The following is a 1,153,433-nucleotide window of genomic DNA, read 5'->3' as shown; positions in this document are numbered from 1 at the left end:
TTGTGATAAATAGGCTTATTCATGGATTATATTTTCCTTGCTATAGTTTTTCAACCAGATAAACAAGTATGACTACCTAATTTGTTGACAGTTTGGACATACAGTTGCTCTTTTCTTACTGAGTTAAGAAATCATTTATAAATGAGGCTATGTTGCCTTTTGCATTCCTGATGTTAAGGAGTTTTCTTCTTGATCAGTTTAGTTATATTCAAATTGATTTTGTTTTCTTTTTTTGTTGTTGTTGTTTTGTTTTACATTGTCTCTTCCTTTTAAGAAAGGAACTGGCAGTGGTAGCTCATGCTTTGTGTCCCCAGTGAACAATATTAATCATATATGTATCATTCACATCAACTCAGACAAACACAGAGAAGCTGGTGGTGGCTCCTGCCTGTAATTCCAGTACAAGAGAGGGTGAGGAAGGAAGATTGTATTTGTTAGAAGCTTGGACTACAGTGTGAGACGATGTCTCAGTCCTCTTCCTCCCAAAACAAGAGCAAACACACTCTAAGAATTATTTCATAACCCATTGAAAAATGAGGAAATGGAGGGGAGATGTAATGAAAACTAGAACCCTATTTTCATAATCAGAAGTCAATAATATTCCAAAATGTATTGATCAAAAATTCTAACGTATTTTTAGAGTGTGGGAGCAAATACTGGAAGAGCTAAAGCAATTAGAAATAGGTGAAAACCTAGGGAATTGAGAACACAAAGCTCTTTTTCATTATAATTGCTTTACTATTGATGATTTGCTTTTAAGATATATGTGTGTGTTGTTTCTAAAATAAAAGTTTAATATAGGAATAGGAAAAGCATGCTTGGACATCAAAGTAAAGAAGCTATAGCCTTCAGTGCTGGTGTGCTGAGCAAAGGAAAACGTAGGAAATTAACCTGGGAAGAAGCTGAGGATCCTGGGAGATGCTGAGCTTGGCTTCAGGGATATGCTGCAACTTTATTTTATTTATTTATTTATTTATTTATTTATTTATTATTTTTGTTTCTTTGGAGACAGCTTTTCTCTGTGTAGCCTTGGCTGTCATGGAATTCACTCTGTAGACCAGGCTGGCCTCAAACTCAGGGATCTGCCTGGCTCTGCCTCCCTGGAATTAAAGATGTGTAATATACCACTATGTCCAGCTTATGCCCTACCTTTTACATAAGACTAAAATTCAGAATTGGAAGGCCCACCTGTGATCAAGAGATCTCCTTGCCTTAGACTCCTGGGATTCATAGCCACTATGCCTCAAGATCTCCATGCCAAGATCAAGGTCAGAAACTTGTATTTCCCAGCCTCAATATCTGGATCACAGGTGAGCCTTCCAATTCTGGAATATAGTTCATTCCAGATATAGTCAAGGTGACAACTAGGAATAGTCATTACAACAGTATTATCTCTTTGTGCCTCAGTTAAAAGATGTACTCAAGGTCACATTGGTAGTAAATGGCAGAGAAACTTGGACTCCATTTTAATTACCTAATAACCCCATAACACATAGGATCAAATCTTAAAACAAGTTTAAATCTGTTGGCATGTGTTAGCTGCATATTTTCATAAAGACCACCTGGTTACTTAAACAGCAGGTAGCAAATCGAACTTGTTTTGTGTTTGGTTTGGACAGATTTGAGTACAGCCTGCCTCTGCTACTAGCTCTGTGATTTTTAAAGCACAGCTCAATCATCTCCGCCATGTTTCTTTTTGTAAATGAGATGACACAGCATTGTCCCTGAGGATTAATATACATAAAGTGCTTTTGACAGCAGCTCAGTTTTATTTTCCAGTCACTCTTAAAGGGACCTTTAAGATGCTGATGCAACAGTGGTACAAAGCTTGAGGGAGAAACTAACCAGTCTCTGGACACAAGGCCCTACTCCATGAACTGGAACCTGTGGATATTTAAATGAAAATGGTCCCCCAAAAACTCATAGGCAGGGACACTATTTGGAGGTATGGCCTGTTAGAGTAGGTGTGTCCTCGTTGGAGGAAATGTGTCACTGAGAGTGAGATTTGGGGTCTTAGAAGCTCAAGCCAGGCTCAGTGTCTCACTCTGTCCTCCTCCTGCCTGTGGATCCAGATGTAGAACTCTTGGTTCCTTCTCCAATGCCAAGTCTGCCTGCACCCTGCCATGTTTCCTTCCATGACGATAATAGACTAAACATCTGAACCTGGAAGCAAGCCCCAATTAAATGCTTTTTTAAATAAGAGTTGCCATGTTCATGGTGTCTCTTCATAGCATAGAACTTTGACTAAAACAGAATCCACGGCTGACATGGCTCAGATGGATAAGAATCTAAGACTAGAGAGAATAGGGACCTAGAAGAAACCCAAATACTACTCTTCTGCTAAAGGAATACAGCAATAAAATGACTCCTGATGGCATTCTGCTATATGCACAGATCACTGTCTTGCTCACCCATCATCAGAGAAGCTTCCTCCTGCAGGAGAAGAGAACAAAAGCAGGGACCCACAATGGGACAAGGTGGAGAGAGAGAGATACCTTGGAACGTTCTGCCCTAAATGGGAGATCTCCACTAATCCCTGCCCCCAGCACTCAGGGAACCCGGCAGAAGACAAGGTGGAAAGATTGTAAGAGCCAGTGGACATGGAGGACACCAACAAAACAAGGTCTTCCAAACACAAGGACTGATGTACACATGAACTCTCAGAGACTGGCAGCAGGCACATAGCCTGTATGGTGGTCTGAATATGCTTGACCCAGGGAGTGGCACTATTAGGAGGTGTGGTCTTGTTGGAAGAAGTATATCACTGTGAGGTGGGCTTTGGGGCCCTTCTAACTGCTTGGAAACCAGTCTTCTGTTTGCCTTCAGAACAAGATATAGAACTCTCAGCTCCTTTAGCGCCATGCCTGCCTGGATGCTGCCATGCCTTCTGCCTGATGATAATGGACTGAGCCTCTGAACCTGTAAGCCAGCCTCTATTAAACGTTTACTTATAAGAGTTGCCTTGGTCGGGGTACACATGCTTCCAGCCAAAAATGTGGCAGAGGAATGCCTTGTCAGGCATCAGTAGGAGGAGTGGTCCTTGGTCAGGTGAAGGCTCAATAGATGCCCCAACAAAGGGAAATCGAGGGGGTGGAGGTGAAAGTGGAACAGGTAGAGGGGCATATACTTAGAGGCAGGGGATGGGAGGAGGGGTTGGGGTCTTGGGGGAGAGGGAAGCGGGAAATTTGAAATGTAAATGGAGATTATATTCAATTTTAAAAAAAAAAGAGTTGCCTTGGTCATGGTGTCTCTTCACCGCAATGAAAACCCAAACTAGACCAGCCCGTGTCAGTTGAAAAACCAAATGGGGTCCTAGTGCAGAGAGGGGAAGTGGTCAAGCCCTCATCACTAACCCAGAATTTATTTCCAATTGACAACTGCTCCTAGAGGAAACATTCGATTTTTCCAGCAGGGTTTCACTGATATATAAACCATGGCCAACAAGAAACAAATCTAGTGACATTTTTAGAGGTTCCTTGGTCTCCTAGTTCTTTGTCTGGAATTATTTTTACTTCTCCTCCCTTCAGGTCTTTTGTGTATGTTTATAGTTTGCAATGTTGTCTTTATGAGATTTCTATGTGTGTGAACTTGTGCGGGTCTGTATATCTACATGTGTTTCCTGTGCCTTTTCTTCATCTCCTTTTCTTCTGTTGGCTTGTTTGCTTTCTTATTTTATTATTACTTTTAGATGTCTGTTTGCTAACAAAAGAGAGAAAGAAAGGGTGTAGATTTGGGTGGGGGAAGAGTTGAGCATGAGTTGGGGCAGGGGAAACCATGATCAGAATATATTGTATAGGGGGAAATCTATTTTCAATTTAAAAATAAAAGAGCTGTAGGACACTCAAGCTGAATCTTCCCCCCAATCTCTTTAGTATGGATTTAATAAAGGCTTAACATTATAATTATTTCTGTTTGTGGCACAAAAATTGTGAGCATATTTAATAACTCACATTGGCTACTGTTTATGCAACTGCAATACTGACCCACTAGAGCCCTCTTCCTGAACTTCTCAGTCAAAATGGGAACGTTTAATGGGCAGATACAGAGGAATTGGAGGCTAGCCTGATCTACATATTGAGATTCTGCCTCAAAAAAAGCAGCATGAGGGTGGGGATTGCACATAAAAAAAAAACTAAACTAAATTTTTAAAATGTAATTACCTTTAAGGATCTTTCCAGTAAGGTGAGTCACTAAGAATGTATGTGTAGACATCTTGCTTTTGTCAAATGCTATGCAAGTGTTAAGAATGTAGACAAACAGTTGTAGTTAACCGTGTTCATCTCTAAAGACTGGGTCATTGCAGGAGGAACCACGGACCTATTTTTCGTTTTAGATAAGGTTTTGATTTGAAAAGAAAAACTGTGATTTAAAATTAATTATACAAAAAAATAAGCCTTCAGAAAATCAGAAATGTTTGACATGGGTTTCCCTCCTTTGGTTCCTAGTGACAACATCTTGTTCACACTAGTGGAGAGAGTATCTTGAGGGATAGGGCTTTATTCCCAGAGTTTCCCTAAGCACTGGTGGGCCATGGATATCATGGGATTTGCATCTGGTTTCCATGTAGGAGGTGTGTCGGGGAGCTCTCTAGCCTGGTAGTCAAAACAAGTCAGGAATAGAGAAAATGTGTTCATATTCCAGAAGAAATCGCCTGCTTTCCTCCCTGCCTTCATCACATAAGACTTTCCTTGGTCATTATTACTGTCAAAACCACCTTAATGAAATACACTTCTAAGTTGGAATTAGGGAGCTACTGTGGCTGTTATGTCACACCCCAAGAAAGCAGTTGAGTTTTGCTTTTCAGTCACTGTTAAAGATATTTGTGAAAGCAAAGCGCATGGCTCTCCCTCTTTCAGGCCCACCCAGAGCTCCCTTCCGAAAGTCCACCTCTCCATGTTTTTCCTCTGTCCCTTCCTTCCTGGAGCTGCTGGTTATTCCCGGAGCTGGGAGGGGGTGGGGGAGGCTGGCTTGAGCTTCAACAGCTGTGTGGAGCTAAGTAGACAGTGGCAGCTACCTAAGCAGCCTGTGCTCCTGCATCCTGCCCGGCAGCCTCATCTCTGTCAGGCTCTGAGTCTCTGCCCAACAGTCATGAGTCTCTGCCTAGCAATTTCAAACACTTCTAGAGCTCACATTATTAATGTCTAATATGTGGAGAATGGCTTTGTCATTCACCACAACAAGGACCCTGCTCTACCAAGATGATGCCCCACCAGCATTGATTGGTATTTGTCAGCATAAATGGGACCCATGTTTCACCCTACAATGTGTATTTACATGAACAGAAGCCGCCCAAGGACTGCTGTTTGACTTTTATCTCACGGTGTGAGGCAGGGTTTCTATTGCTACAACAAAACACAGTGACCAAAAAGCAAATTGGGGAGGAAAAGGTTTATTTGGCTTACACTTCCACATTGCTGTTCATCGCCAAAGGAATTCTCCTCTCATGTCTTTAGTTTGTGCCAAGTGGATGTAATACCTACCTGCCACTACATTCATCAACTCTAAGAAGCTCTCACTCTGATCATCTCCATGGAACCTTATTAATGCCATGCCTAGACCCTGGTTTACATCTTCCCTTTCAACTTCAACACTCTGAATACAAAACACTAAGTGAAATGACTCTGGGAAGACTCCCTTTGGAAAAGAGTCAGAAAGTCGTGAGCAGGATGTCACAGACCTGAGGATTATCACATGACAGCAGGTCTGAGCAGGTAGCTCTGTGCCTTCCTTTGCTCGTTGCTATGGTAAAATGAATGGGCTGTTTGGCTCACGCTTTGAGAAGGGATACAGCCCATCAAAGCTGGGAAGTCAGAATGGCAAGCGAATAAGCTGGCTGCCCACATTGCTTCCACAGTCCAGAAGAGAGAAGCAGGGAGGGAGGGAGATGAAGGTGGGTGTTTCATTGAACCTGAAGTTTACCCTTTCAGCTAGCCTGGCTGGCTATCAGGCTCCCGGGATCCACTTATCTCCAACCCGACCCCACCCCAACACTGGGTTACAGACATGTGCTACCAGGCCTAAGTGAGTGATGGGAATATGAACTGAAGTCTTCCTATTTGCACAATCAGTACTTTGTCACTGAGCCATCCCCTCCAGCCTTATGTCGAGGGTACATTCCATCAAGGTAGGGACAATATAGTGGTTAGAATGGCTCACACAGATACCTAAACACAATGGCATATACACACATATATACTACATACATACACATCAAGAATGGCTACAATTAATACATACAAATGTATGTACATATAAATAAAGTATTTCATACTGGGGAGAGAGTTCCCCTCCCCAATATATGGACAGACAGTTCCAAATTTTCAGGCACTGGAGAATGCTGTTGGACTTTGCAGCAAACAAGATCATGAATCAAATTAACCTCATTTCCTTATACATTGCCCCACAGCAGGTACCTTGTTAAAGATCACACACACACAAAAATTCTTAACACATTGTCTAGAAAAAAAAAACAAGTGTAGATGCATTTTTAGATAAAGCAAACTATAGTAGTAGAAGTCAGAAGGGGTTACTAGGAAATGAAAAGCTGTCTCTGTTCCAAAGGGACACAAGAAAATCAATTGACTGTGTTCTGTATCCTAATTATGGTATCCTAGTTATATGATTATATACTTTCAAAATCAGAGATTCTCAACCTAGCACTATTGACCAAGACAACTTATAAAGGACAGCCTTTAATTGGGGACTTGATTACAGTTTCACAGGGTTAGTCCAAGATCATCATGTCAGGGAGCAGGGCAGCAGGCAGATAGGCATGGCACTGGATCAGTGTAGAGAACTTACACCTACGAGCAGCAGGCAGGGGGAACTGGGAGGAGGGGAGAAGGACTGGGGGTGGGGAGAAAAGGACTAGATGGAGAGAGATCTCCCAGGTTAACAGCTCTTCCAACAAAGCCGCATCTTCTAGTTCTTCCCAAAGCTGTTCCACCAACCAGGGGCCAAGCATTCAAATAAATGAATGTGTGGGTACATTCTCATTCAAGCTACCATATTATCTAATTGTCCACATTGCTGCTGAGAAACCTGATGGGACCTCAATCCTCAGCCTCTGGAACATTTTCCCACATTTTTAAGATGGAATGAAGTTATTATGTCCTATTCAAACTGGAATATTACATTCCATACTTGTAGGAAAGCTCCGTGTGTGATTTGTTTTAAAACTGTCTTTCTGGACAGCCTTTGATGTTCACTCCATCCCATAATTCCTCCATCTTACTTCTAGAAGATAGTTTTCCTCTTCGGGGCTCATGTTCCTTACAAAGAACTCTTCCCAGTTCTCAGTGTGTTCCTTTCCCCAAGGATGTTATTGTAACTCATTCTATTTTCTTTTTCTTTTGATGTGTGCCTCCTGGAGATAATGTCACCTCAACTTCCCATGGTGAAAGCCCTCTCCCAAAGTGTGGTGATCCTTACTTAGTGGTCTGTCCACAACCTCTTAGAGAGTCTTAGAACTGGCTGGCTGGCGCTGGCGCCTGAGCAGACCTCACTGAGCTGTTCAGCTTCCACACGTGTTCATACTCAAGCAGGAAGCTGGCTTTTCCTCCAGGAGTTGTCAGTTTCTGTAGGCGTTTCCTCTGGGGACTTAGCATTTCCCCAAGATGAATTTTATATCAACAGCTCCTTGTAACTCCTATTTAAATCCTTGCCGTCAGTGTGTCTTTTGCTCTCAAGTCTGAAGTCCCTCAAATCCAGATTTTGAAGAAATGTCTGCTTTCTCTAAAGGAGGCTTATAAAATGGCCGTCACTGGGGCAGTCTAATAAAGATGGGTAAGGAAGAAGAAAGATGCATAAACTCCACCATTAATCATCACTGTACCCTCCCCCCCCCCACACACACACACCAAACTTTACTTGGTGAATAAATCTGAGCTGAGGTAGAAGGCACTGGATCAAAAGGTAGTAGGAATTTAAAAAGTCGTGCATCAAATGGATTGTGGTTTTGGGGCATAAAGAAAACAAAACAAAGCAAACCCTATGGGTTAAAAAAACAGTAGTGGAGTCAACAGACCCACCAACTAGGGACCAAGGCAAAGATGGACAGAGCTTCTTAGAAAACTGGACTTTTCAAATAATAATAATAGTAAATAAAAAATTAAAATAAAATAAAAAAGAGAACCGGACTTCTCTAATAACAAAGGAGAGGGCAGAGGCTGGAGAAATGATGGGGGTTAGGCAGGAACTTTTCCTCCAGAGTACTGGGGTTTGGTTCCCAGTATATGCAAGGTGGCTAACAGCCAACTGCAACTCCAGTTCCCAAGGATCCCACTCCCTCTTCTGTCCAACCACTCAAATGATACACAGACATGCATGCAGGCAAAAAGTTTGTACAAATAAAATAAAAATAATTTTAAAGCCTAGTTTTATATATATATATATGTATGTATGGAGATGGTAAGGACGGATGGGGGAGTTGAGTTGTGGATTTGGGAGATTTATTTCAGGAGTCTAAAACTCCAGCTCTGACTCCTCAAAGGTAACCCAAGAACTAAGAAGATGTACACTAAGATACTAAGGAAACTCCAGAATAAACAGGATGCCTCTGTGGGAATTGGTGTCTGGGAGGGTCAAGGCTTTGACTTACACAGGTATCCAAGTAAAACCATAAGGAATCCTCAGGTTCTGCTCCTGAGGCCACGCCCTCTGCTCAGAGCTCCCTGTGGCCACACCCTCCACCTTGAGTCCCTTGGAACCCAGAGGACAAGTCAACTTTCTCCAGGAAAACAAGCTCAAGGGTTAAATAAAGGGAAGGCTAGAAGGGACCTCTAAAGTTCTTTTCAAAAGCAAGAAAAGCAAAAGAGACAGAAAACTTGGGATGATGAAAGTCAGAGTAAGTCCAAATATATTGGTAATTAAAATGTGTGTACTTAGATAAAACTCATCATTCAAATCATTAAATGAGAGGGGTTATTTTTTATTTTTTATATTTTTAGCCATGTGCTGTTTACAACAGAAAACTCATTAAACATAAGGACACAGAAAGGTTGAAAGCAAAATAATGGAATGTGTCAGGTTAGCAAAAAAAAGCCACAAGAAAGCCATCTAGCATGTTAGTATCCTTAAAATAGGCTCAAGGACACCAAGCACTATCAGGGCTCCAGTGAGTCACTACATATAATGGTGACTTTTGTGAATGGAGGATTTGTTTGTTTGTTTTGTTTTTGTGGTACTGGGAACAAAACCAGAGCCTTGCACATGCTGGGAATACATGCTTTAATTCACAAAGAAGAGAAACATTAAACATCAGTGCACACAATTACACAGCTATAAATGGTGCTGCAGGTGTAATGCAGTGAAAGAGATTTGTTTCCAGGACATTTAAGGCCTGGGGTTCCATCTCAGACTTGAATGAAAGTACTGGCTGGTTTTGTGTGTTGACACAAGCTGGAGTTATCACAGAGAAAACAGCCTCCCTTGAGGAAATGCCTACATGAGATCCATCTGTAAGGCATTTTCTCAATCAAGGGAGATCAAGGGTGGGAGGAACCATGGTGGATGGTGTCATCCGTGGGCTGGTAGTCCTGAGTTCTATAAGAAAGCAAGTTGAGTAAGCCAGGGGAAGCAAACCAGTAAGCAGCACCCCTCCGTGGCCTCTGCATCAGCTCCTGCCTCCAAGTTCCTGCCCTGTGTGAGTTACTGTCCTGACTTCCTTTGGCAATGAACAGCAATGTGGAAGTATAAGCTGAATAAACCCTTTCCTCCCCAACTTGCTTCTTGCATGATGTTTTGTGCAGGAATACAAACCATGACTAAGACAACAAAGAAGGAAGAAGAGGAGGAGGAGGAAGAGGAGATGAGGTTGATGGAGGGAAAGAAGATGAAGCCTCAAATGTCCTAGATAAAATTCTGTAGAAATTCAAACAACAGAATAACTAAATAATTAACTCATCTAACAAAATGGGTAAGTGACCTGGGTACATAGTTCTCAAAAAAGAATGTACAGATGACTGGCCAGCTGTAATCATCAAAGAAACTAAAATCAAAAGCACAACAAGAGACCATCTCATTCCAGTCAGAATGCCTGTTATCAAAAACAAACAAAGAGCACTGGCAAAAATGTAAAGAAAGAGAAGTCCCACATTTGACTAATTGGCTGAAAATCAGGGCAGCCATCTTGGAGAGCTGAAAGGTCCTTGAAAACTAAAATCAGCCCTGCCATGCACTCCAGAAAGCCTGCTACAGAAGGCTGTGAGATCAAAAAGATAACTGTCCACTTGAGTATTTGGCAGCATCTTCAAGATGCCAAGGATGTGGTATAGCTCAAGATGCCTCCTAGCAGATGAATGGACTTTTTTTTAAAAATGTAGTGGGTACACAGTAATATCAGAGTGTCCGGCAATAAAAAAAAATTTTTTTGACATTTACAGCAATACAGATGTAACTGGATAACATTACATTAAATATGTCTGCATAGAAAGACAAATGTCACATGTTCTCACTTTCATATGCAAAACAAAAAACTGACATCAAAACAGTAGAAAACACAACAGTGGTCACCCAGCCACAGAAAGGGAGCACAAGAGAACACTGGCTACTGAACACTAAGGTACAACTGGATGAAAATAATTTCTAACATTCATAGCACAGTAGGCTAGGTATGGTTGATAACAATTTTACATTTCAAAATAGCTGGTAGAGGTGGTGTTAAGTGTTCCCAACACAAAGAAATGCATTACACTTGACTTGGAAAACCCGGAGCCTTCCTTCTGAAGTGAGGAATAAGAACAGGATGTTGCAGTCTCTGCTAGAGCACTAAGACAAGAGAAAGAAATAAGAAAGAATTACACAGGAAAGGAAGAAATCCAACTACCTCCATTTGCAGATCTCACCATCCTAAACACTATACCAGAAAACTCTTAGGACTTTCAGCAAAGCAGCAGGATACTAACTCAGCACACAAAACCTCAGTAGCTTGTCTATATACTAATAATAAATCTGTTAAGGAAGAATTCAGAGTTGGGGACATCCCATTCACAGTGTGTATGTGTGTGTGTGTGTGTGTGTGTGAGAGAGAGAGAGAGAGAGAGAGAGAGAGAGAGAGAGAGAGAGTGTGTGTGTGTATGTGTGTATGTATGTGTGTATATGTATATATACTTATACATAGCTAGGAACAAACCTAACCAAGGAGATAAAAGATCTCCACAATAAAAAAAATAAAAAAAAAAAACTTTAAAACACTGAAAAGAGAAATTGAGAAATACACTTGATGACAAAAAGTCTTCCCAATGTCCAGTTTGGCAGAAATAATGTCACAAAAATAACTAGTTAATTAAAAGCATTCTGCGGCTTCAGTACATCTCTCATCAAAATTTCAATGGCATTCCTTATAGAACTAAAAATAAACAAAAAACAACAGATCCTAAAATTCATATGGAAGCACAAAAGAGTCCCAAGCAGCCAACGCATTTCTAAGCAGAATGAGCATTGTGGAAAGCATTGAAATACCTGGTCTCAAATTACACTATAGAGCCATAGTAACAACAACAATGTAACAAATTCTACTATAGGACCCAAAAGCAGACCAGAGGTCTGGAAACGAGGACCTATAACTATCCCACACAGGTATAGCTGCCTAATCCTTGACGAAAGTGTCAAAAATATCCATTGTGAAAAAAGATAGTCTCTTTGAGAAATAGTGGTAGAGAGATAGAAACCACACTTAGAAGAATAAAACAGCACTATATCTGTCACTCTGAAGAAAATAATTCAAATTGTGTAGAGAAGACCCAAAACTGGTAACAGAAAACATGGGCCAAACTCTTAGACAAAGCCAAGAGGGTCCTGCAAAGGAATCCACCAGCACAGGAAATAATCCCAAGTATTAAGAAATGGGATTGCATGGTGTTTAATATCTTCTTTTCAGGAAAGAAAACAATTAACAAAGCAAAGAGACGGCCTGCAAAATGAGAGAAAATTTGCCAACTATATATCCGACAGAAAAATCAATATCTAAAATCTATAAAGAACTTCACGGTTTAAATACTAAAAGGATCACCTAAGTAATAAACAGAAAAATGAATTAGTAAAAATATAATTCTGAAAATAGCAGCTAAAAAGTCCAATAAATACTCAAAAAAATATTCAACATATTTAGCCATCAGGGAAATACAAATAAGAGCTGCTTTGAGATTGCATTTCAACCCAGTCAGAATGGTTGTCATCAAGAACGCAAAGGACTGCAATTGCTGAGGAGGATATGGAGAGACAGGAACCCTTATTCACCAGTGGGATGTGACCTGGTGCAGCCACTATGGGAATCAGTCTGGAGGTTCCTCAAAGACTAACAATAGGACCATCCCATGACCTAACTATTTTATTCCTGGCCATGTATTAGAATCTAAGTCAGCATACCACAGATAAACTTGTACAACATCACCTTTATTGTTGAACTGTTCACAGTAGCTAAGATATGGAAGCATCTCAGTCAACCATTCACAAAAGGACAAAGAGAATGTGGTTTATATACACAAGAGAGTTTTATTCACGCATAAAGAAGAATGAAATCATTGGGCTAGGGGGATGACTCAGTAGATAAAGGTACTTGCTACAAAGCTAACAACCTGAATTCAATGCCTTGGACCCACACAGTGGAAAGAGAGAACCAACTACTTCAAGCTGTTTCATGACCTCCACTGTGTGTGTGTGTGCATGCACACATACCCCCACACATACACCAACACAAATAATAAAAATCATGGGTGGGGCTAAAGAGATGGGTCAGTGATTAAAAGCACTCTGATCTGACCACTCCACATTGTCCATATGTGTCTACAATACTAAAATATCATGCTCTAGCCCATAAATATGAAGAATTTGTGCATGCCAATTAAAAACAAAAACATTTTAAATTCTTTTTTTTATAGAACTAAGGTAAACTGTTTGTTTTGTTTTGAAAATTCATGGGGTTTTTTTATTGGTAGCCATGTGGGTTTTCCTTGGTGATGGGATGAAGTGCAGGATGACGTGGATGCTAGGCAAGCACTCAACCACTGAACTCTACCTCCAGCCTACAGTGAATCTTACATGATGTTCTCAGTTATTGAATAGATCAAGAGATAATAAAGGTTGGCAAGAATACTTAATATGTGAATCACTCAATTTAGATTAGAAGTTAGAGCCCACACAATTACCACCTAATGTACGTGTATACAATTTTTCCACATATGATAGGACATATTTTCCCAAAAATTATAAACTAGATGCAAACATTTTATCATGCTCTAGTTACAAATCCTCTACAAATACCAAACTTAGATATGAAGCAGATTGGGATCTGGTGGCAATGCTTTTCTGTGGCTGTCAGAAAACACTCTGACCCAAAACAACCTAGAGGATGAAGGGGTTTATTTGACTTACACTTACAGGTTGCAGACTATCACTGGGGAAAGTTGAGGCAGGAACTGAAGCAGAGACCACGGAGAAATGCTGCTAACTGGCTCATTCTCAAGCTGGTGCTCAGCTAGCTCTCTTATATATTCTAGGATCTTGCCCAGGGAATGGTGTCACCAAAACAGGCTGAGCTTGCCCATGTCAATCATCAGTCATTCTAGCCACTCACAGACAAGGCGACAAGCCAACCTTTCCTGGGCCATCCCTCAGTTGCAGCTCCCTCAGATGACTCTAGATTGTGTCAGTTGAGAGCTGAAATTACTACATTAATTGGAGTGATGGCTCAATGGATAAAGATGCTTGCTGCCAAGCCTAAAAGGCCAGAATTAAATCCCTGAGAGTCATGGACAAGTTGTCCCCTAACTTCTACATATATGTTATGGCACATATGTGAGCGCGCGCGCGCGCGCGCGTGCACACACACACACACACACACATATTAAATAAATAAACATTTTTAAAATTTTTTAATTACCACATATTTAGCAGAACTACAAACTAATACATAGGCTAAAGAAAAATATTAAAATGGGGAAGTTTAAATATTTTCAGTAGAATAACAATATAACATCATATATGAAAACTTGATCTAACCCATGCATACTTGGAAGGAGGTTTAGAACCTGGTGATTGCATTAGAAAGAAAAATCTCTAAATTACTAAGTTTTGTGCTAGTCATAAGACGTGAGGAAAAGTATAACATACCTAAGAAAAAATTTTAAAATTCAGAAAATAAACAATGCAAGCAGAAAAGAGAAAAAAGAAAAAAAGAGTCCAGAGAAAGACCAAGGGGCCTCAAGTATGCTTCCTCCTGAAACTAATGCTATAAACTAGTCAAGATGCAGCAAGAAGCTAGACATCACAGTAGGCAATATTGCAGACAAGGGGGTAGGAAAACAAGACATGAGGATGTTTAATGAATAAGATGAGAATATGATAAAATGATAGGCCAGCATCTTTGCAAACTTGGGTCATTGTCCACAAAAATATAACTTCCTAAAGCTGACTTGGGCCAGCAAAAATAAATAATGTGTGGTGGAACAAACTATTACGGTGATTCACATCAATTCTACATAAACACAGGAAATCATGAGACCCAGGTGGAGTTATCTGGATAGTGTCAACAGATCAACCAAGTTGGCACAAATTCTTGCAAACAGAAGAAGTATCGTTCTCCAACTCACTATGAAAGGGAGACACAGAACGATGTGCTGTGAACCAAATGAAAAACCCTCCCCCCTTCAAGGATTTACATGCTAAGGTATGTGTGGTAAGCATGCATGCCAAATGTGTACAAAATTGAGAGAATCAGACAATGGTGGTGGCTGTGAAACAAGATAAAACTGGATAGGGTAGGGTTTCTGTAGCTTTAATTTTGTCAAAACTTATTTTTAATGATTGTTCTTAAATGCTTTAACCTTCCTTATAGCCCACCACCCATTACAGGTAGTAGAAAAGAAAGGATATGGAGAAAGTGGACCTGTTCAGAGATAGTTCTTTGGAGCAAATTCCATCTATGTTGTCAGGAAATTGGCAGTTCAGTTCTCAGGTCAGCATTGGTGCTCAATTCACTTGCAAACACTTCATGGGTATGCAAACAGTCCAGTTTGGTGGAGTTGGAATAGCAAACAGAAATCAGCAGCAGTGACACAACCAGGTTTCAGCCAAATAGATATGAGTTAGCAGAAGTGATTCGGACCAGCAGGAACACCAGGGGATATCCTTGGCTGTGACTGTAGGAATGACGCAAAGATCAGCAAAGACACAAGACCAACAAGCATTGCACAGCTAGGACTACCGGCAAGCCCCCTTTCAGGCCATTGAATCCTATTTAAATGCCCTCCAGAGATCACGTGTCCTCCACAGGTCTTGCCTCACCATGTGTCCTGCCTCAGCACATGAGTTTGTCACAGCTCACATTATTCTGCCAATCTGCCCAAGTTTGCAGAAGTGGCAAAAAGCCTCAGCACACCACCAGAAGATTTTTGGTGTTTCTTTCTATGGAGTCCCAAAAGGAACTGAACTACGCAACATAAAAGAGACCAATACATGTGTGTCATTAGCAAAGAATCCTTCATCACATGTCCTTTCATGTGCTTGCTTTAGCAGGACATCAGTTCACCTGTGTCGACTTCAGCAAAATGTCCCTTCATATGTCTGCTTTAGCAAAAGATCCTTTCACTTGTTTTTGCTTCAGGAAAACACTCCTTCATGTATTTGCCCCAGCAAAGCACCATCCGACACAATTGACTTTCCAAAAGAACCTTTAAGTTTCCAATTCAGGCCTCCATTTCACATTGGATAGTCAGCACAGACCTCAGAGTTTAGGATGGTCAGAACAGAGAGGGACAGAGGGTCAAGGCTGACTGGGATAAAAAGAATTGTAATCCCGGAAGTGAAGAAGCACGGGGATCCTGAGGTAAAACAAGACTGGTGTGCTCAAGGAGAAAGATAAAAGATAGTGTGGCTGGGGTAGGACAGGCAAGGACAAGGAAGGCAGAAAATGAGCACCTTGACTTTGAGTCAGAGGGCAGTACAGCAGTGAGGCTCTGCTGAGGAAAACCGGCAGCTACTGGAGCTAGAGTTAACACGGTCCAGTCTTCAGCTTTACCAGCTGTTTCCACAGAAATGAGGCAACTCAGAGTGAAGTAGTGCGATGGAAATGGGGGCATGGAAGACAAGTCTGCAGGGTTTGCCAGTGAGTTGGATCCAGATGACAGTGCAGTGTGGGTAAGTCAAGATCTTTGAGCTTGAAATACTGAAAGCTTAAAGTTTTCACTGAACATGAGCCTCCAAATGTGGGAGAAGAGAGATCAAGTCCCAGAAACTATGGCTGGCCCTTCTTGGGAAGCAGGCCTCTCCACAGAACCCCCAGAATCAGCCTGAGGCCAGCCCACAATAGCAGTTTGCAGAGACAGATGGTCACCTCGCAGAAGACACAAGAGGCCAATTCACAGAAAGTAGAGCAGAGCCTTGCGCAAGTCAGAGGGGGCGAAAGTAGGAGGTTTTGATTTTGATGTTATCCTTATGTCAACCAAGTTTACCTTGATAACCGGCAACACCTGGGCACTGGCAATTCCACCAACCTACGGCTAGAGGAATGGAGGCTCCAAGACATTAAGTGACAGGCTCAAAGCTACCCACAGCAACAGTAGCAAAGGCTAAACTAGGCCAAGAGGAGTCCAAGGCCCCACAGTCTACTGTGATTCCCGGTTACTTTGGTGTGTTTTGTTTTGTTTTGTTTTGTTTTGTTTTGTTTTGTTTTGTTTTGTTTTGTTTTTGCTTTGCTTTGCTTTGCTTTGCTTTGCTTTGTTTTGTTTTGTTTTTGTTTTGTTTTATAACCACAAACATGTCTTATTCTCCATCTCTTCCTGACTCTCTGGCTTGTTTTGTCCTGCAGGTTTTCATGAACCATTTATTTTAGGGTGTCTTTTGTGAGCAGCCCGAAGTAACCTCAACAGCTATGACTTCGTTGACAATAAAACAGCTTTGCTCGGTACTTCTCTTTCAACTCTCTCAAATGCTGTCTTTGATAAAGGAAGAAAAAGGGATTCCCACTCCACCAGCCCCCACCATCTAACATAACCCCAACCGAGTGATATTAATCAAGGTTCCTTAGTGTCCTTTGATGAGACATGTGACTCTCACTGCTACGGACCTCAGGCTGTGATCCCTCCCAAGAGCTCTGGGTCATGTCATGCTGGGGGGAGGAAGAGAACCCTAAAAAGCTGAACAAATTAGAAGGATTCCCTAATAGTCCTTCAGAGGAGAGTGACCCTTGATGTTCCCACCAGCTGCCTTCTAGCTGCTATTTTTTGTACACACAGTGGCTCCCCTGGACCAATCCCATGCCACACTACACTGCCACAACACTACCACAACTGTGGGTTAGTTTTTGCTCTTGGGCAAGCCATCCCACCTGCTGAGCAGACCCTTCTTTTACTTTTGGTGTGAACTGTTCAGTAGGAACCCAACTAAACCATTCTGGAGGCCAAAGAAAGGAAACCCAGGCCAGAAAGTTTGCTTGCAGCCTCATGCAACAGGGCAAGTAGCCTCAGACCCCTCAAAAGGGCCTGTCTTCCTCTAAGCAGCTAGATCTCAGGATCCTCATCTTCCTGAGGCAGGGTTTTCTCACCCTTCCCACCCCGCACCCAATCCATGCTCCTAAACAAGAAGGGCCATGATTTCTATCAGGAAAAGCAATCCCTGCTTGCTTAGTTTACATTTTTATATTCCTGTGCATGAAACCACTGAGCTCTCTAGCTACCATATGTACAGGAAGAGCCCCGCGACCAAGACTATGCTCATAGGAACTCTTGAAGTCTGCCTACATCAACCGCTGCAAATGTTAAATCTTCCAACTTTGTTAGGCCTCTACGGAGCATCTCATGGGAGCCAGCTCTCCTGCTTCCCAGGCAGCCCAGTTTGCCTACCAACCTCTCTCCCTTCCAAGGAGTTCTTTATATGAAACTGAGCCTGCCTCTTCTGGTCTTGGCTGTGTGCCCCACCAGGGACCTTTTATCAGGGCTATTCATTTGGGACTCAGAAACTCTCCCACACCCACTGTACTGGCTGGTTTTGTGTGTCAACTTGACACAGGCTGGAGTTAGCACAGAGAAAGGAGCTTCAGTTGGGGAAGTGCCTCCATGAGATCCAGCTGTGGGGCATTTCATCAATTAGTGATCAAATGGGGAGGGTCCCTTGTGGGTGGTACCACCTCTGGGCTGCTATTCTTGGGTTCTATAAGAGCAAGCCCAGGCTGAGCAAGCCAGGGGAAGCAAGCCAGTAAGAAACATCCCTCCATGGCCTCTGCATCAGCTCCTACTTCCTGACCTGTTTGAGTTCCAGTCCTGAGCTCTTTGGTGATAAAAAGCAATTTGGAACTGTAAGTTGAATAAACCCTTTCCTCACTAACTTGCTTCTTGGTCATGATGTTTGTGCAGGAATAGAAACCCTGACTAAGACACCCACCAAATTGACCCAAAATACCAGAAAAGGATCAGCAGCATCCCAGGATCCCCCAGACCAAGCCATATAGTGTCCAACAACCATTCTGAGGTTCATCTGTGTGCTGAGCTACAAGCTACTGAACATCTGTGGACACCAGGCTCTGCGATTCACTCTTCTAGCATCTCCCTGCTTGGTTCCCCACCAAGCCCACTGAGTAGGGCTTCTGTCTTCCCATTTGACAACTGAACTCAGGGAGCTCCCACCGCTGTGCTAGGTCTGACTGGAGAGCTATATAAACTTAACATATGCCAAGCAAGCCCAAAGGATAAGCTCAGTCCATTCAGAATGGTGAGCCCTTGGAAGCTCAATCTTGCAATGGCTGGAAGATGCTGAGAACAGACAAATCAGCAGAGGAGCAGGGTGGAAAGAAATGCCCAAATGGCTTCTGCAGACCGAAAACCCCAAACCAGTACTAAAAGCTCACAATTAGTCACCACCATACAAAGAAGGAAAAAGGAGAAGAAACGTTAAAGGGTGCTTTGGTTTCCAACCAGCTCAGACAGGTTGTGGGGAGCAAAAAAGACACAAAAAGCATATCTTGGGAACATCTGCCAATAGGGCAGAGTTGTGAGGAGAGGATAAACCAAGAGATTGGCCTTGTACAAAGGTCTTTAGTAAGTACCCATTGCACCATCACTGGGCTGGTTCCCTGAGGGCATGACCAAGAAAGACCCAGCAGCAGACCACAGCCTGTCTTCACACTGATCTACCTACACTCTCAGCACATTTCTTCTGTGGAGGAACCCTCAGTCTTTGAGCCTAGAGAGGAATTCTTATGCTCCACCAGACAGTCAGCCCAACCTCAAACCTAACATACCAACGCAGTCCCCTGGGAACCCAGCTCAGACCAGCCCACCCACTACCATAGACATTGCACTCAGCCCCAGCTCGTCTTATTTTTTCTCCTCGCTTCAACCCACCAAGGGCCAGTAAATCTCAGCCACAAAGGAAACAGACAAGAACAAACATTTTTATTATTGAAGTAGTTCAGTTCTTGTGTCAATGCCTCAAAACGGAGGATCAAATTTAAGCAATAAATAGGCCTGAAGCCTGTTGCCCCTGGTTGACTTGAAGACAAAATAATTTATAGGTGGGCCCCAGGCCCTCAGCCACAGAGTTGTGAACAGGCTTCCAGTTGCTGAACAAACCAAAACAGACATCAAAAAAAAAAATCTGTTCATCTGAAAACTATCTGAAGCACTCCAACTTAAATGGCCACTTACTGGCCCAAGGTGCCAAGTGTAAAATGTTGGGCTTCTGCTTGAATGGATGTTTCTCTGTTTTTAATAATGTGTCTAGACTATCAAATCTCAGAATGTTAGGAATTGAGCTGGGAAAGCCAGTGCCCAAGGAAATGTCTGCAACCAGCTCAGTCATGATTTGAAAACTCCCTCTAGAATAGAAGAGATGGCTCAGCAGTTAAGAACATGTACTGGACCCAAGGTCAGTTCCTAGTAATCACGTCAGATAGCTCATAACTGCCTGTGACTCCAGGTCCAAGACATCCGATGCCCTCTTCTGACCACCATAGGTGGCTGCACTCCTATGTAGAGATACACACACACACACACACACACACACCTTTTTAAAGTCCCCATAAATTACTTTCCCTTACTTCATATGTATTATAAGTCATACAATTCCATTCCAGTGCAACAATAATGATCAACTTTCTATATTTCCCCAATATCTCGTTCTTGAAGATGGCTGACATACAACATTTTATCCATTTAATTCTAGTGTCCATACACTAACACTTTGTAGACCACATATCCTGGTTTTGGAGGGTAGAACCTATAGTTAGCATAATTACAGACTGAGCAAAGATAACTATTGCTTAAACTGCCCTGAATGAGTCTGTAGTCTATATCTCCAGAAGGATGTATGAATCCAAATAGCCACTATGGTGATCATCGAAGGAAGAAGGTGTGGTAGGCTCTGGTATACCCAAATCACAAAAGAAAGGAACGCGCTGCAGCCCAGAGAAAGACTGTGCAAGATATGGCAAGTCTCAGGTTAGCTTATAGTATGAATGGTGCTTGAGAAAACAGCATGCCTGTGGAGACAGAATGACCCCCCAACTGAAGGGAAAACAGGAACATATTTGGTGCATAAGACAAAAACCAGTGGTGTTCTCCCACTCCTTGGAAGAGGGTCAAACTGCAGAATGAGGGCCTGGGAAAAAAGTGAACAGGGCCCAGTGCTGCCGGGGCTTAACTGTTGTGGCTACTATAGGTTTTCCCTCACTCCTTCAGCTCAGCTACCCTGCATTCCTCAGCTTCTCCTGTTGTCAGACCATGCACTTCCATTCTAACCAATAGTCTGCAGTAAAAGTGACATAATGCATACCACTTCCAGGCCTGGCTGGAGTCCCACCTCCTCAGGCCACATCTGGGCGTCCATCCAGGGACTTCTGCCTGGGTGTGCCTCTCTCTCTCTCTCTCTCTCTCTCTCTCTCTCTCTCTCTCTCTCTCTCTCTCTCTCTCTCTCTCTCTCTCTCTCTCTCTCTCTCTCTCTCTCTCTCTCTCCTGGCGTGGATGTCAACACCAATGGTATGCTTGTAGCCATGCAGCGCCAGAACCTCTCATCCTCATTGACCATGTGAGTCAGAGGACAGCACTGCCTCCCACTCACCTCTGAGGCACCTCCGATGTCACAGATGTGCTTGATTTTAAGCCACTGTGGTTTCAGAGTCTGTGAGCATGCATTCTTAAGTTAGTATTTCTCCAGCTCAGATACCAGGCAGGGACTGTACGTCCTTCCTTAGGCCTGTGCACACTGTCAGAAATCAAGCTCCGTGCATGTGGAAACCTGAGTGGGACTAGAAAAAAACAGTGTTAGGATCTGTGTGGAGAGGCTGTTGAAGGGCTGAGAAAAGGGGCCAGGGGTTAGCTTAGTTGCAAGCATGAAGACTTGAGTTCAATCCCCAGAATCAATGGTAGACAGAACGAGGAAGGTGAAAACAGATGAATCTCTGGAGCTTTCTGGCCAGGCAATCTAACCCGCATGGAGAGATTTGGGAGATACTGACTCGAAAAGGAATCAATATATAGTGTTTGACCCTCAAAATAGGCCTCTGGCTTCCACAGGCGCATGCGCATGTGCACTCTCACAGAAAGAGAGGCGATGAAATGGGGAAGGGGAAAGGTGATTGTAAGAAAGAGAAAAAGATAGTTCTCACCATCCACCTCCGCTCTTTACCTGACATTTACTGTGCTGTAGATTGAAAAAGATCTTCTAAAGATGCTCAGTCACAGCCGAGGGTGGCCTTCCTTCATTCTTTAGCTTTATCACTCTAGAGCCCAGGGCCCTGCTAGCTGCTGCACTGTCTCTCTTTTGGAATCATTCCAACCATGAATGTTCTCTCTGTTCTCCTTTGTGGTGTGAAGTTATCATGATGCAGAGTCTAGAGTTGAGCCTACCCTTCTCTCTTTTATATTTAGGGAATTATTGGGGTCTCATTCACCAACTGGCTACCCCTTTTCTGTTCACACTCCCCTCTGCCCAGAGCTTTCCCCAACCCCGAATTCCCTTCTGATCTCTAGATTCTATTTTGTCCTTTGCCATCTGAACAGCTCCACCCAGATGCCCTGAAGGCATGTCAGTCACATCCTACCCAACACAAGGCTCTCTCTCCTTGCCTTTCACTAATCACTAATCCACCAGCCAGCACTACACCTTCTCTCATCAGGCTAAGACCAGAAATTCCACACTACAAGCAGGCCACAAGGGAGTGTGCCTCCCTAAAACAGAGGTGTAGTATTTCCTCTAGGAGGTCTAAGGATTATCTCTGGTCTCCAGATGCTCTGTGAAAACTGTTCCAGTCCTCACCCTCATTTTACACTATGCCAACCACTGCCACAGTTCCTACAATTTCACCTCTCCTAATCCCATAAATGGTAGCCGCTCCATTCACACCACCCACAGGGCATAAAAATGAGCCTATTAAGATGGCAGTGGCCCTTTCCTACTGCCTTTTCACTTGCCCTTGGTTTCAATGACCTTTTGACCAAGTTTGTGTCTACATTTCTAATCTGAACAAGATCCATGCTCAGAAAATGAAGCCAGTGATGATTTGGGCTGTTTTCTTCCTCCTTGCATCAGATGGCAGGGTATCATTTCTTCCGGTCATGGGTTGACCCCCTTCTCACTCTCCCTGCTCAGAGTAAAACTTCCCAGGCTTTTCAATTCCATTTCTATTTTTCACATGTTTTAAAACAATGCAGCTTCTCTCTGAATTTATTGAGATTCTTAGAGTCCCAAACGGTAGGAGTCCCTGCTAAGTCAAGACTAAACCACAAAGCAAGGTAAACAGGGATGCAGAGTCCACTCTCTCTTTTCTGGTCTTGGCTTTTGTCTGTGTGCAAATGACACCAAGCCGACTGAGTTTGTGCCACAGTTTCCACCCAACTGAAGCATCCCCACTTGGTGGGGAAGAAAGAAGCTCATAAAATTCAAGAAGCTCACAAAACTTCCAAAGCTCTTGAGGCCTTTCTCTTGGGGGTTATATAAACAGTAAAAATTGATGCTGGGGGAGAGGAGACTCATTAGAGCCTTTGTCTGCATGTTGCACAGGGATGCAACTTTCACGAGTCTTCAGTGACGCTGGGATGGGCTCTCTGATGATGCAGCCACCTTTGAGTCGCCCATGCTCCTGTAAGTAACCCCTTACCCACGCTCCAATAAACAGCTCTAATAAACACACTGGTGACCATGCTGGACTTGGGTAGAATCACTTCTTTGCTCTCTTGTTTATGTCCTATCTAGAATGAACAGACATATCTGTTCATATCTCCCCAAGAAAAGTCACACAAGAATTTAGGACATGACCGTTCTTTAGCCTCAACAGCTCTTTAGCCAGAGAGGATGTGCTATCGTCTTGGCTCAATATTTAAGAAGCCCAAGGGACATTCTGCTTAGCTCAGCTTGGTTCAGCCCAGGCATGCTCCTGAATCAGTCACCTGAGTCACGATTACATAATCACTTCTTGTGTCCAGAGAGTGAGAGCTGTGTGTAGAAAATGGGAAGCATGGTGACAAGCGGATGGAAAAGCATGGGCATCTGCCATGCTAGCCACTCCATACTATCATGTCCCTTGAGACATGAACCCTCCTGCTCTCTCTTTGTTCAGTATGGTGGGCCACTCCTTCTTGGTGCCTTGTAGAACATGGAGCTCTGAGCACTGAGTCTACTCCATGGCCTGTGGCAGGTTGGGTGTTATCAACTTGCAGGAATTCAACAGAGGATTGACATGATGGTCACTCTGCTTGAGATAGTCCACAGTCCTATGGGCCCAATCATAGGTAATTCTTCCTTTGGTACACACTAGCTTTTCGTCCATACTAGTCCACACTACTCTTTCTCTGGCCATTAGCTTCTTAGCTACCATAAATTCTAGAGTGCCACTGGCTCCCTACAACTGCATTCCAATTGGCTTCCCTTCCTCACTGGCTGTTTTAGTTTTCTCTCTGACATAACACCATTTGCCCAAGATCCAGACACAAACTTCTGCCTGTCTGACATACACCCACACCACTGTCAACACAGCAATAATGGCGCCTTGCACTTCTGCTTACAGGAGAGACAACCATGTGTGATAAGGCAACAAGACTTTGGAAGCTGCAGGTCTGAGTCTGCTCAGGCTCTGTCACTCTCTCCAGCTGCCTGACCTTGGGCAGATCTGATCACATCATGAAGTCTCCAATATCAGATCAAAGGCACAATAACCACTCTCACTGACATAATAGTCGACTGCTTGAGCATAGGCTGGGAGTAAGTCAGCCTATAGTCTAGCCCTCCCATCCCCCTCCGCTGCCCCTGCTTTGTCTTTTATCAGCTGTATAACTTTCCTCAGTTTCTTAACATCTTTGGGGCTCAGGATTGTTGGAATTTGCCCTGTAGTTTGGTCTAGAACAGTTCCTGGCATAAAAATTAGAAATGTTTGGTGCTTGTGCAAGAGGGATACTTGTTTAATTTAGACTTATTGTTTGCTCACCAGTATTCTATGCTGTACTGTATCTCTTAAGGATACTCATGAAAGAAACCTAATGCTAATGTCTATGAGTGGTTTTCCTTTTAAAGGACATTTGAGTATTGTGCTATTAGCAAGTCAAGACATAGCAATGGCCTCAGGCTAGGATAAAAAAGCTAGGATGGGCTGTGTGATCATGGGTTTGGAAATACCATTGGAGTCTTAAAGCCTCAGTGAGTATACAACACTGGACAATGGCCACATCTCCAAAATTCATCTGTAGCCAGGGAGGGGTTTTGAAAGGGAATTGAAGGGGGGAGGGCAGGTTAATAGAAGTGAGAGGGAGATTATGAAGGTAGGATACAATAATCAAAATGCACTTCAAATGTATGAAATCATCAAAGGACAAATTCAATAAAGTTAATTTAAAATTAATTTAATTAAGTTTTATTTAATTAATTTAATTTAATTTAATTTTTAAAAAATCAGGATGGAACATTGGTAAGGAGTTACTGAGAGACAAAAGTGACTTGCTCACCATGGATCTCTGCTCAACTCCATCTCAGTGACAGTCACCAAACTTTTTTGGTCCCTGTCTACATTTGCATCCAATTGGCTCCATTTCAGGGCAAAACCATGCAGCCAAGCAAATGATAGTTACAGGTGACACATTGGTCAAAAACAGAGAGCACATGCATCTAGCCTTCACATGAGTTTAATTAGAACTTTCTTTCTCTGTGTAACCCAATCAAGAAGGTTATCTGAGTTCTTTCCATTACACATACAAATGCACACGTGCATGCATACGCATACATGCACACAAGTATGCACACACTCCTGCCAGAGCATATGCATGTGGGCACATACACACACACACAGAGAGAGAGAGAGAGAGAGAGAGAGAGAGAGAGAGAGAGAGAGAGAGAGAGAGACGCATACACACTGGCAGGCAGACACCCTCCCACAGTGTAAGAAAAGCCTAACATTTAAAACCCCAATGACCTTGAGATTGGATGAGGCACCTAGAAAAACAGGAAGATGGGGAGACAGTCATGGGGCCCCAGTACTGGCTACTGAAAGATGAGATTTGTCTAACAGAAGGAAGAAAAGATATGCAGCACCAAGGGAAGTCCTCCAGGCTTCTTACAGAGCCCATTTATTTCTAGCACCCCTGGGACGTTAATTTCAATTTCTGGGAAAATTCCATACTCCCTCCCCTAACCTCTCCACCCTTGCATCGCAACAGCCTCATGTGTGGTGTGGCTATGAGTTATTAAGCCAGCTGCCTTGACTTTGGAGTGCACACCTCATTTGTTGGGAAATTAATTCTTACAGGTATATAACAAATTTAAGTCTCTCTCCAAGCAGAGGCATTGGAAGCCCTTCCGCTGATTTTGCCTATGAGATAGTAAATATACTCTGAGTGAAGGTCCCAGGACTTGAAACCACGGCTGTGGGTGTCCAGGCCTGACTTAAGAAATGGAACAAAAGACCAAGTGACATAGGGAAGGTGCTTTTGTTCCAGTTCTTTCTCCTCCACTCACTGCCTGGTGGATGACCTCAGGCAAGGCTTTTGGCTGCCTGAGGCCCTGTGTCTCTATTTATGGACAGGGATAATCAGGTCCACATGCATGGCTGTTACAAGGGTTGGCAAGAATATTTATGAGGTGTCTTCAGTGAGATCAACACAATAACAACAGTCCAAAGTGAGTTCAAGGCTGGGTTTCTGGGTTATCTCCTGTGGGTACTTGTGCAGGTGATTCTCACTCCAGCTTGGCCCACTCCACTGCATGAAGCATTCCCTTAAAGATGGCAATCACAGACCCAATGGGATGCTCAGAGGGCACTTGCCACAAAAACCTGATGGCCTGACTCCTATCCCAAACCCACAAAGGGGAGAACTAACTCCTGAAAGTTGTCCTCTGACCTCCACACATGCAACATCCACACCTACACATGCACACACAAATACACATAGATAGATAGATAGATAGATAGATAGATAGATAGATAGATAGATAAAATTAATTTTAAATGATATTAACAGCTCCAGTGGCAGGTTGACATGTACACATTAATCTGCTGTTACACTTCACTATCTCGACCTCACGAATGTAGAAACTGAGATCAATGTAGGAAAAATAATTATAGTCTGCTGATATCATTCTCATTGTTCAGAAGTGGAAACTAAGGCCCAGACAAGCTAACTTATTTAATGTCAGTGTGCTGGTTAGGTATTGGTCAATTTGACACACGCTGGGGTCATCTGAGATGAGGGAATCTTAACTGAGAAAATGTCTCCATATAATTAGCTTGTGGGCCGGTTTGCAGGGCGTTTTCTTGAGTAATGATGGATGTGAGAGAGTCCAGCCCACTGTGGGTAGTGCCATTCCTAGGCAGGTCCTGGGTAGTATAGGAAAACAGGCTAAGGAAGCCATGGGGAATGCATAGAGCAACATTCCTCTATAATCTCTGCTTTAGTTTCTGCCTCCAGGTTCCTGTTCTTGAGTTCCTGCCCTGACTTCCTCTCATGATGAAGTACAACTATAAGCTAAAAGAAATCCTTTCTTCTCTAAGTTCCCATTGGATTAGGATTATTGCAGCCATAGAAGTCTAACTAAGACAGTCACACAGGATGTGGCAAGCTGGCATCAGAATCCAGGCAAGTGGTCCCAAACTTCACATTTCAAAAAGGTGCTACCCAGCATCCCTAAGAACCACCTGGGTTCTCTGCCCAGAATGTGATGAGTTTTCTCTGATTAAATGATTCTACACTCAGCCCCAAGAGCACTCTGCTTGGGCGCTACTTTCCTGAGGGCCCTGTGCAGAGAACCAGGCCAAGGCCACCTTGTGGCCTGAGCTCCTCAGCAAACGTTTCTCTTGGAAGGAAACACAAACGCTCGCTGGCTCTGACCTCACCATTGCTCTAAATCAATGGAACACACTTTGTGAGGGATGACACCACAGATGTCCCACCATCTGGGCATGACTGCCCCTGTGTCTTCTCCCAAAACTTATCAGCAACTAATGGGAAGGCATAAGGACCAGGGACCGTGTTAACAGTAGTCTAGTTACTAAAATAAATCACTGTGGAGGAGGCAAAGGCCTCTGAGGGCAGAACAAAAAGGAGAAGAGAAGAATAAAGAATCCTCTGAAGGATGGAAAAAGCCACTGATGGGAGATGGGGGATGGGAAGGATTCAGTGCCAGCAGAAGCATCTCCAAATTCCCTGGAGTTTCATCTGTTTTGCTTTTACCTTCTCTCCTGTTCCAAAAGATAGCATTCTTTTTCACAAATCATCTCCTTCCCACACCCACCTCCTCTTGCAAGAAGTTTTGCAACTTCAGTGTATGCCATGAGTTATAAAATGCTTTCTTCACCTATACTACTTCGTTTTGTCCATGCTTCTAGCTTGCAGTTGATATATCAAAGTGAAAGATACTTTCTCGACCTAGGAGCTCTGGGCTGTAGACACTCATGCTTGGTATCTTAGTTATTCTTCTATTGCTATGAAGAGACACCATGACCAAGATACCTTATAAGGGAAAGTATTTAATTGGAGGTTTGCTTACAATATCAGAGAGTTAGTCCATGATCATCACAGCCAGGGGTGTGGCAGCAGGTAGGTAGGCCTGGCTCTGGAGCAGTATCTGGGAGCTCATATGATCTGCAAATTGTAGGCAGATAGAGAGTCTAGGCCTGGTGTGGGCTTTTAAAACCTCAAAGGTCACCCCCAGTAACACACCTCTTCCAACCTATTCCAACAAGGCCACTCATCATCCTAATTCCTTCCAAACAGTTCTGCTAACTGGGGACCAAGCATCCAATCAGATGAGCCTTCAGGGGTCATTCTCATTCAAACCATCACACTTGGAATCAGAGTCACATGATAAGGTAAAGTTTCAGGGACACAAAGCCTGCCTGTGTCAGTAGTGAGTTTGGAACTCAGCACCCAGAATGATTTTAATAGTCTCAAATTAACAAAGGAAGACTCATCTTCCCTATGTGACCCCTAACTCTACCCATCACTCCATCTGTGGTCAATTACTAACATAATTCTCCCAGACCTGAAGATGTCACAAAACTATCAAGTCTATATCTGTACAAGATACAAGATTTGTATCTTGTATCTTGCTTTTTCTTCATGGTTTTATCCTGATAGCAAGAACCCAGTGCTAGCCCTCTACAGGGTAGAAATGTCCCCTGGATCTCAATGTGTCATCCTTTGACCACAAGCCCATTCCTACCTTCTGGAGTAGGAACATGTGAGAGTTGGGGTTTTTTCCCCCGTGTATTCCCTCGAGGTTTACACAGCAGAAAAATGTGCAGCAAAGTAAGCAGAGGTAAGGAAGATGGAACAGAAAGAAAGGCGATATAAGGAAAGGAAAGTGGATGTAGAAAAGTACTGTCTATGACTCAGCCAAACAGCATTTCACCCTCCTTAGAGCAGTCCAAACACCTCCTCACAGCAGCAGTAGCAGCCATAGCAGAAAAGAGCAAGTACAGGCTGGAGAGATGACTCAGTAGTTTAAGAGCACTGACTGCTCTTCCACAGGTCCTGAGTTCAATTCCCAGCAACCACATGGTGGCTCACAACCATCTGTAATGGGACCCAATCCGATGGTGCTGCCTTCTTCTGGTGTGTCTGAAAAGAGCAGCAGTGTACTCATATATATATGAGAGAGAGAGAGAGAGAGAGAGAGAGAGAGAGAGAGAGAGAGAGAGAGAGAGAGAGAGAGAGAGAGAGAGAGAGAGAGAAAGAAGAAGAAGAAGAAGAAGAAGAAGAAGAAGAAGAAGAAGAAGAAGAAGAGGAGGAGGAGGAGGAGGAGGAGGAGGAGGAGGAGGAGGAGGAGGAGGAGGAGGAGGAGGAGGAGGAGGAGGAGGAGGAGAGAAGAAGAAGAAGAAGAAGAAGAAGAAGAAGAAGAAGAAGAAGAAGAAGAAGAAGAAGAAGAAGAAGAAGAAGAAGAAGAAGAAGAAGAAGAAGAAGAAAACAAACGAGCAAGTAGATCTGGGCTGATGTTGACAGGTCTGACCCCTGATTCAGTGACCAGCCCCATTATACTGCAGACAAGGACAGACATGAAAGGTGTCTGGCTCTTTACAACAGCTCTGCAGTGGACAAGTGCCCTTGGTTTGTCAAAACCCCCGGGGCTCTGTTCAACTTTCTCTAAGCATCTTAGAAACCAGAAATAGTCCTGCACCAGACATAAAGGTCTGTTTCACCGAGGCTGGTGGGAAGTCTGTGGTTGTCCACACTTCCCTTCCACTCACCTGAAAGTCCTTGTCTGAGTGCCCCCAACCCCGACACATACCATCACGAGCTTCAGCTGAGTAGACCTTTCCAAGTCCTTAGCAGTTTTTCAGGATTTGATTTCAAAGTCTGTCAGCCAGACAGATCTTCCAGAAAGCAGTAGCAGGATGGAATTAAATCCACCTGAATTTTATTTTTTTTAATGCATGAATAAAGGAAATAAAAAGGAAACAGTGAAGGCCATGGACCACTGAGACACGTTTAACTGTGAGGGAAAGAAGGTGTAGATGCCTCCATGTGCACCATACAGGGAAGTATCTGAAAGGCCATCGGGTAGTTCTTGAATGCAGACCATTTTACATTGTCATTGACAGTGAGGTGCTAATTTCAGAGACTCAGTGTTGGCACTAACTCAGCAAAGGACTGAGTGCCACAACTGGGGACCTTGTCAGTTACTTTCTTACAGCACAAGGCCTGAGAGGCTCACACAAACATCTACCACCGTGAATGGAGATATTTCTGGTATAGTTGTTTTCTTAGCATTTGCCCATCAGCTCTAAAAGGCAGCTGATAGGTGGGCTTCTGTGAAAAGTAGTATGAGACCCCAGCACAGAATGCAGGGAAGATGCCAAGATAGGATTAAGCTTGTGTGAGGCTAAATAAATGTTCACTGGCTTTCTGAAACCAGGGATCCAGCTCCACAAAATATGCCTTAATTGCAAGAAGATGCATGCTGTATTTACCTATGACATACATGCAAGTTAACAACGGCAGGGCACATAAATTTCCCCAAGAGACATCCAGCAAGGTTTCCCATACTCAAGGGGCAAAATTTCAAACTTTGGCTAATTTTGGCCTCTGTGTTAGTTTGAATGAGAATGGCCCTGATAAGTTTGTACATTTGCATGCCTGGTCCCTAGTTGGTGCAACTGTTTGAGAAAGTAATCCTTCTCAAACAGTTGGAAAGAAGTGCAGTCTTGTTGGAGGACATGTGTCACTGGGAATAATGGATCTTAAGGTTTCAAAAGCCCATGTGATCCTAGTAAGTTCTCTCTCTCTCTCTCTCTCTCTCTCTCTCTCTCTCTCTCTCTCTCTCTCGATCAGATACAAGCTTTCAGTTACCGCTCAAGCGCCACCCCTGCCTGCCTGTGCCATGCACCGTGCCATGATGGTCATGAACTCTACCCTCTGGAACCATGAACCCGCAAATTAAATGTTTTCTTTTATAAGTTGTCTTAGTCATGGTGTCTCTTCACAGTCACCAACTGTAGAATTTGATGAACATTGACAAAAAAAGTCTGAGATGTGGCCTTTAGCCTATGCAACAATTGTGAAGACCCCATGGAAAGATCTGGATCCAGTCTTTTTGCATAGGATATGTAAAAAGTGAACATTAGACTTCAATACCTACCACCATATGCATTCTCTGCTTTCCAGAGAAGGACTATGCAAAATAAATACACAAAAGAGTCATCTACCTTATCCTTTATCCGAGGTTTGATTTCTATAGTCTTTTACCTGAAGTCATCTAAAAATAATAATGGAAAGTTCCATAAATAAGCCATTCAGAAGTTTTAATTTATGAACCATTCTGAGTAGTACGATAAAAGCCCATGTTGTCCCACTCTGTCCACATGAAATGTAAATCACCTCTCTGCCCAGTGTATCCACACTGTATATGCTACCCTTGGGGTCATCATGTAGTTGCCATCTTGATTATCAGAGTGACCTCTAGTGCCATGACGCATGTATTCACTTAACCATTATTTTACTTACTAATTAAGCATCTCTGCAGTTGAGCATACTTTCTGGCATTTACTGAGCATCTTGGAATTACTCCTCCATCAATAAGCAGGGGCTGCTCTCACACCAATGTTTGTCTAGTTCTACACATGGGCCTATGGCTCTAGCAGGCATTGAGATAGAGTGAAGCAAGCATCCAAAGGGATGCTGAATGCAAAGAACAAGGATGCATTGTTCAGTGTGTGGTAATGAGTGTATGTCAGTATCTGAAAACAGAGGCTTCCTTTTGTAAGCAAAGAATTCCCCATAGCCATCCCACGGAATCAGTATCTACCTGCCCTTCACAACCTGCATCAGCCCCATGGATCCTTCCCTGAGGATGCAGCAGCTCCCACACCAACTCCTTCAAGACCTATGGCCTTGTGCTTACGGCAGCTACATGACTTTCTCCAGTACTTCCCTTTCTCTGTCCGTTTAAGGAGGCCTTATCTCTCCCAGCAGGCTGCCAACACCTCACAGATTAGCCCTCTCCAGACTCTGTAGCCCTTTTGCATCTGCTACACTAGCTGTGGGCTGATGGAAGGGACTTGGTGTGCTGTTTCTTTCTTTACATCTCTGGCAAGTCACTACCACGGTTCCCATGGGTTCAGAGAGTGAATTCCCCACTGTCCCAATGTTTTGAATTACTGGAGGGTTATGCTCCCGACATATCATGATTAAAGAAGGCTGCAAAACAGAGGTAAAGCATCAGTGTTCTCTATGCTATCTGGACCAAAGGAATCACAGCTGGCACTGTTGTCCTTGTGCATGCCCCTCAGGGATTGAAACAATAGTCTGTGACCATCAGAGGCCTTTCAATTATTTGTCATCTGGATTCACAGCTGTAGCAACTGATCTGCCTAAATTCCCAAGGATAAAATAGCGTTAGGGTTTGTTTGCCTGTATCTTGAAGGCCCTGTAAAGTCAGGTATGTGGTGCCAGTGGTGTTGGCATCAAGAAAACAAATTCCTGTGCTCTGAAAGCTTATCCAGTGAAATCCATGAGGGTGACTTCACATCAGACACCAACACTCCAGCAAATGTGTTTCTGTTCCAAGAATAGGGCCTGAATTGGCCCCTGCATTGGCATATAAGGAGTTGAACACAGCCTTGGGCTTCTGTAGTTACCTTTCTACACCCCACAGCGAAATCGGGGAGGATCCTCAGGACAAATTCCCTCCGGAATCCCTAGGGATTGTGCATTTGTACTTAAGTATTTTTGTCTCTGCAGGAAGAGAGAACCAGTGATATCAGGGGGAAAAGAAAGACGGACAGACAGACAGACAGACAGACAAAAGGATAGAGAAGAGAGAAGACCAGACAGAAGCTATGTCACTTTGGAAGACCTTACTTTCTTTCAAAAGTTATACAATGTTTCCTCTTGTTCAAAATGGATCACTAGAGCTGGCCCACATGCAAGGGGTAGAAGTAGAGTCTACCTTTTGATAAAGACATGGCTAGGAACTTGGGGAGATACTTTCAAATCGATGCCTCCCAGTACCCTCACTGTAGCTAATTCCTCTGACTTTGTTTCCTAGACTCACACAGTCATGGCAATCCAAATTTCTAACACTACTCTACCTTGTCAGCAATACTTAATTAAGCTTTCACAGCCTGGCCCTGCAACCCAGAGGCCAGGGAACCCTTGGGCAATCGTGTGCCTCATCATTAGAAAAATGCCCACAGGGACACTATTTGCCTGTGGAATCACATCAACCAAACAGGGAGAATGGCCTAAGTGACCTGCATATGGTCTTCCATGCACACTGGACTATGTAGTCTAAAGATGTGATGATGACCACCTGCAGTGACCTGAAGTACAGACCATTCCAGGAGCTGGGGCAGACAGGCCTTATTACCAGGCTCCAGAGACTCCCAGCTAGGACCTAAAGAAACAGCTTGTTTGAAATCTTCAGTTTCATCATGAAAAAAAAAAAAAAGTCAATCTATTAGCTGCCAGGCACAGTCAACCAGAACCATCAATGCACATTTACATCCCAGTGACAACATTTATCTCAGAAAGACCAAACTCCAGTCATGGAAGCCAACAGTTATATCTAACTCTTTCTGTATTTTTAAGATAACTCTCATCTCTACTCTATCTCCCAGGACCCACACAAATTGACAGCAACATGTTTGATTGGTGGAATAGGGCTTTGTAATCGAGCTGTCTTGCTATCCTATTCCAGACTCCAATAATGGCTTCCTGTCCGCCCCCATAGTCCCTGACTCAAGGCTTCCCATCACAAGAACTAATATCACAAGTCTAGGCTTCCCTCCAAGAACTCTTGGTTCCAATGTCAAGAGTTCCCAAGCACTGAAACACATTGTGAAATTGGCCCAGGAGCGTTCAACCTGGTTCACCTGTCCCAATACACCATCTGCTCCTCCTCTTGACAAATGGGGTCAAAGTTGTATTACTGTGGAGTGACAGAAGAAACTCCATAGTTGCACAACAGCAGGGAGTGTTTGGGGCTCCCTAGGTGGATCCCAACAGCTTAGAGCTGACTGGAGTAACATAAAACTTGCCTGGGTAGAATATGCACTGGGGAAGTCTCAAATAAGACTGGGGTCTCTGCCTCCATAGCTTGGAGCCTGAGACTGAATTCTTATGAGGGGAACCTTGGATTTTTTGTAAAAGAGGGCCCTGCCTTCCATGAAGCCTAGAGGGACTTTCTTGCTAACATGGTAGTCTCACCAAGGAGCATTTTTTTCTCCCTGAAAAATATTTAACAGTCCCTACTGACAGATTTTGCTCTGGATATTTTTGGCTGTCATGCCAGGCAAAGGCTGCTCCTGGAATCTAATGGTAGAGGCAAGGGTTGAGCTAAACATCTCCTTGTGTATAAGCCAGCTTCACAGCCCAGAATGGCCAACCTAAAATGTTAAAGTCAAGGATAAGGAGCAACATTAACAAATAACTGTCCCTTCCAAGTGCATTGCAAGCCTTGAGGGGCCCAGAAATCCAGTTCCCTTTTCAGACCTGCAGACCTCAATCCAAAGACAACGCTGTTTTTCAAGCAGTCATAGATTCCTCTGAGATAATGTGATCTACTCACCTTATACATATAAGGGAAATGCTGTACATACAAAGACAGTCTGTGCTTTTCTGCTTCTATCCTGAATCAGGCACTAACTGCGCCATGGTAGAGGTAAAAGCACTCCGAAAAGTCACCCTTGATCAGTGTGATATAGTCAGTCTTCATTGTCGGCTTGACTGGATTTGGAATCACCTAGGAGATGCACCACTAAGCATGTCTATGAGGTATTTCCAAAGAGGTTTAAATGAGGACAGAAGCCCCACTCTGAGTGTTGGTGGCCTCAGTCCATGATCTGGAGCCAAGAAGAAGAGCATGGACACCCATTTCTGCTTCATGACCACAGAGGAGTGTAACCAGCACACACACATTCCCAACGACAGGCCTTCCTACCATGATGAACCATACCACCTCTAAAACCACCAGGCCAAACAAATTCTTCTTCCCTTCATGGACCTTTGTAAGGTATTTTGCCACAACAGGGAGAAAACTGATACTGACAGACAACTTAGAGGGAAGCTACCACAGGACATGCTGGCCAGGGTCAGCTACTGGCTATGCATGACTCTGGTGCCTCTTAGATTTCTTCCTACCTGAGCCTCGATACCCTGTGTCCACAGGACCCTAAGCCCTGGCAGTTCCACAGATCATCCAACCAAGTTTCAATTAGGATGTGTGGGATCCATTCCTTTATGGGAAAAAATAAAACACTACTTAGAAAGGGTTGTAACAGAGTTGAAATTTTACTTAATTAGGCAGTTCAACCAGCCTTTCTAAGTCTATGAAAAATCTGTGAGCATTAAATCTTATAAGTACTTAATTATGAGCTCTGTGCGGGGAAGTGCACTGTTTCAGAGTCTTTGACATTCCCTCAGTGTCAGCCCCTTGCTGACCCACTGAAGCACTAGGTTTTCTTAATTAATATCCTATTATTTTTTAATTAGCTTACAAAATAATATAGCATTTGTCTATGCATACTTCATCTTGTCTGATTCCCTTACCCCCACTTTCCTGCCCTCCGTGTCCCCCACACAGCACCAAATTTTAAAATGTGACATATTTTAAGAATAACTTTTAAAAACATTTTATTGAGGAAATTTTAAGCTTATGCATTAGTAGAAAAGCTCATGTGAAGAACATTTCTACACCACCTTGTTTCAACAATATTGACCTGTTTTGGTTTGGGTTGGCTTCTTTGCTTTTTTTTTAATAATGGGTCTCCTTATAGAGACCAAGCTGGGCTCAAATTTATGATCCTCCTGCCTCAGCCTTCTACATGCTGCTATTAACATGCTTGAGTCACCACACTTACTTGTTCATATTAATATATCCATAGATTCCTATTTTTATGCACAGATTTCTTTAGGTGCTTCAAACACATCTAAGTCATCATAGTGTTTCATCTGCAAATATTTCAGTATGCATCTCTTACCAACAGACCTTTTTAATTACAACCATGACACAACGTCCTACTCAACAAAACTAACATCACCTAATATAGAGTCCATGCTGGATTTTCCCCAAATGTCTCCAAAAATAGCCTTGCCCAGTTGGTGACTGATGCCCAGAGGAGTCTGACCTTCTGGAAAATCACAGCACAGACATAAAAGGGCTTCATCCTTAGTCGTTTCTATTAGCAAGTCTTTCCGACCTCAAAGGGGCATGTTATTCTTCATGCAGAACCAGGATTTGTGCAGACAAGTTCAACAATAAGGCAGGTGTCTTAGGCCATGAAAGTAGAATTCAGGAGGGTCATGACCCTGGCACCAGCTTGCATTGTCTAGAAGAATGCTTCTCATCAGAAAATCTACCACATTCCAAATGGAGCTGAGAGTCTGTCAAGTACAAGCCAACAACCAAGCCACCAACAGCCTCTCAGTGATGTGTATTATGGGATATAAGGTTAAGGGTCTTACAACTTACTTAGGATAGACCCCCAAAGGGAAAGAGGCACACCTAGTTATTTATGTTAACAAATGAGTAATTTCTTTTCTCTGAAGTCTAGCTGACTCTGTACTTACAAAATCATTCACTCATATGTCATTTATATACATGTTAAGGGGAGAGAACCAAAAGGCAAGGACTTCTCAGAGTCACACTCCCCACTAGATCAAGCTTCTAATCAAAGTGGAACTGAATAAGGTGTAGTAGTAACACACACCTGTAGCCCAGCTACTCAAGTAGCTGAGAAAGAAGGATCACTGAAGGCCAGAAGTTGGAGAGCAACCTAGGCAACACTGTGAGACTAGTCTCGTTAAAACAATGAAGACAATGATAACAATGGTGATGACAGTGACAATGATGATGACATTCTTTGCTTAAACCCCTCAAACCCTGCTAATGGAAGTAATTTTCAATTCCTTTGATACAATAATTTCCAGCATGTTTGCTTCCCAAGTTTAAAATAGAAATCAACTGATTTGTTTTTAGATAGTTAAGGAATTCTTCCTCAATTTTACAAAATACTTTCTCAGTTCCAGCGGGGATAGATTCAGTAAGTGGTTCTATTGGGAACCAAAACCAAATATTCCAGAATCAGAACTCAACTCTTTGAATACATATTTGACCTGGGACAAACTAATTGAGATTTTTGGTTATACTTTTTCTTCTTAGAAGTGGAGGACAAAAATGTTGCTGATAGGCCACAATGAAGGGTAGAATCAAGTTGCGTTTGTGAGCTCCAGACACTAAGTGTCAGAATGACTGCCATATGCAACTCAGACAAGGCTCTAGCTCTCTTGGAACTTCCATTCTGGCTGGAAAAAAAACAAATAAACAAACAGACATGTACCAAGAGAATTAGAAACAGAAGAATATCAAGCAGGAATAAATTCCGTGCTGAGAACTTTCACGAACACTGTATAATAGAATCTAAGTGACTCCAGGGTGTGCTTTTCAAAGGGGTAGTGATGCAGCAGAGCCTGAGGAATTAAGAGACAGCCAAGCATTCAGATAGCAGTAAGAGCAATCAGATGGCTAAGGGTGACACTTGGGAGACAGAAGATGAAGAGGGGATGGGTGCAAGCTGGGATGGCAGGGAGGGAGGGAGGGTTTGAGTGTGCATATCCTGGAACTTTTGAAGTTTGAGATCATCTGAAGCCACCAGGATTGGATTGCCATTTCAAAATGATCACCAACCGACAGGAAAATTATTTCAGAGTAGTAAGGAGCAAACAATAGGCCCAGTCCAAAGGCTGACAAAGGAGCCCTGATGAGAGGAGACAGTGGCTTAGAACAAGATTTGAGCATCACAGGTAGGGAGAAATGGTTATTATCAAAATAACTCTATTAGGGTTTAGTGGATATATGGAAGGAAGAAAAGAAGAAAACAAAGTACCAGCAATGATCCCTCATGCCTGTAATTCTGGCACTCAGTGGGTAGAGGCAGCAGGGTTTTCTAACTTCAATTCAGGGTCTTTCTCAACTACATATTGCATTTAAGGCTAACCTGGGCTACATGAGACCTGGCTTCAAACACAAAACAAAAAATAAAGACCAAAATCAAGTTTAAGAAGTAATGTCCCATCATTTGTCTAATATCTGTCTATGTAGGTCTGAGTCTCAAGTTCTCTCAACTCTGAGGTCTAAATTGTGGGAGCCACATAATTTTAATACTAAAAAGAAGACGTTCTTTAAAAACTCTGCTGGGAAAACATATATAGCATTTTTTCTGTCACTTCATTAGTCACAGAAAGTCCTGTAAGCAAGCCTGATGCCAACAGGGGAGACACAAACATTCTAGACAAGTACAAAATCCATCATATCCTCTGCCTTTCTGATCACATTTTACTATTCAGTCCTTTCTGTACAATAAGGTTCTTCTTTATCTGTAAGAGACAACCACATTCTTTCTTATCCATAGGATTGGGCTCAAAGTTTAGGTATCAGATCTGGCTGTTCATATTACCCAAATAACTGAAATTATAAGTTTTATTTGCTCACTTTACACACAATATCAGATTTCATGTACCCTGTTTTATGGTGAGGTCTTCAATCCACTTGGACTTGAGTTTTATGCAGGGTGATAAATATGGACTTTTTTGCATTCTTCTGCATGTAGACATTCAGCTGCACCAGCACCATTTGTTGAAGATGCTTTCTTTTTTCCAATGTATGGTTGTGGCTTCCTTATCAAAAATCAAATGTCCACAGGAGTGTGGGTTTATTTCTGGGTTTTCAGGTAATTCAATTGATCAACTTGTCTGTTTCCATATTAATACCATGAAGTTTTTATTACTATTGCTCTCTAGCACAGTTTGAAATTAGGGATGGTGATACCTCCAGAAGTTCTTTTTATGAACAGGATTGTTTGAGCTATCCTGATTTTCCATATGAAGTTGAGAATTGTTCTTTCAAAGTCTATAAAGAATTGTGTTGGAATTTTGATGGGAATTACATTGAAGCTGAGGATCACTTTTGGTAAGATGGTCATTCTTACTATGTTAATCATACCTACCCATGAGTATGGGAGATCTTTCCATCTTCTGAGGTTGTCTTCAATTTCTTTCTTCAAATAATTGAAGTTCTTGTCATACGGGTCTTTCTCTTCTTAGTTAGAGTTACTTCAAGATAGTTTATATTATTTGTGGCTATTAGGAAAGGTGTCATTTCCCTGATTTCTTTCTCAGCCCATTTATCATTTGTATAAAGAGGGGCTGCTTTTTTAGTTAATTTTATATCCAGACAGTTTGCTGAAGGTGTTTATCAACTGTAGGCATTCTCTAGTATAATTTTAGGGTCACTTATGTACACTATCATATCATCTGCAAATGACTTCTCATCCAATTTGTATCCCCTTGATCTCCTTTAGTTGCCTTATTGCTCTAGCTAAAACTTCAAGTACTATATTGAATAGATATGGAGATAACAACATTGTCTTGTCCCTTATTTTGATGGAATTGCTTTAAGTTTCTCTCCATTTAATTTTATGTTGGCTATCGGCTTGATATATATTGCCTTTATTGATTTTAGGTATGTACCTTGCATCCCTGATCTCTGTTAAGATTTTTATCAAAAAGGAGTGTTGCATTTTATCAAAGACTTTTTCAATATCTAACAAGATGATTATGTGTTTTCTTTTTTTTCCCGGTTTGTTTATATGGTGGGTTGCATTGATGCCTTTTTATATATTGAACTATACCTACATCCCTGAGATGAAGCCTACTTGATCATGGTGGATAATGTTTTTGATGTGTTCTTGGATTTGGTTTATGAGTATTTTATTGAATATTTTTGCATCAAGAAATTGGTCTGAAATTCTCTTTCTTTGTTGAGTACTTGTGTGGTTCAGGTATCAGGGTGACTATGACCTCATAGAATGAGTTTGACAATGGTTTTTTTTTTTTTTTTAGTTTCTATTTTGTGAGATAGTTTGAGGAGTATTGGTATTAGCTCTTCTTCCAAAGTCTGATAGAATTCTGTGCTCAAACTATCTGAGGCTTGTTTTTTGTTTTTGTTTTGCTTTTGTTTTCAAGTTGAGAGACTTTTAATGACTGATTCTATTTCCTTGGGGGTTATAGGACTATTTAGATTGTTTGCCTGGTCTGGATTTAACTTTGGTAAGTGGAATCTATCCAGAAAATCATCCATTTCATTTAGATTCTGATTTTGTTCATTTGGATACTGTCTCTCTCTGCCTTTTAGTTAGTTTGGCTAAGGGTTTGTCTTTCTTGTTGATTTTCTCAAAGAACCAGGTCTTGGTTTAGTTGCTTCTTTGTATTGTTCTCCTTGTTTCTACCTGATTGGTTTCAGTCCTGAGTTTGATTATTTCCCATACTCCCCATGGGTGTGTTTGCTTCTTTGTGTTCTAGAGATGTAATTGGCTCTTAATTTGGCAAGATCTAGAATCACTCAGAAAGACCCACATTAACTGAAGGTGCCTCCATGTCCAGGGCTGGAGTCATGACTGAATGACAAGGACAAAGCAAACAGGGCAGCAGCACTCATTCAGCTTCCTGACTGTTACCTGCTAACTCAGCTCTCCCCCCCGCCCCCCCGGGGCTCCACCACCATGGTGGACAGCACTCTCCAACTCTGAGCCAAAACAAACCCCTCCTCCTTTAGAAGAAGAAAAGAAAAGAAGGTTTTCATCATTGACATCCCAGAAACTGGGGAGATGGTAGGCAGCTACTAAAAGAGAAGAGATTGAAAACACAGCCTTGATGAGGGGAAGAAAGAAGACTGTTGTCTGGCCGAGTAGGGATGCCTGATGCACATCCACACATAAGTGTTCAGGGGATGTTTATGAGTCTGGTGAGCCAGGAAAAATCAGGCTTTTGAGAGTCTGAAGCACAGAGACTGTACAGAATCATGCAGTGAGGAAATGGGAAGGAGAAAGGGAATCCAGAGCTCAGGCCAAGCACATTGCTACATTTGGAGGGAGACATGGGTGTCAGAAAGAGAAAGAGAATCTAGTGAAGTGACAGGAAGACCAGAGGGCATGGGTGAACCTGGGGTGCAGTGAGATGGAGCAAATGGAGCAGGTGGATGGGGTGGAATGGGTGGGATATAAAGGAGCTGAATGGAATGCAATAGAAGCTCAAGAAGCATCTCTGAAGGGAAGAACCACTATACTGTACTGAATGTTGGAAGAGGGGGATGCGCAGGCTGTGGAACACACAGTAGGGGGAGTCTTTGGTGACCTTGGTATGGCCAGGTTTGTGGATACCAATGCCTGACTGAAAGGGACTCAGGTGAGAAAGAAGGGTCGAAAAACAGAGTAGACAACAAGGTGTCCTCTTTCTGGGAGGAAAGGGAAGATTGGGGCTGTAGCTACACAGGCAAGATCAAGGAAGAATCCATGTGTCTCCAGGGAAAGTTCAGCAGGAAAGCAAATTGTTGATGTTCAGGGGAAAGGTGGTCAGTGCAGTTGTTGTCATTTTGTCATAATTTCTGTCTGCCTGCACTTATATATACTTTCTTTACTTGGAGATTCTGGCTTGCAGACTCTTCATTTCTGTGGTATTAGCATAAAGTTACACTTTCTAATAAAAAGAGTCGCTAATCTTCCAATTGTGAGGAAATGCCCAAAGGGTCAGCTTAATTGGGTATCTGAGATTCTTAAGCGTGCAAATCCCCGAAGCCTTGAAATTACTCATTCTAATTCTCTCTGCTTACAACAGATAACAAATGGTCACTCCCATTTATGACCCTAGCTTCTCAGGAGCTGAATTGCTCTTGATTCCCCAAGGACACATTGTTGCAGAACTCTGCACCTTGAACCCTCACAATAAATCCTGTCTGCTTTGATTTTCCACTGTCTACCCAAAGAACACCCTCCCATTGCATTCTCTTAGAACTCTCCCGAGTCTGAACTAGTCTCTGTAGATTTCTTGTTTTCTTTTTGTAAAGATAATGTGGAATCCCTGAGAATGTTATGATCCAAAGTTACAATTAAGCCTACTCTATGAAGCTAAGATCTGTTTGAAGAATAAAAAGGCTTAAAAACATTGTACAAGAGGCTGGGGAGACCACTCTCACTCAACAGGGAAAGTCTTTGCCATACAATACTGGTATCTAGAATTTGGTCTTCAGAAGCAACATCAATACCAGTAAGTGTAGTGGTCCATTCTGTAATTATATCTCTCAGAAGATGAAAAAAGAAAACCGCTCACCCAAGAGCAAGATTGCTGGCTAGACTAGCCATATCATTGAGTTCTAGTATCACTGAAGTCTAGTTGCAAGACCCTATGTCATCAATGAGTAAAATTGACATTAGCCTTGGCATCCACACACATAGAAACATATACACACGTTTACTACACACAGAGACACATTCAAAAGCCAAAATAAAGCAACATATATGCTTGTAGAAAATACTGAAGGGAATTAAAATTAGAGATCAAAATTTAACTAAGATCACATCTTTAGAAAAAATATTGTTAATATTTAGTGGCGTGACTTCCATGTGCTCTGTGATTCCATAGAGACGAGTCCTAGGACAATGGAATTACTGCTTCTTGTGATTAGTCTTAATTGTCATGTTGGAAGGATTGAGACATAGCCAGGAGATTAGTAAAATAGCCGGTGGGGGAGATGCTGATTCCAGAGATGATTCAATCAAGAAGGCTCTGAACTAATCATCAGGTCCATCCCTTGGTAGATTCTTAATGTGATAGCATTACCGGGAAGTTCAGGAAGTCTTGTGGAAGAGTTTGTGGAAGAATTGAGAAACCTGGAGGGGATAGGAACTCCCAAAGAAGACCAACATCCCTTGGCAGATTCTTAATATGATAGCATTTCTGGGTGAAAGCAGAGGAAGTGGGTCATGGTATGGGTGTATCCTTGGGGCCTATGTATTACCCAGTTCCTTCCTGTATTTCCTCTTTGATTTCTCTCTACTAATATAGAGACTGCTTTTTCACTGTTTTCCACTACTGTGATGGGCTTAGTTCTCAAAGCTATGAATAAAATTAATCTCTCCTCTCTTAGGTTGTTTTGGTCAAGTTCTTGGTCATAGTGACAAGAAAAGTGACTAATGCATTCCTAGACAGTTTTCTCTCAGTCTACACCACCAACACAGGCACTTAAGAGAACTCGTATGGGTCTGTAAAGTTAATGATTAAAGGATGGTGCCACGCTCTGCCTTGGTAAGAACAATATAGTTCCAGGATGTCACCTACAGATAAAGAAAGGGAGAAAGGAAGATTGGCTCACCTATCCTCCAAGAAGCACATAAGTGGCAACCTAGATCAATGTAGAAAACATCAGTTTAAAAAGATTGCTGAGGTGACTGGCAAACAAAGGAGATTCCAAAGTTAGAGTCGAATTCTGTGAAGTATGAGACCACATGAGGTCCATAGAGGTCTTGGGATAAAACCAGAATAACAAAAGTACAGATATAATAGGAAGGACCCAATTGATTGACAGCACAAAATGAAAAAGACTCCCACAAAATGAAAGGCAAATGGGAAAATATTTTCGAAGCATTTAATCAATAGCTTTAATATATAGAGGTCTCAGGGATCAATAAGATAAAGGCACTAATTGAAACGAGGCAGGGGAAATGAAAATGGCAATTCATAAAAGAAAAAATACAAATCACAATACATATTGGATTTTACAGGAGAGTATGTATTACAGGACTCAGAGTGATTGGAATTTAAGAAAGACAGATTATAAAAAGATTGCCTTTTCTCGTCTTCAAGACTAGAAAAAGTATTGAAAAGAATATGAACCATGTGAATGACCATGGTTTTAAAAGATGGTTGGTTCTTGCTGATGGTAGAATTGTCTATGGAAATGGCTTTTTTATAAGTCCACTTGGCAATAGATGTCAAGGCCCTTATAATGTGCATGAGAGTTTCTTCTCTCACATTTCCACAGGATGATCCCAAGGGATCACTGAAGGCTTAGCAAACTCTAGTCATTTCTCATGATGAATTATTATTTTTCCCTTTGTACATCTCATTTTCTTCCCAAGTGGTATGAACTTCGACCTTTCCATTTATGATTAAAAAGTAAATGAGGTCTTACAGGTATAGCTGGCAGATTGAACACCGAATATTAGTATTTTACTGCCATTTCTCCAAACCCACACTTTCAACCAAATCCTGTTTTCAATCCTATCTTTTACCATTTTTAAGAGACTATGGCACAAGCAGCTCCTGAGCCAGATGGGACCAGGTTGTGGTGGTCTTCTCTGTCATTCATACTCATTTGCAAAGTGAGTGACTCCTTGCTTTCTGGTCATCAAGTGTTCATTTCCCATTCTCTTGAGAAGGTGTGCCTAAAAATAGACCTAAAAATTAATTTACGGTTACTTTTCTTTGATTTGGGGAAAATGGCAGGAAAATGTTAATATTCAATCTGCCAGCTTTACCTGGATGTCCTCATTTACATTTTAATTTTAAATGGAAAAGTTTCTCAGTTAGGGTTTGCATTGCTGTGAAGAGACACCATGACCAAAGCAACTCTTATAAGGGACTACATTTACTTGGGACTGGCTTACAGGTTCAAAGGTTTAGTCCAATATTAGCAAGGCGAGAGCATAGTATCAATAATCCAGATAGGCATGGTACAGGAGAAGCTAAGAGCTCAATATTATTATCTGAAAGCCACTAGGAGAAGACTGGCTCCCACACAGTTAGGAGGAGGGTCTCATTACCCATCCCCACAGTAACACACTTCCTCCAACAGGCAATACATACTCCAACAATGCCACACCTGCTCTAACAAGGCCACACCTCCTAATAGTACCATTTCCTGGGCCAAGCATATTCAAACCACCACAAAAGGTCAAAGGACTGACAGTCCACTCTAGTAGACTAACTTCAGATTTTCACCTGTCCCTCTTCTCCTCCAAATTCAGTTCTCATCTTTAACTCTGTAGCAGACCACTTGCTCTAGCCTGACCTCCCTTCTTGCTCATATCTCCAGTAGATCACACAGATCTTCCCTTCCAAACTTCCTCCCCACTCATCCTGTTATCCCAGCCCCCAGCTCCAGCAGGCACTCTCCAGGATCCCACCAACCAGGCCTTTTAGCAAAACAGGTAAGCCAATGAAACAGGTAGGGAACTTCAGATCTTCACTCTCCCTCCTCTCCCCCATATCCATTCTCCCCAATCTCATCCCCAGCTCTGTAGCAAACAACCTCTTGTGGTCTCTTTATACTCTGTCCCTATTCTCAGGGGACTGATCAGATCTGATTACCTGATCAGATTCTGAACACTCTGATGTCCTTCCTCTTGTGGACCTCGCAGCCCCTCAACTCCATCTCCTCCTTATTCCTAAGGGTCAGATCCCAAGGAACCCTAGGAACACAATTTGCCCTGAAACCCCAGTTGTCATATCTATCAGGATTCTGGAAGAATTAACAGACACACACACCAACCTTTCCTAAGAACCAGAGAAGGCCACAAAAACCTAGTCACAAAACACCCACCTATCAAAGACCAGATATGAGCATCTAGAATTATAATATTTCAAATCCCAGCATAAATCTCAGTGTAAAAACACAGTGAAAGGCAGGCAAATATGTTCCACTGGTGCCCAACAATCTTACCACAATAGACCCTTAGTATTACAATGTAGCACAAGAAAAAGATCTTAAAATTGCCTTTATAACTAGGGTAGAGGTCAGCCAGGCATTGGGGGAGCACACTTTTAATCCTAGCACTCAGGAGGCCGGGGCAAGTGGATCTCTGTGAGTTCAGGACCAGCTCTGGTCTATACAGTGGGTACAGTAAAAAGTAAAACACTACACAGAGAAACCCTGGCTCAAAATAAAAGAAAGAAAGAAAGAAAGAAAGAAAGAAAGAAAGAAAGAAAGAAAGAAAGAAAGAAAGAAAGAAAGAAAGAAAGAAAGAAACAAGCAAACAAAAAAAGATAGATGTCCTTGAAAAGAAAATGACTAAATCACTTAAAAAAATATCTATGGAAACAAACAGTAGAAAATGGAAATAGAATTAATAATGGAAACCAAAACTAAAAGAAATATGGAAATGAAAGTTTTAGAAACTCAAAAAGAACTTCTGAGACAAGCTTCACCAACAGAATATGAGATGAAAGAGAAAGTCTCAGGAATTGAAGACAAGATAGAAGAAATGAATAAAACATCAATCAAAAAATGTTAAATAAAAAAAAACAAAAAGAAAAAACAAAAACAAAACCCCTGAATAAAACATCCAGGAAATTTGGGACACTATAAAAATACTAAATACAAGGATAATAAAAATAGAAGAAGGAAAGAAAACCCAGGTAAAAGGCATAAAAACAATTTTTCAAAAAATTTCCCTAAAAATGGAGGTATTTATCAAGGTACAAGAAGTATACAGAACACTAAAAGGACTACACAAGAAAGAAAGTCTCCTCAACATATAATAATCAAAACACTAAATATATAGAACAAAAAATGTTAAAAGCTGCAAGGAAAAAAGAACAAGTAGCATATAAAGGCAGACCTATTAGAACAATGCCTAACTTCACAATGGACACTCTAGAACCCATAAGGACATGACCAGATGAGCTGCAGACTCTAAGAGACTACAGATACCAGACCAAACCACCATAGTCAGCAAAATGTTCTATAACAAGAGATGAAAAATACATCATTCCATGATAAAACCAATTTTAAGTAATATCTATGTACAAATCCAGTCCTACCAAAAATACTAGCTGGTTAAAGAGCTTAACCACACTCAGAAAAACACAAGAAATAAATAATCCCAGACCAGCAAAACAAAGGAGCAACATGCACACATATACAGACACTTGCAGACATCCCACAACAATAAAATAATATGAATCAAAAAAACATTGCTCTTTGATACCTCTTAACATCAATGTATCAATATTGTCAATTATCCAATAATAAATAAATAAATAAATAAATAAATAAATAAAAACACATACTCACAGAATGGATGTCAAAACAGGATCCATTCCTATTCTGCACCCAAGAAACACACCTTAACATAAAGGATTGAAATCACATCACTTTGAAGATGTCTTTAGGTGCTTCTTGGCCTTTTGATATTCCTCAGTTGAAAATTCTATGCTTATCTTTGTGCCCCATTTTTAATAGGCTATTTGGTTCTCTGGAATCTAACTTCTTGAGTTTTATATATATATATATATATGCCCTCTATCAGATGTAGGGTTGGTAAAGATCTTTCCCAAATATGTTGGATGAGTTTTGTCCTATAGACAGTGTCCTTTGCCTTATAGAAGCTTTGCAATTTTATGAGGTCCAATTCTTAATCTTAGAGCATAGACCATTGGTATTCTGTTAAGGAAATTTTTCCCTGTGCCCATGTGTTCGAGGCTCTTCCCGACTTTCTCCTCTGAGTTTCAGTGTATTTGGTTTTATGTGGACGTCTTTGATCCACTTGGACTTGAGCTTTGTACAGGAGATAAGAATGGATCAATTTGCATTCTTCTACTTGCTGACCTCCAGTTGAACCAGCACCATTGGTTAAAAATGCTTTTTCCCCCCACTGGATAGTTTTAGCTCCTTTGTCAAAGATCAAGTGACCATAGGTGTGTGGGTTCATTTCTGGGACTTCAATTCTCTTCCATTGATCTACCTGACTCTCTGTACCAATACCATACAGTTTTTTATCAGTACTTCTCTATAATACATCTTGCGGTCAGGGATGGTGATTCCCCCAGAAGTACTTTTATTATTGAGAATAGTTCTTACTATCCTGGGATTTTTGTTATTCCGGATATATTTGCAAATTGTTCTTTTTAACTTTATAAAGAATTGAGCTGGAATTTTGATGGGGATTGCATTGAATCTGTAGAATTGCTTTCAGCAAGATGGCCATTTCTACTCTATTAATCCTGACAATTCATGAGCATGAGAGATCTTTCCCTCTTCTGAAATCTTTTTCTATTTCTTTTTTCAGAGACTTGAAGTTCTTGTCATACAGATCTTTCACTTGCTTGGTTAGAGCCACACCAAGGTATGTAATATTATTTGTGATTATTGTGAAAGGTGTTCTTTCCCTAATTTCTTTCTCAGCATGTTTATCCTTTGAGTAGAGGATGGCTACTAATTTGTTTGGGTTAATTTTATATCCAGCCACTTGGCGGAAGTTGTTTATCGAGTTTAGGAGTTCTCTGGTGAAATTTTTGGGGGTCACTTAAGTGTACAATCAAATCATCTACAAACAGTGATTTTTTTGATGTTTTCCTTTCCAACTGTATTCCTTTGACCTCCTTTTGTTGTCTATTTTCTCTAGCTAGAACTTCAAGTACTATATTAACAGATCCTTAGTTATCAGGAAAACGGAAATCAAAACAACCCTGAGAATTCACCTCACACCAGTCAGAATGGCTAAAACAAAAACTCAGGTGAGAGCAGGTGCTGGCCAGAATGTGGAGAAAGAGGAACACTCCTCCACTGCTGATGGGATTGCAACCTTGCAGACAAATCCTACAACAATAAAATAATACGAATTAAAAAACAATGCTGGAACCACTCTGGAAATCAGTTTGGCAGTTCCTCAGAAATTTAGGCATAGTACTACCTGAGGACCCAGCTATACCACTCCTGGGCATATACCCAGAAGATGCTCCAACATGTAATAAGGACACATGTTCCACTATGTTCATAGCAGCCTTAGTTATAATAGCCAGAAGCTGGAAAGAACCCAGATAACCCTCAACAGAGGAATTGGTACAGAAAAAGTGGTACATTTACACAATGGAGTACTTCTCAGCTATGAAAAACAATGAATTCATGAAATTCTTAGGCAAATGGATGGAACTAGAAAATATCATCCTCCTAAGTGAGGTAATCCAATCACAAAAGAACACACATGGTATATACTTACTGATAATTGGATATTAGCCCAAAAGCTTTGAATAGCCAAGATACAATTCACAGACCATATGAAGCTCAAGAAGAAGGAAGACCAAAGTGTGGGTGCTTCCATTCTTCTAAGAAGGGGAACAAAATACTCACAGGAATAAATATGGAGATAAAGTGTAGAGCAGAGACTGAAGGAAAGGTCATCCAGAGATTGTCCCACCTGGAGATTCATACCATATATAGTCACCAAACCCCAAGAAATACTTCTGAAAGAAGCCGGATATGGCTGTCTCCTGAGAGGCCCTGCCAGAGCCTTACAAATACAGAGGTGGATTCTCAAAGCCAACCATTGGACTGAGTGCAGGGCCCCCAATGGAAAAGTTAGAGAAAGGACTGAAGGAGCTGAAGGGGTTTGCAACATCATAGGAAAAGCAACAATATCAACCAAACAGACCTCCCCCAGAGCTTCCAGGGACTAAGCAATCGACCAAGGAGTACACATGGGTCCAGTTGCATATGTAGCAGAGGATTACCTTGTCAGGCATCAGTTGAAGGAGAGGTCATTGTTCCTATGAAGGCCTGATAGATGCTCCAGAGTAGGGGAATTTGGATTTGGGTAGCTGGAGCAACACCATGATAGATGTAGGGGAAGAGAGGACAGGATAAGGGGTTTCCAGAAGGGGGAAACTGGAAAAGGGGATAACATTTTAAATGTAAATAAAGAAAATATCCAATAAAAAATCACCTCATAGTAAAAAGATGAACAAAGATGGTCCATGCAAATGGAACTAAGAAGCAAGTTTATATAGCCATTTTAATATGACAACATAGACTTCAAACCAAGATTAGTCAGAAGCAATACAGAAAACACGACATACTAATCAAAGTAAAACTCTGCCAAGAGAACAATGCAATTATTAACATCTGTGCCTCAAAGAAAAGAACTACTGCTACAGCTTAAATCACACATCATCCCTCACACACTGATAATGGGAGATTTCAATAGCCTACTCTTGCCAATAGATAGGTTATCCAGACAAAAACTTGGCAGTAAATGATTTTATAAACCAAATGGACTGAACAGATATTTACAGAACATTCCAACCAAATACAAAAGAATATACTTTCTTCTTAGCACCTCATGAAACCTTCTCCAAACTTGTTCATATACTCAGACACAAAGTAACAATCAAAAGATACAAGAAAATTGAAATAACACCCTGTATTCTGACTAACATGAATTAAAACTGGATGTCAACAACAGAAACAGATGAAAGCTTACAAACTCATGGAAACTGAACAATTCTCTAATAAATGAAAAGTGGATCAAGACTGTCCAGAGCTGAATGAAAATGAAGACACAACATACCTAAACTTATGGGACACAATGAAGGCTATTTAAGAAGCAAGTTCATATCAATGAGTGTCTCCATAAAAAGCCAGAGAAATCTCATGCTAGTAACTTAATGGCATACGAGAAGCTCTGGAACAAAAAGAAGAAATCATACTGAAAATGAGGTGGCAAGAAATAATCAAACTCAGGGCTGAAATCAATAAAATAAAAACAAAACTGAAAACAAAACAAACAGAAAAAAACATGTTTTTATACACTGAAAAAAAAATCATCCAGTCTCCATCTCCACCTGAGTGTTATGGCTGTTCCACAGGCCTCTGCATACAAAGCAGAAAGCTAGTCTCACAAGAGTTCTCTCACTCCTAAGCCCAGAGGTGAGATCACCACTTTCACTCCCATACTGTCCAAAGCAGGACTAACCAGGAGCCAGGAGAGCACAAAATCCCTTAAAGAATTACAGGAAAACAAAACCAAACAGGGGAAGGAATTGAAGAAAACCTTCCAGGATCTAAAAATGGAAATAGAAACAATAAAGAAATCACAAAGGAAGACAACTCAGAAGATAGAAAACCTAGGAAAGAGATCAGGAGCCATAGATGCAAACATCATCAACAGAATACAAGACATAGAAGAGAGAGTCTCAGGTGCAGAAGATATCATAGAAAACATGATTCAACAGTCAAAGAAAATGCAAAAAGCTCCTAACCCAGAACATCCAGGAAATCCAAGACACAATGAGAAGACCAAATATAAGGATAATAGATATAGAAGAGAGTGAAGATTCCCAACTTAAAGGACCAGTAAATATCTTCAACAAAATTATAGAAGAAAAATGCCCCTAACTGAAAGAGATTCCCATGAATACACAAGAAGCCAACAGAACACCAAATAGATTGGACCAGAAAAGAAATTCTTCCTGTCATATAATAATCAAAACACCAAATGCACAAAGCAAAGAAAGAATATTTAAAGCAGTAAGGGAAAAAGGTCAAGTAACATATAAAGGCAGACCTATCAAAATTACACCAGACTTCCCACCAGAGAAGCCACTATAAAAGCCAAAAGATCTTGGGCAGACCTCATACAGACCCTAAGAGAATAAAAATGCCAGTCCAGCTTACTATACCCATCAAAACTCTCAATTACCATAGATGGAGAAACCAAGATATCCCATGACAAAACTAAATTTACACAACATCTTTCCACAAATCCAGCCCTGCAAAAGATAATAGATGGAAAACTCAAATACAAAGAAGGAAACTACAACCTAGGAAAAAGTAAGAAAATAATTTCTTTTAACAAACCAAAAGGAAGCTAGTGACATAAACATAATTCCACTTCTAACAACAAAAATAACAGTAAAAATTAATCACTTTTCCTTAATATCTCTTAATATCAATGGACTCAGTGCCCCCCAAAAAGACATAGACTAACAAACAGCATACATAAACAGGACCCAACATGTTGCTGCATACAGGAAACACACCTCGGTGACAAAGACAGACACTACCTCAGAGTAAAGGACTGGAAAACAATTTTTTAAGTAAATGATCCCAAGAAACAAGCAATTTGATATTAGCAATTCTAATATCAAATAAAATCAACTTTCAACCAAAGGTTATCAAAAAAAATAAGGAAGGACACTTCATACTCATCAAAGGAAATCTCTACCAAAATGAACTCTCAGTTCTGAACAACTATGTTCCAAATGCATGGGCACCCACATTCATAAAAGAAACTTTACTAAAGCTCAAATCATACATTGCACCTCACACAATAATTGTGGAAGACTTCAACACACTACTGTCAGCAATAGACAGATAACGGAAACTCAAACTAAACAGAAACACATTGAAACTATCAGAAGTTATGGACCAAATGGATTTAACAGATATCTAGAAGCATATCATCTTAAAACAAAAGAAAATACCTTCTTCTCAGTACCTCATGGTACCTTCTCCAAAACTGACTATATAATAGGTCACAAAACAGCTCTCAACAGATAAAAGAAGATTGAAATAACCCCATGTATCCTATCAGATCACCATGGATTAAAGCTGGTCTTCAATAACAACAAAACCAATAGAAAGCCCACATACATGGGGAAGTTAAACAATACTCTACTCGATGATAACTTGGTCAAGGAAGAAATAAAGAGAAGAATTAAAGACTTTGAGAATTCAGTGAAAATGGAGGCACAACATACCCAAACTTATGGGACAAAATGAAAGCAGTGCTAAGAGGAAAACTAATCACTCTGAGTGGCTCCAAAAAGAAACTGGAGAGAGCATACACTAGCAGTTTGACAGCACATCTGAAAGTTCTAAAACATACAGAAGCAAATATATCCAAGAGGAATAGACAGCAGGAAATAATCAAACTCAGGGCTGAAATCAAGTAGAAATAAAAGGAGATATACAAAGAATCAACGAAACCAGGAGCTGGTTCTTTGAGAAAATCAGCAAGATAGAAAAATCCTTATCCAGACTAACCAGAGGGCACAGAGACAGTATCCAAATTAATAAAATCAGAAATGAAAAGGGAGATATAACAACAGAAACCAAGGAAATCCAAAAAAATCATCAGATCCTACTCAAAAAGCCTTTATTCAACAAAATGGAAAATCTGGATAAGATGGACAATTTTCTAGGCAGATAGAAAATCCCAAAGTTAAATAAGGATCAGATAAACCATCTAAACAGTCCCATAACCCCTAAAGAAACAGAAGTTGTCATTAATAGTCTCCCAACCAAAAAAAAAACCAAGGACCATATAATTTTAGTGCAGAATTCTATCAGATCTTCAAAGGAGACCTAATACCAATACTGTTTAAACTATTCCACAAAATAGAAACAGAAGGAACATTTTCCAATTCAATTTATGAAGTCACAATTATGCTTATAGCTAAACCACACAAAAATCCAACAAAGGAGAACTTCAGACCAATTTCTTTTATGAATATCAATGCAAAAAAAACTCAATAAAATTCTCACAAACCAAATTCAAGAACACATCAAAACCATCATTCATCATGATCAAGTAAGCTTCATCCCAGGATGCAGGGATGGTTCAGTATATGGAAATCTATCAACATAATTCACTAAATAAACAAACTCAAAGAAAAAAATGACATGATCTTTTCATTAGATGCTGAGAAAGCATTTGATAAAATCTAACACCACTTCATGATAAAAGTTGAACTATCAGGAGTTCAAGGCCCATACCTAAACATAGTAAAAGCAATATACAGCAAACCAGTAGCCAACATCAAACTAAATGGACAGAAACTTGAAGCAATTCTGCTAAAATCAGGGACTAGACAAGACTACTCACTCTCTCCCTACCTATTCAGTATAGTACTCAAAGTCCTAACCAGAGCAGTTAGACAAGAAAAGGAGGTCAAAGGGATACAAATTGTAAAGGAAGAAGTCAAAATATCACTGTAAATGATATAATAGTATATACTTAAGTGATTCCAAAAATGGCACCAACTCCTAAACCTGATAAACAACTTCAGCAAAGTGGCTGGATATAAAATTAACTCCAATAAATCAGTAGCTTTCCTGTACTCAAAGGATAAACAGGCTGAGAAAGAAATTAGAGAAATGACACCCTTCACAATAGTCACAAATAATATAAAATCAATCTAATCAAGCAAGTGAAAGATCTGTAGGACAAGAACTTCAACTCTCTGAAGAAAGAAACAGAAGACTTCAGAAGATGGAAAAATCTCACATGCTCATGGATTGACAGGATTAATATAGTAAAAAGGGCCATCTTGCTGAAAGCTATATACAAATTCAATGCAATCCCCATCAAAATTCCAACCCTATTCTTCATAGAGTTTTAAAAAAAGCAATCTGAAAATTCATCTAGAATAACAAAAAATCTAGGATAGCTAAAAATTATTTTCAACAATAAAAGAACTTCTGGGAGAATTACCATCCCTGACCTCAAGCTGTATTACAGAGCAATAATGAATAATAACTGTATGGTAATGGTGCATAGACAAGCAGGTAGATCGATGGAACAGAATTGAAGACCCAGAAATAAACCCTCACACCTATGGTAACTTGATTTTGACAAAAGAGCTGAAAACATGCAGTGGAAAAAAGACAGCATTTTCAACAAATGGTGCTGGTTCAACTGGCAGTTAGCATGTAGAAGAATGCAAATCGGTCCATTCTTATCTCCTTGTAGAAAGCTCAAGTCCAAGTGGATCAAGGACCTCCACATAAAACCAGATACACTGAAACTAATAGAAAAGAAAGTGGGGAAAAGCCCTGAGCACATGGGCACAGGGGGAAATTTTCTTTAACAGAACACCAATAGCTTATGCTCTAAGATCAAGAATCAACAAATGGGACCTCATAAAATTGCAAAGCTTCTGTAAGGCAAAGGGCACTGTCAATAGGACAAAACGGCAACCAACAGATTGGGAAAAGATCTTTACCAGCCCTACATCTGATAGAGAGCTAATATACAATATATACAAAGAACTCAAGAAGGTAGACTCCAGAGAACCAAATAACCCTATTAAAAATGGGGTACAAAGCTAAACAAAGAATTTTCATCTGAAGAAACCTGAAGGGCTGAGGAGCACCAAAAGAAATGTTCAACATCATTAGTCATCAGGGAAATGCAAATCAAAACAACCCTGAGATTCCACCTCACACAAGTCAAAATGGCTAAGATCAAAAACTCAGGTGACAGCAGATGCTGGCAAGAATGTAAAGAAAGAGGAACACATCTCCATTGCTAGTGGGATTGCAAGCTGGTACAATCACTCTGGAAATCAGTTTGGCAGTTCTTCAGAAATTTGGACATAATATTACTTGAGGACCCAGCTATATCACTCCTGGGCATATACCCAAAAGATGCCCCAACATGTAATAAGGACACATGCGTCGACTATGTTTGTAGCAGCCTCTTTTATAAAAGCCAGAAGCCTCTTTTATAAAAGCCAGAAGCTGGTTGGAAAGAACCCAGATGTCCTTCAACAGAGTAATGGATAGAGAAAAATGTGGTGAATTTACACAACAGAGTACTACTCAGCTATTAAAAACAACAAATTCATGAAATTCATAGGCAAATGGATAGATCTAGAAAATAGCATCCTGAGTGAGGTAATCCAATCACAAAAAAAAAAAAACACACATTGATATGCACTCACTGATAAGTGGATATTAGCCCAGAAGCTCTTAATACCCAAAATACTATTCACAGACCACATGAAGCTCAATAAGGAAGAGCAAAGTGTGGATACTTCAGACCTTCTTAGAATGGGGAACAAGATACTCCTGGGAGGAGATACAGAGACAAAGTATGGAGCAGAGACTGAAGGAAAGGTCATACAGAGACTACCCCACCTGGGGATCCATCCCATATACAGTTAGCCAGCCCAGACACTATTTTAGATGCCAACAAGTGCTTGCTGACAGGATCCTGTTATAACTGTCTTCTGAGAGGCTCTGCCAGAGCCTGACAAATACAGACGTCGATGCTGGCAGCCAACCATTGGACTGAGCACGGGGTTCTTATTGGAGAAGTTAGAGAAAGGATTGAAGGAGCTGAAGGGGTTTGCAGCCCCATGGGAAGAACAACAATATCAACCAACCAGACCCCCCCAGAGCTCCCAGGAACTAAACCCCCAACCAAAGAATACACGTGGAGCTACCCAAGGTTCCAGCTGCATATGCAGCAGAGGATGGCCTTGTCAGGCAACAATGGGAGGAGAGGCCCTTGGCCCTGTGAAGATTTGATGCCCCAGTATAGGGGAATGCCAGGTCAGGGAAGTGGGAGTGGGTGGGTGGAGGAACCCTCTCATAGAAGCAGGGGGAGGGGATAGGGGGCTTTCAGAGGGGAAACCAGGAAAGGGGATAACATTTGAAATGTAAATAAAGATGTCTAATAAAATTTTTCAAAAAAAAATCAGTGAAACGAAAAGTTAGACCTTTGAAAGAAATCAATAAGATTGGAAAACATTTATTCAAATTAATTAAACAGTGGAGAAAGAGCATACAAATTAACAAAATAAGAAATGAAAAGTCTGACATAACTACAGATACCAGGGACATACTTTACAAATCTATAAATTTCACCAATGTGGAGAAATCTTAAAGAAGTAGATAATTTCCTGATACATAACCACTTACCAAGTTTAAATCAAGATCAAGTAAGCAATTTAAACAGGCATATAACCCCTAGTGACAGAAATAAAAGCAGCTAATAAGGTCTCTCAACCAAAAAGAGCCCAGGGACAGATGGTTTTAACACAGAATTTTAACAGACTTTTAAAGAAGAGTTAATGCCAATACTCCTCAAATTATTCCACAAGATAGAAACTGAAAAATGATTGCCCAATTTATTTTACAAGGCCACAGTTAACCTGATACACAAACTACATAAAGACCTAACAAAGAAAGAGAATTACAGATCAACTTCCCTATTTACACACATGCAAAATTTCTCAATAAAATATTTGTAAACTCAATCTAAGAATACATCAAAAAGATCATCAACCATGATTAAGCAAGCTTCATCCCAGAGATGCAGGGATGGTTCAATATACAAAAATTAATAAATGTAAGCCACCATATAAAAAAACTGAAAAAAACAAACAAATAAATAGAAACCACATGATCATCTTATTGGATGTAGAAAAGGCCTTTGACAAAATCCAACAGGCCCCATGATAAAAGTTCTGGAGAAATTATGGATACAAGGGACATACCTAAACATAATAAGGGCAGTTTATAGCAAGCTTATTAACCAGCATCAACTTAAGTGGAAAGAAACTCAAAGCAATTCCACTAAAATCAGGAACAAGACAAGATTACCCACTCTCTCCACATCTATTCAATATAGTACTTGAAGTCTTAACTAGAGCAATAAGATAACTGAAGGAGTTCAAGTGGATACAAATTGAAAAGGAGCCAAAGTATCTTTTTATGCAGATGATATGATAGTATACTTATATAGTATGATATAAGTGGCCCTAAAAATTCTACCGGGGAAACTCCTACAACATATAAACACTTTCAGCAAAATAGCTGGATACAAAAATTAACTCACAAAAGTAAGTAGCCCTTCTATATACAATTGACAAATGGACGGAGGAAAAGATCAGAGAAACATCTTTTACAATAGCATCAAATAATATGAAATGTCTTAGGGTATTTCTAACTAAGCAAGTAATAGATTCACATGATAAAAACTTTAAGACATTGAAGAAAACATCAGAAAACAGAAAGATCTCCCATGCTCAAGGATCGGAAGGACTGATATAATAAAAAATGGCCATCCTACCAAAGTAATCTTCAGATTCATGCAATTCCCATTAAATTCCAAAGCAATTCTTTTTTTTTTTTTTTTTTTTGGTTTTGGTTTTTTGGATGTAGACCAGGCTGGCCTCGAACTCAGAAATTCTCCTGCCTCTGCCTCCCAGAGTGCTGGGATTACAGGCATGTGCTACCACCATCCGGCTTTAGCAATTCTTTACAGATATTTAGAGGACAATTTTCAGCTTCATATGAAAATACAAAAAATCAGGATAGCTAAAACATCCCGAATTTAAAAACTGCTGGAGATAGACCTCAAATTGTACTACAGAGCTATAGTAATAAAAACCACATGATACTGGTACCAAAACAGAAAAATCAATCAGTGGCATCTAATTGACCCAGACATAAATTTATACACTTATGGATATCTCATTTTTTATAAAGAAGCCAGAAACACTAGGAAAAAAAGACAGCATCTTCAAACTGAATGTCTGAATGTAAAAGAATCCGAAACATACCTAAGCATAATAAGGGCAGTTTATAGCAAGCTTAAATAGATATACTCTTATCACCCTGTAGAAAACTCAGCTCCAAGTAGATCAAAGACCTCAACATAAAACCAGGTACACTGAGCCTGATAGAACAGAATATAAGGAATAGTCTTAAACACATTGGCACAGGAAAAAAAAACTTTCTTAGCAGACCATTGTTAGCACAGTCACTAAGATTAACAATAATAAGGCCTCGTGAAACTGAAAAGCTTCTGCATGGCAAAGGATACCATCATTTGGACAAAGAATCAGCCTATACAATGGGGAAAGATTTTCACAAATTACTCATCCAAAAGAGAGCCAATATCCAAAATATATATAAAGAACTCAAGGGGGCTGGAGAGATGGCTCAGCAGTTAAGAGCGCTGAGTTCAATTCCTAGCAATCACATGGTGGCTGACAACCATCTGTAATAGGATCTGATACCCTCTTCTGGTGTATCTGAAGACAGCCACACTGTACTCATATAAATAAAATAAATCTTTAAAAAAAAAAAACTCAAATTGTCCTTGGGCTTAAGATAGATAGATAAATAGACAGACAGACAGACAGACAGACAGACAGACAGACAGACAGACAGATAGATAGATAGATAGATAGATAGATAGATAGATAAAAGTAATGTCTTTTTAAGAAAAAGAACTCAAGAAAACAAAGAACCCATTTAAAAATGGGTTACAGATCTAAACAAAATTCTCAAAAGAGGAAAGTCAAATGACTAAAAACTGAATGTTCAGCCTCCTTAGTCATCAAGGAAATGCAAGACAACACTACTTTAGAGATATCATCTTGCACTCATCAAAATGGTTAGGACCAATAAAACAAGTGATCGCTCATGCTGGCAAGGATGTGGAACAAGGGGAGTACGCCTCCATTGCTGGTGGGAATGCAAAGTTGTACAACCACTATGGAAATCAATATAGCTGTTCCCCCAGAAAACTGGGAATCATTCTACCATAAGACCCAGCTAAACTACTCTTGGGCAAACTCCCAAAGGATGTTGCATCCTACCACAGAGACACTCGCTCAACAATGTTCATTGCTGCTGAATTCATAATAGCCAGGATTGGAAAAGAACCTAGATGACCCTCAATAGAAGAATGATAAATAAAATATGGTACATTTACACAATGGACTATTGCTCTGCTGTTAAAAAAAATGAAATCGTAAAATTTGCAGATAAATGTATGGACTAGAAAAAATCATCCAAGTCCAAGGAAAACAAATATGATATATAATATATGAATATTTACTGTCTAGTCAATGATAACCAAACTAACATCCATAGGACTATAATGGTTAAGTATAGAGTAAGAGAGTAGGTTGTGGATAGATCACCCTAGGAAAGGGAAATAGAATACATAGTTATAGATCGGGGAGGGGCTGGAATAGAAGGATCAAGCTGGGAGGGAGAGGAAAGAAGAGAACGAGACGGGATACAGAGAGAGGGAGCTAAACATAAGGGCCATTTGATGGGAAGGATTGAAACCTAATACAGTAGAAGTGTCCTGAAATACATACATAAATGAAGGTGATATAAATAAAATTTCCAAATAATGGGGTGACAGAGCCCCCAAATGGTCCTCTCTTGCCACAAAATGGAGCTTCTAATATCAGGAATAGATTACATCTAATTGAGTTATCGGTCAAAGGGATATCATAGGAACCACCCACCAAAAAAAAAAAAATTTCAGGCTATTGCCAACTAACTATAAGTTGATCTCCAGAAACTAACAACAAGGTCCTATTGCTAAAGATGACACCTACACAACTCACTGGATGTGGAGAAATCTAGCTAGTGCCTACATAAAGCCTTCATCCCCACAGGCTAACATCTTTGGTACAGGAAGGTACTCTGCATGCTACCAAAGGAGAAATATAAAAACCATTCACAAACCCTTTGCTCTACAATGGTGTCCTACCTACCAGAAATGGCACAAAGCTTGAGAGAGTAACTTACCATTATTTGGTTTAATTTGAGACTCACTTCATGAGATGGAACTCATAACTGATGTTGCTTGGGTTTCCAAAAATCTGAGACTAGATAACCCAGGGACCTAGGATAAAACCAAATACCACCATTCTAAGAAAAAAATCAGTGCTGACATTCAGCTGTCCTCATAGCTCAATGCCTTACTCAGCCATCATCTGCGAAGCTTCTTCCTGCAACAGGTAGGAACAAATACAGAGACCCACAGCCGACAGTAGGCAGAGAGTGAGAGGGTTCGCAACATTCAACCATGATTAGGATGTCTCCATCAAATCCCTCCTCTCCTGGCTTGGGGAATCCCATGGAAGATGGAGAAGGAAGAGTGTGAGAGCAAGAGGGAATGGAGGGACACCATGGAACCAGACCCTCTAAATCAACATGATCACCACCCATGAACTCACAGAACAGAAGCAGCATACACAGGAGCCTGCACGGGTCTGTACCAGTTGGGGCCCTAGGACTGAAAGGAGAAGTGACGCATGCTATACCCTAACCCAGAAGCTATTTCCAGTAGATAACCATTTGCAAATGAAAATTCAGTTTTTTCCATAAGAGTCTTATTAGGAATATAAGCTACTACTAAGAGTAGGCAGAATGCCCAGCAGTTGATGGGCAAGAGATCAACATCTTTGGGGGTTCCTTGTCAGGGCTTTTCCTTTCCTTCTTCCTCTTCCTCTACTTCCTCCTTCTCTGGCTCTTCCTCTTCCTCCTCCTCTTCTTCCTCCTCCTCCTTTTTATCCTACAGGTCCTGTGAACATATATTATAGCCACCAGGTTGGTATTTTTATGGAATTCTCGGGAGTGTGAATAAATAGGTCTCTAGTTCTCATGCCTTCTCTTGGGCTCTTTTCCTTCTGTTTGTTCGTTTTTGTCTTACTCGGGTATGTTAGTTTTTGTTTTATCTTACTATATTTTATTGTGATGTATTTCATTATTTTCCCACAGAAGCTTGTTTATTTTCTAATGAGAGACAAAAGGGGGAGGATCCAGATGGGAGGGGAAGTGGGGAAGAAGCTGGGAAGAATAAGGGGAGAAAATACCATCACCATATATTATGTGAGAAAAAAATGTATTTTCGATTTTAAAACATCCAGGAAGTCTAAGAAAAGCAATCATGAGAGTGTTACTTCTAAGTATTAATATGATGGTCCACCTTAACTTTAATTATGACTAATGTGGCAAGAATCTACAGGTCAATGAAGAAAACATTTACCATATTTCATTGGTTTGAAGATACATCTCTGTATCTGTACTACACACCTCTACAATGGACATGGTCCTTACACCTCAACAGCATTGCAGAATCAGCAGTAGCAACAAGGAGACAACCATGGCATAAATCTCCTGAATGCCTACACTTATTCTTTGTAAGAGCAAGAAAGCACTTACAACAATGGATCTTAGGCAGCAAAACAAGAAAAATACTCCAGGACCAAAAGACATAACTTTAGATTAAAAGCATCTCAGTGCTAGAGAGATGGTTCAAAGAGTACAGTGCTTGTCACGTGCTTTTAAACAGAGGATTGTATACCCAGCCAAATACCAGTTAAGTAACAGGACAGAATGAAGACCTTTGCAGACCCACATGAGGATCTAAATTCAGTCTACAGAAGCATGTAAAAAGCTGGGCGGGTGTTCAGTTATTCATTGGTGGTGCTGAAGGAGAGATCAGCAGATCCCCTTGGCTTACTGGCCAACCAGCATAGCTTCCTCTACAAGACCCAGCAAATGAGAGACTTTCAAAAAATAAGATAGATGGCTTTCAAATAACATCATGCAACGCTGACCTCTGGTCTCTATATGTATACACACATACACACACACACACACACACACAGGCACTCACGCATGTGTGTGTGTGTGTGTGTGTTATACCTACATGAACACATACCCACACGTGCATGAATACTAAGCCCTGCCCCCAAATTAAATCTCACCGAGTCCCAGAAGAGAAATCAAGCTAGGCCGATATGGAGACACTTTACTGTGCTGTCTCAACACAAGACTGAGAGAAGAATGATACAAACTTCAAAAAAGAAAGAGACAAAATAACTACAGGTTTCTCATATCAGGCCAGAATGTGATGAACTAAAACCTCTAAGTTTCTGAGGTACATCTTTTTAACCTAGAATTGTATACTCAACCTACCTACCAATTATGTCAGACAACAGAATGAAGACGTTTCAGACCCACAAAGAGAGAGGAAAGCTGGTGGGTGAAGAAAGAAACCAAGGCTGATTTTCATTAATACAAAAAGGGTAGCCACTGATATTTATAGCAGAGCCAAAAGAGATTGTTTTTAAAAGTAAAGCAAAATAGGACATATGGGCCTTGGTAGTATTTGCTACCAAGTGCCAGTGGTAGTGTTTGCTGAGCATATGCAAGGCCCTAGGTTCAATACCCTGGACTGAATCAATGAATTGACAGATAGGCAAAACTGGAGGAGTTGGTACTGAAGAATGCAGAGTCATGATAACACTGAGTAAGGAGTCAAGAAAAGTTAACATTTATCTGTATTAGGGGAATGCAGAAGTTGACTACATTCTAAAGGTCAGGTGTGTAAAGGAAAAAAATCTTGATTGCAGGAAATACTATTCAGTTTCTTTTTCAACCAAGATGTCTATTAAACTTGTCATACTGTATACACATGGATATGCTTACAATACAGCTGTGACACAGAATCTAGAGAGCGGGAGGACGCCTGTGTGACTGGAGACAGGACATGAAACCCTATAGTAGGCAACTCTTCTGAGATGGCAGCAGCCTAGATTCTATAATCAGCCATGTGGAATCATGTTAATATTCTACATTACATACCTGAAACTTTAATAAAACTTAAAGCCAATTTTTTAGAAAAGGGGAAAAGAGTCAGCCTGAGCCTAGGTTTGACTGACAGGTATGACCCCACACACACACTAGAAGTGGGGCTGTGCCCAGTCCCTCTCCATCCTCCACGGCCATGATAAATGATCCCTCAAGGAGGACCCCTTAACAGTTGAATCTGACTGGCCCTTCCCTCCACAGAGTTTGAGACTGATGTCATTCTTCTGTGACCTTGAAATAAGTTTGGTTTTATTATGTTTATACTACCAAGGGAATTTTGCACACTCCTGATTTAATTTCTTGTTTTCCAAAGCGGACACATTGATAAAATATCATAGTTTCAACATTTATATTCATTTCTGTATAATTCCCCAGCTCCTGCTCTAATCCCTCCAGAAAACCCACCAGCAATCTGAACAAAGCCTCAGCCCACACATATAATCGCACTAACAAAACAGAATTCAAATCCACTTTTGGTTGTAGGTAACTGGACATAACAGAAATAAAAAGTGATTCTGAAAACCACTCATTTCTCATTGGGGTGATTTATGCAATAATCATAATGGGGAGAAATGTACAGAGAAAATAAGGCTATCGACACAAAGTGTTTAGAGACAGCTGCAAATATTCAAGGGAGCTGTCAGTAGATCCTGTTTAATGAACTCACGGGAACTTCTTATGCAGTTGGAATATCGGGGCTTATTGCATGCTCTACACCCAAGTTCTGTCATCTGTCTCCTGAGATGGTGAAGCCACCAGTGACCTTTACCTGCCAATATGAAACCTGCTCATCCCCTGATTATTTGTACCTTTCAGCAACAGCTCACTAAACATCTATTCTTTCCTAGAACATGCTTTCTAAAGCCTTGGTAACAACATGCAGTCCTGTTGACTGCAGCTTGATGTCCACCCACTACAACCAATTGCCTACACTTTTCACTTAGACAATTGCAAGATCTCATAGCATCCTGTTGTTGTTCCTGCCATTCTCTGGGCTTTCTCCACTCAGCGGCTTAAGATGCTTAAGAAGGTAAAACAGACCATGGCACCCCTGTCAAAATGCTCCTGTGGCTACAATTATGCTAAAGCCAAACTTCTCACCCAGGGCCTACCTAGGAGCACATGATCTAACACTCTATAATTACTGTCCTGCTGTTGTTAACTCAGTGGCCACACTGCCTTGCAGATGTCAGGTTTCACGTACCATTCTGACTGCTGCCTTCATAGCCACCACCACCATAATGAACATTCACCTGTCACATCACCCTGTCCATGTCCTTTATGGCACTACACACCCAAGATTCTATTTACTTGTTGATTTACACAAATGCGACTTCTTCCCTTTGTAGGTCCAAGAGGTTAGAAGCCATGTCTTGCTCAGTGTTAGCTCAGGTAAAAACTAATAAGTATTCATTTTAATAAATCAAGAGAATATTTAATTGGGAAGGTATAATCAAGGAGAGAGAAAAATAAAAAATCCAAGAGCAGTGGTTCTCAACCTTCCTAATAGTACAACTGTTTAACACAGTTCCTCATGTTATGGTGACCCCCAACCATAAAATTTTATTGCTACTTCATAACTGTAATTTTGCTACTGTTATGAATTGCAATGTAAATATCTCATATGCAGGATATCTGATATGCAGGATATCTGATATGCTATCCCCAAAAGGGTCATGACTCATAGGTTGAGAACCCCTGCCCTAGAAGAAACAGATAATATAGGCAATAACAGAAACCATCAATATTTTCTGATTATTTTCTCAGGCAAATGTTAGAATTCATTTCTGTGGTTTGGATGGACTTGTTCCCAAAAACCTGTCACAGACTAGTAGTAGAAACAGGTAGAATCCAATGAATGGTACTTAGGTTATTAAGGGCCTAAGTTTTAGAAGGGATTAATGCTGGACTCACTGAATGAGTTTTTCTTGAGGTAGTATATGTAGGTGTGTGTGTGTGTGTGTGTGTGTGTGTGTGTGTATAATACAGACAGTTATACAAATAGACATAGACAGACAAAGACAGAGACAGAGACAGACAGATATTAGCTGGGTATGACCTATAATCCCAGATCTCAGCACTTAGAAGCTGAGGCCACACGGTTACAAGTTCCAGGCCAGTCTGAGCTATGCAATGAGATTCTATATCACAAAACAAAAAGAAGAGACTGGCCCCTCCCCAGCCTTCTATCCCTCCATGTCATCTCTCCATCTTAGACATGCTTCTACCATAATGTCCCCTGATCTTGAGTCCTCACCAGAGTCCATATCTGTGGAGCTGTTTATGTTCCAAAACTGTGATCAATAAGATTCTTTTCTCTATTTTAATATATGAATCCACTACGTGGTGATTTTAATGAAAATAGTATTCATAAGGCCTAGCAAGTGGCACTATTACAGGGTATGCTTCCTTGTTGGAGTAGATGTGACCTTGCTGGAGTAGATGTGGGCTTGTTGGAGTAGATGTGACCTTGTTGGAGTAGGTGTGGGTTTGTTGGAGTAGGTGTGACCTTGTTGGAGAGGGTGTGGCCTTATTGGAAGACATATGTCACTGAAGGGTGGGTTTGAAGTTTCAGAAGCTTAAGCCAGGCCCAATAGCTCACACTCTCTCTCATCCTGCTGTCTACTGATCCATATGTAGCATTCCTGGCTACATCTCCAGCACCATGTCTGCCTATGTGCTGCCTTGCATCCTGACACTATGATAATGGATTAAACCTTTGAAACTGTAAGCCAGCTCCAATGAAGTGTTTTCCCTTATATGAGTCACTGTGTCTCTTCACAGCAATAGAAACCCTAACTAAGACACATTTTAAAAGAAAAATAATGCCACAAGAATTCTACCACAAGATTAAAAAAGAAAAAGAAAAAAAAGTCTTGAAAAATGTATCTAAAAATCTGACTGACAAAAGAGCTAAAAACAAAACATCCATTTCTCAGTTACAACCTTAAAAGCAAACATTTAGGGAGAAAATGTTTAAAGAGATAAGAGAATCAGATCATTCATAAAGCATACTGTACAAATAGTGCCTGTTTAAGAAAGAGAAAACACGACTCGGCCTCCCACCAGTCAGGAGAGGTGCATCCATCTTGGTTTCGGACTCCAGGGATCGGACAGACTGAGGTACACAAACATAATCCGAGGCCAACACCGCGGTGGTCTGAACCCGACGGGTGTTGGCCTGCACCCAGGCCCTGGGCTGGTCGGGGGGCCATCGGGGTGCCAACCCAGCCAGGAGGTTTTTTGCCCAGGCTTGCGCTCGCGCCGCCATTTTGCCTGCAGGACGACAGAGAGCTCTGGCGGGCAGACCTGTAACAGGTATAGCCTGAGGCTAACAAAGCTGGGGTCTAGGCCCCAAAAGGCACAGGACTGACCCCAAGAACTGGGCGGCTTGGTGGGCCATCTGTGAGTCAACCCGCCCAGGGGATTGTTAGCACAGCAGACTCTCCCAGCGCTTTCAGGGAGCGCGGGCACGCACGCCCACCACCCTAGTCACCTGGCGGACCCAATTAACAGTCATAGCCCTAGGGGAACTTTGCTCGGACCTTGGCCTCCCAGGCTTTTGCCTGGACTCAGGGACTGGGCGGCCAGGCTAACCTTGTGTGCGACAGCCCGGTTGGCGGATCGGCTGCCCAGCGGAGTGAGCGGAACACAGGGGAGGTCACAGCAGCATACACTCCCTGGGGGTGCACATGGGCTCCATCTGGTCCACAGACACAATCTGGGGAAAGGCCTCAGGCGGAAGCCCTCAGCTCTACTCTCTCCGCTTCCCGATCCAGATCAGCCTGGGCGGCAGCACCACAGCTCCAAGTCCTGCAAGAGGCTAGCTGGGCTTCCGGGCTGCCAGCTGGGAGAAGTCAGTGTGCTCCAGTGAATCCAGCGGGCCCCAGCAGGAGCCTTCGGGTGCCTGCTTTGGGATCTGAACAGCCGGGGCAGCAGCACCCTGTCTACAAGCAGTGCAGGAGGTAAGCTGTGCACCAGAGGCCAACTCAGAAGGGGCAGCTTACACTGGTGAGTCCAGCACTGACAAGACAAACTAACACCAGTGAGAACTAGATGGCAAAAGGCAAATGCAGGAACGTCACTAACAGAAATCAAGGCAATATGGCAACATCTGAACCCAATTCTCCTCTACCAACATGTCCTGGATACCCCATCACACCAGTAAAACAAAATTTGGATTTAAAATCACTGGTCATGATGCTGGTACAGGAACACACGAAGGACATACTTAAAGAAATTCAGGAGAAAATGGATCAAAAGTTAGAAGCCCTTGCAAGGGAAACACAAAAATCATTGAAAGAAATCCAGGAGAATACAAAAGCCAACAAGGAGGAAATGCAAAAAGCACTTAAAGAAATACAGGAGAACTTTGGTCAACAGGCTGAGGTCATGAAAGACGAAACACAAAAATCTCTTAAAGAAATACAGGAGAACTTTGGTCAACAGGCTGAGGTCATGAAAGAGGAAACACAAAAATCTCTTAAAGAATTACAGGAAAGCACAAACAAGCAAGTGAAGGAGCTAAGCAAAACCATCCAGGATCTAAAATTAGAAGTAGAAACAACTAAGAAAACTCAAAGGGAGACAACTTTGGAGATAGAAAGCCTTGGGAAGAAATCAGGGGATAGAGATGCAAATATCAACAACAGAATACAAGAGATAGAAAAAAGAATCTCAGATGCTGAAGATTCCATAGAAACCATGGACTCAACAGTTAAAGAAAATGCAAAATGCAAAAAGCTTGTAACCCAAAACATCCAGGAAATCCAGGACACAATGAGAAGACCAAACCTAAGGATTATAGGCATAGATGAGAGTGAAGATTTACAACTTAAAGGGCCAGCAAATATCTTCAATAAAATTATGGAAGAAAACTTCCCTAACCTAAAGAGAGAGATGCCCATGAATATACAAGAAGCCTACAGAACTCCAAACAGACTGGACCAGAACAGAAATACTTCCCGTCACATAATAATCAAAACACCAAATGTTCTAAACAAAGAAAGAATACTAAAGGCAGTAAGAGAAAAAGGCCAAGTAACATATAAAGGAAGACCTATCAGAATCACAGCAGACATTTCACCTGAGACTATGAAGGCTAGAAGGTCCTGGGCAGATCTCATGCAGACACTAAGAGAACACAAATGCCAACCAAAACTACTATATCCAGCAAAACTCTCAATCACCATAGATGGAGAAACTAAGATATTTCATGACAAAACCAAGTTTACCCAATATCTATCCACAAACCCAGCCCTAAAAAGGATAATAGGAGGACAACACCAATACAAGGAGGGAAACTTCACCCTGGAAAAAGCAAGATAGTAACCTTTCATCAAACCCAAAGGAAGTTAAGCATTCAAATTTAAAAAATAACGTCAAAAATGATAGGAAGTAACAATCACTATTCCTTAATATCTCTTAACATCAATGGACTTAATGCCCCAATAAAAAGACACAGACTAACTGAATGTATACGTAAACAGGACCCTACATTTTGCTGCTTACACACCTCAGGGTCAAAGACAAACACTACCTTAGAGTAAAAGGCTGGAAGACAATTTTACAAGCAAATGGTCTCAGGAAACAAGCTGGAGTAGCCATTTTAATATCAGATAAAATTGACTTTCAACCCAAAGTCATCAAAAGAGACTCTGAGGGACACTTCTTGCTGGTCAAAGGAAAATTACAAAAAGAAGAACTGTCAATCCTGAACATCTATGCCCCAAATGCAAGGGCACCCTCTTTTGTAAAAGAAACTTTATTAAAACTAAAAGCACACATTGCACCTAACACAATAATTGTGGGTGACTTCAACACTGCACTTTCCTCAATGGACCGATCAGGAAAACAGAAACTAAACAGGGACACAATGAAACTAATTGAAGCTTTGGACCAATTAGATTTAACAGATAGATATAGAACATTCTATCCTAAAACAAAAGAATATACCTTTTTCTCAGCACCTCATGGTACCTTCTCCAAAATCGACCATATAATTGGTCACAAGACAGACCTCAACAAATATAAGAAGATAGAACTAATCCCATGCCTCCTATCTGATCACTATGGAGTAAAAGTGGTCTTCAATAGCAACAGAAACAACAGAAAACCCACATACACGTGGAAACTGAACAATACTCTACTCAACGATACCTTGGTCAAGGAAGAAATAAAGAAAGAAATTAAAGACTTTTTAGAACACAATGAAAATGAAAACACAACACACCCAAATCTATGGGACACAATGAAAGCAGTGCTAAGAGGAAAACTCATAGCCCTGAGTGCCTCCAAAAAGAAAATGGAGAGAGCATACATTACCAGCTTAATGACACACCTGAAAGCCCTAGAACAAAAAGAAGCTATTTCGCCCAGGAGGAGTAGAAGGCAGGAAATCATCAAACTCAGGGCCGAAATCAATCAAGTAGAAACAAAGAGAACCATACAAAAAATCAACAATACCAGGAGCTGGTTCTTTGAGAAAATCAACAAGATAGATAAACCCTTAGCCAGACTGACCAAAGGGCACAGAGAAAGTATCCAAATTAACAAACTTAGAAATGAAAAGGGAGACATAACAACGGAAACTGAGGAAATCCAAAAAATCATCAGATCATACTACAAGAGCCTGTACTCAACACAACTGGAGAATCTGGAGGAAATGGACAATTTCCTTGACAGATACCAAATACCAAAATTAAATCAGGACCAACTAGACCATCTAAACAGTCCCATAAAGCCTAAAGAAATAGAAGGAGTCATAGAAAGTCTTCCAACCAAAAAAAGCACAGGACCAGATGGTTTCAGTGCAGAATTCTACCAGACCTTCAAAGAAGAGTTAACACCAATACTCTTCAAACTATTCCACAAAATAGAAACAGAAGGAACACTACCCAATTCCTTCTACGAAGCCACAATTACGCTGATACCAAAGCCACACAAAGATCCAACAAAGAAAGAGAACTTCAGACCAATTTCCCTTATGAACATCGATGCAAAAATACTCAATAAAATTCTTGCCAACCGAATCCAAGAACACATCAAAACGATCATCCACCATGATCAAGTAGGCTTTATCCCGGGAATGCAGGGTTGGTTCAATATACGGAAATCCATCAATACAATCCACTACATAAACAAACTCAAAGAACAAAACCACATGGTCATTTCATTGGATGCTGAAAAAGCATTTGACAAAATTCAGCATCCTTTCATGCTTAAAGTCTTGGAGAGAACAGGAATTCAAGGCCCATACCTAAACATAGTAAAAGCAATATACAGCAAACCGGTAGCCAGCATCAAACTAAACGGAGAGAAACTTGAAGCAATCCCACTGAAATCAGGGACCAGACAAGGCTGCCCCCTTTCTCCTTATCTTTTCAATATTGTACTTGAGGTACTAGCTCGGGCAATTCGACAACATAAGGAGGTCAAAGGGATACAAATTGGAAAGGAGGAAGTCAAACAATCATTATTTGCAGACGACATGATAGTCTACCTAAGTGACCCAAAGAACTCCACTAGAGAGCTCCTACAGCTGATAAACAACTTCAGCAAAGTGGCAGGTTATAAAATCAACTCAAGCAAATCAGTGGCCTTCCTATACTCAAAGGATAAGCAGGCTGAGAAAGAAATTAGGGAAATGACCCCCTTCACAATAGCCACAAACAGTATAAAGTATCTTGGGGTGACTCTTCCCAAACATGTGAAAGATCTGTATGACAAGAACTTCAAGACTCTGAAGAAGGAAATGGAAGAAGACCTCAAAAAATGGGAAAACCTCCCATGCTCATGGATCGGTAGAATCAAAATAGTTAAAATGGCCATTTTGCCTAAAGCACTATACAGATTCAATGCAATACCCATCAAAATCCCAACTCAATTCTTCACAGAGTTAGAAAGAGCAATTATCAAATTCATCTGGAACAACAAAAAACCCAGGATAGCTAAAACTATTCTCAGCAACAAAAGAAAATCTGGGGGAATCAGTATCCCTGACCTCAAGCAATACTACAGAGCAATAGTGTTAAAAACTGCATGGTATTGGTACAGTGACAGGCAGGAGGATCAATGGAACAGGATTGAAGATCCAGAAATGAACCCACACACCTATGGCCACTTGATCCTCGACAAAGAGGCTGAAAACATCCAATGGAAAAAAGATAGCCTTTTCAACAAATGGTGCTGGTTCAACTGGAGGTCAGCATGCAGAAGAATGCGAATTGATCCATCCTTGTCTCCTTGTACTAAGCTCAAATCCAAATGGATCAAGGACCTCCACATAAAGCCAGACACTCTGAAGCTACTAGAAAAGAAACTGGGGAAGACCCTTGAGGACATCGGTACAGGGAGAAAGTTTCTGAACAGAACACCAATAGCGTATGCTCTAAGAGCAAGAATTGACAAATGGGACCTCATAAGGTTACAGAGTTTCTGTAAGGCAAAGGACACCATCAAGAGGACAGATCGGCAACCAACAAATTGGGAAAAGATCTTCACCAATCCTACATCAGATAGAGGGCTAATATCCAATATATATCAAGAACTCAAGAAGTTAGACTCCAGAAACCCGAACAACCCTATTAAAAAATGGGGTACAGAGTTAAACAAAGAATTCTCACCTGAAGAACTTCGGATGGCGGAGAAGCATCTTAAAAAATGCTCAACTTCATTAGTCATTAGGGAAATGCAAATCAAAACAACCCTAAGATTTCATCTTACACCAGTCAGAATGGCTAAGATTAAAAATTCAGGAGACAGCAGGTGTTGGAGAGGGTGCGGAGAAAGAGGAACACTCCTCCACTGCTGGTGGGGTTGCAAATTGGTACAACCACTCTGGAAAGCAGTCTGGCGGTTCCTCCGAAAACTGGGCACCTCACTTCCAGAAGATCCTGCTATACCACTCCTGGGCATATACCCAGAGGATTCCCCACCATTTAATAAGGATACATGCTCTACTATGTTCATAGCAGCCCTATTTATAATTGCCAGATGCTGGAAAGAACCCAGGTATCCCTCAACAGAAGAGTGGATACAAAAAATGTGGTATATCTACACAATGGAGTACTATTCAGCCATTAGAAACAATGAATTCATGAAATTCCTAGGCAAATGGATGGAGCTAGAGAACATCATACTAAGTGAGGTAACCCAGACTCAAAAGGTGAATCATGGTATGCACTCACTAATAAGTGGTTATTAACCTAGAAAGCTGGAATACCCAAAACATAATCCACACATCAAATGAGATACAAGAAGAAAGCAGGAGTGGTCCCTGGTTCTGGAAAGACTCAGTGAAACAGTATTTGGCAAAACCAGAACGGGGAACTGGGAAGGGGTGGGAGGGAGGACAGGGGAAGAGAAGGGGGCTTACAGGACTTTCGGGGAGTGGGGGGGGGGACTAGAAAAGGGGAAATCATTTGAAATGTAAATAAATTATATCGAATAAAAAAAAAAGAAAAAAAAAAAAGAAATGAAAAGGGAGAGATAACAACGGAAACTGAGGAAATCCAAAAAATCATCAGATCCTACTACAAGAGCCTGTACTCAACACAACTGGAGAATCTGGAGGAAATGGACAATTTCCTTGACAGATACCAAATACCAAAATTAAATCAGGACCAACTAGACCATCTAAACAGTCCCATAATGCCTAAAGAAATAGAAGGAGTCATAGAAAGTCTTCCAACCAAAAAAAGCACAGGACCAGATGGCTTCAGTGCAGAATTCTACCAGACCTTCAAAGAAGAGTTAACACCAATACTCTTCAAACTATTCCACAAAATAGAAACAGAAGGAACACTACCCAATTCCTTCTACGAAGCCACAATTACGCTGATACCAAAGCCACACAAAGATCCAACAAAGAAAGAGAACTTCAGACCAATTTCCCTTATGAACATCGATGCAAAAATACTCAATAAAATTCTTGTCAACCGAATCCAAGAACACATCAAAACGATCATCCACCATGATCAAGTAGGCTTTATCCCGGGAATGCAGGGTTGGTTCAATATACGGAAATCCATCAATACAATCCACTACATAAACAAACTCAAAGAACAAAACCACATGGTCATTTCATTGGATGCTGAAAAAGCATTTGACAAAATTCAGCATCCCTTCATGCTTAAAGTCTTGGAGAGAACAGGAATTCAAGGCCCATACCTAAACATAGTAAAATCAATATACAGCAAACCGGTAGCCAGCATCAAACTAAATGGAGAGAAACTTGAAGCAATCCCACTGAAATCAGGGACCAGACAAGGCTGCCCCCTTTCTCCTTATCTTTTCAATATTGTACTTGAGGTACTAGCTCGGGCAATTCGACAACATAAGGAGGTCAAAGGAATACAAATTGGAAAGGAAGAAGTCAAACTATCATTATTTGCAGACGACATGATCGTCCACCTAAGTGACCCAAAGAACTCCACTAGAGAGCTCCTACAGCTGATAAACAACTTCAGCAAAGTGGCAGGTTATAAAATCAACTCAAGCAAATCAGTGGCCTTCCTATACTCAAAGGATAAGCAGGCTGAGAAAGAAATTAGGGAAATGACCCCCTTCACAATAGCCACAAACAGTATAAAGTATCTTGGGGTGACTCTTCCCAAACATGTGAAAGATCTGTATGACAAGAACTTCAAGACTCTGAAGAAGGAAATGGAAGAAGACCTCAAAAAATGGGAAAACCTCCCATGCTCATGGATCGGTAGAATCAATATAGTTAAAATGGCCATTTTGCCTAAAGCACTATACAGATTCAATGCAATACCCATCAAAATCCCAACTCAATTCTTCACAGAGTTAGAAAGAGCAATTATCAAATTCATCTGGAACAACAAAAAACCCAGGATAGCTAAAACTATTCTCAGCAACAAAAGAAAATCTGGGGGAATCAGTATCCCTGACCTCAAGCAATACTACAGAGCAATAGTGTTAAAAACTGCATGGTATTGGTACAGTGACAGGCAGGAGGATCAATGGAACAGGATTGAAGATCCAGAAATGAACCCACACACCTATGGCCACTTGATCCTCGACAAAGAGGCTGAAAACATCCAATGGAAAAAAGATAGCCTTTTCAACAAATGGTGCTGGTTCAACTGGAGGTCAGCATGCAGAAGAATGCGAATTGATCCATCCTTGTCTCCTTGTACTAAGCTCAAATCCAAATGGATCAAGGACCTCCACATAAAGCCAGACACTCTGAAGCTAATAGAAAAGAAACTGGGGAAGACCCTTGAGGACATCGGTACAGGGAGAAAGTTTCTGAACAGAACACCAATAGCGTATGCTCTAAGAGCAAGAATTGACAAATGGGACCTCATAAAATTACAAAGTTTCTGTAAGGCAAAGGACACCATCAAGAGGACAAATCGGCAACCAACAAATTGGGAAAAGATCTTCACCAATCCTACATCAGATAGAGGGCTAATATCCAATATATATAAAGAACTCAAGAAGTTAGACTCCAGAAAACCAAACAACCCTATTAAAAATGGGGTACAGAGTTAAACAAAGAATTCTCACCTGAAGAACTTCGGATGGCGGAGAAGCATCTTAAAAAATGCTCAACTTCATTAGTCATTAGGGAAATGCAAATCAAAACAACCCTAAGATTTCATCTTACACCAGTCAGAATGGCTAAGATTAAAAATTCAGGAGACAGCAGGTGTTGGAGAGGGTGCGGAGAAAGAGGAACACTCCTCCACTGCTGGTAGGGTTGCAAATTGGTACAACCACTCTGGAAAGCAGTCTGGTGGTTCCTCCGAAAACTGGGCACCTCACTTCCAGAAGATCCTGGTATACCATTCCTGGGCATATACCCAGAAGACTCCCCACCATGTAATAAGGATACATATTCTACTATGTTCATAGCAGCCCTATTTATAATTGCCAGATGCTGGAAAGAACCCAGGTATCCCTCAACAGAAGAGTGGATGCAAAAAATGTGGTATATCTACACAATGGAGTACTATTCAGCCATTAGAAACAATGAATTCATGAAATTCTTAGGCAAATGGATGGAGCTAGAGAATATCATACTAAGTGAGGTAACCCAGACTCAAAAGGTGAATCATGGTATGCACTCACTAATAAGTGGATATTAACCTAGAAAACTGGAATACCCAAAACATAATCCACACATCAAATGAGGTACAAGAAGAAAGGAGGAGTGGCCCCTGGTTCTGGAAAGACTCAGTGAAACAGTATTCGGCAAAACCAGAACGGGAAAGTGGGAAGGGGTGGGTGGGAGGACAGGGGAAGAGAAGGGGGCTTACGGGACTTTCGGGGAGTGGGGGGGCTAGAAAAGGGAAATCATTTGAAATGTAAATAAATTATATCGAATAAAAAAAGAAAGAGAAAACACATGACAAATAATTATTAAAAAGGTCTATGGAACAAAAGAAAAGCATATCTCTCTCGACATTATCAACCTAGATGAAAAAGAGGGAGGGTTAAAATGCCTATGCACACATTAGCACAAAAGCTTAGAATGTCAAAGATCACATAAAAAGTCAATGGCCTACCATCTTTGTTACTTTTCTATGTCAGTGACAAAGCATCACAATGAAGGAATCTTACAAAAGAAAATGTTTAATCAGGCTTTCGGCTTCAGAGACTTGGGTACATGATGGTAGAACAAAGGTATGGTGGTGGAACAGATGAAATCTCACATCTTGATCCACATGAACAAAACGGATAGATCACACTGGGAATGGTGATTCTTTTGAAACCTCCGAGATCTTTCCTCATTCCGCACATCACACACCAGTCTAACAAGGCCATACCTCTTAATCCTTCCCAAACAGTTCTACAAACTGGGGCCAAGTGTTCAAATGTAAGAGTATATATGGGCCATTTTCATTAAAACCACTTCATTCCACTCCCAGTCCCCTGTATACTTGCGGTTATACTATAATGCAAAATGCATTTAATCCATCTTAAAAAGTTTCTATAGTCTTTCAGTCTCAACACGATTTAAAAGTCAAGAGTTCAAAGTCTCTTCTGAGACTCAAAGTAATCTCTTAATTGTAACCCCTGTAAAGTCAAAAATCAAATTACATATTTCCAATTCACAATGGCAGAGAATATACATCACCATTCCAAAAGGGAGAAAATCAGGCATGGTGAGGAAATACTGAACAAAGGAGGATCAACACCAAGCAATGTAAACTCTAAATCCTGTAGCTCTATCTGATAACAAAGGGCTTAGATGACATTGTTTTTCCAGCTTTGTTGCCTACAGTGTGTTTGAGTGTGTGTGTCTGTGTGTGTGTGTGTCTGTGTGTGTGTGTGTGTGTGTGTGTGTGTCTAGTTACTCTCCCTGAGTGTATTTCTCTTGGCAGATATCCTATAGCTCTAGTGCCTCTGACATCCTGTAGTCTCCAGTCCATTCCAGACTCACCTTCTCGGGCCTCATGTGGGTCAGACGCTCCTGCACACACTGGGTTCATCAGCAATCCTTAGCTGCAGAGGAAGGTCCCACAACCCTGTACTCAGGTATTCTTCATGACTCTAAGGCCAGAAGGCCTCTTGTACTACATGCCAAGTCTGACTACCAACGTAGGGTGGGGACTGGTAGCCTAGACTACCATTTTCAGCAGTTTTATTTTCTCGTTGCTTTTAGCTTTATTTCCACAAGGTGGACACTCAGCTGGGTAAGGTCTTGCCTTGATGTCACCACTCCTTTCATCTCCGTGCAGATCCTGCTTCATCTGGATCTCATTATCTCTTTCCACAAAGCCTTAGCTCTAATATTAAATTTCCTGGTATACTTCTTCTCTTCAAACTGTACATTTTGTACATCTTTGTACCCTGATTCTTCTTTTTCATTATAGAGCTGCATAAGAGTGACTACTAACAACCAAAGGACAGAGTTAATACTGTGCTGGGCTGTCTTGAAATCTCCTACACCAAAAAATAAACCACCCAAAACAAACAAACAAACAAACAAAACAGCTTATTACTTTTGAATTTAGCCTCAGGATCTTTTTTTTGTAATGGAACAAGTTGGAGTTGCTTTTATATTTTTATTAGATATTTTCTTTATTCTTAAGATCCCAACAATGGTCTCAAACCCAGTTGCTAATGTTCTCCTCTAAAACCTCTTATTCGGGCCTCCACAATCCACATTGCTCTCAGCACTACTATCTTTCAAGTTTCTACTAGGGTGGACTATTAAGCCCCTCTTACAGTATTTAACCACTTTTTTAGTCCAAAGCCCCAAAATTTTCCACATTCTTCCATAAAGCATCATGTTCAGGCCTGTCCCAGGAACCAACCTGTCTTAATTAATTTTTTCTATTGCTGTGAAAAACCACCATAACCAAAGAAACTAATAAAAGAACATTTATAATTCGCCTTACAGTTTCAGAGAGTAAGAGTCCACAAAGGCATGGTATCATGAACAGCTAAGAGCTCACATCTTAATCAGAAAGTAGGAGGCAGAGACAAAGAGAGCACACTGGGATGGCATGAATCTTTTGAAACCTCAAAGCTTTCCAAGACAGTGACACAGCTCTGCAACAAGTCTGCACCTCCTAATCCTTCCCAAACAGTTCTACCAACTGAAAACCAAATATTCAAACATTTAAGTCTATGAGGACAATTTTCATTCATAACACCTATAAAGAAACAAAAATTATTTCGGGTTTGTTTGGTTAGTTTGGATTGGTTTTTGTTGCTGAAGTTTACTTGTATCTTTGTTTGTTTCGGTTCTTGGGAATGTAGCCAGAATAGTTCTACCATGGAGCTACATATCTAACTCCAACATTAAATTTTCCTACTTTGACTGGAAATTGAACCCAGGACCTGGTAAATGCTAAACAAGCTCTCTCCCACTGGATTTTATCCACAGCCTAACAATGAGGTTCTTAGCACCAACAGTCAAAGCCATAAGACAATGGGATATTGGCCTTAAGTTACTAGGAAAATTTATACTAAGCATCAAATTAGATGTTTTCCAAAGTTATCAAGAGAAGGAATAAAATCTAGACAGTAATGTCTAAATTGGGACTGATCTTATCACATACTGATCTTCTTTCCAAGCATTGCTCAAGTACCTATCTCAGCTAAGTAAGAAAGGAGTAGGTAGTGGTAGAACGTCATTGTCACCTTGACTCTATCTGGAGTCAAGTATCTAGAAAACACACTGAGCATGTCTGTGAGGGTATTAACTGAAGGTGGAAGACTCTCCCTGACCATAGGCAGAACTCCACTGGACTGAATAGAAAGGAAAAGGGCAAAAGCTGACTGAGATCCACTTGTCATGTCTCTGCATCCTAACTACAGATATCATGGGACCAGCACCTCACAGTTCTGCCATGGTGACTTCTCCATTCTAAGAGACCACATCCCCTTTAACCACAAAGGAAAATTGACTTCCTTCTTAAAATTCTTTTGTCAAATATTTTATTGCATCAATGAGAAAAGTGACTAAAAATGTTACAGAGGGGAACTGGAAAGATGATTCAGGGGGTCAGAGCATTTGCAAGCACAAAAACCTAAGATCCCCCAACTCCCCATAAAAAATAGTCAATTGTTGCTACACAAACCTGCTACCCCTGCACTGGAGTAGAGAAGGAATGGATACAAGAGGATTTCTGGGATTTATTTGCCAACCCAACTAGCATGATTGTGGGGAATGGCAAGCTCCAGATTCAGTGAAGAGACCCTGTCTCCAGGAATAAGGCAGAGAGTGAAAAGGCAGGACATTGAACATCCTACTTAGCCTCTACACATGACTACATACATCACACACATGCAGGTATACCAGGTAAGTGTCCGCTGCACATGCACACAAAGTTGCAGACCCAGGAATCTTAATCCATGAGAGAATGAAAAGATCCCCACCTTACCTGAGGTGACAGCAATGTGACAGGTTCAAGAAACAGTCCAAATCGGAACCTCAAAAACTTAGAAAAAATTCCACTAGTTCTAAAGATTAGTACATTCATAAAGAAAATGGATCCCCACATTCTTGCAGTGGTGATCCATTTATATATAGCTAGATAATTTAATATAAAATGAATACAAACCACAATGACAAAAGCAATTATATCTGCCCTACACAGCCAAGGGTCCAACATCCCTGGCTACAACCAGCCATGAATAAAACAGGAAAGAACTACATCTGTACAGAGCATGTGTGGACAATTTTTTCTTGTCATTATTTCCTAGACACAATGCAGTATTCAACTTTATGTAACATTCATCTCATGCTAGATATTAAGCCTAGTCTAGACATTTAGTTTTGAATTTCTGGAACACATCTCCTTAGATACTCAAGGATGGTTTAGTTACAATATACCACCCTTCTTCTCTTTTCATAGAAATAGCTCTCCCTGCTGATATTTGAGACATATTTCTCCATAAGCTTCTCAGATCTAGTAATTTAGGATTCCATTCTTTCTCTGTGTATTCAATTACATCACACAATTGTCCACTGAACTTATGTTTTACAATCCTAATATTCTACTTGATATATTGACTCTCAATGTTCAGAATCCATCCACAAACAAAGCATAAAGAGACTGTATGGTTATAGAAGAGAACTCTGTTAGAAAACCGAACATTGAGGGCTTAGAGGGTAGCTTCATTGCCTCCTATTCAGAAGGCTCCAGATTAATAGACTTTGAGACATTCTGATATAGAAGCCAGGGGCTAGGAGGTGACTGGAGCCAGAACAAGGCATGCAAATCTGGAAGAACTGATATTCTTACTGTGCACAATGAGAAGCCAGAGAAACTCCAGTGCTAAATCAAAACATAAAAGTCCTAGGACACTCCTTTGCTGGGTATTAAGGTACACACTGTTCATCCTAGCCTCATTCTGGAGGCAGAGTAAGGTATATCTCTGTGAGTTCAAGGCCAACTGGTTCACCTCAGTCAGGGCTACATAGTGAGATCAGAGGGGGGGAGGAGGGAGGGAGGGAGGGAGAGAGAGAGGGAGAATTGTTTAAAGGTATTGTAGTAAGATGGGAACTAAAAATAAAACAATACAAACAAAAAGAAAAGAGATTCTCTGTTGTCATGACAGGGAGACAATACCTTCTTCCTTGAAACTTAAAAATTAAGAAACACATTATTTAGAATTATGGCAGGAACTACCAGGAGGACTCAAAATACAGGTTTTGAATGTTCTACGCCTATGAAGAAAATCTGGAGAAGAGAAACGTCTCTCATTTCATTCAAGATGTCTTTTGTATGATTACTGTGAGAAGGTATTCATGATTATAAATTAAAATTTACATGCAAAAAATTTGCATGCAATTTAAAATTGAGATAATTAAGCTCTAAATAACTAAGTGCCTTCTTGGCTGAAGTTATCATTGATGGGATAATCCCGTGAGATCTTTCCAGAGCTGAAAAATCTATGATTCAGTGACTTGGAGTTTGACTTTACAAGTACATTGATAGTAATTCTGGCTTCAGCCTTATAAACAGAGATAGTCTCCACATTTCTGTTCTCTTTACCTAATTCACAGCACCAAGGGGAGAATATGCTTGGAACCCCCAGGACAGTATCTTCCCTGAAGCCAGTTTTTGAGATCAGTTTTCTTGAAGGATTTATACTGAAAGCCTAGACAAAACAGACTGCTAACATCTCAGACTAGTGCGACATGTCTCCAAGGCATAGAAAGTACACTCCATTACATCCGTCTGACTTGGGTGGACCCTGGGTCTTAGACCTGGAACTTCCCCTCAAAAGCTCGAAGCAACTAAATGATAAAGATCAGAGACTGGTCTCTCCACTGAACAGACAGCTGCCAAGCTTCAAAAACCCAGGAATACAAAGACAGGAATCTGAAAAAATAATTTTCAAGAAAATTAAAACCAAAGCCATAATGACATCACCTCAGACTACTTCGCTATTGTCAAAAAATGGAAAAAAATAACAAAAGATAACAAGCAGGAATGTGGGGGGAGAGGAACCTTTGCATACTGTTAACAAGAATGTAAATTGGTGCAGTCATTATGGAAGTTTGGAAAGAGCCCCAAAAATATTAAAAATAGAATTACCATATGATCCAGCAATCTGACTTCTGAATATATTTCCAAAGGAAATGAAAGCAAGATCTCGAAGAAATATTTGCATTCCTATCTGCATTATTCTGCTATGCATATCACAGTAGCCATGGGACTGAATCGGCCCAAGTGTCCATCAACACAAGAAAATTGATAAAGAAAATGTGGTGCATATATACAATGGAATGTCATCTGTGTTTTAAAGAGAAGGATGGCTTTCCTTTTGTGACCACATAGACAAAACTAGAGGGCATTATGCTAAGTAGAAAAAGACAGTCGCAGACAGACAATTGCTGCATTAGCTTCCTCACATGAGAAAACTGAACTAGGTAAACTCACCAAGCAGAAAGGAGACTTCTGCTTGCCAGGAGCTGACGGCTGGGATGGCAACAGTGGGTGTAGGGCTTGCATTATGTCGGATGCTCGCATCTGATGGTCTCCTGTGCATCAGGGCAACAACACTACTTTGTGGGCTTGCAATGTGTGAAACAAGTAGATCTTAAGTGTCTTCACAAAACAGCAAAAATTTAAAAGAGAATACTGCCCAGACTCGTGTTACATATGATTTCTAAGCCTTAAGCAAGCACAGCTTTTGAAAGGAAAATTGAAGGTCAATCTCATTCATGGACATAGATACAAAAATCCCAAAGTCTTGGCAAACTGAATCTGGCATTTCAGCAAAGTAGAACACCACCATGACCAAGCTGAGTCTCTTCCAAGAACAAGAACAAAAGCTTAGGTCAATAGTAGAATACATGGCAATGTATTCTGTCTTATTAGTGGAAGAGAAACATATTGTTATCTGAATATGATATGGTAGAACAGATAAAATTCAAACCAGCATTCATGAAGCAAAAGTTGCAGATGGGTAAGAGGAACAAATACATGTGACACATCAAGGAGTGCTTCCCAACTCACAGGGCAAGACCAAAACAAATACAACCCAGCTCTTTACCACCAAGTACAAACACGCAGTGCAGTTGTTCATACCTGCAATCCTAACACTCAAAATGGCTAAGGCAAGAGCATTGCTTGAGCCTGGGAATTTGAGGTCAGTATAGGCAACATGGTATCTCTCTCAAAAAAAGCAAGTTATTTACAATTAGTAACAGAATAAGTTGCACAAAGGATGTGCAAGGCCTTTGGGGAAAAAATTAAAGCACATGCAACATCCCTGAAAATATTAAATAAAACCCTAAGGTGAGGATATCTCAGTGTTATAGTGCTTGCTTGCCTAGTGTGCATAAAGCCCTAGGTTCAGTCCCTAGTAACACAAAAAAGGGTCTAAATACACAGAATAGCATCATTCCACTGTACATAGAAGGCAGGCTATGTTAAAGATATCAAATTCTATGCAAATTATTCTCCAAATTCAATATAATTCTAATAAAAATCTTAATAAGGCTTTTTTTTAAGACTTAAAGTAATCCTAGAATGTATATGAAGGGCTTAAGCAAATAAAAGTATTCTGGCAGATGTGCTAGAAGCAATTAGGATTGTGTGTTTAAAACCACAGTGGGTGAGACGCAGACCCATGGAGCACAAAGCAGATTGTGAAAATAAGACACGCTCAAATGGACCTGGTACTGTACAGTGGGAGATATTTGTGCATAAAATGAACATGGATTTCTGTCCTACTCACTCATAAAAACCAAGTCTAGCTGGTGTAGTCCCAACTACTGTGGCGACAGTGGCAGAAGGATCACTGAGTCCAGGAGTTCAAAGCCAGTCTGAGCAACATGACGAGATTCCATCTAATATATAAATGAATTTATCTCTGATGGGTCAGGACTAATAATAAAATCAGGCTTTAAAAAAAATATCCTAATGGTGTGTAGGTCAGACAAGATTTATATTTAAAACCAAGCAAGAAAAATGTAAACTACAAAAAAAAAAAAAAAACAAGCCTGAGTTATATTCAGGCTTTTGCATGGTTAGGAAAAAAAATAAAAGGGTAAGCCTGAGCCTGTGAAGATAAGTGAAATATACCTAACAGAGATTATCAGGAAGGCTGGAGGATCCCAGAGAGAAAGAAAGAGAAAGAAAAATACAGGGAAAAGGGTCTCCTACAAAGGAAGTACTGAGAGCTATAGTATATAATATCAACTCATCATTACCCACAGAACACAAGTTAATATCATACTAAAATAGCTTTTCCAAAGCAAAAACTCAACAAAGCCATGCACTGGCAAGGACAGTGATCCACAGACATTCTCATACATTGCTGCCAGGAGTGCAAATTGGCCCAAGCACTGGAGAAAGAAATTGGCATTGCTTCCTACGGCAAATATTGGAAACTGGTTCCCTCAACTTTCGTTCCAACCTCCTTCTAGTAGGCCTCCCTAGATTTCAAAGGCAGAAAACTCAGAAAGTTTTTCCAAGACAGCAGTAGCACGCCATTGTAATTAAGGTTTCGCCCATCTAACGTCCCCAGTGAGACATGAGCTGAGTTAAGTAGAAAGCCAAGAAGGGCCGAGGGTGTTAATTTCGTGAGCAAGGATTATAATGGTGGCTTCCCAGTTTAAGAAGGTGGTTTCAGAGCACAGGCTTGGTTCTGGAGCCAGCGGGTCTAACCATGGCTTCCTGATTTAGCTAGAGTGGCTCCCTAATTTCACCTAAAGGCCTGTGGCTTTGGATCCAGAATTGAATTGACAGCATTCTGGTTCATAGAACAGCTTCCTCTCGAAAGAGAAAGTGGTGTCTTCCATGGTGGCCTTGTCCTTTGATGTGGCTTTGAGAATTATTCCTACAAGTTCTGTCTGGAGTCTATTTCTTCAACCCTACTAACCATTCTGTAAATGATCAACAGCATATAAAACAAAATCCCTTTCTGCCTTAATGAACATATCCTTTGTAACTTCATCTTTAATCAATACACCTAGCAAAGTTGAGCTTCAACATCCTCTACAGCCCAGCAATCACAATCCTTGGTATATATTCTAAAGAAACTCCTCATATATAAGCCAAACACTACACACAAGGTTAGTTGTTGAAACATTGTTCTTAATTAAAAATAAAAAATCAACCTGGCAATGGTGGTGCATGCCTTTAATACCAGCACTTGGGAGGCAGAGGCAGGTAGATTTCTGAGTTCGATGCTAGCCTGGTCTACAAAGTGAGTTCCAGGACAGCCAGGGCTACATAGAGAAACCCTATCTCGAAAAAAACCAAAACCAAATAAATAAATAAATAAATAAATAAATAAATAAATAATAAAATAAAAAATCTTGGGATACTGAGATGGCTCATCAGTTAAGGGGACATGCTGCCAAACCTGACAGCCAGAGTTCAATCCCAAGGATCCACTTGATGAGAGAAGCAAACTCAGCCCTACATGAGCTCTGGTCACACATGATCTGTGTCATGTGAGCACATGTCCTGTGTCACATGAGCACATGCACATACACACCCACATTAAATAAACAAATCTAATTTTTAGGAGTTTTAAAACTAGAAATAGCCCAATGTCTATAGAGAATAGAATGGATAAATAACTTAGGTTATAATCAAGAGAACGCTACACAAATAGGAAACAAGTGAGCTGTATCTTCATCTCTCTTTGAGTAGATTACAAAATGGATGTTCAATGGAAAACTCACAACAGAACATGTATGAATTTGACTAGTATGGGAAAGACCCTCATTTGCTCCCCACTATCATGGAAGAGAAGGCAGAATGATGGTAAGAGCCAGAAAAACCAGGACATCATTAAAACAAAGTGTCTTCTAGACATGACAAGGGCACTGCACCCATGAAAATCCAAGAATATGGTTGCCTAAACTGTCAGCCCTAAATACATGCACATAAGAGAAACACCAAATAGACTCAGTAGGTCATACACAGACCCAGACCCAGACACAGACACACACACACACACACACACACACACACACACAGAGTGAGAGAAGGGGAGGGGGAGAAAGAGGAAGTGAAGAAAAGGGATGGAGGGAGGGAGAGAGAGAGGGATGGAGGGAGGGATGGAGGGAGGGAGAAATAAGGGAGGGAGAGAGAGAGGGAGGGAGGGATGGAAGGAGGGAGGGAAAGAGGGAGGGAGGGATGGAGGGATGGAGGGAAGGAGGGAGGGAGAGAGGGATGGAGGGAAGGAGGGAGGGAGGAAGAGAGGGAGGGAGGAAGGGAGGGAGGGAGGGAGGGAAAATTTTCAGGGTACTGGCAGTGTCAGTCCGAAGTAGAGGTATGGGGCACTATTCACTGTTACAGACTTCTATCTACTGTACATAATTCGCTTCATTATTGAAATATTAGAGAAAGTAAAAAATAAGAAGGCAAGAAAAAGGCAGGCGTTAGCACATCCAACAATATAAATCTGTTCCTAAAGGCATACCAGCATAAAACAAAATGACAGCAGTGTAATGTTATTGTTTGGTATTATTTAAAATGACAAAAACTTAGAAATAATACCAACAGCTGTAAGTTGGAAACAAAGACGCATTCAGCATATTGATGCAGGAATCTACTGAGAAATGTATGGAAGAATTCTATCTATGGCTATGATGGCTCTAATGTATGTTCTGTAAATGTAAACATATCTTTATAATTTATATTATCCATTATATTATCTATCATATATTATATGTTATCTATTGTCATATATCATACATCATATATATCATACATTTATGTATTATATTGTGGATCTGGGAGGATCATACCTCAGTAGTAGAGTATATGTTGAACATGCATGAAACCCTGAGCTTGATCCCTAACATGGGAGAAACAGAGGGGGGGAGGCAAACAAAGCTATGAGAAAAGTCTTTTGTATTAAAGAAACTAGGAATGTTATTGGCATTGTACAATATAGTACTTATTATATACATATATGAATGGCACTTATTGGAAGCATTAAAGGAATATACAAGGACTGGAAGATGGTTCAACAAGTAAAGAGCTTGCTGTGCAAGTATGGAGACAAGTTAGAGCCCCACTACCCACATGAATACCATGTGGGCAAGACAGCCTGCCCACACTGCCAGCACCCTACAGGCAGACAAAGAGGAGCCTGAAGCTCTCAGTTGAGTTCGGAGACCCTGCCCCAGTGAATAGTGTTGAAAACAAATGAAAAGGACTTCCAAATATGGCCCCAGGCCTCCACACACACAGGCACACACATGCATCCATAAACATGTAAAGATGTATACACACCCCACAGACGTATGACAAAAAAGGAGATTAAATAAACTAATAAAAGGGTCAGAGAGATGGCTCACAAGTTAGGAGAACTTACTATTGTCCAGAGGACCCAAGTTCAGTTCCCAGCACCTATATTAGGTAGTATCTAACTCCAGCTCCAGGTGATCCGAAGCCGCCTTCTAGCCTCCATGGGTAACTACCTACGTGTGACACACTCACAAAGACACATGCACATACATATAAATAAGAGTAAATCTATAATAAAAAAGAAGTGAAGACAATTATGTATAAAAGAAAGACAAACTATAAAGATAGGACTGAACGTGAATTTCTCTAATTATATAGTTTTAACTCTTGAATTGTACAATTATTTTTACATCTCCAAATCATAGTCTAATCCTAAAGTAAAATAAGGCAAGCCCTAGAATTGGAAACAAGCTAAAGCAAACTAGCAATTTTGGAAACAGCCCCACAGAAGAAAAAATAAGTCTTCACCAGATTTTGTGGCCAACACTTTGGCAGACCGTCTTTGGGGGCACCCTCCCGCAGAGAAGGCTTAGGTTTCATTCAACCATTCTTCTGCTAAAGAAAATACTGGGATGTTGTTTTGAAACTATGAATATCATAGGATGATATAATTAAATACATCACAACTATTATAAACTCAAATAACCATATAAAAAGACATGTAAGAGCAGAATCAAAGAGACTGAATTTTTTTAAAAAATCAATATTAAAATGGAAGATTGGAAAAACCAATGTAATAGTCTATTGGTAAATTTGGAAACATCAGGAGAAGTGTCTAATCTTGGGGGGGGGGGGGCAGAGAAAAGCCACTGATCTTGTGCTGTAGGATCCTGAACACCTCTCCTTAGCATCTCACACAGCTAGCACTACAGTCTCCTGCCACTGACCTGAGTTAGATTCCAAAAGCAATGGTTTAAAAAAAAGCTCAGTGTGATGGTGTGCATTTGTAATCCTAGTTCTGGGGAGGCAGAGACAGGTGGATCTCTGGGACTCTCTAGCGAGCCAGCCTCGTCCATTAGATGAGTTCCAGGCCAATAAGAGAAACAACCCCAGAAAGAAATGTGGAAAAATGTAGCTAGTGTTTGAGGCATGAGATACAAGGCTGTCCTCTGGCCTCCATAAGAAAACACACACACATACACACACACACATACAGACACACACACACACACCGTCATGCACACCAACGAATGGATGGGGAATGAATGCATGAACGAATGAATGGAAAATATGTTTTCTCACTTTCACCAATGATGAAATACCATGTGGCAGAAACTAAGATACTGGGGAGGGAAGTGGTAAGGCTATGTCAGAAGGCCCAATGACGAGCTCAAGATGTACCCACTAAATACCTTCAAGACAGGTTTACTTCAAAAAGTATAAAAAGAACTGGTGAGGAGAATCAGTGAGTAAAGATACTGTGAGACTGAAGACCTGAATTCAGTCCCCAGGTGCTACATGGTTAGTCACCCACAAGCTGTCCCACACCTGGCATGCACAAACTTGAATGTATATAACACATACACAAAAGTGATTAATGTAATGACTGTGATTGAGCATATTTTTTACCCAGAAGGCCATAATGACTCACTAAAAGAAAACTGACTTCCTCAACTTCTGAATCTAAATATTGCCATTAAGAGAAAGGGAATGGATGGGGCCAGAGAGATCACTCAGTGAGTGATGGTTAATCTTGATTAGGCATGTCTCTAGCGCATTTTCTTGATTGCTAATTGATGAGAGAGGTCCCAGCCCACTGTGGGTGGTGCCATCCCTACTAGTCTTAGGCTATATAAGAAAGCTAGTTAGACAGAAGCCATAGAGGGAGCAAGCCAATGTGCAGCATTCACTCCTCTGTGGTTTCTGCTCCAAATCCCTGCCCTGCACTCCTGCCCTAACTTCCTTCAGTGATGGAGTATGACCTAAGAGTTGTAAGATAAAATAAACCCTTTGCTTCCCAAGTTGGTTCTAGTCAGCATTTTATCAAGCAACAATAAAGCAAACTACTTGCAGGTGCTTACCTAGCATGCATAAAACCCTGAGTTAAACCTCAAGAACTGAGAGGGGGGAAGGGAATAAACATTTACCCAGTGTTTGCAAGGAAGTGCTACCCTGTAATATAGAAACAAATGGTAAAATTGCAGAAAAATATCACCACTTTTTGTTTTCTCCTGGAATATTGATCCAAGCAAGAATAATCAGTGGATGCTAAAAGCATTAGATCAGATAGCTGATAGGGCATAACTGGGACAGGGAGGGGTCCTCAGTCTCAGGCACAACGTGGAGATGAGAAGAAGCTTTAGTGTTCTGTCACAAGGCAGTGGATGTATTCACTAATATTGTGACATACACTTCAAATTAATCAAGAGATGATTTTTCTGTCCTTACCACAGAAATATAAGTTGGAAGAAAGGAATGTGTTTGCTTTGGTCTGCCCACCATGTGCACAAGTATGGAAAGACCACGCTATGTCCCCTGAGTATAATAGAAACATTGTCGATTAAAAACAAATGTTTAGAAAATATCATTTAAAACAAAATGTTGGTGGTAAACCAGATATTCACACCCAGGTGACTACAGATCAATCTACAGATGACTCTCTAGTCCCAAAGGGGAAATGTAACCTCCCCATGCTGAGGCCTGGCTATTGTCACCTTAAGCATGTAAGCCAGGCAGTATGTGCCGCTCTTATAGCAGGATATAAAATGGCACTGTCACCCATTGATGCCTTCCTCAGACAAGGTGACATTCTATCTAGGCATGTCCCAGATACAAGAAACACCAAAGAGCAAGCCAGCCAAGAAAACCAGATAAATACAGAATGAGAGGCATTTTTTTTAATTTTCTATATTCTTTGTTTACTTTCAAATGTTTTCCCCTTTCCCAGTCCCCCCCCCTCCCCATATGTCCCATAAGCCCTCTTCTCTCCACCCATTCCCCAATCATCCCCCTCCCATTTCTCTGTCCTGGCAATCCCCTACAATGCTAGATCAAGCCTTTCCAGGACCAGGGCCCTCTCCTTCCTTCTTCTTGGGTATCATTTGATATGCTAATTGTGTCTTGAGTATTCAGAGCTTCTGGGCTTATTAATATACACTTATCAGTGATTGCATCCCATGTGTATTCTTTTGTGATTGGGTTACCTCACTTAGGATGATAATTTCCAATTCAAACCATTTGCCTAAAAATTTCATGAAATCATTGTTTTTAATTGCTGAGTAGTATTCCATTGTGTAAATATACCACATTTTCTTTATCCATTCCTCCATTGAGGAACATCTGGGTTCTTTCCAGCTTCTGGTTATTATAAATAAGGCTGCTATGAACATAATGGAGCATGTGTCCTTATTGCATGCTGGGGAATCCTCTGGGTATATGCCCAGTAGTAGTATAGCAGGGTCCTACAGAAGTGTCATGCCCAGTTTTCTGAGGAACCGCCAGACTGATTTCCAGAGTGGTTGTACCATCTTACAATCCCACCAGCAGTGGAGGAGTGTTTGTCTTTATGAGAGGCATTCTTAAGAAACAAGCCAACAGTCTACTCAGGAAGAAGGTACATGGGGAATGATCATCTAGTCGAAGAGGATGGTCTTGACCAGATCTGGTTTCAGGCAAGAGACATAAGATGTTTGTAAAAGACATAGGAGACTTATACAATACAATTATAGTCGAGGCAGGTATGACGCTGAGACTGTGTCACTTGATGGTATGTTAAAGCACTTAGAGATGAAACTATTTTCTGGCTTGTGATTTTTGTTTTGTTTTAAAGACAAGATCTCACTGTATGGCCCAGGCTTGCTCCAGACTCACAATTATGCTACCCAAACTTCTCAAGGGTTGTCGTATGTATCAACCGTGCCTAGCTCTAGAAAGGTTTCTAGAAAATGATATGAAACTTTAATTTTTTTCAAATCAGACATCTCTGTGTGTATATATTTTTAGCCTTCGGTTTCCTCAGATTTAATTCTGTAGATTCAAGTGGTGAGGAATCAAAAGAAGAAAAAACAGTTTTTGAGGAACTTATACTGAATATTCACTCACCGTCGCTTGCTATTATTCTCTGAATAATACAGTCTAAAGGTGATTCACACAGCGTTTGCAGTGTGTTTGACATCATTGGTACTCCAGAGAATATTTAAAATACACAGGAGGCTGTGTCTAGATTGTGTGTGAATACTATACAATATTAGTCAAGAAACTTGAGCAGCAATAGATTGTCATCTCAGAGACCCCTGAAGCCAAACTCTCAGATTCTGGGAAACAATTGAATACATATATTTACATGAGAAGTCAACATGGCAAATTATTATAAGTATTAAATTTATATGGGTCCTCTGTACTCTCCTTTCTACCTCTCTGTATTAAGTATTTCATAATACAAAGGCAATTTTAAAATGAAGTATAAAATGCAAAACGGTGGGGCTGGAAAGATATCTCAGTAGGTAATATTGATTGCTTTGCAAGCGTAAGGGTCTGAGTTTGAATTCCTAGCACCTATGTAAACAGCTGAGCATGACCATGTTTGCCTGTAATCCCCACCCCATTGAGGGTGGAGACAGGAGGATTACTGTGAATTCATTGCTGCCAGATCAGCTCCAAGTTCAGTGAGAGACCTTCTCCCAAAGGAATAAGGTAGATGGTGATAAAACCAGACACTTGATACATTCTGCTGGACTGCACAAGTGCACACACACACACACACACACACACACACACACAAATATGCAAGCACAAATATACCGCAGATACATGAACACACACACACCCACCAAAAAGAACAAACTAAATAATGCAATCAAGTTGTTTAATCCCAAAAATATTTGTTCATATATAAATATACACAATGTATAATAAGCCAGAAAGATGGTTCAATGGATAAGCTGCTTGCCCTACAAGCTTGAGGACCTAGGTTCAGATACCCAGAACCCACAGAAAGCCAGATGTGGTAACACACATGTATAATCCCAGAACTTCATCAGTAAGGTGGGGAAAGATACAGGAGAATCCCTGGAAGTTCTTGGGTGGGCTAGCCTCGTGTGTTCAGTGGCATCACAACAACAAAGACACTGCAAGAAGATGGAGAGAAAGGACTAACTCTAGAGGGTAGCCCCTGACTGCCACACTGCCCATATTCACACATACAAACACAAGCACAGGCACAAAGAAAAGAAAAGGTAAAACAGAATGTATCCTAGAAAAAATAAGCTTTCCCAGAACATATTATATGCTCTGAGTAGAGAGAGGGGTAAGGACAGGTTCCCAGTATCAAAGAATGTCACCAACTACTACTAATAGGCTGATTTCACAACATCACTGTCCTGCTTCAGGACCATCTCCCTTGGAATTCCATTCTATGGCCAAACTAGGTTGTTTGCAAGTGCTCGCCAGTATCAGGTCTCCCAGGCGATGGCCCTTCTCTCACCAGCAAGCATAGGTCCAAAGAGATAGCAGTTTTGAGGATACGTGTTTGCAGATTCTGAACTAAGTCCACCTCAATGGATTTTTGCAATAGTGGCTCCAAACATGTAAGGGTTTCAAAATGGGAGAACAAAACCTTCAAGGCAAATACCCACCAAAATAATAATAATAATATTAATAATAATAACAATAATAATAGCAATGAAAGCTTATCTTTGAGGGACAACTTTCAGAATCAAGGTAACCAATGATTCTGGGTTTAGCCTGTCTTTGTTGAATAATCAAATTCCTTAAAAATGAAATTTTTTTTCTTTATAAAGCAAGAATAAGAAAACTGGCCAAAGGTTTTGAGGGGTCAAAGGTGAGAGGTCAGATCATCCTCAGCACGCTGGCCTCTGGGAACCAGTTCTCCACCCAACCCAAGCACACACACCCCTGTGAAATTGCAAAATAATCCTAAATTCCAGAGTCGCTGCCTCCTCCTTCTTATCCAGGAACTGGTGTTTGGTACATTCACCCGGCAGACACTCCATCCTTCCTGAAGCTCTTCCCTCCCTGGACAGACAGGCTTTCCTCTGCTCGTCTGTGGTGCATCTCTTGCCTTCTTTACCATCTTCCCGTGCACATTTCCCAAGCCTCCCTCTCCTCTCCCCCTGAAATAGGTCAATCCCTGCCACAGCTTTGATTGTCTCGTTTCTACAGATAACTCCAACTTACATCCGCTTCTCTTTAGCTTCATTCTTGAATTCCACCCCTGAATGGCCAGCTACCTGCTGCAAATAGGCACCTCACTGGCCCACAGGTGGTTTAAATCTCATCTGCTCAAAATTAAAAGCAAGACAATTCCCTAGACGTGCCTTCTGTACCTCCAGGTCTGTCTCTTCCTGTGTGGCATCCTCAGAGAATGCTATGCATCTTACCATGAGTGATAGGGTTAGGATCTCTCACAACGCCTTTTATTTTACTCATCCTGAATTCTGAGATACTATCTGTAAACACAGGTCCCCATGCCAGATTTGGAAATCACTGCTGTTTGCCTATCTGGTATGTGTGGTGTGCGTGTGCGTGTGTGTACATGCATGTGCGTGTGAGTGTGCATGGTACATGTGGAGGTCAGAGGACGACCCTGTTTCTGTTCTTTCCTTCCATCTTTGCAAGTTCCAGAGATCCAACTAGAGTCCTCAGGATTGTGTGCGAGTGCTTCACCCTTGAACAACCTCAGTGGCTGGATCACTACTTTTTATGTGACATTTTCCAGATGAAATCAGCCCACGGCCATGCTCGTCCCCCATAAAACTTGGCTATGATTTGTTGGGATGCCCTTGGCTTCTGGAAGGATCTTACAAGAAGCCGTATGACTCAGAACTGCTGTTTTTACTTGCTACTCAAGTGTGGCTGTGTTAACATTACATCACAAAGGGGACCTTTTATGAGGCAGTCTGCCTGTGAGAAGAAAGCCAGGGCAGAGGCAGCTTCCAGGCATGAATGGAGGGTATCTTGCTTTGAGGTGGTTTAGCGTCCCACTTGTTCCTTGAGGACATCCATTCCTACCTAAGAGCACTCACCTGAAGGAGATGCTCAAAGGTCCAGAAGGGACACGTCTCCGGTGACAAAGCAGGTAAGACTGGTGAGAGGAAATAAAGGCAAGAGTTACCCATTCAGAGCCCCAACCATGCTTCAATCCAAAGCCCTGCTCCCACATGCTGGATTTAAGGAGTGGCCATGTTTTGGAACAAGGGCTTCTGTAAAGTGGGTGGATCTAGGCAGAGGATCTAGGCATATGGGTATACTCACCCACAAGAGTGTGTGTATATGGAGATTAGAGGGTTAGAGGTTAGTGTGGGAATGTCTTCTCTCTCTCTCACCGCCTCTCTCTCTCTCTCTCTCTCTCTCTCTCTCTCTGAAGTTATATCTCTAGTTGAGCCTGAAACTTGCAGTTTCAAATGGATGGACTGGCCAGCCAGCATGGCCCAGGTACTGGGTGCTGGGAGTTATAGACAGCATCAGGCTTGTGCATGGGTGCTAGGAATGTGAAGTTGGGTGCTCACGCTTCAACAGCAAACACTCGACCCGCTGAGACATCGTCTCACCCCAAAAGAGTTACTGAAGCATGAGGGCTGAAAATAACTCAATGGTCTAGCACTTGGTTTGCATGCAGGAGACCCTGGGTTCGATACCCAGCATTGGGATTGGGGGGAGGAAGAACACAGTGATAAAATTGGTTGTAGATAGACAGTAGAAGGCATTGAACTCCAAACCAAAGCCAGTAGATATTCATCGAAGGCCAAATGGTAGCTGCCAAAAGGTTTATGAAAGGAATAGACTGGCTAAAGCAATCCTTAAGCGATTAAAATTTTGATTATCAGGGCTGGAGAAATGGCTCAGCGGTTAAGAGCACTGACTGCCCTTTCGAAGGTCCTGAGTTCAAATCCTAGCAACTACATAGTGGCTCACAACCATCCGTGATGAGATCTGATGCCCTCTTCTGGTGTGTCTGAAAACAGCTATTGTGTACTTACATAAAATAAATAAATAAATAAATAAATAAATAAATAAATAAATAAATAAATTTTATCATGTCCTGGATTGAGACCAGAATTAGGAGACAAAACTTTGACACCAATATCTAGGTATTTAATAAAGGCTTGAATTAGGTTAAAAGGGTGGAGGTAGCCTCTTGGAATGGGGAAGGGTGGTGAAGAAGGAGAGGGACAGGGACTAAGAACAAAGAGTCATGACAAAAAGAAGAAAATGCTCTATTGAAACCTATCACTTGCCGGGCGGTGTGGCACATGCCTGTAATCCCAGCACTCTGGGAGGCAGAGGCAGGCGGATTTCGGAGTTCGAGGCCAGCCTGGTCTACAGAGTGAGTTCCAGGACAGCCAGGGCTATACAGAGAAACCCTGTCTCAAAAAAAAACCAAATCCAAACCCCCCCCCAAAAAAAAAAGAAAAGAAAAGAAAAAAAGAAAGAAGCCTATCACTCACTCTGCATGCTGCTTTAATTACAAAACGCCAGGTGTGCTGGCACATGCCTTTAGCTTAGTTCCAGGAATTGAGAGGAAGAGGCAGTCAGAACTCCGTGAATTCAAATCTAACCTGATCTCTATAGTCAGTTTCAGACTAGCCAAGGATTCTTAGCGAGATCCTGTCTGCAAACAAGGATGGAGGAGGCGGGCTCTAGAGTGGCTGCAGAGAGGCAGTTCAGCAGCTAAGAGCACTTGTTGCACTGCAAAGTACTCAAGTTTGTTTCCCAGCACTCACGTGGTGGTTCACAACCATCTATAACTCCAGTTCCAGATATTTGATACCCTCTTCTATCCTGCACAGGTACCAGGCACACACATGGTACATATACGTACAGGTAAAACTCAGATACACAGAAAATTTTGAAAGGATAAAAGATTTAAAAAGAAGGCACAAAAGTTACTTCAACCTTTTGTCTTTGTATCTCCTTCTGTGGGTATTTTTGCCCCTTTCTACAAAAGACCCAAGGATCCATACTTTGTTCTTCCTGCTTCATGGGTATCATTTGATATGTGAATTGTGTCTTGGGTATTCCAAGTTTCTAGGCTAATATCCACTTATCACTGAGTGCCTACCATGAGTGTTCTTTTGTGATTGAGTTACCTCACTCAGGATGATATTCTCCAGTTCCATCCATTCGTCTAAGAATTTCATGAATTCATTGTTTTTAATGGCTGAATAGTATTCCATTGTGTATATATACCACATTTTCTGTATCCATTCCTCCGTTGAGGGACATCTAGGTTCTTTCCAGCTTCTGGCTATTATAAATAGGACTGCTATGAACATAGTGGAGCATGTGTCCTTATTACATGCTGCAGAATCCTCTGGGTGGTATATGCCCAGAAGTGGTATAGCAGGGTCCTCCGGTAGTATTATGCCCAGTTAAGGGAAAGACCATCCAGAGACTAACCCACCCAGGGATGTGTCCTATATACAGTTACAAAACCCAGACACTATTGCGGATGCCCACAAGTGCTGGCTCACCAGAGCTGGATACAGCTATCACCTGGAAGGCTCTCCTAGTGCATGAAAAATACAGAGGAGGACACTCTCAGCCAGCCATTGAAGTGAGCACAGGATTCTCAATGGGGGAGCTAGAGAAAGGACCCAAGGAGCTAAAGGGGTTTGCAGTGCCACAGGAGGAACAACATTATGAGTCACCCAGTACTCCCAGAGCTCCCAGGGACAAAAACCATCAACCAAAGAGTACACATGGAATTACTCATGGCTCCAGACACATCAGCAGCAGAGGATGGTCTTGTTAGACACCAAAGGGAGGAGAGGCCCTTGGTCCTGGAAAGACTTGATGCCATAGTGTAGAGGAATACCAGGACAGGGAAGCGGGGGAGGGTTGACTGGGAAAGGGGAAATGGTTTATGGGATTTTCAGGGGAGGGGGGAACCAGGAAAGGGAACAGCATTTGAAATGTAAATATACCTAATAATAAAAAAAAGAAAAAATTCCAAATTTTTTTTAAAAAGTTACTTCAAAGGAGAAAAATGAATTTAGTGATTAATGAAGCTTAGGGAACAAAGTAAAGGGAAAAGTCCCAAACATGATGCCCAGATTTTAGAATGAATGACAATAATGAATATGCCATTAGAAATTATGAGCTAGAGCGTGTGTGGAGGAATGATGAGGCATTCCATTTGGGGACAATAGAGTTGAAGTAGCAGCGGGACACAATACAACTATTAATACACCTACCACATATAGGTAGATGGTAACATGAAACTACATGCATAGTTTGCTCAATCATCCAATCATTGGCAAATTTATCCAATCAGCTATTTCGTATCTCCAGGAACATGCCTCAAAGGCACTTCAGATGCTAGATATCCAAAATTTAGCTCATCATCTTCCCTTCCAAGCTGGTCCCCTTCTGGCTTCTCTGATGCAGTAGGTGGCACCCACATCTAAGACCCTAAGAGCCAACTTGAATAATGTCTATTGAGACTGGAATTTCTAGTAGTATTTTTATTGAGAATTTCATATATACCTCCTACCTCACTCCTCTCCCAACTCCTCCCAGATCCACCAGCATCTCACCCTCTCTTTTTTCTCTTATTATTACATGTAAACATATAAATAGAGCCTGCTGAGTCCATTCAATGTTGCTAGCATGCATATCTTTTTAGATTAACTACTTGGTACCAGATAATCAATTAGAGAGCTCCTCCACAGAGAAGATTGATTTCTCCCTCTCTCAACAGTCATGACTACCTGTCATCAAAAACTCATCTGTTTCCCAAATCGCTCTGCCTCTGGTTCATGTCCATGTCATGCTAGCATCATGTCATCTGAACTGTCCCCAAACTGACTACTCTCTAATCTTGTTAGTACAAAGCAGCCCCATGAGGATTTTGCAAAGCAAACCTTATCTACTTCCCTGATACATAAAAAGGTTTAAGAACAATTATATTGATATTAAGATAAAGATGGAGTCATACTGCTTGCATGCCCTTAGTCCTTTCTGTGTAGCTCTCTGACTCTACCTTCCACTGTGAAGCTCTGGAGTTTTCCAGGCCTTTGTTTTTATGCCTGAAGAATCTCCATGCACCCTGACACCTGAGACCTCTGAGACTGGCATCTGCACTCTAGTTTCCCTCCCACTATGACATCAGTAATCCCTTCCATGGGGAGCCTCTCTTCCTTCCTGAGCTTGTCTCTCCATCATGGCTGTCATTTTATACACTGCTTTATTTGATCTTTTCCATAACTCCCCCATCACCATTAGCAAAGAGGAAATGAGGTCCTGAGACTCAAATAATTTACCTAGGATAGACTAGTAAGGAGGTGATGAAGCCATTAATTTGTGTCAAAGATTGTTAAATGTTTTATTATACCATCATGTAACCCCTGACCAGCCAAATCCATTACCTGGGCATTGAGGACCTCCATCAAATGGGATTCAGGCAAAGACATAGCTCGGCAAGTAAAGTGCTTGACCAAGCTTGATGACCGAAGGTTGATCCTTGGTCTCACATGGTGGAAGAAGAGAACGTGCACCCATGATATAAACACCCATTCACTAACTAAAGGAGATTAAAATTTTCAAATCAAACTTTGGCTGAGGAGATGGCTCAGAGTGTAAAGAGCTTGCCACACAAGGCTGAGGAGCTGAGTTTGGATCCCCAGATCCCATGTAACGCCAGGTGTGGTAACATCTGTTATTCCAGTACTCATATGGCCAGATGTGTGATGGAGCTGAAGAATTCCTCAGAGTTTGTGGGTCAGCCAACATGACGTACACAACAGCAAAACAAGGGATTCTCTCTCAGACGAGGTCCTCAGATGCTGAGGACTGACACCCAAGGTTGTCCGCTGACCTCACAGCTCCTACAGTCAGTCATGGGAATGCATGCAAATAATGCATATACACTGTACCCAACACATACACATACATGTATATATATATATATATATATATATATATGAGAGAGGAAGACAGACAGACAGAGTAAAAATAAACAGAAGACATAGCACACACACCCCTAATTCCAGAACTTACATGACTGAAACAGGTTTATTTCTATGAGTTTGAGGCCAGCCTGAGCTACATAGCAACTTTTAGACCAGTCAGGGCAACAAAGTGAGATCCAGTCTCAAATATGAAATATATATATATATATATATATATATATATATATATATATATATATATATATATATATATATATATATATATATAAAATCATAATATACATATACACATATATATAATCAGACTTTAAAATGGGTACATTTTATTATATGAAAATAATACCTAATTTAAAGGCTAAGCTGAGCCCTGTAACAATTGTAAGTAACCCTAATGGCAACGAGGCATGATCTCACTGTGGGAGCTCATTCATTTTTAACTTTTCTTTTCATAAAGATGATGCTTACGTGTGTGAGTTTTCTTACCTGCATGTACATTTGTGATCATGTGCATGCAGTACCCTCAGAGGCCCAAAGATGGCGTTAAATGCCCTGGAACTGGAGCTTCAGATGGTTTTGAGCCACCAGGAAGATGCTGCAAACCTCACCTGCATCCTCTACCAGAGCAGCCAGTTCTTAACCACTGAGCCCTCTCTTCAACCCCAAATCTTAACATTTCTTATTCATTAGTAGCTATGTTTTGCCTTTAAATACTGTTTTAGGTATGTTATACAGATTCTAATGTATAATATTTTTAGTTCTGAGTGTGTTTGAGACCGGACATTATTTAATAATGTTCTATCCAGCTTCTAGATGACTAGGATGCTTTTAGACATCTTTTCAAAGGCGTTAATTGCATGATATCTTTATAGTTGAAAAACACTGTCATCTTGGATTGCATCTTTGGACTTTATTGAAGTTTCCTTTATGGCCTAGTGTAAATGTTGGACAAGAATTCCATTTTATGTTTATTTCAGTTATGCATGTATTTTGTTGTCTGTTCTTCTAATATCCATGTTATTTGTATTTCTAGAGGATCTATAATTCTTAGAGATGCTCACTAAGCTGCTTCCAATTATAATAGTCAATTTATATATATTCTTATATATAAACATAGTATTATATACTGACATAGCATAGCATAATATTGTTTGGTTCATAAATATTGTTTGGTTCAGAGGCCTCTGCCTGCCTCTATCTATAATGATTATATTATTTCAGTTTTCTATCTTTTTTTACACTGTCTTAGTTAGGTTTATGTGAACAGACACCATGACCAATGCAAATCTTATAAAGAACAACATTTAATTGGGGCTGGATCACAGATTCAGAGGTTTATTCCATTATCAAGGTGGAGGCATGGCAGCACCCAGGCAGGCATGGTGCAGGAGAAGCTGAGAGTTCTACATCTTTATCTGAAGGCTGCTAGAGGAAGACTGACTTCCAGGCAACTAGGGTGAGGGTCTTAAGCCCAAAGCCTCAGTGACCCACCTACTTCAACAAGGCCACACCTCCTAATAGGGCCACTCCCTGGGCCAAGCATATACAAAACATAACATACACATTTCTTGTTTGTTTGTTTGCTTTTGTTTTGCTTTGCTTTAAGACAAAGTCTCTCTATATAGTCGAGGCTGTCCTGGAACTCTCTCCTGAACTCCCAGAGCTTTGCCTGCTTCTGCTTCTGCCTCTGCCTCTGCCTCTGCCTCTGCCTCTGCCTCTGCCTCTGCCTCTGCCTCTGCCTCTGCCTCTGCCTCTGCCTCTGCCTCTGCCTCTGCCTCTGCCTGCCTCTGCCTCTGCCCCTGCCCCTGCCCCTGCCCCTGCCCCTGCCCCTGACCCTGACCCTGACCCTGACCCTGACCCTGACGCTGCCTCTGCCTCTCTGCCTCTGCCTCTGCCTCTGCCTCTGCCTCTGCCTCTGCCCCTGACCCTGACCCTGACCCTGACCCTGACGCTGCCTCTGCCTCTCTGCCTCTGCCTCTCTGCCTCTGCCTCTGCCTCTGCCTCTGCCTCTGCCTCTGCCTCTGCCTCTGCCTCTGCCTCTGCCTCTGCCTCTGCCTCTGCCTCTACCTGCCTCTGCCTCTGCCTGCCTCCAACTGCAGAGAGCTTGTTAAAGCATATGCCGTCCTACCAGCTATTCCTTAAACATTTTAATCTATGAAATATACAATTTTATCTCATGCCCTCATCACACGCAAAGAGTTACAGAAGGAGACAAAGGGATGAAAAGAAAGAAGAAAGGAATAGAAGGAGGAAATAGAATGAGTTGTTGCCTAGACCTCTTCACCAAACCACTCCCAGGATTTAGTTCCTCCAACCATACCCGCTTTCCACACTTCCACTACCTCCTGACAGCATACTCAGGCCAGAGTCTTCACAATCTAAGCATCTCTTGAAACACATGTGCTTTGTTAATCTCCTCAACACCTCTGAACCCAGGTCAAAGTGACTTTTAAAATTAACCATTACAACCCATGAACCAAAACTTCCAACTGTACTGATAGTATAGCTCAGTTGGTAAAGTCCTTGCCTGGCATACACAAAGCCCTCATCAACCACCAGCACCATATAGACTAGGCATGGTGGTGCATGCCTATAATCTCAGCAATTGGATGGTAGAAGCAAGAGGATCAGAAATTCAAAGTTAGCCTGGACCACATAATTTGGAGGCCAGTATGGAATACATGAGAATATGCCTTTAAATAAACAAACAAACAAACAAACAAACACTATCAGGGACCGAAGAGATGGGTGAGTAGTTAAAAATATTTGACATTCTTCCAGAGGCAATGAATTGTGCTCCCAGCAAACGTGATTAGTTGTCCACAAACTGCCTGTAACTTGAGCTCCAAAGAATATGTCTTCTTGCCTCCTCTAGCACTAACATGTACACACTCAAACACACACACACACACACACACACCACAATACAACACACACACCACAACAAAATAAAAATATGGCTAAAAAGCTTTCTAGTTACACAACTTAAATATATGCTACCTGAGAAAATATAAGTAATTGTTATAAAAGAGAAGAACAAAAAGTCATTTTCATTGACACAAGAACCCCAATGATTGTGACCAATATCGGTCCATCTGCTTCTTTCCCCAAGATCACAGAAGCTTTACATATTGAAGAATCTCTTCCCTTCCTCCCCGACTGCTATCTTAGCCTCTATCTGAAGGAAGTGGGTGCTAACTGAATAGATCCTTAGAAGAGGACCTTTGACCCCACCCTGTCCTGTAGCAGATGAGGAAATGACATAAAGAGGAAGCCTGTGACTTACTAGAGGTCACATGCCTAGTGACTGTCAGAAGGTAGAAGAGACTCAGCTCCCAGAGCACAAAGGTCAGTGGATGAAGGTTCTTCCCACTAAGCATGATGACGTAGGTTTGGTACCAGGGACCCATAGGGTGGAAAGAGAAGACAGACTCCTTGACCTCTCCTCAGACTCTCCTTCAAGGGAAACAAAAGATCTTGTCTCTCACACTGTACTCTGTAAGCTGTGTCCTTCCCAGGTGGACCACTCATCTGAAGCATGTGGTGAGGGACCTGGTAAGTGGAGAACCACGGCAGGCAGGGAAGCTCAGACGCAGATGCTGTTTTCTGAAAATCATTCCACAAAGAGCATCCTTTGTGTGTATTTATCAGAAACATCTTTGGACTTGAAATTGAATTATATGTCTAAAGCTGAGCTTGCCTATAGTTTGTATAGAAGACATGTCAGTGTTAAACTGGCCAAGGAGGGAAGTGGAGGCCCAAGAAGGCAGGAGAGTGAAAATGAAAACATCACATTAAGTAGAAGCAAACCCTGGGGCCACCAATTTGTTGAGAAAAAAAAAGCTCTAGGGTCACCCTAAAGATAAAAAGACAGTTTGGGGGCCTTGGTCTCTTGTAGCAGATCAGTTCTGAGCAAAGGCCCTGGGAATCCTGGCACAGAATGTTTGGATTAGAATCCTAAACTCCTACAATAATGGCTCAGAGGCCCCATTTCCTTTAGTGGCATTAGAGCATTCTCTATACTCACATTAGGTGCTCGCAAAGTCCCCAGACAAGGTAAGGGAGGTGAGAAAGACAGAAAGACGTGAGTCACACAGGTAACAGCCATCCCTGCTGAGGCAGGTGGTAACCCAGGGCAGCCATATGATCCACTCTTCCCTCCAGGCTTAGCTGGAGGACGCTGTTGACGAAGACAGTGGAGGATTGCAGGTTTTCATGGCCTCTGTCCTGATACTCTGTCCTGATACACTGGGGCCCTCCTCATTTATACATCCTGTCACCTGGAACCACTTACTCTTTATGTCCCCAAAAGAACAAGTTCTAGGGTTACAGCCAAAGAATTTTAGACTTAAAAATGGTTCCATTTCATAAGAAATGAGATCAGAGCAATGCAAAAACCATTGCACCTCCTTGACTACAGCAAGTCAAGTCATGAGACCTGGGTAGTGAAGGCATGCCTAGCTCTGCCATGCACTGAATGTGTGATCCTAGGCTCGGTGGCTAAGATTCATTCCAAATCCATCAAATAAGGTCAGGGGCAGTTCAAGCAGAATGGTCTCTTGAACATCACAAGTCTCACTTACAATCAGGAAGTAAGAATAAAGTCACTGAGCCCAGAGGGAGAAGAGGTCTGGAAACTCCCTCCAGAAATCTGGTGCTTCTCTCTGCAAGTACCTAAGTCCTTACATTCATGACTCCCAGCCATGCTTTTTCTAGGAGAACCCAGAGGCAGGTTCTTAACCTTAGGAAGACCAAAGACCTAAGTCCAGAGGGAAGATTGCAATCCCAAGATGAAGAATTACATTGGTAATTTCCAAACACCAAGCGACGATCTCTCTGTCCCTCCATCAGCCTTATCCGGCATCTGACAGCGAGTTAACTTTTACTGTGGAGTGATTAAAAGGCCACCTGGCTTTTAAGGTATCATTTGGATTTCAAGTAATTGAGTAGGTATTAATTAAAAAAGAAATGGGAAAAAATGAGTGCATATGATGTTTTGTTTTGCTTAAATTATCCTTGGTGAAACAAATATCCCACCTACCAGTGTAATGTTCTAGTGTAACCCTCTCTAGCTAATAATGGTGGCTTGCATTTGCTAGTTGTAAATGTGTCATTGTGTGTCAGGGGTCTGTGCCCTTTCGTGCATACTTATGAGGTTGTGACTAGCACATTGCAAATGCAGACACTGATGCTAGATCAAGCTGATGATGAGGGCCAACTGTCATTCAAATGGAGCTCACTATAGGGTGATGGACAAACATGGGTGACGCTATGTCTTCAAGGTCACACCCACACTCCACCAGCAAATCTCAGTCAAGGCCTGCAAGAAAATTGCACACATCACCTGATTTAGAAAGACCTCGTTTTCCCAGTTGCTTATGTTGGCAACAGCAATCTTGAGGGACTGTCTCAGGTTGGTCAGTATCCAACAGTAAGGTCAGTTATCTAGATACAGAGGGATATATAGAGTCAGGACTCAGACCCATGTTGGAATAACTTCAGAGTCTATATCCTTGACACCTATACCTGCTTCATAATATTGAAACCGGACATCGCTACAATTCTGACGCCATTTCTCCAATCAGTTGTTAACAGGGTACAGAGAATGACAATATCAGGGTACCTGGGGTCAAGTCCTAGCTCTATCACTACTATGTGAGGAAAGTTAGCCTCTATAAACTACCTGCCTCATCTATAAAGTAAGAGGTATTAAAGAATACTGTTCACAGGATTCTTGGAACATTTGAGAATCCATAGGCAGTGCACAGTGCACTGCCTGTCACAAACTACACTCTCATAGATCTAAGATATTAAAATTGGGGTTCAGGGTTAACACAATAGCTCAGGGGATTAGTCAAACAACTTGGGTTTGGTCCTGGGAGTACTAACTCTTGAAGCAGAGACTCAAATCCTGAAGGACTGACGTATAGTAAATTCCCATCCAGTGTAGCAAATCTTTCCTTTCAGATTGTCAGTGAAGGTAGTGGGCAAAGAATAGAGACCCCAGAAGGACATTATGACATCTGGACAGAGCATCTGGCCTGGGCGGGGGCAGGGAGAGGAGAAAGAATACAGCCTAGAAATACGAGTTATTTCCAGGGAATCCGGAACACGCAGGAGCTGTTTGCAGAGCAGTGGGTGGTTTGGCAGAAGAGATGGAGTCACAGTCTATGCCTTTTGAGATTTATTTTTGGAAAATAAAACTGAGGCCGTTTCCCTTGCTTAATAAGACATGAAGGTGAAAAAGTTTCTCATTTCTGAAGTGGTTTTAACTGGTGTCATACACAGTGAGGCATAGTCTCAACAGAGCCAGTAGATCAAGATCAGGAACTGGGGAAACTGAGGTCTTTCTAAATTAGTTAGTGAGTGGGATTCTCTTGTGGGACTCACCCAAAGTTTTCTGGAGAATTGTTATGTGACTCTGAAGACCTGGCATCATCCCCTTGTTTACCCATAACCCCAAAAGTTATCCCTGGAGAGAACTGACTCCATTTGTGCCTGTGCACACACTAATTAATTAAGAAATTATGATTTAGGACCCCCAATACCTCTGGAGTCCCCAGATGGTGGGTCATCTCCTCCACTTTCAGAACTCTTGATCATTGCCTTAAATTTCAGGGAAAAAATGTAATTGATGTTAAAGCAAACTCAAGTAGAAGGCCATTCACATGAAGTTCACTGTAGGTTCACTGTTCACTTCTGTGTCTTACAAAGCAGGAGAAGTGGCCTCAGTTCTATTTTTCCAAAATAAGTCCCAAGGGACATAGACTGCAACACCCCCTCTGATGTCAAACCACCCACTGCTCTGTAAACAGACCCTGCTTCTGCATCCTGGACCCCTAGCAAACCATCACTCTCTGTCTGAGCATCTCATTCCTTTTTGCACTGTCTATCCTTTTGAATAAGATATTCATTACATGTCTGTCTCCCTGCTAAGCTAATAGACCACTTGAAGACAGGAGCATCTCCTTGTCCATCTGTATCTCCCAATCTCTCTCAGAAGGTGAAGGAAGGAACGGAGTACCAAGGGGACCTCAAATTGGAGGGTGATTTCTGGGAGTGGCAGGAGGAGCTGGGATGATTCTTCTCATATGATGAAAATGGCTATGAGTGATAGCCTTCTAACCACTGTGTCTCACTCTTACATAAATTCTAAGAAATATAATAAACATATTGTAACATTGTGATAAACTGTAAGGAACCAAGAAATTGGCTTCTACTGTAGTGAAAGAGAGCAAGTTTGACAACTTTAACCATTGTTTTTTACGCTATCATCTTTAACGTGCAGTTGCTTTGACTTGGTGCTAAATGATATTTACTGCTTCCTCAGCAAAGCACAGAATGCTGGCTGCCTCTCAGATTCACTATGGAAAGCACCTAAAGGCAGTGAACCTTGGTTCTCCATCTACCCTAGTAAACTCAGCCTGTTGCAATTGTCATTGCAGGTGGCGATCAGAGAACAGAGACCCCAAAAGAATTTTATGGCATTCAAAGCAGAGCACAGCCAGCCCGGAGGGAAAGCAAGAGTACAGCCTGGAAATACATAGCCCTACCCGAAACTTATCTCTGAAGAAAAACAATGGTAAGACCAAACTGGCTCCTGGAGACTAGGGCAGAATTATCAGATCGCCCCATATAAAGATCGTATTGGTGGTGCGTATTCAGGCTCTCTGTGTGACACAAGTGTGGAGGCATGCCACAGCCACACCACAGTAGCATATTCTATTTACAGAATCTGCTCCCCTGAAAGTGTGCCTGTCCTTTTTCTGGCTCCTCCCACACAGCTTCCCTAAATTAATTTTCTAAGCCGGAACTTCCATTTCCACACAGTGGTTGCTTTCGTCTCCGCTACTGCTTTCTTTAATAACTTTTGATGACCCAAGAAATACTTGGCTGGGTTCCATTTTCCACTTCCTCCAGGTGAAAGATAGCACATGCCACCCCCTGTGTTTATAAGAGCCAGAAAAGGCTACACTAATTCTTTTAGTTCAGTTTCACTTAAAGGGACATCTGGATTCCTGACAGAGCAAGACAGAACGAGAAAGGGGTTTTCTTCAGTGCTGAGGATGGTGCGGGAGCCTCCTGATGCTTCTCAATTCTTTTACATTAGTTGTGTATTGAAAAGTTGGAACTTCAGGTTCAAGTGGCTAGATGATGAGGAAGTCAGAGACAGGGAGCAAAGTCAAATGGTTTAAAGTCTGTCTACATCTGATTGCCCCTCAAAATGCCTGAGGTAACCATCACCTAGTCAGCATCTTTGTAGATTTTAAAGTCATGATCCATTATGAAGACACAAATAACTTATAGAGCCACAGGAATAATGACACAATGAAGAAGGCAAAAGAGAACATGGGTGTGGTATTTAAAGTACTTCAAATCAAACCACTGTTGCCGTGAGGAGAAAGCATTGTGAGTTAAGAAAAATCTGTCTGTCTGCATGGAAAGTGTGGATCATTCATAAGCCATCTTTTATTCAAATGGTCACCAGGACTTTTATGTCCAACATCTTTTACCACTTGTTCCAGAATACCTTTCTTGCCATTATGGAGAAAGAAAACTGCCTGTGCTGTCAAAGCAAGCTCACATATGGACCAAATTCTCCCCCATGGTGACTGACATTCTTTTCTGTGGTCCTTTTCTACAGTTAAGGATGCTGAGGCTGTGTCCCCATGGTTACCTTACTCCATTCATGTTAGCCCCCAATGCACTACCAGCTTCTTCAGTACCATCACAATCTAAGCTGCCACAGTATTCATGAGGACAAGTCACAGAAGTCACAGAGAGACTCCTGAGGGACTCGAGCATCATATTCCATGTTCTCCAGGCTCCAACTGCTCTAGTTTCCTCTATGCTCCTGTGATTTTTAAAACATGACCAAAAGCCAGTTAGGTGAGAAAAGAAGTCATTTGGCTGACATGCCCAAGTCACAGTCCACTATGGAGGTAAGTTAGGAACTCAAGCAGGAGTTGGAAGCAAAAGCTAGGGGGAACTCTGCTGGCCAGCTAACAGACTCAAACTTAGCTTTGTTATGTAGCCCAATACCTTCTGCCCAAGGAATGGTGCTGTCTCCATTAGTTATCGATCCAGATAACTTCCAACAGGCCAGTCTGATCTGGGCAGTCCCTCAATTGAGACTCCTGTCTCAGGTGACTGTGCTGTATCCAGTTGACACTGAAAGATAACTGGGACACTGAATAAAAACATTATGACATTCAAACTTAAAATACAGCCTCAATTTTGCTCTCTATATATCTGAGAGTATATACAATACAGTTAAAGATCTGTGTATTCATGTGTGTGTGTGTGTGTGTGTGTGTGTACAAGTGTGTAGGTGTGTATACCTGGGTGATTGCAGAGATCAGAAGATGATATTGAAACTGGAGCTTGTTTTTCAAGGAGACTGGAAGCCAATAACCTTCCTGTCTCCACCTCTCCCAGACCCGGGGTTACAGATGTCCACAGGGCACCTGACTTGTTTATAAGGACGTTGGGATCAACTTCCCTCCTATGATTGTGCAGAGAGTAAGCACTTTAACCATTGAACCATCTCTCCAGCCTCTCTACTTCAAAGTTTTAAACATAACCTGGATGATTGTCTGCTTACTTTTTGTGGTTCTGAGGAGTGAATTTCGTCCTTTCTGCTTGTTAGGCAAGCACCCTGTCAGTGAACTATATCCCCAGCACCACATTACTCTCCTGTTGACACAGAGTCACTCTAGGTGTCCCAGGGTGACCTTGCATTCTCTGTATAATCCAGACAGGATTTGAAATCTCAGTTCTTCTGTCTTAGTCTTATAAGCTGAGTTACAGGTCTGTGCCACCAGCCAGGCTTTTGAGTAATTGGTTGTTTGCTTGCTTGTTTTCTTTGTTTGCTTGGTTGGTTTTTGAGACAGGGTCTTGCTATTTCATGTAGGATGTTTTTTTGTTTTGTTTTGTTTTTGTTGTTATTGTTGTTTCGGTGGGGATTGTAGTTCAAGGTGGGATTTCTCAGTGTATCCCAAGTTATCCTGGAACTCCGTAAACCTGACTGGCCTTGAACTCAAAGGGATCTGCCTGCCTCTGCTAGGATCAAAGGTGTGCACTACCACTGCATGTTTTAAAATGGGGCCTCCTCTGTAGAATAAGCCGGTCTAGTACTTACAACATATCCCAGACTGATCTCAAATTCACAGCAATCTTTATCTCAGTGCATGCTGTTCTTTTTTTTTTTTTCCAAAAGTCTGATGTGCAAATAAATGCTTTCTCACTGTGGATTCCTGTTATACATAGTAGACATTCAGTGGGTGCTTGTCAGAATGAACTACATCCGTTTGTCGGCCATGTCTTTCATTTGTTTGTTGGTTGTAGAGACAAAATCTAATATAGCCTGGCATCTTAGTCTTTTCTGATGTTGCTACTATAAAATTCTCTGAATCAACAGTTTATGGAAAAAAGGGCTTGTTTTAGCTTCCAATTCAAGGGACACTCTATCCCGGTGGGAAATCTAGGCAACAGGAGCTTGACACATCAAATTTGCAGTCAAAAGATATCAATGAATACAGGCTTGCTACTCAATTCTCTCTGAGAATGATTCCACCTATAGAAGGTGGGGCTTCAAATCTCAATTAACATAATCTAGATAATCTTCCACAGGCTTTACGCAGAGGCTCAGCCTCCCCCCACCCCTAACCCCGTTACTCTAACCATCATGCCTAGGCTGGCCTTGAATTTCTGATCCTCCTGCCTCTACCTGCCAGGGTGCTAGATTATAGGCACTGCACCTAAGTCACACATCCTCATAGTATCTTATAGTTGGAAAATAATACTAGAAATCACCATTTTTATGAATAGTATTTTATTGTCTGAAGAATGAAATAGTGCCAAGAGCTTCCCTAAGAAGGCTTGGAGTTATCAAATCTTAAACCCTGGTATAGTGCTAAACTTTGATCTCAGCACTCCTGAGGCACACAGAGGTAGGCGGATGGAGTTCCAGGCCAGTCAGGACTAAACTACACTGTCTTTAACCACAGTAAACATTACTACCTTGTTTTTAATAGTTTGTCCAAATCTTTAGGAGGTTGCATGGATTTGAAGATGAGAAGTTGATCAGGAAAAACTGATGCTAAATGGTAGAGAAAAGGAGACATACTACCCCTGTCTTCCTGGAGTACATATTCAAAAGCTCTGCTGCTGGAAAATACCAGGAAAAAAATCTGAATTGGATAGCATTCAGATCATCGTGAATTTTCACCCTAATTAGGTTTCCTTCTCTCAGGCAGCCTATTTACTAATGCAACATGATAAGTGTTAATATTGTCATTTAACAAACATTTATAACGATAGAAAATAAAATATGCTATATTCCAACTGTTACCACAGTATAAATAAGGATCGCTTCTCAAAATATTAGCTTTGTTGAGGACTGTTCCCTTTTCCTTTTAATTGATCTACCACCAAGGGATTAAAAATGTATCAACACATGGAGAGAGCAACACAAAGCAATAGAGTATGCTCTTCAGAGCATGCAAGAATCTTCTTCTGTTCTTGGGATAATAGGAAAGGCCTTCTGTAGGAAGGGCAGAGGAAATGAGAAACTATATCTAAAGGTGGCTTTTGTTTTTTACACTAGAAATCATATTTCAGCAGTAGTTTGTCATGCCAAAGCACTTGCCACTCTCTCCAAAACCTCCTAATAAGCATCTATCCCTCTCCTTTGGCTACAGCGTGTGCTCCTTGGGTGACTTCGCAGAGAGACCACAGACTCAGATTGAGCACAGCACAACAATATATGCACTGTTCACGTCACACCAATTTACTTCAGGACATTCAGACACTGATTTCATTATAGATCAGAAGACTGTTATTGCATAAGACGACTTTAGCTTAAATACGAACATAGACATCTATTTTAAGCATAGACAATGGTCCTAAAAATCCAATGAAATTTTTGCAAGAGAGTCTGAGCTGCAGTAGAAAGACCTATGTCTGGGGAACCCACCACAGACACCAACACTGAGGTCATCGGTCACCATTCAACAGTCAAAATGAAATACAGTGGCAAAGCACCACATTTGACCACCCTCCAGGAGCCTTTATTGTATGTTGTACTGTGTAGAGCAGACTGTGCTGAACAGGAGTCAGTCATGGTCTAGAAAGAAGACAGTCAGCCTGGTGAAACTGGATGTCTGTAGGAAAGTTCCACAAAGAGGCCATTTATAAAGGCATAGGCACCATTAGGGGAATCAGAAACGGAAAGACATATGATAGGCTGACACAAATCAGGAACCATGTATACCTAAAGAACCAGGCAATGCTGTCTAGCCTGAACTCACCATAAGTCAACAGGGAGAGCCCAGATGTGCACTAATGCCTCCCATTGACAAAATCCTCCCTGAAGGCAGAAGGAAGGAAGCTGGTTCAGGCTCTACATCTTCCAGCATCCTGAAGCACAGACCAGGTGCTCAGAGATGACTATTTAAAATCAGTGCTAAATGTGTGCCTCTGTACAAGCTAGGGCATGGGTAGCACTGCTATCTTATTCATTCATTGTGTGTTTTCAATGTTTGGCTAGAATGAGGCTTACTCTGATCACTTGTTAGGACTTTTCAACTGTGCACACACTCTTCCATTGTGGTGGGTATCCTGTCTTGGCGGGATTACCTCTGCTTGGAAATTTGCACATCCTGACCACTATTTCATTTGGTCTGAAATCACTGAAACTTCAAGTCAAAATAAACTGCTTCATATGCTGTTTACCTGGGGTAACTTGGGTATTTGCTACAGCAACAGAAAGGTGATTAGTAAAAAGGCAGAACCCTAAGCACTTCTTACAGTTCCCACCCCTTGGTATCTCATAGTGGCAATGAATTTCACTGTCTTTTGTAAGGGACAAACCTTATCTAATCTTCCCCATGATATAGAACCAGGAGAGTATTCAGTCATCCTATTTGCCTCTATATTTGCATGGTTGACCCTTAGGGGAGTCCTGTATTCACTCCTGTCCTTTATGGTTCCAACCACATGTCCTTTCTGCACTAAGGAGCTGTCATTGTTAGATTTATCTGTGGGGTTCTGCTCAGTTGCTGCTCTAAAGCCCTTCTTAAAGATGAGCATCTCCACAAGTGTCCCAGCATCGCAGCAGCCAGCAGCTCATGAAAACACAGTCTTTTCATGTAAAGAGTGATTTTTGAGCAAGTTGCTCTGAAACTCCATTTCTTTCCTTGTAAAATGAAGAAAATAACAGTGACTCAGAGACTTTTACCAGGATTAATATAATTTCCAAATGCTACCCCACACTAAATAGCTTCTAAATCCCATCTCCTACCACTTCCATTTTACCTCTTCCTAGTGCTGTGGTCCTCAACCTTCCTAACACTGCTACCCTTAATTAAAGTTTCTCATGCTGTGGTAACCCCCAATCATAACATGATTTTCACCATTAGTTCATAAGTGTAACTTTACTACTGTTATGGACTGTCTTAGTCAGGGTTTCTATTCCTGCACAAACACCATGACCAAGAAGCAAGTTGGGGAGGAAAGGGTTTATTGAGCTTATACTTCCACATTGCTGTATATCACCAAAGGAGGTCAGGACTGGAACTCAAGCAGGTCAGGAAGCAGGAGCTGATGCAGAGGCCATGGAGGGATGTTTCTTACTGGCTTGCTTCCCCTGGCTTGCTCAGCCTGCTCTCTTATAGAACCCAAGAATACCAGCCCAGAGGTGGTACCACCCACAAGGGGCCCTCCCCACTTGATCACTAATTGAGAAAATACCCCACAGCTGGTTCTCATGGAGGCACTTCCCCAACTGAAGCTCCTTTCTCTGTGTCAAGATAACTCCAGCCTGTGTCAAGTTGACACACAAAACCAGCCACACAAAAACAGATATGTGAGATATCTGACCCTGTGAAAGGGTCATTCAATACCCCTCCCAAGCAGGTTGTGGCCCACAGGTTGAGAACCAGTGCTCTCGTGTCTGTTTCTTGTTTCCGAAACTCATTCAGTAAGTTTAATGTAATAACTTCAACACATTTCCAAAGGGTGCAGTGACACACATTCACTCAGGAGGAAGAAGCTTGTGGGACCACCATTTCCTTGTGGACTCCATGAGTCAAACCCCTTGTCTATGCAGCACAGATTGAGCCGCCTATTGTAGAGAGTATGAATGACCCAGACACCAGGAGAGCAAGCAAACCACCCCTCCTGACAATGCTCTAACCAAATACAACTTGCTTCTCCCCACATCATCTGTTTCCCCACAACCACCCATTTTCCATTCACCCCTCCCTTCAGCTCAAATGAAATGAAAAATTTCAAATAACTCCATTTGAAACTGTGTTTAACATAAACTCAGAGTAGACTTGAATCCTTTTTTTTTTTTTTTTTTGATTTTCACTGACAAACTACTTCCAGCTGCCCTCCGGGGCAGGTCACCACCACAATAAAATACAGTGTTTGCCGAGGATTTCAGCTGCCACCTGGGGGTTCAATGGACTCAATGAATGCTATTTAGCAGAGCCAGCATGAACCAGTGACAAATGGCATGTTGACATTTTTCTGTGTCTGTGGTTTCAGGATGGGTTGCTTTCAGTTCTGCTGGCTTGGTCTTCTGTGTTACCAGCCTTTTCCACATTTACAGCCCTGGTCCTCCCTCTCTCCCCAGTTTCTGAGAGCCAGCTTTGTGTGACAGAAGGCATTTTTTTGCTTAGATAAGCCATACTTGAGAAGTCCAATAAATATGGATTTTAGACTTACTTCATGCTTTAGAATTCATATATATTTTACATAGATATTTGTATTAAAACATTTAAATATTTATATAAAATATTTAATATATTGTCTAAGAGTTTTATTTCTATGAAGAGACACCATGACCAAGGCAACTCTTATAAAGGAAAACATTTCATTGGGGCTAGCCAACAGTCTCTGAGGTTCAGCCCATTATCGTCATGGTAGGAAGCATGGCAGCATGCAGGCAGACATGGTGCTGGAGAAGGAGCTGAGAGTTCTACATCTTCATCCAAAGGCATCCAGGAGGAGACTGATTTCTGCAGGCATCCAAAAGAAGAATCTCTTCCATAATGCGTGGCTTTAGCATAGGACCTCAAAGTCCACCCCCACAGTGATGAACTTCCTCCAACAAGGCCACACCTACTCTAACAAGGCCACACCTACTCTAACAAGGCCACACCTACTCTAACAAGGCCACACCTTCTGTAACAAGGCCACACTTCTGAATAATGCCATTTACCATCGGCCAGGCATATTCAAACAAAATAAATTATATATTATATAATAAATATGTATATAATTTGTATATAAAGAAAGTATTTCTTTAATATATGTATTTCATACATATATTTCTTTTTCAACAGCTTCTCTTAGAATGTTATCACTTCATACAGATGAACTAACCAAGAATGGTGTGCTACTTTTCTCATCTCTGGCCACACCCAGTAGAACGAGGCTTGTTTGTATGTGATTAGACATAGTCTGAGCCACTGCCCTGCTGAACAGGCCCCCTAGCTTCTCTGCTTAGGGACTTCACTTCCGGCTCAGGCCCTGGGTCTGCCACCTTGTCCCAGGTCCTAGACTCTCAGAGTCTGCCCTTTTCCTCCTTTCTCATACCTAGCCCTTCTTCGCCTTCCTTTCTGGTTCGAGAACACTTGCAGTTATTTCTTATTGCATGCCTTTCCCTGAGGAGATCTGAGCAAACATCTGTTTACCTTAGAGAGGGCACCAACAACAGGCCAAAGAAATGATTGAACCCAAGTCTACCACAGGGCAAACCAGTGAGTTTGTTGGGGTTCCTTACAAGGGTGTGGGTGACTCAAAGGCGGCTGCATCACTGGAAAGCCCAGCCCAGCTTAGGTGAAGAATCCCTGAAACTTGCAGGCAGTTCAGCCCACTGGACAGTCTCCTCCCCCCCCTCCTCCCCCCAGCGCCTGCCTATATGATACATGGCCTTGGCCTCTGAGCTTTCTGAGTCTTGTACATTACCTGAACTTCTCCTTCCAGATGGGAACATTTGAATAGGGAGCAAATGACTATACAAACATCTTGTACTTCAAGGTTCTGTGTTCAGACTAGTGGCTGAACAGACACATGGACAGATGATAAAAGACAGTCACTGGGAAACAAGGAACAAAACAGTTTCAACAACCCCCAAAATGGAGTTTCTTTTTTACTCCTGACCAGCATTCTCAGACTCCTGATCATTAAAAAGGAAAATCCTTTTCCCTGAAGACTCGTCAAAGAATTCCAGAAAGCCTGTGGCTGCCGGGGAAGCTCTCTGCTTCTGATTGTAAAGAGGTCTGGGAACATTCTTTCTTCAGAGATATGGATCAGGGTTCCTTCTGTGCATGTCAGGGATCAGAGTGAAGGAGCCATTTGAAATATAAAGATGAGTTTCTTACAATCCAAAGCAATCTTGAGGTGGTCTACAAGCTAGACGTACTGGTTACGCAGTCGCATGCAATCATTTAGTGTAGCACAAACACATGCATACGTTTGTCAGTTGGAGTTCCTAACATCCATTCCCAAGCTGCTGTTTTTCTCCTTCTATCTCCTCTAAAAAGCAATCCAATCTAAGAAACATTCTTTTGCGTGACTCTTGCCTGCTTCCTCACTCCCGTAACACAAGTCACTCATGAATAACACCACAGACTGAGCAGGACAACAGGCGTGTCTTCAAATCCCCAGAAGAATCACAAATGTCACTTCCATAACACCTTGTTTGCTGAACCTGGAATTTCCCAGAACAGGCATCCCTTGACGCTGAGACACAGTCGAGGTTAAAGGTCCTAGAGAAGGGCCTTACAGCTTGTTCTCATTCCACGCTTCTTTAAGGCTCTGTCACCACAACGGCAGCAAAGTCAACATGTGGCACTGGGAATGTCACCTGGATCTTAAGCTAGCCTCACCTCAGCTCTGCTCCTGGGTCATCATGGTCTCTGTGGAAAGCCAAGATCCACAACACAATGTCCAAGATAGAGTTTATTGGAGAGTGGAAAAAGCACACACTCACAGGGTGAGAGTGGCCAATGTCCAGAGAAACCATTGTGTTGACTGACATTTTTAAGTATGCTTTATTGAATCTCTTGAACAGGATTTTCCCTGAGAGTTACCTTCATGTCCAGGTGATTGACAGAACCATTTGGATTCTCTCTTAAGGGAGTGGACAATGGTCTTTGTCCTTTACCAGAGAGCCTACAGCTAGACAGCTAATCTCCTGATCTTCCAGACAGTTCAGAACATCAAGTCTCCACCCAAGGCCAGAGACACAATTCAGATCCTCGGACCAGTGATCAGAGTCCAGTGCTTCTGGTTTCTAGTTTTACCAGCTGCTGGTAAAGAGGTCTACCCTCCATGACTTTCAAGCCTGTTGATATCTAAACTATCTACCCCATGGAAGTACAAAACTCATCTGTATTTCCAGAGCCTGCCAGCTCTCCAGACCTTCAGATGTGTCTGAGCACATCTAAAGCTCAGACAGCCTGGGATCACCCCCTAGATTCTTCATTGTTTCAGAGAAGGAAATGAATGTTTGTCATGCTTAGACATGGAGTTTTAACAAGTCCTCTCACATATCCAAACACTAAAGGTCTATCCCTCAAGAAATCAGAAATCTATCCTGGAAAAAAAATTTAAAAAAAAGAGTAAACCCATTGCCTTTTGGTTTTGTTATTCAAGGACCCACTCATGCACATGGTAATGAAATGCTCTACCACAGAGCTACATCTACTGCCCTGATTACCTTTGGACTGTCAGATTTAAAGAATGGACACCGTAATGCAGACAACCCGAAACATAAAAAAAAGCCTCAAAAGCTTTCTATTTTGAAGGTATGGGTTATTTTATCCTAGCATGTAGGGTTGTGGCAGGGAGCACAGAGAGGCCTTCTATGGGACTGCGAGTCTGTAGGCAAAGGCCTTCCTCATGGCTCTCCATGGTGGATCTTAGTGTAAAGAGACAGTCCATGGTTCCAAACAGTTTATTGTCATGGCAGAAAATAGATAGGTAAAACCACACCCCACTTCTCAGGGTGGGCCTGAGATTAAATACTTTTTGCGGGGAGGAATGTCTGGGAAGGGAAACTTATTGGCTACACCCTGTAGGCCTCTAGTTACCTCATTAGCATGGAGAACTCTATCTTGAGCCTACACCACCACAGATGTCCCATCTCCTTTATGGGAGAAGCATGACACATGTTCCAAGTCAGAAGTCTGGTAGGGAACTGGGAGTCACCTAAGCCTCAGGTGTGTACCCACAGAGCCTCTGGGTCTAGACCTGCTCTACTTTACCACATCTCCTGGCATGGTTTTATATCCTACACTAGCAAATACAATTCAATTTTTTTAAATGTATGTATGTGCTTTGCCTGCATATTTGTCTATGAACCATGAGCATGCCTGGTGTCCTTGGAGGCTAGAAGGTGTCAGATCCTTTGGAATTGGAGTCACAGACAGTTATAAACCACCACGGAGATGCTGGGGATCAAAACCAGGTCCCCTGTAACAACAGCCACTTCTCCTAACTGCTAATCAATGTTACTCGGGCAAGGCATACACAATCTATTACAAATCTGACTTCATGAAGTCATATTTGGGATGGCACAGGGAAGCTAGCTTGAGATTAAAAGCATTGTTGGAGGTAAACTAGAGACTCAGCCAAGGAGATGTGGACTCCACGCTTCCCTAAGATTCTAAAACTAGACAATATGATTTATAAACCTCCAAAGCATGGAAGGAAAAAAATCTTTGGAAGTCAAAGCTTAATGTTTTCACTGCTGGCACAAAATGTCTTCTTGCTTAGCGAATCTACCTTAAAGCATTGCTCCTAAACTCAGCTATTGCTGGGCCAAAGCAAAGAGTCAAGGAAACACATAGATTGTACATTTCCTATTTGCTCTTCCCTGTAATTGGTAGTCAACTTGCTAACACAGTTTATAATAGTTTGTCTGTGCTGGGATGGAGGACAGTGTCTCCAAAACCAAAAACAAATAGGAAAAATGACAAAGCTGTTGATTTAAGGAACATAAGGTCCAGGCAGATCTATAACCCAATGCAGAATGCTATGACAGTGCAGAGTGACCTTGCTGAGCCACCCCCAAGAAGGGGTAAAGAATTAATAAGAAAATCAATAGCTACTGAAGGCAAGGACAGTTTGCTAGTCTTAGGTACTGTAAGAGGAAAGAGATCTGAAGTGCACCCTATGCAGAGAGGAAGAAGAGGAGGCCTTATGATCAGGCCTTCTGTAATCATGATATGCCATTGACCATATCACTGGAGATGAGACTAGAAATGAAATATTAGGTGCTAGAGATGTGGCTCATGTTGGTAGAGTGCTTGTTTAGCTAGCACCACTTCAAACCTAGTATGCTTTTACATGTCTATAACTCCAGGACTCCAGAGATGGAAACCAGAGGATCAGAAGTCCCAGATCATCCACAGCTGCACACCAAATTCAATGCCAGCCCAAGATACCCCATAAAAAATCTCAGAAGAGAAATGGAATGAAGTAATGCACAGCAGATAGTGCAATAGTAAATGTCCTGTCTTACTAACTTTAAAATGCATCCTGGAGACAGAGGAGCTTCTGTCTCTTCTGAGGACAATGACATGGTTTAAAAGAATATCTCCACTGTCCATCAGAAGGGTTCTGATGGTGATGAGCTGCAAGTAAGAACAATGGGGGAAATGGCTCTACGATGATGAACTGAATTTAAGAATGCCCCTCCTCGTCAGCATTCCTTCTCTGCTATGACTAATAGTGTTCCTGGAGTACTCAGAATAGACAGGCTCCCCTGAATCCTGACTGCCTTCTCCACAGTGCAGTCTAACGCCTCCTCTTGACACCCATCCCGACCAGATTCCTCTGTTTATTTGGTCAGTGTGCCTATTGATTTTTCTCTCATTTTTGTCAATCATACTAGGAGGTCATCTCCCCTCCTCAACAAAAAAATGTTAAACAAGGCACATTGAAGTAATGAGATTATGCATGTTGACATTTTCCTCCACTGTGTGTCCACATGTAGGCATGGGACTCAGATTTTTCTGGTTGTTCCATGGTGATGGGCGTTAAGTATGCTCTTTGGCTGTTAGTGGGAATGCTGCCTTGCTGATGTTGCCTGTGTTTGGAATGTTCCACTTCTGGTAATTCATTCAATGTCTATATTTGTCTTTTCAAAGCCACTTAACACTTTCAGCTTATATAAATCTTGTAGTTAACTACAGCCTCCAGGTCTTTTTCCCATGAAGTATTCACATAAATCATTGGGCTTCTGCCCTATTTTCATCTTTATGAGTAGTCAAGATATAAATCCTTCTCGCAGTGTTAAAGGATGCTAGTGTATTAGACAGCCTAAGTGACTAGCATGCCTTTGAAGAGGACCATCAGGATCAAATTTGCATGGCGAGAACTCCAGGAGCTGGGCCAGAGGGTCCCATCTGTCTTCTCTTTCTACTGTGGACCAACAAAATAGTCCTTGGAATTCTACCCCCAGAAGAAATCAATACATAATAATATTCAAGGTAGTGCTAACCAAGTAGGCAGTGAGGAGATGGCTGTTTTAATTTTGGAGGATTCCAATCAACTCTAAAGAGTCCTTTCATAGCCCTTTGAATGTGTAAGCTACTAAATGGCAATTCTAAGCATCAAATTTTTATAGTAATATCTAGGGGGGATTCAACGTGGGAAAAATTCTCAGCATCTCTTGAATTTTTATTTTATTTTATTTTTTGTTTTGTTTTGTTTTTTTCTTGAGTCAGGGTTTCTCTGTGTAGCCCTAACTGTACTGGAACTCACTCCTTAGACCAGGCTGGCCTTGAACTCAAAATTTCACCTGCCTCTGCCTCCCAAGGCCTGCACCACCACGCCCGGCTCTTGGATTTTTAATAAAGAAAAAAGTTACAGAAGAAAACTGAGGAAGGGGGAAACATTGGGAAGAGGTAAGAAAGGAAAAGGCATCTAAAGTGGAGATGTAGAAAAATAATAAAGAAGCAGACCTGGAAGACGGGCAGAAAGAGTAGTGTTGGAGGATGTTTGTCATACAGGAATAATGGTAGTGGTAGATTAAGACATAGTGCTACAGTGAGTTCCCCTAGCTCTGCAGAGTGATGGGGAAATGGGTAAGGGCAACAGAAAGCTGCCTCAGAGCCTCCAAGAACCTTCAACAAATTCACCCTCCCCCTAGGCCATAGGCATCCACTACTCAAGGATGGACATCAGCCTTCACTGTTGACTAGACTGTCAACCAGAACCAACAAGTGATAACACTGAACTTCCACTGCCCTGTTCAGCTTGGTCTTTCCTCCCTGCTACACATACTGATTCTCCATCCACATAGCATATCCCAGGGACTCAGTTTTACTTTCTTTCCTCCCCCTCCCGCAGGGCATAGGCAGTAGCCAGCCTAGTACAAAGGAAGCCGAACCCTGCACGCTTCAAGAGAAAGAGGAACAACCTACTAATGACACCAGCCAGGTAAGTGTGCTTTCCTGGCTATGTGGGTGAGTCTGACTTCAAGGGTAGAAGATGTCTGCCTGGCACAAGTTTTCTGAAAGATGCAACTATAAAAATATATATGATTTGGGTGAAAAAATTAATTGTATTTAAAAACTAAGTCGTAAAGAACAGACAACCAGAGCAATGAACAAATCCAACAGTCCAACTGTTGCGTGACCATCTCAAGTGGAGTTTTATGGTTTCTTTAGGCCCGGCATCCAGATCTCCATGGTTTTGGCCACTTCTTATCTCCTTGTGCTGAACGGTTACCTCTTTAGGAACTCAGTTTGAAAATCACCTGCACTCAGGGCATTGAGAATCCATTTCAGGTGTTTAAATATTCAACAGGCTAAGTTAGAGATTAATTTTATATTTGTTCTGAGTCTTCCCTTGCCCCCAAGATTGTTTCTATGTTCTTTTGTTTTTTTGTTTTTTAAGGGGATTCTTTGTTAGCCTTTTCTTTTTTTCTTTTTTGTTTTTTCATTATGCTTCTTTCTCTCTGTGTACCCTCTTGGTCTCTCTTGGATTCAGTTGGGAGAAAGGAGGGTGAATTAGAAGAATCCTTAAGGAATACGGCTCTAACCCTAACAGCTGGGCCTGCTTCCTAGGAGGATTCTCCTAGGGGCATTAGGTGGGGAATACTATTGTCCGGATCTTGCCTGTAGCATCCTGCTCCCAGGTTCAGACCACCCAGGTGAGTCTCAGCCTGAGGGCATCTATATCAGCATGGGCACCTTTGTAGTAGTCACACAAGCAGCATATTCTTCTTCTGGATCCTGGAGATGGGGACAATAACAATGGTAGCTGTTTCCTCTTCACCTGCTGGGGTGGCCTACTCTAGCAAAGCTTTGGCATTCTGGGTTCTCCAGATGAAAACTAGAGGCCATCTTATAGGTTCCCAGGGACCCCTTAACTATGGTAGGAACAGACCTGCCTCTCTAGGAACACACCACTGCTCTAACAGTGGTCCTGACCAAATACACTTCCAGGTCCTTGCATCTTAATGAGCAAGACAAAAAGATCACAGTCTCCCTGTCTGTGGAGGGCTAGGTTTAGCCCATAGGTATTGCTTGACTGGATATGGTTTATGGTTCCCCCACTGCCACCCCACATCCTCATAAACATGAAAGTGTTGGGAGTAGTCAAGGCTGGTAATTCGCCTAACCTACCATATGACACATGCCAGCGCTTCGGTTACTTTTCCTTATAACTGTAGCACTAACAGGCAGCCACAGCCCAGAGCTGTCCCAGGGCCTCAGCCTGCATCATACCAGCCCAGGAGAGGACCCCAAATCCCACTTCCAAGACTCTCGCACCATCCATCCTGAAAAAACAACCAAAACCCCACACAAACTGAGCCATTCTAAACGGAAGGTCGTCTGTAAGGGATGCAGACATTTCACAGACTCCTCCGGAATCTTCTGTGCTTGGCAATCAGGTGGCATTTATGAACCCTTCTCAGAAAACCTTTCTAAAGTTTACAAAACAAAGTGTACCTGACTTAGCTTACCTAGGACACAATTATTACTGAGATACAGTTATCAAAATCACTTTTAAAGTGTACTTAAATAATAATGCATTTTATTGCGCTGTTTTAATGAGGTTCCATCGACATGTAAAAATCTATACGCCTTTTAATATATAGTATACATATTATATATTATATAATGTCTTAGACTTTGAGAAGGAGTGTCTAACCATGAAACTCCCTTAGAATCTATCTGTCACATATGTGTGTGTGTGTGTGTGTATACCTTCAAAGGCACCCTCCAACCTTATCTACTTCTTCATCCCTTCATTCATTCCTCTCTATACTATGAGAACACTTACTGCAAGTACTAACCTCTTAGCAATTTCCTAAATGTGCAATGGAGTGTCGTTAACATGTTCTGCAGCAGATTCACCTTACGTAACTGAACCTTTGAACCACTGGTCAGTACCACCTGGTTCTCCCTCCCAGCAGCTCCCATCTTCCCACTCTCTGCATCCCGTGTTTGTCTATTTAGGTTCAGTCCTGTTTGTTCTTCCCGGGTAGGTTACTCTACTCCTGTGAAGCTGCTTCTTCCTTATCGCACAATATAACAAGTTCTAGTAGCAATTCTAAGAATGAATTTACGTGATATTTTAAGATACGCACAACTGTGTGTGATGGGGGAAACACCTGTGGTTTCTATTGGTGACAAAGTTGCAGCAGCTGCTGCTAATGCTACTACAACTTGTTAGTTGAATTCACAATTGGAAGATAATGCTAAATTTCATCCAGAAGATATTGGGAACATCCCTTCCTATAGACCCCTTGGATTCTACCCACAAGCCCTTGAGAACAGAAGAAACATTATCTTAACTGCCTACTTGGTTCTCCCTCCCACATCTTTTCTTGTTTCTACTTATATATAGGTCAGTGTGGGTGGAGGGGAGCTGGCTGCAGGGCTGGTTTGGTGGCCTGCTGGTGAGATCTGCAGGGTCACCTAGCAACTTCTTTGGGAAAGAAGTCAAGGCCAGTATTCCTAATCTTTGGAACATGCAACTTAGATTACATTTGTCTACAAAGTGACCAATCACTGTGAATTCTGTTGTGTGCCCCATGCCCACAACAATATTCCAGAATGGCTATCCAGAAAACTGTCAGCAGTGAGTACCTCCTGGGAGGATAAATTGGCAGTGGGAATCAAAAGAACAGTTTTCTGTGGTCAACTCTGTACACTTGTGCAAGTGGGCCTGCTCTTATACACTGGAATGAAAGTGAACAAACTCTTGTTCTCCATTTTAGCATGAGCCTAGAGGTACATGGAAGCCCTAACAAAAGGAGGGGGAGAGAGAGGGAGGGAAGGATGGAGGAAGAGGGAGAGGGGAAGGGAGAGGGAGAGAGAAGAAAGGGAGAGGGAGAGGGAGAGGGAGGGAGGGAGAGAGAGAGAGAGAGAGAGAGAGAGGTATTGGCCTGGAACTCTGTTCTCTAAGCTCAGGCTATTTAATCTGTGATGAATAACATCTACCCCCACAGGGTTGTAGTGAGGCTGAGAGACAGATGATCCTTACCTTACACTTGCACACAGGAAAAGATTCCAGATGAGACCAAGAATGGCGGCTGCTCACTCTTGTAATCTGAGGACTAGGGAGGTAGGAGAATTGTGATTTCCAGGTCAACCTGAAAGAAAGAACAATACCTCGTTAAGAAAAACAAAAGAAGAGACTTTTTTGTGGGATTCCAATGAAACCTTATTTCAATAAAACACTAAAACCTTTAGACATGTAGGATACTGGCCTTGGAGACAGCTTCTTTAAGAATGCCCCCAAAGGACAAAGGATTAAATATACATACACATAAAATGGACTGGACCAATGTTAAACATTTCCATACAAGAAAAGACATGTAAGAATAGACTTTCTCTGTCACATGCTCTCCTAGTGAAACAGTGGTCTACCATGAGCTAAAAGCAACAAGGCCAGGTGACCATGGCCTCAAACCATGAAGCAAAGTGTAGCTTTTCTCCCTCTAAGTTTTGAAGTAACAATAAGCAATTGACAAATAAAACATGGAATGTGGTCGGTATACATATCAAATATCAAGTGGAAGGAAGCTGGAAAGGGAACAGGAGAAGTGTTACTAATTTTTTTCACTTTTTGAAAACTATTTCAATCAGGTAGAGAGATGGCTCAGAGGACCCTGGCTTGACTCTGAACCTCTATAGGCCAGTTCACAACCAGAATGAGCTCCAAATGATAGTAAATGTGGTACACAAACATACATGCAGGTAAAACACCCATGCACATAAAAATAAATGAATAAGCATTTTAAATATTCTTTGCATAAATGCAGTACTATGAACCCAATAAGGAGACTGTGTTCAGTATAGCAATTTTCTAAATCATCTACCAAGCACAGATAAGAAAAATGCACTTTGGTCCTGGCTCCCAACTCCATCAAGCTGGTAGCTTTTCCCAAGCCAGCGTGCCAGCTAACAAGCAGTTCCGTGTGCCTAGGAGCAATCTGTAATCAATATGGAGGCACATGTCACATAATCGTTTTCAACTGGGGGCAATTGTCACCCACAAGAAACACTTGACAACACCTGGAGACAGTTTTCACAGAGGGTACTTCTACTGGGATATAGAAGGTCGAATCCAGAGATCAGCCAAACAGCCTGTAAGGGCTGCCGTCTCAGAAAATTGGGTAGTACAAAAATGTAAGGACTGAAGAGGTTACGGCTCAGTTGTAGAGCACTTGTCAAATTACACTAGTGAGAGTCATCTAAACAAAATGTCCCCATGAGCAGCCTGTAGGGATGACTATGGACATGATTGGGGTCAGAGGACCCAGCCTACTCTGGACAGTGCCACCCCTTGGCAGGTGGTCCTGGGATGTATAAGAAAGAAGTCTATCCCAGGCTGTACTAGTGTATGCCTTTAATGCCAGCACTTGGGAGGCAGAGGCCGGCAGATCTCTGTGAATTCAAGACCAGGTTGGTCTATCGAGAGAGTTCCAGGGCTACACAGAGAACCATGGGCTTTTCCTCATTCCTTAAATGTATCAGGCTTCCATCCTAATTTGGTTTAATTCCGGCTCCTTTAAAGCTAAAGAAAACTAGGTGTGGGCTATTTCTTGTCATCCTCCCGGAATAGAATTCAGCAGCTCCATATATCAAACTTTAAATCCACACCATTATTCTGTTTTCTCTGTATTGTTTTTTTTTTTAAAAAAATATTTTACCATATTAAAAAACATTATTTAGACCAGGTCTTAACAATGTAATTCTGGCTACTCTAGAACTCAATTTGCAGACAAACTCACAGAAGTCCACATACCTCTGCCTCCCGAAAGATGTGTGCCACCATGACCCACTATTTTTATTCATTCTGTGTACTTGTTGGGAACATGCACGTGACAGGGCACACATGTAGAGATCAGAGGACAACTAATAGAAGTCTGATTTCCCCTCCCTTCATGTGAATCCTGAGGATCGAACTTAGGTTGTCAGGCACAGAAGCAGGCACCCTTAGTAGCTGAACACCTTGGCAGCCAAGGTTCGTAGTCTTAAAGTCCACTTGGCCATCGAAGACGTGTCAATAATTAGAGACAGTTTTATATTAGAAACCCTCCAAATATACTGGCCTAAATAGAATTAAAGTTTATTATGCTGTCAATTTAAATAGTAACTCTATGACATCATCATGATTCTTTGCCACCTCTATGACCCTCATTCTCATAGTCCAAGATGGTGACCAACTGAAGTTCTCACAGAACCCCCATGTCAGACTGGCTGACTGAAGAGTAGAGGACATGTTGCTCTTCCCTCAAGAAGTCTTCCAGGAAGCTTCTTAGAATGCACTCGTTTTCCTCTTAGTCAGCCTTCAGATACCATACAAGCTTGAATCTAGAACTCCTTGGATAGCCCTGATTATAGCATAGCACAGGGACTCAGGAGATAGCTCAATTGCTAAAGGGCTTGCGGCTCAAGTATGAGGACCCGAGGTCAATCCCCAGCGCCCATGAAAGCTGGGCATGGGACACAAGCAAATCTATGGGACTTGCTGGCTAGCCTAGTTGATTTGACAAGTCTCGGGTACCAGTGAGAGAGCATGCTTCAAAAACACAAGGTGTGGAAAGCTTCAAGGAACAACAGAGATTGATCTCTGACTCCTTTATAAACATATGCACATACATACACGTGAACATATGCACATACTATACATACACACAAATAAAGCATTTGTAACACACATCTTCCTATATGCATCCAATCTCTAGATTGCTTATAATGCCTAACATTTTGTGAATACCACATAAAGAAATTTTTAGTGTAAGATTACTTAGAGAAAAATGACATAGACTCTGTACATGTTTGGTTTAGATGCAGGTTTTCCAATATTTTTTATCCACTTTGGTGAAACTGGCAGACATGCAAATACAGAGGGCCAAATAACAGTGGTTTAAACATACACAAGGTGCTAAAACACCGATGTGTCCTGTCAAACATGCAACATCATTGTAGCAGTATTATCAGAAATATACTTTGTTAGCCTTGACTATACAAATACATCAGACAATCAACTGCAGTAAACACGTAGAGTTTGCTCATTTGAGACTTGTAATTTGGACTAAATGCCCCAGGCTGGGTGCACTAATGAGATTCTCATACTGTCACTTAAGGAGTGATGCATAGATTTCATGGCAGTGTCCACTAACTCATCAAGAACTTCAGCAGAGTTGGGCTGGTGACCGAGGGATGGGAGCCTTAATCACTGGTGGTTAGAGCAAGGGTCAGATGCAAAGGCCAGGAAGAAGGCTGTGGAGGAAAACCCACCACCTGAGGCCCACCAACCCAGAATCTATTAGACTGCTGATTAATGAGAAACATAGAGCTGGCTCTTCAAATCAAAGAGAAACCCAGACTTCCCTTGTACTGTAGCCACAGCATTCTTCTGTTTGTTTATTTTTGGTGTTTTGTTTTGTTTTGTTTTGTTTGAGACAGAGTTTCTCTGTGTAACCTTGGCTGTACTGGAACTCTGTAGACCAGGTTGGCCTCAAACTCAAAGATGTGCCTGTCCCTGCCTCCGAAGTGCCCAGATTAAAGGTGTGCACCACACCACCCAACAACAGCTAACATTTTAAACACCATATGCCCAGCAATGTGCTTGGTTTTTCATAGACTCTAACAAACCTCCAACATCCTTATGAGCCATGGTCTACTGTCCTCACAATTTTACAAAGAAAACAAGCCTTGGAGCTGGGAAATGTTTGCCTTGCAAACAGTAAGAACCTGACCCGAGTTCGATCCCCAGGAACCCACATAAGAATTCCTGTTGCAGGCTGAGCACAGTGACACATGCCTTTAATCCCACCCAGCACTGGGGCTGGGAGAGACAGGCAGATACCTGAATTCAAGATCAAGCCTGGCTTACAGTCTAGCCAGAGTTCCATATTAAGACACTGTCTTTTCAAAAAAGAAAAAAAGTTATGGAAAGATGGCTTAGTGGTTAAGTGTGCTGGCTACCCTTCCAGAGGAGCCAGGTTCAATTCCCAACATCTACATAGTGGCTTACAATCACCTGTAACTTCAGCTCCAGGGAATTAAAACAGAACCTAAAGTTTAAAGACTTTGACCCAAGGTCAAAGCAAGTAGTAGAATCAGGACTGGAACTCAGGTCCCAGAAAGTCAAGCTAATCCCAGGCTCTTGCAGTTTTTGTTTTTATTTCAGAGGAAGGAATGTCTCTCGGACTAATTATTCAACGCTACACAATCACCAATCATGTGCATAATCAGTCTCATTTCTTCAGGAGGAAAGTCACTGTAGCTGTACATTCATAATTGGTATTTCCAAGTGTGCATTATCTTTAAACATAGAAAGGAGGGAAGAGGAAGAAGTTATCATTTAGGGAAATGAAAAAAATTAAATCAAGTTTGATGTGTAGCCCTTTTATCCTTCTCCTGAAAAACCCCCTTCGTTACCATCCTCCTTTCTTTAGCCAAATACAGACTGTCCTCTCATGCTCAGCATGCCTGACTGTAAACATCACAAAGCCCAGCTATGCATTCGAATAACAGTGGCTGGTATTGGTACCAGAGAGCTCAGGTATCCTGTATGTGCACTCTGCTGCAATCCAGTCTGTAAGGAAATGCAGCTAGAAAGGGCTTCCATAAACAATGCCCAAGGCCAGATCTAAAGGGATAAGTAGAAGCTAGCCAAGCTCAGTAGGGGTTGAAGGGAAGACAGGAGAGCAGTCCCAGAGGTGTGGTGGGAAATATGTGTAAGATTCCAAAGCAGGAGAAAGCATATGTTCAAGAACTGTGATATATAACTGGACCTTCACCACCATTGGTAAACTATGGCAAGAGTCTGCATGAAGGCCAAATCGTGAAGTTCTTTCTCTATATACCAAGAGAATCAAAATAGACTTGATCCCAAGGAGACTGGAACACTAAATACAAGGGGACACTTGGTGTTCATTCCAGCAGTGGGGCAGAATGATTGAAAAACATTCTAAGACATGACATGGACACAGACACAGACACAGAGAGAGTGTGTGATGCTATCTAGATTGAGAATATGACTCAATCTAGATATGGCTCAGTCTAATATGGTAGAATGCTCCCATGGCATACATGAAGACCCAGGTTCAAATCTTAGCACTGATAACAAGCACCTATGCTTGGGAAGTGGATGCGAGAGGATCAGAAGTTCAAGGAAGTTTAAAGTCAGCCTAGGATGCACAAGATATTGTCTCAGAGACAAAAGTAAAATAAATATAAATACTTGCAACCTAATTGAGGCTGGTCTTGAGCTCCAATCCCCATGCCTCTTCTTTCCTTAGGATTGCAGTTAGCCAATTTTTTTATGTGGGACTGGGGGCTGAACCACGAGCTTTGTACATGCTGAGCAAGCTTTCTATTAACCAAATTATAATAGTGGGTAATCAATAGGATTTTAATTCATAATAAGTTTACCTTTTTCCCTTTTGTTGATTTGTTAGGTTGTTTGTTTTTGTTTTGTTTTGTCTTCACATAGGATCTCACTCTGTAGTCCTGACTGGCCTCAAATTCACAGGAGTCCACCTGCCTCAGTCCACCAAGCGCTGGATTATAGGCATGAGTGAGTCACCACATCCAGCACGCATTTTGCTTTCTTTTCCCTGTTTATGTTTCAATAGGTAGTTGTTTTGGTGAATTGCCCTCCAGCACTCCCCTGCACCCCTCCTTGCCATTATAAGCTTTTTCTCTTCAACCACATGCCTTCTCCAAAAACCAAGTGTTGATAGTTTTACCTTGAAAGCAAACTGGACTTTCCACGTCCTGATCTCATTGTCTCAGAACCTGGCAATCACTGGGTTTGGTCCTCTGTAGAAATGGGAAGTTCAGATTGGGACCACACTAGGGCCAGCCATAGACAACACAGAATGGGAACGTGTGTCTGCTTCCCACCAAGGGAAGAAGATCTCTGAGTCAGAGCTGCCTGGCAGTGGATAGCAGAGAAGAAAGAACCAGGCTTTGGAAGTCAAATGGCAGCACCCCAGGGAAGCTTCCCTCAGGAATTACTGTGGCTCCTCCACCTTGTTCCCATGGCAGTAAGGTGTTTGGAATCTTTTGTTTATAGTTCTGTCTTGACTTCAAAGCCACAAGTTCCAAGAAGGGAAATACTGTATCTTACCCATTCTTTTATATGATATCTCTGCATTTAACATAATGCTGTATGCAGTAGGAATATAAAAGTGCTTACTAGGCAGAAAAATGAATGGATCTGCAGGGTTCGATGTCAGCCACAGCCCAGGTGTATATTTACTGTTTAGCAATTGTCTGTTCTATGAATCAACTGCTGGATGAATGAATGCATGACTCTAGATAATGCCATTCAGAGAGTGCATTAGATTTTATTGAGTCACACAAGGTTTGTTTTTTTTTTTGTTGTTGTTTGTTTGGTTGGTTGGTTTGGTTTTTTTAATGTGTATAGGTATTTTTGCCTGTGTGTATACATGTGCACCACGTGTGTTCAGTTCCCACAGAGGCCAGCGAATGGTGTTGGATCCCTTGGAACTGGAGTTATAAACTGGGCTGGGAATCAAACCTGGATCCCCTGGGAGAGCAGCCAGTGCTCTTCACCACTGAGCTATTTCTACAGCTCTGACACAGGGTTTGAAAGAGACGTGACATTCTTGCTGATCCATCGTCTGCCTGAGAAAGATGTGGCCGTTGTGCAATTGGCTTCTGGAGGGAGAAGGTGAACAAAGCAAAGATGGGAAGGAATAGTGAGAACAGGAGGCCAGTGAGATCCGTGGGTTCAGGGAGGTCACAGAAGCTAGGAGCGTGAATGGGTGTGGTGAATGGGGCTCAGACAGGGAGGCACGCGTGCTTACCAAGGAAGATACACATGTTAATAAAAAGTAAAGGGGCAGCTAGACAGATGTCTCAGGAGTACTGACTGCTCTAGAACCCATATAGGATGGCTCACAGCCACCTGTAACTCCAACCCCAGCATGATCCTGTCCCTTTGAACACACTTGTTGGGACAGGAGCAGGCAGATAGTCGTGAGTTCAAGGCCAGCTAGGTCTACATAGTGAGTTCCAAGCCATCCAGGGTTATGTGGTGCAACCCTACGAAAGAGAGGAAGGAAGGAAGGAAGGAAGGAAGGAAGGAAGGAAGGAAGGAAGGAAGGAAGGAAGGAAGGAAGGAAGGAAGGGAGGGAGGGAGGGAAAGAAGGAAGGAAAGAAGAGAAAAAGAGAAAGGAAGGGAGAGGAAGGGAGAAAGAAAGAAAAGAAAGAAGAGAAAAGAAAGAAGAAAGAAAAGAAGGGAGTAATGGAGGAAGGAAGGAATGGAAAGAGAGGAAGAAAGAAAGAAGAGAAAGAGAAAGGAAAGAAGAAAATGTACAAAAAGAAGATTCTTTTGTAATTAAGCACTTTAAATGCTTTTGTAATTTCATCCCCTTTGTAAGTTGAAGCTTTCCTAAAATCCTTCTCTACTAGAAGCTTTTAGAAAACAAAGGAAGGAAAGCACCCCAACTCACCCTCCCTCCTCTTCCTCCTCTTCTAATATTTAGCACTAGGAAGGAAGTCTGGGGTCTCCACATGTTAGACAAGTGCTGTATCACTGCAAGCGCCATATCACTTACCCACCTACCCAGACCAGGCGAAAGCATTTCAGTATCTACAATAGACATATGACACCACAAACAAGCATAGCTACCACCACGTGCCTGAGCTTAACACATGCAGAGACTGAGGGCCAGAGGGTGGAAGCCACTTCCCAGAGCTAAAATCTATCTCTTTTTCCTGTTCCCATTTCTCCAACAGATTACTACAACTACCATCGAAATAAAAGATTGGTGGTAGACAGACAGACAGACAGATACACAGACAGACAAACAGATACACACAGAGAGAGAAAGAGAGAGGGAAGGGGAGTTAGACAGACAGACAGAGAGACAGAGATACCGACAGATAAACACACATATAGAGAAAAAGAGGGGGGAAGGGGAGTTAGACAGACTGACTGACAGATATACACACAGAGAGAAAGAGGGAGGAAGGAGAGTTAGACAGACAGACAGACATTTCTATATGAAGAAATAAAATTAGCCAGTGGCTAGTTTTGACAGTTGTGCTAGGATCCAGCTGGTTTGGCATGAAGAGGTCTTCAATAGAGTTTTATTTGATGGGTGGATGGATGGATGGATGGATGGATGGATGGATGAATAGACAGATGGATGGATAAACAGATGAGCTGTATTAGGGCTGCAAGCATTACCCAGTTGTATGTTTTCTGACATTGAGTTATTCTCACCCAACTTGTATCTGCATGTAGGCGATGATCCCAGATTGTTTTAAGGAATACTCAGTAAATATCGATCTAATGAATAAATGAGGCTGCTGGGTGATGTTCTCAAATAAGTTGTAATCTCATCAGAAAGGTAAGACATGGACATAAGCAGGAAAGATTAATGATACAGGAAAACTGCTAAATGCTAACAACACAAACTCTGCATGAGCTATGACTAGGGCAATTATAGTTTATTTTCCAGCCTGAGTGCCCTTTGATAGGAAAATGGACCTTATTAATAATTACACCAAAAACATAAGACTCAATTGGATCTTGTGGTCAAGTAAGGTATAAGAGCTGAAATAGAAAGACAAATGTTTATGTGCTCCACTGGCCTCTGGATTATTGCATATGCTGCTTCCATAACCTGAACACTTTTATTCTTAATTACTATTTAGTCTCCTTAAAAACTAATGAATAAGATATGTTAAAATTGGGGTAAACGTATGTATGAGAATAAAGGCAAGTAAAATAATTAATGGGAGTTTCTGTAGATGTTATAGTTTGTATACATGAGTTTGTCTCATGAAAACGACCTATAACTCCAGTTCCAGAGGATCAGATACCTTCTTCTGGCGTGTGTGTGTGTGTGTGTGTGTGTGTGTGTGTGTGTGTATAACCAGGTATTGTGATGCTTGCCTTTAATCACAGCACTAGGAAGGTAGATCTCTGAGTTTAAGTCCAGCCTGGTCTACAAAGCAAGTTCCAGGACAGTCAAGGCTATACAAAAAACCGTCTCAAAAGCAAACACACAAAATCAAGAATTTTTTAAATGACTAATCAAGATGATTACAGAATTCTTTTGGTGAAAGAAATATTGCTAAGCGATATATGTTTCTATTCACGTAGTCCATGAATGAGCAGTGTCAGCACTGCCTGAACCCTGCCAAGTATGCAAATTCTTAGCCCCCTTTACCTTACCATCCTTTTAATGAGAGCGAAGCTTTGTAGGCACATTGAATTTGAGAAGCAATGGCTTATACCTATTAATTCTTCCCCAAAAGTACATTTTACTTTAACATTTAAATATGTTCTCCTGGCTTTTGTCCCAATTTCCTTTATAAAACAGATCCAAAGTATAATTCCTTTTGCTTCTGCGAGTTAGCCCAGGATCTTAATGATGATAATGAAGATGACTTTTATCTACAAAGAAGAGTCAAAATGGTGGGAACACTGTGTGTTCTCCAAATGGTCTCTATATTCGGGAATAAAGAGAGAAAATAATCAAATTCAGGTGACAACTACTCCATTCTGGCCTAGGCCAGTTATTAACTTAATCTGAGATCATCCTGTTTTTAAACCTTTAAAGGGACAGGGGGTAGAAATGAAACCACTTAGAAAGGCAAGCATTGCCTTTTTTTTTTTTTTTTTTTTGTATTTTTATATTTTTGTGCATTGTAAATACTTAACAGCTTTACTGAGCAGGAATTGAGTTGAAGGGACATTGGCATGCCCTATAGAGCTCTGCTCCCCTTTTCTGTGCCTGTTCAGCTGTCCCCGAGCCTTCCATGAACTTGGTAACACCAGGCAGGCGATGCTACTGCCACAGGGCAGCCTGACTGGCCTCTTGTGTTTCAGCCATTAAATAGCTTCTTTGGTCTCCAACATGTGATGCTGCTCATGTGACCCGATGAATCAATCCCCTGAAGAAAGCAGCAACAATAATGACTTTGGGCAGTTAGCACAGGGGCATTTGGAGCTTCCCAGCAGGCTTTTGCCGGTGTTAATATGCACAGCAGATCCTGGGTGGGCGTTCCTGAGTCTTCCACTGTTGACCATCATTGGGAAGAATCAGGGTGGGCTGCAGCTTCCAGCAACACTCAAGGAGATGAGTGCTGTGGACGGCAAATGGGGAGCTGTTAATGCCTCCAAATAAAGGCTGGATCCAGCTACTTAAAGCTGGAAGCCATCCAACGGCATGAAAGCTTTTTAAACTTACATTTCTGACCTTAACACTTTTACTACTTCAGGGAAGATTTTTCCTGCATAACTTGAGCCAAAATCCAGCGGCCTCCCCTAGGACTCTCTAACATAACTGATTTGGTGCCTCCTAGGAGTTTATATCCCACAAAGGCTTGATAGATGCACGCTTAAACAATCTCAGCTATCTCACCCTGAAATGGCCAGAGGGGCAAGGTATTTATTTCAAGGCAAAAGTTGTGGAATGTTAGTCCCAGATATGGGGGTAGAGCCCACTCCTCCTGTCTTGGGCCCTGTCTATAAAACAAGCACTTTCCTTGCCCTGCCTGGTCACAGCCAAATCAGACAAACAGGGAGCCTGTATGGAGCTGGGGAAGGGGGCATAGATCAGTGTATATTTATTTACCCAGAATGCCTACTGCCCTTAAGTTCTACAAACAGAAATCAAAATGCCCTTTTCACACCAGCAAACCAAAATAATGCATGAATTAATGATTTTTATTATCATCTTAAACTGAGAAACAAATGGTTCAAACAAGTCTGGTGGGGATGAAACCGGTTTGTTGGGAAGTGTTCATCTACCTATGTGAGAAACTGGAAAATAGCTGCAGTCTTTCTTGGCTGTGACAAGATACCTCACAATGCCAACTTGAAAAGAGTTGGTTTAAGCTTAGGATTTTGGAGGTCTCAGTCCATGTTTAATTCTCCACATTGCCTTTGGAGCTGTGATGATAAGATGGCACTCACAGTAGGATTACTTAATTCAGAAAGCAGCTCACTTCCCAGTATCCAGAAAGTAAATAAAGGGAGGAAGGGGTCAAGGGTCCCTCATCCCCTTCCAGGGGACCCAATGAAATCTTCTCACCAGGCTCCTCTTATAGGCTCTGCCAACTCCCAGTAGCATTACAGGCTAGCAACTAAGTCTTCGACACATGGGTCTTCAGGGACACTTACCCAAACCACAAAAATAATTTTGAGAACACTTTTTCCTAATCCCTCAAGTCATCAGTGGTCAAGGCATATACTGTTAATTCACAACACCTGCACCCCAGTTCCTGCCAGACAATCTAATCCTGAACTCCTCGCTCTCTAATATCCCTCAGCAAAACACATTTGTTTTTCCTTGAGAAATAATATTAATGGGAGGGTTTGCAAATTCTCTATTCTTCTGGTTATCCTAAAATTTACCTCTGGATCACACTGGATCAGCAGAGTCCTGTGTATTTAGATTGTAGGTATTTGCTTCACATAGAACTGAATCCGTGGAGTTGTACTTATGAGAAGGGGGTTTAATCATATTCCACTCAAAGGAATGCTGTCTTATTCTAAACATGGAGATTTTCCTGGCTAGCCTGATCTGCTAGTACACCAGCTTCTTCCCCAAGAGGATGCACTGGGGCCATGCCCCTGGGGTTGCAGCTTCAGGAGAACCTCAGCTTCTCGACATAGCTGTTTATCTAAAGAGCAGCATTAATCTGACCGGGGTGTTACCCCTCCATTGCTGCCACCAAATACTCAAGGTAATCAATTGAGAGAGGTAATTAATTGGGCCCCTGGTTGCATGGACACTTGGCTCCTTTGCTTTTGAGTGCCAGTCGAGGCAGTATCCCATGGCAAAGAGCATGTGCCACGGAAGCTGCTCAGCTCCGCACAGCTGGGAAATGGAAGAGAAATGAAAGCAACTGCAGACCCACCTCAGGGTTCCTCCTCTTAAAGTTTCCACCGCTTTGCAAAAAGCTGGAGAACCAGCCTGTAGTATTGTCACCCTTTAGGGACATTGGGAGCTCTTTCTTTTCTGCTGTCACCACTAAGAAACATAGAGGCACATTTATCTGGATTCTATTAGTCTGTAAGAATCTTAGCCTTAGCCTTAGTTTATGTATTGGTGGTTGCTCTTCTTGCTGTGATAAAATACACGACAGACGTAACGTGCAGAAGGAAGGGTTCACGTGAGGGTGCAGTCTATCGTGGTAGGGTAAGTATGGCAGCTGGAGAGTGAGGCGCTCGGTCCCATGGCATCCACAGTCAGGAGGCAGAAAGACAAGAGTTCGGGTGTTGAAAGAGTGTTCTCCTTTTTATTGCTGCCAGTATCCCAGCTGATAACATTAAGGTGGGTGTGTCATCTTAGTGTGATCTAGACAATCCAGCGACTTGTCTCCACAGTGACTCTAGTTTCTGTCAAATTGACAATATTAATCACCCCAATGGCACACACTAATAATCTCAGAACTTGGTTGGACGATTTAAAATAAGAGATCACAAAAAGATCAGCCTGAAGTACATAATGAAACTTTGTCTCAAATGTATATGTGTGTACACACATACACACACACATATACATATGTATATATATAGCCATTGATATCTATGTAATTCAAATATATGTGTGTATACACACATATGCATATGTATATATAGCCATTGATATCTATGTAATTCAAATATATGTGTGTATACACACATATATACATATATACATGTATACACCTATATACCTATACACATATACATACATATATACACATATACATATATATTTGCATTACATAGATATCAGTAGCAACATTTCATGAATTTCATTTGAGTTAAGTTCCCGATACTATTTTTCAGTTAGTCCTTTACCCAAAATCCTTTTAGTCAGTCAGACCTGATAGCACTAGGACTTGATCCCAGTCAGACCTGATAGCACTAGGATGTGATCCCAGTCAGACCTGAGAGCACTAGGACGTGATCCCAGTCAGACCTGATAGCACTAGGATGTGATCCCAGTCAGACCTGAGAGCACTAGGACGTGATCCCAGTCAGACCTGATAGCACTAGGATGTGATCCCAGTCAGACCTGAGAGCACTAGGACGTGATCCCAGTCAGACCTGATAGCACTAGGACGTGATCCCAGTCAGACCTGAGAGCACTAGGATGTGATCCTAGTCAGACCTGAGAGCACTAGGATGTGATCCCAGTCAGACCTGATAGCACTAGGATGTGATCCCAGTCAGACCTGATAGCACTAGGACGTGATCCCAGTCAGACCTGAGAGCACTAGGACATGATCCCAGTCAGACCTGAGAGCACTAGGACATGATCCCAGTCAGACCTGAGAGCACTAGGACGTGATCCCAGTCAGACCTGATAGCACTAGGACGTGATCCCAGTCAGACCTGATAGCACTAGGACGTGATCCCAGCTACTCAGGAAACTGAGATAGGAGGATGGCGAGTCTAAGCGCCATTGAACTACAAAGTGAGTTCAAGGTTAGCCCGGATGACAGTGAGACTCAAGACTTTAAAAGGGCTGACAATGCAATCCTGTGATGGATGCTGGCCCAGAAAGTGAAAGGCCCTAGGTTAGATGCCCAGCACTATAACAAGAAAAATAAAAATCTTCAAACTGAGTGCTTCTGGTGCCAGCCTTGTATGACATTCAGCTGTGCTTAGAGGGCATGCTTAGGTCATGAATTTAAATCAATCATATGTCTGGTCCATAACAGAAATTTGTCATTCCAGAAGACCTGCCTAGTTTCCTAAATCTCTCTCTCTCTCTCTCTCTCTGTCTCTGTCTCTCTCTCTCTCTCTCTCTCTCTCTGTCTGTCTCTGTCTCTCTCTTCCTCTCCCTCTCCCCTCCCCCTTTCCCTCTCTCCTCCCCATCTCCCTCTCCCTCTCTCCTCCTTCCCCCTCCCCTCCCCCCCTCTCTGAGTGGGTATGTCTTACATATTCCAATATCAGAAGCATTTTTCCTGATGTATTCTACTATCATCATAGACTGGTTGAATTGATAACCTTATTATTAGTTTTATTAAATGTAGAGCCTTTGAAATCAAATGTTATATGTGTGTGTATAATCGTAATATATATGCAATTATAACATATATATGCAATTCTAGACACAGTGTGAATTATTACTTTTGGTCTTGAAGCAAATACATGGGTAGATTTAGTTTCTATTTTCTTTTCTAACAAATATCATCTGACTTGAGGTTTCTTGTTTATCATATCTAAATATCACACAGAAATGGGTACATAGTACAATTTAAAAAAAGAAATGAAGAATTTCCTAATTGTCTCAAACTCACATCTAGACATTAGTAATTGACCTTTCACCTTTTAGATCTCGGAATCACTACCATGCAGCACCATACATGACACCTCTATCATTTAGATTTTTATGACATTTTGGACAAAAAGTGGTTGAAGCTCACTCTTACTCTATGAGCATAGTAGACAACTTCGATTGTAAGAAAAAAGCCTTTGAACACTGAAGCACTGTTTTACTGTCTGTGCATTGTCTTGCTTTTCTTTTGCTATGATAAAGACCATAACCAAAAGCAACTCAGGAAAGAAAGGGTTTATTTCATTGCACAGCTGACAGTCCATCACGAAGGGAGCTCAGGGTGGAGTTCACAGCAAGGAACCCAGAGGCATGAACTTAAGCAGAGGTCTAGGAAGAGCACTGTTTACTGCCTTGCTCCTAATGCTTGCTCGACCTGCTTTCTTATACAACCCAGAACCACCTGCCCAGGGGACGCACTAAGTACAGTAAGCTGGGTCCTCCCACATCCATTATTAATCAAGAAAATACCGGATGGACTTTCCCACAGGTCAATATGAGGGAGGCATTCCCTAACTAAGGTTCTCACTTACCAGGTAGCTCTAGCTTGATAAAAAAACAAAACAAAAACCAGGTAGCACAAATTATTGTATTATCTTCAATATCTGACTTGGTTGTGGTCTTTGTGAGTCAGGCTTACTTCATTTAGCATAATCTTCAGTTCCACCCATTTTCCTAAGAAAGCATGATTTTATTTTTCTTCTTATTTTTAAAGATTTACATATTTGTTTCGTGTGTTTAGGCACACACTGGTAGGGGCAGGGCACATTGCCACTGCATGTATGTGGAGGTCAGAAAGTGATTTTCTGAAGTCCTTTCTCTCCTTCCTACTTGTTTCTGAAGCATGGTCTCTCCTGTGTCTGCCAGTGCACTGATTACAAGAGTGTCTGGTGATTCTTCTGTCTCTGCCTCCCTTCTCACCGTAGGAGAGCTAAGATAAAAGATATAAGCTATCACAACTGGCTTTTTACATGGATTCCAGGAATCAAATTCAGGTCACCAGGCCAACTTCACTTTTCCTTAAGGCTGAATGAAATTTCTTTTTGTGTTTGTAGCCTGCTTTCTTTATCCACTTCATCTACTGATGCACATCTAGGCTGGTTCCATTTTTTTTAGCTACAATAAATAAACACGGAGTGTGGTATCTCTGTGGTGTGTGGACTTAGATTCCTGCAGTTAAATGCCCAAAAGTGAGTTACCTGAGTTATGTGGTTGTTCTATTCTTAGTTAATTTGAAGAGTCTCCACATTGACTTTCACAATGACTGTATTGATTTAATCCCCACCAGCAGTGCATAAACGACTCTCTTACCCCCAGAATTTGATATCATTTGCTTTCTTTCTGTTTTATTCTGAGACAGGGTCTCACTATGTAACAGGAGTTGGCCTGGAACTAACTATGTAAGTAAGGCTGTCCTAAAACTCGCAGAGCTCTGCCTGCCTCTGCTCACCAAGTGCTTCAGGGTGGACATCCTGTCCTGAGATGGTACCTTACAGCTACTCAATTTGCATTTCTCTGATGGCTAAATATGTTGAGCAATTTATTAAATTAATTTATTTTAAGTTATTGTCTTAGTCAGGGTTTCTATTCCTACATAAAACATCATGACCAAGAGGCAAGTTGGAGAGAAAAGGGTTTATTCAGCTTACACTTCCACATTGCTGTTCATCACCAAAGGAAGTCAGGACTGGAACTCAAGCAGGTCAGGAAGCAGGAGCTGATGCACAGGCCATGGAGGGATGTTACTCACTGGCTTGCTTCCCCTGGTTTGCTCAACCTGCTTTCTTATAGAACCCAAGTCTACCAGACCAGGGAAGGCACTACCCACAATGGGCCCTGCCCACCCATGATCACTAATTAAGAAAATGCCTTACAGCTGGATCTCATGGAGGCATTTCCTCAAGGGAGGCTCCTTTCTACGTGATAACTGCAACTTGTGCAAGTCGGCACACAAAACCAGCCAATACAGTTATGTTTCTGTGTGTGTCTGTGTGAGGATGAATGTCTCTGACTGAACACTGGAACACCTAGAGCTACAGTTATAAGTGGTTAACAAGCTGCCGGATGAGAGTGCTGAGAACCGAACCCTCAGGTCCTCCGCAAGAACAGTACACACTCCCTAACTGCTGAGCCATCTCCCCAGCCCCACATTGTCAAGTAGTTATTGGCCATTTGTATTTCTTCTTTTCAGAACTGTCTGTTCAGTTCATAAGTCCAGTTGATTTGGTTAGGGTTTTTAATGCTTAGTTTTTATAGTTAAAAAAATTAATATCATATTTGGTATGTAATTGAAAGAAAAATTTTCCTGCCAGTGATTTCTTCACCCTGCTGATGCATTCACTTGCTGTACAGGAGATCTTTAGTTTTATATAATCTCATTTGTCAATTCTTGGAATTATTTTTTTCTGTAATATTGGTGTCTTTTTCAAAAAGCCCTCACCAGTGTTTACGTCTTGAAGTGTTGTAGCGATGCTTCCCCCTAAGGTTTCAAAGTTCAGGTCTTTGGTCCATTTTGTATTGACTTTTCAGTAAGCTGAGACGTGTAGATTATATTTCATTCTTCCACATATGTTATCAAGTTTCCCCAGGACCTTTTGTTGGAAGGCTATTTTGCTTTTCTTTTCCTTTTTTCCAAGTCAGGGTTTCTCTTTGTGTAGTCTTAGCTGTCCTGGAACTCGCTTTGTAGAACAGGCTGGCCTCGAACTTACAGAGAACCATTTTCTGGGATTTAAGGGCAAGAATTAAGTGGCTGTAGGAGTGGGAATCTATTTCTGGATCCCCTGTTCTACTCCGTCAGCCCTCATGTCTGTCGTGGTCCCGTGTCCTGATGCTGTGTTGGTTACTATGGCTGCCTGGTGTACTTTGAGATCACGACTGGCAGGCTTGTTTATCTTTTGTGTTTATCCTACTTGGCTTCTCAGGATCTTCTGTGCTTTCATAGGAATTTTAGAATTGTCTATTGCTTTGAAGAATTCAGTTATAACTTTGATGACAAGAATGTTGAATCTGCAGATGATTTTTCAAAATATAGCCATTTTACAACACCAATTCTGCAAATCTTTCACCTGGGTGGTCTTTCAATCTTCTGGTGTCTTCTTCAACTTATTTATTCAGTATGGAAGTTGTCATTGCAGAGGTATTTCACCTCCTTGGTTAAGCTTACTTGTTTTTTTCAGATACAAATGAATGAGATTTCTTTTTCCTGATTTCTTTCTTAGAAAGCATGTTATCAGTGTCAAGAAAAGTTAACTGATTTCTGTGTGTTGACTTTGTATCCTGATGCTTTTCCAAAAGTCATTTTCAGATCCAAGTTTTCTGGTTGAATGGTTAAGGTATTTTTTTTAATTTTTTTTATATATATGAGTGTTTTGCCTGCATGTATACATGTACATCACATGTGTTCATAGTGCCCTGGGAAACCAAAAAAGGGTGTCAGAATCCCTGAAATTGGAGTTGCATATAGTTGTGAGATGCCACACGGATGCTGGAGATAGAAGCCAGGTCCTCTGCAGGAGCAGCCAGTGCTCTTAACCACAGAGCCATCTCTCCAGCCCCATTAAAGTCTTGTAAGCACAGGATCACATCAACTATAAAAAGGAACATTGTACCTTCCTGCTGCCCTGTTTCGTTCTTTTTCTCTTATTTTCTTATCTTATCACTTTGGCTAAGACTTCAAGCAATGAACCTTGGTACCTTTGCCTCATTATTGTTTTTTTTAAGGAAATTATTTCAGTTTTTTCTTATGTGGTATGAAATCCATTGTGTACAGCCTTTGACATATTGAGTTCCTTTGTTCCTGGTTTCTTTATGACCTTTATTTTGGAGGGAAGCTGGACTTGTTCTGCCTTCATTGTGATTACGTGAGTTCTTCCCATAAATCTGTCTACATGTTGTATTACATTTGTTGATTTTCAAATGTCAACCCAACTCTACATTCCTGGGATAAAACTCACTTGCAACCTGTTCGTGGTTTCTTAATATATTCTTGTAAATGACTTTCAAGGGTTTTTTTATTATTATTACTTTAAAGATTTTTTTTTGAGAATTTTGCATTTATATTCATCATGAAAATTAACCTGTAAGATTTCTCTTTTGTTATATGTTTATCCAGTTTGGGTACCAGAACAATAGTTACTTGAGTGGCACCTCCTTTACATTTTGTGAAGTGGTTTCAGAGATATTTTATGAGGCTGTGTTTTATTACTTCCTGGGTCTCATTGCTTGTGGATCTGCTTGTTTATGTCTTCCAGACTTTATTCTGGTAGCTACCGTTAGTTGCTTTTCTATTGCTGTGATTAAAACACCATGACCAAGACAACTTATAAAAGAAAGAGCTTATTTCAGGCTTAGGGGTCCAGAGGGACAGAATTCCAAAGCTATCACTGGGGGGACAAGGGAGCGGGGAGGGGTGGAGCCAAGTAGCAGTCATAGCAGCTGGAACAGCTGAGAACTCACATCTCAATCCACAAGCAGGGAACAGAGAATAAATTGAGCACAGGAATAGGCCTTTGAAACCTCGAAGCCTGATGTCAGTGACAAATTTCCTCAAACAAGGCCACAGACGCTAAGCCTCCCCAAATTAGTATCAATGACTGGGGGAACCGGGTATTCTGCCTGAGAATATGAGGGACATCTCATTCAAACCAATGTGTCTAGAAATTTATCCATTTCTTCCAGATTTTCCATCTTGGGGGTAATATACATTTTCAAAGCATTTCCTAAACATCCTCTGGATTCCACTGGAGTCTGCCATAATCTCACTCTTTGTATCTTTAATTTTACTAATTTAGATCTTCTCTTCTTTTGATATCTTTGACTAGAGTTTGTCAGTCTTATTTATATTCTCAAAGAATCACCTTGTTTGAAAGATTCTATGTACCATTCTTTCAGCCTCCACACATTAATTTCTACATTTGTCTTTAATTCTTGCCTCCCAATGCTTTTATGTTTGGCTTGTTTTTTTTTTTTCTAAGAGTGTATCAGTCATCAATTTTCCATATTGTTTCACTTTTATCTGATAAGATGCAAAAAAGTATTTAAATTCTAATGTATTTCTTAGGACTTTGTGTCATAGAGTGGGGTCTATTGTAAAGATTCCATGTATTCCATTTTTGTTGGATGGAATAGTCTATAGATACTTACTAAACCCATTTGATCTGTGATGCAGTTTACCTCTGAAGTGTCTTTTGTGAGTTTTAGTTTGGATAACCTGTCTAAATATGAGAGTAGGATATTGAAGTCAACACTAATATTGTACCAGGAGTTATCTGACCTATTGTTCCTATTACTGTTTTGTTTTGTTTTGTTTTGGCATTGTTCTTTTGTTTTATGAACCTGGATGCCCCAACACCCAAATGCATATATTTACAATTGTTAAATTTTTCTTGATGGATTGCTTCCTTTATTAGTGTGTAGTACCCTTCTTTGTCTCTTTAGACTAATTTGGTTTGAGGCCCATTTTTTAACCTCACATTTGATTAAGGAAGTCAGACTTTGATGGTGACAAATATGTACACCTGGAAAATATCCTATAAATTAAATCATTTACTCGTATGTCTTGAAAGTCATTCTGAATTCTTTAAATTTAAAACAATTCCTGACATGTCTTTTTTACAGCATTTCAAAATATTATCTTCTTATTTGATTATCATCTCTCTGAATTCTGTACTGTTGTGTGTTCTTTTTCTTTCCTTTTCTTTTTTTATGTTTTTTTTGTTGTTGTTGTTGTTTATTTGTTTATTTGTTTCTTAGTTTTTCTTTTTTGCCACTCCCAAGCACACAAAATAAGTAAATGTTAGGAGCATTAAGCTGACTCAGTAGGTAAACACACTGGCTACCAAGTCTAAGCACTTAGTCATGTTAAATATTTTCGACTCTTCTCCCTGTTCCTAACTTGTGGATATGACCAAGTTCAGCCCCAGGCCTGGCCACTTCTCCCCTCAGGATTGCCAGATTGTTTCCTTGCATGAGTAAGAACCCTCAAGCACCACTCGGCTGTTCCAAATATTCATTTGAATTCTGACCTCCAGTATCAGATTACCTACCAGATAATTCCAACTGACACCTCAAGGACATCCTGATAGTTATTAACATAAGAAAGATAACTTTTGTGATGGTTTTGGGTCGTGTGTGTGTGTGTGTGTGTGTGTGTGTGTGTGTGTGTGTGTGTATGTTACATCAAGTGCTATTATGGTACCACATGCCTTTGATCATAGAACATGGGAGATAGAGGCAAGTAGATCTCTATGAATTCAAAATCAGGCTGGTCTATGTAAAGTTCCAGGTGTCTAAAAACAAACAAACCATATTATATATAGATCTCTAGCAGGTGAGGTGGTCAGCAGGTGACAGTGCTTGCCACCAAGACTACTCACCTGACTTGCATTCCCAGACTCCACATAATGGAAGGGGAAATCTGATTCCTGAAAGTTGTCCTCAAACCTCAATATGTGTTCATCATGCACTACCCAACATACACAATGAGTTAAGGGTGCATATTCATGCACCACCCAACACACACAAAATAAATGTTCAGACTCACTGAGCTGACTCAGCCGGAAAGGTACTTGTGACCCAGCCCAAGCACTTGGGTTCAAATCTCTGGAACTCTCAAGGGAGAAGAAGAATGGACTCTCATAAGTAGTCCTATGACAGCCACAATGCACCATAACACATGCCCATGCAAACACACCACACACACATGCAGTTTTTAAAAAGTAACAACAATATTTTAAATGTTTTTAAAAAAGTATTCAAAACAAATCTCAAAACAGTCATTGTGGCATATTTGTAATCTCATCATTTGGGAGGCTGAGGCAAGGGGATTGTTAGTCAACAATAGACTAGAGCTAGACACTGTCCTAAGAAAACAAAACCCTCATTTAATATAGATGGAATAAACACTTTGATTTTTCCTACTAGGAAATTGAGAATAAGAGCATAGGAAAGCCCCGGGGTGGGAGTGGGGGGTGGGGCGGGGTGGGGGGGGTGGGAGTTGGGGTGGGGGGTGATGCACACCTTTTATCCCTACAGGGAGGTAGAGGCAGGCATCTCTCTGATTTCAAGGCCAGCCTGGTCTACAGAATAAGTTCCAAGACAACCAGGGCCTCACAGAGAAACCCTGTCTCAAACAAAGAAAGAAATAAGGGTAGTGGAAATTGTTTTGATTCCCAATGAAATTTGGGGTCATTATAATCAGAAAAAAATGTTCAACATCCTTAGTCATCAGGGAAATGCAAATCAAAACAACCTTTCAATTCCACATCACACCAGTCAGAACAGCTAAGATCAAAAACTCAGGTGATGCCGGGCGGTGGTGGCGCACACCTTTAATCCCAGCACTCAGGAGGCAGAGGCAGGCAGATTTCTTGAGTTCGAGGCCAGCCTGGTCTACAGAGTGAGTTCCAGGACAGCCAGGGCTACACAGAGAAACCCTGTCTCCAAAAAAGAAAAAAACAAAAACAAAAGAAAACAAAAACAAAAACAAACAAACAAACAAAAAACTCAGGTGACAGGAGACGCTGGTGAGGATGTGGAGAAAGAGTAAGGAAATACAGAGACAAAGTATGAAGCAGAGACTTAAGGAAAGACCACTCAGAAACTGCCCACCTGGGATTCTATCCTATTTAGAGTCACCAAACCCAGACACTATTGTGGATGTCAAGAAGTGCATGCTGACAGGAGCCTGATATAGCTGTCTCCTGAGAGGTTCTGCCAGAGCCTGACAAATACAGAGGCCGATGCTCACAGCCAACCATTGGACTAAGGATGGGGTCCCCAATGGAGGAGCTAGAGAAAGGACTGAAGGAGCTGAAGGGGTTTGCAACCCCATAGGAAAAACAACAATATCAACCAAGCAGAGCTCCCAGGGACTAAACCACCAATCAAAGAGTACACAAGGAGTTATCCATGGCTCCAGCCACATATGTAGCAGAGGATGGATGGCCTTGTCAGGCATCAATGGGAAGAGAGGCCCTTGGTCCTGTGAAGGCTCGATGCCCCAGTGTAGGGGAAATGCCAGGAAAGGGAAGTGGGAGTGGGTAGGTGGGTGGGGGAACACTCTCATAGAAGCAGTGGAAGGGGGGATGGGAAAGGGAGATGGGGAGACCTGGAAAGGGGGTAACATTTGAAATGTAAATAAAACATCTAATAACAAAAAGAAAAAAATGCAAGTGTTATAGCTGTCCAACTAGAAATATAGTTGGAAGTTGAAAGAGGAAAAAAAATATATAAAGGCATGGCCTGTGTTTTGTGATCATGATTCTCCTACTACTTTGCCCGGGTTGGAATCCCCTTGTTTGTGAAGCAATAGAAAGGATGACAGGTAGCAGACAGTGGCCGTGATGTTTGTTGTAACTAAAATGACTTTCGTTAATAAAGCACAACATTTGCTATGGTGTTGTTTCACAGTTGCTTTTAAGTCCACGTCACTACAGACGCTTGGAAACTTAGCTCAAGCTCTCTGCTCTGGAGTTGAGAATGATTTAACAAGCAGACATTCAACGACCTTACCAAGATCACATAATTCATTACCAGTAGGCTCTGTTAGCTCTCTGTGCCTCATACTTTAAATGAGAAACTGTTCTTACTACAAATGGGTAGAAGATTCTGTTCTCCATATGACATCTAAGAAAGGTTGTTGTATAAATTTTATTTGCTAACAGTGTATTAAAATCCCCCTGAAGAAAGGTTTTATCACCAAAGGAGAGAAACTGTAATACAAGCTCTGATGGCCAGTGTTATGAATTTGACAAAGTCTAGTTGGTCTGAAAGGACTTTGGGCATGCCTCTGGGGGATTACCTACATCACATTTGTTGACATGGGGAGGCTGTCTCACTGTGGGTGGCGCCATTTCCCTGGGCTGGGATCCTGAACTGCCTAGACAGACAAAGCTTACTGGGCAGCAGACAGACAAGCATTCATTGCTCTCTCCCAGGTTATCTGAAATAATGTAACCAGCTGCTTCAAGCTCCTCACATTTTTACTTCCCCGTTCCTGAAGTGTATGCTAGAATAGCCACTCCCTTGTTGCTTTTAAGGTATTTTATCACAGCAACCAGCAAAGAAACTAAGACGCTAACAATGTGTCTTTAAATGTTTCTAAAAATATCATTTCTCAATTCTTCACCGGTTTTACTGTCCACTTGTCTTTAAATCAAGTTTACTTTATTAAAAATAATTTTTGGGACTGGGGGTGTGTGTGACTCAATTGGTAGAGTGCTTGTCCCGCATTCACAGACCCACAGACCCACAGACCCACAGACCCTCAGTACCATGTAAACTGGTAGTGTTAATGCAAGAGGCTCAGAAGTTCAAGGTCACCCTCAACTACTCAGGGAGTTTGAGGCCTATCTGAGCTAAAGATCTTAGACCCAGTTTTTTTTAAAAAAAAGGGGTGAGGAGAAGCTTTAAATATGTAAAATCTGCTTTAAATATGTAAAATGCAGAAATTCAAAAAAGGAATAAAAATCTAATATCTCCAGAGAAAATAGCTACTAATATTTTTAAGTTTGTTTTTGCCAGGTGTATTTTTGCATAGTTGATATTAGACTGATGTGCCTTTGTATTTCCTCATTATTCCTATGCACCCAAGTATTAACTAGGTTAAATTTAAATATTTTGAAACTCAGAAAGGACAGACAGGTATAGCAGGAACAGCTCCATCTGACCTTCCACCTCAGCCATTACCTTTCATCCAAATTGAAAGTGATTGTTTCCAATTTAAAATCGTCATGTCCTTCTATAGATATTTTATATATTGTGGTCAGGCTTTATAGAGTATTATGCAAACCACATGCATTTCCATATCTTTAAAAAAAGTCTTAAAACCACTGCTCTAAAGACTTCCCAATATTTTATTATATAGCTATACCATTGTTCGGTCATACACCTATCAGATCTTTAAACTGTATGTATGTGTGTGTATATACACACACACACACACACACACATTATTTTTAGTAATGTCACATATTCTAGTGCTTTGACTGAAAGGGCACTTTCATCTTTTTATTTGGGAAAAGCTTAGGACATTCTCAATAGCTGTCTTTGAACAGGTTACCACTGCTTCATATTGTGCCTGCACCTAGAGCCAGTCCATTGTTCTGCTGGAGCTAGACAGTCATCCTAGAGTAGAAACAATCTCTCCTCCCCATGAACTGACCTCAATTGGATATAGGCACTTCCTCTTATCCCCTAGAAAGAGCATCCCTGTTCCGTGTTCCATACGCATTTTTTGGTAGGAATGTGAGGAAGAGTGGACGACATCTGTTCTCCCAATTGTCGAGGACTCCTATGTCCCGGGAGCTGGTAGGTTCAAAGCATTATGGTATAAGACTCACTGGGAACCTACTCTCTGAAGCATTCAAACATGTACAAGGACAAAGAAATTATTGACGACCAAGGTAGAAAACATGCTCCCCAGAATAAATAAAGGTATCTGCTGCTGTCAGAGTTAGCTAGTTGATTGCTGAGTGTGGAAGGCTTTGACTCTCTGTAGATTGGTTGGGGGAAAAGTTTGCCTCACTTACAAGAGGGGCACTTATGGGGTTGGCACTAAACAGAGGAGCAAAAACTTCAGCAAAGTACGAGAAAGCCTATTTCTGACTCAGAGGAAGGTAGATGTGAAACTGAGCTATTCCAAGTGGGAAATCTGGGCCGAGGCTATGAAGAAGCTAGCATAAAGGGGCAAAAACAGAATGCCAACAAGAACAGAAGTTACTTGGTTGAAAGATCTGTAGCAAAAGAGTGTGGAGCATTTGCCTGGGACTCTGTGAGAAGAGGAGAGCCTTAAGTTTGAGAAGGTGGATGAGTGGACACTACCTAACCCAGTCCCCAGCCCCATCCTGCCTCTTAGAATCTCTGCTGGCTTAGCCTCATTCCTGGCTATGAAGATTTGAGATCCACTGTTAGTGTTACAGTGTAACCCAGCTCAGCCTCTCACTGTCTCTCCAGCCACACTGTCATATTAAGCGAAGACTCAGAAATGTTCGAAGTAACTGTGAGAAAATTAGTGTTTGCTCCCAACTGTTTCACGTATGTCCTTAAACGTCTACAACCTCATAGCTAATTTGAGATGTACTCTTCAGGGAAGATGACAACCCAGATGAAGCACTCCTCAGTAGCACTTGTTAGATCTTTTCAAGGTTGCATTTCAAGAAATAATTCAGTAAGACTGAAAGTTCCCTGGGTGGCTCTGTTGTAGACCTAGATCTGATGCAAATGCACCTCCTTTGTGGTATTAAAGGGAACTGCATCTGAGGGCCTCAGACCACCTACACTGAAAGCATAGTAAGCAGTATTTCTATTGTATCTATGGCTAGCCCCATTCTACAGTCATCTCTAACTCATTTCCTCTTTGTAATACAGGAATAATAATTCCTGTTTTACAGAGTGGTGCTAAAGGTTAGATATGACTTCTGGAAATGGCAGACAAAATGAGACAGTCTAATTTTCCTACTGAGGATAAACTGAAAAGCTTGAGGGGCAACATTTGTAAGAATCTTGTTGTCTTAGTTAGGGTTTTAGTACCATGAACAGACACCATGACCAAGGCAACTCTTTTTTTTTTTTTTAAAGATTTATTTATTTATTATATGTAAGTACACTGTAGCTGTCTTCAGACACACCAGAAGAGGGCATCAGATCTCATTACAGATGGTTGTAAGCCACCATGTGGTTGCTGGGATTTGAACTCAGGACCTTTGGAAGAGCAGTCAGTGTTCTTAACCTCTGAGCCATCTCTCCAGCCCCAAGGCAACTCTTATAAGGACATTTAATTGAGGTGGCTGACAGGTTTAGAGATTCAGTTCATTATCTGTCGTCAAGGCAAGATCATGGCAGTGTCCAGGCAGGCATGGTGCAGGAGGAGCTGTGAGTTCTATGTAGTCATCTGAAGGTTGCTAGTAGAAGACTGACTGCCAGGTAGCTAGGATGAGTGTCTTAAAGGCCACGCCTACATGACACACCTACTTCAACAAGGCCACGCCCACTCCAACAGGGCCACCCCTTCTAACAGTGCCACCTCCTAGACTGAGCATATACAAACCATCACACTGGTTCACAGGAAAACCAATCAAATAATGGAAAGCTGAATTCAAAGAAGAAAGTGTGGGAGCCCAAGAAAGTGAGCCTGGGATTTTTGATATGCTTTTCCTTCAAGAGAAACTCAAAGAGCCAGAGATCTAATGGCCAAGCATGGTTCTGAAAACCATAAAGGGCTAAAGGACATAATGACATCAGAGATTGGTGACCAAGGCCCATCCTAGGGTGGCAGCCCTGGGGTATAAATATCTCTCGCACAGATTAAAAGCAGAAGGAATTTAAGGGTAACCAAGAAGTAATTATTTCTAGAGAGTGTTACTGAGCTTTGAATTATTTCAACCCATAATCTTGGTGATGGACCAAAGATGGCCTTTGAATATGTGGGTGCCTAGCTAGCTGGCAGAAGCAAATTTAATCCTGTTTGGAGAGGGGTATGTAACTGAGGAATGCTTGGTCTGGGTTGTCAGCTTCCCTGAAGAGCACATCTCCAACATTTCTACAATGTTACAAATACAGTGTCAGGCACAAAATATAAAATAATGTGATTCCTAGGAATAAACCAACACAATCCCAGAATTAAAACAATTTGCGCCAGGCGGTGGTGGCGCAGGCCTGTAATCCCAGCACTCTGGGAGGCAGAGGCAGGCGGATTTCTGAGTTCGAGGCCAGCCTGGTCTACAGAGTGAGTTCCAGGACAGCCACGGCTATACAGAGAAACCTTGTCTTGAAAAAATCCAAATCCAAAAATAAATAAATAAATAAATAAAACAATTTGAATGAAATCAACGGACAACGGAAGCAGACCCACAAAAATTCCAGATGCTGAAGTTTGAAACATCAATTTCAGAGTAACCAAGCAGAGTATGCTGAAAACAAAACCAAAGAGAAAAAACTTAGAATAAAGGAGGACAAATTGGACTGGTGGGATTGTCCGTTGGATAATGAAGCTTTTCCGCTAAGCCTGATGACCTGAGTCCGGTCCTTGGCACCCACATGGTGGGAGGAGAAAAAAAGACTCCCACAAGTTGTTCTCTGACTTACGAACACACACACACACACACACACACACACACACACACACGCAAGGTGTGTACAAAGTTGCTTCCCCCCACCCATCCACAATGTTTCTTATGAGAGGAAACAGAGACAGAAACAGAGACAGAGAAAGAGAAATTACCTTCAAAGGGGCAAAAGTTTAGTTTTTCTCAGAGGAGACAATAAAAAGAAAGTAGAAGACAAAAACTAAAATATGTTGAATGTAGTGAGAGAAAATTGCAAACATTGAATTCTGAGCAGCAAACCCTTACAGTGAAGGTAAAAATAAAGACCTTTGTCACATAAGCATTATCATCAGTCTACCCTAAAGGAAATACTAGTTTTTCATCGAACAGATGGAAAATAATTTTAGATAGAGCTTTCGATGTATTGAAAAATTGCAAGGCAGTATAAACCAATATGTGACTTTAGGCATACAGAGAATTAATATACAAAACAATAGGGCTAGCAAGATGGCTCAGTTTGGCACCTACCTCAGTTTCTTTTTCTGTGGCTGGAACAAAGTATCCTGACAAAAACAGCTTATAAGAAAGAGGTTTTTTGGCGCACAGTTCCAGGTTACAGTCCATCATTGACGCAGCTGGGCTCATTACATTCACAGTCAGAAGAAGACAGCAAAGAATGCTCACATTCTAGTGCTCAGCTGGATTCATCCATTCTGACCCAGGCCTAGAGAATGGTGCCACCCACAGTAGACAGGTTCTCCCATGCCAATTAACTTAAAGATAATCCCTCCCATAGACGTGCCCAGAGGCCCATTACATAGGTGATTCTAAACTCTGTCAAACTGACAACACTAACCATTATATCCAGTACGCTTAATGACCTGAGTTTGATTCTGGAGCTTATACAAAGATGGTAGAGAATCAACTCTACAGAGTTCTCCAGTCTTCAAATACATGCCATTGTATATGAGTTAGTACATACATACATACATACATACACACACATATATATATAGACATACCTACAAAAAATAAAAAATAAAGTAATTAAAAATTTAAAAAAAAAATAAGAATAGGGTATAAAATGAGTGATATCCACTGGTGAGTCTCAGGAAAAAAATAAAAGTATTAATATATTTAATAAAAAGAAAAGATTATCACTGGATAGTGAATAGAAACATGATTTTTAATGTATTAAGGGAGAAAAACTTTTTAAAAAACCTTCTTAATCAACCCACAACTAATCAATGAAGGAAAGACAGAAATACAGAAAGGGTAGATAAGTATAAAACATAAAAGTAGCATGCCATGATGGAACCAGGGCTAGTGAGATGACTTAGTGAGGAAAGATACTTGATACTTGGGCCCGCATTGTCAAAGGACTTTCACAAGATGTTCTCTGACATTCGCATGCTTACACAATGAAGAAATAAATGTTTAAAAGAGGGGTGTGGATGGTGTCCTGGCTAGTTTTATGTCAACTTGAAACAAGCTAGAGTCATTTGAAAGGAGGGAACTTCAGTTGAGGAAATGCCTCCATAAGGTCCAGCTATAGGGTGTTTTCTTAATAAGTGATGGGGGGGGGGGCGGTGGCAATCTATGGTGGGTGGTACCTGGGCTGGTAGTCCTGAGTTCTCTAAGAAAAGCAGGCGAAGCAGGCCACGGGGAGCAAGCCAGTAAGCAGAATCCCTCTATGGCCCGTTTGAGTTCCTGTCTTGGCATCATTGATGATGCACTGAAATGTGGAAATGTATGCCAAATAAACCCATTCCTCACCAAGTTACTTTGGTCATGGTGTTTCATTTTAGCAATAGTGACCCTAAGTAAGACAGACAGAATCAAAACTGCACAGCCCAGTAATGACCCTTAGTGCAAATGAGCCAAGGAGTGAATAAAACTTGTCAAGGTGAATTTTAAAATGAAATGTCTAGTAGTAAGGAACTTATGAAAAATATCAGGATTCAGAACAGGTGCAATGCAAAGATAGTTTTCTATCACATAAATGTAAATTAAAATAAATTGTTATTTTCACATTTTTTAATTCAATCCTATTATTTTTCAGGTTTGTTTCTTTGTTTTACTTTTTGTGGTTTTTTGTTTTGTTTTGTTTTGTTTTTGGTTTTTGGTTTTTGGTTTTTGGTTTTTGGTTTTTGGTTTTTTCAAGACAGGGTTTCTCTGTGTAGCCCTGGCTGTCCTGGCACTCACTCTGTAGACCAGGCTGGCCTTGAACTCAGGAATCCTCCTGCCTCTGCCTCCCAAGTGCTAGGATTAAAGGTGTGCGCCACCACCGCCCGGCTCCTGACAAAAATTCTTTATCAGCTAAATATAACAATTGTGCCAAACTATATAGCTTAAGCAAAAACTGAACATAATGGCAAATTTTAGTTGAAAGACTTGAACAACATAAATAGTTGAAGTGGAAATTTCTGGTTTCTTTGGCAACTCAGTTGTGACGTTTTTCTGGAAGCTGACTTGTGAGAGAATGTTTTGCTGAAACAGACACATGAGAGGGCATGTGATGTTTTGCTGGAGTGGACCTTAAGAGGATGCATAATGTTTGGAAAGAGTATAGAAGGAACCCCACAACAGTGAAAGGATACTTTTGCATTGCAACACTGTGCAACACTTTGCTGGTCTTCACTGGTTTTCGCTGGTCTTTGCTGGTGGTACAATGTTTTGCTGGCCTTGCGTCTTCATCGGTCTTCACTGGTCTTCACTTCATAAAGAAAAAGATGCCAAAGAACTTCTCATGGTATTCTGGCTTATTCTTACCGCTTCCTCTGACTGGTGACTTTGGCAGAGCCTTGAGGTTTCTGCTGTATGGAGCCACTGTTACTGATTCATGTTTAGTGTTTCGGTTGGATTGGACTGCTGGTATCCTGACATTGAAGAATGGAATCACCCTCCACTACCACTAAATAGGTTCACAGCCCTCTTTTCCTATTAACCTTTCTCCCCTACCTCTGGTCAGTGGGCTAGAAGGGAGGTTGAAGCATAAAGTAGATTTAGAGAAAAGTCTAAGCCTACAAATAGTAAAGTTGTATATGTATATATCTACCTAGATGACAGACAGACAAATAGGGACCATTATCATTATATACTGCTGCAGAATATGTCATTTGTTTGTTAAATCACAGAATATTTAAAAAATTGTAGATATTTGTGTCAATAATTAAATTTCGAAAAGATTGAAATGTAAAGAACTGTCGTTCAGAACATTTGCTGCTCTTGCAGAAGACCTGACTTTGGTTCTCAATACCCACATGGCAGCTCAAAACCGTCTATAATTCCAGTCTAGTTGTGACTAGCTGGGGCATCAAGAATGCCTGTAGTACACACACAGACACAGACATGCAGATATGACACTAATATACATTTAAAAAAACTAATGAATTAGAATGAGACTTTGCTACAGATTCTACAATACTAAATTTTGTTGGGAATTCTTGTTGCTGAACTTGAAATTTTAGATGAAATGGGTTTGACACACAAATACAAAAGTAAAGAATTTGAATCTTAGGGACTAGAGAGCATTAATTAAGCGCATTAGCTGCTCATGTAGAAGACCCAGGTTCAATTCCTAGAACCCACATGGTAATTCACAACTGTCTATAATTCCAGTTCCAGGAAATCTGATGCCCTTTTCTGGTCTCTGCAGGCACTTCATGCACATGGTGCACAGACATACTTCCAGGCAAAACACCTATGCATATAATAAGAAATCATATGCATAATAAAACATTATATAAACAAATAAAGCAATTTATCTATGAGTAGAATTTATTGTGAAAATAATTTGTTTAAAAAATAAATTTATTTTATTTATAAATAAAATCTTTATACAAAACAAATAAAATCTTTTTTTTAATTATTCGATATAATTTATTTACATTTCAAATGATTTCCCCTTTTCTAGCCCCCCCAAAAATCTTTTTATTTATTTTTATTTTTTATTTTTTCGAGACAGGGTTTCTCTGTATAGCCATGGCTGTCCTGGAACTCATTCTGTAGACTAGGCTGGCCTCTAACCCAGAAATCCACCTGCCTCTGCCTCCCAAGTGCTGGGATTAAAGGCATGTACCACCACTGCCCAGCTAAAATCTTTTTTAAAAGAGAGTTTGAAACTTCACTTTGGAAATTTACAAGAAAAAATGCTCTAACACCGAAGAAATTTAAAAATCAAATGCTTATAACCACTGTAGAAGAAGTAGTAGCATTTACCACAGGCTAAAAATTTGGAAAAGAAGCATACACTAGTTTCTATGAGATCTGTACAGTCAGTGAACAGCAGCCTAACAGATAAGACACCAGATTCTTGGGCCCCATGCAACTGTGGTATCAGAGCCTGAGAAGGAGATAAAGGCCAACCTTTTTTATGAATATAAATTAAAATCCTTGACTCATTATTAACACACAAAATCAAGTAATTAATAAAATAGACAATGTACCAAACCTTATTTAGTAAATCCCAGAAAATTAAAAAAAAAAAAAACCCACACCAAAAGTTAACACTTTGCTTTCTAGGTTAATACATTTAAAAAATGAAAATACAATGTCATGATCCTTTTAGTAGATATTAAAATCTAATGTGTATTAGTGATCTAAAATTTCTGTACTTGTTTTTTTTGTTTGTTGTTGAGACAGGATCACATTGTGTATCCTTAGTTGACCTAGAAATCACTCAGGCTAGCTTTGAATTCAGAGATCTGTTGGCTTCAGCCTCCCTAGTGCTGGGACCCAAGCACTATTCCCTGCAAAACTTCAAACTGTGTTTAGAAAGCTACTGTGTTACACTGACTGATGTTGCCTACAAAACGTTGCCTACAAAACCTCGCCTACAAAACCTCCCTAGATGCTACCAATTCTAATGGTGAACGATCAGGTCTATTCTCTCTTTGCAATAAAAATGAGACTGGATGTCCAGTTATGCCACTTTTATTTAGTATTTCAAGGGATGGCCTGGATGTGTTGCTTGGTTACTGTAAGCAGCAGCTAATGAAAGTCACTGAAATTTTATGTTAAAATAATTAGATATTTTAAATAGACAATAAATATACACACGTGCACGCTAAAAAAATTAAGTAAAGCAAGTATAGCACATCAAATTTACTGGAATCATCATGATAAACTACTCTGACCAACTGCCTACTTTTTATAGAGCCAAGGTTTTTGTTTTGGGGTGTTTTCTCCTTTTTTTTAAATTACTTAGCTTTTAATTAGCATACAGAATAATGGGTTTTGTCATCTGCACACACACACACACACACACACACACACACACACACACATTGACCCATTACCCCTCTTGTGGTCCACTTTCCCACCAGCCCATCCCTCCCTCAAATAGTCCCTCCCTTTCTTTCTTGTCATGTATAATCTAGAGTCCACATATGAGAGACCTCGTGTGTCTTTCTTAGTCTGCCTTATTCCGCTTAACACAATGCTCTTCAGTTCCATCTATTTTCCTGAGAGTGATGTAACTCTTTTTTTTTTGCTTTTGAAAAGGATTATTTTATTTTTATTAGATAGATTTATTATTTTATTAAATACACGTGTGTGTGTGTGTGTGTGTGTGTGTGTGTGTAGGGATGTGCAGGGATGAGTGCAGGTCCAGAAGAGGGTGTCAGATCCCCTGGAGCTGAGGTAGCAGCGGCTGGGAGCTGCCTGAGCTAGGTGCTAGGATTCAACTTGGGTTCTCTGCACTCTATCCCCCAGGGTGGCCTTGAACTCATGTCGAGCCTCCTGCCCTAACATCCTATGTGCTGATATGACAGCTATGAGCCTCCATGTGCAGCCAATTTTGTTCTTTATGAATGAATAAAATTCTATAGTGTACATACATCACAATTTTTAAAATATCCTTTATTTTATTAATTTATTTACTGTACCTCCCTATTGAAGTTTCCCCTCTCTCCTCTCCCTCCTCCTTCCTATCCTCCAGTCCTCTCTTTCTCCTCAGAAAAGGGGGTTGGGATTCCCATGGATATCAGTCCTCCTCGGTATATCAGATTGCAATAGAACTAGACACATCTTCTCCTATTGAGGAGATATATGAGATATGAGAAGGCAGTCCTGTTAAGAGAAAGGGATCCAAAGGCAGGCAACAGGGTCAGAGACAGCCCTGCTCCTACTGTTAGTCCTACATGAAGACCAAGCTGCACAACTGCTATGTGTGCAGAGAGCCTAGGTCCACTCCACGCATGATTTCTGTTTCTATGGGCCTCTAAGGGCCCGTGTTAGTTGATTCTGCAGGTTTTCTTGTGGTGTCCTTGACCTCTCTGGCTCCTTCAATCCTTCCTCCCGCTGTTCCACAGGATTCCCCATGCTCCACCTAATGTTTTTACATCAGTTTCCATCAGTTGCTGAGGGAAGCCTCTCAGATGACAGTTATGCTAGGCACCTGTCTGCAAGTGTAGCAGAAAATCATTAATTGTGTCAGAGATGGACTCTCTCTCATGGCATGCATGGGTCTCAAGCTGGGCCAGTCATTGGTTGGCCTTTCCCTCAATTTCTGCTCCCCCTCCTATTGGCTAGACCAGTTGTGGGCTAAAGGTTTTGTGGCTGGGTTGGTGTCCTACTCCCTCCAATGGAAGGGTTTTCTGAAAACTGGAGATGGCTATTTCCAGTTCCATGTCCCCCATTGCTAGGAGTCTTTCCTAGTTACCCTCATAGATTCCTGGGAGTTTTCATTGTCCTAGGTTTCTAGCCAGCCCCAGAGATAACCCCCTCCAATTTCAGTTTTCTCTCTGTTCTACCTCCACCAGAGTCTTCTTGCTCCCCTCTCCACCCCCTCTTCCCCACAGTTCCTCCCACCATCTACCACAATGTCTATTCTATTTCCCCTATTCAATGAGATTCAAGTGTCTCTCTCCCCTTGGATCCTCCTTGCTACTTAGCATATTTGGGACTATGGATTGTGGCATGGTTATTTTGAACTTTGTGGCTAATAATCATTTAGCCATGTAAGTGACTACATATCATGTGTGTCTTTCTGGATCTGGTTATGTCACTCAGGTTCTAGTTCCATGCATGTGTCTGCAGATTCCATGATGCCATTGTTTTTAAAAGCTGAGTAGTATTCCATCATGTAAGTGAACCACAGTTTCTTTATCCATTCTTCTGAGGAACATCTAAGTTGTTTCCAGTTTCTGGCAATTACAAATAAAGCTGCTATGAACATAATTGAGCAAGTGTCTTGGTGGTATGGTGGAGCATGTGTTGGGTATATATCCAGGAGCGGTATAGCTGAGTCTTGAGATAAAATTATTGCCAATTTTCTGAGAAATTGGTTTCCCCTCCCATCAGCAATAGAGGAGTGTTCCCCTTGCGCTGTCCCTTGAATTTTCGATATTAGCCATTCTGACAAGTGTAAGATAGAATCTCAGAGTAGGTTTGATTCACATTTCTCTGCTGACTAAGGATGTTGAAATTTTCATGAGGCGCTTCTTGGCCACTAGATATTCCATTATTGAGAATTCTCTATTTAGATCTGTGCCCTGTTTTTAAAAACTGGGTTATTTGGTTTATTGATGTCTAGTTTCTTAAGTTCTTCATATACTTTGGATATCAGCCCTCTGTCAGATGTAGGTTTCGTGAAGAACTTGTCCCATTCTGTATGCTTCCATTTTGTTCTTTTGATGGTCTCCTTTGCCTTACCGAAGCTTTTTGGTTTTATGAGATCCCATTTATTAATTGTTGGTCTTTGTGCCTGAGCTATTGGTGTTCTGTCCAGGAGTTGCCTGTCTGTTTTCTGTGCCAATATGTTCAAGGATATTCCCCCACTTTCTCTCCTTTTAGATTTATTGTCTCTGGTTTTCAGTTAAAGTGTCTGATCCACTTGGACTTGAGTGATAGATGTGAATCTATTTCTATTCTTCTACATCCAGTTGGACCAGCACCATTTATTGAGGATGCTTTCTTTTTTCCATTGAATAGTTTTGGCTTCTTTATGTTTTATGTTTGAGTGAAATGTTCTGTAGAAATCTCTTAGTTCCATTTGATTTATAACATCAGTTAGTTTCACCATTTCTCTGTTTAGTTTCTGTCTTGATGACCTTTCCACCGGTGAGAGTAGGGTGTTGAAGTCTTCCATTATTAATGTGTGGGGTTCTATGGGTGATTTAAGCTTTAGTAATGTTGCTTTTATGAATGTGGGTGCTCTTGCATTTGAGACATAGATTTCAGAATTGAGACATCATCTTGGTGGATTTTTCCTTTGATGAATATGAAGTGTCCTTCCCCATCTCTTTGATTACTTTTACTTGAAAGTCTATTTTATTAGCTATTAGAATGCCTACTCCAGCTTGCTTCTTGGGTTACTTTGCTTGTAAAATCTTTTTCCAGCCCTTTACACTGAGGCTACTCTATCTTTGATGCTGATGTGTGATTCTTGTATGCAGCAGAATGATGGATCTTATTTTCACATCCATTCTGACAGCCTATGTCTTTTTATTGGGGAATTGAGTCCATTGACGCTGAGAGATATTAAAGACCAATTATTGCTATTTTCTGTAATTTTGATGATGGTGTGTGTGTGTGTTGTTTATGTTGGTGTGGAATTATTCCCTGTATTTTCCTGAGTATAGTTAATGTCTTTTATGTTGGAATTTTCCTTCTAGTATCTTCTGTTGGGTTGGATTTGTGGATAGATAGTGATTGAATTAGGTTTTCTCATGGAAAATACTGTTTTCTTTTTCTACAGTGATTGAGAGTTTTACTGGATAAAGTCTTAGAGGCTGCAAGACATCTATCTGCCCAGCCCCTTTCTGTTGAGACTCTAAAAGTCCGATGTAATTCTGATAGGTCTGCCTTTGTATGTTACTTGGTCTTTCCCCTTGCAGTTTTTAATATTCTTTGTTCTGCATAGTTAGTATTTTGATTATTATGTGGCAGGAGGATTTTCTTTTCTGGCCCAATCTGTTTGGAGTTCTGTAAGTTTCTTGTATGTTTCTAGACATCTCTTTCTTTAGATTAGGGAAATTTTCTATGATTTTGGTGAAAATATTTTCTGGATCTTTGACCTGGGAATCTTTTTCTTCTATTCCTATTATTCTTGGCATTGATCTCTTCATAGTGTCCCAGATTTCCTGCATATTTTGTGTCAGGAACATTTTAGATTTAACATTTTCTTTGGCTGATGTATCAATTTCTTCTATTGTATCTTCTACAAGTGAGATTCTCTCTTCCATCTCTGTGTTCATTGGTGATGCTTGAGTCTGTATTTTCTCTTCTTTTTCCTAGGTTTTTCATCTCCAGGAATTCCTCAGTTTGTGGTTTCTTTATTATTTATTTAATTATTATTATTTATTACATTATTATTAATATGTAATACATTCTTTATTATTTATATATCTAAGACTATTTTCAGGTCTTAGATATTTTTATTCATTTCCTTCACCTGTTTGATTGTATTTTCTGTATTTCTTTAAGGGAGTTATTCATTTCCTCTTTAAAGGCCCCTGTCATCTTCATGATGTTGGATTTAAGGTCATTTTCTTGTGGTTTAGCTGTGTTAGAATATCCTGGACTTGCTGTAGTAGGACTTGCTACAGTGGTGCCATGTTGTCCTGGCTTGTTTTTGTTTTGTTTTGGTTTGGATTGGTTTGGTTTAGTTTGGTTGGTTGACTGGTTGGTTTGGTTTATTCTAGGTTTAGATGCTGATTTGTGGATTTTTTTTTCTTTGTTTCTGTTTTTCTCTGTCTTTTGGCCTACGTGGCCTGGGTTTCTGGTGACTAGCAAGAGTCTTCAGGCCTAGTAGGGTGAACCACCTGGGTTTTGTGGCCCACCTGGACTCTAGGATATGGGTGCACACCTTGCCTCTGGAAGCCCTAGTCCCTTGTGTCAGAGGCCTCCAGGAAAGCAGATATAGTTGTAGGCTGGAAAATGAAGTTTAGTGGAGGTAGGCTACAGTTTGCTTGTGTTAGGTATGCTTTCAGAGAAGTTGGTGAGCAGGGGCTTGGAGGGGAGGGTACTTACTTATCTGGTCTCACTGGTGCCTTCAAGCATTCACCCAAGCAGACAGGAAATGAAGCACAGGGTGTGGGTCTGGAAATGAAGCACAGAGTGTGGGGTGGAGTTTACCACTGTTGGGCGTGCTTTCAGGGGTGTTAGCCAGCACCCCATAGGTTCCTGGGAAAGCAGGCAGAGTTGTTATGCCATAATTTTTTAAACATTAAGTTATTGATGAGTCTATAGGCTGATTTTGAATCTTAGATTCAATGTTTTATTTGTTTAGTTGGTGTTTTTTTTTTTTTTTAATTTGTTTGAAACAGGATCTTACTCATAGGTTGGCCTAGGCCTCTCTACATAGACCAAGCTGACCTTTAACTCATAACTGTCTGCTTATCTCATTCCACTGTGAGTCCTTGGTTTAAAGATAGGAACCACTACATCCAGTCCCTGTTTGTTGCAACAAGGTGTTAGATAGGCTAACATCAAACTCAATAAGCAGCAAAGACGACTGTCTCCCCCTTCCATTTGATGGCATATCATGGGCGAGTCAATGTGCTTTGTAAGAGCCAAACATATTAAGAATACAGACCAGGGGGCTGGAAAAATGGCTCTATAGTTAAAAGCACTTGATGCTCTTTAAGAAGGCCTAGTTCCATTTCCTGCACCCACATTGGACAGCTTGCAACCGCCTAAAACTCCAGCTCTAGAAAATCTAGCACCATCTTCCGGTATTTCTGGGAACCCATACATGAATGGCACACACTCACAAATATATAGAAAACTACACACACAAATTCGCCTTTTTAAATGTAATACTTAGCAGATTATTGTTTAAGAGATGAGGACATTGCTATAACCTTTACCCTCATGTGCCTCCATCTTAAGTCCCTCTTCCTGAACTCTGCGTCCCAGCTTCTTTCAGACTCTCAGAGGTATCTTGTTTCACATCTAAGTCTTCACATCAGGTCTTCTCTGAACCTTGAAGCATCTCCACTGTCCTCTGAATTCAAGTTATTCTTTTCGATCACTGGTTTAGGTATAAGGTAAACCCCCACCGCCAGCAGTTGAACATACTCAGCACCCAGATGTTTCTTCCCAGTGTGTTTCTCTAGTGAAAAGAGTCAGAGCTCCTTGTGGAAATGGCTGATTCCAGGAAAATATGCAAGATGATCTTGGAACATCTTAGAGTGCCAGAAAGAGTGGAAATGCTCAAAACACACACACCCTGTGGCTGGTGAGAGTGAGTCAAAGGAGCCACCAGAAACCTCCTGCTGTCCAGAGATAAAGCAGTACAGGTTACAATCCAAAGTATATGGCCAACATCCGGGAGTCTACACTAATGGAAATTAATGATGAATGCATTAAATATAGGAGAGGCAAAGTTTTATTCACACGAATTTCAAATATTTTCCCCCTCCCCGAGGAGGGCTGCACATATTGATTCCCTTCCAAAGGGTACAGCATGGAACATGGAAAGGAAGGCAGGATGCTCTACACAACCCGGGCAGCACTATAGCCAAGTGACGATCATCATTAACGAGTACTGTTGGGTGGATGTGTCCTGAATAGGATGAGATGTGCTAAGAATGGCACCTTACCTACACAGTCACTCTCTCTAAACCTTAGTCTAATGAGGAGCCCACTATCAGACACATTCCGTCATACGACATTCTGCAAATGGCCTTGAACCAAAATGAGAAATTGCCTTCTAACCTGTCAAGGTCATTAAATAGAAGAAGAGCCCAAGAAATTGTCATGGCCAAGATCAGCCAAAGAAGGCAGGAGATACCTCACCTGGCATACTGGCATACGGAGAGGGATTAGGTAAAAATTAAGGGTCTCTGAATGAAGTACGGACTTTAGTTAATATGCTGGGCCAGGAGGTTTGGCTTAAGCATAGAGTGTACGTCTAGTAGGTAGGCATCCTTGAAATGAATCAGTATCACCACATACACAAAAAAGTATCAGTCTTGCTTCATTAGTTGTGACAAATACAACAGAGTAGCAGAAGCCATTGATCCCAGGGAGCCTGGGGACTTTGTTAAATTCACAACTTTTCGAATTAGTTAAAATAAGAAAAGGCTTATGAGCCAGGTATTTTGACTAATGCCTTTAATCCCAGTACTTGGGAGACAGAGGCATAAGGATCTCTGGAATTTGAGGCCAGCCTGGTCAACATAGTGAGTTCTATAAGAGCCAGGGCTCTGTAGAAAGACAGTGTTTCAAAAAACCAAAACAAAATAAAAGGAAAAAAACCCCTGAAATGTTTATTAGAAAACATAAACAAGGGCTGGAGAGCTGGCTCAGCTGTTAAAGGCTAGGCTCACAACCATAAAGTATAAGAGTTCGGTTCCAGCACCCACGAGGAGTGGCCCCTGGTTCTGGAAAGACTCAGTGCAACAGTATAGGGGAATACCTGGACAGGGAAGTGGGAAGGAGTAGATGGAGGAACAGGGGGAGGGAAGAGGGCTTATGGGACTTTCGGGGAGTGGGGACCCAGAAAAGGGGAAATCATTTGAAATATAAATAAAGAATTCGTCGAATAAAAAAATCACAAAGGTATACACTAAAATATTGCTAATAAACTGAATAAAAACAAAACAAAAAAAAAAACATAAACTAGATACACCCTTAAGACTGAATGCATATGGGATGCTTCCTACTTTCCAAAGAGTTGTTTAAAAGTCTTCCAAGTACTGATGTGAATAGAGAATATTATTCCTCTTAAGCTAAGGAGTTGGTCATAGACCTTGTGATGTCTTTATGTCCTTTTGCAAATCCAGTAGTTCATTTCCTTTTCCTTTTTCTTGATGCAGTGCAGTGCAGTGCAGTGCAGTGCAGTGCAGTGTGTGTGTGTGTGTGTGTGTGTGTGTGTGTGTGTGTTATGAGAGCAAGTGCAAGCACAGTGCACACATGGAGATCAGGTGACAAATTGCAGTCCCCTCTCCTCTTCTGCCATGGGTTTTAGGGACAGAGCTCACACACGATCAAGTTTGAGTAACAAATTCTTTCTCCACGGAGTCATCTCACCAGCTCCAGTACTTTAAGTTTTAGAAAGATTATCAAACAATTGTACGGAAATAAAGATGTCTCTTTCTCTTGGGATTTCGTTTTGAGGTGCGGCGCTACTTAAGGACTCAGTCATTTGACTCTGCTGGCTCACAGTGATGAGCTCTTGCCTTTCGGAAAGTGACAGAACTCAGTCCTGTTAGGTAGCTCAGGCTCACAGCTTCCTGCCATTTTTCTTGATTGGTGACCAAAAGTGATCATTCCCTGATAGTTTAGTGTCTGTTGATCCCAGCGAATTACTAGCTGCTTGGGAGCAGGAATATGTGTGTGTGTGTGTGTGTGGGGGGGTGTATGTGTGCCTGTACACATGCTCACGTTTAATTAATTTTGATTAGTAAGAAGCCTGCTCACAAGGGGTCAATAAACTTTCACTGAATGAGTAAATGACTTTGTGATTCAGCTCTCATTTCTCAGACCTTCAAGGTGCATGGACCAGGACATGGACTGAACTTTCCTCACTAAGTGGCATATAGTCAGTAGCAGTACATGTCCCTAAAGGTGCTTTGGGGGATGAGTGTGCTTGCTTAGAGATCTCTGTAAATGTTAGCTATAATTTTATTAGGTGTTTGTTGAATTAAAGAGCTTAATATTTGTAAGGATTTTAGAACAGTTCCCAGTACAGGACCAGGGCTTTTGTTTATATTCTTTTCTTCCTTCCCAACCCCCTGTTTCTTCCCCTTTTTCTAATATTCCTATTGACCAAATTAAATTTTATCTTTTTGGTTTAACTTGATAGATTCTCTGGAAGGAAAAGGTTAAAATATGTGATATGAATTTTAGGCTGGGGAAATGGCTCAGTTGTTAAAAGATTTGCACACAAACCCAGAGATCTGAGTTTGGATCCCCCAGGACCATGTAAAGAACCAGGGATGGCAGGGTGCATCTGTACTCCCAGTGCTTGGGAGGGCAGCGAGGGGTGGTGGCTATAGGAGGATATACTGGACACTCACTGGATAGCCAGTCTAGCTAAAAAACGAACTCCAGGTACAGGAAGAGAGCATGCCTTGAATAAACAAATAGAAAACAAGGTAGAGAGTGACTGAAGAAGACACTTGATATTAGCTTATATATATATATATATATATATATATATGTATGTATATATATTCACCATATGAACATGCACCATGTAAATATGTATGTATGTGTGCATGTATATATACATAGTTCAATGAGATATGATAGGGTATGAGATAATTCAGAAAAGAGCTTAATTTGACCATTTTCAAAAATCAATAGACAATGTGTACTACAGACAAAGGATCATTCAAGGCTGCCAAGTCTGTTGACCTGGGTTTAGTTCCCAGATCCTATGTGGTAGGAAAGAACCAATTCCTGCATATTATCTTCTGACCTCCACACGTGCCATTGTGATATGAGTAGACACATATGCACAAAAAAATAAATCCATGAAAAATAAAGAATCCAAGTTAAAAAGTACAAGTTTGGAAGGTGGTAGGAAGATGCTAAAGGCACTTGCCACTTAAGCCCGACAGTCTGAGTTTGGTTTCTGGGACCCATGTAAAGGTAGAAGGAAAGAACTGACTCCACAAAGTGGTTCTCTGACCTCCACATGTGTGCCGTGGCATGTACTATGCCTACAGGTATACACCAGGCTCACATGCCTAATGAATAAAGAAATAAATGTATTGAGACAACATTTCACTATACAGCTCTGTCTGGCCTGGAGCTCTCTATGTAGAACAAGCCGGCCTCTAACTAATAGAGACCTGCCTGCCTCTGCCACCCGAGTGCTGGGACTAAAGATTTAGATCACTGCTCTGGCAAAATACCTTATTTAAAAGAATCAGTCCATTATTTTAAAAAGTGATTTGAAAGCAATATAATTCATACATAACCGACCGCCTAATTTCGTAAATTTTACTGATATTTTCAAATATTAGTTTTCGAAAAATTCAACATAGCTCAATATGTAAAAATATATTATATACTGCCAGGTGTGGCGGCTCTTAGTGTTTGCCCCAGCACTCAGGAAGCAGAGGCAGGTGGATCTCTATGAGTTTGAGGCCAGACAGTTCTACATAGTGAGTTCCTGTCTCAAAACCAAAAACAAAATCACACACACACACACACACACACACACACACACATGTTGGTCTAAGCCATTGCATCTCAAACATTAGCATGCATTAGTCTTTCAATGGGCTTTACTTAGCCAAGTAGACTGCTATGTAAGTGCTTTTATACTTTCTTTTGGTAAGAGGATTTGGGAATTGAACCCAAGGCCTTGCTGGGCAAGTATTTTATTATGGAACTAAAGTTTCAGTCCAGAGACTCAACTCTTCTAACAAGTTCAAAGGTGCTGCTGTTGCTGCTGGTGGTGGTCTGCGGACCCACCCTTAGATAAGAGTGATATGAAATAAACCAAGCGTTTGTGTTTTCGTGGGCCTGTCTGGCTCCAGCTTTACCTCCGTATACTCTTTGCATTAGATTCCAGGCTCATTTGATTCTTGCTCAGCCCAGGCTAAGTCTGGCTTCTGGTTGCTTTTGGTTACCTTGGTATTCTTTGTTTTCTTATGAGCCAAAATGTCCTCCGGTATCTTCAGTCTGAAGTGTGTGTGTATTTGATGAGTAGAGGATTAGAGTATCAGTTAAGTGATAAATGTAATTAATTATCACAATAATTCAAGGGAAAGTTACTTGCTGCTTTTTCAAGGATCTAAAGTGAGTTGACTCTCCCTAAAGTCAACCAAAAAACAATGGATCTGTGGCTATTTGTCTTTCCTGTTTTCAGAAGATGATATACTGTGCAGAGTTATTAATTTAAAAAAAGAGCTTCCTTGCTCTCATTTGATAGAAATAATTTAATAAAATATAATGGTTATTTTTGTGAATCACCATGAACTAAATAAAAAAGGTAAAGCATTTAAAACCATGTATTAGTTGGGAAAGAAAATAACCCTTAGCCCGGCGGTGGTGGTGCGCGCTTGTAATCCCAGCACTCTGGGAGGCAGAGGCAGGCGGATTTCTGAGTTCGAGGCTAGCCTGGTCTACAGAGTGAGTTCCAGGACAGCCGGGGCTATACAGAGAAACCCTGTCTGGAAAAAATTAAAAAAAAAAAAAGAAAAGAAAAAAGAAAAAGAAAAAAAGAAAAAAGAAAGAAAGAAAAAGAAAGAAAGGAAGAAAGAAAGAAAGGAAGGAAGAAAGAAAAGAAAGGAAAGAAAGAAAAAAGAAAATAACCCTTGCTGGGGATGTGGCTTAGTGGTCTAATACTTACCTAGCATGTTTCAATCCCCAATAGACTTCAAGAAAAAAAAAGAAAGAAAGAAAAGAAAATGACTCTCAATTGTAAATTGCCCAGTTTAGCTGTGGTGGTTCCTCAATTGAAGAGAAAATTGGTGAAATCAAATGTAAAGAATCGTCAGAGCTGACCTCTCTAGAGCAAAAAAATTAAGTGGTGGTGCTTGAACAGGAAGCAGTAGTATGGTGGTTTGGGAGAGATGTCAGCTAGGTCCTGGCTAGATAGGAAAGGAGAGGCTGCCTCGGAAATGGGAGATTGACTACTCAGCCAGGGAAGGAAACGGGCGTGAAAGCAGAAATCAGATGATATTGGTTGGCTGGAAAGGTGCTCTAGTATACACAATTTAAGCTTTCAGGAAAGCAAGAATGTTTGTCTCCAAGCGCGGGAGAGCACATCATCTGACGACTTCCTGTTTGCCTTGCTCTCATTTTCTTCCTAGTTTTGAGCTGCTCCTTTCTCTCCCTGCAGGTGATGGAGATGGGAATGTTACTTAGTTTTGTGGAATGTTTAACCTATAACAAGAGTGTATTTCATTTTCTTTTAGCTTCATTATGTTTAAACAAACCAACTCAAGGTCCCTTCTTCATAAAATCCATAATTAAATTCTGAACTTTAGAGGCAGTAGTCAAGATGGAGTGTGCTTTTGGGGGTACAGAATTGCTGTAGGCAATCTTGATCTGCAGCCTTTCACAACCACCCATCCTGAAAAAGCCTTTGGCTCCCAGAGGATTTGGCGCTTGATTTTGGCTTCTTTTGTCTTTAAAGCCCCATCCCCCATCTCCTCCAGCATGCCTTGGGATTCAAATGTAGATAGTATGCAGATTATTGGGAGAATAGGACCAACCGAGGCTGCCTTGGCCATTGAGGGAGAAGGAAGGGAGAGAAGAGGAGACCTCAAAATTTTCAAGTTTTTTTTCTCAATTTCTCAAGTTTTCAGCCATTGTTCTCTAGTGATGGGAAATGGCTGTGGTGCGTGATCTCAAGAGTTGTATTCAGTGGTACTGGCTTGTGTGTTTCTGGAGAAAGAATAAAGTGGACTGTTTGAATCTCCTCCACTGGTTCAAGTCAGGTAAGAGTTGAAGCTTATCGATATGTGTCGTAATTATGTGTGTCCACTGTCTCTCATGTTGACCACTTCCATAACCTTGTAAGGTATGCACTGTGTGCCCTGAACTTACTACTGTGTGGTACGAAGTTTGGGACAGTCGTCCTGAAGAGTTTGGGAGTACTTCCACACCCACACACGTGGTCTTGGTAACTGGTAAAAACTGCATTATTTCATAGCGATGGTCCAAATTCAAAGCCACGATGCGATCTTAGGCATCTTTACTTTTCTTATAAGCACCGATAAAAATGTTTATATTAAAAAGTGAAGGAGGAAAGCGACAAGGTCAACTTATCTTCAATTTGCAAAATAGCATTTAATAATCCAGTGGTTGTTTCAAATGGAGGGAAACGAGGAAAGTCAGGGAAGAAGGGGGAAATGGATCGCTGAAAATGTCCAATTTTCCATCTCTAGAGGAAGCCACCTAACACACTGGAGGAGAGGCAGTTGGTGCTGAGTTTAGGAGAATGGCTTGCTCCTGCTTTGGTGGAGTCCACCAGGGGTTACTATACCTTCAATGCAGAGGGCTAATTGTGGATAGTCATAATTTAGATCTTCGATGTTGTCGAGTGTGAACTTTCCTGGGTTACTCTGCTCAGGTTTTTATCTCTCCCAGCCCCCAGTCTGTTTTTTTCCACCACGGGGAAGAGAATTATTTGACTCTGTATACTAGCTCGTCTTCTGAATATGGTTGCTGTGTCTCTCCATCCTCTTGTCTCCTTGGAGGTAGGAGAGGAATGAAGGCTCTTTAGAGATAATACACGGTGCAATACCTTGAAAATGGTTAATAGGTTCTGTCCAGAAAGCGGCAGTGATTAGTGTGAAGGATAGAAATGTTTCTAGTTATTTTGGGGTCCACTCTTGGACATAGGTTTGAATGTGAGATGTTATCTGCTCATGGTACGTCAAGGATCTGGTTTTTCTTCAGTTTCCTAGTATGTTTGCTCGTCACTTGAGCACTTGACGCGCCAAAGGCTTTGAGACGCCTTTGTATAAGTCCTAATTCTTAGCTTAACGGGGAGTTTAACGATTATGCTGGTGAATTAGTATAGTAGGACATGAGGTGATCCTCCAGTGTAGCAAACAAAGAAACGGCTAAGTGAGAAGGAGGCCTGTTGGAGGAGGGACAGCATTGGCTGAGCCACCTGTGAAAGGCGGAGCTTGAGGTACCTTAAGTTGTCGATGAGTAGGACTCCTTAACTTGTGGTTCTTGTTTAGAAATCTGATTATGCTTTCTTTGGCCACTAAAATTCCAGATCACGGAATATCAACTTATTTCATATGTAGAGTGTAGTGTTTGGAGTAGGGAATTCAAGTTTGAAGATGAAGAATGGATAAACAGTAAAATTACTGAGATAGCGCTGCAATGGAGTGCATCGAGTGCTCTGGGGGGGGGGGGGGTCCTCGGAGAGAAGTATGGAAGACCAGGCTTTCGAGGTGATGGTGCTAGTGGTTTTAAGGTTCAAGAGGGCTTTGCAGGTAGAGTCACAACCATCAGCACCTTCGCGAAGACTTGGCATTTGTACTGCGGGACACTCAAGGAGCTGGAGTGTTATTTGCCCTGGGTATTGGGGAAAGGCAGGGAACTAGACGTCTGTGGCTGTTAGAATGCTGTTGTACATAAACTTGTTGGGTTTAAAGAAGAAAACTGGTATGAGGAGACCGATGTCTGGGAGGTCGGTTAGGATAGAGCTCTGAGGACTGGGATTGGATACCAGGGAGGAAATATTGGAGGCAATGGGAAGTGACGCTGACTTCCAGTAGGACTTAAGGGGAGAAAGTATCGGTAGTGCTCGAGGGAACGTTCCATTCATTGTGTTCCTAGCTCTTTGGAGGAAGCTAAGTCCGTAGCCTCTTTCCCTATAGTCGTCTGAGAAACGTCCAGTTTCCTGGCAGATGAGCTGTTCTAACAGGGCCCACTCTACCCATTTCACCAATAACATAAGGAAAGGCCAGCCCATTGCAGCTGACTGAGAGGGAATGTTGTCTACCCGGTCCCTACAAGGAACGTCACCATTGACAGCTTCATTTCTTTAGAACGTAGACCTCCTGGAGTCCACATACAGAACACTCCTCTCCGCTCCCCTTAAGGGGAGGTGGACACTTAGGAGGAACCCGAGGCCTGGCGTAGGGAAGCTGCGGGCAGAGTGAGACGGCCGCGCCCTCGCGCCGCCCTCCCCTGTGCCCAGATCCCACCCCGGTAGGAGGCCCAGCTGGCGACACGCGGCGGGGCGCGCGGTCCCGGCTCCGGGTCTTGGCTGCTGCCGCCGGGGCGGCGGGCACGTGGCAGGGCGGGAGACTCCACCTGGCCACGCTGCTGGCCCCTAGATGGCTGGCGCTGTCCCCAGCCGGCGCCCGCTGCGGGAGCAAGGAGGCATCTGCTGCGCTGTCCCGGTCACAGGCGCTAACAGAACTGCTGCTGCCGTCGGGTCGCGATTTCGGACGCGAGCCCGCCAGGTCCTTTACTCAACTTTGGGTCGGGTTACCTGCCCCGGCGGGCACAGTCACAGTTCTCCGCGACTCTCAAGCACCGCCCGGTCCCGCCCTCTGCTGGGCAAAACTAGCTCCCACGTCCAGGCAGGGCCGGTGGGAGGTGCCGTGGCGACATGGACCCCGGGGAGCAGGACTTGGGCAACTCGGAGCCCCGCCCACGTCAACTGGCTCCGCCCACCACGATGTGAGACCCCGCCCACCCCGACCGACTCCTCCCCTTCCTGCCGGCTTGCACCCTGCAGCCCGCCGCCCGCGCCCAGGCCCGGAACGGAGTCCCTGCTCCCCTTGGCCGCCCCGCCCCGCCACCTCCCACCCCTCCCGCGAGGGCGGCCCGAAAACCCGGAGCGCGGGAGCACTGCTCCGCCGGGCCGGGCGGCAGCACTGGGCATGCTCAGTAGCCGGGGCAGGTTTTTCGGTCGCAAGTAGGAAGCTTTTTGCACTATACCGGAGACCGGGAGCCACGGATCCCGCCGCACAGCCCGCACCGTAGCCGCGCCCGCCCCAGCCCGTCCAGCCCCTGGCGGGCGCGATGAACCCGCGCCTGAGCCTTAGCCGGCCCGCCGGGCACTGAGCGCGGGCGCCCAGGGCGCGTTGCGCAGCTGCTCCTGCGCACAACCCCGCTGCCGCCGGCCCGCACCGGCCGCCCGGAGCAAGAGGCTGGTCCGTGCACTGCGCCCGGCGCCGGCCGCGGAGCAGGAAGCGCAGGCCACGCAGGGACCCAACTGGAACAAAGTGTCTGCCGCCGGGTGCCGCGCCCCGACCCCGCCGCGCCCCTGCGCCGCCCACCATGGCCTCCGAGGAGCTGTACGAGGTACTCCCCTCCCCCCGGCGGCGCCCCCGGCCCGCGGGCCTCCGTGCCCGGTTTGCTGGACGGGAAGCGTGCGCCAGCCCCCGGAGCGAGCGGCGGCCGGAGGGGCCGACGGGCGGGGGCGCCGGAGTTGCCGGGCCGGGGGGGAAGTGGCGCTGACACGAGCGACTTGCTCAGACTCAGCCCAAAGTGCTGCTGGCGAGGGGAGTCCGTGCCTGAGCGCGGCAGGGTCCGTGGGCGGCGCGGGGGTGCTTTTCCTGCCCGTTTGGTCGAGCCTGGTGGACAGGGTGTCGCCTCACGGGGGGCCCGTGCGGCTGTCTCCACTCGGGTACTAGCCAGAGAGATGCAAAATTTCGCACCGAAAATACTGAACGCTGACCACATGCTTTAATTAGGTTAGCATTGTGGCCGGAGCCAGGAAATTGAACTTAAACGCCGATGCGCTGTCGTCGCAGCCTTGCGAGTAGGAAAAGGGGTCTAAGAGTCGAGGCGATGAGTTATGGGTGATGGGTCTGCCAGCTTTAAGTTTGAGAGTTATCGGTCTGGATCGTGGACGTATTCTGAATGTCTCCACATAACTCCTTGACGTATTTCAAAGTAGACTTCCTGGGAGTGCAGAAGGGTAAAAGCTGTGCCTTTGGAATACGTTGTGGATTTCACATATTTATAAATTCATCTTTTTAAGAGACTTAAAACTTTCCGGATTCTATCCAGACTCACCTTTATGATGCCTTTAGGAACTTGGCTGTTTAGGGATTGAAATGGGTATCTGTAACTACAGCCTTATGTGATCCTTCCTACCGCCTTCAGTGTGTGTGTGACTGCTTTCGGCGTGGACTGAAGCTTTGTTGACAACAATGAGAGGCTTGTCTCAACTTTTTGATTTGTTTTTGTTGCTTTTCAAAAACACATGTTTACAAAAGTCCTTTGAAGGAGGCAGCCTTCTGTAGACCAAAGGGAAGGGTGTTGAGTGCCCTTTATTTGTGCTTCAGTATACTGTACCTATCATTGAAAATTGTCTCCCCTTTTCAACCATTTTACACATTAGCAGTGCCCCCACTGTATTCAAGATGCTCTCTTAGGTCACTGGGGAATATGAAGAGAAAGTTCCCCTCTCCAAAGAAGGCTTGCTTCCAGGAATGGAAGTGTCTTGATGGGGACCAGCACAGTAGAGGCTAGGATGTAGGCAAGATGTCTTACCAAGTCCTGGAAAGTACAGAGTGGTACTGAGCGTGATTAAGGTGGGGGGACTTACTGTTCACATTAGATCATTCTTTGGTGGTAAGCCAAAATGTGCGTTCACTTGTGCGTTCACAGGTGAGGTTTTGGGGGGATTCTAAATATTGGCCCCATTTGGTATTTGGGGGGGAGGTGCACATTATACATAAGTTGTATCCTTCGTGGGTAAAGGAGATGATGCACACTGATCATTGTTGTGTTAGGAGTTAATAAAGTTATTCTGCAAATTCTATAGCTTCCTGTTTACTACTCACCATGTTCCTGACAGAAGTCACTTAGAGATAAATAATGTTTTATACGGAGTTTGCGTTCATTCAGGGTGATTTTGAATACCTGTGGTATGGAGGTCTCATAGGGAGAGGCATGTGATGGGAAGCAGCTCTTGGGGAACAGAGAACTACAGTGCAAGTAAGTGGTGCACCTGGGCAATAGCAGGTTTGAGTCTGGGTCTTTGCTTAGTTTGTTTTGAGGGAAAAGGTAACATGGAGATATGATGGAAGTGATGAAAGCCATTGCAGGTGTGTTCTGGTTAGTATCATTTAGGCTTCCTTCTAACTTCTTTACTTGGAAACATCGTGACTGTGTTACAATTAAAAGTTGATGTTGAAGGGGTAGTGGCACAGCACTTGGGAGGCAGAGCTGTGAGTTCGAGGTCAACATGCTCTACAGAGCTAGTTCCAGGATAGCCAAGACTATGAAAAAAAAAACCTGTCTGGAAACAGCCAAAATGACAACAGGAAAGTTGATGATGAGGTTACACACCTGTAATATCTCAGGACTCAGGAGGCTGAGACAGGAGGATCAGGAATTTCAGGCCATTCTGGGATGCATGTGAAGCTGTGTCTCAAACAAACAGGCCAGGGAGAGGGGTTAGCAGGTGAAGGAAGGCTCTTCCCACCAAACCTCACTACCAGAGTTTGGTCAGTGTCCGCTTACATGGTGAAGGGAGAGAGTTGACTCCTACAGATGTCATTTGGAGCCCACACACAAACACTCAAAATGTAAAATAAGTACATTTACAGAAAGGTTTGGGGGGAGAAAAGTGATGTTTGGAAGTTTTGCATAGTGACTGAGAGTCTGGATGTAGAGTCAAATAACTTGTTACTGAAGTCCAGTTGTCATGTTAAGTAAATTAACCTTGAAAATTATTTCCTCATCTGTGGAGGTGGGATCAGTGCTTCCCTTAGAGAGCTGGGGGCTTTATATGAGGAAACACATAAAGCACTCTCTACAGCAAGCATGTAGACAGAGGTACTAGCTCAGTCCTGTTCTATAACTAATCTAAAACGCTCAGTCATGTTTTTGTTTAAAAAGATACAGCGTTGGCGCACAGAGGCTTTATTTGTCCAGTGGGAGTGATACCCAACTGTAGATGAACTCTATGGTCTGTCCCACAGGGCAGAACACCATGTGCCTCACAGGCCAGGTCAAGGGAGAATAGTTTTGTTGTGTTTTTTTCTGTTTGGCCAGAGCCTCTACAGATCTAGAAGAATGAAAGGACTTGCCCTTAAGTACCTGCCTTGATAGGAGGGCGGGTTTTCAGGAGCCACACTGGGTGGTCCTACCAATCGCTAAGCCTTCTTTCTCACTTATCCTGGAACCCAGTATATAGTAGTAGATCCTCAGTGTGACTGAGTGACTATTGGAACTACGTTTTTTGTGAATGAAAAACAAGGGAAGAATCCGAAAAAGGGTAGAACATGAGTCTTTAGAGAGAATTTAGAGAGCTTGTTAGCTGAACGGTAGAATAGGCCCTGTATCTCCAGCAGCTGGGGCTGAGTGAACTCATTTATGTGTGTATGTGTCGTCTCATATCTAGTCACACCTTATAGTGCCTGTGTAAAAATTGGAGAACAATTTTGGAGTCTCTTCTCTCCTTCCAGTTGTAGAACTCAGGCTTGCTCGCCGATGAGCCATCTTGCTGGCCCAAAGCCTATTATTAATCATAAATAAGAATACAGGTCTTGTAAAAGACCAAACATCAGGGCTGAAGCAATAGTTCAGCATCCAGAGGACCAGGGTTCAATTCTCATGGCAGTTCACAGCTGTCTGTAACATCAGGTCCAGGGGATCTGAAACCCTCACAGAGACATACACAAAGGCAAAACACCAATGCACACAACATAGAAATAAATAGTTCTTTAAAAAGACCACACATTTTGCATTTTAAAGTTTTAAAAGTCTGCATTTGAAAAACTGTTATGTAGTATGCTTATCACGTACCACCTGATGTGTCTATGTACATCTGTGCATTGTGCAATCCCTTAAATGTGGCTTGTTGACATCGTGTCTCACAGTTACTTCTTGTGATGAAAAAACATACAGGTTGAAGATTTTAAGTAACAGTATGCCCTCATTCCACAGTCACCATTGCTGTACAGTAGACTCTTGAATGTGCTCCTTTGTTTTACTGTACCAACATTTTCCCAGCCTGTTCTTCCTCAAACTGTATTCTCCTTCAATCTCTTACATGACTACAAGCTAAGTTCATGGTCGGTCCATCTGTCTGTCTTGTCTTGTCTGTCCTTGACTTATTTGAGCATAAAGACTTCGATTTTTCTCAGTGTCACAAAGGACAGAAACTTCTTTTTACTGGTGGAATGGATGGTCTTCTGGGTACATATACCATACTCTATTCCTTCTTTGATGAGCTCAAGTTCACTCCATATCTGGGTGGTTGTGAACACTGCTGTAGCAAACACAGGGTGTAGATGATGCCTCTGCAGCGTCCTGGCTTTCAATCCTTTGGGTCACCTGGAAGATCGCCTTCTCATTTCTTGAGGACCCTGTGTGCAGTTTGACTACAGTGCTTGTGTGCTCTACGGATCCCCACCATCACCGTGCAGAGATCCTTTTTTCTCTGTCCCCTTAGGATTGGTTATCTTTTGTGTTTTTCATAAAGTCATTCCAACAGAGGACACTATGTTGTAGCTTTTAAGAATTGATGATTGTGTGTGAGGATATGCGCATGGAGGTCAGAGAAGAGCTTTGTGGCATCGATCCTCTTGGTTCCAGGAATCGAACCCATGTCCTTGTGCTTGTGTGGCAGTGTATTTACTCACTGGGTCATTTGGCTGGTCCAGATTGGGGTTTCCGCTGTGCATTTTTCCTCACTGTTGATGTTGAATATTTTGAATGTACCTGTTAGCCAGTTGTGTGTCTTTTAAGAAGTGTTTATTTAGATCTTTAGCCTGTTGTTGTTGTTGTTGCTGCCATGTTGTTGGATACTTTATATATTTTCGTTATTAACTTATCAGATATAAGTTTCCAAGTATTTTCTTCCATTCTGGAGGGAGGCTGCCTGTTTTGTGATTTTTGTGCAATCCTGTTTTATCTGTTTTTGCATTCAGTCAGTCATTTCCTAGAACAGTGTCTTTGTGCTTCCCGTTTTGATTTTTTCTAGTACTTTTATCATTTGAAGATACCGGTTTATGAGTTGGTGATTTGTATATGAAAAAAGAGACCCCCCCTTTACAGATTCTCTTCTTCTGCATATAACCACCAGTTTTCTCTATACCATTTACTAAAGAAACCGTCCTTTGGCCTTGGCTCCCTTGTTGGCAAGTCTGTTGAAAAACCATTTGTTTATAAATGCTCGGGTTTGTTTCTAGGCTTTCTGTCAGTAATCCGTGAGGTGAGTCTGTTTTATGCCAGGCCATGCACCTCTATTTATGATAACATTGTAGCATATTTTGAAGTCCGTGTGAAGACTGTAGGTTTGTTCTTCTAACTCAATTACTTTGGCTGTTTGGGAACCTTTTCTTTTTATGTGTGAGTTTTAGAATGTATCCTGATTTCATAAGGAAGGTTATTGGTGTTTTGATGGGATTCCCACTTACTTTCTGATCACAGTTTGTGTTACCGTTATTTTTACTGTATTATTGATCTGAATCCATGAACATGGTATATCTTTACATTTATTTGTGTCTTTCATCGGTGTTTTGCAGTCTCATACTTCTATGTGTGTGTCTGGTGCTAGGATCCGTGGTAGACAGTCTTGTGCATGACAGGCAGGTACCCTAACAGCGAGCTACATACAACCCCTGCCCCGACAGAGCTAAGTTCATTCCTAAACCTTTCACCTTATTTTACTATAGCTGTTGCAAATGTGATGACATATTGGGTTTTTTGGATACTTACGTGTATAGAAACTTAAGTGTATAAATGTGGTTTTGTATGCAAAAGGGATTTTTTTGGTGGAATCTTTGGAGTTTTCTGTATGAAATGATATTGTATGCTAACACAGCTGAATTTCTTTTCAATCTGAGTGTCTTTGTTTCTTCTGTTTGTCTAGGACATTCAGTATGCTGAATAGAAGATGTTTGAGAGTGAATATCTGTCTTGCTCCAGATTTTAGAGGAGGAGTGTATGACTTTACCTGTTGAACATGATGCTATCCATGTTCTTGTCATGAATACCCTTTATTGGGCCACTACTCCCTGAGGGTCTTTTCCTGAAGGAATGACACTTTACCAAATGCTTTTCAGCATCTGTCGAAATAATCATATAGCTTCTGATCTCTGTTCTGTTTATGTGATGTATCTGTTTGGGGGGGTCAACCATCCTTGCATCTTAGCATGAATCACTCTATGTTGACGGATTAGTTTTCTTTTTTATTTTCCACTGAATTGGGCATGCTAGTATTTTATTGAGGATTGTTGCACCTATATTCCCTCGGACCATGAGTTACAGCGTTCTTTAGTTGTGCTCCGGTTGTGTTTGGAAGAGCTGAGTTGTGAAGCTGTCAGTCTTTGCTTTCTTTCACAGGGGACATTTCATTGCTTAGTCTCCTTACTCACTACTGGTTTGTTTAGGTTTTCTATTCCTTTATATCATTCAGTCTTGCTTGTGTATGAGCCTTCACATTGGTTTTCTTTTAGGTTATCCCCTTGATTAGTGTATAGCTGTTCATAAGTCTTAGGAGCTTTGTATTTCTGTGTTTTTTTTTTAAACTTTTTTTGTGTTTGCTCAACTAAGGGTTTGTTGATATGGATTTTAAAAATCTCTCATCCCCCCCCCCCACACACACACACACTCCCAGTTTCTATTTTATTTGTTTCTGCTAATTGTGATTGGTGCCATCCCTGAACTGGTGCCCTGAATTCTGTAAGAAAGTAGGCGGAGTGAGCCAGGAAGCAGCACCTCTCCGAGGACTCTGCATCAGCTCCTGCCTCCCGGTTCCATCCTTGCTTGAGTTGTCCTGACTTCCTCCAATGATGGATTTTGATCTAGAAGTGTCAGCCAAATAAACCCTTTCCTCACTACCTTGTATTTTGGTCATGGTGTTTTCATTGCAGCAGTAGAAACTCTTAAGACCCCCAGGGAAGGCTATTTCTCTCAACTCTCTTTAGTTAGTGGCTTAATTTTCTGTGTAAGGTTGATGCCTGCTGATGTTTCCATGTGTACTGAGCAGGGTCGTTGTTCTTGTTCAGCTGCCTGTCTTAGGCAGCCATGTTGATAGGACTTAATGGGTGTAGCTTCTGACATTTCTAGAAGACACGGTCTCTGGCTCTCACAACACCCCCACACCCACCCGATTACCAAGCCTTAGGTTTAAGAGTTATTTTGTAGATGTATCAGTTGGGACTGGGGTCTGCAACTCTGCATTTTGGTTGGTTATTTTCTGTACTGATCTGGCTGTTGCAAAGAGAAGTTTCCTTGATGAAGGATGAGCACTTCACTTATCTTTGTGTATAAGGTCAAATATTTAGAATGTAGTTAGGGATTATGCTGGCTTAGCAAAGTGGAGGTTGCAGATTCTCCTCCAAGCTTCTGACTTCACTAGCCCTGGGTAGTTAGCATGAGTTTCTTCTTGTTGAGCGGGTTTTAAGTCCAGTTAGAGAGCTGTTGGCTGTCACCAAGGAATGCATGCCGCTACTACCCAGATGGGCTTCTTCTGCCATGCTGATGGTTGTGGTTCCTGGGAATCATGGCTGGGTGGGACTGTAAGTTGCTTCCTTCCTGTGGAAGCTCTCGAGGCTCTCCTTGTATAATGAAGGCTAGTCTTCAGGAAGCTGTCAGGTCAGTTCCTGCCCAAGGTCCTCCGGGCCCTCCAAGTTGCTTTTGGTAATGGTGTTTTATCAGCAACAGAAAGCAAACTAGACATGTATCTTTTTCTTAATACTAATTTTGTATGTTCTGCTTTGTGGTTACCGTTGGGTTTATAAAAAGTCATAGTTATCGGAGATTATTCTTAGCTATTAACAACATATATTTTAGTGTAGTATTTTATTAATTCTTTAAGAATTTCATAGTGTCTTTTGAACATATTCACTTCCCCATCACTCCTCCTGATCCCCAACTTTCTTACCCATTCCTCTATTGTTTTATTTTAAATAACCCATTGAGTTTACACACACACACACACATACACACACACACCTACCTACATATTTCACACTCAATAGGATAGGGCCACCCACCAAGGCATACAGAATTGACTTATCAGGAGCCACACCCTTAAACAGTCCCACTGACTGTCCCATGTGCTGAAATCATCAGCTGTCCATTATTCTTCAACTGTTATGCCTTCAACCAGGCAAAGGCCTGGTGAACCTCTGGGTGCTCTATGCCAGAAGGTTGGTTGGCATGTTCTTGTGTAGGTCTTGAGTTGAGTGCATCATGTCCTATCATGTTCACTCTGGTCCTCCTAAACTTCTTAAACATTTTTTTCACCCTGTCTTTGGCCATGTAATGGCCCCTGAGCCCTCGGGAATGGGCGTTGGGATGGTAGTGGTGATTTCAAAGAAAACCAGTTCATTGGCTTTTTCTTTTTCCTCTCTTTATTTTAAGTGGGTTGTTTTCTTGCATTTCCAAGATATGACTCCATCATCTGCTTTCTCATCATTCATGAAGAGCTTGTCTGTATCTATTGGGGCCGAGTTTCATCATAGGAAACCAGTCTAGCCTTGGAGATTGGTTTTTACTTTGGCATTCTGTAGTTTTACTACACTGTGTTGTATGACACTTATTACGAACATACTTGGTATGTTGCACTGCTTCTGTGGATTTGTGTCTTATCTATTATTGTCTTATCTTATTATTGTGTCTTGTTTTATTCTGTCTTCAAATATTGCTTCTTTATATACCCATACCCATTCTCCTTCCTTTGTTGAGTCTCGCTGTCTGGCCCCATCTCTCTTTAGACTGACTTCCTCTTGCCCCCAGCCTTCTCAGTGCCTGTGTGCACCAGCACAGCCGCTTCTACTCCCCTGGGATTCCACCTAGGCGGCTGTTGAGTCTTCTTAGTGTCTCATTATTGATTAGCCTCTCATTTCCTTCTCCTTGATTGTGTTTCATTTTTCGACTTCCCTTGTTGTTGCTGTTAGTTTTCTTTTTGTGGGATAACCTTGTCTCTCCTTGACCCTAGCTTACAGTTCTTTTGAACTGAGTTTACTTTGATAATTCCAGTTCAGTGTGGGGGCGTGGTGAAAAAAATGGGAACAGTAAAAGCTTCTGAATGTGCAAGAATAAAAAGCAAATAAATGCATGATGAACTCTGGGTGTTGCTGGCCATGCATACCTGCGCTGCTCTGGGTGACCTCACTGGAGCTACAGCCTGTTTTGGATATATAACAGCGACACGTTGTCGCGAATGCTGTTACCACACACAATGCTAGCTGCCCGACACACTGTGGCACAGATCTGAGACCTGTATGTTATGGATTATTGCAGTGACATACAGTGTTTGTATTATGCATGCAGGTTTTCTGTTCTTTAAGTTAAAGTATAATGGTTTAATTATGGAAAAGAAAGACTTTATATGTTTCTATTTTTATTCTGTAGTATATAAATATTAAATTAGTATGTCCTTGGAGTGTATAAGTTAGAATATTTGATTTTAAAATTGTTTAAATTGTTAACTTGAGTTTCATAAAAGTATTAAATTTTGCTTAGGATTAGGACAGACCTTCCAACACTTCCTGAAATAGCTCTAGACAGTCTTCTCTCAACTTGTACAATGTATGTAGGTGAAGTTAAGCAATCGAAATGACCACTTAACTCTGATGAACATTAAGGATGCTGTTCTGTCCTACAGTATCAAATATTCAACTAAGGTGTTGTTCTTTAATAAAATAGTGCTAAAATTTGCCCTCATCTTTAATAAATGGTAAAATTATATATCAAGTAAGTGTTCTAAATTAAGATTTACCAATTTTTTTCTATCCATTTTCTATACCTGTGTGTCCAAAGTTAAGAGTTTCTTGGATGAAAGAGTTATTGGTGGAGTAGTTTTAAGAAGCTGTGTGCTGTTATTTAATTCACCCATTTAGTTTTTGGACAGCGTTTTCTGCTATGAAATATTCTGGGCGACTGTTGCTGTCTTCCTTTACCCACTTGTTTCTTGTGTCTTTGGTGCAGTGATCTTTACTCCTCGCTTGATAAATGCCTGGTGGAGGTAACTTATGGAAGGCCTTATTTGGAGGCATAGTCTGATCAGGGATCCGTTTATCATAGTGTAGCGGCAGCCGGGCCACTCACAGGAGCGAGGCTGCTGTCACCTTGTGTCTACAAGCAGGACCCGCAGAAGAATGGGCACTGGTGCCCAGGTGGCTTTCTCCTTTTGTGTTCTCCAGAAGCCCAGCATAAGGAGAAGTGCACCAACACGTAGGGTCTTCCCTCTTCAACTAACCTAGTCTAGAAACTCCCTGGCAGATGGGCTCAGAGGGTGTCTTCTTGTTGATTCTAGATCCTGCCAGTTTGGATCAGTATTAGCTGCCATGGGTGTTGGTCTATTTTTATGGTTTACTCACTCTCTGAGATTGGAATTGGAGGTGTGCCTGAGGTTTTCCTTGCTTCTGCAAGCCCAACAATATGAAGAATTACGTCATATTAAAAATGTGCTTATTTAGATCAGGAGTCCTCAGAACTCTCAGACCTGTCATTTGCTGTGGCTCCTACATCAGAAGAAGCCCCTGTTGATCTGGAACTTGTAGTTACAATGACAAGGTGGACAGTTTTAGCCAACACTGTATTAACCTGATGATACTGATGAAATACAAAGTGTAAACTGGATGTTGTGGGGACTGTTTATGGAACTGCAGATGTAGTTGCTCCTGCCTAATTTGCTGTGTGAGCACGTCTTCTCTAACTTTTCTTTAGCTGACGCTGGCTTGCTCTGAGCTTGCCAGCCCCAGCCTCTATCTTCAGCAAGCCTGCCCAGCAAACTTACTTCACTGACCTTGAAACAAAGAACTTCTTCCTTCAGTGTAGGACCATTTTGTGTCACACCATAGCTGCCCCTTTTTACCTTGTTCAGTCCCAGGTATGTTGTATAAATTTTCTTCTGAATCGTTAAATGTGCGTGCGCGCGCGCGCGTGTGTGTGTGTGTGTGTGTGTGTGTGTGTGTGTGTGTGTGTGTATGTACACCTACGTATGGTGTCTGGAGACATGAATGTAGTAGACATTGTTGTTACTGAAACTACTAGTGCTTGAAGTCTAAAAAGGCAGTTTATATATGATAGTGGTGCATTAGGTGTTTGATTTGGCAACAGTCTTACCAGGCAGGTATTTTGGAGGTAAACAGGAATCTGAAGTTTGCGTAAATTATTTGAGAGGAGGAAAGATTTTTCCTAGAAATACACTGCATTGCTGTTTTTTTTTTTTTTTGTGAATTCATTGTTTTTATTTTTATTTTTTATTGAATATAATCTTATAATGAACAATGAATGAAATTATGATGAATAAAATCATTACATTTTAAATGCTAAAACTTTTCTGGTTTCTCCCCTCCCCCAAAACCCCCAATCCCTCCTCCCACCCTCTGCCTCTAAGTATATGCCCCTCCTCCCCCTGCATTGCTGTTATTAAAATGAAATATGGGGCTGAAGATGGCTCAGCAGTTAAGGGCACTTTAACCGCTTTTCCAAGGAACTAGATTCAGTCGCCCGCACCTTTATCAGGTGGCTCACAAAAGCCTCTACCTCCAGCTCCAGCTGATCCGGTGTACTCGGCTGGCCTTTATGAGTGTCTGCATACATGTAGCACACATGCATACACTCAAGCACACATAAAACGTCTAAGAATCTTTAAAATGTGTTTTATGTTTTCATTTTTGAATGAGATGCGTGGGAAGGGGTGTTTTCTTCCAATAACAGTGTTAAGAAGCTGAGGTCAGCCCCAGGCTCTGCAGAGCGAGCGCGTCTGCGTGTGATTGCCCTCTGTAATCGTTCCTGCTGAATTCAGTTTTCTAGATGATCCATCCTTTCCCACCATTTGTTTGGGAAAGCCCAGCACTGTTGGTTGCAGGCTCTGGACATTCTTTAGTTAAAGTGTACCTTTCTTCTTGTCAGTAATTTACTGTTAGAACTTCATGGAATAGATGCAGACCGGAGCGTTCCCTAATTTACTGTGTAACTAATCTCAAGAGTTCAGCTCTTTTGCACCTGAGAGAACTAGGGGACACCCCTCCTCCATTCTTTGTCTGTAAAAATAGTGGTATATCTCATGTGCATTGTTCAACTCTGGGACTCTCTGGGGACTGCCTAAGTTGATACTAGTCATGGCGTACTTAGACTTCACAGGCTTCTATAGTGTAATCTAAAACATAGCAGGAACATAGATCTGCTATCTGTGACATCAAGGCATCTATGTGACTCAAGGTGGTGGGACTTTTGGGTCTTGGGCTAATAGTTTTGTAGGTCCTGAGCAGCAGGAGAGCATAGTATGAGGTGTGTTTATGCAAAAGTATGTGTTGGAATGAGCTGCCTAGAAGGACTTTGCAGAGCTTTGGCAGATAGATGGTAAAGTTAAGGTCATTTTTATGGTCTGTGTTCTCCAGCTTTCACCCACGCCATTTATTCTGACATCAGTGGAGTGAGCGAACATCCTCCTAAGAAGCAGAGATGGACGGGGGCTTGAGTGACTATAGCTAGCCTCACCTGTTACTTCTCATGTTCCGCTAGCACTCTGATGAAACTCTGATGAGACTAGTGCTCGGTACTCCATAGACCTGGGAGGGTTGCTATGGAACGGTTTGAAATGTTCCAGGAAGATGCTCCATGGTAGTGGCTCTGTGGAGCCTGTGGTCTCCTGCTGTTTGTAATGTGTGTACCCGAGTTTGTTTTAAGAAGCGGGAAACTTGCCCATTGTCTTCTAGAACAATCCTTAAAGAAGTATAAGCTTCTTTATAAGGTGATGTGTCTGTGAGATTTGAAGTGGTCAAACTATCTTCTGTCAGTAATCGTTTCCAGTGCTTTAGGGCTTTCAGGCAGCTTATCCTGCTGGCTGCTCGGAAGGTGCTGTGTTTGTCTCAACTCAGCCTCTGCTTAGAAGGCCATGGTCAGTGTCTGCAGCTAGTGCAGTGTCTGCTTCAGAACGCTGCCTTACCCATGAACAGAGCTGTCAGCAAGCTGTGTCTTCCAGAGTGCTTTGGTTTGCATCAGAACTGTCCTCGGAGGCTTGCTTCTTAAAAGCTTGATAGAGCGCAAACCTGTGGCATTACTGCAGAGTGCTGGCCCCTTTTGAATGGGGTTCAGTGGGTGGGATGGGGGCCATGGTTAAAAGAAACCTTGATCCCTATGGGCTGTCTTGGAGGGAACTGTTAGGATTCTGGCCACCCCCTTTCTCTCTGCTTGCTAACCACCATGAAGTTTTTCTTCAAGTTTGATGCAGTCTTGAAATGTTTATGTCCAACTTGGTCATCTGCCTCGGGTACTGACCAGGCTCCCTTGTCTGAGTTTTTCTGTCCCCATGTCCTGTGTCTGACTTGATGTTATTCCCCACTGCTCTCTACTTTGGCTCTGTACTTGCTGTCTTGCAGAGCTCTGGACCAGAGCAGGGACCTAACTTCCACTTTATTTACCTGCATTCTTATCTGTGTGTTCTAGGAGTTTGCTTTTCCTATCTTATACTTCAGGCATCTGAAGTGTAAGCAGCTGAACTGCCTTTTTTGTCTTCTGACTGGTATATATACTCCTCTCTGAAAATGTATAGGTACTGCTTTGAGCCTAAGAAGAGGTGATTGTGTGTGTGTGTGTGTGTGTGTGTGTGTGTGTGTGTGTGTAAGGGTGTGTGTGTAATCATTAGCAAATGATTTGTTGTGCTTTTCCTCAGACTGTAACAGAATGCCAGTAGCATCTGTACCCCTAAAACGATGGGTAGTTTTGATCCCTCTGTTGTGCTTCTTCCTGTTCATGCTGTTTGTCTCTACAGTGTCTCCCCAAGGCTCAAGTGCCTAATGGGAGTTGTCAACAGCTTTTAAGAAGTGGGGCCTAATGGGAGGTCTTTAGGTCACTGTGGGGCTTGTCCTTTACAGGAATAATGAGAACTGTCCTCTCGCCTCCTACTAGCAGGTAAACAATTGGCCTTCAGCACATGCTCCCTGCCACAGCCTGAATGAAGCCCATGAGTTGTGTGCTGAAAGAAAATCTTAATTCTGTAAGAAGTCTCTCAGGCGCGTTGTGTTGCAGGAATAGAAAGCCGAGTGATCCACACATGCATGCATGCATACGTACGTACATACATATGTACGTACATACATACATACGCTATCTTAATCTATAAATTAGGCATGGTAAGAGAGCAAGCAATTTCTCTATGGAGTTGCATGGCTGTGTGCGCCCTCGCTGGCTTATGCACCCCATCAGAGTGCTTACTTGTAGTTGTCCAGTTTCACTTGAAGGAGTAGTTTATATCTCTATCCGACATGTCTTAATTCTTAATCTCTGGGGCCATTAGGTAAAAATACTTAACTGTGAGCCCTGTGGTAATTGGTAGTTTTACAGCCCAGATGGCTATCAGGTGACCAATGATAAGTAGTGCATACAGTCAGGATATGTTGTACAGGGGCTGCCGCACACATGCAGGCTTCTGTCGGATTACATCATGCTGATCATCGTGGTGTGGGGTTCTGCTCTCTGCTCTCCTGTTGATTCTTTTTTTTCTTTTTCTTTTTTTTTTTTTTGGATTTGGTTTTTTCGAGACAGGGTTTCTCTGTATAGACCTGGCTGTCTTGGAGCTCACTCTGTAGACCAGGCTGGCCTCGAACTCAGAAATCCGCCTGCCTCTGCCTCCCAGAGTGCTGGGATTACAGGCGTGTGCCACCACTGCCTGGCTCTCCTGTTGATTCTTACCACTCACCTGTCTACCTGAGTAAGATCTGTTTTCAGATTAGTGTGTCACTAGGTTCTGCTCCTGTATACCTTCTGAGCATGTTCTGGTTAAATGGATGGATACATATGTGTCAGCTCCTTCCTAAGTAGCTTCAGGTTTGTAGTGGTAATGCAGAATAAAACTTAAAATGTCACAGAATACATTTCTTTCTTTTTTTGTTTTTTGTTTTTTTTTTTTAAACAGATTTTCTCTATGTAGCCCGGCTGTCCCAGAACTCATTCTGTAGATCATGCTGGCTTCAAACTCAGATCTTTCTGTCTGTGCCTCATAAGTGCTAGGATTAAAGATGTATGCCATCACCACCTGGGCTGTAATTTTTTTGTATTAAACTGTATGGGTGTGTGATTTGTGTGTGTACTTAGCTGCATGTGCTATGGTATCGGTACGGAGGTCAGAGGACAACTTGGTGGGGTCTGTTCTCTCTTTTAGTGCTAGAAATGATACAGTTTCTTCTTCATCACTTCCACTTTCACACTGGTTCCAGGGTTCAAGCCCAGGTGTGCCAGGTTTCTGTGGCAAGCGCCTTTACCTACTGAATCAAAAAATGAGCCCTTGTTGAGATGCATGTTCTCATGCTGGTAGGAGGAAATCAGATGTTAACCTTCAGGGCTGTAGGGACACTCCATAGGTACTCTCCCATTGTGAGAAGGAAGGTCCCAGGGAGGAAAAGAGCACAGTGGTGGCAGCGTGGTGCTGTAGGGAGCAGCTGTTCTAACATACTCAGAGTCACAATCCCACTAAAGAGGAAGGTGACACCTTGGGAGCTCATCCTGGGGCTTCTGGGGCTTATTCTGCTGCAGTGGAGGGGTGGGTATGAGCTGAGAAACGGCTTCAGTAGTGGGTCAGGACTCTCCTCACGACGGGGCAAGTACTCACTTTTAAAGGAAGCATTGGGACAAACAAGGTCATGTGTACCTCTGATCGGACTGTCTCTCTGTGCTCCTAGCCCTTGCTCTGGCTGATGGGTGGGGAGTAGAGGTAGGATGGAAATACTCATCCTTTTCCTGGGCATCGGGACCGCTGTCCTCACCCAGACACGGGGGTGGGGTCACATCTGAGTGTGGCCCTCAGCTACCTGTGCATGGCAGCAACCTTCCCTGCCCTGTCAGCCATCAGCTCTGCTCTTCAGGGACCCAGGGTCTAGCTGATTTGCCCTTTGTGCCTGCTGGTGGCCGTCGGGAACCATCCCCTCTGTAATGTGTCCTGAGCCAAAGTCTCTCCTGCCATGGAGCTGGTGCTGTTCCCACTGTCTCTGCATGCTTCTTCTGTGTTATTCCTTGTTCCAGGGATTGCCCAGTGGGGTGACTTCGTGTAGATAGTGGTTCTCAACCCGTGGCATGTGACTCTTTGGGGGGGGTGGTGGCATATATTCAGATACCCCATATATCAGATATTTACATTATGATTCACAGCAATAGCAACCTTACAGTTATGATGTAGCAATGAAATGATTTTATGGTTACAGTCATCACAGCATGAGGAACTGTTATTAGGAAGGATGAGCGACAATGATTAGATCTAGATCTTTGGTTGGGAGGGTTGTACTTTAAACACAGACTTTTAAGGCGGAAGGTAGAAGATTCAGGAGACAGACATTATCCAAGTTCTCACTAGGCCTTTTGCTTCTGGCCAGCATTTCCCTTTGAGCATTCCTCCCAAACCCAGAGGATATTTGGTTATCGAGCCCAAAGACCGTGCTATCCATTAAAGTCCTTTTAGAGGGCTGGAGAGATGGCTCAGCAGTTAAGAGCACTGACTGCTCTTCTGAAGGTCCTGAGTTCAATTCCCAGCGACCACATGGTGGCTCACATCCATCCGTAATGAGATCTGACACCCTCTTCTGTACAGTGTACTTACATATAACTATAAATCTTTTTTTTTAAAGTCCTTTTAGACCGCCCTAGCTGTTTGTAATCAGAGCATACTGGAGGTAGACAGGATCTAGCTAGCCTAGGCTACATAGAGAGATCTGTCTCAAGGAAAGAGCTCTGGATGCTTCATGAGTTTTAGGGGCTGGTGTACCAGTGTGTGCAAGAATCAGCTGCCCTTCAAAATAGTTGAGGATCAGCTTTGGAGTCTAGAGTTGTCCCCAAAGCTCTGTAATGTTCCCCCGGCACTCTAACACCAGCATGACACTCTAGAGAGAAGGCAGCTGGTGATTGGCATCGCTAAGCCCTGAAGGTAGCAGCCTCTTGAGTCTTGAACTTTGTGGAATGTGGGCTACAAAGGGCTGGGTATTTTGAAAGGTTTTTATACATTAGTGGCAAAACGGACTCCACTCTCACAGCCTATGTCCCATAGCTTTGCAGGAAACACGGTGTCTGTCAGGGAGAGGGAGATGGAGAGGGTGAGTGGAAGATTGATGCTGACCCCTCTCTTTCCTCGCCGGCTGACTGTTTCTTTAGCCTTGCCCCGCTTCATGCTCTACCATTAAGAAAGGCTCTGTCCTGGTTTTTATGAACACCATCAGGTGAACAACACAATCCTTCCTTCTGTCTACAGCAGCGGTTTTCAACCTTCCTAATGCTCGGCCCTTTAATACGGTTCCTTGTGTTGTGGTGACCTCCAACTATTTCATTGCTACTTCAGAACTAATTTTGCTACCATTATGAATTGTAATGTAAATATCTGACTTGCAGGTTATCTGATATATGACCAAAGAGGTCACCATCCACAGGTTGAGAATCACTGATCTAAAACAAGCAACCTCCAAAATAAATGGCCACTTTGCTATAGGTTCTTTTTCCTCAATGGAAAACCAGGTTCCTGCTCCCTCGGTACCTCAGCACAGGGCTCTAATAGAGAGTTAAGGTTTCTGGTGAGGCAGGATCTCAGGTATTCCAGGCTGAATAGGACATGCTAGGTAGCCAAGGAAGACCTAGTACCTCTTTTTATTTTAATCCTAAAATAAAATCATACAATATATTTTGACCATATTCTTCCCCTTTCTCAGTTTCCAGATTCCCTCACCCTCCCACTGATGGTCTTTTTCTCAAAAACCTCCCAACACATAAAACAAAACACATAGAGTCCATATCATGTTGGCAAACCATTCCTGCCCATTCCAGCTGTCCTTGGAGTGTGGTTAATATACCCAATGCCATCCCATTGAAGAACCGACCCCCTCCCACCCCATAGACATGCATACTAGCTATCAATTGCAAATAGCTTCTTGGTTAGGGCTAGGACTTGGTACCCACTTCAAAAGTTTGCTATAGTGACCTTGAACAATTTGCTTGTTAGGACTCCATCGCCCAAGTGCTGGGATTACAGTTTTGTGCCACCATACCAGTCCTGGGGGGTATTGGGAATCCAACCCAAGAGTTTGTTGCTTCACTAAACCCATTCAGGTCTTTATTGTCTGTGGACATCACCAGTGTTTGTGATGAATAACAAATATTTGGGAAGATTGATTTTTCTCCCTAGTGATCTCTTGGATTTATAATAGCAAGAAGCTGTTTACACTTTTGATAAGTATCCTGTGTTTGTTAAAGGTGATACTTGAAAGGCTTGACTGAATTGTGTTTTTGAAATAATGAAATGTTTTCTTTAATGAGACCATGTCTTCTTTTGTTGCCCAGGCTGGCCTTGAACTACTGTTTACAATATTTTAGCTTCTCAAGCTGCAGGGTCACAGCTTCTAATGAAATCTTTGGGTCTCATTATGTAGTCCGGGTTGGCCTTGACCGCACAGAAACCTGCCTGCCTCTGATGATGAAATCTTTTAATGTGAAGACTGATAGCTTAAAAACACGATTTTAGTTGCTAATGTTCAGCTTACAATTAAAGTTTCATATTTAAATTGGCATCTGTTGCATGCTTTTGTAGAGTGCTGTATAGAGTCCAGGATGGGATTGTTCCTCTGTGGTGGCTGTTATTCTGTTGTGTCTGAGGTCTTCTGAGATGCATATTTGTACTTCATGACATGGAATCCCTTGGTTTTCTTGGAGAACATTAGAGATTCAAGGATTTCCTAAACGGCAGTAGTTGACAGGTGATAGCCGTTCCTTTAGGGAAAAGTGTGTGTGTGTGTGTGTGTGTGTGTGTGTGTGTGTGTGTGTGTGACTTGTGATCCTGGGTAGTAGGAACTAACCTCAGTACCTCTAGAAGAACAGGAAGTACTGGTAGCTTCTGAGCCCATCACTCCATCCCCTAATATTTTGTATTTATTGAGAGAGGGGAGGGGGCGAGACTGTGTGTGCATGCCATAGATGCCATTGTGTATTTACACAGATCAGAATGTGAGACGTGGTTCTCTCCTATCAAGTGGGTCCTGGGAATCAAACTTGGGCTGTCATGCTTGTCAGCAAGGTTCTTTGCCTGCTGGCTCTGGGAATCCTAATCACCATCTTCATCTTCCTTTTCCTTCAGTGTGGCCATATCTGGGGGTGGGGAGTGTTTAAGTAAAACACACAACAGACTTGACTATTGCTGTTGTGGGAGCCAAATAAGGCTTGGCTCATTCCCAATTATTTCACAGGCAACCAGTAGGTTTCTGTGCATTGCATCATGGAAATCTTTTGTGTGGACAAAAAGGAGTGACTAATGATGGAGTAGAAAATTAATAAACTTTTACAAGATGAAGGTCGTCTGTAAAGAAAGGCCACTCTTGAATCGGCATGGAGAACAGTTCACAGTTCTTAACCCACTTAAATTTAAGATGTCTAAAAAGATGCACAAAGCATCATTGAATACAAAAAAACAAATCAGAGATTGGATTTGTTCGGGCAAGTTGATTGAAAATTTTGTCTGAGGAGAATCAACAGGAGCTTTCTTTTAAATAAAATTTAAGTATAAGTCATGATTTGACATGTGTGGTGACCCTTGGCATTTTTATGTGCAAAGGTGGGTTTATAGTGTGTTTGGGTGGGGGAGGCCTGAGGCTGATGACAGCCTTCCTCAAGTACTCACCTCACCAAGACATGGTCTCTAGTTGAACCTAGACATCAAGTTGAATCAAAGCTTGGTAACCGTGCCCCTAGACCAGCTTGTCAACGCTACAGTTTCCCTCTCTGGCCTCTAGGGCTGGTATTACTGGTGAGTTACCATGTCCACCTTAATGGGCTCTGGAGATTTCAACTCTGGTCCTCACCCTGTGTGATGCTAACCACTGAGCCATTTCTTCAGCGGTTTTTAGTTTTGTTTGAATATGTGATGGTGGTGGTATGGGGGTTCTTGCCTTGTTTTGTTTTTAGACTTCAGTTCAGCCCTTTATGAGTTTTTTTTTAAGGGACTGGAGCAACGGGTGTTTAGAGACTTACAGAGGACTTGTCCAGGATGAATGTTAAGGTGCAGTGTATGGGGCTGGAGTGATGGCTCAGCCCTTGAGTGCTTGTCCTTTAGAGAATCCAAGGGTTCAGTTCACCTGTGCTGGGTGCGGGGTGGCTCGCAGCTGCCTTCAGTTTCAGCCTCAGAGGATCTACTGCTCTCTTCTGGACTTCACATGCACGTGCACACATGAGAATACATGTACACATATACATAAATATTTTAATTTTTAAAGGTTTTGGGGTTTGTTTGTTTGTTTTAGTTTTTTAATTTATGTGTGTGCCTTTTTACCTGGGTTTGTATGTGGGTGTAGCAGCCAGAAGAGGAAGCTAGAACCATTGGGACTGAAGTTACAGGACTCTGTGAGGCTTCTGAAGTGGGCAATGGGAACTGAACCCAGCTTCTCTGTTAGAGCAACAAGTATTTGTAGCCACTGAAACCTCTCTACAGCCCATAAAATTAATCTTTTTAATTTTTTGAGAGAGAGAGAGAGAGAGAGAGAGAGAGAGAGAGAGAGAGAGAGAGAGTAAGAGAGAGTAAGAGAGAGTCTATAGGTTATATATTTAGTGTGTAGAAACCCAGGAGCTTGGGCTGTTGTGGAGTGGAGAGGAGCACACCTGAGTCTGGCGATGTTTCCTCTTAGGGACACTGTTGTAGGGGAGTCCTCTTTGCATTTGCATAATCATCAGCCTCACTTACCACACAGTTCATTGCCTTTGTGTATTCCAGAATTTGTTTCTCACTTAACGAGGGAAGGTTGGGCACTTTAGAGGGTATTCATTCAAAAGATTCGTCTGAAGGTTGCTGTACCACAGAGAAGGTTCTGAGGAGGCGCTCTGCTGGCCACAGCCTCTTTGAAATAATGATTTGTCTGTCTTCAGTCACTGTACTGTGTGCTGACTCTGACCCAGCATGCAGAATCTCATCTCATTCACTTAGTTGTGGTTTGTGGTTGGGGTTCTGTGTACGCCTGTTGAAAGGAAGGATTGACGAGAGAGCTCCCTGTCCATTCTCCAGAGACTGAGCACTAGGCATTGCGTAGCATGGAGGACCATTAGTCCACATTTCTTTGCATAAATGCAGAAAGAAGAGTGGGTGTGTAAAATAGGTTATGGCTTAAAGGCAGCCCTGGCTAGCCTGGGACTTGAGCTGTGTAGACCAGGCTGGGCCCGGAGTCAGAGATCCATTTCCCCTTTGCCTCCTAGAGCTGAGACTAAGGGTGTGGCCATGGTGAATTGTAGACTTTTACATGAACTCCTTTGTCATGTGTTTTTTGGCCCCCCCCCCCTTTTAAGAGAGCCTCACTATACAGCCCACCCAGGCTGTCCTGAAACTCAATTTGTGGACCTGGCTGGGCTTAAATGCACAGACATTGACCTGCCTCTGCATCTTGTGTTCCAGAATTAAAGCTATGGGCCATATTTTTTCCTTAATTTTATTTGTTTAAGAATCCTTTCTAGCAGGGTATGGTAGCACACACCTTTAACACCTTTAGTCCCAATACATGGAAGGCAGACTCAAGTGGATCTGTGAATTCGAGGTCAGCATGGGCCAGTGTGTCTTAGGATGGGGAGAGGATTACAGATAGGGTTAGAGTAAAAGGAACAATAGATACCCATGCCGAGAACCTTGAATTTTAGTGGTATGACATGGTAAGTCATAGAAGAATTTATTGACAGTAAATTTTATAAGGTTCTGCTGGATGCTTTGTGGGACCAATTGCAAGAAGAACAAGAAGGTAGACCAGGCAGCTGGCAGGCACAACAGAAGAGACAAGGAGAATGTGCAAACAGTTGTGGGGTTGTGAGCAGGGCGTCTAGCTGAGCTTGGGTTAGCCTTGGGAGGAAGTAAGAGAAATGGAAGAAATTCCTTTCTAGGTTTGGGTTAGCAGAATGGATTTGTCATATTACTACTACTACTACTACTACTACTACTACTACTAATTACTATTGAGGTGAGGGAGGGGCACTGCTTAGGCAGGAGACAGTGTTATTCCCAGGGAATAAGATGCAGCACTAGCTTTTGGGTGTCAAGGTTGAGAACCTATGTCCAGAGGGTATTGTTGAGCAGGACTGAGCCACACAGGAGAGATTAGGACAGGTAGTGACTTGGAGTTGTCTGTGTATAGCCTTGGCTAAAGCCTTGAACACATCCAGCCAGGCCGAGTAAAACCAAATATAGAGGAGACTTGAAGACTGGATACTTGCTGTTCTGGCCACACTTAGGGAAGAGTTCAGGGGAGATGACCACAAACAAGGAAGAGGCTGAGAAGCGGAGAGCCAGTTCACAGGCTGCATCTTTCCTCTGAGCTCTCTCTGTGATCCCCAGTCTGAACTCTTGATGGTTTTGTACAACCTTATTCCTGGAAACTGGGATTTTGTGGCTCTTGGTAATGGAAGAGCAGTTGGTTGTTAGCAGCATGTTGAAAAGGTGTTTGGGTTTGATCTTATGTGTAACGCACCTTTAAAATTACCATGTCACTTGGAAAATCTACTACAGGTTCTCGATAGATAGATAGATAGATAGATAGATAGATAGATAGATAGATAGATAGATAGATAGATAGATGGATGCACATATATGTAAGTGTATATATACATATATAATGTATGTGTGCATATAGACTGTCTTAAAGCTGAGACATACTTTTTTGTTTATGAACGCCTCCCTCTTCTATTGGCAGCATTGAATGTAAGCTGTAGCAAGCATCCTTGCTTTGTTTCTAGTTTGAGACTGGTTCTGTCATACTAGGAGAAGCTATGGGAATCTAGATTCTCTTTTAATCTGAAATTGTTTAATCATTGCTATTGAATTATATAGAATATTTTCTACATTTATTGGAAATGATTCTTATAGCCCCTAGCATTTTTCTGATATATTGAGTGTATCCTGTTTTCTGATATGAAGCAATCTTTGCATTACTACAGGTCTGTTCTAAAAGTTACTCCTAGAGGTTTCTTGTGCTCATGTAAAGCATTTTATTTGGAAAATAAAGTTTGTATTTGTTTTGATCAGGGCTCAGCTGTTATATAGGCATATATTATAGTTGTTGATGTGGATTATGAGTTGGCTGCTATCTAGAATTTTCCATTAAACAATTATCCAGGCAAGTCTGAGGGAATTTGTAGATTGAGAAGACGCCACCATTCAACAGCCCCATACAATATTCTAGACTCTCCAGCTAAAAGGTAAAAACCAGCCAAGCACTGGTATTTATTCATCTCCTTGTCTGCTTCTTAACTGTGAGTAGAGTCAATAATCAGTCACCTCAACACTTCTGCCTCCATGGCTTCCCCTCTGTGACGGACTGTATCCTTTTAGACTGTGGACCACAGTGAACAGTAGCTTTCTTAGACTTCTTTGACCAGGTATTTGGTCATAGCAACAAGAATATATACATCAGACCTATATCCTTTGACTAGTATTGATTGGATCTTTATTTTCTCTTGCCCAGTCTTTATGAACTGAGGCAGATGAGCTAATTTTTCAAGATAGATTTATCCATCAGAGTGAGTGAGTGAGTGAGTGTGTGTGTGTGTCTGTGTCTGTGTGTGTGTGTGTGTGTGTGTGGTGTGCATATTGAGCCCATGGTTAAAGGTTTAGATATAATCAAATTTGCTTTTTATATTCCTCCCTTGGGGGTCAGGGGAACACACACACACACACACACACACACACACACACTCTGTGTGGCTATGTCAGCTACCTTTGGGCAGCATCATTTGCTGGTCATATATTTTGTCTCTTCCTCTGTATTTTTTTTTTTAAGTCTGTCTTTAAGCAAGGACGTGCACATGTCTACAATCCCAGGGACCTGGGAGGTTCAGGCAAGAGGATCTGTTGAACCCTGAAGTTTAAGGGCCTGAGCAGCAGGGTGAGATCACATGACAAAGCAAAAGAGATGGGTAGGAAAGGCTGTCTGCTTACCTGCTTTAGTGTAGAACTACAAGCAACATACAGCCGTAATTAGCAAACAAACCTTAAATGTAAGAAATTGCCCTCAATTCTTTAAAACCAATTCAAGAGACTGGTGATACTAGTGAAGGAAAAACAACTTTAGTATTCGATTCTGCAGGAAAGAACACTAGTCTATAGTTAAAAATGGCTGGTGTACTGGTTTGTTGCCAGACAGTATTTTCCCCACAAGATTTATTTTTATGTGTATGCTGTAGAATCCAGGTCCTCCGAAGAAGCAGCTTAACTCCTGAGCCACCTGGATAGCCCCAGACTGCAGCTAAAGTTTCCAATCATGAGAAATTCCTGTCCTCTCATTGGCTGATCCCTCTTCTAGTGTAGCTCCCTCTCTCTATCCCCAGTCCTGTTGGTTTAGGATGCAGAGCCTTAGCTTACGAATTCCTGGGACTTGAGATGCCTGAGATTGGGCTCAGACTGCTGGCAACTTTCCAGCTCTCAGGATTCCAGGACGAGCCACTGTCAGCCGGGGAAGAGTGGGGCCCACCACCTCCTGCTTTATCTGTGATTCCATGCTGAGCTTGCCTGCACACTTCCTACTGGAAGTGGGCCATAATTTCATTTCTTATGAATGTAGCATCGTTTCTGAATTTCATGGTTTTTATCATCGTTGAAATGGTTCTTGGTTTTGTTGTTGTTGTTCTCACTTTGCTGTTTTCTTTTGGGTTTTTTTTTTTTTAAAAGAGTACTGGGGACCAGACCCAGAGCCCCGTGTGCACAGTAGATGACTACCCTACACTAGTGCTCAGTAGTACTGAATGGCACTACCTGCTAGGCTTTCTTCTAGGATGTATTTTGATACAGACTTGCTTTGGAAGATAAGATTGTATGTCTGGCCTTGTGGTCCTCCTCCTTTCTTTATGTTCTGCTTGCTCAAGGACAGTCATGTCATTAGGTGACACCTTGTGGCATCTGATTGGATGTCATCGTCTCTCACCCTTGGCATGCAGCAGTCTCTTATTCACCCAGAGTTTTGTGTTCTCTTCAACATAACAATTGGGTGCGTATTTAGTAAGCTTTAGCTGTCCTCTCTTCCTAGAAGAGATGGCCAGGAGACTTGTCCACTGTTGTCCATCACCGTCTCTAGCTTCTCCCTGACTTCTGGAACTTTTGGTGTTCTGAGACAGGGTCTCTGGCCTGGCTGCCTTAGTGTGACTATGCAGCCGAGGATTACCTTGACCTGATCTTCCTCCTCTGATAGTCCTGAGTGCACCTTGCTCAGTGTTACATCTTTGCCAGTTTTAAAGATATGCTTAGGCTGTTACTTTTTGCTGAATCAAGAATAATTTTTCCAAACTTACATTTGAGCTTTATTGTGTTCCCTACCCCTTCCTTGTATGCTAACTTTCCTTTTTGAAGTACTTTCATGAGATACAATTTAAATAACAGAATTGTTCCTTTTAGAGTATGCAGTTGACTAATTTTGTCATTTTTCACAAAGTTTTGTTTTGTTTTGTTTTTTGTTTTTCGAGTCAGGGTTTCTCTGTGTGGTCCTGGCTGTCCTGGAACTCACTCTGTAGACCAGGCTGGCCTTGAACTCAGAAATCTGCCTGCCTCTGCCTCCCAAGTGCTGGGATTAGAGGTGTGTGCCAGCACTGCCTGGTTTCACAAAGTTTTATAACTGACACTCTAATCCCAGGGCATTGTCACTCTGAGAGTGATGGGTTCATAAAAAGAGGATTTAGAGAATGGTACACGGCAGTGTGGAAAAGGGGGTGCCTAGGCGGGCCCATTGCCCAGGCACCCTTTCCCCCCTGAGGGAGCAGACACACACAGACATGGTATAGAATAGAGTTTATTCAGGGCAGAGGATGGAAGTTAATGGGAAGTGGAGGCAGAGAGAGAGAGAGAGAGGGGAGAGAGGAGGGGCAAACGGCCCCTTTTATAGTGGGCCAGGTCTCTGGGGCAGGCATACCTGGCTGTTGGCAGGTAATTGTGGGGTGGAGCTTAGACAGAATACTAACAGAGGGAACCCCAGGTTTCACCCTTCTCCAGTTTGGCAGCCACTAGTCTGTGTTTTATCTCTGGATTTATCGTCCTGGATGTTTGTATAAAGAGAACCGTGAAGTACCTGGTCCTGCCTTCGTCTCTAGCATCTTTCACTTAGCATTGTGTCTTCAGGGTTCAGCCATGATGTGTCTTTATTATTTGATGCTTTATTTTTTTTAGATGTCTGTCTTATACTCGGTTTATCAGCCCGCCAGTTGTATGTATGAGTTCTTTCTGTTATTGCTTACTGTAAGTAATGCTGTTTTGAATATTCAGGGTAGATTTTTGTGAACATGTAAGAGTTTATACTTAGGGTCCAGTTATTTTAGAGGGGGTTGGGGGTAGTGGATTTTTGCCAATGCATGTCCACTGACAACTTTACTGTGAACAATACTAGTGACTGTTTAGCTGGACATAAATGTATGGGTTTACAGTAACCCTATCTTTCCTGGGGATGGTCCCAGCTCCCAAATAAAGATGTGATGACATTGTATTTATCTGGTCCCAGCTCCCAAATAAAGACATGATGACACTGTATTTACTCTAAGCTTTGAACACTAGCTGGGCAGATTCTAACCGATAACACTGGCCTAGCCTGTGGCCTACCATGTGGCCTGCTCCTTGTCCCTTTTAGTCTTCTCTTGGCATTTGCTTCTTCTTCCACGGCTGCCTGGCGACCTCCCTTTGCCTCTGGTTCCCACCTGGAAGACCCACCTTAACTCTGCAGCACAGCTATTGGCTGTTCAGCTCTTTATTTGACCAATCAGAAGGTGGTAGCGATACAAATTACTAAGACATGCTATGTCTGCTTCATAAGAATGACAGCACTGAAGTCTGGTCTGCACTCAACTCTCAGCTGGTACAGAAACCAGCACTTGAATAATACAAGGACAAACCTTACACGGTGTACAAAATCCTGCACTTTACCATTGTTGTTAGTCTCACAACCAGAGACAACTTCTGCCTTTCTCCGGCTTCTCACTGGAGGTTTTGTCAGGTTTATTTCTTAGAGTCTGTAATTGTGTCATCTTATTGCTTGCTGCGGTTCTAAGTAGTCATGACCCTTTAATCTGAATGTAAGTGATCTGAGAAGGCTTGTTCCCTGTAGCACATGCTGGTGCCTTGAGGAGTTATAGTTCCTACTGTCCTTTCCTTGGTCCATAGCGGAGTGGACACTGGCTGCACGAAAGGCCGACTTCTCTCCCTGCTGCTTAGCTGAGATTGGTTGTGTTAACATTGGTTTTGAATCTCCCGTACATGCTTATTAGAACTCATCAGTGAAACTTAAGAACTTCTCTGTGATTAGTTTTTAGATTGTAGAACTGTTTTAAAACACATAAGGCTCTGCAGACTTGATTCTCTGAGTCAAATTTGGTGAGAGTTGTGGTTTTAAAGGAATTTACTTCATACAGAGTAAAAATTTCATTAATCTGTTTAGACTGTCTCCTGTATTTTTTGGGCTTGAACTCCTGGACCCAGGCTCTCCTGTTATTACTTCATTGTGCTTTCTTGAGACTTGGCTTACTTTTAGATACTGGAGAGTTTTTGCTAGATTTTTTTTCCTTTACAGCCAAACATTGTTCTGTAAAAGTTACTGTGAAAGTTGATCTATTCATACTTGTTTTTATGGACTTGTATATGGTCAGTTTTTGTGAACTTTCTGTAGATTTAGGAAGAGTGTAGCTTTTTTTTTCATTCCTGGTGACCTTCTCCCAGGTGTCTGCTGAGTTGAGGTTGATGCTGTTGTTCTGATCCCCCATGCCTGTTTTTTTTTTTTTTTGTCCATCTTAATTATTGCGCAGCGTTAGAATCTCCAACATTAGCTTCTCCTTTGTTTCTGTTTTGAATATTTTGAAGCTGCCGTTAGATGGATATGTATTTTTAACATTCATGTTATCCTAGACTGTTTAAAATCACTGTAGACTCTAGTAAAAACCTTTGGAGCCAGTTGGGTGTGGTGGTACTTGTCCTTAATCCCAGCACTCAGGAGGCAGAGGTAGGAAAAACTCTGAGTTCAAGGCCAGCCTGTTCTACAGAATGAGTTCCAGGACAGTCAGGACTGTTACCTAGAGAAACACTGCCTCGAAAAACCAACCAACCAACCATCCAACCAACCAACCAACCAACCAACCAACCAACCTTTGACGTTGACTTCCATTTTGCAGAAGCCGTTCTATCTAGCCTTGGTGTTTCGTTATCCATCTGGGTATTTTTAGTTTGCTTTATATTTGTAATTAAAGTGCCTCTTTAGAAAATATGTTTTTGTTTTTTTTGGTGGTGTTTTGCCTTTTAAAAGGTTTGATCTGTTTCTTCTGATCGGAATCTGTACCATTTAAATTTATTTTTATTGTAGTTATATGTATGTTACAAGGAGGTAATGGGAGAGGTGAGGTGAATGTGAGTAGTAGTAGTACAGCTGGCTGGCAGAGGCAGACTGTCAGTCAGATGCCCTTGGAGCTGGAGTTCGATCTGTAGTTTGAGCAGCCTGATGTGGGCACTGCGGGCTGAGCCTTCTCTCCAGCTTCTCATTTACATTTAAAACTGTTTTACTCTTTGTCCACCCCACCCCCTGTTTACTGCTTGCTTGCCTGGCCAGTTTTCTGTTCACCTAGCAACGTTACCTAGCCTACCATTTATACATAAAATCATATTAATATGATTAATATTTAGATCTTTGATATTTTGCTTTATTAGGGAAAGGATTTCCTTTGCTTTTCTATATTAATTTTTAATTATCCCATCAGTTCTTTTGTTTGTTTTTTTAAGCTATATTTCTTTGCTTTTGGGGGGGGAAATAGAATAATTGAGTCAAGGATTACAGTATTGGCTTTATCATAATCTACTTAGCATGGGTATCAAAGCTGGACGAAACAGTTTTTACTGTGATCTGTTTTCATTTTCTTCTAACCTCCTGTGGTCATGCGCTAGGACCTTCGTGTATTCTGTACCTCCCTTGGTATAATTGTAGACTTCACTTTTAACTAATCTTTTATAGAAACGAAGATTAGAGATGGTTCATTAACATAGCCACACAAATACTGTTCCTGACTCTATTTCTTCTTGCACATCCAGGGTGCCATCCTGTGTGATTTCCTTTAGATCATGGGACCTAGCACTTTCTGTAGCTGGGATCTTCCGTTTGGATGTGCCCTTGTTTTATCTTCTTTTCGAAGGGATGGTTTTACTGGAATTGTTAGAATTCTTTCTGGAAGGCTGGCTGTTTATTTTCCTCTTTACTCATTTGACTGGCACCGTGTCTTAATAAGACAGTAGTTTCTAGGAGGGCCGCCCCTTGTTCTCGTTGCCTTTGGTTTCCTGCTCCCAGCATGCATTTCTCTGGCTACCTCCAAGGTGTTGTTCTTTCCCTGAGTTAGTGCTTCTGTTAAGCCTCCTCCGGGGCTGTTTTGTGTTTGTTTGGGATTCCTTGAGCTCTTGTGGATGTTACATCTCCAAGCCTTTTTTCCTTCCTTGTGCACTCCCAGTGTCCCCGCTAGCATTCCGCTTCCTGTTGTCACACAAGTCTTTGAATTCTCATGTCTCAATTCATCGCTTTCTAGTTTTGTTTGTTTTTGTTATTTTATGCTTTTTATTTGGTTCAGTTTACTTACTTGTTTTAATTCTTTTTTCCAGATGATCGGAGAAAGAAAGCATACTTGCTAAACAGGTGTAGTTCTAATAAGTATTTTGTTCAGGGCTGAGGAGATGGCTCAGTAAGTAAATCATTTGCCTTAGAAGTGTGAGGACTCTTGTTTGTAGTTCCCGAGCCCACATAACAGGCCTGGTGGTCAGCCGCAAGCAGAGGCATATGCCTTCCTTACAGCAACACTTGCTAGGCAGACACAGGCATCTGCTGAGCCCAGACCAGCCACCTGTCTCAGAAACAAGCCGGGGGCACTTGGCTACTCCCTGGCATTGATAGAACAGGAGGACTAGGCAGGTAGATCCCTTAGAAGCTCCCAGGCGACCTCCTTGGAGAAATTCCAGGCCAACAAGGAACCCTCCAACAAGATGTGGAAGGTACCTCAGGGCACACTGAAGTTCTCTGATCACCCTCAAATTTAATTAATTAAAAAAAAAATCTATAGCTTTGTTTAGCTATAGAATTTTGATTTTCTTAGTTTCGGGTTTGAGATTGCTTTCCAGTCACTCATTGGCAGCATATTTTTCATAAGTCTTTTGAACATGTTTTAAAAGTTGTTTGAAGTATTTATTACGTAGGAATCACTTGACATTGGATTTTACAGTTTTTGCTTATGTACTGGGCTTACCTTGTTTTCCTTTTCTTCTTTTGAAATTTGTACATGTGCCACAGAGACTCAGCCCTTTCAAGTTCTTACGAGGGTTACTCGATTTTTATTGTAGCAGACAATGGAGTTACATGGAGGCCAAGGACTCTTCCCCCTATACTTGGAAGCTGCCTAGAAGCTGCTTGTTCCCTGCTCTTGTGGTCTTGTGCTCAGCCAGCCCACTCCCCCGGGCTTTGTGTGCCTGAAGGCGGGAGGTGGCCAGAGGATCTGAGGTAGACTCTCCTGCTTTGCCTCTTGAGTTCTGCACACCCTGCACCGGAAGCTGCTGCTGCTGCCCTAGCCATGCATGCTTGGGAAAGCAGATTGGTGCATTTGGCTCTGTTGGGCTTACATTTCCAGGGCCCAGCTTCCTTCTTGCCGTCCTGCTTAGGGTCTGCTTGGTGCACTCGGGGCTGGGCTGGAGCATTTTGTGCTTGTCCCTTATTACTCCTGTGACCTGCATCACAGTACCCTGCTTTTCCAGCTCACCTCCAACTCAGAGTTCTGGTATGTGAAACCAGTTATCGCAGTGGTTCTCAGCCTCTGTGTCACAACTCCATAGGGTTGTCGTATGACCCTTTCACGGGGTGGCCAAGGACTATCAGAAAGCACAGATCTTTACATTATGATCCGTAACAGTAGCAAAATTGCAGCTATGAAGTAGCAACAAAAATAAGTCTATGGTTGGGGGTCACCACAGCATGAGCAACTGTTAAGGCTGAGAACCACTGTACCAGCAGAAGACACTTTACTGCCACAGGTTTCCAGCCACGGCTGTGGGGATAGGGTTGAACCTTACGCCAGCAAACACAAACTCACCGTTCTACCTATTCTGGTTTTATTTTGTGTAGTCTTTAGATTTTTCTTTTTAGTTCAGTTTTCACACGTGATACCCACGGGTGTCAGAGTAGCTTCTTCAGTATTCTGCTTAGAAAAAGTGTATTGTTCAGTTTCCCTGTAAATAGCAGGGTAGTTTGTTCCGTGAACATGGCTTCCTGCTGAGCTGTCATTGCCTTTGTGGTCATTATTCTGTTCACGTTTAAATCGAGATTTTGTATTAGACCCAACTGTCGGTCCCTTTCTTCTCAAACTCATTTGAAATTCGTCTTCTTGCGTTTCTCCGGGGGAGGGGGTCATGGAGGGTTTCTGAAGCCACAGCTCTAGAGTGCCCTCTCCTGTCCTCAGCAGCCACTTGAAAAGGTGCCCTGGTGTTGTGGAGCCCAGGGTTTGTCTGTCATTCTCCCCCCTCCCCTTCATTTGGAAGGTTCTTTCTGCCCCGTGCTGTCCCCTGCAGTGTTTCAGTAGTGGCAAATTCTCCAGGGGCCCATAAGCCTTAGGCCACGGCAGCCAGACTACTACCTCCAAGACCCCCTGTGCGGTCTCACTGGTGGGTGTCAGTGTGCACCCATGAGACCTAGAGGTCTCGACTGCAGTGTTGGTGCTGGCTCCATCCACTGTGCAGTTACACATCCGCCATGCTGGGGCACTTCTATCCCCTCTGTCAGCTTGCACAGATCTGATGCAGTGTGCGGTAGCTTTTTTTTGTTTTTGTTTTGTTTTTGTTTTGTTTTGTTTTGTTTTTTTTTTTTTTTTTTTTTTTACTAATTTTCCCTGCCTCTGGAGCACTATGTAGCTTATGGGTTACATGTGGCTGATGTCTGAGGATTTTGTTAGGAAGAGCGGGGAGATGGAAGCTCCCTTCGCTCCCACCCATCCTCTGCCTCCTGGAGATGAACAGGTTGGTTCCTGCTTTGAAGACTGGAATGAAGGCAAGATCTGCCATAGAACCAGGACTGAGACGTAGGTCTGTTTTGTGTCCATTTTCCATTTGCCCTTTGACCTGGGGCCTTTCCTGCCAGAAGGGACTTTGATCTGACCTCCCATCTCACCACAGTCCTGTGTCCCAACTCGACATCACAGGCACCACTATGGCTTTTTTGGAGGAATGCTGTCTTGATTTTTTAAAAACCGTTTCTTTTATTTTTCTCCTCCCCCCATCTCTCTCTCTCTCTCTCTCTCTCTCTCCCTCTCTCTCTCTCTCTCTCTCTCTCTCAAGTATGTATCTCTGACTGTCTAGTAATTTACAATGGACTAGGCTGACCTCAAACATCCACTTGCCTGTGCCTCCCGATTGCGGAGATTAAAGGCAGCCGCTGCCACCCAGCTTAAGAAGCTTCCTTCCTTCCTTCCTTCCTTCCTTCCTTCCTTCCTTCCTTCCTTCCTTCCTTCCTTCCTTCCTTCCTTCCTTCCTTCCTTCCTTCCTTCCAAGATCTATTTATTGATTATGTATACAGTATTCTGCCTGCAGTCCAGAAGAGGGCATCAGATCCCATTACAGATGGCTGTGAGCCAACACGTGGGTGCTGGGAACGGAACTGTACTCTCTACCCCTGAGCCATCGCTCCAGCCCTTAAGAGGCTTTCTTGTTTGTTTAAGAAGGGTCACTATGTAATAAGAAGGGTCACTATGTAATAACCCTAGCTGGCCTGGAACTTGCTGTAATCAAACTGCATACCAGACTCGCCTCAAACTCAGAGAGAGCCACCTGCATCTGCTTCCTGAGTGCCAGAATTAAAGGCATGCACCACCACACCTGGCTTTAAAAGGTATTTTATTCAACTGTGGGTGTATTTATTGTTCTAGAAAGGAAGTCTTATTTAACCATGTTGGAGAAAATGGAAACTTGAGAAAGTCGTTCCTCCCACCTCCACCCCATGACTTACTTCTCTCAGGCTCAGTCACACCCTCTGCTGTTTCAAACCTTGGGTTTTGAAGTGCCGTTGTGCTCTGTGTACATCCTCTGTGTGATACCTGCTCCTTAGGGCACCAGTGCTGAGCCATTTGTTTTACTAGAATTGGCCTCGTAAGCTACTTGTGTGTAGACAGTAGACTGTAGGTAGAAAAAGGTGCAACACCTGTGTTATTAGGCTTCCAGAGTTCAGCCTCTGCCCACACTGCACACTAGAGGGAGATCATAGAAGGCCTCAGAGCAACTCGGCTCAACGGCCACCCTCCAGCTCTGCACAGCTGAAAGAATGGGTCGACCAGACATGACCAAACACAAGAACTAACCTCACACACCCTGGGGAGGCAGGTGTTAATCACCCCATTCCAGATCAAGCTCCTCCCCACTTGTCCCACCCTCTGTGACACTGGTGACTGTCCTGTCCTCTCTTGTCCCAAGTGCTATAAGCAATAAAGTAACCGTCCCTGGGTTTCTAGACAAACACAGTTGACTGTTATACAAACTGATGATTATAGTGTGTGTGTGTCTGTGTGCCTGTCTGTCTGTCTGTCTGTCTGTCTGTCCATCCCTGTAGTCTATCCCATGGCTGGTGCTGGATGCCTGAAGGTATTTGAGAAATGTCCTTCAGTGGTAGATAATCGGCCTGAGAAGTCATTAAGCATTTGTCAGCTCATGGTTTAAATGAAAACACAGAGCCCGTAGTTAAAAGTGAATTTTGTTACATAAAGGTTTGAGTCAAGATTCAATCCCCTTCCCTAGAAGAGAAACTAGATATTATATCTGAATAATAATAATAATAATAATAATAATAATAATAATAATAAATTTGAACTGCTATGGTCTTAAGCACATTAAAAATGTGCTAACCAGTAATTAGTTTTTTCCTTGCTCAATGTAAAAAATGCTTTATTTTTAGAAACTTAAAAAAAAAACAAACATAACTAATATTAATCTTTTGATTTTATTACATTACACTTCATCCTGTGTGCATGTGTGTACTGAGGCAGGCGGATCACATATAACGTCAGTTTAGACTGCATGGCAGCAGGAGACAGGCTGAGAGCCACATGTTATCTAGGGCAGGGGTTCTCAGCCTGTGGTTGTGACCCTTGGTGGGGGGACACCAAGGTCCTCTCATGGGGTCACCTAAGACCATCAGGAAACACAGATATTTACATTATGATTCATAGCAGTAGTAAAAGTGCAGTTACAAAGTAGGAACAGAATCATTTCCTGGTTGGGGATTACCACAAGGTGAGGAGTTGTACTAAAGGGCCACTGTTAGGGAGGTTGAGCGCCTGCTCTAGAGGCAGGGCCTGTGTGGGGTCAGCCTGGGGAAGAAGGCCCTCCCACAGAATCCAGCGCAGCTCCAGCCTGCAGCCTTCCTTACGCATCCCTAGCAAGCCCCGTGCAAGGCCACTTCCTTCTAAAAATGTAGAAGACCTGAAGTTAGGGACAGTCAACAAAATAAGTAGAAAACATTTTTCAAAAATATAGCCAGAGGTCATGATTAAAAAAAGACAGGAATTGCCCCAGATGGAGAGTGAAAAGAAACAGAAGGAACGCAGGACAGACAGATCCCAGGACAGAAAGGCACAGTAAAGGGGAAATGGTGATGTCCTGAGTAACGTCTACATAAAGTACTCTAGTGAAGACTCAGGTTTTGGTGACTGCTGTGTCTGCCTTGGGCAATGGTAAAATTCAGAAAGTTGGGTGGTGACTCAGTATTTGAGAATGCTACCATTTTTGCAACTTTTTCGTCAATCTAAAATGACTTATCTGTCAATTTTTTAAAGAAGTTTATAAAAATTTAAAAATATGATTAGTTAAGTATTAAAACAATTAAAAATAAAATGACTTTAAAATGAAAAGCTTGTATCTTAATTTTATGTATATACGTGTTTTGCTTGTATTGTGTGTGTGTGTGTGTGTATGTGTGTGTATGTGTATGTGTGTATGTATGTATGTATGTATGTATGTATGTGTGTGTACCACATGAGTACCTGGTGAGCACAAAGGCCAGAAGAGGGTTCTGGAACTAATTATGGACAATTGTGGGACTGGGAGCTGAATCCACGATCTGTCCAAGAACAAACTATTCTTAACCTCTCTCCAGCCCATGAAAAGTGCGGTGTGTGTTTGTCCTTTTGTTTACCTGCTTTGGTTTTGTTTTTAAAATATTGAGATTCATTAAAATATTTTGATAGGAAAAGCAAAAACCATTTTTCTTTCTTTCTTTCTTTCTTTCTTTCTTTCTTTCTTTCTTTCCTTCTTTCTTTCTTCCTTTCTTTCTTTCTTTCTTTCTTTCTCTTTCTCTTTTCTTTCTTTCTTTTTTTCTTTCTTTCTTTCTTTTTTTCTTTCTTTCTCTTTCTTTCTTTCTTTCTTTCTCTTTCTTTCTTTCTTTCTTTCTTTCTTTCTTTCTTTCTTTCTTTCTTTCTTTCTTTCTTTCTTTCTTTCTTTCTTTCTTTCTTTCTTTCTTTCTTTCTTTCTTTCTTTCTTTCTTTCTTTCTTTCTTTCTTTCTTTCTGTGTGTGTTTTCCAATTTGTTGCACCCAAATGTATTGACTTTTTCTCTCTTCCATAGTTTTCCCCAATCCCATGACTTGTCTACTTTGACAGCACCTTAGTCCTATAATTAGGTCAACAGAGGCTGCTGGAAGGACACTGCACGCAGATGTCCCTTTCACTTTGCTTTGCTATGTGGTGGTCCAAGGGGCAGCCAGCATGTGTGCGTTCACAGCCCCGCAGAGCTTTGGGCAGGCCGCCCTGCCTCTTCCTGCTTCCTTTCCCCCTTTACTAGTCTCCTGCTCCTGCCGCCTCTGGAGACAGATGGATACATACGATGTGAATGCATAAATGCATCTTATCTATTTATACATTTAATACAATTTAAATAAGTAAAACCCACGAGTGGGATATATACATACAAGACTTCTCTTGCCCATAATGATAGCTAATTTTGCCTGTTGACTTGACTGTGTCAAGAGATGCCCAGACAGCTGGGGAAGGATATTTGTGAATGTATCTTTGAAATTGTCTGTCTCAGAAAGAGATTAGCAGTAGAGTGAGCAGGCGCTGGGCAAGATCGTTCTCACAGCTGTGGGCAGCGTTGTTCTGTCTGAGGGTCCATTTAGGGCAGAAAGGTGGAGCAGGGTCGATTCTTGCTCCCTGAATAAGTGGGAATCATAGGAGATAGTGGATCCCAGAGCCACCAGCATTAGAATCTTGGCCTGTCTAAGGTGTCATGTGATGCTTCTCCTTAAACTTTTGGTAGTAACTTTAGTGCTCCATTGGCAGATTTTGTCTGTAATAATCATTTCTGTTTGTCTGTTCTCTTTGTTTCCTCTACATTTGTTAGATGGATTTCTGATTCTTCTCTGTATGTGCTAGTCAGTCTGTCATCCACCCACCCACCCACCCACCTATCCATCCTTGTGTGTATATAAATGTAAATTATTTGAATTATCTGTGTTACAACCTACTATTCTGTTACTAAGTTCCAGTTTTGGTCACTGCCCCCTCCAGTTTGGTTCTTGTTTGCCCCATCACCCACCACCCATCTTCAGTCTCTCAGGAATGTTCAAGTCACATCTTGGACTTGTTCTGAATGCCTGCTCTAGATCCAACAATTTTCTGAAAATTCCTACTACTCCCTTTTATTGGAGAATGATATTTAGAACCCCAGTTCAGGGAGCAGGGAATGCTGGATGCTACTGAGGTGTTATTACTTCTTACCCACCCAAAGGACAGAACTGTGGAATGCATGTAGACGTTTTGATTGGGTCCTTCCTGTATGTACTCCACAACCCTGCCCAACAGCATTCATTCTAACTTTCCTTACCTTGGTTGGATGTTTGTCAGTGAAGCACCAGGCTCCCATTAGCCATACTGCATTTCCTTATTTGACCAGTTCTTGTTTGAATGTCAGCTCATATTCTTACGAGAAATAACCTTATTAACTAGATCAAGTTTTAATGAGTGATAACCCATGGACCAAATCCAGTCTGCTTCCTGGTGTTAGAGACAGCTTTTTGGAATAGAGCCTGCCCATCTGTTTGTGTTTGTCTACAGTTGCTTTTAGTACAATGATCAAATCAAGTTCTTTCAGAGAGTGGATGGTCTGTAAGACTGAAAATATTTGCCTTTTCACAAAGTGAGCTTGCTAACTGTTGAATTCTTCTGAGAATAGATATTTATATGAAATTCTGTCTTTAGCTTTACTGAGTAAAGATAGTGTTTTCTAGTTTCCTCTCCTCTTCTGCTTCCTTCAGTGTGGTGATTTCACTCATTCATACAGTTGGGCACACTCCCTAGTCCTTGTATTTATATTGTAGGGCTTCCTACGGTTGGTTGGAATGAAATACTCTTTGGTGGAGCCATATAAAAAGGCATGCCAGATTCAGTGGCCCCTGCTCCCGCCCTTTCCTCCTGCCATTCTGCCAAGGTCTCCACGGTGTCCACCCATTGCTCTCATCTCCTGTCTTGTATAGATCAGCAAATCCATGTGTATGTATCTGGCTGGCATTGCCACAGCGGGGTCGTCAACTGAGTCCTTTTGCAAGTTGCTCTCATCAAGTCTGTCTTGGGAGTCCCTTAGTTCTGGGTGATCATCCTTGCGATGCGGAACTCTCTGGTTGTTCAGATTCCCTCCTAGATACAGGATCCAGAAAGTCTGTTGTGTTGCATGGTTACAAATGGGGCTGCCCTGAGCACCCGTGTGTTCCTGTGCAGTCTTAGATTGTTGGGGGTACGTCTCCAAGATTTGTTCCTAAGTGAGATCCCTGGAGAAATAGAAGTATAAATTGTATGTTGTCAGATTTGTCTCCAGAGGGGTGGGGCCGCTGGAGTTCAGCTTGTCACCAGGTGTTGGGCCTGTTTCCATAGTCTTTGAAACACACCTCACCTCAGTTTTTTTCCCATGACCTTTCCTTGTCAGTTTTTAACTGCTTTCATGTTGGGTATTTTATACTTTTTGTTATCATTTCTTTTGGATATGAACTGCTTGCTTCACATTTTATATTTTTTTCCATTTATTATCAGCTCTTAACAGTCTTCAACTTTTAAGAGTTCTTTGTCAGATACGCCGTGATGATTTTTCTTGCACATATTTTTTCCATGACGACTTTTTGAAAGTGTTTTTTTGAGATAGGGTCTCACGTAGCCAGGCTGGCTTTCAGCTTACCTGGTCTGCCGATCCTCCTGCCTCTGCCTCTTGAATACAGTGGTCACATGTTATCCCTGATTCCTTGTGGGGACTCTGAATTTGATTACGATATGAGTTAGTTTTGCCTTCTTGCCACCTCCCGGTTGCCTCTGTGACAGTGACCCAAGCCATATTTTTCTAACTGTAGATTACACACTCTTCCTCCTGTGTGCACGATGCCTTCCTTGCCCCGCTGAGCAGGACTCAGCTCTAAGGGCGGGTCCCACATGATTTCCCCACTAGAAAAAACTAAGTGCCTCTAATTACCTTCTTAGAAGGTGCTACTTTTAAAAGTCGTTTGATATGCACGCTCTCTGTAATGACTGCCTGTGATCGTGTGGCCAGTACCACTTAATAACAAGTTTCAGATTTAGTCAGTTCCCATGTCTGTATGTAGCGATGAACTATTTGGACCTGAGACGTGGATTTCATGAATTCATTCCACCCAGCATCCAATAAAGCCTGTAAGTTCCCGCGCCAGCTTGAGTGATATCCTAGCTCGTGTGGGCTGTAATAATAAAATGGCATCAGCTGAGTGGCTTATAAATAGCAGAGATTTATTGCTTCTTAGACCTAGGGGCTAGAATTCTAAGTTCTGGGCACCAGCAGGCTTGGTGTCCTGAGCACCTTCTCTGATTCATAGATGGTGCCTTTTTACTGTGTTCTCAAATGTGGAAGGGGCTAGGCAGTTCTCAGGGGTCTCCATGATGATGGCAGGAAGGCTTTCACAGGGGTGGAACTTCCTGACCTAATTACTTTTTAAAGGCCCCACCTCTTAATGCTATCATATTCAGGATTAGGTTTCCTCGTGGTATTTTGGTAGGCAGCGTTCTCACCACAGTAGGCGGCCATTCGTAGCCATTCGGTTGCTGCTAGAGGCTTTCTTTGTACCTAGTGAATTGAAAGGGAGCAAGAGCTATCTATTTATGGCTGGTCACCCGATGGAGACCAGCACAATGGGAACTGGTAATGATTCAGGTGCCCTCACTCAAAGGCCAACCCTGGAGGCTTCTGAGAGTTGGTATTATCCAAGGGACATTCATTCCTGCATGCTCATGAGCCCTTAAGAAGGGTTTCTCCTAGGACTAATTTGAGTATGAGAAGGATAAAGCAGAAGCTATGCAAAAACATTTCTGTGTTAAGTTAGTAGTGTATTGCTTTTTCCTTGCTATGACCAGCTTATTATGATCAAACACATGACAAACAACTCAGTAAAGGAAGGGTTTATTTTGGCTCACCTTTCAGAGGGCGGTGGGCATAGAGTGTATGGAGGGGAAGGCATGGTGGAAGGACTCCGGAAGGAGAGAGCCAGCCGTATGCTCGTGCTCAACTGGCCCACATTCTTCTCATCCTGCAGATTCATTGTATTTTATCATGTCTGTATGTTTGTGTGTGCACATGGACGCAGATACCCACAGAGGCCAGAAGAGGGTGTCCTGTCTGCAGTTGGAGCTACCATTGTGAGCCACCGGATTTGGGTGTTAGGAACTGAACTCCTCTGAAAGAGCAGCAAGTGCACTTAGCCAGCGAGCTGTTTCTGCAGCCCCGCTTTTTTCCCCTTTCATTTAGCCCTGGACCGCAGTCCCGTGGATGGTGCCACCCACGTTCAGGCTTCAGTCGTTAACACACATCCTCTTCTCTTCAGTTAAGCCATTCTGGAAACCCCCTCACAGATACGGCCTGGGTGGTTCCCTTGGTGTTCTCTGAGTCCCATCAAATGGCAGTGGAGATGAACTGTTAAACATCGGAGGAATCATAGGTAAAGCAGAGCAAAAACTTGGTGGAAACAATCGATTTTAATGAAAACAGCATTTGATGTACTGGTGGTTTGTTGGTTTTGTTGTTGTTGCTGTCGTCTTGTTTTTCTTTGTGCCTCTTGCCTATGACCTCACATTCCTTCCAGGCAGCTCCCCACTTGAATCCCTGTTGGTCTCCCGTGGAATTGTCAAGCAAACTTCCTGTAGAGTATCATTTCCCACTGCAGCTTGATTGCCACTCGATTTTGTTGCATCTAATTTATTAACTTCACTGTTCATTTCGGTTTTGCAATAAACAGTTTCTTCTTCAGCAGTCCTCTCCATGTCACTAGAGCGTGTGCGCTGTGTGGGGCACCCATGGAGGGGCAAGATGCCGTGCGGTCCTCCAGACCTGTTGAATCAGAACGTGTGTGCTAGCATGCTGGGAAGACACATTAGTTACACACAGAAAGTGCTCAGTCGGCCAAGGGCAGGACCTGTGCTCCATCCCAAGAAGCCTAGTGAAGGGGGTGGCAAAGTAGAACCTGGGGCGTGCCTGTAACTCTGTTGCTGGTGGTCTCTGGGGTTCAGTGTTGAACAGCTTGGCCTACAGAGTTCAAGGAGAGACCTGGTCTCCAAAAGAGGAAAAGTAGACAGACCACTGAGAACTGTTGGAAACAATGAATAAATCATCTTGGCATTGGAGAAACCAAAAAAACGAGGTAGAAGTAACTTGGTAAAGTAATTCCTTTTGTAAAAAGCGTCGCAGAACCCAAATCAGTCTAGCAGCGCACCAGGGCCAGCATGGCTTCCTTCTTTTTTTTTTTTTTTTTTAAATTGCTGATGTTGGTGATGGCTTTGTCTCTTCCCATTGGTGGGAGCTCTGATTCACAACATGATGGGATTGGTTAATCAGGGAAGAGGGATGTTCAAGAAGTGAATACTTACAGGGGGCGAGATGGATGTTTAACAACCAACAGCCAAGGTTGTTCTGGCCACAGCGTACTTGAATATGATTGTGTATGTGCACACATGCACACACAAAGGGTCTAATCTTGCAGCTTTTCCTGTCAGCCAGATGCTCTTCATTTTGCTCTGGGTTGGCCTGCCTCATCCTTTCCTTCAGTGGCCGCTCCGTCCCTTCTCCTTCTTCTTTTTCTTCTTCCTCTTAGAGGTCGAGTGTGGCAGTGCAATCCCAGGGTGAATCAGATGAACGTACCAGGAGGTAGTCAGATGGAAGGGTGTGTATTAAAGGGTTTGCCAGTTGCCTGCCCAAGTGTGGGATCAGTTTGAGTGTGAAGTTTGTTTTCTGTGGTTATAGCTGTATGTTCCTTATTGTGTATAACATGGGCTTAATTACGGCAACTTTGTAAGTTTTCATCTGAAGTTGGCGAGCTCTCCCCCTGCTATTAAAAAAGTTCTTTTGGCTTTCCTGGAAACTTAGTGTTCTCGGATAGAGATGCTGAGCCGGGTTCTCATGCTAGGAAATGACACTGAATTTCTGCATCATTTTGAGTGAATAGTCTTCTTTGGCTACTGAGCCTCCTCATATTCAAACACAGATGGCATGTCTCTGGGTTTCTTTTTAAGCCCTTTGACGTTTTGTGCCTAGATACATATGTACATATATTTACACACATGTATGTTATGATGTACTTTAATTTACTTTCTATTAGTGCCTTCTTCCTTGGAATTTTATATCCATTGCATTTTGTTGTCTGCTAGGCTGGGGACTTCCAGGAAGGGCTGTTCAGAGGCTTGGTAGATAACGTTGTATGTAGGTACTGAGATTTTACCACTAGGTGAGTGTCTTCCACATGTCTGGAAGATCCTCTTCTGTCCACACGGAGGTTGTTACAGCCTCTGAGAGGGATAAGTAAGTGGCCTTGACTTTGAAGGCAGGCTTTTGCGGTTCCTTGCTTGCTATTATTAGGTCCTCTTAAATATCTAATGTTAGGCTGGTCATGGGTTTCCTAGAACTGCCTGGGGTGCTTTGTACACCGAGGCACCTTTTACTTTTTGGCCACCAAAAGATTCAGTTTGCTCCGCTGTCTGTTTAGGAAGTTGGTTGTGTGTGAGGTATTTCTGTACTGTTCTGGCTTTGCTTTATTGGTGGTTATTACAATCTTACTGCTTGTCTCTCTGTTATGGGAAAATTTGCCCAGAGTTTCTTTCTCAGACTCACAGTAAACAGATTTGTTGACATATTTTGTGTTTGAGTAAAACTGTACGTTCCAGTTATTTTTAACTTATACATTCCGGCAAACTATAGAGAATAAATGTTTCCTAAAAATATTGGACTGACTTTTTATGGAGCGTTTTATAAACAACTGCTTTTATATTTAGTTGATTTTTTTTTTAAGAAGACTTATTTTATTTTCATGTGTATAAAGTGCTTGCATGTATGGATGTGCACTTCGCATGTACCTGGTACCCTTGAAGGTCAGAAAAGGGCATTGTATGCCCTGAAACTAGAGTTATGGATGGTTCTGAGTCACCATGTGAGTGCTAGGGACTGAACCAAACCCCAGTCTTTTGCAAGAACACCAAGTACTCTAACCACTGGGCCATCACTTCATCCTGGAAAGACTTGTAAGTCACTGGCTTGGACTTACTACAGTAGTGGTTCTCAGTCCTCCTTTTTTGTTTGTCTGTTTTTGTTGTTTGTTGTTTTAAGACAGGGTTTCTCTGTGTAGCCCTGGCTGTCCTAGAACTCACTCTGTAGACCAGGCTGGCCTCGAACTCAGAAATCGCCTGCCTCCGCCTCCCAAGTTCTGGGATTAAAGGCTTGCACCACCACCGCCCGGCTTTCTCAGCCTTCCTAACGCTGCTACCTTTTAATACAGTTCCTCATGTCATGGTCCCCCCCATCATAAAATTATTTCATTGCTACTTTATAACTATAACTTTGCTACTGTTATGAATTGCCGTGTATTAAATATCTGTGCTTTACGATGATTTTAGGCCACCCCTGTTAACCAAGGCTAGCGCTAGAGATAGCTCTAGCAGATGTGCCAATTGCCATTCCTGTCAGCCTAAAGGGACTCTCATGCAGACTCATAAATGGGGTCCTGGGTAATGATGTCTCCTCCTAATGCAGGCAGAGTGACGCCAGGAGTACAGTGACTGTCCCCTTTGTAGCATCTCTTGGGCTGTTGGATCACATCGGCTTCATTTCTTCGGGGACTTGGAGTTTGCTTTCTCTCCACCCCAAAGTTGTGTGGTATGCTGTGTGTGCGTGCATGTGTGAGCGTGCGTACTGTACATACTGTCCTAGAATGGTGATGCAGATTACACACCTCTCTCCTTCCTGTGTTGTTGATGGTGGTTGATCCTCAGGACACACAGATAAACAGATCATCTTGGAAAGCAGCTAGCCATAGAGAGATCTGGGTTTCCCATGAGGGGAAATGTACATGCTCCTCCAGTAGGGAGATAGGCATGTGTGTTCTCAGGAGCTGTAGTGGATCTTTGTAGCATTTCTGTGTGACTCAAAAGTGTTTGCTGAAAAGATCCGCATACCCTGTTTACTCTTGTAGAGCCAAGAAAAGATCTTAAAGTTTCTTAAAAAATAAAGTTTGACCAAGAGGTGGCTCTAAAGCTGGGTGTCTTGTTCTGACCTTGGCATTTTAGTGTTGTTTGTGCCAGCTGGTTACCAGGCTTGGTTATTAGTAACCAACTAAACCAGGCTGTGCCCTGAGGTCCCCCAGTGAATTCTGCTCTTTCTGCTCCATCAGGTTCTTGAGGACCCTAGCACACCTTCTCTGGTGTCTTCAGTAAATAAAATGACCCCACACTCACCACACTAGGCGCTCCCTTGAGCAGTGCTCTGCTCTTCCGTCTGCCCAGATGAAGTTATTGTGGTCAAGGAGAAGCTTCAGTGCTGCCTTCTGCAGCTTTTGTATGCCTGAACTTTTGGCAGGCGGGAACAGCAGGTGGCACCCTCTAGTGGTGTAATTTTGAATATCAACCCTTAAGGTCCTGTCTCCAACTGTCCTCATTACCACTGCCACCACCGCCTCTCTGTCAAGACTATGGGGCCTCCTTCCGCATCTCTGCCTCTGCCAATGACCACAGTTCCCTCTTTCGGTGATGTCACTACTGGCCCCAGCTCCGCCTCTTTGAGTTTTCAGTAGCTGGGTGTTCGTTCCTCTGTAGCTGACTGTTGGTCAGCCCCACTCCACCTCTTTAGAGTAAGAAGAAAGCAGGAGAATGGTCGCCCTTTGACTTGGGTAGAAAGAAAGAGTTCAACAGTCAGCAGAGGCTGGGACGAGCTACTGGAAAGAATTGTGGCTGGAGCTGCACTCTGAGGAGTTAGAACTAGCAGCTGCAGTCTTCCTGCAGTTTCCCCAAGGTGTCTGAGATAATTTAAATAGAAGGTACTGCTTGACTGACAGTCCTGCACTTAAGGGAACCAGAACTCCGTGAATCACAGCTGTTAAGTAGAGTCCAGTTGTCCCGCCCACTGACAAGATTTGCTTATATATCCACAGTAAGTGCCACAAGGAGTGCTTACGGTAAGAATGTGTTCATACTAGCACTGTTTTTTTAAGCAGTTTAACAGCAGGTGACACCAGCTACTTGTTCAATGGGAAATGGGTCTCTTATCTGTTTCAGTTCCTCATGACAAGAGACATAATTGATAGGGACACCAGAAGCTGCCTGAGGGGAAACAGGGTCTGTGTGCTGGGTGAGCGCATTGGGAAGTGGTTGAAAATGATGTCCCCAGGTGTTTCAGATACACTTCAACCCTAAAAGCATACCCACAACAGACCGAATGCCACAGTAACACGTCTTCTGAAGTCTGTTACAAATCCAAGGTTTTGCCTCACATCCAGAGTGAAATCTAGAGAGTCAGAATGTTCCTAAATTGTACTCCACATTCTTGAATGTCGATCGTAGTGGGGTCAGCTTATTTTGTATATTCTATCTAGTCTTGCACTAAATTATATTCCTCTTAATGATGGAAGGTGGAATCCCGTCTCACCTCACACTCTTAATCTCCCTCTCACCTCTTCACCTGAGTGCCTGCCAAACTCCCATGGTCCAAGCAGCAGGTCAGAGGTGAAATGTAAACCAGAGGGCAGGGATCACCATGACCGTATGGGAATTCTTTAAAGTGTTCTCGCTTTCCACATGGTATTAAAATGCATGGTTTAGAAAATGTAATGCATATCTCTTTGTGAGTAAAATGAATTTACACTGCTCATTGCAAAATCACAGTCATACCATGGTCTGACTTAATTTTGACTAAGCCATAACCCAAATTTCAGTTGTTGCAACATCTCGTTTGCCACCTGTATTCATTACTTTTCTATTGCTATGATGAAATACCATGACCAAAAGCAATTTAGGAATGATATTTATTTTGGCTTATGGTTCCAGGTGGAGAATCTCTATTAGTTACTTTTCTATTGCAGAGATAAAACACTATGGCCAAGGCAGCTTATAGGAGAACACATGTAATTGGGCTTATGGTTATAAAGGATTAGAGCCCACAATGACATAGTGACAAACAGCAGAGAGCTCACATCTTGATCTACAAGCAGGAAGCCCAAGCACACTAGGAATGGTGTGAGTCTTTTGAAACTTCAAAATCTGTTCCCAGTGACACACCTCCTCCAATAAGACCACATTTCCTAATCCTTCCCAAACAGTTTTGTGTGTGTGTGTGTGTGTGTGTGTGTGTGTGTGTGTGTGTAAGTAAAATACCTCAAAGCGTGTTCCAGTGATATACTTCTTCCAGCATGCTTCCGTAGCCTCCCCCAAATAATGCTGCCAACCGGGGATCGAAGATTCTAAGATAAAAGCCTGTGCTAAACAATTTCATTCAAACTACACAACCAACTTTATTGTTTCCTTATTTAAAAAAATAAATCAACTTATTACTTCACCTTTTAAAAATAAACTCTAGAATTAGAGTGGAGTAATGGACTATCACTCAACAGAAATAAATGTCTAAAATGCATTAAATGAGACAAGGCTCATTTCAATGAAATATAAGTAGCATTTATTGATTAATGACTAGCTTTATGTTAGGTAACATGTGCTGTGCTGGGGGGTGGGGGGATGGGGGGCACACACACATACACACATACACTGCAAAAGATGACCAGCCTTTTTTGTTTTGTTTTGTTTAGTTACCAGTAAATGTAATAATTAAGTTCACATTGGTTTTGGGGAGATCATAATCATGGGGTTAACATTAGACTGTAGTCTTTCTGTCATGGAGGCCATGCTCTGCTCCATGGCCATCAGCTTCATCCAAGACCACGAGGTGACAGAGGCAGCAGCAAACCACAGCAGTGCACATTCCTACGGGTTATGACTGGGAAGGTGTGCTCTGAAGCTTCTCAAGGTGTCCAAGGACAGGCATGCACTCAGGTTCCCCTGTGGGGTTTGTGTTTGTAGTCCTGGATGTCCTGGAACTCACTCTGTGGACCAGGATGGTCCACAGAGATCCACCTGCCTCTGCCTCCCCAGTGCTGGGTTAAAGGCGTGTGCCACCACTGCCTGGTTCAGTTTTAAGCATCAAACTAGCTTTTATTGTTGGTCATGGTGTATAATGTCAATATTGCATAGGATATTAATCCTATTAGTACGGTCAGTTATTTTTATGATTCTATGTGTGAAAACATTTGCTGTCAGATATATGTATGAACTGCCTTAATGAATCCTGGAGCTTTGTTGTCATTCACGATGCCCTTAGGTGAGGAAGCTGGAGTTACCTGTAGTAGATTGTAGCAGCAACACTGCCTCATTCATCTCCCTCATACAAAGGTCAGAGAGTAGAAGTGATAGGAGATTCTGTGAATCAGAGTCCACTTACGAGACTGGATCCCAACTTTGGTCTGATGTTAGAGCAGTCTTAGACATGGCACTTAAAGTTCTGAGAACTTTCTTTTTTAAAATGAATACAATATTCCAAGATTGGCTGGCTCAGTGGTTTAGTATTTATTACTTCAGTATTGTTAGTGATCTCATAAAATAAGCAATGTGAACATTAAGAATTGACTTCAAAGTCAAAGTTTCAATAATTCAATTAAACATACTTAGTTAATTTAATATTAACTTGCCAGTCAGGTGTGACAAGACATATCTTTAATCCCAGCACCTGGAAGACAGAAACAGGTAGATCTCTTTGAATTTGAAGTCAACCTGGTCTGCATAGAGTTTCAGGCTAGTCATAACAACTGTCTAACAACAACAAAAAATAACAGACAAAAACCCATTAATTCCCCTTTGTCTTAACATCTTTAGGTTGCTAGTGACTTCATAAAATCAGCACTGTGAACATCAAGAATTGACCTCAGAATTAATAGGTGGTTAATTTCAGAATTAACAGATAACAGGTGGTTGTGAGCCTCCTGACACCGTTGCTGGAAACTGAACAGATCTTCTGCAAGAGGCCACACACTTACAGGTTAAGCCATCTATCACTCCAGCCACCAAAAAAAATTTGTTTTGTTTTTTTTTAAATCACTTTTACTTCCTAAATCTGGAACTTGTAAAATCGCCGTTACTCATAAAGCTTAAGATTTCTGGGTTGGCCACAGATGCCACCTGTGACTACAAAAGTAGAAACTTCAGCCCACTGTGGGGTTAATGGTTTGTGTGTGCTTTCAGAATTCCACCTTCCTAGAGGATTTGGGACTTTAAACCACTAAGGTCCCCAATGCTCCACCTCTCTGGGTGTAGACGGTGCGTCCCCCGGGGTCCTGCAGACGGGTTGTTCTGCTCCCTTTTTAGACAAGCCACTCGTCTTTCTGTGTCACTGCCAAGCACAGTCTTACACGAGACCCTGACGAAGGTTTTCTTATTATAATTGCTGTTGTTTGGTTAGTTTTGTTTTTGTCTTAGACAAGGTCTCTCTGTGTCACCCAGGGCTCGAGCGTTAGAGCCAAATGCCAGGATTACATGTATGCGCCACCATGCCTGGCAGATACTGGCACTGCTCGTTAAAATGTTTTTAATATGTTAGCAGTAGGAGAGAAGTAAGAATCTAAGTAGTATGGAGGGAGAAACAGGTTGTAATCAATATCACACAAGGAAAAAGCAGCAAGGGACACATGACTCAGTTTGTCCCTTTATATGTTGTTCATCAGCGTGCCTGAAGGAGAAGGTAGTAGCCTGTGCTTCCCTCTGTGTCTGTGTGTCTGTCTGGTGTGTGTGTGGGGGGGGGGAGGGAGAGATTTGTTTGGTTGTATTACCCAATCAGAGGTTGGATAGTCTTAACAGTAGCTGTAGACTGGACAGGCAATGAACCCAGTAGCTGTTTACTCTGGAGGCCTCTGAACGAGAGGGCCAGTGGTACGGTCCCCATCCGAGGCTGAGATGTAGTAGCTCCCTGGAGAGTGGGTGGTAAAAGGCCACATTGAAAGCTGAAGAAGCCAGAGCCAGTGCCATGCAACATCGGATGCACTTGGTAAGAACGGAGCTCTCAGTGCTGCCTGCTTTCCTCCCCACTTTCTTCCATCCAGGCCCGCATTTCAGAATAGCTTTCCCTCTCCACCACGATGGTCCCACATGCCAGTCCTCTCTAGAAATCCCCTTGCAGACAACACCCAATGTGTGCTTCACTAACTAGTCTTAGGTATCTCTTAATCCCAGCCAACATGGACTGTCATAGATGGTTACTGCATTCCTGTGTCTAGTGCCCTACTAGAGATGTGATGGTCCTGTGATGTGTGTATTGTCCTGGGTTTATATACCAAGAGAGTTGTTTTTCTCAGGGGGGAGTGTGGAAGTGAGGAGTGTGCCCTTGGGGTGCAATAATGGGCTGCCACCATGTGTTCCTACCACATCTTTGTGGTGGATGATATAAGAACGAGGCCAGGGTGGTGTAAGTAGTTTGTAAGTAGTAGACACTCCCTTACTGAATGAGTTACACATAAGGTAGGGACGTCATTCTTGAAGATGTGAAACCTGGGATGTGGGTTTATTTTAATTCAGGGATGTAAGAAAGCAGTTGGTTTTAATTTGCCAATTTGCATCAGCATTCATTTCTCATTGGGTGTTGAAAGTACAAATAACTTTATGATGATATGAAAGCAATACATTGTTGATAGAAACTATACTTAAAATCTTGAATTTTGTTTTATTTTCTCCCCCTGGGTAGGTGAGATGAAGCTGTGGTGTTAAGGGGTAATGACCAGTCCACTGTACTGTGTTCAGTACTTCATTTCAGTACTTTATAAAGTAGTCTCTGTGTTAGATGGTTTTGCTCAGTGCCACATCCTTACCACATTGATGGCAGATGAAACAAACTATTTTGTGAGTAGATTGGAGGTGTTACTTATAATTTGTCAGGGTGTAACCTCAGGGGTGAAGGCATATGTTACAGTGGACATATGCAGTGTTCTTATGCATATGAAAAAAAAAAACACAGTAGTGTTTTATCCCCATAAACCTACTACAAGTTAAAAATCATTTAACCTGGTAATTGTATCACTCGTACAGTGGGGAGAAATTACAAACCAAACCATTATAAGCCGGAAGTTTAATTTATCATTTAGATGGAACCTCTGAGAGCAGAAGTGCTAAGAATGTACGTTACATGCTCTCCCAGAATGCATTTTGACCGGTTTGGCTTTTATTGCATTGCCAGACATAATATGAGCCTGTTTGGGAAATTATTGGAAAATAACCAAGGAAGCGTCTATGAAGTTAAGTAATTGCCCACATTAGAAGTCTGGTTATCCTTACTTCATTCATTGCTTTACTGTGTGTCCAGTGACGCCAGGGTGCCCAGTGGCTCTGTTCTCATGAGTCTCCTGAAGTAGGTGTCTGTATGTTTCCGGTCAGTACATGTGAGGTTGGTGGCATCGTGAGCCTCTTCTCCACATCTCATACTTTCCTGTTTGGGGGGGGGGGGTGCTTCTTGATAGGTGGTATGTACAAAGTAATTTCTAGAAAAGAGAAAATATTTTTGGTTTTTTTGTTTTGTTTTGTTTTAATTGCAGTATGGCCTGTTTCAGCAAAAATATTTTCACGAGAACTGTTTTTTTAAGCCTCCATTTAGAATACCTTTGTTCAACAGATAATTTAACAAGACAAAACATTGTCAAATAAATTGCCACTTTCATCCTTTCAAATGGTTGGCTATATTTAGATGCTGTACAATTTTAGCCTTTTTCCAATTAAAAGTGGGAGCTCAAAAAACGTTCTTTCCCATAGCTCTTAATGTTTCAAAGTATACTCTGGCTTTCACGGGCTTTAAAATTCATTTCTTCAGTTCATTACTTGGTTTTATGTTTATTTCATTGTTTACTTGTAAACACTGATTTCAGCAATTGGCATTTGCCAAAGGCTTCAAAAAGTACAAGTGGCATATGTATGTGTGTGTGTGTGTGTGTGTGTGTGTGTACATTCTAGGAATTATTGGCTTCTGAAAACCTTTGTTGAATGTTTTGATGGACTTCCCACTGTTTTAAACAAAGAACAGCTCAGGTTTTAAACGTCTCATCTAAAAGGGTCCAAATCATTTTGTGATACTATGATTGACTTTTCAAAGTAGTCTTTTGAAGGTCTACCAGTGTATGCAGCAAGAAGAGATCATGTACTGTTAAGATGGAGTACTTTTTTTGTTGTACTCGCACGCTCACACACACACACACACACCCCTACACCCCTACTATATTCAACTACCTACCCATCTTCTGTATATATGAGAAAACTTGTGTTTTGTGTGACAATCACAAAACCTAATAATGTTCTGCACTGAAACATTGAGCGTTTAATACTGTGAGATTTTTACCTTGCAGGTCAGGATTCAACAAACCAGTGGGTCAATTTGAAATGCTCTGTGTCACATGTACTGGTCTGCTATGGTGGCCCAAAGATAGTTATTGACGCTATGCAAAAAAGTGTGTGGCTATGCCCAGAGGAATGGAGACCATTCCTTTACCAGCACCAAGATATGAAGTTTACTACTACTAATATTTTATACTTCTTCAATACTTTATAATTCTTTTGGACTTTTCCCAGCCACTGAAAGCTGATGCAAAGTAGCCTTATCCTATGTGCTGTGCCTGGGCAGGAGGCAGGTGGATTTGGCTCAAAGGTTACTGTTCGTCAGCAAAGCACTTGGTTTTCTATTAGAATGTTTTCTACTGGAATGTTCTGGTGTCTTCTACATCTGAGGGGCCATCATATAGTGGCAAGACATTTCTAGAGGAAACAGACACAATTAATCAGAACACGCCATTTAGTAAATGGAAAGTGGGACGTGGCAAGCATGCAAAATGCTGTAGTTGTAAAGATGTAAACGTCACAGCCGTATTTCATATCAATTTTGACTATTCCCATCTTTAAAAGTAGGGAGCCAGGTGGTGGTGGCACATGCCTTTAATCCCCAACACTCAGAGGTGTTCAAAGCCAGCCTGGTCTGTAGAGAGAGTTCCAGGAGAGCCAGGACAATCCTGTCTTGAAAAACAAAAAGGAGGAAAGGAAAGGAAGAAAAAGAAGGAAGAGGGGGTGGGGAGAGAAGTGGGTGTTATACTAGTTTAGATTCTCTCATGGGTCCACTGTGGCACATATGGATAGATATGCAAATTACACAGTGTCTTAGTCAGGGTTTCTATTCCTGCACAAACGTCATGACCAGGAAGCAAGTTAGGGACGAAAGATTTATTCAGCTTACACTTCCATGTTGCTGTTCATCACCAAAGGAAGTCAGGACTGGAACTCAAGCACCGGGTGTCAGAAAGCAGGAGCTGATGCAGAGGCCATGGAGGGATGTTTCTTACTGGCTTGCTTCCCCTGGCTTGCTCAGCTTGCTTTCTTGTAGAACCCAAGACTACCAGCCCAGGGGATGGCACCACCCACAATGGGCCCTTTCCCCTTGATCCCTAATTGAGAAAATGCCCCATAGCTGGATCTCATGGAGGCACTTCCCCATGAAGCTCCTTTATGATAACTCCTATGTCAAGTTGACACACAAAACCAGCCAGTACACAAGTCATCATTAATTTGCTTGAGCAATGAAAATACAATTCTTGTCCACTAGCCTGTATTTAATTTTTTAGGTCATTACTATTACAGTAGCCTATTGCCAAATGAAAGCAACCAAAGCAAAGCATGTATTTAGATCATAAGTGAGACACATGGGAGTCCTCCGTGGTCCCTGCACAGCAGAGTGCTGTCACGTTCTCCCTTTGTGGTGGAGGGTGCTGCATGCGCTGGAGGCACCAGGTGTCAGGAAGAGGCCCAGCATAGGTAGGTGGTTTATTGATGGTTGGCTGCAGGAGCCTGCCAGAGCTCTGTCCACTGCACATGTGAGACATGCTGTGGGCAAGATTAAGATAGAAGATGCGAGACAAACTGGGTACACACTGAATCCACGCTACCTTATTTTAATGCAGTAATGAGTCATAATATGTAATTAAAAATGGAAAGATACAAAGGCCAGCCCAGTTTGGATAATGTGGTAACAGGTGTAAGACAGTCCTCAGCAAATCAAGCAATGAGGTTAGCCTATTTAAATCCATAAGACCACGCGTTTCTGGAGTCTGAATGGTTCTTCTCTTGTTTCAATTTGGTCAGCAAAGTAATGCGGTTCCTGCAACAGTCTCAGCTCCCGAACAAGTGTCCCCTGCAGTTCAAGACGCGGAGACTCAGGTACAATTGTCTCTTCCCTATTTAGTACACAGTACGACTGCCCCTGGGTGTCAGACAGGGTGCTTCACATGTGTCTTCACCCGGTATAATATACTTGGCTTCGGAGAGAAGCTCTGAGTTTCTGGTTCCTGTCTCAGATTTAGGTTCAGTAAGTACTGGCACACCAGAAACTTTAGCCCATCTATTTTTAAAAGGTTTATTTTATCTTTCCATGTCTGTATGCCTAGTGTATGTGCGCGCGCGTGTACGTGTACATGTATCCCATGTGTAAGAGGCCAGAAGCAAATAGCAGATAGATCCCCTAGGTGCTAGAAACTAAACTCAGTTTCCCCTGAAAGAGCAGCAAGCATTCTTAACCCCTGAGCTGCTGCTCCTCCAGCACCACTCCTGTCTTTTATCTAATTACCCATCATTCTCCTTGGTGTTCTCCATGCAGCTGCTGTGGCCCCCACCGTTGTTAAGTGGATTTGTCTGACTTCCACCACATCTGTCTGCCAGCTTAGTAGATGTCACTCTCCACTTTCTCCTGAAGGTGTGCTTGTCGTGTTTTGCTGCTGTTGTGTTCTGCTGCCGTTTCCCTCCAGGCTTCATGTGATTTAGCAGGGTTCACTCTCAGACCATGTCTGTGTTCTTTGCCATGTCCCTGGGACTTGTGAATGTTGATTGAGGGTTATCTGTGGAGTTCAAGGGAGCAGCCTTCCCATTGCTGGAACTTGTGCCCGTGCATCTGAGTCTGTATTGTTTCTTCATGTGACTCCCTGCACAGCTCTGGTTCTGCCTCAGAAACACACTTCCTTCAGAGTCAGCTGGGGTGGAGAGTTTAACTGCAAATTTGCATTTGGGTAGGCCAAAAAAAAAAAAGTCCTCTATGATTCAGTTGTGTTTTAAAACCAAGCAACACCGTCTTGGTCTCTAAAGAGGGTAGAGCAGAGTGCCTCAAATCAAGCCTCTAGTTCTTGAGGGTAAAGGTTGGCTTTGGGAGGCAGGGGTGGTGGTGGTGGTACAGAGGAAGAAGGAGCTCTGTCCTCAGTTCTGTGCCTGTTACACACGATCTGTGATCCATCAGGAGAACACATGATCAAATATGGTCAAGCTTCCGGGACAGCACTTTGGGTTTTTGGTGATTTAAAACAAAGGTTGACATAGGTTCACATATATGAACATAACAGAGGTTCACAGAAATTGGAGTGCTCTCTAACAGGCAATTAAAAATGTTTAGGGTTCCTGATAATAACCTCTCTCCCAATGCTGGCTTGTGCCAGGGTCACTTGCCTTTTTTCACAGAGTGGGAAGGAATGTCCTTTTTTTGAGAAACACATAAACAAGCAGCCATCTGAGAGCAGCACACAGCTTATTTGGAATGTCATCAGCAAGGTTCTTCACAGGCAAGAGTCACAGTGCATTGTGACCAGCCTCCCCGAATGCCCAGTGCAGTGACTGCACTGCACTCTGCCCTTACTTAGTTGTAAGACATAGTGAGTTCTGAGGGTCTTATGTCTCTGTCACCTGGGAAGCCGCCTCTAGCTCCTGAGACTCTCGTCGGTAGCCCCTTCAGCCTCTTGTGAAGCCGAGTCAGAGGGGTGCGGGTCATTGCATATCCCAGATATAAGCTACTCTGGCTTGTTGAAAATAACTTGATCAGACTCCTTAAGCAGTCACCACTGAGTAACACAGCAAACTTTAAAGAGCTGTAATGCATCGGGTGCCAGTTGTCAGCGCTGATACAGTTATTATTGATCAAATGTGGGCTTAATCCCATTTGCCTTAATGATAGCCTTTTTAAGAGCATCCTGGTGGTTTGGGGCACCATCTGTGAAGCTCTTGTCTTCTTCTGTCTTCTTGCCTTTAAGTTCTTGAAGGCAAGGGTTATAAAATAATGGCATTAAGATTGTGTAAAGCACCATTCTATGGTACAGGGATTTCATGATAACGTTGAAGCCTGTTACAAAAACAGGTAATACTGATTTAGCACAGTGAACCTTCATGGAAGTATACATCGCAACTTCCTGCCAAGTACAGGAACTTTTGAGGTTAAAAGAATTATAAGCAGGAAGCTGTGGACAAGACTGTTAGTAGCAGACAGTGTGTTTATATGGTGCTCTTTCCTCCAAGATTCTTAATGGTCTTAGGTATTCTATTCTATGTACTTTGTTAGGAATTAATTGGGGATTGTTATACTGACTTTCTCTGGTGCTTTTGTGCCTAAACATCACCATGTGAAGAATATTCTCAGACTGTTCAGCAGATGAAGCCAGTGTTGCTCTCCACTAGCCGGGTTGCACAGTTAAGTGGTTTTTACTATACTGTGCCTATTACCTGCTAGACCCGTGGCTGGTGGACACGAAGAAAGCAGAGCCCGCATGAATAGGCCTCATAATGTATGGAAGCGACTACATTATTCGTGTGTTGTTACAAGTACTCCACAGTGAGAGAGGATGCGGCTTGAGAGGGAGGATAGTGGCCATGGTTAGAGCAGAAGGCGTGGCAGAGGCAGCTGGCTGAGGAATGGGCCTCTCTGTCCACTTTCTCCTTGCCTGCTCTTCAGCCCAGGACTCTGTTGCCAGGTGTGTTCAGGGTGGGTCTTCTGTTTTCAGTTAAACCTCTGAAACCTGCTCATAGCACGCTTGTAGGTGTCTGTCCAGTGGCTCCAGTCCAGTCCAGCTGACAGTGAACCATCACAACCGTAAAAGAAGATAAAGTTGAAACAGAAGTCACCTAGGCCAGGGATCTGAGGGCCATGTCTCTGCTGCGGCTACACCTGTTATACAGGCTGAATGAGTGCAGGTCAGTCATTTGACTTTAGGATCCACTGTCTCATGCATATGCAGGTAAAAATAAAAATGTCTTGTGTGGGTAAAGGGGAGAGTGTTGTGCAGATGATGCTAATAGCTCACTAATGGCCGTCTTTACTCAGTGTTAGCTTACTGCAGCTCCACTGGAAAGCCCTTAGCCAGGGACCAGCTGTGCAGGTCATCCCCTGACAAATCCAGCAAATATTTATTGAACACGGAGGTCCTGGTCTCTGGGGTTATAACAGAGTTTTAGATAGACAGGGATCTCTTGTCTTGACTCTGATGGAGCTGTGATTTATAGCATTCACATTTTTATGTATTTTATTAAATGCTTCGATTTTTGTGGCTCTTGGCTGGAAAAGTTTATATTTTATTAAAGCTTGTGATAAGAGACTGGTTTTATTTTCCCATTCATTACTCTCTGAACTATTTTTTTTTAAGAGCATTCCTTTTTGATTCCATAAGCATCTTAAATTTAAAACTTAGAAGGAGTTCCTTTCCTTCTAAGAATTGTACAATAGCCCCAGCATTTACAGTGGTACTTAGAACACCAAATGTAATAAACTTTATAATGTGTTAGTGAGCACTAGCAAACTGGGAGAAAAATATGCCATTGCAGCCATATAGTGTGATTGTGAAAACCACACCCTGGAACTTAGCTAGGTCAACAGTGATGCTGTGTGAATGGTGATAAAATGTTCCCAAAGGAGAGTAAGGGAGAGGACTGCAATAACGTGGAGGGTTGGCAGGATAGCTCAGCACCTGCTTTGCCAACCTGATGGCGAGTTCAATGACGGGAGGGCTCAAGAATACCTGTCATTTAAAAAATTCTTTTAATTTGGAAGGACAGGTATCCAAGCGACCAAAATAGCTGTGTCTGAGCATCAAGCACCAAGACTGGTTTATCCTCTGACAGCCAGCACTGTCCATTGACTGACCCATCCTTTAATTTTGTGGTAATTTTGGGTGTGGACTCAACACCTACTTGGCAAGATGGGCAGTCTTTACAGCTGGGCCTTGCCAACACCCCAAAGCCAGAGCGACTGACTCACTTGCTAGAAACAGCCTGAGCCACGTCTGAGCCGTTGTGCTCACTCTGCAGCCTTAGGCTAATTTAGTTTAACTTTCTTTTAATTTAGTTTAGTTTTCTGTCTGAAATGGATAGTAAAATGTTAGTAAGATTCAAGCTGTAGTGTGCATTAGGTCTTAGCGCAGAGCCTGGCCAGAGATCATGGAGGGCCTGGTTTAGCTCTCGTGCACTGTCCTCACAGGTGTGAGCACCCTGCTGGACTAGGTCTGTGTGCAGGGAATGTTCAGCAGGGCGTCTCTGGATATGGTCAGGAAGCAGAGCCTGGCTGTGGTCTGTAGATAAAAAGATCCTTTCTGAAAGGAGCCTTCTATCTCTCCTTTCCTGCTGGTACACTGCACCCACCTGCTTCTGGATAGCTGAATCACTGTATCCTTGCATGTGTTCAGACTCCTGAGTCATGGGAAGTATGTGGCTTCCGGTCTTTAGTCCTTGGTGGGTAGTGAACTGTGGGGTGGGAAGCCCTAAGAGATCAGATTCAAATGGCTGTGATAGCCATGTGCTGGTCACAGTGCAGCATCCCTTTTCTACAGCAGTTGATTTGTTTAGTCAGTCAGTCAGTGAGTCTCATTGATTTTTGGCCTGGCTGGCTCAGTTTCCAGGTCTGTCTCTGATGAACTGGGCTCATCTGATTGATTTCTGATTAACACTGTTAGGAAACTGGGAGTTGGATTTAAAGGCTCAGTGATACTCATGTTGACCTTTCAACAAGAGGTGACACTACTACCAGACCCAGAAGCAGATGATTTTACTGGCAGGGGCTGGTTGATGGGTGTGCAGTCTGCTGTGAAGGGTTGTGTCCTGCTTTGAGTGACACCAGGCACCAGGCAGAAAATGTGTTGCCTCTGTTGGCTATTGAGATGTGAGAGTTTTTGTTCTTTCTATATTTAGTAGGGAAATGTTTTTGTGACGAAGTGTCTTTCAACATTGGAAGTCAGCTATGGTTCTTCCTAAGAAAGGCAGGGCTACTTTTAAACCAGTTTTCAAAGTTCATACAAAAGTTGGTAAGTCAGGATTTAAATTTCCCTGTGTGCATCACTGTGGGCTCACACTGTTATAGGTGTGGAAGGTCTGTCTGCTTCGGTCATGTTGAGCATGTAGCTGTGTGAACCTTTCTGTGGGTTCTTTCATTCTTCTGACACGGCCTGTCGTTGGCTTTTCGGTACATGTAAGGTGGTGCAGGCCTTCCCTGTGCTGCTGAGGAAGGAGGTAGCCGACTGGTAACCACCAAGAACTTGTGAGTGTAGATGTCTTTGTACTTAATGAGTGGTCCACCTAGAACGGTTCCCACATTTCACCCTTAGGTTGCCCAGCTGTTTGCAGCTTGACATAAGCTAGGAAGTTCCTCTGGGAAGAGGAAACTTCAGTTGAGGAGATGAGTCTGTCAGACTGGCCAGTAGGGAAATCTCTGGGGCTATTACTTGATTAATGATTAATGTGGAAGGGGCCAGCCCAGCCCACTGTAGGCAGTGACATCCCTGGGCAGGCTGCCCTGGGCTGTATAAAGAAAGAAGCAGGCTGAATAAGAAGCAAGGTGGTAAGCGGAGTTCCTACCCTGACTTACTTCCTGGTGATCGATGAACTGTACAATAAAATAAACCCTTCTTCCCCCAAGTTGCTTTTGGCTATCGTGTTAATTGAAGCAACAAACTAGGAAATTCCTATAGTAACCCCGAGGATGGGAATTTCCATTGTAAAACAAAGCTGGCAAAACTCAGAGGAGTGGAGAGTGAGTGAGTGTCTGTGTGTGTGTGTGTGTGTGTGTGTGTGTGTGTGTGTGTGAGAGAGAGAGAGAGAGAGAGAGAGAGAGAGAGAGAGAGAGAGAGAGAGAGAGAGAGGAGAGAGGAGAGAATGGGGTGTGTCACACTGAGAATATAGCTCAGTCAAGCTCCCAAAGTGCTAATCTTAGTTCACTGCAAGCTGTCTCCCTGCCCCGCCCTCCACCCCTTGTTTAGTACCAAGGATAGCGCAAAATCCTCTTACCAGTGGCACCACCTCCTTGCCAGCGAGCTGGCCCCTCTTGTAGATTAGGGCTCTAGGGCTCTGCCTCTTGCCCTTCTTCCTATGACAGAAGACCCTTTCGTTGTGCAAAGAGCAGCTCCCACCCTGTGCTCAGGGTGGAACCAGTCCCCTGTTGATATATTGTCTTCAAGCCCACCCCAGGCTTCTCCTCCCATCTGCTCAGTGGTCCAGGACAACTTTCACGGCACCTGTTCCCTTACATGCCTTCTTTCTTATGCCTTGGATCTTGCACTGTTAATGTCTTAGTTTTTCCAAGCACCCAGGCATCCAGTGTCTCTGGGGATTGTTTTGTCTATCCTTCTGGGAAACATGATTATGCTCCTTGTGAACCTGCAGAAGTGCATGTCGCAGGTCTTGGAATGCAGTTCACGGTGCGTGGGAGGCTTGGCCTCTCTTTGCTATGGTCCTTTTCAGTCCACACAGGTGCGCGTGGGCAGGCCAGCTGTTGTTGCCTGAGCTCATCCTCGGGACAGCCTTCCTCAGCCCAGTTAACACTTTATAGGAGACAATACACAACTTGACATTTAGTCATGGATTTGTTCCTAGCAGGTCAGAATTAGAATTTGGGATTCTTCTAATACCCAAAGCCTATATACTACGAAGGGTTTTTTTTTTTTTTTTTGTCATTTTTGGTAGATCAAATGACATGATGTTTGATTACCTGTAGCTGTGTGTGTCCTAAAGTACATGTGCATGTCAGTCTGTCTGTCCACATGCATGTGTGTGCATGCGGGTGTGTGTGTGTGTCCATCCCCTTCCTTTTAGAAGTGTTGTGTGTCACATCTTCTGCTACACTAAGTGTTCTCAAGTGAGGAAATACTAAGCCAGGGAGGATTTTTAGCACAGGGTCATAGACTGCCAGGGGCAGGGAGCAGTGTGCCTCATAGATAGGGGGCATGGTTCTGCCCATCCCAAGAATGTGCCCAGGGCTCCTAAAACACCCCAAACAAATTTCAGCTTGGCCAGCCCTTGTGGCCACCTGCCTCAGTGTAAGGAGTGTAAGGAGCTGTTCCATTAGCTGGGATAGTCTCCTCTCTGGCAGCCATCAGCTGAGGCTGGTGAGAGTCAGGGCTGTGGCTGGGCTCCATCAGCTGCCCTCTTACAAGGTGTGTGAGTAAGGTGCGTGTGAGCTTATTTAGGTGCTGAAGTCTTAGACCTGTTTGTGTCTACACAAAGCTGCTTTAGGATGAAGGAAAGAGCTGTTCCACAGAGTAGCAGTTCCGGTCAAAATGGAGTTTTGTAGAAACTGACACATCTGTTGTAGTCTCAAGTGAAAACTCAGTGTCGGACCCAAAAGTGGAAGGTTCAGTCCTCTGTAATAATACACACCTTTGTGTGTATTAGCAGCTTTCAACCTGTTTGAGCCACGAGCCCTTTTAGGGACCTAATTTTAAAAAGAAGAAAGGAGGAGGGTGGGAAGCCAGACTTTAAACATTGAGGATGAGTTCGAAATGTCCCAGCCCACTGTGCAGACCTGTTAGTACGCATCACGAAGCATCCGTGAGCACCAGCCTTACTGTACAGAAAGCTCCACTCTGGTTCTTTTATGAAAGGGCATCAATTCAGATGGCTTAATGGTACATGTAGGGGTCCGTGCCTACTGTTAGACAGGGCTAACCCTCTGCGTGCAGAGGAGCCAGGCTTTAGAATCTGGCTTTTATCCTGCTTACCACAGTTTCTGATGGGCAGGCATGGTTCTTGGGCTTGCTTTCTACCTGTTGCCAAGAAGGGCAGCTTAGACCTGGCTGTGCTCCGCTTCGGGCAGTCAGGGAGACTTTTGATTGAATTCCTAGTGTACTAAGCTACTGAGGTCTGACCTGCAGCACTCATGTATGGTAGGGGGGTTGTTCCTCCCAGCTTAGTTAGCAAGCACTGTCGTAGTCCCAGCCCAGGTGTGCAGAGCACGTTGGCATGTAGCAGTGAGCTCATCACAGGACTGAAGAAGAAGCCAATAAACAGGATGACATATGACGCGTGAGATGTCGATAAATGTTCAGGAAAAATAAAGGGGAAGGGACCTGAAGTGCCCGAATAATGCTTGATGCGTTGGGTGAGGTCCTGGGTATTGGACTGCCTGAGGAAGGCCTTTGGAAAGCCTGAAGGAAGGGAGGAGTGTGAAGGAGGGACTGCATGGCGGAGGAAGCAAAATGTAGAGGCCCCAGCCTGAGACAGCAGGGCCATCCAGGGATAAGAAGGGGCCAGGTCCTATTGGTCTCCGGGGGCGTAGTGCCACAGTCACAGAAGATATATAAAGAGCGGTGTGATTAAGGCACACATTCTCAGGATTCCATGAGCCCACCAGGTCAGAGGCACAGGCACTGGGGGTTGTAGTGGTGGCTGGCGTAGCAGACCTAGGGCAGAAGAGAGAAATGGGAGCCTAGAACACCAGCACTGGAACCAGACGAGGAAGAAAGCCGGTAAACAGGGTAGTCTGTGCGTTGAAAGAACATCAGAGTCCAAGCAGCTTACAGCATGCAGGAAGTCGAGGTGCTGCCTCTGTGATACCCTCAGTTAGCACCTGCTACTGAGGCTCCAAGTACTTGTTATGTGTGGCTGTCCCTGTTGACCTAAGAGTCCTGACAGCCACTGTAAAGCTAGTGGTAGCAGCCCCACACACAAACCACACCTTGGTAACCAATGTCAAGGGCACAATCTGGTTGTGTTGAGAACAGTCATGAATGTGCAGCTGTCACAAGGCAGAGCCCCAGAACTGTTAAAAAAAAATGAAATTTCACACTCACACTTCTTCCGCAAAGTAGCCCAGATTACCCATAAAAAGGGTGTCATAAAGATGCAGGAACTCTCATACACAACAGTCCATATTTGTTTAAAAGAGGCTGGGCTTCTGCTCTGGTGGACCGCCTACTGCAGTAGGTGGGGCTAAAATTCAGAGAGTTCTCCAAAAAGAAGTTTAATGAGACCCTACCTTTTCCTACTAATTCCTGCTTGCAAACAATATCTTCAAAATAAAATAGGTTGCTTAGCTCATTTTTTTGCCTTGTGATATCTGAGTCTCCTAAGTGGCACGTGGGGGCGACTAGTATTCACAGCATTACCTATTTACTGACCATATGTATATGTGTGTGTGTGTGTGTGTGTGTGTGTGTGTGTACACATACATGCATATGTATATATTTATTTATATTTATATTTCCCAGGAAATTCTATCATGGACTGAATGTAGTTTGTCTCTTTGCTATCTGTGTCTGAAAGTGTCTTACAGAGCTGGGCCTGGTGGTGTATACTCAGTATTTCCCACACTTGAGAGGTAGAGGTTCAGGAACTCAAGGCCAGTCTTGGCTGCATAGCAGCTTCGAGGCTTGCCTGGGTTACTTGAGACCCCGTCCCAACATGTGCTGACAGGGTAAAGCTTGTCCTGTGGCCTTCGTCCAGCTTTTACAGGGAACTGCCCCACAGTTGATGCCCCACCTCGAACTCCATCCTTGGTTAGGAGAGAGCGCCCTCTGCTGAAGGTGCGTGATTCAGACGGAGGTTCTGCCACTCGCACCTCACAACCATCTCCTGCTGCCTGTGCTAATGCACTGCACTATTCCTCCAGGCCCTTCTCTTCCTCAAGGTCCCCTTGCCCTTCAAAATGGGGTTTATTTCTGAAGATGAGGATTCCACATAGAAGCCTCATTCACTTACTTTCTCTTACCTATTATCTCTAAGTATGTTTCTTGTCTAAGTAAGGATCTTACATCCTGTTCTCCCTCCCCCAAGTAAAAATAGCTCTGTATTTAAGGAGCACAGTTGTATATACCTAGGATACAAAGCAGGCTGTGATAGGAAATATGTGGAGGGTATGGCGACTCCTGCGAGATGTGAACAGCGCTGAACCGCTTCCTAACTCACTCCCCCATGACGACTGCTCCTTTATGTGCAGTAGTGGCTGACATACATGCAGCCATACTGTGTGCCAAACTCCTGACTGTTTGCCTTAAGAGCTTCTGGTCTCCAAGCATTTTAGTAAAGGATGTTCACCATGTACCAGTGTTGCCTAGTTACACAGATGAGCATCCCAGAGGCCATGGAGCTCTGTCATAGCCAGGCAGGGGTGAACTCAGGCAATGCCTAACCCTCCTGCTCCACCAACCTTATCATGTATTTTTCGTTACCAAAATACATGGCTTTGGTTTCCAATTCAAGCATATGCCATAGTTTTGCATACCTTTGTGTATATATTGCAATCGAGGGCTGTTAGCATACAAAAGGGCAGACTTTTAAATTAGACTTTGGAGGTTCAAATCCTAGTCTTTATCTTATCCTGGCTATCCTGACAAAGGCCTTCGCCTTCTTTCTGACTTCCTCCTCTGTAGAAAGGGAAAGACAGATTAAGATCTGTCACCCAGGGTTTTGCAGGAATTAAATGAGTTAATACATAAAGAACTCAAATGAGCAATTGCCAAATAAGCTCTTGAAAATGTTAATCAGCTGTGTGAAATGTCAGGTACCTGCTGCGCCCTTTGTTCTGGGCCTGCTCATGACTGATTCGTTCAGCGCTGGACTCAGACCTGTGCACATTTCTCGCCGAATTGTTTTTGTTCACTGTACAGTTTTTCTGTTGGGCTGAAGCCGGCCTTCCCTAGGAAGGTTTCTGGACTAGTTTCTGTCCCATGAAGTTTGCAATGGTTGCATCAGGCAAGGATTTTAATTCAAGGGGAGCTCCTGTCCCGGCTGTGTGTGTCTTTGATCTTTTCTCCTAGTACTTGTTACTTCATATAATTTCTGCTGGCAGCCGGCTTTACTATATCACCCGTACCTGGGTGCGTTGCCGTGCCTGGGTGCATTGCTTGATGCAGGTCTTTTCTTTTTTTTTTTATTCAATATATTTTTTATTTATATTTCAAATGATTTCCCCTTTTCTGGCTCCCCACTCCCCAAAAGTTCCAAAAGCCCTCTTCTCCCCCCCCCCCAGTTCTCCCACCCACCCACCCCTTCCCACTTCCCTGTTCTGGTTTTGCCCTATACTGCTACACTGAGTCTTTCCAGAACCAGGCCACTCCTCCGTTCTTCTTGTACATCATCTGATGTGTGGATTATGTTTTGGGTATTCCAATTTTCTAGACTAATATCCTCTTATTAGTGAGTGCATACCATGATTAATCTTTTGAGACTGGGTTACCTCACTTAGTATGATGTTCTCCAGCTCCATCCATTTGTCTAAGAATTTCATGAATTCATTGTTTCTAATGGCTGAATAGTACTCTGTTGTGTATATATACCACATTTTTTGCATCCATTCTAACGTTGAGGGATACCTGGGTTCTTTCCAGCTTCTGGCAATTATAAATAGGGCTGCTATGAACATAGTGGAGCATGTATCCTTATTACATGCTGGGGAATCCTCTGGGTATATGCCCAGGAGTGGTATAGCAGGATCCTCCGGAAGTGACATGCCCAGTTTTCTGAGGAACCACCAGACTGATTTCCAGAGTGGTTGTATCAATATGCAACCCCACCAACACCTGCTGTCTCCTGAATTTTTAATCTTAGCCATTCTGACTGGTGTAAGGTGAAATCTCAGGGTTGTTTTGATTTGCATTTCCCTGATGACTAATGAAGTTGAGCATTTTTTAAGATGCTCTCCACCATCCAAAGTTCTTCAGGTAAAAATTCATTGTTTAACTCTGTACCCCATTTTTAATAGGGTTATTTGGTTTTCTGGGGGTCTAACTTCTTGAGTTCTTTGTATATATTGGATATTAGCCCTCTATCTGATGTAGGGTTGGTGAAGATCTTTTCCCAATTTGTTGGTTGCCAATTTGTCCTTTTGATGGTGTCCTTTGCCTTACAGAAACTTTGTAATTTTATGAGGTTCCATTTGTCAATTCTTGATCTTAGAGTATACGCTATTGGTGTTCTGTTCAGGACCTTTCCCTCGATGCAGGTGTTTTCAATCAGTTTCTTCAGCTTTGAGCTGGCCCTGCTCTAGAGATGGAGGAATGGCAGTTTTCCTGTAGCAGACCCAGGAATGGTCCCTGGAACTTCACTACACATTTTCAAGTCTTGGTCGAAGATGGCTACTTTTCCTGCGGCCATTTATATTAAAGAACATCTTTATTATGGGCCTTTGGCCTTAGATAATTATGTTTACATATGGGACACTTCCAGAAGTCGCAGGTGTTCAGTGAATCAAGGAGCACCTGTGTGTAGCGCTCCTTTGCTGCCCTCCATTGTAGTTGGGCTAAGGTTTGACTTTTGTGGACACAGTGTCACAAAAGCAAGCTTAGGCTTTCAACTGTTTTGAACTGTGATTTGAGCATTGTGTTCCTCATGTGTACACTTAAAGGTATCACTCACACTTTCTAGCCAGGCCCTCCTCACTCCCATCCACCATGTTGGAGTTTCCCTGTTAGTGACTGTGGTGGTGTGAGATCAGGAGCTAACATTTGGGTGGTAACTCTCCCACTAGGAGCTTAGTATCAGTAAGAGCAGTATGGAAATTGATATTTACTAATTAGAGATCACTCAAGTCACTCGTGATGAAGGCTTAGGCATGTGTAGCACAATCAAAATGTCCGTGAAGGGCGTAGTACTAAGAACACAACATGCCTTTTCTAGTTGTGTGTGTTTATGGTTCATTTGGTGACACCTAAATCAACCCTCTAGGATAGCCACGTGGGCCTGAAAGACAAGAGTACAGCCTGTGGTGGGCTGTGGATAGAGGAGCTTCATGTAAATAGCCAGGCTGGAGGAGCTACTGCCCCAGCCTTTGGCAGAGAGCTCTGCCTCTGTGAGATCTAGTGAGCAGTCTTTCCGTGGAGGGGGTAGGGGGAGAGAACAGGACTTGAAGATGATGGTGATATCACCTCTTAGAAGCATAGTATGAGTCAGACCTGATGGCAGAGACCTGTGTGATTGTTACACTTGGGAATCTGAGGCCAGAGGATGGAGAGTTCCAAGCCATCTGGGCTTCTTAGGAAATTGCCACCGCCACCCCCTAAATGTATCACGTGATGTCTGAGAATCTGTTTCCATATCCCAGTGGTCACTGAGACAACTGTGTGAGGGTGCGTTGCTCTTGTGAGGTTGCTCTTTAGAGGAGTGAATTAGAGATTGGCTTATTGGTGGCCTCACCCTAACCCATCCTTTAATGAAGCTGAGTCCAAACTTATTTGAAACTTACTTGTCTCTGTGCTGTCTTACTCAGTATACCTGGAACCCCTTGGTTACAAGGGTTTGGTTCTGGTCAGGTTGTAAAGATCTATGGGCAACATCCTTAAAAATTGCGTGCTAGTATGCATTCCTTACTAAGTCGTGGTTGCCTCTCCATGTTTATGCTTAGCTCTGGTCATGGCTTTGAAGAGGTTCCTAACTCCACTCTCTAGAATCCAGAAACAAGATAACTTTCAAGAGAATTAGTTCCCTCTTGAGTTGCTGTGGATGCCTTGTGGACACACAAAATTCTCTAGGATGCAAACCAAGAAGCCCCCAGCCTGGCACACAGCCTGAAGGTCTAAACTCTGAGAGACGTGTGCAAGTTCTGCTGTTTTGTTTTTGTCAAGGAGGTAGGATGAGCTTACTGTCTAGTTTGAGACTGGGCTGTTAAATGTGCTTTAATGCACAAGATTCCAGCTGGGAACCACTGACTGCACCAACTTTTATTTTTATAAAAGGAACTCATCCTTGTCTGAACGTAGAACCATTAGTATTATATGAAACAGTATTATTTACAGATACCCTGTGAAATAACTCATTATTACAACACCTGATCTAACGAGGAAACAATGCCTCACACTAACAGCCTGTTGTAGGTCACAGTGTGAGCTGTCAGGAGCGCTCTAATTTGTTCATCTTCAGTTTGTAACTCTGAAGCCATTCCCTCTTGTGCGGGTCTCATGAGCTTTACCTTCTGGGGACCTGTCAGTTCCTCCCTGGCTAAGTTGAGCAAGGCGTGTCTGCGTGTGGACCGTCTGCCCTGCTTCCTGGTTAACAAAGAAAGGCAGTGCATGATTTTCTTGTTTTTGGAGCCAAGATGAGGTTATTTCATGGTCAAGAAGAGAGGCTCTCGTGGTCCTCACCAGCCCCACAGAAGGCTTCCTTGTCATCTGCTGTTAGCCTCACGCTGACAAACAGGGTTCCTATGGTAAAATGACTCTCCCCGAGAAGCTGAGTGAAGGAACCTTTTTCCAAGGGAAGCCATTGTTTTTCACAAACATATCCAAAGCGATTTTAAAAAAATTAAGCCACATTTGTATAGATGTAGAAAACTCGGCTGAAACTGACTGTCCGTACTGCTGCATTCCCTTGCCTCCTATGGGACCTGAGACCATTTGCAAAGGCACAAGAAGCTTCCTTGTATGTTTCTGAAGAAGACAGGACCTAGTTTGTTTTGTTTTGTTTTGTTTTTTTAAGTGGGAGTGGGGGTTGGGAAGGATGATGGCTAAGAAGTTACCGTGGTAGATTTTTTTTAAAAAAATTTATTTTCAAAGTGGAAATATATTGAAACCTAAGCCAATTCAATCTGGACCCAAGCTCTTGTCATAAAGAACAGAAGAGCAAACCGGAGCGAGGGTTTGGCAACACAGGAGAAGGAGACAAATGCATTCTTAATTTGTCCTTGTACCAAGCCCCAAAGCAGCAAACACCAAGAAAGACTAAAATTCATAATATGTTCTCTGATTGTAAGTTCCTAGATTAGAAACTGAATGTTTAATTAAACATTTTGGAAATTCAAACTCATTATCTTGTGAGCCTTTGAGGAAATTGCAAGGGAATTAAGAGAACACCTAGAACCTGAATCGTTGTTAGCACTGTGCTTGTATTACAGATTACAGGAAGAATATCAGGAAGAGCAAAGGAAAAACCAAAAATAAAAAAACAGAAAATAATAAGTGAAAATAAAAGCAGGGATTCTGTTCAGGATACAGATCTAAACTTGACCCTTTAAAAAGGAGGCCAAGAGGATTGAGCCAAGCGTGGGATTGAAAAGGAGATCATGTCTGTCTTTATCAAGGTAGACATTACAATGTGCATAATATAAATGATTGCCCAGAGTGATTCAAGATCATGGAGCACATTGGGGACATGGAGCCAGTTCATGGACAAGACCCCCACACACACGCTTGCACACTAGCATTCCAGACCCTCCAAGCTCCCTGGAGTCTCCTCCCCATTCAGAACAGTGACTCGCCCAAATTTCACCTCTGATTTCTCTCAGCTTTCAAACCAGTACAAAGTCTCTACCACAAAAGAACAGTGCACAGACTCCTGAAGTGTATGACGTCGCCATGCTTTGCCATTCGTATTTCCTCTGTGACCTCAGCTTTTCTTGGTAGTTGAATTTGTTGTTTTGCTTTAAAGCAAAATCTGTTCCTCAGATGGCTCTTAGCCTACTGTAGGGCTATGTTTTGACTAACCTCTTGCAACTTGAAAATACCCTAAAGTCAAGCAGCTGCCGCCCTGGGTACCACCCACAGAGCTCTCCACAGGTGTGGTAGAGATCCAGCTGTTTTCCCTCCCTCTTGCTTCCTCCAGTCACCTTGCTAGCTGGAAGCTTGGCTCACCACCACATAAAACAAAATCTGGTGACAGCCACCAAAGGCAGGTTTTTAGAGAAGAGAGAACAGGAAGGGTTACAGAGAGGGAGCGAGTGGCAGTGGAAACCAAGAGAGTAGCATCCCCAAAAACAAGTGGCTTCAAGAGCGGATGATTAAAAATGCCGGGCCATGTTAGAGCTGCGAGGCTTCAGGGGTGTGGGGGAGTGGGTTGCTAAGTTCTTTGTACTGAGTTTGGGGGAGAATATGAAACTTGACAGAATTACCAAAAACAACCATTTCAGGGCTCTGTATATATACATAGTCAGGGACACAGTGATAGATGAAGGAATATGCATTTGTAAAAACTGACTGTACTCGGGGAAGCACAGTGGAGATGGGCAGTGACTGACTGGAAGAACACACAGACGTGTAAAGAGAGGTAGGTGACTGCCAGTGTGTACACAGAGCAGACCTTTGAGCTCTGTAGAGGCATCACATAGGAGTCTGCCTAGGGACGCTGATGCTAGAGGATGCTTTCTTTCAGTCAGTGTCATCAAGTCATTCTGTCTCCTAAACATCCTTGTCCGCCATTAAAAATGTGTGTGCAAGTGTTCACTGTGGTGAGAGTTGTGTTTTGTGGACTGTAGAACAACCTTGCTACATTTCACACAGGGGTGAGTTTTATGCCTCTGATGTACGTGCTCTGTTAGCAGAAGACTGGATTTTTAACAACTAAGTATCAGTTTATAATTGAGAACATTTTTAATTAAACCCAGTGGATGAGATATACAAATGTTTCTTCTGTGAAGAGCCTGTCTTGTGCCTTGTATAGTCAGTATTTGGTTTAGTTTTGGCATATTTTGGGTTTTGCATTATGTTCTTTGCTTTTCTTTTTGCTGTAAAATATGTAGCTGAAGCAACTTAGAGGAGGAGGTTCATTGGGGCTCACGGTTTAAAGGAACACAGTCGTGACAGGGTCTCAAAGCCAGGAGTCGTTTACTGTTGCAGCGGAGGGAGCACAGTCAGTTGTGACAGGAACTACCTACTCTTGTGGCCAAGGGAGCTTGCATACAGCTCTGCAGTTGACGGAGTAGGTGACGTACGCCCGAAAGCCTCAGCCACCAGCTTCTCCAACCAGAACCTTCATACCTAGGTCATTATAGCGCAAAGTGTTTTGCTCATGGAGCATGAGGTTTAAAAGTGAGTATTTTGGCAAAAGTTTAAAAATTTAAGATAAATTCAGATAAACTGTAGTTGTTAACGTTTCTGTGGTATTATGAAAATAGAACCAGACAGAAGACTCCCAGCCTCAGATTTCTAATTATCTATTTTTAGCCCCTCCACAGTTCCATCTTTGTCTCTATCTATCCATTTAATAAAGCTAGGCTGTACAGCACCGTACCAGTTATGCAGATGCACAACAGACATCTCTTTATATGACTTTTCTAAGCTTTCCATTTAGCATGTTTGGTTTGTGTAGCCCAAGAGAAATAGCAAATGTTCTGCTCCGAGGCTTCTGAAGAGGAATACAATTGTGAAGTGAGCGCATAGTTGTGTTTGCAGTTGTGGCGTTGTGCGAAGTTCTTCTGATTCACCCTGTGTATATAGTACAAACGTGAGGATTTGACTCAGCTTGTAATCTGCCAAGTTTAAAAGCAGCAAACACACACACACATGTTTATTTGTATCAGATGCCATTCTGCCACGTATTCAGGAGAGAGAGAGAGAGAGAGAGAGAGAGAGAGAGAGAGAGAGAGAGAGAGAAAGAGAAGAGGAGAGGAGAGGAGAGAGAAGAGAGAAGAAAAAGAACAAACACAGAGACAGACAGTCCTGGAATGTCGCTTATTAGCCTTGTCTGTTTCAGCAGCATTTCCCTTAATATTTTTAATTTATTTTGATTTGAGCAAACCTCTTAAGAAAAAGGTGAATTGCGCTGGCAAGATAGCTTCGTAGATAAACTCATTTGCTGCCAAGTCTGACGGCTTGAATTTGATTGATTCAAAAATGGGTGGGTAATACAACAAGTGTCAGAACTTTCAGCAAAAAAAAGATCCACTTAATCTTTTTATTCATAGAGAACTTTGGATCTCATTGAGGTGAAGAGAATTACAATACCCAGAGTGGCCTCGTACACACTCATGTATGTTCTGCCATCTTGCTACTGTGTGTCTAGTGCCCACACGAGAGACAAAGCCGATCACGTCCCTGTGATGTGCGGTGATGGAGTGGACGGACATTCACACATACTAATGAGCTAAGCAACAGCCTTCTCCTTCGTCTTTGCTCCGAAAGTTCGTTTAATATATAACACTTTTAAACTGCAGCCTTACTTCTGCCGGCCTGCTTTAAGAATAAACGGATGAGTGCAATAATGAAGGCAGTGTGCTGTGCTTTAAGAGCCTGGTTCAAGATGGCTGAACGGGCACATAGACGGGATGCCGCCACGTGTAGACAGCCATGGCATCTTCCTCTCAGCCGCCCCCTCGCTCTGCTGCTCTCTGCCTGTCTGGGCATGAACACATGTGGGGCTCTCCAGGTCCTTCCCTGGGATTCCTTAGCTCTGCTCGACCAGCAAGTAGACTGCTTTAAAACCTCCCATGCTCACTGTAAGGTCGCGGCGCTCTGTAAAATCCACACAGCCTCCAGAGAGCTTCCTCACAGCCTGGGAAGCCTTAAGCTTGGGTGAGATAAATGATCTTTGTGTTTCCTGGTGCTTTGTTTTTGTTTATGAGTTGCTTAGAATTTGTCCCGCACTCAGTGTGTAGTGCTGGCCTTACTGATAAGGAAGACTTTGTGGTGGCTCTGTTTTGTGCACGTGCACACATGTTCAGTGTTGGCATTGGAAATGGCTGTGTGCTTCAGCTCAGGCAGTGGGAACTATTGTGCTGGGTTCCTCATAGGAAGCTCTGTTGTGTAGCTATGGGCTGCTGTATACCCAGAGGTAGTTTTAGATCCTGCTGGCCAGAGGTCTCTTCATGCCAAGAACCTTGTAGACAGATGGTCTTGTGTTATGTAGGCTGTGTGAGGTGCAGTAGAAGATGCTGCATAGGTCTTAGGTGTATAGAATCTTAATGGATGTATACACTTGTGTAACTACCATATGCCAGACACTGCGACCATTGTCATCCATGAAATTCACTTCTTCCTTTCATTGCCTCTGGCACCACTTCTACCATGTGGCATTTCACTGCCCAGCATAACAAGGTTTGGTTGTTCTTGTCACCTGAACAGCAGTCCTTTGCTCTAACAAACACCCAACATAAGTCAATTTATGAAAGCTTTATTTGGGCTAAGGTTTCAGAGATTTCAGCGCGTGGTTGTTGCTCTGCTCTGTTGCCTTTGGCCAGGCAACCAGCAGTGGCAGGAGCGGGGAGTGGGGAAGCCACTCCTGGAAGCAGAGTTCCCAGTGTCCCCTTCAGGTGTCACTCTCAATTACCTCGCACTCGGGAGACCGAGCCGGTAAGCCTGCACAGTTGTTTAGCCAAGTATGACTTTCAAGTATAGGAGGCAGTGTTGGGGGCAGTGAAACCCGGAGGAGCATCTACCAGGAGGCATCTTTATAGATTTCTTTATAAAGACAGAACTAACTTTGTCTCATTTGTATCAGGGTTCTGTCCCCCATCCCCCATTTCAAATATTAAAACACAATCCCCGTTGCGCCGCCGTTGCTAGTTTGCTGGTACCTTCTACTGTGTGGGATCACACAGAAATTGTCATCCGAGGGGCCGGGTCCCCATTGGGCACTCCAGTCTGCTGGAACCCTGACTGAGCAGTAAACTTGTGCTGTTTGTGAATGTGTAAGCAGCCCCAACAGACACTGGTTGGTGCTGACAGACAGACACTGGTTGGTGCTGACAGACAGACACTGGTTGGTGCTGAGCGTGGAGTGATTTGCATCTGTGTTGTCCTGGTCCCTCCCCCACCCACACACCCTGTGGCTGGGGGAGATTTTGTTTTGTCGTTTTCTTGCTTTCATGACTACTTTTTTGTGACTCTAGAGACTTGTCTCCTCCCAAACCATAAGGATGGCGTCTTCATGTTTGGTCTAAAAGCTTCGTGGTTTTAGTTTTTATTCCTGGCCTATAATATGTTTTGAGTTAACATAATAATGAGGATTGTGGTGCCTTTTTCTTTTGTGGTGACAGGCCTCCTGTAGCACAGGCTGGCATTGAAGTGGAGGGTCTGGCTCCTCGTGCCTCTTTCTCCTGGTGGCCGAAGATCAAACCCTGGGCTTCCTGTGTGCTCACAAGCACTCTGCCAGCCAAGCTTTCTTCCCTGGTTTCCCACTTCTATTTACTAAGAGAAACTTGATCAAGTGGGCTTTGGATGCCTTTATAGAATCAGTATATGGCTGCACAGGTGGGTGTCTTTCTAGATCATTCCCCTAGGTTTCACTCACAGTGGCTGGTATCCCCATACTCCTTTGAAAGGATAACTGTTAGGACTCTGCTTACCTATTTGCTCTCTCTGTCTCTTTCCCCCAAATCTCCCAGGTCTTGTGACCCTCTGACCTGGCTTTCCCTCCTTGGAGTAGCCACTTTAGAATAAATGACTCAGATGGAAAAAGTGCAGGAAAGCCCCCGAGGGCTCATTGGAAGGACCACACTGAAGAGCTGGGTGGCTAGCATCCTGGCTTTTTGTGACAGAGTGGCAGAGTGCTGTCTTCTTCACCTAAGCAGAGCTGCTGGTCTGTCTGCTCTCACTCTGGGGATGGAGGATCGGGGGCTGCACTCAATCTATAGAGTTCTCTACAGTGCTCTGACCTGGGGTGCTGACTGCTCAGGTAGGCTGCAAACTGTGATATCCCCTAGCTGCAGCTTGCATTCCTGCTCTTGGGTAGAAGGCCAGACAGAGTCCTCACAGTTTCTCTCCTGTGACTCTTGGTGCGTATGTACCTAGTCTCTGTGGTTGGCTAGCTTTTGTTCTGTTGCTTGGAAAACCACAAATGGCAGATTAAAATCACTGTTCTTTCAGCCTGCAGAATTGTTGAGGGTCACACATGGTTGTTCCGGGTGAGGCTAAGCTACTCTGGGCCTCAGTGCTGAAAAGGTTGCTGGAACCAGGGAGCCGTTCAACACCCCTTCCCCACTACACAGAGCTGACTCAGTTACCCCAGATCAAGGGTGGTGCCACCTGGCTAGTCAGGTGGGCAGCCAAAGCGTACTGACTGTTTTTACACAGGCCCTCCAGAAAAAGGACAAGTTGCATAATTTGAATGGAACCATTCATGTTAAATAAAAACTGTGCACAAGCACTGTTGGAGGTAATCAGCTTGCGTCCCGATGACATACACGGTGCTTCCCAGAGCCAGTGTACACGGTTGGGTCTGTATTTCTTGTGTGAAGGGCCAGGCCTTCTCTCTCCCAAAAAATGTGATAACTTACATCTTAAGGTTGAAGTAGAGCCTCAGGTACCCACAGAAAGAAATATCAGATCACTTAGCCTTCATATCTCTGAGATAGTGGGAATCTCTCAAACGGAATTCCACTGATTATTGGATCAGTTAGGGAGGGATCAATGATGTGACTGTGCGTGTTCTCTGTGGGCCCTCACCCTACGTGAGCCACACAGTGGCAAAATGTCCATCCTTACTCTTTGAAATTATCCCGGCACTGGAAGATGCTCTGTTAACCTTGACTCACTGGCCAGGGTTTTATGGAGGATAGAACGTTCTGTATTTCCTCCCTCAGGCCACAACTGGATCTTTGCAAGCACTAAAGTTTCCAGTTACACTTATGTTAATGGCCTCAGCCAAGAAAAATGACACGCCGGCTCAGTGAGTGAATCCGGTTTCAATACTATTTGACATCTTTATGCAGCCTGACAGACATAATTAAGAGACATGTTTTTCCTGTGGGTTCATATTTCCATTCAGATTCTTGTAGTCTGAAGAAGTTGGTCAGTGTTTCTTGTAGAGAAGATCCACTAGCAACAGAATCTGTCCTTATCTGGAAATATTTAGCATGGTCTTATGTCCCCATACAACGTGCAGATTGTTGTTTTGAGCAGAGAGTCAAGGTAGCTCCACAGAGGGCTTAGGAAGAGACCTGCAGCCTCCTCCTTTATCTACAGACTGCAGTAGAGTAGTGCATTGTTGGAAATGATGTGTGTTCTGGCGGCCCACAGCTGAGGGGCAGCATTCTGACTGACGGTGGGAAAGGTAGCCACTGTGTATCCTACAGAGCAGTTTCTGAAGTTCTATGCTAGCTCATCCTCCCCCTCTCTATAGCTGCCTATTATAGCACTTTATATTCCTGGACTCAATACAGCAAGTATATAGACTTTTATGTGGAATTATATTATTGAGTCTATAGCAAACAGAAGAATGGTATGTTACAAGTCTGTGTGCCCATAAATACAGCAATATAATGTATGAAGCCCACAATGACACCCCCCAAAACAACAAAACACAGCGGGGAAAAGTGACATCACCAACATCGAGGGTATCATACAGGCAGAAGATGTGTTCACTGTCTGAAAGACTGACGGTTTACACACAGCACCTTAAATGTGCTGGACCACTGTTTTTCTGTGTCTATTTTTTCCGATGAGAAGACAGCTTGAATCTTCCTAGACTTCTCTTCTACAGGGCAGGGGTCATTTCTTTGCCTTTATTTTCAGCATCATACTGTGGATGTATCTGTGGAGTCATTCCACTTGCTACTTGTAACTTTTTCCAGTTGCATGTGCTGCTTGTGGAAAAGCTTGACTGTCTGAGGAGGTGGCCCGCGAAGGAAGCACTCGCTGCATAAGCCTGAGACCTTGAGTTTGAATCTGCAGAACTCACAAAAATCTGGATTCAGAACTTGCCCACAATCTCAGTGTTCTTACCGTGAGAGTACTAAAGGCTTGATGTCTACCCCATCAGTACCTGGTGTGTAAACTGCTCATCAGTTTGATCCCATTACATCTAGGCAGGGGTGGTTTCTGAAACCATTTTTTTTAAGAAAGTTTTTTTATTTATTTTATTATGAGTACACCACCATTGCTCTCTTCAGACACACCAGACCCCATTACAGCTGGTTGTGAGCCACCATGTGGTTGCTGGGAATTGAACTTAGGACCTCTGGAAGAGCAGTCGGTGCTCTTAACCACTGAGACGTCTCTCCAACCTTTTCTGAAACCATTTGTACTTGACATACCTAACCCATAGGGCTCAGTCATTTTCCCCGCTGGTTTATTCTTTCTATTGACCAAGGTGTCTTCTGGCTTCCCTGCACTTCTACTGGCTTCTATGCAGCTAGGCAAGTGTTATCTGGGGCGTGGGGATGGTCTTACAGATTTCCTCTCCCAGGACGACATGTCTGAAGCAGTACTGAGGTATAATTTCTGCCCTGCTCACTCCAGCTGCCCCTGGGCCTGAGGCCAAGGCCAGCGCTGCCTGGCAGCCCTGGGGTCAAGCCTGTACACTGTGCTTCCTAAAGGAAGCCCTTGATGTTTTGCTCCTTCTCTTCAGGGCATCCACATCCTGTTTATTCACAGAGACTCTTTGCTACTTTGGAGTGATGTCTACTGAGCCCCTTGCTCCCTACCCCAGAGGGAAGCGCCTTTGCGTTTTGAGGCTTTTGTACATCCAGCACCAGAGACAGCAGCTCTTTGCTTCAGCCTTAGACAGGTGTATATGTGCTGTATGGCTCCGCAGGAGGGAGCCCAACGCCTGCCCGGCCCCATGCAGATGTCACCCATGCACCTTTATTCTGCTGATTGTCGCAGTATCCTTCTTCTGTAATAAGCCATAACCGTGCTGCGTTTTCAGGGCCCTCGGACACATTGTCACTCAGAACTATGCCTGGGGCTGGTGGCGCTCTGTAGGGTGGTTCGGTTTGGTCCTCGAGCTTCTGTGACATGTCCTATCTGCTGCCCACCTAGATTTCTACTTTGTTTTCAGCTTAGGCCTTGCTCTCTGACTGTTCTCTGCCTGGAGTCTTGCCAGCTAAAGCCCATCCTATGCAAAACAAAGGCCAGTATGTGTTGCTTCCCCGTTCTAAAAATCTCTTCCCCTCTCCTTTCTCTTGGGGTTTCTTTATAGTGTCTTCAGATCGTTGTGTTTAAATTCTTCCTCATTTCTGGCTGTGGAACACTCTATTTTTGTAATACAGATGCCCACCTTAGGATGGGATTACCCCCTGGTAAACCTGTTAGAAGTTGAAAAAAAAAAATTTAAAGAAAAAAAAAAAGGCCTTTCACACAGTACCCAAGGAGCCTCGCAGCCTAGCAGCTCAGCACCCCATAGAGTCAGCTGTCTCCCCTGGTGACAGGCACTGCAGCTGTGCAGCCCAGCAGGACCCAGCTGTGCTCTCACTGGCCTTGAAGGTCAGGATGCCAGAGTCAGAAGTACTGTGTCTATGGAGTCTATTGCTTTTCATGCCTGCATAAAGCCAGAAAGTGTGTCAGACCGTTACCTAAAAACTATCCTTAAAACTCGAGGCAACTTTTCATGTTCTCAACAGTCGTGACAACTTTTCCAGTGGCTGGTGTGTCTTCTTCCTCTCCTGCATCTTACAGGTTATCAAAGTTCTTTTTCCGTAAGTAGGGTTTTATGTTCTTTTCTCTACCCGACATTGCTTCATTCTGGTCCGGGGAGTTTCCTCCTACTCCTGAGCAACCATGCTGACCCAGGGACCGTGTGGACAGTGATCTGATGTGCCCGGTTCTGCTGTACGGCCTTTGGCACGTCTTGCTCTGGTTTTCCTTAAACTACAGTGGTAGTGGAGTTGGGCCTTCTTTGTTGGCATCTGTACTGAGCCTTTCTGCCCTGTATCCATTCTGTTTTCTGCAGCTCTGGGCACCTTTGTGCACGTGCTGGGCCTGGGAACCTCAGACTGTGGTCTAAGTAATATGACTTGGGTGTTCAGCAGCTCCTTGGAGATGAATTTCATAGTTTTGCAAGCTATCAGTAGGGGTCTGTACTATAAAGCAGGTTGGGTTTTACTTGTCCTACATTTTAGCTTTTAGATCGAGTTTTAGAAGAAAATCTTAACTCAGAACTTCAGTAACAACTAAGATCATAGAGACTGAATTTTAAGTTGAAATTTTTATTCCATGTGACTGTGGGTAACATTTATTAAAGACGGTGATATGGGTAAGATTTTCATGCCTTCTTCCTTCGTTGAGTCTGGCTTTAAAAGTCATAGAGCTTTTCTGTAGGTCTGCACGTTAGCTCCTCCCACGGAGTATTAGTTTGTATGAAGTTCTTGCCATTGACTGTGTCACTGGAGTGGCGCCTCTATACATACTGTGAGGAAGGCACTTCCTAAGAGGTTTTGGGAACAATTATCTGGGGCCTAGAAGCTCAGAAAGGGTCTGAGGCTTGAAAACCAATGAGTTTTAATGCGCATCTGTGACTGTTTTCTCCCTGGCCACTGTGAAAGGATTCAGAAGATAATTTTATGTTTACTGTTTCAACAGTTTGTTTACTGTAAGTGATGTCTGTGTGCAGGTTACCGTTAGCTACTCCAATACATAGTCAACTCACAGCAGTGTCCTGTGTCAAAGGAGACAGTGTCCTCGCCCAGTTGTGTGAAGTTTATATTTGTTACCTTGTGCAGTCTTGAGTCTCCTGTAACTCCCCATCTCCAACACCAGGTCTGTTGCCTCTTGTCACTGGTGGTGTGTCAACCTACATGCTGAATTTATCATGAGATTGAGTTGCAAGTCTTTGCTGAGTGTCTGATTGCTCCCCACTGTCTATGAGTGGCTAAAAACTGCAGACTATGATGGATTCAAATAATGGGTTTTATATTTTAAATAATATAATAAGTTAAAAATATATATAGCACAGGAAACAGAAGATTCTACATTTTTAGCTTTTTTAGGTGTCACTGATTTTTGTCGATTCTGCTTCCTTGTCTCAGAGAAGAGTTGAGTGGTTGGGAGATCATGTGACTGTGAAGCTTAAACCATGTGTTCTTTAGCAGTGCCTACTGGCTCAGTGGTGCCTTCTTTTGGCATCTCTGAACAGTCCAGCCCTGAACAATTGAGAAGCCCACGTTGTGTGCCTCGCACATTGTGTCAGGTAACTGCTGAGGCTGTTCCCATACTGCATCTCCTTTGGCAAAGGAGCAGGGTCCTGGGGTCCCAGAGGAGAAAGGCCTGCATTCAGGGGAAAGGGAGAGAGGAAGAAAGCATTGTGTGTCCTCACATGGTCACCTCAGCTTTAGGGACATGGAATTGAGGAAAAGAGGGTGTTCTGGTTGAATGCATGCTTTGGGGTAGAAACAGGAGCAAAACATCATTAAACATAGTTTTCCTTTAAGACATAATCCCTTTCCCCTGCGCATGTAAAACCTTTAAACAGCAGCTGCCATGAAATGGATTTTTGAAAGGCTCCCCACGAGAAGGCACAGGTCAGTTCTTTGCAGAGCTCTCTGTGTTGCCAGCTGCGTAGACTAGCTCCCACCTGCCTGACGGTGGTTCATTTTAAAACTGAGATTTGAGGGGAAATAGCCTGACTGTCCGAGACATGCCTTGCTGGTTACTTCCAAGTCACATTTCCCAGATCCTCACATTCCTTTGGTTGAGCCAGCTGCACACCACACAGAAGGCTCTTGCTGTTCATAGCTTATTGCTTGCTGCTGGTCACTTAAGAATGGCCAGCACAGGCTTCAGATGGTTGACACTGCCCCAGCTGTGATCATTAGAACCAACTCAGGCAGGGGCACCGAGGGTCAAAATAAAATAGCCCCTCTGAATCATAAAGAAACTAGCTACCTCATGTGCATCCATGGATATAGTTTTGGCTTTGTAGCAGCAAGTGTATTTCCAGTTTATACTGAAAATGAAGATACATTTCTAAAATTACAATATTTCTTGTGGTTAAAACACAACTGATGTTTTAAGACAGGGTTCTTCTGTTACAGCGCTGGTTGGCCTTGACATGACAAGTCTTCCTCCTGAGCCCTGACTTTTGGATGGCTGTATCATTTCTGTTTGTTTTGTTATATATGTAGTTTAATTTTTTTGACTAATATTAACATCATAAAAATTCATGTTAACAGGATGCCACTTAACATTTTGATTTGCATATACTATTCATACATGTTAAGTATAAAATGTAAGCATGTAGTTTGAGCTCATTACAAGGGAGTCGCAAAAACCCCAACCTACTCCATTGCCATTTTCTTTTCTGACTAGGGCAGGAAAGGAAAGATCAACTGTGCTGGTAATGATGGTGGTGGAGGTGGTGATGGTGTCGGTGGTGCTAACGAATGTTTCCTTGTTAATCTTGTAGCTTTTGAGTAATGAGGTTTGTCTCTAACCTTTCTCTCACACATAGGTGGAAAGTATTGTTGACAAAAGGAAAAACAAGAAAGGGAAGACAGAGTATCTGGTGCGGTGGAAAGGCTACGACAGCGAGGATGACACGTGGGAGCCGGAGCAGCACCTGGTGAACTGTGAGGAATACATCCATGACTTCAACCGGCGCCACACCGAGAGGCAAAAGGAAAGTAGCCTGGCCCGTGCCAGCAGAGCCTCCCCCAGCAATGCCCGGAAGCAGATCTCCAGGTCCACCCACAGCGCCCTCGCCAAGACCAACCCCAAAGCACTTGTGGTAGGCAAAGATCATGAGTCCAAAACCAGCCAGCTGTTGGCTACCAGCCAGAAGTTCAGGAAAAACACAGCTCCATCTCTTGCAAACCGCAAGAACATGGACCTCGCCAAGTCAGGGATCAAGATCCTCGTGCCTAAGAGCCCCGTTAAGGGCAGGACCTCGGTTGACGGCTTCCAGGGGGAGAGCCCCGAGAAGCTGGACCCTGTGGATCAGGGTGCCGAGGACACTGTAGCCCCAGAGGTGACTGCAGAGAAGCCTACCGGGGCTTTGCTGGGCCCTGGTGCAGAACGAGCCAGGATGGGGAGCAGGCCCCGAATCCATCCACTAGTGCCTCAGGTTTCTGGCCCCGTGACTGCTGCTATGGCCACGGGCTTAGCTGTGAATGGAAAAGGTGAGTGTCCAGGTGTGGTATGATGGGCTGTCCACATGCTGGGCAGTGAGTGATCCTGGAGGACCCTCTAGAAGGGTCCTCAAATCCTCCTGGGGGTGGGGAGGGATGGGGGGGGTCACATAGTTATCTCCCGGGCCTTTGGGAGGTCTTAACAACGTCTTGCTTTCCTTAAAGCCTTTGTTCCTCATCGAAAATCAGCTCCTTGCCCCCATAGCTGTGCCACACTCTGCACTACCCTGCCCAGGGTCTCTTCTTAAACAATCTGGTGGTATTTTCATAGCAAGTTTTATGACGCCGTCTACATCCCTTCCCACGGCTTCGTTAAGACCCTCCCTGCGGTTTCTCACGTGGCCAGCATAGATGTAGACACCATACCCTTCATTTTGCTTGCCCACGTGAATCACCAGAAGTGCTTCCGGTGGAGGGCGTCTTTAGGAGTTTGGTCTGTTTCTTGATGTACAGCTGGTCACCTCTGTCACATCTTGTTGGTGAGTAGGAGCTCGCTCAGCACGGTGCTGTCAGTCTCCATCTCCTTGCTTCCCCACAGCCATGAGCTGCCCATCTCCTGAGAAGGCCTTCCAGGGGCCCTTCCTTTTGCACATCACACCTTAATGCTTACCTGTTAGGAAGGATTTTTCCTCTTTCTCATTCAGAGCCCACCGGCATGCTCGTCCTTTACGTCTCGATCCTGTCTTCTTGCTGCGGCTTTCTCAGATTTGATTCCGTCTCTGCCAGTGAAGCCCAGAGCCTCGTGCTAACCGTGCGGGCGCTGTAGTATTGAGTCCCAGCCCCAGAAGCTAGCCCTGTTGTAGCTTGTAGCTTTCCATAGCTCTCCTGCCTTTTGACACCTCCCATCTTTTTCATTCATAAAATTCACCCCTGACCAAGCTAGTGAGCTGTCTCGCTTCCTTAAGTAGCAGGAACACTTCTGGGTACCCTTGGGCCCTGCCCCAACCTGTGCGAGCGCCATGACAGGTCTGCCTCCCGAGCCTCTGGCTCCTGACCCCTCCCCTCCCTTCCTGGCCCCTCCCCTCCCTTCCTGGCTCTCTTGCAATGCTCTCTGCACTCCCAGCTCGAGCCTCATAGGTAGTGTCCCCGGCTCGAGGGAGCTACTTAGCTCCACAGGTAAGAGTCACAGTAGCCATCCTGCTGTGATATGTGCAGCAAGCTTTCTTCTTGGCCTTGACCCTCAGGGTACCTCAGTTAGCTGTTACCTGAAATCTGATGTCTCGCCACCATTTCCCAGATACAAGATCCTGCACTGCTGATTGCAGATCAGCCTCATGTGGGATAGGTGTTCACTTTTGAGAAAGATGACATTCCACAGCCATGAGGGTCATAGACACTGAGAGGTGGAGAAGACTGTTAATCATCTGCTAGTGGGCTCCGTTTCCCAAGTCCAGAGAAAGTGAAAGTACGTAGAAAGGGCCTCAGGCACAGAAGGAATCAAAACAAATGTCTCCATTCATCTCCTCGTTCTCCCCACCGGTACCTCTACCAGTTGTTAGGCCTCTATGTCTGTATTGATGATCAGCTATGGACATAAGGCAAACACTAGTGCAGTGGTTGGCAAAGGACAGCCTGTGAGGCAGGCCCCGCTCACCACCTGGTTTTGTACGGCATATGAGCTAAGAATGAGTGCTTGCTTCTCTTTTTTTCCCCGATGACTTAGAAGCCAAGAAGTCTATTCATGTGAAAGTAGAACAGAGTAAAATTGTGTGTCTGTGTAAAGTCTGACTAGAAAGAACACTTGTATTCATCTGCGAATGGACCATCCATGTGCTTGTGTCTGCCTCAGGATAGCTGAGTCCTGACAGTGTCTCAGTGGCTTAAAGTTTACTGGTCCCTGCAGCAGGAAGGCACCATTTCTAGGCATTTATATTTAACTTTCAAGTAGACCTGAAGGCCTGCAACCCTCCTTTATCATTCTCAGTAGTTTCTGTGTTTTGTTCGTGGAGCAAACATATGACATTCAAACCTTGGACTCAGCAAAGGTAAGACCTCAGGTTTGTTACCCTAGCCCAGAAGGCCAGCTTTGGTAGATTCCCATGTCAACACTACCTTTCTCTTGCTCCCTCGTGTGCCATGGCATAAACTGTGTTCCTCTTACGTTTCCACAATTTGCAAAACCCGCCCTCAGCCAGAGCCTCAGATTCCTGTGTAAGGAGAGCACTGGCTCCAGGTATCATGCTCCCACTTTTAAAAAGTTGGTACACTGCTCCAAAGGTTGTATAAGCCTTAGAGCTTCAGCTTCTAATTCTGCTTAGAGCTCGGTGGGTCGGTGTGAAATATGCCCCAGGACTGTTACATCCCAGCCTCCGTCTTCTTCACAGATCATGCTTGTTGGTCAGCCCTGTGCTGGAATACCACTGAGAACAGTCTACACTGAGGGGATGAATAGAAGCCACTTGATATTTTTAGGATAATGGGGACTGATCCCTTCCAGCCTATGTCGAGTCTAGACTTGCAGATTTATAAGAATGAGTACCACTGGCAAGTCCTTTCTGAACAAGTCAGATACAAGAGCGGCAAAACAAGACTCAGGTAGACCAGTACTCCCTCCTGAGTCTTGAAAAGCAGAAAGAGGCTTTTCCACTACACTAGCATGGAAGCCAGTGGGGACAGGGGAAAGACTGTGGTTAGAACCTGGCCTGCCACGGACTGGAGTTAAGGACTTGAAGAGGCCTTTCTGGCCTAGGAGAGAATTTGGACAGGCCTTCAACACATTTTCTCTTCTCAGTGATGAGACACAAGACTGAAGCTCTGCTCAACTGTTGGTCCACATGCATAGTTTTTTGTTTTTTTTTTTTAAGCAGTTGTTTTTACTTTCCAGATTCATTTTAGAGCTGTGTAAGGATACATTTGTTTTTCTAAAACTAATTGAAGCAGATACTGGTAGAATCATTGGGAAATGAACTATCTTTCTGTTCAAAACATTAATCATATGTTTAAGGGCTGTATTTACCACTGAAAACAGATTAGAGTATCTGAATCACAGTGAATGCTTTGGGTCATTTTAATGCACTAATACTCTTATAGAATAAGCATATTCAGCTTTTAGCTATTTTGAGATAAAAACAAAGACTTAAAAGGTAGATGTACAGCTTCTCTCATAACTGTAGGTAAGTCGTTTTCATACTCTTCCACCAGGAGATCAAAGATCATTTCTTGAATTGAATTAATTTTACAAAGGAAGTAATTGCTTTTAAAAGCTGTTATCATAACTTTTCTGGTCACAAATTCAGGTATCATCTCATATCACAAGTAGGGAATATGAGACAATGTTGCCAACAAACTTTACAAAAAAATGGATAAATAAAACCAGAAGTAAACCCTTCCATTGACTGGAAAGCCGTAGCTTGCCTGCCTTTATCTTGCCAAGGATGTGGGCTTGTGGCCTGCATCCTACTCCAAGGAAGTGTAAGTTTTAGGTTAACCGCTGCCCTCTAGTCCCATAGGCTCCGAAGTGGGGAGATGAAGTGAGAAGACCTGCGCCCAGCAGCAACCCCTGGGACTACAAGGAAATGTTTACTTGAGAAGTAGTGCGGTGAGCAGGGAGAGTGGCACAGGCCCATAATCTCAGCATCCAAGAGGCTGAGGCAGGAGGATTGCTATGAATTTTATGCTAGCCTGGGCTACATAGTAAGTTCAGAGCCATAGAGTACTACAGTATAAGGCCAGGAAAAGGGAAGGAGAGGACTTACACGAGCTTATGTGTAAACATTTGATTGGTGGAGAGCTGGAGTATGACTCGGTGGCTAAGAGCACTTGCTGTCCCTCCAGAGGACTGTTCAGTTCCCAGCACCCACATCGGGTGGCTCACACGTGTCTGTAATTCCAATTTCGTGAATTCAGATACCCTTTTCTCTGGCTTTTCTGGACCAGAAAAAAAAAATGGTGTACATACTGACGAGCAAGCAAACACACAGATACATATAGTAACGATAAATTGGATTTACAAAATGAAAGATAAAGATGTAGCTTTATGCACGTGCATGAAGACCTGAGATTTTATCCTGTCACTCAGGTAAAAGCTAGGTGTGGTGCCACATGAATCTCAATGCTGAAATTAGTTGAGTGCCAGATTTAGTGAAGCAAAAGCTTGCTTCAAAAGATCGGGTGGCGGGCTGGGGAGTGGGTTCACTGGTTTACTGGGTGAAAATGTGTGCCGTGCAAGTGTGAGGACCTAAGTTTGAATCTCCAGAACTTATACAAAGGCCAGGCACACAGTGTGAGTGCATGTTAGCTCATGCAGGCCAGCTAGCCTGGTGCATCAGCAAAAAATAACAGAGCCTGTGTCAAGCAATGTGGAAGGGCAGGACCACCATCCCAGACTAGCCTCCACACATGCTTGTGCCCCCGGTACTCTGTGTGTCTGTCTGTCTGTCTGTCTGTCTGTCCAAGATTGTCCTGACCTCCATCCCCCCCCCACACACACACACACATGCACACACGTACACATGCACGTATGCACATCTGAACCCGATGGACATTTGTTAGTGGAAACCATTTGTTAGAGCCTCCTCTGTAACTTTTATGTCCCTGTGCTTCCTGCCAGCCCCTACTCAACACTGAGAAAGGTTTTAAAAGTTAAATCCCAGTGAGCAACTACTTGAAAACCCCTACCTCGTGACAGTTGATGCAGGATTTGTGATGCTCAGCGACAGGAAAGGTCCTTTGTTCGTTGTGATAAGCTTAGTGTACTTTCAAATTCTAGTAACAGCTCTACTTATTATATAAATTTGGTTATCCCTAAGAAGTTTTCAGAGTATGCAAGTGTAATCACTTTGTTTGAAAACTTATAATTATGCAGGTATTTGCCAATCTGCGGAGTGTAACTAAGATTCTGGGGGAAAGATGCTTGAGTATATCTCACTGGTAGAGCATTTGCTGCACTGGGCTTGGTCTGTAACATGCGTGTGCATACACAGGGTGGGCAATTCCATTTGTTACTTGGAGGAGTGAAAGCCTTCGAGTGTAAATGGGGGGCTGATTCTTGAAAAAGATTGTATCTCTATTTCATATAGTTTGGATTGCTTTACACTTGACCAATAACATACACATGAACATTTTTGAGTACATATTCCTGTGCTTTGGTTTCCTTGATTTTTCTCTAAATTCTTATTTGAAGTTATATTTAATGTAGTCTCTTCCCAAAGAATTTTGGTGTAGTTTTATTGAAGTATTAAATCTCCCTTTTGAAATCTCTTTTTCTCTCCTATGTATGTTAGGCTAACTGAACTAGTTACATTTCCCTACACTCTTTTTTGTTTGTTTGTTTGTTTTTTGATTTTTGTTTTTTGGTTTTTTGAGACAAGGTTTCTCTGTGTAGCCCTGGCTGTCCTGGAACTCACTCTGTAGTGGCCTCGAACACAGAAATCCGCCTGCCTCTGCCTCCCAAGTGCTGGGATTACAGGTGTGCGCCACCACGCCCTGCCATTTCCCCACACTCTTAATTGCGTCTATGTGACAAGTGAACTGAATGAAAGGTATATAGGCCATTTAACTATTTTTATGCAAGTGCCACAGGAATGAGGAAGTAGACAGATGGAAGTATGGTGGCAAGGTGTGGGTAGACAGACAGGCAGAGTCAGACTGTGAGGAAAGGTTTCCTTGAGCAGACTTGTCTGGGTTCCATCTCTCCAGTGATGAGGTGCTTTTTGATAAAGGGCAAGCAAGGCACAGTAGGAACACTAACTCTGGATTCACGTTTGAGAGCAGGGAAAATATTCTCATCTCGCACAGCGCAGGTGGCTTGCCAGGCCTGACTGCCGATCGAACACCCTCTCCTCCACAGGGAAACAGGCTCCTTGGGAGCATTTTTCCTTCCTGTCCTGTGAGTGTGTTATGATATCTTCAGAGCGGTGCTTTCCCAAGGAGCCGGCATGCTGTGCGGAGGGAGTGCTTGTTCATGGTTCTCGCAACCCACTCGTGAGCAGGCTCTTCATTGGGAAAACCCAATGAGCCAACTTCAGTGCCCTTGTTGCCAGTCTGGAAACTGGCCAGATGTGAACTTTTAAAGTTTTTAATGTTATTATATTTGTGTGTAGGGGGAAGATATTTGCCTGCGTTTATGGATGCTCTCCATGTGTGTGCTTGGTGTCCTTCAAGGTCAGAGAGGGCACTCAATTCTCTAGAACTGGAATTTACAGATAGTTGTGAGCTGCCAAGGGAGCACTAGGAGCCAAACCTGGGTTCGCTAAAAGAGCAGCCAATGCCCTTAACCGCTGAGTCACAGAACTGTTTACTATAAACATTATTAGCATGCGTCTTAAAGGACTTCCCTCATTTCCACTCCAAGTATTTCTTCAGAAGTCTTAACAGTTGAGTGTCTTAGTAGTGGAAGTTGCTAGACCAGTGTAAGAAGGGCCTGCACACCCTTTTCTTAAGGCCATGGTTTGATATAATTGCATACACATGTGTGCAGGCACATCCTTCTGCCGTCTCTGAGTTGGCAGTTTGCTGCTATAAGCGGTGGGGCCGTAATTAATTGAGGAATTTGATAGATGCTGCCAAAATGCTGTCTGAAAAGGCTGTCGAGACTGTGACTGCTCATTTACCTGTTCTTATGGGCACTTTAATGTACGTCACAGAATCCGCCAGGGGATGCAGAAAACGCCATCTCGGGACTTGGATCTTAAAACCGGAAAAGTTTGGGAATCTTTTCTGTTTTTCTGTTCTTCGCTTTGTATTCCTCGCCTGTTTTTTCCTATTGGTGGGTAACAGTTTGAGATGTGATCTCAGGAACGTCTGTGCCATCCTCAGGAGCCATGGGGTCTCCTCTGTGTGCTGGAACCGTCATGCTGAGCGGAGGGTGTGGTTGCTCCTGGCTCTTCTTTGACAGGGTATGGGACAGAAAACCTTTAGATTCATTTGCGTTAATGAGCTGGTTCCTTCCCAGTTTTGAATATACCAAAGGGTCTTCATCTAATTTTGAAGTTTCATAAAGTATAATTTAAAAGAAATTTGCCTTTCTTTAGCTCAAATGTAAAAAGAAACTCTAGTTTGTGCCTCTTGAATTTTGCATGGTACAGGGAACTAAAGCTGGGTATATTTTCAAGTTAACTTTGTGTATAGTGATTTTTTTTTTTGATGCTTTATTTACTCTTAGACTGTGAGAGCTAAACACCTGTGCTCAAGTCTGTTTCAGTCTATTGTCTTGCCATTTTCGTCGGCCATCTTCAGCATCTGCAGTCGTCCTCTGGCATCTGTCTAGGTTGACTGTATCCCCAGCTGTCCAGCATGCTACCCTGTTGCTGTTGTCCTGCTTAAATTCCTCCAGCATTGTGCTTCCTAGCTCAGGCTATCCCCTTGTTACAAGTGAGACCAAGTGTGAAAAAGAAGGTGACTTGACTGACTTCTCTCTGCTCTGTCAAGTGACAGGCAAGTTTTCCTAAGCATAATTCGTGCTACCTGTAGGTGTTACAGTAGTCAAGGCTTACGTCTTTTATTCCCCTCGTTCGGCTCAAATTATTTTAAATATTCAAAACAAGCCAATGGAAATGGCATGTGTTGGCCATGTAATCAGGTTGAGCACAGCTGGACACAGGGCTGGGGGAGCTGCCACGCCTCAGCTGGCCTTTCTTCCTCGTGGTTGGTGCCCTGAGCTTGAAGTAGGCCAGCCAAGAAGTTTCTTCCCGCAGAGCTCCAAAGAACCAACTAACTTCGTGTAAGTTGTCTGGTCTAACAGGTGGTTTCTAAAGAAGTCATCTAGAGCAGGAAACAGGGCAAACCTAAACCATAGCACTGACTAGTCTTGACACAACTAAAACCACCAAGTCCATTTAAATACAGTACTTTCCAGAGGGCGGGATTATCATGAGGTTAGAAATTAATCATTTGAGTAATACTTTCTAGTTGCATCATGTTTCAGTGTTTAACCTGCTGACTCTCACAGCCTAGCCTTCCCAATATAGCTGTGCCCTGGGCTGTGCTCCTTGTAGGCCATTTGCTGTATTTGAATCCATGGGGACTGTTCTTGTCCTACCTGTAGAGGGTGTACTCTGAGTTTACTTCCTACCTTGTATACACCAGCCTCATCCATACATAAAGACTATTTAAATATAGTGTCAGGAATCCCTGGACGGAAGATACTAGAGAATAAATCCCCAACATTGTTTAGCTGTGGGTAGAGTTATCTTAAAGTGTCTCCATACTTGAGTTGAAGGACTGGATGAGAACCTGGTGATTGGAAATGGCTCTGGTGTAAAAGAACTGGCTGCTGCTAGCAAAATGCATGCTGAATCCCAAAAAGGAGAGCTGTAGATCAAGGGTCACCCCAAGGGCTGAGCTATAGGGATTCCCAGATATCCCAAGTGATAACAAGGACAGGTGGTCCCTGCCATTGGAATCAGAGGAGGCCTTTTATGCCAGTCAGGGAGAAAGTGGTTTTGCTCACGTCGGTGTGTGCCTGGTTAATATTGATACCAAAGACAATACGCACCTTCCTCATACACTTGGTATCAAAGTCTGTTCATGAAGCCCCACACACTGCTCTTGAGGGTTTGTTTCTGATGTGCTGGGGACTATGTAGAGAGCAGACCAGAGTTAGAGGAGCCCCAACATGGCTGCCATCAGGTTAAGCTGGATCTCTGCAGGAAAGACTCGGAGAAAGATCCAGAAGGATGCATAAAATCTATTGGCACTATAGAGTGGTGGGGCTGTGTAGTCAGCATGGAAAACCTCTTGGTGGTTTGAGATGCTCCGCCATCTTTAGTCCGGTTGTTCACACCTGGTTGTAGTGTGTACCAGATGTTTCTGTGTGCATGCATAAGTGGTTAGAGGCGTTTTATCACTACTCTTCCATCGTTACTGCCTGTCTTCTGAGAAGATGTGCAGGAAATCATTTGACAGGTGTCTGTGGTGAGAGATCTCGAGGTGTTTGCAGGCGCCTGTACGTCTGCACCGACGGATCGTGTCGTGCTCTACGGGCATACCTAGGCAGCAGCTTGCCGGGCCCTCTGTAGACCCCACTAGAGTTATTCACCCCAGAGCTTAGCCTCCAGCGCGAGCCCCAGCCCCTCACCCTGGGTGTACTCATTTTCTCTTCCTGAGCTGGCTTATCGCCTGCCTCCCAGTCGAAGCCGCAACCTCTGTGTTCGGAACCATCGTGTTTCTAAAGCTGCTAAGCTTGCATCTGGTGTCTTGCTACTCACCTTCGTGAGTGTTCTCATGCTCTCTGCCCTCCTCCAAACCTTCTACCTGCTCTTCTCATGTCCCTCTGGGATGGAGTGCTCCTCCCACAGTGCTCCAGGGATCCCACTTCCTGACCAAAGCCTGAGATGTGGTACCTGTCCCCTCCTGACTTTTGACTTGAGCTAGCCCTTTGTCTACTATTCCAACATTTTGCAGCATTGTAGGCTCTTGTCGCTGCACTCGTTATAGCATTATAGTGCCATCGCTGCACTGTTGGTGACTGGCTGCTCTTTTACTGAAGAGGAGGCCAGGCCGTAAGACACCAGTGCCACTGCCCAAAGCCAAGCCGTAGTCTATTTCTCCTTCTACAACTCCAGTGTCCACCCTAAAGGTGATACTGTCTCCATTTTTTTTTGAGAAATAAAAACCAGGTTTTAAGTTGACATCCCTTAACTATCCCCTGCCATTGTCTCGTTAGCAAGCTTCTTGTTCCCTTAGCCCTTTTCCTTCAAGACTCTACCTTGAACCCTCCTCTCCACTTCTGGAAGCAGCTACCATGGCTGGCTTTTTTCTTGCAGTCTGGGGGTTGCTCTGACTGCTCTGCAGATGATCAACACCTCAGTGTGGAATCTGCAACATAGGCCCTGTCAGAGTCTGCGTCCCCAGCCGCACCTCTTGCTTTACCACATCGTTGCTTTGAGTCTTTAACTCCATTACCAAACACACTGTTATGTTAGCTTTGTGTTGTGGGTTGCTAAGCTCACAGTTCAATAGTCACATGGTTTCGTACAATGCCAAGATCTCTTCCTGACACAAAAGAATCCCCTTTCCCGTACATAGTAGGGACCATTGTCCATCTGCCCCCCACACAGACAAACACACACACAGACACACAGATAAAACCCCAAGAGTCACCTGCCCCAAAGTGTGCCGCATGTATGGGTGACCACAGACCAGACGGAGACATTAGGTCCCCTGGAGATGGAGAGAAGGTGTTGTACGCCCTCCATATGGCCTCCATTAAAGGGCGGCCTGGTTGCCCTCCCTGCCCAGCATATTCAGATCCTGATTGGTAAGTAGACCTGGTAGCACGGGAGTGAAATGATGATTGTACAGACTCACTGAACCTGGCAAATGATAGGCTGCTGCCCCGTAAGCCAGCCAGTGCTCTTCACCACGCCTGAACTAGTAAAAGTGTATGGCCCACAAAGCAGACCTTGCTTTCCTAGAGGCACCACTTGGTTACCCCGCCTGTCAGGGTCAGGCTTGAACATTCAGATCAACACCCTTCTCATGAAGCCCAGCTCTGTTCTTGTGACACACACCTGGACTGTAACGCTTCCAATTTTAGAAAACGTTCTGTCATCAAAGAGGCCACACTTCTTCTGAAGTGGCATGGTTAATACTTTAGAGGGTTGACCTATGTGTTTAGAACCGTGTGGGAAACAAAATTGCTGTGTTAGTCTTTACTAATCAAGGGGGAGCCCTGTAAAGTTTGCTTTTCAGTATTATGCCAGGAAAGCCGCCTGTGCAGAGTGAGAATCTGTACTGGGTTGATGAAATCATTGGAGTTAGCTTCAGAGGATCTCTGTAGGAACGACGTGCTTCCCCAGGACTGCTGCTCGTGCCTAAGGCACCCTGGGCTTAGATTTTACATCTGTGTGCTGTGGTTTAGATACAGCTTTACTCTGCTGCTGTAAAGGCTGGGTTTTCTGGAAGCTTAGTCTTTAGAATGGAGATGTAGAAGGTATGGGACCGCCCCTGAAAGATAAGCATTGTGGTATGCCAGCAAGACCATGGTGTGTGTATCTGTGTGTGTCTGAATGTCTATGTTGTGGGTGTGTCTAGGTCTGTCTGTCTGAATACATCCCTATCCTCTTCGTGTTCTTGCCATGAGGTCCTCATCAGGTCACCAGGCACTTGATGACCTAAGAGATCTTCTTTGCAAAGTTATTATCTATTCCCAGGTATTTCATTATACTAACAGAAATTAGACTATTAGTCTTTTTTTTTTTTAAGTTTAAGTCTGTGAGGTTGCCTGAGGAGGTCAACAAACGATGTTAGATCCCCTGGAGCTTGTGGTTTGGTGGGCGCTCTGGATGGAACTCACATCCTCTAGAAGAGCAGTAAGTGGTCCTCACCACTGAGCCGTCTCTGTGACCCCCCCAGGCTATTTTTATAGTCCATTTACATCATTAGTTCCAGTCCATGGAAATTCCTTTGTTGCTGTAATGATTGAAGCCTAGAAAGAAAATGACTTAGTCTTAGTAAAATCTAAAAATTACATAGTAAGATGGCATGGTTTCTGAGGCGGGTGTCTGTGGTTTTAATTAATTACTGTATTAGTAAGGGGGGGCTGTCTGCTAAGGAGCATACCAATCCCAAGGATGGCTGCTGTGACTTTTATTGGATATAATACGCATTGTTGCCTGGCACTCATAATGAACTAGACAGAGTATTTTTCGTCTTGCTGGTGCCTGAGTGATGTATCCCTCCCTTGATAGCACTGTATCTGTGGTGTTCTCTTCTCTGGCAGGCATTTCCATCGAAGCGTGGTACTTGCTTCCATAGTTGATATTGCCTCTAAAAAGTTAAATGCCATTTTGGTTTTGTAGCAAATGCTGTGAAAATAGAATGGTGAGCGTTCTCTACTTGATAAGGAAGATCACGTTGCTTAATTACCAGGCTCCACAGGCTGCTGCTGTGTCTGTGTGTCTGTCTGGCGACTGCAGTGTGATAGCTACAGAGGACCACATTGCACATCAAGATCTGAGCCACACTGTTCTGTGGACTGGAAGCTGAAATTAGAAAACAGGTTTCTCCTTTCCCGTGTCTTAAACTAGACAACTAGACAACTAGACACCCCCCCCCCCCCAAAAAAAAAGGCTTACTTGGGACAAAAGGCTTTATAGTTACAGGAAGCTATTTTCAAAGTTCCTCAGTTGCCTCAGCTTCAGACAAGTGAAGAATGGGAATTTAAAATAGCCCTGAGTTGTGGCGTGGTTTGGTTTTATCTAGGGGAAGAAGAGATTGTCTACATCAGATTTTGTGATATTCCCACACTGGGTGGTCTAAACATTTTCTGTAATTTTTCAGAAGATAATTCTGGCCATTCCTGGGTTTTCTTTCTCAGGGGATTCTCCCATGTGCGTAATAAGCAGTTACACACTGGGCTCTCCTGCCTGTGTGGCCTCTGGGCTGCTGTGACAGCATCAAGAAGGCTGAGAACCAGTACCCGGGGCCAGCAGTTGGCATTTCAGTATTGCCTTTTTCCAAGTGGTGTATCATCTGGCCACTAGAGGGCTCTGCTGTAGATGGGAGTCATGAGTCTATAGGCTCCTGACTTTCTTGTGCACTGGAATTCCACACTGTGGACTGTGGATCCTGGGGACTTCCTTCTTTTGATATTGGCAAGCTTCTATCTTCATGCCTTTGTGCAAGTATCCCCCTTTTTAAACCTCATTAACTCCTTATGCCCCTGGTCTCTGCCTGGCTGGCCCTTCTGGAAACCACCTCTGGTCTCCCGGCCTCTGTATCCTCTACGATCTAAACTGCTGTGCAGCTTCCCGGCGTCTCTGTTTATTTGTCTAGGCTGCAGAACACCAGGAACCTTCTATGTTAATTCCACCCTGAGTAGGGTCAGCATTTAGACAGTGACAGCCCGTGCCTGCCTGCACAGGGACAGACTGTGGGGATAATTGTCTTTACTTCCTCTTCTAGCCAGATTAAGTTCTTTAGAAGCTAATGTGTGAGGGATGGATGGATGGATGGATGGATGGATGGATGGATGGACTGCATGCAGTGACCCTGCAGTGACCATTTTAAACACACACTGGTATAGAGCCCTGTGTGGAAAGATAACTTGATTAGATAGTATGATTGGGTAGTGTTCAGAAAATATTTCCAAAGCCATTTTACTGTGTTTGTGGGAAAGGACTGCATGGAGCTCTTCTGATTTTAGGACTATTGGCAGCTTACTCCCTGGAGGAGAGAAAGTATTGTTGGCAAGATACTGTCTATTCCTACTGTTAGGGTCCAGAAATCACCTTACAAGCACCGATTTCAGTCAGACAGGGATAATTTATTAAGCATATTTCTCAGGACTGATGGGCCAGGGTCATGGTTCAGATTAGGGGACTGAACCATGGCCTCAAGTTAAGATCCTACAGGATTTAGGGGCAGGGAAAGTTCCTTAAGAACACGTCTCTGCTGTACATTTATCCTGATTTCATTGGTTGGGCTATTCAGCTGTGGCAGGGGACTTGCCTTGTCTAACATTCATGTTCTAACTTGTCTACCAGAATGGGATGTCTCTAACATTCCTGTCGTAACTTGCCAAAAAGGATGTCAGTTCCCAGGGAGGTCTTGGGAACTTAAACTTTACTTGACCCTGACTCAAAATGGAAGGCTTATTCCAAATAATTTCTTAATTGGAGCAGATGTCTTCTGTTGAGGTCCATCCCAGTGGCTGCTTACACATAGGTGCAGGAAGTGCTGTTGGGTGCTTGGTTTGGGTCCAAGCTTATTGTGGATAACTATACAATAGGACTTAATATTTTTCCTAGGTCCCAACACCTACTAATTCTCTAGAGAGAAGGGGGCCCCACTCATGTGTCTGCCTCTTTCCAGGAAAAGAGGGAGGAAGACAGACACATGGAAGGAGCAACCCTGGGGAAGGACAGAAAGGTCCAGGTCTTCCCTGAGGCAGCATCTGGAGCCTTCCCCCTACCAGCTGGTCTCTAGAGAATCATTGGAGCTGTTTACCCAAGAGAGCGAGAGGCTCACAGTTATGAACAAGTAAGGTTGGGTGGCCAGAGCCTTGGACTTGGTATGGTCACCCTGATGGAGCGAGCCTTGAAAGGAAGGGTAGGAGCTGGCAGGTAAAAAGCACAAGGAAAGGGACCACAGTACTGCAGCCAATAGGCTGAGCAAAGCTCTGAGACGGCGTGTCAGGACTGACAGGACACTGCGGCAAATGGAGGTGTGGCTCCAAGCCTAGCCTGTGTAATCCCCTGTGCTGTGCCCCCAGCGTGCATGTCTAACACACACATACATATATACATACATACATACATACATACATACATACATATATACATACAGAATATATCTATATTACATATAGCTATAGCTTCCATTTTACAAGTACAAAGTTAGTTTTAACAAGTCTCTGGAAGTACTGTGTTAGTTTAAAGCGAACTATATTATAGAAATGAAACACTCTTTCCAGAGATGTAATGTAACCTAAAATGGTAGATTATCCCATGAGAGAAGCTGAGAGAGAGCCTTTGGAACATAACTGTTTGCCTGCTTGCTAGGCATGCTTTTGGTCTTAAAGTTGTTGGCCTGAAACTAACTTGAAAGTTGGACTAACCAGAGTTCTCAAATGTTCAGAGATTAGGTGCTTTCAATGAAAATGTCTTCTCTCAAAATTTATATCTTAAGTTAGCTTTTAAAATCTCATAGACAAAAATAGAAATGCTTCAGAATTGTTGATTTTTTTTTTTCCCTAAACAAACTTAATCAAAGGGCTAGCGCCACCCCTGCTTGGGTGTGTCTGTGTGAAAGAGTCTCCCTCCATGGGCACCGGACACGGGTTTTCTCAGAGCTGGATCTGCATGGTAGAGATGAGGTACTGTTACTGGGAAGAGGTGTGAGTGCTGATTTGGTCTGTCTAATATCTCCCTGTGTACAAAGAGTGCTTGGAACAGCACTGCGTTTGAGGAGATTGTTGGAAGGGACACGCACAGTGTGGGGGCTCTGAGGACAGATATACGGAACAATGATGACAACTTTACAGACAAGCGGCAGTTGGAGGTTGTGGCTGTCCTTGCTCTGACAGTACAGAAATGTCCTGTTCCCAGCAGGCGGCAGGGCAGGGTAGGAATCCACCACAGAACACTTAAAGCTGGGAAAATGCCCCGTGCAGCCTGGCCCTGTGATCCAGGAGGCTTTGTTGTTCCTGTTGTTATTGTGTACATTTCTAGAAGAAGAAAATAAAACAGATTCAACATTGGCGTTAATGGCATCAGAGTCTTGGATTGCATATTTTTCACTGTGAACATTTTTATCTAAAATGATGGTTGTTTTCCTTTGTTTTCCGTCATAACTCAAAGTATCAGATGCAGCAGGGATCCTGGGGTGAGGTGGTGGTTGTTGTTTAGATGGATAAAAAAAATAGAATAGCTTCAAAGGATCCCACCGTTGATTAAAAACGGACACTATACCCAGGCCCGAGACGTGTGCAAAGCGCACATCCAGCATCATGTCAGTATGCATATGAGTGAGCGAGTTACCTGCTGAACTGGAGATGGTTCACCCCTGGAGAATAATAGTGACCCAGTCAAGCATCACTAACTGGCATGTCCTGAGAAACACACAGGCAGCTTAGCACTGTGTGACCACCCCAGGGTTTACTCACGTAAACCTCAGTGCTCCAAGTTCCTCTCTGTGGTCTCTTGATGGCATCTAGAGATTCAGTTAAGACGAGGATGATATTGTTGCTAGCATAACGGAAAATCCATTGACAGTGTATATGGAGCCTTGTGAAGTGGTGCGTAAAGCTGAGGTAGGGTGATGGGTGATTGAGGGTCTCAGCCCGCAGAGCTACTTGCCCAAACCCTGTCTTTGGAGTGTATAGTATGGTTTGGCTCTCAAATGTCCTCCAGGGTGGCAGAGGTGACTCAGGCTAAAAGCACTTGTTGCTCTTACACAGGGCCCAGGTCCCCATGTGGTGGCTTACAGCCATCTGTACTCAGCTGACCTGTGCCCGCTGTGGGTGAGGTAGGGTTTGCTGCGTCCCGTCACTTTGTTGAGAACTTCTAAGGTGTAATGGCTGTCCCGGGTATAGTAGGTGAGACTGGCATTAGGGCTACCAAATGGTGACCTTGATTTTTGTTTGTTTGTCTTGTTACAAGTTTGGCCTTGGGAAATGCTTTGGCTCTCCTCACTAAATCATCAATATATATAGTCACATTGTCACTGTCTGACCAAGAAATGGTTCTCTGTTTCTTGTTTTGTAAGGGAGACAATGTAGAATTATTTTCTTGGTTTTCCGGCCCTCCTGTGACATACTGACTTGAGAAACCTTTCCGCCTTTCTCACTTGCTCCAAGCGCAGAGCAACTGGTCTCGGCCAGCTTCCCGTGTAGTAGTAATCGGATAGGCCCGCTGACTGCTCCCCTTGGTCAAGCCTCTCCTCCCCTGACCCACACTCCCCTGCTGGCCCAGCCATCCCTGGGTTTGTGTTGTACATCACCTCTGCTGCTTTATGACCCATTTTGAACTCAAATAGGAACATTTCTCTAATTTGTATTTGTCTAACATCTCTGTCATGTAAAATAAACAAGTGATAAGTCATGAGTAAGAGACATAAGCAGGAAGACATGTCAAATGAAGTATGACATAACTGAGTTTATTAGGAGTGTAATCCGATCACATGGCAAATTTCAACAGCATGAAAACCACAATGACTTTTTATACTAATTAAATATTAGTATAATTGTGTGGTTTTAGTTTGCAGGTCACAAAGATTGCTGCTTTTTTTTTGGTGTATGTTAGGCCAGTCTTGCATTCCTAAGACAGACAAAGTTGTTGAAGGTAAGTATATAATCATTTTAACCTGCTTCTGCATTCAGTTTGCTATGGTTTGTGGATGATTTTGGATCTGTGTTCGTAATGAGTAATATTTGTAATAGACTGTGCGTTTCTTGCAATGTCTTTGTTTTGGTATCAAAACAGTGTTGGCCCCGTGGGATAAATATACAAGTGTTTCTTTTTCTATTTCTCCTAAGCGTATTTGAACGGCCAGTGTTGTCTTTAGTGTTTGGGAATCTGTGTAATCCTGGCTTTTCTTGGGAATTTTTTTGATGACTAAAGTAATCCCATGTCATTCGGCATCTCCTGTTTGTTCTACACTGTGTTGGTGGCTTGTATCTTCCTAGGAGTGTCCCATTACCTTATGCTGAAGAGCTGTTCCAGAATTCTCACAATGGGCCTTTCATTCTGTGAGGTATACCTCACTTACTCCCAATTGTAATATTTATAAACACTCTTTTTCTCTTGGCAACATCTAGGTAAAAGTTTGTCGATTTTGTTGAGCTTTCAAAAGAACTAACTGGTTTTACATAGTCTTCATGGATGTTTAGGCTGGTACTTATAGAATTTTTCAGGTGGACTGGTGCGGTTGCACACACCTGATCCCAGCACCAGGGAGGGCAGGCCAGAGCTGCAGACTAAGACCCTGCCTTAAAAAAAAAAAAAAGAAAGAAAGAAACAGCTTGGAAATCTTTTCCAAATTGTCCTTTGTTAGCTGGTGTCTGATTTCATTCTGTGTGTTCTGTCAGACGATAGGGCTGTGCTCGTCCTCCGCCCTGGCATTTGACATGCCCTAGGAGGGGTGTCCTGTTAGTGAGCTGGGTTGTTCTCACTCGGCGGTCCACTAAGTCTGTCTGACTCTCATTAGACTTCCGTTCCACTCTGTTCCTCCTTTCTGATGTGTCCATTTGGAAGTCTTCAGTTCCTGGTACTGCGTTATCTGTTCCCTGCCGTCATTATCTGGTTTTGCTCCATTTGGGGCTCTGTTGTTTCTTGGGCATGTCATTTTGTCACATCTCTGTGTATTAACTGTTGGTTACAGAATGTCCTCCTTCCCTTCCCTTCCCTTCCCTTCCCTGCCCTTCCCACCCATGTTTGTTTATATTACAGTCTGAGAATGAAATTCAAAGCACCATAAGTTACTAGCCAAGAGTTGTAGCTGAGCTGCACTCCCTCTTCCCACTCTTCTCCCGCTGGTCACAACTTTTCTTGGACTTCCCCTGCACCTGCATTTGCTTGTCTAGTCTAGCCTGGCTCACCAGCTTTCTCCCAGAATGCCTCCCTGCCGTGGAATTGCAAGCAGACTGACTGCCACACTCTCCTGGGTGTTAAGTTGGTCCAGGGATTTGCACTACTGTCCTGGTACAACAGCAAGCGTTTTCCCGCTGAGCCTCCTCCCAGCTTCTCGGTCTGTTCTGCTTGACTCCGGTTCGGCGATTCCAACTCCAATCTGGTCATTGCTTTGTCTTTCTTCTGTTCTCTGCCTGAACTGGTGTAAAGCGTTCTCATTCCTGTTGTTAATCACATTGCCATTTAAATGGAGAGGCTACTCTTTCATTCCATTCAAAGTAGGTTCGTTGTGCACTGACACAGGACAGCCTCAGACAGTGGTCCCGCTGCTTATAATAGGTTTTAAGAAATCCCATTGCTTATAATTTGTGTTTTATGGCGGAGGCCTTTTCTAGGTTTCACTTTGTTGCTGTGACATACCATGACTAAAAGCTTTATGAGAAACAAATAGGTCATGAGTTACAGACCATCGCTGAAGGAAGGCAGGCCGGGAACTCACGCAGGCCTACTTGCTGATCTGCACAGCATGCTGCTTCAGTCAGGAAACTCCAGCCAGGAAGTGCAGTTGAAACCACCGTTAGCTTGCAGACTCATGCACACTTAGCTTTCTCTACAGTGCTCGGGGAATGACGCCACCCACAGTGGGCTGGTCTCTCCCACATCAATATCAAGATAATCCCCCTCAACAGACATTACACAGGCTAGTCTCACCGGTGTGGGCAATCCCTCAATTGAGACTCAAGTTGACAGTTAACCATCTAGACGGGGGTCCTTATAAAGATGTTAATAAGTTAAGACTAATTTATAGATTAAGAATAGTTTTATACATGTAATATGGCCTGGCTGTTCAGTGTATAAAAGTCTGCTAAAGTACAAGAACATGAGTATCCCTAGCCTTTGTACCAGTTTCTGGTACCAGCTTCTAGTTTTGCCACTTCCATTCATGTTTAAGTGCCCTGAAGAAGTGGGTTCCCTCCTCCTCCTCCTCCTCCTCCTCCTCCTCTTCTCTTCCTCCTCTTTTTCCTCCTCCTCCTCCTGTCCTATTTTTTATTGTGCTTTTTCAGTGTTTTGGGACACATTTATTTGTGGTGTTAGGAACAGCTCAGGGATTTCACATGCCAGACAAGAGTTGGACTCTTGACACATGCTCTGAACTCCTAGCTGCACTATAGACAGGCACTCACTGTTGTGTTGCAGCAGCCTGTAGCATTCACGGTGCAGCTGTGGGAGGTTGTGGCCTAGAAAGAAGAGGCTCTGCCATGCACCCTTGGCGTGGAGACCGGCTGAGTGTGGGGGAAGTTGTCGTGTGTCTTCCCACTTCGTCCCCATTCTTCTATTACTTTCTTTCATGTTAAATATGTTCAGGTGTTACTGCTTTAATTCTGTTTTGTGTACTGTGTAGTTTTAGCTATTTTCATTGACTTCCCTGGAAGTTTTAGTTAAGTGCTAACTGATAAAAATCTACTTTGGGTTAACACCAATTTAAGTTCAATAATATTTTTTAAAATAGCTTTGTTCCTATATAACTGCATTCTGCCTTCTCTCCTTCTATAACTACTGTCATACAAATTACATGCCTGGCCCAGATGTATAATTATGGCTTTGTATTAGATGTCTTTTAAATCAGATCTGAGAAGAGCTGCAAACTAAAATACACTTGCCCTGCGTTTTACAGTTCCCTAAGTGGTCCTCCTCTATCAGTGGTCTTCATTGTTTCATGAAGGCTGAGTTGCTGTCTCGTGTCTTTATCTCAACCCAAAATGCTCCTTAAGTTTCATTTGTAGAGCATTTCCGGTCACGGTGAATTAACCTATTTGTATTTTTCCTAGGAATGATTAAATATTGTTGAGAGATAATTATACTCGGTGTGGAGCTCTTGGTTCATTCAGTCCTCGTTAGCACGTTAGCCTTCCTGTGTTTCTGCTTCAGTTTCTTGAGCGCTGTTCCCATCATGCACTCGGTCTTCTGGTTTCTATTGAGAGACGAGCTACTAACCTACAGAGGACCCTTGAACGGTGAATCACTTTTGTCTCCTTCTCGATGCTAGGAAAGTTCTGTCTGAGCTTTATCAAGTTGGCATGTCTTGAGAGATTCTCTTTGGGTTTGTTTTGCTTGGAGCTGTAAGCTCTTTGGATATATAGATTAATATTTTTTGCCTAGTTTTGGACGTTTGGGGCCATTTTCTCTCGATGTTGCATGTGTGTCCTTTTCCTCTCTTCTGGAAATCCCATGAAGTACATGTTGGTACATTTGGTGAGGTCTCTCCTGCCCTTTCTGGATCTCATCGTGTTTTTTCACTCCCCTTTTTGTTTTTGGTAATGTTCTAGTTGGGTATACTAAAGGATTTCAAAGGCCATTACTATTTCCAGTGATGTCAGTCATTCAGACTTTGTATTTCTACACCAGCCGGTGGAAGGTGGGCCTAGGAATTGCTTTTAATTTCTAAGTTGTTGGCCAACTGTTCCTATTTGCTTATCTTTGTAGTTCTGTCCTCTGTTCCCTCCTTTATCTATCTTTTCAGCAAGTTACCTATCTTAGTCATATTTCTTAAAGGTATTTCTGTGTGGGGTTTCTTAATTTCATTGTTAGCAGCATTTTCTGCGTTTTCATTTTATTTATTTTATTTAGACTTAATTCTGTTTCTGACTGTCTTGATTCTGTTCTATAGCAATAAAGAAACACCTTGATCAAGGCAACTCTTAAAAAATGTTTAATTGGGGCTGACTTACAGTTTTCAAGGTTTAGCCCATCATCAACACAGTGGGGAGAATGGCAGCATGCAGCTAGCCATGGTGCTGGAAAGGTTGCTGCGAGCTCTACAGCCATCCCCATGCAGTGGAGAGACATTGGGCCCTTGAAACCTCAGATTCCACGCCCAACGGCAGGCTTCCTCCAACAAGGCCACACCTCCTGGTCCTTCTCAACCACCATCCACTCCCTAGTGATGAAGCATTCAAATATATGAGCCGGGGGGGGGGGGGGGGTTCGACTATTTGTCCTTATTCAAACCACCACACAGACTTACTGTGATGGCTGTTATATTTCTCAGTTCTAGCAGCTTTTAGTTTTTATTTTGAGGTCAGATGTCATAGCCCAGACTGACCTTCAATCACTGCTTCCACTTCCTAAGTCCTGTGATTTCAAGTATGACAGCCGTTTGAAAATATGCATTTAATGCTGCAGACTTCACCTGTGGCAGGGCTTGGGGTTGAGTCCTCCATGTTTAATCTGTTATTGTTATTATTATTATTATTACTACTACTACTTCTCTATATTTGTGTTTTAATTTAAAATGCCATTCCATCTTCTGAGTCATTGTTTCTGTGGAAATTGGTACTCAGACTCTGTGTAGTATCTGTCTTCTGTTTTGGCCTGTTCTAGTCGAGACTGATTTTTTTTTTTTTTTTACAAATTTGAAATGTCTGTCTAAAAGTAAGGTTTTAAATTCTGCTTCGAGTTCCTTAAGTCCCTTTTATTCTCTATTCTGGTTTTTTTTTTTGTTTGTTTGTTTGTTTTCAAGATTGGAGAACAGGAATGCTTTGGACTTCTCATAGTCCTGGTTACTGAGTCTTTCTTCAGCTTGTGGAGTTGTTTACTGACGAGCCTGGGGAAGCCTCCTTAATCCCTGACCCATGAATTGTTTTGTTTTTGTTTGTTTTGTTCTTACCGATTTATCAATGCTCAATACACAAATACATGGCGGCTTCTGGTACCGACACCCTTATTTCTCTTCTCCCCCTCCAGCCTGTTAGCCGTCCCACCCACGCGCATTTCCCTGTCCACATTCATGCCTTCTGTTTTGTGACCCACTGCTTTTAATCAGGGTGTAGATTGCAATGCCAGTGTGATGCCCACAAAATAGCACTTCACTACTCTTCTGCCTTCCAGATCTTCATTCTTTCCACCCTTCCTCCATGTTGTTCCCTGAGCCTTCAAGGGGTGGCGTGAATGTCTGCTCTGTGTGGGCTGAGCATTCAACCACCACTTGGTCTCAGTATGGTATTAGGGTCTTGACCAGCCATGAGTCGTTGCAAACTTTCTCTGATTGAGACTGGGAGCAGCATCTGTCTGTGGACACTGGTGCGCTGTTGGCTTAGCTAGACAATAGTAGTGAATTACCCCATCCCCAGGGTCAGAACTCCTCAGCTGTGGGTTTTTAACCAGGTTTGCAGTACAAGGTGTGGACTTTTTGCTTGTATACTAAGCTACAGTACCAGGAGCACTTAAGTCAGCCCCAGAACAGTTATGCCAGTATTGTACCAGTGTGCACATCCTGTCTGTTGGTTTATAATAGTCTCAGCTGGATAAGACGATCATCGGTACAATTTTCTCCCAGATGCTTTTTATTTCTGCCCTTAGTATTTGGCCCTTTTTACACTTATTGTTGCTGGAATTCTCCATCTGCTCATGTTAGTATCCTGACTTTTCCTAAAGACCTTTTAGCATCTTTTATAGTTGAAGTCCTGTGCAATAAGAACATGAGTCATCTCTTGGCTTCCTTAACAGCAAAGTGTGTCTTTTTAAGACCTTGATATGAGTATGTCTCTTAGATTATGGGCATCTTACCCAAGCAGGAAAGGATAATGGCGTTAGTGCTTCCTCTTGGAGTACTCAAGCTTTCCATGTCAACATGGCCACTTCACTTGTATTCTGTGGTTGCCCTCTGGACATTTGAGCTGCAGCTTCCTAGATGGCCTTTTTGCTTAGGGCAAAAACTAGAGAAATCTCCATGTCTGTCATCGACCACAAACTGTGCTGTTGTATCTGACTCTTAGGGCACTGCTCTCTCTAGGCCTTGGGTTCACCTGGGAGCAGTCAGTATACTGTTGGTTTTACTCATTCTTACTGGGATTGAGGGGCACAAGCGAGAGCAAAGTCTGCCCCTTCTCAGGCATAGGACCTCCACATTCAGCTTTGGGGTGTGGGTAGACCTTTTCCACATTGTTGCCTTGTCATCCCCACCCCATCTCTTCTCTTTGACATTAAGAGGCTAGCAGGATTTGCTCTCCTCTCCATGCCCCCCCACCCCCACCCCAGCGGCCTGTAAGGAGACTAGGTGAGGTTAGGGCCCATACCTCTCCCGTGGCAGTGGTGGGTGCCCATGGCAAGGGCACCAGCATCCTGAGGGGAGATGGCTTTGGTCTGTACTGTTCCAGTAGCCTACGCTCACCACAGCAGATCTTCTGGCCTTTCACCGCGTTGTACTTTGCTCTGACACAATAGAGACAGTCCCCCAGCCTCAGTTCCCCCACATGGGCTAGTCCTTGTGTAGATTGTGAGCTATCTGCCAGGCATACTCAGTTCTCTGAGCTCAAGGAAAGGTGTGCTTTGTAGTTTATCTAGCACTCTGCCACGGCAGGTCTGCTGTGTGTCCTGAGCTGTCCATCTTGTTCCCTGCAGGCCTTCCTTCGCAGTCAAGCACAGCATTTGCAGATTGGGATCCGTAACTGAATGTTTCTCTGAGGAATCGTGGGTGGCATCACCTTTGTGGGTCAGCTCTGGATCCAGGTGGCTTGCCACCATTTTTGCCTGTGTCCCTCAAACTCTCTCACATAGTGTACTGATGTCCAGGGGCATGAGTTTCAGTACTGTGGGGAAAATCCCGGAAGCTGTCCTAAATTACCATGCATTTAAGAATTGGGCTTGCCACCAACACCAAAGCAAACAAGCCTGATGACCTGAGTTTGATCCCCAAGATCCACTAAGGAGAGAGGAGAGAACCTACCCCAGAGGACAGTTGTCCTCTAACCTCCACACACGCATGATGGCATGTACAGGGTCGCAGACGGGCAGACAGTAGGTAGATCTCGCCGGTGTGAGGTCAGGGATGGATCTGCAGGTGAGGATGGGTGAGAGAATAGGACCTCCAGCTTTAGATCCAGAGGCTGGTCGGCGCTGCTTTGTCTGAGAGCCTCATCATAGGCCCCGGCTCCTCAGGAGAGCACAAGTGCAGCTCTCCGTTTTGTTAGGCATGACCGTGTGTGCAGTCTTTAATTACAGCAGCCCCTCTTCTGCTCAGACACGCACCGCAGGGCACATCCTTCTGTTACGTCTTATGGAAATCTTCAGGAGGATGCCTAGATTAGGAGAGTTGTGGTTTCTTTTGTTGAGTATCTGTGTGCAGGTTACCCGGCTACCCTCAAAACCATTTGGTTGCTCTTTCTGTTTTGTACACGCTTTTACATTTTCTGCCGTTAAATGACTTAATGAAGCTAAACTGGAGAGTTCCTTCGACTATTACAATGGTTAGCTTGTTTGCTTTGTATTTTCAATGAGCAGCAATTAACCACAAATCCAAAGCTGCAGGTACATTTCAAGTGGCCATCTTTTGGATATAAACTACCTACACGTCTCCCCTCTGCCGGATAATACTTCATAACACTTTCCCCCCCAGTCCTGGGAATTAAATCCAGAGCTAAAAAAGTCCTCTACCATTGAGCTACATCTCCAGGCCTTTTAAATGTTGGATGATAGGGTTTTTCCAAGTGCCAAGGCTGGCCTCGAACTTGGGAGGGTCTGCTGCCTCTGTTTCCCAGATAGCTGGGATTACAGGTGTTTGTCATCATCCCCAGCTTCATAACACTTATTTCTTTTTTAATTTGAGGGTATTCTTTATATAAGTTCTGTGTTGCTGTGAGGAAATTTCCTTTTAACTAGTCAGGAGTGGAGGAATGCTAACCAGCAACACTGAAAATAAAGACAGTCAGAATGCCACAAACACTGAAAAAGCATTTGCTGTGGATCTGGAAGCTGCTTGAGAGGCCAGTGGGTATCTTGAAGGTGACCTCCTGACCCCTCTGGCAATTGACTGGGTCCAGTGAGGATGCTCTCCTCCCCTCTCAGCCTGTTCCATACTAAATGCAAGTCTTAGAGTATTTCACAATTCCAAAGTAGCAGGCAGCGGCCCAGCCACCAATACAGCCCAGCATCCTTGTCTAGCAGGCCAGCCGTGGAGGCTGCAAGCTAGCAGGGACTCACCTGCCAGAGCGTGTTTAGGATGCGAGGGAACTGGCCTGGTGGGTTTGGAAAATGCAAAGGTAGCTGCTGCTGCTTCCTTCGTGTGCTTCGGAATGTCCCTTGAATTGAACACACCTGTTTTTAATGCTTATTTTCCCTTCAGACATGAGTGGGTAGCTGAATATGTTGATTTTTGTCTTTCAGGAACCTTGAGAAGTTTCTTAGATTTTACAAGTACCACCTTGTTTTAAGTCATGGATTTCTTTTTATCATTTTTTTTTAAGAGTTACTATGTATTCCCCTGCAGCAAGGCTGTAGCCTACATTTAGTTTCTGACTACAGGCCAGGCTGCTGTGTGCTGATTCCTTCTTTGTGTTACTGGAGATTAGCCATTGTACTTTCTTTAGTATTAGGCTTTGCAGTTTTAATGATATCTTTTGCCCTTCAAGATCTATAACATGCCACCACCAAGCTGCATTGGAACAGCATTTGAGAACGCAGTCAAGATTAATGCAGACACCGTTCCAGTTTAAATACCTCTGATTTAGAGAGGCAGTGAGTTCAGAGGGAAAAGGTTAATGCTGTCCTGTGGAGTGCTCCGTTTGACTTCTAAAGAGGTTGCCAAAACGGTCTCTCTCGGAAAAGATGACAGGTTTTCAGTCAACCCGTTGCTGTTAACCATTGCGGGTGGAAGACTGATAAACTTCAGTGTGAATGTCAGCGAGCAGTGGGACCAGTGTGACTCTGGGTAGTCATATACCTTCTGAAGGTGTTAGAAGTTTTAGCTCTGTGAGTTGTCTGTGTAGTGGAGGTGAAAAATGAGTTCTGAACACGTTAGCCTGGAATATACCCGATATAGTAAATGCATATTGTGAGAATTGTCTTTGAAGAAGTTTGAATGTAACAAGATGATGCCTCCCTATAATAGATAGGATTTGAAATTAATGGCCTTATACTACTAATGAACTAGGGAAATTGGATTGCTATTCATTAGTTATCTTACTAAAATTGTAGTTGCAAAAGCAGGTTGATTCTAAAAGTCAAGATGAATGTGGAGGAAAATGTCAAGAAATAGGTCTCATGGAAAAGTAGAATCATTGTGTAGAAATAAGTCTTTTAAAGATATAATCAACAAACTAAAACCCCGCTGCTACAGAACTACACCTGTCCTTCCTCCTGTGACCAGCCCACCACTATGTTCCTGGGGTTGGACTCAAGCCCCTGATAGATTGTCTTAGTCAGATAGATAGTTGTAGTGCCGTGAAGATACACTGTGACCACAGCAACTCTTACAAAGAAAAGTGTTTAATTAGGGCTGCCTTACAGGTTTGTAAGTTTAGTTCATTATCAGTATGGCAAGAGGCACAGTAGGAAGCAGGTGTCTCACCGGCAGACCTGGTGGAGAGGGGTAACTGAGAGTTCTGTATCTGGATTTGCAGGCAACAGGAGAAAGGCACACTGGTTCTGGCTTGGGAATTTGAAAACCCCAAAGCTACCCCTGGGACACACTTCCTCCAAGAAGGCCACACCTCCTAATCCCTGTCAAATTGCATCACCCGCTGGGACCAAGCACTCAAATATCTGAGCCTATGGCACTCCTGTTCAAACCACCGCACACACCAAGCTGCACCTCAGCCTCCTGGGACCAGTCCTCTCTTCACTTATCTCTGTTTCTCCTCTTAGTGTCAGTGCTCCACACTGAAGGGGACATGGGTCTCCTGATGTCTGCTCACTTTACAGTACTTTAAGGTGTCATTGCACTGTGCAGGTTACTAGACCCCCTTCCTGCTTCCAGTATGGACCTGTTTGCAAAACCATCAAAGTGAAATGAATACATGTACAGTCTCACTTACCGTCCTGGGTTTGCTTTAGAAGCCAGCATGATCCGCTTAGACTGGAGGGGCCTGTTGCTGACAGTTGCCTGTCTTCTTGTTTCGTTTTCTGAGAGCAAAACTAAACTTCTTACATGGAATTTGCATTTGTCAATTGAAGACCAATCTGAATTGAATAGTTTCCTTTGACTTTCTCAAATTTGATTCACATTTAAGGATTCTAGTTTCCTTAATGTTCTATACTTTAAAGAGTTGACTATAGCTGCGTGCTTGATTCATGGGGTATATGTTGTGAAAGACTCTATAAACTTAAGATTTCAGACTTCTTTGTGCTACTAAAGGCTCTGTTGTTTTTTTTGTTTTTTGTTTTTTTGTTTTTTTGATTTAGGGATCCAAATCCCCCCGGGGATTAATGCTCTCTGAGGAGCTCAGTAAACTCTGAATGGAGACCAAAGCTGGCAGAGGGTTCTTATGCACAGGATAATCCACAGAGCACCGTCCTGTGTGCCACAGAGCTTGCGCACATGGGCGAGGTCTCCTGGCTGTGTCCTTGTGCTGAGAATTCTGCATGCTAAAATCATATGGTTAAAAGCCAGTCTGCAAGCCCTTGCAGAACTGGAGCCCCAAGCTTAATAAGGCAGAATACTGACTGAGGTGTGCATGCTGCCTCTGTGTGTGTGTCAGCTGTCTGGGGCAGGCTGGGAGACAGCAGCGCCTTGCTGTGGAAAATAGACTGGGACTCTCAGAATTGCACACCTTCTCGTTAAGGTATCTCCTCATCTCCTTGCCGTTTACAGCCTTGTCTCCCCTGCCTGCCCATCCCAAAGGGTACTGAAGCAGACATTTGACAAGGACATGGAAGTGAGCGGAGTCCATAATTTTACTGTTAACCAAGAACTTGGCTACATCTATGTGTTGAACATATTTTGAGATAATATAGGAGAACATTAAGTAACTTTAAAGACTTTAACATAGAGTTGCATGATATTCAGAAGCTCCGTTGTAGAAGTGTGTTCAGAGAATAAAAATCAGAGTCTGTAGAGAGATTGCTAACAAAAGCCGAAAGATGAAGAAACCTAACCAATGTTCCATTGGCTGGTGGACAGACACACACACTGTGGTCTGTCTATACAACAGGATCACCATACCTTAAATCAGGAAGTCCTTTCTGTGCTGTAACAGGACTGTGCCTTAAGGACATCATGCAGGGTAAGCAAGCCAGTCACACAGGACAGATGTGTGGTTCTCCTTACAGGAGTCCCCAAAATGGCCAAATTCACAAATACAAGGGAGACAGAAGAAAGAAGTTAGTGTTTATCAGCATGGTGTGTGCCACTGTGAATGTTTGATGGCACTGACCTACTTAGAAACAACCATCAAACCATAGTATAGCAAAGCTTTAGTGGGGATTCTTGAGTTATCTGGGCTGTGTTTACGCCAAGGACAGAATCTATAGATTTTCTTTTTTTTAAGATTGGGTACCAATGCGTGGTACTCAGTGTCCCTACAAACAACTGGTGTATATCACAGGGACATTTTTCACAGCACAACAGAAGCTTCATGTCGTGAGTGTGAGGAACGACAGTGGGAACCCTGGACTTGGCCATTGGAACAGCAGATCATCGTGTTCACTGGCTTTAAGGTGGATGTCTGTGGTGTGAACAAAGCCTTTTGCATGTGTGCAGGTTTGCACTTGTGTCGTGTGTGTGTGTGTGTGTGTGTGTGTGTGTGTGTGTGTGTGTGTGTGTGTGTGAAGGGCAAAGGTTAACCTCAAGCATCTTACCTCAGACACTTTCTACTCTTCGTTTGAGATATTCTTGAGGTGTGTATTGAGGCGTGGTTTTTCACTCAGACTCAGAGCTCACCAGCTAGCTAGTCCAGCTAGCCTGCTTGCCTAAGGATCCCGTCTCTACCTTCCTGTGCTGTAATTACAGCCTGGCCAACGTGAGTGCAGATGGGTACTGGGGATTCAAACTCAGATTCTTAGAGTCTCAGATTCTTGCGTGGTAGTCGCTTTACCCACTGAACTGTCTCCCTAACTCCTGCCTAGAATTTGGGGGTTTTGTGTGTTGATATTTTTTAATAATCGCCTAGCATGAGCTGTTCCCTGAGAAGCAGTGGTCTTTTTGGTATTGTGTGTAGGCCCTACTAGCAATAATAGTTCTGTATTTAAGACAAGTGAGCTGGGAGGTGAGTGTTTTAAGCACAAGGAGTGAACTTAAGTGTGTTTCCTTGCAAACTATCAACCAAGGAAGGGGACTCTTAAGCGTGAATAAGAATTGGCCATCTCTTCCCAGGTCACTGGACATATGGCCCAACAGTGGTTTTCTCACTATTTGTAAAAAGCAGTCCTTTTGGCTCTTCACCCAGGTCAATGCCAAAGACAATAGAAAAGGGAGAGAGAGGGAGGGAGAGAGAGGGGGGGGGGGAGGGAGAGAGAACTCTGATATGGAGCCCTTCAATTTTACTAAGCTATGAGACATGTGTTAGGAGTTACATCAGCCCTCAGGGGTTTCTAAGTACCTCAGAACATATTTCCTGATCCCTGGATGATCTCAAGCATTCCCCCCTCCCTCGGCTCGGTTGTCAGTTGTCATTGGCAGGTGGGTGCGTTATTGATCATTTAATCCCACTGCTGCCTCCAGTGGTGTGCCTGTGATTAGTTAGTGTGCTGCTTGACCCTCTAAAGGCTGGCTTCCATCTGCCGCTCCTTTTCATCCTGGCTGTCTGTGGCAAGCCTTTTCTTTGTGACCCCTGACTCTGGCATATCATGACACCTCCATTTCTTTGCTGATTGGCACATCCTGATGTGCCACACCCTGTTTGTTAGCAGTTGTATTCGGCAGATACCCATTGAGTACCTGTAGTATGCAAAGCACTTGGGAGCTATTGGAATCCCTGAAGTGTGTGGAGGTGTTCCTAACCTTAGGTTTTCCTCTTGCAAGAAGATAAAGTGAGGTGCCTGGTGCCCCCCCCCCGCCCCCCCCAGCAAGCTTTGACAGGGCTATAGTTCAGTGCTAGCCAACCCTTTGTCCTGTCCAGCCACCTGTGATCACTTTACTTCAAGAAAGCATACTTTTTCTTGGATTTGATGACAAATAAGTTAGATTTTAATGACAAATAAGTCATGACCAAATGAGTAGTGGGGGGGGATGGGGATGGGGAAGATGATTGGTCAAAATATGAACCTTTCACTAGCCTGAACATGACGAAACTGCGCCATAAAGACAGTACACTGTCTCCACATGGTGGGGTTGGGGTGGTCACAGAACCAGCCGCCAAGCACATCAGCTCCTGGGTTGTGCTTGTCCACATCGCCTTAGTCGCTAGGTATTCCACCCCAGGAACCACAGGGTCTGGCAGTGTGAACCAGAACCATTTTCACAGAGCTCCCTGGGAGTCTGGTGAGTGGGGTGAGGAGGCCTGCTGTGCATAGCAGCACACCACAGCACACCACGCTCCCATGACAAACACGTCATTATTGTTTAGCCCTTGATTTAATTAGGCTGGTCTTATTTAGGTTTAGGAAGGTATAATTAAGTATTTGGAGTTGATTTAAAGTTTCATAGTCTCATTAATTGGTAGTTCTTTTTTGTCTCAAAATAGTATTTTTCGATTTAACTCTCCTTACTGCTTTGCGTACTTAATTTCTTTCGATTAGCTCTCTGAAAAGTTAGCTATTAAGGCAGATCACTTTAATTGGAGATACCACAGCTCTTTGGTCCCTAGGCCTGTGTGCTCTTGGGTTTTTAGTGTTTGCACTCACAGCTTTCCGCCCATCCGCTTTCGTCTCTGTCGTTCCTGAGTTACCTTGCAGTTTTAATGAGTTATCTGTGTGCTTTGTGACTAAGGTGGTGCCTGTAGACTCACCGCTGGTAGTGTCCTCTGTCCTTTAAAGAAGGAATCACAGTGCATCACAGTGTCCTCCACTGCTGCCGCTGTACCACAGCTGTATGGCACAAGGTGTCATGATCCCCCTCCCTGGCCTTAGGACAACCCCAGTTCTCAGCAGAAAGCTGGATCCATGTTTGTGCTTAGCTGGGGAAACTGAGTCATCACAAGTGTCTCATAGGTATGAAATAAACTGGACCTCCAGAACGCCTGTACTAGTCAACTAAGTTTAAGTTTAATAATGTTTAGATATTTGTTCTTAATTCATAGAAAAAGTTGTTGAAGGAGACATTGAGGAGGTGGCTAGACGAGGTCCCATAGTTAAGAGTGCTTATTGTTCTTGCAGAAGACCTGAGTTCAACTCGCAAACAAGGGAGCTCACAAACTGCCTGTAGCTCCAGGTAATCCAACAGTCCTCTGAATTCCTCAGGCAGAAGCACGTATATGAACGCACTATCACATAAACAGATAATAACAACTTAAGAAAGAAAGGTTTGAGCTTTAGTGGCCAAGGGGACTTAACAGTGTCATTGGGCAGTAGAATAAAAGTGGTCCAAAGAGTGACACTGCGTAAGGTAAGTCAAGCAGGTGAGAGCAAGGCAGACAGAGCAAAGGAAGGGGCTGGGGTGGTGTGGGGAAGGAGCAGGGCAGGGCAGGGCAGGCTCCACCCTCCGCGTCCATCCCTTCCTGCAGCCTGTAACCATGGTTATTGGTAGTCAGGACAGAGACCTACTATTCTGCCCAGCAAGTCACCCGCCTTCCAGGGAATCAGTGAGCCAGTGGGGAGAGAGGCAGGGAGGCTGTCTTAACCATGACCAAAGCAACTCTTACAAACAAGGCATCTAAATGGAGTCTTGCTTACAGTTTCAGAGCATTTTAGTCCATTAGAGTCATGCTGGGGAGCATGGCAGCAGGCAGAGAGACAGGCACTGGGCCTGCCCATCCCATGGTGACATACCTCCTCCAAGGCCGCACATAGACTGACAAGGCTGCACCTCCTAACCCTTCACAAACAGATCACCAGCTAAGGACTAAACATTTAAATGCATGAGCCCTGGGAGCCATCCTCGGTCAAACCACCCGGGAGCCGGTGGCAGTGGAGCTGTTCAGGAACCAGGCACAGAGGTTGGGTTGGTAAGCTTGAGACTCAAGTCTGTGGATCTGTCAGATGTGTCTGAGAGTCTGGTGAAACCTGGGGGAGGATACTGCCTAATGGTCCAGATGACTTGGGTGGGGCCTGCTAGGACAGAACTGAAGCTTTTTGTGAGATAAACTTACCATGCAGGTGCTGCTGCTACAGAAGCCGCATTCTCGGATACCCCAGCATGACCCGTTCGTTGTGAGGGCCATGCCACTATACGGGTATCCTGGGATCTCTAGTTCCTAACAGTCTTGACTGAAATAAATCCTAACTGGTGATCATGAAACTGCCAGAGCTTTAAAAGAACTGATACATGGTGCAGGAGGATGACCTCCAGGGAGAGAGTGCAGCATCGCTAACCTATTACATCAATAGCTCCAGGACCCTAGTCAGACTGCTTGTGTTAGCCACTACGGTGACAGCTAAAAGAACTCCAGCCGTGAAACCAGCTGTTACCAGCCAGAGCAGGAAGGGTATCAGTCTTGAGTATCTGGCCTGACAGCAGTATAGTGATGCTCACTGGTCAGTCAATCTGGCGGTCCTACTCTCTGTGCTCCTCCTGTGTTGGTCTGTTTCCAGAACCCTGAGTGCCTGATAATTATTTGGAATGCTTGGCTGGAGCAGAAGGGTCACCCACTCTTACTGCCAAGCTCTGGGACTAGGCAGTGACTGGGTGTGGAATTTGTGGCCTGCTTCCCAATCATAAGGTTTCTTGTAATGACAATCCTCCAAAAGTCTGAGCTTTGTGTGTTCCCAAGGAATTGAGTTCAGCTGGGTGCTGTTCATTCATGAACTTTCTCCAAACAGTCATACCAACTGTGCCATGCCTTGCTTGTGACTGAGGAACATTTATGACTGGGAAACTCAGACCCCTGTGGTTGGACCGTGTAATTGAAGGGACAGAGGGAAAGGGCCTTTTGTATTCTTTGTTTTATGAAATAGATACTAATGTTTCGAGGCTGCCTTTACTTATTATCATGTTCATATGGAAATACCTCCCTCTAGAAATTTAATTTTCAGATTGAATAAACTGAAAAAGATTGTAGGTTTGAATAGGATTGAGTTAGGTGTGAATAACAATTTCAGATGTAAACCCTGTGATCATGGGTTATTCTATAGTCACCAAAGGCCTTGCTCTCTAACTTAAGAGAAATCAGTGACTGGATAACTAAGATAGTTGAAATCAGTTTTACACTCTGATTGAGACCCATATTGCCTTGACAACATATTAAACTCAAATACAATTAATTGGAAAACCAATGAGTGTTTGCGGAATGGAAATACAGCAGTACTTCCTACAGTAGGGGTGCCCCTGGTTAATCAGGATTACATAGTATTAAGGAAATATGCAAAGTAGCAGAGTTATAAAAAGAAGTATCCTATGCCTGTCTTTGTCAATCAGAGTCCTCACTGTTAGCTTTTGTGTAATTATATTCTTAATAAAATAACATGGAATAGCACCATCTGTCCACATGCCACTTTTGACTTCTTAATTTTCTGTGACTGTGATAAAACACCAAACCAAAAGCAACATGGCAAGGAAAGGGTTTATTTCATCCCACAACTCTAAAGTAACACTATCACTGAGAGAAGTCAGGGAGGGAGCCTGGAGGCAGGGGCTGAAACAGAAGCCACAGAGGAGTACTGCTTACTGGCTTGCTCCCCATGACTTGCTCAGTTTGCCTTCTTATGCAACTGAGGACCACTCTCAATGAGCTGAGCCCTCCCATATAAATGATTAATCAAGACAGTGCCTCACAGACTTGCCTACAGGCCTCTGTTGGAGGTAGATTCTCAGTTAAGATTCCCTCTTCTCGGGTAAGTCTAGGTTTGTGCAAGTTGACATAAACCAACCACTCCATCGCCTTTGGTGAGATTTTAGAATACAGCCATATGATGTCATGTATGAGTGCATAATAACGTTTTCAATTTTAAAAGTAGAGCTATTTAAATACATTGTGTATGCAAAATACAAGACCTTAACGTCGTTTCCACAGAGACCTCTAAACGTGGAATTTCTGGGACAGAAGTTGATAGGCCATCTCACAGTACTGCTCAGAACTGTGCGGTTGGTGGACACGTGCTTTCATCGGCCCCGACATTATTGCTACATTTAAACCTTTGCTACCGGAAAGGTAGAAATGGTAGTTCGGTTTTCTGCCCACGTGATCACTTTCATACTTGGTATTTTTAGCCCTTGGTTTTGAGTTTGCAACACAACTCCTTTGTCTGTGATTGTGAGACTGTGTGGCTGTGTGACTGTGCATCTGTGTGGCTGTGTGTGCTCCGTTTTCATCTTCTCACCTAACATGTCACATGCAGGCTTCCGCGTCAGCACAGTAATAACATGCAGTCCTGAGTGTAGTGTCCCTGAGTCTTCTGTCCTTTAATGTTCTTTTCCACAGAAACCATGTTGCATTATTTTTCATTAAATACAGCTATTTTTAGGAAAACAATCAACTTCTTTTTTATTCACATTTATTGCATGGTTCAGAGCAATCTAACTGGTTTGTGTGTTTCCTAATCTAAACTGGTTCCATTGTCTTGCACCAGAACCCATGTACTGTTTTATGTAACTAGTAAGACACATTTAATTTCGATGAGAAATTAATTATAGTGTGTCTTCCTGTTAAGTCTTTACTAGAAATATTGATTAAAGTCTAATAGAACTTAAATTGGAAGATGTTTTCAAAGTATCTGGTATTCTCAAGAATCATGGTATTTTCTTTTTTTCTTTGTAATGTTCTTAGACAAAATTTTGATGGCATCTATTCATCCTGGCTGCTTGGCTTCCTAGACAGGGTCTCACTGCCTAGAACTCACAAAGACATGTCTACCTCTTTGACCCCGGAATACTGTATTTAAACGCATGTGCCTCCATCCTTGCCCTTATTGATGTGTATTTTCTGACTGTTAACTACAATATGAAATATGTTTTTGTTTTTCTTGCCCTTGCACAACTGTTAGTGAAACAGTATTGTAGCACCACAAGTGAGTGTCTCTCCCGCACGGCCGCGTGTTGAGGGCAGGGCTGGTGGGACCTTTTGGATTCAGGCCTGGCGGAAGCCCCCAGGTCATTGGTGTCATGCTTTCAAGAAGCGTGGAAATCTCACCTCTTGCGTTCTCTTTTTGCTTCCTGACTGTGAGGTGAGCTGCCTGCCTGCCCCGTGTGTCCTCACCCTGGCTGCCTCCCTGCCACAGCCCCCAGACACGGGACCAGTTGATCCTGGACTGCAACCTCCATAACCATGTGATAAAATCCACCTTTCTGTGAGAGCGAAGTGCAGGCCTAATGCATGCTAGGCCGGCCCTGTCCTGCCGGCCCAGCATCCGCTCTGTGAGGCTGTAGCCATAGAACACTGATTTAAACAGACAGGCTCGGAGGCAGCTGCTGCAGGAGTTGGCCTTTCTTGGTTACGTTCTGTCTCATTTCTGCCGAGGGATTGATTCATCTTGAGAAATAGTTTTCCCAAACAGTGCACCTTTTGAAGATATTTCCAGTATATTCTATATGATTTTTATTCATTTTTGTTGTTGACATGAAAGTAAGGGAGAGGTAGAACTTTTTCTTGTGATGAGTCCAAGTGGTTACTATTTTCTGCTTTAGTTAAAGGCATTTTTCTCTTCCCTGGAATTCTGAAGGTAAGTAGAGAGTTCAGTCTGTGGTGTCTCACACCCCCAGGTTCTCAGAATCTTGATTTTCCCGTGTCCATGTGTGTACACGGATGCGCATGGATCCCAACTGATCTTTGTTAAATGTCCCGGGTCTGTAGGCTTCTGACTTTCATGACATGAAAAACGTCAAGTTCCTCTTCCCACGGTATCATGTACTGCCATCTATCCTGAGCCTCAGAGGCGTGACTTGGATTTTTTTTTTTTTTTTTTTTTTTTGGTTTTTGAACAAATTTTCTAGTCTTAGAACTCACTCTTGAAAATACAAGCATTTCCTCTTTTAGATCCTCCTCTCTTAGATCTACCTCTCTTAGAAATAGGCATAATAAGAAACATTTTCGACAACTCCATTGTCCTGGTCTGGGTTCTGTGGTGATGAATACCATGACCAGAAGCATCTTGGAGAAGAAAGGCTTTGTTTGGCTCTCTGGCTCGGAAAGCCAGGGCCAGCATTCATGGCCGGAGTGTGGAGGGGCAGGAGCTGAAGCAGAGACCACAGAGGAATGATACTACCTGGCTTCTTCCTCCTGGTTTGCTGACCGCCTTTCTTCCACAGGCCGGTGTCGGCAATGCCTCAAGTGAGGTCCCTCTTCCCAGGTGTGTCATGTTGACAGCCAGAGCCAACCATGACACATCTAGGATTTAGAAACAAAAGCCTTTTAACTTGTTTCTGTGTGTAGTTGGACTGTCCTAGCTCCTGCAGGACTGTGCTAAGTAAGACTTCCTGCCCCCTTCCCCAGGGGAGGGGGCACAGTTAAGTGGTAGACTGAGTACTGTCTGCCTGGAATGCTTGGCTAGCAAGTCCGGGGCTATCAGTTTAGCATGTCTGAACCCCCCCCCCCCCTTATATTAGGTCTTTGTTCTAGTCTCAGTCCTTACATATGGAAGATTTAACTTAGAAATGTCTTTCTGTTAATCTCATCACTTCATATTTTGGGTCTTTTCCTATTCGGGGATGGAATCTTGGACATCAGTCTTTCTGCTACTCTGTCAGCCTGGGTTGCTTACTGGAGATTGTGGTTTTTACAATTTAGGGTGTTGGATTTTGTTATATAGATATTTTGAGCCAGGTAATGGTAGCAAATGCCTTTAGTTCCAGCACTCAGGAGGCAGAGGCAGGCAGATGGACCTCCGAGTTAGAGGCCAGCCTGGTCTATAGAGTGAGTTCCAGGACAGTCAGAGCTACCTACACAGAGAAACCTTTGTCTGAGAAAATTAAAAAACCAACCAAAAACATTTTTTTTAATTACATGATATGCGTGCATATGTATTTGTGAATGCAGGTGCCAGGGAAAACCAGAGGCATCGGGTTACCTATAGCAGGAGTTCCAGGCTGGGAACCAGACTCATCCTCTGCAAGAACAGTGTGTTCTCCTAACTAGTGAACCGCCTCTCCAGGCCCACTGCATACTTTTAAGAAGTGTTAGCTTCGTTCTGGCTTGCTGTAAGCTTTGTGCAGTTCCACCCGTCCTCTATCTTAGATTGGCGAAGCTTTGCTGCTGACGTTGGACTGTGCCCTGCTCTTCATGTGCCTCTACTGGGCTTCCTTACTCCCGGCCCCACCCTGTATTATAGACTGTGACGATTACTCCATTAGGGTCTCTGGAAATCGATCTATCCTCAAAAGTTGTTTCCTACCAGACTTAATTTAATCCTTCTCTATGTATATGCAGACTAATATTGGTTCTAGACTCAGTGGAATCTTGGAGAAGTTCTGGAGCTTTCTTCCTATATGCTGCCCATCTGCCTATTGCCCAGAGTCTGGAGACAGATACTTGCATATTGTAATTAGTTGCTAATTGCAGTAGTTCCTTTTGTATACCTGCAATCTAGTTGCTTTTGTATAGCTGTGGTCTGGTTGCTTTTGTATACCTGTAGTCTCGGTTGCTTTCGTATAGCTGTAGTCTGGTAGTAAGGAAGGAGTGTGGGTTTGGCTCACAGTTTCAGGGACTTCAGTCGTCACAATAGAAAGCCATGGTGGAAACAGCTCTGTTCAGGGTGGCAGAAGAAGCCTACTTATATCTTGGCAAAGCAAAAGGCTGAGAGAACTGTCCAGAACCCAAGGGCTGGTATAACCTAAGAAGGTCTGTGCAGGTGCCCCCTTCCCCATCCTGTTGCATGGCCTCTCCTAAAGACTGCAGTCTCCCAATAGTCAAAAATATGTCTGGTGGAGAATGTCTCCTAATAGTCAAAAATATGTCTAGTTCAGACCACCACAAAAGAAAACCAGGTGTTCAAAAAGAAATATGTATGTCTCCATAACAGATTTTATGCTATTGAATCATGGGATGACAGTGACGGTTAGGGGTGTCAGCCCTTAATTCTCAGAGGCAACTTTGGCCTCCCCTGTTTCCCTAAATGCCTCTTAGTCCCTAGATGATCTGTTTATGGTGTGGAGGATAGTTCTTCCTATGTCCAGTCATTAGCAGTTGACTGTAGTCGTGTGTTCACAGTGAACAAAGAACACTAGCAAGAGGCTTCCATGTTGGCTAAGGAAGCTTATTGGGGTTATTTCAGGGGCAGCTGTATCACCCCAAGGTGTCAGCTTAGTAATAAAAATTCCAGATCTCTGCATCTATTCATGAGCTAAAGTGGGCTGGAAAAGAGGGTCTAGAAATGCCCTGTTGTTACTTAGTAATAAAAGGAGCATAGAAACCACCACCACCCCAAAGAATTGCAGTTACATCCAGGACAAAGGACTCTAGCAGAGGAATAGTATGTTCAGAGGTAAAGTGGGACACACCTGGATGGGTACAAGAAGAGCACGTGGCTTGACTGTCCAGTGAGAGCAGAGACACACAAATGCTTCCCTCGCCTGTTTAATGGCAGTCAGGATGGGCACAGACTTACTTACCTTGGGGTTGGTGATGTCAAAACTCACTCTTATATGAGCACTTCCTATCAAAATAATGCATAGCTATGTGCCTCATGTTATTCATAGATGGATAACAGGGTCCCCAGAATCTGGAATCAGCAGGGCCCTGAGGCACAGTGAGCCAATGTTGGTTGGTTGGTTGGTTGGTTGGTTGGCAGGCTGGTTGGTTGGCAGGCTGGTTGGTTGGCAGGCTGGTTGGTTAGCTAGGTTAGGTTAGGTTAGTCTGGATTTGCCTGCCTGGGACTGATACAGGCCACGGTTGAATTAACGCATTGAACAGTAGTGCGTTTTCCTGTGGGAATTGGGGAAATCAGTTCTCATGTAGCTCACAGCGATTCCTATGAACAAATACTGTCCAGAAAGTGAATGCCAAAGCAAACATGACAGTGTGTGTAGGCCCTACACGTGTAGTTTTCCCTCGCCTGTTCTTTAATGGGGGAAAGGAGAAACACTCGTTTCTTTCCATATAAAGAATCTGGAAGGACACCTTAGAAACCCTGGCCTGGAGCTCAGCAGTGGATAAGAGGCTTTTTAGCATATATCTTCCTATAGCTTTGGAACAGGGGATCGGAGATTGACACGGGGTCTTACCCTGTAACCTCAGATATATGGTGTGCCTGTCTCTGCCTCCTGGGTGCCAGGGTGGCCAGTATATGCCACGACATTCAGCTTATTTTTAGATTTTTAAAATTTTTTATGTGTATGGATGTTTTGCTAGCACTTATATCTGTGTACTGTTAGGGTTCTGTCTAAGCTCCACCCCACGGTTACCTGGCAACAGCCAGGTAGGCCTGGCCTACTATAAAGGGGGCTGCTCAGCCCCCCTCCCCCCTCTCTCTGTCTCTCTCTCTGTGTCTGTCTCTCTCTCTCTCTCTCTCTCTCTCTCTCTCTCTCTCTCTCTCTCAGCTTCTCTTGACCTCTTTGGCTCTCCTCCCCTCCCCTTCTCTCTACATGGTCATGACCGGCCTCTGCTTCTCTCCCCCTTTCTCTGCCTTTCTCTCCCTCTACTACCCTCTTAACTCCCCTCCCATGCCCTGAATAAACTCTATTCTATACTATACTGTTGTGTGTCTGGTCCCTCAGGGGGAAAAGGGATGCCTTGGCATGGGCCCGCTGAGGCACCCCCTTCCCCCACACTGCCACAGAGCATATTCTCTTAGCCTCTCTTTCTCTTTTTATGATCACAACATGGGCCACGTGCATACAACGAATGCCCAGAGTCTGAAGAGTATAGGACCCTTTGACATTGTAATCACAATGGTTGTTAGCAGCGCCGTGGGTGCCGGGAACTGAACTCACTAAGAGCAACAAGTGTTCTTAACCACTAAGTCATCTCTTCAGCCTCAGATTTTAGACTGTTGAGTCATATGCATTTATAACCTGTTTAGAGCTGCCAAAAGATTAAGTGAGAGTGGTTTTTAATGCAAAGATTGAAGCAGGTGATGTTTCCTCCTGCTGTAACGGTCAAGGTAAAGTCTACTTTATTATAATAACAAATGTTGAGGGTCGGTCAGTAGATTAATAGTAGAGCGTGTATTGTGCATGTATCCAGCGTGCATGAGGCCCTGGGTTTTATCTCTGGCACTGAAAAGAAAAGTTGAAGAACCATGTGCCAAGATTGGTTGAAACAGCATCCATGCTGCTACTGAGGAGCAGTGGTGCATGATGGGACATTGCCAGGGAAGTGAAAGCCATCTTCAAATCCTCCCCAGCCTGTGCTAATTTAAACAGCTTGAAAGGTAAATGACACCAGCACACATGCCTTTAATTCTAGCACTTGGGGAGCAGAGGCAGGAGAACTCTATGGGTTCAAAGCCTACACAAAGAGTTCCTGGGCAGCCAGAACCACATAGTGAGAACTTGTCTCAGAAAAACACAAAACAAAAAAGAATGACTTGGTAAAATGGAATGGGGTCCAGTAGACAGACGTAGTAGGCATCTTCTGGGACAGCATGAGGAAGAAGTCCTACTGTTTGTGATATCCACAAGGAACACTGGCCACTTCTCCATAGGCCTGCTAAAACACGTGGCTTCATCTCTGTGTCTCTCTTGGTCCCTCTTAGATTTAGAACAAGAAACGTTGATTGACAAGATAGGAGATGGCCGATGGCCTTAGCTCTTCTGGTCTTTGTCAGTCAGCCTTGTTTCCTTTTCAATTTCTCAGAGCATAGACCCGGGCTCTCGGTCCCATTCTTTCCAAGGCTCAGGTTTAGACATTTTCTATACAACTTTTGGTTGTGTGCATGTCCAACATTTTTCTTTTTGAATGTCAGATAAGCAAAACAGTGGTTTCTTTAAAAGTGAACATGAACAAGGCTCTACCTGGTGGTATTCTCTAATAGCTAAGTCCTGGGTTTGCGATGGGCCTCTGTCTAATCCAGAGGCCACACTGGGGACTGATGGATGGTAGGACATCACAGACCACTGTGATTTCAAACTCTTGGCAGGTACATCTCCATTCATGGATGCGCTAACAGGAACAGCCAACGGAACAGTCACCATACAGACATCTGTAACGGGAGTCACAGCCGGGAAAAGGAAATTTATTGACGACAGAAGAGACCAACCTTTTGACAAGCGGTTGCGTTTCAGTGTGAGGCAGACAGAGAGTGCCTACAGATACAGAGATATTGTCGTCAGGAAGCAAGATGGCTTCACCCACATCTTGTTATCCACAAAATCATCAGAGAATAACTCACTAAACCCAGAGGTGAGAGACATGCCCCAGGTTGTGGCTTCACGATTCTCCATGCCCTGCTGGCCTGGCCTGCTTTGCTGAATGGCACTTTTTGTGGTCTTTCTAAGCCTTCTGGGGAGATGACAGCTGCTTCTCATCACACTTGTGGCCATAGTGACACGTCACAGGAGGAGGATGCTGAGGAGGCACTCCGTTCTCCTGTTGTGGGGACCGTAGCTGCATCCTTCCTTCCTGTCTTTGCCCCCTCCCCCCTCAACCCTCCTCCCAAGTCATCTGTAGAGCATAGGGCAGCAACCTGTGGCCTCCGTAAAGTCACGTGGAAATGTGTGTGCACGGACTCTGCTTTAGCTAAAGTTTCATCAGAATCTTGATGGGTTCTTTATTTAGACCAGGTAGAAGTACCCTGGGTCTTAGTCCCTTTAGAGGCTCTGACCATCATCCCTCTGTGCAGGTGCCATCAGCATTGTAGCAGACACGTCCTTGTCAGTCAGTACTTACTAATAATAAGTAAGGGAGCTTTCAGTGGCCATGGGTAATGTATTCACAGAGTTTGCAAGCCAATTCTGAGAAGGCTCTAGAATCCCGTGTCTGAATATCATTATACCTCAGTTCTTCTGGTTGATTGTTGGCCACTGCGCACATCTTAGGCAAATGGGGATCTGGCTGGAATGGCAAAAGGCTGGTCCTTGGTCTACTTTTAGACTGCAGAGTACCTTTGATGCTTCTCAGAGGTCATTTCAAGTGCACCCCTACTCGGTACACTTACCTAGCAAATGATTTAGACTTCTGTCCCTGTGGTGTTAGGTTGCTAAGAAAACAGCCAAAAACCCTAGAACTGAACTCATTTCTTGAAGCTGGCTGAATGTGCCACCTGCTGTCTGAATTAGAAATCCCAGAAGCAGCCATGTGCCTTGTCTTGGTCTGCTGAGAGCCGCGGTGGGTGTAGAACAGCCAGATGATGTAGATTCACATGCCTTTGCACCAATTATAATTCATCACGGTAGCCTCGATCCATAAGCCCTGGTTAGAGAACATAAAAAGTATGCAGTGTTTACAGTCATGGTGGGTGGAGATCAGACTGGAGATGCATTTAGGGCTTCGTAGGATTCTGTGCCCGAAGTGCTCTTGACCACTTGCACCTGTGGTGACTTCCAGGTGATGAAAGAAGTTCAGAGTGCCCTGAGCACAGCTGCAGCCGACGACAGCAAGCTGGTGCTGCTCAGCGCCGTGGGCAGCGTCTTCTGTTGTGGTCTGGACTTTATTTATTTTATTCGGCGCCTCACAGATGACCGAAAGAGAGAAAGCACTAAAATGGCAGACGCTATCAGGTACGTACAGGTGGGGGCTTCCGGCGGAACGCTGGGGTGCTGTAGGGTACCAGCCTCTGAAAGAACAGGCCCGTGCAAGCCTCCTGAAAGGCACTGGCACGTGATTAATTAATAAGTAATAATATATGCCTTGCACCTATCACAGAATTCAGGGCTGGCTCGAGCTTGGACATTTGGGGACCATCGTGATGGTTCAGCCTGTGTATTTGTGCTGTGGATTGTCTCCAGGCAACAACACAACAATTGCAGTCCTCTTAAATTGTCCAGGCTTTGTGACCATCCCCTAAGATCACACAATGGGTGTGGTGCTTGATTTTTTGTTGTTGTTGTTGTTGTTAGTGTAAATAATGCTCATTGTTGTTTGTTTGTCCCAACCTCCTTGCAACCACAGAGAAGTAAAAGATGCAGTTCAAAGCTCCATTTCTTTATACTTTGCCAGCAAATAGACTATTTGTTTTCATGTGTTCTCAGCTTTTTCTAAGTATATTTTTAATTTTTTAAATGATGATAAAAATCTGTATCTTGAGACGTGTACCTTATCAAGTGGCTAAATCGTTTGAGTTGTCCCTTGCATTCCTGTGGTGAGAACATTGAAAACCTTTCTTTTTCTTTTCTTTTAAGACAAGGCCTTGCTGCATAGACAATCAGACCTTGAAATTATGATCCTCCTGCCTCAGCCTTCCATGCCACTACCATGCCCAGCTTGAAATCACTTTAACAACTTTCAAGTCTACAGCATGTTTTTTAGTTATAATCAACATGCCGTTCTCAACCTACGTGTTTTCAAATACATACATACATACAAATAATAGAACTTAGTATTGGCAGCTTGCTTTTTCCCTGTAATATTAACAACTTGGAGACACACCCATTCCCTTCTCATTGGTTTCTTCAGAAGCCTTCCCTAGAACTTCCAAATCCCACCGCAAGCAAAGCACCTCTCCTTTACTGTGCTAATTACTGTCACTCGTTAAAAGTGTCTTAAACCTTCAGAGGTGAATTTTAGTTAAAGTGAATAAAGCCTATCGCTAGCCAGGAGGGTCTTTATTTCCCGCCCACCTCTCTAGAAGGACGTTATCGTCATGTAACCCCCTGTACCCTTTTGTGTTTACCTAATTTGTAGCAGTTTGGAAATGCAAAGACTTGCAGGCGTGCAAGAGCAGTGAAGCAGGTTGGGTCTTCTCCCAAACTTGTGCACTGGGCTGAGATTCCAAGAGTTGGCGGGCTTAGCATTGCTGCTGCGGCACTGGGCTTTCTGGTCCCCTGTAAGCCATCTGGAGACACACCAGAAGGGGGCGGGCTTTTGTTTGCTTTTCTGTATTGGTGGGTCTGAGGTGTGACACCATTTCTTTGACAGATCACCCAAATTGTTCTTATGGATACTGCCTATAGGCCCTGTAACCCAAGATCTTGGAATTATGAAGCATTGTCTTGGCCTTATACAACATATTTAATCATTTTCAAAATTAATAGACACTGATTTAGGAGGTTGCCCACCATCTGTTCCAAGCTTATCTAACCCATGGGCTACATACACACAGCCAAGGATAGCTGCTAAACACAGAATTATAAGCTTACTTAAAACTTTTTTTAATAACGTAATTGCATAGTTATCAGGCACAAAACATGCACATGACAGTATCATGTCACAAGGCCGAAAGATTGACAGTGACTGCTATCTCTGAGTGTAATCATACCTTGATTGCTTTTTTCCTCAGAATTTTGAGATCATATAATCTTACTAAATATTATTCCTAATTGTTATTTCTGATCTCCTAAATAACTTGAGGTATATGATATAGTAGTAGATGGCACAGTCTTCTTTGTTTTGGAAATTAAATTGCTTATTCAACTTGCCTAAGTCCTAGACAGATCAGTACCTGAGAAACAACTGTACAGCAGCCTGACGCCGGTTGGGCCAGTGCAGTTCTGCTCCGAGACAACTGGAGCTGTTCCTCACGCTCCGGCCTCCGTTTGTCATCGATGGGCATCGACTTGAGAGTCATTGTTATACAAATCATCCTCCACTTTTTGGCAACTTTTGGTTGTTTTTCCATATGCTCAAACTGGATCCACAAAAGATGTGTGTTATGGTAACCCTGGCCTGATTTTAAAAACAAAAACAAACAAACAAACAAAAAAAAAAACAGGGATTGTCAGGCAGTGTCTCAACGTTTGGATTCTTTTTCAAGGTTCATTTGCCTGAGCTCCACTTGTGAATCTTCCTGAGGTTCACCCCTCCTCCCTACCTACCTACCTCCCACCAGTGATAAGTTACTCTGGATAGCAGCTGAGATTAGTGGTATTGGAATTGGGAAAACAGAAAAGAAAAAAATCAAGACATTTCAAATAATCTCATTTCTTGAATTGTCAGGTAATTTGAAAGGTTTATTTTCCTCATTTGGGTTCCCAGCCCCACCCCCCCATGTCCACCATAGGACTGGATTGGTCTTCTAACGAACAGCCAAATCCTACTTCAGCAAAACTTACCTGTCTTTAAGCAAATGCATTCTTGTTGATAGGAGTTTTTCTTGATATGCTTTGGCAGGTCAGGTAATAAGTCGTGCCAGGTCCCTTCAGTCTTTCTCTTGCTCATCTGTGTTTGTTCCTATGATATCCCATGTCTCAGATCCCGTAACACTACGAGGCAAAGGGGCTCTTCATTGTCATGAATTCCTAAAAGTGAGCAAGAGGAAGACCGAGTCAGACCCTGGCCTGAGAACCATGCTACAGATTTGTTATGACAAAACACCTAGGCACGAGGGCCGGGAGTCCACTGACCAACCACGCTCGGCTTCTGAGGTCTGGGACCAGCACAGGAGCTGCCTGAGTTGAGGGGGCCACTCACTCTCTTCCCAGCAGGCACCTCTGCTGCCTCCCAGCATGGCCTCCTCCACTTGGCCCTGTTTAACCCAGCAAAGAAGGCAGCAAACTGGCTGGTAACACTTTCAGGGTCTCGTTACTGACTCCCCAGACAGTCCCCCAGCTTTGCTTATATCCAGCTCCTTCCCGACACTGGCCCTTCAGTGCTCCAGCCTAAGGCTCAAGGACAGTCACTACTTTCCCCTCAGGGAGCATTGTGTCTCAACTCCATGCTCATAAGACTAAGCCGGCATGACTGGGAGGTTCCTACTAGACGGGATGCTGTGCAGGTTTTGGGATTTTCTGTGTGGCCCTTGTCTTTATCTGTTATTAAGTTCACACAGCAGAGTGGTCAATTCCTACTGAAAAGGAGATCTTTGCTCCAGACTGGAATTATGACCCCTTCCAGAAAGTCATCAGTTCATCTGAAGTTATTCCAAGCGACAATAAAGCAACAAAAAGCTTTTGGGTTTTTTGTTTTGTTTTGTTTTTTGTTTTTTTTCAAACATGTAAATGGGTATACCAGTATTAACACAAGTTGTAAATCCTTTTGTTATTTCTCTGTAGAATTACTTTAGCATTATGATTGCTCTTTGCACATTAGTTTATCATCCCATTGTGGTTTCTAGATCTCAACACTTCAGTAGTCACGCTGGGCACCTGGAGCACACATTTCAGAAATACCTGCTCCAAGTCATAGAGGCCACCATTTTAGCAGTCACCATTCCAAAAGCTGCCAGGACCAACATTGTACATGTAGTCCAACCGATCCTTAATCCTCAGAAGTCAATAAAGACTCTGCTTGCTTCAAAAGCCTGCTCAGAAGGTTGTCTGGCTCTCTTCAGATAGCAAACCCTGTGTGACCTTTCAAATAGTGCCTCAGGCTTCCTTGTGTAAACCTTAGTGCCACTCATTCATTTGAAGGCATTAAGTCTTGTCTAATCGGAAATCTCACGAACTTTGGATGTCTTCTACTTAGGCTGGGGTCAGCCTGGCAATAAGCTGCTAAAATCTTCAGGCCTTGCCTGGTCACCTCACTAGGGACAACCTAAACTGGTGTCATGATTTTCAGGGAAGGTAGCTCATCACTTCAGTGTTTTACATTGGTGAGTTGTGGGAAGCAGCTCGCTGGCTCTCTGTAGTGCTAAGAGCAGGCCCAGGTTTATAATCGAGTCCTGACCAGCTAGCTCTAGGTCCTTCCTGTCATGGCTCGTTCTGCCTGGGCAGGACTCCGGGCATTATTTTTCTTCTTTTCCCTTTAACTCTACTACATTAAATCATAGCAAGGAGCCATCTCTGAACACACAGCCAGCTCCCAGATGTGGAGAGAGGGATCCCCAATGTGGTGTGACACCACCCATTCACATCCAGAAAGTGATTTGCTTTTCTAGCCTTAACTGGAAGCAGGCCCCCAGATAGCCTGGTTAACTGGGTTTGCACAGCCCCTGTGGGGGCCTTGCTGTCTTTTGCACTCCTGCTGTAGTGGGATCCCGCAGCACTTGGTAGAGTCCACCTGCAATCTAGAGTCTCAAACCAGCCCATCTCTATCTTCTGGAAGCCATTCAATGTAGTACAAGATAGATTCAGGTTGTCTCCATGTCGCTGCTATCACTAGTCTCGTACCTACACTAGATCTGACCCCAAGTGTTCCTGACACCTAACCCACTGTTGTTTACTCAACATCAGACATTCTTGGTGTGTCTCAAACCAAAGCTGGATAAGATCACTCCTTGGTTGGTTATGAGCCCTGAAACGTGAGTGGACTCCTGGAACGTCCAGGGCTGAGGAGTAAGATGCACTGGCCAGAACGCCCGAGCACCAGCTCCAGGCACTAAACTTGTGGCAACACCTTTCCGTGTGTGGTGGCCAGGCGGTCTTGAAACTTTACATACACCATACAACAGATAACCCCATGGCCAACAGCTTCAGAGAGCACCTTATATAAATCTCATCTCTTAATGAATTCCATAGAGTTTACATCTTGGTTAATTGAATTCCATGATAGACTTTTTTCATCTGCTCAAATGTGCAATATTTTCAGTAATTCCCCATTTATTTTTTATTTTAGAAACTTCGTGAATACTTTCATTCAGTTTAAGAAGCCTATTATTGTAGCTGTTAATGGCCCAGCCATTGGACTAGGAGCATCCATATTGCCTCTTTGTGATGTGGTTTGGGCTAACGAAAAGGCTTGGTTTCAAACTCCCTATACCACCTTCGGACAGAGTCCAGATGGCTGCTCTACCGTTATGTTTCCCAAGATTATGGGAGGAGCATCTGTGAGTACCATTTAAAACAAAATCATTCTAGAAGGCATCCTGAGGAGGTCTAGCGTGGTCGTTGTCGTACTCGGTGTGTGTAGCATGCCACTCTCTGGGGGCTTCCAGACCAGCTACACAGACAGTTTGGTTTGGTTCCTGGAATGCTATGAACTGTGTACAATTGTGCACCATTCCCTAGGAGCTTACGGCTCTGCACAGTTAACATGGTATCCACTATCCATCAAAAATACTTTACTTACAAGGGGCAGCGTGCATAGGAAAAGCAAAAGTTTACCCACTTTTATGGTTTTGGTTTTTTTTAAGCTGTTGAAACAAATTCATCTGTATTGGTTCATGCTTACATTGTAGCTTGTGTTTTGACAAGCGACTGTAGATTTGAACTAAGGAAAAACTGTGTGATGGATGAGTTCTCCCAAAGCAGAACTCAGGTGACTTTGGCAGGACAAGTCTCAGACAATGAGCTGTTGACACAGCCACACTGGATAGAAGGAGAAGTCGGGCTGGAGTGCAGCCGTGGCCACACACATACACAAACACATGAGACTCTGAAGCATGCCCTGCCCTGTGGACCTGCACGACTGCACCATGGTCGTCATCACTGTGGAGGCTTCACAGGAAGACAGTTGCCCATTAACACAGGGACAGAGCTAATGCTTCCCCTGAGGAGCTGACAGCCATCTGCCAACAGCACCATGCCCAAACTGGGCACCAGACTTTTCTTGGAAAGAACCACAACCACTTGTCTCTGCCCACCATAGTCCCTTCCCTTGCTTCTGAGCCTCACCTCTTGCACAACTGAGGTAAAGATGTCTCATTAATCCCCAAGAGCCCCTCCCTGGGACAGACTCTGAAGAGGAGATTAGATAATAAGAGGTTTCAATTAAAACCACCTAAGAATTACAAAGAAGGGCAGAGATGCCTGCTTCCTCTTGTTGGTTGTGGTGGAAAGTCCAGCAGGTACTCCCTCACAGTGGTCAACCTGTAAATAGGGCACCTGACCTCAGAACACTTGAGAAGGTGCAGAGACAGCTGTAGCCTCCATGCAGTGGAGCCTCTGACAAAGCATCTCTCGGTCCAACAAGAAAGCCCCAGGCAGACCCACAAGGTGCTTGCTGAGCAGTGTTCCTCAGAAGCAGCAGGGCATAAATGATGACAGGGCCCTGAGTGGGCTCGTGGGTGACAGAAAGAACGTCAGCTTGGAAGCTGGCAAGATCAGTACCATTTCTAGTCTAGTGAATAAGGGGGCAACCGCAGGTCATTTTCTGCAGTTGGTATCACTATAAAATGCAACCTGCCAAGAATGCCACCTAGGAAAATGTAGGATAACTTCTGAGTTTTCCTTAAGTCTAAACTTATTTTAAGTATTTAATGGAATGTTAAATGAAAGCTCGTAGGAGAGACCAGTCTCCACAGCCCCCCGGTCTCAGTGCCATGCAGGTCGCCCCCACAGCTCCCCTTTTGTTAGCCTAGGTGTTCACTCTGCCGGGACATTTTTTCCCAAGGGCTTCAGCCCCAATCACTGCCCTACCTAGAACATAATGGCCACCATTGGTCAAGGCGAACCAGTGACCCTTCTGCTTCACCGAAGTGCTGTTGAAGATATGTTGTACCGTCAGTGAGAAAGTTGTTTTCTACTCATTATACCTCAAACACATACACAGGCCACACAGCCCTATGGTTCTGTCATCCCTGTGTATCCTCTGCTATGAAGGGTGTCAGGGCCAGTGCAGTGCCCTGATGCTCCACACTGCCAAGCCTGATGACCTATGGGCTGGGACAGGCTGAAGGTGACCACCAGGAGCTAGTGTCCTTTGGAGTGATTCCATGCAAGTATCTCCATTGGGAGGACAGCAGTAGCAGTCACGTGACGTCTTTGAGTCCCTGCCGAGATGCTCTGCGTCCTATGACTGGAGTGCCAGGACAACCATGGACAGCAACCACGACTAGCCAGTGTTAGTAGCCCCTTCAGTGCCCCTTCAGTATGGACCTGATATAGCAGATTGCATTCTTTCCCTCCCATTCCCCCTCCTCTCCTCTATACACACCTCTACCCTACGTACCATTGTCCCCAACCTTCAGGTCCCTGGCCACTCGTCAAGGCCATATCTGGTACAGGGCCATATTATCCTAACCTAGACTTGTTTGTCTGTGTCGTTTAGATGACAGTACATGCCTGGCATTTGCTGTCATTTTGTAGATGCATCCTTTGCTGCTAAGAATGGCCCAGTCTTACTCCAAAATACCAGGACTGAAGTGTAACCATCCTGGCATTCACCACAACCTACATGACATCTTTTCTCTTGTCACCAATAGCAGTCTTGGTCTGCCACCTTAGAGGTATCCCAGGATACCTCTAAGATTGCAAGGGCAATCTGTTCCCTGGGGAACTTGCCAGGGGTTCACTTTGTGTCCTGGGAGAACTCCCAAATTAGTTATGCTCTAAGTCTTCTGGCAGCCCCACAGGTCCCTAGTTAATTTACGGGTTGCTGGGATAAAATAACTGACAGAAACATTTTATAGAAGGAATTACTTGACTCATAGTCAGACAGTTGTGGCAGCAGGAACTGGAGGCAGCTAGCCCCATTGTGTCTGCTATCAGGGTAGAAAGAAATGAGACTGCTGCTTTGAGTCCTTTCTAGGACCCCAGTGTATGGAAGGATGCAGCCCACATCTAAGGTGGGTGTGTGGCCTTGATGACTTACACAGAGCTTTGTTTTGTGGTGATTCTAAATCCCATTGAAAATAGGCATTGGCTATGTATCTTAAGGCCACTCCTTGTCAACTTGACAAGCAAACATTAATTTTAAGCTATAATTTTTAAGCTGCAACCTTCGAGTCCATGGCTTATGGCGGTCTCATAATGCAAGATGCATTCAGTCCAACTGTAGCTCTTCATGGTATTTTAATAGCTCCAGCACTTTAAAGATCCATGTCTAATCTGAAATTGAAGGTAATCCCTTATACTATAAAAGGAAAGCATAGTTCTAACATGTATAGCATATAATAATAGTACATGACAAGTACATTCCAACAGGGAAGGATGGAGGCACACGACTGAACCGAAGTCACTAGATCAAACACCAAATCCTCTAGCTGTCCCGCATCTGTCATGTGGCACTGATAATAGAATTGTCTGGGTTCTGAAGGATTGGGATTACCAGACTCCCCACCCCCCAAACTCTGCTGCTTACAGCACACATAGTCTCTTGTTCCTGCCATCCCCTGCATCCCAGAATCATTACAACTGAGACTTCATATTCAGGTTCGTGTAGCAGCCTTTCAGGGGTTCAGATCCTGCCGAACACTGCCTGTCTCTGACACCATAGAACAGACTCAATGGCCCTATCAATTATGTATCTTCACACCTGCAGAGTCAGGTACTATACAGATGATGCTACCAAGTTCCCCTACCAGCCCTTAGTGGGTAAAGACGGGTCCCTGTGAACCAAAGCTCTAGCGGCATCTGTGGTTTGGCTGTTTAGCACCCATAAAAAGCACGTTACGTTTCTAGGTGCTATCAGCATTCTCAGTTCTGGCTCTCTTCTCAAATGAAGTTTGAGTGTTCCAAGCGAGATCTTCCCTTCAGGACACCATTCCTGATGTCTCGGTGCAGGGCGCCCCGTTTTTCTGTAAGGACTCTAATTTCCTTAACACTTGCATCTCCCTTATCTGTTAACGTTGAACTCACTCAGCTTGGTGACCTCCTTCATTAACCTTCATTGTTTTAGTGGTGTTTCTGCCCCACAACTTGCTCACTCTGGACCTGGATAAGAGCAGTGAACAGAAGCAACGCCACCCATCAGCATGCTGTCTGTCTTGGTGTTTATTACCTCCAGCAGACAGATGAGTCTATTCTGTATTGAGCTTCAGTCAAGTCATAGGTGTGCGTAGAGCGAGTCCACAGTAGCCACAATGTCACAGGAATGGCCTTTCACCGGGTTCCCTGGAGATGTCGGGAGCCAGGGCTCCGCTGTCCCACTTCTCAGCACTCTGGTCTTCCAAACTCTACCAGAATAACTAACTAAGCCCTTCTTAGAGCATTCTAGGGATTTCCCAGCCCAAAGTCTAACCACGTGATCAGCGTTATCACAGTAACAGGACTGCTCCTGATCCCAAGGGTTAATTTCCTGTGTGAGTTACTTTATGTATCACAGGAACAAAATTTCTGAACAAACAACTTAAATGGGTTGTTTCAGGCTACCGTTGGGGGTGGTCCATTGTGGCGGCCGGAGCTTAAGGTACCAGTCACATTGAGGAGAGAGAGATGGATGTTCTGTTTCTTGGTTTTATTCACTGCAAGATCCCATCCCAGAGAGAAATGTCACCCACATCTAAAGTGGATCTTCTGACTTTACTGACATAAACTAGGAAGTCCCTCATAAGACATTTGTTTCCATGGTGACTTTAAATTCCATGAAGATTAATAATCGCAGGCCATTCGTTACCAATAGAATCAATTTTAGGTTCATTGTGAGCTGTTTTTAAAATAGATTATTTGCCAACAGTTATTGCTAATTCTGGCAATAAGGAATCCTGTCACCTCTACTTTGAAAGTCTAGCAGTGTATCCTCCCTGTGTAGACAAATGCTTTGTGTAGACAGATGATGGGTAAAGGTGCACATGAAGAGCCCACCTGAAGGGAGTATTGAACAATCTTAGACAGGCAGCTGCACTTTAGAGCCCTCCAGCCAAATGCTGTAGTGTGGGATCTCAAGAATTCCCTAGCACTGGGCCGCTGAGATGGCTCAGCAGGTACAGCGGGTATGCCTGAGAACTATCCTTGGATGGACATAGTGGAAGCAAAAGACCAACTCTGCTCTCAAGAAATACATTGCAGCATGCATGCTCACGTGTCGTGTGTGTGTGTGTGTGTGTGTGTGTGTGTGTACGTGCGCACACGCGCAGGAAGGTTTGCCAAGCCAAGAACTGGTTGGATTTGGATTGCAGGTTATTGTGATTTGGTTCTTCAAGCCTTTGTCTTAAACTGTCTCACTGCCTGTTTAAATAGAATGCATTAGCAGTCTTGAATCAGCCCTGTCTCTTACACTATTGGATAAAATTTAAAATTCCTTTCATTGTCCTGCACATCCCAACCATGTGAAATGTGCAGGGAAAACAGCTATAAAAAACTATCTAATAACAAATGGGTGTGGAGCCAGGCAGGCCAGGACACAGGAGATGAGATGCCAGGACAAAGTGTGGGCCAGGGCAGAGACAGTTGTAACTGGCCAGAAGGAAAAGAGTGGTTGACACAGGAAGAACGCCTTGCTGGAGCTGGGAGCTGCCATCCAGAAGGCAGGAAGTGGGGTGTGTTAGGAGGCAGGAGCAGGAGGGCCGTGAGTTCAGGGCTGGTCTGCTCTGTCTCAGAAGTGGGGAAGAAGGAATGACTGGGGACAGATGGAGACCACAGGAGAGCCCAGGAAGAAATGCTCAGACAGCCTTGTGGGCCTGGCAAGCTCATCAGTATCTGCTGTCCTGAGGACTCGCTTAACTATCCTCAGTTAAGTAAGTGGTGGTGTCATCGCTAAAGAAACGCAATCTAGGAAAGACCATCCCAGGTACTCTGGAACTCCTCTTCCACTGGGATGGGGCAGGGGTCTCCTCTCAGCCTTTCTCATCTCCCTGGGATATATCTGTGGAGAAACTATCTTAACCACCAAAATAAGGCCACATCAGGGTTTTATATGTGTTTATAGATATCTCTTCACTGAAAGGCTGTCCATTCAGAGAACGTCCCAGGTTTCAGAGCTTGTACAAGACTGAGCTCAAACTGCCTGTTACTCTTAGATGATATACTCAAAACTTTGCAAAGTCTTCTTGTCTGCACCCATGTGTGCATGTGCACACACACACACACACACACACACCCTGTTCACAGTGTCTACCTTGGTAGAAGGGCAGCGAGCCAGCTGCCACACTTGATCTTCAGTGTGATCCAATGATTGTATTTTTTCACTGGAGGGTCTCTTCACGTTTTTGCCTCTTAAAAAGGGGGTCATCTGTTGTGTGTTTACCTAAGCTGAGAAGCTTACGATCGGGTCATCAGGACCATTGGGGTCTCAGCAAGATTTATCTGTGCAAGGCAAATCATAGTCAGGCCATAGTTACATCAGCACAGTCTGTTGGGCAAATCCTGTCTAGCTTAGCCTGCCTCAGCTGCCATTAGTGACATGACACCTGTACACCTTACCCCTGCCTTGAGCTTGGTCTCGAATCCAGTATATACGTCTGTTGTTCTTAAAAGCAAAGTTACATTAGTTTTATTCAGTAACTGAGATCCCCTTAAAATGGACAGCAGTAACTGCAGCACACTCAGTTCCTCCCGGGTAACCACTACCTCTGACAAGTGTGGCTTCTACGGTGTGACCCCTTCAGCGGGGACATCTTTAGAACATTTGTGGAAAATACAATCTTTAGAACAATTGTGGAGTTTTATGTTGGGTTCAGTTCTTTTAGAACACAAATTATCTACTCTTGTTAATGGCTCAGATCCTGGTTATGTTTTAAATGAGTTCACTTGTGTGGGAAGAAGAAACTTGTGTGAAGGGAAGTTACACCAGCAACCTCAAACTTAACCACAAAACGGCCTCAGATTAGGATTCCGTCCAAGAACGTGTGAATCTGAATCACATCATGAAGCCAATGTTTTCCTTCTTTTTTTGAAACTGGCCCATGGTGTGACTCTTTCCATCCACCCACTTGGTCATGGTTTGTCCATGGTCTGACCACTAGAGGATACGAGGGAGATTCTGACAACTTCAGAACTCCATCCTCAGCTTGTGTCTCTGAGGGTTGAATTTCCAAGACATTGGCTCCACCCACCCCCCCTGGTAGCTCACAGCCTGTCACTTCTTTTTCCTTTTAGGCAAATGAAATGCTGCTCAGTGGGCGGAAGTTGACGGCTCAGGAGGCGTGTGGCAAGGGCCTGGTCTCCCAGGTGTTTTGGCCAGGAACCTTCACGCAGGAAGTTATGGTTCGAATCAAGGAGCTGGCCTCATGTAACCCAGTTGTACGTCACACTGTCTTGCTTTGTTTTTTATTTTTTTTTATTTTTGTTTTGTTTTTTAAATAATGAGCAGGTGGAGGCCCAGGTTGTCAGTTGTGTGGAGTGTTTTACTGATCCAATCAACTCTCACGTAAACTTGTGTAGATATACAAGCAGCCATTACAGTTACAATTAAGTTGTGGTTTGTTTAGAAAGTTACATCCGAAAGCACTCTGGGGATTTTCACTGAGCCTCCCCCTGCTGTGGAGTGGATATCCACTTTCGGTTCCATGCTGTCCCACAGCACTCGTGGTGTGTCGGGGCTGGTCCAGTGAGGAGTATGGGTCTGTGTAACAAACCTTCTCAAACAAAGAGCTTGAGCTGCCTCAAGTTTCAGTATCCAGTGTTGGATATCCTGATATCCTGCCCTCCACGGAGCAGAGTCCACAAGTGCTGAAATCCCTCACACAGCATAGCCTGCTGCAGTCTGCAGTCCCTCTGCATGCCCTTCAGGTCCCCTCGGTAGCTGACTTCTGGTGGCTAGTGCAGTGCGGTGCTGTGAAGAAAGGCTGTGCTGGATTAAAGTCAAGTCTGTGTATTTAGCATGAACTTTGGTTTCCAGTCCAGCATTGTTGAGTCCCAGGGATGTGGAACTCAGATACGCAGGGCTAACTGCTAAATGGTGATAGAACTGGCAGGTAATAAATAGTTCTGTGTTTGCTCTCATGCATGTGAGAGAAGCGTTAGTGCCTATACCTGACTGACCCCTTACTGATGGTTCCTCATTGCTGCAGGTCCTGGAGGAATCCAAAGCCCTGGTGCGCTGCAATATGAAGATGGAGCTGGAGCAGGCCAATGAGAGAGAGTGTGAAGTGCTGAAGAAGATCTGGGGCTCCGCCCAGGGCATGGACTCCATGTTAAAGTACTTACAGAGGAAAATCGATGAGTTTTGATTGGCAGGCTGAGCAGGACATCAGTGACTCCCACTCGCTACGGTCATCCTTAACGGTAGCTTGTGCGTGGAGGCAGAACTGGAAACACCCACGCTATTTATTGCCGAGGAGTTTTTAAGTACTGTAACTTTAAAATAACTACAAAGCTTCTTTGTCTACGCGTCTTTATTTTATACTCATGTATACACAAGTATAAAAATGTAATTGAGTACCAGGCTGCTCTTGGAAGCTCTCATTTTCTTGGAAGCTAGTTGTGGATTTTTTGTTTTTAAAAGGAATTATGTTTTCATTTTGGGTGACAGAAGAGTTTGGAATAATGTTTGTTTTACTCTTTTTTTTTCTTTCTTTTTTTTTCTTAAATCTAGATCACAGACCCTAAAGAATACTAGCCAGCCTTGCCCCCTCCCTCGACTGAAACATGTGGAAACATGTTCCTGCCTCTAGGGGGGAGGGGAGGTGCAAATACCTCTGCTGAAAACAGCTCTGATCAAAATTAAGACCAACCTTGTAGGAAAAGCATCACTGACGGAAATCCCACAGGGACGTGGGTCTGTGCTCAGATGCCCACCGACTCTACCTTTCTTAATCAATGTCCCAATCTTACCAGCCACCACGAAGAACCCAGTGTCTCTGGAGGAAAGTGGGTGATCTGTGTGTGAGTCATTCTATAGCCCGAGTGTCACTTGCTAAGTTCTGAATTATCATTAGTGGGTTTAAATAGTTTTTCTGACCCTTTTGAAAAAATAACTACACAAGTACTCTCGTGGCTGGGTGAGAAATACTACTTTGCATCGTTTTGTTTGTCTTATCTGCAGATATGATCGATGTATCACACCAAAAGTATTTTTTATGTTTATAAAGTGTAATTTTTAGGCTCACTTAGAATATATTTTATTTAATTTAAAATTCTCTTGGCACACTATTAAATACATAAACTCCTTTCAAAACCGAAAAGAACTACCTTATATTTGACATTATCCAGTCCCTGCTTTTATGTCTGCCATATAGTGCACACAGTTCCGTGTTCACGAGTGCCCCGTGGTGTGGGGGACTAACTACAGACGCCTATTACTACTAAGGCTTCTAGGCTTGCAATCATATTGAATGTATGAAGACTGAAATAAAAATCAAAACCTTATTTTTGTACAGTTTTGAAGTTTATACTCAGAACTGACGCCTCTCCGGCCACGTGGAGCGCTGTGCAGTGTGTAAATCTGTCTTTACCTTGGATGGATTGGTACAGTATTTTTGCATCTGTGGGACCTACTCTTTTGTTCAGTAGTTTGAACTATATATAAACTGTACACTCTGTAAAGTTTTTATAGAATAAATATTCAGCTGTGAAAACTGGTTAAATAAAACTAATATTTCTTAACACATTGGGAGTGTTTCTCCGTGTCCTTCCCGTGCCGGGTCTCCTGTGGAAGTGTGTTCTCTGGGGTTTTGTTAGAGCCACAGCTCACAGCCCACTCTCCACTACTTCACACATGCGTGTGGATGGATGGCCTTCTCCAAAGGAAGGAAGACATGGTTCATCGAATTGGCAACTCAAAATAGTGATTCTTTAAAGGGCCCGGGACCCGACTGGCTAAGTCTGACACTGCCCCTCCTGAATCCTGCTCCGTGAGCCCGCCTCTCACTGTGTTCTCTCATAACCAACTTGGTGTCAATCACCGGAAGCTTGTGAGAAGGCCCCTAATTTGTGCCTTAACAACTGTGTGGGAAGGTATTCCTGAGTAGACTTTTGAGATAATGGCATCTCAGGGGGGAGTCCAGAAAGAGGAAGGGAAAGACCTGGGGGAGTTGAACACTCCCATCCCGGGGTGCTAGCCAGGACTTAAAAGAACAAACAAACACTTGCCTTCCAAGTCATTCATCCTAAGAAAATGGGGTCGGGAGCATTAGGCAGCGATGCTCAGCTGTGATGACCATGCCCCGGGATCCTGCTTGCCGACCTCACTACTTCTTACCTGAGGATGTCCAGTCAGGATGAAAATAGTTCTGCTCAGTCAAACTATATGTTTGAATCAGACCTTATCTTTGAATTGTCTTTGTGGCTTTAAAAACAAAAAAAAAAAAAAATGGACTCCCTGCCTACCACAAGGCTCCCTGACCAGGTGTCTAGGAACCTTGGTACAGTCAGTCAACTTGTCTGTTCTCCAACATAGGAAAGATAGCTCCTCTTAGCATCCTTTGAGCATACAACTCCGTGGGTAGAATGCACAGGCTGAGTGGATAGAGGCCTGGTTGGGCTCAAAATCTTAAACTTAGGCGTTGAGCTTAATTAGAAAATTAGTCTGTCAACAAGCTGTTTCTGCATCGTTAGGCGATTGTACCAGTCAAGCATTTAAAAATGACCCTCACTAAGTTACTTAGCCAACTGTACCCCAGGAGGCCCATCCTTTCCCTGTCCCTCCAGACAGTGTTTCTGAAACAGGTGACTGCTTTGGTGAAAGGGGCACTGGGTGTTTTTAATATGGGCTTAGAATTTCACTTCTTGACCACCCCGTGATTCTAGAGCTCACTGTCTTAAGTTCAGACATGGAAGTCCCCTGGGCTGCACCCCTCTCTCCCAAGTCCCCTGGGCTGCACCCCTCTCTCCCAAGTCCCATGGGCTGCACCCCTCTCTCCCAAGTCCCATGGGCTGACTTGGCAGTATCTAAAGCAGAAACCAACAATTAGCTTGAGCAGTAAGGGGTCATTCCATGTGCAGAAAGAAGTGCAGAAAGAACACACCAAGCCCTGCCTCTTCTCTGGCGTATGATTGACTACAAGAAACTTACTTCCCAAATAAATTGCTATAGTATTTTGATGTTCGCAAGCCATTTGATCAATTGTTATCACACGCTTAATTCATTGTTATCACACGTATCTGTTGGGATATCTGATCCCTTCATATTTCAGGAAGCATGAGTCAGATTCTCAAAAAGGAACTTGCTTGAATGATGCCACCCTGAAAACTTGGTCCCATGTTAAGGTTCCCAGCTTCACTGCCTTTTCTCCGGGTGGCCAGTTAGTTAAAGGGACATCCAGGCTCGCGCTCTGTATCTTAGGCCCCCCTGAAACCGCCATCCTCCTACTTTGAATTCCCATGTGCTGGAACTGTAGGTGTGTGCCAGCACACCGTGGACCTTGTTCAGGTTTCACCATGAAGCCCCTAGTTTCCAGGGGGAGCTCGCTCGCTCGCAGTGTTCTGCTTCAAGCACAGCTGAACTTTCCTTCCCTGGCCAGACCAGTGGTTCACCAAGGAGGGGAGGTGCTAGCACAGGGACCTTCTTGTGGCCTCTGGTCCCTCACCAAAGACCCCCAGCAGCCCACTGCCCCCAACAGCACAATCTGCAGAGAATTGCCAGAGGTCACCTGTGCAACAGGCTCTAGTCACCTCCCAGAAAGGCTGGGCACCACCCAGCCACAAGTTGTGCACACTTACACTACAGCCTGAATATCACTTCCCTAACCAGGTGTTGCCGCCAGCAGCCACATAGGAACCGGAATACCTGGAAGAGAATTCTGAGGTTAACGGGAAGGGGGCGAAAGAGAAATGAGTCAAGAGGACAGTTGCCCATAGAGGCGGACTTTACTATCATTAAGCCAATATTTATAATCTTAGGAAAAAACCATCCTGCCCCCCAAATGGCCGAGAGTTCATTAGATCTTCTTCTTGGCGGGTTGTCTGCTTTCAGTCACGCAGTTTTCTGTTGGTCTCCGGGTGGAGCTGCACTGAGGTGAAATTGGCTGTATTGTTCCCAAGGAACTAGGGCCGGAGATAAACGCCAGGGAAGGGTGGAGGCTGTAGGCCAGGAAAGCCGCAGCTTGAATGGGGTGGAGATAACGCCTGGGGAAGGGTGGGGGTTGCCAGCCAGGAGGATCACAGCTAAATGCTGTGGGGGGAAGGGACAACCATGCACCATTTGGGGATCAATAAAAGGAAAAAAATAGAAGACCATTGACTTTCTGACTATAATTTTTGCTAATAATGGCCTGTTGTGGCAGTCATCACCTATATTTTTTTATTACTAGAGATATTTTATGAAGGTTTAAAGCCTCCTAGAATAAGATATTTACACACATCTACTGTTGGGAGGAAAAATTATCTGTAATCTTCATTTCACAAAATGATGTAATAATTAACATTTCCAACCTTAAAATCCTCAGCTCTGTACTGAGGACGGTCAGGCATGGGATGTCCTCTTCAGGACCAGAAATCCTGCCCTCTAGGTAGACAGCTCACTGGTAAGTGCCTTGCCACCTAGCAAGAATGGGACTCTGTATCCATCCTCAACTCACTGTGTGTGTGTGTGTGTGTGTGTGTGTGTGTGTTGTGACACACACACAAGTAGAGATTCTTCTTGTCTACACATGGAAGATTTTGTCCTCCGTCTCAGTTGGAGCTAATATGGATCCGAGAACATGGAACTTGAAGTGATGCCCTGCAGCCTGCCTCCACTGGAAAGGTTTGGAGAGTGGTGCTTAGCTTAAAGAACAACTTTGAATCAATTCACGGAAACCTGCAAGAGCGCCCAGCCTCACTCAAGGATATCATCACACATATTTCAGTTATACAATTTGACATGTGTCCACGGTTGTAAACTTTGTGGGATAACCACCACCATAAGACATTTTACATGGCTATCACTTCCAATGGCTTTCTTGAACCTCTTGGATGCCCCTCTCCTCATATCTTCTCCAGTCTCTCCCACCCCAAGCAACGCACAGAAAGGCTTCAAGTTACAATCCTTAGACTCCAATTCTCAACTAAAGGAGGAATGTATGGAGGGAGGAGAGGGAGTCGGGAGGGGAGGGAGTCGGGAGGGAGAACAGGTAGCAATCCTTCTTGGGGACACCTTGCTCTAACTCTGAGTGCCTCAGAGCCCCACATGCCAGCAGTCTGCGGTCATCACCAAACACTGGGTACAGAGATGTGGTGCATGAAGTCATTTGCCACAGCCTCGCCTCTCTTTCATGCACCGCCGAGCTACGCATGCAGGAGCCCTGCTCCCTGCCAGCGCTGCTTCTCCTTCAGTGTGCTGTGCCCACGGGGGTCTTCCTCATTAGAGCTCTCGCGAGCACATCCTACAGTGTGGGCAGAGCTGTAGACTCTTCCATACGCTCCTTTTGTTAACATGGCGCTTCCTAAAGATGCCACTCCTCCACTCTTTTAGGTCCCACACCACTGGGATGCCAGTGGAGCTGAGAATGGTACCATTCCCGCCTTAGACCCATTATCGCTAGTGCAGGGATGGTGTTCAAGTGTCAGGAAGCCATGGAAATCATCCCACTTACATCCTGCGGAAGTGCCGCGGATTCTGTAGGCTTTGTACAGAATAGAAGATGAGTCTGTGAGAAGTGCCTCCTTAGTCTTGTGTCTCACAATAGGCATCAGAACAGTGGAGCTTACGGGGCAGATGTGGGTTTTGAAAGAAATTAGGGAAATGACCCCCTTCACAATAGCCACAAACAGTATAAAGTATCTTGGGGTGACTCTTACCAAACATGTGAAAGATCTGTATGACAAGAACTTCAAGACTCTGAAGAAGGAAATGGAAGAAGACCTCAAAAACTGGGAAAACCTCCCATGCTCATGGATCGGTAGAATCAATATAGTTAAAATGGCCATTTTGCCTAAAGCACTATACAGATTCAATGCAATACCCATCAAAATCCCAACTCAATTCTTCACAGAGTTAGAAAGAGCAATTATCAAATTCATCTGGAACAACAAAAAACCCAGGATAGCTAAAACTATTCTCAGCAACAAAAGAAAATCTGGGGGAATCAGTATCCCTGACCTCAAGCAATACTACAGAGCAATAGTGTTAAAAACTGCATGGTATTGGTACAGTGACAGGCAGGAGGATCAATGGAACAGGATTGAAGATCCAGAAATGAACCCACACACCTATGGCCACTTGATCCTCGACAAAGAGGCTGAAAACATCCAATGGAAAAAAGATAGCCTTTTCAACAAATGGTGCTGGTTCAACTGGAGGGCAGCATGCAGAAGAATGTGAATTGATCCATCCTTGTCTCCTTGTACTAAACTCAACTCCAAATGGATCAAGGACCTCCACATAAAGCCAGACACTCTGAAGCTAATAGAAAAGAAACTGGGGAAGACCCTTGAGGACATCGGTACAGGGAGAAAGTTTCTGAACAGAACACCAATAGCGTATGCTCTAAGAGCAAGAATTGACAAATGGGACCTCATAAAATTACAAAGTTTCTGTAAGGCAAAGGACACCATCAAGAGGACAAATCGGCAACCAACAAATTGGGAAAAGATATTCACCAATCCTACATCAGATAGAGGGCTAATATCCAATATATATAAAGAACTCAAGAAGTTAGACTCCAGAAAACCAAACAACCCTATTAAAAAATGGGGTACAGAGTTAAACAAAGAATTCTCACCTGAAGAACTTCGGATGGCGGAGAAGCATCTTAAAAAATGCTCAACTTCATTAGTAATTAGGGAAATGCAAATCAAAACAACCCTAAGATTTCATCTTACACCAGTCAGAATGGCTAAGATTAAAAATTCAGGAGACAGCAGGTGTTAGAGAGGGTGTGGAGAAAGAGGAACACTCCTCCACTGCTGGTGGGGTTGCAAATTGGTACAACCACTCTGGAAAGCAGTCTGGCGGTTCCTCCGAAAACTGGGCACCTCACTTCCAGAAGATCCTGCTATACCACTCCTGGGCATATACCCAGAAGACTCCCCACCATGTAATAAGGATACATGTTCTACTATGTTCATAGCAGCCCTATTTATAATTGCCAGATGCTGGAAAGAACCCAGGTATCCCTCAACAGAAGAGTGGATGCAAAAAATGTGGTATATCTACACAATGGAGTACTATTCAGCCATTAGAAACAATGAATTCATGAAATTCTTAGGCAAATGGATGGAGCTAGAGAATATCATACTAAGTGAGGTAACCCAGACTCAAAAGGTGAATCATGGTATGCACTCACTAATAAGTGTATATTAACCTAGAAAACTGGAATACCCAAAACATAATCCACACATCAAATGAGGTACAAGAAGAAAGGAGGAGTGGCCCCTGGTTCTGGAAAGACTCAGTGAAACAGTATACAGCAAAACCAGAACGGGGAAGTGGGAAGGGGTGGGTGGGAGGACAGGGGAAGAGAAGGGGGCTTACGGGACTTTCGGGGAGTGGGGGGGCTAGAAAAGGGAAATCATTTGAAATGTAAATAAATTATATCGAATAAAAAAAAAAAAAAAAGAAAGTTCCATAGAAGGCGTGGCTGGAGGGAGGAACTGTAATGCTAGCTACTCATGGAGGCGGGGCCGGGGGGCGGGGCTGTAGTGCCAGCTACTCATGGAGGCGGGGCCTGGGGGTGGAGCTCTAATGCCAGCTATTCACAAGCTGATGCATGAGGATCACAAGTTCAAGTCCTAAGCCTGGGCTATCCAATGAGTTCAAGGCCAAGCTGGGCAACTTAGAAAAATCCTGTCTCAAAATAAAATGTATAAAATGTAAATTAGATCAAAGGACATCATTCCACCATATGTGTAGAAATGCTGCAAGATAACTAATTACTCTGTGAAATTACTAGATACTAATACAAATAAAGCCAAGCAATAATTAAAATATTAAAGTTTTAAAAAGAGAAGAATGAGGAGGAGGAGAGAAAAAGGAGGTGTGTGTGTGTGGGGGGGGGGGAAATTGCTGTAATGCACCTGCCTAGCAATGTAAGGCCCTAAATTCAATCCCCAGTATAATATTTTAAAATAAATAAAGCTCCGCAGGAGGAGGATAGATACTTGGAAGACACTAACCCAAAAGAAAAATATCATAAATTAGAAGACAGTAAGATTAAGAAATCGCCATCTTCATTGGAAAGGCAAGTCTCCTGCAGTCAGCATCCAGGCGCTGAAATACCTCAGGTAAATTACCTTATAAAAATGAAAGGTTAGTTTGGCTGAATTCAGAGTCCCCATTCAGGCTAACTGGCCCTGTTGCTTTGAGCCTGTGGTAACACAACACATCCCAGAGCGGAACCACTGGCTTTATGGTCAGGGAATGAAAGGGGAAAGGAGGCTGGAGCTAGCCGCCTCCTCCAAGGGATGCCTTCTATGACCTAATGCCCAACCTCTAGGGGGTTACATCATCCGGCAATAGTACCAAGCCATTAATACCATTAATACATCACAGTGAGGAAATGTGTTTGTAACTTATGTACTAGACAAAGATTCCAAAAGGTAGGAAAAAATGGGCCAAAGTAATTACCAGACAGAAACCAGTCTGGGTGGCAGCTTTAAAACCACACAAATGTACCTGTGAGTACACGTGTACCTGTGACTGTGATCACGAATGCAATACAAAGGTTATGCTTTGGGATACATGTGTGATCATGACAAAAATAGCAAAAGAAGTTAATTCTGAAAAAGGGGATAAGTTCTTTACAAAAGCAGATAAAGGAGAAGGAAGGAAAGAGAGAGAGAAAGAAGAAAAGAGTGGAAAGAAAAAAGAAGAGGAAAAGGAGGGGGCAGGGAGGGGGAGCAAGAAAGAAGAGGGAGGGAGAGAGGAAGGGAGGAAGGGAAGAGAGGGTTTGGGGTAGGGGGTGGTAGGGCCTCTGAGAGCAGAGCTTTGCTGGCCAAGCAATGTCTTTGAATGTTCTTGAACTTAACCATTCTCTCCTGTAACAGTCTCTGTACTTAGTAGCCCTCCCTAGAGGCCTTTGGGAAAAGACAAAGGGACCAGAATGGGATTTAGTCTCTGCCAAAACGCTTACCTGCCTATATCTTCCAAGTGATTCTCAGAGCGGTCCAGCCTTTCTCCACCCCTGGGCATCTTTACAATTCCATCTTAAGGGGTTAAAGAAATCAAAAAAAAGTATGTTACCATATATGGGTGGTGGAGGTAAAAAAAAAAATCAAAAGTTCCATAAAAGGCTTTACTTGATTCTGTTGAATAAAGTTTGGTCAAGTCTGCTTGCATAATTAAAAGCTGTTTTTCCTGAAGAAGCCTTGGTATCCCATCCCTTTAATAAGAATCCCACAACAGGAGGGAGGAAAGGAGAGGGAAGAAAGAAGGAGGGGGGCAGGTAAAGGGGAGAAGAAGGAAGGGGAGAGGGAGGAAGGTGGAGGAAGGAAGAAAGAAGATAGAAGAGGAAGGAGAGAGGAAGGAAAGTGGGAGGGAGGGACGGGAGAATGGGAGGAGGGAGGGAAGGAAACGGGAGAGAGGGAGGAAAGACGAAAATGGGTGGGAAAGGAAGCATCCAAACTAAAAGCTTCGAAGTTTCTTCAACTTTGGTAAAAAGCAAAGTCAAGCAGCGGAAAGGCCTCAAGAGCAAGGGGGTGGAGAGCAGAGGCGCTGCCAGCAGTGACCACAGGAGAGAGGTGGGGCCCCGGGCTCCCGTTGTTTAGCTGCTGGTGAGGATGTGCCATAGCTCGGCCTCTCAGAGGGAGAGGCGGGTCCCACTCCTGCATCCACAGCAGCACTGTGCGAGAGTTCTGCATGCCCAGGCAAGAAAATCTGCAAGCACACTGTGACGTCCGGACATTCAATTCCCAGTGATCACACGGTGGCTCACAACCATCTGTAATGGGATCCGATGCCCTCTTCTTGTGTATCTGAAGACAGCTACAGTGTACTCATATACACAAAATAAATAGATAATGAGAGAGGGGAAAGAGGTGGGGGGGACAGTTCTGGAGTCAACACAGAGACTCATAACTGGTCAAAGCGCTGAGAATAAATGCTCAGCCCTAAATAGGACATTTACATCAACCCCCAAAAGGTTCAGAGACCATTGCAGGGCAGAGGGAGGAAAACTCCAATAGGCCAAGGAAGAAGAGGAGTGCTGTGAATTGCTGTCTCCTGGGCACGACAGCTGTGGCACTCATGAGCTGATGGCAGTTGTGATTCACAACCTGTACAAGACCAAGCCAACCAACCACGCCAGGACAGCTGGAGGCTAGCTTTAGAGGACCCCAGCTTCAGCTGAGGACTGTTGAAACTTAACGACAGCTGATGGAGTGGCATTTTTCTTCAAGTAGTTGTCCATTGGATTCAGTGGGTTGTTAGGAGAGAGAAAGAGAGAGAGAGAGAGAGAGAGAGAGAGAGAACAGGAAGTTAAGGAGGGTACACATTAGGGGGAATCCAGTTGGTGGAAGGGAAGGACTTGGGCGGGGGGAATCTATATGTGTATGAAATTGTCAAAGGATAAATTTTTAAAAGTTTAAAGGAGGCCCCCTCGGTCCCCCGGCGCCCCCTCACCAGGAGTGGGGCAGCCCCAGCCACCGGGCTTTCGATCTCTAGTGTCACCGCTACCACTGTGGGTGAGTAAGTGGGGCTGGAAGGACCTTAGCCACCCTCCAACCTCATCCTTCGTTTGGTACTTTTCCCACCCACACCTCAACTCAAACTTTCCCTAGCTCTCTAACCTGCGACTACCAGCCTTTCTCTCCCCTCAGGTTCCTTTCTGTGCCGGAAAAGGCCTAAAATAAACGATTGCACTGACTTAGGAAAAAAAAAAAGTTTAAAGGAAGACGGTGAGACCATGGTTGTCATGGTGAAGGGGTGCCCAGCACATCTTGGGAATTCAGGGGAACCTTCCTAGAGGTGATGGAGGAGGAGGAGCCTGAAGGGTTCTTCCCGATCTTTATCTTGTTAAGATCAGTACTCACTACGGAAGCACACCTCTGAGTGTGTCTGCAAGCGTGTTTCCCGAGAGCTGTAATGGAGCAGGTTGAACCCACCTTGAATATGGGTAGCAGAGCCCGTGGACTAGAGTCACAGACTGAAGAAGAGGAGGGAGCTGAGCGTCTGTGTTCATATTTTCTGTTTCCTGATTGTGAGCATGTGAGCTCACAACACCCCCACCGACACACACACACACACACACACACACACACACGCCCCTCATATTCCCAACCATGCCATGGGTCCCCGTGACCTGAGAATCAGAATAAGCCCTTCCTGTTTTGTGCTGCCAATGTCTTGGCACAGAAATGAGAAAAGCAGGTAATATGCAAGCCGAGTGTCCCAGAGCCACAGGCACGGCTGTGCTTGGGGCAGAGCCAGAGCTGCAGAGCTGCAGTCTGGTGCTCTGCCATGGACACCACTGATGGGTTCAATGTTCTCCTCACTTAATAGGACTTGATGTTTGATCTGGAGAGTTGAGGGGAGAAGAGAAAATGGCGGCTTGGCAGTGTGTGGTTTGAAAAGAAGAATGGCTGGCTGGAAACAAGGGAGATGAAGCATTGGTGGCAGGATGCCAGGCTGTGTTGGAGATGACACTGGACAAGCATGACAAAGGCCCAGCAGGCACCGGATATCCCAGCTGAGGTGCAGGGAGAGAGAGAGTCTTACATGGCTGAGTAGAGCAGACAGCGAGAGGTGCCCAGCCCAGGCAGAAGGACCCCTCCTGGCACCAACGCTTTGGAGACAATCTGAGGAAGAGGAGCCGTATGGATGATGGCTGCAGCTGGGACTCTGACGGACATCTGAAAGTGCATGACCAGAAGAGCAAAAAAGATGAGATCAACTAGGGGTTGCTACCACACACATACCACACATACCACATACATGCCATACATACACACATATATGCACACACATACCACCATACTATATATATCACACTATATACACCACACTACACACCTCAATCATATACACATATATGCACATATCACTATACTATATACATATATATAATATATATATCACACCACACCATACACCACACACACACACCACTGCCTTCACCCCCATATATCACACACATGCACACACATACACGACTATATACCACATACATGTACACACATACATACACACACATACAACATTTATATATATCACCATACACACCACACTACACACCACAGTCACACACACATATATGTACATACCACCATACATATATATCACACCATACCATATACCACACACACACTCACACATCACTACCACTACCACCAATTCCACCACCACCATCATATACCACATACACACACATACACAGATACATGTACACACATCACACACACCACCACCATAAACCACACACATGCGCGCACACACACACATATACCAACACCACACACACACACACATATACCAATACCACACACACAACACCATATATCTTATACAGACACACCACACACACACATACCACACACACATCCACCATATACCATATACATACACATCACCACCATATACCGTACATACACACCACACATACACACACCATACACTCATGTACACACACCACTATATAGTACACACACACACACACACACACACACACACACATTTACTTCTGCAAGAGATCAAAGCTCTAGTAGATCTGGGATCTACTGAGGCGTCTCTCCTTAGCTGATAGCCTCTTGCTACGCGTGCTCATGGTTGCTCCTGGATCTTCATTCTGAAGGCGCTGTCTGCGAGCAGTATTACTTACTTCCAAGACTGTGTGAGCAAGGACTTCACTGTAGGAATTTGAGGGGATGGGATTCAACCGCCAATGTGGTCTCCAAGAACTTCCACCCCGGGAAGGATGTGAAGACAAGGCTGAGGGAAAGGGAAGAAGGAGGAGTCAGGCAGGCTGGGCAGGAGCTGGGTGGAGAAAGCACCTCAAGACACCAGAGAGATTTGAACAAGTCAAACGCTAGAAATGAAGAAAACGCTCAGTGTCAAACAAAGGACTGGTGGGAATGGGGCCGGGAAGCAGCCTGGTGAGGCGGTGGTTTTGAAAGAAGGCTGTCTAAGACCCACACCTGGCCTGGCCTGGCCAGCAAGCACACTTGGTCAGAAAAGCTTTCCTCCTTTATCCCTGCTGTAGGTGGGGACGACATCTCAGCCCAGATGGGAGCTCAGAGTCTGATGCAACTGGCTAACTGATGCAGAGGAGGTCAGAAAATAGGAGTCCTTGTGAAGCTAGAAACAAAAAAATGTCTAACAGGAAAGGAGAAACAAGGCTGGAGGGAAGAAAGGGGGAGGAAGGCGGGGTCCCAGCCCTTGTCTGGGCCAAGAAAAGTGGGAGGCCCTGTTGGCTGGGACCTTCCGCATTGCATCCTGATGCTCTAGATCCAGATGTTTCTTCACTCCACCTCCTCAGGAGTGGAGTCTCACTGAGACCTGCCCCTCCCCCCAAATGCTGATCATGGTAATGGGGCAAAGGGGGGGGGGGAGGTCCAGGAGCTTTTGACTTCATTAACAGAAATGTCAGCTCTGAGAGTCAAAAATGATTTCCTCTTCAGTCATGAAATATATTCTAATTAAAAAATAAAGTAACTTCCTTCCATATATGTGAGGTGCTTAAGAGTCATGTTCACAGAGACTGGAGTTGGTCATGGCCAGGATGTAGGGGTGGGGTTGGGGACCTGATTAACCAATGTTAATAAATATAGAGGTTATGTTGGGAAGAACTAGAAAGTTCTATAGATGGGTGGTAGCAACATTTGTACAATCTGGGAAGCCATGTGCACATACATATACAAACACACATGTCTACACATATGTACGTTTGTCTGTTTGTATTTATCAGACTCCTCCTCCAAGCAACACCTCCATCCTTGAGACTTTACTCCTGCTGAACTATATACATGCTTAAAGCTGGTAAGAGTATAAATTTCACACTGTGTGTTCTACCATGATTTAACACAGGTGAATAATTTTTACACATTAGTCTTTTTTTTTTTTTTTTTTTTTTTTTTTGGTTTTTTTGGTTTTTTGGTTTTTTCAGACAGGGTTTCTCTGTGTAGCCCTGGCCGTCCTGGAACTCACTCTGTAGACCAGGCTGGCCTCGAACTCAGAAATCTGCCTGCCTCTGCCTCCCAAGTGCTGGGATTAAAGGCGTGCGCCTCCACCACCCAGCCAGGTAAATAGTTTTTAAACGGTTACTGTACATAACCTTTTCCCCAGTACCTAGAAGACAAAGGTAGGTGGAGCTCTGTGACTTTGAAGCCACACTTTGAAGTCTGTGTAGTGAGTTTCAGGATGGCCAGAGTGACATAAAAGAGAGATCCTCCCTCAAAACAACAAAACAACAAAACCAAAAACAGAAAAGCAAACAAAATATATAAAATGAAAAGGTTCCACAGAATTTGTTTACCTTTTTCATGTGACTTTTTGATTCTGGAGACAAAATGTTTCTAATGTTTGTGATCAACAAAATGTTTGCTCTGAGTGTGTGAGTGTATGAGTGAGTGTGTGTTTGTGTGTGTGAGTGTGTATGAGTGTGAGTATGTGTGAGTGAGCATGTGAGTGTGAGTGTGTGTGAGTGTGTATGTGAGTGTGTGTTTGAGTGTGTTTGTGTATGTGAGTGTGTGTGTGTGTGTGAGTGTGTGTTTGAGTGTGTTTGTGTATGTGAGTGTGTGTGTGTGTGTGAGTGTGTGTTTGAGTGTGTTTGTGTATGTGAGTGTGTGTGTGTGTGTGAGTGTGTGTATGTGTGAGTGTGTGTTCCATCTGGAGGAGTCCTGCCCAGAGCAGGCACTGAAGTACAAGGAATTCTGCTCAGCTGACAGTGACACACTGTGGGCCAGGCACGGGAGCAGAGTTTGTGTCAGTGTTCTGCATGCTTTCCTACTTAGCCTCTTCACAGAGGACGTCTTGTGTCACAGGCATTAGCTGAGGGTAGGGCAGTCTATAATTCTGGGTGTGACCTTCCGCTGAAGAAGCCACAAACACTCCATCCTCCACCCTCGGGTCCTCTGTGTCTTGGAGATATGTCTTGTGGGGAAGCGGCTTAAGTCATTCCCACATGCTTGCCTCAGGGAGCCAAAGGCCTAGCAAGGCCCGCTTCATGAGGAGATTGAAAGGGAGCTAAGATTCTAAAAAATTCTGAATGAAAGCAACAGTTGCAAGCCAGAGTGGATTTGCTCACACCAGCTGATTGTTCATTGGCTGTCTTGGGTTCTGGCAGGAACACTAGGGAATCTGTCACTGAAGGATACAAAGACAGCAGCAGACAGCCAAGGAGGAGCCAAGGAGGGTGTCTCAGTGGGACAGACGGTGACGAGCGAGAGAGCGCGAGAGAGCGAGGTGACAGGAACCCAGTCCTCCCAGAGCCCACAGCTCCAGCCCAGCTTACAGCCTCTGGCCCCATCTGGCTGTGACAGAGGAAGAACAGGCCCTGAGCTAGCAGAAAGCAGCCTTGGGGCAGCTCCAGTTTCAGCAAAACTGGACCACGTGTTATCCTGGGTCCCGAAACCTGATACCCAACCCTCGGAGCCAATTATGGCTTTTGGCTGTAGCGGAATGGGATGTTGAGTCCATTTTACAGGCAAACCAGAAATGTCTGTGCTGTCACTCTTGCTGGAGCCAGATCTTTGATGGAACAGATTTGGATACAAATCAGATATTTAAATTCATTCTCTCTCCCTCCCTCCCTCCCTCTCTCCCTCCCTCCCTCCCTCCCTCTCCTCTTACTGTCCATTTCAGCCTAGCCACCTGTTTATTTTCATGTAAGATTTCAGCATACTTCAGTTAAAGTGTGCTGTTCTTCTTGATAATACCATGGACTGACTGGCTGTGGCTGCAAGCTCACAGGATACCGTCAGGACCTGGAGAAAAAGGTGGGGTATCTCAGAGCATCTTGTCTTGCTGGAAGTGCGGTTGTGAGGAAACCAATTCATTTGTCTGCCTGCTGCACATGGTTTTGTTATTTAATCACTAGGTTTGGGGCTTATGCCAAGCAGCAGGTATCCTTCAAAAAAAGAAAGAAAGAAAGAAGGAGATAGAGAGAGAGAGAGAGAGAGAGAGAGAGAGAGAGAAGAGAAGAGAAGGAAAAGAAAGAAAAAGAAAGAAACAAAGAAACAAAGCAGACAAATTTGCTTCTTTTTCACCTCCTGGATTAAATGGGGAAAAGGGATGTGGGGGTATTCATAGTTGTGCAAGCAAACCTGGTACCCTTTGAGAAGTAGTTTTGAAAAAGGCACTTTGTTTTTTTACCCATAAATTAAACGGAGACATTTATAGATATTTTACAAGGCATCTATTCCTTCCTCATTTTATTTTATTTTATTTATTTTGAGACAAGGTTTCACATAAGCCAGACAGTCATGGACCTTGTTGTGTATCTGAGAATGGCCTTGAACTCCTGATCCTCCTGCTTCTCCCCCTCAAGCACTAAGAACTCATTTGTGCGGCACTGTGTTCAGCTTCCTCTCTCCACTTCTAAAAAACAAACTCTACAGAAATGCGAAGCTCTTTTCTCGCATACTGCCCTGGACCCTGGCCAAGGGGCTGTACCTACACTTCTGACTGCTTGTTGCTAAGGCCAGTACTCAGTGACATTTGGAACAGCCTTTTCAGGAAGTGCAGAAATCCAGCAATCCACTCCAGTGGGATTCCACGAGCCCCAGAACTGACAGCTCCCTGTGTCTCTTGGCGAAGCTGGTGGGACATTTTTTTCCATCAGGATGTGATCCAGGAAAAGCTTCTCTCTGCCTACCAGGCTATGCATTTCTGCTAATGCCCTGCAGAGGGCGCATGCTACAGTCCCGCTTCAGTTCTGCTCACCTCAAGGTGCGCTCTCTTCTGCCAGCTTCTTGTCTTCCCACCCTGTATCAGTCGATGGAACAGAGTCAGGAATAAACCTAAGCTCTTTAAAATGTTGATTCTTTCCAATGATGCTGAGATACACAAAAGGGAAGGAAATCCCCAGCAAAGCATTCTGGGAAAACTGGATATCCATATACAAAAGGATGAGATTCAACCTCCACCATAACATACACAAAACTCAGCTCAAGTGGACTGAAGTCATTGATGTGAGGTCTGAGGATAAAAACCCTAGAAAACACAAATACACAGCAAGGTCCATGACTAGCTTACATGAGACCTTGTCTCAAAATGCTTAGTGGCATGGACCTTGGGAATGGTTTCTTGGACATGGTCTCAAAGCACAGAAGCTAAAGCACCAAACTCAAAAACTTCTGTGCAACAAAAGAGAAACAACGAACAATACCAGAGAGGCTTTGTGTGAACATCTCAGCTGAGTGGTTTGTGTAAAGTACGTAATAAACTCAAGCCTCAACAGCAAAATAATAACAACATCTGTTACACCAGGAATGATGAGCCCAAGTACAAGGTAAAAACCTAAGCCAGAATTGAGGTTTTTATAAAGGATAAATACTATGGATAGAAACACAGAAAGTGAATTCCCAGAGAATTGTAGCTCTAGGAGGGAAAGGGAGCATTTTACAGCAGTTAAGAGAAGTACCCTGGTCTTGCTTTCTCGGCTACCTGTGTTGGGTCATATTGAAATAGCTAAGAGGTGACAACAACTCACTATCTTGTTAAGAGTTAGATCCTAGACACCACTTATCCTCCTGAGAATGGTCAATGGGTTGGGACTCTAAGGATCATAGTTAGGCTTTAATGATTCTTGTGGGGCATCACAAGTCACTGGGTCAGGGTCCACACAGTTAGAGTGTGGTGTATTACTGTGAATATATTACATCAGAAACATAGATGAAAACATTTATGTCTTTCCATAGTGTTGATATTGACTGAGTAACAGTAAAATTCACAAGGCCCATTAGTTTCAGTGGCAGCGATAGGCCAGATAATCCCACCCAGCCTGGTTGTATGGCAGAGGTGAACTCAGGTTCCTGCATTCTGGTTTTATATCACACAGCATGCAGTAAATATATCTGTATATCTATGTGCACATGTGTGCTTTACAAAGCAAATACAAGTTATAGAGACCGAATCCGACTTGAGAGGCTTCAGAAGTGGGCTGAGTCTGTACTATTTCATCAGCAGAGTAGCCTAGCGTTAGACACAGCTTGTTCTCAACACTGATTTTGATTCTTACTTTGAGCCCTTTATTTTTTACTTTTTTGTGTCTTCAGTAAGCAGTTTGCAACTTGGGCAAAGAACCTGAAAAGATATTTATCACAAACAAAAAATACAAATAAACAATTAGTATGTGAGGGGGGAAAGTCCAACACCACTAGCTGTACAGAGCCATATTTGAGAGTCAAACCCCGTGGTAGGAACTTGACGTTGGCCAAGGACAATCCCTGGCTAAGGGCAGAAATAAGCCATTCGGGCATAATAGGGAAGTAAGTTAAGGCAGGAATTTTTTATCCTTGGGTGGAGTGCTAAGAGTGTTCTTGACGATGGTCAAGATTAACTTCTCCCAGATAGCCAGGATCCTGCTCCACCTAGGGTGGAATGCTCGAAGTAAAGGTTAAGTTCTTTGTTCCTCTAGGTCTATGAATTCCTGAATTAAGCAGGTGACCCACCCAGCTGCCAGAGCAGTCGAGATAAGGACCTCTGGGAGAAGCTAGACAACTTCCACCGGAACTCCCGGAGTCTGGGGGGAAGGGTTTGCCCAAACTGTTAAAAGGTCTGACCGTCATTAAAATTTTGACCTCGATCAGTGAAATATTGTCCTGGCCCTTCTTTCTTTTCACCCCTTCCCCATCCATCCCTCAGCTTCTGTTCCAGCAACCCAGTTCATAATAGCTGCAGGCAGCTATGGAATACAACAACTAGCCATCAGGGGAATGCAAATTAAACCCACTAAGGAAGATGCACAAAGCGTTGACTATAGTCTGAGGAATAGCTTCTACCCAGTTTCCCCAGAGTGGACTGAAGTACAGTCATTGGGAAAACACAGACATTTTGTTTTGATTTTGAGATCATATCCCACTATGGGGGATTTGCTTATGCTTCTGATGATATCAGAAAAGAAGTGTTGATTTTCCCACGTGTGAAAAGCAAAGCCCGACACGGGTCACTCGGCATTGAGGTCAGTGACTGGACACCTGGATCAACCTTAGCGAGTGCAGGCACTCACGGCTTCTGTATATCACCTGCTTGCTCATCCCTTCATCCGTCGAACTAACTCTTCTCATTGCTGTGGCTAAATATGTGACAGAATCAATTTAAGGTAGGAAAGGGTTATTCTGGCTTACAGTTCTAGGGGATACATTCGACTACGGTAGGGAAGGTATCTGGGGGCAGGAATGGTAATCTGGCTGGTTACAATGCATCTGCAGTCAGGAAGTCCAGATTAAACAGGAAATGGAACTATAAAATCTCCTCAGTGACCCCCCCCCATGAGGCTCCACCTCCTAAATTTCCACAACTTCCCAAAATAGCATTACCAATTAGGGACCAATTACTCAAATACAGGTGCCTATGGGGGACATTTTACATTCAACCCACAGCATCCACCAAACAGTGATTGAGTACTTCCCAAAGCCTAGGAATAAAAAAATTGACTAGCAGAGAGTCTGTAAGGCAGCACATGTTAATATATATTTCTTTAAAAGAGAGGGGACTCTTACAGAGGCCAAAACAAGATGGACTCTAAGGACATTATTCTGAGAGGTCATCCCACTTATACAACAAAAGCAGACTCATAGATACAGGGAATAGAGCAGAGATTTCCAGAGACCAGGGACAACGCAAACACAAAGATATTACATACTAGGAATGGAGTTTTCACCTAGGATTTGAAAGAATGTTCTAGAAGTGGATAGTGGTGGTGGTTATGAAAGGATAGAAAATAATACAGCCTAACTCTAATGACCCCAAGAAATCAGGAGTTTAAAATGCCATCTCACTTTGTTAGAAACTAGGTAAAAGGTCACATTCCAGAGCCCGCCCTTTGTTTAGAACTAGCAGAAAGGCCTTGAATAGGTGATCCTGGCCCCATAGGGTAACTGGAAATGGGCTAAGCCGATCTTGCTTCTGTAAACTTACTCCATTACCCCTAAGCAGGAGTTCACGCAGCTGTAGACATTATAGAAAACTAATTGGTCCTCTGAGCGCGGGCTCCAATAATTTAAACTGATTGGCCTAAAAACTATGGAGTGGTACAAATCAATTGGCTCGCATTTCGCGGGCTCTCCATGCTAAGAAATAATTGGTTTGTGATTCGAGGGCTCTGTCGTAAACTTATAAAAGCTGTCGCAATTCGGCACTCGGAGTCCATAGTAATCTGACCCTGCGTGGTGCACGGCTATGGAACCCAGAATTCTGGAATAAAGAAATCCTCATGCTATTGCATCAAGACCGTTTCTCGAGAGTGATTTGGGTGTCGCCTTCCGGGGTGTGGGGTGCTAGGGCACCCTTGGTTTTTGGGGTCTTACAGTTACTGTGAATATGGATAATACCACTGGGTTCTGTGCTAACCAAAGTTATAGTGGTCCACTTTGTAATGGTTTGCCACAATTAAACAAGCAAAAGAGGAAGGAAAAAATCATTTTGAGTGTGGTTCTAGCCTACAGGGTAGTCTTACTTCAGAATGGAAGGACACAGCCTGAGAACTGATCGTTTCATACAGAGTGGAAGCTTTACCACAGGGAGAGCTCAGGATGTGTGGAGCCCACATGAGGGGCACCCACCTTGTCAAGGACAAGCACCTACCTTGTCTTAGTGCTTCTATTGCTGTGCAGAGACACCATGACCATGGCAGCTTTTATAAAGGAAAACATGTAACTAGGGCTTGCTTACAGTTTAGAGGTTTAGTCTATTATCATCATAGTGGGAGGCATGGTGGCACACTGGCACACATGATATTGGAGAGGTAGCTGAGATTTCTACATCTGGATCTGCAGGCAACAGTAAGAGAGAGAGAGAGACACTGGGACATGCTTGAGTATCTAAAAACCTCAAGTCCACCCTCTGTGACACACTTCCTCCAAAAAGGCCATGCCTAGTCCAATAAACCCATACCTCCTAATAGTGCCACTCCTTAAGGACCTACAGGGGCCATGTTCATTCAAACTGCTACAGGCCTCTAAGAAGAATCCCCAGAGGACTGACCTCAATGCTGAATCCTAAGAGTGACCAGGTCAAATGTATGTGCTGACTGCTGACTGCAGGCCATGGAAAGAGGAGAGCAGGGATGTTTTCATCAGAAAGATGGTAAATCTCTAAGAAAGCTTGACATCTGAAGAAACATTATGTCTGAAGTCATGTCAGGCAAGAGGAAGAGGTCACAGAGAGATAAACTTTTCAACTTAGTTACAGAGCAGAAATCCCAGGGGCATGCTGACATTCTGATAGTCCTTTTCTCCAACTGGCTAACTGTAGTGGATAGTCACTATTCTAGCTCCATTCTGTTGCTGTGATAAAATACTCTGACCAAAAGCAACTTAAGGTAATGTCTTAGTCAGTGTTCTATTGCTATGAAGTGACACCATGACCAAGGCACTACTTATAAAAGAAAACATTTCATTGGGGGATTGCTTATAGTTTCAGAGGCTTAGTCAATTATCATATGGCATGGCAGCATTCAGGTAGGCATGGTACTGGAGCAGATACTTACAGATACATCCTGATCTGTAGACAGAGAGAGAGAGAGAGAGAGAGAGAGAGAGAGGAAAGAAGAGAAGAGAAGAGAAGAGAAGAGAAGAGAAAAAAGAAAAGAGAGGAGAAAGGAGAGAGAGAGAGTCTTGCATGGACATTGAAATTTCAACACCCATCCCTCAGTGACACACTCCAGCAAGGCTACATCTCTTAATCCTTCTAATCCTTTCAAAGAATTCCACTCCTTGGCAACTAAGCATTCAAACACGTGAGCATATGGAGGAAATCCTTATTCAAGCCAGCATAGGTAGGAAAGGCTTTACCCAGCTTATACTTCCAGGTCACAATCCATCATTGAGGGAAGTCAGGGCAGGAATTCAAAAAGAAACCATCGAGAAAGGCATACCACTTACTGGCTCACTCACTGGCTTGCGCATAGCTTATGCTCAGCTAGCTCTCTTAAACAGCGCTTATATGCTTAGGATTGATGTTGTCTACAGTGAGCTGGGGTTTCTGATATCAATCACCAGTCAAGACAATCCCTCACAGACATGGCCATAGATTACTGTGATTTAGGCAATTTCTCAATTTTATTAATTGAAAGCAGAGAATATTAAATTTACAAATGATATAGCCACTTACTGATTGGGTCAGCATTCTGAGCATCATCAAAGTTTCAAATGTTATATATTCATGGAATGGAGATGTAGTTTAGTTGGTCAAGTGGTTACCTAGCATGCAGGGAGTTCTGGCTTCAGTCCTGAGCACTGCATAAAAATGAGCATATTGACACATGCCTATAAACCCAGCCCTTAATAGGTAGAGGCAGGAGGATCAGAAGCTCAAGACTGTACTCAGCTACATACAGAGTTCAGCCTGGCTGGGATACCTGAGACTCAGTGTGGGGAAAAGAAGGGCAGTATTAGACAAAAATTCATAAGCTCAAATTGAAAGTCTGGCTGTTGAGGATGTTTCTCAGTTATACAGAATATCAGCCACACATCCTATGGTCAACTATTGCTCTGGAAGTGCCCAATGAACTATCTCCCAAGATTCATGTCCTTGTATAATCTCTCATATCAACTGAACCCTTAGCCACAAGAGTAACGTTGGGCAGTGAAATAAAGTACAAGAGTATTTCAGTTGTATCCTTGAGTGTTTTCACAATAAACAGGCTTATCTTTCGGACATGTTCCTTTCTAGAAGCCACTCACCAACTCTGTATCCCAAAACAGCTATGGAGAAGCCCACATAGAAGAGCACCGAGTTCTCTGGTCAACAGTCCCAAATGACCACCAAATCTGCCACCAACACCAACCTCCAAGTGTAGGAGTGAGGACAGTTAGGACCTTCCAGCCAACCCACCATCAAGTGAGAGAAGACAATCTTCTGATTAGTAAGCAATATCATGAGAAATAACAAATTGTTGTTTAAAGTGATTGAATTTGGAGGAAATTTGTTATCTGACATTGAACAACTGAAACAAGTCCTTTTCATATTCCAGTTTTACTTTGGTAATAAGGGCATTTATAAAATCTATGAAAAGGTATTATGAAGATAATCTTTTTTTTAAGATGCGGGTGTCACTATACAGTTCTGACTAGTCTAGAACTCACAACTGGACCAGGCAGGCCTCAGACCCATGGAGATCTGCCTGCCTCTGCCTCCCAAGTACTAAGATTAAAGGAGAGTGACACTACAGGAGGCTATAAATATTATCATTATTTTTACGATTAATTTATCTTATGTATGAGTGCCCTATCGCTATTTTCAAACATACCAGAAGAGATCATCAGATCCCATTATAGGTGGTTGTGAGCCACCATGTGGTTGCTGGGAATTGAACTCAGGACCTCTGGAAGAGCAGTCAGTGTTCTTAACCTCTAAGCCATATCTCCAGCTTCTAAATACAAATTTTTAAATCTCCAGGGATAGAATGAAACTGAATGAGCAGTTTTGGCTTATGCTGACTATCTTATCTAACCCTGTGGTCATGACAGGGTCGAGGCTCATCTGTAAAATGTGAATCATGTCTGTTCTGAGGGACTTTCATGGGCATTAACTGGTAGAATGTGTTTTAAATGCTTAGCTTGCCTGAATACTCAATGACTGCCCAGAAATGTCAGCCCTTGATCTCATTCGATCAAATGCACTGGCTTTGCTTTATTCTAAGAAATTTTGAATAGATTCAAAATGGAACAGGAGCAAAGTTTACCAGCTGAGAGAAAGGAGAACATTTTGGAAGTTCAGAAGGCATTATATGCTTAAAACTTGCCCATAGGAACAAAGATATGGAGGCCTGTCGGAGATCTAAGATGGGCAGGACAAATCCTGGTGGTCCACAGATCCAAGAAACAATCCTACATGCTAGTTTCTGGGTCTAATCTTTGTCTCTCACCCAAATGGCTGCATCAGGAACCTAAGACCCCAGAGCCACTGAGATTAGTGGAACACACTGCCTCCAGGCTGCCAATTGTCACCAGAAATGAAAGCTAGATGTGAGCTCTTCCTAAATGAAGGGACCTTCATTAGTTGAATGAAGCAAAGAAAGTTAGCAGAACCACTCCCACCTGGTTTTTCGACAGAGAGAGTGTGCAGTGTCAACGGAGTGATGGCCTGTGTCTGAATGCCTTCATGGCTGGTTTCCTGATGGAATGCTTTTCCTGCAGATGGTATTTACATAGCTGGGGTGGATTTGCCTGGTTTCGCTCACTCAGCTTGCTAGGACCATTGGCTCCTCCCACCCCATACTCCAGCTCAATACAGACTTTAATAGAGACAGAAAAGGGGCAGCAGTTTAGCCACATGGATGGATTCATGAGACATGAGACTAAAAAGGAAAGGAAGAAAACTTACAGGCAAAGATCTATAACTCTATAAAGTTATAACTTTAACTCCATCTGGGGAGTTTAAGGGAAAAGAGTGTTTCTCAGCCATATAGACTATCACCCACACTGCCTATGGTTAAACATTCCTTAGGTGGTGCTCAACGAACCACACCTCACAAGATTCATAGCCTAGTGTTGTCTTTCTATGTTAATTCATCCCATGAGTCCCCCTTGTCCTAAAATAAGACAGTGCACAAAATGCTCAGTTCTGTAAATAGGATCATTATTGTCAAGGAGAAAGCTGTTGCCATAAAGCAGTGTATTGTTCTGATACACACTTTCCATTTGCCTTTAGAGAAATATGGTTCATAAAAAGTGCAGGCTGGTGAGCTGGTAACCTGCAAGAAAATGCCTTCCTAAACTTGTGCTCTAAGAACCCAGGGTGTGTCTGGAGGGTAGAGGAAGTAGTCCTATGACTACGAAGTTCCCTGGTGGCTTTCCTCCACAGGGGAAAGGTCCTCTACCCCACATCCCCATCCTTCCTATATTCTTGCTATGACAAGACTTCAGCCATGACAGTCATGGCAGCTTGAACTAATGATATTGAACCAGGGGTAACTGTCCTTCCCTCTGTCCTGCCAGCCCCACAGTGGCTGCATCAGGTATAAGCCAGAGGCTTAGTAGCTTTTACAGCAGATGACAATTAGCTTGCGGAGAGCTTGGCAAGGAAGAAACCACCTGGGATTAGAAGCCTGTATCCAAATGAGGGAGAAATCTCCAACCTGGGGCTGGAGCAAAACAAGACATTGGTTGTGAGATGAAACTAGGGCTCATCTGGCTTTTGGCCATTTCTCCAGTGACACGTGGGTGGCACACTGCACATGCTAGTGTTCTGAGTACCTCCAGACTATTGGCTGACGGAAGACACTGTAGGGTGACTTTAGGCTTTTCAAGCAGCAGGAGCATCAGCCTCTGAAGGACTGAACCGTGATGACTTCCTAGAAGCTCTTTTTATTGTTACACAAAATGTAGGCACCTTTAGCAAGTCCACCTCTACTTAACTTTTTTTTTTTGGTTTTCCAAGACAGGGTTTCTCTGTGGAGCCCTGGCTGTCCTGGAACTCACTCTGTAGACCAGGCTGGCCTCAAACTCAGAAATTCACCTGCCTCTGCCTCCCAAGTGCTAGGATTAAAGGCGCACCACCACTGCCTGGCCACTTAAGAAAACTTATCTCAGCCGGGCAGTGGTGGTACACGCCTGTAATCCCAGCACTCTGGGAAGCAGAGGCAGGTGGATTTCTGAGTTCGAGGCCAGCCTGGTCTACAGAGTGAGTTCCAGGACAGCCAGGGCTATCTAGAGAAACCCTGTCTTGAAAAAACCAAATCTAAAAAACAAAACAAAAAAGAAAAGAAAAAGAAAACTTATCTCACCTGGGGGTTGCCTTGAAAGACCCATCACCTCAACGATTCTCAGCCTTATGAGACTTCCTGGTTTACCAGGCCTAAGTTCGCTAGCCTAAGTTACACAAAGGCTCTGAGACTCCTTCACAAGAATAACCCCACAAAATCTCAAATAACAATCACTGACAAAAGGCTTCTTCGAAGCCCAGGTGCCATCAGCTGCTCCCAATATCATTCCATAGCATTTCATGCTTTTTTTTTTCTAAGTAGAAGAAGTAAATTCACAAGCCAGTAAGTTATTAAGTGTCCTGTGCTGTACATATTTCTATGTACTGAAAGTCATACCACTGGCAGCACTGTACTGTTTGCTCACACCACTGTCACATAAGCACATGAGCAATGTGCACTATGTGCACTGAGTCAAGATGGCTGTCATGTCAGCAAGGACCCAGCCTTAGCCTACTAGACATGCTGTGTGCTGAGAACTGGAGTCCAGAAGATGGTGAGTCCCAGATGTCAGGCGCTGCGATTCTGGAGCTGTATTTTTGGACTTTGTTTCTAAGTGTGGTTCTTCCCTTTTGTTGTAAGAAATTATTTAACCTTTATTTTATAGGAAGTCATGGCTAAGAAAGTTGGAACCTGCCAGGCAGTGGTGGCACACGTCTTTAATCCCAGCACTTGGGAGGCAGAGGCAGGCTGATTTCTGAGTTCGAGGCCAGCCTGCACAGTCAGGGTTACACAGAGAAACCCTGTCTCAAAAAACCAAGAAAGAGAGAGAGAGAGAGAGAGAGAGAGAGAGAGAGAGAGAGAGAGAGAGAGAGAGAAAGAAAAAGAGAGAAAGAGAAAGAAAAAGAGAGAAAGAGAAAGAAAAAGAGAGAAAGAGAAAGAAAAAGTGAGAAAAAGAAAGAAAAGAAAGAAAGAAAGAAAAGAAAGAAAGAAAGTAAGTAAGTAAGTTGGGAGTTTTAAAAGAGACATTGCGGACTGGAAAGATGGCTCAGCAGTTAAGAGCACTAGCTGCTGCTTTTCCAGAGGTCCTGAGTTCAATTCCCAGCAACCACACGTGGCTCACAAGCATTTGTAATGGGAACCGACGCCCTCTTCTGGCGTGTCTGAAGACAGCTATACATACACTCATACATAAAATAAATAAATCTTTAAAAGAGACAGTGATTTTTATGTAATGGTGTTCTTAAAAGACTGTGTGACTTTTCAATTTGTACTGTATTTTATATTAACATGAGATCCTGGAGACACACAGAAATTGTGATGGTTCATCTCGGTTATCTGATAGACCTGGGCAGAAGAAACCTCAGTTGAGGAACTGGCTTCTTCGACCTGGTTCATAAGCATGTCTATGGGGTATTTTTTTCAGTTGATGGAAGCGGGCCCAGCCAACAGTGGGCAGTGTGAACCCTAAGCAGGTCCTGGCCTATATAAGAAAGCTAAGTGAGTAAGCGGGAAAGCGGCATGCCTCCATGGTCTCTGCTTCAGTTCTTGTCTTAAGTTCCTGCCTCAACTCCCATTGATGAAGGACTGTAGTATGTCCTTTCCTCATGAAGTTGGTTCTGGCCAACAGAAAACCAAACTAGAACAGTTCATCCATAATTAGCACCTAGAAAACTCACCAAGCGCTCTCCAATCCTGCTGTTCCCTATCATTCCTGTTTACCTTGCTCTGAAGTAAGCAACACTCTGTGTTCAACTGAAAAACCAGCTCAGAGCTCACCGTAGGATAAGCAGCTAGTGCCCAGGGGCCATGGCGGGGGTGGGGGGGAAGCAAGCCAGCGTTGAGCAGAGAAGCTAATCACAGTAGCGAGTCTGGGTGACACGTGACCCTTTAAGAGGAGGAAATAGGACAACAAACAAGCAAGGTGTGGCTTTAAACTTTGCATTTTTTATGGTGGGCAGTCATCATTAGCCCCAACAGCCATCTGAAGCCAATAGTCCTGATTATTGAAAACCACAAAATTGTACAAGTGCTCTCCTCCTTTATGGAAGCCATGTTCCTTCTCTCTCCAAGCAACGGGGCTGTCTGCAAAGCCTTGAACTGTCAAGGTGACCCATGGAGCCAACTTTGGTTGATCAAAGTAGTGACTGAAAAAGAAAGAAAAGTCTATAAACAAGAGGTCAAGAACATCCACATTAAAGAAATCATCTAATGTTCTAATTAAGCTGAGACTCTATTTTGATTTATAAAAACTAGGCTATATGAATTAAATACTTGGCGCTACGTTATGAGTTCCATAAAGATTAACTAACATATCACTCAGAAGACAAATGCAGAAGCTTTTACTCACAGCCTGGAAAATCACTTGAGACCAAGAGAATAACTTCCTTTCTGCCCAAACAACATAATAGCTTCCCTTCTACTAAGGTGGGTTTTTGTTTGTTGGTTTTTTAATATGTGTGCCTGGGGGGGGGGGGTGTCAGAAGAAAACTTGCAGGTCCTCTGTGGATCCTGGGACTCAAAGTTAGATTATCACTTTTGGTTACAAGTGTCTTTACTCACTGGGCTCTCTCAGGAAGAGGGATAGTCTTGCTGGGTCAGGTAACACTTGACTACCATTCTCAAGACCTTGAGCTTGATTTCCAGTATGAAAGAAAAATACAAAAAACAAAACAAAACAAAGAAAGAAAGAAAAAGAGACAATGAATGAAAGAAACAAAGAAAGGAAAGGAAGAAAAGGAAGGAAAAGAAAAGAAAAGAAAAGAAAAGAAAAGAAAAGAAGTCTAGGGTCTCTCTATGGGTCTAGCTGTCTTAGAACTCACAATGTAGCCCAGGCTGGCTTTGAACTCATCCACCCTCCTCTGTCTCCCAACTGCTGGGATTAAAGGTATGTACCACCTCACTGGGCTCCAACCTAATTCTAAATGTAAGATTTTATAGAATTCTTTTTTTTTTCAAAGATTTATTTATTATATGTAAGTACACTGTAGCTGTCTTCAGACACACCAGAAGAGGGCGCCAGATTTCATTATGGATGGTTGTGAGCTACCATGTGGTTGCTGGGATTTGAACTCAGGACCTCTGGAAGAGCAGTCAGTGCTCTTAACTGCTGAGCCATAAGCCATCTCTCCAGCCCCATTTTGTAGAATTCTTAAACTTAACATAGATCATAACTTGTCCCACAGAATACTGAACTGTTTCCAAGTAGTCTTATATACTTTTGTATAAAAATGGCTCCGAACAGAAGCAGGAAAATGAGCAGCTTGGTTCAAGAAGCCGACTGAGGCAGGCTCTGCTTTCTCTTTCCACAAGGGCTAAGTACTTTCAAATCGCATCTTCTCTATCAGCAAGAATAATTATGCCAGGCCCCGAGGGATGGCCCAGGAGTTAAAAGCACTTACTTCCAGAGGACCCAAGTTTGCTTGCTAGCACACACGTGAGGAGACTCACAGGTGCCGACTAACTCCAGCCCTGGGAGTCTGAAGCCCTCTCGGAGTCTCCTACAGCATTCTCACACACATGGCCATAAATAAAATAAACCTTAAAGACTATAAGACTTTGCTGTTGTTGTTGTTTTGCTGTTACTATATACTTTGAGCGGAGCAATGAAAAAAGAATAAATGTGAGGGGCCCTGCCTTGTACCGACCACGCTGACAGAAGTCCCTAACACCCCAACGTAGCACCAGTAAGAAGAGACGCAGCCAAGAAGAGTTCTCACCACAGCTGTTCCAGAAGGACAAGTATCTTCTCTGGTGATATGAAACCTGTGATTGTACACAGCAAAGCTTGGGCTACCACTGTGTTTGGTTGGGGGCAGCAGTAGGTTGATATGAAATCACAAGGCTCGTTATTTCTGCCATAAGAAGCAAAGGGAAAAAAAAAGTATTTACAACCACGACATAACCACATGACCCTAAGTATCAAACTCATGCTGTACACATGCGAGGAACTCCAGAGTTCATATACCCACAGGTCCGCATTGCAGAAGACAGCACCAAGCCAGTCAAAGAACTCCAGGGCAGTGCAGGCCTCCTCTGGCTCTCCTGCAAGCCCGCTGCTCTGCAGTACTGGGCACTGCAGTTCTCTCACTGTGCTCAATGCCACCTTGGGCTGACGCTCCTGAATTTGGTATTTGGAAAAGTATGACATCACTGTTGATTCTTCTGTCCCTTAAAACACAGCAGACAAGACCGAGTCAACATTGTTATAACTTGTCTTGATCCAACTCCATTCCCCTTTCTTTTTTGGGCCTGTTTTTGACACAGGCTCTCAGTAGCTGGCCTCAAATGTATGATCTTCCTACCCGCCTCTCTTCATTTATAGGCATGTATCTCTATGTCCAACATATTTCCCATTCTCTTTTGAGTTATGATCAAAGGTAAAAAGTTAAAGGTAAGGTAAAATGGAAGCCAGGCAGAGCTGTATCCTACTTACAGTCACTTGAAGTTGCTTTCCACTGCTTATGCTAACGCACCAGGAACCCTTTTCACCTTTCCTGGAAACTACATGATACCTCTGACTCAGGCCCATATTTTACTTGCTTTATCAAGAAAACTCAAACTTTGTATATAAACCCCAAAGTATTCCTTATATAGGGATGGGAGTGAATTCTATAGAAGTTTATTTGTACAATCTAATAGAAAACAGTAGAGGAACTGTATGATTGAAGAATCCCATGCCCATCCTTTCAAAGACTCAGGAAAATCCACTGTATCTTTTCAAAGAAGTTTATGCAACCAACAGCCTTGGAAGACAGAAACAGACACCCCCCTCTAGATCACAGGATGGGCTGGCTTACTGTCTAGTAACATAGACATAATGATCCCTTCACCATCTGTGGGCAGAGCAGGCAGGTTTATTCCCACTATAAAAGCACTGGGTTGGTAGGGCTCTACGCTCCTGTTCTATAATGTAACCCACGGTACATGCACCAACTCTATGACACTCTATGCCAACTGGTATTTGGTGAACTTCTTTGAATGCTGATTCTACTATTTGTTGATTAATTCTAGGTGTCAAACTGGATTAGTGGTATAGCTCATTTCTAGATGTGTCTGTGAGGATGTTTCAAAGGAAGATTGGCATGTGAGTTCATGGACTGGGTAGGGAAGCACCACTCTTCCAGTGGGTGGACATGTGAGTTATTCCAACTGGGGCTCAGAGAAAACAACGAGGCTGAGGTAAGTTCACTTTGTCTCTTGGAGCCGATTCACCTGGCTTCTCCTGCTCCTGGATACCGGGCTCCAGGTACATAGGCCTTTGGTCTTGTCCTGACATTGACAATATCAGATTGCCAGTAGGGCTTCCTGACTTGTCAACAGCTACCATTGGAGGAATCAAATCCTTCAACTTTTGAGCCAAAACTTGCAAGCATAACACCTGTGGCTGACTTTGCTGGCTGGTAGAGAGTGTAAAATCTCAGGAACATTCTTAGTTTCTCTGGTAGTAATTAGTAGTCTAGAAACAAGAAGCTACAAAAGGGGTGAAGATGGCTCAGCGGTTAAAGAGCACTGGACTGCTCTTCCAGAGGTCCTGAGTTCAATTCCCAGCAACCACATGGTGGCTCACAACCATCTGTAATGAGATCTGATGCCCTCTATTGGTGTATCTGAAGATAGTGACAGTGGACTCAAATACATAAAACAAATAAATCCTAAAAAAAAAAAAAAAAAAAAAACAAACAAACAAACAAACAAAACAAAAACCACTGCATGAAAAGTCCTTGCAGAAGTTGCAGAAACATCAGAAAACATCTTCCCTTCTGGTGTATCTGTTGTATGCAGAAGGAGGAGAGGCATCAAGCATTTTAACATTTGGATGTAGAGAAGCCATCTTGGGCTGAGAGTGTCAAGGAATTTCCCATGAGGAAAAGACAGATGTAGAGTTCCAAAATGAACTTTGTTAGCCTGTCCTCCAAAGGACATACTACACCACCATAATTCCCAATGGTCTGATTCATTACAATCTTGTAATGGGCCAAAGATATTTCTAAAAGGAGCAATACACGTGGAAGTTGTAAGCAAATTAATATACTTGATGAACATTAAAGCTACCGCTAAATTTAGTATTCTAATCAATTAAAAGTCATAACAAATGCTATCTGACATTTAGTAGTCTGCCTGGGTTACTATCCTGTAATAATGATAAACAGATCACACACATATAATTATAGTTGATGCTGATTTAAAATATTCTAGCTAAGGCTTTTTAATGTAAGCAGAGAGAAAGATGAGATAGATTACATGTTAGCTATTTTGAAGCCACTGTGAAGCTCTTTAGATTGCTGATCATGAGCTGAGGTGACAAGGACATCTGGAAAGCCAGTGTGGGTTCTGTCACAATGCCCACACGCCTATGTCAGCAGTGTCTCCTGACCACAGCAGTATACCACCACTCGGTCCTCCGTTATACCCAACAGATCTCAAAATCACTGTATCATTACATAATTCACACTTCATACCTGTCTGATGCCAAGCCAAAAGAAAATCAAACTTCAAAGGCTTCTTTTCTTTGAAGGACCAAGATATTCTTCTATACTTCTTAGACTCCAGGTTAAGGGATAAGTCCATTAGATCAATGGAAATGACTTAAAGTAGAAAGAAGAATACTTGTTTCATTCAAATTATACAGAGCTTACACTGTAGAGAAACGTCTAAATTTTTTTTAAGTTTGTAAGTAGTGCGGATTATTTTCTTCTTCACCTTTTGACTTCATCAAAAACATATCCCTCAGCGGGCTATTTCTAGTGTGGAGAGCTGCTAACTCAAGTTGGTTTAAATACTTTAAACCCTTCCTAGATCAAAGATCAAGGGCAGAGGTCTTCAGGAGATCAACTTCAATCTACCTGTGTCTGTGGCAGTCTTAGTTATTGATGCCCACGCCAGACAGTTTCCTCAAAACCACCTCTTCATGTGTGAATTTCCACTAGTAATTGTAAAGAAACTGTGTACAAAGCACACCAAGTTGTTGCTCTCCATTGCACACAAGGGGTAGTCCAAGGAAGAACAATTTAACAGCACCAACTCATCCCCTAAGAAGTGCAACCAATAGCTCCTTGAGTCAGGATTTCAAAGGCAAGAACCAAATTTTTCTGAATAGAGATCAGAGGGAAGGCAAACATTTACACTTTATGACAAGAAAACTGACTTGCTAGACACCAATGGAGCACATGTAATACTTACTAAACTTCATACTCTTTCTGCCAGAATACCGAGATGGATGGCCTTGAAGTCCAGTTTCTTCATAAGTATCTTTATCCAGTGATAAAATTAATTTCCCTACAAATCACACAAGAATTCCTATATTAGAGAGGTTAAAATATGGCTAATATACTCTAAGAAAGCTAGACATCTGAGAAGTGAAATATCAGTCCAATTTAAGTCCCTGGGAAGAACTTATCTATAGTACATTGATATTATCTAGCAGGGTACCCAGTTATTCTGGAAGTTTGCTCTATAGCTGACGCTGGGCTCAAACTGGTGGTAATCATCCTGCATCAGCCTTCCAAATACTGGGATTACAGGTGTGAACCACCATGCTTGGTGATAGATAGACAGACAGACAGACAGACAGACAGAGATAGAGATGTAGATATTACAATAGCAAAACTAGAAACAATTAAATTTGTATAAAGGAAGAAATAAACTATGATCTATATATTACTTCAAATACCACCTTTAAATTTTAATTTCGTTTAATGTGTATTCGTCTGCCTGCTTGTAAGTACACCAAGGAGTCTGTGAACATCAGAAGAGGGTGTAAGATCTCACTTGAATGGTGAGCTGCCTTGTGGGTGCTGGGAACCAAATCTGGGCCCTCTGCAATGTCAGGAATCACTCTTAGCTGCAGAGCCATCTTTCCAGCCCCTACTTCAAATATCTTCAAAACACTTAAAAACTATATGTTAAAAGCCAGGTAGAGCTGTGCTGGTTCATGTGTGTAATCCCAGCACTTGGACAGCTGAGGCAGGAGGAATGAAAACCTGAGGCTACCCTGGTCTATGTGGCAAGATCCTATCACAAAATAAAATAAAAAATTCTAAGTCCCAACTTTATGCACTGAAGCAGGAACATGTCCATGTCCTACACCTTGGGAAATAGGAGTACTGAGAAACAATGTCATATAACCAATGTTAAAAAATGTTGGGTTTGCTGGTGCCGGTGACACACGCCTTTAATCCCAACACTCATGAGGCAGAGGAAGGTGGATCCCTGAGGTTAAGATCAGCCTTGTCTACAGAGTGAGTGAGCTCCAGGGTAGCCAAGGTTACATAGGAAAACCTATTTCAAAAAACTAAACAAAACAAAAACAAACACAAAAAACGTATATGCTTATATATTCTCAAAGAAACATCAAACAGGCCCATCTAAGAAGGAAGGAAGGGGCACAAAGTCAGGGTTCATTTTACTCTGTTTAGAGCTGGATGGCTTGACTTTTAAAAAATTATTTTACTATTTTTATGTGTATGGGTGTTTTGTCCTCATGTTATGTCTATGCACCATGGATGTGCCCGGTGCCTGTGAAGGCCAGAACAGGGCACTGGACTCACTGAAACTGGAGTTACAGATATTTGTAAGGTACCAAGTGGGACTGAACTCTGGTCCTCTGGAAGAGTAGCCAGTGCTCTTAACTGCTGAGCCATCTCTCTACCCTCTTTAATTTTTTTTTTTTTTAAAGAAGTGTTATTTCTTTTCTAATAAAGAAAGGAAAGAAAAATGAATGCTGTCACCATTTGGTAGAAGAGCAACAGTATTATCCTCATCAATACTTGTATTGTATGTTAATGCAGAGAATGAACCTGTAAGAAAAAGTCAAGAAAAGTAATTAAGTAATTAAAGTAGCACAACATTTGTTTATGAATTATTTTCACATGACAATGACTCTTCCGGGTAGGTAACAGTCAGCACCTAGCACAGCTCTGACTCATCCAATAAACCCAATTCACCCCAGACATAAGTTGGAACATATACATGCTAGGCTCCACCAGCTAGATCACCCTGAGACTCAGGCCACATTCAGGGTCTTTTTGAGCACGTTTACTATCAATGGGTTGAGAATGGGCTCAGGATAGAAGCTGAAACCCTGGGGATTCTAGCAGAAAGATGCCCTGTAAAGAGGCAAAAGGACAAAACTTTGTTGCAAAATTCCAAGTTAATATTCAGAAACTATTTGAGCAAGTTAATATTCAAAAGCTACTTAGGGGTCGTCATCTATAGGGATTCAACCTACTTCTCTGAGTTATTCCTAGGGCTAATTAAATTTGGCAAGATATGCTGGGAGGTGGTGGCGCACACCTGTAATCCCAGCACTCTGGGAGGCAGAGGCAGGAGGATTTCTGAGTTCGAGGCCAGCCTGGTCTACAGAGTGACTTCCAGGACAGCCAGGGCTATACAGAGAAACCCTGTCTCAAAAAAACCAAAACCAAAAAAAAAAAAAAAAAAAAGGCAAAATATTTAGCTATCATCTAAAGAGGATACCGGAAAGAAAATGACAATACTGACAGATAGAGAGGTGGTGCATAAAACTGACCACATGATCTAACCTCCCTTTTTAAAAACAAGTGAAGAACCCCAATATTTCACTGAGGTCTTCCAATAGCTCTTCATCTTGTCTTGTTCCTATGAAACACTAAATGCTTTCTCTTACCTTTCTTTACAAAGGTGGTTATGAATTCATGTGTAATTAACTCATGAAGAGGTAAGTTCTTCACGGAGTAATAGGGTCCAATGTCCTTGACCAGGCCTTTTAGTTCTTTTGATAGCAGCCCACATTCAGGAATAAAAAATGAGACCTATTAGAATGCAGAAGAACAAACAAAATTATATTTTATGAAGATTTAACACCATGTTTTTAGAAATGGAATATCTAAATTGCTAGTTATTCCTTCACAGGTTTTTCTGGGACATACAAACATGAGTAACGTGATGGTTTGTATATGCTTGGCTCAGGGAGTGGCACTATTAGGAGGTGTGGCCTTGTTGGAATAGGTGTGTCACTGTGGGCTTGAGCTTTTAGCCCCTCACCCTAGCTGCCTAGAAGTCAGTCTTCTACTAACTGCCTTCAGATGAAGATGCAGAACTCTTCAGCTCCTCCTCCTGTACCACACCTGCCTGGATGCTGCCATGCTCCCACCTTGATGATAATGGACTGAACCTCTGAACCTGTAAGCCAGCCCTAATTAAATGTTGTCCTTATAAGAGCTACCTTGGTCCTGGTGTCTGTTCACGGCAGTAAAACCCTAAGACAGGCTCCCTACAAGACAAGATTTCTCCGAGTGGTCCTGGCTGTCCTGGAACTTGCTCTGTACATCAGGTTAGCCTAGAACTCAGAGATTCACCCACCTCTGCCTGGGTTTAAAGGTGTGCATCACCAATAATCTTCGAGGCAACAAATCTTTTAATCTCAGGCGAACAGATATTTGACCACTCAAGCTTTTCATTTCTGCATTTCAATGTGAGGCAAGAGACTAAGCAGAAATACTATATTGTAAATTTTTTTTTTTTTTTTGGATTTGGTTTTTTCGAGACAGGGTTTCTCTGTATAGCCCTGGCTATCCTGGAACTCACTCTGTAGACCAGGCTGGCCTCTACCTCAGAAATCCGCTTGCCTCTGCCTCCCAGAATGCTGGTATTACAGGCGTGCGCCACCACCACCTGGCTGTTCTTTTGTTTTTGGATTTGTCTTATTTGAATCTTACTTTTGCATATGAGCAATATATGTTATGTCCTTCACATTTCATATTCAAGGGCATAGAGTGTAATTCAACATGCATTGGTTTGTTTACTCTGGTCATGAAATCAAAAGAACTGCTCCTGGGAGCATTAGGGATTTAGGGACAGACATTCAATTAGTAAGAAGCTACATAGAAGCAAAAGTGCCCCTGGAAGCTTCCATTTCCTAGACAAACGTAGGTCAGACCAGATGAGATAGGGATACATCACAGACGGCAGGGATGAACTTTCAAGCAAAGAGATGTAAAATCCTTGCGGATTTCAAATGATCCCCAAGTGCACATCTAAAGTCCGTCTTGCAATGCTCCAACAACCTACCTAGCCTATTCCTGAGGGACAAGAATGCCAGATAATCTATCTGAGAAAACTATCACGCCGATATTTAAGGTGTAAAATGCTTCCCTTATCATCTTTAGGTACGTGTTTTTGAAGTTCCTTGGTTGTCAAACCGCGTGAGCTGATCCACAGAGATCTGCCCAAACTTAGGATGCAATTCGGCTACATGTTGTGCAGGTCACACTTCGAAAGTGCAGGTTACATTTCTAACTTCTCATGCTGGCCCGACCCACCGCCGAACTACCCAGGGATTTAAACAGGAACGCCTCAGTAACCACGCCAAACTCACAAACTAAAACTGCGGTTCCTCAAAGGACCCAGCACCGCCCTGTGTCTGGCGCATGCTGGGAATTGTAGTCCTACATAAAGCCAAGCGAGGCAGTCAAGAAACTTGAAGAGAATACAGTTCCCAGCATGCCCAAGGACGATCTCCGCCCACCCTCGCAATCTGAGGATGTCTTGCTGGGTGAAACCCAGCGTGGTTCTCTACCTTAAAGCTCTCCAGCCCAAGGGGACCGGGTGGACCTGACTCACCCTGTAATTATGATAGTGCGTCTCCACGAGATGCTTATGGCGGGACTTATCGTGGCCGAAGTTGGATTTCTCACAGACCAGTAAGTGCCGAGGCGGCTCTTGCAGCCTGCGCAGCGTGGCCATGTTAAGCAGGAGTCCAGGCGCGCCTCGCCTCCCGGCCCGCCCCTTGTCCCGCCCCTCACCCCACCATTCGCTCATTTCTGACTACGCCCCACCCTCGGCCACGCCCTGACCCTTCTTTTCTTCCTTCTTCCTTTCTGTCAGTTTCTGGGAGCACTGGCTCTGAAGGTTCTCAAGAACCTGGCAGAAGTCCATTCTATCCCACAGTTTCTCCGTGGAGGAATGGAACATATACCTGGGCCGGACTCAGAATGCTTTAACCCTGCCACCTTATAAAAAGGAGGAAAAGCGTAGTATGGTCAGGAAAAGTCATCTGCTTTGCAGCATGCTGTTTTCCTGACTCCTCACAGCATTTTGGTCTAGTTCCTAATGCTCACCCACCCGCAGGCCCCTAAGTTCCCACTGAGCCTTCCCAAAAAGAATAGGAAATTACAGAGGAAGATAATATGGCATTTCTGCATTTTTACTTCCAACAGGACTTCTTTGCTTTGTTTTTGATTATTTGATTTATTTACTTTTTCATTTTCAACGTTACTACTTTGTTATTTTGCCCAAATCTCATTTTCTTTGCTGAATTGTACTCCATGTGCACTGTGCTGTCTTCCAACACTCCAGAAGAGGGCATCAGATCCCGTTACAGATGGTGGTGAGCCACCTTGTGGTTACTGAGAATTGAATGCAGGACCTCTGGAAGAGTCAGTGCTCTTAACCACTGAGCCATCTCTCCAGCCCCTATAGCTAATTCTTAAAAGCCATATTGCTGAGTTTTCTCACCTATTTTCCTCTGTGTGTGTGTGAGAAAGAAAGGAGAGGAAAGTGTGTGCAAGCATGAAATCACCCAGCATTTTACCTATTTCAGTATCTTTGAATCCAGTTGTTAAGTTATTTTGTTTTGAGACAGGGTCTCATTATATATCCTGGCTGGCCTGGGACTCAATATGTAGACCAGGCTGGTCTCACACTCAAAAGAGATCTACCTGCCTCTGCCTCCTGAGTGCTGGGATTAAAGGTGTGCACCACCACTCCGGGATGATTGGTTTTGTTTTGGAGGACTCCTGATGCCATGTTTTTCATTCCTGCTTCTGTTTCTGTGTGTATGTGGTGTTGACATCTGTTGATTTGGAGACATCCACGGGCTTATCTGCTGTTGTTCTTACTGAGCACTTTACTCTCCGAGACTCCGTCCCCAGTACTATTCATAAAGGAGAATACACAGTGCTGAGACAGTAACAAAATGAAAGATATAGAAATATATCCAAAGTTACTGAAGTTCAGCAATATACTACTAAAAACCACGAAACAGAAATTTACAGTACTAATGCAGAATATGCTAGGAAGGAAATGATCGTGTAGGGTAAATATGAAAATAGCCAAGAAAATGAAAGCAAGCCTAAAAGAAAGGGAAGGAGGGGTGGGAAAGTGTGTCTCGGATGGAGACATGAAAAGAGAAAGGATTTAGGGAACAAACAAAAAGAAGGGGAAAACTCAATAATAAAAAGTCTTCCACACTCACCTGAAGAACTTCGGATGGTGGAGAAGCATCTTAAAAAATGCTCAACTTCATTAGTCATTAGGGAAATGCAAATCAAAACAACCCTGAGATTTCATCTTACACCAGTCAGAATGGCTAAGATTAAAAATTCAGGAGACAGCAGGTGTTGGAGAGGGTGTGGAGAAAGAGGAACACTCCTCCACTGCTGGTGGGGTTACAAATTGGTACAACCACTCTGGAAATCAGTCTGGCAGTTCCTCCAAAAACTGGGCACCTCACTTCCAGAAGATCCTGCTATACCACTCCTGGACATATACCCAGAGGATTCCCCACCATGTAATAAGGATACATGCTCTACTATATGTTCATAGCAGCCCTATTTATAATTGCCAGATGCTGGAAAGAACCCAGGTATCCCTCAACAGAAGAGTGGATGCAAAAAATGTGGTATATCTACACAATGGAGTACTATTCAGCCATTAGAAACAATGAATTCATGAAATTCTTAGGCAAATTGATGGAGCTAGAGAACATCATACTAAGTGAGGTAACCCAGACTCAAAAGGTGAATCATGGTATGCACTCACTAATAAGTGGATATTAACCTAGAAAACTGGAATACCCAAAACATAATCCACACATCAAATGAGGTACAAGAAGAAAGGAGGAGTGGCCCCTGGTTCTGGAAAGACTCAGTGAAGCAGTATTTGGCAAAAACCAGAATGGGGAAGTGGGAAGGGGTGGGTGGGAGGACAGGGGAAGAGAAGGGGGCTTACGGGACTTTCGGGGAGTGGGGGGCTAGAAAAGGGGAAATCATTTGAAATGTAAATAAATTATATCGAATAAAAAAAATTAAAAAAAAAGTCTTCCACAGAGAAACCATGTAAAACCAAAAAAAATAAAATAATAGTCTTGAATAATGAATTATATAAATATAAAAGAAGTAAAAGGTATAAAAGGAAAAAGAACATGACGAATGAGCAATAGAGAGTGCAAATAATATAAGATAAACATCTGTATGAGATGTGAAATGTATGAAAATGAGAGGGAATAAAATGAGAGGGAATACAATGTTTTTGAGGAATGCACTAATGAGTGTGCGAAGACGAAAAAGGAAAGAAGTGTAGAAGGAAAGGGAGACTGGAAAGCGATGAGATGCTGAAGAAGCCCCTTCCGGGGAGCTTGGCATAGGCCGGGAGAGGGGTGTCACTGAGCTTGTAGACTCTTGTCCTGAGCCTATGTTGACCAAGTGTTATGTGTCTCCAGAGCTGTCTTGTCTTGATTAACTTCATCCTGTTCATCAGGGCCTCTGCGGACTACACTTAGCTTTTCAGTCTATGCTCTAAGTTCTCTCCTTCTCCTGAGATTCCCCAGACCATACTTCCCATGTGCTAAGGTTCTTGCTGAGGATTGGGAAAGAAGAAAGAAACCAGAGCACTGCGTGTGTGGGCCGAGAGCTTGTCTTGTAATTTTCAATATCTCTTAAGTATTGATCACCCACTGGAGAGATGCAGTTGTGGACATCAGGTCATCTGTTGGAACTCCAGTGTTCTTAGACTCTATAGCTAAAGAATAATTTTTTTTTTTTTTTTTTGGTTTTTTGGATTTGTTTTTTTTTTTTTTTTTTTTTTTTTTTTTTTTTTTTTAAAAGAGAAAGGGTTTCTCTGTATAGCCCTGGCTGTCCTGGAACTCACTCTGTAGACCAGGCTGGCCTCCACCTCAGAAATCCACCTGCCTCTGCCTCCCAGAGTGCTGGGATTACAGGTGTGCACCACCACCGCCTGGCTAAGAATAATTATTTTAAGACACTGACATTTTGACCAAAAGAAAAAAAAAAGAGTGAAGAATCAAAGTGTAAGGTGTTACCAATAGACAGGACTAAGCAGAACACAGGGTAATGAAGAGATTAAGGAAACCATACATTTAAATATCAGTAAAACAATGAATAGGACCACAAGATTCAAGAACTCTGGGTTATGATCAATAGACCAAAGTTCAGAATCGATGAGACAGAAAGAAGCTGAGATCAAAACTAAAGGCATAAGGAATCTATTCAGTGAAATTATAGCAGAAAAAAAAAAAAACCAAATTTAGAGAAAAAAATGGACATCCAAACACAAGAGACATTTTCAATCTCAAATAAACATGGCTAGACCCTTTCCATGATACAATGAGGATGTAAAAGATAAAAGGCAAATAAATAATATTCAAAGCTATAAGGGAAAACCCCCCACAAACGCAGCTACAAAAGTGAACACAGAAGAATATCGTCATATCTTTCAGCTTCAACCCTAAGAGCCAAGAAGGCATGGGTCAATATAGAACAAGACCTGAGAGTAAGTAACTGCCAGCCAAGCTTGCTATATGCAGCACAGATGTCTTTTAAAATCAGTGCTGAAGCCAATGATATTCTTCAGTTGGTAAGCTTCTTGTGTGGCATATCCAGATCCCTGGGTTCAGCCCCCCACTACCACATAAGCCAGCCGTGGAGGCAAAAGACTCCAATCCCAGCAACTGGAAGATGAAGGCGGGAGGACCAGGAGTTCAAGATCATCCTTGGCTATGCAGCAATTTGAATTCAGCAAGAGCTACGTAAGAGCCCATATCAACAAATTAATTTAATCAATTTAACTTAATCATTGATGAAAGCCAGGTAGTGGTGGTCACATTTTAAAGCCAGCACTCTAGAGACAGAGGCAGGTGGATCTCTGAATTTGAGACCAGCCTAGTTTACATAGACCAAATTTCAGGACAGAGCTATGCAGAGATATCTTGTCTTGAAAAACTAAACCAAACAAACTAATATCATTGATGAAATGGAGACATTTTAAGACAAGTAAAAACAGAGACAGTTGATGATCACCAAGACAGCACTTACAGAAGATGTGTAAAGGAATATTGCACATGGGGGGGGAGGGGGGAAAGAATGACAGTCTTAGTCGTGGGAATGCTGAAAGAATAAACCAGGAGAGGAATGTCTGAGTGAAGAAGAAGTATGAAGGAGTCCATCATGCAAGCCAGCAATCCCTCCATGCTGATGTGGGGAGAGCACAAGCAGTGATCCAAGAAAACCAACCAACAAAACCAGAAGTAGCTGCATGTAGGGTGCAGAGCCAGCGCAAGAGACTGGGCTTTTGAACAGTGTTAAGCTTGGTAAAGACTATGGGGACTTTTGAGGTGGGGCTCAGTGCATTTTACACCATGAGCCAATGGGACCAGGAGCAGAATGTGTGGTTTGAACGAGAAATGTCCCCATAGGCTCATGTATTTGAACACTTGACCCCTAGTTGGTGGCTCTGTTTGAGAAGGTTGTGGAAACTTTAGGAGGTAAAGCCTTGCTGGAAATTGTTTATCACAACAACAGAAATGTTACTAATACACATCTGAATGTAAAACCTGGAAGTCTGAAACTGCTACAGAAAACGCAGCTAGATGCTTCAAGATGTAGACACAGCCTAGGACTTATGGAAAGGGTTCCAATAGCACAGGGAATGATCCCAAACATTGAGTAAGACTACATAAAGTTAAAAACTTTTGCACAGCAAAGGAAATACTCAGCATAGTGAAGGTTCAGCTTGCAGAATGGGAGAAAAGCTTTGCCAAATATACTCCAGACAGGGGATTAATATCTAGAACCTATAAAGAACCCCAAAAATTAAGCACCAAAATATCCAATGTATAAATATGCAAATGAATCAGACAGTTCTCAAAAGGAGAAAATACAGATTACCAATAGATATATGTAAAAATATTCTACAACCATCACCGCTAGAGAAACCCAAATTAAAAAAAAAAAAAAAAAACTACATTGAGATTCTAGGTCATATCAATCAGAACAACTGTCATCAAGTAAACAGACAACAAATGCTCATTTAGTGGGGGTGGGGGAAGCCCTAGAAATAGAATTACTATGTGAACCAGCTGTACCCCTGCTGGCTATGTGCATACCTGAAGAATTCTAATTCAGTACATCACAAAGATTCTTGTGTGAAGCCTGAGGTCAACCAGAGCCAGGCTGACTCCATGTCAGGCTGAAAACCGACAGTTTGGGAGACTAGGCCTAAGTTTGTTTGTTTGGTTTTTTGGATTTCGTTTTTTTGAGACAGGGTTTCTCTGTATAGCCCTGGCTGTCCTGGAACTCACTCTGTAGACAGGCTGGCCTCAAACTCAGAAATCTACCTGCCTCTTCGCCCAGAGTGCTGGGATTACAGGCATGTGCTACCACTGCCTAGCTTAGGCCCAAGTTTCTGTTTCCTAGGCCAACAGTCAATCACGGGGGGGGGGGGGGGGGGGAATCGCCAATTAGGTGATTAGCTAATTAGGAAGCTGCCCCATCACCTGACTTGAGCCAAGTGTAGTTAATCAGTAAAAGTTCCCTAAATCCCCCAGAGTCTTAACCAATCACAAAGAGATTCATACCCTGGATAGAACCAACCAATTAAGGGAAAGAAAGGTAAAAGTCACCCACCCCTACCCTAGCAGGCTTTAAATTGACCCTGAAAGTCCACACCTCTGTCTTCATTCCAGTGTATGGTGGACCCCTGCATGTAGCTTCTCTGCAGAATAAATGCTCTTTGCTGTTGCATGTGATTTGAGTCTGGGGTATCATTCTTTGTGAATCAGACCCTTACACTTATGTACAACACTGCACTATTCACAGTAGGCTTAGATTTTTTAAAACCTACTTTTAATAAGGGTTCTCAAATGCTTCAACTTCCCCTCCTCCCAGCCCACCATCCAAAACTAGAGAAGAAAAGGTGATAAGTAGGACAAGGGATGTGGATCTGTTTAGAAGTAGTTGGTTGGTGCCATTCCAATCTCTATTTGTCAGGATACTAGTAGTCCAGTTCAGTAGTGTCAGGATACCAAACACAAATCAGCAGTGGTGGTATGATCCAGCAGAAACTGCCAGGCCTCCACTGAATTGGCATGAGTCAGTGGGAATAACCAGAACCAACCCAATGTCAGGAGAAGTTCCCTGCTGTGCCTCTCTTAACAAAGTGAAGACCAGCGAAGATGTTAGACCAAGGAAAGATCGAAAGGCTAGTTATGCAAGCACCACGTCACTGTCCTTCGAGCCCTATTTATACTCTCTCCAAACATCACATGTCCTCCCAGGGGTCTTGTTGTAGATTTGGTTTATTGGTTATATTATGTTAATTGGGTTCCCAATTACTCAAGAATTCATGAATCTGCATGTGAAATGCCAAGAGTCCTTGCCCCTAGCTGGTTCTAATTGGTAAATAAAGTTACCAATGGCTGGACAGAGAGACACAGGCAGGACTTTAGATTTCCTGGTCAAGGGAACGTCGGGAAGAGGGATTTAGAATTACCAGGAAAGGAATAGGATGCAGGTGTGAGAGCTGTGGGAGGGACAAGAGGAAATGGGATAAATGTGAAAGAAGGAGGGAGCAGAGTTGCAATAATAACAACAAAAACCAGTAATAATAAAAGCAACAAGAGGGGACCAACAAGGAGGGTAGGGGATGTGAGACTGGGCAGTCAGGGAAGGAATGAATACAAATCGCATGTAATGAATGACAAGTCCTATAGAAAAGACACAATGGAATCCATTACTCTGTATGTTAACTTTAAAATTAAATTTTAAAATATTTTAGAACTAAAAAAATAAATATTACAATAATCAGGCATCATGACTCATGTCTATTATCCCAGCATTTTGTAGGCTGAGGCAGGGGGATTACTGTGAATTTAGGCCCAACCTGGGCTACATAGTGAGTTCCAGCCTAACTTGGCTATAGAATAAAATACTGTCTCAATCTCCCATCCCCTAATAAATAAGGTAATAATACATAAATAAACCAAAATTTAAAAGCATACAAATACATGAAAGTATAATTGTTCTGTATTTGTATTCCCCAAACAATATGGCAATAAATGGAGTAAACTCAAGCCAAGAGATTTGCAGAGAAAGAGATCATATCCCCAAAACAAAAATGTTTTCCTAGTAAATATAAAATACTAAACAATGTACACACCACATGTCTGGGCCATGGTACAATAGCATTGCAAACAACTGAAACAGAATTGAAAGACTCTCAACTCCTGGACAGAATTAAAATGTTTTATATTAATATTGGGTCAAAGTTAAAATCATAGGGCTCGAATACACATATTGGCAAATATATGTAGAAATGTGTGGTGTCTGTGAAAGAGGTCTCTGATTCAGAAGCACCTAAAGTGACCAGGTTATGCTAATTAGATCTCTGAACTGCCCAGGAGTCATTTAACACCATCTTATTACCAATAGGCCCAACAGTGCAGGGAAATGTAATTACTGCAGACACCAGTGTGACATCAGAGGCTGCCTTCTGCTGAACCTGAACACCATACCACATCACACACCTTTTCAGCAACAGACTCCAGGTCCTACTGCAAATAACATTTTAGGATGTCAAGACTGAAACTTCATGTCCCAGCAGAGTGGCCCCAGCCTGACAGATGGAGTGTAAACCAACCCCTGCTATGATGTGAGTGTCTTATGTTCCCTCTCCTCTGGTCACATGATAGAAGCCATCCCAGTGTGCTGGTATTGAGAGCCTCTGGGAAGTGACAATCGTGATTAGTACTCTTCCACGGTGTGAGAACACAGAATACACTGTGATCAAGAGCAAGACACTCCACCTGCAACCTCTGGTCTTCAGAACCCTAAGAAATAAATGTCTGTTGTTTGGAAGGTACTCAGTCTATAGGGTTCTGTTGTAGCTCAAATGAAGGTGGGCCAGTGAGATGGCTTGCTTGTCTGCAAGTCTGGTGTCTTAGTCGGGGTTTCTTTTCTCTTCTCCTTCTCCTTCTCCTTCTCCTTCTTTTTCTTTTTTTTTTTTTTTTTTTGGTTTGTTTTTTCGAGACAGGGTTTCTCTGTATAGTCCTGGCTGTCCTGGAACTCACTCTGCAGACCAGGCTTGCCTCAAACTCAGAAATCCGCCTGCCTCTGCCTCCCAGAGTGGTGGGATTATAGGCATGCACCACCACGCCCCGCTTAGTCAGGGTTTCTATTCCTGCACAAACATCATGACCAAGAAGCAAGTTGGGGAGGAAAAGGTTTATTCAGCTTATAGTTCCAAATTGCTGTTTATCACCAAAGGAGGTCAGGACTGGAACTCAAGCAAGTCAGGAAGCAGGAGCTGATGCAGAGGCCATGGAGGGATGTTTCTTACTGGCTTGCTTCCCCTGGCTTGCTCAGCCTGCTCTCTTATAGAACCCAAGAATACCAGCCCAGAGATGGCACCACTCACAAGGGGCCCTCCCCCTTGATCACTAATTGAGAAAATGCCTCACAGCTGGATCTCATGGAGGCACTTTCCCAACTGAAGCTCCTTTCTCTGTGATAACTACAGCCTGTGTCAAGTTGACACAAAACCAGCCAGTACACCTGGTAACTTGAAATTGAAGTCTAGATCCTACAGTGTAAAGAGAGAGTGGACTCCCAAAAGCTGTCCTCTAACTTTCATGTTCCTTTCATGACATGTGCACATGCATGTACAAGCGCACGCGCACACGTGCACACACACACACACACACAAATAATTTGAAAGAAAAGAAAAACAAGAAACTTATCAGATAAACAATATATTATGAACAATTAACTATTTTAATTAGTGATATTAATTAATAAAAGTATGATGTCACTCAAATGAATTGTTTTAAAGCCTCGGGTGTTTTGGGTGGGGAGATAAAAGGTTTGATTTAGCAAGGACCATTTCTGACAACTTAAACGCCGGTGGCTGAAGTTATATTTATTAAGCAAGTGACCAATGTGTTTCTATCCTATAAATTTCATATACACAAAATTCTGTATGTGTGAAATGGTTCATATCTCTTAAAGATTTTTTTTCAAAAGACGGTTCATATTTTGTAAATGTTAAAGATGGTGGGATATAGCCTATTCCATCCATTGAAGTGTGAAGTTAGTGGTTTTTAATGTAGCCACAAACAGGCAGCCCACACTGCGGTGACCTTGAGGACATTTTTGGTACTGCAAAGGAGGTCCACACCCGGGCCTAAAGGAGCAGCAAAGTAGGTGAAGGAGAATTTATCATATTCTCATGGTCGCGACGTTGTCTTTTAAGAGGGAAGGGGACTACTGGAGTCAGCTCAATGTGCTAAAACAAAACAAAACAAAACAAAACAAAACAAAAACGGAGAGTTGGGGGACTTGCTGCCTAGCTACATCCCGGAGGATGAGGCGCTGATGCTGCGGGATGGACGCTTTGCTTGTGCTATCTGCCCCCATCAACCAGAACTAGACACCCTGGCCATGCTGACAGCCCACCGTGCAGGCAAGAAGCACCTGTCCGGTCTGAAGCTTTTCTATGGCAAAAAGCCGTCAGGCAAGGGAACAGGGCACAATCCACGACAGCAGAACGAACTGAAGACAGAACGCAAAGCTGAGGCTCCTTTGCTAACCCAGACTCCAATAATTACCCAGAATGCTCTACTCAGAGCTCTGCACTATAACAGCTGCAGCTGGTGGAAGCGCAGACCAGAAGTCCCTGCTCCCTCTGTCTGAGTTCTCCTTTGCCAGTTCCAGAGTGCAAAGATCAGTAAGGAACCTGAGGCTAGGAAGAGATCTGATGCCAAAGAGTCAGCAGCTCTCTTAGCCTCTGCACCCATGAGCCCCACAAAACGACGAGTCCAGAACCATTACCTTACCCTCCGAAGCTCCGGATGGGTCCCAGATGGTCGAGGTCGATGGATAAAAGATTAAAATGCTGAGTTTGACTCTGGAAGAAAAAGGAGGTCCACACCCTCTAGCTCTAGCTATCCTCAACACCTACTTTCCTGCAGTAAACAGCCACACGTCTCCTCTGAAGATTTGTCTTTGCCAGACATGTCTCATAAGAGAGCTCACATAGCACAAAGATTCTTGTGACTTCATATCGTCCTGTCTTCAAGCTTATTAGGATGTCATAACATGCATCAGTATTTATGATCGCTAGAATATTTTTTTCTTTTGGTAAATTTTTATCTTAAATGCCTCTGTTTGAGGGGGAAAAAAATCAAATGAGAAAGACAAAGCTTTCTACCCAGATCCTAAAGGAACTTCGGTTATTTCCCAAACTGGAGATGCTAAGCTATAGGGTGGATTTTTGGTTTCTAGCGACTGTGAATGTGGCAGAGTGAAGAAATTATTTTACTGTGGGAAAGGAGACCAGAAACACAAACCACAGAGCTACTGAAGAGGATGGAGGGAGGGCAGCTTCTGTTGCCATATTGAGCAGGCAAAGGCCATTGGGAAGCCCTAAGTATAGCTGGCCTGTGGGCTTATGGGAAAGATGAGACGGGAGCTCGGGCTGGGAAGAGTCACGTCTCTGGGGGGAAAGTAAGTGGACAGGTGCTGCTGCAGGAGCCTGCAGGCCTTCAGCTCCAGGGTATACCTTTAGGAGAAAGCCCTCACTATCCTTCACGCCCACTACAAGTAACCATTTTGTTTTAACCTCTCCCTTAGGAGCTAGCTGTGCAAAGCACCAAGATGTAATATCACCCTGTTTCCGCTTCTGAGGGCTAACTATCTCATGAGGACACTGTTTGTTATTTCTTCTCCATCTCTGCCCAGTTCCAGGAAGTATAGTCTGTATAGAATGGGCAAATCACAATCATTGTTGATGAATAATTGAAGAAACGAAGCCTTTTATATTCAGATTTCTTTTACAAAAATGCAGCATCCGAACGGCTAATTTCAATTTTGCCGCATGAAAAAGTTCTAGGGCTTGTAGAACTATGGAAATCTCTTAACTGCTAAACTTTGCACGTAAACATGACTAAGATGGTAAACTTCTGCATTTTGTGCATTTTGTTACAGTGAAAACATCAAATGCACTATCAGAGATGTTGGTTTTATAAAATGAACAATACCAACCAAATAGAAATGGGAAAAGCTGATTTTCTAATGCTGGTGCTCACATTGATGTCTGTGGCCGGTGTCTTAGTCAGGGTTTCTATTCCTGCACAAACATCAAGACCAAAAAACAAGTTAGGGAGGAAAAGGTTTATTCATCTTACACTTCCACATTGCTGTTCATCACCAAAGGAAGTCAGAACTGGAACTCAAGCAGGTCAGGAAGCAGGAGCTGATGTAGAGGCCCTGGAGGAATGTTTCTTACTGGCTTGCTTCCCCTGGCTTGCTCAGCCTGCTCTCTTATAGAACCCAAGACCACCAGCCCAGGGATGGTACCACCCACAAGGGGCCCTCCCCCACTTGATCACTAATTGAGAAAATGCCCCACAGCTGGATCTCATGGAGGCACTTCCCCACCTGAAGCTCCTTTCTCTGTGATAACTCCAGCCTGTGTCAAGTTGACACACTAAACCAGCCAGTCTGGCAGGTGTATTGTTTGGGGGCTTTGGGTCCTTTATTCCTCTGGAGTGCAGTCATATTCTGGAGCAGCTATCAAAGCATTCCAATATTTTAACTAGGCCTCAACTCTCTGAAAATGTTTTTTTATCGGAGAAGCAAAGGAGGCCGTTCCCTTGAATAAGCTGACATCGGCTTTTGTGTTTGCTCTCCCGAAAGAGTATGATTTGTTTAGTGTGCTATGGAATCTTGTTGCCTTTGTAACACCAGCCCCCGTCTGCTCCAAATTCAGCACAGTCGCCTCAGTGATACATGGGCATAATCTGAGACCTGGTGTGCACTGAGTGTCCTGGGACCTTGCTGAATTGTTGAGAATTACGCCTGCTTTTAGTTATGAATGTGCATGAGAACATAACATATAATTTCACTCCCGCCTGAACCCATCACGTTCTTCCTCTCTGTTGAAATTGGTATTTCAGAAATGAGAAAATAAAAATACTGATATGCCAGGGAAAGAAACCGCCCGTGGGTTTTGAGTGCGCCAGACATAATGTTGGTCTTTTCCCTGATCACAGGAAAGAGACACTATTGGGGAAGAAGAACACGGAGACCTGCAGCCAAGCCTTGAAACACATGCTTAGTGAACTGCTTTTGGACTTGACACTCATTGAGTCTTACATGTTTATAAGGCAGCATTTACAGTGGGCATGAGGACATTACATATGTTGATTGATTTGGTTGTGCAATGTCTTTTAATGTAAGACATATGATTTTATTTTGTACAAATCAACTTAATTTCCATTTGGCCCTCCATCCTGATGATAACAACAGAGAAGCGATTCTAGCTGATGACAGTTTCCCTCCCTCTGTCCTTATTTCATCTAAGTGCCAAGCACAGGTGATGCACATGCTGATGCCATCTATTCACACAAGCATCTGGTAAGCCAGAGTTATTGTGTGTTGGGGTTGGCTCACTAGATAACAGGAATTTTGATCAAATGATAAGGTCTGGGTATTGTGACAATGGCTATCTCATACCGGAGAGGCCAGCAACTACCAGCAACATGTAGTTGCTCAGTGCATGAGACTGGGTGATTCCAAGCTGGTACTGTAGGAGATCTTTTGGTCTTCTATGTGGGAAGCTTGAAGAAGCTGGTTCTAATATCAGCAAAGGAATGTAGGAATGGTAGCAGCCAGATAGATGAACTTGGCAGCCAGAGTGAGGGCAAGCCGGCAACACGGAAAGCTTTCTTTCTTTCTTTCTTTCTTTTTTTTTTTTTAAAGATTTATTTATTGCATGTAAGTACACTGCAGCTGTTTTCAGACACATCAGAAGAAGGCATTAGATCCCATTACAGATGTTTGTGATCCACCATGTGGCTGCTGGGATTTGAACTCAGGACCTTCAGAAGAGCAGTCAGTGCTCTTAACTGCTGAGCCATCTCTCCAGCCCCATGGAAAGCTTTCTTCTCCCATTTCCCTTTTATCTGGGTTGCCACAGGAAGATGGTGTGAGGGCCTCTGACCTGCCCCCCACTTCAGGGAGATAACATGTCTATCCCTCCCACCTTTCCTTGGGCCCACAGGGAAGAAACAGTATGCCTGAAACTGAGCAGAAGGCCCCACAGGGGGCCATTCCCTGCCTCTTGGGACTGCTATGATCCATTCTCTTTTCCCAGTGATACTCTCAAGAGGGAACCCTGTGTTCATTCATGCCTACTTCTACGATTTCGATAAGAAGAGAACAGACGAACAGCTAACTTTGCACTTTTTCCTCGGAGCCATCCCTGTTAGAGAGAAGTTGTCTGTTTCTTCTTGTGTGGTTGAAACTCCAGTCACAAACACCATGCATTTCCTTATTACTCAAGAAGATGGACTTTAAATAAGAAAAGGAAGTCAGTAATTGTAGGGCAACTGGTAATCAATATTCCATCAAATACTGGGACCCCATCCTGTGTGTATTAGTTGGTTATTGCTGCATAACAAACTAGTCTGAAATTTATCTCATGGTCGGCCTGGTGAGGCATTTAAGTGGAGGCGTGGCTAAGCCATTCATCATGCATGTGTGCACATGTGCGTGTATCTATCTATGTGGTCGGGTACCGATTGTTTAGCTAACTCTACTTCTGGGAATCTCAGTTCTCCCCTCCAGGGTATTTCACCCGCCAGCAGGTTATGGTATGTTTCTTCCCATGGGTGTGGTGGGGCTCTGGAAAGAAAAAGCAAGGAGAATTCAAGACCTCTTCTTACAGTCATGTCTACCTCATTCTCCTGCACTGAAGAGTATCAGCTCAGATCCTGTGGGAGAAACACACGATACACAGCAATGGGAGCATCTGTAAAACCACACAGGAAGCACAGGCACAGGTGAGGAAGGAGAAATACTTTGGCAGATGAGGTTTGACTAATATTCCAAGGGAAGTCTGAAGCTTCACAGCCAGTCAGTGACTGGGCTGTGCTTCACTCCAGAGCCTTGCACCCAACCGTGCCGCTAATACACCATCCCATGCAGGTCTGGAGAAAGCTACATCTATAAGAGGCATGAGTCGTGTCTTCTGGGATAAGCTCAACAGAGAATGTTGAAGTATCTTGAAAGAACTTGGAATCATTTAAGAAAATCGTTGAGGACTAAGTTTAGGAATCAAGGACCAAGCAATGTATTTTTCATTTCTAGTGCTAAGATAAAGTTGAAAACACGTATAATGTGCTCCACGTGTTTGTAAAATTCTTTTCATCTCTCTTTGGTATTTGTAGGCCATTTATGATTTTCGTCACAAGCCAAATCAAATGATGCCTGAAACAACCTCATGGTCTGAAAGCAAGGCCTAAAAATAGAACCGCTGAGAAGACATTTCCTGCTGCAATTTAGTGCAATGGCTGAGGGCAACCTGAAGGAGCCTTTGGTTTAACAGGGCAAAACTGTTTCCCAAACTGAGATGCTGCCGCGGGGTACCTCCCTTCAGCACCCATGGGAAAGACATGCAGCTAGCATATCCTTAACCCTGAGCTGGAGTTTCTCACTGAGCTCTGATCATTGCAAAGACCTGAGAGCCTTGGAGGTTGCCAAACCCTAAGGGAGCTCGAACCAATTAAATCAGGATCCCTGGAGTGGGCCTCAGGTCTCGGTGCTTTTTAAAGTTCTCCAGTGACTGTAGTGTGCAGACAAGACAGAAAACCATCACCTTAAACCAACTTGTCTTGGTGAATTACTGAAAATTTGTTTTCAAATGAATACAAAGCATCCACTACAAAGCTTCAGCCCTTGGGTCCTACCTACAGTATCCACTCGATGTCTTTGCATAGACATACCTCTGCTGCTTATTTTGTTGCTGATGCTTCCAGACCCACATGTTTGAGAGCTTATGTGTGAAGGACACTGATAGGTACCATGACCTTCACAAGGCACCACAAGACACTTGGAAAGAAAGCACTCCTGGAGTATTTAAACCCTTCGTTGGAATATAGAGTACTGTGTCAGGTACTCTTCATTATCAACTTGGTGGGATTTAGGATCACCTAGGAGACACTTGTCTGAGTGTATCCATGAAGGCATTTCCAGAGAGATGTGACTGAGATGAGAAGGCCTGATTTGGGGTGGTACCATCCACAGGCTAGGGTCAGCACTTTGCTTCCTATGCAGTGTGACCATCTGCCTCACGCTCCTGTCACTTCTCTTGGCAGCCATTTTTCTCCCTTCTCTCAAAGGGAGAAATAATAACAAATATTGTTTTTCAAAATTTTTATATTGTGTGTGTGTGAGTGTGTGTGAATGTTGGTGCATATGTGCCACATAGTGTGTTTAGATGTCAGAGCACACCTTTGAGGTCTTGTTTCTCTTCTCCAGGGATTGAACTCAGGTTGCCAGGCTACAGCAGCAAGCACTTTTACCTGCTAAGCCATTTCACTGACCCTCAGGAAGAAAAAAAAAAGATCTTAAGGCCTAACATTTAATGTTGATTAAAAAAAAAAATCCTAAATGTTCAATTTTACAATGAAGACTGAGGAGTCAGATGCTGAGGTGAGCGCTTGCTAGCTTAGAGAGGCAGAGAAAGCACCTAGCTGACCCTCTGTACTGGCTGGTTTTGTGTCTCAACTTGACACAGGCTGGAGTTATCACAGAAAGAGGAACTTCAGTTGAGGAAATGCCACCATGAGATCCAGCTGTAAGGATTTTCTCAATTAGTGATCAAGGGGAAGGGCCCAATGTGGTGGTGCCATCCCTAGGCTGGTGGTCCTGGGTTCTATAAGACAACAAGCTGAGCAATCCAGTAAGAAACATCCCTCCATGGCCTCTGCCTCAGCTCCTGCTTCCTGCCCTGTGTGAGTTCCAGTCCTGACTTCCTTTGGTGATGAACAACAATGTGAATGTGTAAGCTGAATAAACCTTTTCCACCCCAACTTGCTTCTTGGTTATGATGTTTTGTGCAGAAATAGAAACTCTGACTAAGCCACCCTCCTACTCCACCAATGTCCCCAAAGGAAAAAGCTCCTTCTCCTTTCTTTTTCTTCCTCCTCTTCCTCCTCTTCCTTCTCCTCTCCTCTTCCTTCTCCATGGTGTCTTAAATACCCTTCAACTCAAAGACCCTCCTTCTCTTTCCTGTGTTTTCTTTCGATTACTCCCTATTGACTGGTTGTTCAATTTGTCTCTTGACCTAACCTTGACTTTGTTTTGTTAAGCTCTTATTTACAGAAAGCTCTTGGGTTAAAGGTGTGTGCTAGGGCTGAGCCACACCACAACAAGAAACAAGTTTTTCCAATTCACAATTGAATTGGAAAACTACAGCATGAATTGGAGTTCATAATGTGACCAAATCTTCTGCAAAAAGCACATTAACTTTGTACTTTTTACATAAAAATTTAGACATACATGAAAAAAAAAAGCAATATCATTGGCATCTTATCCAACTTCAACAACTAGCAATTATTTACCATTTTTCTTTCACCTACACCTTAATCTAATCTCCAGTCTCTTGAGTAAGCTTTCTGTTGCTATAAAAAATGCCTGATATAATGTGTTTATAGATAGAAGAAGTTAATTATGACTGACAGTTTCTAGTTCATGATCAGTGGCATTATTGCACTAAGCTTGTAGTGAGACAGAACATCATGGCAGAAAGAGTGGTAAAGTGGAACGAGTGGTAAAGCAAACTGATTTGCTTCATTTCCAGGAAGTGAAAAGGGGGCTAAGATGTTTTTCAAACTATTCCATAAAAAAGAGAGAGACAAGAAACAGTGCAAACTTTTTTTTAAGAAGCTATTATTACCACTTATCAAAATCAGATAAAGATACAACAAAAAAGTTTTAAATAATCTCCCTGATGAACATAGATGCAGAAATTCTCAATAAAGTATTTTCAAAATGAATTCAAGAACACATAAAAAAGATCATTTTCTATGATCTGGTTGGCTTCATTTCAGAAATCCAGCTCAATATAGGTAAATCAATACATGTATCATATAAATGGACTTGGGCAGAGACATATTCATAAATTTAGAGAAGGCATTCCACAAGATCTAACATTCCTTCACTGAGAAAGAAACTATGAACAGAAGAAATTATTTCAAAATAGTAAAGGTTATATATGACCTATGTCCAACCGCATACTAAATGAGAAAAATGCATGAAAACATTTATTAAAATCAAGAACAAGACAAGGATATCTACTTTCTCTGTTCTTACTCTCTATATTACTTGAAGTATTAGCTAGAGCAATAATACAAGGTAAGGAAATAAAAGGGAGACAAATGGAAGTGAAGAAATCAAAGTATCCATAATTGGAGATGTTGTTATCCTACACATAACAGACTCTAAAAACCCCATCAGAAAGCTTATAGAACTGATAAACACTTTTTGCAAAGTGACAGAATATAACACCAACAAGTCAGTAGCCTATACTTTACTATCAACAAGCATGTTGAGAAAGAAATCAAAAAAATAATCTCTTTCATGATTGACCCCCCCCAAATAATAAAAATATCTTGGAATTAATCTAACCAATGAAGTGAAACAAACCTTACAATGAATATTTTAAAATCCTGAGGGAAAATACTGAAGAAGTTTCTAGAACATAGAAGTTCCATGCTCCAGGATTGGTGGAATTGCTAATGTGGATGATATGCCCAACGTTGCTGACTCATTCTGAAATCCTTTGCAGCAGCCCGGTGAGTCTCTGACAAGGACTCCAGTGCACATAGCAGCTTTAGGTGTATCTCATACTTGTAGTATGTTGTGAAACTGTCCTCCAGGTGGGACACAGCAGTGATCATCTTGAAATCGGAGAACTCGTGATTACCTACAGATCAAGCCTACTAATAATCCCCTGAGGGGTGGAATAGGTTTCTCTTGCTGAGATAAAGATTGTGACCAAATTTACCGTGGGGGAGGAAATGGTTTATTTTATCTTACAACTCTCAGATCACACTCCATTACAGAGGGAAGTGAGGTCAGGATCTCAAAACAGGAACCTAGATGCAGGAGCTGATGCAGAGGCTGTGGAGGGATGCTGCTTGCTGGTTTGTATCCCATGGCTTACTTAGCCTGCTTGCTTATAGCTCCTGGGCACACCATCCCAGGAATGGCACTGCCCACAGTGAGCAGGACTCAGCCATATCAGTTATCAACAATAAAATGTACCATGGACATCACCACAGGTTAATGTGGTGAGAGTGTTTTCTCAATTTTGGTTCCCTTTTCCCAAATAACTTTAGATTTTGTCAAGCTGACACAAAACTAGTAAGCAGAGTCCCTTGCCTGAGACTCCAGCCACTCCCTCCCTCTTGCCCCTCATCTGCTGCTCCAGTGACATGTGGTCTAAGGAGTGCCAGAGTCTACGAGAGGTGGAAGGCTAATTGAAGAGTGGACTCTATGCAGCTTTTGGGAGATTGTCATTGGGGTTTGGGTGGACTCTGGTGATGGCAATCACAGACAATCTTTTAAGTAGACCCTAATTTAAGCTCTCACAGTAAAGCCCAATACTCCCATTACTCTACCAAGCTGAACTTGGATGGAATTGTTTCATTATCTGCCATCAGCACCCTACCTTGGGCAAATAGGCACTTGTTCAAGAAAAGTCACACAATGCGGTCCCACTCTTACTTCACCATGAGTGACACTTGTGCAAGAGGACACTGTCATCACAAATGACCAGCCTGCTTCTCCAAGAATGCCTACAGGGCCTGGAAATGCAAAATAGCTCCAGGCATGTATATATAGAGGAAGGCAAGGGGCCAGGATGCTGCCCCTTGAACTGGGAGTTTAAACAAAGATGGCAGGCAGTGATAAGAAGGAAGAGGAGGATGAGGAAGAGAAAGAAATGGAAATCCAGCCCTATCCAGCCTAGCCCTGCTGACGTCAGTCATGGTGGGAGAGAACCCATGTCTATATAAGAATATGCAGAAGGGTCCTGCAGAGTTGCACGGTGGCCACAGCAAGATTTAAAGATAGGCTTCAGGAACATGCTCTGGTTCTTTCTGACCAAGTTTTTGGTCTACCCAGGACTTCTTTGTCACTGTCACAGAACGCTGGACAAGGCTAAGCCAGATTCTAGAGAGTTACATAACGAGAGGAAGGAGACTCAGAACGAGATGTCCACGGCTGATCCGGGGAAATAAATGTTGCTTTGCTAAAGACCGTGGGCAGAAGTCCCGTGGGCTTTGCTCTGTTGTGTTAGGGTAAGGGGAACTGTCACATTGGAAAGCGTATGCAACTTTCAAATTGTCGCCATTTGATGCCACACAGCTTTACCTGACCCTCATCCCCGTGAACATCCCCATCCACAATGTGTATGAGAAAGCGCCTTTCCTAGTTCTTTCTGACATGAGCAACTGTGAGATTTTTCCTTTTCTTACATCTGCTGCTCATTGAATCTCTGCTTTTAATATTTCTTTCATTATTAGTGATATCTGAAATACGTTCATGTATTTCACACTTCTATATTTCTTTTTTAAGAACTGTTTTTGAGGGAAGGAGAGATGGCTCAGCACTGAGGAGGGCACACTGCTCTTACAGAGACCCAAGCTCAGTTCCCAGCACCCACACCAATTGGTTCACAACCACCTGTAACTCTAGCTCCAGAGTGATCTGATACTTTGGCCTCCATTGGCATCCACACTCATGTACTTACGTACACACACACACACACACATGCACAGGCACACATGCACACACACACACACACACACAGAGGCTAAAAATATTAAAAATAAATCTTGAATCCCTGCCTTTTCTCGCCATCTTTCTGCTGGGATGTTATTTTTTTTCCCCATCAGTTTTACTTACCACACATGCTGCAAGTGTTTGGTTATTTGCATTTGATCGTTCTCTGTGGCACTTCACAATTTAGCACAATCACTATAAAATCCTCTTCAGAAAGCATGGATTATGGCACTTTCATAAACAAATGGAGCATTGTGTTCATGGCTAGCGTGATAATACCCACATAGTAGAACTGACACCTGCCGAGAGCCCTGTTGCTTGCACTGTGGGAAGAGCCTACCCTGCACTGAACTAGCACGGATGCTCAAGGCTTCTGCTCCGCAGAAGCGGACTGATCCATTGAAGTAAGAAGGCTGCACACGGCTGAAATGGACTCTTTTCTGTAGGTAGATGCCAATCCAAGCTCAGCAACGAGGGCCTTGCCAGGCAATTCCCAGTGTGGATGGAAGAGAAGGGATGGAACACACTTAGCACTGGGGGACAAAATTAATAATGCACCCCCCTGGCACTTTTCTTGTCTCTGCCGTTTAGGCTGGAAGTAGAATTACTTTCGGAGCTCTGGCGTGCGGTATGCCAGCAGCTCCCTGCATCCCTACTGAGGAGACAGAAACACGTTTGAAAAGCATCCACCGGGGCTGCCGGCTTGGAAGGGAATGTGATAGTCCAAAGGAACTACTGCACTCTGAATTTGTAGAGGAGCCAAGAGACATTAAATCCCCCTTTAAAACTAAAATGATCAACCAAAACTAAAGAGGAATTTTGAACAGGGAAACTCATTTTTTTTTTTTTATAAATGATCCAAATGTGCAGCTCTGAGGTACATAGGAAGTGTGAGGAGCAGATGTTTGCCGAGCCTGCTAGCAAACGCCTTCCTGTTGGCTTGTCCCTCTACACAATCTTAGACAGAAAGGTGACCAAGGAGGCAGATAATCTCATCTTGGTAGAGGTCCACGTGACATGGTAACTTCCTAGAAGGGCGTCATATCACAGGCTGTCAGCCAAATCGGAGAGGCCAAGAGATTCAATGTAATGTACAGGGAGAAGAAACAAACATATTTTCTCGCATATTGTTTAGGTTTTGGATGGGTGCGCTCCACATGCTGGTAAATGAAAACTCATTTTACAAAATGGTGGCACTACCCACCCCTTCGTGGTGTTCCAAATGCTCGGAGGAAGCAGACCAGGAACTGAGAAAGGGGGCTGGAAAATGGCTCTGACCATGGTTCAAATTCCCAGCGTCAAATGAAAAAGTCAGCTATGACTGTCTCAATTAGTGGAAGGCAGGTAATGGGGGTGACTTGACTTGGTGCTAAGGCCTGCTCCACGGGAGAGAATTCATGCCTGGTACTGTAAACCTAGTCAAAGGCCCATTGTTAGGGAAGCCTTGAGGGGCAACCTACTACTGCTGGCTTGCTAAATGGGCAGGCTGTCAAATTGCCTTCTAAATCTTTGTGTTTCAACACCTCAGTCATGTCCAGATAGGGTTCTCTCTGCAGGAGTCAGCAGTTAGTGCTGACTTACAACTGCTCAGAGCACTGAGAGCAAGTGGCTTTTAACCCGCTGGGCTCTAAATGCAACTCTGTATCAATCTCAGGGAACATCAGGAAAGAGGGGACAAAAAGAATTTAAGAGCGAGAGGATTGGGAAAGCACTGAGTCGTGGACATGACATGGCTGTTACACAGCTGATGTCACAGCAGCTGGAGTCACCCACACGAAACCAACACGATCAGCTGACCTTGCAGCAGGCCATACCAACTGGACTCTGTGGGCTAAAAAAGAAAAGAAAGGGCATGAGTGCGTGGGAGGGGAAAGTGGGTGTGGATATGATCAAGATACATTGTTTATATTTATTAAACTAACCAAGAATAGTTACTTTAAAAAAAAGTCCGATGTTGCTATGTATGCCTGTAACTCCAGCATTCAGAGGCAGGTACAGACATGTGTGTGTGTATGTGTGTGTGTGTGTGTGTGTGTACATATATATATATACATATAAATATATGTATATATACCCGTATGTATATATATATCTCCAATGTCCTCCTCTGGCCGTGCCATGTACATGCATACAGGTACACATATATACATTCACACACATTAGTTGCAACACAGACTACAGAATAGATATCTTTTTAAGAACTGAGAAGGGAAAGGGATGGAAAAGAGGAGAGAGGTCCATGCTAGAAGGGAATTTTAATAAGCATTTCATAGAAAAGTACAGTTTCCTCCCTGCAGCAGTCCCAAAAAACAGCAGTGATTGGCAGGCAAGGGAAATGAAGTTGGCTTAGCCAATAAAGCAATCAGGAAAGAGAAAATTCAGCGTCCTCGGGGAGCTAGCTCCCTCTGCTTCCTGCAGGCCGGGCAGGGACAAAGCCAGCTACTTTGCTTGGCACGCAGCTGGGCTTTGGTGTTTGAGAGCTAGCTACCCAGAGAGAACTGCTTGGAGAGTGAACACAGCTCTTTTAGAATTTTTTATAGCGGCTTTTTTGACTTTGGTCAGAAAACCCATGAGCTATCCAGAGAGCTTTCAAGATTTTTTTTTTTCTAGCAAGAGAGAACTGTCTCAAGCAGAGAGAGCTGTCTTGAGCAGACTACAAGGATGTCAGCTTGCACGCCAACATTTAACTTTGAGTTGTTTCTTTCGCCACTCCCAAACGCCTCTTTCTCAAGAACCACCCCCCCCCCAAGCCAAGGCTGGTCCTCGGCAGGTGGGGTACTTGTCATCCATAAGTATTCCATTCACATATGGTGCATTATACCCCTGGCTGCACAGTAGGTGTTTTTACATGCAACATTATCACAGAAACCATGACTAATATGGTGTCGTGATGCTAGCTGTGATGGGGATTTTTCAGCTCTATTACAGCCTTATGGGACCACCATCATATTTGTGGTACCTGTGCATTCATAGAAAGAGATTTGAATACAAATCTTATTTATTTTTCTGAGTCTGTATGAATGTATGTGGAGGCCAGAGGACAGCCTTGGTCCTCAGGTGCTGTCCAGCTTTAGTTTTTTGAGACAAAGTGTGTTACTGACCTGGAGGTCATCCAATGAAACCTGGGGCAGCCAGCAAGCCCCAGGGATCAGCCTGCTTCCACCGCCCTGAGCTGGAATTGCAAGCAGGGGCCACCATGCTCTGATGTATTTTTTTTTAAAACTTGGATTCTGAGGAGAGCACTGACATCTTTATACTTGCAGTGTAAGCATTTCATCAAATGAGCTGCTTCCCCAGCCTGTAAGTGAATTTAAATACACAAGACATATTCCTTAAGGCAGAGAGAGGCTGTCTCAGAGAGCAAGGTGGAAGGTAACCATGGTTGAATCGTATTATAAGCAATTATGGAAATACAATGAAACCTCTTATTTCTGTGTAATTAGTTTATTACTATTTTTTTTTTGAAATAGTGCCTCACTATGGATCCCTGATTAGCCTAGAACATGCCATGAAAGACAACACTATCTCCTAATTCAGAGATGCTCCTGTCTCTGTGAGTGCTAGGATTAAAGGTGTGTGCCACCATGCCTGGCACTAATATAGTGTTTAGAAGCAAACTTCCCAAGGTTCTTCCTGAGGGCACCTCCACCCTCAGTCTACCTCATCAACCTGACATAAGGCGAGGCATGTAGGGCAGGCCACTCTGCCAGCCACCACCCTCCACTGTGACACTCTGGGTCAAGTCCTTCCTGCAGCTGTAACATCAGAGGCTGCATGTCAACCAGAGACTTGGTACCGTCCCTCAGGCTAGGTAGGGTTTGCACACTGTAGTGTATCTGTAGCAAGCATAGTTTATCTTTAGCATTTTCAAGGCAGAACCTGGGCTTTAGGACCTCGTGCATGCTACATCTTCAGCAGCCTACTTGAAAAATTTTGAAGAACTAATCTACCATCCTGCCTTCCAAATGGTAGCTGTACCATTTTATATTACCACCAACAGTGAATAAGGGATCATTCATTCACATTGCTCCTGACACTTGCTGTGTGTGCACGCATGAGTGTGTGTAGGTGTGAGCATGTGTGTGCATGTATGTGTGTGTGTACTTGTGTGTGTGTGTGTTTGTGCACTTTGTGTGTGTGTGTGTGTGTAAGATCTCCTTGTGGGTCTGAAGAGGACATCATTGTGGCTTTGGTTTGCATTTTCTTCTTGGTTAGTATTGCTGAGTATGTTCTCATATGTTTATTGAGTACTTGTGTGTCTTCTCTGGAAGAAGGCTTCTTAGAGTTTTAAGAAAAACTTTAGAATCCCGCTGTTTGTACTTTCATAACTGTTTCTTTGTTCCTGTCATTTAGGGATCAACTCCAATGCATCAAGCATTCTGCCATTGAGCCACACCCAGGAAAGGATAATAATTTCACTGGCTACAGAATTCCAGTATAGGGAATCTTTTTGTTTCCCTTCTTTTGTTTCTGAGACAAAGTGCTCAGTTTTGTCAGACAAAGTGCAAAGCACTCAGCTCTGAGTGCTGAGATTAAAGGCATGCACCACCACACCCAGGTCTGCTTTCTCTCCCCTTTGCTTCCTTGCATGATGTCTGAAGAGACAGCTGATGTAATTCTCTTTTTAAAAATCTATGGGATGTTTCATAACAACATACATCCATTGAGTATTCTGATCGTATCCCTCACTTTATTATCCCCTCTTATTCCTCTCCCAGCAAGCCCCTGCTTTCCTCCCAGCAAGCGTCCCTCCTGTGTTGATGTCAGGTTTTGTGTATGTGTCCCAGTCCATTTAACTGGGGTCATTCACATTAGCAGGGACGCTGCCTATTCACTTGAGCAAGGGCCATGTTTCAGTGGTTACATCACTGAGCAATATGACTCCCCATCCCCTAGCAACTATTAACTACCTATAGTGGGCCTGCGGAGCCCCTGCCCCATCCGTGATGGATAGGCAGTAATCGCTGCCGTAGTGAGTGCATGCATCTAACAGCCACGCTGTGCAGGGCAGACAGCATTTCATGGTACTCCTCCCCATCCTCTGGCCTTTGTGTATTCTTTCTGTCCCCCCTTCCATGATGTTCACCAAGCCTTAGGAAAGTTGATACAGATGTCCCATTTAGGGCTAAGCACTCAACAGTACTTGGACCTTCTACGAGTCTCTCTGCATTAACTGTTACCTACTGGAAACAAAAGCTTCTCTAAGCAAGACTGAGACCAGCCCTAATCTCCATGTATAAACCAGAGAGACTTAGAAGGCAGTTTGATAACATGTCCACTTAGCAGATAACAGCTGGACAAAACTACTGAGAGCTTTTCTTCTCTAGTAGACTGCATAGTAACTTCTGGCAATATGAAAGCTAGTCAGAAGTAACGAGCCTTCCAGCTCAGTTCCAGATTGGTTTCGCTATGCCCTGTAACACTAGGATCTTGTCACCTTGTTCTTGTGACAACCAAGAGCCATACCAATCGCATGTGTTGTTTTGAGGCCACTGGGGCCTACCTGACCAACACCTGATATCCAGAGGATTGATATCTTGACACCGAAATTTTTGTTTAATAACTTATGGCTTCTAGAAGTAGGATTGTCCACCCATGACTGATACCTTCTTTCAAATTTTCTTTTCAAATTATATTTTTCAAGTAGCTTACAAAACTGACAGTTTCTGTCCTATTTTGGTTTCTGTTTTTGTGATTAAAATCATGACCAAAGAGCAACATGGAGAAGGAAAGGCTGATTTCATCTTACAGCTGATAATTCATCATGGAGGGAAATCAAGGCGGGAACTCGAGATAGGAACCTGGAGTCAGGAACTGGAGCAGAGACTATGGAAGAATGCTGTCTATTGATTTGTTCCATGGCTTGCTCAGTGTGCTTTCTCATATAACCTAGGACCATCGATGCTCATGGGTGCACTGCCCACAGTGGACTGTGACCTCCTCCAGCCCATTGTTCTCAAAGAATAGCAGCCAGCAACCTGATCTGCCTGCCTCCTGAAGAATACAAAGAACCAGTTTCCAGCCTTCAGGGGAGGGGCTTGGCCTGCCTTTGTATCTTGGCAGAGATGCATTAAAGATGGAGAGCTGAACCAGAAGCCATGTTTGTCTCTCTCCACGTGTTTTCTCTTGCCACCCTGTCCAATTCCCATCTCTCCTTCCAGGGAACCCGCCGTTAGAATGTAGAAGCTGGACTCTACAGTGGACTGGGCTCTTTCATATCAACATTTAATCAACAAAATGTCCCCCACACATGTTCATATGCCATTCTGTTGGAGGCAATTCTTTAGCTGAGATCTCTTCTTCCAAGATTGTGGCAATCTGACAAAAACTAACTAATATACTTTCCATACGGTTTTCTCATACATCTTTAACACCCCTCTACCTCTCCACTCCCCACTTCCCAGGCCCTAACCATGCTTAAACCTTTCCATTCTGTGGTGGCTTGAATAAGCTTGATCCAGGGAGTGGCACTATTAGGAGGTGTGGCCTTATTGGAGGTGCGGCTTTCTTGGAGCAAGTGTGTTACTGCAGGGGTGTACATTAACACCTTCCTTCTAGCTGCCTGTATGAGACTCCCTTCCTGACTGCCTTTGGATTGGGATGTAGAACTCTCAATTCCTTCTCCAGCACCATGTCTGCATGCATGCTGCCATGCTTCCTACCATGACTGCAATGGACTAAACCTCTGAAGCTGGGAGCCAGCCCCCAATTAAATATTTCCCTATAAGAGTTGCCTTAGTCATGGTATGTCTTCCCAATGATAAAACCCTAAGACACACTCCAATATTTCCCTTGTTTTCATATCTTGTGTTCTACTATCCTCTCTCCCCCAAGGACTTTTTCACCAGCACCACCCTTCTAAGGGTTTCTTTCTAGCTTCCTGGACTCTTCAGGTACTCCAAAATTTATCTTTCTGGACCTGGTTTACCTTATTTAGTATAACATTTTCAAGTTCTATGCATTTGCGGTAAGCATGGCAATCTCATTTTTTAAGAGATGAATAAAATTACATTGTGTATATGTATCATGTTGGCATTTTCCATTCAGTTGATGAACATCTGTGATGATTCCATTTCCTAGCTGTCATGAATAAAGCAGCAATGGACATGCATATAAAAACACCATGTAGTAGGATGTACAGTCTTTTGGGTATATGCACAAGAATGGTATAGCTGGGTTACATGATAGTTCTATTTGTTTGCTTTTTGAGAAACCTCCAGGCTGATTTCTATAGAGGCTGCACCAATTTACACACCCATCAACAGTGGGTAGGTGGTCCCCTCCCCCACCTCCACTAGCATTTGTTGTCACTTGTTTTCTTACACTTATTCCTCTATTGTAAAGTTAGGAAAGCTGGGGGGAAAGGGAATCTTTTTCTTTCCATCTCCTACTTTCTTACTAAATCCTCCCTTTGGTTTTGAATTTCTGTAGTTCTACTGACATGTCCAAGTGTATAATTTTTTTCCAGTATTTATCTGCATATTTTTCTCTGAGCTTTTAGAACTGGTAAGGTTTATTGTCTGTTACTAATTCTGGAAAATTCTCTGCTTACTTCCCATATTTCCTGGCTTCCTTCCTTTCTTTTTCATTAGCATTCCTGTAAACATATGTTCTTTCTATAAACTTTTTCTTCAGTTTGGGATATTCATATTCTGATTTTAAATTGCTATTAAATTTGTTTGTTTTATTTTCTTGAGTGTATGAGTGCTTTGTCTGCATATATGTATGTGCACCATGTGTATGCAGTGCTCTTGAAGGTCAGAAGAGGTCATCAAATCTCCTGGTTCTGGAGTTACTGAGGTCATGAGCCACCATGTGGCTAGGAACTGAACCCAGGGCCTCTGCAAGAGCAGCAAATTCTCTAAACTGCTGAGCCATCCCTCAGCCTGTATTCTGCTTTTGCATTCTCTTGTTTTTGTTTTGCTTTTCAGTTTGGGAAGTTTCTGTTGACATGTCTTCAAGCTCAGTAATTATTATTTATTTATTTTACTAAGTCAGTGTATTTGGCATTTTCATATTTGCTTTTGTTTCTTTGAGTTCCCATTTCTCTGAGCATGCATCCTTCTATTCTTTCATATTATGACTTTCTCTATTAGCATGTGAATGTTAATTATTTTATATTTTGTTGTTGATTTCTTTTCTTAATTCTTGGTCACATTTCTCTGAGCCTGGTCTTCAACTCCAGATTTTCCTGCTTGTAATTTCGAAGTGTTTGGATAACCAGCATGCACCAACCACTATGTCCCATAATGAGAGTTATTTTAAGACATTGGTTGAATATTTTCAACATTCTGCTGTATGTGACTCTGGGTTTGATATTTGCTCTGTCTCTTTTATTATGCATTACTGAAGTATTTGTAACTTTGCTGAGAGCTGAGCATGGTGGATTTGGTAGAGAGAGCTGAGGAAAGTGAGTAGTTAGTATGAGATTTTGTGTTTACTGAGGTATGAGCTAAGCTGTGTTTACTCTTTGTCTTAGCTATGGAGGTTAGGGGTTAAAATGTTCTCTGTTGTTCTTAGATTTTCTCTTCTCTTGCCTTTGGACTTTTTCAGAGACTTCTTAAGTGAGGTCTGGGGCATGCAGTTCTTCGAGTTATCCTCGGAAGCTGTATTAGCCAGGATTCTTTAGGGTAGCAGAACTTATAGAATGACTCTCTTTTCTTATATATAAAGATGATTTATTAGAATGTTTTACAGGCTGTGATCTAGCTAATCTGACAATAGCAGGCTAGGAATGGAAAGTTCAAGAATCCAGAAGTTTCTCAGTTCACAACACTGGGTGTCTCAGTTGGTTTTCAGAAGACACTGGAATTCTAAAATACTAAGCTCAAATGCCATTGAAGGAATGGATTTGCTAGCAAGGCAAGAGCAAGCAAGTAAAGAACAAAAGCTTCCTTCTCTTCTATGTCCTTATATAGGCTTCTAGTTGCAGAAGGGTGGCCCAGATTAATGCTATGCCCTCTGTCATTAAGACCATATAGAGAAATGTTAATCCAGCAACATGGATGCTCTGGCAAAGGATCACATCCAAAGACCTAGTCTATGTGATCCATTTGGAATACAGACATATCCTTAGTACACAATTTTGATCTCAAATAATGATGTCTAATTGAGAGACAGACAAGTGGCAAATCAGAGAAAGATTTGACAGAATCATTCAGAGATAGACTATACCCAACTCTGAAGAGAACAGCACAAGGGAGTACTTAGGAGCAGCACAGAGAACAAGATAGATAGAGATAGATAGATAGATAGAGATAGAGAGAGAGAGAGACAGAGACAGAGACAGAGAAAGACAGAGAAAGACAGAGAAAGACAGAGAGACAGAGAGACAGAGACAGAGAGACAGAGAGAGACAGAGAGAGACAGAGAGAGACAGAGAGTCAGAGACAGAGAGAAAGAGGGGAGGGAGGCAGTTTTACAGGGATTATTTTGCAGAGACAGGTTGCAGGAGAAGATAGAATGAATCAGAGAATGAGAATGAGCCAGAAGATTAGAACAGGTTCCCAGGATTAGTTTGAGGCTAAGCAGAACAATTCAGTCATAAGCTGAGAGAAACCAATTTGAGACAGCCAGCTTGGAGAGGAGTTTGGGCCAGAACAGTTGAGTCGAATCAGCCAGCCAGAGTTCTGAAAGAGCTATAACTTGTTCAATAGTAAGTCTTGGAGGCTCAAGCCTTCAAGGTCTGGGCTTGCAGAAGATTAGATTGTAAGGAGGCTAGAAGCTTCCAGGCCTGAGCCAAGGGATAGTTAGAACAGAGAAACAAACACTCTGGGATCACCCCAAGCCATGGATTCATACAGCTTGGGTATGACTCTCATCTCATTCCTTCATCTGAGGAAATAAAAGTTACTTTTATAAGATCTGAATTAAAGACATCTTCCTGCAAAGAGATCTGGATCAAAGATGTGTCTTCTTCCCATCAAAGATCTGGATTAGAAGTGGATTCATCCACTTCAAATCAAGAAAAACAATCTCTGGTAGGTGTGCTCTCTATTTCTTGATTTTAGTTCATTCCAGATATCGTCAAGTTGACAATCAAGAATAGCCATCATGTTGCAGGAAATATTAAAAATGAATGGCATCCCCCCCCCACACACACACACTACCCTGGGCATCGGTGGGCCACATGGCTCCGGCAGGGTGTTCTCATCTTGGCAGACTCTTTGGCCCAGAGCTTCCTCGAGACATCTCTACCCGACTTACTGAGTTCCTCGCTGCCACACCAGCCCCATGTGAAGACTGCCCACGTCACGATTAGCTGTCACAATTCCCAGTAACCAGTAGAATCAAAACTCTTGAATTAATCAATCAGATTTATATATCAATAAGTTCTCAATTCACAAGATGCCCACACAATAATTTCAGAGCCAATTGATAATGATACAAGCTGCCCACCAAGATTAGACAAGTTATCCCAATTATTCTATCACTGTATTATAACTACCCAACCCACATGGAATCTGAATCATCTTGTCCATCCTCCATCTGGCTTCCCCTCCCCCACCTGCCTCCTCTGTTTCAGTCTTTGCAACTCTTTGCCTCATCTCCCTTTACCCTGTCCAATCCCTGTTCTCTGGCCTCCTCACTCATAGGCCCATGTAGAAGAACCCAGAATACATGCACACACACACACACACACACACACACACACACACACACACACACACACAGAGAGAGAGAGAGAGAGAGAGAGAGAGAGAGAGAGAGAATTTTTAAAAATTTAATAAGTAGAACTTGGATAGGTACAAGATTACAAAAGTTCTGAAAAAAAAAAAACCTGAAAAATATTAAGCCAGGCCATAAGGAAGGCTTTAAAGGCCAAAGAATAGACTTGTGGCGTCAAATATTGCAGTGAAAGAGACCTACTTTAAAATGCAGAGAGTTTCAGGGAGCAAGGAGGAGTGGCAGGTACAAATCTCTCTCCCTTCCCCCTCTGCACTTCAGTTCGAATACAGCTTTTCGTACCTCTCATACTGGAGAATAATTCAGCCCTCAATGACACTTCAGATCTGCTACTGCTTTGCAGTGCGGAAGAATGTCTTAATATATAATAGATAAAAATCTCACCCCCCCCCACACACACAAAATAAAACTCGCAGCTTCTCCCCTCCAGCACCAGTTCCTCTACGCGTAGCTTATGCTGTTGATACTTGACAATATTTGTGATCAGAAACCTAGATCCTAAAGACTGAAAATGAATTTTCACCCCAAAATAAAGCAAATAACTTAGGATTTATGCATACCATTAGGTCAACATAGGTACAGAAGAAACGGGACGAGGACATGGAGGTGTCCAAAGTAAAGCTGAGTGGTGGGACACCTCCAGCAGGTAGATGCCTGCACAGAGTGGAATGGGGTGTCAGGAAAGACTCCACACAGATTTATGTGCATGCGTCTGGAGATGAGATCATTCGTGGTAGATCCATGTGCAGGGAGCTAAGGGAGGAGGCCTTCTTCAAAGCCAAGTGGTGTGTGGTGGGATGACCCTTGGGAACTCGGTGGCCCTGTAGGTATAGCGTAGAGAGGTCCTGTGTCTCTCTGATATCCCCTCATCCAGGTTACCCCTTCCTCCCAGCCTTGGATCGCCTACTGCATGCCTACTATAAACTTAAAGAGCTTGTTTCTGTCTGGGAGAAATCATATTTCTTTCCATCATCAAGCATTCTGGTGTAGTTCTCCTGGAAGGTCTGGTCTGGCTTCTGGAAGCGACCCTGGTCTCAGAGGAAGATGGTCTTGGCTTCATACCCATGTGGACACACAGTGGACCTAGTGGACTTTGAGCAGTTTCGACAGACACTCTGCCTACTTGCAGGTAGTTTAAACTTATCTCCACACTTACTCTTTCCTCTGTTTCGGATTCCCTTTGTATGATTGTAATGGTTTGTAGACAAGGGTGGCCAATTGTTAACTGCAAGGAGGTGAGGACAACATGTTCCATAATCTTTTAATGTTAAGCATATTCTACAAAAATTAAGCTCCTTCAGTTGAGGTTTGTAACCAGTAATTACAACAGATTTGCTAGTATAATCAGGCCATCGAGGCTGGTGGATCAATCTGGCATTTTTGTGGGACGTTCCAAAACCTGGGAGGAACAGATGGAGTTCTGAATTGTTTCTGCAGAAACAAACTGTGTCAGGCTTCTCAGAATTCTCAGGGGTTTATAGACATATCCCCAGTGAGCCTAGACTTCTTGAAAATATTTTTAAATGTTGTATTTCAGATGTTAATCTTTAAAAAAATGAATAAACCTATTTAAAAACTTCTAAATCACCTAGTAAAAAAACAATTAAGTCAGGGCTGGAAAGATGGTTCAGTGTTTAAGAGCACTGGCTGTTCTTCCAGATAACCCGGGGTTGCTTTCCAGCATCCACATGGTAGCTCACAGCTGTCTGTAACTCTAGATGCTGGAGATCTGATGCCTCCTTTGGCCTCTACAGGCCCCAGGTGCTCATGTGGTACACAGTCATACATGGAGGCAAAACACTCATACACACAGAATATAATTTAAAAGCAAGTAAGTAAATAAGAATTTAAGATTAAAATAAAAACAGGTCATGGCTGGTGCTATGTCCTGTGGCTTGAGTGGTCCCAACACTCAAGAGGCAGAACCAGGTGAATGTTTGTGAGTTTGAGACAAACCTGGTCTACATAGTATGTTCCAGGCCATTTAGCACTACATATAGAGTGAGCCTGTCTCAAACAAACAAACATTCTGACTACGTATGGAATCACATGAGGATATATGAGTTACTGGAGATTCCGTGCCAGGCAACAGATGTTTTATAAACCAGCAGCCTCATTTCTCCTGGTCCCTGGAAATTAACATCTGGGCAAGAGCTTTGAGCTTTTATGCTCATTTATCAGTAAACCACAGAATCAGCCACCAGGGTTGAACAATAATTGACATTGTTACTCCTGTTAAATATGAAAATTGTCACAATAAAAGTAACCACGCCTTTCGAAAAATCCATTCCAATCTTAAAATTGACCAATATGACAAATATTTTCATTTCATTTCATTACAATTGTATTATCCTGAGACTGAATTCAGCAACCATTCTTCCCAAGTCAGGAGGAAGCTGCCAAGGAAATTCATTGCATAGCTGTGCTCCAATCACTGTCAAGATGGAGCTGTCTGTCATACCACCTTTGAATGGTGCTGGCATGGTGGCTTTCAGGGGAATCTGGCTGAGGTTCTATCTTCCTGTGACACAGAACTCGGAAGCTCTTCAGTGGGGAGCTTACACTCACTATTTGAGCTTATGATACTGTGTCATTTGGGAGAAGACTGGAAGAGGAGGAGGAGAAAAAGGAGGAGGACGAAGAGGAGAGGGAGAAGAAGAGGAAGAGGAGGAGGAGAGGGGCAAGAAGAGGAAGCTAAGATGCTTCCAGAGGCCAGGGTGGCTATAAACCATTTCAGAATACAAAAAGCAGAATTGGGTGACATGCAATGATATGAATCTATAAGCTGGGAGTGACAGCACACACAAGTCGCAGCACTTAGGAGTCAGAGGCAGGGGGACCCTGTGTACATAGTGAGTCTCAGACCGGCCAGGTTACATAGAAAAGCCTCACCTAAAGAAGATCAAAACAGATTGATTTCCAGAGTGGTTGTACCAGTTTGCAATCCCACCAGCAATGCAGGAGCGGTCCTCTCTCTCCACATCCTCGCCACCATGTGCTGCCACCTGAGGTTTTGGTCTTAGCCATTCTGATTGGTGTAAAGTAGAATCTCAGGGTCATTTTGATTTGTATTTCCCGGATTACTAAAGACTTTGAACATTTCTTTAAGTGCTTCTCAGCCATTCGAGACTCCTCTGTTGTGAATTCTTTATATAGTTCTATACCCCATTTTTTTAATTGGGTTGTTTGGTGTTTTGGTGGCTAGTTTCTTGAGTTCTTTATATATTTTGGATATTAGCCCTCTATCGGATGTGGGATTAGTGAAGAATTTTTTTCCCAACCTATAGGTTGCTTATTTGTTCTATGACTATGTCTTTTCCTTTACAGAAGATTTCCAGTTTCATGAGGTCCCATTTATCAATTCTTGATCTTAGAGCATGAGCCATTGGAGTTCTGTTTAGAAAATTTCCCCCTATACCAATGAGTTCAAGGTTCATTCCCACTTTCTCTTCTATTAGACTTAACGTATCTGGTCTTATGTTAAGGTCCTTGATTCATTTGAACTTGAACTTTGGGCAAGGTGAAAAAAAATGGATCTATTTTCGTTTTTTCAACATACAGATCGCCAGTTAGATCAGCACCATTTATTGAAGATGCTTTTTTTTTTCTTTTTTCTTTTTTCCATTGTGTATTTTTGGTTTCTTCATCAAAGATCAAGTGTCTGTAAGTATGTGGTTTTATTTCTGGGTCTTCAATTCTATTCCATTGATCTACCTGCCTGTCTCTGTACCAGTACCATGCTTTTTTTTTTTTTTTTTTTAAATCACTATTGTTCTGTAGTATAGCTTGAGGTCATGGTGATTCCCCAAGAAGTTCTTTTATTGTTAAGAATTGTCTTCACTATTCTGGGTTTTTTGCCTTTCCAGATAAATTTGAGAATTGGTTTTTCCATGTCTTTGAAGAATTGTGTTGGGATTTTGATGGGGATTGCACTGAATCTGTAGATTGCCTTTGATAGGATGGCCATTTTTACTGTTAATTCTGCCAATACTTGAGTATGGGAGGTCTCTCCATTTTCAGATATCTTCTTCAATTTCTTTATTGAGACTTGAAGTTATTGTCGTACAGAACTTTCACTTGTTTGGTTCGAGTTATCCTAAAAATAGGGTAACTTATTAATAAATTTTATATTATTTGTAGCTATTGTGAAGGGAGTTGTTTCCCTAATTTCTTTCTTAGCCTGTTTATCATTTGTATAAAGGAAGACTACTCATTTATTTGAGTTAATTTTATATCCAGCCACTTTGCTGAAGTTGTTTAATCAGCTGTGGAAGTTCTCCTATAGAATTTTGGGGGTTGCTTATGTATACTATTATATCATCTGCAAATAGTGATACCGTTACTTCTTTGCCAATTTGTATCCCCTTGATCTCCTTTTGTTGTCTTATTCTTCTAGCTAGAACTTTGAGTACTATGTTGAATAGATATGGAGAGAGTAGGTATCCTTGTCTTCTCCCTGATTTTAGTGGTATTGCTTCAAGTATCTCTCCATTTAATTTGATATTGGCTGTTGGTTTGCAGTAAATTGCTATCAGAAAACTGGAAACAAATCTACCTGAAGATCCAGCTATACTACTCTTGGGCATATACCCAAAAGATGCGCTACCATGCCACAGGGGCACATGTTCTACTATGTTCATAGTGACCTTGTTTGTGATAGCCAGAAGCTGGAAACAACCCAGATGTCCCACAACAGAAGAATGTATACAGAAAATGTGGTTCATTTACACAATGGAATACTACTCAGCTATTAAGAATGAGGACATCCTGAGTTTTGCAGGCAAATGGATGGAATTAGAAAATATAATCCTGAGTGGGGTAACTCAGACCCAAAAGGACATGCATGGTATATACTCACTAATATGTGGATATTAGCAAAAAAAAAAAAAAAGGTACAGAAAACCCAGGATACAGTCCACAGAATTCAAAAAGATTAACAAGCCGAAAGGCCCACGTGAGGAAGCCTCAGTCCCACTTGGGAGGGAGAAGAAAGCAATCACAGGAAGGGAGGAGGAGGGAGGGACCGTGGTGGGAAAGGGGATGGGGTGGGGGGGAGAGGGGAAGATGATCAGATACTGGGTGGGGAAAAGGACTGAAGCCCTGAGGGCCAGAAAGAATAGAAACAGGCCACCTCAGGAAGTAAGAGGTAGGGGGACCCTCCAGAATGTACCAGAGGCCTGGGAGGTGAGAGAGTCCCAAGACTCAAAGGGAGAGACCTTAGATGAAATGCTCCACAGTGGGGATTGGAACTTGTAGAGTCCACCTCCAGGAAACAGACTGGGCATCCCACAGTCAAAAACTCTGACCCAGATTTGTTCTTGTCTGAAAGAGCTGCCAGGTCAAAAATAAAGAGCCTGAGGAAAAGGAGATCCAGCGACAGGCCCAAAGTGGGATCCAGCTCAAGGGGAGGCCCCAGGGCCTGACACTATTTCTGAGGCAGTTATGGAGTGCTCACAGAAAGGGACCTATCAAGACTGCCCTCGAAAGACCCAACAAGCAGCTGAAAGAGTCAGATGCAGAGATTTATGCCCAACCAATGGACCAAAGCTGCTGACCCTGTAGTTGAATTAGAGAAAAGCTGGAAGAAGCTGAGGAGGAGGGCGGCCCTGTAGCAGTCTCAGTTAACCTGGACCCCAGTGATCTCTCAGACACTGGACCACCAACCAGGCAGCATACACCAGCTGATATGAGGCCCCCAACACATATACAGCAGAGATCTGGGTTCAGTCAGAGAAGATGCACCTAACTCTCAAGAGACAGGAGGCCCCAGGGAGTGGGGAGGTCTGGTGGGGTGGAGGATGGGGCCATTCTAGTGAAGCGGGGGTAGGGGAGGAGGTATGGGATATGCAACAGTCAGAGGGTGGATTGGGAGGGGGATAAAATTTGGTGTGTAAGATGTCAAGGCAGGTAAACGGTACTCATATTGTATTTTTAATAACCCGAATGTGATCCCCAGAACCCAGGACAGGAGAGAGTCACCTCCCCAAAATTATCCTGTGACCTACACAATGATAATAGGACAAATAAAAACTGTTTTAAGAAACAAACTAACAAACCAACAGCAACACTGTAAATGGGACCAGAAAGATGGCTCAGTATAGAGCTTCCTATACAAGCATGAAGATGAGGGTTTTATTCAGGGTTTCTATTCCTGTACAACATCATGACCAAGAAGCAAGTTGGGGAGGAAAGGGTTTATTGAACTTACACTTCCACATTGCTGTTTATCACTAAAGGAGGTCAGGACTGGAACTCAAGCAGGTCAGGAAGCAGGAGCTGATGCAGAGGCCACAGAGGGATGTTTCTTACTGGCTTGCTTCCCCTGGCTTGCTCAGCTTGCTTTCTTATAGAACCCAGGACTACCAGCCCAGGGATGGCACCACCCACAAGGGCCTCCCCACTCCCCACCCCGCCCCTTGATCATTACTACAGAAAATGCCTTATAGCTGGATCTCATGGAGGCACTTCCTCAACTGAAGCTCCTTTCTCTGTGATAACTCCAGCCTGTGTCAAGTTGACACACAAACCCAGCCAGGACAATGAGCTCGTGCCCTGCCCCCACCCTCTTCCACCCTGTGCTCTACAAAGATGCAAGTTCCTGTTCCACTTCTAGTGAAGTGATGTTAATGGGAGTGGACATTGGTCAGTGCCGGCTGTGTTGGGATCCTAGGCTCAGTCTCTTTGTGGGTGGTAAATTCTGTACTCTTCATCGGATGGCTTTGACCTGAAGGTCAAGGCGGCCTGATGCTCAAGGCCACGATTGCCCAGGAGATGAGCTGCAGGTGTCAAACTGTATTTCCAGAAGTTGATTGGTGCTCTGCAGCACGGCAACCTTCCCCTCCCCATACCCCCATCCCCCTCCCACCCAACCTCCCTCCCCCCCTATGCTGAGAGTAGCCGAAAGGAGCCCCCTCCTTGTGACTGTATCTTGGGTTTTAATGGAGCTGATGTAGAAAAATGTGTCTGTGTGGAGCCTGGATAAATCTGAGGGAAGTCAGTCAGAGCTCGCAGGAGAGCAGGGTTTTACCCCCTTCCTGGAAAACTCAAATGACCTCGGCTGGGGCTACACTGGTGTTCTGTGACACAATCTCAGCATTACCAAGGGCTGTGGGTCTAAATCCCATCATCCATCGCGGCACTCAGGAAGCTTAACAGTAATCCAATAATTAAGAGGTCAATTGCTGGTTCTCTACACGCGAGTCTTCTTCCTGTTTTTTAAGGAGCCGTCTGGGAAAAATGGGAATGGCGTAGAACAGAAAGGAAGCGCCTCTGTTAATGATTTAAAACCTCATTTGGGCACCGTCTGACTCCCAGCTGCCTGAAAGGCGGTGAGCGGCCAGCCACCTGCAACTTTCCAAATTGCTAATCTCACCGAGTGGGTTCTTTCTCTCATAAGTAGAAAACTTTTTTTGCAGGTCTGTGAGACTTACTTCCAATTCTATTCTGCTGTTCACTTTCCTCTTCACTGCTCTAAAACGCAAAGTGCACAAACAGTTGATTAAACGTCTGCTGGTTAAGCTCTGAAAGTGCGGACGGCTGTGCATCTGGGATGTCCCGCGCGCATGTGTGAAGCGCTTGGTGCTCTGTTGTGGCTGCTGGGAGGTGGAGGTGATAGAACCTTTCTCGGAAGTAGAACCTGGTGGGAGGAAGCAGCAGAGCGACTAAGGGAGACACCACTGAGACTGAAACTGAAACCCTCTGGCTGAGCAGGGGAGGGGGAGGGGAGCAGCCAGCTAGGTTTAAAGGTCTCAGGAGCTACTGGCAATAGACAGGAACTTTCTTTCCAGTTTCTCTACCACTGCAGCAACAGAGACCTGGAGACCTCACCATGAAACTTGTAGAAATTTGTCAGGCTCAGAGTTCTTCCCCCTTCTCTACCGGGTTTGACAGCTCTTCTCTGATTGGTCCTTTTTTAAACCTTATTTGCATACCTACTGAATCAGATATTTTTTCTATCGCTGTGATAAAACAGGATGACTAAGGCAACTTACTTGGTTTGTAGTAGTGCTTATTTAGGCTTACGGTTCCAGGGGGGTAGCCATGATGGTGGAGCCAAGGTATAGAGGGAGCAGCAGGAAACTGAGGGTTCGCTTCTTGAATCTTATGAAGGAGAGAGGGGGACGGGGAGGGGAAGAGGGAGAGGGAGAAGGGGAGACTGGGAACACACTGAATGACTTGAGCCTTCTGAGATCTCAAAGCCCAGCCCCAGTGACATACTTCTTTCTCCAAGCCATACCTCCTAGACTTCTTGACACAGCCCCACCAGTTGAGGACAAATATGTACCTTTCTTAATCTAGGAGGGCTATTCTCATTCAAACTACCACATCTGCCTTCAGCCAATCAAGGCCCAGTTGCCCCCCTAGCTTGGCTGTACATCCAGACATAATGCACTTTTACTAACAGAACAGCCACGGCAGCTGACAGAAGAAAAGCCTTCAGAGCCTCAGCTGAGAGCCCAGCCTCGGAACGCTCCTGTCCGCTCAGAGGAAGACTGCTGTGGACTGCAGGTAAGGTTCCCAGCCTTCTCATCACCAAAGACTGACTCGCCACGGGGTAGAGAGATGTCAGGCCAGAAGCTCCCTGTGCCGAGGCTTCTGCCCTAAAGAGGGAACTCCCTTGGCAGCCTCCAGTGTCTACCAGAGGCTGCAGGCAGAAGGAATTATTCCTTCATCCGCGAACTGACAATGGCGCTTCCCTGGTTGTACTCTTTGCTGTCTGCCTGCACCATTCTCGGAGGAGAACAGAACAAGAGCCCAGTCTGAGACAGGAGATGTCCTCCATGATCACTTCAAAACCATGACCCCAAACTAACCTTTCCTCCTTTTAAGTTGGCTATCTCAGGTAGTTTGTCCAACCATTGCCATGCCTTTCCTCACTGCCACATTCTTGGGGTTTAAAAACATTCGAGGCACATAATTACTTCTCAGTGTCAATTAAATGAACTCATTGCTTTAACCTTCTAAGATCCCGCAATATAAGACAGTGAGCATAGAGCACACAGTTGTAATCTCAGCATTTGGAAAGTGGACGCAGGAGAATTAAAAGTTTACAGCCAACCTGGGTTATATAAGAGCTTGTAACAACACTAATAACCTCCAATAAATATTGCCATTGTCTTCATTAGGGTTTTGCTTTAATGAAACACCATGCCCCAAACAGCAAGTTGTGGTAGAAAAGGATTTATTTGGCTAGTGCTCTATATCACCGTTCATCACTGAAGGAAGTCAGGACAGGAACCCAAGCAGGGCAGGAACCTAGAGGCAGGAGCTGATGCAGAGGCCAATGGAGGAGGCCTCACTGGCTTGCTCCCTATGGTGATGGGGGCTGTGCAAGAGGAACAGCAAAGCAGCTTTAGAACTCAAGGAATCCGGTCACTGGGTTAGCACAACAACCCTTGTGTGCTTTGGGGAGGCAGAGCCCGGAGGACTACATGTCCTGAGGACTTCATGCTGCTGTGGAACATGAATGGCTCTGCTTGCTGCCCTGCAGTCATGACCTATGACCTATGACCTCATAACCTATGAGTTGTATGAAAACTGTAAGAGGGGCTTCCAGTCCCTGACTGAGCAGTGTCTTGTCTTTTTGTCTTCTCTTCCTTCCTTCCTTCCTTCCTTCCTTCCTTCCTTCCTTCCTTCCTTCCTTCCTTTATTTCTGTTTTTGTATTTTTGTTTTTGTTTTTCAAGACAGGGTTTCTCTGTGTAGCCCTGGCTGTCCTGGAACTCTGTAGACCAGGCTGGCCTCGAACTCAGAAATCCACCTGCCTCTGCCTCCCAAGTGCTGGGATTAAAGGTGTGCACTATGATTGCTCTCTTTCAAGCATTGCTGCTGGAACAGATTAATGCTCCAACCATCACCCTCAGAATGGACTTAGAGATGTAGATTGATAGTAATGACCACCACCCTTAGAAAGAATTTGGAGATGTAGATTGCTAGTAAAGTTAGGTTGAGATGTTTTTTTGTCAGTGGCTTTGATGTAGATAATCTTGGGGGAACAATTTAAAGTTCAGATCCGCACACTCTCGATAACTGAACAAGGGATTGTTTGAGGTCAGAAAACAAGAACGACGCAGCCCAGCTGGTCCGAGCTTGCTGGCACACTAGCTGGGCAGCTGATCAAGGTGGTGATTGCTTTCTTTTACCCAGAGTATTTCACCAGCCCCAGAGAATTAAGTTTTGCTCCCGCAGAGAAAAGTCTACTGAGTGATTAATGGCTGACTCCACACTCCTCACTCTGACCTACCAAAGCTGGCTTGGGTGCTAGGACTTGCTCAGTCTGCTTTCTAACAGAATCCGGCACCACCAGCCCAGGGATAGCACCGCCCACCATGGACTGGGCCCTCCCGCATCAATCACTAATTAAGAGAATGGTTTACAGGCATATTTTGCGGAGGCATTTCTTCAATGGCGGTTCCCTACTTTCAGATAATTCTACTTTGCGTGTCATAAGACCAGCCTGTACAACATCCATGAGCGTTATCCCCACGATGTGTCGGATTGTTGTTTATATCAAGCGGGAGAAAGCAGCATTTTGTAGGCCAACATACTGACGGTTTCAGGAGTATCAGGCACCTTTAATTTTAACCATGAGTAATTATGTCAAAGACAGAGGTGGGGCTAGAAATGTGGCTCAATGGAGAGTGCTTGTCCACTGTGCGTGAGCCCTGGTTTGATCCCCGGTACTGGAGAGGCCCCTATGCAGGACTCTGAGGTGTCTGTGAGTCAAGTGACCTTCCTTCTACCCCCACACAGCCTGTGAGGTGCATTTCCCCCCTCCCATCTCCTTAGCTAACCTAGAGGAACTTAATTAACACATGCACAAATTAAGATCTCCCTGGCTCTGAAATTCTATAATTATTCTGATCAGAGTAGAAACCGATTAACTCCAACTGCTTCTCCCAAATTTCTAATTATTCCATTTGGACTAAGCAAAAGATTATTTTGCTCAGCAGAATTTTATTGCAGATAGGTCAGATTTAAAGAGAGAAAGAGATGGAGAGAAGGCTGGATAAGTGTTTACCATATTTAAAAGAACACAATGTTAATGTGCTCATTCGAAACTGTTAAGTTTATGACCCAGGAGACTTCAATTAAGTAAAACAGATGAACAATGATCACTTTTCTGTTTTTCTGCTTTTTAATGAATATTTACTGATCCTTTCTCTAGACCAGGCTCTGTGCTAAATACTAGAGCAGAGCAAAATAGAAGCAGTCAAGAGGACATGGTACTGGTGTAGGTGTCTGTCTCCTGGGGATTGAAGCATCCCTTCCTGGGGGAAGGAGGGAAGCTCAGAGGCTCATAGCATGTTCAAAACACCCAGAGGTGTCATGGAGCCTCCCTCCCGAGGTTCTATAACAATTGCTGGAAGAGAGATGAGTCTTGGGCAGCACTGCCTGTAAGTTGTGCATGGGAGTTCAGTGATGCAGTCTTCATGCACAGCCACTAGTGCTAGGGTGACCTTTCAGTGTTATAGCCATGAGAGTCACCCAGGCTGCTTTGATTAACCCACACTGGTACCGGGAGCAGAACCTAAATGGAATAGTTTCTTTGTTAAGTTGTTGCCTTCTCTATCTGGTGGGGTGGCTCAGGCCTTTAATCCCAACTCCAGATGGAGAGGCAGATGTAGACAGATCTGTGTGTGTGAGAGGCATGTTCTACACAGGGAGTTCCAGGCCAGCGAAGAAAAGAGGAGCTGAGAAGAAAAGAAACAGACTCCCCAGATAAAGTAGCTACTGTGCGTTAAGAATGGGGGAGTATAAGAAAGTACAGCATCATTTCATCTGCAGGAGGATGGGTGGGGCTTTGGTCCTCCTTCCTTTGGCCTTCGTGATGAGCCAGGGAGTTGTGTTTACTATACTTTCCAACCTGTCTGCTTTCCATCTGCTCCTGACCTGTCTCCCTCCAGCTCATCAGGATCCTCCCAGCACATCAGAGATTCTCTGCAGACTCCCTAAAGGACCTCCATGGTAGGCTGTTGAGGGACTGTAGCACTCAGTGGCCCTCAGGCCAGTCTACCCCCTGCCCAGAGGCCCTCAGGCAGTCTACCCCCTGCCCTGGCCACCGGAGGCTCAGGATCAGACAGCTAGGGACAGCCCCAGTCCCGGCGTCTCCTAAACAACTCACGCATTTTCATTGTGGACATGTCCACCTTGCGTCACCTGTTTCTTTCCATGGGGACCACAGGAAAGGCTCTGGTCACAGCTCTTTGGTTCCCCTGCCTCTGGGTGACAGTGATGCTCTCCCATGGTTTGTCTTGGGAATCATGAACAATAAATGTTTTGTTGTTGTTTGTCTGATCTGTTTAGTTTCTGTGCATGAATGCTTTGCTTGCATGTATCCAAGTGCACGGTGCGTCTGCCTAATGCTAGCTGAGGTCAGAAGAGGGCTTCTGACACACCCACCCCACCCCTGACCCCTGCAGCTGGTGTGGTAGACTGTGGGATGCCATGTCGGAGCTAGGAACCAAACCCAAAATCCCTGCAAGACCAACAAGTGTCCTTGACTACTGAGCCATGGCCCCAGCTCTGTGAATCATAAACGTGCAGCCATCATCATCGCTTTGGGGAGACTGATCACCGTGAGTCGGAGGGCAGCCTGACTTATGGAGACCCAGTTTCAACACCGCTCATGCAAAAACAAACAAACAAACAAGCAAACACGCGGGGCAGTGGTGGCGCACGCCTTTAATCCCAGCACGTGGGAGGCAGAGGCAGGCAGATTTGTGAGTTCCAGGCCAGCCAGGGCTATACAGAGAAACCCTGTCTCGATAAAACCAAAAACAAAAAACAAAAACAAAAAAACAAACAAACAAAAACCTCCTGTTATCCTTATATAAGTTGTCAATCTATCATATTTTGAAAGACAGGTATAGTGCAAACTAGAATGGCCTCGGGCTGAAAAGACAGGTCACGAGTTGGTTTTAGAAAGCCTTAGAGACAAACTAGGAATGCGGCGCCACCTGCTGGTAATTATGTTGCACTGCAGTCCTAAAGATGCTTCTGCTGAGTGTTGATCTATTGAATGGTGGAGCTCAAAAACCAAAGACTGTGAAGACAGTAAATTTTGATGTGTCCATGCTGGCAGAGCTGGGGCGCATGAACTGGGAGATGAAATTCATCCAGGGGAGGCCAAAGAACCTACATCCAAAGCCCAGGTTCATGAAGTGATGGGCACTAGCAGGAGACTCATTTCCTCACCAAGGAAAAACAGCTCATGGTTGACTGGAAGCCCCAAGGTTCTTCAAGTAGGAAATCCTCTGAGATCAGCCCTCATTCCTGGCTTGTGTCTGCTCACCCGACCTGTACAAAGCTGACAATCACCTTGACTTGTGATTGTCAGCTTTGATGGAGGTGTGCCCGGACATGTGCCCACCACTGACTGATCAGTGGGTGCACACCATGTCTGTTCTTTAGTGATGGGTTACCTCACTCAGGATGATATTTTCTAGTTCCATCCATTTGCCAGGGCAACTCTTATAAGGACGACATTTAATTGGGGCTGGCTTACAGGTTCAGAGATTCAGTCTATTATCATCAAGGCAGGAACATGGCAGCATCCAGGCAGGTATGGTGGAGGAGGAGCTGAGAGTTCTACAACTTTACCTGAAGGCTGCTAGCGGAATACTCACTTCCAGGTAGCTGGGATGCGGGTATTAAAGCCCACACCCACAGTGACACACCTACTCCAACAAAGTCACACCTCTTAATAGTGCCACTCCCTGGCCCAAGCATATACAAACCATCACAATTGTTTTTGTTTTTTATATATCTACAATAAAACATGAAACCCCAGGTGCTACCACTTGGTAAGAGCTAGATGCATTGAACCCATGCTCATACAGTTCAGCTTTGTGTGGGGAAAGCAAACTGTACAATACACATTCAGTCTCAATATTTCTTAGATTCCACATTTTTTTTTATTATTTTTTGTTTTGTTTTGTTTTCTGTTCTTTTTTTTTCCGAGACAGGGTTTCTCTGTGTAGCCCTGGCTGTCCTGGAACTCACTTTGTAGACCAGGCTGGCCTTGAACTCAGAAATCCACCTGCCTCTGCCTCCCAAGTGCTGAGATTAAAGGCTTGCTCCAACTCCGCCCGACTTCCACATTTTATATTTCCTGTAAATGAACATCTTTTTTGTTTTGTTTTGCTTTGTTTTTGTTTTTTGTTTTTTTGAGACAGGGTTTCTCTGTGTGGTCCTGGCTGTCCTGGAACTCACTCTGTAGACCAGGCTGGCCTCGAACTCAGAAATCTGCCTGCCTCTACCTCCCAAGTGCTGGGATTACAGGCGAGTGCCACCATGCCCGGATGAACATCTTTTTAAATAAAGAATAAACTGTTCCCTGAATCTCAAGCTCAGGTGATGAAAACTTCTAACAACTCCATGGCACTTTGCAAAACAGTTCAGTTTCTGAGATTATTAAAAGTATTTACACACGCCAGCTCCTGTGTCTTGATCTTTCGAGCCAGGCAAACTACAAGTTGTATTTTGATTACATATGACTTAAAGGAAGGCAAGCCATTCTTCTTGAGTCTGGTTCTGAGAAAGCACTAGCTTTTTTTTTTTTTTTTTTTTTAATACGATGTGGTCCAGGAGTCACCTCCGGGGTCAGCTGCAGATGGTGGGATTGGAGAGCTGGCAGGTGGTAGGAGATAGGAGGGGGTCATGGTGACCATGGAACCAGGCCAGGGTTCCCACGACCACTGCTTTCTCTTCGCTTACCAGAGAGAGCCACACACAGCCTTTCCTCTAGTCCTGCAGAACAGAGAACACAGATAGTGAGAATGACGGGCTTCAGGACATCTCTACCTCAGACTGAGTCCTGGATGCAGAGTAAGGGGGCAATGATGGGGGAAGGATGAAGGGTTGGGTGGCAGGGGGGACAGAGGAGGTAAGAAGAAAGAAGAAAAGGTCTAGGTAGGGTGATAGCCTCTTTGTAGGTATCAGGTCTCCGCGGCAGAGTCTTCATGAACAAGATTAGTATTCAGGACCCTAAAGAGCTGGCTTTCCCCTGCTGCCATGGACTCTGAGAGACGGTGTCCTTCATGGGTCAAAATCAGGCTCCCACCAGACATTAATCACTAGTACACTGATTTCTTCTCACTGTAGGCTTCTGTTGTTCGTAAGTTGCCCAATCTGGGCACTTAGTTCGGACATCTCACATGAAAACGGATGAAGAGAACAGCCTTTTTTTCATGAAAACAGAAGCACCAAACCTTATGAAAACTATTAGAGTGAGTTTCTCCCATACACCACAGGCATGGCTCCTCTAACCTGCAGCAGCTGAGCAGAGAAGGGGCTTCCTACAAATGGCCACAGGGGCCCCGGCACCATAAACATTCATTAAGGCAAGATATCGAAACCAGAATCCCGAGGCTTACTTCTTTGTAAATTATCGGGTCTCACATCTTCATATGCCCCACCCCGTACACCCGTGGCCCCATTAAGAAGGCTTCAAGTTCTTAACTGCCTATCCCTACCCTTGAAATGTTGATTTTCCAGGTGTGGACGCAGTCTCTTTAAGGTACTTACAGTGTGGAATCTGAAACCTTCTGGGGTTTTCACACTCGGTTACAACTGGTTTATCCTGTACTGACCAGGCTCGATGCTGTCTTACCATCGGTCCATCCATCATTCAGGAAACAGGGTTCACTGAAAAACAGCGACCTTTCAAATGTTGACACCTACCATTACAATACATTTCATGTTTGCTTTCCTGCCAATGTCAGGGCGAACCCTGTAAAGCCAGAAAGCTGTCAAACTGTGTTAAGCCGCACAAAGTATCCCCCAATTACCACTTCCCCCTAAAGTTCAGATTTTCACGTCGGTAACACATTTTCCAGACACCTTCATCCAAGTCAGAGGCTCACATGACTTGTTTTCCAAGAAAACATCAACCAACGCTCAGGTTCATGCTCATGCTAGTATGCTCTGAGCTCATCCGCCATCTTTGCAGTAAAGAAAAAGCAACCAGTTCAAACCAGACTCAGTCACCAACTGCTGTCCTCAAGGCGGCCATCCAGCCTCTTCAGATGCTGCGTTGTTCTGGGTGTGGCTTGCTCTCAACAATCTTGCAGATCCATGCTGGCAGGAACAGGATAGACTAAGGTCTTAACACTCATCCCCCACACCCCATGTTCATCCACCCCTCCAGATCACAGCCAAGGGACAGAGAACCACCCTGGAGAGAGTGCGTATCCAGCACCCACTGGCACCCAATAGCTTGGTCTCTCTCCATCTCCCTTCCTCCCTCTCTCCCGGCTCCACCCACCTCATTTTGAGCCCAGGCTATGCTCTGTGTGTTAACCTCTGGCATCCCCAGGGAACTGTGGAAACCCCCCACCTTGTCTCCAGTAGCTACCTTTCCCCTTCTAGACGGTTCATTGCCATCCCCCTCCCCCGGCCCCCATTTGCTCCGTGGCTTCTTCATTTTCTGCCCTGGGATGGCTATTCCCAGCTGTCAACTGGACCATAGCTGGAATGAACTACAATCGAAAAATGGAGGACCCACCTGTGATCCAAATCCCGAGGCTGGGTGATGTGGGGTGATATACACTTTTTATCTGGATCATGAGGTATAGTAGCCCGGAAAAACTTAGGCCCAGGTGTGGTGCTATACACCTTTAATCCCAGGAGACAAAGGCCAACAGACCTCTGAGTTCAAGGACAGCCTGGGACAGAGAAAGTTCCAAGTAAAGAAAAGCTTAGGTCCAAGCATGGTGGCCACACCTTTAGTCTGGGCCACACCTGGGCCACACCTTCTGCTGGACACCTACAGAAGGACTATGGGAGAAGGAAGACGCACTCTTCTTCACCTGCTTGCACTTACTTGCCAGCACATCTGTTGGAGCCTACTTCCTCAGGATTCCAAGCTTAGACAGAAGACCCACTGAGACACCTACTATATTTAAACAGCTACTAGATTTGTGGATCTCCCACTCACAGCTGCCCGTTGATGGGTTAGTTCTATAACTCTAGAGAACCCTGCCTAAAGCAAACCCTAAATCACCACCCCATTGACATATGTAACATTGTTCTAATGTTTACTGTCTGTGATCCTTTTTTTTTTTTAAAAAAAAAAAAACAAACTTTAATTTCCTTCACACTCCTCTAAGGTACAAATTTCTTGTTTTCAAGCTGCTTTTCCTGATTTCTTTTAACTAAGTGTTTTTAATTGAAAAAGTAGTAAAAACAGATGGTAAAAATTGAAAATGATAAGTGTTAGGACCTAGGTAAAATATTTTAGGCCTGAATGGAATGATAAGGTCTGGGTAACGATTACTTAGCTAGCCTGTCATTATAAAGAAACTTTCTCATATGTTTCTCTTACTAAGAAACTTTCTAATGCCAAGATTGATTGCATATTCTATTATGTTCTGTGCCCTTGAAAACCAATCATGATAGGACTCAGTAGAACTTTTTTTTTTAAGTTTTTTTTTATTCGATATATTTTTTATTTACATTTCAAATGATTTCCCCTTTTCTGGCCCCCCACTCCCCGAAAGTCCCATAAGCCCCCTTCCCTCCCCCTGTTCTCCCACCCACCCATTCCCACATCCCTATTCTGTTTTTGCCCTATGCTGCTACACTGAGTCTTTCCAGAACAAGGGGCCACTCCTCCGTTCTTCTTGTAACTCATTTGATGTGTGGATTATATTTTGGGTATTCCAGTGTTCTAGGTTAATATCCACTTATTAGTGAGTGCATACCATGACTGATCTTTTGAGACTGGGTTACCTCACTTAGTATGATGTTCTCCAGCTCCATCCATTTGCCTAAGAATTTCATGAATTCATTTTTTTTCTAATGGCTGAATAGTACTCCATTGTGTATATATACCACATTTTTTGCATCCATTCTTCTGTTGAGGGATACCAGGGTTCTTTCTAGCTTCTGGCTTTTATAAATAGGGCTGCTATGAACACAGTGGAGCATGTATCCTTATTACATGCTGGGGAATCCTCTGGATATATGCCCAGGCGTGGTATAGCAGGATCTTTCAGAAGTGACGTGCCCAGTTTTCTGAGGAACCGCCAGACTGATTTCCAGAGTGGTTCTGGGGAAGACCCTTGAGGACATCAGTACAGGGGGAAAGTTTCTGAACAGATCACCAATAGCGTATGCTCTAAGATCAAGAATTGACAAATGGGACCTCATAAAATTACAAAGTTTCTGTAAGGCAAAGGACACCATCAAAAAGACAAATTGGCAACCAACAAATTGGGAAAAGATCTTCACCAGCCAACCCTACATCAGATAGAGGGCTAATATCCAATATATACAAAGAACTCAAGAAGTTAGACCCCAGAAAACCAAATAACTCTATTAAAAAATGGGGTACAGAGTTAAAGAAAGAATTTTCACCTGAAGAACTTCTGATGGTGGAGAAGCATCTTAAAAAATGCTCAACTTCATTAGTCATTAGGGAAATGCAAATCGAAACAACCCTGAGATTTCACCTTACACCAGTCAGAATGGCTAAGATTAAAAATTCAGGAGACAGCAGGTGTTGGTGAGGATGTGGAGAAAGAGGAACACTCCTCCACTGCTGGTGGGGTTGCAAATTGGTACAACCACTCTGGAAATCAGTAGAACTGTTTTATATAGTTGCCCACCATAAGCTTGGTACCGAACCAACTACACAACAGCACTTCCTGCACCTATGTGTAAGATTTTATAGTATAAGCTGTCCATGGGATAGACTCCCAAGATAAGAGCTACAAGAAACTATTTAAAATAAGATTTTCATGCTGAGTAATGGTTGAGCAAAGTTTAAGTTCCCCAAACCTCCCTAGAAACTGACATCCTACTTGGCAGAAGAAACAGGTACATGGGTAACTGACATCCTGGTTGGCAAGTTAAGACTTGAATGTTAGACAAGTCTCACCCTAGTAGACAAGGTAGAACAGAAATATTAGACAAGATTAAGATCCCCGCCACAGCTGGAGACCCCAACCAATGGAAACAGGATAAATGTACAGCGAAGACATGCTCCTAAGGAAATCCCCTATCCCTAATCCAACAAATCAGTTATTTCCTGATTGGTGAAATAATGTGGCACGGATGTTTGTGGATTTGGGCTCAAAAATCCTGTAGAATCTTAACTCAATATCATGGTTCATTTCTGGAATCTGGGCTATGGCCCTGGTCGACCAGTCCGGAAGCATATGCTCAATAAACTATCCCTGTCTGACTGAGGTCAGAGTTCATGTGGTTTGTGAAGTGATTCCTGGACCCCAACTCTAAGAAGGGTAAATGTTGAAAAGCAAACAAGCAAGACTCACCCCTCTCCTCTCTCTCCTCTCTCTCCTCTCTCTCCTCCCTTCCTCCTCTTTCCTCTCTCTCTCTTTCTCCGCCCCCCCCCCCCCAGGGACTGCAGTGACCCTAGCACACATAACAAACACCCCCATCTCTCACTGCAGCAGTAGCCTGCTGTTCACACAGTTCCAAACGTTTTCTTTTCTGGTTTTTTTATTTTGTTTTGTTGTTATTTGTTTGTTGTTTTGTGGGTTTTTTTTTTTTTTTTTTTTTTTTGAGACAGGGTTTTTCTGTTAGCGCTGGCTGTTGCTCTGTAGACCAGGCTGGCCTTGAACTCAGAGATCTGCCTGCCTGTTTCCCAAGTGCAGAGATTATGATCACGAGCCACCACATCTGGCATCTTTTATTTTATTGTTCTTGTTAACCTCTATGATAGTTAAACTTGATTGACAGTTGGATGGAGTTTACAATCATCTTTGAGACAAACTGGGCCTACTTTAGGGAGGTGTTTCTGCAGGAATTAAACAGAGAAAAGAGAATAGGAGAGGAGAGGAGAGGAGGGGAGGGGAGGGGAGGGGAGGGGAGGGGAGGGGAGAGGAGAGGAGAGCTAGTTTGAATGTCAATGGTACCACCCCATGGGCTGGGGCCTTAGGGTTTCTATTGCTGTAATAAAGATCATGACCAAAACCAACTTGGGTAGGAAAAGATGTATTTTATATTTCCAGGGAGCAGTCCATTGCTGAGGAGTGTCAGGGCAGGAACCTGGAGGCAGGAACTGAAGCAGAAGCCATGGAAAAACTCCGCTTACGGGTTTGCTCCTCACGACTTGCTCAGCTTGCTTTCTTACAGCACCTAGGTACCAGTCCAGGGGTGGTCCCACCCACAGTGGGCTAGACCCTCCCACATCCATCATCAGTCAAGAAAATGTGTCACAGGCTTGCACACAGGTCAATCTGGTGGAGACATTTTCTCAATTGAGGTTCCCTTTTCCAAAACGACTCTAGCTTCTGTTGAATTGACATACAAGTAGCCAGTACATCTGAGGTTGTAGAATGGAAAATAAAAAAGGGAGCCTTGACACTAGCACTCATCTTTGTCAGCTTCCTGACTGGATAGGATGTGACCACTGTCATGCCTTCGCCACTGTGATGCAGAGTAATCTCAAACTCAAATAAACCATTCCTCTGTGAAATTGCTCTGACAGGTACTTCATCACAGCAAAGAGCGAAGTAATAAATACACCCTCGTACATACCCCAGAGATTGTTCATACGGGCAGGTGAAGATCAACTCCAGGGTCTGAAAGGACTGCTCCACCATAGAGATCCTGCCTGCTCTTAGCACAAACAGTGCTGTGGTGAAATGCTGGCGGATGCATACACTCAGCCACTGCTGTTGAGTTGTTGGTGCAGACTCTGATTGACAAATATTGATGGGCCTGGGGTGTAGCTCAGTGGCTCAGCACCTGCTCAGCATGCTGGAGGCCCTGGGTTTGATCCTTAGCACTACAGAAAAAGAAAGTGTTTGACAGAGGGTCATAGTGCCCCAAAGAAGGCACGTTTCATCGAAGTGCTAGTGCCACGGTTGATTGTCCTGGGGTTGTTTGTGGTCCATTTTGTCTTACAGGAGCACTGGACTCTACGAAGCCTAAGATGTCTTTTTCTCTCCTTTGCTGTCTTCTAGTACTTTTGGGTTCCGATTTTTACATTAGGAACTGTAATCTCTCTGCGGCTAAATTTGAGGTTTAGAATTGAATTTCCCAAGTAGTTATTTCACAGCTAGCTACCAAATGATTCCTGGGTTTTTTGGTTAGTCCAAACATGGTCTTATCATACACCATTATGTAGTGTCTTTCATTTGATTATCTGACTATCTATCTATCATATATCTATCATCTATCTATCTATTTATCTATCTGTCTATCTATCTATCTATCTATCTATCTATCTATCTATCTATCTATCTATCTATCTATCATCTGTCTTTCTATCTATTTATCTCTGTCTATCTGTCTGTCTATTTATTTATCATCCATCTATCATCTATCTGTCTGCCTATCTATCTAATTTGGATACAAGGCCTTGCTCAGTAGCCTAGTCTCACCTCAAACTGACAGTGCTCCTCTGTTGGAAGGCCCTGCTATTGAGGTTGAAGCCCACCATGTCCTTTCTCAGTGCGATTCTCTCTTCTCTTCCTGATCTTATCTGGAGAGTGTCTTTAAGCACAGGCGGATGACTCTGCACAGAGCTTCCTGAATGCTGCTGGTTTCAGAACCTAAGTCCCTCTCAGCCCTTCCAGCCATCTGATAATTAAAACTGTGTTATGTCCAATCAGCCCTTCATACCCATAGCCCCAAAAACCTCTGAGAAAAGACATGTAGCCTAGGGCCAGATTACAGGTTTGGGTTTTATGTTTATAGAAAATTGAGTGGCAAGGAGCAAGTTCCCATCCTTAACCTGCCCCCCTACCACCTGGCCACCACACATGGCTCTTGTCAGTTCCCTGTCACCAGTTGATGCTGCTCTGGCACAGCTTTGTCATCGAATCCCTAGGTTTTCTGTGTCCAGCATCAGCGTCACACAGGAGCTTCCTGCCCAGGACCCCTCTGTGCACCCATATTTTTCTTGACCAGTTCTTGGCAACTGCTGGTCTTTTTGATGCTTCCACAATTTTGCCTCTTCCTAAGGGTTGGAGGGGCCATACAGTAAGGCCATACATTCTCACTCTGGCTTCTCCCACGTCATGATATGCATTTAAGTTTCCTCGTAGGTTTTCCTGTCTTTCTTTTCCCGTCTGTCTTAGGATTTTTTCTGCTGTGAACAGAGAGTATAACCAAGGAGTCCTATAAGGACAGCATTTAATGGGGGCTGATCTAAAGGTTTAGAGGTTCAGTCCATTACCATCAAGGCAGGCGCAGTGCAGGAGCCGCTGAGAGTTCTACATCTTCATCTGCAGGTCTCTAGAAGACTGACCTCCAGGCAGCTAGGACAAGGGTATTAAAGCCCATGCCCGCAGTGACACACCCACTCTAACAAGGCCACACCCCCTAATAGTGCCACTCCCTGGGCCAAGCATATACAAACCATCACACCTCCCCTTCTTTCCCCTTCTTTCCTTCCTCTCCTCTTTCCTCCCCTCCCCTCTTCTTTTCTCCTCTCTCCTTTCCTTTTTCCTTGCTCTTTTCTTCCTCCTCTCTCCTTTCCCTTCCCCCTATCTTTTCTCCTTCATTTTTGAGATAGGGTCATGCTATATTACCCAGCTAGCCAGTAGCTCATCCATCTTCATTACCAAGCAATGTTCTATTGTTGTATGCGCTGTGGTTTGTCTACTCCTTTACCTAGTATGATGGCTAGTTTTTAAATACCTTGCTGCAACCTAGAATCACTTTGTGAGAGACCCTGAGTGAGGAACTGCCTGGATCAGACTGACCTGTGGGCATGCTTGCAGAAGGGGATTGTCCTTCCTGCCTTCATGGAGGTAGGATGGAAGGCTCTCCCTCAGTGTGGGCCGCATCACTTCATGTGCTGGCCCTTGAACTGTATAATAGAGAAAGAAGCAACCCCGGTGCAAGCAAGCAAGGATGTGGGTATCACTCTTTGCTCTTGACTTAGATATAATGTGACTGACTGCTTGAGGCCCTGCCTCCACGTCCCCCTAATGGACTGTGATTGGAGCTGTATGCCAAGTGAACTGTCCCTTCCTCAAGTTGGTTTTAGTTGGGGTGTTTTTTCCACAGCAACAGGGATGTAACTAGAACTACTGAAGCCTGTGTTGGCTGATTCTATGTTTACTCTTAAACTTTATTTCCTCGTTAAATGTATTTGCACCTGGAGGAGAGGTTGAGCGGCGTGTGCATAGACTTAATACTGACCAGTCTCTTCCCACTCCCCACACACTTCATTCTAGACCTTTCCTGTCTTTCTAGACCTGTTTTTTATTATTCACTAGCCTGAGAAGTGGTGGTCTTCAATATGGCAATTTTATATTATTGTGTTTCCTTCCTTCTCTTCCCTCCCTTTGTTTCAACCCAAGTAGCCCTCTTTCTGCTTTCGCGGCACAAGGATTCAATCACCCTCCTTCTTCCTCAAGCCATTAATTTCCCTTCTCACTTCTCATTCATTTCCCTCTTTGCTCTAGTTTCCTTCCTGTTGCTGTGATGAAACACGCTGATGAAAATCGACGTATGGAGAAAGGCTTTGTTTGGCTCACACTTCCAGGTCACAGTCTGCCACTGAAGCGAAGTCAGAGAAGAAACTCGGGTCAGGAAGCTTAGTAGAAATAGGGTTACCTGGCTTTGCTGGCTTTTAATGGTAGCATTTATTGGCCTGATGTAATTGTCTCTGAGGCTTACTGTTAATCCAGCCTCTTACAATCTAATCTAGGGCTAGAATGCTTTCAGCCTCTGAGATTCACTGCTGGATAAGCTCACCCTTTCTTGTTCATTCTGAACTCTGGCTGCCTGGTTCAACTCAGCTGTTCTGCTCAAATTCCTCTCCAAGGTGGCTGATTCAACCTGGCTTCTCTCTCTCAGAGTCTCCTGAATTGCTCTGCTTAGCCTCATACTAACTTTGGCAATATATTCTGATCTTCTCATTGTCTGGCTTGTTCTATCTTCCACTGTGTCTGCCTTGTTCTCTGTCTGCACAACTGTCTGGATAGAACTGCCTCTCCTCTTTTGTTCTCTGCTCTGCTCTCTTAAGTAGCTTCCCCTTTCCTCTCTCTTCTTGTGAGAGTTGGGCGTATCCTATTCTGTCAAATCTTTCTCTGATTCATCACTTTGCCTGCCACTCAGTTAAACATCTCTTTCAAACATGGGTGCTTCCTTCTACAAACTAACTTTACCTTTATTGTTTAGGATTAAAGGTTTGTATTAAGGGCTAAGCCACACCACAACTAGAAACAGATTTGTTTCAGTAAATAACACAATATCGGGGTTAACAGTGTGGTCAAATATCCTGCAACATCGTCTTGCTCAAGCTCATACTTAATTAGTTTTTCTATGTAGCCCAGGACTACCCTCTCAGGGACTTGTGCTGCCCACAGTGGTCTGAGCCCTCCCACATCAATTAACAATAAAGACAAGCTCCCGTATACATGTTCATAGGCCAGTCTGAGTTTTTTTTGTTTTGTTTTGTTTTGTTTTGTTTTTAAAGCCAGCTAGGGATTAGCAATCTATGAGTGTTCTTTTACAAATGGTCTGAAACGTAGTGACTTAACCACAGTTAAAATGTCATGTTTTATTTCTTCAGAGCTAAAAATTTAGAAGTGTTTTATGAAAGTGTTCCTGGCCGGTTTTCTCAAGGGGTTGCAGCAAAGGTGTTGGTCAGGGCTACGTCACCTGACAGCTCAGCGCCCCCTCCCAGGAGCAGTCCATCCTGATGCCTGTGGCTCCCACAGCAGGCAGGCTGGGTGGGAGCCAGAGAGCAGGGCAGGGAGAGTGGTGGGAATGCTTAGTGTCTCCTGTGACAGCTTGGGGCGTTCGACATTCTCACTTCTACAGAGGGTAAAAATCACTTTGGACTGTCTAGGAGAATGGCTGTCACATAGAGAAATGGATCAGTTTGATTTTTGGCTTTTGTGGAAATGTTTACACTTGGAAAAATGACAAATCTCAATATATGTTCCTTTTCTTTTTATTAGCCCGTATGTATTATACAAATAATGAATGCATCGTGACATTTTTATTCATGGATGTAATGGGCTTTGCTCAGATTCACCTCCATTATCTATTCTTGCCCTCTCTCCCAAGACGCTTCCCCTCTATTTCCTCGTCTTTATAGAATTCCACGTATGAGAGAAAACATACTATATATTTATTTGAGTCTTCTTGATTCATATAACATGATCATCTCCAGTTCTATGGATTTTCCTGAAAATGACATGATTTCCTTCTTTTCTCATGCTAAATCAAATCTCAGTGTGTGTATGCGTGTATGATATGTGATGTGGTATGTGGGGTGTTTGTGTATGGAGTGTGTGTTTGTGTGTGTGTCTGTTTGGTATCTGTGTGTTTGTATGTGTGGTTGTATGTGTTATGTGTGTTGTGTACATGTAGTGTGTATGTGTGGCTGTGTATGTGTGGTTTGTTTGTGGTATGTGAGTGTTTATGTTTGTGTGGTGTATACATGCATGTATATGGTGTGTGTGTGTGGTATGTGCATGTGTGTGTGGTGTGTGTGTTTTGTTTGTGTGTATGTGTCTTAGGGTTTTACTGCTGTGAACAGACATGATGACCAAGGCAAGTCTTATAAGGACAGCATTTAATTGGTGCTGGCTTACAGGTTCAGAGCTTCCATTCATTATCATCAAGGCCAGAGCAAGGCAGCATGCAGGCAGGCATGGTGCAGGAGGAGCTGAGAGTTCTACATCTTCATCTGAAGGCTGCTAGCAGAGTACTGACTCCCAGGCAGCTAAGATGAGAGTCTTAAAACCCACATCCATAGTACCATGCCTACTCCAACAAGGCCACACCTACTCCTTCTAATAGTGCTACTCCCTGGGCGGGGCATCACAGTGTGATATGAATGTGGTGTGTGGTATATGTTGTGTGTATTATGTGTGTGTGTGTGTGGTGTATATGTTTGGTCTGTGTGTGTGATGTGTGTATATATGTGTGGGGTATATGCATATGTAGTGTGTGTGTTTTTATGTGGTATGCATGTTTGTGTGTGTGTGTTATGTGTGCTTATATGTGGTGGTGTGTGTGTGTGTGTTTGTGTGCCTGTGTATATGTGTTTGTATATGCACACTACATTTTCTTTATCCATCCATTATCAGGTTCCTGGGATACTGAGAATTGAGAATTGTGCCATGGTAAATACTGTCATGGACATACATCTTTTTTTTTTCATAGAAAGTAATCAATTCATTAGGACATTTTCTTACTGTGATGGTTTGAATGAAAATGGTCTCCATAGGCCCATAGGGAGTGGCTCTATTAGGAGGTGTGGCCTTGCTGGAGTAGGTGTGGCCTTGCTGGGGTAGGTGTGGCCTTGCTGGGGTAGGTGTGGCCTTGCTGGGGTAGGTGTGACCTTGTAGTGGCTGTGACCTTGCTAGGGTAGGTGTGGCTATGTAGTGGGTGTGGCCTTGTTTGTTGGAGGATGCTCATGCCAGGCCGTGTCACTCTTTGTTCCTGCTGCCTGCTGATCTGGATGTAGAATGTTCAGCTAGCTCATCAGTCAGGATGACTTCCTGCACGCTGCCAATGCTTTCCTACGTGACAGTAATGGACTAAACATCTGAATTGTAAGTCAGCCCCAATTGAATATTTTCCTTTATAGGAGTTTACTGTGATCATGTTGTCTCTTTATAACGATAGAAACCCTAACTAAGACACATACCTGTGTGAAATTATACTCTGTTCAGTTTTTAGGGGAGTAGGGAGAAATTGTAGATAATGGGACACATGCGAAATTGGAGCTAGCCGGGATAAGGAAGAGAGACCATTAGAAAGGGCAGGGAACACAGGGAAAGGTTTAATTCAAGTAAGATTTAACTGATACACCCAGCATCAGAATAGATCTCACAGCAGTTGGTAGCAATTTGTTGAGAAAATTTAAATCACTAAAATAATAGAAAATAAAATTATTAAATACCAATACACATTGAGTATTAATATGATATGAGCGGATTTACACTGTGTGAGAAGTGACTTGTTGATACTTGGATATGGGAAGATTGCAGTGACCAGTTTAGCTTTCACTTGGTTCACACCTTGCAAGAGCACATACCACAGTGCTGAGTGTGGGGCGGGGAGCACAAGCTTATAGGAGGCTGGGCATCCTGCGTTTCCCTCAGCTAGGCCACTTGCCCACACTCGGGCTTATTTTAGGCTTGGGTTCACCTATTTCCGAGTGAGGGATTGGGGCATCTGCTTGCGCTGGATGCTTTTTTTAAGGTACTGTGGTCTTTGCACTCTCACACCACAGGGGGTCAAAGGAGAAGCTCTGGTCTGTTTTGGACTCTGATGAAAACATAGTCCCCAGAGAGCTGAGAAAGGTAAACACAGCAGCTAAAGTGCAGAAACGTCTGGGACAGGAAGGAGACAGCCCTGGGGCCATCAACAGTACGAGTGCCACTGTTTACTGTCCCAACTTCAGAGTGTGCGACTATTGATCACAGGCAAGTACAAACTTTGGAGAACAGAAGTGTGATCAGCTAGGGAAAACACACGTCAAAATACCTGTTTATGTTTCAGATCCAGATGTCCCATGACTTCTAGGCTCTATTTTGTCGCACTGCGTTCTTGTCTTGGTGCCTTTTTTTCCATTCTCAGGTGTTCAGAACTTGTGGCTATTATTTAACTACACTGGAAAGAGGAGTTTGACACAGAGGGGCAGAGAGGTGAGAGGGAGGGCAGCCACTTGATTAACCCTGATTGAGTGAGCACCTACTATGTGCAAAGTTTTATGTATCTTATCAGCTAAGCATTTTTGTATTTGTTTACATATTGTTTCTATATCATTCCCAGACACCAGGATGTCAGCTCACCAAGGACAGGGATCTAGGCCTATTTTATTGACAGCTTAGTCCCAAACTCTAGAGCATCCCTACTGGGTTTGTAATCTAGCAATCTGGAGAATTGCTGTAAATTCAAGTGCAAGCCCTGGTAAGAAGAAGAGGAGAAAGAGGAGGAGGAGGAGGAGGAGGAGGAGGAGGAGGAGGAGGAGGACGAGGGTGTGGTTTCTCTGTGGTTATTGACTATACATAGTTGGCATGCAATGTGTTAATTAATGAATGCATTATGCTAAAATGTAATAGCAACAAGCAGTTGCAGCAACACACACTGCCTTCTCTGTGCAACGTGCACACACTTTCCTGTTTTCATGTTCACAGCATCATGAGCAGACACTGGCAGCAGACAGCTCAGCAAGCATTTGTAACTCACAAACATGGCTGCACTGGGTATAAACACAAGTCTTCTGTTTCCCAGTTCGAGTTCAGACAAAACTTCCTATATTACACTGTTGGTGGGCTACAAAGACCAATGCAATGGTGATGCTGATGGCAGAGGTGGTGATTACAGTGGTGATGATGGTGACAGTGGGGATGATGGTGACAGTGGGGATGGTAACAGTGGTGATGGTGGTGACAGTGGGGATGGTGACAGTGGGGATGATGGTGACAGTGGGGATGGTAACAGTGGTGATGGTGGTGACAGTGGGATGGTGACAGTGGGGATGATGGTGACAGTGGGGATGGTGGCAGTGGATGGTGACAGTGGTGATGGTGGTGACAGTGGGGATGATGGTGGCAGTGGTGATGGTGACAGTGGTGATGGTGGTGACAGTGGTGATGGTGGCAGTGGTGATGGTGACAGTGGGGATGATGCTGACAGTGATGATTGCCAAGAGCAATCAAGGAGAAGCTAAAAACTAGCATGTGATCTTCCTGAGATGGCTCCACCATAGACTGTTAAAGTTATTGACAGATTTGCTTCTCTAGGCAAGGCCAAGAAGATTACATTTTAGGAAAGATTCTTGCTATTAATATGCTTTTCCTGTTATTATTATAGTTTTTAACTATCAATGAACCTGTTGAGCTAGTGACAGATAATGTTTAGTCAGATAATTACTCTTAATGAATATGCATATAAACATTCTCTGTTTTAAACTTCTTATTCAACTTTTGATTTGAATTTATGTATAAACTTGTGATGAACTTATTACCATGCGATTATGTCTTCTGAAGGCTGTATAAGTGGTGAGGAGAAAGAGGGAGAGGGAGGGAGGGAGGGAGAAAGAGAGAGAGAGAGAGAGAGAGAGAGGGAGGGAGAGAGAGAGAGAGGGAGAGAGGGAGAGAGAGAGAGAGAGAGAAAGAGAGAGAGAGAGAGAGAGAGAGAGAGAGAGAGAGAGAGAGAGAGAGAGAGAGAGAGAGAGGGAGAGAGAGAGAGAGAAGCTGCACTGAGCCAGACCCTTAGTTTCCCCACGGCACGGTAGAAGAGCACAATAGGACAAACACATCTGCTAGCATAGTTCCAGGGTGTGAACATTGTCCCACTCACCATTTGGGGTGATGTTATTCATAAGGTTTATTCATAAAGTTCTCATAAAGTTCTTACAGAAAATTTTATCCCTGGATTACTGTCACACACAAGGCAGTAGTCTCAATTCTGTGTGGGGCAGTGTTTTCTGTAAGTGCTGCAAGATTGGAAAAGCACACAACCCATTCTTTATAAAAAGCTACTCCAGTGTAGAATAGTCAACCCTTCTGACTCCTGGAATAAAACGGAGTGCTAGGATCTATCACTGAGATTTGTTTCTTGTTTTTGATTTTGTTTTTTTAATCTTAAGTCTTTTTTTTTTTACAGTCTAGTCTTTATTCCTCTGTGTTCCCCTCCGCCTGGTCCTCATCCCGTTCTTTCCCCTGCTTCTAGAGGCTGTCCCCACTCCCTAGGGTCTCAAGTATCTCGAGGGTTAGGTACATCTTCTCTCACTGAGGCCAGAACAGGCTGTCCTCTGCTGTATATGTCAGACTGAGTTTTAAGAGGCCTCTCGACTCCTTCCTCTGCTTCTTGCCTTCATGTTCCTTAGGACAACTGCTACCAGAGCATCTTTTAGAGCCATGGTGCCATTTTGCTTCTTCTATAAAACTTGTCCAAACTAAAAGGATCTTCCTCACACTGGACTGATCCTTCTTGGCTTCTCTGTCTATGGTCTGAACCAGAAAATGCATTACCAGGAACAAATCTGTTGGTCTTTATCCTGGTTCTGAGGTCATCACCGTCCATGTCCTTGTCCAGATGTTTGCTGGGACTGTAGATACTCTGAGCCATACCTTTGCCACCTTTCCAGTTGTGATCATAAACATTGTAAATTTCATCTGAGAGAAGAACTTTCTTAGAAAACTTTTAGAGAGAACTTAGAAGTAAAGGCATTGGGAGTAAAGACAGTTGGGAGTAAGGAATTCGTAGCAAGGGCATTGTTATTGTTACATCAGAGCTGGAGGAGAGAACATATAAGAGTAGAGGAAAGCAGGGAGAACATTTTAGAGAGAACTTTCTGACACTTAAAAACTAAAAAATTTACAATATTAAAAAAAAACACGGCCAGGCAGTGGTGGTGCACACCTGTAATCCCAGCACTTGGGAGGTAGAGGCAGGCTGATCTCTGAGTTCAAGTGAGTTTCAGGACAGCCAGGACTACACAGAGAAACCCTGTCTCCAAACAAACAAACAAACAAACAAAAACCCACAAAAAAAGTTTTAAAAATCTCCAGGCCTAGCCGGGCATGGTGGCACACACCTGTAATCCCAGCACTTGGGAGGCAGAGGCAGGCAGATTTCTGAGTTCGAGGCCAGCCTGGTCTACAGAGTGAGTTCCAGGACAGCCAAGACTACACAGAGAAACCCTGTCTCGAAAAACCAAAACCAAAACCAAAACCTAAACCAAAACCAAAAACAAAAACAAAACCAAAACCAAAAACAAAAACAAAACCTACCAGTAGTCTGGTAGCTATCTATGAATTTGAGCCCAGCATGTAGAGAGACCCTGTCTCAAAAACAAAAACAAAAACAAAACAAATCATCCACCAACAAACTAAAAACCAACAATAAAACTTTCCAGGTTTGGTGGTATACACCTTTAACCTCAGCACTTGGGGTGGCAAAAGCTGGTGGATTTAGTGAGTTCAAGAATATCCAAGGCTATGTAGAGAGATCTTGACTCAAAAAACAAGCAAACAAGCAAACAAAATACAAAACAAAAGTAAACAAAAATACTTTGACATATTATGGCTAGAGTAAGGAAAGATTTTACTGTCTTGCGAGCCACGATCAATCTAAGAATTACGTTTACAAACCACATATTAATGAACAGAGAGGCATTTATTTTATGTATGGGTGTTTCTCCTGCATGTATGTCTGTGCACCACATATGCACCTTTGTGCCTGAATATAGAAGAAGGGAACATTGGGTGCCTGAGACTGGAGTTCCAGGCTATTGTGAGCTGCCGTGTGGATGCTGGGCCTTGAGTCTGGGACTTCTGCAAGGGATTGTATTTAATATGAATATGTTCATGTGTGCACAGAAGACTCCATGTCTAAGAAATGGAGACCTAGTGAAGTAGATGGGCCTTAGGGCTTATGTGCCTTCTGTGTATGTGTATGGATATGTGTATCTACATGTATGTTCAGAGGCATATGGGCATGTGTGTGTCTACATGTATGTTCAGAGGCATATGGGCACATGTGTGTCTACATGCATGTTCAGAGGCATATGGGCGCATGTGTGTCTACATGTATGTTCAGAGGTGTATGGGCGCATGTGTGTCTACATGTATGTTCAGAGGCATATGGGCGCATGCGTGTCTACATGTATGTTCAGAGGCATATGGGCGCATGTGTGTCTACATGTATGTTCAGAGGTGTATGGGCACATGTATGTTCAGAGGTGTATGGGCACATGTGCGTTTACATGTATGTAGGGGCTCAAAGTTGTCCATCTTCCTCAGTTGATCTCCAGCAAGTAGAGATTTCTTTTTTTTGAGACAAGGTTTATTATGCAAGTCTGACTGTCCTAATATTCACTAATGTAGATACGGCTTGCCTCAAGCTTATAGAGACCTTCTGCCTCTGCCTTCTGAGTGCTGGGGTTAAAGGTGTGGGCCACCACACCTGAACTTTCACCTTATAAATTGAAGCAAGGAGTCCTTTAAGGCTGCTGTTATTGGCTACACTGGCCTCTGTCTGAGTTCCTTTGTCCTTCATACACCCTCTCAGTTTGGAAGAGCAGATCAGGTTGTGAAATATCTGACATAATAGGCCTGTAGTCTGACTTTGGCAGCCGAAGGTTTGGTATGACATGTGACCGAGTCAGGCCAGAGTTGGGTTTACTCACTCAGAACTTTTGTTGTGGGGCATCGGAATCAGGTGAGCAGCTGAATTGTCCCAGGTCCCACAAGTGTGACCTGTGACCTGGCTGAAACATTTGGTGCTTTGGTTTGGTTTGGGGATGCCAGCCGTGGGGTCAGCAACAGTGTGGTGTTGTCACTTTCTCTTGTCAGTTTTGTTTTTTATGCAAAGGACGGTTTTCTTTTTCTACTGACTTTCTTTGCACTGTCTGAGACTTCCCAGACCTCAGAGTTGGGGATCAGATGACCCCAGCTCCAGCCTTTTAGGAAGGATCACAAGTTTGAGGCTAGTCTGAACTATACAGCAAGCACTCTCCAGCAACAATGATAAAAAATAAAAAAGTAAAACACAACAAAAATGCAAAACTAGGAATCTGAAAGCCTGGGAGTAAATACTTTAGCAGCTGAGACACGGCCACATGATGTTTGTGGTTGATCTGAGCACACACCTGTAGATTAGATAGATGGCCTAGATTTTCAAAAAGCTACTTTCGAGTTGTATCACGATTTAACTGCAGCTGCTCCACAGTTTACAGTGGGGTTTGGTCCCAGTACATCCACCCTATGCTGAAAATATCCTAAGTAGAAAATACATTAAATACAGCTTGTTAGCAGCTCCCTTTAGTGCAGCAGTGTGGCCTGTACCTGGCATCTGTGTTTCCCCTAAAAGTCTTCAGAAATATCAAAAATCAAAATCGGAGCTACAGTTTCTACTGAAAGTGTGTAACTTTCACATCACCATGAACTAAAAGAACCAAGAGCTGGATCATCTCTATGTCAGAGACCATCTGTTTAAAGTCTGGGAGCCACCTGCCCCTGTCCCTGTCCCTGTCCGGGAGGAAGGACGACTGAGGGGAATGTCCTGTGTCCCACCAGCTCTTCCAGAGGAGATGTACAGAGGGAGTCAGGACTGACTGTGCCCTCCGGAGTATCCCCAAGTCCCCCTGATGGCTGAGCAAGGTGCTCCCTGCTTCTGCTCCTAAGGTTTTTCCTTGGTTTCCGGGGAACCAAGGTTTCTTAGACCCTGCTCTTCTCCATTTGCTCTACAGGTGCCTCCTTTGCTCATCAGAGCTGCTCAAGCTCAGTCCAGACGTCCTGAGCTGTAGACTTACAGTAGCATGAGAAAAGCACATGAAGCGCTTGACTCACTTGCTTTCAGTTGACTTCAAAAGGCACAAAATGTGGAGTCCAGGTATCTAAGCAACATGCTAGTCTCACACCAGCTTTGCTGTGGATAACACTCCTGATGTGCGGGTCATGATGATGATTTTGGTGGTGGCCTAGGCTATTTTTCAGGGGCTAGAAGGCCACTTTTATTGAAATCATTGACTTTTTATGTGGGCTTCTTTGATGGACCATTTCTTGCTATCACAGGACCAAAGTCTCCATTCTCATGAGTCAGGCCGACATCTTGTCTTCTGAACATGTACGTGTCCTGTGGGGATCAGCCGTGTGCTGCAGTGATGCATACTGCATCACCTCCAGGCACCTTTCCCCAAATCTTTAATCGCTCTGGCATATCCATTTCCACGCTCCACCCTGTCCTTTGGGATGTGGATTTGAGACTTGGCCAAACTATGAATACACTCTATTTTGCAAAACCCATCCCTTTAGTGACCAGTATCCTGCACCGGGGCAGAGAGTCCTGGTTCTGTAGCAGGTACGTTTTTGCCCCTAGTTGCTGGTATGGACCTCCTAGGACTCAGCTCTAAAGTGAAGGGGAATTGGCCATTGATTACGCATTTGTTATTTTGTTATAATCAAATGCATAAGCCGGGTGGTGGTGGTGCACGCCTGTAATCCCAGCACTCTGGGAGGCAGAGGCAGGCGGATTTCTGAGTTCGAGGCCAGCCTGGTCTACAGAGTGAGTTCCAGGACAGCCAGGGCTATACAGGTTTTTCGAGAAACTCTGTCTCGAAAAAACCAAATCCAAAAAACAAACAAACAAACAAAAAACCAAATACATATAATATTTTTATACTATAAAAAGCTACTTTTGCTAATACCGGAGTGGCTAATGAGGCTGCTTAAACTGGGAGCCCTAGTGTCTTAGTTAGAGTTTTACTGCTGTGAACAGACACCGTGACCAAGCAACTCTTTTATAAGGACGGCATTTAGTTGGGGCTGGCTTACAGGTTCCATTTACAGTCCATTATCATCAAGGCAAGAGCATGGCAGGAGGAGCTGAGAGTTCTACATCTTCATCTGAAAGCCACTAGGAGAAGACCAGCTCCCACCTGGTTAGGAGGAGGGTCTCATTCCCCACCCCACAGTGACACACTTCCTCCAATAAGGCCACACCTACTCCAACAAGACCACACCTCCTACTAGTGCCACTCCCTAGGCCAAGCTTATTCAAACCACCATACCTAGGCCCCCAGACTAGCTGGTTACCATAAAGAACCAGTGAACAGAAGCCAACCTCCATTCACAGGGGAATGAGGCTGGAACCTGAGTTTCAAAACTTGTGTAAGAATTGTGGCACATTGCACCTTATGCATGGACTCTGCCTTGTGCCTCTTCTGTTTGTCTCTTCCTAATCGTATCCTATATAATAAGCCAAGAGATACTCAGGAGTTTCTTCAATTCTGTAAGTCATTCTAATGAATTACCAACTGCCACACCTCACCAGAGCATCTGCATTTTTCAGTTAGCCAAATAGTGTGGGTGGTGAGCGTCTTACTTGCATATTTGCATCTGGTTTATGGTGAGTTTTTCAGTCTTTAACTTGTGACTCTGACATCAGCTCCAGGTTAGAACAGTGTCAGAATGGAACTATTGAACACTTACCTTGGAAACAAAACATTGGCATTAGACAAGGTATTGTTTGGTATGAGAATCTGTCCGAGTGAGAAGGACCATTCACTCCAAACTCAAAATTCATTGAAGTTTCTAGTCCAGTTTTAAGCTAGTCTGTGAGGTCAGGCAGTGGTGGTGTACACCTTTCATCTCAGGACTCTGTGAGTTTGAGGCCAGCCTGGTCTACAGAGTGAATTCCAAGATAGCCAGCTTTATACACAGAGAAACCCTGTAGGGGTGGTGGTGGAACAAACTAGTTTGTGAACATTGTACTTGGTATTACAATGTATCAATGTCTATTTACATGTAGACTTTGCCACAGACTTTGAAGATGCTGGAGATGGGGCACTCTAGGTGGACCTGAATCTTCTTGTGAGCTCCAGGACCAAGTTAGCATGTATATTAAGTACTGTATACTTAATGGTTAGAAAGTCCCAGCCAAGGGACCATGGGGCCTGCTCCTCCCTAGCCCAGGAACTTTGGCCATAAAAATAATTTCCCAAATTGCTGGGATCAAACCTGACCTGAGCCCGGCTCTGGGACCTGAACAGACTTTCCCAGTCTTTATGTGCTATGTACAGAGCAGGACTGATGGAGTTTAGTGCACATAAGATCACATGGGAGGGGCCCTCAGCCTTGGGGAGGAATAGGCAGCCCGTGAGTCCTCAATAGATACTAAAAATTAGTAACTATTGAGGACTTCTTAAATTTGGCTGTATCATGCTCAGGAATTAAACCTCGGTTTAAAAGCCTGGGTAAAATAGCTTTGCTTTTTTTTTGTTTGTTTGTTTCTTGATTTGCAGACCAATGTTTCTAGAACCCCCCAACTTTTTATGTAAGTATACATACAACCATGGTCAGGCAGTTATCCAACCCTAAATGGTGGTTCCCAGAGCCGGTCCTGGGTGTCTCCCTGTTAGAAATCCTCTAGGAACTGCCTGAATCAGATATTGGGGGGTGGGGGGAGGGAGGCCGGGGGGGGGTGATGGGAGGTGGGTATGAAGTTTGGTGAGAAAGCTTGATCAGGGCAAAGTTAGCTCGAAGGCAACTTTGGGAATACAACACTTTAGGAAGTGTCCAGTGCCAAGGATGCGGTCTCCCATCGCTCTTCCTCTTCCGCAATTGGGTTTTGACCGGCAACCCCCACAGGACCTGAGCCTTAGACTCTGCAGTCACAGGCCAGGCCTGTGAGAGGGATGCCTTGAAGTCTGAAGTCTGAGGGAAGGCGTCTAGCCACGGAGAGAGGTGCCAGCCCTCTTCTTTGCGGGCCGGACAAGGGGGAGGACCTTGACGTGCTCTAGTGCTAGGCTCCAATGGCCTCCGGCAGCGCTGGTCTGGCTGCCTTGTTAACTCCCGGTGGGTTCCTGCTCTGTCCCTAGCTCAAACCCACCAGCAAGATCACCCGCTAGGTAGGTGGAAGCCATCTCCCAGCTTTTAGTAGCACTGAGGCGCGCGCGCGGGGGGGGGGGGCAACTGCACATTTGCGACCAGGGACCCCTGAAGTTTCCAGGATACAGGATGAAAGGGAAGGGATGCACCTCGCTCCAAAGGGCCGATTGCTTGCCTTAATGACATTCTTGTATCGCGCACTCCCTAGGCCGGTAGCAGCCAGGGTCTCCGCTGGGCGACAACCCTGCTCAGGAATAGTAAATTCACTGGCTGGAAAACTTGGTTTACTCTGGGCTCTGAAAGCAGAGAACCGCCCCACAGGTGATACAGACCTGCAGCATCGCCGCAGGGTGGATCAAAGCTATCAGCTAGTCAGCGACCTTCAGAAAGTTCTAGTTTCCACTACGGACCTAGCTCTCAGGTGTTCTGGCGGCCGCGCCTCCCCGCCGTGGCCCTCCCCTTGGGATCTAGCCCCTGGCCAGCATCCTCCTCCCTCTTGGTCCCGGGCAGCCGCAGCTAAAAGCTGGAGGTCCCAGGCTGAATCAGCTTTCGGCCAGGGTAGGCGAGCCCAGCCTGAACCATGCACTCCAGCTGCGGGAGTAGATAAAGTTTCAGGGGACTCTGCGTTTCCTGCAGAACGAATCCTCGGGCCGGATCGGATACTGTCATGGAGCCCTCCGGGGAGCAGCTACAAAGTTCCGAAGCGTCCATCTCTACGTCTTCCGGAGATCAGTCATCCGCGGAAGAGCCGTCGTCGGTCCCTGAGGTCTTAGGGGTGGAGAGTGGCACCTCTGAGACCCCGATCTCTGACGCTCAGCTCCAGGACAGGCCCCTGTCGCCGCAGAAAGAGGCAGCTCTCCCGGAACAGGAGGAGCTACAGGAATATCGCCGCTCTCGTGCGCGCTCCTTTTCTTTGCCCGCAGACCCCATCCTGCAGGCGGCCAAGCTACTGCAGCAGAGGCAGCAGGCGGGACAGTCCAGCTCGGAGAGTGGCGAGCCGGCTGGGGACTGCTGCTCCAAGTGTAAGAAGCGCGTGCAGTTCGCCGACTCCCTGGGACTGAGCCTGGCTAGCGTGAAGCACTTCAGCGAGGCGGAGGAGCCGCAGGTGCCGCCGGCTGTGCTCTCCCGTCTCCACAGCTTTCCGCTGCGCTCCGAGGACCTGCAGCAGCTGGGGGGGCTGCTGGCAGTGGCAAAGATGCCCGCGCCCCTCTTGGTGCCGCGCGCCCGTCTCCGACCCCTCTTCCAGCTCCCGGGGCTGCGCGCTGCAGAGGAGCGCCTGCGGCGACAGCGAGTGTGCCTGGAGCGAGTGCAGTGTTCCCTGCCGCCCCGCGCAGAGGTGACCGGCTCTGGCCGGGTGGTCAGCTGTCCCGGACCCAGGGCAGTGGCGGTGCGATACACTTTCACCGAGTGGCGCACCTTTTTGGACGTGCCGGCCGAGCTGCATCCGGAGTCACTGGAGCCTCTGGCTCCGGTGCGGTCCGGGAACTCCCGATCAGGGGCTGAAGGTAGTGAGGAGGAGCCGAGCACCGAGCGTTTCTGCTTCTCGCTGTGCCTGCCACCGGGGCTGCAGCCCAAAGAAGGAGAGGATTTTGACTCGTGTGGAGTCGCTATTCATTTTGCCGTCAGCTACCGCTGCGAACAGGGGGAATACTGGGACAACAACGAAGGGGCCAACTACACCTTGCGTTATGAGTGCTCCACAGACCCGCTCTGAGTCCGGGAACTTCGGGACTTAGAGAGAGGCTGACCAGCAAGCTAAGTTCCAGCCAGGGATCCCCGGGGATCCTTAGCTGAGCGACTCAGATTTGGCATTGACAGCGCTTGGAGTGGTAGAAGCGAAATGTTAAACCATACACTCTCAGCGCGGATCCACACATCAGCAGGCTCTGACAGTGTTCTGACCCCCCAGTCTTCTCATAGCTTCCACTGACCTTTCTATTCCCCTCCTAGAATTCTCAGTCTGCATTGAAATAAGGAACATCCTCGTTCCCCAGGGAGAGGCTCTCTCCAATAAAAGAGCTCTGGAACCCTGAGCCAGGACCAGCGTGACCTTGGGGATTTGTTTCTAACTTGAGACTTGGTCCTTACAGCTTGATGAAAACCTGCAGGAAAAAGTCAAGGTAGCCCACCTCCACGTGGGAGAGGAAGGCCTTCACACGTGGAATCTTCACAGCCAGGCTTGATTCTCAGAAGGCTAGGTGTGTGCATGCAGGTCGGCTTGCACTTTTAACTGGGTTCTGGAAATACCTGCCCAGACTCAAGGCTATTTTCTTCCGTGATTGGCTACAAATGTCTTTTAAGAAAGTCAAGGCGGCGTCAACCTGTGTGCTTCATGTTTTACCTTCTGAGGGTTTGGGGAGGCCGTAGCAGTCAGGGTGATGCTCGGCTGACGACACAGCAGTGTGACAATTATGAAACAACAGTATTAATACATTTTTTTCTTGATGTGGAATAGTCCAAGTTCTCCACACTGAGGGAAAAAAAATGATCTTCAAAATGTTTTGTAAAAGTGTTCTGTCCCTTGCCATAGCAAAATGTTGGATGAATTAAAATGCCACAGGCCTTGGCTGGGAGTTGTAAGAGCCCATCACATTTGTCCCAAAACCCTTTTGTGTAGTGGCGCTGCCCCATTCTCTGGGCCATTAGCAGTCAGAGACGCCGGGATCTTGCAGGCTGCACTCCAAGTGCAGGCTTTGGGGGATGGAAAGGTGGCTTCTTTCTCTCAATGGCAACCAAGTTCATTCAGCAAGCGCTGCACTGTGCATAGCAGAGCCCTAGGTTTGGATGGTGTGGGAATCATCTTCATCCAAATCCATATAGAGCCATATAGAGATGGCTCTATGTGTCCAGGTCGGAGTGGAAGGGCATTCTGGGTAAAAACTTAGCTCCTTCCTTCCCACTCTTCCTGAGCAACTTATTTTCTAAAACAAACAAACAAACAAATAAATAAATAAAGGAACCTATTATTACTCTAAGTGTCCTATTTTCTAGCACATGGCTAGCATAAATAATCAGTTTGGGGTTAATGGACTAAGTTTAAGGGAGGGTATTTTCATGGTTCTATGTGTCAGTACAATTACCACAGGCCAAACATGGCCCAAAGTCTGTTTTCATACAACCTATAAATGATTTTCACATGTTTAAAGTTTTTTTTTAAATTGTAGAGAATTATCACCTTGTGATATAAAAATTATATTGACATCAGATATAGTGGTACACACCTGTAATCCCAGCACTTAGGAGGCTAAAGCAGCATTGTCAAGAGTTTGAGGCTAGCCTCGGTGACTTAGAAAGATTAGATTAAACAAAAACCAAGGCTGACTATGTTGTCTCATTCCCTGCAATGCCAGGACTCTGGAAGCGTAATTAGAATCACCGAGGCTTGTTAGAGGGTAGCAGAAAGAGCTCTGGATTAAAAACAAAAGCAACCCAACAACAAACAGGACTATATGAAATTCAGACTTGACCATCCACAGATATTTACTAGAATATTCTGTGGGTGTTCTGCACATACAGCAGAGCTAAGTAGCTGTAAAATATTTACTCTCTGACCCTTTAGAAAACATGTCAACCCTGCTTACTATTTTTACAGCTGTATGTTGGGAATTATAATTCACAATGAAGTTAGCCTTTTAGTGAGTATTGTCATTGAAAATAGTAAAGGTGGACTGGGTGTGGTGGCACACCCCTCCAGTCCTAGCATGGTGGTAAGCAGGTGGATCTCTGTTGTTTCCAGGGAGTTGCCATGGAGAAATCCTATCTCAAAAGCAAAACAACAAAACAAAACCAAAACAAAATAGCCAAGACTTTTGTTGTGGGGGATGTAGACTTGTTAGGTTTATAGATTAATAGGTCAGTATCTCTGACACAGAGTGAGATCCTTAGCCTATAGCAAACACTTTGAAATGTTATATACTATGACTATAGGGATTTTGCCTGCATGTGTGTCATCTGCATGCCTAGTGATCCCGGAAGCCAGAAAAGAGTGTGGAATCCCCTTCAACCAGAGTTACAAATGATTGTGAGCAGCCAGAGATCAACCACAGATCCTCTGCAAAAGCAGCCAGTGCTCTTAACTGCAGAACCATCTCGCCAACCCTTTTGGAAATATTTTATCTTATAAATAGAAATGAAGTTAAAATACATTTTTATTTGTTTTTAAATTTCAGGTTGGTTGCTAGAATATTTGTTTGTTGTTACTTGTTGTCTGTGTGCAGTGTGACTGACTACGGCAATCTCAGTACTTAGAAGATGTGGAGGGAGGATTGGGTGTTCAAGGCTATCCTTGACCGTGTAGAAACTTCAAGGCCAGTCTGGATTACATGAGAAACAAGAAGAAAATGCTCATTCCAAAGGGAAGGCTAATACCAAGTGTCATGGTTTGAACATGCTTGGCCCAGGGAGTGGCACTATTTAGAGGTGTGGCCTTGTTGGAAGAAGTGTGTCACTGTGAGTGTGGTCTTAAGACTCTCACCCTAGGTACCTGGAAGTCAGCCTTTCACTAGCAGCCTTCAGATGAAGATGTAGACCTCTCACCTCTGCCTACTCCATGCCTGTCTGGATGCTGCCATGATCCTACCTTGACGATATTGGACTGAACCTCTGAACCTGTAAACCAGCCCCAATTAAATGCTGTCCTTATAAGAGTTGTTTTGGTCATGGTGTCTGTTCACAGCAGTAAAACGCTAACTAATACACCAAGCAAAGTCAGTAAATATTTAAAAGCATGTTGTCTGGGGCCTGGGTGCCAGTCGGTGGCAGAGCAGTTGCCTGATGTGTCAGTTATTTCTCTATTCTGGGGCCGCTGCTGACAGTGCATCCATCATATTGTGCTCACAACCAGGAAACAGAAAAAGATGAATACTCATCTCAGCGTCCCGGACTCCTCTTTGCTTGTGTGTTTATGTGTGTGGTGTATGCACACGACTGCATGTCCCTGTGTTTGTGCATGTGTGCAATCCTGAGCTTGACATTGGATGTCCTCCTCTATTGCTATCTTCTTTTCCCTTTTTTGAGCAAGGTCACTCACTGAACTTGAGGCTAGACTTGCCAGTCAGTCCCCAGCATTTTCCTGTTTCCACTGGCCAGCGCTGGGGTGACAGGTGCACCGAGTCACACAGCTTTTACGTAGTTCTCATTTCCTGCATGGAAAGCACTTTGCCAAGTGTGCGGTCTCCCAGCTTCACGTTCTTCCTTTTGGTCCATCTAGACCCTAGCACATTTATGGTGTCAGCCACGCTCACGGTTTGTCTTCATCTCTAGTTAAACCTTCCTGGAAACACTCTCATAGCGAACCCCAGCGATGTGTTTCCTATGGTAATTCTAAACCTCATCAGGGTGGATAATGATGCTTAACCAATGCATCTACATTTGATCCTCATCACTACAAGACAAAGGGCAAGGAGAAGAGGGAGGAAGAAGTGAGGAGGGGGAGGGGGGAAGGGAGGAGTAATTGATTTTCCACAAGGAAGGGAATATCTCTCAACATAAAATTTCCACAATGAAGCTGGTACGCTGTGTCAGAATATTCACTTTTATTTGGTAAATATAGGCATTGGTGCATGCCTTTAATCCAAGCACTTGGAAGGCAGAAGCAGGCAGATTTCAGAGTTTGAGGCCATCCTGGTCTATAGAGTGAGTTCCAGGACAGCCAGAACAATACAGAGAAACCCTGTCTCAAAAAACCACCACCACCACCACCACCAACAACAACAAATCTTGCCTAGTGCCAGGTGGCAGTGGCACATGTCTCTAATCCCAGCACTGGGGAGAGTTAGGCAGGTGTTTATGAGTTCCAGGGCAGCCTGGACTACAGAACACATTCCAGGACAGTCAAAGCTACACATAGAAACCCTGTCTCCAAAACCAAACCAAACCAAAACCAAAAATCGACCAACCAAACAAAGTCTTATCTAGCTCTAGTCATTAAAGACTATTCTTCCCCGAGATTTAACGACCCTGTCCTCCATTAAAGAGATATTCCAGAAGCTTCCCGGTAGGCAAATGTGTCCATGTATCTCTGATTCAGGGAATATTGGAAGGAAAGTGCTTTACCATCTAAAGAGTTTCTGAAGCAGTGAGAGGAAGCCTGAAAGTTTACACAGAACAAAATGTTCCCCTAGGAAACTCCATGTTCATGAAGCAAGATGGGCAGCCTAGTTGAAGACTTTGGGAGGCCAGGCTCATGTTCAGAGAGAGAGCCCATGGAGTTCTGGGAACCAGGCATGTCTGTCCAGGAGCAGGGAGTTCAGGAGGCTTCTCAGAGCGCCTGGTGTGTAACTGTCTTAATTTACCCACTAACCTCCACTCAAAAGCCTGTGAGCTTTCTCATACTGTGTGTGTGCACACTCGTGATGTCTTCTCACCTGCTGCAGCCTTCTGTTTCTCAGCAATAGGATTTCATTCGCCATTTTATGGGTTTCAAAAATGTCAGCTCTAGCCACAAAGTTTTTGTCTAGTTTATAAGACCAAGATGTTCTCATTTTTCCTGACTTTCCAGTGCACATCATTTGAGTATTGTGCCTTGAAGACCATTGGCTCAGCAGCCTTGCACTGCGTCTCTGTTAGGAATTGGAGGAACAGCATGAGGCGGAGGTGCCATGTTCTGCTTTCTGTGGCTTCACGGAACTGAGTGAAATGTGCGTTTCTGGCACATGTTACAGGATTCAGGCATGTAGCTAGAGAGAGCACTGCAGAGGTGTTGATAGCCCCAGCCTTTGCCTGGGCAGGCCCCCAAAAGTAGGGGTCTTCCAGATTCACTGAACTAGGGACTTGAAGCTACTTGAAGTCATTAGGGATAGAAGCTTGGAACAGGGAGGTGACAAGCTGAGAAAGGTTATCACCATTAACAGTTACAGTTGGGAGAACACCAGATTGGTGGCATTTTATACTTTGCACTTTGGATGGCTTATATACTCGAGGAATATAAACACATTTAACAGAAACAGGAGCCCCCAGCAATCGGCATCACAGCCACATACAAGTTCCTTATATATCCATCTAGTGTCTATACTAGATGCAGATTTAGAATCCTCATTTTCTGATGTATAAATGTGTCTGATATATACATTAAGAAAATGCTTTTTGGTTCAGGTTAGTGCATACAGACTACGTTTAAAGAGGGCTGCCAAATGGAAGGTATCATCTGGTGGCTCTGATTATAAGCAGCAGTTGAAAGATTTTTATTGGCTCATTTTATGTTGTAAGTTCATATACAATGCATATTGTATAGAAGAGGTTCCTTGGTGGTCATTTTGTATGCAATGACCATACATGTCTTTAACTGTGGGAACCTCTTTCTTTTATACATTACAGTTTATTTATTAGTTGTGTGTGTGTGTGTGTCTGTGTGTATACATATGACATACTGTGCGTGTGGGAGTCAGTTTCTTTTCTTTCAGCATGGAAGTCCCAAGGATTTGAACCCAACTCCCCTAGCTAGTGAAAAGAACAGCCTTACTGACCTAAAACTCTGTAAATTCTGCATATGCAGTTCTCTGCATTTCTAGTCACAGATACTCAGGGTGTTGTTAGGCAGGATTCTTTAGGGAAATCTAAATGGCAGGATATGTATCTTATAAAAGGGGGCTCCTTCTTACAGGAGCAGAGCAATTAAGCAATGCTCGTGTGCATCGCAGAAAGGCTGAGAACATGGTGGCTCCTCGGCCCATAAGATCTGATGCCTCAGCAGTACCAATTTGATGCTCAAGACCTGGAAGATTTCTGGAGAGTTGCTGGTCTTTTGTCTTTGGAAGGCCAAAGAGCTGGAGTTTGATGCTAGGAAGGATGACAGCAGCAACAGCAGGGATAGACACAGTCAACAGCACAACAACAACAACAGGGACAGACACAGTCAACAAAACAACAACAGGGATAGACACAGTGAACAGAACAACAACAACAACAACAACAAGGATAGACATAATCAACAAACAACAACACCAACAACAGGGAATAGACACATTCAACAAGATGACAACAGAGATAGACACCGTCAACCGCAACACAGTCAACGACAATGAGATAGACACACTGTAGAGGCAGGCAGTAATACTGCTATCACCTTTAGCATCTTTGGGTTTGGGCCACTCATTGGAAGGTGCTGTCCTCATCTAAGGGATGGTCTTTTCCCTCAGTCCTTTCTGAAATGTGCTCACAGACCTGTCCAGAGGAGTTTCTCTTTGTTGATTCCAGATCCTATTAGGTTGATAAGATTAACCTCTACAGGCCCTACTTGAAGTTAGAGTTACCTTAAAATAATTGTTCATGCCGGGCGGTGGTGGCGCATACCTTTAATCCCAGCACTTGGGAGGCAGAGGCAGGTGGATTTCTGAGTTCGAGGCCAGCCTGGTCTACAGAGTGAGTTCCAGGACAGCCAGGGCTACACAGAGAAACCCTGTCTCAAAAGAAAAAAAAAATTGTTCATAAACTAGTAATTTCAAAGAATTTAATGGCTGGGTGTGGTGGAGCATGCCTTTAATCCAGCTTTTGGGATTAATTGTGTTGTAATTTAGGGAAGGATCTATGTTGCACCCTGTCTGGATCCTTGATGGTTTCTAGAATGTTTGATATAAGGAAGTTAGTAGTTATTGCATACTTGCAAAAACTTTATGCTATGCATTTTCAAACCTTACAGGAACCATGTATGGTAGTTAAATATTTAGCTCCTGTTTATGGAGTTCAGAGACTCTTTACTGGAGATATTGCTACCTGCCAGAGACAGGAGTGAAAGAGAACAAGATGGATGACTTTCCTGGGCCTCTGAAGGATGTTTGCAGTGTGCACTGCTCCCTGGCTTGACCCTCCTGAGCATCACTGAGACCCAGAGCTCCCTGTGTGTCCTTTCCGGTCTACACTATTTCCTCACTCTCAGGGCCAGTCTAGTACTTGGCCATTTTCCAGGTGTTTTACACAAGTCTTACCAACAATGAAGTCAGGTTCCCTCTGGCAGGGACCCCTGATCATGTTGGACCTGCATATGCCTCAACCAAACTGCCCAGTTCTCCTCAAATCATTCAGAACTGTCACACATGCACACATATATGTGCACACAGACAATTTTAATTCTACATTATGCAAGTAAGAGAAAACATTTAGAGCTTATCTAAAAACCATATTCCTGTATCCACCTGTAAGTAGATCCAGCACTCAGGATATTGAGGTAGGTGGATTATAAGTTCAAGGCTAGCCTGGCCTACATAGTGAGATCCTATCTTGAGCAAAGAACCCTCTCAAATCAATCAAATAAAAATATCATTATATTCCAGTTGAAAAATATATGCAAGTAAAAAATTACTATCAGGAAAGCAAGATAGAGTGTTCCCCCATCCCCCCTTTCCCAGTCAGGTCTAAAATGTACAACGTAACTGCAGAAGATAGAGAAAGGTGGAAGGTTCTTAGAAAAATCAGAGCTGCATTTGTTTGGCTAGATGCTGGCCCAGGGGCTGCTGAGAACTCTCATTAGTCAAAGCCTCTTCTCACAGGACCATTCTTTGCTGTGGGCGTGGCTGGCTCTCGTGGATGGTCCTATGTATGGGCGCTCTTTGACTATGGGTCAAGGTGACAGCTCTAGTCTGTCCTCACCAGAATCCAACTTTCATGAGGATGAAACACCATTGTTTACCTTGGGCATTTTCTGCTAAGTATGCTAAGAATTAGCATTTTAGGGGCTTTCAAGTACAGCATCTTTCCTTTTAAGTGGAATTGCAGACTGGTGGAGATAGAAATACAGGCTTCCCACAGAAGGTGGGAGCAAAGGTCCCAGCATCGAGCACTCTCGGAACACCCGTGTGCCCACTGGAGTCAGAGCCTCTGAGGCAGTCATGTGACCAGACTGTCCTATCACAACTCCCAGAACACTGTATTCCCTATGCCTGATTAAAAAAAAAATTGACTTGTTTTAAAAGCTTTATTTATTATTTTATTTTATGTGTACAAGTGTTTTGCCTGTACATATTTTTATGCAAAGTGTACATGTATTACCCACAGAGGCTAAGATAGGGAAGTGGGTCCCCTGGAACTGGAGTTTCAGAGAGTTGTGAGCCACCATGTGGTTGCTGGGAATTGAACCCAGGTCCTCTGCAAGACAAGATAGAGATTGGGCATGTTCTTCCTAAGTAGTAGTTCTGGCTGTCCTGGAACTCACTATGTAGACCTTGAACTCAGAAATCTGCCTACTTAAGACTCTGTCTATGTTAGGAATAAGGGCATGTACCACCACATCCATCTGGGTATTCTTTTATTTGTAAAAAGCTACAAGGAAATTTCAAATGCTTGAAATATTTTAATACATACTAAAATCTGCAAGACTCTTAAGTGCATCTGAAGCTCAGTGGAAGAAAACATTAGCAACTGTTACCAGATTCCTACCTTCCTATCTTTTACATCATAGTCCTTGATCATATTATCTTGAGCATCTTACATAACAGCTACACATAAATGCATGAACTCTTCAAAATCAAAAAATAAAGAGTTGATTATATTGACAGTGATCTTTGACAGGTGAAGTCACTTGGGTCCCTATGTAGTATTTACAGAGTTTTGGTGAAATGTTTTAACCACATGTAAGACATTTAAGAGACAGAGTAAATAAAGTAACTTTTCAGATAATGGGCAGTTTCTGAGAAAGCTTACCATTGTGGTAGGAAGAGGATACAGATCTTTCGTAGAAGCTCTTTTCCTTGTAACCAGATGTTTCTGGAAGCCCTGATTCCTTAGGGAGATGCAGGCAGATGCCAGGTAACTCACATGGGCCACACAGCTCGGTCAAGACCATCCAACATGTGCAAATCTAGGTCTATTTGTGTTGGTAATTCATGTGATCTAATTTCAAAGAAAGTAAGACACAGACTGTGCTATAGGCGCCGTGGCAGCAATAATCCCCCTAGGTAAGGACCAGTCAACTTCATCATTGAATGTTCTTCCTTCTGTTCTCCCTGAAGGGTCTTTTGACTTGAAACTGAGCCCCTGAGCAAAAGCACAAGACCCATCCAGCCCGTCATGTGGATATCAACGTGAGAAGCAATTTTCATCAACGACTCCCTGAAGTACTAATAAAGCTACAAAGCACTGCAAAGATCGAAAAAGGAAGATCTTACTGTTTTCAGGGGGAGGTGAGCCACTGTCCACATAGATGGCTCTAGGTAAACTTCCAGAGAGGAGCGGGAAGAGAGGTTTGCTTGGTCATCAAGCAGCCTCCACCACCAAGTCCATTTTCTAACAACCGGCAAATGTTAGGTTAGCAGCCAGGTATGTGGACCCAGGATGCATGGAGGGCTTCCAGTTGGCTGCCTGCCCCTGTTTGATTGTAAAATGATTTATTTATTTTTATTTTATGTGCATTGGTATGTCTATGTGAAGGTGTCAGATCCCCTGGAACTGGAGTTATAGGCAGTTGTGAGGTGCCATGCGGGTGCTGGAAATTGAACCTGGGCCCTCTGGAAGATCAGCCAGTGCTCTTTAATGGAACCATCTCTCCACCCCATGTTTTTTTTTTTTAGTACTGTGTACCTGAATGAGACTTGACAGCCTCATCATGTGACCTTACCAGATGTGCTTTATTTCAATGACGCATCTGCTCCACGTGGCTTCTGACTTGTACTTTGGTGGCTGGTATAAGTAGACAGTCATACATTCCCCTCAAACAGAGCTAATGCTTGTCAAAGTTGGGCTTGGATATGGTTCAGCAAAAGAGCACCCAGGACCCCAGGTAAACAGGACCCCAACATTTGCCGGTGCTGGATATTTGTGTGTGGGGTCATCTGGGTTCAGGTGATATTTCTCGAGGACCTTTTTGTCTCTGAGTTTAAGTCCCTCCAAAGAGAGCTCCCACATTCAGAGCACATTATCTTGAGTATAAGACATTCCCCCTTCTGCTTTTGAGGCCCCCCTCCCCCTGCCCCCCATCTCTTTGTTGACTTTTGTTGTTTATAGCCTGGCTCTAATACCTAAGGTATCGTTTAGAATGTAATAGCAGTTGCTATGAAGTACAATGGCCCCTTCCTACCAGCAGAGGACTGATTCTAGGAACTCAGAATCTGCGATGCTCATTTCTTATATGGTAAGGGGTTGTATTTGCATAGAACTTCTATAGTCTTCTCTGGGGTTCAAATCAGTTTATGCCATCTACGCCACTATATGGGTGCAAGTAATTGCTATCCTGTATTGTTAGTAACAGAGGCAATAAAAAGCTTGTACCTGCTTGGTGCTGATGTGTTTCCGAGTGTTTTTGTTCTGTGGTTAGTTGAATCCATGGGTGTGTAACCTTGCACTATGGACTATGCTTAACAACGAAAAAGCAGCTCATCTAGTCACAGAAATGTGAGTTTGAATTTTCTTAAAATCTGATGTTTTACTCTGTGCTCCTTAGCGCCAGGAGGACAACATGTAGCTTAACCCTTCACATCTACTAAAACTAAAACAAACAAACAAACAAAAAACCCACCACCAATGCTGCCATCGCTGCTGCCGCCGCCACAACAAATCCTACCCCCCATGGCTAAATATAGAAAATAATCTCCATTGGATGTTTTCAGCCCCTTTGTCGAGGATCAAGTGGTCATAGGTGTGTGGGTTCATTTCTGGATCTTCAATCCTGTTCCATTGATCCGCCTGCCTGTCACTGTACCAATGCCATGCAGTTTTTAACACTATTGCTCAGTAGTATTGCTTGAGGTCAGGGATACTGATTCCCCCAGATTTTCTTTTGTTGTTGAGAATAGTTTTAGCTATCCTGGGTTTTTTGTTATTCCAGATGAATTTGAGGATTGCTCTTTCTAACTCTATGAAGAATTGAGTTGGGATTTTGATGGGTATTGCGTTGAATCTGTATATTGCTTTTGGCAAAATAGCCATTTTAACTATATTAATCTTGCCGATCCATGAGCATGGGAGGTTTTTCCATTTTTTGAGGTCTTCTTCCATTTCCTTCTTCAGAGTCTTGAAGTTCTTGTCATACAGATCTTTCACATGTTTGGTAAGAGTCACCCCAAGGTACTTTATACTGTTTGTGGCTATTGTGAAGGGGGTTATTTCCCTAATTTCTTTCTCAGCCTGCTTATCCTTTGAGTATAGGAAGGCCACTGATTTGCTTGAGTTGATTTTATAACCTGCCACTTTGCTGAAGTTGTTTATCAGCTGTAGGAGTTCTCTAGTGAAGTTTTTTGGGTCACTTAAGTAGACTATCATATCATCTACAAATAATGATAATTTGACTTCTTCCTTTCCAATTTGTATCCCTTTGACCTCCTTATGTTGTCGAATTGCCCGAGCTAGTACCTCAAGTACAATATTGAAAAGATAAGGAGAAAGGGGGCAGCCCTGTCTAGTCCCTGATTTTAGTGGGATTGCTTCAAGTTTCTCTCCATTTAGTTTGATGCTGACTACCGCTTTGCTGTATATTGCTTTTATTATGTTTAGGTATGGGCCTTGAATTCCTGTTCTTTCCAAGACTTTAAGCATGAAAGGATGCTGAATTTTGTCAAATGCTTTTTCAGCATCCAATGAAATGACCATGTGGTGCTGGTTCAACTGGTGGTCAGTATGCAGAAGAATACGAATTGATCCATCCTTGTCTCCTTATACTAAGCTCAACTCCAAATGGATCAAGTACCTCCACATAAAGCTAGATACTCTGAAGCTAATAGAAAAGAAACTGGGGAAGACCCTTGAGGACATCGGTACAGGGGGAAAGTTCCTGAACAGAACACCAATAGCATATGCTCTAAGATCAAGAATTGACAAATGGGACCTCATAAAATTACAAAGTTTCTGTAAAGTAAAGGACACCATCAAAAGGACAAATTGGTAACCAACAAATTGGTAAAAGATCTTCACCAACCCTACATCAGATAGAGGGCTAATATCCAATATATACAAAGAACTCAAGAAGTTAGACCCCAGAAAACCAAATAACCCTATTAAAAATGGGGCACAGAGGTAAACAAAGAATTCTCACCTCAAGAACTTCGGATGGTGGAAAAACATCTTAAAAAATGCTCAACTTCATTAGTCATCAGGGAAATGCAAATCAAAACAACCCTGAGATTTCACCTTACACCAGTCAGAATGGCTAAGATTAAAAACTCAGGAGACAGCAGGTGTTGGCGAGGATGTGGAGAAAGAGGAACAGTCCTCCACTGCTGGTGGGGTTGCAAATTGGTACAACCACTCTGGAAATCAGTCTGGTGGTTCCTCAGAAAACTGGGCACCTCACTTCCAGAAGATCCTGCTATACCACTCCTGGGCATATACCCAGAGGATTCCCCAGCAAGTAATAAGGACATATGCTCCACTATGTTCATAGCAGCCCTATTTATAATAGCCAGAAGCTGGAAAGAACCCAGGTATCCCTCAGCAGAAGAATGGATGCAAAAAATGTGGTATATATACACAATGGAGTACTATTCAGCCATTAGAAACAATGAATTCATGAAATTCTTAGGCAAATGGATGGAGCTGGAGAACATCATACTAAGTGAGGTAACCCAGTCTCAAAAGATCAATCATGGTATGCACTCACTGATAAGTGGATATTAGCCTGGAAAACTGGAATACCCAAAACATAATCCACACATCAAATGAGGTAGAAGAAGAATGGAGGAGTGGCCCCTGGTTCTGGAAAGATTCAGTGTAGCAGTATAAGGCAAAACCAGAACAGGGAAGTGGGAAGGGATGGGTGGGAGAACAGAGGGAGGGAAGGGGGCTTATGTGACTTTTGGGGAGTGGGGGGCAGAAAAGGGGAAATCATTTGAAATGTAAATAAAAATATATTGAATTAAAAAAACAATAAAAAAAGAAAAAAAGAAACACACTTAGCTACAAAGAAAAAAAAAAAAGAAAAAAAGAAAAAAAAAAAGAAAAAAAAAGAAAAAAAAAAAAGGAAAATAAACTCTCCAGGCAGCTCTTCCTACAGGTGCTATCTATGCTACTGAGCTTAAGGTAAACTGTCTGTATGAAGGATTTTCAAACTGTTTTATGAGAGGACACGAGGCAGAGAGCTTTCTCGGCTACACAGGGCTGTCTGTGGCACTAGGGAAGTAAGAGCAATGTTTCCTCTCAGAAATAAGAGGCTTTCAGGTTGTGTGTGGCTATAAAGGTCACAGCTGAAGGTGATTGCTGCCAGACAGCATGCATGTAAATCTATGCCACAGGCTGAAGACACTCTCTTTGCTTCACCATCAGAGCACAAGGGTCATACAAGCAACATAGACATACACTTGGCTATGCACTTGCTCGAGAACCAGAATTAGAGAACCATATAGGTCCATCCAAGGCCATCTGAAGGTCTTGGAAAAGGCGGCTTGGCAAGTGAACTTCTGGTGGCATTTCTCATCCGCCAGCTGCAGACACAGTGACCTCTGGCACTTTCAGAGCAGAGAATAGTCTTGGAGAGTTGAGACAGTCTGGCCCAATGGTACAGCTTCTCCATCCATCACATTGCCTGACCCAAGCTCTACAGTTGGGCAGGCAGATGGCTGCATTATACAAACACGGTTAAATGTCACTTTCTCTGAAGTCCTCTGTTGTGGAAATTATTTAATCCCAACCTGAGGTTTTTCTACTCCACCTTTAATCATTTATTTCCCAGATGAAAAACACACATAGCCTTTATATTTACAATAAGCCTTAAACAGTACAGATGTTAGGCAGCTGCTTACCATCTATGCTATTAGAATCTACTTTCTTATAGATAACCCCGAGTTATTACTTACTGTTTCATCTGGGCTGCTCTTAGCTCCCATTGGCCAGCCCTCAGGGCCACTTTCTCTTGACTCCTAACCTGTGGCGGCTGCTCATGCCTCCTCCTTCTCCTTCTCCTCCTCCCTTCCCCTCCTGGTCCTCCTCCAACCCCCAAGCCCAGGAAACCTAAATCTCACCTATGTCTCTTCTGCCCAACTATTGACTGTTGACAGCTTTATTTATCAATCAGAAATAACTTGGGGCCAAGGTATGTGTGTGGTGTGCAGACTGTGAACTCTCTTCTCTGGGACAACCAGGTCTTAGAGGTCCACACTTAGCATTACAATAGATAGCAAAGGGCCAAACCTCACCAGTGCTCTGCATTTGCTGAACAGCCAAGATGAGGCTCTGCTCAGCTAACTCCTGTTTGTGGGCTTTTGTCTCAAGTCTCCTTTGTTTTTTGGTGCAGATTCCAAATACAGTTAATTTGATCTAAGTGACAAGAATTAGCTCTGCCTTAACAAGCCCTGGGCATGTCCAAGCCCATTTATGAAGTTTAATTAACACAAAGGCAGCCAGCTGTTGACAGTTTGCAGAACAAGCCAAGTTTACTCCATGACTGTCTGTGGAAGCGATCCTGTGGGGAGTCTCCCATGGAGCTGCCTTTCGGCTCGCAGTGTGACACTTTCAGGGGGACTACTTAGGTTGCACAGAACAGGTGCTTAAAAATAACTTTAATTGGGAGTGCTCAGTTCCCAGCCCTGATGTAGGATGGTGAGTGACCACGTATTCTACTAATGCTCAGTGTACACAGCCACAGGGACCACCTCCACCAGGGCTGGGCGACACTGCTCCACGGGTCAGCTCCCAGGGAAGAACACACTTCACACATGACCTGCTTTTTACTCAGGCCACATGTTTCTTCAATACCTCAGCTCCCCGGAATGGATCCAATGATCTTCACTAGTGTGTGAAGAGTGTGTACACACTTCACGGGGTGTCTGAGACTTCACTCTGAGACTAGGAGTTTCACTGCTGGATGCATGAGAACAAGGCATGACACACAGGCATGAGAATTCCCCAGTGAAACCTGTGGTGCTTTGAGTAAGAATGCCCTCCCCCCACCCCCATTGGCTCATGTATTTGAGTGCTTGGTGATCAGGCAGTGGCACTACCTGAGAAGGGCTAGGTGTGGCTTTGTTGGAGTGTGTCACTGGGGGTGGGCATTTTGGCTAAGTTACCAGCATCCCTTTCTTCTGCTGGTGCCTGTGGATCCCGACGTAGAGTTCTCCATTACTTCTCCAGCGCCATGTCTGCCTGTGTGCTGCTACACTCCCCGCCGTGGTAACAATGAGCTGAGCCTCAGAAACTATAAGCCAGCTCCGACTGAAGGCCTTCCTTTATAAGAGTTGTGGTCATGGTGACTCTTCACAGTAACAGAATACTGGATAAGATAAAATGCATTATGTTGCACACTAGTTTTTAAAAAATTAAGAAATTTGAACTGCAAAACAGAATGGCTGTGCACATCAGAGAATCTACACTGCTACGGTGAGCACCTGGGACTGGCTCTATGTAGTGAGGGCTAGCTTAGAATTTGTATGTAGTCAAAACTAGTCTCAAGCTCACAGCACTCCTGCTTCAGCCTTCAAGTTCCAAGGATCACAGATGTGCAACACCACACCTGGATCACTCCTACGCGTGTAGGCTGTATGCATGTGCATGTGTTTATGTGGGCACACATACATACATGTGCATGCATGTGGAGGCCAGAGGTGGACGCCACTGGGTGTCTTCCTCAATTGATCTCCACCTTAGGTTTGGATGCCAGGTCCTACTGAGGCTGGCACTGACCAATCTGGTTAGATGGGCTCGCCAATGAGCTTTTGGTGTTCGTCCGTCCGCTCCTCTGACAGCAGGGTTAGCACGGTGGTCTGCCCAGTTTAGCTCCGTGCTGGCAATCTGAACTCAGGCTTGGTGGCACTTTATTGTGCATGGCCTCATCTCCCTAGCCCCACGTCCACGACTTTTAAGGTAGGGTGACAGACTGCTTGTACTAATCCACATGAGTGCTGCAGGGATTCGTGACATACGGCCTTAGCCACTGTAGCACCTGCACTACTTACACGCATGTTCCAGCTCTGATGTGAATCCAGGCTACTCAGCATCAAAACGAAATTCTTCCTGTGAGACAGATCCCTGGAACCTCCCAGAAGTTAAGGAAGGTATTATGTGGTATGTACCCCGTGTTTGGAAGGAATGGATTTTATACAACATATGACACCTTTAATACCTGGGAAAGGCTCAAAGGTAGTAGTCAAGGCTGATGGACTGATCATCAGAGACACCTGGAAACTGTATTTTATTTGTTTTTATTAATTTTTAAATTAAGGTCTAATTCATTTCATGGGTTTGAATGTTTTGCCTTCATGTATATATGTGCACCATGTGCGTACCTGGTACTGCTGCAGCTGCAGCCTTCAGAGGGCATCAGATCCCTGGAACTTGAATTAAAGATGGTTGGGAGCACTGGAATACTGGGAATCAAACCTGGGTCCTCTACAAGAGCAAAACATACTTTTAAAATTCTCAAATGTACTCTTAAAGTGGTGAGCCATCTCTCTAACCTTGAGAACTGCATTTAAAATGTTCCATCTTTGTGTTCTTCATTCCCTGTTGACTCTAAGGTGTTAAACAGCATAGGTAACATGCATTCATAAGGCATCCCCAGTGCCCCAGTGTCTCAGGATCACATGTGGCACACTTCAGTTGCATGGCCTTCCTTGGGGATTGCCAGAACTGAGATTCCAGTGTGCATGGGATGTGGAGGGCTTGGGACTCTGCATTTGTGGGTTTGAGTGGCTGGGTACACCTTATACTCCTCATCTTCCTCCATGTCCTCATTCCCTGTGTCTGAGCTGGGGCTTACACTTGCAATCTTCAGTTGATGGTGGGGCTTTCCTTTTTGAGTTCCCGCTTCTACCATTCCTGCCAGGAAATAAATGCACGTTCTTTGTAATGGGTTTATTTGGTACAAAAGGATAGAGAGATAATTATGTTTACTCTTAAGGACCAAGACACAGAGTCTGCAAAAGCTCTATACAAATGTGGGTGATCTGTAAGATGGGGTGGGATGGCGAGGAGACACGGTAACATATGGCATTATTCTGAGTGACCTCCAGCTCTTCATTCTAACACCGGAAATGAGGATGCACAGCCATTTCTTCACATAACAGCTGTGACAGAATGCAAATGTGACTCAGTTTATCAGCTCCTTCAAGGCAGGCAGAGCAGGAGGCTATTTCATCCAGTATTGGGAGGTTCCACCGTATAGAATGGATGCTGAAGGTGGCCAGTTCTGCTGTGGAGGCTGCTTCCTATGTCCTGGGCTTCTCTTGATTCTCAATGATAAGCTTGTCAGTTGAATACAGTTGGCCAATATGGACCTGAAGACAAAGAAAAGACACTGGTTAAGAACTAATGGACTCTTAGAGGAATGGATACAGAAAATGTGGTACATTTATAGAATGGAATATATCCAGCTATTAAAAACAATGAATTCACAGAGCTGTGGTGGCGTACGCCTGTAATCCCAGCACTCTGGGAGGCAGAGGCAGGCAGATTTCTGAGTTTGAAGCCAGCCTGGTCTACAGAGTGAGTTCCAGAACAGCCAGGGTTATACAGAGAAACCCTGTCTCGAAAAAACCAAATCCAAAAAACCCCAACAACAACAACAACAACATCAACAACAACAACAAAACAATGAATTCATGAAATTCTTAGGCAAATGGATGGAACTAGAAAATATCATCTTGAGTAAGGTAACCCAATCACAAAAGAACACATATGGTATGCACTCGCTGATAAGTGGATATTAGCCCAAAAGCTTGGAATACCCAAGATACAATTAACAGACCAAATGAAGCTCAAGAAGAAGGAAGACCAAATGGTCCTTCTTAGAAGGGGGAACAAAATACCCATGGGAGGAGATACAGAGACAATATGTGGAGCAGAAACTGAGGGAAAGACTATCCAGAGACTGTTCCACCTGGGGATCCATCCCATATAAAGTCACTAAACCCAGACACTACTGTAGATGCCAACTGCTGACAGGAGCCTGATATAGCTGTCTCCTGAGAAGCTCTGCCAGTACCTGACAAATACAGTCAACCACTGGATTGAGCACAGGGTCCCCAATGGTGACGCTAAAGAAAGAGCTGAAGGAGCTGAAGGGGTTTGCAGCCCCACAGGAAGAACAACAATATGATCCAACCAGTACCCCCAGAGCTCCCAGGGACTACACCTCAAACCAAAGAGTACACATGGAGGAACCCATGGCTCCAGCTGCATATGTAGCAGAGGATGGCCTTGTCAGACATCAAAGGGGGGAGAGGCCCTTAGTCCTGAGAAGGCTAGATGCCCCAGTGTAGGGGACTGCCAGGACAGGGAAGTGGGAGTGGGTGGGTTGGTGAGCAGGAGGAGGGAGGATGGGATAGAGGGTTTTCAGAAAGGAAATGAGGAAAGGGGATAACATTTGAAATGTAAATAAAGACAATATCTAATAAAAAAAGAAAAACAAAGAATTGTTGGACTCTGTCAGCTATTTGGTTTGAGAAAGAGCCTTGCTATGTAATTCAGGCTAGCCTTGATTCGGCCATCCTTCTGACAGTCTCCCAGCCGCTGGAATTATAGATGTGTGTACCAGTCTGTTTTAATTTGTAACAAGAAGGTGCAGGTGCCTGTCATGGCAGGCTGATACCTCTGGGAAGTGTGCTACAGGGTAAAGTTCATGCCCATGTGCCTTTGCTAGCCTTATTTTCCACCTCCTAGTCTTGTTGTGGAAGGTTAGCGAGATGCCTGTGTTTCTCTCAAATGTCACCATGGCCAGTCTTGGTATTTGGCGAAGGCAAGGCTCTCTACCAAGCTCCCTGGCTGTGAGCTGCAGGCAGAGCCATTCAGGAGCAGAGCTCTCCACCCCATGAGAATTCCTCCCCTACAGACAGCAGCCTGTGCTGTGTCTATGCTGGGGTTAGGAATCTATGCTCACCAGGGTCCTACACCCTGCCTTTCCTGCCTCCTCTGTTGTGTCCTTTTAAACTAAGTGTCTCTGCTGGTATCCCAGTGTTCCACTACCTCAGACTGGAGTAGCTCTGCGGGGCTGTCCCTTTTCTAAAACAAAGCGTAGTTGCCAGGGTTTCTCACTCATGGCACTTCCCGGGCGATACTTTAAGGAACAAACAGAACTGGGGAGAAATAGGACCCCTGTCTGGATCGCAGCACTTGGACACTCTCTATGGACCAGCTAGGGCGAGAAATTGCCCTTTACAAAGGGAAATGAGAGCACACTCCCAAAGGCCAGGGCTGCCACCCAGAGTGGTCATGTGTCACAACCCAGATTCTCTCAAGGGTTTCCTCCCTGCTACCTCCAACTCCTCAAGGATTTTCTTTGAAGCTCTGGCTGTCTGAATCATGCTTTGTTGATCTGACTGGTCACAAACTCAGAGATTCACCTGCCTCTGCCCCAGTGCTGGAATTAAAGGCATGCACTGTAACAAAGGGCCTTCTCAAGGGTTCTTTTCCTTCCTTGATGCTGTGGTTTACAGAGAAGGCCTGGGGCAAGGGAGTATGTCCTGAGGAGCACAGTTGGTACGGCTCACTGGACCAATGTTGGCAGTTGCAGTGGCCTCCTGACTTCCCTCCTCCCCATGCATTTGTCTTGCATGCAGTCTGCACTTGAGCAGGCAGGCATCAGTGCAGCTGCCCCAGTTGCCAGCAAAGGCAGGGATGAGCACTTTAGAATAATCCTGGACAAAATCACCATGATGAACTTGCTTCTGTGTTTGTGGTGAATGCGAGGTGGATGGGACCTGGGACACTGCATTTCTCAGAAGCAGAACTGAACACTTTGATAAATATGGCTGTAACCATCTTTAGGTCTGTGATCAGGGAGGTAGAGCTTTTGTGCTCATTCATTCATTCATTCATTCATTCGATCTCTAAGGAATCATATCACAATCCTAGTGAATAGAGTCAAGGACTTCTTTGGGATTTTCTTTGTCCTTTTCGGTTTTTCAAGACAAGGTTTTTCTGTGTAGCCCTGGCTGTCCTGGAACTCACTCTGTAGACAAGGCTGGCCTCAAACTCAGAAATCTGCCGCTTCTGCCTCCCAGGAGCTGAGATTTTCAACGTGACAACCTTAATTTGCTGCTGATGGATTGAGCCACGTGTCTTGCTTTTTTCCCTTCTCCCTCACTCCGGCCCCACTCACTCCGGGGAGCCACATGTCTTAAGAGAAAGACCAGCGCTTTTCTCAACCCTGAATATTTGTAATATATATTAGTAAACTGTAAAAAGTATATATTAATAAATTTGTAAAATATATTAGTAAATTGTTTGGTGCTGTGTAGCTCATTGAGAAGCTGGCTCTGGAGGCTCAGTTGCCCCCAGCCCCATTTCAGACCCAAGCATGTTTATCTCAGCATATCTCCAAAGACCATTGTCTACCCATCCCTGTGAGAAGTATAAAGGAGAACAGAAACCAGCTCCAGCATGAAGATGCCGTGTCCTTGAGACTGCGAGAGCAGAACATAGCTGGGAGGTAAACCATTCCAGGCACCTTCCCAAAGTGAGACTCTGCTACTGTTTACCCCACGACAAACATGAAATGCCTGTGGTGGACAGCTAATTAGAACTCTCACCCAGGAATAGATATTCTTTCTGGGACCTTCTTCAGCACACACTCTGGCTGACTGCTCTGGTTCTAGGAGTTTGCCCAATTGGTTTCTGGACGTTATATCTGACATCATGGCCTCTGGTCTTTTTACTGTTTTAGTTTTTGACTCCTGCTTGCTGTATACTTAATAAATTTACTCCTTCAAAACCAAAAGCATGGCTAATGTGGATCTCTCTCTTCTGAAATAAACCCATGTGTTCGCCAGCAAAGTGTTTTCAGAAAAGTTAAAATACAAAGACCTCTTTAAACAAAGTAACCAAATCACTATTTTTGGAAATATCTACATAACTGAGCTAGGTGACATATATGTGACTTTATTTAACAGTTCAAATGGGTCAACTAGGTGGGCGTGGGTTTTATATTTGGTCTATTTTGGAGCATTAACAGGAGCCTTTTTTTCTGTTTTTTTGTTGTTGTTGTTGTTGTTATTATTTTAGTTTGTTTTGGTTTGGTTTTGTAAGACAGAGTCTCTCTCTATATCCTTAGTTCTGGCTGTGCTGGAACTCACTAGGTAGACCAGGCTGGTCTTGAACTCACAGAGATCCACCTGCCTGAGTAATGGAATTAAAGTAGGCCCAAGAAGGGCACCCGGGTTTACAGCTGCCCTTCTTGGCAGCTCTGACAGATGAATACCCTGTGGGTGACTGACAGAGCTCTCCATCCTCTTCCAGGCTCCGTGGGAGGGGATTATATAAAAGCCCTGTAACAGAGCTGTTCCACAGCAGGTCAGACCGCTGGGAGTCACTCAGAAATTGCTGTTTTGTGAGGAGCAGAGACTGAGGACTGAGGAGAAACTCAGATGGCAGACAGTCGACTGGCTAGTGCCCTTTGATGCTCAGCTTGTGTAGTGAACGTTCTGTCATCTCCAGATCCATTGTGGATGCCTCTGGTAAAGCGCTGGGATCTCAGAATGCCTTGGTCTTGTAGATGGGGTGCTGGGCCACAGTCCCATCTCTACCTGAAGGAATGTTCTCCTTGTCTTCCCTTTGCTTCTGCTAAATGACAGACCTGAGCACTGCCTGGTGATCTTTACAGCCCCTGTTGCTCCAACAGTCTGAGCTCTCAACTGAGTTCTCTGAGCCAGTGTATCTCTGTGCTGTGAGGTCTCTGAGCCAGTGTGGTACCTCTGTGGTGTGAGATCTGAGCCAGTGTACCTTTGCAGTGTAAGGTTTCTGAACTGCTGTACCTGTGTGGCTGTATGTTTTGTAGCCAGGGGTGTTTTCCTGTAGTGTGAGGTCCCTCAGCCAGGTCCCTGTGTGGTGTAAGGCCCCTGGTAAGAATCTGGCCAAGGAAGACGTGAGGAAGAGCAAATGTCCTGAGGTACCTGGAGGTGGGGCTGTTTCCTGCCCTCTCCCAGCAGGTGGCTTTCCTCCTAACCATCTGCTACCCACAGGTCATCAGCTCAGGGATAAGTCAGCAGTCTGCTCTCTTCTCTGAGTAGCCTGCAGCCCGAATGTGGTTTATGCCTAGGCCTGGATGAGGTGAGCACTTAAGTCCATGCCATCTTCCCCACTCGTGCTCACAAGTCAGGAGGATGAACTGTTCGCAATACATCACTGAGTCCTACAGTGTTGGCGGACAACAGGGCCTGGCAGACGACTGGGTACTGATCTGAGGGCAAGGCTCTGCAGCGAGATGGAGACAGGAAGGGCTTATAGGCGTAAAGTTGGTCACCATCATACAGCAAACAGGCACTTGCTGGACAAAAGATGCAGAGCATGGTCCCACTTGTCACTCAGGCTGAAGGATGAGCATCCCCTGCTCTGGCGGACCTAGAGGACCCCAGGTGAGACACCCAGGAGTTAGGGTGGACCTTGCAGAGTCAGTGGCTGTAAGGCAAGGGCTCAGAGAAGCTGTGCCTGGGGCAGGGCTGGGGACAGGCCCGTGCAAGGGCAGCAGTACAGAAGCACAAGAGGGCTTGGGCCTTGAAAAGGGCTCATCCTGGAAGCAGAGGGATGGGGTCATAGGACAGAGAATAAAATGAAGACGACATAGGCTAGATAGAGAGATCGTGGTTCCTGAACCATTGTGAGAAAAGTGAGAGCTGTAAAATGTGTGTAGCAGAGAACTGACTCAGACCTGGGTGGCAAGATCCTTTTCAGATCCCTTTCTCCCGCTGTGAGATCATCATCATAATCCTAATTATTATTTGTTGTTTGAGATGGGGTTTCTCTGTGTAGCCCTGGCTCTCCTGGAACTTGTTCAGTAGACCAGGCTGGTCTTGAACTTAGCGATCACCCACCTCTGTGCTGGAATTACAGGTGTGCACCACCACTGCTTGGCAAGAGCTATTTATTCTGGCTCACGGGTTCACAGGCATTTTCTAGCAGGGAAGTCAGGTTGTAGGAATGTGACACAGCTGTTAACCCAGGGTAAGAGCAGACAGGGACGAGTGTAGGCGCCTACTGTTCTTCTAGCATTCTCACTTTTCTACAGCCCAGGACCCAAACAGAGGAACAGTGCCCCTACTTTCAGGCTGGGTCAGGAACAGAGGCATTTCCTGCTGCATTTCTAACAAACCCCTCCCCTCCCTTGCTATGACAGTGAGCCTAAAGCAAGTATCACAAACCCCAGTAACCTAGGGCAGGGAAACGGACAGAGGCCAAATGTACCCAACTTACAATCTACTTTGACCCAGGTATCAGTTAGGATTTTTTCATCGTTTCTTTTTTTTTTTTTGTTTTCCACACAGAGTTTCTCTATGTAGTCTTGGCTGTCTCAGACTTGATCTGTGGACTAGGCTGGCCTCAAACTCTTGAGATCTTCGGCCTGTCTCTGCCTCCCAAGTGCTGGGATGAAAGGACATACCCCCAACTCTTAAATAAATCTGTCCAGTTGTGTAATTCTATGGGGCTCATGCAATCAGATCTTGATAATGTGAGCAGTGTTAACTACACATAAGGGTGACTGCGATCTACCTGTCTTGAGTCTTGTGTGTGCTACATCTCTAGTTGTCCACTGCAATCAGTCTGTGGCTCTCCAGCTTCTGCGCCTCTCTACCTAGTTTACTATCCAGAGAGGCCTCTCTGATGTTCACCTGAGCAAAGCCTGCCCGCCCTCTGGCCCAGAGGCTGAGGCCTCCCTGGTCTCTTCCCTGGTCTTCCTAGGAGAGCATGACAGAGATGCAACACTCCCATGATGTTCACACACTTCCTGACTTTAAATGCGCTTGCTCTGGTGACTGATGGAAGGAGGAGCCAGGAGGGCATGGGGTGTGAGGATAGTGACAGGGGCATCTCACAAGCAGTTGCTATCTGTCAGGCGCTGCTCTAAGTGCCCAGGAGTATTTCACGTAAGAGACTATAACTTGTTTTGCTTTAATAATCACTAAAGGCATGTCCTTGCTCTGGTGTTCACACTGTCCTTCCATTTCACACACTGCAGCCAGTTCCACAGTGATCCACACTGAACACATGATAAAAGCCAGTGCAGTACCAACTGTCACAGTAACTAAAACCACACCAAAACACAGCCTTAATCAGGACGGCGTGGTACTGATGTGATGGCTGCACGTGTAAGACAGCCGCTGCTGCCGAGCACTGCAAGCTGAGTTCAGTCCTCTGGACTTACAGGGTGGAAGAGAAGAACTGATCTTGCATGTTATCCTATGATATTTACATACATGCTTGTAGCATAGTCTGTGTGCTACACATATGCACACATAAATGTAATATTTAAAAAACAGAAAGAAATATGCATGATCTTCAGGAATAACTAGAAAAACTTAAAAATGTAGGCTGGGTATGCTGATGCAAGTTTGTAATTCCTGCGCCCAGGAGGCAGTTTGTCAGCCTGGGACACAGTGTTTTCCACAGTGGCCAGCGCTCTATGTAGTGAGACTGTATTAGAACAAATAACACAATTATCCTTCTGCCTAAACTTAGAAATTTAGGCTACTCCCTCCCCTGCAAGCTTTCATGCTATAGTTCTAGACTAACCTACAGCTAGCTATGTAGCCCCGACTGGCCTCAAACTCCTGGAAATCTGAAACAGAAGTTTTGGTGAAATGTGAGCTCAGCCATCTCACCGAAAGGCATCATCATTTATTGGGCTACTGAAGAAGAAGAGGATACAGCTGCACGCAGAGCTCATGACCCCAGCCTCACACTGAGGTAGGAGGAGGACTGGAGCCAGCCTGGGCTCCACAGGAAGACCTGATACAGGGACGAGACAAAACAGAGCCAGACAGACAAACCACCAAAAGACAATGATGTCAAATCAGAGAGCAATGTGAAAATGAAACTCTGAAATCATTGTTGGGATTCAACCAAAAGAGCAGGGCATTTGCCAGAGGTGAGCGGTCAACACATCAGAGCCTTTCACACTGGAGCCTGACATCAGTTAGCTGACAGTCTTACTCTTGGGGATTTGGGCCTAGACCTGAAGGGGTTATTAAGAGCATTTCTCTGAAGTATCCTATAGATCCTTACGTATATAGCATATAGTGCTCTATATTTCTGTTTATTTTAACCTAAAAATGTTTTTCCCAGGGTGATCATGAATTTCTGGGAAGGTATACTGAATTTATCTTGGGCTTCCAAACATTCAGTTTCAGAAGCACATTTTAAAGCTCTCTCACTCTCTCAACATGCTTACACTTAACAGGGGATTTGGAAGGCAATAAATAGAACAAAACACCTTTCAGCTACCAATTAATGAATCTCCAATGGAATTCCAGCTTGAGGCTTCTTTGCAGAGGGCAAGTAACCAGCTGCCCACTGTCCCTGGCCTGCACTGCAGAGGGTGAGCACAGCTTCAGGACCTTTGGCTTATACAGAGCTGGACAGCTTGTCCACCTGCAATCCATTCAGCCACTCTCTGCAGCACCACTGCAACCTTGACACTACTGCCCACCCTGTCTGTAAGTCCCGAGTTAGAGACACCGGGGCCTTCTTAATGAGGACAGAGGTGGTGACATAATACTTGTACCTGTGTAGTAACTGCTGCTGGCAAGAGTAAAGAAGAACATTGGGGTGGGGCTCACTAGTAGAGCAATTGCGTGGCAATTTTCAGGTATAATTATTGGCAAGGAAAAAAGAGGAAAAAAAAATCAACTACACTCCTTCCTTACACCCACACCACAGCCAGCAATTATTGTCATCCTTGATCGTAGGGACAGAGAAAGCAGACAAGTGTGCGTGCTCTCATCAACATCCCTGCATCCTGTGTAAAATGGCTGCCCATGCACGATTAGTGATATACAGCGATCCTTCTCCCAAGCGTTCTGGTTTGGACAAGGGATGACATGGTTCTCTAACTCTCTCCTGCTGTCACCAACTTTCTGATCCATCTTGTTGCCTCCTGCGTGTTTGATATTCAGTTACAGAAGCAAGCCCACTATGTGAGGGCCGTTGTGTCCCAGGGGAAACATCACTATTTTGAGGGATCTCAGAGAACTGTGGCCTCTAAGGAGTCTGAAGTCACAGTCAGAAGGCTTCCCATTTCAAAAAGCTTTTGGTTCTTGCTACAGGGACAGGTCTGTTTTGAATGGACACATGTGTGGGTGCAGAGGCTCCTAACAAGTCCATATCAATACATAATAAGGGGGAGGGGGTCAGCTTTTCCAGGTTGTCACTGCCTGGGCGACACTAGAGTTGCTCATTAAGGAAGCCATGGCATGAGGGGAAGGGAAGCAAGCCACTGCTCTTTTCTTCTGATAGACACTCTTGGGTAATAAGTGACTGGGAGTGTAATCTAAGGAGACCTGGGCCAAGCACTTACCCTTACTATGATTACTGAGTGAGTACTCTTTAAAAAAAACAAACCAACCAGCTAACCAACTAACCCAGAATGGAGCAGTTTCTTACTAAGTCCTTCTAGAAGGTAAGGCTATACACAATAAATGAGATGGAGAGACTGCAGGTATGGTGCTGCTGTATGACGTGAGGGCCTGTACACTGTTCTCAAGAGCTAGTGCTTGCGAATGCTTCCAGCTCTGGTCTGGACCAGCACGCAGGGTAGGGAGGTGGTTAAGAACAGGAGACATGAGCAGACAGGAGACTGCTGGGAGGGGCTGGGCAATGAGCAAGATGGCGCAGACTCGGGGCTCCAAGAGACAAGTCTGTTACTACTATGATGGGGATGTTGGGAACTACTATTATGAACAAGACCACCCAATGAAGACTCCCCAAATCTGCAGGACTCCCAATTTAATTCTTAACTATGGTCCCTACCGAAAGATGGAAATCTATTGTCCTCACAAAGCCAATGCTGAGGAGATGACCAAGTATCATAGCAATTACTACATTAAATTCTGTTCCATTTGTCCGGATAACAAGTTTGAACACAGCAAGCAGATATAGAGATTCAACATTGATGAAGACTGTCCAATATGACTTAAATTCTGTAAGATGTGTCTACTGGTGGCTTTGTGGCAAGTGCTGGGAAACTTAAAAAGCAGCAGATGGACATCTCTGTGATATTCACCATGGTGATGGCGTGGAAGAGGTCTTCTATACCACGGACTGGGTTATGACTGTGTCCTTTCATAAATATGAAGGATAATTCCTGGAAACTGGGGACCTATGGGATAATGGGGCTGGCAAAGGCAAGTACTATGCCATTAACTACCTACTCCAAGATAGGAGTCATGATGGGTCCTAGGAAGCCATTTTCAAACCAGTCATGTCCAAAGCAGCTCTAGCCTATTGCAGTGGTCTTACAGTGCGGCTCGGATTCCCTGTCTGGGGATTGGTTATGTTGCTTCAATCTGACCATCAAAGAGTATGTGGAGTTCATCAAGAGTTTCAACTAGCCTATGCTAGTGCTGGGAGGAGGCAGCTAAGGAGGTGGCTATGACATCTGTAATGTTGTTCCATGCTGGACAAAACAGCTGTGGCCCTGGACACAGAGCCTAAAGAGCTATACAGAGTCTATACAATGACTCCTTTGAATGCTTTGGACCATATTGTAAGCTTCACATCAGCCCTTCCAGTATGGCTAACCAGAACACTAATAAATACAAAAGATCAAGCAGAAGCTCTTTGAGAACTTGAGAATGCTGCCCTATGTCCTGGCAATCCCAGAGGACAGTGGAGCTGAGGATGAGGAAGATGCTGACACGAATTCTCTGGTTCAGATGAGGAGGGAGAAGGTGGTCAGAAGAACTCTTTTAACTTCAAAAAAGCCAAAAGAGTCAAAACAGAGGATGAAAGAGAAAGATCGAGAAAAGAAGTCACAGAAGAGGAGAAAACCAAGGAGGAGAAACTAGAAGTCAAAGGGGTCAAGAGGTCAAGTTGGCCGGAGCGAGGCCTGCAGCTGTCTACTTCCCCAGTTCCCCCCTTTTCCTTAATCTCTCAGATTTCATACTTTTTAATTCCTTCGTGTATTTATATGAAATATATTAAATATAACGTCCCCAGGGACTAGATCGGAACTGGGGCCCGGGCCCAGGGCAGTGGTTTTGGGAGACCTCTTCCCAGAGCTACCTTGCCCACCCTGCCCCAGGTCTTAGGTTTGAACCATGTAGGGTCTGAGTGGAAAGAAAAGAACCAGAAGACAAAATCCTGAACTTCCAAGTGTCTGTATAGGAGCTCTGTTAAGATGGCCTTATTAGGGTTTCTCCAAGGGGTCACTGGGTCTTCTGGGGCCCCTTCAGGCTTAGGTAATCTCAGCCGTTTTTAGATTGGTTTTTTTATACTTCTCCACTGGTCTTGGGCAAGCAGAAAATCTTACATTGCCCTGTCTTCCCAGTTCTGCAGGTGGAGGCTGTTAGCCTAGTTTCCTTTTTGAGATATTTTCATTTAGTGAGACTCTCTGTAATAAAACAGCACATTTCTATAGAAAGAGAAAGACAAAACCAAGAGCAGGAGACAGGCACTCATTCTTCTAGCATATTCTCCCACCGCTGCTGGGCTGGGGTAGAACTGGTCAGGCAGGGAGACAAACGTGCCTGGCTGGAATCGCTAGGAGCCTCGTGGAGCATTACATAACAGGCTCTGTGAAGTGAAAGCATCCAAACAGTAGATCCAACTCAGGCACCCAGCCCTTCTTGGAAATGAGCAAAACCCGAGACCCAAACATCACGTCAGAGTACAACTTGGTTCTTTGCCAGGCATGGTGACAGCAGAGTCTGGGCGCATTGCCAGAGAGAATGTTCCACTGGAGGTCATGCTCCTGCACTAAGGGTGAGACCCAAGCTTGGTACACGTCAGCCGTTGAACTCAACTCTGAGGTCACCAGCACCTCAGCAGTAGGCCCTGTCCCGATTCAGTCAGTGGCGAGGCTGTGCGAATGCTCACTATCCCTCCTTGGTTACAGGCCAGAGGAGCAAACTCCCGTGAAGTGGAAACTTCTAGTTCTTTGGAAAGCTAGGTATATCAAATGACGATTTGCTGGAGCACACAGGTGAAAGGATGTCTTGCTAAAGCAAACTGTTTTCCTGAAGCAGACACAGGTGAAAGGGTGTTTGGACATAGCAGGCATGTGAAAGGATGCTTGACAAAGGAGTATAAATATGACCCCACAGACAGTGGGAGAGGGCACTAGCCTAGGTGTGGTTTGCTCTGCACATACTGTTCGATAAAGACATGCATATATTGTTCGCCTTACATAGTGTTGTTGAGCTCAAGTTGTGATAACTCCAACACTGCCCAAGAACTGCCTGTGAGGTTCCTGTGGCAGCTTGCAGCTTCTGTGGTCTCGCCTTAGGCCAGTTATTAAGCTGGGCGGTTTCTTCAGGATTGAACTACAGTTGCTGGTTGGTGCCTGATGTTTGCCTGCTGAAAGGACTGGACTGTAGCTGCCAGTTAGTGTGTGGTATCTGCCTGCCTAGTGGACTGGTCTGCAGCTGATGAATCATATTCGGTGTTTGCTACAGGACTAAACTGCTGCCTAAGAAAATCAAGATCGCTCTCAAAGAACTATTGCTGAACAGGTCCACTTCCCCCATACCCTAATAACTTTTCTCTTCCACTAACTCTGCTGGGTGGTGGACTAGAGGAGAGGTTGAATCCTTATTAAAAGTAGGTTGCAAAAAAAAAAAAAAGTCTGCCTATCTCCGGACTATATGTCTGTCCCCTGCTCTGGGGAGCATCTCTGATGAACACTGGGCTCAGGTTGCCCTAGCTATTCACTCCCACAGGACCACTGTTATTAGGGTGACTGAGAAGGCAGGCTCAGAGATGCTGCTCAGGACAAGGCCAGCCCTGCTCATACCACTGCAGATGCTCCAGCATACCTCTGCTTCAGCTGCCTTCACTTTGTCATTGTAACCAGGTGCTAACTGCCCAGCACTGACCATACTTGGCTGGACAGGGAACAGTTCTGCTGTCTGCACTGCTTTATGTGATTCTCTAGGTTTTGGACTTTGTGGGCTTCCAGAATTGAGGGGTCATTACTGAGAGTCATGGTTTCCTCAGTTCTGAACCAAGCAGAACCCAAGCCAAGGTAAAAGTCTCACAGAGGAGTCAGTGCTAAAAGACTCAGGGTAGGAGTCAGGGTCACACTCATTGTTAGATTCAGGCCTGTGTAATGCTCTCATTTCAAAAGCTGCCTGGGCAGGTTTGATGAAAAAGTTCCCCATGATTCACTGTAAGTGTCCTCTTTTCTGATTGTGCTCAATCATTTCGTACATCCAGTGCTTTCCAGAAGTTTCTCTGGGTGCATTCTATCCCAAACATTCCTAACAGGATGCTGACAGCTGGCAGCAGGTCCCCTTCCTGTGCCCCCATTTCTGACGTCAATGAAGCACATGCTAGAGAGGCTGGGAAACAATAGAAGCAAAGGGCAAGAGTGTCAGCAGGCAGGGTCCTACAGCGGTTCTCCTGCTGGCCACCCAGGGAGCTGCCCTCGTCCTTGGGGCCCACAGGCCCACAGGGAGATGTGAGTGACACCCAAGGACTTGTGGTATGCAGTTATCAGTAATTGCTTTCCAGTGCTTCAGCATTGGCAAGAATGACACTGCAATCCAGGGTCACTTCTGACTAACTGCGCACCCCCATGTCTCTCCCTCTAGCAGTCAGGTTATAGAGCACACCACAACAGTTACTGAGAGAAAACTATCGGTGTAATCCAGACTGCCTGGCAGGGCCTCAGAGGGCCCCAGTCCTATGTGAGACCTTATTCCAGCTCAGTGGCAAGAAGACAGGAGCCGTGCGGGAAGCATTCAGAAAGAGCTGACAGCATGCAGAAGAATGCGAATTGATCCATCCTTGTCTCCTTGTACTAAGCTCAAATCCAAATGGATCAAGGACCTCCACATAAAGCCAGACACTCTGAAGCTAATAGAAAAGAAACTGGGGAAGACCCTTGAGGACATCGGTACAGGGAGAAAGTTTCTGAACAGGACACCAATAGCGTATGCTCTAAGAGCAAGAATTGACAAATGGGACCTCATAAAATTACAAAGTTTCTGTAAGGCAAAGGACACCATCAAGAGGACAAATCGGCAACCAACAAATTGGGAAAAGATCTTCACCAATCCTACATCAGATAGAGGGCTAATATCCAATATATATAAAGAACTCAAGAAGTTAGACTCCAGAAAACCGAACAACCCTATTAAAAAATGGGGTACAGAGTTAAACAAAGAATTCTCTCCTGAAGAACTTCGGATGGCGGAGAAGCATCTTAAAAAATGCTCAACTTCATTAGTCATTAGGGAAATGCAAATCAAAACAACCCTAAGATTTCATCTTACACCAGTCAGAATGGCTAAGATTAAAAATTCAGGAGACAGCAGGTGTTGGAGAGGGTGCGGAGAAAGAGGAACACTCCTCCACTGCTGGTGGGGTTGCAAATTGGTACAACCACTCTGGAAATCAGTCTGGCGGTTCCTCTGAAAACTGGGCACCTCACTTCCAGAAGATCCTGCTATACCACTCCTGGGCATATACCCAGAGGATTCCCCACCATGTAATAAGGATACATGCTCTACTATGTTCATAGCAGCCCTATTTATAATTGCCAGATGCTGGAAAGAACCCAGGTATCCCTCAACAGAAGAGTGGATGCAAAAAATGTGGTATATCTACACAATGGAGTACTATTCAGCCATTAGAAACAATGAATTCATGAAATTCTTAGGCAAATGGATGGAGCTAGAGAACATCATACTAAGTGAGGTAACCCAGACTCAAAAGGTGAATCATGGTATGCACTCACTAATAAGTGGTTATTAACCTAGAAAACTGGAATACCCAAAACATAATCCACACATCAAATGAGATACAAGAAGAAAGCAGGAGTGGTCCCTGGTTCTGGAAAGACTCAGGGAAACAGTATTTGGCAAAACCAGAACGGGGAACAGGGAAGGGGTGGGAGGGAGGACAGGGGAAGAGAAGGGGGCTTACGGGACTTTCGGGGAGTGGGGGGGGGCTAGAAAAGGGGAAATCATTTGAAATGTAAATAAATTATATCGAATAAAAAAAAGAATGAAAAAAAAAAAAAAGAGCTGACAGGGAAGTGCAGGGAACCAGGACATCAGCAGCACCGTGGGCACGGGGCAGGCACAGACTCTAGCACAGGAACAGGAACCAAAGAGCTACTTCCTGAATGTTCCTCCAGAACCCCCAGGTCACAGGGTCAAGGAGACATTTAAGTTCATGTGCAAGATTCTTGCCTTTCTTGAAATGTCTGGGTGAAGAAGACTCTTGGCTAGGGGATAGGACAAGGCTTCTATACCAGACTTGTGAAAATGCCAAGCTATACCATCCCTAAATAAAGAGCTGCTCCCTAAGGCTACACCTTTCTCAGACGCCTGGCCCTCACATTCGCGAATGTGACTGTCTCCTTCCCCCCAGATGCCCCATGCTTATAGTTGTCTGTCAATGCCCCTTACTCTGCTTTCCAGCTTGGCCATCTTTCATTCGAATGACCATGGCCAGGCCTCAAGGACAGTGCAATGCCTTGTACGTTGTCACCCATAGCGATGGGGCTCAGTAGTCTGGGACACTACTGTGAAGGGTTCTAGACTGTGGGGACAGGCTGCTGGTCATGATGTTCAAGGGAAGCAAGAGTCCCATGGCCCTTAGTTTACTGTAGGAAGTTCCTCTGGATGAGGCAGGAAGAGAGGGCACAAGTGGCCCTGAATGCCAGTGGCCCTCGTGAGGCCAGCTTTTGCTTCCTTGGGTCAGCTACTGGAGGTGGCAATCTGGCACAACCTCAGCTCTTCTCTCAAGGCAAGACCTGGAGCTAACTTAGTATAAGGGAAATTCACTGTGGACTTGGGAGGAAATAACACCCTTACCAAGGTCCCCCAAGGCTGTTACTGAGATTCCCTTCCAATCAGATACCAAGTGTGGTGGTTGGAACAGGAGTGGCTTCTATAAGCTTATATATTTGAATGCTTGGGCCTACTTGATGGACTATGCAATCTGGCCTTATTGGAGGAAGTGTGTCACTGGGAGTGGGCTTTGGGGTTTTAAAAGCTCAAGTTAGGCCCAAAGTCTCCCTCCTGCTGCTTGCAGATCTGGATGTAGAATTCTCACCTCCTCCAGCACCATGTCTGCCCATGTGCTGCCCCGCTTCCCGCCATGCTGACAATGGACTAAAGCTCTGAGGGTTTAGCCTCTAAACCTCTGCAAGCAAGCCTCAGTTAAATGCTTTATTAAGAGTTGTCAAAGTCATGATAACTTTTCATAGCAATAGAACTATGACACCAAGTAAGAAAAGCATCAATCTCTGAAGGCCTCCTTGGGCCCCTAGCAGAGGTGCCAACCTCCACATCTGAGCATCCTTCACCCACTTCAGCGTTCACAGTATGAGGGACAGCTCCCAGGACATGCACTGTACGGACACTAATTTTGGTGGATGAAACCAGTCTCTACCAGCCTGCGGAGGGAATGAACCAGGTCTTGAGTCACAGACCCACAGTGGCTGCAATTCACCAGTGCTCTGCAATGGGTGGGGACATGGGTCCTTTCTGCTTTTCACTGCCCAGAGCAGCTCAGGCTGATGACAGGACCCTGGCCAGCCTTGGCAGGACAAGTGGTCCTGGCTCACATCCCGCTACTCTACTGAAGCAGGAATTCATGCTAGGCAGTAGGGGAGGAGAACAAGTTGCTCCCACATTACAGCGAGGATGCACATTAGGGTTAAAAGAATGTTCAACTTAAAACTTTAAGGGTGGGAACAAGGGGCATGAGAAACAAAGTCGCTGTAGCTGGCCGGGAGTTAGCCAAGTGGACCTAATAAGAGACACACAGAGGCTCTGAGAAGTAAGGCCAGTGTCGCTCTGCTGGCTGCCTAGAGTCCATGGGACCCTCGGGAGAACACATGCTAGGCATCGTTGCTCACTTATTAACTAATCAGAAGAGGCTAAATTGTAAGTAAAGAGAGTGTCTAAAAGCCTCCATCCATTTTAGGAGATCCAAATTGCCCAAAGAATCAAGAGTTAACCATGAGGTTGTAGTTACAACTTGACAGCTGTGAGAAGTCAGTTCTCCACCATGACAAAGCACAAGCCACCATACAAGGTGAGAACAAAGAGCACAGCCAGGAAGATGTCTGCGAGGTCTATGACTAGCAGGCCAATGGCGAGAAGTCAAGATCAACAGCTCAAAGGGGGAGGGGGGCTTCAGAGATGATGGCCCGACTGAAACCCACCCGACTGGGCAGACAGGACATGACTGAGCACGGTCATCTTGTTTTGGCCAGGGGAACATATACAGAGCGTGGTTATTCTAATAGGATAAAAAATAGAATTACCTCAGCAATATCTTATTCACAAATCTCAAGTTAAGTCTTTATGCAAAGCCCCTCAGTGGTCAGCCTCTTGGGGCTCCTTTCACTCATGAAAGAGCTTTGCTTTCTTTCTTTGTTGAACCTTTATCAATCTTAGGCCTGGGGCTAGAGAGATGGCTTTGTGGTTATACATACTGGTTGCTTTTGTAGGGGACCCGGATTCGATTCCCAGAACCCACATGGTGGCACATAACTGTCTATAACTCCATTCCCAGGGGATCCAATAGGTGCCAGGCATGCACACACAAACATAAAAACAGGCAACATACATATACATACAATAAAAAACCAAAACCCAACAAACTTTAGGCCTTTCCCTCACTTTCTTCAAATTCTCACATTTTAAAAAAATTCTTCTTAGTAGGGGGGGCTGAAGAGATGGCTCAGTGGTTAAGGGTACTGAATGTTCTTCCAGAGTTCCTGAGTTCAATTCCCAGCAACCACATGGTGGCTCACAACCATCTGTAATGGGATCCGATGCCCTTAGTTACTGCTCTACTGCTGTGAAGAGACACTATAACCAAGGCAACCCTTATGAAAGAACACACTTAACTGGGGCTGGCTTACAGTCTCAGAGCCTTCGTCCACTAGCATCACGGCGGGGGGGGGGGGGGGGCATGCGGCACATGCTCCTGAAGACAGCTGCAGTGTGCATAAAATAAAATAAAAAAAATTCTCCTTAATAGCCAGGTGTGGTGGCACATACCTTTAATCCTAGTACGTGGGAGGCAAAGACAGACAGAGTTTGAGACCAGCCTGGTCTACAAAGTGAGTTCCAGGATAGCTATGGCTAAAAAAAAAAACCAAAACCAACTCTGTAATAGTCTACCTCTGATCCGGACACTGTCTGAGGGTGACATTTGCTGGCATCCTATGTCCCTGAGACATATCTACCTGGTCCCAGAAAGGTACTGTGGAACTCAAAGCTGTATCATTACGATAGCGACAGCACATCCTTACCCTCTGTGCGACCCAGGAATAGAGGCTGTTTCCAGCCACACAGCTGACACACTGCAGAAAGTAATTCAGAGTAACTGTTCCCTGGAGGCCATGGCTGTCCCTTCACACGAGCTTACCTTCAGCTGCTGAGGGGAGGGTACAAGAAAATTAATCCCTGCCCAGACACATTTTTGTCACTGCTGATTTTAAAAAGGACCCATGACTGGGGCTTTTCAATTTCAGTTGCTTCAAATAAATCCGATGATGTGCACTAACTTCACACTTCCGTAGTAGCAGCTGACACTGTTCCACATTTTAAAGTTTCCACAGTATTACACACTTTGTTGGCGTATCTGCTCCTTGTAAGGTATGGGCACTAGATATCCCATTACATCACCACACCATCACTGCCACCGCCACCACTACCTTCATCACTGGTCCCATAAGCTCATATACATGAGTGTTTAGTCTTCAGGGAGTGGAACCATTTGAAAGGGATTAGGAGGTGTGGCCTGGCTGAGTAGGTGTGGCCTTGTCAGAGGAAGTGTGTCAATGGAGGACAGGCTCCAGGTTTGAGGTTTCAGAAGCCCTTGCCAGGTGCAGTGTCTCTCAGTCTGTGGACTAGGACAGAGCTCTGAGCTCCTGTTCCAGCGCCACGTGTGCCGCCATGCTTCCTGCTGTGATGCTAGTGGACGAAGGCTCTGAGACTGTAGGCCAGGCCCCAGTTAAGTGCATTCTTTCATAAGGGTTGCCTTTTTTTTTTTTTTTTTTTTTTTTTTTGTGGTGTCTTTCAGCAATAGAGCAGTGACTAAGTCGCTTACCACTATTACCAAGGCCACTGCCACTATGTCTACTTTACGGGTACAGAGATTAAGGGTCTAAAGGTAAATCTAGTTATCAAACTTCATGGAGTTAAACTTAGTACTTTGACTTGAAGCTTATTTCTAAATGTAATTTTTAATCTACATACAAAATCTCCATTAATCCTATGAATATGATATAGATTAAAAAGTCTGTGTAAAAAAAATTAAAACAAATAAAGACCCACAATCTCTCACCATAACCAAGCTTTACCTCTGCATATAAATCCTGCGATAGTTTAAAATGGCCAGGCAGTCATTAGCTTCATATGTAGACTTGTGCTGCCTGATGTTACTAATTGGATTTTTTGGGGGGTCCTGGGATAGAACCTAGGGCCTTCAGCATGTGTGGTACCCTAACACTGAGTTAAAACTAACTGATGTGAACTGAAGTTTGTGGGAAAAAAGCCACACCTTTGTTAGATTCTGCAAGGATGACTGAGCAGATTCTCTGACTGAGGAGAGTTGGAATGTTGCAAATCCAGAGCCAAATTATCTTGGGCTATCTTTAGTCCATCCTTGTGACTATCATGTGAAACCTTTTGGTAGGTATTAAGAGATAATTAGTAACCATTAACCCAAAAGCTAAAAATGCTATCAATACCTGAAATCTACATCAGAGATTTCCTCACCTTCCTACAATCTGCTTACCTGATGTTCTCACCAATGTATTTACAAATCATTTTGACTTTTGACTTTCTTTTGCTCTTAACTATAAAACATGGTATTTGGGGCAAAGTGAAACCTCACATTCTTGGGCAGTGACCACTCACATCTGGCTCCAGAATAAACCCCTTTTGTCTTTGAAGTGAAAGCTTTGTTTTGTGTTGCCAGCAGCATTCTCTCACGACACAGCAACACTGCATTTCAGTAGCTGGAGCCGCAGCCTCAGCTAAACATGAACAACTAGGGCTGTTTGGTGTGGTAACTCAGGCTTGTAATCCCAACAGGAAGTGGGGGGGCAGAGGCAGAAGAGTCCCAGCTCTGACGTCAATCTGCACTCTCCAGGGGTCTCCAGGTCAGCCTGGGCTTCAGTGGGAGAAAAAGTCTTTCCTTATCCTCGTGTCTTTGCTGTTTCCCTCACTTTCCCCCCTCCTGAGCCAGGTGTGGTGATGTGAATGAAAAGTCTCCCCCATAAGCTCACGTGTGTGAGCACTTGATCCTCAGCTGGCGGTACTGCTTGGGAAAGTTTTGGAACTTTAGGAGGTGGGGTCTTGCTAGAGAAAGTATGTCACTGGCTTTGAGGGTTTACAGCCTTGCCTTACGTCCTGCGTGCGGACAAGACTGTTAGTGACCAGCCAGTCCCATCCTACTGCCTCTCCTGCACCTTGCTTCCTTAAGCTCATCAGTCACGGTATTTGACCACAGTCATAGCAAAGGAACCGAACAACCTCTTCCTCTAGGTGGGAAGCATGGCACCAAGGACATCAGCAGAGGGCACAATGTTATCGTGAACACACCAGGAATCCATGCTGGCGCGGAGAGCCTCTGTGGAGGGAGCCTTCCCTCCCCACCTCTGGCTCACTCCCGCAGTGCGGTGTGAGGTGCCTGAGTGCCTGTAGCAACACCACGGTTATGTCAGTTGGTCTTTGGCACTGTTTGTCTCAACACACTATACACGTGCTGTCATTTGCTTTAAGTAGTTTATGTAATTGTTTCCGATATGAGAGGTTCAGCTCTGTGTGGCCAGGGGCTGTGTTAGCCACATGTCTTAATAGCTCTGGGAAACTAGGGAAGCCAGACTTGGCCAGTGGGTTGGGGTTCATGATCCTTTATATATAGCTGGTAGAGAAGGCCCTAGCTCTGCTTCAACATATCTCAAGCTGCTGGTGCCATCCAGAGACACTTCAGGCCAGATCAGCTTCTGCACATACCCTGCAGTGGCCCTATAGTTTATTCATCTCACTCTAACACGTTCTTCTCCAGCCTGAGAGTAAAGGGTGGACGTGGTCTGAAGCAGCATTTGGGTGGTGGACAAACACCTTGTTATGGTTGGAATCTTAGTACCCGAAGGCCCTCATAACAAAAACTTGATTATCAATGTGAGGCACTGATGGAAGGTTCTGGAACCTTTAGGGGACAGGGTCTAGAAGAAAGTTAGGTTACTGGGAGTGTGGCCATGAAGGGGATATTGGGACCTCTTCCCTTTTCCTTCTTTCTTTGCTTTCTGGCTGCCATGAGGTGAAGAGTCTTTCTCCAGCCTATGTGGTCCACAGCGAGATGTGGCCCAATAGCAAGGGAGCTAGCCAACCAGGCACTGAAACCTGTGAATCTTTCTTACTTATAGCCCTACACTTACTAACCTCCACATCCCTCTCCTGCCAGCGTCACAGACCGCTCACAAAGGGGCCACAATCTGTTCCAGTGCCTGGCATAGTACTCATTCCCTTTCTGATGAATACAGGAAAGAATTCCAAGAAAGACCTTGTCCAAGATCCCAGTAGAGCCTGGTAGGGTAGGAAGCCAGAAGGTACACGGGTGCCAGCAGAGGTGACTCTGGCGAGGGAGAGCTCCCTCTCTACGCTGCTCCCCAAGCTGTTTTCATGGACACGACACTGTCATGACACTCATGAACCAACAAGCTCTGGATCTGGAAGACTGTGCCCAGTCTTCACATATGAGTTCAGTGGCAAAAGGTGTTTTCTCTTGACCTGCCAGTCTCAAATACAATCTGGTATAGACATTGTCCAATTTCTGATGTGTTTTGGTTCACACAATGTAGATTACTACTGTACTCAGCAGCAAAAGAAAGAAAACTGTGACCTTGGACCTAACCCTGACAATGCCTGCCAGTGTGACAAGACCCTATTTCATGGTAATCTGTAGCAATGTCACCTTTTGCCTTTGCTGTGCTCAGTGGTTTCACTGGAGTGACATGCTCCCATCACTTAGCTTTGGGACCCTAATACAGGAAGCTGCAGAATTTAAAACAACCTGAGTGCTTTTAATATCCAGGATTTCTAGCTGTTGTTGATAGAAACATCCTAAATTGTGCTAAGGCAAAACTGGTTCCCCAAGAGCTGCAAGAACACAAGCTTTCCTCTGCACCGGAAGAAAGTGGTAGAAGAAACCCTTTAGATTGTTAGTCCTCAGGAAGTGTCCTGGACAAAGCAGGGCCACCACTCCAAGTAATTATAACACTCAAACTTGATGACTAGAAGCAATAGCTTCAAGATGCTGGGGAGATCGCAATGCAGCTGCTATAAACACTCACACACTCAAGGGGTGCAAACCACTGCAAGATAAAGACTAGGGAAAGGCTTGTAAAATAGCTACAGAACAGTGTGGGAATGATTTAGTGCAACTATACATCAAAGAAATGGACACGTGCTCACACAAAAAAGGTATCCAGTGATGTTCACAGTAGTACGGTTCACAGCCACAAATGAGTAGAAAGAACCCAGATGCATGTTCAGTGAGGAAGAGATGAACCAAAGGCAGGACGGTGGCAGTGAAGGCAGTGTGCCCAGACGGACCATTACTCAGCCAGAAAAGGACTGAGTTTGGACATAAACTACACCCTGAAAACAGAATATACTTTCAAATAGGTATATTTTGTGACATGGTGAATCTCAGTAAAGATGTAAAAGATCCTAAATGAGTTTGCAGTTGTTGCTCCAATGCCATCTAGACTGTGTTGTCCTATGTGTCATGGGGGCCACTGTACACTTGAAACATGGCTGATCCAAATTGACATGCTCTGTGAGTGTAAGGTACACACAGTTTCTAAGACTTGTTTTAGGCACACTGAGTTGAAGACAGCAGAATCCTAAAACTAAACTTGCCTTTTTTTTTTTTTTTTAATATTGTTACTAGGTAATTTAAGATTCCATGGCTGGTTTGCATTTGTACCTTTTATTGTCTCTCTATTGGAAGGTGCAGAAATGTTATCTTTTAAAATAATTTTTTAACTTTTAGGAAGTTTTTTTTTAGACAGCAAACTACACATTACATTATTGTAATTTACCGTATCAACCCTGACTTTTGTTTTTGAGACGGGAAGGTGACATATGCAGTCCATCGAGAGCCTTTCTGCTTCCTGCCTTGGTTTAGTCTTTCTGGTGGTACATACTTGCAGAACTACAGTGCGGGATGCAAACAGGGGAAGGGACAGTTACACATTACATATTTTTCTTTGTGGACCACCCATCAGCCCTCCACTAGGAGAGTCTGGGGATGCAATGGGGAGCAGCATCTGGGAGTGGCTGATTCTCAGTAAGATAAATAGTTCTCCACTAGGGACAGTAACACTTGAGCTGAACCCAAATGCAGGCTTCTTTCCACTGCACGCAGAGGAGTGGTTTATGGCACCTGCCAGCACTCACAGAACTGCATCTCAGACACAGTACACCATCATCTCACATCACCCACACACCTGCCTCAAACTGCGGGTGGCGTGGGCGCCCAGTGGCCTTGTAGACATGAGCCCTGTCTCTAGCACACCAATCACTAAAGGCTAAATGAAGTTGTCAGGTTTGACAGTAGCTGCACACAGTCTCCTTGAGGAAAGTCAAGGAGACAAGGCTGCTGGCTGACTGACAGCCGATAAAAACGACCACCCTTCATTTCTGCCTTTGCAGGGGCAGAGAGGATGTCTAAAGATTTCATGGCCCACTGTGAGGTAGCTGACAGTCACAAAAACAAGGATTTGGAGACGATGCCTCTCTCTCGCCTTCTTCCTCTCCAGGGCCATTCCAGGAACATGTCTTCAGAGCCCTCTGTTCACACGCCACGCTCGCACCACCTGGACATGAAGCACTGTGTGGAGAGGATCACCCTTACTGATTTGCTTCCCTTCACACTCCTGAGGAAGTTCTCATTTCACTTATCTGTAACTTACCACGTGCAAACATACACAAAAATAGTTGTTGAAGATTCTAAAGGAAGAAAAGCTTTTGGGTGGATTCACCAGGAAAACATAAAAGAAAATTGTCATACTAAAACCCAAGCATGGGAGGGCATGATGACTGATTATTTTTATCCCAGGCTTTCCAAAATACTTTTTGAAAAAAGGATAAGAAAGTGAACATGTTAGCCTGCAGATTTCGGCTAGTCTTCATCGTCTGGAAGAAGCTGAACAGGGAAAGCTGGGAACCCTCTAGAAGAAGCAGACAGCCTGGTGTGGTTTAAACCCTGCACATGAAGAAGGTTCAGGAGTCCTCCTGTGGCTGGAGGCATGTCTCAGTGTCTAGTATTTGCAATGCCCTTGCTTTCATCTGCAAAAGAGGAAGGCAAACAAAATCCTGACCCATCCATTCCATCAGAGATCCCCACCTCCCATCCCATGCCGGAAGGACTTCAAAGGAGCCCAGACTGTGCAGATGCTGGGGTCACACAAGAGACTAGGACTCATTTGATCTGGGGTGTTGTCTACATATCAGGTTTTCTAAAAATACATGTTGTTGGCTTACAGACAATTCTGCTAGACTCCTTCCAGGCACTGAGCAATAGCTTGGGTCATCATCTGCACTGCCACCAGATGCAGGTGGCCTGGCAGCCTATAAGAAGACTGCTCGTCACCCCAGCCCCACTTCTTTCTCTCCCCCTCTCTCCCTTCTCACTCTCAGTCACTCTCTCACTCCCTTCTCACTCTTGGTCACTCTCTTTATCTCTCTGTGTTCCTAGTGCTCCTGGAAGGCCTATCATTCTCTCCTGTCCTTTCTGTCCCCCTTTGTCCCCACTTTTTCTGCCCTCATGGCTCTGTCTGCCTCTACCCCTTCTCCAGGTTCTCATTCCCTTCCCTTCTCTAAAACATTCCCTTATATCAGGTCTGTTGCATGGTGTGATTTCTCAGGGGACCCCTTGGCATGGGCCCACTGCTGCGTTATCTTTCCTAACCCATGTAGCCGACAGCCTACTTTCTGTCTCCTGGACACTCCTTATGACTGGAGCCATCGTGTGTCCCACTCACTCAGTTTTTGGTATGCATCAGATGCTCATGACTGAGAGTGTGGCATGGCCACCTGGGGTGTCTCATCTTTAGGCCCTTGTAAGTAGCACTGCTATGCAATTTACACACAAGATTTTGTTTAAACACCTGTTTCAGTCTTTATTGGAGTGTGCCTGTTGGTCAGACAGCAGTTCCATGGAGAACTTATTCAGGAAACAACAAGTTATTTTCCACTCATTAGGATGGCAAACTCTTCCCAGGTTAAGTCTACTGTTAGGCCAAGACTCAACTATCAATTTTAATACAACTCGAGTAACAACAACAACAACACCCTCAAAAAACAAACAAATGACAAAGTTGATAAATCTGGACACTAAAGCTATTTCATCAAACTAGATATAAAGAAAAATATGTAAGTGGAACCTACGGATCTCTTTTAAGACATTTGAGAGGCTCTCCCCCTTTTAAAAGATTTATTTATTTTCTGTATATGAGTACATTGTTGCGGTCTTTAGACATACCAGAAGAGAGCACCGGATCCCATTACAGATGGTTGTGACCCACCATGCCCTCCTCTGGTGTGTCTGAAGACAGCACAGTATACTCATACATATAAAATAATTCTAAAACAAACAAGCAACCCCCCCCCCCAACCAAACTCTCAGCCACTGGAAAGTGACCAAGAGGAAGCCCTCACCCTCTTCACAGTGCTCCCAGGGCACTGCAGATTCCCAGCAGGTAAGAGTTTTTTTTTTTTTTAATTTTTTTTATTCGATATAATTTATTTACATTTCAAATGATTTCCCCTTTTCTAGCTCCCCACTCCCCAAAAGTCCCGTAAGCTCCCTTCTCTTCCCCTGTCCTCCCACCCACCCCTTCCCACTTCCCCGTTCTGGTTTTGCCGAATACTGCTTTACTGAGTCTTTCCAGAACCAGGGGCCACTCCTCCTTTCTTCTTGTACCTCATTTGATGTGTGGATTATGTTTTGGGTATTCCAGTTTTCTAGGTTAATATCCACTTATTAGTGAGTGCATACCATGATTCACCTTTTGAGTCTGGGTTACCTCACTTAGTATGATGTTCTCTAGCTCCATCCATTTGCCTAAGAATTTCATGAATTCATTGTTTCTAATGGCTGAATAGTACTCCATTGTGTAGATATACCACATTTTTTTGCATCCACTCTTCTGTTGAGGGATACCTGGGTTCTTTCCAGCATCTGGCAATTATAAATAGGGCTGCTATGAACATAGTAGAGCATGTATCCTTATTACATGGTGGGGAATCCTCTGGGTATATGCCCAGGAGTGGTATAGCAGGATCTTCTGGAAGTGAGGTGCCCATTTTTCGGAGGAACCTCCAGACTGATTTCCAGAGTGGTTGGACCAATTTGCAACCCCACCAGCAGTGGAGGAGTGTTCCTCTTTCTCCACATCCTCTCCAACAGCAGGTAAGAGTTTTATGGTAATGGAATTAGCTCCCTAGGTGGGGCTTACTCTACGTGCCTCAGGCCTTGACTCCTTCAAAGCCAAGAGTCTCCTTTTAAGTTTTCCAGCTGAATCCATTTAAAAGCATTTTTTATCCTTAGAATATGAAATAAACCTACAACTATGTTTTAGATGCGTCTGTATGTGGTAAGATGTATATGTCAAAACTGTACAGTTCTGGGGCGCTAAGAGCTCCACACAGTGGTGTGGTGAATGACTCCATAGGCTCACTGGTCCCCAGCTGGCAGCTCTGTTTGGGAGGGTTGTGGGACCTTTAGGCAGTAGGGCCTCAGGGGATGAAGTGCCTGTCTTGGGGGAGGGCAGGCTTTCCCTGCTCACTCTCTGCTCAGGAAGTGCAGATGCAATGCCATCACTGAGCCTCCTGCTGCCTCTGCCATGATGGACTACATCTCCCTGAAACTGGAAGGCAAAGTTAAACTCTTTCTCCCTTAAGTTGCATATGTCAAGGCATATTTTATTATAGTAACAGGAATGTAACTGGGGCAGTTATTAGTGCTAGCGCCTAGAGCATCTCACGCTTACTAACTGAAACTGTTCCTTCAACACCTCTCTCCCACTCTCTTCTCCTAGGTCGCAGTGGCCACCATTTACTTTTGGTTTCTGAGTTTGACTAGCCTAGAAACCTGGGGTATAAGTGTACTCACACAGTATGTGTTCTTTGTTACCAGTGTATTTCACTTGGCATAAGCTTTCAGGTTCACTCCTCTGGTACCTTGTGTCAGCATTCCTTCCCTCTTAAGGCAGACATTTCATTGTATCATAGACCACTATCCTCTATTCACAACTGTAATTTTACCCAAACCATTGTACTTTAACAATCTATCACCTGCTGAGAAATAGTTGAGAGTGATGTTGCTTTGAACACTAGTTCAGTTCTCTGGGGTATCTATAAAAAATAGAGATGGGATCTGTGGTGGTTTGAATATGCCTGGCTGAGGGCGTGGCACTATTAGGAGGTGTGGCCTTGTTGGAGTAGGTTTGTCACTGTAGGTGTGGGCTTAAGACCCTCCCCCTAGTTGCCTGGAAGCAAATTTTCGGCTAGCAGCCTCCAGATGAAGATGTAGAATTCTCAGCAACTCCTGCACCATGCCTGCCTGGATACTGTCATGTTCCTCTCATGATGATAATGGACTGAACCTCTGAACCTGTAAGCCAGCCCCAATTAAATGTTGCTCTTATAAGAGTTGCCTTGGTCATGGTGTCTGTTCTCAGCAGTAAAACCTTAACTAAGATAGGATCAGGTAATTCTATTACATATCCTTCTAGGTGACTTGTTCAAAGTTTCCTGATGCCTTCTGGAAGGAGAAGAAGTCAGATACTATCATGGAGAAGAGTATGGGCTCTGTCTGAAGCACAGCTGATGACAATGCTATCTTTGTTAGTCACTGGGCCTATCACGGAACACCATAGCCTCAGAATGCAGGAGGCAACTCCAGTCTTGTAGAAGTTACTGTTTATATGGTGTCAGTGGCTGGAAGGTGACATTTGCTGAGTAGCCCCATTAAAGAGATTCCTTCTTCTGCAACAGCACTGGTGTTGGCTAGGGGTGACCACCACAGGTCCTTACCATCTCTCCTAATATACAGCTATGGCTCTGAAGACCCGTGGGCACTGCACCAACTGCCTATTTCTCTTTCTAAAGGACTCTTCACAGTAAGCAATGGTGTTAGGTAAAATTACAGTTGGGTATACATTACAGTAATTAATCTTGGAACATTTTCTTTACCTCTGACAGACTCATCAGTCTTGTTACGTGGCCTCTTACTGCAGTTTTCACTTGTTTCCTCAGATGGATGAAAGAATTTAATGTCAAGTTCTTCCCTGAATGGTGGCCAAAGGCTGTAAACCTAATCTGACTAGCAGCAGTGTACAGGGGCTTGGATATGTCTGGACGTCACTGGGTGAAGCTCCTGTGACTGCGTGGACTTCCTCAGGATGAGATCCTGGTGGGGTAGTGTTTTGTCAGAGCCTGACCCATGCTGTTTATTGCCAGAACCATGAAAAATAAACCCTTTTCATCACTTATATAAAGTAGTCTGACTCAGGACTTTAGTTGTATTATTTAAAATGCTGACTAATATATGATTCCTCAGACTTCTGAATGTTCTCAGAACTTGTCAATGACTAATCTGTTTGATTTCTGGCTTGTGTACTCTATTCATAAAAACAAAACCATGACGTAGACAGTCCTTTATGGTTTTTTTTCATAAAGCATCATGATTTCAAAAGTCATCTTTATTACTCCTTTTAAACACCAGCTAATACATTATTATATAAAAACTGATGTTAAACTATTTTACTAATTTAGTATTCAGTTATCTGAATGAATGATTCTAAAATGCATAATTTCTAAACTGCCACGAACCCCTTATATATTATAGGGTAATGGTTGTATATTATATAAGGAACCTGCTGTATTCACCACTCTACTTTGGAGAACTACCAACATGTGATAGAAAACAAGTTCATGCCAGATACAGCCAGAAGCTTTACGATGAAGATGAAGTAAGAAAATCAAAACCAAAACAAATAGAAGCCAACAACCGTTCAGATTTAAGAGAAAGGAGATTCTGGGATAGCAGAGAGGAGTAAGTGCTAGCGGGGTCAGAGAAAAGCTGGAAGTGGAAACATCCTTCCTTTGGACCTCCATGTTCTGCTCCCTACAATCATGCGAGGACTCTACACTGGTACAGTCATATGAGCAGTCAGATAAAGGTTCTCAAAAGAACAATTTCAATGCTGAATGTCTACTACATTCTAGACACTTAAATTAGGCACTTGAATTGTGGGTGTTAATGTCTGTTTAACATTTAACAAGAGGAAATAACTATTAACATCTGCGTTCTATGTACATCTACATATTCTTTTGTAATAGTTATTTTTCTGTATTTGGGCTTACAGTTCTAGAGGGGGAGTCTTCACTGGTGAGGATGGCTTGGCAGCAGCTGGCCACAAGAGGCATCTGACTTATTCACATTTTAACTTCCAAGAAAACAGGAAGAGAAGAAGAAATGGGTGCAGGAGGCGGGCGACAATAAGCCCCAACATTGCCCACTCCCCGTGAGAATTTCCAGCAAGGTTCTACCTCCCAAGGTTCTACCTCTACCACCATGTCCTAATCCAGAACCTATAGAAGATAGTTCTCATGCACACGCCAGACCATTCACATATTAAGGGCACCTTGGCTGGCTCTTCCGGCTCCTATGAACATGTGAGTGCAGGTGTCTCTTTAAGGCACTGATTTCACAGACTCTAGTCTGTACCTACAGTGGCATAGCTCAGCCACACCGTGGACTGGTTCCTAGTTGGTAGAGGAACCTCCATATTCTTTCAATAGGCTGTCCTACTCACATTTCCACAGGCAATGCATGAGAGATCTTTCTCCACAGCTGGTCCAGCATTTGTTTCTCTCTTTGGTAATAACCACTCTAATTGGGAATGACCTGGTAACTCACTGTGGTTTCCATTTGCATTTTCTCATGTCTTCTCATGTTGAGAACTTTTCATATACTTGTTGGCCAACTGTATACCATGACAGAACACCATTAATCCACAAAAAGAATGATATTCTGTGTCCTGACAACATGCGTGGGACTGGAGAACATTATGCTAACTAAACCCAACTAGTCAGAGACAGAAACATACCATGCATTTCCATTCACATGTTTAGGCTAGGAGTTGATCTTGTGGGCTAAGGATGGCAGAAGGTAGAGAGGGGTTGGGTAACAGCTATGGACATACACCTTGAAAGGAGGACTGAATTCTAGTGTTTTATCACATAACAGAATCACCATAGTTTATAACAATGTTTCAAAAATATGCAGAAGGAGGCTGAATGTTCCTAACACAAAGCTTATTTTGATTGTTACATATCACATACATATATCAAAGTATCACATGGTATCCTGCGAACATGCACAATTATTTATCAATTAAAACCAAAAGCTCTTTGTTGGAGGATCAGGAAGACAAAGGGTTAAAAGGGTTAAGAGAGGCAGCACTAGATGACGACAGTAGGTGACAGGCAGGCAGAGCTGGCCAGGTAGGTCTGCTGGCCTCGTACACATGACCTTCCCAGGCACCACACTGCACTTTCACCTCATTTCATGGTAAAACAGAGTCAAAGTTCAAACCCTTTCCTCACCGGATGCACAGGAAATGCATTGTTTCTAAAATGCTGACCAAGACAAGGCAGACTGCAAATCATACCTTAGTATCAGGCCCCACCCATGACATAAGCCATGGCATGACAGGACACTGCATTTACAAAAAACAAAGATTGGAGCAGAAGACTTAGGAGGATTCGGGAAAGGTGTATCTTTGGCTGGTCTTATGGGACCTACGGGGAGGAGGGGACCGGGGAAGGGGAAATCATTTGGAATGTAAACAAAGAATATAGAAAATAAAAAAGGAAAAAAATAATAAAATATTTTTTAAATGTTGAAAAAAATTTTGTATTGACTGACATTTTAATGATAACCCCAGCTTATATTACACCTGATTGTTTTAAAGGCTTTGCTGACACTTGGTAGGATTTACAACATATTTTCTGGATGACAAGAGATTTGCACATATATCACAAATATCCTCAAAGCAAGTAGGTGTTAACACTGAGAACAATATGTAGGCTATACAGGCTTAGACCAAGGAGGATGTGGGCCACCAGCTTTACAGGTAAGAATGATTCTGTGTTTTATAGATATTTATATTTTGTGGCTGGTAACCCTAAACCCTGAGCCTCAAACTGGGTTCAGAGACGTGACCTAGCCTCACTGACTTGCTCTTGTGTACATGAAGGCTGGCTTCTCTTAGGTGGTTGCTCCTGGGATTCTAGTTCATTCACCTAAGGCCTGGTAAATGTAACATATAATTCAAGATGATTAATGTGATAGGTTCTGGGTGTGCTTTACCTAAGTAACAATGAAAGAGTGATGTAGCACACCGCAGACACAGACGCTTCTCATGCTCACACTGTGTTCTGGCGGGCAAGCTTCCTTGTGCTACCTTTCAATTTCCATAGAGCTAGCTCCCTACATTAAAAGCTCATCAGCATGTTTTACAAATAGCCAGTTTTATAATCAACATTACTTTTGGTCTTCACAGGAAATCATATCAAGAGCCTCCATGTGTGATCTCTGTTTATGATATGTTGGACTTTGAATCTATACTCCAGAGTCTTCAATGCATGAAAGCCTACACTTTATGAAATTATGGGCACTTTACATGTGAGCAGGTACACTGCCAGTGACACTGGGCTGCCTCCTGTGAATGCAGAGGGAGAGGCAGGAGGCTGACGTGGCTTAGGTCCCCATGGTTACATATCTTCTGTTAAAAGGCAATCATCCAGAGACTGCCCCACCTAGGGATCCATCCCATATACAGTTACAAAACCCAGACACTATTATTGATGCCCACAAGGGCTTGCTGACCGGAGCTGGATATAGCTGTCACCTGGAAGGCTCTGCTAGTGCATGACAAATACAGAGGGGGATACTTTCAGCCAGCCATTGAACTGAGCACAGGGTCCCCAATGGGGGAGCTAGAGAAAGGACCCAAGGAGCTGAAAGGGTTTGCAGTGCCAGAGGAGGAACAACGATATGAGCCACCCAGTACTCCCAGAGGTCCCAGGGAGAAAACCATCAACCAAAGAGTACACATGGAGTTACCCATGGCTCCAGACACATAGGCAGCAGAGGATGACGTTGTTGGACATCAAAGGGAGGCCCTTGGTCCTGGAAAGGCTAGATGCCGCAGTGTAGGGGAATACCAGGACAGGGAAGCGGGAGAGGGTTGATTGGGGAACAGAGGAAGGGGAAACAGGTTATGGTATTTTTTTTGGGGGGGGGGGAGATCCAGGAAAGGGAACAACATTTGAAATGTAATAAAGAATATATCTAATTAAAAAAAAGGTGATCACATGAACAGTAAAGTTCACAGCTGTCAGGAATGGAGTTTTGGTTTTCTCGGTCACTTAACTTGCCCCTTAATTTTGGGCAAATCATGTTCCTCATCTGTAAAATGCCAGGTGATAGTTTCAAATGTCCCAGCTGACCACAAAAGCTACTCTAAGCATATAAAGTTTCATCAAGAAAACATATCAAGCAGTCTAGGTAAGAGCCCCCAGGACAGGGTTTCTTCTTTTGCAGGCTCCCATACCCACAGTAACTAATTGCACAACAGAAACTCATTCTGAAAATGTTTACTGACTGACAGGAGACACTAGGGGCCCCCAGACATTACAGAGCAGGAAACTGAAATTTCAGAACAGCTAAGGATGGCCAAAATCCCAGTGCACATGGGAGAAATTTTAGAGATCATGAAGACATTGGAGGAGTTGGGGGTAGGGAGTGTCATAATTTGAGGGAGGCTTTTCCAGACTTTCCAACAAATCAGCTGGAATTGCACACTGCACTACCACTAGGGCAAATGTTTAACTATAGACGGGACAATGACCAGAGTTCAGCCTTTCTTCTTCCACACTGGAGATGTAACACAAGCCTTGTGTATGTCTGACAGGTATGTGGCCCACCACTCAGCTCCACCTCCCCATTCTCCCTTTTCCAATTACATTTATTTATTTTGTGTATGTGCATACACATGTGTGCTATGGAGCATGCATAGAGGTCAAGAGACAATTTGCCAACGTTGGCACTTCCCCTCTACCCTGTGAGTTCCAGGCATCAACCTTAGGTTTGCTGGCAAGTGCCATTACACAGAGTTTCTTGCTGGGCCCCAGTCCTTCTCTTTCCAGGATAAAGAAAGTATGGTTGAGTCAGCCTTGGACCTGGCCAGACTACAAACTGGAGAGGGATTTGGAACTAAAGCTGCCCCATTGGCCCAACCAATCACCCACTGAAAATGTGTCTGAGGTCACCAAGGGCCTGTGGCATATTTTGTGAGGGTATCTGTGTGTAGAGTAAAGTAGAGAACAAGCCTTGCAGGCAGTGTTTCCCAGAGAGAGACTTGTACTCCGCATGGCCCTCTCCCAGTGTGACTGCATGGGGACACTATTACTGAGCCTGGACGATTCTGTGACTCTGACCCTTACACCCTGACAGTAGAAATGGTGATGTGACTTCTGCCTGGCTCGTTCTAGACCTGGGAAGCCGCCATGCTGTGAGGGAGCCCAGGCCGCAGAGAGAGGCCATGCTTGTGCCAATCAGTTGTCTGACAATGAGTAAGAGGACTTGAGGCCCAGCTTTCGGGTCATGGAGTATTTGTATTTCACATCATGTTTGTATTTCTGACTTGCAGAAGTAGAGTGTGGTACAAAAGAAGATTCTTATTGCAATCTACCATCAGACAGGTTGCTTATTATATAACAATTACACAAGGGTATACAAGATCCTTGAGATAAGAGTCTACCTTACATTTGTTACTTTAACTTCTACTATTCTTCCATTCCATACTTTCTTTCCCTGTTGATGGAGAAAATAAAAAGCCATGTTTAAAGTTTTTCTCCTTTAAATTTGAAAAATAACATCCTTTGAATCAAAAGATCATGTTACATATCTTTGGGATTATAGCCACACCCAGATTTTAAGAGTATACTATAAAATAGCAGTTCAGTCATTTTCTGCTTCACAAAGTCTTTATTCACTACAGAGTCCCTAGGTATCTTGCCTTCCCCAAACCCCATATCTCATAGTCTGCAGGCAAGCGCTATCTTCTACAGCATCCCTCTGATCCTGCTCTGGCATGATTCACCATGATCTACTCATTTTAGATATTTCCTGCTTAGCATTTCATGGCCCTCCAAGGAGCTGAGATGCCAATGCATAGTTTCAGAGCAGAAAAGACCAGTGTGTTCCCACTTCAGGTTCAGAATGGCACTGGGGTGATGCTGACTGCCTTCAGGAACTCAAATGACATCTGTTGTGCAGTAAGGCCTTTACTGAAGGGGCCAGAACCTGCACTTCAAGCAGACTTTCGGTGGCTAGTTATAGGTAGGTTTTGCTGTTGATGTTTAGGATTCCGATCTCATTGATGTAATATATTGGTGACAGTAGGCCAGAGTTATTGAGAGGCTGACTGTAAGGACAGCAGGACCCATTTTAAGGATACATTGAGCAAATTTTTGATCTTGAGATGCAGGCTGATGGGGCCTTGGTCTAGATGGCTCAGAAAAAGCACACAGTGAGACTCAAGCCAGGAAGAAGAAACTGCCTGTCTGTCACACTTTTAGAGCGCTAAGGTGTCTCTCTGCAGTTCTTAAAACACAAGGCAGTTGTCCATTTCAGTGGAAGCGTGTCTGTGTGTGTGTGTGTGTGTGTATGTGTGTGTGTGTGTGTGTGTGTTGCTTCAGAAAATCCTGAATCTCAAAAACTATATGGATAAGGTTATGAACTAATAAGAATTACCAAGACAAAACAAACTTTTGGCCAGCAGATGGCAGTAAAGGACCTTGGAAGTGAGACTAGCAGTAGGTTCTGAAATGCTGGCAGGTAGCTCTTAACAGCTATTGTATAAGTGATTTATGTATTTGGATTCTGCTCAATGTTATATATGCATTACTGAATAAAACATTCACAGTGTATTTTCTAGCAGCAGCTGAGCTCCAATTCCAAGGTTCTGAGGCCTAATTCCCAAGGCTCAAAGGAGCCCCTGACATCAAATTGCTTTTCTTCCCTGAGGAGCTGTTCCATACCCCAGAAAAAGAAATGCTTAGAGGCGGGGAGAGAGATTTGATGTGACCACATCCTCAGAGCAGCTTACCGAGTACTGTGAGGAAAAGCTAATGCCTGTCAGGCAATTTCCACGAGGCTCACTGTCTGGGGCCTCCCCATGCTGGGGGTTCCTCAGTTTCCTTTTCAGTACATATCATACCTTCGCCTTGGGAGAGGAAATGCCTGACTCAGTTTCCACAAAGGAAAGTGGTTATGTTTTTGAGACTCATGCCAAATAAACTTCTTCATGATTTTCTCCATCTTTTCCAGAGAACCCCAGTTACCCACAGTGGCAGGAGCTGGGAAATCTCTTCATTGTTCCAAACAACACTGAGTTAGAGCTATGTAAATGCAGAAGCAGCGATCTGCTGGGCATTGGTGTGCAGCAGTCAGCTGGTGCCTGGCATGACGTGACTGTGTGTTGGTCACAGGTGCTAGAGCAGGCCACAAGGCTAATGTTGTGCCTCAGCTCGATGGACAGGCTTCCAGGGAAGGAAACATGTCTTCTTTAGAACAATGAGAGGCAGGAAGTCAGGCTCTCTCCTCTGGCAGGGAGAAGACCAGGTGTATCCCTATGGGAAACACCAACATGCGATTTCAAGCATCTGGCTAACTGATAGGCAAATGTCTTTATATGACATTTCACACACACACACACACACACACATACACACACGTATATGTGTATACATATATATTTATATATTTATACAAAGGACAGTTATTACTTATCAATGTTAAGAGCTCACATCTGACCATTTCCTGTAGACTAGGTGAACACCAACCATTCTTACTGCATCATTGTGGGTGGCTGTTCTACACAGTTGGTCCTGTTACCCTCAGTTTGCAGAAGAGGAAGCTGAGGACTAGGAAATGCCCTGATATTCTATGGCTAAGACTGAAATGGGTGAGAACTAAGACCCAGAGTCTTCCTAACTCCTGCCAGTGCTCTTCATCACTGTGACAGGGAGGGTGATAGCTGTGGTATTTCTCAGTGACAGCAAACACTTTTTTGTCCATAGAGTTTTAAAAAAAAAGCTTCATCTACAGGAAAAGCAATAGGTGGGGGAAGAAATCACAGGAGAGATTGCTGTGAAGGAGCAGAAAATTCATTTCATGCCAACATTCCTCATGCATACTAATAGGCAATGCTACAGAACACCAGAAACCCACCAATGTCTTTAATAAATATTATTTATTAATAATCATAAAAATAAATGAGACTAGCTATGGTCTCATTTATCCCCACGGCTTCATTACCAATGCTCTCACGGTATTGACTGCTTGACCTGAGCTCCTTCTTGACCCCTAACCCAACACAATCAGCATGCACACGGTCCCCAGCACCCACCCCTTTTCTTCCACATCATCCGCTCTGCCAGCACTCAGAGCTCTTGCAGGTCTTCTACCTGGATATTATGCCTCCATTATCAATTCTTTACAATTTCATTTTCTTGGTACTGCAATTTCTCTAACATATATATATATATATATATATATATATATTTTGTATTACCACTTCACTGCCTGAAATATTTTAATTCCCTCTTACTGCATATGGTGTTTCCATCACAGTATTCTGACCTGCCTCCCTAGGCTAGAGTGTAGGGAGTCTCAAACACTCCTGTATCACTCACTGCTTGCTAGTTTAATGGCAGCCTCCTCCTCTTCAGTCCTAGTAAGCAAACACCAGACACTGCTGAGGATGTCTTGGTTATGTCCTGTCCTTAGGATTAGACTTTATTGTGAACACGGCCTGTGCTAGGTATAGTATTATTGTGCAAAAATCCTCTAAAAGAGATACTGCTTTATCACAGTGAAGAGAAACTTCACTTTTATCAGTGAAAACTGAAATGCTGAGGTCTGGTCCAGGGTGAGAGAATCAGAAAAGGGAGAGGCAGGATTCCAAATCAATCACACGCTTCCCTACTGCCACCAGGCAACGCCTGCAGTGTGCACTGAATCCAGGTTCCCGGACCCTGTGTAATGCACCTGCTCTGGCAGATGATGCTGTTGATGACCTGTTCCAGGCTGTTCTCTTTCTGTTTCCGCTTTGCCCTCAGAGCGTCTCCTATGTGTCCAGGGCCTCCCAGTCTTCATGCAGCCCTGTGCCATCAGTTCTGGCTGATAGGAACAGAGCAGTTGCCTAGGGAATGGCTTGGCACGGTTCTACAGCACAGCTGCTAACAACCCTAGTGTAGAGGGCACCAGTGTTAGGGGTCTTTGAAAATCTTTATCCCCTTTTAGGGGACACAACCATACTTTAAAAAACAAACACATGATTTTAAATATATGTCATATTGTACCCCATAAATACGAATGATTTTTATGTGCTATAGTGGAGTGGTTTCTTCTGGGTTAGACAGAGCAGCCATGGTGACCTACACCAGCCTGATGACAGGCATGGCAATGAAATACGCAGAGTCACAGTTGATAGCGGGTCTACAGCAATGACAACATTCCCCTGTGGGAGGAGTTCCCACCTGACTCTGGCTCCTTCCTGCCCCAGCTGAACCGAGGGTGCTGCCAGAGCACACAGGAGGTGTAAGGTTGCCTGGGGACGGACGCTTCATGGTGTAGCCGCTTATGTCGTGCATGCTTCTGCAATAACCCTAATGAATCCATTGGTTCACACAGCTGGACTTGCCAGAACCCTGCCTTGCTGTATTGGTGCCCTCTTTATTAATGGTGAATATGTATCTCCAGGAAAACTCAGACATATGTGTCAATTAAAACAAGTAATAAATAGCAAGGCATGATGAGCCATAGGGTTTTGTTTTGACTGATGGAGACTGCAGAGTTGAAGCCACTAATATGATACAAAACTGTAACATTTTTATATCAGAAATTTGATGGAGGAGAGGGAGAGGGAGAGGGCAGACCACAGCCACTTTGGATCAATTTGCAGAAGAGCACCAAGATCAGTGGGAATGCTCCTGTCATCATTTGTCCTCTGGGATCAGGCTGTGACCCGCTCAGAGTTATTGCCCCGTTCTAAGTTATTCTGTATTGTGGGAAACAGTGGCTTTTTACAGTGACTTTCAGGCTGTGCCCTGACTGACTCCACTTTACAAAGCAGTGGTTGGCTCCATTTTGAGTGCAAATGCTGAGGTAGAAGGACTGCACATTGTCTGTGATAGACACCACCACCTGTACAGCACACACCCCGAGGAAGGGACTTCTCCCTACTTCATCATGTAGGTCGGAGTGATACTACATCTGGACTGCCTGAGGAGACTGAGAGTACACAGCAGCTGGACACATTAGCATCCCATCAGAAAAGCCTGGTCCATGACACCAGAGCAGGACAACCCCCTCACCTGGATATCCCAGAAAGAGGGATGCCTACTACTGCAATAGTGAGGCCACCAACCTGTCATCTAACCATCTAATGCCTGGTCAGGGCACTGACAGCAGAGAACTCCTGGCTGTCCCCGGGCATCAGTTCACTGTGTTCCCAGTGGTTCATGTGGCCCATTTGACTTCTGACAGTCTGTTCACCTATGCACCTGGACCTGGTCCTATGTCTGGTCTCAGTGGTCCTCCTACATGTCAGGCTCTGGGCACCTCAGTAGCTCTCAAACTGGATTCCTTAAAAACTTATCTAACCATAGACAGTGACTCTGCATTTCTAGGCTCTCTGCCCCTCTCTCTCTATCCAGGAATCCATCTTTAACCCTTTCATAACCATTCACTCTTGTGTATTACTGTCTTGAAATGTGGCATGAAGAACTGACAGTAATGAAGACAGGAATAAAAGACCTTATGGTTGCTAAAGGGCACAATCTCAAAGGATATCTAGATTACTCAGTAAATTTCAGGCATCAAAGCCTATGTCTTGGGAATTTACTGCTAGTCAATGAATTCTGACATTGGGGACAAAGACACAAGCATGCCTGTCTATATTACTGACAGCAAGCTCACAACATCCTCTCAGAGGAGCTTTTCCTACTCAGAACACACAATCCAAGGGACAGATGAGAAACTATGTCCACTGGTTAACTGATGAGATTTGGGGTTTTCGACTTTAATGGTGTTCTCGATTGGGTGGCAGCAGTTAAGTTTTGCTGAGATATTTCTGGTTTATCAAGAAAACCATCCTGTTTATTGGCAATTAAAACATAGGTTTACATTCTGTCTTAACTCCTTTGATTTTTCTCAGGGAAATAAGGCCATCCTAGGATTTTCTCCTCTTTAACTAGGTTAACTGCTTGTGGTGGTTTGAATATGCTTGGCCCAGGGAGTGGCTCTAATTAGGAGGTGTGGCCTTGTTGGAGGAAGTGCGTCACTGTGGGAGTGGGCTTTGATAGACCGTCCTCCTAGCTGCCTGGAAGACAGTCTTCCTGTCTGTCTTTGGAACAAGATGTAGAACTCTCAGCTACTCTAGCACTTTGTCTGTCTGGTCACTGCCATTCTGCCTGCCATCACGATAATGAACTGAACCTTTGAAACTATAAGCTACTCCAATTAAATGTCCTTTGTAAGAGTTGTCTTGGTCATGGTGTCTGCTCACAGCAAAGGAAACTCTAACTAGGACACTACTCCAGGAAGCAAATATGTAGTCATGGTCTAGCTGTACCTTGGGTTAGATAATAAAGAACCCAATTAGGCCACCAAGAAACAATCATTTCAGAATGTCACTGCAAATGTCATGACCATGGTAAGCCTCTCTCTGAGAATCACTATGAGGTTATAGTTGAAACTGTGGGTTATTATTGTACACAAAATACACTGCCTGAGTTATAAAGTTCTGGGATTTGCATAACCAGGTTTTGTATCAACTTCTCTGTTTTATGAGTGGGTTCCCTTAAATCTTTTAGGAATACAGCACAGAATTCAAGTTGCCTGTTCTCCTCCCAAAAGGGCTCCTTTCCCTGTACTAGGAAGCTAAGTCAGGGGTTGTCAACCAAAAATCAAATTAGGCCCTTCAGGGCCACCTTTTCTTCCTTGTTCATTTTCTTAGGGAAGTAACAGCTTGTTTCTTGTTAAACTTGATTTCCGTGGAAGCTCCAGGTCTCATTAACATTGCACTGATGAGAGATGTCTTTTGAAAATTAGTTGGCAGCCACAGGTTCTAGGAAACTTCCCTTCCAAGTGTAACAGGAAAGCAACCCCAGCATTCTCTTTTAGTTCCTGGGTTTGGCCAAGCTCTTCTTCACACAGGGCCCCCAATGATTCTCTTCCTACTTGCCCTTCCACTGCTCCTTCATTACCTCTACTCACGTCTATTACTTGCTCAGAGAACACAGCCAGCTAAGGTGTGTCACAAGTCCTCTCAGATAGTCCTCCTCCAGAACACTTACTGTGGTGAGATTCACCTGGGTGCACATCAGCGTCTGGGCTCACCTAACCTGTGTGTGTGAGAGAGACCCACTCTGCTCTGTAGTTAACCACTGAGTGTCACAGCACTCACTGAGAACATCGAGGAGAAGCTGAGGCCTGTCCAAGTCCTATAGCTGGGGTTAACAGGGCTATAACTTCCTGGTGCTATGAAGGGGAGTCCTGGTGCTATGAAGGGGAGTCCTGATCTGGACCAACATGTGAACACACCTTGAGCAAGGCCAGTTTCTTGTAAATGTTCTGAGGGGCAAAAATATGGATGAGAGAATGAAGAAAGAAAGCTAGGAAAAAACAGTTTCAGATTAGGTGGCAGATAATAATGCTTGCTGGAAAGAAACACACACACACACACACACACACACACACACACACACACACACACTTTGCAGCAAGTAACTATACACTATAATCCTTAGAAGGAGGCTGCACTTAAACTGAATATTCTAAAAAGGCTGATTGACAGATTAGCACTTCAGTAGTGTGGAGAAGTTGGAATGTTATAGATCTAAAGCCAAATAACACTGGGATCTTTATTCCCTTTAGTAGCTATTCAAGGCTCACCTGCTTGATTTAACATCCCGTGACTATCACATGAAACCTTTTGGGATGCAGTGATGGTTTAAATACGCTTGGTTCAGGGAGTGGCCATATTAGGAGGTGTGGCCTTGTTGGGAAAAGTATGTCATCATGGGTATGGGCTTCAAGACCCTCATCCTAGCTGCCTAGAAGTCAGTTTTCTCCTCTGACACCATGACTTCCTGAAAGTTGCCATGCTCCTACCTTGATGATACTTAACTGAACCCCTGAACCTGTAAGCTAGCCCCAATTGAATGTCCTTATAAAAGGTGCCTGGGTCATGGTGTCTGTTCACAGCAGTAAAACTCTAAGACAGATGCCTTGGTAGATACTTTCTACCAACTCCAAGACTAAGGTTGTTATCAGGTAGCATCTGAGGCCCATGGCAGAGTTTCCCCACTTTGCTGTAAGCACCCAGCTTCCTTGCCCCATGCCTGATGCTTCTGCTGAGTATCTGGAAAAAACTTGAGCATCCCTGTTCTGACGCTGTAACAACCTCTTGAGATTGTTGCTACCTTGGAGCATGGAATTTGGGGTAATCTAAATCTGTGCCCTGGCCACTCAAATTTGGCTGCAGAATAACCCATCTCTACTCCCTTTTTGCCAAGTAAGAATTTTTATGTCATCATAAAAATCAACTCTGGACCTTGTAACAGGGAGCCTCAAGACCCCATGGCATTCTTATTCTCTTATGTATAACTTAAGTTCCAGGGAGATGTAGTGATATTTCTGGCCTTCACTGGCACCAGGCACACATATAAAGCAGACATGTGTACATGCAGGTAAACTACATATATATATGCATATAGTTTTTTTAAGAAGAAAATAAATTCAGCACCTAGGACCTTCTCTTTGCACTTATCCGCTCTCTCCCCCTGGCAGCTGCGCAGATCTGTAGCTTGCCTGTGATCTAGCTTTTCTCTCAAACTAATAAAATTGTTCTTGATTTAAAAAAAAAAAAAAAAAAACTCTTCCCAAACAGTCCCAATGATACTTCTTGAACAGTTTCTTACTGGAAACTTTCTCCATTTCTATGCATGTGCAATAATGATGGAATTCTGCCAGCTGAACCATACATATCCATAGAAATTACCTTGCCACTTACAACGGACTGCCAAGGATACAATCAGATGTTTTGTCATTTTTTTTCAGAACTCAAATTTTCATTTCTTGACCCCCCCACGCCCGAAAAAAAGCTCCTTTAACAAAATTTCATTTTCTGACATTATATTTCAAAATTGTACTTTCAACCTAAGTTTTCCCATTAATTATTGTACTTCTAGGTTTTAGGGTGACACATTTCAGAGGAATTATTGGGTGAATAATATTTAGCAAATGTAGTTTCTGTTGGAGGTACAGTTTTGGGTGCTCTATAATAACTGAAGAAGTGTCCATTTAGAGTGAAACAGGTACCAACGTGATGACATCATAAAACGTGGACATGCAAGAAGCCAAGATGCGTGGGAAAGGCACACTGGGAAAGAATGCGTGCTGTGGGCAGTTTTTTGTGAGGGATCTCCAATCCTAGACTGAGAGCATCTGAGCCTCAGCTCATTAATTCTTCCAGGTCTAGAGGACACAGGAATTAAGGATGGTGTCTGGCTTCTTATCCCCCAGAAACCAGAAGTGAGGGAGGCGTTCAGCAGTTGTTCTTGGTCAGAGGTATGCTGTAAAGCTGGGATTCAAACCTTGTGGTCTGCTTTCAATGCTCTAGCTCACCACTTGTCTTTAGAGCTACTTTGGAAAGACATTCCCCAAACTATACTGAAGATGGAGAGAAACTAACCTAAAAAAACCCCAAAACTTTAAATGTCTGGTGGCCAAGGAAGTCAAGATATCCCAGGGGTTTCTTATCTTTCAAAATAATTTGAGGTAAATGGCCAGAGCTTCAGATACACAGTCCTGTGAGCAGCAATTGAAAGGATAAAATCATGACAGGATAGAAGAATCTGGAGCAATTTACGTGTAGCCTATAAAATAATCTGTATATGTAAACACCAGGGACACAAACAGTCCTCTCTAAAATCACAGGTATAAATGTGTGTGGATCTGTCCAAGCACACGCTGCTCTGGCGGCTCATCACACAAGGAAGCTTGTCAATCCTGTGCTGTGACTCATTTTCTACAAGTAAACTGTCCATCTAGCAACAATACTGTTAACCTCTAGGATCAATATAAAAATGTTAAATGAAAAGTCTTGTGCACAGAGGCAGCGAGGAGACCTGTGTGTCTCTGCTATCCCTGAGTCCTTGCCAACATTCAGAAATTAACCAGAATTCCAGGTAAATGCACTGTGGGGTTTTAAGGGGGGCAGTAACATGCCACAGTCATCCGTTCTATTGCAGCTCAATGTGGAACTTTGTGGAAGTGATTATGAATGGTGGTGAACCAGGTACCCATTGATTGAAAGCAACTCTATCCTCAATCCTGAGTCTCAGTTTTGAATGGCAAATGAACCCAACTGGCCAGATCTGCTCTGCATGTCTTTCTTCTCCAGTATGATTTCCCCCCTTGTAGCACCTCATCTACTTCTTGATGAAGCCACCACACCAGTTCTACTACTTTCTAGTTGTCAGACCTCAGTTAGGTTACTGACCTTTGTCTTGCTCCTTCCTATGTAAACTGGAGACAATTCTACCACCCCTCTTCAGGGTGGGAGGTCTAATATATGAGCATATAGACAATCACTGTTAGCTATCAGCACAGTCTGCCCTTCAGCATCTGTCAGGAGAGAACTGGAAACAGCAGACCACCAGGTGTCTGCTGAGTCAACTACAACCCAGTGTTCACATGTCCTCTACACAAGCATCCCTACCCAGGCATGCTTAGGCTGGTCCTAGCTAGCAGGCCACTTTCTTGAGGTCCACCCACTGTTCCCTCTAGCCACCACCCTGGCCTACAGAAAAGTACCTGGGCTCCTCCCTTCCTTCCACTTTCTCCCCTCATCTCACGCATGCTATTTCCACCTATTTTTAGGCCCTTAGTCAAATGGCTCTTCTACCAAAAAGTGCTTTCTTTCATATACCACACTAGATAGTATATGCTACAGCCTGCTGATATGTCTCCCAGCATCTTCCCAGGGAAGGAGGCAGAATGGTCTAAAGGAAGCACAAGCTTCCGGCCAAGAAAGCCCAAGTTCTGCCTCCACTTATGAGCTGCAGCACCAGGACCACATAGCTTTCTCTTGGAATGTATGACTTCTCACCTATAAAATCACACAAATCTATCGCTTGGGATACTATGGTAATAAGATCACAAGCTGAACTGGTTTGAATAAAAATGGTCCCATTAGGTCCATGGGGAGTGGCACAATTAGGAGGTGTGGCCTTGTTGGAATAGACATGGCTTTGTTGGAGGAAGTGTGTCTCAGTCTCTTCATGCTGCTTGCTAATCTGGATGCAGAACTCTCAGCTGCTTCTGCAGCATGAATTCTGCCTGCATATTAACATGCTTCGAAACATGATGATAAAGGACTGTCTCTGGAACTGTGAGCCAGCTCCAGTTAATTTTTTTCCTTTACAAGAGTTGCCACAGTCATGGCGTCTCTTCACAGCAATACAGACAGTAAGACACATGTATGCCAATCAAGTATATGTCCTCAGGGACAGACTCAGTTCACAGCTTGTATTTGTTCATGTCCTTCTGTACTGGTATTGCCCACTTTTGACTTTCTTTGAGAATTGTTTGTGCAATTCCACCCTCTGTTGGATGGTAGAATGTAGGAAGGCAATATCCCTTGAGATTTGCTGTTGCATTGCACACAGCCCCTAACATCTAGCAGAGGAGAGACTCATGCAATTCATGAGCGAAGCTATGCTTACCATGTTACCAGATGGGAAAAAACTCAGAGACATGTCACAAGCTCGAAGTACTTTTCCATCACTGTGACATAGTACCTGAGAACATCAACTTAAAAAGGAGTCTTCTTTGGCTCAAGCCTTCAGAAGTTTTAGAAACCTGTGGTTTTCTCTGTTGCTTCTGAGCTTGTGGCAGCAGAATACACCATGGCAGAGGTGGCTGGAAACAAAAAATGAGTCAGGATGGGGCTAGGCTTTCAATATTCTCTTTAGGAGCACATCCAGCAAAGATGTAACGACCTTCTTTCAGGTCGTATATCCTAACGGTTCCGCCATCTGTTAATAGCGCCATGGTCCGACCGCAAAGCCTCTGGAGAAGCAGGGCTATCCAGAGGGAGGTGGCTTGCATATGACAGGTAAAGATGGAAGACACTCAACATTAATTATGTTTCTCCTGAGCAGCGATGTTCCTTTCCTGAGCAATTGGACAGGGCTGACTGGCCGTTTCATGACAGCAGAAGCATTTCTTATGAAAATGTTACTTTCCAATACCTGAAGTCACTCTGGGAGATATCCACAGACAATAAGCAACTTGTAACCTGACAAGGCAGGTAATGCATCTCCAGTGCCCTGAATATCTTAAAGGAAGCACGGAATAAGAACAGTTATCTAACAAGCTGTTCATCTCCTAATTGAAGAAAAAAAGTATATCTTATTCTACTTAGAAGCTGAGGCACACACAGCAGAAGTGGAGGCTGACTGTCACGCTGTCGTCTCTGGCCTGGCTATCCACTTCACGCCTGCACCCTCATATCACCACAGAGGTCCTATATATGGCTTTCTTAGATGAGGACAGACCATTCTCATTATCCAGCTGTTAGAATGTGGGAGGCTATCTTTCTGAAGTCCTCTGATTTAGGCCTGCTTTCTTGAGGGCTGAGGTCTACTTTTCAGGAGGTGAGGCAGTTAATATGACCATAATTCAGTACTCTATTCACTGAGCTGTACTGATGTTTTGGTGAAAGGTAAGAGATCTGAATATATAACATTAATCGTGTTTTATGAATCTCTAGATCAACAATATGACAACCGATGGCAGGTCTTTAATATGTTTACTTCAGATTTCTGAGCTCTCAGCCTCTTTAAATGAGGAAATCACCTAATTTTGCCCATGTCCTCACAATTAGCAAAATACACATTTATTACATTTTGTTTTTATTTATAATCTTATCTATGGTGAAGAGCTCAGGTAGCAACAATGGATGCCTTGTGCCTGCCCTCCTTGGTAGAGAAATTGGGCATTAAGAACTAAATAGATGGTCCATCAAAATGACCTTGAGAAGGCTTACCAGACTTCCCAGAGCCTCAGTTTCCCTCCCTGTAAGAGCATTACCAACAGCACACACTGTGTTTCTGTCATCAGCGGAGGCAAAGAAACAAGTGAACAATGACTCAACACTCCCATTGGAACCTGTGTTTTCTAACAGGGAGCTCATCCTGATTATCCCTGCAATATCTTACACATATATTGTGATGTACAGTTAGAACTGGGGAATAGTGTTAGACTGCTCAGATCTAAGACATTAGTGATGTTTTTACAGCCACTCACAAGCACTTGAATGAAATGACCATGTTCTCAATGTGTGCTGAAACAAAGACAGAGTCTAATAATTACAAAAGAAGGCACACAGGACTTGTCCCTTAGAAGCACAACATCCCAGACATGTTTGTTAAATTGCAGCAATAAAGCTGAGAACATCCTCTACAGAATGCACCAATTCTAAATTACTGGCTAAATCTAGTAAAGAAAATTACCTGCAGAATGTTACCGTGAATGCTGGGGCAACATTTTTTTTTTTTTTTTTAACCTAAGCTCTAGAATAAACCATAAGGAGAAAAAAAATCCAACCCTGCAAATTAGATATTCTAGATCTTAAAGCCACTAATTTTAATCAATACCAGCCTGGAAGTTTTAAATGACTTTCTATTGAGCCTCTCCACCCCCATCAAGTAATTATCAGAAATATTGATTCCATCCCACATATTCAATCTTACAAGTTCATAAAATATTAGCTTATTAAGTTAACATAAAAATTCAATTTAGTGGAATTAAACAGCAGAGGGAATTCCACATAAACACTGCAAATTGGGTCTATATATGGCTGATGTTTTAATGTATTACTGGCCCCTCATCACTAGGCCCTGGCCCTAGGCAGACTTAGCAGAGAATAGCTTGTATAAACTTAGTACCACACAGGACAAAGATGAAGGAGAAAACAACGTTCAGAATCGATTTTATCTATTTAAAAGCCATTTAGCTTCCAAGGTTGCAGCAGTATTCTGACTGAACTGTGTCAGAGTGAGGCAGCACAGTTTATGTTCCCACACTCTAGGTCTGGGATTTTAATATCAACATCATTCTAACAGGATGGCTGTTGAATGGATGGATGGAAAGAAGAATGACTCAGAAATCTTGCTTTAATTCTATGTAGGATCACAATAGCCCCTCCTGTGGAGATTGCAGGACTGTTGCCAACAGACAATAATACACAATAGTGTCTGGGTTTTGTAACTGTATATGGGATGGATCCCCAGGTGGGGCAGTCTCTGGATGGCCTTTCCTTCAGTCTCTGCTCCACACTTTGTCTCTGTATCTCCTCCCATGGGTATTTTGTTCCCTCTTCTAAGGACTGAAGTATCTGCACTTTGGTCTGAGCTTCATGTGGTCTGTGAATTGTATCTTGGGTATTCTGAGCTTCTGGGAAAAATCCACTTATCAGTGAGTGTATACCATGCGTGTTCTTTTATGACTGGGTTACTTCACTCAGGATAATATTTTCTAGTTCCAACCATTTGCCTAAGAATTTCATAAATTCACCATTTTTAATAGCTTGAGAGGTACTCCATTATGTAAATGTATCACATTTTCTGTATCCATTCCTCTGTTCAGGAACATCTGGGTTCTTTCTAGCTTCTGGCTGTTATAAATAAGGCTGCTATGAACATAGTGGAGCATGTGTCCTTATTACATGTTGAGCATCTTCTGGATATATACCAGGAGTGGTACAGATGGGTCCTCAGGTAGTACTATGTCCAATTTTCTGAGGAACTGCCAACCCAGAAAGTAATGCCAGTGCCAACAAGTGCTTTCTGACAGGAGCTTGATATAGTTGCCTCCTGAGAGGCTCTGCCAGTGTCTGACAAATACAGAAGTTGATGCTCTCAGCCAACCATTGGACTGAGCACAGGGTCTCCCATGGAGGAGCTAGAGGAAGAAGCCAAGGAGCTGAAGGAGCTTGCAGCCCCATAGAAGGAACAACAATATGAACCAACCAGTACCCCCAGAGCTCCCAGGGACTAAACCACCAACCAAAGAGTACACGTGGAGGGACCCGCAGCTCTAGCTCCATATGTAGCAGAGGATGGTCTTGTCGGACATCAGTGAGTGGAGAGGCCCTTGGTCCTATGAAGGCTCGATGCCCCAGCGTAGGGGAATGCCAGGGAAGTAGGAGTGGGTGGACTGGTGAGCAGGGGAAGGAGGATGGAATAGGGGGGGTTTTGGAGGGGAAACCAGGAGAGGGGATAACATTTGAAATGTAAATAAAGAAAATATCTAATAAAAAAATGAAAGGGAAAGTATCATTAAATTTGATTGTTGTTACCAAACACAGCAATGAATATAAATCTTTTTCTTATTCGATATATTTTTTTTATTTACATTTCAAATGATTTCCCCTTTTCTAGTCCCCCACTCCCCGAAAGTCCCGTAAGCCTAAAGCTGATATTTACTTCATTTGATTCATTTCATTTTTAAATTAAAATTTTATTCTCTGTGGACAAAAAAGAAACAGTAACACAGAAACACAGGACAAGTGTTCAATCTCATCTTTATGAGGCTACTACTGAACTTAGCTATCACGACTGCAAACACAGAATAGAAATTAGCGACGCTGGCAAATCCTATCACTTCTCAGTAACCATGTTTCAATAGCACTCATTTTCTCTCTCTCTCTCTCTCTCTCTCTCTCTCTCTCTCTCTCTCTCTCTCTCTCTCTCTTTCTCTCTCTCTCTCTCTCTCCCCACCCCCGTGTGTGTGTGTGTGTGTGTGTGTGTGTGTGTGTAAATCGTGCACATGAGGTGGGAATCTTACCAGACTTTCAAGGCTGGCTCTGCTATTTCTTCTTACACAGTGTCAGACCTGTTTTCTCATGTCAAAGGCAGTAATTGCTTGTCCCAGCTACTGTGAGGTTAGAATGATCATACATAGGAATGCACTTAGAAAGGCTTAAAGCATTAAGCCAAGCAAATGCCTAATTAGCATTTCACAGTTCTCAGACTTGTGTATGTTCCAAGGTATCATACAGAACTTGATCCCCGTGAACATACATGATTTCTGTGGTGAGCAAACACAGGAAAAAAAAAGTCTTGATATTTGTTTGGAGACAGGCTAGGTGAACCTGTTGCTTCACATGCCATTCTCCAGAGATAACATAGAGATTTATAATCTTGCATACCTGACTGTGAACTTTTCAATGGGCAGCATCTTCCTTCTCGAATATTTGCCAATGGAAGGCAAAGGAAAAGCATGAGCAGTCCCTAAAACGTGTAAGCCACTGGACAGTTTCATTAGTTCTGAAGAATACCACCGTGCTCCGCAGATTAGCCAGACGTCAGGATGATTGACGGCCATCTCCAGAGCTGAGGCACATGGCTCCTTCTCTCAAGAATGATAGAAGATGGCTCCTTCCATGTCAAGACTTCAGCTTCAGGTAGAGAATACAGAGAACCCAGGAAAGGTATGGGATCCCAGATAGATCCCAGGTCTTCCCACATGCTGGGGACAGACACTGTACCCAAGGAACATGTGTGCATGTTTGGACTGCTCATATTGAACTTGCTGAATCAGTACGTGAAATGGAGGCAAAAGGTGACCCAGAGTGCAACAGTGTGACGGGATGAACATGGGGATGATGGGTGGAGCTGTGGCCATGTATTAAAAGGCTTCTGGTTTGGGTGGGAGACTTGCTGAGGCTTGTGAGAAGCTATACTTTGTTCTAGGAATCTAGAATGAAGCCCTACTTCATAACTATATACTATTCTGTGGCAATCTTTAACAAAAAACAAACAAACAAAACAACAACAACAACAACAACAAACCAGAATAAAAGCACTATGCCAGATCTGTTTCATGCAACCTGAACCTAAACCTCCTCTCGTATTTCTGCACCTAACACAGGGAGGTGCCTAGGCGCTCTCAGAGATGTGCAGGAAGGGTGTGAGATGCGCATGTCTGAATCCTGACTAAGCAACTCTGAGGTGGCTGGATGACTGTGGCCTTTCATACTGTGATGTGCACTATTGCAACCGCCCTCAACCCCTTACTTTAGACCAACTCTTGTTTTGTAGGAAGGATAAGCACACATCCCCTGCACTCTAATCCTGCCTTAGGAAAGAAGACAAAGCCATCTCCAGGAATATCCCAGTGCACTCACATAAGCGGCAGCAGGCAAGGTTAGTCAGGTTGTGATATTGACAGGGCAAAGAATATGTCATCCCAGTCTTTTAGAACTGTGAGCACAAATGCTGATTTATAAACAGACAGTGTGAAAGCTCCCTGTCCCCTCCTCTCTTTCACCTAGATCATCAACAATGACCTAGTGGGTCAAAGCCATGATCTAATGTGTTGAGTTTACTTTCTCTATTTTCATGAAAAGCCCACATTTGTGTGAATGAGGACTCTGATGCATACTCTAGTCACCAGTGCTTTATTGCAGGGTTGTAAGGAAGCTTCTTTCAATGGGGAAGGTAGGCTTACCCCAAACTACCTCTCAGAGTTGATATCCACATCCAGTTAATGTTATCAGATGTTCTCTGTGTAAGCTGTGCTTTTAAAAAGAAAGCAACAAAATGGTGTTTGTGGTGGTTTGAATAAACATGGCCTCTTTAGGCTCATATGTTTGAAAAATGAGGAGGCGTGGCATTGTCTGAGGAGCTGTACCACTGTCTTGTGCTTGTGGTTCAGATCTAAGTTCTCAGCTATTGCCCTAGCACCAGGTATATGGGCAGGGACTCTAACCCTCAGGAGCCTCAGGCCCCAAATGAAATGCTTTCTTTAATGAGTTATCTTGGTCATGGTGTTTTGTCACAGCAACAGAAAAGTAATTAAGATAGCAACTAAAGTTTAAAGGTAAAAAACAAAACTTTAAACACTGAAATTCAATATCTTCAACTGTATGCTTTAACTACAGAAGAATGGTGCAGATTACTTTAAAATAAAAACAACACAGGAGAATTCCCAGAAGAGTCATTTAGAAATGAGATTTGGTTTTCATTTCACCTGGCTTAATAATGAAACCATGAAAGATGGCGCCCAATTTCTCCAAGATCAACATATTTGTTCCTTATAGAAATGCAGCTGGAGGCTGTTCCTTCTTTACTTTAGAAGACAGATTTCATCCATTCTTTGTTTAAAATTGAATGTATCTCTCAATTTTAATAGTGTCTGAACCACAGCTGGGCAACATGAATTAGACTTAAATGAACCTGTAGGTAAAGATGGCAGCAGGACCTTCTAGTCACCCAGCTGTTGGCCAGCATCAACACTGTTGACACTGTCAGTGGGCCTCACTGTTATCCAGGTGTCACACAGGCATTGTGTGTGTGTGTGTGTGTGTGTGTGTGTGTATGTTACTCCAAACAATATGACAACAACACCACATACAAGCTTCTCTGTTTGCTTCATGGCTAGGATCATACAAAGGAATGTGGGAGAAGGTGAAAGAATACTACCCACTAAGAAACTGTGTCTGTGTGTATGAACACATACATATGCAAATTATATATGTATACACAACATATATAGGCATATTTACGTATGTACATACTTATGAAAAAGAAGGTTTGTTTCTTGTTTGTTTGTTAAAAAATTAATTGTTTGTTAAAGAATTTTAAGCCACATGAGCATATGTGAACAAAAACTGCTGACAGGTTTTACTGGCAACACAAACTGAATGTAGCTATATTCCTCTCAGGGACATAAGCCACAGAGGCTGTATGGTGGGCTTCCACCCATGGCCTGTACAGCTTTTGAGGTCCACAAGAAGGAAAACCCAGAAGAAAGGAGATAGATAAGAATAAGTAGTTTAAACATTTAAATATTTATATTAGGGTCATGTATTGTAAACGCCGGGCACCTATATAGTACTGGCAGGCTCAGAACAGGGCATCAGCTAGAACACACAGGAATACTGGTGGAGAATAGCAAAGCTCTGACACCACTGCATGGGGCCATTATGGGAGGGTCTCAACCTAGGGAGGCATGACCAGGCCATTGTCTGGGAAGAGTCAGCCAGTGAAGCGGATGAGCGAACAGCTGCTGCTCTTAGGGAAATGCCTAATAGGCGCAAATTTGGTATTGTTACCACTTTGGTAGTCCGCAAAGCACATGAAGGTGAGAAGGCAGGCAGAGGACCACATATGCTAGGGAAGAAAGATAACGGAAGATGAAGGATGGGCAAAATTATTATTTCACTATAACTCATGCGTTGTATTTCTAAGAAAGAGGGACTAGTGACTGATATTGGCTGTATTTGAAAAAACACATAAGTTGTTCTTTACTGTCTCTGTGGGACTACCATAAACCCATCTCAAGCTGTCTCTTCAATCAAACAAGCACCCTTAAAACCTGACTTGTACACACTGAATACTTGGGTTCTGAATCTTTCCATTCTGATACTTTGTTCAATTATTTTCCTAAGTATGTAGCTTCCACTTTAAAAAAAAATTACATTTTGCTAGAAAGCAATAGGGGGCTCTTGATATATATGTGTGTGTATATATATATATATATATATATATATATATATATATATGTACTTCAAAAAGTCTGTATGTGAATATATGACCTATGGCACCTGTGAAATAGACCACATCCATCAACAGGCTTGAAATCAGCTTTGTTTTTCTTACACCTTATTAGAAGCTTTATTTTTAAGTGTCTGCTTGCATATATGTCTGTGCACATAAAGGTTTGTGCCCATGGATCCCAGAAGAATTAGATCCCCTGGAGCTGGAGTTAAAGACAGATGTGAGCCCCTGCACATGGTTAGAACCACATTTGAGTCCTCAGTTAGAGCAGGGCCCACTCTTAACCACTGAGCCATCTCTACAGCCCTGTTTCCAGAGCCCAGTTACCCCATGTTAATGGTGTTCTCATGGGAAGATATCATCCTGTCCTGGGATGTTTTCCTTTCATTTCTTTATGAAAAGGCCTCTCTTAACTTCAGCTGTGGTGATCTTCTTCAAGTAGAAGCAGCTCTGGACACTTTTTCTAGAAGACTCCTGACTCTATCTTTTGGGAATGTGACTTCTGTTTTTGCAGCTTGTAAACTAAACAGTTCTGTCAAGCACATGCTTAGACCCTGGCCTCTCGGAACCCCCATGAGCTTGGCTTGCAATGGGGTGCAAGAACACTGGAAGGCTCCCTGTTAGTTCTGGCTCTGGGGTCCTTCACCGACTATGCTAAACTTCCTTTCTCCTGCCTGGTCTCCAGTCTCCAAGTTAACTTGCTATGTACAGTTGGCCTCTCAGCCTGCCAGCTCCATATTCTTGGATTCCTCTAATCATGATGACAAAAGAACTCAGCAAAACAAAACACTTGTGGGGCAGGAGAGATGAGTCGAGGCTACGAGCACTGGCTGCTCTGACATGCAGCTCACAAGTGGCTCTAACTTCAGCACCAGAGGACCTGTGCCTTCCCCAGGCCTCTGCAGGCACTGCCCATGCTTGTCTTTGCCCACAAAGACATAAACATTCACACAAAGAAAAATAAACCTTAAAAATGCTACTAAAATTATATCTATGCTAGAAATAAAAACCAAAACATCTCTCAGAACTGAAAACAGTTATACACTGACTTCCTGCACCAGTCCCTGAGAGCACAGAACATCACAACAGTAGCTGTCACAAAGAGTCCAGAGCTATACATTTATGGGAGAGTGAACACAGGTCTTATACACTGGTATGTCATTTCGTACAAGGGACTTGAGCATCTGCAGACTTTTGGATTGGGTTTGCTAAGAGACAGGTTCAAGGGATGAAGATGTTCCAAACAGCACAGTGAGCAGAGAGCCTAGAGAGAGAGAATGGAGTTTATGGAATGCCTCTGCTTTTGGCTTTCCTTTTCTCTCCAGACAAAGGACAATTATTCTGATCCTATCCTAATCTGTTGAAAATGTGGAGAACTTAGCATTGATAATATGTAATGATATGCTGATATAGTAAATCTAGTTAGTCAGAAACTGGCTGGAGGTTATAAGTTAAAATCTTATTTCCAGCTTGTTCTTTGCTTAGTCAAGAGATGGATGAAGAAACATAAAAATATAAGATATGAAAAATCCCTGTCAGTTGTCCCATTGCATTGTGTTCTGTGATGCAGAGTCACCTGCCATGGCCTGAGACAGGTTGTCATGAGTATAGAAAAGACTTTCTGGTTAACATTCTGCCTGGTCTCTTATGGGGCAGCTTATGACATCCAGCAAGGAACATAGTAAAAAGTTTTGTTGTGGACAAGAGAGCAGATAAAGCAAGTTCAGCTGGCGACGGAAGCTGAACCTCCAAAGAGGCTGTCTGAACCAGACAGAGTTTCATCACAGCCTGCATGACTCAAATCCATGGACGCCAAAGCCGAGCAACCAGTGCTGCCATGTTGTCACTGGAACAGTGGCACTGACACGAGACTGAGCTGTCAGGAATTACTGATTAGTGTTTAGGGTTGAGGGGATAAGGAGGAGGCCAGGCAGAAGGTTCCAGAATCTTGCAGTGCAAATAGCACTGGGTGCCTGGGGTTAAGGAAGGAAGTCACCTAATTTTGAAAAGGGTTTATCAACTCCTCTTTGTAGCCCTCAGGACTGACAGTCTCCAGAAAAGAGCTGTAAAAAAGTCAAGGCCCTCTCTTACCCAAGCAAACACAAATTGAACAGCCCAAAGGTCACTTCATGGGCAAACACATTTAAACTCTGAGGGGATCCCAAAGCCTGACAGGATGAGATGCTGTGTGCATCAGCCCCTGGTCCCAATGCAGGACCTACCAGAGCTCTCAAATGATTCCAGTTGATCAGACATGAGAAGGAGCACTTGGTTAACTTGGTTTTGGTGTCACTTTGGCACACTCATTTTCTTTATCTATGGTCCCTCCCTCTTCAAACCACTTCATCTCCTTGCTTTGCATAACTCCTAGGCAGACACTTAAGAGCTCTCCTTATTCCATCACATATGCACCCTTCATTATTTCCCCTAGGGATGACATTGGAAACCTGCAAAGGGGAGCCTTAGGTGGCTGGGTACGGGATAAGATCTATGGTTCAGAGATTAGAGAGAGGAAAGGGATGAGTAGGCCACGTGGGTTGGTGGGAGAGATCTTGTTTGCTCATCATTTCATGGCAATGGGAAAGCTACATTTTTCTTAGGGTCGTAAATATGTGTGAAGCCATCTGTTGAGTCCTGCTGTCAAATCTTTTAGATCCTGCATGTTTATATGTCTATAGCATCAAACATCATGAGTCTAAAATAACAATATTTACAGGACATGGGGTTTTAATGGACTCATACATAAACAGTAATTTATAATGTCAGCCATTGGAAACTGTTTTAAATTATACATATATTCTAGGCAGGTGTGGTGGTATGTGCCTATAATCTCAGCACTCCAGAGGCAGAAGCAGGCAGATCTCTGTGAGTTTGCAGATTAGCCTGATCTACAAAGTGAGACCATATCTCAAACAAAACAAAATTATATACCCATTCTACTATTACAAGTCAAGAGAAAACGAAAGAGACAAGATTTCTCATTTGACTACTGAGATACTGCTTTTGTAAACTGATAGCTAGAATTCTTTACTCATCTTTAAATGGTGGCTTGTGGGCATTTTAAAAGATAATTTGCAGTTCACTCGGTATTACCCAGAGTCCTTTGTCATACGCCTTACTCCATTCTGTTTTGCCACTCTCTCAATGGTATTCTTGACTCTCCAATTTTGATATGGTGTAATGTTTTAACATTTTTGTTTCATTTCAAACATTTTCAAGCTGTTTGAGAAAATTTTGCCTATTTCAAAATAGGAAAGATGGTGTTTTCTTAAAAAACGTTATCTTTCCTATTTAAGTCTATAATCCATTTTTAAATAAAATGAGTGATATAAGGAAGAGTTCAGACACTTTCTTCCTTCAAAATTTATACAAATGTCTAAACCACTTCTTGAAAAAGCTGTGATATTTCCAATGTACTGCATTTAGCCATACACTAGGTGCCTGGTGGCATTTCTTAAGTGGGTATCTTCCCGGCCTCTCTTTTGTTCTACAATTAGTCTCAGTCAGTCTACCTAACCTTGATTCAATTACTAGAGATTTAGAATGGTTTTAAAATCTGATAGTGAAAACTCAACAGCTTTCTTCCTCTCCTTTAAGAATGCCCTGCTACTTCTGAGCCTTTGAATTTTCATGTCAGTTCCTGATGGAGAGTGTTAGTCTCCAAAAAATTACTAGTAATCTGACAGGGCAGCATTTTATTTATATATGTTATGCTGGGAACATTAACAACTTTATTAGGGAATATCCATCTAGCAGTATATATGTTAAAAGGTGCTTATCACCATGAATTCTTAACAGAATTAAAACTTGACTCTCACCGGGCGGTGGTGGCGCATGCCTTTAATCCCAGCACTTGGAAGGCAGAGGCAGGCAGATTTCTAAGTTCGAGGCCAGCCTGGTCTACAGAGTGAGTTCCAGGACAGCCAGGGCTATACAGAGAAACCCTGTCTCGGAAACAAACAAACAAACAAACAAACAAACCAACCTTGACTCTCAACAGGTAAAAACATGTGTGTTTATACAGAGATGTGGGCCAACCTCAGGTGTGATGAAGAGGAATGTGAGGATGCCACTCACCTTGAGACAGGGTCTCTGTTGATTTGAAGCTCACAGAGAAGTCTAGGCTAGTTCAGGGATCCTCTTGCCTGCATCCCCCAGTGCTGGGATTACAGCACATACCACCATGCTTGTTTTTAAAAATGTGATTTCTAGGGCTAAAACTTGGGGCCTCATTTTTGTGAGGGTAGCACTTTTCTTTTTGAGAATGGTTTTACTGTATAGCTCTGGCTGTCCTGGAACTAGCTCTATAGATTAGGCTGGTCTCAGACTCACAGAGACCTGCCTACCTCTGCCTCTCAAGTGATTGTATTAAAGGCATGCCCTACCAAAATAAGTACTTGAATGACAGAACTATCTGCAAAGCCCTTACACTTTCCTATCTAAGAAGAAGAGGATCAATACAATGTTCTTTGCCCAGTTTTTTCTAAGGTTTTATGTCAATTTAAAAGTAATAGTAGATGCAATTACAGAGTTCCAGGATATTCATGTTCAGATATTACAGCCTGATTTTCCTAATAAATGTGTAAAGCAGGTAGGTAGCTTACTTCCTCTCAGGCTTGTTCTAGGAAATGTGCTACTGGGATTGCTTCTACAATCTACCCAATGGAAATAATAAACAAAACTAAGAATTATGGAAAAAGCTAAGACTGTTTTACAAAAGCACTGCAAGAAATGGCTAGTGGGCAATTTTGCTGTGCTTAAAAATTATAAATAAAAATGTGACACAAGTTTCCATGAATCAAAAAGTCCTCATTCTAGAAGCTAATAGGTTCCCACCCTGGTAGAGTGTGCAGACAAGGATTACCTAAGGAGTGCTTGTTTCACGTCTGTGCTAATTCTGGTTTTGCCAATACATGAAAATTCAAGAGAAAAAAACCAAAAACAAAGGAAAGGCATTTTAAGAAAATATATTACAACCCATTATTGAACAGAGATTTGTGGTGGTATTGAAAGTTATTCCAGGGAAAAGTTTCTTAACTCACACCACAGGCTCTATTAGAGATCTCCTCAAGCACACATCACTCAGAGCAATCAGACGGGACAACATCGGACAACTTCTTTTTAGAGCCAGGCCATGGCAGAATCCAGTACAAAGCTAATACTACACATGAATCTAAGCCATGTTTTCTTCAATGTGTGCTATGGACTCTGCTAGACTTGGTCTCTGTGTAGGAAAGAGAATTAAGAAGGCAATTTCAGTTATGTTCTCTCTCTCTCTCTCTCTCTCTCTCTATATATATATATATATATATATATATATATATATTTTTTTTTTTTTTTTTTTTTTTTGAGACAGGGCTTCTCTTTATAGCCCTGGCTGTCCTGGAACTCACTCTGTAGACCATGCTGGCCTCAAACTCAGAAATCCACCTGCCTTTGCCTCCCAAGTGCTGGGATTACAGGCGTGCGCCACCACCGCCCGGCTCAGTTACATCTCTTTTAACATCTTTATTTATTTCAAGACATCTGTCAAGCAGTGAATACCAAGCACCATTTTACCCCATAGCAATGCACACTGACAAAGGCACTGCTACCACACCACCAGGTAACACTGGGATGCACATGCTTACTTTTAAAAAGACTGCTTTATAACTTTTTAATATTATGTGTATGTGTTTGTGCCTGTGTCCATGCTGCAGATATGTGTGGAAGCCAGAGAGACTGGCACTGCCACCTATGCCCAGACCTAGTGGGTATGAGCTGCCTGACATGGGAGTGAGGAACAGATCCTGGGTCATATAGAAGAACAGTATGCACCCTTAGCACTGAGCTATCTCTCTAGCCTCATGTGTTAACTTTTTGAGATAAAATGGTGACAATTTGCTTATAATAAGGATAAATAAAAGATTTTTTTATAAAAAGGCTCATCGTCATAAATTAATTATTAAAGGTTGGGACATTCTTTACTTGAGTAAATGAAAGTTAAATTATTTGGATCCTTATAAATTTCTTTTGATATTATATGTTGCAGTCAAGGGATGGGGATAAATGAAACAACAACAAAAAACCCAACCTGCATACATATACAAGTCCCTTAAGTAGTAAAAAACATTCAAACTAACCAAATCATTTTACAGCTGCAACAGCTGTTCTTCCAGGGGAGAAAAGGCCTCATACACTTGTGAATTTTCTATTTCCACTTGTTTGTAAGTAAGGACAATGCAGTCTAAGACATGAAGAGAATCCAGTGTTGAAGGCAGGCAAGAGTTTAGCCACAAAACTGATAAACTCACATGAAACACTCAGAGATACCTGTTCAGATGACACACAGTCAGAAATGGACAAGAAACAGTAATTAAAAGTCTACCAAGCAAGTCAGGCAGTGGTGGCACATGGCTTTAATCCCAGCACTTGGGAGGCAGAGGCAGGCGAATTTCTGAGTTCGAGGCCAGCCTGGTCTACAGAGTGAGTTCCAGGACACCCAGGGTTATACAGAGAAACCCTGTCTTGAAAAACAAAAAACACCACCAACAAAAAAGTCTACCAGGCAAAAAGAGGCCAGGGCCAGATAGTTTTAGTGCAGAATTCTACCAGACATTTAAAGATGTGTTGATGACAATATTCCTCAAATTATTACACAAATAAAAACAGAATGAACACTGTCCAGTTTGTTTTATGACACCACAGTTACTCTGATACCCAAACTACATAAAGACTTAACAAAGAAAGAAAATTATAGACCATTTTACCTTATGAAATTAGGTGCAAAAATTTTCAACAAAATGATTGAAAACTAAATCCAAGGATATATCAAAAAGACCATCTACCATGATCAAGTAGGCTTTATCTCAGAGATGCAGAGATGGTTCAACATATGTAAATCAATAAATATAATCCACCATATAAACAAACTCAAGAACAAAACACACATGGTTATCTCATTAAATGCAGGAAAGGTCTGACAAAATCCAGCACCCTTTTATGATAAAAGTCCTAGAGAGATTAGGAATACAAAAAGCATACCTCAACATAATCAAAGCAGTTTACACCAAGCCCACAGTCAGCATCAACTTAAATGCAGAGAAACTCAAAGCAATTCCATGAAAATCAAGAACAAGACAAGGATGTTCTATCTCTCCATACCTATTCACTATAGAACTTGAAGTCTTAACTAGAGAAGTAAGACAACTGAAGAGGTCAAGGGATACAAATTAGAAGGAAAGAAGTCCAATTATCATTATTTACAGATGACAGTATATATATATATACATATGTATATATATATACACATACACATACATACATACATATATACATACATACATATATACATATACAGAAATGTTCCAAAAATCCTACCAGGAAACTTAAACTTTTATGCTAAGAAACACATTCAGCAAAATAGCTAGATAAAAAATTAATTCACTAAAATCAGTCCCTCCTTTCATACAAATGATAGACTAAGAAAGAAATATGGGCAACAATTCCTTTTATAATAGCCTCAAGTAATATAAAATACCTTGGGATAACTGTAGATAAGCAAGTGCAAGGCTTACGTGATAAAACTTTAAGATTCCTAAAGAATCAATAAAAGATATGCTAAAAAAACCTTTAAGACATTGAAGAAAGAAATTGAAGATCTCGGAAGATGGAAAGATGCCCTTGCTCATGGATCAGTACTATTGATCTACTATGAATGGCAGTACTACTAAAAGCTAAACAGAATCAACATATTCAACACATTAAAGGACATTCAACACAATCTCCAACACAACTCTTCACAGATCTTGAAAGAACAATTTTCAGCTTCATATGAAAATACAAAATCCCAGAATAGCTAAAATAATCTTGAATAAAAGAACTGCTGGAGATAGCATTATTCCTGACTTCAAACTGTATTACGGAGCTATAGTAATAGAAACCATATGAGATTGGCACAAAAACAAAGGATTTGATCAATGGAATCAAATTAAAGACCCATACATAAATTTATACACTTATGGACACCAATGAAGAAAAGACAGTATCTTCAACAAATGGCACTAGTTAAACTACATTAGTGTTACAGGTTGAGGAATCCAAATAGATGCATCCTTATCACTTTGTATAATACTCAATTCCAAATGGATCAAAATCTCAACATAAAAGAAGATCCATTGAACCTGATAGAAGAAAGAGTAAAGAATAGTCTTGAATTCATTTGGCACAGGAGAAGACTTTATAAACAGAACACTGTTAAAGCATGCACTAAAATCAATAATTGACAAATTGGACCTCATAACATTGGAAAGCTTCTCTAAAGTGAAGGACACCATCATTTGTACAAAGTGGCAGCCTACAGAATGTGAAAACATTTTATTTTATTTTATTGCCAATTATACATTCAACTGAGGACTAACATCCAAAACCATAAAGATCAAAAAAGAAAAACAAAGCAAAATCAACCAACCAAACCTCCCTATATATTAAGAAAATAAATAACCTAATTAGAAATGCCCTAACCCTCAAGAAACTTGAGGCCCCAGGGAGTGGGGAGGCCTGGCAGGAGGGAATGGGTATGTGTGTGTGTGTGTGGGGCATCCTCTTGGAGATAGCAGGGAGGAGGAATGGGATGAGGAACGGTGGGAGGGTGGGCTGGGAGGGGGGGGTAATGACTGGAGTGTAAAAAAATGAAAATTTAAAAAAAAATAAAAAAATGGGCTACAGATTCAAACAGGGAATTAAGGGTGATCAAATGGATGAAAAAACACTTAAAGAAATGGAGACCATCAGTAATCATCAGGCAAATGAAAATCAAAACTACTTTGAGATTTCATCTTCCACGCATCAGGATGATAAGCTCAATGACAAAGTGACAGTGAGAGTCTGCCTCAAAGGAGAGAGAAGAACTAGCAAGAAAAATGTTGCCAAAAGGAGATACAGCAAAGGTACACAGGAACCGAGGTGACAGGGTTTCCCTGGATCCAGGGAACAGCATAGACACGGAGAGTAATAATTATGTATTTGGCTCTAACTTCCTTTACAGAAGGCCACCCAGTTAGAAACTCCCATTATGACTACTCATTAAGCTGTTAGGCAAGGTCCCCATTGGTGGGACCTAAGACCTGTGTGAAGGTCAGCGCAGAGGAGATAACCAGCAGGTCTCTTAGATACCACAACACGATTGAGAAGAGGATGGTCAACCTCTAGTCAGCTTTCTAGAACCAACAATAAGACAGAGTCAGAGGCCAAGTGTCATTATGTGTGCAAATTATTCTCAAATAGTTCAGGAAGAACAGATACAGCAGTGACTGAGGAGGGGTACATGGAGGCAAGCAACTGCAGAACAATGAGGAGATACTATTAACTGAGAATGGGGCGAGATGTTTTTCTTTTTTTATATTCTTGAAAATCATATGTGAAAAACTGAGTGGGGAGGGGAGAGCCATGGACATTTGGTACTTTGGTTTGTTTGCTTACTGCTACTTCTAGTACATCAGTCAGATCTGGTCATTTTGAAATTGACGGAGTGGTGGTTTGAATGGAAATGGCCTGCATAGGCTCATAGGGAGCGGCACTGTTTATAAGGATTAGGCTAGATGGCCTTGTTGAAGGAAGTGTGCCAATGCCAGCATTGCTTTGAGGTTTCAAATGCTTAACTCAGGCCCAGTGTCCCTCTCTCTTCTGGTTGTCTTTGTATTCAGATGTAGAACTTTCAGCTCCTTCTCCAGCACCATGACATCCTGTACACCTCCATGCTTTCTCCCATAACAATAACATCTTAAACCTCTGAAAATGTAAGCCAGCTCCAATTAAATATTTTTCTGGTCATGGTGTCTCTTCACAGCAATACAACCCTAACTAAGACAAATGGCAACATGGTCAGAACAAAACACAAGGCAACAAGTTACACGGAAGAAAGTAAAGGTATATTTGTTCATCCACATACCAGCATTTTCAAGCAGGAAATCCTTAAGAACAAAATAAGGCTAACAACAGAAACTGTCATGACACAGCCATGCAGGTACAGATGTGGCACCATGGCAATAACCACCTAAAACAAAAATGCCATCACTGCTGTTTTGATTTGCTTTGCTTTTTCTTAGACAGGGTTTCTCTGGGTAGCTCTGGCTGTCTTGGAACTTGTTCTATAGATCAGGCTGGCTTTGAACGTAGAGCTCCTCCTGCCTTTGCCTTCTGAATGCTGGGATTAAGGGTGTGCATCCTGCCACCATTGCTGGCTGATTTTGAAGTTATGAAGAGTGAAGTATGGGCTCTGAAAATGATGAATGACTGGACATGAAACATGCTCAATTTCATGTATACATGCCGTACATAGTTTATTAATTAAAACGATGAAAAATATTCTCTTTTAGGGCTGTAAATCCTAGCTTACAGTTCTGTGTCGATTTATTTACTACTGGTTGTTGATCTGATTATTCTGTAAGCCCCATAGCATCTGGGGATCTCTTAACAAGTGGAAATGTTGAGTACAGTAGTTAATTTTGTCATCTTACTGTGCACCATGGGATGCTCATATATCTGGGCAAACATTATTCTGTGTGTTTGACAGTGTTTGTAGGTTACAATTAACACTGAAATCAGGAGACTAAGTGGAGCAGATGGTCTTCCCTGATGTAGGTGGGCCTTATCCAATAATGAACAATCAGACTGATAGAACTGGATAGAACAAACAGACTGATGTTCTGGGAAGACAGACTTCTTCCAGCTTACCAGCCTTCAAATTGGAGCACCAGCATTTTGTACCCTTTGTTAGACTCAAACTGAAACACTGGGTGGTGGTGATCTGCTGATCACCCACCCTGCAGGTCTTGGAATTTGCTTGCTTCCATAATCATTTTAGTCAATTCCTTTCCCCATTCTTAACTTGCATGGCAAAAATACAATTACCACCACTGCCACCCCTCAGTCCCCAACAACTACACAATAACAAATTAAGACACTGCAACTCAGATTTCACTGGAGTCTAAGATTAGATTCAGGAGTCAACCAACAACTTGAAATACTATTGTGTGTACTTTTAAGTGGAGCAACCAATGTTTAGATTCTAAACATCTTCAATTCTCAACTAGAGGTCTGGAAACTACTTTCCTTAAAACAGGACTCCATCTAATCTCTAATCATGCAACTAATATACAAGTAATAAAATCAAATATATATATCTTTCTTTCCAATTTGGCATTTATAAAAATGTTTTCATATTGGGTACACATTTTAATGTCAAATTTACTTTCAGCAATCTATCATAAACAAACAGCCACCTATATTGTTTAGAGTGATGTTTATCAGGATATTGTATATACCAGCAAAGCCAGGAAGTGACCTAAAGAACCAACACAAGGAGACTAGTTATATAAAGGGGGTAGAAATAGTGTACTGGTTGGCACTCTCTCTTATTCTCTTTAAAATGATGATGAAGGCCACATTATTTATTATTTTGAGTGGCATTAAACTTAGTTAAACTACAAGAACTAGTAGGATTTCATCAAATGACACACCCACACACATAGATACATAGCCACAAAGACACATAAAGATATACATACACAAACACAACTCTGTAGAAGTAACATTCTAGAAGGAAATAGTTACAGACAACATTGTTTTATGACAGAAAGATTAATACTAGTTTTGCTTTAAAAACATTTAGTTTTAATTATGTGTGTGTGCCAGTGCTTGCAGAGGCCAGAGGTATGGGATCTATGGATCTTAAGTTGGTGGAGATTATGGGCTTCCCTGTGTAGGTGTTGAGACATGAGCTCAAGTCTTCTGGAAAGGTGGTACCAGCTCATATCTGAGCCATCTCTACAGCCTCATAAATTTACTTTTTTGCCCCTACATGTTATTATAAAAATTACATATTATTTATGTATTCAAAAGACAACATTTCCCTTACACTAGTCTTCCTTATCAACCAAATGCCTCTCGATTCATCAATATTATATGCCTCTCTAACTCTATTATCCTGCCAGGCAAAGCACTAATACTGTTTCACGAGAGTCCTTTGTCCCTTCAAGTCCTGCATCAACTATTATGAATCACATTGCTGTTGGCATACAGTATTTGGATGATTTATTCTAGTTCACAGTAATACCTCTTATCTGAGAAAGACACAGAAATGTCAAACAAAACATGAATGATTGGGGGTGGGTAGGTGGAGGAGCAATGGAGGCTAAAAGAAGACGGGAAGAAAGTGTTATAATCAGAAATATATCAAGAAGTTTAAACTTCTCACAATATTGCTGTAAGAACCACTTTGCTGATGTTTGTTAACCAGTGATAGACATGGTAAGAATCTTCCGTAATGACAAAGCACTCTTTGTGTGCTGGAAACCCACTGAGCAAAACATTACCTTTTTTCTACTGACCCCGGAGGTACTATGTCAAACACAGCAGATTTATATAGCATCTTTAGATTGATTTTTTATTATTTTTGGGTTGAAAGGATAAGGAAAGGATTATGAATGGGGTAAACCTACTCAGAGCTCATCAGTTTCTAGTGAAGAACACTGTAAATCATCACTCCATGGGAACAGAACCTATAAACCCATCAGTGACACTAGTGTCAGCTACTCTGGGGCATGGACAGGCTTGCTGTGTCTGTCAATGTATCAATGTACTCCTGGCTGAAGAATGCATAGACCACTCATGATGACCACAGGTTATACATAAAAACTCCCCCAATTCCTATGAGAAACTTTGTAGATATGCAGACTGCCAAGTTGCAGCTCTACCTAGAAGACATAATTTAATATGCACTAACATGTTGGGATCCCTGCTATAGGAAGAATTCTATTTGATGAGCAACAATTTCTAGAAAGTTCAGGAAAAGACCAGTAGAGGAGAGATGATTTGTAAAATACCTGCAAACTGTGGGAGACAAAATGCTTACTGCCCAAGAAGAGTGTGCAGGTTCAGGAGATGTTCTTGTTACTTGGGTGCTGGGCCAGGTGCCTATCTCTTAGCTTGTGCACTGTGCTGCACTTCCCTAGACCACAGTTCTTGATCCTGACTTGCAGGCCCTGAAGGGCTCAAAGCCTCCTCTGTGTAGTGAAGATGACAGCAGGTAATCCAATAGCTCTCTGACATCTCACTGACTCTGTTGTCCAACACCAGGGCATCAGCCATGCGTAGAGAGGAAACCTGGTGAAGACTCTTTCCCTTTCCTACTTCCCCTGTTCCTAGGCATGCAAGCCCATCATTCACAAGTGATATGCAACCAGTGCTAGATGCTCACTGACTTAGCTGCAGGTAACACCTGAGAAGTGGTTGCCATGGCAGAGATTGGGTAAGATTTGGTTTTTAGGAATTTGGTGCTAACTTTGTCTCATTAATATAGGCTAAAACCAACAACTCCTCATTTGAGGCTGCTCAAAGTTCGGAAGAGTGACTTTTGATGCCAAAATGCTATAAACTCTGTCCTGGGATCTCTTGGCATAAGCACCCAAGTTTGCTCTTATGCTTACAATAAAATCCCCAAGACTGACTTCACATATAAAGAGACATAAGTGAATACTTGGTAGACAGGAATTATTCCTGCAGAGTTCACAAACAGGTTAGCCAAGGCAGTTTAAAAATGGATTTTTAGGAAGCACTTTCCCTATCTTTCCAAAATAGAGCAAAGAGGCAGTCAAACAACATTCCAGTGACCTACGGGCTAGCATTTTGTTATGTTTTACTTTTTGGTGCTATGTGGCAAAAACAGTAATTTCTGCAAGTGATCCAGAGTCAAGTTAGAGACTGAATTCTTTACTGTCAATAAATCCTCTTTCTAATTATGCAGAAAGACATGTTTGTCTTTGGCACAGATTACATTAAAAATACCAGAAGTATCACTGCTTTAATGTGCATTACAGAAACATGAGTCCCAAGTGAGTCTAACCCATTAATAATACCTCTAACTGCTAATGACTTCTGCAGACATGCAATAGAATATTTCATTGCTGTTTTTAACCATCTGTCCCTCTTTCTTTCAGCATCGTTTTGCCAGAGGTGTAATAAAATTTCTCATGTGTTGTGGCAGTACACAGTACACATCTGTTAGCACACTGCTGCATGTACTATACATGAAGTTATTCTCGGGGCCTGGGCTTTGCTCAAGGAACCAGAACCTTTTGTCTGAACATTATCTCAGCCAAAGATCGTAGCCCAGGTAGTAATATATTCAGATATGTTCCCAAGATGCACAGGGAATAAAGTTTGAATTAATTGTAGGATAAAAATAAATAACACAGATGCCTCACTCTGAAGAGAAACGTAATAAGTAAAGTCACAATTCTTTCCTTATAAAGTAAGTTTATCTATGTTAACAGATTTGAAATTCAACAAATTATGTTATTAAAACAGATAGTCAACAAGTACAAGAGTGACCAAAAATATATATCAAAATTTCATCCTTTTTTTCAGTTTCTACCTTACTGTTTACTGAGTATCTAATAAATGCTAGTCACTTTTATGATCAATTTTGCTGTGTGGGGTTCATGTTTAGCATGTATACAAAAGAAAACTTCTCCCACTAAGAATGTTAATGCTAACATAATGTGCCAACTTCCAAAATACCGTAACAACTTATGAGGTTCCAGGCCATCTTGGCTTTTATGGTGTGATCCCAACTCAAAAACAAAACAAAACAAAACAAAACAAAACAAAACAAAACAAAACAAAAGCCCACCCACAGTAAAACCAAAGCTCCCTGCCAACATCCTTTCACTCTCCCAAATCTAAACGTGTGGCAATTGCCCTTGTTGCTTTCCTACACAACAGGAAGTTGTTGTGTAGACACCTGCAGATTCCTGAAGACCCAAGTGCTGAGCAAGAGGAAGGCATAGACACGGCCCTGGAAGGCTGTACAGGACCCTGCTCCGAGACTAGGAGAGATGGGGTTAGAGGAATCATCAGGTACGAAGAGCAGGGGTAGTATGTATTATGCAACCTGCAGAGAACCTTCTCCTCCGCAGCTCTTGCCTGTTGTTGTTGGACCCCAGCTGCTCCTTGGCTTCTCTGCAAACAGCTGTCTTTCCCTCTCTCTCATCCCTTAAGGAGTCAAGAGCCTTCCATAAGCAGATGTTCAGATCTTATAATAAATTTTGCATTGAGAGCTCTACAGAATATAAAAATCATTACAATCTTTCATCCACAGAGGCAGCAAGTAATTTCACCCCTACAGGGCACCAGTCATGTTTCTAAGGGGAGTATCACCTTTAAAATCAATTACTGTGGCTAGAATGAGGAATATATCCATTTCTCCCTACTCCTGGCTTCACCAGCAGTGCTATGACACAGAGGTGATAATGAATAGAACAGGAGGGAAGAATGGGAGAAAGGTTTCCACAAAGACTCCAGTTTCAAAGATGAAACTGAAGGTCATTCCTGTGTCTCATCCTGATAGATGTCACTAGGACATTTCTTCTCAGAGCAAACTTAATGCTTAGGTCAAGAAGGGCAGGGAGACAGAATTAAGATTTCCTCCATTCTGCCAGAGCCATTGTGAATTTTGTCTGTTTTCCTCTAGGTTTTATTCATCTTTACAGTTATAACTGACATCTAGAAGGCCGTGTGTGTTAAGTAAGGCACACACACGAGTAGTTAGTATCTCCCTTCTTTTCAAAACGTCTGAATTCTAATAATAGAAGAAGAGTTGAAAATATAAAATACAAGCTAACATTAGCTTCAAAAGGGAAGTATTTCTGCAATTAACTATCAAGAATCTGTTCTTTAACCAATACAGTTTAGAGACATGTTGACATTATACACATAAGTTTTTGTTGTCCTTTTTTTTCCCTTCTCTTTTAAGACAAAGTTTCACATAGAAGATCAGGCTGGCTTTAGAACTTGCTATTTACCCAAGACTGGCCTCAAACTATCAGTCGTTCCATGCTTCAACTCTCAAGTGCTGGGCATGCTCTCTCGTCAGCAAGCTCTAGTCACATTGAACACAGCACCACATGAGGGCAGAGGAAGATGTCTACCGAGCCCAGAGCCTATGCTCTCAGTTACTTTCTGTCTAAGTTGTGTTTAAAAGGGGAGGGCATTACAGACTCCAATGTGAGATTATAAATGGATTTTCTTTGATAGTATTTATTTGTGAGTCCTGGGTCTTTTGCAGAGGGACTCAGAGCCAGTATGAAGACAGAGGGGTTCAAAGGTTAGCCTACAGCATACTTTTAAAAAATGAAGTGAACCAACAGTTAAAAAACATTCAGCTTTACAATAAAATTCAGTCTAATCCTCATTCCAATCTAATAGTTCCCCTTACACACACACACATACACACACACACACACACACACCCATACACACACGCTGCAGTTAGCCATAGCTCACTCCAATTGTTTACCGGTTTAATTTTTGATTGGGTCTTATTACATAAACTAGGGTAACCTCAAACTCATGGCAGTCTTCCCGCTTCAGTCTCCTAAGTGCTGAGATTAGAGACAGGTGCCACCACCCCGGCGGAAGGGGACTCAAACCCAGGACCCTGAACCTAGGAAAAACTTTCACTTTTGTTTTGCAGCACATGTCTACACTCTCCATGGGCTTCACCCATGGATTAGAGGTATTCAGGCAAGCTCCTGGGCTCTTAGCACCGATAAGGTGGGAGATGGGAAGGAAGGGAGTAGAATAAGAAAAGCTATTTTCTAAGGATTCCAGGTCAGAGGGCAGGTGCAATAGTTATGAGAGATCTTTTTTTTTTTTTTTTCCTGATCGAGGCCTTGAGTTTAATGGAGGTCTCAAAATATATATAGGCAGGACAAGACCCTTTCCCAAATTCCAGGAGGTATTCCAGGGAACTAACTTATCTGGCTGTTCGTTTGGGCATTGGTTCCACAGCTCAGGCAGCTGGGTGGGTCACCTACTTAATTCAGGAATTCATATACCAGGAGGAACAACGAACTTCACCTTCACTCTGAGTACTCCACCCTAGGTGGAGCAGGATCCTGGCTAGCACAGGAATCCCCAATCAACAAAGGATGGGAGAGGAAGTTCACCTGGATCAATGTCAAGTTTCTACCACGTGGCATGACACCCCAATATGGCTCTGTACATCTCCCTTTTTTATTAGTTTGAAGATGAGGAGGTAGCAAATAAGAGGATAAACATTCGTCAAAAGATGGTAGACCTTAACTAGGGAGGGGAAACAGGGACCTTGATTCCTCTCAACTATCTTATGGTGTCTTTTGCAGAGGAGAGGTTTTAGGCTCTCCTCTTATTATTTTAAGGACCGCCTCGCAACACCAACCTCTATGCAATCAAGTGTGCTTCCTGGAGACTCAAGAGACAGAAAACATGGTCCTCCCCATGCAGTACTTTGCCTTGCACCTATGAGAGGTCTTTGATGGCTTTAAAGCATGGTCATAAACCCTGTGTCACTCCTCCTTGGTGGGGGATCTCTCGTCTCATTCCTTGAATCTTGATTTTGATCAGTACAATGCCACAGAAACAATACTGTGTGCCTCCGAGACTGTGTCACAAAAGTTTATACAGTGTTGGTTTATTCAATGGACTTCTGGGTCCATGTAGGAAGTCTGAGTACCCTGAGGTTGCTATGGAATAAGGAAGTCCAAATGAAGAAGCCAGACACAGATATTTTCATCAGTGGTCATAGCTGATCCTAGCCAAACCTGACCCTAAGAGTTATTTTTCCATGTTGTGGTCTCTCCAACAGAGGCTGACGTTCTCTATCGGTTATACAGCAACAGCAGAGTACACTGCCAGAATTCCTGACACCCAGATTCTGTGGGCATAATAAAAAATGGCTACTGCCTCTTTAGTCTAACTTTTAGATTGGTAGCAACAGATCTTTGACATATTAGTGCCTGTAGAATACTATGAAAATTGCATTCACTTTGCTTAGGGTTGCTGGCTATTTGAAAATATGTCAGTAGATCCTCTACTGCAGTAGTTCTTAATCTTCCTAATGCTGTGACCTATAGTACAGTTCCTTATGTTGTGGTGAGCCTCCAAATTATAGACTTGCTTTTGTTGCTACTTTAGAATATAATAATGTAATGTACAAGATATCTGGTATATGACCCCTTGTGAAAGTGTTGTTTAACCCCCCAAGGGGTTGCAGCCCACATGTTGAGAACATCTGCTCTACTGTGTAGTAGTCCTAAATGTCCATGAAACACTGAAGGAGGTCCCTCACATAAGTTTATGTTGCCTGCAGCAAAATCTCCTGAGCAGAAATCGTACCTTGGTTCTTCAGGGTAAGCCGTACCCGTCCCACCCACCTTGCAAGACCACAGTCCAGTGGTGCACAAGCTCCTGGTGCCAGCACTGTGATCAGTTAGGAGAACATTTGATAGCTGACTTCTAAGACATACTCTCCCAGGCTGTCTGGCAAGGGCTTATAGTTTCTGTCCTGACCTGAGCTCTGACCCAAGAAACCTTTAAATCTTTTTTCTAATCCTTTTATCCATGGCTGTCAAATACGTTCTTATGACAGTAGGTTACTTCAATAACTAACAAAAGTAAAAAATCCAGAAAGAATCACAGATGGAATGATTTGTATTCTCTGACTGGGCCAGGGGCTAAAGGACAAATCATCACTCCACTGCAGTGTCTGTTCTGTACTCTCAAAAACAAGCAAGGTCAGACGTATTTACACAGAGACAAGAATTGATTATTAGGAAATGAAGAGTGCTTTCAGTCCACCCATACATTCCTCAGGAGCATCATGTGGGGAAATGGACATGTATACCAGGGATGATGCTTTTGACGATGGTCAGAGCACTCTGGAAAGATGTTCCTTCTCATGGCTCTGAAGATGTTTATGTGTTCCACCCTCCTAAAAACTATGTAGTTAAGTGTGTGAATTCTTTTCAGCAGCTTAAGAGTGAAGATGTCTTTTCATCTTACACTTGTTGTGATTGTCAGAATCCCTGGGAACTTGATAATATCTATTGAGCAGGTAACTCACATCCTTTTGCATATTGTTCTTTGACAGTTTTATCCTCTGAGGGTCACACCGCCTTTTGGAACCAGTCAAATGTAATTTAGAGTGAGGTATAGGGACAGGCCTTGGCACACTGTGCAGTTTTTTTTTTTTGTTTTTTTTTTTTTTTTTTGTTTTACATGCACCATAAGCTCAAATGGCAAGGCATTCTGGAAACTTATTTAAGTGGAAGGTATTCCCATGCAAAATCACTCAGATGCAGGAATCTCTTATAGCCCCTAAAGAATAACTGCTCAGGGATTCCTACTGTAATTAAAAAAAAAGACTTCAAAAAGCACATTCTTTATTTCTTTATTAGTGTGTATATGTGTGTGCCACATGTGTATGCATGTGTTTCTGTGTTCCTTGACTGCAGTGAAGCACAGATGGGCTTGATATTCTAGCATGTGTGACAGTGTGGAAGGCCCAAGCACTTGCCTCTTTCTTGTGGCTTCTTATTCCATAGTTTTTCTACTGTTCTAATTCTCAGCAAAAGCAAATCCCAATCTAGGCATAATTAGAAAGATCCGACTTCCATCTTTGTTTGGCTTATGCTTCTTTGTTGCACTGTCTACAGGTCCTGGTGAAAGTGGTAATGTCCCTAACCCATATAATGTACTGGAGTGCTGTGGGACCAATGTCAGCAGACAGCCTGAATCAACTAGGAGCAAGCAATGCCAGTATGTGCTGAAGAAAGATTGACTAGGGATAAGCACCCCCAGGTATTACCCAGAAGCAAGCTGTCTAGGTCCTGTGGAGGGCGGCTAATAGATCAGAGATGAAACTTAGCTTCCTTCTACAACATCAGTTTTTAAATAACTGAACCATATTTAATGTATTGAAATTACAATTTAGATATTTTCAATTATTGTATGTATATGGGTGATTTGGTTGTATATATCTCTGTACACAATGTGCATGTCTGGTACCTATGCAGGCCAGAAGAGGGCACAGAACTCCTGGGAACCAGAGGTACAGACAGTTGTCAGACACCAAGTAGATGCTGGGAACTGAACCTGCGTCTTTTAGAAGAGAAGCAAGTACTCTAAACCACTGAACAGGTGAGGTTGGGAAGCGGTGCTGTCCTTGAAGGGGATATTGTGGACTCTAGTTCTTCCTTCCCTTCCTTCTCTCTTTCCTCTTCCCTTTTCCCCTGTCCCTTCCCCCATGCTGTGACAGGGTTCAATGATAAAGCCAGAATGAAAGTCCTGTAATTATAATCTAAAGTATGTATTTCTTCCTCCTAAGTTGTTTGTGCCATGTATTTTTGACACAGCAAAGGAAAATCAATTGATACTGAAACAGAGAACTATCTTTTAACTTTCCTAGAGACAGCCAGTCAAGAATCTCCTCCTAGATGTCAAAGGACAGGAGTAATACATTTTCACATGCATGCAGCCAGGTCTAGGCAAGCTTCTGGTCAGAACTGTTCTAGCTTTGTTGTTCCTGGTGCTACTTATTCATGGCTGCCTAATGAACACCTGTGCTCTGTTCTCTGTCTGAGAGGATTCTGTTAAGGATGCGCCATCCCTTGACAGTTTAGAAACAGTGACTTGTTCAGTCAGGACTTTCTGCACATGGGGACTTCTAGACAAAACTATCTCCACATCAGCAGTGTGCTCCTGGAATCAGAGCCATCTTAAGCATTTTCAAAGACTCAAAATGATCTCCCCCTTCAAAGAAACCAGGTAAGGATTCTATGAGCTCTGCTGGCAATTCTTGTGGGCTCTAGGACATCGTTTATGAGCCATGGCTTATGAAGGTAACATATGAAGACAGGGAGAATTTAGTTGAAATTCAGAACATAATTCCAACTCCCCCTCCTGGGCACTGACATAAATGCCAAGTGAGACTGAAGCCACACACTGCTGTTATCCAGGCACTGCAGCTGGAATGCCAAGCAGAGCTCAGGCAGGTTATAAAGGGTAGGTCAAGAGAGCCCAGGCATAGCTGGAGAACTGAGGACCTTCTGGCAACAGAAAAATCTGTATTAGATATGTCACAATATCGATTTTGTGGCCAAAGAAGGAAAACATTGTTCCCCAAATGCCCGTGAGTCTGTGGCAAAGCTATGGGAAGCAACAGAGGATGCACTACCATCCTATTTCCATGCCAGTGAGGGCCTGTGCTGCAGCCACTGCTGATGGAACTGACATGGGTCTCACAGGTTTGTCAACTTAAGATAAAGCTCTAATCCAGGCCAAAGAGAAGTCTACCACACAGCCGGCAAAGAATTATCAAAGTAACTGTTGTTAATGTAGGTTGAAAAAATAGTTTCTTTGGTTCAGTTTTGAAGGTTTCATGACTAATTGGGCCTGGTAGTCAGGACCTGTGGCACACAGTGTGGAGGGAGATCAACCTACTCACCTCATGCTGGCCTCACCCAACCACATCACAAACTCAACATGGATACCAGCTTTCAACACAGGGGCCTCTGAAGAGCACTCAAGAGCCAATAGCCACAGAGGTTTTGGAAACTTCCTCTTTCTAGTTTCCAAAGTTTCTAGCTGAAAGGAAACAAGGTGAACTGTCTCCAGTGATTTGTCATGTGTGGAGGGTTTGTGTTGAGGGCTCAGCTCACTGGCTGCAGATGGAAAACCGACAACCTCCGCCTGGCTGTCGTGCGTGAGAGAGTACTTCTCAGATCTCAGAGAACTTTAATGAACACTGCTGTAGTGACATTGCTAGAAACAGGGGAAGTAATGAATGAGATAGATGGGAGTGAATGAGGGTTTTGGCTTCCTCTCTGTGAAAGGGTAATGGGGTAAAATGCAGTACAAAGTAAAGGACCTTAATGAGACTTACTGGCAGTTTAAACTCGCTGTTCCTTGTAATATAAAGCATGTATTTGTGCTTGTACAAGTATGTGTTCTTGTAAGATTAGGAAATGATACACACGTCATCTTCTCACTGATTTTCTTCAGTGAGACCAAACTCATGTAGTCAGGTTTGGCAGCAGATGTCCTTACCTTGTTGGCTCTATCACTCTTTTTTTTATAGGGAGACTGTCATGTATCATTCTATTTTGATTATTCATAAGAAGTACAGCTTGAACCGTGACTGGATGTAACTCAGCGGCTCTGTATGGTCACACTGTACAGTTACTACCTATGACTACCTCCATCCATCAGCAGAAGGACTTCACCACCCCATCTGAAGCTTGCCCTCACTGCATACCAGTTCCTCACCTCTTCTACAGGCCCTAGTAATACTGCCCTAAATAGTCTCTCTGAATGTGACAACTCTAGCTTCCCAATATAACTGTAATGGGTAAAGTGCTGTCCTTTTGGGACTATTTTATTTCACTTGGCATAAAGTCTTTTTGGTTCATCTATATTATGGCACATGCCAGAATTTCCTATTATTTTAGAGGGGAATGCTTATTATTATCAGAACTATTAGAATTATTTGGACTTTCATCTACTAACACAGACTACCTTTGGCTATTGTGGAACACACTGCTATGAATAAAGACATACAGGAATCTGCTCATTCCTCTGCTTTCGGTTGTTAAGGCAATATACTCAGAAGGGGAACTGCAGGCTACATGGGAAGTCCGAGAGAGGTAGCCTCTGATGGGCTTTATACAACTGTGCTCCCTCATACTTATAATACATTTTAGGTTATGGCTTTTTCAAATGCTTTTTATTAAAAAAATTTTTTTTTGGCACAGTGTCGAGCTATGTAACTTTGGTTGGCCTGGAGCTCAGGATGAAGATCAGGCTGGCCTGAAACAGAGATCCACCTGCTTCTGCCTGCCTCCTAGGTGCTGGGATTGAAGACATCCACCATCATGACCAAGTTTTAATTCTTCCTACTCTGCTTAATCAGAGAAGACGAAACTAGGTAGGTGGAGTCTTACAATGTTGAACATCAGCTGACTCCATTTTCTCATTCTTCTGTCTCCATGTGTCGTCTCTTCAGCATCTATGCTAATGATCTCACTACGACCCCGGCTCAATCACAACATCTAGCATGTCCTAATTCAGTAGCTCGCTTACCCCCTAATGCTGCCCACCTCAGCATTCTGGACCTCGCTGGCATCTAGAACATGTCCACGTCTTTAATCACCATCCCAGCTTTCTGCTTATTTCACACTGCCACCCTTGCAATTCCTTTTCCTCAATGCAACTTACATTTCTCTGGTCCCTTCCATCATCATAGTCTCAAAGGACTTGCTGCTCTGCTAACCTGGCCTTGGTCATCAATCACTGCCAGTGTTGTCCTTGAGTGTGGCCTTCTTCAGATGACTGCCATTGCTGTCTTGTCTTTGTAACTTGCAGCTTGGGAAAAGATGCCCATCTCTTTATGTGCTCTAAATAATGCCAATCAAGGCTGGCCGCTCCTGCTATGAAGCAGGTGACTCCATTTCAGTTTTACTATCTCTGCCTGTGCTCCTTCTACTCTGACTTGATGGTGTACTTCTTCCAAATATCCACACTACAGACTTCTTACTTTCCTCACTCACTATATCTTAATCATATAACCCAGACTTTACTCAGAGAATTTCATTCTTAAGTCTCTGAAAGGACCAGGGGCATTTAAAATTAATTTTCTTGTCAATATAAAGAAAAACACAAAGGAGAGCCCTGGTTTATCTGATAATTCTGAGTTTACATTGTTAAAGAGAATTAGGATGAAAGGTAAATGACAAGGTAAGAAGGGAAATACAAGACTGATCTTGTATGTTGTACAGTCTCCACTCTGCCCTCCTTCCGTGAAAGGAATTTCAGGAAGACTGCCCCCGCTGGAGCTCTAGGACCGTGTTCTAGTACATCCTTCCTTGGACGTCAGTGATTGCTTCGGTATTAGCCCTGCTCTTAGTCTCCATCTTCACGCCGCCATGTCCTTACAAACACTCACACAGACCTGCTGCCCTTAACCATTCTCTGTTCTTTCCTCCCTCTCTTCCTCTTGCTATTCCTTCTTTCTTTCCTCCTTACTCTCTTATATCCAACACAGCTGACTTGGAGCTTTCGTCAGGTGGTTGAGCAGCCTCTGAGCTCCAGGTCTGCATCCTGTTGGAGCATCTAGAAAGTCAAGACCTGGCAGCTTACACTCAGTCCCAGGAAACTTCTCCTTCCCTCATCTGGCTTTCCTTTGTTCCCTCTTGTAGTTAACAGCATTCCTTGGACTGAGTGACACACAAACACTCACTCTAAGCCGACTTTGTTCTTAATGGGACAGCTCAGACTGTGCCCTGACAATCAGGTAGAGTAGCCTCCAGGTCCTATTATGGATTATTAAACCTGGAAAGGTATTAATTAATGTGACTTTCTGAAACCCCACAAGGTTGTACAGAAATAATGAAGAGTAAAGTCAAACCAATGCTGTTAACATTTTAGAACAGGTCCAAGTGCAAATGTAGTAATTGGCTTTGTAATGACTGTTTTTGTATTGTGTTAGCTATTCTTTAAGGTGTTTGAATTAAAGAAAAAAACCCCAACTATATTAGAGTAGCAACTGCTTTTTAAATTGGTTAAAGGAACATAGATTAGATTTTAATCAATGCTTAAATGTTTACCAAAGATCCATTTTAAAGTTTCATTTATTGGATACTAAGATTAATAAACTGGTCATTATATGTGATGAATTTATCCATGGTCATAGATAGCCTTCTGGCATTAAAAACCAATCAATGTTCAATATACATCATTCATACATCTCTTATTTGTTTTAATGGCTTGGGGTCATGGCTTTAAATGGGAGAGCAGATGCTTACAATGACAAGCCTGAACACGTGTATTCTAATAAGGTGGCTCTGATGTACTGCCCATTTGTGGAATCACTGTTCAGGTCCACCCTTAATCAGTGCAGAGAGTATAATAACCCATATCTGTGTGTCATACTCAGATTACTAGTTAAGTCTCATTTTGCTTGGAATTGATGGGTCTTTTGTATTCTTTAGTTGAAATGCATCAATTTTAAGGAGGCTTTAACAAGAGAGAATATCTTATACTGCAGACACTTTTATTATAAGGAGATTTTGTTTGTATATATGCTTTATCCTTACTATTTACCATTTACCAGAAACAGTGGGAGAAAATATGATGGAAGCATACATCTTAGACTTTGAGACATATTTAATTACTAAAGCTTTTGCTCTTACCTCTTTGCCTTCACCCCAGGGCTTTTAGTGTCTCTGAGGAGATGAGTGCAACCAAGGCTCAAAGGCATGATTAAGAAAGGCACCCAGGAACTGGCTTTCTAGTTGGCTTAGCCAGGGCTCATGGGCATGTGTTTGAGAAAAGAAAATCAATCACATGTACTGAGTTGTAATGCTTGTCCTTTCTTTTTGCTGTATAAACCAGAGGTTCCTTGTACCCTCCAATCTTATATCTTCCATCTGCTGCTGGGTAAACACCCTTCTGTACTGAACATCTAATTCTGCAGCCTGAAGAGGCACTCGATGTTTGTACTCACCCCAGTCACTGACAACAGGAATAACATCTGGCAATTCAATAAATGACAGTTATTGTAGTAAGTAAGTTATCCTTCCTAAAAGAGCTGTGTACTAACAAAATAATTCTTAGATTCTATTTGGTAAAAAAAAAAATTGGGAGAATAAAATTTATTGTGATGTGTCCTACAGAATCTCCTATTTGGAATGCCACACCAAGTCCCATTTATCTACTCCCCTACTCTTCTCAGATCCAGGAAACAAGTGTTTGGTTAGAGGTGGTCATCTCTCATCTTTTGCTGATGGCTAAAGGTAAACTAGAGGACAAAGACTGCAACAGAGACCCAGGCCTCTGAAGCTACTGCTGGAATCTATTGTCTCACACAGACTGCGATTAGTGGTAACTCTCTCTAGATCGGCTGGGAGAAGACCTCAAATGTACTTATCACTCACATACATGCAACAGGAATGTGAAGTGATGGTCATGGATGCTAGATTGACCATCTAAATCATCTTACAACATATAGAAATCAATGTAATACATTCCACACTAAAAGCATACAATCTCTATTTGTCAATTAAAACTAAGGATCCAAATAAAAGTAGTATCATCAAAACTTCTGTGTAAGGGACCATCGGGCAATCTATCAATTTTCCTATCTTTCCAATTACTCTCATTAAAGACAAATGATTTTTCATGTGGTTTCTTTCAGTGAGGCAATGGGGACTGAACCTAAGTCTGATATGCTAGGGAAGTATTCTACCACTGAGCTACATACCTATAGATGCTATGTCATAACAAATAAACTATGGAAACCTAAGGTGAGCTAGAAAGTGTGCACTGAGATCTCACAATAAAGAGCTTCACTACAATTTGGCAGTCTCGCTTCCTACCAAGAACTGGTTCTTTTAAAGAATAAAAAAAGATATTCTTTTTTTGTCTTTGTTTAACAGGTAACAGATACTAAATACCTTGTGCTCAACTGGAGCCTATACCAGTTATGTACTCTCCAGGTTAGAATTCTCTGTGGAGATGTTACAAATGGTACGGACCCAAAAAAGAATGTTTACTTTCCATACAAATATTAAATGTGTGTAAAAATAAACAATAAACCCTATTAAAACTTTGGATATTTGGAAAATGAATTCTATTCTTGACAGAAAACAAACACATGATACCAAGAGCTCTGAGTCCCTGCTTCTGGGTGGAGGATTTATTAACTGGCTTGCTTTCTAATGCCCATTCACCCTCTACAGACCCTGGCTGAACAACTATGCATGCAGATCAGGCACTTCTGGGTTTGAATGCAAGGAAATGGTTGTGAAGTATAAAACACTCCCAGCAAGTGTAACTAGGCAGAACACTCAGGAAGATAACCCTACATACACTGTCCAAGTGCATGACACTGGAGCTATCCTAGTCTGGAGGACAAGTCCCCACCTACATCTCTAACTGAACTTTGAACTTCCTTCCCTTGGCACAAACTCAACACCTGCAAGCCTCCAGAGAGTCTCTGGCTGATGGGAAGTGTTAAGAACTATGGCATACCACATATGCCATATTTATACCATAATACAGCCAGAAGTTCAATACACACAGCAGTCCTCTTAATTCTGACACACACCATTCCAACATCTTAGGCATTAGGAACCCGAAGTCTATAACATTCCATGTGGTGGCTGGGACAAATCAAAGAGTCACTTAGGATTCAATTCTACAGACGATTATGACTTTTTTAATGACATTTTTTCTTTTATTGAGAATAGATTTTTTTCACACAATATAGTCTGGTTATGGTTTCCCTTTCCCTAACTCCTCCCAGTTCTTCCCCCATTCCCCTCCCAACAAGATGCACAAATTTCTGTCTTTATTTAGAAAACAAACATTTAAGGCATAATAATAAGATAAACCAAACCAAACAAACAGAAGAAAAATAGGCAAAGAAAAAGCACAAGAAGTACATTTGCACACACAGGAATCCCATGAAAAACACAAAACTGGAAACTATAAATATATATGCAAAGGACCAGTAAGGTTAAAAAACAAGGCCCTGCCACACCATACTAAGAGACAAAGAACCCCCAAAGATGGCACTGCTGGGCCCTGTGCCCACCTTTATGAGTTACCTGTAATATTTGTATGAACAATTAAAAAGTCGAAAAAGAAATAAGACACAAAGATTATTAAGCCATCTGTACAAACATGTCAATACATCTTTAGTCACTGCTATCCTTAAACAGGCATTTTCATTAGAACGCTGTGTTTAAACCTTGTTGAAGTTGACCTGATATGAAGAATTTCCTTTAATGGTATAGCAAAGTAGACTAATATGGGCATCTTTGTTTAAAACATGAATAAAGAAAATTTATGGAATTTTCCCTAGTTCCTTCGGTGATTTAATGACATAATCAGATGAGTTCATGGCCTCATGCTTTCTAATTGCCTCAACTACCACACAAAGGGATTGCTTCCCACTTTAATTTTTCTACAGGATTTTGCTAAAATCAGGTCTGAGTTTACCATGGAATAAAAAAGTATTACACTAAGCATACAAAATAGACAGCACTGCTGTTTCTGTAAATTCCTCACCAGGCTTGAAGCAATTGATTTTGAGGCTTAAAGTTTTGTTTTTGCAAGCACAATTTAGCTTAAGTATAGAGGCTAAACTTTTTTTTAACCAAAATAACTGTGACTCAAAATGCTTTCTTATATGAAGATGAATTCTAGCCAAATATAACTCTACTTCAGGAAAAAAACTATACGGAAAAATATTCATGTGGTATTCTGTAGCAGTGCCAGTTCTAAATATCTTAATGAGAAATAAATTGAATGGTGACTCTAGTAGGCATGACATTTGTAATGGGTATGTATGTATTTGATTAAAATATTGTCTATCGTTCATAGCAGCCCTATTTTTAATTGCCAGATGCTGGAAAGAACCCAGGTATCCCTCAACAGAAGAGTGGATGCAAAAAATGTGGTATATCTACACAATGGAGTACTATTCAGCCATTAGAAACAATGAATTCATGAAATTCTTAGGCAAATGGATGGAGCTAGAAAACATCATACTAAGTGAGGTAACCCAGACTCAAAAGGTGACTCATGGTATGCACTCACTAATAAGTGGATATTAACCTAGAAAACTGGAATAACCAAAACATAATCCACACATCAAATGAGGTACAAGAAGAAAGGAGGAGTGGTCCCTGGTTCTGGAAAGACTCAGTGAAACAGTATTCGGCAAAACCAGAACGGGGAAGTGGGAAGGGGTGGGTGGGAGGACAGGGGGAGAGAAGGGGGCTTATGGGACTTTCGGGGAGTGGGGGGCTAGAAAAGGGGAAATCATTTGAAATGTAAATAAAAAATATATAGAATAAAAAAAAGACAAAAAAAAGAAAAAAATATTGTCTATCAAATGCAGCAACACATAACACACATACTCAGGACATTATACGGCTATTTTTCATGTGACTTACGACATTGAGTTCTAGGAACCAGAACCTTGAACAGATCTTCCCTCTGACATCCTGGGAAGCATTCTGGCTTAAAGACTCTTTCCAGGGAAAGTGCTTCCAGACATCTCTGTTCCATGTCTCAGTTGCTCAGAAAGAAGTACTTGGAAAGACAGGTGCAGACAGAATATGCTACAATGTGTGTGTTTGGATGGCAATGTGGAAGGACAGTTACTCATTTCAGAGACCTCAAAAGCATGAACTACCCTCTGAGGGAATTCACTGGTAACATGCCCTGTGACTTCTGAAGAAGAAAACAAATGCCGGCAATCTAGCTCCCAGTGTGTTCCTGTGTCTCAGTTACCACAGCCTACTCTAATCTTAAATGAAATGACTGTACTAGTTTGAATTGTCAGTCTAAGACTCTGTAATCAGTTTTATAAATTATAAATAAGTTGGATTAGAGTAAGTGGTTTGATGCAACTCTGGTGAGGGAAATGTCAGCCCAATGTACAATGTAAAAGCTGTTATTCTCTTACACCACCCAACACAAAGCACAAAGAGGCAGAGGTTGATTATAGGTGGAAAGGGACTCACTGTATTATCAGGATTACAAGAGAAGCTGCAGAATTAATTATCAATAGAACATATTTCAAGTCTTCTCTTCAGAAATGACAATCTGACAGATGCCAATGATAAATACTTCTTACCAACAGAGTGGAAAAGCCCCTATCAGTCTCATAATTAGTTAATTAGAATTAAATCTGAGAAAGCTTCACAATCAGTGTGGTCTTGGGGAACGTTCAGATTCTAACCTTGCAAAGCAAAGGTTCTGAGTTTGAGCCCCCCAGTAAGGTATGCAAAAATATCTTCTCTATATACATGAGTATCTGTTTCTGAGGTAAGAGCAAGGACTTATTCTTTATAAGACACTGTATCAAAAGTTGCTTCAATGCTTTAAAGGACATGTTTATCATACAGTCTAGTTCTTTTAAAGATATACATTTATCCTACACCTACAAAAGCTATCGGGGGAAACACACACACACACACACAAAGATATTTATGGCAATATTATAATTAGAACCCCACTTCCTAGAAACAAAGTAAATATTCAACATTCTGGGGACAGAGTAAACAAATCATGGGAAGCTAAAAGTGAAATACTGGAAACCATTAAAAAACATGAGTCAAAAGAAACTTGAGTCATATGAGAAATGTTCACCTTATGTTGAGATAAAAATAGCTTTAATAAACCCAGTGTGCAAGTTATCTTTACATGAGCTAGAAAAGAGGAGCAGATCTCTTTCTGTTCACTCTAGTGAAAGAAGCAGGTTCAGGGGCATCTCAGGCACCTCCGGGGAGCAAAGTCCTGATGAAGCGGAGCCCTCAGGCCTCTGTGAAGGAACAGCGAAACACTAACTCCAAGGTCAGGCTTTAGGATGGACCAGATCATGAGTGTTCAACCACAAATGGGGAATGAAACAGTCGAAGAAATGCAACTGGCTGTAAGTTAGGATTTAGTCTTGCTAGACATGAGTCTCACTGTACTATACAAAAACTGATGGTAAGAGAATGATAAAAGCCACCGTTTTGAAGCTACTAATATAAGAATTGACTGAGACATGGTATTTCAATGGGTCTGAAAACCACTGGATGAAAAGCTGCTGGAGTTTTATTTATTAGAAAAGAAATAGATTATTAATTACAGAGACAAAAAGGATTTTTACAATGGAAATATCTGGTTAAGTCCACTCTAACAAATGACCAAACTAAGTACGAAACAATAGCACAAAAACCAGATTACCCACACAGTTTTCTTGACAAAGGTATAATTCTGTCACTAGATCATAACCTGACAAAGTCAGCTAGGAGGACAGTCTGGGCTAAATATGGTAATGTAATGAACATTAATAAAAATTGCACAAGAATCTCATGTTAAAGACTAAGGAAACATGACTACAGAATGCAATGCTCAACTCTTGCCTGGATTCTCCATTAGAAGCAAGCCACCCCCATGTCCTCAACAGCTACAGGGATGGATCTGTCTGATACCTAGGGGTCCTCTTGGATTTGGATAATTTGTCTTAAAGGATCATGTATCTACTCAGATGGCCCTGATTTAAACCCCAGTCCTGTAAAGTCACTGATTCTGGGCAAGACATTTAAGTCAACAGGGTCTGCTTACTTTCCGCCCTTTAGGGCACTCCAGGTTCTTCCTCTGCCAGTGTGTCTCTCTCAGGGGGTACATTTGCACTCAGCAGGACAAGATTCCGAACTCTGTGGACTGAACTGCGCTGCTCGGGAACAGCTACTTAAATAGGCACAGCTGGCTCTTTAATTTATGGCCCTTTGGCGCCACGGGCTCAGTTATCCTTCTTGCTGCAGCTCCTCCTTTCACATACAAAATGTTCCTCAGAGAACAACTTACAACACATCAGATATTGGCAGGAACCTAAAGCCCTAATGCTTGAAGTTATCTGTACATGTGATTTATTGTAGACTTTTCACTGTTATAACCTGGTAATTAGGAAATATTGATAAATGCAAACATATTATTGATGTCAATTATAGAAGCACAAGATTGACGAGCTTCCCAAATTGCTCTGACAACAGCAGTTAGAGAGTAATGCCCATCAATACACATCTAGTCACCACCAATGCAGAGCAATTAGGCTGCCAGGAAACAATACTCTCACATTAAAAATGAGAATATTCAAACAGATGAACAGGGAGCCAAGACAAAGCTCTATCAGAACTTCAATTGAAGACCTACTCAGTGAAAACCAGCACATATTAGGGATTCAGGATAAGGCAGGCAAAGAATTTATTTGAGTGAAAAGAACCAAAGATGATGTCCCAAAAGAAGAGACACAGTCAATTAGAGTTAGACAGAAGAAGGAGGATTCAAAATCTAATTGGATTAACAACAAGGAAATGCTTTCATGGTAGCAGTTGAATTTGTATAGGGAAGCAGCTAGCTTCCAAAAACTTTAGATACATATCAACTGGCACCCACTGTGTTGATGACCTCCACGAAGAAATTAAAAAGGCATACAGTCCCGTCCACCCAGGAAGAGCATTCTCTTTCATCCACTCACTAGGGAAGGGCCATGAGAGTGAGAATCAGGAGTCTCATCTAGAGCCTCGTGCTGAATCACCCTGTGCATGGTATTTCCCAATCATTCCAATCACAGTTTCTCTATTGAGCACTGTAAAGTTAGCAAGGGGCATTTTATTACAGAGTGGAGTTTACAGATACCAAGAAAGTCAGGCCCAAGGTTTATATTGCACCCTGTCTCATCTTAGCCTTCCTTAGATGCTTCAAAGTTGGCCTTCTAATGCAAACCTATACGTTTATGTAATAAAGGTATACACTATTCTATATATCATGCCAACTCATGTGCAGTTGGAAGACTACAATATAAACTATAGGTATGAATGAATGCTTAAGAGAATGTGGCAAACTGGAATCCATATATACTGCTAATACACAGCAGTGTAGCCACTCAAGTCTGACTTTTCCACTCCTAGGTATTTACTGAAGTGAATGAAAGTACATGGTCTGAAATATCTTTTCAGAGACTTGTACAAGCTATTTAAGAGGAAAAAAAGGAAACAACAAAATATTCACCAATAACTTAGGAGTGAATAAATTTAGTGAGTACAATCTAGTAACAGAGTGGAATGAAGTACTGAGATATGCTACAGCATGGATTGACCCTGAAACATACTACGTGAAAGGAGTTAGTCTAGGCACAAGCTCCAGGCAATATCCTCCTGCTCTGCTCTGCTCTCCTTCCTTTCCTTCCTCCTCCCCTCTTTGTCAACTTCATACAAGTTAGAGTTATCTGTGAAGAGAAACCTCAACTGAGGAAAAAGTCTACGTCAGATTGCCCATAGGAAAATATGAAGGACATTTTCTTAATCGATAGTTGATACGAGGACCCAGATCACTAAGGGCTATGCCATCCCTGTGCAGGTGGTCATGTGGTATGTAAACCAGCAGGATGGGCAAGCCACCGGGTGCAAGCCAGCCAACAGCACTTCTCCATGTTCTGTTTCAGCTCCTGCCTCCAGTTTCTTCCCTGACTCCCTTAGATGATGGACTATGTAATCATGTATCTTAATCAAAGATACATGTCTGTCCTTTACCTGCCAAAGGAAGAATGTTTCTTGACCCAGACAGAGGGTACGTGCATGTATTCCTCCCAGGCTACATAGTGAGCTCCTGTCTCAGAAAACAAACTATACAAACCAATATACATGATGCTTGGATACTACTAAACTAGTGTGTCTTCTGTATCCATGGATTCTACACAAGTGGATTCAGTCATCTGTACTGAGTATGACTTGTCATAGTCCCTAAAAATACAGTCTAGCAACTATTAATATAGCATTGAAATTATATTATGTATTATAGGTCATCTAGGGATAATTAGGAGAAGATATACATGGGTTATATTAAAATATTACATTATTTCCATTATAAATATGAGCATCAAGAGGTTTTGGTGTCCAGGTGATAGGGATGCTAGAGCAGTCCTTGCACAGGATGCTGTACCTTGGCAACTTATTCCTAGAGACACACCCTGATGCCCAGGAATTAACTCTGAGATGAGTATTTCAGGAATGGAAGCTGAGTTTCATGCAGGGTTTAATAAGATACACCTTGTTGATCATGTATGTCTAAGTCTATGGACAGTGGAATGAGTATTTATTTATTTCCATTTAGCTTGCTGTCTGGAGCAGCTGGTTGCTGGGACCATTGATGACTGTCCCATTGCTCTACTTTCTAACCTTGGGGGCACCTCTGTTCAAATAAGGGTACCCTTGGTATTAACCTCTAAAACTAGTTTGCCCTACTCACTGCTAATGCTTTTGTATTTTGGTGCACTGTGGTAAGAACATTAACATGTCACTATGTGACGTGGAGTGAATGTTTGCCTGTTCCTTGTGATCTCACTCTTGGACACTCTTATCCACATGTCATACGTATTTCACAGTAAAGCTGTCATCTGGAATTCAGTCTTCACAGCTCCACTTCAAACTCCGGAAAGCAGTGAGCTGAGACTTCTTCGGGACAGGTGCCCTGTATGGAAACCAGCCTGTTGGCAGGGCCTCTAATGTGTGTGGTAGGGGACAACTGCACAGTGGGGCCTGCCTAGAAGACAGGCCACAGCTATCCCTTGTTACACACATAGAAATCCGAAATAGAATTGGGAACATCTCTACCGAGACTCACTTCAGCACAGATTTTGAAAGACGTGTAGAAACAATTTGAGCCAGAGGAAAAAGCCACAGGCCGAGTAGTCAGTTATTCAGTGTCCCCTGAATCTCTGTAACGTGGGAACACTTATCACCTGTTTATGCTATAGGGAAGCGAGTTTCACAGAAAGTCATTCATCTGAATTCATAAGGCCTGGAAGTGACAACTAAGACTAGAAATCATTCCTATCCAAGTCTTCTGGGTTTTTGGGTTTGTTGGTGGGCACAAGGCAGAGCACTTAGAAAAGTACGGTGTACTTGTACCAGCTTGTTGGAACTCACCTCACATTATCTTTCCCTCCAGGTTTTCTGAATGTGGAGTGGGGGGCAGGGAGGAAGGATTCTGTTTCTAGAAGATTCCCTTTTTTATAAAATAGATGGTCATTTCTTCAGCCAGAGTGGGATTAAAGATGAGTGTGGGTTAGTAATGGTGGTGTTATTCACTAAGTCAATGGTTTAACCCATAATCATAAAAGCACCACCTGATATACAGGGCAAACATTTTTGCAAATTAGACATCTTGTGGTCAGAAAGGCTGATTCCTCGGCTCAGAGGGCCCATCAACACCAGAACCGGAACCAGTCCTGAGCTCTGGTTTGAACATTCCTTTTATTAAGTGTTTGTGGAATACTTAGTAAAACTATGGGCACACAGAGCAGTACTGTGAAGAAGAAAACAACCCTGTCTCCATGGAAGCTGGAGGTTCAGGATAAGGATAAGGATGACTAAGAAAAATGCCATAACAAAACATGCTATAAATGTCTGAGTGTGAACTCACATCTGGAAACTGCTAGTACAGAGGAATCTAAAATCTCACCATGAAAGAAAGGCAAAGGAATAGCACCAGAGGCCCCCTCCAGGGCTAGCGAACTTTGAAGGACTTCCTGGGAAAGCCCCGTGTGCTGCTAGGGCTCCGTGCTAGACATGGATTGTGGGGATGTACTACTAAAGCTCAGTCATCAACTTGTCAGAAAAAACCAAAACGACCTGAGCTTCCAGGAAGAAAAGTACTTTAATATTAGGAAAAATGTGGGCAGTCGCTTAGACAGCTACACACTGCAGAGACAGATCATGATTATTTAAAAATAAACAAAATCCAAAACCCATTATATTTGGTTCTGTTGGCAGACCTTGTTGAGAGTAAGAAGATACTTTATTTTTGCTTCCTCCCCACTCCAGTCATTGTAGCGGCTCTTCTGACTCCCAGGACGGGAATGCTCAATTGGAAGGAGTCAAAGGTCTTTCTCCTTGAGGTCTTTGCTTCATCTGATGGTGAGGAGCCCACAGTACATAACCAGGCATTACCTAACCCAGCACATGTCATCCTGTATGTTCCACTGAGGAGTACTGGACAGTCAGTAATGGTGGTAGCCTGTCTTCACTCAAACCCGGTGTTCACCATTCACAGGATATTTTTATTTATCATTTATTTTTAGTGTCAGAAAATATCAGATGTAAAGAGAGTGTGAAATCTCTGGAGTAGCTTCTTTGTGTGGGAGGGCTGGCTCCTAAGTCAGAGCAGGCCATAGTTCTGGTTCCTGGGTCAAAGTCTGTGAGTGGGTACTAACAGAGCTATGGTTGGTCTATGTCTGTGCAGGCAATTCTTCAATGTCCTTGACATGGTTGCTCAATTTAGATGGTTAGATACCCTTGATTTATAAAAACAAACAAACAAACAAACAAACAAACCAACCAACCAACCAACCAACCAACCAACCAAAAACCAAAAACTGTTTCTCAGAAACTAAGTGCCTAATTCCTTATTTTTCATAGGCTAGGTCTAACTGGAAAAAAAGGAAAATACTTAAATGCATATCTATTTCCATAGTACTATAACTTGACACAAGAAGATCATTATGGCATATTAGAGAAGATTTAGAGCTAGTCTATGATTTGTGATTGACTAATCCTTGAGATGACAGCCTTACTTAGCTTGTGACTCAAAGCCTGGTGTTTTAAAAACACGCCTAGTGTAGAACTACATTAACTTCAGACGACAGTGCTAGGGTGTGTGGAACAGTGGTAGAGCAGATGCCTCAAATGTGTGAAGTCCTGGGTTCCATACCCAGCACTCCAAGAGAAAAGATAATGATTTATTCCTTTGCCTTCAGCAGAGAAACTTACAATAAATACGTTTAAAATAGCTGAAGTTCAATAACCACGGAAGGAGAGCTACTGAGTAAGTGTTTCCACCAAGATATAGCTTGCCCAAACATGTTTCTTCTCTTACATCGCTCCTAGTACAGCTCAGGGAAAGGAAAACCAAAAAGAACTCAAGTGGTGACTGAGAATGAGATGTATAATTTACCTTTCGAATGTTACCCAGGAAACTACACTTCATAGATAAAGGAATATGACCCAACAGAGATTCTGGGCTAGTAAGTGCCCAGGAAATGAGTGTGCCTTGCAGTAGGACAGAGGTCATCATCTCCCCATCAAGGATACAAGAGAGAAACAAAAATCAACACGAGCAAGAGGGGAACCCTCCTTTGCCCTCCCTAAAAGATGCAACACTGTCTCTTGAGAACATGGCTTGAGAACATGGCTGGCTTCAGCTCTGATTCTGTGAAAGGACAAGCTGAGTACAGAGGCACGAAAAGCTTTCCAGAGAAGGCCACTTAGCCATGGTTTGTCAGAAAGAGCACAGTTGGGGCCGCAATCTCAGATCCATAGGGACAGTCTGGCAAACACTTTTTTTTTCCCGTTTTTTTTTTTTTTTCTATATTCTTTGTTTACATTCCAAATGATTTCTCCTTTCCCAGTCCCCCCCTCTCCATATGTCCCATAAGCCTCCTTCTCTCCACCCATTCTCCAATCACCTCCCTCCTTTTTCTCTGTCCTTATATTCCCCTACAATGCTAGATCAAGTCTTTCCAGGATCAGGACTCTCTCCATACTTATTCATGGGAGTCATTTGTTATGCTAATTGTGCCTTGGGTATTCAGAGCTTCTGGGATAATTAATATCCACTTATCAGAGATTGCATTCCATGTGTATTCTTTTGTGATTAGGTTACCTCACTTAGGATGATATTTTCTAGTTCCAATCATTTGTCTAAAAATTTCATGAATTCATTGTTTTTAATTGCTGAGTAGTATTCCATTGTGTAAATATGCCACATTTTCTGTATCCATTCCTCCTTTGAGGGACATCTGGGTTCTTTCCAGCTTCTGGCTATTATAAATAAGTCTGCTATGAACATAGTGGAGCATGTGTCCTTATTGCATGCTGGTGAATACTTTGGGTAAATGCCCAGGAGAGGTATAGCAGGGTCCTCCGGAAGTGTCATGTCCAGTTTTCTGAGGAACCGCCAGACTGATTTCCATAGTGGTTGTACCATCTTTTACAATCCCACCAGTAGTGGAGGAGTGTTCTTCTTTCTCCACATCCTCCTGGCAAATACTTCTTAAATAAGATGTCTGAACTTTAACATGTTTAGAATGTTGTTTTCACATTTTTTGAGGTATTGTTTAAAGAAAGGACATTAGAGACTGGCCTGTAGAATCAAAATGTCTATAAGCTGCAGAGTATAACTGCTACCTTCCAATACAATCTACATGAACACGTAGGAAAAAGAAATATCCACATACTACCTCTCATATTCAGAGCCTGATGGCCTTCTGTTAAGACATGGCCACCCATAGTATGACTCTTCCTGAGAGCTAGCTTAAAGGTGAGAATGGTGTGGGTGTGTGGGTCCCTCTGTCCTAAGAAGTCACCTTTGCTTTCTTCTATGCCTATCTCTTAAGGCTATCATTAAAGAAACCAGCACAATGTATCTCAAGAGCTCTGGGTGGGCTCTGTGCATAGAGTGGCACAAGGAGGTACCCCAGGCACACACCATAACCACCATCACCACCACCACTACCACTTTCTTATTTCCCCATGGCCCTGATCTTTATGGACACGGGACAGTGGCAGACAAGCAACCTGCCCACTCTACTCCACTGAGAATCTTGTCTACGAGTTTATAATTCTCATCACTGCTCAAAGATAGTTAACAGAAAACCAGGAACCATGGCTCTGGGGAGTACGTGGGGCGTTAGGGAGCTGGTGGGTAGACACTATTATAAAATATTCCCTAGTGAAATTCCTCTCAAGTCTAGACAAAGCACAGCACACCCATCTATACAGAGTGCTCTCTGTATAGAAAATCCTAAAGAACTACTAGAAGAAAGCAGGTTCTTCTGGACAGAAAGGCAGCCTTGTTTTATGCATGTCCATTTGGAAGGATCTAGCACACAGGCAGCCTGCAGGCAGGTAAGAAGCACGTTCTTTACAGGAATGCTGACAGGGAAGACTCTTGCCTCAGACTTCAGGGTTAACTGGAAACTCCTACAGAAAGCAGGGAGGCAGGAAATTATTCTAAATTCTTACTGAAGAGATTTTTTTATAGCTTCAGAGCAGCTATATATTGAATAAACAGGAAAAAAAAGTAATGTTCTATATAGGCCAAGCTATAAAACTAAACTACCCTTCTCTTTGCTCTTTTTTAAACCTCAACAGGGGACTGAAGAATATTTCATTCAGACTGAAAAGCTGAAGAATATTTCATTCATACCCCAAAGCTCCATCTATCCAAAAGATACAGGGTTCACTTTGGGTGCAATTCTAGTTTCTGTATATAAATTCACGTTGCGTTTGTGAGCCTTTTATTGAAGTCCAAGACAAAGTACAGTCATCTCCTCTGCTGACTGCTTTATTATCACTTTTTAAGTGAAGATCGATCCTTGGAGCTAATCTCATTTGATCTATCTAGGCATAGGGGAAAGTATTGTCAGAAGAGGATTAAAAAAAGATTAATTTTTATTTTATGTGTATGGACGTTTTCCTTGCATTAATGTCTGTAGCAGATGCACGTCTGGTGTCTACATAGGCCAGAAGAGGGCACCGAATTCCTTGGGACTGAAGTTACAGATGTTTTGAACATCCATGTGGGTGCCAGAAATGGAGGAAACCTTGGCCTTTGGTAAGAGTAGTCAATGCTCTTAATGTGTGAGCCATTTTTTGATACCTTGGGATAGGATTTAAACTCTGTTTCTGATAGATTAAATGAGGGAATAGAAAAGATCTAGATCAGAGAAAAACCTCAATGAAAAAGAGCTTCTAGAAGATTCTGATGAACCTCATTATTCATCTCAATTCCGTTTCTAAAGAACTTATCAATTATGTGGTACAGAGCAGGTGGTCCATAAATATGAAAGGAAAAAACAGTATAATGCAGAACTGCAAAATACACAATGCTTTGGATGAGGTAGAAGGTGTGATAAGGACAGGTGAGACCCTCACCATGGTACGGGGACAAGGAGAACAAAGATGAAACCCGTTCTGCCATTCTGGAGGGGTTGAGGCAAACATTTTAATCTTTCTCTTGCCTGCAAGTTATATTGTTCTTTAACTACTGTTTCATTTTCTGGTAAGAAAATAGTCTAGTCATATTTGTGGCAGTCCTAGTAAGATTCTTCTCAGGAATAAAAGAAGGCGACCAGCACAGGGGCGGGCAACATGAGAGGAATAATTAAGTTTCCTGGAAGCAGAAGCACTGTGCCAAGACAAGAATTTGAAATTCATGATGAAGAAACACTGGTGCACTGCTTGGCTCATGTACAGCCTAAACGCGGCAGAATTAGGTTCTGTGTGAGTTATGATCAGCGAGATCTCAGCACAGATAAGTTTATTTGAAAATGTATCAGTAGTTTCCGCAGAGAAGGAGGGGACAGAGTTTTATGAGAATCATGGGAGCTGAGAACTGGAAGTAGCTTTAGAAATTGGAGCATAATTGTTTTACTTTTTCCCAACAAGCAAACTGAAGATTCATAGATATAAATTTGCTAGTTCAAGCTTCAAATGACTTCAGCTTCCTACTCCCAAATACATGTACATAAAGCATTTAATTTTATTCTTCCCAATTAAAGTTAAATGGCTAGCTGTAATTTACTTTTGGGTGGTTTTTAATTGTGAAAAAACACGTAACATAAACTTTATCATCTTAATCATTTTCAACTATATAGCTTAACAGTGTTAACTATGTTCAGAATTTGTCAATGAGCTCTCTAAGATAGTTTCAGTTTCTGTAATCAGAACCGTAGCCTTCAGTGTCTCCCTTTAGGAGATACCATCATTCTGTGTCTACCTCTCTGACTGACCAGCATTCGCTCACAGAGGCAATCACGAGGCAGCTGCACTTTCACGGCAGGCTTATTTCACTAAACATCCTGCCCTCGGGTTGTGCTCACGTTTATCAGGGTGACTCACACACATTCTGCGCTACGTACAGACCACATATCTATCTGGCAATAGATATTTGGGTTACTTGGACTTTTTGACTTTTGCAGACAGTGTAAAATTCTTTCAATGTGTTACAAATATCTCTAATATAGGAACCAACCTTCCTTTAGCCTACCAAAACCACAGCTAAGTTTTATGTTTTTGATCTAAATATTCAATGATACTTTGGCTAAATATGTGCATGTGAAAGATATAGGGCACACTATCTTTTCCCCTGCAGAACTTAAAATAATCCTACGTTTCTTAAGAGGTGTTTTGTAGGATGAGAATTATGAGGTAGATTTCACCTTCATTCTGACCCCCACCTGGGGTCCTGGTGCAGACACTAGTGTCACATAGTTGTCAGCTACCCATTGCTGACAGAGTTGTCAGCTACCCATTGCTCATTTCATAGCAGCCCATTCAGAACTCCTGGAATGTTTCTCTTGAACAATCCCTTAGAAACAACAATAGAGCATCAAAGAAAGTAAGAACAAATACTGTTTGAAATTTATCTACTACTCAAAATACTCATGAATTAGGCAAATTAATTTGCTTTTGGCAGTCTATAGAAATAATTCAGTTCATACAAAGAAACACCAAAAATACTTCACCTTGTTCATACATATGCTCAGACTAGCCAAACTCCAACCTCCTATATCTTTAACACAGCACACTCCGTCAACTCCTGATCGCTTCCACAATGGGTTCTTAATTCTAACCCGTCTACTGTCTGAGCTGTATTGTTAAAGAAAGGAAGTTTAAGAAGAAATATTGGAGCAGAAAGTAATAACTATTGGAAAGCTGGTGTCTAGATTACCATGCCTGAACCCTGGTATTATCTGGAACCAGAGCAGACCCACTTTATCTTCTTATCATGCAGTTGCAGACAATAGCACTAATGTAGTTTTTCCATACTAATACTTGGGTAATAGGAGAAACTATGGTTTTCTGGTTGCTGCCCTTCTATCAAAGTATATTTTAGCTCCTGTCCTTGATAAGATTACCAAATTCTTTTGAAATACTTTTAGTACGACATTCAGCAGTGTGCTGAAGCTAGTGGCCAGAAACATCTCAATGTAGAACAATTCTTTCCGACAGTCCACAGACTCACCTGGTTCACTCCATTATGGAAAAGGTCTGTGGGATATACGCTCTCCAATGCTGCACCCTAACCAACTTCCTTAACAAGGATTTCTGCTGCATGAGAGCCTGAACCTCCAGAGTCTTTTCCCTCTACTGAGCCCTGTTGGCATGACCGAGGTAGAAGGGAGCTCAAGTTTTCTGCCTTGAGCGCCTTGGCTTTCACTAGCTTCCAGGCTACTTAGGATTTAGAATTTAGGATTCCTGAAATCATGGGATGAAGTTTTTAAAAAAGATAAATTAGATTTGAAAGCTTTCAAGCAAAGGTGCTATCAGCGGACTTGTCTGGAACTCCTGAAATCATGATCATAAGCATATGTCCAATGAATCTTAGCACTACAGACCCCTCAGCCTGTGGTCTGCGTCCCTGTGTTCCACTCCCTGCAGCCTCTTCCTCTTTCTTGCCCACAGGCATGTGGTGATTAAGTTAGATTCAGAACAAAGGCCAGAATACTTCATAATACTCACAAACCCTTTCCTTTTTGATGAACACATGATCTCCATGAACAGCACAGGGAAAGGGCTAAAGATGCCGGAGGTGTTGCCCCAGCCAGAGCAGCGAAGGAAAACAAGGCAAGTAATAACCCACACCATGGTACTCACACCATGCTCCTTTAAATGGAGAAGCCAACTAGGTGTGGTGGCATATACCTTTTATTCCAAAACCTGGGAGCCTGAAGCCAGCCTGAGCTATATAGTGAGACTTTGTCTAAAAAAACTAACAAAGAAAATCCAAAGAGCATGGCAAACTTCAGACTATAATCAATGAGGATGATTAACTGATAGCAATTACAGAAGAGGTTGTGGAATTCATTTAGCAACTAGACACCCAAGACCCAATCTGACTGACTTTCTTGTTTCTTGCCTGAGGTGGGAACCCCATGGATAGTTCCTTGCTGCCCAGACCACTTGTAAGCCACTCACCCAGGTCCATCCACAGTCTCTTCTTGCCGTCTGGCTCTCTATCTGGTCCATACCCTAAATGCCACCCAACTTTTTGATTCGATGGCCCTGAGATTAGATATGGTGGATAGAGCCAAGAGACTTGAGTCTGGCACACCAGCCTGCAATTTTCAGAGGGAAAGCTGGTATAAGGATGTCAAGGAAAATCCAAGTGCATGTGGGACCATTATTATGGATAAAAAGCAGGAGGCTGACTTGCTTACCATAAAAGAAAAGCAATTTGCTTCTTTCTGAAATGACAATAATCCCTACAGCTCTGTGAAGGTTAAGATACACTGGTGCCACTTTGAACCCCTTGAGGTTGCCACAACGAAGATTCAATATCCTGCATGTGAAGAGGAGGGAGAGTGAATGGCCTGCGGAGAGGCTGAGCGAGGCACGTGACAGAAAGGCAAGGATGACTTTTATCTATTTGTTTCTACTGAGCCAGGAGTAGTTATGTCCATGAACTTTTGAGTTTTCTAAAGAATGGCAAGATCTGAGCTCATGTCTGGCCTTTGGCCTTGGAAAAATAATTCAGATTCCCTGAACCTTGGGTGTTGTTTGGAGAATTCTTTAAAAATTACAAAAATTTCCTGGGCTTTTGGTGGCCTTATAGCATCGAGGATGACTGAAGTGACAAGGGAAGCTGCCCTGAGAAGGGTGACTAGAGGCTACATCATACGGACTGGGGGGATTTCAGCTGGGCTACTGTCTTTAGCATCAGTCTATCTGGCAGCTGAGTTAGTATCTATGGCTTCTAGTTCATAGGACTGGGAGGAATTGTGGCTGAATTGTGTGGCTGGGGTCCACCATCTCCAGAAGAGGGGCTTGATAGGAAGGAGACTACACAACTTTGGCGACACAGATCCTGTGCCTGAGGCAATCTTGGGACAAACTGCACATTTCCATTTAGTTAGTTCTTTTCAAGACTGTTCTTTACATGGCAGATAAGAATGGCAAATACTTCTCACTTGCGACTATCATTTCAGGGCTTTTCATATAATTACTAATTGGATGCTTACCACAACTCCACTACCCTCACTTTTATTTTCCACTAGGCACTGAGGGGGTTAAGTATCCTGCTCAAGGTCATAAACTGAGAGCTCAAGTTTGGACTTAATGTAGATAGGCTCTTGTGGATGCAATGACCATGATACAGGTCAGATCCTTTCCTCATGAGGTAGGATAAAACAGATAATGTTCTGAGTACTAGTATTTTAGGTCCTGGTACATGCTTGGAGGAATAAGGAGCATGTAGCCACAGAGGAAAAGCATACCCTGGGAATCTGGCTGGATTTCTCTGCAAAGTGGCAGGTGAAGGCTGCTGTGCATTCCAGCAATGGGAACAGAGTGGGTGAAGGCCTCTGAGGATCTCATGAGAATTACAGACTTATTGCCAAGATGCTGCTTTGAAGTCTCTAGGGGAAGTCAGCAGGACAGTGAGTGGATATGATCTTTTTTTGAAAAAATGATCACATGGTGTGTGAACAGAGCCCAGGGGATCCAGTGAGGCAACTCAGATGGCTATGACAATGGCTAGTGCAGAGGATGCTGTGACAATGCAGTCTCCTCTCCTCCTTTAGGCCTTTCCTCTAAGGCCAGCTTATGCCAGCTTATAGCAAGTAGGCTCAGCCAGTACTCTCCTATGGTAAATGTGGCACTCTGATTCAGAAGACTTGATATGAAAGGGAAGTAAACAGGAGCTAGCTGGTTGCTCAGGTATAATATAACCAACTACATTTTCCAGTGCATGGAAACCATGTGGCTCTACTAGGTTACTATGGAAACCAAGGCCTTGGAAGGAGGCAGTGTGCATCCCTCATGAGGAAACTGCAGTCACTGGGCTGTCCTGAGGCAGGCATCACTACCTTGCGTACAGTCCATCTCTCCTGATGTTCTAGCCTGTTTTCTGCATATATTCACTGGGAGGTTGGAAGAAGGCCACGGTCTGTCTGGTCTTTTTATGTTTTGGTTTGTTTTTCTTCTTTTTGCAGTTTTGGGGATAGACTTCAAGGGCCTTGTGCCCAGTAGGCAAGTGTCCCATCATGAAACCCGAATTGTAACCCTGGCTTATCTACTGAGAATAGTTTTAGCATTTTAAACCAAGAGGCAACACAGACAGCTGAAGATGACATGAGAGACGGTAGAGGAGGTGACTTACAGGTCCTGTTTCAAATGCAGTTTGTATTCTGATCATGCTTGCTGACTGCTACACAGAGAAACATACAGAAGAACTGCCTTGTTTTGTGTTTATATAATGCACAGACTCAAGCTGCTTATCTTCCTAAGTTCTACTGCTAGATGATCCCATGAAATGACCCAAGCACTGGAGCCTGGGAAGTGACATGGGCTTCAAGTGAAGTACCTATCTGCAGCTCTCAAGCAGATGCAAATGTATGGACTGAACTTTTCCTGGTGACCTTATTAGCTTGTCAGGCCTTTAGGTGATGATCACTTCCTAGGTATGTCTAAGTGTGGCTGGATACGCTCTCGCTAGGTAACTGCGAACTCAGAGCATGCTCAGTCTTGATGCTACTCTGGAAGACAACGCTCCACTATGTAAAAACAGAAACAGACTTAAATTGACATAAAATGCAAATCTCATTTTTCATACCATTTTCTTGTTTAACTTCTATTTTGAGGCAACTGTGAAAAGAACCAGGGAAAGCCTGACTGTGGCCAGGCAGGCTTCTAAGGGGGAACTAACAAAGCCATACCGGAACAAACAGAACTCTGGGAATGGTCACCCTCTACACTTCAGAAACAAATTTTCGATAAGAGTGAAAACAGATGAAAAAAGTAATGGAGCTATGCCAATTTGAAGAAAACTGAAATGGGAAGTTAAGGGCAGAAAGCCAGTCAATGGAAGTCTTTGACACTTAACTTATTCAGAAGTCTGACACTACAGTATAGCACCACACAGGAGACCATGCTGCAGGTAGGCTAGGCTCCCCTTACAAAGATCCAGAGAAATAAGCCCGAGTCAGGGGGTGTAGAAGGAGACCAGAAACACCTCTCGGCTTCTCTGTGGGCCTGCGCGTCAGCAGATGTGCTCTGTACCTTCTGCTTACAAACACACTTGGCACATGGTAAACATAGACGCTTATAACCCATTCTAGTCATCTTAAATTCTGATGTGATATGAGGAAAGGAAGGATATGCTAATGCCACATAACCATGCACTGAACATCCTAAAAATACTTGGATTAAAACCCACTCCCCCCCGCCCCTGGAGTTTCTTACACTGAAACCATGAACTTCAGTAAAGTCTAAGAGCTCAGAGCTCAGTTTCCTAGAAGGCGGCCCCAGAAGTCCCAGAAAGCTGGTGTTTTCCCCTAGAATGTCCTTGAATCTGGTGACAGGACAGTTTATCTTTGTATGTCTGCATTAGGAAAGAGGACAGTGCCTCACCATCCTGTGGTGTAAATCACAAACACCAAAGCAGTGATGTCCAATCAAGGAGGGAATGTCAAAGCTGAAGACAATAATGAAAGCAGTCGTCGCTGACCCATCTTACCTGTCTGCGGATTACCTCAAGGTCTCGTTTGGCTTTATTCACCAGGGCTTGAATTTCTGCAGGGTCTTTTACATTCTTATTTTCTCGGAAGGCATCTCTTATTCTCCTGACAGCATACATTCTAATGAATTCAGAGAAAAAAGAAACGATGTCAGCAGGTATGAGGCTCTGCTTTTAAACAAATTTTAAGATTTTTTTTTCTAGAATTAATGGTTGAATATTTTCCTACAGATAACCCAGTTTGAACTTTGCTTGTCTATTCGAGGATGGCTATGCAAGCAGATTTAGGAAAAGAAGTCTATCCCAGACAAGTCACATACAAATGGCAAACTGCTGCTGAAATGCTCCTTAGACCACTGTCTCTTTAGAGTTATGCATGTCCGGTTTCCCTCCATTAGCATGGATAATTGAGCCTTTACTATGAAGAGACAAACCACAAATTCAGAGGACAAATGATGCATTTCAAATGCATGTACAGGACAGTGGTCAGCCTTCTAACTCCTGCCCATTAGATGACAGCTGGGTAAGCAGGCCCATGGCATCTCTGGTGTACTTTTTTAATGTCACACTGTCAATGTTCTTCACGGCACCAAATATTTTAATTCTACTTTTTCTAGACAAGGTCTTGCCATGTAGGCCAGGGTGGCCTATATCTTGCGATCTTCCTGTTTTAGCTTGAGGAATACTGGGATTATAGGCATGAATTACCATTCTTTGCTCAATTCTAATATTGTATCTTCTCCCTCTGTCCGGGCCTCCCTCCCTTTCTCCCTCCCTCCCTCTTTCCCTTTCTCCCTCCCTCTCTCAAGACAGGGGTGCTCTGAGTAGCCCTGGCTCTGTCCTGGAACTACCTCTGCAGACCATGCTGGCCTTGAACTCAGAGAGCTATCTACCTCTGCTTTCTGAGTGCTGGCATTAAAGGTTAATGCCAGCTTAAAGGTTAATGCCTGGCTTAATTCTAAGATTTTAATCCACTTGCGATCTGGTTTTATAACAAGAACTGAGCTCCAAGTGTCATCTTTTTCTTGTGGCTGGAGTTCTAAACCAGGCACATGCCTGTCTACTGAGCTCTGCCTACACCCTTCAACCATTGCTTTAATTCTCCAGTCAGGAGTCAGCAAAGCTTTATAAGAATACCACAGCCTACAGAAGCCATCAATACCCTGCTTTTTTTTTTTTTTTTTTTTTTTTTTTTAATAACAGGTAAGTGGCTCAGAAATACTAAAATAGAAAGAACACTGCACAGAATGGAAAGAAATGTAAAGTTATCCAAAGCTTAAGAAAATCAGAGAGTTACTTAAAATGCTATACAACTCATGGCAGCTTAGCTTAAGGTCAAGTTCAGAATATTTAGCTCTACACTTTTAAAATCTTAGCTTTCCAAAAGCGTTTACCTAAGGAAATTTGGCTATCTATCTTAGAATTAAAGATGCCAGAGCCAGCTGGAGAGAAGGCTCGGTGGGTAAGGGCGTTGCTGCTCGAGCTGGTAATTTTAGTCTGATTCCTGGAAACCATTTCCATAATGTTGACCTTTGACCTCTACACATGCACTGTCGGATCTGTATGTCACCTTCCCCAATATAAACATAGGCACATGCACACGCACACACAGATACACACAATGTTAAAAACCTCATTTCAGTTTCTAGATATACCTTTGGCATGGCAACACCATGGTGACCTTCTATTTCCCCGCTTTGGCATGCATGGGGTGTCACGGGCCCCAAGAGACGACACTCCACTGGCTCAGAACCACAAACATGTCTTTCTTTCCCAGCTATGTCACTCTGTTTCAAATGATCAGTTTTGGAAAGGTCACCACAATCCAGATAGTCCCTTACATCGTGGGAAGAGTAACCACCAGTTATTTTAATTGTTTGAATCTGTCTTTTACTTTTCTCTCTCTTTCTCCCTTTTAATGTATTTAATTCTGGCAACTAAGGGAAAACATTAAACACATTGTGATGATGAGCCTCTTGCTAGTATCATTATGGATATTTCAAATAAAAATGTGCAGTGCTATAATGAAAAAGCCGGCCAGCCCGTATACAATTCATGTTAACAGATGATCCTCAAGGGCAATGCTGCCAGAAATTAAGTCTAACATTCATATGGCACATAATACATGCACACTGTCCAAAGGGCTGTGTGTTTAAAGGATGCAAGCCACAATCACAGCCTCTAGCACTTGAATGCTCACATCCATGCTACAATCCAAAGAATGACCTGACCAGTTAATGTATGGCCTCTCATTTGTCATTTTTCATCAGCATTCAAAGTAAGAATTGTCTATCTAAACCTAAGTCAAGTATCCCAGTGACAAAATAGCTCAACTATTTTATGTGGTCTCCTTAGCTGGGTCCAAGTAAGCAAGGAAGTGTGTGTTTTCTCTTCGTTCTTGACTGTGGGTGGGATATGAACAGCTGCTTGACTGTGGATGGGATATGATCAGCTGCTTGACTGTGGATGGGATATGATCAGTGCTTGACTGTGGGTGGGATATGATCAGTGCTTGACTGTGGGTGGGATATGATCAGCTGCTTGACTGTGGATGGGATATGATCAGCTGCTTGACTGAGGATGGGATATGATCAGCTGCTTGACTGTGGGTGGGATATGATCAGCTGCTTGACTGTGGGTGGGATATGATCAGCTGCTTGACTGTGGATGGGATATGATCAGCTGCTTGACTGTGGATGGGATATGAACAGCTGCTTGACTGTGGATGTGATATGATCAGCTGCTTGACTGAGGATGGGATATGATCAGCTGCTTGACTGTGGATGGGATATGATCAGCTGCTTGACTGTGGATGGGATATGATCAGCTGCTTGACTGAGGATGGGATATGATCAGCTGCTTGACTGTGGGTGGGATATGATCAGCTGCTTGACTGTGGATGGGATATGAACAGCTGCTTGACTGTGGATGGGATATGATCAGCTGCTTGACTGTGGATGGGATATGATCAGCTGCTTGACTGAGGATGGGATATGATCAGCTGCTTGACTTCCTGCCTTGGATTCTTGCCAAGGAGAGAGGTTCTGAAATCTTCCTGTTGTCTAGCTTACTGGATTTTCCTTCCATAGGTTTGAGTCTATGCCCTGTTGTAAACCTTTTTGACATGATCATATATTTACTTCTCGGGATTAAGTCTCACGATTCACCAGGCCTTAATATCCATAGCGAGCTAAATGGATTACAGAGCACTAACTTTTTGTGTAAAACATTATCACAAGTTTTAGGTGGGTATGGGGGCATATGCCTTTAATACTCAGGACACCAAGGCCAAAGAAAGTTAGTGAGAAAGTCTCCAGAATAAGGCAAAGGAACATAACATGAATACTAAGAGTAAACAAACCAAATTGTGTAGGTAATTAAAGTTATAAAGGAAGGGACTGTCCCAGAGTTGAGTGTAAACACCTGACAAGACTTACTGGATTTTAGCAACTAGTGGACGATGCTAAGACATCTACTTACCAACCTCCAACTGAAAGGTCGAAGAAGACAGTATGTTTAAAGGAGAAAGAACTAGAAGCAGATGAGAGTGAATGACAGATACATGCTCAGCTATGCAATATTCTAATCCTTAAAGAAAGAGACTACTTTTCACACACGACCTTCCAAAGGATAACAAAGCATTAATAACCCACAGTTCAGTACCAACCATGAGGTGTATGGCACCTGACACGTCTTTTCTCATTCAATCCTCACACACTGACTCAGACAGATTTGACCTAGTGTGTGGCAGTGCGGGACTCTGAACCCAGGTGACTATCTCTCAATCCAAAGTTATCCCACCCACGGCTAACAAACTATCCAATATTTGATAAGTGCCTGGCCCAAGCCAAGCCAAGCTGTTCCTCACTAGAAAAGGCATTATAAAAACCATCTCTGGCACAGAAAAGCTTGAAAAGGTCATCTTATCTCTCAGCACTGTCAAGTGTTCCTACAATAGTTTGAGTGTCGAGCCTGTCTTACAAAAGATAAGTGGCTGAGAGCCTTAAAGGGAAAGAGCTGTTGATATAAGTATCAAGAATAAGTGAAAAATTGAGTTTAATTGTTTCAAAAGGAAGCAATGACAACTGAAGGGCTGTAGAGCAAGGGGGCTAAATTACGAGAAAACACACCTTGGGGAACCAATGCAAAGTTTCTGAATTCTGGGGCAACTATCAATACAACCTCTTATACTTCTGTTTAAAATTCTCTCATTTCTTTCCACTGTCCAGAGATCACAGCCAAATGGGTTATCAAGGACTCTGGGTCACCCGGGCATCTCTCCCACTCGTTCTAGCACTTTTTGCACGGATAAGTCACCAGACGTGAGGGAAGGCATGCCTCTTCCTCAGTTCTCTCCTTGAGGCGATCTAGCTCTGTGTACATTAAGTGTTCTTTTGTTGGAGGTTTTTTCCCAAGCCACTCATTTCTAAAGATCTAAATCAATTAGAAACAAATATGACATAGGACTATTAATATCCTACTTGAATAAACACCATACATTAAGCCAAGCAAAACAACAAAGACCATAGTAAATCACTATGTAGAGGCATGGATCAGTACTTTACAGGAGGGTACACAGAGACTAGATCTAGACGGACAGAGCTCTATGAATGGCCAGCCCTAGGCAACATTCAAGAAATGCACAAAGGTACCACTTCTTTGGTTTTCAGCTAACAACATATTTAGAAAAAGCCAAGGAATCAAGTCACCCTGCCTTTGGGAACATGTACTGGGATTGTAGCATATTGGGCAATAATAACCCTCAAATTTAATCTGCAAAATCTACATTTGGTGATCTATCCCATGGAAGCAATCTAGAAAAATTTAGATGTAGAATACTCAATTACAGATATACCTTCATTCTAAATAGGAAAAAAAATACATGCTCAACATTGGAGAAGTGGCTACATAAATTAAGACATTATGCTTCTAAGATAAATATTTTCAAAAAGAAGTCAGAGGTCTAAGAAGTGTGATGTAAAAATTCCCCCTTCTATTCTGGCCCCTTAGACAACCAGATCTTTAGATACAGTCAAAGGTCTTATGCTCAGTTTTTTATGCAGTTTCCCAGGGAATCAAGATCCGAAATATACTACTAATACCAGGACAACAGATATTGTGTTCAACAGGGTTCCAGAAATAAGGCTTCAGAGCCCAGGAGAGACATAGGCTGGTGGTGAGAGGCAACCACAGGGCCAGAAGAGTTTTCCAAGTGAAAGCAATAGATACCAAAGAGAAGCTGGACAGACCCCTGGGGATGTCCTACCAACATAGAAGAACAGGCAAGGGGGAAAAAACACTATAAAAAGAATGTGGTAAAGGAAGAGCAGAAGGCAGACAGAAAAGCTAGAATGATAGATCCAAGACAAGGCAATCTTTCCAGAGAATTGAGGAAATTGTTTCTGGGAATTCCAACAGAAACATGCATAGGTGCAACCTAGTAAAGACAGTAGCAAAAGTCCTAACTCTGGAAGCACACTTATGAATAGCTAATAGGATGAGAAAGAAATTCACAGCACAATTAAGAAGATGCTTTTAATAATAATATAATATGTAAAATATTTGAAATATAGTCAAAGTTATACTTATATGACAATCAATGACAAATATTTTTAAATAAAATACTAAATTCAAATTAAACATTTCCTTACATTTTATAAAAAATAGCATTTTGTTTTCTCATATTTTCCTATGAGTAGTTCTCATATTTCCCTATGAGAAAATAGAAAACAATGTATTTAAAATTAAAATTAGAAAATTAAAAAAGTTCAAGTGAAATTTGGTAAGACAGCTAGCTTTTATATATATATAAAATGTGATAGTATCTTGCTTATGTATTAGAGAAAACAATTACAAGAAAAAAAGTGAGGAAGTTTGGAGGTTTGAAAATGATTTCAGAATCAGTGTGATTACATTTCAGAACTTGCCAGAAAAGAGTAAGAGCTGTTGAGAATGGCAAACGTGTGCAGCTGCACGGGTGAACACAGGGAGAATACAGGTGTACAGTAACACTTGGATGCAGTTTTGAAAGCAGACATAACAGTAGGGCAAAGAAGAAGAGACTCTCTGGGGCTCAAAAGATGGGACTATGATTGTTTCCCCTTCCACAGTCACTCAGCTTCCTCTGTAGGATTCAAGCATTCAGAAAACACATGAGCAGGCAAACAAACCTAACCTCTAAAAAGTTACAGTAAATTAATGAAACAGTAAAATTGTTGTGCAAATATGAAAAGTTACATGCAAACCAGAGCATATTCAGAGTAATGTGACTTAATTTTGTAGAACTGCAATTTTTGTGTAAGGCTCTATAAGAATGCTTGAAAATAACATTATTGTTTTAAAAATTAACAGGCCAGCAGAAGGTGAGCTGGCGTACCATCTTGTAGCAGTTGCTCATTTCTATCCCTGGGGGAGCAGCTGAGGTGCGCTTCTGTCTTGGCATCCTTCACAATGCTTAAACGCACTTAAACTCTTCCAACCTGAACTTGTTATCACTTGGGTCTTTTATCAGTCACTGACATTGTGTGGCCAACGAGATTTTCCAAAATGTTAACCAAGTCATCACAGTAAAGGCTACTCTTGAAATGGCTCTGCATGTCTGCACCCAGCTGGCCAGATCAGTGGAGAGGCGCACGGCCATTTCTCGTCTGCCTCAAGGTTTAGATTTACAGTACTCTCAAATCTGTAATCTCAGGGCTGTTAGCTGTGCTATCCATGGTTCCCCTCTCATTTGTCCTCAGACTAGGATGAGAACCCCTGTTTCATTTGCCGAGTTCTGTGAGCTGCTTTTCTGAGGAAGTTAACAGAACATTCTGGTAATTTCTTTATGTCTACACATTTCTTTAGTAATTGGCTGCATTTCTTGTCATTATTTTGACATAAAGGAAGGCTCCATGGTTAGGAGTGAGATTTCCTGTCTCTACCTCAAATCCCAAGAGAAGAGACCTTTGCACAGTACCAGAAAAGCAACCTTAAGCTTTCTTTAGGTAGCATGCCTAAATATTAGACTGCAGATTATAATTATTTTTTATTTCAAAATTATAGTGTAAGCTAGCAAACCTAAGACATGACCTTTAATGCATTTAAAATTTATGGAGAATAAATACCTATAGCAAACTGTTCGATGACTTCTTTATGGGAGAAAAACAATCTAATGAGCAGTGGAAATCTCCTCTGGTCAATGAACTTGAAAATTCATTAAAATGGCCTATCAAGTTGAACCGCCTTCCCCTTTATCCTTTTTATTGCCACTAGTTACCAGCCACAGGCACTGACAATAGATGAGTAAAGAGAGAAAAAGGGAGCGTGTAAGAAACCTGCCAGAGTTCAGTGTATCATCCCGGATAATTTACAGGGCGGCAGAATGCAGAACAATCTCCTCTTCTCTAAGGCTAGAGAGTGGAACAACCCAAAACAAAGGAAACCCCCAGAAGTGAAACCAACCAACCAAACACAAATCTAATCTGTACAAGATACCACAGAGCTATAGTCAGCACCTCCACTTGCAGGAAGATAAAGTTTGAGACCAACCTAGCCCAAATAGCAGGTCTCAAGTAACCAAACCAAACGAAATTAAACCAAACCAAATGGACCTCTTCATTTCTTGTTTTTGTTTTTGTTTTTTGTTTTTTTTTTTTTTTGTTTTGTTTTTTTTGAGACAGGGTTTCTCTGTGTAGCCCTGGCTGTCCTGGACTCACTCTGTAGACCAGGCTGGCCTCGAACTCAGAAATCCACCTGCCTCTGCCTCCCAAGTGCTGGGATTACAGGCGTGCGCCACCACTGCCTGGCTATTTTTTTTTTTTTGACCTCTTCATTTCTTGAGAAAGGGTAGGACACAACATCCTGTATCATACATGGAGATGGTTATTTTCACCTGGATACTGTAATGTCATCTACAAGTTGCTTGCTCACCTATTGACAATGCAAATACCTATTTATGTGTTTCTTGGAAGTTGTTCAAAATACTTTATATATTACATTATTTCCATAATTTACCTATGCCCCATCTAGTATGTGCTGTACTTAGTCAACAGAACATCCTAGTGCTTTCTTTATGTATACATGTTTCTTTAGTAATAAAGACTCAATGGTTACGAGTGAGATTTCCTGTGTCTACCTCAAACCCCTGTAGGTTAAGGCCTCATCTTTTGAAGAAAACCAAGCAAATATTTGCCTTTGAAAAGTTGTTACCAGCCCTGATGCAGCTCAGCTCATCAAGTTGTTTGCCAAGCTTGCATGAAGCTTGATCCCCAGCCATACAAACCAGCTGTGGTGTTGCACACACACCACACACCTACAACAGCAACACTTGGGAAGTAAGGCAGGAAGAGCAAACTTGCATCATCTCTGACACACAGCAAGTTTGAGGCCAGCATCGGCTACCAGAGACCCTTCCTTAAAACCAAAACACACACCCACAAAACCCAGGAACACCTCGATCTCTCAAGACCAAATTACTATTTATCCCCACTCACAGTAATGGTAACTCGGTAACACTGAATGGCAGTTTAGCTCTCTGCCAGTGCATACAATGTACATGGTAGGCCAAATACAAACTGTAGTCTAGACCTCAGATTATTAACCTAGACTTAAATCTTCTTGCTGTGCTACAAGCCTGCTGTTTCTTATACAGTGAGAAAGGAGATCTTCTTTTTTTCAGAGCACATCATGATTACACGGGTCTGGCTATAGGCAGCCACTGCAACCTCCTCAGAGTCTGCAGTTAGCACAGTGAGCTCCCAGGTCTACTTCCCTGGGCGGCTCCGATCTTGCAAAGTATCTTAGGCTACAGGAGATGTGATTTTCCAAGGTCATAACACTTTTTGGACACGGAGGAGCAGGCTTTGTTTAGGCAGAAGCCACAGAAGAAGCCACAGAGGGATGTTACAAAGGAGGTAGTCAGTGTGACATGTTAAGAAGGGGAGGGGAGGGGATGGATTCACTACACTGCAAAGAAAATTCTATGTGGAGTCTATGTTGTAAGTGGTAAAGTTTAAGGGAGTTTACTCCTGGTTCTCACAAATGTATTTATGTATTAAAAACTTCATGGAAGCTCTGTGGATGAAATGTTTTAACCATGGGGACCTGGGTACAAATCTCAGAACCCACGTAAAAGCTGGGTTTGTCTATAACCCTGTGTAGAGCAGTGGAGACAGTGGATCCCTGCAGTTTGATGACTTGCTAGTCTTGTCTAACCAGTGAGCTCTAGATTCAGTGACAGACCTTGCCTCAAAACATAAGATCAGAGTCTGGAAAAATCAGTATGACTTCCAGTTTAAACAATGAGTATCTGGTTCATGAGAAAACACTGGCGGTTCAAGCTTCCTGGGAAGGCACAGTAGTTAGGCAGGTGCAGCACTAGAGTTCACATCTGATTACCTTCAGATGCTCTTAACACCCCCAGAAATGCCCAGGAGGACCTTAGAAAGATGAGGGTGTGGTTCAGGAGACAAGGACCAACTACAAGGAATCACTCAAATAGGTAAGGTTGAAGGAGATTTGGGGGGAATGAAGTGAGAGGGGAAAGACCGACTACTGGGGCCTCCACTGTCAAAGGAAAAGATGCAGGGAAGGAGCAGGGTCAGCAAACTGGGGTGGCCGTGAGACAGGTGTTCCTGCTGTCTTGTAAGGGAAGGCCAGAAGGTGACATTATATCATATGAGGCCAAGACAAAGGTAAGATGATCTCTGAGCCAGCCTGTGTGGAATGAGGAGGAAGAGACTCGCAGTACAGAGCTGTAGAGATCATGCCTCAGCAGCATCCCGACAGCATAGGCCACATGGGCTTTTAAAAGGTTAGAGGCTCTGAGAGAGCAAGGCCATGGCTTTGTGCTCTCAGCGTCCTCACATGCAGCTCCTCCCAGCGTCCTCACCGGCTCCATGGGCACAGAACCCAGCCCAGGTAGAGAGAAGTTCTTGAGAGAAGCTCAGCACCTCAGCAGGGAGGAAGCTCATACTGCTGGAGCCAGGCAGGCAGAGGCTGCACTCTGTGCTCCAAAAATGCTTTTCTCCAGTGAGGTAAGCAGCCCACCGTTGGCTATTCCCCAGAACTCCACCAGGTTCTGCCAAGGCAGGCCTGGCCAGTGCTCCACCACGGAGCGCGCTCCTCCCGAGCACATTAACGCCCTCAGCTTTACTCTGCTCTTCTGAATTGTCTAAGATCTGGCCTCTTCCCTGTGCACGTCTTGGTCTCCCATTACAACTACACAATGCAGAAATATTTTTCATTAATACTATTCCCACTTCTTTGCTGGTATTTTGGAATATGGCAATGTAACCAAGCTAATTTATTTTCAATTTAAGAAATGGTACTCTTTGTGATAATATTGCCATAGGGTATATATAAACAATTCAAAACATTTACTTAGGAACTCTTATACCAGAAGAACAGCTGGGAGCAATATCTACAAACTATCAGCTCTGAAGTGACAGCTTTTAATTATGCTTTACCCCCTCTCTTTAAAAGGTGAATGTAGGAAGAGCTGTCTGGCGAGGGGAGACCCAGGGCTGAGATGTCCCTGACAGCAGTGTACAGGGGTCTGACTCTTCCCACAGATGGAGCTGTGAGTCTTTAGGAGTGCTTCTGAGGCCAATATAGCTCTGTGATCAAGGCCAAGGCAAGGTTAAAAATCCAGTTATAGTCAGCCCTCCATATCTGCAAGGTTCTGTGTTCAAAGATTCAATCAACTAGTACCAAAATTGTATGAGAAAAACCAAAACTAAACAATCAATCAAATAAATGCAAAATAGCACATGGAGTAAACATGTACACCTGTTCTTTGTTATCTCCTCAAAAATACAGTGACCCCAATTTCCAAAGCATTTATGTAATTTGCTATAAGGGTCTTGAGCATTTGGTGACTTTGGTATTCAAGATGGGTCCTAGAGTCAGTCAGCCATGGACACACAAGGAAAACATCACAGAAAGAGATTCAGTGACACTAAACTCGGCTCCAGGGTAGGGCTTCTCACGTTTGTTTTCATCCAGCCAGGGGCCATGTCAGTAGATCTCTTTCACAGAGAAGCGGGGGGAGAAGGCCTTGCACATGGAAAAGACTCAAAGGATAGAGAGCAAAGGAAAAATATTTGAAATACGTTTCTCTAGGCTGACAAATGAATTTATAGAATTGTAACATGAACATGGGCTATGCTGCAAAGTGTACCTCTTCCCTCTGTCCTAAAAGAAGAGAGGAAAAATAGAAGACAGAGCCAAAAAGAAGCATTAGATTCAGCCATACTTCCTAAGGTCAGGAGAAAGCAGGGTAGCAATTCCCTTTGAAGTGGCCGTGGATTAACACTAATTACTATGGAAATGTGACTGTGTGACAGCAAGCAGAGGTTAGGAAACAAGACACAGCTTCTGCATTTCAGCTTTCTAATTAATACAACAAGGAAGCCAATTTTTTTTGCACATTACCTTACAGACCTGTTCTTTTGACCTTTGAAAACTGACCGTGAAACCAACAGCAGTGTTTCTTAACAAAATGTGCACCATTAAAACACTGCAAGGACAAGGACTGACTTCCCACACCTGATGTGCTCATCAGCTGAGCTGCCTGGGTATCTGGGGTATTCTCCCCAGCCCCCTGACTTTCACTTTTTACAACAGATTTTCCAGGGAGGGGGCTTGCGCATGGTAAGCACATGCCCTACTACTAAGCCACACTCCAGCACCAGGAAATGATGTCTAAGAAAGTATATTTCCAATGTATCTTGTTTCCTGTACTTGGTCTACTTAAAGCACAAACCCTCTCAGCATGACACTTCTGCCCCTCCTTTGGGAGCAGACCAAATCTAAGGGGCTCAGGGAAAGGTGAGCTGCGGGTATGCAAGTAGGAATGTTGAAATCAGGGGGAGAGAGACCTGTCGGGGACAGCTAGTCATGTCCATCCATAAGAACACATGAAGACTCATTCCTGACACAAGGCCCTCCCTCTGGGTGAGCAGCTCTGTACTGGCTTCAGGCTGAGGACTGAAAATGTCTTATTTTCATGTACCACGAGGCACCCGGAAAGCCACAGTGACAATGGCAATGCGATTAAATGTGATGGTGCAGGACTGGGGAGGCGGGCAGTCAGTAATGTGCTTGCTGGGTGATGACGAAGACTTGAGTTCAGATTCCAGGTCTCACATAAAAGCCAACATGGTGGCCTGTGCCTGTCACTCCAGCACTCCCGGGAATTTTGGTGGTGGGCCCCTTGGACTTACTGGCCAACCAGCCTAGCCAAAATAATGAACTCTAAATTCAGTGAGGTGGGGAGAGAGAGAGAGAGAGAGAGAGAGAGAGAGAGAGAGAGAGAGAGAGAGAGAGAGAAAGAGAGAGAGAGAGAGAGAGCCAGCCTCAAACAATAAGGTGGTGTCGGTGCCTTTATTCCAGCATTAGGGAGGTACAAGCAGATAGATCTCTCTGAGTTCTAGGCAACTCTGTTCTACATCGCAAGTATCAGGCCAGCTGGAGCTACATACACAGTGAAACCCTGTCTCAAAATAACAATGAAAACAACATCAAAATAAATAAATAAGCATAAAAAAACTAGATTGAAGTCTAGAGGAAGACACTCGAAGTTGACATGCTCACTACAGTCTGAAAGGTGGCATTCTAGTAGAAGAGCAGCATGGCGGGGGGGGGGGGGAATAATATGGCAGAAGGTTGCATAGAGTATCTGAAAGTCAGGGATAGCACCTTAAGAGGAATTCGTAGATTGCCACATCCTGTATCTGTCCCCTCAAGTAACTGTCTGTGCTGGGGTGATGGTTACAGTCCTTGACATCCTCCAGCTGCCATCAGACTAGGTAGGGAAATGCAGAGAATGTCAGAGCACAGCTGGTGTGTCCCCGTGGAGAAGTGCCCAGGGCCAGGGGTGAACGCTGCTGCCGGGCCAGGCTAAGTGGGGAAGGGAGACCCTCATCTTAGTTGGGCATGCTACTGCCGTGACAAAATACCACAACCATACGCAAGTTGGGGAGGAAAGGGTTGATTTTATCTTACAATTCTTAGGTCAGACTCCACCCACTGAAGGGAATTAGGGTAGGACTCAAGGCAGAAATCTTGGGGGGTGGGCAGGAGCTGATGCAGAAATAACAGAGGAATATGCTTATGAGACTTGCTGATCCTGTTTTTTTTAATAGTACCTAGGACCACTGGTTTAGGAGGCGCATCACCCACAGGGATCTGGCCCTTCTATATTAATCATCAGTCAAAACAATGCCCCATAGATTTGTCCACAGGCCAATTTGGTGGGTCATTTGTTTCAACTGAAGTTCTTTCAGATGACTCTAGCTTGTGTCAAGGTGATATAACAGCTAGCACAGTCCAGAACCAACAACAGTCTGGAAATGAGTCTGAGAGAAGGCTATGGATCTGAGTGTCCTTAAGTGGGAAGACTGTAGGCAACCAGGGCTAGGAAGGAGGCCTGGGTGAGTGAATGCTCACACCGGCTGTGTGGCAGGTTTGATGTGGTGGGAGGGGCAGGAAGGACGGATGCAGAGGCACGCTGCGGTGGACAAAACTGTGGGTGGGCAGAACACTAGCACAGAAGGCTGCTAGTTAAAGGGAAGCTCCAGGTTACTGCTCACCACTGGGGCTTTTCTTCAAGCTCAGGGCCAACGCTTCCCTAGGCCCTTCAGTCCTCAAGCCTGGAGGGGAGCACAGTGCTGCAGCTCTATCTGCCCCATCAGGGGAAAGGATCAGGCTCTCTAGACTCCACGTCACTCTAGTACTCAGAAATAACCTGCCCTGCTAACAAGAGATGACTGGACAGCACTGGGCCAGTGCCTGTGTCTGCCTGACTGGACAGCACTGGGTCAGTGCCTGTGTCTGCCTCCAACCTATCTGGAAGGAAGACTTCCTTATTTAATTTTGCATTTAGTTTAGTCAAAGGTAAAGATAATTTCAGATGAGACATTTGTTCTGACAGAAATGTTTTTTGGTAAACCAGGATGATTCTCAGCTATTGGATGGTATTGGATGTGGGGAGAGATAATTATTTAAGGAAAACGGTGGTATGGATAGGCAGTAAAAAAAAACTCTATGAAGTCATTAAATGAGAACAGTAAATATGTTCACTAGTTATAATGAATTGATAATATAAGCTGAATAAACCAAGCTAAAGGGAGGATTAAACACATTCAAAAATAACCCCAGGAACAAAAAAGACTACATAGAAGGGTAATACATTAACAACACTGAATGTGGCAACAGCCATTAATTAAATAAAACAAATAATTACCCTGAGATTGGATCAATCAAATCAATGAGAACTGGTGAACATTAACAGGCAAATTTATAACACTAACACGTACAAGACACAATTAGACAAAGAGCAGTGAGAGGAGGTAGAAAGGGCAGGAAATGTAGGGTGTGGACCAGCCTTCGTGCTTGGTGCTACTTGCATGGTGCTCTTGTCGAGGGCTGTGAGGGGCGGTCCATTGTCTATCACATGTTTCAGTCAATTTCACACAGAATAGCTTGCAAACAAATAGCCTTACCCAGAAACAATGCAGAATACTGTAAGACACTTCACAAGCACCCTAGTTACTCGCAGTAGCATCTTGGAGCCTTTTGTTCTTTATTCTCTACCTCCATTTTCTTTTTGCTTTGATTCTTTGTTATATTACTTTAAAAATGCTAAGCTGAATTACAAATAGACTAAATACAACTGGAAATACTTTCAAAGGCAAACAAACAAAACAAAACAAACAACCCCCAACAATGACACACACTGGCGTCATGTAGCCGCATGTAGGTCTCATGGAGCCAGACATAGGCTTGAATTCTGCTGTGTAGATGAGAATGACCTTGAACTTCTGATTCTCCCGCCTTCACTTGTTAAGTGCTGAAATTACAAGGAAGTCACACCATCTCCTTCTGCTCTTTTAAAATGTTGCGCTAGGGATCAAAACCAGGGTGTTGTGTATTTTAGGCAAAACTTTACCAAATAAGCTACATCTCCAGCTCTGTATTTAATACTTTGAAATTATTTTCTGCTATCATCTAGTCTACTGTAAAATGAATACATTCTTTTTATCCCCTAAATTAGAAGCTGAATGTGATTTTCTCAAAGTAATTTTCAAAATCATTATCCAATATGACAAAAATTACCTATAAGAGGAAAAAAAAAAACTCCACTGGCTTTTGAAACTGTAGCCACATTTAGTGATAATAATTAATCTTTCCCAAGTTTCAGCAACCATCTTTAAGCACACAGGAATTGCCTCCAGTTGTCTGTGGGGTACCACGGAAAGGACCAGCACGAGCATTCTTCCTAAGGATGTGCCACAGGCTACGTATGAACGTAACTGCATGAACTCAGAATATTAAAGCAAAATCTTCAAGGAACTTTAATAAATCTAATAAAGCAATCGTTTTCTTTTAAAAGCTTTGCTTTTGTACATTTTCCAATAGTAAGGTTGTTTTCACTAAGATGTATAATTTGCTCCGTGTTTCACAGTAAAATTCTTAATTGCCTGCTTAAAAGGGAATCTTAAGTCTTCTCCAGTAGGTCATGATTTACATAAGTCTTAAAAGCATTATTTCAAGGCTTAATGTAAGGGAAAAAGGATTTCCTCTTTTAAACTGGAGGGAAATATCCCTAACACTCTTCAGAGCATACAGGAGGTGAGGACTGTAACCCGGGCTGGAACGTGAGCTGTCGGCATATGAGGGGCAGAGTCTGATCCTTAGCAGCAAGAACGCTCAAGGAGCAGGACACTGATGGTGACTGGGCAGCCAGGCTCTGGGAACTCTGAATTCAGTCATGTGGGAAAACGACCAGAGGGATGGAGTTTCGCACTCATCAGCAACTGCTGGGTAGCAGGAGGCTATGGTCTGACAAGAGATCCAAAATGGTCCTTGAAGGACTGAAGATCCCTTTATAGACATGAGGGGCACTGCAGGGTACATTAGCTTCTAAGTAAGAAATGATACAATTAAGATCAGAACGGAGCTGAGTTATGCCCAGAGGGTTGAAAAGCAAGTCTCAATGTTATTTAAGCATATTTTTATAGCAGTGTTATAAGTAGCAGCCAAATCATCATTAGAAGTGTTCCCTGAAACCACTACACACTGTAGTTCACTCAAGTACATGTTTCCTGTTAGGTTTTGCTAGGTTCTGAAGTGGTCCTTATTTATGCACAACCACACCACAATCTTTCCATGGCAGCATCCTATGGTTGGAGTCTATCTATTTCCAGGCCCTATGCAGTTACACTGCCCCCGGCAAAGAGAGAGAGAGAGAGAGAGAGAGAGAGAGAGAGAGAGAGAGAGAGAGAGAGAGAGAGAGAGAGAGAGAGAGAGGGAGAGAGAGGGAGAGAGGGAGAATGAATATGAATGTGTGTGTGTTTAGGAACTATCAGACATTTCTGTTTGCTCTAAGAGGGAAGACCCTTTGGCATCAAGGCTGCCTTCTTCTTTACGTTTTCGAGTGTGTGTAAATGCAGGCCAGGGGCTGATGTTACAGGGCCTCCTTCAGTTCTTTCCCCCATTTTTTGAAACAGCCTCTCAGTGAACCTGGAGCTCACCAACTGGCCACATATGCTAGCCTTATGGACCCTTCTCTGTCCCCCTCACCAGTGTGTGGTTTACAGGTGTGTGCTACTATGTCTGACATCTTCCTGGGCGTTTAGGATCTGAACCCAGAACCTTGTGCTTTCACAGTGCGTTACCCACTGCTAACCTCCTCCCCATCCTTGTTTTAGAAAATGAAAAGTTCTGTTTGGTATTAATATGATTCCTGACAGGATCATTTCAATGAGCATTTCACTCTGGTGTTCGCGATCAGTGGGCATATGGATTGAGGAGACAGCAAATCATTCCTGTATCTTAATAAAAATCAGGGGACAGGGGTCACAATGGGCATAAAGATGTTGTCAGCCTGTGGGCTGTGCCAGTAGTGAAGACACATGCTCCATTAGTAAGGTTCCCTGACAAAAGAATCAGTCCTAAATGCACTGCCCCAGAAGCTTGTGATCAGCTAGGCCACCCTCTCAATCCTCTATAATTTCATACATTCTAAAGGAAGTATATCCCCCGATTTTCTGATGTACTGGGGGCCACCACACATGCAGAAATATGAGCAGTTATCTTGACAATCTAAAAAGAAATAGAATTTACGCAATGTGAAGGTCCAGAATGATCATTGTGGCTGCTGTCTGTCATTAGACCTAAGTATTATTGTTATAGTACACGTCTTCACAAAATGACAAATGAAAAATTGTCTATTAAACAACCTTAATAAACATCCTGCAGATGGCCACTTGCTTCTCTTACTTTATGTAGCTAGGTCAGCTTCTCCTCCTGCTGACCGGCTACACTTACTGAAGTCTACAATTTTAAATGTGAGAAATAAAAACGTGCAGGCCAGAGCTCGCTGGGGCTCACCCAGGGCTCTGTGGGCATGGCGGTTCAGGCCGCTGCAGTGCTGGGGATCCCCCTGGAGCAGACTGTCATTCCTTGCTTCTACAGGGTGCCCTGGGCTCATTGGGGACATTCCCAAAGTGAGAGAAAAATCTCTCCAGATTAGCTCTTCTTTACTGTTTCAGTTGTGAATGGCAGGGTTTCCATGTCTCTCCTTTCCTGGATCTTAGGTTTAGCTTCACCTACACTATCAACTCCCTAGGCTTTCCCCCCTTAATTTGGTATCTATGGTGGTTTGAGTAAGAATGGCCTCCAAAGGCTCATATGTTTGCTGAATACTTAGTCATCAGGGAGTAGAACTTTTCCAAAGAATTAGAAGGATCAGGAGGAGTGGCTTTGTTGGAGGATGTGTGTCTTGGGGATTTTAGAGCCAGGTCCAGTCTCTCCCTCTCCCCACTGTCTGCAGACCTGGATGTAGAACTCTCAGCTCCGTCTCCAGCACCATGTCTGCCTGCATATTGTCACGCTCCTTGCCATGCTGATGATAGACTAAACCTCTGAAACTGAAAGCCTGCCCCAACTAAATGCTTTCTTTTATAAGAGTCGCCTTGGTCATGGTGTCTCTTCACAGTAACAGAGCAGTGACTAAGACAGCATCCAATCATCAGTCTTAACACTCTCCTTTACCTATTACCAAGTCTCTCTTCTTCTGTTCTCTGCACCACTATGAGCAACTCCCTCTGATATCTTTACTTCTAGCTTGAGATTCTTCTATCTTGCTGCCCAAAGGACCTTACTTAATATACAGAACTGGTTGTCACCTGACAACTTGAAACCACAACAGGGCGGGCAGCTTGGCTGCCTGTTACCTAAGAATGAAATTTAGGTTCCACAGCAGAGACTCCCAGCCCTGGTATGTGTGGCCCTTTCTACCCTCTGTTGCAGAGTTAGTTTCTCTAGTGCTTGGTTTTGATTCATGAAAAATAGTACATGACAACGTTGTTAAAAGTCAATGTGCTAATATACCTGCAGAACTGAGCACAGCGCCAGAAAGACGTGATCAGTGTGTACTCTTAGTGAATGACTGCGTTGGGTTTAGAAAGGAGGGACAGGGCTATATTTGAATTCTCTGGGGTATTGTAAAGGCAGACTTATTTTATACAAAGCTACTTTTATTTTTGTGGAGCCTGATGCTGGCAGGGTTCGGAGGGTTTGCATACATGCTATCTGGTGAAGGTGAGCACCAGATTCCTGTGTAAAACACATCGGTGTGAGACAGAGGCTACTCCCCGAGGGCTTGTCAGCGAGCACAGAGCTGCTTGTGTCGAAGCTCATTCTCAGTTTTCTGTTAGGCACAGCCTACTTTTTTTTTTTTTTCTGTTTACCCCTAGGTTCTTGGAAAACTTCAGGTCTTTTGGCTCTTAAGTCACTTCCAGATGGAAGTTTAGGATGAAAGGGCCTCTAAGAGGTTGTCTAGTCCAGTGAATTAGTTTTACCATAAAAACAAAACAAAACAAAAAAACTAAATCCTAGAAGCACAGTAACTCTCAGGTTACATATTCTGTTAGGGTTGCTACCGGTGTTTTCTATGACTTGTTTCCAGATGGGTCCTCCTAGTGTGAACCTCTGCTTCGTCTCTGTTTATTCAGTCTCCATTTTTATTCTTGAGACAGATATCTTCTAGACTGTAAGAAACATTCCAAGTATTTACGCCCATGTTTCTTGTCTCCATCAACAGTAAGTAATAACAGGTATTTATGGGAACTCTTAAGTGTTTATGCCCCCTTTTCTCTAAATCCTATGTCATCACATAAAATCATGTTTCCTTTAACCACATGTTCACTGGGTATGAGCTCACTTGTCCAACCCAGGTGCTGGTCTCAGTTGATATGACAACTATATTTTCTCATCAGGTTTCTGAACTGGAAATACTGCTGGAAAAGTTGGTGCATCTGTCCACAGACTAAAGTAGTGCATAGCCTGCCTATCCTAGGACCCTGCAGCTAGAGAAGGCTCTACCTAGAGCCAGGTCTGTTTCAGGAGTTAACTGAAAAAAAGACACCCTGCCCATGCCTACACATGGTCACCTAAGGGCATAATGTTGATGATTTCTGAAAAGATAACGTGTGTGAAGGCCAGCTTGTTAAGTAATTGATAAGACTTGGGAAATAAACAACTGACATAAATAAGCAATCCACTGGGAAGAAATGAGCTGGTTTCATCCGGTTCTTGTTCTTAGGAGTACGGTTCAATCTCAAAGGATTCAGGTAATTTATCAATAAGACACCAAATCTCACAAAAACCCTAAAAGCTCTACAGAAATGGTGGGTCTGAAGTTTCAAAGAAGCAGAAACTGTGAAGGTGAAGATTCCAAGGTAGAGAGGTTTTATGTGTGTGTGTGTGTGTGTGTGTGTGTGGTGTTTTGTTTTTTGAGACAGGGTTTCTCTGTGTAGTCTATGGTGGCCTAAATTTCAGAGCTCTGGCTGCCTCTGCCTCCCCAGTGCTGGGGTTAAAGGTGTACACTACTATCACCCGGCGACTACTATTATAAACAAGTAGGGGAATAGGCAAAGCATGGGAAAAATGGGCGGAGTTAAAAAATGTAAATTTTAGTGCAGGAAAGTGAGGGGCACACACAGTACCTCACTAACATACATTTTTTTTGGTGTGTGTTTCTGTATAACTTAAAATACATTTCAGCTTTAAATGTTTTTGAAGAATTGATGTTCTCGTCCTTTTGTTACAGGTTCTAGACTCTAGGATCTAGCAGGAAGATCTCAGTTCGGTGAGGCAGATAAATTAAGAATTCAGTTTTTAAAGGCTTAGGAACTCCTTTTATCTTTAATACTCATTGTATGCGTAGGCCCTCTCCATCATCTTTTAATAAGAACGCATCTGATACTTGAAACCAACGCCACGAATTAAAACACTACTGAAATGAAAGGGGGCCCCAGAGCAAGCCATCAGTTTTGTGGCCACGTGGTCTGGGCTGACTGCTTCCACTCTTGTATTCTTCACGGCAAGTTTTATGTATGCCATAAATTTCCTTGTCCTAGCTTATCTTATTAGTTGTAGCTGCGTCCATCACTTTGTACTGAAGAAACAAGACACTTATCAACAGTCCTAAAGCCCCTACTCGGGAGTAGGTTCAGGAAGATGTCCAGGGACTTGAAGGGCAAGTCCTTGGCTCCTCCCCTCTCGGGCTCTGAGGGTCACACCTGGGGGTGGGCAGTTGCACGTGCGTGTCACTGGAGTGGAGCTTGTCACTATCACAGGTTATGGCCGCCTGATCCGCGACCCCCCGCAGTCAGAGCTGGGCACCCGATTCCCGGCCCTCCCCCCGGGTCACCTGTAATTGTAGGCGCTGAAATGCTTGCTCTCTCTGATCATCGCCCGGTACAGATCTAAAACTTGTGCGCGGCTGGAGGCTGCCATGTTGGAAACAAACAAACAAAAAAACTAATAACAAAACCAAACAGGTCCTTCTTCGTTGAGGTCCCAAGTTTAACTGAACCCAAATGTCAAACGATGCAAAAAGCACACTGGAAGGCAGGATTAGCGGCTCGGCCTGGCTCCCGGCCTGGCTCGCGTCCCGCGCGAGAGGTGGCGCCGCAGGCAGGGCGGCGGGCAGCTAAGGGGAGGCGCCCGTGTCCTGGAAGCTCCGCGTTCCTCACAGGCAGCCCCGGAGGCGGGAGGTCAAGCAGTCCAGTCCCAGGCCCGCTCCTTGGGAGGACAGTCACCGGCTGGAACACCGCGGCTCACAGCCACCTTAGCTTTCCGCACTGCTCGGGGGCGTGGCCGAGACCCTAGTGTCTCCGGACACCACGCCCCCTACACCTGCCCAGGCCCGGTTGCCTGGGTTACGAGGCGCGCTCCTAAGCCCCGCCCCTGCCCGGTTCGGCTGTCTTTGGCGCTGCCTGACCTGCTGTGTGCGACAGCGAGGGTGACTTTGCTTTGGCTCGGCCTAGTTGGCAGCCTGAGTTTATAAGTGTCATCTTAGCTGGGAGACTCAGAGCCAGAAGTGCGGAGGTAACTAGCTGGCGACTTCCAGGAGCACCGGCTTGTCTTTGGGCGAGCGGCGCAAGGGACCTCGGGCCAGGGCTTCTTCCCGTCAAGATGGCGGCGCCCAGCGCGCACAGGGTCTCAGTAGCCAGAGGTTAAGCTTAGTGACTACGGAGTGGTGTGTGGCCGCGTTGCGGACTTCGAAACGCCCGCGTTTGGTTTCCCCGGCGAACGCTGGGTGAGTGCTGGCCTTGCTGCAGAGTAGAGGTGTCAGGTCGCCAGTTATTGTGCACTTTGCATTCGGCTGTAACAACCATTTCCGGGATCTTCATTGAAGGGCTGCACTATTTTTTGTTTGTTTACTGATTTTTCTTTCTTTTCTTTCCTTTTTTTCCCCCTATTTTTGAGACGGGGGTCTCGTTTTCTAGTCCAGACTGCCCTTGAACTCTTGGTCGCAGCGTTCCCAGTGTTGGGATTACAAGCATGGGACACCATGCACTACTTTTTTGTTAAGAGCTCAGTTTTGTAGTGCATAAAAACAAACAAGCCGTAAAGTCTCGACTTTAGATGTCATGATTAATTAGGGAGCCCTTAGGACTTTAGGGGATTTCTTAGGCATTATTTCAGACCCAAGGCAAAAAGGGTTTGTCTCCTAATTTAGCCATTACGGACCAGCTTACTAAAGCACTTAAGTTTTTCGGTTCATTCCTTGATCTTAGGACTGTGCTGAAGAGAAGCTTTGGATAATTCTGATTATTGTGTTTGGAACTCGTTAGTTTTGGAATGTTGTTTTATATTAAGATGGTGCAATGAGCCACTCCTTTTATATTCTCCGCCCCTAAACACAGCAAAGTAATTTTAAGGATAATACTAAAGTCAGTTTACCGCGCCTTATCATTTGTTTTGGTGCATCAAGCTTTGAAATGATGCATGCTCTATTCGAAACAATCTGTGTTTTTCAGGTTCATGTGTTCACAACCTGTTGTCCGTGAATCGTATTGCCACTACTAGTCATGATGCAGTGGCAATCAAAGATATTGACCATACAGTGCTTTGATAAAAACCTCTTAAGCCCCTGTCTGATTTGTCTTAGTCAAAATAGATTTTTAAACTTTAAATTTAAGTTTTAAATAAATGGAACAGAGCTTGCCTTTTGTTCTCTTTCTGTTTGTTTGGTCAGGTCACTGACTCAAGTTTAATGAGATCCATTAATATTTTGAGTTTTATTTGTAACTTTTTAAATGGCTGATGACTATAAATTAGGTTTTCCCATTGTTACAGAGTCACAACAGAGCTTTGGTCTCTTGAAGTAATAAAATATTGATACTATTGATATAAAGTATAATGCCCCAGGAAAAACTACACATTACAAGTTACAGACAAAATTACCAGAATGAGAAGGAAAAACGTTTTAAATTATTTTGACTTATCATAAAAGAGTGGGGAATAAATTTTTAATGTATTTTACTTGCATCTTGAAAGTAAAATTAGGATAATTACTGTATGCAGTTCATGCCTAATTACAAAAGAGTTAATTACTAGTGTGTACAGTAGACATGGCTTATCTTTGTGTGATCAAATGAGGCTCATAGAATATGCAAAGTTAAAGTAGTTTGGGCAGCAGCTCTGTCAGTTAAAGAACAGTTGAGATTAGGAAACTGATAGCTTCTTAGTGTTAGGTAAAATTTGTCAGGCTATGGATTTGGGCTTTGTACTAGCAATGAACACAATCGACTTATCTAATGTAGAGTTAAATCACAGTAATTAAACATCATTCAAGAGGTCCTACAACCATTTCAATAATCAACTTGCAAGCTATTGAGTAGATGATTATGTTGCTGCCAATGACATTTTCTGTAAACACTTTAAGATCACGTTGTTGTTAGGATTCTAGCACCTACTTTGTTTGGTTTTGGATTTGTGCTTGATATTCATTCTATTTTGTTTTTCTTTGTTCAAATCACCTACTGTAACATGGCATTAGTGCTATTCCAAGTCTCTTCTCCTGCCACCTTTCTTTTCTTTCTTGGCTGTTTTGGTACTTGCTCTGTAGATCAGGCTGGCCTTGAACTGAGAGGTCCACCTGCTCCTGCCTCCTGGCTGTGTTCCCTTGCCACTGGATATTGCTAGGGTGGCAAAACATTGAGCTCTGAGAATTAGGGCCTTTAAGGTGGAGGTTGTGTTTGGGTTGGCTCTGAAGATTCAGGTTCAAGGGCCTTGAGAGCAGAGGCTTTGGTTTCAGATGTGGAGGTGCCTTCTTAGAGGAGGAAGCATTCCTTCTGTCTTTGGAAGAGTGAAAGGGAGACTCTCCTGAGGCTAGAGAGACTACAACTACCATAGAAACTATGGTGGGGAATCGATTCTTTCCAGAGCTGGGGGTAAGGGCATGCAGTGAGAAGATACTAAGTGATCTGAACCCTCATGTGATCTTGAATTATTCCTTACCTCTAAGGAAAGGCAAGCTGAGACAACAGATGATTTAGGCAGGACCAGTCAGTAGTGGCTGTGGGGCGAGGATGTAGTCTGTCTAGCTGTACTGCTTGCTGTCATACTTTGTACATGTGGTCTTCTGTGCCAGCTTCCTCTCTCTCTCTCTCTCTCTCTCTCTCTCTCTCTCTCTCTCTCTCTCTCTCTCTCTCTCTCTCTCTTCTGAGACAGTGTTTCTCTGTGTAGCCTGGCTGACCTGAAACTCACTCTGTAGACCAACCAGGCTGGCCTCAAACTCAAGGATCTACTTGCCTCTGTCTTGCAACTGCTGGGATCAGAGCTACATTGATCTTTCTGTCTCTGTCTGTCTGTCTCTCTGTCTCTGTCTTTCTCTCTTTCTCTCTCTGTCCCTCTCTCTTCCCTCGTTCCTCTCAGTTGTTTGCATTTACTGTTTGCGTGTGTCTTTGTGTGGTCTTGTGTGCTGTGGTGTACATCTGGAGGTTAGAGGATAACTTGAGAAAGTTGGTTCTTTCTTTCTACCATGTAGGTCCCACTCTTGATCCTAGGTTGTCAGGCTTGGCACCAGGCTCTTTTACCTATGTGGCCATCTTGCCATCTCTTATTAACTTTTTTAATAATGGTAAGTTATAGTCACATTGAAAGTTTAGTTTGGTTGGATCCTCTCATATTGTAAAGCTAATTCTTTCATAAAGTAAATCCTTTAAGTACTAACTGAAACTCTGAAGTGTTTTTATGCTTTTTCTTTCTTTCTTTTTTTTTTTTTTGTGGTATTACACTTCAAAGAGAAAAGGTTTGTTTGTTCGTGCATGCGTGCATTCGTGCGTGCGTGCTCGTGCATGAGAGAAAGAGAGAGAGGGAGAGAGAGAGAGGGAGGGAGAGGGTGAGGGGAGGGGCAGGGGATGAGAAGAGGGAAAGGGAGAGGGTGAGGGAGAAAGTGAGGGGGAGAGGGAGGAGAGGGAGAGATTTCTTTTTTTTTTTTTTGTTTTTGTTTTTTTCTTTTTTTTTTTATTCGATATAATTTATTTACATTTCAAATGATTTCCCCTTTTCTAGCCCCCCCCCCACTCCCCGAAAGTCCCGTAAGCCCCCTTCTCTTCCCCTGTCCGAGGGAGAGATTTCTATAGAGCATCTTTTCAAACAGACTTAGGGGAATCTTTCTTCTTTAATGGTTAGGTTCCTTAGCTTGTGGGCAACAATGATGAAATTGCCAGCCAGTTGTGCAAAATTTTTATTTTTTTAAACCAAATAATTTCTTCTTTTGTAAGGAAACTGTATTTTATTTCCCAAAGTTACCATTAACATGAGGATTCTTTGGCAGGTCAATATTCTGTTGCATAGTATCATCATCTTTTTATTACTACATATGAAGGGTAGCTATTATGTTTTTTGTTTCTCATGTATGAGAACGATGCTCTAATCAAGTTAGCTGTAATAAAAAGTAATAGTTATTAACTTATTTGGCTTAGTTTCTCTTATTTTAGCTTTGCTAGTCAGTTTGCTAGCATCTCATTTTAGTAATTTTTCTAAAGATAAATTTGAACTTGTGATTGACTCTTTTGAATGAGGACCAAGAGCTTTCACTTCCTGTTTGTGCCTGTCAGTTGGTTGTTTACTGAAAACCCTTGAGCTTTGCATGTTAACTTTGTTAATGTTCGTCAGACACTGGAGAAGTTTTCCCTCAGAGTCTTATTGTACTTGACACTTAGTGCTCTGCATTATTTCTATTTCTGTGGGTCAAAACCAGGGACCTGGGTGTTCAAGGCAAGCGTTCTCCCACAGAGCTGTACCTTTAGCTGTAGGTCTGTGATACTACCGTAACTGATTTCACAGTCGGATGTTATGCCTTTGAAATTATTCTGGTTAATCAGAAAGAGCTCTGATTAACCAGAGTCTATTCACAGAGATCATGCATGCTGTCTTTGCCATCACAGTGAATACTTCTGCGATTTAGTATTTCATAACTTATTAACAAAAACATTTATTTGCTGAGCACATTGGCAGCAATTTAGCTCAGTAAACTTGTTATGTGTGTGCGCACCTGTTAGCTTGAATTAATAATGTTTAAGAGTAATGAGAGCCTTTTGTGGAATGGATTACAGTAATGTTGGCAGACAGTACTACAGTTAGGTTTAGTTAATGAGGATAACTTTATTGGGAAAGTTATCTTCATAGTAATTCTTGGAGGAAGGTAGGTTAAGGAGTATTGGAATATTGCTATTGGAGAAAGTTTAGCATGTAGCACACTCTTTTTTGAAGTTTTTGAGAGAAAGATTCCATGTGTCAGCTTTCTGTCACTTAAACAGTATACATGAAACAACCCAGTGATAAAGAGGAGAGGTTTATTTTACCTCATGACTGTGCCTTAAGTCTATGGAGGCATATCCTATAGCGTGAGTGTCTTAGTTAGGGTTATTATTGCTGTGAGGAAACACCATGGCCAAAGCACCTTGGAGAGGAAAGGGTTTATTTTTAGCCTTTGCTTCTACATCCCTGTTCATCACTGAAGGAAACCAGGACAGGAAGTCAAACAGGGTATGAAGCTGGAGGCAGGCGCAGAAGCAGAGGCTGCGGAGGGGTGCTGCTCACTGCCTTGCTCCTTCTGTATGTATATATATATATTATATATACATACATATTACATATATCATTTTCATTCCGCTGTAGACTGTGATGTCTATGATCCTGTCACACAGCAGCAGTTCAGGATGTAGTCTGAACTCTCAGCAATGACTGCAAGCCCCTGTTGTCCCAGGGCAGTTCTCCAGCCTGCTCCATCCTTTCCTATTTTAATATGTGATTTTCTAATTCTTTTGGACTTCTTTTCTTTCTGGCCCATACCCAAGCTGGGGCTAGGCCAGCTACCCTGAATGCTCTTCCTTCTAATCGTAGTTAAGAACTACTCTGTGAATTACCGTCTTTAGCTGAAGCAGATCTTCCCCTTTGATGTGTCTCAGAATTGTGAAGTGCTTTTTCAGCTGAGAGTGTCAGGACTCCCACAGACAGCTGAGTCAGTCAAGCAGACTCACACCTTTGCAGTGGTTTTGTCAGCTCCTGTGACATGAGGCTCAGAATCCAGATGAAGCCTTCCTGTTGCCTGGTTTGAGTGACATTGCCTAAGACCTGGTGTTGTCCTTCTTCCTAACGAGTCTTCTCCACCGTCTACTTCATCCTCAGCTCCAGCCTGTCTTGGTTTTTACCACTAATACTTCTTGGGTGCTTGTTTGTTTCTAGAACCTCAGAAGAGGAGCAGAGCTTCTAGAGAAGGGGTGCCAGTCCATTCTTTTCACCCACTGGCCCCATCCACGTCATCCATCTTTGAGGCAGTATGATGCCAGGAACAGGGTTAGAATTGTTCAGTTTGAATCACCTGCCTGACTTTTAGAGGCCAGGTGGGTACAGCTGCTCTCAGTGGCTAAGCATGGACGGTGGGATATGAGTACGTTGGTGTGGGCTGCACACAGTGCAATGCTGGGAGTGAAGAGGAGGGGGAGGCGGTGTCTATCGTACAGAGCCACAAAATTCACTAGAGTGGTCCTGCCAGGGTTGCATGCTTCTTTATATTGTTGTTCAGCTAGTACTGATGTGGATGTTAGGTTGAAGATTGAGAACATGTACTGCCTCTGACTATCACCCTTCCCCCAATACTGTACATTTAGCTTTGCACATAGTGTTTGATTAATGAACATCAATGGTTGAAGGAACTAATTCATCTAGACTCGTAAGTGGCTAACCTGTGAAAATTAGCAGATGTACTGTTAGTTGTCTGTGAATCTGACAGAATTTAACTGCTTGCTCCTGACTGTTGCCTTGGTCGTAAGAATGAATGGTTTTAGGCAGCCATGGTAATTCAGCTCTCCACCCCCTTAAGTCACCTACTTCCTCCAGCTTGCCCTCCCCTCTTAAAGATTCCCCAGGGCCCCAAACAGTACCACTAGCTGTGGACCAGCTGTCCCACCATATGAGCCTATGGGGGAACATTTTGCACTCAAACCATAACAGTGTTATAAATACATTTGTTATAAATAAAGTTGAGTGTTCTTGCTTCAGCTTTTTAAAGTTTTGATTTAGAATTTATTGCTACATATTTTGAGGTTGTCTTTGCTACTTAGGAAGTTTTAGGATATTTTCATGTGTTTGTTTTATAGAAATCTGTTATGTATACACATAGATTAAGATCCTTTTCCCTTAAGAATGTTTGTATACAAAAGCCTCTCTGGAATAGTCACTCATCTCTCATAGTCTTCACTTGATTCAGGATCACTCAGATTAAATGCCATGTGTTGAGTGACTGTTCCCAGGTTGTAATTTAAGTCACACCCTCATGGTTTCACTATGTCTTCTAACTTCTCATTCTTTCCCTTAACTCTATGATTTAAAATTATATGTCTGTATAATGATAGGTTATTAGTGTCACAAAGACTTGTTGAAGAATAATGATATTTATTGCTAAAAAGCAGGAATCCTTGCAGTGTGGAATATTTGTGCCTTGGATGCTAGGAGTTTATTAAAGGGATGGGTATGCAGCTGACTTTGCAAAGTACAGAGGTGACTTTAAGGAGTAAACAGAATTTTATGGGTAAATGAACATTTTATCAATGTTTTAAAATAAGACATTGGTCACAAGATTAATTCCAAAGGTATTTGAGATTCAAATGGTTGAGCAGACAGTTATTGCATACAAATCCTTATGCACCCTTTGTTGTATAAGGTTGTGGTTCTGACAGTGTCTTGTGATAGTTCTTGTTATCAAGCATATGGCCTTAAAGATCCTGTCCTTCAAAAACCTTCCAGCTTTATTCATTTTTTTTTCTTGTCAGGGTTGGACACAAGCAACACTCTTTCGAACCTATCTAGTCTAATCCTAGTTAAGTGTTGAGTTCTTACATAAGTATGTTAATCCCACGGACAGAAGACCATGTCTGTTTTGCTCATCACTGTAATCATGACATAGATGCTCAGTAAATATTTAGTGAAGGAGTGAATGAAAGAAAAGAAGCCTCAAGTCTTTAGATTCTGTGTCTTTTGTCTATCTGATCGTTGTTGGTAACATGCTGTTTCTCTGTGTCTTAAAGTTTGTTCACTGCTCCCTGTTGGTCAGGGTTTGGGTGTAGATTTTATTGTCTCTGAGTTTATTAATGGGGCAAGCATCATGTTTTTTTTAGAAGAGTAGTGCACGTTTTAACTACCTTTTACTCTGGTACTTTATTCTTAAATTTGTGCTACCTTAAAGCCTGCTTTATGGGTACAATTTTAGTAATTTTGATTGAAGTGTCTGGTAAATAAAATTGTTGCTTTCCGTTCATGGAATGAAAGTCTTTGGTAGATGACTGTGTGGACACACTGTCAGACCTGCATCTGGAATCATGTTTGCTTTTGAAAGAGCAGTCTCCTGAGTTGTTGACACTGTTGCTGACTTACTATACTTCCTAATATATCCTATGCTATGATCTTAACACATGCTATGATCTTAGGTTGGTATTAGTTTTACTGTGTCTAAGAAGGGTTGTATGTTTTGTGAGAAGCATTTGGATTTCACAGCTGTGTAGACTTTTCATTTTGGTTTAGGTGATTCACTTAGCATTTGGGTGATGACAGTATTCATTTCCTGACTCAAGATACTTGAGATCAGTGAGGGTGAGTGCCTGAATAATTATGTTGGATGGGCTGGAGAGACAGCTCACCAGTTAAGAGCACTGACTGCTCTTCCAGAGGTCCTGAGTTCAATTGCCAGCAACCACACGGTGGCTCACAACCATCCGTAATGGGCTCTGATGCTCTCTTCTGGGGTGTCCTACAGTGTACTCATATAAAAATAAATAAATCTTTAAAAAATAATTCTGTTGGACACTGACATGTACCTCAGTTGTCTTAGAGACACAAACATGTTCCTACAGTTTGATCCTGGAATTATTCTTAACAGTTAAAGACTGATCTTCTGCAAGCCTTTGTGTCTGAAGGCATTGTGAGACCAGGTCTCCATTCTCAGAGGGGAAAGCCATAATTTATTTTGTTTGCTGAGACAGAAAAATTTTAAGAACTCAGAATTGATGTTTAAATTGTCTTCTCTTGTCTTTATTTCTCCAGAGAGTGGCTGCGTCCTCACCATTGCCATGTGCTGCCTAGAAACTTGAAAGGTTTTATCCAAGGCCTTTCAAAGTACAGTTATTTGATGGCCTGTAGTATTTTGAATTGCTATGATTTTGTCCATTGGAGGCAGGTGCTGGGGTTCAGTAAAAGGGATTCTTTGCTTCAGAGCAGACACTCTTTGTGTATGATCAGCTGGTTGAACTCAGGTATTGGCTGTGCTGGTCTACTTCCATCATTTCATTTATTACAGGAACTGTGGCTGTGTGGTTGTGTCCAGTCACCGTCTTATTGTTAGGGATTGCGTGGGATAGATTGTGAACTGTTACGGAAACTTCACAGAGTCACCAAGCATTTCTGCTCGCACTGAGCAGCAGGGCATAGACTTCTCAGGGTTTTCCCCTTGCAGCCTTGCAGTCTGGGCTTTGGAAGGGGCCTCTTGTGGTCTTTCCTGGGGTGACTCAGGGCGTCCAACTCAGGGTGCCCCCTCCAAAGCAAAGTGATTACATGTCAGTGTAATATGGCCTGAAGCTTCAGGTAGAAGTTTTCCTGATAGTCACTCACAATTTTTAGGGTTCTTTCTTTGCAAGGGTTACCAGACATTGATAAAGGAACCTGATTGGGACTTGCTCTCATTCCAGGTAAAGAAAACAGATATCATTACCCAAATTTTGGCAAAAATAAAACCAGAAGCCCACCCTGAAGCTTAGGACCTTTAAACAGTAGCAAACTCAGGTGATACTGATACTTGAACTGGAGATGTTTGATCCTGAAATGTTTGTTTTTTCTATATACTGTCATGTCACATTCAATTTGGTATTGTCAAGGAAGTCTCAAAACAACTAAGAAATAAATTATATTTACTGCTTTCTTTTTAAAGCATCTTTCTACACTGGGTGAACATTCATTTCTGATCCCTTTGTTGTCCAGGGGTTGGCTATTCTGTATTCTCTTTGGTTCTGTGTTTAAAGAAATTAGAGTCAGAGTGACTATAGTGAGTGATTATCCACGCACACAGCATGCACGTGGCGAGCTTTCTTCAGTGATGGACAAGAATGAGCTGTGCTCTTCCATTTTGGTGAGGATCCTTCCTAGCCTTTTGTTTCCCAATTTGGTATCGGGTTCTCCTCCTTCCCTGTCCCCTTCCACCCTCCACACCTTGTTTAGGTCCTCCGACTTTTGGAAAATTGATGGAAGTTTTAACAGATTCCTGGCCAGGCAATGGTGGCACTTGAGAGGCAGAGGCAGAGGCAGAGGCAGGTGGATCTCTGTGAATTTGAGGCAAGCCTGGTCTTCAGAGGGAGTAGAGGCCAGCTGGGGCTACACAGAAATCCCTGCCTCAAAACCAAACCAAAACAACACAAACAGAAAAGATTCCTGGTCTCGCCAACTCAGTCATTTGGCATAGTGGTTTCCAGCCAGTGTGGGAGCAAGGGAGAATCACTACTTTTATACAGCAAGAAGGACTCCCATGAATTCTTGTGTGCCCCAGTGCCACTTGTTACAGTTTTTAACAGATGTATGTCATCCCATTTTTCAAACATGCAGCTACCATACTGGTGTGATTTATTAGTGTTTCATGTAGCTGAATTTCATGCTGTTTATTGAAATTATATATCTGGTCTTAAGAGAGGTGGATTTATTTCAGAGTTAAAACTTTTACCTTAGGCTAGAATAGCTTAGGCGCCCATGGTGACTTCCTAATGAAGGAAGAGCAGCTCTGCCTCTTTAGCCTGACAGTTCCCAGCTGGCCTGATAGCTCCTGGGCTTCAGGGCTTCTTCTTAGCCCCTCACTAATGTGGCTGAAGCACGTTCTCTCAGTCTGTGCTAATTTCAGGGACCAGGCCATCTTTGGCCCACATCCTTGGTAACCATAGACAATCAGTAAACTGTCTTGCATGAAATGCAGCTTCAATTTTGTGTATGTGCTGGACAATATTAGGATACATGTAGAAGTAAGCTAGTAACTCGACAGTATTTTGCATTGGATTCAGTAGACATTTGCATAGGCTTCTACAAATCTGCCATTTGGTCTGTGATTCAGTGCAAGATCCTACTAATGTGGCCATTTCATGATTTACTTCTATTTTTGTGTGTTTTGATTTCTTTCATTTAGCAGAACTCTTGTATTTAGGTAATGTGAGTTGTGTGTGGTTCTGCCTGGGAAGTCCAGCTCTTTCTGCTTCTCTCTGTTTGTGGTTGAATACTTTGCAAGCTCGGCTCCCTGTTGACTACGCACACCTGGCTCATTAAGCACCAGTACCTGGGAAGTTGGCTGTGGCGCCATATGGTTGATGTTCCTGACAATAAGCGGCACAGCTGGGATTTGAAGTCAAATATGGACTGAGCAGACATCCTCAGAAGTCTCCATGTTGAGCAGTTCTCTTACTGTGTCCTGATATTTCACCAGATTGTGTGCTCCCAGCTCTCTGCTAGGACTTGGGTCTGTGGTCTTCCCATGTGTGCATTTCACTGAATCCTCCTCTTAGCTTCCCCTCTCTCCATGCCAGCTTAGGTTCTGTGTTACTAGTCTTGATGCTGTGACAGAATAAGAACACCATTATGAAGGATGGGTTTATTTTGGCTAATGCTTTAGGCGGACAGTCCACCCACATGATCACCTTGTATTTTCAGTAAGGAAGCAGAGAGCAATGACTGCTTTTGCTTAACTAGCTTTCTCCTTTCTTTCACTCTGGTGGGGTGGAACCAGTCACATTAGAGGTCGGCCTTTCTACTTCAGTTAACCTCATCTAGGTAGTACTTCACAGATATGCGCAGTGATTTGTTTTTATGGTGGTTCTAAATCTCATCAAGTTGACATTCAAGATTAACCATCACACGGCGTCTTTTTTGATAGCGTCATAAGGGTCCTTAGACCAATGCAGCTCTCGTTCTCGTCATTACCGTCTGCTGCTTTGTTCCCGTGCATTTGCTGGGAGGCTTGATTGCAGTGTAGGGGAGATACCTTATGAGTCTATCTCTGTGTCTGTCTTCCTGGCTCCTTACCATGTTATTTTTGTTTGTCATTTGGTGATATTGTATGTGTGATCCATATGTTGAATCCTCCCTTCCCCGAGATATTTGTCAAATACAACTTACCTGTGTTTGTTTAAAGTTTCTGTTTTAAAGTGTCTGTTTAAAATTTCACTTAGTGGGCACAATGCTCTCCTGATTGAAACTTGGTCTCTTATCCATGCCTTCTCCCAAGGACCATTTCCCATGTACCCAGCCACGGGAAATTGTGGTGGCATATAGTTATTTTGTAGTCCTGTTTTGAGTTTTCTTTCTCTGCTCATTTAGGCTTCATACAGAGACCCCTGTAATGTCAAGATTAGGGGGAGGAGAGTAAAGGGATTGAGTGGTTCTGTGTTAGCTGGGTGGATTAGTCCAGGAGTTTAACAAACATTTCCCTGGACTTTTCCAAAGCACAAAGCTAGACTGGGTCCTTCCAACTCCATCTTCCTTGAATGAACTGTTCCTCTTTGGTCTGCTGTGTCCTCCTGTTTGCTCCTGGCTCATCTGAGGAACTTGCACAGAAGGCATGTTCTCGGTGTCCTTTCACTTGTCCGTGTGCATTCTTGGGAAAAGTGTTGCTCAGGACAGGCAGTCTGTCATGCTGTCTGCAGCCCAGGAGTCAGAGTGCCTGCCCACTGTGCACAGCCACCGGGACGTCTCCCAAGAGGTCCCCTGCACCTGCTATTGGCTGCTTTCTGCTTTCTGTGCCACCTGGGTGCACATTCATGGTTTATCTCACCGTGTGTCACACACATCTGCTCCCGACTAGGCTGTTAGGGAGGCAGATGCATTTCTTACTCTTCCATGCAAAAAGGGAAGCAGGGGCTCCTTCGAGCTTCCTTGAAGGGATTCTTATTTGTATTTGTAGATATGTATTTATGTTGAAGAAGTCATTTATGATCATGTTGCTTTCTTCTCTGCTTGTTTCTTCTTCTATATGAACTATAATGATACTTTTATAAAAGTGTTTGTTAATGTGTTGCTTTTAACAGCTGTATGTATCAGTTGGGAAACTAGCTTTTCTTCTGTCAATCTGTGACAGTTATCTGCTGACTGCTCCTCAAATTTTGCAGCACTTGCAGAGTTTTTGACAGAGATTTTCTATATAAATTTGCATCTCATGTTATGTGTTTTCCTTGCTACTCAGTAATCTGTACCTCCACTTTGAGTACTGGCCAGCTGACCAACCTTAAGATTGAGAATGATATTACAGTTCCTCATATATGAACAAGCAGGAGGTAAACCTATGGTATTCTCAATAATTTTTTCCATTTTTTCCCCAGTAGGTTGTCAGTTTATACACAAGGACTGTTATACAGGAGTTGAAGTTAAAGTTTAAAGTTTAGTGAAAATTAAAGCATCCATATCTCCATTAGTAGCTTACTGTACTCTTCTGTATTGTATTGCAAGAGGAAATTAAATCTAAATATTCAAGAAGGAAACAATCTGAAAGATGTCTTTTGTTTGGGTCATCCTTCTCTGTGAGTTGGAGAAGATCTGACTCATGAAGAGTAGATTAGATTCCAAAAACTCAGGCAGAGTAGTGGAAATAAATTCAGATACACTCAGCATCCACCCATGCTCTACACTTTATGCACACCTCAGATTCAATTTTTGAGAGGACTCTGGAGAAAGAAGCACTTTGCTGCCTAATAGACCATAAGTTGAAGCTTGTAGGGGAGCTGATTTTACTGAGGTATCAAAGCTGGACCTTGAACCCAAGGCCACAGGACCCCAAAACCACAGATGTGTTTGTTTTTGGGGTTTGGATTCTTTCTTGGCTAAGTATTCTGTCCTTCCCTGAGGTGGGATGGCTGGGCCTCTCAGGCTTTTTCTTTGATATTCAGATTCATCCTTCTGTTTGCTTCACAGTTTGGCATGGCTAGCCACAGTGCTTAGCACAGAAGCAAAGTGTTTTCCAGTTGGCCATCACCCATCCTCCTTTCTGGCTTCAGCTTGCTTATAGCTTGTAGGTTTACAGCTGTGCCGTTTTGGGAAAGAATATACTGAGTACGTGTTGTGCATGGGGCAGTGAGCTAAAGCATTGCCTCCCGCCACCACCCAGTCTGCGCTTGGCACCCTCTCAGTTTTGAAATACCCGCTTTCCCAGCTTTGATCCTTATTACTGCATCCTGGTAAAGTTTGACAAAATATGAGTTCTGTTTTATATATGTGAGAACTGGAGCTGAAAGAGTCACAAATGTGTCAGGAATACGTAGCTAATTGACGGTTCAGCTGGGATTTGAACTCCAGTGTGTCTGACTGGAAGTCTATCCTTCCGTCGCCCATGTACTTGCTTCGTGTTTCTGTGTAGGAGAAAGGGTTTGAGTCTTCATGAAGGCCATGCTGACTTTGTCAGTTTTCAGGTCCTAGCTTTGTTAACTGGCAGATGAATCATTTTTGGTCTTATTTGTCTACTGGTTTTCTACCATGGTTTTTTGTTAGGTAACCAAGAAAAATGTCTTGATACCAGGGCTCTTATACCATAGGGCAGAAATTACGGAGAAAGGAAGATAGTTTTAGTCCATTATTGGTAGTGAGGCTTGAAAAAAAAAAGACTTTAGGGACATGATGTCAGCAGGCCCCAGCAGCTGCCTGAGATGCAGGGGACATGAGTGCGCACCTGTGTGCTCATGCCAGTTCTTACCATCCCTGAGGCACAGCACTGAACCTCTGAACTCAGGAGGATGAAAATACCTTGCATGCATTGCAGCTCTGAGGCCCAGCACGCAGAGTTCTCTGGTTAGGTCTACTGGGAACTTTGCTTAGTGAGCCCCTTTGGTGGGAGGGAAAAGCTGCTCCTTAGACAGAATGAGCCCTTTACTAGAACTTTCCTTCTCTTACTAAGCAGTTTTTAGGATTTATCTTGTCTTTAATCTCAAGACATGCCACAGTGAGTATTACACCATGATTTCTTGCTTCCCAGTTTAACAAGTCTTCTTGTAATGTATAGACCTTGTGCTTTCAGTTCCTTAACAGCAAATCTATACAGCCAAATCAGGCTGCAGGTGCCATGGCCTGGATTTATATCCCAACTTGCTGGCAAAGTGCTCTTTAGTCAGACTTTATACAGAAGGTGGGAAGGAAAGTTAGGAGCTTCCTGAAAATGACCAGTACCTCTGGCTTTTCACTTCTGTGGTGCTTTGAGTAAGAGTGCCCCATAGGCTGTTTGTAACTGTTTGGAAGGAGTAAAGGATTAGGAGGTGTGGCCATGATGGAGGAAGTATGTCATTGGATTTTTCAAAAGCCTACAGTAGACCCAGTGTGTGTGTATGTGTGTCTGTGTGTGTCTGTGTGTGTGTCTGTGTGTGTCTGTGTGTGTGTGTTTGTGTGTGTCTGTGTGTGTCTGTATCAGGATGTGGCTCTCAGCTCCTGCCCCAGCACTATAATCTGTTTGCATGCCACCATGCTTCCAGCTATGATGATGATGGACTCACCCTCCGAACCTGTAAGCTCGCCTCCAGTTAAGGGATTTCTGTCATAAGAGTTGCCTTGGCCATGGTGTCGCCTCACAGCAATAGAATAATAAGACAGCTTTTTCCAAAATATTATGATTTTTATTAAATAATGTTTTTTACTCATGTCATTTTAACTCATAATGAAATTTCATATGATGTAGTATTTGCATGTGAAGTGGCACTGTGTGGAAATTTAGGTACTTAAAAAACCTAAGGGTAGGTATGGTCTCCTACATTGCAGTTATGTACTAGATGCAATTTGAACTGCAGAAATAGCATTTGAAACACATAGCAGAACATTTTTTTGAGCACAGTATTAGGTATTTCATGAATTCAATGCTGAATTGAATAACTGGACAATTTGAGAGGCAGTTTAAGGCATTTTGGGTCTTCACACTTCTGAAAATTTGTAAATTGTCAGTTGAAAGCAGTGGTTGATTCTGGCTACACATTGTAGTCATAGGCTGTTTGTAGAATTACTATCAGGAAACATGCGCACCACAATCTATCAAAGTCTTTGGAGGTTGTGTCTTGACAGGAAGATTTTAAGATAGCTTCACACTTTATCTGTTGTTTAGGAAAAGCTGAGGACAGATGGTCTTAGTACTTCCCAGGATACATGCCTGTGCTAGGGATCTGGTGGTGCTAGCATAGTCTTTGAAGTCAGAGCCTCTTTTGTACTCTTAATTGTTTCCTCAATAGATGCTACCTTGTGTCTCTTTTTAATGCACAGTAAAGATCTCAAAATGAGCTGGGTCTAGTAACACTTGTGTGCAATCTCTGGTACTTGAGAGGCAGGAACAGAAGGATTGTCAGTTTTAGGTTTGCCTGAGCCTAGTAACAAGTTTTCACTTAGCAGGAGCACCCTGGGCCTTTTTTCAAAATAGACAAGTGAAACAGGGCTAGGGTGCAGCTTAGGGTGCAGCTTAGGGTGCAGCTTAGTGTTAAGTGCTCGCCTGTGTGCACGAGGCCTCAAGAACTGATGAGAGATATTTGCTAGTGGGCTATATCTCTTTTACCGTATAGGTAGAAACGACTTAGGATGGGTGAGCTTTGATTTTGTGGAATTTACTGTGGTACAAAGGTGTTATAAATTCACATTGAGTTAACTGCATAGAGAAAGGAGTACTTAGAATTTTGAACTTGAATCTTTGCAGGGCCAAGGATGTATGAGAGGACCTTCTCTTGGATGCTGTGTATTGGCAGTGAGCCACTCCTCCAGGCTGCACTGTGGTTATGAGGCCCGGCGGCCGTATACGCTCCAGTGCGCTGTTGCTGAGCTAGAGTGTACTTTTCCTTACGTGGTTTAGATGTGCTTCCAGGTTTTGTTAATTTAAACTTGCCATGGCCTATTAGTTATTTTCTCATTGCTGTGACAAAACACCTGCCCCCTGCCTCCTAAACAAGGTTAAAGAAGGGCTCATTTTGACTTACATTGAGGGTTAGGGAGAATTCACAGGAGCTACAGTAAGAGAGAGTTGGTCACATTGTGTCTGTAGCCAGGAAGCAGAGAGGAGTCAGTCGGTCCTCAGCCTGCTTGCTTTTTCCTCCTTGTACCTAGTTCCGCATCCCAGCCCATGGAGTGGTGCCACATTCATGCAGGGTCTTCTCCCCTCGGTTAAAGCTTTCTGGAAGCACCCCTCCAGACAGGCTCGGCTGTGCGTCTCCTAGGTGCCACATTTCAAGCTGACAGTGAAGATGGGTTGACAGGGTGTAAGCGTCTTAAGGGACGGAGCACCCACACTCGCTTCAGTTCATACTGATTGCACCTTCCAGTGAGGCATGGTGTGCGACCACTGTTGAAACAGAGATGTACCTGCCTCAACCCTGGCTATGTCAGCAGTCATGCAGGTGGTGGCTGTTGGGGGTTTGGGATATCTAGGGAGAGGCGATGTGGTGACACCCCATCGGCTGAGAAGGACTAGGGTTTCCTTCTATCCACATGTTCCTGACTCTATAATCCGTGCAGCACAGGGACCAGATTTGATTGGTATGCCCTGAGACAATGTCCGTCTGTGCCCACTACATACTACCCAACCTCAGAATACTGTGGTGCAGCCGGGAGGTGGTGGCGCACGCCTGTAATCCCAGCACTCTGAGAGGCAGAGGCAGAGGCAGGCGGATTTCTGAGTTTGAGGCCAGCCTGGTCTACAGAGTGAGTTCCAGGAGGACAGCCAGTGCTATACAGAGAAACCCTGTCTTGAAAAAAACCAAATCCAAAAAAACCAAAAAAAAAAAAAAAAAAAAAAAAATTCTGTGGTGCAAGGGGATTCTTTACCTCTTCTGGTATTTAAGCCAGATTCAACTGGATGCCACTCTGTAATTAACTTCTCCTTTCTCCTCAGTTATGTGGTAACTGAGGAGTGGGATAAAGCCACAAGGAGTGAGAGCTTAGAATTTTATTCAAAGCTTGTGCATGTGTAGACTTCACTGGCTCACAGGATGGTTTTATTTTTATTTTTATTTTTACTTTTTTTTATTTTTTGTCACTAGTGAGGGGCAGACATCCCTTTGATACAAGTCAGCTATTGACCTTTGACCATCTGAAAGACTTAAAAGAAATCAAAGCCCAGCTAAAGTGTCCATGTAGAACTGCAGAATGGTTTGCATTTGAAATAAAGGGAATTGACTTCAGAGGTGTAGAGCTACCTGTCTGAGGAAGGAAAATGTGTAATAGTTCCAAATGGATGACTGGAGATGTGCTTTCTTTCTAAGTTCCAAGGATGTGTGCTTATAAGAAAGGGACAGATTCATAGTTGAGTGCAACGGAACTTGTTATGTCAACCTGCCTGGCCCCAAATGCTTTTGTAAGTCAGCCCTACAGGGTGTGAAGTGCGCCGAAGAGACCAAAGCTGAGCTGAGGTTTTAAGTACGAGCATCTTATCGAAGTGCCGGGTTTAGGGTGGACTGCTTTCAGATGTTTATGGCACTTTGATTGTGCACTGGGTGTTTAATTCAAAACATGGAAGAACATGGGCTTGCTCAGCAGTGCCGCCCATAGAATCCTAACTCAATTCTGTCCATTTCACAGCTCTTATTTCAAGGAAGTTCATAGCCTGTTTCCGATATCCATACTTGAGTAAATGACTGAAGTGCTGAGAAACAAATAGTTGTGAGGTGGTGTCAGGGTCCAGCTGTTTAAACTGCACAATAGTTACCTAGAACATTTCCTTGTTCATAGTATAGTCTACCTCTTCCTAACCCAAATCATACCTCACAGAGGCTCCAGCCATTGAAGCTTTGAGTTACTTCATTATCATCTTGACACACAGGACTGAATGTCACCCTAAGCCCACAGGGAGTCTTGATCTTCCCCAGCTTGTGTGGGCCACAGGCATAAATATTGACTTTTCCTCACTTCTTCAGTCTAAAATGAAGTGAAGATGTCTGTCCTCTCCTTACCCCCAGAGACAGTGTAGAGTAGTGACTCTCAACCTGGAAGGAATGATCCTTTCACAGGGGTCACCTATGAACACTGGAAAACACAGATATTTGCATTATAATCCATAACAGTATCAAAATTATAGTTATGAAGTAGCTAATAATAATTTTATCATTGGGAGTCTCCACAACCTGAGGAACTATATTAAAGTTTGTAGTATTAGGAAGGTTAAGAAACTTAGAATAGAGTTTAAGAACACTTTGATTTCTCTCCTTTGTTCTTCTGTAATTAATAGTCGGATACTTTACTTAGAATGTCCACATTAGTGACCTTTTACTTGAAAGAAGCTGAATTTTAATTATTGAATTATTGAAATATGTTTAGACAGAGAGTGTTTGAATGTGTGGATTTGAAGTACATTCTTTAGCATTGTGGTTTACAGTTCTTTACCCTCGTTGGGCCCGTTAATTTGTTTTACATTAGCCTGTCATGGCACATCTTTTGTATTCGATTTTTCAGTTAGTAAGAGATGTGACATTCTTAAATACTTTCTAGCAGAGGGGGTTCTGTTTTCTTCCCCGTAAAAGAAATGCAGCAAAGAGGGAAATAGCTCAGCTCCCTGGAAGCAGAGAGGAGGGTGGTGGCATCTTCCTGTCATTCTCAGGAGAAACTGCATACACCAGAGGACAAAGGCTGTAGCCATCCTGTGTAACTCTCCTTCCTACAGTCTGTTCAGGAGTCACAGGGATGCCTCCTGCAGGGGCTTGTGGGTACCAAAGGTGGTTTGGGTTGAAGCTGGTGTACCATTAGGGACCTAATGACCTCTTATCAGAAACTTCAGTGAAAAGGGCAGAGAGAAAGAGATGATAGAACCTCAGAATTCATGTAAATGGACCTGGGAGTTGCTATGTGTGTATATTTATGTTTACTGCCCCTCCCAAATATATTAAAACCCATTCCTACCTAAAAGATTTGAGGTTGAAAGGTCTCAAGATCTGCAATTAGTAAGCTGGAGACACAGAAGAGCTAGTTGTTTTTGTTTTTGTTTTTTTTTTTGTTTTTTTTTTTGTTTTTTTTTTTTTGTTTTTAGAATTATTTTCCTCTGTGCTGGGTTTACTTTGAGGGTTTGTTTCCCTACCTAGATACCTACAGAGACCCCCTCAGACAGGACCTGAGGGATGGCAGACTTTAAAGCTTGTCATCAGAATGGTCTTCTAAAGGCTGAGGGCTGTTCACTCCCATCCTCCCCCCCCCCCCCACACACACACACACTGTAGTGGCTGTGCTGAGGGCCTACCACATTGCAGCCAACTGGGAAGGCTTGTTCACTCTACTTCTTATTCTCAGCAGCTCAGTATTGTGGAAGGCTGTGGGGTTATTCGTCTATGGTGAAAATAATGATAATGCCCTTAAGTAGAATGTTTCCATGATGAAAATATCTCCATTGCCCATGCTAACAGTGGCAGGGAAAGACACAGCCAGTTAAAATTCACAGTAATTTAGAAGCTCATTCAAATCTCTCTTTCCTCTGCTAAGAAGCAACAAAATTGATAGCTCTTTTGTACATGCCCACTCAGAAGTTGATATGTCAGGTAATGAGATTACCAAAAGACAGGTGATTTAAAGGAACGGGGTGGGTGCCTGGGGTTATATATGGGCTGGGCTCTAGCTTCCCCTTGAAACTGATTTGGATGTCACCCTAAGTACTCTGCTTGGTGTTTCAAGTTAATGAGACAGCTACAAAATACCCTAAATTACTGTCTAGAGTATGCTCAGCCATTGCCACGCTGAGTACCATGGCACTCAGTTCCCAGTCTTGAAACTTGGTTTGTGTCTTGTTTTTTATGAAGACGTATTTGTCTAATCTGGGCTTCCTTAGATAAGCTTCCCGTGCCTTTTTTTTTTTTTTTTTTTTTTTTTTAATCTAAAACCATGGTTCCCCACTTCCACCTTTAAGGTTTCTCTTAGTCTCTTTATTAAACTGCCAGCTTCCTCTGTTCTCTGTCTGCAGTTAGCACAGAGCCCATCACAGACCAGGTGTCCTACAAACATTTATTGAAGGAAGCAGGACAAGGCTGTATTTCAGGAGAAGGCACTTAGGTGTTTTGAGTAGTTCTAGAGGAGTGTCTAGCACACAGGCTGGTGGTGGGCGCATTTCTTATTTCTTTCTCTCATAATCCAGCCAATGCCACAAGCGGCTCTGGAGTGCTTGCAGCATGACTGTGGAATGGAGGGACAGACTTTGTGTCATACAATTTTAATTAACTAGTCACAGATGGCTAGTGATAACTTTATTTGATATCCTATATCTTTAGGATGAGATTTTATTAATTTCTGACAATTGAAAACATTGTCACCGACTACTTTGCCAGCAAACACTGGCAATTTCTAGAGCTAGAAAGACCTTGTAAAGGTCTGTGTATATACTTCATTTTCTATACATCGATGCTTAGCTATATATTTTACCTGAAATTTGTAAAAAAAAAAAAAAAAACCCAAAAACTTATAGTCTTCAAAATAATTTAATGATGTCTTGCTGCATTTTCTGTCTAGTCATTGGTTTTACTATTTTAATTGTATTATTTAATTTGGCTGGAGCCATCCTAGGCGTTCATTTGACAGGCTGTCTTCTTCTTCTTTTTTTTTTTTTATATTTTTATTTTCTATATTCTTTGTTTATATTCCAAATGATTTCCCCTTTCCCGGATCCCCCCTCCCCATATGTCCCATAAACCTTCTTCTCTCCGTCCATTCTCCAATCGCCTCCCTCCTTTTTTCTCTGTCCTTATATTCCCCTCCAATGCCAGATCAATCCTTTCCAGGGTCAGGCTGTCTTCTGAAACATGGTTGGATTTACATCACATTCAGGTGCTCTGCGCTTCGTGTGGCTCAGCATTGCTTAAGCTGCGGCTAGCAGCAGCCTGGCTTGATCCTAGAGGAGAGCCAGTTTTCCAGTGAAGAATAGGGTTTCAAAAGAGAACTGTCACAGTGAACTTGACCGGCACATTAGCACTTTCCAGGTACAGGCAAGCTTTAATGAGGAATTAGCAGAAGAGACTTTAATTAGATTTGCGGAGGTCAAGACACACTCAGGTGCTGTGATGTAGACCTATAATAGAATAGCTTTGACGCGCCTGACAGGTGGCTGTTGCATCCTTCAGGTCTAAGGATAAGAGATGAAAAGAGCTTCGAGTTGTACCTTTTACTGCCTTAAGAATAAACATGGAAGCCATGTTTCAGGATGGATGTTTTTGTTGTAGGAGAGCTTATAACAGAGAAATCGACCACTTCAGCCAGTTTTATGTATACCATATACGGACCTCTCATGCACTGACATTGGGGGATACTATCACCAATGTGCTTTCCTCAGAGCTGTTTTTATATCTCCTGAGACAAAGTCCTGAGTCTCCTATACAGCGATTCCAATTTCTGCCACTTCCTGCACTCAGCAATCATTCCACTTCCTGCCTGCAGGCTTGGCCATGCATGAAAACCTGTGTCCATAGCCACTGTCAGGCCGATACATGGCACTGACACCTGAGTGTCTTCAGGGATTGTGTCACTTAAAATGACTGCAGCCCGCTAATTGCCTCACACTGGGAAATGGGAGACACTTCTTATTAAGGACACAGAGCCATCCAATTTAGTCACGGCTTCTGGCCTTCACTAACCTTACATCTCCCCCTGAGTCTGATCATTTCCCTCATTTAAGAAAATAATAATTCTTGAAAATTACTTTTACAGTGACAAGTGCTAAGATTGAGTTTCTTGAGTATATACTTGGTTTTCAAACTTTTTACCAGTTTCCATCAAGAAAAACCGTAACAGTCACACTTTTAAAGTATGTTCTGGTTTATCAGTGTAAAGACTCAGGCTCACTGTGCAGAGCAGTACATATGAATCAGTGATTTCAAGATGGAGTTGTAGCCATTTAATGAGCAACATGAAGTTTTGCAGTTGGAAAGAGTGTTCCTTTCCCCAGATGCCTTGCTCTGTAGATTGCTGTGGACACATCCTTGAATTCAGGAGACTCAAGGAAGAGCTGGAGGTACACTGGCCTGGATATACAGGGGAAAGAGGCAGTGTGGGGCCTAAAAGGCAGCCTGTGTCCTTATGCAGATATACTGGCTGCGGCCTTTGGGAGAGGGCTGGAGGGAAAAGCTTAGTAAGTGCTAGTCCTTGTGGTGATGAGGACTGCGGACTATTTTAGTGCGTATGGGGAGGACTCACATCCATGGAATGAATGATACAGCCCCGAGGGAGGACAGGTTTGGTTTGGTGCTAGGGAACACTCAGGGTTTATTGTGTTCAACTAGAGTGTGGGATACAATTCCTGGGAGAAAATGGAGACTCCAGCTTATGTGAACACTTGACAGGCCCCAGAAGCCCCTGGTCTTTGGAAGCCAAACAAACCTTCATGTTTGAAAGGCGGATCAGGATTGGTGCCTGTGGTGACTCATCTTGAAGGAAGGGATGGAAGAACTTTATGTTGTTTCAGTTCTAGTGAGAGAAAAAGAAAGGTGGAAGCGACTAGGAGATTGTAAGGGTAGAGGCCCCAAAAGTTGTTTGGTGCATGAGCATGAGGCTGCAATGCATTTGTGAAGTTCTGAAGGTATAATGTGTTTGTTGTAAGGCGAGCCTCCCAAAATGACCAGTTGTTCTGCATTTTCTTATGCGTGCATAGACACTCTGCTTCACTTCACAAGGTCAGCTACGCTGTACACATATCAATACCCTGCTCATGTCTCAAACCATTTCGTGATTGGAGCTGTTATAAGAGCAGTGGCCCTAATCTTTACTTAGGTAGTCCCTAGACACACGAATACATGTTTTTTTTTCTTCCTTTTTTTATTTAGTGAATCTCCTTGTTCGTGTATTATTTCCTCATCTTAATAGGTCTATTTGCAGGTTCAAATTGCTACAGATGGGATTGCTGATTAAAGGATATATGCATTAAAAATGAGATGGATTTTCCCAAATTGTTTCCCATTAAATTTTTATCAGCAGTTTCTTTTTCTTACACTACTGGACCTTTTCCAATCCTTGATTATTTAAAATGACCTTGGCATTTCAATGTTCATTTCTCTGGAGTGGAATGAGTATTTTCTTAACTTTCAGAGGTTTTGGCAATTCTGTTTGGGAAATGTTCTGGCTCTGAGTGATTCCTGTTTTTCCATTCAGAAGCTGAACCGTGGAATGCTTACTGTTGTGCTTTTTCAAAGAGTTTCGGTTGATGCATTGGTATAAAATTAAGGCAATAGCAATCTCTTTGTACTTTAGTGTAGTTTTAATCACAAGGGCCTCAGCATTTATCATATATCTTTGGAGAGTCTGGTGGGGTGGCGCATGTGATTGGAGGAATGAATTTCCAATAGCACTTATCCCCACATTTTATGTGTCTGTCATATCCCACATTCCCCTGGAATACTGTTTTGCTGCTAACAATTAACAGGGTTCTGTCTGTCAATATTTTATTTGTGATTTTTGCATAGTCTTTAATAAGTAGCAATTAGGAATGTCTAATTTTTATCAGTTTCCTCATTGCACAGATTTTTCAAGTTCATTGACAGCTTCCTAGTGGTCTGCACCCCCCCTCATTCACAGTCTTTTACCCTCTGGACTCACCCGGGGCATTTTATGTCCCCTAACACCTACCCACTCCCTCCTTGTGCTTCTCTGTCTCCTAGCCTCTTTTCCATCTGTGTCACCTGTCCTTCCACTTGTACCCTTCTCTTCTTCAATGCTTCTTTTTTTCCCCTTATGGTCTCCTTTCTAATTTTATAGCCAACATTCACCCACCCCACTTACTATGCATACATATAAACAGTATAAAGTAGGGTTTGCTTATGAGAGAACATACAACTTTTGTCTTTCTAAGTCTGGCCTATCTCAGTGTCATACTTTCTAAATCCGTCCATTTTCCTACAAGTTTATTTGATCTACTTTTGTTTTATAGCAATGAAATGTATTTCATTGTGGATATACATTTTCATTATCCGTCTTTTGATGATTCCATGTTGTTGTGAATATTGCATAAATAAACATGGATATGCAGTTATCTCCATGATAGGATGTAGAGTCTTTTGTGCTTGAGTTGAGTATAGCTGGATAATATGGTAGATCTATTTTTAAACTTATTTCTGTAATGGCTGTTCTAGTTTACAGTACCATGAACCATGAATAAAGATTCCCCTTTTCTTACATTCTTATTAGCATTTGTTGTTGTGTCTTATTTTTATGATAGCCATTCATAAGGTAGAATCTCAAATGGATTTTAATTTGCATTTGTCTGATGGCTAAGGATGCTGAGCTTTTTAAAATACTGGACATTTGTATCGCTTCTCTTAAGAACTGACAGTTCATTTTCATATACTTTTTGTTGAGTAATTTTTTTGGGTTTAAGTTTTGTAGTTCTTTATGTATTATAGATATTAATCTGTCTAAATTATAGCTGGGAAATTTTTTCTCCCATGGTGTAGTTTGTTTGTCTGTTGGTAGTTTTGCTTATTATGCAGAAAATTTTTAGTTCATATAACTTTGGCAATTAAAAATTCATTGCCTTGGGATGTAGCTCAGTGGTAGACATGTCGATGCACATAGAGACATCCACACAAACACACACAACAATCACACACACACACATACACACACACACAGATACTTACTTGTAAGATTTTAGGATTTGAAAACAAGATAGCTTAGGAAAGCACCAGTGTGCTTTCTCAGAAGTGGGAAATTCTGTTTTTCTATATGAGTTACAGAGCTCTAGGGTGACAGTACTGTTTAAATAGCATGTGATTGGATGATGTTGGTATGCCATGGTTTAGGTGGTGTATGATTGGTTGATGCCAGTGAGGTTAGCCTTAGTAGCTACTGTCCCTCTTCTTGACTCATTTGGTGCCAATTTAAATAGTTGCAGAAACAAGGCTATGATAATAGTCTGTGGAATACTTACTGGAATGTCTCACTGGAAGCAAATGGCGTATAGGACCATTTATATAGGAATGCACCTTTTTCTCACTTAGAAACATTGTAGAAGTAGCTATAAACATATATAAAGCGTGGGGAATGTGTTGATCATTAGGCAAAAGATTCTTAATTAGTCTTTATTTCTTGTTACTTTTATAATTTTTCTCTTGCTAACATTTTATAATGTAAGGAACATGACCTATTTGTCATTAGTGTATGTTGCTGTATGTGACTGTATGGGTGCTGATGCACTTATCCACGGAGAACTTGGTTCAGGAGTTGGCTGTCTTCATTTACCATAGAACCTGGGGATCAAACTCAGGCCTTCAGGCTTGCAAGGCAAGTGCTTTTTATCCATTGAGCCTCCTCCCCAGCCCATAGGATACTGTTTTATCTGGCATAGGAAAGTGCTAGCTGAAACCCCATCAGTGTGTGTATTATGAAGATTTTAAGAGTAAAGTTATTCCTCTAGCTTTTTCTAAACCCCATTCTAAAATCCACTGTGCTTGGAGCTCTTCTTTCATTGCAAGGTGCCACAGGGTTGTCAGGGGCGAGGTAACTTCAGATCTTTAGACTGTTAAGTGTCAGAGAAAGAAGAATATTTTGCTCACCTTTTTCTAATGATAATACACTGAAGTTTTAAGCCTACTTTATGAAAAATAATTGTCTATTTTCTTTGGTAATATTGAGTAATATTAATGAGTTAGAGATTTATCTACTTTTGTTTCCTTTAGAATTAAATATTCAATATATTTGAAAAAAATGTTTCTTTACAAAAATTCATTGATTTATTGCACTAATATGTGCTAGTTAGATATAAAAGCCTAGGAAGACACATTTCCTTCCTCCAAAGAGTGGATATTTTAGTGAGAGAGATTAATGTCAGCAACTTCAACAGAGTCTGTTGAACCACAGTGCTGTAAGTTCTTAGAGCAGGGCCGCCCCTGATCTTAGAACTTATTAGCTTTCTCAAAGGTTGTTAGCATGAGCAGGAGCTAGCTAGGAGGCATCTGGGCATCTTTTGGCTTTGGATACTGTTGACATGGGTTTGTGTTTCTGGATGGTCGGTGTTTGGGGAGGGATAGTTGATAGTAAGACGTGAGGTTTGTTGGATGCTCAGGAAACAAGTTATGAATCTAAAATTCTTTACACTTTTCAAGAGAGTTTTAACTAAGAAAATGGCCTTATGAAACAGATATTTTTGACAGCAACCAGCATTGTTGGTCAGAGATACATGTGTTGATGGGCAGCAGAGACCTGTATTTGTGGGATGTTCTCATAATCTAGGTAAGAATGATGGCCTCAGCTAACAGTAGTGGAGGAAAGGAGAGATGGAAGACTGGTGATGCCTTTCAATTTTCAGTTTCTGCCTTATCTACCTTGTCCCAGTTGGTAAATTAACAAAGTTGGGGATAGAACTTGGATTTGTCAGATAGAAGATCTTCAAGGTATACCCCACATGTAGAAGCCCCACACATGGATACACATGTGGGCTGAAGCTCCAAGGGATGCTGTAATGAAGTGAAGTCCTTGAGGAGCCTTGACATATTATTGACATTTGAAGATTATGATACCTGGAGATAGATTAGACCAAAACACCAAAAGAAGGAGGAGGAGGAGGATGTGTAGCAGAGACTATAAGATGGCGATGGAACTCTGAGAGGGTGATTGAAGGACAAGAGTCTTTGGAGGAGACTTAGTTGAAATACTTAGAGAGGTGGGAGAAAGACAGAAAGAGAGACCCTTACACACCCAGAGTAGACCCAGTTTTGGAGAAGGTGCAACTGGTAAACACAGTTGTGGCTACTGTGTGGAACACATAGGTCACTGGCAACAGTGGTGGCAATCGCTCCCAGGACACAGGAGCAGAGGCCAGTGCTCCCTGAGCTGGCAGACAGCTGGGTGACAATTAGAGATGAATGTTTCAGCTGTCAGTTTCTGAAGTTGCATTGCATTGTGGGTCATGTAACTGCAGGTGGGAGTTCTGCCGGCTTTGGCAACAGCGGCAGTTTTTGAATCTGCAGCAACCCAAAATTAACTCAAAATCCAACCTGTACTGAACCCCCAGTATTTCTGGCCACATTCACCTGTGCTGTCATGTGACCTCACTGCTTCTTGGTTGTGAGCACACAGCACAGGCACATTGTGCTGCCATGCACATACTACACACTGAGGACTTTAAGAGCTTCCTGAAAAGCCTCGGCTCTGACTCAGGACTACTCGGCTACATGCTGCAGTGGTGGTGGTTGTTCATTTTACTGTGCACACAAGTGCTTCTTCCCCCGTAGAACTCAAATACTTTCATTATGGAAACAAAGAATATTTTCATTCTTCAGCCTGATTGAATTGGTTTATCTTTGATTTGTATTGTCCTAGGGTGTATGATTTTAATTGTTTGATTTGCTGACTTAAACATTACTTCATAAATTTTGGCCCGTTATTAGGACATGGTTTCAGCAATTTCTGAAGTGGCCCAAAACATACTTCTGCCACCATTTACTGCATATTTGTGTGAAGTGGCTGGTGTGCTTCCAGTATCAATCAACTACAAAAACATTGATGATAATCTACATTTGTAGAGGGTTAAACTATCAAGCAAGATTGCATTCTTTATGTAAAAAACAAATTTACTTCATATAATAGTCAAGTTATGTATATTCTAAGAAATATTCTAAAATATATTTATAATGATTTGTTATCAGTACATATTTGATTTGTGTATCTGTTTTATTTACAGTATATCCAGGGCAATGTAAAATTTTTCTGCTGCAAAGTGTTGTGAGTGGAAAATGTTTAGGAAGCTCTGTTTAGATACTTAAGTCTGTTCCTTGGGAAAGAAAGAGATAAATCCCTGAAAAGAACAGGAGCCACTGCTGGATGGAGTTTGCAAGGGAGCTTTCCCTGTGGTCCCAGTGGCAGGAACTGGGTCTGTGTGTGCAGTGACTGAGCCAGGAGGGCTGGGCCCAAGCTGCAAGCTGCCTCCTCTACTGAGTGAGGGAGGGGGGCAGAAGGAACGGGCACCCATGGGTGCGTGGAGGCTGGGCTGAGCTGGGAGGGTCCTCGCTCCCTATCTCTGCACGGAGAAGAGAAATGGTGTCAACCCCCAATAGGCGGTCTGTAAAAATTATCTTTAATTTTAATTTTTTAATTTCAATATACAGGAACTTAAATTGTTTCAAAGTCTTTAAACCACCGTGGAGGAAAAGTTATTACTTAGTGGTAATGTAGATAGTTACTTTTATTAAAGAGATCTTGGCAAAAGCCAGTTTTAAAAACTGTGTGTATCACTTTTCCACCTGTCAGAGAGGGTTTGTTCAAATTATATTCTTGTCATGGGCATTTTGGAGCTCGAGGACAACAGAAGGGTTGCAGTATGAATTTTCAGGGCTGATTTTGACCAGAGTGAAGTGACAGTGAAGGCTGAAGGTCAAGCGTTTGATTGATTGGGTGATTAAAATTCCTTTTAAAACAAATTAGATGTGCTAGATTTGCCACAGGTGAGAAGTACTACACAGAAATGAATCTCATTAGCAATTAAAACTTCTTGGATCATCAAAAGGAAGTTTTTTGTTCTACACACACACACACACACACACACACACACACACGAATGACCTGAGATACAATTCAGTTATATTCAGCATATTTTTCCATTATGTTTATAAACATATACAACCAGTAGATGAGTGTGTTTTTATTTTTAATTTAGAGATTGGTACTGACTCTAGTACTTGAGATTGGCCATTCACTGTATTTGCCTTTAGGTTTCCAGGTTTTTAGATTTGTGATCAGGCCTGGGATTTGTGATCCTTTGCTTAGGAGGAAGTGGTAGAGGAGGGAAGAAGTCTGTAGGCAGGAGGGTGGTGGCTTTCGCTGGGCAGAGAGGAGGAGGGTGATGGTCTGAATTTCTGGTTTCTTTGGAGACTCTTATGTGATGTTCTGCTGAAGCAGACACAGGTGAGAGGATGTTTGTTGAAGCAGACATGTGACAGAACTTGTGATGATTAGAAAAACAATATAAATATTAACTTACCAACAATGCGATGAAACGTTGGCTCACCTTGCTCTGCTTTGCTGACCTTTACTTATGGTGACTTTATAGAAATAACTCATCAAAGGACTTCTTCTGGCATTCTGGTGGCTTCGTGCTGGTTTCATGGATTTGTGCTGCTGCTGACATGTGTTTGGTGTTTTGTTAGTGGCCTGGAGTGCCAACAGTGAAGATTGGAGTAGCACCGAAGAACAATTTGTAAACAGATCCATGACCCTGTTTCCTATTAGCCTTTCTTTCCCCATACCTCTGGCAGGTGGGCTAGAAGGGGGGTCGAAGCAAAGCCCCTTATTAAAGATGGTTTTGAAAAATCCAGGTGTTCAGTGGTCTGAGGAAGTAATATGTGAAAAACGTGTACATCTTAGGACCTAATTCGGGACAGGTTTGAGCTATATGTACTTGCATATGTTACATCTACACAAAGACTTTGGTAAGGAAAATATTGAAATTGTTTTAGTGTACACAGAATAAATAAGAGGAGGTGAGAATATGGCAGAAAGATCCTCAGGAAAGAAAGACAACTGGAGATGGCTGTAACTGCTGTTAGAGTGGGGATTACTTCAGGTAGCTGTTTTTCAGGTTTTTAAACGTTACTTTGTTTTATAATTTAGATATTTTTAGGGCATACAGGGTAAAAATGCAGTGTGTTGCTGGTTACCTGGAGACTGGGCAGGGTGAACTCTCTTTTCATTTTTACTTGGGAATATTATAATAAAGTTATTTTTCTTTTTTTCCCTCTCTCCCTGTGTGAACTCCCCTCCCAATTCCTATTGTTCCCATCCCCAGAAATCTCTAATCCCCCCTCAAGATCTATTCTATTTTCTCTTTCCAGGGAGGTCCATGCATCCCCTAGGAAGCATCAGTAGATGTAAAATAGTCTCTCGCTTGTTGTTAAGTAGAATACTTGTAAGAGCAGGGAGCTTTCCTTGTCCCTTTCTCTTGTCAGATCTGTATGATAGCCTTAGCCTCTGAGCCGGTTTTTGAGAATATTGTTAGCAAGCAGTCTAGCAAATAAAGTATGACAATCAGTGTGTTCTCTGCAGTCATCTTAGCTTTATAGTGTGGAGATACGGGGCGTCTGTGACGGTATTGCTTTGGCAGTGGATGTTTAGATGGAAGGGTATTTCCTGACAGAAGGCCAGTGCTGGAAAGGGCTCCTCTTAGAAGGTGTACAGCTCAGAGGTGGAGGGTTTGTGAATAGCAGCCTCTCAGTAAGGGCTGCAGGGAGTCAGGTAAGTAAGAGGGGAGCTGGTCATGAGAGCATCTACTGTGTGCGAGCCCATCCGTCAGAACTTTTATGTGTGGAGAGTGGATGAAATCCTAAGTAAACGTGTATTGTTCCATGAGCACAGTCATGCCAAGCTCCCTGATGCCCCAGGCCCATGGGAATGGCAAGACCATCTCAGCCATTCTAAACTGAAGCTTTGCATCCTATAAATGTTAACTCTGCATTCCTTACCCCCCTGAGCCCTGGCAGCCGCTGTTCTGCTTCCTATCTCTGTGAATCTATCTAATGTTAGCACCTTATCCAAGTGGAATTATTCATATTCAGCATTTGTCTTTGCACAAGTGCTTCATTTCACTTGGCTTACTATTTCAAGGTCATCTGTGTTGTAGCACACATGGGGAGTTTCCCTCTCTAGGCTACAACACATTTTATTTGTCCAAGCATCTTCTGATGCACTTTTGGGTTGCTTCTGGTTTTGGCTCTTGTGGATGATATGGGCATGACAGTGTGCTCCTGGGATCTCATGGTGTCCCTGCTCTTAGTCCTCGTCGTCATACATTGCAGCGTGAAACTGTTGAACCATAGGAGAATTTTGTCTTTATTTTCAGTCTCTTCTGTACTGTTTCCTGTGGAGGCTGCCTGATTTTGCATTCTCACAAGCAAGTGCACAGGGCTTCCAGTCTCCACCTAGGAAGTAGGCATGCTTGCCTTTAGTGTTAGAATGCAGGAAGGAGGCAGAGAGAAGCTATTGGGGATGGAGTCAGTTCATATGTGTGGATTGGAATGTCCCATGACACACAGGTGTGAGGAGACACAGAGACAAAGCAGCAGCCTGGATTCAAAGTCTGCTTCAGAGTTAGTGCTGGGAAGCTCCTGTTAGCCTTCCCCCTTTTATGTGAAAATGTTATTTAAAATATTTAAATGCCATTATATGCCTTTTCCCTGACTTTCTGAATTTATACTTTAAAATGTTTCTTTTATTTAAAATATTATCTTAAAAATGTCAGCACTGTTTGGTTTTCCTTTTGACTTTCTTGAGTAAATTTTTCCTTTAAACCTTTTGGATAAATATGCATTGGTTCTAGTGAATTTTAAAATATAGCTCTATTCTATCCCTCTCTGTCAGAAGCTTGCTTTGAAATAAAACCAAGCAAAGTATCTAAAGCTGATTTAAGCTGGGGAAGCCTGGGGGAGGGGGAGCAGTGGTAAACACTGAGGGCTTCTTTTTATACAGATAAAGTGAACTTACAGCTTTTATCCACAGAGGAAAGAGTAGGAACATAGTCATTCTCCTGCATATATTTTGCTAGAAAACTTGGTTCTCTCTGAAAGAGACACATGGGGCTATGTGGGATTTAGAAATAGAGCCATGACGAGGGGTGCCTTCCTGTCACAGCATCTCCAGCCCCTCACATTGCTACTAGCCAGGATACACGAGGGTCTTCCGGAGCTGGCCTCACCATAGCTGCCTTGTAAGCAGAGATCCAGGCTGCACTTGTCCTCAGCTTTTCTTGCAGGGTTGATAGGAAAGAAAGACACACTGGCCCACACCTTGGCTCACATCCTGCTGAGCTGCTGCTCAGAGACTAAGTGCCCCTTGCCATTTAGGAGACTGCGTGCAATTTCAGCAGTAACAGAAACAAAGAGATACTATGGCCCATCTAGTGAAGGTGTGGGACTTGGCTATATTTTCCCTAACTCTTTTCTAATGTGCTATTCTTTAGGTCTTACTTAAAAGTTTTACTATGATGAATCACAAAAATGTCTTTTCTCATGCTATCCTCATTAGTTAATACTGCTGAGGTATATTTCTTATATATGAATGGAATCTCTTTTATTATTACTTGATTTGTAGCAGAAAATACTCTCCTGGTTTGGCTTTAGTGCTGGTTGCTATAGCAGAAAGATTTGTTTCCTCTGTAGAGCCATGCACTCCAAAGTACAGAGGAAGGACAGAGATTTGCCTCTCTAGATTTCAGTGCAAACTGTAGGTCACCTTCTGGGTTTGGTGATGTATTAATCAGGGTTCTCTAGAGGGACAAAATGTATGGAATGAATCTGTAAATAGGAGAATTTGTTAGAGTGGCCTACAGGCTGTGTTCCAGCTAGTCCAACAGTGGCTGTCTACCAGTGGAAGGTCCAAGAATTCAGTAGTAGTGCAGTCCACGAGACTGGAAGTTTCACCTGATCTTCAGTATACACAGGGATTCTGAAGAAGTGGGCTTTAATGCCAGTGAAGGAATTGATTTGCTACTGAGAGCTAGAGCAAGCAGGCAAAGACAGAGCAAGCTTCCTTTTTCCATGTCCTTTATATAGACTGCCAGCCCACATTAAAGGTGAATCTTCCCAATGCAAAGATCTAGATTAGAAGTGGGTCTTCCCACTTAATGATTTAATTAAGAAAAAAAATCCCCCATAAGTGTGCTTAGCCATTTGCGCCTTAGTTAATTCCAGATGAACCTAACATCCAAGAATAACCATCACAGGTGGCTACTGGATTGTGTAAACAGAAGACTGTTGCCTTTTTGAGGTTATTTCTGATTGTTCCAGAAGGCTCCTCATTTAAATGTTTACCTCCTCTGCGGCACACTGTTCCAGCTCCTTCTGCTTCTTGTGTTTGAAACACCCAACTAGGTCACTAAATGCAGAAGACCTGGGTTTGTGTGTGAGTGGACCAGAGTCACTGTAGTTTTAGAGCATCTGGAGGACAGAAGGGAAGAAGCTGTGTCTTTTGAATTTCTTCTTTCTCTCAGGACATTGTCTGTGTTGAACTGTGATTTTAAGGTTACTTAGTAGAAATTTCCCAAGAGTTTGGGATGAGATTTAAGAGAGAGAGAGTGTGTGTTCTTGTTTCATTTTTTTTTTTAAATGAATGTTTTAAGACGAGCATGGTGGCACACTCCTGCAGAGGCAGAAACATTGGGAGTTCAGTTCTGTCCTGGACCATATAAAGAGACCATCTCAAAAACTGAAAATTAAATGAAAGCATGCATAGATATAATATTTGAAAATGGCGTCATTACTTTGTGTTCTATTTTTGGTGAGAGCATTGTTCATAGTTGCAGCAACAAAAATGTTTGACTGATTGTGGCCATCCTGCTGTGTGTCTTAGAGGACTGACTGATGGTTAAAAGTCACTGAGTTGAGTAGCTGAGGACAAAGACTTCTAACCCACCCCCAAACCATTTTTTATGTAGATAGAGCCTTCATATGCAGGTACCAAAGTGCCCTTCTCTTTTGTACAACAGTGTACTACTTGTATGTCACTAGTGCACATCCTCCTGAGTATGCTCATGTATGTCTAGATGACTTCATGGCTCCTAATACACTGTAAATGCTCTTCAGAAAACTATTATACTGTGTTGTCAGGAAATTATAAGAAGAAATGGTCTGTAAGTGTTTAGTACAAATGGGGGAGTTATTTTGGCTTCAATTATTTTTGACCCACATCTATTTGCACTCATGGACATAGACTCTTTGAATTGGATATATGTGTGCATATATGTACAATATAAGTATGTATACTATAAACTATCTGAATTTTTAGGACTCTGTATCTGTTTATATCTGCTGATTCAGAGTGATTAAGTGAGTGATTCAGACTTACCTTTGGCCTGTGACATTTACTGGGGACACCAGCTATAACTCTGCTTGGTCTTTTTTAGAGAGGAGCATACTGTGTTTGGCATCACATTCCTGTTTAGGTTATCTCTTAATGGTGTGGTGACATGGGAAATGGTTCTTCTAACCTTTATGCAGATTTCTTTCCTTAGTTAATTTCTGAGGTGACAGGTGTCTGTAGAGGTTGGAGTGCGACAGGCAGGGATGGATGTGAGACAGATTACTTAGAGAACAGTATGTGGCATCCGGTCACCTCTGAAGTCTTAGAAAATGAGGTTGTGCTCTTGGGGCTCCAAGCATCTCCTGTAGCAGTTAGCCTGACTTTTCTGGTTCCAATTAGTTATTTTCCATGCATCTTAGATTGTTGTCTACCATGTTGGCTGGTTAGTTATTTTTTAAAAAATATTCTAGAAATTGGAAATAAAAATGACAGCAAGGTTACAACAAATACTCTTTAATACTGAGTCTGTTTTTTCGTGGAGATGTTCTGCTAGCTCTGGGCTCTTCCCCTGCCTCCTCTTTTCTGTTCTTCCTTCTACTTCCTCCTGCCCCTCCATCCCTCTTTTCTTCCCTCCTTGTTGTTTTGAGACAGGGTCTTACAGACCTGGCTGGCTGGGAACTTTCTGTGGAGACCATCCTGGCCTCAAACTTAAATGATTTCTGTTTCATCCTCATAAGTGTTAGGCTTAAGCATGAGATGCCATGTTTACCTGGGCAACTCCTGGACCTTTGAAAGACAGCATCATTTCTATAGGAGGCAGTTACGAGCTCTCTGGCTTCACAGGGTAGGAAGTGTGGATGTTATATGGCTCCAGTGTCCCTTTCCTGATGGGACTGCAATATTTGGGTCTTCTGTTTTGAATATTTTATATAGAAATAGTGCAATAACTTGGACATGAAACCCATGTTGACATTCAAATGTTTTGAGTCTCAGGTGTACCTGCAGGCACAGGCTGAAAGTTGTCTCTGCGTTTTGGTTGTTGTCTGTCAAGAAGTCAGGGATGGTACTTTTTACTTGTAGTGTCATGTTGGCACAAAAAGGTTATATCTTTGGAGAGTTTTGAACTTTGAGGTGTATGGATGTTCAGAAGGCAGGGGTGACCAATGTGAAATAGTTTTGCTTTTTGTAACTAGCAAATATTATTCCAGTTTAGTTGTCAGACCCACAAAAGCAGAAGGTAGAGTCCAGAGCTTATCTGGACACCACAGGTGTTCAACTGAGTATAAGGCTGGATTTCGATGTGTCTCTTGCCTTCTGAGGGTTTTTCTAGTGCAAAGTAATATGCTGGCCAAGTATCCCTTTCCAGGCTTTGCCCCAGTTATCAGTCATACCCCATTTCCCTTGTCACTTGCAGACTCTGTACAGTCTTTTCACATCTTGAGGTGCTATTTGTTTGACACCTTTCAGTCTGGTTCCTCCTGTGGGTCCTAAGAGCAGACTCTCAGACTCCACCCATGCTTGTGCTGCTGAACAAGAAGTCCAGGTGACCATGTCTGTAACTTATGCTCAGAGGAAGGCTCTGTTTCAGCACAGAATGTGTGCTGTGATGCTGGTCTGCTGTGGACTGCATGGTAATCACAAGCTGTTCTGTGAAGACCCTGGATTGTCCTGAAGTCACAGTTTCAATTCATTCAAGGTATGGTAAGACATGTGCTAAACTTGGTAACCGTGGTTTATGTACTCTAGGAGTTAAAACAATGAGTGATTGTGCCTGGCTTGAGTCCAAAGAGTATGGTTTGTAAGCATTGGATGATTGCTGATGGCTAAGTGGAGTGTCTCACAGTGTAGGAACAAGAGTGCTTCCAGAAGGCCAGCTGAGTTGAGGTGTGTGGTCAGCATAGTCTGGGCTGTGGGAATGTTTGTCCCCAGTCAGGCTGTGCTCTGCATCTTCAGGTGACATGCCCGATGGAGGAAGAGGTGCCAGCTGTTGAGGCTTAAGAGAGCATAGACACAGCTAACCTTCAGCATTCATTAATAAGTGCCAGGGACTGAGATCGCCTCATTTATTCCATCCATGCTTCATATTAGTCCTGGGGCTCTAGTTCAGCTTCTCCAGTGGAACAAATATAGGCTCAAAGAGGCTAAAGCTTTTCTCAAGGTCACAGGGGATCAGCCTAACTTGAATGCTACGTCACATGTGTCTGCTTTACACTTCCTGGGCAAGATGTAGATGAAGTGAGAATTTAGTTATGAACCCAGGGACAAAAGCATACATGTGTGTGCAGTACCACAGAGATGCACAGTAGTTCCTAAGATCCTCCAGGTAGAGTTGACTCCAGTTTTGGGCACAAGGCTGAGTCTACATTAGTGGTCCTAAGATGACGTATATGCTGTCTTGACAGATAAGAATGGATAGCACATGGCCTGTATTTGGGGAGTTCTCTGCTAGTGGGTACTCAGCTCAAAGCCAATTCTGGGGCAAGCAGAGAGATGGTGTTTTTTGTTGTTGTTTGTTTTGTTTTGTTTTTGCCTGTAATGCATATGTAGGGCACCACAAGATGACTCTCAATGGAACTGCTATGTATGTCCTAAGTGTCAGGCACTGTGTGCCAGCCGCTATTCTTAAATTCTGTGTGGTCTGGCCCTCATGACCCTCTTTCCCACCTCCATCATGTGACGTGTCCCTTTCATGTGCATGTGCCTGCTTTCCCCAGGCCCCGTGTGCTTCCCCAGGCCCTGTATGATTTGAGTGTATATTTCCCACAATCATGTTTTGAATAAAACTCTCATTGTGGCCCACATGCTCGGAGAAGCTATGTAAGGTTGTGAGTGGGGCAGTAGCTTGAGGTTTCTTGATTTCTCTTGTGATTGAAAGCTCTTCTTCAGTGTTGTTTTTCTGTGGGTTGTTTCTTCTTCCTTTCTTTCCATGACCCCTTACCCGCATGCATTGTGCACATTTAGTTGTGTAACTGAAATTCTGAGGAGAAGCAAGGTATGGGAAGGCAGTATTCACTGAATGTCAAATGAAGCCTCAGTGAAGGGGCTGCTAGGAGCAATGTTAGATAATCTATAAAAATTAATAGTGGAAAAGCTGTCAAGGAGATTACATTCATAGTTTTATGAAAATTATAAATGTGTCGGTTCCTGAATAATTTAGTGGATAGATATGCAGTAAGACATTGCCCAGTGAGACTAGGGCAGTGGGAAGTTTCTCACCTTCTCAAGAGAATTTGGCAAATCTACCTCTTATCTGAATGTGAGGTGCACAGAAGGTGTTTTTGTTTTTGTTTTTGTTTTCTGAGACAGGGTTTCTCGTGTAGCCCTGGCTGTCCTGGAACTCACTCTGTAGACCAGGCTGTCCTGGAACTCAGAAATCAGCCTGCCTCTGCCTCCCAAGTGCTGGGATTAAAGGCATGCGCCACCACTGCCCAGCAGAGGGTTTTTTCCTTTCCTCAAATTTTAGATGAAATTCACCATTGTATTCTGGATATGTAGGAGTGTTAGGGCTCAGTAGACCCATGAGAATTGAGTGAGTGGGGACATTTTTCTATTTAAGGACTCTTTCCTATGAGGAGCTAAACATGGTTTTCTCCAGCGGTCCTTTCCTGTTGCATTCTGTTGGGATTTAGGGAGCTTTGTTGAAACAGTGTTCTGGCACCACTCAGCACACTGGCCACAGATTGGCTGGATTGGGGCCTGGGTGTGCCAGCACACTGTGGGCTCCAGGGCAGACTGCTAGGAAATCAAAAGCAGGAAGTATCATGAAACCAAAGCCATGTTTTACCAATAGATTTACTAGATGGCCTTCTTCCACTCTGCCAAGATAAGTCACTGGAAACTCTTTGAGAAGAATGATAAGAAATGACAAAAATGGAGGAGTGATAGGGTTTGAATTGTGTGTGGATGGGGGTGGGGAAGCAGGCCTGTTTGTTTATGGAGGACACACACCTAGGACCTTGCTCTTGTCAGGCGTGTGCTGTTACTGACCCTTAGCTCCTCCTGACAGATCAGCCTGTGTGTGACATTACAGGACTTTTTGTTTCACTTTGTGCATTGAAACATAAACATTCAAATGTTATTTTATCAAAAATCTGTACAAAGTGATCTTTGTAGCTGTTCTGTTGAGACATCAGCTTCATTTATTAACTTGGCTTTGGGATATATGAAACTATTCTAAGTGACTTGTTCAGTTTTCAACCTTGGTATAATTAGCTAAGAAAGTTATATACCTGTTTTTAATCATGAGTCTACGTAGAGTATGGGTCAGAACAGTTTGAAAGGATGGGAGGGGGCGGCTCCCGTTTGGGTTTGACCTTGTTAAAACCCAGGTAGCTGCAGATCCTGGTGTGCTTTGCTTTAGCGCCTCTCGTTTCTCGTGACACATCCATTGTGGTCCTGTGTGAATTTACTCATTGTACATGTGGTTGGCCTTGGAATTTAGCTCATCTCATTTTTCTTACATTATAAAATCCTTTGAATGCTCCTGGGTTTTATGATACAAACATTCATCTACAAACAGAATTTAGAAACATAAAGCTCCCTTGACTTCTAATGAACTTTCTACACCTACAGTGTTCAGTACATGTTGGAAATTTGAAAAAAGCAAATAACTTGGGACCATTGTCTAGAAGCAATTCAAATTATGAATAAAGCTTCAGTTTTTCTGAATGTCCTTTTAATTCAGAAGTGCGGCAGTTTCATCACACGTTCATTTATCCCCAGAAATTAAAGCAAAGTGTTTTCTATGAGACTTTCCTCTGGGCTTTCCTTACTATTAATCCATAATAAGTCTTGTAACTTATATTTGTGTGATTCTCTTTGTGTTTCAAAAGACTTTTTTTTTCTTCATAGATTCTCATTTTAAGTTTCATGACAATTGTGAGAAGTCGACGGGGAATTGCCTTTATTATCTGAAGCCTTATTGTTTGATATTTGGAGACAATATTGCCAACCTAGAAAAGATGTTAACAATGGTGCAGAATATTAGAGTAAGACAGAGGAAAAATCAAGGGACTATCAAAACATCAAGAATGTAGCTTGTCTCTGTAGCCGTGGGGAGTGTGCTCATAGAGGACGGTTTTGAAAAATAGGGTCATTCCCAGGATGTACTAGAAAATGTGGAACTGTCTGTTCTTGCCCTCAATTTTGTGCCCTTGTTCTCAGAAGAATCATCTTTCAGATTTTCAATGCCATAGTTCCAAATATAAATTCCAAGAGGTCCAACTGGGGTTCAAATAAAAATTAGTGTGGCCACTATGTGCAAAATGTACCAAAGCAACTACTGGAGAGCCAGTGCTAAGCAACAGTCCCTGCCTTGCTTAGCCTCTCGGCTGCTCATCAGGCTGCATGTATACCTGTTCCGTAGGAGCCTGGGCCTTCATGAGGAGTGCCACTGGAGGGGCATCCTGGACACCTTGTGTTCACTGTTCTAATAGGGACAGTAAAAAGTGCAGAGTTGTGACAAGTGGCTAGGATTTGAAGATTCTAGATTGGATGTGTCTATTTGAAATGTTGTGGGAAGCAAACCAAGCTGATCTATAAAGAGCAAAGAGCTAGTCACCCTGCTATGGCTTGTGTTGTGTGTGTTCTCCCCTGAGAACAGTGTTTTGGAAAGCTCTGGAATCTTTAGGGAGTGGAGCTTCTCTGGGAACCAGGTCAGTAGAGGTAGACCTTTAAAGGTTTCATTTAGCCTCGCATTCCTGGTCTGCAGTGATGGCAACACCTTTGCAGTGTGCTCCTATGGCTTTGAATTAAGCTTTCCCAGCAGACCTTGCCCACCAGGGTGAACTGAAGCCCTCTGGCACTGTGGGTTCCAGATAAATCTTTCTCTTTTGTCATTTGTGTCAGCTATTGTCATCTCACCAATGTGAATACAATTTTTACATCTCAAAAGAAGCCTCAGTGTTTTCTGGACAGGTGACCAGTGCTTAAGTGTCATCTGCTTATCTTGTTATGAATGTCCCTTGTCCTCAGGTTGGGATCTGCCACTGGTCTTTCAATAGAGGACTATTATCAGCTAGATCTGGTTTTCTTTTTGCTTCCTCAATTATTTCTGGATTAATTCTTTTCTCTTTACTTATCCACAAACACTCACTGGATAAGGGAGTGTAGGGCCATATTTATTATTGTAGCTGATTCCCACATCACACTCACATCTGTTATAGCACAGACCTGTGTGAATTTTTACTTAATGTATGCTTTCCCTGTTGATTCCTTCATTGGTTTCCCATAGGTAGACATTTATTTTCTTTTTAGATTTATTTTAAAAAATGTTTATGTGTATGGGTGTCTTCTTTATATGTATGTCTTGGCATCACAAGCATGCCTGGTGACTGGAGGACAGAAAAGGTGGGGGTCTGCTGAAACCAGAGTTACAAATGCTTATGAACCACTAGGTATTTGGTTGCTGGGAATTGAACCTGGGTCCTCTGAAAGAACAGCCAGTGGTCTTAACCACTGAGTCATCTCTCTGGCCTCTCTTTCTTTTTAAAATCTTATGGAGAATTTCCTCCCTGAGTATAATGTTTAGTATAATCTTAATCCCTGCTTCTCTCCCCTCCTCCCCTCCAGTTCCTCCTATACCCATTCCTCTACCAGTCTTCCTCATAACATTATGTGTTCTCTTTTTTAAAATTCCCTCAGTTCACCTAGTGCTGTCTGTAATCCCTCCCTCCAACCTCCCTCCCTCTGTCTTTCTCACCCTCCCTCCCCTTTCTACAGGGTTTCTGTGTGTAGAGCTGGCTGTCCTGGAACTAACTCTCTTTGTAGATCAGGCTGGCCTTCGACTCACATAGATCGTGTGCCTCTGTCCCCCATGTGCTCTGACTAAAGGCACGGTCACACAGTGTTTTTTTTTTTTTTTTTTTTTTTTAAATAACCTTTTTGTTGGTGAAATTGAGCTGTTCCGGGAGGTAGATTTGCACAGTCCTTAATGGAGGAGTAGGATTCCAGGAGAGGATACTCTAGGCACAGACTTTCAAAGGAGAAAATGTGAGGCCATGCTGAAAAAGCGGAAAAGAGTTCTAGTGGGTGGGCTTTGTGGTGGGAATGGTAAAAGTAGGTCTTGAGACAGAGGCAATGGTGAGAAAGTCACTCCCAAAGCTTGTTCAACATGTGAGTTACCGGGAATTAAGGAAACAATACAGATGCTTATCTCCCTCCTCTGGGCATCATAGCTAATTGGTTTGGAGTGCACCCTGGAACACTGGGAATTATAAAAACTCCCTAAATTTCACTACGTTCCAATACATGGAATGTTTGAGCCAATTTATAAAGACTTTCATGCATTATGCTAAGGTATGGAAGTTTATTTATAGGGCAATGTATGGAGTCAAAGATTTTAGTTACCAAGTTTTTGAAGCAGGAAGATTATTCTGATTGGTTGAGGAAAGCAGGTTAGAAAAGCTAACTAAGTATCCATGGGTTCTGGATGTGGGCACTGGATCTTCTGGGGCATGAAGCAACAACTAGCTTTGTGTTTGGTATTCTTTGTGAGTTAGCTTCCCCTTAGTTTCCCTAAGTACTTTTCTCTTGGAGCTGGACATGGTTCTCAGGTACAAATTTTGCCCAGGAGATGTTGGAGAAACATGTGCAGAGCGTGGGCACACTGTTGCATAGAACCTTGTTAGCTTTAGGGATGGCACTTGTGAGTTTTGGTAGACGCACAGCCTCTGGTGTTACTGCTTGAGGAAAAGTCTGTTCCAGATCTACTGGTGAGGGGGGTGGTCGGCGAGGGTGGTGGATGGTGAGGGTGGTGGTCAGTGTGGATGGTGGTTGGCGAGGGTGGTGGTCAGCGTGGATGGTGGTTGGCGAGGGTGGTGGTCAGCGTGGATGGTGGTCGGAGAGGGTGGTGGTCGGCGAGGGTCGTGGTCAGCGAGGGTGGTGGTCGGCGTGGATGGTGGTTGGCAAGGGTGGTGGTCGGTGTGGATGGTGGTCAGTGTGGATGGTGGTCGGCGAGGGTGGTGGATGGCGAGGGTGGTGGTCGGTGAGGGGGGTGGTTGGTGAGGGGGGTGGTTGGTAGTGTGGCTTCCTGATGCCCTGCCTCGTGTAAGTCTGACCTTGAGAGGAACTGTGTGGTGACACCTTCATGCTTGTATACTTAGACTTAACCTGCTTGTGTGGAACAGCTCTCTTCTTTGAAAAAGCACTTTCTAAATGAATGTTAGGTTAACTTATCTGAGTAGTTGACACTTTGAATTTTACAAAGGTTAGTAATTGGATAAATGTGTAATGTGTAAAGTGTTTTCCAAGAAATAGTTATTGAGAAGCTTCCTCATATTCTTGTATGACATTATAGCTGGAGAGATTACATGATACTTAATACCTGTCCTTAAGCATCAAAGACACAAATTGGTGTATTCCTCAGTATTAACTCAGCAGCTAGAACTAATCAGATAATAGGGAAATACTTGTTTGATTTGTTGAATGAAGGAGATAAGCACATTACTTAGGCATTTACCTCAGCTGGAAACCATGATTCCGTTTATTCCCTACACTTAAGTTATAGAAGTTCATTTCCCATTGTTTTAGAGTTTGGGAAGTCCTTGATCAAAGCAAGTAGTTTAGGTGACTCATGTGGGCTCGTTTCTCTTTGATGACACCCTTTTGTTTGTTTCCTCACATTCTGGAACAGGCAAGTTAGGTCTCTGCTTCTCACATGGACACTGGTCACATGATGTTCTGCCCTATGACTTAGCTTCCTAGAAGTCCCCACTGCTTAATGCTAGCTGACATCTTAGGCATTTGGAATTCAGCTCAACATAAAGATTGAGTCCACAACAGCCAAGTTTATCCAGAGTCATCTCTCACCCAAGTAGTAAATCCTATGGTTACCAGTGAGATAGGGTCACCTGGACATCAAGGGAACAACAAATGGAATGGCTTTGGTCTACTCTAACAGGATCTCTGTTCCTGAATCCCATGTACAAGGTGATCATATTCCCGGTTCTCTTCTGTTACTGTTTGTGTGTCCCAAGTTTAATCACATTGAGCTAATGACCGATGCTTGGAGACTCAAAATCTAGTGTGTTTATCTGTTCTCATCTGGTTTGTAGGCAGAGACTTCATGGCATTTCCTGGATGGGTAGGAGGGGGACAGGCATAGAAGCAGGACTGCAGGAAGCGCTGATGGAGATGTTCTTGTCTGTCTGTCTTTACAGCACTTGGTCATGAACTGTTTCTTGTGTATGATGAAGAGTAGTCAAGTAGCTAAGGATTTGTACTACACTATGTTGTATCTACATCTTGCTCACATGGTTCTTATCGTTTGCGTTTATTTAGCTTATCTTTTCAAGTTACTTTTATTCCACATAGAAAGCTGTTAGCTAATTTGCCTAGGCTGGGAGCTTTCTGCTGTCTCTAATGTGAAATCTCTTTGGCTCTCTAATCCTCCAGCTGCTGTCTCCCTGAGGATGAACATTTGAGGGCAAGTAAAAATGGCTTTCCATAGAGCAGAGATCACACACTTCCTTTGTCACCTGCCTCCTGAGATTGTCATGTTGAGAGACACGCCGTCTTGCAGCAAGGAGGAGGTTCCCCCAAGCACTGGCAAACATCTGCCTCCTTGTATTTCCTGTATACATCACAGTTTCAGAGTGAAAAATTCAAACATTTATAAAAAATGGCTTTCGCTGTGGAAAGTACATCCTTTGAAGTTTATCCTTTTAGTTTAAAGAGTGTTAGAACGTTGCAGGATTGCTACCCGGATCTGGAGCATAAAATCACTTTTGGAAGCTCACCATCTTCCAGGTTGGCAGCAGTGGAGGCCATTTTTCAAATTGGTTTTCTTTCCCAAAGTCAAGAGTGAAAGGAGCTGCTGGCCTACTCTGGTCCAGCCTAAGCCCCCTTCTTTGCACTTGGCAAGTCCCCAGGCAGTCCAGTCCCAGCTGCATAGGCAGGGATGCTGCTTCATTACCTCTGCTCCCCAGTGCTGAGTCCACCTGGTGGCTGTAGTGCACTGCCTTCTCTGCCGTTAGCACCAAGTGGACCCGGCAAAGGACCCACAGATCCTACCTGGGTGCTCACTTTGAGCAGAGTACAGCCTTCATGTCAGTTTAGTCTGTCAGACTACTCAGCCACTGCAGAGCAGGAGCTGGGCAGACTTCCAGCAGCTTAGACAACAGGGTCCTCAGCAGGTGTCAGTGTGTCACATGGTGCACTTGCTTATGGAGATACCATGCATTTCATGAAAACTTTTAGTGAATAATTGTTAAATACTAGAATGATGAATAAAAGACAAATGACCAGCATTTGCAGAATTGACAGTAGATAAGATGAGCAAATTACTAAGAAAATAATTAGTGTCTTAAAATAGGGAACCAATAAAAAAGTACTGAAATTTAATCCAAATGGGAAACAGTTTTAATGTTCTTATGAGTGAATATGAAAGCATGTCCTTTTAATTAGGACTGACAGAGATGGGACAAGGCCTCACAAGTGCCATGCTTGTGAAGAACTGGAAAGTGGCTTTTCCTGTGTTACTGGTTCTCAGTCTTTGTGCAAAGCTATTGGCCAGTACGTGGCAACAACTTTAAATATACATTGATCTGTGTGACAGTTCTGCTTCCTACCTGACTCTATCATACAGGTCATATATAGCCCATAGAAGGCTGCTGGTCCGTATTTTCCAGTTCAGCACCATTTATTAGCCTGGATTATCTGTGGACTGTGTGGTCTGTATTCCTTTTCTCTGATGTGTAACTCCTTGGAGGTGGGCACTGGAAAGCAGCCCTTTGATGGCTATTATGTGACTGCAGCTGCAGCCTAACCCAGGCGGCTGCTGTGGTACTCCCCTGCAGGCCCTTGTAAAGGAGAATCGGGGTGGTTTCTCCTACTGAGACTTTTTCCAGCAGGGCTAGTCTGGTTGTGCCTGGAGTTCCTCCTCCTCCTCCTCCTCACTGTCTACCATCTTTCTTGAAGCTCCAGTTCCCAGGGCAGCAGGCTTGACTTTCCCCTCTTTAGAATTGTGAGCTTGGACAGGTTGTCCACATAGCACTCCAAAGGATGATGTCCACAGAGCTGCAAGATTGGCTCTGGTGTTTCCTGGTTCCTCCTTCAGTTACACTTAATAGGCATGTGGGGGTATGTAATGGTCGTGTTGTGGGTCACTCCTCTTCCCCTGGCAACATTTACAATCTGTTCATATACAGATTTTGTTAACTTACCTATCTTCTTGTGATGGCTTCAGATTCTCTCTAATTATTGCAAGTAGTTTGTGTAGATACTACCAGTTTTCAGCCCAACCCTGCAGTAATGGGCAACCCGTACCTTTAATTGGCATCACGGACATTAATCATTGAGTTGATTTGTAAAAATCCTGATCTTGGTAAATCAGCTTAGACTGTTCACAAATGCAGCTGGCAGTAGCTGCCTCTTAGCTATAATTCCTTATGCTGGCATGATATCTCAATTACAAAATTCAGGGAAATTATGCCTGCATATCTCTTTTCTGAATTAGCTGTTTTCTCCCAAAATAAATAACAGAAAGAAAAGTGGCTAACATTTTTAATCTTTCATTTTTTTTAAAAAGTGCAGTCTGCTAATACTGTTATAGGAGTTTCACATCCCATTTTTGAGAAATATTCATTGCTAGTTCAGTTTATGAAGAATAGAAATACAGTCTACATGGCATTGTAGATTATGAGGAAATTTCCTTAGGTTTACAGTTTCCTCCAAGTTAACTACATACTACAAATCTTGAGTTTATTTATTCCTCAGTTTCCTTTCTTACCTTTTTCCTTAAGTAACTAGACTATGTAGTGCAGAACTCTGAGGAATGGGTAGCATCCCTCCACCCCTGCAATTCTCTTCAAGTTGAGTCTTTAGGCATTGATAGTGACCTCGCTTTCTTGAAATGGTATATCAGCCACTGGCTTGTACTACTAGCACCATAGCTTTGGGTAAATTTTACCTCATTCAGTGATCATAATAAGAAATAAAGACTCCTTGAAATTCTTGACTTTTAAAAATCAATTTAAAAATACCTGTTTAATAGATCTTAAGATAACTAAATGGATACCTACTGAGTTTTTGTTAAAGGAAATGCTTTTTTTTTTACTGGGTTCTAATACAGGGTAGCACTACTAGGTGTCTATCAGATGTTTTTATATTATCTCTCCCCCTTTTTATGGACATGAAAACATATTTTAATTTTAACCTGGGATTGGTTTGTCTTTTATCAGTTTTGCATCCTCAAATTCACATTGGGTTGTATTTGAAAATGACCACTTAGAACATATGTTCTTTAAGAGTACTTTTGTTTCTCAATGAATTTCAGATTTGGAAGATCTAAAGATAAAAGACTTTTTCTCTTTAAAAAAGTAAGGCCTTGAATTTGTTCTTTCATTTCTTGTGTTGTAGCCATGGAAGATGAATAGCTCAGAACTCCATTGAGACAATGGACACATATTCTTCCATATTTTCAATTGACTCCTTTGTCTGTAGTGTTTTTGAAATATAACAAGTCCAAATTTTTTCATTATTGTGTCTTTTTAGGGAAGTAAAGGAACAGATGTGTTGGAAGTGTGTTTTTGTTGTTCTAGTTTGAGTTTGTTGTTTATTTTATTCTATTTCATCTCTGGTGGTGGTTAATTTTTTTTTTTTAATTATTGAAACAGCTTCTTGAATGTCCCAGGTTGACCTTGAAATTCCCATGTAGCCTATGATCCTGAACTTCTGATCTTTGTGCCTCAAACCTTCTTAGTGCTGGGATTCCAGGTATATGTCATAGTGCTCATCATTTGAGGTTCCTTCCATTTAGGTGACTTTAGTTTGTATCAAGTTGGCATGATTTATCCAGGTCATCCTGATAGGTTTTCTAATCTCAAGTTCTCATTCTTAAACACATACAACATGAGATTGAAAGGTAGGGTGGATGATCTGGATATGAGAAATTATGGGATGAATATGATATAAATACTGTACTCATTTGTGAAATTCTAAAAACAATAGTAAAATAAATGTTAGAAAGAGTATCTCCATCTAACGTTTCCCACTGAGGCCTATGGAGTTAAATAGCTCTGCTATGACCCTGATTGTCAGTGATGGAGACTTTCATCATTGCCTGTTTTCTGGGTTTTGTTTTATACTGCTCGCTGTTCTTGGGGCCTGACCATGTATGCCGCTCTAGTCAGCCTTTGCTGCTGAAGGCAGTCCTGGAGCAGTTCACCACCTTAGTGTCCTGTCTGAGAACCATGAAGAATTTTGTCTTTTTCCTTTCCTGAAACAGTCCTTCCTCTGATTGGTCTTCCCTGAGTTAAGAAACTCTTCTATTTCTATTCTTCTGGTGAGCATCATTTTTATGGGAAAATGCATAGCTAGCTTAGGAACAAGTTGTCAGGATTGGTCTTGCAATTTTAGGTAGTGCTTTATCTTACTGAGTTTCTCTCACTGTCAGATGACTCAGAATTATGAATGGTTGAAATGAATTTTCTAGGATGTGGGTTGGCTATGCACAATACCCTGCTATGGTAGATGTGCATTATACTATGATGTAAGATGTTTGCTACCTGCCATCAACCAATTAATTGTCTACCTCGCTGCCATCTGTTGTGATAGTTCTGATATTGTCTGGCTTTACCACAGACCACACAGGCAAATATTCTTTGAAACTTAATTTGGTTAAGCACTTCCTGGTTGTGTAGGTTTTTGTCTCTTTAGCTTTTTAAATATATTTTAAAATATATGGGCTCACTACATAGCTTAGATTGGGCTTGAACTATTGGTTCTCCTGCATCTATGCCTTCAGAGTGCAGATACTGGTGTCGGCTGTCACAGTTGGCTTGAAGATGTATATCATGCTCTTTCTATTGTAGTAGATCTCTTTGCCTCAGTATTAGGCACCCAAGTAGGAAACTGCATTTTAAAAAATTTAATATAACATTTTTATTGATTCTTTGGGAATTTCACATTATGCACCCTACTCACACTCATTTCCCTCCCTTCCATGTTTGTCTCTTCCCTAACAAAAATCAGCAGATCCCCCACAAAATCCCACAAGCTCAATTTGTGTTATCTATATACTCACTGGAACATAGTCGAACTCTCTGTGGCCTGCCCTGTACGTAGAACTGAGTTCTTCCCCTACCGCACCTCCACCAGAGGCCATCAGTTGTGAAGATCTACATTTCAGCATCTCCCTTACACATTTTAAGTTCTCTTTGATAGCTTCCTATTTAGAGTGCTGTGTTTTGGGGGTTGAGGGTGGGGTTGGGGTGGAATTAGGGGTTGTCATAGAAGCCTTCCATGTCCCTCTTTCTCAGCTATACATTTACAGTCATTGATATGATTACAAAGGTAGCTTCCTTGCTCTTCACAGTCATCTGGAGCCCAGTTTATGGGCCTCCACACAGCTTCTGGCTACAGCCCAGACCACAAACATCGCCTCCTGGTACAGTAGGCCTACAGCTCCAGTCAAGGCCCTCAGCAGCAGCATGGGCCGGATATCACTGTGGCCTTTGATATCACTGTGACCTCAGCAGCAGCTTAGCCCAGAAGCATCATCGTGGCTTCAGACTGCAGCACAGATCATGGACATTTGCATGGACTTCGGTGGTAACACAGGCTACAGACGTCAACACAGACGTCAGCTTCAGTAAAACTACGTACCTAGACTTGGCCCTTGGTAGCAGAATGGACCTGGATACCACCATGGCCTCAGGTTGCAGTACAGGCCGCTGAAAGTGTTCCTTGGTGCCTGCAAAGCTCACAGACATCATAGCTTCAGGCTGCAGAAGCTGCATTTCTCATGTTTGGTTGAATAGGCATTTAAAATAGCTCTCTGTGTGTGTGTTTGTGTGTGTGTGTGTGTGTGTGTATACTTCCTTACGTTGTAATGAGACAAATATCCAGTGTTTTTTTTAAATTTTACTCAGATCTTGGGAGGAAAATATTATTAGAATATATATAGGAATCTTATGGAACATAAAATAATTCACCATTAGATGGCATCAGTCAAATTTCATGGCCTACCAGGTTATTATAAAGTATACCTTAGAGGATATTTTTCTTTTCCATTCTAACCTGTTGGGTACCTAGACTTGAGTTGTCAGAATATGCATGTGCTTGAGTGCACTGTGATCATTAGTAACTTAATAATTTTTAATTATCCAGCATATTGTTTTAATCTTATTTCTCACATTGATATTTTCAAGCTTATACTTCGGTAAGCTTTGTTTGACAAATTAAATTTTGTCTTGTTTTGCTTGTCTATTTTCATTTTATTGTTACTTGTTTTTTTAAATAGAGTTTTTACCTGACTAAGACATTGCAGTTTTGAGGTGCTGTTTATTTAGATGAGAGAGTAACCAGACCTAGAAATCATATCTCTTGGGTCATTCACATATTTCTGCCTCCCTCATGTCTGGCTAGCTTAGGAATCCCTGGTCATAGGAGAATGCTCAAAAGATAGTGTTCTGCAGGTGCCTTGCCTGTTTGGCTTTTGTGACCATGTAAAGACTCACTCTCTCTCTCTCTCTCTCTCTCTCTCTCTCTCTCTCTCTCTCGCTCTCTCTCTCTCTCTCTCTCTCTCTCTGGAATTAGTCACCCTTTTATAGAGTTGGAAATTATAGTCTCATTAGGTTTGTAACTTTGAGATTGGGATTGGGTCAAAATTAATTCAACCATAGAACTTCTCTTGCTTCGACTGGAGTATGCGTTGCTTCTGTTTCAAAATGCAAGATACAGTCAGAGTATAAAATATTGAATAGAAGCGTTGAAGTTTGTTTTTATTTTGCTAACCATCATGTCAAGTTGAGGTTTTCTAGGCTAGACTGTGTCTAAAGGATGTCTTTCCCAATTAGTGAATCTGCTGAGGATCTGTGTATCAGATACTAGAATCTTTCTGAATCACTACCTCTGAGCGTGTCTGTTTCTTTAGACACGTTTTGAAAAGGTTTGTTTGTGTTACTGTGCTTGTGTCATTGGACTAGCCCATTGATAAGTCAGAAAAGACCTGTCTGTTCCCAGGCAGTCCATCCTTTAGCTAGGGTTAGACCATGAGCCTGTCCTGTCATCGTCTGAACTGATATTAAATTCTGCTAAGGCTCATCCTGTCCTGTAGCACGTCTGTTTTGGACTCTGACTTGATTCATAGAGTACAAGGTAGGAGCCTCAACTTTTACCTCTTCCATGAGTGCCTTCTAGGTGCTCTCTGCATTTGTCACATTTTATCATGGCTATGTAAGAGTCTTTAGGGCTACCCTGCTTTTCACACCTTAGAAATGCACTTATAGGTCTTAAACAGACCTTCTAGACACATGCATTTTAAAGTTTTGATGTCAGGTCTGATCATTTAAACAACAGGAATTTTTGCAAAGTAACATTTATTTTTGAGCTTTCTCCTATACCATTTTAGTGCAGTTTTATTTTAGAAAAAATACCTGGCGTTGTAGAGGTAAAACTGGGTTCCTCAGAAGTTATTGTGATGAGCATAGAAGTGTACTCTTACACACCCAAGGCCTATCTGGTGCTGTCTCCTGGGTGAACTCTCCTCTAGCATTATCCATTTGGTTCTCTCTTTGAAAAGTTAAAGTATATGAACTTTTTGACCTTTTGGAAGGCATCCTAAAACCCTCAAGCTTTAGTTTGTCTTAAAAACGCTGTTATGTATATACATAACATATGTATATTCATAAAGCAATTCATTTTAATGAAATATTTGCAGCAACTTATACATCTTCAATAGAAAAATGAATGTTGACCCTTTTAGATCATGAGCTGGATATGTCCTTCCTCACTGCTATATAACCATAGGAAGCCATCAATACAGGATTTTAATTTACAGTGGTGCCAAGTGGTGTGTTAAGAATTTATTTAAAAATTAGATCTGAGGATAAGTGGATGTCCCTATGTATGTGTGTGTACATATGAAGCACATGTGGAGGAGTTAGAGGGGATAGCACAAGCGTTCCATTTCTAATTTACTTATTTGAATTTTATATCCATACATTAAGTTACCTGTGAAATATGAGATTAATTTATTACGTAGCCTTGACTGGCCTGGGCCTCACTTTGCAGACAGTCTGGCTTTGAATTCATCGAGCTCTGACTGAATCTGCCTCCCAAGTGAAAGTGCCAGGATAAAAGGCATGTGCCATTTTGCCTGACAAGATGAATTGTTAACTTATTTGTAAGCACAGAGTTAAAATTCACAAGTCTGTGGATGTAACCCTGGAAGATGAGATAAGGTGTAAAGAGCTTTTACAGTCCTAGTAGCCAGTGATGCTCAAAAAGTGGTCATGGTGCTAATAATGACTGACGACAAGATTTTACCCTAAACCAACCTAGAGTCAGAAAATGTGACTTTCATTGTCATGGATTGTTAGTAATCTCAAAGAACTCACCCTAAAGGAGATGTTTAATGGTTTTTGTGCATGGTTTTTCTTGGTTCCCTATAATATTTTCTAATTGCCTTTAAATGTAAAATAAGTATAAGTTACTTAATATGAAGGAAGCTAGTCAGAAAAGTTATATTACCAAGAAATAAAAATGAATGCATCTAGCCAGTGTTGTTATTCTCAACAGGTGAATCCTTTTCCTTCTGGTTATTTGGTCAATGCTGCTGTCTTATGTCAGTATTAGCTCCATCTGAAAAAGCAAGAAGTATGTACATATCCATATCCATCCATATATATCCATCCACATATACTCCATATGGACCCTAATTTTAAGTATAATATATTACATATATTATATATCATATGTACATATACATATATACATATACATACATACAGATATACACACATACATACATACATACATACATAAGATTAGGGTCTGATCCTGCCTTTGGTGATCAGACCCTAATCTTATGTATGTATGTATGTATGTATGTATGTATGTGTGTATATCTCTGATGATTTGGTGATTTCTCTGATGACTTATATGTAGTTTCTAGAAGTGAAATTTGACTTGTCAGTCCCGTCCTCAATCTGTTGACATTTGATTTGAGAGAGTAGGTTTCCTAGACACTTATACTCATGCCGTGCAGAGCTATAGTCTTGAATTTCTCTGTTTCAATCCATGGCCAAACTTGAGGAGCTCTCATTGCTTTCAGTGGTTAGTCTATTGTAAAGGCTTTGCCTGCTTCACTGCTGTCTGCCTCTGCTCCTTTGAGATGCAGTAGACAGTGTAGGTCTGGCCGAGACACACTTGCTTTCCTGAGACCTGGCAATAAGGAGCAAGTTCAATGCCAGGAGGAGAGCCATAGCTAACAACACCACAGAAGTATGCTGTGTGTGCCCTTTAGTGGTGGAAGCCTTAGTCATGGATAAGCTGCATTTGTGATGCTGTAAATAGATTTGTTTTTATTCTTTGTGTCTTGTATGTATGTCTTGATATTATTTTTGTCCAGTGTTGGCATTTATAATTATTTTAATTAAATGCACAGATGTCTTTCAGATAGACATTATTGAGTTCTTATTTTGAATAAATATTCATAGTTTGAGATTAATATGTTTTTGAACAACTACTAATTGGTTACAATGTAAACTATTATCACTTTTGTTTGATGAAACCAAATTATATTGATATATTTAGCATGAGAAAATTTTTGTAGTTATATTAGCAATAATGAAATAGCTTATGATACTTAGCAAAGAGGAAAGTGAAAAATGGGTAATATTTTCTCTGTAGCACAATCACTTTTTTTGTACTCATATTGTGTAGTAGATGTTACAGCTAGCACATACCTGTACTCACCCTTTAGACAAGAATAGATTCTTGTTGGGGTTTATTGACCGTGGAGGTGCTGGCTTTGTTTACTTGATGCCTTTGTGGAGACTGGAGGACAGAAAGCAGGTTCAACCCAGAGGTCTTATTAGACTTCATAAAACAGCTGCAGAGGTGGGTGGGTAGCAGATTTGATTTCAGCTGCTTTCCCCCTTAACACTTTAGTCTTATTCATAAAGTATTATATTTTTGGGGGGGATTAAAATAAATCCAATGCTAAGATTGCTTTTTTTGTTCTGAACACTCCAAGGATAGCCAATAATCTTTCCTCTAAGTACGTTATTCAGGGTTATAAAACATCACAAAATGCAGGCCTTTCCTCTAGATGAGCAAGGACATTGTGGTCCTATGATTTTAAACTCTCAAGGCCCCCTTCACGGTCAAGTAGCTCGAAGTTGTGGGATTTAAAAATGTTGTTATGGTGGTGGCAGCCACAGTGTTGATTTAGAGCCACCATTTGTGATGTACAGAAAGAGAACAAGAGAAAAGAGAAGGAGAGGAGCCCTGGCCTTCGTTACCTTCTTAGAGCTCTGACAGCACTCAACAGAAGCAGCTTACAGAGGCGTGGTGTACACTTCCCATCTGTCATGGTGGAGAAGGTGTGGTGCTTTGGAGCAGTAAGTGAAGTTCTTCACATGCTGTAAGAATGTGATTCAGACTCTAGGCGACAATAGAGGCCAATATGTCTTTCAAGGTGCACCCTTGGAAGTCAAATGTCTGAAATGTGCAAAACCTCCTGTGTGTGTGTTGGGGAGCCTTGATAGATATTCTTTTTATTATTCAAAGCATTTAACATGAGTTAGAAGTCATTTGTCAACAACATCATTTTATTGACTGTATATTCTGTATAGTGTAGTAATTAATACAGGATTAGCAGCTGTGCATGGCTCCCATTTACTGTTCCGTATTCTGCAGATGCCGAGTCAGAGCTCTCTGGGGAAACTCCTCAGGAGCTTACAAGGAGGAAATGGCAGTGCGGTTTGGGCCATATGCTCACCCAGAACTTGGTTTCTCGCCCAAACTCAAATCAAGGTAGGCAGAATTGGAGTTTTTTGAGAATTTAGAAATTCTGGACCTTTAACTTATGTGACTAAAAGCAATTCCTTGCAGGGCTGATGAGGGCACTCAGTTGGTAGCATGCCTGTGCAGCCTGTGGGAAGTCTCCTGACTGTGGAGACTCACCTGTAATCTTAATACTCTACAAGTAGAAACACGATGCCCAGGAGTTCACTGTCATTCTTGGCTATGTAGTAAAATCCAACCAAGTCTCGGCTATATAAAACTCTTAAACAAAATCAGCACCCTTCCTCTTGAGCTTCGTCCTAGCCAGCTTTGCAAAGAAAATATAAACCATGTTTTAGCAAAAATATTGGCTTCTCTTTATATATTTATTTATTTTTGCTAGCATCTGCTGCCCTCTTTTTCTACTCATAACCTAGCCCTGGAAAAGATGACAGAAATTTGATGTAAAGAATTTAGACACTTGATTTGTTTCTAGAGAACTAAAGCATTAACATTTCTAGTTATAAATATAAAATTTTATGTTCAAGATGTATGTAATACAAATGGGTTTTTAGCAACATTAAAATCTGTTAAATTGTATCTTTGACAATTTTGCAAACTAGTTATTTTATAGCTCAAATTCTGCCTCTGTCAGCAGGAATACTGGCTCTAATCACTGAAATAAATTGTCAGTGTAGTTTTAAGTAAGGTTTCACTGGTGAGCATCTTGTAAAGGGTAGACTAGGAATGCATGAAGTGGGGTTTGGCCTCCTCCTGCCTTTGCTTTCCTTGTAGGACTCTGGCTGCACTCTTCTGATGAGTTAGTGATGTGAGCCCCAGTATTTGGAATGTTACAGTGCTGGTTTTGGCTGTGTTCTATGGTGGTGTTTTCTACGATTCCTTCTATTCACTTGCTGTTTATGCAGTCTTTAGCTAGCTCAGCTTCTCTTGATGCTGGAGATATGTGTACCCTTCTCTTTCAACTCCCATACTACACCAGGCTGATCAGCGTAGATCCTTTGTTCACTTGACTGTTGGTGCCACCGATCGTGCACTAATGTGTCACATTGAAGTCATTGTGCAAGTTAGCATTGCTCGCAATGTGGAGTCCTTGATGGTCATGCTTCTTTGGGACAATGTGGCAGGATGCGTTTCTTCATTAACTAAGGCATGAGTGGCTCTGTTTGGCCTATAAAGGTAGTTTGAGGGCGAACTCTCAGTGCTTGTAAGTGTTGCCTTCATGAAGTCTGACTGTCCAACGTAGAATGCTGCAGTGCCTTGCATTCTAAAGAAAATCTTTTCTGCATCTTATTCTCCTGTTTAAGATGACAAAACTTGTCCTCTTATCTTTTTTGTTATTTTTTACTTATGGTAGGGTAGACTGCATGACTTGTAAATCATCAGGCAGCCAGCCAAGCATGACCTTAAATTCCTGATCCTCCTCTCTGCAGTTTTCAAGTGTTATTACAGGTTTATATATGGTGCATGTCTGGCCATAGGATCTTTTGCTTTTTAATTGTTCGTATATCTCTTACATTTATGTAGTATGTTTTAATCAAGTCCACACCCCTTTTCTTCCTCTCCCAATTCCTCTTAGAAGCTCCCTACCACTTTCAGGTCTCATTTTTTTCTTGAAATTTTTTTTTTGAAAATTTCATACAATTTATTTTGATCATGTTTAGCCCCAACCTGTTTCTTTAACTTCTTTCTGCCCCCCCCCCCCGACTTGACAGCCTCTTTAAAAATATTGATTCAATAGTTCCTCAACTTCTGTTTGTACTGTCCATATATTTTTGGGTATAGGGCTATCTACTAATGTGTGGTTGACCTATACTCCTTTTTACCATACTGCATGAATTCTCAGCTAGAGAAATAAGATAAAGGGAATGCATATAGGAACAGAACAAGCCAGGTATCATTATTTGCAGATGATATGATTCTATACAGAAAATATATTAAAGTCTGAATTAGAAATTTCCTACACTGATGAACATGTTCTGCACAGTTCCTCCCTCTTCCTCTCCCTCTGTCTCTCTCTTCTTTCAAATAACCACATGGGTACTTCAATGGGATAACTGATTTTTCCATCTCAGCATCCATTAGTTGCCAGTTGCTAACTCCCTAGCTGGGGCTGAGACTTTATGAGTCCCAGTGCTATTCCTGCTGTCATTTTGGATGCTTGGTTTTACAGATGCTGTCAGAGCTACTGTGAGTTCACGTGTGCAATGCCCTGTTATATCCAGAGAATATTGTTTTGCCACAGCCTTCTACTACCTTTTGCTCTTGCAGTCTTTTTGTTTGCTCTTTTATGAAAGTGGTGGAGATGTGACATGGTGGAGATACTCATTTCTCTGTGATTAGGTAATTACCATAAGTTTTTTTTTTTTTTACCTTAAAAAGTCTAACAGTGAAATTACTCCCCTAGCTTTTTTAGATAATAAAATGTTATTTATTAGTTCATATACTCAAAACACTTGGGAGTGGTCCTTGTTCATTTCAGTGTCCTTGCTCAGATTGTGGCATAGTTGTCTCATTTAGAGTGGACCTTTTTACCAACTCTTATTCTCTGTATCTTAGCCACTTGTGGTTCTGTATTAATTACTGTCTATGATAAAACAAACAAGCAAACAAACCAAATAAAAAATGGTGAGGGTCAAGAGATGGACTGTTCTTTGGATATAAAGATAAGAACTTTATTACTATATAAATAGTAATAAGAAGTTTATTACTATTTCTGTTTAGGAGAATAACAGTATAGATTCAGAGGTAGGACCTATGACCTAGCCAGCCATGGATTTTTGGCCAATTTAATAGTACCATACAACAATTCTGCCTCATGGGGTGAACCTTCAGTGTAATAAGAAAGTGGTTGGTTACTCCTGTAGCAAGTGTGCTGTTGTTGCTCTGCTGGTTCTGTCTGGCAGGCCTAGACATTACTGAAGCTCACTGAGTTCACCCCTGTATAAGACTGTTGAGTCTCTTCTCTCCAGGCAGCACACACAGCACCAACAGCTTGAAAGCCAACCAGTAGGGATGAAACTTCCCTCTTGGTCCCAGCTATTTTATGGAACAATTGGAGGAGTATTGCTGTTAGTTCTTCGAAGATGTCGTAGAATTGTTTACTGAAGCCATCTGCCTGTGGGGATTTTGAAAATTACTGCTTTTAGCTGTAGTGGTGGTGCATACGTTTAATCCCAGCACAAAGGAGAAAGAGGTAGGTGAATCTTGAGGCCAGCTTACTCTACAGATTGAGTTCCAGGAAAGCCAGCACTACGAGGGCTACACAACAACCCTGTCTTGAAAAAAAGAGAGAGAGAGAAGAAAGAGAATGAAAAGAAGGAAGGAAGGAAGGAAGGAAGAAAGGAAGGAAGGAAGGAAGGAAGGAAGGAAAGAAGGAAGGAAGGAAGGAAGGAAGGAAGGAAGGAAGAAAGAAAGAAAGAAAGAAAGAAAGAAAGAAAGAAAGAAAGAAAGAAAGAAAGAAAGAAAGAAGTTACTACTTCTGTTGGGTCTGTTTTAAGTACTTATTTCATCTAGATTTAACTTTATTAGGTCATCTACATCTAGAAATTAATCTTCTTTCAGATTTTTCAGTTTAGTGGACTATAAAATTTTAGAGTATGTCCTTAAGATTTTCTGATTCTCTTCAGTGCCTATTAAGATGTCATTAATTTGGTCCCTGACTCCCTTGTCTCTCTGCGTATCTTAGTTATTTTGGCTAAAGTTTGTTAGCATTGTGAATCTTCGGGAAGAACTAACATTCCTATCTTTTTGTTTCCATTTTATTAATTTTTCAGTCCTGATTTTGATTCTCTCTTCCCATTTATTGTTTTCCTTTATTAATTTTAGACTTCTCAAATATTTTGATGTAGGCACTTAGTCTTATTAATTCTCCTCTCAGTACTATACCTTCATTGTGTGAATAGACTCTGATGTGTTTTGTTTTCATTTTCATTGAATTTTAAAAAATCCTTCTTGATGTCTTCCTGGACCCGGTTATCATTTTGTTTCATGTTGCTCAATTTCCCTCAGTTCAAGTATTTGTTTTTTAATTCTTTTTGCTGTTGATATCCAGCTTTATTACTGTGTTTGGGTAGAATTCAGGATAATATTTCAGTTTTTCTATATTTGTTGAGAATTGCATTGTGTCCTAAAATATGGTCAATTTTGGAGAAAATCAGCTATTGATAAGAATGCACACTCTTACTGGTGGAATGTTCTTAGAGGCCTGTTAGGCCCGTTTGATATTTATTGTCATGTAACTCCAGTGTTTGTCTTTTTAGGGTTTTCCAGATGACTTGTTTATTTGTGAGAAAAGGGTATTAAAGTCACCCACAATCAATGTAGTGGGAGTTTTAAGTCCAGTAGACATTTTTTAATGAAGTTGAATATACATCTGCACAGTGTGTGTATGTTGAGAATTGTGATAGCATTTGGTGGACTGCTCATTTGATAACTATCTTAATCTATTCACAACCTTGTACTGAAACTGTTCAGTTCAGTGTCATCTGAACAAGCTGATTGTATTTATCTCTTTTTCCCCCAGCCTAGTACAGATGAGATGCTGGAACTATTAATGTTTGAACTTTGTCCTAGCTGGAAAAATTGAGAGAAACTTACAGTACAGTAAATGTTGTATGCTACAGTGACCTGTGTAGGGAAATTGGAAGGAGATGAACAAGTAGAGCCATATAAACTTTCTTTCAAACTGTATAGCATCATGGACCTGTGGATGCCTAGGGAGGTTGGTGGTTCAAATGTAGCTGTAACTCTAGGGGTTGGTAAGGCAAGCTCTCCTAACATAGTGTCACACAGACCTATCTTGGAGTGATCTGTGAGAGAAAGGCCATTCTATCTTGCAGATTCTCATGTCTCTGTGATTAGGTGATTTCCATAAGTTTTATATATTAAAAATTCTAACAGTGAAATTATTACCCTAGTTTCTTTAGGGAATAAAAAGTTATTAGTTCAAATACTAAAACACTTAGAAGTGGTCCTTGTTTATTTCAGTGGTTGTAACTGTCCTTGCTTAGATGGGAAGTGTGCTGTCGTTCTTTGCTGTGTCTTTCCATGCGATGCTTGTTTCACAGTATGTGGTTTCCCAAGTGGATGCATCTGTTTCAGCTCACCTAATGTCACAGAAATGTCTGCTGTAGGAAAGGCTGTTGAGGATGTGATCTAGGGCTTAGGGCTAGATCCAAATTACTGCCTTATTAAAGGACCCATTACTTCAAAGGATAAGCTCTGCTCATCAGCCAGAAGCACAGAATGGAGGGTGAACAGACTTGGCCTGAGTGACTGAAATTTATCCTTGATCCAAAATAGTATGCTAGAGTTTCATCATTGGATCTGGACTTTGGATTCTTGGCAAACCAACCTTGCTATGTAATTTCTGTTTCTCCTCATCCGCTCCCTGCAAAGAGGGTCTTGCTATCTCTAATGCAAGCTAGCCTTGAACTCAGGGTAGTCTTCCTTCCTTAGATTCCCGAGCGTTGTGGTTATAAGTGTGAGTTATTTTGTCAGCTTCTATAAAATAGTAGTGGTGTTGAATTAGGGTAATGGTTAAATGAGTTGATATATATGAATTGCATGGTTAGTAAGTCAGTGCCACCAAAAATGATATTATTCATTTTTTATGATATATGATATATGCTTTATATTTTATATATAGTTATTTAGTACTCATCAGTTCTACCAGATCTTGTGCTGGAGGAGATAGATGGTAAGAAAATAGCTGCCTTTTGTGATATTCATTCTTTGCTGTGCTATCAAGGTCAATAATCTTATGGCAGGCAGCTCTTTTTATACTGAAAACTATCAAGGAGTGCTAGGATTGCATAGACTGAGGCTCATTCGTTGGCTGATGGGTCTTGGGTTTAGATGCAGTTTGAGTTTCCATTGTAAAGCAGTAGGAAGATGGTACTTTATTTCTCTGGTGTTTAGAGGTGAGGCCTTTGTAACAAGACTGGGACTAGACAAGCTCCTCAGGGTGGAATCCAATTGTGGAATCCAATTATTGAATCCCAGTGGCATTACAAGAAGTGTGTTCAGAAGAGACATGTACTTTTGCCTTCCATTTCCTGTTGTGTGACACTTTGTGTCACTGCAGGACTTTCCCAATGAGAAGACTGTCATCAGATTCTGACCTATGAAACCTCTAGGACTGTGAATCAAATAACTTGTTAAGCGTCAGGAATTTTGTTATAGCAACACACCTGGACTCACATATAGCTCACTGGTGTGCATTTGACTGGATGTTACCCCACTCCCAGGTAAATTAAATGAGGGGAATCATCTTGATCACAGATAAAGATAACTAAATCTAGAGCTCCTTGATGTGTGGCCTTCCCTACCAGTTCTGTGACACAGACACATACAATGAGGCCCATTTCCTTTTCATGCAGAATAGGGCAATGAGATATAGAGAGGAAGAATTTCAGCTCAGAGTTTGAATTGTGTGCTTAAGAGCAGCAGACCGTTAACTGCTCTGCACTGGCATAGGAAAGAGGCTTGAACTTTAAGGATGTTTCTTTTCTTTGTTCCCTTTATCCTGCAGTTTTCACATTATATTAATTATCTCCACAGCTCATATTAGGTTACACTAGAGAATCTGAATAATTCAAATAAATGTCAAAGTCAGAAAAAGAAAAAGGCTGTAATTCTTCATAGGCAATTAAAAAGGAAAATGGACTGTCTGGTTTCAAAGCATTTTGTCATAGGAAATACAAACCCCTCTTTTCCCTTCTTTTTCCCTACCCAAATGCTTTGTCACAGAAATAACTTGAGAAATCTCATTAAAAGATACCCTGGGGCTCTGGGGGTAGCTGCTTGGCTTAGTGCTGTGAACCAGTGGGCTGTAGTCCATTGGTGCCTTCAGCACCCAGGCACCCTCATTTGGATTCCTGCAAGAGCAGCCATCTGGATCCCACTTTCCCTTTTCTGAAGTCAAAAACAGGAAGCCAGGGATGTGTAGCATTGGCTACACTTGGTGGTTTATGGCTATAATCCAGCACCCGGAGGCCAAATATGTAGGATTACTCAGAGTTGAAGGCTAGCCTGGGCTACATAGTAAAAGATTTCTTCTAGCTCTATGTGTGTTATTCATGTGTTCCTGTAAAAGGCAGGAGTCTTTGATTCCTTACTGAGGCTCATGGTACATGTGTAATTATCTCCAGTGATAATTTTCTTATGTATACATTCACATTACTTTTGTCATTGGAGCCTATAACTACTTTTTTTTTTTTATCAAATGTTAGTTCCTCAAATAAATCCCCTGTGTTTTTATCAGGGTTCTCAGTCCCATTTTCCTGTCACTTTTCACTGCCTGAGCCACTGTCATAGTGTTCTAGAATTTGAAATCCATGTACATGATACTTTTGGTCCAACAGAGCACCTACTATTTATTTATCTGTCAGCATTTTATTGAAGGTTTACACAGAGCGGGCTGCACGAGCTGTGTGGTACATGTCTGCATTCTTCAGTTAACAAGGCATTATATACACTTTGCTGCCCACTCTCTCCCTCTCCATCTATAGAGCCATCTCTCTTCTCATGAGGACGGTTTTCAGATTGAGTTGCTAATTTCCTCCTAACTGTAGACAACTATCTAACGGGAGCTCATATTTGTATCACTGATTCACTCACATACAGTTACATACAGTGAAATGCACCGGGAGTAGGATACACCATCCATCTTTCTCTGGCAGTATTTATACCTGTGTAAGTCAAATCCATCAGGGTGTTAAAATTATCATCAATGTTAAGAAGTGCCTCTTTACCACAAAACCAACCAACCAAACAAACATCAAATAATGCAACAAACACAATAAAAAAAACCCTTCACAGCAGGTTGGATATAATCAGATGAGGCGTTTAGGGCCAAGCTACAGAAGTTTCCTGATGATTCTTGTCAATCCAGGCTAAAAATATGTTCATTCTTTTAGAGAGTTAAGGACAGCAGGTGAGACCTCCAGATGATTGCAATTGTCATGGACGATTCTGGTTGCATTGGTGGTTTTCTGACTACAGTGACGTTTCTATCCACCTGACTTTGCTCCAGAGTTTACTTCATGTGGCAGAAAGAGTTGGCGATGCTGCTGTTTCTCATGAAGACCCAGGGCTTGTCTCCTTGGGGGCCTTGAGCACCCTGTCTCTGCAGAATGTCAGGAGGTGGTTGGTCACGAAGCACATATCTACAGGCAAAATGCTCTTCAGGTTTTGTTTTGTGGTGAACAGCTAACTTTGAAGAGACGTTTGGAAAGGCCCCGTAAGTATCTAAACTGAGGATTTTTCAGAGCTCATGCTGATGTGGACAGTCTCACAGGTTTGAGTGGATCTCAGCTCCTGGCTAAGGTCTCAGCTTTCTTATCTAACCTGTAAATTGCTGAGTTGGCTGCTGTGGTTTATAACAAGATGTGGCTCTTGAGAGATCTCAAGACATTGTCATAGGAGCAACGTACAGACCCCTTACTTGTAAAGTGGCTTCTCCCAGGCCTATGCTCTACACCTTGTGTGGTTTCTGATAGTACAATGCTTTGATATATTTGTTTTCATGAGACCTCAACTTTTCACTGGCACCAGACTCTGCTGAGGGTTTTTAAAGTAATGGTTGCCTACCCACTCAGTGCCTAGTGACACTGACTAGAGCTACTGCTGTTGCTTCTGGTCTTTGGAACACACAGAGCTGTTGTTCTGGTTCCAGACACCATTTTTAAGTGTTGTACAAAATATTACATTTAAATTTCTTAGGGGAGCATAGGTGTTGTGTAAAGCTATTTTTCTGTTGTGGTTCTTGGAAAGCAGTTTCTTAGCATATCATATTCTCTATGGTCTCCCCTTTTGGTGATAACTGAGAACTTAAGGTGTGTGTAATGACTTTCTTTTAAATCATTTGTGTATGTGTGTGTGTGTGTGTGTGTGTGTGATTTCCTCACTGAAGAGTCTACTTAAGTTGTCTTTGTGTAGGAGGAATAATAGTTCTTTCAATGTTTTATTTCATTTTCCTTTTTCTTCCTTTTTACTATTTAAGCCCAAAGCTAAATTTTATTTTTGTAGATTTAAAAAAATGTCTTAAAAGCAGTTTACTACTGCTTTCTTATCCATATACATATCATTACAAACTTCATTCATGTGAGCAGACCCTCCCACCCCTGCAAACTCAAAGGATAAAATAGTGTAGAGTACAAGTTTCTCTTCCCCCTGTGCCCAGCTCTCTGCTTCCCTGCCTGTGAGGCAGCTACTGTGAGGCATAGCGTGTCGGTACACAATTAGTCTGAGTCCGGTGAGGCTTCTCTATCTGCTCACTTTATAGATTTATTTGCACCTAAAATCAGGACTGAGACACTCCCTGACAGCCATGCAGAGCAGGATTGAGGGTGGGCTCACATGCACACTGCTGCCGAGGCCGAGCCAGGCAGGGCACTGCCGTTGTCAGCTCTCGTCTTGGCTCGAAGGCTCGTCCCAAGCCCCGTCTGCTATCATATTTTGCGTACTCATCATTTTTGTTTTCACTTTTTAAAATGACCTTCAACCATTTTGCTGAAGTTTCTTCTAGAACCCCTAAGTGTGAGATACAACTGAGAAATTACAGGTGTTAGAAGCTTCATTTAGGTGTTGGCCATGAAGCCAAAGTTAATGTAATATATTCCCATGTAAAGCACATTTAAACAGAAACACACAACAGATTTGTATTGATTCTGTTGCAATGATGTGACTGGAAACTTTCAGGAAATCAACCCTGTATTTTCTCTGTGTACATTGCTTCTTTGTAAGTCTGCAATCACAGTGGCTTTGTAGGATAACATTAACGGCCATGAGTGAATAGCTTCTCCATATTGGTAATTTAAACACCTTCAAGTATTAGCTGTCTGTACAAAACCTGGTGAGGCCATAGAGCAATATACTGTCATTGTAGGTAGAGATGGCACTGTGTGCAGATAGGTGAGGCTGATAGGGTATAGTTCCATTCTTTTGCTGTCTTTTGACTATCCTCAGGCTTATAGTGCTCTTTGGATTATTACAGCTTAAAAGTGATGTTTGATTCTATGCTCGCAGTTGGCTTCCTACACTGACTGCAGGGGTTTTCTCATTCCTGTCTTCTGAGGCCTGCTATGGATAACAGACTGGGCCATGTAAATGTCATTATGAAGTGAATAGAAGCTCTGGGCTTGTCACTAAACTGTAATTTGGAAATCTAGTACTTTAGATGTTCATAATAGACTTACTTTTGATTAGAAAAACACTACATTTAATGACAGAGTATTTTCCCTGTCTTCAGGTAGCTTAAGATCTGACAGACAGTCTAGGGTCTTAACTGATACAATGGTTGTTTTTGAGCCATGAATGACCTTCCTTCCTGGAGAAGCAGCAAATACCTATGGCAAGAGGAGACTGCTCAGGTCCCTGGTGTGGAATGTGAGATGATGACGGTGAGCTCCTCCTCCTCCTCTTTCCTAGTTTGTTATTGTTATTATTGATAGGTTCTTGTCGCGCAATGCAGGCTGGCCTAGAACTCAAATTTTCTGACCTTGGTCATTGAGCACTAGGATTACAGAAACAGACATCATGCTAGTTAAGACAGTTTTTAATGTAGATAAAACATTAGTGGCAGTTTAAATCATATTAATGGGAAGATTTGTTCAGTTTGTGAAGAAATTGCACAGAGAACCTATTGAGTAGAACATGGTAGGCTGGTATTGGTTCGTGAGGCCAGGCATTGAAGGATAGACTGCAGCATGGGTGAGTCAGAACCCTTCACTGCAGCACTGTTCTGTCAGTAGATGGGCTTTGGGTCAGTATATGACTGTGGTGTTTTCCAGATTAAGGCATAATGAGTGAATCCTAAGCGCTTTGAGGCTGATGCTGCTGTTCCGTGTTGGGATGTGCATTGGAGGAGGATCTTCTACTTACTGATGCTGGGCCTCTGTACTAGCTGTGCCTGTGTGCTGTCAGACCCAGCATCCAGGATTTTATATGTAGTGAACTTATTTGGAGAATCTTAGATAAAAATCAGCTTATTTAGATTACTTAAGAAAGTAAATTTAACCCAGAGGTTATTTTTCTATGTAGCAGTATTATTTAAATTCCTCAAAACAGTTTTTTAAATATGCAATTAATGAGCTGAATTGAAACATTTTTTTAAATTTTATTTGCCATTACCATTCTGCTTGCTAAATTATTTCTGGGTGAAATTCTTTTCTCATTAATTGAACATTTAAACATTTAACACTATTTTGTACCTATACATTAGTAAGATTAATATAAAACTTTTTTTTACATAGATGTTTGTGGATAATTAACTGCACCTTTTCTCCCCAAATGTGGACTAAAGAGAATAATAGTTAATTCTTTTAAGATAACAAAATAAAAAAAAGATATTGATATTTGTTGAAATTAACTGGCAGTTTGCTATTTCACTTGGGTTTCTTGTGAGGAACATGAGGTGTGGTTTATTTTTGTTTTGCTCTTTGTATATATTGGTGGTGGTGGTGGTGGTGGTGGTGGTGGTGTGTGTGTGTGTGTGGTGTACCTTGTGCACTGTAAGCTTTTCCCCTGGCATATTTAGGAGAACATTCACATCAGTAATAGATACTGATAACATGAACTTAATTTTACATGACACTTTGAGAAGTTAAAAATAGTGACAGAGTGATTGGGAGTCACATCAGTTCCAAATACGGTGATAGCTTATGCCACCTATTAACAGGCATTCAAATTAATTTGTAGGCTCTTTGGTCTGCAGTCAGTCTCTCATGCCTTCATTTAATTGCATATTTTAACCTTTTGGCTTAAGACATCCAGACTGATTCCTCCTGGAACTTGTGTTTAATGAGGAAGAAAAAGAGAGAACCTTTCAAAGTGGAATTGCCCCCATGTTTTTGTTTCTATCACATGATACTTTTCTCATGGGTGCTCTTTTATTTTTGAATAAATAAAGATATTCCCAGCTTGAAAAATACTTTCAGAATTCTCATTATGAAAGTTGTATTTATTATCAAAGATTGATTTAGTAGTCACATCTCAGCTGAATTACACTGGTGAAAAGATCCTTCTGAATGGGAAGAGGGGTTATACACACAGATAATAGCTGTGTTAATTCTTGTTCTCTCACTGCTTTCCTCCCTCAGATGTAATATTTTAATAAGACATTATCTACACAAAAGGCCACTATTACAAAAGACAGAAGTACCAAGAGATTTCTCAGGCTTCTGATCCACATGCCCTGGGTCCTTCTTTCACATGGCTGTCTGCATTCTGTAGCTGTCAGGTTCATGCATAATTGTCTTGACAAATGGCATTCTCATTAATATTGTAATGGGCCTTTGCCAACCAGTGGAAGCCATGTGCCTCAGGCAGCAATGCCCAGTGTCAGTTACTTGCTGATGGTTATAAACCATGCCTTAAATATGCCTTGAGGCCAGTGATAGGTAAATAAATCACCATTTGAGCTAAAAACTATTTACACTTCCGTACCCAAGGCAAGAGCATTGCTGCATGGTAAGGGGCAGCTGGTGTTTCCCAGCTAGAGACTCATCTGTGTGGGGCTGTAGTTGCCTGGCTTGAGAGGGTCTCCATTGTCTCACAGGTGGTTTGCAATCAGTCAGGAAAATGTGGGTGATGAGTCATTACAGAAGACATCATTCACTTGAGGCTAGTGAAAGATGTTAAAGTATCCAGTATAGAAGCACGGTCACTGTTAATCAGACGCACAGCCATCTCAAGGACTCAGGTGTACCAGATTCTGTGAAAACTATTCCTGTCTGTAGCCAATCTTTGCTACTTTGTGTGTTCTTCTTTTTCCACCCATTATCCCCCTGGCTTCACCTCTATCACTACATAGAAAAGAAAGAAGCATAGAGAGACAGAGACAGAGATTCCAGAATCTAATTTCTTTCATTTCTTCTTTGAGCCTGACTACTAGCAAACTGCAACCACCCTCCCCCCCCCCCCCCAATGCCACCAGCCACAACTCTCAGGGCCCTAGCATTTATATGTCCTCTGAAAAGTTCCGAGAATTCCAAATGTTACACAATTGCAGAAACTATCAGTAGCTGGCAAAACCATGCCTCTGCTAGAGTGCAAAGCAAAGTTTGGTCAGCTGTTGCTAAGCAGCCCTGTATTTCCACACGGACGATTAAAATGAAACCATATGCTTATAATATTTCTGTGTTTTTAAAAGAAACTAAAATTCGGGAATTCTCACTAAGCTTGTTTAAGTAGACAACACAAGGAGGGGGTAAAGGGTATTGTCCATACTACTTCATATGTAGTGATACGTCCTGGTAAGCATGGGTGGCATTGAAAGTGGGAGCTTGCAAGGTTACTGTCTATTGACATGTGAATGGTCCAGCTGAGTGGATTGCTTCATATTGAGCTCACGGGAACAGTTGTGTGAGCATTGTGAAGTGGGAGTTGATCATTTCTTCCCTGGTGCAAGCACTTTGCATGTATTACCACCTCATAGAAATAATAAAAACTAATGATTTCTTCTCTAAAGTGGTTACTTTTTAATGGAGCAAAAATCTTGTTCATAGGTGCTTATTACTGAGTGGATCAATTGATGCTAAAGTGACTCTTTTTTAGTTTAAATATTCATACTGTTTTCATTGGTTTCAACAAGGCACATAGGAGTTACTTTTTTTTTTTTTTTGGTGCTCAGTTAGTTTCAAAAAGTGCAGATGCAGCAAATTTATGTCTGGTGCACATCAAAGCTGACCCTTTGGTTATCTTGATGTATTGCACAAAGCTGCTTCTTCTGTAACCTATAAGGTATTCTCCAAGATTGAGATCCGGATTTTGTTGTGTGGCTTTGTCTCTAATGACTGACTTCATGGTGACTGGTCTTTCTCTCTTCTCAGAAAGAAGTTCTGGCCAGGATAACTAGGGCCCTTGGCTTGTGAATTTTAATCTTTACTTTTAAAATTCATAAGCTTATTATTTTATATATAGGTGCTTTGTAGGCATATATATTTGTGCACCATGTGAGTGCAGTGCCCTCAGATGCTAAAAGAGGGCCTTCAATAACCTGGAACTGAATTTAGAAAAGGTTGTGAGAAACTATATAGGTGCTGGAGATCAACCCTGGCTCCTCAGAATGAACAGACTACTTTTAACCCATGAGCCTACTTGATCATGGTGAATGATACTTTTAATATGTTCTTGGATTTGGTTGACAAGAATTTTAGTAAGTACTTTTGCATTGATATTCATCAGGGAAATTGGTCTGAGGTTCTCTCTTTTTTTTTTTTTAAATTAGATATTTGCTTTATTTACATTTCAAATGTTAGTCCCTTTTCTTGTTACCCCTCTGAAAACACCCTATTCCATACCCCTCCCCCTCCTTACCAATCCACCCTCCAGTTTCCTGATCTGACATTCTCCTACACTGGGGCATCAAGCCTGCACAGGACCAATAGCTCTCTTCTCTCCCCCCCCCCCTCTCTCCCTCCTATATTCTTTGTTTACATTCCAAATGATTTCCCCTTTCCCAGTTCCCACCTCTCCATAAGTCCCATAAGCCCTCTTCCCTCCACCCATTCCCCAATTAATCCCCTCCCACTTCTCTGTCCTGGCAATCCTCTAGAAGGCTGCATCAAGCCTTTCCAGGACCAGGGCCCTCTCCTTCCTTATTCTTGGGAATGATTTGATATGTTAATTGTGTCTTGGGTATTCAGAGCTTCTGGGCGAATACCCACTTATCAGTGACTGCATTCCATTGTGTTCTTTTGTGATTGGGTTATCTCACTTAGGATGATAGTTTCCAGATCCAACCATTTGCCTAAGAATTTCATGAATTCATTGTTTTTAATTGCTGAGTAGAATTCCATTGTGTAAATATACCACATTTTCTGTATCCATTCCTCCATTGAGGGACATCTGGGTTCTTTCTAGCTTCTGGCTATTATAAATAAGGTTGCTATGAACATAGTGGAGCATGTGTCCTTATTGAATGCAGGGGAATCCTCTGGGTATATGCCCAGGAGTGGTATAGCGGGGTCCACCGGAAGTGTCATGCCCAGTTTTCTGAGGAACCTCCAGATTGATTTCCAGAGTGGTTGAAACATCTTGCAATCCCACCAGCAGTGGAGGATTGTTCCTCTTTCTCTACATCCTTGCCATCACCTGCTGTCTCCTGAGTTTTTAATCTTAGCCCTTCTAACTGGTGTGAGGTGAAATCTCAGGGTTGTTTTGATGTGCATTTCCCTAATGACTAATGATGTTGAACATTTCTTAAGGCGCTTTTCAGCCATTCCAAGTTCTTCAGGAGAAAAGTCTGTGTTTAGCTCTGTACCCCATTTTTTTAATAGGGTTATTTGGCTCTCTGGGGTCTAACTTCTTGAGTTCTTTGTATATATTGGATATTAGCCCTCTACCAGATGTACGGTTGGTGAAGCTCTTTTCCCAATTTGTTGGTTGTCGTTTTGTCCTTTTGACAGTGTCCTTTGCCTTACAGAAACTTTGTAATTTTATGAGGTCCCATTTGTCAATTCTTGATCTTAGAGCATAAGCTATTGGTGGTCTGTTCAGGAACTTTTCCCCTGTGCCCATATTCTCAAGGGTCTTCCCCAGTTGCTTTTCTGTTAGTTCCAGTGTGTCTGGTTTTATGTGGAGGTCCTTGATCCACTTGGCCAGTTTCTTTTCTATTAGTATCAGTGTGTCTGGTTTTATGTGGAGGCCCTTGATCCACTTGGAATTCAAGGTCCATACCTAAAAATAGTAAAAGCAATATACAGCAAACAGGTAGCCAACATCAAACTAAGTGGAGAGATACTTGAAGCAATCCCACTAAAATCAGGGACTAGACAAGGCTGCCCCCTCTCTCAATATCTTTTCAAGATAGTACTTGAAGTTCTAGCTAGAGCAATTAGACAACATAAGGAGGTCAAAAGGATACAAATTGGAAAGGAAGAAGTCAAACTATCACTATTTGCAGATGATATGATAGTATACTTAAATGACCCAAAAATACTCCACCAGAGAACTCCTACATCTGATAAACAACTTTAGCAAGGTGGCTGGTTATAAAATTAACTCAAGCAAATCAGTAGCCTTCCTATACTCAAAGGATAAACAGGCTGCGAAAGAAATTAGGGAAATGACACCCTTCATAATAGCCACAAACAATGTAAAGTATCTTGGTGTGACTCTAACCAAACAAGTGAGAGATCTGTATGACAAGAACTTCAGGTCTCTGAAGAAGGAAATCAAAGAAGACCTCAGAAAATGGAAAAATCTTCCATGCTCATGTATCGGCTGGATTAACATAGTTAAAATGGCCATCTTGCCAAAAGCAATATACAGATTCAATGTAATCCCCATCAAAATCCCAACTCAGTTTTTCATAGAGTTAGTAAAAGCAATTCTCAAATTCATCTGGAATAACAAAAAACCCAGGATAGCTAAAACTATTCTCAACAGTAAAAGAACTTCTGGGGGAATCAGTATCCCAGACCTCAAGCAATACTACAGAGCTACAGTGTTAAAAACTGCATGGTATTAATACAGTGACAGGCATTTAGATCAGTAGAATAGGATTGAAGACCCAGAAATGAACCCACACACCTATGGTCACTTGATTTTCAACAAAGGAGCTGAAACCATCCAGTGGAAAAAAGATAGCCTTTTCAATAAATGGTGCTGCTTCAACTGGAGGTCAGCATGCAGAAGAACGAGAATTGATCCATTCTTATTCCTTTGTACTAAGCTCAACTCCAAGTGGATCAAGGACTTCCACATGAAGTTCTCTTTCTTTATTGGATATTTTTGTGATTTTGGTATCAGCGTAATTGTAGCTTCATAGAATGAGTTGGGTAGTGTTCCTTCTGTTTCTATTTTGTGGAATAGCTTGAAGAGTATTGGTGTTAGGTCTTCTTTAAAGGTCTGATAGAGTTCTGCACTAAGATCATGCTTCATTTGGTTGGGAGACTTTCAATGTCCTATGCTTCATTTGGTTGGGAGACTTTTGATGACTGCTTCTATTTCTTTAGGGATTTTGGGACTGTTTAGATGGTCTATCTGATCCTGATTTAACTTTGGTATTTGTTATCTGTTCAGAAAATTGTCCATTTCATCCAGATTTTCCAGTTGTGTTGAGTATAGGCTTTTGTAGTAGAATCTGATGGTTTTTAAAATTTTTCATTTCCCTTTTCCCTTTTTTTTTTTGATTTCCCTTTTCATTTTTGATTTTGTTAATTTGGATACTGTCTTTGTGCCCTTTGGTTAGTCTGGCTAGAGGTTTATCTATCTTGTTGATTTTCTCAAAGAACCAGCTCCTGGTTTTGCTGATTCTTTGTGTAGTTCTTTTTGTTTCTACTTGGTTGATTTTATCCCTGAGTTTGGTGATTTCCTGCCTTCTACTCCTCTTTGGTGTATTAGTTTCTTTCTGTTTTAGAGCTTTCAGGTGTGCTCTTAGATGGCTAGTGGATGCTCTGTCTGGTTCTGGACGGGATCCTCTGAGCTATGGGGGTGGTTCTGTGTTGTCAGGCCTCTCCCCACTCCTGGGTGGTTAGCTACCTCCCTGCTTCACTTGGGAATGAAGTGCTATGACAGAGGATGGTCCCAAGCAGGAGACAGAAACTGGAAGGCTTCTGCCTGAGTGTTCGGGACAGAATCTTCTGAGCTGCAGGGCAGGTCTCACCTGTGTTGACTGTCCTCTCTGCCCTGATGGGTGGTTAGCTACCTTCCTGCGCCTCTTGGATATGGTGTGCTATGGCAGAGGATGGTCCCATGCCAAAGCCAGAAACTGGAACGATTCTTCCTGAGGGTTCCGGACAGGCGTCTCTGAGCTGCAGTGGAGAGTATGTATTTTATCTTAAATCTAATACTCTGTCACTCAGGGAGGTTAGGGTAAGAACTGATGTAGAAGCCATTCCGGAACAATGTTTACTGGTTTGCTTATCATGAGTTTGTTGCTCAGTCTGCTTCCTTATAGGACAAGCTCTGCAGGAATTACACTACTCATAGTAAGCCAGGTCATCTTCCACCAATCATTAATCAATAAAATGGCCCAGAGCCTTTCCCACATATCATTTTAATGGGACAATTTTCTCATTTGAGTTTCTTTCTTCTTACGTGACTATAGCTTGTGTCAAGTTGCCAAAGAACTAGCCGACTCAGGTAAGATGACATGAAACTACTTTAGGATCTATTTGTTATGTTATTAATTAAAATTATAATACCACTATTAACATACTGAAATACCAGAATTAATAAAAAAAAAAACTTATCAGTGGAAGGATAACCTTCTGGAACCCTTCTGCAGTACATAGGTGTTGAGTAGAGTAGAGCCGTGGTGTAGTAACGATTCCAAGAAGAGACAAGACTTGTAGCTTGGGGCTGGGCCATAGGAAGTCTAGACTTAGTGTTGGGACTGTGACAGGTTTCCTAGTAGAAAAGTGATGTGGGCACACGTGCCTAGAGGCCCTCATGTTTTTCCCATTGTTAGGGGGAAGTAAAAAGACTCAAGTGGAGAGAAGGTGCTTATTGGTGCCTGGCTTACAGCAAGTAGTGGCTTTAGGATAAAGGAAACCTGAGCCCAAGGCCTCTTATTCAAAATTCTGATAAAAATTAGTTTCCCCTTATAAATAGCTTCCAAAACTTACTTGGGTACAAAATTTGAACTGATTTGATTTATAAATTTTAGAGTAGGAGGGGCCATAGCAAGTTCTGCTGTTTCTTTCTCTCTCTCTCTCTCTCTCTCTCTCTCTCTCTCTCTCTCTCTCTCTCTCTCTCTCTTCCTCCCTCCCTCTCTCCTTCTGAATTTAATTGCACTATTAAAATGTAGAAGGAGTTGGCAAATGAGATGCAGTGAGATGAGGAAGATCTGTCGTCAGCCGCACAGAGAATACAGCTGTTCCAAACTGGCTGTGAGATGTCTTCAGTACAGCTGCATGGAAGTGGCTGAACAGTGGAGTCTGTGTTGTGACTGATTACTGAGAACTGTGAAAACAAGAAAGGTGATATAGTGTAGGTAAAGGTGTTGGCTGCATTCATAGGGTTGCAGGCTAAAGAATTGAAAGTGCCCAGTGAGAGGTCTATTACTCATGACATCTTAGAAATAGGTTACACTGTCAATAGGGGAGGTGAAGAAGGAGTATCCAGGAGTTGACTGTAGGTTTATAAGAAGTATTGTATGCTTTAGAAGTCTGTGAATGTTTTCTATGACAAAGCCTTCTCTGTTCTGGGTCCTGGTCCTGTGTATGCCACCGAAGTTGATAGGGAATGCTACAGAAAACCCAAATTACTGACAGGAGTATGTGGTCTGTTTGGGCTTTATTATTTCCAGATGAGGTGATTGCTAGGCTGCTGTAGGACACCTTTGCATATCATTTCAGTGCTCTGTAGGATGAGCTGAACTGGGCAGGGTAAGAGAAAGGACATCTTAGGTAGCTCTTCATTTAGCCAGCTTTTCTACTTACTTTAAAAAGTGTTGTCTTGGTATTTGATTTCTCAATAAAACACCTTTATAAGATAGTCTAGTGGGCAAGGGATCCTGACCCTTCTGAAGAACAGGTCTGCACAGGTTCAAAAGCAAAATGAAATGCTGTGCTTTCTACAGATTCCTAGTGTTCCTAGGCCTTCTCCAAGGACTCATCCTTCACCGTGCTGTGGTTTATGCTATTCCTGATGCTCCACCTGAGGCTGCTGCTGGATTCTGCCTGGGGCCTTCTTCCCCACCATCCCGGCAGCCCTGTCCTCTGTAAGGAACCTCTTGGCAAGTGGGACTGCCTTAGGTTCACCCAGGATTTCAAGAATCTTTTCTTTAGAAGCAAGACATGTTTTCTTCTGTTCTAACATGCCACATAGCAACTGAGGTTTCACATATATTAAAGATCTCTTTCATGAGTCTAATTGAGAAATGTATTTACATTTGGACCAGTTTCCTAAAATTTACTTATCAGGCAGGGGCAGGGAGTAACTGCCATCATGTTTATGATAGCTGATGTACGGCTAGACAGAGAATTTAGGCCTTTACAATGCTTTTCTTGCAAGCACCCTGCTTTTGCTCTCATAAGAAGTAAAGGTGTGAGAGGCGGGCCTCATACAGCAGGCCTGCCCAGGCTGCGTTTGTACGGACGCTGTCCTTCAACACAGGCCACACGTGCTCTAGCGTACAACTGGGCAGTTTCAGAGGTTTACTGTTAGTAGTTCTATGTTTTCAAATTAGATTTAAAGTATAATAGAACTGTATTTAGAAAATTTTAATAGAAGTATAAAATAGAATAAAGAGCCAGTGATCACTACCATTAAACTTTTCACATAGGCCTTTCTGTGTGCATGTGTAAATATGTATTTGTATAGGGTAGGCTTTATACACACAAGTATATATCCTAATTATCATTGATATATTGTTGCATCTCTAGGATTCTTTCCAAAATTATATTTAATGACTGCATAATGTTAGATTGTGTGGTTATTCTATAATTTGCTAATCATTCGTTTGGGATATTCATACTGTTTTTTTTTTTACTCTTTTCTAATGTATGTACCATTAAATAGCTGCATATTTAACTTCTGCTTTCATTTCGGTTTTCCATTTTGATAGTTTCCATTGCTGTACCACAGCATGTGAACAGTATTAAGTTTCACAATAGTGCTGAGTTGCTTTCTAAAAAGCTTGTGCCAATAACTCTCTCACAGGTAATAGAGGAAACTGCCTGCTTAGAGATTTTTTGTTATTCATCCTTGTCAGCAGGATGCAAAACATACTCTCTTGATGTCAAAGTTTTTTGAGTAAAAATGGAAACTAGTAGAGTAAAATCTACGCATGTAGTTTGAAGCAGTCAAATTTTCTATTTTCATCATATAGACTATATACTACATCTGTGGTTATAGCATGTGTCTGATGGCTTTTGCACAATGCTGACCTTTTGTGAGTTATATTTACTCAGGATTGACCCTTTTCAGCAAGGCAGTTGTAGTTCAGGGAAACCATTGTTCTGGTAAGTGTTTAAGTTTTCCACAAGAATGCATCAAGTGCTTAGATTTTCCAAAAGAATGAGGGAAACAGAGAGAAGACTGTTGAAAACATTATAAAGTTAACATTAGGGCTGGAGGAAGGCTCAGCTTTAAGGGCATACACTATTCTTAGTGAGAACTCAAGTTCACTCCCTAGCACACACATTGGGTAGTTCACAACTGTAACTCCAACTTTAGAGGATCTGACACTCTCTTCTCACTACCCTTGGTGTCTGCATTCATGCTCACGTGCATGTGCACACACAAAATTAAAAATAAGTCAAATCTAAATAATAAGTCTCTGATAAACTTTCCATTAACTAATATTTTATAGTTTAGTCACTGTGCTAGATTTGAGGGAATAAAGAAAGTTTCTAGTATTAATGTGACCAACATCCTAAAAAAAAACCTTTAACATTGTGGTGAAACTTGTGGCTATAAAAGTCAAGTTTTATGTTCTTCTGCCTCCTGTGGTTTTGTGACAATGTGTCTGTGTAGCTCAGGAAGGCCTTCTCTTGAACTCATGGTAATAATCCCTTTGCCTCACCCTTTTAAAAACGGAAATTCCCCAAGTGTGCTCATGTCCCTGATAGAAGCTTTAAGTTGTAAAACCCTCCTAGCTCAGAGTGGAGGAGGCAGTTAGCATTCCTTTGTGGAGACTTGGCATCCTGTTGGCCTTGCTGTCTTAGTCTTTGTTGGATTAGGTGATTCAGTAAGTTGATGTCCAGTGTACTTAGGTAAGTTAACTATTAGCAGTTGTAGCTGCCATTTATTAAGAATTTTCTGTGGCTCAGGTACTGTAGGGTCATCTATTAACTTATTACTTAATTTTAACAGTGGCTTAATAGGACCCTCTTGATTGAAGATGGAAAGATTAAGATTATTTTTCTAGTGAGCATTGGAGTCAGAAGGAGACTCTAATAGAATGGAATAGTGGAAAAGCATTTTACACGGGAATCAGGTCACTGGGATCAGTCATTGTCTTAGTCACTGTTCATTGCTACGAAGAGACACCATGTCCAAAGCAGCACTTATAAAAGAAAGCATTTAATTGGGACTTGCTTACAGGTTTTTAGGTTTATTGTTATCATCAAGGCAGAGGACATGGTGGCAGGCAGGTCCTGGAGCAGTAGCTGAGAACTATATCTGCATCCATGGGCTGTAAAGGAGAGAAACACTGGGCCTTGTGTGGTCTTTTTGAAGCCTCAAAGCCCACTTTTAGTGACACACTTCCTCTGGCAAGGCCACTCCTCCTAACCCTTCTAATCCTTTCAAACAGTCCACTTCCTTGTGACTAAGCTTTTAACTATATGAGCTCATAGGAGCTCCTCCTATTCTAAACATCACAGTCATCTGCTCAGATTATCTCACTACACGTGCTTGCCTGTCCTAATAGATAGAGCCTGAGCTTTGCACTGAATGGCTTCTGGAGGTCCTTTTGCACTAAATATTTTTTGTTTTCTGTTAATCTGAAGACGCCAATCGGTATGCTATTGTATAAGCTAGTTGATATATTAAGATACGGTCTTTGGACTCCAGGTGTTTGTGGTTTATTACAGTCTTGCTTTGTATCCCCAGGAGTCTTTAAATTGAGATGCTCCTGCCTTAGTCTGTTAAGTGACTGGAATGCAGAGTTGGAAATTCTATCTCTGAAAACCAGTTTTGATTGTTTTGTAAACAGAATTTTCTAGTTTTTTACATGATTTACTCTTTAAGAAGCAGTGTTCAAGTTTTACCTTTTTAAAAAATTGAGGATTTATTTTATTCTCATTTATATATATGTCTGTGTGTCTGTGTGAATATATGTCCCTTTGGAGGCCAGAAGAGGGTGTCAGATTCCCTGGAGCTCGAGTTACATTTACAGACTGCCTGGCATAGGTGGTGAGAATTGAACTCCAGTACTCTGGAAGGGCAGGAAATATTCTTAGCTGCTGAGCTCTCTTTCCAGTACCCCCAAAGCCTCCTCCTTACTTGTATTTATTTTAATATATTTGCATGCGCATGCCTTGTGGCCTCATATTTGTATTGTGATGGCTATGTAGAAATCAGAGGGCAATATTTGGGAGGTTTTTCTCTCTTTTCATCAAGTGGGTCCTAAGGATGGACTTATCATCCCTCGTGGCATTGGTGCCTTTACCCACTGAGACATCGTGCCAGCACCAAGGTCTACATTTATCTATGTAATCTCTTACCTTAGTTTTGAACAGCATTTCTTACTGCTTTGTGGAAATCAGAGCATAGCTAGCTCAGTCATAACTTGCTCATGTGCAGTTCCTCTGCATCTTATAGAGAATCATCTGAACAAATAGAATTTCTATTTGTCCTGAGTTCTCAGTCTCAGTGAATAGCATGACTGTTTTCTGTCTTACTGATTTCTTGGAATCTCTGGGTCAGTTTTGCTTCCGCTTAGTTCCATACATTGGGCAGTGAATTAAGTATCTTGTGGACAGGGTCTGGGTTAAGTCCTCCTCTATGAGATGTGTATTCTTTCACCTTTTTGTTTTGTGGTAGGGAGCCTAAGGGAAGGGCTGAGGGATGCGACCACAGGAGTCTTTCTGGATGGTTGCCAGCCGCCCGTTGTTTTGCCTTCTTTCAGATGGCATCCTGTGTCCTTCGGAGTAAAGTCAATACTTAATTCATATATTTATATTCTTGCTGCTTTCTGTGTCTGTACAGTTTACATATATACTGAAGTAAGGAGATTATACTGACAGTGCAAACGAAACCAAACCAAAACAACAACAAAAATTACTTATAAGTGAATTAATGGAAAGTGGAGGCTCCAAACAGTTCTCATAAGGATCAGATCATGCTGCAGGCTACTCATTTCTTGGGGGATGTATTGCTTATTGGAGAAGTCACCGTGAAGAATGCCCTTTGCTGTGTTTTAGGAAGCTTTATGTATAAAAGCAAGCCAAGGCCGATGGTGAAGCGTGGAGCTAGGGGCTCTTGGTGGGATGCATGAGTCCTGAAGAAAGCAGCCAGCCTGTGTATTTGAAAGTATCTAAAAATAAACGTTCTAAATTCAAAAGATTTGAGTGACTGAAGTTTAAGAACTTAAATTATTTTTGAATTTTCAACTTTGATCTTCTTTCTTACTCTGGCCCCTGAGGGAATTAAAAACTGTTTTTTGTTGAAGTAAGGAATAAACAATGTTAGTAGATCACAGTCTTTCTACTATCAGGCACAGAGTTTTGGCATCTATCCCTGGATATTTATCAGTTTACCTGAGAGGCCAGTGACCTCTCTCATGTGACTGCTGAGGTGGCTCTTAACTGAAATTCTACTGTCTTACTAAGTTATATGCATTTTCTTTCTCTTCTTTGTGTGTAGCTATTCCCCCCCCCCCAACTCCCCCAGTCAGACTTCTGTCTTCTGTCAGCTTTGTGTTTCTTTTCTAGTAAATTCTGTCCTGTGTTGGGCTTACTGTGTGCATATGGTGCAAAACAGTCACTGATAGAATGATGCCAAGGGTTTTATATTAAATGACATGACCAATCAGAACAGAGAAGACTTACATGCGCAAATATAATTTCTGCCCTCCCTTGGCATGGTCTGTTACTTAGTATAAAGTTTTATTAAGTTTGTTTTCATTTTTTAAAATCACTGAATGAAACTCTCTACCATCTAATATAGTAATTTTATTCAGAAGATGTGTATGTATATGTTGTTGTATGCAATATACATTTGGCTACATGTATACAAATGTGTGGATGTATATGGAATCCAGCGGTCCACACTGGAAGTCTTCCTCAGACGCCGTCCCCTTGTTTTTGAGACAAGCTCTCACACTCTCCACCTTACTGTTTAAGACAGGGTCTTCAGTGAACTCGTAACTCATCAGTTCAGCTCTGCTGGCTCATGTACGAGCCTCTGACTGAACACAGGTTTTACAGATGCTTGCGGATGTCCCCACCTTTGCTCTGTGGACACTGGGGATCCAGACTTGGGCTCTCAGGTCTGCCTGGCAGGTACCTCATCCACTGAGCCATCTGCAGGTCTGCTTAGCTGGACTTGAATAACTTTTAGGCGATCCTTTAGAGATTTTTTTGGTGTTAGAATGCAGTGAAAGAATGGAAGTTGGCACATTTAGTGTGCTCTCCTTCAGGAGGCATTTGACAGGGCAGCATGATGAAGCCTTTTTTTTTTTTCTGCAGAGGAAAGAATTTAAATTATAGAGAATAATACCCAGAGAACAGAAATTAACACCTTCACTATTCTGATTTAGAACAATAAGCACTAAGGCTTTGTCTTAGTAGTGTTTTATTTTAATTAATTAAGATTAATTAATTAGTTATTTAATTAAAATTTGAGGCAAGGTCTTACTATATAGTCTTGACCCACCTAGAGCTCGCTATGCTAAACCATGCTGGCCTCAATCTCATAGAACTCTACCTGCTTTTGTCCCCGAGTACAGGGTTTAAATAAAGGTGTGTACCACATGCCTGAGTTGTGAATTTTTGTTGTTGTTGTTTTGTTGTTTCTTTAACCTAACTCCACAGATTGAGTAATTCATAATAGAAATAAGCTTGTTTCTCACAACTTTGGAGTTTGGAGGTCAAAAATTAAGGCACTAGTGCAAGGCCAGACCTTCTTGTTGATTATCTTATGGCAAAAGCAAGAGAACAGGGTTTGTGCTTATCCTTATACAAGGAGTGCACTCCCGCTCCCATTAACTCAGCCTCGTGCTCTAGATGCAGAGCCCCTGGTGTTTGCACCTGTAGTCCTGTTAGGTGACAGGGAAATTTCAACATGAATTCTGGAGAGAACATTCGTATTACAGCAGCCTTGACAGTAGATTTTCTCAGTTGGTCATCCTGTGCTGTAGAGGTAATGGCAGAGAAATATATATGTCACTAGGAAAGTCATGAGCCTGTTGAGAAAACACAAGGACACACTTGCTGTCTACAGAATGAAATGTGACTGCTGCTTTCCTTGTGTGCTCTTTCCAGGATTTGTGAGCAGCTTCTATAATGGTCTGCCTGGCCCTCCTCAGAGCTGCCCATGAACACATCTACCTGCTGAGGAAGGTCAGTCACATCTGCAGATGCCATCAACATAGGGCTTGGGGCTCGAGGCCGGCTGCATCCCAGTCTGCTGTCCAAGGCGCTCCAGGCAGTGTGCTGGAGCTGCTTGGTAAATCCTACCCTCAGGATGACCACACCAACCTCACCCAGAAGGTCCTTTCCAAGGTGGGCAGGAACCTGCACAACCAGAAGTTCCACCCTCTGTGGCTGATTAAGGAGCGGGTGAAGGAGCATTTCTATCAGCAGTATATGGGGCGATCCAGGACACCCCTGTTCTCCGTCTATGACCAGCTGCCTCCAGTGGTCACCACCTGGCAGAACTTTGATAGCCTGCTAATCCCAGCTGACCACCCCAGCAGGAAGAAGGGGGACAACTATTACTTGAATCGGGACCACATGCTGAGAGCACACACATCAGCACATCAGTGGGACTTGCTGCATGCGGGACTTAACGCCTTCCTCGTGGTAGGTGATGTCTATCGTCGGGACCAGATTGATTCCCAGCACTACCCAGTGTTCCACCAGCTGGAGGGGGTCCGGCTCTTCTCCAAGCATGAGGTGAGTCTAGGTGTGTCTCCTTGTTGAAGGACATTTGTGTTGCTGTAACTAAAGACTGATGAGGAATGAAACAAGGAGAGTTGTCCTTGGTGACCTTTAGTGACTGGTCTGTTTTTCATGATGTCTGTGTGTGCACTGGACTTCCAGGCCACAGTGTATGTGAGTGATTTGTGGTTCCACACCACTGCAAACTGTACACTTTAAAACAAGGATTTCTTTTCCACTTGTCTTTCTTGTCCCTTTTTCTTTGCACTGCCTTACTACTTAGATGGACAGTAGTTGGGACTCCGCTTAATCCAGGCTGAGTGAAGGCAGTATCCTGAAACCTGTACTCTGGGTATCCCACTTGTATTGGGGGAACTCAGTGCTGGTCGCCTGGAGCTGCAGTGAGGAACTCCGGGGCTGAGGGTGACGAGCAGTGCACTGGACTGGCCCATCAGCTGTCTCTTCTCCTGTGCTCTTGCCCTCTGCCTGGCATTGAGGCAGGAGATGTCTGACTTGTTAGTGTTAATTGTGTTTGGTGCATATTGCACTATTGATTGGAAGTCTGATGTTTAGCCCATCCTCAGAAGTTTTCAACTTCATACATCTATTCGATGCTATCCTAGTGTACTGAGTACATATTTACTTTTCTCTGCAAAATATGAAAGCCCACAAAGCTTGAGTCCACATACTAAAAGATAACCGTGCTGAGCATGGCGGCTCAAACCTGTAACTCAGCACTTGGGAGGCAGAGTCAGGAATGAGGCTGCAAGCTGCGGGCTACCCTGGGCTGTGTTGTGAGACCCTGTCTTAAAATAAAAATGAAAGAAAAAATAATTAAAATTATAGCAATACTTTCCCTTCTTTCTGATATGTTAGAGACTGTTTCCATCTTTTATTGTAAGAAAGAGTAAGAATTTTATTTAGTAAGTTCAAGTATTTTGTATGTCTGTAGCAACTCCTCCCAAACACTGTTCAATGGGAAGGAGAGTTACTATGGTTACAAAACCCCAAACTGTAAGCACAGCATAATGGACCCTTAATGTGAAACTAAAACCATAGGATCTTTAGACTAAGATACATATTTTTTTCTCTAGTAAAGTTATTTAGCAGGAAACAACTGAAGGATACTACCCTCTACTTTTCCTTCTATCTGTTTGAGAATAATGTTACCCTTTACATCTTTGACATTGTTTTATAGGTCATCCTTTCTCAAAACTGGTTCAGAGCTGTATCTCTGGGGAGTACAGTGGGCATTCCTAGTTCTTGGGATGCCTCTTATGTTCCAAGGTAGAAGTTAGAAAGGATATAGAAATGGGGAAGTGAATGGAACTGAAAGAGACCAGTCATAGTCTGCAGTATGACAGTGTAATAGAACTGCACTTTCGGTTCACCAGTGAGAGGAACAGTGGTAACAGTGAGGCTGTATGTCCAGGGCATGGCATGCACAGGGCTTAAAGCAATGAAAACATGCTAACGTGCGAGCCTGCGTGTCATGGGAGAGCAGAGGCAGCGAAGGCTGAGAGACTCACAGTGACATTTTAATGAGAGAAATTGAGGATACAGTAGGAAGTTGGCAATAAAAAGTACTCATGGAAGGACTTTCATGCTGTAATGCACCTCAGCTTTCCAGGCACCATGTGTAGCTCATCCAGTCTGATACTGTGACTGCTTTCTAATTCATTATATAATAAATTATGCACCTACAGATATATGTAACCAACTTCCTTTCATGTTGCAAGGTGCTTCCATTTCAATATTTCATTTATTCTTCTTAATAAAAACTTATAAATAGGTTATCTCACTTTAGCACAGAGATGCTGAGATCTGGAAAGGCCTAGCTGCTTGCTCAAGATTGCACAGCCAGTCAGTGGTAGAACTCAGCTGGAAGATAGGTCTCCTAAGTCCAGTGCTTCACCTACTGTGTTCTGCTGATGTCTGTGCTTGCCAGTGACTACTGTTTATGATTCAAGGTAAGTTTGACACAGCAATCGTGAACATTGCAGAAGGGTCATTTCTGAATTCCTATCTTCTGTTGAAACTTTGATTCTAAATCTTCTCTACCCTTAATAACAAAGTATTATTCTTTGTTTTTATTTATTTCTCCACAAATAACGCTTTAAAATTTTTCTTTTAGATGTGTGTACGTATTTACTTAAAACAATATGTTGCTTTATTTTTTTGCTATTTAATAAACTTTGTATTCATTATTACATGAGCAAGACAGTTTATTAGAATCACAAAGTAAAAGAAACACTGATGCCGAGAATGGCGCTTGTGCCAGCAATCCCAGTACTTGGGAGGCAGAGGCATAGGAGTTCAAGTTTGAGGCTAGCCTGGGCTACATAGTGAGGCCCTGTCTCAAGAAGAAAATGTAGAGAGAGAAATATTGATAATAACAGAAATGAATAAACAAATGACAGTATCTTAATTGAGCAGTTATTGAATAAAAGCCCCTTTGTTCTTTGAAATGTGTAAATGAAAGTAATATCTGTAACCATTTCTGGGGAGTAATTAGTAGGTAAGTCTGCTAAAGCTCTGATTTCAGAGAAAGACCAGAAAGAAACACTGAGTAGCTTACTCTTTCTTGACGCAAACTTGGGGATTTAATCTTTGCCTTCAGAATGAGTAGAGGAAGGAAAGAATAATACCGAAAAAAGCAGTAAGGTATGAAAAGATTTAAGTTCAGCAGACATCAGGATTAAAAGAAAGCAAGCCCATGCTATGAGATTAGCATCAGTTCTCATATATGAATATTCACGCACTAGCTTTGGCTAAGCATAGCAGGTACAGAAATGCAATGTCAGGTTGAATATTTGGAGAGCCTGAAACCACAGCACAGCAAAGGGTGGTGTGAAGGACAGGAAGGATTATTCAGTGAGTGCTTCAGCAAGGACTCAGATGCATCTGTATTAGCATCAGAAGCAGAATTTAAAGGAAAAAAATGCAGATAAGCCCAAAACAGATAATCTAAGAAGCATTTTGAATTATGAACTTTTCTCTGCTCACTGGTATAACTTTGATATTTTATAACTTTGATATATAAAGCAACATTGGTGACTTCTAGGTCGAATTTGACAAATTCATGATCATGGTCAAAGATGCTAAGTGATAATGTCAGAGACATGCAGATTGTTTAGACAAAATGAAAAAATGGTATAGAAGTCAGAAAATTGATTAACAAGCTTGATTTATATTTAAGTATTCTCTGTGTTGTTTGTATTTACATGATGTATACAAACTAATGAATTCAGTATTCATTTTAAGATGCTAGAAGTATGCCAAAGTGTTCTAAACAAAATAATGGGAAGTAGATGGATATACAATTCTGGATATCCTCAAGTCTTTGCAGAAGAAATGAGCCACTAGAACAGCAAAATGACTCCTCTTCATCCTAGCAGCTGGCCCGACCCCTCAGCAGCTGCAGCATTGAGGAGAGCGGCCTGCACCTTGCCTGGGCAGCACAGTAGAGCTGACATTGGTAGCAGGGGCACAGTTACTTATCTGCTGTGGCGTGGCATGAGTGAGGGAGAGATGCTCTTCTTGCCTCTTCCCCACCTCGTGCAGCAGGCAGGAAGGCTGGCCTAGGAGAGCTGGAGAGCTGGCCCTACCCCTCGCCAGCTCTAGTACTCAGTTGAAAGTGGGCACCTCACTTGGGAGCACAGTAGAGCTAGCCCTGAGGGCAAAGGTGCAGGTGAACTGGCCCCAAGTGCATGAGAGTGGGGAGCTGGCCCTTCCCCTTGCTGGTGGCAGCATTAGCGGAGCTAGCTTGGGGAGTGCTGGAGATTTAGTACTGGTGGTGTGTACATAGGAGAGCTGGTAGGCTGGATAATTCGGCTACCACCCAAGCCCAGATCCAGTGCTTTTAGCCAGTCTATCACAACATCTGTCTCCTCTGTGAACTTCTGGAGCAGGTGAAAGGCTAGTCATACAGGTCCAAAACTATAGGATCTCAATAACTCAGAGCAACAGCAGGCTTTGAGAGGAGTCCCAGTGAGGTTATAGCATTGGTAGTGGAGCAGAAGCCAGTGCCTTATTACAGTGAACATTTGCAAATAGAGATCTGTAGAGAAAGGGTGTACTGTCTGATGCGCTGTGGCATACTACAGCTTCTTTCACATTACTGGGGCAAAAGATGGATCTGAAGGGACAGGATGAATGTAATTGGGGTGCATGATGCCAAATTCACAGAGTTAATCAAAAGCTAAAAATAAGTAAATAAATAAAACCAAAAAAGTAAACCAAGTAAACCTATACAAAATTCAGCCATAACTAGGTGACAGGGTTCCCCTAAGAGCATCCCTGGAGAGGAGCCTACTCCTGACAGCTGGAAGTTCAATCCCCAGGACTTGTCACACTTAGCTTCCTACAAAGGCTAGATATGGTTGCGTGTACTTGAGCTCTCAGTGCTGGTGATGAAGAGTAGGCAGAATCCCTGGGGCTCAGTGTGTAGCCAGCCTAGGCCTTGGTGAGCTCTAGGCCTAGACTGAACTCAGTTCCTCAGACTTGCGTGAGGAGCACATTACAGTCTCCTCTATTTCCCACTCCCCTGAATCCCTCCTTATGATGATGGCAATCACTGACATTCACTCTTAACAGTCTTATTGTCTTATTAGTATGCCATATCGAATTGGCACTAGCAAATTTGATCGAAATTTTGCTCTCTGAGCAGTTCTTTAGGAAGATCTCCTTTTCCAGGCACTGCTGTACTTCTTTATAAACTTATTCTCTAACAGCTCAGGACTTCCAGAATTTTTAAGGTGATTGGAAATTTGAATACTAATGAAACACCTGAAAATAATGTGTTTCTTTACTCTTAAAATGTGATAGGAATATAAACTTTTTAAATAAAGTCTTTATTTTAGAAATACCCAGTGAGGTACCAGCATGATAAATACAGGGCTTGGGATTGTGTTCATAATAATAGTTGTTTGGGCATTTTTATGGTGGGGTTAAGAGGGTAGGTTTTGAATTATAATTGGGTATGGTGTGCATGCAGTCATCTTTTTTGTGTCTACATGTTTTTGAGATTCATCTACTACAAAACTAAAATACAACAAACTTTGAGACCAGGCAGTCAAGGACATTGGCTCAGCATATTCTGTAATGTGGCTCCTGCTTTTATCCGAAGGTAACTACCAGTTCTTTTTTTTTTATAGGCAGAATATATTAAAGAAAAGAGTATAAATGACATACAATAGAAATCTGAAAGACATCAAATCTGGAATTGATAAGTTTTCCATTTTCCATGTGATTTGATACATAAGTTTTTACCTAACTGTAAAAGACTTAGGTAGTTTGTTTCATAGAAGAGAAAACTTGACATTCATCAGACTCATTTGCTGAAGTTATACCTGTCTATATTCATGCTAGATAAAAAGGAAACTGGACATTTCATCATCTTGGATACCAGTCCTTCAGTTTTAATTAACAGGCAAAAATGTATTAAATGAAACATTTACAAGTTTAATTCAGTATTGTGTCCCATTCCATTATTGTTTACATATATTGTGTTCTATTGTATTAAATCAAAAAGAACAAATCATGTGACTATCTCAATAGATGTAGAAAATAATCTGACATTTAATTATCTGATAGCATTAAAAATACATTTAATGACATTAATGACACATGGTAAAAACTTGAGCAAACTAAGAATAGAAAAGAACTTCCTGAATTTTGCAAATGATATTTGTCAGGCACTTGCTGCGTCCGTCCTGATTAAAGATGAATCATTATCCATGTTTCTGTCAAAATCATCCACCATTCCTAGTGACCTGCTTCCCTTATTCTGCTAATTAGTGAAGTAGGAAATTTCCCTCATACAATAAAAGAGAGGACCTCAATCCCTGGTTCAATCCTCAGTACCACCAAGTACAGAAAGAAAGAGATCCTGAAGGCTGGAGAGGTGGCTCAGTGGGAACTGCTCTTGCAGAGGATCTATGTTTAGTTTATATCATCCACGTCAGACAGCTTACAATCCCCTGTAACTTCACCTCCACAGAGAGCCAATGCTTTTAGCTTCCTTGGGCATTTGTACTTGCATGCACATACCCATACACAGATCCACCCATGCATATAATAAAAGCAAATAAGTGAAAAAAAATACATTGTAGAAGAAGATAGAAATACTGGATAATAGAAACTAAACCTATTTTCTTTGCATATGATAAAATTATACACATCAAAAATTTAATAGAATATCCAGACTTATTTGGAGTAGAAAGAGAATTCAGCATGGGTAGTGAGTACAAGGAAAATATAGAAATATTGCATTTCTTCTCATTAGCAGTAACATGCACAGTACCAGTTAGAATGTTGAAATCTTGCATATAATTTTGTATAAGCTACTCAAGATAGTTATGGATAAATTGATTGAAAGTCATTTTTTCTAAGTTTCATTTTTTTTATTTTCTAAGCTTTTTGTTTACATTCGAAACGCTTTCCTCTTTCCCAGTTCCCCCCTTCCCATATGTTCCATAAGCCTTCTCTACACCCATACTCCAATCACGTCCCTTCTTTTTCTCTGTCCTGTTACTCCCCTACCATGCTGGATCAGTCCTTTCCAGTATCAGGGCCCTCTCCTTACTTCACCTGACACACTCCCACCTTCCCCCGCCTCGGTTTCCCTTTGTTGGGACCTCTATTGAACCTTTACCTGACCAAGGACCCCTCCTCCCACTGATGCCCAACAAGGCCTTCCTCTGCCACATTTTTGGCTGGAACCATGTGTACCCCTTGGTTGATGGTTCAGGCCCTGGGAGTCTTGGAGCGTCTGGGTGGCTGAAGTCATTGTTCTTCCCATGGGGCTGTAAACTCCTTCAGCTTCTACGGACCACCTTCTAGCTCCTCCATTGGAGACCCCGCGCACAGTCCAATAGTTGGCTGATAGTTTCTGTCTCTGTATTTGTAGGACTCTGGCAGGGCCCCTTCAGAGACCACCATGGCATGCTCCTTTTGGTATATGCTTCTTGTCATAGTGTCAGGGTTTGGTGACTGTGTATAGCTATGTATTTTTAGAAGGAAGCAAACAGTGTCATCATAATGGTGGTTTAAATCTGACAATGTCTTCTGGCTTTGGAAAACTTGAATGACTGGTCATAAAATTCACATTCCAGAGTTAAGAATAAATGGCTTTCCTTACTAGATGTTAAGACATACAATTTATTGTTGTAAAGATGAATTTAGTAGTGGCAGAAAGTTAGTAAAATGCAGAAGTTTGAAATAATTGTACTTGTATTTATAAATCTACCAAATAAGAATGGAATTGTAAAAGCAGGAAGATAATAAATTCTCTCTTAATTGTTCTGAGAGAGTTATCCGTGAGACAATTCCTCAGTCTCTCAGTGAATGTATAATTCATTTCTGGATGACTTAATCCTTTGTGAAATAAAGTCTTTTAAAACTGTGGAAGAAAATCTAGGCGCCATTCCTCCCTTGGTGGAATATAATAGCTCAATTGTGAGGTGCTTTAAGGAAAAAAGTGTTAAAGGTGATTACAACTTGTCATAAAAATTTGTGTGTGATTGAAACTTGTGATAAAAGTTTCTATATGCTGCTGTTTAAGGTCTTCTTGGGTAAAATTCTTGGATTTATCAAAAAGTTGATGTTGATCATATTAAAACGTCTCACCAATGGAAAATGTTTCCTTTATGGAAATGCATATACACAGTGCAAGTGACTGTGGGCCGTGAATCTGTAGGTCTGACAGTGTAAAGACCTGCACTGAGCTCCTAGTCTCCTGCTCCCCTTCTTGAGTGAGTCTCACCTACCTGGGAGTAGACACTACTTTTTAAAAATAAAAGTATTAGAATTAGTTGAAAACTAGAATAATCTCAGTTTCTACCAAGAACAGTAACAGTAAATTAGATTGGGATGCGTTTTTGGTTGTACGAAGGATCATAGATTTGTAGACATGAACACAACTCTATAAGCATAGTGAACAGGAGAAGCAATGCTGAACTGCAAGTGAAAGAAAGCTTCAGAGGTTTCTGTACCATGGTTACATTTGTGTAAAGTTGAAAACGTGAGCATGCTTATCCAATGTATTCTGTAAGGCCAGGTACCTGTGGAGAAGTTGGAAAGCATTCTGATCAGACTTTGGTGCGAGCGCTTTCCACAGTTCCAAGGCTTGATGTTCTTTCTACAAGTAAGTGTGAATGGTAAGCACACACAGGGGCTTTCCTTCTTTAAACATGATACATGTACCTACTTTCAAGTTTACTATCCTTTAAAAAAACAAACGGAGCCAGGCACACCTTTAAGCCCAGCACTTGGGAGGCAGAGGCAGTTGAATTTCTGAGTTCAAGGTCAGCCTGGTCCACAGAGTGAGTTCCAGGACAGCCAGGGCTACACTGAGAAACCCTGTCCCCAAAAAAAACCAAAAAAGGAAAAGAAAAACAAACAACCAAACAAAAAACAAAAGACAAACCAAACAAACCGAAGGGTGAACATCATCAAGAACTCTTGATAGAAGGCCATCATGTATCAGGGACCAATGAGCACGGATCAGCTTGCTTAGGACCTGTGTAAACAGAAAAGCAGACCAGGACATTTAATAATCTTGGTGATGGCCAGTGTTGAGTGAGATGAGGTTCTCAGACTTTTGGAAGCAAGTACAGTTCCTACCACTCAACAGAGCACTTGGGTCATTTTCTATGAAAATAACAATTTCATGTTTTGTTTGACCTTTTTTTTGTTAAAAGTTAAAGACTCAAATTTCCAACAAGAGGGGGAAATTGTAAATAAAAAGGGTCTTATTCGTAAAATGAACTGGGTACATATTTCCATAGTGGTGAGGCTTTAATACTGATGCTGTCTTGAAGAATTCCAACAGTTGGGGCTGTATTAAACTGTTATCTGTTTTATAGCTATTCAGAATATGCCCAGTAGTTCATGCTGTTACAAAATTTTGTATTTTTTGCCTTATTATATACAGACACAGATTTCAAATTAAATAACTATGTGATAAAAGTGTGAAAAAAAATTCATGGATACACTAAACACAAAACAAGAATCAGGGCACTAACAACTAATCAGAAGGAAGGGGTGAATGAAATAGGTAAGTGCTGTAATCTTTGCACATTGGACAGAATATTAAGATTCCTAGGATATTAGGAGGATTTAGAGATTATAAAAAAACCAAAACAACAAGAAAAAAATGTGAGAACCACTATTTTGTAAAGAATGGGAAATTTCATATATTAGATAGACCTACTAGAGAGTCATAAAAAAATCCCCTGTCAGTGTAGTTTGGTTAAAAATATTAATTAAAACTGCATTCATTGAGCAGTGCTCACAACTGTCCTGTTTCCCAGTGTGCTCAAAGCTGTCCTACCCTGCTGGGTTATCAGTTGCCTGCACTGATGCTCTGCGGTGCTGAGCTGTGGATGGGACTGACTTGCTGCAGTTTGTGTGTCACTGAAGGCTGCCCAGTCTGCATTTCCTGAGTTTGTCTGCATCCCCTGCATCCCCAGAGACAGCTGTATGCAAGGTTTTGGTCCATACATGCACATGTGCAGTTGTCACATGCAAGGTTTATCCCTTTTGATGAGACATTCCACTCTGACTCAGCTAGTTTTTTGTTTTTTGTTTTTTTTAAATCACATTTTAAAATTACTGTATGCAATAATGTGAGCATCTGTTTTATTTTTCATCTTTCTGGTTGTTCCAAGATATTATTGATCTTATAGGATACTGAAACCACAAGAGCAGTGCATCAAGTTTTATAAAATTAATTTTCTTTGATATTGTCTTGAAAGTTAGGTTACTTTCTTTTATGAAATGTTAGAAATAGAATTTCAAATCCATGCCTGCACCTGACAAATAAAGTTTTGTTTATTTATTTATAAAGATTTGCTTACCTTAATCCTTAGAATGTTTTTGAAATTTCCCTTCTATAAAGTTTAAAAATTTAGGTCTTAATACATGAAGATACAATTTATGAACAAGCAATAAATATTTTAACATGTATATAACTCACGAATTTTGATGTAAAAACAAAGAAATTTTTCATAGAAGGGATATGTGAAGGTATACTAAGAAAGCTTTGATATAATTTTAATCAGAACACATTTATTGAAGTGACAATCAGTATGTCTGTGTTAAGCACTTACCACCTTTTAAAATGTGATCACGGTCATTCACCATTTCTATAGGTCGGTGTGGAGGGTCTCCTTTCTTTGGCTGTACCCCTTGGCTGCCATGGTTTTAAATGGAGTGAGTGCCAGTCATTTTAAGCTTAGTGGAGTGTATATCCTTTATATCAACAGCTCTCTGGTTCCTTGTAGCAGGTCACTGCCAATCATTATTAGACAGCTTCTCTTTCCCCCCTTTGGTAACTGTTGCCTTCATTCCGGATGGTTCATTAGGAGCCTCCTGTTGGGCTGCTCTCTCTGAGCTCCCCACTGCAGCACTTTCTGTGAGACAAAGGTCCTCTCTTTATTTCTGCTTTCAGCCCCAAATCACTTTTCTGCCTTTCTGTGAATGATGGTTATTTATTCTTTACTGTGTGGTTATTGGGTTTCCTTAATAGCCTCATGTGGAGGAGTTTTATTGAGGGCATTTTAATTTTGCCTTGATAGATTACAGTGACCACGTTTCTCTAATCTCTTCTTTAGAAATCTTTTAGGCAGGACTCTTATCAAAGGCACACTTACTAGAACCAGCTTGGCTTCAATTTTTCATCTGTTTACCCAGATGTGTCCTCAGAGTTTTCTCTGAAAGTGAAATTACTGGTCACAGGAATCCATAACTCCTGTGATTTAGGTAATACCGTTTTATTGGAAGATACAGAGGGATTTGGAGGCATATTTGATTTGGCCAGTCTTTTCTGTGGCATAGGGCTTTTCCCTATAATGTAGTTTTGATTGCAGCAAGATAGGCTTTGTAACCCCTTAGCCTGAGACTCATGTAGCCTTTTGTGTAGAACTCACTGTTAAATTGTGTAATTTCAAGATTTTACTATCTTGAAAAACTCCTTTGTTTATCCCTGGTGTCTACCTAGATTAGTAGGTTTCTTGAGGGTGCGAGATTATCTTTTTGCGACCCTTCTGCTGACTAGAATCCTGAATAGAGAGGAGGTGGTCCCTGCAGCTTTTGGGTGTTTCCTTTACTTGAACTGCAAAAGATGGCCACCACATTTAAATACATGGTGGGTCATATATCTGCTTTTCCAGCCAGACATTCTTGGAGTCATTTCTCCTTCCAGGGGTGCAAGGTAGTAGGGCCCAACCATAAGGAAGAAATCACACCACAAATCACTTAACAGATTCATCAGGGAAGGGATACAATTGAGGATTTGATGAAAATATCCCTTTTAGCAAAGGCTGTCTAGGGAGCAATTGCATGCAAGAAGTACTGTTATGCAAATGACTAGAGAGGGACTGGAGGAAGGTTCCAGGGGACTTCCCAAGAAACCCCTGCAGAATCAGCTAAACTGGAGTCCTAGAGGGTCAGAGACTGAACTGACAACCAGGGAGCCTGCATGGGACCCATCTAGGCTGTCTGAGTAAGTGTTACAGTTGTGTAACTTGCTTTTCCTGTGAGACCTCTGACAGTGGGAATAGGGCCAGTCTCTAAGACTTTTGCCTACTTTGGGACTCTTTTCCTCATCGTGTGCAGTCCTGTCAAGCCTTCATAGGAGGAGAGATGGCCTAGTCTTACTGAAACTTGATGTACCTTGTGTGGTCGATGTCCATGTGAGGACTGCTCTCTTCTGAAGAGAAATAGAGGAAGAGTAGATATAGGGCTGGCTGAGGGGAGGTGGAGGGAGGAGGAAGGAGAAGCTGTGGTTGGGATGTAAGGAATAGTAATAAAAAGTTCCTTCCTCTGGGATGTCTCTCTAGCAGTCTCTACCACTTTACTTTGTGTCACCTGGCAGAAAGAGAATGTTTCAAGGGCCCACAAGGCTCTCACAGAGCAGAGAATGAAGGATCAATAATAGAGCATGTATCCTTATTACATGGTGGGGAATCCTCTGGATATATGCCCAGGAGTGGTATAGCAGGATCTTCTGGAAGTGAGGTGCCCAGTTTTCGGAGGAACCGCCAGACTGATTTCCAGAGTGGTTGTACCAATTTGCAACCCCACCAGCAGTGGAGGAGTGTTCCTCTTTCTCCACACCCTCTCCAACACCTGCTGTCTCCTGAATTTTTAATCTTAGCCATTCTGACTGGTGTAAGATGAAATCTTAGGGTTGTTTTGATTTGCATTTCCCTAATGACTAATGAAGTTGAGCATTTTTTAAGATGCTTCTCCGCCATCCGAAGTTCTTCAGGTGAGAATTCTTTGTTTAACTCTGTACCCCATTTTTTAATAGGGTTGTTCGGTTTTCTGGAGTCTAACTTCTTGAGTTCTTTATATATATTGGATATTAGCCCTCTATCTGATGTAGGATTGGTGAAGATCTTTTCCCAATTTGTTGGTTGCCGATCTGTCCTCTTGATGGTGACCTTTGCCTTACAGAAACCCTGTAACCTTATGAGGTCCCATTTGTCAATTCTTGCTCTTAGAGCATAAGCTATTGGTGTTCTGTTCAGAAACTTTCTCCCTGTACCTATTTATAATTGCCAGATGCTGGAAAGAACCCAGGTATCCCTCAACAGAAGAGTGGATGCAAAATATGTGGTATATCTACACAATGGAGTACTATTCAGCCATTAGAAACAATGAATTCATGAAATTCTTAGGCAAATGGATGGAGCTAGAGAACATCATACTAAGTGAGGTAACCCAGACTCAAAAGGTGAATCATGGTATGCACTCACTAATAAGTGGTTATTAACCTAGAAAACTGGAATACCCAAAACATAATCCACACATCAAATGAGATACAAGAAGAAAGGAGGAGTGGCCCCTGGTTCTGGAAAGACTCAGTGAAACAGTATTCGGCAAAACCAGAACGGGGAAGTGGGAAGGGGTGGGAGGGAGGACAGGGGAAGAGAAGGGGGCTTACGGGACTTTCGGGGAGTGGGGGGGCTAGAAAAGGGGAAATCATTTGAAATGTAAATAAATTATATTGAATAAAAAAATAAAAATAAATAAATAAATTAATTAAAAGAGAAAAAAAAAGAAGGATCAATAAGGCGATAACTGGCAAAGTGGGTGTGCTCCCTACACGTTTTTTGGAGACAGGATGTTATTTATCCAATAAATGGGTTGATATGGAAAAGTCACACCTAGAGACACAAACAGGTTTGTTGTGAACATTAACTTAAAGTTTCTGGGTGTAATTAGTATATAGACTTCCTCAATACCACTTCTTAGAACGTGGAATAGCAGTAGGCCAGAAGATGTACTGAATGGTGAGTCTCTGTTCCTGGGCATCAAAAGAAGCAGGAGTGCCCTTTAAGAAAATGGCTGCCGTTTACATTGTGCTGCTGTAGAAGGCCAAGAGGCCTCCTTAGGTTTTATTAAAATCATGTAAGTACAATAACAGTGTCTTTTCTACTAGCCTGAGTGATGTATGAAAGTGGCAGAGTTACTTTCACGGTATTCTTGCACTGTTGCACAGTACACTTCACACTTTGCTGGGGACCATATCTCTTTGTGTGCTGCATATACCTGGATGTTTTTAGCAGGGAGAGACAGACATCATTTCACATATTTAGCTTGGGAGGTTGGTAGGTGGTAGGTGAGAGGTACCCCCTGTCAGCCTGCCTGCAGTGGTGTCACTTCATCCCACGGGATGGAGAGTTAACCTCATCCAGTACACAATGATCCTTGGAGCCCTGCTAAGTAAGTATTCAGACTTAAGTAATTTGCTGTTTATGTTGTTTAGGATCTGTGAGCCTGGATTAAAGAAATATAAAACATAATAACATTCTTACCAGATTCTGAGAGAGAAGATGCATTTTAATGGAAAATGGGTTATATTCTCCTGGTTGATACTTCTAAATTTTCAATTTTTCAAGGTCATTGACTCCTAGATAAGGTTAAAGCCTGCTAAGTAAGTTGCCTTGATTCTTTTCCCCTTTCAGGATGTATTGTTTCACTTCATAGGGGTTTTTCAATGGAGAATATGCTTCTACCTACTTTGGCAGTGGTGCTACAAATGATTATTTGAACTCTGGTGCCCAAAATATCATTTTAAAATCAGATAGTTAGCCGGGTAGTGGTGGCGCATGCCTTTAATCCCAGCACTTGGGAGGCAGAGGCAGGTGGATTTCTGAGTTCGAGGCCAGCCTGGTCTACAGAGTTCCAGGACAGCCAGGGCTATACAGGGAAACCCTATCTCAAAAAAACAAAACAACAACAATGACAACAAAAAAATCAGATAGTTAATAATTGATTTTGTCATATGTTCATATATACTATAGGAATTATCTATCAGTCTGCAACAAATTCATCCACAATGAGTCATCCATACTAATGCTGATTTATTATCGAAAGGCACCATCAGTGTTTGGAACCTGCTGCTGGCTGACACAGGGCATCATCAATGATCTGCTCCTACTTTGTTTCAAAAGAATTGTGGGGATTACAGCTTCTCCAATGTATCTGAAAGTTTTTCTGGATAGTCATGGTTAGTAGCCATGTTCTCTAGAGCAACAGAACCCGCAGGAGGTCATCTCTCCTTCCTCAGGACCCCTTCACCTCGTCCTCTTTTGTTTTTGTTTGTATAATCTTTGTTTTATTGAAAATAGTTTTTTGCATATAATATGTTCTGATTATACTTTCTCCCCTCCAAACTCCTCTCAGGTCTTTACCAATTTGCCACCCACACAAATCTACATCCTATCTTTCTTTCATTAGAATGCAAATACGGATCAAAATATAAACAAGATAAAATAGCAGATTGAGACAAAGCAAACAAAGTTTGGCCATGCCTGGACCCCACTCTTGCTCGAGGCCTGCTCTGCACGACCCCAGGGCACATAGCTCCATGGTCCCTACAGGTTTGAGGCTGGGTTATTTACCTTTCTCCTATGGTAACATGAAGAGTAAGTACCCTTTAGTACCATGTACCACTATTCAGTAGAGGTAGACACTAGGTAAGCACTATATCAATTTCTCCACCTTCAGTGAGTTGTGTAGGTGTTGTCTGCAGCAATAGGGTCTTACCCTCAGTTTGCTTCACCTTGTGTTTTGAGACAGGATCACTGTTATGACTAGACTCACTGGCCAGCAAGTCCAAGGGAGCCTTCATTCTCCGAGTCTCCCATATTGGGATTACAAGCTTATGCCATCACACCTGACTTTTTCCTTGGGTTCTGGGTACTGACCTTCTGGTCTCATGCTTGCAAGGCAAACACTTCGTCCGCAGCCTCTGTTGGTGATTTTATTTTAGAAAAAGCACCCACTGTTGAGCTGATTAAAATGACATCAGATCCTAGCTCTTCAGCTCTTTCTGATGAGCTTCGCTCTTTTAGTTCATTTGATTAACTTCTCTAAACTTCAATTTCCTTCAGATGAGGATGATAACCAGAGGTGGAGACAGTGGCTAGAAGGCTAGCTGAAGATTGGAAGGAACTTAGCACTTGGTAGCTACCCTTATCCTTGCCCTCTCCTTAGTGTTTGCCTTTTCTGTGCTGATCACAAATAGAGTTGCCTGAATATTGCCAATGTTCCTCAGGTATCTGGTCCTTCTTATTTCTGATGTTTTTGTTACTCTAAAATAGTCATTTGTATCTTTTTTTTTTCCTGATGAGTTCTGGGGTTCACGCACTCCTGATGGTGCTGCACTGAGCAGGCATGGAGCACAGCTTCAGCCCATGCCAAGGAAATAACGTTGAGTAATGTTTGTGACCCTGCCTCCCTGAGAATTTTTGTTGACACTGGCATGTCAGGAACATATCTTTGGCTTACTTAGTGTCTTAGGGTTTCTATTCCTGCACAAATATTATGACCAAGAAGCAAGTTGGGGAGGAAAGGGTTTATTGAGCTTACAGTTCCACGCTGCCGTTCATCACTAAAGGAAGTCAGGACTAGAACTCGAGCAGGTCAGGAAGCAGGAGCTGATGCAGAGGCCATGGAGGGATGTTTCTTACTGGCTTTTTAAGCCTGCTCTCTTATAGAACCCAAGACTACCAGCCCAGAGATGGTACCACCCACGAGGGGCCCCCCTCTTGATCACTAATTGAGAAAATGCCCCACAGCTGGATCTCATGGAGGCACTTCCCCAACTGAAGCTCCTTTCTCTGATAACTCCAGCCTGTGTCAAGTTGACATACAAATCCAGCCAGTACAATTGACCCCTTGTCAACATGACACGCAAACACATCACTATTAAGACTCAACCCTTCCTTTCTTTCTTTCTTTCTTTCTTTCTTTCTTTCTTTCTTTCTTTCTTTCTTTCTTTCTTTCTTTCTTTCTTTCTTTCTTTCTTTCTTTCTTTCTTTCTTTCTTTCTTTCTTTCTTTCTTTCTTTCTTTCTGACTTATTTATTTATTATATGTAAGTACACTGTAGCTGTCTTCAGACACTCCAGAAGAGGGCATCAGAGCTCATTAAAGATGGTTGTGAGCCACCATGTGGTTGCTGGGATTTGAACTCAGGACCTTTGGAAGAGCAGTCAGTGCTCTTAACCACTGAGCCATCTCTCCAGCCCCAACCCTTACTTTCTTATTCATCCCCAAGATCTAAATAACTTTTAAAGTCCCACAGTCTTTACATATTAAAAGTTCAATCCTTTTAAAATGTCCAATATCTTTTGAAATTCAAAGTCTTTTAAAAATTCAAGTTCTCTTAACTGTGGGCTCCACTAAAATACCTTCTTCCATGAAGAGGGAAAAATATCAGGGCACAGTCACAATCAAAAGCAAACTAAAACTCCAATGGTTCAATATCTGGGAACCAACATTGGATCATGAGTGTCCAACTCAGGATCTTTTGGGCTCCTCCAATGGCTTGGGTCACTTCTCCAGTTCTGCCCTTTGTAGCTCACACCTTGTCTTCTAGGCTCCAGCTGCCTGTACACCACTGCTGCCGCTGTTCTTGGTGGTCATCACATGACCCTGGCATCTCCAAAACACTGCCGGCTTCCTCTGTAACTAGGCTTCACTAATAGCCTCTCATACTCTTTTCATGTTGCCAGGCCTCTTCTCCTATGCATGACCCATTTATTCCTGGGCCATCAATTGCAACTGAGGCTGTACCTTCACCAATGGCCTTCAGTGGCTTCTCGCAGTGCCGATCCTCAGCTGCTCATAACCCCTTCATGCCTTCAAAACCAGTACCACCTGGGTGACTCTTACACAGTATCAAGTCCAGCCACAGCACAAAGTACAGCAATGGCTATCTCTGGAACACAGCCTCTGTGCTCTCAGAAAATACTTCCCAGAAGATTTTACCTCAGTGATGCTGGTCTCTTCTTAATCCCTGCTAATTTCTTAGGTCCAGCTAACCAGCATCAATAGTCCCAGTAACACAAAGGTTTGCTTTAGTGGTTCTGGTATCTTGTTAATCACAGCTGATTCTTTAGCCCCAGCTAACCAAAACCACAGAATCTTCACAATCAAAACATGGCCCTAATAAGAGTCTTTAATCTTCCCTCTGAAATTTCACAAGCTAGGCCTCCATCTTCTGCACTGCTCTTAACATTATCTTCTAAGCTCCTACAGAACTTTTCATAGAGTGCTTAACATCCTAATGGCTCTTCTAGCTCAAAGTTCCAAAGTTTTTCCACAGACTTCCCCAAAACATTGTCAGGTTGTCACAGGAATACCCCACTATGCTGGTACCAATTTGTCTTAGTCAGGGTTTCTATTCCTGCACAAACTTCATGACCAAGAAGCAAGTTGGGGAGGAAAGGGTTTATTGAGCTTACACTTCCACATTGCTGTTCATCACTAAAGGAAGTCAGGACTGGAAGTCAAGCAGGTCAGGAAGCAGGAGCTGATGCAGAGGCCATGGAGGGATGTTTCTTACTGGCTTGCTTCCCTTGGCTTGCTCAGCTTGCTCTCTCATAGACCCCAAGACTACCAGTCCAGGGATGGCACCACCCACAAGGGGCCCTCCATCTTGATCACTAATTGAGAAAATGCCCCACAGCTGGATCTCATGGAGGCACTTCCCCAACTGAAGCTTTTTTCTCTGTGATTACTCCAGCCTGTGTCAAGTTGACACACAAAACCAGCCAGTACACATAACCAGGTATCAGACTATTAGAATTGGGTGTTATATTATACACGGTTGAAGAATTGGGCAGATCATGTGGGTCTGGAAGTAAGCGTCATTTTCCATGAAGGATAATTATTCTCTGAAGAAGCTTAGCCTGAATGCAGAAGAGTATGACCAGGGAAAGGCCGGTACCTCATCTGGAACAGCACCCTGACAAGCAGCATGTGCTGCAGCTCTCTGGCTTTCATTGTTTCTCAGCCATAGTGTCTTAATATTCAGCCTGTTTCAGATCTCTTCCCCTTACTCCACTGGCACAGAGTTTCAGTACAGGGTGAGGAAATAAGATAGCTGCAGGGAGAGAAGGAAGTCTCTTTCTTGCAATACATAGTTTTGGTGAATTCCCTCCCCTGTGCTGATCTCTGTAATTTGATTAATTGGCATGTGGTGCATTAAAGAAAATCCAAGGAAAGACAAAGCTGGTTCGATATCAATTAACTGAAGCAAGAATGGACTTCCCACAGAGACCCAAGGACAGAGTGGTGTTTAACTGGCCCTTTCAAGCACAAGTCCTCCCCAATGAGAAGCAGATGATCCCAGTTGTTTAAAGAAATTAAAAACCGTGCAAATTAGCAGCTTAAATCCACTTAGATGAGTCTGCTATCTCTTTAATATAAGATTCCCAATCCTTTCTCCAAAGTGATTTGAATATTTAATATTTGCTGAAATGCTTTAGTTGGATTTAAATAATATAATTGAATTTGCTTGCTACATTCATGGGATATGAAGGTCTGGGAGCTCCTGTGGTGAGATATGTGCATTCTGTGTTGAGGATGTTCTAACCTATCTTTTTCTGAGCCAAGGGTTAATAGATGAGGTAGTACTTACTGGAGTTCAACGCTATGTCTGTTATTCTATATATGACTGTCCTGTCCTTTTTGTTGAGCTGATTTTATATCTATCTATCTATCTATCTATCTATCTATCTATCTATCACACACGCACACACACACACACACACACACACACACACACACATATATATATATATATATATATATATATATATATATATATATACTGTATATCGTGCAGTTAGCTTGGTGACAAAGATGAGCAGCACATAGAAATGAGAAATCACTTAAATCACTTCTGACCAATGAAAAAATAAAGGTGTTGTGAAGAATATTAAAAAAATATGGTTGCAGAAAAGAACAATCTCCTAGTTCAGATATTAATAGTCACATATTTGACAGCATTAAAATACGACAATTGTGACACATCCCTAGAGAATATATTATGCGTGCTTGGCACATGGAGAGGTGATAGGTGATGAAGGTAACGGGGGAGACATGAGCAGCTTCATGAAAGACTTCCTGTGTAACTTTCTGGACATCTGGATTTCTGGTTACAAAACAATTTGTAGAGCTCAAAATGTAGAATTTTGAAGACAAAGCATGATGCAATTGATTGGACACTTGAATACTCAGCAGAGTACAGCACCACCATGTACATTGGCGCTGAAAAGACATTAGAAAGTGGTCACATCCCAAGTGACTGGTGCGTGCAGGCCTAGCCAAGGAGATGGCAAAGGTTGGTTCAGAGGCATCTATAGGAGGTAGCCTTGTCTGGACTCCATTCCCTTCGGCAGGGAGGGAAAGGAAGAGCCCTGGCATCGTTTTCTTGGTTCATTTTCAGAGTTAAGGATTACAAGAGAATTATGTTTTCTGATAGGAACAGGAAAAAGAATTGAGCCTGGGCTACATTTAGTTGGAGAATTTGTACATGGAGACACCCTGTACACAGGTGTATTCTTGGGTCTCAGCATAGCTTTTTTGGGGGTAATGTTTTTTGGACAAAATTCCGAAGAACTTGTGGCATTGAAAGTCAAAGGCTTTGGCTTATACTTGAAAGCTAGAGTTAAGAGGTGAATCCATTCCTCTAGGGCATGGTGTGTAGATGAAGGCGAAGGAGTATAGAAAGCTGAGAATGAGGCTTAGGGATTCCACATGCACAGTGACAACCACAGGACAGGGAAGCTGTGTGGAAGGTGGTGAAGGAGTAGCCTACACTGTAAACATGTGACTGGACAGCATGATCTGGCCTAACAGCCAGGGAGGAATTAAATGTGTTCATTGAGATGGAAGAGCCTGAGGCAGATGGCAGGCATAGGAGTGAGGCCATGCGTCCCATGAAAGAACTTTAAGGAAGAGTGATGGGATAAGTGTATCTAGAAGTCAGGGAGGAGGATGTCTAGAGCCTGCCAGGGGAGGGTGTGCTTTAAAGGAAAGGCACCTTCTGTAAAGTGAAGTCCACGGGAAGGGATGAAGCCCAGCTGCATCAAAGACAGGACTGGCTGTGGAAGAGGATGTAGGACTAGACACTGGGAGCCTATTGGAGCATCTGTTCTCAAGGAAGAGGGAAAGACTAGGTTTTCTCAAGAGAAGATTGAGGATTGGTAATAAATATTCTAAGGAGTAGAATGTGTGGAAGTGTGGAGTTTGTTAATTGGATAGAACAGTTAAAACGTTCAACTCTGAAATGTGCTTCTTAACTCAGTGTCTTCTTGTTGATGTAATTCTCAATCAAGTAATTAACAAGGATGGTGTGAAGCATTTGCAGTGTTGGGCATTGTGGTTATGCTCCTTGCGCTGGAGGTCTTGCTGGTACCCTTCGCTAGTGCTGAAGGTATCTGAAATTCATGGCTGTCCATCTTCATTCACAGAAAGAGTTTGGTGTGACTGTTGGGCATGCGGACTTCCGTTAAAGGAGAATATTGTCTCTATATTCATTATTTTAATTGCACTTTTATTATAGAATAGATTTAGGTTTGCATATATGTTGCCAATGGTAGAACAATCTTGAGATCCTCAACACTTGTTTTCCCTCTATTAAAAGCAGAATATTATCATGATAGATTTATCACAATTAATTAAGGTAGTAGCCAGGTTTTTATTTCCATAACAAATTTCTAAAATGTACCAGTGTTTGAAGAAAGGGTTATTTTCATCTGTAGTCCCTTGGCCGTTGAATGTGGACTATGATGACCCGGTCACCATGGAGGGAGCTTGTAGGGCAGTGGGATGCTCACTTCAGGGGACATGGGAGGCATCAGACACAGAGGCTGAGCTCTCACAGTCTAAGAACACAGCTCAGCAACAGGGCTTCCTTTGCTCCTTTTCAGGAGTGGTCACAGGCTGCATACCTTCCCTTCACAGACAAGCTTTTAGGGAGAAGTTCAGATCCCAGCCACAGTAGTCAACCTTAAAGTTCATTGTTTGTTTGTTTGTTTGTTAAGACACTGTCTTGCTGTAGTCTCCCAGCAAGTGTCGGCCTGTTTAGCTCAGTTGAATCTTCTGCATCAGCGTTCATTGGCTGTGCTGACAGGAGTGTGCTACTGTGCCCCTCCTGAACTCCTTTCTCTGCATTACTATCTGAATTCACTTTTGTTTCATCATCCCCAAACCTTCTTGTTTTTGCTTCGTGGATTATTGTTGGTGGTGCAAGGAGCTGGCGACTTCCAGATGCAGAGCTAAGCCAGTGGTTTGGGTTGTCTATCTCTCCCTTTCCTTGAGATCATCTTCTAAAACTGTTTCTTTCAGAAATTACCCGTTGAGGGTAAAAGGTGCAGAAATAATAAAAAAATAATCAACTGCTATTTTACTAAGTTAATGTGACCCTGGTGTCAGTTATATCTGGTTTTAATTTAAAAGGTTTTATAAATATAGTTTGCCAGAAAATAATCTTTTGAAAGTGGAAATACATTATGGAGAGTTCTTTTTGATGACAAATGTCTGCATTCCTGGCCAGTGATGAAGAAGCTCATGGTCCTCTGCCTCTAGATGGCACTGGTCTCACGCTGGCCTCGTGCTGGCCTGCAATCCTTCAGCTGCAGGATTTGGAAGGAACACATCTTCGTCTGGTTGGCATTGTGTGTGTTCTATTGTTTCACTCTCTACTTAGTTCTCTCTTAGCAGAACACAGAATTGGGGAGCTTTAGCCGTGTTAACTGAACTCTAGCCTGGATGAATACTGGGGGACTTCTAAGACGTGTGGTATCTGCGTCCTGTAATCTGCATCAGACTCGTTCTGGGTGACCAATAAGGGATGGGTCTGCTCTCTCTAAGCCCACTTTCACTTGGTGGTGGACAGTTGCTCCCAACAGTTCCTCTGTGAAGAACTCAGTGCTCCGGCAGCTGATTCCTTGGCTTAGGTTATTGTAAAATGTGAGAAGGAAGGTAAGAAGGACTCTGCTTATCTTAGGGAAATACTTAGTTACTGTTTTGTGTTTGGTGGACCGCTTGGATTTTTACTTCCAAATACCTCAGTTTTTATTGTCTGTCACACCCTGGTTTTCTCAGATTGCCTAAGTCTTCTCAGATTACTGAGAAAGTAACTATTTGTCCTGCCTAATTTGACTGAATCTTTTACTCTGTGGATCTTCCAGTATTTTCTATTAGGCACTTTCTAAAAGAGTCATTTGACTGACTTAGACTTTGAAGCAGGATGCCCTGGAGAAATACACCATGATGTAGACAGAAGACGCTGCTAACCAGAATTCCACTTGGCAACTGTTGTGCAGTTCTAGAAGTCAGTTTTGCCTCTTCTCTTTTAACTCTCCCATCTCCTTTCCTCTTATTAAGTGATGGTTGACATAACCCAAGTTCACGGTTCCACTCTCCTTTTTTCCTGTACTCAGTTTCTGCACTTACCTGCTTTGTGTGGCTTCAGGTCCTGGTCGTAGTTCCCAGTCACACCCTTCATGATGCTCTGCGCATTCCTCAGGCCACTGCCCCTCGCGTCTGATACTATGCAGACCAAGCGTACTTTATGCTTTGCCCAGAGTCCTGTACCCTTCTTGCTCTATTATCTCAGGCCAGGATTGCCTTAGAAGCTTCCATGTAGCCAAATCGCTGATATAATAGTGGCCGCCAGTCATAGCAAAGGTTTCTAATTTTCAAATGTGATCGGAATATTTTTATTACATGTTTTATTGTTCCCATGCAGAAAGTTCATACAGTTTAGAAAAGTTGCTCTTGATTCATGTGTTTTTTTCCAGCCACAGTCTTACTTCTGCTTCCATCACAGTTTCTTAGTCTAGCACTTCCCTAGTCAGTACATGTCTCCTCACCCCAAAATATTGTTTGTTTGAAAGTGACTTTCCTGTGTAGCCCAGGCTACCTCCGTCTTTTTTTTTTTTTTTTCTTTCAAGACAGGGTTTCTTTGTGTAGCCCTGGCTGTCCTGGAACTCACTCTGTAGACCAGGCTGGCCTCAGAAATCCGCCTGCCTCTGCCTCCCAAGTGCTCTGATTAAAGGCATGTGCTGCCACCGCCCGGCTACCTCAGTCTTATAATCCACTAGTTCCAGTCTCTTGAGTGCTAGATTAGCACTATGCCTGACATTGTGTAGGCTATTCATGAAGAGCTCACCAGTGCCTGTTTTCCTGTTTTCCCTGAGAGCCTGAGAAGACCATCTTCTCCTTCTACCTTCTCACCCAGGATTCTGGCAGAAAAGTAGGCTGTTTTTTGTTAGCATCTTTGGGTTGATATGGAATGCATTAGGTGTGTTCCGTAGATATGCTTGCTGAGTGCCCAAGAAGGGCTCTGACTTCTGAGTGTGTGTCCACCCACATACCTTCTGTAGGGGTTGACTGACTATTTTCTTGGATACATCATCTTTTAGAGTTTTATACACTGTACAGAATGTCACAGACCTGCCACTTCCTTCTGAGTGAATCTTCTGAACAGTTGTCATATTTGAGAAGTGTGGCTAATTCCTTTGGATCTCTGTATGTGATTTATTCAACTCTCAAATGTTACTTGCCTCAATTTCTTCTATTTTCCTTTCTGTCACTTTTCTTTCTCAGTTTAGGATGAAAGGTCTGAGATCATAGGAGTCAAACACAGGGGCCATAAAAGGTAGGTGTTCCAAATGTTCCAGTGTGCTCCAGGATGCTCAAGGATGCTTGCTCAAGGATGATGTAGGGCACTGGTCTCTCATATCGTACATTGCTTCAGAAGTTCACATGGTTTCCAGCAGTGGAAGAGTTGCACTCTCTGAAGGGGAGGGGAGTTGGTCTTCCAAGGCCTCTGGAGCAGTGGCTAGGATTCAAGATTGGAAGTCACAGAGCAGCAGCAGCCTCGAAGAGCTTCCAGCTACTAAAGAGAGAACAGCTTCTGGAGAGAATTTCTCTTTCCAAGTGTGTTACAGCTTTATATGACAGACTTTCTCAGAAAGTCTTTGATGAAACAACTCATGCTTTATTCCTTGTGGACAGGGCCTTATATACATTTTGGGGTGGGTTGGGGGCCTAAGAGCAGATGCTTTCTATTAGCTTTGTCTGAGATGTTAGGGATGCTTCATCTGGATGTGGAGGGGCTTCAGGTGCTGCCGCTATGTTTCTGATTGTCATGATCCTCTCCATGGGGTGTCATGGACACATGTTCTAGGACAGGAACTTGATTGGAAGTAAATGAAACACCTACCTACAATCCTCAGGTATAAGGGCACCAGGGTTTCTGAATCAATTCAACCTTACCAAGATTTTGTCTGGTGTCACAGTTTAACTTGCCCCACAATTTCCCACCTCCAATTAATACTAGTAATAATAATAATAATAATAATAATAATAATCGATCTTTATTCAGCAAATATGCTTTTTCCTTTTTCTTTTGTAAATTGATCATTTTATTCATTTGAATTTCTTTTTTTAAAGATTTATTTATTATATGTAAGTACACTGTAGCTGTCTTCAGACACTCCAGAAGAGGGTGTCAGATCTCATGTTACAGATGGTTGTAAGCCACCATGTGGTTGCTGGGATTTCAACTAGGACCTTCTGAAGAGCAGTCAGTGTTCTTAACCACTGAGCCATCTCTCCAGCCCTCCTTTACATTTCAAACGATATCCCCCTTCCCAGTACCCCCTCCACAACCCTCCATTCCACCCCCCTCATGTTTGCCTATATGTCTCTCCAATTGCTCTTTATATTTTTTATTAGATATTTACTTTATTTACATTTCAAATGGTATCTCCTTTCCTCCTTACCCCTATGAAAATCCCCTATCCCTTCCCCCCCTTACCCTGCTTACCAACCTCCCTGCCCACTTTCCTGGCCTGGCATTCCCCTACACTGGGGCATTGACCCTTCACAGGACCAAAGGCCTTTCCTCTCTTTGATGTCTGAAAAGGCCATCTTCTGCTACATATGTAGCTAGAGCCATGGGTCCCTCTATGTGTACTCTTTGGTTGGTGGTTTAGTCCCTCGGAGCTCTGGGGGTACTGGTTGGTATATATTATTGTGCCTCCTATGGGGCTGCAAACCTCTTCCACATACCTATGGTCACTTGATCTTTGACAAAGGAGCTAAAACCATCTAGTGGAAAAAAGATAGCATTTTCAACAATTGGTGCTGGTTCAACTGTCAGTCAACATGTAGAAGAATGCAAATTGATCCATTCTTATCTCCCTGTACAAAGGCCAAGGCCTAGTGGATCAAGGACATCCACATAAAACCAGATAAACTGAATCTAATAGAAGAGAAAGTGGGGGAAGAACCTGGAGCACGTGGGCACAGAGGAAAATTTCCTGGATAGTATACCAATAGCTTATGCTCAAGAATTATTATTATTGCTATTATTATTATTATTATCCATAAGATCAAGAATTGGGACCTCATAAAATTGCAAAGCTTCTGTAAGGCAAAGGACACTGTCAATAGGACAAAATGGCAACCGACATATTGGGAAAAGATCTTTACCAATCCTACATCCGATAGAGGGCTAATATCAATATAAAGAATTCAAGAAGTTAGACTCCAGACTATCATCATTTTATGCATAGTTTCTCAAGTAATGTTTGAGGCATGGAAGCTTAAGTTCATGCTTTATTTAAAGTTCTTTATCCTGTCTGTCTGGTCCTTTTTATATTGAAGTCAGAGTGAGGAATATGGGTCCCAAATTGGATCGCAACTGTAGAGTTGGTTTGGATTCAGCCTCTATCCCTTAGTGTGCAATAGTGCACCTCACTTAACCTCAGAAACCCTTGATTCTTACTGGAGAATCTGGGGTCAATAAATGTTATAAGCATTAAGTGAAAGCATGTAATAGGTAAGGTAGTGACCTTCCAAGGTTCTTTTTTCCACCAGATGGTTTTAGCTCCTTTGTCAAGGTAATGACCTATTACCATCAACTTATGATTCTGTGAGCTGCAGCAGTGCCAAAAGCTCTGTCACAGAAACTCAGAGGAGCAGGCAGCCTGGGTGGAATCTAGCACTCACGTGCAAGGCTTGTGGCGCTGAGGAGCAAGTGCTCTCTGCATGTTTCAGTGAGCAGACAGAAAAGGGATGCTGTGTGGAAACCACAGCCCAGACCCACACAGCCACCTGTAGCTCTTTCCTTCCATCCCTTTTCCTTCGCATATTGAGTATTTTGCATGTTTTTATATTATTCTTTTAACTCCTCCTCTTCCTCCTCTTCTTTGTTTTTCTTGAAATGCGTGCCTAACATCTAGTATTCTTTGAAAAAAAAATCATTTTTGCTTTCTGAAATTGAGATGTAATTGGTTTTTGTAATCCACTTTCCTTGTTACTCTGTATCTGAATTAGTTTCTTGCATCTATTCTATTCTTATTTGACCTATTCCCCTGGTTTCTGCAGTCAGGATAGAATTTGTACTTAGGGTCATTTGGGTTTGTATTGGGACACAAGGAAACTGTCAGAACTAAGTGAAGGCCTAGTGTGGAAAGAGGTGACTTTGTGTGGCTGATGGAAAGAAAGCTCAGTGTCCATCAACACTGTGGACCTGTCTCTCAATCGCAAGGTTAAGGGAGAAATTATCCCTTAAACGTTTGTGCGATTGGGGTGAAATCATTCTTTTGGTCTTGGTTTGATTCTAGTTGTCTAAGTGACCTTACCCCCCTCCCCCGCCCCCAATCAGCACTTCCTGGGTTCTTTTCCTTCTGTGAATTGGGCATACATGATCCTTACAGTCTCTTTCTGCCCCTGTGTTATGTTTCATTAGAAATAATACTGGCTGTGATTAGGTACTATTGTTTTCCTTTATGCTATATTGTACAGATGCTCATATTGTACATATTGTACAGATACTATATTGTACAGATGCTCATATTGTACATATTGTACAGATGCTCTCACGTGCTTCTCCTTCACCTTGTTTCTGTGTTTTCCAATCTTCAGTGTTTCATGTATGTTCCAGATAGATTTTGGTCATACTTATATACTCTGGGGCTTAGAAGGGTCTGGAAATTATTAGTTTTGAAAATAGCCTCACAATTCTTGACTTCTTTTTTTGGCATTGTCCTAAGCTACAATATATAAGGTTAGAATAGAAGGACTCTTCGTCAAGAGTCTACAGACCCAGTATAGTCCCAATATTCCATTGGACTGGTTTTGTCACTTTGACTAAGGGATCACCCCTGGAAAGGTGGGCTCATGTTAAGTCATGCTAAGAAGATCAGCAGAATAATTCATTCTTTAATGAGATACTGTACGATTACACCGTAGAACCTTCACCCTAGTGGAGAAGCTTAAGGACTACCGCCATGTGGGGGGTCATAGGTCTCCTGGCTTTTCTGAACTATTCGGTCAAGCAGTAAGTAAGCTTCCTTACTGAGTCTCTAAAGCTTTTCTGGCCTACAATGTGTCATCTTAAATGGCCTACTATGTGTCTGACCTCTATGTCAGCATAAATGGCTTAGTTTTCCCCTTCTTTCCTTCATTCTCCTTCTCTGGTGGCAGCTGAGGTTATATAGCTTGCCTACCCTGTGGTTTTTCTCTCTAACTCTAATAAAATTGTCCTTATGTTTCCATTTGAGTCAATTTTTAAATTCTTTTATTAATGATATTAAACTCTCAAAAGGAAACCCCTTTTCCTCTGTATAAATAGTATTATATTTTCTTAATACACACTGATATTAATATATAATATTAAACAAAATGTTCATCTCTATAACTCACTGAATAATCCCCTTGTATAATAGCAGTCAGCTTCCTTTCACTTTCACTGCTCCTTCCTTGCTTTCTGAGATTTTTGGATTGTTTGATGTATTTGCACAAACATTCAGTGCTTCTGATTTGTTGAACATGGTTTACTCTAATCCATAATTGAATTCTACAGGTCACAACTTGCTTCTCAACATTATCTGCTACCTGTGGAACTTGAAGAAGACACACACTTTTAGTTGGAAGTTTTATCTGTGTACAGGGTGGCGTGGGGGCAGAGTTAACAGTGACAGGGCTGTGTGGGGTTCAGAGGAGGACCATGGGCTTTAAAAGTGATAGTACACTTTATTACTAATGTGCAAATACTTATCAGGCAAATACTTTGAGTTTGGAGAAAGGCACACCAGGGGACCATGCATATTAAAGTTGGTTTTCTTATGTAGTAGCTAAGAGCTGCACCAGACCAGGCTCCTCCTCATGGCTTCCATGCTGATGCCCTAGGAAAGGACAGGATGAACTAGTCTTCTTATAGCATTGTGTGATGCTATTGGCTGAGTGCCAGCTTTAGGTATTATTGTTTGAGGTGCCATCCTTAGCTGCGGTTCAGGAAGATAAACAAACAAACAAACAAATAAGCAGAAAGATCTACATTGGGTTAAAGTTGAAGGTGTTAACTTCTTACATTGTCAGATGTTTCTTCCCAGGTGTAATGCAGAGTTGAGAGAAGTTTCCATTCTCTTTGTTAACAGTGTAATGGCATTTGTGCCAAAGAGGGATCATAGACTTAAGAATATAGAGAAACATAAGGTGCTTAACACATTAAAAATATATGTATGCTGTCTGCTCTGTTGACAGCTTAGAGTGGGAGAAGATTAACACCAGATGAGGTGTTAATATCTAGAATATATCAAGAAAAAAAAGTGAAACATCAAAAGAACAGAACTATCAGTCAAAACTGGTTAATGAAATGAATAGACAGTTGTCCAGAGAAGAAACATAAATGGCTAATAAATATTTTTTTAAATGTTCAATATCATTAGCTGTCAACAAATACAAATTATAACTTTGAGAATCCATTTCACCTCAGTCAGTATGACCACCAGGAAACAAAGAGAAAGAGATGCTAGCTAGTATGGGGGAAAGATAACCAACCTGCAAATTGTGGTGGGAGTGAGAGCTATTGTAGCTAGGTTGGGGATCAGCGTGGGGTAAAGGAAAATGAAATTATGATGTGGGGAAATGAATAAATCTTTAAAATATTATATTAAGTAAGGTAACCCAGGCTCAGAGAAATGCCACATGTTCTCATATGTGGAGCCTGTGTTGAAATGTTTACAGACTTGTATATATGTGGATAAGTATTGGGGTATATAGGTCATGTAAGCAGAAGGGGGCAGTGAATGATTCTGGGGAAAGGAGGTGTTGAGGAAAGGGGCAGGCACAGGGACACAGGTGAATATAGGCTATCGGATGTCAGCAGCTACAAGAGAGAGAGAAGAGTAGGGGAGAAAGAAAAATTCACAGAAGCAAATTATACTCGAAAAAGTCATAAAAAAATCCAAAACATTCTATATAGCCTATCTGGATTTTGACCAAGCGTACCTATTCTTACATCCATCTACCACTGATTAAAGGTTTCCCCTCACATGAGTTCTCTCCTCTTCTTATTTCCCACAAGTTAGCTTGTTTGGGGAGTGGTTCCAATCTTAGAAGCTGCCAGCTCTATGCTTCTGTACAAAATAGCAAAGCATTGTGTACTGTAACATTAAGAGTTGACAAATATATTATTTACAGTGTACAATACTAATAAGTAAGTCTCCTCTATGCCCCTAACTCTATATGTATGAGAGTTTGCCTTAAAAAAAATTATACCATTTTTATGTCTTATGCCTATGGATGTCAGGGGAAGCCAATGAATCTACTAGTAATGGAGTTATGGGTGGTGTGTGAGTTCCAGGGTGGGTGTTGGAAACCGAACCCAGGTTCTCTAGGGGGAAAAATGGTTTGCCCACTGAGCATTTGTTCTAGCCCCACAATGTTCCTTTTTGTCCTTCAAATGACATTTGCAGTCTCTCTAACTTCAGATGTAACCTTGTTTATTAGGAAATGTACAAAATATACAAAACCACCAAAAATAAGGGGAAATTATGAGTGATCCTACCACATAGAGATGATAAGTATTTTCCTGTTATGGTTTTGAATCTTGAACTTTTAAGGTTGTGTTATGGCTCACCCTCATCCTAGTAATGGAATAGCATTATTTCATATAAACTTCTCTGTGAAGGAAGACTGATGTTGCTTGTTAATTTATTGCAGTTACTAAATTCTTTGCCTTTAAAGGAAAATAGTGTTCATGAACCACAATCTCTACAAAGTAATTCCCTTTTCCAAAGCTTAAAAATCACACTGGGAAGTTCTGTTTTGTTTTGCTCTTCTTTTTGGAAAAACATAATTTAGTAATTAAAGGGCTGTTAGTTTCTTTCATCTAGTTTCCTCAGGGAACATTCAAACAATGCTGAAGGTAGTTGAGGTATTTAAAATACTTTTCCTTTTAGTTTTATTTTATGTGTGTGAGTGTGTGTATGTCCGTGTGGAACATTCATGCCTGGTGACCATGGAGGCCAGAAGAGGTGTCACATCCTCTGGTACTGGAGTTATAGCTGGTTGTGAGCCACTATGTGGGTGCTGGGACCCTAACTTGTTTCTCTGGAAGAACAGCCAATGCCCTTAACTGCTGAGCCATCTCTCCAGCCCCCAGAAGTATTTTTGGAGTTATCTTCAACTTCATCATCAGGTATTTAGATGGCATATTGCCAGTTCAGAGAGACTTAGATTTTGAATATAGTCAAAGTTATTTGGATAGAATGCTAGAATTTTGAATGATAAAACTGGATAACATTTCATTAAGAACCAGGCTGGTGATGGTGGTTAATATCTAGAACTTGAGACTAAGACTTTTTACAGTTGTCTATCTTTGAGACTAGCCTGGGCTACACTGGGAGACCTTGTCTTAAACAAATAACAACACCAAAAAGGATAGGACTAGGTATACTGTGATTCTGTGTTCAATACCCAACTCCATCAAACAAACAAAGATAAAGTATGAAAGACATTCACTTCCTGGAAGTCTTGTAATATGATTCTGAAACTAGTTTACAAAGTCAAGTTCCAGAAGTTTGTCCTAAGTACAGATAGATAACAGATGGGATAGAAAGAGATAAGCAACACATGAAATACTATTACAATAATTAAAAATAATCTTCAGATATTAACATTCATTTTTTTCACATGCATGTACGTGTGTGTGTGTGTGTGTGTGTGTGTGTGTGTGTGTGTGTGTGTTCGTTCATCCGTGTTCCTGTTCCTGTCTATCTGTGTTCTGCATGGGGATCAGTTCTGTCATTTTACCATGGGAGTTCTGGGAACTGAACTCAGATTGTCACCCTCAATGGTGTGCACCTTTACCAGCTGCACCATCTTAGCGAACCCTGTTGTATTTAAACTTATAGAAATTGGACAATTCCTTGAGGAGAGGACATGTGCATTGAACTGAGTGCCTGGAGAAGGCCCAGGTGCATTGTGGGGGTTTCTGCGTTCAGCTCTGCCCTTCTCTTTAGGGTTGTCAGGAGACTAAATAAGATGGAAAGTGTACCCTGGGAAAGCTCATCTTCAGCTGTAAATTGGCCATAAGGCTATCAATAATTGAATAAATCAAAATTCATACAACTTTGAGGTTTACAGTGCCCTCAGCCTAGGCCTTCGGGCTTTCCAGTGATTAGCATCCTTCCCCAGACCTAAAATCCCCTAGCACAGATGTACTGTTGGACAGTGATTTCGGTGGTGTGATAGAACAGTACCCAGTTGTTTCAGCCATTGTAATCCTAAGGCATAGAGTATGAAGTGTTTAAAAAATTAAAACATCAGGTCTAAAAATGTATTAATAATAAAAAATGTTGTATTCAACACTTTAATACTTGAGCTTTCAAGCCACGATAGAAAATTTAAGTGTATATGACCAAGTGAAAAGAGCCAGTTTGAAGTCTCGATACTCCACGTTTCTAGTCATGGTATTTTGGAAAAGATGAAACTATAGACTGAAGTGAAAAGATTAGTGGTCACCAAGGTTTACTGGGGAGAGACACACTGGCAGAGAACAGACAACATTTAGGGCATTGAAACAGTTGTACAAGCTGTTAAATAGTGGTTACATTTCACTGTATATTGACCATGACCATACAACATCTACTTTCAGTAGTTATCCTGAACGTGAACTCTGCTGCAGTGAGCACAGCTAACCTACAGTAAGAACTGACTGACTGCTAATGTGTGGCCAATAATCACATAAACTGCGGCTGTTGGTACAGATACTGACCGTAGAGGAGGCCTATGTGCGTTATGGAGTAGAGGAACTGTGTGTGTATGTGTGTGTGTGTGTGTGTGTGTGTGTGTGTGTGTGTCTACCTGTCTGCCTGTCTTTCTGTCTGTGTTGGGGACTGGTGGCATATTGATAACTATATCTTCTCACTTCTTGCTGACTTAAAACTGTTCTTCAAAATTAGTCTTTATTTAAGAAAGTTAAAAAAAAAAGCAAAAAAAAAAAAAAAAAGAATCTTGCGGCTCTGAGGAGCAAAATAGAGCATTCAGTTATGTTTGCTGGAAATACTACTTTTCTTTCCACTTGAGTGGGGCAGAGTTCAATCCAGAATGGCATTCTGTATGGTGGGCATATATATACTCATTACCTTTCCTAAACTGTGGCAACCCTCAGTCTCTCTTTGTCTTGAGCAGTGCGTGTTTCTCAACCATACTGTTGCTGCAACTCTTTATATAGTTCTTTACACTGTTGACCCCCAGCCATAAAATTATTTTCATTCCTGCTTCAGAACTGTAATTTTACTACTGTTATGAATTATAATGTAAATCTCTGGCATTCTGGATATCTGATATGTGACCCCTGTGAAAGCGTTCAACTTTCACAGTGGCCACAGCCCACAGGTTGAGAACCACTGGTTTAAAGTGACCCTGTCTGTCCTGATGGCACTTTCCAAATATTCAGCAGGATGTTACTGATTTCAACAATCTTTGTTATTTTCTCATAATCTGATTTATATTATATATTTTTGGCAAAAAAATATTAAGGAAAAAATATCTGCCCTTTTCAGTACATTGCTTTGTGGAGACAGGGTGTTGATAATATATAGCTCTCGTTCATCCTGGGGTAATTAGTTGATAAAGATAGTATGTATCTCATCCATTAATGTTACTCTTTTCCAGACATAATTAGGAAGCTTCCTGTGGAACCTACTTTACATCTGTAAATACTGTTTCTCATATTTTCACCCCTCAACTTTAGAACCCACTGGTCATCTTCAGAATTACTGTGGCTTTGACAAACTTTCTTCTTCTAAATGCATTCATTAGAATTTTATTCTCCATGTGTATTTACTCAGTATTTGCTGTCATCTGGCTTCCTGGTATTTTTTCTATATCCATTATGTAATATATGCTCTACTTAATTGTGTATTGTTCATTTGGGTCCAGATTTGGCTATGGGGCCCCTGTGGTAGTGTCCTGTGACCTGGCCTAGTGTTGATTTGTGTCCAGTAGAGTATCCCTGATTCATCTTTTAGAATTAGTTATTTCTCTAAAGAATTCCTCTTTTATTTGAGAATGGTATTTAGAAACCTAATCCTGAGTGTGCTTATTGTTATAAGCAATTGCATTTTGTCTACATCTTCTCAGACACATTCGGGAAACCCATATACATCTGTTTCTATACTGACATGTATCTGAACATGTGTTGAATTCTGTGCATACCTCTAGTCTCAGGCTCTTTCTGGCTATCTTCATTGCTATTGACAGTGACTGTAAGGGTCTTGTTCTTCTTATCCATAATGCATTTAATACACAAAAAAGCCATAGAAGGAACTTAAAGCAGTTTCAGAATTGTTACCATATATTCTTCTTGAAAGAGTAATTGATTTGTTTGCCATTTTTGTCCCTATAATGATCCTTTTCACCTTATGAAGTAACCAATACACCGTAGCCAGAACTTTACTTTCCTTGATGTGACTGTCCCATTTAAATGGCAGCAGACTTGGTTTTCAGCAGCTCTATGTAGCTTTTCTTTTTCGTGTGTTGAATAGATTAAATATTAACTTGACTCTTGAATCCAGAACTGTACAAAAGGTTTTCTTTTTCTTTTTTTTTATTCGATATAATTTTTTATTTACATTTCAAATGATTTCCCCTTTTCTAGCCCCCCATTCCCCGAAAGTCCCATAAGCCCCTTTCTCTTCCCCTGTCCTCCCACCCACCCCTTCCCACTTCCCCGTTCTGGTTTTGCCGAATACTGCTTCACTGAGTCTTTCCAGAACAAGGGGCCACTCCTCCTTTCTTCTTGTACCTCATTTGATGTGTGGGTTGTGTTACAAAAGGTTTTCTTAGAGAATCATCTATGTCTGTGCCCTAGTCATTGTCACACTCCATTCCCACTCCTCTGCCTATCCTTTGTTTCCACTCCCCGTGGCCAGGGGAGTTTGTCAGCATCTACTTTATCCTTCTGTTAGTCAGCTGCGGATCATGGAGACTGTGTGTCATTATGTCCTTGTTGTATCTCACAGGAAAGGTAACATTTGCTCCTTTGTACTTAACTTTTAAAAATATTTTATTTATTTGTTTTTTGTTTGTTTGTTTGTTGCATTTTGGAAATATTTTCCTAGATGTTCAAGAAAGTCTTCAGCAATCTGTTTTATTCTTACATAGAGTTCATTCATCTATTGTAGACTGAGCACAATTTAATCAAATATTTCTTTAGTATAGAACTTTTTTTTTAATTATTTTGAATTTTCAAGAATGCCAGAAGGGCATTGTACACATATGATGGCTGGTTTAAGTTAACAATTTCACTAGGTATCGAGCCACCTGGGAAGAGAGTCTCAGAGAGGGATTTTTCTGGGTTCAGTTGGCTTCTGAACAAGTCTGTCTGGCTTTTTGTTGTTTATATTAATTATTGTGGGAGGACCCAACCTCATAGTGGGCAGCACTATTCCCTAGGCTTACGACCTTAATTGTGTTAAATGTACAGAAGGTGAGTTATTTTCAGCTCTCATGGGACTCACTGAAGGCTCAGAGTAATGATATCTTCTGAAAAGACTTTACTAGCATTCAGAGGAGACCTCAGTCTAGGACTTCCTTGGTTTTTGGTCGTAACTGTAACTCTCCTTTTGTCCATAAGATGTGACACCTGACTGGAGATTGCCAGAAGTTCTGTTTTGCCTGTCTGGTCCTTGTTGTGGGAGTGAGTCATTTCGTGGTAGGGCAGACATTCTAGTTTGGACAGCTACTTGTTTTGCACTTGTATCTTGTTATCTGTACTAAGATATCATTCATGTTCAGCTTTGCCCCTGCTGTGCTGGGAAGGCAGGCATTCTCATCTACTCTTTGCCTGATGTTTTGCTGGTTTCATGTTACTTTGCAGACTTTTATTTAGTAATTTCTATCTACTTTGTTACTTTCTTTTTGCCTTTAGCAAGCATTGTTCTAATCATGTAGTATAACATTACTAGAATTGGCAACTCTTTAGTAAAACATTAATTGTCTCCCAGGAGACTTAGGTGTAAACAGTGATAGCCATTTGGTTATTTCTCTTTCTTGACCCATTCTCCTCATAGGTAAAGTTGATCTGCTATGTCACTACACTTGTCTGTGTGTGTGTGTGTGTGTGTGTCCATTCGTCCATGTGTGTCTGTGTGTATTAAAACTCTACCAGGCTTCTTGTCTTTATAGATATATAGGATTTAATTCTTTTTTAAAAAAAATATTATCTATTTATTATATTTAAGCACACTGTAACTGTCTTCAGACACCAGAAGAGGGTATCAGATTTCTTACAGATGGTTGTGAGCTACCATGTGAGAGCTGGGATTTGAACTCAGGACCTTTGGATGAGCAGTGTGTGCTCTTACTCGCTGAGCCACCTCTCCAGCCCTAAGATTTAATTCTTAACTGTACTTTTTTAATATTTAGTCTTAGATCATACTGCAAAGATCGTGTGGGACTCTTAGGGATACTGTTTTAGAGTCTAAACCTTGGAATTTCCAATGGAATTGAAGATAATGTCTCTTGTAAGGAAGTGACTGTAAATTCAGGCAAACTTGTATGCCTGTGTCTACACATGTGCCTGCACTCAGAGGCCAGAGGTGGATACCAAGTGACTTCCTCCATTATTCTCCACTGTGTCTTTTGAGACAGGATCCTTCGCTGCACTTGGAGTTTACTGCTTTAGTTAGCTTGATCTCCTGGGATCTTCTGTTTCTGCTTCCCCAGCACTAGGCTCACAGATGCATGCCACAGAGCCTGCCTTCGAATGTGGCATCTAGGATCGGATTGCATTTAGGTCCTCATGGTTATGTGACAAGCACTCATTGACATCCCAGCAGCCTGATACTTGATTTTGTTGGGAAAATAGCATGTGATAAGTGACATCTGTGGTTGATGGTGATGCTAAGAAAGTTTATTAAGTTGTTGAACTGGGCCATGTACTCTGTATTTTCATATATTACTTTCCATAAAAACCTATTAATTCAGCATCATCTCATCATATGTAACATGAGCTGATACATCTTAGCTATCATGTAATTTGTCCATGCTTGTACATGTAATAAGTACAGTAATACGTGCAAAACTCTGAAACAGGTTTTTAGAAATGATGTATGAGAACTCTAGCAGGCTTCCTGTCTTTATAGACTTTATAGGATTTAATTCTTAAACTGTACTTTCTTGCTTAGCCTTAGATCACTTTGGGGAACTCCTGTGGGACACTGAGCACAACTCTTATATACTCCAAAGCTTGGCATTTCCACTAGAATTGGATAATGTCTCCTATAAGGATGAGGATAAATTCAGGCAAATGTAAAACAGATCATCAGTGATCCAGGCATCCTTTTCAATTGCCAGAGACCCTTCACCCTGGGTATCTCGGAGCTTGCCTCAACATTAGTACAGAAGGCCATAAATATCAATGTGCATATTAACTATACAATTTCTTTTAAAATTTAATTTAATTTTTTGATTTTCATTGTTAAGATATAATTCTTACTACCACACTGTAACTGAAGTAATAATTATTTTTAACAGACTTTCCTTGCTGTTAGATAGAGACTAACCAGGACCCTATTTTACACTTGTCATTTTTTCCTTTTGGTTTACAGTTGTTTGCTGGCGTAAAGGATGGAGAAAGCTTGGAGCTCTTTGAAGAAAGTTCCCGTTCTGCTCATAAGCAAGAGACACATACCATGGAGGCTGTGAAGCTTGTGGAATTTGACCTTAAACAAGTATTGACTAGGCTTGTGACACATCTGTTTGGAGATGGTAGGTACTTAGAAATCTTTGTGTTTCAAGGGTTAATAGTTCAAAAGTTACTGAGCATGTGTAACAGATCATTGAGGCTGGTAAGGTTTTTGTTGTTGATTTGGTTTTGTCTAAGTTATAGTGAGTAGGGAGGGAGCCTTGGGTCTTCCAACTTGCAGTTTTATAGGTTAGAATGGAATTAGCTAGAGAAGGACCAGTGATGGCAGATTTACTTATTGTCAATGGAAAGTGTCTGGTTTGCTTGGTTTTGTTTCAGTATTTTTAGAGCCCATGGACATGAATCTTCACAATGTGGAATATCCCATGGCACAATCATACAATGATATATTGATCACTACTGTCACTAGGAGAAAAATTAACCATGCATTCTTATATGAAGGATAATACTGTTTAGATTTTAGTTGTCACTTTATATGCTTGTCTCCATATCGTACTCCACGTGGGTGGGGGAGGGTTACTCTTGGTTCCTCCTGCTGTTGGAGCCACAGTCACCATCCCCAGTGGCATCCAGAGCGCCCTGATCTGCTTCCCCTGCATGCTCATTCCTCAGGATGTCCCCCTGTGTGAAGGAAGCTTGACTTAAGATCACTCTGGTGATTTCCTGGGCTCTGCTCTAACAAGGCTCATAGGAGTATCTTTACTTCCATGTCATCAGATGCATAATTTAGACAACATTTCAGAACTCACTAAGAAGCCACTGTACATCCTTTATATTGGCATGCATTACTTTAAATTTGCACATCAGCATCAGACATACACATTTCTGGGCAGTAAGGAATAGTAATGGGAGGGTGTGGGAAGCTGCATTCATCTATATTCGTGATGTTTTATTTTGTAAAAGTATGAAGTAAAATATGACAAAATGTTGTGATTTGCTAAAATGGAACAATGGGTGCAGAGATGGTTGCTATTTTCCATTTTAGCCTTCAGATTTGAAGCATTTCATATCAAATGGTCTAATGCGATGCAGATTTCAGTTCGGGGTTGTTTATTTCAAAAATCTCATTGTAGCTAGTCCCTTTTTACTCCCGAAATAAAAGAATTGTGGCCACATTAGCAGTTGTTAGATCTACTTTGCAGAGGTATGGAATATAATTAAACTAAACTAACTAACTAACTAACTAACTAAACTCTGTCTCCTTGGAGAACAGTGTTCATGTAAGCTGAAGTCTGAGGAGAGCTGGGAGATTGTTGGTGAATTGTTTCAGTACCATCATGCTGAGTGGCATTGAGACCAGAGGACAGTCGAGGGACAGTTGAGGGACAGTCGAGGACAGTTGAGGACAGTTGAGGACAGTCGAGGACAATCGTCACAGAGAGATTCTCCACAGCCAGTCTGACATTGAGCACTGAAGGACTTGTTTCTCCCACCCTCTACCCCCTGAACTCAAGCACCACATGAAGATCTTGCTGCCAGATGTTGCCCAAGAATTCTACGGTTAAGCCTAATATAGAGGTTAGCTGTTTAGGAATGATTGAAATAAACCATTTTTACAATCCAGTCTAACTAACAGTTCTTGATTTGGGGCACCTGAGGCAGCAGGATCAAAGCTATCCTGGGCAACATAAGTAAAAACCTTTCAGGAAAGATTAAAAGAAGAGAGCTCATGCATGCGTGCATGCATGCGTGCCTGTGCATGTGCGTGTGCTTGTGTGTGTGTGTGTGTGTAAATGAGACATATTAGTTATTTTAATATTATGCCTGCGATTGAGAAAATGAAATCTATGGTAAAAATGTCAGACAATGTAATTGAATTGGGCCTTTCTCTTCAGTCTGCTCTGGATTTTCCTGTCTCTCTTGTTCTAGGCCAGCTTGGCACAAGGCCTCTATTAACTATATCATATTCAGTTAACATTTTGTGTACCAAAGGACCCCCCAAAAACAAAACTTCTCTCTTTCCACATTTAAATAATGGGCACAGACATACTTGTCAAGATTCCTTTTATACTTATTTATATGGCCTGGTCTCCTCACTTGTTATTATTGGATTGCTTTGTATTTGAAAAAGCAAAATTAAAAATTAGAACAAGTCCCATCCTTCCGGCAGTTTGTTTTTAGAATAGCAGCTTTAGGTTTAGCTTTTCCCTGTCTCCAAATATGGTTTATTATTTTCTGCTAACATTTCAATTGTACCAGTATCCTAAGGCTGTTATAAGAGAGGTTTTAGAATTAGAAAGAAATAAAATAGCGCTTTAGACTCTTTCTATGCTTGTGGAATTGGTTATTGTTTCCATCCTGTGTTCTCAGCCTTTGAACCCTGCCTGGAGATAATCTGTTTTATAATATCTAAGGTAGGGATTTAGGATTCCTAGAATTTTAATTTCTTTTTGTATCTTTTGGTGTTTACAGTCTTTTCCAGAGTACTGTCTGACATGTACTGGTGCTCACATTAGAGCAGTACTGTCTCTCATGGTGCAGGCTAGAAGAATAAGTTGAGGGAAAGAAGGGCTGTGCTGCTCTCATGACAGGGATGTCCCCACAAGAGAGCCTCTCTGCTGCTGTTGCTCTTTAGAACATAGCCACAAGGATCCCCTTCCTGATGTACAAGGAGGCTTCAGCCAGAAGGAGACGGCTTTAGCTTCCTGGAGCCCCCTTGCCAAAGGCCATCCCTTCCCATGCCCAGAGCCCGAGTGGCAGGATTATCTTGAATGGTGCTGTTCTGATGGTGACTTCTACCTCTGCAAGTGCAAGACTGACAGCAGGTCCTGTTCTTCCTCTTATTTAACTTCCTCCCTACAATGTAGCCCTTCTACAGATACTGATTCCCCTCCGATAACCTGCTTGCCAGTTAGACCTGTATAGGGACCAATATATGCTCACATTCAACCAAAGCCTTCTAGGGCTCTGTGCTGTGAACAGTGGCCCAGTCCAGAGGGAGATTATGAGGTAATGGGAATAAAAAAAAACATGCCTTGAACATTTTGTTTTGTTTTCTTTCTCTCTATCCAAAAATCTCTGTTAATGTTAATGAATTGAAAGTGATTGAGACTGTTAGATTTGTGAATGTTCTACATTGTTCAGAAAATTGAATTCAGTGTAAAATACTGTAAGCATTTCATGCTAATGGTCTTTAAACTTGCTGTTTTCCTGCTGACTATTATGATCTGATTTGAAGACAGCTGTTTTCTTACTTTTCTGTTGCCGAGATAAAGTAGTCGGATCAAAAGCAACTCGAGGAAGAATTTATTTAAGCTCATGGTTGGGGAGGGCTTGCTGTCCACGATGGCAGGGAGGCGGGGTGGCAGGAGCAGGACGCCCAGAGATAGCTTCCCAGCTGCCTCTGGGATAAAGGGAGTAAGTAGGTGCATGAGGCTATAAACATTCAAAGTCTGCCCTCAGTGATGTAAGTTCTTAAAAAGAACCCTTTAAAAATTCAATAATCTCTCCGAACGGTGCTTTAATGAACCACCAAATGTTTGGACACACGAGTGTATGGCAGTGGTTCTCAGTTAATGAGTACTGCAAGCCTTTAATGCATATCCTTATGTTACTGTGACCCCCCCCCAAACATAAAATTAGTTTTCTTGCTACTTCATAACTATAAATTTGATACTCTTAAGAACTGTAATGCAAATATCTGGTATACAGAATATTTGACATGCTACCCACAAACGGGTTGTGACCCACAGGCTGAGAGCCAGTGGCCTATGATAATGGATTTCTCATCTATACCATTTTAGTAGTTTTCAGAGTATTCCTAGACAGTGAAGTAGCATCATGCATTGCACGAAGCAGAGTTCACTTGAGTATGTTCATTGTAGCTTGGCTCTAATCCACAGCAGGATGTATTTTACAATAAAAAATGTCTACTATGTTTAGCCTTCCTGAGGCTTGGGGTTGCTGTGCAGTGGAGGTGTGAACTGCCTGGCATTATGCCAGCACAGTGCTAAATGGGCATAGGACATCACCACGAGACTCAGCAGCATCCAGAGATTTTCTGTCACTCCCTCTCTTTTGGGAATAAAGTTATAAGCACTTCATTATTTGGAATTTCTCCTTCCTCCTTATTTTCATTGTTTATATCCTGTTGCCTTATCTTCAAGGTCACCTCTCTTTTTCTGAAAGAGCAACTTTGCTACTTATACTGTCCTGTACATTTTTGATCACGTATCATCATGATGTAAGGAGACTCTTCCTAAATATCTTCCAAGTGTCTACTTAACATATACAGCCTTTGCTTAAACTTTTGGACCTATTGAAATCACTATAACATGTCGTTTATTGTTTTTGTTTTCCAGTTGTGTCATTTGTCATTTCTTGGTCAGTTGCTATTTATTTCTATCTACGTATTTTTCTTATTTGAATACCGGTGATTATTTGTGTAACACCAGCATTGCTTATTTCACTGTGTTTTAATCCCAGTTTTGGCATTACTCCAAAATACTCTAATCCATTTATGATCTTTATTTTACTCTTTCTTTGGCAGGACTGGGATACTGTTTAGAATGTGACTGTTTTCCTCCATACTGATGCAGGGACTTTCTGGCCTTATGATAGATAGACAGCCAGTGTGCATCATGAGTCTTTCCACTTGGCTTCCAGGACCTGGAACCATTCTTGGTCCTGTGGGAGCATCATTCTCAGTTATTCTTGGTGAGTCTCTGTCTGCAGATGGATTATCTGTATCTGTATCTGTATCTGTATCTGTATCTGTATCTGTATCTGTATCTGTATCTGTAACTGTAACTGTATCTGTATCTGTATCTGTATCTGTATCTGTATCTGTATCTGTATCTGTATCTGTATCTGTATCTGTATGTATATGTATAGGTACACAGAGTAGTTAGCATTCCATGGAGGGTGGTCCTTTGTAGAGCCTCAGAGCATGCTCAGTCTGTCTCCCTTTCCCGCTCACTCTGACCCATACACTCCAGCCTCCATAAATTGGTCAGACTTCCAGCTCTGTCTTTTTAACTCCAGGAGATTGCTGTGCTATTCCTGCCTTCTTTTTTCCTCCTGGTGATAGGTGTTCCTGCTTAACTTAACTCCATAGCAGCCTGAACTCCATTTCCTTCACCTGTAAAAGGGGAATAATAATTGTTGTGTTTTGTGGTTGCTAGCTTGATAGAGTATAGCAGTATATGAGAGAAGACATGTCAAATATGTACACAGTACCTAATATGTACAAACTCCACAACAAATTCCATTTACCTTGGGACCCAGCTTAGAAGTGTTCACTTCCCAGTTTGTAAGGATGTGAAGGACTCTAGGACCTTACTACCATTGCCTTCAGTTAAAACCACCTATGGAGCCTGCTAGTGGCCAGGCTCCGTGTTGTGTCCTTTGCATGCTTTCCTTAGTAAACTGTCATAAAACTATTTTTTAGATGTGTTGAGGTACCAAGATGGTAAGGAGTACACACAGCGTAGCTAGGGTCTGATAGGTCTGTGGTAGCTCTCAGCAGAGATGGTGCCCAGTTGTCATCTTTTTCATCAGATTTGCATTCTGGAGTGCTTTTTCATCAGATTTGCATTCTGGAGTGAATTAATTTCCATTTACCTTGCATTGTGAAGGAGCAGTGGGACTTTACCTCAAAGTAGGGTGCAGTTTAGTAAACAGCCATGCGGAGAGAGTCACCTGTCCTAGCACCTCTGACTACATTCTCAGTGTTCATAATGCTGGTGGCCATTTCTCTCTGCATGGTGAGTTGGAGAAATAAATGGGTTCCTAGGAAGAGGACACTCAGGATGATTCCCTTAAACACTGCTTCCCAACACAAAGGAGACCACAGCTGTGGCGTCAGTCATGCCATCACTAGTGGTGGGGAGTTGCTGGCCTTTAGTTTTTCTCTTGTTCTGTACATGTATTAGCAGAAGGTCACTGTGACCCACACACAACTAGGATCTGGTGTGTACTTGGATAGCCCTCCACAAAAGGACTTTCTGAGGTGGCTGTTTGCCTTGGCTTTGTTAGCAATGATTTTGTTCCACTTAGCAGTCTGCAGTACTGGACTCCCTAGCAAGTGGCGATGTGACCGTGGAGGATGCACGTGGTATACTAAATAGCTACAGTGGGGAAATTGGCAGGTTTGTGAGGCCTTAGGTGGTGATGAAGGCTATGCCATGGATGAGTTTTTGTTGCTTTGGAAATGGAATTTACACTCTTATTCCCACAAGGATGCTTCAGTGATTAAATGTGCCTTCTCTTCCTCATAACCTCTAGCAAGCACATTTGCTAGTTCTGGAAGGCATTCTTCCTTGTCTAGGGGAGAGGCAAGGGCTGCATGGAGATAACTAGTGTCTGGGAGGGCAGCAGCAGCCTGAGCAGCCTGTACACGCTGGCTGGATCACCTGCCTCAGGTGGCTCAGGCACGTGGTCTTTTATTAGCAGCTCTTGAGATCTTCGTCTGGGTCCAGCACTCCTGTTTACACCACTGTTAATTAGTAATATTTCTAGGCTTCTGTGTAAAGCATTGAGATAATGTTAGTGTAAACTATTACATAACGTCTGTGGAGGACAACTCGGCAGTGGTATTCCAGTTATAGAAGTACTTGTTCTTGGGCCCCAGAGGGCGTTTGGTTATAGCATTGCTTGACTATCTTCTATGCGCTAAGCACATTACCCGTCAGGGCTTCGGTGAACACTGGATGGTCAAGTGCAGTACTTTGGAGGAATGCGGAAGGAAATGAGTGAGAATCTGCCTTCACCCAGAGAGGCCCCAGACAAGCCTGGGGTGAAGACAGCATATGTAAGTGATTGGGTTTGGATTCCGTTTTTTTATCTAAGGAAATAAGGAAGTAGAAATGCATAATTGTATTTGCTTACACCTGGCAGTTCAAAGAAATTATGTTTCCTGTAAGGATTCAGGAGAGCAAAAGAGACAGAGATGTGAGGGAGGCGCCTCACTGAAGGCTTGCTCTGTAGTTGGATTTATCTTCCTAGAGTGTTTTGATTCTGACCTCTGTCAATGTATTATGTAACCCCCTCCCCCCAAAAAAGATTAAAAAAAAAAAAACCAAGAAAGTTGTTAAAATAGAACACTGCTGAGAAGTCTGACAAGCATGGGCCGCATGCTCATTATTATGTCCTCTGGTCAAGGACTATGGACTTCCTGTGAAGTGGGGGAAATGAGTTGTCAGGTGCCTTTGCCAGTGGGGCTGAGTTATTTCCCCGGCTACAGTGCAGTTTTCTAGCATACTGTTAATTTAAAAAATATGATTTTATTACATTTATTTATTTATTTGGTTGGAGGTGCATATGTGCAGGCCAGAGCATCATCACCTTCCATTGTGGAGGTCCTGAGGATCAAACTCAGGTCACTGGGTTTGGTGACCAGTGTCTCTACCTGCTGAGACTTTTTGCCAACCTAGTGCCACATTTTTAGGAACTTATTTCCAGCAAGAGTCCATGCTCTGTCTTGTTCTTCCTTCACGCTGGTGGATGACATCCACATGTATTCAGAAAGCAACTAGAACTACTGCTTTAAACTGTTGCTTGTAACTCTGTGTACCTGGTTCCCCCTGAGCAAAGAACTATTGGAAAAACTAATGCCATAAACAGAGATTAATAGCATGTGCATAGTTAGCTTTAAAAATTATTTACTCCAGTAGAGGGTGGCCATAGAAGGGTTTAGACAATTCTTGCTATAGGCTCTGGTTTGGGCTGTCTTCTCATTTAGATTCTACTGCTTGTGGAAGGGTTTCTCATGGCAGAGTCCCATTTTAAATATGGTTGGTCTAGGAACCAGCAGCAGAATCTGTTTAGTTTGCTCAGGGAACTTGAATGTGGTTATTTATGAAGTATGGGATCTATTGTGGATTTGGAATGGAAAGACCATTGTACTGATACATGTGTCTGTCAAAGTTCAAGAAACTCCAACTTTTTATTTTTATTTTTTTATTTTTTTTCTTGCATTCGTATTGAGTGTGTCCAAGCAATGATTGTCATGGCTCTGGAGAATTGAAGATTCTGGGTAACAGTTAAAATATCTTTTTGTTTTTAAATTTTCTATATTCCTTGTTTATATTCCATATGATTTTCCCTTTCCCAATTCCCCCCTCCCCATAAGTCCCATAAGCCCTTTTCCCTCTGCCCATTCCCCAATTAACCCCCTCCCACTTTTCTTCCCTGGTACTCCCCTACATTGTTGCATCAAGCCTTTCCAGAACCAGGGCCCTCTCCTTCCATCTTCTTGGGAATGATTTGATATGTGAGTTGTGACTTGGTATTCAGAGCTTCTGGGCTAATATCCACTTATCAGTGACTGCATTCCATGTGTGTTCTTTTGTGAATGAGTTAACCTCACTTAGGATGATATTTTCCAGTTCCAACAATTTGCCTAAGAATTTCATGAATTCATTATTTTTAATTGCTAAGTAGTATTCCATTGTGTAAATATAACACATTTTCTGTATCCATTCCTCCATTGAGGGACATCTGGGTTCTTTCCAGCTTGTGGCTATTATAAATAAGGCTGCTATGAACATAGTGGAGCATGTGTCCTTATTGCATGCTGGAGAACCCTCTGGGTATATGCCCAGGAGTGATATTGCAAGGTCCTTCGGAAGTATCATGTCAAGTTTTCTAAGGAACCACCGGACTGATTTCCAGAATGGTTGTACCAACTTGCATTCCCACTAGCAGTGGAGGAGTGTTCCTCTTTCTCCACATTCTCACCTATATCTGCTGTCTCTTGATTTTTTAATCTTAGCCATTCTGACTGGTTTGAGGTGAAATCTCAGGGTTGTTTTGATTTGCATTTCCCTAGTGACTAATGATGTTGAACATTTCTTAAGGCATTTCTCAGCCATTCAAAGTTCTTCAGGTGAAAATTTTTTGTTTAGCTCTGCGTCCCATTTTTTAATAGGGTTATTTGGTACTCTGGAGTCTAACTTCTTGAGTTCTTTGTATATATTGGATATTAGCCCTCTATTCGATGTAGGCTTGGTGAAGCTCTTTTCCCAATTTGTCGGTTGCCATTTTGACTGCTTGACCATGTCCTTTGCCTTACAGAAACTGTAATTTTATGAGGTCTCATTTGTAGATTCTTGACTTCAGAGCATAAGCTATTGGTGTTCTGTTCAGGAACTTTCCCCCATGCCCATGCCCTCAAGGGTCTTCCCCAGTTTCTTTTCTATTAGTTTCAGTGTGTCTGGCTTTATGTGGAGGTCCTTGATCCACTTGGAGTTGAGCTTAGTACAAGGAGATAAGAATGGATCAATTCTCATTCTTCTGCATGCTGACCTCCAATTGAACCAGCACCATTTGTTTAAAAGGCTATCTTTTTTCCAGTGGATGGTTTCAGCTCCTTTGTTGAAGATCAAATGACCATAGGTGTGTGGGTTCATTTCTGGGTCTTCAATCCTATTCCACTGATCTAAATGCCTGTCACTGTACCAATACCATGCAGTTTTTAACACTATTGCTCTGTAGTACTGCTTGAGGTCTGGGATACTGATTCCCCAAGATGTTCTTTTACTGTTGAGAATAGTTTTTGCTATCCTGGGTTATTTGTTATTCCAGATGAATTTGATCATTGCTCTTTCTAAATCTATGAAGAACTGAGTTGGGATTTTGATGGGGATTACATTGAATCTGTATACTGTTTTTGGCTAGATGGCCATTTTTACTATATTAATCCTGCCAATCCACGAGCATGGAAGATTTTTCCATTTTCTGAGGTCTTCTTAGATTTCCTTCTTTAGAGATCTGAAGTTCTTGTCATACAGATCTTTCACTTGTTTGGTTAGAGTCACACCAAGATATTTTATATTGTTTGTGGCTATTGTGATGGGTGTCATTTCCCTAACTTGTTTCTCAGCCTGATTATCTTTTGAGTATAGGAAGGCTACTGATTTGCTTGAGTTGATTTTATAACCAGCCACTTTGCTGAAGTTGTTTATTAGCTGTAGTTCTCTGGAGTTTTTTGGGTCACTTAAGTAGACTATCATATCATCTGCAAATAGTGATAGTCTGACTTCTTCCTTTCCTATTTGTATCCCTTTCACCTCCTTATGTTGTCTAATTGCTCTAGCTAGAACTTCAAGTACTATCTTGAAAAGATATGGAGAGAGAGGGCAGCCTTGTCTAGTACCTCATTTTAGTGGGATTGCTTCAAGATTCTCTCCATTTAGTTTGATGTTGGTTAACTCTTTGCTGTATATTGCTTTAACTATATTTAGGTGTGGCCTTGAACTCCTGTTTTTTCCAAGACTTTTAGCATGAAAGGATGCTGAATTTTGTCAAATGCCTTTTCAGCATCTAATGAAATGATCATGTGTTTTTTTTTCTTTGAGTTTGTTTAAGTAGTGGATTGTACTGATGGATTTCCATATATTGAACTATCCCTGTATCCCTGGGATGAAGCCTACTTGATCATGGTGGATGATTGTTTTGATGTGTTCTTGGATTCAGTTGGCAAGAATTTTATTGAGTATTTTTGCATCGATATTCATAAGGGAAATTGGCCTGAAGTTCTCTTTCTTGTTGGATCTTTGTGTGGTTTTGCTATCAGCGAAATTGTGACTTTGTAGAACCAGTTGGGTAGTGTTCCTTCTATTTCTATTTTGTGGAATAGTTTGAAGAGTATTGGAGTTAGGTCTTCTTTGAAGGACTGATAGAATTCTGCACTAAAGCCATCTGGTCCTGTGCTTTTTTTGGACAGAAGGCTATCAATGAACCCTTCTATTTCTTTAGGGGTTATGGGTCTGTTTAGATGATCCATTTGATCCTGATTTAATTTTGGTATTTGGTATCTGTCTAGGAAACTGTCCATTTCCTCCAGATTCTCCAGTTGTGTTGAGTATAGGGTTTTGTAGTAGGATCTGAAAGTTTTTTGAATTTCCTCAGTTTCTGTTGTTATATCTCCCTTTTCATTTTTAATTTTGTTAATCTGTATACTGTCTCTGTGCCCTTTGGTTATTCTGGCTAAGGGTTTATCTATCTTGTTGATTTTCTCCAAGAACCAGCTCCTGGTTTTGTTGATTCTTTGTATGGTTCTCTTTGTTTGTACTTGATTGATTTCTGCCCTGAGTTTGATGATTTCCTGTCTTCTACTCCTCCTGGGTGAAATAGCTTCTTTTTGTTCCAGGGCTTTCAGATGTGCTGTTAAGCTGCTAGTGTATGCTCTCTCCAGCTTCTTTTTGGAGGCACTCAGGGCTATGAATTTTCCTCTTAGCACTGCTTTCATTGTGTCCCATAAATTTGGGTATGTTGTGCCTTCATTTTCATTAAAATCTAAAAAAGTCTTTGATTTCTTTCTTTATTTTTTCCTTAATGTATTATTGAGTACTGTTCAGCTACCATGTGTGTGTGGGCTTACTGTTGTTTTTGTTGCTATTGAAGACCACTCTTACTCCATAGTGATCTGATAGGAGGCATGGGATTAGTTCAATTTTCTTATATTTTTTGAGGTCTGTCTTGTGACCAATTATATGGTTGATTTTGGAGAAGGTATCATGAGGTGCTGAGAAAAAAGTATATTCTTTTGCTTTAGGATGGAATGTTCTATATATGTGTGTGTATGTATATATATATATATATATATATATATATATATATATATATATATATATATATATATATATGTTAAATCCAATTGGTCCAAAGCTTCAATTAGTTTCACTGTGTTCCTGTTTAGTTTCTGTTTTCCTGATTGGTCATTGAGGACAGTGGAGTGTTGAAGTCACCTACAATTATTGTGTTAGGTGCAATGTGTGCTTTGACCTTTAGTGCCCTTTCATTTGGAGCATATATTTTCAGAATAGATAGTTCTTCTTGGTGGATTTTTCCTTTGACCAGCAAGAAGTGTCTCTTTTGATGATTTTAGGTTGAAAGTCAGTTTTATCTGATATTAGAATGGCTACTCCAACTTGTTTCCTGAGACCATTTGCTTGTAAATTGTTTTCCAGCCTTCATCTCTGAGGTAGTGTTTGACACTGAGGTGTATTTCCTGTATGTAGCAAAATGTAGGGTCCTGTTTATATATCCAGTCAGTTAGTCTATGTCTTTTTATTGGGGAATTGAGTCCATTAATGTTAAGAGATATTAAGGAATAGTGATTATTACTTCCTGTTATTTTTATATTTGAGTGGTTATCTTATTTTGGGTTTTATGGAAGAAGGTTACTATCTTGCTTTTTCCAGGGTGTAGTTTTCCTCCTTGTATTGGCATTTTCCACCTATTATCCTTTGTAGGGCTGGTTTTTGGAAATATATTGTGTAAATTTGTTTTTATTATGGAATATCTTGGTTTCTCCAACTATGGTGATTGAGAGTTTTGCTGGGTATAGTAGTCTTGGCTGGCATTTGTGTTCTCTTAGAGTCTGTATGAGATCTGCCCAGGATCTTCTAGCTTTCTAGGTCTTCCTTTATATGTTACTTGGCCTTTTTCTCTTACTGCTTTTAATATTCAGTCTTTGTTTAGTATCTTTGGGGTTTTGATCATTATGTGATGGGAGATATTTTTGTTCTGGTCCAATCTGTTTGGAGTTCTATAGGTTTCTTATATATTCATGGGCATCTCTTTCTTTAGGTTAGGGAATTTTGTTGCAGATATTTGCTGGCCCTTTAAGTTGTAAATCTTCACTCTCATCTGTACCTATAATCCTTAGGTTTGGTTTTCTCATTGTGTCCTGGATTTCCTGGACGTTTTGGATTACAAGATTTTTTGCATTTTTCATTTTCTTTGACTGTTGAGTCAGTGGTTTCTATCGTATCATTGGCATCTGAGATTCTCCTATGTCTTGTGTTCTGTTGTTGATATTTTCATCTATGGCCCCTGATTTCTTCCCAAGGTTTATCTTCAAAGTTGTCTCCCTATGTGATTTTTTAGTTGTTTCTACTTGTTTTTAGTTCCTGGATGGTTTTGCTTAGTTCCTTCACTTGTTGTGTTTTCCAGTAATTCTTTAAGAGATTTTTGTGTTTCCTCTTTCATAACTTCTGTCTTTTGACCTAAGTTTTCCTGTATTTCTTTGAATGATTTTTGTATTTCCTCTTCATTGGCTTCTATCTGTTGCCTCGTATTCTCCTGAATTTCTTTAAATGATTTTTGTGTTTCCCTTGTAAGGGCTTCTACCTTTTGATTCATGTTTTCCTGTATTTCTTTAAGAGATTTATTTATGTCCTTCTTTGTTCCTCTGACAACATCATGACCAGTGATTTTTAAATCCAAATCTTGTTTTTCTGGTGTGTTGGGCTATCCAGGACTTGATGTTGTTGTAGAATTGGGTTCAGATGCTGCCATATTGTCTTGATTTTTGTTAGTGATGTTTCTACATTTGCCTTTTGCCATCTAGTTATGTCTGGTGTTAGTTCGTCCTGTTATCACTGGCTGGTGCTTGAACCTCCTTTGAGCCTGTATGGCTATTTCCTTACCACTGGATAACTAGGTTTCCCCTGGCACAGATTGCTGATGTGCTGCCCTACTCTTGGGTGCCATTGGAGCCATGGTGTGCCAAGCAATGTTATACTTGGGTTGTCTACCTGGTGCTACCTGTCTGTTCCTTCAGGGAGCGAAGATGGCAGATGCTGCTGGGATCTTTTTTAAGTGCCCATCACTCTGCAGGGCAAATGTCCCTTGACAGGGCAGGCACACAGAGGGCCCACAGAGCTGCCCAGGCCCTGGGTGCAGGCAGAGGCCTGACGGACTGTATCCCAAGTGATGTTAGACTAGGGATATCTCTCTGTACCTGGCACTGCCTTTCTGGTCCATCCGGGAACAAAGATTGAAACTCCCCACTTTTCATGTGAGGCAAAGGAAGATGGAAAGTGGTCCACACATGATGCACTGTATCTCTGTCTCTAGTTGGTCTTGCTAGGAATGTAGCAGTTGGAAGGCGGGTACCTGGGTGGGTTAAGGCGTATCCTTAACCTAGGATTCCTAGTTTCCTGGGGCAATAGGGTAGGTAATGTGTGTGGCCTCTCAGAGGTGAGAAAGAAGTGGAGCGATTGTAGTCCTTTTCCCATTGACTCATCACTGGCCAAGAGGGATTTCTGTTCACAGTTCTATAGGTGCTAACCTCAAGGGCTTTTCTATGCACACTACCCCACTCCTTGTAGTTGTGTCTGTACCTAATCAGAGGAGCTTGTGTCCTGAGAGAGCTAAGCTTCCTATTGTGTCTCTCCTTAGGACCTACACATAAGACAACAATAAAATAGCTGTGTTCACACAACATGGACATGTGGCAGCTGGGCCCACAAGGGTGACTTACCTGACCTTTGAAATTAGGGGCTTGAACTCATGTCTGTGTTTATTTAGAAATAGTCTTTCTCTGGGTGACCCTGGGCTGAAAGTTCAGGGGTGGTTTTTGGACAGTTGCACTTATACACAAAGGTCTGAAGCTGATTTGAAAATCCCCGTGCTTTATTTATAAATGTAAATTATGATGACTCTTTGCTGAGTGAAAAGACAGAAGAAAGCAAAAAAACCTGTGCACGATTTTGCAGTAGTCATATTACAGTATATGTTAATTTCTTTCAAGCACTTCAGTAACATGGTGACTATTAAATCTGTGTGATCTTGACATTCTTAGCCCCAAATATGTCATTTTTTAGTGGATATTTTTACTTTTGATACTTGACATGTGTAATAATCCATAATTTCAGCTGGTTGTTAATACTGTTAATATTTGCTAAGGTGTGTTTAAAACTGCAGTTAATGTAGGAATTTTGAGGTCATGAGCAAAAGCAAAGAAAAAGTTTATTTACGTAGTACTACTGAAGCACTCAATAAATCACTTAACAAATCTTGAAAGCATGTGACCAAAAACCTGATGAAAATACACTTTAATGATAATATCTTAGACTTTCTATAAATGATTCTGTTAGCAGTAGTTTAAAAATAACCACTGTTCATATGTCAAAGCAACAAGTTTAAATTGTTCAAATATATAAGAGACTATGGCATTTTTGCCCGTATTATATATTAACTAATTATCATTACAATTATCGTGCTTGTGGGCTTTGAAAAGCCAGCCAGCTTTGGCTGGCTTTCCTGCTCAGGTGTGCTTTGCTGTAGGCAGGCTTTAGTGTCCAGCAATTTCCTTCATTTCTGTAGAAAATGACACCTGTAGGAAAATTGAGGCAATATTTCTAGGGGATTGTTGGGCTTTTGCAAGGGCCTTTGCCCAGGCATACACAACCTTCTTTGAGTACTGCTGCAGATTAGTAATTGCTGGCACATAGATCTTCTCCTCAGCTGTTCTGGCCTTAGCAGGTGATTCAAAGACCTTTTGCCTGTGTCACTCATCAGTGAGGTCTTCCTAGACCATCAGAGAGGCTGGCTGTATCTATGCAGCACTAGAAAGCAGTGTCTATTGTACATGTAGCTGTGTGGACAAATCTTAGATTGACTGTGAGAACAAACGAATAAAAAGAAGGGATGGACAGGTACCATGGAAGTGACAGAAAAAGTTGTTCAGGATGTGGGGTCCCGGGTATAAGATATTTTATTACTGTTATTATTTTGCAATACTGTGTTTGAACTCAGGGTGTGTCACATACTATCTAAACACTCTGCCAGTTCACTACATCCCAGTTATTTTAAAAGGTTAATTTGAAACAGGCTCTTGCTAATTTTTCCATATTGATTTAGAATTTGCCATCTTCTTCCTCAGTCTACTGGTTAGCTGGGATGGTATGAGTGTCTGTATTCCTGCCTCTGCCTTTAGCTTGAATGTAGTTACAGATTCATGAGTGTATACACCTGTCAATATCTGTCAGATTGGGTACTTTGTACCATGTATAGCTTAATGTCTTTTTGTTAGAATATATATATATATGTATATATATATATATATTAGAAGGGGAAATAAATTATTATTGTAAACAAAAATTACTCAATACAGTGGACAGAAGGTAACTAGAAAAAGAAATTTCAATTTGAACGGAACAAAGAGAAAACTACTTTTATAGAGAAGTCATCATGTCATAACTTTGCTTCCATATGTTTTTATCATTATTGTTTTGAAACAGGTTTCACTATATAGCCTTAGTTAACCTGAAATTTATTTATCTACCCAGCTGTCCTCAAACTTGTAGACAATTCTGCCTTTCCACATTCTGGGATTATAGTCCCATACCATCACCTCTGGCTTCTGTCAAGTTTTGATTGATGGTCAGGGAATTGTTTAAACTATCAAGGTTAGGGATTTAGTGTAGAGGAATCCTGAAGATTGGTTAGTCACCTGCCCTAGTTTTGTGACTTTGGCAAGTCAGCCTTTCTCTGTTTGGGCCTTTCTTCTCTGTAACACAGGACTGTAGAAGCACAGTGAGTGCTCAGAGGGTGGAAGGAGCACTAACACTGCTAGGATTCAGGCCAGATTGTTTTGAGCAAGTAAACTGAGTGCCCTAAGTTTACCCCCCAGGGACTGGTTTCTTTGGGGTTGGATAGGAACTCTGATGACTTTTGTGCCTTATATGTTTCTGATAGGGTCATCAAGCCACTAGGTGACTTCCCATATGTTCTCCATTGTCAGGTCACCTCTGCTAGCTTACTTAGGGTTTTATTACTGTGAAGAGGCAGTGTGACCTAGGCAACTCTTATAAAGGACAACATTTAATTGAGGCTGGCTTAAAGATTCAGAGGTTCAGTCCATTACCATCATGGTGGGAAACATCCAGGCAGATATGGTGTTGGAGGAGCCAAGAGTTCTACATCTTGATCTTAAGGCAGCAGGAGACTTGTCTTCTACAAGTAGCCAGGAGGAGGGTCTCATAGGCACTCAGTGAAGCCTGAGCATAGGAGACCTCAAAGCCTGCCTACACAGTAACACACTTCCTCTAACAAGGCCACACTTATTCCAACAAGGCCACACTTCCTAAACAGTGCCACTTCATAAGGGCTGAGCATATTTAATCTGCCACATCTGTCTGTCTCAGCATTGTTTTGAGTTCATTAATTATTTTCTTTGCTCAATAATCAGCTCATTGCTCAAAAGTACCATATTTCTGATTGCTTATTGTAGATCAATTTTGACATTTTGTGGGTATTGGTTTTTGTTTGTTGATATTTAAATGCATTTGCTATTTACTGGCGAAAAAATTTGGTATTTTTAAATATTTTGCTTAAATTTGAAAGACTTAGTTTTATTAACATGTTAGCTCTTAACAATTCATAAACCTACCAACATGAACTTCTAAGAGGATGAAAATTGGTTCTATTTTTGTCAGCTAGACGCTGTGGTTTGTGAAAACGGGATCTCTGGAGTCAAGGGTTTAATGCTTTGCAGATGTTAATCAGAGAACAGTTCTACAGTATCTAATTCAGCATTGGGAATAGGGAGCCAGTGGAAATCCATCCACTGGGCCAGATGGAACTTGAGGAAATTGTAAGCGTGTATCCCTTGAATCTGCTTGCCTATAGATTAGAAGGACAATATTATGCCAGACAAAGCTTGGGATTGAGAGGCATGCTGTAAAGATCATTGGTGAGTTTAACAGCCCAGAATGGGTATGTATGCTCTGCTTAGAGAGGACACTGAGCTGGTGCCAGTGTGATGGATTCCAAGTTGATAATTTTAACAACTACCCAGAGAGGTGAAGCTCCTGCACTGGTAAATCGCATCCCATCTTTAGGTCTTTTTGGTTGAAATTAGGGCATCTCCGAATTGTTATTTCATCATTGATATGGAGATTTGGAGAGCAGCCCACTGAAAGTATAGTTTCTTTAATTCTCCCCTGCCTCTGTGACTTACAGAAACCACCAGAATCACCCTCTGTTTCATGGTCTTGGACTGATTGGCTTGTAGAGGGTCTTGAAATGGCATAAGATTCTTTTGTTTTCAATAAGATAAATCCAGTTTCTCTAAAGTTTTTAGATTTATTGTCTTGTCTCATTGCAAATTAGCTTGTTTGCTGTGTGTTTGATTCAGAATGTTGTAATTGATGTCATTAGCTGAAAGGCAAGTGTGATGTAAATGAGGGTATCCAGTCTTATGACTTGGTCTGCCTTTCCTTTTGCACTCTGCAGGGCTGGAGGTCCGTTGGGTGGACTGCTACTTTCCTTTTACCCACCCTTCCTTCGAGATGGAGATCAACTTCCGTGGAGAATGGCTTGAAGTCCTTGGCTGTGGGGTGATGGAACAGCAGCTTGTCAATTCAGGTAAGAAAGAATTCCACACTGCACTTACAGGTTTCCTAGAGGATCCCTGTATTCTCTTGTGACCTTATTTGCATAGTCACCTAAGGTCATGTCCCCAGGAGCAGCATCCACCCTTTGGAGGATTCCCTTGAGGCCCATTTCTAATGCTAAATTTGTCACTTCCCATTTTGCAAATGAGTCTTCTCTTTGTAGGTCCCCTTTATCAGCTCTTGAAGGCTAGATTTGGATCTTAAGATCCACTCCTTTGGGTGGAGGTGGAGTTGTGTGCTGGCTTTGTAACTGCCCCAAAGTCACTTGGATATGTGTCACATGAGTGCAGTTTGTCTTTCCAGCTATTCAAGAATAAAGCTAATATATAATCCTCTTTTGTTTTTATTGCATTCTGTTCAATAGCCAGAATTCAGGAGAGATTTTATAACTACACTACAGCCCCAAAATAAAACCACACAGGCCCATGCTGCCTAGTTACTCCCTAGTGTCAGCAAAGGTATTGCCATCTAGTGAGGCAGTGTGGAGAGACACGGTAACTGACTAATTTCTAACAAAATCTGAGAAAGCTCTTTGCATTTCTTCTTTGGGAGATCATTGCCTAATAAAAATGATACCATTTATACTTGCTTTCAGAGATGTGTGTTTTGAAAATATCATTATCTAAATTTAATTATAAAAGCTTTCTTTTTCTTTTTTTTTTTTGAGCACTAGGGATGTTTGCTTAGTGTGCATAAATCTCTGGATTTGATCCCCTGGACATAGTGATGCAGGTCTGTGATCCCATCCCTCAGGGGCTAGAGGCAGAGGACCAGAAACTCAAGGACATCCCCACTTTGGAGTGAGTTCAAGACCTGGGTATGATACTTGAAGCAGTCTCAAACACACCAAGTAAATCTGCGTGTGTATACACAGGTATATACTGTGTAGTCCAGTTTCCTGGTGAAAGGAGAGATTAGGCAGAGACACACCAAGAAGAGAGGGACTGATGCGGACTGTTGCCTGCTCAGTGCCCTCCTCTCTCTGCATTTTGGCCTTGGAAAGGGACATTTAGAATGTGGTCCTGGAAGAGCCTGTGTGGCCTCAAAAACTGATGATCACACAAATGACTTGAAGTCAGAGAGCCCAAGATCTGTCCAGGCTTTCCTTGAGGGCTCCTCACTCCATAGTGCTCCTCACACAGGCAAATGCCTCATAGACAGCTTTCCCCTGTATGTGAAGCTGACCTAGGGATGAGGGGTGGAAATTAGAGCCTGAGAGGAAGTCATGGTCCTCAGTTGCTCTTGGCTGTTTGAAAACTCAGGCTGATCTGTGACAGATGAATACACTTTGTGATCCTTGGTTTTCTTGTAGTTGAACTGGACGTAAGGATGTAAAATCTCTATACCATAGCTAGTTGAGGTACTGAATGAAAGGTGTTTAGGAAAAAGTCTGACACACAGTAACAGTGGAGTAGAGATTAATTGCCCATGTTACACTATCCAGAATTTTGCAAATGCTTAGAGCCATTTGTCAACAATCAAGTTGCTGCAAAGTTGTACGCATGAAGCTTAAGTATTTTGGGGAGAGGGAGACTAAAGCAATGGAAAAAACCAGTTGATATTATAGAAGGGCACCTGTGTAGAATCTGCTGCTTGGACTTGAAGTTAGTCTCTACGAACACAGAAAAGTCTGTCATACTAACTTCTCCTGATGATTTAGCTCCTCCCACCCCACCCTATCTCTGCTGTTTTCAGGACAATATCGTGTGTCTTGTGGTAAGTTTCCCACCAGGATGTCTCTTGCTTGATGCCTCTGTCTGTTCATATGGGATATGGAATACAAACATCTGAAGTTATTACCACAGATGCCACTGGCTGTGATTGTACCAGGAGGAGATTTATCATTCATTGAGCCTTTATGCGTTTTACATTATGCAAGGCAGAGAAGAAGGTTTGTAATGCAAAATAACTTAAAACATAGAATCTTTTTCTATTATGGCTAATCATAGTGATCATCTTGACCACATGTAGAATCAGCAAAAGCCTAGCAGTTGAGAAGTTTCCTTGATTTGACCATTTGAGGTAGGATGACCCACTCTAAATCTAGGTTACAACTGCTGGTCTCAGCCCATATAAAAGGACCTGGCAAAAGGAAGCTTTCTAATTTTGCCTGCTTACCCTCACTCTCATTGTGCTGTTGTTTAGGCATTCCTTCAGTGGGATTAGAACCTACTTCTACATTCCCATGTAGACTGAGATATCCTGCCTCATGGGATGAACAACTACTGTATTCTTAGCCTTTCTATCAGGAGATGGTGATTGTTGGACAGGTCAGGCATGAGTCTGTAAGCTACTTTAATAAATCTCTCTCTCTCTCTCTCTCTCTCTCTCTCTCTCTCTCTCTCTCTCTCTCACACACACACACACACACACACACACACACACACACACACACACACACTCATTCTACCAGTTCTGTTCCTCCAGTGAACTCTTGACATAATTTCCTTGCCTCCTTGTTGAACTGTGAAATGGACTCTTAGGGAACCTGTGTAAATCTGTTCATTATCAGTTTCTATTGTGAAACAATTATTGTTTGCCTGCTGGGTTAAGCATTTTTTTTTCTTGCTGTCTTTCTATGGCTAATTGGAAATAGAGTTAGTATTTTTCTCTTTGAGACTGTCCTGACACACCAACATAAAAAACGGTAAAGGTACCGTGCAGTAAGTATTTGTCATAGGAATGAATAATAAACACAGTGAAAGAAGGGGAAGAGGAAAGATTACGTCAGAGATTCTCAGCGATTCTCAGCGTGGACTCACAATAGGAGATGGCAATGTGTGTCTCTAGGTGAGTCAGCTTCCTGTTTCCCAGGAATTCCATTTGTCGTCACTGCTGCCACTCAGTTACGTTTCTGTTGTGCTTTCTCTGGGAATGTAAGTCTGTTTCTTTTCTGTCCTTTGATAACCCATCTCTGTAGTTTCTATATGGTTCAGTGTTAGTGATCCAAGTTCATCAACTTTTAAAGGGTGTTACCCTTGGTATAGCCTTGGTTTGCTAGGTACTCTAGATGTGCTGTTTAATATCATTTTCTTTTTTTTTTTTTAACATTTTATTTTCAATATTCTTTGTTTACATTCAAAATGATTTTCCCTTTCCTGGTGTTTCCCCCCCCCCCCCAATAAGTTCCTTAAGCCCTCTTCCCTCCGCCCATTCTCCTATCACCCCCCCTCCTACTTCTCTGTCCTGCTATTCCCCTACAATGATGGAACAAGCATTTTCAGGACCAGGGACTTCTCTTTCCTCCTTCTTGGGAGTCATTTGATATGTGAATTGTGTCTTGGATATTCAGAGTTTCTGAACTAATATCCACTTATCAGTGACTATATTCCAAATGTGTTCTTTTGTGATTAGGTTACCTCACTTAGGATATTTTCCAGATCCAACCATTTGCCTAAGAATTTCATGAATTCATTGTTTTTAATTGCTGAGTAGTATTCCATTGTGTAAATTTACGACATTTTCTGTATCCATTCCTCCATTGAGGGACATCTGGGTTCTTTCCAGCTTCTGGCTATTATAAATAGGGCTGCTATGAACATAGTGGAGCATGTATCCTTATTGCATGTTGGGGAATCCTGGGTATGTGCCCAGCAGTGGTATTGCAGGGTCCTCCGGAAGTGTTATGCCCAGTTTTCTGAGGAACTGCCAGACTGATTTCCAGAGTAGTTGTACCAACTTGCATTCCCACCAGCAGTGGAGGAGTGTTCCTCTTTCTCCACATTCTCACCAATAACTTCTGTCTCCTGAGTTTTTAATCTTAGCCATTCTGACAGGTGTAAGGTGAATTTTCAGAGTTGTTTTGATTTGCATTTCCCTAATGACTTTGATGTTGAACATTTTTTAAGGTGCTTCTCAGCTATTTCAAGTTCTTCAGGTGAAAATTTTTTGGTTAGCTCTGTACCCCATTTTTTAATAGGGTTATTTGGCTCTCTGGAGTCTAACTTCTTGAGTTCTTTGTATATATTGAAAATTAGCCCTCTAGTGGATGTAGGGTTGGTGAAGATACATTCCCAATTTGTTGGTTGCCGTTTTGACTGCTTGACTATGTCCTTTACCTTATAAAAACTTAGTAATTTTTTGAGGTCCCATTTGTCGATTCTTGATCTCAGAGCATAAGCTATTGGTGTTCTATTCAGGAACTTTTCCCCTGTGCCCATGTCCTCAAGAGTCTTCCCCAGTTTCTTTTCTATTAGTTTCAGTGTGTCTGGTTTTATGGGGTGGTCCTTGATCCACTTGGAGTTGAGCTTAGTACAAGGAGATAAAAATGGATCAATTTGTATTCTTCTGCAAGCTGACCTCCAATTGAGCCAGCATCATTTGTTGAAAAGGCTATCTTTTTTCCACTGGATGGTTTTAGCTCCTTTGTCAAAGATCAGGTGACCATAAGTGTGTGGGTTCATTTCTGGGTCTTCAATCCTATTCCATTGATCTACCTGCCTGTCATTGTACCAATACCATGCAGTTTTTATCATTATTGCTCTGTAGTACTGCTTGAGGTCTGGGATACTGATTCCCCCGGAAGTTCTTTTACTGTTGAGAATAGTTTTAGATATCCTGGGTTTTTTGTTATTCCAGATGAATTTGAGAATGCTCTTTCTAACTCTATGAAGAACTGAGTTGGGATTTTGATAGGGATTGCATTGAATCTGTAGATTGCTTTTGGTAAGATGGCCATTTTTACTATATTAATACTGCCAGTAAATCTGATGGGGTATTTGACCAAGAGTTTACAAAATAATAAAAACATACTTCATTGTACTTTGAATCCCTGATGTCCCTCAAAGCTCATGTATTAAAATATTAGTTTCCAGGTTGGTGCTATTGCATGTGGGGTGTTTTTGGAAGGAAGATGGGTTACTGGACACATACCCTTATAGGGTATTTGGGCTCCTTCCTGTCTATGACCGCTATGATGTGAGTAATGTACTCTGATTATAGTGTACTGCCGTACCCCCCCCCCCCCCCCCCCCCGTTTAAAACACTGAGCTAACTAACCACGGACCGACACCTCACAAGCCAAGTTCCAGCATGCTTTGAAATTACTGTGTTTGTGATCAATTGAATTTTCCCCTAATTTTTGTGTAGATGTCAAAGTAAACAATATTTTCTCATGAAGATGTTTGCTATTAACCTTTTTGTGATCTGCTCCATCCCCAACCCTATCTTGAAACCACTGACAGATGATTCTGTTTCAGCTTTTCTTTTCTATTGTGTTCTGTCAATGTATTCTGCAGTTTTTAACACTATTGCTCTGTAGTACTGCTTGAGGTCTGGGATACTGATTCCCCTGGAAGTTCTTTTGCTGTATGTATGGTCAACATGTATTTTTTTTCTAGCATTTATTCTTTCCCTTAGCATACAGCAGTTTTGATCGCTCAAGGACTCATGGGTGATGCCTCTGTCACTTACTCTCTGCACTTAAAATGGTGAGGGGGTTGTGCCAGGGCTCCTTTACCTCACTTCCTCCACCTCTGTTAAGGTGTCAGTCAGTGTGTAACAGTTCCTTGCTGTTCATTTTGAACAGTGTTTCATTGTGTAGACACACTTCAGTCTGTTTGCCCATTTTTGTGTGTATGTATTTTCAGAGTGATCATTTAAGAGAGATCTCTTCAAATATGGACATAGTGTTTATCCTATTTTGGAATAGGTAACCAGCTTTTCTGATATAAAAGCTTTCTGCAATAACCGAAAACAATAAAGTATGTAAAAGAGATTAACATTGATTCCATGATTACCTAAACCAAGTATCAAAATATTAAGCATATAAGTGTGCTTATCACATGTCTCAGTATGGAATCCCATGTTTCATAAAAGTCAAATCATTTTCTGAATGAATGTTATTGAAGTAATATCCCAGTGGTGTTCACTGGGATATCCCAATGCCTGCTGATTTACCCCTCAGTATTTTATCAGAGCTGAGGAAAAAAAAGAAAAACAACTCTGCTATTATGGAATTCCCTATTTTTTTTCCTTTAATCCCATGAGTTTTTCCTTATATTTTTCAAAATTGGTATTTGGTTATTTCTGCATCTGGCATGTTTTGTTCATAGTGAACATGGCACGAATGTGTTCCCATTGCTGAAGATGAACTTTGTTAATTATCACATGGCATTGTGGTCACTTCCTCATCAGTGGGCTGTTAGAAGTGGTTTTCATACATGTGCCCTTGGGTACTTCTTTAGTGTGTGTCTGGCATGAGGTCTTGTAAATAGAGCCCGTGGCTCTTTCCATTTCTCGTGTATGAGGTAAACAAGGAAAAGCATCCTGGTAGGTCTGTGCTCCAACCATGCTCATGGGCGGCACCTTACAAGGTCAGTCACTCCCTGCACTTAAAATGATACAGCGTTTTGTGTCAGGGCTCCTTTAGTTCACTTTTTCTGTCATGACTGTGGGTGAACATGCTTCTAGTACTGTTTGTCACCAGATTTTCTGATGTCACTTTTTCAAGTGACATCCTTTTAGATGCTAGGAAATCTTCACACTTTCTTTTTAATTCTCTCCTCTCAGGTTAGATTTTTACTTCCTTCCCTGTTAGAACATTTGGCCTGTCCTTTCATCCTTGTGAGATAAACATCTTTGTATGAGGTAATTCTTTCCTGAAGCTTATTTATATTAGAATATTGCATACCCCTTCTCCTTAATTACCTATTTATTGTCATATTTACATTTATCAAGCCTGCCTGCATTGAAAACCTTATAATTCACTGTACATTTCATTCATTCTATTTCTTTTCCCTTGGTGTGTAACTTTCCCTGAGGTGTTTCTTCCTGACCATGTGTGCAGGGGATGAATTCCCTAGACTTGTTCTGTCTGACACATCTTTCTCCCTTCTTTATCATGAAGGATATGTTTATTGAATATAGAATTGCAGACTGATAGCTGTTTGCTTTTCCTTAGCATTTCAAACTGCTGTCTTCTGCTTGGGGTTGAATGAATAAATCATCATAATTTCAATAGCCTATAATTGCTTATCTATCTATACAATCTTGCCCTTTATTTATTTGTTTGTTTGTTTGCTACTTTCAGGTTTTTTTTTCCAGTCTTGGTTTTCAGAAATGTGATTTTTCTATTTTCAGCTGTGGTTTTCTTTGATTTTACTTAACTTCTTTTCCCCTTTCTCTGTCTTTACCCCACAAAGACTCTGATTCTCCTTGTCTTTTATTTTAAAAAAATCCTTTTTATATACATGTTTTGCTTGCATGTGTGTCAGCATTGACATTAAATGCCTGGTGGCCCCTCTAGAGGCCACTCTAGAGGCCAGAAGAAAGTGCCAGATTCCCTAGAAACAGAATTAAAGGTGCTCGTGAGCCATCAGTTCCTTGGGTGCTTGGAAGCCAATCTGGTCCTCTGGATGAATGGAGTCTTCTTGCTCTTAACCTCTTCCCTCCCCTTCCCTCCCCTTCCCTCCCCTTCTCTCCCCTCCTCTCCTCTCACCTTCCCTCTCCTCTCTTCCCTTCCCCCTTCTCTCTTCCTCTCCCTTCCCCTCCTCTCATCTCCTTGGCCTCCCACTTCCCCCCTCTTCTCCCCTCCCTTTCCTCAACCTCCCCTCAGGTCTCCTTTTCTCTGTGGTAGTATCTTCACTCCTTACTTCCCCCCCCCCCCCCCAACAAGCATTAGTCTGCATTTTTTTCTACCTTGAGTTGTGCACAGTGTGTTAACCTGCTTCTACATTTTTTTTAAAAGCATGCTCTTTTATTGAAAAAAGAAGTAAAAACATTTTATGATAAAATTGAAGATTTACATAGAAAATATTTCTGGTAAAATAGAAGAGTTATATAGAAAAACATGTCAAAATTGACACTTTTCATGGAAAATTAAAGAGTACAAGTGGTAGACATAAAAAATTGCTAAATGAATTAAAAAAGTATGTAGAAACATTTTATGATAGAATTGAAGATTTATGTAGAAAATATTTTTTGATAAAATTGTAAAAAATGTAGAGAAACATGTTAAAATTGAAGATTATCATGAAAATTTGTATATAGATATAATAATGGTAGGCATAAAAGTATTCCTAAGTTGATTGAAAGTAGAATTATAAACATTTTCTGATAAAGTTGAAGATTAACATGGAAAATATTTCTGATAAAATCGAAGAAATATATAGAAAAACATGTTAAAATTGAAGATTATCTTGGAAAATTATACAGATAAAATGGTAGGCGTAAAAATAATTCTATGTTGATTGAAAGTGGAATTATTAACATTTTCAGGTAAAATTGCAGATTTATATGGACAATATTTCTGACAAAATTCAAGAAATATATAGACAAACATGTTAAAATTGACTATTTCATGGAAAGTATACAGATAAAATGGTAGACATAAAAACCTTTCTAAATTAATTGAAGGTGGAATTAAAAACATTTTGTGATAAAATCAGAGATTTACATGGAAAACATTTCTGATGAAATAGAAGAAATATATAGAAAAACATGTTAAAATTGAAGATTATCATGAAAAATAATGAAGATAAAATGATAGACATAAAAACATTACTAAATTGAAAGAGGAATTACAAATGTTTTCTGATAAAATTGAAGATTTACATGAAAAATATTTCTGTTAGTCTATGTCTTTTTATTGGGGAATTGAGTCTACTTATGTTAAGAGATATTAAGGAATGGTGATTGTTGCTCACTGTTATTTTTGTTGTTATTTTTATGTTGTGTGGGTATCTTCTTTTGGGTTTGTTGGAAGAAGATTACTATCTTACTTTTTCTAGGGTGTGGTTTTCCTCCTTGTGCTAGCGCTATCTATTTTCCTCTGTAGGGCAGGATTTGTGGAAAGATATTGTGTGAATTTGGTTTTATCATAGAATATCTTGGTTTCTACATCTATGGTGACTGAGAGTTTTGCTGGGTATAGTAATGTTCTCCTGTATTTCTTTGTTTGCTTTTTGTTTTCCGAGACAGGGTTTCTCTGTGTATCCTTGGCTATCCTGGAACTCATTTTATAGACCAGGCTGGCCTCGAACTCAGAGATCCACCTGCCTCTGCCTCCCAAGTGCTAGAATTAAAGGCGTGTGCCACCACTGCCTGGCTTCTCCTGTATTTCTTTAATGGATCTTTGTGTTTTCTCTTTAAGGACTTTTACCTATTGACCCATGTTTTCCTGCATTTCTTTAAGTCCTTCTTGTAGTCCTCTATCAGCATCATGAGATATGATTTTAAATCCAACTCTTGCTTTTCCGATGTGTTTGAGTATCCGGGACTTGCTGTGGTACGAGAACTGGGTTCTGATGTTCCCAAGCAGCCTTGGTTTCTGTTGGTATAGTTCTTGTGCTTGCCTTTTGCCATCTTGTTATCGCTGGTGTTAGTTGGTCTTAGTGTCTCTGGTTGGAGCTTGTCCCTCCTGTGAGCCTGTAAGCCTGTGTCTGTACTCCTGGGAGGCCAACTCTCTTCTGGTGGGGTTTGTGCACACAAGGCTGTGGAGCTGCCTGGATCCCTGGTGCAAATGGAGGCAGAAAGACTTGTGTCCCAGCTGCTCCACTGATCATATGCCCAGTGTGCTCCTAGCTGGTCCCATCCAGAGAGAAGGTGGAAAAGATCTCACCTCCACACTCAGAAGCAAAAGTGCTGCTGGGAGATCACTCTCTTCTGGCAGGCTATGCACAGAAGGCTGTGGAGCCTCCCTGGTGCAAATGGCTGCTTCTACATTTTTACCAGTGGAGACATAAAGTCCAGCATCGTTTAGATTTGTTGTATTTGTTTTGTGCTATGTAAATTTACTTGGGTGTGTTTACCCTAGTTTATCTCTTCTTAAAGCATACCTAATTGCAGTTTTAGTTGCTTGTGCTGAATATTCTTATGCCTTAGATGAACATGCCAGGGTTTTAATTGCAGAGTCAATTTTCAATGGAATCTTCAGGGCTTTTCTTGTGTGTGATTGGGAGTCTCCAGATTGTTTGCTAAAACGGTTTCCCTGTTTTGCATTGCCTTGAGACTGTAATCAAAATCCCTTGTTGCTTATATTCCCTTCAATACTTGACCTTGATCTGGTTTACCTGTCAGGGGATGATAAAAATAGTTCACTGTGGTTTTCATTTACTTGATTCATATTGTGGCAGAACACATTCTTATATGTTTGTTTGACATTTATAGTTTTTCTTTTCATTTCAACTGGGTTTATCTTCCCATTTCTGTTTCTAAACTGATTGGTAGGCTTCTTACATTTATATCAGATATTATTCACTTGTTATTTTTATGTATTGTAATTTTACAGGTTTGTGGCTTTTCTTTTGTTTTGTTGCTAGTTCATAAAAGTAATATATATGTATGTATATGTGTATGTATATATGAAAAATATATATAGTTCTTCCTTGAGTAGCTTCAGTTTTCTTTATATCCCATCATTCCTTAAAAAAAAAAATCACTTCTCCAGGAAATGTGAGTGGGTGGAAGTTGACAAGCCCTGTGCAGCTTACCCCTCTGCCTGTCAGGCTTGGGCCTAGTACTTTATATCTTTCATTTATTGTCGTGTTATTCATGTTCTCAACCATAGGATTCTAAATTTTTAATTCTCCTTGGCATCCACCTCTGTCTCCTAGTGTTCTGTCAGATTTGGTCCCACCCATTGTGACAGTTTCTCCTAGCTGGGAAGGCATGTTTTAGGGTATGCTTGATTAGGAACTGTAGCTTGGAGCTTGCCTGGGGTTTCCATTCTGCCTTTGCAGGGAATTGGATGTGTTTTCTAGTAGAGCTTTTAGTTCTCCTAATCCTGCTTCTAATCCTGTCACTCTCCAGTGTTTCTCTTGCTAGTGTGAAAGTGAAGGCTCCACCTCTGGCTTAGACTGGGGCATGCTCTTGCTCCTAGGAGCTTTCTGCTGCAGTTGTGCTGTGTGCTGCATGCCTAAATTGGCAGCGTGTTTCTACCTAGTGTATCCTTTGAAACTGGGAACCCGGGTAGGATTCTTATTTTCATCACCTTAAGTTTGATATATTTGGTGACTATATAAAGTAATTGCCACTCCTTTTCCACTCCTTTCCCATTCATCTGATCAAACTGATGAAGTTGACTGGGGAGAATCTGGGTAGAAAGTCTTAAATTTGGACAGTTTAAATTGCTCCACGTTGTGTCTTCATTCAGGGGTGTACTTCTGCCTGTGTATACCCACATTACCCAGTAGTTTTGAAGCGTTTTCTTCTATGGGAAGAACATATTTCTCTGCCCTGCTGATTTGGTGTTTGCCTTCTTGACGGATTTAGCCAAAAGGATATTAGCAGATGTGGTCAGAGGACTGGCTTGAAATATATATCCTAGTGTTTGATTGCTGTTGTTTTAATTGAAAATTTCCTCTGTAGTCTGCTGATTTTAAAACAGTGAGATGCTCAGACTTTTCTTAGTCCAGCTGCCAAGTGGTTGTTATATGCCTAAGACTTTGATTTGGTGTCCTGCCATTACTGATTAGTGGTTGTATCGTGTGTTCACTTTTTGCTGATTGAAGTTGAGATCGTCTCCCTCAGTTTCATTTCACAGAAAGTCCGGGAGAACTCACTCTTTTCTTTTAGGCATAACTACTCTACTTTCTTCTGTAGTTAGTAGAAAAGATGGTTGAAAAGAGAGGGAGCTTTTCTACATTCTTCCCTCTGTCCAGAAGCCACTGCATATTGTCTCAGTAGAGTGTACTTGTGGGTTCTGGGATCCAGACAGGAGTTAGCTGTGCAGTTTATCTGGAAAGTTGTCTCCTCAGGCTTTTTTGCATGCTGCTAACCCAGAGGATTGTGTGTACATGCATATGTGTGTATGTGCTAGTGTTTGGATAAGTGTCCTCTGAATCTCTAAGACCAGGGCATAATAGGAGGTGGTGGAACATGGAAGAGGTGAGCTCTTGTGGGGTTTCTGGTCACTGTGGACATGCCTTTGAAGAGGATGGTGGTACCCTAGCAGCTTCCTTTGTCACGTGATCTCACCAGGTGATGCTCCCTTACCACAGACTCAAGAAGAATTAGGGCAAACCAACCAGGGCCACGTGAGCACAGCCTCAGCCGCATTGGTAAGCACTGCAAGCACCCAGGAGGACACAGGAACGCTGGAGGCATGCATCCCCACAGGACCAACTTTGACAAATATCATCCAGGTCACTTGGGAAAGTTGGTATGAGGCATTACCACTTGAAGAGGAACCAGAGATTCTGCCCAACTGTCAACCTGGATAAATTGTGGACCTTGGTCAGCGTGCAGACATCACTCAATACAAAACAAACAAACAAACAAACAAACAAACAAACAAACAAGCCTGGAGCTGCTTCCATCATTGATGGTGTCAGATCAGGCAAGGGAAAGCTCCCTAAGCAACCTGTCATTTACTTATTTATTTATTTATTTATTTATTTATTTATTTGATATATTCTTTATTTACATTTCAAGTGATTTTCCCTTTCCTGGATTCCCCTCCCCGAAAGTCCCGTAAGCCCTCTTCCCTCCCCCTGTTCCCCAATCTACCCCTTCCCACTTCTCTGTCCTGGTATTCCCATACACTGCTGCACTGAGCCTTTCCAGGACCAGGGGCCACTCCTTCCTTCTTCTTGGGCATCATTTGATATGTGAATTGTGTATTCCTAGGAATTGGGTATTCCTAGCTTCTAGGCTCATATGCATTTATCAGTGAGTGCATTCCATGAGTGTTCTTTTGAGACTAGGTTACCTCACATAGGATGATGTTCTTCAGTTCCAACCATTTGTGTAAGAATTTCATGAATTCATTGTTTCTAATGGCTGAGTAGTACTCAATTGTGTAAATATACCACATATTCTATATCCATTCCTCCACTGAGGGACATCTGGGTTCTTTCCAGCTTCTGGCTATTATAAATAGGGCTGCTATGAACATAGTGGAGCACATATCCTTATTGCATGCTGGGGAATCCTCTGGGTATATGCCCAGGAGTGGTATAGCAGGGTCCTCCGGAAGTGTCTTGCCCAGTTTTCTGAGGAACCGCCAGACTGATTTCCAGAGTGGTAGTACCAGCTTGCAACCCCACCAGCAGTGGAGGAGTGTTCCTCTTTCTCCACATCCTCACCAGTGCCTGTTTTCTCTTGAGTTTTTGATCTTAGCTATTCTGACTGGTGTGAGGTGAAATCTCAGGGTTGTTTTGATTTGCATCAAACAAATTGGTTGGTGAAGATCTTTACCCAATTTGTTGGTTGCCGTTTTGTCCTTTTGACAGTGTCCTTTGTGTTACCAAAACTTTGTAATTTTATGAGGTCCCATTTGTCAATTCTTGATCTTAGAGCATAACCTATTGGTGTTCTGTTGAAATTTTCTCCTGTGCCCAAGTCCTCAAGGGACTTCTCCAGTTTCTTTTCTATTAGTTTCAGTGTGTCTGGTTTTATGTGGAGGTTCTTGATCCACTTGGAGTTGAGCTTAGTACAAGGAGATGAGAATGAATCAATTTGCAATCTTTTGCATGCTCACCTCCAGTTGAGCCAGCACCATTTGTTGAAAAGGCTATCTTTTTTCCACTGGATAGTTGTAGCTCCTTTTTCAATGGTCAAGTGACCATAATTCTGTGAGTTCATTTCCGGGTCTTCAATTTTATTCCATTGATCTACTTGCCTGTCACTGTTCCAGTACCATGCAATTTTTAACATTATTGCTCTGTAGTAGTGCTTGAGGTTAGGTATATTGATTCCCCCAGACGTTCTATTACTGTTGAAGATAGTTATAGCTATCCTGAGTTTTTTGTTATTCCAGATGAATTTGAGAATTGTTCTTTCTAAGTCTATGAAGAATTGAGTTGGGATTTTGATGGGGATTGCATTGAATCTGTAGATTGCTTTTGGCAAGATGGCCATTTTTACTATATTAACTGTGCCAATCCAAGAGCATGAAAGATTTTTCCATCTTCTGAGGTCTTCTTCGATTTCTTTCTTCAAAGACTTAAATTTTCTGTCATACAGATCTTTCACTTATTTGGTTAGAATCATACCAAGATACTTTATATTGTTTGTGGCTATTGTGAAGGGTGTCATTTCCCTAATTTCTTTCTCAGTCAGTTTATCCTTTGAGTATAGGATACTCAAAGGATACTACTATGGATTTGCTTGAGTTGATTTTATATCTATCCACTTTGCTGAAGTTGTTTATCAGCTTTAGGAGTTCTCTGGTGGAGTTTTTTTGGATCTCTTAAGTATATTATCATATCATCTGCAAACAGTGATAATTTGACTTCTTCCTTTCCAATTTGTATCCCTTTGACCTCCTTTTATTGTCTAATTGATCTGGCTAGAACTTCAAGTACTATTGAATAAATATGGAGAGAGAGGGCAGCCTTGTCTAGTCCCTGTGATTTTAGTGGGATTGCTTCAAGTTTCTCTCCATTGAGTTTGATGTTGGCTACCGGTTTGCCTTATATTGCTTTTATTATGTTTAGGTATGGGCCTTGAATTCCTGTTCTTTCCAAGACCTTTAAGGATACTGAATTTTATCAAATGCTTTTTCAGCATCTAATGAAATGTCCATGTTTTTTTTTTTTCTTTGAGTTTGTTTATGTAGTAGATTATATTGATGGATTTCCGTATATTGAACCATCCCTGTAGCCCTGGTATGAAGCCTACTTGGTTTTGATGTGTTCTTGGATTTGGTTGGCAAGAATTTTATTGAGTATTTTTGCATCAATATTCATAAGGGAAATTAGTCTAAGGTTCTCTTTTTTTTGTTGGATCTTTGTGTGGTTTTGGTATCAGCGAAATTGTGGCTTCATAGAACGAGTTGGGTAATATTCCTTCTGTTTCTATTTTGTGGAATAGTTTGTGAAGTGTATTGGCATTAGGTCTCCTTTGAATGTCTGATAGAATTCTGCACTAAAGCCATCTGGTCCTGTACTTATTTTGGTTGAAAGACTGTCAATGACCACTTCTATTTCTTTAGGGTTATGGGACCATTTAGATGGTCTATCTGATCCTGATTAAATTTTGGTAGTTGGTATCAGTCTAGGAAATTGTTCATTTCATCCAGATTATCCAGTTTTATTGAGTATAGGCTTTTGTAGTAGGCTATGATAATTTTTTTGATTTCCTCAGTTTCTGTTGTTATTTCACCCTTTTCATTACTGATTTTGTTATTTGGGTACTGTCTCTGTGCCCTCTGGTTAGTCTGCCTGAAGGTTTATCTATCTCATTGATTTTCTCAAAGAACCATTTCCTGCTTTTGTTGATTCTTTGTATAGTTCTTTTTGTTTCAATTTGGTTGATTTCAGCCCTGAGTTTCATGATTTCCTGTCTTCTACTCCTCTTGGGTGCGTTAGCTTCTTTCTGTTCTAAAGCTTTCAGGTGTTCTGTTAAACTGCTAGTGTATGCTCTCTCCAGCTTCTTTTTGTAGGCACTCAGCGCTATGAGTTTTCCTCTTAGCACTGCTTTCATTATGTCCCATAAATTTGGGTATGTTGTGCCTTCATTTTCATTCAGTTCTAAAAAGTCTTTGATTTCTTTCCTTATTTCTGCCTTCACCAAGGTATCATTGAGTAGAGAATTGTTCAGCTTCCATGTGCTTGTGGGCTTTTTGTTGTTTTTGTTGCTATTGAAGACCACTCTTATTCTATAGTGATCTGATAGGAGGCATGGAATTAGTTTGATCGTCTTATATCTGTTGAGGTCTGTCTTGTGACCAATTATATGGTCAGTTTTTGAGAAGGTACCATGAGGTGCTGAGAAGAAGGTATATTCTTTTGATTTAGGATGAAATGTTCTATAGATCTATCAAATCCATTTGGTCCAAAACTTCTGTTAGTTTCACTGTGACTCCTTTTAGTTTGTTTTCCTTATCTGTCCACTGAAGAGAGTGGGGTGTTTAAGTCCCTTACAATTATCGTGTGGGGTGCGATGTGTGCTTTAAGCTTTAGTAAGGTTTCCTTTAAGAATGCAGATGCTTTTGTATTTGGGGCATAGATGTTCAAAATTGAGAGTTCTTCCTGGTAGATTTTTCCTTTGATGAGTATAAAGTGGCGTTCTGTATCTTTTTTGATGACTTTTGGTTGAAAGTCTATTTTATCCGATATTTGAATGGCTACTCCAGCTTGTTTCCTCAGACCATTTGCTTGGAGAACTGTTTTCCAGCCTTTTACTCTTAAGTATTGTTTGTCTTTCACACTGAGATGTGTTTCCTATATGCAGCAAAATGTTGGGTCTTGTTTACGGATCTAATCTGTTAGTCTATGTCTTTCTATTGGGGAATTGCCATTGATGTTAAGAGATATTAAGGAATAGTGATTGTTGCTTCCTGCTGTTTTTGATGTAATTTTTATGTTTGTGTGGTTATCTTCTTTTGGATTTGTTGAAAGAAGATTACTTTCTTGCTTTATCTTGTATGTAGTTTCCCTCCCTTTGTTGGCATTTTCCATTCATTATCCATTGATGGGCTGGACTTGTGGATACTGTGTAAATTTTTTTGTTATGAAAAACCTTCATTTCTCCATTTATGGTAATTGAGAGATTTGCTGGATATAGCAATTTGGGTTGGCATTTGTGTTCCCGTAGGGTCTACATGACATCTGCCCAGGGTCTTCTGGCTTTCATAATCTCTGGTGGGAAATCTGGTGTAATTCTGATAGGTCTACCTTTATATGTTACTTGGCCTTTTTCCCTTACTGCTTTTAATATTCTTTTTTATTTAGTACATTTGGTGTTTTAATTATTATGTGAAGGGATGAATTTCTTTTCTGGTGAAATCTATTTGGAGTTCTGTAGGCTTCTTGTTTGTTCATGGACATCTCTTTCTTTAGGTTAGGGAAGTTTTCTTCTATAATTTTGTTGAAGACATTTACTGGCCCTTTAAGTTGGAAATCTTCACCCTCTTCTATGCCTATAATCCTTAGGTTTGGTCTTCTCATTTTGTCCTGGATTTCCTGGATATTTTGGGTCAGCAGCTTTTTGCATTTTTCATTTTCTTTGACTATTGTGTCAATGTTTTCTATGGTATCTTCTACATCTGAGATTCTCTCTTCTATCTCTTGTATTCTGTTGTTGATGTCTGGATCCATGACTCCTGACTTCTTTCCTAGGTTTTCTTTTCTTTTCTTTTTCTTTCTTTTTTTTTTTTTTTTTTTTTTTGTAGTAAATGCCTGTACTCTTTTTTTTTATTATTATTGTATATGCCTGTACTCTTTTTTTTATTCGATATATTTTTTATTTACATTTCAAATGATTTCCCCTTTTCTAGCCCCCCCTCCCCGAAAGTCCCATAAGCCCCCTTCTCTCCCCCTGTCCTCCCACCCACCCCTTCCCACTTCCCCGTTCTGGTTTTGCTGAATACTGCTTTACTGAGTCTTTCCAGAACAAGGGGCCACTCCTCCTTTCTTCTTGTACCTCATTTGATGTGTGGATTATGTTTTGGGTATTCCAGTTTTCTAGGTTAATATCCACTTATTAGTGAGTGCATACCATGATTCACCTTTTGAGTCTGGGTTACCTTACTTAGTATGATGTTCTCTAGCTCCATCCATTTGCCTAAGAATTTCATGAATTCATTGTTTCTAATGGCTGAATAGTACTCCATTGTGTAGATATACCACATTTTTTGCATCCACTCTTCTGTTGAGGGATACCTGGGTTCTTTCCAGCATCTGGCAATTATAAATAGGGCTGCTATGAACATAGTAGAGCATGTATCCTTATTACATGATGGAGAATCCTCTGGGTATATGCCCAGGAGTGGTATAGCAGGATCTTCTGGAAGTGAGGTGCCCAGTTTTCTGAGGAACCGCCAGACTGATTTCCAGAGTGGTTGTACCAATTTGCAACCCCACCAGCAGTGGAGGAGTGTTCCTCTTTCTCCACACCCTCTCCAACACCTGCTGTCTCCTGAATTTTTAATCTTAGCCATTCTGACTGGTGTAAGGTGAAATCTCAGGGTTGTTTTGATTTGCATTTCCCTAATGACTAATGAAGTTGAGCATTTTTTAAGATGCTTCTCCGCCATCCGAAGTTCTTCAGGTGAGAATTCTTTGTTTAACTCTGTACCCCATTTTTTAATAGGGTTGTTTGGTTTTCTGGAGTCTAACTTCTTGAGTTCTTTATATATATTGGATATTAGCCCTCTATCTGATGTAGGATTGGTGAAGATCTTTTCCCAGTTTGTTGGTTGCCGATTTGTCCTCTTGATGGTGTCCTTTGCCTTACAGAAACTTTGTAATTTTATGAGATCCCATTTGTCAATTCTTGCTCTTAGAGCATACGCTATTGGTGTTCTGTTCAAAAACTTTCTAAGTTTTCTATGTCCCAAGTTGTCTCCCTTTGTGATTTCCTTATTGTTTCTACCTCCTTCTTTAGATCCTCAGTGGCTTTGTTTAATTCCTTCACCTGTTTTGTTGTGTTTTCCCTTAGTTCTTCAAGGGTTTCTCCTTGTTTACTTGTATTCTCCTGTATTTCTTTAAGGGAGTTATATGTCCTTCTTGAAGCCCTCCATGATGCCCTCTATCAGCATCATGGCCTGTGATTTCAAATCTAAATCTTGCTTTCCTGGTGTATTTGGGTATCCAGGACTTGCTGTTGTGGGAAAATTCGGTTCGGATGGTGCCATATTACCTTGATTTCTGTTAGTAACGTTCCCACATTTGCTTTTTTCCATCTGGTTATTTCTGGTGTTAGTTGGGCCTGCTGTCACTGGATGGAGCTTTCCCCTTCTGTGTGCCTGCAGGCCTATCCTAGGAACCCTGGGTGAGCTGCTTTCCCCTGGCACAAATTGCTGTGGTGCTGCCGAGTTCCTGGGTGCAGGTGGAGTCCTGGTGTGGTATGTCCTAAGTGATCCTCTACTCTTGTGAAACTTGACTACCAATCTGTTGCACAGTTTCAGAAGCAAAGATGGTGGCCGAGACCCACTCTCTTGTATTGTATTGGGGTATGTCCCTCTGTGACCCTGATCAGCTCTGGATGCAGGCTGTGCTGATTGTCTCCTCCTTGCTGGCTGCTGGGTGTGTAGCTGGCTTCCTGCACTGCTTGGAGATAGCACACTGTACAGGCTGCCTCCTCCTCGGTTGCTGCTGGGTGTACAGCTAGCTTTCTGCACTGCTTGGAGATGGCGCATTGTGGCTGGGAATGTTCAGGATCCAGAGGTGGAAACTGGAAGGCTCTTGCCAGAGGCCTTCTCCGGACTGGATCCTCTGATCTACAGGGCCGGACTCACTTGTGCAGGCTGCCTCTTCCTCACTGGCTGCTGGTTGTATAGCTGGCTTCCTGCACTGCTTGGATATGGCTAGCTGTAGGCAAGAGTGTTCTGGATCCAGAGGCAGGCAACCTTTCATCTTGAAGGCCATATTTCTTCAGCAGCAGAGCTGAAGAGAAGATTCAAGGAGTTGGAGGTATCTGTTTCCTGCTGGTGGTTTAAAGCCTCTTGGGGGGGTTAATATTTTCCAAACAAACAAACAAACAAACAAACAAACCAGTTTGATTACTTCAAGGAGTTTGCGACAGTAATAGAATATCAAATAACAGTGTCTTTCTGGCATAATTCTCTTTCTATTAAGCTTCAGGTCTTTGAATTTAACCATTTGAAGTTCTAAGAGTAAGAAGTCATTAGAATAGTTGCTACTGAGGTTGGGAAATTTTTTCTTTTGATTACTGTGGTGTTCAGAGTTCTAGGTCAGTGCCTGAAACATAGTACTATGCACCGCTCATAGTAAGGTGGCTGATGCTCCCACCCAGGTCCCAGGTCCATAGATGCAGAACAGTGGGGAGAACGGGGGGGGGGTGCCGGGGGGACCCGGGGAGGACTGCTTCTTTAAGCTTGTCATTGGTGTGTTCTGTCCTAGCTGCTCTGTAAGATCCTGGCTAATGAAGATTGTTAGTGGGAGCATCAAGGCCTTGGTTTCAGAACCGTCTTTCTTCAGGTCTGCCTAGCTGCTTGCTGAGTTGCAGGTCTCTGGCAAGTCATAGGAGTCTCAGTTCCTTCCCTGATAATGAGTCGCCTAAGGCATGTCTAAGTTTCTTTTAAGCTCTCCAATTCTTGATAATGCTCTTCTAAACAGCCCAAAATTTAAAAATGCTAACCATGACTCGCATTCTGTTCTGTAGAACCACAGGGAAAATTGCAGACCAGACAGATTTCACTATATATGGTTGGTTAAAACATTTCTTTTTCCCCTTTAAAGAAATTCTCAGAGACAAAACAAAACAAAAAAAAAAACTAGAATGCTCATATAATTGAATTGTATGTAAAGTATTTATGGAGCCCTTCTTATGGGATCTCAGCAGTTCTGCAGGCGGGTGTGATGTGCTCCCGGTGGCTAAATTTATTTTCTCCTCTGCAAAAAGGCAATTTAGAGTTTTAGGAATTATTTATGGTACTGTGAGGATAAACACAATCTACTAGGATATTTTCTTGTGTCTTTTTTTCAAGGCTCATTTCTGCACTTTAGGCTAGAGTCAATGGCACCATGAAACGGCCATGCTATGCGTCAGTGAGGAAAATGAAGTATTATCATCAAGCATAATTTTTGCCATGTTTTCTTTCTTTTTTTCTTATAATTTTTTATTTTCTATATTCTTTGTTTACATTCCAAATGATTTTCCCTTTCCCGGTTCTCCCCTCCACATAAGTTCACTAAGCCCTCTTCCCTCTGCCTATTCTCCTATCAACCCCCTCCTACTTCTCTGTCCTGGTATTCCCCTACAATGCTGGAACAAGCCTTTTCAGGACCAGGGACCTCTCCTTCCTTCTTCTTGTGAGTCATTTGATATGTGAATTGTGTTTTTTTGCCATGTTTCCAAATCATGGCTTTTAATTGACATTTTAAGTTTTGAACGCTATTCAGTGTTGAGATTGATTAGTTCTCAGTGTGGGAAGTGATGGGTTGAAAGCATGTACTTTGCTATTGGACACCCAAGTTAGAAAGAGGCAGCTCTAAGTGAAATGTGAGCACTCAGTGGTTCCCAGGCTGATTAGGCCAGGAAACCCCTGTAATATCTCTTCCTCATATAACCAGTCCCCTCCCCTGGAAAAACCAGAACTCAAACCATTTTATGGGATGTATCCTAAGATACAGAATTAAAGAATGTTCTTCCATTGGTTCTGAGGTTGACAGTAAGCTAAGGGGAGGATAGAAATTCACTTTGGGTAAGCTGTGGTAACTCTACAACCTATAGGTGTGTTTTTATCACAAAGAAAGTGTCTGATGTAAATACAATGCCTGTTTAGCAGGATGGGCTTGGAACCTATTGAAGTACAGTCTTTGAGCTTTAAAAGGTGTCTTAGTTTGGATTTAACTGCTGTGAACAGATACCATGACCATAGCAACTCTTATATGGATAATATTTCCTTGAGGCTAGCTCACATGTTCATAGATTTAGTGCATTACCAATCATCAAGGTGGCAGCATGGCAGCATCCAGGAGGCATGGTGTAGGAGGAGCTGAGAGCTCTACATCTTGTTCTGAAAGCAAACAGGAGAAGACTGGCCTCCAGGCAGCTAGGACAAGGCTATTAAAACCCATATCTTTATGGGACTTGTGGGGAGTGGGGACCCAGAAAAGGGGAAATCATTTGAAATGTAAATAATACATTTAATAAAAAAAATTAAAAAAAAAGAAAATAAACTGGAAAAAAATATATAATAGTCTATATTGTGTGTGTGTGTGTGTATATCTATCTATCTATCTATATATATACACACACACAATAAAAACATTATACCCCTCTTGAAAAAAAACAAACCCACATCCACAGTGGCACACCTACCTCAACAAGGCCATACTTCCAAATAGTGCCGCTTCCTGGCCAAGCACATTCAAGCTACCACAAAAGGCATTAGGGAAAAGCTCTTAAAATCTATTATGTGTATTTTTTGAAGTCTTTGAGGATAAGAACCCCGTCTCTATTGCCTTCTGTCACTCACTTTCTTCAGCACTACCTTGGTGGTACATTAGCACATGCCATGCAGGAGGATCCACAGTGGGCAATTGAGCGTCTTGGATACATCCCACCATTTTGCGTGGCTGTGATGGGTGAAGCCTGGAGAGGTACATCCCCAGGGATTTCATCCTAGGATTGCTTCTTGCTGCTCCTGAGCATTCTCATGTTTCTTATTCCTATATTCCTCATTTTTCTGACATGGTGTGATTGGGCAAAGAAAGATCCTTTCTGCCTATGGTCTTTTATGATTGATTCCTGGGTATTAGCCTATTGGGCAAATTTCCTGTATCACCATGAAGATGAACTTTCATGAAATAATGGTGTTTAAATGATTTTATAATTCCTGGTAACGATTTTTACAGAATTCCTGATTTGATTCAAATAATTTTAAGAAGTTAAGATAGGCTGGGCAGTGGTGGTGCTTGCCTTTAATCCCAGCACTTGGGAGGCAGAGACAGGCAGATTTCTGAGTTTGAGGCCAGCCTGATCTACAGAGTGAATTCCAGGACAGCCAGTGCTATACAGAGAAAGCCTGTCTCACAAAAACAAAACAAAAAACAACAAGAAAAACCAACCAAACAAACAAAAAAGAAGTTAGAATAGTTGATAGAAAGTTTATAGTTAGAATCAAAAATAGAATGTGCCTCCTTCTACAAAATAGCAGAGGCTGCAGCTGCATAGTTTTTAAATAGGAGTTCAATGAGCTTTCATCAACTACAAATACATAAAATTGTACTAGGAAGAAAATTAGGCTTGGATCAAATTAATGATCAGGGAAAACTTTCATTCAAGGCCAAGTCCAGGAATGATGCCATGGTGTGCACCCTGATAAAGTAAGGCCCTGAACAAGGAGTAGATAATTCTTTTACATAAAAAATTATTGCTTTGAACTTACAATGAGCTTAAAAAAATGAAAGATAAATAAAATTACTATTTTGAAGTTATAATCAACAATCCTGTGTTAACTTTCTCTTGTGTAACATTTTATCTGTTTTTTTGAATGAAATTGTCTTAATCGGGCTAAGAGAAATAAAATTGTTAGAGCTTTGTTCTATCCACAAATATATGTATATTTGTATGTATGCAAGTTGCTTGGAGCTTTTTTCCAACCATAAAATACGTGTCTGTCTGTCTGTCTCTGTGTGTAAGATGGTTGAAACCTGCTTTTCTTCTTTCAGTGCGCGTGCGTGTGTGTGCATGCATGTGTGTGTGTGTGTGTGTGTGTGTGTGTGTGTGTTTTCTCCTTCATTTCTCTAATCCCGAGCCACCATGACCAGCACAGCTATCCCTTATTGGTAGCAGCTCTCACTGGCTACTATCAGTAGCACCTTAAGCTGGTTGCAACCTGTACTGATCTCTTTCCTCTAGTTGCCTGGAGAGGTTTATCCTAGGTGCTGTTAGTACCAGGTTCCCCCTTCCCCCTTCCCCCTTTTGCCTGCAGCTATTTGGGGGGGGGAGGCACAGATTGGGTCAGTTGTCATCAGCAGTAACCCCAATTTTCAACTCCACACTTGCTGCCTTCTTCAGTTTCCTCTCTTGTGTCAACCACAGTCCATGGCATAACAGAGCCATCTCATGCCTTTTGTCAACATCTTCAGTGATTATCCATGCAGTTGCTTTAGATCTTCCGCATTGTTCTTTTGTCTTCCCCTTCCTTTCTGGAAGGATATAGGAAAGGCATTACTTCGCTGATGATGGCAATAGTGCTGTGATCTGACTGCGGGCGCTGTAACGACCTAAGGCTTAATGCTGTAATGGCTTGCTAGCCCATTTCTCACCCTTCTGTGCACACGTCGTTTGCTTACATTCTGAGATTTTTTTCTGTATTTCCTGGAAGAGTTTGTATTAATTTGCATATAGAAGTCTTATATTTTCATCTCATTTCTATCTTGCCACTTCAGGTATAAGGAAATAAATGGAAAAGTCATCAAATGTTGACTTCCAAAGCTTTATTACCTCAGACAGCTTCATTATATTTGTAAAACTCTAGTGTGCTTTGAAGGAATTAATCTAGCTTTGCTTGCAATCTGTATATGTTTACATAGAATGAACAAACATTGCATTACGTTTCATGAAAATTCAATTATTCCTGTCTCCAAGAAACATGTTCTACTTAGTATTTAATTCTCAAGTAAGTCAGTGTGATGGTTCTTGAACTGTCATAAGGATTGGAGACTTAAGCACATTGACTGCTTTTTATAATTCACGGAGAAATGGCTAATTGCAGTTTCATTTGGGATCCTAATCTGTACCCAGTGTTATGGGACCATTTGTCTCAATAGCACTGGGCTGGTATAAAATCCTCCTAGATTTTTCTTTAAAATCTGATAGAGTCTGCATGGTTAATGCTTTAGTTTGAAATCTACTGTGTTTATATGTAATTCTTTGTTTTTGTTTGTTGTGTGGATAGGCATAGTGGAATTTAAAAACAGAAGTCAGTGATGGGCTTGGCTATCTCTGGGTAGTTAGACCTCATGTAATCGAAAGACTGGTTTGAATGCTGTTTTACTTTTAAAACATTTCCAGGATTCTATATATCACTTTAACAACTGAACTCCTACTGATACCATTAATGCAATTAAGTAATTATTTTGTAGACTTCCCTGTCATGTGACACTTCCAGATCTTTTATAGCTATTTCATGACTATTTTGCAGTTTCTTCTGCAAAGCTTCAAGCTCTATGGAGGTAGGAACTGTACTTAATTCATAATTATTAGTTGTAACATTAAAATACATCAAAGAAAATGGCGTTAGTTGTTGAGGTTCAGAGACTGGGATGGATGTGGTTTGGTCACACACTGGATGAGGGAAATGTTGAATTTGGATGTGGATACAAGTCGGTTAGAATGCTTGAGGAGAGAGATAGGCATGGTGCTCGAGCAGGAGGTGAGAATACACCCTGGTGGCATAGAAGTCATATTTTTAGTTTGGAATGAACCATTGCTGGAGGTTTTTTTTTTTTTTTTAGATAGAATTTGTGGCAAAATAGAATGGTCTGCTAGGTCCTTCCTCCCCAGTTTCTGCCTATCTCACTTTCTCTCCTGTTTCTTTTTCTGTTTTGAGATAGGTTTTCATATAGTTCAGGATAGCTGCAAATTTCCTATGGTGTCCAGGGTGATGTGGTCTTGTGATCATTCCAAATGGCCTTTGGAGTTCATATGCACTGCCGTGGACCACCATACTGCACTCCCCCCTCACTCCTCCTGTAGCTGCACTGTGCCCTTACAGAGAGCTTGTAAGCATGCAGAACACCTGATGCTCACACATCCCAGCAGGACCCTGGGAATTCCTAATATTTGCTTGCCAAACTGTGCTGGTTTGTTTATTGTTTTGCCTTTGCACTAGTCACAAATATTTAAGAGAAGAGATCAGGCTTTTATGTTTCCTTGCCACCAGGGCTTCACACAAGCCTAACCTTTAGTAGATTCTCAGTAGATATTTATTGAGTGAGTGGATGGATGGATACATTTGGCACAGAGCTCCATTTGTGGACTGAAAGACAGACTGTATAGAGCAGAGCTGGGAGATGGAGACTGCTCCGGAGCATCCTCTACAGCTGGGGACAGAAATGAGGAGAGCTTGAATTACAGCCCTGGCAATGGAAACTCAAAGAGGGGAGATGGGTTTCGGAGAGCTGGGGAAGGAGAGGTGATGGGACACAGGCAGTGAGCAGATGTGATGGGCCGAGGGAGGGAGGACGGGCTCTGATATTCTCTAGGTGCTTTCTTGGGGGCTGGGGGGACTGGGAGCCACTCCCTATTATCTCAGTTAGAAATCAGTCTAATTGTGGATTAACTGCCTTGGTTTTAAAACAACCACCAAAGACTGTGTTGTTGAATAAATTGTGGAACTCTAAGGCATCCTTTGCTTAAATGTTATTTACAGATTTCTTTAAGCACAAGTTCATACATTAAGACTATGAGGCTGTGGCATCTATTGATACAGATATATCTGGGTAAAATGAAAAGCAGGAGATAAAGGAGATATATGTACACAACAAAGAGACACATTTCTCCGTGTTGCTACAGAGAGACATACTTGCCTCTCAGCTCCCCATGGTAAGGGGAAGAGGGAAACAACTTATTAATACTACCTATTGTACTTATAAGATAAAAATTCTTTCAGAGAAGACAGCATTCTTGACATACAAAGCTGAGGAAAAATTTCCCCTTCTCTTTATAAGATACGAACATCTTATAATACAACTGATGTGACTGACATTCAAAATGTTCTTCCCAACACTCCCTGAGCTTCATACTGGAGTGATAGGATTTGATTTTCTCTGTGTGACACATGATGAAATTAACTGTGAACTATCTCCACAGCTCACATCCGCAATTCTTTGTTGCTTGTCTGTTACCTCAGTCAGTCAATTCTTGGTGAGTCTCCTGTGTGGCAGGTTACTAGGTGCCTCAGGGAACCACCATGTGTGAGCTTTTCCAGAGGAGCCCAAGAGTCCTAGTGGCTAGTCTATGCCTAATAATATGCAAGGTAGATATTTAATTTGTAAGCTGAGTAATAACACACACACACACACACACACACACACACACACACACACGCGTCTTATTACTTATACATTATTATTTTACATAGCTTATTAGTTATACAGGAAGCTCCAGATTCTTCTGGTCACATATGTAGATTTAGCTTCTGTCAATCCCGTTTGGAATTAATGCATTTACCATTTATTCCTTGGACTTAAGGACATGATTTTTTGTTGTTGTTGTTGTCTAAGCCATCAACTAAGCCTCACATGCTGATTAACCTTGCTTCATTTCCAGCTGTTTATACCACTGTACAACTATAAAGGATTGTTTCTCAGGGGATGATTTTGTGCTGGTGCTGTGCTGTGCTGTGCTGTGCTGTGCTGTGCTGTGCTGTGCTGTGCTGTGCTGTGCTGTCCTGGTGTCTGCATTCTCACTTCTTGCAGGTCCTTGTCAGTGCTGCAGTCTGTGGTACTCTGGCCCAATTGCCACAGAGCCTCAGGAGACCACTATCCTCTTGGCTTGTGGTGTTCTCCTCCTCAGCATTTTTCCAGATCTTCTTTCTGCTAGGGCGTCAGGTGGCAGTCAGAGGGCCCTGTGTGCCACCACCATTCTGCCTCCCTTTACCCTGTATGAGCATAACCCTGAAATGACAGCTAGAGTTTCTGGCTCCAGCCTCCTTTGTCTGATACCGTAGTGCTACAGCGCAAGGGTCCTGTTAGTTTTCTCTTGGCCCTTCCCCACAGTGTCCACAGTGCACGGTGCAGACACAGGTGTTGCAGCTCATTTATAAACAGTATCACCACGGCCAAGAGGTTTCCTTCCTGTCATCCCTGTCATCATTCACAACGGTCTCAGGGACTGCTTATTTGTTACTTCTTCCTTATCCTGCAGATGGTTACCAAGCAGCTTTTTGATTTTTAAATCTTTGCAGAAGATTCCAAAAAGCTACTCCAAAGATGACACAAACCTCTATTTATTGCCTTTCAAAATATATACACTTCTCGAGCCCGGGGAGAATGTTTGAAGCTCGGGTATGTGTTACTCTCCGGGGAGCCAGCAGGGAAGACCAGACTGTGAGAGTGTTAGTCGAGGAATGCCTGATGTGTCTTACTGAACAATTTCAAAGCAACGTAATGGAGGCAATCTCTGCAATTCTGAGCATCAGCGCTGTAAAACAGAGTGCACAGCTCTCATTTCACTGACCCCAAACCAGGCAGGTTCACCCATCTTCCCTGTTTACCTTTACTACCGTAATGCTGAGTATAGTGCTGCCTCTAAGCATTTTTAGAATAAAAACCTTTGGAGCTCTATAAGCTCCTCCTTTCTAATTCCATTGCTCTTAATTATAGGACATTGAAAATACAAGACAAGGACTACGGATTGAAGAAGGAGCACTCCATAGAATCAGGAGTTGTGGACCCTGTAAAACCCACTAAGACTGTCCACAGCTGCAGGGATCGTAGAGCAAACTTCACAGGGCCACAGTCCAGTTTCTCAGTTACAAAAGGAACAATTAGAGGTGACAATTATGATTGCTTCATTCTCTGATAACAGTTACCTCTATGTAACACTCCAAAGGAGTATAGTCTATGTACCAATGTACTGTGTACTCTCCCAAGATCCTGAGATACATTAGAATGCAGACAATTGAACTTTTCTTTCCATCTGTCTTGTATTCTTAGAGCGTTTGGAGGGCTTTTAAATACTCCTGGATGAAGGAGTGTGGCCAGAGAAGCCATTGATTGAAGAACTGGGCAGGCACCATTGAAAGGTGGCCAGAGGGTGTGCTCCCTCTTGGGCATTTTTGTTAGTGCCTGAAGGTCAGTGGGAGGTCAGGGTGTCTCCCTGTGTTTCCTGCACAGCAGCAAAGAGGGAGGTTTAGGGGCAGCTTCTCTGCTTGGCTTAGTTAGAGTCTTTCTTGCTTTTGAACTGCTTTCAGCTGTACCATCCAGAATGCTCATGGAGATTCCTGTTGTCCAGATAAAGTCCAAGCATCTCATTTTCCAGAAAGGCTGAGTCACCCTCCTGCCTCTCATCTCCACATGTTCACAACAATGGGTAGCCTATTGACTCAGTTTCTTCTAGCATGCAAGGAGCATGCTCTTCATTGCCAAGTCATTGTGTGTGTGTGTGTGTGTGTGTGTGTTCTCACTCCAGAGGCTATATTGTCATCTCTGCCTTTCAATGGTCCTGTGGTTACTGTCATAGGTATTGGGTGGCAGTGCCACCAAAGCCACTGGATGTTTGACCCCTGGGATTAGCCCCTTGTGCTGTCTACAGATGACTTGAGTTTCATTGACAAATTGTGGATACCTCATGAGTCCTCCTAACTGGTTAAAATTGTTGAATGGAGTCTTTCCATAATCCTCTGTGGTATTGACTATACTTTCTGATTTGAGTGAGGATTTTAAAAACTTTTTAAAGTGCTCCTTGACAATAGTTATTTATTTTTTAATATCTTTAAGCACCTAGAACTTGGATGAATAGTTAACATTCTGAAATAAAACGAGTTGGAATTCTTGGAGTTCTGAAATCGACTCATTTTGTGGTACTTTTGGAGTTTGGGGGTCTGATAAAGAACATACAGATAAGACTAAACATTGGGAAGGATAGCTAAGAGATCAAAAAAAAATTCAGTAGTTTAGGAACATTATAATTCTTAAAATTTTGGCCATCCCTCCCTCCTGCAGAACTGTTTTCAAGTATTTATGTAATCCTGTGTAAGCATTGTGCTTTGCTTGGTGGAAGCCTCCTTAGGCTGGGGGCTTTGTCTGACATCTGCAGACTTTGTGACCAAGAGCAGAGAAGAGGCTTAGGTTGAGTAACTCTGGCTTGGCTTCTGTGTGGCTGCCCTAGTTCCTCAGCCCATCCCATCATGTCCTCTGATCAGCTCCAGGACACAGCTTGTATGTCTGCTCCTTCGGCCAAATCTCTTTGGCTCTCAAACCCTTGGCTCCAGCCAGCCAGGCTTCTGTTCTTCAGATCTGTCTAGGTTTGGTTCTTTGTAATTATTTAGAATGTAGCCTGCCATGTTTGGAATGTATCCTCAACTTGGTGAGAAGAAGGTTTGGCCAAGAAGTGATCAAACTGTAGTTAGAATTCTGGAGACTTTCTTGGGGGCCAGAGAAGCTGGGATCCTGGGTGGGCAGAGCTTGTCTCCTGTTCAGGGCTGAGTGATGCTTTTAGCCAAAAAAAGAGGCATGCTCTCTGCCTTCTTGGCCAGCTAGATCCAAGGCCTCTCTAATTTCACATTAATTCATAAGTAGAATGAACAAGAGGTGATCAGTTATTCTTGCAGATGCTAATGATGGTGAATAATTAAGAGCATAAAACCAGAACTCTGTTTTCTGCATAGAGCGCGGACTATCAGGTCTCAGTTGCATACCTCCTAGTATACACGGGTACTGCTGAGTCTCCACTTTCATCCAGGCGCCTGCTAAGGATAACCTTTTATTGCTTCTTTTCTAACCTCAGAATGTCTGCAGTTCTTATTCTTGAGAGTGGCAGGGAGTAAAGGATTATTTATTTCCCTTGATATTTTTCATTTCATGAATCAACATGGGCAGATTTATAGTGTTCACAAAACATGCTGGTAGCTATTTGATTGTGGGGAGAATGAAATTTTGTTCAGGCAAGTGTAAATTTATCTGTTGTGGTGCAAAAGGCCAGTCCTGTGTAAATGGTGTGATTCTGTCCTGAAGATAAATTTTAATGTGGATGGAGGTAGTTTTTATTTTCCTTTGTTCTTAGAGATTCATTAGCCTTATTCTTTCAGATTGCTTTAAAGATTAATGCATGAACATATTGATTACTATGAGGTCTGTTTCCATAATGTGTCTCTGTGTAGAATTTTTATATTGACTCATCATCTATGTTGTTTATCATAACTGTGACATTCAACCATGGGGCCAGGAATGGAGGAAATCAGGGTTCTCCAGAGTTTGTTAGTGGGTCTAAGTCTTTCTTAGACCTATGATACTTCTGTGATAAATTTGTTCCATGTATTTCTAGAAGTTTTGACTCTTGGATATCTTATAAATGCATTTTAATTCAGCTGAAAATGTTGGCATTTTTCACAACTATTTTAAATAGGAGGGATTTATCAGTGATCATTTCAAAATTATTTTAGATGCTTTAGATTATTTAGGTATCCAAAATTACTTTTGATGCTCAAAAAAAAACAAAAACAAACCAATGTATGATTTTTCTGTTTGAAGCTCCTCTTCCTTACTAAAAGAGCATATTCCTTTTGCACCTGATCTTTCCCAAACACAGCTGCTTTTGAGCCCCACACCCTGTCTGTTTCTTTCTTGGCTGGTGGTAGTCTGTCCACCATTACAGAGAAGTAGGGTATGCTGACCGCTTTCTGGTTGCATTCATGTGCCTGCCCTCAAGAAGAACAGCTATGCCAAGCACTGTGGTTGGCAGAGAGGGATCCAGAGGGTCATGTCTCTGCTCTTCTCTATTTTGTATTTAAAAACAAACCCTGGTTTACACAGCCAAACACTTCTGTGAGGTTTAAGAGAGTCCTTCAATGCTTTCCTATCTCTTCCATTTCCTAGGCCAGTGGTCCCTAATACTAAGACCCTCATGCCGTGGTGACCCCAAACCATAAAATTATTTCATTGCTATTTCATAACTGAAATTTTGCTATAGTTATAAATTGTAATGGAAGTAACTGTGTTTTGTCATGGTCTTAGGTGACCCCTGTGAAAGGTTCATCTGACAACCCCAAAGGGGTTGTGACCACAGGTTGAGAGCTTTTGTTCTAGGTAATTCCAACTTCAGTTCTTGGAGTAATTCTTCATTATCTGTCACCCTCATTGCCCCACAAGATGGCTTCTTGCTTTCTCTTCACTTAAATATTCTCTTCTGACTGTGCAATATGAACCTAACTGATATGTAGCCCTTTCTTCACACTAAAGGTGCTTACCTTTTAAGCCTCTCTGTGTTCCATTGACTTTGCTGTGGTTGTAGGATAAATACTGAATACTATCCATAGGTAAAACTGTGGTTGCCTCTTTTCTTCTATGTGGTGTTTTAATTGGTCGTTTTTGTTTGTTTATTTTCATGTCTGTGAGTTTTTCATGGTTTAGAATCATGCCCTTCAAACAGTCTGCATCCACTCTTCACCGGTCCACCTATGCCATTCTATTTGATGTCCTGGACGTATTTCCCCAAAGCACTCTGAGAAGCTGCTTGTGCCTGGGCTGGCTCATCCCTACATCTGGCTCTCAGCTGCCATCTTGGTGTCTCTCTGCTGTTCTCTTGTGGGATATACTGTTCCTATTCCTTCTTTATAGCTTATTTTCTTTGCAGTGCCTCAGTTGGAGTTGAAATTAAAAGGGAGTATAAGTCAAGATGTGCAGAATTGCCTTGGAGCTGCAGAGCTGCCAGCCAGCAGGGGTATTGCTTCTTATGCCTTCGGAGGTCACGCTGTCACTGCTTCTCCCTAGGACATTCTGCTGTAGCCACAGGGACTGCTCAGGCCCCACTGCAGTTTTTATGTGTGGATACCCATGATGTTGGTGACGAGAAGTGGTAGCACTCATAGAAAAGCATCGCACTGCCCGTTTGTGACATGCTGGCCTGAAGAGAAAGGTGAGACTGCAGAAGGATGGCCTCCTCTCCCACTTCCCACCCTTTTCAGTTGTGCCTCATCAGAGGGAACTAAGTCACTCAGTGAACCTGGATATTAGGACATTCTGAAGTTTTGAAGGACAGAGGGGAATGGGAATGGGTGCTAAGTGCCATAGTGCCCTGGACAACGCATCAGGTCTGTCTGTCTATCTGTCTGTCTGTCTGTCTGTCTGCCTGCCTGCCTGTCTCACTCTCACTCTCTCTTTGTGTGTGTGTGTGTGTGTGTGTGTGTGTGTGTGTGTGTATGTGTATGTGTTCACTCTTGTCTTGATGGTTCTTATCCCCATGCTATTCTGAGAAAGGATATATGGTACAAAGTCCTTAGATCCTTGCATGTTTGGAAGCCATTTACTTTGACTTGATCTCTGTGTAGTTTTGTCTGAATGTATCTTTTGTTGTGAAATTTGCCGTCTTTAGAACTATTGTCTTGATTCCATTGTATGTTTGGGATTCTAAAAACATTTTAATTTCTGGTCATTTATTTTTGACTTCCTCCTATAGCTATATTGGAGAATAATTTCAGTAATAAAAATTTCCCACTGTGAGCCGGATTGATGGCTCAACAGTTAAGAGGACTAGCTGCTCTTTCAGGGGACTGCAGTTCTTTGAAATTCCCAGCATCTGCTTAGTGGCTCACAATCAATTACAATTCCAATTCTAGGAGTTCTGACACATTCTTCTAGCTTTTGTGGGCACCAGGCATATACATAGTACACAAACATACATACATACAAACAAACAGACAAACATACATACATACATACCACCTGGACAAATAAAAGTTTAAAAAATCCCCACTGTAACTATACACTTTAAGGATCATTTAGTTCAATTTTGGGGTTTTGTAATCACTGCAATCCAGTTTCAGAACATTTCACCATTCCTGAAGGTTTCTTCTTGCTCATTAGATTTGGCTATTACTCTTCCCCATTTGCCCAACCCTAGGCAAAAACTAACCTAGTGTCTGTTGTCTTTTCTACGCACAGCACATAAATGGCAACCCTTACCTACCACCTGTTCACTTAGCACAGTCTTGTGGTTCATCCTAGTACCTCATCTTAGGCATCCTTCCTTTCATATTGCTGAATAGTATGTGACTATCTTATTTTCTTCTTTATCCACTCCATCGAGATGGACATTTAGTTTGTTTTAAGTTTAAGTCTTTTATGATGCTACTGTGAATATTCACGGGTTGGCCTTTGTGGGACCATATGATTTCAGCTCCTGAGTAATTCTTTAGAATAAAATTGTTCAGTTGTTTAGTAAGCTTATAATTGATTTTTTAAAAGAAATTGTAAAACCAGTTTGAAAGTAACAAACCATCTGGATCCCCACCTGTGAACATGAGCACTCTGATTTCTCTCTTTCTTCAGTAGCATGATATTATTGAGTGACTTCTTGATATTAGCTGTTCCTGTGAGCTGTGTGCAAATGCTGGCAGTGGTAACTTAATACTTAGCTCATCAAAGGACTGCAGGCATCTTCTCACACATTCATTAGCCATTTGTCCAACTGCTCAGGTGAAATGCCTGGTCAATTATTTCATTAAATTTAATCGGATTACTTGTCCTAATATTTAAGTGTTTTATATTTTTTGTGCAAGATGACAGAAGTGTTAGTTCTCATATTTACGCATAAGATGATTTTGATTTAAATTTTGTGACTGGTGTAAGGGAAAGCTTTAAGTTCATCTTTGTGGGTTCCCTTTGTACAAAGGTACTTGTTGAAATGCTTGTGTCTTCTCTGTTGGATTGCTTTGATGTTTTGGGGCAGGGGAAATCCATACCAAGTAGTTTTAGTCTTGACTATACAGCTTTCTATCAGGTTACAAATCTGGTAATGTAACTTCTCAGACTTTGTTGTTCATTTTAAATTATATTTTGGCAGTTTGAAACTTTTTGTTTTGTTTTGTTTCAGTACAGATTTTAGAATCAGCTTGCCAGTTTTAGCAAAAGGAAAAGAAAAAAAGAGATAAAAGCCAGGATTTTCATAGTAGTCTTTGCATTTGTGGATCACGTTAAAGAAATTTCCATCTTAGCAGTACTGAGCTCAACTCTCCAGTATACATGGCTCTAAGGTTGGAGACCGGTTACTTAAAGAGAGCACAGGTAAATGTTCTATTGTGAGACTGTATAGTTGTCACAGTGGCTGGGCTCAGCAATCACAGCAATGAGGAGAATGAGCGAGGTGCTTCCAGGAACCGTTTACCTGATAAATCTAGGCATTGACTTAATCAGCTACAGCTTGTTTACAACACTATTTTATAATTTTCATAAGTCCCCACTTATTTCTAGGTGTTTTCATCTTTTTATAGTGTTGGGAGTGAATTTTCTTTTAAAATCCTATTTTATTGTTACTCTTCATTGGTACATAGAATAGGATCAACTGTTACATCTTGATTTTGTGTTGTATAACCTTGCAAAATCCTGTAGTTGTACAAGGTTTTTAAAGACCCCTGAGAGTCTGGAGGGACCTAGTTTTGTTTAAAGGTTTACAAACCTTAGATGCCTTGATGGGGGTTCTTCTTCACCCATGTGCTGGGCCCTCTTTTTTCAACCTCTCAAAACAGATAATTGGAAAATTCCTTTCTTGAGTTCTTTGTGGTTTGTGTTATTTTGCTTTAGTTTCATAAGAAAAAGTGAAGAGTACTGTTCTGTTATCATGCTCCTACTTCAAGCATTACAGGAAAAATTTACAACAATAATAGGTTTGATAAGCTTTAATAATACATATCATCTACAGGTTTTGTTTCATGTGCCTCTGGCATAAATATATAAGGAGCTTTGGTAGATCTGGCTCAGCCATTTTTAATTGATGAGCAAATTTATGTTCTAAAAATACAATGAGTTATGTCTGGTCCCACATGCCATTTCCTATTGCTTCTGTGATGTTGCTGGTCTGGTGGTACCATCTCAGTGGCTTCAGCCCTAGACCAGTTCCACTTTCCTTTTAGTTTACTTCAGTGTTTTCCTTCCTCCTCTTCCCTGCTAATGGTGGTTTGAGAAAGGTCTTATTTAAGGGAAGGAGAAGAGTCTTTGTTAAGATGTTATTGATATATCAATATATGCAGACACAGGAGGTACTATTAGGAATTGTCCCAGCCCTGGGAACTTGGTGCAGGTACTGTCTGTCCTCTGACCCTCTGTTTGTCTGCACTTTTCTTTAATGTTATTGTAACCTAGACCAGGGAGATACCTGGAGACTTAGGGTTTGCTTGCCTAGTGATTGTCTAAATCTTCCTTTATTAACTTATTATGCAGTGTATTCGTTTATTCAGAAGTTTTTAAGTAGCACCTGCTCTGAGTGGTTTCCAAGAAATGCAAAGGAAAGTAAGTCTTGTTAAGGGGTGGAGTTCCATTTGGGATAGACAGAACAGTTTGTAACACAGGTACCCAACTGAGCTTGCAGGGAGGCTATGACTTCAGAACAGCTGGCTTCCTTACATGCTGACCTCACACCTCAGGGGTTGGATAGTCATGACCTTGACCTGCTTTGAGGCCAGTGTCTTTAAACCTAGTGTGACAACCTGGCTGTAGTCACTGGGAGCCCTGCGCTTCTACCATGTTTAAAGTCCTGAGTCCTCCCCACACGTAGGGATCTCTTTGGAAGTGTGAGTTTACCATAATCAAGCTGTCCCAGGCCTGCCAGCCTGATTTGTCCCTACAGATTTACAATATAATACACTTTTTACCTTTGTTGTCATTGACGAAAACATTTCTTAGTAGTATACAGCCCTTTCTAAATCCACCAGATATCTCTTTTCTTCATGTAACTATGAAATTGCCAAATTATGTAACTTTAAAAAAATCAAAAAGCAACTCTAAAGCCAGAGATGAGGACATCTTCCATATATGAGAACAACTTTGTTTCAGATAGATCAATGTTAGAATTGTTTAGTTGACATAGTCTGAACATAGTATAAAATAACAAAATTGGAACATTTCTCAGAAGAGGATGTGTCCTTTAAAGTGTTCTTGAAAACACAACTAGAAGAAGCCTTTCTGCTGAAGCGTGAGGGCCACAGTTTAGACACTGGAAGAGTCACTCTCTGTGGAGCCAGGGAATACTAGCCTTCCACAACTACTAGATGGAACCAACCTTGAAAGCTTCCTCAGTCCCCTGTCAGCTCTTAGAAATAATTCAGAGTCCTTTTAAAAGCAGTAGCTTCGTGGAGCATTCCTAGACAAGTCCATTCTGGCACCGACATCTTTCACTTGATTTTTTTCAAAAACAAAATAAAGCACGGCAGTGTTGAGGACTTCACCAGTGCTTTGTGGCTGTGCTCAGATACAGACCAGGCAGGCTTTTCATCGAGCGTGGGCTGCTAAGCCTCCATCCTGTGTCAGAGGAGAAGTGGCCTGCAGAAGGCTTGCAGTGCTCCATGCTGTCCCGTGCATGTCACACTTACTTCCGTGTTTCGTGTGACATTCATGGAGCATTTCCTGGGTCTGAACATCTACAGCTCTTTGTTCATTAGCTGCTAATGGAAACCAGAGGTGCCCAGCACTGTGGCATGGCACCTCTGCTCTCTTGTAGCTCCAGTCTGGCTCCTGGTGGCTTCTTGCTCTTGCTTATGACTTTGGAAGGCCCCTGGGAAAGCGTTGGATTTATGTGCTATATTCTCTTCAGCTGCACAGAGGGGTGTGCTTCTGAGTCTCTATTCTATATCCTCATCTGTGCCCATATCTCTGTAAGTACTACTGGAAAAGCAGCCCCGTTAGCTTTCTGTATCTGCCAGAAATCACTCAAAAGCATTAAGAGATAGCTTTTTTTCCCTTATGTAAGTGTAAAACATCTTTTTATTTTTCTTTACTTTTATTTGTCATAGCACCTCTTCATAGCCATATGGGCATGTGCGCGCACACACACACACACACATACACACACACACACACACACACACCTTTAGGGTGGGAAGTGGTTCCAATGATGAAGTTACATGCAAGACCTCTCCTCAGAACTCATGTACAAAAAGATGTGGTCTTAGCACTGTGGCGCTGGAGGCAGGCAGATCCATGCAGCCTCTGGCCAGTCAGCCTCACCTGAGCATTGAACCCCGTGAGAGGGCCTGCCTCAGGAATCAACGTGTGGGTCTAGAGAAACGACACAGTGGGTCAGAGAACTTGTGTCTCTTAGAGAGGTCCAAGGTTTAGTTGTCAGTGTCCACATGGTGGCTTCAAAGTGATCCCATACCCCAGTTTCAACGTTTCTAAGTCCTCTTCTGTGCTTCTCCAGCATCACAAATACATACAGGTCATGTACACTGATGCAGGCAAAGCATTCCTACACATAAACTAAACTAAATATATCTTTAAAAGTTAAAAGTTAAGGCAGATATCTCCTAACAGTGACATGCATGTGTATATGCAAACACACATACATCTATATCTGCCCACACATGAATACCTGCATATAATTACCAATCATCCTCAATTAAAAAAAAAATGACTCCTGTCCTAAGATTTCAAAATGCTCATTATATAGGAATCAACTTTATTTTTAACATATGTCCATAATCCTGTGGCACATAATACTTAGCACAGACATACTTCCTTTTAAAGTCACATTGTTTTCTGTTAGGAGACAGGATTTCACAGTATTGGCCTGACTGACCCTGCTCTAGCACTCAAGCCCCTGTCTTGTCTCAGCCTCCAAGTACTGATCCTCCAGATACTGGGCACCGTGCTGGCCGTCTCAAGCTTCTGAAGCCCCTCACCTAATATATAACTCCTACAGAGCTTAGTTTTGTTTTTCCTTTTAAGAAAATGGGAAACTGAGTAGATCTCTAATGTCCCTCATCTCTGCCTCTGTAGCTTTACTTAGACCATTCCTTTCACCACCTTTCCTTTTCTCCTTACTCATCCATAAAGGTGCAACATGCTTCTCATATCCAGGTCTTGAGAAGTTCTTGTTCAACCCCACTGTATAGACTCCTGTCCCCACTCTAGGCCTCAGTGGTCCCTGTCAGTGTTCATATGACACTCTGCGCATCTCCAAGACTGTGTCATTTCTTTTTTTTCCTATATTCTTTGTTTACATTCCGAATGCTTTCCCTTTTCCCGGTTCCCCCCTCCCCATCGGTCTCATAAGCCCTCTTCCCTTCACCTATTTCCTAATCAACCCCCACCCATTTCCTTGTCCTGATATTCCCCTACAATGGTGGATCAACTCTTTTCAGAGCCAGGGCCCTCTCTTTCCCTCTTCTTGGGTATCATTTGATATGCTAACTGTGTCTTGAGAATTCAGAGTTTCTGGGCTAATTATCAGTGATTGCATTCCATGTGTATTCTTTTGTGATTTGCTTACCTCACTTAGGATGAGATTTTCCAGTTCCAACCATTTGCCTAAGAATTTCATGAATTCATTGTTTTTAATTGCTGAGTAGTATTCCATTATGTAAACATACAAATGGATACATTTTCTGTATCCATTCCTCCAATGAGGGACAGCTGGGTTCTTTCCAGCTTCTGGCTATTATAAATAGAGCTGCTATGAACATAGTGGAACATGTGTCCTTATTGCATGCTGGAGAATCCTCTGGGTATATGCCCAGGAGAGGTATAGCAGAGTCCTCCGGAAGTGTCATGTCCAGTTTTCTGAGGAAGCGCCAGACTGATTTCCAGAGTGGTTGTACCAATTTGCAACCCCACCAGCAGTGGAGGAGTGTTCCTCTTTCTCCACATTCTTGGCAACACCTGCTGTCTCCTGAGTTTTTAACTTTAGCCATTCTGATTGGTGTGAGGTGAAATCTCAGGATTGTTTTGATTTCCATTTCCCTAATGATTAATGATGTTGAACATTTCTTAAGGTGCTTCTCAGCCATTTGAAGTTCTTCATGTGAAAATTCTTTGTTTAGCTCTGTACCCTACTTTTTAGTAGGGTCTGATGTGAGGTGAAATCTTAGGGTTGTTTTGATTTGCATTTCCCTAATGATTAATGATGTTGAACATTTCTTAAGGTGCTTCTCAGCCATCTGAAGTTCTTCATGTGAAAATTCTTTGTTTAGCTCCATACCCCACTTTTTAATAAGGTTATTTGGTTCCCTGGGGTCTAACTTCTTGAGTTCTTTGTATATATTAGATATTAGCCCTCTGACAGATGTAGGGTTGGTGAAGATCTTTTCCCAATCTGTTGGTTGACAGTTTGTCCTTTTGACAGTGTCCTTTGCCTTATAGAAACTTTGTAATTTTATGAGGTCCCACTTGTCAATTCTTGATCCTAGAGCATAAGCTATTGGTGTTCTGTTCAGGAACTTTCCCCCTGTGCCCATGTCCTCAAGGGTCTTGCCCAGTTTCTTTTCTATTAGTTTCAGTGTGTCAGATTTTATGTGGAGGTCCTTGATCCACTTGGAGTTGAGTTTATTACAAGGAGATAAGAATGGATCAATTCGCATTCTTCTGCATGCTGGCCTCCAATTGAACCAGCACCATTTGTTGAAAAGCCTATCTTTTTTTCCACTGGATGTTTTCAGCTCCTTTGTCAAAGATCAAGTGACCATAGGTGTGTGGGTTCATTTCTGGGTCTTCATTCCTATTCCATTGATCCACTTGCCTGTCATTGTACCAATACCTTGCAGTTTTTATCACTATTACTCTGTAGTAATGTTTGAGGTCTGGGATACTGATTCCCCCAGAAGTTCTTTTACTGTTGAGAATAGTTTTAGCTATCCTGGGTTTTTTGTTATTCCAGATAAATTTGAGAATTACTCTTTCTATCTCTATGAAGAATTGAGTTGGGATTTTGATGGGGATTTTGCATTGAATCTATAGATTGCTTTTGGCAAGATGGCCATTTTAACTATATTAATGCTGCCTATCCACGAGCATGGAAGATTTTTCCATTTTCTGAGGTCTTCTTCGATTTCCTTCCTCAGAGATCTGAGGTTCTTGTCCTATAGGTCTTTCACTTATTTGGCTAGAGTCACCCCAAGATACTTTATGCTGTTTGTGGCTATTGTGAAGGGTTTCATTTCCCTAATTTCTTTCTCAGTCTGCTTATCCTTTGAGTATAAGATCCAACAAAGAAAGAGAACTTCAGGCCAATTTCCCTTATGAATATCGATGCAAAAATACTCAACAAAATTTTTACCCACCAAATCCAAGAACACATCAAAGCAGTCATCCACCATGATCAAGTAGGCTTCATCCCAGGGATGCAGGGATGGTTCAATATCTGGAAATCCATCAATGCTATCCACTACATAAACAAACTCAAAGAAAAAAAACACATGATCATTTCATTAGATGCTGAAAAAGTATTTGACAAAATTCAGCATCCTTTCCTGCTAAAAGTCTTGGAAAGAACAGGAATTCAAGGCCCATACATAAACATAGTTAAAGCAATATACAGCAAACTGGTAGCCAACATTAAACTAAATGGAGACAAACTTGAAGCAATCCCACTAAAATCAGGGACTAAACAAGGCTGCCCCCTCTCTCCATATCTTTTCAATATAGTTCTTGGAGTCCTAACTAGAGCAATTAGACAACATAAGGAGGTCAAAGGGATACAAATTGGAAAGGGTGAAGTCAAACTATCACTGTTTGCAGATGATATGATAGTATACTTAAGTGTCCCAAAAAACTCTACCAGAAAAATCCTACAGCTGATAAACAATGTCAGCAAAGTGGTTGGTTACAAAATCAACTCAAGCAAATCAGTAGACCATGTCATTTCTAGACTCTGTGAGGAGTGCTGCCTTTGCAATAGAGCCAGCTGGAGGTAGCTACTGGCATTTGCTCCCCTCTGGGTTCTTGTGAGTGCTAGAGCACATATAGAGCCAAGTACTGTACCAACTCTTACTCTGTGCACAAGCACAGCCTGTGACTTTCTTGGCCAGAATAGAGAGAACTGCATATTCTTCTGTTTGTTGCAGGGCTCTTCTTAAAGATTGAATACAAATAATGGTTCATGAAGGGTCAATGAGACACTAGTGATGAATTTTTTAGTAAAATTGAAGAGTTGTTTTCTCGTTTCTTGGTTGTTACACTTAACTGGATATTTTAAATGTTAGATAACAGTATTTAACTGAAGTAACATGACTCTTTAGTAGCCCTTAAGATAACAGTATTTAACTGAAGTAACATGACTCTTTAGCAGCCCTTATTCTGTCTGCTTGGTGTCTAGGAATGCCCTCATGACCCTTGCCAGAGTAGTTCCCATTATGACCCCCGAAAGTCCAATGCATCGGTGCTCATGTTTGAATCCACAGATGACTCTAGGATACTGACTAAGACAGTAGTTCTGAGATAGTAATGAAATATCCTTGTGTGATGTACTTGTAAGTGTGTGCACTTTCAGAACTATTGGCTTTCCCCCTACTGCTTTGACATGCTGTAGTAGGACATTCTTTTTTTTTTTTTTCAATCGGTTCTTCTTCCCTTTCCATGACATCTGACAAACCCTTTAGCTACTTCATGGTTGAGTTTTATTATCATAAGGTAATGAGAGTTAAAGCTGTTGTCTGGTTTTATTTCCTGTGGTATCCTGGGCCTGGTGATGTGGAGTATGGAAGGAAAGTTATCTTCATTGTAAAGCAACAGGTATCACTTAGACACGACCATCCCCTTTCCCTCCCCTGCTTGCCAGGCACAGAGCCTGGATTTTACTATGGTTGAACTGCTGTGGACCACTACCAAACTCTACTGTAGCTGTGGAGGCCCAGATTTGACCAATGTTTTAATGTGTGTATCCCTTGTGAGCTTTGCACCATGAGCTACAGGACTTTCTCTCTGCTTCTTTCTTTAGATTCTCCTTGAGTGGACTCACCTTAGCTCCCTGCTGACACTGAGTCATTTTCTTTTCCCTCCTTCCCTCCTTCCCTTCGTCTCTTCCTCCTTCCCTCCTTCCCTCCCTCCTTCCTTCCTCCCTCCCACCTGCCTGTCACTTTGCTCCTCCCTCTCCCTTTCCCTTTCTCTTTCCCTCTCCCTCTCCCTCTCCCTCTCCCTCTCCCCCTCTCTCCCTCCCCCCCCCCCATCACTATGTAATGCTGGCTGGCCTAGAGGTCACATATTTATCTACCTTTGCATCACAAGTGTTGAGATTAAAGGCATGGGCTACCAAGCCTGGCAAAGATAGCTTCCATAAAGTTAATATCTTAAACTTTTGTGTATGTTTGGTATCTGGAACAGAATTTTCAAAATACATGGCTATGGAAGCTCTGAAATACACATTCAGCCTTTTACTGTTTTTCTACCTTATTTTATTTTGTATGTATAGGGATGCATGTGTGTATAGGATGCACATGGAGAACAGATGACAACTTTGGATACTTGGTTTTTTTCTTTCATCTTATGGATTTGAAGGATTAAATTCAAGCTTTGAACTCTGATGGCAAATGCCTTTATCTGCTGAGCTATCTTGCCAGGCCCTTTCAACCTTACTTAAGTTGATGATATTGATTTAACTATATTAACCTGGTCAACTTGTTTGAAGGGCTGTGACTTCTGCATTCCTGTGGTACTGAGCAGTTGAACTGCTGGGTTATAACCTTTGCCTCACTATTTGCTGTCTGTTGGATGGAGATAACAATGGAGTCTTGATTTAACCTTGTTTTCTGTTTCCATGTCTATGAAAGTTAAGATAATAATACGATTTTTATTTCTCAAAGGTCTTATAAATCAAAGAAGTTTGTATATATAAGTGCTGATATTGGGGAACATAGCTGCGTTTTGGTAAATATTAGTTTGATAAAATATCATTCTTGTCTTCATCCTCTCAGCATTCTGTGGGCTTCTGAGTTTCTCCATCTGTAACATGAATGGGATTGGGTTAAATTTTTTTTTTCAGATGACTTATACCTTTGTTTTTGTGCTTCTGTGGGTTTTAGATAGTAATTTTGATGACTATAGATTTTTTAAAACCTTAGACAAATTATCACAAGAGAATAATGAGTTGTTTTAAGATATTCATTTTCTTATTAATGCTGCCACCTTCAGAATTTTATTAGATGGAATGTTTGTCGAAACAGTAGTGACCAGTCATTTTCCATACTGAGAGACAGAATCTAGTTTATACACGTAACAATATATCAGCTATGTGGGGCCTCTGACAGCATCTTCTCAGCTCTTTGCAGAAGTCCTATGCTATTTTCAACCCTGAACTTTTGCTAGAATGTTAGACACACCCAGGCAAACTTATTTTTAAGCACTAGGATGTCATCAAAGTCTTTTATGTCATCAGTAACAAAGCTTGTGGCGCACTGAGTACCATTTTTCATCTTGCAGTGAGCTGCCAAACAATCTCTCAAACTGTGAGGAAATTAAATATGTGTAATACAGGGTCAGCCTAAGATTTCAGGTGTGCCAGTTAGAGCAGTTCTCTCTTGATTTGTGATAGGGAAAAAAAGCCATCTAGTGAAATCAAAGGAGGGTTTGTGTGCTAGTGAAGAACTATTGTTATCTTATTAAAGGAATGCAAGTCCTTTTCATATTCTCATCAAGTGCTTTGTATTTTTAAAAGGAACTGTTAAAGAGAATTCATAATACTCTAGAAAGGATGCTTATTTTCTGAAGTACAGTTTGACTAGAAATCTTTAGATCCACCTCAAAGGGCCATTCATTCATAAAATGGAATACCTCCATTCCAAGTGTAAGGGCTTGATCTTTATATCCTGTGTCTGTGGAATAAATTGCAGAGTCTGCATAATCAGCCATCTATTTCATTTCCTAACAATTAACGGATTATTCATACTGCTCACAGGAACAGCATGCCTAGGGTGCTTCAGGCAGTCTCCAGTCATGGATGGGACAGTGGTGGTAAAACAATAGTAAGGTGATAATTTCATTTGTCTTTGTATGGTGATGTGTGTACCATGCCTATTCGATTGATCAGGGTAGGGGATTTTGTGTTTGCAGTTTGTACCTGTAAATGTAGGTGGGTGTATTTCCTGGCATCTCACACCTCCAGCCTCAGTTTCCAAGTATTATCAAACAGGAAACATTGGGAAATCTCATGCCAGTCTCTTTGCAGGATTCTTATCATTTCAAGATTCTGGGTCTTTGAAAAGTGCTGAGTGAGTCCACTAGAGAACATGCCAGGCCCCATCACTGTCACAGTCACTAAGGCCATTTCTGGGCTTCTGTGGCAGGCTCCAGCCAGAGGCTCAGCTGTGTCCTCTGCTATTTCCCTCCTTTGCTTATGCCTAGCCTTCCCAGGGTGCTGTTGCACATAGAGCAGTACTAACTACCATTCCACCCAGGGCCCCTGCTGCTCACAGTAGCTCATAGCAGGGGTGTTCTGCTCCCCATGGTGGACCCCCACTGGCACTGGCTCATTTGACTCTAGGATTAGTAGCTAATCCCCCATGGCTTTCTCCATAGACAACTCACAGCCAAGACCCTTCATGCCCCTCTACTCCACACACACCATGCAGGAATCCACCAGCTACCTGCCAATTGCTAGTCTAGCAACTCCCAGACCATTTGTTATCCTGTGCAACTTTGATATCTAGAATATTCTATACATTGGTATCCTATCACAGAGCTAGGTTTCTGTCGGTCATGGTTGTTCACTTTGAGGATAAACTGATGATATTTCATGAAGCAAGACAGAGGGGATGGGATAATGCTTCTAAATAAGATGTGGTTCAGGTAACCAGAGGTTTCATAATACCCCCACCCCCAAAGGGAACTGGATTCCCTATTCTACTTCTGAGTCTGTTCACAGGATATGATTCTATTTAGTGTTATACAGCAGAGCTCAGTAACTAGGTCAGTAACTGAATCAGATGTAGATATTTCAGATTCTTTTGCCATGTGTCAACTATATGGTATTATACTGGATATTTATCTCCTTATTCTCATCTTTCCTTGATTCAGTTTTAATTCATTATTTGATCCTTATTTTTGTTTTAATTTTCTGCATATGGCGTTTTGCCTACATGTATGTAAGTGCCCAGCATTTGTGCCTAGTGCCAGTTGAGACCAGAAGAGGGGCTCAGTGCCCTGGTCATGTTGTCAGATACCATGTCAGTGCTGGGAATTGAAACTGGGTTCTCTTAGGAGCTGACAGTGTCCTTTAACACAGAGCTATTGCTCAAACCCTATTCATTAATTCTGTGTTGTTTTGTTTTGTTTCTTTTTGAGACAGGATCTGGCTGGCTTGGAGCTCTTTCTGTAGATCAGGCTGGCCTCAAACTTATGTTAGACTGCCTCTCCCTTTACCTCCTGAGGATTGGAACTGGAGGCTTGTGCTACCATTCCTGGCCTGTCCATTAATTCTTAATTAAGTTCTAATTTCATTCATGAGAGATATTGACATTGACCTTGAGTTGTAAAAATGAAAGAATGTTATATGTAGCTCTCAGAGTAGTTTGTGACATAGAATTTGAGTCCACCGTGCATTAAGCTGTAGGTAGACTATTATCTACTGTATTGTGGTCATTTTTTTTTTTAGACATTATGGAAAGAGTTAATTTGTAGTAAAGGAGCAAAATTTTTGTATCATTTGCTTTAGAGTGAATTTGAATGAGTGAGTTTAAACTCAGTGCTGAACTAGTATTTGAAGTTGTAAATGTAGATTGCCATCATTTATATAAGAGGATTATAAATAATGCTTAGTGTATTTGATTTTTCTCCATAATTTTATATTTATGATAATTTAGACTCTTAGAGATTCAAAAGTGAAATGTTTCTGTATTGTATATTTTGTACAGCACTGTGTATATACAAATTTATGTTTGCTCAAACTAAACTTGAAGGTAAAGTTGGAAACTACTGCTATGACTTTCAATCTAAGAATATCAAGTTTTTTTCTTTTTACCTTTTAGTGTTCTAAAACATATACTAATCAGTGAGATCGTGTAGACATCTTGTCATGAAAGACTGTGAGTGGAAATGCCAATTAATTTTTTTCTTTTTTAATTCTTTGTGTTTGCGATATGCAATGTGCACTCTGGATTTTCTCAAGCTCTTTCTCCAGCTGTTTCTAATAATAACCCAGGACCTGGTGAGTGGCTGTGTAGAGGACTGTTCTGTTTGCAGCAGCCCGTTTATTATTATCTGGATCTCTCTTGGCCCTCTTGCTGATCAGTGAGTGCCTTTTAAGCTAGAGTTGTCTAAGAGTGCATGGGAACAGAAGTGAGCCTCCTGGTGAACCTCTGCTGGAGCTTCCAGACATGGGCTGCCTGACCTGCAGACAGCAGCAGAGGGCGCTCAATCCCTCTTTTCACAATAATAGAGCCTACAACAACCATCTCTCCTTTGAGCAGCTAAGCAGGAATTGCTCATGTTAATTAAGTTTTTGAAAGATCTTGTTCCGTGATCTGGAGCTAGGTGTCTTACGGTAAAGTAGGTCTTATTTTAGTCTTGGGAAAACTGAGTAAAATGGGGAAGTTCTTGAAACTGTGCAGAAGGAATAAGCATTTCAATGAAACTCCATGAATCCTTCCTCTTTCTTCTCTTTCCATCTTCTGGCTAATGTGCTAAACATACATTTTCTTAAGAAGACCCAAATGAAAGCCCCAGGAATTTCCTCTTGAATAGTTTCCTTAATGAAAGGTGTTTGAGACATAGGCTTTAAACGAATCAGTGACTTGAAACATTGTGGCACCTACTTGAAATTTAATCCTTTTTGTTAGATAGCTGGTGCCTCTTTGCTTTTAGCCAACAAAGACCCTTAAGAAAAAGAAAATGAAAAAATAAATAGCATTTCTGGAACCCTATTGCCTAGTGCAGGCGGATCATATTCCCTGTGATCTTGTTCAGCCATATTATGTGGTGATTAGAGCCAGGCTTCAATCAGCTGACAGATTCCCCAAGGCAGGGTCGTGTCCCACCAGTACACATGGCATGCCCTGCCTGACACCAGGGCACCTTGAGAATTGAGCAGAGATGCTGCGGTTTGGTGCAGCAGATGAGCACTGGTGGTTGCCATGGAGATGGCGAATACTGCTGAAACTCAAAGAAAGGGCATTGCCACAGCTCAGGAGCCCTGTGCAGGGGATGAAAAGCAAGTGGGGTTCAGAATAGGCCCTCAGCTGCTTGTTCCACGTCCAGTCTTCCTTTCCTTTCCTTCCCTCTCCCTTCTGCAGAATCTAGATTGAAAACAGGGCAAGTCATAAGGCATGCTGGAGCCCCTCGGAGCTCTCTGAAGCCTGCCATATCCTTGGGATAAGTGTATATTAACAAGGAGGCATGACTAATAGGCTTGGGCTGGGGGCGGGGCGGGGCTGCGGCGTGTGGCAATCCTTCTGGAGCCTCTGGACTGCTTGTCACTGGGGCTTACTGGGCACCTTGGGATTTGTCTGCAGCATATGTGCTGCTGTTAATGATTGAAAAATTACCACAACAATTAGTCACGGATCACTGAAGGCAGGGCCCCAAATGTGATGGACAATGTGATTAAATCCATGTATGTGACAATTAACTCTCCTGCAGGTTTATCCATGCAGGGAAAGTGCCCTGGGGCAAGAGCAGAGTGGGACAAGAAGACGGGGAGCATGGGATATAAAGGAGGAGAGAGGGGCGCACAGAAGGACGGGTGCAGCTGGCACGATTGGTTTTTAATCTGATCCTGAATTAATCATGGTTTGATTAATCCTGGTTTTATTGCACCTTTCTATTGCCCATTTATTTATATCTGCCTCAATTTGATGGAGGTGTGACTGATTAAATTCTGCTCAGTCCGTGTTTTTGAATTTTTTAAATTCGACTCTCCATTGAACACAATGTTCTAGGTGGTCCAAAGTCCAATTATCTTGTAAGAGCTTAACAGGCACCAGACACAGTGTGTCGTGAATCCCCTCATGTGTCACAGCTGAGTAACTCAGAATAAATATTTGTTTGTTCAGTGATCTGCCTAAGTCTAAGAAGCCTGTGATACCAATATGCTTGGTTATTTGTAAGAAATAAGATTTCCCACCTCCCAACTTTGGTAATAAGAGTAACACAAATTCATTATGTATCACCAAGAACATTTTGTGAACAAAGAAAGAAAAATATTTGTATGAACTTATCTTCAAATACATTTCATAGCATAACACAGTCAAGCCATGCTTGTCACCTATAGCTGTGGCTGTACATTTTTTTAAACAACATGCTCTGTTCTTTCTTTAGGTGATACTTTGTTATTCATGTTGTTTATGAAACACTGCACTGAAATAATGCCAAGGAGGTTGTGACACAAAGCAGCCCAAGGAGAGCCTGTTGCCTTGTACTTCCGGTGCCTGGAATGTGCTGTTGAGTGGCAGGTGGTGTGTCCCATTCAGAAGACATGAGGAGTTACATGGTCTACTTATGCTGTTGCATTATTTTTCTAAGAATTTGGGAGAACAATCTTTATGCCTCCTTCACCTTCCCCCTCTCCCCGACTAAATTGGGTTGTCTTCTTATCTGCATTTTGGCATGACCTATCCAGATGCATAAATATAGATTTGTTTGTGGTGTGGGACATAGTAACTTCCAGCACAGTAGACTCAAGGACAAAAATCTGCCCACGAAGAGTCTTGTTGCCCTGTGAGATCTCTGCGGATATTGTGTCATTGATAGGACCACTGATTTGATCCCCAAACAAGAGTGTCAGCTTGCCTGCAGATAGATGGTAGGGAAGCCCAGACCCTCTGTCTCCTGCTGGTCAGCCCACTGTATGCTGCCCTGTAGCCAGCCTCAGTATGAAGATTGGAAAGCTCTTCCTCATGAACTGGCATTCTTTCCCACTGCACTCTATTCTGGAACCACTATTCTGGCTCAGCAGTCATCAATAGCAGGTCCTCTGTCCATTTAATTGGAAATGTAATGACCAGGACTGACAACCAATCTCTGTCCAAGTGTTGTTGCTTGTTTGTCCAAGTGTTATTTCAGTTGTTTATTATTTACCAGCTGGTATTGTGTGCCAAGCAGTGTGCCTAGCGCATACAGTGGACACGAAAATGGGAAATGGAGTCACAGACATATTTTGCTGCAGCCAGAGTATAGCGATAGATATATAAAGATAGAGTATAGATAGATAGAAGGAACTGTCTTCAGAGTGGGAAATGGCAATTGCTATGGAAGCACACCTGATCAAAGACATGATTATTGCTGACAGGAGACATGACTTCACCTTCCGATTTCTGCAAGGTTTTCTGATATCAGTCTTTGAATATGTTCTCGGTTCACTGATAACCAATGGTCAAAAGACTAGATCTTTTTCCTATTTCCTTATATGGTTTGAACTGATTGACCAGGATGGAAGAGAAATAGCTACTAGGCATGAATAGTACAAGAACGTGGTGTGGTATGTTCACCCACGAGTTAAGGGGAACAAGAGTTGATTGGAACATGTGCAAGCATAGTATGGATCATAGTAAAATCACATAGGAATAGCTATGTCATGAAGCACGTGCTCCCAGAAAGCTGCTGGTCTTTGCGGCCTGCGCAGCTGGGTTCTGACTCTTTCTCTGTTTATCTTCCTTTATTCTTTTCTGGGTCCCAAGTGACTGGACTTGTTTTTCCCAGTGTGGATAACACAACACTCTTGTGAGACTTTGTAGAGACACCTTCTCTCTCTTTGTTCAATTCAGAGAGAATCTTTCATTCCCCTCTGCTCTCAGCCCCAGATATCTTGATGTCATGAACCCTGACAGTTCCCTGATTTGTTTTATATTGTCACTTTGGTGTTTGGGGCAAGGTGCTCCTATCTCTCATACAAGATAGATTCTAATGGGTCAGATGGAACCAGAGAAACTTTCTGTTTACCGGTGACTAGTTAACTTACTTAATGACCCACAACTGGACCAATGAGACATAAGAGGTTGTCAACCAGAGGCTTCTGAGGAAAATTTCCTCACTTCTGGGCAAAATATTTGTTCTTTCATTTTTCTGTAAGATGAAGCAAATGAGACTTGTTTTGAGTCTGGTGACGAGCGAAAGCCAGAACCTGGGAGAAGGTGATCCTAGAAGAACTGCAAAGGGTAAGCGGGACGTTTCCGTCTCAAGGTGCTTTGCCATACCCTGTTGTTGGAGCAGAAATTATAGTCTTGGTATTGCCCGGCTTTATGTTCTTCATGGAAATTAGCAATCTATGAGTTATCCCGTTGTAATACTTACTAGAATCTAAGTTTTATTTGGGCAAGATCTTGTCTGTTTGCACTTAATATTCTACATTTTAAAATTGTACTTCCTTCTTCAGAAAGCAGGTGTTCGTCTTTCTGCTCCCCCCATCCTCTGTAATACCCTTGGTGCCAGTTCCTTCTTTGGCTGAGGGTATCCCTTTCGCCCAGCCCTTCACCCATGCTACTGCCAACTCCAGGGAGCAGATTCTCACTGCCTCTTCATAACTTCCCGCACCTGCAGCTGCTCTTTACCAGCCGTCTTCAGTGGACCTGCATGGCATTTTATAAAGGGTCATATGCAACTCCCTGGCTCTCTTCATTCATTTATACAGACATACGTACATACATACATACATACATACATACATACATCAAATAAATATTTATTATTTAGCTATTGATATCTTTATATTGGCTAGGAATTATAGATTGGATAGTACAGTTTCGAAATTGTAGAATATTAAGTGTCACTTAGTATTATCAGTGTAGAGAGCTAGATGTTGACTGAAAATATAGGAGTGAGAACACCAGAAAAAAATGCTTATAATTAGAGCTGTCAACCAGTGTTCTGATGTTTATGTACGACGGTATTGCATATGAACCATGTCCAGTTCAGTTTGTTTATCTAAACCTTGATGGTGTATGCCTTCCCAGTACTTTGCATGTGATTTCATAATTAAAATACGCACGTGAGACAAGTGGCACAGATCTGTAATCCTAACTACTTGGAGAATGGAGGCAGGAGGATTGTAAACCTAGTGTCTGCCTGAACTTCAAGGTTATTCAACTTATATTGTGCAATTTGGTATAATGATTGCAAAATAAAACAGTATGTGGCCCGGAGACTTAGCTCCGTAGCAGAGAGCTTGTCCGCTATCCAGAAGGCCCAGTGTTCAATGTGCAGTACTAGAGACAAGGGCAACCTAGACAAGGACTTCCCTTGACTTGTTTCTCACAAGGACTGGTGTTCCTGAGAATATGTCCGAGGAACTGTCTTTGAGCTTCTGATTTGACCTGATTCAGGCCCCTTCTAAACCAGCACCCCTTTCATTCCCGTCCTGGTACTCCCCCCTTGCCTGAAATGTGACTTACATGTATGATCAATGAAAATATGCCACTTGTCTTGTGGCATCATCTTAGGAGGAACTTGGCCTCCTAAGTCAGCATGTCCAAGTCTCAACTCTCTCAGGAGAGTGACCTTGATAATATTAATTAACCCAAATTTCCATTTACTAAATACTGTAATTAATTTTTATTGTATTTAATTTTAGTTGGTAATTTTAAGACTTAGATGATAAGTTCATTAAAATATTTAGACTGTTCTTAGCACAGGAGGGGTTCCGTATCAATGGTGACCTGGCACAGGAGAGCTTTCAGGCACTGAACCCACAAAGACTGTTGTGTGCACAACAGGGACTTCTGACATTTCATTATTCCTGTGGTTGGACATTGCCCAGCCTGTCTAGTAGAATTCTAGAATGTTAGTTCAGAAGGAACTTTCTAGATGAATTTAGCATTTGAGTGGAACTTTTATGGACTCCTCTTTCACTGATAAAAGCCTGACAGCTAAGCTGGAAAATAAGGAGTATTATTTCCACTCACGAGATAGGGCAGTTAGCCACAAAGTATGAATCCTTAAGAATAATAAATAGTAGGCCACCTGCATAGAATGCACAAGATACTCAGTTCATGCCTTAGTGCTATCCCTGTTCCTTCTAAGAAAGAACCTTAAATCTTTAATAAGCAGTGGCAAAAGGATGAGTCACATCTGAGCGCTTCATCTCCTAGACCCTAGTTGGAGGTGTCCATCTTTTCCTCCTTGCCTGTGCTTGCGGGACTCTGCCTGGAACCTCAGTGGGAAGCCAGTGTTCACACCACCATGGTGCTCTCAGGCTGACTGCGGAGCTCATGCTGCAACCGGCCCACTGCCACAACCATACAAACAGTTGTCTGGAGGTAAAGTAGTCCATGCAGGGAGCTTCCACTACTTAGCTCAGTGTTGCTGTCATTGTGAGCAGTCTTAGTATGAGTACTGTGAGGGACAAAACACCAGCTCGTTCTCTTCCTGTTGAAGGCTGTGGTGTGCCTTCCTGAAATTACCCCGCTCTCCTCTGAGCCCAGTTGACAGAAGGCCCATGGGTAAGACAGAGTCTGTATATAATTTAAGGCAAAGTGTTTAGAGGCTTCCTATGCTATTTTTTTTAAAATCTAGGTGAAAACCTACAAGTCATAGATTTTATCATCTGTTGGTACTGTTTGAAATTTACTAACACACTTGTATAAAATGTCATACAGGAGAATTATATCTTTGTCAAAGTCTTCTGAGTTTGCCTCCTGGCAAATCATATGCATCCTTGAGTCAGGTCAAAGGCATGGACATTTGGAATCCTTTTTTTTTTTTTTTTTTCCTGAATGCAAGTCTCCTCAGAGGTTCTTGTGAGTAACACAGAGAATGTGATCTGTGTCGAAGAAGAATACACCCAGTTCTATTTGTCTTTATTTGATCATATCTTCCCAGAATGTAGATTATTAACTTAATATTAACCTGAAGAAATATTCTAGTAGAGTGATTCAGGATTCTTTCCTCAGACTTGTCTTGTTCATGATTTTTATCAATGACTTTGATAAAGACATGTTTATCAAATTGGCAGTTGGCATCAGGCTAGGAGGGATAGCTAATGTGATTAGTGACTTGGTCCTGAGTCAAGGAAATCTTGATAGCCTGAAATGCACCAGAAATAACCCAGTGAAAAATAGTAAAGTTAAATATAAAGTCTTCAAATTAGATTTAGAAAATTAATTGCACAACTCCAGGGTGGGAAGAGGATGTAATTTGTCACAAATTCAATTTGAGTTAACTTATGACAAGTCTGCTGAAGAATGTAGGTAATATCATGGAAACACATATATAGCCCATGAAAAATAGGAGCAGGCGTTGCTGACTGGATCGGTGCACACCCCCCATTCCCCCACTGGCCCTTATTTTGGATATACTTACTGTATAGGATTACAGAATAGTTTACATATTTTAATGAGTTAAGGAAAAAAAAACATAATTTATGAACAAATTCTTTGAAATGGAAATGAGTGTTTTTGAAACACATTTGGGGAAATTGTAGAGCTCTGAAGCAGGACAAGCTCTCTGTCCCTCCTGACTTCCTGTCATTCCAGGCCCCTGCTATGTCTGTGACATAAAATAAGGACACTAAACAGCATCTTTCTCCTAAGTTGAAGTATGCAAATGATGGTCAATTGGTCAAGTGAAAATGGGGTTCCGTAGGATCCATTGAGGATGTAAAAATCAAACAACATTGTGTGTGTGTGTGTGTATGTGTGTGTGTATGTGTGTCAAAGAGAAAGAGGGATAGAGAGAGAAATCCATTTTTCAAAGTTAAGAAAATGCTCTGTAGAACTCTCATTGCAGTGTTGTTCACTGGCATTGGGAAAAAGCATCCGGTCTTTTATGTGTCTCACACCCCTTTTCAGTACCCCCCTCCCGAGAAAGAAAAATTCTCTGGCACCAGCATGCTTTTGTCTGCCTTCAGAATGGGTACCACCTGCTTCCATAGCCCAGGGGAGCCCTCCATGTGTCTCCCGGAGGCATGACACATGGAGATGTGTGTATGGTGCCAGACCAATGTGCTAAGAGGGAGGGGAGGGGAGCTCCTCAGAGTTAAAGCCTCGACTGCCTTTTATTAGCTAGTTAAGCGTGCCCATGCTTTTGTGAAGGGGGAATAAAGAGGCATGGGTCTCATTACAATGCTGTCAGAGGGACACAGGGCTGGTTTAATTACAACCACTGTTCATTTTCCTTCTTCCCATCCTTTGAGTCTCCTTTGCTTGTTATTATTGGACTTGGAAAGTGGGAAGGGGACTCTATCTCCAGCCACTTTCACTAGAGGTTCAGTGTTCATACCCATCAGGTTGACTCAACACAAAAATTGGACTTAATTTCTCATTATCACATGGAATAGCTCTAAGAACACAGTCTTACTTTTTGGTTGCTTATGCTATTCTTAGCATCATGAGAACTTCCTCCTGTATTTCTTGTTCAGCCTTTGAGTTTATAGGATCTCTTTCCCCAAGGATTAGATCCTTTGTGAAAATCCCGTGCCGTTGGAGGTTGGAGCCACAGGCCCCAGTGGGACAGCTTGCTTGCTTCCAGATGCTCGTCAAGGTAATGTGGGCTCCTGGGGCCTGGCCTGCCACGCCCACTGCAGAGTAGCCCCTTGGTAGTGGTGGCTTCTTATGCCTTTGTAAGTACCCATAGTTTTTCTTGAAAATTTCTTTAGAGTGTGAAAGAATTGATTAGGAAATTGTTGTTCCACAGTGTCAACTAAGCTTTTGAAGAGGAGAGGAGCAAAGCCGTGGAAACACCAGCCCCTTCTCTTTTGTAATTAACTTGCAAAACACCACAGGTCAAAAACTCTGGTAGACATCTCACCTGCCCCAGTTTGGTGTTTCTGGATTGGGTTTTATTATTTGGTCCACATCACCTTCCAGTTATTTTGCCAGAATTTTCTTCCCTAAGACAGTTATAATAAATGGTGTTAGATTTGATGGCCTCGGGCTGTATTGACTGGTGCCTATGTTGAACTCAGTGAAGTAAAATGAGGCATGAAGAGCTCTGTGGTGCCTAGTTCCCGTTCTTCACACAGTTCTCTACCGCCTGCAGGTCACTGTGGGGAAGCATGAGGTGAACAGAGGCTTGTAATGCTTGATTAGCCCGGGCGCGCAGATGCACATGCTCCTTTCTTACTTCACTCGATGAGCAGGGAGGATGTGTGGTCTCGGCTGTTGCTGAGAGCTGTAGGCCCTGAGTGAAATGGAATCCCCTTCTGCCCCTGCTGGTGAGAGAGCAGCAGAGGTGAGCTCCTGATCTTCAGCATCTGCTCTGAAGAGACACCAGATTCCCCAGAGGTGGCAAGTGGTCTGTGAATAAGAAGTGTCCTGGAGGGCAGCATGCAGAAGAATGCGAATTGATCCATTCTTGTCTCCTTGTACTAAGCTCAAATCCAAATGGATCAAGGACCTCCACATAAAGCCAGACACTCTCAAGCTAATAGAAAAGAAACTGGGGAAGACCCTTGAGGACATTGGTACAGGGAGAAAGTTTCTGAACAGAACACCAATAGCGTATGCTCTAAGAGCAAGAATTGACAAATGGGACCTCATAAGGTTACAGAGTTTCTGTAAGGCAAAGGACACCATCAAGAGGACAAATCGGCAACCAACAAATTGGGAAAAGATCTTCACCAATCCTACATCAGATAGAGGGCTAATATCCAATATATATAAAGAACTCAAGAAGTTAGACTCCAGAAAACCAAACAACCCTATTAAAAATGGGGTACAGAGTTAAAGAATTCTCACCTGAAGAACTTCAGATGGCAGAGAAGCATCTTAAAAAATGCTCAACTTCCTTAGTCATCAGGGAAATGCAAATCAAAACAACCCTGAGATTTCATCTTACACCAGTCAGAATGGCTAAGATTAAAAATTCAGGAGACAGCAGGTGTTGGAGAGGGTGTGGAGAAAGAGGAACACTCCTCCACTGCTGGTGGAGTTGCAAATTGGTACAACCACTCTGGAAAGCAATTTGGCGGTTCCTCCGAAAACTGGGCACCTCACTTCCAGAAGATCCTGCTATACCACTCCTGGGCATATACCCAGAGGATTCCCCAGCATGTCATAAGGATACATGCTCTACTATGTTCATAGCAGCCCTATTTATAATTGCCAGATGCTGGAAAGAACCCAGGTATCCCTCAACAAAAGAGTGGATGCAAAAAATGTGGTATATCTACACAATGGAGTACTATTCAGCCATTAGAAACAATGAATTCATGAAATTCTTAGGCAAATGGATGGAGCTAGAGAACATCATACTAAGTGAGGTAACCCAGGCTCAAAAGGTGAATCATGGTATGCACTCACTAATAAGTGGATATTAACCTAGAAAACTGGAATACCCAAAACATAATCCACACATCAAATGAGATACAAGAAGAAAGGAGGAGTGGCCCCTGGTTCTGGAAAGACTCAGTGAAGCAGTATTCGGCAAAACCAGAACGGGGAAGTGGGAAGGGGTGGGTGGGAGGACAGGGGAAGAGAAGGGGGCTTACGGGACTTTCGGGGAGTGGGGGGCTAGAAAAGGGGAAATCATTTGAAATGTAAATAAATTATATCGAATAAAAAAATTAAAAAAAAATAAATAAATATGAATCTTCAAAAAAAAAGAAGTGTCCTGGAGGAGCCCTGTCCCACCTCTCCTGCTCAGTACACTTGATGACAGTAGAGGCTGGTTCTCCTAGGGAGAGAAATCCCAGATCTCAGTGCTTCTGTGTGCAGCAGTCAGACCTACCCAGTATTCCTGTAAGCAGGTTCTTCAGTCTCCTTGTCCATGGGTGGACATGGAGTAGCCCCTCCTTCAGCGTGGATGTGAGCTACAGCTCACTTTTATCCTCCACAAAATGGGTACACTTGCTGGTGAGACTGTTTTTAATAAATCACATGTAAGGTATGCAGTAACTGTGACGTTATTACTTGTCAGATAGTACAGGTCTTGACTAGGGTGTATCTTGCTGCACCTCAGACTCCAATCAGTTAAATACTATAATGAAAAATAGGAATATGCTCTCATTTCCATAATTCCTGCCATGTTCACATTATTAATATTTAAATGAAGACTGGGCTTAATCTTTTTTCCTAGGAGCTATGACTATTGTTGCCTATAGACTAAATGTTTTAGGCTGTGCAGCTTTCTGACTGTCTCTGTTACTCTTCTGTTAATGTGTCTATTTTCTCTCTTCTCTCTCTCTGTCTCTCTCTCTCTGTCTCTCTCTCTCTGTGTGTGTATGTGCGTGTGTGCACATGTGTGTGCATATGTGTGTGTATGTTGGATCCTGTATCTGGAGTTAGAGGCAGTTGTGACCCTTCTGACATGGGTCCTGGAACTGAAATTTAGGTCCTCTGGACCTAAAAATCAAAGCACTTTTAACCACTGAGCCATCTCTCTGGTCCTTTTTTTTTTCTTTTAGCAATATGAACGAAAGTCCCTCCTGGCATTGGTGAGCTGGCAATCTGTAATTCGCTAGGTACTCCTCCAGGCTGCCCTGTCCAGTTTGCAGACACTAGCCACACATGGATGTATGAATTCCAGCTTAAGCAGAAAGGAAAATTCAGTTGCCTAGTTGTATCAGCCTCCTTCCCAGTGCCTCGTAGACATGTGTTGGCTGCTGACCATCATTTGAAAGCACAGTTAGAGAACATTTCCAGAACATAGAAACATTTGCCTGGGAATCCCTGCTCCCATGTCCTCTGGAAGCCTGTACTGCTCCCGGCCTTGAGTACACTGGGTATTTATTCTTGCTGAGGCTCTGTTCTCTTAACTGTGAAGTCGAAATTATTGCCTTACCTCTCTCAAGGATGTGGTCAGGATTTAATGAGTATAAATTACTTAACACAAGGCCATTTACACTTGGTAAATGCTGGCTATTAATATTATGGGCACAGATTCCTGTTTTGTTACTGATAATTGTAGTAAACTTTAAAAAAAAATACTTAAAAAGACCCTGTGTTTGATAAAGAGGATATTACTATCATTTCAACTGGATATTTTGTATAGTAACAGGCTGTAGCTTGTGCTTTGGTAGCTGGCCAGGGAAAGAGGTTTCCTCTGATTGAATTTCTGTTCTATTCTTTTTGTATTTCTTTTTCACAACTTTTTTTTTTTTAACCTTCTATCAGGTGAGTGCTTGCTCTGGGAACTTTGAGAAAAATCCACATTAAGTCTTTGGCTTAGTGTTTCAGATGAAGGTTATCTCTCAAGGGAGCATACTCTGCAGAATAAATGACCGTTTTACCTTTGCCTATTTAGAATTTGAGCCAACACTGTACTGATTGGTTCTTCTTGTTCTGCTAGTTATCACTTGTTGCTGAGCAACAGACTTTTTATATATGAACCAAATGTGGTGTTGTGGTGTCAGCCAACCAGTTCGTAGGACCACAGGCCTATAAGTCTGGTGCCGCTTTCTTTCCTTCCATTGTTTTTTGTATCATGTGACTATATAAGCTGCCCTCTAGGAGCTAACCTTTATCTTTTGGTGAAGGGATCTGCATCTGCCCTCACTGAAGTAAATCCATAATGCTGTCTATCAGGTGAAATGTATGAGAGCTCCTTTTGATTGACTATGTGACATACCTGCCAGGCACCCTCAGTTGAAGAATGGCTCCCTTTGGGTTGTGCCATGGGCGTGTGTGATTGCTAATTGGTGTGGGAGGGCCTTGCCTACTTTGAGTTGTATCAAAGTGGCAGGTGGGCCTAGGCTGTATAAGAAATTTAGACAACCAGGAGCCATAGAGTGAGCCAGTAAGCACTGTTTCTCTGTGAATTCTGTTTCAGTTTCTGCTTGAGTTCCTGGCTTGACCTTCTCAGTGAGGGTTGTAACCTGAGCATGCAGATGAGATAAGAAGCCCTTTCTTCTCCTAGGTTGCTTTTGATTATGGTGTTTATCACAGCAACAGAGATCATACTATAGCAGATGATAATGACAATATTGTTAGCAAATAATGCCTTCATTGGCGGATTTTATGATTTATATATTTGAGTCATGTATTTGCCATGCTGTTTGTGCCATATTATTATAATATAAGAAGGTTACCACTGTAGACAAAAATGAAGGGGGCTGAAGTTGGCTGCACATGTTTGAAGGTGATTATTTGAAATAAATAGCAAAGTTAGGTTTTGTAAGGATGATGCTTTGCTGCAGTGGCCCTACATATGCAGAAAGCCTTCTGGATGCTGCTGTTTGCTTTGCACTGCAGGTATTCACTTTGTTAATGATTTCCGAGCTCACCATGGAGATAACTTTTCATCATAAACAGGTTGGACGAGGGTTCCATCCAGCTCTTTCTAGCCTTAGGTCAGCTGTTGATGACTCTGCCCAGTGGTTTGGGTTGAAGTACCCATTCGTTGCTGAGCGGTGTTAGGTAGATAGCAGACTCTGGTGGGAAGGCATCTGTGTGGGTCCAAAATCCTCAACAAACTCTTTGGACGTGGGTGAAGGAAGGTGAGGGCAGCGTGAGAGCCAATGGCTCTGTGTCCGAGGACAGTTACTAAGAGCTGGGCCTTAATAACCACGGGCAGTCATGGTAACAACTGTGGTCGATTTGCAACCTCGTGCCCGGTATGGACACTAAGGTGTGCTGCAGTGTCTCCTGTTATACTTATATCTGACACTCCTCTCACCATTCCCATTTCACCAGAGAAGGAACCTTGGCCCAATCCCATGTGTTAATCATTGGCAAGTGTATTGAACCCCAGGTGCTCTGGTGGCAGACCCTGATGTCTGGCTCACATAGGGTTGGGAGGGGGTTGCAGTGTTCTTCTGTCACTATCTACAGGGCCTGACAAAGGCTTTGAGCCTCTGCTGGAAATTGCTGATTGGACTAAACATTTGCAAAGTCCCTTTAGTTGGTGACTTGCTGTGATTTTCTTTTTCTTTTTTAATTCCTGGAATCATCAGCCTTCCTTCAGCACATTTTTGTTTATGGCAGTTGAGCTCCCTCTGGGCACGTGCCATGTGGTCAGCCTGTGTGAATACCAAATGAGCAGCCTGGGCTCTCTGCATTCCATGTTGGCAGGGGCTGGAGAGTGCATCTTATTCTGGGTCTGCTCTCTTCCTGAAGAAGCAACATTTCTTTGTGGAAACTTTCTTTGGGCATTGTTCACCAGAAAGTAGGGATCCAGTCCTCTATGTTCTTAGACAAATGTTTCTCATTTCCCAGGCGTCAGCTCCCGCCCTTTGTTTACCTGCTCTTCTGAATCTGTTCCAAACCTTCCCTTGAAAAGAAGTGGACCCCCCCCCCCCCACACACACACACAAACAACCCTCAAACCTCAAGGAAGAGAGTGGCAACATCCATTTGGTAAGTGTTGCCGAGGCTTTGTCAGTCACCTGACATTCTTTTCATTTCGTCCAGTGCAGCACTCTGGATTAAGGATCCAGAATTCTCACAGTGCTGTCAGAGCTGAAGGATGCAGGAAAGCTAATGCTTGCTACAGAACTGGCTGAATGCTTCCATCCAATGTAATGATATCTGATTTGGGCCAGAGTTATTTGTCCTGCAATTATACTTGGCAGTATGCAAAGACATTTCTATAAAGGTGCATAAGTTCTACACTGGAGAAGTATTATGGATTTTTGCTGGTTGGGTTTAATGGCACATTTATAATTTAGTTGTGGATTTGTTGAAATGGAGGGCCATCTTTAGGTTCTCAGTGTTTGCAAAGTTTTAGCCATTATCTGTTAGAGCATCAGCACCTCTGACTTCTGGGCCTTTTTATCTATGAATATCTCATACTCGATGTGACCAAGTCTGAATACGTAATTCTTTCTTGCTCTTCACACACACACACACACACACACACACACACACACACACATACACACCTTTTCCTGGAGAGTGATTTCTCCTAATAATGTTTTTGTTTGTTCCCTCTTACTGGCTTTGCATATTAGGTACCACCCAGTAAGTAAAACAGGGCACACTGCCTTTCTAGGAGTTAGTCTGGTACAGAACAAGCTGATAACTAAATGAGTAAGTTATATTATCTGCTCTCTCCACATCCTAAATGACACAATTTGAAATGAGAAGGGGAAAGAATGATAAAGTTTCGCGTGTGGGAGTTGGGGTGGGTTGGTATATTTCAGTTTAAAATGGGGCACTGAGCAGATGTCTCCAAGTGAAGTTGACATTTGATGTTTCAATTGTATTATGATATTGTAATGTCTCCTTTGATTCTCCTATGTCTCTAGTTCGCTGAGCAATCCAATCAGTTCTACTGTCGTACAATGGCTTCCTGGCCTCCTTCTTCGTTACTGGAGCCATGAGTTTTGTTCAGGTTTTTATCATTCCTGTCTTTGCAGGTATGTGACTCTCCAGAAGGTTTGCCTGTCACTTGTCTCTTATAAATTTGATTTTAAGGAGTTTTCAGTACTGCTGCATGGAAGAGCTTCTGCATCTTGTAGTATAGTAGATAGATGGTGAGTTTGTACTTCATAATATGCTCCCATCCCTTTTGTTGGACTTCAAAAGCATACCTGTATCTTATGAGCATAATGCTAGTTTGATTGTTATTTCCATTAACTAAGAATTCATTTCATATGTTTAGTTCCAGCTTCATAGTTGAATACACACTATGTACAGTATTTACAGTTTATGTGTTAACAGAGAAGATTGCTCTCTCACCCTAACACATTTTCTCCTGGCCTTGCTGTTGTTTCCTTCCATGACCTTACTCCTCAAAATTATTGGTTTGATTTCTGTCCTTATAGTGTGCCTTTTGTAGAGTTTTGTATAAATGGCTTTGGTCCTTCCTTCCTTTCTCAACTTATTTTAGGAATTTACTTGCTGTGTATATTAGCATTTTGCCTTTGTATTTTCTGAGCATTATCTCGGTTTAGATGTGTGACAAATTGTTTGCAAATGCATCTGCTAATGGCTGTTTAAATGTCAGGACTTTTAGGGTGCTGCTGCTGTGTACAGTCATGTATATATGCATCTTCCTGTGGGCAAATACAGGTGTGAATTTCAACCTGTTGTGCTTTGAATATAATTTTCCACTTCCAAACTGAATGCTTGAATTGACTTGCAATATGAGCTAGAAGACACATAGAACCACATATGACAGTGATGTTTACAGGTAGGGCCTTTGGGAAGTTGATGGCATTAGAGGATGTCCTCCAGGTAGAAATTTGTGATTCAATACTGGCTGCTTTCTGAGAAGAGAATGAAGAAAGAAGAGGGGACATCAGAGGCCAGGGAAGAACTAGAGCATACAGAAACCAGAAAGCAGAAACCAGAGGGATAGGCGTTTACCCAAGGCCTTCTTTTTTTTTTTTTTTTTTTTTTTTTTTTTTTTTTAACCTTTCTCCCTTTGCCCTCCAACATCTCAGGTCTCTGCCCATCACTGATTTGGATCAGAATCACAAACCCAAATGAATTCATTTTCTTTAGTTTATTTGAATATGTAATTGTATAAAAGAGGGTTTTGGTTCATTTTCACAATGCTTGTATGGTTTTTGTAGTTCAGTAGCAGTGATAAAGAGTGATAGCTAACCCCCACCATGGCCCTGAGTGAGCCCATCTTCCTGGGTTTCGTCCCTGTGGGCCGGCTCCCTGTGCAGTCTCTTCCAGTGTGTATGCATCAGTGTCAGTTGTGAGGAACAGCACACAGCAGAGATGCCTTGTCACCTGACAGTGACCCGTGTTATATCCACTGTTCCTTCGTGGGTAAATGATTACTTCTCTGCTTTTAGAACTTCTAGCTTGTGTTTCCTTTTATGCATGTTACTTCTGTCATTTTCTCACTCATTCTATGTATTATAGTGAGTTATAATCTTATTTAGTTTCACTAGTCTTTTTAATGACCATGGAGTTTGTACTCAGCAGCTCCTATATGGTTAATATTATTCTTGTAACATCTCAAAACCAAACACTAGCCACAAGGAATTGTAGTGGAATGAAAAGTTAGCTGGATTAGCTGTTTCCTAGCACCTAGCTCAGTGGGTTGTTATAAAGATTGATTATGTTGTTTCTTAATTCTTCCAACTATAGATATAAAAAGTAGACTGCGAAAGCAAAATATATTATGTAAACATTGGTATATAATATTTACTGCTGGGTTTGTTAAAGCGGCCATTTCTTTATAGCTTTATGCAAGATTTTGAATTATTCCAAACAATACTTTGGTATCTGGGAATATTTGTTTACTATCTGCTCTGTATTGATAAGCATTGTGCATGCTCAATATATACTAACACTAGCAGTAGATGTACCTTTCATGAATTTTGATTAATTTTCTATCCAACAAGTATTAGGAAGTTTCTACTATGTTGTAGCCATAGTGTTATTCTGTGGATATATGAAAGCAAGTAGGCCAGGGATCTCATAGGCTAGCAGCTCTTTGTTGGAAAGGGAGACATGCAGATTAGGCGTGCCCATGCAGCACTGGTGGAAGCAGCAGGGACCGTCTGCCAAGCAGGAAGTGGCTCTTTCACTAGGTTAGTTTTGCTTGGTGGACTGGCTGGTTTTGAGTGTCAAGTTGTCACAGGCTGGAGTTATCACAGAGAAAGGAGCTTCAGTTGGGGAAGTGCCTCCATGAGATCCAACTGTGAGGCCTTTTCTCAATTAGTGATCGGGGGGAGGGCCCCTTGTGGGTGGTGCCATCCCTGGGCTGGTAAGCTTGGGTTCTATAAGAGAGCAGGCTGAGCAAGCCAGGGGAAGCAAGCCAGTAAGAAACATCCCTCCATGGTCTCTGCATCAGCTCCTGCTTCCTGACCTGCTTGAGTTCCAGTCCTGACTTCCTTTAGTGATGAACTACAACGTGGAAGTGTAAGCTCAATAAACCCTTTCCTCCCCAACTTGCTTCTTGGTCATGATGTTTGTGCAGGAATAGAAACCCTGACTAAGACACTTGGGAATGATGGGAAAAGCTTTCTGAAAGATTAATAGTGGACAGAATCTTGAGGGCCTTGTAAAAGCTCAGTTGGCATGGAGAGTGAGGAAAGACTATTTCCAAATGAGTAGACGGAGGCAGCACACAGAGTAGCCTCTCAGAACTGGAGCACACAGTTCTTCCTGCTACTACCTCTGTGCTCAAACAGCAGGCGGGTGTTATGACCGAGTGACTGCCTCTGACACCATTCCGCTTTGCCTTTGTGGGTTCTTGGCCATAGCTCGGCATTGACACAGGTTACTTAGGTTAACTTTATTAGTTCATTTGCTTCCATTTTTGCTGATGGTCAAATGCATTTGTCTCTATATAATTTCATTATTTCTACATCTTCGTTATATAATTGGAGCCCAAACTGATGTAGCCTGAGAAAGCTCTTTAGCTTGATCCAGTCTGTGTTATTAAACCAATTTGTTCTTTCCCCCACAGCCTTTTGTGTATATCATTTGCTCAGTGACCTGAGCCAAGCTGAGCTGTGTTGGACTCAGCAGAACCTGTTCCTGACCAGCCGCCCACATGTGGAGGTTTCAGCTGTTACAGTGTACTTGGGGTATCTGTGTCTACCTTTCATCTGCGAGATGGTCTCAGTGGGGCCCAAAGGCAATAAATGTCACATATACTTTGTCAGTGGAAGTGAACTGCCTGTCACACTGCATGTGTCCTAAGGTCACACTTTCTGTAGCCTCAGTCTCACCAGTCAACCACAGGTGAACAGGTCCTAAGTTGTAAGTTGTACCCATTCTGAGGAGTGCAATGAGCTGTCTTGTATTAAGTGTATTTCTGTATCTGATTTGTATTGCTATTATTAGTCTCTTAGTGTGCTTTACTAAGCTTTATCATGAGTATATGTGGTTAGGGAAAAGAGAGTACATTGTGTTAGGTACTGTACATGGATTCAAGCATCCTTGGTAGTCTACAAACACATCCTCTGCTCATAATGGCTTTCCATATGTTGCTCTTTGCTAATTTAACTATTTCAATTTATTTCTACTCTTCTCGACAAAGTTTAATATTTTTGGAATTATGGATTTTGGCGTCTTTTGGCATGATGCTTGGTATAGAACATTTTAGGGACACTGGTTAGGTAGCAGAAGGGTCTGCAAGAGGGATGATCAAATGAATGCCTGTTCTTGTGTTGTCAGGTCAAAGTTGTGACAGATTGACCTTCACTGCTAATGCACCGTGGAGGCCACAGTTTCTTAGGGAGACCCAGCCAGCATTCAGGGTATGATAACCAACTCTGAACCTCATATAATTTTCTTGCTGTCTCAGCCTTAATATCCCATCTGTAAAATAGGGACATTTTAGTTTTTTTATTCAGATATTTTGGGGACTAAAAGAACCTATATATAGAAAGCACACAGAATGGGCATCTCTTAGTATTCAAAAAAATTTTTAAAATGCTTCCAACAATTTTGTTATAAATGCAATAAAAATTCATGACAGATAATTATATTTATTAAGTACACGATATCTACTGAACATGGTGGTGTTAGGTAGAGAGTGAAGCCAGGAGCTCAAGGACTCCTAAAGGCCTTGCTTGGTCTTCTCCACATGTCCTTTTGTTCCTTTTCCTCAGTGGTCTCACATGGCCTTTGTGATGACTGCTTACTTTGGCTGTCTTCTCAGAGCTCAAATAATAGTGATTACTGTTTGAGCCAGGGTTGCTGTTACAAAGCAAAGTTCCTAGATTTTAGGTTCCATGATGATTTTGAAATGAGGTCTAAACCTTGTCCCTTGTATAGTTGATAAAGGTGGAACAAGGCCAGGAAGTCACTGGACGCTGCGCAGTGGGGGCTGGAACCCTCGCCTGGTCTCCAGCTGCCCCCGCCTGGCCAGCGTCACAGATGATAAAGCTGTCCTTCTCCTGGGCCGTCAGCGTATTCTCATTCCCTTTTCCAAATACTGTGGTTTTCCCTGTGGAGACTTTATCCATTGGGGGATGGGAGGCTGGCTTCTGCTCAGGAAGGATCTGCTTCTTCAGTAGATCCGGGCTTGGGAATCTCTTTCCCACACACTCCCATCCGTCCTGTCCTTCTGTTGGCTTGGCCCTTTCACTGTGTGTGCCATGTTGACCCCTTCATCCACTGTCCCATATGTCCCCCTTTCTATATTGCCTGTATGAGTTCATATGTTTGGTAAATGAAATTTCAGACATGGTGTGTATAGAGACATGTCTTATTATTTTCATTTTTCTATCCTTTCCCCTAGAGCTAATTCAAAGTGTCCCTGCAGTCTAAAATGTCAAAAGAAAGCTATCAAGGGAAAAAGTAATGGAAAACAACTATTATAAGCTTCCTTATAGCTTAGATGAAACTCTTTCCTTTTGACCCTTTTAAACAAATGCACGTTTTGGCCCATGGAAGGCATAATTGCCCTTCTCCTCAGAACACGCTCTGTAAAATGACTATCTGTGGAGGTTGTCCTTGTGGGGAGGAAGGTCAGCCAGAGTGGAGAACTTTGTTGTCTTCCCTCCCTCCCTCCATCCTTCCCTCCCTCTCTCCCTTTCATTACCTTTGTTTTCTACACACTCAAATAATAAAACCATTCCAACTATAGAACCTGCAGGTCACCAGTGTGACTCTGGCTAATCCTCAGGGAAGTCATAGCCACCTTAAATTAGAATGCAGTTTTGTTTTCTTCCTTCAGATGCACAGTCCTGCCAGAGGGAAGATGCAAATTGTCTTTGGCTCCTACCTTCATTTTATCTTCTCTTTTCTGCGTCATTGTAAGGCTCACACTCTGCTGTTCACTCCTCATGGTAAGCCCTCTGCTCCCAGTGGGACCCCAGGAACTCACTTGCACATGGGCCTTTGAAATACTGCTAACTGTACTCTATGATTAAAAATGAATTGGAAATGGAAGCTCTCCTCTGTTATGCAGACACTTCTGGGTTCTAGTCAGATAAAATTGTGAAAGGTCATGAACAAAAGATTGAGGAGACAGGCAGAAAAAAGAAAAATGGAGGCCTGATCTTCAGGGTAAATGAGACCCTAAGGGAACATGACTCCTTGAGCCTCTGGATTGGCTCCTCCAGATCTGCTCTTTAATTTGGTCAGAAGATTATCAATGAAATTTTATTCAAAGCTAAAGCAGTAACACTGAAGTGGTAGCTCATAAAGTGCATTGTTGGCTTGAGCCTCACTAATTATCTTCCCAGCTGACGTAATCAAGAACCAGAGGTGCATAATAGAATTAATTTCAAATCTGAGATCTTTATTTAAATATGCTCTCTGCAGGAATAGTAAATAGATTACAACTTGTAGATCAGCCTTAATTGAGTAGTTATCTAGAGTATAGGCTGAGAAGTCTAAGGACCAGAATTGGATCTTTAGGATATCACAGTCACTGGGAGGCCATGCCCAAGCATCCAGCCAGCACTTTAAGGTCTGCCTATGGCAGAAAAAGTTACCTTGTTAAAAATCACAGGTCAGGAATAGTCATGGTGGCTCATGTCTATAATTTCAGAAGTAAGGCAGGCAGATTTCTGGGAGTGTAAGGCTGTCTTAGGCTATGTAGTGGGCTTCAGGCCAGACTGGATGACAAATGTGATCCTGTGTCAAAAATAAACAAAACAGTCTCATGAAATGAATCTCACTGTGTCTGGGTTATTCACTGAGGTCCCCCATTTCCTCTACTGCAACTGATTCTTCTGGTAACTTTCCAGTTACTATGAACATATGCATTGAGACATTTCCTTTCCCTTTGAAGGAAAGGAGGCTTCATACTCAAGCCTTCTGAAATGCTGTGTCCTTCCGTGATTACTGTGAAACAGAAGATGGTTCTCAAGAAGGCCACTTAAACTGAATCTTACATGGTAAATCTGGTTGCAGGCATGATGGAAGTCAGTTTAAGACAAAGTCAAATGAGACCTTATTAGATTTTTTTTTTGGCTTCCAGAATATTTGCCAATATTTGCAAGAGAGGAAGGAATTTGTTAAAATTATTGAATTTTCACTACAAAAGCTGGACATTGTCATAGAGATTTCTAGAGGATGTGTGTACACACGCTAGTCTGCTTAGGTTGCCACAGCAGTTCCAACAGCCTGAGGCATGGGAGACACAATGAAGCTGCGAGCATAGGGTCAGAAAAGCTGTTTCTCTAAGTCTTCCTTTCCTCCTTGGTGTGTAGATGGCACCTGCTAGGTTTTCCTTCTGTATGTACCGCTGGCCTTATGACTTCTGATATGGTTCAGCCTAGTGGCTTCCTTTGAATAAGTTAGTCCTTTCAAGGCCCTATTTGCAAGATACCAGCTTTTTTATTTTGTTTTGTTTTGTTTTTAAAGATTTATTTATTATATATATATATATATATATATATATATATATATATATATATATAGTTCTGCCTGTGTCTATGCCTGCAGGCCAGAAGAGGGCACCAGATCTCATTATGGGTGGTTGTGAGCCACCTTGTGGGTGCTGAGAATTGAACTTAGGACCTCTGGAAGAACAGGCAGTGCTCTTAACTGCTAAGCCATCTCTCCAGCCCCAAGATACTAGCTTTAAGAGGAACAGTTAGCATTGATACTTAGTTAATAAGCTCTAATACTGTAACTCTGAACAATAATGAATTAAAAAGTATCTCAGATGATATTAAGACTCAAAATTTTCTGTGAAGATTTTAAGAACTCTATATCCCTACATATAATCATGCAGGTGTCCTTGTGTCATACCACACAGTGGTAACTATGATGCTTCATTTAAGCAAGGCATTAGTGCAAAAGCCTGGACTGGCTGAGTGAAAGAGCATCATTTTGATGCCTATTCCTAGAGTGCCAGAGAACCAGAAGGGACAGGTGCCCGCTGTGCCTACAACTCTGCTGAAGATGGAACATATCTGAAGAGGGGCTCATTTGCCAGGCCTGCTGAGAATGATGTGTGTGATGTGGGCCGAGGACAAGTTGAGTGGGATCTGAAATGATTGGGTGTAGTGGATTAAATGTCAGAAAACTGAGTACACAGAACATTGTGTGTTTATCTCGTTTAATAATAGAAATCACAGTGTTTCTCCACCACTTCACGCCTTCAGTTCCTGCTTGCATTAGCTATTATCATAGTAGCAAAAGCTATTAACATGAAAAATGATTGCCAGTTTCATCATTGGGAATTCTTGCTTCTTACAGTTCCTTAAATATATTTAAAATGTTTTATAGGTGTTCTAATCAAGACCTAGGGATGTGGGTCATTTGGCTATACATAGTTTCATTTTAAGTAGAGTCTTCAACAGTGTCTCTTTGAAAAATATAATTCCAGGATATATTTTTTTCTACCCTAAATTAGTAATTCATTGACCTTTCTTTTTAACAGGAACTACAGAGTCTGAAAGCAATTAAGTGTTTTACATTATTGTTGATTGTGAATAAACAAATAGTTTTTAGACCTCTTTCCCTAGGCTGCTATAATTCAGCAGTCGTAGCTAATTACACAGCTCTAGAGCCACATGAGAGGGGTGAGTGCCGCCTCCCCAGTGCTGTGCGTTGGCTCTAGGGGATAGATAGGCCCCTCCCCGGGGGTGTTTGGGACTTACATATTTGTTGAGTTTGGCAATTTATGCTACTCACAGCTTCAGTAAATGGAATCTAGGACAAAGCTTCAAAAAAATAGGAAATGATTAATTTTTATGATATTTTAGAGTTCTAAACTGGAAACATGACTACTGTGATAAAACAGTTGATTCCAGAAGATACACTTTTCTGAAGGATGGACTTTTCAAGACATTTATATTCCTTCTCTTGTTCTTTTCACCAAGCCATTGACTGTTTGATGCCATGTCTGAGGAGCATGGGCAGCATGGAAATGGTGAGGTGAATGGCTGAGCCGGCCTCCTGTCCAACAGACAGGTCTGATGGATCTTCTTTTCCTTAAAGCTGTAGCTGTAAGCTCTGTTTGCTTCTGTGTTTCTCCTCTTGGTTTCGGGTTGTTTTCAGGAGGAATCCACTCCTTGCTCTGCCCCTTATGTCAGCACTGATGACACATGCCAGGTACTCAAGTAGGTGTTGGCAAGTTGAACCTTTGTTGTGTTAGATCTATGATCCGAATATATTTTTTGTTTGTAGTTTTTGTTGTTTTACAAAAAGTAGAATTGGCTTTCTCTTGGTTGTAGTTAAATTCTCCAGACTTCCTAAAAGCAGTTATCCCTTTAACTAAAAGCCATATTTAGTTACTGTCTGAATTGAGTTCCTGCCTGCCACAACAGGATAGCAGCTGCATGAAGAGGATGTCAGGACTTCTGAGTTAAGAAGAGGAACCTTCATTCAACTAAAGGAACCCACAGCTACATTTGCCAGGATACTAAAAATGGAAACAAGGGTTATCCTTCCCTTTAAGCCAGGAGCACATATTTCTTACCAAAGGAGGCTTTGGTGAGGTCGCACTGATTATACATGGACATTCCTCAAACTTGGTTCTGCCAAAGACACTATGGAGCCCAAGAGATTGGAACATGTACCTTTTGTTAAGAAGAAGAATTCTAGAAGTAGAAAAAGGGGGAGTATATCCCATGGAAGAGGACTCCTGTAGGTTTTCCCCCAAAGTCTTTGGGCTTTGACTTTCAGTCCGACTGTAGACCAACTGTAGTCCATGCTGTAGACCTTCAGTCCAACAACATGAGTAGATTGCATTGTGCGGACAGAGTCAGAGGGGTTGGTTTTAGTCATAGATATTTTGACTAATTGAATCGGTTCCTTTGGTGCAGTTCTCTGGGCCCCAGCATTCGGGTCCATGCCATGGGAGTTGAGTAAACTGAGAGCTAATGTTCCCACACTACAGTGTACCCATTTAAAAACTCTGTTCTCCTAAGGTGCCCATAGAGGTCTCACTTTTTGTGATTGTTTAAAGTAACTTGGAGATCATTCTCTTCCAGTTTGCTTCCCTTTTGCTTGTTGATGTCATCACATGCAGAAATAGAAAACTGTCCGGAACTCGTTCTGTGGTCCTATGTTCCAGAACATCTATCTGATGAGCTCATCCATTGCTCTTTTTCTTCTGAAACCTGAGTCTGACTCAAATAGTAGTGACTAACTACTTACACTCTGGCTCTAGCTGTGACCTACATATCCTTCTCCTTTGCTGTTAGTTTTCATTTTCCCTGCTGGATTGAGTTTTTAAACTCCATCTCCTTTTCCTATATATAAATTAACATGAGGGGCACTCAGAACTTTAGCAGATGTAAGTGGTTGCTGGAGCCAGCTTAGACAGCTGTTCTAGAGCAGTGCTCTTGGGAAGTGTGTTGTCTTATGAAGACTTAAGTTCTGCTTGACTCTTTGCATCACAAGTTTTGCCATTTGACATCATTTCAAAAGCTTGGTGTAGCTCTGGTCTAGTGCATGCCCTCTCATTCTGACCCCAGGAAACTGTAGTTGGTAAAGTGTGGATGGTGTAGTGAGAAATTCTACTTATGAGCTTCACTTTTGAGCCAGTGTGGAGGCCCCTGAAGGATTACTGGGAACACAGCTTGTCTGGCGGCTATTGATAACTGCCAGGGATCTGGCAAAAGCAGAGTGTGAATTAAATGAGACCTGAGAAAGAAGAAAATAGTTCCAGAGGACAACCAACCCATTGGGGAATCAAGGCCAGCAGAGCCTGGAGTAAAGACTCAGTGGCCACTTGCAGCTGAATAGATGGTGCTGTGTTCTCCTCCACAGCAATGCACCTCAAGTATAGGTATGGCCATGGTCAGGGACAACCTGTCCGACCAGACTGGGGTATGCCAGTCTGATGACAAGCATTGTTTCCTGCAGTTTGGTTGTGATGAGTGAATGAGCTTCCCATTTCTTTGCTAGCATCTCTCACTGTTGCCTCAGAGTCCAGATGTCTTAGCACACTGAAGATAGCATCTGCCAATGATGCTGATACTGTTAATGCTACTCTTGGGCTCATGTAGGTCTTCCTCAGAAGCACAGAGCAGATTTAGATAATACATATGGTAATGGTGAGAAGGGTCTGTGCTGCAGTAGTTGATCATTAGATAAAAGAGCTAAATGGAATGCCACTCTGAAAGTCCACAGACAATTGAATAGCAGGGAAATTTGAGTATAGCAATAAATCGTCAGTGTTGTTGTTAGCAATCTAGCTTTTCCACAGAGAGAAGCCAAAAGGCTAACTATATATTTAAAGTCTGGCCCTGTCCTGGATGTGGGTGTTCTGAATATGGCTTTGATTTTTCCAATGCAGGATGACTTGTTCCCAGTTCTGCACATTAGAGTGCATGCACACTGCTGTCTAGGATTTCAGATCTTTTAAAAGCAGATTCACAGAAACATCTAACCTCGCCAGCCTCTTTATGCCACCTGCTTTCTCTGTGAACACAGTGCTTATAGGCTTTCAAAGGCCAGGGCTTCAGAATCTGGCAGCCAAAAGCATGGCTCCTAACACATGTATGCTGTGGCTGACAGTAGCAGGTTTTTAACTCCGCTGTGACTGCCTCACCTCGCCATTGTGATGTGTGTCAGAAATGGACACACACTTTGTGTGCTCACAGCCTACTTGGTGTTAGAGGTATTATCTCTTACATGTGGTTTACCTGCCCATGGAAAGGAAGCTCCTCCCCTTAAGTCTGATGTTTAGCACTTCTTGACTTGTAATGGCTAAAAATGAGTTTGAAGCAAATTCTTTTTCATCTTCTACCAGCCTTTTTTGTGTTTGAAAAAGCAGTTAAAAGTGAAAGTTTCCAGTCATGAGTAATTGGTGGGCTAGGGTAGAAAGCAAAGGCTCGTGGTTTTAAGAGACTGTAGAGAGAGGGCTGATACACTAATTGCTGGTGGTAATAGCTTTTAAGAGAACCATACAACATAACTGAGGCTTAATTTCCAAATCAAGCTCATTTCTCTGTGGCCTAGCCTAGCAGTTCATGACCCCAGGATGGCAGGTCTGGGTATGAGCAGGACAGGCATATTGTGATGGCATATGGCAAGAAAACCAACGAGGTAACAGAGCAAGAAAGGCAAAGGCAACTGGACAGAGGGAAGATATCTCCAGTTTCCCCTGTAGGCTTCTGAGGTTTTGTTATTTTGTTAGAAGTCCAGACATTCATAAACGGTCAGACTTGATATCTCTAAGTTTATCTTACCATGTTCAGGGTCTGCTGAACAAGTAATGATTATTTCTGGGGACTACAGTTTGCAGATATGGAAAATAAGCATGATGCTAGCTTTTACAAAAGGAGAGTATATACATTATGCCTCATTGATACCTTTTAATTATTCTAATAACCCACTTTTCTCCTATATATGATATAATTGAACAGAGACTAATTAGTATCTTTGAGTAAATGAAAGCAAAAATCTTGAACATAATTGAGTCTGATGTAAATTTTATTGCTATGTGCATGGAGATGAGCTTCACTTGTCAAAATCTAATACAAGTCAGCATTCCACATCTAAGGGAAGATTGTTCTAAAAAAAAGGTCTTCATAGCGGAGTCTTTGCTAAAGCGTTTGCTCTCAATTGTTTTGTTTCTGTTGCCACTGGGATCTGTGAAATGCAGCCTAGAAGGAAGTGGCTGTTGAGTGTGTGCTGGGGACTGGTGGCTGAGCCATAAAGCAGGGTGATGCCAAGCCAGACCCATGGAGTGGGAAAAGAAGACCCTGTGGCAGAAACGGGCAGGCGGCGCTGGGGCCTGGCAGGGGAGCAGTAGCCAGTGTGGTGGTGGAGGGAACTTAGGCTGTGTGCTGGAGTGTGGGCACTGCCCGAATGGGGCCAAGGGCAGGAAGGAGGGAGGCTGTCTGAATTAAGGGCCCTGGATGGGAAGTGTAGAACTTTGTTGTGATGGTCACTAAGAGCATCCGTGTTCTTAGTCCTGAGAGGGAGAGGGTTCTGCAAATGAAATAAACAAGGGAACTCAACAGAATGAGCTGAACGGTGAGGAAGCCCCTCTATCGCAAAAATGAAACATTGGAAATGAGTGTGAGTAGTACTTCCACCAGACACAAGACGGCAGTTTGATTTGAACTTTCTGGAGAAAGAAGTGACAGTATCTAATGACGAATGTAAAGGAGAAGTCTGCAGACATTTTCTGTAAAGTATGAGAATAAATAAGAGCAGCTCTTTGGGCCAGTCTCCAAATAGTCCTTATGTGAGGAGGATTGCAGGAAACTCAAGTGAATAGGTATAGTTACCCATGACTGAAGGATAGTAGTTTACCACCCCTAAAAAGATAAGGAATACATGTGCAGACTAAGTAGCATACTGGTAACTTTGTAACTAAAACCTCAGTTCACCCAGTGTGAATGGTGGCTTTTAATAAGCACCCAATGTGGTCCTGTTCACTGGTTCTTACCTTATTTAAACTCAGGGCAGTCAGCTGGGGCTCAGTCTTATAAGTGGTTTGTCTTGTCACTTATAGTGTGTAGGTGTGAGAAGTGTCACATAGTAACTTGAGGGAACACTTTGAATAAATGAGCTCTTGGGGTAGAAGATAATTCTAGTCTATTCTGGTTTTACTGCCATACTTGATTCAGCTCAGAAGAGGAGGGGCAGAATCAAAGAGTGCAGGTACTGGAAAAATGGGGACTTGCTTGGTAAGGTGCAAGGCTCTGGTCTCCTGTGTGTCTTGGAGAAAAGGGTGTCAAGACAGAGCAAGCTTGGAGCAGGAGAGCGCGCATCCTAGGATGCCATGAGCGAGGACATTAGGGCTGTAGTCTGCTCAGAGATGGCTGGCTTCTTTCTGTAGATGCCAGCGGTAGTGTGCCTTTAAAACAAAGTAAGGCTTAGAGAGATGGCTCAGTGGGTAAGAGCACTGGCTGCTCTTCCTGAGGTCCTGAGTTCAATTCCCAGAAGCCATGTGGTGGCTCACAACCGTCTTCAATGGGGTCCAATTCCCCCCTTCTGGTATGGGGATATACATGCAGACAGAGCACTCATATACATGAAATACATACAAAACTAAAATTAAAAAACACCAGGCATCCATGAGAACATCACTTGCAGTACAGTATGCATGTAACTAGCATTTAACACATGTATCATTTTCTTATGCAATGTAAAGATTATCATGGTAAGCCCTCCCAGTCTTGGGCTAGGGAATATTTAGTTAAAATTTATATATTTCGTGTTCACTTGTGTGTCTCAGTTGATACACATGTACCTCATCAGTGAAGGTACTCATGTGAAGAGGACATCAGATCCCCTGACACTGGAGTCATGGGCAGGGGTGAGCCATCTGATGTGGGTGCTGTGGGCAGAACTAGGCTTCTCTACAGCAACAGCAGGTGCTAGTAACTGCTGAGCCATTGCTCCAGCTCATCAGACTGAGAATTTAACCCATTTCCATCTATGGATGGGCAGAAAGGGTTGTGAATTGCAGAATTCTTACAAGGAAGCAAAGCCTAATATTCCTGTTTTCTTGTTCAAATTGAATTGGCATTGCTGGCATTTTTCCTGCCTCCTTTATTTTCTTCTGAAGCCTTATATTTTCAAAATTTTCCAATGTGCATGTGTGCAAATGTGGTTACATGTATGGGTAGCACATGCACCTCTATATGTCTCCATGGGCTAGAAGAGGACACTGGTGTCCTGCTCTCTCACACTATGCCTTATTCCTTCGAGACAGGCTCTGTCATTGATGCTGGATCTAAACTGCTGGCCATCAAGCCTCATCAAGCATCATCTCCATGCTATCTACACCTGCCAGTCATCAGGGTTATGTGTGTGCGCGAGGATGTGCGTGTGTGTGTGTGTGTGTGTGTGTGTGTATGTGTGTGTGTTTGTGTGTGTCTGTGACCAGGCCCAGGTCTTTATTTGGGTGCTAGGATCTGAACTCACATTCTTCATATTACACAGCAGGCAAGTTCGCTCGCTGTCTGGCTGTCTGTCTGGCTGTCTGTCTCACTCATACACACACACATATATTAGTGGTCATAAAGAGAATAATCAGAAGTAATTAATATATACATTCTCAGAAAATGATACTGAAACTTGAAGAACTTGTAATTTCACTTGGTAAAGGATTTCTTTTTTTTTCTTTAACAACATTCCTCTTGTGCATCAAAAAGACCTTTTATAGAATTAGCTTCTCTCTTTTAATTTTAATGGTTTATTGCTTTGAGGGGCTCTTGTACATGCCATGCTGTTCAGTGGGTTGATGCTCTCCTCTTGCTGGTATGTGGATCGTGGAGAAGGAACCCAGACTGATGGGCTTTCGGGCAGACACTTTTACCCAATTGGCCTCCTTTCTGACCCCTAGTTGGCTTTATTAGGGATTAGTCTACATTTTCAGATTTTGATTGGGCTTTGAAAAGAACTGGTTTTCTCCAAAGAATCCCAGAGACTGTGTGTGATCTTGCCACTTTCTGCTGTTCTGCTGACCGTGGCCTAGGTGCTTGCCTAAGTGGCTCAGGAAAGGTTGACGTGACGTGATCACTGCCATGGCCCCAGCATGTGTTCTTCACCTCACTTCACAGACACCTTTCTTTTCACTCCGTAACTGGGACTACCTGTCGAGTGGAAGACTGTCATCTACCTGGAGGAATGGCAGGCAGGTAGGTTACTTGGTAGCTTGGCTTCTTGTTGCAGGACAAAATCCTGTCTAGCTTCCATCCAGGCAATCCCATTGCATCCAGGGAGCTGGAACAGTTTTCTTTCCTTCTGTCTTCAAAGAACACGCTTCATGTTTCACCACAGCATGGCCTATCTTCCTTCGTCATCTGTAAGCCCTCGAAGGCTCTAAGAGCAGTAGCTGTGGGCACACTGCTGAGGGACTGAAGGGATTCTGAGCAAAGTGCAGAGCCTTGCCTTTGCGATCGCTGGGCCTATGACACTAGTGAGTGCTTACTGTATAAGCAAATGAATGTATGAAGGTCAGAAAAAACTGTGAGGTGCTTGGCCTCATGTGTTGTGGGATATGTTCCAAGCATGATCTCCACTGCTCTGCTCTGGTCCTTTGGGGAATACCCTGCCGTAGGAACTGACCTCACAGCAAATAATAGGGAAAACAGGATTGATTGTGTGTGAATACCTGAGTGTGTATCTGGCAGTTGGCTTGTGTATGTGAGGCTTTGCTGAGTCACACAGTTGGAGGCCTCACTGGGCTGACATTTGATAGTTCCCTTGTTCCTCTTTTCTTAAGGCTCTTGATGCCATAAAAATCAGAGGAGGTAGCTTTGCTCATTCATACCCAAGACAGTACAGGAGAATGAGAAACCAGCTGGTTCAGGTGCCCCACAGCCTACCAAAGATTGCCTGGGCTCTGGTCAAAGATGAAAAGGGGGAATGGAGGGACAGACAAGAAAACCGAGTAATAGATGATAAGATGAAGACTTTGAATATAAGCAGGGGTTGGAGAAATACGGAAACTTCCCTGAAGGTAGAAATGATGGGAATAAAGGAGTTGTGGGAAGAAAAATAACCTATAAATTATGCTTAACGAACTTACTGAATAAATATAAATCATACTTACATAAAATCATTTTATTTCATTATGCTAATGTTGAGAAATTTTAATTTTCAGGTGTACATGCCTAAAGACCTCAAGACTCTTAAACACAATAATCAAAAAGCTAATTAATCACTTATGTGCAACTTTCCCAAGTAACTGTAGGAACAGACACAATTAAGAAATTATGCCTTAGCCACAAAGACTAGAAATACATGCCTAGGCAGGAAACTTTATTATATGCCACAAATTAAAATAGAAGGATTTTATTGCTCATGTTATCATATGTGTCCAGATGTGGTTTGGGGGAAGGAGAAACAAAAGGCGGTTGGCCATGTGTGTTGTAGGCTGTGTCCGAACCCTGAGCTGCACTACACCCCTCTTGCCCTTAGGGGAATTCACTCTTAAAAATAGAACAGGAACCTCACTCTTAAAAATAGGAATTGGCTAGTAAGGCAGGGTCGAGTAAGGCAGAGTCATGTCAGGGGCCTGTGTCCCAAGGCTGCTGTCTCTCTGTCTTTTTTATTGAATCTGTACTCTCTGTCTTTGAGACCATCAAGGCTTTGTTCATACATGTTAATTTTTACTGTTTTTTTTCCCTTGGTCCTCAAGATGTAAAAGTAAGATAAGCAGGGCTGTCATTACTTCAAGTTCTGATTGAGAACCAAAAACAAACTAGGGATAGGTCAGGGCCAGATAGTGTGCAAGGGACTTGTGGCCAAGTCTATATGCTCATCAATCAGATCCTTTGCATCTATTGGTTAAACAAGTTTTGGAAACTACGCCCTCAATTCCATCACAAGGGACAGTAAATATAGGCTATTAACACTCTTTAGTTTTACTAGTGAAATGCCAACTAAAGTATAAAATGAGAGGAGGCGGGAGTTGGATTGTTGTGGAGTTGGACGCAGCAGGACTGGAAGCAGAATAAATGCTAGAGTTCACTTCCGGTCCTTTCACACCCCAACACAGTTCACTGTCTATGATTATGTGCTATCCTTACATTGTTTTATTTTTGTTGTTGTTTTTTGTTTTGTTTTTTTGAGACAGGGTTTCTCTGGGTAGTCCTGGCTGTCCTGGAACTCATTCTGTAGACCAGGCTGGCCTCGAACTCAGAGATCCGCCTGCCTCTGCCTCCCAAGTGCTGAGATTAAAGGCATGTGCCACCACTGCCTGACTTATTCTTACATTGTTGCAATCAATTTCAGAGGAATTAAAAGTGAAGTGAAGCAAGGACACACCTACTCCCTGGGTTCCCAGAGGTCATTTATATTGATTATATCACTTATGACCTGTACATTCCTAGTTTTGAAGGGATCTATAACCCGGGAAGGGTTACAGTGCTAAGGATCTTAGAAGTAGATGCCCAGAACACATAACTGTGACAAAGATGGCCAAGCAAGGCACTTAGCAAATGTGCTGCCTGTTTGTTTGCTAGTTTGTTTTTGTTGTTGTTTTTTTTTTATTTGATGTATTCATTATTTACATTTCAAATGATTTCCCCTTTTCTGGCTCCCCACTCCTCAAAGTCCCATAAGTCCTCTTCCCTTCCCCTGTTCTCCCATCCACCCCTTCCCATTTCCCTGTTCTGGTATTCCCCTATACTGCTGCACTGAGTCTTTCCAGAACCAGGGGCCACTCCTCTGTTCTTCTTGGACATCATTTAATATGTGGATTATGTCTTAGGTATTCAAAGTTTCTAGGCTAATATCCACTTATTAGTGAGTGCATACCATGATTGATCTTTTGAGACTGGGTTACCTCACTTAGTATGATGTTCTCCAGCTCCATCCATTTGCCTAAGAATTTCATGAATTCATTGTTTCTAATGGCTGAATAGTACTCCATTGTGTAGATATTCCACATTTTTTGCATCCACTCTTCTGTTGAGGGATACCTGGGTTCTTTCCAGCATCTGGCAATTATAAATAGGGCTGCTATGAACATAGTAGAGCATGTATCCTTATTACATGGTGGGGAATCCTCTGGGTATATGCCCAGGAGTGGTATAGCAGGATCTTCTGGAAGTGAGGTGCCCAGTTTTCAGAGGAACCGCCAGACTGATTTCCAGAGTGGTTGTACCAATTTGCAACCCCACCAGCAGTGGAGGAGTGTTCCTCTTTCTCCACACCCTCTCCAACACCTGCTGTCTCCTGAATTTTTAATCTTAGCCATTCTGACTGGTGTAAGATGAAATCTTAGGGTTGTTTTGATTTGCATTTCCCTAATGACTAATGAAGTTGAGCATTTTTTAAGATGCTTCTCCGCCATCCGAAGTTCTTCAGGTGAGAATTCTTTGTTTAACTCTGTACCCCATTTTTTAAAAGGGTTGTTCGGTTTTCTGGAGTCTAACTTCTTGAGTTCTTTATATATATTGGATATTAGCCCTCTATCTGATGTAGGATTGGTGAAGATCTTTTCCCAATTTGTTGGTTGCCGATCTGTCCTCTTGATGGTGTCCTTTTAATACCTCCATTTGTTCATTCTTTTCAGAGCAAATAATTGCTCAACAGTAGTAGCCAGTAGGGGGCATAGTAGGCATCAATGTTGGGCACAAAAGTAGTGGCACAGATGTGGGGAAGCTGTAGAGTTGAGTGTGGGAGAGGCTTTACACAGAAGCTTCAGAAGTGGAGGGAAGGTGGCTGGTCTGCTGCCATTGGTCCCTCGAGGCCGCTCCCAGCTTGACCCACGCTGTCCTCCAGCACTCATTCTCTGGTTGTATCTATGGAAGTGGGGTTCTCAAGAGCGGGTGTGTGTGTGGGGGGGTCAGAATGAGGTAGAACAAATGATTTATTTCCTAAGGGAAGAAAGAGAATCTAGAAGTTCTGTACTAGGGTAGGCAGTGACTGTATTAGCTAAGGCTGGGACTCGGGAAAGGAGCAGGGCTTTTCCATGTGCTTACATTTCACACCCAGAGTGCAGTGTCTGCCTCAGAGGAGGGTCTTCATGTGTAGCATTAAGTGAACATCAGATAAAGCAAGCAGTTAACGGAAATCTAGTGAAATCCAGAAGGCTGTGGAAGAATATCCCAGGAAGGTCTGTTTAGCCTTGGGCTGAAGAATGACTTGGAATTAGCCAAGGAAGATATAATGCATTCATTTGTGATTAAAATGCTATCATGGTTCCCCTGCATTCTTGTTCTTGGTACTGCCTCCCCCAACCTCTTCCTGGCTTTTCCTCTAGGCCTTCTGTTCCAGAACCTCTTTTGCATCTAGGGAGGCAGTGGGCTGAGATTGTCATGGTAACTACTGTTTATTACCCACTTGTGTTTACTAGTCTCTTTTGTAGCCTTCAGGCCCAGAAAATGAACACCGAGTCCTTGGGTAAGTTGTTTTAGTGAGTACTTAGGTACTTGACAGAGACCTGCTGGGGTTTCTGAGTATGCCAGGCTTTCTGTGCTATTATACATTCTAAATATTCAAAACTAATTGTTTTTTTTTTCTATTAAAAAATGTTTACTGTATGAAGAGATGACTCAGTGCTGTTACAGAGGCCCCAAGTCTGGGTCTCACTACCCACATGGCCCACAACCTATACCTGATGTTGCAGGGAATCTAATGGGCTCGTCTAGCCTTCACAGGCACCAAAAGCATACATGGCACACATACATACGTACATACATACATACATACATACAGCCAAAACACGCTGTCATGTACATAAAATAACATTTTAAAGCACACTTAGCATTCAGGGTGATGCATGGCTGCCTCCCTTCATGTGCTCCCCTGCATGATCCTGGTCCACACAAGGGTTAAGAGTGATTGTAGAAAAATGTAAAATAATACATCAGTAGAAAACAAAAAATGAAAGTGCAAATTGGGACAGGAAAAAATATCAGATAAAGGGAATCTAGGAATGTCTCAGGTGTATTGTGACTTGAAAATGATTCTGTGCCTTGCAAATGCACAAACGATTCAGCCAAACTTGTAATGAAGCACAAGTACCCTGCCAACCATCCAGTCAAACTGCATGAGGTTCTTCTCAACCAAGTGCAGTGTGTAATGGAAAGAAATGCTTGCCAGAGTAACAGTTTGGGGAAAAAAAAAAGACAAGTTTTGCTCCTCTCAGATGTGGGTAGCTGAATTCGATACTGTAATAGTAGCTGGGGATAGTATAGTTTCATCGGTTGTTAAGAGAGGTTTGGTGGCACTGAAACACTAAACAGATATGGAAATTTGCTATAAATGTGTTAAAGTCTGAATTTTAAATATGGAAATTCTGGGCTTAGAGAACTCACCTTCCAGTTGGATAAAAGTTTTCTTGTGTAATACAAAGGAAAGCCATTTTCAGTTTGCTCTGAAACTTGCTGTGAGCAACTCCAGCTCCTCCCACATGTCCCAGTACAGACTGTGCATACCTGTGGGGACAGTCACCAAAGGCACCCTGTCTTGTAACATAGGTGGAAATGAAATAATTTCAAAGTATAAAATATAAAGAAATATATTTATCTACCTGTAGTACTAATAAGTAACTCTTGTGGTTATTACACAAAAGTGGTTCCACTCAGGATGCAAATGACAGACAATAAGAAAGAGAGTTACTGAGGGGGGACAGGTGGAACCTATTAAAGAATTTCTCGTGGATTGAAATCTCCAAGTGCAAAGAAAGTCATTGCACCCGAACCAGACCATGGCATGGTGTTGGCATTGTTTGGGAGTGTGCCAGTGGTCCAAGTGACCCGTGATAAAGCTACATTCAACATTTTATTTTTGTCTTTTTCTACATTCATGATTTTGTGACTTTGTTTACATTTGACATACCTGAAGCATTTTATATTTAATGTATAATTTAGCACACCATTTAAAATAAATAATAGTAACACGATATCAGTACCGTAGATTTGTATTCAGTAGCTCAAGTGGTATTAATTACATTTGGCACGGCATTCGACTTGGAGATGCACTGCCTTATGTATGTAATTTAGCTTGCTGTCTGTGTTAGTCTGGGTAATTAAGCAGGAACTGCTGTGGCAGGAAAGAAACAAACTCTCAGAATCCCAGTCACTTAGCACAACAAATGCACATGCCCTGCTCTTGGAAATGCTAGATGAGTCAGCAGGGACCACTGGGTGGCTCAGCAGGAGAGCTGGCCTGTTTCACACTGTCACAGTTCCATCCAGTCAGCTCCTAGGTCTGACTTCAGGGAAGTCTTCAATGGCATAGAGACATCTCACACCACAAGTGACATATGTCCCTAGACACCTATTTCCTGGGCTAGAACTACTAACATGGTTCTAGGAGGATCTAAAAATGTAGCACCATGAACTTTGGCTGAACAGAAAGTTCTATGCCTTGCCATCCTAAAATGGGCTGGAAAACAAGATTTAATAGTTTGGATGTTTTGTAATTTTTAAGTGTTATTTGGTTAACATAGACAGGTGATGTAGTTATATCAGCCAGTTAGTGGGATAGAGCCTTAACTGACTAGACACCTGCCCATGGTGCTATTAGTCCAGGTTCACTAAATTTGTATTCATTCCTTAAAAATTTTTTTTTACCTATTTTCTTTTTATTGTTAAGATAGATCAGAGAGAGAGCTTAAACCTCCAGAATTTAAATCTATTTATTGTGTTCAAGCTATGATTATAGGTACAATATTATCACAGATATGTCATTGAAAGAGAGCCTGTTAAAGCATGCTGTATGCTTTCACATTTTTAAATTAATCATTGATGTAACATGTTTATTTAGGAGTGGTATATATGTCTTTCTGTCTCTATTAAATCTAAAATAGATTCATTTACGTGCTTCTGTGTACAAGCTCTTGCAAGAAGCCTAAAGTAAAAGTATGAACAGATTTGGTAAGATTTCCTTCTGGAGAATCTAGAATTGTGGTGTTAGAGACAGAAGTATAGACAGACACATGCCTGGTCAAATACCATAATAGTGCTCTAGATAAGGGTGGATGGAGTGAGTCTTAGAACTCGGCATAGCGAGGGAAGTAGGAAGGATTGTCTGAGCTAAATCTCTAAGAGTGATGAGTCTGTCTAGAGAGTTAAGCTGAGTCCTGTGGGAAATGCGTTGGGTATTGGGTTTAAGATGGCGAGCCCAGCCTCAGAGACACTGGTCACAAGTTGATCTCTTAAATGCAGCTGGTTAACAGACATGGGGGATTTTACAGGGGCTTTTCCTTAGCCATTTGCTCTCCACCTATTTAAAATGGAGAATGTGCAGTGTCAGAATTTTGAAGTTTGTCCATGTCGTAGATGATGGGGAGCACCAGCTAGGATACTGACCTGAATCCCGGCATTTGGAGAAAATTGTCACTCTCCAGGTTCAGTCTTTTGTTACTGGTAGGTGGTTGTGTTGTAACCAAAATTTGCATTTAGTGGAAACAATAACTTGATAGGACTTGATATATATTCAAATAGTTTAGAGTGTCTATGATTTCAGGGAGGAGGGCAGAGCCAAACAGCCTGGAAGTGTTCTCCCCACAGAAGGATTTTGTGTGATTACAAAGAAGGAATATAGTATAAAATATAGGAAATAGGAATAGTTGCCTGAGGAAGGTCCCTACTTAAGGAAGAGCCAGAAATAAATATTCTATTGTATATGACTATGATGGAACCCATCAAGAATTGCTAATGTTCAGTGTAACTTATTAAAATATAGTATATCTACAAATAGTAACATAAATGTCTCTTCAGGTAAGAAATATGTTTTTATAATTATCTGATAATTAACATTAACAGCTCATAATTCTTAACAAAACTATTGTTATTTACTATTACTAAGATAACTAATTCCTAATAATATCCAAGGGTTTCTGGAATAGTCTGGAATTTTGTAGTAGATGTATCATCAGCACTTGGAATTTTTCTCAGTATTGTGAAGATTTTTGAATTAGTAAGGGTTGATAAAATAATTGCAGTGGTTTGTGGGATAATTTTTGTACCAAAGCAGAAGGTCTACTTTATGGTAAAATTTTGCATCTTGAATGTAATGCCTGAGATTACATTGCACATATAAAAATCATTAGAACATACACCCAAAAGCTGTAAGCAGATGATGAGCAGGTTCTTGCTTTGAATAACAAAAGCATTGCTAGTGTGTTGTGTTACCTACTTTTCTCAATGGTGTGTCAGCACTCCTCACCAAAGCATATTCTAGGAAGAAGGATTTGTTTTGGCTTGTTGTTTAAGAGAGTGCTGTCTATAAAAGCAACAGGGTGAAGTTAGGGATTTTCACATCTGGGAAAGAGAAGAAGCAATGGATAAAGCATACTAGTATTCCATTTTCCTCTCTTCAGTCAGTTTAGGACCCCAGTCCGTAGAGGATGGCTTTTCATGGTCAACGTGGGTCTTCGTTCTTCAGTTAAACCTTTCCTGAAATAATTGCGGACATGCTCAGAGTTATGACTTCTAAGTTATTTCATATCTTGTCAAGTTGACATTGAAGATTATTGCTTTTTCCCCAGTTATTTATTTTATGTGTATGGATGTTTTGTCATCATATGTGTCTCTCACACATGATGATGGGTGCTTGGTGCCTGCCAAGTCCAGAAAAGAGGGCATTGGATCCTCTAAGACTAGAATTACAGATCGTTGCAAGGACCATGTAGGTCCTTGTAGGGGCTGAACCTGGCTCTTTTGGGAAGAGCAGCATTGCTCTTTACTGTTATACCACCTTTCTAGCCTATTATTAGAGAGTTTTAAACATATTTGTTACTTTAAGAAAGGAGTCCTGGCTGGGCATCATGGTGCCTGCCTTCATCCCAGTACTTGGAAAGCAGAGGCAGGTGAAACTCTGTGAGTTGGAGAACATCATGGGCTATTACACAGAGAATCCTCACCCTCCCCCCAAATAAAAAGAAAAGAAGGAAGGAAGGGGGGAGGGAGGGAGGGAGGGAGGGATGGAGGAAGGGAGGGAGGGAGGAAGGAAGGAGTTCCTTACTGTTATGGAAAAGAGGTTGGAAAGATGTAAGAATCAGAAGTTGAGGAGAACTGGAGTAAAACAGTGTCCTTTGAACATGACAGAACTACTGCAGTCATGAACTCACATGCACACAAGATCAAGCCAGTCAGCATTGCAGCTTGGAAGGAAGTGGGGCTCATGGGTTTCAGCCCCTAGCAGAGAAGCAGCTGAACACATAAGCAAACGTAATGTGTCATCCTAGTACTGTTAATCCCCTGGGTCACCCTAGTACTGTTAATCCCCTGGGTTGAGAATGAGACCACCACTACAGTAGTAAGACAAATTAAATACTTGCCAGGAAGATGTACCACTCCAGTGTTCCCTGGAAAATAGCCATGAGTCACATATTCTAGGGGCTTAAAATGGCAATACCCCAATTCACCACATTTCCCATCAGGGCCAGTCAGGAGCAAGTATACATCCTGATGTGTTTCCTGCCACATATTGCCCCACAGGTGATCAAACACACTTGGTGCAGATGGGTCATACTAACTTGTTTAGGGGAGTGAAAACATAGACAGTAGCCTCCAGGATTAACTTTGGTTCACACAATAGGAACCTGGAAGGCAGTAGGGCTAAAATATTAGTGAACTGTGGAGGGTGGAGAGGCATCAATCAGCAGCTGAGTTTATAGCCTTTCCTGTGAGATTTTGGCAAAGAACATGGCTGCCTTCTGTCCTTGTCCTAAGAATTGGCCTGAGGCTAATTCAGAAAGTGATGTGCTAATTTCTTTGGTGGAGGTGATTTCAAGATAGCCTAATATTGACTCTGTTACCTGCTTGTTTGTAATCACTCTTAATGTATGTCTGTGTTAAAAAGAAGCAAATGGAGGAGAAAGAAATGCAAAATGTCCAGTTTGGAAAGTGAAAAAAGCAAAGCTTGTGCTGACCGAGATGATGAAGTTAAGGAGGAGCCGATCCAGATGTGGAGAAAGGGAGGAGTGCCCCGGCATGAGGGCCTGCCCAGCTAAGCTGCCAAGTGGTGGAGGAAGGTCTAAGGACTCTCCTATTCTTGAAACAGCAAAGCAAACCCGTCACTAATGTGATGCAGGGGGCCCAGTGCTCACCTTGAATGGTAGCTAAACTTGTCAGTGTCCTCCATGTGGTGCTGCCTTTAGAGTCACGAGAGATGTAAACGTGGAACTAGTAAGGAGGCTGTCAAATATTCTTTCATAGTTCAGGGGAGCTGCTAAGACCAGGCAGGTGTCAGGGAGTCCTTGCATGGAGGCTCTGAGAGGCCTTTGAGGGAAGCTAGGAAAGCAAAGCCTGGCTTGTATTATGGAAGAGTCTTCAGCCATGTGTGTCTCCCACAGGGAGCTAGCTCTGCGTGGGGAGTGGAGCCAGCCAGAGAACAGATGATATTTTGTAGGCATCAACGAAGAGGCATTTAAGCCCTTTGACATCAGAAATGGACCTAGAAGATTTGAAGTTTGGTCTTCCTTTGATCTAGTATTTTCTCACTATTCCCTGATTCCTCCCTTTTAGAATGGTAATATATATTCAGGATCACTATAAATTGAAAGTTTGCAACTTGCTTATTTAGTTTACAGGGATTATAATTGAGATTCCTTTGAGTTTTGGAGGAGACTTGAACTTTGGACTTTTAGTAAATATTGAGACTGCAAAACTATGGGACCTTCTCAATTTGGATTAAATGCATTTTTCACTGTGATATGGCCATGAGCCTGACTAGGGCCAGGGAACAGAGCAAGGTTGTTCGAATGAAAATGGCTCCCATAGACTCATTGCTTTAATATTTGGTCCCTAGTTTGTAGAACTGCTTGGGAAAGCTTAGGAGGAGGTGTGTTGCTGGGCATAGGTTTGGAGGTTTCAAAAGTCTCCTGCCAGTCCCTGTGCCTCCTGCTTGTGGTTGGAGATTATAGCTCTCAGTTGTTACTGCCTCCATGCCTTTGCTCCACCATCATGTATTCTTACTGGCCTGAAATGAATGCCTTTTAATCAGTTGCCTTGGTCATAGTTTCCTATCACAGCAATGTAGAAGTAACTAAATACAAATACTGTAGTTTTCACATGGTCGTGATTTTAATAGTTAAAAGCAGGAAAGCCTGGTTATGAAATGAAAGGAATGCTGCTAGTTTCTCCAGTCATAATGCCAAAAAGCCAAGAAAGACGATATTCTAAGCAAAGACCAGTTCTATATTCCAAGATTTCTTTGTGTTTTCTCAATAGCAAGTCTCTGAGTCCAGTATTCATTGCAGTGGTAACACATGAAAGTAAATAACCTCTCCTTGTATTAGCAGATTTTATTGTCTGGTTGCCAAGTTCCGATGTAGTGTTCTTCCACCGAATCACATTGGATGGGCCTAGGCGTGCTCTTAATGCTGAACTGTGTTGAAGAGTGGACAGTGAGGCTCTACCTAGTGTTGCTTTGAGTATACAAATGGGATGGCTGGTAGTTCTGTTCAAGTTCAGTTCTGCCTACTAATGTCCTTTGGTGATTTTCTTAAAATTGCAGTCCAGTCCTGATGTAGAGAGTTCCCACAGTGGTAAGCTAATGGCAGGTTTTGAGAAAGTTAACAGTTTTTTCCCTCTTGATCCCAGGCACGATTGTGTCAATGACTCTTGCTTGTCTCCAAGGTGGGCCAAACCTACGCATCATACATCCAGTTAAGATGTTATGTTAGGTTAATTTCTTAAAGATTTTTCAACAATATATTTTGAGAGAGGTGGTGTGTGTGTATGTTTGTGTGTGTGTGTGTGTTAAAAATTGTCAGAGAACAACTTTTAGTTGATTCCATCTTTCCTCTACCATGTGGGTTACAGGCATCTAACTCAGGCTGTCAACCGTAGCTTTTACTATCTTGCTGGACCATGAGGGTGTGTATTTGTTTAAGTTATGAGTGTAGCTCTCATCAGTAATTTCACTACTAGGGATGCTGAGGCGGGAGGATTAACAGGAGTTTGAGGCCAACATGATCTGTAGGCCAGCCTTGAGCTGGCCCTTTCTCAAAATGGGAAGCAAACAAAGTCACTAACTTTGAATGTTAGGATGATGAGAGGTAAAAGCAGACATCTTTGAAAACAAAAGCAAAAACAACAACAACAAAACAGGGTTTTATTTATTTTATTCTACGTGTACAGGTGTTTTGTTTACAAGTGTATGTCTTGTGCATAAAGTGCCCATGGTGACCAGAAGAGGGTGTTGGACCTGCTGGAACTGGAGCTCCAGAGGGTTGTGAGATGCTGTGTGGGTGCTGGAAACCGAATCCCCATTCTCAGAAGAGCAACCAGTGCTCCTGAGCTCCAAGCCATCCTTAGACCTGCCCGATTTCTTCTACTATTTAGAAGGATCAGAGTGTAGCTGAGCTTGAGAAATCCTTTGTGTTGTGACCACCACTCATTTTATGTGACATTTCCCTTTGATCTTTCTTTCTTTCTTTCTTTCTTTCTTTCTTTCTTTCTTTCTTTCTTTCTTTCTTTCTTTCTTTCTTTCTTTCTTTTATCTTTTTTTAAATATTTTTATTTTCTATATTCTTTGTTTACATTCCAAATGATTTCCCCTTTCCCAGATCCCCCCTCCCCATATGTCCCATAAACCTTCTTCTCTCCACCCATTCTCCAATCACCTCCCTCCTTTTTTTCTCTGTCCTTATATTCCCCTCCAATGCTAGATCAATCCTTTCCAGGATCAGGACCTTTTCCATACTTCTTCATGGGAGTCATTTGTTATGCGATTTGTGCCTTGGGTATTCAGGGCTTCTGGGCTAATTAATATCCACTTATCAGAGATTGCATTCCATGTGTATTCTTTTGTGACTGGGTTACCTCACTTAGGATGATATTTTCCAGATCAAACCATTTGCCTAAAAATTTTGTGAATTCATTGTTTCTAATTGCTGAGTAGTATTCCATTGTGTAAATATACCACATTTTCTGTATCCATTCCTCCTTTGGGGGGCATCTGGGTTCTTTCCAGCTTGTGGCTATTATAAATAAGGCTGCTATGAACATAATGGAGCATGTGTCTTTATTGCATGCCGGGGAATCCTTTGGGTATATGCCCTTGAGAGGTATAGCAGGGTCCTCCCAAAGTGTCATGTCCAGTTTTCTGAGGAACCACCAGACTGACTTCCATCTTACAGCCCCACCAGCAGTGGAGGTTGATGTTTCTTTCTTAATGTCTAAGCATATCTATTATGATTTTGAGACACATATAAGTAAAAAATTGTTGGCAATTAAATACTAAGGACCATCATTCTGGCAGAAAACAGCAATTCCTTAAATGAGGGTAAGACTTTTCCTAGATTTTGCTGTGATGAGATTAAATATATTTTTTCTTTTCTTTTTTTTAAATTTATTTTTTTTATTGAATATCATCTTCATTTACATTGCCAATGGTAAAACCTTTCCTGATATCCCCCCTCCCCTAAGACTCCCAACCCCTCCCCTAAGATCCCCAACCCTTCCCTTTCCTCCTTCCCCCTGCCTCCACTTATATGCTTCTCCACCCAACACACTCCTTCCTCCAGCCTCCCCCTCAGTTTCCCTTTGTTCGGGCCTCTGTTGAGCCTTTACCTGATCAAGGACCACTCCTCCCACTGATGCCCAACAAGGCCTTCCTCTGCCACATTTTTGGCTGGAATCATGTGTGCCCCTTGGTTGATGGTTCAGTTCCTGGGAGTCTTGGGGCATCTAGGTGGCTGAAATCATTGTTCTTCCCATGGGGCTGTAAACCCCTTCAGCTCCTCTGGACCATCCTCCAGCTCCTCCATTGGGGACCCCATGCCCAGTCCCATAGTTGGTTGTTAGCATCTGCCTCTGTATTTGTAAGGCTCTGTCAGGGCTCCTCTGGAGACAACCGTGGCATGCTCCTTTTGGTATAAGCTTCTTTGACATCCATAGTAGTGTCAGGGTTTGTTGACTGTTTATAAGATGAATCCCTAGATAGAGCAGTCTCTGGGTGGCCTTTACTTTAGTCTCTGCTCTACACATTGTCTCCCTTATTGCTCCTGTGGCTATTTTGTTCCCTTTCTTAGAGGAACCAAAGTACCCTCACTTAAGTCCTCCTCCTTCTTGAACTTGGTGAATTGTAACTTGTTTATTTTGAGTTTTTGGGCTAACATCTGCTTACTAGTGAGTGCATACCATGTGTTTTCTTTGTGATTGGGTTGCCTCGCTCAGGATGTCACTTTCTAGTTCCATCCATTTGCCTAAGAATTTCATGAATTCATTGTTTTTAATAGCTGAATAGTACTCCATTGTGTATGTATGTATATATGTATGCATGTATGTGTATGTGTGTGTATGTATATATATATATATATATATATATATATATATATATATATATATATATATATACCATAGTTTCTGTATCCATTCCTCTGTTGAGGGACATCTGTGTTCTTTCCATGTTCTGACTGTTATAAATAAGGCAGCTATGAACATAGTGGAGCATGTGTCCTTATTACATGTAGGAGCATCTTCTGGGTATATGCCCAGGAGTGATATAGCTGGTTGCGCTGGTAGTACTATGTCTAATTTTCTGAGGAATCTCCAAACTGATTTCCAGAGTGGTTTTACCAGCTTGCAATCCCACCAACAACGGCAACCAACAATTGGGAAAAGGTTTTTACCAACCCTACATCCGATAGAGGGCTTATGTCCAATGTATCAAAGAACTCAAGAACTTAGTCTCCAGAGAGTCAAATAATCCTATCAAAAAATGGGGTACGGAGCTAAACAGGGAACTCTTTACTGAGAAAACTCAAATGTCTCCAAAGCACCTAAAGAAATGTTCAGCATTCTTGGTTTTCGGGGAAATGCAAATCAAAACAACACTGAGATTCCACCTTATACCAGTCAGAATGGCTAAGATGAGAAACTCAGGGGACAGCAATTGCTGGAGAGGATGTGGAAAAAAAGGAACACTTCTCCATTGTTTGTGGGGAAATCAGGCATCTTGAGGAGAAACCATGGTTATAGCTGTTGTCCTAATAGTCACACTTGTCTGTACCCTTTTTATTTCTTGGGGTATAAAGGAAGTGACCAGTCCCACCCTATATCCCTTTGCATGGTGTTTTTTAATTTTTTTAAGAAAAATGTAAATCATCCCCCCAAATACAAAGAAGACCACCATGCACACTTAGTCGACATGAATAGCTTCTGAGAGTATGGTCCAGATAGAATTGCAGCCTCCTGCGTTCCCCTCCTTACCCTGGCAGCAATATATGAAAGTGCTGTTTGTCTACCTTCTTCCTTACATTTTTTCATTGTCACATTGAATTTTTTGCCAATTCTGTTGAGTTAAAAAAAAAAATGATGGAGCTATATTTTTCAAATTACCCTTGAAGTTTCTGAGAATAGATAACACATGGAAGTAAGTTTTCAAAGAAATACAGTCCCCAAAGAAGTAAAATATTGATTTCAAATCATTATAAATTTATTACAATAGAAAATAGCAGCATATCAGCATGTACATATGTTAGTGAATTGGAATATGTGGACGTCCTGTTTGATTTTGTTTGGCCACTGAATGAGGGATTCATCTGCTACCTTCGAAAGAGTCAGACTTCTTTTGACAAACATAATTTACCATCAGAAGCTACCCCAGCTCCTGTTTGATTCTGGATAAAGCCAGTGATGAACTCTGGTTATTGGAAGCTTTTCCCAATACATACAGGATTTCTCAGAAGTCTCTCTTGTTCCTGTGTAACATTCTGTTTTTCTCTTTCACTTGATGTGTTTTGTAATTTTCAAGATACTAATCTGAAATGACCATGTCCCAGTGGCCAGAAGAAATTCCCAAGGTTTCTTTTGAGCTTTTATTTTACCTAAGATTTGGGTTTGGGTGGCAACAAGCAGTGGGAAGATCTATTTACACTGAGTAACCTTTGGTGTCTGGAATAACAGTTGGTGGTTGACAGTGACAGTGAGAAGCCACATTCAATGTGTGGTAGTAGCCGCAGCTACTCCCATGGTACCCTAGTGTTCCTCATGCAGTGTTTCTATAGGTAATACTCACTGAATTAATCACTATTGAGCAAAACAAAACCAAATTTCATTTTATTTTTATCCTGAAACAGAAAAATACAGCTAGACCCAAGAATTAAAAAGTTTGAAAAGCATTTCTGGAAAGCATTCCTGGCTCGTGTAACCAAAACCTGAGGATTCTAGGTGGCAAAGGAGCTAACTAAAATTCTGATATAGCCAGGGGTGGGTTATCAGTCTTTTTTTTATAGAAACTTCTAGAAATCATGATTCACCAGCCCCCTGGATAGCCTGTTTCACTGTATTGTTCTTTTGACTTTCAGGGAATTTATTTCATACATTTTAGTCAAATGCTTACTCAGTACAGTTTAGGAATGCCATTCTCTTCATAACTGTTTATAAGTGACTCTGTTTCTATAAATCTCCCCTGAAGCCTAAGTAAAAAGCTTATACTGAGTTATCAAAATTATTTGTAAAGAATAAAATGCCATTGGCACTAAGAATGTGGTACCATCACGAAGCTATGCCATCCTTCAATGACTCTAGATTCTTCTAGTCACCAGAATCTGAAGCCTGGTTGACAGTCAGGATAGGTTAGGCCATCGCTGCTGCACTAACAGCACACTGGAAATCTCAAGGACTTAATTCACTGACTACTTTTCCCTCAGACTATTGTGGAGTGCCCCATTAGAGTCATAACATCTAGAACATGTCACCATGTCCCTACAGCAAGGGACAAGGGAACAGGGGGGTCTCCAAGGAACAGACTTTGGTTTGTTTAGAGATCAATAAGAAACCCATAGTGTGTGGGCTCAGGGTATTTGCAAAGGTGACTGTGACCTACACCTTTTATTTCTGGGAAGGAGAATGCAATGAGGTGTGCCTTTCAGCTAGCAGTTAGTCTAAGTGTTAGTGTTGGTGCCACTTGACCATGTTACTTGGTAAAAGGAAACAATTGCACTGTGTTCCATAGAGGACAGTTTACTGATATGTGCCTGCTTAACACATATTATTATGTAAGTTTTATGTGCTCGGATTGGTGGAAGTGTGTTTTTGGCTTTGCCAGCTGATATTTTATTTTTATGCAGTTCTATTCCAATGTCCTTTTAAGTTTTCCTCCATCTGTTTTCCTTCTTATATTCAATATCCATGGCTAAAAGATATGTTGCATTTGTCTGGGAAGAATGACTTTGTGAAATGGATGAAATTTTAAGATTTAACACTGGAAGAAAAGGATATAGAACCAGAAAATGAGGGCCCATTAACTCTAGATATTCTACTTCCTTCTCCTTTGTGTCTACTCAGTTTACCCTGTGCTGCTCTATTTAAGACCAGTGATGGTTAACCAGAAACTTGACAGGGAAAGGTGGGGACTGAGGAAGCAGGAAAGAAGAGGGAAGGAACTCAGTGGGGCCTTTCAAGTGGAGAGGAAGGAAGGGCAGATAGAGCTGCCTACAGTGGAGAGCTACTTTGTGACTGGAGCACATGAAGCCACAACAGATACAAGTCTTTAAACTGACACAGACACCCCCCCCCCCCAGGTCCTCTGATAACCCTGTGCTGCATTATTGGTCTTGGGAGTTTCTACATGTGATCAGATTTTGCCCGACTTCCTTTTGTGGGCAGCCACTTTACTTTCTGAGGAGATAGAAAAAGGGAGTTAGTTAGTCAATAAGACTTCGCAGGAGGACATTTGGCAAAGAGCACTAAATGTTTAGCTTTTACTCATCTAGCATGTCTTACTGTTCGTTGCTGTGCTTCGGATCTTGAATGTCCTACAAGGGCATGTACTATAAAGACTTGCTCCCTAGGGTTCATTCTTGGGACATGGCAAAGCTTTGCGACAAATAGTGGCCTATAGGTGGTCATTGAGAATATTTCCCTGAAGGGGACTGTGGGATTCTTGCCTCTTGTTTTGTTTTGTTTTGTTTTGGTCTTTGACGTGAGGAAGCAGTTTTATACTATGGTACTGTCAGAGGCCATATGCAAACAGACTTAAACCTCAAAAACTGTGAGCCAAAGTGACCCTTTCATGTATGCTATATTGCAGTACTTTGTTGTGGTTGGAAATCTAACACATGCATGTCCCTAGTGTCTGGTTCCTAGACTGGAAGACTTCTACTGATGCTAGCAAGTATCCTGTTTAATACTTTTTTCTGCATTCTCGTTTCTGAAATGGCAGCAGTTCCCACAACAGGTAGTGTTCTGTTGGCCATCCAACCAAAATTGTGCACAGAGGGGACTAGAGGAGAGAGGGAATGCAAAGTAGATATGTAGTATATGGCTGGGCCAGAATGTTCCCGTACAAGAGAGGTACCCGGAGGGCACTGACTCCTCACACAAACTTTTGGTCAGGCCTGTTGTTTCCTGGAAAGGGAACTACAGAGAGTTCTAGGTTCTCTTGGTCTACACATAGGATTCTATGTGAGCATGATAATAGTTATGATGAGTATGTTGTGTGAACTCTTTGCCCATAAGAAAGCCTGAGACAAACCAGGTTTTAAAAGGAGCATGAGTGTTGCTAAAGGATCTGTTCTTAGATTCCCAGAATCGCTTCATAGTAGTCACCAAGCTCTTCTGAGGTTCTTCCTTTCAGACTCACCCTGACTAACAGTTTCTATCTGACCTATCTCAGCTTCTAAAATGTCATTATTTCATATTGACACAAAATTCAGTCATACACGATGTAGCCTTTAGAGATTAGCTTTCTTCATTTAGTATAATTCCCTGGAGATTCATGGAGAGTGATCTATCAACTGTTCATCCCTCCTTGTATAGTATTGTGATGAGTATGCATCCCAGTTGTTCTGATCATGTGCTTGTTGAAGGACATCTGTCACTTGCGTGAGGCTCCTTGGTTCATATGTGGGTTGGCTTTCTTAGGGTTACTTGACATTTTTTTATTTTTATGCCAAATTCTTTAGCTAAAAAGTATTGGTTGATACATGCAAAATGTTATTAGACAAAGGGGTTTTGGCCTAATTTTAATACTGTTTGCTGCTGTTATTTTGTTTAAGTTCCCTGTATTTTTAGAAGTTGTTATAAATAGTTGCACGCAGCTGTGTGGACCAAGCCCTGAAAAACCCCATGATGATACTATACTGTTCATGATCCTCCTTGTAACCCTAATCCCTTGTGTTTTATGAGGTTGCGCCCTCTGGTAATGCAGAGTACAAAAGAAACTGGCTTAGTGTTGATGAGCAGAGCTGAAACCAGAGAGGAAGGGCTGAGATGAGACACATTCATACAGTTGTCTGGAAGATGTGTGGGATGGAGACTTTCAAGCTGTTAGCTTTTTTTCTCAGGAATTTTGTGTTTTGATAATTAGCACGATTCCTGTCAGAGAATTATAGAGGCCTCTGGATTTTGTGTTTGGGCTAACATGAAAGGACACCTTTTGCTGTAGATACTTTTGAAACAGATGGTCTAACAAATATGTAACTCAGTAAATTTTTTGAGTTCTGGAGCAAACCCAGGGAGGAAACAGTTTTCATAAGATCTTCCTATTGATTTGTTTTCTGTTGGGAAAGGTCAACAAATATTTCTTTAGCAGTGGAACAGCACAATTAATATCTGTCCAATAACATTCAGTGATACGATTGAGCATTTCCTGTATTGACAAGTGAGACTGGTACCTGGGGCGAAGGCTGCGGCATATAGGGAGACTGAGATCAGGGTGGGCCCTGCTCTGCTCTTCTCCTACCTCTCCTGGAAGGCAGGCCTCGATTCTCACTTACTGTTCCGTTGGGAGTGGGATGTAGTTCAATTTTTTTTTTTTAAGGTTTGTTTTTAAATGTCATCTTTTAATTATATTTTGGATAATGATGAAGAGATATGCAATTTGGTTATGAGAATAAATCTTAAAAGGCTCAGTGACTCCTTTATCCGCTGCTTAAAACAACTCCCACTAGTAAAGAGTGTTTCATTAATTGTCAATGCTTGGGAATTATGGAATTAGAACAGCTGACATTCCTTTCATCATTCATAGACTTAAGTGACAGTGGCATTACTTGCTCTAAATTAAGTTCCTTTCCTCCAAAAAGAAAAAATTACAACAATGGCACAAGAAATAGAGCACAGTTAACTTTTCTATTGGAGGGCTATTTTTCTAGTGGAGGCTAAAAACAACTATCCTTTTCTCTTTGCATAAAGAGATAAGGCATCTAATTTAATACTTTAGGAATTCTACCTAGGGGTTAAAATGTTTAAAATGGGAATTACTATGTTTTCATGTCTTCCACACTCATAAAAATATAGGACATTCTTCTTTTTTCATTTTTATTGGTTATTTTATTTATTTACATTTCAAATGTTATCCCCCTTCCCAGTTTCCCCTCCACAAGTCCCCTCCCTTCTCCCCTCCCCCTCCCCCTCCTCCTATAGGAGTGCTTCCCCACCTGCCCACCCACTCCTGTCTCAGTGCCCTAGTAGTATTCCCCTATCCTGGGTCATTGAGCCTCCAGAGGACTGAGGGGCTCCCCTCACATTGATGCCTGATAAGGCAGTTCTCTACTACATATCCAACCATAGGTTCCCCATGTGTACTCTTTGGTTGGTGGTTTAGTCCCTGGGAGCTCTGGGAGGTTTCGGTTGGTTGATGTTGTTCTTCCTATGTAGTAGTAGCAAACCCCTTCTGCTCCTTCAGTCCTTGCTAACTCCTCCATTCGGTCCCCATGGTCAGTCCGATGGTTGGCTGTGTACATCTGCATCTGTATTGGTCAGACCCTGGCAGAGACTATCAGGGAACAGCTATACCAGGCTCTTGTCAGCAAGCTCTTCTTGGCATCTGCGATAATGTCTGGGTTTGGTGTCTGCAGATGGAATGGATCCCTAGGAGGGGCAATCTCTGGATGGCCTTTCCTTCAGTCTCTGCTCCACTCTTTGTCCCTGTATTTCCTTTTGACAGGAAGAATTCTGGATTGATATTTTTGAGGTGGGTGGGTAGCCTCATCCCTCAACCAGGGGCTAGTACATTCTTCTTAATGTGTGCATTAAGTAACAGTGTTACTTATATGTGTTCAGGGGCTAGTACATTCTTCTTAATGTGTACATTAAGTGACAGTGTTACTTTTATGTGTTCATGACATACATGGATGTGGGAGTGTAGGTGACTCCCTCAAGTGTGAGCTGATGCTTGTGCTAAGTGGCAGCAGAGCAATAAATGGCTCTGTCTCAGCAGAAAGACAGTGTTCTTCTCCAAGACAGGGCTCCTAGAATCCAAGTGTCCTGGTCATTTATGCTCAGGGGATTTCTTGACCATCCTCCACTCGTGCTCTGTGTCTTGAAAGACTTGTTTATAATAGGGTGAAATTACTGACCCCTGTGGCCTTGTTTCCGTAACTGTTGTTAATAAGGACATCTAGTGAGACATTTGATGTGAGTGGAGGCGTTTCCCAGTGTGGGCAAAAGTGCACAGCTGCTTTGGAATGTTTTCTCAAGCACCTTTTATGGGTGTAACTCACTTTGTCAAAAATTCCACATTTAATTGTAAGTGTAAAGTCATGATTACCCTAGTTCATGTCAAGTAGTGTTTAGTTTCTTTATTACTTAAATATCTGTGTTCAGTTGAAGAAATATAAAACAAAACACAGTAAGTAATGACATGAAAATGACCTTGTGGTAATGTGGTGGTTCATCCCTGTAATTCCAATACTTGGGAGGCTGAGGCAGGATGGGTGCTTGGAAGTGGAGATCAGTTTGGATTACATAGTTTTAGGATGGCCTAAACTATCCCAAAACAAATGGGCTCGGGATCCAGCTTCCTTTGCACAGTGCTTGGCTGGCATTCCTGAGGCTCTGAGTTTGGTTCCTAGAACCACATAAAACCAGGCATGGTGGCCACTCCTATAATCCTAGGAAAGGTAAGCTAGAAATAGGTGTATCAGAAGTTTTGAGGTCAATCTTGGCTATCCAGTTTGAGGCTAGCATAGGCTACATGAGACCATGTCTTAAAACAAAACAAAACAAAACAAGCAAAAAAAGTGAACCTTCATTTCAAGTCAAAAATCTCAGCATTCAGTGGGGGAGACAAGAGTTCAGGGTCAACTTAGGCTCCTTAGTGAGACCCTAGCCATAAACAAATAAGAACAGTAAATAAATCACAAATTCTATATAAAAAATGGGAGATACTATTTTCACTATCAAACTATGAGGTGGTTACACAAAGCTACTGAACTATGAAGAGGCTGACTTTTGTTGTAAGATAACTTGCTTGGACATTTACTTTAAAAACATTTAATTCTCTTTTAAAAATCTAGGGTTTTCCAATGAAATTGAGGGACATACAGTGAAAATCAAATGCTCTGTACTTGGGGATAGTGTGAAGGAGACGTAAGAGAATATGAGCTCTCTTGCTTGGTGACTTGAATATTGCTGTATTTAGCCTTTAATTCTTAAAAAATTAAAAAATAAAAGCAGAGGAAGGGCTGATGTGTGGTAGATACTCCCATGACGTTTAAAGCTCTGAATGTTTCTGCCTGTGCTGCGCTGTGCCCAGTTTAGCCAACTTGTCCCCAGGCCATACTTCTACCTCCATTTGTCTGCCTTATTTTTGCTTCTGGTTTGTAATCTTACCTTCAACACCCTGCAGTCATTTAAGATTTCTTATGTACTTTTCCAAATAGACTTGTTCGGCCTCTTTTAAAGTAACTCCTCCTTTCTCTGCAGCCTCATAGAAGGTCATTTTAACACTCACAGAACCTGTGGATCTTTCTCTTTGCTTTTGAAGCCTGTACCCCTTAGGGATGGCCATGCTCTCTCATTATTTATGCTCCTGGGTTCACATCCTAGACCTGGCACATACTCACTGTCGGCTGGCGGACCCCAGTGCCACCTCTCCTTAGAGACACTTTCCTTTTGGACTTAGAGAATCCAGGCTGCCATGCTTCTTTCAGCCCTTAAAGCTCCGTGGCCTAGCACCCAGCTCTGGGGGATGGCTTTTCGGAAGCAGAGGGGATTAGGCAAGCTTTCTTTCTCTGTGCAGCACCAGGTAATTAAAGCATTGATCATGGCAGGGTGGGGCACGAAGATGAAAGAAGCAAGGATGGCACCCATGGCATCCGAGAGCCCTTTTACCAAAGCAGGAAATGGCCACTTTCAAAACTCTTCTTGTCGAAGTCACGTGTCCATAATGTATTTAATTTTCAGTTGGATTTTCTATTTCTTAGGAACAGATAGTTGTATAGCCATGGGCAAATTAGTTAAGCTCTTTAAACTTTGATTTTCTCATTTATTAATAAATAGAGCTGGTAACAGTCACTTCACATAGTGATATGAGATTTAATGAGATCTTATCATACCATGTAATTGTTTATTCTTTTTTCTTATTTCATAATGCTAATCAGAAAGCATCTACTATATTTTTAATAAAAACAAGTCATAATAAATATCTGCTGAAGAAATGAAGATTAGCATAAAGCATTTACATATATTTTATATGTTAAGATACTGTAGCTTGTCCTTCTACAGACTTTTTTTTTTTTTTTTTTTTAGTTTTTATTTTATTTTATTTTATTTGAAATTTGAAATGTCAATTTATTCAGTTAACAATGAAAAGGAATGGCGCTGAGCACATTTCCCCAAAACAAACCTACAGGAAAGTCCATGACTATAATAGCTGTGTTGTAAAGTTGAATTAGAACAAATGAGGGGAAGCTTCCCGCTTGACAGGCGGCACAGCCATGAGATCTCGTGTCTCCATAGTGTGGGGAGATCTGTGTTAGAGAACAGAGCATTTGTGCACAGGAGGCAGAGTGCCTTCTTCCCTATACAGTGCAAGGGACACACGGATGGATGGCTTTTGTTTTCTGCCCCTCCCCCATCCCTTTGATCTATCTCTTTTTTTTTTTTTTGTCTTTTTTTTTTATTTGATATAATTTATTTACATTTCAAATGATTTCCCCTTTTCTAGCCCCCCCCCCACTCCCCGAAAGTCCCGTAAGCCCCCTTCTCTTCCCCTGTCCTCCCTCCCACCCCTTCCCAGTTCCCCGTTCTGGTTTTGCCAAATACTGTTTCACTGAGTCTTTCCAGAACCAGGGACCACTCCTGCTTTCTTCTTGTATCTCATTTGATGTGTGGATTATGTTTTGGGTATTCCAGTTTTCTAGGTTAATAACCACTTATTAGTGAGTGCATACCATGATTCACCTTTTGAGTCTGGGTTACCTCACTTAGTATGATGTTCTCTAGCTCCATCCATTTGCCTAAGAATTTCATGAATTCATTGTTTCTAATGGCTGAATAGTACTCCATTGTGTAGATATACCACATTTTTTGTATCCACTCTTCTGTTGAGGGATACCTGGGTTCTTTCCAGCATCTGGCAATTATAAATAGGGCTGCTATGAACATAGTAGAGCATGTATCCTTATTACATGGTGGGGAATCCTCTGGGTATATGCCCAGGAGTGGTATAGCAGGATCTTCTGGAAGTGAGGTGCCCAGTTTTCGGAGGAACCGCCAGACTGATTTCCAGAGTGGTTGTACCAATTTGCAACCCCACCAGCAGTGGAGGAGTGTTCCTCTTTCTCCGCACCCTCTCCAACACCTGCTGTCTCCTGAATTTTTAATCTTAGCCATTCTGACTGGTGTAAGATGAAATCTTAGGGTTGTTTTGATTTGCATTTCCCTAATGACTAATGAAGTGGAGCATTTTTTAAGATGCTTCTCCGCCATCCGAAGTTCTTCAGGTGAGAATTCTTTGTTTAACTCTGTACCCCATTTTTTAATAGGGTTGTTCGGTTTTCTGGAGTCTAACTTCTTGAGTTCTTTATATATATTGGATATTAGCCCTCTATCTGATGTAGGATTGGTGAAGATCTTTTCCCAATTTGTTGGTTGCCGATCTGTCCTCTTGATGGTGTCCTTTGCCTTACAGAAACTCTGTAACCTTATGAGGTCCCATTTGTCAATTCTTGCTCTTAGAGCATACGCTATTGGTGTTCTGTTCAGAAACTTTCTCCCTGTACCGATGTCCTCAAGGGTCTTCCCCAGTTTCTTTTCTATTAGCTTCAGAGTGTCTGGCTTTATGTGGAGGTCCTTGATCCATTTGGATTTGAGCTTAGTACAAGGAGACAAGGATGGATCAATTCGCATTCTTCTGCATGCTGACCTCCAGTTGAACCAGCACCATTTGTTGAAAAGGCTATCTTTTTTCCATTGGATGTTTTCAGCCTCTTTGTCGAGGATCAAGTGGCCATAGGTGTGTGGGTTCATTTCTGGATCTTCAATCCTGTTCCATTGATCCTCCTGCCTGTCACTGTACCAATACCATGCAGTTTTTAACACTATTGCTCTGTAGTATTGCTTGAGGTCAGGGATACTGATTCCCCCAGATTTTCTTTTGTTGCTGAGAATAGTTTTAGCTATCCTGGGTTTTTTGTTGTTCCAGATGAATTTGATAATTGCTCTTTCTAACTCTGTGAAGAATTGAGTTGGGATTTTGATGGGTATTGCATTGAATCTGTATAGTGCTTTAGGCAAAATGGCCATTTTAACTATATTGATTCTACCGATCCATGAGCATGGGAGGTTTTCCCATTTTTTGAGGTCTTCTTCCATTTCCTTCTTCAGAGTCTTGAAGTTCTTGCCATACAGATCTTTCGCATGTTTGGTAAGAGTCACCCCAAGATACTTTATACTGTTTGTGGCTATTGTGAAGGGGGTCATTTCCCTAATTTCTTTCTCAGCCTGCTTATCCTTTGAGTATAGGAAGGCCACTGATTTGCTTGAGTTGATTTTGTAACCTGCCACTTTGCTGAAGTTGTTTATCAGCTGTAGGAGCTCTCTAGTGGAGTTCTTTGGGTCACTTAGGTAGACGATCATGTCGTCTGCAAATAATGATAGTTTGACTTCCTCCTTTCCAATTTGTATCCCTTTGACCTCCTTATGTTGTCGAATTGCCCGAGCTAGTACCTCAAGTACAATATTGAAAAGATAAGGAGAAAGGGGGCAGCCTTGTCTGGTCCCTGATTTCAGTGGGATTGCTTCAAGTTTCTCTCCGTTTAGTTTGATGCTGGCTACCGGTTTGCTGTATATTGCTTTTACTATGTTTAGGTATGGGCCTTGAATTCCTGTTCTCTCCAAGACTTTAAGCATGAAAGGATGTTGAATTTTGTCAAATGCTTTTTCAGCATCCAATGAAATGACCATGTGGTTTTGTTCTTTGAGTTTGTTTATGTAGTGGATTGTATTGATGGATTTCCGTATATTGAACCAACCCTGCATTCCCGGGATAAAGCCTACTTGATCATGGTGGATGATCGTTTTGATGTGTTCTTGGATTCGGTTGGCAAGAATTTTGTTGAGTATTTTTGCATCGATGTTCATAAGGGAAATTGGTCTGAAGTTCTCTTTCTTTGTTGGATCTTTGTGTGGCTTTGGTATCAGCGTAATTGTGGCTTCGTAGAAGGAATTGGGTAGTGTTCCTTCTGTTTCTATTTTGTGGAATAGTTTGAAGAGTATTGGTGTTAACTCTTCTTTGAAGGTCTGGTAGAATTCTGCACTGAAACCATCTGGTCCTGTGCTTTTTTTGGTTGGAAGACTTTCTACGACTCCTTCTATTTCTTTAGGCTTTATGGGACTGTTTAGATGGTCTAGTTGGTCCTGATTTAATTTTGGTATTTGGTATCTGTCAAGGAAATTGTCCATTTCCTCCAGATTCTCCAGTTGTGTTGAGTACAGGCTCTTGTAGTAGGATCTGATGATTTTTTGGATTTCCTCAGTTTCCGTTGTTATGTCTCCCTTTTCATTTCTAAGTTTGTTAATTTGGATACTTTCTCTGTGCCCTTTGGTCAGTCTGGCTAAGGGTTTATCTATCTTGTTGATTTTCTCAAAGAACCAGCTCCTAGTTTTGTTGATTTTTTGTATGGTTCTCTTTGTTTCTACTTGATTGATTTCGGCCCTGAGTTTGATGATTTCCTGCCTTCTACTCCTCCTGGGTGAAATAGCTTCTTTTTGTTCTAGGGCTTTCAGGTGTGTCATTAAGTTGGTAATGTATGCTCTCTCCATTTTCTTTTTGGAGGCACTCAGGGCTATGAGTTTTCCTCTTAGCACTGCTTTCATTGTGTCCCATAGATTTGGGTATGTTGTGTTTTCATTTTCATTGTGTTCTAAAAAGTCTTTAATTTCTTTCTTTATTTCTTCCTTGACCAAGGTGTCATTGAGTAGAGTATTGTTCAATTTCCACGTGTATGTGGGTTTTCTGTTGTTTCTGTTGCTATTGAAGACCACTTTTATTCCATAGTGATCAGATAGGAGGCATGGGGTTAGTTCTATCTTTTTATATTTGTTGAGGTCTGTCTTGTGACCAATTATATGGTCGATTTTGGAGAAGGTACCATGAGGTGCTGAAAAAAAGGTATATTCTTTTGTTTTAGTATAGAATGTTCTATATATATCAGTTAAGTCTAATTGGTCCAAAGCTTCAATTAGTTTCATTGTGTCCTTGTTTAGTTTCTGTTTTCCTGATCGGTCCATTGAGGAAAGTGCAGTGTTGAAGTCACCCACAATTATTGTGTTAGGTGTAATGTGTGCTTTGAGCTTCTACAGACTTTTTAATGATTAAGTTGATAATCTTTTTCCACTCCCCTTTTTCATATATATACACACACACACACATACACACACACACCTTATACCTAGCTTTAGTAAATCAGATCAACAGCAAAAAACGACAGAGTGTTTGCATACCCAACCTTGATGCAAGTAGACCCCTGCAACCAGATGTGCATCCACCCAAACTGACTTACTGTTGATGTGAGCGCAATAAAGCTCCCCAGCAAAAGGCAGCCTGCACCAGCATGTGAGTGAGTCCAGCCAGCAGGTGTGCTAGAGTGAACCCAGTAAGGACCGGAAGAACCACAATTGTAGGAGTGATTTTTTTTAAAAAAGTGCAGAAAACTAAATGCTACAAATAATAGGTAGGGGCCGGGTGAGCAGTCTGATCTTAGTGCATGGAGAAGCAGGGTCTTTTGTAGGTGTTTGCTGGGTTCCAGAACCTGAATCAAGTCACAGAGGAATACCAGATAATGCCAGTTCAGCACAATGTACAGAACATCTGGCCTTGCATTTTCATGTCATGCCAGTATTGTGTAAAACATGGGAAAGCTAGGAGTGTTTTTATATGAGCAGAAGCTGTGCGTGATATGTAAGGATCATATGTAGTCCTCAACTGAATGGGAAATTACTAAGAGATAATGATAGAGACTCAAAAATGGAAGGTAGGGTTCAAAATAGGTAAGAGTATTATACAATATGAAATCTTCATCTCTTATTTTAAAAATAGATAACAAATATGCTATATACAGCCACTCTCACAATATGTAAATAGTTACTATAATATGCAATGAATAATTACAGATGTGTTAGTAAGTATCAATATAAATGTATATTGTGATCGCTGAGTAAGAATCAAATAGATCATGTAAATCTAACAAGTAAAGAGAATATATAAAGTGGTGGCTGGCTGATGTGGCTACTGCTGCCCTCTTTGGGCTGAGGGAATTTGATTATATGTCTGTCTTTACAGAGTGTGCACCCATTTCTTTAGATTGTATACTTGGATGTGCACCTGTCAAGTGAATGTTGTATATGAGCTCTGTGAAGCTCTAAGGGCGAGAACAAGAACACTGTTTCTGCTTTTCAGACTGTAGTGCCAAAGCCATGGGCCGTTGCAGTTCTGCTATCCATTGTGAGATGGTTATTATGTATATATTAGGGTTCTTTTAACTTCTAATTAATATGTCTTTGCTGTTGATCCCATTAAATTCCATATGCCTTCTTGTTGAACACATGATGGAGATCTGGGGTTACGTGTCCTCTCGCTTATGGCATGGCTGAATGCGATAATACTATTTCATTCCACAGGGGAGAAGTCTTTATATTCCTATGGGGCTGTACTTTTGTGTTGTGTGGCATACTGAATAAAACTGAGTAAAGCACAAAGTTGTCTTCTTGGGTTGTCCTTGCCACCATGTGATTCAAGTCTCTTTCTGTTAGGAGTAACAAATGGTATATTTATTAATCTTAATGTTTTTGTGATGAATCTCTAGTATTCTTTGCTTCCTTAACCCTTCATTTTCTTTCCTTTCCTTTCCTTTTCTCCCACTCTTTTTTTTCTTCCAAATTCCCTAAATGCTTTCTGATCAACTTTCTTTGCAATTTACACTCAGTGTTCATAATATTATCACTCAAAGCTCCATGTCTTGTGTGATTGAGACCTAGACCCTGGCTCTGCACATCTCCCAACAGAGAATGATACTTTATTTGAAAGAAGAAAACCTGAAACTCAGATGAAAGCTGCCACTTGATATTTGCTGTCCAAGGGAAAGTCTTGAGAAAGAAATCTATTGATTGAAATCACCTTTCTCCCCCTCAAGCCCTGTCACTTCAATAGCTTCTGATATTCCTCTTCTGATTGCTTGCCATCTAAGTGTCTATATGTCTTTCAACAAGAAATAAAACCAAAGCTAATGGTGGGACAAGTCACATAGATCATCATCATTCATTCGAATCCTGAAAGGGTTTAATGTGGAGATTCAAGGTTCTTTTGCAGGGACAAGGCTATGCGTTTACCTGTTCTCTTCTTAGTATTGGCTTCCAGCAACTAGCTTGTTGCCTACTGTATTAGCTTGCTGGTACATTATACATCTGTATAGTCGTTTTACTCTCTTGTGAGAGCAGCTAATGTGTTAGTGAAAAGGGGAGTGCCAAAGGGTCCTTTACCTGAGGTAAAACTCCAGCCTGTGAGTATCCCAGCAGAATTTTACCTAGGGCCCATTGCCATGTCTCTTCCTAGAGCAGGTATTTGAAAAGGAAATTCGGCCCTTGGGGATTGGTCTATCACTTTCCAATGTATCTCTGTCCAGACCTGGCTGGTTGCTGGGAAGGCTCCCTAAAATGCCTTCTTTAAATTCTAAAGGATCGAAAAGATGAAAATTTCTATGTTGCATGTCTCTTAGGGAAATTAAGGATGCCTGCCAAGGGGACTGTCCTTGGCAATCTCTTTATGTACTGTTGATTGACAGGTCCTTCAGAAACTTCTATTCCTTATGTACAGAAAGCCAAATCCTGGACCTAGTAAAGAAAGGGCCAAAGTGAGATCCCTGAGATAAAGTAACTTGTCCGTGCACGGCGAGGGGGGCACAGTGCAGGGCGTGTTAAGGAAACTCTTTTCATGGCTGGTGGAACCTGGCGCACAGTCTGATCCAGACCACAGGAAACTTAAAAGTAAAGTCTGCCTTTGGATCATGTGAAGGGCTTATTGACAGAAGTGAGTAGGGCTGAGGATGTATACACCTAGAGATATTTTTCTGGCAGGAGATCGATCTTGATCCTCAGCCGGAGAAGTCAATCATCCAGTGGCCTGTCCCAGAGGAAAAGTTTAAGAAGTGTAGCTGGAAGTAGGAGACCGGGAACCAGATCCTAGGTAGGAAAAGGACAAACCAGAGTTGATGTCACTGCACAGGCCTTTCTAGGGCCTGCCTCTGTGTGCACAGTGTTTCTCTGGGCAGTGTGCTGTTTGCTGTTCCTGTGATGGTCAGCTTAACTAATGATCCAGGGATGCAAAAGCTCTGATCCAGTGCCATTGATTAAGCACTCATCCTGTTAACTCACGGAGGGTGAGTTCTGCTTATAGGTTCAGGTCATATACAGCATGAAGACCATTTTTGGAGAGGCAACACCCAATATAGAATTCTCGTGCTATATCTGAGCACCTCCGTCTATAAGCCATTTTTTCGAGCTTTTACAGACTATAACAAAGTCAATCTTCAAACAAGCTCTACCAAAATAGAAGGCTCATAGATGGAATGCAACTCTCTGGTGTTTGGAAAGACCTTAGTCAGCCCCTCTGCATTAATGTTTCCACATGAATCTGGAACCAGCCAGTGAATCGGTACTTGACCTGTCCATAAGTTTGAGTTCCAGCATCTATAAAGCCTTGATACCAATCTGGCAGATTCCATGACTTCATTGGGAGGTTTTAAATCAAGACAGTATGGGTGAAATGCCCTGGAATTGATGGCATCCCATGAGATACACGCATAGTAATTGGTAAGTTGTTTCAGTGTTTTGTGTATCAGATATCTTGGGCAAGTGTTCCCTTAAGTTGAAGAATTTTCAGAAATCAAACCCTTTTGACATACTTAATATAGTACAAAAACTCATTTTAATAGGTAATAATTTTCCTTTAGCACTTGGCCTTCTAAGAAAATAATCAATGAATAGAAATCAGGGACAGAATTGTTTAGCTTTCTATAACCCAGTTGCTGAGGAAAAGGCAAAGCAGACCTGAGATCTTACGCTCATGCCTGCACCACAGAGCCCATCTCATACGTCCTGGGAGTGGGAGGTAAGGAGGACAGCTCCTTCTTCTCATGTTCCGTTCTCTGGGTGATGATTCGTCTAGCGTGGCATCTCTGAAGTTATCTGTGTAGTCTCAGCTGCTGGGACTCGGCAATGTGGCTGTCTTTCTAGCCAGGCATAGTAACTCATGCCTGTAATCCATGCTTTCTACAGGGATAGGAAGACCAAGAGTTTAGAAACATTGCTTGGTTTTTATAGTTAGTTTGAATTAAACCTGGCTAACAAGAGGCCGTGCTTTCATAAGAAAAAAAAATAATGTTAAGTCACTTCTGTTAAAAGGTCACCTTAAGTTGTATATGATCAATAAAACCTCTTGCAGATACAAAGCAAAGGGAAATTGCTGAAAGCACCGTGTTAAATAGGAAATTCTCTATAGCATGTAAAGCGAACATTTAGAGACTTCTTTATTTCACGGCATCCTGCTATCTATTTGCAAATTTGTACTGAGCACGAGGTACATGCCAAATGCCCTGGACACTCCTGGAGCTGTGCCAGTGATTAAGAGGCTAAGATGCAGTCTGAGGTGTCTCAGAAGGCTGGTGACAAATAAGAACTTGGGACAGTGGGAAGGATCGGGTGAGGTAGTGTTTTCTGCAGAAGCAGGTTAGCAGCAGGGTTACCGTATGTGTTAAAAACAACTTTTGCCCATGTTATGAGGTGCCTTTAGGGAGGTATACTGAGAAAGGAACATCCAAACACAGACATGCACAAATGGAAGAAGGCCATGGGATACCGTGTCCCATCAACAGCATCATGGTTGGCTGCACCTGTATCCTTCCAAGTTCATGGAGACCAGGGACCACAGGAGAGAAGACAATTTGAGTCTAGTTTTGCTGTTAAATAGTAAATATTACCCAATATGCTATAGTTTATATTTCATTAAGTGTTTATTTAGATCAGTGCTTGAGTTAAGTTCTTTAAAGTGAGCCATGCCATAGAGTTCAGAGAGCTGTTAGCAAATATTAAATTATTATTTTTTTTTCCCGAGGCTGGAAACTTTAATGGCGCCAGACCTTTTAACAGTTTGGGCAAACCCTTCCCCCCAGACTCTGGGCTGAGTTCTGGTGGAAGTTGTATAGCTTCTCTTGGAGGTCCTCTTCTTGACTGCTCCGGCAGCTGGGTGGGTCACCTGCTTAATTCAGGAATTCCTAGACCTGGAGGAACAGTGAACTTAACCTTCACTGAGCTTCTCCATCCTAGGATAAAAATTTCTGCTTTAACCTACTTCCCTATTATGTCCTAAAGGCAGATTCCTGCCCAAAGCTAGGGATTGTCCTTGACCAAAGTCAAACTCCGACCAAGTGCAAGAATGCCCCAATATGGCTCTGTACATCTCCTCCCTTTTTTATTAATTTGAAAATGAGGAGGTAGAAAACAAGTGGATAAATATCCTTCATAAGAAGGTGGGCCTTAACCAGGAGGGGAAGAATTGACCGTAATTCCTCTTAAATATTGTATAACGTCTTTTTCAGAGTAGGGGTAATAGGCTCCCTTATTATTTTAAGGACAGCCTCTCCATGTTAACCCCTATGCAATTAGGTATACTTCCTGGGGACTCAGAAGCAGAAATTCACCTCCCCATGCGGTGCCTTGCCTCGCATGTCTCACTGGTACCCATGTTTGTTCATAAACAAACACACATAGATCTGAGTTCTATGTGGCTCCCTTTTTGGAGATCCACTTGTGTAAGTTTTGAAGCCAGGGGGTCTGCAAGTGTCTTTGACAGACATGCAATCCTTCTATCCAGGTGAACCTGGGTGGAGACAGCCAGTCTGCTTAACAAACAAGGTCAAGAGTTAAAGGTGGAATGGGATTAACTTGTCCCTGAAGTATCCAATTCAGTTGCAAATTAGCAACTTTAAGGACACAAAGCTTGGCCTCAGGGGTGGGAGAGGTAGCCTTGAATATCAAGAAATAAGCTGTTACTTCTCAGGAAAAGTAGAGACTATATTTTAAATTAACACAGCTGGCTGAAGATTGTTAGTCATCTTCAAAATTGGAATCTTCAATATTGGAATTATTTCTGGACCAGTCTATGGAGTCTGCTCAACCATAACAAGAAGAGTCATAACTCCTCTTTAGATTTATTTTTCCTAAGCTAGCTTAACAGTCTCCATGTTCTGTCCCACAAAGTCTAAAAGCTTGAAGCTAGGCAATTTATCTAACCTGGGACATTTGACAATTAAGGTAAGTCAAGAACATATCTCCAATATAGCTCTTATGTTACCATTGTCTGGGCATTTAGCAAGGACAGTCAGCATATCTTCAGCATGCCACACCAATCACTCTGGCAGCTAGCATGCTTCTGCAGCACTCTGTGGAAAAAACATAAAGGACATGCCTTCTTCCCCAATATTAAATCAGGATCATGGCATATGTCAATAAGTGAATTCCTTCATTTCACCTAGACATCAATATGCCTAATCACAGGATGTCATATACATTTAGCAAGGAGTTCCTTGGCATCCAAATTTTAAAATTTTCTTAATATGCAAGCATAATTTAAACGATATGCACAGGAACACAATTTTCCCTCTCTTTTCTCTTCCAAGAAGATATTGTTTTATTAATTTAAGTTGGAACACAAAGTATATATCATAACATAGGCAATAACTATGTAATTATAGAAAATAAACGTAGCATTTTTAGTTGCTTTTTCTGTTAGAGCAGTTGCAACTAGAAAGCCTAAAAATGAATCATTAGTCACATGCACATATTTTTTAATCTTTTAAATTAGAAATATGAGTATCATTTATCTGTAATAATTAAGTCCTCTAGGATTAACACCTTATGTGGTAGAGGTAGAAATTGAGGACGTCAAGAACAAATCTTTATAATTTGATGTGCACAAAAATACAAAATTATCTTTTAAGCCATTACCCTTTTGATGATATAAACAATGCTTGTACATGCGATTGTTTCTATATAGCCTGTCTGGGATACAAATTTTATGTGCCTTGCCTTAAGGAGTCTTGTCCAGGTACCTTTTTAAAAGATCAATTATATATAAGTATATTGTATCTGTCTCTCTAGCCTTTTGGTTAGCTTTCAAATATCTAAAGGACAGTCATTTAGAGAACATATCCTTTGTTCTTTGAAATTTGAATTACATTTGCATAAACTGTAAAAATTAAGAATTAGCAGTATTAAAAATGGACCAATTTTAAGCATAAATATATAAATATATATAAAATAAATAAATATATAAATATATATATATATTTACTATTATTAAAAGCTTGATTTTTGACATCTTAAAAATAGCTGCTATAGTATTTGTGCTGAAGCAGGGAAAAACTTAATGGAACATGTGATCTGATGGTAACAAATTATCTTTTGGATAACAATTATTAATTTTGCCTAAAAATGCTTGCTATGTAATAGATCAACCATTAATAATAATTAATTTGATTGCTGCTTGAAGCAAGGAACAAACGTTTTCTACCTTGAAAACAGACGTTTAAGTCCTCCTGTGGCAAGCTTAAAATGAGGTAAAAATAAGATAAAGCCAATTAATATATCCTAACAACCTTTGAAGACCATTTACTTGAAAACATTTAAAGCCCATAGTTAGGAGCAAAGGCCTGTAACAAACATTCTATGAACATTATACACTGAAAAATTTAAGATCCTAACTTCTTGTATTGAAACAGAGACAAACATTTTTTCTCACCTGAGATAAGACCCTTATTAGTCATCCCTTGAGGCAAAAACCTTCTACTGAAATTGCTTTGTTGTTTCTTTAAAGTTAAAAGCAAATGCTTTTATAATTATCAGAATGTAAAGCAAAAACCCCAACCCTTTAAATCCACAATAATTTTGTATGGAGTAGACAGGCCAAATGTTAATGCCTTTATAGCCTTGTTGACCTTTCATAGATTTGAACTGCATTTTAACCCACACCTGGATAAGTCAAGAACTTTTTTTTTTTAAGCCAAACACTCCCTAGGTGGGGCCTGTAATGCAGAAACAATTTCTCAAAGCTTCCTCACTAGCTTCCCCTGAGGCAGCTCTAAGATTTGCATTAACTCAAATGTAAATTTTTATCTGCCCTAGAATCCCCTCTTAGTCCTTGGCAAGAACAATGTATGAGATTCCTCAAATGTAAATATCTTCTAATCTGAGCCTTTTATCTAAGACCAGACCCAAAACTACTTGTCCTGCAAGGACATTTTTGATGATTAAACAAACCTGTAATTCCATAGTCAAAGGAACCTACTTGATATCAAATACATTCCCACTGAGATCTCCTTTTTAATCTTGGAGACAGCTGTATCACTCTTAAAATTATCTTAATTACAAAATATGTTAAGAATCGTGAACCTGCAAACTGAAAACTGCAGCCAATGACACACTGGCGATTTTTATTGTAACTCAATTTTTCCTTGCATTAGAGCACAACTGCAATTTTGGAAGCAAATCCCAATTTTAAACAATCTACTTTCTTTAAAATCAATGGTACACACATTTTTATAGCACAAGGTTTGTCTGCCAGTGTAACTTATGTTCAAGTGTATGGCAGTGTGACTTATTAAAGAGACATTATTTTAAATCTTAATCTTTATTAAGTCTAATTTCTAGGTTAAGATTCACACAAAACACCATGCCAATTTATGAGCATCTTAAAGGCCTGTATTTCCTGGGTTGCGTCATGCCACGTGTTGTTTAAAAATGGTGACTACCCTAAACTACCAGCTTTAACCTAACTTTTTGTTAATAACATATTCCTTTTAAATCATGTCCAATGACTTAAAAGCCGATACTCTATGTAGTCAAGACATGCAAAATATACCTTTAAGACCAATTATAAACAAGAACAAAGCATGAGTTGCGTTAGGCCACGTGTAGCTAGTTAAGACGGCTCCAATACTGAATCACTAGTTGTAAACTAACCTTTTCTTAATAACACTATACCTTTTAAATAACCAATTAATTTATAACTCTTTAGTCAAGATATGTAAAACCTTATACTGATAAACCAATTAGAAACAAGTATAAAGCGACTACACGAATTTCACAAGCCAAACCAAAGTTTTCCCAAACTTGAGGCTTCTGGGCCTTTAAAAGCGGCTTTTCCCCCCAGCCATGTTTGCCTCTTGGGTGAGTGAGCTGGGCTTCTGTGGCACGGCTTTAAATCAATCCCCATACAAACTGCGGCTGGCTCAAGAGATTGCCAGCAGATGAAATCCTTACCAATTTTTCTTTTTAACATGAAACAAACAGTCATTCACACAAAAACACTGAGAAGACATAAACATACACATAGACAAACAGTTGGTGCACCGGGACAAACAACAGAAAGATACACAGAAAGAAAAGCGTGCCTATTGTTAAGCAGTTACATCCATTTTCCTCTTTTAAGGAGGCTGCGGACCTATGCCTATATTTAAAACCCTTTTCTTTTTTGCCTAAATCAGCTCTTATGAGCTTTGGACAAATGCCTACCAAATTCCTTCCCCATATTCCACTGTCTGCCCCCTAAGCGAGTACAGCACTGGGTCCATCTGCCTCACTTAGTCCGTATCCTCTAACTCACCATGCAGGATACTATCTTTTCCTTTTTCCGTTTTCCGCGAAGCTTTGCCAAGACAGGGTCACCTCAGGAAGTCTTCTGGAATCCATCCCCACGTTGGGCGCCACTCTGTTGGGTTCCATAGCTGCCTGCAGCTATTACGAAGTGGGTAGCTGGAACAGAAGCTGAGAGATGAATAGGGAAGGGGCGAAAAGAAAAATGGCCAAGACAATGTTCACTGATCGAGGCTCACAAATATTAAATTATTGTTGATTCAATAATATGTAATATTTTATGTAGTAAACTTGCAAACTTTGTCTGTTAGCCTGTTTGAGTTGTACAGTTCCCCAATGATTGCAGTAGTTTCATCTCCTCTGCCAGCAGCTGTATGCTCCTAAGGAAGACGACCCAGTCTTTTCTCCCATCCTCTGACTACTAGTCGGCTTGCTGCGTTCACGAGCTTATCTTTTCTAGAGACCATACATTTTGTGCCTGGCTTCTTGGCTCCTTACAAGAGCCATGCTTGCTATGAAGTGTATCAGAGCAGCATATTCTGGGGCCAACTTATATTCTATTGTATTTAAATCATACATTCTGTTCAACCCTTCATTTATTGAAATGCATATTAGTTATTTCCACCATTTGGCCCGGACCAATACTACTGAACACAAGTGTACAATTGGGTGAGTAGGGGAAGGAAGAGAGAAATACAGAGAAGGAAGACAGATTACTCTGGAATATTATGAACCTATAGCTGTGTTGCCATATGTTACATTTGAACCCAGGTGTTGTACATGTTAGATGAGTACTGTATTTCTGAGCTGTTACCCTCAAGGCCTAATTCAGTAACTTCTTAGAAGCCATCAAATGAACTTTTTGTCTTTATTATCATATGTGTGAAGCAGTTTCTCACTGTGGTTTTAATTTGAACTTCCTAATTACTAATGATATTGAGTACCTTACTGTGTTGACCACATGTTTATGGGGAGGGTCAAATCTTTGCCCCCTTTTCAGTAGGGTTGTTTGTGGTGAGTTGTCCAGATTCCTTTCTACCTTGAAGAGCCAGGCTTTGTCAGCCACATAGCAGTCCTTTGTTGCTGTTCTGTAGGTGATGGTTTCCTGTACAAAGCAATCTAAATATTGATGAAACTCAGTTTCTTTCTTTGGTTCCCTGTTCATTTAGAGATAGGGGACAATTTCTTTCCCTATGCAATTTTTAAGAAATTTTACCTTTTTAGTATTAAATTTAGATTTCAAATCTACTTTGAGATTTGAAAAAAGTGTAAGGTAGGGTACAGACAGGATGGCTCAGCCAATAAAGGCTGATGTTGCCAAGCTGTAGGTACTTTGTTCTTCCTGATCTTCTTGTAAATAAAGGAGTTTCTTATTCAATTTTTAGATTGTTCATTATTAACATTTGGACATGTAATTGATTTTGGAAATTTTGGTTATAAATTATATAGCTTTCTTGAATTTATAAGTTCATATTTTTTCGAGGACGCATTAAAGTTTTTTATACAGAAAATTGTCTCATCTATAAACAGAGATAATTTTAGATTGTAATTTTGAAATGGGCGTGTTTTCTTTCTTGTTCTCTCATTTTCCTATTTAGACTGCCAGTACTCTGGGAAGAGACGTGGGGAGTGAGTGCCCTTGTCACTGTTTCACCACTGAGTGTGATGTTAGCTACGAGCTACTCACACGCCATCTTCTTTGTGTTGAGGAAATTCCATTGTGTCCCAATTATTAAAAAAAAAATTACTTAATCATGAAAGAATGTTGTGTTTTATCAAATGCTTTTTGCATTAATTAGAATAATGGTGTATGTTCCCCCCTTTCTATACTAGCTTGTTTATCACATTGATTGGATCTCATATTTTAAACTACCCTTGCATGCATTCCTACACAAATCCCATTTGATCATAGTGTATAATCCTTTTAATATGCTACTTAATTTGGCTTGCTAGTAATTTCTTGAGGATTTATGCATCTGTGTTTGTATGGGATATTGGTCTGTGCTTTTTTTTTTCCTAGAATGCCCCTCTGAAATTTTATTTTACTTTAAAACTCTATTATCTTTAGTTTTAATGAATTTTCACTCTCACATTATAACCACTGAAAAAATTATCTTCTGGGAATTTCTTATAATAGCCAAGAATGCATACTTCAGAGAGGGAGGGAGGGAGGGAGGTAGAGGGAGAAGGAGAGAGAGAGAGAGAGAGAGAGAGAGAGAGAGAGAGAGAGAGAGAGAGAGACAGAGAGACAGAGAGAGAAAGAGACAGACACAGAGAGAGAAAGACCGCGACAGACAGAGAGACAGAGAGAGGGAAGAAGGAGAAGGAGGAGGAGGAGGAGGAGGAGGAGGAGGAGGAGGAGGAGGAGGAGGAGGAGGAGGAGGAGGAGAAGGAGAAGGAGAAGGAGAAGAAGAAGAAGAAGAAGAAGAAGAAGAAGAAGAAGAAGAAGAAGAAGAAGAAGAAGAAGAAGAAGAAGAAGAAGAAGAAGAAGAAAGACAGATAGACCAGTAGTTACAGGTTTTGAACCGTTTACTTTTATTTGTATGCATGTGATGCTGTGGCTGCTGCATGCATGCGGTGTAGGTGCCCATAGAGTCCGGAGAGGACATTGCTTCTCCTGGTGCTGTAGTTAGAGGGTGTGAGCTGCTGGGAGTTGCTACTGAGATCCAAATCCAGATCCTCTGAAAGATCAGCACAGGCCCCACTGAGCCGTTTCTTTAGATCTAAATCATATTCCTAATGAAGATTTCATTCTAATCATGTATTAGAGATAGAAGACTAAAGTACCACTCTCCTGAGGAGGGAAGGGTCCAGTCACCCATTGTTGAGTGGGGATATTGGTCTGTGTGCTTTTTCTAGTCTCCCCTTCCATGGAATTATATTTACTTAAATTTTATCTTTAGTTTTACAATCTTTGTTTTTATCTTTCAATCTCTAGGGAAAATCAGCTCCTGAAGTAGCATCTTTTAATGGGCACTAGTGAGTATTGTTCTCCCTTGTCCTCAGTAGCTATCGATGTGACCTGTGGGACCATCCTTCTCATAGGCACATCCATTGAGTAAAATCATCTACGATTATAAGATCAAGTTTGCTTCTCCTTTCTTAACTTTCTCTTCTCTGGACTCTTACTCATTCTTGTCCTTCCATGTTGTGAATGACTGGCCTTAGATGTTCAGCAACAATGAAAACATGAACATTCTCTTATAGGATGTTCAGTCAATGCAAAATGGCATTCATCAGAGTGCATGGGGGGGGGGGGGTACCTCTCATCACAAGGGTTCTCTCAGCAAGGATTCCTATTTACTCTTTGGTCTCTCTGGCTTCCTGGAGTCTATGGCTCTAGCATGAGGATGAAGGTCTACTGTAAGCTCCGTGTCCCCTTGAACACTGGTCATTCATTACAGGGAAGTATGGCCAAAAGCTGAAGAGTATTCCCACTTCACCAGACGGTAGGTTTCAGTTTTGTTCATCTATGGCTTATGCTCTTCCACAAAGAATCTGATGCACTTTATATAATAAATAGAAGAGGGTAAAGTAAGTAGTTGAAATAATCAGTGCAATGTGGAAATCGGGAAATTAAAATAAAACTGGGGTAGGAGTTACATAGGTTTAAACCCTGGGCATTTTTTCACTTATTGAGTTGATGTACATGTTTGACCCTAAGTTTTCACAAAGCCAAATAAAAAGTGAGTTGTTATGACTAATTATGTAATGTACAGCATTCCCAAATTTAAAAACAGCCCAGTTGTTCTGGAGGAAGCCTTTTCTGTTCATAAGACTCACAGGTATTTACTTAGATCTAAGATCTATTTTTTTTGTGTGTGTGTGTGGCCTCCTGTAGACTCTATGTGGTAACAAGCATCCTTAGCAGGCAATTTCTGACATTGTCTTAATAACTTAATGAACCATGGTATAGTGCTGAGTTTATTCCAAATAAAATAGGATAAAATTCCAGATGAGACCAAAAAAAGTGTTTTATAGGTGACTTTGTTAGAGCTTAACAAGCAAACAATACTATTTTGAAAACTTCCATGGTTATAGGTTGTCACAACATAAGCAAGCTTTTATATTTTTTGAAAAGTGTGTGTGTGTGTGTGTGTGTGTGTACAGATACCTAACAAAGCTACATTTGTCAGATCTTAAAGTTGGAGTTACAAACATTAAAAGTTGCCTGATGTGGGGGCTGGGAATCAAACTCCAGTCCTCTTTGAGATCAGTACAAGCTGTTGACCATTTAGATATCTCTCTAGCCCTTCAACCAAGCCTTCTCAGCACACTGGAGTTCAGGGGAGGGGAGTGTTCCTTGGGGTTATAAAGTTCCCATTTCCTCTTGCAGCTTTCTGAGGCTTCTTAAGACCAAATGGTTACTTGTAGCCAGCAAAGTCCATTCTCTCTAGTCTGTGAAAATGGAGTCTTACCTAAAATGGGCTAATAAGAGAAGCAAAATCACATCCTTTATGGGGCCTCACCATATTCAGGGAGGACTTTCTCTAGGACATGTGCATGATGTTGGGGTCCTTGGGCCACACCTGACTGTCATAGAACTCTGTGCGCTTTTGGTGTCCAGTTGGAATGGTGTTTCTTTCATGAGCTCTTTATATAAGCTTTTCTAGCTGTACAAATGACTCCCAAGCCTTTCTTCACACAGTGCTTTGTATAATTTCCTATCCTGCCTCATATATGTAAAATACAGCCTTAAAGTTGATGTATGTGTCATAATCTAGATGGAATCCTTTACCTTTGGAATAAGTGCTGCTGAATACACATTTTTTCCCACATTCTTGAGATAGCTTAAGAATAAAAATGGCATTTTTAAAAATGTGGAGGGTTTTATTTATTTGAATTTTTTTCATATAATATCCTGGTTACAGGTTCCCTTCCGTCTATTCCTCCCAGTTCTTGCCCACTTCCCATCTCATGCAGATCTACCTCCTTCATGTTTCATTAGACAACAAACAGGCTCCTGATGGATAATAAATATAATATAATGATGATAAAACAAAGTCAGACACATCAGAATAGGACAAAACAAACAACCAGTCACAGGAAAAGAGCCCAAGAAAAGAAATAAGAAACAGATACAGATGTAGAGACCCACTTGCTCAGACACTTAGGAATTCCATTAAAAAAAAAAAAAAAAAAAAAAAAAAAAAAAAACCCAGAAGCCATAATACATATGCCATGGACCTGTAGGGTCAAAAAGAGAGAAAAGGATAGTATTAGAAAGGAGGAAGAGCCAGGCAGAGGTGGTGCATGCCTTTAATCCCAGCACTTAGGAGGCAGAGGGAAGCAGATTTCTGAGTTCAAGGCTAGCCTGGTCTACAGAGTGAGTTCCAGGACAGCCAGGGCTACACAGAGAAACCCTGTCTCAAAACAACAACAACAACAAAACAAAAAGAAGGGAGAAGAAGAAAGAACTATTTTATGACAAGGACCCCCCGCCATGATGACATTGAGTTCATTGTCTGTGGGCATGAACTGCTGGTATGCAATCTATCCTTCAGAGCAGTTCATTTTCCTGGTAAGCTTCCCTTGGAGAAAACTAGGTTTGCATTTGCAAGTGGTTATCAACTGATCATAGCCACTGAGTCAGGCATGTGGACCCTATTCTCTCCCCACCAGTGGCCTCAATTTCTTTTCTTTTATTTTTTTAATTGAATATATTCTTCATTTACATTTCAAATGTTACACCCTTTCCGGGTTTCCTCCCCTCCCAGAAAATCCCACATTCTCTGCTTCCAAGAAGATGCCCCTCCGCCCAACCCACTCCCACCTACTCCCCTCGATTTTCCCACACAGGGGCATCTACTGAGCCTTCATAGGACCCTCCTCCCCCAACCCCCCCACCCCCCCAGCCCCCCCAGCACCTCACCCCCCCCCCCCCATGATCAACAAGGCATTCCTCTTGCCACAATCACCGCTGGAACCATGTGTACTGTTTAGTTGATGGCTTAGTCCCTGGGAGCCCTGGCTGGTTTGGTTGGCCAACATTGTCATTCTTCCCATCGGACTGCAAACCCCTTCAGCTCCTCCAGTTCTCCCTCCAGCCTCGCCATTGGGGACCTCAAACTCAGTCCAATGGCTGAGGGCTAGTATCTGCCTCTGTATCTATAAGGCTCTGGCAGGGCCCCTCAGGAAACAGACATAAGAGGCTCCTTTCACCAAGCACTTCTTCTCATCCTTAATAGTGTTGGGGTTTGGTGACTGTTTATTCGATGAATCCCCAGGTAGGACAGTCTCTGAGTGGCCTTTCCTTCAGTCTCTACACCACACTTTGTCTCTACAATTGCTCCTATGAGTATTTTGTTCCCTTTCTCAAAAAAACCTAAGCATTTTAGTCTTCCTTTTTCTTGAGTTTCTTAAGGTCTGTGTATTGTATATTGTTCATCCTGACATTTTGGACTAATATCCACTTATCAGTGAGTGTATGCCATGTGTGTTCTTTGTGATTGGGGTACCTCATGTAGCATGACACTTTCTAGTTCCATCCATTTGCCTAAGAATTTCATGAATTCATTGTTTTTAATAGCTGAGTATTATACTCCATTGTGTGTGTGTGTGTGTGTGTGTGTGTGTGTGTGTATGTATCACATTTTCTGTATCCATTCCTCTGTTCAAGGACATCTAGGTTCTTTCCAGGTTATGGCTGTTATAAATAAAACTGCTATGAACATCGTGGAGCCTGTGTCCTTATAACATGGAAAAGCATCATACGGGTATATGCCCAGGAATGGTATAGCTGGGTCCTCAGGTAGTACTATGTCTAACTTTCTGAGGACCCGGAAAACTGATTTCCAGAGTGGTTTTACCAGCTTGCAATTCCACCATCAATGGAGGAGCGTTCCTCTTTCTCCACATCCCTGTCAGCATCTGCTATCCCGTGAGTTTTTCATTTTAGCCATTCTCACTGGTATGAAGTGGAATCTCAGGGTTGTTTTGATTTGCGATTCCCTGATGACTACAGATCTTGAACATTTGTTTAGGTGCTTCTCACCCATTTGAATTTCCTCAGTTGAGAATTCCATGTTTAGCTCTGTACCCCATTTTAATAGGGTATTTGACTCTCTGGAGTCTAACTTCTTGAGTTCTTTGTATACATTGGATAATAGCCCTCTATCAGATCTAGGATTTGTAAAGATTTTTTCCCAATCTGTTGATTGCTGTTTTGTCTTATTGATAGTGTCCTTTGTCTTATAGAAGCTTTGCAGTTTTATGAGGTCCCATTTGTTGATTGTTGTTCTTAGCACATAAGCCATTGGTGTTCTGTTCAGGAAATTTTCCCCTGTGCCCATGGGTTCAAGACTTGGACTCACTTTCTCCTCTATAAGCTTCAGCGTGTCTGGTTTTATGTGTAGATCCTTGATCCATTTGGACTTCAGTTTTGTGCAAGGAAATAAGAATGGGTCAATTTGCACTTTTCTACATGCTGAATTCCAGTTGTTCTAACACCATTTGTTAAAAATGCTTTTTTCCACTGGATGTTTTTAGCTCCTTTGTCAAATATCAAGTGACCTTAGGTGTATGGGTTCTTTTCTGGGTCTTCTTCTATTCCATTGATCTTCCTGCCGGCCTGTGTACCAATACCATACAGTTTTTATCACTATCGCTCTGTAGTAGAGCTTGAGGTCAAGGATGGTGATTTTCCCAGAAGTTCTTTTGTTGTTGAGAATAGTTTTTGCTATCCTGGGTTTTTGGTTACTCCAGATAAATTTGGAAATTGCTCTTTCTAGCTCTAGGCAGAATTGATTTGGAATTTTGATGGGGATTGCATTGAATCTGTAGATTGCTTTTGGCAAGATGACCATTTTTACTACATTAATCCTGCCAATCCATGAGCATGAGAGAGATCTTTCCATTTTCTTAGATCTGCTTCTATTTCTTTCTTCAGAGACTTGAAGTTCTTGTCATACAAATTATTCACTTTCTTAGAGTCACCCCAAGATATGTAATATTATTTGTGACTAGAGTAAAGGGTGTCATTTCCCTAATTTCTTTCTCAGCTTGTTTATCCTTTGAGTAGAGGAAGGCTACTGATTTGTTTTAGTTAATTTTATTTTTTTTATTTTTATTTTTTGTTGAGTATCTTCTTCATTTACGTTGCCAATGGTAAAACCTTTCCCAATTTTCCCACTCCCAAAAGCCCCCATCTCCAAAGATTCCCTACCCCTCCTCCCACCCCCTGCGTCCATGTATATGCCCCTCTACCTGACACACTCCCACTTCCCCCCCAACCCCCATCCCCCATCCGTTTCCCTTTGTTGCGGCCTCTATTAAGCCTTTACCTGACCAAGGACCACTCCTCCCTCTGATGCCCAACAAGGCATTCCTCTGCCACATTTTTGGCTGGAACCATGTGTACCCCTTGGCTGATGGTTCAGTCCCTGGGAGTCTTGGGGTGTATGGGTGTCTGAAGTCATTGTTCTTCCCATTGGGCTATAAACCCCTTCAGCTCCTCCAGACCACCCTCCAGATCCTCCGTTGGGGACCCCAAGCCCAGTCCAATAGTTGGTTGTTGCTAGTTTCTGCCTCTGTATTTGTAAGGCTCTGGCAGGGTAGGCCTATTCTTAATAGCCTAATACTTAATTAATGTCAGTAATGTGCTGAAGCACATTTTGAAGATGTATCTCTGTATATGTAGGGAACTAAGTTTGAATCGGAGCAAACAGATTATAGAAAATCCGAATTCAGAGCTGGGAGCTAAGCCATGGCTTGGAGCTGGGGTTCTGACTCAGTGTGTAATGTACTGGCTGTGTAAGCATGAGGCCCTCCCTGAGCTTGGGTCTGGACTAGTGAAGTCCAGGCATGACAGTGAATGCCTATAATCCTAATGCTGGGAAGACAAGGGCAAGAGGATCTATGAGGCTTGCTGGCAGACCAGTCTCACTGAATCAGGGGGGTTCAGGTTCATTAAGAAACCCTATCTCAAAATTAAGGTATAGAGGCTAGAAATCAGTTTTGCGTTCTTACAGAGGATCCAGGTTCAGTTCCCAGCACCCATCTAGCAGCTCAAGACCATCTGGAGCTACAAACTGAGAGACTCTAATGCCACCTTTGGGTTTCTATGGTAACTACATGCATATGGTTCAGCCATGGGCATACAGGCTTCTGTGAGCACTGCATATATATATATATGTGTGTGTGTGTGTGTGTGTGTGTGTGTGTGTATAGCACATCAAAATATCCAAGTAAAACACCCATACACATAAAATAAGTATAAACAAATCTTTAAAAAATAAGGTACAGAAGGAACTAAGACAGGTACCTGATGTTGACCTCTGGCATCAACACAAACGCATGTGCATGTACACACACACACACACACACACACACACACACACACGGCGGGAGGGATGGAAGAAGGGAGGGGAATAACGAGAGGATGAGGAAACCTCCCTTTGGACTTTATTGAGAAGTCAGTGACAATCCCCAGCTGGTACCATTCCAGAAAGCTTCTTTGGGAAGGGGAGAGCAGAGGCAGATAGAAGAATTATAAAAAGAAAGGAAAAGGTAAGACTGAACTTTCTCTTGAATGAGCCCATTAATACTCTTCATCCCTGCCAGTCTTCATCAGAGAGCACCAGGCTTCTAAGTGATCTTGATGTTTTCCTAAACAGACCTTTTGCTTTGTTTCTGATCATAGCTGGTGCTCAGGATCGAATCGGCTGGGCTTTTGGCCTCGGATTAGAGAGACTGGCTATGGTCCTCTACGACATCCCTGACATCCGCCTTTTCTGGAGTGAGGATGAGCGCTTCCTGAAGCAGTTCCGCCTGTCAGACATCAATCAGAGTGTCAAGTTTCAGGTAGGATGACTTATAAGACTTAGGATATCGTCAATATAAATGGTCATTAAAATCTAGGAGGTTCCCCTACTTGAACATTGCTGAATGTTTAGACAATATTTTAAAATCAGTGTGACAGTCTGGGATACTAAATCCCCCTGAAGTTCTTTTACTGTTGAGAATAGTTTTAACTATCCTGGGTTTTTTGTTATTTCAGATGAATTTGAGCATTGCTCTTTCTAGCTCTATGAAGAACTGGGTTGAGATTTTGATGTGGATTGCATTGAATCTGTAGATTGCCTTTGGCAAGATGGTCATTTTAACTATATTAATCCTGCCAATCCATGAGCATGGAAGATTTTTCCATTTTCTGAGATCTTCTTTGATTTCCTTCTTCAGAGATCTGAAGTTCTTGTCATATAGGTCTTTCACTTGTTTGGTTAGAGTCACACCAAGATACTTTATGCTGTTTGTGGCTATTGTGAAGGATGTCATTTCCCTAATTTCTTTCTCAGTCTGCTTATCCTTTGAGTATATAAAGGCTACTGATTTGCTTGAGTTGATTTTGTAGCCAGCCACTTTGCTGAAGTTGTTTATCAGCTGTAGGAGTTCTCTAGTAGAGTTTTTTGGGTCACTTAAGTAGACTATCATGTCATCTGCAAATAGTGATAGTTTGACTTCTTCCTTTCCAATTTGTATCCCTTTGACCTCTTTATGTTGTCTAATTGCTCTAGCTAGGACTTCAAGAACTATATTGAAAAGATATGGAGAGAGGGGGCAGCCTTGTCTAGTCCCTGATTTTAGTGGGATTGCTTCAAGTTTCTCTCCATTTAGTTTGATGCTGGCTACCAGTTTGCTGTATATTGCTTTTACTATGTTTAGGTATGGGCCTTGAATTCCTTTCCTTTCCAACACTTTTAGCCTGAAAGGATGCTGAATTTTGTCAAATGCTTTTTCAGCATCTAATGAAATGATCATGTGGTTTTTTTCTTTGAGTTTGTTTATGTAGTGGATTGCATTGATGGATTTCCTTCTATTGAACCATCCCTGCATCCCTGGGATGAAGCCTACTTGATCATGGTGGATGATCGTTTTGATGTGTTCTTGGATTCGGTGGGCAAGGATTTTATTGAGTATTTTTGCATCGATATTCATAAGGGAAATTGGCCTGAAATTCTCTTTCTTTGGCTTGAACGTGCACTGGTCTTGCTACAGTCTCTAAGAGTTCATATGTGCAACTGCCCTGTTGTGTATAGAAAGCATTGTTTGGTTGTATTTATCCACCACCTTTGGTTTTTACAATGTTTTTGCGAGTTTGCAATGACCCCCTGATAGTTGGAAGGAAAGAGTGTGTTAGAGATGAGTCATTTAGATCTGAGCACTCTGCAGTCTATTATTCTCTTCACCTAGACCAGATGTAGGTCCCTATCTATGGGGGGGAGGGTTTCTCTCCTGAAGTTTACAAAATATACTAATATGTACATCTAATGGTAAGTCATTGAGTTGTTTTAATATGTCCTGTTATTGGAGAAATAGCAAATTGTTTCCTAGGATCTTTGTTCTGTCTAACCACAGGATATTAGCCCATATAATGTTGTGAAATATGGATTCTACCTTGTAGAGTGGACCTTAAATCTAATCTAATATTGGTTGATTACTCCTATGACATTCATTCCACTATAGAACCAATGGGCTTATCCAGAGAGTCAGGTCATTATTGTAGCTCCCATGTTTCATATCTGAGTAAAACTAATGGTAGCTTGTTTTCATATATTGGTGAGTGTAATACTGTTTAACACTATGAAAGCCAGTCATTAGGGATAAAGTGTCCAGATATGTACCAGTTTGATTCCCCCATGCTCTATTACTCTGTATAGCTGAATGTATCTTAGCAATAGGACTTGGGATGTAACCAGGAGCAGCAATAAACACATGTAGGATATGAAGGTCTATGGGACAGTATTGGCCGGCAGCTTCAACACAGGCAACCCATTCCTGGCATTGGGCTTTCGATGTATTAGCCTATGGTGTCTATAAGGGACATTGTTGTCCTCTTAGAATGTAACTCCATTTAAGCATACACATATCCTTTCTCCATGTATATATATGTATGTGTCTATGTGTATGTGTACATATACACAATTCTTGTCAGCTTAATACAAATCTAAAGATATCTGCAAAGAAAGAGTTAAACTTGAGAAAGCATCCCTAAGGTTAGCCTGGTGGTGTGTCTGTAGGGTTTTGTTTTGTTGTTTCTTTTTTTTTTTTTTTTTTAATTCAGTGATTGATGTGTAAGGGTCCTACCACTGTGGGCAGTGCTATCTCAGGGCGAGTACTCCTGGGTATATAAGAATGTAGGCTGAACAAGTCAGGAAACTTCATCCCTCCATGTTTTCTGCTTTAGTTCCTGCCTCCAGGTTCTGACCTGTTTCTGCCCTGACTACCTTCCTTGCTGGAGTGCGATCTGTGAAAGCCCCTGCCATGGCCTGTTAATTTCTTCACTCAATAACTAAGCCCAAGGCCACTTCTCCACTTTTCGGTGTTTGCTATAAATATTACCTTGCTTCAAGATAGCAAAGTATGTATCAATTTTTCTTGTTGCTTTGACACATGACTACAAAGGTGGAGACTTAGAGTTGTCTCATGTACGTAGGTAGTCTGGCTCTCTGAAGTCAAGGTGGGAGTTAGTATGTTTCCTTAGGGAGGTCCCAGGAGGCTGTCTATTCCTGTGTTTTTACCAGTTCTCCAGACCTCTAGTATGACTACATACCATATAGCCTTTGAACTCCTGAAATCTCATCATTTTCTCTGAATTTTTGCCTCCTCCTTCCTAGGATTCCCGTGATTCCACACTGCTAATAACTTAGTTCAGGATACTTTTCTTTTCCCAAGATGTTTATCTCATTTTTATTTTTTGTTTTGTTTGAGACAAAAACGGTCTAACTCTGTTGACCTGGCTTGCCTTGAAATGACTGTGTAGAACAGGCTGTCCCCAAAGTCCCAGGAATCAGTGTGCCTCTGCCCTCTAAGTGATGCACCACCACGCCCAGCCTCTCCAGACCTTTCTTAAGTTGCCTCTGTAGGGACCTTGGTACCTCTCTCTAGGCATAGGAACATATTCACAAGTTCCCAAGTTCTAGATGTCTTTCTGGTAGCACATTTTGCCTGCCTCTACTTTTCAAATAACATTGCTTGCCATCAACTATTCTAATTTTATTAGTGGCACCTTTTACTATTTTCATACAGTCGCCATGTTTATGTTCCTAAGAAGGAACTAGGAGCCTCTTGTCATAGCTGTCTGTAATCCTAGAGAATACTGACCAGAAGAGTAGAAGTGTTGAGAAAAGCTTTCTGCAGCTGTGATCTTATGACTTCACTGGCTAGGAACCTCCAAGATCCTGTTGTGTTGGGAAGAGATTTGTCTTCTTTATCTTCCCTCGAGTCCTCCTAACTTATGCCCCAGGCTCTCTTGGACTTGGTAGTTGTATCCTCTGCATCTCTACGGTCTTGTAAATTAGCTCCTAGCAGTGAGTGTGTTCTGGCTGCAAGGGCAGTCTCTGATTTAGAGCACCCTGAGGCCTTATCTGGGAGACTCTTGTAACACTTTCAGAGACATTTCTTAGATTTACTAAGGAGTAAACTTGACTTACGCCATTTTAATATTTGGTCTTCAGCGCGCATACTTTGGTCAAAGATGACACATGACAGCTCTCTTTGGCCCACCTGAATAATGCTTTCAATAAGTGGACAAACATTGTGGTTGCTTTGTCATGCACGTGTTCTCTTGCTCTGCAGGAGAGCTTTCTGCCCGATGCTCCATGGCTTGGTGTGCAGCCATCTAAGTGTATGTACCTGTGTGGGGTGTTTTTCCGAACTCCCAGGAAGTCACACTTGCATATTATTGCCCTAAATTTAGTGCATGGTAAAGCAGCTTGTATCTATCCTTCAAATTTTTTGAAACAATCTACAACTGTGAGGTCAATATTTAGCCCTATGTAGTATTAATATACCATGCATTTTATTTACATAGCTTGCTTAACTGTCATTAATCACATGTCTGTCCATAGTAGTTTACCAATTATTTAGCAATAGTGCCTGTTTTCATTTCTGCCAGATGAGGGGTCTTTGCAGGTTGCCTTCATTGTTTGTTTCTATGCTGTTCCTAAGCCTGGGTGATGCTCCCTTCGGCCTTACCCTGTGACATCACTGAGAAGGCAGCACTGCATTATCCTGCTCAACAAGCCTCTGACTTGGGTACTGACACTCCCTCATCTCAGCAGCAGCTTTACCCTAGTGTATTATTCAATCAGGACTTCAGCGAGTTATTTTTTTAAAGTTTATTTGACTTAAAATTCATGGATAGATTATTCATATCCAAAACGTGGTACTCATATGTAAATGGGTTTATTAACCTCCTTTATTAATCTAATCACACCAAACCACATATATTAGTGATTCTCGAACTTTAATACCCCAATGAGTCACCTGTGGATCCTGTTAAACATGGCTTCCATGTGTGGACTGGGGGTTTGAATTTCCTCCTACCTGCATGTTATTACTGAGTCGTGAGTCCACAAGCACACACTCTGAGTGGCAGCTGAGGCCTCATTTGTCAGTGAGGCAGACCCTCTGGCCTGGTTCTGAGTCTTCTTTGTCTGGTGCATTCTCCTTGTGAATTTAGCATTACTCTGTATAAGTAGATCTATAAACCTTTCTTCTTGCCCTATTTTTTTTAAAGTTTTTAAGAATTACAGTTACTTTTACTCTCTTTAAATTTTTGATGAACTGTTTAAGATTCCTTCCTTCCCTTTCTTCGTTTTTCTCCTTCCCGATCCTTCCTCCCTTTATTGGTACTTGTATTTCTCCTTTATCTTTATGCCAAAAGTGAAGATGTGTTAGTCTTTAGATGAGAATGAATAGCAACTAGAGAAAATGAAATAAGAAATTTAAAAAGTAAATTCAATAGACAAAGGAGTTGGGATCAGGCATCAGGTGGGAGCTGTGTTGGTTTATTGTATCCACTCAGTCTTGGGGAAGCCAGTTGTGCCTAGTCACCCAGGGAAACTCAGTTTCTCTGAGCCTTCTCACGGCAGCAGTCATCAGCAGTGATGTCAGGACTGGAGGTTTGTAAAGGGGACATTGTGTATTGGCTCTTTCCCCTTAATTATCTATACTGTTGAGTAGGCATAACTCAATAATTCCTCTGTATGTGGTCATAAAATCTTTATTGTTTGTCTGTGTGTGTGTGTGAGAGAGAGAGAGAGAGAGAGACAGAGACAGAGACAGAGAGAGAATACTTGCTGTACTGTGTAGTTGGAGTCCAGAGGACATCTTTTGAGAGTCGCTTCTTTCTTCCCGCTGTGGGTTCTTAGATTCCAACTTGGGTTGTTAGGCTTGGCTTATGATCACTTTCACCGACTCAGCCATCTCCCTACCCAGTCCATGATAACACTTGGCACTTATTTAATCCTGTATGCAAACCGTGAGTTAATACTTTACCTATTACAACTATGATGCACCCAATGGACTTGGTGGATACTATGGATATATTCTATATATTCTGAATGTATTGGTTGCAACCACCAAGTAAACCTAGCCATAATAACTCAACTCAGTAACAGCCAGAATTTTAAGCTAAGCTTGAGTGTACATAGCTGTTAATTTTCAGTAGGCTCTATTTTTTACCTATATAAGGTAGACATGGAAATTTTTAATTCTCAACTCCAAGATGTGTCTGACCTACAGGAAGAAGCAGATTTACTGAGGCATGTCAGTTAACAGAGCTGAGGTGGAAGTGCACATAGGTGATCGAGCAGTTCAGTAATACTGACCGGAGAATGTGGAGGTCAGACTTCTCTTTTTCCTTTCTCTCATCCTTTCTTGGGAGTTAATTCTCTGAATCCTTCCACATCTCTCTAGAATTGTTTCAGAGCTCTCACCTGATTATATATTAATCTCCTGGCTTTGAGGAGCTTCTAGAGTTGCTGTTTCTGTCATTATCATAAATGGTGTCTGATAGAGTAGGATTGCACATTACTTCCTTCCTATGGTTCACATAAATTTGGTTGTGAGAATCTCAAGAGTTTTGGTGTATTGCAGTGACATTTCTTTTAACTGGTACCATATGCATTTTTTCTTCTTAATCAAAATGAAACATTTTCTTTTGCTGGAAAAGAGATGGTTCTTCCAAGAAGAAGGGGCCACAGGAGTGCACAGGAAGATGGGGACAAACACTTAGTGCATGTTCTGTAAACAGCTTTGGCTCACAGGTGTGAGCAGTGCAGAGGAAGAACAGGCACAGTTGGGGATTGTTCTTTCTCATTGTGTTGCTAGCTTTTTAATTATATTCTTTCCCCATTCCCTCTTTTCCCTCCAACCCTTCTCAAATTTATAGCCTCCTTTTCTTTATTATTATTTTATATGTGAATATATAGATGCAATCTGCTGAGTCTGTTAGCATTGCCTGTGTATATATAATTTCTAGGCTGACCAATTGGTATGGGATAAGGTATTAAGGGCTCATTCTTAGGAAAACAGATCTCCGTCTCTCAGCACTCATTAGTTGCCTGTAGTTCTTTGTCTACAGAGAAAGCCCCCTTTGATTTCCCCTCTTCCAACTCTTCCACATTAGCACTTCTGTGAGTGTCATCATTGCTCAGGTGTAGTGGAGGCAGCCATATTGCTAATATTTGGAAGAAGCTTCCCTCTCATATCTAGAAAGCACAACGTCACAGCCAAGTTTCTTGTCGTCTGACTCTTAAAATCTTTCCACCTTCTCTTCCAGGTGTCCCCTTAGCCTTAGGTGTAACAGTTTTGTTCCAGATGTATTCACAGGGGCTATGCACCCCATAATCAGTTGTCCTCTGCATTTTAACCAGTTGTGAATTTCTGTTATAATCTCTGTCTGCTGCACAGAGAAGGTTCTCTGATGAAGAGTAAGAGCCAAAGTTCTCTGTTGGTGTAAGAACTGAGACTGCAGTTAGGAATTATGCTGATCCAGTCAAGTATTGCTGGTAGGCTCTCCTTCAAGATCCCTGACCTCACTGGCTGTCTTCTCCAGACCTTGTCCTGTTATTCCTCACACCATATCTGCCCTCCTTATCCATTCATGCCAGCATACCTTGTACTGAAGGCCAGCCTGGTGAGTCGTCCTTTCTGCCTAAGCCTCTAGTATCCTTCCCATCCTTAGGTAGAGCCAAGACCCCACACCCAGAGTTCTACCTATTCTTTTCCAACCTCTAGGATTAGGCCAGAGCATGCATTTTTTTTTTTTTGTCCACCCAGACCCTTTGTTAATCAGATTTATTTAACTTTGTGTGTATGGGTGTTTTACCTGCATTCATGTCTACCCACTTGTGCACAGGACCCTCAGAGTCCAGAGATGGCATCATAATCTTTGTAACTGAAATTACAGATGGTTATAAGTTGCCACATGTATGTTAGGAATTGAACCTGGGCCCCTGCAAGAACAACAAATGTTTTTAACTGCTGAGCTATCTTTCCAGACTTACTTTTTTAAATCTTTATATAGTTGTACATAAAGCCTTTAGAAGAGACCCCACCCGCGATATGTAATCCACGCTATTACTTCTGTCTCCACCAGCATCATCTTATATCTCTACCATCATTAAGAACACAGGCTTTTCTGAGGGTCTCAACCTCATTCCTGTGACTCTTGGTCCTGTATACCCTCAGCTACTCTCAGCTTCCTTTGACAACATGGACTTTCCACAACCTGAGCCTAAAACACTCAAAGGTTTCATTGGCCACAGCCCATTTTATCTTGTGTTTTAAAGCTTTGTGTTTTTATTGGAATATATTCACACAAACCTATGGCCTTTGACTACTTTTTAACTGTAAAAATTAGTAGACTTTCTTGTGTTTTATGTTTAGAGAATTATAACTACTATTTTTTAATTAAGGCACTTTAACACACACACACACACACACACACACACACACACACATACACACACACACTCACACCCTGCCTTCTCCTGTTCTTCTCCCATGCTTGCTGATTCCCTCGCTTTTCTCAACTTGCCCTCCTACTTTCGTGTTTCTTGGGGTAAGCTAAGGAGTTTGACTAGGATTACTCAAGGGACTCAAGCAACTTACAGTGGCTGTACCACTGAGGAAACATGTGTCCCTCCCCTGGTGACCATGAACTGCTTACAGCTTCCTCAGGCAGGTATGCTTGCCTCTGATTGTCATTTTTTTAGCTATTAATAATGCACAAATACTTCCTGTGGGTAGACAACATGTTAACATTAAATCTTGCCACCATCTATAAAATTGACCAATGGGCAACATTAAGAATTATCTGTTCAGATCAACTGCAGGCTTTTATTTCTATTACTGCGAGAAGAAAAGGGATGATTTGCTGCAAAGAATCATTTAAACTGCACACTAACAGTTGTTGGTAGAATTTTAGAAAGATTTCATCAGAGCAGGCAGGAACGGATAAAGATAGAGACAACATGTCATTTAAGTGGTAATAGATAGGCCCATGGTTTGGGATATGGGAAGAGATAGGATATGGGAAGAGATTGATGCTTAAAGGAGGATTATAGTAGTAGGAAGGCTTCACTTAGAGAAGACCCAGTTTGGAAGTGGGCCGGCTAAGAACAGTAACAGCAGAACTGCATGGTCACCTGCGCTCCAGAACTCTGAATGGGTTTTGCTCACATTTGTCCCCTCAAGCCTTAATGATGGCAGAGAAGCATCACCAGTTACCACACACAACAAGAGGAAACACACACTTTTACCCTCCTTTCACTTTTTATCTTTTTGAATATAAGGAAAAGACTACCTGGGGTCTTCACCTGACTTTCCTCACATCTCAAGGTAGCTGCTGTGGTCTAGAAGCCCACCTGCTATTCTCTAATACCTAGACTGCTCTTGCCTGCAATGTTTTCACTTGTAGAATTGTATAACCAACAGCACCAGGGGCAAGTAATTAGACTGTATCTAAAAGGATGCAGCTTAGTACTGACCCCAATTTTAATAGTCATTTATGAAATAAAATGATAGGCTCCTTATAATATTATTCTGCCTAAAATCTTTCTCTCTGACTAGTGCCTGGGGTCTCCCTTACTTTCTGGCTTGGAACTCTGTCTCAACAGAAATTTTCTTTTGTCTAGTATCGACTTCAATTTCACGGAACAAACATGCTGTTTGTGGCTTTAGAGTGTTATTATCTGTTTAAACTAAAGGTCATCCTGGAGCCTTAGACTAAATCAACTGTATTAGCCCAAAGGAAAAAGGTCTTCGAATATTGACACCAAGGTCATTTAGCCTAGGAATTCGACTTTCAGAGTTTTGAAAAAACTAAAAATGTTTATCAATGAATTGCAATAGAAAATCCAAAGTTTATTTTAATGAGCTGGCACCAAATTAGATTAAAGTAACTTGCCTGTAAGAATAACTAGCAGAGAAGGTAAGTATAGTTTAAAGTGTCTTTACTTCTTGGTTTATAAGAACATGCAAGTCTCCCCAGTTATTCCATCAGAAACATGTCCCCCCCCCCACCCCCTGTGCATAGAGGGTGAGGGGGATTTAGATGCTTCTGAGGTGGTAGGACTTAAAGGTTGTCCTCTTTAAGACAGAGAAATGACAATGACTTCACAGCTAAATGGTGGCACAGCTTTTCAGACTGTGCAGTTATATTCATGTTTTATTTGTGATCTGATGACCTCAAAAATTAAGAATGTGGCTAAAGAAAGCACTAATTTATATAGTGGATAGGTTAATTATTTCTCGTATCACTTGGATAAGTAATGAATCAAAAGTTTCCTTTCAGGGAGAGGGAGGAATTTCTTTTCTCCAGGGTTTCTCTGTGAGATGTGTAATTTATACTTCTGAGATGTAACTCACTGCTAAAGAACAGTGAGTATGAAGAGGTAGCCCTTGTGAAGGCATGCTTGGCATGGGGAGCCCCAGCTGAACTGCTGCTTCAGAGTTAATACTCTATTTCTTTCCATTCCTTTTAAAAAATGTTGAAACACCGTAGACAAATATTTATCCCTTTGATTTGCTCAGAGTGGTGTAGACATGGAAGACTGCCATCCTGTTGTCTCCATATAGCTCTCCCTTACAGTCTGTGCCATGCTTCTCTGGAGAGGAACAACATGAAGAACTCAGTCCAGCCCTTTGCCTTCCAAGTGACATTCTCCTGCTCTGCACACAGATGTCACTGCTTGCTTTGTCACCGTGCCTGCCATTCCTGTTATTGCTGTACACTCTTCATGTCTAATGACACTGTGTAGGGTTGTCTCAGAGTTGTAATCATATAATGAATGTAGTTAAAAATGAAAAGTGCAGAGAAACTTTGTGGAAAATGCACAATCAAATTCTACAGTTGATATGGAAATGGAGGTCCTGTATTGGCCAAGTAACGATCTGCAGAAATTGAGAACTTGTGAACCACATGCAGTGATAAACAGTCCCTAGAGAATCTAGGAGTCTGGAAGAACAACATAGCACTCCTGCCTCCACTGTCCTGTGTGCATGGCTGTGTGGGTCCTGCAGTACCAAGAGGAACAGTCTGCATAGATGCAGCAGGGCTACCTGGAAAAAGGAGAAATTACCCAGGATTCCTCATTAGCTAGAAATGAGTCCTGGGGTGTGGACTGGGGTTTGGAAATCTGAATGCAAAAGGGAATTTATTAGCTTACAGTCTTTGAAAAACTCATTTTACCATGAGTGAATCTTTGATTCTTATTGGAGTAAATTGAATTGAGGAGATTGAACTAAATGAACTATGGTAATGTAAAATTAAAACCTAATTATATATCTGATATTGGAAGATTGAAATGCTTATTTATTTAAAGTGGTTCCTGTGTATTCTTTTTGAAAAACACTTACCAAATTAGAAATATTTCCTTCAAATTCTAGTTTTCTGAGAGTTTTATTTTTATCATTAATGAGTGTTAAAATGTATTAAACCCTCCATGTATTTTGAGATATTCTCATGAGTATTTCTCATTTGTAACTCTAGTAATGGTGACTATTCTTTTAACCACTTCTATTCTTGAAAAACACAAACATAAGCTTGGTTATAGTACCTTCTTTTTTTATTTGTGGATTGGGCTTGCTAATATTTGTTTAGGATTTCTATGTCTTTGTTCAGGAGTTACAGACTTGTTTTCCATCTGTTTCATTCCTCTTGGGTTCAGCTGTTAAAGCAAGTATGGAAGCACTTCCCTTTTGTAATCTCTGAATGTGTGTTTTGTAAGTTGATGGTATTTATTAAACATTGTATCTCTGGAAGTGTATTTTGTACTTGATGGTGTTTATTATACATTGTGTCAAATTTATCAGTAGCTCAAATTTTATTTTTGGTTTTTCTTTGGGGGGGGTTGGTGTGGGGCATTATAAACTGTCTTAGGCTATCCAGATTCTAAGTTTTATTTTGTATCAGTTGATTAACTTCTGTTCTTCCTCAGGAACTGTCAGTTGTATTTAAATTTTTAGATAAATTGGTATAAACTTGTTTATACTATTTGTTTATTATTCTGATATTTTAAAACTTTGTATTTAGTAATTAAACCTATGTGCTGATGCTATTTTTCCATATGAAGCTTTCTCTTACATTTTGTACCATTTCATCTTTTCCTCCTCACTCTAAACTTGCTCATTCTCCTTTTCTAACTCCTCCTTGTCTTCTATGCTGGTGACTGATCCAGTGCCTTCCATATGCTAAACATACAGTTTGCCCCTGATCTGTTCTACTAGCCCTTTTGATCTCATCATAGAATGCTAATTTAGCAAGGGATAAAATTCTTGAAGAGCATCATTTTTCTCTTGTATTTTGAAGATACTACTTCAGGCTTGTGTTCTGGGGAAGTCTGATCTTAATCAGTTTGTTTCTCTGTACATAGTACTACCTTTTGGCTTAGGTATTACTTAAGCATTTTTCCTAACATTTGAGGCCCTTCGATTTTATTATGATGCATCTTGATTCGGATTTCTGTTTATAGCAGAAAATATTCACTAAGTACTTTTGGTATCACAATTGACTCTCAAGAAATCTGAGTAGCACGTCTCCACAATTCCTTTCTTTCTTTTCCTGATCTTCCATTTGTACATATTGAAGCTTCCTCTCTAGAATTAGGTCATGTTCTAATTGATTTGGTTGACTGTGCTTTTCTCATTATAAGTTTCCTATGTCTGAATACAGCCCCATTAGGTCATTTCAGCACATTTGTTTCCCCTCACTTTTGCTTTTTTTTGGGGGGGGGGGGCCTCTACTGGTTTTGTATGTTTGTCCTTTATGTGTTCTCTTTGAGAACTAGTCTTCTACATGTATTTAGAATGCATACCTCTTCATTATATAGTTACCATGTTAGTGAGGTTTAAGTTGATAACTAATGAACTCATTAAATATTCCTTTTCCCCTGGACACACAGCTCCCTTTAAAGAAGGAGATGATTCAGTTCCTGAACTCATTGAAGCATCATAGGAAGATTTTGCAGTGAGACTCTGTGAAAATAATTTCTTTAACATTAGCATCTTCATAAACTTTTAGTCCAAATCTGTACTTATTAAGTCAGCCCTTTTCCCTGACTTCACATCAGTTGGTATAGTCCACTCCTCTATATGTACTCAGGCTTTTGAGCTATTAGTAACTCTACTTTTTTCCCCTCTTCCTCGTGTTTTTAAATATTAAAACAATATTCTGATCTTGAGATATAATATAATGTATAACCTTTTTAGGAAGTTTAGATTATGTAGATGAGGTGTATATACATTTAAAGAGTCAAATTAATATTCATAAAGCAATAAGTTGGCTGCATATGTGTTAATTATATTAGTTACATGTAAACAAAGTTTAGCACATAAATACTTTTTAAGCTCATAGTTCATTATCAACAGCATATTCACATTAGTCTCTAAAACTTCTTACATTGAAAACCTGATCCTTTGTGATCTTCTTGTAATTATTCCTTGTCCCTCTTTTCACAGGTTTCACAAGTCATTCTGCTTTTGACTTTGTGAGGTTGACTTCTGTATGTAAAAGCCACACTTTGTTTGACTTGCTGTGACTGTCTGTTTCCCTTTGCACATTCATGATTAGCATATATCAACATTTTCCTCCATATAAAAATGTTATGTATATTCATTTGTTTATTCATTTATTTGTCACTAATAACTGTGAGTAAAACTATAACCTGGGTGTTTCAATATTTTTCCATTGATCGATTAACATACTAAAATCTAATTCTTATTCTTTGCTTTGCTCTCTAACTACTTACCTCTTTATTGAGTATAGCCTCATTATAATCAACCTATCTCTGGTGGTAGGTAGGGGTAGACAATTGGCTGCAGTATCTTTTCTGATTGTGCATCTGTTTTCACATGGGTGTGACGTGCTTCTCAGATCCACTACAACATGATGTTTGAATGTGTGGTGAGTAGTTGTGGCCTGGGATTGGAAGCCCTGGTGGCAAAGAGCCACTTGGTTACCCAGTGGCTGTTTTGTGCCCATTGTGTCTTTGCTCCTTGTGTTGCAATACTTGAAGTCTATGTGTGTTCTCTGGTAATGGATAGTGAGTGGGATTTCTTCATCTCTTCTCCAATCTGGAGTTAATTCCTTGTTAACTCCTTGCTTCACTTCTTGCTTAATCTTGCCAGCTATGCTTCCACTACCACCGTCACCCTGAGGAGGGGGTTAGGAAAAGAGTGGACCACATCCTTCTCAAAAAGGTTATACCAGATCTTCAAAACCCTCAAAACAAATTTTGGGTTTCACATCATGCAGAGGCCCGAGGGTATGGTCATACGGCATGGGTTAGGAGGATCAGAACTTCATCTATTACTGTCACTTCCTCTAGAACTATTTGTAAAACACCTTGGTAGCAAGACACTCTCAATGTTCACTCCTTCCTTGCGTCTTTGAAGCCAAAGAGCTCCGGTGATGCTGGGGCCCTGGTCTAATGGCTAAGCTGATATTGCTGAGTGTGAGCCTCTCTCCCAGACTTCTCTCCGTGCCTCTTTCTCTTCCATCTGGTTGTCTCTGTCCTTCTCACTATATGTTTTGCAGGTGACATTTTCTCTCATTCTGTGCCTGCCACCATGTTAATATGTAATTCTGATTCAAGTTAGGTTGTCAGCACAGCAAGGAAGAAATGGTCTCAGGCTGCATGGAATCCACAGAGGGACTCATTTCCCTGTTGTTTATTGAAGCTGTAGATGATGTGTGTGAAATCTGACAGGATTTTTTCCAAACACAAGAACATGATGAATTATTCATTCCCAAAACATTTCTAGCATATACTCTTGTGTCAGGCACTCCATTCCACACTGAGGCTACAGAGAAGCCTCTGTCCTCTGGTAGCTCATGGTGGTTGTGGGCAGTAGTGTATATAAGGGCTTTGATAAAGTAGGCTGACTTCCTATGACATTTGTCCTGAGCATGAACGGTCAGACTATTAATGAGAAAAAGATGGGAAGCAGCACCATGGTGGCAGGGTGCAGCCATAGTCTGCCGTTCAGTTTACAGTGTTGGTTGGAGGAATGCTTTGAAATAGGAGGGAAAATTGGGGGAGGGGGTGAGGCCTGTCTTTGCATTTTGTGTACATGAAAAGAATAAAGCATTCCATTTTCTGATCAGATTACCACATTTGTTGACAGTGTCAGTAGACAGTAAGAAGCATTGGCTGGGACTATGAGGTTAGGAGTCCAAGTGAAACCCACCACAGGAATGATGTAAAAGCAAATAACACAGGAGTAGAAAGAGATGGAAAGGTGGTTCTGGATCAAAAGAGTTTCCAAAGACAAGACTTAAAGGTGGTAGGCTGCTGGTGAGTGACCTAAGGCAGCAGTGCAGTGATTGTCTCTCTCCTTATCTAGAATGACATTATCTAGAATGGCTTCCATGGAGAACAACCAGGGTCATCTTTAGCTGACTTTGTCAAGCCTAGACTTTTAGTCACCAGAAGTAGAGCACACATATGATCCAGGGTGATCCCCAGGGTCACGTTTGAAACTGAGTGGATTACAGAAAGGAAAGAGGAAAAGAAAAACAATTCATATTTGGAGAAGTAAATGAAGAGCCCAGTTTTGGCCAAGGGAGGGCTTGCGTGTACCACTGGTTCTTTGTTGTCCTCTTTGTCTTGTTCTCTGTGGCAGAGCAGAGTCAGCACTTAGGCTGGGCATATGGCTGCACATAAGACTGAGACCAAGGGGCAGCTTAGGCCAAGAATGAGGAATTGTGACAGTGTTGGTTGTGGAGGGGAAGTCCAAGCGTAAGTCTCACGTAAGGTTAGCCTGGGCAGGGATTACCCAGGGAGAGTCAGTTGATGGGAGGCACTGACTAGCATAGGGGGTGCTAGGAAATTTCTGGAAAGAAGGCAGCTTGCCATGGTGACAAGGGTGAGTCTTCCTGGAGGAATGGGGGCCTCGAGTAGGTGAAGAGCAGAGGACTACATGGGCTGATATGTCGCCCTTCACCCCCTGCTCAGCTTGCTGAATGCTCTGAAGATGCTCCAAGTCCTTGCACTTGCTTAAGGGCAGTTACATGAAACGTAATCATCATGGAACACCAGCTGTTCTAAGCTTTGGGGTGAGTTCATCTCCCAAGTGCTTTTTTTTTTCAATGTTAGACCAAAAAAGAAAAAAACAAAGAAAGAAACAAAACTCTTCTTTGACCAAAGACTTAAAAGTGAAGAACAACAAACTAGGACAACATGAGCATGTGAGCACTGGGAAGATCTTCCTTGCATGTTCATCTTGGTGGAAATGTGAGCAGGCGGGAAGAGAAGACAACAGTGCACGTTGACGACAGTGCACGTTGACGACAGTGCATGTTGATGATAGTGCACGTTGTCTTCCATTAGTGACTGAAGTTTTGACAACCGTGTACAACACAGTGTGCTCTTTGCATTCTGATGTCATTAATAAAACCCATGATGTCTTATTCCACTCTTTGACATTTCATCTTTAGCATCACGTTACCATGGCATCAGCCTCTTCTCAATGTAATTCAGTCATCGTCTTCCCACGATGCACGTTCCCAGTCTTGTGTGGGTGGTTTGTTTTTCCTCCTTCTTACCCAATTTTCCAATTAGCACCTTATTAACTCTGCACAGAACTCGTATTCTACCACTTAACCTTTTTTCACTAAAGAGAGAGGTGGGGGGGGGGGGGAAGGAATGGAAACCCTATTCTTGTTATCCTTGTTAGTAGATACATTCAGAGTCAAACCCTGGTGCCCTGAGGGCGGAGCCTTGACCGCTCTTCAGGGAGATACTGGCTGGTCAACACATTTCAGAACAGTAACAACAGGAAAGATCCTTGCAGGCTGGAAACAGAGACAGCACCTGCCTGTTGGGCAGAGCTGTGCAGGCTTTGCCAACTCCAAACTATGGGGACAGACCTTCCCATCAGAGTCCCCCCATTTTTTTTATCAAAGAGGTACCAGATGACATGCACTGTGTTGTTACTGTGAAATGATTTCCATTTATCTTCTCGTCCTAGCATCAGCTTTCTTTTGTACCAGAGGAGAAATAAACAGATTGTTCTATTTTCATGGGGATGTAGTCACCTTACACTAAAATGGATAGTCACTTATACTCACTTCCACATGCTACATCTAGTAAAGGCAACCACGAACCCATTAGCATGTAAATTGAACTTTGTTTGTTGACTACTTTGTTCTATTTTAATTGGGGGTGGGGCTATGGAAATGTGTGGAAAGCCTTGGTGGGTCCTACTTGGATTCAGACTGATGTGGAGTTCATTCTGGTCTCACTGATCTCATGCCTCCTTTGTGACATACAGATGTGTGTGTGTGTATGGATGGATTGTAGATTTAACCTTTTATAAAGAATTACTAAAAAATAAAAAAATAAAAAAAACCTTCTGTGGCTGAGTGATAGAATGTTTGCTTGCCTAACATACTCAAGACCCTGAGACACATTCCAAACACTGCAAAAAGCAAATAATAAATAACCACATAATGATCGCAGGCGCTGCTACGAGGAAGACATAGGGACATTTTGTTAGGATTCTCCAGGGGTGGTAATGTCACAGGTGGCCCTCCCCTCCCCACCCAGAGCCTTCTAATGGTGACGCCTTACCCCTTCATACCTGCTGCCTCCCATTCACCTTCCCACCAAATCCTAGCATCCGTAGTCCCTGGGTGTGTCTTTCTCACTGCAGCCCAAGGACAGTCCTTAAGTGCCACGTTTATCTCAACCTGGGAGAACAAAACGGATCCCTCAGACTTCACAGCTGTCCCAAGTCCATGCAAGCCCCCATGGCCCCACTAGCCACATAGCCCTCTGTCAGGTCTGTGACCCTCCATTCTGTCCCCACCACGGGGCCATTTGTATTGTCCCTTTTCCGGCTCCAGTGTTACCTTCCATCTACTCCCAGCTACTCTGCCCGTATTCCAGGAGCCTTCCTTACCTCTTTCTCACCAAGCCCAGCCAGAGCCCTCCCTCTACTGCCTGACACTGCAGCTCTCTCCCCCAGCATCCATGGCTCTCACTCTTTCCTGTCTGCCAGCCTGGTTTAGGCCTCTTCTGTATCAACCCCAGACGTAAATCCTTTTCTTATTTGGATCTATCCTTCCATGTTGAACATACCTAAAACTAACAAGGCAGAGCTGATTGGCCTCTTTGCAGATGGTAGCTTTCCATTTTGCTGTAGAGATGCTGCTTAGCTGCTTCCTGGTACTTCTCCATCCTTACTAGGAATTGTTTGTCCTTGATGGGGAGCGGGCGGTGGGCAGCTGAGGCTGTTAGATGCTATGACCTCTGTGCCTTCTCCATTTGGTTTTCTCCTGTAAACTTCCATCCATCCTTGGTCCTCTGTCAGAACCTTTGGGGATGGAATCCGGAAGACTGCTTCCTCACAGTTTTCAGAGGTTCTTCTCACATCTGAGTGTAAGAGCCCCAGGTCACACTGCCAAACCAACTGCCTGTTTCCCTAAGTCTGGATCCTCTCATTTCTGCCCTCCGCCGCTGCTGCTGTTGCTGATGCTGCGGCCGCCACCACTGCCACTGCCACTGCCACTGCCTTAACCTTTTCAATAGTCCCCATTACTTAGAATGCCTTACGTTTTATCCAGGCTGTTTGTGCACTAATTATCACTTTGTACCCAGTTTCTCTTGCTCTGCTCTCCTTATACCCACTGTCTTTAGTAGCATATCTTAATTGCACAAAATAATGGGCTTCAACGATAACACCCTCATACATGCGTGTACTGTACAGTGATGATACTCCCCTCCTCTCTCTTCTGTTTTCTGCTCCCTCTGGTGCCCTTTCTATTCCATGCAATGGCCTCCGTGTTTGCTTTCATATCTCTCTTTGTCTAGATTATACATGTGAGAAAGCATGTGCTGTTCCTACTTGCTGACACTTGCAGACTTCTGTTTGCTGATGTGAATGGTTTGATGCCAGCTGTCTTCTGTATCCTTGTGCCTGTCTGTGCGATTTCTCCACACACTCTGTACTTTCTCGGGTCACTGGAAATGCTTTGTATTTTGATAGGAGCTGGCTTGTGAGTATGTGTTATGGATAAAAACCATGAACACTCATATTCTTCTCTATATAAAGATTTACATCCTTTTCAGAAAAGCAAAATATTGGGAAATGGAACTTTAAAAGGAATTATGGATCTAGAAATAGTGTTAGTACAAGACTTTAATCCCAGCACTCATGAGGGAGAAGCAGATGGACCTCTATGAGTTTAAGGCCAGCCTGATCTAACCAGTGAATTCCAGGTCTGCCAAGACTTGTAGTGAGACCCTGCCTCAATGATTGATAGCTAGCTAGCTAGCTAGCTAGATAGATAGATAGATAGATAGATAGATAGATAGATAGTAAATACATGAATAGGAAAGATAAGAATAAACCCTTGTTAGGTTAGAATCAGCGAAATTAATAAGAATTTATGGATTGCTTGGTTGGTTGGTTGGTTGGTTGGTTGGTTGGTTTGATTTTGTGTGTGTGTGTGTGTGTGTGTGTGTTATGCTGGGAATTGAATCTAGGGTTTTTATGTGCTTGCCAAGTGCTCTACTACTAATGTGTATCCTGTCACCTATTTCCCCCCCCTTTTTTTTTTAATTTTATTTAATTTAGTTTAATGTTATATGTATGGGGTGGTAAGACCTATATATGTGTATGTGCACCATATTCATACCGTGCTCTGGGAGGTGTCAGATCCCCTAAAACAGGAGTGACGGTTATGAGCTGCCATGCAGGTGCTGAGATGCTCTACAAGAGGTCCTTGCAAGGGCATCACGTGCTCTTAACCCCTGAGCCATGTCTCTACCACCCTCCCTTAAACGCTTTTCAAATATGGGGTCTTGCTAGGTTTCCCAGGCAGGCCTTGATAATATGCCCATGAAAGTATGAGAGTGTTTGTGCCTGTGTTTATCTGTTAGTCATGGACTCTTTGTAGTTCTGCCCTTTCCAATCATCTGGAACAGCAGCAGTGAGCTACCCTGATAACCTGAGTTCCTAGACACCACTTTCCATTAAGAGGAGGAATAGCACCTTGCTCAAAAGACTAAACCTACCTTAGGGTAGGTGGGAAAACAGAAGCCTGGAATGTAGTGCTGAACTTGGTGTGGCTCTGATATTTTCCTGTTTCTCCCCTTCACATGTTGTCTATAAAATGCAATGACCTTTCGCTTTAAGCTCTTCCCTGAAACTGCAGGGGAATGAGAGCATGTTTTTCCCCCAAAAAGCATGAACCCAAAAATTGGGCTTGGAAATATGACGCATTAGTTTGAATCCCAAAATAACTTGATTGCCATTGTCTCTCTGTGGTATTTCCCCGAAATTCTATAGCCATTCCATCCCATTTGAGTAAGACTGATTGGCAGTTACTCTTGTGGAACCTTCCCCAGCATCTGTTTAGTGTTAGTGTCCCTCAGCTAGTTCTCCACCAGGACTCTACTCCCTGTTCCCTCACACAGCTGCGACACATCAGGAGTGGCACCACTCTGAGCAGGAGCTGTAACTGCCCTGGGAATTGGACTCAGGGATGTGTAGAGACTGTACTCCACCAGACTGTCTCCCCAGCTCCAACCTGTGTGTGCCTCTCTCTTTGTGCATAGAGCTGTAATGAAGCCTCTCTCTCTCTCTCTCTCTCTCTCTCTCTCTCTCTCTCTCTCTCTCTCTCTCCTCTCCCCCCCCTCCCTCCCTCCCTCCCTCTCTCTCTCTCTCTCTCTCTCTCTCTCTCTCTCTCTCTCTCTCTCTCTGTGTGTGTGTGTGTGTGTGTGTGTGAGAGAGAGAGAGAGAGAGAGCACAATAAGGCTGACAGTGAGCCATGAGCTTTGGAGCAGGCCATCTGAATTCAATTGCAAAGCCACTGCTCTAGTGGGTCTTAAGATTTCTCACCTGCAAAAGCAAGAAAATATTAATTCCTACTAGTCAGAGAAGGTTGTGAAGAGGATTAAGGCATTTAAATACAATACAAATCCTTAGCACAGAGCCAGCATAGAAAAAGTATTATGTAAATCTCAAATATTATAGTTGTTAATGTCTGTGTTGGTATAGCAAATAAATACCTGGCACATACTTAAGTGGCTATGTTAGAGGTTGGCAACATAAACTTTCCTACAGTCCAATAACAAGCATTACTATATTATACTTTTAAAGGTAACAGGCAATATATGGAAATGGTTTTTTGACAGTTTTTTCACAATAATGGTTTTGCCTACCATGTTGTTTTAATATGCCTTCTCTTGGGGTTAGTGAAGAACCTAATTCTTCCCCCACCCCTACTAATATTTCCCTTTTGTCCAATAAGCTCCTGCATATTAGATATGAAATGTTGCACCTGCCTGTGTATGACTGACATCTATCCTGTTGAGTCACTGATGGTTTTTCTGATTATTTTTTAAACACATAAGGGATTACCATGACAACACTGTCACTCAGTGGTTGATGATACAAGACATATGCTTGCAAATATACTGCAACACAGTCTAGCTTGTTCATAACAGATTCTCATGTTTGTGATCAAGCATGGATCCTAGCCCTTGTTGCTCTACTGTTTCTGTTGATAGTTTATCTGCTTTTGCTTTGCTAGGACCTAGGGCCCATAGCAAAAGCATGGTTCTAAAGGAGGATTGATTCGCTAGGTTGTGTTACTTCTCATTTTTATTTAAAGAAAGTAAGACTTGAGGACATTTACTCAACACCCAGAAAGACAATCACACAGAAACAGAGTATACCTTTTCCAACTGTTGTCCCTTCATGCAGCTCTGATGGGCAGCAGCCTGGTCTACCTTGTGGCCCTGCAGCCATCTATGTCAGAGATTTTCTATGAAGTCACCTAACACCTGCCCCTGCATATATCACAATAATGACTAAGACCTTGCCTGTGAAGTCACTTTGTGAACAGGTCCAGAATTTGATGTTGCCATTAAGATGTGAATTATCATTGTGCTTCATGAGATCATCATTCTTGATAGAAAAATGGTCTGGGAGTCCAGGTTTGACCTTCCCAACCCATGTAATGGTCATACTTACACTGCTAGGACTTGTTTTTAGTTTCCTATAAGCTGTAGACATAAATATGTCAATATATGTGATTAGTGGAAACATTGGGTAGCCAAAAGAAAAAAATTTTTTAAATATGAAAGATAAGCAGTACTTTTGCTAGAACAATCTATTTATTAGTTCTGGAATATTTTGTCTGAGTACATAAAATTAAGGATTTGGGATTCATAGCAGCATGGCAAAAATCACAGAAAGCTGAAAAAGATTGTATAGGAATTTTGTAGCTTTGAAGGTGTGCAGGGTGATGAGAACAAGAAACTTCACACAAGTGGGCCACAGCATCTGCTCCTCGCTGTCTGGATCCCTAGAGCCTGTGCCCACCTAAGGGTCGGGATGGTACATCCTTAGAGAGTTCCCCTGCAGCTAGAGGGAAGATCAGTACACTACCAGAGGATGTGATTAGTGCACTTTTGACTAGGAATACAGGGGCCATATTTTCATTTCACTAAAATGAAACCTAGGGACTGGAGAGGTGGCTCAGAGGTAGAGTGCTGGCTGCTCTTGCATAGAAGCAGATGTCATTTCCTGGCTCCCAAATTGGGTAGCTCACAGCTTCCTGTATACTTCACTTCCAAGGGATCTAATGCCTCCTCTGGCCTCCATGTACACTACACACACACACACACACACACACCAGCACATATACTACATACATACATACATACATACATACATACATACATACATGCATACATCTCGAAATGAAAAATAGAATACACACAGAAAAAGGAAAGGAGGTTATGGTACCAATAAGATGGACTCAAAGTCTGTAACTGGGTTCTCTTTTACTTGGAATTAAAAACCCAAATCAGCCATATGTGTAGCCTGCAAGTGGTGCTGCTGAACAGGGTCCCTTGGGGCGACGGCTCTCTGAGCATCACACGCAGGCGGTCGGTCCTGTAGCCAGGTGTGTGCAGGGTGTGTGCTGTGCTGTGCTTACCCTTTGCTTTGAGCTCTGGGTTCCTGCACAGCCCACAGCTGCTTTGCTGGAGCTGCTGTCGGGGCCAAGAGCCTTCTGCCTGTGCACAGCAGGGCCTGTGCAGGATGCTGTTCCTCCTGTGCATCTGAAAGTGATCCCGAGTGAGACACCCTGCTCCGGCATTCCACTCAGCCTCGGAGCCAGATGCCAGCTCCCTTCCTGTGAGTAACCACTGCCCTTTCTAAAGCTCCCAGGCACCCACAGCAGCTGCCAAGTGCTTGCCAGGTGCTTTCTGGGGTTTTTCCTCGCTGTTCCATAGAGTAAGTACTGAGCGCACGTTTTACACATGGCAAAATTGATACTTAAAGAATTTAGGAATTTTCCAGAGTTACACAACCATCAGGTAGAACCTGACAAATAGTTCTGGAGGCATCCAAGAGCAGTCACTAACCAGCAATTTTATTCAGTCTTGTCTGACAATTGATAGCAGAGTCTTTGCCATTGGACAATAAGTTTCTGTGTGGGCACCCCTCAACAACTGAGTAACTTTTGATTATATTTCACCAGATGAACAAAATAGCCTTTTCAAAGTTTAAAAAAAAAAAAGTACTGTTTTTCAGGGGAAAAAAAGACTGTTTTGATTGGGGGGGGTTGTTTTTGTTGTTCTTTTTACATTAGTTGAAAGTCAGAGACAAAGGCTAATGAACTTCCCAGAATCATTGCATCCTAGAATAACTGAGTTTGGCTTTGCAGACACTGTGATGGACAGTGCTGACTCGTCATTGACAAAGGTGGCTCTCACCTAGAGCCATCTGAGGAATTGCCTGTGAGTGGGTTACTCAACACATGAGGGGCATTAAGAAGTAACTGCTTCTGTGTCTTTGATGTCAACCCTCACTCTGTCATCATTACAGCCACTCACTGTTTGTCACCAATGGCTGTCACATATATGTCACCAATGGATGGCTGTTCCTTTGCTTAAAGAGTACTTTCCATGTACCACACATGTCCCATTCCTGCTCGTCCTCTGTAAAATTGAAATTAGAACATAATAGATGTTTCTGTCTGTTACACGCAGATAGATCTCGGGTCACCAGTGTTCACTGAGTGTCTGCTCTGCTCACAGCCAGTTGAGCAGTTTTTGTAAGATTTAGAGAAGAGTCGTGCATGCTTAATTCTGCCTCAGATTCTTTAGCTATAAGAATGAATAAAAGTGATGCCACTTCTAGGTAATTTCATTTACATGGCATCTTAAATATCTTCCAGAGATGCATGGATGTGTTCAAGTTATCAATAAACTCATTGTTGAGTAATGAAAACAATACCATTTCCTCTATAGTTGCAGATAGAATTGTTTGCTGTTGTTCTTGAAACAGACTCACTCTTATCCCTCGCTGTCCTGGAACTTGGTATGTAAACCAAGCTGGCCTAGAACTCAGAGGACTGCATCTTTCTCGTGCCTGCATTAAAGGTATGAGTCACCTGCCTGCTAGAGCTATTGTTTAGAAGATCTTCATGTCCTACTTTCAGGCTCTGTTGCAAGAATGTTATATAAAAAGCCTGTTGCCTAGATACAGAAGTATTAATAGCCCCATTTTACAGAAGAGGAAACTGAGGCCAAGACAGGGAACAGGCACAGTCATGGTGGAATTCTGCTCATCTGGTCTGCAGTCCTGTTGTCAGTGTCAGCCTGGACTCAAGACTCAGGCAAGTGGCTGTTTCTTTGTGGGGACTGTATTACAGTTGAGAGAGAGAGAGAGAGAGAGAGAGAGAGAGAGAGAGAGAGAGAGAGAGAGAGAGAGAGAGAGAGAGACAGAGAGAGAGAGAGAGAGAGAGAGAGAGAGAGAGAGAGATCCTGCAAAATTTTAGATGTTTCTGTTCTAACCTTCCCTAGCATGTCAGGCCAACTTCCTCCTCACCAGATGTCACTGCAGCTTGGAGGCAGCCCTGCCTTGGCTCTAGATGCCATTCTTTGACCAGAGTTCCACTCTCTCTCATCCTATTGCTTCAGACTCATCTAAGCTACAAGACAGATGCTGCAGAATTCGCAGTCCTGACAGGCACCTGTCACTTTACAGCAGCTGCATCTCCCTAGCGCCACCTTCACACTGAAAGAAAGAGTAACCGCCGGAGTCTTGGTTAAGCTTCGATGTAAACCCCACCGACCAGTTCCCAACAATCTTCCTGTGTGTGTGTGTGTGTGTGTGTGTGTGTGTGTTTCATCCCTAGTAGTGTGAAGAAGGACTACTTTAGGAACTCTCACTAGAGTAGTTCCTGGATGGCTATTTTATCAGCATGTTGGGTTCTGTCTTAACCTACCATAGACTTGCATGTGCCCTCCCACAGCATTTAATGAAGAGGTCTTTGACATAAATCTCTGAAAACAAAAGCTACATTATGTATCCTGTGCATGCAGAGCCACCAGGGATGTTTCTCTGTGAGATGCATAATTAGAAACTGCAGCTCTGGGCTGAGAGTGCAGAGCTGCGAGGGGTTAATAAAACACCAGTTCTCAGCTCCTCTTCTGCTCAGAATATGAATTAGGATATGCAGAAACTAAATGACAGGAGCAGCCCAGGGAAGAAAAATGCCTCATTTTTATTACTGTAATATTCTTCATCCTATATTCTGTCATGTCACAGCATAGTTCCAGAAACCTGAAGCAATGACTCTGTTCAAAAAAAGAATTGTCTCAGGTGAATGTTTATTCTTGTATGGATTAAAAGCCTTCTCTGATTCTATTTTTTATTGTTTTTATTTAGAAAATTTAGCTGAAATATAAATATATGAATTTAAGGCATAGACTGTGGTGTTTTAAAGGTAATAATTACCACAGTCAAATTTTTATTCACCACTGTTCAGAGGTTGTGGGGGGGGGGCGCGCGCTGCGCGCGCGCGCGCGCACACACACACACACACACACACACACACTCTCTACATTTTCCTTATCTATCATTCATTGATGTCACTTGGATTGTTATTATGACTCGGGTGCTGTAGTAGTACTGTAATAATGAACATGAGCGCCCAGACCTCTTCCGACCCTAATTTGTATGTATACACAGACTTGACATGGCTGGAGTTTAAGGTCTTTCATTTTTGAGGCCCCTCTGCTGCATTGGTTTCACAGTTTCAGAGCCACCCAGAGCAAACAACTCTCTCTTCCTCTGCACCCTCCCAGCCATCATAGGCGATCAGAGGTGATAGATGTCTCATTGCCTGCACTGTTAGCACTGAGTTGGACATTTATATGCTTTCTTTGGAGAAATGTTTGAGTCCTTTGCCTAATTTTTAAATGGAGTCATTTAGTGTTGTTATTTTTATATAGTTCCTGATATATTTTGGATATTAATTTCTTGTTGGATATATAATGATAAAAGAAAATTTTAAGCTTTCCTAAACTACAAAGGTCAAATAAAAAAGAACAGATAAGGGAAGTTAATGTGCAAACAGTTCCAAAATGTTGAATACAGTTAGATCTTGACTTTATGCCTCTGGCAAGTATGAGAGCTTGTCCCAGAACTGAGCCAGTCATTCCTTCATTCCTTTGTTCATTCATTCATTCATTCATTCATTCATTCATTTTCTGTCCTGCTTCCTTATTGACTTAATAAACCTATGTATTAGAGGTTCCTTGGTCTGTAGGATTTTGCTTTGATAAAAGTTTCCAAATTTTTTTTGTCCCATAGGTTGCCCTTTTATTATTTTTTCTTTGCTATGAAATGTTTTTGATGTATCCAGGCATTTTTTTTACCTTTCTTTGTTATCTAAACTTTTGGTGTCATATCATATATATGTTTATATTTACACATGTACACATATATATGTGATATATCTACATACACACATATATACATACATACATACATACATACATGCATACATACATACATTCCTAATACTATGCTCAATAGCCTTCTTCCTGTGTTATCCTATAGGAAGTTAAAGTTTCAGTTCTTAAAACTTTATAATTAATTTGGTGTAGTTTTTATATGGGTTGTAAGATAAGCTTTCAAATTCATTCCGTTTGCATGTGGATATTCCAGTTATCTTAACTCCGTTGTCTGAAAAGCCTGGGCTTTCCCTGTTGTGTTTGAAAAGCCTGGGCTTTCCCTGTTGTGTTTTTTGGAAACCTTGTCTAAGATTGCCCCATGTAAGTCTGTTTGTTTCTGTCGTCTCTCTTTGTTCTATCTCTGTCTGTTTCCATGCTGCTATAATGTTTAGATGTTAATGTAGTAGAAAAAGCACATACTATGATTTCATTAGTTTTGTTCTTTAGGTTTAAGAATTCTGTGGCCCATCTATTCTTTTGTGCACATATTAATTCAAATATTTTTCTGTGTCTTATAAAAGTGCTATTAGAATGTTGACTGAATTCATAGACTCTATAGATCACGTTCACTAACATGAATGTTTTGAAATAATTGTTTTAATCTATGAATATAGACAGGATTGATAACTTTTATTCATTTGTATATTCTTCAATTTATTTGTTTATGAATCTTTCATTTCTTTGATTTATTTACTTCAAAATATTTTTCTTTGATGGATTTTCTTCCTTTTCTTTCTTTCTTTTTTGACAATTCCTTGTTATCATGTAGAAGTATAACTGATGTTTGTATATTGACTTGGTGTTTGTGCTGATTTGAATGGGAAATGTCCCCTATCATTTTGGGCATTTGAATACTTGATCCTATTTGGCAGTTTACTATGGTACAGCCTCGTTGGTTGTGGATCTTGTGGGGGGGGGGGTGGATCTTGAGAGGACAAGGCCTTGCCTGCTTCAGCTTGCAGTTGCAGTCGGCTTCCAGCATCTGCAGCCTGGGCTACTTGCTCCCTGGGCTACCTGCTCCCTGGGCTACCTGCAACCTGGGCTACCTGCTCCCTGGGCTACCTGCAACCTGGGCTACCTGCTCCCTGGGCTACCTGCTCCCTGGGCTACCTGCTCCCTGGGCTACCTGCAGCCTGGGCTAACTGCCGCCTGGGCTACCTGCTGCCTGGGCTACCTGCCGCCTGGGCTACCTGCTGCCTGGGCTACCTGCCGCCTGGGCTACCTGCTCCCTGGGCTACCTGCCGCCTGGGCTACCTGCTCCCTGTGCTACCTGCTCCCTGGGCTACCTGCCGCCTGGGCTACCTGCAGCCTGGGCTACCTGCTCCCTGGGCTACCTGCAGCCTGGGCTACCTGCTCCCTGGGCTACCTGCCGCCTGGGCTACCTGCCGCCTGGGCTACCTGCCGCCTGGGCTACCTGCTCCCTGGGCTACCTGCCGCCTGGGCTACCTGCTCCCTGGGCTACCTGCCGCCTGGGCTACCTGCTCCCTGGGCTACCTGCAGCCTGGGCTACCTGCTCCCTGGGCTACCTGCCGCCTGGGCTACCTGCAGCCTGGGCTACCTGCTCCCTGGGCTACCTGCAGCCTGGGCTACCTGCCGCCTGGGCTGCGTGCAGCCTCGCCTCCCTAGTGTGAACGGCATTTACTGTCTGGGTCTACAAGCCCAATAAACTTTTTCTTCTATACATTGCCTTGATCATGATTTTATCACAGTGACAGAAATGTCAACTAATAGATCCCTCAACCTCATGAATTAATTCTTTTATTGTCTCTAACAGATTTCAGTGACATTTTTAGGATTTTAAGTATGTAAGATACTGTCATCTTCAAGTAAAAACAGCTTCCTCTTTCCTAGTGAGGGCATGTTTTATTTATTTTCTTGCTTACTTGCTTTATGTGTGAGCCCTAGGACTTTGTTGGTGGAAGGTGATGAGAGAGGGTGTCTGGTCTTGTTGCAGATCCACTTAGAGGGAAAACTTTCATGTTTTTACAGTTAAGTAGATTTTATATATGGTAAGAGTTTATATCTTGCAATATGTTCCTTTTGTTACTAGAACCTTATTATCTGCTACTAAGTATTTCCTGGAAAACAAACAAACAAAAATGAGGATCTCAAAGAATCCATTAGCATAAGATAATAGATTCATTTGGAACTGTCAGCAAGCAGCTTCTTAACATTTTAAAGTCAAGTAGACTCAGACCTTGTGGGTTTTGTTTGTTTGTTATTGTTGTTTTGTTTTTTTTTTCAAGACAGGGATTCTTTGTATATTCCCTCCTCCATCCACTGTCCTGGAACTAGCTTTATAGACCAGGTTAGCCTCAGACTCATAGGGATCCTCTTGTCTCTGCCTCCACCACCATGCCTGGCAGTCTTTTTTGTTTGTTTTGTTTTGTTTTGCTTTGCTTTGCTTTCTATGTGATTGGTGTTTTTGCTGCATATGTCTGTGTGAGGGTGTTGGATCCTGTGCCAGACAGTTCCAGGAGCTGTCAGGTCAGTACTGGAAATTGACTGAGTCCTTTGGAAGAGCCATCTTTCCCAGGTTTCCTGTATAACACACTACTTTTTGCAAGTCAATTTATGGGAGCCATGTTTGTGTGTGTGTGTGTGTGTGTGTGTGTGTGTGTGTGTGTGTGCGCGCGCGCGCGCGCACGCGCACGCACATGCCTGCCTGTCTCTTAAGAAGTTAGAATACCAAGTCCAAAGAGATAGTTCTTGGTTAAGGGAAAGATTATATAAAGAAAGGAATGTTTCCCCCAGTCTGTTTATATTGTTTATAACAGTAGGTCAAAGGGGAGGGAAGCTCTACAGTTATGGCAGAGTACTATTTTCAGTGTTTTTGGAGGTGATAATGTGATTTTTATCCTTCATTCTGTTAATGTGGACTCTTTCATTGGTTCCATTGCATATGTTGAACCATTTCTATATCCCAAGAAAAACCCTACGTAATGCACCCAGCAGGTCTTTCAAATGTGATATTTAATTGAATTGAGTAGTGCTTTTTTTTGTTTTAGAAATATTGCATCTATGTTTATTAGAGGTGTATCAGACCCATAATATTCCTTTTTTGCAGTGCCTTTTTTTTTGTCTTGAGGTTTTGAGGAAAATACCTTAAAAATGAATTTGGAAATAGTTCCTTTCACTTTGTTTATTTTGGAAAAGTTTGAGAAGAGGTGACAATTCTTTTTCAAGTGTTTGCCAGATACATTTCTATATTAATGACTGTTGGTACTTTGGATTGAATTCTTGGTGTGTTAAAAATCCTAGTGTTACAGTTACATAAACTACATTGGTTAGAAGCCTTGTTTTTACTGTTTTCACTGAAAACCACTATGACTAAGGAATATATATATATATTTAAAATCTGTGCCTAATTGGTGACTGTATGAATTGTCATACAAAATAATCATGAGATGACTAATGAATAGAAATCAAAGTACTTTTAAATTCTAAAAAATAATTGTATTTATTTCTTTATTCCTTATGGCTGTTTTGCTTGCCTATATATCTGTATACCATGTAGTACCCAGTGCCTACGGAAGCTGGAAGAGTGCATCAGCTCTCCAGAGACTGTGATTACCCACAGTTGTTATGTGGAAGCTGGGAATTGAACTCAGGTCCCGAGCACAAACAGCAAGCATTCTTAATGGCTGGGCCAGCTCACTAGCCCAAAAGTCCTTTTAACATTAAGACCTGCTAATCCTTAGCCTGTACATTAGTAACATGCAACACTTGCACTTGTATTTCAGTGGAAAGACCAGACTAATGCCCTTGTCAGTCACTCAGCAGCCCTTTGACAGGTTTCAATTCAGTGAAACTTTTTTAAAATATAAAGTTATTAAAGTAAGAGTTTGTTCATATATGTATGTGTGTATTTTGTCTGTATGTATGCACACCAGCAGAGGGTGTCAGATCCCATGGTACATCATCAGATATGGTTGTGAGTTGCCATGTGGGTGCTGGGTATTTAACTCAGGATCTCTGGAAGAGAAGCCAGTGTTCTTAGCTGCTGAGCCATCTCTCCTACCCCATTTAGCCTTTTTCACACCTAGTTTTCTTTATCTCTAAAATGGGAATATAGTGATTATTAGTTCATAAAGATTGTATTGATGCATATGTCAGTCACAAAGCATCAAAATATAATCTATGGATGCAATTTTTTCTGTTAGAAGTGTTTTAGCTGTAGTTAGTACCATTTTATATGAATAGAATCATAATATGGGATATATTTCAATTAGGAGTATTATAAGTAAAAAGGAAACAGTACCATCATAAATTATCAGATTTCTAAAATGGAATATCCCTTGCATAAATAGAAGTTTATAAACACATGATTTATTTTTCTCAATCTGTATTGCTCAATTCATAATTTGATATTTTCTATTCTTTATGCTCTGCCTTGGTTAGGGCTTCAATCATTGTGATAAAATACCATGATCAAAAACAACCTGGGGAAGAAATTTTTTGTTTCAGCGTTCAACTCTCGGATCACATCAGGGGAATCCAAGCAATGGAACTCAAGTTAAGAACCGAACCCAAAACCACATAAGAATACTGCTTAATGGATTGATTGCTCCTTGTGAGTTGTTCAGCCTGTGCTCTTGGACAGCTCAGGACCTCCGGCCATAGGTGGCCACCCCTCACATTTGCTACAGTGCACACGCATCAATCATTAATCAGGAAAATGCCCACAGATTTACCTTTTGGCTAATTTTATAAAGACATTTTTCCTCCCACCCTCCCTCCCTCCTCTCCCTGCCTCCCTCCCTCCCTTTTCTTCTTTTAAGCTCATATAATTAGTTTGGCCATAATAAGGTGGGTCAGAGGTCTTTCTTCTCCCATCTTTGGGATTAACAACAGTAGTGAGCTGTGAGTTCTGAGTTGTGAGAAGAAAGACCCTTTGTGTGCTGAGATTTGAACCAGGGTCCTCTGGAAGAGTAGCCAGTGCTTTTACCACCTGTCTCATCTCTCCAGCCCCCTGGAGGTGTTTTCTTAATTGAGAGTTCCTCTTTCCATATGATTCCAATTTTTGTCATGTTAACAAAAAACTAACCAGGACATGTTCTATAACCCATCCTTTACCACATTATATTTATGATATAAATTCCACAGATAAATTGTCACGTGCTGACTATACATGTTGAAAGCAGTTTCTGGGAGTGAGGAGGCCTCTTTATCTCATATTGAAGCACAGTTATGTCAAATATCATTCAAAACTCTCAGTCCTGGCTCACCTTAACCCCTGCTCTGTAACAGGGAGGAGAGGAAATACCAAACAGTTCTGGGATGCTATACCCTTGTAAGCAGCCGCACAATCAACCATTTCCAACAGTGGTTGCTATGTACCCTATGGTGGAAACATTTCTGCCTTGACCGTGAGAAGCTGGAGCTTAGCCCTGCACCTCTGCTGTGCCTGGAAACCTGTCCTCGGGACCCAGCACGGTCGTGCCCACTGGGCCCCACCCAGCGGCCTCCTCTGAATGTTTAGGCTCCCGTTTGATGAAGTTTTGCCATCTACTTGCTACTCCATACGTGTTCTTTTACTTGAAAGTCTCCTCTAAGGAGATAAAATTCTGCCTGGTTCCTTCTCTCACCCCAGGGCTCCATCTGCTGTCTTCATGGGGTGGCTCAGTCATTCCTGCTGGATTCTGTAAGTGCCTCATCTGATCTATCTGCCGCTGCTTGCTGTTTTGTTCTTTAACTCTTGCTTTCTGTATACTTAGAAAAATATCACTCATTCAGAACCAAAGCACTACAATAGTCCATGTAGAAGAGTGCATGACTGAATGTCAGACATGCCATCCCCTTTCCTTGGAGGAAAAAAAAAATGTTACTTGAAGGTTCTGAAAAGCCTTATAATAAAAAATGGGAAATTTTCATTTTTTGGACTTCATTGAATATGGAAACCTCCCCAATGCCCACCTTTCTTTTTATACTTATATTAATTCTTTAAGAAGTTCAATGGGGAAGTTAGAGCAAGGACTGTAAAAGCTGAAGGGGGTTGCAACCTCATAGGAAGAACAACAGTGTCAACCAGCCTGACCCCACAAACCTCCCAGGGACCAAACCACCAGCCAAAGAGTACACAGCGAGTACCCATGGCTCCAGCTGGATATGTAGCTGAGGATGGCCTTATCTGGCGTCACTGGGAGGGGAGGCCCCTCTGTCATGTGGAGACTCTGTGACCCAGGCAGGATAGGGGAATACTAGGCCACTGAGGCAGAAGTGGGTGGGCATGTGTGGGAGCACCCTCATAGAGGCAGGGGGAGGGAGGGGGCTTGTGGAGGGGAAACTGGGAAGGGGTAACATTTGAATTGTAAATAAATAAAATAACCAATAAAAAAAAGAAAAGAAAACAGGGGGGAGAAAGTTCATAAGATCAAAGTATTTTGATCTTATTCACCCCTCCTAACTCCTCTCCAATACACCCCACCCCTTACCCCTTTCAACTCCACTTTTTTGATGTTGATTTTGATTTAATAGCCCATACACTCTAATTAGAGTTGTCCATGTACTTCCTGTGTGAGGCCATCCACTGGAGCGTAGTAGACCTACCAGGGACCTCAGCCTAAAAGAAATCTGAGTCTTCCCTCCCCTGAGTCCAGCAGCTCTCTATCTCTTCTGTTAACGGGAGGGCTCAGGATCCCTCCCACTCCCTGCGTAAATGTCACCTAGCTTGATCTTGTGCAGATAGCCACAGTTCCCGTGAGTTCCTGAACACAATAGTCCTGCCCTCTCTAGAGGGGAGTAACAGGACAGAGAAAAAGGAGGGAGGTGATTGGAGTATGAGTGTAGAGAAGACTATGGGACATATCGGGAGGAGGGAACTGGGAAAGGGGAAAACGTTTGGAATGTAAACAAAGAATTTAGAAAAGAAAAAAAAAGAAAAAAGAAAAAATGTTGTTTGACTCATCCCCTATGATCAAGCTATGACAGGCTCTCCACCCCCTCCTGAGGTGGTCCCTAAGCCTTACAGCGAGAGTTCATGTGTAGCTGATCGCTCCACTGACACTTGTTCTCTGCACTTCAACCCATTGTGAGTTTGTGTGTTAACCACAGTCCACTGCACAAAGAAACTCCTCTGAGAATATCTGAGCTTTACTAGTCTGAGCCAGGATCCTGAATTGTCTCTATTTTTTTCCTATGAGATAAAGAGTTTGAGGTCTAACACTGAAATCTTTGATTGGATGTGTTTTGTTCCTTGCTACTATGAATAGGAATGTTTCTTTCTCACTGTTTATGTTTCCTTTATGGGAAGGTTACTGATTAATTTTATAACCTGATACATTGCTGAAAGTGTTTTTATGCTGTAAGAATTTTTTCTTTCATAATTTCTGGCCTGACCTTCATTATTTCTCTGTGCGCTATGGTTTTTCTGATGCCCTTAGGTTAATTATCTGATTATTTATTTGAGATCTCTCTGATTTGGGTGTAGGGGGTAAGGCAGTATAGGATCCCTCTACAGAGCCCTGTCCTGGAACCCACTATGTAAACTAGGCCAGTGTCAAACTCAAAAGCATCCACCTGCCTCTGTCTTCCAAGTTTTGGGATTAAAGGTGTGTGCCACCACAGCTGGCATGGCTTTTGAATGTAGGTGTTTGGATCTCTAAACTTCACTCTTCAGATTGCCTTTATTTATCTCATGTATTTAGATATGTTGCATTTAATTATTCAGCCTTTCGGTTCTTAATTTCTCCAATAATCCATTCGTGATTCAATAATGTGTTATTTAGTTTCCATGAATTTGTGTATTTTAATGGTTTCTTGTGCTGTTGATTTCTAGCTTCGCTCCATTGTGGTCAGATAGATATGGGATATTGTTAAAATCTTTTATATTTATTGAAATTTAATTTGTATCTTAATTTGATGTGGGAAGGTCCCATGGAGTGCTCAAAAAATGTGTATTCTTTGGTGTTTTAGAGGAATATTCTATAAATTTGTTGAGTCAATTAGATCAGTGTTTCATTTCATTCTAGTGCTCAGTTTATGTAGAGTTGATCTGTCTAATGGTGATGAGTGTGAGATTTTGAAGTCACCCAGTGTTACCCTGTTGGTATTAATCTGTGATTTTAAATCTAGTAATGTTTGCTTTACAGACTTGGATACACATATACTCTACATGTTTATATTTAGAATTTAGAATTGTAGTTTCCTCTTGATTGATTGATTTCTTGCTCAGTATGATGGAACCCTCCTTATCTTTTTGGACAAGAATTGGTGTGAAATCTATTTTGTCAGATATTAGAAGAGCTAACACCTGCTTGTTTCTTGGTTCTATTTGGTTAGAATACTTTTTTAAGACGGTGTTCCTCTTGGATGGTAAATTGTATTTCTCAGAGGCATGGAAAAGGATTCTGCTTACTAATCTGGTCTGCTAGTGTATATATTTTGATGGACAGTGACACTCAGAATTAGAAATGACAGATATGTATTATCCTCTGTCATTTTGTCAATTTAGTTGTGATGGGGAGTTTCTTGGTCTTTTGTTTTATTAGACTATTATGGCTAATCTTGACTACATCTGTTATTAACTAATACCTCCATCACCCCTGTGAGGAATAGTTTCTTGTTAGATTATTTGCGGTAGGAAGATTCACTCCAAAGCTGAGCCACACCTACTGGTGACAGCTCATAAAAAGGTGTGAAGAAGAAGCTTCTTATTTCTACCTACTTGCCCTTACTCTCGCTGTCAAGTTCATCCATTCTGTTGCTAAGGCATCTTTCACTAGGATTAGAACCTCCTTCTTCTGGATGATTCCAATGTATCTGAAGCTTGGCACCTCTGCAGGACTTCCTTGAGACTCCCATGCCAGATTGGGAGTATTGAGACATCTGGTCTCACAGACTGGACACACTCCTTGCTCTTTCCATCCGGAGACAGCCATGTTTAGACTTGGACCATAGTCTCTAAGTCTACAGACCACTCTAACGCACACACATACGTGTACACACAGCAATTCCATCAAATTGTGTTCCTTTAGAGAACCTTATCTTAACCAGAATGTCATATCACCATTTGTTTTTTGTCATGTAGTTCTTCAGACTAAAGCGTTCCTTCTGCCATGCTCTGTAGTCAGGCTCTGTGGTCAGGAATGCCTGTAGCCTGCCACTATGCTGGAAAGGGTTGCTTTTACCATGAGTTATGACAGGTAGCTTCTCTGGGTAGACTAGCCTAGGTTGATTAGTGTGGGAGTTGAAAGGCCTGAGTCCAAGCTAGCAGTGTTTCATGATTTGGACTGCAAAATTAACAGTTATGATGGCTTCCCTTTGTATTTGTCTTGACTCTTCGCTTTTGCGATGTTCACTATACTTTGTTTGTTCTATACATTTAATGTGTTTTAACTATGATATGATAATAGGAATTTCTATTTTGGATAGATTTAGTATTATGTATACCACTTGTATTTAAATGAGCCTTTCTTTCCTTATATTTGGGAAATTCTATTTTCATAATTTATCATTGACTTTGACTATATGACTCATTTTCTATTTTGTCTTAATGCCCTGATATTTTATTTTCCACAGTATCCATTTTGTTGGTGAGGCTTTCTACTAAGATTTGTGTTTTTCATTTCTATGAACATTTTGGTTTGGGTTTTCTTCAGTATTTCTGTCTCTTGTTAAATTGTGTTACGTTGTGGATTGACTTTCCTATTTTATTTAGTTGTCTGTGCACCCTTGGAAAATATTGGAATCTTCTTAGATTATTTACTGCATTTGTAATCATTCTTTTGACCTCTGCATCTTGAATTTCATCTATGCCATTGTAATCAGCAGTCATTAATATGGAGTTGCTAATCTTGGGAGGAGATTAATAGCAGTCTTTATATGGAGAGTTAATTTTGGGAGGTGATAAGTTATCTTGGTTTTTCATGTTATTGTATAACATGTTCCTAGGATCTGCCTACCTAGTGTTAAATTATTGACTAAGATTGGCTGCTACGGTTTTTTATTATTATTATTTTTGTTTTTCTAATTCAGGTTGCCTTTATTCTCTTAGTGGGTCTATTTGCATGGTTTGAAGAGACTAGGTTATAGAAAAGTTGTAATGATGTTCTTGTCTGTTAAACTGGTGTTCTGGCTGCTAGATGCTATCTGAAGTCTGTCCTTATGGGTTAGTTACATCCTGCAGCAACAGCCACTTCCCAGTAGTATTTGGTTCATTACAATAATAGAGTGGCAGGTAACTATAAAACAGACCCTTTCTGATTAGTTTATGGGGAGTAAAGGGACCCTTGGAGGTTCTAAGATGCAAGCTTGGTTGTAAAGTAAAGGAAGAGGCAGCAATCAGGGAGAGCAGTACTAAGTACTAAGTTGATAGGTGAGGAGGAGAGAGGAGAGACACACACAAAGTGGGAATGACTGGGCCAATAGAAACCAGGTATATCTAGGGCACTTTTGTAACCGTGGACTAGAGAGAAGAGGCAGTGCTATGTGCCAGGATATTACAACCAGGTCGGTTTGACAGATGGAATAGGAGTGAGAATGGGATTGAGAGGCTGGGAGAGAGACAGAGTCAGAGAGGCGTGGAACTATAGGGCAGTGTTGGCCTGCTGCAGTGCTGTCTCTGTTTATGGAAGCTTTAGGGAAGGAAGAGAGCTAGGGGAGATACTAGATAATGGAATCCCTGGCAGACGAAGAATAGCTGCAGTAGGGAAGGAGCACTGGGTGGAAATAGAAGAAAATGAGGTCACTGGTCTGAGCGCTGAATTCCTCCCCTTGGCTGTTCTCCTGGTGTGGGCTATATTCGGTATTGCTTTTAAATGTCTCCATTCTTCTTGTGTGGGCTCCCAGCTTGCCTAGTGTATGGCATTTTCTGAACTCTGTTCTGTTGGCTGTGGGTAGCTAAGGCAAATTCCACCCAGTCACAATTTCTGCGTGTTTACAGGGTCAGAAACTATTTGTGGGGCCATGCAATACCCAAAGCTATCTTCAGAGTGTGTGATAGCTCCTGAAGCTTTGCCTTTTCCTGTCCAGGTGCTGGTGGTGGCCCTGGCAGCAGTCCCCGGGAACCCTTTCTATGAAATCCCTACAATTGCTGTTGTCATAGATTTCCTGGCAAGGATCTCCTAACCTCCTTGGCCCAGGGCATTCCTGCTGTGGAGGTGGGGCTGCTGTCCTTGGGATTGCTGAAACAGCAAGTCCAGCTCATAGTAAAAGCCACATGTCCAGTGGTAGATGACATCTGTTGTGCTGACTGAGTCAGAGTTAGAGAAGTAGAAGACTGTGTGATAAATATTCTTAGTCCCTTTTATTCCCATCCTCTAACCAGCTGTCATTTTAGTCTCCCATCCTACCTGGGAGTAGAAAGCCACGTGTGGATATTCTCCAAACATCCCGTCCTCACTCAAACTTATGAGCTCTGTGCAAATTGTGCTATTTGACCGGCTTTTATACTCTGTGTCAGTATTCTTGGGAGACAGTAATATGTACATTCTTACTGGGTTGTTAAGTAGGAACATGTGTGTAGTAAACATGTGTTGTTAAATTACATATTCTATGAAAACTATGTGCTTTAAAGCTTCAAACTTTAATTTTTGATGGGGAGGGGAGGAACTGCTAGTCGTGTTTGAGGCCAGTGGTCATGACTGGTGCTTTCTTTTCCAATGAAAATTGGAAAGCATGCCCCTGGCTCTCTCTAGGTTCTGCTCCTCCCTCTCCTGCAGCACAGGCTGTTAGTGCTGAGTTGACTCCAATACAAATGTGGGATCAAGTGTTGGAAGAAAAGAAATTAAGGGGTCCAGTGTAACAGGCACAGGGACTGTGGGTTTTGGCAACAGAGCACTGCAGCCCCCTTTAAAATGCAGCCACTACTGCAGCCATAGAAGAAGTCCAGGCCCAGTAAAGTCCACTCACCTGGTGGTCATAGATAAATTGGAAACCCATGTGACACTGACCCTCCTGTGTTCATAGATCATGCATCTGAAAATACAAAACAATATAACATTGGCCAATGAGCTACCAGTTCTACACTCTGTATGAAAACCAGTGGGTGAGATTGATAGTACAAGGCAGCTTCCCAGTTTGTCTTTTCTCGTGCATCTGCCCTTTCCCCTTGCTTAGATGGAAAGCCTATTTCTTCTTTTAAACCAGTATGTTCCATTGGTTCTGTCTACGAAATTTCTCTTCATCCCAGGAGGCCTCATGTTGAGTGTCTCTTATAAGTAATCAACATTCATTTCATTGTCAGTAGATAACAGACTTTCTAGATTCTTTTACATATATATAATTCTTTGTGAGGATCCACAATTCTAGTGCTATACTCCCTGCACAACCTTGAAGATCTTCAAGGGTCATCAATCACATCTTAGACTGAGGTCGTTTTGGGTTCCAAGATCACATCTGCCTCTTTCTCTGCACCTCTGTCTTCACGCCTTGGACATGGAGGTCAGCTTTTGGAATTGATACTCTATTAGATGAACTATTTCCTCCTAGCATCCCAGGATACCTTTAGCTTATCCTTTTCTGTTTCTCCTTAGACTTAGACAGAGACCTGGCCCTTGCTGGTCACTAGGTTGTGGTTGACGTTTCTCAGCTTCTTCACAAGCTGTATTTGTCTTGTTGCCATTAGAGCCTGGAACAGACCTTCCTGACCTATGGTTTGTGATAGGATTATTGACTTCACAGTGCTGCAAAAAGTGATGTATAGTCAAGGTGAGACTGCCTTGGTTTGGTATAGTGGCACACACCTAGAGTCTCAGCCCTCAGGATGCCAAGGATTACCAGTTTGATACCAGCCTGAGTAGTATGATAAGAATTTGTTCCCAAATCAAGTCAAAATGAAACAGCTGTGTTTTTGTGTCCATGCGTCCATGTGTTTCCCTGTGCTTGTTGTGATGCCGGGTGAAGCATGCTAAACAAGTGTTCTGCCTCTGACTCCCTCTCAGCCTTCAATTTTAACCTTGATCTCTTCCCAGGCTGGCAAATGTGTCAGATCCTCTTTTGTGACTCTGGGCAGCAGGAAACAACCACAATCCTAGTCAGTGGTATAGCCAGGAGTCGAAACACCCTACACTCTAGAGAGCTGCAATGCCCACATTATCATTCAGATGTTATGTTTTGCTATTTTTCAGTCCTTTCATGTTTACACAATACCCATCTCTGAATATATAGAGGTATTCATCACTTAATTATAAAATCAACTTTATTTTACTGTAGGCCATTGTAAAGGCTCTGAGTGTTTGGTGAGGCCAGCTATGATTCTCTCTAGGTCATGTATATTCTAAGATGGCAGTGGAGTTCTGTGTATAGGACTGCGTGTTTATGAAGAGCCTGGGACTGGAGCTGACATTCCCAGTGCCCGCCCTGTTCTGCATGGCCTGCATGCAATACTAGCAAACTCGGCAGCCTCTCTGCTCCCATGTCAGCATCCATAGTTGGGGTCTGGTGTGAGCTTTGTGGAAAGCACTAGAACAGCATTTAACACAAAGTCAGCACATAGTCAATGCTTTCATTAGTCGGGGATTAGTCATTGTAACATATAACTCTCAGCAGCATCGGGTCCATCTTTGCCAGTAACTACAACTATAAAAGAATCATTTTTTAATTTTAAAAACAGCACAACTTCTATAGCTTCACTCAGCAGTGCCGTGTTTTTTAGGGCCTGCTCAATTTGTAGGCTGGCTTTGGTCACCTCTCCAGATGCACTGGGCTGCAGCAGTCCTGCAGTGACTGCATACGGCTGAGATGAAGCACCATGGGACACACCGCATCTGAGATGCCGGTGGCCTCTGCAGAGACTGGATGCTGACACTGAGAACACATAATCAGGAAAGTGTTTTGTGAAAATAAATGCTGCATATATATCTTTTTGACAAGTCATTTCCAAGTGGAATTTTATTTTCTGTATTTTTGTGGGTAAATGTGATTTAAAAAGCTTTATGTGTAGAGATACAGGGCATATTTGGGGGAAAAAAGAGTAAATGAGCTGGAAGATCTTAATGATTAAGAAGCAGAGACTCTGCTGTCTGACAGGCTGGGTCATAGCTCCACGTACAGGCTGTATGACTTTGGTGAAGTCAGTCCACACTAGTTTCTTTTCTATAAGCTGAAGAATCCATGATTCATATCTGCTATGACGGGTTTTGATCACTACATATTAGAATGTATATAGACTCCTTAGGTAAGTACCTAGGATACTGAAAGGGCACAGATATGCCAATATATATAAAAGTGACAGTCCTACACATCTGGATCCTGTAGGTAGATGTGATGGTAGAGAGGATGCATGTGTAGCCAGTGGACAGGGAGATTCCATGCTTCAGCCTAGAGCACTGGAGCCTGGGGCACTGGAGCCTGGGGCACTGGACCCCGAGGCACTGGACCCTGGGGCACTGGCTCCCAATTCTTTGGGGTTTCTTGAGCATCATCGGAAACATCAAATGTTAGTGCTCCCTGCACCAGGATGGCTCTAGTTGATTAGGGGCTCACGTACACAGCCAGTTGAGAACCCAGCACTATCATGTGCTCTAGATTCATGAGGTTATGACCATCATCTCCAACACAGAGATCTTCCTTCTGTTAGGAAGCATCAGTGTTCATTCAAATCCTGTCTACCTCCTACCTTGTAGAGGAATATTCCCAGCATACAATTCGCTGAGAGGAGATGGGACCGATCCACTATGCAGACACATCTTTATCCCTAAACTCAATGCATGAGTTTTCACCCGATTCAATGTTTTATCAATCAGCAGATGTGTAGCTTACCTCTGCTAATTGTTCTGACCTGGTCAGTGGTTTTTGTTTGTTTCTTTGGTTGGGTTCCTTGCTTATTGTTTGTTTGTTGAAAGAAGAAAGAGTTTGCTTTTCTTTTGCATACATGTTTTTTCTTAATCACTACATTTTAGCTCTTACACATTTTACATCTCTTACATTATTTACATTTTATATTTCTTGATGTACACTGTTTTATAAATTCTAAAATGAGTGAAATTTCTAGGCAACTAATTTACCCATGTGAAAAGAGTGACCAATCATCAGTGCAGCTATGAGGATTTACTCTGACATCTTTAAATTATCCTAGCCTGCCACTTGTAAAGCAGCACAGATAGGGAGAGCAGGCACAGAAAGAGCAGAACACTTGCACAGTGAACCCAGCCGGCTGCACTCAGAAACATTCAGATGGATGGAGGGACTCTGCGGCTCACACTGATGAACTTTGCCTAAGAAAGCCACCACATTGTGTGAGAGAATACCATACCTAAGTAAGGTTTGGGGGTGCACAAGCCACAGGAGGAGGGAACCAGAGGGACTGACAGGTCCCGGCTACATGACCAGCGTCTCATGCTTGACAGTTCATTGACTACAACAGGGAATCTTCTATCTCCAAGTTATGCTAACCTATATGAAGATGGCAGACACAAGACAGGACTTATGCTGTCCTTAGCTTGGCTCTCCCCTCAACTTGTCCTCAGGGTAAGCAATCTGTCTGCTGCTAGCCATGTCTACTCTACTGCCATATATGTATTTTAAATTCAACATAGTGAACATATTCAACTGTGCAACAGTCGCTATTTTCTCTTCGTTTGATGATAGACTACTTTTGCTGGGTCCATTCTCTCTCTGAGACCCTCCTGACTCCTCCAGATCCCATAACCTTTACTCATTGGCATCCCAACAGTCACATTTCCCTTGCAGTCCCATAATTCTGTATTTGTACTTCATTCCTGAAATTATTTAAGTAACCTAAATTAGCCTATACTTACCTTCTCAGTAGTTGCTATATTCTTGTGAACAAAAATATTTTACTAATTTTTATATCTCTCATGTGCTCTTCATGTCCTTGCACATAAAATTCAAAAATATATGTTATGTGAATGAAGATAAAAAGACTAAGCTGGGTTGGTTGATGTCAAAGTGTTTGAAGTCACTACATTGTATAGGTATTTACACTTTTATATCCCAGTTCGAGCCTTTGAAAATCCGGACTTTCATTTTTATTGACAAAAGTCTCTAAGATATCTAGCATCTGTTGGGGGTGCTATGATACACATTTATTAACCCTGAATTTAGGATGCGAAAACAGAAGTGTCGTGAGTTTGAGGCTAGCCAGGGCTACATAGCAAGGTTTTATGTAAAAATAAATAAATAAATAAATAAATAAATAAATAAATAAATAAATAAATAGCAAAATGCTATATTGAGATCTCATCCTGGAAGATTCACTGATCCCCCAGATGTGTCCTTGATTTATCATATTTTTCTAGTGCCTTTGCCTTCAAGCCGAGTCTGCCTTATTGCTCACTCATGTTTATTGTTTGTGTTTTAGTAATGTCTCCCTGGCTGACTTCGCACATTAGGTCTTCCTGTTGTGAAGCCCCCAGGGGGCACTGGGATTACAGCAGTAGGTTTCCATGTGTGGTTTACCACTCACTTTCAAGAGCCCTTGAGGGAGGCAGAGCAGACCCTATCTCTGACATGTCCTACTCGTGTCTTCCCTACCTTCCATAGTCAGGAAGGCGTCCTGTTCCCAGTAGTCAGCATTCCTGGCAGGCCACTGCAGGTCCCCAAGAAGCCCAGAAGGGTAGCCAGAGAGGGTCCATGAGTCACCCAAAGGTAATCTCTGGCATTCTGAGGACTGTGCTTCACACTTTTTCAGGCCCGTCGTGGCCCCTTTAACTCCACCAGTATCTTCTCCTCACTGTCCCTGTCCCCCAGCTCTCAAGCCTCGCTTCTGGCTCCTTTCCTCCTCCCAGTCCAGCTTCCAACCTCCTCTCCTCATCACAGGCCAAGAGTGAGTGAGCCAGTCAGTGTCCGAGCGCTGGCATGGTTCTCCTTCGTTTAGCAGCACACGGCTTAAGCAAGGCAAGTGGACAGCTAAGCAAGTGACCTCGTGAAGCCCAAGGCTCTCTAGCTCAGGGCCTGCTGATTTCTCTGAGAACACCTTCCACTGTGGTACTGCTCTGCAGGATCCAGGCTTTCTACCCTCCCTGACCTCTGCCCAGCAGCATGGCAGTTCTCCTAACATGAGACTCAGTGAGATGGCAGGTGAAGTAAAGAAAGCCAGACTCCTGACTACAAATACAATGAGGAGGCAGCCTCCTCCCTTTCTTCCTTTTCTCCTCATCCTCCATCTTCAAAGAGACAGACAGACAGACAGACAGAGAGGGGAAGGAGGAAAGGGGGAAGTAGAGAGGAGAAGAAGAGGAGGAGGAAGGAGAAGGAGGAAGAAGAAGGAGAAAAAGGAAGAAGAAAGGGGGAGAAGGAAAATAAAACCTTGGAAAACTGCACAGAATGAATTTTGCCTATCATACTCATCAGATTTAGGCTTGTAAGAAGAAAGATCCCTTCCAAGTGTAGATAACAGTAAAGCACTGCAAACCATTTTGAGTCCTCAGGTTATCTGGGGCAGAAGTTCTGAAAAATGACCTATAGGAAGATGTTTGATTCTATTTTATTCAGACCTAGGCTAAATTTCTCTTAACATTGCTAGGTAGCAGAGCCTGTGATTGGGGAAACAGAAGAATCTGGGGCTATCAGAGTGTGGGACTGCACACTGTCGCTACTGTGACCCTGGCTCCTGGACAGCAGGCAGCTGGACTCGCAGTAGCTAAAGCCCTGGCTAAGGACCCGAGGATAGGAGTCGTCGCCACCTGCAGGCATAAGTGGCAGTTCTCTAGCCTTCCTCCATCAGACTCCATCCTCATTCTGTCCTGATAATCACTGCTGCATCTCTTTCCCAGCTGAAGCTTCTTCTGCCGTCTCTAAGTTCTGTCTGGGAGAAATGTGGTTGTGATCATCTCCTTTGTGGGCATGGGACACCTTATGGGTGTTACAAGAGGACCGAGTTGGCACTTTGGAAATTTCCTTAGAAGGCCAGGAGATGTGCACTGGAGGCAGCTTGGCCACCCCGGATTACCTCACCAGCACTGCCTTTTCTTCATTTCATTCTTTAGATTCATGTTGTGAACTGGGCTTTCTGGCTCTTCTGCTGATGATTTGAATGAGCTATGTTAACAAGGCTAGCAACTACCTACTTAGTTTCTCTGTCCCTTCTTTCCTGGGGATTTTAGTTGGGGTCTAGGCAAATGGCAGAGACCACATCGATGATTGGGTTTTGGCATGAAGAATCTATTATTAAGACATACCAACCTTTGAGGGAAGAAGAAGAAAGGAGAAAGGAAGGAATCAGAATCGTGGAGCCTGCAGATGCAGAAGGATACTCTGTCATAAAGATGAGGTAGCCAAGGAAGAGACTGGCATTAATGCATCACATGGTGGAGAAAAGCTTGATCAGAACTGACTAGCCAACCTGGTACCTAGCTTGATAGAGCACAGTTCTGTAGGAATTAGGAAACCTACAGTTTCCTGCTGCTGGTGGCCACACTGACTGGACTCTGCAGGAGACATGGTGCTTTTAGTATAGACTGTGGATTGATAGATGTCCCATGATAGCATTCAATAGGAACCTTGCTTTGAGTCAGGAGTTTCTTTCTTTACCCTAGGTACCCATATCCGGTCTAATCCTCTGCCTCTTCTGAGCAAAGACTCATCCTCACAGCCAGCTTCTCAGTCATGAGGGGAAACAGTTGGTGCTTTGCATATGCAGGGCTGCTATGCCTGGATATTCAAAAAAGGCATTGATTAATCGCCTTTTCCACTTTTGGTATATTCCATTTACAATGGCTTTATCAGGATGTGACTCTTATCAGAAGTAGAGGAACATGGCCATATTTCATCTCATTTAATTTTCATAATGATTTGATGGAGTTCACTGCATCTACAGATCCAGAGGGAACCTGAGAGACAAAAGAAATGGTACAACCTTGGTGGGATCAGCAGACTTGGAGAGGGCTTCAGGAAGAGGGACACATTCTGGGAGTGCTGTGAGGTAGAGTGTGGGGAGTCGGGGGAGGCACATGCAATGTGTGGATCCCCTCTCTTCCCACTCTTCCCGTGCACCCTTGAGCACGGTGCCTTCCGCTCTTCCCTTCCTATCCGCAGACTCTGGATCACACCATCTGCCACGCCACACCGTGAGGATGGGAAGTGAGAGTTGAATCCTGTGGAGGTAACCAGCATAGATGGCAAGTCTGAGAGAAAAGAAATCAGAACATGTGGCCTCAGGTTGATCCTACGTGCATGTTACTCATTTCTAATATTTTGAAGTGGGAAATTAGTCATTAGCGTGTCTGGCACGGGAACTCTGAGTTGATCTGCCTTACATGAAGTCTCTGAGAACTTGCTAGAACTCTAAAAAGTCATGTCCTGACCTTTAATGGTTAAAATCTATAGACTACCATGAAGCTCAGTGCCACTGGAGAGGCAGGGATAGGATTTAGTACAAGTGAGCTGACCACCCTGGAAGCCAGGACTGGTGTCTCACCGAATGCCCTTGTTGGTGTGTTTTGTTTTGTTTTGTTTTGTTTTGTTTTGTTTTGTTTTGTTTTGTTTTTCTGGCCTCTGCCAGAATGGCAAGGCTGAGGTAGCAAGAGGGACCTACAATTTGGTTTTCACTCGGCCTTTTAATTTAAGATTTAGGAAGGAAAAGCTCTGAAAGGTCACCTTCCTCAGGCCTACTTCTTTTACTTGTTTAGGTGCCTAACTTGGTTAACTCAGTACTTCTCAGATACCCTGGAGCGTGACTGGCTCTCCCAAGGTATCCTCTCCACACTCTCTGGAACAGTTTTCATTAGACATCAGCCTGTGAACTCCTACCTTTTCTAGTGAAGAAGCCTGGATTCAGAGGTCACTTTGTGCTAGGTCAGAGACCTAGACTTGACCTGAGAGCAGTGTACCATGTGGTGAGGGTTTCCTTTGGCAATAATTTCTCACTCTCAGATTTGACTATTGACCGGCCGTATGGGCCATACCCTCTCCACCATGTTTCCAGGGTTTGTCCTCCCAATGAGCTTACCTTAAAGAGACTTTATTTCCTGTACAGAAGGTTCAGTTGTCCCTGGAAATCAGACAAGAGATTATAAAGACCAATAGTGGCTTTGGCCTTTACCTCTTACCACGCACTCTTGAGCACAGTGTCTTCCGCTCCTCCCTTTCCTCATCTGCAGAATCCGGGTCACAGCATCTGCCAAATGGCCTGTGCCCGTGGGCATGAACATGTCTCTCACTTAACCACACTTTATACTGAGCATTTGTTTTGTTCCCCTTCACTTTGGTCTGTGAGTTCTTAGAAAATGGGCAGGCGTGAGGTCTGAGTGGTGAGAGGGAGCAGCACAGGCAAGGCACATGTCTGACTGAGGAGGTGCTGGGTCTTCTGGTGGGTACAGCCTGGGCTCGGGTGGGCCATCGCAGAACCCCATGTCACTGTTATCTTCCTTTGAACTATGACCTTCTGTGAAATTTGCTATACATTGTGTTAGACATGTTTGAACATGGTACCAAAGACAATAATAGTTTATATTTGTTCTTAAAGTAAAACAACAGAAGTTCTTGTTTGTTGACGTAAGCTCCAATATTAAAAACTAGACCTTTATGTAAAGAAATGGTGATATGAAGGAAAACACAGCTGTATAGACTGCAGCTAAATTTCCCTGACCATTTTATTATAACCTAAGGTTGTGACTAAGTATTAATATTTTCCTGTAACTGTCTCTTCTGTGTAATATTTGCTGTCTAGAAAATATGTAATAGTTAAATCACACAGCATTGGGTGCAGTGCACACCAGTGATAAATGCTATGTCCCCCAGCCTGTCACCTCCATGTGTCTGTTCTCCCCCACCCCATTTTTATCCTGCAGAACTTCTGTCCTTGCCTAGAGCAGCTAAGCTGTTTGTTTTGCTTTTGAGATTTGAGAGCTTGTGTTGAGTTTTTGTCTCAACTACCTTTCTACCCATTGGTTTTTGAGGTGATAGTAGACTACTCTAGAATTGATAAATTAGTAAATCTTTTAAAAAGTAATTCGACTAAACCTACTTTTCCTGGCTATTTTTCTTCAGCTGTGATAGAAACCAGAACTGCCAACATACTCAGGGTAGATGTTCACTGTGGAGATGAGCTTCTGCAGAGAAGTGAGCATTGGAAGAAGGCTCGCATGCAGCATGGAGGCTTCTGACCCCCAGGCACCTAAGCCATGTGGATATAGGAGGAAGGGTGGGGAGAGGATCAAGTCAGGTCCCAGGGAGGCCCCAAAGGCAAGGCTCTTTTTCATTCGAGCTGTGGCAAAGCTGTGGGATACTGTGCTTAAAGCCCTTGAGCTGGTGTTTCTTTCGTTCATTTTTCTCCATAGTCAATTGATCACCTGAGTGTATTCAGCCATGTTTAAATCACTTTCAGTAGTTAGCCCCCATTTCTACCTCCAAGAATAAAATAGTATCTGTCAGAATGTGGAACTCTGTAAGATGTGGGATGACATTACATGAGAAGGAAGTAAAATGGTATGAATGAGAAGGTTAACAAACCATTTTGAGGCCTAACCATTTTGAGGTTGCGGAAACAGAATACCTGAGATCAGTTGCCCTCTAATGAAAACAAACATATTTGGCTTATGGTTCTGGGGTCTGTGTGTCCAAGCAGAATGGTATCATTGGCTGCATCACAACGAGGCAAAGGGCTGTACTTGGCATAAATGTGTGCCATAGTGAGCAGGTGAGGAAGAAAATTCACCAAGTGGCCTCCATTTAGAAAAACTCACTCTCTCAGTAAGTAATCCAGTTGCTTATGACCCACCTCCTAGAAACAAGCATTAATCCCTTGTGAGGTTGCATCTACTCCTAGGTCCCAACTCTTAAACATCCCATCTCCTCTGAATACTGTTGAGCTATGTAATTAAGCCTCAGCATGTGTTTAGCAAGGACAAACCACTTTCAATCCATAGCAGAGATTTACAGATTAGCTTCCCATTGCTTTTGGGTTTGTTTTATTTTGTTCTGTTTTGCTTTGTTTTGTTTTTAAACCTGGCTCCTCCACTCACTTTAAAGAAAGCAGATGGTAGGTTCATACCTGTCTTGTGGTAAACATAATTAACTGAGAAAATTCGCCTAAAATACAATGATGCATGAGACCATTAAGATGCATACAAGAAATTTAGTGGAGGATTTAAATAATGTGGAGACCCTTCTGCAGAAGCCGGAGGAGACAGAAGCCTGACATGCAGCAGGGTTCAGTGTGTCCACAGAGGTGCATGAGCATCTCTACTGCCAACTTTAGAACGGTTTTCATTACTCAAAAGATATTAATTTAATTTGGGAATATTTTTTTTACCTGTGTAAGATATCTCCTGCTGTTACTTCTTTAACTAAAATCACATGTGATATTTGAATAATGGTGTCTAAGCCTTCTTTCTTTTTCTCTTTCTTTCTTTCCTTATTTTGTTTGTTTTTCCTTAAACTAAAAAGCATCTCCTTCATGAGGGGTGGGGGTGGGCTTTAAATCCGGTACTGGATCCCCAAGACCCACAGAGACCAAGGCATCTTCACCCTGTTCAACAAAGGGAGCACACCTCCTCTTCGTATTTCAAATGATGGCGTTTTCTGTATAATCCTGCATAAAGCCTTCTAGGGTTTAAAGTAAGTGTAAGAGCGCTCAGAAAGACTTGAAATTCTACCTCTCCCCTTTGGCACTCGTTGGAGAATTGGAGGCATGCTATAAAGACTCTGACAGTTAATTGAACCTGCGGTGCTTGTTCCCCATGACTCCATGATGAAAGCCCTTTGTTTTCTGTGATCTTCAGAAAGAACTGAAAGGTTTTGACAAGGTAGGAAAAAAAATACAGGAGCTTCCTCCCCATGTTGGAAGGAATGTTGAGAACTCAGTGAGCCTCGTACAGTTCTTGGAGAAGAAAGAGAACCAAAGGTGCTTGCGTAGGCAGTCTGCCTGCCTCTGACCACAGTGTGTGCCTAGAACTCAAGGAAATTCAGGAAGAGTAAAAACAAAATGTTGGAACAAAGGAAGAGAATCTGTAAAGGTCAAAGCAACAGAGTCATGAATTTAAAAAAATCAGCATTCATAACAAACCAAACTTACTAGCCAAATTTAATAAATAGTTTTTATTACCAAATGCCTAGATGGGTTTAAAATAAGGGCAGTCAACCATTTGAATGCAGAAGCAAATAGATAGTATATACTGCTTACATCAAAAAGTGATTTTTAAGTTCCATTATATAAGTACACAATCTCGTGGACAGTAAACAGACTGGAAGTACTTGTGTATCAGGATAATTAGCCTAAGAGGTACATGAATCATTTGAAAAGGAAATGTCAGGGAAGACACCACAGAGATAAATGTTAGATTTGGTTTTATTTTACATAATTGTTAATTAGGATGAATAGAGTTCTGGAAAGAGTAGAGGGAACTGAGCCATTTCTGTGAGCCTATAGTGGACTGAATGTTTGTGTCTTCACAGAATCCATAGTTAAAAATCCTAACCTCCAGTATGCTTGTGTTTAGAGATTGGGAGTCTTAGTGAAGTGGTTAGGGCATGGGAGCAGAGCCCTCAGAAATGGGCATAGGTGGCCTGTGAACTCAACTCAGTGAGGGGAGCGTACTCACAAGCCTGTCTCTTTGTCTCTGTCTCTCTCTTAAACACACACACACACACACACACACTAAGAAGGGTACTGAAGGAGGAGGTGCCTTCCAGCCTCTCGGTGTGCTTCTAGAGCTATGAAAATTGTTCGTTGTTTAGGCCATCAACAACAAACTTGTGGTGTTTTGGTTTCAGCAGCTACAACTAAGACAGAGTTCTCAGTTTTAAATGAGAGGCCCTAAAACTAGGCACTAGTAATACAGTTTAGCTCTGGTAGATATGCATTTGACCTAGGATCTGCCACTTCCTGAATGATTTTGGGCAAACTAGGCAAACTAGTTAAAACTCTGTGAATCAGAGCTTTAGGAATACTCTGGGACTAGCCCTAGCATCTGTCTCATAGAACTGCACTATGCATTAGTGAGACAGTGCACATAAAGTCCCTGCTTGGTACACAGCACCCCAGGCATGCTAAGGGCAGTTAAGAATATAATCACAATAGAATTCAAGGGGTCAGCCTAGGAAAGGGTTAAAGCTAACTGAAAGTCATCTTGACAGCTGCAGAAATCTGAAGAACTTATTATGGGAACAAGACCCTTTAATGTTGGACTACTGGTCAAAGTTCATCCCCATCCCCAAAAGCCAAAGCAAGTATCATAACTAAATGGAAGGAAACTTGGAGGTGGGCTTAGTTATGATTGACGAGAGCCAGCAAAACTGTGTAGTGGAGGGTGGTGCTCTGTCATTCTGACTCAGGAATACTGAAGACCTAGAATGGTGTAAGGAAAGAGCATGGTTTCCATGCAGAAACAAAACACTGACTAAGGCCAGGCCAGGCATGCTACCAGCTGAGCTTACACAGTGATCTTCCTGGAGACTGTATTGAAGAGCTCTAGCAGGCCCGAGCATGACGAATACGGTGTCAGCAGGCCTTACCCTTCCTTCTCCCCCCTCCCTTGTAAACTATAGGTTATATCCTATAGCTAGCCACCAAGGTCTATTTCCTTATCTGGATACTTTCTTACGTGACATTTGTTCCTAAAGCTGATTCCCAAGGTCCATCTATTTAAAAAAAAAAAAAAAGTGCAGCAACCAAAGTCCCCTTCTGGATGCTCTAATTACTTTGCTCAAGCAGACCATACTGCCTCCACATCCTAGCCCGTTCTAACACAGACCTCCCCTCTTTCCCCCCCTAAAGCCACACCTACAGTGTCGATTGTTGCTGTTTTTGCCTGAGGCAGAGATCAGCCACTTGACTTTTCTAACCCACTCCATAAAGGATCTCTCTGTGAGATAGGTGTATGGCTGTGCTCTATACCTAATCCAGGGTCCGGGAGCGAGCACCCCACTGTGTGCTGGTCCCTTCAGTTAAGACATAGTCATAGACGCTAGAGATTGTGATTCTATTCTAGAATGAAAACAAGAGAGCCTTTAAGGACTATAACCTCAGGAGAGTCCTGAAACCTTTGTATTTTATATGTGGGGGAAGAGGCTGACACAGGTACCAAGCAGTACACAAGAGTGCTGTTAACTGCTGGGTGGTGGTGGTGCATGCCTGTAATCCCAGCACTCTAGGAGGCAGAGGCAGGCAGATTTCTGAGTTCGAGGCCAGCCTGGTCTACAGAGTGAGTTCCAGGACAGCCAGGGCTATACAGAGAAACCCTGTCTCAAAAAACCCAAATTCCAAAAAAAAAAAAAAAAAAAAAAAAAAAAAAAGAGTGCTGTTAGATGGAATTTCACCTTTATACCTTTTATTTCATTCTCTTTGGCAAACTTAAAATTCAAAACTGGCCATACACACATATTACATGTATATGTCCACTGAGCTGTCCAAATGAACATTTTAGCCAAAAAGTTACTGTGTGTTCATGAATGTCACTCCTATTATCTGCACCACTATGGAATGGGCTTAATTTGGGAGGAAAGGGCCCAGCCAGTTACCTAGAGACCTGGATGATGTTCCTTTACCCAGACACAGAGAAAGACAAGCCATAGCTGCTCAGTCCCTCCCAAAGGGACCAGAGCAAAACCAAGGAGGGTGAATGGCGTGCCGTGGTTACTCTTCCTGTTGCTGTGATAAAATTCCCTGACAAAAGCAACTTGTGGAGGACAGGGTTGATGTTCACAGTTTTAAAGTCAAGTCCCACATGGTAGGTAAGTCCTGGTGCCTGGAACTTGAGGTAGCTGGTCGCACTGTATCCAGTCAGGAAACAGAGGGAAGTGTGCCTGTGCTAACCTGGCTTTCTTTTATACAGGATTCCATCCCACATAGTGATCACACCCATGATACTTAAGTCTCCCTACCTCAATAATATAAGCAAGAGGTTAGTCTCTCAGGTGACTGGAGATACCATCAAGTTGACAGAGATTAACTATCACAGTTTGGCATAATCAGCAAGTAGATAGGGCAGTCTAACATCAGATATGCATCATTCAGACTTTGGGACATTACAAGTCAGCTGTCAATGGGTTGGCAACTTCTGGGCATCTAGTCCATGCCTCTGTTCTAGCTTATGCCGGTTCTCTTCATCTATGGCATTCTTTTGCTTGCAGACATGTGGTGCCAATCTCTGTTGTTATCCTCTGATTTTTTTTCCTGTATGTGTATCTGTGTCTAAAATAAGGATTTCCCCAATGTTATAAATATACCAGTCCTATTGAATTAAGCCGTTCTAATATATCCCCTTAATTTTTGATTGTTTGTTTTTTTCTCACTCCATCAGTTCTGTTCCTTCAGAGAACCCTGACTAATATAGATGGCTTTTGTGTAGGTTCTGGGGATTCAAATTCAGGGTCTATTGTTTCTGTAGGAAGTACTCCTACACACTGAACATCTCTTCTGTACACAAAAGGAGAACTTGAAAGTTAAGTATATCTGATAGCTACTGTAAGATAATAATGATGCTTTGATGCATACTTCTGTAAGTAGCTATATTCTTCATCCTATAGGTACATGTGTCCATGTAAATATGATTTATTGGCAAAGTACAAGTTTAGATTTTTACTTCCTTGATATAGTCATTCCAGAAATCTCTATATGAACAGTATGCCTCAACTGTGACTATTGCACATTGATATAGGGTTTCTATTGCTGTGATAAAACATCCTGTCCAAAAGTAACTTACAGAAGAAAGGGTTTATTTCATCTTACACTTCCAAACAGCCAGTCCATAATGGGGAGTCAGGTCAGGAAGACAAGCAGAGCAGGAATTGAAGCAGAATCTGTGGAAGACAGCCACACACTGGATTTCTTGCTTAGTGGGCTGGGCCCTCCCATATTGAGCAGACACTGAGATATTGACCTGAGTGCTTGCCTACTGGCCAATCTTATGGAGACATTTTCCCAAAAATGATTCCCTGCTCTCACGTAAGTCTAGGTTCATGTCAAGTTGACAAACCAACCAGCACACACATCGATTTAGTTCATTTTCCAAGCTGTCAAAATCACTGGGCTTGTCAATCTTAGTACTGTTTTATAAATGTCTGCATTTGTGAAAATAAGTTCTTTAAGGAAGCATGACTTAAATCTCACATTTGTAGAGCTCTGTGCTCTCTTCCTCAACAGAGAGGACTGCTGAAGGAATGGTCCAGTTGATGTTCGTTTGTAGGCTGCACTTCTTAGCCTGCTTCAAAACCACAGAACTGATTAAAATCTAAAAAGAGAAAATTAAAAAGACAAGTCATTGTCCCACTGCCCCACTTTCAAAACCACATATTTTTATGGGCAAGAGACAAACTTAAACACAAAGCAGAGAGCATGAATCTGAAAATGCTGTGTGTTCCAGAGCTATCACAGTGGTGGTGAGGTAGCCCTTATGCTGCACCAGGGCTGGACAAGCTGAGTGTAGCCTGCTATTTCAGAGCCAGTACTCTGCTTAAATGGGAGGCAGGCCCAGAAACTACTGTCAGGTGTGGCCTCTTGCTTCTGTGGAGTCATGATTCACTGTTGCGATGCTATGAGTGGACGCAGCTCCATCAGCAGGGACTATTGGGCATAGACCCAGATCACCATGGCCACCTCCACTTAAAGCCTGGAGTTGCAAGTGAAGGAACCACACGACTGTAGGCCAGGAAGAATGACAACATTTGGAGCAGTCTCTCAGCCAGGAAGAGTGTGCCCACACGTCACATGTTTCTCGGGATGTCCTACATTAGCCTGTCAGCCTGGTAAATGAACAGTCAGGTTTTAATTGAGGTCAAGTCAAAAGCAATATTTAAAACACATGCCTTATATCTTCAAAAGAAGGAATGATGGAGGAAAAGTAACTGTAAAATAAATAAACTACCTGAAATTGTTAATAATGGTCAAACCATAGACATGAAGTATGAATAGTGGTCAGAAGGAAGAAATTGGAATCTCAGAAACAAGTCATAGATTCATTGATACACAGAGGGAAAGTAAGCAGGTGCTGTGAGTCTTTGTAAGGGAGAAGTAGATACGCTATTGAAAAGGTCACCTGTAATGCAGATGTGGATTAAAAACCTCCGAAGGTTACATAACAGAGATGGAAGACAGACTCACGAGTGGCCACAGACAGTCCTGATGTTGTTCCAGAAAACAATGGAAACAATGCCTGAGCAGCAGTGGCTGGAATCTTTCAGAGTTAGAACAAGACCCAGACTCTCTGGTTGAGAGCACACTCTGCAAACAGCAGAATAAATAAAGATAAATGCATACTCACCCTCATCAGAGGCAGACTGCAGAGCCTTAGGGATAAAGACGCAGCCTTCCCAACTGTCAGGAAGGAGAGACACATTACCTGTGAAGGAATAGCACTAACTGACAGCAGACTTGTCATCATTACTAATAGGTACCAGCAAATACTTTCAAAGTGCTGAGGCGAAACAACCACAGCCCACAGTTTGTGCACTGCCAGATTACTTCAGTGCAGGGGCTTTAGATGTGAAAACACTGAGATGATTTGCCCACCACAGACTTATTGGGGGGAAAACTATTCAAGGATATTTGTCAAAGAGAGCAAAAGAGAAACCCACTTGCTATAAGGTAACAGTCCAAAGGCCCAGGTGTCACTAATGTGGTCCCCAGCTGGTGATGCTACTGGGACATGGTGTTCAGGAGGAGGGGAGTTAGGCCAGTAATTGAGAGGGAGATTGGGACTCCAGCCTTTCCTGTTTCTCTCATTGTTCCCTGGCTGCCATGAGGTGAGCGGCTTTATTCTCTCCTTTCTTCTGCCATGATGTCATACTGCCTTCCACAGGCCCAAAGATTAGGAAGCCAAGGAGCAAGCCCTTTGAGAGTGGGCCAAACAAGCCATTCCTCCTTTTCTGTCCTTTGAGCTGTTTTGTCACAGAAAGGACAGCTGAGACTGTAAGAAGGATGTTAATACTAGAAAGGTAGAAGACTGCGCTGCTGGTAAGTTAGCTTTACAGTATGAACAGAATGCCCAGAAATGGCTTTGTCAGAGGCAGAGACCTGCACTCCTCTCAGCACAGAGACAGCACGAGGTCCTCTTCTCTCTGGTTCTCCTATGCCTGATTCCGTGCCAGAGGAGAAAGGTGCACCGCAGGGCGGGGCTCTGAAACCCCTTACTCTTGGGGACCTTTCTGTATTTTAGTTGTTTTCTTCTCAGATACTGGAATGGTGGATTGTTAACAAGCTTCCACTTGGTTCCTGAGGTAAACATTGACATTATCATTCTGCTGAGGTAACAAATTTGTTGTTCTCCCCCCATCTCCCCCCAGTAGCAACTACTATGTAAGCTGTCTTGTAGCTCAGTAGCAGAGACCTTGCCTAACTTATGTGCTGTGCATGAGGCCAGGGTTATCACACACACACACACACACACACACACACACACACACACACACACACACACCACACACCTTGATGAGAATACTGTTCTACCTTTGCTATTTTCTTCCCCTTAAGATACTCTAGAATAAGATTGTGATCAATGTAAGGCTTCCCATATTTTCTCATCTGCCTTGTTCCGGAATGATCAATTTAAAAATTATTCGAATAGTTTTTCTTCTGGAACAGAAGGTGAAATGTATTTCAGCAAATGTAAACAATTCTCTAAGTGGACATGGCGTCAGACTGCCCTGTGCATTGATATCCGGCTGCCCATATGTAGATTAGTGTGGCTCTTAGACCTCACCAGATGTTTCTTTGTTCAATGGATGGTGGTTAAAACAAAACGCACAACAAGTCAAAGAGCAGAGACTATCTGTGAAATGCTCGGGCATAAACAAGGCACCTGCCTCAGAGCCCTTTCCCCCCAAACTCTTGTAAACATGACAGGCTTGCTGCGCTCATGTGCTCTCGCTGTCTGCTGCCTGTACAAAGCCAGCCCAGTCAGCGTTCTGGCCCGGAGGAGAGGGGTTCATGAGTCCCCACCTCCAACTGAGGAGGCATGTATGGATTGATGGCTTCCAGGGGAAGGATAGTCAGTTGTTTATTTTAAGGGCTTGGGTCCTGATAGGTTAGCCACACTGCGGTGCATAGTCCCACACCTTTGAATATACAGGCAGCACAAACTTGGGGGAGGAGCCACAAAGTGGAGAGGAGAAAGGGTAGATATGGGAGGAGTGGGGGATGAGCATCGTCACATACATTGTACCATGCATGAAACTCTTATCGGATCCATGAAATGTCTTATATATTTAAAGTAACTTAAAGTACAGTTAGTGTCTCTACTCAGTTCCTAAAGACAAAAATCTTCATTTCCTTCAACAATCCCTTTCCAACACTTCCCATTCTTTATGACAGCTGTCTTAAATTTTATCTTTTTTAAGAAACACACACAAAACAAGTCATTTCACTCAATTTTAAATATTTTTATTTTTCATTCTTCACGTGCACATGTCTATGTGGGACTATGTACACATAGTACAGGTGCCTGTGGAGGTCAGAAAGAGGGTGTTAGTTCCCTGGAGCTGGAGTTGCAGGTAGTTGTGAGCTACACAGTGTGAGTGCTAGGAAAAAGACCCGGAGGTTCAGAAAGAGCAGCAAGCTCTTGCAACTCCTGAAGAGATAATCAACTATTATGTACCGAACAATGTAGATTCAAGAACTGATGTAAAACTGATAGAATTACCATGAGAGCTTATGAAGTGACAGTAGTGGGTAATTTTATTGTCTGTTATTAGAAACTGATAGGTCAAAAAAAAAAAACTCAGCATATAAAGTGAAAGGGATGTAGACTTGTAGAATGCAATTAGAGAGGGAGCTCTATGTTTGCATATGAGTGTGTGTATGTGTGTGCGCACATGTGTATATGTAGAACTTTGTGCCAAAATGAAGATGACACAGTCTCCAGCCACACTGAAAACATGTGCAGACTTGACCTATTCAGTGTTTGACTTGTTCTGTGTTATAGAGCAAGTTTCAACAAAATCATAAAGAATTATTATATAGTTTTCAATGTCTATGCACTTAAATTTGAAAATAGCAAGAGTTATTTTTAAAGCTGGAGGTATAGTTTCATGATAGCTGGATTTTTATCCCCAGTTCTGAAATATATCTATATTTTATAAAAGATATAGTTGTCTAAATGAATGTATTTGAAAACTAAAAGAATTTATTGCTGAGTAATGTAAAAATAGTGACATACCAATACAATATTTTCAGTATATCCAAAGATATATTTAGAGAGACATGTTCTTATTTAAAGGCAAGAAAGCCTTCAAACATATGAATTCATCCTTTACATAGAAGAACATATGGAAACCAATGAACCAAGAAGATAAGAGAATTCAATGTTCCATGCGTGGACTCCAGGCTGAGAAACAAACAGAAGGTTCTCAAGCTTCTGGTCACCTAGGTACAGATGAAACTCAGAGAGGGAGAGGGAGAGAGAAAGAGAGATTAATTGAGATTTAAAAAAAAACAAAACAAAACTGTTGACATTCTCATTTCTGTCTGGTTTAATACATGGTGTCTAGAAAGTGAACTCTGCATCCCCAGGTCTGTGGACTGCACCCCTCAATGAGTCAGCTTGTGATAAGAGAAACAATGGGGCAAGGTTAATGAACTTGGGGCATAAGTTAGTTAAAACAAACAAACAAACAAAAATGTGATGCTTTGCATCCTCTTTAGAAGGCAAGCTCATGTAGCCCAGAGAGCATGGGAAATTGCTACTTTGAGAGCTGTATTGGCGAACTTGGAACATAGACATGCCCTATGGCACAATGAATTCAACTAGAGGTCACCAGGCATTTATTGGAGGGTGCTAGGCGTCACAGTCGAGCAAAGCATGGCAGCTTAGAGGAGAAGAAGGTGAGACATGACCAGTTGGGAGGCCTTGGGAGGGCCTGGGGCCATGGAAACACTGAACACTATGATCTTCCTGCCCTGCACCAAACACGGAAGAACCGCATTCTCAGATGTGCCAAGCATCCATAATTGCCATAGAGTAAAAAAATAGTGATATACAAATATTTGAGGCTCAGCAATGATAATACCATATTAAGCTTTTCAGTATATCTAAAAGGAGATATGTTCTAAAGGATGAAGTTTGAAAGTGTAGAAATCTCTAGGATGAACCCTGTCTAATAAAACGAGGATTTTGTTCCAAGCCCATTGGAAGCAGCAGCCGTCATATAAAGATAAACAGGTGTGTCGTGAATGTTTAAGTGTGTGAGTCTCTAAATAGCTATAAAAGGCCAACTCCAGCTCACAAAGTTTTGCCTCTTGAAACTCTATTCATAACTTTTAGTTTTTTAATACCCTTTGATTTCATTTGTGTGTGTGTATGTGTGTGTGTGTGTGTGTGTATGTGTTTCTGTGTGTGTGTGTGTGTGTGTGTGTGTGTTTGCATGTGGAGGCCTGGGCTTGATGTCTGGACTCATCGTTCATCACTCCTCCATCTTATTGAGTCAAGGCATCAAAATAAAATCCGGAACTCTCCAGTATGATAGTCTTACCATCCATCTTGTTCTAGGCTCTGGTTCCACCTCTTAAGGCTAGCTAGATTATGGGTTAGCATACCCACCGCTGCTGTTTTTATGTGACCTTAGGATCCATACTGTGGCCCTCCTGCTTGTACTAGTACTGAGAACATCTTAACCACTGAGCATTTCCCCAGCCTGGTTTTGATCCTTTACTGGTTTACTGTGATCTGCTATGTGCCAGGGCAGTGGTAAAAGGAACCCACTTGTTCTGAGATTTGACGGTAGGTGATGCTCCTGAGATTACATGGCTAAATCTGGTGTCTGCTGCCGGGTTTTAGGATCTCTACTTTGGTTAAGGAAGTTGCCTTCTAGTTTGCTAAGTTTTTTTTTTTCTTTTATAATGAGTTAATAATGAATTTATCAAATACTTCCTCCTTATAAAATAATCATGGGTTTTATTTCTTTGCATGTTAATTAATCTTGGCTTGAAATCACTCCTGTAGTTTTAGAATAATCCTTTCTTGGCCATCTCTAAGCTTTATATTAGCATACATTTTAACTGGACTAATGTTGTGAGGACCTGCTTCTTCATGTAGGTTGCAACATAAATTGGTGGATAGTTTTCTTCAAATGCGTGCAGGCCTTGTCTGATCTTGTCTTCAGGCCTCCTAGAATGGGCTGAGCTGGCCTCCTTCTCTGTCTCGAGGAATACTTTATATACAAATAGTAGTTCTTTAACCCTAGACACATGATAGAACCGCACATGAGCCCTCAGTCTAACTTTCTGTTGTAAGATTTGAAAAATAATTTCATTTGATCTGTAGTTGCTACTGTGGCTTTTTTACCATGAGTAGACATTATCTGTTTAATTCAGGTTTTTTAATGTATTGTTATAGTTCCAAATACAGAGAGAACCTGGCAAATTGTTATAAGCTTTTAGGCATTAGCTTACTTTTATAACTCAATTCTTGAAAAAAACAAAAAACAAACAAACAAACAAAACGAAAAGTCTGTGCTAGAGCCTGGTCCTCACTAGACAAGTATCCTGTCACTGAGCTACTGAACTATTCACCCACCAGGGTATTTTGGGGTTTGAGCATTTGGAGGCCCCACATCTTGGGAATCATGGCTCATGTCATTATTTACAAAGCTTGAGTTGAATTCCTATTGAAATAGACTAGGTGTTCCCTTGATACCTACCAGTTAGTAAAGCAACTGTTCCCTGTCTTTATCCCCTTTGCTGTTGCTGTGATAAAATACCCTGAGGAAAAGTGTAAGGAGAACGAGTTATTTGAGCTCCTACTTCAAAGACACAGTCCATCATGAAAGGAGTCAAGGTGGAGGGAGCTTCGAGAAGCTGCCCACATCAAATCCACGATCCAGAACACGTCTGCACAGCCCATGAGCTCCATATACAGCCCTGGACCAAAGCCCAGGGCATGGGAATGGGCCTGCCCACATTAGCAGGTCTTCCTGCTTAACAAAGGGAAGGGGCAGGTGCATCTCCACAGATGCCCAGAGGCCAGTCTCCCAGGTGATTCTCGATTCTGTCAAGTTGGCAACACCAAGCTTCATACTCCATTTAGTTAAACTAGTACTTTAGACTTCTTATGTTTCTTAGCTTCAACATAGGTGATAATGCACTTAGTTGTGTGGACTGTTATTTTTAAATGCATGGGTTTTAAGCGACACTTACTGCACTCTATTTTAAGTATCTTGCAGGGAGGCATTCTGCCTGACCATGTCACCATATTGTCTTGTCCACAGGCTGCTAGCACAGATGCTCTGTGAGGTACCTTCCCCCAATTCTCTGTGACCTTGCCTCTTATCAGAACTCAGAAAATACAGTATCTAATGTACCCATGAGACTGAGACTACAATCTCAGTCTCTAATCTCCCTGGAGTCTAATGTTTCCTGAGAGAAAGAGTTGCACAAGAAAAAGGGAAAACCTCATGCTTAGCCACGGAGCCGCCAACTGCTCTCATCATCCCTGGGCTGTGACTACAGCATTCTGACTTCCTCTAGGGAAAGACAGCACAGGACGCATTGCAGAGTCCAGGAGGCTCTGCAGAGAGCAGCCACACTGCAACTGTGTGACCGTTTGAAATGTGTCTTCTAAACTGACTCATTTGTTTGACAACTTACTGATATTTCAAGTTCGATATTCACTTATGTATTAGAGTCTTTAGTTCTTCAGAGAGTGTGCCATTTAAAAATTTTATATTTCTTCTAATCAATGATTCACCAAAGGGCTTATAGATTTAGCATAAGTCAATTTATACATCTGCTCATCTTGAAAGTGTACAGATTTACGAGATATTCCTGTAGGATTTTCCAGTTACTTGCTGCAACATTTATCATTGTGGTATTACTTATAAAGTCTATATGTGTATCTAAATATATATAATTATGATATACACACATACATACATACATACATAGAGACATGAATACAAATGCAGCATCTTTGAAGCATTCATAGCTAATTTTAAATATTTAATACAATGATGAACAACTGAATTATTAAACCAAGAGTAAGTGGAATAAAATGTCGGAAATGACACATTTGTGTTTATCACATCTTTAAAGCATAATTAAAAAATAATCTTTAAATGATGGCTTATCAGCTCAGTCCCTGGTATTAATAATTAGAAATTATAACAAAGAATGGCTTTACTAATTGAAATCTAAGTTTTGACAAGTTCTTACTTATTTTCCTATTAAGATGGCTTCCTGAAAGTTCCACAAGAAGTTAATGAGTCCTGTGTTAATTAGATTTGAACTTTTTTTCTGGAGTATTCAAATAAAAAAAGCTGAAACACAATATATTCAAATTGCTTTTTAGTTAAATTGACCATTAATGACAAAGTAAATATATGGTAGTGTTACACATGAATGTGATTAAGAATTTGTATAGTATTCAAACTAGAATTTGCTAATTTTGAACCCTGGTTTATCTTTTAAATTCATTTGTTTCTGAAAAGTCAAAACTAAAATCATGTTTTATAAGTATTTCCTAATTGCCCAGCTGAAACCTTCCATGAAAAATGTATTTTCAGCAACTAACAAATGCGTGTCTCCTTGTCTCCCACCTTGTCAGCCTCTCAGCAAGTACCCTGCCGCCTTCAATGACATTTCCTTCTGGGTGCCCTCCGAGAACTACACGGAGAACGATTTCTATGACATTGTCCGAACAGTTGGAGGAGACCTGGTGGAAAAGGTTGATCTTATAGACAAGTTTGAACATCCAAAGTAAGTGAAAACTTTGCAATTTTATCCCTTACCATCTCTGTGTGACAGTTTCAACTTGGAGACTTACAACAGAGTTTTGCTGAAACCTCACTCACCGAGACACAATGTCTTCTGACTCTGACTGGGGGAGGGTTGTAAAAACTCACATCAGTCCTCTCAAATGAGCTCCTGAAATGCATTCTCCTTTCCTGCCTTGGTAAGGAAGGTTTATGAGGCAGGACATTTGAAAGTCCCTTGGTTTCAGAAGTGGTTTCTAGGCACATCGCGCTCCAGGTGCAGAACTGATGGGACTGGGAGAAAGGCTTCCACGTGAATTCAGCAAACCTTGGTGCACATTCATTAGGCACTTTCCACAGAAGATCCACTATAGGTCTTCATACTTACTGTGCTCCAAACAGTGCCTTCTTGGAGTTTTCAGTCTGTGGGAGGGGGGCATATATTAAATAAATAATTGCACACACTTGCATTCTAATGAGGAAAAACATGTTATCAATCAAGGAGCTGACACCAGCCCAAGAGTGGATCTGGACGATCTTGACGGTGAGCAGGTAAACGTGATGGGCAGGGCCTGATGATACCTACCTGTTATCCCCGCTACCCCAGAGCCTGAGCAGGAAGACTGCGAGTTCACGGTCAGCTTGAGCTATAGCGTAAGTTCAGGACAGGCCGGGAACTTAATGGGATCCAGGAACAACTTTTAAAAATTAAAAAAGGACTGAAGACCTAGCTCAGTGACAGAGCATCTGCCTAGCGCAAGTGAGGTCTCAAGCTCAATCTCTAGCACCACAGAAAATACTCAGAAAAGGTCTGCTGAGCAGTCTCGGGATGGGAAAGGAACTTCCAGGAAGCAGGCTGGAAAGCTCATGTCTGTAGTCATAGCACTTGGAAAACTGAGGGAAGAGAATTACCTTGAGGTCAAGACTAGCCGGGGCTTTAGTGAGACCCTGCCTCAAACGATCAAAAGAAGACCCTACATAAAACAACACAGAAATCAAAGAGAATCTTCTGTCGGTGGAACAGTGACACATGCTGCTGAAGGCAGCAGACGCGTGACTGGAGGCTCTGGGCGGAAGTAGGTGAGAAGAGCGTCTCTTCTGCAGAGTTGTCATGGCCACAGGATCAGGAAGGTGCAAGGCCTGAGGCTGGGATCTTATGTGTTAGCTAGGATGCGATGCTCCAAGGATGCCTGAGCAGGAGAGGTGGAGGCGTTTACCACCAGACTCACTCCTCCACAGATCCTGCTCGACTCCCAGCTGGCAGAGGCTGGATGGTGTCTGATGGGGTCTAACAGCCCGACATTCCCGCCTCGGTCCTGACACTGGTATCGCGCCCTCGTTGCTGCTTGCACCTCCCCTCTGCCCTGCTGAACACAGGCCCACTTTGTGCTTCTCCCTTTGTCTGTCTGGCTCTCCTTTCCTGTGTGATGGCATTCGGCTCACACTTCCAGCCTTGCCTCATTCTCCCTGTTATTTAGATCCTAAAGCTCATGGTCAAGGGGAGGGTTTGCTCAAGGACTTGGGGACACAGCATCTCCTGACCCTGTGGCTTTCAGACTGGCAGTCTGTTTACACCTGAATGAGTGTCGCTTGGTTACACATAACATCCTTGACCTTCCCTTTCCTGTATTGAGAGTTCAACTTAGAAATATAAAGAAATCCACGGCCACTTCACCTTTTTGGGTTTTGTCCTAAAGGAATTTTTGTTTTCTTTGTTGAGGATAGCCCTCAACAAAGAGTAACCTGCTCTTCCTGATATGTGACCTCTCAGAAATGAGATTTTACCCTGCTTTTGGTTTAGAGAAGTTTTCTTAAATTGTATCTTTACAAGTTTGTTCCGAGAACTTACTTTATCTGACTTTGCTCCCATTATTTTTCTCTCTCATCTTTTAAATCTCTATTTTCACGTCACCTGCTGGCCTCCTTGCTCTGGTAGACTCTGACCCTGGGTGTGGTCTTGTCTGCACAGCTGTAACTAATCTTCGGTTCCTGCTTCCTCCTCTGTGACATCCTTCTCCCTGCCTCTGTTTATCATCCTCCTTCATAGAGGAATTGCCTCCCTTGGGTTTGTTAGTGCCCTGCAGACTACCACTCCTTCACTCTTTCGTGGGTGATGCGTGTGTGGTGGAGTCGTGGGTGCCGTTGTGTCACTCGTGTTGACTTCATTGGGTTTCCTAGACCAAGCGCTCACACTGCTTGGCAAGCGAGGCTGGGACTCAGCCTGCAGGGAGGCTCAGGTCCTCCTTCACAGTAACATGTTTTTATGCCATCAAGACATTCTTTTTCTCCACTCCCAAGAACCAACTCTTTTCACAGGACTGGAGTGTGAACCCAAGGCCTCGCACTCCGTACTCTGCCACCGATTTATGTCCCTAAACATTTCTCTGCTTTTTGCGTGTTAGATGAGCTCTCACTAAGTTGCCTGACCTGGCCTTGAATTCTCGATGGCCCAGGCTAATTTGAACTTGGATCTTCCCCTCCTTGGCCTCCTGAGTGGCTAGGATTACAGATGCATGCTGCCAGGTCCACTTTCAACTTCTGTTCCTGCCTCCCACCCCAAATCTACAGTTGTTCAAAACAGATGTCTGTGTGTTTATCCCAGAGCACATATTCACTATTGCTTCCTTAGCACTTTAGGTTATAAACTTTAGCTCTGGGGTAAAAGCAAAGCTGTTGTGTTGAGGGCTTTTGAAGCAAGCAGTTACATGTGTTTCTTTACTGTATCCTATTTACTTTCTACTAATTTCCACTTTTGGAGCCTATATGTGCTACTTGTCTCCTGATTTTACATAAGATGCCTGGGTGAGATGCAATGGCTGGTGCACTAGCATCTCTTTTGTGTGAAGGTGTGAAGCTGTCAGGGGAGCAGCCCATAGAAACCCAAAACCCTGACTCTGGGGTGTATGTCACCTCAGTCCTAGAACTTTAGATGCGAGTGAAGCAGCTTATTAAAATCGGGTGTTTCTCACTCACGTTAGCTAGCCCTTAGCACTGAGGAACTTGTCAGAGGAACGATGTTCTTTAACTGTGCTGCTCACTGTAGTATAATTCTCAAGTAGTTATCATGGTCTCTCCAGTTCAGATCAAGACTGTGAAGTTTCTACTTTGTGGGCCTTCTTGTCTCTCCAAACTCTCTGCCTCTGCCACTGCAGAAGCAGCCTCAGATAAAGTGCACAGGCCTGGCAATGGCTCAGGCTGCCCTAGCCTGAGAGGTTGGCCTTCCGGAGCATCCTGTGCCCCCTGCCCCCTCAGAAGACCCCCTGGCTGAGGGGGAGTCAATGGCTGCTTAGACTCATACCTGCCAGTGCCCACCACCCTGTGAGCATTCTCTGCAGACCTAAGTGATGCTACTACAAAGGACCTGGGCTCTGTCTCTGTCTCATATCCCCCACTGCGACACACACCGTCATGGGAGCAGCAGAAAGATTTTCTCTGAAATAAACAAGTTGTTGAACAAATTGGGTATTGTGTTTGCACATCTCAGGATGTCTGAGGGAAGCATAATCTCCTGAATATGGGGCTAATTTCATAATGTTCCACAAATGGAGGAACTGTGTCTCAATTATAGATAGCAGTCTGACCCCTGCAGAAAGATGGATGCTTGGCTTAGGAAAAACTGGCATTTGGTTCTTGCTGGTCATTCAGAACCTTCTTCCAGGAGGTCACTGTGATTTCCTCTATGGGTTACTAAATGTACTAAAGGGACTCTGTAGTCTAAAAGCTTAAGCTAACAGCCAGTGCCACTCTGACTACTTCCCAGGGTTGCTGTCTGGGACTGGATTATTGCTAGGGAAGACAAACCGTAAGTCATCTTGTATGTGTCCTCAGCTCCCTTAGGAGGCATCAGACATCTTTAGTCTCTGCGTTCATACAATTTTAAGAATTATAGTGCCGAGTTTATTTTCCTACAAGACACGGTTATTCAAAATCTTTCTAGCCTGGGGCATGAGAAGGAGTCAAGAGAAGCTCAGAAACCGCCCCGCTGTCTCTAGGCTCACACTGCATTTGGGGTGGGCAGCAGGTTACTGTGAATTATAGAGGTAGATTATAAAATAAGATGCCCTCAAATAGGCTAGTTTGGGTTGAGTTTAAAGCAGATGTTTTTGAGAGAATTGAAATATTGTGGGTTTTTTTTTTTTTTCTTATTTGGGTTGACTCTTAAGAAGTGCATAGTGGTGAAAAATGCAGATATCCAGGGCTGGCTTAAGAAACAGGATACAGCGGTGTCGCCATACCAGTTCTGCTCATAGATAAAAGTCTCTTTGGGATGCAGGACTACCACTATTCATATGGTCATTGTGGGGTCTTCATAACCTTGTTAGCCAGAGCTCTGATGCTACAGGCATAAATCCTGTCCCAGGTGTCACTAAAGACAAGTGTCACTTTTCTTCTTAGTAGATATTATAGCTACTACTTCTTTGTATACTTTATATACTATACTCCTATATATATATACTACTATATTTCTATTTTGTAGAGAATATATGCACCTTTGTAACCTATCACTTCTTAGTACATTGTTACGGAGGATATACCCAATCACTGCCATTTCACAGGCTCCCAGAGGGGTCTTCACTGGGAGAAGTTCTCCTCCAGGGAAGCATCCTGGCTCTCTTGGGGCAGAAGGGATTTGCTCAAGGATATACTTGAATCAATACTGCAAGGGTCTTGGGAACTGAGGCAGATCTGAAGGCCCGAGACCCCTCACATCTGCATACTCTGACTTTCCTGTTTCTTCCTTCTCCCAGCAAGCCTATATTCAGCTCTCCCACTTCATATATACACCTCATGATGTTCCCTGTGCAGTCCTCTTCATTATGACTTGTGGCTTCTAGAAGGAGTCACTAGCTCAACTGGTATAGTTTACTTCCACCATCTTTGATCAGGTTGCCTTCTGGGGCTCTCCAGTCATAGATGGCCATGATAAGGCCAAAAATCCAGTTGTGGAGTAGTTGGGGGGCGGGGGAACTAGGCAAATGGCCCTCTCTCCCATACAATCTCTAGAAGGGCCGATAGGACAGGTTTTTTTCTAACTAACCCATAAATGCTACCTCTCTTCCCTGTCCGGGCTGCTCATGTGCTGGCTCTGTGCTGGCTCTCCACTGTTCACTCCTGTCTTAGACTCTTCATTTACACGGCTGCAGGTTTAGGGCAAGAGTTTCCTGAGGGCTACTGCGTAGTATGTACTATGTTTTTGTTTTTCCAAACTCATGCTGAAGTTTACTCACCACTGTGCTGGTTCTGAAAGGTGAGCCTTTTGAGAGGTGGGAGAGTCATGAGGCTGTACCCTCCTGAATGAGGTTCCTGCCCTTCTAGAGGAGGATGCAGACCTGCCTGTCCTGTGCTTCTCATCCGTCATGTTAGGACACAGTCTTGGTGCTGGTGTCCTCTGTCCCTCCACCCTTGCGAGCATAAGAGGAGCCTATATGAAGTCAATAGCACATGTCCTTCCCAGACACGATCTGCTGCCCCCTCATCCCATACCTGCAGACTGTGAGGAATGACTTTCTCTTATTTGTGAATTGCCTGGGCGAAGGAAGGTATCTTGTTATAAGCAGCAAAAATAAAGTAAGACAGAAGTAAGTCACTTCCGTCTTCTCTCAGGGTTTATAATGGTGGCAGGATCCTTCCTATTCTCACTCACATGCTGGATGAATGGGTAATTAATCTTCTTTCTTAGAGGAGCTCTCATTAGCCAGCATATGACGTGGTTAATAGAAGTAGAACTGATGTGTTCAGTAGAAGGAACATGGAACATGTAGTTGGAAGCTGTGGGTCAAGTCCTGAACTCATGTGTATGTGTAATATACCGAGCTTTGATTACCTCATCTGCTATTAGAAGTGATATTTTTTCCTCAAGTAATTGCCATAAAACAGGGCTATGTGTGTGAAATGCATTGAAATAGGTCTATGAGACTGCAAGTCCTGGGGGTGGGGAGAAGAAATGGACTTGGAGTAAAATTGTCCACCCAATGTTATGCCTTCACCCTGCATCTTCAATAAAATTTTAGGCAGAAAAAAAAATCTGCCTTTGACAAGTGGCCTCAGTTCTGACCAGCAGAGCTTGCAGCCATTGTGACTGGTCCTTGGGTCCTGGGTTGAGAAAGTGCTGTGGACAGTGGTAGCTGTCTACTTTGCTAGTCATCTTTCATCTTGTGATGCAATCAAGTGAGTGCTCTATCTGAACTTAAAGATTTCTTAGCACTCTTTTGTAAAGACAACAAAGATGATGATGAAGAAGAGGAGAAGAAGAAGGAGGAGGAGGAGGAGGAGGAGTAGAAGGAGAAGAAGGAGAAGAAGAAGAAGAAGAAGAAGAAGAAGAGGAGGAGGAGGAGGAGGAGGAGGAGGAGGAGGAGGAGGAGGAGGAGGAGGAGGAAACAGCAGCAATGACAACAGTCTCCTTATCTTAGTAGAGCCCTGGGTGCAGAGAACTTGTCAGAAGTGTGTCCCTTGAAAATGACAGCATGCAGAACCATAGAAATGACCGAAGGCAGCAGGGTCTGCTTTTGAGCTCACCTGTGCCCCTTCCCTTTCTGTTTTTTACTGCATTGCTGCTGCAGGGACAGAAGCACATTTGTCATGCTCCGGGCGTCCTGGCCAGCGGTTCTAAGGAGCTATTCTTAGCTAGGGCACTGGTCTATACCTTCCCTCCCGCTCTCCCCATGCTGCCCCTTCGTAGCATCCCATGGAAGATGCACCACATTTCTTTCACACGCAGCTCTCGGTGCTCACAGCATTAACCACATCAAAGCAGTCACATAGTCCCTTAGCACCCGGTTTGGTCCTCATAACACATTAGTGTTTGCGAAGGATTCCTTGGGGTCACCTGCAGTCCTGCCCTGGTCGTCAGGAATGTCCGTAAATAAACAGGCACCATTGTTTCAAACAAGAGTAGCACCTTGCTTTGTCTTAAATCCTTAACTGACTTTTATGGGTCAAGCTGAACCATGAGACAAATACAGCTTAAAGTCGAAGGTCCAGCAAATCCCAGGCCGACCGAATGGGATGCGAGAGAGACAGTGATGTGAGCTACAGCACACAAGCATGGAAGCGTGCAGAGAACCGGAGCTGTGAGCTCAGAAGGAGCAAGAGGCTGCCTCTGTCCCTGAGTGCTGCTAGAAAGGAATAAGGTATGATCAGAGATCTGTCTACTTGTTCCACAGCGCCAGGCTGAGATGTGCAACATCTGGCGAGCGCCTTCTCACAGGGCCTAACGAGAGAAAGGAGCATGCCAGCTCTTGACGCTCCTCTCAGAGCCATAATACCACAGTGGGACTCCTCCTGTGACATCTCTGGTCACCATTATTTCCTGTCCCAGACTGTTTATAGAAACAGAGGTTGCTGTGATAAGACACTAGTCACAAACAACTTGGAGAGGAAAGGATCATTTTAACTTGACAGGTTACAGTCCATCATCCAGGGAATCCAAGGTAGGAGCATAAAGCAGAAGCCGTGGAGGAATGCTGCTTGTTTTCTGGCTTGTTCCAACCAGGACCACCTTCCCAGGGTGGCATCACCCACAGTGAGTCAGGCCCTTCTCCCTTAATTAGCAATCAAGAAATTGCCTCCACAGAGCCAATCTTGGGGTGGCAGTTTTCCAACTGAGGTCTTTTTACTGCTGTGAACAGACACCATGACCAAGGCAAGTCTTATAGAGGACAGCATTTCATTAGGCCTGGCTTACAGGCTCAGAGATTCAGCCCATCATCATCAAGGTGGGAGCAGGGTAGCACCTAGGCAGGCATGGTGCAGGCAGAGCTGAGAGTTCTAAATCTTCATCTGATGGCTGCTAGTCAAGAGACTGACTTCCAGGCACCTAAGGTGAGGGTCTTAAGACCACGCCCACAATGACACACCTACTCCAACAATGCCACACCTCCCAACAGTGCCACTTCCTGGGCCAAGCATATACAAACCATCATATTCTACTCCCTGGCCCCCATAGGCTTGTTCAAACACATGAGTCTTTGGAGGTGGTATCTAACCATGGCATAATTTTAAAAGTACATTTAGTCCAACTTCCAAAGTCCCCATAGTCTTAAGCAGTATCAACAATGTCACAAGTTCAAAGTCTCTTATGAGATCCATCCAATCACTTAACTCCCTGAATCAAGACAGGAAACCAGCTGTGCAATCTCCAAACTCTGCATCTCCATGTCTGATGTCAGTTAAGAGCACTAGCAAGTGTCCTTGCAAAGGCCCTAAGTTTGATTCCCAGCCTTCACATGATCCAGTTCCAGAGGATCCAATGCCCTTCTATGGCCACATCAGGTACCAGGCACACATGCAGTGCACAGACATACATGGAAACAAAACACTCACATAAATAAATCTTAGAGGGGGAGAGAGAGAACAACTTCCTAGCACTGAGGTGATCCACCCAAGCTAAGTTTCATTAGTCCTTCAACCAGCATCCTGAGCCTTAACCATGACTCTCACTTTAAAAGGACGCCAAGCAAAGGAGAATGGGATTGGAATCTGAACTATACATTGATCAGTGTTTCTCAAAGTGGGAGACAGGGAAAAAATCTTGTTAGAAGTTGTACATACTTCTCTCCTGCTTTGCATGGTAGGGCAATCTATGTGCCTACTATAGGGAATTGTCACCTCTGTGTCTTGGGAACCAAAGTGCAACATGATGCAAAGTACACGTGGTTCTTGACTTCTGCTTACTTACTTCTGTGGCCCAAAATAGCATCCCCAAGATGAGAGAAAGCCACAGAAAAGGAAGATGTGAGGAAATAAAAGAGGCGTGATTATATTTAGGTTTTTTTTTTTTTTTAACTTAGATTGAATTAATGAGTATTTCTTCCTAGCACATCTTAGTTTGGGGAATCCTGCATCTTAGTTTTGGGATTCCTGCTGCTCTGTGAATCTCCTTAAATCTGAAATAATGTTATACCATGTCTAATGCAGGAATATACCTGCAATATTAGACAGATCAAATTCTCAAGAAGACTGTCGTGAATAGGTGCTATTCTTAGCATTGTATGAGGAAAGGAGATCAATATACATATTCAGGATGAAAATTCTAATTGTTAGTCCAAAACCGAAATTCAAGGTCCCCCTAACCTTCAAGGCAAGGCTAATTCCAGGTTCTTCCAGAACAGGTTTGAACCAGGAGCTCCCTCCCAAGCAGTGCCCAGTCCAACACTTCCTTTCCAAATGTGACCCTCTTGCAGGGCCTGTGTCTTTGCACTGTGCTGGTCAGAAGACAATTCTGCTGACATGGTCAGTCCAGGTATCTGGGAGCTGCCGTCTCTCCCTTATGCTGTTTTAAATAATACTTTCACTTAGGTTTCATCTGTACTTCATGTTATAGTTTAAAACCAACAATAATTGCAGATTTTTAAAGAGGCTAACAGTCAACCATTCTGGCACTGTTTTCAATACATTTCACTGTGTATACCTTAGATCTGCAAGATCACATCACGGGATTCACATGTAATAAGGTGGTTTCTATCTTGAAACAACTGACACATCCACAGGTTACCCATCTCCCCCTGGTACAAAAGCAGCTCCTGGTGACTCACTCCTCAGAGCCCCAGAGCCACTGCTGGCCCTGCCTGTGGTTTCAGTGTTGTGTGCTAGAAAGTTCCAGCTAACATTCTGCTCTCTTGCTACTTTGTACCCTTGACCCAGGTCTCCCCCAAACATTGTATTTATTTATCAGTGGAATATTCAGATTATATTCTCTCTACCTCCCAATCAAAAGGAAAGATTGGAAATTCTTCTTGTTTAAGTGAGATGTAAGTGAATTCAGTGGGAAGACAGATGCCAACAGCTCACAGGAATATTGGGAAATCTCCCTGGACAGGACCTTCTCTTACTGTCTTAGCTTCCAGGGCTTTTGTCTCTGCTTTCTTTCTGTTGGGGACATACAAACAATAGCATCTCTTCCCCTCATTGTGAGCTTTTATATGACCAGAGCACTAGACTGATGCCTCCCATTTTGTTTCCCGTCCTTTTCAGAGTTGCCTACCTTTTATTGCCTTTACAATATCCAAGGCATTGATATAGTTTTATATCTTCACAAGTAACATTTTCCACCCATTTATTCCATTTGCTTTTACAGGTAGAAAGTCCTTTATTCTCAAAAGAAGTTGTAGATCTTTACTCATATTTCTCAAGTTACTATTAAACTGTTCGTTTCCAGTTTTATCTTGGCTTTGCCACTATATCATAAAAGGGAGTATCATACTTTTATTTTCCTAAGTAGTTAAACAACTTCCCTGATGCCACTTCTAAAATTAACCATTTGCAACAAATGAATCTTTTACAGAAGACATAAAGACAATTATTCCACATAACATTTTCAAAGCTATTCCAGTGGCCACCTTGTACATGCAACAGGTTTGTCTTTGACTCGACCTTTGTGAGTTCCAGTCATTGCCTAAAGACAGCTGCTAGAGTGGTCCTGTCATAATTCCCTAGTCCCTTAGTTGAGGCTACCAGGCCACCAGAGGTGATAGAGGGCAATACCTTCCTTGTTCAATTGACCCACTAGATAACTTAGTTCATAGGATTCTCCCAGTCCTTGTAGCAAGACTTAACCTGCCCACATAGCTTCCCATGGGACCTTTGTTCTAGTCTATCTTATCGTACTGAGCCCTGGAGGGATAAAAAGATATTATCACTAGGACTGACGCATCTGCAGGCTTGTGGCATGGCAATGACTTTGAAGGCCACCCTGAGTTCAACTCCTGCCCTTGACATTTTTGGGGTCTCAAAATGGAGTCAATTACTCCCTAAGCCTCATCAGATTCCCAGTCTTTAAAATGGATTTAACAGTGAACCTGCTTTAAACGTTATTTTTGCAAAGCCTGGCATGATAGTGCTGAGGATGCCAAGAGCGATGGCAAGATCACAAGTTGTTGGCCAGTTTCAGGTACATAGCAGGTCTCTGTGTCAGGAAAGGGAGTTGGAGCATGCTAGTATCCAATTAGCATTGACTGCAGATGGTAATGATAAGATCCTATGGGGGAGTGAGTATCTTCTGGGAGGAACTAATTCTACATCCCAGTGAGCACCCTGCTAATATAGCCGAGTTCTGATGAGAAAGCTTTGAGTGCTCTGTGGACCCTGATAAAGCTCGTATTCAAAACGGGCATCAGTTTGCTTCACTGATAATTCACTTAAATACTGCAGTCACTTTCTCAAGAGCTAATTGTTTTGAAAAGAGCAAAAAGGGTAAAGCAAGACAAGGGAATCATGAGGAAACACAAGCTGTGTGTTTCCTTAGATCTGTGACCTCCAACTTCTGTAATACTGTAAGGAAATCTGTAAGGAAATTCATGTCTGTTCCTTTTTGAAGCATGGTAACCCTGTGGGCAGCATGCTCCTCCTGAGGGAACATACAATAGAAGGAAGACACTGGGTACCTGTGGTAACCTTGGCAGAACCAGCACCTGCACCCCAGCATCACTGTAGAGAGAAGTGGTTGATGGCACCTGCAGTCTGGCCAGGCGGCCTGGCAGGAACGGGAGGCGCTCTCACTCAGCTGAGGAGTGCCCACAGATAGGCCTTCGTTTCTCTAGTGTCAGTTCAGACCCAGTGTCTACCCCATAGTGACTGCTTCGCAGAGGAACCTGCAGGCTCATGGCTCTGTGTAGCCGGATTTGGAATGCAGTGAGAACTTCCTTTGGTGGTGTGATGAATACCAAGGAGTTGCTGCTGTCACTGTTCCTGGGACAAGGGTGTCAACCACCCTTAGGACGTGGCACTGTTCTGCCATTACCTATTGGTGTTGTAAAATATACTTCACGGTAAAGTGATTTCTAGAACAGCAACTACAACTAGTTCGTTTGAAATAGTATTGCTGTAGTGCCTTACAAACAGCAATGTTTTGAAATAGGATGTTATGAAAGTACAATAGGTTGGGTGTTTTGTTTTGTTTTGTTTTGGCAACAGACCTTCATCAAATAGGACAGGCTGGCCTGGAACTTAAGGTCCTTTGTGAGCTTCCTAGAGCTAGGATTATAGGTATGTATCCTGATGCCTGACTATTTGGGTTTGGGGAGGGGGTTGTTTTTGTTTTTGATTTTCATTTAATGTACTTTTCTAATTGACGGTAGTTTTTTTCATACATTATATTCTGATCATGGCTTCCCTTCTCTCATGTCTCATATGCTTCCACCTCCTGACCCTTCCAACGCCACTCCTTCTTTTTCTCTTACTCTCACTTTAGAAAACAGACAGACAGAAAAAAAAAACAGAATGGGAAAAAACAAACATAAAAGAAGAAACAGAAAGAGAGGCACATACACACTCAGATCATATGTACATCGAAAATCCATAAAAATACAAATCAGAAACCTGACCATATAAGGTGTACTGGCTGGGTTTGGGTGTCAACTTTACACAATCTGGAGTTTCACAGAGAGAGGAGCCTCCATTTGCCTCCATGAGATCCAGCTGTGGAGAATTTTCTCAATTATTGACGAAGAGTGGTAGGACCCATTTTGGGTGGTACCATCCCTGGGCTGGTAGTCCTGGGTTCTATAAGAAAGCAAGCTGAGCAAGCCAGGGGAAGCAACCCAGTGTAAGTAACATCTCCCCGTGGCCTCTGCATCAGCTCCTGCTTCTTGACCTGCTTGAGTTCCAGTCCTGACTTCATTTGGTGATGAACAGCAATGATGAACTGTAAGCTGAATAAACCCTTTCCTCCCCAACTTGCCTTTGGTCATGATGTTTGTGCAGGAATAGAAATCCTGACTAAGATACAAGCATAAGGTTATAACCAGTAAGGTTAAGAGAGAAAGACAGAACACATACACACACACACACACACACACAGAGAGAGAGAGAGAGAGAGAGAGAGAGAGAGAGAGAGAGAGAGCGAGAGAGAGCCCAGAGTATTATGAGACAAAAGAAAGTCTCCGAAAAGACCATTGAGTCTGTTTTGAGCTGACACTGGCAAAGGAGCCTGCCCTTGAGTGTGGTTCACATACCCATGAGATTCCATTGGAGAAAACTACATTTCTTTGCACGTAATTATCAATTGCAGATAGCTTCTTAGGGATGGGAGTATGTCCACTTCCCCCCTCTGTGCTGGGACCTTCTCTGGCTCGGACCTTTGAAGTGGCATGCTGCCATTGTCTCTGTGAGTTCATGTATGCATCAGTCATGGGGTTTAGAAGGCCTTTTTTCCCTTGGTGTCTTACATCCCGTCTTCTGCTAAGTTCTCTGAGTCCTGAGGGAAGGGATATTGTGGAGACATTACTTAAATATTTAAGACTGAGCCTTCCAAGCTCTCCCAACCTTTTCATATTGTCTCTTGAATCTCCACATTTGTTCTAGACTGACAGTAGAAGTGTCTCTGTTGTTATCTGGGAAACACACTGATCTGTGGGTCTAGCAGAGTGTTGTTGGCAGTCATTATATAGCTATATTTCTTCAGTAGAACAGCAGTATTCCCATAGCTCCATGACCTATCTAATCAGAGGTTTTTAGCGACTCAAGCAGTGTGAGGCACGGGTTCCATCTCATGGAGTGAAGCTTAAACCTAATCAGATAGTGGTTGGTCCTTCCCACCGCTCCTGTGCCACTGCTGCACCAGCACAGCCTGTAGGCTCCTCACCATTGTACGTCAACAGTCTCAGGGCTGGCCTGGTGTTACCTTTCTCCTCCGGTAGCACAGAGGAACTTCCAGTACCATGAACACTAATGCTATTCAGTAAGAGTGAACACTCTAGTTAGGCACTAACTCAATTTCTCTGGGTTCAGTGAGTTATGTTGCTATTGTCTTCAGCGATAGGGCCTTGCCTTCAGTTTATAGAGAGCAACCAATAGCCTTGGCAGAAATCAGAGCTGCTTGGAGGTTTTCATAGGGTCCCTTTCTCACAAGAGATTGTCTCCCTGTTATTTTGTGATTCCATTTAGATTTCTTTCCTTCCATTATTTTAAGGCACTCACTGTAGTCGGTTTTTATGTGACTCCTCAGATAGTCCTTAGCATTTTTTCAACAATTTTAATATTCCAAATTTAAAATCACATATGAATTTGGGATGCTGGATAAAATTCAAGACAATGGCAACTGTTTTGTTTGATTTGGTTGTTTGCATATTTTCTAGACTGGCTTGAACTCCAGATTGTTCTACCTCTGCTCGCTGCTCTTAGAAGCTTAGGCCGTTGCACCTGGCTAAAAAATTATGACATTTGAAAGAAGATTGAAAGTTCCATCTTTCTTTTTCATGCTAATGTGTTTGTTTAAGTTTATATAGATGTGGGTATATTGAGTACAAGTGCCTATACATATGCTTGTGTTCCCTCCAAGGGCAGAAAAGGGCATGGGATTCCTCGTCTGATTCTGCAATCATCTGTGGGTAGCTTGACTTGTTAGCTGGGGTACTAGGTGAGTTGTGGTCACCCAGCAAGCTGAGCCGTCTCTCCAGGTCCTCCATGTTTCTTTTAACGCTGGTACTTTCCCCATCATTTATTTGCTTTCTGATGCAACAACACAGAAGGAGAGCTCCGGCAGAGAATGGGGCGGACTGATGGACTAGAGAAGGGAGATGGGAGAGTCCAACACTCCTGTGCCTCGTGGAGGTGTGTTAAGCCTTGGTCCGTTTCAAGTTCCCGTCCCTGGAGTACAGCAGAAACATCCTGAGGGCCCAATCTCATTTCTGTCTCTGAGACCTCTTGTTGGCCTGGGCGCATCCCTCCATCAGCAAGGCCTTGGGTTACAGGCTTGCTCTCCTAGGCCTAGCTCAGTGATGATTTTAAATCTGTCCACCCAGTGTTTACACCCTACACTTACAGTGTCCTCTGGGAATCCTCTCACTCAGATTCAGAAAACTCTTGGGAAGTTTGGAGAATCAGAAGTCTGCTTCCCTAAATAGAGGGATCTGGTCCTTCCCTTGGGTAATTTGCATAAATGCTCTGTAAGAAACTCTCTAAAGCTGAGAAAGGCCACACTCTGTTGTAAAGTAAGGGACCAACTAGACCAGCTATTCCGTCTTTACACTTGGCTAGCTCAGTGTTTATACATGGTCAGGTGTGAGCAGAACCTAAGAAGGCTTTTGAAATTATTGAATTCTGCTCACAGACCACCCAACAAGCCGCTCTGAAAACTTTTCAGACTTAGCACTGTGCCTTGTATGGGGTGTATGTAGCTGTCTGGCTTCTTCCTCAGGGCCAGGCCAACAGCCTGGACTCAGCTCTCTTCTGTCACTTCACAGAATGCTCTGAATGTGCCCCACATGTTCCCCAAGAAGAGTGTTCTCTTTCATAAACTCTAAAATATTTTAATTTTTTTTTTGTAATTTTCCAATCAGGCTCCATTTCTGTATATCGGCTTCATTATTGAACTTTGAAAAAGTAATCATCTCAGTGTTGCCCAAAGGAGCAAGTGATCAAAGAGACAGTATCTCAGGAAAGAGTCTCTGTACAGAAAGGATGAGCCAGAACCCAGAGCAGCTAGTGCTAATGTGCAGCCCAGATGACTTCTCTTTCATCCCTAACACAGGTGAGACTGTCTCATCCCACTAGTGGGAGGGCAGCTTCACAGTGTGACATGGAGGGTCAATTTGCAGGGAAAGTTTCAAGAATCGTGAGCCCTTGTCGGGGTAAACTGCTTTTGATTTAAAAAAAAAAAAAAACCTCAGAGGACCAAGCTGCTTTTGGTTTTGTTGTTGAGACAAAGTCTTAACTATATAGTGAAACTGGCAAACACATGTTCTCCTTCCTCAGCTGCAGATGATGGGTGTTAGTCAAGAGATATTCCTAAAATAATGTTGAACATTTCCTTGTCTTTAAGTCATTTTACTGATATCATATGATGGAACTTAGGAGCGTGTGTGTGTGTGTGTGTGTGTGTGTGTGTGTGTGAAAGAGAGAGAGAGAGAGAGAGAGAGAGAGAGAGAGAGAGAGAGAGAGAGAGAGAGAGAAACACTATATTGAATACTGGCAACATGGTAGAGCTGTGGCTAGAAATAACTTGCTGGATTAAGATCATTGAGGTAGTAAACAGCTCTCTCCCAGATGCACAGCCTGCCACCAAGGGGGTTATGAAGCTCAGGATTAATGTCAGCCTGCAGAGTCAATATGGAAGATGCACAATCACCATACTCTGCAGCCGAGAAGTGTCTGAAGTGCTCATATGCAAGGCACAGGACAGATATAACTTGAAGGAACAGCCTTTAGAAAACCTACCTTGATACCTCTGTGCTCCAGAGAGTCAGCCATCTTTGGTGATCCTTGCAGCATGTATGTCCATGAAATATCCACTGACTATTACATACTTATTGTTTTCAGATCTCTCCCACTGAATTGTAAACTCCCCACAGACAGGAAATCTCTTGATAAAACTGGACCCTTAGTCAATATTTCCTAAGTGAATAAAATTTCTTACACCAGTAAACATATAGAGACATGTGTGCCAGTATGTGTCTATGTATTCCTGTGCACTGTAGCACATACACTGTACATTTTTTTTAGTTTAGTTTAGTACATAATTTCTTTTGATCCATAGGACAATCCATAGCCAAGTTGCTCTTCTGCACACTATAAAATCCCTTAGTGACTTGCTGTTCAAAGTTTCTTGTCCATCGCTTAAGCTTTCTGGTCGCTTGGTTTCATTACTTATGATAGCTTCCTTAGGGATGCCTGGAGAGATGGCTCAGCTGGTCTTTTAGAGGACTGATGTTCAGTACAGCTGCCATAACTCCAGCTTGAGGGATATAACACCCCCTTCTGGCCTCCAAGGCATTTCCCTCATATGCACAAACACACACACAGACACACACATATACCTATAATTTAAGTAATAATAATATTTTCAAATGTCAACTTTAAACTCTTCTACAATGTCTTGTTTTCTTTGCCATCTAAAACAGGAACTAAAAGCTGACATTATAGAACATCCTATCTTTTCCTGGTGTGGGGAATCTTCTAACACAGAACTTCAAGAACAGCAGATACTTTTTAAAACATGTGTGTTTGTGTAAAATATTGTATATATTAATATATAAAACCAAACTTTCAGACTTTGTCCTGTGTACCTTGCCCCACTTGTGTGGCAGACTCTAGCTCTGCAGTGACCAGTGAGAAGATGTGCAGGGCCTGCAGAGAAGGCTCCACATGAGAGACGCTGCTGTCAATGCTCATATAACCAACTCACAGAGCGCTCCCAACCCTACAGCCTGCGTGAAGTCCTAAAGCATTCCCACTGGAACCTGATACCCTGTCCTGATGAAGTTGGAGTCTCACTGTCTAGACTGTTGAGTTCTGCAAAGTGCTGAATCTTGACCTGAACATAGGCTCATCCCAGGAACCAGACTGGGCAGAATGACAGAAAGGCTCAGAGTATGAGCTTGAGGGAAAAGCAAGGCTAGAATCTGATTATTAGAAAGATTTGCTGAGGTGTGGAGCCTCTGGGTATGTGCCTAGAATCTCAGAGTTTAGGATGCAGAGGCAGGAGGGTAGTCATAAGCCCCAGCAATAATAATGAAATAATAATGAAAATGAGTTTCATGTCAGTTAGGACTAAATAGTGATACCCTACTCTAATCCCAAGAGAAGAAAAAAAAATATTTACTTGAGATTAAGAAAATAGTGCAAATTTGATGCCATGCGACTGTAATTCCTATACTTACAAGGTAGACGCAGCTCTGTTGTTGAGATTTCTACCTAGCAAGACCCTAATCCTAGATTAACAACTGTAAGCTATTAGCAACTGCAGAGGGAAGGTTAGCCCTTGGTTGGTGATCTAATAAGAAGTCAGCCTTAGAAGCATGCATTCGGCTAACACTGACCAGACATAGCAGGCTGTATTTATAGGTATATTAATTTAGGTGTAATTTCTCAATAATTAAGGAGGCAAAATCAGTGGATTTGGAAGAGTGAGGTAAGAGTAGCCATGGGAGGGAAGAGCAGATAGGGAGGGGGTGACATAATTATATATTAATTAAATAAAAATAATAAAACAAAAAAGTGGGGACAAAAACCCATCAATTCAAGGACATCTTCACAAACTGTGGGGAGGGGACAAGGAGGCACAACTCTTATCTGCCCCATGATCTATATGCACAGGCGGACATGCTCTCTCTATCTCTGTCTCTGTCTCTCTCTTTCTCTTTCTCTCTCTGTCTCTCTCTCTCACTGTCTCTGTCTCTCTCCCTCCTTCCTTCCCTCCCTCCCTCTCTCTCTCTCTCTCTGGTACTTTCCCTCCTCTCTCTCTCTCTCTCTCTCTCTCTCTCTCTCTCTCTCTCTCACACACACACACACACACACACACACACACACACACACTTCCAGGAAGAAGAAGCAGATGCATGTGGCTGGCTGAGATAAAGAATTGAAATAATAACCCAGCTTGATCAAAGTTCCTTGCTATGGTGCTCACTCTGAAAATTATTTCTAATCAATGAGCAGTACCACAGTACACTGCAGAGTAATTACCGTACACGTGTTCCACTCGGAGCTGTGATTAGAAACACGATGTGAGATCAGAGGAGCATAAAATGGATATAAGAAAGAAACCTCTCAAGCAGTAGCTGAACCACACAGGCTGTAGGAGAGTTAATGAGGAGGAAGGCTATTCCAGATAGCAATACTGGTGCTCCTGTGTTTCTGTAGTAAACATTCCCTGCCTGTCTTGAGCATCACTGATAGCATTTGGAATCTTATCAAGGTAACTTGGCATATGCTGCCCTGAGGTACAAAGGTAGGCATATGGAGGGTCTTAGAGCTGTCCTGAGACAAAAGCAGACTCAGGGGATGGCACCTTATAACAGAATATGCCTCTTCCCTGTGCGTAGAAGACAGTGTTCAAGCACAGACTGCCTGCACAGTCCACCAGCACCAACACAGTTACACCTGTACTTTACTAATCAAAAAAAGACACCAGTCCTGGAAAAGGGAAGGAAATACTGGGACAGATTCTAACACTGGGGTCAAGACCACTTGATCTCTACAGAGGAGGGCTGAGTGCTTGCTCTGATGTGAAGAACGGCTTTCTATCTCTTGAGATAAAAATGCAGTGAGCACACTGCCTTGTCATGCTTACCCAAGCACATACACATGCATGCATACATACACACATGCATACACACTCACACGCATGTGCACACATACACACACCTGCCGTGTTCATGTAGAGGTGTGGCTTCACTAGTCTCTTTCTCCACTGAGCACAGCACAGCCACTCTCACAGCATCTTTAAAAAAAAAATTGAGAAAAGATAAAATGATTGCTAGTTTATTATAGCAGCCTCTCTGAAGAGGTTTGCAAATGGGAGTAGCTTTGCACTCAGAATCATTAAGGACTCCCCTAACAGGACATAGAAAATCTGCTAAATTCCCTTTTTTCTGAGTCTGAAGAAGCGAGCATGTTTGCTTTAAAGGCTGACTAAGCAATAAGGACAACACCACCCTCTCTGCCTTCAAGGGCGCTTCAGTTCCTCATAGACACCCCATCTGCAGAGCTCTCCCACACCACTAAATATTAGCTGCCTCTAAAGCAGCAAATGGCAGTCATTGTGCCTCTGGGACAAAATTAGTGACTGGACAGAGTGTGTTTACCTGCCTGCAGACAGAATTAAAACAGGCGGAATACCTTCCTAGCATCCAAGGAGGGTTTGGGCAAGGCTGTGAGCCAGGAGCCACACGGCTGTCGTTACTTTGGTTTTATTCAGTTAGAGTTACAAAGTAAATTGAGCTGTATCTTGATTTAAATATTACCTTGGAAGGGAGTAAAGAGAGATTAACAAACTTGGGAGGACTAGGCAGGTGTGTCAGCTCCTCTAACCCATGGGTTTTTATGGATTTATTTCAGAATGATGGTAGCAAAAGCAGAAGCTCGATATACTCACGGTCTAAGGCCAAAGAGCCATTGTCCTGCCTTAGCTTCATCCAGAATCCTATGTCTGCCTGTGGGCATGGACATGCATAGGAACCAAGGGGCATGAGTATAAAACAATTTTCAGGATTGGTTCTCTCTTTTGCCCTGGGATCAAGGATTGAACTCACATGGTCAGGCTTGAGTGACAAGCTAGCAAGCCTCAGAGTTTTATTGTTTAATGGAGACTTTAGCTACCATGATCATGTTCAACATCTGTCTCATCACTTAAGGAAGGTGAGAACCTCATCTCTGCTGTTCTTTCTCTGTGCCTGAGTGCTGGTACTGCCCCATGTTCAGTAGACACCTAGTAAATAGTTGTTGAATGGACCGATAGATACTGTATAGCGCAATCTGGCCCTGCTGATTAATCATGTCTGTGGGTCAAGTCCACGACTGAGGAGATTCTCACTGTCTGTGCCAACAAACTGCTTACATAATGACTTCTAAAAAAAAAGTCGCTAAAGCACCCCATGCCCCAGTTTGTCAGACAGTTCATTTTTAAAATTATATCAGTGCCTGGTAAATCTCCTTGAATTAATGTGTCTTGCAAAGTTATGGCTGATGTGAAAAGGTATCTCCTTAGCATCTGTGTGTTCTGCGTGTATCTCTCACCCATGCTGTACATATATTTTAAGGAACATTTCTTCGGGTGCTGTGTTTTTTTTCTATTTATGTCTTCACCATAAAAATATAAATAGATCGTTTATCTCCGGTATCCTTAAAGTAGCTTGCATCGTTTCAGTTTTTTAAACTTTTACATAACCAAAGTTTCTATCTCCAGTATGCATTCTGGAAAATAGGTGTCTAGGGGCAATTCTGGAAAGCTTGAGGCCAGCTTCATTAGACTCCAGAAGGACATGCAATGCCGAGAGCTGTGTGTGTGTGTGTGTGTGTGTGTGTGTGTGTGCGTGTGCTTGGAGCTCCAGTCCAGAAGGTACACACAAGACCCCAGTGCTGTTTTCCCTGCCTGGCATCATGCAACTATTATGCCTGGCACTTAACATATGATATCTCATTTGCATAGATAATGCTGTGAGATGAATACCACAGGCGGTATCATCTTAGAGATGAGAACACAAAGGATTAGAACACCAAGAAACTTGTCCAAGGTCTGTATAAGCAGCAAATGACAAAGCTGAAACTTGAACCCTGTGGTTCCAGACCATTTGACTCTACAGGGCAGGGCAGTTCTGGGGCAACCCACAGTACAAGCTGGGCACACGTGATCTAGATTATTGGTGAGTGTTGCCTCAAAACATTCTTCCATTTGCATATTGGTCAGAAGATACACAGGCTTTTTCAAAGTAGGGCCTTGAGATTTCCAAGTCCTGTGATTGCAGGTTGCTTTCAGTTGATGGTCACGTCACTGGGCAAGTGTTATGGTTGACATGAAAGTCCCCCATGTGCTCTGTGTGCTTGGTCCAAAGCTGGTGGCATTGCTTTCGAATGTTGTGGAGCCTTTAGGAGGCTGAACTTCACTCGAAGAAGAGGGTTGTTGGAAGCATACGTTGAGGTGGGCTCTGCTTCCCGACTACGGATGCACCTGTGAGACCAGGTGCCTCATCCTCCTGCTACTGTGACTTCATGATGGGTTGTCCTCTCAAACTGTGAACCCAAAACAGGCTTTCCTTCAAGTTGCTTTTGTCTGATATTTTATCAGAGAAAAACAAAAAGAAACTAGTAATATGTCTAACACAGCAAGCAAGAAAAGGGGCCTTGCTTATTGGACCTACTCATTTCCCTGTAGGGACCCCTTCATACTCAATCCCAGGTAGTTCGCAATGGAAGAGGGTGCAGCAGAAGTCTGAGAGGCATTGCCTATGTCTGAAAGTCTGAAAGTCCTGGCATCCATTTTCAAGTGTGATACATTTCTAATGCATGTCTCCACCTGGAAGATAATTGTGTGTCCTAGAGAGATGGAAGAGTCTGTAGTAACAGATTCCCTAAACTTCTACCAATCATTCATTCGCATTCTCCTTCAGTTCCCTTACTGGAGAAAACTAAGGTTAATAGACTGTTGATTAACAACAGCAGATTGAACGCAGCATTAACCTCGGTTGCCTTTAAGCTGCTGTTATAGAAGCAGTTGGGTAATGTGTTCCAGGCATAAATTAATGATGGGCTGAGTGAAAGTCTGGGGAGAATTAGCAGCATCCATTTGGAAGCCAAAACATTAAGGGAAAAGTGGTGGCCACCTTAAATAGTTGGATAGTGGAAGAAGCCAAGCTTAGGCTCCAGAACCTCCACCACCCCCACCCTGCAAAGATCGAGGAATGAATTGGACTTGCCTCCCTTGAAAGGCGTACTAGAAAGAGGAAGACACAGAAAGATGTGGTGAAAATGCATTTGCAAAGCAAAAGGTCAGATGTTCTCCCCAGTTCTGGGTGGTGGAAGGGCTCCTTGGCCCAATGTTAAACAAGTCTTTATTTGATAGAGCTCTGGCAACTTCTTCTGCAGAGGAGTAAGCAGACTATTCTCTGAAAAGTAAGTTAGCCAGGCTGCAGTCTCTGAGCTAACATACCAAGAGAAGAGAAAGGCAGTGATTGCATGGTCCAGAGTGTTAACTGCAGACTAGACTCTGCAAAGGTCAGAACCTTTATGACCTTTATGGCTGAGTACCAAGCCATAGTCTCACCACTTGGACCTACTGAGTATCCTCTGAGTCTTTGTGCCAGTAGTTCCTGTTAGTAGCATTCTGTGTAGACAGCCATTGTCTCCATGTGAAGAAATGGATGTTCCCAGTACTGTTTACTGTAGCAGATGTACTAGTGACAAAACAGATTTGCACCTAAGCAGCCCATGCTTACAACTCCCATACCACAACCACCAGTCCCTCAGCAACCTGAGGAACAAAGAAGATGACACAGTGACAGAGAGATGACTATAAGGAGGAAGACAAAGGCTGCACAGAAAAGGGAAAGAAATCCTTGCCCTTTGGGAGGCTAAGTTGTGGACCTATGGTGATCTGAGTGGTGCTCTGACAGGCTACACCTACCCTGGAAAGGTGGAGCACAACATGGACAGAGGATGGGACAGGATCAGGAAATGATGCAGGAAAAGCCAATTCCCAGCCTTCTAGAATGGAGAAGCTCTGTGGGATGCATACTATCAGAATGTATAACATATCAGCCAATGGTGGTGTGCCTAAAGATGGCAAGCTATAATATTATGTCACCTAGTGATGGCCAAACTGTCTAAATTGGGGAGAAAAAAAAACTAGCAATGATACTATGTAAAGATAACTTCTAAAATAATCATCTTGAAAGACTAATTCAAAGTTGTTCTGGGGAGCCAACTAACAAGAGGAAACAGAATGAGGAAATGGATGTCCTCTGTCTGTATAAATTTCTAGAACTATTCAACCTTTCAAATGTGAGCAGATTTAATTTTGATGAAAATGATAAGCAAATTTTGGAAAAGAATAAATACCTTGCAATACTCATAAAACACATCTTGTTTTGGGGTGTTTTGTTTTGTTTTTCTTCCTGAGGACTTAGCAAATGTTAGTGTTTTTCTTTTCTCTTTCCGGGACAAGGATATGTGCTACACAGGAATTTAGGGTGGACATCTGGCTGGGCTGACTGACTTATACCTGTTAGAATTTTCACGTGGCTCTAGCCTTTCCATTTCTTAGCTGCTAATGTCCACTGGAGGGGGAAGAGATGAATAGGTTTGTGGACAGATGTTGATGATTGTGCCTTAGTATCTGTGGACTTTGTTAGGTGTGTAGTTGAGACTCATACAATAGCACTCCTGTGGTGATAGAAAGAGATCAGGAAAGGGACCTGGACACAGGGTCAAGCATGCAGTGCTCTCTTGATTAATGTTAATGGGGAGCTCCCTCAGACAGTCAGTAGGAAAGATAGAATTCAGGACCTCAGTGGTGTCTAGATTGGAGCAAGAGGTCAGGACCATTATCCACAGTCTGGGTTTTGGAAATTGAAGGGAAGAAGAAAGACGCAGTGTGCATATTTATAAAGCATACCATATGCCACATGTTCAATGCAATATGCTATTTTATTTTTACCTCTTTTTCAAAGACAAGAAAAGCATATTAATTAGTAAATCTAGTCATATACATGCCTGTATATGTATGTGTGTCAGTGTAAGTGCTTATATATTGAGAAATTGAGTTTAAAATGCATTTAATTTCTTGGACCTCAGGCTGTGGTGAACCCAGTCTTCTTGAAGTATCTCCCAGAATTTGAAAACACAGCTTGAATTAACTCTTTCCTGAAATGCTTAGGACCAAAGGTGTTTTGGATTTCAAAATCTTTTCATACACACAATGAAATACCTTGGAGGCGAGAACCAAAAAGCTAATTTTTGCCTCATGTGCATCTTATGTGGAGATCCTAGAGGTAATTTTATGTAATAGTTTTAGTTCACCTATATTTTTATTATAATTCATCCTATGAGGTCAAGTGTAGAATTTTCTACTTGTGAAATCGCATTGCTACTGTAAATGGTTTTAATTTTAAATCATTTCAGATCTTTCAACTTTGAATGGCCAACCAATAGTTCTTCCTACTATAAACTAATTATAAAAATTAGTTTTGGAAAAAGGAATATGCTCATAATCTTCCATTCAACATTTTTTTTCTTCTTTAACATAGAGTGGCTTTATTTTCCAAAATCTGATGTGATTTGTTTGTGAGCAGGGTTTCACTAAGAAGCTCATTCTACCCTTAGTGCACACAGGTCCTGTGTGTGCAAATCCTGCTGCTCCAGAGAAATAACTGGAAAAGGGATGTTTACTCCTTTAAATCCATGGCCAGTTATTGCTCACGCGCTTCATGGGGGCCTGTGAGCCAATTAACCTTGTTGCAGTGGTAGATGAAGCAGGCTCCTCCTTCAGCCATGTTGCACTTACTTGGAAGAGGGCCGTCATTAGATCTGAGTGACATTACTGCAGGTCTCACAGGGATTCCATAAGAAAGAAATAAACAGACTGTCCTGTGGGTGGTGGGAAAGAGATCATCTCAGAGCCACAAAGAGAGACATGAATTGAATCCTAGAGGTTTGTGCTGTTGTATTCACACATTCATTCATTAACTCAACACCAATGCATACTGGGTATGTGTTGGGGGTCTCTGGATATTTGCATGTAGAGTGAACAGAACAAAGCCCTGGCTTCGTGGAAGCACAGAGACGTTTATGGGGCAGGGAGGGTGAGTTACATCTCCTTGCTCTGTCCTGACCTTCATTCTACTGATTGTTCAAACGTGTGTTCTATATGTACATGTGACATGTAGCTTCTGTCAAGGTCTTGGTCGTCTCAGAGGTGGCCAGTATAGACAATGATGCCTTGACATCATCTAATATTTGAGAAGTGAGTATTATCACTAGAAGATACACATTGTAGTCCAGACCCTTGACCATGGGATCTAAGTCAGACTTCAGCCACAGGCTTTAGCTGAATAGCAGATGCACATTTTTGAGAATACAGGGAAAGCAAGCAGAGCTGTGTTGAGCAGAGTCATCTGTCTTAAAGGGTGATAGTATCATTCTTACCTGGACTGTTCTACCTGCCACACCTCTCTGATTCCTCTTGACAGATCATGGATTTCCTGGTGTTTTTCCAGCCTGTCATAGTATTAACCAATAATGACTTCACAGACTTAAATTTACAATTTTAAATAGTTTCGAGAGTTGGTGTTTAATATATCTATCAAGATGTCATCCTGATAGATTCTCTATGAGTAGCAGCCTAATAAACATTAGTTACCCAAGGGTTCTGGTCCTACCTCCCCCTGAGATCCCCTGAATGTTTGCCAGTCATCTTCACAGCTCTAGAGGCTTGTAAGATTTAAGACCTAGAAGTGGGTGAGGACGGGCACCCAGCTATGGCCCAGCTCTAGCTGGAGCTATAGAGCAGGAGGCATTCCATGTGACTGTGTCACAGTTTATCACAAGCTCCCCTTTATCCCTCCTCGCTCTTTTCAAATTCATGGCCTCTTTTTTTCATTAAGTGTTGTTATATGTGTATGTGCCTTAGTATGCACACATATACTCCTAAATACACCCTTCTCTGTCTGTATAATGTCAGTCATATGTGTGTTTTCAAGGCTGACTCCTTCTCCCTCTCTCAGCATTTCCTAGTTTCCTGCAATTCTTTGTATAGGTTGAGGACTTGCAGTCGTTCCCCAGTCTACTGTGGCATGTGTGTTGTTGTTTTCTTTGCACAGCTCATGTTCAGTATGACTGGCGAAACTTCATGGGTGTAGCTTATGATCTCACCAGGAGACACAATCTCACAACAAATTCCTCTGGCTCTTACAATCTTTCTGCCCCCTTTTTGTGCAGTGTTCCTTGAGCTGTAGATACTGAGTTGTTTTGTAAGTGTATCCATTGGAGCTGGACTCCACAACACTGCATTTTGATTGGTTGTGATGTTCTAATTGTCTCCATCTGTTCCAAAGAGAAGTTTCCTTGATGAGGGGTGAGAACAACACTTATCTGTGCTATAAAGAGAAATATTTAAAAGTAGTCAGAAATTATGCTGGCTTTATAAGTGGTGGTTGATTTTCCCTCAACATGTAAGACTTCAGTAGCCTTGGGGATAGGTGACTAATTTTCCAGTACAAGGCATGATTTCTCTATTTGTGACTTGGTCTTAAACCAGTTAGAGAGCTGTTGGTTCCTACCAAGGTTTGCTTGCTCGTACTGTACACTTAAGGCTGTGGTGCCATGCTGGTTGGTGTGGTTCATAGGTGTCATAACTGGATAAGAGTCTTGGTTGCTTCTGCCTTTAGAAGCTTGTATGGTGCCTCCGGTACCATGGAAGTCATTCCTCAGGAAGGAGGCATTAGGTCGGTTCCAGCTCTGAGGCCTGCATCTGAAGAGTCTTACTTACTGAAGGGAAGCAATAGTACTTTGGATTTTGATGTCTGTCTCTGATTATCTATTCATTCATGTTTCTGTCTATGAGTCATTTATTGAAAACACAAGTACCCTAGCTAAGCTAGACCTGAGTCTCTTATATAGACCTGAGGGGATAATCCTGGCCTTTGCCTTCAAGTAATTTTTAGTCTAGCTAAAGTAAGCAGGAACATAGAGAATAAAATATAGAAATGTGTTAAAAGATCTAGGATATAAATGTGGCAAAGATACATGGAAGGCACAGTTTGATTCCTGCCAAATTCTCCTGGGGTCTTCACAGATACTTCCTGAGTTAGTGTTAAGCTTCCACTGTGCCTTCCCAAAGCATTTACATTTTAAAGGGGATCAGTCAGTCCCTGGGTGTACAGTAGTGTGTGCACGACACTCTCTCTCACACACACACACACACACACACACACTGCTACCCTTAGAAGCTGTAGAGTATGTCTTGAGTGTTCAGTTTCTGAAAGTGGTCCTGCTGGAGGACAGTATGGATGGCGCATGACGAAAGGCTGTTCTCTTGTCCTGTGCTCCGTAGCTGACAATCACAGCTTCTACTTCTTTCATTGGATCCTCTCTTCATTCTCTCCATGGGTGCTGGGTACCAGGTACTGAATGAAGATAGTACAGAAAGCAGAGGGAGACATGGTTGATGGTCTCCAAGAGCCCAGAGTCTATACCAGCACAGGAAACTAAATGTGCTCAAACAACAGCCACAAATGTATAAACACCTGAGGAGCGCTGTCTGTGGTGCTTTGAGGTGGGGAAGCGAAGGGCAAGCAGCTGAGAAGCAAGGTGGCGTTCCTGGGAGAAGCCAGATGCAGCAGCGGCTCAGAAGGAAGGCCAACTGGAACCAGAGGAAATGGGAGCAGGGTGATGAGGCTGGAGAGGCAGGCAAAGACCTTTGACTGCATCCAGACGGAGGCCCTGATGTGTTAAAAGCAAAGGATATGTGTGAGCTTTTGCCATTGTTTAAAAACAATCAAAATAACAAACTTACAAAGAAGAAAGCTTTGTTTGGGCTCATGGTTTCGGAGCTTCTGGTCCCTGGTCACTTGGCTCCATCGCTGTCTCCTGTGTTGGGGTAATAGACTATCACAGGAAAAGCACTTCGTAGAAGTACTCACCTCATGGGAAGCAAAAAGAGAAGAAGAGACCAAAGTCCCAAAGACACCAAAGACAGCTCCACAGACTAGCAGCGGACTCTAACATATGGCCCTTTGGGGCACACTTAGACTATAACAGGATGTGACATGGTCAGCTTTGGTGTCCAAAGGTGATGTTGTAGGACCAGGAGGAGGGCCACGGTCGTAGATCCTAGGACAGCATGCTACATGGGAATTACAGCATGCAATTTGGAATCAGGTAGAGTTCGGGGAACATGGGCGTTGGCATATAAATTGGTGAGCAATCCTCATTTGGAACATGTCTGTTGCAACTGAAGGCATAGAGAAAGCAGCCATGGAAGTATGGAGTGAGACAAACAAGGGGTTGTCAGTGAGTCTTGAACCTGAGTATTTAGAGGCAATAGAAGATAATGAACCTGAATGGAGTATATGATCTGTATGGAAACAAGTCAGCTGTATAAGCAAGTAGACTTAACATGGTGAGATTATGGCCTGGAGAGGTTGCTCAGTGGTTAGACCGCCAGCTGTTCTTCCATAGGTCCTAAGTTCAATTCCCAGTACCCACACAACAGTTCACAACTGTCTATAACAAGATCTAATGCCTCAGGCATGCAGATATACATGAAGGTGTGTGTGTGTGTGTGTGTGTGTGTGTGTGTGTGTGTGTGTTACAAAAATATTTTTTAAAAGATGGTGAGAGTAGCCAACATGTCAAAAAACTACCAAAACACTGTGAAATGACAGGCAGACAACCATCAATCGTATCAACATGAGGGTCTTTAGTAGTTATAGTGAGGAAAGTGTTATTTTTAGGGCACAGAAAAAAGCTTAGAGTAGGTAGAGAAAAAGAGGAGGTAGAGGAAATGTAAATCGTATAGTGATTTTGAGAAAGGAGGGAGATAAGATCATAGTTGGGAGTGACTGGGCAAATCAAAAGATGTGTTAAAGAGAGAGAGGGAGAAGAGAGAGAGAGAGAGAGAGAGAGAGAGAGAGAGAGAGAGAGAGAGAGAGACAGACAGACAGGCAGGCAGAAGAAAAATATGTTAGCTTGCCTGTATAGGAAGGAAATCAAGAAGAAAGGTCCAGAAAATTAGTAGTAGTTGACTCTGAGAGTCCAGGAAGAGAGGTGCACCTGGGAGCAGAACTCCTGAGGTGGCAGGACGCCCTTCTATCCAACACTGAGGGAGAGGTCAGGCCGAAGCTGTCTGGCTCTCAGTTGAGCCACTGGAAGGTGGTGTGGAAGGTGGTGGAGTTCCCACGTGGTTGGCAGCTTGGCTTTCCTCTGCAGTGCCTGCAGGGACTCTGTCCAACACTAACAGGTGAGAGGCCTGGCCACAGTAGCACAGGGAGAGGCTGGAGGCACTGCTGTTAGAAATGTTGGGGAGCACGCGGAAAAGTGGGGTGAGCAGAGAAACAGCACAGTGAAGGCGTGCTTAGGTCAGTGCTCGACGGTGGGCCTTCCATCTGCCCGTCCAGGTCTCCTAGCACAGATCCCTCCGCGATTGCTTGGGACATTTCTGTGCTATCTCTTCACTGGACTTACTTTTGACAAGGCTCTAGGCCACTCTAAGTTCCCCTGATCTCTTGCCCTGGATTACCCCCCACTTGCACTGCATGGTTTTATCCATTGTGCGTCTCTGGCAGCTGCTCAGGGCCACGCCTTCCCCGCTTCTATTCCCCCTGTCCTTCAGACACTTGCCCAGAGCACCGTTCTTACACCTCTGGATGCGTGGTTCATTCACCATTGCAGACCATGAGTGACAGCAGTTCAGGAGGTAAAGACCATTCTAACACCCCAGTGCTGTGTGTCCCTTTCATTCAATCTGAATTATGGAAGTGACCACCCACTGTGTCCCCTTCCAAAGCTGTGGTTGGCCTGCATGTGGAAGTCACCACCCTGCCCTGGAAGGAGGCATTGCTTTCTAAGGTCACACCCCTCAGCTGGCACTCAGGTGTTATAAATGTAATTTTCCTTTGATTGTCAGTTTCATAATTAAGAAAGTGTTGCCCTGTGTGAGAAGCCCCCGTGTGAGAAGCAATTAATGCACACTCTGGTCAGAGGAAAGACCCTCCAGTCACATGGGCAAGGTTGGGATGTTGGGCCAGCAGTGGCTGGACAATGTATAATGTCACCGTAGTCCAGTTTTCTTCTCTGTAAAATAGACAGGACACGTGTCCTCTCACCTGCTGACCATAGAATCAGATGACTTCATTCTCACGGAGCTCGTAGGACAGCACCTGAAGCACAGTGAGTGCATCTGCATCTTCCCTGGGGCTTCCGGCTCCCACTGCTGTTTCTGATGCTTGTTGACCATTTCATTTAGGACGCTCCTTGGTTTGACACAAAGAGCTCTTGAGAGGTAGTAATTACTTTGGGCCTTGTTTTTCACAATTTCCATCTAGAGTTCATAGTAAGAGTTTATAGTATATGGCAGTTTGTATTTTATCTACCAATGATGCAACAACCAGTGTCTATTCCTTTAAATTATACACACACACACACACACACACACACACACACACACACACACACACACCTTGATGCTGGAAACATTTTTAACCAGCCTGGCACTGATAAAAGTATTTTGGTTTTAGCCCTTTAAACCATTTAACAATGGAATGTTTGAATTTCATTCTTACTAGAGTGTGTTTATATTTGGGGTGGAATCCTTTAGCATGGCAATGTGACATTGTTCATAGCTTCCCTTCTCTTCCTTAATTGGAAGGTCCTGACACTGACCTTGGACAGGCCTACCTCCCAGCCATCCCAAAGCCAGCCTTCTGTAGTCTCTCTTATCAGTGATAACTTGGGGAATATTTTCCCCTGAAAGCAAAAGCAATCCACTGAAGAAAGAGTGCAAGAACTGGAGAGCTTAAAATAGCTGAGAGGAGGACTGTGGGAAACCCTGTGAAGACACAGAAGCTGGTACAATTGAGGGCAAACCTGTCAATCCGCCCAGCCCAGAGCATTTTTCCTAGTGACAAGGGAGATGAGAAATCCTAGCGAAAGAGCAATGAAGATGTCTTTGAAATGATTTCGGGAAAGCCACAGACAGACATAGAGCTGAGCTGGAGCAGCTCCCACCCAAAAGATCTCCAGACATTTTCTCCAGAGCTAGTTTGTACCTGTTTACTTGGGAGGCAAAGGATGGACTGCCCCCACCAAGTGAATGCCAGTGGGCACTTCACTGTCCACTGTGGATGGCCATCACAGCCCATTGTTCCTGTCCGGAGCCCCCATCCTTCTCTGCCCTCTGAGCTCCCGCCCTCTTGGACAACTCCCCATGAGTCTCTCAGTCCCTGTCAGTCACAGCTTCCCTCATCCCCTGCCTCCTCAACCCTTCTTATCCCTCTCACAGCCCTCCTCTCCCCATCCCTCCTCCTGTTAGCCTGTCTTCTGCTCATCCCTCCTCCCCTCCACCATCTTCCTCTGCCTCCACTCCTCCCTCCACTCCTCCCTCCAGCCTCGCCTTTGCCTTCTCCCTGATCCCTTCCTCTTTTACCCCCAGCTGGCCTCCCCACATCCACCCTTCTCCTTTGTCCGTCCCTCCTTCCTCTCCCCCTCCACTGTATCACCCACTCCTCCTCCACCACCTATCCCTTCCTCTTACCCTCAGCCCTACTCTGCCCTCAGCCCCTCCTTTGTGCCCATTTCTGTGCCCCTCTAGCATCCTTCTCTGCCTCGTCACCCCTCCCCATCCATTCTCCTCAGCTCCTTCCTCCCCTGACCCCTTCTCCTCTGCCCTCATCCCTCCTTTCCTCCTAGTCTTCATCCCATTGCCCCTACCCCTTCACCCCTCCCCAGGGCCCCTCCCTGTCCTCTTCTTCATCCTTCCTCAGCATAGCTCCTCCCTTGTTGGCAGCTTCACTGAGAAGCACAAATTAAGTGGCAGCTGTAGAATTTCAGAGAAAATGATTTTTTGTTTGTTTTATTTTGTTTTGTTTTGTTTTTCATTTTAGAAAGGAAAACTTTAAGTCTCCTATGTCAGTTCACTCTGAGTTCTCTGGAATACTTTTCATCTCTATGCTAATTTTATGTTGAAAATGGAAAATCGCTTACATACAAAGAACAGAAAGGGGGTTGGATCACAGACCACCTGAGTGGCTGATAATCTAATGGACCATTCCTTCCCTCCCATAGAGGAAATGTCCTCCTGGCAACCAAGGCTACCCTAGGGGCCAGGGACAGGTCAGAAGCAAGGGCTTCCTTTACACCCCCAGGCCTGGGAAGTATGGTCCTTCCCCCTTGTTCTAACAGTTCCCTGCAGACTTCTTTCTCAGTGCTGCATCTGCCTATTGAGTCATCAGACCATCTTAGCAGCACAAGTGGCCCAGAAGCCATGAGTAAGTCTGAGTGAATGGACACTGGACTGTGCTTGGTTCTCAAGCATGGAAGCTTCATCAGGATGGGTACTGCATCAGTGTGCACGAGGGATGCATGGCTGTGTTCCCTGCAGGTCTGCATGGGTCTGCTCTGCGGTGGCTCGGGACACCTGTACCAAGAAAGGATGTCACATCGCACTGATCTGTCTTGTTTGTTTTCCTGCAGTCCCGTTTCTTTTCTTTCACTGTGAAGCATTTGTTAGTTTATTTAAAGAGACAATACAAGATGAAAGAGGAGTGTGCTGGAGACTTCCAGGACCAGAAGAATTAAATTACAAAAGGTTTCTTTCAACATTGGAAAAAAACTTAGTAAGTTCTTTGTGAGAAAGCAAGAACTCTTGGTTCATAAGCAAAGTCATAGGCTATCGCCTGAGTATGCCCACCCGGTTCTCAGCTGGTTAGGATGCGTATGGCTTCCCTCAGAGTCTCCTTTCAGTCATCCTCTGGAGCCTTAGCTCAGAATGGCAGATGGGAAGATGAAGTTTAGAGGCTCCTGGTGAGGCTGCCATCTCACTGTGGTCCATCTCACTGTGGCATGCACTGCTCGAATGCTAACAGGGTTGGCACAGGAGCTGTGATACCACTTGGTTTCTTAGAGATTCAGTCCACACATCCTCGAGAGCTTTGACAGGAGCTACAGAGCTACAGAGCCATGGGTATGTGTAGCTGAGGTGCTTGACTGCTCCTAAGAAGGCAGCCCACTGAATTCATTTTCTCCTTACTACAAAATTTGAGTCAGAACCACTGCGCCATGTCAGCAAGCCAGAAGAAAAAGTTCATGAAGCTACTCAGAAAAATAAGGAATATGTGTTTTTGTCATTCTTTTAAGTAGTCTCTCTGAGGTTTAACTTAAAGTATTTCCTTCCTTCCTTCCTTCCTTTTTTCCTTCCTTCCTTCCTTTTTTCCTTCCTTCCTTCCTTCATTTTTTCCTTCCTTCTTTCCTTCATAAAATGCTCTGATAGAACTCAGGAGTACATGAAAAGCCAGGCAGTAGCCTGCAGGTGGAACTTGCTCTCTCCTCTCTCTGGGGTGTCTTCTCTATTTTCAAGGTTAGGTACTGGTGCAGTTCTGTCCTTCCTGTTTTGGAGATGGGTGCTAGGGCCTTGGTGTAGATGAAGCCCCATATGGGGGCGTGTACCAAGCTTCATGGGAGAGTCAGGAAGAAGGGATGGCAGGTTCATGGACTCCCTCTAGAGTGTTGTATGTATTTAAAACGCTATGAGTTCAATTGATTGCATTCAACTGACCCTAAAACACTCTGGAGTCCTCCTGTGTACAATGGTCTGAATTGGGGATAGAGGTGGTACGAAGAATTTGGTAACTCCCCTTAACCTCATAAACTTGCTCCTAACTTAAAATAGGCATAATCAAGTCATTGGTCTTCCTTTGTATAAGTGCTTCACAGTTTATACAGAGCAGAGAATGTAACTGAGTAAATATTTTCTCATAAGTCTTTGAGACCGCTGCACCTCCCCAAGTGGACTGTGAGTTGAAAAGTCACTACCTAAACACTCTATGAATTCACGTCAGCAAAGTAAGCAGCTTGGTTGCACAGGGACAGGATTGACCTCTCTCCTGGACAATACTTGAAGTGCCAGGCAGCCTATCAGTTGCAAGGACGAGCAGCACGTCCTTCCTTAGACATGTTGGACTTCTGTGGACCAGGCATGTGCACTTCAGAGAGACAAAATGAGTAGAGCAAGATTAAGATCATATCTAATAAAATCAAGCTTTAAAATGAAAAAGACGTTTCATTTGACATTAAGGAAAGAAGGAGGCAGCAGCTAAAATTCACAGAATAACAAAATATCAGAGCAAGACAATGTCCTAGAATAGTCAGACCAAATCCATCATCCTCAGGTGGGGACAGCAGCGGCACTTGGCCACCCTTCTCTTTGGCAGTGCTTGTAGGGTGGAAATGCACCCTGATATTACTGGGTTGAGGAATACAGAAGCCATTTTCTCTAAAGATATTTTGGCTGCTGCTTACAGACTCATAGAGCATGAGAAATGCTTTGTAGTATTGATGTGGAATGTCTGGTGTGGGGGTTTCCTGAGCTGCGGGAGATTTCCACACTCTCCCACGTGATGTTTGGCAGCCCGAATTCCTTTAATGCCCACCATCAGAGAGCTTCTCCTTACTGTTCCTCTGCCCAGCCCCTTCAGAAGTCTCTGCACTCTGACAATAAATAGCTCAGAAAACAGATGAGAGATGTGTAAATTTACCTTTTCCCCCTAGGGATGATTTGAGCTTTCGAAGCTCCCGTTGTGCTGAGTTTTGCTTCTAAACGGTGATGACTTGCTTTCATAATGCAAGCTTTGTCTTCTGTTTCATATGCAGTTTTCTAAGCAACCACATAAGCAAATGTTTAATTTGTTTGCACTCTTGTCGTATTGGATGGAACATAAATGAAACTGTACTGTTTGGTGGCCGTTGGAAGCTTGGTAGATACCCAGAATAATTTTGGTGTTGTATAGATGGACATGTCACAGAAGGGGCTGGCCCGTTGGCAGTTCAAACAACTAAAGATACAAGAATAAAAGGGATCACTGAAATTCATTAGCTCAAGCCATTGGCGTTTACTACGTGGATTTCATGGCTTCATCCAGACAGATCACATCTTGTTTGTCTTCATTTGTAGACATCCAGTTTCAAGTGCATGGCTTTGAAGGCATCTCCAAATGCAATCCTGCCTTTTGTTTTCATAGGCGTATAAACTTTAACAGGCCACACAACATCTCAGGGCTTCAAGAGTTTCCAATGGTCATGATGATGATTCTACACAGAATGTTCAAGAATGTACTAGTCTAATAAGATACCTTTAACTGTCTCTGCAAATACTATCAGAGTATTTAATCTTCTGCCTTAAAAGACAGGAGAATTCAGGCTGGAAAGAAGTCACAAGTCATTTATTACCATCAAGCTGGCTGTGGTAATGTGTGACCTTTGGTAACATGGACTTCATTGATGGTTCTGGAACATTATGTATCTTGGCTTCCATCAACAGATCCTGTACAAAAAAAGCCAGTTGCTTACAACAGGCACATTATGGTCAAGATCTTGTCCACCATAGCTCTGAAAGCCTCTGTAAAACCTTCTGTGAAAAAATTTCTAAAGATTTCAGTGTAAGAGAATTTAGCTGTCTTCATTGTGCTGTTAAAGTTATTATTAAGCATTTTGCACTTAACTTTTGCTGGGGAGAAACCCTGCCGATTCTTTGTTAGTCTTTGAGGCTTTCAGTTTGTTTACTTTTCTCCCTCGTCTCAGCACTACTAATGTTGAACCCACATATTATATTCAAGAATGACAGCATAGTATTGTAGTTACCACTCAAGAAGTTAACACCTTTCTTAGTCACCTCAGCATCCATGACTGCCCAAGAATTTTGTCTATTGAAATACCTGTTGAGTTTCACATCATCAGCCATAAGAGCACCAAACCTAGATCTTACAGCAGATGCATAAAGGAGAGGAAGAGTCTGCACTGCCTTAAGCGCCCTTTCTAAGTGTACCATTTCAGATGACTTTACAAGCTCATGTGGTTCATGACCTATGAAAGGGATGAGAAAGAAGAGGGCAGTAGTGAGTTGGCTCTGGTAGAGTGCCAGAAACACTCCCTTAAGTTGATTCTTTGTTCATCATCAAGTACTTTATTATATATTTTCCTTTATTAGCCACTTGAAAGCCCCAGTAGAGTGAGACAAAGTATAAATTTATGAAAATCCAACACAGCAGATTATGATATATGAACCCAAGGTTGGGTATTATGCACAAGAGGCATTCAGTAGCCAAGATTGGCCATAGGTAGTTTGATCACTGGCCAGTTTTATTTAGGTTTTTCCAATGGGTATAAATCAATCACAACCAATTACTTGATATGCAAGATTAGCCATAGGTAGTTTGATCACTGGCCAGTTTTATTTAGGTTTTTCCCCTGGATATAAATCAATCACAACCAATTACTTGATATGCAACAGGCAGTATATACCACTAACCAATGCAGATATTATGCTTTGGGAAATCACTTATTCTCAGAGCTCTTTCCCAACTAAAGTTATAGTCTCTAGAGAACAGCCATGTCTCATGCTTACCATATATGGCACACAACTGATATCCAAGAATATGTAAACAGTGACTAGGTAGATGCCAGGAGAACAAATCCCTCTAAATCAACTGAGCAGAGCTCATAAGAACTCACAGAGACTGGAGCAGCAAGCACGGGACCTGCATGGGTCTACACCAGGTCCTCAATGCACATATCGTAGCTTTCAGTTTAGTATTCTTATGGCTTTCCTGAGTGTGTGAATGAGTGGGTCTCCAATTCTTGTGCCTTCTCATATTGGGTTACCTTGTCCAACTTTGATGTGGTGGGTTTTGCTTTATCTTGTTACATTTTATTTTGTTATGTTTTGTTTTGTTGCTATCTCTTTGAGGCCTGTTCTTTTCTAATGAGAAACAGAAAACAAATGGATCTAGATGAGAGTGGAGGTAGGCAGGAGCCAGGAGGAGTGAAAACAGGGAAAACTGTAATCAGGATATATTGTGTAAGGAAATAATCTATTTTTCAATAACAGGGAGAAAAGAATTTTTTAATTTTAATGGGGATATATGTTAAAATAATGAGCTGTAGAATATCATAATATTTATAAGAAATGGCCTGTTATACAAGTTGTCAGTACTTCAAGGTGCTTTAAAAGAAGACACTGTGTTAGCCAATGGCTCCTGAGTCAAGCTCTGCTTTTATATGTAGCTAAGCGTATGGACATCCTCAATATTGGACCTCAATAAGGAGCCTGCTTACTGTTTTTTTTTTTTCTTTTCAAAAAATTTTTTTATATATATCCTATTATTTTATGTGTAAAAGTATTTTGCCTGCATGTATGTCTGTGCACCACAGGTGTGCCTGATGCCCTAGGAAGCCAGAAGAAGACATCAGATCCCTTGGAACTAGAGCCGCAGACAGCCACAAGCAGCAACGTGGGCACTGGGAATGAAAGCCATGTTCTCTGGAAGAGCACCTGTGCCCTTAACCGCTGGGACTTCTCTGCTGCCTGTTCTTTTCTTCCTTAACACACACCCTGTGTTTCCGTCTGGTCCGTCCTCTCCAGAAGCTTGGCACTAGATTTTCACTGCCCCTGCTTCTCTCAGTCCCTGCTCTCTTCTCATTGCAAGGCCCAGCTGGGACCCCTCACGTGAGTCTTAGCTGGATTCACAAGTACTTAAAACTGTTTTATTTTCAGTGTGCTGTTAATTCTCATCCAAGTCTCTATATTGAGAAGTCTGTAGTCTGTGCCTAACTGTAATGATTGGAGTGTCCCCACACTATAATAAATAATGAGTGTCAGTGAACTCATTATGGTAAATCCTTGGGTAATTACTCTCTGCCATAGTTAGGGGACTTAGGGTAGCATAAGCTAAAATTATTCCATCTGAAGACAAGCCCGAGGTGGCTGCTAGGGTTAAATATAATTCATTTGCCGTGTGTTTATTATAGTTAAATTGAACTAATTTAGGGCCTGTTGCTGGCCAGCAGCTAAGGAGGAAAAAATTTCAGTGCTGTGAGTTCTCAGAAAGGAAAATGAGGCTCCACAGGCAGGCCTTCCTCCCACTCGGTCTCCATCCTTCCTGCCCCAGTCCGACCGACGCCTCTGTTGCTGACAGTGGTGAGCTGGTGAACCACTGAGGCACTGACTTGGTGTGGTCCAGTGAGGGGACTCTCAGCTCTAGGTTGGGATTCCACTTCATTCTTTCTTCTCTTCCACTCAGTCACTTCCACAGGAACCATGATGGCCAAAGTCAGTGACGTGGGCACATTCTCAGCAGATTATGGGCGCCCTCCCTCCATGCCGCCTTCCTTTCAATTTGGTAGGGCCCATTTGGGTGTGTTAGTTCTTCCTAGGCCTTCCGTCTCAGAAAGGGGATATCCTGGGACAACTATGAAAGCAGTAACGTGTGCCCTCACGGTGCATTCTTTAGAGCAGCTATTTACTACCATTCACAAGAAGACAAGAGGATAGAGCAGGGAACATCCACAGCAAGTCTAAATGCCCCATCCCTGAAGCCTGGGTATGCAGAGGCAATGCGAGCCTGCAGCTGAGACAGCAGTTCCATTATACAGTGCCTCGTCACAGCCCAACACGACACGCTTACCTTTGCAGAGCGTTCTCATTCTAAACCTTAGGACCCAGGCTGAAAACTCCTGTTTTACCCAGTGTGGCCACAGAAGTGGTTTCCAACCTTGATAGCAAGTACAAAGTGAATGCTAGATGCTACGGGTCATGTAACTTCAGGGGTGTAACTGGTTTCAGTGCAGAGATTTAGTTGACCGTTAAGAAAGCTCAGGGTGAGAAATAAAACTCTTTGTCCACCATCATCCCATCTCCTGGCAGCTCCCTACCTACCCTTAAAAATGTCATCTAGAGCAGCGATTCTCTCCTTTGGGGGTTACATATCAGATATCCTGCCTGTCAGATATTTAAATTATAATTCATATTAATATCAAAATTACAGTTAGGTGGTAGAAATGAAATAATTCTATGGTTATGGGTCACCATAGCATGAGGAACTATATTAAAGGATTGTAGCATTAGGAAGGTTGAAAGCCACTGCTGACCTGTGACTTAGTGAAATGGCTCAGTGTGACCCAGGGCTGGACTGCACCTGAGCCTGTCAGAATCAGGCCACAGTAGTTGTGATGGAAGCTAGGATTGGTCGCCACTACTAACTCATATATATTATATTATATTATATTATATTATATTATATTATATTATATTATATTATATTCCTCACTCTCACTCTATAGAATTTCGACGTACTATATTCTGGCTTTATGGCAAATATATCTTTGCATAGTGATCATAATGGAGCAAGATGGCCACTGTGACTAAAGCATGCATCTGGTGGCTCCCACTGGGACACAGTATTTCCAGCCATTTATCAGAAGATGTATGAACTGGTAACATGACAAGCACCATGGAGCCTCTCACTGTGGTGGATCTACCTCTACAGCCTGGAGTCAAGGTCCCACATGTGCATCTCCCCTGCATCCTAGAACTGTGTACACATGGAGGGGGCACATGGCTGAATAATCCAAAAAGAGTATGAGAAAAACTAATCCAAATAAAGAAGCTCTGAGGTCCCGTGTCCATTTCCAAATTCCAGTCCTGCATCCTGAGCACAGAAGCGTGTCTGATTTTGCTGGCACATATTTGAGGGATCCGTTGGAACTGAAATGAGCTGCCATGCCTACAGACTCTGCTTTCCTGTCTCTGTCAACAGCAGCTCTCAGCTAAGACAGTTTCAGCTCCTTCTAGGGCACCTCAGTGACAAGGCACAAGTTTGGGCCTGTCCACTATGGTGCAGGTGTCAGGGGACACAGGAAGTGATATGTGTTAGCAAGAGTACAGTTGTAGTTGTTTTATTTTCTAAATGGAATTAGAGCAGCAAAGAATTCTCCCTGACACATGCAGAATTCATCTAAAATTTTGCTGTTTGAATTTATGCCAGTGCTGGGGAAATGAGGGTCAGAAAGAAGAAGCATGTGGACCTTCCAGCAAATTAAGCTGCTTCACCACTGTGTCGCTGGTGATGCTTATCTCTGGAGAACACAGACTTACAGGCAGTAGGCAGAGATCCCAACTGGTGATTTAGCACGCAGGCCTACATGCATGGCATGCCAACACCATGATCCCATAAGTATCCCAACAAATGGATTTGTCTGGAGTGTGGGATTAATTTGAGATACAAATACACAGTATATGTGAGGTATGAATCATTCCAGAAAACTTAGACAGCTCAGCTTGGGATGTGTAGACAATGGTCTTCTTAAGTTGTGTTGCTTATTTAACTTTAAATCATCCATGTGAGTTATTATGTAGTTTTTCAGCCCACTAAGCACTAAGTAAAACATTAAGCTGAAACCAAGAGACAATTCTGCCAAAGATTTATGTACATGTTGTATCCAAACACTGACTTAAAACCAGAGACACTGAAGATATAGTCTCCATTTCCTCTTTTTGATTTGAAATGGCTTTTCTTTTACTTTTTTTAAAATTATTTTCTTTTTTCTTTTCTATATTCATTGTTTACATTCCGAATGTCTTCCCCTTTCCCGGTTCCTCCCTCCCCATCGGTCTCATAGGCCCTCTTCCCTCTGTCCATTTCCCAATCACCCCCTCCCATTTCCCTGTCCTGGTATTCCCCTACAATGCTGGATCAAGTCTTTTCAGAACCAGGGCCCTCTCTTTCCCTCTTGTTGGATATCATTTGTTATGCTAATTGTGTCTTGAGAATTCAGAGCTTCTGGGCTAATTAATATCCACTTATCAGTGATTGCATTCCATGTGTGTTCTTTTGTGATTGGGTTACCTCACTTAGGATGATAGTTTCCAGTCCCAACCATTTGCCTAAGAATTTCATGAATTCATTGTTTTTAGTTGCTGAGTAGTATTCCATTGTGTAAATATACCACATTTTCTGTGTCGGTTCCTCCATTGAGGGATACCTGGGTTCTTTCCAGCTTCTGGCTATTATAAATAAGGCTGCTATGAACATAGTGGGGCATGTGTCTTTATTGCATGCCGGGGAATCTTCTGGGTATATGCATAGGAGAGGTATAGCAGGGTCCTCTGAAAGTGTCAGGACAGTGCAGAATTCTATCAAACCTTCAGAGAAGACTTGAAATGACTTTTCATTCAGTGCATTCTTTTTAGAAATCAGGGAATTGGGGAAGAGAGCCAAGCAGAGATGGGGGAGGGGAGAAGGTAGGAAGGAAAGCAGGCAGGCAGACTCAGGTGTTAGTTCAAGTAGACCAGCACTTAAAAGATGCTGGTGACTGGACTCTAGGAGAGCGTGAACCTGCATGGAAGAAATAGTCTTGGAGCTGGAGATTCTTGTTTCCTGGCAGCCTTTTACCTGTTTCCTGCTTGTCTTTTACATTAGCAAAAGTTCATGGTCACTAGGGATTCTCTTAACCTTCAGTACTATGAACACCTGATTCCACTTGCCTAGGCTCACATTCTTAGTGGGGAGAATGCATATGAAATGGCTTTTGTCTTCTCACGCAGCAATGATTATAGCCTACATGAAATCAGTATTGCTCAGTTATCCAGGAAGAATTATTTTTGCCAACATTATAAAGCATTTCCATATTTGGGACTGTGGCATTTTGTATTTGGGATTTTTTTTAAAAGATATTGTCTGGTCTGGTTCCTTCTTTATGCACATGGAAATTTTGACACCAACATGAGCAAGAAAAGAACCCATCTCTGGCTCAGCACAGCGAGGCTAAAACCACTTCTCTTTTCCTATTTCTCATGCTCAGTGCTTTTCACATCAGATTTCCAAAGAGTTGGGGGAATTAAAGGACAGGCTGAAAAGACTTTGAGGACTGAGAGTTTGATTCCAAGGTAAAGTACTTCTCTACCTGGTGATCACAAAGCCCTGGACTCAATCCACAGCACAGGAAAAAAGAAAAAAGTCTCACTGCCTACGTTCTTAGAGGAAAAAGAAGTGAGGATTACAGGACCTGTCCACAGCATAAGTAATCAGCAAACATTTTTATTTATATAAGGTATTTTGTAAGCTTGCATATATTTTACTACTGGATGAATAAAATGCATGATACTTATATGTAGATAAAAGACAGATATGGATGGAGGAAAAAAGAAAACTGGATAGAAAGATGATAGATGGGTAGATAGATAGACAGACAGACAGACAGGAACTTGTATCTACTAGATGAGATAATAGAACAAAATATGTAGGACTAGACTGGCAGACAAGATTGGTCAGAAGATGGTAGTGAGATAGATCAAATAAAACCCCACAGGGAGGTTACAGCTCATGTTCTGTTAGCACAGGGAGTTGGGGAAGAAAGGCACGATGCACTAGATATGCTCCTTTTCAGTGATGATCTACAAGAATAGCTGTGGTGTAAGAAGCCATGCATGCCGGCATGTTTGCATTCTGAGAGCAGCATTGTCTACACTGACTGTTTAGTCCTGAGCATGTTCCTTACTCTTCCGTGCCTACCAAGTAGAGTGTTAAAAAGAGCCCTGCTAGATTCGGTTGCTCCCAGGCCAAGTGTAAGCACTTGAGTTAGTCATCATCTAATGTGCTAGAGAGATGACTCAGTGGTTGAGTACTTGCTGCTCTTCCAAATGACCTCTGTTTAGTTCCCTGCAGCCACATGGCTGCTCACAACCACAACTACTGTAGCTCCTGGTCCTGAGACGTTGATATCCTTTTCTTACCTCAATGAGTACTGCGTATGTGTGGTGTCCATATATACATGCAGGCGAAACATTCACACACAAACTAGAAAAAAAAAAAAAAAGAAAGAAAAAAGGAAAGGATGGATAGATAGAGCAGCGCTTCCAAGCTTCTCAGACCATATTTCATGTGGAAAGGCCATGTTAGGAAACACTAAGCATAGCACACTGTAAACGGCTGGGAAAGCTGGTCATCACCAAAGCAGAGGAAAGCATGCAGAGAAGACAGTAAGTGGGCCCGAACTCATCCATGGGTAAGCCAGGCATGGTGTGCTCTTCCTACGGTGCTCTCACTGGCTAGCACCAGTGGAGAAGCACACTGTTTGAATTTTTTTTTATTATTTTTTATGTCACAGAAAGTGTTTTCCTGTGGCCTCCTCTATGCACTGTGCAGTATCTTGGTCATAATTGATGCCACTATGTCCCTCTGGTGAGAGTCATGCTTCCTCTCCCTCCCATGGGAAATTTCACTTTATTGGGTGACATGGAATTTAAAAATATGAATTAAAATAAAGACAGATGATACTAAACCTGGTTAGACTCATATAAAATCCAATAGAGTAGCCACCAACTCAACCTCACTCAACCTGGCTTATGACAGGCTTAGTTCAACATGGTACCTTGAGGCACGCAAGAAGCATTTCTTAGTGACACTTAAAGATGATGACTTCGTTGTCTAAGAAATTCAATCCATTTTCATAGGTAAATATGTCTCTCTGCAATATGTTTATTATTTTGATTCTTTCTCTCTTATATTCTCAGATTAGGCACTAGGCCTCTAGTGCCTAAACGTTGCATTTTGCACTTGCTATATACAGAAGTCCTTTTGGGCTGGATGTACATTCAAAAGTTCAGATTTATTTAATCTTCCATTTTTAATTCATGACACTAACAATATATTTCATTGCACGTGCCTCCGGTGTCCTAGTTTGAGATCTGCTTCAATTCTCCATAACACTTTAATAAGATCATTACAGACAGTAGAGCTAGCCATTGGAACATTTACAGTGTCATATTAAGGTAGTATGTGCCCCTTGTCTTGTGACAATATATTAAATCATTGCAATAGGATTTTATAGAGAAGAGTCTCAGAACCTTGGAATACTTTAAAAACTATATTAAGTCATATTTCTTAATGCAAAACTTTCCTTTTATTTAATTATCTATTAAATGCTCTTGGACATAATACGGCTTGGCTTGTTCTTTTGTTCTGAATTAGAAAAAGAAACTCTTGTAGCCCACCTTAAATTTTAGCCCCTACCCTCTGACTGCAATCTTCCCTTCCTTGCTCCGGGGATTGCCCTGGTGTTTGCTTATTCCTCCAGTCAATATAGACAGACTTGAGTAAGTACAATACTGTTTGAGGATGCCAGAATATGGGCATACCTGGAACATCCAAGAGATAGTTATTGCTCTCAAGTTCATAGCTAAATATATATTTAAATTGCCTGCACATCTCATAATGTTCTTGATTAGTTTCACAAAATATTACCTTTTCATTTACAACATTTTAAAATATTCTAAATCTTAAATAAGCCAAGCATGATTAATTTGTATATAACAAAAGATGAATAGAATTTGTAAATCAAAGCAAATGCTTTATCAGATCTTGTGTCTTTCTGTGTACCTCTGTTGTGCTATACAGTCCGTGGACCCCACAGGCCTCAGTATCTCTCAGAAACACCCAGTATACATACAAGAAGATAAACGTTGAGGGATCATATGCCCTGAGTTTGTTGTGAAGGGTAAGGGCTGCTTGTTCGGACCATTTTTGTCTTTTGTGACCTCTGAAGCTTCTTATACCTTTCAGAAGGCCCAAGTAGTCTTCGCTAAGCATCCTGTAATGAGGAGGGAATTCTGCCTATGGTCCTTACGTCTGTGAGTGCACTGACTCATTTCATGTCTACTTGACACGAATCATAGTCATAGGATCTAAGGGAACCTCAACTGAGAAATGACCTCCCTTAAGAGAGGGCTATATGCAAGCAAGCCTGTAGGCATTTTCTTAATTCATGATGTGGGAGGGCCTGGCCCATTGTGGATGGTGCCGTCCCTGCACTGATATTTCTGGCTTCTGTAAATAAGCAGAAGGAGCTAGCCTGGATGAAGCAGCACTCATTCATGGCTCCTGTGAGACAGCCCTTAACTCCAGATTCCTGCCCTGACTAAGTTTCTACTCAGAACAGTGATGTGGAAATTTAAGTAAGATTAACCACTTCCTTCCCAAGTGTGTTTTAGTCATGGTGTCTCATCACAGCAATGGTAACCCTAACAAATAGAGTGAGTTACTAGGAGAATATGGTAAATAATTCATTTGATCATTTCAGCCCTCTGTTGTCCAGAGTTTTCTAATGAGCTTTGTGGATATCTGTGAACATTCTATAGGAGACAGGAAGCAGAGTCTTAGACATGAGCTTCTCTGAAGTCTTTCTCACTATGGTTGATACCCAGTGAAGGAGGCCACACCCTGGCTCCACCCAGAACTGGCACCTCTTAGGTCAAAAGGAATGTCCAAAATGCATTGCTCTGTGGTCAAAATCACAAACTAAGCTCTGGATACAGCCTGCCAGAGGCCTATCCTTAAGAAGCAGCCTCATAGAGGCTGCTTCTTACTTTTCTAGTACAGCTATGACATTCTGCCCCTTGATTTCCAAAGTCTGGAAAACTGAGGTAACAAAATGATTCCTTTTCTCATGTTTCCTTTAGGCAATGTTCTTAGGAGCAATACTATTCCCCTCTTTGAAGGCCATATCTACAGGAGATGAAAACCAGATCTTCATAGGACTTATACTGGCCACTGCAGTGTAATCAGGACTGATATGACCCACTGCAGTGTGATCAGGACTGATACTGGCCACCATGATGTAATCAGTGACAGCAGTGCCCAGCAGACTCACCAGCATTTTCTCTGTCCTTTAAAATTAGACACAAATAGTAAGACTTCCATCGCCAGCACACACCCTGAGTATTTCCAGACTGCCCATGACTGCTTGTATTCTGCCCTGCAGCTCTCATTCTTGCCTCTGGACCCCTCGTCTATTATTCCCCCAAGTGCCAGCCCTCCCTGCCTTGGCATTAACTTCACAACGTGGGCTGATCACTTCAGCTTCGCGATTCTCCAGGGCCCCTCAGAAGTCCAGTGGCTTTCGGAAGTTAGCAATAATAGAGACACCATTTACGGTTGAGTTTCTGTAGAGCAGTCTCACAGCTTTCAGTGATTTGTCACCACGAGCACTCAGACCATCTTTGACCTGCAGCTAGGGCAGCGCCTTGACACAGCCTCATTTAGAAGAAAGATTCTCGAATTTCCTGCCTCCCCAATGGAGTGCCAAATCTCCCTCAAGACTCCTGTGTCTCTTACCTGACTCAGAGATCTTAATACTCCTTTTGCTACACAACAGTACCTCACAGTGATGCCCGTACTGAGACATATAGCACAGTTAGCATCAATTTTAAGTGCCCAGCTAGCTCTGCAGAGTCCTTCCTCCCCTAATGAAGAAACTGGAGTATTTTCCAAAACTAAAGAGCAGCTCTCTCTCCACAATTACATTCACCCTCCAGCTTAATGAGGAGGCAGATGTAGCAGATGTTAATATTTAGCAACGTTTCCTCCCTGCTACATAAGAAAAAGTTGATTGCAGCACAGCAGTGTAGCTCCGGTGCAGTGGGCATTGATTAAATCCTCAGATCGTGGACTCTGCTCGGAACACTTTCAGTCTGAGTACCCAGGCTCTCACAGCCTTCATCAGTGACCCGTGATGAAGGTGTGCTGGGTCCTGTATCGCTCTCTGTGCCACCAGCCTGTCCAACAGCAGCCACCATCCTGGGGTGTTGCAGAATATCTGATCACATTGTGAACCCCAAGATTTTGAACTGGACAAAACCTTGTTGTGGTGTGGCTCAGCCCTAGCACACACCTTTAACCCAAAAGTTTTCTGGAAACAAGAGCTAAGTAAAGTTAAGGATAGGTTAAGAGGAGGAGCAAGCAGCCAGCTGACAGGGAGTGAACAGAAGAAAACCCAGGAAAGAGGAAGGAGGATCTTTGAGTGGAGCGGCATTTAAGGCAGCATGGAGGAGAAGGAGTGCTCCTGCTAGGACTTCGGTGGAGTAGGAGGATCAGCGGGGTGATTTCTCTGCCTCTCTGAGCCCGCAGGCTTTCACCACAGCATCTGACTTCTAAATCTTTATTTGGTAAATCAAACATTTGGGATTTTGTTTTTAAAAAATGTGTCCACAGGTAAAGTGGAGAGGATCTCTGCAGACGCAGATGCAGACACAGTGAAAGCTTGAGTAAGGAGCTGGAAGGTTGGGCAGAGAAATCCTGCCGCACTGTGTCTTCCACAGGCCGCACTCACTCCATTGCACCTGCACCATGTGGAGCTCCCCTGTCAGTCACGGTTACCTTTTAAATTACACTTCTCGAAATTTCAAGCATCCATTCTCATCACTAACCCATAATTAACACTTGAGAGAGTTTCCTCTGATCTTTCCATTTCTTTTTTTATGCCTGAATGTGTGCTGTTTTGCTTCTTTAGTGTTACAGTAGCTCAAATAGACAGTGAAAGCATACTTCATTCTAATAGAAAAATGAGCAATAGAATAAAAATGCTTTACCAAATAGTTGATCTAAGTTTGAAACAAAACTTAGAGGTTCAACCTTACCCCTAATGGCAAAGATGTGGGTGCACAGGCCTGAGAATGTAAGATCTAGAAAGCTGGCCCAGCCCCTTACTCCCTGCAGCACTGGGTGAGCTACCCTGGGGCAGTGCTGGGGAGTTCTCCCTGGTGGTGTGGCTCTGAGAGAGCTGGCAGGCTGACCAACTCAGCTACCACCCAGGCCCAGGTCCAGGGCTTTGAGGTGGTCCACCCCAACATCTACCCCATCTATGAGCTGCTGGAGTGGGTGAAAGGGCCAGTCCTATAGATCCAAAGCCAAAGGAGCTCCACAGGGCAACAGCGGGATCACCAAGAGTAGTCCAGTGAGAATCCAGTACTGATAGTGCAACAGAAGCCATGAACCAGGCCAGTGACTCGCTGCAATGAACATTTGCATGTGAAGATCTGTGAACAAAAGAGTTTATCCTGTGGTGCACACTGTGACACAATACAGCTTCCATGATGAGATAGGGGGTTGTTGTTGTTGTTGTTGTTGTTGTTGTTGTTTGATTGGTTTTATTTTGTTTTTTATTTTTGTTTTTTTATTTCTTTGGGGGAGGTTGCAAGAGTAGAAAGTGGGTACAAAGAGTTGGGGAGATGATGGTGTTGGGATACCTGATGTAAAGCTCACAAAGAACCAACAAAAAGGTTTTTAAAAAGTTCAACCTGCCTAGTGATCATAAAAATGCAATTAAAATAGTAGTAATTCCATTTTCAATCGATAAATAAAATATGAAAGGCCAAGGAAGACTTGGGCGGTGGTGCACACCTACACCCCCACACTTGGGAGGTGGAGGCAGAGAGGACCAGGAATTGGTGACCAGCCTCCTTGAATGCTTGGAGACTGAGGCCATCCTAAGTAGCTACATGAAATCCTCTCCTAAGAAATGAACAAGGAACTGCAGCCTCTTCTGAAACATCTCCACAGAGGAAGATGGAAACCCCAGGACACCTAGTCCCCTCCTCCCCTCTGACTTAGATTAGCCCGTCTGCTTCCAGACTGCAGACTGTGTTCTCAAGGTGTCCAGACAGGATAACAGGCTCTGCCCTGGGTCTAAGCAAAGTTGCCTCAGCTCCCCTCCCCCCTGCGGCGGCCTTCTCCTTCCTCCTCCTTTCCTAAGTCTGTGGCTCCATTCACTCAGCAATTGAAGTCATTTTTCATTAATAATTTGTGAAGTGATTTAGAACTTCCTGACAACCGTCTACCATTTGTTCTCATAAACCAGCAAGAAGAAGAGTAGGAGTTAAGGCTTCCAGTGACAGACTGTGTGCATTTGATCTGTCCCTGGTCAAATGTGGTTTGAGTTCTACTAAAAGGACACTTCCCATACTGCCTGGATTTATGCAGCACTTTTATTCTCCGTGAACTTTCAAAAGCTAAGTTAGTGAAATGCCCCAAAGAGAAGAATGCTGGAGTAACTTACAGTGCAGTACCTTGATGGAATGCCACGGAGCCAGTAAGGATCGTAAAAAAGTGGGTTACGGTATCAACGTGCTATAAACAAAAAATGAAAAGCACTGTATCTGGCTGTGGTTGCAACAATGTAAAATGCCCATTTGTATTGAAAGGTTATAGAGGAAGCCTGAGAAATGAAAATAATTTAATGGAAGAGGAAAATATTAATAATATAGTAGTAAGCATTGAACACTCACCTTATCTTGAACTTTGACAGACAGTGTGTTTTTCTAACAAAGTTTCTTAATGTACTGAACGTTAAAGCAGTGTAAGGTGTGGTGATAGAATTCCTTCCCAAAGATGTTCCCAAGCGCAGCCGTGACTCTAACCAAGGAGGACCTGAAATGCATCGTTACTGTGCACCAGATAAGACTCGGGGAGGGAGGGTCAGCTAGAGCCTGTTAGCAGTGGAGGTTGCTGCCTGAAGGGGTGACAAGGGTGGGAGTGGGCACTGTGCCAAAGGCGTGAGGAGAAAGGATATGCTGAGGAGGGACGGAGAAGCTGGGACAAGGCGGAAGCCCACTTGGAGTGGGTGGCCAGGGGAGTGAATGGTAAAGGTCTTCAGAGACAGACAATTTTTGCTCTCTCTGCCTCCACCTCTTATTAATTTCTTCTTATTCTTATTATTTCTCTTATTATTCAGGGTAGGGAAGCAGAAAGACAGCAGCTTAAGATCTGCCACTCAGATCTGGCCCCTCTCCACTAATCACAGCCATTCGAGCTTCCCCAGTGCAGTTTCAGTGCACTTTTGCCAGCTCCATGGTGGGTCACTATTACTGTGGTCCCAGCAGTGAGCATTGTGTTTAGAAAGGACTGTCTATGGTGAGCTGCCTCCGATCTATGAATAAAGCCCCTGACTCAGTCCAGTCCTCACCAGCTCAGGCTGCGTTCCAGTGTTCTGCTGAAACCAGCAGCAGGGAAGACTCCTCCAAGAGTAAAGCCACCAGTGGTCTGGGAAGTCCCCAAGAATCCAGAGCATCGGACTTGGGTGTCACATTGTTGACAAATGTGTTGCTCTCTGCAGGCAGCTCATCCTCATGATCAAGACCTGTGCTGTTTCCTGTTCTTCATCACTGTGAAGCTGACCATGTTAAGGACGGGTTAGGGCTGGACACAGGATGCTGTGTAACACAGTGAGAGTGATACCTGGACACACACAGCTGGAAGTCTACCCTGGGGAACTACTGAGCCCTGTGGTTGCTGTTCACCTTCTCTAGTTGATGAAAACTTGCCCCAGCGTGGGCTTTGGGTGTAGTAAATAGCCTCAGGTCTGTCTTCTGTCATGCCACAACACACTCTCTTGGCTTCTAAGTTCCCTTCCTGACCATCTAAAATATTATCACAGTACTCAGCCAGACGTCACTTCTGGAAGACCCTGCTATACCACTCCTGGGCATATACCCAGAGGCTTCCCCAGCATGTAATAAGGATACATGCTCCACTATGTTCATAGCAGCCCTATTTATAATAGCCAGAAGCTGGAAAGAACCCATGTGTCCCTCAACAGAAGAATGGATGCAAAAAATGTGGTATATATACACAATGGAATACTATTCAGCCATTAGAAACATTGAATTCATGAAATTCTTAGGCAAATGGATGGAGCTAGAGAACATCATACTAAGTGAGGTAACCCAGTCTCAAAAGATCAATCATGGTATAAATGGATATTAATAATAAATGGATATTAGCCTGGAAAACTGGAATACCCAAAACATAATCCACACATCAAATGAGGTACAAGAAGAACGGAGGAGTGGCCACTGGTTCTGGGAAGATTCAGTGTAGCAGTATAGGGCAAAACCAGAACAGGGAAGTGGGAAGGGGTGGGTGGGAGAACAGGGGGAGGGAAGAGGGCTTATGGGACTTTGGGGGAGTGGGGGACCAGAAAAGGGGAAATCATTTGAAATGTAAATAAAAAAAATGTATCGAATAAAAAAAAAAGTACTCAGTCAGTACCACACATGGGCTGGGTACAGGCAAGTCAAAGTTGACTTTCATAATGGGGTTTTTGAAAACTCAGAAATACAGACTTATGTAGAAGCTAATGGGCTTAAACAGTGTCCCATTTAATTTGAGGAATCACAGCAATTTATTCCTAAACAACGTTAGTAGGGGAGTAATAAAATAATTTTATTCTGTAGTAGGTTATGGCATGAGCTACATTATTCTCATACTATACTAATATATTGAATTTGCCAGCTATGATTAAGTGGGGTATGATACATGTGTGCATTCATGTCCTTATATGTTGGTCCTGATATACAAACTGTCATAATTGGTCACATCAATGGCATTGTTACCAGGCTACCAAATTGCCATTCACCTTCTCAAATCTAGAAGTTAGTCTCCTACTTATGTATTCCCCTTTCTGACGTGCCTGTGCCTGTGCCTGTGTGTCTGTGCCTGTGCCCGTGTGCCTATGTGCCTGTGTGCCTGTGTGCCTGTGCCTGTGTGTGTGCCTGTGCGTGTGCCTGTGCGTGTGCCTGTGTGTCTGTGCCTGTGTGTATGTATGCCTATGCCTCTGCCTGTGTATGCCTGTGTGTGTGCCTGTGCCTGTGTGTGTGCCTGTGTGTGTGTGCCTGCGCCTGTGTGTGTGCCTGTGTGCCTATGTGTGTGCCTGTGCCTGTGTGTCTGTGCCTATGCCTGTGCCTGTGTGTATGCCTGTGCCTGTGTTTGTGCCTGTGTGTATGCCTATGCCTGTGCCTGTGTGTGTGCCTGTGTGTGTGCGTGTGCCTGTGCCTGTGTGTCTGTGCCTGTACCCGTGTGCCTGTGCCTGTGTGTCTGTGCCTGTACCCGTGTGCCTATGTGCCTGTGTGCCTGTGCGTGTGCGTGTGCCTGTGTGTCTGTGCCTGTGTGTATGCCTATGCCTCTGCCAGTGTGTGTGCCTGTGTGTGTGCCTATGTGTGTGCCTGCGCCTGTGTGTGTGTGCCTGTGTGCCTATGTGTATGCCTGTGCCTGTGTGTCTGTGCCTGTGCCTGTGTGTGTGCCTGTGTGTATGCCTATGCCTCTGCCTGTGTGTGTGCCTATGCCTATGTGTGTGCCTGTGTGCCTATGTGTGTGCCTGTGCCTGTGCGTGTGCCTATGTGTCTGTGCCTGTGCCTATGCCTGTGTGCCTGTGCCTGTGTGCCTCTGCCTCTGCCTCTGCCTGTGTGTGTGCCTGTGCCTGTGTGTGTGCCTGTGCCTATGTCTGTGGCTGTTTCTGTGTTTGTGACTGTGCCTATGTGTGTGTTTGTGCCTGTGCCTGTGCCTGTGTGTGTGCCTGTGGCTGTGGCTGTGGCTGTGTCTGTGCCTGTGCCTGTGCCTGTATGTGTGCCTGTGGCTGTGGCTGAGGCTGTGCCTGTGTGTGTGCCTGTGGCTGTGCCTGTGTCTTTGTGCCTGTGTCTTTGTGCCTGTGCCTGTGTGTGTGCCTGTGTGCCTGTGCCTGTGTATGTGTTCTGCCATCAGAAATGAATATCCTCACAAATGCAGGCTAATCATTGTTATAGTTTGTCCCTATCCTGGTGTTTTGTGTTAGGTCGTATGCTAGAGAACTTATATTTCATCTGTTTTGCAAAATAAATTTTAACCCAGCGTTATCATTGTGCTGTTTTGACACAGTAACATCCCATTAGTTTACTCTTACACGTAGCAAGCTGTGCCTGACAGTTACCTTGCACGTCTCTGGAAAGGGGGTTTTATACTTACATAGCCATGAAGACAGCTGCAAAACGTTAGCTGGAACCTATGGTGACAACTGTCGCTGTGAGAAGCCCCTCACAAGATGGGATGAATATTTCTCTCCTTAATAGGAAGGACTCTGCAACCATCACCCAGTGCTCACCCTGAGCCGCTTGATGACTGTGGGGAATCCACCACATAGCTCCTGACAGAGTGTGGGCGAGATGGAAGCCTGCCTCCCACACAGTGATCGTGAGCGGTATCTTAATGGGCAGGGCAGCTAATGTGTTTACACTGTCCCTTTGAAAGCTTTGGAGCACCTAAGGAGATGATTTATCCTCACCTGTTGCAAGGTAGTCATTCTCAAATAAGCATAGTGTGAAAGGCCATATCTGTGGCTGTGTAGCAAATCACCCCCAAACTGGAGATCCCCAGTGCTGATTTCACGGTGCTTGATCCTTGTCTCAGTTCTGTAGTATGAGGACTTCTCTGAGGAGATGCAGAGGCAGGAGTGTCAGTGGTATGGCTACAGTGAGGACCATCAATTACATGCCACTAGTGGACACCAGCTATCACCCAGGACTCATAGCAATTGGACAGGAAAACCCACCCATAATCTCTTCTCATTGGGCCCAGTGTGTCACCGCAGAGAGCTCTGAGTTGGTCGAACCTTCGTTTACTGGTCAGTGGTTTCAAGAAAGGAAAGAGAAGAGTGTTTGTGGTCAAGCTTTGGTGGTCTCCCAGCAACCTTCTGTCCCACTCTATTAGTGAGAACAGTTCTCATGACCACCATTTTCCAGAAGAAAAGCAAGGTAACCTGGGAGATACTGTGGTCACCATATTCTAGAAAGAGTTTTCTGTAGGAGATAGACAGGCCGGATGCCCAAGCTCAGTGGCATCCAAATATGGCCAGGTTTCAATAGCTCAGCCTGCAGGGGGCGAAGGTCAGCAGAAGCCGACAGTAAACCTATATAAACCTATATGCTAATTTCCATGTGCCAGTGTTAACTGAATTGAAATTTAACTTAAAGAGTAGCTGCCACTTTGGGTTAGTCACCTGAGATCTGGGACGCCTTTTTATCTGAGTAAGTGTGTTACTGTAGTTAAAGACTGTACAGAAGGCCACCCTTTCAGCTGTTGGCAAGGGCTTAAAGGGCTGATAATGCTCTTGGCACTCCTTACCCGTGGGTGGACTGAGCCAACATCAAAATATCTGAAGATCAAAAATATCTGAAGAAAAATTGCACCTGCACCAAGCATGCACAGGCTTTCCTGTTGTTCTCTGTAAACAGTACAGTCCCCCTGCTACCCGACGTAGCACTTGCAGTGGTTGGTGGATAATATCAGCTATCCAGACTTGAAGTATGTGAGAAGCTATACATAGGTTTTATGCAAATACTGTACCATTCTATATAAGAGACATAGATATTTGTGTGCTTGGATATCTGGGGGGCAGGATCACAGAACTTCTCCTCCATCGACACCAGGGGACTGCACCTCAGTGAGATCAGTATGGGATAATGGAGGCTACTTATCTACTTACTGGTAGAAGTAGAGATGAATAGGAACCATCTGAAAAGCAGTTTTGTGATATATCAAAACTGAAAATACACCTACTCTTTGACTTGAGTTAATTTACTTTGATTTCTTTTGAGACAGTTTCCTTGTGTAACCCAGATTAGCCTTGAAGTCAACATCCTCTTGTGCCTCAGCTTCGAAAGTGCTGACATCACAGGCATGTGTCATCACACCTGCTTCCCACTACTCTTAACACAGACCTTCAAAGGTGTGCATGCAAACATCAATTACAGTGATGAATACAGTACCAGAATGGCTTGATGATGGAAGACTGAATAAATCATAGAATGTTTATACTATGGGATGCTAGCAGTCAGTAAGATGTTTTCTGTATACCAATAAATGGAAAAGAAAGATACATTGAAAGAATCCAGTTACACAGTAGTCTATAGACTATTATCAAATTTCGTGCTTGTCAGAACATAAACAAAATATACAAAGGATACATTTAACAATTATCCCTAAAAAATGAAACCATTTACAATTTAAATATTTTACTATGATGTGCTTACATTTCCAATGTACAAGACGCACTCATTTTCAAAGGAAGTATGGAAGGCTTCATTTATAAGGACCCTGAGTGTAGGAAGCAGCCTGCATAAATGGATCACTGCATGTCAACAGACAGAATTCACCAACCATGGAAAACAGACAGTAGTGACTTAATACAGAAGAGAAAAAAAAAAAATAGCAAAGCCAACTGGCTTTGATTACTTTTTCAGCCTCGTAGATATTAGAAAAACACAAGAGTTTTGGCAGGATGTTTTGTGAGCTCTTGTTTTTCCTACTTACCTAAATGAAGTTGGAAAATCACACTATGTTCTCATGGGCTTTCTAACAGCTGCAGATTTAGACACAGATAACAAAAGAGTGCCTATCCAAAGCAAAGAAATGTAATGGCTGAGTTGATGATGGATTAGAGGGAATTTTGATTTTTTTTTAAAAATCTGAGTTATAGGAAACTTTAAAAGGAAGGCATGGGGGAAGGGGGAGAGATGGTACCGTGGCTAAGGGTGTTTGCTGCTGAGACCGATGACCTGAGTTCAGTCTCTGAGACGCATGTGGTGGAAGGAGAGAACAGACTTCACGTTGTCCTCTGACCTCCACATGAGCACATGATGAATAAATATGATTTAAGAATTTGTTAGGCATGTGAGAGAAGTGAAGTCATTCTTACACATTTCTTTGAAAGGAAATCCTAACTTGGCATTGCATAGAAATCTGGAGACAAAGGACTTCTGGCTCCTTTGTTTTATCTAAGAGAAATTTGGATCCGGTTTATCAACTCCACTTAAGAATACCTAGTGTTCCGTGCAGTCTTCTTCCCACTTCCTGACACTGTGTGATGCAACTGTACTTTCCCGGAGCATTGTTCAGTGCTCCAGGAAACATGAGCCTGGCTTCAACAGAGACACGCCCTGAGATAGGACCAGAACTGAAGGTTCAGGTTTGAGATGGCTTTATTTGTTTATTTTAGTACTCTGCTTAAAGAGAACTTGTTTTGCACTCATTTGCAAACTTCAAATATCTCATTTTAGGGTACAGTTGAGCTGAGTGATATTAGAGCCCTCTGACTGTCTGTTCTTTGGTATGAAGTGAAAGGTCTGAAGAGAGAGTATCAAGCTATAGTCTCAACTTGAAAGCACTTGCTTTTTAATCAAAACTACCATCTGATAGTATTTGAATCTTAACAGACGTGTGCTGTGCCTGTTAGTTAGAACTTTCCCTGTAGACAATGGAGTCTGGACTGATGTGGAGCGTGGAAGCAAAAGCCACATAGAAAAGTTGTGGACACGGGGAACAAGAAAGAGGACAACACTGTGGCCAAGAGCCCAGACTTTGAAAGTAACTTGCTGATGTAAAAAGAATCCATGTTTAGAAGTCCTTTGGAAGCTTTGGCCTTGCCAAATTCCCCAAGGCCTGGGGGGTGGGGGCTGGCACTGCCAGGGTCTTCAATTACTTCCCCATATAAATGAATATCTGGCCACTAGGAGCCACAGACAGTATCTTCTGGGTTCCTGGAACCACTCCAGAGGTCCCAGAGCTACTGTGTCATGATTTGTCAGTCACATGATATGGTACCAAATAACCTAGAAAGTTTGGCGATGTAACTGAGTATGTTTCTTGCTCTGGTCGCCTGTGGCTGGGTCATCCCCCTGATGCAGTTATGGAGGTTCTGCATTCCATACTATTCATAATTCCGCCTGCAGTACAGAGCAGGAAACTGCTGCGCTGATCGGACGCAATCAGGGGCCCTCCCAAGTGCAGGACAAAGGGCGGGGCAAGGTGCTGTCAACCTGAGCCTACAAGGACATAAGTGATGGAGGAGAATGAGGTCATTTCAGCAAGAATGAGCAGACAGCAGCATCCATCGATACCACACCTTGACAAGGGGTGACTCACACTGCTGGTGCAGAATACCTGGCAAAGGCCGCCATGGTATAGGGTCTTCTCTCTACCACTCTATAAGGGTAAACGTCCTTATAGGGCCTTTTACATAGCAGCAGCCTCTCATAGAGCGAACTGCAATACTGTAGGTTTATTTTCACTTGCTTCCCAGAGTCACTCAGGCCGTTAGCCCTGCCTTTCTCTTTAGAGCCCGTGGAGGTCCTATTGCCTCTTCCCTTCCCGTAACCCTCCTCATCCTAAGGGCTACATGGCTGATCTTTGGTCACACCATTCCCTCACACAGGAAGTGTGGGAGGTTTCCTACCATCTCCTAATTATGTTACTCAAACTGCCGCGTGGTTTGCAGCCTTGCCATAAGCCAGGGTACTGCTTAAATGCAGCTTCTTGAGCTGCACTGCAGCCCGAGAGATCACAGAGTGCAGACACTGGAGTTTGAGACGCATGTCTTCAGAGTGTTGGTTCTCAGCTTTGTCAGCATTTGTAATTACCTGGAGGACTGAGGAAAAGATGCAGATTGAAAATGGCCAGTCCTCAGGTCTGGAGTAAGGTCTTCCACCAAGATTTGTTTGAGCTCTCAGGCAGCTGACTGTCAGGCTGCCGCATTTGAGGTGCACTGCTGCTCTCAGATAAACCCACAGGCGGTTACCGTGGCCCAGAACCTTCCCTTCCCCGGGCCTTCTCCCTTCCCAGCTATTACTAACGGGGCTCTGGTCCTCAAATACACTCTGTGCTTTCAAAGGAAGTGTTTAGCTTTTCAGAAGACCGCAAACATTTCAAAAACCTTTTCTCTTTGAAGTGCTAGGGATTGAGTCCAGGGTCTTACACATACTAACAGAATACTGTAATATTAAACTACCTCAACTCTCCAGTATATATGCCTCTTCCGGTGAGTGGAAAGTGCTTAGGAGTACCACGTTTAAAAATGATGCTGTGGATACAGGTTTCAAAGATACAAAGATACATTCATTTACTAAAATGTACTGTTTGTGATTTCCAGAAGTATAAAATTTAACTCGATTTCCCCCCAATGATTGCCTAAGGATATTCATTGTACTACCATGGTTTCTTGTTTTATTCACTATTGAATATTCAAAACCATACCAGCTAGGGTTCGAGCTGTAGCTTAGTGGTAGAATGCTTGCGTAGCATGCCCAGGGGCCCCAAGCTCCACCCCCAGCACTGCAAAAATAAATAATATATCTGGTTGGGATAAATACTATATTTGTTTTTACTAATTAACTTTGAGAAACTTCTTTAGATAGATAGATAGATAGATAGATAGATAGATAGATAGATAAGCAGTAGTCATTATCATTTAATTTCTTTCACTATGTTAGTGATCAGTGACACATATTTGAGAGACATTCACATCTGAGAGACAGGAAAATGTAAATGACCTCATTAAAACCTTCCATACTATAATAAGGTTGTCACATACAAGGTCCCCTTCTTTCTGGAAAGTCCCCTCTGTCACCATAGCACCTGTTGTGCTAGACTGTGTCTCACAAGGATATTGTTTTCTTTCCCAAATAGCCTGAGGAGAGAATTAATGGCTTCACGTTTTCATCCATATATGCTGTTAATTTTCTATAAGGCTTTTACGAGCACACCAAGGACACAGTTGCTTTTCCATGTGAACATTAAATAAGAGTCAAGGTATGAAGAGCTTATTGCCGAAGGCCCAGAAGGATTTGTAGGATTTGGTGGGCTATGGCAGAAAAATGGCCTGCCAGCCTGTGACAAGTGTGCATTGTGACAGACCCAGACCCAGGGGACAGGATCCATTCACTTTTCCAGATTACCTAGCTGCAGAGTCAGAGTCCTGTGTGCTTTCTCTGTTGGTCACAGGCAGAACACAGATATTAGTGGTGTGCCTGGGAGCCACATTGTCATCTCTCCCTCGGGGCTGTCACTGTGTGTTGCCTGTGAGCATCTTAGAGGTGTGGGGCCAGTGCCTGTGATAAACGTGTGAGTGTAAATAAGGCTGTGCTGCACCTCTGGGTTGAGCTTTTACTGGGAATAGAGACTCTGCACACATCTTTGGGCAGGTGCAGAACTGTGGACTCGAATGAAGCCTTAGAAGCTGACACAGGCTGTCTCTCAGACAGTGTCTCCTGGCACCAAGGATCCCAGGGCCAGTGTCACAACCCTTTTGGGTTTTGGTTTGTTTGTTTGTTTGTTTGTTGTTTTTATAATCTCTAGTTTAATACCTAAAAGAATGCTAGAAACAGAGAAGAAGTAGTCATTAACATGAAATAAATGCAAAACAGTGTAGAGTGGGTAGGTAATTCAGATCATGTACATAAAAAGGCTCATTGGAATTCATTATTCCCTACCACAAAGTTTTCATTATACTGCCCTTTAATGGCTTGTGGGTCTCCTCAGTACCCACTCTTATTAACATGGTAAATGTATTAGAATAGACCCTGGGACTAGTAATGTAGGTGGAAATAGATGGATGTCTTGTCTGGTACAAATACAGCCGTCTGCATGTATATGTGTGTTTTGTGCCATTTTCAGATTTATAGTGGCTATTTTCAAGCCAGTCTAGCCTTTCTCTGCTTTCTGCTTTATTGTACTGTTGCTCTTGACATAACTCCAGATCGGAAGTTTGGTTAACACGTTATCTAAACAGCCAGAGCTTTGAAGGCCAATGCTGTGGATCGTTTTTAAACGTTTCACTGAGGACAAGCACGTGAACAAAACCAAAGTAAAACAGTAGTGGCATTTTCTCACTGGTAGTGGTTGTTTTGTGCTTTTTTGACTAAAATACCAGAAAGTGAAAAGTGTGTGCTCAGTCAGAAGGATTACTTCTGGTAATCCTTTGGTGTTTTGTTTTATTTTTGTAAGAACAAACAATCCTTGGCAGAGTTAGTGACTACAGAGGTAATAATGTCATCTCTGACTGGCCCTAGTTAATGAGAGTGAATTAAAAACGAAACTTGTTATCTTCCCTCACTGGGCTCAAATGCTGGAGTCTAACTCTGGCCTTGGGCATGGTAGGAAGTGTCCACTGATAAACTGCATGCCACCCATTGCTACTCTTGCTGTTGTCTGTCTGTGGTGATGTAGGCTTCTTGCCTTTGAAAGGAATGAATAAAATGTGCCTTCAGTCTGTGATAGTGGGAATCATTTTTGAATGAACTCTAATCATCAGCGTGTTCAGAATTGATGAAAAAGACTATTCATTAGTGGACTGGCAGGTCAGTAATTACAGGATAATTTTAGAAGCTAAGGAGATGGGCCAGTCTCCCCCTCGTGCCATATTTGAGAAGTTGTCACTTATGTGATGTCAGCCTGACATCAAAAAGCAATAGCAGGCACATATAGCTTATCTTAGGTTTTATGGTTAAGATTTTTGGTAAATTTGCTTTGAGTTTTCCTCCTCCATGCACTGCCATGTTTCTACACATACCAACTTGACAGGGTATGAGGGGGCATGAGATAGAGGACCCTGGACACGTTTGGGGTATATTAGCAGTTCAGAGATGACCAACTAAACCTGCCTTTCTGTACACCCTGAGCTGCTACTCACCCCCCAGTCTCCTTTGGGGACAGCAGAAAAAATCCCCCATGATAGGACTTCAGTAGGGATCCCACACACTTTGGCTTTGATTTAAAGACCCTGGCTTTTCTGTAATCCTATTGCTTCAAAACAGAATCAGTTCTGCTCACATTTAAACATTTCCACAAGCAAGATTTCATGAAAGTTAAGTATTTTGTTTCAAGTTCCTATCAAACAAAATGGAGTTAGTTGTCAAAATCTGCCACATGTGTGGAGTCCAGCGGGTTATGTGTCATGGCATTGCCATTGCAGGAATGCCAGCCTCATAGAGGGCCATGGCGCTGAGTCAAACCTTAGGGGTCCGGCTCTCACTGTGTTGCGTACCCAATGTCTATTAGGCCTGATTAGCCCTTTTCTGTTGGTGACTAGATCAGCGCTTCAGAAACATTAGTGGAGATCTAAAAGAAAATGGGATTGCTTCTCAAATCCTAGAACTGAGCAAGCAGACTTAATAAGCTTTGTGCTGGTTAATTTTCAAGTTGTCTCAATCTATGACAGCCAGGAAGAATATCCGGGAGGAGCTGTCTGGATCAGCTGGGTGTGTGGTCATAGCTGTGGGGAGCTAGTAATTGAATCCAGAAGACCTGCCTACTGTGAGAGGCACCATTCCCTAGGCAAGAGTTCCTGGACTGTGGGAGAGTGGAGGTGAGCCCAGCACAAGCACACCTGTATTCATTCATTCCCCTATGCTCTGTGATTATGGATGGGATGAGGCCAGTTGCTTCTGTTCCTGCAGCCTTGACGCCCCCACAGCGATGGACTGTAACCTGAGACTTCTCTGTTGCTTTTGTCAGAGTATTTTATCGTGGAAATAGAGTATGAATCTCAAACACGCTTCTTATGGGACTTGAATCTGCCAGGGTGGTCACTTAAAGCATAACTAGGGAATGTATTGAAGAACTTCAGACTGAGTTTACTGGAGAGTCATCCCTCTAGCCATTGGCAGTTGTCTGTTAAGGGAACTCTGTTACTATTTTTATGTAAAGTAGAAGCTGTGTTCAGAATACTGTGAATACTAAGCGGAACCCGTTTAGGTGAGAGGCTGTGCACACACCCATGTGCTGTCTGTGTTATTAACAACTAACTAGAAACCCATTGGTTTTGTTCTAGAGCAGTTGAAAACAGTGTTCTTGGTGCACAAGAGACAAATATCATGCTTAATGTTCAAAATGATCAAAGCCATAGCAGTGCCCCTCATAGTTGCAGAAGCTGACCTGTCTGGCAATGTGTGTGATAAGTAAGAAATATAGTTCAAAACATAGAATAGCCTCTTGAAAAATCCAAAATGGTTAAATATTGGGAAATCTATATGTTTTGACAGCATTATGCTCAGATAAAAAGCAGAGTGAGCTGCTGGTAGTATTCCTGTTCTAAGAGATAACATAGAGGCCACACAATGTGGATTGTAAACAGAGCGAGCCTAGGAAGTGGTGACCGCAGCCTAAGTTGGCTTCTGCTGGTGCACTTCTCCACAGAGCCAGTGCCTCGAGTGAGGGGCTCATGAACTTCCTGTTGTATTCATCCAAAGCCCAAACTGTGGCAAGCCTTTTTGCCAGGCATGCTATAACTTGAGCTTGAAAGGAATACAGGAATCATCACCAGTGGTCAAACTACATGGCCAGGAGGAAGGCTGTGCCCAAAAGATTGGGGAGGCTTGTAGGGAGGAGCAACCAGACATTGCTTGACTTCATTCAGGGCTAAAATAGAAAGCATGACAGTGGGTTGGGCCTATAGATATGATGCAGAAGGACAGGGGATCCTACATGTTCTTATTCTACATCTGGATCCATGGATATAAAAGGGCAGGATACCCCATGGATTTTCATATTTTTAAATGTTTTAACTTTTGTGGGAATAGAACTTATATAAAAATAAGTAAAACACACCAATCTTATTTGTTCACTTGGATGAATTCAATAATTACGCTCCCCTAGGTAGTCACTCTAGAAAATTCCCTCATGCCCTTTTCTTGTAAAGGCCTCTTCTCATGCGCCCCCAGCCCCCGCCCATACTGCAATGCCACAAGCATCCTGATGTACAACTTTTGGTATTGACTTGTTCTTGAGCCCTGGAGAACTGGAGTTGCATTTATTATTCTCATGAGCTTGAGGTGAGGTAGTGTCCTTTGGACACTGTGCCAGCAGAGACCCATTTATGTAAGTTCAAGAACCCACTCAATAAGACAAAGAAGTGAATTCAGTACTTAGTAATCCAAACTTAGCCCAGAAACGTCACACTCCCCATTAGAGGGTCGAACTGAGGACTTCATCCATGTCAGCCAGACAGCTGAACCCAAGTGCACAGGCTGGATCCCGAGAGTTTCATCTTCCCTTGGGATTTCCTTTTGCTCATTTGAGAGGAAATAGGAAGCATTAAAGGCCAGAAGTGCTCACCACATGCAGGACGTGAAGAACTGCTGTAGAAACAAAGGCAATAAGGGGAAGATGAAGAATCCGCCCTCCCCTGACTTCCTCAGAGGCAGCTCCTCCTTTCCCTAAGGAATAGAGCGGCTTTTGCTCTGCTCTTAAGATCTGTCTTCTTCCAGTGTGGTTTCCTCTGAGGAGTCCCACTCTGACCTGTCTCTGGATTGCTATGACTACAGCTAGCCTGCTAAAGCCACCAAAATTGACAGTAACTGCTTTTTATAGCACTACTGGAGTTTCTGGCAGTGAGAGTCACCATGATAGCTATCATTGCATACCCTTCTCACTGCGTACACATGCCTCTCACTGCATACACACCCTTCTCACTGCCTACACACCCTTATCACTGCATACACACCCCTCTCACTACATCCACACCCTTCTCACTGCATACACACCCTTCTCGCTGCATACACACCCTTCTCACTGCATACACATGCCTCTCCCTGCATAGACACCCTTGTCACTGCATACACACCCTTATCACTGCATACACACCCTTATCACTGCATACACACCCCTCTCACTACATCCACACCCTTCTCACTGCATATACACCCCTCTCACTACATTCACACCCTTCTCACTGCATACACACCCTTCTCACTGCATACACATGCCTCTCCCTGCATAGACACCCTTGTCACTGCATAGATACCCTTCTCACTGCATACACACCCCTCTCACTACATACACACCCCTCTCACTGCATACACACCCTTCTCACTGCATATACACCCTTCTCACTGCATACACACCCTTCTCACTGCATACACACCCTTCTCACTGCATACACACCCCTCTCACTGCATACACACCCTTCTCACTGCATACACACCCTTCTCACTGCATACACACCCCTCTCACTACATACACACCTCTCTCACTGCATACACACCCCTCTTACTACATCCACACCCTTCTCACTGCATACGCACCCTTCTCACTGCATACATACCCTTCTAACTATGTTCACACCCTTCTCACTGCATACACACCCTTCTCACTGCATACATACCCTTCTAACTATGTTCACACCCTTCTCACTCCATACATACTGTTCTCACTGTCTGCATACCTTTCCTTGGGTTCAGTGTATTTCCCCTTTCTCGAGAACACTCCAGGTAACCCTGTGTCAATGGCTCTAGTTGTCTCTGTTACATTCATTGAGAAGATAGAAGCATGGAGAGAGATCCCAATGACTTACCCAAGGTAACAAGGCCATGGAATAAAGCAAGTCAGACTCTAGTTTCTGTGGCTGTGTTCTGATACTGAATCCAATAACCAGAAAGATCTGTGCCATATGACAGCTCACTGCAAGGTCCTTAATTCCATAAATGCCTGCCTTTTTCTTATCCAATATGTGTTCACCATTTAAAAAGAATTACTAAATAACACCAGCTCAACTGATCTTTAGAAGCCAAGAATTCAGGCCTGGTCACAAAAGCCATAATTCACAGGAACTGGCAAATGGTAATCATAGAAGGTAGATTACTTCTATTAAAGTTGTAGCTTGGTGTGGTATATGCCTGGCATCGTGGCTTCTGGGAAATCAAGATGGAAAGGTCTTGAGTTTAAAGCCAACAGAGACTTCCTAGCAAGACCCTGTCTCAAAAAACAAAACAAAACAATGAAGTTGAAGACACCCTTGAGGAACAGCCCTTCTGATGTCTGTGTGTTGTCACTCCCCTTGTCCACTCCCCTCTGTTTAGAGAATTCCCCAGGGCACAAGACCTGTCAGGCTATGGCTTCTCTCCTCCCTAATAGATATGTGTGCCTGGAACCCTGGTGCCCTGGCCTCCCTCACTGCTGCCTACCACCTCCTGAGTGTGAACTTCCTGGGGGTGCTTCCCTCGGTTTCCCTCCCCTCATCCCCTCTTACCCACAAGGGTACCTCCTGGATCTCCTTCTGGAGCCATCTTCTCCTCTAACCCTATAGCCACAGCCACAGCTGCCTACTGCCCACTCTGGCCTGATTGACCTGCTGACACCTTGGGCTACTTGTGGATAATACAGGACTACCTTGTGCTACCTGGGTTCTGTCTCTAACCTGGGGGACCTCTCCACCACCTTCCCACTGCCCCCTATCCTGTCCATTCCCGTTCCCCTCTTCTTCCCTGATCAAGGCGGCTAGCTAGCCCAGAGCTGCGGGAGTTCCTCCCTGTGTGAGCCACTCCTTCCTCTGCTGGGCCTTTGCTCTTAATCCATCCTATAAGTGCTGCCCAGCTAGTCTCCCTTGATGCTAGCCTGGTGCCTCCTGCTGCTTATTCTCTGTATTAAACCAAGTTCCCAGGACCCTAATGGTCCCATAATGTTCCTTACTTTCTATAGTCTACACATATGTTCTTCCTTGACAGATTCAGAGTGTCCCTTGTCATAAGTGTCTGTCATGCTGCCCAAATCTGAGCTCTCCCATCCACCACCTCTCCATTTGGAGTTCTTGCCCATCCTGAGTGGCCCTGCTCCAGCCACTCTGTTTTAAACTCCTTTGTTCTAGCCCTATGCCATGTACTCTATTGGCTGTGATTACCTTTATCTTCTGTGTTCAGCAGTGACACTTGGTCTTCTGTCTGTGTTAGATGACAGCTGACAGTCAGAGGCTATGTCTTGATCATCCTCACTTCCCTCTGATATAGCTGGCCACTAGTCATTGCTGTCATGGTCACCTCAGGATTTGTCCCATCCCATGTCGAGTGTTGTTGACCTCTTAGGGACTTGAAGGCTGTAAGGCTGGCTGGCAGCTTACTAGGACCCTGCCAGGGGTCCTAACAGTAACACCCCAAGGACATTGTTTTAAGTCCAAGGCTGCACACATGACTGACTTTCCAGATAGGAAGACATGCAGCTTCCTTCTGCATGAGTCCTTCAGCTGCAAACAAGCTGGTGATCACAGGCTGTAATTTAACTGTCTGTGTTGTCCTTCATGCTTGACCAGAGAAATGTGTTCAGTGACTCCTCTTACTTCTGTGACTTGTCTCCAGCCTTGCCATTTACCAGATGTTACTGGGTAAAATAGCCAGTCGAGAAGAGTTTGGTTTGACTTGGAGGTAGCATTTGAGTTTGTAGTCTTTGCATTCCTCAGGACACTTGTGTTTCCAGGCACAGAGCCATATTTATAGCCCAAGCAGATGCAGTTCAGCTTTCTCCAGTGTGCCCTGATGAACCAAAATGTCTTGTTCTTGGTTTAGCAGAGGCCTAGGCAGCCCAGGCCTATGTGTTTCTGCCTCCTCAACTTGCCCCTATTCTGCTGTGTCCTCTCTCTACTTCCTTTGATTAGAGGCCTGCTGGATATCATCACCTTGTTGCCATGTTTGCTGAAAGAAACAAGTGTGTCCATGCAGTTTCCTGTGGACCTTGCCAGCGGTTCCCAGCATGGGCTGCCCCACGCTCTGCTGGCGATCTATGCATTACTCATAAAAGAGTATTCTCATTGCCACCTGGGCAATAACCAGTATCCCAATGCCGCACAGATTTGAGAAACAAATTCAGCATGTGAGAATAAAGTGGCTTCCGTGCCTTCACTGAGCCACTAAGCATCAGAAAACCCTGACGCTAGATCACATCACCAGCAGACCACATGACCTCAGGAGAGGTAGAGACAAGTGCAGCATAGTTAGAGGCCATTACTGCATATAGGCCAGGCCTGCGGATAAGCTCCAAGGCTCCGAGAATGTGAAATGGGACAGCCAAGGCCAGAACCCAGGCTTTGGATAACACAGTCTCCTTGTTGGGTAACATGGCCGGATACTTGTGAGTGAACCATGTGTAGTGGCTATTCCTGGTTGTCAACTTGACTATATCTAGAATGAACTACAATCTAGAATTGGAGGGCTCACCTATGATCCTAATCTGGAGGCTCAGAGATATAAGTTTCTGACCTGGATCTCGGCATGGAGATCCGAGTTAAAGATCATATGGGATTAAAGGCATGGAAGCACATGCCTGTAATCTGGGCCACACCCTCTGCTGGAGACCAACAGCCTATAATCTGGGCTACACCCTCTGCTGGAGATATATAAGGACATTGGAAGAAGGAAGATTTCCTCACTCTTCCTTGCCTGCTTGCCTTGTGGGATTAGAAACTGCTAGATTCTTGGACTTCCATCCAAGCTGCTGCTGACCATTATTGGGGAGTTGGACTATAGACTGTAAGTCATCGACAAATTCCCTAACTATATAAAGACTATCCATACATTCTGTGGCTCTAGAAAACCCAAACTAATACACCATGATAATGTCTCTCCTGCCTCCCATGGGAGGATGTGCAAGACAGCATCTGCCTGTCTACCTTGAAACATGAACCTGCCAACAGAGGAGCATATTTTTCTTCATGACCTGTCTATCCCCAGTGCACAACACAGGGTTCCAGTGATTTATGGACCACAGTTGCTGCCCTAGTATCTCACATTCCAAAACAGAGTAATAGGGATTCGTCCATCCTCACTGTGATGCCTCCCATTGGAAATTAGAGCGAAGATCAAGTGGCAGCAGATGATGTCATGCCCCTGCCTCCAGTGAAACATAAGCCTTTAGTGGCCGTGGCAGTGTGCTATATGGGGGAACTGTGAGGTGGCAGTTTTTCCAGCTCTGTCTCTGCCTTTGCTGGACAGGGAGGGATGCTATATTATAGTCTCCACGAGGATCCACTGTGCACTTGGAAGTGCATCTCAGTTACAAACATCAGTGCTGATGTTGTCTCTGAAAAGCAACACAGTACGCAGTTCTATTTCAATTACCAAGCCAGAGGGAGCCAAGGAGATTATACAGGCAAATGGGAAGAACATTGTTCATTTTGGCAAGTGATATAAATGTGTACATTATAACTATTATCGCAGTGAAATCAAACGCATTTTGCTCTGTTCGGTAGGATGTACTTGCTTACCCTATAAATTGGACTGGGTGTCTACTGAACTACCACCACATCTTCTTCTCACTTTAAATAATAAGCTGTGTCCTAGTCACATGTCAGGTGCACACATGCACTAAACTCTGAGCTTACTAATTGCCACTCCCATCTCAATGTCAACAGAAAGGTCTTGTGAGGGAGCACTGATCTGCACCCCTTGTACAGCTTTCATAGGGCTAAATCCCTATCCCTGACCCCCACCACCACCACCACCCCTGCCCACAGGATACTGCATGTTTAAGCAAACCATTGCTATGAACTTGGGCCAGGTGTTTAGCATTCTCAGGTTGCAGAGTTTAAGAACACATTGCTGCCGGCCTCTGATATGTTTTTCAAAACCTTGAAATTTAGCCCATATACTTACATCTCTCGTTGGCTGATTGCCCTGTGCAATTAATACCTATAAAACAACAATTTTTTAATAAATCTGTTTTGGAGAAAATTTTAAATGATATGAAATAGTGCTGTTCTGTTTTGAGAACATATATAAACATGTGTGTGTGTGTGTGTGTGCTCACATACATGCACATGTGCATGCAAATACATGTGTATTGGGTGAGATGGCCAAACCTTCTGGTGGAGAGATTATCACTACTCAGGGACTTCTTACAGCTCTTGCCTCTCCCTAAATCTCCATCCGTATCCTAAAGCCCCAAAGAAAACTCAGTCACAAAACTTCAGAACTTTTTGGAGATAGACCATGGTAAAGAGCAGCACAACAAATTTACAGGACCAACCCAGTGCAAGACTTCCGGAAGCTTTGCATGAGCCTCCATGTGTGTCTACGGTGGCAGTGGGCCCTACGGGAGCCAGTTGACAAAACAGACACAGTTTGTTGTGTTCTATGAGCATCTCCTTCATGTGTGCTACAGGCTGACTCAGGCTTCCACACAATCCGTATGCCCCCCCCCCCCCCCATTTTATAGTTAGAGAAACTGAAGTTCAGACTGCCTCTGTTCTCAGGGTTACACAGTTGGTCAGGATCAGAACCAGGATTGAGCAAGAGGGCCTGATATAGAGCTTCCATGTTTAAACAAATGTCTGTGTGCTCCATTTTATCTCAGCTGTGTCCTTACCTACCTAACCTAGAAAACTGGAATACCCCAAACATAATCCATACATCAAATGAGGTACAAGAAGAAAGGAGGAGTGGCCCCTTGTTCTAGAAAGACTCAGTGAAGAAGTATAGGGCAAAACCAGAACGGGGAAGTGGGAAGGGGTGGGTGGGAGGACAGGGGGAGAGAAGGGGGCTTGTGGGACTTTTGGGGAGTGGGGGGCTAGAAAAGGGGAAATCATTTGAAATGTAAATAAAAAATATATCGAATAAAAAAAAAAGATAAGGAGAAAAAAAAACTGATCAAGATTCTTATCGTGAAGAAAGCTGATTCTCCCTTCCTTAGCAACCACTGTAGCCCTTCATGTAGGGGTGGGGCCTTGTGAAAATGTCCCCATCTATGCTGTTTTGCCAACTTGTTAACTCTAATGCCAGTCTTATTAGGCAACCATATTGTTAAGATTTCATAGCATCTCTATTACTTCTAGAAGGCACCATCTCCCAGTAAGTATCTTGGTCCTCTGACTATTACAGTCTTCCTGTACCCTCTTACACAATGTTCTGAATCTTAGGTGTATAAATTGTTCAAGCACAATATTGTAGTACATGCTTTTAAAGCTTTGAATTATCAAATTTTCTTCTTTGTTCCATAATTTGAACAAGGCCAGCACTTGCCTTCAGTTGGGTCATTTGAATTCAGCAGTTTTCCTGTTCTGAATTCTGGCAGGTGTGTCCCCTGTGGTATCATTTCATATGCTCTTGTGTCTTCTGATTTCCTTCAAGCAACTAGCTGAGTCTAGAGGCTTGATCAGATTTAAGTTACTTTGTATGTTTGGCAAGACTTTTATTGGCAAAGGCAATGTCTCTTGTGCCTTCAGGATTAGTCAGTTAGGTGAGATATTATATAAGATATGCATTAAAAAAAATCCCTATGTATTCATCTCCAGAAAAGCAAAACCATCACCATGTATATAAGATGGAATTTGATAGACTGGTCCAGAGGATGAGACCTTGGATAATCCTGCAGTGGCTATCTGCAGGCTAGGGAGCTAGGGAAACTATTAACTGCTTAATCCAAGAAGGTGGAAGTATCAGAAGAGAACCATTAATCAGTCCCAGCCCAAGGAAGAAGACTTAGAAGACTCCTGTGTTGGTTTGAAGAAGATAGTCTCACATGGGCTTGGATATTTGAACACTTGGTTGGTAGGGCTATTTGGGAAGGTTTAAACGATGCAGCCTTGCTGGAGGAATATATCAGTGGGGCAGACTTTGAGGTTGTACAGCTTACCCTACTTCCAGTTCACTCTTTGATTTGTGCCTCAAATTGAGGATCTGAGCTTTCTGTTCCAGCTGCAGCGCCTGCCACTTGGCGCCATCATTAGTCACTCTGATGGATTCTTATTCCTCTGAAAATTAAGCCAAAATAAAGTATTGCTTCCATAAGTTGCCTTGGGTCATAGTGTTTTATCACAGTAGCAGAAAAGTAATTAATAGAAACCCCGAGGAGCCCGTGATGCACCTCTAAATTCAAAGGCTAAGGAACCTGGAACATGATGTCCAGGAGAAACAGAAAAATGTTTCTTGTTTTTCTCCTTGTCCCACTCAAAGGGGACAAGCACAAGCAAGAGAAAGTGTCTATCAAGCTTTTTGGTCCTACAAAAATTCCAGCCTATTAGATGATATCTTTGTTTCTTCCCTTGTTGCTATGATAACATACTCTGACCAAAGCAACTTAAGGGAGAAAGAGTTTGTGTAGCTCATGGTTCCATATTACAGTCCTTGGTGTCGGGAAAGAGAAGGGATCAGTAGCCACTTCCTTGATGTCCGTAAGCTGAAGCAGAGAGCAGCATATGCTAGTACTAACTAGCTTTCTCCTCCCTTACTTGATCCAAGGTTCTCAGCCTAGAGAATAGTGCCACCAAAATGTATATCACTCAAGTAATAAACCTGCCCAGGGGACTGCCTTCCAGGTTACTCTTTTTTCAAGTTCTCAGTCAACACTAGTCAACATAGATAGTGTGGTCTTCGTTAAAGGTGGTCTTTCCGATTCATCCTTGGCCTACATGCTAGTTCCACCTGTAAACTTTCACAGATACAACCCAAAAGTGTACCTGCCAATTCTGTAGGCATACAATCCTTTGTGTAGCCTGTTTTACAACCAAAACTAGCCATCACAACCTTCCACCATCTTTTTATATTAGCAATTTTTGCAGTCATCCAGAAGCATTGCCTAGACCTCCTGTTAGAGAGGCAAGCTCGATTTCCTAATCAGTCTCCCAGATACCCCTGAGAATGCAGCTGCTCTCTTTCAACCATACTGCTGTTTCCCTTGAATTGCAAGGATGGTGAGGTATTGATAATTAAAGGAGTATTTTCCTTTTTATGCTAATAATATAATAATTTTACTCAGCTCATCTATACTAGACTGTAACTTTCGAGAGCCATCATCAGATCTTGTGTACTCTTGGACCCCAGCACCCATGTACTGCCAGTCTGGCCTGTGGCAGGGCTCACAGTGGAGGCTGCTGAGTGGAGGTCGGGTACTCTATGAGTACCTGCTTTCTAACTTGGCAGCCCTTTTGCCAGGGCTCATTAGGCTCTCTGGATGTTTTGCCAGTGCCCTGTAAACATCAGTCCAGGTGAGGGGGACCAGGACACACTAATGTACACAGTGTCCTTTGGAACATCAAATCCAAGGTTGCAATTCAGAATTCAAGTTGCATTTTTTTTCTTTTTATCCAAAACATTTTTATCTAATTAAACCAGAAAATGTGTGGGCTACATACCACCAGGAAGTGGAATGTATTCAACTTCAGCCTGAGGAATCCGACTCTACCTAAGGCAGTTGTTCATTGTTTTGAATCTAAAATAAAGATTTTTATTAAATTCTGTTTATTAAATTCAGGCCTTTGTGATTTTTTTTTTAAAAAATCACATCTGTAGACTCTTGATAGTGCTGAGGTTTTGCTTTTCCTGAACCACTCACTGCCTATCTCACCAGTCTTCCTAGTTCCTGGTGCTTACAACCTGTGTAAAGCGAATCAACATTTGCCTCTTAGGGTCTGAGATCTGTTCCCATCTCATGCCCTTCACTACTGACTCTGTTAGACATCTTGGAGGACAAATCTCCCTGTGCTCTAAAGACCAAGATGCTAGCCTAGCCTTGGAAAACAGGGACCCTGTTCTGCAAAACCCAGGCAAGGCCATGGGAATACATTCTCCATACAGTCTCTTAGGCTTCAGCTCAAAGCTATCCTGTATGCGGAATGTACCAGAGGTTCTAATGATGTAGCGCCAAGATCTGGGGTTGCCAGTAGTTCATCATGTGTGGCTAATGAAGAGGGCGCATTTCCACAAGACAAGGGAACTCCAAGTTCAGTTTCCGAAACCCACCCACATATAATCTTGTAAAACTCCGTGTTTGCTTTTCTGGAAGTGTGCTCCCTTGTAGAATTACACTGTATAGACTCTCTATTTTATACAGAAATTGCTACAATCACAGTGTCTCTTCCTGAAAGGAGCTTGAGACTTGCTTTTAAAACTTGGCATGTCCTGCCCTGTGGAGAAGGAATGTTTAAATGACACTACCATCTTTTTTTTAAAATGCATCTATTCATAATGCAGAAAGAAAAAAAATACCTTAGGAAGAAGGCAACCAAGCAAAGACTAGGTTTTCCCAGATATTAACTGGAGATATTTTTAAAGAAAGAAGCTTCAGAAAGAAGACTGATGTCAGAGGGAATGTCTTTAGTATGTGGCCCACATTACTCAGTACTTTGTACGGAAAACAGTATAACTGTGGTTCCTAACTCTGAAGACTCTAAAGAGTATGCGTTTACAGAAGTAATCACTGCAGATAGTGACCATCTGAAAAATTACAATCATAGCAGTTTACTAAGATTTTTATTAATTCACTTAAACTTTTTTTTATTCGATATAATTTATTTACATTTCAAATGATTTCCCCTTTTCTAGCTCCCCACTCCCCGATAGTCCCATAAGCCCCCTTCTCGTCCCCTGTCCTCCCACCCACCCCTTCCCACTTCCCCGTTCTGGTTTTGCCGAATACTGTTTCACTGAGTCTTTCCAGAACCAGGGGCCACTCCTCCTTTCTTCTTGTATCTCATTTGATGTGTGGATTATGTTTTGGGTATTCCAGTTTTCTAGGTTAATATCCACTTATTAGTGAGTGCATACCATGATTCACCTTTTGAGTCTGGGTTACCTCACTTAGTATGATATTCTCTAGCTCCATCCATTTGCCTAAGAATTTCATGAATTCATTGTTTCTAATGGCTGAATAGTACTCCATTGTGTAGATATACCACATTTTTTGCATCCACTCTTCTGTTGAGGGATACCTGGGTTCTTTCCAGCATCTGGCAATTATAAATAGGGCTGCTATGAACATAGTAGAGCATGTATCCTTATTACATGGTGGGGAGTCTTCTGGGTATATGCCCAGGAGTGGTATAGCAGGATCTTCTGGAAGTGAGGTGCCCAGTTTTCGGAGGAACCGCCAGCCTGCTTTCCAGAGTGGTTGTACCAATTTGCAACCCCACCAGCAGTGGAGGAGTGTTCCTCTTTCTCCACAACTTCTCCAACACCTGCTGTCTCCTGAATTTTTAATCTTAGCCATTCTGACTGGTGTAAGATGAAATCTTAGGGTTGTTTTGATTTGCATTTCCCTAATGACTAATGAAGTTGAGCATTTTTTAAGATGCTTCTCCGCCATCCGAAGTTTCTGTAAGGCAAAGGACACCATCAAGTGGACAAATCGGCAACCAACAAATTGGGAAAAGATCTTCACCAATCCTACATCAGATAGAGGGCTAATATCCAATATATATAAAGAACTCAAGAAGTTAGACTCCAGAAAACCAAGCAACCCTATTAAAAAATGGGGTACAGAGTTAAACAAAGAATTCACTTAAACTTAACAATGAAGCTTTGAATAATTAGAATATATAGACACGAAAAATAACTATAAAATTTTCATAAAGAGTGGTATTGATTTGTACTTTCTTTTGTTTATCTTAATTTGCCCTAAGATAAATTATTTCCACTCTTAACAGCCAGAGCCTACATCATTAAGTATCCATTCCTGTAGGCCGAGGTATGTCAGCTGCTCTGCTCTGTGGTGGTGGTGGTGGGGGGGGAGGGGGTAGTTGCAGGAAATGCAGTCTTAAAGTTGTGTTGTTTTGGGGACAGTGATGGAACAAGATGCTACCTCATATGGTTCTATGAAATTCTATTGCCCAGAGAGGAGAACAAAACTTTATGAATAAAAATGTGCTTTATTGTCCTTCTATGGATCTTTCTATAGTTTGCCTGGGGGCAGGGTATGTAACTTCCTGTTGATTGTGATGTTTTTTAGTCTATGATGGGTTTTGAGGTTATTTAATGCACAGCCTGTGGTGCTGTTTTTGCCATCATGAAACTCCTCTAGTCTGTTTCCTTGAGAGCTCTTGCAGCTTGTTTGTGTTGTCATGTTAATGTGAGAAGTGGCTCTCCAGTGGCACAGTGGGATGAATGAGGTTTGTAAAGTTCTTTTGACCTGTCACATGAGGAAGAGCCTTTTGTCATTGCTTGGGAAGGAAGAGCCATTTGACAACTGACTTCGTGAGCATTCTATGTCTTTAATTATGATAAAATGCACTGTAATCATTCCCAACTTTAGAATTCACTCTCTCTGTTTCTAGTTCCTGCTTGCTTCTAAGCATTTCTTTCTCTGCAACATTTCATGGTTTTCCTTCTTTCCACTGAATCCTGTAGTAATTGATGGCCATCAGATGTCCATCAGTAATCATCCAACCCTGTTGGCTTCTCTTCTCCTTGTCTTTAGTCCTAAGCATCCTGTATACGGCAGCATAGATGCTTTAAGCATTATTTGAAGCATGATGCTCCCATTCTAAGAAGCCCGGGACAATTTTTAATATAATTCCTAGCCTATAATCTTATCCACTGTGTGACCCCTTGCCTGCCTATCCACTTGGATATCTCAGTCCGAGTATCTAAGCCCATATCTACTTTGTATTCGCTGACTTCATCAAGTACCCTGAGAGCTTTGAATACCCTCTCCTGCTCAGGCTGTCTGAAATAATAGTAATATTAGCCGTCCTGGGTCTTAAAATACCTATTTCAAATGAAAAATGGTATTCTATAAAATAGTTGCTCACTCAACTTGTTTTCCTTTGATACAACTTAATATGTCATTGTATAGATATGTGTACAAGTATTTCCCATATAGTTACATAGACTATTATGAAAAAAATGGATGCCAAAGACTTGAGATTTAATAAAGATAATTTCTATTGCTTTTAAGACAAATTCTCAAAAATCCTTTTCCACTTGGATTTTTTTGGATGAAACCTAAGTTATACTTTTCTCCCCATAAATATAAAGAGGACAAAAAGGAACTCTAGTAACTATATTCCCCCATTGCCTTGATCTGAAATGGCATACAGTGAGTGAGTCTGATGAGTCTTACCCACCTGTTGCTTCTGTGTCAATAGCATGTCAATATAGAGAAACAGGTGGAATGCTGTGAAATGGTTTGACCTTAGGGGAGATACCTGAGGAAGAGGCCTGGGCCTCCACAGATGCCTGTGGAGCACCCTCTGGCACTAGATACATCCTCTGGCCTTTCTCAGTGTAATTTAAGAAAGCTAAAATCCAGCAGATACTGGACATTGTGTTAGCAGAGTAAAGTGGGGTGCACTGTCTGGGCAGTTCCCCCAGTTCCATGGTCATGAGATGCTTCTCAGGGGTGTAGTGGGGAGTGGTATTTCATCTGACTGGAAGAGCAGCAGAGGGAATCGCTAGCTCAGGTGCCAAGAAAACAGGGTACTTGGGATGTTCTGAACCCAGAAAAGAGGCCTTGGTTCTGAGCCCAGTGAGGAGAGTGTGGCAGGACGGAAGACCAGTGAGGCGCCGTGCCCCACGTGATCTGGCTCAGAAACCCAGGTCAACGCCTGGTGTTATTGCAGGTATCCCTAAGATGCTCTTGGGGAGGTTTGTGACAAGAAGACAACAGTCCTTCCTCCAAGAAAAATACCCTGCATCTATCCCCAGAGATTATATATGGCACGATATTTTATAAAATACAAACCAAGTCATAAGCCATTGTGGTTGTGGAAGGGGTGTAAAGTCACCAAGTCTGGGGAACAATGTTAATGTTCAGAGAGAGGCCTCCAGACGTTGGCTTAGGGAGACCCCAGAGGCTAGGAAGGTCAGTGTGCTGATATACATTGGCTTTGTGGGTAGTTTGTATCTCATGAGAAACAGAGAAGGAAAGCAGACAGTGCAGTGGCCCGGTCGGCTGTGGGGGCTGTGCATCATGTCGGGCAAAGTGTCCGGTGCAGGGTGGAGCTCACTGGCAGAGCATGTGCTTAGCAGAGACAAGACTAAGATTCTGTCTCTAACACCACAGCCACTAAAACAAAGGAAAGGAGAGAACATTCAAATAGCAGCACGTTTTATTTTTCATTCACCAAGAGTTAACTTCTCAGCTTGTTTGGCCCAAAGCTCCATGCAAATGCCAAGTGTAGCATTATGGGTAAGAACATGGGTCCTAGGAGAAGGCTGCTTAGGCTTGAAACTTTCTTTAAGACCAACTGTGCAACCCAGGACACATTGCTGATACTGCTAGGCCTCCGTGTCGTCTGTGGTGGACTCTGGCAGTTCCCCCTGTGGGGCTGCAGAGACCTTTACTGGGAAACAGGCACTCCAAAGTCTCTCAGAAAGTCTTTCTTCTGAATATGCTCGTCTTCTCTCCATTCTTTTCTTTCTTCGTTAGGGTAACTAGGGACCAGAAATGAAGCAGCTTTGTGGTTCTGTTCTGTTTTGTTTTGTTTTGTTTGTGAGGGAAAAGTTGTTGAATCTGTTCTTGAGAATGTTTGAATTCAATTCTTTTTGCCTGAGGATGATATTTTTATCTTAGATGATTGTTCTTTGAACAAGCAGTGAGGAAGCAAAATGAAATTGGGAGGCTGCGTGCTCTCTTCCTGAAAAGAAGCTTCGGGGCTTTGGGCCAAAGTGTGGCTGGAAATGAATTTTAGAAATATCCATAGCGGGCAGCCTCAGCTGAGCAGCCAGCTGATGACTGGCACATTCCCCCAGGACTGCAGACGCCCTCCACAGTAGTGGGCATGCTGGGATGCCCCTGCATGGGCTCTTGGGGAGGGCCTCAGTGGGAACTGCAGGGCTGCTCCAGGCAGGGGCTTTCTTAATGCACGTCCCCCCTACCCTGCACACTGTAATTCTTATGAGCAGGTTTGGAATCTGCCTGATTAGTCTGTTTCCATAATTACATTGGCTATTTTTCCCCTCATTGTTTCCAAATACCTGGCAAGAAACAACTTATGGGAGGTTCAAAGATAAGTTTGGATTCAGACTTTCAGTCCAGCATTGCGGGGACAGCACATCCAATTAATGGTGGCGAGAACATGTGGCTGGGACTCATTTCTCAGCAAGCCAGAATGCAAAAGTTTATCAGAATCAGGAAAGGCTGTAAGCCTCTGCTCTGCCCCTGGGCTTACAGACCCAGGTCCAAAGGTTCCACAGCCTCCTGAAACAGCACCAACAGCCAGATACCAAGTAGTAAAACAAATGCGTCTGTGGGGAACATTTTCACATCCAAACCCTAAGATCCTCTTTTCTAAACAAAGAATGACCCAGGCCTGTCAGCCAGCAGAGACCAACGTGGCAGATAGTGCTGCCACACTTACGAACTACAAACTGATTTCAGGTCCCACTGATGACAGGAACGAGTAGAGTCCAGAGCTAACAACAGTAACAGGGGACTCCATTGCTATAGCTGCTATCAATATCATCAGCATCAGTGCTGTTATTTTGGGAACGTTAATTAGAAGGCAGGTGGGTAAATTTCAGCAGGTAAGTGACTGTCGCAATGGGCAACACTGGCGCTTCAAGACCTGACTTGAGAAGATTGGGTGTGCTACCATGGCACCTGCTCTGGGCTTCCTCCCACAAATAGAAACTCTATTTTTCTTTCATTCTGAAGCCTTTTTTTAAATCCTCCTTGGGATTAATCACATGGCACAACCCTTCCTCAGGATGTGCAGCAACCATGCGCATGTTTAGTGAAGCCCTGCCCACAGGCGACCCTGGGCAGCAGTTTTCAAGCCCTGCAAATCTCAGTGCTAAATGGTGAACATTTCATGGCTGTGGCCCAAAAAGATGTTGACAGTGATGACAGCTATAGCAGCAGGGGAAATATTTAGGCTGTAATGTTAAGTCACATAAAACCTATAGCTGTGTGGTTGTAAAACCATGAATATATGCTCTCCTTGATAGTTGACCCATAAAGAAACATAAACACATGGAGGTAGGCAGGGACCTGCGTGCCTGACTCACTACAATAACAGTTTTCTGTTTATGTTTTTGTAATGAAATAAGGGTTGAAAGGATTAAGGAGAGGGTGTTGCCAAACAGGACTCTGGACCTCATGAAGCCCTCTGCTGAGCAGCTGTGCTTTCGGGAGAAAAGAGGGGCTATATATGCACACAAACATGGTGTGCAGCCAAGCACCTCTGCATACCCTATCAACCTTGGGATGCACCGTCTTCTAACTAGACATCCCTAGCCAGTGACTCCTCCAGGCTCTCAGAGTCTGAGTCCTTCCCTTCCATGTGGACAACCCTTCCAGGGAACATGGAATGACAATAGCACCCTTTGGTTGTTGGTTGATGGCTCAGTTAAAATGAGCCCAATTGTAAGACCAGCTGTACCCCTGTCAGGCACAAAGGATGGGCCTTGGGAACGTTGTATGATCTCACTGAGCCTCTCTTTTGCTATCTGTAAAGTGGAGCGACAATGTCTGCTTCTTGAGTCTTTCTAAGTAGGAAAGACCCTCCCCCCCAAAAAAAGTGTTGCTTGGCACCCAGGAAGCCGTTCAGGGCGCAGGGAGGCTGCAGCTGCTGTTGCCGTAGAAGGTGGGTGGGCTTATTGTCACAATGCTACTGCTAGAGCACCATCATTGTGCTCGGCTCTAATTCACTCTCCTCCTTGAGGTGGGGCCCCATTCCTCCCCTTGTCACATCTGGGCTCTGGAGACCTTCTACCCATACGGCGTCCATTGACCTTCCACTTATACTTGTCACTACTTTCAGAGGTAGAGGGAGGTTGCTGAATCATCAGGACGTACAAAGGCCAGGTCAGGGTCTCACATAAGTGACAAGCACAGACACCACCCGAATCTGAACACTGAGAACTCGGCCCTAGTCTCAGCTCTGCTCAGTACTTGCTGCCTGAACCTCCCTCCCGTTTGTTTGTCCTCTACCCAATGCCTTCCACCTCCCCACCTCCCAGAGAAGCAATGCTTGGCACCATGTGGGTGCTGGTTATATATTTGGGAAGGGCCCCCGTGAATCACTTGAGTGCAGGTTCAGTGAATCTGAGGAGCTCACAGACTTAGGGACACTGAGATCTTTAGTGTCTTTCTCTCTAGCGCATGTGACAGCTGTGCACACTTACAGAGGTTCCTATCACACACAGAGCCCTTGATTGTTGCCGTGTGTCCTCGGTACTTGGGAACTTCCAACAGGAAGTTCTTTCTAAATTAGATGGCTGTCTAGGGACAGAGGTCTGTTTGTTCTTACTGTTAAGAAGGCCACCCCAGGAATGAGATTGTTAGAGGGACAGCAGCAGGGGCAAATGGTGGCTCAGGGCTGAGTCTACCCTGGCACTTAATGGATGCTAAATAATTGAATCAAGTGAGAGACGGGCAAGGGCAACCTTCATGAACCTGCAGTGAACCACAGGGACTGGGGACACTTGCAGATTGGCCATTTCAGCAGTAGGGCTGCATCCTTGGTTCATTGCGAATGGTGGACAGAGTTTCCAGGCACAGGGACAGTTTCATGAGCAACATAAATGGAGGAATTATGCCTGGCTTGTAGGTCTGCCCATTAATTTGAATGTATTTCAGAATAATCCAACAGCTGGGAATGGCCCAAAATGGCTTGCAAATGTGCTTAGAAGGAACTTGGTGTTTTCATACCGTGACATTTGGAAGGAAATTATGGATTTCAGAGCATTACAGCTTTATTGGGTTTTTTGTTTGTTTTGTTTTATTCTTTTGTTTTGGGCTTTGCTTATTTTGAAGTGAGGTTTGCTGAAGCCGAAATGACTGTTTATTCATGACAGGCAAGGGGTAAGGAGGTAAAGGGAATAAGTCTGCTCATCTAGAAAGAATGACTTCTTCAAAATGATTTTTGCTGTTGGCAACACTGAGAATACATTTGCAGGAGTCCCTGCCTGCAATAAGTGACAGGAAAAACACATTGTGCTCTGCTGATCGCTACAACTGGTATCGAATGGGCTTAAATCACGGCGTGAGCTGGGAGTATACAGCTAGCCCTACTTTAGGAGGACTTCCCTGCCTAGAGAGCTAGAAGCTTGATGTACAGGGCTGGAAACAGCAGACCCGCTAGAGGCCCCTCAAGCACATTCCTGTGCCCAGGGCGAGCACTTCCTGAGGCTGATGGCCCCGCCCTTTCTACCCTGTGCTTGTCCTTCTGTTCTCCCTGCCCCCAGTGTGTGGAGACCAGCTTGCTCTCAAAACCCCATCCATCTCTGGTTCCCCCACTGACTCCGGAGAGTGTGGGAGGAAATGTCCCCTGTTCCCATCAGTGCCTGATGTGCTTATATAGTGGCCTGCCCAGCAGCCTGGCCGCCCATCACACTCCCCAGAAAGAGTCCCAGGCAACATCAGTCTTCCTGTTGCAGGAAAGAGCCCTGCCCGGGGCAGCTGCTGCTCTCCTTGGTTTTAAAGACTGCACTGACTGTCTGTTTTCTAAGTAACTGTGCTGAACACCTTTTGCTAATAAATGACCCCCCAGAACTTGACTGGACCAGCAGACTGTCCCGTGATGCTGGGACAGGGCCTCCTAGGATGAGACTGGGGACAATGAAGAGGATCTAGGGAGGGACAGCAGGATAGACACCAGAACTGGGAGCTTGCGCAGAAAAGGTTATCATACATTGGTGGTATGATGGTCAGAGGTGAACTTTGTGCTCATGTTGCTCTTCTCTTGGGATTTCTTGGCTGTTTCATAAAATGTTTTGGACTCTTATATTCAGAGTTCAGTTTCTGTCTTTCCCAGTCTCTTTCCTCCTGAATGTTAAACATCACTTAAACACAAGTGCCTGTGCCCTCATTTTTAACATGGGTATTTATGCTTTTGATGTTCTTTTGAGTTTGTTTCCTTTTGAGGTTTCCAGACATATGTTCCTTCACTTACCCAAACCCCTGCCTGTTTCCCAGGGATGGCTTCTGAGTCCTTCTAACCTAGCACAGCTGCCGTGTTGGAAATCACTCATGACACAGTGTGCTCCCCTGTGTTGCAGTGTGTTCATCAGCCACTCTGGTCCCTAGCTACCACATGCCAGGAGCAGTGTCCCCTCTCCTCCAGTTGTGACCACACTCACACAAAATACCTCTAGCCCACCAAATGTCACTGGAGGAAAATATTTCCTTCTGTTCAGAATCACTGGTCTACAGGAGCCCCCACCACCACCACCACCACCCCCCACCCCAAGTAGCCCACCCTTTGTGATGAGACAACCTGAATAGCTAGGTGAACTGTTCTGACTCACCTGTCAGCTTTTCATGTGTGGAAAAGTAGCTGATGTGGACAGCCTAAAGCTGAAAAGGTTTAATCGACCACTTTGAGTTTACACATTCAAAGGCTGTTGTCCGTGATCTCTTGGTCTTGCCTTGAGACTGTATCAGCACAGTGCATTATGCTAAGTCAGATGAGGTCTGTTCCTCTGTGGAGGATGGCAAGTGAAAAGAGAGTTAAGAAGAGGCCAGGATCCCTAGTTCTTGAGGTCACCCCTAGTGACTTGACTTGGTCTACTAGCCCACCTCTAATGCTGTGAGCACCCTTCCACATCATAACCAGGTGAGGACCAAACCTTACCCATGCTCGTTGGGGATCATCCCAGACCCACATCATCTCTTCAGTTATTGTCTCCTGTATACCTACAGATCTACCCATCTGGCTCTGGCGCTAACCAGCCAGCTACAGGACAATGGTACTATATCAGACTTAGACACTTACATTTGAATTTTCCCTCTGACCAACTGCTCTGATACTTCTGTCTTAATTAGTTAGGGCTTCCATTGCTGTGAAGAGACATCATGACCAAGGCAACTCTTATAAGGACAACATTTAATTGGGGCTGGCTTACAGGTTCTGAGGCTCAGTCAATTATCATCATGTCAGGAGACATGGCAGCATGCAGGCAGACATGGTGCTGGAGAAGTAACTGAATGTTCTACAACTTGTTCTGAACGCAACCAAGAGAAGACTGGCTTCCAAGCAGCCAGGAGGAGGATCTCAAAGCCCATGCCCACAGTGACACACTTCCTCCAACAAGGCCAGGCCTCCTAATAGTGCCACTCTCTAGGCCAAGCATGTTCAAACCACCACACCTTACTTTGGCCTTTTATGGACAAGGAGAAAGCAATGTCTACCAAGTGGAAAATGGAACTAGGTGACATTGGACTGGACTTTGTGGACGCAAGATGAAATAACGGGGAAGATCAAAAGCAGGCTGTTATTCAGTTACAGAGTGCTTGTCTAGCTTGTTCAAGAAGCAGGGTTCAACCACAATGCCGTAGAAAACCACAAATAAAAGAAAACCCAGATTCTGGAGAGAAAGTGAGGGCCAAAGGCAAGCCAAGAACCAACAGTAGACATGTGTTTACCAGCGCTAGGCATGTGGTTAGTTAGTAAGGACTAGGGAGTGGGTGGGGGCTGGAAGATTCTCATCCAGAAGCTGGGATACAAGGTCATCTAAGAGGCCTGAGAAAGCCCACATTGTGATCAAATAAGAGAACCATGGAACGCAGTAGGCAAGAGAGAAGGAAGTTGGTTGAGTTTGACCCAGGTCGCTCTGAGTCCTGTAGACAGGAAGTCCCTAGAGGCATTTTGCTAACATTGAGAAATGTGAGCTCTGGAGATATTCATTGCAGTGTAGCATTCTCCCTTCCATGACTGCTGGAACCATGCACGTGCACAGAGCAAAGGGTGGAGGAAAGAAAGGATCAGACGCAAGGTCTGACTGAGCCCACATCCAGGCGTGGCTGTGCAGAGAAACAGAGAGCAGAGGCTGGAAACAAGGTAGGTGCTGAGTCCCAAAACCTCAGGAGGCCAAGAGACAGGTTCAAAAGAGGAAGCTGGAGCCACTACACATAGTCACAAAGGTATAGACAGGAGTTATAGTATAATGAGAATTTTGGTTTCTTTGAGAAACACAAGTATTATGGGAATGTGTTTTTGCTTTAATCCCAGGTGTGGGATATGGGACTGATTCGGATTGTCCACAGCAGCTGATTATAATCTGCCTCGTGCTTTGGCTGGGGTCTGGTTTACCAGCTATGGATAACTTATGTGAGTGTGTGACATTTGGAATTCTGGGGACTTTTCAGAGTCCTAGCATATATAAATGCTAGAGCCCCAAGAGGCAGGTTTTTGTTGTTTGGTTGCTATTTGTTGTGGATTGTTAAGTAGCCATGTGCAAAGAAGAAACCAGAAGACATTAGATATCCTGAAAGTAAGATCAAAGTTGCCCCACGGAAGTGGACACACCTAATCATCAGGACATAGTCTAGCAATGACTTTGCCCCTTTCCCCTCTATCCTTTTTTCTTTCCTATCTAGTGTTAGGGGGTAGAAAAGGGTCAAAAGGGGGTGGAGAAGGGTAGAAGAAAGAAGAACCCACAAAGTCACAAAGTTCAGAAACACGTCGCTGAAGATTTACACAAGGTCTGGTTGTAGGAAAAGTGCAAAAGGTACATCCTTAGCTACTAATGGTAGAGAGAAGAGGTGTCTTTTCAAGATGCGTAGAAGAGGTGAAAAACAGAACAGAAGCCTTCAAATGTGTTTATAAGGATGTATTTATAAGAGTCATGAACTTCCTTCAGAGAAGTGAACATCAAATCCATTTCCAGAGCAAAAGGCAGGAGCCAGTATCCAGGGGAAACTCAGGAGGGATTATCTGCTGCTTCTAAGAGCAGAGGGGAAGGAGGGTGGAAAAGAGAGGACAGGCCAGGCGGGAATGGTGACTTCATTTAAGCCAGTCCTAGATCTCTGTAAGAGTCTCTAGATTATCTGTTGGTCTTTGTTCAAATAGAACTGGGGTTTGATGGAAAATTCTTTTCTGAAAATATTAAAGGGTAGTAATCTGTTTTCATCCATGACTGTGTCCAAGCCCAGGACAAAGAAAGGAATTCAGCCTTCTTCCAAGATCCTCTAGTCCAATCGGCAAAAATATTTATCACCCGGGGACAGATTGTGCAAGAGTTGGCAGCCTTTCAGAGGCTACCAGGCAAAACTTCAGCTATTCCCTCTGAATGTTTCTCCTGTTAGCAGTGATCCTAATGCCTCCCGTTGCTGGGAACTGGTAATGACAATCACTAGTTTTAGGGTGTGTATATTGTGTCCCAAGTTCTGTACTAAGAGCTTAACGTGGATCAACTCTGTTGATCCTCTGTGTCCTGCGTGGCCATTTGAAGATGAGGAAAATCTAAGCCCAATAAAGTTAAGTAACTCGGCAGACATCTCACAATTACCAAGCAGGGTTGCAAGCCCCCACAGCTGGCTCTGAAAGCCTTAGCTCAAATAAATGATCAGATGCTAGTGTGTCTGGAGAGTGGCTGAGAGCTGGGATGTGCATTCGGTGACCTTGCTACCCTGGCCTGAAGAGCCTCAGGAAGTCAGCCTGTGTGAAGAGCAAACCTGGGGCGTTTCGGAGAACCTGGAGATTGGCTTGTAAGGCAGGAAGGGACTGGGGGAAGGAGGGTGCTTTAACTGGAGTCTCCTAGGAACCACCACCTAGAATATTAAACCCCTTCCCTCTTCTCTACCAGCTTTGTCTTCTCACCCCGCCTCCTCTGTCTCTTATCTCCTCTTTTCTATCAGCGTAGCCCTCAAGACCCACAACTTCTGCTGGGCTGTATCTCAGCCCTGGGAGACTCAGAACTAGACCCCCATGTTTCTTGCTACATGGGCTCATTAAAAGCCTGAGGGCCCAAAGCTGAGCCTTAAACACTCGGGGTATAAAGGTTTTAATGAACAGTGTTTGCCATCTTAGCCTGTGATCTCTCGAGCATCCCTCGTTGAGCCACCGGGGCCATGATGCTGGGCAGACTGTGAACTTGGAGCTCAAAGCCCCTTTGCACTGAAACTCCATTCTGCACTATGGCCACTCTCTGATCTTGCTTTGTCTTCTCCAACATCCTTTCTCATTAAAAATTGAAGAGCATAAAAATAGGCCCCTTGGTCCCTACCAGGGACTCAAAGACTGTTACCTGAAGCTGTGTGGCCTTTCCTTTATCCATGTCCAAGGTGATTTATCACATTAAATATCACCAGGGTTGTACATGCCCAGGCCACACAAAATCTCAGGCTGATGTGGAAGACATCCCCCCACCTCCCCACCCCCACCCAGTAGTTTCTGGGCCTGCCTCCTCCAACTCTACCTTCTCATTTCCTTCTCATAGCCTGTGGGGTCCTGTCAAAGAGGCAGGAATCTGTGTTTCTAACATTCTGTCTCTTGCTCCAAATTCTGTCTTCTGAGCTCCCTTGAGTGAAGCTCTGTATTGCTTCCTCCAGGTGTGCCCATCCTTGCTGGACTAAAGATCACTTAAATAATAAAGCAAACGTATTAGTCCTGCCATGTGCCAGTCACCATGCTAGATGCTGAGGCTACAAAAGTCGATGAACAGTCAGTGGAAGTGGTAGAACTGACAGCCCATGGCACTGGCAGGAGCTGGGCACACACAGTTGCCTCAGAGCAGATACACACATGCTCAGTTTCCTCAGAAGGCAGTGACTCCATGATTAAGCTTGGGGAACAGTTACACACGGCACATGGAAGACACTCGGCAATGGCGAGCTGTCACTCTCTTCTCCCTGTGAATTTCAGCACTAGGCCATATATGTGGTCAAATGTTCAAACAGCATTTTAACAAAAATGCAACAGAGAGCCAGAAAATGTCTCATGTCTCAATGGGTAAAAGCACTTGTCACATGTCTTAATTGGTTTCTGTCACTGAGGTCAATCACAGCTTGGGAAGGGTGGGGTTATTTGGCTTTCATGTGCACATCATCAGAGGAAGCTGGAGCAGAAAGAGGTGGGAACTGAAGCAGAAGCCATGGAGGAATGTAGCGGCTTGCTCTCCAAGATGCTCTCAAACACTTGGTAATGCCTCTCAGAATGAATCACCTGTGCAGCGGTGGACCACTCCCAGTGAACTGGGTCTGCCCTCATCAGTTGACAATCAAGAAATTACCCTGATAACCTGGATTCAGTTCCTAGAACCCACAGTGGAAGGACAGAATCAACTCCTAAAACTTGACCTGTGCATCCTCACACACACACACACACACACACACACACACACACACACACACACACACGAGAAGGGGGATGGTAAATGAAATGCAGGTAAATGACTATCCTGTTCATCACAAGAGGATTTGAGAAGACAGAAAGTAGAAAGATGACATTCTTGTGTTTGGAGTACTGCTGTCAAGAGGAGAATGTATAGAGGAACAGGCCAGATTCTGTGACAGTGGTTCTCAACCTGTGGTCACAACCCCTTTGGCAGTCACATATTGGATATTCTGCATATATACCTAAGGATTCATAATGGTAACAACATTACAGTTACAGAGTAGCAAGGAAATAGTCTTGTGGTTGGAGGTCACCACAACATGAGGGACTGTATTAAAGGGTTGCAGCATTAGGAAGGTTGACAACCACTGTCCTGTGATATCTAAGACTCTTCCAGTGGAACAGCATATCCCTCCAGCAGCTTAAGGAATCGGTTGCATCATGGCCCCTGGTAAGCCTCCCTGTTGCTTTCTTTCTTTCCTTCTCCCTTCCCAAAATAGGAATTTGTCATATATTATCTTTTCTAAGGTGCATTCTCTCCCCCAGTACCCTCTGAGTTAGTGCCACTCCTACTGTTTGAATTTATGCCCAGTGCTATACTAGGTTCTCAAAACTACAGGCACAAGCTAAACAGGCCTGCCTGCTCACCCAGTGCTGCAGGACAGATGGGGGCCTCCCAGGGTCACTGCCCAGCCCCTCGGCCCCCTGCTGCCTCCATCAGAGAACAAGCTATGGGAAGTCTTGAGCTGGGTGACTTCTCTTCTCCCAGGATGAGGGCTTGTGTGATTTTAACTTATTTGCAGATAATTAACCTCGAGGTCACAATAACCCGCCCTTCTGCCTGGGCAGAGATTGAATTGGAGTTGGGAAAAGAAGCAATTGCTGTGGAGAATTAAAGGCTTCTTGATGAGTGCCACCGTCATGACATGGAGAGGAAATTACAGTCACACTTCTGCAATGTAATTAAAAAAAAACCAAGAATGAAAAGATGAATGAAACACCCACAAGTGAAAATGGGATTTGGTTTTGGTAGAGGAGATTGGAGCTCTGCTGCTCCCGTGCGGGGTGGGGCCTGAGTCACTCAGATGCAGCTGGGGGCCCCACAGCTCATGTGTCTCTGCAGTACCACCAAGAGAGGATGTGTGTGCTTTAAATGGTGGGGGTCCCCTCTCCCCTCTTTCTGATATACCAGAAGTCTCTTGCTGACCAAGGAAGGGTCCCCCTGCTTGTCCTTGCCCTGCCCTGATTTTAGGAGTCACACGGACTCTCCAGTTGTTCACCACCACTGCCCAGGAGCACTGTAGCCCTGAGCTGGGTATGTCACATGGTGGAGCCTTCACTGTTTCCTCCACCAAATTTTTTTTCAGTTTTGAGATGAAGCAGAGAAGCCCATGTCTGTCCTGCATTGCACCTGCACTGAGGAAGCAGAAAGGGAGAAATGCTGGCGCTCAGCTCTCTTTCTCCCTTCTAATTCCGTCCTGGGCCCCACCGGTAGAATGGTGCCACTCACATTGGAAGCTGTCCCTCCCACTTGAATTAACACAAACTAAAAGCTCCCTCACAGACTTGCCCAGAGGTGTGTCTCCCCAGTGGTTCTAGAGCGTTCTGGGCAATTAGCAATCACATTGTTTAATAACATGGGGGTGTTGCTTCTCCTATATATGAATGTCCTTCTCAAGGTCATGGAGCTAGTTAGTTATAAAACTGTAATATTTCAAACCATTTGGATCTACCAAGTGCAATTTCTAGTGTTTCTCCCATGATCCTCTACTTGATATGGATTGATCACTAGATTCTGTCAGTAGATTATACCAAGGGAAACATGAGAATTTCAGTAGTAAGTGTATATGGCTCCATCAGCTCTGTGGCACAGGCGGGACCATCAGGCTATGATTGGTAACACATGCATACTCCTAGCTCTGTTTTCCCAGGAGTTATTCATTAACTAATACAGGTTAAATATCCCTTATTTCAAATACTTGATATGGAAAATATTTCATATCTAGGATTTTTTTAAGTTAGGACCATTTGCTAATGAGATATTTGGAGGATGGGTAGGATAGGGAAGTCATAATAGCTATACATCTTACCCACGTAGCCTGAAGAACATTCTGTGTTTTGTTTGTATTTTTGAGAAAGAACATCTTTGTGTCTCCCACTAGCTTTGAACTCCAGATCATCCTTCCTCAGGCAGCAGGTACTGGTTTTACCAATGTGTACTGCCACACCCAGCATACAGAATTGTCCATATGTGTCCATGTTGTGTACAGGCGTACATGTTCATATGTATGGAAACCAGAGGTTAATGGTGGATATCTTCACCAAGAGCTCTCCACCCTATTTTTTGAGGCAGGGTCTCTAACTGAATCTAGGACTCATCGATTTGATTAAACTGGTTGGCTAAGGAGCCTCAAACCTCCTCCTGTCTTAGCCTCCCCAGTACTGAAATTACAAGCAAGTATCACCGCCACACTTGTTTTCTAGGCAGGTGCGAAGGATCCAAATTCAGGACTGCAAGCTCTCCTGGCAGCTGCGTCGCCAACTGGTCCATCTTTCCTGATTCCTGTGTTCTTAGTCATTGTGTGTACTAAACAAAGTCTTTACAGTGAATCATCAGATTTATGGCATTATGTCACTGTCAAATGTTTCAGATTCTAGAGCATTTTAGAATTTGGTTTTTTGGATTCAGTGTGTTCAACATAGTATAACAGTGTAAAATCTGGAAATGCTATTGTATAACTCCAAATCTTGTCACTGTCAGTGACTATAATCAGTAATAGTGCTAAAGCTTCAGATAAACAAGCAGTGTCCTCTACCCCAGGGCTATAGAGTACCTTTTGTGCCTGCACTGTCTTGGGACCCTGTGGTTTCACATTAACTTTCCAAAAATCTCCAGGAAGATTAGATGTCCTGATAGCTGTTGATAATCTTTTAGTAGGAAACTTTTCTCAGAAAGACTTGAATGCCCTCTTGAACCACTGGGAAAAGAGACTGTTTCCAGTTACCTGTCACTATGAAAAGGTGTTGTTGGGAAGCACCCAGCACACCCTGACCCTGCAAGCCCTCATAGCCAAGAACTGGTATTTGTTTCATCCCGGTGGGCTAGTTCTGCCTCTAGTCTCAGAAAGCCAGTTAACCTGTCAGCAAAGGCAGCAAGGTGCCTCACCGCTCACCTGAGAGCCCAGTCCTAAGTTCTCACACTCAGATGTGCCAGGAAATCTCAGCTCCTCACCATGAGCCCTCTGACAGAGCAGGAAGCTGCTGGCACCCAAAAGGAGCCACCAACGAGAGAGCACAATGCAGAAGCCAGTTTCCCTCACAGCCTAGCTTGAAGGTCTTTTCTACCCTGTCCACGCGGCTGCCCTGGTGCAGTGTGGGAGAGATGGCACCCAGCAGGAATCCCAAGAAGGAGGTGTTCAGGAGCTCCCCGGAGGCATTCTCATCTCAGCAAATGTCCTAGCCCTCGCCCGCTCCTCCCACTGCTTCTCTTCCTCCTCTTCTCAACCTGTTGCCTCTGGAAAGAATCACCCAGCAGGCTCTAATGCCTCTGCGAAGGGTCAGTCCTTCTCCTGGGTCATCTGCATGGTTTTGTGTGTAGATATAATATAGATATAATAATATTAACTTTAAAATAAAAGCTGAAGACACGAATGTGCCAGTTTAACCTCAAGGGATCTTTTTCACTTGCCTGTCCCCTCACTGTTTACCATAGAAGTGGCTACAGATCTTTAAATAGACCGGCAGAATTCAGCTCTCTTTTAAATGTAAAACCATCATAGGTGCTAGAACACTTCTTTTTTTAATCCAGAAGGACGAGTTATCTAAGATGCTGAATACTAGCAAGCTAGTCTGTGTTAGCTGCTTGAGAAACTATACCCCAGAGCCCACACCTCTTAGCTGTCCCTCTACCCCATTCACAAAGGAGACTCCACCTGCCCGCCTGCCCTCCGTACTGAGCCAGAGGACCCTCGGTAAAGACAGTGACTTGAACGTACTCTGTCACCACACACTCATCTGCCAGGAAAGGAATGAAACTAAACATCATCCAATCCAAGCATCAGCAGCATAGTTGAGGGGGCACAAAGGGAGTCTACACGATCACTTCCCACAGAGGCAAACCAACGCAGCCAAGACCTCATACAAACTCAGAAACACGCACCAAGCATTCCTAAAGGGCAACAGGAACAAATGAGAAAGTATCTGCAAAAGTCACATTCCACAGGGAGGCAAGGGAGCCCACCTGCTTCCCTTTTGGAGTAGGTTAAATCAGGATATTATCTGTTGACTGACTTAACTTCATCCATATCTTCCTTTCCCTCATCCAAGACACGGTACGGAGACCCAGCTTTGTCTAAGGAGAATGAGCAGAAGTTTCTTTGAGATTCCTAGGGCAGTGGGCCTCAACCTGTAGGTCATGACCCATTCGGGGTCAAATAATCCTTTCACAGGGGTCACCTAAGATCATCCTATGTGTCAGAAATTTATATTATTATTCTTTACTGGAGCAAAATTACCAATATGACATAGCAACAACAATAATTTTATGGTTGGGGAAGCATGTGGTTTCTCCATTATTACCCGTATCAAAAAGTCACAGCATTAGTAAGGTTGAGAGCCTCTACCCTAGAGGCTCTAGGCCTGGCCGGCCGCTGTGACCTTTTCCCATGTGGCCTCTGTGCAGTGCTGATGTGTGACCTTCTGGTACCCATTGGGGACCATACGTGCATGATCATGATGGTTGAAGGGAAAGAGGAAAGGGCCTGGATCCCTCATCACAACACGACCGTCTTCTTTGTTCTGTACGCCTCAGGCTGGTTTTTAATGTGTTTAATCTGGGTCAATTTTGTGTCTGTTTTGTTTGAATGTAGCTGAACTAATCAGAAATGCCTCAGTGTGCCAAGGCTGTGCACAACTAGGATGTCATTCTACTGAGATTCGTCAAAGTGGGATCCTGAGTAGAGCAGGAGCTCTGTGCTTACAAGGTGCGGTCTGTAGTGAGGTCGGTGATCGGGAGTCAGAACACCAGCAAAGATGAATGACAGACGCATGAGGGAGTGCCGATTCTGTGTCAGAGAAAGTAGTCAGGAGAGCAGAGGTTGGTTTCCCTTTTTCCACATACACAGCTATCTACATGATTAAAGAGGTGCTTTTATCAGCAGAAACCTCAGACTTTTATACAAGTTTAAAGTAATTTTTTTATCATTATTTCTGCAAAATGTTTTTATTAAAGGAAACACCATATGGTAAGAGCAAGAAGAGCTGGTTACAAGTCACGAAGCTAGTCGGATTTCTTTCCAACAGTTAAATCCAAAATACTTATCACAGACCCTACATTTAGAAGAAAAAAGTCGAAGCTTCAGGACTCCCAAAAGAAAACTTTCATGAACAATTGGTACATTGTTGTTTTCATTTTCTAGATGCAAAATAAAAGCTTATGAGGCATGAAGTTAAGTTCAAAGTATTTAACAGCCCGTGGCTCCGTGGCTCCTGGCCCTGATTCTCCACAGCATACATGTCGGGCACCAGGGCGTTGCATCAGATGGTTACACCCACCCTCCTCTCATTGTACTGAGTATGTACCCACTACTACTTTCTATCTCTGTAACTGTCGTTTTACACGCGTGTCATCGTACTCCGTGTGACTTTCCCAGTGGGTTTTCTACACTGCATAATTCCCTTGAAATCTCTTCAAGATGTGTCATGTATCAAACAAGAATCCTCCCTGCTGCCGTTCAAACAGCATTTTTCTATGATGGCTGGATACCTTCTGTCCCTCTCCTCAAAGCCCTAGTCCCAACCCTCTGATAAATGTGTTCCTTCCCTCATTTGATTTGATGGTCTCAGTATCTCTATAAATAGCAATTCTCATTCATGATAATTGACGAGAGAAATGATTAAGGCTTAGAAATAAACTTAAATAAATAAATTTTACCAAGATCAGATACCAAAGCCAAATTTGACACAAGGTTTAAAAGCACCTAGAACACTTAGAGCCTGTAGTCCAAAGTGAAAGACAGACCCAAGCCCCTGGATATGCAAGCGCTTGTGCCTTCCTTTGAGCACATCCTTATCCCACGATACTTGGTTCATTCACTCCTCTCTGCTATGACCAGGGTTCACAGAATCTCTTCCAACATTTTGTCTTCCACTTGCCCTGGGCTGCCTTCCAAGTGAGCCGGGTTGCTCTGTGCTGCTGCGGGGGAATGTGGGCTCCGTGTTAATGGAGTAGTCAGCCCTGATGCCCCAGTCTGAGCTGCTATACATCACCTCCCCTCAGCCTTCTGCACGTTCTGCTTGTGCCTCTGTCTCCTGATTCATTCCACTGTGCACACAATTAGGATTCCAAACAGCTAGCAACATCTCTAGCATCATGACATTATTGCAGGAGCATTTGTGACTAGTATCCAGGGTCTCTACCACAGCTTCCTTGTCTGGTTGCTCCAGATTACTTCTCTCTAGGTGTCAAGAATCTCCAAATTCATCAGGCTCCTGGGCTCTATTTTAGGTAAACTCAAATACAATAGCCTCTGTTTATTCTGCCCCAGACAGAAGAGTATGTGTGTGTATATATATATATATATATATATATATATATATATATAGGCTTTGGGAAAGACAGACCCAGGTCTTTCAGGACTAAGATTAATGAGTACCTGCAGCCAGTCTTGTCCCCCAAGTTTCCTCAAAAAAAGAAAAAAAAATCTCACTAGGTTTGCTGCTTCCTAAATCATTTCCTAGCATTTGTTCTAAGGATGCTTACATGCAGTGGGCTCATAGGCCATGTGTTGGTGTCTCCTTCCCATAGATGGAATTTGGGGTGCAGGTTTCACACTCCCATGGCTCTGTATTTATTCATCTCCTTCCCATCCCCTATTTCACCACCCTCTTCCTGTATTGCAGCTCCTCCAGATTTCTTATCCTGCTCATTCTAAACATAGTTTGTACAAAACAACAACGTCTAAGGAATGAAAGTAAGAGGGGGAGTGGACATTCGGAAGGGATAAGAGTTCCAGTAGGTTGCTAACTGCTTTATTTCCCCCATGGCACTTGGTGCCTTCAAGACTCTGGCTTCAGTGAGAATTTTGCTGGTCAAATGTTTTTGCTTCAGTACAAAGCTTCCCCTTTTTTTCTTCTGTGTAAATATTTTTTTTCCGTCTGGTTGGCTGCTTGCTTTCCCCTACCTGCCTATAGCCTCACCACTACTTCTACTCCCCTACATGCCCCCTGAATGTTTCAGTGTCTGCAAAGAGGAAGATGTGTTTAAGAATATTACAGCCAGGGGAGGAGAAGCAGGGAGCATTGTTCAAGCAGGCAAATGTCTTATTCCATAGCAGTTGCTTTACAATAGAAAACCAATCTTAAAGGAACTCTGAACATAAAGGCAAAGCAAATACCCACATTCCTGCTGACAAACGGGAGTCAGTGAGCACTGTTGGGAGAATTTGTGCTTTTGTCCAGTGGCCAACCAGTGGCCTCCAAGATGTGTATGTATTTGAGTGGGGCAAATATAAGATTCTTTCTTTAGGAAGACATGCAGTCTATAAATTGTGTAGCTATCTGAACCATAAATCATACTGAGCCCTTTTCATTCAGGCTGTGTTTGTTCCTTTCTCTGCATATCAGTGACAAAGTTAATTGCTTAAGTCAAGCATAGTAAGAGATTAATAATGCAAATAGAATAATTACAATGATCTATTGTAATGAAACTTAATCAAAATTCATAAATTATTTATTTCTAGAATTTTCCACTTACTATTTCAGTCATCAGTTGACTGTGTATAACTCCATCCCTAGGAAGTAGATCAGAAAAAACTGTAAGAGGATCATGAGGCAGATATGTGGGCCCGGTGGATCAATAACAGCACCAATCTTTGGTGCCTTATAGGTTGCATCTAGTGATGCGTATTTTGCAGTCCTCTTCCAGCAGTAACCCCGAGCCCTGTCAAGAGCCTTGAGAGGAGCCCTTCAAGGATTCCAACATCATATTAAATGACAGCTGAAACTCGTTTCAAACATTTCACTCTTCTCACCCTGTGATGAGACAGCTTCAAGTTAGCGACTTTGTCCTTCAAAATGCCACACTAGAAAGCATGGAGACCTTCCTTCCTCCACCTTAGCTCTATGCTCTGGCACCTGCAGTCCTAAAGAACAGCGTGTCAGCCCCAAAGCTTGCATAACCTTTCTAGTGTTTGTGGTCTCTGAAGTACTTCATGGGTGCTTCTAATCTTGTTGTTCAATATATAAAGCAGTCATTGTCTTAAGCATTCGAAGGTAAAATCTATTCTTTTTCATGACCTTCTGAAAGTTTTATGGTAGGTCTCAAGCCACACAGATTAGAACAAAACTGTGTTCCCTCTAGCGCAGTTACTGAAGGCTCATCCTCGGACTGAGAACTGTTTTCACATTTCAGTAGCTTCATAAGGGAGATCACTATAGGCAAATACTGTAGAAACACTGATAACATGTTAAGTCTGAAGTTGGCTGTTTCACGGTTGTATAAGTCAGCTTTGCAAGATGATAACGAAACACTTAAGATCTGGTTCATGGTCTCTAATGTTTCAGTCAATGTTCTGCTTATCTCTGCTACTTTTAGAACTATAACAAGACATCATCATGTTGGGAACACATTGTTAATCAAAGACATTCACCTAATATCTAGTGCCAGAAAAGAAAGGAAAATTCCTATGTCCAAGTCATCCCTGTTATTTCAAGTTTCCATAATCTACCAGCAGCATCATTGTCTGGTGACCAACCTGTATGTTTAGGGATGTTAATAATCCAGATGTTACACTGTTCCTGAAGGAAATAAAGAAACAAGTTATTCTGTCAACTGGCATTTAAGAAATGTCAATTACTTACACTATTACACACTAATAGGTTTCTATCCATTAACAGCTAAATATTAAGAGAATTGTGTGTGTGTGTGTGTGTGTGTGTGTGTGTGTGTGTGTGTGTGTAACTCTCACTGTCCATTCCCGCTCATATGCTCCCTCTTTTTTTAAAGGTATTACTCCTAAATCTGTTCCTTTTTTTTTTTTTGCTTGATATTTTTATTATTGTATCTATGTTGAAGAAGATGACCTTATAAGTTACAATGAACCATAATCTTACCCTCACCTAATGTCTGTGCCCCCCTCCAAGCAAAATCATTGTTCATTGACACAGTTGAAGAATGACTTCATGAATAGACCATCTTAATACACACACCATTTCTTTTTTTTTTCTTTTCTAAATTCTTTGTTTACGTTCCAAATGCTTTCCCCTTTCCCAGTTCCCCCCTCCCCATATGTCCCATAAGCCCTCTTCTCTCCACCCATTCTCCAGTCAGTCACCCCCTCCCTTTTCTCTGTCCTGGTACTCCCCTACATTGCTGGATCAAGCCTTTCCAGGATCAGGGCCCTCTCCTTACTTCTTCATGGGAGTCATTTGTTATGCTAATTGTGTCTTGGGTATTCAGGGCTTCTGGGCTAATTAATATCCACTTATCAGAGATTGCACTCCATGTGTATTCTTTTGTGATTGAGTTACCTTACTTAGGATGATATTTTCCAGTTTCAACCATTTGCCTAAATATTTCATGAATTCATTGTATTTAATTGCTGAGTAGTATTCCATTCTGTAAATATACCACATTTTCTGTATCCATTCCTCCATTGAGAGACATCTGGGTTCTTTCCAGCTTCTGGCAATTATAAATAAGGCTGCTATGAAAAATAGTGGAGCATGTGTCCTTATTGCATGCAGGGGACTCCTCTGGGTATATGCCCAGAAGTGCAATAGCCGGTTCCTCCGGAAGTGTTATGCCCAATTTTCTGAGGAACCGCCAAACTGATTTCCAGAGTGGTTGTACCATCTTACAACCCCACCAGCAGTGGAGCAGTGTTCCTCTTTCCCCACATCCCCGCCAACACCTGCTGTCTCCTGAGTTTTTAACTTTAGCCATTCTGACTGGTGTGAGATGAAATCTCAGGATTGTTTTGATTTGCATTTACCTAATTACTAGTGATGTTGAGCATTTCTTAAGGTGCTTCTCGGCCATCCGAATTTCTACAGGAGAAAATTATTTATTTAGCTCTGTACCCCATTTTTAATAGGGTTATTTGGTTCCTTGGGGTCTAACTTCTTGAGTACTTTGTATATATTGGATATTAGCCCTCTATCAGATGTAGGGTTGGTGAAGATCAAATTGTTGGTTGCCAATTTGTCCTTTTGACTGTGTCCTTTGCCTTGCAGAAACTGTAATTTTATGAGGTCCCATTTGTAGATTCTTGATCTTAGAGCGTAAGCTATTGTTGTTCTATTCAGAAAATTGTCCCCTGTGCCCATGTCCTCAAGGGTCTTCCCCAGTTTCTTTTCTATTAGTTTCAGTGTGTCTGGTTTTATGTGGAGGTCCTTGATCCACTTGGAGTTGAACTTAGTACAAGGAGATAAGAACGGATCAATTCGCATACTTCTGCATGCTGACTTCCGTTGAACCAGCACCATTTGTTGAAAATGCTATCTTTTTTCCACTGGGTGTTTTCAGCTCCTTCGTTGAAGATCAAGTGGCCATAGGTGTGTGGATGCATTTCTGGGTCTTCAGTTCTATTCCATTGGTCCACTTGCCTGTCACTGTGCCAATACCATGCAGTTTTTATCACTATTGCTCTGTAGTATTGTTTGAGGTCTGGGATATTGATTCCTCCAGAAGTTCTTTTACTGTTGAGAATAGTTTTAGCTATCCTGGGTTTTTTTGTTATTCTAGATGAATTTGAGAATTGCTTTTTCTAACTCTATGAAGAACTGAGTTGGGATTTTGATCGGGATTTCATTGAATCTGTAGATTGCTTTTGGCAAGATGGCCATTTTAACTATGTTAATCCTGCCAATCCATGAGCATGGAAGATTTTTCCATTTTCTGAGGTCTTCTTCGATTTCCTTCTTCAGAGACCTAAAAAGTTCTTCTCATACAGATCTTTTATATGTTTGGTTAGAGTCACACCAAGATACTTTATATTGTTTGTGGCTATTGTGAAGGATGTCATTTTCCTAACTTCTTTCTCAGCCTGTTTATCCTTTGAGTATAGGAAGGCTACTGATTTGCCTGAGTTGATTTTATAACCAGCCACTTTGCTGAAGTTGTTTATCAGCTGTAGAAGTTCTCTGGTGGAGTTTTTTGGGTCACTTAAGTATACTAACATATCATCTGCAAATAGTGATAATTTGACTTCTTTCTTTCCAATTTGTATCCCTTTGACCTCCTTATGTTGTCTAATTGCTCTAGCTAGAACTTCAAGTACTATATTGAAAAGATATGCAGAGAGAGGGCAGCCTTGTCTTGTCCCTGATTTTAGTGGGCTTGCTTCAAGTTTTTCTCCATTTAGTTTGATGTTGGCTACCTGTTTGCTGTATATTGCTTTAACTATGGTTAGGTATGGGCCTTGAATTCCTGTTCTTTCCAAGACTTTTAGCATGAAAGGATGTTGAATTTTGTCAAATGCTTTTTCAGCATCTAATGGAATGATCATGTGTTTTTTTTTTTTCTTTGAGTTTGTTTATGTAGTGGATTGCATTGATGGATTTCCTTATATTGAACCATCCCTGCATCCCTGGGATGAAGCCTACTTGATCATGGTGGATGGTCCATTTGATGTGTTCTTGGATTCAGTTGGCAAGATTTTATTGAGTATTTTTGCATCGATATTCATAAGGGAAATTGGCCTGAAGTTTTCTTTCTTTGTTGGATCTATGTGTGGTTTTGGTATCAGCATAATTGTGGCTTCGTAGAACAAGTTGGGTAGTGTTCCTTCTGTTTCTGTTTTGTGGAATAGTTTGAAAAGTATTGATGTTAAGTCTTCTTTGAAGATCTGATAGAATTCTGCACTAAAGCCATCTGGTCCCGTGCTTTTTTGGGTTCGGAGACTTTATATGACTCCTTTTATTTCTTTAGGGGTTATGGGACTATTTAGATGATCTATTTGATCTTGAATTAATTTTGGTGTTTGGTATCTGTCTAGGAAACTGTCCATTTCCTCCAGATTCTCCAGTTGTGTTGAGTATAGGCTTTTGTAGTAGGATCTGATGATTTTTTGAATTTCCTCAGTTTCTGTTGTTATATCTCCCTTTTCAGTTCTAATTTTGTTAATCTGGATACTGTCTCTGCGCCCTTTGGTTAGTCTGGCTAAGGATTTATCTATCTTGTTGATTTTTTTTTTCAAAGACCCAGCTCCTGGTTTTGTTGATTCTTTGTATGGTTCTCTTTGTTTCTACTTGATTGATTTCGGCCCTGAGTTTGATGATTTCCTGTCTTCTACTCCTTTTGAGTAAATTAGCTTCTTTTTATTCTAGGGTTTTCAGGTGTGTCATTAAGCTGCTCATGTATGCTCTCTCCATTTTCTTTTTGGAGGCACTCAGGGCTATGAGTTTTCCTCTTAACACTGCTTTCATTGTGTCCCACAGATTTGGGTATGCTGTGTCTTCATTTTCATTAAGTTCTAAAAAGTTTTTGATTTCTTTCTTTATTTCTTCCTTGACCAAGGTGTCACTGAGTAAGTAGAATATTGTTCAGTTTCCATGTGTATGTGGGCTTTCTGTTGTTCTTGTTGCTATTGAAGACCACTTTTACTCCATAGTGATCTGACAGGAGGCATGGAATTATTTTGATCTTCTTATTTTTGTTGAGGTCTGTCTTCTGACCAATTATATGATCAATTTTGGAGAAGGTACCATGGGGTGCTGAGAAGAAGGTAGATTCTTTTGCTTTAGGATGAAATGTTTTATATATATATATATATATATATATATATATATATATATATATATATATATATATATATATTAAATCTAACAGATCCAAAGCTTCAATTAGTTTCACTATGTCCCTCTTTAGTTTCTGTTTTCCTGATTGATCCATTGAGGAGAGTGGAGTGTTGAAGTCCCCCACAATTATTGTGTTAGGTGCAATGTGTGCTTTGAGCTTTAGTAAAGTTTCTTTTACAAATGAAGGTTCCCTTGCATTTGGAGCATAGATGTTCAGGATTGAGAGTTCTTCTTGGTGTATTTTTCCTTTGACCAGTTGACCAGCAAGAAGTGTCCTTCTGTGTCTCTTTTGATGACTTTAGGTTAAAAGTCAATTTTATCTGATATTAGCGTGGCTACTCCAGCTTGTTTCCTGAGACCGTTTGCTTGTAAAATTGTCTTCCAGCCTTTACCTGTTTACAAATCCAGTCTGTTAGTCTATGTCTTTTTATTGGGGAATTGAGTCCATTGATGATAAGAGATATTAGGTATAGTGATTATCACTTCCTGTCCTTTTTGATGTTATTTTTTATATTTGATTGGTTATCTTCTTTTGGGTTTGATGAAAGAAGGTTACTATCTTGCTATTTCCAGGGTGAAGTTTCCCTCCTTATATTGGTGCTTTACCCCTATTATCCTTTGTAGGGCTGGGTTTGTGGAAAGATATTGTTTAAATTTGGTTTTGTTGTGGAATATCTTGGTTTCTCCATCTATGGTGATTGAGAGTTTTGCTGGGTATAGTAGTTTTGGCTGGCATTTGTGTTCTCTTAGAGTCTGCATGAGCTCCACCCAGGATCTTCTAGCTTTCATGGTCTCTGGTGAGAAGTCTGGTGTAATTCTGATAGGTCTTCTTTTATATTTTACTTGGCCTTTTTCTCTTACTGCCTTTAATATTCTTTCTTTGTTTAATACATTTGGGGTTTTGATTATTATGTGACGGGAGGTATTTCTGTTCTGGTCCAGTCTCTTTGGAGTTCTATAGGCTTCTTGTATATTCATGGGCATCTCTCTTTTTAGGTTAGGGAAGTTTTCTTACATAATTTTGTTGAAGATATTTGCTGGCCCTTTAAGTTGTAAATCTTCACTCTCATCTATGCCTATAATCCTTAGGTTTGGCCTTCTCATTGTGTCCTGGATTTCCTGGATGTTTTGGGTTACAAGCTTTTTACATTTTGCATTTTCTTTGACTGTTGAGTCGATGGTTTCTATGGTATCTTCGGCATCTGAGGTTCTTTCTTCTATCTCTTGTATTCTGTTGTTGATATTTGCATCTGTGGCCCCTGATTTCTTCCCAAGGTTTTCTATCTCCAAAGTTTTCTCCCTTTGCAATTTCCTAGTTGTTTCTACTTCTGTTTTTAGATCCTGGATGGTTTTGCTCAGTTCCTTCACTTGCTTGTTTGTGTTTTCCTATAATTCTTTAAGAGATTTTTGTGTTTCCTCTTTCACGATTTCTGCCAATTGACCCCAGTTCTCCTGTATTTCTTTAAGTGATTTTTGCATTTCCTTTTTATTGACTTCTATCTTTTGATCCATATTCTCCTGCATTTCTTTCAATGACTTTTGTGTTTTCCTTATAAGGGCTTCTAACTTTTGATCCGTTTTCTCCTGAATTTCTTTAAGAGATTTATTTATGCCCTTCATGTGTTTTTCTAACAGCATCATGACCAGTGATTTTACATCCAAATCTTGTTTTCCTGGTGTGTTGGGGTATCCCAGACTTGCTGATGTTGCAGAGTTGGGTTCAGATGGTGCCATATTGCCTTGATTTCTTTTGATAATGTTTGCTTTATGCTATCTGGTTATCTATGGTGTTAGTTTGTCTTGTTGTCACTGGCTGGTGCTTGAACCTCCTGTTAAGGCTATTTCCACACAGCTGGTTTTTTCCTGGCACAGATTGCTGTTTTGCTGCTCTCTCCTCTTGGGTGCTGTTGGAGCCCTGGTGTGTTCTGCCCCAAGCAATGTTATACTTGGGTTGTCTCTGTGGACTGAACCTGGTGCTGCCTCTCTGCTCTGTCAGGAAGCGAAGATTGTGGCAGGGATCCCGCAGGGCACAGGACCCATGCCTCGCTGGCTCACAGATGAACTGCTGCTCTGCCCAGGACCTGGGTGCAGGCGGCAGTCCGCAGCTCAGTGGTCTTAGTCCCCAGAGGTCTTATACTCAGATTATCCGGTACCTGGTTTCGCCCATCCCATCAGCCTGAGTACAAAGATGGCGGCTCAGTATCCTCCCTCTTAATTATTATATGCCAGCCATATTGTTTCAACCATTGACTTCTGCTCTTCTGCTAGGTCTAAACCAACAGTACACTTTTGACATGACAGGAACCGGCGCAGGAAGAAGTGGTGACCCAAGAGATTAGTTATTGGTAGGGAAAAAACAAGCTGTCAGGAAGGTGCTAGGCCTGTGTCTTCCTCTAGGGAGTACCTAGGAAATGTGGTTTCCTGTGAGCAAGAACCTGGATTCACTGGTACACATCTGAGGACTATGCCACAGTGTGTGAAGGAGCAAACTTGAAAAGGCAGCAGAGAATCCAAACCAGGGCCTCCACTGTGGAACAGTGTCTTCCTGCATCCTCAGCAGGATAAGTATGATCCAACCCAGCCCTGCAATCTTAGAGGCTATCATATTTGGGGATTCTGTTGGGACCAACAACACATCTGAATGACTGACAGTGTGTGAGCATACTGCCCATCACTGTGGCTCTTTTGATCAGTATTATATATAGCTTCTGCCTGTGGAGGAACCAGAAGCTCTGGAAGGCTCAGTAGCTTTCCTGAGTCCAGAACTAGAGGTTAGCAAAGCTAAGGACAAACCCATTCTGCCTTATTCCTGCATAACTTTCCTTTCCAAAAGTCTCCATCCATCTCTGATTCCTGACCAGCAGGAACCCAGAAAGCACATAATTTTCTAAGAAGCAAGAAGAAGTGTAACACCACTCTGCCTTGAAGCCTAAATACACGAAGACCAGAGCATAGCGCAAGAGCTCATCTGCTTCTGTGCTGAGCCTCCCGGCTCCAGGGCAGGTCCCGTAGTTGGTATGTAGCCACGAGAACTGCACAGAAGGCAGCCTGTTAAATCTTAAGACCTTTTTATTGTCACATATAACACACCTACAGAAAAAGGTCATAAAATATAAATATGCAGTATAATGAACACTATAAACACAATGCCCCAGTCAAAATCTGTTTAAACTTGGCAATTATACTATCAGTGACAATGATTGTCCTGGGTGTTTTCCCCCAGCCTGGTCATGACTATATATGCAGCATTCGTACTCTCTGGAGAAAGTCATGACATCTATACGATAGACAAAACTACTTATGCCATAATGAGTATCCGCAGATAACACCCACAAAACCATGCCTGGCTCCCAGGATGGCACAGCCATAATTCCAGCACTGGAAAGGCAGAGGTGAGGAAATCAGCCCTTCAAGGCCAGCCTTGATTACATGGTGAATTCAAAGCCAACAAAAACAAAAACAAAAGGGATGCTCTACAAAGAAGCCTTTAAAAACCTAAAACTACTTTCTGGGTCAGTGGGACAGCAGCAGCAGAACCCTAATTAGCTTTTGCCTATACTCTGGCCCTTGCCATGCTAAATACTTGGGGGAAATGGGCTCTGCAGAGATCTCCAGGAAATATAAAGTTTGGATGGTTGAGCAGAAGAGATAACTGTCCTTCTCAATGGGGTCTTGCCCTTTGCCCTTCTCTTTCTCCCTGGAATATAATCCTGTCCTTTTGTGTGAGGACCAGGGCACACCCAAATTTGTGGCACAGCCATCTTCATTAGACACACTCCTCTGTGTGCCTGGACTTTAATGATCCTTTCTTTTTCATAAATATTTCATGTTGGTGAGTGCCAATTTTTATCTGTGAATGACTCTTGTCAATGAGTCTTTATTGGCTGTTTTCAAAGACAGCAGAATAAAAGGGTCCTTCTGAAGATAACACGCAATGTCCACACTGCAAGGCACAGAAACGGTGAAATGGGAGCCTATAGAGGCATCTTTGTACCAAAGTGAGTCCTCTGTGGCCTGCATGGGACAGGCAGACCCCTGGGGAAAGTCTACCAGTAAGAGAAACCTGAATTCCCTCAATGTAGGAGAAGGTGTCCCCAGCGGCTGCTACCTATGAGAAAGGCTAATGAGGATATCCCCTGCTACTCATGTTAACCCTTCTGTTGGGTCTTCAATTTCAGAAACAAAGCATATCTTCTAGCCCAGATGACTCCTTTCATTATTTTAATTACTAAGGTAGTCTGTATGATCCCAAGCCTTGCCAGGCAACTATCACATAATTAATTTTGTACACTGCTGAGACCAGCCCAAAGCCAGGCCTTCTGTTAAGTGCCTGCCCTTGTGAACAAAGACAGTGACATTAAATGGAAGAAGAATGTTAAAAGGATGTATGTGTGCTTACACATATATACATGTGCACACACACACACACACACTAATATAGACTTCATCTTCAGTTTTGGTGATGTCTAATTCATGTGTTTGACGTTAGCAGCTTGTCTTATTGCTATAGTCCCTGAGCACTTTGGCGATAAATCAGATGGTGGTCTTCACCCCCATGTCATTGAGATCTTGCTCTTCAGTCCCCCCAGCCACAGAGATTGGCCTAATAGTTGCAAGCCAAAGGTCTTTGCTACTAGCACCTGCTTAGACCAGCAGTTTCAAAAAAAGGTGTGCCCTTTTGAGTAGCAGCAGGATTTAGTGGAAACACCAGGGCCAACCAAGATAAAGCTAGACAGATGGGACTGGGGGTGGTGTCAGGTCTTACTTCATCCAGTAGTGATCAATGGCTGTCTGTCACTATTTATCCCTTGCTGTTGGCCAGGCTCAAAGAGACTGCTGTGGTCAAAAGCCAAGGAGAAAGCACCACATGCACCCAGCTAGCAACCCAGTGGGAAGAGACCAGGTATCAAATCAATGAGCAGCACACGCGGAATGTTTAGATTTTGATGGGGAGCAGTGCGGGTTCTATCCAGGCACCAGGAGGGGCTGCACAAAGATGGGACCCATTGAGTAAATGCAGGAGATAAAGGAATGAATCCTAGAGTTACCTTGGAGAAATCATTCCCAGCAGAGGAAAGAGCAGTTGGAAAGATTCAGAGGCTGAGACCCCCCCCCCACCCAAGTTTGAATGCATAGATAATGGGAACCAACCAGAAGCCTCCATCAGTTGGAGCAGGCCGAATGGGTATGTTGTTTCCTGGCGATAGTCAGAGACTGCAGATAGGGTCTGGATCACACAGATCGTGTAAGCATTGAACGACTGACTCATCCTCAAGAGCTAGAGAATGCTTTGCACGTGGAGCAGAGATAGCAAAGCATGACTGAGAACTTTGCTACTCCTAGTGCAAAGGTGGATGCAAGGCACAAGCGGGCCACTGTGGACACTGAAATGAAGATGGTGAAAGCTTAGGGTGTGTGTGTGTGTGTGTGTGTGTGTGTGTGTGATTCACTACTACTTCTACCAAGCTCCTAGGATCACACTCAGGCCCTCAGACCCAGTAGCAGACACCTTTACCCTCTAAGCCTTCTTGCCAGGCCTGGGTTTTGAAGTCAGAGCCTTATAAGCTAGTTCATAAAACCGTCAAGTAATCTATGGAGTGTTTAGATTGTGATGGTATCCACAGGCACAGGCACACATGTGCAAGTGCACACTTCTCTTATTCTGTATATGTGAGCCTGAATGTGCACGCCCTCAGACAGATGCCAGAGGCCAGTCTTGGCTATCATTCTTTTTTTTTTTAACTTTAGGTTTGTTTTTTTTTTTTTAATTTATTTATTGTTATATGTAAGTACACTGTAGCTGTCTTCATACACACCAGAAGAGGGCATCTGATCTCATTACGGATGGTTGTGAGCCACCTTGTGGTTGCTGGGATTTGAACTCAGGACCTTCGGAAGAGCAGTCGGTACTCTTAACCTCTGAGCCATCTCTCCAGCCCCCTTGGCTATCATTCTTTAGCCACCACCTCTCTTGTTTTTTGAAGGATGGACTCTCACCAGACTGGAGCTTGCTGGCTAGAAAGCGTGACGTGTCCATCTGTCTCTGTCTTCCAGATACTAGAATTAGAAGTATGTGCCACCACTCCCGGTGTTTTATGGATAGGTTCTGGGGATCAAACTCAGATCCTTGTAAGGCAAGCAATACTTTACTGTCAGAGCCATCTCTCCAATCTCCACATAGTTTTAATTTGTCCTCATCCATACCCCATCTTAGGATCAATGGTGATTATGCCAATTCTGTGACTGCCTGTCCCTATTGGATATAAACAAGTAACTTACTGTCATGTCTGCAATATCCCATGGTCACATAGGCCAGGGCCATGGTGCAGCAGGGAAGGAATCATACAAGAGCATGAATACCACATGGTAGGAGTCATAGGCCAGATACCATGAAGGGTGCAAGTGGAATGGACACTTTAGCAGCCACCAGTGTGGTACATAGTGCCTCAGGTGAGAGGGTAAGTCACTTGCTGAAGCCACACAGTATCCTGAGAGTCATACTGCAAAGTCAGCAGAAAACCACCTGTTCACCATCTCTGTGCCATTAAACAGTCCTTTCTGATTACTAAAATAGTCATCACCCATTGTTAACTGCTCAAGATGCCTCATGTCCTCATTAGTTAGTTTAGATATCAGTTGATTTTAAAAAGTCTATATGCAAACCCTCCATCTTCTCTAATTCTAAGTTCATTCTTTTTATTTTTTATTTATTGTATTTATTGTAGTCTCATACATTACATCCTGACTGCAGATTCACTCTCCATTTCCCTTCTAAAAAGGAGCAGACTCCTTTTCTGAAGAGAAATGGAGAAGGAATGGATGGGGGCAGAAGGCTGGGAGGAGAAGAGGGAGGGGAAACTACAGTTAGGATGTAAAATTAATTAGTTAATTAATTAAAAGAGAGCAGGCCTCCCAGGGATAGCAACCAAAAACTATATAACAAATTACAATAAGACTAGACACAAGCCCTCATATCAAGGCTGGGAGAGGCAACCCAGGAGGAGCAAATGGGACCTAAGAGGAGGAACCAGGCAGTGATGGTTCATTTGTAAACTTTCTGTGCTTACTGTGCTTCATTCTAGACCATTTCTTAAGAGTAAGTCTTTCTATAAAACAGATTCAACAAAAATTGTTCAAATTCTGTCTATCAGTCCGGTCCTGAGGAAGGTCTCTCCCCATCTGTGCCTCCATCCTCCAGACTCCATCTGAAACCCGATGCCCTGACCTCCCCTGCTACTCTTGTCCACCAGTGTCTGGACCCCTCTGCTCATGGTTGACTGAGGGAGAAAACAGCACCTCCTGTTTGAGCCAAAGCTAAAACAAACAACAACAGAAGACTCATATGTAGTAGAAATACAAAGGACATGGCCCCCTTAGCTTCAGAAAGTATGGCAAGGAATAGTGTGGCGCGCTCTGGCAGCCTCAGAGCCTCACCCCCGGCCTAGCTCCAGCTGCCGTGCTTGAGGGATCTTGACTGTTTCAGTCACCACGAATATCAAAGGCGAGGTCTTAGTCAGCCAGGCGTCCTGGCCACAGGCAAGGATGAGAAGCAAGAGTAAAAAGTGCTAACGAGAAGGGCTAGCATCGACTTCTCATGGGTGTCAGTGCGCCACACATTGTCATTTTGTCCCAACATAACCAACGCTCAGAGAGATGGGTAACTTGCACAGACACAGCACAAGGTACTGGCAGAGCCTGGAATAGTAGCCAGGATCTAGCAGCTATCACCAGCCAGTCCTCAATACTTCCCATCCGTGCATTCAACATAAGTGTTGGCTTCAGGAAATACCATGGATTCTGACATTTTGCTTTCTGACTTATGGTATGGTCAGTCTGAAACAGTAAGAGGTTGGGTTTGCTACGCTTTAAGAGGTCCATTACAAATTGCCCTTCCTCTGACAAGTACAGGTATAATTGAGAAACAGATACAGCAATCAGGTGGATGAAGACCACAATAGAGCTTTATTTCTAACTAGGCTGTGTAAATGTGCTGGCTCCTGAAGCTGCCTCCATGGGAATCCACACCCAGCCAACCTTCAGGGATAGGTGTCCATCTAAAGGCCCACCCCGCCCCCAGGGAGGTGCCATGAATGTGGCGCCATGTATTCTCTCTTCTTCCTCCCTTTCCCCAGACTAACCTTCTTCCCAGGAAGCAGCTCTGGCAGGGGAGGGCAGCGTGAGGAACACCTGAGGAACCCAGGAGAGACTGTTGATTCCAAGTGGTAGAAACACAGGAAGGTAGCGTCAGCATGCTACAGAGCAGGCCAGGGCCAGGTTGCAGAGACTCTCTCTGTGAAATTGTGGCAACCTAATTAAGCTCCTTGAGCAGGGATGTGGCATTGCCGGGTTTTTATTCTCTTCAAGGATCCCACCAGCAATGGGGGAGCGTGGGTTGGGAAAGGCCAACTGCAGGGGTCAGGAGCATCATCAAAAGGGACACTGTAGTTGCTCATTGAACAGCCAGCCAGGCTAGATGGAAGGAAAGCTCTGGAGGAGGCTGGTGAGGGCCTGTGTGTGGCCTGCTGTCAGCTCCTCTTCAGAACAAGTCCTAGCCTGGGTTGGAATGGACACAGCTCCGGAGGAGATCAAGGAGACAACTGTAGCAAGCCTGTCAGATACACTGCAGGCTGCACCAGGAGCCCCAAGCCTGGCCTGAGCCTTCAGAGCGCAAAGCTCCCAGGAAACACTATGTTCTGAGTTCCATCCCCGGCGTGGAAATGCCTTCCCTCCAGCATCTTGACAGTTTACTAAGCATCTCACAGCTGTGACAGCAGTGCGGGCTGCTTCTGCCTCCCGCCTCTGCAGAAGTGCAGGTGTGACTGATAGGATAAGAAACACATTTGAGTATTGATGGGAGAGTTTCTGGGCCTTCCATGGGGTAAGAAGGTGTGCATTCATCTGCTGCCCAGCACACATCAGCCCAGGCCCCTTGGGGAGAGCATCATGGTGGGCACTGAGAGCCAAACAGTGCACAAGAGGGATGCACTCTCTAATCGCTGAGCAGAAGGTGGTGAAGGGCAGGGGCACAGATGGAAGAGAGCCGTGCTCTCAAGACATGGACTCCTCCTAGGAGCCTTGCACCAAATGAAGGGCGAAGAAAAATGTGGTACATATGCACAGAGGAGGATGAAATTCTGTCATTTGTAGAAAAGTGGATGGAACTAGAGATCACCAAACTGAGTGAGGTAAGTCAACCATGGAAATACAGAACATGTGTGTTCTCTCACATGTGCAGTCTCAATGTTATACATAATGCATGCACACACACACACACACACACACACACACTCACAATGTGAGAGTAGAAGTAGAAGAAGGGGTCCAAAGACAGGACAGGAGGTTAAGAAAGTAATAGAGAAAAGAAGGGGGTGTCACAATCTCTTTTATGTGGATGTAGATTTAAATACATATTTAAATATATTCAGAAGGCATGAAAGCATATGAGTAACAATGGTGGGGGAGACCAGGGAAGGAAGGGGTGAATATTAAATAAGTATAATGACATACACATATGAAAATGGTAATGAAACCCATTGTTTTGTACAACTAAAAGTAAGCAAAAGCGCAACATTCTCCGCAGTCCCGAACTAGCCCTCATGGGAGCACTGACAGAGTAACCCTCTGGTGGACTGCAGACTACCCTGTGCTGACACAGCACTAAACTGTAGCCCTTTCTTGCCCTCTCGGTTAGTTGGGATTATGGTATCCGAGGCAGTGATCTCAGTGAAGAGACACATTTTCATGAAGCTTGGGTGTGGAAGAGTGAAATGACAATGTCACCAAGTGTTGAAGCCAGTGGAGAGCAAGCTGCTTTAAGACAGACCTAACCTGAGCTCATGAAAATACCATAGCGATGAGGAGGCAGGCCCAAGGAGAGTCCGGATGCTGAGAGACAAGGTCCCAAGGAATCTGAGGCAGGCTGAAGGATGCTGAGCGCCAAATGGACTTTAAAAGATGCAATTACAGAGCCAGTTGCAAGTTTGCTGGCAAGAAAGTGATGAAATGTCTTGGCAGCTTCTCCTTGCTCCAGCATGGAAGAAGGCCATCCTCACGGATGACTGTTGAAGATGGGCTCCCTCCACCTTGTAGGTTATCTATCTCAAAGCCCCCTTGATGGTGAGCCTACCTTGTTTTTCTTCTTGTTTGCTTGGTCGGTTGGTTTGGGGTTGGAGTTAGCATTTCCCACCCTTTCTCTGCCACTCCTTTGGGAACTGCTTTGCTGTGCACCCAGCTGAATGTGTTGCTTCATTTTCAACACCAGGGTGACTACCATAAATATTTGAAGTTGGGTATGTTTTGAGGGGCTAGAGTAGGATCCTGACACCATACACGTTTCTGGATTCGAGCATGTGCTGTGGCCCAGACTCAACTCTTACAAATTGTATTTGGAACCTGTTTCTCCATAAAGAGTCCTCCTCGAGTGATGAATTATTTGGAGAGATTGTAGGGGCTGTCAGTCTAGGGAAGGCAGCCGATGGTGACCAGTGTCGGCCCCACCAAATACACTTGGACCTGTGCAACCTTTAACTTGCTAGACAGTGGCATCATGCCTTGGACACTTGTTAGTTGGTCCAATCATAAAACTGCAGCGATTCCTAGGAAGTTGCAGCTTTCTAGTGAACAGATAGCAAACTCAACAGTGAGCCATCCTGTCTACCTCCTCCTCTGTCCTCCAGTAGCATGTGTTCTAGTGTGAAAGCCTTTAAGTCTAATTCTAAGTGTGGATCCTTCCTAACCTTGTAGAGCGGGTGACCTTTCCCATTTTCCAACCTCAAATAATAAAGTAGGTGAATGAATGCCCGTCTGGTCTGCCTCAGTTCCCTGGTGGGCCTGGAGGGAGCCTGCATGCCTAAAGCTTTCCCAAGCTGTGCTCAGGGAGGCAGACCCTCCCCTAAGACCCTAACTACCTTCCCTCAAGTATCCTGTTTCTAATCCCATAGTGCCCCTGGAATGCAAACACTAGGTCATTTCTCATTTATGATAATGAGCCCTTGATAACTTGGGAGGGGACTCTGAATCTCTTTACACTTAGAAATTATTCCCTCCACCCTAGTTTACAACAGAGTGTCCTCCTAAATGTTCCTTATTTATAGCATAATGGTACCTTCTCCCACTTATCACCTCGTCAGTGTTAGCAAATTAAAAACCTTCCTCAATTGGCTTTGTCTTGGCTCTGCTTTTAGGATTTCCCTTGGTGCATGCCCTGCCCCTTCTGGTATCATGAAGGGCCAGCCTTACTGTCGCCTTGTGATGTATAGAGATTCCCAAGACAGGAAAGATCACTGATTTAAAGGAAGCACTTACATGTCCTCTCTCAGTCCCTCCTCCTCCAAGATGCTACAACCAATACATCAGGGCTCCAACTCCACGTGCAGAACTACAGCTAAATCATAGGAAACGTTTAATTAAAAGACAAATGGCAAAATAAGGCTGTGGCGGGTGCTTTCTAATTGTGGTTTGTTAGATTTTAATTACTCGTCATAAATTGTGAAAGCTGATCCACGGTGTGCCTCTGTGCACCCCGTCCTCCTTCATCACAAAGACGTGTTCTCGGCTGCTGACAGCACGGGCCGCATCTTCAGCTTACAGTGATCTGATCTTCTGCGACAGTGACTCAGCAGCTTGCCAAATCCAATTAGCAGCTTTGCGGCTGCTTATTCCAAGCAGCTAGAGCAAAGTCTGGCTGTGAACCCCTCTACGCCAGGTCTTCCAGTCCATAGCCCCCTTGTTTGTTACCAGCAATGACCTATGCCAAGGGGGCACAGAACAAATGTAGGGTCCCTTGGTGAGTTAGAAGGGTACTTTCCCTGCCTTGCCAACTTGTAATCAGTACTTAGCAGAGATTGAGAGAGAATTGGAAATTGTGGAACTGGGCAGCCAGTCTCAGGGATTGGCCATCTAATTCCAATGCAGAATTGAGACCCAGAATGTTAGGCACTTGCTCAGAATAATTTTTGTGCCACCGCAATGCCAACCTCCTGACCCCAGGCATTGCTTCTATTTTGGGCCCCATGTCTACCACCCAGAGCCAGAGCCATCCAGGAAGGGAAGTGTGGCAAGGAAAGGGCTCGCCAGATCCTGTTCCACCTAGCAGGGCAAAGTGGGTAAATCAGATACTTTCCCGTTAGGTTTGCACAGGAAATGAGAGAGCTGTGTAGAAGTACTCCCACATGAAGCAGGGACTCCGTATTTTCATGAGCTAAAGAACTATCCCTTCATAGTTCACATGCATTGAAGCAAGGGAGAGAGAAGAAAGTAGACAAGAGAACATATGTCATAGGAAAATATTACGAATCAAAGTCCTTTCTCCAAATATTGAACAAAAGTGGGCAGAAGAGACTCTAGGGTATCAATGTATTTGGTTGGTAACAAAGAGAAAGCGTGACTTCTTGAATAATTTTACTTGGGGGCCTAGGGTTATTACTGAAACCTCTGTGCCAGTGGTAGAGCTCTGTTAGGCGCCTCCTTGGACATGTGCCTGTGCTTTGCAAGTTGCTGCTACTGTTGTTGGAAGCAACTTCTGTCTCTCCCCAGAGGCCACGCTAAATGCCGGGCTTCACTGAACTGTAGAAGTGATCAGCATGGCGTGCAGCTGGCAGCAGCCCTGTCCCTCTTCTCCACCCAGCAGCTCCCCATGTGACAGGAGCTGCATTTTATGGCCGTGTCCTATCTATTAAAAAGGGCACTACAGGGCTGTAGTCTCCCCTTCCGCTCCCTCGCCTGTTTTGTTCTTCTTGTGGGTAGACATTACTCCACCAACCAGGATGTAGCTAGCTTCTACACTTCCGTCTGGGAGAGTCACCAGCTACTTCCTTCCTGTAGGGCAGATGGGGAACAGATTGAACCAGTCATGGTGGTGCTGACTGAGAACCCATGAGGTTGTCCTGTGCTTAGAAAGCTCACTTGGAGGGACTTCGGGAAAACAGTTGTCCAATGTTAGAGACACGGTGGCCAAATTCCAGTTAATGTCAATTTTCTTACTGGTTTTTGTTTTCTATGTAACTAAATCCTGGGACACAGAACCTTCTCTCAAAATAAATGTACATGTTGTTAATCAACCAAGTGAATTAATGAGGGTCATAATTGTAGTCACCATTGATCCAACCCCTCTCGTTAACTGTTTTATGGCACTTGGCATTTAGATCTTGGACGCACACAGTCACTTTCTGCATAGTGAAGTCTCGGGGAGTGATAGGCTAATTCGGGAAGAAAGTTTCCCAGCAGTGTCATGGCCATCGCAGTTTCTAGGATGATCAACAAATAGCAACATCAGTCACTTAAGGACTCGTCTCCCAGGATGTGCACTATTGATGTGCAACTTTATAAAGTACGCTTTATCAGTCTTGCTTAAGACCGTCAAATCTGAGGCATTGCTGAGAGCAGGCCTTTGTAGTTCCCAAGTTGTTGCCCTTGTGAGGTGGAACACTGACTAGGGAAGGCCATCAGCATTTCCTAAGCCACTCATGCCAACCCAGGGAGCCTCTGGTAATTCTGTCTAAAAGGAGAGTCTCTGGGCTTCTGACACCACCGTGTGACAAAGTCCTGGTGAATGCACCCCCACTGTCACCCCAGCCATGGTCCTACTATTGATGGGTTCTTGCTTCCTGTCTTATTTCAGTCTGCTCCCTGAAATAGTTGTTACATGTCTCTGACTGAGAGCATGGGAATTCTGTCTGTGTTTTAGCCATTCCAGAGCTGTGGCCTAGCCGGCTGGAGCATGAGACATTCTGCGGAGATCAAGCCCTCTCGCCTGGCCTTCCTGTGGCTGTGGGAAAATCTGATTCCCTCCAGGCCTTTCCTCCCTAGCTATGTTCAGGACATCTCTGTGTAGCACAGGGGTGTAAAATAAAGACTGGGTTGTTTGTTTGTGTTTACATTTCCCTCACTCAGAACTTTACTGTGCCTCCTGAGAATCCCATTCATTCTGGAAACTTCTGTTAGTATCTCATCTCCTCTTCAGATGCTGCTTATCTTTGTATTCTAGCATTTGTGTTATTTTACATGCCACTGCTGCCCCTCCTCGTCTTCCACCTCCTCCCCTTCCTCCTCCTACCCTTCTTCCACCTCCTCCCCTTCCTACTCCTCCCCTTCTTCCTTCTCCTTCCCTTTCTTCTCCTTTTCTCCTTTCTTCTCCCCCCTCCTCCCCCTCCTCCTCCATCTTCTCCTCCCCTTTCTCCTCCTCCTCATCCCCCTCCTCCTTCCCCTTTCCTCCTCCTCCTTCCTTTTTGAGAGGCATGCTCATGGTGTAGCCTAGGCTGGATCTTTCTATCTCAGACTCTGAGTGCTGGGATCCATCCAGGCTTATACTGTATCCTCACATGTTTTCACTTCTGTGCTTCTCCCCGCCGCTTTCTAAGCCAACTTCCACAGATGTGTTCTCCACTTCTAATCTGCCATTTAACCCTCTACTCCTTTTAAATCACAGCTATAATCTTATTTCTAGAAATTGTTATGTAAATGGTTTTTCCTAAATGTTTTACACATAGACACAAACACATACACACACACATACACACACACAAACACACTTGTTTTTGTCTTTTAAGGCATAGCCTTATTATGTAGTCCCAGGCTAACCTGAACTTTGCAATCTTCTGGCTTTTGCCTCTACTGTGCAGTTATAACTTTGGGCTTTGAGGCTGTGTTCACTGAACTGTTCACTGGGTGATTCTTCTTCCTTGGATGCCTTCTTTATTTTCTGTGCCTGCTACCCTAGGGTTAAGACTTCCCAGAAGCAATTTTAAGCTCCTTTTTTAGCCCTAGGATCTGAGGTACTATGCATGGTGGCTCATGAATCAGCTTGAGATGCATTTTTCAGGGTTGCCTCATTCCTTGTGTCCTCACAATCCACACAAAGCCAAGAACCCTCCTCCCTGATCTTCATGGATATCTTGTTTTCCTAGTATATGCTACATCTGGAAGCCAACCCTTTACTGCATCTACTTTGACAGGATCTTCCAAATATCCAAGGCTTTTGGCTTCATGTTAGCCTTGGTCTTTCCTAGGGTGGGGTCCTAGTTAGGGTTTTACTGCTGTGAACAGACACCGTGACCAAGGCAACTCTTATAAGGACATCGTTTAATTGGGGCTGGCTTACAGGTTCCGAGGTTCAGTTCATTGTCATCAAGATGGGAACATGGTAGCATCCAGGCAGGCATGGTGCAGGAGGAGCTGAGAGTTCTACATCTTCATCTGAAGGCTGCTAGTAGAATACTGACTTCCAGGCAGCTAGTATGAGGGTCTTAAAGCCCACATCCACAGTGACACACCCACTCCAACAAGGCCACACCTACTCCGGCAGAGCCACTCCCTGGGCAGAGCAAATACAAACCATCACAGGTGGATATTAAAATTCAAACTCTAGGCTTGAGTGACTGACACTGTCCCTGCCCCCCCAACTCCAGGAGTGGAAACAGTAGAGACATCCTGCTACTGTTTATGTTCTCCATTTTGGATCTGGAAATTTCTGCCTTGCTATCTTATCTTCCCCCATTTCCTTAAAACATTCTTCATGTATGTAATTTGTCCTTCTGTATAATTTGGCACACCTGGATGTGTACAGCAGTAGGCTCTTTAGTCATCTTATTCTGACGTCATTCTAGAACTTCTTAGTCATCCTGTCTTATGCTAAACTAAGTGCCACACATAGAAAAGGTTACCATTGAAAGGAGACACATCCTCCAGTCACCCATTCCAGCAATCTCTCCCAGACACATCTTCTGTCCAATTCCTTGGCCCAGAAAAAAATCAGCCTCAAGTGAGGGACCTGAACACGTGGACAGCACCATCGTCACTTCTCACATGGTATATGACAGTGCCCTTGAGCCCTCATTTGAAATGGCGCTTTGTTTCTGAAGCTAAGCCAATCCTCCTGGATTTCTCCAAAACATTATAATAGACAAATTCAAGTTGAAAAAATTGATCGTGTTTCTGTCCTATACACTAGAAATCTAAGCCTAAAAAAAAAAAAAAAAAAATGTTTCTTTCCTTGAAGTAAGAAAATACAGAAAGTGAGCACTTCTCTTAACTGAGTCTGAATGTGGACAACTGCAAGTCAATAATACTGTTGGATGTTTTATTGACTCTGACTTTTACTTTATTAATACTTTGTTCCAAGTTGCTGACAAGGCTTTGCTTACATGACTTCAATTCTTCCTAACTGAGGGAACAAATAATACTGCTTCTACCTGATTGAGAGTTGGAGAGTAGATTCATCCAAGTAGTTAGAATGAGGTGACTTTAAAAAAAACAAAAAAAACAAAAAAAAAAACCTGCCCCAGCCCGCCCTCCCCCCTTATCCCAAGCAAAATTGTTTTTTTATAAGATCATGAAATAGTGTTTTAGAGTTTTATCTTCAAGTCCCATTGTGGGAACAGCCTTATGAAAGCTGCAGAAACTTTGAAATAGGGACACCATTGAGACATGGGCCAGTATCGTCAGATAGCATCCTGTACAGGGTAGGAGCATCTGGAGGCACCTGGACACTTTATCTGTGACCTAACACTTGGGTGGATTTTGAGCCTCTTTGAGCCTGGCTTTCTTCTGGGGGAGAACACCAGATAAGTATTTCAGTGACGACCTGGAATCTGAGCAGGGCAAGAGGTCACCCCTGGCAAGAGGGCAGGCACGGAGGAGGTGCTCCTGTCACCAACATTGGAGCAGCTTTACTCTCTACTATGCTAATGAACTGTTAGTTTAGAGTCCACACATTGTTAGGGTGTCACGTGGCAGGGAGATTGGGGTTCTATTGAAAACACACACACACACACACACACACAGCACTAACCCAGGACATCTGTGGGCAGTGGTGCATGGATAGAGGTTCTGGTGTGACAGGCAGAAAGAAGGCTGTCCTCAAGGACACTGGCAGGAAAAGGTAACAGATCTGAGCAGGACTCTGTCACTCAGAAGATGAGAAACTAGAATTCGCGTTTTTATTTCTTTACTTTAGCCACGCCCTAAGGCCTTTGTCTGTGGCTGTGACCATGCCCGTCACCCTTGCTTGGTTCCCACCCTCCTCCAGGTCTCAGCTCGGATCCTCCCACAGGGAGCCTTCTCTGACCTTTAAGTTAATGGGCCTTTTATGTAGCCTCATAGCCCCATGTACATCTTCTCTGCAACCTTTAATATAATTGTAATTTACATTTTTTCATAATCCTTTGATTAGTACCTATCTCCTGCGCTAGGCTTGAAGCTCCACAAGAGCTCGCTCATGTCTGGCTTGTAGTATCCCACTCTTAGCTTCTCAGCGCTTTGCAGGATTCATGGCACAGAGTAGACTGAGTGGACACTGTTCATTTTCAGAATGAGTCCAATAATGAATTGGATAGATTGATGGATCGATGCCTACATTCCTAACAGTGCAAACCGTGATGTTACCTATGACATGGACCACCCTTCTTTCCTCTTTGACCCCCCCATGACCCGTACATACCCTGGGCAGGATCCTGCCCTTTATCTGCTGCTCAGGACTTAAGGGCTATAACCAGCTGCCATAGAAGAAAGGAACTAGACTAAATCTGTGACCAGCAAAGAGAACAAATCACAGGACACATTTGTCACCTCCACATGCAGCCTCTTAGGTCACACTGGGGAAGCCTTGGGTAGACTGACCTAGAAGCAATCACACTTTGTAGGCATGGCTCAGATGAGCGCTCGAGTCTGCCATCTTTGCTCCTTTGAGCTCATAAATTGTGTCACATGTGCAGTGACACTTAATGAAGCCATCCATCACTGCATCATTCCAACCTAGAATAGCATAGCTGATGCTCACCCTGCCTAAAAATAATCCCTATTTTGTCCCCTCCCCCTTGATCTCTGACTTCCTAATGTGAAGAAATGACACTATAGATTAGATAGAGTCTCTCTCCACCACCTTTTTTTCAAAATGTCATTAGAAAGTCTGTAAATCTTTCTTTACTAATGTGTGATTCTTTCAAATGTAATCCTGAGTCTTAAAATATTTATGTCACTAAGGAAATAAAAGCTCTTCAGCATGGCATTCTACTCTGAAGAGTGGAGCTGGGGAATGCCTACAGCGGGCTCAAACTATTAACATGGGGTGGAGCTGCAGGGATCACAGAGCTGAAATCCTCCAGTCAGCTCTGATGCTAACTGCTCGCCAGCCTCTATGCAGTAAGGCTGCCCAGAACAAGGGCATTTCTTCAGCTTAGTTCCCTTTCACCTGGTCTAACAAAAGACTTGACAAAAAGCCACCTAAGGGAAGATGGCCTTACCTTGGCTTATGGTCTGAGGAAAAGCATGGTGGTAGGAGCTTCAGGTGGTGGGGTCACTCTACCAATGGAATAAGGCTAAGAAACACTAAGGCCGGATCCCAGGGAGAGACTGATGTGTGCTAAGAAATGAATGTTCAGATGGTCTGTTATCATACAGACATTATACAGTTTAATTACATAAATGAAGGTGGGCATGCTTGTCACTATGTGATCCAGACTGCCGGGAGTGTGATCATGTATGTGGTCTGTCCTTCACTGACCACAATGTCATTATGCAGTGGCATCCCTCTTTCTACTGCTTTAGGAAATGTCTCCATAACCATTGAATCAGGCCGACTGGCCGCTGTATGAATATCCATGTATTGATCAAGCAATTAATTCATTTATGTGTCTGTATCTCCCACAGTGCAGACCTCAGCACAGGATAAATAGTTGCTGACCAACCAGCCACAGAGAATAAACAATTGCCGATCAATGATCATTGGGCTAAGCTGGAACTGTAGCAACTCACCTGCCCCAAATCCTTTGAAACCTGACTTGGTGACCACTGTCAGCATAGTCGAGAAGCAGCTGTGTACCAGCACACCATTAGAGATAGCTCTGCTGACTTGAATCTGGCAGATACAGGCCAGAGAGGAAACTAAAATCACCTCCAAATCTTCCACACAATTGAAAATAAGCCATTTCTTCACCTTTGTTAGACGTGTAAGAAGATTTCTTAGAAGATAGTAGAACAATTGGAAAAGAAGTTGTCCAATAAGAGGAAACCCCTGCTGTATTATGAAAGGAGGATTTTTAAAATCATCTCCATAAGATGGGGCACCCTAGCTTCTCTGACTAGAATCCTGGAGGCACTCCACTGAGCAGGTCATAACTCTCAGAGTAGACCAGCATTGCCATCTAGAACCATTCTCTTTTGTTTGGGTTTTGGTTTAAGTATAATATGAATTCTTATTTTTTTGCTTATTTCAGGCACCGCCCCTTAAATTTCCCTTTTTATTGTGGTAGAATTTACATGACCTTTTCCACTTCTGCCATTCTTGAGTGTAGGTGTTGGTGGCATTGGGCACATGCACACTGTGTGACCCTCACCTCTGTTCATCTCTAGAACTCGGTCATCTCCCCAGCCTGAAACTCTGTGCCCTGCGGTCAATGCATGTGGGACCGAGGCACTCTACAGGAGAGTCATGCAATGCTGGCCCTTTGTTTGTGCTTTGTTTCACTAAGTCCTGTGTCCTCTGTGTGCACCCACGTTGTCACACTTATCGTGTGTGATCACCTGGGCCTTCTTCATAGGCCACACACAGCAAAGGCTCTGTCACACCGCCTGCACATACTTTAAGATCAGTTGTTAACAGGAAGGCTGAAATGTCTGAAACAATTAGCCTGGTTTGTCTTTTTTTTTTTTTTCTCTCAATTAGTCTTTTAAAACCTCGATGAGTCAGTATCTATATTGTAGGATAAGAACCTGTATCAGATTAGGAACTGGCCCCAGAGCCTGGCTGGGAAGCAGTAGTAGGAGAGACCATTAAGAGACTTCTCGGAGTAGTTATTTTCAGTCTTGCTCAGATGAAGATCCAGAGCCTCAGCCCCACCCTGCAGGAGGCCCGGACTCCACCTCCCTCCCTGGGCCTACTTGGCAGAAGCCACTGCTCAAGAGTACCAGAAGTTATGGGGAGAGTTAGGAAAAAAAAAACTGGGGGTGCTTTGAACTTCCCAGAGGACTTGGCAGGTGTTTGATGTTCAAAAGCGCTTCTTGCCTATAAAATGTGTCTCTGCAGAGCTCTTAAGTTGCCGACTGAGGCTGACCAGTGAGTGGACGGTGGGGGTGGCCCAGCTTGGTTCCTGTCCCAGCTGCTGGTCCTGCCTCTATCGCGGCCTGCCTGGGAGTTGTCGCTCCCCAGGCAGAAACTGTCAGAGGAACCATCTGGTCCAGTTTCTTATGACTGACTCGTAGGAACAGCAATCCCCCTGGGAGACAGGAAGCCTGGCAGTGGCACCGAGACGCGGATCTGTGGCTAACTCCTCGTCTGGCTGAGAACTACAGCAGCGCACAGTTCTGAAGGGTCTCCAGGGAACACTAGGCCAGGAAGACAAAGTGTTCTGAAACTCAGGCGGCAGGCCTCTTTGCTATTGTTACAGTTTGATATGAAACGTCTCCCAGAGCTTCTTGAGTGGAAGGCTTAGTTGCCAGGCTTTTGGGGGACTGTATCCTAAGGGCTCTGACCAAATCGCTAATTTAATCTGTTGATATTTTTATATTATGACACTATTAGAAGGTGACGTAAGCCAAGAGATTGGCCATGTCGTTCAGGCTATATCTTGCCCTGGGCCCTTCCTCTAATGCCTGTCTCTACTTGCTGTCTGCCATGGCACGAGCCTCCTTCTGTCCAAATGCACAGGACCAAGTAACCATGGATCAAACCCTTTGAAACCATGAGCCAGACAAGTTTTTACTCCGTTACATTTGTCTGGCGTTTGGTCATATCCACAGAGCCTGGTAGAGCTGTGGGATGAGGATGGCACCAAAGGCCTTCGTACCCGATGGATGACTGAATGACTGGAGGCTCACTGGATGGGGAGTCTCTTTTCTCTGACCTTCCAAGCCTTAACTTCCGCTGGTGAAGCTAGCCCCCTGCTCTCCATTCTCCTCGAATTCCCTCACATCAGAAATGAATGGAGTTCCTGCCCACCTCAGCCCTTCCGTTTCATTCTTTGTAGATGTTAGATTCCTCCAGAATCTCCCTTCCCTCCTGTTTAGTCTTGGGATATTAGAGCCAGAAAAAGTTAAAGTTCACTTAGCCCACCTCTCACTCAGAAGGAAAATGATACCATGCTAGGTGACTCACCCACTTTTTTTTTTTTTTTTTTTTTTTTTTTTTTTTTTGGTTTTTCAAGACAGGGTTTCTCTGTGTAGCCCTGGCTGTCCTGAAACTCACTCTGTAGACCAGGCTGGCTTCCAACTCAGAAATCCGCCTGCCTCTGCCTCCCAAGTGCTGGGATTAAAGGTGTGTGCCACCACTGCCTGGCTACTGCCCCAGCTCAAAATTCTGGGCTCCTCCTCCCACCCACCAAATATTATTACCAGAATTTCTTCTTAATCTTCTCTCTGTGGTTGTTTCTAGCAGGGAATGCAGCAGTAGTCTGGTTTACTTAGTGTCTTGATCGCTTATTCAGACCAGGTCCAAATCTGTGCTTCATGCTTTGTCAGAATAGTTCTGGCTACCCCCAGACCAGTGTCAGATTCCAGATTCATTAAAGGGATTAAAAGTTGACAGACTAGGATTGTATGTGCAACAGAAGAGTAGGACCCCTCACGTTGATTTCACATCCAGAAGTTTTAACTATATGATGTCAGCTATAATCCAAAATATTAAAAGTCCAGGAGTAACTAGTTGGAGAGTTGGAACTCACATGCTTTGAGCAGTATGAAATCTTGTGCTACCCCAGCCGTTGTCTGTTCGACATCTCTGTGCTATGCACACTACCCACTGATCCATCGTCTAGAGGCTTTCTCAGGTATCAGATCAGCTGTGTGATAGAAGTCCTTGAGTCAAGTAGACTTTAATTTAATGATGACCCAAAGCTCAAGAGCACCGACAGTGGAAATTTTTTGTTACATAGCTGCAGTTGCAATTGTTCCGTTTTTCTGTTTTAAAAAATTACTGTGTATTGATTCTTTGATCACATCATGCTCCCTAATCTACGCATCTCCCGTTCCCTTCATATCTATCCTTTACTCTTGAATTCCCCCACCCCCAAATCAAAAACACAAACAAAAAACAGAAAACATCTCATCGTAGAAGCGGCAGTGTGTCGCGGTGTGTCCTACAGTACAGTATCCTTCTGTCCACACACCTTCACTTGCAGATGTTCGTTGCTTGAGTCATTGGTCTGGTTTGAGATCTCTGGCTGCTGTGACCATCAATATTGGATCCTCATTGGGACTCCTCCCAGTTATCTTACTCTTGCCCTGTGTCATGGAGATCCTGCAGCTTTGGAAAAGCAGGACTGGCCCTTTCACATGCCCCAACCATTCACAGACGATATAGATTTGGGGGGCGGGCCAATTCCAAGCCCTGGATACAGGCCTAGGTGGGAGCTGAGACGCTCAGTGAGCACCAGGGAGCTCTCTAACCCCGCCCTGGCCAGGCCACCCAGTGCCACCATCGGCAGGAGGCAGGGTCAGTTCTGCTCACATGGCCTTGGGCCAGCTCCCCAGTGCCCATGCCTCCAGAGAGTTCCACTGTGCTGCCCAGTCAGAGCAGCTGGCTCTGGGGGGAGCACCTTGCCATGCTGCAGCCTCAGAGCTGGGTCAGCTCTCCTGCTCTCACACCCCCTGGACTGCCTCACCCTTCCCTTCAGCATCAAGACCAGTTCTCCAGAGCACTACAGTCAGTGAGGGGGCAGGACTAATTCTCCCGCCCCCAGGGCCAACTCTCACTATTGTTCCTGGGAAGGGGAGGGACCCATGCCACCTCAAGACAGATGAGTGGTGGAACCAGCTCTACTGCGCTCTCCCCTGGGGTCAGCTCTCCCAACTGCCTTTAGTAGCGAGGGGGTGGAAGGTATCTCCCCCTACCCAAGACCACCTCACAGCAGGAGTGTTGGGGTCTTCTCTCCCTCACTGATCCCCTCCAGCAGTTCACCCACACCCGAGCCATCAGGGCCAGCCATCTCATGACCTCTGGAAAAGCTCTTCCATCTGCCTCAGATAGTGAGGGGTGAGGATTGGGGGTTAGCTTCTTAATGTGCTTAAACTTTAAATTTAAATCAATTTAATCCCAGGCACCCCAGTCATACTTTAGGAAAGTGTATCTATAGTGTTTGTTGCTATTGATGGTATCGGGCAGTCACTGGGGTCTTGGAATGTGTCCCTACCACTAAGTAGATAATCTACTCTTGACAGGCAGACTCTGAAATGACTGCTGTATGGTGCTCCCATCCTGTCCTCAGATATCTAAGAAGGAAATGGAGGTCTTACTTCATAGGCAAGAACTCAGACACAAGAGGTCATGTAGAGGGCCCTAGATCTCACAACAAATGAGATAGGAATTGGGACCAGGTTTCTCTTAACTACAAAGTTCTCCATTCTCCCACATCCCATCAGCTCTCAGTCCTATTCTTAGAAGTGACATAGAGCTGTCTCCCTCCCTCTTCTCGCCACCCAGTGCCTCTTGTTTGGGTTCAACAAGCCTATAACTGTACTGAATGAACTTGTTCTCTCCACTGATCAAAATGATTATGACATGGGCCCAGGCTGAAGTTTCGTTTCTAACACGCAGGAACTAGTTGAAGATGAAGCCAAGGACCCAGCTTTCTCACTTGGTTAGTGGGATGCTTCTGGACAGCATCTTTCTGCACTGAGTAATCTCCGTGTGGATAGGCAGTGTCTACAGTGCCCACTGGTCATGCCTGATCTATTCTGGGAGGTGTCAGGCGTACCATCCAAGAACACAGAGTAGCTGCTCTGTCGCAGATGGAAAAGCAGACTATTGTGGATGCCGTAGGAGCTAGGTTTGGGCTGCATGTGAAGAAGGGTTTTATTTCCAGTTCAGAGCTAGTTTGGTTGCCACGGTGAACCTAGTGGTTGTATAATAGACATCTTCCCTCCCTCACCAAGACTCTGACCCATTGTTCTTTCTTTCCAGCAGGTTCCATAGCCCTGCACACTTTCAGAAAACTCCCCCCAGCACACTTTGAGCTGAGGAGCACTGATTAGCCTTCAAGTAGTCTTGATAATGGTTCACTTTATCACTCTTTTGTATTTTGTTTGGCTTTAAGATATTTATTGCTCAGCTTTTTCACATTAAAACTGACACAAATATGAATATTTATAGGATGCAGTGTAACATTTTGAGCTATGTGTAATGATACAATAATTGAGGTGTTTGGCATATTCGTCATCTCTTTGTGTAGAGAACATTTAACATCCTCTTGTAGATAGTTTAAAATCTTCAAAACAGGGCTACTAGCCAGGGTCATCTGCTTTGCCATGGGTCACTAGAGCCTGTTCCTTTCACCTTCCATAGCTTTGCCATTGTTTGTCTTTCGGCCCCACCCTCGCCTCTGGCAGCCCCCCTATGTCGTTTTTTTGAGACCAGCTTCTTTAGGTCCCACAAATAAAAGAGAGAACATACACTGTGTCCCTCCTGTAGGTCTGATTCCACTAAGCATAATGTCCTTGTGATTATCCATGCTGCTGTGATGACACTATCATACCTTTTTAAAGACTGAGTAGTATTCCACAGAGTATGTGTTCCCCTTGATTTCTTCCATTCATCCCCATGGTGCTTGTGGTAATCACCTATCTTGGCTTTATGAATACTGTGGCAATAAGTACGGGGTACAGGCCCTCTCAACACCTGTTAAAACCTCCTTTGGATGCAAACCCTGACGTGGGTTGCTAAGCCCTTTTAGGCATAAGCTTCACAGTCCTGTTACTGATCCAGACTTGACTGTTCTCAACTCCCACAAAGCTTTATCTTTGGTCTAAAATTAGGAGTCTAGGAGGAGGAGGCACTAAAACAGAATCCCCCTCGACCGGCTTGTCCTGCTGGCCTGCCTCCTCTCCCATAGCTCACATGGGATTGCCCATCCCAGCTCTCAGTTTCTGCCTGAGCATCTGGACTTGGGTGGGAGGTGGAATTGGGTAAGCCTTGGCATTCACAGAGGAGCAGGGAACAGGACCCTGGTGAAAACAAGCCCTGTGTTCCCCCACCCCCACCCCCATTTGGACTCTGAGAAGGTGGGGGGGAAGGGCGGTGATGTCAGGCTGGTCGGGAAAAGCACAAGGTGGTGGTGCTGGCCCAGCAGAGCATCCTGAGTCACTCAGAAGCAGACAAGCATGGTCACATGTGGCTGCCGGTGTCCAGTGTCTACAGGCAGAGTGACCCAGATTTCTTTTTCTTTTCTGGTTTCGGCAGTATCCGACTCTGTAACTAGATAAGCAGCAGCACCCTGCCAGTGCACATGGGAGACACCACGTGCTGACAAGGAGAAACTCAGATGTTCCTGTGAGTGCAGAGTGGCACAGCTGGCTTCATTGCCCAGAGGCTGCCAGCCCTCTGACTGCCGACTGCCCACTGCTGGATGGCAGATTCCCCATTCTCTTCCTATGCCCCTCTCTGTCCAGCTCAGTGCCTGCAAGATGCTTTTTGTTCAATGACTGACTAATACAGTCTATAAACGAATAGTCCCAGTTGAAACCACTGTAAGGTACTTATATTAAAAATCTCTGGTTTTTTTTTTTTTAAAAAAAAAAAAAGGCAAAAAGCCAAGTTCTAGCCAGCAACCACTCATTGTACAATCAGCCAGTATTACAAGACAATGAAAATGGTTATTTTTTTCCACTGTTTTCCTTCTTGTCAACAAAGTGATTTGACCTCCCTAACTGAACAATAGATAATCTTTTTATTTTTCTCACGAGTAAAAGCTGTGAAGTACATGAAAGTAAGCTTTGATTTGCCTGTAAAATTCCGACTGTACAGCCCAAATGCTGGGCCCTACGGATTGGGTAGAAAGCTATAGCAGCTGCCCGCCTCCCAGACCCCTATCACTGCATTACCCACCTGTGTGTCTCCCTCGTGGGATATCCTGGTCATCCAGGATATTCCTGTGTCCTCTCTGAGTCAGAGAAAAATAGAAGGCTTATTCTGTGTCTTCCTTGGACGTTTTAAAACCATATTGCTGCTTAGAGGAAGTTGGATGTGTTTGCTTTCTGTCACTATGAGAAATGAGGAAGTGTTTATTTGGGCCCATAGTCTAGAGCCTTCAGTCCATGGTCAAGTGACTCTTTAAGTTTGAGCCTGTGGAAGCGTGTTAGAGTGGGAGCGCGTGATCTGAGAGACTTGTTTACCCTGTGCTGGGTTTGAAAAAGAGAAAGAAGGAGCTGGGCCCCCCTTATCTGCCCTCTAGTACCTGCCCCCCACCACCTTACACCTTAAAGCCCCACCACCAGGGCCTTTGGTAAGAGTCAGGATCCAAATCACAGGAAGAGCTCAGAGGTGCAGGGGAGGAGGCTGTGGGGCAGTGGACTGTGAGAGGAGACCAGGGAGCTAAGGCTAGAAGCCCTGGGGACCCTGAAGGGACCATAGGAGCTTCCCCTGCTCTTGGCACCAGGCCCCTGTCGCATAGCCACAGCCCACCATAGAGGGATCTGTGGCCACCCCTCACATAGGAGCAGCACTCCAAGCCCTTCCATGTGTTGATGAGGCATCCCTAACATCTCAGACCAAGCCAGTAGGAAGCACCTGCTCTCAGACCCCAACCCACCCCCCAAACTGTACATAAGATCCTACCAGAAGGAATAAAGGACGTGTGAGAATTACTCCATCCTTTGAGAGTGTCTGTCATAAGAGCTGTAACACCACCAGGGAATAGAATGCTCTCCCGAAACATTCTCCACCAGAAGCTCCCCTATGCTACCCTAGCTGGATAGCCAGCCTTCCGCCAGCATCAGCAGTGACAGCCCTGGCAGAGGTGAAGGCACTTCCCCCTCCCTCCTCATGCCCTTTCCCCTTCTCTTGAACCCTCCCAGATAGCCTCTGGTACTCAGGCCTACAGGACAGTGCTTTAGGGAGCTCTTGGGTGTGATGGTAAAGGCTGGGTTCTAAAACCAGACTCTAGGTTCTGTTTCTGTTCTGTTGAAATGAAATTCACATAGCATGAAGTGAGTCATTTTGAAAGTATACAGTTCGGTGCCATTGGGCGCTTCTCCAGTCTGGATGTTTCAGACAGTGGGACCGTGCAGCCTGTGATATGTGTGGCTTCTACATACTTTGGTTTTTAAGTTCACCTCATTTCCACTCATTGGAATTGCATCCTCTGGCTATGCTAAATCTGTTGATGCCTATTCATCTGTTGGTACTGACTAAACATAGAGCTTTTAGGGAAATCTACCCTCCCCCCCCCCCACTGTGTGCATGGGGGCGGGTATTGAACCTATGGGTAAACACTCCACCACTGATCTATAGACCTTTTCATTCTGACACAGGGGCTCATGAAGTTGCCAGTGCTAGCCTTGAACTTATTCTATAGTGCAATCATTCCTTGTGAAGCTTTTTTCTTAGCCTCCCCAGCTACCTGGGGTTACAGACCCCACGAGGCTCAGCAGCAAACTCTTGTCTGACCTTCAGTTTGAGCAACCACTTTCCATTCTCCGGGGCCATAGACCTAGGAATTACTGGGTTGTGTAGTAACTCTCCACTTAGTGGTTTGGAAAGCACCTTTCCATGGCAAGACACACTATTTCATATTGTTGTCCATGTTGCCTGGCCCTAAGTCCACGCCTATAACATTGGCCTGCTGTTTGAATTCAGACAAGTCACTTCTGCCTTCTGAGCTCACAGCTGTATCTTGGGGACAAGTGATGCTGTCTGCCTAAAGAAGGTGTCAGTCAGAGCGAAGTTACATGTCCAGTGAAAGGCTGAGAAGCACTAGACCTAAAAGGCTGCCGTGAATGCTGTGCTGCAGAGAAGAGCTCTGGTCCAAACCCAAGGGCAAGCCTCCCTTCAGGGAGTCCTAGTCCTTACATGGTTGCCAGTTTCCATCGCTCCATGAGCCCGGGGTTTCTAAACAGACCTGGTTCTCCTCATTACTGGACTCAATGCATGGCTTGGGCTAGGGTGGGGAAGTAAGAAAGGGTAGACGGAGAGCCAGATTTTCTTCCATCTAAAATGGACTGCTGAAGAGGGAGGGACAGCCAGCCGTGCTTGGATATGAGCACCTTGTGAGGTGACTCCTTCCTGCTGTCCTTTGAAGGTTTGGGGTTCTGTGCCTGGCTAAAGACGGGCCCTGCAAGGAACAACAAAGGGTCCTAGAAGCTCTCCCTTCCCAAATGAGAGCTCACGGTGGGAGGGGCAAAGACAGGAAAGTAAAGTGGATAAGCCAGAGTGGGGAAGAAATGGAGAAGTACCTGGGAAAAGAAACTAAGCAAACTCACACCCCACAGATATGGAGCAGAGCAGCTCAGTGGTCGTGTGGGGCCCAAGCAACTGGAGCGGGGGCTGCCCCTAAAGCTCTTGCCTGTCCGTGGAATCTGTTCCCCCCAACTCAGCTGTCTTGTCTGGCCTCAGTGGGAAAAGTAGCACCGAGCCCTGCAGAGACTTGATATGACAGGGGGATACCCAGGGGGACCTCCACTCTGCCAGAGGCTCAGTGAGTGTCAGAGGAGGCGGTGGGAGGGGACAGTGGTCAGGATGTAAAGTGAATAGATGAAATTGAGGGGGAGGGGAAGAGAGAGACAGAGAGAGAGGGAGAGAAAGAATGAAAGAATGAGTGAATGAATGAATGAGGAGGCCAGGACCGAGATGGACACTTGCCTTATTCTGTCTACATCCAAGTCTGACCTAACATCAGAAGGTGGGAGACAAAAAGAGAAAACATGAAGAAGACCCTGGAAGCAGAGGCTCTGGGTTCTGGTGGCCACATGCGGACTGTAAACTCTTCTTGTGAGGGGGTTCTCAGAAGGCCCAGCCCATCTGAAACCCACTTGTCCAAGGTTCTGGCGTGACAGAAGGCCCAGCCCTTCCTTGCCTATTTGGAGATGTTGTGGCCTCTCCTGGTCAGAATCGTCAGGCAGCAGGAAGAGAGTACACTGGGTCCGACTTGAGCATCTGAAACCACAAAGCCCACCTCAGTGACACACTGACAAGGCCACACCTCTAATAGTGTCTCTCCCTATGCACCTGTAGGGTCTGTTTTCTGTCAAACCACCTCACAGCATGAGGAAACCAGCTTCTCCATTATTCAAAGCTTCTGTGTCTTTAACCATCACCCTCTCACACACTGAAAAGAGGTGGTCCTTTGTGGCCAGTGATATTTCTGTGCTGATACTTGTCTGATGCCTGGATCCTGGTCTGCGTTATCAGGTCTGCTCTTAGCAGCTGCGACCATACCATTATGACGTAGCAACCGCTGTCTAGGAGTACTCCCTACTGCTGCTGTCAGTCCACGGGCAGACGGGGTTTTCACTCACCTACTTGCATTTCCTCCTCCCCCAACAGGACACACAGGACCAGCCACTGCTACCGCATTACCTACCGCCACATGGAACGGACATTGTCCCAGAGAGAAGTCAGCAGTGTCCACCAGGCTGTGCAGGAGGCCGCTGTGCAGCTGCTGGGTGTGGAGGGCCGCTTCTGATGTGGCATTGCACAGGCTGCATCCCTCGTGGAGTTCCAGGGCTCGCCGGAAAGGGGGAAACACACTGTTTGTGAACCGGAGTGTCTTGTCCCCATTTGATAAATGGCTCTGCTTTAGGTCTTTCAGGAAATAAAGGATCACTTTTTAGAAGCATTGACATAGCATTTGTCTTTTATTTGGGGGCAGGAGAAAGCAGACACTGATATAAGAGTTCCCTGCTATCCGTTTAGAAATGCTTGGCCCATTGGCGCTCTGTGTGGTTAATTGGTCCCTGGGTTCCATTAAGCACCAGGCATGATTCTTGCCTGACAGGCTCTTCCACCCATGTAATGAGTGAAGGCACAGAGAAGGGTCTTGGAAGCTGGATATAGTGCAGGCATGCCCACTGTTTGTGTGTTTTGCTTTGCTGTAGGTCACAGATCCTGCATTTTGACAAATTGGAGGTTCATGGCAACCTGTGTTGAGCAAGCCTGCTGTCCCCACTTTCCTTCGGCTCGAATGATCATTAGAATTTCTTAGCATTGCTTTTCAACTGGGATAAATATATGGTTTTCTTTTCCTAACATAAAGCTGTTGTGCACCTCACAGAGGGCAGTATCCTATGATCCTAACTTCCATATGCACTGGGAAACCAAAAGATGTCCATAACTTCCTTCATGATGAATTCTCTTTATCACAGTGGTCTGCAACCAGATCATCATCCCCAACCTGAGCCTGTCCAGGAAGCCTTTGAGTCTCTGCCATCCTTTCTCGCTTCTCTTCTTTGTTTGCAAAGGGCAGGCTTCAAAGAGGCCACTGATGAAATGCCAGGACTGCCCTTGAAAGTGGAGAGTCACATCGCTAAGCCAGGAAAGGAAGATCTTTGCTTTCATAAACCCAAGGCCAGGGACCAGCCCCTTGGCCGTAGGCTTGGACCTTCCTGCCTACTGCCCCAGTCAGAGGAAGGAAAGGAGTGAGAGCGGCCCTGAGTCCAGGAGACACACCGAGGGCCAGCTTGGCCAACTCCCCGGGTTGTTCCCTGCAGGAGGCCTCCACTTCCAGAATGAAGGTGACCTTTAAGGGAGAGCACAGGGCTTTGATGTCTTCCCCTTTCCATCCTGGGCACTTTGTAGTCAGCCTGCTTCACTCATGACCAGCCTTAATAATCAGATTCCAGGCCTGACAAGATGCTGGAGGCTGATGGAAGACTCGGAGTGCTGGGATAAATATTTGATGAGAGGTAGCCATTACCAGCAAGCATATAGGGGGTAGGCAGCTGCCCAGAGTGTGGCTGTGTTTGGAAACAGACTCATTCTAGACATAATTAGCTAAGAGGACGTCTTACTGGGCTAGTTAGACCCTACTCAAAATGGCTGATGTCTTTCTGAGAAGGGGACTACATGAAGACAGAAACCAGCGAAGCTGTCTATGAGCTCGGGATTCCCAAAACTTGCCCACGAACCATGGAAGACAGGGGATCATCCCCTATAGACTTTAAAGGGTAGCAAAGATCTGCTCAACCAACACTTGATATCAGAATCCTGTCCCCACCCCACCCCCAGACAATATACATTTCTAGTTTGGGGTACTTTGTAATGACAGTCCTTGGGAACCTAAGATAACACCCAAAACAGGGAGGCCACCTCCCTTTCTAATTAAGACTCTGTGATGAGGGTCCCACATAAGATTTCTTCTCCTTCCTAGGAAGGGGCTGCAGGTCTAACCTGGGCAGGAGCCGCTGAACTATCACATGACTCCTAGGAGAACCTGCATCTGGCAGTCTCTTGAGAGGGAGATGGCGTGGGCCATCAGAGTTAAGAGTCAGGGGACCTTAACGGTGTCTGGAGATCCAGGACACACCCAAGACTCAAATGTCTTGGGTCTCCACGCTTGTAAGCACTGAAGAGAGGTAGCCAGCCGGGGAGAGCCTGCTTAAGAGTGTCCTGGCCATGTGTTCCGCCTACTGATGACCTTGCCACATGAGAGCACAAGTAACAGATGAACATGGACTGTCCTTGTTACCCATGAGATAATCAAATGAATGTCTGCATGCGAGGTGACCACCCCTCAGGAATCTCCAGGAACTACCCCCATCCCCTATGACAAAAAGTGGAAACAATGAGACTGGATGCTAGCTGTGGACCCCAGCAAGGAGCACTTGCCTAGCATGTGTGATACCCAGATTGCCATCTCCAGTCTAGAGTCTGGGCCATACACCTCCGAATGTGCCCAATCCCCTCTGATCTTAGACCGCAGCAGAGCTGAGCCTGGTTCATACTTGGAAACACCATCTCAGGGGCTGCAGGGCCCCGGGGCTCCAAACGTCCTAGACAAGAGGTTCAGCAGGCTCTGTGAAACCAGCATCATTAAGCCTTCTTAGCTGCACTCATTGTATCCCCTGATTGGCCCAGGAAAAGGAAGTCTCGATTGCCATGGGTAATTCAGATGATATGTCATCCAATTGGTTCCTATCTCTCTGTCCTCAAAGTAAATCCCTCGTCCTGAGGCCAGAACATTCTCCTTCTCTCCATCCCTTCCCCTACCTTTCTTCCCTCCTTCCCTCCTCCTTTCTTCTTTCTCCATCCTCCCCTCCCATCACCTTCATCTTCTTCCCTCCATCCTCTCCTCCATCCTCCCCTCCCTCTCTCAGACTACTCACTCCTTCCTTCTCTCCTCTTCCTCCAGCTGTTCTATGTGGTCGTTCCTTCACCAGCTCACTTCTTCACTACCCTCTGCTGTCCCCACCCAGGCACCCTGGAGGAGGCTGCCCTAGCCTGCCTATTCAGACCTTATTATGGCCATGTAAGTGCAGCTCCCACCAGAGGGAAGCACTGTGGTGCTCCCTGTCACCTGCTTACCTCCTCTGATGAGGGAGACAGCACCTGGTAAATCAGGGCTCCTTAGCCAGGGCAGCTGGCCCTGCCCTTGTCTCTGTGAATTAATCACCTCCATGACCCAGCTAGCACAGGCTACAGGGCCTCTTAGCAACACAGGGAGCTTCCCTGGCTACATAGCTCTGCCACCACAAAACCCCAGTCAGGGAAAGCTAAAAAGCACAGGCTTCCTTGCCTCACGCCTCAGGCTGACCAGCTCTGACAGGTCATGTTGCGCTGTTCCAGCTGGGCGCAGCCTGCAGATGACTGTCCATTTTCCGCAGCCAGCCAGCCAGCTGCAGCTAGAGTTTTGAAGGGATTCACCCCAGTCCAGGACAGGGGCTGTGAGCTCTTCCAGTTTTTGTCCAGTGAGGCACCAGAAGTGAGAAACACTATAAAGGTCACAGAAGGTACATTGTCAAGACGGACATGGCAGTTTACAGAGCTACTAAGAACCCCGACTCTGGACTGTGGCAGATGCAAGTCTAAGCTACAGCCACCTTCAGGAAGAGATCTGCAACTCCTCCTAAGAATTAAATGGCCATGGGTACCATAGCTGCTGGTGCTGGACCGGAGAGGGGTGCAAATTCCCAGAGGGCCACCGTCCCCATTGGAGGATTACAGGGACAGGGAGGTGTCTGCAAACTGTTGTACTTGGAGATAGATGTGCCAGAAGGTCTGACCTGAAAGAAACATTAGGACTTGTGTAACCCCCTCTCCCCACACACACAAACACATACAAATTCCCAAGGTCCCTGGGTATAAAACGGCTGGCTGAATTATTTGGATAGTTGTGCTGTGAAGATCAGAATGCCCAACTGAGCTCCAGTGTTTTAATCCAGTGTCCCATAGAACAGAAGTCAGAGGAGCCACGCTGCCACTGAGACCCAGGCTCCTCCCAGTTTTTAGCTCTGCTGCCTGTAGCGTTGGCCCTCCACAATTGCAATGGGATGGATAGCAGGAGCACAAGCAACATATCCCCCCGCGCGCACTTATGCGTGCGCACACACACAAGCAACAACTTCTGAGATCTGGAGCAGGGAGAACCAAGCATCCTAGCTTCTCTTGCTAAGTGTCTTTCTACCACAGAGAAACCATTTCTCACCCTTCCCTCCAAGTGTGTTTGGCTAGAATTAAGCAAGCCCTGTTTATATATTCTGGGCCTGGCACTGTTTCTAAATATCAACCCCTTTCCTGTGCTGTGTCCTCGCTGAGCAGGGCATAGGGAGGAGGAGGGGGATTCAGTAAGCTAAGGCTGAGTCCAGATGGAACAGAGTGGCAGAGGTCAGTCCAGCTAGCACTTGGTATCCCGTAGCCTACATACAAGTGAGTGTGTTTCAGCCTAGTGCCCAAGGGAGTCAGCTGATGGCTTGGCCTTCCCCACATCCTTGCTGGGGCTGTTGAAAATGGCGGCCTGCATGAGACATTGCACTCTGAGGCTGGCAGTCTGGAGACATGTTTATTCACTGTCAGGGGCCGTTCCTTGCAGTGTCATGAGCTCTTTACAAAGGCTAATTTATTTACACTCATAACTCATGGTGAGGTCCATGGAAAAGACTTTTTGTCAGGCCCAGTGTTTTTGTGCCCAGAGAGGTGGAGGGAGGGGTCCAGCTGCACCCAGAGCCCCCACAGGGCTTGCGCTACCATTGACAGGGACAGGATCTAGTTCCAGAAATCAAAATGCTAAGCCCTTTGTCATTTTTTTCAAGCTAAATGTCAAGAAAGCAATTATGGATGACCCAGAGGCTTGCAGTGTGGAATAAGCCAGCATCCGGGAGACTGTGCAGAGCTCTTAGAGGCTCAGGTCACGCTGAGGAAAATGGTGGTGTGAGCTGGAAAGGCCAGGCAGAGTTCTTCCAGCTTTTGATGAAGGTTATACAAGGTTCCAGATATTCATGGCAGAAGCGAGGCCAGACCCAGAGCCCCAGGCAGGGTGGCCAGGTGAGGGCTTCTTCTCATTGCGCATGTGTTTTCTTTGCTCTGGGAAACTAATGTGTAATATCTCTTCCAAAGGATCCTGGCTTTTAAGAGATTCCCATTTGCCAGACAACTTTAATTGTCAGATAATCAATTACACATTTCCCACTCTAAAGACTAGTCAGTCAGGGCTCTCCAAAGCACCAATACCTCTATGACCACAGGGGGTGATTTAATCCTGTCCCAAAGCAGGCTATTTGTCCTTATAGATACCCCAAGTTATTTTAATGTAGGAGCACACACTATCCACCATAGCTTCTGAAACCATCAAAATAGCTCCCAGACCCCTGAGACTTCATAGAGCTTTCAGCCTCTGGGGACTCCTGTTGGGAGTCATCATAACTGATGAGAACCTCTCGGTCTTAGCCTATTGTCAGTGAACTGCCACAAGGTTGGTAGCTAGGGTGGAACCCTATCAACACGGAGCTGACAAGCAGCCATTCCGTCTCCCTGGGGTTCAGTTTCCCCATCTGTAAAAGGGAATGAAATATATTCATTGGGGTTCTTTGAAAACATTTCCCCCCTATTACAGGGAAAATGAATCTAAAAATGTATTAGTGGGACTTAAGAGATGGCTTGGTGGTTAAGAACACTGGCTGCTTTTTATAGAGGACCTGGCTTCCAGGAGATCTGTTGTCCTCTTCTGACCTTGGCAGGTACCAGGTACATAAGCGGTACATGTAGACAAAATGCCCATACACATTAAACACTTTTACAAAGATACTGGGGAAAAGTTTGCCATTTCCCCAATGAATGAAATGTAAGCTTATCATGAGGCCTGCAGCCCCAGCCACATAGGTGTGTATAGTCACATGTCTGTCCATTACTTATCACCATGGACAGATGTTCAATTTCAAGGGAGGAAGGAACGATGTGGGGGTTTGGCTCACAGTTTAAAGGGACACAGTGCTCCACGATAAGGAAGGTGTGGCCGCCGGAGGCTCTGGGATGTCAGGAGTGTAGCAACTCAGGAGGCAAAGACTCCAGAGGGAGAAAGCAGGCTTGGGCTATAAACCCTAAGATCTGCTCCCTAGTAATCCACTTCCTCCAGCTAGACCCCCAACCCCTAAAGGTTTCTCAAACTCCCAAAGACCGTGCTACAGGTTGGAGGGCATGTGTTCAAACACACAAGCCTTCAGGGTACACTGACCACTCAAAGCCACAGCCACAAGGAATCAACAGTACAAGTTCCAACAAAGCTTAGGTGCCAGGATACGCATAAGCTCTCTTCATAATTGCCCAAAGCAACAAACAGTTCAAGTGTTCACTGGCCAATGGCAGAGTGAACAGAATGGAGTCTAAACACACAGTAAAATCATATCCCACAAGAAGGGGCATGGCATTGGTCCATGCTATGGTCTGGATTAGCATAATGCTAAGGAGAGAGGCAGTGCCACAGAATGTTTTATTACACTTATATAAAATACCTAGGACAAGTGAATCTCAAAAGATAGAGTACACATTAGTGTCTGCTAGTCTAGGGGACAGGAGGACTGGACAATGTCTAATGGGAACAGAGTTTCCGTTCATGGTGATCAAGAACTGAATTATACAACTGAAAAATGCTAAAATGACAAATAATGAATTTTCACCATAATAATAGAAAGCTTGCTGGTCTATGTCCTGGAGGCTATCTGCGGAGATCTCTGGCCCAGCCAGGTGGGAGGGTTCAAGTGAAGGGGAAAGGGCATGAGGAGAGAGGGGGAAGTGCCTCCTCAGCCTCAGCTGCTACTGCTCTGGTGCAGCTGCCCCAGCAGCCGCTGTTGCTCCAAGATAAGATGCCTTACTGGCTGCACTGAGCCGAGCTGGCCTGAGCCAACAGGAAGGGAGGAGAAGGGCTGTGGTAACCAAGCGAGCAGGGGAGCTTCTGATGGCAAAAGCTTCAGCAGAGTATTCTCTTCCCAGACAGTGTTACAGCTCTTATGACAGATGCTCTCAGATGACAGAGTAATTCTCACATACCTTTATTCCTTCTGGATAGGTTCTTACATACAGTTTTGGAGTGGGTTGTGGTCTGAGAGCAGGTGTTTCCTACTGGCTTGGTCTGAGATGTTAGGCATGCTTCATCTACATGTGAAGGGCCTTAGGGGCACTGTCCCTATGTGACTGATGGCCACAATTCTCTCTATAGGGTGCTGTGGCAAGGACCTGGTGCCAGGAGCAGGCAAAGCTCCTACTGTCCCTTAAGGGTCCCCAGGGCTTCAAGCCTTAGCCCAACCTTACCAGACTTCCTTTTATGGTCCACTGCCCCACAACAGCTGTATTCTTTATATTCCAAAATTAAATTAGAGGCTATAATTTAAAATTTTTAAATGATGCTTGGAAAGTCATATCCATGATTCAGGATCATCCCAATACCATGTTGCAAAAGTCACTACAGATGATACAGGCCCCTGGTGACCCTAGTGGTTCTGGTGAAGGCAGTACCAGTGCTGCTGCCCAAGGTCAAGTCCCCTGTGGCTGCTCTATTTGTAGGAAAGAGGTCTGAGAAGGTGTATCTGACTGGGTAAGGCTGGGCTCCACCCAACTCCACACCACAAGGAAGACTTAGCAGTCAGCCCCTTGTGGTCAATATTCTCCAGAGAATGGTAACAGAGATGTGGCTTAGGAAATCCACGGCACTCAGAGGCAATGCCTACTTCACAGATGGTGAGACTATAGCTAATGTGCTGATCTGTGACAGATGTGCAAGAAATATGGGCTGCCATGGCCCCTTCCTGTGAAGTATTACTCAAAGCAAATCATCAGCAAGTACTATTTAAAGCATACTTAGAAAAAGGCACCTGTCTCTCCCCTTGTCCTCCTCCTCCGGGCACATTAGCATCTTGATACATGCACACCACCATCCAAAGACAAGACACTGCTTGCTCGTCTCTCCAGTCTAGAGGCTTCTAAACATTTTTACAAGATGGCCATAGCAACTGATCATTTGACAAGGAGACATGAATCCTTGCCTTTGACTCTCTAGGATTTGCTTGTCAGTCTGACTGTTGTTCACTTAGATCCTTGTCTTAGGGTTTTATTGTTGTGAAAAGATGCCATGACCAGGGCGATATATATACATGAAATTATTTAATTGGGGTTCAGAGCTTTTAGTCCATTATTATCATGAAGGGAAGTGTGGTGATGTGCAGGCAGACACGGTGCTGGAGAAAGAGCTGAGAGTTCAACATCAGGATCACCAGGCAGTAGGAAGAGAGAGTAAGTCATTGGTTCTGGCTTGAGCTTCTGAAACCTTATAGCCCACCCCTCGTGACACATCCCTCCAACAAAGCCACATGTCCTAATCCTTTCAAATAATGCCAACAGAGCCTATAGAGCCATTTTAATTTAAACTACCACGATGCCTAATAACCCTGAGATGGTGTCCAAGAGTGGGCAGCTGTGGGGAGCTGCGCAGCCCTCCACGCTGGTGGCAGAACTGTACCCCCAATTTAATATTCACTGGACCTTGGATAGAGGGGAACAGTCATTTCAGCCTTGCCCTGAATCTCTAGTACAGACAACCAAGAAAGAAATGGAAGAGGAGACAGATAAGATCAGAGGTGTTTTTCCAGCCTTGTGTTGTTATGAGTTTCAACATTAAGAAAACTGCAAACAGAAGAATCTCCCAAGTAGTCTTCACCTGACTTACCAACAGTTCAGACTTACATCCCACTTGTTTTCTCAATCTGTTTTTCTACTTGGTGTTTCTATTTCCTCTCCTCCTCACCCTACTCCACCCACTGCCACTGAACCCGTAAATTTCTTTACGTGTATTTCTCTGAAATAAAAACAATCCTAAATACAATTCCAAGATAATAAACAAAATCTGGAGAGTGAATATTGATCAGTATTGTCAGTGTCTTAGTGTTCGGTTGCTGGGAAGAGACGTCATGACCAATGCAACTCTTATTTTTAAAAAGAGTATTTCTTTAGGACTGGCTTACAGTTTCAGAGGTTTAGTCCATTATCATTGTGGTAGAGAGCATGGCAGCCTCCCGGTAGGCATAGTTCTAGAGAAGGAGCTGAGAGCTATATGCAGATTCATGGGGGGGGGGGGGGAGGAGAGCGAGAGCGAGAGAGAGAGAGAGAGAGAGAGAGAGAGAGAGAGAGAGAGAGAGAAACTTGGCATGACATGGGCTTTGGCAGTAACACACACACTTCCTCCAAGGCCACACCTCCTAATCCTTCTCAAATAGAGCCACTCTTTGGTAACTAAGCATTCATTCATATTCAAACAACCACAGTCACTTAAACCTCCATCTTCCAAGTTCATCATACTCCCTATAAGAGCCCATAGAGCTCTTTAGGGATGTAGAAAACATTTAATTCCACTGTGGTCAGAGAACATAGATGCCAGACTTTTAAAATGTACTGTGTCCCCTCAGCTGGTGTTTCTTCTGGATTTCCTGGGTCCTCTTTCATATATGCCAGACAAGGGCTGGGAAGGAATTTATGAAAATTTGGGGACTCTCCTCCTGACTTCCTATTGTCTGACATTTCTTCCCTCATTTTCAGGAGTTAGACCCTCACTTTTTGAGAACTCAGGCCAGTGAGACTCGATTTTTCCATCACTTCCTGGAAAGCAAGACATGTGCTTCCACACAGTGTTTGAGTGATTCCCCCAGCTCTCAATAAGTCTATAAACATCAGTCTCTATGCACGAACATAAGCAGGAAGGTAGCTTGGAGTGTCCTGTTCTCTAATTTGTGTTGTCACTCTGGATACAGTAAGCTTGACTCCCAACATAATGATTTTCAATTTCAGTTGGATTTTTTTTCCTTTTTGGGGTATTGTTGTTGTTTTTCAGGTCAAGTTTTCTATGTAGCCCTTGCTGTCCTAGAACTAGCTCTATAGATAAGCTGACCTTGAACTCAGAGTTCCACCTGCCTCTGCCTCTGCCTCTACCTCCCAAAGTGCTGGGATCAAATACATGCACCACCACCTCCCAGCTAATGATTTCTTTTAAACAATAGACAAAGAAGTTCTTTTAGGAGTAAGCATGAATAATTAAGGACTTGCTTGAGACTAAAGATACACATAAAATGAGTCAAATAGCATATGGTTAAACCCATGAATATGTCAGCTAGTGAGTCACTGGCACGTAACTGTATAATGAAGAAAACTTTGCTGAAACACCTCCTCGTATTTTATAAAACAGTGTTTAAATATTTGACATAGTTCAGCAAAGTTCCGAAAAGACAGTCTACCTAGCTTGGATGACGCATTAGTTTGCCGTAAGGAAATTCCATGGGTTGGGTGTATCCATTACCTTTCTTGTCACTCAGTATCTGACAGCAGCAACTTAAGGGAGAAAGACTTGGGCTCGCAGTGTAAAGGGATACCATCTACCATGGCAGAGAAGGAGCTGCATCGGAGGCAATGGGAGCTTATGGTAGAGCTTCTTATTTCTCGATGGGTCAGAAAGCAGAGCCAGCTCAGACAGAGGGTAGGACCAGACTGTGTCCCTCAAGGCCAACCCCATCAACAGCTCATGTCCACCACTGCCTCCCAAAACAGTGACCCTAACTGGAGATAAAGTATTCACATATGAGTCTAGAGTCCCTTCTTACATACATAGCACCTTCATTTCCTCGAGGTTGTGGGGTTGGATGCCCCAGATTGAGGTGTGGTGTTGTCTGGGTCTTTCTCCGTGTCTTAAAGATGACCACTTCCTCTCTGCGTCTTCATGTAGTCTTCCCTCCTGTCTGCTGCTTTTCTCTTTAGGGCAGCTCTCATGAGTCTATCCTAAGTCCGACTTGGAGTCATGTCTCCAAGTTTGGTCATGTTTTGATGTATAGGGTTTAGCTCCAGGACATGAATTCTGGGACCACAACTGTTCACTTTGGTTCCGTGATGCAACACTTTATATTACAATTTATATATTTGTAATGAACACTGTGATATTTATGATATATGCCTGTATTCTGAAATAATTACCACATTCAAATTAATCACCATATCTATCATTTCATACACACACACACACACACACACACACACACATTATCTGTATGTGATGAGATCATTTGTGATCTACATCCTAAGCAGTCTTCAATTTTATCATACATTATTATTAACTGTCATCGTTACAGTGCATGGTGCATCTCTTCATTGGTTCTGTTGTCTGACCAAAAATGCTTTACCTTTGACTAGTATCCTCCATATTCCCTGTGTCCATCTAAGTGTCTTCCAACTGCCATCTTCCCCTGTGTTACTATGAATTCAACTTCTTCAGCTATCACATACAAATGATGCCATGCACTGCTTGTCTTACTGTGCCTGGCTTACTCCTTAGCACTTAGCACTCAATCCTCCAGCTTTATCTATCTTAGCACACAGAAAAGAGTTTCCTATGTTTATATTGTTTTGTTTTGTTTTGATTTGATGAGACAGGGTCTCTCTCTCTCTCTCTCTCTCTCTCTCTCTCTCTCTCTCTCTCTCTCTCTCTCTCTCTAGCTCAGGCTGGCCTAGAAGTTACAGTAGCTGGAACTCAAGATCCTCTGTCTCCACCTCAAGGGGGAGGGTTGTTCGTGTATATCACCATACCTAATGTGAGCCGCAGATTCCTGATGGAACAGTTTATCAGGATTCTTACTAAGGTGAACTCAGAGGCCAAGGGCCAAGCCTCATCCAGAAGAGGCTGAAGAAGGCCCCGACTCCAGTTTTGCTCAAGTTCATCTTGCTTGAACTTGTGTCCAGAGAGTTTTAACTGAGGAGGGAGGAGCCACTCTGAATAAGTGTGATTCCTTCCCACCATCCCATGGGCAGGAGTCCCTGAGGGGGACTCCTCATAAGAGGGGAAAGGGAGAAGCATCTGCCTCTCCCTGCTTCCTGACTGCAGTGTGGTGTGGACGATGCCTCAAAGATACTGCTGCCATCACTGATGGACTACACACTCTTCTGTGCCGGCTCACATCCTTGCCATGACAGACTGCACACTCATCTGTGCCGATACAAAACCTGTCCTTCCCTAAGCTGCCTTTCTTAGGTTGATTTTGTCAGATATTTTATCAGGACAATATCATCACCAATATTGTCACCAAAGTAAAAAGGCACTGGTGCTTGGAACTGTTGACCCAACACAGTAGCTGGTCATCCTCCTCCCCACTCCTTTATCTACACATGAACCTTTCACTTACTGCACCTGCTAGTCAGTGTTATGTTACCATGATAAACACTTGAAAAAGAATCAAATAAACAAGTAGAAACTATACTTACTTGTACTCTCCTACAAGAGGCAGGAGAGGTTTTTTGGGTTTTACTTATTTATTTATTTTTTTTACTTTAAATGATAATAAACCAAAAGGAACAGAAGAGCAGAAAGGACAATCTGCAGCTCTGAGGAGCTTGAACAACTTGAGAGAAAGTCACTTTTCTTTATTTACTTAATTTTACTCGTAGTTGGTTGGCACATTACTTTTGGCCTGTGGCGAGGCAAGATATTGTGGTGGGAGCACCAAGTAGAGGAGGCGATTTGCCTCGTGCCAGCCAGGAAACGGGAGGGGGCAGATAGAGAGAGGAAGGGGAGGACAAGCAGGAGGGAGGAAGGAAGGGCAAGAAGGGCGGAGAGAGTCAGGTGAGTCTATAGACCCTTCAGGGGGTGCCTTTAATCACCTACCTGCCTCCTCTTAGGAAGGACCCATCTCTCAAAAATGCCACAGTTTCCTTCTGGAAACTGGCTAGAGACCAAGCATTGAACACATAGATCTTAGGATCATCCATCCATCCATCCATCTACTTTCCCATCCATCTGCCTGTTCGTCCATCCGTCCATCCATTTATCCGTCCATCCACTTACATACATGTATAGTCCACCAAAACTTGAGATTGTGTGAAGCTTTCCTTTGTTGCTACTGAGCGACAATTTTGTTGCCTGCTGAATGCATGCCTTGATTTACATAGGCCCGCCTACTTTTTATTTGGTGAGCAGTTGCTGTCAGTCACCAGTATAAAACCACAATGATCTCCTTTATGCATAACACTGTCTCATCTTATGGATTAGTTTATTTGAGCTGGATTCCCAGGTGGAAGTTTCAGAGTCAAAAGGTACTGTTTCATTTTTAGAAAAAAAAATGCTTCTTATGATCTGAAGGAGACAGGAGGTGTGTGTGTGTGTGTGTGTGTGTGTGTGTGTGCATGAGAGAGAGATGTAGAAAAATGAACAGATTTTCTGCGGACAGTAATGAGTGAACTTAGAGATCCCGAGGGATGCAGGGGCTCCATCAGCCACAGACACTGTCCTCAGAACACAGGCGTGTTGGGTGCCTGTCTTTCCTAACCCTTTCTAGACGCCCTCAGGCAGAGCTCAGAGCTGAACTGAGCAACTGGAGCGCTGGGGAAACGCTGGGCTCAGATCTACCTCAGGCAGCAGCTCCAGACAGCGCACTGTTACCAAGGAGACCTCCCCGCTCCCGGCTCTTCCAGGTTAACAGTCCTGAATCTGCGCTGGGTGTCTGGATCGAATTAGTTCAAAATAGGGAGGAAAAAAGAGAGAGAGAAAATGGCTTTAAAAGACAATTTACCTGTTCACCTCAAGGATCAGCACCAAGTACGCAGCCGAGAACATTCTGGCCCATTCCTTTTTCTGTACAGCTTCGTGGTTTGATCTTTTCTCTCGGCTGCATTTGTTTTAATTTTACTTTAATAAAATAGAACCACCTGTGTCTTCTGTGCGTCTAATTACATACAGCCCGCGGAGTGGCAAACAGCCCCACCACATGAGCTCACGGGCTCTGATGAGGACCAATGTAGTAGATGAGTGGTTATTAAGGCCATGCAGAAATTGGGAACAAGGAGGCTCAGACCCTCATGCCGAATCCCAGCAGGACTCCATTGCCACCATTTATAATGGGACTTTGAGGACCTGGCAGCACATTGTCCCTAACTGCTCATAGGAAGCTCAGAAGCCTGCCACACCCTTCTGGCCGGATGTTCTATATCCCCATTAGCTTTTCTCAGCTTAAAAGCAAGCCTCCGGGAGCCAGAGGGTGAGGTCTCTAGGCAGATGTACGTGGTTTATCAGATATGACTTTGCAAGACCAGAATTCCAGGTGTTGTAGTTTCCTATCAAGTCACTATTTTCAATCTAAGTCACAAACCAAGAACAGCCCTCTCTAAGGCTGTGGGCTAATGAGGCAGAACAGCAGGATTTACCACTCAACGGTGGTTGAACTCAGCCCACAAAAGGGAAGCTGGAGCTGCAATCCTGGATCCTGCTGATGAAGGGAAAGGCTGGCCCCCAGTGCAGGGTCCCCCCCCCCCCCCCACACACACACACTCTGCTCCATGTGAAAGCAAACATCATAGAGTTGGATGTATCTCTGTGAAGGAGAGCGAAGGGAAGTTTGGGATACGGGCCTGCGACAGGCCGGGTGGGACAGGTATGCCACCCACCCTAAGTTCTATGAGGCTTCAAGGATTTCCTCGACTCCTGAAAAAGGCCACCAAAGATTTCCGTTACACATTTCCAACAAAGTCCAGAGCTTTATAAAAGTATACACATATCATAATTATGCTGGGTTAGCCCCAGAAGGCAGAAGTGGCTTAACTTGTATAAAAGCTGGTGAGATGACGCAGCACACTGTTAAATGGTTATACCATACCGAAGAACCAGAATGTTCACAGAACGGATGTTTAAATTTTAAAACAAAACAAAGCAAAAGTAAGAACGGTTTGAATGGCCACTAGGAGAACAGAGAAAACATAAGTAGGTCATGATACACTCCGTTGTATAAGAGGATATACTATGCAGCAGCCACAATGTATGACCATGACCCAGTGATTGACATACATATATTTGTGTATCTCATATATATTTATAATATGTGGGTATGTACAACTATAAATAGGTAGAAATCTCAAAAATGTGATGCTGATGAAAGTCAAGGTACAAATATATATATATATACATATATATATGCATATATATGAAGATTCATTTATCATTAATTGAAATATAAATGTTAAGATTCACTCATGGTCAGTACAAAACATGAAAAAGAATGTCATAGGCTGTGGAGAGAGACATGCGTATGTACCAGTTCTGTAAAGAAAAGCATGGCCAACAGCAACTCTAGTTTTAGGGACATATTTGTTTGTGGAGAAGACATTATACTCCAGTTACTAGAGCCAAGCGCTTCACGGATGTTGTAATACCTCATCTCTTCCATCGGGTGGTAGCTAGCCGGCAGCTCTTTGAGTCTGAATCTCTATCTCCATTGTGTGTGCATGTTAAATATTTCACAATATTTTCTAATAAATATTGAATTAGCCATGAAATGAAAAGCAAGATGAAGAGACAATAAGGGAACTATTATCTGGATTTATTTCTGATGTATGAAGACGAATTGGGTAAGGGTCTAGGCAGAAAGAAAAATGTCATTTTAGGTTTCACAGAGCTGGGGATATACACATAGGTACATGTCTTTGAGGGAAAATTCAGGCAACACTTAATTGGACTGGGTAGTTTTTGTATATATGTATACAATAATTATAGAGGAAGAGGCCATAAATTCTAGAGGGGATGGGAGAGACGTGGGAGGGGCTGAGAGAAGAGAGGAAAGTGTGGAAGCAATGTAAATACAATATATTCATCTATGAAACTCTCCAAAAATATTAATAAAATAATGAAAAATGGAAACCTATTTTATGCATAAAGACACTGAGGGTTACAGTGGCTGTGAGTCATGTTTAAATCCTGAATGTTCATGGGTAGGAGAACGCAGTGCCTTCCTCCTCCCACACCTCAGCTTTAGAGTTCTGTTGTCTTCATTGGATCCCCCAAAGGTTTGTGCTGGCCTCCCATTGCACCAGTTCCTCTTCAGGAGGTGGGAGCGTGAGGCAGAGTGGCGTAGGGATGTCATCCTAAGAGTCGCATGCAGGAAGCCTGGTCCCTGGTGAGCCAGCTCTGTGTGTGGATCTGATACATGCCTTCAAGCCCAGCATGCAGGAGGCAGAGGCAGGAAGAGCTCTGTGAGTTCGAGGCCAGCCTAGTCTACAGAGTAAGTCTGAGGATAGCCAGCAATGCACGGGGACACACCTTGTCTTGAAAAGCCAAAAGAAAAGAGAGGGGGGGAAGGAGGGAAGGAAGGAAGGAAGGAAGGAAGGAAGGAAGGAAGGAAGGAAGGAAGGAAGGAAGGGAAGAAGGAAGGAAAAGAAGAAAGGCAGGGCCTGGTGGCTGGTGAGTAGGTCAAGGATGCTCTCTACCTCAGAAGGAATCACTGCCCTCCAGGACAGTAGCGAGCTGACTGGACAATCTCAACAGCCTCTACACCTATCCCCGCCTTCTGCTTCAGTTTATCAGATTCACTCTTCCACAAGGGGCAACCTTGTAGCATGACACTGTCAGCGAACAGAGAGCCTCTAGTACTGCAGGGAGGTAAACCGCCAAACACCTTTTTTTGACATTTGCTTTTTTTTGTTTTTTTTTTTTGTTTTTCCTTAGCAGAGAATAATAAATATTATTATTTATTATTCTTCTGCTATGGTTAGAATGTTCCCTCCTCAAATGCACATTGGGTTAGTTGACATTGTACCAGTGTGACACGGAAGGACCTGTAGGGAGTGATGAAGTCGTGAGGACTTTGTCTCACCAGTATGGTACCACTGAGGTTTTGAGAGCTAGCCAGTCATAGTGCATGTGGATTCCTGTTAAATGGATGCATTCAGCCCAATTCCTTCTGTCTTGTGTGCTTGTTTTCCTTCTGCCGTGTTGTGATGCAGCAGGAAGGTCCTCACCAGATGCTGTCACCACCATGTTCTTGGACTTCCTAGCTTCCAGATTTGTGGGCACCAAAGCTTCTACTATTTCTAGACTATCCAGCCTGCAGTGTTCTGTAACAGCAGTACCGTGTGGACTAAGCATTTTCCTTGTCCTTGTTGGGATGCTGAGGCATCTAGAGGGCCTCTCTCCAGCTATCCAGCTAAGGTTGCTGCGCACGACGGGAAGTGTAGCTGTGGACCTGGGGCCCTCCTGAGCTCACCCAGAGTCCAGTTCTCAGAGGAACTCCCTACTTTGACAGCCAGACTCTGATGTCTCATTTCTGAAGTCTCATTTGGCTCATGTTCTCTCCCATCTAACACACAGAAAGCAGATTCATTCATTCACTCATTCACTCATTCTCCCCCTCGGTGTTTCTCAATCATTACAGTAAGAGAACAAGGGGAAAATTCATGGGACTTTTAACTTTTGCTACTCTGAGAAATGTCCTTAACTTCCCACCCTTTCCTCTCACTTCCTTCAAGAGTAAAAGTATCCACCTCTAGTAGATGACACACATAACCTTCCCAGCATATTGTACATGCTCCATGTTTCTCATTACTGTTGGGTCTTGTGTGCTAGCCCAGGAATACATAGCTGGGTTAGCCCAAACCTGCTTCAAGGAGGCTTACATCCAGTCCTGTCTGTGTCTCCTTTTGACCTGATCATCTTGGCAAGATGCCCAGTAGCAGCTGCTCCAACCCAGCAGCCCAGCCCCCAAAGATATGTCTCCTATGTGTCCAAGTGCTGGAAGCCAGCCTTCAACTCAAGTCCCAGGGATGACGGGGCTCCTTCCTCTACCCTGTCAGTCCAACTGGTCCAAATACCTGTGGCTTCTGTCCAGTGTCCTTAGCTCCTCCCACTCTCTGGAGACCTGGGTATATACAGAAGGGTGGGGAAAAGAGCTGAATTAGCCTCTGTCACAGCAGCTGTAGACTGGCCCCTACAGAAAGCTGACATTGAGGCGATGCCAAAACTCTGCTTGGAAACTGCAGGCTGAGGAGGGAAAGCCATGGAGGCAGAGCTGCCTCCCAGCCTCCAAAAGAGCAAATGTTTGGGCGTGAGGGTGCCAGAACCAAACTGTCTGCACTGCTTGTCCCGGTCCCTGTTCAGCTCAAGTCACACATGTGCTAAGAGGCTTTTTGGCTGTAGGTGGCTGGTAGACACGGCTGGCAGATTTGGGATCTGATAAGAGGCTGTTGATGCCTTTCGTTTGTGCGATGTTGGAGATGGAGCTTAACAGTTAAAATTGGGAAGGAGAAAATGGAAAAAGAAAAAGAAAGAAAGCCCTAGAATGTTGCCATGCTGGCTGTGTCTTTCAACAAAACTGCTTGGAGGGACCAAGTGTCTGGTCAGGAGGGGAGGAGCCTATTTATGAGGGGCCTAGTTGCCATGCACTCTCTGAAGGGCTAAAAGCAGAAGCAAAAGGATTTATCTCTCATTGGGTTCCTGTCCCATCTTAGATTCATAGGCATCCTCGGGGGTAGGGCGGCAGCTTCCATCCAACATCAGAGCAGTGGCCTCAAGTGACCATTAGAGCTTGCATTGATGGTACCAAGCAAAACTCTCTCTCTACCCTCTTATGATGATGATGATGATGGTGGTGGTGGTGGTGGTGGTGATGATGATGAGAAGGAGGAGGAGGAGCAGGAACAGAAAGAGGAGGAAGGAGAGGAGGAACAGGAAGAGGAAGAGAAGAGGAGGAACAGGAAGAGGAGAAGGAGGAAGAGGAGGAACAGGAAGAGGAGGAGTTAAAAGCTTTAGGGTTGGCAAGAAGAGGACTCAGAGGGTAAAGGTTCTCGTCACCAAACCTGCTAACGTTATGTTCCATCCCTAGAATCCACATGAAGATAGGAGAGAACCAGTTATACACAATTTTCCTCTCACCTCCATGGGTGTGCTGTGGCAGGAGCAACCACACATCCCTCACTGCACACACATACACACAGAATAATAAACAAGTAGGAAATTGTAAATAAAAATCATTTATCTCCATGAACATGGTTATTTTGGAAGCTTTGACAACCTCTATTGTGCAAGCCAGAAAATTATTGTGAGTTGAGTGAGGGGCCCAGATGCCTGATACCACCATCTGCTCTGAGGTTTGACCTCTGTGTGCTAGTCAGCTTTCTGTTGCTGTGGTAAAACACTTGAGGCAATTGACATAAAGAGGGAAAGGTTTCTTTGGCTCATGGTTTCAGAGACTTTAGTTCATGATCACTTAGGCCTGTGGATACAGCATGTCATGGAGGGCACGGGGGTGGGAGTAGGGGTAAGGGTGGAGGGCACTTGGCAGAGGAAACCTGCTCACCTTGAAGCATCCAAAGGGCATTGGGTGGGGTGCAATCCAGATAGCACTTTCATGACATGCCCTCTGATGACCTAACTTTCCTCTGCTATGCCTACTTGACAAAGTGGTATCCGGGGACAGAGGTAAGCATCAATAGGTAAAGACAATGTCACTGTCACAGCCATAGGAAACAACTTAGTCCCCTTTGTGACCCAGGAGACCTCTGATGATTACTTGGGTACCCTTTCAGGAGACCTCTGATGACTACTTGTCACCAACTGTCTGTGTGGGGAAATATAGCTTTCCTAACCCACTCAATAATGACATGACCTTGCCACAGCTTTGGCAGTGCCAATATATGACATCTCAGGCATCCCTGTGGATGTCACATCAGTTTCCCAGAGAAGCCACCAATGGGAGAGATTGTATTCATCGCAAATGTTGTGATTTGAATATGAAAAGTTCCCCCAATAGAGTTGTGGGTGGTTATTTTGTTTTTGTTTTGTTTTAACATTTGGTTCACTCTTGGTATTTAATCACAACAATGAAAACCTTAGCACAATCAGCACCCTTAGCCAGGGGTCTGTCTTGGTTAGTGTTGCTGTTGCCGGGATGAAACAACATGGAAAAAAAAAGTGGGAGGAAATGGTTTATTTGGCTTATATATCCTGAGTCATAGATCACTGAGGGAAGTCAAAACAGGAACTCAAACTGGGCAGAACCTGGAGGCAGGAGGTGCTGCAGTGGCCATGGAGGGTGGGGTGCTGCTTATTGATTTGCTCCTCATGGCTTGCTCAGCCTGCTTTCTTATAGCACCCAGGACCAGGACTGCCAACCCAGCTGTGGCACCACCTACAATAGTCTGGGTCTTCTCATATCAATCACTAATCAAGAAAATTCCCTACAGGCCTGCCTATCTTACAGAGGCATTTCTCAATTGAGGTCTTCTCCTCTCCTCTCAGATGACTCTAGCTTGTGTCAAGTTAACACAAAACTAGCCCAGCACAGGACGCGAGTGTTTGGCAGTACAGGAGGCATTACTAACACTCTTAAAGAGTTTGAAATACTTCTCACGGTTTAGGTCACTGCAGATATGGGGACATCAGTGAAGAGGTGGAGACGGTGACCTTAGGGTTCTACACTTGATGTGAAGCAAGGACAGGGACCTTTTTGGGTTCCCATTTGAAGTGAGCCTCAGCCTGTTCATGGTGTGGAAGATGCCAATGATTGCCACAACACAGCATCAGTATCACTTGTTTGCTGGTGGAGGGATCCTGCTCCTGGAGGATGGAGGTCGGTGTCCTATTGACAATGTCTTAGACTATGGGAATAAAATCATTCTGACACTTGTACAGTAAGGATCTGAGGTCAGTGAATAGGTCATTAGTGGTGACCTCATCAACTTTCCAAGAGCTAAAAGAAGCCTTGGTGACCAACTGTTGGCCACTCTGTTTACCCCCAGCTCCACCATCATGTCTCACGTGCGTGCAGTCTCCCTTCTTAGGACATTCCTCACAAGAATGGTCCATTTGTACATGTGTGGTTAGTCTTCATTGTCTCCAGGACTGAATTAGGGTCACCATGGAAACACGCCTTTGAATGTGTCTGTGAGGCATTTCTAGAAAGGCCTAACTAAAGATGAGAGACCCATCTTGAGTGCAGACAGCATCATACCATGGATTGAGGATCTGGACTGAATACAAAGATGAAATTGAGCTAAGTACCGGTCTCACTTCTCAACTATGGAAAGAGTGTGACCAGTCACCTCACACTCCTGCTAGCATGCTGTCCCTGTTGTGATGGACTATATCTTCAAACTGTGAGCCAGGATAAACCCTTCCTCCCCTCAAGTTGCTTCTTGTCACATCAGTGAACAAAGTACCTAATACAGTTGGTGAAGCTACATAGACACATCATCATCACCCAGAGTCCATAGCTTACATTAGGGTTCACCTGGATGTGGTATATTCTATGGGCTTGAACAACTGGATAACAACAGCATATACTGTTATAGCATCATACAAAGCAGTTCTGTGCCCTAAAAGTCCTCTAAACTTCATCTATTTATCTTTGCCACCTTCCCAACCCCTGGTAAACTGATCTCTGAATTCTCTCCAAAGCTTTTCATCTTTTATAGAGTGTCATCTGCAGCATGTGGGTCTTTTAGATTAACTTACTTCACTTAGTCACATGAATTTCATTTCTCAAGTGCAGAATAATATTACATTATTCAGACACACCACAGTTTATTTATCCATTTACCTAATGGCAGACATCTTGGTAGCTTCCAAGGTGTGGCAATTATGAATAAAGCTCCAATAAACACCTGCCGTGCTGACGATGCGTCTCACTCTCCACGCTGCCCATCACTGGGACCGCCATTGCATTCTAATCTCTGTCTACCCTCGTGCTCCTTGTCTTCTGCCCCAGGTTAGCTCTAAGAGACAGATGCATTCAAGGCAAGAGGTTCCTGCTCTCAGATGACAGAGCTAACATCTAATGTCTTGGGCTGGAGCGGATGGCATCTTTGGAGGTTAGGCCAAAGAGTCACCAGCTTCCTCTGCTCTAGGGAAGTTTGACTCCACCAAATTCATACCTAAAGGAGAAGTAGATGCCCCGTGGCCAAGCAGGCAACTTCTCAGCACAGTGAGTGTAGGATGCAGATGGCAGATGGGGGTATGAGCACTCAGGAGGCAAAGGCAAGTGGATCTCTGTGAGTTTGAGGCCAACCTGGTCTACAAAGAGAGTCCTGAGACAGCCAGGGCTGTTACACAGAGAAAGCCTATCTCGAAAATCCAAAAAAAGGGAAAGAAAAGAAAATGAGATGCTCTGACAGCATCCTCCCGTCCTTCCTGCTTCCTGTCCTGTCCACACGACTGTACTGACCGTATGGAGAGACTTCCTGACCGTATGGAGAGACTTCCTGACCGTATGGAGAGACTTCCTGACCGTATGGAGAGACTTCCTGACCGTATGGAGAGACTTCCTGACCGTATGGAGAGACTTCCTGACCGGGCACTCAGCGTGTTCTCATGGCTAGGCAACCATCTCCGCCATGCACGCCACAGTCTGCTTCCTCAGTCCGTCAAATGGCAGCTTCCTTCCAGAACTCTGTCCAGCTTTCGGTCTGCAAATTCAACAACTCGAACCTCATGTGTGTGGACTCCTGCTGTCCTGCTCCTTTGGTGACCATGTGATTTCAATATGATAATGTCCTCAATGCTGTTCCTTACAGGAGCTATCAGAAACTGCTCCATCTTCCTCTCTCTCTCTCTCTCTCTCTCTCTCTCTCTCTCTCTCTCTCCTTCTCTCTCTCCCTCTCTCTATCTCTCCCCCTCCCTCTCTCCCTTTCCTTCCCCCCTCCCCCTCCTCTTCCCCCCCTGTATGTGTATAAACACATATATCCAACATATTGGAAATCAGTATGCAGAAGAGGAGGCTATCCATCTATATTTATTATAGGGCTATTCACAATATCCAAGATATATATGGAATTACCAATGGAGGATTAGATAAAGAAAATGCTTTACACACATACCACCATCACCACCACCACCACCACCACCACCACCATCACCACCACCACCACCACCACACATGTGCAGAGAGATCAAGAAATACCAGTCAGCCTTTGAAATGAAAGTTTTGCCATTTGTCATTTGTGACATTATAAGTGAATGTAGAGGACATGGTGGTGAGTGAAATTAGGCAGGTAAAGAGAGACAAATGTCACACAATGACCACATGTGCGTTCTACGAGGTTGAACTCACAGATATCTAAACTAGAATGATGTCCTTTTCCCCAGAACCGGTGGAAAGAGGGAGGGGACTTGCTGCCTCAAAGATAAGAACTTTCAGTTAGAAAGGACTTTCAAGAGTCCTGGGGTACCACACAGTGAGCATGCCCAGTGGCAATGTACGGTGAACTCAGCAGTAGCTTGGAGGAGATTTTAAGGATTCTCATGATGACAATGAACAATGAACAGTATGAGCCTGTTAGCTGGATTTAGCCATTCCAGGTGTAGGTGTCTCAAAACATCATGCTGTATGCCACAATAAATACAGTTTTTATTTGTTGATTAAAAAAAATATAAGGTGTTATCTCATTCAGACTGAAGCAGGATGTCTGCTGGAGCAAAACAGTGTGCTTGCTTTGCATACCAACAAAGGAGGCAGATGCAGAGGGCGTGGCCATGCTGAGACCTTAGTGTGCTGTGGCCCACTTTGGCCTCTCTCTAGCACTGCGGGGCTGTGGCATCCATTTAACAGCGAGGGGCCAGCCATTCAGGCAGTGCTTTGCAAAACTGAGTTCCGAAGTCAGTGTCTGGAGGGGCCTGAGCAGTGCCGTGTCCCCAGACAGGATCAACTCTGCCTTTAGGAGAACAAGACAGGCCCAGGAGAGGGATATACAGCCTCCTAGAGCAAAGTAGCCATGAACGCAGCATTTCTTTGGGGTTACGGAGAACCTCCAAGCAGATGCACGGGAGACTTGGGAAGAAATGAAGAAATGGGAGCTGCTCTCTGACAGGACAGTAGGAATTTGGCAAGGGGTGGCTGAGGCCTAGTGTTATTCACAGTGATGAAACGCAGCAGCCGGTCGTCATGAAATATTTATGAATGGGGAGTGGATGCTGCATTCTGCGGTGCAGCGCAGGGGAAAGCGAAGTTTCAAGAAGACTGTGATAGCAAAACCCTCCATTAATTATCAGAAGCAAGCTGTAACACCGGTTGCTATGGCAACAGGATCCCCAATGGATTTTGTGCTTTTTTTTTTTTTAAAGCTGCTCCCACTTACTGTGGCACATCGCATTTCACCAGAGGTTTTGTGCTTGTCCTTTGCAAATGAATTTATCCTGGCCTCACAGCAAAGCAAAGCGGCTGGAGTGGAGACCGACAGGAGGGGCCTGGGGAAAGTTAGATTATGCAACTCTGAGCCCAGTGCTCTGTGAGGACAGCCTTGCCTCTGTGAGCATCTGCATCCTGGTGGGGGAGGGAAGAAAGGAGAAAGGGGAGGAATAGAGGTCTGCAGGGGACAACTAGAAGCATGGGTAGGAGCAGAAGCTACTGTACCCGTAGCCCCTTGGTTTTGCAACCCAGACTTGCAGTGTGGGAAAATCAGGCTCTTAAGCAAAGTGCCTATTATAGCTACAGTGGCATCTAGTGCTTGCACTTGAAGCCCTCTGGGGAGAGCTATGGAAACTGTGACTGGGTTTACAGGGGTGCAGGGTGCACCTCCTTGAGAAGTGATGTAACCCTCTTTATCCTGAAGGCTATTTCTCCCCTTGCTCCATCATCAAATCTCTTTCCTGCAGGGCAACGGTTCACAACCTTCCTAAATACTGGGATTGACCCTTTAATACAGTTCCTCATGCTGCGGTGACCCTCAACCATACAATTATCATCTTTGCTACTTCTTAACTGTAATTTCGCTACTGTTATGAATCGTAACATAAATGTTCTGATATGCAGGATATCTGATATGCAACCTCCGAGAAAGGGCTGTTCAACCTTCACAGGGTTTGTGACCCACAGACTGAAAACCGCTGCTCTAGGCCTACGGGGGAGCTTTATTTGATAGACAGGTGTGTTGGTCTAACCTCAGCTGTCAAAATTGATGAGATGTAGAATCACCTGGGAGAAGAGCCTCTGGGCCTGCTTGCAGGGGGTTGTCTTGGTCCGGTTAATGGAGGAGGGAAAACCTACCCACTGTGGGTGGCACCATCCCTTAGGTTGGGATCCTGAACTATATAAAAAGGAGAACATGAGCTGAATACGGTATTTGTGGCTCTCTGCTTTCTGACACAGCGGGACCAGCTGCCATGGCTCCTGCCGCCATGATGTCTTCTCCATGCTCTGAGTGAAAGGGAATAAAACCTTTCTTCGTTAACTTGCTTTCCTCTGGGTATGTTACTACAGCAGACGGAAACGTAGCTAGCATAATGGTGCTACTGTGGTTGCCCGGCCGTGTAGACTGCTATCTACTGAAACATGTTTGTCTCTGCCACTTGTGTACAGACAGGAAGTAATGGTACCTTTCTTCCTCCATTTCTACAATGCTGAAGAAAGGCCATGCACATGTTCAGAGGCTCTCCTGCTGGAGAGGAGGGCAGAGAGCTCAGAGAAGACCAAGCCACCATTCTGCCATTCTGTATGTGTGCTTCTGAGTGGAATGCTATCTGGATGTGTCCAAGAGCAGGGGAGCTCGGGAGCCTTTGTCCACGTCACCTAACCCGACCATTTGGACTCGACCCCCATAGCTAATCCTCAGGTATGGGTGAGGACAGAAGACACTGAGTACTGACTGAACTCAGTGTAGTGATGTGTCTCTGTGGCCACAGGTTCACTGGCTCTACTCAGAAGAACCACCATGGTCTTCCCCACTTATGCTGAGAGCATAGAATCCCCAGGAGAGCTCCTGGCTCCTTTATTATTCAGGCTTAGAACTGGCCCCAGGCGCCAGCAGATGTGGAATGACCCACAAGCTGCAGGGTGGGCACTGTCCGCAGAGTTGTCTTCAAAGGTAGGCCTCTGAGCTCTTTTGTTGGACAGGGATCTCCTGAGTCTTTTGAACCAAGTGACCTTGGGGATGCCTTGGAACCCCTCTGGGCCTGTGCTCCTACCCTGTATAAAAGGGACTGGTGCTGGGAACAGTCCCCACACACAGAGGGGGACAGGAATCATTAATGGAGGCCGCTCCCTAACTGGCAGAGCTTCTTTTTAATAATAATAATAATTGGAATCTGCTCAAGTGAATGCAGCCCGGAGGAGTCTCATGAATATTCATTGAGGGGGCCCAGGTGTCAGCCCAGGAAAACCAGGTCCTTTCAGGGAGGACCAGAAAGCTCCAGAGACTCCAGAAGGGACCAAGCCTAAGACCCCCTTTCTGTTACTCCACTAAGAGGGGGGGGGGAGAGGGAGAGAGGGAGAGAGATGTTCAGGAATCCTTTCCAGTCCAGAGTACAAATGCACAGTCCATGTTCCAACTCAATGAATCCATTCTGTCTGCCCTGCATTGCCCCTGAATGCAGCATCCTCAGGCAGGGCCTTTATCCTGACACCTGAAGTCTAGAAACAAATCTGTTTGTGTTTTTGAAATTGTACAGAATGACGGGAGGCTTCGGTACAGATATACAAGCCACGTGTGCTGGAGCGTGCCTGTAATTCTTAACACTCAGGAGTCTGAGACAAGAAAGTCTGGGTCAACCTGGGTCACAGAGCAAGGTCAAGGCAAACCTGGGCTACAAGGCAACATTAAGGCAAGCATAGGCTACATAGTGAGTATGGGAACAGCCTAGGAGATGTGTGTGTGTGTGTGTGTATATATATATATATATATGTATATATATATGGAGATGCATATATATGGAGATGTATATATATATATGGAGAGAGATCCTATCTCACAATAAATAAATAAATAAATAAATATATAAATAAATAGGAAGTAAGTCACAGTAAATATAATTTCAAAAAACATTTCTTTAATTTACTCCTAAAAATATTAGAAGTTCTCTCTTCCAGGTTCTTGATGTAGTTAACGTGTCATTATTATCTGTAGCCACCCAACTACACCTGCTACAATCTGACTGCACCCAGTTGTGCAGTCACAACCCAGGACTGATGTCTCTTCCCTAACTATGACTTACAACTTATGGACAACTCATCTCCCCAACCCTTCCAGCCTGGCTGCCACCATCCACTTGTAAGTTTTGGGACAGCCACTTATCAGTTCTACATGTGAGTGGGATGCTGTAATGTGTGCCTTCCCGTGCCTGTCTTATTTTGCTTGATACAATGTCCCTGGGACTATCTATGTTGTCACAGGCTATTTCCATATTTCACCTGCAGCTTGTACCAGGGGACAGCCTCTGGGTGTTGGTGTTCTCTGGCCTGCCAACGTCCCCAACTCAGTGCAAAGTGTTCATGAAGCTTCCAAAGAGTTAGTCCCTGCTCTCAGGAAACTGACCCTTCTGTCCTAGGAAGATTTCCTCCCAGGCAGTTGCCTGAGGGCCATTTGTTGTCTAGAGGCTAAGCAGAATCCTTTCTGTACTCCCGGAATTATTTCAAGTATAAAATAATGTCCAGGTCACAAGGACTTGTCTCATTTCCCTGACGGGAAATGAGATGTTTCCCAGTCAATTGCTGGTAAGTGGCTATCAAAATGAAGACCACTCCCACCAGCACAACTTCAAGAACATTTGCCTCCGATGGGGCCAAAGCAAAAAGACGCCTGAGCTCCCAGTTTCAGCAGCAATGTGTTCAGGAACAGCTGAGGACGGCGTGCTGTGATATACAGAGAGATAACGAGGCTTTAAAATGATGTGAGGATTCAGGTGAGACACTGGTCAGAAGAGACAAGTCAGTCTATGGATACCGCCAGCCCAGAGCCTGTCTTCCTCCCGCCAAAACAGTGACAGGCTCACAACTGACAGGGAAACTCATGCTCCATAGAATGGTGTCTAGCCCAGGCCTGTGAGATCCCTGCCTCCTCCAGACTGCTCACTAGCTTTGCGACCACACTCACAACCCACCCCGACCACCCACTGCCTGCTTTCTTATCCATGTGAGTTCACTGAAACGTTAGAGGGCCATTTGGGTGCAGTTGGTTGCCAGGCATAGTAGTTCACACGTACCTGTGATCACATCACTTGAGAGGCTGAGACTGGAGAATTATGTCAAGTTGAAATCCAGCCTAGATTGCATAGAGTTCCAGGCTGGCCTCAACTACAGAGTGAGACCCTGTCTTAAGCAAGAAAAACAACAACAACAACAACAACAACAACAAAACCAGTTGTGACTTTGTGAGTGGCTCTTACTTGTCAAGCACTGTCCTAGTTTGCTTCTTGTTGCTGTGATAGGGACCACCAGCAAAAGCAACGCAGGGATGAGATGGTTTCTCTCAGCTTACGGGTTACAACTTCTCATCAAGGGAACCCAAGGCAGAACATGGAGGTAGGAACTGAAGTGGAAACCATAGAAGAATGCAGCATACCAGTCTACTCTCTACAGTTTGTTCATGCCTCCTTATACATATACCACAGGACACATATAGTCCAGGTAGACTTTCTCATATCAATCACTAACTAATGAAATGTCCTTTAGATTTGCCTACAGGCAATCTGTGGTGGTGTTAATGAGTATGGCCCCACAGGCTCATATGTTTAAAAGCTTACTTCCGAGTTAGTGGAACTGTTTAGGAAGGGGCAGGAGGGTGTGTTCTTATTAGAGTGGGTGTGCCCTTGTTGGAAGAAACATGTCGCTAGAGGTGGGCTTTGAAGTTTCAAAAGCCCATGCCAGGTCCAGTATCTCTTTCTCTGCCTGCTCCTGCCCAGGTATCAGGATGTAAAGCTCTCAGATACTGCTTCAGTACAGGAGTAGGAAGCTCCCTACCATGATGATAATGGATTAACACTCTGAAACGGTAAGCCAGTCCCCAATTAAGTGCTTTCTTTATAAGAGTTGCCTTGGTCCTGGTGTTTCTTCACAGCAACAGAATAGTAACTAAGATCAAATGTGAGGAGGCAGTTTCTCAGTTGAGGGTTTTCTTCCCAAATAGCTCTAGTTTGTGCTAAACTGAGAAACATAACAAAACAAAAACAAAACCCTTTGTTTTGTTTTCACATTGTCTCAGGAGCAAGGTGGTATGGTGACAGGGTTTGGAGGGTAGGTACTAACTCTTGGCAAGATTGCCTGAAAGACAAAGTTTTATTGGCCAATTCCTCTGAGCTGAGACAGATGCTCTGCTCCTCTTGAAGACTAAAAATGTTTGTGTCTGATGCCTAAACATTAGCATCAGAACCCTGAATTCATGAACACCATCTCCAAAGGCCATGTGGTCCATCTCTCCTCTAGCGGGCTTAGGCATTATTGTCCTGGGCTCTCAGGAGAGGAAAGCTCTTTGTGGGGCTACATCCCTTTAAGGGGAGGGGCAGTGAGTACTCTAACCAGAAACAGGAGGACAAATACCACATATTTTTCCTTGCATGTGAATACTGGGGGGAAATGGCAGACCAGTGATTACTAGGAGCCAGGACAGGCCTGTGTGGTGTATGTGTGGTGTATGTGTGGTGTATGTGTGGTGTATGTGTGGTGTATGTGTGGTGTATGTACAGAAGATTGGTTGGCTATGATCAATGCATGTCATAGAACATAGAAAACTGTTACCCAACTCCCATCTGTGTTTAATGTGTGTTAGTAAGAAACAGAAGAAACACAGTGTGACTTTAATTTTTTCAAAACATGCATATATATATATATATTTGGTTTTTTCGAGACAGGGTTTCTCTGTATAGCCCTGGCTGTACTGGAACTCACCCTGTAGACAATGCTCACCTCATACTCAGAAGTTCACCTGCCTCTGCCTCCCAAGTGCTGGGATTAAAGGCGTGCCCCACCACTGCACGGCTCAAAGTCTATTTTTAACGATGGTTCTTAAATGCTTTAACCTCCCTTCTAACCCACCATCCACCAGAGGTAGAGGAGAAGAGAGGATACGGGGGAAGTGGTTCTTTGGAACAGATTCCATCTGTATTGTGAGGAAATCAGTTGTTCAGTTCAGAGGTCAACAGCGGCAGCTTGATCCACTCAGAAACACTTCAAGGATACACCAGCAGTTCAGTTTGGTTGGGTCAGGATAACAAACAGAATCAGGAGTGGTGGCATTACCTAGCAGAGACAGCCAGGCCTCAGCCTCAGCACTAATCAGCAAAAGGGAACAGCAGAAAAACCAGGAAAAGTTCTAGGGTGTGTCTCACTCAGCGAAGTGAAGATCAGTGAAGATGTGAGGCCCACAAGTGTTGCACAGCTGGCTGTACAAGCAAGGCTAGCTCAGCCCCTGTCACTGTCCATCGAGTCCAATTTCTACTCTCTCTAAACATCACATGTGTGTGTCCTCCACAGGTTTTGCTTCAGCACGTGTCTGGCCTCATCATGTGAGTCTGTCTCAGTTGACATCACTCTGCCAATCAACCCGAGTCCAAGAAAGTGGCAAGAAACCACGGTATACCACCAGGAGATGTTTGGTGCATCTCTCTCTATGGAGTCCCAACAAATGGGGCTCAACTACACAATGTAAGGCAGACCAATACATGCTTGTCATTAGGAAAGAATCCTTCATCACGTGTCCTTTCATATACTTGCTTTATCAGAACATCCTTTCTCCTGTGTCTGCTTCAGCAAAATGTTTCTTCAGGAGTCTGCCTTAGCCTTTCACTTGTGTCCACTTCAGGAAAACGTTCCCTCACATGTTTGCCCCAGCAAAGCACCATCCAACACAACTGACTTTCCAAAGAACCCTTAAGTTTCCACTTCAACACAGTTTATTTTTTAAATTATACACACACACACATATTTGTGTGTGAGAGAGTGTGTTTGCCCTTGGCAGCCTCAAGAATGCTGCCAAGTAACTCAAGGTACTACATCACCTGGAGTTACAGGCAGTTTTGAGCCACCCAAAATAAACACATAATTTCAATAAAAGGTATATACATACTGAAAAGTCACATCATAAACTCAACATGGCAGATTAAAAGAAAGTAGAGCATTGGCCAGGCAGTGGTGGTGCACGCCTGTAATCCCAGCACTCTGGGAGGCAGAGGCAGGTGGATTTCTGAGTTTGAGGCCAGCCTGGTCTACAGAGTGAGTTCCAGGACAGCCAGGGCTACACAGAGAAACCCTGTCTCGAAAAAACCAAATCCAAAACAACAACAACAACAACAAAAAAGTAGAGCATTATCAAAACTAGCCATACTTATTCCTCTACACCAGTGACTCACTCACCTCTCTAGGACAGCCTCCTGGCCTATGAGAACATGGATTAACTCTAGCCTGGTTTACCTGGCTTAAAGGGATGCTGATAGTTTACACTCTTATGTCTGTCTTCTTTTGCTTAACACTGTATGGTCAATTTCATGTGCTTTGTGTGTATAGTTTTCAATTCATCTTCATCACTGTGGGATAGCCTACTCTGTGAATATGTTATAATTCATTTCTTGTCATCCACCATCGTTGGCATTTGTAGAATTACTTGTTTTATTTTACATCTGTGCTTCTGTGCATGTTCTGTGTATCCCTTCTGAGTAGAACTAAGAAGCAGAACCTCTGAGTCGAGGTTTTATGTACACTCTAATAGATGCTGCCAAGCATTTCCTAATGGCTGTACCTTTTCAACCTCTTACCTATAGTGCTTTGGCATTTCAGTTGCTCTGCGTCCCTGTCCACAGATACTATTTTCTGTTTTTGTATTTTAGCAGTGATGATGCTATCAAATGATATATAAATTTGCATTCAACCCAATGACTAATAAAGTTGAGCATAGTTTTCTATTTGCTCACATTCAGAAAACCTTTTGAAGGAAAATGACAGACTTTATTCACGTTTCTTTTGGCTAATGTCATATTCTTGTGGACTTGTAGTAGTTTTAAAAGAAGATTTTCTATGAAAATGAGAGACGGTTGTGGTATGAATAATGTCTGGCTCTATGTTTAGAAATGTGAACCCCGGGTTTTCATAGAAAGAGGCCACTGAGTACTCGCAGGTCTTGTGTGTGGGTCTCCCCACTCTTGGGGATCATCTGCTGATTCAGTGGGAGCAGAGATGGGGGGGCGTGGAAGCCCTTTGAGTATGTAGAATGAATAACCACCACAGGACCAGCTATCCAAAGGCAGATCAACTTTACTTAGGGTGATTCAAGTCTTATAAAGTGTTGGGGGACTGAGGGCCGGGGGCTTAGGGCACCTGAAATGCCTCATTAACATGGGGAAGCATTTTAGGAATCTCAGGTGCTGGGTGAACAGGTTCTTATCAGGAGAAAGGAAATTGAGCTTGTAATCTAACTGAGGCTACGTGACATTCTCAAACAGAGCCAGATGTGTAGGCTTAGAATTCCCCAGACAAGGTCAGAGAAGGAGAAGCCCTGTTAATCAAGGGAGTCTCTCATATTGTGCCAAGCCCATAGGCTATCTGGTCACGGTGGACTTCAACCTCAACTAGCAGAGTTTCTTCACACTTGTCAATGAGAAAAACCTAACCAGGGTTTTTCTCCCCCTACCCCGCAGGGTTTCATTGTATAGCCCTGCCTATCCTGGAACTCACTCTGTAGAGCAGGCTGGCTTTGAACTCAAAAATCTGCCTGCCTCTGCCTCCCGAGTGCTGGGATTAAAGGTGTGCGCCACCACTGGGTTTTTCTTCAGCTCTTCCAAATATAGGGTTTCTTCTTGAAAGAACAGGAACACAAGTTCTCTTCTTGCCCTTCACACCAAGCTGGGCATGAGAAAGGTCATTTCACATGCGGTATTGAAAGGAGATAATAAAATGGTTGAGTGTAGTGTACCATACGGGCTTGTTATATCACTGCGCATGTCGGTGTGATCAACATCTAGTGGGATGGGATTTCATTTGAACAGGGCTGGGTAAGATATAATAGGTAGATATTGACAGGCTTTTGATTGAGATGAGTAGATGTTTGCAGAATCTACGCCAGCTCTACTTTAAAAACTGCATTTTCTTAATTATAGGACAATCTGAAGACCTGCACGTACAGTCAGAGTGCCTACAGAAACCACCTGGGAGACATGCCTCAAGATTCTGGGGCCTTCTGTCATCCTAGCTGCAAAGGACAAACCTAAGCAGGGTTTGTCCTATGTTCAAACCTTAGGTAGCAGTCTAGCCACTGTCTCTTCTTCACCAACTACCCTTTAAATGCAGAATGAAGGTAACTCTTACAGTCCATGGCTGCCACTGAAAGAATAGAAAATACAGCCTAACTCTCTAATGACTCCAAGAAGTCAGAAGTTTAAAAATGCTATCTCGCTCCAAAGAAGCTCTAACTCCAGCCTTCTAAGGAGTCCCAAACACTTCATATTCCAGAGCCCACTCTGTTAGAAACTAGGTAAAAGTCGCATTCCAGAGCCTGCCCTTTGTTAAGAGCTAGTCAAAAAGGCCTTGAATAGGTAATCCTGGCTCCATAAGGTAACTGGAAATGAGCTAATTATCTGCTTATCTTGCTTATGTAAACTGCTTACGCCATTTCCCCCACCCAGGAGTTCATGCCGCTATAGACCTCCAAGAAAATAGGAAACTAATTGGTCCACAGAGCGAGGGCTCTGATAATTTAAACTGATTGACTTAAAAACTATGGAGTGGTGCAAATCGATTGGGCTCTCGATGATAAGGAATGGTTTGTGATTCGTGGGCTCTCAATGCTAAGGAATGATTGGGTTGTGATTTGCGGGCTTTGTTGTAAACTTATAAAAGCTGTCCCAATTCTGCACTTGGGGCCCACAGTCCTCTACCCCCGCACGGTGTAAACTGTGGACCCCAAAGCCTCTGGAATAAAAATCCTCCTGTTAATTGCATCAAGACTGTTTCTCCTGAGTGAAATGGGTGTCGCCTTCTGAGGTGTGGGGCGCTGGGGTGCCCTCGGTTTTGGGGGGTCTTACACCATACAAAAGGGCTTTTCCCTCTTATGAGGCATTTCATACACTGAAATACAGCAATATAGACATGTTTATTATGTTACATTATGTATGTATGTAAATATGTATGTATGTATGTATGTATGTATGTGAGGCAGGCATACACAGTATGCATTTGGAGGTCAGAGGACATCCTGCAGGAGTTGGTTTCCTCCTCCTGCTATGCAGTTTACAGAGATGAAACTCAAGTTGTCAGGCTTGGTGTCCAGGTGCCTGTATTCTCTGAACCCCCTCACCAGCCTGGTTACACTCATTCTTAATGAAACTGAAATGAAGCCAAGAAAAGCATCCTTGATTCTCCTCTGTTGAATATTTTCTATGCTGAATTGCAGCTGTTTGCCAGGTCATATGGTAAATGATGAATTATAAACAATATATGGCCTTACCTTCAAGAATTTCACAATATTTTGCTAACTTGAAGGCAATGTGGCGGTACTGAGAGGGACTTACAGTGGATTAACAGAGAAGGAGGTCCTCACAGGTGGTCAACAAGGGAGGCAGAAGAGAAGCTTTGGGAAAGTCATCTTGAGATAGTTAATGACTTGAGCCTTTCTTTTCCTTATCCTCTGAGAAGTGGATGTGTTTGGGGAAAATGTAGGAATTACAAGACCCTACCTTGTGCTGAGCAGAAGGGAAAGATTTCCAATTTCCTGACCACCAAAATAGCCATACTGTTTGTTATACAAAAGAGCCTTGTGATTTACATTAATAAACTTTTTTTTTTGCTTCTCATTTTGAACATGGGCTCAATAAATGTTAATTAAAATGTAAAATTCACAAATGACCTTGTGTGGGTTAATTAAGGCTAATGAAAACAAGCTTTTCTTCATGACTCCTCACCTATGGAAACTAAGAAAACAGCTCACAAAGCAATGGGGCTCCTGGCTTTCAACATCTATGCTGAAAACCGGAACAATGGAATCTTGGGAGAGCCCAGGTTAGGGTACATGCAAGGATTTGTTATGCTAGAATTCAGGGGAGATGAACTCTGATGTGCATGGCTAGGATGAGTGAAGGCATGGAGGATGGGTTGGGGAAGAGAAGAAGCTGAGCATCGCCTTAGGACATCTGTGAGCCACTCCTAGGTAGGTGTGGGGAGTGAGGGACTATGATGAAGAATTCCATTCCTGGTTGCTCCTTGGAGACAAACCTCTGTGTGTCTCTGTGAAGAAGTGTTGAGGTTTGGCCTTTTGCTATGTATTGTAATGCTAAATACTGGCCCCCATGGCCTGGTTACTTACAGGGATAAGAGAATCCACAAGTACCCTGCTCCTTAATTTAAAGCTATTGGTTGAATAAAGATGCCAACAGCATATAGCTGGGCAGAAGAGAGGTGGGTGGGGTTTTAGTTCCCAGGCTTGGGGTCTGAGGCAGGACCATGAGTAGAAGAAGAAGGTAGGGAGACACCATGGGGTAGGTGTGTCATGAAAATGTAGCCATGAGGGCTGGCCAATTAGAGTTAAGAGCTGTCCAGATGGAACATGGCAAGTAATTACTGAGACTTATTGTTAATAGAAGTAGATCCTAATAGCTGTAGATATCTCTCCAGCTCTAGTGCATTGAAGGCTTATTATAAATATAAAAGTTGTACACCTTTTATCTGGGAACTGAATGATCAAGGTAGGATAGCAACCACTGATTGCAATTAAATATACAACAAGAAAGATTCTAGATTGGGTTAGTTGAGGTACAAAGATCTACCCTAACTCTAGATGGCGCCATTTCGTTGGCTCAGATTCTGGACTGCTTAGAAAAGAGAAAGCTGACTGTGGATCCTATGGGAAGAGCTGCCTCAGGCTCCTGCTGCCATAACAGACTGTGGATACAGTGTGAGCGACTGCCTCCTCCTGCTGTCATGACTTTCCACACTATGATGGACTGTACCCTTGAGCCGTGAGCCAAAATAAGTCCGCCTTTCCTTACATTGTTCACATCAGGTATTCTGTCACAGCAGAGAAAGAATCTAATATAAAAATATCTGTGCTTATCTTGAGAGTGGCTGACAGAGTATTATTCTAATCAATTGGGATGCATCTGGCTACAAGTAAGGCAATCCCAAATTCTTTGTGTTCAGAAGCAACAGATGCTCCTTAGAGGGTTCTCCTCAAGATGCTGAAAGCTTCTTCAGCTGTGTGAACTGAAATGGGAAGCGCTTGGGAGCATATATCGCTCTGATGCAGCTCTTCCATTACTACAACAAAATGCCAGAGGTGGGTTCACTTTATAAATTAAAGAGGTTTCCATAGATCACAATCCTGTAGATTAGAGTGCATAGTGCCACATTATCCAGGTTGTGGTATGAGGACTTCTTGGCTGATGATGTCAGGAGCATTGTGTGTGTGTGTGTGTGTGTGAGAAGAGAGAGAGAGAGAGAGAGAGAGAGAGAGAGAGAGAGAGAGAGAGAGAGAGAGACAGAGAGAGAGAGACACAGAGAGAGAGAGAGACAGAGAGACAGAGCGACAGAGAGAAACAGAGACACACAAAGAGGGACAGAGAGAGACTGAGATTTTGCAAGGGTCTAGGAGCTTGTCCTTCCTGACAGCGCAGTGTCAACTGGCCGGCTACAACTTGAATCTGAAATACATTCCGCATGTTCATGTATTACTTAGTCCCTAGCTTGTAGTGCTATTTTTGGAAACTGTAAACACTTTAGGAAGCAAGTTTTGGATGAAACTCCCCTGAAATTACATTTAAAACGAACCCCTTCTCCCTTAAGTTACCCCTGTCAGGTGTGTTGGTCACAGTGACACCACAGGAACGAATATTAGACACAGCCTCTCAAAGTTTTCATCTCACAACTTTGCCTCACTGAGAACCAAACCTTCAACACGACAGCCATTGGGAGACAAACCATAGAAACTCTTCACTGAGAGATAAAGGGACTGGAGATCTCCAGGCCTCCTGATGGGACGAGCCATTGACTCTGCAAGCATGGGACATTGACTCAACCACCTTGCTTCTCTGCCTAGTTCTATTCTATACTCTCCCTTGGGGGACACTGCTTAATAAACTATTTCTGCCCAATAAGCCACTTCTCATGAGCCCCTCACCTCAGAGCCAGATTCTGGGGAACCAACCTCAAAGCAGAATCAGAATTTTTGAAGTTTCTAGTCCCTGTCGGACCACATTGGGGAGCAGTGTCTTCATCTGCAGTTGCGTTATTTCCTACCACCTCAGTCATTCCATGTTCCATGCAAAAATCCAAAGATCACAAAGGGAGTTTTTGCTGTGATATGGGGCTCCTGAGTGGTGTGGGGACACAAAGATGCCTTCCAGCAGTTCATCGTCCCACAGCCAAGGCATCAAAGGGTTCTGAGAGATGGGGCTCAGTCACAGCCAGACAGGTCATCTGAAAACTGAATTTACATCTGCACAGAGGGTCATTTCTGTCAACAGAGCCAGACTTGCCTCTCTCAACAGGACATTCACGTTGTGAACTTGTAGCATTTGGATTGAAGAAGATGAGTCTCCAAAGGTTCTCGCTGAGATGACACAGTCTACCCCAGGTGAGTTGCTGCCAGCTGTACGCTGACCATGTAGAAAGCCATGGTTTTTTTTTTTCTTTTATCCCAATATAGGTCTCTTTGGTATTGCTTGGGCCTGGTCTGGGATCTTCAGATTTCTCGCAAAGATTGGAAATAGATTCTATGACTCCAAGGCAGCCGTATGCAAGACACAGTGAGGTATATTCTAGGCTGAGCCTCATGGTTCTTATAGGAAAATTGTGCCCTTAGTCTTAGTACCACCTAGATTCTCTATCAATGTGGACTTGTCTCTATAATGGCAAGTACTGCTAGTCCAGGGATGGTATCAGGATGCTATAGGGAAAGGGCCTTTGAGGATACAGCTTTTCTCAGGGAAATCAATGTTTTGTTTTGCCAGCAGAGAGAGGTGGAGCCTGCAGAGGCAGCTGCTGGACCATCCTGTGTCATTTAAGGAGACATTCACATTTGTGTGAAATGGTTGTTTTGTGTGCAAAAAAAAAAAAAATCTAGCATCTCAACCCAACCTACAACAATCCTAAGAGCCGTCAGAGCTGCTGAGGTCGGCCACAGTGGGGTTGAATGAGGTGGCTTTGAGTCTTTTCTCACTTATGTGGGGGGTGATCCCTTAACATGATACAGGGAGCACTCCACCTCAGAGTCTACTTCTAAGACATCCCATCTGTAGCAGTCACTCTCTCCTTTCTCTGTAGCCAGGACTCCCGAAGGTGGCAGAGCGATCACACAGCCACACATGATGTGGACTCGGCTCTCCTCTTGCTTTCAAGCTCCCTGGGGAAAATGCATGTCCAATGTCAGGGAAAGGGCAAGGCCTCCAGGTGCAGCCTGAGGGGATGTCCAGGGTCACCTCATTCTGACACACACAGGGTCTAAGCAGGGAGCTGGAAAGCCCAAGTCCCAGAGCAGATGCCTTCCTTCCCTGAGTGTTCCCAACCCTAGACCTTCTTCACACAGTCTCTTAGAACTTTAGCAAGCCCTGCAGACTGCCCCGTCTGTGTTTGCTCTCTTCCAAGCCCTCGGCCCCCGCCCTATAGCCACAGACATCTCTTTCTTAGGCCACCATGGCTCCTTGCCTCTTGACAGCTCCTTCTCTACACTGTGGCTGAAATGCCTTTTGAATAATTAAGTCTTCCACTTCTAAAATCTGCTACTTTTTTTTTGTCTTCACAATTAGTTGTCTTTTGATTCAAAAGAGGCAGTTTGCTTATTTGATGTGTAGATGCCCTTCCGTATTTCTCAAGGATGTTAAATAAGTGGATTTAAGCCTTTCTGCTCTGATTAGAGCATTAGCTGCCTCCTCAGTCATAAATTTATTCTTTGGAGAGTCTGCTGATGCCTGTTTGGGTATCAGCCTCCAGTGTTTGTGTGTAAATCTCTGCGTTTGGTCTTTGACATGAGATGCTGGTTGTGCTTTAGCAAAGCCTATGGCGAGGTAGCAAAAGCCATTGCTTCAGTTGCATGGGAGGCATGTCAACCGTGCCGTCAAGAAGACAGCTCACGGTTCCACTTACTTTGGGTGGTTCCATTTAAGGGGTGGTTACTGGGGATTGAGTCCAGGTCCCCATCTATGGTAAGCGAGCACTCTGCCCCTTAGTTTCCTACCTACAGTGGCTGCTCATTTCTCCTAGGTGCATTTTTCAGGGATCCAATCTAGCCACTGTCTTAGTCAGGGTTTCTATTCCTGCACAAACATCATGACCAAGAAGCAAGTTGGGGAGGAAAGGGTTTATTCAGCTTACACCTTCCACATTGTCATTCATCACCAAAGGAAGTCAGGACTGGAACTCAAGCAGGTCAGGAAGCAGGAGCTGATGCAGAGGCCATGGAGGGATGTTTCTTACTGGCTTGCTTCCCCTGGCTTGCTCAGCCTGCTATCTTATAGAACCCAAGAATACCAGCCCAGAGATGGCACCACCCACAAGGGCCCCACCTCCTTGATCACTAATTGAGAAAATGCCCCACAGCTGGATCTCATGGAGGCACTTCCCCAACTGAAGCTCCTTTCTCTGTGATAACTCCAGCCTGTGTCAAGTTGACACATAAAACCAGACAGTACAGCCACGTACCCAGGTTTCATGCTGAAGGGGTTCATCTAAGAAACAGGAATATCCATCCCTACCTGGCTAGTAAACTCCTCCCTGACCATGCAAACCAAAGGCCATCTTCAGAGGCTTCTCCTTCTTCTTCTTCTTCTTCTTCTTCTTCTTCTTCTTCTTCTTCTTCTTCTTCTTCTTCTTCTTCTTCTTCTTCTTCTTCTTCTTCTTCTTCTTCTTCTTCTTCTTCTTCTCCTCCTCCTCCTCCTCCTCCTCCTCCTCATCATCATCATCTTTCTCCTCCTCCTTCTCCTCCTCCTTCATCACATGGATTACAAAAGTTCATGAGCTCTTTACTAGCTTACAAAAGCCTTCCCCTACTGAACCAGTCTATGAAGCAGAGGCTGGCTCTATCTGGGCCACCAACCTGCGCTGGGTTCCTAACCTTGCACTTGACACATCCACTTCAAGAAATAGTTATTGAACAATGTCTTGCTTTTGCTTTTACATCGGACTTCTGTTTAAAGAAAGGATTCCTAGCTAAACACAGAAAACAGCTGCCCGATCGGGCACACCATCAAACGGGAGTAAAGGACCTGTGCTTCTGCTTGGAGTCTGTGTGGGTGGAGGAACAGCAGGGCTTCCTTGGTGCAACCCCCCTTTCCCTGCTTCTGGGAAAATTACTTCTCTATCGCTGGCCTCCTGGCCTCGCTCCGGAGTCTGACTTCACCTTCCTGAAAGCAGGAGTTTTTTTCCTCCTAAATTCTGCTGCCTGCTGCCAGCAGAGAGAGGTGGAGCCTGCAGAGGCGGCTGCTGGACCGACCCTCCTGTGCCATTCCAGGAGACAGTCGCATTAGTCACTGGGTCCTGGGGTCTCAGCAAGCAGAACACGCAAAGATGAAGAGGGAGAGGTCTTCGTGCTGCACCATCTTTGAGTCATCCCCGGGTGTCAGCACCCCCACCCCACCCCTGAGCACGACTGCGTCATCTGCAGCCATCTGCCCAGCCTCTCAACAGTGGTGCCAGCTGCAGTAGCTAAGAGGACCTCTCCGGAAAGAGGATGCTACCGAGGCTGAAGAGGAGGGGCCTTTAACAATCATAGCCCCTCCCCTACTGTTTTATAAGTCAGGAAACTAGGCCACAGCTATGATGACTGGCCCAAGGTCACCCCAGCAAAGATGGGGGGGGGAGCTGGGACCAGAATGAAGGCTCCTAATACCCAAAGGTACTGGGACCGCATCAAGGAATACTCCTTCTCTTTCATCTTGTCTCCTCCGCTTCATCTTGTCCTCTAGACTCTTCTCGCCATTACAGCCCTGTGCCCCAGGTTCAAGGGCACCCCTGCCCCACTACCGTGCAAGCTGCTTCTTCCTGCTTGGGCCTGAGGGTCTTGCTGGCCTCTGGTTCTATGGTACTGGCCTAAACAAAGCTCCCTGAATGGCCACAAGCAAGGGGTGTGTGTGTGTGGTAGCGGCATCTGGGGTGGGGCTGGGGAGGGGGTGGAAGCTGCGTGCGTGGGGGGGGAGGGGAAGGCAGGGGGGGAAAGGCGGGGCGGGGGGGGGGCAAGAACTGGCTGTAGCCAGGGTGTGAGCTGACCACTCACTTCCTTCCCAAGAGAATGAGGTTGACTTTCAGAGGCCAGAGCCCTGCTGTGCCCTGGGATGAGAGTCATTCCCAGACCCCTCGCTGGGCACTGGCTCCTGGAAGAAGCCCACACTGTCTTGGCCTTTTGTACTTCGTGCCTCTTCCTCCCAGTTGTCAAGTCTCCTCCTTTACTTTGATCCTCTCAACAAACTGTCATTCCCTTTTTAAGAGATGTCACCATACTTGGCATCTCTTGAGTCCTCTCTACCCAGCACACCCGCTTATTTCTCTGTCTCTTCGCCCTCCCAGGGGTCACTTTGAGCAGAACTGTGTCCAGGACCTGTCATCTCTGGTTCTGAAAGCTCTCGTAGTCCTGCGAGCTTGGCTGGCTGGGATCTGACCACCTGAGTCAGAAATCTGGTGCAAAGGGGAGGATTGGGAAGGCGGCACCGCTCAAGGTTCAACCGCCAACTCCTGCCCCCAGTTAGGGTTTGGGGAGTGGTAAACAAGCGGCAGCCTGGTTATGCCTCCTCCAGGTTACGCCCTGGCTTGGGGGTTCCTGGAAAGCCTCCTCTGAAGGCCTGTGGGCCTTAACTGAGAACTGACGACTGCAGAGCCCAGTCCTTCCAAGAGCACTTTCTAGAATGCGATCCATGGGACCCTGGGTCTGTGATACACTCTGGCAATAAACGGTTCAGAGATCAGCCAAGTTTGGCACGCACAGCTCTCTGCAAATCTCTGGGTCCACCTTGCCAGTTTGTCCCAGTATCCTTGGCTCTGACCCACCAGGCAGTAAGAATCTTGAACAACTACTCTATGTTGGCTGACCCCTAAAGCCTGGCATGTACCTGGGTCTTGCCAGGCCAAGAAGGCGCTGCAGTGTTGTGGTCTCCTTGCCTCCCCAAGATCAGGGCTCAAGGACCCTGGCTTTTAGTTTGGATTTTGTTTCCTCTTATTTGAATTTCTGGAGAAAAAACAAAAAACAAAAAAAATAAAATAATAAAAACCCCACAACAAACTAGTTGGAACCCAGAGCGGAACTGGCCAATGAAAGGCGGACTTAGAGCATTACAGCATCAGCGAGGCCGCCCATTGGCCGGCCTGCCCTGAGGAGATGCGGCTCCCCGCCCCTTCCCGCGGTGCGGAGTCCGTGCGGGCAGCTCTGTGTGCGCGCCCCGAGATGCCCGGCGCGCACCCTTGGCCTCCAGCCGGGAGCTCTGGGTATTCGCGCGCGGCCCAGCCAGCCTTAGGCAGCCGCAGGATGGCAGCGGAGTCCGCGCTCACCAGTGGCGGCTGCGGGGACGCGTGGCGCTGGGCCTCTCTGCATTGGAGAGGCAGCCTGCAGAGCCCAGGACTTCCAAGGCACTTGGTCCCTGTTCCGGTCGCTGTGGACCTGGGTTGTGGCTGGGTGCGTTTTCTGCCCGCTTTTTAGCATTCCATTAACCACCATCTCTGAATTGTGCTGGGTATATTGTTTCTGGGATGAAGGCTGCATTCCCAGTTCCCTCATAACCAGAAAAGACTAACTTAAGTTGCAGCCAAGGGCTTTCTGGCTGATGTCTGCTATAGTCCCGGCCTTCCAGAGGCTGAGTCAGGAGGACTGCTGTGAGTTCAAGCTCAGCAACAAAATGAGACCTTGTCACCGCCTCCCAACACACACACACACACACACACACACTCCAAACCACAACAAAAAGCCAGGGAAAACGGTGTGTGTGTGTGTGTGTGTCTGTCTGTCTGTCTGTCTGTCTTTCTGTCTGCCTGCCTGGCACAGGGAATTGGCTTATGTTATTGTGGGGTTGGCACTTCTGAAATCTGTGTACTCAGCGAAGGGTTAAGGGAGCGACTCAGGAGTTTGCAGGCAGGATTTCACCTGTCTTTTAATGGTCCCAACTGACTGGACTAGACCCACTCGTTCACCCTGTGGAGGGAGAAACACTACAGAACTGTGTTAATTGGATTTGAGGGAAACGCTGTGGCTGAATCGTGTTCCCTCTGAGCCTCAGTTATCCCAGAATATGACTATTTCAACAAATCTGTTAAGAGACCTAGAGACACACAGCAGCACTGGGGTGTGAATGGGTGGGGGTGGGGATAGGGGTAGGGGATGGGATGAAGGTGGGGTGGTTGGGGGGCACATGGGGGCACATGGGCAGAGTCAGCTATCTGATGACAGAGGCCTCTGAGAAACCAGCGTGCCTGCTCTGACCTCTGACTTCCAGTTCTCTGCAAAGGAGGAAAATATCATCCAATCCATGTTAGACAGTGGCACTCTGTATGGTGGGCCTAGGAAACAATACTGTCACAAGCTCTGACATTGCTGTGGTGTTTGTGCCTAGACTGCATGACAGGAGCTGTTTATCCATCTTTGGCAACTGCATAGGTTTTCATTCCATGCCAAAGGGCTTGGGCTTGAGATCTATCCATGCTGGGGGGGGGGGCATGCGAGAGCGTGCGTGCGTGTGCATGTGCATGTGCCTGTGCGCGTGTGCGTGTGCGTGCGTGTGTGTGTGTGTGTGTGTGTGTGTGTGTGTGATGTAGGCTGTGGGGGAATACTGAGGTCAAAGTCTGTCTCCTTTCTCCTTTCTCATTAATTTTGTTAGCATACAGAACGAGTCGTCGTCCAGCCTTTTCATCCATGTGTATCATGTGTGTAGTGCTCTGGCTCCTAACATGACGCCTGTTTCTCATCAGAGCAGCTTTGACTACTTAACAGGAGACCCTCAGGATCCAGCCTGCTGGCTATTGGCATATGCTATGGAAGAAAGCATTAGCGATCCCAGGCTCTCCCTCCTGCACCTCCTGGCCATTTGTATGTAATTCTGCCCTAATTGTTTGCAGCCTCGTGATCTTGGGGGCGTTAGAACACGTACCCTGTGAATAGTTAATTGAAAATGTTTCATCTGTGATTCCATCTATAGAGCTATAAAGTCACCATCAGGTCAAGGTGAAAGTTTCTAGGAGTAGGGCTACCCTAGAGTTCTCCACACTCCTGACATAACTCCTTATCCATGTTCTATAAGTAAGCCCAATAAATTCATTGGTTCCCCAGGTTAGGGGATTGTTCCCCAAGTCGGTGAAATTGTTGATATTCTATAAGAAGGCATGTGTGTATGTGTGTGTGCTTGCATAAGTGTGTGTATACACACACACACACACACACACACACGCACACACACTATATATATATATACATATACATATATATATATATATATATATATATATATATTTGATCTGTGAGTAGGGACTGTGGTGTTTATGAAAACAGTCCTTTCAGAAGCCTAGTGTGGGCATATATACTACATATATATCAAGCAGAGGGACTTAGGAACAACTTGGTTTTATATATATATATATATATATATGTATATATATATGTTTTCCCCCTAGTTCCTGCTTATGAAAGAAACTGTGTCTGTCTGAGGTTAGACTCTTCTCACAATCCAGTTTCATCACCTTTCCAACAAATGATACATTTTCATTCATCTTTGCGGTTGAATAAAACTCCCTTGTGTATACGTACCACAGCTTTATCCATTAATCTGCTGACCGTCATATAGGCTGATTATGAATGGTGCTCCAGTAGACTTGGCTGAGCAGGTATCTCTGTGGTATGCTGTGAAGGTCAAATCTGGCTTTTAGAAAGATCTCTCTTGAAGCAGTGCTCTGTGAAGAAGCGAAAGTGCCCTGAAGGAGCAAGCTGTCACCCGGCCCAGGTGGTGTCAAGAGGGCTGGGCCCAGGGGCCAGGCGGACACTCCTGTGAGGCCAAGGGAATGGGGGTGCTGCCAGCCCAAGGAAAGAAGGCCGCCGAGCGCTCGCTCTTCTGAGGACAGCCGGGAACAGGTCAAGCAAGGCATTCTTTTTTAATGCTTGTCGAATTCTATTTTCTTGGAACATTCCAGAGGGATCACACTGGGACCATTTGCCATGTAGTGTTAAGTCCAAGTTGGGTTAGAGGTAAAGATTTATAGATCTTAACATATTTGCCAGGAACCATATTTGCTGTCTCCATCCCAAATTTCCCAAACATTTGTAGCCATTTCTCCCCACTCCTTCCCTGCCTCCTTCCCACCTCTTCCTTCTTTCTAAAAAAACAAAAAACAAAAAACAAAACTAGTGTGTGTGTGTGTGTGGTGTGCACGTGTGACACAGTATGTGTATACAGAGCAAAGACAAATTTTAAGAGTTGCTTTTTTCCTCCTACTATATGTCGTTCCTGAATATGGAAGTTAAGACATGAGGTCTGGTAGCAGACATCTTTACCCCCTGAGCCATCTCACCATCCTCTTTTTCCTTGACTGCTTTCTTGCTTGCTTTCTTTCCTTCTTATAACTGCCATTATATCAGGATAAATTTTAGAAGGACCTCAGCCCCAACTGAGGACCCTCACCATGTCCTGAAGGCCCAGTTGTCTTTCAGAGTCAACATGATTTGTAGTCCGCCGGGTTGAGGCTTATGTTTTCATTTTCAAATATAGACTCTTTGGATGTCTCCCCCAGATACCTAAGATGCGATGGAATGTTTGTAGGGATCTGTCTGAGATACGAAGTGTGGTTCTTGTTCTGAGTTCCGTCTTTCCCCATTTGGAGCTTTCTTCCATGAAGCGAAACCTGTTCCTACTTGGAGCCCTGCTAATCTCTTGTTCTGAGCAGGTAGGTGGAAAGCAAGTGGAGGGATTTAGGAACGACTGAGTCTCAGATCTGCTTCTTTTAAAATATGATTTATTTGTATTATTTTACACATGTGCATCTGTGTGTCTGTGTGGATGAGTGTGTGCAGGTTCCCTCTGAAGTCAGACATGTCAGATCCCGCTGGAATTGGAGATCAAGTGGTTGAGAGGCACCTGATGCGGTTGCTGGGATCTGAACTCTGGTCCTCTGCAAGTGCGGTCCTTATTCTTAACAGCTAAGCCATCTCTCCAGAGCCTTCAGTCCCCCTCTTGATGTATGACCCCAGACAAGTGTTTGCCAGTCTCCCACCGCTGGCCAGTACTTGCCCCCAGGTCCTTGAGCCTCTGGTCTTTCTGAGCAGCAGTGCACAGAAGAGACACACACCTGCCTTGCAGGGCTACTGTGATGAATCAGGAGAGAGCACCGAAGGGCCTCCCGCAAAAGCCAGAAACACCGGGGTTTTCTGCTCCTGAAAACTGCCTTTAATTACTCTCTGTCCCTTCCCAATTAAATAAAGCGGAGCAGCAGGAACAGCAGCCACAAAACGTGCTCCGAGGTACTTTTAGGCACTGCCTGCTGGAGGAGCATTAGCATCCCCAGCGGTTATGAATGCGACGCTCCGCCCACACCAGGAGCCCCTGGATCAAGCGTTCCTCCTGATTGCTTTGTTTCTGTGCCTCGCTGCCAGGGTCTTCAGGGCTATGTTGCTGCCTTCATCTGGGGAACTCAGACTTCAGCCTTTGCACCTCTATGAGGCATGACAGCTGCAAGAACTAGATTTGGCTGTAACTCTATGTTGCCCAGTAGGGACTTCTAGCACCCAAGGGGGAATAGCTGTCCCTCCGTGAAGCTGTGATATCCCTTAGAAGCCAGTGAGCTGCTGTCTGAGGTGGCCTTTGTTTTTTTCTGGCTTCCCAAGGGAAGGCAGAAGTCCCGGGGAGTCTGCTGAGTGCCCGCTTATCTGGCTGTGCACAGCCTTTAGTGCTGCTCCTTGGAGGAGAACTTTATCCTGTGGCCATGGGCCCACTGATGAGTCTGCTGTAGTTTGTAAAGTCCTGTTACACATGGACACCCAACAAGAGCCTGTGAACCTTCACGAGCTTGAGACAGATGGTTCTCAGCTTGCTTAGGCGGGGCCAACTTGCTGTTCCCCACCATACAGGCACAGTCCGGAGACATTTTCTGTGCAAACAGAAGGTGGTGGTGGCAATAATGATGTCCACAGCAGTAAATCCAGGTCCTCCACCTGTGTGTGTGTGTGTGTGTGTGTGTGTGTGTGATTGCCCAACATCCATTGTCAGACTTACTATCCCTTGATCCACAGGCAGCGCAGCATCCTGCTTTGTTAAGTGGGAAACTAGAGGCCAAAGCCACGAAGGACACCTTGCACCTTGCACGAACAGATCTTGTGCCCAGATCTCGCTGCATGAAGCTGGCCCGCCCTTTCAGCTTATGCAGCAAGATGTCTTTCTTGTGGGCTTTAACCCTCTGTTGAGGAGACCAACCTTGTCAACTGCTCTCTGCCATTCCATTCTGATGTCACGCTCCCCCTTTGGGGGGCACTCCAAGCTAGTGGCTCTTCCTCCAGGGCTCCAGGGGCTCAGGCACTCCTGGGCACTAGCAGAGGGAGGAGGTGGACCCTGTGGCTCTGCCCAGCTGGGAGGACAGGACTGAGAAGCCTGGTTGCCTATTGATTGACTGAAATTGGATTTGTTGACACAAACTGCCAGTATTTCACAGTGATGAAAGGATTGCCCACCGGCCTTATAACAAGCACAGATTTCCCTGAGGGCCTCCAGAGCTGCTGGCGTGGTTCTTTTGTGAGGAGAAAGAAGCAATTAGGCAAAGGGTGTGTGTGTGTGTGTGTGTGTGTGTGTGTGTGTGTGTGTTATTAGGTCTTATTGCTTCCCTCAGCTCCTGTGCACAGCTCGCAACACTGTTTGGAATTTGGGGGCTCCCAGTCCTACCTGCCATGGGTTCCATCAAACCAGGCGGGAGACCAACACAGCCCGTGTTCGCTGACTCCAAAGCATATGGCGAATGCATACACAGATTTGGGTCATCCAAAGAAACCAGCAGGTGGAACCAGCTTTTAGCAGATTTTAAAAATAACAACATCACTTGGGATAAATACAAACCCATGAACGTGGAACGTGGGAGACACACATATATCTCTCCCTGGCTTTCTCCATCCCCGTGTTTTCTCTCACTAAAAAATGTTCACAGTGGCATGGTTTAAAGGTGTAGTCAGCTAAGCCAGCCGGCTACACTCACTGGCAGATGTGAAGGGTAGAAATAAGGGAGGAGGCTGGGCTCTGCAGGGATGCAGTTGCTTGCAGACATCGCGAATGTACACGGGAGGAGGGGCAGGTGTGTGAGGGGGAGAGGTGAGAGTGTCAGAAATAATGCCGCCTCAGACTGTACAAACGTTATTTTTGCTGTGACGAACTATACATAGCATAAAATGGACCTTCACAACCATTCTTAGCTGTACAGCTCTGGGCTGTTGAGGATGTCTGCAGAGGTGCACAGCTGTCACTTCCCGCCAGCTCTGGGACCTTTCCTCTTCCCAGCAGAAAGCCCCACGTCCCTAAGTCCCAAGTCTCCATTTCTCTTTTAGCCCACATGATGCTCTCTGCATCTCTGAAATTTCCACAGTTCTAGGGGCCTGCCGTGAGTGGAGTTACACACTCTGCTCTGTATTTTTCTATTTGAGACTAACTTATTTTTCTATTTGAGACTAACCAAAACGATGTCTTCCATGTGACCCACATTTCATCAAGGGTATTTCCTTCCCTGAAAGGCTGGATAATATTTCATGTGAGCAGAGGGCACCATGGTGTTGTTTACCTGTTTACCTGATATCCACTGATGGGCACTTGAGTTTCTTTCTTTCTTTTTTTTCTTTTTTCTTTTATTTATTTATTTTATTTTATTTTTGCTTTTATGACCAAGACTGCTTGAGCCCCTGCTTTCTGTTCTTCTGCGTACCTAACCAGAAGTGTGACTGCTAGACCGCAGAGACATTCTATGATCTTCTATGATGTTTTTTAGGACCTGCCATAATTTTTTCCACAGCACCTGATCCATGTCACCTCTCTACAGTCACTAGCAGTGGGGCTCCACTTTTTCAGTGCCTTATATACTTACTGGTTTTACTTTGCTTTTCATTGTTATTAGTTATTTTTCTTATTATTGTTGGAAAAAAAATGGATTTTTTTTTTTTTTTACTTAAAGTTCAAGGGGATAAGGTCCACCTTGGTGGGGGAAGACATGGCTCCGGAAACATGAGGCAGTTGGTCACATTGCATCCACAGCATCTACAAGTGCACGCATGTGCACATACAGGTATGTATGGACATGCATCTTCCTGGATATGGAGGCCAGAGGGCAATGGTGGTTACTGATTGTCATTCCCCAAATGCATCAACCTTCTATTTTTTTATTTTATTCCTTTCTTTCATTCACTCTTTTGATACAGGGTCTCTCATTAACCTAAAACTTGCCAATTAGGCCGGTCTGCCTGGCCAGCAAAATCTAGGGATTCTTCCATCTCTGTGTCTCTAGTGGTGAGATTAGAAATAAATACACTACTATACTCAGAGTTTTGCCTGGCATCTGGAGATGGAATTCAGATTCTCATGCTTGAAGGCAAGCACTTTGCCTACAGAGCCATTTCCCCAGCCAGCCACAGAAGGCCCATTTCACACTTATACCACAACAGACGGTTTGTGTATAACAGTCATGAACTGATATCTCATTTTGGTGGCAACTTGTGTTTACCTAATGACTAGTGAGGCTGAGTACTTTTTAATAGGAGGCTGACATTTGTTTTTTGTTTTTTGTTTTTGTTTTTTTGAGACAGGGTTTCTCTGTGTAGCCCTGGCTGTCCCGGAACTCACTTTGTAGACCAGGCTGGCCTAGAACTCAGAAATCCGCCTGCATCTGCCTCTCAAGTGCTGGGATTAAAGGCGTGAGCCACCACCACCCAGCTTTGGAGGCTGAAATTTGTATATCTCCTTTGGAGATGATGTATTCAACTTTTACGTCCATTTGTAAATGAGTTGTTTGGTTTATGGTTGTTCTATAATGCTATTTTTGACCAGAATTATGAGCTGACTCGTTGTTGTAAAGGAGAAATGAAGCTTAGAGATGTTCGAGGACTTGCTCCAGGTTCCCCAGATTTGTGTTCCTAATCTCCCATCTTTCTACCAGCCTCACTATCATCTGCCTCTAAGAGGCTGAGATGTGGTCCAAACTTTTTCAGACTTCACATTTCATTGTGGATATAAAACACATGAAAAATGATGGTCCCAGATGATCAGTTAAGTGAACATCCAGAAAGTGGGGACTGGAGACTGGATCATTTGAGAAAGACTCAATTGCCAAAAGACAACCATAGTGGAGTGTAAAAGTGATCCTATATTTTGTCCTCAACAATCAAGACTAATCATCTGCAATGATAAGTTGACCTTTGGTCATGTCTGTGGGTCATTTTTAATTGTTAATTAGTATGAGACGGCCTAGTCCACTATGAGTGGTTCCATTCCCAAGCAATTGGATTTGGGATATAAGAAAGGCAGCTAAATATGATCCTGGAAGCAAGCCAGTAAGACAAATTCCTTCATGGTAACTGCTTCAGTTCCTGCCTCCAGGTTCCTGTCTTGGCTCCCTTCCTTGATGGACTATGACCTGTAAGAGGTAATAAACCCATTATTCTCTAAGTTGTTTTGGGGTAGTGTGATTTTCATAGCAAGAGAAAGCAAACCAAAACACCATTACATCATGTTAATTGAAAAAACTAATATTAAAGTGACAATACTACTTAAAAGACTTGATGCAATACTGTTAAAATATCAATGCTATTTTTTTTTACAGAAACAGATAAAATAGTTCTAAAATTCAAATACAATCACAAAAGGCATCACATAATCAAACAACTTTGAGAAATTGAACAGTGCCGGAAGCATCATACTCCTTGATTTCAAAGTATATTGCAACAATATACAAAGGAAAACACTAATATCCAAAATATATAAAGAATTCGTGAAACTCAATAGGAAAAAAAACAACTGGATTTAAAAGTGGCCAAAAGATTCGTGTTAATTTTCCCTAAGGAGACAAGAAATGGCCAACAGCTGTACACACAAATGTGGATGTCATTGGAGATCCAGAGCAGAATTTCAAACCCCACTGAAACCTCACCTTGAACAGTCCTGTGTGGCCAGAGTGAGTGGACAAGGGAACTCTTTGTATTACTGACAGAATATAAACCAAAAGAACATTATGGAAAACATGGACACCCCTGAATCAGTCACCCAGCATTACTGTTATGTGTATGTATGTGGCCAAAAGATAGGAACATCTTGAAGCAATACCCTGTATTCATTGTAGGATTGTTCCTAGTAGCCATGCAATACAAAACGCAAGCTAAACATCCATCCACAGATAATAGATAAAGAAATGGATACAGACTGTGATACTCACATGTGTAAAGTCGGCCTCTAAGAAACAGAAATCCCTGCTGTCTGCAGTAGCAGCAACCTGGAGGACATTGTGCGAAGTGAAATAAGCAGGCCCAGAGATGGATGTGGAGAGATGTTCAACAAGAAGAGTTATGGGAAGTAAATTCTGGAATTCAGTTGTAAGTACAACTAGCAGTGTTGTGTTGTATTCTTGACTCTGCTGAGAAGGCCTTGGGTTTTCACCACATCAAAAAATATAGGAATTATGCCAGACAGGGTGTACTTGCTGGTTTTGCTGTGACTATTTCATGAGTATCCATATAGCAAATCATTGAGGTATATACTTTAACTATCTATAATATTGAACCATCAACCATACCTTAATAAAATTCGGGGTATGGTATGATAGGAAGAAAAATGGTCCCCAAAGATGTCCACATCCTAGTGCTAGATCTGTGACTTTCATTACTCAGCAAGGGGCAATTAGTTGCTGTGGATTTAAAGTTGCTAATCAGCAGACTTTGACAGGGAGCACTAATTATCTAGGGGTGATTACTTACGGGTGGGGACCATGAGATCCCAAGGGTCCTTCCTTGTAAGTAGAACAAGCAACCAGGGAGTCAGGGATGTGCTGGCAATCTCAGAGCATCAGGCTAATTAGAAAAGGGAAAGACTGGCTGTAGCTTCCTTGGAGGAAGGGGCTAAGAAAGATACACAGAGCTGAACTGGAATTAGAGCAGTCGGGACAGATTTAAATCAGCAGTAACAATCACATCAAGGGAACCAGCCGAGAGGAGCTAAACTCAGCTTTGATTCCTGTAGAAGTGAATGGGCACTTTCAAGGGAGAAGAAGGGGGCTCCGAGGAAGGGGAACAAGTGAACAGAGCCAGGAAAGTAAAATAGCCAAGGCTCAGTCTGTGCAGGATCAATCGTGTCAGGTGTGTAGTTGTTGGAGGCAGGTTCTGGAAAACATGGGGGGCAACTTTGAGTTTTCTCAGGCACATACTTTAGAAGTGGGTTAAGATCATCCTTGAAAGTTGCATCAAGCTGTCACAACTATGGAGTATTTGCTCAACTCTACAGAGCAAAGAGGAGGACTATTGGAGAGTGTCCAAAGGATCCTGGGGAGAGCTTGGTCAAGCAGACAATCTTCCTTAGAGCTGGAGTGAAAGACACAGGGAGCGTGAGAAGCTGGAGGAAGCCAGAGCCAACCCCTCCTCCAGGGTGTCCAGGCTAGACCCCATCCATGCCAGAGCCTTGCCTCTAACCCAGGGATTTCTGTCTTCTAGCCCTCTAGACCTGAGAGATAATAAGCCTACATAATTTCTGGATACCTGCATTTACATCTGAGGTTGTTTGCCACTGTGAATATAAAACGAATAGAAGCAGTCAAGGCCGAAAACTCAAGATCTCAGGAGTGTAAATAAGTCCCGCAGAAGGTGGAGGAGGATCTCAGTAGTACATAGGGCTTGCTTTGGGAAGGATGACTGGCACAGTGGCTGAGGTGCTTTCCTTGTGTTGGTGTGGTTCAAAACCTCAAGGGTGTTTGCTGCTAAACACTGTTGTGATCCCAGTGAAAAAGGTTCAGGTAGGCTGAGTTGTCTAAACTCACCAAAGTAGTAGCTGCTGAGGGAGAAAGACAACAAACAGCTATGTGTGACCACAGTGCAAACACGGTAGAGCACGGAGCTGGTGTGGCCCTTCCCCAGCCTAAAATGATGGGTGAGGCATTGTTGAGCCTGGCTGTGACCCTTGGATACAACCCTAGTTGTATCTTTGTCGGAAGCAAAACCTTGGGGAGCTTGTTGTCCCTGCTCCTGCGTCCCTGTTGATAGTAAACTAAAGTTTACTTAGCGGCCTCATCATTCCCTTCACTCACTGTTCCTCCCCCTCCTTACAGGCTGCTGGCTTTGTGTCTGACTGAACCCAGCAGCAGCTGAAAAGTGTGGTCTGCTTCTAAGCCCTGGCCTGCCTATGACCTCCTTGCTTCTCTGTGGTCAGATTGAGAGAGCAGCAGAGAGTCTGGGAAGAAATGCCTTCAATGTCAAGACCAGGACGTCAGTTATCTGGATTACTATGCAGAATCAGGATTTGCTTGGCAGCGAGATAACAGGAAGAATTCGTGGCGGTTTCCCTGTTAATAGGACCATGGCATTAGGTATGATAGCTGAAGGCCAAAGAAACCCAAATGTCTGTTAGCCGAGAATGATCTGTCCACACAATGTTATATTATTCAATCATAAACTGAAGAAACAACAGGGCTACAGCTTGAGGACACTTCACTCAGTGAAAAAAGCTTGTCTCCAAGGGCCAGGTATTGTATGATCGTATCCCACGAAATATCCGGAATAGGTGAATTTAAAGGGATAGAAAGGCTTTAGGAGCTGCTAGGGTCTGGAGGAGGTGATTGAGTAGAAACTGAAGGGTGGATTTTTGAGGTGGTAAGAAATTATCCTGTATTGTATCCTGTATTGTGAACATATTTGCACATTTCTATAAATATCAAGAAACCCACTTGACTGTATACTTCAGAGGGTAAATCCTGTGATATAGGAAACATAACTCAGTGGTGCTGTCAGAAAGAAGCAGCTAGGGAGCTATCCCAAGTTAGTAGCCTGTCTGTGGCTGTTGAACATAAATGGCACCCATAGGCTCATATATTTGAATGCCTAGTCACCAGGGACTGGGACTGTTTGCTAGGATTACAAAGATTGGAAGATGTGGCCTTGTTGGAGGAAGTGTATCATTGGGAGTGGGTTTTGAGGTTTCAAAAGTCTATAATGGATCCAGTCTCTCTCTCTCTCTCTCTCTCTCTCTCTCTCTCTCTCTCTCTCTCTCTCTCTCTCTCTCTGTGTGTGTGTGTGTGTGTGTGTGTGTGTGCATCTGCAGATGTAGACATAGATGATGTTGGGTTCATTTAGGGTTGGCCTTTCCCCTTCATTTAAACCTTTCTGGAAATGTTCTCATGGATACTGCTAGATGTGTGTTTCCAAGGTATTTTCAAATCCAGGCAAGGGGCTGATGAGGTGCCTGTCAGTAAAGTGCTTGACACTCAAGTATGCGAGTCTTTGAGTTCAGATTTCCAGCACCCACACAAGAAGCTAGGTGGTATCATGTGGTATATGCAGATCCCAGCACCAGGGAGGCTGAGATAGGGGGATATCTGGGGTCTGTTATGGTCCAGCCAATTGGCAAGCTCCAGGTGTAGTGAGAGACCTTGGTCTCAAAATATAAGGTGGAGAGCAATAGAAGAAGACACTGGCCTGTGTACACATGTGCACATGCACCTTAGTTCGTGGGTGTTTCTGCCCCGAGTGCCTAGCTAGCTTGTCCCAGATGAAGCTGCGTGATGCTTCATCAGTTATACTGATTCACTGCTCCCTCATCCCAGAACATGCTCTACTTTAATTTACATTTGGGAGTGCTGTCCTAGTAGGGTCCCCATCGACGAAACACATACAGCTCTGACGATGCCAGGCACATTTGTCCTATTGTTTGGAAATACCAACTGTGGGCTGTGCAGGCAGTTGGGACCACATCACCAGAGTCTAGGATTCTGATTCTGTTGTCTAGTGACTTCTAATAGTTCCTGATTTGATATTATCACAGAGTGATCAGTTACACATTCCCTGTTCCTTCCCAGATCGCTTATCACAACACTGGGGCATCCTGCCAGGGGACAGAGCTGATAGAGACCTCACTATCGGTTGACATTTGTTCATTAATAGGCCCTGCTGGGTATGTTTGTTCAACCAGTTATGTGTGAATCATCCAACACTTCTGCTACTCAACCTACATTTTTTTCCATCTGTTTCTGGAAATATTCCTTTCGGTCCTTTAGCATATATATTATGCTCCATTGTAATAGCTGCTGCTGTTTGCCTAACTGGGTCAGATGCCACAGCAGCAGGGGGTCATAGCTTGTTCTTCTTCACTTGACCTCCTTTGAACACATGAGATACCTTTGATGAACCTTGGGATGAGCCCCTGCAGCTGGCCACATAATTAATTTGCCTGTGTTCTAATTTTTTCCTGTTCTGACCCTGCTGTATATTTTTGTTCAAAATTACACGTGAGGAAAATTAGATTTGCTTTGAATTCTTGTTTTGGGTGAATCGACTATGTTTAATCTAATAGTTTGGATTATAGGAATGTATATCAGACAAGGAAGAACAGGAAAAAGCTTCCATTAGGCTACCCTAGAACAGGGATCTTGAGCTTTGAGAGGATAAATACCTCCCAGACACTAAACTGAAGACTTGGTACTGATGGAGATAGCCTGCACTATGATAGGAAGAAGGACAATGCTTGGGAGACTGCTCCAGTCAGAACTCCACTCCCCTCCTGGTGGGAAGGGCAAAATGGTACAGTTGCCATGGAAACAGCATCAAGGCCCTATGAAGGTAAAGAGAGAAGTACCACATGGTCCAGCAATCTACTCTAGGGTATACACCCTAAGGAATTGAATCAGTGCATCAAAGCCTCTGCATCATCACCAATCTCATACTAACACTGTTGGCAACAACCTGGATTCAGAAAGAAACATCAGAATGATGAGTTAAGATAAAGCCCAAGAAGAAGGAAGGAGAGGCCCCTGGTCCTGGAAAGGCTCAGTGCAGCAGTGTAGGGGATACCAGGACAGGGAAGCGGAAAGGGGTGGATTGGGGAGCAGGGTGAGGGAAGAGGGCTTATGGGACTTTCGGGGAGGGAAAGGGGAAATCATTTGAAATGTACATAAAGGATATATCGAATTAAAAAAATAAAACTTAAAAAAGACAAAGAAAGAAAGAAAAGAAAGAAAGAAAGAAAGAAAGAAAGAAAGAAAGAAAGAAAGAAAGAAAGAAAGAAAGAAAGAAAATGTGTTATCTATTATGGACAAGAAGTGCATACTGAAAGGAGTCTGTTGTCTCCAGAGGGGCCCTGCCAGAGCCTCACAGATATAGAGGTAGATGCTAGCAGCCAACCACTGGGCTGACTGTGGGGTCCCCAATGGAGGAGTTGGAGGGCAGATTGGAGGAGATGAAGGGGTTTGCAGCCCCATGGGAAGAGCGATGATGTCCAACCAGATGCCCCAGGACTCCCAAGGACTAAACCATCAACCAAGGGGTACACATGGTTCCAGCCAAAAGTATGGCTGAGGATGCCTTGTCGGGCATCAGTGGGAGGAGAGGTCCTTGGTCCTGTGAAGGCTCAATAGAGGCCCTAGCATAGGGAAATCAGAGGGGGTAGGTGGGAGTGGGTCAGGTGGAGGGAAGGCATATAATTGGAGGCAGGGAGTGGGAAGAGGGGTTGGGAGTTTTAGGGGAGGGGGAAACTGGTAAAGGTTTTAGCATTTGAAATGTAAATGAAAATTATATTCAATAAAAATACTATTTTTTAAAAAACGAAAGAAAATGTGTTATGTTTTTCACAGACAGCTCCTTTGTAAAATAGAATGTCTTTCCACCTTTGAAAAGGCAGAAACCAGGGGCTGGAAAGACACCTTAGTGGTTAAGAGCACTCACTGTTCTTGCAGAGAATCTACATTTGGCTCCCAGCATCCATTATCAAGCTGGGAAGGCTCACAACTGCCTGTAACTCCAGTTCCAGGGGAACTTCACAGAAGTGCACATTGGGGCAAGCAGACATACATGCATGCACATAAATAAATAATTATTAAAATAAACAAATAGAAATAAAAAGGAAGAAATACCACATTGAGGCAAGATGGATGAACCCGAGAAGAGTAGGCTGAGTGAGAAAAGCTAGACACAGAAGAACAAGTATGGTAAGCACTGCAAGACCCCAGGCACATAGGGTACCGAGAAGAGCCACAGAAGAGACAGGAGAACGGTGGATACTAGGGGCTGGGGGCAGGTAATGGGAAGCTGCTGTTCAGACAATGTGAGCTTGTACTTATGCCGGGAAGAACGGTTATAGACATCTATCCCATAGCACTAAGTTGGAATAAGCCATGCTGTTTGTATCCTACACTTTACACACGTAATAAAGATCAATTTTATGGTAAATGATCTTACTACAAACCTAATACAAGGGAACAGAAGAGAGGCACAAGGAGCTTTCTGGAAGTATTGTTTGCATTTTGATCACATCTTTCCCCAACACCCCTCTCCCGCTTCTCCAAGACACCTCCTTACCATGTTGCTTTCCACCTTAATGCCCTATTCTTTCTGGAAGTGCTGGTGGTCACTCGTTAGTGCAGTCTGGAATACTGGCTTGATCTTGGTTTGATCTTACAATGACCTTGCGCAGGTAACCACAGCTTTGGTGAGTTTGTGATCTCCATGGCCACGTCACGTTCAGAAAGCAATTCACAGCATTCCTGTCTTCCTTCATCTTACATTCTTTCTGCTTCCTCTTCTGTAATGTTCTCCGAGCCTCGCTGAGCAGGGAGGCATGGTGTAGGGATCCTGTTTAGGACTTTCACCTATTCTTAGAACTTTGACCAGTTTTATAAACCTCTGCATTAGCTGCTGCCCATGGCAGAAAGAGGCTTCTCTAGCCAAGGCTGAGAGCAGTGCTAATCATCTATGGCTGAAAGCATACAAATTTAGAAGACAGTTTGATAACATATTCATTTAGTAAAATAACAGTAGCTGATTCCTCCACTGGGGCCTATGATCTCCATGGGCTTTAGACTGTATTTACAATGTCAAGCATGAATTGTCTTGACACCATCTGCATGGCTTCAGGGATGGCCTGACTCTAGCTGGGTTGTTAGGGAGCCTTTTGGATCTTCCTGACAAATAACTCAACAGTAACAGCATGCTTGCTGTAGCAGACACCTAAGTACAAATGTCATTTCTTCCTGACAAATAATTCATAGGGAGGTAACCAAGTTGTTTGGGGAGGGGGTTGTTGTTGTTATTGCTGTTGTAGTTGTTGTAGTTGTTGATTAGAAGCAGCCAGATCAGGTTAACTTGTGAATCTTAAAGAAACTAAGAAAGAAACTTAGAAAGACTTAGTGTATTCTTTTCCCAGAGAGCTGTGACAGCCAAAGCACACCTGCTGGGCCAGATTACAGATGCAGTCATTTAGGGATTATAAATCTTTGCTTATTTACTCCATTTTTACTGTTTGACTTTTATGATCAATTAAACCAAGGTATGAATTCCTCATCTGATCATAATCACTGTTCACTGTATCAGGATTGTGAAACAGACCTCTCTCAGACACCTGGCAAGCCATTCGGAAGCTGGGTCAGCTTCCTCCACAGCCCAAACTTTTGCTTCAGCTTCTGCAGTGCGGGACCATCACAGGATGTTTGGGAAGTCTTGCAGATGCTTAGATCAGTGTCCAGGACTTAAGCATTGCTAGTTAAATGGCACGTGTCACTTGTCATTTTAAATATTAAACATTACATATTCACACAGTATTTTCATGGGGCTGAGTATTCAAATCCTCCTTTAATTCTAAAATTAAACTAGGTCAGGGGTCACATCAATCAGTAACTGTCCCAGTGTTCAGGGCAGCTGTTCCCTGTAGTAGTAAGAAATAAAAACATTTCTCTCAGGCTTGGCATGGAGCTCAGGATAGCTTAGGGGCTTGGGCTCTCTCTTAGCACTACAAGAGGAAAGAAGGAGAGGCGGGGCCTCTAGAGTCCAGAAAAGAAGATCCAACATAGAACAGTAACAGCATGCTTGTGCAGCAGTCACCCAAGCACAAATGTCATTTCACACTGTCACATGCAGAGCTGTTGTAGCTGTGGGCTCTTGGAAGAAGCACTTCAGTTCTCTGGTCTCTTTTTTCTCACTCCATCACCGCTCCACTCTGAAATGAGCATGACCAGAACAAACACTTGCAAATCTAAATGCAGCTCTGGATCTTCATAAACTATGACTTGCTACCCAGAGCAAGGCAGGGTTGTCACAGGGAATGAGACTTTGGCCATCAGAACACCGCTGAAATAACAAAACCCAATGAGTACTGAGTTTGTATTCTTTATTTTATTTATTTATTTATTTTGTGTTTTTCTTTTTTTTTCTTTTTTTATTTGCTATATTCTTTATTTACATTTCAAATGATTTCCCCTTTCCTTGATCCCCCCTCCCCGCAAGTCCCATAAGCCCTCTTCCCTCCCCCTGTTCCCCCATCTACCCCTTCCCACTTCCCTGTTCTGGTATTCCCCTACTGCTGCACTGAGCCTTTCCAGAACCAGGGGCCACTTCTTCCTTCTTCTTGGACATCATTTGATATGTGGATTGTGTCTTGGGTGTTCCAAGCTTCTAGGCTAATATCCGCTTATCAGTAAATGTATACCATGAGTGATCTTTTGAGATTGGGTTACCTCACTTAGGATGATGTTCTCCAGCTCCATCCATTTGTCTAAGAATTTCATGGCTGAATAGTACTCCATTGTGTATATATACCACATTTTTTTTGTATCCATTCCTCCATTGATGGACATCTGGGTTCTTCCAGCTTCTGGATATTATAAATAAGGCTGCTATGAACATAGTGGAGCATGTATCCTTATTACATGCTGGGGAATCCTCTGGGTATATGCCCTGGAGTGATACAGCCGGGTCCTCCAGAAGTGTCATGCCCAGTTTTCTGAGGAACCACCAGACTGATTTCCAGAGTGGTTGTACCAGCTTGCAATCTCACCAGCAGTGAAAGAGTATTCCTCTTTTTCCACATCCTTGCCAACACCTGCTATCTCCTGAGTTTTTAATCTTAACCATTCTGACTGGTGTGAGGTGATGTCTCAGTGTTGTTTTGATTTGCATTTCCCTAGTGACTAATGATGTTGAATATTTTTTTTTGAATTCTGTGTCCCAGTATGGTTTATGTATTTTTTTAAGTTTTTTTCCTTTATTGATATATTTTTTATTTACATTTCAAATGATTTCCCCTTTTCTAGGTCCCCACTCCCCGAAAGTCCCAAAAGCCCTCTTCCATCCCTCTGTTCCTCCATCTACCCCTTCCCACTTCCCTGTTCTGTTATTCCCCTATACTGTTGCATTGAGTCTTTCCAGAACCAGGGGCCACTCCTCTATTCTTTTTTGGACATCATTTACTATGTGGATTATGTCTTGGGTATTCAAAGTTTCTAGGTTAATATCCACATATAAATGAGTACATACCATGATTGATCTTTTGAAACTGTGTTACCTCCCTTAGTATGATGTTCTCCAGCTCCATCCATTTGTCTAAGAATTTCATGAATTCATTGTTTCTAATAGCTGAATAGTACTCCATTGTGTAAATATACCACATTTTCTGTATCCATTCCTCTATTGAAGGACACCTGGGTTCTTTCCAGCTTCTGGCTACTACAAATAGGACTGCTGTGAACATAGTGGAGGATGTGTCTTTATTGCATGCTGAAGAATCCTCTGGGTATATGCCCAGTAGTGGTATATCAGGGTCCTCAGGAAGTGTCATGCCCAGTTTTCTGAGGAACCGCCAGACTGATCTCCAAAGTGGTTGCACCATCTTGCAATCCCACCAGCAGTGGAGGAGTGTTCCTCTTTCTCCACATCCTCGCCAACACCTGCTGTCTCCTGAGTTTTTGACCTTAGCCATTCTGACTGGTGTGAGGTGAAATCTCAGGGTTGCTTTGATTTGCATTTCCCTAATGATTAATGGTGTTGCCCATTTCTTAAGGTGTTTCTCAGCCCTCCGAAGTTCTTCATGTGAAAATTCTTTGTTTAGCTCCATACCCCACTTTTTAATGGGGTTATTTGGTTCTCTGGGGTCTACCTTCTTGAGTTCTTTGTATATATTAGATATTAGCCCTCTGCCAGATTTAGGGTTGGTGAAGATCCTTTCCTAATCTGTTGGTTGATGTTTTGTCCTTTTGACAGTGTCCTTTGCCTTACAGAAACTTTGTAGTTTTATGAGGTCCCATTTGTCAATTCTTGATTTTAGAGCATAAGCTATTGGTGTTCTCTTCAGGAACTTTTCCCCTGTGTCCATGTCCTCAAGGGTCTTCCCCAGTTTCTTTTTATTAGTGTCAGTGTGTCAGGTTTTATGTGGAGGTCGTTGATCCATTTGGAGTTGAGCTTGGTACAAGGAGATAAAAATGGATCGATTTCCATACTTCTGCATGCTGACCTCCAATTGAACCAGCACCATTTGTTGAAAAGACTATCTTTTTTCCACTGGATGCTTTCAGCTCCTTTTTCGAAGATCAAGTGACCATAGGTGTGTTTGTTCATTTCTGGGTCTTCAATCCTATTCCATTGATCTGATTGCCTGACATTGTACCAATACCATGCAGTTTTTATCACTATTGCTCTGTAGTAAAGTTTGAGGTCTGGGATACTGAATCCCTCTGAAGTTCTTTTACTGTTGAGAATAGTTTTAGCTATCCTGGGTTTTTTGTTATTCCAGATGAATTTGAGAATTGCTCTTTCTAGCTCTATGAAAAACTGGGTTGGGATTTTTATGAGGGTAGCATTGAATCTGTAGATTGCCTTTGGTAAGATGGCCATTTTAACTATATTAATCCTGCCAATCCATGAGCTTGGAAGATTTTTCCATTTTCTGAGATCTTCTTCAATTTCCTTCTTCAGATATCTGAAGTTCTTGTCATATAGGTCTTTCACTTGTTTGGTTAGAGTCACCCCAAGATACTTTATACTGTTTGTGGCTATTGTGTCATTTCCCTAATTTCTTTCTCAGTCTGCTTACCCTTTGAGTATATATAAAGGCTACTGCGTTGATTTTGTAGCCAGCCACTTTGCTGAAGTTGTTTATCAGCTGTAGGAGTTCTCTAGTAGAGTTTTTTGGGGTCACTTAAGTATACTATCATATCATCTGCAAATAGTGATAGTTTTGACTTCTTCCTTACCAATTTGTATCCCTTTGACCTCCTTATGTTGTCTAATTGCTCTAGCTAGAGCTTCAAGAACTATATTTAAAAGATATGGAAAGAGGGGGCAGCCTTGTCTAGTCCCTGATTTTAGTGGGATTGTTTCAAGTTTCTCTCCATTTAGTTTGACGTTGGCTACTGGTTTGCTGTATATTGCTTTTACTATGTTTAGATATGGGCCTCGAATTCCTGTCCTTTCCAAGACTTTTAGCATGAAAGGATGCTGAATTTTGTCAAATGCTTTTTCAGCATCTAATGAAATGATCATGTGGGTTTTTTTCTTTGAGTTTGTTTATGTAGTGGATAGCATTTATGGATTTCCTTATATTGAACCATCCCTGCATCCCTGGGATGAAGACTACTTGATCATGGAGGATGATCGTTTTGATGTGTTCTTGGATTCAGTGGGCAAGAATGTTATTGAGTATTTTTGCATCGATATTCATAAGGGAAATTGGCCTGAAATTCTCTTTCTTAGTTGGATCTTTGTGTGGTTTTGGTATCAGCATAATAGTGGCTTCATAGAAGGAGTTGGGTAGTGTTCCTTCTGTTTCTATTTGGTGGAATAGTTTGAAGAGTATTGGTGTTAAGTCTTCTTTGAAGGTCTGATAGAATTCTGCACTGAAACCATCTGGTCCTGTGCTTTTTTTTGGTCGGGAGGCTATCTATGACCCCTTCTATTTCTTTAGGGGTTATGGGTCTGTTTAGATGGTCTATTTGATCCTGGTTTAATTTTGGTAACTGGTATCTGTCTAAGAAAATGTCCATTTCCTCCAGATTCTCCAGCTGTGTTGAGGTTTTTGTAGTAGGATCTGGTGATTTTTTGAATTTCCTTGGTTTCTGTTGTAATATCTCTGTTTTCATTTCTAATTTTGTTAATTTGGATACTTTCTCTGTGCCCTTTGGTTAGTCTGGCTAAGGGTTTATCTATCTTGTTGATTTTTTCAAAGAACCAGCTTTTGGTTTTGTTGATTCTTTGTATGTTTCTCTTGGTTTCTACTTGATTGATTTCATCCCTGAGTTTGATGATTTCCTGCCTTCTACTCCTCCTGGGTGAGCTTCTTTTTGTTCCAGGGCTTTCAGTTGTTCTGTTAATCTTCTAGTGTATGCTCTCTCGAATTTCTTTTTGGAGGCACTCAAAGCTATGAGGTTTCCTCTTAGTACTGCTTTCATTGTGTCCCATAGATTTGTGTATGTTGTGCCTTCATTTTCGTTAAATTCTAAGAAATCTTTGATTTGTTTATGAACCCAGTCTGTTAGTCTATGAATTTTTATTGGGGAATTGAGTCCATTGATGTTAAGAGATATTAAGGAATAGTGATTATTACTTCCTGTCATTTTTAATGTTATTTTTATATTTGAGTGGTTATCTTCTTTTGGGTTTGATGAAAGATGGTTACTATCTTGTTTTTTCCAGGGTGTAGTTTCCTTCCTTGTATTGGAGTTTTCCACCTATTATCTTTTGTAGGTTGGGTTTGTGGAAAGATGTTGTGTAAATTTGGTTTTGTCATGGAATATCTTGGTTTCTCCATCTATGGTGATTGAGAGTTTTGCTGGGTATAGTAGTCTTGGCTGACATTTGTGTTCTCTTAGAGTCTGCATGAGATCTGCCCAGGATCTTCTAGCTTTCATGGTCTCTTGTGAGAAGTCTGGTGTAATTCTGATAGGTCTTCCTTTATATGTTACTTGGCCTTTTTCTTTTAGTGCCTTTAATATTTTTTCTTTGTTTAGTACATTTGGGGTTTTGATTATTGTGTGATGGGAGGTATTTCTCTTCTGATCCAGTCTGTTTGGAGTTCTGTAGGCTTCTTGTATATTCATGGGCATTTCTCTCTTTAGGTTAGGGAAGTTTTCTTCCATAATTTTGTTGAAAATATTTGCTGGCTCTTTAAGTTGTAAATCTTCACTCTCATCTATACCTATAATCTTTAGGTTTGTTCTTCTCATTGTGTCCTGGATTTCCTGGATGTTTTGGGTTACAAGCTTTTTTGCATTTTGCATTTTCTTTGATCTTTGAGTCAATGGTTCCTATAGCATCTTCAGCATCTGAGATTCTTTCTTCTATCTCTTTTATTCTGTTGTTGATATTTGCATCTATGGCCCCTGATTTCTTCCCAAGGTTTTCTATCTCCAGAGTTGTCTCCCTTTGTGATTTCTTAGTTGTTTCTTAGATCCTGGATGGTTTTGCTCAGTTCCTTCACTTGTTTGTGTTTTCTTGTAATTCTTTAAGAGATTTTTGTGTTTCCCCTTTCATGACTTCTGCTTGCTGACTCAATTTCTCCTCCATTTCTTTAAGTAATTTTTGCATTTCTTCTTTATTGACTTATATCTGTTGACCCATATTCTCCTGAATTTCTTTAAGTGATTTTTGTGTTTCCATTGTAAGGGCTTCTAACTTATTCATGTTCCCCTGTATTTCTTTAAGAGATTTATTTATGTCCTTTTTGTGTTGCTCTAACAGCATCATGACCAGTGATTTTAAATCCAAATCTTGTTTTTCTGGTGTGTTGGAGCATCTAGGACTTGCTATTGTTGGAGAATTGGGTTCAGATACTACCATATTGCCTTACTTTCTGTTAGTAACATTCCTATGTTTGCCCTTTGCCATCTGGTTATCTCTGGCGTTAGTTGGCCTTGTTGTCACTAGCTGGTGTTTGAACCTCCTGTGAGCCTGTAAGGCTATTTCTGCACTGCTGGATGACTGGGTTTACCCTGGCACAGATTGCTGATGTGCTGCCCTCCTCTTGGGTGCCCTTGCAGCCCTGGTATGTCTTGCCCCAAGCAATGCTATAGTCAGGTTGTCCCTGTGAACCGGGTGCTGCCCATCTGCTCTGACAGGGAGTGAAGATGGCAGATGCTGCAGGGACCTTTTCCAAGTGCTGATCACTCTGCACGGCAAATGATCCCCTGATAGGGTTGGCACACCAATGCCTGGCAGAGATACCCAGGCCCTGGGTGCAGGCAAAAGTGTGACAGTCTGAGACCCAAGCGATGTTAGCCTCGGGCTATGACTGTGTAGCTGGCACTGTCTGTTAGATATCTCTGGCATCTGGGAGCCAATATGGCGGAGCACTCCTTTAAGTGCTGGTCAGTCTGCAGGGCAAACGACCCCCCCCCCCCCAGGATTGGCACAAGACAGCCCGCAGAGCTGCCCAGGACCTGGGTGCAGGTAAAAGCCTGACAGGCTGAGACCCAAGCAATGTCTGCATACCTGGCTCTGTGTGTTAAATCTCTCTGGCATCTGAGAGCCAAGATCTCATGGGTTTTTGTTTTGTTTTTGTTTTTGTTTTTTTCAAGACAGGGTTTCTCTGTGTAGCCCTGGCTGTCCTGGAACTCACTCTGTAGACCAGGCTGGCTTCAAACTCAGAAATCTGCCTGCATCTGCCTCCCAAGTGCTGGGATTAAAGGCGTGTGCCACCACTGCCTGGCCTGATTTTGTGTTCTTAAAGTCACTTTAAATGGTTTACATGGAATGAGCTAGAGGTCATTAAGGCTCTCAGAACAACTTTTACAATGTGTTTTTACTTCTCAGGGTTCCTCATCAAATCTAGTCATTTCATAGATGTGTGTGTGTGTGTGTGTGTTTATGCTTATTCGAACCAAATACTGTTTTCATAAATTGGTTCATTGATCACAAATAACTGAGACTGGATATATTTTTGTTTTGTTTGGTGGGGGGGTTGTCAAGACAGGGTTTCTCTGTGTAGCCCTGGCTATCCTGGAACTCACTTCGTAGACCAGGCTGGCCTTGAACTCAGAAATCTGCTTGCCTCTGCCTCCCAAGTGCTGGGATTAAAGGTGTGTGCCCCTACCACCTGGCTGAGACTGGGTATGTTTTAAAGGAAGGACTTTTCTTTAGTTCGTAGTTTGGGGGCTGGAAACTCAGTATTAATTTGCATCTGCTGGGCTCCCAGCCTGGACTGCTCTCTGCATCCCCACATGGTAGGAAAGCCTAAGGCTTGTAGGTTTGGCAGAGACCATGCCTGAAGGGCGGCCTCTAACCAGCCTCATGCAGGAGAGCTCACTGTTGTCTAAATTAACTGACTACTGTAAGACACTCATTCATTCCTTTTGGCCTAATGGTATCAACCTGAGTTTGGAGGGGATGACCTACAAGCAAAACTTGGTGACACCAGGAAGTGACCACCCAAGAAAGTGGATGCTGAGGAAAGCAGGAGCCCTGGATCCTAAGCTCTTCTTTTGATGTCCCCATTCCCACTTTGATGCCTTCTTTCCGCTGACTCCTGCTATGGAGTTCTCTGCCTCAGCCTATTTTCTCCTGACTGCACAGGATGAATAAATGTACAAATACAGTTAGGGAGAACAATTAATTATGAATGTGGCCCGATCCAAAAGGGATGCTAAGAGGAATATCTTAATCTTCAGAGAGTCATAAATAATGTAAATAATTTCCCCATGTTTTATGCAAGTAGACTTTTTTGGTGGTAAACAGTGAGATTACGTATACACATACATATATTTTTTCCATCCAAAACTGTATGCAATTAGCATTTGGAAGATTGCAATTATAGTCTGGCTGGGCTTTTTTGTAGGTGCTAAAATTGATTTCTTGGCTGAATTATTTTGCAACAGACTTAAACCACTAATTGTACACCTAAATGAAATTGAGTGTGAACAAATCGAGTAACTTTTATTTTACCTTGGATAATAATTTATTGATGCAGATAAAGCTCCTTAATTAAATTTGGCACAGCCAAGCCTGCAGAGGCCACACATAAAGGTATTCTGTCGCCCAGCTTTACTGATTATTTTAATTTTAGAATAATGCTCTCCTATTCTTGGAGAAAATTGGGTATCTATTGAGCCCTGCAGAGGGAGCGGCTTGTTTCAGCTTGGTAGCCTTTAGTCCCAGGTGAATAAGGACAGATCAATAGTAAGAAGTACTACTCCTTTATAATTGTAATTAAATACAGCTGAGACAGAAATATGTATCACCATTCCCTAACACAGTCTCAACCTGGAAACTTCCAAAGTCCCTCATAAGAGAAGGAAAGGGTGAAAACATTTTCAAAAATTTGGTGACACATGTTTGTCCTGCCCAATATATCTTAGATATATCACAAAGATAAACCATTTACACATGATTTGTTTCTTGGGCTGCTATAACAAAAAACACCACAAACTGGGTGGTTTAAAACAACACATACAGTTCTGTAGATCTGGTGTTCAAGACCAAGGTGTTCCCTGGGCATGGCCCTCTCCAACAGCTGCAGGGGTCCCCTCAACTCTTCCATCTTTAGTCCGTTTGGTCAATATGTGTCCACACAGCCACCGAGCACTTCCCCAGGTATGTCTATGTTCACACACACTGCTCTTTTGTAAGGACATTGTCTTAGTTACTTTCCCTGTTTCTAAGATCAAATACCCTGGCAGAAGTAGCTTAGGGGAAAGAGTTGTTACTTTGGCTTACAGTTAGACGATGCAATCTTCCATATCAAGAAGTTCTGGTGGCTGCAGCTGGCCACATTCTAGCTATGGTCAAGGAAACAATGAGCTCTCTTCCCCACCTTGCTTCTACCTTCTTCTGCTGTCCAGGACCCAACCCAAAAATGGTGTGGTCCACTTTTAGATCACCTCACCTCAGTCTAATCAGGATACTCTCTCAAACACAGGCCAAAGGAGGGGCTCGTCTAATTTAAGTAATTCCTCACAGGTGTGTTGGGAAGCTTGCCTTCTAGGTGATTTCTGATCAAAGTGACAATAGCCCTCACCATCTGAGATACCAGACACATTGGCCACCACACTAACTCACCTTCATTTTGCAACAATCCTAACAATCCCACTTCCAGACATAGTCAAATTATGAGGTACTGGGAATGAAGACTATCTTTTCAGAGGCTGAGGAACACAATTCAGCTCTCAGCAGGGAAAAGAAAAAAATCCAGCGTAGGCTATAAATCTGCTTGAGCAGCAAACACAAATTTCATGCACAAATCACTGCAATTAAGAATGGTATCCATCTTTGTTCCTTTTAATTCCTATTAATCAGGAGCCTGGCCTAATTTAAGAACTATTAACTAGCTGAAGATTTGTAAAGGGCTGTATCAGAATGTATCAACTTTTCACCGTTTCTGCTGAGACTGGGAGTTTCAGGGAGAAAGCATTGGGAGAGATTGTGTCCAGTTGTACAGCATCACTGTACCTTACAGGGTCCTCTGTGCTGTGACCTCCCCCAGGGTACTTTAGTGAAATGAAAGGGCTCTGTATGCTAAAGACAACCAAGTGGATGAATTTCTTGGAAAAGGGGCTGGCAGACAACCAAGTGGATGAATTTCTTGGAAAAGGGGCTGGCTCATTTCAGATTTCCAAAGTGTGATTGAGTGCTCTACTGTCCGCAGTAGACTCTTGAAACCAGTGTATTCCTAAAACCCAAGATGGCATTGAACCCTGTTTGTGCTCTTTTTCCAAGTACATACATTACCACAGCAGAGAATAATCAGAGAGTGAGGGGGTAATAAGAATAGCTGGTAGCTGGGCGGTGGTGGTGCATGCCTTTAATCCCAGCATTTGGGAGGCAGAGGCAGTAGATTTCTGAGTTCAAAGCCAGCCTGGTCTATAGAGTGAGTTCCAGTACAGCCAGGGCTACAAAGAGAAACCCTGTCTCAAAAAAACTAAAAAAAAAATAAAAAAAATAAAATAAAATAAAAAAATAAAAAGAATAGCTGGTAATGGAACAATTATAAAAATATACTAAAATATAAATAACAGTGATAAAAGTTAGATAAATGACGCTTCTCTTTCAGTATCCTATTGTACTGCACTTGATTCCGAAGTGATTTGATATCATATATTGCTTATGTGATGGGAGGTAACATGGGTCTGGCATAGAAATCGTAGTACAGCACTGAGCTACTATGTAAGGGCCACAGGAGCACGTGTACAGGGATGCTGTGAGTGGTGATCCGATAGCCAGGACTCACAGGAGAGTAACATATAAAGCATGGATATGCTGGACTGAGGTGTGATGAAAACTCAGCCTGAGTCGTCATCATTTTTCTCAGAATATCATGCATATTTGAAACTTTTATTCCTGGGGAGTTTCTGTCAATGCTTTTGGGTTTTGGCAGATTGAGGATAAGTCAAAGTGTACAAATGGAAACTGCCACTAAAGAGGACAGCCCTGTGTGGTTCTGGAAAGTGTTCCCAGCAGCAGGCATAATTAACATGTGCAAATACCCTTCTTCTGACCACGGAAATGACCACCTCATGTTTTGTTTTTCCAGTTCCCACGTGTGTTTAGGTGTATTTGGCTGTTCATTCATTTCATCTTGACAGTCTTCCCTTTTGATACCTTCATAATGTTTTTGGGATTTAAATAACTTTGTACCCCTGTAATGGCTATTCCTGGTTGTCAACTTGACTATATCTGGAATGAACTACAATCCAGAACTGGAGAGCTTGCCTGTGATCCAGATCTTGAGGTTAGAAGACACAAGTTTCTTTTTTTATTATTTGATATATTCTTTATTTACATTTCAAATGATTTCCCCTTTCCTGGCTCCCTACTCCCTGCAAGTCCCATAAGCCCTCTTCCCTCCCCCTGCTCCCCCATCCACCCCTTCCCACTTCCCTGTTCTGGTATTGCCCTACACTGCTGCACTGAGCCTTTTCAGAACCAGGGGCCACTCCTTCCTTCTTCTTGGACATCATTTGATATGTGGATTGTGTCTTGGATATTCCAAGTTTCTAGGCTAATATCCACTTATCAGTGAGTGCATACCATGATGTTCTCCAGCTCCATCCATTTGTCTAAGAATTTCATGAATTCATTGTTTCTAATGGCCGAATAGTACTCCATTGTGTATATATACCACATGTTTTGTATCCATTCCTCCGTTGAGGGACATCTGGGTTCTTTTCAGCTTCTGGCTATTATAAATAGGGCTGCTGTGAACATAGTAGAGCACGTATCCTTATTACATGCTGGGGAATCCTCTAGGTATATGCCCAGGAGTGGTATAGCAGGATCCTCTAGAAGTGTCATGCCCCGTTTTCTGAGGAACAGCCAGACTGATTTCCAGAGTGGTTGTACCAGCTTGCAACCCCACCAGCAGTGGAAGAGTGTTCCTCTTTTTCCACAATCTCGCCAACACCTGCTGTCTCCTGAGATTTTAATCTTAGCCATTCTGACTGGTGTGAGGTGAAATCTCAGGGTTGTTTTGATTTGCATTTCCCCAATGACTAATGATGTTGAACATTTTTAAAGGTGCTTCTTAGCCATCCAAAGTTCTTCAGGTGAAAATTCTTTGTTTAGCTCTGTACCCCATTTTTAATAGGGTTATTTGGTTTTCTGGGGTCTACCTTCTTGAGTTCTTTGTATATATTGGATATTAGCCCTCTGTCAGATATAGGGTTAGTGAAGATCTTTTCCCAATTTGTTGGTTGCTGATTTGTCCTTTTGATGGTGTCCTTTGAAGACACAAGTTTCTAACTTGGATCTTGGCATGGAGATCTTGACACATAGTGGCCATGAAAACTTAGGCCCAGGCAAGGGAGTTCATGCCATTATTTAATCCCAGGAGACAGAGGCAAGGAGCTCTCTGAGTTCAAGGTCAGCCTGGGTCAAAGCAAATTCCAGATCCAGACATGGTGGTACACACCTTTAATCTAGGCCACATCTTCTGCAGGAAGCCTATAGAAGTAGTACATTGGAAGAAGGAAGACTCATTCTTCTTTGCCTGCTTGCACTTACTTGCCAGCACACTGGCTGGAACCTACTTCTACAGAAGACCAGTGGAAACAACTAGCCTCTTGGAACTGAGCGACTACTAGATTCTTGGACTTCCCATTCCCAGCTGTTCAAGATTCAACTGATCCATGATCAGCTTATTAGACATGACAGTGTAGGAACACTAAGTTACATATGAGAGCTAATGAGCACTGCCCCTCACTCTTATGAGCCCTAAACTGGCCCAGTCCTCTCAGGTCTTACTCCATTACTTTCTCTGATTTTCATGGATACATATTAAGGGCTTCACAGACTTGGATGAACCATTTCATCACTGAATTTATAATTTGATTTCATTCTTTCCCCGAGGCTCTACTGAGTAGAAACTCTCCTAGTCTGGAGACCATGGGGGCGGGGAAAGGAGGATCTTGGGAAGAACAGGATCCTCTGGTAGGTCATCCCATCTGGTAAATACCTTCAGTGCTATGCAGGTGGTTGCAGGAGGTTGCATTCTTCTTTCAAGGAAGGAGATGCTGCTTTTGCTACACATGGGTCAAGGAACTCAGCCGGCTCAAGGTTCTCAAACTCACTATCAATGATACCTAATTCTAACTAGAGAGTTCAGGACCTATGGTATCTATGTCGAAAATCCATTTTTTTTAAAGATTTTCTTTCTTTCTTTCTTTCTTTCTTTCTTTCTTTCTTTCTTTCTTTCTTTCTTTCTTTCTTTCTTTCTTTCTTTCTCTCTCTCTCTCTCTCTCTCTCTCTCTCTCTCTCTCTCTCTCTCTCTTTCTTTCTTTCTTTCTTTCTTTCTTTCTTTCTTTCTGAGGGAGGGTCTCAGCAGGTAGCACAGGCTCCTTTCAGACTCACAACTTATACCTTTTCACTCACCTTTATTCCTCAGCTTCTAAGAGATGAGTCACTTCCTTTACCAGGTGCTGCTCCTACCAAAATGCACTGTCACTACAGGCTCAGAAGTGATGAGGCCATTTGATCATAAGTTGTAACCCTTGACATGAGACAAAACAAGCCTTCCCCCTCCCCCACTTAGGCTGGCTATGTTGGCTGTTTTGTGAAGATGACAGGGAGTTAACGCAGTCAGGCAGGAAAGCGACCAATCATACAGTGCCTTGTCTGTTATCCTATGTGGAAGAACTTTGCTTTTTATCCTGGGACAGGATAAAAACCATTGCAGGTTCCAATATGCTATTCAAGAACCCATCTCCAGGGACCTAGCTCTCACTAGGTCCACCTCTTAAAAGTTACACTATCTCCTACCAGTCATAAGCTAGTGACTAAGCCTTTAAGCTTGGGCACTTTCATATCACAGACTCTCATACTTCTGCCCCTTTGATCACGTGTTGGTAGCCATACTGGACTCCTGCCACTCTCAAGTGTAACCGGCACACTTCTGCATTAGGTTTTTGCTCTGGGTAAGGCCTTCAGCCTAGAGTTCTCCTTCCAGAGTGGCTCATACCCGAGCTTCCTTCAGTCCTTCATCAGGTATCTTCTCTATTTACTCCTCTTGGTCCTCTTGGCTCCTCTCACCTTCTCAGCTCTCTCTCCTATAGTTTGTTTCTAATACAGCATATGATGCATTTATTTCTTATATTTACTGCTCATTGTCTCATTCTCTTGTAAGATTATAGACCCAATGAGCATAGGATGATCTTTGTTCAATGATGTGTCAAGTGTGATGCGTCAAGACATCACGCTTGACACATCATTGAGGCTCAATAAAGAATTGTTAAACACATTTTCATGTTGTAGAAGTAACTTGAGGACAAACAGGTAAACACAGAAGAGAACCTTGACTAAGTCCTAAGCATTTTTTTTTCTGGCTCATTAGTGTTTACAAGCTGTAATTAAATGTACATGTAGATATCAATAAATCTATGCATTCTCAATGGATCTGTTTCCCAATTCCACATTAAGCAATCCTGTTCAGGCTCGCATAATTATGTTATATTAGATGGTATTAGCTTTCCAGCCTAATTCTTACTCTGTTCACATGACCTCAGTCAGACAATTATGCCGTTTTGTCTCCTTTTCCTTTTCTGTAAGTTGGGGTATTGCTATCATGTGGATTTACATGAGACGATATGTGCAAAGCCTCATTTATCCAGAAATTACATAGTAACACACACACACACACACTGGAAGCAGACAGGAGGACAATTTCAAGAGAAGAAGAGAATGATGATGGGGGAAGGGGAATGGGAAGTAAGAGAGTAAGTGTGGACAAAGTGCCCGGTAATTCTTGAATGAAAAACATTACTTTGCTCAATGGATCTATGCTAATTTAAATATCACAAGGTTTGGGTTTAAGGGCAGTTAGTTAGGAAGAGCCTGTGTATAGACTGAAATGCTCATTTATTCCTTACTGAATGTTTATAAGGTTTGTTGAGTGAAAAGTGTACTTGGTGAAGTGCATTTCACAAAATAGTCAAAGTTCTTGCCCTATGGGATATGTGTGTCATGGAGGCAGACAGACATTAAGCAAGATAACGCAAGTAAATTTTAAATAAAACAGATGGCATAATGGTTAAATCTTTGTGTCAACTTGACTGAACTAAGGCATTCCCACATAGCCAATAAAAATTATTTTCAGGTATATCTAAGATGTTTTTGTAGAAGGCTAGTGTTTGAATTGGAAAATTGAGTAAACAATCACCACTAATGTGGTGGGTATCACTCACTCAGTCCATCGAAGTCCTGAATAGAACAAAAATGTAGAAGTCTGGTAAATCTTTTCTCTCTCTTAAGTGAGGGCACCCATCTTCTCCTATATTTAATTAGAGTTTCTGGCCCTTGGTGCACTGGATTCCAACCTTCCTACTTCCCAACTTGCAGGGCTTCTACAGTTTCTGGATTACTTTTCTGATGCTGTGATAAAACACAAAAGACGAAGGAAGTGTTTACTTTGGCTTATGGTTTTAGAGGGCTAGGTGTTCAAACAGTAGGGATGGCAGAGTGGTGGAAGCAGGAAACTGAGAGATCACATCTTGACCACACACAGGAAGCAGAGATGATGGCCCCTGGAAGTTGGGGTGAGGCCAGAAACTCTCAAATCTCACTCACAGTGAAGTACTGCCTCTGGCAAAGTTCCATGTTCCAAAAGATTCACAAATTCCCCAAATAGTGCCACCAACTAGGGACCAAATATTCAAATCGCCACATCTTCTTATTCTCTTTGTCATTTCTCCCCAACAGCCCCATCTGTGTGTGTGTGTAAGGAAGACACTGGAGTGTAGGTATGTTTGGGGGAAGGGAAGGAAGGAGGCCTCCACTTTCCTACACGCAAATCTTGACAAGGGTAACTGAGTTAACCCTATATCCTCAAAGAGTATATAGTACAGTGCACATCTTTAGAATGCAACAGGGATCACTTGCTGAATGTTGCTGTTGATGATACTATTGTCACTGAGGAAGAAACATCTGGAACCAGTGCCCCCTGAGCCTGTGGCATGCCTGACATCTCATTGGTCCCCAGTAACTCCCAAGTTTGTGCATCCAGGTAGATTTTCATGGGTTCCAGGTGTTCTGTCTTATTCAATGGATAGCTTTCTTCCACTGTGTAAGCAACAACAGAGGCTCTGTAGTTGCACAATGGCAGAAAATTGTCTTTCTTGCCTATCTCTAAATCTTGAGAACTTAGGTAGACCCAGCTCCAGAGTGTAAGATGTTCGCTTGATGTGTGTTATACAAATACAGACTCTTTCAAAACTGAAAGAATCACTATTTCCCCCAGTGGATGCTATACATAGTTTCTACTCAATGTAGTATGAAATAAACAGAGACCCATTCTCTCTCCTGGGTTTGATACTGTTTGTGGTTCCCATAAGAAATAAATGATAATGGAAAGAGAGATATTTGCTAAATACCGAAGGAGAAGCCATTTGTTTAATCATTAACTATGAGAGTGGCAATGTTAAAATCGTATTGAAGAAGTTAATTTCTTAAACACATAAACATCATCATGCATGCAAGTTAAAGGTTTCAATTTTTTATGTCCATTTTAAAAATGAGAGGAGGATTAGTTAAGCGATCCCAGATATAATGGATTTTCAGTTTAGGCAGAGAGGAAATTTCCATGGATCGAGAGAACAGGGAGAATGGTTACTCTATGAGGCATACTGGAGCATCAGAGGAGAACTTTAAGTCCCTAAGAGAACTTCCCCCCAAAGAAGCTGGAATGGTCTACAATCTGGAATGTCCTCCTTACTTCTCTGTAGGGAACCCTTCCTTTCTTGTCCTTAGGTTGAGGCTAACTGTCACAACATCCTTACCTAGTCTCCAAGCACCCACCTGCTACGTCAATAGTGTAAAATACGCCATCCATGTTCTTATTTTTCTCCACATCTGCCTTACCTAATGAAGCAAGGGAAAGGCCTTTGATAGCAGCAGTAGTGCAGGGCTTTCAAGTGGAGTCCATCCTTGTTTAGGATGCTGGGCTGGACACTGCATTTATGTCTAATCATTTGATGTGAATTGAAATTTCAATTTGCCCCTACTAAGACAGTTTTTACTGCTGACCCTGAGTTCTGAGGCACAGCCCCACTCCTACCTGGGATGGATTTCAGAAACAAGGATTGTTAAATGTTTACTGTCTTCTGTCTCCATCAAAGCCAGAACAGAACAAAGAGTGGGTGTTAGAAGGCCATGATGGGCACTAGTAAAACAGAGAGAACAACAGGAAGATAACCGTAGAAAGCCCTGGACAGACAGACCTTTGGGAAGATTGGGAAGGGCAGTGAATGTAAATGGTTTACTTTTCTTAGTTGAAAATCAGTGCCTCTGGCTGTGAGGGCCTATTTTTGTAGTTCAAACTACTTGGGAGGCTGAAGCAGGAGAGTCACCTGAACTCACACCAGGCTTATCAGTTTCAAAGCCAGCGGGCAGTCCAGCAAGCCTGTCCCTTGAAGCCAATTCTGGGGAAAATAGAAACTAAATCAAGTCAGGCATTGCCTAAAGATGCTGAGAGAAACACATTAAAAAGTGATTATGTCATTGTGCAAGCACTGTCGAGTGTACTTATACAAGATAACTATGATGCCACAGCAGGGGTGGGGGGCTGGGGGGTGGGGAGGGATAGGATCTTAAGGGTCTATCATTGACTAAAATGCCATCATGTGGGATGTGACCACATAGGCAAACAAGAAAATAAGAAACACTGAAGTCCTATTTGAGCAAATCACTCTTCAGTTGAGAACCTTTAGCATTTTTTTCTGTGTCTACCCACATATGTATTTTCCTTTCCAAAAATAAAATCATTTTGGCCATGCTGTTTCATAACCTGCTTTTTCACTTAGAAACATATCCTAAGTACATTTTCTCAGGCCACTGCTCTTTCTCCTGCACATCATTCTGAATAGTTAATTCTCCCAACTTCTGTCCTTTTGTCATGCCCTGTACCCAACACAGCGACAAATCCCATTGGCCCTTTCTTTCCCAACATAGACAGTCTTCTACTGATTCAATCTTGTCCAAGCCATCACATTACATTAGCTTGGCACCTCTTACCCAAATACCCTGTCTAATATTTCCTTGACCCCAATATTATTCACCTTCCTGTCCTGGTTATGTTTCTCCATAGTCAAACACCATTTTTCATAGAACCACACAGCATGCTTGTATGGAACATGGGTGGTGCTGGGTACCTGTCACTCCCAGTGCATGAGGCCTGCAAGGGAAGGCTACCTGTCTCTTCAGTGCAGTGCTTGCATCTGGAGTGGCACTGGCTCGTAGCAAGCTCATGCTTGATGTCGGTTGGCTGGAGCATGAGTGCGCCACATCTGAATAGACCATGGTATATTCTGTTGACCATCTGTTTATATGCACTTTTCCCTCTATTAGATCACCAGGAGGGCTCCCACTTTCCAAAACACCTTTTGGATGACACCCAACTTACTGCTTTAGAACAAATTGTCTGAACAGGGCATATATTTTTAAGGCTTTCCATATGTCTTGCCAGTTTGCCAACCAAAATGCTTACACTGAGGTTAAGGCAGCCACTGTTCCCCATACATCAATTTACCAATGCCAGGGATTTCCACACATGTGTACTCCCTATCCAAACAGTGACTTATCAGAAAATTCTGCAAATGGCCCTCTTGACATTGTGGGGAAAAGGATTCAAGGAGATTTGGAGTTAGCACAGCAGGGTCAGGGGTGTGGCCTCAGTCGGAAGGGCACATGGCTGGGTTGATTGGATTTGTCTGGAACCATCTGGAAGCATCCACACTCAATAGCCAAAATGTTGCTGGGTGTCAATTAGGACTTAACTTGGGCTGGGGTTGGAATACTCATCATGGTTCTGCAGGTGGCTTGGGCTTCTGCAAGACTGATGACCTCAGGGTGGTGACATTCCTTACTTAGCGACTTAAGGCCTTAAATGCAAGAGTTCAAGACAGGTATAGTCAAACCTACCCAGATTTAGCGGGAAGAGCATGCAGACTGCCAGTCTCTCGGTGAGAAGGGTGTCAAATAATTTGCAGCTATTTTGGGTAAGGCTTTACTTTGAAGAAAAGTCTTAGCTTCTCAACAAAACTGAATAGAAGCCATAGACATTTCCCATGTACCACTGACCCCATACCTGGTGTATCCCCCATTAACCACATCCCATACCTCTGTGTCCCATTTGTTCCCCTGATAAGCCTGGTAAGCCTTCATCCCGCCCCGACTCCCACATCAGTTCTCAGTTTACACCTGGGCTTGCCCTTGGCATGGTACCTTGGGTGACTTTGGACAAATTGCAATGTCCTGTGTTCATCATTATCTCGTACAGAGTCATCTCATGTCCTTAGGTCCTTTGCATTCCGCTAGTTCAGCCTTCCCTCCCTAGTCCCTGGGGTCTATTCAGTCACTGTAGGTTTTTCTCCCTCAGAGTGCCATATAGTTAGTACCAGACAGTCTGCAACCCTTTTATATTGGCTTCTTTTAAGTAGTAATACACATTTAAGGTTCCTCCATGACTTAAAAGCTCTCATCTCTTAAGTCATGAGTGATAGTTATCTGTCATGAAACCTGTTGAAGGAGTGTCTTAGCTGCTTCCACGAATTAGCAATGATGGTTAAAGCTTCTGTGAGCACCCATGTGTAGGGTTTTGTGTGGGTTTAAGTTTCAGTGCTGCTGGACAACATTGATTGCCCAGACTGCATGCTAATAGAATGTTTAGAGAATGTTTAAAGAGACCAAGCATGCTGCCTTCCAAAGAGGCAGATTGCTTCTCATTAGCAACAAATGAGGATCTGCTTTGCTTGAAGCCATTTGTGTGTGTGTGTGTGTGTGTGTCTGTCTGTCTGTCTGTGTGTGTGTGTGCTGTGACACATTACAGGTTGTTTGAAGCTTGAAAGAGACCTTGAGCTGTGGATGAGTGAGCTTTAGAAGTGGAATAAGAAAACAAGAGGTTCTAAAGTTGGAGCCATGTTCTGGGGAATACCCAGTCCTGGGAGGATAGAGGCACAGATTTATTCTCCAGGGGTCACTTCAGCCTAGATCCGTCGTCCCCAGCAAACTCTCTAAGGAAATTCAGTAGGGGCTTCTCCTCCTCCAGAGCCTATATAACAAGGAATTTGGTTTTACACAAAGAGAGGTATGGTTTTTGTTCCTTGTTCTTGGATGTGATCTGATGCATAAATCGTTAGACTTCCTTGGGTGGCAGTAACAAGGAAGCCTGTAATTCACAGTGAGGCCCCTATACCACCCTGGAAGTTTATGATAATGGGACGACCCTTGGTGGGTTTCCAAGGTGCTGGAGATGAAGGTCATTCAGGCAGCCAGTCAACCAACCGATCAGTCATGTAAAAACTCTAGACAGCAGCTTTGCTGAGCATGGTCACACAAGAAGGCTGGAATGGTGGGATGCTCCAGGAATAAAAGATGCACCATGTGTATGCCTGAAACACTTTTCTATGCTGTTTTCTGTGTAGACACACTTTTGTCTGGTCTCAGTGCTTTTCCTGTAATGCACTGGAGCGATGAGTCGGCCACTTTCAGTGAGTTCAAGGAAGTGTCAGAACCAAGGAAAGCCTTATGAAAGGCTTCAGTCAGGACAATTTAACCAGCTCCAGGTGGGCTCTGCTTCTGGCTCTGTCTCCCTCAGACAACACATAAGCTTAAACTGCTCTTTGGCTTTGGGTGTTTCACTGACATCACGTTGCAGTACTGGGGGTGCTTCTTGGAGAAGACAGTTCTTACCTTCAGTTGGACTCACACGTTGTCGTATGGTTCCAGACAGGTGGAGTATCTGGACATGAGGAGGCTGTCGTGTCTCCTGCTGCTCCTTCTACAGAAGAGGGCCACGCCCACACCATGCACCGTGGCCATTTTGCATTATCACATAGGGCGTTCGTAAAATAAAGGCCAAGTCCTCTTTTTGTGCTTACTTTGGTCTTTCAGGTTAAACAAATCTTTTATATTGACAAAAGCCTGACAAGCATTTAGTATTAATTAATTCTTGGAAGTCTCCTGGGAGAAGGTAAGTATTCTTAAGGACTGACAAAATGGATTGTTTCATTAAGTAGGAAATAGGAAAGTCCCTATTCTCCAAGCCCCGTGCAGCACCAGATCCAGGAGTTTGCTCTGCACCAAGCTGGCCGGGGTCTCATACATCCCTCCAGGGTGTGGAGGCAGGATTGGTTCTCACAGTTTGTTAGGTATACCTGCCTCTTGCCCCTACCAACTGCTGCAAGCTTCACAGCAGGCTTTGCAAATCCCAACTTTCCCTTCTTTCATAAGTGAACTTGTCTCATATTTTCCTCCTAGAGTTATTAGGAAGTTCAACTGAGGACCACTGGGGCCTGCTGCTGATGCGGTGAATAGTGTGATAAAAAAGGACTCAACACCTAGGCAGCGGCTATTCTACCACCAGCCAAGTAATTGGTTACATTTCCATGCGCATGATTCTTCTGCTCATTGGGAGGTTGTGTTTGCTGTTTCCTGCCCCATCCTCAAAAGACACACGTTCTTCTCATTGAAGAGTAGGCTGAAGGCCCATTGGGGCCTGAGAAATACGTGGCTCTGCACAGTCATCTGAATTTACCTTGCCCATTGAACAGGGGAGGAGTTCCTGCCCATCTCCCCAGTTGTACATTGTGCTTTTTGCTGATTATTATGCTTCAGATTTATTAAAGAGTTCAGGGCCAAGTGCAGTCCTACTGGTGGTAAAAACCAGTGATTTCTGCAGAAAGCTTAGGTCTCGACCATTGGGTTGAGCAGTGGCCATTTTCTCCTGAACAGAACTCAGCTCTGACTAAAGCCTCCTGAGGAGAATATTACTGTGACTCACTATTTCTTACTTCTGGTCTGACTGCAGATTATAGTTCTCCTCACTCTTGAATAGAGAGGTATGTGGTCAGGGGATGAGTTCTGGACCATGGCATGTCAGGTGACATGTCTTTTCTGGGTCACGTGCTTGCTGTGTTGGTCCTCTCTTTCCCAGAAGCACTTGAAGCCTCATATAGAAATGGTTCTGCCATTACATAGGGAAGAGAAACTTTGTGCAACAAAGGACCACTACCCTATCTAGTAAAAGAAAAATTAACTTTGCAGGCTGTTTACCTGAGATGTCTTGGTGTTTGATACTATAGTCTCACCTAGATTGTGAGTTGGAATATTATGGTCCATGTGCCAGATCAGGCCTCTACCTGTTTTTGTAAATAAAGTTTTATTAGACTATAGCCTTGCCAACTCAAATATTATTCTATATATAGCAGGGTTCACATAGCAGTGACAGCAAAAGATAGTCATAGTGGGCAACCCATGATGTGGTGTTATACTATTTGTTTCTGTAGAGAAAAGGGTTTTGTGACTGCCTCTCCTGAATGATAAACTTAATGAAAGCTTTTTTGAATTATCACATTGACAATGCAAAAGGTAGGCATTCAAAGCTGTTTCTCAAATGATGCCCAATTGCATTGCATAATAATAGCACTGCTCAACTAGAGGGCTTTTGCTGTTAGTTTGACAGGCTTGGGGGAGATGCCTTTCATTTGGGGTCTATGGGGTTTCTGAGTTTGGAGAAAATGCTCCCTCCATCCTGTAAGCAAGTAGAGACTCAATGTGGGAAAAAGACATTCTGCGTTAGCAGAGATATTTTTCATCACTAGCTCCATTAAAAAGCGTGTATTCAAGTTTTTTCATCCAGGTGTACTACATCCATGACGGGAAAGCCAGCCAGGGTATTATTAGATAGTTACAATGTAGCATCGGAGTGGTGCAAGATGCTGGAAAAGATCTGCTGTCTTCCTAATTTACCTGTTTGGAGTCAGAGTACTAACTACTCTAACTCTTAGGGGCCGAAGCCAAGCACGGGTGAAGAATTGCTGATTGACCTACGATAGTACTTGGGACTCTTCCTCCTTAGGGGAAGGTCCTGGAACAATCATTTCAAGCTCCAGATTTGCACAGCAGGTCCAAGATCCTGGCTTCAGGCAGCAGCTCGCTGTTCAGTCTTATAACACACAAAAGAGCTCTGCCCGGGCGCTGTAGTTGTCGCCTGTTCTTTTCATCCAATCCTCTCCTGACAGGCAGTCTGGAAAGAAGCGCAGTCACATTGATTCCGAAAGCACAATTGGAACTCCGGCATTTTCTTCTGGGCTCTGGGGTCGAGACGAGGGGGTTGGCGGTGCAGGGTGGAAGCAATGGAGCAGCAGGCACACAGGAGCTGAAGCGGCAGTGAACGAAGCTGCCGGCTGTCTTCAGGCGTATGTGAAGTCGGCGTTCTGCGCATCTGTACCTCCGACAAATGGATTTGGTCCTTAGCTCTAGCCATCATCTGATTTCAAGTTTGGTTACCTAGGAAACAGAGGGCACACTGCTGGGACAGTCCGCCCGTGTTCTGCACCGACCAAAGCTATTAAAGCCCATCAAGTCAGCCTCCGAGAAGCTGAGCACGGACAGTTCCAACTTCCAGCCAGGTATTTATTTATTTATTTCACTGCATCAGCAGCAAAATGAGTTATTGAACCACTCAAGTCTATCGATTGGGGCAGCTTTCCCCCCCACATCCTCTCCGTCTCCCGAAGCCTCTGTGGAGTTGGTGGCAGCCTGGAAGCCCTTTGTTGATAGCTAGTCCACAGCAGGGAAGCCAGGCAGCATTAATCCCCCAGGAGCCAGGACTGGGGTCAGAGCTGTGGTTAGACAGGCGTCCCTGACTCAAATCTTATTATTTCCGGTTTCACTCTCTCTCGAAAGGTACCCTAAAACACACACCTATAACCTCAGCAGTAGAAGGCTGAGGTAGGAGGATCATTGCAAATTCAAGGCCAGCCTAGGCCACACACCAAGATTTTATCTCAAGAGCCAAAAATTAAAGTCCTTAATAATATGTTGACAAGGACTCTCATTCCTGGACAGCAACTACTCTGGGGTCTTGCCAGTCTCCTGTCCACTCTTTTTAGACCTTAAAAAAAATCTCTCAGTAGGGGACAGGAGAGCTGCTCAGTGGTTAGGGGCACTTGCTGTACTCCTAGGGGATCCAGGTTTGATTCCCAGCACCTATGTGGTGGTTAACAACTGTCTGTAACTTCAGTTCCAAGAGACCTGATGCCCTCTTCTGGGCTCTGAAGACACAAGACACACATATGGTGCACAGACACAGACATGTCTCATACGTACAAAAAAGAGATCTTTAAAAACAGCAATTAAAAGAATTACCATCAAAGGCTCAACAGAAGCCTGAACAAAGGGAAAAATGGGAGGGGAGGGAGTATGTTGGGTGGAGAGGCATATGTGGAGGCAGGGAGAAGGAGGCAGGGGGAGGTTGGGGGTCTTAAGGGAGGGGGCTATCGGGAAAGGTTTTACCATTGGCAATGTAAATGAAGACGATATTCAATTTAAAAAAGAATTTAAAAAAAAAAAGGATTACCATCAGCCTTATTTGTCTGCAGGGCCCATGCTCACAGACCCGCCCCCCTGCAATGAACGGAAAATACCGATGGAATGGAATTGAATCTTCACTGAACACACACACACACACACACACACACACAGAGAGAGAGAGAGAGAGAGAGAGAGAGAGAGAGAGAGAGAGAGAGAGAGAGAGAATATGGTAGGTAGTCAATCCTCTAGAGGTCATTTAAAGTGTACAGTGGTGCATTCTGTGGATGGGACTATTCAACATGACTGGCATCCTCAAAAGCTTCTCTGCACTATGGAGTTGGAAAGCTAAGCAATTCCGTCTCATTTCAGCCTGCAGTTGGAGGCTGCAGTACTCACCTATTGCTTCATAGTCCAGCAGCTAGTTTCGTGCAGCAAGCATGGGTCCTCCCCCCCAGTTTGGGAGATCTCCTGTAGCTGAGGGGCCTGGCATAGGATCTTTATGGAGATAGGTCAGTTGTCAGCTGCAGAGAGGCTACTTCGGCGTTTGTTTATGTGATTGTAACAGGCTTCGCTCCTCACTGTGCTGACTTCGTAGCAGGATCACTAGAATGTCCTCAAGACGAGACTACTCTCCAAAAAATGTGAGAAAGAAAGAAGCCAGAGTTTTCTAAAGCCCACTCTTGTAAGAGGCTCTTGGGTGTGTATCTATGTAACAGCAGATAGAAATTAATTTGAAAAATTGCATCTGAGTGGAACAGGCCCGGACACTTCCTTGTCATTATTATCTAGACAAGGGAACAACTATTAATATAGCATCTACACTGTGTTCAGCATCACAAGAATGTGGAGATGCTTTCCATACAGCAGAGGATGTCAGGTCACATGCAAATGCTACAGTTGGGCACCGTGGGTTTTCAGCACAAGTCCTGGCATGAATCCCTCACGGACACTGAGGGACGGCTGTCTTACTTTGACATTCCTTCAAACTGCAGTGATATTTCCACAAAACTAGTTCGGAAACTGGACGATGACTCTGCAGACAGGTGTCTCAGGCTCTAGGTGTTGATGGCCGGTGTTTCTGAGCAGCATGGTATCACATCAGGTTCATTCAGCACATTTGACAGGTGAAGGCACCAAGGTGCTGAGAAGTTAAGTGACCTGATCCTGTTCACACAGAAGATGAAAAATGGAGCTCCGTCTTACATCCCCAGCTTTCCTTTAGCATATACACCCCAGACACTTATTGTTCACAGTTCTAGACACCAAGAGTTTGAATCTGGGGTGCTGGAAAGATGTTTTATATACCCAGTAGCTGCCTCACAGGAGACCCCTCACATGTTGATGGAACAAAACAGCTTCCTTAGAACTCTTCAGATATGTTTTATTCATACATTTCTACTTTAAATTGATGCATGCTATTTGTCCATATTTACGGAGTACAGTGTGATTATATGTATACATTTATTATATGTTTACAGATAATGTATACATATATGTGCACAGTGTTTAGTAATTAGGATAATTGGTATCTCCAAAATATATCATTCAAGATCCCCTCTATCAGCTATTTTGAAATACTCAAGTAGCTGTTTCAAACACAGACACTCTGCCATGCTGTAGAGCATGGAGATTCATTTTCCTATCCAGCTGCATCCTGTTCTTAGCCACTGTCTCCATCCTTCACTCCCAACTCTCTTCCCAAGCTCACAACCCATCCTCTTAATACTGTGCCATACTGGGATCCCTCAGACAATTGTTTCTTTGTAATCCTTCCTTATAAAGACGCCATTCACTAAAAGGCTGGCAAGGTCTTGGGTTTCTCTCCAACATCACTTTTACCAGCCATTTGGTAGCTGATAACTCATTGACAAGAATCTCAAGATGAAACAAACATAGTAACACCATGTAAAGCCAAGATCAGTGAGTAAAGGGGAACTGTGGTGGTTTGAAAAGGAATGGCCCCCATAGACGTAAGTGTTAGAATGCTTGGCGCATTGGGAATGGCACTGTTAGGAGGCCCTGTTGGAAAGGTGTGGCCTTGTTGGAGGAAGTGTTTCTCGGTGGGGATAGGCTTTGAGGTCTCAAATGCTCAAGCTAGGCCTGCTGGCATTTTAGTTTTTGCCACCTGCCAATCAAGATGGAGAACTTCTCTAGCACCATGTCTATGTACATGCCGCCCTGTCTTATGATGATAATGAGCAAAACCTCTGAAACTGTAAGACAGCCTCAATTAAATTTTTTCCTTTATAAGACTTGCCATGGTCATTGTGTCTTTTCGCAGCAGTGGAAACCCTAAGACATCAACCAAGGCTCTGCAACCAACCTCTTCTGCACATATCACAGCAAGTGTTCTGATATTGGGGGATACATGCTTAGTAGTTCCTGAAAATTTTTACTGAAGACACAATCTTGCCTTGGCTTTGCATTGACAAACTGACTCCTACACTATGTTAAATATCACAGTCTTGGCAATGGAAGGATGGCAACAAAACTCCATTGGACCCACCTGCAGATGCAGCTTGCCTTATGAACCAAAGTGCCAATGCTGAAATTCTAGCTGGCGCACCATGTTATTTCATTCCTGAAATTCAAGATTTTCCTTCTATGACTCCATTCAGCACGTCTTTCTCAAATACAGTCTACTCTCTGTCACTCAGCATGATAATCAGTGACAAGGTAGGCATCTGGTGCTACCACCCTTAGTCATGGGCCCTGCATACAGGATTCTAGATGCTTATCTGGGTGGCTGGTTGTACCACTTGTAGATATATCAGGATTCAGGACTGAGGGTCAGTTCTCAGGAATGGAATCTGGGGTATACTATGGGGTCTGTGTTGTATGTCCCAACAACTTGTTTTAGAAGCAAATCTAATTTGTGAAAATGAAGCTATTTGTGTAAAACAAATGAGGATTACCAGAATGACTGTTTGTGGAGTGCTTCTTCCATGTCAGGAACAAACACTCTGCAGACATTTTAATTCTAACGTAATTCTCATGAGCACTTAATGAAGTAGGCCTGTTAGCGAGTACAGTCAGGTGTGCTTGAGGTGATGCAGTTAGTAGATGGTGCTGGACTTTGAACTTGGATCAGCTGGAGTCCACAGCCTATGTGTCTGAGCCCTAGATAAGCCAGTTTCATGTAGCCATGTGTTCTACATTCAGAGCTTCAACTATCCAAAGATCGGGAAAAAAAACATTGCATCTGTAAATGAGCGCATGCAGATTTAGTCTTGCCATCTTTACCTGCATGATACAATACAGCTTCCTCATCAGTTACTTTTCTCACTGCTGTAACAAATACTCTACAAAAGCAACTGAGTTCTTCCCTACCCCTAATCCCCACAGGAATCCTTCAACCTCGAAGAGCTATACTTCAGCATTCCTCATTCTTATCACAATTTTTGAAAGTTCTCTTCATTGGCTTTCTGTCTAGATTGGTTTTGGGGGATAGGGTTGGAGGGAGGGGAAAGGTTGTCACAGAAGCCTTCTACATCTCTCAGCTGTGAGTCTGAAGCCATTGGTTTCACTGTATAGTCAGTGAGAGCATGGGTCATAGACTTCCACTGGTCTCTGGCTATTAAATGGGCCAAAGACATCAACATGGCTTCAGGTAGCAACACAGACCATGAACATCCCCAAGGCCTTTTGTGATAACATGGGCCACAGACATCAACATAACCCCTGACAGCAACAAAGACCAGCATGGTACCCTCAACATGGCTTTTGAGGGTACCATGGGCCAAAGGTGTCAGCACGGCTTTAGGAGGCAACACAGACTGTGGTCATAACATGAGCCATGGATACCCAAATGGCCCCCAGTAGCAGCAGGACCAAGGACACCAACTTGGCCCTCTGTGGTACCATGGACCCTTGACATCACCATGACCTTAGGCAGTAGCACCAGCATAGCAACATGGCCTTGGGGGTAACAAGGGTCACAGACATCAATTCTGCCTTCCATGGTAATATGGACCTAAAACATCAACATGGTCGATTCTGGTAGCAGCACTGATCACAGACATTCCCCAGCCTTCAGTGGTAATGAAGACCATGGACACCATCATGGCCCCTGGCTGCAGCAGGGCCTCTGACACCAACATGACCTCAGATATTCTTTCATTTTTTTCTTCTTTAGTTTTGAGAGAGGTAAGAAGCATGGGGGTTGACCGGGGAGAACTGGGAAGTGAATGTGATGGAGGTTCACTATGTGAAATCTCCAAATAATCAATACAAATATAATGTTATTAAAAGAAGACAATGTCTCGGAAAAAATTTAAATGTAAAAGCCTTTATTATTTTAATTATGTGTACTTGTGTGTCTATATGTATGTTACCTATGTGTGGATGCTCCTTGAGGCCACAGGCCTTTGATCCCCTGGAACTGGATTTACAGGTCATTGTGAGTCTCCCAAAGTGGTTGATGAGAACTGAATGAGTGTCCTTGTCAAGAGATGTGTGTGCTCTTAACCACTGAGCCATCATTCCAGCCCCAGGGATGGCTTGTTTTGCCTCAGAGTTAGAGGCTAAAAGTCTAGCATGGCGGATGAGTCATGGCTGTGGCAGTATGAAGTGGCTGGCCACATTGTACTCACAGTCAGGACTCAGAAAGAGAGAGATGAAAGTGAATTCTTAGCCCACTTCCCCTTCTTGTTCAGTCTGGGACTCAGACCATGAAATGGTTGCTGCTCACACTTAAGGTGGGTGGGGGTCATCTCTGCTCTGTTAAATCTTTCTGAAAGTGCTCCTCATAGACATACCCAAAGGTATGTCTCTTAAGTGATCCTAAACTCTATCAAGTTCACTATCAAGACTGACTGTCACTGTGTTATAAATAATCTACAGATGAACTGAAGTGTATAAAAAGATACCTATGGGTTATACATAAACGCTATGCTGCTTTATACAAGGAATATGAGCACATTCAACTTTTGGTATGCGTTTTAGTGTTGTTATTGCTGTGAAGAGACACCGTGACCACAGCAACTCTTATAAAGGAAATCATCTAATTGGGGCTGGCGTACAGGTTCCGAGGTGTAGCCCATTACCTTCATGGTGGGAAGCATGGTGACTCACAGTCAGACAAGATGCTGGAGGAGGAGCCAAGAGTTCTCCATCTGGAATGACAGACAGTAGGAAGAGAGGGTGAGCCACTGTGCTTGGCTTAAGCTTCTGAAACCTCAATGCACAGCCCTAGTGACACACTTCCTCCAACCATGCCACACCTACTCCAGCAAGGCCATATGTCTTAATCCTTTTAAATAATGCCCCTTTCTATGAGCTAATGGGGACTTTTTTTTCCATTCAAACCACCACAGTACCCCAGAGATATCATGGAACCATTCTCTTTCAAGTTGTAAAAGAAAACTAGACTGGATGGTCATCCACATCATCCAGGAAACTTGTTTATACCAGTTGATCAAGCCTGTGCTTGGCCTTGGTCTCAGCTGATGCATCTGCCATTGCCCCTGCCCATGCTTTGAGATGTCAACAGACTTCAAACTTCATTTAGTATCCCCTCAGTCACTGGGCAGATAACTAATATCACGATTTTTTTTTTCTGACTGTTTGGCTTTCACCATAATAATGCAGCTTAATTAAGCTAGCTGCCCAAAGAACTGCTCAGCTGAGACTGGTGGAGAGGATTTGGAATTAATCTTTCTTCTCTTAGATGATCCCAAATCAAACTCATTCATGCCCACTCAGGGATGCACTCTCCACCTGCATGGTGGAATTAAAATAAGAAATCCTCACTTCATTTACTAGACCATGTGTGGATGCTCAAACTATGATGTGTCTCTGACTCTTCAATGCAGATCCCTGGGAGCTGAGCTAGTTCTGTTGAATTACTATCTTAGGGATTGTGGACCTGATAGAGCAATGAACACAGAACTGTATGCTTTAACCAGAGGGAAGAGATATCACTGGCACTTGGTTAGATGCCTGATCATATCTGAGCCAGCAGAGGTCACAGTTGCATGCAGCCCTAAGTTCAAATCCTGATTGTACCACTTTGAAGATGTCTACCTTCTAAAATTTGTTTATGCTCTTTGGCTTTTTTTGAGACAGGGTCTCCATAGCTTTAGCTGTCCTGGAACTTGCTCTGTAGACCAGACTGGCCTCAAACTCAGAGATCTGCCTGCCTCTGCCTTCCTAGTGCTGGGATTAAAGGTGTGTACCACCACACCTGGCTGGCTTTTATTTCTATCAGTAAAGTGAGACTGACAACACTATCCTGCCTTTATTAAAGCTATTGTTGATAAGGCCATAGATTAGCATCTAAGCATCTGGCACAATCACCTGATAATGGTGTTGCTGTCGCTGCAGTTATTTAGCTATTCTAAAACATCTACGATTCTTGATTCAGGTACCTAATATTTTTGCCCTACTAACACATGCTTTAGTGGAACACTTTAGAATTGTGTAGTGTGTGTGCGTGTATGTGTATATTGGTGTGTGTATGTGTGTGTATGGGTGTGTGTATATATGTGCGTGCCCATGTACGCATGTGTGTATATGTGTGTGTACATGTATGTGTGTATGGGTATGTGTATACGTGTGTGCAGGTGTGTGCATGGGTGTGTGTGTGTATATGTGTGTGTATGTGTGTTTGTGGGTGAGTGGATAGGTCTGAGTGTGTGATGATACAACTACAAAATATGTGGCGATACTAATTAACCATAACACGGGCATTTTTTTTTTATGAAACCCTATGATGTTAAGCTCTGGGTATTATATTCTACAACTATTGTGAGTGTATCCAGATGAATACAGCATATAGACCTTGAAATATAGAAGAGACAAACCTATATCACAAACTTGGGTAAAATGTTACTCAGTGTAAATACTATCATAGCTTCTTTTAGTGAGAAAAATACTTACTGGTATATAAAATATAACAATAAAAATTTAGTATTTGGACACCAGATATTTGATTGCCTCAGTTTATTATGACACTTTACCACAGCTCAGTCTGGAATCAATTTCTGTGCATGTCAAATATATGTATGGATAAAGTTACTAGAAACACACACACACACACACACACACACACACACACACACACACAGAGAGAGAGAGAGAGAGAGAGAGAAAGAGAGAGAGAGAGAGAGAGAGAGAGAGAGACTCACGCATACTGAGCCATTAAGAAGAATGACATCTTGTCATTTATAACAAAGTGGATAGACCCACAGGGCATTATGTTAAGTGAAATAAGGCAGACATAGAAGGACAAGAACAGCATGCTCTCTCACATGTCAATGCTAAAAACAGTCAACCTGAAAGTAAAATGAAATTAATAAGGATGGGAAAACATTGTGTGAAAAAAAATGAAGGTTGGTTGCTTGTATGCATAAACAATTACATGCTAATAATAAGAGACACTTTAGCATTTGAAAACCATTAAATTGAAATTTTATGGTATGCGATCTGCAGCACAGTTGTGGCTGTAAAACTTTAAAGAGATGGAAATGCTTTACAAAGAGTTCAGAGGAGACAAAGGTCTTTACTGTTATGATGAGGCTAAGGTTGGTGTTTCTGGATCATTCAGGCCATGTTTCTTGCTTTGCCCTAACTTCTTCCTCCTCCTCTTCTTCTTCCTTCTCTTCCTCATCTACTTCCTCCTCCTTTTCTCTTCCCCCTTTCTTCTCTTCCTCTTCCTCCCCCCTTCGACTCCTCCTCCCTCTCCTCCTCCTTGTTTTGCTTCCTGTGTTCACATGTCAAAACCTCCTCAGGATTCTATTCCTCCATGGATTCTTCCCTGACTTCCCTCTGTCTCCCCTCTCCCAACTGCCATCCATTTGTGTGTTCATTAGGTATTCATGAAAAGCTTCATTAAAGCAATCCATTGAATGATCAGAGGGGAATCCTTGTTCCAGATGGGATATGTTTGAGACCGCTTGAAGACTATAGATGCTATAGATGATTCTTGGAGTGATAAAAAAGGTACCGGAGTTTTGGAGATATATATTTAAAGGAGACAGGAAGAGTACTTACCTAGCAGGAGCAGGGCAGTAGTCAGAAGGAACTGCAGAATTCCCAGCAACCTAGATAAATCAGGGTCTCACTGCCAGAAACCTGAAGGCATCATTGGATCCTGAATACAGGGAACACTGATGTGATCAGTCTGATGATTTTAGACATTGGATGTAAAACCAAAGATCACATGACTGTGTCACTGAAGTTACAATCTAGACTAGGCACCCACATTAGTTCTTCTTGTTGTCACAAACAATCACATTCATAATGGTTTAGCATAACATGCTTATGTCATGGTTTTAGCAAGCAGAAACCCCAAACCAGCTTTACAGTCTAGAGTTAAGAGACAGACTATGCTTATTCATTTTGAAGGCTCCACAAGGCAGTCAGTTTCCCTATGTTCTCTAGCTCTATGAGCTACTTGCATCACTTGGCAGATGGCTCTTCCTCTGTCTTCAGAGGACCACTTCAGGCCCTGCCTCCAGCAGCGCATCTCTCTTCAGTGGCTCTGCTTTCATTGTGCCATAGCCACCCATGTGTAAGCCCCTCCTGGCTCTCCTTTATAAAGAAGCTGATGATTGCATTGGGTCATCTGGATGACCCAAGATCATCACATCATCTCAAAATCCTTAATCCATTTGTTGTCATTGTTGTTGTTTTTATTTTTACCCTTTTGGAGCAAGGTCTAATCTAGGATGCCTTTGAAGTATAGCAATCCTCCTACCTCTGTCCCTCAAGTGCTGGGATTACAGGTGCACACCACCATGCCTGTGCAAGAGTCTTAGTTTAATCTCTGGCCATATAAAGTGATACTCAAAAACTACAGCTTTAGGATTAGGATGTGAACACCTTTTGGAAGCCATTACTAGAGACCTAATAGAAAAATGAATGAACATTTTTTTTGAGACAGAGTTTCACTTATGTAGCCTCAGATCCCCTGGAACTCATTGCAGGATATTTGATCCCATTGTGAACCCCAAGACTGTGAACTGGACACACCTTTACCCAAGAACTTTCTGTTTACTGTAAACACGTACTTGTGGTGTGGCTCAGCCCTAGCACCCACCTTTAACCCAAAAGTTTTCTGGAAACAAGAGCTAAATAGAGTTAAGGATAGGTCAAGAGAAGGAGCAAGCAGCCAGCTGACAGGGAGTGAACAGAAGAAAGCCCAGGAAAGAGGAAGGAGAGTCTTTGAGTGGAAGGGATTTAAGACAGTGTGGAGGAGATGGAGCTTTTCCTTCTGGGAAGTTGCTGGAGCTTTTTTTGCTATTAGGCTTTCACCACAATTTCTAGCTCCTGAATCTTCATTTGGTAAATTGAATGTTGGGAATTTTGTTTATAAAACAAGAATTTGTTGTGTGGACTAGGCTGGTCTCAAATTCACATAAATCTTGCTTCTACATCCTGAGTGCTGGAATTGAAGGCATGGGCCACCACTTGGCTTAAATGAACATTCGATTGGCTAGTAGTGGTCCTTTGAAGAAGAGTGGGCAGAGGTTGTATTAATGGCAGAGAGAAACAAGATAGGAGGAGGTTGCTCATTGAGACACAAAAAGATCTCTTAGCAGGGTGATACTCAAGCACAGATCCATTAGTGTTAAAGAGAGAGGCATGAACACATCAGAGGGAAGAATCTGCCATGGAGGACCCAGAGGGATCCAAAGGTGGGGAAAACTGAAAATATTTAAAGAACCAAAAAGTCTGGTATGATTTCAAGGAGAGCAAGGGGAGTGGGGCTGGAGTAGGAGATTGCAGAAGTCAGAGGAGAAGAGTGGATGGATATAAAGGATAATTCTGGGACAAAAGCAGTTCTTAGGAGGATATAGGAGGCAGTCAACCAAAAATAATCTCATTTTGTTTTATAGTTTTAAAAAGTATACTGGGCAAGAATTAATGCAATAAAAACCGAGAAAACAATACAAAGAATCAATGAATCTTAGAGCTGATTCTTTGAGAAAATAAGTGATACTGACAAACACTTTGCCCAACCAGCCAAAAAATAAAAACAAATTGAAGAGAGGACCCAAATAAATAATAAGATGGAACAGGGAAACATTACAACAGACACCAAAGCAATTCAGAATTATAAGGACATGCTTTGAAAGCTTCTCTGTTAAGCTGGAAAACCTAATAGAAACAGATGAATTTCTAGGTTCAATCAAACCACTAACATTAAGCCAAGAAGAGGTCAACAACTTAAGGAAACCCATAATGAACAGGAAGACTGAAACAGTAATAAAAGCCTTCAAATTCAAAGACCAGGATACCAGGAAATGGTATGGATTGACTCACAAAACCAGAGACGGGCACCATGCCAGTCATGTGAGCAAACTTTAGAGAAACTTAAGACCAAGGGGAAAAAGTTTATTTTGTACTCCTGTATTATCTCTTTTTCACATCCTTCCTTTCTTATACAGAGTCAAGTACCTATCTAGTCTTCTAGAGAACATTGTTATTTTATTCATTTATTAAATTTAGTAAATCGTATACCCCCATTATTTTCTCCTGTTCCCCTCTTACTTCCTCTGATTTCCTTTCTTCTTCCTACCTACACTGTGTTCTATACTTATGGATTATTTATATTTATTTATTCACTTATTAATGAGCCACTGAATTTCATAAGGATTTCTTATAGAAGGTCACTCCCCTAGGGACCCTTAACAGCCAATAGATCCTCAAGGAAGTATACAATTCATGGGTCCTTTACCGGTTGGTTTTGTGTGACAACTTGACACAAACTAGAGTCATCAGAGAGGGAGCAGTCTCAGTTGAAGAAATGCCTCCATGAAGATCCAATTGTAAGGCATTTTCTCAACTAGTGATCAATGGGTGAAGGCCCAGCCCATGGTGAGTGGTGCCAACCCTGGCTTGGTAGTCCTGGGTTCTGTAAAGAAAGCAGGCTGAGTAAGCCGTGGGAAGCAAGTCAGTATGCAACACCTCTTCATGACCTCCTGCCTCCAGGATCCTGCCCTGTTTCAGTTCCTGCCTTGGTCTCCTCTAATAATGAACAACAATATGGAAGAGTAAGTAAAATAAACCTTTTTCTCCCCAATTTGCTTTGTAGTCATGGTGTTTCATCACAGCAATAGAAACCCTAAGACCGACCTCTTCCCCAGCTACTATTATCCGTCCACAGGTCAAGCAGAGGGGGTTAGGGACTTCCCTAACCCCGTGACAGTTGTTAGCAGGTGCAGTCTTGCACAGATTTATGCCAGTAAATCACTGCTGTGGGATCAAGAATGCTGTCATGGTGTCATGTTCTGAAGACAGCATCCTGCCTCATTCCACTCGTTCCACTGGCTCTTACAGTCTTCATGGTCTGTGGTCTTCTCTATTCTCCAAGCCTTGGGAGGGTGATGCAGGATTCTCATTTGCAGCTGAGGACTCCATGGTGCCTTATCCTCAGCATTTTAACCAGATGTGAACTCTCTGCAGTTATCACTGACAAAAAGGAGCATCTCTGACTAAAGCAGTGGCACTCACATATGTCTGTAAGTAATATTATTAAGGAGGGAAATTAACAGGAATCACCTGTACATTTAGCAAAAACAGTATCAGTACTTTCCCTATCAAGGGCTTATAGCCTTCTTTTTGATAATGTTTACAGTACTAGATGTGAGTTTCTTAAAGAAGTAAAGGACCTCCAATCGGAGAATACTTGGTTACATCTGTTATTCACTTGCTACGGCTACACCAGTGTGCATTTCTTGCTTGGCTGGCCAGTAGTTGGGCAGATGGGATCTGCATCTATGTAGGATTTTTGACAAATAATTCTTCCACAGATTGTGTAGCACTCCCTGACACAATGAAAGATCCCATTTTCAAAGGACTTTACAGTAGATGCTTCCTTCTTACCAGAACAAACATACGTAGGCAGCACATATTAATTTCTTGAATTTTTCTTTCTTTTTTTTTTAAAGCACAAAAGAGTGTAGAGAAGTCAGGGTAGGGGAGGAAGATCTGGAAAGAGTTGGGAGAGGGGCAACTATCATCAGGACACATTGTACAGAAGTTCCCTAAAGAATTAATAAGAGAAAAGAAAGGAGAAACTTCCTTGCAGGCTTATGATTTTCAAAACCTACTTTAATAAGTGTACTTAAATGCTTAAACTTCCTTGCTATCCCACCACCCATCAGAGGTAGTAGGAAGGAAAGGTTAATAGTGCAAAGGAGGATATGAACGTAATTAGAAATAGTTCTTTGGGAGAATCTAATCTGTGTTAGGATAGCAGCAGTTCAGTTCACATAAATCAGCAGCGGCAGCTCAGTCCATCCACAAACACCATTTACAAATCAGCAGTGGCAGTTTGATCCAGAAGACACCATGAGGTTCTGCCTATCTGCCCCGGTCTGTGGAAGCAGCAAGAAGCTGCAGAACATCTCCAGAAGTTCTTTGGTGCACTTTTCTTTACACAGTCATAGCAAACAATGATTAGCAAATTGTAGCAAGGTGAACCAATACCACACAGCACCATCCACTGTCTGTTGTGTTATATTTATACCATTTTGAACATCACATGTTCTCTCAAGTGTCTGCCATAGCAAAATCTCACATGCACCCTTTCCAGGCAGCTTCCAGAAAAATACCTCGTGTCTGTTCTCTGCAAATCATCCTCACATGTGTCCACTTCAGCAAAAGCATCCTCTCATAAAACAGTCTCAGAAAAACATCACATGACATGACTGAGTCTCTAATGAAACCAGAAATTTCCACTTCACTTTCTTCTTAGAGCAACATTTCCTTTAGTATTTCCTGTACAATAGGTCTGCTGGTGACAGCTGATCAGGTTTTGATTTTTGTTTTTGTCTCAAAACCAACTTTTATTCAGTATTTATATTTGAAAACTGTTTTCCAGATATTAGCCTAGAAGCTTGGAATACCCAAGACACAATTCACATATCAAATGATGACCAAGAAGAAGGAAGGAGTGGCCCCTGGTCCTGGAAAGGCTCAGTGCAGCAGTGTAGGGAAAGTGGGAAGGGGTGGATTGGGGAACAGGGGAAGGGAAGAGGGCTTATGGAACTTTCAGGGAGGAGGGATCCAGGAAAGGGAAAATCACTTGAAATATAAATAAAGAATATACCGAATTAAAAAAAACAAAACAAAAAAACCCCCAATTAAATCACATCCAAAAAGAAAGAAAGAAAGAAAGAAAGAAAACTGTTTTTACTCTAGACTTCCAATTTGAAAGGCTTTTATTTTAATGTTTTAAAGGTATGATTTCTTCCCATCTGGTTTGCATGATCCCTGACAAACAAACAAAACCAAATTAAAATAAAATGTTTTAGTCTTTATCTTTTCTCTGGTTGCTTCTAGATTTTATTTCTTACTGATTTTACTCTGATGTGTTTCAATAAAGCTTTCTTTATGGTGTGCTGATTGGAGTTTGTTGGTCTTCTTGGATATATGGGTTTATAAAAAAAATTGGAAAAAAAAACTTAGCCACCATTTCTTCAGACATTTGTTCTTGCTGCTCCGTTATATGTCCATTTGAAGTACCAACTATGCATGCTTAAACACTTGAAAAGTTGATGCTGTTTCACAGGTTACTAGGGTGCTCTCTAAACTTCTCTTCTCTCTCTTCTCTTCTCTTCTCTTCTCTTCTCTTCTCTTCTCTTCTCTTCTCTTCTCTTCTCTTCTCTTCTCTTCTCTCCTCTCCTCTCCTCTCCTCTCCTCTCCTCTCCTCTCCTCTCCTCTCCTCGCCTCTTCTCTTGTCTCCTTTCTTCTCTCTTCTTTCTCCCCATCTCTATCTCTCATATATGTTTCATATAAAATCCTTGCACATTCAATAGTATTTTGGTGCTAGCTTCTTGGAGAGCCCGGCTCACACTATTTCTATTGACTAAGTTTCCCTCCTGAAAAGACATCTTTGAAAAAGTATTGCAGCATCTATGTTTAACAGTTACTTGCTGATCAACTTGATCTTTTCAAGGCTTGTTTTTTATACTTATAGATACAGATCATGCATCTATGGGGTCTTAGAGGGTATAACTCCCCTGTTAAGTTTGCTCCTTCTGCAAAAGCCACAGGTGTTCAGCTGCTTTTGTCCACTTAGGTTGATAAGAATGTTCCCCATCCTAGGAATTTTCCATTTGCATGTCAGTATTCTGTGTGCTTCTTGCCTGGCTTTATAGATTCCACCTTACACATAGTCAGTAGTGGACTGGGTAGGGGGGGGTCACTTGGGTTTCTACTGCTATCTTTCTCAATTTGTGAGAACATTGAACTTGACTTGAATTTCTCTCTCTGTTCCATGGAGTGGAAATTACCCTCAGGTAGAGAATGAGATCAATTATAGAGTATTCCTGTCCGCTCTCTACCCCTATATATTTTCTTCTCTCAGCATCTACAATTCCATGGGTACTTACTGCCCAATGAACAATTTCCAAACAAGTTACTCTTTCCAGCAATGGGTGTCCTCAAAGAAAAACGTATTGAATAAAATTATCAACTTGTTACTGTGTAAGAAACTAGTAACTAAAAATCAAATTCTGAAGAATAAGATGCGACTGCAGGAAGCAGATACCATTTTCAAGGTTTCTTAAAACCTCTCCCACAGTGAAGAGACTGAGATTATTACAAACATAGGAACTTAGAGAAGCAGCTCTGTGGAGCTAAGACCTAGCCTCATGATGAGGCCTTGATTGTTTCTATTGGTACTCACATCTTCAAACTTACAGCAGTGCCTCATTGCTGGGAATACAGATATCCAACAGGAGATGCTGGCTAGTACACCTGTGGGTCTTCGTTTGGTAATTTCATAAAGGTATTACCAAGAATAGCTACAAAACTAAAAATTTGATTTAGTTGCTGGTGGTGGAATGATATTGTTGCTAAGGATGCTACAGTGATCAATAACCGCAGAATAACAGTACCTAGGAAGCCATGGGAAAACAATAGGAAATATACCCTTTTCTACAGGAAAACAACAGGAAGTACACACTTCTTTTTTTTAGCTTCTCAGTCTCCCCTCCCTCTACTTTGGCCAGAACCTGGAGAAAGGAAACATAGTTTGTAGCAGTAACTCCCTTTCGAGTCCCAAGTAGTTGTGTAAAATGTGCTTCTGTCAGCTGAAGTGGGGAAGATTAGAGGATTCCAGTCCCATCTCAACACCCCTGAGTCAGAGTCACCAGGAGACAGATCTGAGAATTTCCATTTTAAAAAGCATCAAACATGATTCTGATCAGGAAAAATGGATGATCAGTGACCTCGATCATTTAAAATAAATGATACAGTGGGGTGATGCAGCAATAACAATCTTGAATGCAGCACTCATCCATCTCAGCATAGGCGAGAGGAGTTTGTCTACTCTTGCTATAAAGAAAGTAGAAAAGTTTTAGCAATGGGTGTGTAAATTATGTTGAATTAGTTTCTATCTAATGCATACATGAATCAAAACACATGGTACTGCATAAATATGTACAAGTATCTGCAACTCATGACATTCTAAATATTACCAAAAACACAATGAATCCAGATGGAGATACATTGCAGAGCTGGACTCTGAATTCCAATTCATAGTACGGAAGTGAATGAACAAACAGAACTCACTAAACCATAGCTCTGAAAAGCTCTTGACAAAAGTGACTTAATAAGTTTTTGTGATGCTAGTCGGGGCAGTGATTTCTTAGCTATGATACCAATGTGTGTGTGTGTGTGTGTGTATGTATTGCCCTTAGCAAAGTTTTAAAAAGTGGATAAATGAATTAAAGAAAGGCTAGCATATTCATGTCATGGTATATTAATATTAGTAAGTTTTAGGAAGGTGAGATGTTCTGGTATATGCTATGGTTTAAGAGAACATTTGATATTGTGCGAAACAAAATAGACCAGTCATAAAAGGATAAAGGCTGTCTGATTACTCTCACGTAAGGTATGTAAAGCAATCAGATTTGTAGGGAAAGAAAGAATGGTGGTTTCATGGGGCTGGAAGATGAATGAGATGGAGACATTATTATTCAATATGTGCATGGCTGAAGTTTTGGAATGAAAATATTATGGAGATGGATTGTAGAAGATGGTTATATATGTGAATATAATTAATACTACTGGACTACTCACTTGAAAATGTTTGAAACAATAAAGTTCATATTGACTCTATTTTACCACAGTGTATGACTGAGTAAATAAATGGATAAATTGCTTTAAAATAAATTTTAAAACACAACTCTTCTATATTTCTAAAGATACCATCAAGAAAGCAAACCAGCATGCTCTAGGACAATGGTTCTCAACCTGTGGGTCATGACCCCCTTGGTGGAGTCAAATGATCCTTTTACAGAGGTCACATATCAGATGTCTTACATATCATATATTTACACTATTATTCATTACAGTAGCAAAATTACAGCTATGAAATAGCAATGGAATAATTTTATGATTGGGGGGTCACCACCGCCACATGATGAACTGTGTTAAATGGTTGCAGCATCAGAAGGATTGAGAAACACTGCTTTAGAACTAAAGAAAAATGATTGCACAATCATCTGATAGAGGATGCAAATCTAGCACACATGTACTCGTTATCTTTTTTTTTTTTTTGGTGCTACAATACCTGACAGAAGTAACTTAAGGGAGGCGAGGTTCATTCTGGCTCACAGTTTACAGAGTTACAGTCCATTGTGGTGGGAGAGTCTGACAGCTAAGTCTGTGGCATCAGGAGCTTGTGACATACTCATCTCCAAGTAGAGTCTGGAAAGAGATAGATGGATAACAGATCTGGCCTATGACCCTAAAGGCTCACCTCTAGTGCCTATACCCACTCGCTAGCAAAGTAGCCCCAAAGCAGCCCCAAAGCAGCCCCCAAAGCAGTCCCACCCCCTGGGGACCAAATGTTCAAGCATACGTGCCTGAGGGGATTTCTTATGTTCACACCTAACAGTACATAAAGAACATTTAGCAAGAAAATAATCCAATTTTCAAAGGGACAAAAGCTTTGTAGAATTATTTTTTTCAAAGAACATCTATAAATGGCAAATGAAGTCAAGAAAATGTTGCCCCAAATTAATAGTCTTTGAGAAATGAAAATAAAAGCCACAATCCAACACTGCATCACTTTGCAGAATGGTGGTATCCAAGACCTACAGCAACAAGTGCTGTCAAGGATGTAGAGAAACTGTAACCCTCACACATCACCGTGGCACTGAAAAGGGTGTAGCCACTTTGGGTGATGGTGTGGCTCTTCCCTAAAGTGCTCAATAGTGGATTGCTATTTTAGATTTTTTAATAATTTTACTTTCAGACATTCCATTTCAAAGATAGGAAAACAGCCCCACTCCCCTACCCTGCCACCAAACAAAACACTTGTGTGTAAATGTTATGTTGACCTAAGAGGTTAGTTGAAGCATACTGGATATGAAAACAAAGGGTTTATTTGTTTGAGCCCAACCTGAGGATGGCCATTTGAAAAACATATTTATTTGTATAGAATAAGTACTCTTGAGTTTCACAAAATGACAGTTATATCCACAACTTTAAACCACAATGTTGTAAGACATCACATCTCCTCCTTGTTGCGTGTCAAAGTTAGTACTGGTGAAAGCTCAACTCTTGTGTAAGAAAGAGATTGGATAAGGTCTTGGTCTCTGTTTGGGAAAGGCATTCACTGAACAGAAGGTAAGTAGAGGTTAATAAATAATGCTTGGGAAATCTATGGTTTGACATAGGCCAAATATCAGTGTCCATCTGGAAATACACCTAATTCAGAAGGCCATGTGTACAAAGCTAAGACCTAATCAAACAATGCCTCCTTGTTGCATTATAAATACCTTAAACCAAAGTTACTCCATTTTTACTTTCTCCTCCCCACTCTCCTTCCTGTCTTCCTTTATTTTTCTTATTAATTTGTTTTATTTATTACATTTATTTGATAATTTTGTATATTATATTGTGTATTATTATTCTCCTGTTACCCTTTCTTATCTCCCTCCCATGCATATCAAGCTCCTCTGCCTTAGTTAAAGTCTATTGCTGTGAAGAGACACCATGACCACATCAACTATTATAAAGAAAATCATTTAGTTGAGGCTGGCTTACATTTCAGAGGTTTAGTCTATTCTAGTCATGGCAGGAGCAGGGTGGCTTGTAGGAAGACATGGTGCTGATGCTGGAGAGGCAGCCAAGAGTTCTACTACTAGATCTGTAGACATCAGGAACAGAGTATGATACTGGGTATGGCTTGGGCTTCTGAATCCCCAAAGCCTGCCCCCAATGACACACTGCCTCCAACAAGGCCACAGCTACTACAAGGCTACAGCTACTCTAAGGCCAAACCTTCTATTAATGCCACTTTTTGTGAAACTATGGGGCCCATTTTCCTTCAAACCATTACATTCTCTAACCAACAAGGGCCTTTCTCAGCTTTATATTTTTTAAATCTATTTTGTGGCTCCCAGAGTTTAACCACGGTCCTCTGTGTAACCATTGGTTAGGAGTTATTATTGGAGTCTGATGATCTCACTGGTTGTTAGACACATCAAGACCATAACACCTCTTTTTCTTCTAGAATCTACCCACAGACGATAATTCAGCCAGGGTGGCCCTGGGGCCCTGTTTATGCCTGACTATTGTGCAGATCCAGTGCAACCATAGTTGGTTGTAATTGAATTGTGTCTGTGCAGAACATTGTGCGTCAACGCTCTGTTTAAGTCTTCCTTCGGTCTCTCCACCCCCTCTTCTGGAATGTACCCTGAGCTGTACTGTGTCTTGTTGATGGCAGAACAGTTGACCTTCAATGCTGCCACTAGTGTTTGTTTTCAAAAGGGAAGTTCATTAGCATTAGAGAGGTGGCTCAGTGATCAAGAGTACTTCCTGCTAGGTGAAGGAGATCCAATGACAAGCAGCAGTCAGAGATATAGCCGCTGTTCCAATTGTTAGGGGACCCACATGAAGGCCAAGCTGCATATCTGCTACAGATGAAGCCTCTCGGGAGACAGTTATGGTAGGTTCCTATCTGCAAGCATCCTCAGTACGAGAGGATGTACTTAGTCCTGCTGGGACTAGATGTCCTAGGGCAGGGTGTTATCCAAGGGGCTCTACTTAGTCTCTGAGGAGAATGGTAGTGGGTAATGACAGGAGGGATTTGTGAGGGTGGAACTGGGAGGAGAGAAGGAGGAAGGAGGCTGTGATGAGAATGTAAAGTGAAGAAATAAATAAATAAGAGTACTTCCTATTTGTCCAGAGAGTATAAATGATGGTCATTGGGCAGCTCATAACTACCTGCAATTTTACCTCCAGAATATCTGATGCCTTTGCAGCCACCCTTATGATCGACATACACACACATACACACACACATACACACACACATATATGTAAAGACAAAGATACACACATATACATACACACATAGATACACACATACATACACACACAGATACACACATGCACATACAAGAACATGCATATATATGCTCTTTTTTGAAAAGGAAATTCCACAAGGGCAGATTTTGGCACATCATTTATCTAGAAAGGGGACTGGCAGTCAGCAGTACCATGTAGAATAACAGTTGTTTAAAACAAGGCGCATGTCAAGTGTTTTAAAACACCTACTAGGAATATATGCGATATTAATAAACACTTGCTTGCTTAATAAGGAAAGGATAATGAATTTAGAGGAGCCTGAAGTTGGGGAAATTGATATGCCAGTTGGTTATGCCAGGATACTGTTGGCTATAACATGGATGGAATGAGGTGATATAGCCCTCAATTCACATTTCTCACTGGCCAGCTTTAAACATGGGCTCTCCCTCTTTCAATTACTAATCTTTAGCAACTCGCATAGCCTCTGTACCTTTGTTTCCACACTGGCAAATGAAATAAGGCATTTTTTTTTCACGGAGTTTTGATTGTGCTGTAGTTTGGGTTTTCATTGTTTTTTAACAGTGCTTTTTGGGAGGTAGAGGAAACTTTAGGAGATGTGTCTGGTGAGAGGACACTGGGACACTGGAGATATGGCCTTAAAGGAACACTGCTACTATAGCTTGACCTCTCCTTCTGTGGGACCACGAAAGGCAGCTTGGTTCCTGGTTGAGCTAAGACTAGAAGCCCTGGAAATTCTGAAGGGGTGGTAGGTGCCTCACCTGATTCCCAGGCACCAGGCCCTGTCACTAGACAACCCCGTCCCCCCACCCCTCCACCCCTACCCCCACAATAAATTTGTGGCCATCAGTCATATAAGGGCAATGCCCCAGGCCCCTCCACAGGTAGAGGAGGTGACCACAGGCTCAAGACAGATCTCCATTTTAATGAGGTACCTAAAGGCCTGGAGGGTTTACCAATAGGCTTTCCTTCCCAGACACTGCTTCCTGCAAAAGGTATTTAATCTCAGGCCCGCCCTGAAAAGTGGGGTATGGTTTTGCTCATCCACTTTCTGCCATGACAATAAACGTTGTCTTAAAACCATGGACTGCCTCTTTTCATTGGGACCCCGTGGGGAGTCATGGAGAAGGCCTTTACCCATAGAGCTGCCCTCTAATCTCCTGTAGAAGGCCTCTCTGCACCCCTAGCCACAGCACCCCAAGTCCAAGCCTGCTGTTGTCAAGCCAAGGACTCCTCGCTGTGGGAGCAGCTGGAACTCCCTCTCTCTCACTCCGACCCCGGTGATCCGGCCTGCATGTCCCCATTCTGTTCTCAGCTCTTCCATGTCTCCCAATGGCGCCTGGATGTCCAAGAGCTTGAGAAACAGAAGGCCCCAGCCTCATCTCAGGTCAGAGGACCCCCGAATCAGCTCCAGCTGGCCTGTGCCTCAGACTGCACTTTCCCACCCCTACAGCTGTGTCCTGGGGCTTCCCTACGGTCCAACACCCTCTTGGCGACGACCGTGTGAGGTAAGCAGAATCAACTTCCGTGTCCTGCCTCCCCTGTGGCGGAATGGACACAGAACCCATAACCTTACATCCTTTTCCCTACATAGACCCCACATTCAGGTGAGTCACTTCCATCCATGCTGAATCACCTCAGGCTCAAAGCAACAGGATAAAGTGATTGGACTGAACTGCCAAAGCACCCAGTCAACCGTAAACCTTTCCATTTCATAAGTTGATTTTCTCAAGCATTTTGTCACAGTGTAGGAAAGCTAACACAGGGTTATTCATATCATAAATTCAATTCAATTCATATCATAAATGCTCAATATGTAATCGTCATCATTATAAATACAAAAGGTTGCCCAAAGCTACTCTGCCTCCTGCACTGGAAGCTATTTTCCACCCACCCTCTGAGGCAGCTGTGCTATAGTCATTTTTCCAGGTAATGAGCCTCAGAGACACTTAGAGTAACTCACTCAAGGTCACGTGATCAGCAACTGTCCTTCAGAGTGATGGTAAATCAGGTACAAAAGCATTTAGGTTCTCAAGCAGGAGTATCTCCTTGTCTCACAATTGTTCTCTGTGCTGAAGCTTACTTCCTGGCTTCAATTGCTTTGAAGTTATCTATCAAAAATAGCCTAGAGTTTCCCCGGTGACAATTGGTTTGGGCTCCACAGAGGCAGCACAATGCTCTCTGCATTTAATGAACTGGATGGATGCTTCAGCCGTGACTTTCTCCAACAGCTGATTTGTTTTTTAAGAAATCCCATTTGGGGGTGGACATCTCTCTCTGAGTCTGGAATGTCATTACAGTGCGGGGTGCAATGAGCTTCTGCTTACAGCCAAGGTGATTTCCTGCACGTGAGCGGAATGTCTTGCACTTTAGTGCAGCTGTCTTCTAATAGGCTGCAGGCTTTCACCCTCTGTGGCCGCTCAAATGGGTGACAAGTTAGGCTGGAGTCCAACCTTTCTAAGAGGCTTTGTTGCCTTAAAAAAAAAAAAAACCTTTTGCTGATAAAAGAATTAAGTTAAGAAATCATTATTATGAGTCTTTATGATGCAGGCTTTGTTTCTTTGTGTGTGTGTGGTATGTGTGCATCTGTGTATGCTTAGCTGCATGAGCTCGGGCAGCAGACATATGTAGAGACGAAAGGTTTTCTTTCTCTTGTTCTCAGCATTCTGTTTTGAGATGAGGTCTCTCGTTGAAGCTGGAGTTCACTGATTGGAGAGGGACTGGTGAGAGTTCCAGGGATCATCCTGTCTGCCTCCTGTGTGCACTGCTGCAGCTGACTTTGTACATAGGTCCTGAGGATCCAAACCCAGGTCCTCATGCTTGAAGAGCAGGCACATCACCTCCCATCCCTGCATCACCTCCCCATCCCTGCATAACCTCCCCATCCCTGCATCACCTCCCATCCCTGCATCACCTCCCCATCCCTGCATCACCTTCCCATCCCTGCATCACCTCCCCATCCCTGCATCACCTCCCCATCCCTGCATCACCTCCCCATCCCTGCATCACCTCCCCATCCCTGCATCACCTTCCCATCCCTGCATCACCTTCCCATCCCTGCATCACCTCCCATCCCTGCATCACCTTCCCATCCCTGCATCACCTCCCATCCCTGCATCACATTCCCATCCCTGCATCACCTTCCCATCCCTGCATCACATTCCCATCCCTGCATCACCTCCCATCCCTGCATCACCTTCCCATCACTGCATCACCTTTCCATCCTTGCATCACATTCTCATCACTGCATCATCTCCCATCTCTGCATCACCTCCCATCCCTGCATCACCTCCCATCCCTGCATCACCTCCCATCCCTGCATCACCTCCCATCCCTGCATCGCCTCCCTATCCCTGCACCACCTTCCCATCCCCGCATCACCTCCCTATCCCTGCATCTCCTCCCATCCCTGCATCATCTTCCATCTCTGCATCACCTTCCCATCCCTGCATCTCCTCCCATCCCTGCATCACCTTCCCATCCCTGCATCATCTTCCATCTCTGCATCACCTTCCCATCCCTGCATCACCTCCCATCTGCATTACCTTCCCAACAGCCAGCATCATCTTAATATTGTCAATCCAATCACATCCTCTTTTCTCTCGGCATCCAATTATGTCTGTCTCTCAATTGCATATTTCTTTCTTGTATAGTGCAACATGAATTTAATATTTTCTCAATAATCAGAAGAAAACAAAAATGAAATAAAAATATGTATTTAATCATTTAATTTGGGCTATTAATTTTGTTATTTTAAATTATGATACTTTGTTAGCAAAGACAGAAAAGGGCATAGACATGCAATGATCTAAGAATGTAGTATACAGTAAATGAAAATAAGGGAATCAGACTTCTCAAGTCTTGTAATGTCCCACAGAATTATAAAATTTTATAAACATTTTGTCTTTGATTTTGTAGTATCTATTTTTTCCTTTCAATTAAGAGTTCAGATACAACCCAAACTAGAGATTGAAATTAAAGTGTCTGGTAGCCATTTATATTACCAAAAAAAGGTTATCCATATTCTCAACTCATATAAATAATATGAACATTGGACAAACTGATATTATTATAAAAATGAAACAGAACTTTATATGTCTCAGCATTGTTTGGCACACAGTAGGTGTGCCACTGATGTTAGCTGAAATCACCACTGCCTCCATCACAATCACTACCAGAACTGCCACCAACACTAACATCAACATCAGTAGCATTGTCACCACTGCCTCTCCACCATCATCACCAGCAACTTCACCATCAATATCACCAGTACTACTGTCCCTACCACCATCTATAACATTATCATCACCACCTCCATAACCACTGCTACCATCACTCCATCCACTATGACCAACATCATCAATCACACAATTACCAATAATACATCGTCATCATTATCACCATCATCACCACCATCACGATTATTATCATGCTATCATTGCTATCACCACAATCATCAAATCATCCCCCTGTAATTACCATGTTTTTAAAATCTTGGTGTCCTACATCAATTTTACTACATATCCTAAATAAAATGATTTTGTTAGTATCCTGGTCTGTCTCTATTAACAACAAGAAGAAAACATCTGTCACTAAGAAGTAATGTGCACCCATAGTGAGGCAGTGTGATTGAAGAACCTAGTGTTCTATTTTTAAATGAAGTGTTTAGATGAAAATTCTGTGTAAACGAGGTCCTGGGCTCTAGAAAGCCTTTGGAAATGCTGGAGCATCATCCAGCGGCTGGAAGGAAGATGAAGAGCGGCTATTACAGTTGATGAGTTTGTCTCCAACACTTTGGATTTTTGTAGCGTTTTGTTCTTGGGTTTCAAATGAAGGAATCTTTACTAAACATGGATATAGTGCACAAACAAAATCTAAGCACAGCCAATATATTGGGTGGGAGAAATTAGTTATTAAATATCTTGAAACCTGAGATAATTGGGATAAAATTTACAAAATGCTATTTGGAATGGGTATTATATTTGATGTTGGGCCCAGATGTCAAGATATATAGGCAAAAATGCAATGTACAGACATGAAAACACTGTGGTTTCAGAGTAGGGCACATCAGACTTTATCATTGGTCTTAATAAAAGGTAAGTGTAAATCATTTTGCATCACCTGCGATGACTAACTCATCATCCACAGTTCTCAGCGCCTACACATCCACACAGAAGCCTCTGCATACATGCCCATGGTGTTTTTATTACTTGTAACCCTAAACTGGAAGCAATCCCAGCTATCCTTCAATAGGTAGATAACTGAGCAGCCTGTGGAATAGAAAGACTATAGACTTCTGCTCACCAATACAAAGAAACCAACTGTCCGCACATACAGCTTGGATGAAGCTCTAGGGAAACACGCTGAGCAAGGAAGTCAATCACAAAGGTTGAATGTTACCACTACATCGTCCTGTTCAAGGAACATTTTGAAATGACAAAGGGAATGGGAGACAGATTTTCAGCCACCATGTCTTAAGGATGGGATATGGAAGGAAAGAAATAGTGTATCTATAAAAACACAATATGAAGAATCCTTGTGGTGATAGAAATGTACTTGTTTGTTGATGCATCCATTTTAATATCCTATTTTTATAGTGTACTAACCTTGTACAAGATGACACCATTATGGAAAACTAAAGAAAGGATATATAGGAAAGTTCCATACTGTTTGTGAAAAATTTATGTGACTTTTGAACATATACCTGAAGGATGCTTCATCTGACCAGAGATACTTGCTCAACCAAATTCATTGCTTCTCTACTTGTAATAGTTAGAAATTGATTGGAAATAACCTTCCACAGATGACCTTCAACAGATGGTGGAATGGATAAAGAAAATGTAGAAATGTACATTGAATAGTAAGAAAATATTACTGAACTTTTTTCTTTTTTAAAAAATTTTATTGGCTATTTTATTTATTTACATTTCAAATGTTATTCTCCTTTACAGTTTCCCCTCCACAAACCCCCATCCCACCTCCCTCCCCCTGTTTCTATGAGGGTACTCCCCCATCCACCCACCCACTCCTACCTCAGCACCCTAGCATTCCCCTATACGGGGGTATTGAGCCTTCACAGGACCAAGGGCCTCCCTTCCCACTGATGCCAGATAAGGCCATCCTCTGCTAAATTTGTGAGTAAACAGAAGTAGAAAAAAATCATCCTGAGTGAGGTAACCCAGAAAGGCAATTAGAATCTGGATTTGCTTATATGTGGAGATCAGCTGTTAGGTCAATCCTAACCAAATTATAACCCATAGAATAGAGGTTAGGTATAGAGTAAGGAACTGGAGGGAGGCAAATAGATATTCCTAGGAAAGGGAAATAGAATAGATTTGGGGGGTATAATGGGAGGATCAAATGAGGAAGTGAGGAAAGACAGGGACAAGAGAGAGAGAGAGAGAGAGAGAGAGAGAGAGAGAGAGAGAGAGAGAGAGAGAGAGAGAAATCAAATTAAGGACCATTTGAGGGGCAGTGTAGAAACCTACTACATGAGGAGCTCCCTAAAATACATGCATATATGAAGGCAATCTAAATAAAACTGCCAAATAATGGGAGAGACATAGCCCCATCTGGATATCTCTTGTCACCAAATGAAACTTCCAGTACCAGGCATGGGCTACATCTAATGAAGTTGTAGTCAACTGGAAACTTCAAAGAAACCAGACTGTTGTCCAGACTACAGGTTGTCCCCACAAATTGACAGTAGGGCCTTCTTGCTGAAGATAGTGTTTACTCAACACATTGAACTGTGGAGAAGTTGAGATGGTGCCTACATAGAAGATTCACTACTGTGGGCTGGCATCTTTGATATAGAAAGGAACTCTGAATACTCCCAAAGAAGAAATGTGAACACCAACCTAGTCCTAGTTACAAACCCTTCAATCTACAATGATATCCTGCTTACAAGATAGGCAACAGTGGCAGAAAGCTTGTGGAGAAACCAACCTCCAGATATGGGCGCACTCTGCATAAGGGAGCCCATACCATATACTGCTTGGCTGACCAAGAACCTAAGATGAGATAGCCCAGGGTTCTAGGGTAAAACCAAACAATACTGCTCTACCAAAAGAGCATAGCAACACAATGGCTCCTAATGACATTTTGCTACATTCGTAGATCAAGGCCTTGCTCAGCCATCATCAGAGAGGCTTCCTTCTGACTTAGGTGGAACACATACAAAGACCCACAGCCATACAATATGCAAAGAGTGGGAGACCTTGGAACACTCAGCCCTGAAAGACATGTCTCCATTAAGACCTTCTCCTCAGGATCCTGGAACCCTGTGAAAGAAGAGGTAGAAAGAGCATATGAGCCAGAGGGGAAGGGAGGCCTTCTAAATCAGTGCACAGGACCAACATACATATAAACTTACAGAGACTGAGGCAGCAAGCATAGGTCTTACAAAATGGGGTCCTCGAGCAGAAAGAAGGGGACACGTGCCCCATCCCTAACCAAGAAGCCATCTCCAATAACCACTTGCAATAACAATTTAGTTTTCTTCAAAATGTCTCACTGGGGAAACTCCTAAGTGTGGGCTGCACGCACAGCGGTAGACATCTGACAGGAAATGGACAAATGGCATCTTTGGAAGTTTTGTCTCATAATATTGTATCAGCGCCCCCCCCCCCCCCATGCCTTGTACTGACTGGTTTTGCCAACTCCAACTTGGCACAGGCTGGAGTTATCTGAGAGAGGAGTTTCAGTTGGGGAAGTGCCTTCATGAGATCTAGCTGTGGGGCATTTTCTCAGTTAGTGATCAAGCAGGGAGGGCCCCTTGTGGATGGTGCCATCCCTGGGCTGGTGTTCTTGGGTTCTATAAGAGAGCAGGCTGAGCAAGCCAGGGGAAGCAAGCCAGTAAGAAACATCCCTCCATGGCCTCTGCATCAGCTCCTGCTTCTTGACCTGCTTGAGTTCTAGTCCTGACCTCCTTTGGTGATGAACAGCAGCATGGAAGTATAAGCAGAATAAACCCTTTCCTTCCTAACTTGCTTCTTGGTCATGATGTTTGTACAGGAATAGAAACCCTGACTAAGACACCCCTTAAATTATTATCTTTTAAGTTTTTTATTTTCTTGTTTTTACCTTATTTATATAAATTATTTTTTCTTCTCTTTTTTTAAGCCTACAGGTCCTTTGTGTCTATATTATGGCTTCTAGTTTAGTGTTTTATGGGACAATTGAGTGTGTGAATGAGCAGGCCTCTGCATCTGTGTCTGTCTCCTGGGCCGTTTACCTTTTGTTTGTTTTGTCCTATTCTGATTACTAATTTTTGCTATATTGTTATATTTTATTTTAATATAATCCCTTAAAAGCCTGTTTGTTTTCTAATGAGAAACAGAAAGGGGCAGATCCAAGTAAGAGGGGAGGTGGGAAGGAGCTGGGAGGAGGAGAGGGAAGGGAAATCCTAATCTGCATATATTATATGAGAAAAAAAAACTATTCTCAATAAAAGGAAAAAACTTTTGTCAAACTGGAAAAAAACAAAACCAAAAACCAAAAGAAAACTTCTGTCCTGCCAGGGATGTAGTTACAATGCGCTGCTTTCTTAGTCCGTCACTTACTACAGTGAAGAGAAGCTTATTAAGCCAATATCTGTAAAGTTTGATTACTCTTTTAGCAATGATTTGTTGTGTGTGTTCAATAGTACAATTTTATACACTTTGGGGGGAAAAGGCTTATGTAACTGTAATTATCTTAAAATAGAAAACTGAATTAAACCACAAATAAGGAGGCAGGAAGATGGAAGAAAAGAGGGGAGAGGGGAGGGGGAATGGGGAGAAAAAGAAGGTCATTAGCTAACATGCTGAGTGTCTGATGCTGTGAACCAGGATGGTGATTTATTTCTTAGATTTACATCCTTGAGTAAATTTATTTGCAATTAAATTCTCCAATCTTTTCCTAGGACTTCTTTATTTCCTCTCTCTCTCTCTCTCTCTCTCTCTCTCTCTCTCTCTCTCTCTATCTCTCTCTCTCCCTCTCTCTCTCCCCCCCCCTCTCTCCCTCTCCCTTCTCTATCTCTTTTATTCCTTTAGTATTTCTTTCTTGTATTTTTAGTATAGAGTATCACTATAAACCTGGCAGTACTAGAACTCACTCTGTAAACCAGGCTGGGCCTGATCTCAAAGAGATCCACCTGCCTCTGCCTCCTAAATGCTGGGATTAAGGGTGTGTGGACTGACTTCACCTGTCTTGTGCCATGGAGTCTTCACAAGGTCATTGATGCTTAGTAACCACATCCCACTAGTTGTATACTATTAGAGCACTCTCTCAGCACTAGAGGGTTTGTTGGAGTTGTTATCCATGTTTGGTCTCATAACATCACCTTCCATAACTGATCAGAATAGAAATGTAAGTAATGTTTAAAATCTCTGTCTAGGATAAGTTGCCTTCTGTCAAGAAGGAAAGGAAACCCCAATCCCCCAAACTCCAAAGGGCAGTCCAAATATCCAAAAATGAGCCAGCCTAGACCGCAGGAGGGTGCAGCATGGCTACAATAAAAGCCAACATTTCTCAGGAACTTGTGAGTTTCCATCTACCAAAAGGAGACATTTCCTTACCTCTGGCAGAAGGGAAGCATGGCTGTGTGTGGTGCCTATTAGCATAGCAAAGCCCATGCTGGCCTCCAGGCCTCCTCCTCAGTAGCACAAGTCCTTGTCCTACTCTCCCACCAGTGTCCTGGCCCTTCTCACCCTAAACTCCCTCCAGCTCACAGGCTTCCCTCCCCACACCTACCAGTTCTCCTTGTAATCCTGCTGGGTTTTGATGATTTTTTCTTCTGTCTCAGCTCTGTTCCTGTATCTCTCTTTATGTTTGCTGTGTTCTCCCCTCTCTCACAGATAGCTCTGGCCTCCTTGTTCAGTCTACTATTTTCTCTTCTGCTTTGGACTTTTCCAGATGCCTCTGGCTGCTCTCTCTCTCTCTCTCTCTCTCTCTCTCTCTCTCTCTCTCTCTCTCTCTCCCTCCTTCCCTCCCTCCCTCTATGTGTGTGTGTGTGTGTGTGTGTGTGTGTCTATGTCCATGTGTACATGTCTCTATGAGGAGGGAGACTAGATCACTTATTTAATCAAGAACCATTTATCAGGGCATCCTTTGTAGGCTATGTAATTTGCACTGACAGGTCCAGGAGAGTCACCCCATAGCTGTGTTCCTGCTTCAACATTACTAGGGACTGAATAGTTGCTTAGTAAAACCATCTGGACGGGAAACCTGACTGTCTCCCACCCTGATGCTATGAAGGACACAACCCACATGGCTTCTTCTGTCGTTTCTGAGAAGCAGTTGAAACATAATTTTGATCCTGCCCTCCAGTCTTCAAGCTCTGGTATTTCATTGCCTGAACTGTAAGACTTGTTTTCCATTTGTCTTGCTGGAGTTCTGGGTAAGATGGTTAATCATGGCTGAACCCTAATGATCATTATCACTGGAGTGTTGCTTTCTTTGGGCCTGGTGCCATACTAAACACTTAAGCCCTAATGCCATAAATTCTTACAGTGACTTCATTTGGTAGCTAACATTAAAACCATCAACAGATAAATGCTTTCAAGAGGGTCTGAGTTGCATACAGCCTGTCCTGAAGAAAAAAAATGCCTGTATTAGTGAAATCATGCATGGAAAGGACAAAAGATTCTTTCTCAAGTTATCTATAACATCTTGCATTTGCTAATAATTTTTTCTCTTTGGAAAATAACCCTCTTTAGATGTGGGTATTATATAAAATACATGTCTATTCCTGACTCTTCTGGAACCAATTACCAAAGGTTTAAAATAGCCTAGTGTCATTGTCTCTTTCCCTTCTCTCCTGCCCCCCTCCATGTTCCTCTCTTCCTAGCCCTCTCCTTTGCAAACGAAGAGAAGATGAGCAGAAACTCAAAGCTGTCAGACTTGGTTACCTGTTACCAGCTCCACAGCAGACCAGGTAGGCGAGAGTCAGAGACTAATAGGAGGCTTGTCATGGGCATTTTCTGTTCTAGCTCTGTACCTCCTGCCACAGAAGTCTAGATGCTGGCACTGATATCCAGTGACCTCTACTCACTCCAAGCCACTGGGTAACAAGAGAGAATTTTTTACATAACTGCTTTATTTCTCAGCGCTAGTTTCCCCCTCAACTTATCACCCCAAATTTCCAGGCAAGCACCAATTTAGTGTAGCTCGACTCTACCACACACACAGGGTGTATCTGTTCTCACCCACCATGAGTTTTAACATCTTGTTTATTGGGCACCTACTCTACATGGTATTCTTCTATGTTGAATGCTGAAGAAATAGGAGCCCCAGTTTCTGCAGGGAGGATGATGGTTGTATATAAAAAACAGACACAAGTGAAAAATAACAATAATAAATAAATGCTCCTTTTTCTATCCTTTCTTATGATAAATTGATGCTGTGTCTGTAGTCTTTATTTTCTATCGTATTTAGAATCCCAAGTACATGATTTTCCAATATAGCTGCTGTAAAAAATTATTATAGACTCAGTACTTCAAATAGCATAGACTCATTGTCTTAAAGGTTCGGAGTTTAAGAGTCCAAAGAGGTACAAGTGTCAATAGGACAACATTTATTTTGGAAGTTTGAGAACGAATCTGTGTTTTAGTCTCCTCCAGTCTTTGGAGACTGTTCTCGCATCTTGGCTCCTGGTATCTCTTCCAATCCACAGTCAGCAGTGTTGGTGGCATCTTTTCCCATGATATCACTCTAGTTCTTCTGAATCCTTTTCTACATTTAAGGACCCATGATGACATGGTGGGTCATCCCAGGATAATCTAGTCATAGCCACCTGTTTCAGACTCTTGGGTATACAGAATGCATGCTTACTTTCCACTGGTAACAATTCCTCAATGGTTCTGTTTCACCCCAACACATATTGTACACCCAAGAAGAGAAACCACTTCAGTACCCACCTCAGGTCTGTACCTCAATACCTGTAGTAGATGGGAATCTCTAGAGAAGAACAACCAGTGGTGTGCATGTGCATAATGAAAGGGGATCATTAGCATGACCTGTAATAAACAGAGAACGAGGTAGTCTAACAGTGACCATTTGGACAATGAACAAAATGAGAATCACAGCTCAGGAAGCTAAATGCTCCAGTAGTCCCCTTCTGGTGCGGAGGATTCCTGGAGAATTGCTAGTCCTCAGTCTATATGAAAAGGCTGAAGAATCTAAACAATGATGGTGGCATCATAATCATCAACAAAGATAATCATGCAGGGCAGCCAAAAGCAAAGACAGGCAATCAACACTGAACCATGCTAGAGGTTGTTATTCAATCTTTCCCCCTCAGTCCTGGAATTTCTCTCACAGACCTGCAGATGACCATAGACCCCATTAAGTTGACAATCAATATTCCCCATCACAGTATTTCCAAATTCCGATCTGTAAACTTGCAAGGAGTTGCCCAGAGGAAAATAGTGTCCAGTAGGTAGATCAAAGTTGGAGACTTAACAGTTGGGGTCTTTTGGCTGCAATGCTCCCCACTCCCTACTGTCAATTACTGCATCAGCAATTTCTCTTGATTCAAACATCTTGGTGTTTATACCTAGACTTGTTGGAGGAAGAGCAATACAAAAAGAAAAGAAGGTCCCAGAAGCTCTCTAGGCAAGTGGAGGATGGCACCACATGTCTATAAATCTAGGTGAAGGAGGGAAGGCCTTGTGTTTAAGACACGATCTCAAACACAGAAGAAAAAATTCTGGGGCAGGTGTAGAGATCAGACACATTTGAGATGATGCCCACCCCAGGTTTATATTATACTTTCTCTCCAACCCAAATTCTATCCAAAGAGTCCTGTATTGAGCATGGTCAAAAGGTCCTCTAAATATGTCACACTTTGTCACATCAACCCTTTTTATCTTGTGGAGCCAAAGGTGCAACAAAAACAAGTGAAAACAGTATTTTGGAGATGTCAGAGAAGTCTCAGTCTTGATGACCTTACGTGAAAGCAACTGGTCCAGCAGTTACCCCTGCTGTTCATGTTACCCTGTACAAGTTACTACTCATCCCTTCTCCAAAGCAGCTTCATGGACCATAGCTTATTCCTCCCGCTCCTTTCTGTGCTCCTCATGCTCCTTTGCATAGTGGGCCAGATAGCCTGGGACTGGCTTCCTTAGACACCTTTTAGGACTACGTGTCATTCATTAATTTCCAGAGCGTTCAGCACAAAGCAGCACCCCCCTCCCCACCTGGTAGCAGAGATGGCAGTGCAATTTCTCAATGTCCTCAGCCAGCCCTTCCTCCCTATGCTCTACCCTGAGGCACCATAATGCGAGTTGTGATGACCCTGCTTATTCAGAAGGGAATCTGGGCCACACTAGACAGCAGTTTCCTCCTGGGCTGAGAGGAGCTAACAAGTGAGGCAGAGAAACAAATAGTCCTGTCCTTGTTAATGCCACTGCCTGGTGGTCCCATTAAAATGGACCTATCAGAGGAGCTTTCTCACATGTAATTGCCACCAAAACATTCATCACGCCACAGCTATTTCTACCAGAGTTGAACCCACCAATGTAGTTAAAGGAGGAAAAGAGAACAAATTTGCTTACAGGGGTCATCCATCAGGGTCATGTTTACGCTTCTGCTGTTAACCATTACTGCTTATTTATTCTGGAGTCTTTTCTCACAGAGAATTTGCTTGCATCTCAAAGGCACCAGAGAGCTTCCTGCAAGTGCTCAGACGAAATTAACAGTCCGGTAGGTAGATCAAAGTTGGAGATTTAAGCTCTGTATGCAAAAAACCTTATCTAAGTAGCTTTGCCTAAGTCATTAGCTCCTCTTCTCCGCTTGCTTTTCTATCAAGCACTAGATTGCATGGAACAGAAATGACACAGGCAGGTGGCTCTGTGCATTGTTCTTCTTTCTTTACCTGCCTCCCCACTTCTTCATTGTCTTCCTTTTTCTTTCAGAAGCTTCAGGTAGTAGCATAAATAGGACTCTAACTAATGAGCTTGCCAAGAACATGGTTAAAGTTGTTCAAACTGAGAGGTTATGGGTAAGCATATATTCTTCAATGTAAAGGATAATGAAATTGATCTTGTTAGAAATAGAATATCTTATGGAGGCAGAAAGGGGCACTGGAGAAGTGGGAAGAAAGCTGTTTTTGTAAGGATTTCCTGTGGGGTCAGGGAGGAGACACTGAGGAGACATGGCCAATGCTTGGCCCCATGCATGCTCTTCTGGCTTGATATCTTTCTTTGTGTTTTTCTTCCTTCCTTCCTTCCTTCCTTCCTTCCTTCCTTCCTTCCTTCCTTCCATCCTTCCTTCCTTCCTTCCTACTTACCTTTATCCCTCCCTTCTTCCTTTCTTCCTTCCTTCATTTTTTCTTTTATTCTTTTATTCTTTGTTTCTTTCTTTCTTTCGTCCTTTCTTTCTCTCTTTCTTATGGCTACTTCTTGCAGCTCAGTTGATGGTTTACCAGTCTGCATTCAGCTCCAGGTATTGAAGCTCAGGATGCAGCCATGAACTTCTGCATGTCCCCTAAAATCCTTTTCCAGGGAAGCACTGGAGTAACTGTACATGCCTTACTGTAGTTAGCAGGCATGCTTTGGTGACATCTAAATGTAATTCTTCAGTCTACGCCATTGCCCTGAGCTCCGAGCCTGCCCATCTTACTTTCCATGAAGCACCTTCATCAGATGTCTCAGAATGTCAGATGCAACTTGGCTGGCTGAAGTGAGACAGTGCTGTTCCCACCCTACCCCTGGTCTTGCTGTAGCATTTGCTGACTTAGTACAAGGTTCCTGCATCCAAAAGGCTGCAAGAGAATTGTCCTCAGTTCTTCTCTCTTCCATTCTCTTCCATGAGCCAACCACTGATCCGGACATGCTTTCCAACTTCAAAGTCACGATGCTTACTCATGTGGCTATCATAGTCTTATGGTTGACTTTCTCTCACCAATTTGACTCCCACCAAATCCCATCTCCAGACCCGCCCATTCAGCGCATCGGTTGGTTTTCACTCTCGTTTTGCTCACCACTTGCCAGCTTTAGGGATAAACTTCTATAACCATCACAAGACTTAGAGTGTTCTTACTTAATCCCTGGTTGTCTTACCTCTGTTCTTGGGTGACAGATGCACTTACTATTGCTGTTTGACTTTTTAAAAAAACGTATATGTATGTGGATGTGTCTTATGTGTAGGTATATGCATGTAAGTGCAGGTGCTCATGGAGGTCAGAAGATGGCAGCCGATCCCCTTAAGCTGGAGTTGCAGGATGTTGTAAACCACTGTTTTGGGTACTGGGAATCCAACTCAGGTCCTTCAGAAGAACAGTGCGTGATTTTAAGTGATGAGCTCTCTCCCCCAACTCCTGTTGTTGCTTTTAACTGACACAAAATTCATAGATTATAGAGCACAGTGTGATGTTTCAACATGTTTATATTATATAATAATGATATCAAAGAATTTAGCATGACCATTGCCTCAAACATGTCTCAGTTTTATATGGATATCACATAAAATGCTTCCTTCTAGCACGAACACTTTAACTTTATATGTGGCAATGTTTTTTTAATTGGCATTAGTTCTTGTAGCTCCTCCTTCCTTCCCTCTTTCTACCCCTCCCATTGATAACCCTCCTAGCCCCAGTGGTTTCTCTTCTGTTTCCATTTCACATGCATTCTTTTACTCTGCCCCTATTAAGATCTCTTTATCAACACACTGGTATTTTCTACTAGCTTACAAAATGATAGTTGGGCATTAGTAAAATGTAATGCAATATATTGGGCACAACTTTTAAGGCTTCAGCAGGTTTTGTTGAGACATGCTTTTATATTATACATTTTTAAAAATTGGATAAAATATGCATAACATGAAATTTATCATCGTAACCATTTTAATTGTACGACTGGGTGATGAAATACACTTATCGCACTGTGCATCACTACCAGCTTCCATCTCTACAGCTATTTTCCACTTGAAAACCCTAAATGTTCTATGTTCTGCTCATTAAGGAATTCTGCATCCTTCCTTCCCAGACTAGGCCATCTCCGTTTCCCGTCTTGGCCGACTACACTTGATACTTGGTACAAACAGGACCATGTAATGCTGTCACTCTGTAGTTGGCTTCTTTTAAGTTGCATAATTGGCACATGGTTCAGCCAGGTTGCCCCGCACATCACAGGACATTTCTCACTTCTTGTACCAGAACACTCAGCCGTTGACCAAAGCAGAGGGCCACGTGCTTCTCAGCAGTAAACCCTCTGAATGGCCAGGGAAAGTGCATATTATTGTGTGAACCAAAACAAGAGCCTTCTTGAACTGTCAGGATATTGAGACAGCCCCTGCCAAAAAAAAAAAAAAAAAAAAAAAAAAAAAAAAGATCTCTTTATCAACTTTAATGGTCCTCTTTCTAGTTTCATATGTACAAATCCAGGATCTACATTTGAGAGAAAATGCACAGTATTAGTAATTTGCTTTATTTCATACAGCAAAATAATTTCTAGTTTTGTTAATTCTCTGGCAAGTGTTATAATTTCATTTCTCTTTATGGCTGAATAAAACTCCTTTGTGTCTAGGCCCTGAGTTTTCTTTATTAATTAATCTATTGATGGATGTCTAGGTTGGTTCCACTTCTTAGCTAGTGTAAATAGTACATCGATAAACATGTAGACAGGGCCAAGATGTTAAGTCTCCTGGAAGGCATCACAGTCTGCCATCCCAGGGCTGAGCAATGCCTTCTCTGACTTCCAAACATCCCCTCTCACTGCTTTCCTTGCCTTCTCTATATGCTCTCACCTTAGAAACTACTACCATCTTTTATTGTTTTCAAACGTTCTTTCGACATAGTGACAACTCTGAATTGGGGTATCACAGCCTGGGTGCATCGTTAGTCTGGGCCATTGGGATGCTATTGTTCATGTTCATGTTCATGTTCATGTTCATGTTCATGTTCATGTTCATGTGTCTATGCTCATGTTATCAGTAGAAGCCTCCATGTGTGCAGAATGAGGCTGGAGGTCTGGCCGCGAATCCTGAGACAAAGTGGCTCACTCCGACACTCTTATACTAGGAAGTAAATGATTGTGGTGGGGAGTGAGGGTCGGTGGATCAGATCTATTAAGCAACATTCCCCGAGCCAAAGCCAGAGAGTGGTTATTGAGACATAATTGCACATTTGGCTTACAGCGCAGTACCTATAGCTTTCAGTTCTTTTATGGATTCTTTTCAGAAATATCACATCACAACACTCTTAATGGTGAGGAAAATGATATCGTGTGGAAAAGCATCGCCATCAACCGTTCCGTGGTGAAAGAAAGTGGGTGGATCAGCATAAGAGATTCTAGGAATTCCTTAAGAACCTCTATATACTCTCTGCCCCCAAAGATCACTCAGATGTCTTCTACAGCCTTTCTCCATCACTCTATCCCTTTGTCTCAGCCTCCAGTTCACAGAGGCATTTCTGGAAACTATCCAGAAATGCCAGCCAGGGAATCAGATGGGCAACATTCACTGTGCCCCCTTGCCTCCACGTCTAAGTCTAATTCCACAGTCTCATCCCCAACTCTATAGAAGACCATCTGCTGAGGGCCTCTTCTCCTTCTCTGCCTCATTTCCTTTCGGCTCCTCCTCTTCTTGTCTGCCCCCCAATCCTAAGTGTCAGTTCCCAATGCTTAGAAACATTCTGATAGTGCTCTAAATCAAGCCAGGCCATTAGAACAGCTTCTGCTGGTGGCCAAATCAAGCTAGCTTATTATTTGATAGACTTTCCCTTAAACCAGCAGCTCCATAGATCATAAATATCTCTAAGAAACAGTACTTGTCTAATTTGTTAGTATCTGGAAGGCTGAAAGTTCAATGTAAAAGGGTTTGTATCCTACTTACTGCCCTGTCTCTCCCAGAATCCAGAATGCAGACATTGTTTAAGTGATGCCTATTTGGATTTGAGGCCTAGCTCAGTAGCAGAGCCCTTGCTTAGCAGGCAAAAGGTCATAAAATTCAATCCCTAGCCCTGCAGGAAAAGAAAAGGGCTATTTGTCTAGAGGAATGAATGAGTTTGATCATGGCTGTCCTCATGACCTCTGTTAGCCTAGAAATAGACAGCTCTATAGGAGTTCAGACTTCATCACAGCCAGGATGTGGAGTTGGAAACGTAACTTGGTGGGGGAGAACCAGGGTAAGGAGAAAACTTTCAGATGCTAAGAAGTCGTTATAACTCCTGCCTGAGCAAGGAGTCTCTGCAATGCCAATTTACTGCACTGAAACACAGCACCCAGATTAAGTCTCAATGTTTCTCTTCCCTTGCATCTTTTGCAACATTCACAATTTATTACTTGTAAGCATCTCTGTTACTGCCCTAGGAAGAAGGGTCTAGGAGGGTCAGCCATCCTGTGTGAGAGGGACTGTAAGGACATATCCCCCAACCCCAATACTGACCTTTTAAACATTTTTTTTATATAAGCACTTCCCAAATGGCTAAAGACATGACCCAGGTTGGTAGAAAGTTTGCTTAGCAGGCACAAAGTCCTAGGTTCAACCTTAGCACCTCCTAAATAAACACTTAGCACTTGGTTCAGGTATTTAAAGTTATCCTTAGCTACTTAGAGAATTTGAAGCCAGTCTGGGATACATGAGATGAGAGAGAGAGAGAGAGAGAGAGAGAGAGAGAGAGAGAGAGAGAGAGAGAGAGAGAGAACTCACAAAAACCCCTGCTCAATGCTATAATGCTCTAGTGGGGCATAGCACGTCTAGGACCACTCCTTAGATGAACCCAGATACAGAATGTCACTGAGCAAGTAAGTGGTGAAGAAATGGAAGAAAAAAAAAGCAACAGAAGGATGTAGGTACAATAAAGAAAGGCAGATCTGGAGACACAAGGGTAGTGAGGAACAGTCTGATGTAAGTAGCTGGTGATGCCACCTGGGACCATGGTGGAGTACTGGCCTGTGCTACTACCAGGGCCACATCTGGGTCTATGGTCCTGCAACAGCAGGGGTCTGCTACCACCAAAGACCAGGTAGTAGTCTCTGGGCTGGGCTGGCAATCAGGGACATGTGATGTCTGAAAGTGCAGAACTGGCCACCCCTTATTTGGGCATCATGGGAGAGCTGGCCTTGGGGCCATGAGAACTGATGCTACCTTCTAGCTTACTGCAGTACTCCAGAGAGTGGACACATTGCCAGAGTTTTGGGTGAGCAGGCCCACTACCATCATGGGAGAGCTGGTCCTACTACTTGTCTCCCATGCAATGGCATTGATGAGAAAGAAATACTCTCCTCCCTCCTCACTGCTCACCACCTGCAGCAGGTGGGAGAGCTGGCCCTGGGGCCCTGCCAGCAGGAGAGCAGGACCTGCCCCTCACCTGTACAGTACAGTAGAGTTAATCCATGCTAACAACAGCATGGAAGAGCTGGCTCACTTGTCTGCTGGGGGGTGGCATGGGCAAGGGAGAGGTGGTACCCTACACCTTGCCACCTAGAGCAGGTAGGAGAGCTGTCCCTGCCCCTCATCAGCTGCAGGACTCAGGAGAGCAGGCCCTGCCCCTCACCAGGCTACATAGTATAGCTGATCCTGATTGTGAAAGATAAGACGAGCAGAGCTGGGCCTACCCCTTGTCTGCTTAGTGATGGTGTGAATAAGGGAGTGATGCTATCCTCTCCTCCCTCATCCTTCAGCATCTATAGCAGGCGGGAAAGTAAGCCATGGGGTTATGAGAGTGTATTTAGGTCATATGTAAGCACCTTACCATTCTATGTAAGTTCTACATAAAATATGTGGACAGCTACAGATTTTGGAATGCTGAGAAGTGTCTTGGGATCAACACATACAACAATTCCTCAATACTGAAGATGATGGCATATTGTACTATGAGGATCCAAATATTACTAAGGATGAAGAATGGGGCTGTAATATACAGAATTATGGGTAATTTAGAATGATGCTTGTGATGAATGGCATTTAAGGAGCCACTCCCCAGCACTTTAGAGTCATACACAAAATTCTCCATCTTGGTGTCACTCTCCTGATTTCCATTGTAAATGGGGATACCACTTGCCACCCATGTCCAACCCTAATGTATGCCAAAATTGACCACACATACTCATGAGGAAGGAAACTGGCCTGTCTAGTCTGTGTCCCCATCACAGTTGGTAGCAAGTTTACTGGGGAATGCCTGCAGCATTAATACCCTCTCCTTCTACCTTCTTCTGTCTTATTACCCTCCATTTTCTCTTCAAGGTTGAATGCAACTCTCTGCAGTAGTCTGTTGTTCCATGTAGCAGAGTAGCCTTGTCTTTGCACAGAGTCATTGTGCTGTTTGTGTCTTGAAGTTTTTTAGTATTTGTGGTTGTTTGTATCCTGATGCCCTGTCTTGCTGAAGCTCACAGAGAAAGGCTGTTGAGAAAGGGTAGTGGCTTTCTACTGTCATTCACATGCACAAAAAGTTGGCTCTTGACTGGGCAACTGTGGTGGTTTAAATCAAAATGGCCCCTGTAGACTCACAGGAAGTGTGGCATTATTGGAGGTGTGGCCATGTTGGGGTAGAAGTGCCCTATTGAAGGAAGTGTGTCACTGGGAGTAGGTTTTGAGGTTTCAGAAGCTCAAGTCAGGCCCAGTCTTACTCTCTCTTCTGACTACCTCCAGATCCAGATATAGAACTCTCAGGTACCACTCCAGCACCATGTCTGACTTCATATTGACATGCTTCCTCCTATGATGACAATGGATTATACTGTAAGTCACCTCCAATTAAATGTTTTCCTTTATAAGAGTTGCAGTGGTCATGATGCTGCTTCACAGCAATAGAACACTAAGACAGCAACCAAATTGAAGAAGATCAGTTTAGAGCAGCAAGACGAGAAACTCCACTTGTGTCTAAGCAAAATCTGTGTTTCTACAAATTAATGGCTTTGTATTATGTTCCCAGAACTCACTGTTCCATACTGACTATTACGTTCTTTAACTTGGACTTGCATGTAGGCTTATCTTCACTCTGGGGTGAAGTTCCAGTTTATTTTCTATTGCTGTGATAAAGCATAGCCCCAAACCACCTTGGGCAAGAAATGGTTTATTTCATTTTACATATTACAGTAGTACATCATCAAGGGAAGCCAAGGTGGAAACTCAAGACAGAAACCTTGAGGAAGAATCTGAAACAGAGAAAGTGGAGGGAAACTACTTATTGGCTTCTTTCCTCTAGCCTGATCAACAACCTATCTCATATAGCCTAGGAATAGTGCCACCCACAGTGGGCTGAGCCTTCCTAGACCAATTAACAATTAAGAACATGCCACTCAGATCATGCCAACAGCCCAATTTAATTGAGGTGATATTTCAGTTGAGGTTTCCTTTTGACAGGTGTGTCAAGTTGACAACCAAGATTAGCCATTTCAAGTACCAAGCTTACAACATTTGAACATCAGGGAAACAAATTGTAACTAAACAATGAATGTCTGAGAAGACAAGAGTAGGAACAATGGAGGCTTGAGGACAAAGACTTAGTCAGTGCTCTAAGATGAACTGGACGATTTGGAGAAGCACAAAGGCTTTGCAAATTTGAAACCATGTTTGGTCAAAGACCCTGATATGTGAACCACTGTCATACCCTAATGAGAAGAGAAGCTATTCTGCTAGTGAGTCAGAGGCATTCCCCTTGGCATGGAGTTATTATAATGTGGTGCTATTTGAATCAGTTTTCCAAGGGGAGTTCAGAGGACCTTAGACCTTGAATGAGCTCCAGCCTATGGCTCGAATGCTTGATGGTAGCTAGGAAGAGTTTTTGAAGGTATGCAAGTGTAGGCTTAGATTTTTCAAAACCTACTTAAATCATGGTTCTTTAATGCTTCAACTTCCCTTCTAGCCCCCCACCCAGCAAAGGTGTGTGGGGGGGAAGGTTAATAGAAAATGGGTGTTGTGTACCTGTTTTAGCAATAATTCTTTGGGGCAATTCCAATTTTCATTGTCATCAGTCCAGTCCACTAGAAAAACACCAAACATGAATCAGCAGCAGAACTGTGAGGCTCCATCTATCAGTCGGAGTCTGCAGAAGTGGCAGGAGGCTGCCAGAATACCACCAGAAGTTGATTGGTGTGTTTCTTTCTAAAAAGTCATAATGAGCAAAGATCATCAAAGAAAGCAAGGTGAACCAATGGAAAAGCATCATCAGTGAAGACCATATCTGTGAAGCCCAATGATGATCTGTAAAGAGTTGCAAGGCAAACCAATGTATTGTCCACTTTTGTTTGGGTTTTCTTTTCTCTTTCCAAACATGATGTATCCACTCCAGTTAAACATCAAATGCCCTTTCAACAGGCAGCGTCCAGAAAAACAACACGTGTCTGTTCTCAGCAAAACATTCTCTCAGGTGTCTGTTTCAGCAAAACATCCTCTCATAAGACAGTTTCCATAAAAGCATCACATGATACAACAGTCTCCACTAAAACCGGAAATTCCAACTTCACACAGGTATGGTCCTGTAATGTCATTGTACTCCTTGGAACAGGACATTATGGCTACAGAAGTCTTTGGTAATGTTATGTTGAAGCATAATATAAGTCTTACTTGTAAACATAGGGAAGCTTTTTCTCTCAAGAACAGGTCTAAGTCATTCTTGTTTTATAGAGGACTGCTGGTACAATTGTGGGATCATCTGGCCTGCTAACCTTTTCTTTTAAAAAAAAAAAAGTCCTTTCTTTTTCTAAGACTCTCTGATTTTTGTTTAAATTAGTTTGGCAGTGAAATCTTTAAACTGAGCTCCTTCATGCCCTTCAAGGACCCTAAAGATCCACTCAGTCATCTTGTACAGAGTGTTTAGGGATCCAGAAGGTCTATTAGCACCACAAATGTGCCAGGAAATAAGCCCTTGGATGTTCATTGCTTGTTATGCCCAAAATAACCCCCACTTTCCCTCCTGATAGCTTATTAAAAAGTTGGGAATTTTCTATTGGTGTGAGAACGACAATTTCTACTTGTTTTGTGGGTGGTTTAGAAAAGCCTTGGAGACTTGTTCCTAACACAGGTCTATTCAAACATGTCAAAGGCATTTACCATTCACCGACATAGCAGGGAAGGAGATAGAATATAGAAGAAATTAGAGCCTCCAGGGTGAAAGGAAGACTTTTTCTCTCCTGGCAGTCAGGAGGTCTGCAGACACAGGAACTGGGGTGATGCAAGGCTAGAGCGGCTGTAGCCTTGATCACTACACCCACTCAGAGAAAAGTGTAACATTCCGGATGCTCAGACATTCCAGTCTTTTACCAAAAATCATCCTTAATTCAAAACACTCAGCAACTCAGCATAGTTTATATGGTGCAATATGTCACTAATTGTATAAATCTTGCCTTATAGAGAATTTTGGAGTTGCTGTCCAAAAGTAAAAATATGACTGATTAGCTAGGAAATGGCATAGGAGGCTACTTGTCTCCAAACACTCACTGGGAGTTTAGACTCAGGACAGATAAGGTATCTAGGTTCTGCTCATAACACTGATGCCCAAGACCATGCATTTTTCAGTTGGCATGCCAGAGTCCTGGACACTGATGTCTGGAATCAACTCTACAGGGTCTTAAATTCTTCTCATTGCTGGTGACTCTTTGGAAAACGTCCTCAAACTTTACATATAATTGGATGATGGCCCACAGCAGCTTTTCCTACAACCTGAATTTCTGTGGTCTAAATTTTGTTCCATTTTCATTGCCCCAAATTCTACCTATGAATCCAGACTCCATTGGGCCATTTTCCCATTTCCCTGTAACTGGCATTTTAACTTGCTTTCTGCATTTTTTCTCTCATTTCCTCTCTCTCTTTTCCTTCCTCTTCCTTTCCTTTTCTCTCCCTTTCCCTCTTCTTCCCTTTCCTTGACTCTCCCTCCTTCTCTCCCCTCCTTCATCCTTCCCTTTCCCTCTCTACTCTCCCTTTCTCTCTTTTGATAGCTCTCCATTCCTGAACACCTCCTGCTACCTATATATGTAGATAGTTCTCTGCTTTGACTTTGGTCTTACAGAACACAACATTCTGTCTTTGTCTTCATTGTCCTGCTTCTAGCTGGAGGGTCCATTTGAGTTCTAAGTATTCCAGTGGGATTAGAAGGATCCAAAGCACAGAAGGCAGGGCTCCCTGCATACCAGAATAAGGGCACATTTCCCTTCTTCACCCTCTTCCTCCATCCATTTGTTTTTTTTAATTAGATGAATACAATATCCAGAAATACAACCATAAATACTGAGATCACACAAAGTCCCACCTTGACTTTGGCAATAGATATCTGCTAGTTTCTAACGAAAGGCAACTTGTGTTTTGTTAAGCTTCCCCATATCAGTACACATACAGGCTAAGGAGAAATATTGTTCTCAAAGGGCAATTTATTAAAAAACAAAACAAAATAAAATCTAAGTATTTAGGAAGAGTTTCTTATAATAAAAATTCATTTTACATCACAACTATATCATGTCCTGGCATTTATAATAAAACTGAAGGCCAGCCATAGATTTCTCAGGAACACAAGTGTCTAAAAAACTAGATTAAGACTATTTTACTAAAAGTATGTCTCTGTCTGGGAGGAGTCTGGGGTTTTCTATATCAATGTGGTTCAGTAACTGCTGGAATTGGCCGTGGTTTTTTCACAAGTACAAGCCCAAGACACATGTGCATTCTTTCATATAATAAAAACAATTGCCTTCTTGTCCAACAAGGCAGAATACTAATCTTTCTTGTTTGATGTTATGCTTTCTTCAAATTATATTGACTTGGTCTTTCACTTTGTGATTGAGAGAGATTCAGTTAGCAGCACAGGTACATCATTCTATATTGGTCATTGTTCTTGAAACCAGTTTGAAATCTATGGGTTGAAAATATGAGTTGGAATAGTTTGGAGGCTAAAATTTTCTATAACTTGAAGAAACCACGAAAGGTCACCAAAGGAGAATTATAGCCTACCCCTAATCCCCTCAGTAGCAACCTCTGCAGATAGCTTCAGGATAGAAAAAGGAACTTAGGATGTAGAAAGGAAGAAATTGACTGTATAATTTTGCTTAATGCAAATGAGAGATAGGCAGATGATCATCTTCAGATGTGTGGAGATCTTGTGTAAAATATACTGAATTTCAGAGGCCACAGAAAAGAGTAAATAGTACGATGGATAGACAGAAGCAGGGAACACTTTTCAGGTTACAAAATAGGGCTCCTGCTTCTACCCTGCCCTTCCCCACATCAGCTTTTGTGCTGATGCTGAGAACAGCAGATCTATGAGGATAGATGTGGTAAGTCTTAGAAGAGATTGAGTGAAGAAGTAGACCATTTCACTTCTCTTGGCAGAGAGGAAGCTGTGAATAGAGAATTACAGGACCTAGAGAGAGGTTGTTATTCACACAAATGTGGTCAAAGATGAAGAAACTAAAGTGCCCCACAGGGTCAAGTCAGCTATTGATGTAGAGACCCAGAGGCTGAACTGTGGAACAAGCCCAGATTTCCCCAAGGTGGCATTGCTCGGTCCCAACCAGATATCATAAATCTCTAAATATAGATCAGGATTAACTAGATACTGTCCCATTTCAAGAAAAACCAGAAAACTGAAATTTGATTAGAATTTTCATTTATTTTAAAAAAGTAACAGCACACTTAAGGTCTCTCATAAAAGTTTTGAAGACGTGATTATAGCTTGTGTATCAGTGACTCTCAACTTGAAGACCACAACTCCTTTTGTGGTCACATATTAGATTTTACATTAAGAGTCATATCAGGCTGGAGAGATGGCTCAGCGGTTAAGAGCACTGACTGCTCTTCTAGAGGTCCTGAGTTCAATTCCCAGCAACCACATGGTGGCTCACAACCATCTGTAATGGAGTCTGATGCCCTCTTCTGGTGTGTCTGAAGATAGTGACAGTATATTCACATACATTAAATAAATAACTAATTCTTTAAAAAATATTTTTTTTAAAAAAAGAGTCATATCAGTAGCAAAATTTCAACTATGGAGTAGTAATAAAATAATTTTATGATTGGGGAGAATCACAACATGAGGAACTGTACTAAAGGGTCACAATGTTAGGAAAGCTAAGAACCACTATTCTTGTGTGATTTCTATGCAGTCTCCAGATGGTGGCACTATTTTGAAAGGCTCTGGCAACCTCAGAATGGGTTTTTGGAGGAAAGAGGTCACTGGAGGACAGTTGTTGTTGTTGTTGACACTGTCTCTTTTCCCTGGTCCTTGTATCTCTCTCTGCTTCCTGACATTTGTGACTTAAAGACTCCCTGTTGCCACACGTGCTCTTTCTGATATGATGTTCTGTCCAAAAGTGTGGGACCAAACAACCATGACCTGAACCTTCTAAAACTGGGAGCCAAAGTAATTCTTTCTTCCTTATATTGTTCTCTGGATAATTTGTTTTCAGTGATGGCAAAATGAAGTGAACCATCTTTAAGGCTTGCAGATTGGAACTTCACAGAAAATTGCATGAGGTAATGGAGGAAGTTGGTGTTGGCTTGTTTTTCAAACAATATCTCCTACTGTAGCTCAGGCTAGCATGGAATGTAGTATGTATACCAGTCTGGCTCAGACAAGTGACAACCCTTCTGCTTCAACTTCCTGAGTGCTAAAATTGCAGGTATGAACTTTCATGACCAGCTTGGAATGGTTCTATTATCACAGAGAAATAGTAGGAATTGTAAATGCAAGGGCTATGTGGAGAAAACTTTTTTTAATGCCCCCAAGGGTCTTAGTTAACTCTTCTATTGCTGTAACAAAACACCATGACCAAGGCAATTTACATAAGAAAGTATCTAATTGGGTTGATGGTTTCACGGGATTAGTGTCTATGATGGTGGAGTAAAGGCACAGTGGAAGGAACACCTGAGAACTCACATCTTAATCCACAAGTAGTAGACACAGACTGAAAAGGACACAAGAAAACCTTATAGCATGTCCCTATTGATCTACCTTCTGCAATAAGGCCACACCTCCTAATCCTTCCCAAAAAGTTTCACCAACTGTGGACCATGTATTCAAACATCTGAGTCTGTGGGAGCAATTATCACTCAAACTACCACAGTCCTAATACTAGGGCTAACTCTGAGAGTCATAAATACATCTCAAAAGGTTCTAACCTCTAATCTGGAAGTTAAAACCAGAGTTCAATTAAATAGTTGTTAATAACAGATGAAACCAAAAGTAGAATTACTTCTGTATAGCAAGCAGTTAAGTATTGACATTGCTAACTGTATCAGGTATAAATTGGGTAGAAAATCCATGAATGGCTGAATTGTGTGTTTTATGGCTGAACTTTCTATAATTTGCACAATTAAACATTTGGTCTACACGTTTGTAAATAAAGTACCACTGCTTACCTGGTAGCAGCTATGGAGACTAGGATATAGCAGATAGACAGACGTAAGTACTCTTAGGAAAGCCTTTGCAGCTTCTAATTCACTGATGAAAATTTTTAGTAGAATTAAATTCATTTCATACACTATTGAGTTTGAGTCATGCTTGATCTAAGAAAAATTTTGCTTTAGGTACTGTTGGGTTCCTCTCACTGACTTCACTGTCTATAATAATGTGTCCTGCGCTGGAGAAATGACTCAACAGTTAAGAGCTCTGACTGCTCTTCTGAAGGTCGTGAGTTCAAATCCCAGCAACTACGATGACTCACAACAAGAGAGCTGATGCCCTCTTCTGTGGTGTCTGAAGACAGTTACAGCTGTAGTGATAAGAAAAAGTTTCTGAAGACACCTACAGTATACTTACATATAATAAATAGATAAATCTTAAAAAAAATAATGTGTCATGTAGAAAAACATAGGGAAAATAGATCCACAAATATTATTTTCCATTTTTCCTTCTCCAACATGGGAAGCATATTCATCCTTCCTCTTAGCTTTGAACTTGGTCATGGGATTGCTGTAGGCAACATAATGGCATCAATGAGAAGTGATGCTGGTTAAAAAATAATGTGTGTGGTTGGAATTGTTTTTGTTTTGCCATTCCATGTGCTATCATTTTCTAAATGACTCCCACCTCTTTGACCCTGATTGAACACACTTGGAATAGAGCTGCCCAGTTAAATCCAGCCACACTCATAGTTGGATCCTGGTGTAGATGATATGACCAGTGAAATTGTTGTAGACCAAGGAGAAACATGATTGTTACTTCAAGAAACTGAATTTTGAGTGCAATGATCTGAGTCAGTGACCCTAAAGGTTAATGCACAAAGGTTTGAGAGATGCCATGAATCTTTAGCAGTTTTGGGTCTAGTGGGTGGCCCATTGGTCATTGGGAGTTTGCCCTGGAAAGGGATTATGCAGCCTTAGTTTCTCTCTGTGTCTGTATCCCTGTCTCTCTCTCTCTCTCATTTAGTTAAAATTATGACCATTCTTTTCCTATATATGTTCTTACAATGATGTATCAGTGTGTTCTGTTCTACCTTCATCAGAGACCAAGCCAATATATTCACTTGATCTAGGTTTTGAACCTCCAAATATGGTGTGTGTGTGTGTGTGTGTGTGTGTGTGTAAATATTTTAATTTGAGAGACCTAGACAATAGTTGAATTATCTGAGTTAAGCTATTGTTCTAACTTTCAAACAGGCTGCTTGTGGTGGTGTGGATGATAACTATCCCCTGTAGGATTATGTATTTGAATACTTGGTCCTCCATTGGCAGTGCTATTTGAGGAGGTTATCAATGCTTTGGCAGGTGGAGCCTTGCTGGAGGATGCACCACTGGGGACAGGTCTGAGGGTTTGCACCCTCACTCTGTTTCTTGTTCTCTTTCCCTGCTTCCTTTATATACATCTATGGTTTTGCTGAATGTTGTGTGTCTCCCCCACCATGAGGGACTCTATCCCTCTGGAACTATTAACAAAGTAAACCCTGCCTTCCTGAAGTTGCTTCTGACAGGCTATATTATGAAAGAAATAGAAAAGTAACTAATACAAACATTGTATGAGTGCTGGTGTTGTAGCTGTGATGATGATCTTGATTGTGCTGTTTTGGAAGATGGTTATACAAACATTTGGAACTTTGAGCTGGAAAAGCTGTTGAGTGTTCACAGCTTACTAAGCTATTATTGTGGTAGCTTGGAAGATAATGCTGAGAGAAATGGATACAATAGAGCCCTGGTTTGTGAGATTTCAGAGGAGAAAAAAATGGTCAGCCCTAGAAATATATACATGCAGGAAACAATAATAGCCAGCAGGTTATATTCATATATTTATAGGTTTATAAATATATTTGTAGCAACAATGCTTAAAGAAGATGATATTGTGCATTTGGGAGGGTGCAGGTGTCAGGCATTGAAGAGGTAGGAGGTAGGAGAATGGGATGATGTAATTATATTTTAATTAAATAAAGTATTATTAGCTTTTCTATCTATATACATGTAAAACATACTTTTTAAAAATCAGGGGAAAATAAACTCACAAGCGTCACAGAAATAAAATAAAATCCCTGGGGATAAACCTAACAAAAGAAATGAAGACCTCTGCAAAGAAAGGTATAAGACATTGAAGAAGACACTAAAAGGCAAAAAAAAATACCTCTCATGCTTGTGGGTCAGAAGACATTCCACTATGAGCAAGCTAAAAATCCAATACAATTTCAATAAAAAATTGAGAGTCATTCTTCACAGACAAAGGAAAACACAATTCAAAAATGTATATGGAAACACAGAAGCCAAGGGTAGTCAAAGCAACACTGAACAAAAAGATCTGTGCAGGATACATCACCATACCTGATTTCTGGCTATTCTATAAAACCAAAGGAATAAACACGACACAGGACTGGCATAAAACCAGACCACAGATCATTGGAATGTAATAGAGATCTAAGATATAAGTCTGAACAACTGTAAATACCTGGTTTTGCAAGGATGCCAAAAAATAAACATCAGAAGAATGAAGCATCCTCAACAAATAATGCTCAGAGGACTAGCTATCAACATGTAGAAGGATGAAATAGAATGTCATCTCTCACCCTGCATAAAACTTGACTCCAAATGAATCAAGAACCTCAGACCTGTTACTTAAAGGAACAACAGGGGTTAATCTTCACTATATAGGCACAAATAAGGACTTTCTGAATAGGACTTCAAGAACATAGGAATTAAGACCAGTAATCTACAAATGAGATTTCATGAAACTAGTGTTCCTTTATAGCACAAGAAACTATCTATTTAAAGAAGAGACAGCTCACAGAATTGGAGAACTTTGCCAATTATATATATATGACACAGAATTAGTGTCTAGAATATATAAAAACAAAACCAAACAAAACAAAAAACTAAACAAATGTGAAGAAAATAAATAATCCAATTAAGAATGGGCTATGGTTGCTCTTTGGTTGGTGATTCAGTCTCTGGGAGCACCTAAGGGTTCAAATTAGTTGACTGTTAGTTTTCCTGTAGAGTCCCTACTCTCTTTGCACCCCTCAATCTTTCCCCCAACTCTTCCACAAGATTCCCTGAGCTCTGTCAATGTTTGGTTGTAGGTCTTTGCATCTGGCATCTCTTTCAATCAGCTGTTGGGTGAAGCCTCTCAGAGGACAGTTATGCCAGGTTCCCGTCTGCAAGCATAACAGAGTATTATTAATAGTGTCAGGGATTGGTTCTTGCCCACGGGCTTGGTCTCAATTTTGGCCAGTCATAGGTTGTCCATTCCCTCTATCTCTGCTCTGTCTTTGTCCGTGCATGTCTTACAAGCAGACCATATTTTGTATTGAAGGTTTTGTGGGTGGATTGCTGTCCTTAACCTTCCACTGGATGTCCTGCCTGGCTACAGGAAGTGGTCACTTCAGAATCCATACCCCACTGCTAGGAGTCTCAGCTAGAGTTACCCCCATAGCCATCCTGAGGCCTCCCCCATCCCAGGTCTTTGGCACATCCTAGAGATGTCCCCTTCTGGACCTAGGCCCCAGCACAACTGCAGCTTGGTCTTCAGGAAGTCCCCCAATAACTGGAGCAGGGACTGTCCCTGGATTTGCTGCCTGCCTGCCTGTGGGTCCCATTCCCCTAACTTTTGGCCTTGTCTAGCCTCAGTGAGAGAGGATTGTCATAGTGTCAGAGATCAGTTCTTGTCCAATGGGATAGGTCTCAATTTGGGCAAGTCTTTGGTTGGCTATTTCCACTGTCTCTACTCCACTTTGCTCCCTGCAAATCTTGTCTTAGCGAGAATTTTGGAGTCCAAAAGCAGACAGTACTCTAGCATAACAGATGCAAAGATCCACAGCCAGACATTAGATGGAGGAGCTCTGAGAGTCTGGTGGAAGAGTTGGGGGAAGGATTGAGGGATCCAAAGCGGATAGGGACTCACAGGAAGACCAACAGAATCAACTCGCCTGGAACTTGAGTGCTCACAGAGACTGAACCATCAACCAAAGATCAAACATGGGCTGGACCTAGATTCCCCCCCCCTCCACATATGTAGCAAATGTGCAGTTTGGTCTTCATACATGTTTCCCAACAACTGGAGCAACAACTGTCCCTAAACATGTTGTCCTCCTGCAGATCCCTTTCCCCTAACTGGACCACTTTATCTGGCCTCAATGGGAAAGGAAGTGCCTAGTCCTGCAGTGACTTGATGTGACAGAGTGGGGTGAAACTCAGTGGTGGCCTCTCCCTTCTCAGAGGAGAGGGGAAAGAGGGATAGGGGAAGAGCTATGGGGAACTGGAAGGTGAAGGAGGCTAGTGTTGGGATGTTAAATAAATAAATAAATAAATAAATAAATAAATAGTGGTCACAAGGCAAAGGTAGAAGGAGAAAATCTCATGACAGTTAGATAAGGTCTTGGGATGTAGGCATAAGAAAGGAAATAAAGTGGTGGTTCTGGAGGAGGATAAGAGGGTAGAGGTATGAAGTGGCCAGACTGTATTATATACATGCATGAAATGATAAAAGAATTGATTAATGAAGGAAACGAAGAAGAAAAGCCTTTCTCTCTGAATTGGACTATTATGAGAATTATCTGGTCATAGTTAGGCACTTGTGGTTGTGGTAAAGAATTCTAGAATACTTTGGTTACTCATGTCTTTGCTGTACATACCTTATATTTTGGAGGGAAGGCTATGGGAATGCAGACATGATTTTAAGGTTGTTTGCTCTGTTAGCAAGCATTTTTTTTTCTTTTTTTTTTTATTATTCGATATAATTTATTTACATTTCAAATGATTTCCCCTTTTCTAGCCCCCCCACTCCCCGAAAGTCCCGCAAGCCCCCTTCTCTTCTCCTGTCCTCCCACCCACCCCTTCCCACTTCCCCGTTCTGGTTTTGCTGAATACTGTTTCACTGAGTCTTTCCAGAACCAGGGGCCACTCCTCCTTTCTTCTTGTACCTCATTTGATGTGTGGATTATGTTTTGGGTATTCCAGTTTTCTAGGTTAATATCCACTTATTAGTGAGTGCATACCATGATTCACCTTTTGAGTCTGGGTTACCTCACTTAGTATGATATTCTCTAGCTCCATCCATTTGCCTAAGAATTTCATGAATTCATTGTTTCTAATGGCTGAATAGTACTCCATTGTGTAGATATACCACATTTTTTGCATCCACTCTTCTGTTGAGGGATACCTGGGTTCTTTCCAGCATCTGGCAATTACAAATAGGGCTGCTATGAACATAGTAGAACATGTATCCTTATTACATGGTGGGGAGTCTTCTGGGTATATGCCCAGGAGTGGTATAGCAGGATCTTCTGGAAGTAAGGTGCCCAGTTTTCGGAGGAACCGCCAGACTGATTTCCAGAGTGGTTGTACCAATTTGCAACCCCACTAGCAGTGGAGGAGTGTTCCTCTTTCTCCACACCCTCTCCAACACCTGCTGTCTCCTGAATTTTTAATCTTAGCCATTCTGACTGGTGTAAGATGAAATCTTAGGGTTGTTTTGATTTGCATTTCCCTAATGACTAATGAAGTTGAGCATTTTTTAAGATGCTTCTCCGCCATCCGAAGTTCTTCAGGTGAGAATTCTTTGTTTAACTCTGTACCCCATTTTTTAATAGGGTTGTTTGGTTTTCTGGAGTCTAACTTCTTGAGTTCTTTATATATATTGGATATTAGCCCTCTATCTGATGTAGGATTGGTGAAGATCTTTTCCCAATTTGTTGGTTGCCGATTTGTCCTCTTGATGGTGTCCTTTGCCTTACAGAAACTTTGTAATTTTATGAGGTCCCATTTGTCAATTCTTGCTCTTAGAGCATACGCTATTGGTGTTCTGTTCAGAAACTTTCTCCCTGTACCGATGTCCTCAAGGGTCTTCCCCAGTTTTTTTTCTATTAGCTTCAGAGTGTCTGGCTTTATGTGGAGGTCCTTGATCCATTTGGATTTGAGCTTAGTACAAGGAGACAAGGATGGATCAATTCGCATTCTTCTGCATGCTGACCTCCAGTTGAACCAGCACCATTTGTTGAAAAGGCTATCTTTTTTCCATTGGATGTTTTCAGCCTCTTTGTCGAGGATCAAGTGGCCATAGGTGTGTGGGTTCATTTCTGGATCTTCAATCCTGTTCCATTGATCCTCCTGTCTGTCACTGTACCAATACCATGCAGTTTTTAACACTATTGCTCTGTAGTATTGCTTGAGGTCAGGGATACTGATTCCCCCAGATTTCCTTTTGTTGCTGAGAATAGTTTTAGCTATCCTGGGTTTTTTGTTGTTCCAGATGAATTTGATAATTGCTCTTTCTAGCTCTGTGAAGAATTGAGTTGGGATTTTGATGGGTATTGCATTGAATCTGTATAGTGCTTTAGGCAAAATGGCCATTTTAACTATATTGATTCTGCCGATCCATGAGCATGGGAGGTTTTCCCATTTTTTGAGGTCTTCTTCCATTTCCTTCTTCAGAGTCTTGAAGTTCTTGTCATACAGATCTTTCACATGTTTGGTAAGAGTCACCCCAAGATACTTTATACTGTTTGTGGCTATTGTGAAGGGGGTCATTTCCCTAATTTCTTTCTCAGCCTGCTTATCCTTTGAGTATAGGAAGGCCACTGATTTGCTTGAGTTGACTTTATAACCTGCCACTTTGCTGAAGTTGTTTATCAGCTGTAGGAGCTCTCTAGTGGAGTTCTTTGGGTCACTTAGGTAGACGATCATGTCGTCTGCAAATAATGATAGTTTGACTTCTTCCTTTCCAATTTGTATCCCTTTGACCTCCTTATGTTGTCGAATTGCCCGAGCTAGTACCTCAAGTACAATATTGAAAAGATAAGGAGAAAGGGGGCAGCCTTGTCTGGTCCCTGATTTCAGTGGGATTGCTTCAAGTTTCTCTCCATTTAGTTTGATGCTGGCTACCGGTTTGCTGTATATTGCTTTTACTATGTTTAGGTATGGGCCTTGAATTCCTGTTCTCTCCAAGACTTTAAGCATGAAGGGATGCTGAATTTTGTCAAATGCTTTTTCAGCATCCAATGAAATGACCATGTGGTTTTGTTCTTTGAGTTTGTTTATGTAGTGGATTGTATTGATGGATTTCCGTATATTGAACCAACCCTGCATTCCTGGGATAAAGCCTACTTGATCATGGTGGATGATCGTTTTGATGTGTTCTTGGATTCGGTTGGCAAGAATTTTATTGAGTATTTTTGCATCGATGTTCATAAGGGAAATTGGTCTGAAGTTCTCTTTCTTTGTTGGATCTTTGTGTGGCTTTGGTATCAGCGTAATTGTGGCTTCGTAGAAGGAATTGGGTAGTGTTCCTTCTGTTTCTATTTTGTGGAATAGTTTGAAGAGTATTGGTGTTAACTCTTCTTTGAAGGTCTGGTAGAATTCTGCACTGAAGCCATCTGGTCCTGTGCTTTTTTTGGTTGGAAGACTTTCTATGACTCCTTCTATTTCTTTAGGCATTATGGGACTGTTTAGATGGTCTAGTTGGTCCTGATTTAATTTTGGTATTTGGTATCTGTCAAGGAAATTGTCCATTTCCTCCAGATTCTCCAGTTGTGTTGAGTACAGGCTCTTGTAGTAGGATCTGATGATTTTTTGGATTTCCTCAGTTTCCGTTGTTATATCTCCCTTTTCATTTCTAAGTTTGTTAATTTGGATACTTTCTCTGTGCCCTTTGGTCATTCTGGCTAAGGGTTTATCTATCTTGTTGATTTTCTCAAAGAACCAGCTCCTGGTATTGTTGATTTTTTGTATGGTTCTCTTTGTTTCTACTTGATTGATTTCGGCCCTGAGTTTGATGATTTCCTGCCTTCTACTCCTCCTGGGCGAAATAGCTTCTTTTTGTTCCAGGGCTTTCAGGTGTGTCATTAAGCTGGTAATGTATGCTCTCTCCATTTTCTTTTTGGAGGCACTCAGGGCTATGAGTTTTCCTCTTAGCACTGCTTTCATTGTGTCCCATAGATTTGGGTATGTTGTGTTTTCATTTTCATTGTGTTCTAAAAAGTCTTTAATTTCTTTCTTTATTTCTTCCTTGACCAAGGTATCATTGAGTAGAGTATTGTTCAGTTTCCACGTGTATTTGGGCTTTCTGTTGTTTCTGTTGCTATTGAACACCACTTTTACTCCATAGTGATCAGATAGGAGGCATGGGATTAGTTCGATCTTCTTATATTTGTTGAGGTCTGTCTTGTGACCAATTATATGGTCGATTTTGGAGAAGGTACCATGAGGTGCTGAGAAAAAGGTATATTCTTTTGTTTTAGGATAGAATGTTCTATATATATCTGTTAAATCTAATTGGTCCAAAGCTTCAATTAGTTTCATTGTGTCCCTGTTTAGTTTCTGTTTTCCTGATCGGTCCATTGAGGAAAGTGCAGTGTTGAAGTCACCCACAATTATTGTGTTAGGTGCAATGTGTGCTTTTAGTTTTAATAAAGTTTCTTTTACAAAAGAGGGTGCCCTTACATTTGGGGCATAGATGTTCAGGATTGTCAGTTCTTCTTTTTGTATTTTTCCTTTGACCAGCAAGAAGTGTCCCTCAGGGTCTCTTTTGATGACTTTGGGTTGAAAGTCAATTTTATCTGATATTAAAATGGCTACTCCAGCTTGTTTCCTGAGACCATTTGCTTGTAAAATTGTCTTCCAGCCTTTTACTCTAAGGTAGTGTTTGTCTTTGACCCTGAGGTGTGTTTCCTGTAAGCAGCAAAATGTAGGGTCCTGTTTACGTATCCAGTCAGTTAGTCTGTGTCTTTTTATTGGGGCATTAAGTCCATTGATGTTAAGAGATATTAAGGAATAGTGATTGTTACTTCCTATCATTTTTGACGTTATTTTTTAAATTTGAATGCTTAACTTCTTTTGGGTTTGATGAAAGGTTACTATCTTGCTTTTTCCAGGGTGAAGTTTCCCTCCTTGTATTGGTGTTGTCCTCCGATTATCCTTTTTAGGGCCGGGTTTGTGGATAGATATTGGGTAAACTTGGTTTTGTCATGAAATATCTTAGTTTCTCCATCTATGGTGATTGAGAGTTTTGCTGGATATAGTAGTTTTGGTTGGCATTTGTGTTCTCTTAGAGTCTGCATGAGATCTGCCCAGGACCTTCTAGCCTTCATAGTCTCAGGTGAAAAGTCTGCTGTGATTCTGATAGGTCTTCCTTTATATGTTACTTGGCCTTTTTCTCTTACTGCCTTTAGTATTCTTTCTTTGTTTAGAACATTTGGTGTTTTGATTATTATGTGACGGGAAGTATTTTTGTTCTGGTCCAGTCTGTTTGGAGTTCTGTAGGTTAGCAAGCATTTTTAAGGTCTAAGGGGAAGTAGTTCAGGTGGTAGAATGCACAGGGCCCTGTTTTTTTTTTCAGTACTGTATAAACTGGATGTGGTAGTAATCTCTACCTTCGGGATGTAGATTGGAAGTTAAAGGTCATCCTTGGCTATATATCAGGTTTTAGGCAAACCTGGGTTAGGGATAATTGTGTTATTACAAAAAGGATGGTAGTGGTGCACCGCTAGGTAGGATTTTCCAGTGTCTGAGGCTCAGAGCGAGGAACACAGGATGTTTAGGCAGCCCTTGCAGTGGATGCTCCCAGGTAACACAATATCTGGCTAGGAGAAAGGTGCCCAGCTTATGGCCTGTCAGGTGGCACAGACTGGACAAGAAAAAGTGACTTCTTCAGTGCATATTTGGAATTTACACCGGTACAAATTGTCAGAGCACAAGGCAAGTTTTCTCATATACAGTTTGTGGATGAGTTTTATGCAAACAAAGACAGGGTGTACCCAAGGCCACCTGTCAGCTGGGTCACCTCTACCTTCATCAAGTCATGGCCACTTAACTTCTAGATGGCCAAGCAGTGGTGAGATAGTCTCTGCCCAAGCAGGAAACACTTCAAAGGCTTTATACTCATGTGAAGTTTTGCCCCAATTCTGTCTTTCCCTTAGCCCTCTCTGAATGGCAGACTTTGGAACCAAATCCCAATTCTGCCACTCAACATTTGAACATTCTTAATGAGCTTCAGTTTTCCCCTCTGTAAAAGCAGGGGAGCAATGAGCTCTAGCTCTTTGAGTGGGTGAAAGGATTAAATGATCGATACAATGAAAAGGCTTGAGCATTGCCTGGCTCGTAGAATTTATCACACATGTGAACTGTGGTCATTATTCCAGACATCCTTGGACTTGGTCACCTTAGCACAGCCCTGTATTCTACTGAATCTTACAGGGATGTTTATCAGGAAGGCTGGGGAGGAAACTGGTGGAGAGCTGGAGATGAAGGGATGAACTAAAACGAAAAAATGTATGAAAAAATCAGAAGGAAACATGATGATGAGTAAGCTAATTAACAAGGGAAAAAGAAAAGGAGAAATTTAAATGGAATTATACTACATGGATAATGTCCTACTTAAATGTCTCCTCTCATAAATAACAGACTGGTAGATGAAAATTTATGGAGTACCTCTCTATGAATGGTTAATCAGAGAGGCCCAATCAAATTGACCTGCAGACATTAACTAGAATGAACTATCTCTTTTTGTAGATCTGTAGATCTACTGTTGTAGATTTATCTTCAAAATGTACGAAATGCATTTTTGAAGAAAGGAACAACAAATGCATTTTTGTTTAAATGCACATAGTATGTTTCTTGCTGGAGACCAAGTGACTGTTACAGCTGGTGGTCGGAGGAGCACTAGATGAGAGGATGAGAAGCTAGACTTCTACAATGTGCTTTTGCTATTCAATGTTTGAATACATGAAACATATTCCTTGTATGAATAAATAAATAAGTTATTAAGACCATAGAAGGGGCTGGCGAGATGGGTCAGTGGTTAAGAACTCTGACTGCTTTTAAAGAGGACCCTGGTTTGGTTCCCAGCACCCACATCAGGTAGTTCAGGGCCTCACATCACTCCAGTTCCAGGGGACTCGATGCCCTCTTCTGGCATTAACAGGCATTTACATGCACATGTTACACATAGTACATAAAAGATCAACATGTTACATACATACATAAATGCATACCCACATGCCTATAAATTAAAACATCAACAGTAATAAAATAAGCCTTTAAAACCATAGAAGAAAATGGACACATCTCAAGGGAATATATGTACTTGCTCAAGTGCACAGACACCTTCTTGTGACCCCTCACTGATTTCTGCAGGGCTAAACTGCCTGGAGATCTGTGATTGCTGTGGGATTTCACTGGCTCACAGTCTGAGTCAGATATTGTTCAGTGACTCACACAACAGGCACTGGTTAGTGAGAAGCATAGAAAAGTAATGAGAAACAAATCAATGAGGAACATAAATATTACTCTTATTCTATATGCACGCATCACGAGATGCCCCACAAGATCCGACATGGCATCCTCTTGGTCCAAATTCTTTACAGTATGTGAAAATACATGACATTAAACAGGAGCCACGGAGTGATGTTTCTCGCCAGTTTGCCTTTTACTTATTGGCTCTGGCAGGGTTTCCTCATGCTAACAGCAGAACCTGATTAATCATGAAATCAATAAATCGCTCTGCTGGTTAACCAGTACAGCACGGGTCCCCCAGGTGAGAAACAGACCCCACTGAAAATTAACTTCAACATCAGGGCACATCTGATTTTTTATTTGGAACTTATCTATAAAATCACTTCGTTTCAACCTTTCTAGTTCAGTCCATCCTAATAACATATAATATGTCACTTCTGATGGCTGGTCACAGGTTCCTCTAATTTGACCTGTTTCTGCTGGTTAGGCGAATGCCTGCTTGTTTCCATCAGTGCTTCCTAATGTGCAGATGGGATTTAGTCCATGCCATGAGGCCATTATTTTATCACGTTGTCCCAAATATACCCAGTGTACTTGGTAACAATCTAGCCAGCTGTTTTTATGTGATAGATTGGCAGACAAACGTGTAAACGCCATCTTTGTTTAAATGTCTTCTGTCTACTCTGCAGTGCATTATTTATTATGAAGATCTATAACCCTTTCTCTTTCCTGGCCATTTGGAAACAAAACAACAAAAATCATATAAATAACCCCATTTTGCCTACTTTAATACCATAATGAGTAGTTAAACTCCAAATGTCTGTGATTACACAATCCATCTGAAACGACACAGCAGGAGGGATTCTTTGGAGTTTGTTAATCAAGACTTATGTAATTCATTTAAAGAAGAAATCACAGGTTAATTATTAAATGGAAAAGATAATCTTTGTAAGATTGTAGCTAAGAGCACATGACACATTTAAGTTATCTATAAGGATATTTCTTTACTCTCATTTACTTTGCTTGTGTGTGTGTTTTTTTTTAATGTCAAAAATTGTGCTAAAATTTCTAAAGGATGTTTTCCTGGGATTTTACTTTCCTCTCAAATGGATTTGCGAAGGAAAGCAGGTGTGTTCAGAGCCAGGCCATCCCAAAGGATACAGGAGCATGACTTGACTAGAGGCACTTGGGGACATCTGCATGGTGAAGGTTATCCACCTCACCTTCCTCCACTGTCTGCCTCATAACCCACAGAGCATACAGTGCTCCCTTGTGAAACTATAGAGTGTATTTAGTGCCCTTCCCAGTTTGTATTTTTATAACTGCTGACCACTTAATAATGATATGACAAGTATTATTAACTGCAAGCTAGGTCCTAAGACACTTGACATATGAGCAAACGACAATTGTCATTGATGCTACTTGGAAAAAAAACAAAAACAAAAACAAACACCCCAAACCTTTCTGCTAATAGGTAAATAAGACAGAGCTCAACAGACCATGGCCAAAATGAAGTCAGTTGCAATGTCTACTGAGGGCAGAGAAGATGCTATAGAAATGAGACAAAGATGGATGCCATCAACCTTGAGCATCCTAACAAGGTTTCCTAGTCTGTGTCCCAAACCCTGAGGATCCTTAGGCACACCCATCTCTGAACTTCCTGTGAGCCTTCCTCTCCAGCATCCCTCTTTCCCTAACATTGTCCAAGATGTGCATGCTCTGCAGTTGTGTGCTTTTGTTACACCCAAATTTACATTGCAATTAAATACTTTAAGTGCTGACAGGGGGTGGAGCCTTTAAGGGACCATTGGCCATGAGGGTTCCAGTCTCTTGAGTATATCCATGATCTTCCCCAGAGACTGGACTAGGGAGTGAGCTGCACCTTGAGGAGTTAGATTAGTCAGCATGGAGATGGGTTGTTGTAGAGCATGGTGTTGACATACAGTAGGCTATCCATGCTGTTGATAATGGGGACAGTGGGCACATGAAATAGGTCTTATTTCCTGCAGTGTCAGGATGGTTATTACTCTTTTGTTTCTTCCCCTCCACAGCTATGGCTTCTTGACCTTCATCTTCCCCAGCCTTCCTTTCTTCTTCTGTCTCTCTTTTAGAGCTTGGTCTAAGGCAGGTTTCTATACACGGCCATGAAGTCCTGTTGGGTTGCAGCCAGAATCTAAGAAGGCTTCTTGGACTTTGGGCTTCCTTACCGTTTCTTTAAAGTTCCCCTTGAAACCATGTTGCTGCTTGTCCACCATAGGGCTGACCTCAAGCATTTCCTTGTGGCCTCTTTTCTTTGCGGTTCCATCACCATGTAATCAGAGTTCCTATCCAACATTACAGCTCCCTCATCCTGTGGGTCCCACACACTTCCTCAGTGTCTCCAGGGTAGGGCTGCATATTACAGCATTTCCCACAATATTATTGCCCTTTGTACCTTTAGGTTCTGTACTACTGAATTCAGTCTATCAATAATGGAAAATACTTATTAAAAACTTACCATATACAAGTGGTTGTTATTTTAATTCTCTAAAATACTATGTAACAGCTACTACATAGAATGCACATTGTATTAATTGCAAGTCATCTAGAGATAAGGAAGGACATGCATAGATTCTCTACAAATAGGATACCATTTTATCTGAGGGATTTGAGCATCTGGAGTTTGGAATCTGCAGGAATACTAGAACAAATCCATTATTAGTAGGAATGGACTTATGTATAAAGGAATTACTGAATACACTTACAGGCCAGCTTAGGGTGAGAAAACCAAGCCTGTTTCCCCAAGTCAAACAAGGAAACTGATGTAACAACAACATCTGCTACCCCTCCCCAGCTGCTGTAGCTCTGGCCACACACCATGTGACCTGGAGACATTTTAGAGGACTTTCCAAGGTTCCAGGAGCCTTTAAAAACGCAACTGAGAACAGATTAGTAAAGTCAATGTGTCCCTTCCAAACCCGAAGTCATGTGTTAAAATGAGAGGCCACGTCACAAGCAAGTTTCTGTACGTGGTGTCTGCTGAAGGCAGTGTCACTGTGAGGCTGTGCCTGTCACTGAAGCCCCACATGGCATGTTCACGATGACAGACGTGCATGTCAAACTACTGAAGGCAGCAGCCTGTGAGAGCATGGGGCAGCTACAGCAGATCCGAAATAAGATGTCAAATTACAAATCAGGCCCTGTGGGCTGAGCCTGCCTCGCTGTCTCATCCCTGCAGAACCGAGGGGTGGCTGGAGCCATCTAATGTGCTGCCCAGCTACCTTATCCACGGAACGTAGACTTGCTAGCTTTGATAAGAGTAAAAGAGCCCATTAGAGCCTGGGAAGAGTGGGTATACTGAATCCCCATCCTACAACAACATGACCATTCTATCTACAACTTCTAAAGGCTGAGATGAGGTGACCTAAAGGGATCGGGGAGCTCTGCTTTGATGCCATTGGGCCTCCCTGGTATCTTCTCTTTCTGATAGCAATGATCATTTATATGGAAATAACAGTGTGCTGGCCAGTTTTGTGACAACTTGACACACAAACTTAGTTATCTGAAAGGAGAAAACCTCAATTGAGAAAATGCTTCTTTAAGATCCTGCTGTAAGACGGTTTATTAATTAGTGATTGATGGGGCAGGTCTCAAACTATTGTGGGTGGCATCATCCCAGGGCTGGTGGTCCTGGGCTCGATAAGACAGCAGGCTGAGTAAACCAGTAAGCAGAACCCTTCCATGGTCTCTGTCTGGAGCAGTCACTAGATTCCTGCCCTGTTTGAGTTCCTGCCTTGATCTCCTGCCATGATAAACAGTGGTGCGGATTCATAATAAACCCTTTCCTCCACAACTTGCTTTTTTGGTCATAGTGTTTAATGGAAACCCTAACAAAAACAAGCAGGGATCACAACCTGATGGGATAACATCTTCTGACCCATTGTTCTCAGACTTAATTATCATAAATAGTCTATAAAGTAGGTGCTACCACTATCTCCTTTCCACAAATGAGATGCTAAGTCTAAACCTGGGGACTTTCCTGCCCATGTCCTCCATGATGTGGTCTGTCCCTCTAAGGTCCGGGAAATGGTCTTCAAAGGGATTAATGCTTTTCTTCTGGGAGTGAGTTCTCTCTCTTCATAGACTGGGGATGATTTCCAGGAGAGATGGTCATAAATTTAGCTTGTATGTTTTGGTTTCATCCTCTTGCTTCATCTTACACCACACATACACACACACACACACACACACACACACATGTGTGTGTGTGTGTGTGTGAGAGAGAGAGAGACTAGGCCTTAGATATTTTGCTATAGTAACACAAGATAGACTGGTACAGTCAATTAATAAGAACTGAGGAATAAACTCAGACCAAAACTGTCCTGTGCTACACTTTTGCATTACTAAATAGTGTCCATGAAAGACCTGAGAATAAAATGAGAATCAGTGACAAGTAAGACCAAGAGGGGCTAGATGACATAGGGGATGTGTGGTAGCCATGTCAGGGATGCTTTGAGTTCCTCCCTTGACCTAGACAGTGAAGAAGTGGCTAGGGCAACTTCTTTACTCTCTCTGATGGAAAGTTTGCGATAGCATCAAATACCACCTGAGATCAAGACAGGAGTATGCAACCATGACAACCATGATAGCCCCTAATCTCTACCTTCACAGAAAGAGTGCTTTTTGTTCTTGAAAACTACTCCCAAAATGGTAACTGACCATTGACATTCAGTTTGTCTAGCCAAGAGCAAGGGAAGAACCTTTATGTCTGAGAAGCTATTGCCCCTGGACCATCCAAAATCTGAGCATTTGTGGACAAAGAGGAGCAGGGTCAGATAGGCCAGACCTCCTGATTAAGAGTCTTGGTGCTGGGGTCAGAATCACCCTACTCACAGAGCCCCTGGGAAGATTGCCTTGTTCTATTTCCTTGGAAACTGATTCTCTTCAGCCTTGCTCACATTGTCAGCAAGCAATTTAAGAAGCAAATTACACTAATTTTGCTTATTCCTGATGTGTGAAATCCAAGAACGTAGTGCCAAGTGAATGATCATGTATATTTCTCAGTTTGTTCGTGCTTTTTTTAAAAAAAAAGTTGGTTCATTCCTAAGGACCATGTGTCTGCTGTGTAAATTTCACCGAGATGCAAAGTGGAAAAGGAAAACAGTCTTGTCTAAACGTATCTGAAAGTGTGGGTGTCAGGTGCTGAAAAGAAGAAAGACTTTCTACAGACACGCAGCTGTAGATGTTTGAGTTCAAATGGATCCAAAATCTAACCGTTCATCACATGGATATAGAAACCATCTAGGACTGCAGCTATAACAAACCAGCAGAATGTTCATCAAAACCAAGCCATCACTGAAAACAGGATAAAACTTCACCCTACATGTAAGTATGAGGCTGATAGCAGTATGTTAATTAATTATGAAAGCAAAACAGTCAAAGCTACCCTCGATTATTCATAAAGAATAATCTCATAAAGAAAGGCATCTGTTGGGCTGGAAAGATGGCTCAGACATTAAAGGCTAGGCTCACACCCAAAACTATAAGAAAGGCATTTGTGATGTGTGTGTGAACTGTATCAGGCAGCTGTTACCATGAATCTACTGCATAACAAACATCTGGAAATTGTAGTAGAAAGTAGTAGTGCTTAAGTGGGTCTATAGGTCAGTGGAATCACTGTGTACCGTGACATCTGGTATAAACCTGACAAGGCCTTAGCTGTCTAAGGTATGGCTTCCCATTGTGATAGAAAATGTGTAGAGAATGAGCCTGGCCTAAGATCACCTGGAGGTTCTTTTCTCCTTAGTATCACCTGTCCCTTTATACAAAAGAAGTCACATGACTATACTCCAAATCAAGGACCATGGATGTACATTTCTCATGCTGTGATGCCCTGGCTATATTCAGCTGTCAATCACAAAGAAGGAAGAGATGTGACAATTTAACATACCTTAGCCTTATAGTATCTGTGCTTTCATTATATGAAAGGCACTGTCCTGACTTGCACACTGATGCTTCCCCAAAAGGATGATGTACCTACTTGTTTTTGGACAGTGTATTTACTGCTTCTTCATAATGCATGGCCTCTAATGGCCAGAGAAATTTCCTTGAGAACTGACCCACCCTGCAGCCAACCTTCCCATTCAGCAGCTCCCTAAAGGATACCACCTCCTCTTTTCATCATGCTAATAACCCCTGAGCCCTGCTGCTACTTGTTGATCTGGGTTCTTGCTGCCTCAACCTGGCCTCAGCTCTGTTCTCTTTCCATTCCCCTGAGGCCTGTGTTGTGGCACATAGGAATTGTGTTCCTGCTCAATGGCTGGAGAGCTCCCTCCCACTCTCTATCACAAGCCAGCTTGACTCCTCAACTTGCGGACATTTGCAACTGAAGCTGCTGAAGATGGTGAAGAAGGAGAGCTCATTGGGGGGATGGGGGATGAAGGCACTAAGCATTTCAAGAAGGAAGAATTTGATCCAAAGAGGGTGTGCTGGCTGAGCAGGGAGGGAAAGGCCAAGGACAGAGAATCTGCTTTCATGAAAGCCACAAGAGTTAGAAGTTTGGGGAAATGGCCCCCTAGACTCCATCTGTCTTACATTCCCCAAAGCACAAGACCCTCATTAGAGCTTTTCAAAGCCAGGGGCAGCTGTCTCCAGCAAACAGCTACCCTCTTAGAGTGTGTGCATTTGGGAGGCACTCCCCAAAGGTAGTAGCAAATTTCTTCAATTGCCTGATGTAATTAAATTTTCTTTCTCTTGATTGAAAAGTCCTAATAATATCTGGAAGAAAATTGAAGAGTTTTCTTCAGCAACACATAACACCATGTAGAAGGGGTTGGGACATGTCCTTGCAAACAGTGTATCGGCACTTCTCATATTTAAACTTTCAAACTAGTACTGCATTGTGCTCTTTCTGAGAGGTTGATCCTGAAAATGTGCTGTCCTTGGTTATGGGAAAGCATAGGGAAAAACACAGACTCCTTTAAGTCCATCCAACCTAACACAGGGTGACTCCTGACAGATCATCTGGGCAACTGTGTCAACTCAAGAACTTGCTGCTCTTCAGAGAGCCATTTCACATAATCCTTTACCATGAAATGGCATCTCAGACAATGATAATCCAAGCACAGGACAATAGTGTCACATTAGAATAGAGGCAAGATGTTCTTGTTTCCTAGGGACACGGTAGCCTACATAATGTCACATTGCTATATATTAGTCATGAATTTAGTGTGGTGGTGATAGTGTAAATAATTGAACTGTACCACTCAGTGTTTAAATATATAACATAATTATGTGAAAAAATGTGGTACTCAGTAATGGTAATGGCTATTTTCCTGTTTAGAAGTTTGCTGTTTTTCTTCTACCATTGACTATTAGATTGTACATGTGATGCCAGCAGCATTTTCATCCATTTTATATCAAGTACATCTCTAGACTTTATGATGAAGTCACATTGAGTGATTGATGTGGAGGATCTAGGGCTGTGTGGTTCACTGTAATGTTCATATGTGAATAAAGTTGCTTACCAAAGCATGTCTCAGAAGGTATGCATGTTGGCAAGGATGATACAGATACATTCACATTCACATCCACAGTGAAGAGATGCTTTTACTTGGATGTTATAAAATGTGCTGGAATATATTATTTCAATGAACCCAGCAGAATACCACACTGACCCTTTTACAGACCCAATATAACTATTTCTACCACATCCTCCTCGATATTAGAATCTATGAAGTACAGAGTTTTTTGAAATGTAAGTCACACACACATTTATATACCTATACACATGCACAGAATGAGAGAAACAGAGGGCAGAGACATAGAGAGACCCAGGCAAATCAATCATCCCTTTAAGGTGAAAGGTATGTACTTTAAGTTCAAATCTCTTTGGGTCCTGGAATGTAAGCACTGGCTTATTTACTCATCTGTTCATCGAGCTGAGGGTGGTGAACAGTGCCAACAGGTGTTCCTAGCAGAGACTCTGCAGCATTCTGTTGCCAAAAGCATAGAACTGCTATACTCAAATAACACGTTACATAAAAACTCCCCCAAAGGAACTGGGGAACGTATTCACATCATCAAGTAGTTCCAAGATTTCCTAAAATAATTACCAAAGAGTTTGTTCAAATTGGAAATAAGATTGGGATTTTCAGGATTAAAGATACATTCAACTGTCTCAAAGAATAACTTCTCCAGCACATGGCCATGATGGGAGTCCCCGAGAGGCCACTTTGTGCCTGGAGTGTTCCTGGATTCTCGGGCAAGGAGGGATGCCTGGTGTTCAGACTCCTGGTGTGCTCTGGAGTTCACGCTGATTATCTTTGTTCAGCAACCTCTGATGGAGTTAATGATTTCTTTCATTTTATTAATGAGACCTCAATACTTATTGACACCAAAAACTTGGAAAGGGAGGTTTACAAAGTAGAGATGGGGTACTGTCCTCAAAGAGGGGATGGTAATAGATCTGACTGGGAAGCCACAAATAGGACCAACTCATTCTATGGAGTCACCAATCAATCACCAATCATAGAAGCACCGTAAGGACAGAACTTCAGACATCTTATACTTGAGAGCAGAAAACCAAGACTAGAGAGAACAATGGCTGCCCTGTGACCCTCACTAAGGCTGGTGAATGCCTGCCCAGGTAGGGTACAGGCTTCCCGCATGGTTGTATCAAGGGTAAAAATGAGAGATGGGATCATTTAAAAGTTCAATTATCTTTACTTCTTACTGGGGGTGTGGCTTCAGACATGTCATTTAGCCTCTCTGAGCTTTGGTTTTCGTAGTGGGAAGGTGAAGACTTCTTAGATATGTGCCTGGGCCATAGCAAATGCATGACAAATACGAGTCATTACTATGATTAAGGAAATGAAGGCCTCTATCTAAAATCTTCAACAAGCCAAGAGCCAACATCAAGGGGCTCAGCATAGAGACTGAGAGTCCTAGGCCAGGCATCATGGAAGGCAGCAAAGCCCTCCTCCTTGACCTTCATGCCATGGCCATCAACATTGTTCTTGATGGCTGTCTTAGAGTTTAGATTGCTGTGAAGAGACTCCATGACCAAGGCATGATAAGCAGGACCCAAATCAAAAAAGAGGGTAAACGTATCACTGTTGAGCTGGAGAAAGGGCTCAGTGATTGGTTAGTAACATACACTAGTTCTTTAGGAAGCCTGAGATTGGTCCCCAACACCCAGGTCAGGGGGCTCATAACTGATTGTAACTTCCAATACAGGGGGTCCGATACCTCTGACCTTAGCAGGAGCCTTCGCTCATGGGCTCATTACCATTTGTGTTTGCAGATGAAATGTTCATATGTGTATATCTTAGTTAGGGTTTTACTGCTGTGAAAAGACACCATGACCAAGATAAGTCTCATAAAAGACAACATTTAATTGGGGCTGGCTTAAAGATTCTGAGTTCACTCCATTATTGTCATGGTAGGAAGCTTGGCAATCAGTGTCCAAGCAAGCATGTCACTGAAGGAGTTGAGAGTTCTACATCTTGTTCTGAAGGCAAATAGGAGGAGACTGGGTCTTCTAGGCAGTTAGGAGGGTCTCAAAGTCCACCCTCATAGTGACAGGCTTCCTCAAAGAAGGCCACACCTACTCCAAAAAGGCCACACCTCCTAATAGAACCACTCCATTGGACAAGCATATTCAAACCACAACAATGGCTATCCAGCTCCCAACATCTTGCCTTGGAATCTGCCTGCCTTTCCTATTTATCCTGACTCCAGTTCTTTCTCCCAAGTGCTGCTGGACAATATTTCTTGTGGTGCCAACATGGCCAAATGCCAATCTGCTGGAGAACCTTCAATAGTGTTCTAGCCCAGCCCCCTTGTATGGATACAGGCCTCCTGTGATTAGCACCCAGGGTACACTAACGATAGAGTCAACGTTTGAGAAAGACAGCTTGAACACTCCAGCCAACAAGACACAGATTCCCAACCTTCTGTTGGCATTCTCCATGGACTACTTATCTGTCACTGGGCAGTCAATGTTATTAGCATCTACAAACTGGTCCAATCCCAGGTTACCAGTCAGCACTTTTGCATTCTTTGTAGCATTCTGAGGGCTGGCTAGGGCTACAAGCCACAGCTGCAACTGGTTCTTGTCTTTAAATAAAGTGTTGCCTGGTGATGAGTGTGTTCAAGGCTCTGGGTTCTATGCCCCCCAACCCCCAGTACTCCCAATACTGCTAACAGAAATTCATCTACATTTTGAAAGAAAAGGGAATCGTGCCATTTGCTTGGAGTCTAAAGTTGTCAGCCTTAAGTTTGAATCTCAGCCACCTGCTAATGTTTGCTGCTGTGGGGTAGAACACTCATCCCTCTCAGGAAGAGGATGTCTGGAAAGTAAAAAATCGTGATCAATTCAGGAAGTGGGAGGTCAGCCCAGTCCCCCACAAAGCTAGTAGGTTTTTTTTTAATCTTTGTGAATGTCACTGAGCACAAGTCCCAGTGGCTTGGGCAGCTCTCGGGGAGCAGCCTGGCCCTTGGCCAGCCCAGCACAGAAGGACCAGCCCAGGAAGGGAGGATGTGATTCAGGTCTGCCCTCTCTCTGACAACAGGACAAGGCTGTAACCTTTTTTTGTGAAAGGACAGGTAAAAATAGCATCAGTACTTCAGGAAGAGCTCAGAATGTTTAGATCTGGCCCGTCTCGTTATGTAACAGAGGGTGAACGAGCCAAGGAAGGGCAAGGAACCACCATTTGTCATATTTAGGGTCTAGGCTAGGTGCTATGGGTCTTTTTTTCTTTATCCCACCCCCCAAGGACTCCTTGAAGCTGTTGTCGTTGTCCCCTTTGGTACACGGGAGCCCGTGGCCATTAGTGGGGGTGAATCATTGGATCGCAGTGCTGGTAAAGGGCAAATAAGGACCAACCCTGGTGCCTGCGTGTCTGACCACTCACGCTCTGGCAAAGCTCCTGGCCCATCTCCAGTGATGACTAAGGTGAGTGCTCACGGACTCCTAAGAGCTGGGACTACCTCTTGTAGTCCTAGGGGCCCTGTAGATCTGCAGCGAGAGTGGACCAGAGCCTGGTGCAGGAATCCCTAAACTCCAGGCCCACGTGGAAGGCTGGATCCTCACTGTAGTGAAATGTGTTGGAAAATGTTAACGGTGAGACAACATACACCACCCACATTTCAGGAGAAATCTGGCAATGCCCAGCCTTGGATTTGTGAGAGAGCAAGCTGACTCTAGAGAAAAGGCTGAAAAGCTCTGAAATCTACAGATTGTACACTGTAGACATCCTTTATGATTAAAAAAAAATCTGGTTTTCTTAGAAAAGTGGCCAAGTCCAGACCCAGGGCAAAAAAAAAAAATGTACAAACTGAGACAAGAGAAATAAAGAAACAAAGGCCAGAGTGCTGGGATTAAGATAAAGAAGTCTAAGAATAATACTATCTTTCTAATAATACTAAATGTATGGAAACATATCAAGTATATAAAAATATGCAAGTTTCATTCCATAGTAAAACAACATAATCCAACACAGCCCTTCTCAATTCAGTGGGTGACTCCCTTTGGAAGTCACCAGGGCACCAACTCATTATTCTGGAGATGGAGATTATTATTAAAGAAGTAAAGAATAAAGCATGTATCCCATCTATCTGTGCTCAGTTGATTAAACAACCAAAGAATCGACAAAAAGTCTTTCATAAAATAAAATCTGAATAAATAATCAAGGGAGGAAAGTTAGAAAATGACCTATTTACAACACTCATTGTTGAGCAGTATAGGGGAATACCAGAACAGGGAAGTGAGAAGGGGTGGATGGGGGAACAAGGGGAGGGAAGAGGGCTTATGGGACTTTCCGGGAGTGGGGAGCCAGAAAAGGGGAAATCATTTGAAATGTAAATAAAGAATATATCGAATAAATAAAAAAAAAAAGGAAAATGACCTATTTACAACATTCATTAAATTAACACCTGGGTGATGATTGTCAATAGCTATTAAAGCCAGGGAATGAAAGTCCATTCCTGGTGACCTGGCTTAGAAAGAGGTACCTCTGAAACAAACCTCAGCATTCTGCAAATAGACTGGTCCACATGCTATGCCTGTAATACAATATAATACACAAGGCATAGAGCCATCCGGATGGAGCCTGAATGTAAGCAGATTAAGATGCAGGAAGTAAAGAACTTGGGGAGCATATTAAATGACAGTGATCCTTTTTCTCTCATTATTGTAGGAAAATGTAGCATCTGGGCTGGGGACATGGGTCCTAGCCTGTCCTCTGATGGTCCTGTACAGCTCTAGGACTTTATAACAAGTCAGTGAGGAATTGATTCAGTTTCTATCATGTTTAAGTGTAATCTATTGTGGGAAAGACAATCACAGAAGCATCCCATGTGAGTAGGTTTTAGAAGGTGGGAGGCTAGAAAGTCCATCTGCTTGGGGCTCCTTAATAAAAAGAAGAAAAGGTAACAAAGTTGTAATCATACAGTGTGGTCACATCAATGTTTAGGTTTTTAGTGCATTTAATAGACACCCACACATGATGGCATCATAAAGGCAGAAAGTGTGCCCATATGCATACTACCCTACAACTTGAACCTGTGCCCCTTGTAGATTACTGGATATATCTGGAATTTCCCAGCCACAGAAGCAGTAAAACCAGCCTCATCATTCAAATGATGGGGACAGATGGGTTTCTTACAATGATGACTTCCACACCACAATGATTGTCCCACCTTCAGTCAACCTCTGTCAGTTTCTTACCAATGACCTTGAATGATCTTATGAAAGACTTTTATCATTTCATACTAAACAGCATTCTGTCTAACAAACGAAATGATTCTTCCAAAAACTCTTTTGTTACATTGGCTTTTCTTTCTGTATGGGTCACTGATATCAGAAGAAAACACCTTTTTTTTGTTTCTTTGTTTGCTTTTCACTAACATTTAAAACAAACACTTTTTTCTTTCTTTGTTTGCTTTTTACTCACATTTAAAATGTCTTTTTATCTAGCTAGGTATGGTGGTGCATATCTGTAATCCCATACAAGAGATGATAGTGAAACAATATTGAGTTTGAGGCCAGCCTGGGCTATATAGTGAACTCAGTCTAACCTGCACTACATGGTGAGCTAAGTCCAGCCCAGGCTATACAATGAGACCTAATCTCAACCTATGACCCAAATAAATATTTCCCTAATATAGACTTGAGCTTGGCCAGCAAGAAGGCTCTTCAAATAAAGGTGTTGGTCCCAAACCTGATGGCCTGAGTCCAAACCCTAAGAACCCATGTGGTAGAAGGAGAGAACCAATTCCTATAAGTATGTTATCTTCTGTTATGTGCTTATACACATGCTTGTAAATAAATATAATTTTAAAGACTAGAGAAGAAATCAATAAAATTGGTAATAGAGAAAAATCAATAAAAACAAAAATTGGTTCTTTATAGTATTGACAAAATTGAAAGAATTTTTCCTAGCTGGACTACAAATAAAGAGAACAGAGTCACAAATGAGGAAATTCAGAACAGAGTGGAAACTTTATTAATAATTCACAAAAGTAGAAAGTATTATAAGAGCGTAGTTTGGTCAATCATATGCCCACACACTGGAGAATCTCGGCAAAACAGAGAGATTCCTCAAAAGACTGTATAGACCTGTAAGTAGCATGGAAATCAAACCCATGATCAAAACTCTCTAAACTAAAAAAAGCCCTCCATCTGATGTCTTTGTTCATGGTGAATCCTAACAAACATTGAGAAAATGCCCACTACTCTTTTAACTCATCCTTGAAGGCCAGTATTATCCTGATACCAATAGGGAAGGTATTAAGAGAAATGGAAACTACAGATCAATATCTTTGTTACATACACAGTTGTGAATTGTCATAAATAATAGCAGCCACATTCAGTCACATAGTAAAGGGATTATTCACCAAAGCCAGGTGAAACATTCTTAGGCTGCAAAGATGATATAACATTGACAAGATGATGGAAAATAAAATTGAAAAACTTCACACAGCCATGTGAATTAATGAAGAAAGAAGTATTTGCTAAAATTCAATTCCCTGCAAAATTTAAAAGGAAAAGAAGCCCAACAAAGAGGAAGAGAAGGAAAGTGCCTGTTTTAGTTATCTATGTTTGATGTAGTACTGGAAGTCCCAACCAGAATGGTCGGTCAAGAAAACAAAATAAGCAGGACCCAAATCATAAAAGAGAAGTAAACCTATTACCATTGAGCAGGAGAAATGGCTCAGTGATTGGTTAGTAGCACACGCTAGTTCTTCAGGCAGCCTGAGATTGGTTCCCAACACCCAGGTCAGGTGGCTCATAACTGATTGTAACTCCCAGTACAGGGGATCCGATACCCCTGATGTTTCCAGGCACCTTCGCGCATTACCATTTGTGTTTGCAGATGAAATAATTATATATGTATATCTTAGTTAGGGTTTTACTGCTATGAACAGACACCATGATCAAGGCAAGCTTTATAAAAGAAAATATTTAACTGGGGCTGGCTTACAGGCTCAGAGGTTCAGTCCAGTATCATCAAGGCAGGAACATGACAGCATCCAGTCAGGCATGGTTCAGGAGCAACTGGGAGATCTATGTCTCTATCTAAAGGCTCCTAGCAGAATACTGACTTCCAGGCCTGGGGCTGAGACTTCTTGTTCCCATGCTGGTTCCTGAAGCTTCTGTGAGACTTCCGGCAGGTGCAGGGGGAGCGGGGCTGGATCACAGGGGTCACAGGGCAGGGATGTGAACACCACTCGTGAACCCCATGTCCCTCCAATGGGCAGTTTTAAAGACAGAAATTTCCTCCCCCAAATTTGTATGGACGTCAAAGGACCCAAATAGGGGATAAATAGTCTGTCCTGATTTCAGAATTATTCAAAGCCGCTGTCATAGAAACAGCATGCAAACATGCATGCCAAAAGAATAGGGTGGATAACCCAGAAATGAGCACCTAATAGACATGCGCAGGTGATTTCTGCTATGTAAGCAATAAGAAAAGAATTTTGTCAACAAATTGTGCTGGGAAAACTACATGACCATATGTAAAAGAATAATGTTGGATGCCTACCTAAATCTATATGTAATAATTAATTGATGGATGGTATATATATTCCTGAAATATAAAAGCTAAACCTCCAAAACCCTTTCAAACAAACATGCTATAAAAGATTCAAATACTGGATTTTTCAATGTTTATTAATTGTATGAAGAGATGTATGAATAAAAGTTTTTGACATTTTATTGACTCTTTGTGAGTTTCATATTATGTACCTCAATCCCACTCCTCTCCTCTCCCCTTTGTATCTTCCCTCTGTCCTTCCAACCTCCCCCACCCCAAAGAAAACTGAAAAATAAAACAAAATATAAAAAACATCTCATTGTGGAAGCTGAAGTATGTCACAGTGTGTCGCATAGTACAACCTTTTGTCCACACATCTTGACTTGTAAATGTTGACTGCAATGAGTCATTAGTCGGTTCTGAGGCCTCTAGCTTCTGCTACACGATCAATACTGGATTCTCCATGGGACTCCTCTCAGATAGCCTGTTGTTGCCCCGTGTCATAGAAATCTCACAGTTTTGGCTCTGCAGGACCAGCACTTTCATGTGCTCTGTCAGTTCATAGATGGAGTAGATGTTGGGTTGGGCCAACTCAAAGCTTTGTTCTGGGCCTGGGTGATGGCTGAGTGGGTCATCTTACCAGCTTTTCTGTTCTCATACTACTAGGATGAGCTCTCCAGCACTTCCCAGGCTAGCTCACAGAAGGCTGCAGAAGGCAAGGAAAGGGGCCAGCTCTTCTCTCATGCTCTTGGGGCTGGCTCTCCTGCACCTACCACTACACCAGTCTAGTCTACTGTGCTGCCCAGTGGAGGTGTGGGCCTGTTTTCTCTGAGTGCTGCAGCTGGGGAGGGCCAGCTCTTTTCTTTTTGCATTTTGAATCCTTGCATGGCCAATGTGGACTTGGGCCATATCCATTCACTGGCCTCTTCTCTTAACGCTCCATGCTTACCAAGATTTCATTAGAATATCAAGAACTCTACCTTGCTCTGGCAGCAAGACCTTTGCAATGGCTGTCCTCACTTAGGAGTCTCCCATGCAGTCTTCGCTGCACAGGTTTGTTTCTTCTTTGGCCACCCTGAGGCATTCTAACCCTTCTACTGGGTCCTCTACTTCAACACTTTGATTTCCGTGTGCGCGCATACACTGGTGTTGTTGCCACTAATATTTTGGCTTCTAAGTCCCGCAGGAACATGAATCATACAGATTTTGCGAATCATTAAATCTCTTGTACCAAACACAGTCTGTAACACAGTGCAGAGTGAAGAAGCACTGATAAGTAATGAATGAAAGGGAGACTAAGAAACACAAGAGGAATGAGGCATGTGGTATACGCTTGTAATTCCTGCACCAGGAAGGCTGAAGTGGGGAGGATATTACATTTGAGACCAGCCTAGGCTACGTATCAAGATCTTGTCAGTAAATCAAAGTGAATGACAAGAATAATAATCCAAACCAAGTTCTGTGGACATGCTGAGTCTTCTGGGGTGTGGGGATGTTAGCTATCATCCGAAGATTGACATGCAATAATACACAGTTAAATGTGGTTGGCTCCCACAGCTACATCCTCATCCACAGCATCTTTATAATTTATGAATTTTATTAATTTCTCTAGAAAGTGAAACAGTTTACAAATTAGGCCTAAACTGAGGGTATATAATTAATATGGTAATCAAAATAGTTCAGCTAGGTGTGGTAGGACAGACTTGGGCTCTCAGTACTTAGGAGGCGGAAGCAGGAGGAACATCATGGATTTGAGACCAGCATGGTCTACATAAAAAAAACAAAAAAACAAAAAACAAAAAACAAAAAAACAAAGCCCAAACACTTACCTTTCTGTTTATTATCTCTATAGTATCTATAAATATACTATGTGTGTACATGTATGTGTGTGTGTGTGTGTGTGTGTGTGTGTGAAGAGAGAGAGAGAGAGAGAGAGAGAGAGAGAGAGAGAGAGAGAGAGAGAGAGAGTGTTTAGAGAGAGTTTGTGTATGTGTGGTTTGGGGTAGATAAAATACTTAATACAAGAAAAGATCAAGACAGTTTTGCTTTGAAGATGTGGTTTTTCATTTCCTCCAGCACTGTGACACAGCTGCCATCCATTAGTGAGACCTGGGGGCAGTACCATGACTGCTCAGCTTCAGACTACATGGGATTCTACTCTCACTGAAGACTTCCGTGTCTTTGCAAGAGAAAAGTGGGATATAGCTTCTGTGTGGGCAGAAGACAAGAAGCAGAACAATCTGGTGGAGGAGCATTCTGATGCAAGATTGCTGGGAGGACCCGCAGAGATGTCCTTGCTTGTGAGACGCTTGGAGCAGGGTGGGGCCAACGTCATCCTCATTTCTGCCTTTCAACCTTGACCTTACCAGAGGGCAACAGCAGCCACTGGCCCACAATTGAAGCTCTACAGTTTGAAATGATGCGTTTGCTGCAAACATTTGTGTTTGCATGTGGAGATGTC

The 1,153,433-nt window shown here is 42.9% G+C and overlaps 5 protein-coding genes, 1 non-coding gene and 2 pseudogenes across 13 annotated transcripts; 6 read left to right on the top strand and 2 right to left on the bottom strand.

Moving 5' to 3' along the window:
- Window positions 1-169,841: 169,841 nt before the first annotated feature.
- Cdyl (chromodomain Y like) lies at window positions 169,842-306,706 on the top strand. 3 transcript variants are annotated; one of them, XM_052156707.1, is made up of 8 exons: window positions 169,842-170,341; window positions 222,434-222,508; window positions 249,167-249,833; window positions 290,669-290,931; window positions 292,075-292,247; window positions 297,178-297,388; window positions 304,257-304,400; window positions 305,171-306,706. In XM_052156707.1, the coding sequence occupies exons 1-8, from the start codon at window positions 170,318-170,320 to the stop codon at window positions 305,327-305,329; spliced, it is 1,716 nt and encodes a 571-aa protein (XP_052012667.1). In that variant the 5' UTR covers window positions 169,842-170,317; the 3' UTR covers window positions 305,330-306,706. The 3 variants fall into 3 exon arrangements, with proteins under 3 accessions (XP_052012667.1, XP_052012668.1, XP_052012669.1); XM_052156708.1 differs by lacking the exon at window positions 222,434-222,508 and having other exon boundaries at window positions 169,843-170,341; XM_052156709.1 differs by lacking the exons at window positions 222,434-222,508; window positions 249,167-249,833 and having other exon boundaries at window positions 169,844-170,341.
- A 25,975-nt stretch (window positions 306,707-332,681) lies between these two features.
- On the bottom strand, window positions 332,682-342,507 carry Rpp40 (ribonuclease P/MRP subunit p40). The gene is made up of 8 exons (XM_052157408.1): window positions 342,356-342,507; window positions 340,401-340,545; window positions 339,484-339,552; window positions 337,937-338,032; window positions 337,216-337,341; window positions 334,726-334,924; window positions 334,474-334,608; window positions 332,682-332,901 (listed from the first exon to the last, which is right to left on the bottom strand). Exons 1-8 carry the CDS (start codon window positions 342,476-342,478, stop codon window positions 332,703-332,705), a joined length of 1,092 nt encoding a protein of 363 aa, XP_052013368.1. The 5' UTR covers window positions 342,479-342,507; the 3' UTR covers window positions 332,682-332,702.
- A 9,544-nt stretch (window positions 342,508-352,051) lies between these two features.
- On the top strand, window positions 352,052-352,860 carry LOC127664531 (sodium channel modifier 1-like; annotated as a pseudogene).
- A 12,083-nt stretch (window positions 352,861-364,943) lies between these two features.
- Window positions 364,944-365,007, top strand: LOC127665350 (U7 small nuclear RNA). The gene has a single exon (XR_007973394.1). It is a non-coding gene; the product is annotated as a U7 small nuclear RNA (small nuclear RNA).
- A 45,070-nt stretch (window positions 365,008-410,077) lies between these two features.
- Ppp1r3g (protein phosphatase 1 regulatory subunit 3G) lies at window positions 410,078-411,124 on the top strand. Its single transcript, XM_052156251.1, has one exon. The coding sequence runs from the start codon at window positions 410,078-410,080 to the stop codon at window positions 411,122-411,124; it is 1,047 nt and encodes a 348-aa protein (XP_052012211.1).
- A 16,973-nt stretch (window positions 411,125-428,097) lies between these two features.
- Lyrm4 (LYR motif containing 4) lies at window positions 428,098-548,053 on the bottom strand. 2 transcript variants are annotated; one of them, XM_052156704.1, is made up of 3 exons: window positions 547,582-548,053; window positions 526,896-527,001; window positions 428,098-428,534 (listed from the first exon to the last, which is right to left on the bottom strand). In XM_052156704.1, the coding sequence occupies exons 1-3, from the start codon at window positions 547,665-547,667 to the stop codon at window positions 428,466-428,468; spliced, it is 261 nt and encodes an 86-aa protein (XP_052012664.1). In that variant the 5' UTR covers window positions 547,668-548,053; the 3' UTR covers window positions 428,098-428,465. The 2 variants fall into 2 exon arrangements, with proteins under 2 accessions (XP_052012664.1, XP_052012662.1); XM_052156702.1 differs by having other exon boundaries at window positions 526,881-527,001; window positions 547,582-548,051.
- On the top strand, window positions 437,851-439,189 carry LOC127664754 (histone deacetylase 1-like; annotated as a pseudogene).
- A 58-nt stretch (window positions 548,054-548,111) lies between the features above and the next one.
- On the top strand, window positions 548,112-1,029,362 carry Fars2 (phenylalanyl-tRNA synthetase 2, mitochondrial). Of its 5 annotated transcripts, XM_052156696.1 has the most exons (9): window positions 548,287-548,472; window positions 602,076-602,192; window positions 628,067-628,699; window positions 665,912-666,071; window positions 683,980-684,111; window positions 806,434-806,594; window positions 868,219-868,370; window positions 1,025,948-1,026,118; window positions 1,028,563-1,029,361. In XM_052156696.1, the coding sequence occupies exons 3-9, from the start codon at window positions 628,088-628,090 to the stop codon at window positions 1,028,570-1,028,572; spliced, it is 1,398 nt and encodes a 465-aa protein (XP_052012656.1). In that variant the 5' UTR covers window positions 548,287-548,472; window positions 602,076-602,192; window positions 628,067-628,087; the 3' UTR covers window positions 1,028,573-1,029,361. The 5 variants fall into 5 exon arrangements, with proteins under 5 accessions (XP_052012657.1, XP_052012656.1, XP_052012654.1 ...); XM_052156697.1 differs by lacking the exons at window positions 548,287-548,472; window positions 602,076-602,192 and adding an exon at window positions 548,112-548,261 and having other exon boundaries at window positions 1,028,563-1,029,362; XM_052156694.1 differs by lacking the exon at window positions 602,076-602,192 and having other exon boundaries at window positions 548,288-548,472; window positions 1,028,563-1,029,360.
- The last annotated feature ends 124,071 nt before the right edge of the window (window positions 1,029,363-1,153,433 follow it).

The sequence above is a fragment of the Apodemus sylvaticus genome, chromosome 14, assembly GCF_947179515.1.
Source record: "Apodemus sylvaticus chromosome 14, mApoSyl1.1, whole genome shotgun sequence".
Classification (NCBI taxonomy): domain Eukaryota; kingdom Metazoa; phylum Chordata; class Mammalia; order Rodentia; family Muridae; genus Apodemus; species Apodemus sylvaticus.
This window is presented reverse-complemented; position numbering and strand designations above follow the sequence as displayed.

Bases quoted from the DNA above. Each gene is read 5' to 3' on its own strand.
- Cdyl (XM_052156707.1), top strand. From the start codon at position 170,318: ATGGCCTCCGAGGAGCTGTACGAG. The intron at 249,834-290,668 runs GTGAGTGTCCAG...AACTCTTGGCAG, and splicing joins CTTAGCTGTGAATGGAAAAG to GTACATCTCCATTCATGGAT. The intron at 292,248-297,177 runs GTACGTACAGGT...TTTTTATTTTAG, and splicing joins AAAATGGCAGACGCTATCAG to AAACTTCGTGAATACTTTCA.
- Rpp40 (XM_052157408.1), bottom strand. From the start codon at position 342,478: ATGGCCACGCTGCGCAGGCTGCAAGAGCCGCCTCGGCACTTACTGGTC. The intron at 334,609-334,725 runs GTGGGTATATGA...TTCTTATGGCAG, and splicing joins GTCTTCTGCAATGCGGACCT to AAATAACGAGCCTTGTGATT. The intron at 332,902-334,473 runs GTGAGAACTCTT...TTTCTTTTTCAG, and splicing joins GTCCTTCTGGAACAGCTGTG to TCACTACTTTGATCAACCAA.
- Ppp1r3g (XM_052156251.1), top strand. From the start codon at position 410,078: ATGGAGCCCTCCGGGGAGCAGCTACAAAGTTCCGAAGCGTCCATCTCT.
- Lyrm4 (XM_052156702.1), bottom strand. From the start codon at position 547,667: ATGGCAGCCTCCAGCCGCGCACAAGTTTTAGATCTGTACCGGGCGATG. The intron at 527,002-547,581 runs GTGACCCGGGGG...TGAATTCATTAG, and splicing joins TTCAGCGCCTACAATTACAG to AATGTATGCTGTCAGGAGAA. The intron at 428,535-526,880 runs GTAAGATGGGTC...CTTTGTCTTCAG, and splicing joins TTGAGGTAATCCGCAGACAG to GTCCATATTGGCCAACTGTA.
- Fars2 (XM_052156697.1), top strand. From the start codon at position 628,088: ATGGTCTGCCTGGCCCTCCTCAGAGCTGCCCATGAACACATCTACCTG. The intron at 666,072-683,979 runs GTAGGTACTTAG...TGCACTCTGCAG, and splicing joins GACACATCTGTTTGGAGATG to GGCTGGAGGTCCGTTGGGTG. The intron at 868,371-1,025,947 runs GTAAGTGAAAAC...TGTCCTCCACAG, and splicing joins GACAAGTTTGAACATCCAAA to GTTTTGCTTCAGCACGTGTC.